General features: G+C 29.6%; 169 protein-coding genes and 3 long non-coding RNA genes across 281 annotated transcripts; 97 read left to right on the top strand and 75 right to left on the bottom strand.

Annotated features, from left to right (window-relative positions):
* Positions 1-19,543: 19,543 nt before the first annotated feature.
* B-H2 (homeobox protein BarH2) lies at positions 19,544-28,893 on the top strand. The gene is made up of 4 exons (XM_075735810.1): positions 19,544-21,307; positions 24,809-24,954; positions 25,042-25,157; positions 27,056-28,893. The coding sequence occupies exons 1-4, from the start codon at positions 19,843-19,845 to the stop codon at positions 28,026-28,028; spliced, it is 2,700 nt and encodes an 899-aa protein (XP_075591925.1). The 5' UTR covers positions 19,544-19,842; the 3' UTR covers positions 28,029-28,893.
* A 20,555-nt stretch (positions 28,894-49,448) lies between these two features.
* Nsun2 (tRNA (cytosine(34)-C(5))-methyltransferase Nsun2) lies at positions 49,449-54,877 on the bottom strand. 2 transcript variants are annotated; one of them, XM_075735811.1, is made up of 7 exons: positions 52,363-54,877; positions 51,870-52,301; positions 51,471-51,806; positions 50,662-51,404; positions 50,458-50,590; positions 49,920-50,388; positions 49,449-49,839 (listed from the first exon to the last, which is right to left on the bottom strand). In XM_075735811.1, the coding sequence occupies exons 1-7, from the start codon at positions 52,420-52,422 to the stop codon at positions 49,652-49,654; spliced, it is 2,361 nt and encodes a 786-aa protein (XP_075591926.1). In that variant the 5' UTR covers positions 52,423-54,877; the 3' UTR covers positions 49,449-49,651. The 2 variants fall into 2 exon arrangements, with proteins under 2 accessions (XP_075591926.1, XP_075591927.1); XM_075735812.1 differs by having other exon boundaries at positions 49,449-49,857.
* Positions 52,737-54,850, top strand: LOC124500432 (uncharacterized). The gene is made up of 4 exons (XM_047064507.2): positions 52,737-53,074; positions 53,132-53,811; positions 53,888-54,032; positions 54,088-54,850. The coding sequence occupies exons 1-4, from the start codon at positions 52,737-52,739 to the stop codon at positions 54,848-54,850; spliced, it is 1,926 nt and encodes a 641-aa protein (XP_046920463.2).
* Positions 54,878-54,936: 59 nt separating the features above from the next.
* Positions 54,937-57,293, top strand: LOC124500441 (ATP-dependent DNA helicase DDX31). The gene is made up of 4 exons (XM_047064518.2): positions 54,937-55,142; positions 55,205-55,340; positions 55,399-56,722; positions 56,790-57,293. Exons 1-4 carry the CDS (start codon positions 55,034-55,036, stop codon positions 57,147-57,149), a joined length of 1,929 nt encoding a protein of 642 aa, XP_046920474.2. The 5' UTR covers positions 54,937-55,033; the 3' UTR covers positions 57,150-57,293.
* LOC124499739 (uncharacterized) lies at positions 57,199-61,184 on the bottom strand. The gene is given in 6 exon segments (XM_075735809.1): positions 57,199-58,324; positions 58,326-59,572; positions 59,686-59,838; positions 59,911-60,069; positions 60,148-60,409; positions 60,485-61,184. Coding segments are annotated over 6 exon segments (3,240 nt in total). The 5' UTR covers positions 60,911-61,184; the 3' UTR covers positions 57,199-57,331.
* A 4,759-nt stretch (positions 61,185-65,943) lies between these two features.
* On the bottom strand, positions 65,944-68,739 carry LOC124491418 (uncharacterized). 2 transcript variants are annotated; one of them, XR_012832523.1, is made up of 3 exons: positions 68,313-68,739; positions 67,148-68,245; positions 65,944-66,753 (listed from the first exon to the last, which is right to left on the bottom strand). XR_012832523.1 is itself a non-coding variant. In XM_047054056.2 (2 exons), the coding sequence occupies exons 1-2, from the start codon at positions 68,638-68,640 to the stop codon at positions 68,097-68,099; spliced, it is 477 nt and encodes a 158-aa protein (XP_046910012.1). In that variant the 5' UTR covers positions 68,641-68,739; the 3' UTR covers positions 65,944-68,096. The 2 variants fall into 2 exon arrangements, 1 of the variants encoding a protein (XP_046910012.1); XM_047054056.2 differs by having other exon boundaries at positions 65,944-68,245.
* Positions 68,740-69,282: 543 nt separating this feature from the next.
* fab1 (1-phosphatidylinositol 3-phosphate 5-kinase fab1) lies at positions 69,283-76,246 on the top strand. Its single transcript, XM_075728466.1, has 2 exons — positions 69,283-74,436; positions 74,501-76,246. The coding sequence occupies exons 1-2, from the start codon at positions 69,283-69,285 to the stop codon at positions 75,839-75,841; spliced, it is 6,495 nt and encodes a 2,164-aa protein (XP_075584581.1). The 3' UTR covers positions 75,842-76,246.
* A 2,162-nt stretch (positions 76,247-78,408) lies between these two features.
* Positions 78,409-84,619, top strand: LOC124499264 (protein still life, isoforms C/SIF type 2-like). The gene is made up of 12 exons (XM_047063152.2): positions 78,409-79,411; positions 79,473-79,549; positions 79,617-79,849; positions 79,926-80,453; positions 80,525-80,634; positions 80,731-81,092; positions 81,157-81,407; positions 81,472-82,906; positions 82,998-83,247; positions 83,341-83,483; positions 83,546-83,889; positions 83,953-84,619. Exons 1-12 carry the CDS (start codon positions 78,868-78,870, stop codon positions 84,179-84,181), a joined length of 4,506 nt encoding a protein of 1,501 aa, XP_046919108.2. The 5' UTR covers positions 78,409-78,867; the 3' UTR covers positions 84,182-84,619.
* A 1,050-nt stretch (positions 84,620-85,669) lies between these two features.
* On the top strand, positions 85,670-86,857 carry LOC124499267 (mitochondrial ornithine transporter 1). Its single transcript, XM_047063154.2, has 3 exons — positions 85,670-85,988; positions 86,048-86,345; positions 86,401-86,857. Exons 1-3 carry the CDS (start codon positions 85,797-85,799, stop codon positions 86,802-86,804), a joined length of 894 nt encoding a protein of 297 aa, XP_046919110.1. The 5' UTR covers positions 85,670-85,796; the 3' UTR covers positions 86,805-86,857.
* A 269-nt stretch (positions 86,858-87,126) lies between these two features.
* LOC124499266 (uncharacterized) lies at positions 87,127-88,878 on the top strand. Its single transcript, XM_047063153.2, has 3 exons — positions 87,127-87,631; positions 87,691-87,714; positions 87,780-88,878. The coding sequence occupies exons 1-3, from the start codon at positions 87,520-87,522 to the stop codon at positions 88,694-88,696; spliced, it is 1,053 nt and encodes a 350-aa protein (XP_046919109.2). The 5' UTR covers positions 87,127-87,519; the 3' UTR covers positions 88,697-88,878.
* Positions 88,879-89,012: 134 nt separating this feature from the next.
* Positions 89,013-89,953, top strand: LOC124492013 (uncharacterized). Its single transcript, XM_047054769.2, has 2 exons — positions 89,013-89,403; positions 89,521-89,953. Exons 1-2 carry the CDS (start codon positions 89,233-89,235, stop codon positions 89,818-89,820), a joined length of 471 nt encoding a protein of 156 aa, XP_046910725.1. The 5' UTR covers positions 89,013-89,232; the 3' UTR covers positions 89,821-89,953.
* Positions 89,954-90,115: 162 nt separating this feature from the next.
* On the top strand, positions 90,116-92,875 carry LOC124492003 (guanylate cyclase soluble subunit beta-1). Its single transcript, XM_047054760.2, has 9 exons — positions 90,116-90,242; positions 90,321-90,394; positions 90,490-90,593; positions 90,656-90,895; positions 90,970-91,747; positions 91,809-92,006; positions 92,072-92,313; positions 92,377-92,485; positions 92,550-92,875. The coding sequence occupies exons 1-9, from the start codon at positions 90,240-90,242 to the stop codon at positions 92,848-92,850; spliced, it is 2,049 nt and encodes a 682-aa protein (XP_046910716.1). The 5' UTR covers positions 90,116-90,239; the 3' UTR covers positions 92,851-92,875.
* Positions 92,876-92,971: 96 nt separating this feature from the next.
* rt (Protein O-mannosyltransferase rt) lies at positions 92,972-96,353 on the bottom strand. Its single transcript, XM_047054748.2, has 9 exons — positions 95,640-96,353; positions 95,426-95,583; positions 95,200-95,346; positions 94,868-95,130; positions 94,411-94,787; positions 94,065-94,347; positions 93,676-94,008; positions 93,469-93,595; positions 92,972-93,385 (listed from the first exon to the last, which is right to left on the bottom strand). The coding sequence occupies exons 1-9, from the start codon at positions 95,996-95,998 to the stop codon at positions 93,039-93,041; spliced, it is 2,394 nt and encodes a 797-aa protein (XP_046910704.2). The 5' UTR covers positions 95,999-96,353; the 3' UTR covers positions 92,972-93,038.
* A 130-nt stretch (positions 96,354-96,483) lies between these two features.
* On the bottom strand, positions 96,484-97,836 carry CSN7 (COP9 signalosome subunit 7). Its single transcript, XM_047064014.2, has 3 exons — positions 97,486-97,836; positions 97,086-97,425; positions 96,484-97,022 (listed from the first exon to the last, which is right to left on the bottom strand). Exons 1-3 carry the CDS (start codon positions 97,621-97,623, stop codon positions 96,625-96,627), a joined length of 876 nt encoding a protein of 291 aa, XP_046919970.2. The 5' UTR covers positions 97,624-97,836; the 3' UTR covers positions 96,484-96,624.
* LOC124500001 (MKRN2 opposite strand protein) lies at positions 97,816-98,972 on the bottom strand. The gene is made up of 2 exons (XM_047064016.2): positions 98,384-98,972; positions 97,816-98,296 (listed from the first exon to the last, which is right to left on the bottom strand). The coding sequence occupies exons 1-2, from the start codon at positions 98,671-98,673 to the stop codon at positions 97,861-97,863; spliced, it is 726 nt and encodes a 241-aa protein (XP_046919972.1). The 5' UTR covers positions 98,674-98,972; the 3' UTR covers positions 97,816-97,860.
* Positions 98,973-99,008: 36 nt separating this feature from the next.
* Positions 99,009-101,874, bottom strand: LOC124499867 (ATPase family gene 2 protein homolog A-like). The gene is made up of 2 exons (XM_047063857.2): positions 101,384-101,874; positions 99,009-101,320 (listed from the first exon to the last, which is right to left on the bottom strand). The coding sequence occupies exons 1-2, from the start codon at positions 101,826-101,828 to the stop codon at positions 99,129-99,131; spliced, it is 2,637 nt and encodes an 878-aa protein (XP_046919813.2). The 5' UTR covers positions 101,829-101,874; the 3' UTR covers positions 99,009-99,128.
* A 173-nt stretch (positions 101,875-102,047) lies between these two features.
* Positions 102,048-107,921, bottom strand: LOC124499876 (serine-enriched protein). 2 transcript variants are annotated; one of them, XM_047063869.2, is made up of 7 exons: positions 107,039-107,921; positions 104,623-105,238; positions 104,298-104,551; positions 104,046-104,163; positions 103,812-103,969; positions 103,425-103,742; positions 102,048-103,366 (listed from the first exon to the last, which is right to left on the bottom strand). In XM_047063869.2, the coding sequence occupies exons 2-7, from the start codon at positions 105,209-105,211 to the stop codon at positions 103,082-103,084; spliced, it is 1,722 nt and encodes a 573-aa protein (XP_046919825.2). In that variant the 5' UTR covers positions 105,212-105,238; positions 107,039-107,921; the 3' UTR covers positions 102,048-103,081. The 2 variants fall into 2 exon arrangements, with proteins under 2 accessions (XP_046919825.2, XP_046919833.2); XM_047063877.2 differs by lacking the exon at positions 107,039-107,921 and having other exon boundaries at positions 104,623-104,786; positions 104,845-104,927.
* An 825-nt stretch (positions 107,922-108,746) lies between these two features.
* LOC124499754 (uncharacterized) lies at positions 108,747-111,335 on the top strand. The gene is made up of 3 exons (XM_075735831.1): positions 108,747-109,959; positions 110,031-110,937; positions 111,019-111,335. The coding sequence occupies exons 1-3, from the start codon at positions 109,659-109,661 to the stop codon at positions 111,227-111,229; spliced, it is 1,419 nt and encodes a 472-aa protein (XP_075591946.1). The 5' UTR covers positions 108,747-109,658; the 3' UTR covers positions 111,230-111,335.
* Positions 111,336-111,852: 517 nt separating this feature from the next.
* LOC124499274 (uncharacterized) lies at positions 111,853-114,410 on the top strand. Its single transcript, XM_075728465.1, has 4 exons — positions 111,853-113,026; positions 113,100-113,287; positions 113,399-113,613; positions 113,675-114,410. Exons 1-4 carry the CDS (start codon positions 111,853-111,855, stop codon positions 113,880-113,882), a joined length of 1,785 nt encoding a protein of 594 aa, XP_075584580.1. The 3' UTR covers positions 113,883-114,410.
* A 1,477-nt stretch (positions 114,411-115,887) lies between these two features.
* LOC124499270 (integrin alpha-PS2-like) lies at positions 115,888-122,660 on the top strand. The gene is made up of 13 exons (XM_047063158.2): positions 115,888-116,798; positions 118,316-118,541; positions 118,616-118,934; positions 119,047-119,242; positions 119,364-119,466; positions 119,531-120,041; positions 120,121-120,272; positions 120,364-120,599; positions 120,670-120,820; positions 120,897-120,989; positions 121,042-121,500; positions 121,557-121,694; positions 121,767-122,660. The coding sequence occupies exons 1-13, from the start codon at positions 116,554-116,556 to the stop codon at positions 122,178-122,180; spliced, it is 3,243 nt and encodes a 1,080-aa protein (XP_046919114.2). The 5' UTR covers positions 115,888-116,553; the 3' UTR covers positions 122,181-122,660.
* Positions 122,661-122,723: 63 nt separating this feature from the next.
* LOC124499273 (tudor domain-containing protein 1) lies at positions 122,724-125,004 on the top strand. Its single transcript, XM_047063161.2, has 5 exons — positions 122,724-123,612; positions 123,673-123,864; positions 123,946-124,177; positions 124,266-124,550; positions 124,639-125,004. The coding sequence occupies exons 1-5, from the start codon at positions 122,895-122,897 to the stop codon at positions 124,784-124,786; spliced, it is 1,575 nt and encodes a 524-aa protein (XP_046919117.1). The 5' UTR covers positions 122,724-122,894; the 3' UTR covers positions 124,787-125,004.
* Positions 125,005-125,357: 353 nt separating this feature from the next.
* Positions 125,358-132,209, bottom strand: LOC124499271 (acetylcholinesterase-1). The gene is made up of 5 exons (XM_075735835.1): positions 131,714-132,209; positions 131,127-131,637; positions 130,057-131,056; positions 129,717-129,981; positions 125,358-125,537 (listed from the first exon to the last, which is right to left on the bottom strand). Exons 1-4 carry the CDS (start codon positions 132,002-132,004, stop codon positions 129,834-129,836), a joined length of 1,950 nt encoding a protein of 649 aa, XP_075591950.1. The 5' UTR covers positions 132,005-132,209; the 3' UTR covers positions 125,358-125,537; positions 129,717-129,833.
* Positions 132,210-132,687: 478 nt separating this feature from the next.
* LOC124499272 (L-sorbose 1-dehydrogenase) lies at positions 132,688-135,855 on the top strand. Of its 2 annotated transcripts, XM_075735837.1 has the most exons (5): positions 132,688-132,826; positions 132,903-133,357; positions 133,411-133,807; positions 133,873-134,421; positions 134,490-135,855. In XM_075735837.1, exons 3-5 carry the CDS (start codon positions 133,450-133,452, stop codon positions 135,422-135,424), a joined length of 1,842 nt encoding a protein of 613 aa, XP_075591952.1. In that variant the 5' UTR covers positions 132,688-132,826; positions 132,903-133,357; positions 133,411-133,449; the 3' UTR covers positions 135,425-135,855. The 2 variants fall into 2 exon arrangements, with proteins under 2 accessions (XP_075591952.1, XP_075591951.1); XM_075735836.1 differs by having other exon boundaries at positions 132,689-132,826; positions 132,903-133,807.
* A 2,218-nt stretch (positions 135,856-138,073) lies between these two features.
* Positions 138,074-145,428, top strand: LOC124496386 (ABC transporter G family member 23). Of its 3 annotated transcripts, none has more exons than XM_075735833.1 (7): positions 138,074-139,117; positions 139,211-139,555; positions 141,741-142,700; positions 142,995-143,462; positions 143,534-144,042; positions 144,118-144,807; positions 144,888-145,428. In XM_075735833.1, the coding sequence occupies exons 3-7, from the start codon at positions 141,749-141,751 to the stop codon at positions 145,143-145,145; spliced, it is 2,877 nt and encodes a 958-aa protein (XP_075591948.1). In that variant the 5' UTR covers positions 138,074-139,117; positions 139,211-139,555; positions 141,741-141,748; the 3' UTR covers positions 145,146-145,428. The 3 variants fall into 3 exon arrangements, with proteins under 3 accessions (XP_075591948.1, XP_075591949.1, XP_075591947.1); XM_075735832.1 differs by lacking the exons at positions 138,074-139,117; positions 139,211-139,555 and adding exons at positions 140,063-140,442; positions 140,593-140,670; XM_075735834.1 differs by lacking the exons at positions 138,074-139,117; positions 139,211-139,555 and adding an exon at positions 139,952-140,442.
* Positions 145,429-147,266: 1,838 nt separating this feature from the next.
* Positions 147,267-152,407, top strand: LOC124496396 (ABC transporter G family member 23). 2 transcript variants are annotated; one of them, XM_075735838.1, is made up of 8 exons: positions 147,267-147,903; positions 148,195-149,401; positions 149,889-150,356; positions 150,448-150,755; positions 150,822-151,149; positions 151,241-151,609; positions 151,687-152,027; positions 152,089-152,407. In XM_075735838.1, the coding sequence occupies exons 2-8, from the start codon at positions 149,077-149,079 to the stop codon at positions 152,380-152,382; spliced, it is 2,433 nt and encodes an 810-aa protein (XP_075591953.1). In that variant the 5' UTR covers positions 147,267-147,903; positions 148,195-149,076; the 3' UTR covers positions 152,383-152,407. The 2 variants fall into 2 exon arrangements, with proteins under 2 accessions (XP_075591953.1, XP_046915875.2); XM_047059919.2 differs by having other exon boundaries at positions 147,267-149,401.
* A 68-nt stretch (positions 152,408-152,475) lies between these two features.
* LOC124496485 (uncharacterized) lies at positions 152,476-157,791 on the bottom strand. 3 transcript variants are annotated; one of them, XM_075735840.1, is made up of 4 exons: positions 155,158-155,435; positions 154,396-155,030; positions 153,604-154,289; positions 152,476-153,491 (listed from the first exon to the last, which is right to left on the bottom strand). In XM_075735840.1, the coding sequence occupies exons 3-4, from the start codon at positions 154,064-154,066 to the stop codon at positions 153,382-153,384; spliced, it is 573 nt and encodes a 190-aa protein (XP_075591955.1). In that variant the 5' UTR covers positions 154,067-154,289; positions 154,396-155,030; positions 155,158-155,435; the 3' UTR covers positions 152,476-153,381. The 3 variants fall into 3 exon arrangements, with proteins under 3 accessions (XP_075591955.1, XP_075591954.1, XP_046919674.2); XM_075735839.1 differs by lacking the exons at positions 152,476-153,491; positions 153,604-154,289 and having other exon boundaries at positions 154,768-155,027; positions 155,158-157,791; XM_047063718.2 differs by lacking the exons at positions 152,476-153,491; positions 153,604-154,289 and having other exon boundaries at positions 154,768-155,030; positions 155,158-157,791.
* Positions 157,792-157,893: 102 nt separating this feature from the next.
* On the top strand, positions 157,894-159,101 carry LOC124496444 (uncharacterized). The gene has a single exon (XM_047059965.2). The coding sequence runs from the start codon at positions 157,991-157,993 to the stop codon at positions 159,089-159,091; it is 1,101 nt and encodes a 366-aa protein (XP_046915921.2). The 5' UTR covers positions 157,894-157,990; the 3' UTR covers positions 159,092-159,101.
* Positions 159,102-159,295: 194 nt separating this feature from the next.
* Positions 159,296-160,441, top strand: LOC124496474 (uncharacterized). Of its 3 annotated transcripts, XM_075735496.1 has the most exons (6): positions 159,296-159,499; positions 159,563-159,632; positions 159,693-159,817; positions 159,880-159,966; positions 160,009-160,139; positions 160,254-160,441. In XM_075735496.1, the coding sequence occupies exons 1-6, from the start codon at positions 159,302-159,304 to the stop codon at positions 160,261-160,263; spliced, it is 621 nt and encodes a 206-aa protein (XP_075591611.1). In that variant the 5' UTR covers positions 159,296-159,301; the 3' UTR covers positions 160,264-160,441. The 3 variants fall into 3 exon arrangements, with proteins under 3 accessions (XP_075591611.1, XP_046915954.2, XP_075591610.1); XM_047059998.2 differs by having other exon boundaries at positions 159,880-160,139; XM_075735495.1 differs by having other exon boundaries at positions 159,880-160,441.
* Positions 160,442-165,809: 5,368 nt separating this feature from the next.
* LOC124496419 (ceramide synthase 6) lies at positions 165,810-170,868 on the bottom strand. 3 transcript variants are annotated; one of them, XM_075735841.1, is made up of 11 exons: positions 170,312-170,784; positions 168,053-168,379; positions 167,789-167,912; positions 167,610-167,722; positions 167,482-167,539; positions 167,361-167,411; positions 167,196-167,288; positions 167,003-167,131; positions 166,672-166,935; positions 166,313-166,580; positions 165,810-166,230 (listed from the first exon to the last, which is right to left on the bottom strand). In XM_075735841.1, the coding sequence occupies exons 2-10, from the start codon at positions 168,223-168,225 to the stop codon at positions 166,335-166,337; spliced, it is 1,251 nt and encodes a 416-aa protein (XP_075591956.1). In that variant the 5' UTR covers positions 168,226-168,379; positions 170,312-170,784; the 3' UTR covers positions 165,810-166,230; positions 166,313-166,334. The 3 variants fall into 3 exon arrangements, with proteins under 3 accessions (XP_075591956.1, XP_046915910.2, XP_046915903.2); XM_047059954.2 differs by having other exon boundaries at positions 165,810-166,580; positions 170,312-170,868; XM_047059947.2 differs by having other exon boundaries at positions 165,810-166,580; positions 170,253-170,785.
* Positions 170,869-171,582: 714 nt separating this feature from the next.
* LOC124496353 (uncharacterized) lies at positions 171,583-204,528 on the bottom strand. 3 transcript variants are annotated; one of them, XM_075735843.1, is made up of 15 exons: positions 203,714-204,528; positions 202,442-203,281; positions 198,243-198,707; positions 192,775-193,091; positions 187,011-188,028; positions 186,847-186,921; positions 186,169-186,786; positions 185,551-186,103; positions 185,403-185,486; positions 185,102-185,324; positions 184,520-184,593; positions 184,006-184,201; positions 183,510-183,825; positions 183,156-183,239; positions 182,118-183,057 (listed from the first exon to the last, which is right to left on the bottom strand). In XM_075735843.1, exons 2-15 carry the CDS (start codon positions 203,208-203,210, stop codon positions 182,477-182,479), a joined length of 5,373 nt encoding a protein of 1,790 aa, XP_075591958.1. In that variant the 5' UTR covers positions 203,211-203,281; positions 203,714-204,528; the 3' UTR covers positions 182,118-182,476. The 3 variants fall into 3 exon arrangements, with proteins under 3 accessions (XP_075591957.1, XP_075591958.1, XP_075591959.1); XM_075735842.1 differs by lacking the exons at positions 182,118-183,057; positions 183,156-183,239; positions 183,510-183,825; ... (4 more) ...; positions 185,551-186,103; positions 203,714-204,528 and adding exons at positions 171,583-172,275; positions 172,375-172,613; positions 172,707-173,170; ... (3 more) ...; positions 176,987-177,048; positions 203,532-203,547 and having other exon boundaries at positions 186,630-186,786; XM_075735844.1 differs by lacking the exons at positions 184,006-184,201; positions 184,520-184,593.
* Positions 177,675-180,642, top strand: LOC124496408 (scoloptoxin SSD14). 2 transcript variants are annotated; one of them, XM_047059928.2, is made up of 6 exons: positions 177,675-178,521; positions 178,590-178,711; positions 178,783-179,388; positions 179,450-179,739; positions 179,818-179,909; positions 179,976-180,642. In XM_047059928.2, the coding sequence occupies exons 1-6, from the start codon at positions 178,295-178,297 to the stop codon at positions 180,478-180,480; spliced, it is 1,842 nt and encodes a 613-aa protein (XP_046915884.2). In that variant the 5' UTR covers positions 177,675-178,294; the 3' UTR covers positions 180,481-180,642. The 2 variants fall into 2 exon arrangements, with proteins under 2 accessions (XP_046915884.2, XP_075591960.1); XM_075735845.1 differs by having other exon boundaries at positions 177,822-178,521; positions 179,450-179,733.
* On the bottom strand, positions 180,515-181,903 carry LOC124496453 (RNA-binding protein MEX3A). The gene is made up of 2 exons (XM_047059975.2): positions 181,342-181,903; positions 180,515-181,278 (listed from the first exon to the last, which is right to left on the bottom strand). Exons 1-2 carry the CDS (start codon positions 181,628-181,630, stop codon positions 180,806-180,808), a joined length of 762 nt encoding a protein of 253 aa, XP_046915931.2. The 5' UTR covers positions 181,631-181,903; the 3' UTR covers positions 180,515-180,805.
* On the top strand, positions 199,382-201,142 carry LOC124496463 (alpha-crystallin A chain-like). Its single transcript, XM_047059987.2, has one exon. It carries the CDS (start codon positions 200,334-200,336, stop codon positions 201,048-201,050), a length of 717 nt encoding a protein of 238 aa, XP_046915943.2. The 5' UTR covers positions 199,382-200,333; the 3' UTR covers positions 201,051-201,142.
* Positions 204,529-206,038: 1,510 nt separating the features above from the next.
* LOC124499723 (secernin-3) lies at positions 206,039-208,327 on the top strand. Its single transcript, XM_047063710.2, has 3 exons — positions 206,039-206,864; positions 206,942-207,536; positions 207,613-208,327. Exons 1-3 carry the CDS (start codon positions 206,706-206,708, stop codon positions 208,128-208,130), a joined length of 1,272 nt encoding a protein of 423 aa, XP_046919666.2. The 5' UTR covers positions 206,039-206,705; the 3' UTR covers positions 208,131-208,327.
* Positions 208,328-208,862: 535 nt separating this feature from the next.
* On the top strand, positions 208,863-212,050 carry kdn (citrate synthase). 2 transcript variants are annotated; one of them, XM_075736068.1, is made up of 6 exons: positions 208,863-209,581; positions 209,985-210,077; positions 210,149-210,951; positions 211,014-211,245; positions 211,313-211,522; positions 211,594-212,050. In XM_075736068.1, the coding sequence occupies exons 2-6, from the start codon at positions 210,075-210,077 to the stop codon at positions 211,756-211,758; spliced, it is 1,413 nt and encodes a 470-aa protein (XP_075592183.1). In that variant the 5' UTR covers positions 208,863-209,581; positions 209,985-210,074; the 3' UTR covers positions 211,759-212,050. The 2 variants fall into 2 exon arrangements, with proteins under 2 accessions (XP_075592183.1, XP_075592184.1); XM_075736069.1 differs by having other exon boundaries at positions 209,252-209,775.
* A 206-nt stretch (positions 212,051-212,256) lies between these two features.
* On the top strand, positions 212,257-213,722 carry LOC124499764 (coenzyme Q-binding protein COQ10 homolog A, mitochondrial). Its single transcript, XM_047063724.2, has 2 exons — positions 212,257-212,705; positions 212,769-213,722. The coding sequence occupies exons 1-2, from the start codon at positions 212,449-212,451 to the stop codon at positions 213,211-213,213; spliced, it is 702 nt and encodes a 233-aa protein (XP_046919680.2). The 5' UTR covers positions 212,257-212,448; the 3' UTR covers positions 213,214-213,722.
* LOC124499774 (coiled-coil domain-containing protein 6) lies at positions 213,527-217,273 on the top strand. 2 transcript variants are annotated; one of them, XM_075735849.1, is made up of 5 exons: positions 213,579-214,123; positions 214,202-215,110; positions 215,178-215,448; positions 215,517-215,919; positions 215,979-217,273. In XM_075735849.1, exons 2-5 carry the CDS (start codon positions 214,658-214,660, stop codon positions 216,568-216,570), a joined length of 1,719 nt encoding a protein of 572 aa, XP_075591964.1. In that variant the 5' UTR covers positions 213,579-214,123; positions 214,202-214,657; the 3' UTR covers positions 216,571-217,273. The 2 variants fall into 2 exon arrangements, with proteins under 2 accessions (XP_046919693.2, XP_075591964.1); XM_047063737.2 differs by having other exon boundaries at positions 213,527-215,110.
* Positions 217,274-217,712: 439 nt separating this feature from the next.
* On the bottom strand, positions 217,713-218,712 carry cold (coiled). Its single transcript, XM_047056007.2, has 5 exons — positions 218,543-218,712; positions 218,349-218,474; positions 218,215-218,279; positions 218,031-218,144; positions 217,713-217,956 (listed from the first exon to the last, which is right to left on the bottom strand). Exons 1-5 carry the CDS (start codon positions 218,622-218,624, stop codon positions 217,870-217,872), a joined length of 474 nt encoding a protein of 157 aa, XP_046911963.2. The 5' UTR covers positions 218,625-218,712; the 3' UTR covers positions 217,713-217,869.
* Positions 218,713-218,897: 185 nt separating this feature from the next.
* LOC124499775 (uncharacterized) lies at positions 218,898-219,728 on the bottom strand. Its single transcript, XM_075735851.1, has 2 exons — positions 219,581-219,728; positions 218,898-219,513 (listed from the first exon to the last, which is right to left on the bottom strand). Exons 1-2 carry the CDS (start codon positions 219,633-219,635, stop codon positions 218,990-218,992), a joined length of 579 nt encoding a protein of 192 aa, XP_075591966.1. The 5' UTR covers positions 219,636-219,728; the 3' UTR covers positions 218,898-218,989.
* Positions 219,729-231,430: 11,702 nt separating this feature from the next.
* LOC124499712 (uncharacterized) lies at positions 231,431-241,017 on the top strand. The gene is made up of 9 exons (XM_047063657.2): positions 231,431-232,744; positions 235,478-235,848; positions 235,942-236,019; positions 236,112-236,302; positions 239,891-239,946; positions 240,027-240,187; positions 240,262-240,393; positions 240,479-240,570; positions 240,676-241,017. The coding sequence occupies exons 1-9, from the start codon at positions 231,840-231,842 to the stop codon at positions 240,724-240,726; spliced, it is 2,037 nt and encodes a 678-aa protein (XP_046919613.2). The 5' UTR covers positions 231,431-231,839; the 3' UTR covers positions 240,727-241,017.
* Positions 241,018-242,022: 1,005 nt separating this feature from the next.
* LOC124499713 (protein Wnt-6) lies at positions 242,023-248,227 on the top strand. 2 transcript variants are annotated; one of them, XM_075735850.1, is made up of 7 exons: positions 242,023-242,306; positions 242,380-242,813; positions 245,271-245,516; positions 246,780-247,003; positions 247,100-247,240; positions 247,308-247,450; positions 247,517-248,227. In XM_075735850.1, the coding sequence occupies exons 3-7, from the start codon at positions 245,326-245,328 to the stop codon at positions 247,961-247,963; spliced, it is 1,146 nt and encodes a 381-aa protein (XP_075591965.1). In that variant the 5' UTR covers positions 242,023-242,306; positions 242,380-242,813; positions 245,271-245,325; the 3' UTR covers positions 247,964-248,227. The 2 variants fall into 2 exon arrangements, with proteins under 2 accessions (XP_075591965.1, XP_046919614.2); XM_047063658.2 differs by having other exon boundaries at positions 242,023-242,813.
* A 71-nt stretch (positions 248,228-248,298) lies between these two features.
* On the top strand, positions 248,299-250,366 carry LOC124499711 (nucleolar pre-ribosomal-associated protein 1). The gene is made up of 2 exons (XM_047063656.2): positions 248,299-248,809; positions 248,880-250,366. Exons 1-2 carry the CDS (start codon positions 248,395-248,397, stop codon positions 250,241-250,243), a joined length of 1,779 nt encoding a protein of 592 aa, XP_046919612.2. The 5' UTR covers positions 248,299-248,394; the 3' UTR covers positions 250,244-250,366.
* Positions 250,260-258,126, bottom strand: LOC124499784 (frizzled-5-like). 3 transcript variants are annotated; one of them, XM_075735846.1, is made up of 5 exons: positions 257,886-258,126; positions 255,073-255,637; positions 253,101-253,237; positions 252,925-253,042; positions 250,270-252,860 (listed from the first exon to the last, which is right to left on the bottom strand). In XM_075735846.1, exons 2-5 carry the CDS (start codon positions 255,374-255,376, stop codon positions 250,723-250,725), a joined length of 2,697 nt encoding a protein of 898 aa, XP_075591961.1. In that variant the 5' UTR covers positions 255,377-255,637; positions 257,886-258,126; the 3' UTR covers positions 250,270-250,722. The 3 variants fall into 3 exon arrangements, with proteins under 3 accessions (XP_075591962.1, XP_075591963.1, XP_075591961.1); XM_075735847.1 differs by lacking the exons at positions 255,073-255,637; positions 257,886-258,126 and adding an exon at positions 253,839-253,882 and having other exon boundaries at positions 250,260-252,860; XM_075735848.1 differs by lacking the exons at positions 255,073-255,637; positions 257,886-258,126 and adding an exon at positions 253,292-253,832 and having other exon boundaries at positions 250,260-252,860.
* A 4,057-nt stretch (positions 258,127-262,183) lies between these two features.
* Positions 262,184-267,456, top strand: LOC124491483 (uncharacterized). The gene is made up of 5 exons (XM_047054131.2): positions 262,184-262,497; positions 265,656-265,742; positions 265,811-266,052; positions 266,122-266,194; positions 266,277-267,456. Exons 1-5 carry the CDS (start codon positions 262,250-262,252, stop codon positions 267,268-267,270), a joined length of 1,644 nt encoding a protein of 547 aa, XP_046910087.2. The 5' UTR covers positions 262,184-262,249; the 3' UTR covers positions 267,271-267,456.
* On the top strand, positions 267,333-270,625 carry LOC124491464 (E3 ubiquitin-protein ligase listerin). The gene is made up of 2 exons (XM_047054106.2): positions 267,333-267,520; positions 267,584-270,625. Exons 1-2 carry the CDS (start codon positions 267,491-267,493, stop codon positions 270,623-270,625), a joined length of 3,072 nt encoding a protein of 1,023 aa, XP_046910062.2. The 5' UTR covers positions 267,333-267,490.
* LOC124491472 (uncharacterized) lies at positions 269,543-274,245 on the top strand. Its single transcript, XM_075728549.1, has 3 exons — positions 269,543-273,743; positions 273,830-273,997; positions 274,089-274,245. The coding sequence occupies exons 1-3, from the start codon at positions 270,627-270,629 to the stop codon at positions 274,149-274,151; spliced, it is 3,348 nt and encodes a 1,115-aa protein (XP_075584664.1). The 5' UTR covers positions 269,543-270,626; the 3' UTR covers positions 274,152-274,245.
* Positions 274,246-274,574: 329 nt separating this feature from the next.
* On the top strand, positions 274,575-297,974 carry RhoGEF64C (Rho guanine nucleotide exchange factor at 64C). 3 transcript variants are annotated; one of them, XM_075735703.1, is made up of 10 exons: positions 274,575-275,303; positions 283,099-283,242; positions 290,217-292,397; positions 294,417-294,755; positions 294,807-296,107; positions 296,168-296,400; positions 296,456-296,711; positions 296,782-297,345; positions 297,413-297,520; positions 297,586-297,974. In XM_075735703.1, the coding sequence occupies exons 3-10, from the start codon at positions 290,297-290,299 to the stop codon at positions 297,799-297,801; spliced, it is 5,118 nt and encodes a 1,705-aa protein (XP_075591818.1). In that variant the 5' UTR covers positions 274,575-275,303; positions 283,099-283,242; positions 290,217-290,296; the 3' UTR covers positions 297,802-297,974. The 3 variants fall into 3 exon arrangements, with proteins under 3 accessions (XP_075591818.1, XP_046918925.2, XP_075591817.1); XM_047062969.2 differs by lacking the exon at positions 283,099-283,242; XM_075735702.1 differs by lacking the exon at positions 274,575-275,303 and having other exon boundaries at positions 281,369-283,242.
* On the bottom strand, positions 276,228-277,029 carry LOC124499110 (uncharacterized). The gene is made up of 2 exons (XM_047062973.2): positions 276,771-277,029; positions 276,228-276,687 (listed from the first exon to the last, which is right to left on the bottom strand). Exons 1-2 carry the CDS (start codon positions 276,947-276,949, stop codon positions 276,351-276,353), a joined length of 516 nt encoding a protein of 171 aa, XP_046918929.2. The 5' UTR covers positions 276,950-277,029; the 3' UTR covers positions 276,228-276,350.
* On the bottom strand, positions 297,915-299,980 carry LOC124499108 (uncharacterized). Of its 2 annotated transcripts, XM_075735706.1 has the most exons (8): positions 299,813-299,841; positions 299,248-299,744; positions 299,015-299,178; positions 298,776-298,953; positions 298,605-298,717; positions 298,473-298,538; positions 298,369-298,404; positions 297,915-298,235 (listed from the first exon to the last, which is right to left on the bottom strand). In XM_075735706.1, exons 2-8 carry the CDS (start codon positions 299,464-299,466, stop codon positions 298,043-298,045), a joined length of 969 nt encoding a protein of 322 aa, XP_075591821.1. In that variant the 5' UTR covers positions 299,467-299,744; positions 299,813-299,841; the 3' UTR covers positions 297,915-298,042. The 2 variants fall into 2 exon arrangements, with proteins under 2 accessions (XP_075591821.1, XP_046918928.2); XM_047062972.2 differs by having other exon boundaries at positions 299,248-299,980.
* A 243-nt stretch (positions 299,981-300,223) lies between these two features.
* RpL29 (ribosomal protein L29) lies at positions 300,224-300,825 on the bottom strand. The gene is made up of 3 exons (XM_075735707.1): positions 300,657-300,825; positions 300,501-300,565; positions 300,224-300,428 (listed from the first exon to the last, which is right to left on the bottom strand). The coding sequence occupies exons 1-3, from the start codon at positions 300,691-300,693 to the stop codon at positions 300,324-300,326; spliced, it is 207 nt and encodes a 68-aa protein (XP_075591822.1). The 5' UTR covers positions 300,694-300,825; the 3' UTR covers positions 300,224-300,323.
* Positions 300,826-300,908: 83 nt separating this feature from the next.
* Positions 300,909-304,494, top strand: LOC124499107 (long-chain-fatty-acid--CoA ligase 4). Of its 3 annotated transcripts, XM_075735705.1 has the most exons (5): positions 300,909-301,027; positions 301,111-301,258; positions 301,827-302,836; positions 302,897-303,319; positions 303,378-304,494. In XM_075735705.1, exons 3-5 carry the CDS (start codon positions 301,903-301,905, stop codon positions 304,286-304,288), a joined length of 2,268 nt encoding a protein of 755 aa, XP_075591820.1. In that variant the 5' UTR covers positions 300,909-301,027; positions 301,111-301,258; positions 301,827-301,902; the 3' UTR covers positions 304,289-304,494. The 3 variants fall into 3 exon arrangements, with proteins under 3 accessions (XP_075591820.1, XP_046918926.2, XP_046918927.2); XM_047062970.2 differs by having other exon boundaries at positions 300,909-301,258; XM_047062971.2 differs by lacking the exon at positions 300,909-301,027 and having other exon boundaries at positions 301,253-301,580.
* A 92-nt stretch (positions 304,495-304,586) lies between these two features.
* LOC124491918 (exostosin-3-like) lies at positions 304,587-308,240 on the top strand. The gene is made up of 9 exons (XM_075735704.1): positions 304,587-305,011; positions 305,090-305,386; positions 305,453-305,746; positions 305,811-306,350; positions 306,411-307,129; positions 307,193-307,416; positions 307,484-307,628; positions 307,705-307,856; positions 307,934-308,240. Exons 1-9 carry the CDS (start codon positions 304,804-304,806, stop codon positions 308,121-308,123), a joined length of 2,769 nt encoding a protein of 922 aa, XP_075591819.1. The 5' UTR covers positions 304,587-304,803; the 3' UTR covers positions 308,124-308,240.
* A 177-nt stretch (positions 308,241-308,417) lies between these two features.
* On the top strand, positions 308,418-309,770 carry LOC124490180 (RNA-binding protein MEX3B). The gene is made up of 3 exons (XM_047052643.2): positions 308,418-308,914; positions 308,998-309,198; positions 309,278-309,770. The coding sequence occupies exons 1-3, from the start codon at positions 308,536-308,538 to the stop codon at positions 309,541-309,543; spliced, it is 846 nt and encodes a 281-aa protein (XP_046908599.1). The 5' UTR covers positions 308,418-308,535; the 3' UTR covers positions 309,544-309,770.
* Positions 309,754-311,286, bottom strand: LOC124499201 (uncharacterized). The gene is made up of 4 exons (XM_047063084.2): positions 311,125-311,286; positions 310,839-311,040; positions 310,596-310,744; positions 309,754-310,462 (listed from the first exon to the last, which is right to left on the bottom strand). The coding sequence occupies exons 1-4, from the start codon at positions 311,135-311,137 to the stop codon at positions 310,041-310,043; spliced, it is 786 nt and encodes a 261-aa protein (XP_046919040.2). The 5' UTR covers positions 311,138-311,286; the 3' UTR covers positions 309,754-310,040.
* A 102-nt stretch (positions 311,287-311,388) lies between these two features.
* LOC124499202 (fatty acid-binding protein) lies at positions 311,389-319,207 on the top strand. 7 transcript variants are annotated; one of them, XM_075735713.1, is made up of 4 exons: positions 311,389-312,013; positions 313,834-314,222; positions 317,867-318,108; positions 318,319-319,207. In XM_075735713.1, exons 3-4 carry the CDS (start codon positions 318,054-318,056, stop codon positions 318,879-318,881), a joined length of 618 nt encoding a protein of 205 aa, XP_075591828.1. In that variant the 5' UTR covers positions 311,389-312,013; positions 313,834-314,222; positions 317,867-318,053; the 3' UTR covers positions 318,882-319,207. The 7 variants fall into 7 exon arrangements, with proteins under 7 accessions (XP_075591828.1, XP_075591823.1, XP_075591827.1 ...); XM_075735708.1 differs by lacking the exons at positions 311,389-312,013; positions 313,834-314,222 and adding an exon at positions 314,880-315,283; XM_075735712.1 differs by lacking the exons at positions 311,389-312,013; positions 313,834-314,222 and adding an exon at positions 314,933-315,272.
* On the bottom strand, positions 318,979-319,815 carry Blos1 (biogenesis of lysosome-related organelles complex 1 subunit 1). The gene is made up of 2 exons (XM_047063086.2): positions 319,577-319,815; positions 318,979-319,509 (listed from the first exon to the last, which is right to left on the bottom strand). Exons 1-2 carry the CDS (start codon positions 319,813-319,815, stop codon positions 319,224-319,226), a joined length of 525 nt encoding a protein of 174 aa, XP_046919042.2. The 3' UTR covers positions 318,979-319,223.
* A 76-nt stretch (positions 319,816-319,891) lies between these two features.
* On the bottom strand, positions 319,892-321,983 carry LOC124499200 (organic cation transporter protein-like). The gene is made up of 6 exons (XM_047063083.2): positions 321,712-321,983; positions 321,267-321,656; positions 320,876-321,199; positions 320,647-320,788; positions 320,086-320,565; positions 319,892-320,017 (listed from the first exon to the last, which is right to left on the bottom strand). The coding sequence occupies exons 1-6, from the start codon at positions 321,936-321,938 to the stop codon at positions 319,892-319,894; spliced, it is 1,689 nt and encodes a 562-aa protein (XP_046919039.1). The 5' UTR covers positions 321,939-321,983.
* A 250-nt stretch (positions 321,984-322,233) lies between these two features.
* LOC124499199 (organic cation transporter protein-like) lies at positions 322,234-324,575 on the bottom strand. The gene is made up of 6 exons (XM_047063081.2): positions 324,303-324,575; positions 323,825-324,208; positions 323,445-323,768; positions 323,210-323,354; positions 322,661-323,146; positions 322,234-322,587 (listed from the first exon to the last, which is right to left on the bottom strand). The coding sequence occupies exons 1-6, from the start codon at positions 324,488-324,490 to the stop codon at positions 322,369-322,371; spliced, it is 1,746 nt and encodes a 581-aa protein (XP_046919037.2). The 5' UTR covers positions 324,491-324,575; the 3' UTR covers positions 322,234-322,368.
* A 357-nt stretch (positions 324,576-324,932) lies between these two features.
* Positions 324,933-326,566, bottom strand: LOC124499759 (proteasomal ATPase-associated factor 1). Its single transcript, XM_047063722.2, has 2 exons — positions 326,422-326,566; positions 324,933-326,352 (listed from the first exon to the last, which is right to left on the bottom strand). Exons 1-2 carry the CDS (start codon positions 326,562-326,564, stop codon positions 325,188-325,190), a joined length of 1,308 nt encoding a protein of 435 aa, XP_046919678.1. The 5' UTR covers positions 326,565-326,566; the 3' UTR covers positions 324,933-325,187.
* Positions 326,567-326,628: 62 nt separating this feature from the next.
* Positions 326,629-329,256, bottom strand: LOC124498643 (uncharacterized). Its single transcript, XM_047062429.2, has 4 exons — positions 328,577-329,256; positions 328,257-328,514; positions 327,396-328,193; positions 326,629-327,336 (listed from the first exon to the last, which is right to left on the bottom strand). Exons 1-4 carry the CDS (start codon positions 329,040-329,042, stop codon positions 326,795-326,797), a joined length of 2,064 nt encoding a protein of 687 aa, XP_046918385.2. The 5' UTR covers positions 329,043-329,256; the 3' UTR covers positions 326,629-326,794.
* Positions 328,984-338,362, top strand: LOC124498640 (phospholipid-transporting ATPase ABCA3). 3 transcript variants are annotated; one of them, XM_075735716.1, is made up of 11 exons: positions 328,984-329,375; positions 332,204-333,400; positions 333,472-333,551; positions 333,621-334,168; positions 334,236-334,552; positions 334,610-334,768; positions 334,828-335,159; positions 335,232-335,659; positions 335,717-336,667; positions 336,746-337,476; positions 337,547-338,362. In XM_075735716.1, exons 2-11 carry the CDS (start codon positions 332,276-332,278, stop codon positions 338,162-338,164), a joined length of 5,289 nt encoding a protein of 1,762 aa, XP_075591831.1. In that variant the 5' UTR covers positions 328,984-329,375; positions 332,204-332,275; the 3' UTR covers positions 338,165-338,362. The 3 variants fall into 3 exon arrangements, with proteins under 3 accessions (XP_075591831.1, XP_046918384.2, XP_075591830.1); XM_047062428.2 differs by lacking the exon at positions 328,984-329,375 and adding an exon at positions 331,587-331,663; XM_075735715.1 differs by lacking the exon at positions 328,984-329,375 and adding an exon at positions 331,737-332,021.
* LOC124498647 (uncharacterized) lies at positions 330,781-331,548 on the top strand. Its single transcript, XM_047062434.2, has 2 exons — positions 330,781-330,974; positions 331,047-331,548. Exons 1-2 carry the CDS (start codon positions 330,878-330,880, stop codon positions 331,376-331,378), a joined length of 429 nt encoding a protein of 142 aa, XP_046918390.2. The 5' UTR covers positions 330,781-330,877; the 3' UTR covers positions 331,379-331,548.
* Positions 338,154-341,171, bottom strand: fidipidine (coiled-coil domain-containing protein 93). The gene is made up of 8 exons (XM_047062430.2): positions 340,364-341,171; positions 340,213-340,307; positions 340,047-340,150; positions 339,312-339,991; positions 338,843-339,251; positions 338,640-338,760; positions 338,353-338,554; positions 338,154-338,244 (listed from the first exon to the last, which is right to left on the bottom strand). Exons 1-8 carry the CDS (start codon positions 340,949-340,951, stop codon positions 338,188-338,190), a joined length of 2,256 nt encoding a protein of 751 aa, XP_046918386.2. The 5' UTR covers positions 340,952-341,171; the 3' UTR covers positions 338,154-338,187.
* Positions 341,172-341,249: 78 nt separating this feature from the next.
* On the top strand, positions 341,250-342,772 carry LOC124498645 (origin recognition complex subunit 5). The gene has a single exon (XM_047062431.2). It carries the CDS (start codon positions 341,312-341,314, stop codon positions 342,722-342,724), a length of 1,413 nt encoding a protein of 470 aa, XP_046918387.2. The 5' UTR covers positions 341,250-341,311; the 3' UTR covers positions 342,725-342,772.
* LOC124498648 (RNA-binding protein 48) lies at positions 342,714-343,307 on the bottom strand. The gene has a single exon (XM_047062435.2). The coding sequence runs from the start codon at positions 343,234-343,236 to the stop codon at positions 342,727-342,729; it is 510 nt and encodes a 169-aa protein (XP_046918391.2). The 5' UTR covers positions 343,237-343,307; the 3' UTR covers positions 342,714-342,726.
* Positions 343,308-343,347: 40 nt separating this feature from the next.
* Sras (Ras converting CAAX endopeptidase Sras) lies at positions 343,348-344,703 on the bottom strand. Its single transcript, XM_047062433.2, has one exon. The coding sequence runs from the start codon at positions 344,449-344,451 to the stop codon at positions 343,510-343,512; it is 942 nt and encodes a 313-aa protein (XP_046918389.2). The 5' UTR covers positions 344,452-344,703; the 3' UTR covers positions 343,348-343,509.
* Positions 344,704-344,770: 67 nt separating this feature from the next.
* On the top strand, positions 344,771-359,711 carry LOC124498934 (uncharacterized). Of its 12 annotated transcripts, XM_075735730.1 has the most exons (11): positions 344,794-345,379; positions 346,999-347,279; positions 355,066-356,153; positions 356,221-356,353; positions 356,440-356,610; positions 356,871-358,415; positions 358,479-358,647; positions 358,710-358,746; positions 358,855-359,257; positions 359,324-359,401; positions 359,473-359,711. In XM_075735730.1, exons 3-11 carry the CDS (start codon positions 355,875-355,877, stop codon positions 359,496-359,498), a joined length of 2,841 nt encoding a protein of 946 aa, XP_075591845.1. In that variant the 5' UTR covers positions 344,794-345,379; positions 346,999-347,279; positions 355,066-355,874; the 3' UTR covers positions 359,499-359,711. The 12 variants fall into 12 exon arrangements, with proteins under 12 accessions (XP_075591843.1, XP_075591845.1, XP_075591842.1 ...); XM_075735728.1 differs by lacking the exon at positions 346,999-347,279 and having other exon boundaries at positions 344,771-345,379; XM_075735727.1 differs by having other exon boundaries at positions 356,871-358,647.
* A 104-nt stretch (positions 359,712-359,815) lies between these two features.
* On the bottom strand, positions 359,816-390,254 carry LOC124499260 (uncharacterized). Its single transcript, XM_075735717.1, has 21 exons — positions 388,348-390,254; positions 386,703-386,924; positions 385,348-385,449; positions 383,015-383,546; positions 378,079-378,476; positions 377,764-377,967; positions 377,535-377,651; positions 376,869-377,058; positions 374,372-374,494; positions 374,047-374,211; positions 373,453-373,961; positions 372,234-372,385; positions 371,750-372,155; positions 365,600-366,252; positions 362,496-364,006; positions 362,068-362,423; positions 361,685-361,931; positions 360,565-361,607; positions 360,300-360,503; positions 360,116-360,217; positions 359,816-360,055 (listed from the first exon to the last, which is right to left on the bottom strand). Exons 1-21 carry the CDS (start codon positions 388,903-388,905, stop codon positions 359,972-359,974), a joined length of 7,878 nt encoding a protein of 2,625 aa, XP_075591832.1. The 5' UTR covers positions 388,906-390,254; the 3' UTR covers positions 359,816-359,971.
* Positions 389,454-390,756, top strand: LOC142598211 (uncharacterized). The gene is made up of 3 exons (XR_012832512.1): positions 389,454-389,734; positions 389,798-390,511; positions 390,586-390,756. It is a non-coding gene; the product is annotated as an uncharacterized LOC142598211 (long non-coding RNA).
* Positions 390,757-394,289: 3,533 nt separating this feature from the next.
* LOC124500460 (uncharacterized) lies at positions 394,290-399,356 on the bottom strand. Its single transcript, XM_047064533.2, has one exon. It carries the CDS (start codon positions 397,737-397,739, stop codon positions 394,572-394,574), a length of 3,168 nt encoding a protein of 1,055 aa, XP_046920489.2. The 5' UTR covers positions 397,740-399,356; the 3' UTR covers positions 394,290-394,571.
* Positions 399,357-405,271: 5,915 nt separating this feature from the next.
* On the bottom strand, positions 405,272-425,348 carry LOC124499407 (uncharacterized). 2 transcript variants are annotated; one of them, XM_075728589.1, is made up of 7 exons: positions 424,024-425,348; positions 422,585-422,603; positions 419,423-419,449; positions 414,695-415,720; positions 409,879-410,324; positions 406,424-406,513; positions 405,272-406,317 (listed from the first exon to the last, which is right to left on the bottom strand). In XM_075728589.1, exons 1-7 carry the CDS (start codon positions 425,346-425,348, stop codon positions 406,221-406,223), a joined length of 3,030 nt encoding a protein of 1,009 aa, XP_075584704.1. In that variant the 3' UTR covers positions 405,272-406,220. The 2 variants fall into 2 exon arrangements, with proteins under 2 accessions (XP_075584704.1, XP_046919265.2); XM_047063309.2 differs by having other exon boundaries at positions 409,879-410,327.
* Positions 424,024-432,907, bottom strand: LOC124499406 (uncharacterized). The gene is made up of 3 exons (XM_075728601.1): positions 432,106-432,907; positions 431,936-432,037; positions 424,024-425,637 (listed from the first exon to the last, which is right to left on the bottom strand). The coding sequence occupies exons 1-3, from the start codon at positions 432,884-432,886 to the stop codon at positions 425,543-425,545; spliced, it is 978 nt and encodes a 325-aa protein (XP_075584716.1). The 5' UTR covers positions 432,887-432,907; the 3' UTR covers positions 424,024-425,542.
* LOC124492006 (uncharacterized) lies at positions 426,526-427,908 on the top strand. Its single transcript, XM_047054798.2, has one exon. It carries the CDS (start codon positions 426,620-426,622, stop codon positions 427,643-427,645), a length of 1,026 nt encoding a protein of 341 aa, XP_046910754.2. The 5' UTR covers positions 426,526-426,619; the 3' UTR covers positions 427,646-427,908.
* On the top strand, positions 428,102-429,787 carry LOC124492087 (uncharacterized). The gene has a single exon (XM_047054919.2). The coding sequence runs from the start codon at positions 428,510-428,512 to the stop codon at positions 429,527-429,529; it is 1,020 nt and encodes a 339-aa protein (XP_046910875.2). The 5' UTR covers positions 428,102-428,509; the 3' UTR covers positions 429,530-429,787.
* LOC142597298 (uncharacterized) lies at positions 430,257-431,723 on the bottom strand. Its single transcript, XM_075728600.1, has one exon. The coding sequence runs from the start codon at positions 431,721-431,723 to the stop codon at positions 430,557-430,559; it is 1,167 nt and encodes a 388-aa protein (XP_075584715.1). The 3' UTR covers positions 430,257-430,556.
* Positions 432,908-433,040: 133 nt separating the features above from the next.
* On the top strand, positions 433,041-440,500 carry LOC124492082 (inositol polyphosphate multikinase). 6 transcript variants are annotated; one of them, XM_075728591.1, is made up of 6 exons: positions 433,041-433,724; positions 433,860-434,486; positions 438,184-438,708; positions 438,777-439,110; positions 439,202-439,488; positions 439,571-440,500. In XM_075728591.1, exons 3-6 carry the CDS (start codon positions 438,295-438,297, stop codon positions 440,324-440,326), a joined length of 1,791 nt encoding a protein of 596 aa, XP_075584706.1. In that variant the 5' UTR covers positions 433,041-433,724; positions 433,860-434,486; positions 438,184-438,294; the 3' UTR covers positions 440,327-440,500. The 6 variants fall into 6 exon arrangements, with proteins under 6 accessions (XP_075584706.1, XP_075584707.1, XP_075584708.1 ...); XM_075728592.1 differs by lacking the exons at positions 433,041-433,724; positions 433,860-434,486 and adding an exon at positions 435,146-435,477; XM_075728593.1 differs by lacking the exons at positions 433,041-433,724; positions 433,860-434,486 and adding an exon at positions 437,297-437,455.
* On the bottom strand, positions 439,568-441,991 carry LOC124492360 (uncharacterized). 2 transcript variants are annotated; one of them, XM_075728598.1, is made up of 3 exons: positions 441,938-441,991; positions 441,626-441,831; positions 439,568-441,541 (listed from the first exon to the last, which is right to left on the bottom strand). In XM_075728598.1, the coding sequence occupies exons 1-3, from the start codon at positions 441,957-441,959 to the stop codon at positions 440,504-440,506; spliced, it is 1,266 nt and encodes a 421-aa protein (XP_075584713.1). In that variant the 5' UTR covers positions 441,960-441,991; the 3' UTR covers positions 439,568-440,503. The 2 variants fall into 2 exon arrangements, with proteins under 2 accessions (XP_075584713.1, XP_075584712.1); XM_075728597.1 differs by having other exon boundaries at positions 441,626-441,989.
* Positions 441,992-442,125: 134 nt separating this feature from the next.
* On the top strand, positions 442,126-443,857 carry LOC124492443 (uncharacterized). The gene is made up of 3 exons (XM_047055387.2): positions 442,126-442,744; positions 442,841-443,353; positions 443,437-443,857. The coding sequence occupies exons 1-3, from the start codon at positions 442,328-442,330 to the stop codon at positions 443,587-443,589; spliced, it is 1,083 nt and encodes a 360-aa protein (XP_046911343.2). The 5' UTR covers positions 442,126-442,327; the 3' UTR covers positions 443,590-443,857.
* Positions 443,818-444,708, bottom strand: LOC124492128 (cytochrome c). Its single transcript, XM_047054936.2, has 3 exons — positions 444,566-444,708; positions 444,217-444,478; positions 443,818-444,155 (listed from the first exon to the last, which is right to left on the bottom strand). Exons 2-3 carry the CDS (start codon positions 444,389-444,391, stop codon positions 444,010-444,012), a joined length of 321 nt encoding a protein of 106 aa, XP_046910892.1. The 5' UTR covers positions 444,392-444,478; positions 444,566-444,708; the 3' UTR covers positions 443,818-444,009.
* Positions 444,709-444,901: 193 nt separating this feature from the next.
* On the bottom strand, positions 444,902-447,005 carry LOC124492075 (pyruvate kinase PKM). The gene has a single exon (XM_047054864.2). It carries the CDS (start codon positions 446,593-446,595, stop codon positions 445,009-445,011), a length of 1,587 nt encoding a protein of 528 aa, XP_046910820.2. The 5' UTR covers positions 446,596-447,005; the 3' UTR covers positions 444,902-445,008.
* A 304-nt stretch (positions 447,006-447,309) lies between these two features.
* LOC124492091 (uncharacterized) lies at positions 447,310-450,140 on the top strand. 2 transcript variants are annotated; one of them, XM_075728599.1, is made up of 3 exons: positions 447,310-447,463; positions 447,638-448,209; positions 448,287-450,140. In XM_075728599.1, exons 2-3 carry the CDS (start codon positions 447,721-447,723, stop codon positions 448,884-448,886), a joined length of 1,089 nt encoding a protein of 362 aa, XP_075584714.1. In that variant the 5' UTR covers positions 447,310-447,463; positions 447,638-447,720; the 3' UTR covers positions 448,887-450,140. The 2 variants fall into 2 exon arrangements, with proteins under 2 accessions (XP_075584714.1, XP_046910843.2); XM_047054887.2 differs by having other exon boundaries at positions 447,353-448,209.
* On the bottom strand, positions 449,094-463,965 carry LOC124492060 (protein Malvolio). Its single transcript, XM_075728590.1, has 6 exons — positions 463,832-463,965; positions 463,646-463,749; positions 463,088-463,559; positions 462,769-463,011; positions 459,460-460,328; positions 449,094-449,887 (listed from the first exon to the last, which is right to left on the bottom strand). Exons 1-6 carry the CDS (start codon positions 463,839-463,841, stop codon positions 449,321-449,323), a joined length of 2,265 nt encoding a protein of 754 aa, XP_075584705.1. The 5' UTR covers positions 463,842-463,965; the 3' UTR covers positions 449,094-449,320.
* Positions 450,171-452,940, bottom strand: Rcd1 (Reduction in Cnn dots 1). Its single transcript, XM_047054782.2, has 2 exons — positions 452,205-452,940; positions 450,171-452,137 (listed from the first exon to the last, which is right to left on the bottom strand). The coding sequence occupies exons 1-2, from the start codon at positions 452,685-452,687 to the stop codon at positions 450,758-450,760; spliced, it is 1,863 nt and encodes a 620-aa protein (XP_046910738.2). The 5' UTR covers positions 452,688-452,940; the 3' UTR covers positions 450,171-450,757.
* LOC124492035 (putative ATP-dependent RNA helicase DDX5) lies at positions 453,165-457,252 on the top strand. Of its 2 annotated transcripts, none has more exons than XM_047054803.2 (6): positions 453,165-453,393; positions 453,460-453,683; positions 453,750-454,510; positions 454,578-454,839; positions 455,070-455,129; positions 456,393-457,252. In XM_047054803.2, exons 1-6 carry the CDS (start codon positions 453,356-453,358, stop codon positions 456,911-456,913), a joined length of 1,866 nt encoding a protein of 621 aa, XP_046910759.2. In that variant the 5' UTR covers positions 453,165-453,355; the 3' UTR covers positions 456,914-457,252. The 2 variants fall into 2 exon arrangements, with proteins under 2 accessions (XP_046910759.2, XP_046910765.2); XM_047054809.2 differs by lacking the exon at positions 456,393-457,252 and adding an exon at positions 455,279-455,448.
* Pcd (pterin-4a-carbinolamine dehydratase) lies at positions 457,504-458,328 on the top strand. The gene has a single exon (XM_047054924.2). The coding sequence runs from the start codon at positions 457,504-457,506 to the stop codon at positions 458,029-458,031; it is 528 nt and encodes a 175-aa protein (XP_046910880.2). The 3' UTR covers positions 458,032-458,328.
* On the bottom strand, positions 457,834-459,090 carry LOC124492100 (uncharacterized). Its single transcript, XM_047054899.2, has 4 exons — positions 458,711-459,090; positions 458,574-458,651; positions 458,330-458,508; positions 457,834-458,256 (listed from the first exon to the last, which is right to left on the bottom strand). The coding sequence occupies exons 1-4, from the start codon at positions 459,049-459,051 to the stop codon at positions 458,036-458,038; spliced, it is 819 nt and encodes a 272-aa protein (XP_046910855.2). The 5' UTR covers positions 459,052-459,090; the 3' UTR covers positions 457,834-458,035.
* Positions 463,966-465,070: 1,105 nt separating the features above from the next.
* Positions 465,071-470,532, top strand: LOC124491027 (soluble guanylate cyclase 88E). Its single transcript, XM_075728602.1, has 11 exons — positions 465,071-465,638; positions 465,854-466,385; positions 466,467-466,566; positions 467,663-468,402; positions 468,484-468,567; positions 468,626-468,942; positions 469,016-469,232; positions 469,301-469,360; positions 469,412-469,739; positions 469,825-469,864; positions 469,952-470,532. Exons 2-11 carry the CDS (start codon positions 466,218-466,220, stop codon positions 470,373-470,375), a joined length of 2,478 nt encoding a protein of 825 aa, XP_075584717.1. The 5' UTR covers positions 465,071-465,638; positions 465,854-466,217; the 3' UTR covers positions 470,376-470,532.
* On the bottom strand, positions 469,866-470,903 carry Pdrg1 (Pdrg1 prefoldin-like subunit). Its single transcript, XM_047053649.2, has one exon. It carries the CDS (start codon positions 470,901-470,903, stop codon positions 470,472-470,474), a length of 432 nt encoding a protein of 143 aa, XP_046909605.2. The 3' UTR covers positions 469,866-470,471.
* A 140-nt stretch (positions 470,904-471,043) lies between these two features.
* Positions 471,044-473,109, top strand: LOC124491037 (uncharacterized). The gene is made up of 2 exons (XM_047053635.2): positions 471,044-471,347; positions 471,409-473,109. Exons 1-2 carry the CDS (start codon positions 471,059-471,061, stop codon positions 473,085-473,087), a joined length of 1,968 nt encoding a protein of 655 aa, XP_046909591.2. The 5' UTR covers positions 471,044-471,058; the 3' UTR covers positions 473,088-473,109.
* A 108-nt stretch (positions 473,110-473,217) lies between these two features.
* On the top strand, positions 473,218-474,964 carry LOC124495485 (uncharacterized). The gene is made up of 3 exons (XM_047058879.2): positions 473,218-473,884; positions 473,947-474,078; positions 474,151-474,964. Exons 1-3 carry the CDS (start codon positions 473,806-473,808, stop codon positions 474,423-474,425), a joined length of 486 nt encoding a protein of 161 aa, XP_046914835.1. The 5' UTR covers positions 473,218-473,805; the 3' UTR covers positions 474,426-474,964.
* On the bottom strand, positions 474,390-480,420 carry LOC124495413 (glutamine--fructose-6-phosphate aminotransferase [isomerizing] 1). 4 transcript variants are annotated; one of them, XM_047058793.2, is made up of 11 exons: positions 479,166-480,420; positions 477,896-478,272; positions 477,706-477,834; positions 477,482-477,626; positions 477,219-477,347; positions 476,842-476,871; positions 476,531-476,734; positions 476,171-476,463; positions 475,603-476,113; positions 475,385-475,548; positions 474,390-475,321 (listed from the first exon to the last, which is right to left on the bottom strand). In XM_047058793.2, the coding sequence occupies exons 1-11, from the start codon at positions 479,170-479,172 to the stop codon at positions 475,100-475,102; spliced, it is 2,211 nt and encodes a 736-aa protein (XP_046914749.1). In that variant the 5' UTR covers positions 479,173-480,420; the 3' UTR covers positions 474,390-475,099. The 4 variants fall into 4 exon arrangements, with proteins under 4 accessions (XP_046914749.1, XP_046914763.1, XP_046914756.1 ...); XM_047058807.2 differs by lacking the exon at positions 477,219-477,347 and having other exon boundaries at positions 479,166-480,418; XM_047058800.2 differs by lacking the exon at positions 476,842-476,871 and having other exon boundaries at positions 479,166-480,416.
* A 449-nt stretch (positions 480,421-480,869) lies between these two features.
* Papss (3'-phosphoadenosine 5'-phosphosulfate synthase) lies at positions 480,870-485,253 on the top strand. Its single transcript, XM_047058827.2, has 6 exons — positions 480,870-481,799; positions 482,367-482,514; positions 483,042-483,535; positions 483,621-483,788; positions 483,851-484,321; positions 484,396-485,253. The coding sequence occupies exons 1-6, from the start codon at positions 481,767-481,769 to the stop codon at positions 485,029-485,031; spliced, it is 1,950 nt and encodes a 649-aa protein (XP_046914783.2). The 5' UTR covers positions 480,870-481,766; the 3' UTR covers positions 485,032-485,253.
* Positions 485,151-486,287, bottom strand: LOC124495464 (NUBP iron-sulfur cluster assembly factor 1). The gene has a single exon (XM_047058856.2). The coding sequence runs from the start codon at positions 486,224-486,226 to the stop codon at positions 485,255-485,257; it is 972 nt and encodes a 323-aa protein (XP_046914812.2). The 5' UTR covers positions 486,227-486,287; the 3' UTR covers positions 485,151-485,254.
* A 54-nt stretch (positions 486,288-486,341) lies between these two features.
* LOC124495458 (uncharacterized) lies at positions 486,342-488,669 on the top strand. The gene is made up of 5 exons (XM_047058843.2): positions 486,342-486,815; positions 486,876-487,425; positions 487,502-487,983; positions 488,061-488,442; positions 488,512-488,669. The coding sequence occupies exons 1-3, from the start codon at positions 486,455-486,457 to the stop codon at positions 487,713-487,715; spliced, it is 1,125 nt and encodes a 374-aa protein (XP_046914799.2). The 5' UTR covers positions 486,342-486,454; the 3' UTR covers positions 487,716-487,983; positions 488,061-488,442; positions 488,512-488,669.
* Positions 487,918-488,576, top strand: Cbp20 (cap binding protein 20). Its single transcript, XM_047058868.2, has 3 exons — positions 487,918-487,983; positions 488,061-488,442; positions 488,512-488,576. The coding sequence occupies exons 1-3, from the start codon at positions 487,918-487,920 to the stop codon at positions 488,574-488,576; spliced, it is 513 nt and encodes a 170-aa protein (XP_046914824.1).
* A 335-nt stretch (positions 488,670-489,004) lies between the features above and the next one.
* On the top strand, positions 489,005-499,349 carry Tao (Serine/threonine-protein kinase Tao). 4 transcript variants are annotated; one of them, XM_075728605.1, is made up of 14 exons: positions 489,005-489,444; positions 489,551-489,972; positions 494,510-494,753; positions 494,834-494,948; positions 495,011-495,082; positions 495,153-495,300; positions 495,369-495,856; positions 495,932-496,117; positions 496,192-496,668; positions 496,755-497,063; positions 497,127-497,729; positions 497,796-497,948; positions 498,006-498,188; positions 498,246-499,349. In XM_075728605.1, the coding sequence occupies exons 3-14, from the start codon at positions 494,737-494,739 to the stop codon at positions 498,501-498,503; spliced, it is 3,009 nt and encodes a 1,002-aa protein (XP_075584720.1). In that variant the 5' UTR covers positions 489,005-489,444; positions 489,551-489,972; positions 494,510-494,736; the 3' UTR covers positions 498,504-499,349. The 4 variants fall into 4 exon arrangements, with proteins under 4 accessions (XP_075584720.1, XP_075584719.1, XP_075584718.1 ...); XM_075728604.1 differs by having other exon boundaries at positions 494,513-494,753; XM_075728603.1 differs by having other exon boundaries at positions 489,005-489,972.
* On the bottom strand, positions 499,333-502,599 carry defl (Integrator complex subunit 7). Its single transcript, XM_047058769.2, has one exon. It carries the CDS (start codon positions 502,597-502,599, stop codon positions 499,417-499,419), a length of 3,183 nt encoding a protein of 1,060 aa, XP_046914725.2. The 3' UTR covers positions 499,333-499,416.
* Positions 502,600-503,118: 519 nt separating this feature from the next.
* Positions 503,119-530,522, top strand: Egfr (epidermal growth factor receptor). Of its 3 annotated transcripts, none has more exons than XM_047058757.2 (9): positions 503,119-503,645; positions 525,067-525,402; positions 525,516-525,653; positions 525,730-525,917; positions 525,980-526,715; positions 527,051-527,183; positions 527,310-528,862; positions 528,930-529,616; positions 529,676-530,522. In XM_047058757.2, exons 1-9 carry the CDS (start codon positions 503,459-503,461, stop codon positions 530,284-530,286), a joined length of 4,569 nt encoding a protein of 1,522 aa, XP_046914713.2. In that variant the 5' UTR covers positions 503,119-503,458; the 3' UTR covers positions 530,287-530,522. The 3 variants fall into 3 exon arrangements, with proteins under 3 accessions (XP_046914713.2, XP_075584721.1, XP_046914704.2); XM_075728606.1 differs by lacking the exon at positions 503,119-503,645 and adding an exon at positions 521,878-521,897; XM_047058748.2 differs by lacking the exon at positions 503,119-503,645 and adding an exon at positions 522,430-523,636.
* A 67-nt stretch (positions 530,523-530,589) lies between these two features.
* Positions 530,590-533,811, bottom strand: Gbeta5 (guanine nucleotide-binding protein subunit beta-5). The gene is made up of 9 exons (XM_047063019.2): positions 532,439-533,811; positions 532,193-532,371; positions 532,055-532,131; positions 531,853-531,982; positions 531,642-531,785; positions 531,430-531,570; positions 531,239-531,335; positions 530,949-531,115; positions 530,590-530,876 (listed from the first exon to the last, which is right to left on the bottom strand). Exons 1-9 carry the CDS (start codon positions 532,998-533,000, stop codon positions 530,865-530,867), a joined length of 1,509 nt encoding a protein of 502 aa, XP_046918975.2. The 5' UTR covers positions 533,001-533,811; the 3' UTR covers positions 530,590-530,864.
* Positions 533,812-535,238: 1,427 nt separating this feature from the next.
* On the top strand, positions 535,239-540,956 carry Bsg (immunoglobulin domain-containing protein Bsg). The gene is made up of 10 exons (XM_047062748.2): positions 535,239-535,472; positions 535,539-535,974; positions 536,043-536,221; positions 536,281-536,397; positions 536,471-536,647; positions 539,316-539,427; positions 539,492-539,733; positions 539,805-540,143; positions 540,214-540,352; positions 540,721-540,956. Exons 1-10 carry the CDS (start codon positions 535,427-535,429, stop codon positions 540,773-540,775), a joined length of 1,842 nt encoding a protein of 613 aa, XP_046918704.2. The 5' UTR covers positions 535,239-535,426; the 3' UTR covers positions 540,776-540,956.
* Positions 540,957-542,859: 1,903 nt separating this feature from the next.
* LOC124498913 (uncharacterized) lies at positions 542,860-544,567 on the bottom strand. Its single transcript, XM_047062747.2, has 3 exons — positions 544,363-544,567; positions 544,002-544,295; positions 542,860-543,919 (listed from the first exon to the last, which is right to left on the bottom strand). Exons 1-3 carry the CDS (start codon positions 544,436-544,438, stop codon positions 543,051-543,053), a joined length of 1,239 nt encoding a protein of 412 aa, XP_046918703.2. The 5' UTR covers positions 544,439-544,567; the 3' UTR covers positions 542,860-543,050.
* Positions 544,568-544,644: 77 nt separating this feature from the next.
* Positions 544,645-547,655, top strand: ari-2 (E3 ubiquitin-protein ligase ari-2). Its single transcript, XM_047055501.2, has 3 exons — positions 544,645-544,974; positions 545,080-545,893; positions 545,968-547,655. The coding sequence occupies exons 1-3, from the start codon at positions 544,762-544,764 to the stop codon at positions 546,459-546,461; spliced, it is 1,521 nt and encodes a 506-aa protein (XP_046911457.2). The 5' UTR covers positions 544,645-544,761; the 3' UTR covers positions 546,462-547,655.
* On the bottom strand, positions 546,582-547,595 carry holn1 (CD2 antigen cytoplasmic tail-binding protein 2 homolog holn1). The gene has a single exon (XM_047062750.2). It carries the CDS (start codon positions 547,593-547,595, stop codon positions 546,582-546,584), a length of 1,014 nt encoding a protein of 337 aa, XP_046918706.2.
* Positions 547,656-547,710: 55 nt separating the features above from the next.
* On the top strand, positions 547,711-553,421 carry kz (putative ATP-dependent RNA helicase kurz). Of its 2 annotated transcripts, XM_047062744.2 has the most exons (4): positions 547,743-548,005; positions 548,070-551,319; positions 551,382-551,501; positions 551,571-553,421. In XM_047062744.2, the coding sequence occupies exons 1-3, from the start codon at positions 547,793-547,795 to the stop codon at positions 551,456-551,458; spliced, it is 3,540 nt and encodes a 1,179-aa protein (XP_046918700.2). In that variant the 5' UTR covers positions 547,743-547,792; the 3' UTR covers positions 551,459-551,501; positions 551,571-553,421. The 2 variants fall into 2 exon arrangements, with proteins under 2 accessions (XP_046918699.2, XP_046918700.2); XM_047062743.2 differs by having other exon boundaries at positions 547,711-548,005; positions 551,382-553,421.
* Positions 552,115-554,190, top strand: LOC124498916 (lysophosphatidylserine lipase ABHD12). The gene is made up of 3 exons (XM_047062752.2): positions 552,115-553,250; positions 553,705-553,965; positions 554,023-554,190. The coding sequence occupies exons 1-3, from the start codon at positions 552,115-552,117 to the stop codon at positions 554,111-554,113; spliced, it is 1,488 nt and encodes a 495-aa protein (XP_046918708.1). The 3' UTR covers positions 554,114-554,190.
* Positions 554,146-555,684, bottom strand: LOC124498911 (putative MFS-type transporter C09D4.1). Its single transcript, XM_047062746.2, has one exon. The coding sequence runs from the start codon at positions 555,682-555,684 to the stop codon at positions 554,251-554,253; it is 1,434 nt and encodes a 477-aa protein (XP_046918702.1). The 3' UTR covers positions 554,146-554,250.
* A 124-nt stretch (positions 555,685-555,808) lies between these two features.
* LOC124499675 (choline/ethanolamine transporter flvcr2a) lies at positions 555,809-557,800 on the bottom strand. The gene is made up of 2 exons (XM_047063617.2): positions 556,388-557,800; positions 555,809-556,303 (listed from the first exon to the last, which is right to left on the bottom strand). The coding sequence occupies exons 1-2, from the start codon at positions 557,798-557,800 to the stop codon at positions 556,139-556,141; spliced, it is 1,578 nt and encodes a 525-aa protein (XP_046919573.1). The 3' UTR covers positions 555,809-556,138.
* Positions 557,801-559,878: 2,078 nt separating this feature from the next.
* On the top strand, positions 559,879-562,249 carry LOC124500098 (transmembrane protein 39A). Its single transcript, XM_047064135.2, has 4 exons — positions 559,879-560,586; positions 560,642-560,825; positions 560,904-561,746; positions 561,811-562,249. The coding sequence occupies exons 1-4, from the start codon at positions 560,492-560,494 to the stop codon at positions 562,042-562,044; spliced, it is 1,356 nt and encodes a 451-aa protein (XP_046920091.2). The 5' UTR covers positions 559,879-560,491; the 3' UTR covers positions 562,045-562,249.
* Positions 562,239-562,938, bottom strand: Lamtor3 (Late endosomal/lysosomal adaptor, MAPK and MTOR activator 3). The gene is made up of 3 exons (XM_047064077.2): positions 562,761-562,938; positions 562,602-562,692; positions 562,239-562,539 (listed from the first exon to the last, which is right to left on the bottom strand). The coding sequence occupies exons 1-3, from the start codon at positions 562,854-562,856 to the stop codon at positions 562,271-562,273; spliced, it is 456 nt and encodes a 151-aa protein (XP_046920033.1). The 5' UTR covers positions 562,857-562,938; the 3' UTR covers positions 562,239-562,270.
* A 33-nt stretch (positions 562,939-562,971) lies between these two features.
* On the top strand, positions 562,972-563,724 carry LOC124500055 (U6 snRNA-associated Sm-like protein LSm5). The gene is made up of 5 exons (XM_047064078.2): positions 562,972-563,122; positions 563,193-563,288; positions 563,347-563,374; positions 563,432-563,504; positions 563,567-563,724. Exons 1-5 carry the CDS (start codon positions 563,074-563,076, stop codon positions 563,597-563,599), a joined length of 279 nt encoding a protein of 92 aa, XP_046920034.1. The 5' UTR covers positions 562,972-563,073; the 3' UTR covers positions 563,600-563,724.
* Positions 563,725-563,829: 105 nt separating this feature from the next.
* Positions 563,830-565,582, top strand: LOC124500103 (glycerol kinase). Its single transcript, XM_047064139.2, has one exon. It carries the CDS (start codon positions 563,928-563,930, stop codon positions 565,548-565,550), a length of 1,623 nt encoding a protein of 540 aa, XP_046920095.2. The 5' UTR covers positions 563,830-563,927; the 3' UTR covers positions 565,551-565,582.
* LOC124500105 (testis-specific serine/threonine-protein kinase 4) lies at positions 565,547-567,168 on the bottom strand. Its single transcript, XM_047064142.2, has 3 exons — positions 567,031-567,168; positions 566,199-566,962; positions 565,547-565,926 (listed from the first exon to the last, which is right to left on the bottom strand). The coding sequence occupies exons 1-3, from the start codon at positions 567,166-567,168 to the stop codon at positions 565,668-565,670; spliced, it is 1,161 nt and encodes a 386-aa protein (XP_046920098.1). The 3' UTR covers positions 565,547-565,667.
* Positions 567,169-567,217: 49 nt separating this feature from the next.
* Positions 567,218-568,306, bottom strand: AIMP1 (aaRS-interacting multifunctional protein 1). The gene has a single exon (XM_047064140.2). The coding sequence runs from the start codon at positions 568,304-568,306 to the stop codon at positions 567,311-567,313; it is 996 nt and encodes a 331-aa protein (XP_046920096.2). The 3' UTR covers positions 567,218-567,310.
* A 1,116-nt stretch (positions 568,307-569,422) lies between these two features.
* On the bottom strand, positions 569,423-595,108 carry LOC124492631 (uncharacterized). 2 transcript variants are annotated; one of them, XM_075728607.1, is made up of 7 exons: positions 594,908-595,108; positions 585,256-586,721; positions 584,863-585,090; positions 581,223-581,765; positions 575,842-576,235; positions 574,575-575,231; positions 569,423-570,311 (listed from the first exon to the last, which is right to left on the bottom strand). In XM_075728607.1, exons 2-7 carry the CDS (start codon positions 585,772-585,774, stop codon positions 569,704-569,706), a joined length of 2,949 nt encoding a protein of 982 aa, XP_075584722.1. In that variant the 5' UTR covers positions 585,775-586,721; positions 594,908-595,108; the 3' UTR covers positions 569,423-569,703. The 2 variants fall into 2 exon arrangements, with proteins under 2 accessions (XP_075584722.1, XP_075584723.1); XM_075728608.1 differs by having other exon boundaries at positions 585,256-586,545; positions 594,908-595,072.
* Positions 595,109-596,995: 1,887 nt separating this feature from the next.
* On the top strand, positions 596,996-598,263 carry LOC124498666 (uncharacterized). Its single transcript, XM_075728609.1, has 2 exons — positions 596,996-597,359; positions 597,460-598,263. The coding sequence occupies exons 1-2, from the start codon at positions 597,107-597,109 to the stop codon at positions 597,969-597,971; spliced, it is 765 nt and encodes a 254-aa protein (XP_075584724.1). The 5' UTR covers positions 596,996-597,106; the 3' UTR covers positions 597,972-598,263.
* Positions 598,264-599,425: 1,162 nt separating this feature from the next.
* On the top strand, positions 599,426-602,309 carry LOC124498661 (acetyl-coenzyme A synthetase-like). Of its 3 annotated transcripts, none has more exons than XM_075728610.1 (5): positions 599,426-599,469; positions 599,540-600,324; positions 600,398-600,546; positions 600,616-601,787; positions 601,847-602,309. In XM_075728610.1, the coding sequence occupies exons 2-5, from the start codon at positions 599,746-599,748 to the stop codon at positions 602,191-602,193; spliced, it is 2,247 nt and encodes a 748-aa protein (XP_075584725.1). In that variant the 5' UTR covers positions 599,426-599,469; positions 599,540-599,745; the 3' UTR covers positions 602,194-602,309. The 3 variants fall into 3 exon arrangements, with proteins under 3 accessions (XP_075584725.1, XP_046918402.1, XP_046918403.1); XM_047062447.2 differs by lacking the exon at positions 599,426-599,469 and having other exon boundaries at positions 599,520-600,324; positions 601,847-602,205; positions 602,283-602,309; XM_047062446.2 differs by lacking the exon at positions 599,426-599,469 and having other exon boundaries at positions 599,478-600,324.
* Positions 602,310-602,808: 499 nt separating this feature from the next.
* On the top strand, positions 602,809-605,084 carry LOC124492721 (pancreatic triacylglycerol lipase-like). 2 transcript variants are annotated; one of them, XM_075728611.1, is made up of 7 exons: positions 602,809-602,955; positions 603,031-603,398; positions 603,470-603,882; positions 603,963-604,231; positions 604,286-604,412; positions 604,471-604,635; positions 604,712-605,084. In XM_075728611.1, the coding sequence occupies exons 1-7, from the start codon at positions 602,817-602,819 to the stop codon at positions 604,800-604,802; spliced, it is 1,572 nt and encodes a 523-aa protein (XP_075584726.1). In that variant the 5' UTR covers positions 602,809-602,816; the 3' UTR covers positions 604,803-605,084. The 2 variants fall into 2 exon arrangements, with proteins under 2 accessions (XP_075584726.1, XP_046911691.2); XM_047055735.2 differs by having other exon boundaries at positions 603,963-604,228; positions 604,259-604,412.
* A 398-nt stretch (positions 605,085-605,482) lies between these two features.
* LOC124498662 (DNA topoisomerase 2-alpha-like) lies at positions 605,483-608,446 on the top strand. Its single transcript, XM_047062448.2, has 4 exons — positions 605,483-605,730; positions 606,127-606,243; positions 606,308-607,976; positions 608,047-608,446. Exons 1-4 carry the CDS (start codon positions 605,701-605,703, stop codon positions 608,343-608,345), a joined length of 2,115 nt encoding a protein of 704 aa, XP_046918404.2. The 5' UTR covers positions 605,483-605,700; the 3' UTR covers positions 608,346-608,446.
* Positions 608,447-609,696: 1,250 nt separating this feature from the next.
* Positions 609,697-611,854, top strand: LOC124498663 (pancreatic lipase-related protein 2-like). Its single transcript, XM_047062449.2, has 6 exons — positions 609,697-609,846; positions 609,929-610,712; positions 610,802-611,061; positions 611,122-611,263; positions 611,331-611,495; positions 611,588-611,854. The coding sequence occupies exons 1-6, from the start codon at positions 609,804-609,806 to the stop codon at positions 611,682-611,684; spliced, it is 1,491 nt and encodes a 496-aa protein (XP_046918405.2). The 5' UTR covers positions 609,697-609,803; the 3' UTR covers positions 611,685-611,854.
* Positions 611,855-612,029: 175 nt separating this feature from the next.
* On the top strand, positions 612,030-613,196 carry LOC124492907 (uncharacterized). The gene is made up of 2 exons (XM_047055966.2): positions 612,030-612,418; positions 612,497-613,196. The coding sequence occupies exons 1-2, from the start codon at positions 612,109-612,111 to the stop codon at positions 613,063-613,065; spliced, it is 879 nt and encodes a 292-aa protein (XP_046911922.2). The 5' UTR covers positions 612,030-612,108; the 3' UTR covers positions 613,066-613,196.
* Positions 612,996-614,977, bottom strand: LOC124498665 (uncharacterized). Of its 2 annotated transcripts, XM_075728612.1 has the most exons (3): positions 614,824-614,977; positions 613,991-614,071; positions 612,996-613,922 (listed from the first exon to the last, which is right to left on the bottom strand). In XM_075728612.1, the coding sequence occupies exons 1-3, from the start codon at positions 614,828-614,830 to the stop codon at positions 613,228-613,230; spliced, it is 783 nt and encodes a 260-aa protein (XP_075584727.1). In that variant the 5' UTR covers positions 614,831-614,977; the 3' UTR covers positions 612,996-613,227. The 2 variants fall into 2 exon arrangements, with proteins under 2 accessions (XP_075584727.1, XP_046918407.1); XM_047062451.2 differs by lacking the exon at positions 614,824-614,977 and having other exon boundaries at positions 613,991-614,428.
* A 131-nt stretch (positions 614,978-615,108) lies between these two features.
* Positions 615,109-617,115, top strand: LOC124500148 (UPF0047 protein YjbQ). The gene is made up of 5 exons (XM_047064188.2): positions 615,109-615,282; positions 615,351-616,111; positions 616,189-616,223; positions 616,289-616,348; positions 616,415-617,115. Exons 2-5 carry the CDS (start codon positions 615,736-615,738, stop codon positions 616,619-616,621), a joined length of 678 nt encoding a protein of 225 aa, XP_046920144.1. The 5' UTR covers positions 615,109-615,282; positions 615,351-615,735; the 3' UTR covers positions 616,622-617,115.
* Positions 617,116-617,201: 86 nt separating this feature from the next.
* On the top strand, positions 617,202-621,329 carry LeuRS (Leucyl-tRNA synthetase). Its single transcript, XM_047063819.2, has 5 exons — positions 617,202-617,564; positions 617,632-620,376; positions 620,448-620,558; positions 620,686-621,016; positions 621,071-621,329. The coding sequence occupies exons 1-5, from the start codon at positions 617,340-617,342 to the stop codon at positions 621,268-621,270; spliced, it is 3,612 nt and encodes a 1,203-aa protein (XP_046919775.2). The 5' UTR covers positions 617,202-617,339; the 3' UTR covers positions 621,271-621,329.
* Positions 620,384-623,004, bottom strand: LOC124499842 (microfibrillar-associated protein 1). The gene is made up of 2 exons (XM_047063821.2): positions 621,320-623,004; positions 620,384-621,257 (listed from the first exon to the last, which is right to left on the bottom strand). Exon 1 carries the CDS (start codon positions 622,890-622,892, stop codon positions 621,333-621,335), a length of 1,560 nt encoding a protein of 519 aa, XP_046919777.1. The 5' UTR covers positions 622,893-623,004; the 3' UTR covers positions 620,384-621,257; positions 621,320-621,332.
* A 1,987-nt stretch (positions 623,005-624,991) lies between these two features.
* On the bottom strand, positions 624,992-627,227 carry LOC124499843 (microfibrillar-associated protein 1). Its single transcript, XM_047063822.2, has 2 exons — positions 627,019-627,227; positions 624,992-626,930 (listed from the first exon to the last, which is right to left on the bottom strand). The coding sequence occupies exon 2, from the start codon at positions 626,192-626,194 to the stop codon at positions 625,085-625,087; it is 1,110 nt and encodes a 369-aa protein (XP_046919778.1). The 5' UTR covers positions 626,195-626,930; positions 627,019-627,227; the 3' UTR covers positions 624,992-625,084.
* Positions 627,228-628,172: 945 nt separating this feature from the next.
* On the top strand, positions 628,173-640,470 carry LOC124499374 (uncharacterized). Its single transcript, XM_075728613.1, has 3 exons — positions 628,173-629,624; positions 637,442-637,842; positions 637,928-640,470. Exons 1-3 carry the CDS (start codon positions 628,207-628,209, stop codon positions 639,886-639,888), a joined length of 3,780 nt encoding a protein of 1,259 aa, XP_075584728.1. The 5' UTR covers positions 628,173-628,206; the 3' UTR covers positions 639,889-640,470.
* On the top strand, positions 640,365-641,662 carry LOC124499373 (uncharacterized). Its single transcript, XM_047063272.2, has 2 exons — positions 640,365-641,184; positions 641,246-641,662. Exons 1-2 carry the CDS (start codon positions 640,484-640,486, stop codon positions 641,619-641,621), a joined length of 1,077 nt encoding a protein of 358 aa, XP_046919228.2. The 5' UTR covers positions 640,365-640,483; the 3' UTR covers positions 641,622-641,662.
* A 72-nt stretch (positions 641,663-641,734) lies between these two features.
* On the top strand, positions 641,735-650,629 carry Orp8 (Oxysterol-binding protein-related protein 8). 11 transcript variants are annotated; one of them, XM_075735864.1, is made up of 8 exons: positions 641,757-642,960; positions 643,132-643,347; positions 646,156-647,124; positions 647,184-647,557; positions 647,621-647,993; positions 648,051-648,495; positions 648,560-649,471; positions 649,538-650,629. In XM_075735864.1, exons 2-8 carry the CDS (start codon positions 643,317-643,319, stop codon positions 650,118-650,120), a joined length of 3,687 nt encoding a protein of 1,228 aa, XP_075591979.1. In that variant the 5' UTR covers positions 641,757-642,960; positions 643,132-643,316; the 3' UTR covers positions 650,121-650,629. The 11 variants fall into 11 exon arrangements, with proteins under 11 accessions (XP_075591982.1, XP_075591979.1, XP_075591981.1 ...); XM_075735866.1 differs by having other exon boundaries at positions 641,796-642,960; positions 643,200-643,347; XM_075735871.1 differs by lacking the exon at positions 641,757-642,960 and adding an exon at positions 645,128-645,149 and having other exon boundaries at positions 643,310-643,347.
* Positions 650,630-651,099: 470 nt separating this feature from the next.
* Positions 651,100-653,982, bottom strand: LOC124493191 (protein-lysine N-methyltransferase SMYD4). The gene is made up of 2 exons (XM_075728534.1): positions 652,215-653,982; positions 651,100-652,146 (listed from the first exon to the last, which is right to left on the bottom strand). The coding sequence occupies exons 1-2, from the start codon at positions 653,015-653,017 to the stop codon at positions 651,243-651,245; spliced, it is 1,707 nt and encodes a 568-aa protein (XP_075584649.1). The 5' UTR covers positions 653,018-653,982; the 3' UTR covers positions 651,100-651,242.
* Positions 653,983-654,134: 152 nt separating this feature from the next.
* LOC124499569 (XK-related protein 6) lies at positions 654,135-656,452 on the top strand. Its single transcript, XM_047063496.2, has 4 exons — positions 654,135-655,277; positions 655,333-655,448; positions 655,506-655,907; positions 655,978-656,452. The coding sequence occupies exons 1-4, from the start codon at positions 654,422-654,424 to the stop codon at positions 656,326-656,328; spliced, it is 1,725 nt and encodes a 574-aa protein (XP_046919452.2). The 5' UTR covers positions 654,135-654,421; the 3' UTR covers positions 656,329-656,452.
* On the bottom strand, positions 656,426-657,644 carry LOC124499570 (uncharacterized). The gene has a single exon (XM_047063497.2). It carries the CDS (start codon positions 657,498-657,500, stop codon positions 656,466-656,468), a length of 1,035 nt encoding a protein of 344 aa, XP_046919453.2. The 5' UTR covers positions 657,501-657,644; the 3' UTR covers positions 656,426-656,465.
* A 142-nt stretch (positions 657,645-657,786) lies between these two features.
* On the bottom strand, positions 657,787-658,149 carry LOC124499767 (ribonuclease kappa-B). Its single transcript, XM_047063728.2, has one exon. It carries the CDS (start codon positions 658,147-658,149, stop codon positions 657,856-657,858), a length of 294 nt encoding a protein of 97 aa, XP_046919684.1. The 3' UTR covers positions 657,787-657,855.
* LOC124499765 (uncharacterized) lies at positions 657,787-660,039 on the bottom strand. Its single transcript, XM_047063725.2, has 6 exons — positions 659,911-660,039; positions 659,641-659,730; positions 659,005-659,537; positions 658,687-658,926; positions 658,553-658,623; positions 657,787-658,482 (listed from the first exon to the last, which is right to left on the bottom strand). The coding sequence occupies exons 2-6, from the start codon at positions 659,693-659,695 to the stop codon at positions 658,392-658,394; spliced, it is 990 nt and encodes a 329-aa protein (XP_046919681.2). The 5' UTR covers positions 659,696-659,730; positions 659,911-660,039; the 3' UTR covers positions 657,787-658,391.
* Positions 660,040-660,079: 40 nt separating this feature from the next.
* LOC124499766 (uncharacterized) lies at positions 660,080-660,711 on the top strand. The gene is made up of 2 exons (XM_047063727.2): positions 660,080-660,202; positions 660,260-660,711. The coding sequence occupies exons 1-2, from the start codon at positions 660,166-660,168 to the stop codon at positions 660,670-660,672; spliced, it is 450 nt and encodes a 149-aa protein (XP_046919683.2). The 5' UTR covers positions 660,080-660,165; the 3' UTR covers positions 660,673-660,711.
* LOC142598221 (uncharacterized) lies at positions 660,660-661,159 on the bottom strand. The gene is made up of 2 exons (XM_075735878.1): positions 661,045-661,159; positions 660,660-660,971 (listed from the first exon to the last, which is right to left on the bottom strand). The coding sequence occupies exons 1-2, from the start codon at positions 661,057-661,059 to the stop codon at positions 660,702-660,704; spliced, it is 285 nt and encodes a 94-aa protein (XP_075591993.1). The 5' UTR covers positions 661,060-661,159; the 3' UTR covers positions 660,660-660,701.
* Positions 661,160-661,336: 177 nt separating this feature from the next.
* Positions 661,337-664,816, bottom strand: LOC124493300 (uncharacterized). The gene is made up of 7 exons (XM_075735875.1): positions 663,905-664,816; positions 663,523-663,759; positions 663,364-663,448; positions 663,020-663,123; positions 662,499-662,952; positions 661,697-662,428; positions 661,337-661,624 (listed from the first exon to the last, which is right to left on the bottom strand). Exons 1-7 carry the CDS (start codon positions 664,030-664,032, stop codon positions 661,337-661,339), a joined length of 2,028 nt encoding a protein of 675 aa, XP_075591990.1. The 5' UTR covers positions 664,033-664,816.
* Positions 664,817-665,363: 547 nt separating this feature from the next.
* Positions 665,364-668,106, top strand: LOC124499691 (uncharacterized). Of its 3 annotated transcripts, XM_075735876.1 has the most exons (7): positions 665,369-665,583; positions 665,752-666,048; positions 666,130-666,374; positions 666,447-667,033; positions 667,125-667,166; positions 667,493-667,574; positions 667,649-668,106. In XM_075735876.1, the coding sequence occupies exons 2-7, from the start codon at positions 666,035-666,037 to the stop codon at positions 668,011-668,013; spliced, it is 1,335 nt and encodes a 444-aa protein (XP_075591991.1). In that variant the 5' UTR covers positions 665,369-665,583; positions 665,752-666,034; the 3' UTR covers positions 668,014-668,106. The 3 variants fall into 3 exon arrangements, with proteins under 3 accessions (XP_046919591.2, XP_075591991.1, XP_046919590.2); XM_047063634.2 differs by having other exon boundaries at positions 665,369-666,048; XM_047063635.2 differs by lacking the exon at positions 667,125-667,166 and having other exon boundaries at positions 665,364-666,048.
* On the bottom strand, positions 668,041-670,360 carry LOC124499689 (uncharacterized). Its single transcript, XM_047063633.2, has 2 exons — positions 669,111-670,360; positions 668,041-669,051 (listed from the first exon to the last, which is right to left on the bottom strand). The coding sequence occupies exons 1-2, from the start codon at positions 669,969-669,971 to the stop codon at positions 668,224-668,226; spliced, it is 1,689 nt and encodes a 562-aa protein (XP_046919589.2). The 5' UTR covers positions 669,972-670,360; the 3' UTR covers positions 668,041-668,223.
* Positions 670,361-670,721: 361 nt separating this feature from the next.
* LOC124499083 (uncharacterized) lies at positions 670,722-672,000 on the bottom strand. Its single transcript, XM_047062944.2, has 3 exons — positions 671,911-672,000; positions 671,478-671,805; positions 670,722-671,252 (listed from the first exon to the last, which is right to left on the bottom strand). The coding sequence occupies exons 1-3, from the start codon at positions 671,933-671,935 to the stop codon at positions 670,856-670,858; spliced, it is 750 nt and encodes a 249-aa protein (XP_046918900.2). The 5' UTR covers positions 671,936-672,000; the 3' UTR covers positions 670,722-670,855.
* Positions 672,001-672,017: 17 nt separating this feature from the next.
* Positions 672,018-685,990, bottom strand: Gycbeta100B (guanylate cyclase soluble subunit beta-1-like). 2 transcript variants are annotated; one of them, XM_047062941.2, is made up of 11 exons: positions 685,836-685,990; positions 681,578-681,730; positions 681,320-681,393; positions 680,042-680,142; positions 679,610-679,881; positions 674,531-674,788; positions 673,740-673,927; positions 673,369-673,635; positions 673,048-673,285; positions 672,823-672,963; positions 672,018-672,601 (listed from the first exon to the last, which is right to left on the bottom strand). In XM_047062941.2, the coding sequence occupies exons 2-11, from the start codon at positions 681,578-681,580 to the stop codon at positions 672,314-672,316; spliced, it is 1,830 nt and encodes a 609-aa protein (XP_046918897.2). In that variant the 5' UTR covers positions 681,581-681,730; positions 685,836-685,990; the 3' UTR covers positions 672,018-672,313. The 2 variants fall into 2 exon arrangements, with proteins under 2 accessions (XP_046918897.2, XP_075591994.1); XM_075735879.1 differs by having other exon boundaries at positions 672,164-672,601; positions 681,578-681,662; positions 685,836-685,959.
* A 13,578-nt stretch (positions 685,991-699,568) lies between these two features.
* LOC124499966 (head-specific guanylate cyclase) lies at positions 699,569-713,612 on the top strand. Of its 2 annotated transcripts, XM_075735881.1 has the most exons (10): positions 699,569-701,000; positions 705,790-706,584; positions 709,943-710,013; positions 710,106-710,194; positions 710,270-710,911; positions 710,969-711,278; positions 711,342-711,684; positions 711,745-711,956; positions 712,023-712,115; positions 712,181-713,612. In XM_075735881.1, the coding sequence occupies exons 2-10, from the start codon at positions 705,958-705,960 to the stop codon at positions 712,392-712,394; spliced, it is 2,601 nt and encodes an 866-aa protein (XP_075591996.1). In that variant the 5' UTR covers positions 699,569-701,000; positions 705,790-705,957; the 3' UTR covers positions 712,395-713,612. The 2 variants fall into 2 exon arrangements, with proteins under 2 accessions (XP_075591996.1, XP_075591995.1); XM_075735880.1 differs by having other exon boundaries at positions 710,106-710,911.
* LOC124499967 (uncharacterized) lies at positions 713,252-769,394 on the bottom strand. Of its 14 annotated transcripts, none has more exons than XM_075735888.1 (9): positions 768,642-769,207; positions 768,289-768,359; positions 762,502-762,575; positions 762,280-762,437; positions 762,081-762,202; positions 720,383-720,783; positions 714,132-714,263; positions 714,015-714,071; positions 713,252-713,641 (listed from the first exon to the last, which is right to left on the bottom strand). In XM_075735888.1, the coding sequence occupies exons 5-9, from the start codon at positions 762,131-762,133 to the stop codon at positions 713,613-713,615; spliced, it is 672 nt and encodes a 223-aa protein (XP_075592003.1). In that variant the 5' UTR covers positions 762,134-762,202; positions 762,280-762,437; positions 762,502-762,575; positions 768,289-768,359; positions 768,642-769,207; the 3' UTR covers positions 713,252-713,612. The 14 variants fall into 14 exon arrangements, with proteins under 14 accessions (XP_075592003.1, XP_075592006.1, XP_075592002.1 ...); XM_075735891.1 differs by having other exon boundaries at positions 768,497-769,207; XM_075735887.1 differs by having other exon boundaries at positions 768,289-769,394.
* A 4,526-nt stretch (positions 769,395-773,920) lies between these two features.
* On the bottom strand, positions 773,921-777,673 carry LOC124499105 (uncharacterized). Its single transcript, XM_075735895.1, has 8 exons — positions 777,319-777,673; positions 777,173-777,253; positions 776,725-777,110; positions 776,456-776,660; positions 776,281-776,391; positions 775,918-775,991; positions 774,869-775,857; positions 773,921-774,810 (listed from the first exon to the last, which is right to left on the bottom strand). The coding sequence occupies exons 1-8, from the start codon at positions 777,362-777,364 to the stop codon at positions 774,444-774,446; spliced, it is 2,259 nt and encodes a 752-aa protein (XP_075592010.1). The 5' UTR covers positions 777,365-777,673; the 3' UTR covers positions 773,921-774,443.
* Positions 777,674-777,854: 181 nt separating this feature from the next.
* Positions 777,855-779,267, top strand: LOC124491607 (uncharacterized). The gene is made up of 2 exons (XM_047054287.2): positions 777,855-778,673; positions 778,739-779,267. The coding sequence occupies exons 1-2, from the start codon at positions 778,519-778,521 to the stop codon at positions 779,034-779,036; spliced, it is 453 nt and encodes a 150-aa protein (XP_046910243.2). The 5' UTR covers positions 777,855-778,518; the 3' UTR covers positions 779,037-779,267.
* Positions 779,268-780,490: 1,223 nt separating this feature from the next.
* On the top strand, positions 780,491-781,316 carry LOC124491172 (uncharacterized). Its single transcript, XM_047053800.2, has 2 exons — positions 780,491-780,722; positions 780,786-781,316. The coding sequence occupies exons 1-2, from the start codon at positions 780,601-780,603 to the stop codon at positions 781,081-781,083; spliced, it is 420 nt and encodes a 139-aa protein (XP_046909756.1). The 5' UTR covers positions 780,491-780,600; the 3' UTR covers positions 781,084-781,316.
* On the bottom strand, positions 781,209-783,076 carry p23 (cytosolic prostaglandin E synthase). Its single transcript, XM_047063934.2, has 5 exons — positions 782,678-783,076; positions 782,493-782,603; positions 782,171-782,426; positions 781,954-782,106; positions 781,209-781,885 (listed from the first exon to the last, which is right to left on the bottom strand). The coding sequence occupies exons 1-5, from the start codon at positions 782,686-782,688 to the stop codon at positions 781,787-781,789; spliced, it is 630 nt and encodes a 209-aa protein (XP_046919890.1). The 5' UTR covers positions 782,689-783,076; the 3' UTR covers positions 781,209-781,786.
* Positions 783,077-783,343: 267 nt separating this feature from the next.
* On the top strand, positions 783,344-784,162 carry LOC124489760 (peptidyl-tRNA hydrolase 2, mitochondrial). The gene is made up of 2 exons (XM_047055923.2): positions 783,344-783,716; positions 783,788-784,162. Exons 1-2 carry the CDS (start codon positions 783,459-783,461, stop codon positions 784,052-784,054), a joined length of 525 nt encoding a protein of 174 aa, XP_046911879.1. The 5' UTR covers positions 783,344-783,458; the 3' UTR covers positions 784,055-784,162.
* An 8,561-nt stretch (positions 784,163-792,723) lies between these two features.
* LOC124500127 (uncharacterized) lies at positions 792,724-812,802 on the top strand. Its single transcript, XM_075728651.1, has 3 exons — positions 792,724-795,646; positions 810,018-810,888; positions 810,970-812,802. The coding sequence occupies exons 1-3, from the start codon at positions 793,930-793,932 to the stop codon at positions 811,637-811,639; spliced, it is 3,258 nt and encodes a 1,085-aa protein (XP_075584766.1). The 5' UTR covers positions 792,724-793,929; the 3' UTR covers positions 811,640-812,802.
* A 414-nt stretch (positions 812,803-813,216) lies between these two features.
* On the bottom strand, positions 813,217-814,176 carry DENR (density-regulated protein). Its single transcript, XM_047063295.2, has 4 exons — positions 813,951-814,176; positions 813,775-813,882; positions 813,580-813,720; positions 813,217-813,497 (listed from the first exon to the last, which is right to left on the bottom strand). The coding sequence occupies exons 1-4, from the start codon at positions 814,078-814,080 to the stop codon at positions 813,289-813,291; spliced, it is 588 nt and encodes a 195-aa protein (XP_046919251.1). The 5' UTR covers positions 814,081-814,176; the 3' UTR covers positions 813,217-813,288.
* Positions 814,177-814,502: 326 nt separating this feature from the next.
* LOC124499395 (putative acid phosphatase 5) lies at positions 814,503-816,127 on the top strand. Its single transcript, XM_075728694.1, has 2 exons — positions 814,503-815,620; positions 815,726-816,127. The coding sequence occupies exons 1-2, from the start codon at positions 814,537-814,539 to the stop codon at positions 816,046-816,048; spliced, it is 1,407 nt and encodes a 468-aa protein (XP_075584809.1). The 5' UTR covers positions 814,503-814,536; the 3' UTR covers positions 816,049-816,127.
* Positions 816,046-818,086, bottom strand: Dp (transcription factor Dp). 3 transcript variants are annotated; one of them, XM_047063696.2, is made up of 4 exons: positions 817,998-818,086; positions 817,446-817,934; positions 817,181-817,373; positions 816,046-817,123 (listed from the first exon to the last, which is right to left on the bottom strand). In XM_047063696.2, the coding sequence occupies exons 2-4, from the start codon at positions 817,520-817,522 to the stop codon at positions 816,431-816,433; spliced, it is 963 nt and encodes a 320-aa protein (XP_046919652.1). In that variant the 5' UTR covers positions 817,523-817,934; positions 817,998-818,086; the 3' UTR covers positions 816,046-816,430. The 3 variants fall into 3 exon arrangements, with proteins under 3 accessions (XP_046919652.1, XP_046919653.1, XP_046919654.1); XM_047063697.2 differs by having other exon boundaries at positions 817,446-817,931; positions 817,998-818,076; XM_047063698.2 differs by having other exon boundaries at positions 817,181-817,370; positions 817,446-818,051.
* Positions 818,087-820,753: 2,667 nt separating this feature from the next.
* Positions 820,754-838,462, top strand: LOC124499366 (atrial natriuretic peptide-converting enzyme). 4 transcript variants are annotated; one of them, XR_006959543.2, is made up of 9 exons: positions 820,754-821,109; positions 833,795-834,939; positions 835,013-835,258; positions 835,364-835,516; positions 835,791-836,009; positions 836,187-836,706; positions 836,774-837,012; positions 837,193-837,693; positions 837,752-837,979. XR_006959543.2 is itself a non-coding variant. In XM_075728619.1 (9 exons), the coding sequence occupies exons 3-9, from the start codon at positions 834,342-834,344 to the stop codon at positions 837,606-837,608; spliced, it is 2,391 nt and encodes a 796-aa protein (XP_075584734.1). In that variant the 5' UTR covers positions 820,754-821,109; positions 821,886-821,934; positions 833,795-834,341; the 3' UTR covers positions 837,609-838,462. The 4 variants fall into 4 exon arrangements, 2 of the variants coding, with proteins under 2 accessions (XP_075584734.1, XP_075584733.1); XR_006959544.2 differs by having other exon boundaries at positions 837,193-837,678; XM_075728619.1 differs by adding an exon at positions 821,886-821,934 and having other exon boundaries at positions 837,193-838,462.
* A 2,778-nt stretch (positions 838,463-841,240) lies between these two features.
* LOC124492639 (uncharacterized) lies at positions 841,241-842,416 on the top strand. Its single transcript, XM_047055596.2, has 3 exons — positions 841,241-841,870; positions 841,939-842,264; positions 842,344-842,416. Exons 1-2 carry the CDS (start codon positions 841,585-841,587, stop codon positions 842,136-842,138), a joined length of 486 nt encoding a protein of 161 aa, XP_046911552.1. The 5' UTR covers positions 841,241-841,584; the 3' UTR covers positions 842,139-842,264; positions 842,344-842,416.
* A 2,054-nt stretch (positions 842,417-844,470) lies between these two features.
* Positions 844,471-845,799, bottom strand: LOC124495097 (uncharacterized). Its single transcript, XR_006959255.2, has 3 exons — positions 845,632-845,799; positions 845,380-845,540; positions 844,471-845,292 (listed from the first exon to the last, which is right to left on the bottom strand). It is a non-coding gene; the product is annotated as an uncharacterized LOC124495097 (long non-coding RNA).
* Positions 845,800-846,513: 714 nt separating this feature from the next.
* Positions 846,514-850,009, top strand: LOC124499627 (uncharacterized). Of its 4 annotated transcripts, none has more exons than XM_047063581.2 (4): positions 846,514-846,896; positions 847,477-847,658; positions 849,000-849,404; positions 849,482-850,009. In XM_047063581.2, exons 2-4 carry the CDS (start codon positions 847,559-847,561, stop codon positions 849,493-849,495), a joined length of 519 nt encoding a protein of 172 aa, XP_046919537.1. In that variant the 5' UTR covers positions 846,514-846,896; positions 847,477-847,558; the 3' UTR covers positions 849,496-850,009. The 4 variants fall into 4 exon arrangements, with proteins under 4 accessions (XP_046919537.1, XP_075584770.1, XP_046919534.1 ...); XM_075728655.1 differs by having other exon boundaries at positions 846,514-846,735; XM_047063578.2 differs by having other exon boundaries at positions 846,516-846,987.
* A 49-nt stretch (positions 850,010-850,058) lies between these two features.
* On the bottom strand, positions 850,059-851,347 carry LOC124498650 (uncharacterized). Its single transcript, XM_047062437.2, is given in 3 exon segments — positions 850,059-851,110; positions 851,180-851,301; positions 851,303-851,347. Coding segments are annotated over 3 exon segments (1,212 nt in total). The 3' UTR covers positions 850,059-850,065.
* A 390-nt stretch (positions 851,348-851,737) lies between these two features.
* Positions 851,738-852,877, bottom strand: LOC124498652 (tetratricopeptide repeat protein 36 homolog). The gene is made up of 2 exons (XM_047062439.2): positions 852,560-852,877; positions 851,738-852,505 (listed from the first exon to the last, which is right to left on the bottom strand). Exons 1-2 carry the CDS (start codon positions 852,681-852,683, stop codon positions 852,033-852,035), a joined length of 597 nt encoding a protein of 198 aa, XP_046918395.2. The 5' UTR covers positions 852,684-852,877; the 3' UTR covers positions 851,738-852,032.
* Positions 852,878-853,020: 143 nt separating this feature from the next.
* LOC124498649 (dolichyl-diphosphooligosaccharide--protein glycosyltransferase subunit 1) lies at positions 853,021-854,797 on the top strand. Its single transcript, XM_047062436.2, has 2 exons — positions 853,021-853,170; positions 853,228-854,797. Exon 2 carries the CDS (start codon positions 853,248-853,250, stop codon positions 854,691-854,693), a length of 1,446 nt encoding a protein of 481 aa, XP_046918392.2. The 5' UTR covers positions 853,021-853,170; positions 853,228-853,247; the 3' UTR covers positions 854,694-854,797.
* On the bottom strand, positions 854,716-856,261 carry LOC124498651 (uncharacterized). The gene is made up of 3 exons (XM_047062438.2): positions 856,116-856,261; positions 855,342-855,704; positions 854,716-855,284 (listed from the first exon to the last, which is right to left on the bottom strand). The coding sequence occupies exons 2-3, from the start codon at positions 855,544-855,546 to the stop codon at positions 854,788-854,790; spliced, it is 702 nt and encodes a 233-aa protein (XP_046918394.2). The 5' UTR covers positions 855,547-855,704; positions 856,116-856,261; the 3' UTR covers positions 854,716-854,787.
* A 1,299-nt stretch (positions 856,262-857,560) lies between these two features.
* On the bottom strand, positions 857,561-859,047 carry LOC124498654 (uncharacterized). The gene is made up of 2 exons (XR_006959505.2): positions 858,864-859,047; positions 857,561-858,427 (listed from the first exon to the last, which is right to left on the bottom strand). It is a non-coding gene; the product is annotated as an uncharacterized LOC124498654 (long non-coding RNA).
* On the top strand, positions 858,830-871,074 carry LOC124498656 (ABC transporter G family member 20). The gene is given in 9 exon segments (XM_075728653.1): positions 858,830-859,664; positions 859,814-860,217; positions 866,340-867,027; positions 867,029-867,236; positions 867,809-868,096; positions 868,182-868,703; positions 868,773-869,278; positions 869,343-869,838; positions 869,899-871,074. Coding segments are annotated over 7 exon segments (2,544 nt in total). The 5' UTR covers positions 858,830-859,664; positions 859,814-860,217; positions 866,340-866,823; the 3' UTR covers positions 870,219-871,074.
* A 208-nt stretch (positions 871,075-871,282) lies between these two features.
* On the top strand, positions 871,283-878,724 carry Ubr3 (Ubr3 ubiquitin ligase). Its single transcript, XM_047062440.2, has 11 exons — positions 871,283-871,824; positions 871,890-872,258; positions 872,313-872,438; positions 872,497-876,261; positions 876,336-876,731; positions 876,796-877,002; positions 877,067-877,281; positions 877,342-877,701; positions 877,764-877,976; positions 878,044-878,183; positions 878,240-878,724. The coding sequence occupies exons 1-11, from the start codon at positions 871,545-871,547 to the stop codon at positions 878,355-878,357; spliced, it is 6,189 nt and encodes a 2,062-aa protein (XP_046918396.2). The 5' UTR covers positions 871,283-871,544; the 3' UTR covers positions 878,358-878,724.
* Positions 878,725-878,952: 228 nt separating this feature from the next.
* Positions 878,953-884,463, top strand: Stim (stromal interaction molecule). Its single transcript, XM_075728652.1, is given in 7 exon segments — positions 878,953-879,091; positions 881,159-881,260; positions 881,263-882,633; positions 882,700-883,057; positions 883,119-883,225; positions 883,286-883,434; positions 883,508-884,463. Coding segments are annotated over 6 exon segments (2,559 nt in total). The 5' UTR covers positions 878,953-879,091; positions 881,159-881,203; the 3' UTR covers positions 884,025-884,463.
* Positions 884,464-884,525: 62 nt separating this feature from the next.
* LOC124490483 (uncharacterized) lies at positions 884,526-885,787 on the bottom strand. The gene has a single exon (XM_047053005.2). The coding sequence runs from the start codon at positions 885,492-885,494 to the stop codon at positions 884,685-884,687; it is 810 nt and encodes a 269-aa protein (XP_046908961.2). The 5' UTR covers positions 885,495-885,787; the 3' UTR covers positions 884,526-884,684.
* A 154-nt stretch (positions 885,788-885,941) lies between these two features.
* On the top strand, positions 885,942-887,392 carry LOC124490472 (uncharacterized). The gene is made up of 2 exons (XM_047052994.2): positions 885,942-886,286; positions 886,366-887,392. Exons 1-2 carry the CDS (start codon positions 886,278-886,280, stop codon positions 887,221-887,223), a joined length of 867 nt encoding a protein of 288 aa, XP_046908950.1. The 5' UTR covers positions 885,942-886,277; the 3' UTR covers positions 887,224-887,392.
* Positions 887,393-888,731: 1,339 nt separating this feature from the next.
* On the top strand, positions 888,732-890,108 carry LOC124499995 (dickkopf-related protein 3). Its single transcript, XM_075728617.1, has 2 exons — positions 888,732-889,836; positions 889,900-890,108. Exons 1-2 carry the CDS (start codon positions 889,121-889,123, stop codon positions 889,952-889,954), a joined length of 771 nt encoding a protein of 256 aa, XP_075584732.1. The 5' UTR covers positions 888,732-889,120; the 3' UTR covers positions 889,955-890,108.
* A 3,082-nt stretch (positions 890,109-893,190) lies between these two features.
* On the top strand, positions 893,191-909,897 carry LOC124491681 (uncharacterized). 3 transcript variants are annotated; one of them, XM_075728656.1, is made up of 8 exons: positions 893,191-894,075; positions 894,332-894,468; positions 895,136-895,242; positions 895,390-896,032; positions 904,400-905,496; positions 905,564-905,908; positions 905,983-906,751; positions 906,808-909,897. In XM_075728656.1, the coding sequence occupies exons 5-8, from the start codon at positions 905,102-905,104 to the stop codon at positions 907,852-907,854; spliced, it is 2,556 nt and encodes an 851-aa protein (XP_075584771.1). In that variant the 5' UTR covers positions 893,191-894,075; positions 894,332-894,468; positions 895,136-895,242; positions 895,390-896,032; positions 904,400-905,101; the 3' UTR covers positions 907,855-909,897. The 3 variants fall into 3 exon arrangements, with proteins under 3 accessions (XP_075584771.1, XP_075584772.1, XP_075584773.1); XM_075728657.1 differs by lacking the exons at positions 893,191-894,075; positions 894,332-894,468; positions 895,136-895,242; positions 895,390-896,032 and adding an exon at positions 899,271-900,508; XM_075728658.1 differs by lacking the exons at positions 893,191-894,075; positions 894,332-894,468; positions 895,136-895,242; positions 895,390-896,032 and adding an exon at positions 903,613-904,304.
* Positions 909,889-912,374, top strand: LOC124491691 (uncharacterized). The gene has a single exon (XM_047054379.2). It carries the CDS (start codon positions 909,953-909,955, stop codon positions 912,353-912,355), a length of 2,403 nt encoding a protein of 800 aa, XP_046910335.2. The 5' UTR covers positions 909,889-909,952; the 3' UTR covers positions 912,356-912,374.
* A 2,264-nt stretch (positions 912,375-914,638) lies between these two features.
* Positions 914,639-917,016, top strand: LOC124500091 (uncharacterized). 2 transcript variants are annotated; one of them, XM_047064130.2, is made up of 5 exons: positions 914,639-915,059; positions 915,498-915,541; positions 915,627-915,843; positions 915,939-916,084; positions 916,316-917,016. In XM_047064130.2, exons 2-5 carry the CDS (start codon positions 915,517-915,519, stop codon positions 916,744-916,746), a joined length of 819 nt encoding a protein of 272 aa, XP_046920086.1. In that variant the 5' UTR covers positions 914,639-915,059; positions 915,498-915,516; the 3' UTR covers positions 916,747-917,016. The 2 variants fall into 2 exon arrangements, with proteins under 2 accessions (XP_046920086.1, XP_075584774.1); XM_075728659.1 differs by having other exon boundaries at positions 914,672-915,059; positions 915,362-915,541.
* A 511-nt stretch (positions 917,017-917,527) lies between these two features.
* On the top strand, positions 917,528-921,080 carry crp (transcription factor cropped). Of its 2 annotated transcripts, none has more exons than XM_075728661.1 (4): positions 917,528-918,079; positions 918,147-918,223; positions 918,284-919,984; positions 920,048-921,080. In XM_075728661.1, the coding sequence occupies exon 3, from the start codon at positions 918,304-918,306 to the stop codon at positions 919,939-919,941; it is 1,638 nt and encodes a 545-aa protein (XP_075584776.1). In that variant the 5' UTR covers positions 917,528-918,079; positions 918,147-918,223; positions 918,284-918,303; the 3' UTR covers positions 919,942-919,984; positions 920,048-921,080. The 2 variants fall into 2 exon arrangements, with proteins under 2 accessions (XP_075584776.1, XP_075584775.1); XM_075728660.1 differs by having other exon boundaries at positions 917,528-918,074.
* A 184-nt stretch (positions 921,081-921,264) lies between these two features.
* SrpRalpha (signal recognition particle receptor alpha) lies at positions 921,265-923,697 on the top strand. Its single transcript, XM_047063803.2, is given in 3 exon segments — positions 921,265-921,417; positions 921,482-922,215; positions 922,217-923,697. Coding segments are annotated over 2 exon segments (1,953 nt in total). The 5' UTR covers positions 921,265-921,417; positions 921,482-921,516; the 3' UTR covers positions 923,471-923,697.
* Positions 923,698-923,833: 136 nt separating this feature from the next.
* LOC124493598 (solute carrier family 35 member G1-like) lies at positions 923,834-927,671 on the top strand. Of its 3 annotated transcripts, none has more exons than XM_075728662.1 (5): positions 923,834-924,237; positions 925,197-925,325; positions 925,390-925,483; positions 925,551-925,798; positions 925,882-927,671. In XM_075728662.1, exons 3-5 carry the CDS (start codon positions 925,445-925,447, stop codon positions 926,987-926,989), a joined length of 1,395 nt encoding a protein of 464 aa, XP_075584777.1. In that variant the 5' UTR covers positions 923,834-924,237; positions 925,197-925,325; positions 925,390-925,444; the 3' UTR covers positions 926,990-927,671. The 3 variants fall into 3 exon arrangements, with proteins under 3 accessions (XP_075584777.1, XP_075584778.1, XP_075584779.1); XM_075728663.1 differs by lacking the exon at positions 923,834-924,237 and adding an exon at positions 924,432-925,090; XM_075728664.1 differs by lacking the exon at positions 923,834-924,237 and adding an exon at positions 924,432-924,814.
* The last annotated feature ends 11,607 nt before the right edge of the window (positions 927,672-939,278 follow it).

Raw genomic sequence — 939,278 nt, forward strand, 5'->3', positions numbered from 1 at the left:
TTGGCGTTGATGGACAATCCGTAAATGTTTTTGAACTCCATTCAATAATTCTATTATCAATATCAGATTTATTTGATCTTTTTGATTTTTGTCCATCAATAGATTTGGAGCCTCGTCGTTTATTCGTTTTTTGTTTTCCAATAAATTTTTCACATTGGTCTTTAAGGTAGACAGTTTTTCCATTAGGATTTTCTTTCGAAATCAAAGATGAATTACTGGATGAAAATGAACATTTTGTTGATGATGATGATGATGATTTTGTCGAACAAATTTCATCACGACTTGATATAGATGAAGCTGGTGATGATGGTAGTGATGATAATGAACAAGGACTAGAGGAACTATATCCAGAATCGGATACAGGATCATTATTGGATTGTTTTTTACCATTTTTATCCGTTGAATATTGTTGTTTAATGGTGGATAAATATTCTTGAAAAAAACGCATTCGAGATTGAATATCATCTTTTGGATTGGATAAATTTTGAAATGGCGGCAATATATGATTATTCGATTTGGGTTTGGGCACCATTTTTCGTTGCTGTTGTTTTTTTGTTATTTTAACATTTTTGTTTTTCATTTTTACCATTGGTTTCGGTTTCGTAGTGGCAATTACAATTTTCTATCTTTTATAGGCAAAAGTCTATTTGCAATAAGTTCCATTTTGAAACGTTGATTCTGATTTTTGTCGTTGTTGTTGTCATAAATTTTTTGTCGTTTCTTTTGAATTCTAAAATCTGATGGTAAATGAATCAATGATATGTTGTTGTTTGGTTTCGAATCTTGGTCATTATCAATTTGTTCATTTGAATCTAATCGTTCATTTTCTTCGTGTAAATCACCCAATTTAAATGGAATATCGATACGAAGAAAGTTTTCAATTTCATTGAAAAGTACGTCAAGTTCTTCTTTGGTTTTTGGATAATTTTTTCTTTCAATTATTGTAATGCTATCCAGTCCATCAAGTTTCGGTGGTAAATCAATCTTACATAAATCGTCAATTTTATTGAATAGAACATTCAGTTCATCTTTAGTTTTTGGACATTTTTTCTCTCTAGGCGGCGATGGTAATATCTTGGTCAATCCATCAAGTTTCGGCGGTAAATCAATTTTGCATAAATCGTCAATTTTATTGAATAAAATATTCAATTCATCATTAGTTTTTGGACATTTTTTCTCTCTCGGTGGCAGTAATGTTTCATCCAGTCCAACCAATTTAACGGGTAAATCAATAATATTACATAAATTGTCGATTTTATTGAATAAAATTTTCAATTCTTTCCCATTGGTTGGACATTTCGTCATCAAACACTCATTAATGATTCGTTTTTTAAAATTCATTATGGTTGATGGTCATTTTGAATATATTTTCTCGGTTTGAATGATCATATATCATATTTTTAAATAAACAAGGAAAAAATTTTGAAATTTTGTCAAAAAAAATTCGGCAATATTCGGCATGTATGTCTGCAAAAAAAAAACAAACAGACACATGGAGAGATTGTTCATCAAAATAATGACAAGAATTATAGCGGAATAATCAATGCCATCTTGTGTAGAAGTAAATAAAATTGATTCTAAATTGTTCTCGCTAGATGGCGTTTGTATACTGAATTTTTTTTAATTTGATCCCATTTTTTTTTGTTTCAAATTCGAACACAACAAAATCAACAAATTCAAAAAAAAAAAAATTGTAAAAAAAAGGTGAAAAAAGGGAGTTTGTTGAGTCCATCGAAATGAAAAATAAAGTCAAAAAAGTGATTATAATAACCGAACAGAAGAATTGAAAGATTTTCATCAACAACAAACAACAATCAACGTGACATTATTATCATTTATTATTTTTTTTGTTGTTGAAAATGGAAAATAACGTTTTTTTCAAATTTGAAACTTGATTTTCTTTTCTTTTTTTTTGTGTGTGTGGTCTTTTTTTTCCTGTCGTTGTTGATATTGTTGTTGTTGGTATATGGTGGTTAATCGGCTTATCATCATCTGAGCTCGGTTTTTCATTCACTTATTTCATCCACTTTTATTTTTTGACGAAATGGACCTAATCGCTCTACACATAATAAAGTGTGGCGCCAATAAAAAATAAGGCATCTGTTCCACAAATATATATCTATTATATTATTTACAATGATCCACTTTCAAGTGTGTGTCTGAAGAACACACACTTGCATTATATTGTGAAAATAAAACACCCCGATTAACTTACGACAACTACGACGATTATGTTTTTATAGTGTGTCCACCATCACCATCACCACCACCAACCACCACCATAGTACACCACCACACACAACCATCGATTTGACTATAATCGACTATAACCAACAATAACACACACACACACACACAATTGATTTGAAAAAAGAAAACTATCCATCCAAAAGTAAAAATGAATAAGCCTCTCTCAGTTTTTTTTTCTTGGATCAATACGAACACTTTTAGGCATCAATTACACACAAGTCACAAAGTGTCTTTTGTGATTTCTAAATCTTTTCTTTTTGCCAACAACAACAACACAAAAAAAACTTCCTTTTTTCTTTCTTGTAGTGGTGTGGTGATGGTTGTTGTTGTTGTTGTTGTTTAAAATCTCATTCTCCATTGTGTTCAATTTGAAAATTGTTGATTATGGCTACAAATGTAATATATTCATTCATCATTCATTTACTTTGCTGCTTGGTTGGTTGACTGGTCGAGATTGTTCAAGTCAATGAATGTTTTTTTTTCTTAAATTGATTGAATGTCACAAATTACAAAGAGAGAGAAAAAAAACTCTGAAAATAAGTCATCAAGATTATATATCAGGAGAGAATAAAAAAAAAATTGGAATCGAAAATAAAAAATTCCATCATTTTTGAATTTGAAATGCAGAACAAAATACAGACAGAAACAGAAACAGAAAAAAAACAAACAAACAAACAAACAATGAATTGAAAAGCCAATTGTTTGTTGCAAAAAGGGAGTGTCTGGTTTTTAATCCATGATTTTTTTTTTGATTTTTTTTTTGATTTACTTTGTGTTTGTTTATTGTTATTTTGTCACAATCAAAAAAAAAATTCACTCTATTGAGACGATTGATCACAATCATCGTACATACAAACAAAACAAAACAAAACAGGCTAATTCGATCCTTGAATGTGTAATTGCTGTGGAAATGGAATCGAATCCAATTTTTTTTATTATTTATTGCCCATTCACTGGCAATTCGAAATCTGAATTGAATTGACGGATTAATTTTTGTTTTTCTGATTGATTGAAAAAGATTTACTCATCTGGTAAGTCAATGAGCAAAAAATTTTTCATATTTCACATTTAGATTTTTTTTCTGGTGATTTTAACCTCTCTCTCTTTTCCTGATCAGATTTTTTCCATTCATTCGATGATTGTTTTAACGAAACGAACCGAAACATTCATTTTTTGTTTCTACCATATTCGTCGATTATTGTTTTGTTGTTTTGATGGAAATGGGCTGAAATCATAAAGAGAGAGAGAGAGAGAGAGAAAATCGATTTTAAAAAAATTCAAACGTCCGTTATATTCATCATTCATCCAGTAATTGTTATTATTATTGTTCGATCAGTGGTTTTTATGATGATGATGATCATCATGATGATTGTTGTATCGTCGAAATTCGATCAATCGATCGATATATTAGATTTGGATTGGATGGCCAAAATATTATTCATTGTGATTGGAAATGAAACGAAAAACGAAAAACAACAAATTTCAATCTTGAAAACAATTTAATTTCAAACATTTTCCATTTGAAGAAGAAAAACGAAAAAGAAAAAGAAAACTTTATCATCATCGTCGTCGTGTTTTTTCCTTTTATTCAATCAATAATAATGCAAATTGATTTTTTTCATATCAAAAAAAATTTATTTCATTTCATTTCATTTCCCAGTTTGATATGATTATCATTGATTTTTCTTCTTTCTCTCTTTCTCTCTCTCTATCCCTGTTCAATACAATTTCGTTTCATTGGTTGTTCTGTGTGCCATAAATGGAAACTATTATTTACAAAGTTTTTTTTTCTCTTTTCAAACAGCTTTGCAAATCGAATGTCTAAACAACAACAACAACAAAAACGACGCTAAAAAGATGATGATGATGGCCATTATGGATGACGAAAGAGCCAAACAAAAAAAAAAATTGGAATGTTTTTTTTTCTTCTGGAACGGAAACAGTGCTCAAACTTAACCACCGGAAAACAGGCTACTTATGGCTGGCAGAAAAAAAACAGTAAAAGCCAAAAAAATGAATGAATGGATGAAAGTTGATCCATCCAGTTAGTTTGGTTTGGTTTGGTTTGGTTTTTTTTCTTCCATTTTCAATTCAATGAATGTCGCTAGTTTGGTATAGTGGTTGATGAATGATTGAATGAATTTCCTTTTCAGATTTCTATACATGAATGATAATAATGATGATGATGATGATGATGATTGAAAATTGAATCAATTTCACAATAAACAAAATTAGCCATCCAATAATAATGATGATGATGATGAAAACAACGATGACAACCGCAACAACAACAACAACAACAACCATCAGCAATCAAGAATCTTATAGTTCGAATGAATTGAAAAAAAAAATGTTTTTTGGCTAAATGGCCTGTTTGGACTGTTGTTTTGAATTATGAAGAGAAAAAAAAAACGATTTATGGATGACTAAGTAGCAAGAAGAAAGAAAAATAGCAGCAGAATCCAAAAATGAAGAAATGGAGCAGAATCATTCAGTCCAGTAGTTTAGTTCTAGCGAAAAAAAAACGAAAAAGAAAGTCCGGAAGTATTATTGTCAGAAAATAAAACCCTAAACAACAACAACAACAACAACGATGATTCTCTGCCCTGATTCATACGATGATGGATATAAATGATAAAAAGAATTTTCGTTATATGTGGATATCACCAATTGTATGATATATGAATGAAATGGTGGTTAATAGTGAAAAAAAAAGTTTTCATACACAATCAATTCAATGGATGTTTATTTATTAGATGGATGAATGATTCTTTTCATCACAATCTCGACAAATGATGACAATCGACGACTACGACGACGACGACGACAATAACATAATTGAGAAATCCTGAAGAATTCTTTTGCAGAAATTAAAATGAATAATAACACAATAATGGCCATTATCAATGATGATGACAGTAGCTAAAAATGACTATAATATAGTGGTAGCAGCATTAACGACAACAAAAGATTGTTTATTGATTCCATTATGTCCGAAGAGTAAAAAAAAAATGGTTCCAGAATTTTGGTCGTTTTTTTTAGAAGTTGATTCTGGTCATAAAAATATGATGATGATAATGGTTTTGATTCTGTTCACGTTTCATTTCTCTTGTTCCATTATATTGTGTTGTTCATGGCAAACTAAATAATAATTGGTTTAAATTGTCATGTTTAGCCACATACACACACACACACACATCAATAGACAATAATGGCAATGGAATATAAAAACTTACCACAATATCATCATATTCTTAATTCAATATAAACGTATTATAGTTATATTGTTAGTGTCCTAAAAAATGTTTGGTCCAATGGATTCTTTATTCTTGCAGTTATTCTATAATGATTCCTGTTCATCATCATCATCATCATTATGATTGTGCCTGTGTGTAAGTGTGTAGGAGGAGTGTGAAACAAATCTGTTTTCATCATCATCATTACAATTTAGTTAAAAATGAAGATGTGAAAGAATAAAAAAAAAGAAAAAAGAATCCTGAAAGAAAACGACGATGATGATAATTTTTCTTTTTTTTTTCTTGTTGAAAGCAACCCAAAAAAAAAAAAATACCCACTACACACACACATCCATTATTATTGTTCCATTAAGGTTTTTTTCTCTCTCTACTTTTAAAACATTTGCATCAAAGCCAAGAAAAAAAAAATAAATAAAAGTTGAATTTAACAATCATCATCATCATCATCACTATGACCAGAATCAGGCAACCAAGAGAAAAGAAAAGAAAAGAAACAATTCGAACAAACAAGATCGCTGCTGGAAACACACACACACACACACGCACAGAATCCGAATAAGGAATAAAGTGGAAAATTCTTTTCAATTGTTATTCTTATTGTCCTTGGTGTAAATCGAAATTTACTTTTGAAATGAAAATCATTTCGATCATGTTCACTCAATTCATTCACTCAATTCTTTCAATTCATTCATTCATTCATTCATTCAATTTTTTTTGTTCTGGTTTAAGAATCAAAATAATAGCCATCAAATTGAGGAATAAATATAAATATATAACATATATATAAAAGCGAATCATAATGGAATCATAACAAGAATAAGTATATATTCCATTTTAATGTGTCTTGAACACACACACACACACACTCGCACACAATTGATCCATGAAAAAAAAACTAATGCAATATAAATGTCTTCCTGTCTTGTTGTTGTATTTTGAATGTCGAGCAAAAAAAACGTACGCACACACACTCAGACATGGAACTTGATGGGTGGAAATAGAAGAACGCAAGAAAGAAAATAGAGAGAGAGAAGTTAATTTGAATTACAAATTAATTCAATTAATTTTATTCATTCATTCTTGGATGATGATGACGACGATGATTACCATTTTACCATTAATGTGTAAAAGAAATGAATGAAAAGAATCTCATCATCATCATCATTTTCTTATGGCAATAATTTATTGTGTTTGTTTGTTTGTTTCTATGCTTTCATTTTTTTTTGTTGCTCTCTTTTTTTTGAAACGTTCGAATCTCATTTTTCTCATTAATATCCCTTAGAAATTCTTAATGAATCAATGAATGTTGATGATGATGATTTCATTATGTTCTACCATTTCTACAGTTGTTGTTGTTGTTGTTGTTATTTTGTTCCATTAACACTTTTATTTTTTACTTTTATCGAATTGTTTTCCATTTTCCTTGTTCTGTTGTTGTTGTTGTTGTTATTATCATACATAATACACTTTTTTTTTATCTCGTGTTTCAAAGAATCGATAAAAAATTCTGGATTCGAGTCTGTGTCTTTGTGCATGTGTGTGTGTTCACCATTAAGCATATGATAATTTTACTCCTTTCAATACAATAAATTGTAACTATGTAACATACGTACACACACACACACATTTGACCAGAATTAGAATGGCGAAATGTCACCATGTCAAAATTCTTGGTAACATGGATTAAATTCAAGTCAATTTAATTCTTTTTTTGACCATTCAATTGGAAAACAGTAAATCACATCATCATCATCATGATCAAAAGAATCGAAATCTAAATCGAATCAATTCACAATACACTAATGTTTTGTGGCAGTAAAATCGATGAATTGAATGATTTTTTTTTGCCTCCTTCTTGGTTTTCTTTTTCCATCGATTGGACAACAGCAACGATGACAAGAAAACACACACACAGAGAGAGACCGAGAGATTGTTATTGTTGCATCATTTGAGTCAAAAATAACCGTTATTTGATTAAGAGAGTTCATTGGTTCAATCAACCATTGTGTTTCATTAAATTTGCAATTTCAGTAACAGCATGGTGATGGACCAATGAATCAACCAAATTACCTTTAATGGACATTTGGAATAAAATGAAATTTCAACAAAAAAAAAAGATTATCGAAAAAAAATGACAAATGATGATGATGATGTGATTTACATTGACCTGTACTGTGTTTTTCTTTTATTCTAACTTTTTAAAGAATTTTTTTCTTCTACATCAAATTCACACTATTGTTTGCATTCATTGATCAACAGAATATCAGATTTCTGTGAAAAAAAAATTCTTTTTTCGTTTGTTTTTTTACTCAAAAAAAAACTTTTATCACGTTCAATGAATTATTGATTTCTATCTCTCTGTGTGCGAGTGTGTGTGTGTTTTTCTAGATTTCAAATTTTTTTTTCCAATTATTCTCCACGTTTGTTCAAATATAGTAGATTTATATTCTTGAAACCAGATGAATGAATAAATATTAAGCATCCATTTACTTGGCAGTAGCAGCAGGTTTTTCTATCCATTTTAAAAGTGGCAGATGCGGTTTTTTTTCGCGGTTTTTGTCTCTCGCTCGAAACACACACACACACACACACATCATTTTTGATTAATCATTTTTTCGAGACTTGAAAAAAAATGTAAATATTTGAAATTGAAAACCACATCCTCAGAATAAAAATTTTGGTTGGTGGTTTTTCGGTTTTTCTGTTTGTTTTTTTTTCGATGTTGATTGATTTTCAATTGAATTCAGCTGAATGGAAAACACACACACACACACACACACACCCATTTATTAATTGAAAAATAAATGAATTAGGTGGTTAAATGTAACCGAGAAGCGAATAACAACAACAACAACAAAACAGCCAAAAAATGAATGAAATACGGCGTCTATAGCAAAAAAAAACGGAAACCGTTATAATGATGATGATGATGATAATAATAATTTTGTGGTGTTGTTGTTGTTGTTGTGTGAATACACACAGGATCCTAACACTTTTGTTGTATTATTATCTGTGTATAAGTGTTGTTGTTGTTGTTGTTGTCTGATGAATACAATCATTCAACAACAACAACAAAAACATTAATGAATCATGGAACGAATTGAACCGAAAATGAACCAATTTTTTTTCAGTTGTTGTTGTTGTTGCTATTTGATGAAAAAAAACGATTCGTTTTAACTTTCAGTTTGATAACAATATTTCTTTTCTTACTCGGTGTTAAAAAAAAAAAATTTTTATCCTAAATTATGTATGATGATGGTGATGGCTTGATTCATTTTGTATCATCATCATCATCATGATGATAAAATCAACATCGACATTCAATTCATTTTGGTGGAAAAAAAATTCGTTTTTTCTCTCTCTCTCTTTCTCTCATTGTTACACGTATTATTGTGTTAGTGGTGATGATGATGGATAAATAAAGTTAGTTAGACATGGTTCTCTCAAAATCATTGAAACGAATCGAATCGAATCAAATCACAAAATGAATCGTATTGAATGTAAAAAAAGAGAGTGAGGTGATGGCAGTAGTGGTGGTGGTGATTGTGATTGTGAATGAAAAAAAGAAAACTAAAGCAAAGAAAAGGCCAATCTAAATTTAATTGTAATTGTATGACGACGATGATGATGATAATGATTGAACATGGCCCGGGACCCGGGTTCATGTGGTGGATTACCACATGCAGATATATGCGTGTGTGCATGTATGGTTAGAATGAATGAAAATGAAAATGAATTTGATTGGCAACTAATTTCTAAATCAAATAATAATGATCATTATGGAATAATTTTCTACAACAATTGTTTGCGTTTTCTCATTCTCAGTGTGTGTGTGTGTGTGCGTGTGTTCAACCAGTCAGTTTGGGTTATTTTTTTTCTGTCGTTTGAGAATTCAACATTATCACCCATGATTATAAAATTTCAGAATTCAATTCAATTAGAATTTAATTCACATAATTTACATGTTTTCCATCTCCATCTCTCTTTTTTATTCTCTGTAAATTTCATTTTCATTAAATTACGATGATGATGATGAATTTTTATCCCGATTTTATCATGGATAAAATAAAAATGTTGCTATCATCTACGCTGATGGCCTAATAGGCTTACATTACATTCGATTTTATAGAATGGACACACACACACACACGCACGTGTATCGATTTGATATGGTCATTTATACAGGACATCCTGATGTAGAAAAGTTAAAATGGTCATTCAGTCAATGATTTAGGCTTTGTATTATATATATATTAAAGTAGAAGAATAAAGAATGATACACACAAACACACACACAGGAAACGGAAACCAAACAAAGAATTGTTGTTGTTGAAAAAAAACTTTTTTCCATTCACACACACACATGTTTTCAACAAAATTCTATTCTACAGAATAACAATCAATTAGGATCGGTTTAGACATTATATTATTTTTCATGGTGTGAGTGTGTGTGTGTTGCCATTTTCGGACAACAACAACGAATTTCGACAACAACAACAGCACCAACAACAACAACAACAACAATAACCGTAACATGACAGATTCGAAAGAAAAAACGACACGATTCTCTATATCATGACCTATGGTGGTTGGTGAAATGTTGTTGTTGTCGTTGTCGTTGTCGTTGTTGTGCCATTTATATTACCAATAAAGCTATTAGAGTATACAATGATGACAACTTTAACTGAAATGAGACCCGAATTCGGGGACATATAAAACATGAATTTAATTTTTATTTTTTTCCCCATTGTTGATGATGATGGTGATGATATGTTGAATTGAATCCAATTTTCAAATCAATCATCCACACACAAACAAACGCGCGCGCGTGAACGATGCCAAAATGGTCAATTCAAAAATGAAAATTTGAATTCAATCATGGAACAACAACAACAACAACAACGACAAGAAAAGTGAATAAATTTCAATTAGTTATGCACTTTTTCATCAAATGATCCATTATTATTAAGCCATCATCATCCAAGTGTGTGTGTGTGTGCGTTTGAGTGTTTGGGTATTCAGATATTCATTAATTTATGGATCGATTGCCGCCATTGCAAAGGAGTCGAACGTTTTTTGGATGATTGAGAAGAAGAAGAAGAAGACTATTATTATCATCATTTATTTTCTGGACCATTTTGACTTTTTGCTTTTGGCTAAACAAACAAACAAACAGAAAAAAATCGTACACACAGCTTGGCCACAATGGTGTCTAATAATAATGTGTGGTCAATTTTTTTTTCAAGTGGATATTTCACAAGATTTCACATTCATTGATGAATGAAAAAAAAATTGATGAATGAAAAACTTCAAGTGTGTGTGTGTGTGTGTGTGGGCGGATAAATGGCTGTTTTCTGCATTTGTTGTCGGCGTTTTTTTTTCAGCCACTTTTCAACTCGATTCATCGTTTATCATTATCTTTTTTTTTCTCTTTGATCATTTACGGTTTTTCTTTTCATTCATCCACAATTTACCAATGATTATCAATGATGATGATAACTTCCAACACCTCATCATCATCATCATCATCATCGTTATTATTATGGTCAAAAAGAAAATCATGATGATGATCATCATCTGTTTATTTCTAGAAAAATAAAACGACGACGATGATGATGATGATGACAAATGATAGGACTATATTTCAGCGATGGGGAAAAAAATGGTCCATTTTAAATTGTGTATATGAATACGTGGCCGACAATTCTTGTTTTTGGCTCTCCAACTTGTGTTTTTGTCGGTCGGTCGGTCGGTCGGTTGGTCGTCATTTCTTTTCACATATGTAAGATGTTTATATTACACACCGTTTTTTTTTAAATGACTCAATTAGTGACTTTGTCGTCGTCGTCGTTGTCGTCGTAAAAACTTGTACATTAAAAGTTTTTCTTTTCTTTCTCAATAAACAAATGGAACTTAGAAATTCAACAACAACAACGGCGACAACGGCGATAACATTTTCATTCGAATTAGATTTTGATTTGATTCGATTTTGATCAGATTTTGTTTCATTTTAGTAGCAGTAGAAATAGCCAATTTGCTTCAATCAGTTTCCTTTCAATTTCTAGCAGTTTTTGTTGATTCATTTATCCAGAAAAAATCCTGACCACACTCTTGTACATTCATACGACGTGCTTGTGATGGTAATATGATCGGTACTGGAAATCTATATCATTGGTCATCCATATATATATATACAACATGATCGTGACTGTAATAATTATAAAATAAAATGAAGTTGTAATAGCCGCTATTTCTACTTTGGCTGCTGCTGCTGCTGCTGCTAATAGTTACGTTATCTCTCTCTGGAACAAAAAAAAAAAATATTCTCAGGTCAAGCAAGCGAAAATTTAAATTAAAAGTTTTCATCGATCCATCCATCCATCCACCCACCTCACTTGTCTATATTTTCCCAAAACGTTAATTTCAAACACCATTAATGGATATTTTCATCAAAAAAACGAGAAGGGGATGAAATCATCACTCCTGGTGAATGTAGAGTGATGATTAACCAGATTTTTTTTTGCCGGGCATCCCCTTTCAAAATGAGAAAAAAAATGAGCAAAAAAAAAATCTTACGAAAATCTCTGGAGAGAATTTTTTTTTTTTTTTTTTTTTTGAAATGATCCACTGATGATGACTAGCGAACCAAATCAAAAATATAATTGCGAATGAAAGCAAGAATCCAAAGAAAAAAAAAAACTTTACGTTGTGTATTTATGTATGGATATGGAAAACAAACAAAAAAAAATGGCCAGAAAAAAAATTGCATACACTTATTCCATGTGTGTGTGTGTTAGTGAGTTTCATCAAGTGAAAATGAATCGAGTTAACTAACTAACTAACTAACTAGCAACAACAACAACAACAACAACAGAAAAAAAACATCAAATTATTACAGGGAGAATGAAAACAAGAAGAAAAAGATGAAAAAAAAGAGTAAAAGCATCACACACACACACACAGCATTTCATATTAATGAGAAAATGGCTAATGGATGATTGAGTGAGATTTGTAACATTTTTGATATATATCAAATCATCATCATCATCATGATCGAATTCATCCTATTCATATTCAATGTTACATTTTCATCATCATCGATAACATCGTTATCAGTTAAACACATCTAAATAAAAATTCTGCCCGAAAAAAAAGGGGACAAACAAACTAACGGAAAACATGATGATAATAATTCTGAGCTTTTTTTCAGATTTTATCATCATCAATATGGATCGATTTGTTTCGTTTTGTTTTGAATTTTTCCACTTATACGTATCAAATTGCCATTTGAATCTAGTTTCAGTTTTTCATTTGTTTCAGTTCTTTCACAGCCGAATAAATCTTTCAAATGATGGTGATGATGATGGTGATTGTTATCTCATATGTGGATGGATCAAATATATATTTTTTTTTGCACAAGATAATAATATAGATTAAGTGATTTGATAATTTTTTTTGTTGTTGTTGTTGTTGTTGTGTGTTTCACACGAAAACACGTCCATCTCAATGTATTGAATTTCAATTTATTGATTTGAATATCATCATCATCATCATTTGGACAAACAAACAAAAAAAAACAGATGTTGACAGTTTTTTTTTCAATAAAATAAAAAAAAAATTTAATGAAATGTAGAAAAAAAAACATCAACGATGATGTTGTTGTTGTTGTTGTTGATGTGGTGGATGAAATATCTCGATTTTAACATCTCTATGATTTTTGACAAGCAAGAGAGATGAAGAGAGAGAAATTGTAACAATTTTTTTTTTGCCCGTCTCTTCATTTTCTAAAAATTCAAGTACTCAACAATTTGGTCGTGTTATAAACTTATTATTAGTAATTTGGCACGTGCAACACACACACACACACACACATCACGAGCCATTCATATTCAATGATCCATGGATCCATGATGAAAAAAAAGTAAAGTATGCATGTGTGTGTGCAAGAGTGAGAGCGAGTACTTGATTGTTATCAATTTTTGTTGTTGTTGTTGTTATTGTCATTGTTCACTATTGTAAATTTGAATTAACTAACATTATCGACCGTTGGTCTCGATATTCGGTATTAGTTCTTTAGTTCATTATCATTATCATACAACTAAATCGATCTAAATAATATATTCATTAGGTCATGGAAAATTGGGCCTTTACAATAATAACGCGCTGCCGCTGCTGCTGCTGCTGCTGCTGTATTTGGGCTGTTGCGGTAGTCAAATTAAGGGAACAAATTTTTTTTTTCTTTTTTTTTCGTTTACTTTGATGATTTTATTATTATTATTTTATTGTTATTGTTGTTGATCATTCAGGAAATTTTTTTTTCTTTCACTTTTCACGCTATCTATATGAGTCCGCTACTGCCGCTGGTTGATTGGGTGGTGATTGGGTATTGTTGGTAGTGTGTTATTTACACACACGCACACACATACACACGTGCTACCAATCGATCCATGATATAATCGATAACAATACTTGCCCATGTTGTGTGTGTGTGTGTGTGTGTGAGTTGATCCAAAAATATGTTCCATTCACTCAATTTTGACTGTGTTTTTTTTATTGTGTGTGTAGTTGACATGTTACAGTTCACATGTTTTATTAAATGTATCAAATAGGTAATGATGATGAAGGTGATGATTTTTTTTTTAAATTTAAATCAAAACCTAAACTTGAAGATGTAATCAACCAAAAACTGAGAAAAACTTTTCAAACAACTCAATTTCGTTAATTAGTAGGTAATTTGTACGACTACAACAACAATGAAAAAACAGACTGTCGTTGTCGATTGTCCTCATGATGAATATAGGAAGAACACACACACAACTTTTTGGCATGTCATCGACGCACACATAATTGATTGACAATTGAAAATCATTCTACCAAAGAATAAATAAAAAAGGATAACAAATGTCATCATCAAGCTTCACACCTGATGATTTTATATTTGATTTTCAAAGGTATCAATCGGATGTCGGGGCCAAAAAAAAAAAACATTAATTAATTAATTGTATTAAAGCTAGAAAATGGTGAATGATTGAGTGATTAGAGCGTGAAAAAAATGACGAAAAATTTAATTTAATTTGTGAATTGAATTGTGATGATCATCAACGATCGATCGATCGATCGATCGATTGATTGATTGATTGATTTCAGGAGGACAATGTCATTGTCACATGTGTGTGGTCGACTAATTTAATTTAATGATGTCTCTAATTTAGAAATAATACAAAAAAAAGAAAAGAATTGACTTTCCGGTGACATCTGTCTCTCTCTGTCTTTCTATGTTGGTGGCGGTGTGCGCTTGAGCAAACAAAGATTTTTTTTTCCATTTCAAATCAAATCAAATCACAAGGTAATGGTTATCGATTGTCAATTGATGATTATGACATTGTAGAGTTTTCCGTTTCCGTCATTGATTATTGATTTAATCGAAATTTTTCCAGTGAAATTTGTCTTCAAATTTCACTGGAAAAAAATGATGATCATTTTGAATTTCAAATTCAATCATTTTATAGATAAATCCAAAAATTGATTTCAGGACAAAAACAATCGATATAATGGTACAAACAAATGTTCTATGTTCATATATATACACACGAGGAAAGAAATGAACGAGAATTCAAGAATCCAAGAATTCAAGAATATCAATCAATTACAGCCAAAAAAGTATTTGAAAATGATAATGGTGATCCAGAACAACGACAACAACAACGGAAAAAAGTGAATTTACCACTAAAAAAAAAACTTTTACTTCACAAATCTTGTTATATATAGTTTGCACTGTGAAAAAAAAACATTAACGAATTTTTCTCAGTGCGTTGTGTGTTTTTGTGTGTGTGTGTGCATGGATTTCTTAATTTGAAATGAATAAATAAACAAGCAAATATGGTATATAATCGCACATGTACGCGTGAAACGTTTTCTTTTTTTTTTTTTTTTTTGGTTTGCGGTTTTCTGAATGGTAGAAATGAAAAAAAAAATCAAATATCCGTTTCACCAGAAATGGTAAAACGAACGAACGAACGAACGAAAAAAAAATTGGCAAGATTAATGCAGCAGCATTAGCAACATTTTCATTTTGATTTATCAATAATTCATATTCATTCAATGGTGATGATTTTTTTTTTTTTTTGGGCTGCAGAATCGGAATGATTTACATTTACTTTGAAATATTTGAATACCATGTGTATATGTGTGTGTGCAACAACAGAATCACTGGATTTTGATTTTTTTGTTTTTTTTTGTGAATGAAAACACCACACTAATGATATGGGCAATAAAACTATTAAATTCAAATTAATTTTGTAGCTACTGGAATTATCAATTTCATTTTTTCATTCAGGTTTTCTTTTTTTGTATCTCTCTCTGTGTGTATATGTTTCTCTGGTAATTGCTTTATGGCTTTTTTTTTGGTGGTTTTTTGTGTTGTCCAATTCATACTAATGATAATTAGTGTCAAATGTTGACCGAAATGTTTTTTTTTTTGTACTCCTAAAGACGCTGCACTTTTGACCAGATACAAACAAAAATGATGATGATGGTCATCATCAATCGTTGTAATTGATGATGATCATGATGATGATCATTTGGTCATCATTATTATCAGAAAAGAACCCTTGCCATAAAAAAAAAGTTCAACACAACAAAGGTAATAATTGAGTAATTAGGAAAAAAAACGACAACAACAACAACAGCAGCACAGAATTCATTCATTATCATTATTGATAGTATAATGAGTGATCAATAATTATAAAAAAAAAAATTCATATTACCCATTCATTATCTATGAAAGTAATTTGGACTACTACTTATGACTGGCTAATTGCACCTTTGTTGGTTTTTTTTGTTGTTGTTGTTGTTATTTGATTCACAATCATTAATCGATAATTTGAATCGAATGATAAAAAGTTCAGTAAGGTAACCATTACCAATCACCGATTTTGGCTTTTTTTATTATATATTCGGCATATTTTTTTTCTTCTCGTTCATTTGTTTGTTTGTCCATGAATTTACATTTGGTGACGCGAGCGTGGCGGCTATCGATTAGAATTTTTTTTTTGTTGTTGTTGTTTTTTTTCAACAACAACATTGTAACTAGTTGTTGCATTTGCTTACGACACACAAACAAGCTGATCATTTTGATGAATTTCAGGTTAAAAAAATTCCAAACGTCTCATGTGACTCATTTTGGTTTGATTTTTTGAAACTTTTCGGTAAATGATTTTTTGGTTTGTTTTGGTTTTTGTCAACCATCATCATCATCATCATCATCATCATCGTATATATTGATCATTCATTTATCATTTATTTATATATTTCAAATTCTGATCAGTTACCAGAAACAAAACAACAACAAAAAAATTTTTTTTTTTTTTTTGATTGCTTCTGCTTTCCACTTATTCATGTTTAGTCAGTTTATTTATTATTATTATTCTTAATGATAATGATTATTATGTTTAACGTTTCATTTCTCGATGTATCGATTTTTTTCGGTTTCATCTTCTTCCTTATTGTTATTATTACCATCTTTGAAATCGATAATTTTTGCTCACAAAAAAAAGAGGAGATTCTGATTCTGGACCACTACCACCACCACCACCAAAACTGCTCCCCCCATTCGAATAAAAGCTGGTTTGTTTGGGAAAAAAAAAATTTGAATAAATTTTTAATTAAAAAGAAATGGCCAATTTATGTAGAATTTGCTAATTTTTTTTTGTTTTGTTTTATTGTTGCACATTTGTATTTTAAACAACACAAAAAAAACATTGCAGAATTTCTTGTCGATTCTTTCATTGTTTTTGTTTTTTACCGAACAAACGACCCATAACGAGCTAGAGAAAGAGAGAGAGAGACAGAATAATTTCTTTTATTTAAATTAATGTCTAAATCGATCGATGGAATTATACAAAAAAAAAAAATATTCACCGCTTGATGTCGTCGTTTTTTTTTGTTTTCTTTTGTTTTGTTACAATTTTGTCATTAACCTTTAAAATTGGAAATTGTCCAAATTAATCATGCATGTTTCAAGTGCTGATGATGAACCAATAAATCAATTTTGAACAACAACAACAAAAATTCAAATTAATGTGGAAAAAGTACGGAAGAAATGTGATTAGCTGATTGATTGTGAATTAATGGAATTGAATGAATGAATTATTGACTACTACCACCATCATCATCATCATCATCATCACTATTTTGTTGGGCCAAAAAAAAGCAATGAATAATCATAGATTTGATGCCAAACCAACAACACAACATCATCGAAGAAAATAAAAATGATAACTAGAAATACTACTGTGCAATAAGCTAATAATAAGCTTTTTATTTATTATAGACGTGTATATGTTTTCAATATAATTGGAAATTTGTGCATGGAACCATCATCATCATCATCATCATAATAATCATCATTTGATCGGCTAAATAGATGGATGGATGGATGTGAGTGCAAACTGTTCGTTTTTTTTTTTTTTTTTTTGATTCAATTCAATTTCAATGTTGATGATGATGATGATGATGATTAGTTTGAATATAAAAGCCCCCCCATCACTAGAAAAAATAATGCAATAAAGTTATGAATCTATAAAGAGAAATTGGTATAATTTTGTTATTCAATTTCACCACCACCACCACTACCACACCCACCCCACAGAACACCAAGAAAATTGATCACAATTTATATGCATTTTTTCCTTTTTTTTGCTGCTACACCACCACCACCACCACCACCATCAGCCAAAGTCATTTTTTTTTTCGTTACTTCAGCATCAATTATCGAGAAGAAAAAAAAATCCATCCATCTTAGTCACATCGTCCAACTTTTTTTTCTGGTTATGATACATAATATTTGGTGGGATTAATATGGAAAAAAAACCAGAATTTCCTTTTGGCTTTCCCCTTTAAAAAAAAAATTTTATTGAACCTAAATTGATGCTTTAATATCACATTTATTCTCGTTTGTTCAATTCTCTCTGGCTCATTTCCTACTCCGTTTTTAATCATCATCATCATCAAACACATTTAATTGGCTATAATGAATCGATAATGACACAGATATCATCATTTTTCTTGATAATTTTTTTTTCTTTTTTTTTGGTTTGTTTTCTGAAAAACTCGAAAAAAAAATTTTTTCTATTTATTCAGCCATTTAAATCTATCGCCATCATTTTGACATTGATAATACACCCAGAAAAATTGATGTGCAGTGCACACACAAAAAAAAAATTTCGTAGTGGAATCCATTTCAATATACCCAAAGAATACACACATACACACACACACATATATATATAAAACTGCAACAAACTCCACCATTTATATTTACTACCACCTTTTTTCATCATCATCATCATCATTTACAGTACATATAAATGTTATATATATATATAAAACGCATGAATAGAGAGAGAGAGAGAGAGTACCACAATTAGAGAGTTATATCGTTTTTAAATACAAAAAAAAAACTAAACGATAGTAAACACACACACATAAAGAAATAAAATGGGCGGTAATCATCATCATTTAATGGCCAATGATTGGAAAAAAACTTTTATCAATAGGCGGTGCTTACCATTACAACAAAAAAAATAAAGAGTGTTTTTTCTGTGTGTGTGTGTGTGTGTGTGTGTGTGCATTTTTCCAGTTAGTCAAAAAATGTTTTCTTTTTTTTTGTTTTGTTTTCATAAGTGAATGAGAGAGAGAGAGAGAGAGAGAGAGAGAGAGAGAGAGAGAGAGAGAGAGAGAGAGAGAGAGAGAGAGAGAGAGAGAGAGAGAGAGAGAGAGAGAGAGAGAGAGAGAGAGAGAGAGAGAGAGAGAGAGAGAGAGAGAGAGAAAATTGTATCTTTGGATGTTAGCGGCCGTTTTTGTGAGTGTCTCTCTCTCTCTATCTCTTTCTATTTCTCTCATTCATTCAATCAAGTTTTAACATACCTACATTCATTCATTGAAAAACGACTAACAAAAGTCGTATCAATTACAGTCGACAATATACACTTAAACACAAGTCTATTTTATTATCCATCATCATCATCATCATCATCATTATTGTTGTTGTCGTGATCATAGAGCATCATCATCATCACAGGTACTCACTCTGCTATTTTCTCGTTCAATATCATTTTGTTTGCTCGACAAAATAGCAAGCAAGCAAAACATTTTGTTTTTTCATTTTTTACCTGAAAATTGAATTTTTTTTTCTCATTATTTATCAATTATCATTTGTGTGTGTGTGTGTGTGTGTTTGTTTGCCAGTGCAAGTGTGTTTGTATATTGAAATAAATGAAATTTTTGTGTTTTTTTCCTTTAAAAAAAAAAAATTTAAAATTTGAAATTCATCATCATGACCATTGATATATCATCAAGCCATAATAATGATAATTCAAATGATAATTCAACAGTAACAATTAATAACAATAATAATAATAAAAATCGATTAAAACGTCGTCGACGACGTATTTCATCATCATCAACATCGACATCTTCGTCATTAAATTTACAAGATAAAATTGATACAAAAAAATTAAATTTATCATCATCATCAACAACAACAGCAACCATAACAGAATCATCACATAATAGTAATCCATATATTGATTTTATAAATAATACACAAATGATGACCAGTTCGATACCACCACCACCACCACCATCCTCAGCTACAAATGATCATTGCGGTGGTGGTGGTGGTGGTGGTGGATCATTATTAACTATGGGCCATCATCATCCACATCAACTTCATCATCATCATCATCATCATCCAACAATAAGACAATTTATACATCCAAATATAATGACACAGATTGGACATCATCAACAACATTCTCATCATCCTCATCATCATATTAGTGCATTTAATCATTTAAATTTTAAAAATCTTTCATCACCACCACCACTACCACCACCACCACCATCATCATCATCATCATCATCACCAAAAACAATTGTATCGCAACAACAACAACAAAAATCATCAAATTCATTAAGATCAGAAAGTCATTCAAGTAGTAGTGAAGAAAATGTTGGTAATGGTGGTGGTGATGATGTAAAAAATCATCATTCATCAATAATGAATAGGCCTAAATCATCATCACCACATAATAATAGTAAAACAGATTCTGATTCTGATCTTGATGTTGATGATTGCGATGATAATGATGATAATCATCAAATGATGATGATGGAAAACGAGAGAAAATCATCATTTTTCATCAATGATATATTGAAAAATTCATCATCGACAACAATTGAATCGGATATAACAACAACACCATCATCAACAATGATCAATGCACATGATTTATCATTACGTGCAGCGGCATCGGCAAATGCATATAGTTTATTTGCGGCAGCTGTTGCGGCAGCCGCTTCAAAGCCAAATAATGATCCAAAAAATGGTGTCGGTAGTGGCATAATGATGGCCAATAATAATAATTTTCCATCATCAGCCAATACAGTAGCAGCAAATTTTTTTAGCCAAATGAATCTATTATCATCACATCCATCATCATTAGCGACAACAATTAGACAGCCATCAATACAACCACCACCACCACCACCAGTACCGCCACCATCAGCATTTGGTTCATTATCAAACATACCATTAACAACAATGGAACAGATACAAAATGCGGCAGCAGCAGCAGCAGCCGCAGCGGCTGCGGCTGCGGCCGCCACATCATCATCAATACATTCATCAAATAATAGTACAATAGCTGGAGATAGTGATGGTGATTTGGATAATGACTGTATGGATGATGATCTTTGTTCATCAAATGACGGTGAAGATGAAAGTAGTAGTAGTAGAGGTAAGTGCAACCAAACAATACAAAAAAAATTATACAAACACACAGAAAAATCACATTTACCTTTTTTTTCAAAATTATTACAAAATAAAAATACCGAAAAAAAATGGTAATTAGTAATCTGAAAACGAAAATACAGAAACGAAGCTACCGAAATGTCATTTTTTTGTTTGTTTGTTTTCATTTTCTTGAAAATCTAAAGATCCCTGGAGATTATTGATTTTTTTTTTTTTTTTTTGATTCTAATTCCTTGTGGTGATAATTCCAAAAAAAAAATCAATCTCTATTGATCCATAAAACGAAGCCATGAATTTACCGACAAATGATAATCACTTTTTTTTCATTTACAAATAATGAAAAAAATCAAAATCAATTCCTGAGAGAGAGAGAGAGAGAGAGAGAGCGAAAATTCAAAATGAAATTATCAACGAAAAAAAAATGACGACACCCAGAATATTTTTTTTTTCTTTTGAACTAAATGTTTTTTTCACCGAAAAAAACACACACACACACACGTATGATTGTGAGTGAACAACAATTGAATTGAAACAAGGTGTCGGTATGCAAACAAACAAATTGAATATGAAAAAAAAAAATGGCAAAACAGCCAGAACCAGAGAGAATATTTTCCTATGAAAAAATATTAATTATGAATTCATTATAAAATTCTAATTGATCGACACTTGACCAACCGACTGACTGACTGACTGACTGTTTGGTTGATTGATTGATTGATTGACTGACTGAATGACAACATGAATGTTGTGTTTGTTTATTTGCAAAAAAAAAAAACACACACACAATCAACAATCATTTTTACAGCAGCCAAATACATCAATCATTCACATGAAATGAAATGAAAACACTGACAAATTATAATTGTCAATGTTTTTCAATTTTATTTCAACTTACACACAAACAAACAACAACAACAGAAAAAAAAATTGAAACAGCCAGTATTTTTGAGTAAACAAACAAATAATCAACGTGTTAAGTGTTAAATGATAATGATGATGATGATGATGGCTCTGTCACAGTGTGTGGTTTGAGCATTTGATTTTTGATGATGATGGCGATGAAAATAATGGTCACGAGTTGAATTTTGAAATTATTTTTTTGACTTTGTTTCGTTGTTTTTTTGTTTTGTTTTGTTTTGTTTTGTATGTAAACAACAATTAACAACACTGGGCGTCCCATTGAGAATTCACCGACAAAAAAAAAATTTTTTTTTTAATTGATCAATCGAATGATGATGATGTGTCCGTTTTATTCAACTTTTATGGTCATTTTTTTTGTACGGAATTGAATCCACTCTCAAATAACGGTGAGATTCATTCACACAAAAATAACCTTAGCCTAGGCTTACCATCCATTTATCGGTTTGATTTACAAAAAAAAAAATTTCATTCACATTTCATCATACGAAACAAATGCAATGAAATCACATGAGATTTATATCTGCTGTTCATTTGTCATTTGTCGTTTGTTTGTTGTTGTTGTTGTTATTAATAATGATTTTTGGTCACGCAATTTTTTTTTATTGGTGATTCGCATCCGTTCTTTCTCTCACCATCCATGGAATTTTTGTTTTTTTTCCGCTAAATCACATTTTTCCTGGTCCACACTGTGTGTGTGTGTGTGTGTGTATCATAATTTTGTCCTTGAGAGAGAAAAAAAAATTTGCAAAGTTTTCTGTTGTTTTGCAATTGAAATTGGATTAAAAATTGAAATTCAATTCATTTCATTTCTTTTAAATTGAAAAAAAAAATAATCGATTAACAGCCAGTTTGAGTGTTTTTTGTTGACAACAACAACAACAACAACAACAAACAACAACAACAACAACAAACGATAAATATGAAATTTTCCCGTTTGAAATTTCTTTTTTTTTCCTTTAAATTGTCTCTCTCACTCTCTCTCTCTCTCTCTATAATTCATGTGATTTATCGTCACTCCACTGTCTCTCTATCTCTCACTAATTATTAATTATAACATGGGAAATTGAGACAGAGTGAAACTTTGGAAAATTGTTTTGTTTGTTTTCATCCATTGTTTTTCCTGATAAATTATGGCTCTTAGTGAATTTGGCTTTTAATTGTCAACAAACACGCATTTTAAAATCAGACAGAAAACAAAAAAAAAAAATTTAAATCGAATCAAATCAAATGAATGCTTATGGTTAGATAATGAACGATTTACGATGAAAACCTGTGATTAATAGGATTTTTGTGGCTGCTGCTTTGGTTGTTGTGGTTGTTTTTGTTTCACATTTTTTTTTTTTTTTTTGATTGTTTCTACTTGGGACATTTAGCGGTTTTTTTTCACCATATAAATATGCCAATCAATACAACAAAACACAACGGTGTTGAATCATTAAAAGGATTTTTTTCCCTCTCTCTCTCTCTCTCTCTCTCTCTCTATCGCTCTCTTTCGATAAAATCAATAAAATCAATATCGGTGATTATTGTGTGCACACCAACACACACAGTTTATGATGAAATTCATTCAAGTGGATCAATGATGATGATGATGAGGATAATCAAACACACAATGGATAGATCTTTGATTTGAAAGTAAGAAAAAAAAATTGGAATAATTAGTTATCGATAACCATATGTGTACATAATTGTTATCAATCAATCAAATTGATCAATTTGATTGATTGATTGATTGGTGTGTTGTTGTTGTTGTTGTTGTACAATCACAATATGATGATTAAATGATTCCGAATTGATCATAATGCTGTCATTGGAAAAAGAGAAACAATAAGAAAAGAAAAGTCAATCAGGAAACCAGGAAAAAAAAATCCAATACACACACACAAGGTAAATGAAAAGTGAAAATGCCAACACTGTGTGTGCGTGTGTGTGTGTACGTTTTTAATCGTTTTCATTTCATCTTAAATCGTTTTTAATCGTCTAATCATTGATCATTGATTTGCTCAATCAATTATCAATCGGTTTGATTGGTTGGTTGGTTGGTGGTTATAAATGTCGGTCGACATCAAACAAAACAATTCCAAATGTAAAGAGAAAAAGGAGACAATTGAAAGACAAAAAAAAATGAAAAAGAAATTAGAAATCCATTATCATATCGCAAGAGATCTAAACGAAAGTGGAGAAAAAAAAATCAAAATCAAAATCAATTTCATATCCACCATAAACTTGATTTTTTTTTGTCTCTGTTTCTCGGGCAAATCAATATCTGTTGTCATTGTGTCCGTGATGTTGGATACGACGTTTGTCTTTTTTTTTTGTTTTGTTTCTGTTTGTTGATAATCGAATACCAAAAATGATTTGTATCGATGATGATAATGTTTTCTGTATGTAAATTTTTTTTTTTTGGATGTTGGTGGGTTTTTTGTGCGGCTCATCATCATCTTGAAGCTGTCATCATTTTTGTTTTGTTACCAATTGTCAAGGATTTTTTTTTTTTTGCTATTTATAGATTACTGATCAATTGTTTTTTTCTCGTCTCCCCCATTTTTTCCAAAATCAAATTTAGTTGGAAACAACGACAACATTGTAGCTGATTCAAGATTTCATCATCATGCTCATCAACCACAGCATGCTAATCGAATTATACCGGAATTGAAAATGCAAAAAAAACAACGTAAAGCTCGTACAGCATTCACTGATCATCAATTACAGGTAGGTGTTGTTTTTTTTCGTTTGTTTTGGTCAAATTTTTTTTTTATTATTAATTTTCATCAATTTTTTTTGTCCAATCACTCAAAGACATTGGAAAAAAGTTTTGAACGACAAAAATATCTATCCGTTCAGGATCGTATGGAATTGGCGGCCAAATTAAATCTATCCGATACACAGGTTAAAACTTGGTATCAAAATAGACGGTAAGTGATGTGTGTGTATGTGTACATGCGAGAGAAAGAAAGAAAAAAAAAACATACACCAATCATCAATCATTCAATACATATATATGAATGTCATAGGTTTATTTTTTTTGTTTCGCATTCTTAGGGTTAATTTCGCTTACTCTATTCGGTGGTTATACCTTTTTTTTATTGCTTCTGCTTCTGTTGTTTTTTTTTTTTTTTTTTTTTTGGTTGGCTGACCATCCAAGCTTGACTTTTTTTTTGTTATCAAAAAAAAAACGAAAAAAAAAACCAGAAAGACTCATATGTCCAATCTGATCTGAAGATCTTAAAACCTGAGCAAAACAAAACAAAAAAAAAAAAACAGAAAACAGACAAAATGAACATTTCTATTTTCTCATAATCTTTAATCATACGATTTTTAGATCGATTAAATCGATTGATGACTTTTGTTGTTGCTCGCTGTTTGTTTGTTTGTTTGTTGTGATTATTGGCCATTTTGGTCAATGACCAATGTAATGATGATCGATACTGGAATGATTATTATTATTCATTTTTTTTCCCTTGATAAGCAATATTTCTGGCAAACACAAAAAAAACAATCAATCAATAACAACGACAACAACAGGGTTATGTTTAGTACAGTGAAATAATCATCAATTATTTTTTTTTTGGATGGATAATAATTGAATTTATATGAAACATTATCTTTCTATCCATCTATCGATGTATTGATGATGATTTGATTGACATGAATATTGAAATCTATGTAATGATTATGGCACCAAACAAGTACTTCAATCTAAAATTTTTGCAAAGATGCGCTAATATCGATCAAATAATCATCATTATTTTGGTCAAAATGGTCAAAGATGTGTGTAGTGTGTGTGTGTATGGACAAAAGAAAGACCAGAAAAAAAAATTTGAATTGACGATTAAATTATGGCCTTTCATCAACAAACGATGATGATTTGTCTCTCATTGTGTGTGTGTGTGTATGTGTGTTTGATGTTCTGATCATCATCATCATTATCAATTGATCAGAACAATGATTGCATTGGTGGTGGTGTGTGTGTGTGTTTGTTCAGTATGTATTCTCGATTAGATACATTTGGGTCTAGTTTAAAAGATTTTTTTTTTTTTTTATTGTCAAAACAAAATTTGGCTTCTGTTGCTGCTGTTGTGGTTGGATGTTCAATTCTCCCAATAAAAAAAAATTGACCCAATATCGATCTATTAGAAATGACGATGATGATGAACCATTCAACCGACAAAATGTGATGATGATGATGATGATGAACGAAATTTTTTTTTTCATTTTCTTTATTATTTATAAACTAATTTACAAATCAACACAAATTTTTTTTTTCTGTTTTCTGTTTCATTTTTTTTTTTCATTGGATTCAATCAAGTTGAACGAAAAAAATGATGATGATTGGTGATTGGTTTTTTGTTGTTGTTGTTGTTGTTGATTGCTGCATTCATATTTTTTTGGTCAATATTTTTCAATTGGTCAATACTCAAATGATGATGATGATGATGATGGTGATGATTATGGCGCCAGACACATCAGCAAATGAGAGAGAGAAAAAAAAACTGTCAAAATTTTCTTTTGTATTTTTGAAATGATAAAGAGCGAAAAAAAACTTAAGTTCAAATTGTTGTTGTTGTTGTTACTGTTTGAACTGCTACTAATTGAGTTATATTTTTGTGAGGTCAAAATTTTTAACTTGTATAATTCGATAATGATGATGATGATGATTTTTTTTTTTTTTTTTTTTGATTGATTTGTGTGTAAGATTTTTTATTTTTATTTTTTGCACTTGAAACTAATTTATTTATTTGTTGTTGTTGTTGTTGTTGTTTTTTTTCTCTTTCGTTCCAATATATAATTCTTGATGATGACTGATATTTAGAACCAAATGGAAACGACAAACAGCCGTAGGTTTGGAATTGTTAGCTGAAGCAGGCAATTATGCCGCTGTACAACGTATGTTACAAACATCACCATATTGGTTATCACAATATGGTAATGTGGCTACGGCTGCATTAGCAGCGGCCGCCGCTACAAATCCAACATTATCAAATAATCAGGCTGCTGCAGCTGCGGCTGCAGCGGCAGCCGCAGCAACACAATCTGGCACTACAACACCATTCGATATTTATTATCGTCAAGCGGCTGCAGCATTACAACAAAAACATCCTAGTCCACAAACATCATCATCATCATCGACGACAACAGCAGCAACCTCATCATCTTCATCAACGATAACAACATCAACAATGATTGGAAATGGACAACAACAACAACCACCAATAGCCATTAACAATAATCATCAACATGGTTCTAATTCACCTATTTCAATTCAATCGCCACAATTATCATTATCATCATCGACAATAGGGACGACAATTTCAACACCAACAACTCAATCAGTATTTTCATCATCATCGTCATCATCATCATATATCACACCAACAGCCACAAATATTGGTCGTTTTAATCCATTATATTTAAGTGGATTAAATTTACCAAATCAATCGGCATCAATATTTGAAAATGGACGTTCCATGTCCAGTTTAATGATACCTAAAATGATGATGCCCAATAATGGTGGTGTTGGTGGTGGTGACAATAGTCTAGATATTATGAAAATTAAATCCATTCCAACATCACCACACTCATCATCATCATTATCATCATCGTCATCATCATCATCATCCTCACCAGTGGCGGCGACTACATCGGCCATAACAGCAGGTGATTCAAGTCCTGAACATAATCATCATCATCATCATCAGCGACAATTATCAAGATTGACGCCACCACCCACCACTGCGATTACGGCGACTACAAAATCATCAGATCGATTAAGTTGTTCACCATAAATTGATGCTGAGGTGGACATATAGGATAAATATATTGTGGGCACATACGCACACACACACACATACAGAACAAACAAAACAATGAAGAAAATGTAAAATATCTTTCAATTCATTTTTGGATGAAAATTTCAAATTCACATTTTAAACATTCCATAATCATAATCATCATCCTCATTACACACATATATCTATAATATAGATGAAACATTTTAAATAAATTTTTAATTTAAATTATTTCAATTTCAATTTAATTTAAAAAAAAAATAAACATACAACTTGTATATAATAATAAATAATAATATCTTGTGGCGCCGTCGTATAACGTCATTGATGACGAACTCCAAATCGAATCGTATCACAACAAAATAAACAGACAAAAGAATAAATATTTCACGATTGACAAAATCTCGTAATTAATTCTCTTGTCATCATCATCATCATCATTACCATTATTATTTTTTAATATTTCATAATTAATATACAATTAGTGTTGGTTTGGTGTGTTGTTTTTCTGTTGCATTCTTCTCTTCTGTGTGTTGTTTGTCAATCAATAATTTTCCAAATTCCACACAATTCATATTCATATATATGAATTATGATCTGTATTTTTACAGCCAACATTTCATACACAAAAACACACACAAATACATACAATTTTCTGATAAGTTATTCTCTCTACATTTGAAACAGTGTAATTAATTTTTTTTCTTTTTTTGTTCAAAAAAAAAACAATGATTCCAATCCCAAAAGTATTGTTTTTCCCTGTGTTTGCGTGTGTGTGTGTAAAAGGTGTTTAGTAATTATTATGATTGTCATCATCATCATTTATTATTATTTATAATCCAAATAAATCATTGATTTGACGTTTAAAAGTATACTGGTAAAAAAAAAATTACCACCAAATGGCAAACATCAATCATTCATCATGTTTATGATCAAACACAACAAACCAAAATAATAATGATGATGATCATTGAATGAGGAGAATTTTTTTTTCTCTGATTTAAAATTCGTCCAGTTTACCGGTTGAACGGATTTATTTTCTCATTTCGTCGTCGTCGTCATCATCGTTGTTGTTGTTGTTGTTTTGCAGCAAACACACACTAATGGTTATGATTGATTGATGTGGATGGATGAAAAAAAAATTTTTTTTTTTTGTGGTGAAAAAAAAACTTTTTCCATTTTTTTTTCTCATTCATTCACTCAAATAATGTTACTTGCGGCAATTTAAAAAAAAAATTTAATTTTAAAATTGTTCAAATATCAACGAAAAATAAAAACATTGATTATCTACTTGTTGCTGGTGGTTAAAGGCAATATAAATTGAACATACATTCAACATGTGTGTGTTATACTTGGTTTTTTTTTTGTTTTCCACATGAATGAGACGCATACACACTAAAGGTAGGTGGATGTTTTTTTTTTTTTTTTTTTTTTTTTTTTTTTTTTTTTTTTTTTTTTTGATGTAAAACATTGATAGATGGATATTATTTATACCCACACACACATGATGATGATAATGAGCAATCATTGAATGTGAATATTGGTTAGTTTTTTTTTTTTTTTTTTTTTTTTTTGAATAACGACAACAACAACAGCAGCAGTCAAAAATTGCTGTTTTTTGTTGCCATTTTCATCATTCACATTCACTTTAATCGGTTGTAATATCATGTGTCATTTGGGGTAGGCCGACAAATTACTCTCTCTCTCTCTCTTTATATATGCATCGCTGTGAAAATATAAAGATAGCTCTAACTACCTTAATGATGATAATATGTCATATATATAAATGAAGATGATGATGATGAAGAAGAAAAAGAAACAAACGCAATTCATTATCTGAATTGATTGTAATGAGTTTTTTTTTTTTTCTTCTTTTGCTTGCACTTGCTTGATGATGTTGATGGTGGTGATTATTCTTGTTATATTGCATATTTTGCTTGTTTCGTTTCGTTTTTTTTTACTGTTTAATGATTCATTCAAAATTCATTTTAAATACCTGATGATGATGATAATGAAGATGATGATTATTATTATCAATTTCAATGATGATTGGTTTATTGGCGCCATTCATCGTAATCATTATCATTATCATCATCATCGTCATCATGATGATGATCGACAACATTATTATCATCATGGATCAAATTATTGAATATATCCATCTATTTTGTTCATTTAGTCAAATCAAATGGTTTTTTTTTTTTTTTGGTTGAAAAATTCTAATAAATCATTACCTATAGGCATAGTATTCATTGACAAAAAAAATTTTTTTTTTCGATTTTCGATTGATTTTCCATTGAAATTGCCAAATTTTATTTCATTTCGTTTTTCTTTCTTTGTTGTCCACCAAAAAATGACATGTTTTCTTCGTTTGCTTTTGAAAAATAGAAATAGAAAAACGTGACAAAATGTTTTGATTATTTATAAATTTTAGAGACAAAATGGTGCGAATTTTCTATTTCTTTACACACACACACATAAAATATTCACATTATGACGAATAAATCAAAAAATGAGCTTCTGTTCACCATTATTATCGATCGATCGATGATAATGATAGGATCAGATTGCCAAAAAAAAAAAAAAAAAAATAAAATAAAATTGCTGCAAAATACGCACACACACTAATAACACAATGACGATCCCAATTTTTTTTTAGTAATTAAAGTGTTTTTTTACCCAATCATTTTGAACGTGTTTTATATTTGTATGTCAAGAAGCCATCATCATCATCATCGATGAACCAATCATAAGAAAATCAATCAATTTTTTTTTGGTTTTGTTTTGTTCGATCAATCTTTTTCTCGGTGTTTTGTTTGTCGGTTTACTTTGAAAATTATCACCAACAAAAAAAAACCACAAACCACAAATTGATGATGATGATGATGATGGGAACCAAAATCGTGAAAAAAAATTGAAAATTCTAATTTGTTCTGGTTCTAATGTTGTTCCAGAGAGAGAGAGAGAGAGAGAGAGAGAGAGAGAGAGAGAGAGAGAGAGAGAGAGAGAGAGAGAGAGAGAGAGAGAGAGAGAGAGAGAGAGAGAGAGAGAGAGAGAGCTAAACGTTGGTAGCAACAACAACAACAGGTAATCATTGGATTTTTTTTTGTTTTGTTGTTTTATTTCTGTTTCCACATGTGGCCACCGTGACCGGCAAGTCCCAAAAACATTTTTGGCTACCAGTAAAATAATCATCTTTTTTTTTCCTTCTGAAGAAAATTATAACTTTGGATGATGATCTTTGGACCACGACAACGAATCAATCAATTTATTGTATCCGCACACACAGTGGACATCGAAAAAAAAAATTCATCCCTTTAATATTAATGCTCCAAGGTCTAAATAACAACAGCAGCAACAACAACAACGAAAAAAAATTTTCAATTACTTTTAAAAGTAATTCTAAGGTCCATTTCCGTTTGAAATTCAAAGAAAAAAAAATGAATGAATTACATCCAATCAATTAATCAATCGGTTGGTCATTATCATCATTTTGATTAATCAATCAATAAACAATAAACAAAATTGATGATGATGATCAATCAATTGAATGAATGAATAAATGGAAAAAATTCCAAATGACCAACAAACTGAAATTGATTATTGAATATTTCCATCCATTCATCCATACACACACACACACCATTAGTGTCATCGAACCCTGAGTTTCTGTGTGTCTGTATATGCAAAGCATCAATAATCAATAATACCGATTATTATTAGATAATGTTTTCGGGATTTAATAATAATCAAAAAAAAAAAAAAAATTTCTTGAGCAATCATTTCGATATAATATCCATGTGTGTGTGTGTGTATATAGTGAATTTGATTCTGATTTCTGATTTTTTTTTTCTCGTACAGAGAAAAAAAAGCCAGAAAAATTACCGGTTATAATATTCTCACATATATAATGATGATGATGATGATGATGGAGTAGTATGGAAAGGAAAAAAAAAATCTCTCAAGAAGCTCATCATTAAACGACAACGAAACAAACGAAATGTTTTGACCATTTTTTTTTCTCTTAGCTACTGTGTTTATGTGAGATTGTGGGGGTCACCATCACTACCATCACATCGTCGTTTATTCAATCCAAATGTCGGATTGGTTGATGTTTTGTTAATGATGAATATGATGTTGACGAAAAAGGCGTGTTTCCATTTTTTGTTGGTGTTGTTGTTTGTTGTTTGTTTGTTGGCGCCAACAAACATCAATGATTTGAGATTTGACATTTTTTTTGTTGTTGTTTTGGTTTACCGCGTAATATTTTTCGCATCAATATGTCCAATCTTTAATTCTCAATTTTTTTTCGTTAAATGTCCATTTGATGAACAATGATGGACTATGACGACGACGACGACGTCTTGGTCGTGAATATCATCATCATCGACGACGATGACGACGACGACGACCAAATATTATTACCACTATCAATTCATGATACACGCGTGAAACGCCCTATTAATAATAGAGTCTGATCAAAAATGTGAAATTTTGAAATGAAATAAATGATAATATATATATAGTGTATATAGCTGTATGTATGTATGAATGAATGAATGGAATAAATGTTGAACACATTGATACTTTGGGGACTTTTTTTTCTATTTTTCTTTTGCTTTTTTTCAAAATTCGAATGATGATGAAAAATTCTAAAATGAACAGTTTTCCATCAACAGAAAAAAAACAAAAAAAAAATTATGTCCGACAATGAATGTCGGCTTTTTCTCTCTTTAGCAGAAGCAGCAGCCAATGGCCACTATTTTTATTGGCTAGATGAGAGAGAGAGAGAGATAGAGAGAGATTGGAGATAGAGGAGAGAGAGAGAGAGAGAGAGAGAGAGAGATGGACGAATATCCAAATTATTATTAACAAAATCAGTATTTCATTTTTGTTTTGGTCGAAAATCAGAGAGAGAGAGAGAGAGAGAGAAAAGAGACATTTTAGTGAATAATAATAAAAGATTCTATTACAATGTCATTGTGTTTGTGTGTGTGTGTGTGTGTCATTCATCATTATTATTAAATAGATAGATTGGATGGATGGATGGATAGATTACATTTTGTTTTTTTTTTTGTATTCCGATTAAGAGTAAATGGAGACGACAATTTACCTTTGTAAAATAGCACATAACATTCACAGACAAAGAAATCAAAAATAAAAAATAAAAAAAACACTTCAATCATTCAATGTGGCGCCAATAACAAACAAACAAAACTGCTACTACTACTACTACAAATATAAATATCGACAAATTGCACGTGTAATTTTGTTATTTTCATGATTCGTTTTTTCGTTTTTTTTTTTTTGATTTTACACCGCCAATTTATCCACTTGTCTTGAACAAATATTCGATGATGATGATGATGATTCAACGATTATTAAACGATATGAGATACTTTTGAAATAGATTCAGATATCTTTCAGTTTATTTTGAACAAAATATTAGAATCTGTCCACCACCAGAAAACAAAAAATAAAAAACAAAAACAAAAACAAAATGCACGCAATAAATCGATTACATTAAATTTGGTTAAATAAGATATGGCCAACAGAATTTAAAACAACGACGACGACGACGACTACAATGTGTTGGCGTGTTTGCTCATCCGAATATATGAATCTTAATTTAAAAAAAAAAATAGCTAGCAAATTGATTTCCATTCCAGGATGATAATTAAAATTAATTTTCCAAACGATGAATCAAAAATAAAAATCATCATCAAATGTTCAGTATGACCATGAATGAATAAAATTCTTGAAAAATAAATCATCAGAACAGAACAGAACAAAACAAACAAAAACAGAAAGAGAAAGAGAATATATCTCTCTCAACAGAATCATGAATGACTATGTGGTCGATGATTTCTGGCTAATTTGCAAAAATCATCGACTAATTACAGATCTCCACCTATCTGCAGTTGATTGATTGTGCGTGTGTATGTATGTGTGTGTGTGTGTGATAGAATCAAATTTCTTTCATTTTCACACAGTAATTTTTTTTGTTTGTTGTCCAACCACGTGAATGTGAAAACATATTGTTCCTATTTTTTTTTTGTTTTTTTTTTTGTTTTCGGTTTCACCATAAATCAATTGTCAGTTTTGCGTGGCCATCTAAAGAAAAAAACCAATTGAAATGAGCAATTTTTGGCAATTGGCCAGAAAAAAAAACTACTTTCACTTTGCCTTTTTTTGTTGTTGTTGTTGTTGTTGTAAAATCTGTTTAGTTCACAAACAAGATTAGGTTGAATGATTATTATCATCATTCTATGAAATGAAACAACAACAACAACAACGACAACAAGAATTTGCAATTAAAATGATGACAAATTCAACTTTTAAATTTAAATTTCTTGCCCTATGGTATGTTTGTTTCTCATTAATTTTTTTTTTTTTTGGCCATAAAAAAACGGTTAAAAGTCAGCCATCTCATCATCATCATTAGCTCGCAGCTATTTAATCACTTGATTATATATATCGATATTCAGTAGTAGTAGTAGTAGTAATTGTTCTCATTTCATTTCAGTTCTGTTTCGCTAGTTCACTGGAATTTTTTTTTCTGTTTTGTTTTGTTTTGTTTTGCTAGCCAGTGAACAAAGGATTGTTTGGCCTGGTTATGTGATGTGATATATATTCATCATCGAGCTCTAATTAATTAAAGGTCATCATTTTTTATGTCTTTATTTTCAATTTAAACAACGAAAGAAAAAAAATAGAATAAAAATTATTCACCTGTAACGGTTAGCATTAAAATTCTGACAAAAAAAAACCTTTTAAACCTGAAAAATTATGTGAAAAATACAAATTGTCTGTAGAAAGAGAGAGAGAGAGAGAGAGAGACATTTATGTGTGGGTGTGTCTGTGTATTTTTCTTCAACATTAAGAAAAATGAACAGGAAATGAATCCGTGATTCATCAAAATGATAAATATCATCAGATGTGATTTCTATTTTGATTCATTCGATCATCATCTGTTTGATGATGATGAAAAACATGTAGAGATATGGTTGCCTGAACCAGATAAATGATACAGTGACATAGGGACAGCAAAAAAAAAAATTTATTTCCTTTTTTTTCATTATCATCACCAATGATGATGACCAACAACGGTCAACATTGGTAGCTGTAAATAATAATAATTAATGGTTTCAACAACAACCACCAAAAAAAAAAAAAAAATCTAGATCCGTAGACACCGGTGTGTGTGTACAGATCATCATCATCATCTAGGTCCAGAAGCTCAAGAACGAACGAAAAAACGTGTCAGATTTGACTATTTGATAACAAACCAGAAAAAAAAACAAAAACAAACGGTAGGTCAAAATCTCAGACACGCACACACACAAAAAATAATGATTGTGCCATTATCGTATTTTGTTTGACACATCAACACACACACACACACACGCAGACAGGTAATCGAAAACTAAAACGAAAAAAAAACTGAAAAAAATAGGAAATGGACCATGATTCTCAATTCTTGTTCACCATTATCAGTATAATGTGATGATAAGATTTTTTTTTTGCCCCCTTTGTATATAATTGTAATGAATCAAAAATAAAATGACTTGTTGTTGTTGTTGTTGTTGAACATGTGTCACAACAACAACAACAACAATCGGCCAAGGTAATAAAGTCTTAATTGGAGAATATTGCTTGTGTCCTTTGAAACATCTCTTATTATTCGTTTTTTTGTGTATGAATCAATCAAAAGTAATAAAATTAGCCAGCAACAAAAAAAAAATCGTTTTTTCCATCTCCAGCAAAAGCCAAAAAAAAAACATTAAACAAAGTGCGAACAGGTAACACCTTTTTTTTGCTGTGCATCCTTCATCTCTTTCACTTGATCATTCGTTTTTTCTTTCTGTAATTCATTCTCGATTGCCAAATGTTATCAATCAAAGTATTAACACCTAATTTGGTACAAACAGACGAATTTCTGAAGAAAAGAAAAATTTACTGAATGAATATAAATAAATGAAACGAGAAAAAAAACGGGCAATAAAAAAAAAATGTACAATCGGTGTGAATGTCAAAGAAAAAAAAAATTCACGAATGGCAACGATGCAATCCAATTAAAAAAAAAATTTCTGTCCCTAGCCAGTGAAATGTTTTTTTAAAAAAAAATCAAATGAATTCGACAACTATACTACAATGTAATAAAATTTAAATTCATCATCATCATCATCATCGTCATTAGCTTGAATTGAATTCCAAAATTAACGAAAAAAAAAACGATTGAATAGAAGTGGATTTTCTCTGTGCGACCATAAAACACACACACAAAAGATCGCGTGGCAATGAATTGAATGAATTTTTTTTTCTTCTTTTTCCATCCATCCATACATCAAAAATTCATCCAATAATTCGATTCATTACCTAACAAATGAAACAAACAGAAAAAAAAATCATTGCTAAATTCAATGATTTTCAGCATTTTTACAAAAAAAAAACAAAAAATTAATCGAAATGTTTCAAAGTGGAAAGAAACAAAACAAAAAAACAAATACGAGAATTTTTGAATTTGAAAACTGGCAAATGGGCATATAAACAAACGAAATATTTAAATTGTTATTATGGACACCACACCTAAAAAATGGTGCACCCATCACCATTAGCACCACCACCGCCACCGCCACCACCACCATCAATAAAACAAAAACAAATCATCAAATTTTATTGAAATGAATAAATAAATGAATGAATCAAACAAAATAAACACCGCTCGGATATAATCAATCAAATTGAATGAAGAATGGAATAAATAAATAAAAAAAACCTCTCGAAATGATTGTGGCGAAACAAAAAAAAAACAGAAAAAAAGGCGAAACTTCCGCACAATAAATGTGAATGTGATTGAATGATGATTAAATGAATGGCTGAATTTTTATTGTTTTTTTTCTCTCTCTCAGTTTGTGCGTTTTTTTTTATATCGGTTATACCAGATAATCAAAAGATTCTGTGAATCAAAAAAAAAATTTTTTTTTTTTGTTGCAACTAAATCCATTCATTCATTCATTCATTGTTTTGAATATCGTTTGTCATCATTAATTAATGTTTCTGTTGATTTTATCCACGGTAAACTTTGTATCATTTTTGGATTCTCTGATCGTTTTTTGTGTGTGTGTATTGACAGTAATATTTCGGAAACTTTGTTTCTGAGAAATTTTTTTTTTGTTTCATTTTGAAATTGGTTTATCTTTCTCTCTCGCTCGTTTGAAATTTTTCTTTTTCTTTTTTTTGTTGTTCTGCTATAATCACAATTGTGCGTGTCTGTGTTTGTTCACTACTAACTAACTAAACAAACGGAACAATTTTTTTATTTATTTGAAACAATACAAATGATATAAATAGGTAGATATAGATAGTTGATATTAATAAAAAAAACAAAAACAAAGAAATGATGCCCGAAGACTACAACGACGATGTCGATGATGATGAAAATTGACAATGAAGACGACGACGACGACGACGTTGGCGACTATGATGATGATGATGATGATGAGAATGTTTTGATTTTACTAGATGATGATGATGATGAGTTACCGACAAAGTTTTTTTTTCGACATTCCCGTAGAATAAATATACGACAGATTTAGCCCTACGTTGATGATGATGATGATGATCTAGAGATGAGCCAAATTATGATTTTCTTTCTTTTCATTTCTATTTTGATTACAATAATAATCATTTGAAATAGAGAGAGAGAGAGACTATTGGGCGCCACATTTTTTTTCTCCAATTTAGTCTATCGTTCAGTCGACGCATACATACACACACACAATTAAAACCGCCTTCCATCTATCCATTGCATTCTATTCTATTCAGCCAACCATTCAATCATCAATTTATATATATGATTTTAATGACCTATCATATACAAGTGTCAAATGAGCATGACCAGAAAAAATGAAAAACAACTCTTAATTCGATTGACACACACACACACACTCAATTAATGATGATGATGATGATGATGATCCATATTATTCAATTAAATAATGAAAATCATGGTCCACACACACACAGAAAAATGTCTAAAATATCATGATGAATGTCTGTGTGTGTGTGGAATGTGGAAATTATTATAATTTCAGATTATATAATTGAAAGACAAAATGAAATGATAACGACAACGACGACAAAATGTGCATCAATTACTACATGAGTAATGAGCAAAATGATGAAAATCAAATGACGACGAATTATGACAATCTTGAATGATCTGAAATTATCTGAAAACGAGAAATTAAAAAAAAAACTCATATTTAAAGGTAAAAAAGCCCATATAGTAGTATTAAAATTAAATGAGTGAGAAATAAGTGAGTAAATGACAAAATGAACAACAACAACAACAAAAAATTCATCATCATGTGAATTAATGTTTGTTGGTCGCCAGACCATACATACAGACAGACTGATTGACTGACAAGAAAAAAAAAAAAAAAAAAAATAAAACAAGAAAAACGATGATGATGATTATTATTTTTGTTGCTGTCCATCACGACCATGTAATGATCATCATCATCATCATGGTCATCAAGAGAATTGTTTTGCATGAATAAAATTTTATAACAACAACTCTGTCATTAATATACAATTATTATGACTAATTGAATTCTCTAGTTTTTGGTCTATGTGTGTCTGTATGATTTTTGTTTTGTTTTTTTTTTTTTTTTTTTTTTGTTACAAAATGGTATCCCTTCATATTTATTGGCTGTTGTTGTTGGCAAAAAAAAAAAACAAAATTTTTCTTGTATACAAACAAAAAATGACAAAAAAAAAATGATGTGAAGAAGAAGAGAAATTTATTTTTATTTATTTAAAACGGAAGAACATGTGGTAACTGGACAAATAAAAAAAAAATTGAATTGAATGTGAATATGATTGACACTAATCAAGTGAATTGTAAAGTGAGAGAGAGAGAAAAAGAAGGAAAATTCCGGAAAAAAAGGAGATTTGGTCAATTGAAAATTAACGAGCAAGAAGAACAAGAAAAAAAAAGAATAAAAACAACAAAAAATCAAACAATGCCGTTATAATTTAAATTGTAATGAAAAAAAAATCTACAACAACAATAAAAGAAAAAAAAGGTGATGAATATCAAGTAGCTTGTTATTGTAATCATCATCATCATCAACAACAACAGGTATTTCGTAGTAGAAAAAAAACGATGATTATGATTATGATAATTCGTGTGTCCATATATATGAATATTATATATGTATCAACACACACACACACACACACACACACACACACACAGTGAGAGACTATTTACCATTTCCTTTTTTTGTCCCTATTAATTTAGGTTTGAAAAATGACAACAACAACAACAACAAAAATTAATGACGTGAATTGAAAATACACAGACAATGTGAATGTTAAGATGATGATGATCGGTTGGTGGTTGTGTTATTGTTATTGTTTGGTCTTAATCATCATCAATGATGACGATGATGATGATGATGATGATAATGATGGAAAGAGAGCGATAACATTTTTTTTCAACTTAAATAGAGTGAGAACAAATGACCATTTCAAAGAAGAAGAAGAAAAAAAAACTTAAATTTGATTGCTTTGTTGTTGACTCCTTTTTTTTCTAACAGAGCAAAAAAGGTGTTAATCGTTTTTTTTCTGGTTACACTTTGAAACACTTCGTTATGCGGGGGCCCACCATCGCCACCACCATCACCACCACCTCTGACAATGATGATGATTATTATTATTATGATTATGATTGTGGTGGTGGTGGTGGTGGTGATGGTGGTGAAACGAATGATTTTTTTTAGCCATTGTGTGTGTGTGTGTACTCATTAAAATCCAATCAAATTAATTTCATTCATTCATTCATTCACCTTAAACTAAAAAACTTGGAATGAAAACATGAAAAAAAACAACCTATATTATCACAATCACTAAATGTGACGACCACATCCAAAATCGATTCGAAAAAGGGATTTTAATTCAGTGTGTGTGTGTGTGTGTGTGTGTGTGTGTGTGTGTGTGTGTGTGTGTGTGTGTGTGTATGCATTTTAGCCAGTTGGTTGCATTTCTGTTGATCAACCGTTGTTGAATTCAATCATCATCAGAATCCATAAATCGATCGATTGATTGATCAAATGTTTTTTTTCATTCGATTTGATTTTGATTTTGATTTTGATTCATGTTGCTATGGTTGGTGCAAAAAAAAACCCAACGTGATAATGCACCATTCAAATTTGAAATTGTTAAAAATCAAATTATAAATATTGAGAGAAAAAAGAAGAGAAAAAAAATTTGTTGCTCATAGATCAACATCGTATGGATATTATGATATATATACGCGTATGGTATTTCCTTTCGACCATAATCATCATCATCATGATGATAATGATGGACAATGTAAGATTTAGTGAGAAAATTTGATATTTTTCTTTCTCTCTCTTTTTTCTAATGTTATTCGGCATATTTGTCACGCAATGTTTTATAAAGCAACAACAAGTTGTTGTCTAAAAAAAAAAATTTCAAATTTCAATCAAATCAAATGAAATGAATAAACAAGAAAAAAAAATGAAACAGAAAAATCGATCACACACACATACACAAATACAATGGCCGCCGACTTTTGTTACCTTTTTGTGTGTTGTTTTTTTGGTGTTTGAAATTTCAAATTGGAAATTTTTTTTTGTTTTGTTTTTTTTCTTCGGAAAATTTGATCAAAAGATTATCATTACGTGATACTCTAAATGTTTTCTATCTATCTCTCTCTCTCCGTGTGTATTTAAAGATTCGATCAAATATCCGATATCAAAAAATGAAATAGATGAACAAACAAAATAATTTTGCAAAACATTATCGATTGTATCGAATGTTTATTTTTTTTGACATGATCATCATCATTATCATCATTATGATGATGATGATACATCGATACATCATCATTATGTCGTCTTGTTGTTAATAATTCGTGTGTAAAATATTTCTCTTCTTCATCATCATCATTTCGATGTGTAAACCAAGTTTGTTTCATTTTTCTCATTTTTTTTTGAGATATCAAATAAATGAAATTTTCTTGTTGTTGCCGGCCTATGAATATAATGAAAATGAGGTTTTTTTTCTCTGTCTAGTGAACAGAAAATGAACTTTTTTTTTCTCCCCATTTCCACAAGTGTTAATGATAATTATCATCATCAATTGATCAATTGCACACACACACATGAATACACAACTAACTGACAAAGTAATTAACACTTGCACGGTTTCGTATAGAAACTTTGTTGTTTTTTTTTTTTTGAAGAAAAAAAAACTAATGTGTCCAATAAAATGATCGATTAATTTGTACGAATAATAATAGAAAAAAAATAATGAATTTGTTAATTGTTTCTCACACACACACAACACACTAGCAACACTTTTATTTAATGGATGGATCATCAAACTTTTCAAGATCGATTTTTTTGTTTTCGTGGAATGAAAAAACACGCGATTATTACATTGTTATATAGTATAGTATGAAAATTAAAGTTTAAAAAAATTTCATTTTCGTTTTTTTTCAATTTTTTTTTTTGCTGGAAAATATCACGATTTCCCATTCATCATTGATGAATTGACTTGTACATTGTAAAGATGAAATGGCAGATAGAAAGGCCAAAAAAAAAATTCTTGATCAAGTCAAGAATTTCCATAAAATGAATTCACATTCTAATTGATTTTCTTGTTTTTTTTCTGTTCTATATTGAGACCAAAATTTAATTTTTGTCATTACTGGGTGGTTTGTTGTTGTTGTTGTTGTTGTCCATTTTCTAGTTTTGAATGGAATCAAGATTATTCCATCATCATCATCAGTGGACAAAAAAAAAACAAGTGACAAGTTATACGGTAAAATTATAAAGAATTTTTCTCTTCACTAGCTGTTTTCTAAAACATGATAATATCATATCATTGTTGCCGTCCATTTATCATAATTATATTGACCTTGCCAAACAAACAAACACAGCAATGACAACGATTATCATCGATCTCACATCGATGGTCTAGACAACAACAACAACAACAACAACAAACCGATAATATATTTTTAAGGTATTTTTTTGTTGCTCGAAAAATGCTAAAAATATTTGAATAATTCGCTTCAAACAGACGATGATGATGATGATGACCATGAATGAAAATCAATTTTTTTTCTCTTTCTATTTTCAATTATTATTCAATCAAATAAGAACAAACAGAACAAACAAACAAATATAAATCAATCAATCAAGAAATTTTCAATTTTTTTTCCCTTCCATTTATCAAATGAATTTTGAATGTGAATCACAATCAAATTGATTAGTAAATTATTTGCTTCCATAATTAATCGTTGTTGTTGTTGTTGTTGTTATTGTCTCAGAGAAAAAAAATGATTAATAATCCCCCAATCATCATCATCATCATCATAATAAATAAATAGACAACACAGTGTTACTAATCAATCAGTCAGTCAATCAATCGATCAATTGATTTTTGTTGTTGTTGTTGCTCGTTCGTTTGTTTATGCTTTTTTTTTGTCAGTTATTGTATGTTTTTTTTTCTCGCTTGTTTTGTTTTATTTCAAAACATTGATTTTTTTTCTGATCCTCATTCAATTGAATTTTTTTGATTTAATTTGATTTGATTCTCTGCACACACACACATACACACACACACACATTGCAATCACCAAACACAAAGATCTAATTAGATTGTTTATAATTTTATTTGGTGGTCTTCAAATGATTATGATTATGATTATAATGATGATGATTATGATGAAACGACAACAGAAACACAAAAAACATATTTGAAATACACACAGTAGTCATAATCAGAAAACAAAACAAAACAAAAAGAACCCGATTTTAGTATCTTCGTCGCCGTCTTCTTCATCATCATCATCATCATCAATCGGTCGATCAATTGATCGATTGATCATAGTCGTCGTAGTTGTCTTGGTTCTTTTGTCTTTGAACACCGACCGACAACAACAACAACAACGAATACGATTACTAGCCCTGAAGCAAGGTCAAGTCAATCAAATGTCAACAAAGCAATAGAGAGAGAGAGAGAGAAAAAAAAATTGAAACGAAATAGAAAGATACCGAAATCGAAGCCGCCACCACCACTGTCATATTGACTGAACGAAAAAAAAATGATAAAGATGAAAAATCTATTATCCATACGAATGAATCAATTAAGAATTATGATTATGAATGATGATAATCACCACCACCACCACCACCAACAGAAACAAGTTTTTGTTTTATTTCGTTCGTTAAACTCAATTCTTCTTCCCACCACTCCCCCAAATGATATTCTAAAAAATTCGATTTTTCCCGCTTGAATTCAGGAAGACAACCAAGGAGGGAAATGAAACCAGAAACAGCAACAACAACAACAACAAAAATGACAAAAACTACTAAATCGAGACTAATGGATATTTTGGACATCTAGACAGATCATCATCATCATCATCATTTATACCCAAAATCTATGTGAATCTATTTTCAACGCTTTTTTTTTTTTTTTTTTATAATGGGATAATACACACACACACACACACATAACGACGGAAATTTCAACATTACTACAGGATGAATAGATGGAAATGAAAATGAAACAGAGCAACAGTCAGTTATCTAATAGGTTTTTCACTTGATGATGATGATGATGATACTTTATGATTGAAAATGATTTATATATTCTCTCTCTAAATAACCATTTTGTCACCTTTGATAGAATGGTGAATAAAAAAAAACGCAAATGATTCCATCAAGCCAACCACTAACACTCAGTGTAGTAGTCGTTTTCGTTAATGGTATGACCATTTGATGATCAACACCATATGTAATAATAATCATTGTTGGTGTTAGTCAATAGTCGAATTTCATCGAAAAAAAAATCTCAGTTTGTTTCACAATAATCAAAATGTGTGTGTGTGTGTGTGTGTGATTCAACTCGCGTTAAAAAAAAGTAAGCGGTTATTATCGTTCACATGAAGTGATCATCATCAATGGATGAATGAGAAAAAAAAATCATTCAGATATCATCATCATCATTCATTAATGTCGACTGAGTGTGTGTTGAACCCAGTGATAATAATCCACAAAACAACAGCTTTTTATAAAGGTCTAACACTACCGCCAATATTGCAAAAAAAAAATCAGGTAGCTCTCTCTCTCTGTCTCTCTCTCGTTAATAATGATGATCATCATGATGATCATTAATATATCTCATTGATGATTATCTCACAATCATCCGGATGGGCCAGTGTTAGTGTCACATTTCGTTGATGATGATGATGATGATGATGATGATTTTGTCCAATTTTTTTTCCAATCATTTGAAACAGAATTGATATTTTCAGCCCAAAAAAAAAATATTTGTTCAAAATTTTTTTTCCAATTTTATTCTTGACTCCCCCCCCCTCAACACATTCAAACCACAAGTCAATTTCTAAACAATGTTTATTTTTTAATATCTTGTTGTTCTTGTTGTTGTTGTTGTTGTTGTCTTTTTCAATCAATCAATCAATCAATCGATCAATCGATTGGTTATTTCCAATTCTTTCTATATATTTTTTCTCAATCCAATGTAAACGAAATTTTGATTTTCATCACTATGATTTTTTTTTAATATTTTTTTTGATGTGAATCACATTGCGAAATTATTGCTTTGTTTGTGTGTGTGTGTAACCCCACAAATAAATAGAAAATTCAATGAATACAATGACTATGATGATGATGACAAAAAAAATTGGTGGGAAAATTTTATAGATGAAAAAATAATGGTTGATCATCATCATCATCATCATGAAATGAAATGAAATGATATGGCGGAAAAAAAACTAAAGAATTGAAAAATAAGAATTTCAGTAGCAAATGATGTAATTTTGATTTTGATTTTTTCCATTTCGGTCTTCCACAAATACACACACACACACACACACACAGTTGGCTGGCCAATTGCTGTTGATCATTTTTGGTTTAATCGGGATATTTTTTTTCACATCAAAAATTTTTTTTCTGGTTGTCCATTATATTCAAAGATGAAATATATTGTTGTTCTGTCTCCCACAAATGCCAATAATGATGGTCTCTCCATCTCTCTCTCTCTCTCCGTGGTTCTAAAATTTGATGAATTCATAGGTGATGATGTGATTCGTTCCAATCGTTCATTGCCTTTTTTTCGATGGACTTTAAATTCAAATTCAACAAAAAAAAAAAACCATTTGGTCACCATTTTCCATTGCCGGTTATTATTTTTCATTTCATTCTAAATTCTTGTGTGTGTGTGTGTGTCATCATTTTTTTTTCAAGTTTGTTGTCGCCATGATAATTGGCGTAAATTGATTCTAATTAGTTTTTTTACTCGTACTAATAGAAATGTTTTTATCGAATAATGAAAAAAAAACGAAACGAAAACAGAAAAAAAAGTTATCATTTTCACACGAATGTTTTTTTTCATGTCATTTTATAGAATGATGATGATTATCATCACCAAAAAAAAAAGAAAAAAATTCTGGAAGATAAATGCGTGGTGGTGATGGTGGTGGTTTATCTCGAAACAGAAAAAAAATATGGCCAAAAACCATTTACCATATATTAATTGCCCAATCTATCTATCTATCTATCCATCTATTAAACTATATTCAACCTATGCCGTATGACCTCTCTCCTCTCTGTTGTTGTTGTTGCTGTTGTTTTATCTTAATTTATTGGATGAGTTTGACCTATGACCAGTGAGTGAGTGTGTGTGAGGGGGCATTATTATTATTACTACTTATTCCGTTCACTATACCAATCAACCAACAAACCAGAAAACAACTGACATGATCAAATATTTGCCTTATTTTTTTTTATTTTGTTTTTTCGTCCCCTACGTCTATTTCCTATCTAATTTATATATCAAATAAAAAATTTTCCACACACATACAGGTAAAAATGTTCTCATAAATATGAAAATTAGAGAGAAAGAGAGAATTTAGCATAATTTCATCATCATCATCATCATTTTGATACTCATCATAATAATAATCATGATTGTCATAATAGATGAACACTGGGGGATGTACACAGGTGAAAGGTCAAAGTTTATGAATATAATAAACAAACGTCATTTTTTTTCTCTAAATAGATAACCAGAAGCAAATGTTAAATACACAAACATATTGTTGTTGTTGTTGTTGATGATATAATTAGTGAAATAGTCAGATATAAAAATAACGACAACCCGAAATCACATGGATAACTATTTAGGATGGAAATGCATTTTTGTTTTTGATGATTTTTTGACAACTGTTTTCATTCGTGGTAGTTTTATATTACGTTCAGTTTGGTTTGGTTTGGTTTTTATTGTTCTTTTTTTTTTTGGTTTCTAGCTAATAATGATAACTAACCATAGAAATTTTTTTTTTTTTTTTTTTTTGTTAAAAATGATTTTGATCATCCGTTTTTTTCTGTAGTAGCAAAAAAAAACTTTATGACAACCACTGATACGATGATACGATGATTGGTATCATCATTGAAAATTATTGACCATTTTATGAGCCATTTCATCATGATGATGATGATGATGATTATGGGAAACGGAACATTTGATTGTCATTATTTAATTTAGTTTAGTTTCAAGTTTTGAATTTCAATTTTTTTTTTTTCGTTCAAATTATTACCCAATTTACCTGTACATATATGTGTATATATGGTAGCAACAGCAGCAGATGTGTGTGACCTACGTATTTTGTTTCTACCTGAATATTTCTACCTGAACATGTCAATAATAATAATTGACATATCCATAGATAGATAGATTAGTGATAATGATAATAATGTGAAACTACTACTACTACTACTGAATATAATGATTGATAAAACGAAACGAAATGGACATTAAGATCGAATGAATTTTCTTTCTTTTTGCTTTTTGTTTGGTTTTTTGGTGGATGACCAAAAAAAAGGAAAAGAAGATAATTGACACGCCAACACGTTTTGCAGCTGTTGTTGTTGTTGTGTGTTTGTAGATGGACAACAATGGACAACAATAATAAACAAATTTACAAGTTTTTCTTTAGTCACAAAATGTCGTGATATTCCCAACAACAACAACATGACCTGAACAAGAGAAACAAGAAAAAAAACTAGATCAAAAATCATTTGTCTGAATACGGATTTCTTTTTGTTAATTTGGAAACGAAAAATCTGAGAATCTACCACCATTCAGGTGACAAACAAAAGATTTGATATAATACACAGACACACAGAGAGAGATGTGACAAATAAATTTGATAATGTCACGAAATCAAATCATCATTATCAAATCAAATGATGATGATGATAATAATAATAATAATAATTTTTGTTTTGACCATCTCCATCTCCATATTTATGGAAGTCATAGAGTTTTCTTCCAGTGGTGGTTGGTTTTTTTTATCCCCATATTATAATTAGCTTTTTGAACTGAATGACAACAAAAAAAAAAAAAAAATGGAAACTAAAGTGTTAAATCAAATCACACGCACTAACTCACACACCATAATGGTGTATATGATGCGGTGACCAATGGATGATTCTCACAATTGTTTTGTTTTCTTCGGAGGGGAGAAGGGGAAAACGAGAGAATAAAATGCTGATGCTTTTTTTTCTCTGTTCTTTCTATTTCCATTTTTTTTCAAGGGAATATATGTCTGTTCGGAAGTGTCATACAACACTAACACACTACATCATCATTTTTATCATCATCATATAATTAAATTCGTTATATGCAAAAAAAAATTTCAAAATTTCAAAATTTGGCCAATCAAAAAAAAAATGAAAAAAAAAATTGAAAAATGAAACACACACACACACACACACACACACATATTGCATAATTTCTATACATAAACTTAACCTTTAATCAGATGTTTTAAATTTATATGGAAATTATTTCCATTCTATATGATATCCAATCCAATCCAATTCAATAATTCTGATGATTCTCATTTGTGCAAAAAAAAAAATTCACAAAATGTGTCATAATGATGATGATGATGATGGAGAAGGATTTTTGGCAATTTGTGTCCAAATTATATATATAATATAATAAAATTAATGATGATGATGATGATGATGATAATTTGCATACAGAGCAAAAATTTTTTTTCCATTGATATTTTTGAATGTAATGAGAAAAAATTTTTTGAATTTAGTGAAAAAAGTGAGAGAAAATAGAAAAAAAAACCAATCACGATATATATTATTTATATACATTACGAATCAAAGTAAAGCCAACCAGTTAGGCGTCAATACAAATAGAGTGCTATTAGTGGATAGATTTATATATATAGGATGCTTGAAAATGGCAATTTTGGACACAGACTATGTGTTTGCGAGTTGCGCCAATAACAAGAACAATTGAAAGGTTGAATGATGTTTGTGTGGTGTGAAATGTTAGAAAGAGAGAGAGAGAGAGAGAGATGAATAACACTGTGTAGGAAAACTGAGAGAAAACGAAACGTTTTGTAAATGTTGTTGTTGTTGTTGTTGTTGTGCATAATGGCTAATAATCCATAAACATTTTACCTATATATTGGCCAACCAGTGTGACCGGATTTAGATTTTTTTTTGAATTTTTATTTTTATTTTTAATTCATTTTCCTGTTTGCATTGCACAAATTTTGAAAAAATAGCTGCAGCAGCAAACCCTTTGATGGTTGACTAATATATTTCGAAAATTATAACCTTTTCACACATCAATCATATATATATTTGATGATGATTTGATTGAATGGTGAATATTTTAAAAGGTTTTTTTCTTCACTCCACTCATAGAACAAATGCTATTGATCAATGATTCAGTCACACAGTTGTTCAAAACATCAAAACATTTTTTTTTTTTTTGCTCGGCCACACGATGATGATGAATTTGTCAATAGTATAGATTTATATTAATTTGAATATCGAAAAAAACGCAAGATAAATGTGTCGATCAAAATTGTATACTGTGTGCAACATTCACTTCAATCAGATCATTCATTGAATAATTGAAAAAATTGAATTGTGAAAGGAAATTGAAAATCAAAGTTTGAATAAAACGAGAGAGAGAGAGAGAAAAACGAAATTCATAAATTGCATTTTCACACTTGAAATGATTTCTGATTTTTCTGATCTTTAAATCTGTTGCCATCGTCGTCGTCGTCGTCGTCGTTGTTGTTGTTGTTGAATATGAAATTGTTATTTGATCGATATATTCATTTATGTGGTATAATTAACTTTTTGGCTTGAACATCGATCAAATTTTAATTCAATTATTACATATATATATATACTAGATAGATAATATATATTGAGATGACAAAGTTTAATCGTCTGATGATGATGGTTTTTTGTTGTTGTTGTTGTTGTTTCTTTTAAAAATTAATTTTTTTTTCTTCTTCTGAACATCATGATTGATTATTTATTGATTAATATATATAGTCAATAGTCAATAGTCAATATTTATAATAAAAAAAAATGAATGAAATAAAATATAAAGTTATAATCAAAATTTCTTTCGAGAAAAAAAAACGAATAATTTGTTGAATCCTACATACACACACACACACACACATTATCATTATATCAATCATCATTGTACACATTCATTCGTTAACTTTTTCGTATACGTTTCTCTACACATGAATGAATTTGATGATGATTATTTTCATTCGTTTTTTCCATATTGTCACAGCCATCATCATCATCGTCTTCGTCATCATGATCGTTTTTAAATTGTTCTTTATTATTGTCACAGCCATTATCATCATGATCGTCATTTAATGATCGTTTATTTTCACCTAAATTAATATTTTAAACTTATTTGAATTTTGTTTTTTTTTTGATTTTTTTTTCTATTAAGATCAATGTTCAAACTTACCTTTAATATCTGCTATTGTGGTTGTTATTGTAGCCGAAATTGGTTCATATCCACAAAGTCTAAGTAAATGTGAACGATCATTTTTAGCAACATAAGCACGAAGTAAACTTTTACCACGCCAAACACACATAGGCAATATAAATCTAGATGATGATGAATCTTCATTTTGCCAATCTTGACGTAGCCGTACATACATTATAAAACAACCTGAAGGTATCGATGATAATAATTTTTGTATACGTTCATCTAATTGTTCAATTTTTATATCCTGTTGTTTTAATAATTCAATGAAAAAATTTAATTCAACTTCAACAATAGTGAATGATTTTTCATCATTATTTGGTGAATAGCTATCAAGATTTGCTATAAAATAAGGAAATATTGATGATATTCCTTCCTGTGTAATACGGTATGGACAAACACGATTCACATCGGTACGATTAAACACACGTACACCGCCACTAATGATCTGAATGAGCATGAAAATCAATAAATTAGTTTTCATTTGTTTGTTTGTTAATATTAACGAAATCCTTACTTTCATATCTTTATTCATACGAATAAAATCGGCAGCCTTTTCCGTCATATAATAAATATTACGACGTTTTCCTTGTACACATCGATGTGCCAATTGATTGGCCATGAATTTCATAGGAAATTTAAAATACGATCTGTAAATGCAACAAAAAAAAAATTTTTATGGACGAGATACTTTATAACAAATGGTACAACTAATACTCACTTTAATGTTATCCAATCTTCATCATTTTCATCAATAAAATAGAATGGTTCTTCACGAAAACCGGTGTATTTTTGCTTTTTATCTTGATCATTTTTCTTATTATCACCCTCATTCTTGTTATTATTACCATCTTCATTTGTTTGTTGTTCTCCTTTTTCTTCTTCTGTTTTTTTCTTTTTTTCATTATCATCCGATTCTTTCTCCCAACATAAAGTGTCGGTTTTCTTTCGGATTAATGCAATGAAAAAACCACCAGTATTTTGATAATGTGGCATAATACGCATACAATATTTTAAATTCAATTCTTTTGCATTTTCGGGTGGAAAATGTGTATTACGAATTTGTGGTAGATATTTTTCCGGCACTTCTTTAGGACTGGCAACAATACGATTATCTTTATCCATCACAATCCAGGAATCGATACCAGGATGACATTTAAGTTCAGGTAGAATGGCGGATCCATCCACTAATTCTATATCTCCTTGAGCCATGTTCAATAATGCAGCAATAATAGCTTCATTTTCCACTGGATTCAAACTACACGTTGAATAAGCCATAATACCATCTTTGGCTAAAAGCTCTAGACCACGTTTGGCAATTTTTATCTGTATATTGTGTAAATTGTTTGCATTTCCTGCACTCCATTTAGTCCAAACATCATAATTTTTTCGAAATGTTCCATCACCTGAACAAAGTACATCGGCTAAAACTCTGTCAAATTTTAGGACAGTTTTTCCTTTTTCCTGTGACAAAAAAAAACAAACAAATCAGCTGACATGTGAATAAATCAGTTACTATAGTATACTAACAGGATCATTTTTATAAAAATCCGGTAGATTAGCTGCATCATGATTCATGATGACTACACATGAACTTGATAATCGTTTAGATTGATGAGCCAACATATAACAACGTCGATTATCCACATCATTAGCGACGACTAATCCATCCAAATATTTGACATCATTTGTCGTTTTACAATCACCCGAAATGAATGTAGATCCAGATTCTTGATGTAACATTTCGATTATTTGTGCAGTTTTTGATCCAGGAGCGGCACACATGTCCAAAACAGTCTGACCAGGTTTGATATCCAACAATAACGGTGGAATCATTGATACAGCTTCTTGTCGACTAATATCGCCCTAGAAATAAAATGATCATTCAATTTCTATTGGATTTTTTGAATCATAAAATTCCAAACATACAGTTTCAGTTTCACAAATCAAAAATTTATGAAGCAAATTAATTGTACGAGATTTTCGTATCTCTGTTTTCGTAAGATTTATGGTCCATGCAAGTTTATTCGGATACCATGGAATGGGTGAAATGTCCAATTTTTTACCACCAATTAATTCGACATTATTTTCCAATTGACAATCTTTAATATAATCACTTTGTATTATATCACGCATTCGTTGTGCTTGTCCCTGACAAAATGATGATATACGAAATGTTGTTGGTAATGGTTCGGCTAAAACACGTAAAAATTCAGCAAATTCTATATCGGATTCAAGAAGTTTTTGTTTTCGATAATAATCTTCGAAATTTTCATTCTTTTTAATAATTTCAGCATAACTATTTTTACGTGAAGTAGTATCACGATCATCCGTACGATTTGCACGTTCTAAACGTTTTTGCTGCAAAGAAAAAAAATTTAAATCAATCGTAAAAACAATGAATTAATTTTGAACAACAAACCCTTTTGGTTTTAAATTTTCTTAGTTTATGTTTTTTATTAACATTTGCTTTGGTATCCATTTTTTTTGCAAGAAAATCTAATTCAAACTTCGAAATTTAAAAACTTTTGTAAAGCATGGAATAAATTTTTTTTTTCAGATCTCTTGAATCCAACACGTGAGTTTTGTGCACCATTCAAATATGACAGGATCTATTGGATTCTCTTTTTTTCAAAATTAGTTTCCATGGTGATGATAATTTCGTTGCTTTCATTGCAGAATTAGCCGAATATTTCAAACAAACAAAAAAATCCGTAATACCATTTAAAATAACATGGAATCATTGCTGTATCGGTTAACAAATGTTGCTTATGGAATTGAATCGAGGATTTTATTATGTCGAAAAAATCGAATCAAAACGAACAACAAACAACCAGAATGTCATTATTATTCACTCGTCGTGAAGAAGAGCTACAAAAATTATTGGCCGAAGAACGAAAAAGAGGTGAACAACGACGAAATAATTATAATAATCTAAAAAGTGAACATCTTAAATTACAAGATGAATATCTAAATCTTCAAGCCGAAATGAAACAAATATTGGAAGAAACTGTTTATTTTAAAGAGAAGAAAAATGAAGAACTTGAAGAATTGTTGAAAATAAATGAAACAAAATCAAAACAAATCGGAAAACTGGAAAAAAATATCCGTGAAAATGATCCAGAAATTTTGAGGTTTGTGGCTGAAATTGAATGATTCTGATTATTCAATTTTTTTTTCTATTGTTTTAGGATAAAATTAATCGATGAATTGGATGAACCATTACGAAAAGCTGAAAAAGAAAAAGAAAGACTGAATAAAGATAGAGAACGTTTATGTAATGAATTGAAATTGTGTAAACAACAAATTGAACATATGGAAAAAGAACATTTAGATGCTATAGAAAAAATCAAATTATCCTATGAAGTTGAATTGAATTTGATCAAACGTGAAAAAGAAGAGATACGAATTCGTTTGGTTGAAGCAAGCCAAGTGCCGGATGTGAAAAAATTGATCGATTTAAGTGAAGAAAATTCTCGATTAAATCGCCGTTTACAATCTGCACAGGATATTATTGAACAAGCTGAACAAAAATATAAACAAATACAGCAACAAATACAAGATTTATTATTGGATAGTGAACAAAAAGAAAGAATTCATCAATCAAAATCTACTCATCTACATGAACAAATGAATGAATATAAACAAGAGATAAAAAATCTTAAAATTGATTTAAGCAATCGAAATTCAGAAATCGAAGAACATCTAAAAGAAAATGGTCATCTGAAAAGAATGTTGGAAAAATTCAAATTCGATATTGAACAACAACGTATATCATTCGATGGTGAAAAAGAAACGATTGTTTCGAAAATGAATAATGAAATTAAACTATTGAATCAGGCTAAAGATTCATTCAAAGATGATATTAAAAGTATGTGAGGTAAATAGTTTCAAGTTTTATTTATGCAATGCTTAAATAACTTTTGTCATCCTGTTTTCCTTAATAGAACTGAAAGAACTTTTAGCAACCAAAGATGAATCAATAACCGAATTGGAAAAAATTATCGAATCAAAGGAAAAAGAATGTAATGAAAAGATAAACTCAATCATTAATGAAGAGTTGGAAAAACTGACAAGATTAGAACATGAAAAGTAATTCATTGATCTTAATATGTCTTGTAGTGATAATTTCTTTTTTTTTCAACAGAAAATCATTGGAATTATCATTGGAAGATTTTCAAAATGAAAAACGAACCTATTCATTGGAAATGGAAAAATTACGTCGTCAGATTGAACAATTGAATGAGAAAAAAAATGTACAAGAAAGAGAAACAATGTTATTACGAGCCAAATTAGATACACAAGCATCAGCAATAGAAGAATTGGAAAAAATACGAAAACAACATCTAGCATTACATGAAGAGGTTAATCGATTGAAACTAGATTCCTATGATTATGTTGTAAATAATAAAGAATTAACACGTATGAATCAGAATATGAAAGAAGAGATAATTCGTCTGAAAGAACAATTGGACGAAGAACGACGTCATCTTGAAGAGGTGAATATTTCGAATGAAAAACAGATGATGAAAATTTCGAACCGATTTGATGATGAGCGAAATGAATATCGTGAAAGAATTAATCGATTGGAAAAGGAAAATTATCGATTGAAAACAACGATTCCTACAACTAGACAACAACAACAACAACAACAGCAACAAGATGTCTATAAAATAAAAGCCAGCGATTATTCACGTTTAAAAGCACGACAATATGCTAAAATTGCTGATCGTCTTAATACATTGTTGGATCATCTACAAGTGAGCAATGATGATCAAAAAGAAAATGGTGTGGCAATAAAATCATCTACTCAAAACAATGAAAATATCTTATGTCAGGATCGGTTGAAAAACGGTCATCAGCAACAATTAGTAGCTTCATCATCAAATTCTACAAAGCCAAAATCATAAAAATTCAATCCACTGCCCAGGTTTTTTTCAGCGCTTAATAATTTAAATATTTTGTTACGTACTTTATTGTTTGGACCGATTTTTTTAAACACGCTTGTTTTTTTTTGCTGTTGTCAACAACAAGAATTTTGTCGATATTTTTTGATTGATTAAAAATAATTTGATTTGAACAAAAAGAAAAAAATGGCCGATTCTCTGATTCTGGGAAATTTGAATATTGGACCGATAAAATCTAAAAGTCCAGTATTGCCAAGAATAAATAATAAACTGGCTAAATCGTTCGATAAATCAAGTAAGTTGGAATTTCAATCTAAATTTTTTCATTTTTTTTTTAAATCTCAATTTTTTTCACAGATTCTGTGGCAAATAAACCATCACATCATTCTCAAGTTGATAATCAAAAACATGGACAAGCAAAAAATTCATTTCCCAGTTTTAAAAGTTCAAAATTATTTGATGATTCAACCACAAATATACCTGAATTGTCAATGTAAGTTTTCATTTATTAAGTTTTTCTCAAATCATTCCTAAAAATTACCCGTTTCTAGGATTTCAAAAACTGTTAAATATGAAGAAGTATTTTCAAAATCAAATTTTTCCGATTTTAATATCGACAAAATGCTCATTGCCTGTCTACATCAACGATTCAATTTAACCATAGCGACAAAAGTGCAATCATTATCGATACCACCGTTATTGAATGGTGATGATGCACTTATCAAATCAGTTACAGGATCTGGTAAGACACTTGCCTATTCAATACCATTAGTTCATTCAATGCAATCGATTCAGCCAAAGATAACAAGATCGGATGGTCTTTTCGCCTTGATCATATTACCTACACGTGAATTAGCCATACAAACCTATGATTGTATTGATCGTTTATTGAATCCATATCGACGAATAGTTGTGGGCATATTGATTGGTGGTGAGAAAAAGAAATCGGAAAAAGCACGTATTCGAAAAGGTCTGAACATTTTGGTTACCACTCCTGGCCGTTTATTGGATCATATAAATCGTACGAAAAATTTGAATATTGAAAAATTGAAATGGCTCATTATTGATGAAGCTGATCGACTTTATGAACAAGGATTTTCAGCCATTATTACACAGATTCTTGAATGTATTAGAAATTCTTGTACGAATCAAATACAAACCGTACTATTATCGGCAACTTTATCCGAAGGTGTTAAAGAATTGGCTGGCCTAAGTTTGAAAAATTCACAATTAATTGATGTCGGTGATGATGAACATCATTTGAAAGAAATTACATTACCAAGTTCATTAACAAATAGTTTTATGGTGGTTCCAACGAAATTACGTTTGGTAACTTTAGCTTGTATTATAATGGATTCGTTGAGAAAAAATGGTGATAAATCGAAAATAATAATCTTTACATCATGTCAAGATGTTGTCGATTTTTATTCAACATTATTAACGGAAATATTCAATCAATATTTAGAACAAAATGTTCGAATCTTTAAACTTCACGGTAATATGGATCAGAATAGCCGTACAGAGGTGTTCAAACAATTTCATTCGACCACTCGTGGTATCTTATTCTGTACTGATGTTGCATCTCGTGGTCTTGACCTGCCAAACGTTGATCTTATTATTCAGATGAGTTCACCTGCATTGGTTGAAGATTTTGTTCATCGTGTTGGCCGAACAGCTCGTTTAGGTAAACCAGGACATTCGATTCTATTGTTACTGCCAAGTGAAATTAAATTCATCGAATATATTCAGGAACAACTTTCAATCAATTTTGAATCGTTAAAAATGGAAAACTATTTCAAATCGATTGATTTTCTGAAATTAGAGAATCCAAATGAAAATCTTCATACCGAACAAGAACGACTAGCCAATCTTCAGGTAAAAATTTTTTTCTGCTTATTGGTGATCAGATTTTAATTATTTCTATATTTATACTTACTCATAGCATTTATTCGAAAAATTGGTCTGGAAAGAAACCAAAGTCAATCAATTGGCTTGTAAAGCTTATCTTTCCTATATTCGAGCATACGCATCATATCCACGACAATTATCATCATATCTACCATTCAGACAAATACATTTTGGACATTTAGCTAAAAGTTTTGCTCTACTTGAACCACCAAGCGAATTGGCATCAAAATTACGAATGAATAGAACAATGAAAAAAACTATTGTCGATATTGGTTCAATGAAACGTAAAGCAATACCATTAGAGGAAAGAATATCTGAATTTAGTGGTGGATTCGAAACAATGGAAACGTTTGGAAAAAAGAAACGTAAAGTGAAAGACAAAAATCGAATGTAATATAATATTCGTTTTATTTTATTTAATTTTTTTTCTTGTTATTCATCGATTTAATTTTATAAATATTGATGATGATGATGATTGATGATTGAGCTATATTAAATAACGGCCTGAGATTTTTTTTTTGTTTATAAAAAAATAAAATGTTGACGTTTTTTTTCTTCTTTGGTTTCTCCATTTATTTATGTATAATATTTCCAAATAGTCATTGATTGTTTATTCAGTACACCAGTGATACAATCTTCTTTGCCACCAAATACATACATACAGAATATTGGATGTTGACGACGATCTATGGATAAATCAACGACGATTGTCGATTTTGCCGTTTCTCGATTTAATAATAATGATGATGATCTGTGTTCATTTCGTTCATGATGATCTAAAATTTTTAAATTAGGATTATCATCATTATGATCATGATCTTCGTCATCATCATCATTATCATCATCATGATGATCCAGTAAAAAGGCTGGATCCGAATTCAATACCAATGGTGAACCGGGAATGTTGATAATTTCTTCAATTACTTCTTTTATGTTTGGTTCCCAATTAGATAAACGATTCATATGATGATGATTTGATCGTATTTTACCATTGCTTTCTGATATTTTCATCATACCATTATCTTCTTTGGTTGTTGTTGATGATTTTTCCATTTGTTTCAATTCATTGGATTCAATTTTAAATTGTTTTTTACGATGAAACGAATCATTAAGTTTAGTGACTAATTTCTGAACGGTTAAATGATCAAAATCTTTTTCATTAACTTTCTTTCCGTTTTGTTGTTGTTGTTGCTCACCAAATGATGATGAATTCGAAATGGATGGATTAGAATTGATATCAAAACTATTCGCATTTGAATCGGCAGAAATTAATGATTGATAACCGGATGAAGAATTTGAAACTGATGTTACGGATGATTGATGTTGAATTTTTCCATTATTCGAATTGTCATTATTCGGACTTTTTCCACTGTTATTGTTATTATTATAATTCTTTCGTCGAATAGCTGGTGTTTTTTGGATTGTCTTGATATTCAATGAAGGACTTATCTCTTCACCGCTCGTTGATTCAGTAACTATTTCTAACATTTCTTCTGGTTCTAAATAATCCTCTAACATATCTAGATGTGTCATTTCCATACATTCATATTCCGAATGTTCAGTGGATGATGGATGATGACGATGATATACTAATCGGTTCATTTGAAGGCGATGAATTTGAATTGAATTTTAATTCTTTTTCAAAATCTGGTGATATGTCTAACGTTAAGGAATATGCTGTACTATAGGCCAAATCTTTAGGTGGATTATTACGTATCTCTAATGAAGATATATCTAAAAGTTCGAGATCATTTTTTCGTAGACGACGTTTTGATACAAAATTTTCTCTTCTTTTTATTGTAACCGGATTATTAGCATTAGCATTTGAATCTAATTCATCGGATTTTTTCGAATCAAACTTATCCATCAAAGATTCTGATGCTGTAACATTGTGAATCATTCGATTATCATTTGTTGGAATTGGTGCTGCTGCTGCTGCTGCTATGCTTAATGCAAATGAAGGCGATGGTTTTTGTCTTAGATGTGATGGAGGTGTTGAAAAACATAAACTATAATAAGACATTGATTCTTGGACGGAACGGCGTTTAAATTCACTCAATTCATTAAGCTCATTAAAATCGAAATCATCTTTTTGTGATGAAATTGCCGTACCATAAAAATCAGAATAAGGCCTTTGTTTCTGTAGTAGTGGTCGTCGTGGACGCATTTTAACCATGGCAGTTTTTCTTTCCATAAACAATGAATTCATTTCATCATTATGTTTGATTATATGGTTATTGTTCAATATGTTTGGATTGTTTTCTTGATTGGAAATTTCCTGATTTTGTTGTTGATTAGTTGAATATAAAAGTTGTCGTTTTTCCAACATCAAATTATCATCATCATCATCATTAGAAATGTTGACTTGATTTTTATCGTCGTCAATAAATGAAAAAATTGATGGAGATTTTTCCGTTGAATTGAAACACATTGATATTGATTTTACTTGATTATCGGATGATGATTCTGTTGATTCAACAAAAGTGGTTTCAACGATGGCGGCAGTTGTTTGTGGTCTATGCTTTTGCTGTTGTTGCTGTTGTTGTTGTTGTTGTTGTTGTTGCTGCTGCTGCTGTTTCAAATGACAATTTCGAAGTCTTTTTGTTTTATTTTCCATTTTGTTATTATTAACGTTATTATTGACAATAGTGTTTTGTTTTTTACAACCAATCCAATGCTGTTGTTGCCATTGATGATGATGATGAACATTATTATTATGTTCCAATTCTTTCAAAAAAGGATTCGCTATAGCTACATGTCTTGTACGACAACTTGGTGCTATTCCTTTGATTTCTATATGTTCCCAAGTTTGATTAGCTAAAACAGTAAATGTTTATCCACATTCATATAGAAATCAAATTATTAAAAAAAACAGTCAATCAATAAATCAAACAACAGACACACACACACAAAGAGAAAGAGAAACATACCGAATCGATATCTCCATAATTCATTTGTATGATTTCCATTTGAACGTTCACCACCATAGATGAACATTGAATCTAATACAACGATTGCGCTATGAAATGATCGTACACCAGGATTCGTTCGATTTGTTTTCATTCGATTCCATTCTTTTGTTTCTGCCGAAAAAAAGAGTCAATATAATTATTGAAAAATGAAAAAAAATCAGGTAGTTATGTAGGTAAACTTACTGAAATTCCAGCTCCAAAAATCATTACGAACATTCAGATTATTCATACCACCATAAACATACATATATTCTTTATAAACAACAGCAGAATGTCCATGTCTTGGTAGTGGTGAGGAATCTTTTTTAAAATTAGTTCCCTCTAGATACCATTCTTCCGTATCTAAAAACAAAATATTGACAAGTATTATATTGATTAATGGATTTATAATACTACTATACTATATTACGTAGTACGTACCTAGATTAAAAGTCCATATCTCTGAAGTGGATCCTTTAATGTCTTGATAACCACCATAGATGCACATAATATTTTGATATACAACAGCTGAATGTCCTCTTCGTCCTAATGGTCTTGCTATAGCTTGATGATGATGATGATGATGATGATGACTAGAATTGATAGAAAATTTTTTCCAAACATATGTCTCTAAATCAAAAATCCACAATGGTGTTTCATCACAAGAATATCCAATTTCACCACCAAAAACATATAGTTTGTCCTATAGAAACATAAAATATTTGTGTGTTGCAAAAGAAAATAAAATTAACGTGGCTAGAAAACGAAAAAAACTTACTTGATAATTTAGAATAGTATGTTCTTGAAGAGGCGGTGGAGAATCGTTGATAGCATCCCAACAAGATGATTGATGATGATTTTCATTAGGCCATTGGCCAGTAGATCGACACGATTGACATATTTGATTCGCAGTAGATATGGTGGTGGCTACTTCTGTAGCCAATGATGATGATGTACAACCATTAATCGATTTACACATTTCATTATTACGTATCATCATCATTATATTATTATTATTTAGTTGTTTCCATTGATTTGTATTTGGATCAAAACGCCACAAGTCACGTAATGTTTGATTTAATAATGATTTACCACCATAAAGATAGATACAACCATCGTTTGCTGAACACATTGCATGTTTACTACGTACCAATGGACATCCTTGTCCATTGATGGCTGATGTGGCTTGAACCTGACACCACATTATTTTTTTCAATTTCAATCTTATTGTGATTCTTCTCAACAGGAAAAAAAACGAAACAGCTAAAATCTAATTTAATTGAGAAAAAAAACGTAATTAGATGCATGTTTAGTGATGTGAATGTGATGAGAAAAAAAAACTGTGTAGTCAAGATAAATGAACGTGGCTAAATCAATCAAACGAAAACACATAAAACACATGAAAATGTACGGTAATATTTGGTTTCTGAACAAACACATTACTTTGAAAAAATCGAAACAAAACTCAAGGGAAACTTTGTGAAAAAAAAGATGTTAATGTCGGATGTGTTCAAAAAAAAAAAAATCGTACACATCCCATAATTCACAGCTGTCGAAAATCATCTTAATTTTTTTTTTTGTTCCTAGCTTTGTAAGTGATGAAAAAAAACGATACTTTTTTTTTCTTAATTCTGTATTCTGTGTGTTGTTTTTTTTTCTCACAACCCAAAAAACTGATATCATTATTAACAGCAGATAGTTTAGAAAACACTGCAAATGACGTTACATTACATTTACAAGACAATCAATTTCATCAGCCAACACAAACAAACAGCAAAACATTATTATCGTTTATCTTGTCAGTTTTTTTTTCAAATATTTTTTTTTTTATAGCTTGTATAATTTCATTTGAGATATATTAATTAATAGAAAATAGAATGATCCAGAAAGAAACAAAAACCTGACTACTATATGAAGGCTGTTTGTTTACTTTTACCGGGTTTTTTTTTCATCGAAATCGCACGCACATACCCATTGAAAAAACTGTCTTTGAACTTGATTCTTTTTTTTTGCAGGAAACAAAAAAGAAAATCTGACACAAAAAAAAACAAATACATGAAAAGCTCTCATTGCTTACTACATTCTTAGAATGTTTTTTTTCCAGTGATTTTCAATGTTTCAACAAAAATTACAAGAATTTCAAATTCCATAAAGTTTTCTCTTTTTCATTATAGTCCAACAGCGAGAGAGAGCGAGAGAGAGAGAGAGAGAGAGAGAGAGAGAGAGAGAGAGAGAGAGAGAGAGAGAGAGAGAGAGAGAGAGAGAGAGAGAGAGAGAGAGAGAAAAAAATCTCATTTGTAGCCCGGATTCTTTTTTTTACGGTGATAATAATAATAATGATGATGATGTCTTTATACTTTGTACTTTAGTACAGAGAAGATTTATTTTTCATTTAATAAAGTTTCTTCTTCTTCCTTCTTGAAAATGGAATTAATCAGGTAGACACAACATACCTACAACATTGGCTACAACTTGTATTCTTTTTTTCCTGTTTGATGCAAAGAAAAAAAAATGAACATCATAACTTTTCATTACAAACCAACCAGTTAAAACTTATTCTTTATTTATATATATCATCTATGATGTATAGATATAAAAATTAATTTCCAATGATGATGTTGTAAATTTGGAAAAAAAATTTTCCATCATCATGTGTGATGTTGTAGCGCTACATAACATGAAATATTTATAAAATTGATGATGATGCTCATATAATAATAAAATAAATAAATAAAAATTTTTTTTTCACTTGTCCCAAGTACACAAGGTCCAAGTTACACTGCTGAACAGTCAAATTCATTCGCTGAATGTTTGGTTTGTTCTGGTCTGGGTTTAGTTTAGTCATCATCATCATCATCATCATCATCATCATTTGTCAATGACAAGAAATAAATAAAATGGAAAAAAAAGTCGACGGTTTTTTTTTGTCTAATCTTTTTCTATACATCAAAAAAATTTTTTTTTTTCACTTTTTTCTTCTCTCTCTCTCTCGACATAATAGACTATATACACACACAAACACAGCATATATATGCCCCAAACCTAAATCGATCATTTTTGTTTTCGTCATAGTTTGACTTTTACTTTATTTTCTTTATTTTCTCTGGCGATGACGATATGGTGACAATTATTTTTTATTGTCACCATTATTATTATTATATCATTGGAAGCTATTTTTTTTTTTTGCTTTCAGTAGCTTCCTTTAAACTGGAAAAGAAAACAACAAATAATAAGTCAAGCACAAACACACATGCACACAGAGAGAGATAGAAGCATACAAGAAACCATAAGATATTTTTTGCTTTGAATTTTTATGTGTTTTTTTTTCTTCATTTATGTGTCTTCTTTCCCATTTTCTTTATCGCCTTGAAACATAAATATTTTGTGTGTGATGAAAAAAAAAATTAAATTTTGAATGAAAATAAAATTTTCATGTCCAGGAAAATAAAATAAAAAACAAACACCAAAGGACCAACATCACATTTTCATCATCATCATCGTCATCGTCATCATGTCCAGAAGCGGTAAATTTCCCATCTTGAACATGAAAATCTAATGAACCGTGTACACGATATTGGAAATAAAAAAAAATCGTTTTTTTTAAATTTCCATCTTCATCGATAATGATGATTATAATAATAACGACCGGATAACAACGACGACAACAAAAAAAAGCTTAACAAGCTTTTATGACAACAACCAACCAACCAACCAACCAATCGACCAGATTCTTAAGCCCGAAAAAAAACATAAATGTAACCAAAACAACCAGCAACAGCAACAACAAAAGATGAATAAAAAGAATCGGTGGAACAAAACAAAAAATCCATTCACATCTAAAATGTAAAAATGAAATACAATATTCTTGCGTTGTTGTTGTTGTTGTTATTGTTAGCTATTTGTTATATAAATCGATGGGCCAAATCAATACATTATACTGTAATATAAATATAAAATTGTCTCTGCTTAGGCGCGTATCTATGTGAAGAATATTCTAGCTACTTTTTTATTCAACAAATAACCTGAATGAAAAGAATAAATTTAAACCAATGGTTACACATACTATTATAATTCACAGTGAATACCCCTCCCTCCAAAAAAAAGTTGAAAGAGAAAAGATGTCGAAAAACGAGATAATATGGTTATATATAAAACAACAATAGAAAAAAAAGTGAATCTCAAATCTTTGATAATAATAATACACATTAGCTATATATTGAAAATGTTAAATCAAACAAAAAAAAAGTCAAACGACGATAACAACAAAATATTGCTGCCTCCCTTCTAATGATCATCATTATCATCGAATTGGAATAATAACAACAACAACAACAGAATGCTTAATCACTTTTAATATATATACTTTTTGTTATTGTTATACATTTGTAAGTATGTGAAAAGTATAATAAGAATCTCATAATGAATGGAATTTCAGTTGCATAATAAGAAATGAAGTATGCTTTGTCTATTCTATAGAATAATAAAAAAAAAATCTGAAAATCGAATCGATATATACATTTTCCCGTGGCCATTTCTGTCAAATCGTGAAACAGAGATTTGGAAAAAAAATATTCATTTTTGACCAAAAATTGTTTATTCTATTAGTAAAATGCCATCAGAGAAAAAAAAATTCACCATCCATTCATTCATTATGGTGACCATCACACACACACACATGCACAAATTAAGGATACATGTCCAGATAAAATGACTATACAACTATAATGAAATTAGTACCAACAAAATACAAACACACACACAAAAAAACATACAGCAAACGAGAGTAGAACATTCACTACATACAGTAATTTTTATTTTTCTTGTACCGAATATTTTTTTTTTCTTTCTCGATTCTGTTTAGTACATATAGAATATGTATCGACACAAGAAAGAAATAAAAAATAAAAATAAATGAAATGGACGAACCAAACGGGACCGAATTATTATGACCAAAAAAAAACGACAAATATTACGAGATTCGACATTCATTCATTCATTTTTTTTTTTTTGATGACGATGACGATATGTAATAAAAATGGTCGGTCAACCAAATAAAGAGAGGTTTTATTTTATAATAATCAAAATAATTATAATATATATATGGTAGGTGGTTTTAATTTCTTCATTCACCGACGCTAACACGAGAATAATGTATTTTGGCAAAGAGAAAAAAAAATAAAACATACACAAAATGGGTACCATAAAAAAAATCGATCCAGAATTTGGATCCATTTTTTTTTGTTTTGTTTTGTTTTGGGTGGTGCATTTTTTTTTGTCTACCCACAAAAAATTAGTTTCGTTTTCTTTCGTTCGTTATTTTTTTTTTTAAATTCAAATTCGTGATCAAATCAAAATTATTGATTGCTCGTTCATTAGGGCCTAAATTATAGGCAAATATCAAAATTAGACATTACAGTGGGCATGTGTCAATCAAATGAAGACAACGAGAACCAAAAATAATAAAAAGAGTTAATCTTTCATTGCACTCTGTATGTGTGTGTGTGTGCGTGAATGCAGAATATTCGATAATGAACAAATCTAGGAAAAACAAAACAAAACAAAAAAATGCCGTTTTCGATTGTTAAATCGACCATAAGAATTTTTTTTCATTCCATTATATTATATCATGTATTCGCCCGATTGATCTGACTTCTTAAAGAACAAGGAATAGGGAAAAAAAAACTAGCCAAACCAAATTCGTGTTTATAAACTAAACCCAAACCATAATAATAATAACAATAATAATATGTGTATCTGTTTTTCGTTTGATAACACACACACACATACCAAATGTAATTGACAGGAATTTTTTTTTCGCTCTTCTTCACTTTCGCTCAATTTATGTATATGAAATAGGAAATGAAAATGAATGAAAATAAGAAAAGATTAACATTTCATAAATTCCATTCAAATAAATTGAAATTTTGATGATGATGATGATGATGAAAAAAAACCGTAGAATAAAGTGTAAATTATATGAAAAGCTATTTTGTTGTTGTTGAATTGTTTTGGTAAATTATTCATCTGTATAGGAAATGAAATGAATATTTAACCAAAGTTAAAGTTTGTTGAGCACGTTATTTTTTTTGTGAATGCCAAGAGATATAAACTATTCATATTCATCTGCATAGAATTTTATTTATTTATTACAATACATTCATACATTGTGTTGAATATTCAAAATGGCAGCAAAAAAAAGAGAAAAAAAAGAATCAACGAAAAGTCACTACTTACACTTTTTTTTTGGTTTTTGTTTTATTCGGTTTTCATGAAACTACAGTAAAGTCAGCGGTTTTTTTTAATCAATCGAATATGACAGGATTTTGAGATTAAACAGAGAATGGGAGAGAGAGAGGATTTTTATTTGAAATATCGATGATGATGAATTTCAAAAACAATGTTAAAAAAAATAGCGAATGAAATACGATAAGCCGATTGTTTAATAATAATAAAAAAAAATGGATGCCTGGCTAGTTAGTTGTTGTTGGTTGGCCTGTCGTTTTTGATTTTCAATTTAATCATTTATATAATCATTTGAAAGGAAGTCAACAGAAAACAAAAGTCAGCAAGCAACATACACACACACACACACACACACACAATGAATAAATGAATTCGTGCGTATATACATTTCATGTGGTATTTTTAGGTCGAAATAGAAATCGAACAATTCGGAGATGTTGATTGTTCATGATGATTTTAGCTTTTTCCGGAACAACGACAACCACAACAACAACAACAACAACAACAACGATGAAGAAAAAGTTGTGGATTTTTCTTGTGGATCGACCGAACCGGCTATGTATACACAATCATTATTTGTTGTTGTTGTTGTTGTTGTCGATTCTCATAACACAATAAATATTGAATCACAATTATAATACCAGAAGTGTATTATTATGACGATGATGATGATGATGACATGATTGAATTATTGATAAGTTTCAATAAACTGGTTGTTATTCTGATGATTGTGGAGATGTGTTTCACATATATATGATACACGCAAACACACAAACAATAATTGTAGATTTTTTTGATTGAATTCTGAAAAAAGAGAACAAAAAAAATTGATGATAATTCAAATGAAAAAGAATGAAAAAAAGTTTTCTTCAAATTGCCATATCATTGTATTGTTGTTGTTGGTGGTGGCAGTGTAGTTTTCATTGGATCATTTATAATTTTTTCATTTTTTTCTTTTGTTTTTGTTGTCAAATGTTTCATGAATGAATTTTTTTTTCCTGAAAATTAAAAAAAAAAAATGCCATATACAAACACAGCGTGTGTGTGTGTGTGTGTTTTGGTTCCAATACAACAACAACAACAATGATCCAACAAAAACAGAATAGGTGAAACCCGTAGTGCACAAGCTGAACTTGGACCAAACTGATTGTCATTGGATCGCTGGGACCATTTGATTGTGTGTGTGTGTGTGACTCACATTTTTTTTCAAATGACTAAAATGGAATAGTTCCACCAGCAGAAGCAGCAGAATTATAAACACACACACACACATGAACATACAACAGACAGCGTATTATATAAAGCGACAATGACGTCGATGTTGTTGTTGATGATGTTGATGATGATGATGATGATGGAAACAAAACAAAAAAAAAACATTAGAATCGCGCGTGAATTTAACTTGATATCTGAGTTTCGAGTGTATGTGTCTGTGTGTGTGTGTGTATTTTGTTTTGTTTGGTTTGGGTTACCTACTACTGTGTGATGAAGATTTTTTTTTTTGGGAACATTGGAACATTTTGCGCAAATGCATGGGTAGAATTGGCAGTGTGGAAAATATTTACCAATTTTTGTTCCAACAAAACAAAAAGTAATGTGTGCGCGTTGGTGGTGATTATAAGTGGAGCTTCTCATTCGATTCGTTTTTCTTATTTTTCTGGTCGAAATATATAAGGTCGTCGTCGTCGTCGTCATTGTCAGGAGAATGAGTCATACTTTTTGGTTTCCTGATGGCAGTGGGTATATTTTTTTTTAACGAGATTGGTGAATTCTTAACACAATGATGATGACGATGACTAGATGATGGATCACATTTGTGCGCTTGAATTGATTGACAAGTTTTTTTTTTCATTACATTTCATTTATAAAATCAGATAGACAGACAGACAGACAGAAAAAGAAATTCTGAAGAAATGTCGCTGACAGCGATATTATTGTTGTCATCATTTCAAATATAATGATGTTGATGATGATGATGATTATCCAAGCGGAAATAAAAGAGAAGATGAATTCATTGTTTTCATTTTATTGTTACAAGTTTTTTTCCGGTTATTCAGTTATTGTTGTTTGACCCAAACGGGATATATTATAGATTATTATTATTATTAGTCACACCGATAATTATCATCATCATTTATCATTATTGTTTATTGCATCATCATCATTGATCCACGTCCTTTGTCCCATTTATATTGTGAAAGATCATAATTGAAAATATGAATCAAAATCGATATGAATATTATACGTAACGTTGAAATGATATAAATAATGAGACCAGGCCATATGAAAATGTTGCCTAGAATTAAAAGAATGAAAACAATTTTTTTTTTTTTTGGGTTGTTTTCGAATCACATGAAACTTACTTGGAACAATTTTAATTTTCAATGAAAATTCAATGAAAAATAAATAGCTTAAAAATAGAAAATCAACAATGCATAGTATAGATAAAAATGTACCAATATCAGTATAAAGAGCGATCAATTCATTTTCAAAAAATAAATGATACAATGACCATATTGTTAATGTTAAATAAATGAATGAACAATAAAAATGAAGCCAATAAAATTGACGATTTTCAATAAACAATTCATTTGATGATTGTAATGATGTCAATAAACTGATGGCCATTGAAATAATATTCAATATTGTTACTGTTAATAGAATGAAAATTTGCCAATAGATGATGAACATTTAGATGGTGAACATGCACAAACACACACACATATGAATTGATAATGATGATGATGATGAAAAATTCACTGACATCTATTCAAAATGAATAGAAATTTTTACCATCGATTTATGGATAAATAATTGAAATTTCTTTAAATATCAATGTTTTGAGATTGTTTTTTTTTTTTTTGTTTTTGTTTTTGAATTTCGAATATTGCAAAAAATGAAAAAAAAAATTTATTTTTAAAAATTCGAATTTCTACAAGAAATGGAATGAGATTTTTTTTCCAATTATTCTGGAACATGAATATTTGTCAAATGGTCCAACAGATGCCGCTACATTTATTCACTAAAATTGTTTTTGTTTTTGTTTTTCATCAAAAATTCTTTGATGATAATCAAAAAAGAAGAAAAGAAAAGAAAAAAGTGAAGGCGTTATTTTTGTTCATACGTTAAGAGTTTTTTTTTTATTTGCTTATCCTATTTAGTGATTTGATAATTTTTTTGTTTTCTCTCTTTCATCCAATCGAATCATTCATTCATCATGGACAAAAGTAATATTCTTTTCTATTTAGATTATGTGATTTAATGTCTTTTTTTTCCCCTGATAACTTTATAGAATTAATAATGGCTTTATAGTTTTCATTTTTCCAATTTTAAATGATGGATAAAAGCAATAATGAAACCAATAATTTACCGGTGGAAAATGATGATTTACAAATGAAAAATAAACGAACCACAACGATGACGACCATCACCACCACCGGTTTAATTGAAAGTGTACGACGTAAATTTAAAAGCAAAGATATTGGTCGTCAATTTTGGATGCCCGATTCAACATCGATAAATTGTTTTGATTGTGCAACCAGATTTACAACGATTAGACGTCGTCATCATTGTCGAATATGTGGACAAATTTTCTGTAGTAATTGTTGTAATGAAATGATTGATTCTCGATTGATTGATTCACGAGATTCTACCAGCAATAACAATACCAATAGTGGCCTTTTACGTGTATGTAAATATTGTTCCAATCGTTTGCAGAATTTATTTACAGAAAAATCTAAAAACAATTCGAATGCATCAAATACCGATTTACGTGATCAAATTCATCATCGTCGAAAACAATCAAGTTCCAGTGAAAATCGAAAATTTTCCACATCTTCTATTGGTGATATTGTTCGATTTGCTAAAGCAAATTTCGATAATAGTGATTCAGTAATGATTGATTTGAAAAAAGATCATCATCATCATCATCATCATCATCGTCATTCATATCAATCATCAACACCGAAAAATTATCGTCCATCTTCAGCTGCTGCTGCTGTGACATCGGCAAGTTTTGATAGTCGATTCATTCTCAATGATGAATTGTCCATATCCAATGATAATAATTCATTATTATCTTGTTCATTTGATAATGTTCAAATATTGTTGGATGAAATCGATGAAACTATTGATAAACGGGAACCAATTTGGGTGAAAGAAATTGATGAAGAAGCTCGATTGAAAAAACAGGCGAATAAATTTTCATTTATAAGCGAAGATAAACAAAATAATAATTCTATTGTTAATGATCAAATTTCACATGATAATGATGATGATGATGATGATGATGTTGATGAAATTCGTTCATCAATTAATTATCGATCCAATGATGATGATAATAATGATAAAAATGTTAATGATAATCATAAAATTATTGTAACAGATCAATATGATAATCATTATATAAATGATCAATTGGATAGTAATGATGATAAACCACCACAATCATCGAATCAATCATTATTCAATGATACATTAATCTATTTGGATAGATTTTTTGATAAAAATCCATTTTTCACTACAACAAATCAAGAATCAAAATTGGAAAATGATCAACGGAATGTATCTATTGAAAAAATTGATAAAACAGAATTACCTATACTTACCATGAATTATATTTATAATAATCATTCGGAACGAATTTTAAATCAATTTTTAAAAGATGAAAAAATGTCCATCGATTGGCATCCGATATTGAATACGATGGCAAAACAAATTGCCGATACGATAAAATTACCACAATTTTTATATCTACATTCCATCGATAGTTATTATCAACTAAACACTGATTCATCAATTATATCACCATCATCGAATGAAATTTGTCCATATCCAATGGATATAAGAAAACGTGTAAAAATCAAAAGCATTCTGAATGGTTCGAAAAATGATTGCACAATCATACAAGGATTGGTATTTACGAAAAATGTTGCACATAGAAAAATGCGCACAAATATTGATCAACCACGAATATTATTGTTTGCTTGTTCTATTGGTTATGATGAACGTCGACGATCACAACCATCATCATCATCGACATCACAATTTAAATTAACATTATTTGATTCAATGCGTCTACAGGAAACTGATTACATTGCTAATCTTGTGGCCAAAATTGAATTATTACGACCAGATATTATTTTTGTTCAAGGTACTGTTTCACAAACGGCATTAGAATTACTGCGACAGAAACAAATAACCGTTATATTGAATGTCAAATGTTCATTATTGGAACGGATTTCATTTTTCACCAAAGCTGAATTGATTCATTCACCAGAAATGATTCTCAATACAACCATTGTTGGTGGTTGTCAGAAATTTTTTTTAAAAGATTATCAAATGTCACCAGATACGCAACAACAACAACAACAACAACAACAGACGAGAAGAAGAAAAATTTATTTTACAAATACAAAAACATTAATGTTTCTTGAAGGTTGTATTGAAAATATTGGCTATTCAGTTATATTACGTGGTAGTACAAGATTTCAAGATTTTAAAAAATTGAAAAAAATTCTACGCTATATGATGTTTGTACATTATAATAATCGTTTGGAGAAAGCCTATCATCAAAGTTTTAATTGTATGCCTATCGATGAAAGAATGATCAATAATAATAATAATGATGATGATGATGATGGCGATGGCTGTGTATCATTAGGTCAATATTATCAAATGATGATTCGTTCCAATAATCAAACAATTAGAACCAATAATAATAATAGTGGTCACTGTAATGAAAATTTAAAAAAAATTAATGTCAAATCATCATCAACGCTGACAACAAAAATGGAAAAAGTATCTCAACTGACCATTATTGAAGATTTTTCCGATCCACTTAGATCAACAGTAGCAGCCACAGTAACAGAATTGGATGCACAAGAAAATCAATATAATAATAATAGTGGTCATAATAAAATGACCAATGAACCATTAATTCAGATGCAATTATTATCGAAAAAATTGGCAAAATTTTTGGATACAATTCCATTATCTAGTTCACCATTAATACGTTTTAATTTACCATTTTTAATGTATGAAAATATTCATCACATTTCAAGTTTACGTTTCTATTATCCATTCAGGCTACTACCATCTAAACGTCTATTTGAACATGATGATAAAAGTGGCGATGTTTTCATTGATGATGATGATTTTGCCAATTATTCATATCTATTCGATGGAAAACAATCATCATCAAATGATGATGATGACTATGGTAGTAAAAATGAATCATCAAAATTGTTATTTTTAAATTCACTTACTAGCCGTTATATGATTGTTAAACCGCATCCATTTCTAATTAATGATGATTATGATTTCAATCAAAAAAGTCAACAATACATATCGGATTTTCGTGCATGTGGTCCTTATTTACGTTATGCACCGGATTTTTTCACACGTAACAACGTACGTGGACAACCACCACCACAACAACAACAACAACATTCGAATTCGAATTCGAATAATAATCATACAATGATGATGATTGATGAATGTCTAAGTAATCTGGAACATCAAAATATTTCCATATTATTTTCAGTGTTTTCATTACAAACGGAAACTGTATTTAATTATTGTTTGAAACCGAAAATATTATCAATCAATTATTATGGTAATAATGATATGTCATTGGGTTCATTTTTATTTCTACATTTTTTCCATCGTCAATCATGTTTCAATCAATCATCAATGATTAATGGCCAAACAATGGTAGTGACAAATAATTTTAATCATGCACAAGAAATGTTTGAAAATACTGTACTTTTCAATAATAATAATAATAATAATATGGCTACAAATGTGGGTAGAAAAATATTTTGCCCTAATGATAATTGTCATATATCAATGTTTAAACATTTGATGCGTTTCACTCATCATAATGGAACAATTACTGTGTATCTAAATAAATTGAATGAATCACGTAATGTTGAGATGCCGCATAAAATTCTTACATGGACCTATTGCACGCAATGTCAATCAATATCGGAATATACGGAAATGTCTGCCGATTCTTTAGCAATTTCATTTGGAAAATTTTTGGAACTAAAATTTTTTGGCAATCAACATTTTAATTATCAAAAGTTTTTTGATGATGAAGATAATGATGCTGATGTTGATGCTGAATTGGATGGTAATCGAAAAAAGAAAAATCTATGCCGTCATTCATTACATAAAGAAAGTTATCAATTTTTTTCATATGATCAACTTGTCGTTATTTTTAAATATGAACCAATAGTAATATATGAGATTGTTACACCAGCACCTGTCATACCGGTAACAAGAAATCATTTTTCAAAAACAAAAATGATCGATGATCTTAAACAATTGACTGAACAATGTCATGAAGTTTTTGCTAAGATTAAAAATGAATTGGAAAAAATTCAATTAATGATTCAAAATGGAATGACAACATGTTCGACAGCGGCTACTACTAATACTACTACTACATCGACATCGAATACATTATCAAATAATGTTGAAACAATGAATAATTTGGCCAAATTAGAAGAATTTCAACTAATGCAACAAAAAGAAGAATTGGATTTTAATCGAAAAATTAAAGAAATGCATTTTCAACTTTCTATACCGGAATTAAATCAGGCAAATGTATTGGACCTATTCAATTTAGAAAATAATGTTGCATTTATTAAGAAATTGATTGCCGAAATTGTTCGATCATGGAATGATCGATTCCGTGAATTGTTTCAAGAAGATTCATTTGGTGGCCAATCAAAAAAACGTAATAATATTGATAATAAATTTATAACATCATTTGTGAATCGTTTTCTATCGAATGATTTGGAATCCAAATCTAATAATGACAAGAATCATGTTGAAAATGAGAATAATAATGTGGACGTAAGTGGTAAAGATGATAATTTATCATCATATTTTAGTGATCTAAATGAAATTTATGATACAAATTCCATTGAATCATCCAATGTGGATAATAATCAAGAAAAATCACCAAATAAATTGAGTTTATTGAAAAATAAAATGCTTTCAAAAGTGGCACCAAAATCATCATCATCATCATTATTAACAACAACAACAACAACAACACAGGACAATCCAGATTCATCATTATCATCATCATCATTTACATCAAAAATTTTTAATCGAAATATTGATGATATGAATGTTATTATTGAAATGCCATTCGATAATAACAACAGCAGCAGCAATAATAAAAATGTAAACAAATCAAATCAAATGTTTGAACATTATCAGTTACCGACATATAAAGATGTATCGATAATTGTACGTGATCGTGATCTTGGTTCAATAATTTCCTATTCATTAACAACACCAGAATATGAACAAAAATTGTCGGCAATTAAATCTGAAATGGAAGCAAAATCAAATGTAATAAATGAATCGATTAAAGTGACAGCGGAAACAAACGAAAAAAACAAAATGAATGATTCACAAATGACAAATAATGCTTCAATGGCAATGGCAACTGCAACGACAAACAACAAGGTATTTATCATCAATTTTTTGTTGTTTTTTTTCTGTTTTCAATTTTTTTTTTATTCCTTTACAGAATGAACAAACAGAATTGAATAGCACAAGCTGTAGCAACAACAATAAAACAGTAGCAAAAAATGCATCGTTAGATCAACAACATAAACAAAATCAACCGCAAGAGAAAATAAATCAACATATTGATATTCAATTTAATGATGTGAATGCAAAATTTTATTGTTGTATATATTTTGCTGAATTATTTCGAAAATTTCGATCATTAATCATGATTGATGGTGGAAATTCAGCTCGTTATACTATACGTGATAATAATCATCAACAACACAATCATTCATCTTGTTCATTTTCTGAAGATCTTTATATTTATTCATTAGCAAATTGTTTACCATGGAATGCTATTGGTGGAAAATCTGGATCAACATTCTTGAAAACACGTGATGAACGTTTCATATTGAAAGAAGTATTAAAAGGAGAAGTGAAACATTTTCTTACATTCGTTAGTGATTATATTGATTATTGTGAACGTACATTATTGGAAAAATTACCATCCACATTGGTCAAAGTTGTTGGTGTCTATCAGATTAGCTACAAGAATACATTGAACAATAAAGGTTCAATACATTATATATTGGTGATGGAAAATTTATTCTATGAATGTAATCATGTATCATATATTTATGATTTAAAAGGTTCAATGCGTAATCGTAAAATTGATGTCGCTTCCACATATCAATCGAATAATAGTAACAAAAATCAAGATGAAGATATGAATACTAATAAAATGATTGATACAGATTCATCATTGAATAGTACCGCATCGAATAGTGATCAAATTCGTTCTATGGATAATAGTCAAACAGCAATTACAAAAACAACAACTACCACGAACATGACAACAACATCAACGGTATTATTGGATGAAAATCTTCGACAAATTAGTATTGCATATCCATTATATGTACATGTCCATTCAAAAATATTCCTTATGGAAGCTATTGATCGTGATTCAGAATTTTTGAAAAATCATTGTGTTATGGATTATTCATTATTGGTTGGTTTCGATGAAGAACATAATGAATTTGTTGTCGGTATTATTGATTATGTACGGCTATTTGATTGGGGAAAAATACTTGAAAGTCGTGTGAAAAAAATTGCCAATGCTATTGATCCAACTGTTGTTCATCCTTCGGCATATCAAAAACGTTTTGTAGATGCAATTAATGATTATTTTACACAAGTTCCAGATAAATGGTATCCATTTATGAAACTGACACCTTTAACGGGCAAACCATTTCTACCTGATGATTGTAAACAACAACAACAGAAATCAAATTGTGATATAAATGCTGATAATGTTTATAATCAATCGATTATGAAATTGAAAATATCATCAACCTAATGATGAATCGAAAATGAAACTGTGTAAATACAATTTATGTCTGTGATGCTTAAAAATAATCGATGATCGAATTTGTCAATCCAAATCCATCATCATCATCATCGTGGTGGTTTGCGTGCAAAGAATTTGTTTTTTACGTTACTTCTATCTTTTTTTTCTTTTACACATGCACACAAAAAACATTATGTAAACAAAACAAAACAAAAAAAAAATTCTTTTTTGATCAAATATTCAGACCATGAAAAAAAAATTCAAATAATTTTGTTAAAAACAAATGAAAATTCAAAATCATCACGCATTTCATGTTCTGAAACACAAAATGACAATAATGATGATGAATCCATATTTCTCTCTGTTTGTGTATTTGAAGGTCGTGAAATAAAAATGAAGAGAAAAAAAAACAAATTCCGAACACCAGCAAAAAAACTAAACTAAACTAAAAGCCAAACCACATACAAGTATGGCCAATCAAAAAAAAAAAAAAAAAAAAAAATTTCTGTGTCATGATCATCAGTCGTGTGATGATGATGATGATGTATTACACCATATCCAGTATCTATATCATTTTTTGTCCATAAAATGGATCTATATATAGATTTTTTTTTATTATTCGCTGGTACACATTTCATTCAATTTCGCTAAATATATACCGTATATTTATATATATATAAATAGATTCTTTGATTCATGGACACACATTGTTAGCGGTTGGAAGAACTAGAATCACAAAATTTTTTTTTTTTCATTCAACATCCAGATCATCATTCGTTTTCATTTTCTTTTTTGATAAACTAAAAATAAAAAAACGTCGAGTTCGTGTTATCGTCATCAGTTGGTGGTTGGTAGTTGGATGGGTGGGTGGATGAGAATGAGAGAACAGGGAAAAAAATGAAACTGAATGGATCGAAATAGCTGAGAGATGTTAAAAGGTTTAATATATACCCCTTTTTTTCTATAGAGAAAAAAAAACGACTGAACATAATCATCATTATCATATATGAAACAAACAAAAAAAACACCCATATAAAAATGCATTATAATCTGAGAAATAAAAAAAAAAAAAAGTTTTCCATGTCTATGAATATTTCACATGTACATTGTGTATGAATGGATGTTCCCAAAAAAAAAAAAAAAAAAAATGAATCGAACGAATATATTCGAAACTAGAATAAAAATAAAGACAGTGAAGCCCACATTCAAACACACACAGAATAATATGCACATTTATGACATTGTGTTATATACGGAAATCGACCAAAAAAAAAAAAAAAACTCGAAACAAAAAAAAAAATTTCCCTTCACGACAACGAATAAAACATTCGAAACAACAAGCTAGCCATTGCCGGAGACAAGGCAAGTGAAAAGAGAGAAGAGAGAGAGAGAGAGAAACGATTGAAAGCAAATTAACTTAAGAAATATAATGTTTTTTGTGTGTCTGTTTTTGTTGTTGTTGTTGTTGTAGACGCATAAATGTCAATGAATTACAACAATAAACAACAACAACAACAACAACAACAACTGCCATCAAGAATGTGTGAAGAAACAGCAAGAATATATTTAAAAGAAACAAAACAACAACGACAACAGAAATATAACAACAACAACAACAAAAAACAGCTAACGGAATCAAAAGGTTAGAAACACACACAGACACAAAGATAAATAGTAGCAAGTTTTTATATAAAACAACAACAACAATAAAAATAATAAACATCGTTCTTTCTTTCTTTCTTTCTTTTTTTTTATAGCCACGAAAAAAAAAATTTCTAAACTTTCTAGTTCTTTTCTAGACCAACAACAACAACAGCAACGAATGGAACGACGAACAAACATGTATGAAACATTATTATCATGCTAGCATCCGGATTCTGTGTGAAACATACCGATACACAAAACGCACATAGAGAGAATACTGTGTGTATGTGTGTGTGTGTGATTTTTCTATTTTTTTTCTGGTCCTAGAATTTGAAATGAACATCATCATACATGTTTCATCATTGTTATCAAGGAACTATAAAAGATTCTTGCGCGCCAAATCTATTGATGGATTTCTATTTCTATGATTCAAGAATTTTTTTTTCACTTTTGACCATATTTATGCGCATGTTTTATACATCTAGTTCCAAATATGAAGATGATGATGACGTCGACAAACGAATCTGGAGCATAGAATCAAAAAAAAAACGGACATTTTTTGGAACATACATTCAATGAACAAAAAAACGGGACCCGAACAAAAAAAATCCATAATGAATGTTACGGGACAAACCGAGTCACAATGAGCGAGATTTGAAAGTAAATGTCTATGTGAGTGGTGTGTGTGTGTGTGTGTACGAATTGTGGTCGAATGTTGAATGGGCAAAGAAAAAAAAAGAACGAAAAATGAAAAAGAACGTTTGATTTTAGTTGATTGTCTATGGTTTGGAGTTTTGTTTTGCTTTGTTTTTTTTTACTTTACTTTACTTTTGTCGTTTCGTTTTTTTTTGTGATTATAAAAATTGACGATGACGATGACGACGACCAACAAATAACACAACAACAACAACAACAATAACAAAAATCGAATGTTTTTTTTTGCATGCAAAAATCTCATTTATTTTACCTGAAATTTTTTTTTTCATTTTACTTTCTTTATTTGGTTTTTTTTCGTCGTTGTTGTTGTTCCACCCTACCAACAGCGACAACAACAACAACAACAATAAAAATGTGTATTCAATGTGTTTTATATTCATGTTCATCCTCATTCAAATGTCAAAGTTGATCTTCATCATCAACAAAAATTTGCTCAAAAAAAAAAATTATTCACTCCTTTTTTTTCGATGATTAATTGCTCGTGTGTATGTGTGCAATAAATGTATTGATATCGATATAATTAATAATCAATCAATCATCGATATGTTTTAAATAGAAAGGACATTGTTTTGTTTTATAATTATAAAATAACATTTGATTTGATTTGATTTGATGATCAGCGATTGTATTGATTGAATGAATGACTAAGAAATTGTGGGAAAAAAGTGAATGAAATGGCTAGTCATCGACAACAAAATATACAACAGCATAGTGTTACTGTACATCATAGTGATGATCATCATCATCATCATCATCATGATTCAAAATCGTTACCCACTTATAAATTAAAGCCAAATAATAATAATTCTCAACAACAACAACAACAACAACAATATGTTGCACAACAACAATTTCAACAACAACATCATCAAAGATCAACACAAACAAAAAGTTTTGATGATAATACATTATTATATCATCATACAACAAAAGATCCACAATTATCATCATATATACAACAACATCAATATCCACAAACAGAACCTAAACAATATAGTAATACCAGTGGTCATCATCATCATCATCATCATCAAAAACATCGAAGACATTCATCTACTTCAAGAATTAAAAATGATCGTGGATTATCAACAACAACAGCAACAACAACCGGTGTTAATAATGTGAAGAATAATAGTAATTTTATTACAAGTATAACGAATAATTTTATGAGTTTCGGTGCACCATTCCTATTTGATTGGAGATTATTCTGTGAAAGAGGTTAATAATTTGATGATTATTTTTGATGAATAAATTTAAATCGAAATGATCTTTTTTCCAGGACAACCACGTTATGTTCATAAACATGAAGGTGATGGACTACGAGTGGATGAATGTGAAGCACGATTTCTCAACAAGGTAACATTCATTGACCAGAATGAAATTGAATGATTTTCATTTTCATTTTTATTTTTATTTTTTTCAGATTGCTCAAGAAGAAAGAGCATCATTGAATGCCATTTCAGATGAAGATGATCAATCAACATCATTACGACATCAACATCAACAACAACAACGAAAAAATAAATCCAGTTCAGCTGCAGCAATGAATGTTGAATGTTTAGGTTCGGTACGAAAATCTGGTTTTCTTTCCGTTAAAAAATGGTTAATAAGAAAAAAGAATTCATTAGAATTGGCCAGAAAACGTGGCTGGAAAGGGTAAGTGGATGAAAAAAAACCAATATTTTGATCGTTACAAAATTAATTTGTCTATTTTCGAAAAAAAATTTCACAGCTATTGGGTTTGTCTCAAAGGAACAACATTATTATTTTATCGTTGTGATTGCGATGATAATAAATCTGGTGGCCATGTGATAGAAGCTCGGCCACGACATTTAATATTTGTTGATGCTTGTCTTGTGCAAGCAATACCTGAACATCCAAAACGTGATTTTGTTTTCTGTTTATCAACAGCATTTGGTGATGCATATTTACTTGATGCTCCTTGTTTGGTTGAACGTGATTTTTGGATTGCAGCAATTCATTGTGCCTGTGCCGCTCAACTAGCCAGAAGTTCTGGTCGTGCAACTGTTTCACATGTTCTTCATAAAGAAATCAAACGATTAGAAGAAACAATTGAATTTGATACACGTGCCAAAACTGAAGCTGAACAAATCATTTCTACAGCATTGGCTACTGGTTCATTAACGGCCACTGAAGCTAAATCAAAACAACAACAATTAATGAATCAGATACATAATCTTGAAGAAAAGATTGAAAAAAATCGTATTGAAATATTTCGTTTTCGTGCTTATTTAGCAGCGTAAGTTGATCTGGTTTATTTTATTTGATGTATCAATTTTAATTTTATTTAATTTATCTCTCTTCGAATAGAATTACCAACGAAGAAGATCCTAATCCAAAAACCTTATTATCACAGACAACTAAACGTTCAAAAATTCAGCTCAATCGATTAGGTGTTTTTTCTGTGTCTTCATTACATGGTAAGCAATTGATTTCAGCTCAATTCTTTTGGTGATATAATGTTTTCGAAATTCTTTCTCCCCACACCCATCATCATCATCATCGTCATTTTCAAGCTTTCAATTGTGCCAAAAATCCGACAATCATTGGAAATCTAACTAGATCTAGTTCTGAAGATAATCTTTGTGCACAAAATTCAATATCTACTTATGAACATTATGCACAGATGAAATCCAATCTTTCCAACGCCATACATAAAGAAATTCGTGTGACCGTTTTTGTTAAAATGCTCAATGGTGAATTGAATAAATTGGAATTTAATGCAGCACTTTCAGCTGATCAAGTTTTAGGTAAATTATTACCATCATCAATTGCACGTGATTATTATCTACGTCATATGGATGATTCAAGTATTATTTTTAAACGTCATGAAACCATATTGAATCATTCAAATATAACATTGGAAATTGTGCCAAAAGTATGTCAAAATTTGATTTTTTATAAATTTTAATTTTTGTTTTTTTTCACAAATCACCATAAAGATCATGTTCACATGTGAAATGACTCGTGAATCGAATGACACACTTTTTGGATTTTCAGTAGAATCAGAATTATGTCAAGATGATTTGCGTGTTTATGTATCACGTGTTGAGCCAGGTTCATTGGCTGCTCTACAATCATTACGACGAGGCGATGAAATTGTCGTCATAAATGGTGCATTCGTACAGGATCTTGATATGATGTATGTGGAATCAATTCTTCAGGAAGAGTTGGCTCTCTGTCTTACTATCAGGTAATATTTGAATACTTTTTTCCAATGATGATTTGATTTAATTTTTTTTTGATATCAAAAAAAGAGCTGCAAGAGATGAAATGAATATAAATAGTCGACCAAGTAGTAGCCAATGTAATTTTGGCCATACAACAAATTCTTGGAATCAAAATATTAATGTGAATCCGGCCACAAGTCTCAGTGCTATAGATTTGACACAAATACCTGTTGTTCAACAACAATCACAACAACAACAACAACCGCAACAGCAGCAGCCAAATACTGATGATTTAATTGAATCATTAGTCTGTCCACCACCGCCACCAATTGATGTTTCACAAATGATTCTTTCAGAAAAACAACTTAGTAAATATATAGTGCCCAAAGTGGATAATTATCTTTTGTCACCACCACCACCACCACCATCCAATGATGATAAATTTATGCACTGCCAACATAAAAAGAGCTTCATCGATAGTCGCCACCATTCTCATCATCATCATAGATCATCGAATCGTTCATTTTCATCAAAATCAGCCAAATGCTCATCAAGTGCCAAATGCACCAACGTTAATAATAATGATCAGATACCGATTCGGCCACATTCAGCTGCAGCTATTAGTTATCCAAGATCCGGCCATCATCTTCATCGTCATCATTATCATGGTCATCATCATCAAGGCCATCATCATAGTCGTTCATCGAATGTATCGGTCACAAATCCAAATCATCATCACCATCATCATCATCATCATCATCATAGTAGTACGAAACATATTTATCATATTAATGATCCACATCAAGCTAATCTTTATGGACTTTTAGAGCAACAATTAGCTATAAGCGGAAATTATGATGCTCAACAACAACCACAACCACAATCGATTGTTCCGAATTCTAATCAATCAACTTTTGATCATCAATCAACATTATTGATGACAAATCCACCAATTGACCAGCAACACATTCCAACAATGATACCTACATCGGCATCTGTTGGCGGTAGTGGTGGCGGTATACAACCTGAACTTGCTCAAATTTCGGAAACAGAACTTGCTACATTAAATGAATCATCAATAATATCCAGAGGTAAGATTGATGATCAACAACGACAACAACAACAACAACAAATCGATAAATCTTTAGATTTGGGCAAAAATCAAACACCATCAATAAATGTTCATGAAGAATTATCATCATCATCAGCGACAAAAAATCTTTATGGTGGTGAAATTACAAATGAAAAATTACGCAAAGTTATACACGAATTATTGGATACAGAAATCACTTATTGTCAAGCATTAGATCAATTAATGACACTTTATTTGGATCCATTGTTAAAAAGTTCAGCATTAACCATTCTTGATTCACGAATATTGATCGGATCAATACCAACAGTGATTATAACACAGAATCAATTTCGTGAAGATCTAACCACAATCATTAATAATGATGATTTAAATATTGAAGGAATAGCTAAATGTTTTCTAAATTATAGTAATGATTTTAAAAATTATTCGGTAAGTATTTATGTTTTGGTTTTCTTTTTTTTCTGAAACAAAAAAAAAATTTTTTTTCCTCTTTCACACACACACACCCACACACACACAGACATTTTGTGCATCACATGCAAAAGCAATCAAATTACTTGCAGATGAAAAATCTATTCTACATGAATGGCTAACGAAACAATCAAAACTATTGAAACATCCTAATATGTATTCATTGGAATCATATCTTATAAGGCCAATACAACGGATATTGAAATATCCGCTTCTATTGTCACAGATGAAAACATTGTGTTTGAAAGATTCACAGCCATATTTTAAAATTAATGAAGCATTACGTGCAATTGAAAATGGTGAGTTCAATATATGATAATTTATTAGTCATTTCCTGGCTAATCATTGTTTTCATTTTAATCATACAAATGTACAAAAAAAAAAAAATATAGTGGCCGAACATATAAATGAAATGCAACGAATTAATGAAGAATATGGTACTATATTTGAAAATCTTCTTACCAGTACAAAAAGTGCTGGATCATCAAAGAAAACAATCTGTCCATTTGATTTGACACCGACATCTTTGTTACATGTAATTATTGATTTTTTTTTTTTGATTTTTTTTCAATGCTAATTCTTGTGTATTATGTATAGTATGGCGGTGTTGAATGGATAAATTCATTGGAATTTTTGGGAAAAAGTTTTCGCAAGAGTACATCAAACAGTGGTGGATTAAATCTTCATTCAATGTGTTTTGTATTCAGACAATGTGTTGTATTCTTATGTAAAGAAACCGTTAGGCATGGAAAATCAAAAAAACAAAGTGCTACCGATATGGAAATCATTCGTCATCAAGTATTAATACCAGTATCAGAAGTACAAGTTCGTGCCTGTCCACAAACCACTGAACAGGAACTTGATTTTAAATGGGAATTAATTCAATTGAAAACAAATGCACAGGGAAAACGTTCAGAGAAAATATTTCGACTTGCAAATAGGTAATTTATTATCATGAAATTGAATGAATTTTCTTTCTAATTTTTTTTTCTTTAATCACACAGTACAAATGAATACAGAAATCTATTTCTTCGTACAATTCGTCAGATAATACGTGAAGATGTACGTCGTATGAATATAATGGGATCAAAACAAATATCAACAAAATCGGAAACAAGTCCAACAACGAAAAAAAATGATAAAAAACATATTGTTTCATTTGCATCGACACAGAATCTAACACGTTGTGGTTATTGTGGTGAAGATTTTACTAAAATGTTTAAAAAAGTCTAAAAAAAGTGAGATATCATCATCATCCCTATTATTATTATTATTATCATCATCATCATCATCATCCATCATCAAATTCAATGATACGTTCAATACATTACAAGACTTTTACGTGAGATAAACACCAATCTACCACATACACACACACACTGACAGACACTCAAACGAAATACGAACAAACAGAAAAAATACATTCGATTTTTTTTTGTGATTTTTTTTTCATCTTATCTTGGATGTGATTATTATTTTATTGTTCTGGAAAATTATACATACAGACGATACCGGTTTTTGACTATAGTGACAATTAACTTATAAACAAACACAAAATGACAATAATAACAAGTGAACTCTTTCTCTATCATTATTATTATACAACCCAAAATATGTGTATAGTTTGTCCATTTATATATGATTATATTCTTTTTTTTTCTTCAACGTTTAAATTCTGCATATATTGTTTCTTTTTTTTTGGTGGGGAAGACAGAGCAGATAACAGCAGCAGCAGCAGCAGTGGTGTTTGTGTGTGCGTGTGTGTGGTTACCCGTCCATTCGAATTATTCTTAAAAAAAATTTTTTGTCTTCTTCATTGAATTGAATCTACACACAAAAATCATCATGTCATTCGCGGATCCAATTATTATGATGATAAATCTCAGTGCAATCGTCAATTTCCAAAATGGTCTTTCCTTTTTTTCTTCTTCTATTGTTGCCATTGAGAAAACAGCTCATTTGAAATAAAAATCATCAACTCATATATAATAAACTTTACTAATGATAATATCAACTGAATGGCAATCTTTTTTCTTTCCATAACAAAAAAAAAAACAAAACAAAAACGCAAATGTTTCATTTCAATCATTCAATCAATCAATCAATCAAAAAAAAAATGTCTTTCATTTTTGATTTCAACAAACAACAACAACAACAACAAAAACAAGAAATGAACAAAAACGAAAAACACTCAATTGTCAATTAACCAATAGTCATTCCACAACAATTGTATCCACAACAATATACACATTTTGAATTATTAGCCAAAAACAACACACACACACATCCACACAATTTTCATTTATATATTTATAGAAGAGATTTATTAGTAAAAAATAAATAAAATAAAAAAAAAAATTAATTTTTATCCTCATACCGCGGTCGGTTGTTAATTTTTTTTATACACCCTGTATTCATATGAATGGAATGTTCATGTAAAAAGGATGTCTCATCACACCATCATATGATTAGCAGACACACACGCACACCAAAAAAAAAAAAGAACAAGAATGTCTTGTCTGTTATATTATGGTTGGTGTGTGTGTGTTTGGCATGCTTTTTTTTTTGTTTGTTTGATTCACATGATGGATAATGACGTTATATATCGATTTTGATGATCAAAAAAATTTTGATATCACTAATTTGTTGTTTCGAACATGATGAACGATCACCAAAAAAAAAAACATGTTTGTTATCAATTTTTTTTATCATTGAAAAAAAATGTTTTTTCTTTAGTTGTACAAAAAATGAATGAAAATGGAAAACGAATCAACTGTCGATAGGGGTCATCATCGTGTAAATAATAATCATCATCATTTAAAAAAAAACAGTGAAATTTGATTTTGAAATGAAATCCCAGGATGAAAAACAGCCATTAAATCCGGCTATTCATGGAGCTATCGATCTATTGGCTGGATCAGCTGGTGGTACGGCCAACGTTTTGGTTGGACAACCATTGGATACAATCAAAGTTAAAATGCAAACATTTCCACATCTTTATAAGAATACAATGATTTGTTTCAAACAAACATTGTTAAAAGTATGTTTTCTTGTTCACTGGAATTTGTTTTTCACCATTTTTCCATCCCAATCATTCAGGAAGGTGTACGAAAAGGATTATATGCCGGAACATTACCAGCATTATTGGCAAATGTAGCAGAAAATTCTGTTCTATTCTGTGCATATGGTTTTTGTCAGAAAATTGTACAATTTGCAACGAAAAAAGATTCTTGTAATGCATTAGAGAATGCTACAGCTGGTTTTTTAGCCGCATTTTTCTCTTCATTCACATTATGTCCAACTGAATTGATTAAATGTAAATTGCAGGCATTACGTGAAACGGGTAAAGGTTCAATCGGTGCATTCGAATTGACTCGTAACATTCTTAAATCTGAAGGTTTGTTTCTGTTAATTCATTGTTGAAACAAATGATAACTTATTATTTACGATAGGAATTCCTGGTTTATTTCGTGGATTAACCTCTACAATGGCTCGTGAAATGCCTGGATATTTTTTCTTTTTCGGTGGTTATGAATATACAAAATCAGCAATGATTAAATATGGTGGACAAAGTGAAGAATTAGGTTTAATGAAAACAACAATAGCCGGCGGTATTGGCGGCATTTGTCTTTGGACATCAATATTTCCATTCGATGTGGTCAAATCACGTATACAAATCCAATCGAGCCAAGAATCAATGAATAAAGTATTGCTTACAATACTACGACAAGAAGGCATAAAAGGATTATATAATGGCCTTACACCAACATTATTGCGTACATTTCCATCAACTGGTGCATTGTTTGTTGCATATGAATATAGTAAACTTTATATGACTAAAGCTTTACTTGACTGAAAGAAATTTTTCTTTATAAATTCTGTAATTAAAGTTAATTTAGGCTTTTGTATTGAATAAATCTAGGATTTTTTTTTTTACTCTAAAATATCTAAATCTTTACACAAATAGATGTTTGTGTAATATAAGGCTATTCAACCATGTTTGTGTGTGCGTGTGTGTGCGGTTTTTTTTTTTGTTTAGCATTGACATTAACCACAACAACAACAACAACAACAACAAAAATGAATGGCCAGAAATAAAAACCTGAAAAACATCATTATTATTATACAATTGAAATAAAGAATGAAGAGCAAACTTGGTATACTGAAATACTACTGTTATATTATTTACCGTTTGTAATGTTCGTTAACCTCATTTAGTTTTATTTTCTCATATTATGTTGCTTGTTTGAGTTTATGGTGGCAAACAAAGGTAAACTTGAACTTTGGCCAATTTTATTTTTTCTTGTTCGCCACAATTTGCCAGAAGAGTCATCGGACTGTTATTCCATTAATGAACCCGAACTTGTTTGTCGGGTTTTGGTAAAATTTTTCGTTCTTTTTTTCTGTTGCATTTTTTATTCTCTATTGATTTTTCATTCTACTTCAAAAGAAAAAACGGCAAGTCAAACTTTTTTTTTAAAAACAATGTTCATTCAGGATCTTCACTTGAGATTGTGAAAAAAAAACTTCAAATTGCTCAAATTTCGAACAGAAACAGAAAATAAAAAAAAATGAAACACTTGATCATTTTATCGATTATTTTTATATGGAATTTAATTAATCTTGATGTAAAAATTCATTGCCATGATCATACTCCTGTTTCCAAGATTAAAATACCTAAAAGTAAGTAACTTGATATTGGATTGAATTGATTTCTCAATGACATATATATGCCACTTTAGGAATCCATGATGTTTCTTATAAAGGTTAGTTTTTTGTGATTGTTTCAGAAAAAAAATTCCAACCCTTTTTTTATCCATTTATTAATTAGGTTCAATATTTTCTTACACTGTAAATGGACGTGATCCAATAAAAGCCATCAGAGATTTTGCATTAGAAACCGATGATATTAAAATGCTTGAAGAACGTTTTGTTGATCATTTTACTGAAACAATTTTATCAAAATTAGCCAATGAAATGAAATCTGGTATCCCGTCGATGAGTATTCCACCGATGGATCCATTACTTTTGAATGAAATACGTGTTGAACCACATATTGGAAATGAAATCTTTACGATTAAATTGAATAACATTCAAATTGAAGGACTATCTGATCTAGATATACAAGACATACGGCCACGATTGAATGTATTGAAAGTACGAATGGCATTACTATTTCCGAAAATTGCAGCCAATTGTCATTTTCGTGTCAATGGTACAATTTATAATGTTATCGATGTCAATGGTGAAGGCGATAGTAAATTGGAATACAATGATGTACTAGTACGTACACAGCTGAATTTAGTGCATGAAAATAAAACCTTTCGAATTGCTAGCTGTGATCCACCATTGATTGATTTTAATACGGCTAAAATTGTTCTATCAAATCATAATCAAAATAATAATACTACTACCACCGGAATTGCAAGCGAACTTGGACCATTATTATTCTGGGTTTTTGCCGATCATGTTGTACAGGAAATTGATCAATATCTACTTAAATATGTTAATAATAATATGTTATTATTCAAGGTACCGGAATCATTTAGTCCAGCCGTTACTTGGCTATTGAATCGTAGTTCATCACAACCATCATCATCATCATCATCATCATCGTCGTCGTCGTCGTCGTCATCTCAACATATTCCACAAATATTGAGTCCATTTCCATTGTTGAATCATTGGATAAATTCTTTATCCAATAATCTTAATCGACCACATATTCATACGAAATTCTTTAAAAAATAATATAATGGTAATGTTGTTTGCAGTTTTTTTAATCGATAAAACAAAAATTATTAGATTTATCGATCATTTTCATGGAAATGAAAATAATTTTTTCCCACTCCCACTGTGTGTATCCCAGACAATCAAAATAATAAAATGTTTGTCCAAAATAAAAACAATGAAACATTTTCACCAACCAAGTATTTGCAATAGAATTATTTTGAGTTTTTGAAAAAATTTTTAAAATTATTATGATAGGTTTATACATGAAAAGTACTCGAATGATGTGTATGAATTTGGTCAAAAATTCCCACCCAACGTATTAAAAATTATTGTGTGGAAATTTTTTTTTGTTATTGTTATTGTTGATGTTGGTTGGATTATACATCACACAATTCTGTAATTGTGTAACATCCATTTAATTTTTTTTCTGTCTGTCTGTCTCTCTCTCTCTCTCTGCTCCTAATTTCAATAATACTCATTGTTTGTTGTTGATTTTGGTCATCAAAAAAAAAATTTGTTACGGTCAAATAGTCAAGATTGGCCAAAAAAAAAAAATGTTGGAAAGTATTTTTGGCAAAAGCAAAAAATCTCGTAACCATCAAAAATCCAATAATGATGATTCGCCTAATGAAGATAATAGCTATGTGTTTGTTGGTAATAATAATAACAATAATAACGATCCTAATCGACCACCTTATCCACAAACATTGATGCTCAATGATGAGGTAATTATTGTCAAAATAATTGATGATGATTGATGCCCCATGATGATAATAAATTTTTTTATTTATTTTCGAACAAATTTCTAAATGATCCTTTTATTTATTTAATTTTTTTTTTAGCTCATAAGAATGGGTTCATCATCGAATTCAATGTATCCTAGTTTGGATCCATCATCGATGCCATATTCAAGTGGTTCGAAAAATCATTTAAATGTTAAACAACATGCAACATGCCGTACTTGTTCACCGATCGATAATATACCATTTTCAATCAATGCCAATAATAATGGTAATAATGGTGATTCATTTGATGATGATGAACTGGAAATCTTGAATATATTGAATCGTGTGGAAAATTTTATGCAAACATCAAAATATGAATTTAATTTGGAAAATTCAATTTTACGTGAATCAATATGATCCTTGATTATTATACAATAAGAATCGTTAAATAATGTGAAAATCAACCGAAAAAAACCAACCTTTGCCATTATCTAAAATGTTATGTAATTCAATTTGTATCGAATAATAATAATAATAATTCCTCTGTCTATGAATCTTGTGATATTTGTAAAAAAAAGAAAAAGAAAATTGCTTGCTCTATAACCACAATTTATTTTTATCGATTATTGATTGTTTATTGAAAACAACAACAACAATTACCATTCACAATTCAATTTAGCTAATTGTTAATTTACTTGAATCACGAACACATAAAATAATAAAACAGAAAAATAAGATGATGATGATCCATATAAAATCCATGACAAACGTCTGATATGATTGTCAGTTTGGAATTAATCCACTACCACTGAAGACGAAATCTATCCATTAACGAAATGGTATGATTTTTTGCTTTTGAGTTTTTGTTTTTCGCATCCATTTCTCTCTCTCTCTCTTTTTTTCATCATTTATTCCAGTTTGGTATAATCCATGATTGTCTTGAAGATTTTGTTGTCAAACTTTTTGGTGAACAAAAATGGCTGGATATTTTGTATGTTTTTTTTCGAATATTTTCTTTCTTACTTTATTTTTTTTTCTTTTTTTTTGATGATTAAAATTAAAACATTCAAAAAAAAAAATACACAGAAAAAATTCCGATATCGATTTGAAAGGTGCATCATTCTTGATGAACAAAATGTATGATGATCGTATTACGTTGAAATTGATTTCGGTCACTAGCAAAGAATTGAGTTGAGTTGTATTTGATTGTTATGAAATTTTTCTATATTTTAATTTCATTTTTAAATTATAGAATTAGATTTTGAAACCGTCATTGAAGCATTGGGTAGTCATTTGATTAAATTTCTATCATTAAATGGTTATGAAAAAATTCTTAAAAGTCTTGGCACAAATCTTCATGATTTTCTTGCCTACACGGATTCATTACATGAACATTTGAATCATTTTTTTGTCGGTATGAAATCACCAAGTTTTCGTGTAACACATAGTAAAGATGGTTCCATGCGTTTATTCTATCACAGTCAACGAAAAGGTAATCGATTTGTTGTTGTTGTTGTTGATTTTAGAAAATTTTGAATTTGTTTCCTTATTTCCAACATTAACAAGGACTTGCACCATTTGTAAAAGGTTTGATTACAACAGCTAGTCAAGAATTATTTCGTACTGAAGTTATTGTTAACATTATATCCATGGAGAATGATATTGTACAATTTGAGATCATTAATAAATCAATTGATCCTAATTCGGATGCATTTGAAAAGATTAAAACACCACTAACCGATAGTACGTTGAGTACATCGCCAAAAAGTCTTTTCTTCAGCGTAGAAACACTTTGTGAAACATTACCATTTCATTTTATTTTTCGAAGAAATTTTCGTATCGTACAAATTGGCAATTCATTGAAACGCTATCTTAATAAAGATTATATCAAAAACACTAAATCCAATAAACTAATGTTCAGCGATTTATTCATTATATCACGACCAATTATTGAATTGAATTTTGAAACCATTATTCTGTTTTCAAATCATCTATTTGTTTTGATCAATCGTGATGAATATATTAAAGAAACAGGTAAAAAAAGTCCAAATTCACCAAGAAAATTTTCATTATCAGAATCCACACCAAAACAAAATCCAAGACTTCAACTTAAAGGTCAAATGATATCATTACCAGTTTATGATTCCATTCTTTTTGTTGGATCACCGAAAATTTTCTCCATACAAGACATGATTGATCTGGATTTGACTATGTCGGATTTTCCAATTTCCGACGTTACTGGAAGATGTATTCTACTTCGTTCGATTCACAGAAATGATATTGAATTGATAAAAAAATACGATGTTGCTGCTAATCATTTGAAAATTGTGGAGAAAAAATTAAGGTTTGACATTGAATTGTTGTTGATTGAATTTTTTTCCAAATTTTTTCTTTCAATCAATTAGGCTAGAGATAAGTAAAAATCATAAAATTTTACATGAAATTTTTCCAGCTAAAATTGCACGAATACTTTGTCAAAGTATTAAAGTGGATGCCGAATATTTTGAACATGTCACATGTCTGTATTCTGATATTGTCAATTTCACGGCAATGTGTAGCTGTTCATCGTTGAAAGCTATCGATATTGTTCGATTGTTGAATAGGTAATTTGATTCATTTTTGATTCATTCATTTATAAAAAAAAAAAATTTTCTCTCTCCACATACAGACTATACATTCAATTTGATAATCAAACCAATTATTATGGTACATTCAAAGTTGAAACAGTTGGCGATGCATATGTTGTCATTAGTGGTGTACCGGAATCGATTGATGATCATGCAGATCGTGTAGTTGAAATGGGTTTAGCTATGGTACATGTTACCCGTACAATCATTTCACCTAAAGATGGTAAACATATTGAAATGCGTATCGGTATACATTCAGGACCATGTATGGCCGGAATCGTAGGTAATGAATACGGAAAAATTTTTATTTTACCTGATAAAAAAAAATTAATGTTTCGTCTCAAAGGATTATCAATGCCTCGTTATGCTGTTTTCGGTAGAACAATTACAATGGCAAATAAAATGGAATTTGCTGGCCCACAAGGAATGGTACATATTAGTGAAGCCACTAAAAAGTGAGTTCATCATCAATTATTATCGTTTGTATATATCGTGAAACAAACTCATTTTATTTTCTAGCTATTTGAAAAAAGATAAATATTATTTTGTCGAAGCCAATGTACAACATTTATTCGATTTTCCTACATATATTGTTACTAAATTATATGAAGAATATCATGAGGATTATTTAGTGATTGAAAATAATCTAAACATGAGTGGTGGCCTATTCAAATCACCATCACAATCACCGATCCATAAAGCAAAAAATATCCAGTCCACATCACAGATGAACTATTCACAGATTGATTTTCGTCGTGGAAAATTGCTAAAAGATTTTGATAATGATCCAATTATTCCATCCATTCAGATCAATGATTGATCAATACAAATGAATGATTAAAAAAAAATTCAATCAATGGGATTGTTGGGACAAAAAAAAATTTTTTTTTCTTTAATTTGACATTTTTGAGAATATCCACTTTGATTTTAGACAAATAGTTAAATGAATCATACAAAAAATATATTTATTTAAAAGAAAATATAAATAAATAAGAGATTTAAGATAAATCACCATCGTTTGTGTATTAAAAAATGCCAAGTTTTTTTCCATTTCAATTTCATAATTTCACTAGCACTAAATTCTTTAAGTCCATAGCTGAATGGTAAAAATTGAACAAATGTATATGATGCAGCTATAATTATGGCAATGGTAATAAAAATGGAAAAAATAATTCGATTTGGCACGCATTGATTCAGATGACCAATAATCATTGGTATGAGCATTATTTTGAACATTAGTGCCGGTAAATAATGATGAAGAAATAATGTTTGTTCCGAAAAAAAATACGGCAAAAAATGAATCAAATAACCGATGGCAATTATTCGTCCAATCAATAAAAATTGTTCCCAATTATCTTTTAGATAGTTTTCGATAGAAAAAAAAACAATAATTATTGATTAGATATATGAGTAAAATTCATTGGAAATGATGACAAACCTTCAGAAATATCATTGATGAGACGTTTACGTCGTAATTGATAGAATAAAAATAACGACCAATAGGTAACCATGGCAAATATTCCAAAATACCAAAGAAAAATATTTCCAATCAAATATATTTGAGCCTATTGATTTTCATATGAAATTTAATCATTAATTTAAATTCAATTTAAATCATAAGAATTTAGTAAAATGAAATACTTACATTACTTTTAGGGCTAAGCCAATAGGCAATACCTTTGGTAAGGAAAGGCCAATCTAATGGTGAATCAGTACTGTAGATATGATTTTGTATATTTTCCGTATTGATCAACATTTTATATTGCAATTCAAACATTTTATCCCAAAACGAAAGATATGTAGGACTTAATGGTACAAATTCAGCCATTCCAAGTTCACGTTCAATTTCTTTTCCATCAGAATTTTTTGTATAACGATGTTCTTCAACATTCCATATGGTATTTGGATGATTGATTTGTTTATCGGTGACTATTTCATGTTGATGATGACCCCAAGCTGGTAATTGTGTGCCACTTAACTATCATGATGAAATAAATCATTTCATTGTGGTAAAATTCCAACAAATTTTCAAACCTTTAATGCTTGGCTAGAATTGATATGAATTAATTGTACACGTGAATTTATTGCATGCCAATAATCACTGGTGTCGTCAGAATTTAACAATTTTACACGCCATAGATTTTGTGCTGGCATTGATATGTTATAATCAATGTAACAAGAAACTTCTTGATTATATGGTGACATTGGAGCAGCAATATCATGGCTATTCAATGTACGACCCGATAATCCATGAACAAGTTGAATAATGTCACCATTTTTGATATTATCACGTGGTTCATGAGTGATTAAGTCATCACTTAATGAAAAAAAAAATGAAAATGAAATTGATTCCAAATAATAAACTTTAAATTAAACTTACACATTAGGTCTTTTAACAATCCACCAATTATTAACATCTTTGAATGAATAACAAGTCACTTGTTGTTGATGAGAACTTCCACGTTTATCTGGATAACGAATCGGATAAACAGCATGATGTGAATGTAACCAACATGTACGTCCATGAGTGTTTCGTAAGGTTATCTGTGAACCATGTGCTATTTCTCTTGGTTGACCACGAATAATTGATGCTAATCCACCTTCAAGACTGGCCTGAAAAGCACTAGTCATAATATTATCATGTGGACCAGCTTTGATCAAAACCGAAAGATGAATATAAAATATAAAGCAATAGAATACAATGGGCAACAGGATAAATATACACGATTTATACAAAAGTAATAGCCATAAATGAATCTGAAAAATAAGAGATGAGAAGAAAAATTTCGATAAATTCCAAACGAAAAAAAAAATTCCCAAAATATCAGATATCATACCGTTTTCATTGTCTTATCCGATAATTTATCGAATACATTCCAAAATGAAAGTATTTGCACTTGTAATAAAGTAAATATTCCAATATATTTAACACAAACACCACAAGTTAAACTTATTGCCGAAATTATATTCCAAAATAGCCATGATTTTGAAAATAATAATTTTTTTCTGCCAATCAAAAATGATAATAGGCCAAGAAATGAAAAAAACATTAATATCGTATCCAAAAGAATGAATCTAGATTGTGTGAGTAGAGAATTTTCTGTAAGCAAAAAAAAAAAAAAAATTTCAAATAAATAAAACACCAAAACAAATAAAAAAACATAAATACCAAAAATAAGCAACAATGATGATAGAAATGCAATAGTATGATGGAAACCAATTTCGATGACAAATTGATAAATAATTATTATCAATAAACTACCACAAAGAGCGGGAACCAAACGAAAGGCACGTATTGGAAAATTTGCATCATAATCTATTTTTTTTTTTTTTTGGAATGAAAATTGGGTCACATTTTTCACATGTAATGTATTCAAATTTCAAATAATAAATACCTTGTCCAATATTGGTGAAATTATTAAATTCACCTTTATAACCGGAAAGATAGGCACTTAAAGCAATTAATTGTTTACCAAGTGGTGGTTGTGAATCGAAGAAAAATGTTCGCCGTAAATATAATGATACAAATCGACCATAATGTAATTCATCAAAACTAATGTAAATTTTAAATCAATTAATTAGTGGTTAACAAACAAACAAAATACAAACACTATGCTTCGTGGCTGATCCAATTCATAGATTCGAAAACCGAATGCTATTGAAAAAAGTATTAACACCATAATGTTGATACGAAAAGTGATGGCTAATGGAAATTCCGTTTCATTTTCAGAAATTTTTGCCATCAAATCATTGGTGGTATTTTTATTGGCGATGCCATTCTTTTTGGTAAACCATTGTCGTATCAAATTTTCGTGGCAATTTGTTGTCACATTTTTGAGATTTTTTTCGTTCGGTTTGCCATTATCATCTTCATATTCATTTGGCGATGATGATGATGATTCAGATATTTGATTCGAATTCAAATTATCAGTGGCTTGTTTTTTACGATTTTTAATTTGAATAGCCATATCTGTATGTGTGTGTGTGTGTTTTTCTTCTTGTCAACAAAAGAAAAACAAATCAATTATAAATCGATACATGCAGGCAGATTTATCTGGAAAATGAAAATTTTTTTTTTTTTTTTTTTTTAGAGATGATAATTTAATTTAATGGATCCATTATTGTTGTTGTTGTTGTTGTTGATTCTCGTTTCAATGGCTATTCATTTTGCTTGCGTGTTCATCCATTCATGTTTTTTTTTTGACAGGTAAAATGCCGGACAGGTCAACATCGTCAACCAGTTTTTTTTTCTCTCTCTTACATCATCATTTATTATCCATCAACGAAAATAATTTCTTTCCCCCTCCCCATGTACAGTGCGACAGTTAGACAATAGGAGGAGCTTGAATGATAATGATGCTGTTGCATTAAAAAGAATGAAGCAAATTAATAGCTTGAAAGTACTGCTATTTCACGGTATAATCTTGGCTGCAAGAAATTATACCAAAAGAGATTTTAGAAATATTTTATTTTTAATTTTTTATTTATTTAAATGATGAAAAATAAAAATTTTCACTGATCATTAACAACAACTCCAATAAATAATTGGTCATCATTGTATGATTTCCATTTTTCCATTAGATGATGTTTTTATTTAGTTTTTTCTTCGCCATGATTTATTCGTAGAACCTTTATACGAACTTTTGATCGATCGACATGATTGAATACATGGTTTAGTTTTTTGTCCACCAACATCCTGTATATAAACAGTATTCACATCGGTCATCATTGCATCGTCAGTATCATTGTTTGATTGTTTGATATTTTTTCGAACCGATTGTATTTTTGTTTCCAATGCCTGTTTTGAACGTATACTTTCTTCTTTGAAATTATTGGCCGTTTGAATTTGATGTTCAATATTTGATAAAATATTTTCACATGTTCGACACCATTCATTAAGAACATTGGTTATTGTTTGAAAATCTTCTTCACGTACATCTCTTGCAATGGTTTGATCAATCTCCAAACGATTATTACGTTGATCCATTGTTCCTATTTTATTGGAAAAATTAAAATTCGAAATATAAAAAATGTTATATATTAGATTATGATTACCTTTGATAACATTAGCATAGATAACTTCGATTATCATATCTTCAAGTTGGCGAATATTATCCAATTCAAGTTCTTGCATAAGAATCTGATATGGAATATGTCGACGACAACGAGCCAACGATACAATAGACAAATGACGTAATTTAATGATCATCTGTTCACTTAGATCGGGCAATTTATTTGGATTATCATTTTTTTGTTTTCTATAATCTTGATATGTTCCAAAGGCAAAAATATTCAATAGATTTACATATGGTTCATATTCACTGCCTACAAGTGCTTTAATATTGGCAACATCAAGTAATTCACCAAAAACATGAATCGAAGGTGATTCGAGAGCCTAAAAATGAAAAATTAAAGGAAAAAATTTTACAACAATTTTTTTTCGAAATTAAATTACCTGTCTAATAATGTCGATCAAATTTTGCGGTTCGGTGGCCATTTCAGCAAGTGTCACATATTTACGAAGATGTACATTCGATCCGGCTTCAGATTTATTTTGTTTATTATTTCCAGAAATATTATATTCTGCTTCCATTTTTGATTATATAAAATTAAAATCTTTAATCGAAATTATTCAATTCAGAAATTGATGTAAGCTAAACAAAGAAAAAAATTTATCATATGTTACTATTGTCTATGAATGACCCTTGAATACAGTGATAACTCGCTTATTGGTGGTAGCTTGATCATCAATGAATTCAACCGAGGTAGCAATGTATTTGAAAACTTTTTCATAAAAAAAAATTTTTTATTAAAATCATCATCATCATCATCATTTATTCATTCCAAGTATAACAAAACCATCGGATCTTATTTTACGAAATAATGAAATATAACGAGCCAATAATTTGGTTCTAGGAACTATAAATGTTTCACAGAATTTTGTTTTACTCTCTATTGATGATTCAAATTGTTTCATATTCAATGAACGAAGAAATTCCAATACAAAATCAAAACAATTATTATCAATAGAATGATATTCAGATTTAGCCCATCTATCGTTAGCGATGAATTCACAAAGTTTTTGATCCCAATGATTGTGCATTTTTGTCGATACATAATCAAACATATTTATAATCAAACATGATTGCCATTGATTTTCTTCCAATTCATCATGGCTAATTCTAACGCCTTTATCATCAAATTCAACAATTTTTCCATCCGACATTGTAAGACAAATATGTAGATCAGATGTATTTTTATAATCACTGTAAATCAAATGAAAAAACAAAAAAAATTATTATTTTATCTGCAATGATGATGATTGAATCATAAAAAAAATAATGGAAAAAAACCTTAGAAAATCTCCTTTAGTTGGACGAATAGCCAATGCACATTTTGATTTATTAGCCGCTTTCAATGGATTTGGCAATGATTTAATCTCTTTGATGATTGAATGATCATCATCATCATCATCGAATCCATCCGTGTCCACAACATTACGTTGATGATGGTGAATTTCTTTCTCACACAATGGACATTGATCAGGTATATTAAAACAAAAAATACGATTATCATTGGCACAATGTTTAAATGTCAATATCTGTTGTTGTACACGGCTGGTTGTTGTTTCTTCACACATCATTATTCTATATTATTATTAATATTATCACAGTTTTCAATCAATAAATAAATGAAATGAATTTTTGATCAACAAATGAAAACAAAAAAAAAAAATTTCATCCGAATGAATTTACAAACAACCCAAATTGTTGTTGTTGTTGTTGAGTAAAGTAACAAACAAACAAACAAACAGAAAAAAACGAACAATCAAACGAAAAAAAAATGATGGCAACTACAGGTAAACCCAGAATGAATGCCAAACAAGCCAAACCGGTCGGTTTTTTTTTGTATCGTCGTCGACATCATAGTCGTTGTGTCATTAAAATGGGCATATATGCAAAAAAAAATATAAAAATCTTTTGAAAGAGAATGTTTTTTTTTCTTTGTCATAATTTGACCTCACAATTCATAATGTTCATCATCATCATTCACATATTTTGCATATTAATTTTTTTTTCTTCTTAATTTTCAACATGATTACATAACATTATAGTTGGCAGCAAATTTTTCATAAAATTCAATTGTATCCAATGATGTTTGTGGTCGTATCATTGTCAATGATTGTAGAAAATGATCCTCTTGAATTGTTTGTGCATTTTTATCCATAGATAATGCTAACAATGCTGCACGTTGACATATGGCTTGTATTTCGGCACCAGAATAGCCATCAGATTTTTTTGCCAATATTTCAATAAGATTATCAAATATGATTGTTTCATTTAGTGGCATTTTTGTTAATCTAATCTTGAAAATTTCTTTTCTTGTTACCATATCTGGTAATGAAACATAAACAATAGAATCAAGCCGTCCTGGCCTTAATAATGCTTTGTCAACAATATCAGGACGATTTGTAGCTGCAATAATTATTACTTGGCCAAGTTTTTCAATTCCATCAATTTCAGTTAGTAATTGTGCCAAAACTCTATCACCAACAACTGATTGTTGTTGACCACGTTCACTAGCTAATGCATCAATTTCATCGAAAAATAAAATTGAAGGAGAAGCTGCTCTAGCTTTACGAAATATTTCTCTTACGGCTCTTTCGGATTCACCAACCCATTTATTGAATAATTCTGGCCCTTTAATGGAGAAAAAATTCAAACCACTTTCATATGCTAATGCTTTACCAATCATTGTTTTACAACAACCAGGTGGTCCATACATTAGTATACCTTTCGGTGGATCGATACCGAATCGTACAAATGCATCTGGATGTTTGATTGGCCAAACAACACATTCTTCCAATAATTGTTTCAATTTATTCAAACCACCAATATCTGACCATCGAACATTTGGCGTTTCCAATGTTATTTCAAACATTGTACTTGGTTTTGTTTGTAACATCAATCGATAAATCGATTCGAATCGAATGATTCTAGATTGTTCATCGGTTTGTTTGACGAAATAATTCTTACACAATGATTTTAAATCACCACCAGTGAATCCATGTGCTGTTTCGGTTAATCGTTCAATTTGTTCGGCGGTTAATTCATGTGGATAATTTTTAATAATTTCATTGAAAATTAATTTACGATCTTTAGGTGATGGTATAGGAAAATCAATTTCAATTTCAAATCTTCCATATTGTCTTAATGAAACGTCCAATAAATCGGTACGATTAGTTGCACCAACAATGATTATTTGATGATTATTGTTACGTGGTTGATCATCGAATAAAACTTTTAGCCATGATACAAGACGTTTATCGAGTTTATTTTTTTCATTCAAAACATCTTCCAAATTGTCCATAAATAACAGTACAGGCATAAGATTGGACAAATGTTTCAATAGCTGATTTATTTTCTCATATTCAAATGATTTGGATAGGAAAATTGTACTTGGTAGAACAATTATATTCATTTTTCCATACAATTTTTGCATCATTGTTCTCATGGCCAATGTTTTACCGGTACCCGATGGTCCGGTAATCAGAATATTGGCTGATTTTTGATAACCATCAATGGAATTCAATAAAAGTGATTGTAATAATTCGAATCGTTCATTATAGGCAACAAATTCGGAATCCAATTCATAAAATTTTAATGGACTGAAAATGATTTTAGTCTCTTCAGTGATGAAAAATGCTGAATAAGGAATGATTTCAGAATTTCGTTGCGAAATCGATAGATTATGGAAATCATTTTCTAACGTTGAATCAGTATTATTCTGTTTGTTCGTTGTTTCTTGTTCACTATTTTTGGCCAATATTTTCAACCGATATTCAATATCATTCATAATAACAGTGATAAAATCTTGTTGTCGATCAATAACTTTTTTTCTTAATTGTTTTTTAATATTATTACAAATATTTACATATACAATTGGATCGGTAAATTCACGTAAGAATCCAATATACAATGATTTCAATGTATGGGCAATAATTTTTAAATTGATTCTCAACACAGTTGATGATTTATTCAATATGGAAGCTTTTTTCTGATTAGAATGGAAAAAATAATCTTTATGAAAACCGATTGACAGACACGATTTCAACGATTGACAAGATTGAACAGTGAAGAAATTACTATCAGCATTATTATTCATATCGATTACATTGACAAGATCACCATCTTGTAAATTTGAATGTTCCATTAATTCGGTGGACAAGAAAATGACGTTATCATCGTCATCATTATTATTAAGATGTATTGAGTCGGTTTTTATTTTTTCTAAAGAAAATTAAAATTAAAAAAAAATTAACAATAAATTTACAATTGAATAAATAAATTTACCAATCGATGATGTGTATAGAATATCGTCACCAATCAAGAATGGATGCTCAAATAAATTCAATCGATTTTTCAAAATTGATTCATCAAATCTGTTCGTTGAATGGTTGGATAATTGAAAAAATGATTGAATAAAATGAGCACAAGAACGTTCATTCATTTCTTCATGTTTGGATAGATTATTTTTAGTAATTTGTATCTGACATTTATTACATTTAACAATCTGAAATGATGATGATGATGATGATGGACGATTTTTTTTCTTGCCCGATGAATAATGAACATTATCTTGAATGGAACGATTCATTGAATTATTTGGCGAATTATTTGCCGAGTTGTTTGCCATGATGTGTACCATGATCGAATGATGATAATGATTAAAATAAAGTGTGTAATTAATGATAATGAGAAAACAAAATTGAGATGAAAATAGACAAATCACATGCATACGTGCAACCAGGTGTTACGCACACACAGAACACATGTATGAATCCAATTTCATTGAATTCATTTTCACGATTTCACAACTAGATGTCGTAGTTTTTTGTTTGATATTTTATTATTATAAATTCAATAAAAAAAAATTCGAATGGCCATGGATCTATTTACGTCATGAGCATTGGAAAAATTGGAAAAAAAATTTATTAATCAAGAATTCGATACATCATTCATTTAAATTATTTTATTTTCATTATTTTTGGCATTGGAAGGTTTTCAGGTAATTTATATTTTTTTTTGTTGCTGTGTGAAAGTGAAAAAAATTTTTTTTTTTATTTTTGGGCACATATTTGGGTGGACAGTTGGATTTTTTTTTTTTTTTTGGTTTGTTTGTTTTGTTGTGGTAACAATTTTTTACTGGTATAATAATAATATATATAGGTATTTGTAAAATAGAAAAATAATGATGAAAAAATTTTCATGTTGAAAAGTTCGCCGTTTTTTTATCTGTCGTTATTGTTGTTGTGAATTTGGAATACAAGGAATAAGGAATTTCTCAGTGAATGGCAAGGAAAAAAAAGATACCGGATGAATAACAGGAAAGAATAAGAGAATCGAAATGAAAATGAAAAACAATGTAAAACATAAACACACACACACACACACACAAACAAACAAACAGGGTTTTCGATTAGAAAGTAGTGATGAAAAATGGATTTTTAAAAATCATGACCATTCAATCAAAAAAGTGAAGGAAATAGGGAAGAAGTTTTTTTTTTCATTTCGGGCACTTTAGGTAACACAACAATAACAAAGAAAAAAAAATAAAAGGAGAGAGAGAGTGGAGAAAAACTTAATGAAAACAAGATCAGCTGGTATAATGTGGTTTCGAATTCTGATTTTGGGTTATCATTAATAAATAAATAAATCAATCAATAGATAGATAGGGAGTCTTGGTAAATTTGAAATTTTTTTTTTGTCATTCTTTCGCCGTCGTTTTATTTTTTTGGCTTGTTTGTTCAATGTTGTTCTTGTTTTTGTTAGTTTTTTTTGTTTCAATTTTGGCACAATATATAACTCGATTCATTATTCTCAGTTGAATTAATCGCAATATTGGCTTGTTGTTTATTTACAAATCCAGGAATGAGGAAGACATCATTTTTTGTGGTTTCTTTTTTTTCGTATCTTTTTTTTCATGACAAACGAGAATGAGTGAGTGAGTGAGTGAATGAATGAATGAAAGTGGAAAAAAAAGGAAGTTAATTAACTACTTTCCATCAATGTTTTGGAACGTTTAAATGATTTGCTTGCACGACGTCGTCGTGATTGTTTTTCTTTTTCTTTACCCGATGATGACGATCCACTGTTATTATTATTATTATTGTTCATTGCTGCATTAGCAGCTTCAGCTCTTTCAGCCCAAAAATTTGCCGTATGCCGTAAATGTATAAGATCACTACCGGCAATATTATATGAATGTGGTAATGTCATACGTCTAAAACGATTTGGTGATTCTACTTTACGAATATCAACACTGCTTGGATCAGCCTGAAAAAAAAATTTTTTGTTAAAATAATTGTGAAATAATTGAAAAACATTTTCATACCTGAAATGCTAATGCATTCATAATAACATGATCAGGTACAACACCAAGTGGATGAACTTCACGCATCAACACTGATGCTGGAATTTTATAGAATTCAATACATTCTAAAAAATTCGCTATAACATCACGTAAATCTAATGTACCACATGATGCTTCACACGAACGTTGTGACCAATGTAATGCTGCTTGAAATTTTGTCAATTCATCAGCTTTTAATTCTTCACGTGATAATATTAAACGGACGACATGTTCAGGAAGCAATGCAAATGAACCTAATGAAAGTACTTCATTACCATGTTTATCGACAAATTCTAATACCTGATAAAATAAAAAGAAAAGGTCTATTAAAATAAAAAGATTCGACGACACATTTTTCGGCCACATTACCCTTTGTACAAGAGATTTTGTACATTTATATTGTATATAACGTTCAGCGGAAGCCAATATTGAATTTACTGTATCAACAGTGATACAGCATGTAACAAAACCAATACAGGCTCTTCGTAATTCTTCCAGTCCATAATAATCGGCTGCATTCATTAAACCTTGAAATAGAAACCAGAAAATGAATTTTTCAAAAAAAAAATTCATCAATTAATGAAGAACATGAAAAAAACTTACCTAAAAGCGTTCGTGCCTGTAATGTAACACAACCAGTATGGATATATTCAATTAGTTGACGAAATACATCTGGTTCAAATTCTTCAATGATCATTGTTTGATGTGTTTGTACTATTGGCTATAACAAAAAAATTAAATTGAATGGATAAGAAATGATTATTATTATTTGGGATTGTGATGATCATCATAAAAAAAAATATTGTGTAAATATTTAATCAACAAAAACAACATTAACAGTAGCAATAAACTTGCCTGTTGTTGATTAAATGGCAATCCATTCAATATTGGTTCCGAGCTACGTTTAAGAAATAATTTCAATTTCGTATCTCTTTGTGATTCTTTTCGTTTGTTACTTTTTTCTTCTTTACCATGATGATGATGATGATGATGTTGGTGATGATTGCTTACGGTTGGCTGTTTTTGGCCATAAAGTAATTTATGAAAAACTCTAGAACGTGATGCTAATACAGCTTTTACACCACAAACTGGTTCACGAGATTTTTCACCTAAATAAAAAAAAAATTTCCATTAAATACACACATATGTAATATATATGAATTTATTACAATTAACTTACCAACTAAAAATGTTATATCACATAATTCGGGCATACTGGCTAAAAATTTCATATCTTCAGCTAAACCGGTACGATTTTCATAAATTGAATAATCAATAATATCTTCAGCTTCATCACTATCGAAATTGATATCAAAATCAAATGTACCAATATCATTTGCATCTCTATTTGATAATAATTTATTTTTAGATGATGATGATGATGATGATTTATTAGATTTACCATGACGATCTGATGTTGTTGATTTTCCAAGATGAAGACTTTTCGGTGGTTCATGACGTCGAATTTGTTGTTGTTGTTGTTGCGGTGGTTGCTGTTGTTGTTGTTGTTGATCAGATTCTTCAAATTGTTTTGATTGATTAGTAAAATTCCCATAGGATATTTGTTTTTCATCATCAATAGAATTTTCTATTGATTCTCTTCGATGGTAATTATTATTATCATCATTATCATCACAAATATCATCATCATCATCATCTTCATCATCATCATCATCATCATCATTATCATCGGCGTCATCATCGTCATCATCATCATAGTGAGGAAATGAAACTTCATTAAAAGTAATTGTTCGATGTTCAGAGCTCATTTTATTTTTGAATGAAAAAAAAAATTTCTATAAAAAAAACCAAAGAAAATGAAAGAAGAAAAAAATTTTTCATTATTGAAACCTTATAAAGACTTAGCTAAGCTCATCAATGAATGAATGAATGAATTCAAATTTTATACTCGATCGTAAAAAAATCAAATTATTTTTTTTCATGAATTTTGAAAGTTTTTTTTTGTTCAAATTCAGTGCGATAGAGAGAGTGAGAGAATGGAAGATCGACTATTATTCTGAAATTATTATCTAGGGAAACATCAATTCACCACCATTTCAATTCAGGTTTTGTTGTAAGGTTTCATTTTCAACATATATATATGTGTGTATGTGTGTGTGTTGTATAATGAATGATGGGCCATTGAAAGTACTAATTTCTGGGAAAATGCACTAGGTTTTGCATCATTTTTATTTGAATTCCGATTCTGTGTTTTATAGTGAAACCAACCAAAATAAAATGCGAACGAAAAAAAAAACATTATCGAATTGATATAGAGAGAGAGAGAGAGAGTAGATGGAAAAAAAGTGGAATCAGAATGGGAAAAAAAGAGTGTAGAGATTGAACAAATTGCTTAAGGCTGAAAGTATGGGCTAAAAGTTTGGGGACTTTGATATTTTTGGAATGTGATATTTTTTTGTTTGTCGGAATACCGATGTCATGTGTGTGTAGGTGGAAATAGATGAGAATCAAATGAATATTTCAAACGATCACCACCACACACACACACACAATGGCTTTAATGGGATCCATTGGGTATTATTATTTTACTTTTTTTTTATGGTTCAAAACAAAAAAAAAATAAAAAAATAAAATAACTGCCACTGTTCATGGTGACAGATTTCCAAAAACAAAACAAAACAAAACAAAAAAAGAAGTAAAGCAAATTTTTTACATGTCGTATTGTTTGACAAGAATAAAACTTTCTTAAAGAACAAAACAAATGTGACATATTTTTTCATCATCATCATTATCATCAAGATGTGTTTGCTAGATTTCATTTTATGTGTGTGTGTTTTTGTGCGTAAATATGGTTCCACATTTGCTTTTGAATCACACACTCTTCAAATAATTTTTTTTTTTCAATTTTATCACATGAACCATCATCATCATCATCATCATCATCATGATGACAACCTGAGCTAAACTATATATAAATATTGAACCAGAGAGAAAAAGAAAAATTATGTGAAATGAAATGAAAAAAAAACTTTCAGGAATTTTTCTTTTCCCTATTATTACATGTTCACTATATATATCTCTCTCTCACTCATTTAAATCAACCAAAACCCAGACCAGAAAGAGCCAGGTTCTTCAACCACCACCACCACCATTGTCCACAAGTACACACACATATACCCGAATAATAATAATAATAAAATTCTGGTCTATGGTACTAAATGGAATGGAAAGGAATAAAAAAAAAGAAAAAGAAAATCTCATTTTTACCGTATGTTTTCTTTTGATTGAACAAAAAAAAAAAAAAATAAAAAAAATAATTGCCAATCTAATAATCGAATAATAACCGATAACGATCGAGTGGTTCGAATCTGGTTGGTTTTCAATGGAAATTCTGAAAAAAGAAGAAAAAAAATTTCGGTCAAAAACGGTAACAATTTTTTTTTCTGTTAAAAGCTTTTTGAATCAAATTTTTTTTCCTGGTCATAATTTTGTTATTGGCATTGTTGTTGTTAACGGAAATTCCATCACATTATCAATCAGTGACAATAATTGAAAATTCTTTAAAGGAATTTTCATTGGAATTTCATTAGAATAGAATAGAATGGAATATAAAACGAAAAAAAAATTTCACTCACCTTGAATTTCGATATATTATATAAAATATATCGATAGTGTTGTCGTCTTTGTGATCGATTATTGATTTCTGTTGTTGAAAATTGTAAAAAGATGGTGAAAAAAATAATTCAATTTGATATCATAATCATGTGTTTATTGTGAAGACAAATTGAAAGGTAATTTTTTTTTTAAAGATCAAATATCATTAAGGATTTTATCCAATTGATTATTTTACGTTGTTGTTCGATGAATGAGAATTTGATATGATGAATCGTAATATAATCAATCAATCAATCAAAATTCTAAAAATGGAAGAAAAATTGTCATCGGTTCGATGATATCATATTAACAAAATTAGTGAATTGTGGTCATGTTGAAAATTTTTTTTTCTTTTGATTGATTTTTTTTTGTGCTTTTCGTTTTTTTTTCAACAACAACAACAACACACGAACAAACCAGTACTACTTTGAACGATATTGATGATGCAGAAAATTTTTTTTTTCTCCTGGTTGGTTTTGTTGATATCGATTTTCGGTTATCTCACACACGAGTTAAATTGGTGACAAAAAAAAACTCAAAATTACAAAACAACAATCGTGATGATTGAAAAAAATGTCGACGTTTTCGTTTTCGTTTTGTGAACGGGAAAAACAATCTCAAGCATCTTAAGCATCCAAAATTTGATCCAATGTGAAAAAAAAATTCTTTCTTCTTCTTCTTCAGCTGCTGTTGTCTTCTTCACAATGTTTTTTTTTGTGTGTGTGTGTGTTTTGATGTTGATGTTGATGATGAGATGTATATGATGCGCGCGCTAAGTTTTTTTTTATTTTATTCCATCCCACTACGGTGTTGTTGTTGTTGTTGTTGAAATTTTCATTCTGGTACGATTCTGGATATTCTTGATTCACATACACATAGACACACACACACACGCAGAACGCAGAAGATTTTCGAACATTCTATGCGTGTGTTGCCAATCACCACCACTATTTTCACTAAATCCGTGACAGACTTTGTGTGTGTGTGTGTGTTTGTGTTCGTTTCATTTTCTTTCCATTCCGAATGAAAGGAAAAAACTTTGAAATTTGAGAATTTGATATATGACGGAAAAAAATTCCGTTTTTTTCTATTCAGGGTTGTATATAGCTTGTTGGAACACTCATATACACACATATAAAAATTGAATGACAGGAATTCCATTGACAGTATGGTGAGTTTGCCAAACTGAGAGTGATCCACATACTAACGTATCACGTATTCTATTTCATGGTTTGGTTGGAATAAAAAAAAAAAATTCTGTGTTGCGTGAGTGTGTGTGTGTATACGAATGATTACACACACACACACAGACAAGAAAAACAGGCCAAATTGAATAAAATTCATGCAGGTTGGATGATCCACAAAACACACACACACACACACACACACGTTCAGAAAAACTTTGGAATTCTTGTTCGTTCGTTCGATCGTTATTTCATTCCATTCCATTCCATTGCCATTATTATGGACCATCAAACATATACAGAATGCACAGAATCAAATCAAACATAGAGATAAAGAATGAATGAATGAGTGTGTGTGTGTGTGTGGGTGGGTGAGTGAGTAAGAGAAAGGTGAGAGATATTTATTTATCTTTATTTTTTTCAAAAAAAAAATGATCGTTTTTTTTTCTTTGCTTGGAAAAAAATTGATCACCACCACAATATATATGCATGGATTAGTTTTTATTTCATTTATTATTTGTTGTGTTTTTTTTTTGTTTGTTTCATTTATTTCTTTCTGTATCCTGTTCCAATCATTATGAAAAAAATAAATCGAATCGAATCGGATCAAATCAAAATAAATAATGCACAATGGAACCAAAACGAAAATTTCATTTGGCCCAAATTATAATAAACATGCATTAATACACACCAAATGAGAATGAGCGAGAGAGAAACATGAAAAAAATCAACAACAACAACAACAACAAAAACAGATTCTTGAATGGCTGGATGGATGAATGAAAATGAAACAGACAGTTTAATTAACAAAATTTTCATTCGTCCATTTTTTTTGTTTTGTTTTGTTTTGTTTCTCTTGATCGAATTGTTTTTTTTCATTTCACGTTTTTATGCTTTATGATTAACACGAAAAAGAAAAAACTAGGTAAACGGACACATGGTAAAACAATGGTGGAAAAAAAGGTGATGATGATGATGATGATAATGATGTTTTTCGAACGGGATTTCTTTCTGTTTTTTTGTTTTGTTTTTTGTTTTGTTTCATGTAACGGTATTTTCGATGTTTAAATGATCATTATCTAATGAATGTTGTGTTGTTGTTGTTGTTGTTGTTGAAAACACAGTGGACAGTGGATGTAGGTTTTTGTTTTTGTTTTCGGTTGAAAAAAAGAGATAGCAAAAGAGATGTAAAATGAATTTTTCGTTTTAAATGAAAAAATTCAACTTGCCTTTTTATATCTACACATCCATTCACGGTGATTGTCGTTGGACACACAACATCTGGCCATCATCATTAATATTTTAACGATTCAGTGGAAAAAAAACCAAATTTTTTTTTTTTGGCATTTGAATCATCATCATCAGATGTATATAGCACAACATATTTTTACAGTGGACATTGACATTTATATTCATCATGATGAAATTAATGTTGATTTACATCGCTATTTTGACTTTAATGAATCATTATCATCAAAATGTTCATTGTTCAATTGTTGTTAATAACGGTGGTGGTGGTGGCGGCGCTACCATCGTCAATGATGATAATGATAATAATAAAAATAATAATAATAATGAAAATAAAGATGCAATCATTGTGCCTTTAGTTGATACAAAATCAATATCAATTATTAAATCGAATGATAATGATCATCATCATCATCATCATCATCATCATAATAACCATCATCATGGTCATATTGATCCAAAAGAACAAGGTAAGTATATTTATTAGAAATCGAACCCAAAAAAAAAAAAATTAAATTATCATTCCTTTTCCCTAAAAAAGCCATTTTACTGCATGAATTTCATAATCATCATCATCATCCAAATTTACCGCATAAAATTATAATCGAAGAAGATGATGATGATGATGATGGTGGTGTTGGTGGTGGTGGTGGAGATTTTGATGATGAAATTGACAATCAAACACCAATGACAATTATTCGTGAACGAGAATCATTTGTTCATGCACCGGAAATTGTAAAAATCGCTCATCATTATCCATCATCATTGAATCCAAATCAAATTCATGGTCATATTCGTGGTAATGGTGCACCAATATTGGTACATTTAGTTGCACCAAATATTCGTCGTAAACAGGATAGTAGTATACCGGATTTATTGGCTGTATTAGCACCATTAGCTGCAATACCATTAATCGGTAGTTTAGCAGTAAGTAGTTTTACAACAATGTTAACATTAACTGGTCTAGGACGACGACGACGACGACGTCGAAGACGACGTGATCTATCATTACATGATAAAGTATTGAATTTTCTTAATTCATCCAATGCACAAATATTCGATGATGTTCATGATATGAATATTAATAATAATAATCATCATCATCATTCGTATATGGATCAATTATTGAATAATAATTCTAAAATAAATCATTATCATCAATGGAACAATGATACAATAATCAATAATAACAATGGTGATAATAATAATAATAATAATAATCAAACAACACGTATTGTACCAATATCGGAATTATTTCAATTAGATATTGTACAACAATATCTACGACAATCTGGTCGTCCTGATCATAATGATGAAATAATAGCCAATTATCTTTCATGTCGTGGTATGTTTTCATCCATTAATCGTTGTCTTGAAAGATTAGCATGTCATTATGGTGATCAACAGAATGGCCGTTTACGGCCATTAGAAAGAGATGTTGCCGCATTGTAAGTATTGTGAATAATAATTATTGAATCATGATGACCCCTCAAAAAAAAAAAAATAATCATCTTTTCCACCATTATCAGAATAATATATTCATTACTGAGAAATAGCCATATTGATAATACATTTAAACGTCGTCTTCAACGTGCTGCACTATTTGGTTATGATCATACATCATCATCATCATCTGGTTCATCTGGTTCATCATCATCATCAATGAATAATAACGATGAACCATCTTTTATTGCTGTTTGTGACCGTGAATTTCCTTGTCCTAGAAGTGAAATGCCCTAAAACGAATGAATAATAAAAAACAACAAAATGGCACCAGAAAAAAAACAAAAATCAATAAAGATCTATCTACTAAAGTAGATCAACATCATTTCTTTTCTTTTTGTTTCGCCTTCTTTTTACTTCGAACAAGTGAACCAAAAAAAAAAAAAAAAAAAAAATTTTTTTTTCTCTGAATTCTATTTCAAATCAAAGAATTTTTTTTTCTTCTTAAATAAAAAAAAAATTGTCAAACCGTTTTTTTTTTGTTTTGTTTTGGCTATGCCCTCGATTCGTTTGTTTGTTTGTCCATTGATGTTATGCACGGATAATTTGCTTTTTTTCTTGTTTTGGTTTTCGTCGAACCGGATGGATGGATAGATGATTCAAGGGCCAACGCCTTGCTGCTGCTGTTGTTGTTGTTGTTGTTGTTTGGGCAACAAGTTTCCAAGATTTTTCCATCTTTTTCATCGTTTTTTTTATGATCCAATTTTATTATGAATGATGGCATTATTATGATCGGCAGTTATGATGAAAACATTCGACAAATAAACATTTTGATGATTAAATTAAATTAAATTTTGTGTAATGGAAAAAATTCCTGTACATTGTCATTGAATGAATCCCGAATGATTCTATCTATGAATATGAATATTGTGATGATGACCACCACCATCATATGGTGGTCAATATTTTTTGTATTTATTGAAAAAATTGCCACTTTATGTATTTCAACATCAACATTGGGTGAATCAATTATAAAATCATCACCATCATTATGTTTTAATGAAACTAATGATAATGATGATGATGATTCGAATATTTTTAATCATCGTTTGGTGCCATCATTAATCGATGAATCGTCCATCAATATGACGATGAAACCATCATCAATGGAAATGGAATTATCATCAACAACTGAATCACCATCATCATTAATTATGGCTGAATCAAGACATATTCCTGTACAACGACGACGACGACGACGGAAAATGACAACAACAACAACAACAACAAAAAATTATGGAAAAAAGAAAAAACGTAAAGTTTATAAAATTCATCATCATCATCATCCAAATCATTATCCAATGGAAAGATCACCATTACTTTATCATGATCGACATCCAATGATTAATGGTAATTATCCACCATCATCGAGAAAAAAATCCATTTTCATTCCAGTTGCATTATATTCAGTGACGAAAAAATTGCCCAAAAATATTGCACCAAAAATGTCAGCATCAAATGTATCGATACGACGAAAACAAATTAATCCAAATCATCATTATGATAATTTAGATAATCCTAATATCGATGATGATCATTCGAATAATGATGATTATGAAATGCGTAAAGAAAGTGCTGTTTATGGTTATATTGAAAAACCAGAAATTATCGAATTTAAAGGTCAATATTATTATGGTAGTAGTGGTGATGGTGGTGTTGGTGGTGGTGGTGGTGGTGGTGGTGGTGGCATTAGTAATGATAATATTATCGGTGGTAGAGGTGATAATATTGGTGAAGGTTCAGATGATAATAATAGCGGTACTAATGGTGACAATGATGAATATTCAATGGATGATCATCGACATTATCAACGGCAATATGATGAAGATCAATTACAGCCATCATATGTACCATCATCACAAGAACATTATAGTGATTATCATCCACATGATTATCATCATGATTTACATTATCATCATGATTATATACCATCATCATATCCAATGACAGCATCACCTATGTATCATCATCATCATGATTCATATGATAATGAACCATCATTAACAGCATTATTGGTGGCTAAATTGAAGAAAAGTAAGATCGTTATTTATGAATATATTTTTTTTCGGTTCGAAATTCTAATTTTTTTTTTATTTGTTTCATTCAGTTTTACTGGTAAAAGGCATTACAGCCAAAGGTCTTTTATTGGCATCGATACCATTTTTATTATCACCATTATTAAGTTATATGTTAACACCGGTTGTTATACCGATAACGGCAACAGTTGCCGCTGGTAGACGTCGAAAACGTGATTTACACCAACGACTAATATGGAAAATGATTCCAAATTCAATTGGATGACATCAATAATCATCAGGATATTGAGGTGAATATGATGATGATGATGATGATCATGTGATTTATTGATTTATTTTTTTTTTTTTGTAAATTTTCTAGATTATTTTAAAATTTCTTCAACCAATATTTGAAACAAATGAATTATGGCTAAATAAAGCGATTGCAAATTTTCTACATACAGATGGATTCTTTTCCACCGATGATCAATGTTTTGAACAATTAGCTTGCCAAATTTTGAATGCAAAAAATTATAAAGATGATCCCAATTCAACAATGGTGACAATGAATAAATATCTGAATCCAAAATATATTGCAGCATCAATGTAAATATGATATAATGATTAATTCAATTTGTGTTATTTTCACTTTGTCACTTTGTCATAGATTTCTAGATCATTTACTACGTAATGAATTTGTGTCGGAAAAATTTAAAAAACGTATTTATAATGTAGTTCATTACGATGAACGTAATAATAATCATCATCATCATCATCATCATCGATGGAAACAATGTTCAATCCAATATAAATGTAATCGATTTGTCCAAAAGATGCAGAAGAAAAAGAAAAAGAAGAAGAAGAAGGAAACATAAAAAAAATCATCATAAATTAATCAATCGAAGAAAATTTGGGTATATTTTTTTTTCTTGGTATTTAATTTCAAAAATCCATTATAGCTGAATATTTTATCAATCAAATGTTAAACAAAGAAAATTTGATTTTTTTTTCAATTTGAAACGAAAAACGAAGAAGAAGAAGAAGAAGAAGGTCACTCCATTCAATTCATTTCCATAGGAAATGAGCAATTCAAATAAGTTTTTTTTCCATTCATTCGTTTGTTTGTTTGAAATTATAACCATTTTTGGTTTTTTTTATATATGTATTTATGTATTCAATTTTACACAAAAAACAAAAAATTCTCACCATTTGCCTATTTCTAACCAATTTGTTTATTTTCACACACCCGCACACACACACACACGCACACACTTTGTTTTGAAATGATAAACAAACGTGTAAAGTCCAGAACAAAAATTATGTTCATCATTCATTAATCGAAAGTGGAAAACAAAATTTGAATGAATTAAACAAAACAAAAACAAAAAAAAAATTGACCACCAGATTCGATGAATCGTCCACGATGATATAATCATCATCATATCAGTGTGTCTGTGTGTTGTATGTATTTATAGAAACCATGGCAGGTGGTGGTATTTAATAGAACAGGTGTTCCACACACCGATTCAGCACTGGTGTGTGTGTGTGTGCGTGCGTGTGCACTTTTTTTTTCTTTCCACTATAATACCACCATCTTCGAATACAATTACCGATCGATTTTTCGATGGAACAAGTTTTTCAGTACCAAAAAAAAAAAAAAAAAAAAAAATTACCAACGATTTATCCTGTGTGTGTGTGTGTGTTTGTGTTTGTGCTTTGTATGTCGGTGTCCTACATATTATATTACATGATAATAATAATAATAAATGTCAATTAAGTTCCGTTGTTTGTTTGTTTGTTTGTTGATGGTTTTTTTTTATTGATTCTTGTTAGGATAAACAAGAATGCGGATTATCGACATTAATTTTGTTGACAGCTTTTTTTTCAAAAAAAAAACTTATATATCATCAATTTGATAAATTATGATGGATCGATTAATTGAATTAATTGGATAATCAATTGTATACAATGATGATGATGATGGTGATGATGATGATGTTAATCGTTACTGCTGCTGAATATTACATAATTTGAGAATCGAATTTAATCATCTAACAGCTAACAATGATGATGAAAAACAAAAAAAAAAAATAGAGAAAGAGAGTTTAGAGAGCAAACAAACTCTCTGTGTTTGAAAAAGATGCCCAGTTATAAATATATAACAAATGATCATTGTGTGTGTGTGTGTGTGTGTATCTTGAATTTTGTCGGTCGTTGAGACTTGACATGAAAGACAACAGTCATATTCTTTGAGGTTCATTTTATGTTTGTTCTTGATATGCGATGTTGATGATGGTAAAACCAAAAAAAAAAAAAAAAAAAAGATATCGACACATACACACACACATATGTGTATGGCCCTCAGAATCATAACATTCGATATTTCAATATTTCAAGATTCGAAATCTAAACATTTGAAAAATCTACCAGAATACATACAGAAGCTAATGGCCGATAATTTTGTTCAACAAATTTTCAACAATTTTTTTTCCTGTTCTACTAAATTTATTCTTATTTATTTGCCAAGAAGCAAAAAAAAAAATCAAACTAGCAGCAAAAATATTCTTTTTGGTGGTGGTTTTCTGTTTGATTCATTCTGATTCTTTATTTATCATCATCAACATCATCATTCTTTTTTTGGTGTGTGTGTGTGTGTGTGCGTTTGTGTGTATGTATATGATGGTGTATATTTGGTTTTTGTTAAATGAAATGAAATGAAAAATCCGAAAATATCTTCTTACAACAAACACACACACACACTTCTACCATTTGTTTTTAAACATTTCTCTCTCTCTCTCTGTGTGTGTGTTTAGTTGTTAAACATTTGCAACAACGATGAATGAATGAATGAATGAAGACGACGATGATGACGAAGACTTCGACATATTGCCGGTGCCTAGATGATGATGAAGAAGAAGAAGAAAAAAAATGGGCGAACACAAATGTGATTCATTAAAACCGTTCGACGACGACGACTAAACAACTTGAAGACGAAATATTGTGTGTTGTAACCAGAAAATCAAACAAAACAACGGAAAAAAAGTATTGCTTGTTCGTTGTGTGTGTGTGTGTGTGTGTGTAATTTTCATTCAATAATTCTTTTCTTTTTATTTATTGTTTTGAATCATTTTCATCATGATGTAAAAAAAAAATTTCATCGTTTTGAATATATTACCATTATTGCAACGTTATAAACAACAACACCCATACAAACATATACAGAATTTGGTTTTTTTTTGGTTTTTTAGAATTCGAATGTTTCGCGTTTGGATAATGATTCGATTCACCATGAATCAGTCCATATAGTGGATGTGTATGTAGTTTCTACATTTTTTTTCTTTTTTTTTTGTTCATTGAAACTACCAGAACAACAACAACAACAAAAAAATCCTAAATTCCGGTTCGACATGTGATTCAAAATAAAAAACAATCCTCTTTGAATTTTTTTTTATTATAATTTTGTATGCTGTGTGGTGTTTTAAACTAGTCATTTTTTTTTCATTGATTCGAAAACAAATAAATTCCTATATATTCAATCACATCATCATGTCAGATCATCATCATCGTCATCATCATCACCAACAACAACGTCATCGTCGTTGTCGTATCTGGTTTCATCGACTAATCAATGATTCCATTCTTTTATTATTGATCATCATTATTATTTCATCATTTAATGGTATCACCAATGCTTTCAATTTAGATACATTTACAGCATTAGTACAACGTGGTCCTACTGAAACATATTTTGGTTTTTCAGTTGCATTACATAAAGATCGTAATGTTAGCTGGTAAGTTTTTTTATGTCTTTTTTTTCTTGATTTTTGAATGTCGACAATATTTTTCTGTTTTGAAAAAAAAATTGTTAATCAAATAAAGATTTTATTTGTTTGCTTGATCATAAGATGATCATTTAGCCAGATGATTTTCAGTCCAGCTGCATACACATGATACACACATATTGAAGATAACGACGACAATGATGTTTTAAAAAGATAAAATCGAATATATATTGACCATTTAGATTTTAAAAAATTTTAACAAAAAGCAAAAAAAAAATATTTGTTGGCATATACTCATTTCCGTTCTAATTTTCTTATTTTGGTTATAATTATTGTTGTTGTTGTTGATGATGATGAACGGTAAACATGAAGAAATATAGAGAGAGAGAGAGAGAGAGAGAGAGAGAGAGAGAGAGAGAGAGGAAATAAAAAAAACCACCATTGAAACCCACGCAAAAAATCCGGACACGAATAAAACATATACACACACAAAAATCATTGAGATGATAATATGTCACCAAAGTCGGGCAACTGAGAAAAAAATGGTTTACTTTTTTTGTGTGTATGTGTTTATGTACGACGACAATGCCGACTACGATAATCCATTCTTGATCTGAATCCAAGAAAAAACAAAATTCGGGTTTTTTCTTTTCTGTTTTTTTTTCATCAAACGAAAAACACACACACACACGAACACATGAAATATGTCACCGAACACATTGCGGAACGCCAACGTTTGATTCTATTCTAACATAGTGGTGGTTTCGTTATCGTTGTTGTTGTTGTTGTTGTTTTTGTCGACAACAAAAATAAAAATAAAAAATCTTTTTCCGTTTTAAGAATTTTTTTTCTTTCTTATTATTTCTCTCTTATTCAATAAACAAAACAGAATGTTTGTTTGTTCTTATTCATCATCATCATCATCAACATCAAAGTTCACTATAGCGTGTGTGAGAGTGTATATGTTTGCGTTAATGATTATTAATAGTTAATGGTGATGAATTTTGTATTTTTAGAATCAGATCATCATCCACTATATATAATCTTTAGACGACATCATCATCATAGAATCATTTTGATGATGATTTTCATTGATAGTTAAATTTTTTTTTTTTAAATGAATGATTAGTTATTATGAGAAAAAAAAATTGAATAAAATTCAGACCAAAAATAAGAGGATTGAAAAAAAAAATTCGTAAACCAAACAAAATAAAATTAGGACGATAATAAAAATTGTTTATTTGCATAAAGTCTATGATGATATGATAGTATAATTTGATGGTACATATGGTCAACACATGTGTTCTTGTTGTCCAGGCAACAGAAAAAAATACAATTTGTTGATCTATTCATGGTCATCATCATTTTAGCTCATGTTTGTTGTTGTTGTTGATCGAATTTGATTGATTAATGACATCTGGTGTATCTGTGTATGTGTGTGTTTTAAAAATTTTTTATCTATATTTTTTGGCAACTTTTTTTCAAAAAAAATTGATATTTTTCTCTAACACACACCCAAATTTTAGGTTATTAGTCGGAGCACCATTAGCGCAGACTGATCAACCAAATGTTGAACATGGTGGTGCTGTTTATCGTTGTTCAATCGATTCAATAAATACATGTCAACAGATTACATTCGATCGTACTGGACCATCAGTTGTTAAAATAAAAGGTCGTGATTATCAAGAGGATGAAAAATCTAATCAATGGTTTGGTGCTACATTACATAGTACACCAGAAGGACCTATTGTGGTAAGATTTTAATTATCATCAATCAATATGTACCCTAATTTGAATGTCAATTTTTTGTCATAAAAAATATTTAGGCATGTGCACCAAGATTTGTTTATTTTACAACCAGTTTAACAAGACGTGATCCAATTGGTACCTGTTGGATATCACGTGGTTCATTCACTGGTTTCTATCAATATTCACCATGTCGTAATACAAATTGGGGTTATCATCGACAAGGTTCATGTCAAGCTGGTATGTCGGCAGCTGTAAGTAAAAATGGTAAACAATTATTTGTTGGTGCACCCGGAAGTTTATATTGGCAAGGACAAGTATTCGAACATGATCTTGAATTGATGACAAGTATACAAACAAAAAACAAAGCACTTTCATCCGAAGATGACAGTTTTCTTGGTATGTTTTCTTTTTTTAATTTTTATCATTGGATGAAAATGACATTAGATAAACAATCAATAATCAACATTATTTACACAATTCTATTTTTTTTTTCACTAATAATAAACAGGTTATTCAGTGACAGTTGGGCAATTTTCCGGCAGTAGAGATTATGATGCGGCTGTTGGTATGCCAAAAGGCAATAATCATACCGGTAAAGTTGTCATATTCAATTCATTGTTACAAAATACAGCCAATATTAGTGGTGAACAAATGGGATCATATTTTGGTTATTCATTGGCTACAGCCGATATTAATGGTGATGGGTATGTTTTTTTTCTTCTTTTTTGATTTTATTTGATTTATTACTTAATACTGTTTTGTTGCTGTTGTGTGGTATAACAATATAACAAAAAAAAATCAAATCCAATTTTTCTTTTACAATAGTCTGGATGATATTATTATCGGTGCACCATTATATTCATCACCAATGGAAAAAGATCAAAGTTATGAAAAAGGTCGTGTATATGTTGCTTTACAAAATCGTGATGTATGTATAAATCGCGATATGCAAATTGTTTGATAAGCAATATTATTTCTATCTATTTATTTAGCATCAATTCCGAATTAGATCAGAAAATGGATATGTTAGTGGTAAAACAAGTAAAGGACGTTTTGGTCTTTCTGTTGCATCATTAGGCGATACGAATAAAGACGGTTTTGATGATATTGCTGTTGGTGCACCATATGATGGAACGAATTCGAATGGAATTGTATACATATTGCTTGGATCGAAAACTGGTATCAAACCAGATTATTCACAGGCAATACATGCAGAAGATATAGCTGATCCAGGATTACGAACATTTGGTTATAGTTTATCTGGTGGTATGGATGTTGATTCAAATACTTATAATGATCTATTGATCGGTGCATATCATTCGGATCGAGTTGTATTGATGAAAGCACGACCAGTGGTCAATGTAACGGCAACATTAACAACAACGAAAGATAATGTTAATCTTGAAGATCGTGATTGTACAACATCCGATGGTAATCGTGCACTTTGTGTTACCATTAAAGTTTGTCTATCATATTCGGGCGTTGGCGTCGATAATCGACTTGGTAATTTTTTTTCTGTTTGTTATTATTATTTTTTGAATGACCCACTAATTCATGCATTTATTTTTTTGGGGGGATTTAGAATTCCATTACCGTACAATATTAGATGCAAGCGTTTCATCAAGTATGCCACGATTATATTTTCTACATAAAGAACGTGAAAATGAAGAAGAATTAGTTACAATATTAAGCAAAGGACAAACTTGGTGTAAAGAACGTCAAGCATATTTTATTGTATGTTTTTTTTGTTGTTTTTTAATCACATTATCTATGTTTTAACTAAAATTTGTCATTTTTTGTTTTTTTTTTGTAAAAAATGTTACAGAATAATGTTCGTGACAAATTAACGCCAATCAATATAACATTAGAATATTGGCTACCACGAATGACACGTTCAATGATGGATCAAACTAATGTTGGATATTCCGGATCATTGGATTCACGTTTAACGCCCATACTTAATAATGAACAACCAAGTTTTCTAAGTAAACAATTATCGATACGAAAAAATTGTGGCTATGATAATATCTGTAAACCTGATCTAGCATTATCAGCAAAATTGTATGTAATATATGAATGCTATGATTGATTGATTGGTAATTGAATATCTTTTTTTTTCGTTTCATTTCAGAAATGTTGATGAATATGTTGTTGGTAGTCGAAAAAAATTATTAATGTCAGTTTTTGTTAAAAATCAAGGTGAAGATTCATATGAAACTGTGTTCAATATGCGTATGCCATATGATGTACATTATATTCGTATTAATAAATCAGCTGCTCATGTAAGCAATATTTTTTTGTTTGTTTCACAATATAATTATCAAAAATCATTTGATGTAATAATTTTTTAAAAATTAGCCCGAAATTGTTTGCTATGGTGCACGACCAGAATTGACTGGTGTCAATGATCTAACATGTGATATTGGAAATCCATTACGATCAGGCAAAACTGTAAGATGAAATTATTTCAAAAAAAATGAATTATTCATTAATTGCTTTATAGGCCGAATTCATTGTCATTATGGAACCAGCGAAAATCAATTCAGCAACAACACCGAATTATCTATTTCTAATGAATGTGACAAGTGCTAATAGTGAAAGTGATAATGCATTAGAGAATAATCGTTATGAAATTGGCATACCATTACGTGTACAAGCTGACTTGAATATTTTCGGTATATCCGAGCCGGAGGTTATTTCATATAATTATTCAACAATAGAAACATGGACGAAACCCCAGAATCTAGAAGATATAGGCAGAGAACTTAGCCATTCATATACTGTACAAAATAAAGGTTTGACGACAATCAGTAGAGCAGAAATCACGATACTTTGGCCCACACGAGATCTTCGTGGAAATTTTCTATTCTATCTAGTCGATCAAGTTCAAATAAAAGGCCGTCCAAACAAAGGATTCTGTCGAACAATTACCAGAGATGATCTTAATCCACTTGGTCTTAAGGTAATTGATTAAATCTTTAATTAAATAATAAGGTATTTTTTCATCGATATTTCTAGTCTCGTAGATCAAATAATCATCAACTGACTCGTACAACTCGAGCTTTGCCAAACATTTTCAAACGAAAACAAACCACACCACCGACAGAAGATTCATTGGAAGCTGAACTTCAGGCCAAATATAAAGCTCTTACAAGTGTAAGTGAATATTTATCAGAGATTTATCTTACTTGCTAATCACATTTTTTTTTCATCAAAAATTTTCTATAGTCGTGCGTTGATGTTGCCAAATGTACAAAAATTGAATGCATAGTACAAGAACTTGAAACAAATGAAAGCGTCGTATTCACTGTACGTTCACGTTTCTGGAAGGAACAAATACAATTAGTCGGATTGGAAGAATTTGAACAATCATCGAAAATGATAGCAATGATCACTGCCTTACCATATGATGTACATAAAAGTTTTCTACAGCCAACAGTACAAACAGCTAAAACGAAAATATTCGTCACCGGAATGGGACGAATCGAATTGATTCCATTATGGCTTGTAATTGCAGCCATATTAATCGGTTTGCTCATATTGGCCATATTGGCCTGTTGTCTATGGAAATTAGGATTCTTCAAACGTAAACGTCCACCAAGTACATCGGATCGTGAACCACTTCGTAATTCATCACTTTAAAATGAGAAAAAAAGCGTGTTAGAAAATTAACGAAAAAAAAATTCAATTCAATTCAATTACAATTTGATCGATCATTTTTCAAACTTTTTCATCGATATATATTTGAATCAAAAAACAAAAAAAAAACTGTTGCTCATTTGTAAAATCATTTCGAATACCAACAAAAATACAAAATAGTTCCTTTCATCATCATTTTCATTTCATTCAAATTTTACCACCATCTATCGGCCATCGTCATCATCATCATTCTAATTGAAAGAGCAAATTTTTTTTTTGCGTCATCGTTCACACCTCATTCACACATACTCACATTGATTTTCTATCAAATTAATCTAATCATCATCATCATCATCATCATCAATTTATTTTATCACATCACAATAATTACAAATTGCTTCCTTTTTCTTTGCACAGCTCTATTTTATTTTTTTTTTGTTGAAAAATAAATCAATTTTGAAATAAAAAAATTATTTTGTTCTATCATTTATGAACGGTCTTTTTTTCAGTGTGATCCGATTAATTTCCGTCATACAATTTTTTTCTGTGTATGAAAAGACACACACACACTCGAACAAAAGTTGATGAAGAAAGAAAATTTTTCTATCAAATCACGTTTTTCACTGTCATTTTTTTTTTGTTCATCATTTTTTTTTTGCCGATTTTGATTGTTTGTGATCAAATTTTTGTTTCTTTGATTGAATATCCATTATTATCATGGATTCAAATACTTTAAACATTTATAAAAAACTTGTTGAAGCAAAAAAACAAATTGATGATGCTCTTGAAGAATTGGTAAATTTATCGCAAACAAAAACCGAAGTAGCAGTAAAGATTGTGAACAAAGTTCCAGAAAAATCCATTCCGAATGCTGTACCATCATCAACAACACCCGTTAATGGTATTGATTCCAATATTTCTGGTGGTGATTCTATTTCTGGTGGTGATTCTGTTTCGGGAGAAAAATCCATTGTTGGTTCAAGCAACGATGATAAATCATTGAAAACAAATGGTAAAATTGATCACGTTGCTATTGCTGATAATAAGCCATTGGATGCTGTTAAAAAGTTCAACTATCAAGATGGTACTTTAACATTAAATCTGGTATATTCGTCGCGTAATTTTTACGTTAATTTTGATTATGATAAAATGAAAAAATTCTATACGAAATTCAATGAAGATTATCTTCTATTAAACAAAAAAAGTGTCGAATTACAGCCATATGAAATCGTTATCGATGGAATTTATGCTGTTTTAAATCAATCCGATGAAACCTATTATCGTGGTCAAGTAATTGATTTTTGTCCAAAAGATCAGGTGAAAATATTTCTGATCGATTATGGTGATGATATGGAGATTGACAGGCAACAAATTTATAAATTATTGCCACCTTTTGATAAAGAACCAGATTTTGCCTTAAATTGTTTCATTAATGGTAATGATTAATGGTTTGCTTTCTATTAATATTATTATTTACTAAATTACCTCCTTACAGAGAAATGGACCGAAGATTTTAAACGATTTGATTCGGCATTGATCAAATATCTTGAAGATGGTGTTTCGTTGGAGGGTAAATTGTTGAATCCATTGCCAAATTGTCATCGAATTCCAATTTCTCTTCATATTCAACTTCCTGGCAAAAAAATGGATAAGTTCACTTCAATTGATCATAATGTCGATGTTTATGGTATTTTGTTTGAAAAATAATGTGAATGATTACAAACAAACTTGAATAACCACCATTTTTTCTCTCCCATTTCTTTCACAGATTTCATTGATCAATATAAATTTAACTATGAAACATTTTTGGAAAAGAATAAAATCGATTGGACAAAATTGTCAAAATCATTCCATATGCTTGATAAAATTACTGGCTTTTCAAAGTCGTTGAAGATGAATAAAGCCCTGATTGTAAAAGTGGAAGATATAGACAATTTTTTGATCATAACAGATCATTCACATTCGAATTCTCAATTGAACAATTTCGTCACTAATTTCAGGTAATGAAATTTTTATTTTCAAATTTTTTTTTACTGGATTTTACAATACATTTTTTTCCTTTATTTTGTATTTTGTATATACATATAGCAATTTCTATTATCCATCTCGTGATTTTATGCTCAAGGATGATATATCAATAGATTTGGTCGTGGTGAAACATCAGGATTTCTATTTCCGTGCATTGATACTTGGCGGTAATGATGATGGTTATGAAATTTTTGCTTTTGACATTGGATTTATTTGCACGGTGAAAAAATCACAAATGTATCGTTTATTGGATATATTTTCTGTACAAAATTATCCACCATTCATTCATTGTTGTCGTATACACGGACTTGTACCATTGAAAGAAAATTGGAGTTCGATAGCCATGTAAGTTTTATTATCGTTTTTTTTATCAAATTTAATTTTCCTGATGATTCGTTGAATTTTTGTTTTTGTTTCATTTTTTTTTCTATAGTACTACATTGAAAAAATTTTGCAACCAATCCTTAGACATTATTGTACGTGGTTTTGACAAAGGAAAATTTCAGATTGAAATTTTCAATGGTGGAATGAATGTTCGATCAACATTTATTCGTTGCCGTTTGGCCAAATCGGTTGAATGAATGATGATTGAATTTAATTGAATTGCTGATGATCTATCTTTTCTCGCCATTTTCTTTATACTACTCATTATTATTGTCATTACTTTTCATATATAATCTAAATCCAATTACTTAATGTTGATAATGGAAAAAAATATAACACATGTTGTGGCGTGGCAAATTTAAATTTTTTTAAAACACAAATAAATTAACAGGGTTTTTTTCCCATTTTTTTCTCCAATAGATGGTGTTTTTATTTTTTCCGGAACTTTTGTTTTGTTTTGTTTTGTTTTTTTTTTTTTTTTTTGTTCAACTTCAATGACATTTAGTGTTGTTAACAAACAAACTAATCGAATCGATTTAAATGCAAAAAAAAATGCTACCATAATGATGATGATGATGATGATGAGGTGGGATATAACGATTAACTCGCTTGCTACCTTCATTTAGAAGTTTAATTGCTGCTACTTCGGCTACTGATGTGTTTGTTGAACTTGAAATTGATTCAAAATTTTGTTTTGTAGATTGTAATTATTTACAATCTACAAAAACAAAAACAACAACAACAACAACAACAGAAAAAAAAATTTCTAAAATTGATGTTTATTAATATATTAATAATTTGATGAAATGATTTTCAATGAGATAGCATTAAATGAATGAATGAATGCATTATTTGTCTAATAAATATGAGAAACGAATTATGGTGAGTAAAACAAAACAAAACAAAATGAATGAAGAAGAAGAAAAAAATTTAACAGATTCAAATAATGTTGAATTGTTGAAACCAATTAATTCAATTAAGAATATGCCACGTCACCATTATTGATATAAATATGAGTTTAGAAGTGATTGATTTATAATTATTAAAAACCTTTTGAATTTGTTCTTTAGTTTATTTCATTTTGCTTGTTAAAATTCTAAAAGGTTATGGGCTCTGCAACGCAAGAACTGCCTGACATTACTATATTGAACGATTCTAATTTTCATCGATGGGCTATGGAAATAGAATTGACCATGAAAGGAAAGAAATTGTGGAAATATGTTATTGATAATAACATCAACGATTCTGAAGATCCAAGTAAATTCATGGCCATGGCGTTTATAGTAAGAACGGTCGATGAGACAAATTTTCATCGAATTTCTGGTTGCGATTCAGCCAAGCAAATGATGGATAAATTAATTCAATATCATAGAGGTTGCTCGAGTAAATCAACTGAAGGCTTGTTGCAGAAATTCTACGAAATTTCATGGTCCGATGATATAGAAGCAACATTCAGTGAAGTTCGAAGAATCAATGGTGAACTAAAAGCCAGAGGAGTTTTAAAGACAAGCTCAGAGCTATGTTCAAAAATTCTGTCAATTTTACCAACAAGTTTCAATGAAGTTAAATGTAGTGTTAAAGCTACGAAGATGATAACTGGAAAAGAAATAACATTAGAGCAACTGGAATCGTTAGTCAGAAGTGTTCATAAAATGCAAAAATCAAACGATTCAGACAGTATGCAGAATGTTTTAGCTCTAGCTAAGAAGAAGAAAGAAAAAGTCAATGTAAGATGCTTTGGTTGCCAGAAAATTGGTCATTATCGTAATAATTGTCCTGATAAGAATAAAGACAAGTCTGGAAATTCATCAAGAAAAGATGAAAAGGCAAAACCAAAGATACAGCTAGGAATGGTTATCAGAAATATTTCAGAATTGAAACCAAAACCGAAGAAAGAAGAAATGTACGATCACCCTATTGTTTATGCTGATAGTGGTGCTAGTAATCATACATTTAATGATTCACGTTATTTTGTTGATCAAAATGTATATGAAGAAGGTGATATAGATTCACCAGGTGGATCAGTTAAAGCATCTGCAATTGGAACTGTCGAAATCGATATTCATAATGGTGATGAATGGAACACAGTGATTTTAAAAGATTCCTTATTGATTAAATCATCGCCGTTGAATATGATATCACTTGGACAATTGGCTTGTGATCGAGATATCAATTTTAAAGGAGATTTCAACAAAATTGTTGTATTCTTGAAAGGAAAGCCAATTATATATGCAGATCGCTCAGATACAAGTGCAAATGTATATGAGTTAAGATCCCGTTTGTTTAAAAGACGTGTTAATATGATGATGATTCAAGATAGTCTGAAAATTTGGCATGAAAGATTCAATCATGTTAGTTCAAAATTGATTGAGTCTATGGCAAAAGAGAATCTGGTTGACGGTTTACCAAAGAGATTCATACAAGATGTTGGTTTCTGCAAATCTTGCTGTCAAGGAAAATTAGTCGAATCAAGTCATCCAACAGTGAAGAATAAAAGTTGTGCAAAAGTTGGTGAATTCATCCATTTAGACATAGGTGGCTATGTCAAGCATACATCAATTCATCAAAATCGTTATTTTCTCATATGTGTTGATGAATTATCTGGCTATATTAAGTTATTCTTTATGAAACAAAGAACAGAAGTTTTAGCCAAATTTAAACGATTGTTAAATGAAGTTCGTTTAGATACCGGCAATATTGTCAGATGTATTCGAAGTGACCGTGGTACAGAATTTACTTCGAATCATTTCAAACAATTAATTGAAGACAATGGAATCATACATCAGTTTGCCACTGTTGGTGTTCCACAACAGAACGGTAAAGCTGAGAGAAACATACGAACATTGGTTGAACATTCTGTTGCCTCATTATCGAGTAAAAGTTTGCCTCTTCGTCTCTGGGATGAAGCATTGAATCAAACAGCTTATACTCAGAACAGATTATTGAATTCAGCAGGAGTTGTACCATATACGTTATGGTATGGACGAAAACCAAATGTTTCCAATCTTAAAATATTTGGTTCATCTGGTGAAATGCTGATTAAGAATAACAACAAATTTAATGGTCGAACTAAATCTGTTGTTTTGGTTGGCTATGAAGGAGAATCGATTTATCGATGTTATGATCCTATATCGAAACAAATCTGTTTATCATCATCAGTTAAATGGGACGAAATTTCAAATCTCAAATTGGAAAGCAACAATATAGACATTACTGATAATCTAGCAAACGTCAGTAGTGTTGATATAGTTGATAACGAAGTCAGTTCAGATCAACCAGAAATGATGATAGAAGATTCGGTGGATCCAAATCAAACTGAAAATGTTGAACAAAACGAAAATCATCAGAGAGGTCGTCCTGTTGGAGCAACAAATAAGATATATGAAGTTAATGTTGAACGTTTGGCATCTTTAAGACCAAGGAAGATTGTTGCTTTAACAATTGCTGGTTCAACGCCGGCAACATATAATGAAGCAATTACTAGCGAAGAATCAGATAAATGGTTGGTTTCTATGAAATCTGAATATGATGCTTTGATCGAAAATCAAACTTGGGATCTGGTTCCAAGACCATCAAATAAGAAGATCATCTCCGTTAAATGGCTATTTCGTATAAAAGATGACGGTCGTTACAAATCTCGTTTGGTGGCGAGAGGTTTCGAAGCAGATGAGAATGACGTATGGTGTACATATGCACCTGTTGTTAACACTGATACTATACGTCTTATTTTCTCAATTATCGCTTCTTTAAATATGGAAATGATTCAGTTTGATGTATCAACAGCTTTTCTTAATGGTTTCATTTATCACGATGTCTTTATTGAACAACCTTATGGTTTTGATGACGGGACTAATCGAGTGTGCAAACTGAAACGTGGACTATATGGGTTAAAAGAAAGTCCAAGAGCTTGGAATCAAAGATTTCATGACGTTATTATTGAATATGGTTTGACAGTTTCAAATTATGATTCTTGTCTATATCATAATTATAAAAATGGATGTCTAATTATTGTGATATTATACGTTGATGATGGTATCATATGCTCAACTAGTCATGATGAAGTTCAAAATGTTTTCGATTATTTGAACAAGCATTTTAAAGTTAATTTGGTTAAATCCGATATATACGTTGGTTTCCAATATGAGCGGGATCGTCAAAAACGCACGATTAAGTTATATCAATTTAATTATACAGAATCTAAATTGAAAACTTTTGATATGGAAAATTGTAAAGGTGTTCAATCACCTTGTTCAGTAGAAGATATGTATCAAGAATCAAAAGAAGATTTAGATTATCCGTACAGACAAGCTATTGGAAGCTTGTTATATCTTGCTACAAAAACTCGTCCAGATATATGTTTTGGTGTTTCTTTACTTTCACGTTTCGTAATTAAGCCATTAGAAATACATGTCACTGGTTTAAAACGAATATTCCGATATTTGAGATCAACTACTTCATACGGAATTATACTGGGAGGAAGTGAAAATATTGAAATCTACGCTTTCTCTGATTCCGATCTTGCTGGAAGAAAAGATGATAGAAAATCAACTTCTGGCTATGTCATTAATGTTAATGGACCAGTCTTATGGAGAACGAAAACACAGAAAATGGTGGTCGATAATACAAGCGAAGCTGAGTTTATTGCTTGTTCTATGTGTTCGAAAAGTCTTCGTTTTATTATGAATATATTGAATGAACTTAAGATCGATTTCAAACGACCAAAAATATTCGTGGACAACCAGTCAGCAATTGCCCAACTGAAACAAGTGGCCATTCCTTCAAAGTTAAAGCATATTGATATAAAATTTCATATGGTTAGGCAATTGGTCAAAGATGAGATATTAGACGTGGAATGGGTTAGCACCGATGGACAAGTTGCAGATCTTTTAACTAAATCCTTGTCATCTCCAAAACATAAGCATTTGATTCAGTTATGGAATTTGAATTAATTATTTCAACAGGAGGAGTGTTGAATTGTTGAAACCAATTAATTCAATTAAGAATATGCCACGTCACCATTATTGATATAAATATGAGTTTAGAAGTGATTGATTTATAATTATTAAAACCTTTTGAATTTGTTCTTTAGTTTATTTCATTTTGCTTGTTAAAATTCTAAAAAATAATGTGTGTGAGTGTGAGCAATAAATTTGTTTTTTGCCGAAATTTTCCAAAAATTCCATCATCATCATCATTATCGTTGGCCATGAATTTTGATTTTCATTTTGTTACGACGGAAAGATCTCAAGTAGAATCATATAAAAGATCAAATATATCGTAAAATTTCATTCCAAAATCTTTGCCAACAGAAACATTATTGGACATAAGATTCATATGTAGATTTCTATTATCAAGTTGTGGCCATTCGATTCCATTTTGTCGTAACATTTTTCTGTTTAAACAAGACAAACAGAAAAAAAATATTTCAGAAATTTTATAAAAAATAATTTTCACACATCAATTTTACCCGGTTCTTGCAAAATTTGTCCACGTTTGAATCATTCTTCGACTTAACATTTGTTGTTCATAGGTAAATTTATCTGGATATCGTAACGGTAAGCCGAATACATAATCCATTTCATTCCAATGTGGTGAACCAATCCATTTTGGATATGAAAGATTTTCTTCATGAAATAGATAAAGATAAACATTTTTTCTATCATCATCGCTTAATAATTTGGCAAATTTAAACACTGGTCCTTTGAAAATGAAATCACTTAAAAATACCATAAATTCTCGTATAATTTGTTTTTCATTATTTTTGGAATTTTCCTTCTTAATACGATCAAGTATTAATGAACTTAATCGTTCGAGATTATTTGAACCACTATCCAATTTGTCGATAACTTGTTGAAAAGTAGTTAGATTAACATTGAAATCATCAACTAATGGAATTATATCTGGTGCTTCATGATGTAGATACAATGTTGATTCATTTGCATTTGCACCAATCAATATATCTTTTTGTACAATATTATCAGATTGTTGTTCAACATATTCTGGTAATAATTGACTTGGTATCGATGGACTAAAGCTGATAATATTTTTACTCAATATTTCTCCTTGTATTTCATTGATTTTTCTGGATGTTAATCTTTCAACACATTCGGTTTCAAGTTTTCGTTGTTTATTACCATTATTATCATCATCTTCAAATTCTTCATCATCAACATTATTATCATCATCGCCATTATCATTATTATAATCATTGCCATTGCCATTGCCATTTTCATATTCATCATCAATTAACAACGTATTTTCTGTCGTATGATGGTCGATCGTACAATTAGCCAATTGAATGACACGTGTAAAATGATGATTTGTAAAAATTTGTTTCAACATCATTGGACTTGCACTTTGTAGTATGACACGTTGAAAAAGATTACGACTAACAGGTGAAATCATTAACATGCCAATTGAAATTGCACCAGCTGATTGACCTTGTAATGTGATTTGATTTGGATCACCTTTTTGAAATAAAATGAAGAATGTTATATAATGTGTAAATTGATTATAAAAAAAAACCACACAACTTACCACCAAAATGATGAATATTTTTTCTCACCCATTCAATGGCAGTGATCTGGTCATAAAGACCTAAATTTCTATCATAATGATCGGTTGTATGTTCAGAATCTTCCAGATTATTATCGAAAAATCCCAGTAAACCAACACGATAATTGATGGTAACAAAAACAACATTACCAATGGCTGAAATCATTCCACCATTATATGCTTCCATACTGATGCCCATATAGTTGAAACCACCACCATGTATGTAAATAATGACCGGTAATAATAATTTGTTCGATTTATTCATCGTAGTAATATTTTGATTATCTTTAACATTAGTCAAAGATGAGCTACCGGTTGTTGTCCATATCGGTGTCCATATGTTTAGAAATAAACAATCTTCACTAACATTTCGATTATAAATTTTCGTTAAATAATCAAATTGTTTTAGATTATTTTGCATACAAAATGGTGGCCATTTCAGAGCATTTTTTATGCCCATCCATTCTGTTGCTGGTCTTGCTCGTCGAAATCTCTATGGAAGAAATAGGAAAAAAAATTACAACAACAACTAAAAAAAAACACAATCAATTTCAATAAAATCATCATACTTTTGGTTTTTCTGCATAACGAACACCAAGAAATTGTGCTAATGTAACATTTTGTTCATCAATCAATTGGCCACGTAATTTTGGACCATATTGGTCATTATTAAATCGTAATTTTGATAATGAAATAACAATATAATTATTAGGAATGGAACGAGAATTTCTTGTAAAAATATTATTTAAATGTAACAAAGGAGAATTCCATTTATAAATGAATAATGTAACAATGATCATACAAAAAAAAACACTAAATAGAATTGTTAGAATTTTTCGTCGTTTTTCATTCAAATACATCGTTACAACAAAATGATCATCGATGATCAATGAATCAAAAGAAAAAACAAAAACAAAAAACACAAAACAAAAAAATCTCAAAAACTTTTAATGATTATAACAAGACTGGTATCGACATTCGAATGATGAATATTTTTTTTTTTACCGTGTGTGTGTGTGTGTTTATTTATGTTTTTGTACATATATGAATGTCGAAAGAAAAAAAAAATTATAATTTTTAACCATCGACAAAAATGGGTTTTTATCGCCTTTCCCACTTTTTTTTTCCACACTTACACACACACACACACACATTGATGATTGTTTTGTTTTTCATTCAATTCAATTCGCAAATAATTATTATCATCATTTTCTATATGTGCATTCCTCATTATAATATATATGTTATAATAAATGATAATGATAGTTTTCATGTGGAAATTCAAATTTAATTGAAAAAAAATTGAAAATTGATCGTCCACTAAAAAAAAAACAAAACAAAACACATCCATCCATTTAGATATGTCATCGATTATGATGACGTTGATCATCGACATGATCATCATCATCATCATCATGATGATAATCATGTATTCTATCTATGATAATCATGTATTTCCCTTTTTTTCCATTACAAATTGTATTTTTTTTATATTATGTTTTCCATTCATCATCATCCTCCACCATCATCATCACATCATCATCATTATTGAGTGCACGAGTGCACATGCACACGTAATGTAAATTTTTCCATTTTTTTTTCATAAACAACAAAAAAAACATTCCAAAAATATCTCAATGATCAAAAATAATCATGAAAATTTGGTTACAAAGCAGCAGCAGGTAAGTAGAAAAAAAATTTTTCTTATTAATGCTAATCATCATTGGAATTTCTTTTTTTGTTCTCTACTAAATAAAGAAACGTGTAATTATCTATTATTAGTGTTTCTCCATTGTTTTTTTCTTAGCTTTTTTCTTTTTTTTCCCGCACAATAATAAAACAATGTCTTTGATCGATAAATTAATATATCGAAAAAATGAATCAGTTTTGGTGGTCGAGTGATTCTGATTTAAGCTTTCGGCCATTCAACCATCTAACCACACACACACACACACAGATAGACAGAAGAAACATGTGTTTAATCCAGAACAACAAACAGAAACAAACGAATGTCAGGTTCATTCGAGTTTATAATCGCCATCATTATCGTCATCAGCGTTTGTCATGGAGAAAAAAAAACCCAAAAATGAAATTACAAATGAAAACGTGATTCGAAAAAAAATGGATGACAAAAAAAATTTATTGAAAATTTAAATTTTGATGAAAATGTGGGCAAAAAAAACAAAACAATAATTCAGGAATAATTTATACAGGTAACGCAACAAAACAAAAATGAAAATTTTTCGACATGTTTATAAAAGAGTAGATTTTTTTCGCTGATTTGGAACAAACAAACATAAAAAAAATGGCTACTACCGCCAGCTTAACAACACAATTATTAGCCATTTCAGTGATTTCATTGCAGCGACAAATTCTACATAATAATAATGTGAATCGTACAGAATTGGATACCAATAATTATGATTACATAATTGTTGGATCAGGTTCAGCTGGTGCTGTTGTTGCCAACCGATTGGCAGCATTTAATCAATCTAGTTTAAGAATTTTATTATTAGAAGCCGGTGGTGCACAAAGTGTTGTTAGTGATATGCCTGGTTTAACACCATGGTTGGTTGGTAGTGAAATGGATTGGCAATATTTGACCATACCACAAACGAATATAGGACAAGCATTTCGTGATCAAAGAATTAGACAACCAAAAGGTAAGCCAAAAGAATGATTGATTGTTTTGTTTTGTTTTGTTTTTTGTCACACGCATCCACAATAGGAAAAGTTATTGGTGGTACATCGACAATAAATTGGATGCTTTATAATCGTGGTAATCGTCGTAGCTATGATAATTGGTATACAACATATGGTTGTGATGGTTGGGATTATAATTCAATTTTACCATATTTTATTCGTTCTGAAAATAATACATCACCGAAAATTGTACAAGAAAATCGTGGCTATCATGGCACAAATGGTCCAATGGGTGTTTCACCTATGGCACATCCTGATCCAATGTTATATGTATTTCAACAACAAATGAATAGTTTCGGTATACCGACAATCGATATTAATGGTGAAAGCCAAATGGGTACAATGATCTATGAATTAACGGTGAATAATGGAACACGATGTTCAACGGGAAATTCCTATATCGATCCAAATCCATATCCAAATAATCTACATATAATGGCCAATTCATTTGTGACAAAAATACTTTTCGAACATAATAATCAAACCAATAATATTACAGCCATTGGAGTTGAATTCATACGCAATGGAAATAATTATACGGTTATGGCAAATAATGAAGTTATACTTTCAGCAGGTAAAGAACCAAAAAAAAAATTCAATTTATTAATTTGATTTTTTTTCTATCAATTGGAAAACAAACAGGATGTATTGCATCACCACAAATCCTGATGCTTTCAGGCATTGGTCCACGTCAACATCTTGAATCGATGAACATTACGGTGATTGCCGATTTACCTGTTGGTGAAAATTTTCAAGATCATGTTTTCATACATCATTATTATGGAGTAAAAAATCATAGTCTATTGAATGAAGCTGTTGGACCAACTGTTGAACAATTATATGAATATTATATCAATCAAACTGGTCCTTTGACACAATTACCGAATTCAATTACATTTTTTAGTACAAAAACTAATGATAATCCTGAATGGCCTAATGCTGTTATCGATGTTAATGCATATAGTGTATTAAGAAATCTTACTGAAACTGTTTCATCATATGGAATAAATTTACAACAATGGGCAGATTTCTGGACACCATATTTGGGTAAACAATATCTTCTGGTTACATCAGCCATTTATCGAACATATAGTCGTGGTACTATACGTTTAGCAACGAAAAATCCATTTGATCAACCATTAATCGATCCACGTTATCTTAGTGATCCACGTGATCTACAAGCATTAGTGGATATGACTAAAATTCTATTCTATGTAACACAGACTGGTGAATTTCCAAAATATGCAGAAATATTTTCACAACCAATACCGGGTTGTCAATTCTGTCCAGATAGACCATTATATCAATGTGATAGTTATGTACGTTGTATAATCAGACAAGTAGCTGATACTGCATTACATCCAGGTGGTGCATGTCGTATGGGATCAACAAATCGTACTGATATTGTTGTCGATCCAAGATTACGTGTAATTGGCGTTGATCGTTTACGTGTAATTGATTCATCAATTATACCGGAATTGGCAAATGCAAATACACATGCAGCATCGGTTATGATTGGTGAACGTGGTGTACAATTTATCATTGATGAATTATCATCATCAGCGTCATCGATTTGATCAAGAAAAAAAAATGATTAACGAAAAAAAAAGACAACAGCGACAGTAACAAATATTTAACATTAATTTTTTTTTCTATAATTATAAAAAAAAATTGATGGTCATATTTATGAAGTGAAAAAGAGAGAGAAAATTTTTTTTCCATTGAATTAAATACTTATAGCACGTGTTTATAAATGGCAAAAAATTAATTGATATTTTTAAGATATTAATAAGCAACAACAACGGAAAAAAAAGGAAATAAATCGATAAACATGAATTTTTGTGGCTGGGCGCAGGGCTGCGCTGATGAGCTTGAGTATGGGGATATCGATCAGGCAAAAAAAAAAAAAAAAGAAAAAAAAATTCACAATTCACAATCATTCGCATTCGATTGGATTGGACCATGAAAAAAAAACGAAATTGATGATAATCATCATTGGCGTTAATCGGTATGGTAGTTTTTTTTCTTCGTTTGTTTGTTTGTTTCCTACATTAATTTCATTAACCAAAACAAAAAATTAAAATTTTTCTATAGAAAAATGATTAATATCCCTGATGATGATGATGATGATGATGATGGCGACTTATGACAACAACGATGAAATTGTCATTGTCATTGGATTTTTTTTTTGAAATATTATAATTGATAATTGATAATTGATAATCAAATTGAGTGGTGCACAAAAAAAAATTAAAATTAAACTGTGTTCTATATTGATTGTGTGTATGTGGTGTGATGACGTAGAAATAGTGAAAAAAAAAATACACAAAGATTCGAAAAATTTTTTTTTTGTGAGAAAAAAAAATTTAAATTTAAAATTTTCTCATTACCATCATCATCATCATCAATGGAAATTCATGAAAAAAAAAGAATTGAAAATGATTGTTTTCCTTGAAAATTAATAAAATTTAAATTTAATTTTTTTTTTAACATTTAAATCCAGATAAACAAACCATTAAAAATAGGTAAACAAGCAAACAAATCCATTAAGTATTTTTTTTCTGTTTTTTTTTTGTTTTCTTGAATTCTAATGACAATGAAATTTTTTTTTTTTAGCGTTTTGTTCATACATTTCCTGTTTTGTTGATAAACGTAAAATCCTGTGCGAAAAAAAACAAATCAATCGAACAACGACTAAATCAACAATTTAATCAATTGCCGGCCGGCTAATCATCATTTATTACAAAAATGTTGGTCTCTCTCACTAACTAACTCGTCGAGATAATCGATTGCAATTTTTTTTTCGCACTTTATGCATTTGTTATTTCATTTCCTCCCCTTGAATTTATCATATCAAACAGTGAAACAAAAAAATTCCAAAATACAGAAAAAACCCGTTGATCATTTATCCTCCAATATCATCATCATCATAAAATGAGGATATATATAGGATATGGTTGTTGTTGTTGTTTCTTTTTTTTTTGGTTTTTTTTTGTTTACATCATAATGTACCGAAGGTTTCATTGTGTGTGTGTGTGTTTACGTGACAGTTTATTAGTGATTTCATTTTTTTTATAATTTTTTTTGGGTTTTTAATTTCGAAATTAATTTTCCACATTAGTGAAGTTTTATTTTCAATATAATTTTGAAGGATTTTAATGCCATATTGCAAGCGAGATGTGATTTTTTGTTTTTGTTTGTTTATTATGAAAAAACAAATTTGGTTTGTTTGTTTGTTTTTTTTTATTACTTTTTGGAATAATTTTTTTACTGCATCGATTGTGGTTGTTGCAGCCGTGATGAAATAATTTTGTTTTGAAAACAAAATTATAAAAATGACATTCAACAGGGACGATCATCATGATGACGCATTCAGATTTTTTTCTCTCTCTCTCTCTTTTTTTGATATAGAATATTCATGACAAGCGGTTCAAAAATGAAAATCAACAGAAAAAAAATTGGGCACCACTATTTTTAAAACGAAAAAAAAAGATTGCACCATTACAAGATTCACGTCATCAATGTGTGGATGATTGTGACTAGATTAGATTAAGTAATGAAGAGAGAGATAGAGAAAAAAAAACAGTACATCTTCAACATGAATTGAATTTAATTGAATAAAAAAAAAATTATCATCATATATCAGGAATTTGGATTTTTCATATTCATGGCCATTCATAGCCACAGACCAATCATCATCATCAGCAGGTATATTTTCTTTTTCAAGTAACGAAACAAAAAAAGAAAAGAAAAACATGTTGATTATGATGATTAGTACACTAAAATAAGATGATGATGATGAATATTTCAGGTTCAAGTTTTTTTTCGTTGTTGTTGTTGTTGTTGTTAGAAAAAAATATATGTGTGTGTCTCTGTGTGGATTCCATTGGACGTTTTTTTTCATGTGACTAATTATTTCACATGCACTTTCACTTTCACTTTTATTTTGTTGAGAAAAAAGAGGCTTTTTTTTGTCATTGACAATCATTGAGAATTATCGATCGATAGAATAATTTAAATTCAATTTAGTGAGAAAAAAAAACGATGATGATTGTGACGACGATGATGATGATGTGATTTGATTTGACATGTGTGATGACATTCGACAAGATATTTTTTCATTTTCATTATCAACTAATTAGTAATTCTTCGGTTTTTTTTTCATTCGTTTCGTTTGATCAAACAAGCGAATAGTAGTAGTAGTAGTAGTGAATAAGTAATTGGTTTGCCGGTTTTTTCCAATAATCAATTTGCAGCAGCAGCCAAAAGATGGAAAAAAAATTAGCCCTTTTTTTCCCAATATAGGAATTGAATTGAATTGAATATAAATGAATGAATAATGATCATCATCATCATCATCGTTGATTCTAAGAACAATTGATTGGTTGGTTGGTTGGTTCTGTGGTGCAATTTTCTTTGGTTTTTCGTTCGTTTGTTCGTTTTTGTTTCTTTGTATTTACATTTTTTTTGTTTTGTTTGTCTGTTTGTTTGTTTTTGTCTTATGTTTTTGTTTTGATTTTGATTTTGGTCGATAATATAAACACATGCATGAATAAACACAAACACAAACACAATGTTGCGGATGGCAAACAAAAAAAAATTCATTTTCATGGCCAATGATTTTTCAATTTGATGATGCCACCAAATGGATGAATGAACCAACCAACAAACCAACTAACGTTCGAAACTCTTTTTCTCTTGCTTTTTCTTCAAAAAAAACGTAACACGTACAGAATGACTGATAAACAAACAAAACGAAAAATTTAGTGATTGTCATTGTCATTCGAAAAATTCTTTTTTTTTTCTTCTTCATCGTCGTCTTCAATAACAACAAAAATTTTTTTTGTTTTTTGTTTTGTTTCGCAATCAAAGACGATATTCTAGATTAATCAATCAATCAATCAATTATCATTTCCGTAACCAAAACAAAAAATGAAAATGAAGCTAATCATTTGTTTCAATTGGAAAATCAATTTTTTTTCTTGTCTTCACCATAGAATTTGTCGTTTGTCTGTTTGAGACAAAAAAAATGGACATAAAAACGTGACATTAAATTTTTTTTTCTAAAAATAAATAAATATAAGGACATCATCATCATCAAGAATCAATGATCAATTATTAACGATTCGATTGTCAAATTATCGTCATCATCATGTCACATAATAATCAAATATATCTATCTATCTATCTATATAAGTGGCTGCTCATCCGTTTTGGTTGATTACACATCTGCATTTCATGGTGTATGGCGGCATGTATAAGTGCATTTGGTTTGTTTTTGTTTTTTGTTTTTGTTTTCTGTTTTTGTTTTTTTGTTTTTTATTTGTTTGTTTTTTTATTTCCAATGTGTTTGTTTTTTTCAGATGTAAAAATATAATTTCCATAAATATATTCGTATATTCGTAAATATAAAACGTAATTATCGTCAAATTTTGGAGAAAAAAAAATAAATGAAGAAGAAAAAGAAGAAGAAAATCTATTAATCTGCAACTACTATCATTATTATGCATTTTAATGGTTGAATGTACGTTTAAATAATTAAGAATTCATCATGTGTGTGTTTGTGAAAAGATGATTTAATCACTTTCACTACTAAATTGATGAAGATAATCATTCTTATCCTTTTTAAATTAATTAAAGAATAAAAACAAATCCACTGCAAGCACCACCACCATTACCAACAACAACAACAACAACCACCACAACAGGTAAAAATAGGTGTAAACGAAATCTCTTTTTTTTCTTTCACCAAAAGCTAAAACCTGAATTTATGCAGAATTTCTTCTGCTATTCACCAATTATGAATTGTGAAGAAAATCTAAACCTTTCATTTATTCATTCAATTCATTTTCAATCCTGATTTACATGTAGTTTCTTCAAGATTTTTTTTTTTGCTCTTCTCATTCATATATATAAGATAATTTATCTTTTATGATCATGTTTATGTTATTCATGGTTAATCCAATGTGGTAATGGTAAAATCAAAGAACAAAAAAAAAACTATACTGAAATTCTCAAGGTTATATTCTGTACGTATTTTACGTTTACATTTACATACATTTTATATATCATCATCATCATCATTATCATCATCTAAAAGCTTCGGGCGATTGATTTTTGTTTTTTTTTTCGGAAAAAAAAATCTTTTTTTTTACACTTTATTTTATTAATTTGTTTAGTTTTTTTCTTTCTCTCTCTCTCTCACTTCATTTTCATGATTCATCAAAGATTTTTTTTTTCTTTTTGGCCAAGAAAATCATTTCATTTTTAGTTTTAATTTCTCCCTGTATCAGTCTCTCTCTCGAGCTTAAACTTGTGATTGCTCCATTAAGATCCACACACACACACATTGAAACAAAAAAAAAAAATTTTTTTTTTTGCGTATATACCACATACATTGTCATCGATGACAACGATTTTGTTCTGTTCTGTTCTGTTTTTTTTTTTTTTTTTTTTTTTTTTGTTTCTTCATTTTCTTCCCATTCCTTTTTGTTGTTGTTTATTGAAATATAATAATAATACTACTTTTGTTCCTTGATCCGCATCTATCCATTTTATCCAACATACAATTGATCACATTCAATAAAACCAAGTGGTAAGTAATAGCAAACAAACAAACAAATTGAATGAATGAATGAAAATTTTTTTTTTTCATTTTGAAACAAACAAACAAAAAAAAACGCGCGCCATTGATATATTTTAATTTTGTTTTTTTTTGTTTGTTTGCTTGTTTGCTGTTTTGTAGATCATCATCATCATCATCATCATTGTAATTTTCAAATGAAACTTGTTGTACATATTGTTGTTTCCGATACAAAAAAAAGTGAGAAAAAAAAATTTGAAATTTTACCGGAAAATTGAAATTTTTTCGTTGTTGTTGTTGTTGTTGTAACCACAAATCCAATTTATTCAAAAAAAAAAGAGAAAAGTTCATTGTCGGTGTTATGTATTTGCATGTGTGTGTGTGTGTGTGTGTGTGTGTGTCTGTTTCGAGTTTATATCATCACCAAATTGGGTTCGTGATTGACAATTTTCAATTTCAAAATTCATTTGATTGACTGGTTCACAATCGATACGATCAATCGATTGATGATTGATTGATTGATTGGATACTTTATTTCAAATGAATGTACACAAATCATCATCTTCATCTTCATAATCATCATCATTGTTGTTGTAGTTATATGATGTGAATTTGATTATTCATTCAACCAAAACCATTTGTGTGTGTGTGTGTGTGTGAGTATCTGTACATTATGCGTGGGTATTGTTCGTCCATAATAATAATTTGATTGATTCTGATCATTTTCTCTGAAAAAAAAATGTTAATGATGAATAAACCATGATCATGATCATCATCATCATTTGAAATAATCATTTTTTTTGTTGTTGTTCTGTGATTTTCTTGTCTGAAAATGATGATGATGATTGAATCCAATCATCATCATCATCAACATCGACCACCAACAATTGTTGCTTACATGATTTGAAATCGATATGGTTATTTTCTTTGATCATGAACACGGCAAAAAAAAAACGAGAGAGCGAGAGATAGAAAATTTTTTACACAATTAAATTGAAATTTTTCCACACCAGAAAAAAAAATTATATATACTCATCATTAAAATAGTACATTTGACGTCAATTAATTTTTTTTTTTGTTCACTATAGAAATAAAATCAATTACCTACTAATCATTGATTTTCGATGTGATTTTTTTTGTTTTGTTTTGTTTTGTTTGACATTTATGTATATTGATCAACAATTGATGGTGCTTGCTGTTCACCATTCAATTCATTCGATGATATTGTTGTCATCATTGATAAACAGTGACAATTGATTTTTTTTTCTTTTGGCTAAAGAATATTCTATCTTTTTTTTAAAAAAATACAGAAAGAAAAATGAGCAACACAGAAGAAATTATTAATTTATCATTATCATCACCGGCGCCGTCGCCGTCGTCGTCGTCTGAACAGCATCCTGTTGTCGAAATAGAATCGAATCATTCAAATATGGTAATAATACAATCGAATAATAATAATAATGATGATAATGATGAAAAATTGCTTAATAATGACGAAATAAAGGATAATTCTGATGACCAATCATCATCGTCATCGTCATCCACATCCACATCCACATCCTCATCATCATCATCATCATCATCATTGCACTCTTCGTCATCATCGTTATCATTGAAGCCACATTCACAGCAATCATCATCAATAACAATGGAAATGAAAAATGAGAAACAACCAGAAAAATCATCATCATCATATAATAATAATAATAATGATGATGACAATATAAAACGGAAAGATTCGTCACAGGAAGAGATTGTACAGAAATTAATGAATCAAGTTCAATCTTATATAAATGAATGTTTTGAAATGGAAGAGATGCCAGAAAAAAATACTAATAATAACGATTCATCCACATCATCATCGAAACCAGTGATTAATCAAGATTTATCATCAGTTGCCATTTTGCCAATTGAAGTGAATAATCAACAACAGATAGTTGAAACAAAACCACAATTTAATGTGACACCAGTCAATAACAATAACAACAACAACAACAACAACAGCAGAGTGATGACAATACCATCAATTCATATTACGAATGAACATGGACAAGATAGAAGAATCAGTATCGATATAAATCATCAAAATAATAATAATAATGATACACAAACATCCATGGATAATAACAACAACAACAACAACAACAACAATTCTTCATATAAACAACAAAAACAACAACAAAAAGTGGCAGTTGTGATTAAAAATGTATCATTTTCATATACGAAAAAAACAAATGTTTTATCCAACATTAATTTGGTTGTTCCAAAAGGTAAAAATTTTCATTCATTCACTTTCTCTCTATCTTTCTCTATGAAATTTTTTTTTCTATGCAAAGTGAAAAAAAATTCATGTCATCGACTGTGAACAAAAATCTGATAATTTCATTGAAAAAAAATTTTTTTCCTATCCATTTTATCTGATCATTTGGTTTATTAGCTTTTTTTCCGGTTTCAAGTTTCTTGGCCATTCATGATCAGCACAAAAAAAATTGAAAATTCATCAAGTTTATTATTTTTCAATGTGTTTTTCTTTATTTTTCGTAATTTTTTTTTTGTCAATATAGCTCAAATATTCGCATTACTAGGTGCGAGTGGTTGTGGCAAGACAACATTATTGAGGATAATATTGGGTCGATTAAAACCGAAAAAAGGTGATGTACAAGTATTCGGTGCACGACCAGGTGGAATTCATTCGAATATTCCGGGCAGTGGTGTTGGTTTTATGCCACAAGAATTGGCAATGTTTCCATCATTCACTATAGCCGAAACATTATACTATTTTGGTTTATTACATCACATTCCTAAAGATGAAATTATCAAACGGACAGATTTTATGATCGAACTATTAAATCTACCGCCTAAAGATCGTAAAATTGAACAATGTAGTGGTGGTCAACAACGTCGTGCATCGATTGCATTAACATTATTTCATTCACCACCATTATTAATATTGGATGAACCAACTGTTGGTGTTGATCCATTATTACGACTTAAAATTTGGCAATACTTAGAATATTTATGTATCAATAATCGTATGTATATAATGGAAATCTAAATTAATGAAAATAATAATAATTTTTATTTTTATAATCATTTTCATCAGGAATGACCATCATAATTACCACACATTATATTGAAGAATCACGTAGAGCCAATAATTTAGCATTCATGCGTTTCGGTAGAATTTTGGCACAAGATTCACCAGATTCATTATTACAGAAATATAATACAACCGTATTGGAAGATGTTTTCTTACAGCTATGTCAACATGATTGTGGTGAAATTAAACAAAAACATTCATTGAAAAAACAAGATTCATCTAAAGAACAGACTGACATCTATGAACCTGAATTGGAACAAATTCGTTCAAAATTTTATAATTTTACTGTTGATAAAATCCGATTGAAAGCATTATTCTTTAAGAATATTGTCAATCTCAAAAGGAATCCATTATTATTCTTTTTCTTTCTATTATTACCTACTATACAAATTGTTCTATTCTGCATATCAGTATATAAATCTCCTGATAATATTGAGGTTTCAATTTTTAATAATGATACAAAACCACTTTCGAAACGATTTCTGGATCTAATTGATGAACGATTATTACGTGTATGTATAATTTATATAATCGATTATGATTATTATTAATTGTGATTAATTTTAATTTTTGACTTTTACACACAGGTAAACCATTATAATTCATTAGATGAAGCAATACAAACGGTAATCAATGGAAAAGCATGGCTGGCTATCGAAATGAGTGATAGATTTTCTGCAGCTTATCGGCGTCGTGCAAAGAATCCATCGGATTTAAGTGAACAAGATTTTAATAATAGTAAAATCAAATTATATCCCGATCAAACGGATAATTTCATACACAATGTTATCGATAATTCATTGATGAATTCATATCAGAAATTTGTTGAAAATATTGCCGAATCATTTGGATATAATCCTAGTACTGTGAGAATACCGGTAATGGTGCAAGAAGTTGTACATGGAAAATTAGATCTAGAAAATGGTTATGTACTTTTGGACAATTTGATTGCCGGTTCATTGGTGGCTATTATTTATACAACACCATTATTAATGTCCGGTATGGTATTGGTGATGGAAAGAAAAGATAATATTATTGAAAGAACATTTGTCAATGGTGCTACATCCATAGAAGTATTTTTAACACATTTGATTACATTAATGTTAAGTCTGATTATTCAAGTGATCATTTTATTGTTTGTTGCAATAATTGTATTCGATGTGTCAGTATTGGGACCATTAAGTGAAGTTTATCTGATGTTATATTTACAAGGTTTAACCGGCATATTTATCGGTCTACTTATATCGGCAATATCGAAAAATGAAATTGTTGCTGTGGTGAGTATTTTTTTTTCTGTTAGATTTTTTTTTCTTAAAAATCAAAATTTAATGTTTATTTTTTTCCCAAATTCAAATAGTTACTATCACTTGGTATGGTATTTCCATTATGGATGATAAGCGGTGTATTCTGGCCACTTGAATCAATTGATGCATGGTTACAGAAAATATTCTGGATGGCACCATTATCCTATCCAATTCGTTCAACACATCATATGTTTAGACGTGGATGGACATTTGCTCAACATGAAGTTTTTATGGGATATGTCAGTAGTTTTATTTATAATATTATTCTACTGGTTACAAACGTCCTCGTCTTTCATTTTACCTCACAATAGTATTTTCATTTTCATGATTTTTTTTTACATATTGCAACTTTTTTTACCATTTCTCGTTGAGCTTACGTTTTTCAATGTATTTGAGAAAAACAGAAACGGAAAAAAATAAATCATCAACACCAGAATTTTTAATCATCATGAACAAAATGAAACAAAACAAAACAGAACAGAAAAAAACTATTATTATTGTACAACAACATATTGATCATCATCATCATCAAACAAACATGAATGGAAAACCAGAAAAAAATTGATGAATAAATTTTCCTATTTATAATACGAATTAATTAATTGTTGATTAGTTAATTGCCTATTGCAAATCATCATCAAGAAGAAATCATTATCGTCCACAAATAGCAACATTCGATTGTTTTTTTTTTTGTTGTTGTTTCATTAAATACCGGATTTTTTGTTTCCATCGCCATCACCACCACCACCACCACTACAATGATTGTGAATAAATTAATTTTAGTTCAAACCTTGAAAACTCTTCATTCTAATACAAAAAAAATAATAATTTCCAATGAAATCTAACAAAATTCATCCAACGACTAGTAGTAGTAGTAGGAGATTAAAGTCAGTTTTATTTTATTAATAAAAAAATTCCAATGAATCAAGAAATTCTTTAGGAATTTTTTTTTTTCGATGGAACAAACAAAAATCCAAAATTCTAATGAAAAAAATAATAATAAATTAGTCATTTCATACACGGAAAACATTGAACATACAAATGACGATAATAAGATTATGAGATAGAGATTCTTCAGTAGAGAGAAGAAAAAAAAAACGCCAAAAACCAGAGAGAACTAGATGAATGATAAATAATAAATAAAATATATATATTGTTGTCGTTCAAGATCAATGTGAAACAAACAAAGAAAAAAAACAAGAAAAATCCGATTACGTAAACTAAGCGAAAAAAAATTTTTTTTTTGTTTCAACTTTAAATATATAAAAATTGATGATGATGATGATGATGATTGGCCGTATTGTAGATATTTGTGCGTCATATTCGTTATTATTTTGTCCTCGATCTTGTGAATTTTTCTTGTTTTTTAGTTTCTCATTTTTTTTTCTTTCCAACGAAAGAGGTCAATCAATGGGACACAAACAAAAAAAAAAGAGAAGAGAAGACAAAGATGAAGACGAAAAAATCACTGGACATCATCATCATCATCAAATTATTGACGATCGGTCAAGCTTATATTACGTAAAGATTTTTTTCTTTCGTTCGTTCGTTCATTCGTTTCATTTCTTCTGCACTTTCGCCTTCGCCTTTGAATATCAGCAAGTTTTACCGCTGTTTCGAAAGTATATAATTTTGGATATGTGCGTGTGTGTGTGTGTTTAGTGATCATATAACATCATCATCATTATTTATTTCATTCGAAACATTTTTTTTCCAATGATAATGCCGTAAGCAAAACAAAACAACAAAAAAAAACTACATGGAAAATGTGAAATGTGTTGCAACAATTGAGTGCAAATACACGTACACACACACACACACACAGGCAGACAGGTAAAATTTACATATTTTTTAAGAGAGAAAAAAAAGAGAAAATGATGATGACGATGTTAGCAATTGATTTTAATGAATGAATGAATGAATGGAATGATTAAGATGAAAATAGGAAAAAAAATTCAAACAATTAAAATTGAAATTAATGCAGCAACAACAAAAAATTCAAATCAAAACACACATAAATTTTCCATTCATAAATGAGAGTTTTTTTTACAGTTTGAAATCAAACATTTAGATATCGATTCTGGCCAATAGAATGATTTGCTTGTTGAAACAAAAAAAAAAAAAAAATTCTACCTACATTATTTGTCTGTCTGTTTGTTTGTCTGCGTTGATCAAATCTATGTTTGTTTCGTAAGAGAAACAAAAAGAAGGCCAATTTGAACGAAAAAAATTAGAAACACGATGATGATCATGATGTCAGGGATAAGGTGAGAGAGACTGTGAGAGCGAAAAAATATACAAAACAAATGAGAAGGACCCGCAAAAAAAATTAAGAGTAAAATTTGATAAAAGAAATAAACAAAAAAAAAGAGAGACTTGCTCATGGATGGCTTGTGGTTAAAATTTTATTCTTTTTCTTCTTCTTTAAAATTAATTTGCAATTTCAATTGATTTTGAATGGACAGAAAATAAAAATGTGAAATTTTTTCTTCTTTTTTTTTGTTTTGGGTTTTCCATTCGGGTTACATCCTTTTCTGGTTTTTGGAATGAAAGGAATTTGTTGTATGCATCTTTTTTTTATCAGGCAGAGGAAATTCCAATAACATTTTTTTTCCTCTTGCTCAAATGAAAAAATTTCCTTGAAAATCCGGTGTTTCTTATCGTTTTTTTTTTTTTTTTTTGGTTGTCGTCGTTGTTGTTGTTGCTGTTGTTTATCAATTATTTTGCTTAATTAATTTATAATTTTTTTTTTTTGATTTGATTTTGAGAAAAACCCGATTCGAATTTCTGTCTTTCTCTTCCTTTCTGTGTGTGTGTGTGTGTGCGTGTTTTTCTTTTGTGATTATTTCAAGACCAATATATAAACAACAACAACGTAACTCAGGTTTCCATTCATCATCATCATCATCATCATCATCCAGATTCAAGGATTTTCAAATTCATTTTTTTCATTCAATTTCACATTACACAAACAAACACAAACACACAATCATCTCATCATCATCATCATCATCATCATTATCGACTGTTGAATGTCATCTATCCACCATCCATCCACATCTATCTATTGTTGTTATTTTCTTGTCAAATTTTTTAAAAAATTTTTTTTTTATTTATCGTTGCTAATTTTCTGTCTCTCTTTATTTTTTTTTTTTTGTATATCGACAATGATCGGATGAAACATGTTGTCAAAAAAAAACGAAAAAAAAAATTATATTTCTGGATTTGTTGGATGTAAACAACAACATCATCATCACATTGCTCCTTGAAATTTCATCAAAAATTTTCATCATCATCATCATCATCATCATTATTATCATTGTCACTATCATCATTTTGATTATTGCCAGTAATTTTTAGAATTATATATCCAGAAAACATATCAAAAATTTCTCTCTTGAATCACTTAAATTTTGTTTTATTTTCTGAATAAAAAAAATTTCTTGTTTGAAGGTATTTCATTCGAACACACACACACACACACACACAAACAAAGAATCAATCGAAGATAAACAGCAACAACAACAACGAAAACAACAACATTCATCATCATCATCATAATCATCGTTATTATTATTGTTATTTTCAATTCGTATTCAATCAATCGATAATTTCAATCATCATTGTGTGTTTGTCTGTGTGTTTGTTTGTACATTCAATATACAGAATTCAATTGGGAAAAAAAATATAAATCCAAAAAAAAAAAAAATATGATGAATTTATTATGATCATCGATTGACGTTGAAATTGTTTTTGTCTTGTTGTACAAAAAAAAATCGTCCAGATGATGGTTATTTGTGATTAGTGGTTGTGGCACTGATGATGATGATTTTTATGATTATGATGCACAAATAGACACACATTGTTTTTATATCGATTGTGATTTGTGATCATAAGATAAAAAATTGTTTGTTAATTGTGTTTATCGGTCGATCATTTAGGTTTTTTTAAAATAAAAAAAAAGAAACAGTGAAACGCATTCACTCGAATCGAAAAAAAACATTTCTACATTTAATCAAAAAACAAAAAAAAAATTAATTTTATTTCATCGATTAATTTAAATTGAGGAAATTTAAATTCATTTTCCATACATCGCTGTTCGTCATCGTTCATTCGAATTTTTTGTCATTTGTTTTTTTGTTTTGGTGTCGCCCCCTATTGTTTTTTTCCCATCATCATTCTATTTGTCTGTGATCTAAATTTTTTGGTTTTGTTTGTATTCACTATTCATTTGGAAAAAAAATGTCTACAACAAATTTCTACGATATCGATATAGATAATTATCAATATCAACAAAATAGTCCATCAACAATTATCGATGATGAATCAAAATCATCATCATCATCATCATCAACATCAACATCATCGAATACAATAAATCATCAAATCAATAATTCATCATTGAATAATAAACAACAACAAAATGGTCAAATTGATCATACAATCAACAGTGGCGGTGGTGGTGATGGTGGTAAACATTCATTAGCTGTCAAAGTACAGAATGTTGCCTATTCATATTATAGAAAAAAACCTGTGCTAAAAAATGTTAGCCTCTTTGTTCCTGAAGGTAATAATAATAATTCAATTTAGTCAGAAAAATTTCTGCCACCTTTTTTTCTGATCAAAATAAATCTCAATTCCAAAACTAGTGAAGAAAAAAAAATCAATGGAAAAAATGAATTTATTGAGTTTTTATGGCAAATAATTACGATTTTTTTTGTGTTAGCAAATAAATAAATAAATTAAAAAAAAAAATTCAAATAATGCAATCACCTGTTTATTGCTGGATCACATGTTCAGTCCTTGACCTTAATTCATTTTTATTTTTATTTTTATTTTTTTTTGTTTGATTTAAAAGTGTATAATTTAATGATGATAATTTGAAAAAAAAATTTGATTAAAATCAATGTAGCAATCTCTCTCTCTCTCTCACACACACACAGACACATAATCATCATTATCATCATCATAATTATTACATAGATTATTCAATCAAATTATGATTCATTTAATGATGTTGTTGTTTTTTTTCCAATTTCTATTTATTTGTATAGGAAAAATTTTCGCCTTGTTAGGATCGAATGGTTGTGGCAAAACAACAATGTTACGTATGATATTGGGTCGTCTGAAACCAGAAACTGGTTTTATACGTGTATTCGGCATTGAACCATCATCCACACATTCACGTATACCTGGTCCTGGTGTTGGTTATATGCCACAGGAAATATCATTGATACCGGAATTCACTATTGAAGAAACATTAAAATATTTTGGACAAATTTATCATATGGATTCACGTCATCTTTATGATCGTATTGAAAAATTATTTGAATTATTAAATCTACCTGATCGTGATCGTATTGTACGTACATTAAGTGGTGGACAAAAACGTTTAGTATCATTAGCTGTAACATTAGTACATCAGCCACCATTAGTTATATTGGATGAACCAACTGTTGGTGTGGATTCTGTTTTACGTTATCGTATTTGGATGCATCTTGAAAATATGTGTAAAACAGAAGGTTTGTTTATATTTCTATTTTGATTTGATTACTTGAAACATTCTCAATTTGATTGTTTGATGTTTTTTTTTTTTTTTTTTTTGAAAAAAAGGAACAAGTGTCATTATAACCACTCATTATATTGAAGAGGCAAAAGAAGCACATAATGTTGGATTCATTGAATCCGGCACTGTATTGGCACAATCGACACCATCTAAATTACAAGAACAATATAATTGTAATACATTGGAAGAAGTATTCTTGAAGCTTTGTATATCAAGATATTCACGAAATAATCAACAACAACAACAACAACAGTATCAGCAACAACAACAACAACAACAACAACATCAAATTTTTAAATCAAATACATCAACAAAAACAACATCACAATTCAATGGTGGAACATATAGACAAAAGGTGAGCATATATTTGAAAAAATAAACAACAATCCTAATGATTAATTAACATATTTATTATTTCCAGACCATTGAATATGAACCATCAATAAATAATCAAGAATCAAATCATCATAATCATCAACATCATTATTATTATAAAGAACATAAAGGAGAAAAAATAACAATGAAAGAAAGATTACGTAAAGAAATTGATAAAGAACGTCTCAAGGCAATGATATGGAAAAGTTATATACGTGTGAAAAGAAATCCATTCATATTGATCATGTTTCATATGATACCAATTATGACAATAACATTGTTTTCATTGACCATATTACGTAGTCCACATAATATGCCTATTGCCATTTATCCTGGTGATACACATGGTGGTAATCTGTCCAAAACATTTTTAGGTAAAATGATGTTTGATTTTTTTTCTATTGAACAATATTATATTATAATTATAATCATTTTCAATAATTATCATTGTTGTTTTTTTTCTAGATGTTATGGATGATTATTTCCTCAAGAAACGTATTTTCAATAGCCCTGAAAAAGCATTAGAATCAGTGAGAAAAGGTCATTCCTATTATGGAATGATTTTTTCCGATAATTTTACTGAATCATTCACTGCTCGTTATATTGATGTTTATCGATCATCAGTAGATGAAATTGAAATTGAAAGCAGTAAAATACGTTTATATCCGGATAATTCAAATTTTATATTTGCCGTTTATATGCGTAGAGCTGTGTTAAATTATTTTGAAGTTTTTATGCGTAAATTTAGCACAGATTTAGGCTATAATCCTATTACATTTAATCTTCCTATATATGTGGAGGAACCAATTTATGGAAAAATGGAAACAGATCTTGGTAATATAATTTTATTTATATATTCAATGATGATATGAAATCTTTAACATTGATTTTTTTTTATTTATATTTTGAAGGTCATTATCTTGTATCCGCTTTGATTGTATTCAGTTTGTTTGCATTGCCAATGGTCATTGGTTCATTATTGATTGTTATGGATCGTAAAGATGGTTATCAAGAACGTGCATTTGTTGCCGGCGTTAAACCATTGGAAATTCTTTCCGGTCATATGCTTACATGTTTTGTGGCCGTATTATCACAAGTATTTCTTACATTAATGTTATCATTCGTCATTCTTGAATTGGATAATGAAGGTTCATTATTGGAAATATTCATTCTGATATTTTTACAAGGAATTCAAGGTTTAAGTATTGGTTTAGTCATTTCAACCATTTGTGTGAATGAAATATTTGCTAGTGTAAGTTTAATAATCAATTTATTTTAATCAATCAATCAATTAATCAATTAATCATTCATAGATTGCTGTTGTAAGTATCATATTACCAATGTTATTAACATCGGGCAGTATGTGGCCAATGGAAGGATTGCCAGATATATTACAGAAATTAATATTTCTAAATCCAATTACATTGACAATACGTTCAGTACGTTTGGTTATGTTACGTGGTTGGTCATATCAACATTTTGAAGTATTAATTGGTTATCTAACAACAACAAGCTATACATTTATTTGTTTTATATCAAGTATATTTTTATTTCATTTAATATCAAATAGTACAATACGGATACCATTTTTACCTCATTATCATTGATTAATTAAATGGTATAATGAATGAATGAATGAATGATAATTTCTTTTTTTTGTAAAAAAAAACAAAAAACAAAACAAACATAAAAAAAATCATTATTTTGAATATATAAATTTTGTATTGATAATACATTTATTTTCTTTCTTTCTTTAAAAAAAAAATCATGAAAATTCTGATTAATGAATGATATAAAATTTACGATGATCCATCGATGATTGTAAAAAATCGATATATTTTTTGTTAATTTTACAAATTTTTTTCATTTTTTGTTGTTGTTGTTGTTGTTGATATGTGTGTATAAAAAAAGGGCAATACACTTTGACAGGAAAAAATTGTTGCTGCCCACACAAACCAAATAATAAACAAAAATGAAAAAAAAAAAAAATCACAACCCATCTCTTTCCAAAATCAAAATAAACCATAGAGTTCATATTATCGAGGTTCAATGTCCATGGTTTTTTTTTCTAACACTCTACTGATACTGGTCTACAGAATGCCAAAAGACGCATTGGACAAATAAACAAAACAAAATAAAAAAATAATGATATATAGTTGCGTGAAATCACACACACATACAAATATTTTTCATTTTTTAAAAAAAAGAAAACAAAATGCAATATTTATGCGTGTGTATGTATGTATGTATGTGTGTGTATGTGTGTGTGTGTGTGTGTGAATGATAATACAATGTACAAATCGATAAGTATCAATAAAAGAGAAATGAAAAAAAAAATCAATCATCACAAAATAAATACAAATGAAAATGAAATGAAAGTGAACAAGAAATGATTGAAAAAAAAATTTTCAAAGTATGTATATTAACGCGTCTCCATCATCATTAATATAAATAATGAATTTGATAGATCCTTAGATAGATGAAACGATGGTTGAGGTATTGAGAAAATTGTATGTGTGTGTGCGAGTTTTTTTTTACACAGAAGAAATTCCATTTTGGATCATCAATATGGGCAGCAATCAATCAATTGTTGAATTGTTTTTTTTTTAACATAATGTACGTATACGATCAATTGAACAAGGTTTTATACAGCAATCAATCAATATTTGTTGTTTTTCAATGGATAATGATGGATGTTTACGTTTTTGTAGAATGCCTATATAATGATGATTTTTTTCAGACAAAAAAAACAGATAATTAGCAAATTAATTAAAAAATTTCATCACAAAAAAACATACATCAATAACTAGGCAAAAAAAAGAACGTACCAAAATAATTTTCTTTTAACAATTTCATAAATTTTGAAGATGATGATGATGAATTTGAGCATACAAGCCCAATGGCTCTTGATAGATTTGTCCAACAATTTTGTAAACGTCTATTTAATATTCTATTTGTTGTTGTTGTTATTGTAGGATGATTATTATTTTCATCTTGATCATTATCACCAATTATATTTGTATTATCACTATTATGATGATCATCGATGATGGATGATGATGGTGATTGTGTTTCCTTGATTGGCATTCTATCCATTGGATGACGTAGATTCGTCGTTATTGTTGTTGTTGTTGGCATTACTATTGTTGAATCATGAATGTTCATTGAATTTGATACAGTAATAATGGCCTGAAGGAATATTAATCCAATGATTATTTTGTTGATAAAATTATAATGAACATAATAATGGTCTATATTTGTCATCATTGTTGAATAATGTATGGAAATCATTTTGTTGTCTTTTGATTTGTCCTTCTTTGTAGATTTAAACTCAATGTTGATGATGATGATGATGATGATGAACAAAAATTTGTTGATGTTGATTGATTGAATTCAATTTACCAAAACAAATTCACAATTCAAATCGAAAATCGAATTTTGTTCGAATTCGAACACACGCACACACACACACACACGAACGCACAAGCTAATGACTGGTAAATTCATAAATTTCCTGATGATTTTGTTTTAAATAAAAAAAAAAAAGAAAAGACAGAAGCACCACAAATCATCATCATCAATTTATATATCTGTTTATCATACAAAAAAAAAATACATACCATTATCTTATTCTTTCTTCTTTGGTTTCCCTCTATTTTCTTCGTCTTCTTTATATTATCTACTATACATTCATCGAAAGCATGAAACAAATAGGCATTGTAATTGTAATCAAGAAGAAGAAACGATAAATTTTTTTTTGTTTGTTGTTGATGATGATGATGATTATGTTTGATTCATTCGAAATTTATAATAAATATATAAATATATTTCTATTTTTGTTTTCTGTTATTAAAAAAAAAAAGAAAAAATCCAATCAAATGACGAAAATTGATTGTCGTCATAATTTCCTTATATTTATATATATATATATATATGATTGTGCTACCAATGTTCGTTGTCATCGTACAAACACAAACACACGCAAACAGAAATAATATGTGGGCACACGATAAAATATTCAATTTGAAAAAAAACAACAACAATAATAAAATATAAAATGTCGTCGTCGTCGTCAATGTTTTTTCCAAATTTTTTTTTTCCTATTAAATACCAGATGAAAGCGATTTTTTCTTGTTTTCTTGCTGAGAAGAAAAAAAAACGAAGGTCTATTTGAAATATGTATGTATTGAAAAAAAAAATAATGTGCGTGAGTCTTTTGTTTTGTTTTGAATTTTTGTTGCATTTGATGTTTCTTCTGAATGGAGAAAAAAAAAGAAAACACGTCAATAAATAAAAAATTGAAATAATCACAAAAAGAAACAAATGATGACATCGATTTTTCTTTTTATATAGAATATCTATCAGGAAAAAAAACAACTTACATCAATATATAGTAAATAAATCTGATCCGATGACATGTTAGGTTGTTTTCGATTTTTTCCACTCGATATCCGTTAACCTAATTGATACTGTTGGTAGAAATTTTTTTTTGATGAGAAATAAACAAGCAAAAAAAAATATCATCAATGATGATGTCGTCGTCTTCTTTTCAGTATTCATTTCTTGATTGACATGTGATTTTTTTTTCGCTGTAATTCGATATATAACATATATATTGATGTGTTTGTGGTCAATAAAACCAAATAAAAATATTGGAGAGAAAAAAAAATCTGATGATAATAATCAACTAATGATTCGAATACATTGTTCATATATACAATTATTTATGATATCGTCCATAATCGTATTGCATAATTCATTTTTAATCTGTTTCATCATTTCTGGTGAAAAATATGACCATAACCATTGTGGCTGTTCATTTAACATATCATGATATAATAATCGGTCAACGAAATCTAATTTTCGTTGCTGTCGACAAAAGGCCATTAATCCGATTCTTTTTTGCTTCGTATATATTACATTGGTAGTTTCATCACCATCATCATCATCATTATTATTGGACGTACTTTGATCATGATTTGGTAATATTAATCTCTTGATTCTATCATAAACTATTTGTGCAAAAATATTAAAATCTGAAGGCCATATTATTTTTTGCATTTTCAATGGTATCATTAATGTTGGAGAATCATTCGTATGTTGATCATCATTATTCATATTCACATTCAAATCCATTGGAAACAATTCGATTATTTTCTCTTTACAAAGATCAAATAAAAGCATTCTTTGTGATGTTATTGGCAAATAATTTGTATCATACATCAGCTGTTCAATAATTTCTTTCAAATTGACAACCATACGATTATTTATAGCTAAAATATTTTCCCTTAATAAAAATATTCGTTTTGATTGATCAAAAATAAATTTTTCAATATCAAAATTTTTCATCAATATCTGTTCTTCTGTTGTATTCATTTCAATCATCGATTTGTTTGCGGCATTATTATTATTATTAAATGTTTGATTAACAAAAATATTGGTGGTAAAATTGATTTGTTGTTGTTGTTGTTGTTTAGAAAATTCCCGATTATCATTATTACCGATTGTGGATAACGAAGAACAACAAGTACTCGAATCGATTAATGATTGTAATGATGGTGTATGCCAATCATCATTATAATGATAATAATCTAATTGATGATCATTTAATTTTGGATTATAAATAATATCCGTTATTATACGATATCCATTGAATCTATAGATACGTTCACATAATTCTTCCCAATTTGGTATTGTAATCGATAATGATGATGATGATGATGATGATTCGAATGTATTATTTTCAAATGTTTTTGATAAAAGTTCATTTAAAAGTACTATTGATTCATCATCGATTAATTGATTCTGGTGAATTGAATTTTGTTTTTTATCATCATTATCATCAACATCATCATCATCATCATCATCATTCATCAGCGTGTTATCAATGATGGATGAACTTTGTATCAAAGAAATATTGTTTACTGTTGGTGTTGTTGTTGTTGTTGATTTGACTCCATTTTCAATTTGATCATCATCATCTTCCTTATTATCGTTATTTATGATGATAGAGTTGTTTTTGACATTTTTTCTTAAATCATTTTTACCAATCGTTCGATTTTCGATTGCCGGAGTTGGCGGTAACATTTTATATTCATTTTCATCAATATTCAATTGAGAAAATAAATATGTGTCGAAATTCTCCGTATGATCAAAATTTTCCATCATCTGAGTATTATTTTTATTATTATTAGTGATGATACCGTCATTGAATTCTCGTATTGATCGATGACAATGTTGGGGGTTTGTTGTTGTTGTTGTTTGATATTTGTCCGACTTGTTTTGCTCAAATAATCTTGGTCGGAAAATTTTCGTCAATTTATTTCGGGAAACATTCGATTTGATTTGTTTATTATATGATTGTTGTTTCATCATCATCATCATCATCATCTCATCATGATCATTTAATAATTTTTTAGATATAAAAAATGTAGATTTATCTACAACGGTTTGATCTATTGAATGATTAACAAGGTACAGCATTTTTGTTCCATCCGTTGACAATAAACGGGCTTTATTCTGACTATTCGATGTTATCCGTTTATTTTTTTGATCAACAATAAGATTATAAGCCCGACCATTATCGATAGACATAATATGAGGTGAATGAATGTTTTGACTAACAAAATAATCACTTGTTGTTGATGATTGACTTGAAATTTCATCATCATTATGAATATCGATAATTTTTCTGGTGAAAGAAATTGAATTAATTTTTTTGGAATGATCAATATGGTCATGACGGATATTTTTGTCTTCATGTTTTGTTCTACATTTCGAATGGCTGATATTTGTTTTTCGATGACAACGACGATGATGACAAAACGACGACGAAGACTGGATTTTATTTTCTTTTTTAACATCTTTCAAATAATCAAAAAGTATGGGAAAATCATAATAAACACGAACTTTGTGGCAATTATCCATGATTGATAATCAATTTGTCTTTTTATTTTCATCAATAGATTTTAATCAGGTTTATAAATCTTTATACAAAGTGCTCAACCACTGGTTGAGCACTCAAAAGAGAAATTTTCGTAGGAATGGCAAAACAAATTTCAAAGTCATGGAAATGTTTTCGGAAACATTTTTTCTTTAAACGGTTTTTCTCTCTCACTCTCACATTTTTTCATGCATGATCAAAACATTTTTTTTATTCGAATTTTGGATTTTAATTTGTTTGTTACGTTTTTTTTTTTTTTTTGAAAAAAAACAATGTATGATTTATTATCGAAAAATGGCCTTTTTCATCGGACACCAAAAAAAAATATTAAACATGTGGATGGATTATTGACACTTTCATCGTCGAATAAGAAAAAATTTTCCCTGCAAAATTCGAATAAAAATCGTCATATAACAATTAATATTCAATTCAATCATGGAATGATACGTCGTGATTTATTTTCCAAATTCATAATCAATGTATTTGAATACATTCTTTATGATCGAATGGCCATACCGGTACCGTTTGGTTTCATAAATAGATTGCATTGTTTTCCTATACAATCTGAATTGCGTAAAAAAACATTGCTGAATACATTGTCACGATTGAAAATTGTTTTCAATTTTATTTCGGAATTATTTTCGAAAACACAAATCCATATACATTGTGTTGCATTATGTCTTGGTGATTCATTACGTTTTGCTCGTGAAATATTTATAATCAATTTAGAAAAATTAATTATTGACCATAATGATGAACAGAATGGCCCGAAACGTTTACCATTCTTAACATTACGATATATGATCGATAGCTTTTATAAACGATTATTGAATGAAATCCCTGAAGAAATGCCACAATTATATACCAACAATGGCCAACCGAAAATCAATCCAAAAAATATTTTGTTTACATTGAAAATTTCTTCGAAAAATGTCGATATTTTGCGCACATTCATTGAAAATTATTCCAAAGAAAAGTGTTCCGATTTTGAGGCATCAAATTTCAGCATACAGATTTTAAACTCTACACATCGTCTTGGATCGGTGATAAGTCGTACTACTCATTTTAAATTTGATCATCAACCGCCGGATAATATGATAGCTAATGCAGATAATTTCGATATTTATCATGATAATGATGAATTTGATGAAATCATTGAAGAAAAAATTATCATTTCCAATGATGCCGAATCGATGATGATGATGACGGATAATTTGGCGACAAACGAATCAACAATGCTGTCTTCCAACATTCCAACAAATGAAATTAAACAAGAATATTCGAACATTACGCAACAACAATCAATGATTGATGAAATGAATTCAATTTGGATTCAAATTAATCCACCGATTCGTTGTGTGGATAAAATCTAGACGGATTTTTTTTTCATTTATTATCGGACATATCATCAATAGGCTAATTATTTATTTTAATAATTTTTTAATGAATTTTTATTTATTTTATGATTAATCAATGACTTATTTAAAAAAAAATTCGATACGTATTCTATGTATGAATCATTCGAATCATGTGTGCATGAGCAAATAATTTATTCGAATTTTTAAAATAAAAGTTTTTAAAAAATGATCATTTTTAATGATAATTTTAAAAATTATTCCAATGAATCAATATGTTTAAAAGTGGAAAAAATTTCACATGAAAATCAACATTGTAAATTGACAATCACACGTAAATGTGATCGTTTTTGGCATATATTTCTCATCATTCTATTCATGTTTATTCTTGTGATTTTATTGTTGTTTCAACGGCAAAATTTAACGGTAAATTTTTCTTTTCTAAAAAATAAATGATTATATTGACTGATAATTTGACAATCTATATAGTTTACCTTGTTCACAATTCTGGTCATATCGTTCAATATTTTGATGTACATATTTCTACCCATTGTAGAAGGTTTGATAATTATGCAAAAATAAACCACCGGTTATTCATAACATGATTTCTTTTTCGTAGAATCAATCATTTTATTTGATAATTTTCATGGTATAGAATATGGAAAAAAATATCTATTCCATAAATCAACTGTTCGTATGTTTATCAACACAAATAATGTGATCATTAATGAAGCCATTACAATGGTATGTGTGTGTATAATCGTTTGATATTTTCAATATTTGTCTTTTCCCTCTCTTTGCCATAGCAAAAAGTCATTTTTTATTTGATTGCCATTCCAGCTGATCTAGGACATTTGGTTTTACACAATAATAATAATAATAACAGCAACGAAGCTGGACAATCCAACCACCCATTGAATAATATTAATGATCAGACAAAAATTTTCAATGAAACAAAAATCAAATTGATTCCATTATTTATACATACATTACCACGTTTGGATTGTCTGAAAATTGTCTATAATTATATTATACAATTCAGAAATCAACAACAACAACAACAAATGTAATTGAATAATTTTAAATTTTGTTCCAATTTTCATTTTATTTTATCATTTCAATCCATTCATCATCATCATCATCATCATGAATAATAAATGAATTTGTTTTGATGAACTAGAAAGATATAGCCACCATTTGGTGTGAGAAGAAGATAAGAGAAAAACGCAGCAGTCATCAATTTTTAATTTTAATGAAACAAAACGAGCAAAAAATAAAAATAAAAATTTATACTAAAATCAATTTTGATTTTGATTTATATTTATAAATAATGAAACAAATTGCAAATAGAATAAATGAAATAACAAATGTTATTAATTGAATAAAACAAATTAAATGATGATCAATCGATTGATCATGATGATGGTGATGATCACTGATGACAATTATTTCAGTATTTTCATCCAAATTCTTGTGAAATAATTCATCATTATGGCTATATTCATTTTCAACATCGATATTACCGTTATTCAATTGATAAATTGAATCATTCGAATCAATATTAGTTTCATTCGAAACCAATTTCAATGGTGGTGGCGTTGTTGTCGTTGCATAATTATTATTATCTCTTATAATCAATGAAACGGTAATAATTGGTTCAGGAATTGTCAATAAAATATAAAACGACGACATTAATAATAATAATAATGATGATGAATATTGATTGATTGCCATTGTGAATTTGATGATGATGATGATTCAATTTGAGCAGGCTGAATAAATAACACAAAAAAAATGGTTGTTTCTTCTTAAAGCATACACACACACACGCACACATTAAGAAAAAGATTGTCATCATCATCATCATCATCATCATTTTTTTTCCACTATCATTGACATACTTCTCTATTCAACAGTAATAATCAATCAAAAAAATAAATCAATCAATCAAGCACATGGATTCATTCATTCATTCATTCATGATCGAAACCAAATTCATTCGATTATCGATTGATTGATTTTGTGGTCAATGCCAATCAAAATATGATTGCCAATGTGTGTGTGTGTGTGTGTGTGTGTGTGTGTATATATATAAACGAGATTATATTATTTCACATTAGAAATTTTTTTTTTTTTTTTTTTGATTATCATCAAAAAAATCATCAGTAAAGAAAAACTTTATAGTAACGTTCGTGCAACGGTTGAGAAGAAGAACTTTATTAGTCAACTAATCAAAGGTTAAACAACAAGTGTGTGTCCAGTGTTTGTGTCATGACTTATATACATGTCGTGTCCTTTGTGTGTGTGTGACATTAGTGGTAGTGGTGGTGTTGTGTAGTGTGAGTGGTATGTGTGTGTGTGGAGGCCGCATACTCCTCCCCCTCAAGACGGAAGTGTCCGGGGTCGGCCGCGGTTTCTAATTATGTCTAAATCGGTGTTTGCAGCCAATGATTTTTTGATGTGGTTGTGGTGGATCCAACGGAAGTTTCCATTCCTGTCCTCGATCTTGATGTTCGGGTAATTCATTTCGGCTGCTATAAATGGGCCTTTCCAACGTCGGTTGAACTTTTTCGAGCTCCCCATAGTTGCTTCGACCAAATGCCATAGCACTCTGTCGCCAATTTGAATCGGTTCCACTTTCGTTTTTCTGTCATATTGATCTTTTTGATGTTCCTGGGCTTGTCCATGTCGAGCCAAACGTCGTTCTCTCAGGATTCCCATATCTTCGGTGTTGTGTACGATTCCATATCTTCGGTCCAGTTGCGTCGTCATGTCACGGCCGTACATTGCCTTAAATGGAGACATGGATGTCGAATAATGTCTTGATCCATTGTAGGCTGCGATCGCTTCTGGTAGTGTACGGTCCCAATTATTGTGATCATTAGCTGATACGCGGATAATCGTTTCGATTGTCCGGATGATACGTTCCACCATTCCGTTCGTTTGATGATGAGCCACAGTTGCTTCTTCCAGTTCGATGTGATTTTCGGATGCGAATCTTTTGAATTGTTCGCTTTGGAACTGAGCACCACAGTCATGAAGTATGATCTGGGGCCATCCGAAATCTTGGAATACCTGACGTAACCATTCAATAACGACTGTTGATGAAATGGTAGCCACTGGCTTTGCTACGACGAATTTTGAAGCGTAATCTTGCAGAACCAGGATGTATTTATTACCGTCATTGGTAGTTTGCAATGGGCCACAGATGTCGATTCCCAGCCTTCTCCAGTTATTTGGTTCGGCTTGACTCGTAATCATCGGCAATCGAGTCCTTTCGGTGTTTTCCTTGTATTGCTCGCAGCGTGGACAGGTTGATACAATATGCTTGACTTGCCTTTTCCAGCCGGGCCACCAAAATCGTTTTCTGGTCTCTTCTGTACATTTGAATACACCAAAATGTCCGTTATCGTGAACTGTTTTTAAGATTTGTTCACGTTCGTTTTCGTTTCTGATGTAAACCCGTAACGATTCTGGGTCTGTCGATCTGTCCACGAAATACCATCTGCCATTTTGATAACGGAAATTATTTCGATCTCTGTTGATCACGTCATCCGGTTGACTATCGTCCTGTGTTGTCGTAATGCAGTTCACTTGCAATCTGCTCAGCGTATCTGCGAGGACGTTTTCCGTTCCTTTGATGTGTTCGATATTCTCGATTTGGAAATCTGCCAATTTCAGCACCATTCTGCCCAATTTTCCGTTACAATCTTTCTTGGACAGCAGCCATTTCAATGGTTTGTGGTCTGTTTCCAAGATGAACGGTTTTCCAATCAATAAATATTGCCAATATTTTAGGGCTTGAATTAAAGCTGTAGCTTCTTTCTCGTATGTTGAATATCTCTTCTGTGTATCGTTGAAGCCTCTAGAAAAGAAATCAACTGGCGTTTTGACATTGTTGATTGTTTGTGATAGTACCGCTCCCATGGCGCTATCAGAGGCATCCGTTGTTACGGTAAATTTTTGTGACATATCCGGTATCATGATCGTCGGATTTTTCTTGATCACTTCTTTCAGCTGATTGAAGGCTTCTTCTTGCTCGTGCAACCATTTGAACTTCTTCTGGTTACTACATTCATATAACGGCTTGCACATTTTTGCGAAGTCCTTTATCAGATCACGGTAATAGCCGGCCAAACCGATGAATGTTTTGGCTTCATTCTGGTTGGATGGTCGAGGAAATTGTAATAACTTTTGTTTATTCGAGGCCAATATTGCTCGGTGTCCTTTTTTTATGGAAAAACCGAGGTAATCAATTTCTTTCATGTAGAATTGGCACTTTTCTTCATTCAATTTGAGATTTTCATTTCTGAGAATGTTGAATATTTGATCGAGATGTTGTTGATGTTGTTGTTCATTTTCACTGAATATTATCACGTCGTCGAGGTAGCATTCTACAAAATCAAGATGACCAAGAATCGATTCCATTAATCGTTGAAACGTTTGTGGTGCTGCCACTAGACCAAACGGCATCATCTTGAATTGATACAATTTGTTATTGAAGGCGAAAGCGGTATATTTCTTGGAATTTTCTTCCATTGGAATTTGATAATATCCGCGTTTGAGATCCATTTTTGAAAAGATTTTTGCCTTTGATAATTTGAACAGGATGTCTTTTATTCTTGGCATCGGAAAAGCATCGTTGTTTGAGATTTTGTTTAAGTCGCGATAGTCGATAGCTAGCCGAACCGAACCGTCTTTTTTCTTGATTGGTACTATGCGAGATCGATATTCACTTTTTGATTCTTCGATAATGCCAAGTTGTTGTAATTCGTTGATATGATTGGCAATATCATCTCTCCAATGTACTGGTATATTTTGGGTTTTATGACGTATTAATCGGTTTGATGAGACGTCGATTTTGTGGACCATTCTTTCTGTTTTTCCACACCCAGTGAATACGTCGTTGTATTGTCGTTTGATTTGATCGACACAATTGTTGATTGCTAGACGTTTTTTTGTTTCGTTTTTCATGTTGGACAACGGTTTGTTGTGTTGAAAGATTTTAAGACCAACTCGTTGTTCCAATAGAAATTTTTCGATAGTGTCCGTTCCAACTACGATGTCGTGGTGGAGTTTGTCGAACACAAATATTGTGGTTTCATGGTTTTCACTACCAATCGTTACCGATGTTTTAGCCCTCCCGAGGCATTGGACTGCTGTTCCGTCAGCCATATATGCAGATCCCGATTTCTTCTGCCACTTGATTTTTAGATTTTCCGCTTTGCTTTTTGACATTCCAGTAAAATTTGCACCAGTATCGTATAATGCCAAAGTTTTGATTTTATTGATAAACAAAGGGAATTCTATTAGATGCCTGGGAGGGCGGTTTAGTTTAAAGCTACCAAGTCGTCGTTATCGTCGAATTGGTCTTCGTCGTTTGAATCATCATGCGCCATCTCCGATGTATTGATCGTTGCTTTGTCACATAGGCAGGTGGCATGTTGTCCTTTGCACTTGACACAACTAATGTTGGATCGGCATTCGTTGGCCTTGTGGTTGGGTCGTAAACATTTGAGGCATAAACCACGACGTTGAGCTATCTGTTTTCGTGATTTTGCTGAGCCACTGGTACATGCCATGCTGTTGTGGTTCGACCTTGAACATAATGCACATTTCTTGTTTTTGTTGTCATGCTGTGTTGGTCGATAAGATGAGCGTTGTTGTTGTTGTTGGTTTGCTCGTTTGGCCTCAAGGGCTTGAGTTTGCACATGGGCTATTTCGGCCATTTTGTTGATTATCATCTCCACGTCGTTGTTTATTGGCAATTGGTTTAGCACGCTAAACGGCATGATTTGCAGTATTTTCTTCTTGAATACTCGGTCTATGCATTCTTTGTTGATACCCCGAGAAACTGCTTGATAATAAAGAGCACACAATTTGCCTGATGTCGATGATAATGGTGTTTTTGAACCAGGGTTAAAACGTTCGACTATGTCCAATGTTTGATTGTTGTCGATCGGTCCAAATGTGATATTCAGCGCATTGATAATGTTTTCGACACTTTCAGCATTCGGTGTTGTCGGATGATCACGTTTTAAATGATTAGGCAGAGCATTTGTCAGTATCAGGAATTTTTCTTGTGGACTTGCTTCTCTTGTGGCAATCTCGAATAGCGAGAGGAAACTTGCCCAGTCCTGCTTTTTACCGGAAAATTTAATTTTGATCTTCGGTATTTCTGCTGCTGCATTAGTGGAAATTTTTGGTTTCGGGTCCACTTCCTGCAATAATTCTCGCAGTTTTTCTTGATATTGCGACATTTTGTCGATTTCTTCAGTTGTCGGCTCTGTATTTGACGACCATATTTGATCATGTTCATTGGCCAGATCTTCGGCAAGCTTTAAGATTTTTTCTTTTTCTGCTTCCGGATTTAATTGTCGAATTAATAGTCGACTATGTAAACGAGAGATTTCTCGCCGTGTAGTTGACAATGTTGCCATATTGATCGTTGAATTTACACGTTGAGTTCGAATCCGTCCTGACACCAGTAACGTTCGTGCAACGGTTGAGAAGAAGAACTTTATTAGTCAACTAATCAAAGGTTAAACAACAAGTGTGTGTCCAGTGTTTGTGTCATGACTTATATACATGTCGTGTCCTTTGTGTGTGTGTGACATTAGTGGTAGTGGTGGTGTTGTGTAGTGTGAGTGGTATGTGTGTGTGTGGAGGCCGCATACTTTATTAATATATATCAAATGGTAGCGCATACCAAAAAAAAAAAAAAAAAAAACACAAATTTCGTTTGTACAACTTGCATGGTTATTATTATTATTATTAATTATTAATGGATGGATAATTAGAAAAAAAAGAAATAAAAATCTTTAAAAAAAAGCACAACATTGACAATAAATAGTAGCTTTAATGTATTTTTTTTTTCTTCATGCCGAATAATTTGTTTGTTGTTTGTATATATATATAAAGAAATAATAATGTGTGTGTGTGATTGTAATGAAAAGAAGAAAAAAAACCATAAACGAAACATTTCGAATATGAGATGAAGATGACAAGTGGAATATATTATTATTGTTTTAAAAAGGTAAAATAAATCGCATGTGAGTGTGTGCATTTTGTTGAATTTTTTTTGTCTAAATCCAACATTTGAATTTTCGGGAAAAAAAATTTTTAGATGGTCACCTATCAGGTGTGTGTGTGTGTGTCTGTATTTAGAAAAAAAAATTAATCAAAACATAAAAAAAATTGGTGTAAATAAACGAAACAATTTTTACTCATTTTTTTTACCCTCCATTCAGATTCATTCAGATTAACCATGTTTTAATAATCCATTCGAATGTATTTTGGTTTGATGATGATGATCATGATCATGATCATGAAAATCATTATTCAATGACTTGAAATGAGTATTACCATTATTTTTCAATTTTAATGAATCATTATTAAACATTAATTCATCATTATCGGCTACAATTTCTTCGTCTTCATCTTCTTCTTCTTCATCTTCTTCGATAAAATCTTCTTCATCTTCATCATCGGATCTAATATCTTTAATCTGTAAAATGAATGGTGATTGACAAAAAAAAACAAGAATAAAATCATTTAATCATTTGAAAAAAAATGGATAGATTAATTAGAATAATTACGCCATTATTATTCCAAGCTTGAATAGCAACACGTATTATGAAATATGTCCATATGATATGAAGTATTTGCAATGCAATAAGTAATGAATTGAATATATAATAGGCAGAAAACATAGGAACCAAACCAACGGCCACATATGATGAATAATAGATAATTCTATATGGCAGTAAACCGATACGTGATATAATCCAACACAATGCAAATACATTGAATACAACATCAGCGATTTGTTGTTTCTTTACATAGGCCATCATTTTGGCGCCCTTTATAAGAAAAAAAAAATATAATTAGTTTTTTTTTAAATTGTCAACCAATTTCAATCAAACATACTTCAAGTGGAATATCAGCAAAATCATGTATAACTAATACCAATGTGCCGATACGAATCAGATTACATGCCCATGAAAAACTTAACAAACATAATGTTACAACATGATGGACAAACATTACCCAAAAATCCTGAAATGAGTTTTTTTTTTAGTTCTCTTAATAAATATCGTTGATGATAATATATCACTTATACCTTTCGTTGAACATCAACAAATTGTGAAAATAATAATGCTAAGTAGAATGCGGATTCAATATTATAATACCACCATTCTTCACTTGAAACAAACTATAATGTGAATAATAAAATGAATTTGAGTGACAATTTTTAGATTTTTTATTTTACAGAAAAAAACCTTACATGATGTGGATAATCAATAAAACACCAAGCGGAATCCCACATCCATGGTTTCTAATAATAAAAATAAAAAAAAAATTTCATCAACAAAACATGGTTAATTTCAAAATTTAATAAAACTTACATCCCATAATACAACGAGGCCATAAGTAAACATGGTACAATAGAATAAACATCGCCAACTAGAGAAGAAAAAAATTAAGTAATTTATACATGAGAAAAAAAGGTCAAAAAAAAACCAAAACCACATACGCGCTTTCGGTAAATTTGGACAAAATTGTTGGTTTACTTTGTGTCGATCTAAGCCGCATCCATCGTTGAATTTTTCGTTCATTACAATCCAATTGTTTACACAATCCTGATAGCTGAAATAAAAAAAAATAAATGTCAGATAAATGAGAAAAAAATAAATATTTCCATAGCATACATACTTGTTTATCGGATAATTTTCCTCTTGTTTGATGATATGTTTGTTCCAATATTTTATTAGCTGGTGGTGGACGTGGTCTTGTTGGCGGTAGGCCTAACCAAATGCCCAATGGTATGAATAGAAAACTGTGTGTGTGTGGGAGAGGAGGGGGAGAAAAAATGATGATTACATAATGATCATATTATTCAGGTACATATAATTATTGAAATAAAGGAAAACAGCCAATTTTTTTCTTGGGTGTGTGTGTGTGTTTGTATATACATACCGATTAAAAATTATACGTATTATAATCAGAATAACGGCCGTATATGCAGAATAATATAAATCATTAAAATGACGATAACCATTTGTTTCATACATTTTCCATGTTGCATTCGGTGGTGTCCACACGTCTTCATTCCAGAATCCTTTACGTAATTTTTCTATTGTTTCCAACATTTTTTTTTCTTTTAGTTTTTTTTTCTTCAACAACCACTGTTGATATTGTTGTCGTTTGTTTGAGGGGGGGTGTAGAAAAAAAATTGTAACAAATCGTCGTTTTGATTACAACAAATATTTTAGATGTTCATTTTTTCCAACATTCAATGGATCACTGTAAAAGAGATAGAAAAAAAATAATACAATTCCAAAGTGTCAATCATAACTTTTTTTTTACCATGTGTGTGTGTGTGCGTAGTTTGCAATGAAATAAAATTGATTGATCAATTGATTCATCACTGATCAAATAATAACTGTAAAATAAAAGAATCCTAAAAATGGAAACATGATATTTCTAGCGAAAACAAACAAACAAACAAAAAAAAATAAATGAAGGGAAAAAAACGAGAGAAAAACAAAAACAAAAACAAAAAATGGAACAGCTACATTTTTTCGATTCAATCATTCTACCACCCATTAATAATAAAAAACCCGAAATCAATCAATCAATCAATCAATCAATTGATCGATCGATCAACCAAACATTGAATCCAAATCGATCATATAAATTATCATAAAGAAAGAAAAAAAAACAAAAACAAAAACTTGTTTCAAATCTAGTTCATTATAATGATGATGATGATAATCATTATGCATAGAATTATTGTTTTATTTTTGTACTTTTTTTCATCATCATCATCATCATTATCATCATTATCGTTGCGAGAATTGAACTAAATGTGATTTGATAGCTAGCTAGCTATAGAGAGAAAGAAAGAGAGAGAGAGAGAGGAATAAAGAAAAAAAAAAATACTGAAGATGAATGAACTAGAACGAAAAATTCAAGTTTTTTTTTCTCGACAAATAAAAAAAAAAGACAAAAATCTATTTATCAGTAGACAGACAGACAGACAGACAAACACATTTGCTAACTCGTTACAACAATTCAATTGAAATTTTATTGAAATGAAAATTTTATTATCGATGATGATCCTAATTTTTTTTTTACTGCAGCCGTAGTCAATACACACACACACACACACACGTTAAATTTCTTAACCATAAACAAAAACAAAAAAATTAACATTGTAAAAAAAAAATTGAAACAAAATTGGCACTCTGTCAATGAGTGCAATATATACACAAACACATGATTCAATATCATAAAAAACAAGTACAGTACACTTGATGAGGATGCCAAGTTCACTGGCTCTCTATATTTTGACTAAATCTAAAATCAAAATATGAGAAACAAAAAAAAAGAGAAAAACAGTAGCTATTGGAAATTAATCTATATAATATCATGTTGTAATATAAAAATATTAATAATTTTGATTTGATTTGATTTTCATTATCAATCAATAATCGATAAACAATAATAATGATATATATATAGATAAATAGCCGATTACTATTTTATTTTACAGTGTATGTATGTAATTTGTTAACACAGAAACAAAACAAAAAAAAAATTTTCAATCAATCAATGATTATATGGGTGATTCATTTTGATGATGATGATGATGATTAACACATCACAAAGTAATAATCATATCATCACATCACAACCAATAATGGTATCGCACCTTATTTACACACACACACACATTACTATTGATTTGAAATTCTATATATCCATATTTCACACATTCGATGGTATAGAAATAAATGTTTACTTTGGGTTTCGAAATTTTTTTCGTTTTGTTTTCATCCATTTCAATGATGTGTTTTATTTGTAGCAATCAAAAACAAAACAAACAAACAAACAAAAAAAAATGATCAAGATCAAAATTTTGAAAGGTAAAAAAAGAAAAAACGTAACGAAAAAAAAAATACAAAAATGATGATCACGAATGTTTAATTCAAAACGGGAACAAACAAACAACCAAAAAAAAAAACATAAAATCATTGATTCATCACGAAATAAAATGATGGTGTTAAGTGAAAAAGAAGAAAAAATTTTTTTCATTACAGGTATATGATCATGAATCATAATCAACGAAAAATAATAACAACAACAACAACAACAAAACGATAAAGAAAATTACCTGTATGATATTGATTGATTGATTGATCGAATTTTCTTTATTATTATTATTATTATTACCTGGAAATATAATGATGATGATGATGATGATAAAAAGTTCTTTTGATGATGATAAGGAAATGAATCTATAAGATGATTATAGAGAGCTATATTAATATAAATAAGGCGATTATGAAAAGGCGTCGTGTCACTCGAAGAAAAAACGGAAAAAAAATCCCGATAAATGAATGGATGAAACACAGGACACACACACGAAATGAATTTATTTTTTCTCCAGATCAATTCGAATTCATTGAAAATTTATCTCCATTTTTTTCGAGCTTTTTTCGATGGCGTTTCCAAAAAAAAAAAATATATAAAAATAAAATAATAACAACAAACAAACAAATGAAACGAAACGAAACGAATCAAAACAAAAACAAATTTTGTTTTTTTACATGAACCAGAAATATTTTTTTTACTAAAAAAAAATGAAATGAAATGAGACTAAAAACAACGACGACAATGATTGAAACGAAAAAAAAAAAATTTTCAGTGGCAGCATAAAAACACACGATTAAATATAAAAAAATGAAACGTGGGTCCCTAACAAACATACAAACATACAAACACACACTGTTTATATTATATATATATATATGATATGTGAATGGCGTCCGGTTTTTTTTAGCTGCTGCTACTGCTGCTTTTTTTTTTGCTTCTACTTGATATATATATATATATATATATATTTGTCGTTGTTGTAGTCGTATAGAGCCGATTGATTTTTTAGAATATTATTGTTGTTGGTGACGCATTTGTGATAATAATAATTTGGTGTGGTCCATCCAAAATAATGTGAATGAAAAAAAAATATGAAATGGTTGTAGTAGCACAATATATATATACACACATATATATATAGACAGCAATATGTCATATTCATCATCAAGATAAAACATACGGCTGCAGCAACACACTGTATGAACTGGGTTTTTGAACAAAATAAATCAAATTTGTTTCGCGCGTAGTTCTCTTTTTTTTTTTTGTTCATAGTATGTCATTAAATAAATTTTGATTTGGATTTTTATGCATACAAAAAAAGAGAGAGATAGATAAATGACGAGAGATATTGATGAGATGATGATATCTTCGCCATAATAGTGTTACTTTTTTTTCTCTCCTTTTTTTTCAATTTTTTTCATCATCATTGACTTTGAAATTCATTCATTCACTAATTAAAAATAAATATAAATTCAAATTGATGTGAAAAAAACACGTATCGAAGTTTGTTTGTTTGTTTTTTTGCAAAAAAAATGACAAACTAAAACTGGAAATTTATGAAAATGAAGTTTCGGTTCGTTTATTTATTTATTTAATTTTTTTTCTGTTTATTCCAATAAATTCAAGTGCGTGTGTTCGTGTGTGTGTGTGTGTGTGTGTGTGTAAAACGCAAGTGGTACTTGTGTGTTTGTGTTGCACTTGAAACATCTTAATCACACACACAGACACTCCTCTTAATCAAACAAAATAAAAATCAATTAGCAAATAAATCAATCGATCAATACACAAAGACAAAGATAATGAAACAAGACAAAAAAAAATGACAGTGAATCAACGAGAGAGATATATTAGCAAGGTATCGATTTTTTTTTGTTTTAATCAATCAAGATAACAAGAGAGAGAAGAGAGAGAGAGAGAGGCTGTTTTATATTGATATATCGTAATATAAAGATTATCACAAATTATTAGTATATATATGGAAGAGTATTATTTTGCAAATCAATTAATCAATTCGATTCATCAACAGTTATTTCAAATGTATGTAAACATTTAAATAATGAATTTTGTTGACAATTATCATCATCATCATTATCGTTGTTGATATTAATATCAAAACGGCTTGTAGTGTTGGTTGTTCCTCCTTTTTCCATTAATAATTGTTGATATCGTTCTTCAGGTAAACAACAAATTTCTAATTTATAAACACCGGCATATAAAAATATTAAGCCACATGGATGAATGTAGGATTTTTTTGTTTGTAACTGGAAAAAAAAACGCCAAACACAAACATGAAAAATTGATTAGAAATTATTAAAATGAATTATTAAATTTTGTTTCTTAATTAATAAAATAATACAAACCTCATTAATACATAATGATTCACAACCAATGACAATCATTTTATCATTAATATTATAATTACGTGTCTTTGTCAATGTTGAATTCTGATAATCTTGATAATAGACCAGATATAAACGTAAAAATTGTAGATTTGTATCCGAATTATTAAATAATCGAATAACAATTGAAAGATGTTCACCCATTTTTAGATTCATTTCACCGAATGAACTTCGAAATATCATTGAATTCAATTCAATTTCTGTGTATGTGTGTACATGTGTTTGTAGGAAAAAAAATCGATTAAAATAGGATAAATAGCAAAATTCAGCGAAAAAAAAAATAAAAACATTACCACTTTGTATTGGAGGTATTAAAAGTGATTTAAGCAATTGTTTTGAATATGGTACTTTTTCCACACAAACCATTCCATCGATATCGGCATTTGGCATTGTCCATTTTAGATTAATTTGTCTTAATAGATGAAGACGACATTGTGATAATATTGCCTCCAGTTTTTGATCAGTAGGAAAGATATGTGTCAAGAAATCGGCACTTTTTGTATATTTGCAATTATTTGATGATTTTCGTATAGTTTCACAATAATTTTGTTGATTCATATCTATATTGCCAACATTTTCATCATCATCATAATCATTATTCATATCATCAAGACTTAATGGACAACGTTTAATTGAAACAGGTATACGACATTTTTCTTTTGGTTCAATCAACATTTCTTTATTAGATGAATAGATTAGATTGATTTCCTGATCAGTGGCATTCAATGTATCGAATACTAGATAACATTCATCCATTCTATTCGGATTGATAAGAAGAAAAAAAAATTGAAAATGAAAATGAATTGAACAAATTTACACAACTTACTGTTCAGCTTGAATTACATCCCAATGTGTAATGAGAATCGATGATTTAATTTCAATGACAAAATAAATATGAACACGACGACAAAATCCAGAATTCAATCCTGGTCCACCACTATATTCCAGTTGAAGACACAATTCAATAAGCTAAATAAAGAAAAAATAAAAAGAAAAATATTAAAAATTGTCTAAAATTAAAAAGAAAAAAAAACGTTATCAACTTTTGGCCGCGAAATTTCTTCAACAAAATCCATTTCATCATCTGGTTTGGCTACTGATGTCATTGATGGATTGTTGACATTCGTATTCATTGATAATGAAAGATCATTAGAACTTTTTCTTGATTGTAATTCGTTAATAAAATTGGCCAATTTTTTTGAACCCAATACTTGTAGTTTTTTGGGCTGTATGGATGGACCACCACCACCAACAACACCAACACCACCATTTGATGATTCATTGTTTGTAAATAATTTATTTTTATCATTTTGATGATGATTTTCATCGTTTGATTTGAATAAAATAAAATCTCCTTTTGCCGTAAAATTTATGTCAAACTCAACAGATAAACCAGGTCCAAAAGGAAGAAGATTATTAATCGAATCAATATCCCATTCAATATCGATTAGTGATTTTTGTGCATTCGCCATTGTAGTAGTCGTTTTTTTGTTATGTTTGGGATATATCACTTTCACATTGATCAAATCGATCAATTCATCATTATTGGCACTAATATTGGTCAATTTGATTCGATAACTTTTACATTGACCTTCAAATAAGGAAATAAAATTTTGATTGCCTATATAACAATCCGTGAAACGATCCTTATGTGTGACAATATTTTTAGCCAAACAAATTTCTTCATTTAGGTCATCGGCCATACATTGTGCACACATTAATGGTAAACGTGGTACAATTTCAACAGTAAATTTTGATGGTAATTTCAATTTCTTTGAATTTGGCAATTGTTTTAGTCGACAATCAGATTTAATTCCAAGTGTATGAATTTTATAGCCAAGAATATCCAATACTCCGGATGATCGTGGTATACCGGTTAATGAAATATTCGTACAAGTAGAATTGGGTAGAATTTTCAATGATGTATCATGTTTAGGTTCGAATGCCACACCATCAGTCATCATAATTATAGATGATATATTCAATTCAATTGGAAGATAATTATGTAAGCTCAACGATACACAACCAGTATGACCTTCTGCCCAATAGAAATTCATTTTTGTAACAGAATCAGGATTTTTATAATCATTCTTCTCCAATGATCTATTCAATTGCAATGGTGTATAAATGAATGGGCCAGAATATTTATACTCAGTTTCTTCATCATTATTATTCAATGATTTATGTCGAAGTTTATAAAGTTTTAGATATGGTTTCAATGGTTCAATCTTGAAATATACAACAGTGGGAAATTTTGTAAAATTAACCGATGGTATTGTTGCACCATTACTTAATCTCAATGGTACAGGTGATCCTTCACCACATTTCGATGCTAATGATGATAATTTTGTAGCAAATTCTTGCCTCTGACTAGGTGTTATATGGGTGAATAAACATTGAAGCATGAAACTAAGATGACGTATAGCCAATGTTTCTTTTTGCATCTTTAACGATGTGGTTATTATTTCTTGTAAAAGTTGTACATGAATAGCTGAGCAATTTACATTACCCAATTTAAGACGTTCATCATATTCATTTGGATTCAATGTTAATCCATATCCATATAAAGCCGGTAATAATAGGAAATAACATTTTTCCCAATCCAAATTTTTTGCTTGTGAAACACTTTTTAATGCAGCAAATCTTTTAAAAAATGCTGCTTTTCGAAAAAAACCAATAGCTTCATATAGTTGAGAAATACGAAGTAATCGTTCGATTTGATCTTCGATTGGTTGATTTAATGAAATAAATACAGCATTCTGAATGAAATCCGATGCTTTCAGATAGCGACGAAAAAAGGTCAATGTTTTTGTTGCTTTAAAACTACATTCAAATTCCAATACAGCAGCACCACGATACAATGCATAATTAGAAGCGGCTTCTTTATATTTTTCATAAAATTGATCGATTGTTAGAATACTTTTCATCAATGTTTTATTTGTTATTATTTGTTGATCAAATTGAGAATCTTCCATGGCTATTTGTTTCATTGATTGACCTAATTCCATTCGGGCAATTTCATAATCTTTTCGTGATAATAAATCATTTACTAGTCCTTTTGTATAAAAAAATCTATATCGAAGTTCATGAATATGATGCCATCGTTTTGGAAATAATAACACTAATGATGCTGAACAAAGACCTTCATAGGCTGATGCAAGCCAAAGTTTATCATTAACTCCTTTAAGATATTCGATTGCTGTTAGATAATTTAGGAATGATTCCTGAGGCAAACCAGTCATTAGTGAAAGATCGGCAATATGTTTTTGCATTCGACCAAGACATTTTCTTCGAAATGATCGAGTATCCGTATCTAATCCAACTAAATCTTTTTTCTCACATGGTGCCATCAATAATGGAATTTTATCCTTTTTTTCTCTTGTCTTATCTAATCGTTTTGATTCGAGTGTCCAAAACAATCCGTTTAGAAAATCTTTAGCTTTTGATTTAATCTGTTCACAACATTGTTCATTAGATTCATATTGAATAAATTCATTGGCAGATGAATGGCTAAAAATAGGTGAATCACAGTTATTGGTTGTGGTCGACAATGATGTTGTCGAAGAATGTGCACGTTTATGAGTAATTGTCGCTGCTGATGATAAATTATTCGATGGTATTTGAGAAACATTGTTTTGAGAATCATTGTTATTATTCGTTGTAATCGACAATAGCTTTGAATCCAAAGATTTATTACGAGAATGAGTACGTGGACGGTTTGCAGTGAGAATTACATCATCAGTTAATGGTGGTAACGAATAATTCATTGATTCTTCAATAATCTTATCGTTTGATTTTGTTTTTGTCGGTGTAGAATGTGATTGAGAATTTTGTGATGACAAAGATGATGATGATGAAGATCGATTTACACGACTAGTGAAACATGTATGATCGGATGTAATGTAAAGTTGGCCACCAATATCAAAATCAAGCAATGGATCAATCTCGCTATTATTGTTATTAATAATTGTTTCTCCTGACACTCTGATATCATTATCATTGATCGAATCATTGGAAGAACCATCGATTTTATTTGATGTTTGATATTCGGACTACGAATAGAGAACAAAAGAAAACAATTAACCAAAAAAAAAAATAAGAAATCGTTGGGACAAACCTCATGTTCAACAGCTGTTGATGATGATTCCGTTGAATCAAAGCTTTGTATAATGAAACATTTTGAATCAAACAATGTATTATTGTATGTATCATGAATTGTTTTATGTAATTCACTAATGGATTCAATTTCATTTCGATTGAATGATCGTGCCACTGTTATTAAACCGATCAATTTACGATGTGCTTGAAAATCGCCCCAATCATTATCTTCAATAGAATATGATTGTTTATATCTGATACGAATATTTCTTTCAAATCCAATAATTTTATTATTAATTATTTTCAATTCGTTTAATTGCAATAACTTTTCATAGATTGAATCGAATAAATTTTGATTCATTTGTGGACCTGGTTACCGATGATGAGAGAATAAACAAAAATGATTAATTTAATTATAAATGAATTTTTGTTTTTGTTTGTTTTTGTTTCTGTAGCCAACAGCACAACAACATACCGATTGGTTTGACAACAATCAACAACGATTGATGATCTTCAGAAAATTGATCATAATCTGGAACGCTCATGGTGATGTGTGTATGTATGTTTCGATTTCAAGCAATGATTCGATTACATAATGATCATCATGATAATAACAATTATTAACAAAAAAAAACAAATGACGAATGAATGAAAAAATAAAAGGGGAGGCAAAAAAAAATTCCTTTTATTATTTTTTTTTTTTGTGTACTACGGAAAAATTTCCGGAAAAAACAATGAATTTATTTACCATATGAAAAAAAATATTCCGAGAAATCGAATATTTTAAATTATTTTTTTTCCCCATCAAATCTAACCTGAGTGGTGGTGTGTGATGGAAAAATCCTCGCCATTGAAATTTATTTTCGCATTTGATGAACAACCAAAAAAAAAAATTGTTTCCCAATCTATGAACATTGGAATATGACCCATCATCATCATCACCATCATCTAATGATGATCATCACATGATTTGAAAAACACGTCTAAATCTTGCACAGGTAAGATCATAATCAATAAATTGAGTGTGATGTACATTATTCATAATTAAATTACTTTCGATCCAATTAAAAAAAATGATGGCCACTTGATGATAAGGAACAAATGTGTATGTAGTAGGTGAATTCATTTTTGTGTGTGTGTGTTGAGGAGAATTAATTTAATTATTATTTTACAACATAATTAATTAACTTAACAACTACTGTGTGTGTGTGTGTGATGCAAATTTTTTTTATTATTTATTTTCAAATGAGAAACAAAATATTTTTTTTTTGTTTGATTGAATTGGAATGTGCATTTGTACGTCCATTGTCATCATCATCATCGGCTTATGTTTGATGCAAAAGTTTTTCCATTATCACTGATGAATTGAATCAGTTGTCTGTAAAATTTTGAAATTTGATTTATATGATTTTTTTCAGAAAAACATATGGTATTGATAAAACATTGAAATAATTGTCAATCAAACATTGAATTCGTTCGTTCGTTCGTTCATCCGTAGTCGGTTCTTGTATATTTCAAACAAAAAAAAAATTGATTTTTCTGTTACAACAACAAAATCTCTTTCCATATCTATTCTCGTTAATCGATTTTTTTTTGTTATCATATAATCAAATCGTGGACACTTGAGACTTTAATCTAGGTTATTGTAACAAAGTCCAAGAGTTTTTTTTTCATCATCCTACTTACAAATAAAATTGACATCCAAAAAATCATCGTCATCATCGCATCATTATCATCATTGAATAGGGAAACGAAACGAAACGAAAAGCAAAAAAAAAAAGAAATGCAAAAAACTGGCTGGATTCTAATCACTGTTGGTATATTGACCGTTATCGTTGTTTCAACCGTTCTGATAGTGAAAAAAACATCAAACAAACCAAACAAACCTGATTGTCCATATTGTCCAGGATCAACATCAAAACTAGGTGAATTATGTACAAAATCTGAAGTACATTCATATACAAAATATGCCGTTTCAACTGATTCAAATGTTTGTGCAAATGCAGGAAAGTATGTTTATTATGATGAATCATTTATTCAACAAGTGATGATTTTTTTTCTTGCGTTTTCCTTCATAGAGAAATTCTTGATGAAGATGGTAATGCTGTTGATGCCGCAATAGCCGTTCTATTATGTATGGGTGTAACAATTCCCGAATCAATGGGACTTGGTGGTGGATCAATGATTATCATTTACAATAGTAAATTAATTTGATAATTTATATTAAAAAGTTTGAATTTTTCTCAATTTTTTTTTCTTCATCAAACTTAGAAACCAGTGATTATGCCAGGTTTGTGAATGCACGTGAAATGGCACCGGCAGCAGCATATCGTGATATGTATAATTCAACAAAAAGTGATGCACAATATAGTAGCTCTGCGTTGGGTCTACAAGCAATTGGCGTACCTGGTGAATTAGCTGGATATTGGCATATGTATCGAAATTATGGATCTGGAAATATCCCATGGGAAAGATTATTTAAAGATGCAATCAATTTTGCTGAAAATGGATTTCCTGTTGGCAATCATCTTGAAGAAGCAATGTCACAAAGACGTAATTTCATAATGGAACATGAACATTTGAAAAATGTTTATGTTAATTCTGAAACAGAAGAATTATATAAACATGGAGAAATTTTCAAACAACCACAGCTAGCTGAAACATTACGAAATCTATCGTTGGCTCAAGATCCTCATCAATATTTTTATGAAGAAATAGCAGCAAAAATTCTTTATGATTTATATGAACAAAATGATTTTCCTAACCAAAAACCAATATTAACAGCCAAAGATTTTGCCAGCTATGAAATCATCGAAGAAGAGGCATATTCATTCGATATAAAAGATGGTATTAAACTTCATACGAATAAACTTCCAGGTATGAATTGATTATTGATTAATTGTTTTTTGAAAAATTCAACATCTAATTATTCATATAGGAAGTGGTGCTGTATTATCATTCATTCTAAGAATTATGTTGCATCCAAAATTTCATCATCTTTATCCTAATGCTAAAAATGATTATAATGAAGCTGTATTATTTTATCATCGATTAATGGAAGCATATAAATTTGCTTATTCACGAAGAATGTATCTTGGTGATGATCGTTTTGATAATTGTACAAATGTTTTATCACAATTAACATCAAAAGATTATATTGATAAAATTGTAGAGAAAATTAATGATGCAACTACTTATCCAAGTAATTCAGGCTTCTATGATGTTGATGTACGTTTTTTAGGATTTTTTTTCATGTTTCCAAAATTATTTAATGAATTTTTGTTTTTTTTTCCAAAAAATTTGCAGAGTTTTCAAGAATTAGATCATGGAACAGCACATGTATCAGTTTTGGATAAACATGGTAATGCCGTTGCAGCATCTACAACGGTAAATCTTTAGTAAGTTTGATTAAAAATTATTCAAGTATTTTACGATCATAATCATACCTTTTTGAATTTATTTAGTTTTGGTAGCAAAGTCATTTCACCATCAACCGGTTTAATTTTAAATGATCAAATGGATGATTTTAATACGGGCAAAACGAATGCATTCGATTTACCACCAGCATTTGCAAATACTGTTGCAGCTGGTAAACGGCCATTATCATCAATGTCACCATCAGTATTTGTGGATGAAACCGGTCCACGATTAATAATTGGTGCTAGTGGTGGTTCAAAAATCACAACAGCTGTTGCATTAGTATCATTGAGAAATTTATGGATGAATGATGATATTAAATTGGCCATCGATTCTGCACGTGTACATCATCAATTATTTCCAACAAATGTTGAAAATGAAGCCTGTTTTCCAACAAATATTCTGGATTCATTGAAAGAAAAAAATCATCAAATCAAACAAATTGAAGATGGTGATCGTGGTGCAATTGTAATGGCTATTAGTCGTTTAAAAAATGGTACAATACGTGCAAATTCAGATTGGCGTAAAGGTGGTACTATTGCCGGTGTTTAGAACATTTTTTTTTATTTTAAGAACAAAAATATTAACATTTGTAACATTTTATTTTATTTTATTTTATTTGATCAATAATGATGATAAATCATGAAATGATAAATTTTTTTTTTCATACTTTAAATAAATAAAAATCAATCAATTTTCTAAGTCATTAATAAAGGTTATTATAGAAAAAAAACATACATATCAATTGGAAAATATTTTTGTTTTTCTTTTTGGTTTCTTTTTTTTCATGGTAAAATCAATGTGACTAATAAAATGTTGCTGTTTTATTTTTTTTTTGGAATTTTCATTGATGATTTCAACCATGATGGTCCCATGGTCAATATAATAAATCTTTAATAATCAACGTTATTTCAACTTGATTCGGTTGTTGTTCTTCAATCATTACATTACTGGTTGTAAGTATATGATCTTTAATCATATCGATAGCAATACGAATCTGTCCGGTTGTACCATGAATTTTGAATCCATTCAATGTATTAACTTTAGGCGTAACGATTGTTGTGCCACTCATGTCCATAATACGTTTAATAATTGAACCTTTTTTACCCACAACTAAACCAATATAACGTGCAGGTAAAAAAAGATTATTACGTATACGATCACCATCTTTATATGTACATGCTTCAACAAATATATTAAAATCAAATTCATTTGCAGCTTCTTCCAATTTATTTTTGGCCAATAATACATTATCTTTATCACCAGTAATGACAAAAATTGGTTCTTCACCATTCACAGGTGTCTGTATGAACGTGCCAGTTTCTTGGCGTATTTGACGAATTTTCGAACCTGTAAAATGGAAAACGATTCAGTAATTAAATAACTTTTAAAGATCCGAAAAAAAAATCTTACCTTGTTTACCCACAATATAGGAAACGTGAGCCGAACTTTTAACAACAACTTTTGTTGAATATTTGCCCATTTTACTCATCATACCAATCATTTGATGATTATCATCAGAGACAACAACAACATGATCATCATTATTATCATTCGTACTGTAAACAGTATTATTATTATTATTATTACGTAATTGTGAATTGAATAGAATATTGGTCAAATTCATATTATCGTCTAATAAATAAGTTAATTGTTGTTGTTGTTGTTGATGGTGTTGTTTATTTATATTATCATAAGACATTTTTTTCGTAAGTACTGATGATGATGATGAACGTATTTTAAATAACAAAAAAAAAATAAATCAATTTTTTTGAAGAAAATTCTGTTTTTTTTACGTTGATGATAATCGATTTTTCGAATGGATCAATTGATCTCAAAATTGGAAACAATGTTTGACTGGTGGCGTGGTAAAATCGGTTCGATGTTAAATTTTTTTTTTTTTTTTTTTGCTGTCAGAAGATGAATAAAATAAAAATCAAACGATGAAAAATCAATTGACATACAAATTTATATAAATTGATCATCATCATCATCAAAATCGAAATCGAAATCGAAATTCAAGTTGACTCAACGATGATGATGATGATGATGATCGTGTAGTCATGTTTGTATTTTTTTTCTATGCACAATTGTCATCATTATTCATCATTTCATGTTAATTTTTTTTTTTTTTTGCATTTCAACCCATGAACAATCACATCAATCGATTCAGACTAATCGTCAGAAAACCAGAGAAATTTTTTTTTTATTATTCCATGTCAATGTGATTGTGATCTCTCATTACAATGAATTATTAATAATGTCACATTATTCATCAGAAGAGCAGAAAAAAAACAAAAATGAAAATCGTCACTACAAAATCAAATTGTTGTTTGGTTTGTTTTTTGTTTGTCAATCAATTGCAAAAAGAAAAAAAGAAATTCATCAATATATAAAAAAAAACAAGATAGAAATTTTGAGCATTCAATAATCGGTTGGTTTTAGTCGCCATTTTTTATTTTTCATCCGAACAAAAAAATTTTGGCCATTCATAAATGATGAATCAATCAATTTATTATTGCTTAATTCCACCATCTTCCGCATCAATTCATAAAATTTCCGTTTCGAATGTTTTACGAACTGTTGTAGCCGTGTTGTTGTTATTATTATTATTATTGGTGATTACGGTTTCCGTTGGCAGAATAATTCCATTTTCGTTCAATTTTATTCGTCCATCATTTGTGGCCAAATTATGTAATGATCCAGTTGGATTTATGATAACAGAATTCATTTTATTTCCAATTGTTTGTGCTGAATTATTATTGTTGCTGTTTGCGATGTTGTTGTTTTGTGTTGTCATCTTTATCATTGTCATATCGTTTAAATTAGCCGATGCCGTCGCCGCCATTTTCGATACAATATTACTTTCGGATCCAGTTTTTTTAAGATCACTAAGAAATGAACCACCACTACCGTTACCACGTGATATTGGTCTTTTTGTACTCAATTGTTGTAGTCTTGTATATTGTTCCTGTAATTGTCGTTGTTTATGTAATAATTCCTGATGTCTTTGTTCAAGAAGCTCTTGTCGTGATTGTGCAAAACGTTTCTCCAATAATGCAGCCGTTGCGGCAGCTGCATTACCACAAGTTGATGCCAATAATGCAATATTATCAAAATCAATTCGGCCTATTTTTTTTGTTGACGACAAATGTTTGGTTATTAGAATCAATCAATCAATCAATCACATAATATAACTCTCTGTTTTCTAGTACTATTATACATACCATCGGGTATTGAAGATCCTCTTGAACGAACACCAGGTGGTTCAGATGTGGCACGAATCGATGAATATGATTTTGAACGTGAAGCTAGAAATGGAATTTCATTTTTCACGAATTAGTTTTCACTATTCATGTATTGATTTTCATAACTCGAGGAATCGAACCAAAAAATAAAAAAAAAATGAAAATAAAACAAAAAAAAACAACGAAATCCAAGGGACAATAACAAAAAAAAATTTAATAAAACAAAAATTAAATTAAATTTGAATACAAAAACCAAAAAAAAACAAAAAAACAACGGTGACAAACTCAACGATAAAAAAAAAGAAAAAATTGACTAAATCATTCAAATTTCACCTTTACGAACGATCGTATCCGAATCAGTAGTACCAGCCGTATCATTAATCGATTTTATACCACGAAATGAACCGGATGTTGATGATGTACGTTGAAATGGTGAACAACGATTTGTTGTTGTTGTTGATGATGACAATGGTGAGAAATCTTTATTATCAATACTTGATTGTTTGTTTGTAAATGTTTGTAATTCATCCAACAGATTGTCCAACATGTTTGATGTTGTCGTTTTTGTTGATGAATCATCCGTTGATGATGGTGTTGCCGGTGTAACCTGTATAATTGTATGTGGTTCCATTAGATCGGCATCAAAACTCTGTGTGGGTGGAAAAAAAATTTGAATTGAATTCATTTATGATAATCAAGTGAATTTTTGGTCATCATAAAATCATGAAAAAAAATGATAACATCATGAAGAGAAAAAGACAGAGTGAATGAGAGAATTTTTTTTTGTGGGGACTAAATAAAAAAAAACAAATTTAAATCAACTACGGACCTTATGTTTTTTTATTAAAGAGTAGTTAACAGAATTCGAATCTTTGTTGTTGTTGTTGTTGTTGCTGTTGTTGAATATTTGTTTTTTATCATCAACAAAATGTTCGCATTCATCATCAGCATCCTGATCATGATCATCTACATTCTCAGATTTAGGTTCTTCAATCGTGGGCATCGATGCGAATCCTCGATATAAACTTTTGTTTGTTGTTCAACAACAACAACAACAAAAAAAAAGTTTTTTTTTTAGTTTCAAAAATCATCAAATATGAAACACACACAAAAAAAAGACACACGTGAACACACACACAAAGGGATAATTTGGAAACTTTTTTCATATTGGTGAATTTGATTCTCAAATTTTTTTTTTTTTTTTGTTATTAGTTAGAGAGGATTCGTATATGATTAAATAATTCGTGCAAATTTCATTTTCATAAATCAGTGAGTAATAGAGTGTGAGTGAGAGAAAGGAATGAAAAAAAAATTATTGAAAAAGAAAAAAAATTTTTAAATACTCAATCTTATAATTATGGCTACAGATTGGTTGATGAAAATGAGCACTTCGACGCCAGGCTTGCATTTTTTTCGCCTTCACCACACAAACACACATACACACACACACACAAGATTAATGAGTTCAATGAATTGTGTGTGTGTATCAGAATAAAGAAAAAAATAGAGAAAAAAAATTCATCAGAATAATTGGATCCATTGGATAAATGTCGATAATGATAATCATCATCATTAATATTTTTTTTCAATTATAACTATCGATCTGTCGATCTATGTGTAATATCTATAATAAGCTTAAACAACGAAAACAGAGAAAAAAAAGCCATCGTTATTTCAGCATAGACACATTCCTTAACGGTTAGTTTTAGTACATTTTTCTAGCCATAATAATTACGGTTTTATTGTGTTAAATAATTAATGAATGACAATTGTGAATTTGTTGTTGTTGTTGTTGTTAAATCGTAAATAATGGTAGAACATAAATTAGATTCACATTGTTTATCACTATTTTATCATTGAACATTAATATTGGGTGATGGAAATAAACTACAAAATTGTGAAAAAAAAGAATCAAATAGATTTACCCTTGTTGTTGAAAGTGGATCACGTCCAACAGTACTGCCTCCGGTTAACATCATTATTGCCGTTTGACCAGATGATGTTGCCGGTGTAGTAGATGATGAATTCTCATCACCAGAACCACCACCATCTTTTTTATCAAAACTTGATGATTGTAATAATTGTGATGGTGATGATGATGATGATGCGTTGACATTGGATGAACGTTGTTCCTGTACGGATGCCAAACTGTTTATTTTTCATAATTGAATAAAAAAAAGTCATTTTTTTTGAATGAAAAATAAACAAAAAAAAAGAATATATAACCGTTTAAGTGTGACCAATGTCCCGGTTAATTTTTTACATCGTTTCAATGAATGTTCTAATCTTTCTGGTTCTTCTTTTAAAAATCTATATTATAAACAATAAAATACAGAATAAGAATTTTCAATGAATCAAATGATTAGTTGCATACTTTTCTTCTTTTTCAATTTCATGTAATTCTCTTGACATGATTGTTTTAAGATTCTGTGCAAGTAATGGATAACGAGATTTAAGATCAGCTACAGTTTTTGAAGCTCTTGAAAGTATCAATGCCATCGATTCAACATTGGACATATTCACACGACATCGACGATTAATAACATTTGAACGTAATGCTTCCACTTGTGCTTCTAATTTCAATAGATCACGATCTAGCCGTAATGCATCTTCATTATATGCATCACAATTGATACTGGTTTTAATACGTTCCAATCGTATTGGTGCATCCGTTGGTTTTGTCAATAATGATAATGTTGATTGTATTTTGGAACAATTTTCTTTCATGGTTTCACGGGCACTATTCACTTGTTGTACGGTAAATCGTTTTAATTGTCGTATTTCACTACGTAGATCACGAGCTTTTCGACGTATTTGTCTAAGTTGCGAAAGATTATCTGCTGACATATTATTGTTGTTATTATTATTTTGATCATTACGATGACCAGCCAATGATGATGGTTTTGGTGGCGGTGGAGGTTTAGGTCCTTGGAAATGAACAAAAAATCAATAGAATAAAATCTATCAAGATATTTAGCGTATTGTAGCATACCTCCAGTTGTCAGAGCTTTGCTAACAACATTTGTAAGACTGGCGATTTTTCTTTCCATCTCCTGCATTCGAACACGTGCTTCATCATCAATAACATTCGTAGCAACTGTTGGATGTCTAGCCACATAGGTATTTGGATTATTTGGAACAATGGCTGCCGAAACAGTAGCTGCCGCTGATACACCACCACCACCACCACCAGCTAAATTAGGATCAAATAATCGTGTGGACGGATAAGGACCAGCAAATGATGCTCTTAATTGACCGGTTTGTATTGACATTAATGTAGCATTCGTTGGTATTGGTCGATGTTCAGGCGATGATAGATAACCGGAAAATTCACCTGTATTTGCTGGCGGTGCAAATTGAAATCGAGCACCAGTTCGATCCATATTTGGATAATGACCGGCAACAGAATATGGCCTATCTGGTAATGGTCGATTATATGGACCAACAATCGATTGTGATTCATTTGTATTTGGTGATGGCGATACAATCGGTTGACCTGCCGATCTAGCTTGTAATCCTTGAATCATAATAATATCAGCAGGCTGAGGCACCGAATTATTTGGAAAATTACGTTGTGGTTTTGGTGGAGGTTGAGCTGAAGGATTCATTCCTAAAAATCATGAAATCAAATTATTTTTTTCTCGTTAAAAAATAAAAATAAATAAATTACCGAATGGATTCATAGCAGCTGAAACAGGATTCGGATTCATCAAATGAGTCCCTCTGGGCAATGTTTGTGAAAAATCTTTTTTTTTTTTTTTTTTTGGTTAAAAGATGAAGATGAAAAGAATTTAATTAAAATCACATTTATTATTTTGTGAATGATGAGCATACTTGTAAATGGTTTATTTCTTGTCGGTGGTTGTGGTGGTGGTTGACCCGCTAGGTTTTGATTAATGAAAAAACTTGAACGTGGACCAAGTGTTGCTGAACGATATTGTGGCGGTAACATGATTGTACCATAATATTGTGATTGTGGTATATTTGTATGACCAATCATCAATGATTGTCCAACAATTGGTGATGGAAATCGTTTTCTATGTATATGTTGTGATTGATATTCAGAATCAAATTCTGGTTCAGAAAAATATCCATAACTTTCACCATCATGACCACCACCACCACCACCACCACCAGCAGCAGCAGCAGCATTAGTAAAACTGGGACCAGATTGAGCCATTAATGATTGATGAATAATACCACCACCTGGTTGTGGTCCGTTAACGCCTTGTTCATAAATCCGAAGTATACATCGATCTTTTACATCCCTTAAATCTTCTAATTCATAAAACATATTTTTATTTGGATCATGTATATAGATACGAACAGATGGATGATCCAAATATTCCATTGATAATTGACGTGGAAATGATCGTACAAATAATGCTTTAACCGTATCGATCGATGTAATTTCATTCGGTAATAGTGCACGTTTTGTTTCATTACGAAATTGTAGAAAAACTAAACCCATTGATCGATCCTGCGATTTTGATGGTGTCCTTACAATAGGTAATGATGAACGAATTTTATTATTAGCACGACGAAAACCTGTAGCCGATGTTTCAATTTCGGACATAATACCCGGATCTTCATCAAACAGACTAGTTGGATTCATTTGAAAATGATAAAAATTTCTATCCAATGGTGTAGTGCTTTGTGAACGATTCGATTGTGATGTCGGTGGCCTATGATGTTGATGATTAGTGTTGATATTCACCATTTTATTCTGTCGATTCGATTCCATTTGTTGAAATGTTGATTCCGAGACATTTTTTCCGGATATATTATCAATATTCGCTGACGTCGATGATGATGGTGGTTTTGTCGTAGCAGCATTATTCTTATTTCGACTCTATGTAAACAAAATGGATAGATAATTGAAAAAAAATGGAAAAAGGAAATTATTATTAGTCAATGTTGACATTGTGGCACAAAGGAAATCCATTTTTTTCTCATTCTCATTCTCATTCAATTTTCAATTTGGCTCATTTGGCCCATTAGGATCAATGTGTGTCTATAGACAGACAGAGCAGGAATACCTTTCTTTTGATTGGTGATAATAAAACTTCATATAAAAGATGTTTTGGTGAATTTTTCACCTTCATATTACAATCTGTATTCAAATCAACATTTAAATTTTTTTTAGCCATTTCTTTTGGCTGTTTTTGTTGTTGTTTATTATTTGTAATCGGTATTTTTGTTGAACTTAATGAGGAAGCACTGGTTGTATTATCATCATGATCCTGATCTTGATCATGATCCAATAATAATTGTTCCATATAACCATTCAATTGCAACGAATTTGTTGTCGATGATGACAACGTATTTGGTGATGGTGATCGACATGATGTTATTACAATATTTGGATCAATATCAAAACAAACTTGACGTATGGAACTATTTTGTTGTTGTTGTTGTTGTTGATTAATTATAACATTTTGAGCTGCCGTTATCAATTGATCTGATCGATTGATTTTTAATGGTGATGTTATCGAATAATTTTTACGATTCTTTAATGCCGTTGGTGAAGTTATAATTGGCATCTTAATATAGTAGTACTTTCAATTAAATGACCATTTGATGTGATTAATGCATTTGATGAATTGGATTTCGATGATGATGTTGTCGATGTTGTTGTATATGGGGTCAACATTTTTTTTTTTTCATCACCACCAACAAACACAAACATTAACGGATGAATGAAGATTTTCCAGTGAACGAAAGAAAAAAAATAATTTCAATATATCCGAATTAATTAACCAAGTAAACGTAAGTACACTTGGATAATCGATCATCATTTATCAATTAATCAAATTTTTGAACAGAAAATTGGCTTCTGTTACTTAATATAATCACACATCATTTGCCATTTGATTCGTTGAAAGAAAAAAAAGCAGCAGGCAACAACAACAACAGAAAAGAATAAATTGAATTTCGATGACACGAAATCGAATGTTACAACATTAACATGGACAAATCAATAATAGTGATAACCGGCAATAGTGAAAAGAAAAGAAAAAAGCCAATATTTGACAACATTTCATCGACAATCATCATTTGAAACATTTATTTATGTTGTATACAATCGATTTTTCAACAACAACAACAACAACAACAACAAAAACAGCAGCAGCACTGGGGTAAAAAAAAATTTTTTTTTTTTTGCCAATTAGAATGGTAAGAAAAAGAAGAACATTTTTCAATTTGACAATGATCAGGAAGCACACAAAGACACATTATTTTCATACATTGAAAATTGAAATACTAATACACACACACACACACACACATGCACACATAATGGATTCAATTCAATTGAATTTCATTGAAGAAATTATAGTTTTTTCTTTCAATCAAATATAATCATCATCATCATCATCGTCATCAATATCATCATGATGTCGGTTCAAGACATGATGAATTCTTCGACTTTTACTACTACTACTACTACAACTACCACCGCCACAATCATCATTATTATCATTATAAACATCATTCAGAGAATTAGTTTTTTTTTTCTTTATAAAATACATATACAACACATGAACATGAACTAACAGAATAAAGTAGTAGCATTCATAAATACTAAAAGAGAATTCTTGTTTAAAAAGAAAAAGAACTACTATACTCAATGTGTCTGTGCATGAAAATTCTTCTTCTTGTTAGTAACGAATTTTGATGATGAGGATTCTTCCCCATATATAACCAAACACATACACACACACACACACACAATTACCCGGTAATACTTAAAATACATAAAAAAAAGATATTTTGCGCATTCTCACTGAATATTCGTTTCTGGATCGCAATGTATGTGTATGTGTGTGTTTTTTTTCTTGAATCCATTTTTCAGAATCTTGCAGGCTACACTGTATTTATTATTATTATCATTATTATTATTATTATCCACATTTTATACGTGTAGTATTTGTATTTTTCTGTTTTGTTACTGATATAGTCCCTTACACTCACTCTCTTTTCGTGTATTTAATGATAAATTCTTTTTATACACTCACACAAACATACACACACACATTCAAAAATGAGAATATTTCGATTCATCACTCATCAACCAACAGCGAAAAAAAAAGTCTGGCAGCTCTAAGAATATATCCACGAAGAATATTTTTCAATGAAACGAAATTTTCAGAAAATAAATCTGTTAGAAATCAATGCACATTCGACATTTAAAACACACACACACACACACACATGACCACCATAAAATGTATATAGCGGTGGCAGATAAATATTATTATTTGTTTCATCAAACACATGAAATAATAAAATGATTCTGTGATTCTGAAACCAAAAAAAGAATAAAAAAAAACATCCAAAAAATGTAATGGATGTATATGTGATAAAAAAATAAAAAAGATTGTGATGATGATTTCTTTGTGAGAATATTCTATGGCTAAACACATAAATTCTTTACACACCAACGCCAGCACCAAGATGGAAAAATATGGTTTTTTTATCATATGTGTCTCAACCCCCCCCCCACGCATTTTTCTACCCATTTATATAGATATTTAATAATTTTTTTCTCATCATCTTTTTCATTGTTATATTTGGATTCGAAAGAATTCTGGCTATTTTTTTTTTGTTTTTTTTTCTTTGATTCTCTTCTCTCGATTAGCAGAGTAGAATAAAATTGGGTTTTTTTCAATCTGGTATCTATCTAAACGCATGCACGAATTTTTTTTTTTCTTCACTGTAATGGATGTGTGTGTTTGTTTGTGCATGATGATAGATGTTCTTCTTTGGAAGGTGGGGGGGGGGGAGTTAATATAACAATAATGAACAAAGAGCGGCTAAAGACCTTTTTTTCTTCTGGTGTGTGTGTATGTGTTTTATTTATTTTTCTCATCCATTCATTTTACGACATGAAAATAATAGAAAAAATATTGGTAAAACATTGTATACAATGATAAAAATTAGCCAAAATATTTCGGCAGTTTTAAATGAAATGATTTCCCTATAATTAGTTTTACTTTGTATCCACGATACAAATGGATCAATACGTACGAATAATAATTTATTATTACATTTACTTTTACCGATCAATATGGCAACTAAATGATTGTAAATATTTTCATCATCATTATCATTATCATCATTATTGTCAGTCATCCATATCTTGAACATTAATGGAATACCAATGAATGAATTCTGAATGTAAAGCAAAGAAATAAAAAAACTTGAATTAATCACAGAATAAGAATCAGAATATTTTTTCTTTTTTTACATACAATATCATCATCATCATCATCATCATTAGCATTGGTGGTTATATTGTATAAACATGGATTATCACATTCATAATAATAATGATATTCATTCCAATCATTTATATGTGGTATACATTTTATCGGGCTATTTATACATTTATAATGATAATAATGGAACACTGTCTCTACATTTGGTATATATAATTTTCCATTTAAATTTAATGATGATGATGATGATGATCGTCGTCGTTGTTGTTGTTGTTGTTGATGATATTGTTCCATCTGGTGTCGATGAATCGTACAAGAATTATTAAATTCTATTAATGGTAATTCTGGTGATGATGATTCTGATTCTGATTCATTATTATAATGATGATGTTGATGATCAATTTGTAATAAAAGTAAATTTATATTATCATCAATATTATAATAATAATGATTATTATTATGGCTATATGGATGACGAAATGTTCGTTTAATCTTTATATCTAATGGAATTAGATTCTGTTTATTATTATTATTATCATTTTCAATGGCAAATATTTTCATCATATTCTTTTCGAATGGATAGCTGCAACAGTGAATTTAAGAATGAATGAATATTCAAAATTAATAGACGAGGGGTGTTGTGGAGGGCAAACCTTTTTAAACATGAACTCAATGATAATATTAGATCATTATCGATTAGATAACCAAAACATGAATGATTTTGATAACGTGATAATGAAATTAATATCATTACCATTGGCATTAGGTTATTATTATTATTATTTTCCATTGTGATTCTATTGCCTTGATTCATATATTTTGAAAATAAATCAGTAATATACACGAAAAAAAATGAAATAAAATGAAACTCACATCGAATAATGGTGGATGTGGCTAAATGATCATCATCGTGATCATCATTATTCTCCATGATTATAAAGTTTATTACATTTTTATTTTCTTGTTGTTGTTGTTGTTGATGAAAATTTCTTGTCAGATTTTTTTGTATTATATGATTATTATGATTTAAGAAATTCTTTTTGACTGTATGACCGGATGTCGTATAAGTACTTTGAAAACAATAAACGGAAATGAAATAAATGAAGATAAAAATGTTGACCATTTTTGTTTTCTCTTTCTCTTTTTCAAGTCAATTCCTTTTTTTTCACGTTTGCAATTAAACTTTATACTTATAAACTCACTGCTAAACAATCGAAATCGAAAAACAACCAGGGTAAACTTAATTTAGAATTAAAGCTCGGAAGAAAAAAAAACAAGCCACACAGAAAACAAAAATTTCCACATTAAATTGAGCCAAGAAATCGATGGTTGAATGAAAATGAAAATGAAAATCAAAAGAAAAAATTCAAACTTACCGGATCTGAATCTATGGTTGATCGAATGTTGCCGTTTGTTGTAGTAGCCGATGTATTTTCCGTTTTCGTACCGGATTCAGCAACAATAGCCACATCAATACTACTGGATGTAAATAAATGTTTACCATAATGATGACGTGATGATGGTTTCTGATATGATCGTGATCTTCCATGATGATGTCCAGCACCATTGATTAATACTTCTTCACCACCACGTGGTAAACTTATTGGTGGTTGCTGCTGCTGTTGCTGATTTGTTGTTGTTTGATGATTATTAACTTGTCCATTCGTTGTTGTTGTTGTTGTTGTTGTAGAAGCTAAATATTAAATTTGGGAAAAAAATAGGAAAACAGAGAGAGAGAGAGACAAAATTAATTTGAATAATTTAAAATGGGGAACAAACTTCTCCTCAACCCCTTCATTTCACAAGTGAAATGGATCATGATGATGAACATAGACAAACAAGCAAACAAACGAAAAGTAAAAACTTGACATTTACAAACACAGACTATAAATGTGAAAAAAAAGTTGGAAAAAAAGATTTAGTTTTTTTTAGCTCATAAAACCGAAGACGATTAATGGCAATGGATGATGGTAGCAAGCAATAAACAATATCATCATCATCATCATCATCATGAAAGAAGAATATTCTATATTTGAATGTTTAAGTGAAAAATGTTTTTTTTTTACTTTCTCTATTTATCGATGATCATTTTGTTTGTTTTGTTGACAGGAAACTTTGTTGGTTTTCAAAGTTTTTTGTTTTGTTTTCGTCATTGTTTGGTGCAAACAACAATAAATAAATGAATTCAACCGTGTGTGTGTGTGTCTCATTCATTTTTTTTCTACCATTCTGTTTTATATGTCGCATTCAATCTTTGTTGGTGTTGAAATGAAATGGAATGAAAAATCAAAAAACAATGAAATAAATGTGTGTGTGTGTGTGTGTGCTTGTCAAGAGTTTTCCACAAAAAAAAACAAAACAAAAAAGTTTGTCAAAGTCAAAAGATTCGTTTGGATTTTCTTTCGTAGTTAGTGTGGCTTGCTGAAATCTATAAATCCAAATTTTTTTCTTTGGTCAACTTTTCCGATGTATGGACTGTTGTTTTAGTTTCGTGGTTGTGTAAAGTAAAGTGAAAAATAAAAAATTATCTGTCTAGCAACAATCAACGAACCAAGTAAATATTTCAATAGCGAACAAACAATGACAAAAAGAAGAAGAATCGTCCATTCTCGAATTCTCATCTGACAATTTAGTTTAATTTTTTTTTTGACCTAGCCAAAAAAAACATGATGGAAAAAAAAATCATTCAATAAAATTCTATTAACAATTCAATTAGGTATTGAAAATGAATTTTCATTTTCACACAAGTGGATAAGGCATATACACATATCAAAGTTCAAGTGTATGTTTTATAACAATAAATTAAAGTATTAGGAAATGTGAAGAGAGATTGAAAATACAAAAAAAAATTCAATCGAATTTTTTTATTTCACCGAAATTCTCTTCAATTCTTTTCCATTCTATTCTATTTCTGTTTCTCTCACACAGATATGAAAAAAAATCCACTAAAGTCAAGTCAATCAATAAGTTATGAAGGTCCTAGAGAATAGGAAAAGAAATCAAATTCTTATTGAATTCGATTGTAAACGAAAAAAAAACCCGAAAGAAGAAATCAATCGATCGTTGTCATCATCATGTTGATGCCCTAACTCCCTCTCTTTAAATCATCATTTGATTTCACTACCATTCTGTTGTTATTTGGATCATTCAATGAAATGAAATATAGAAATAAAAATCACTCAGTATAGTTGCCAATGAATCGGAAACAGGCCAATCAATATATATATAGAGAAAGAGAGAGATGTCGTTTGATGGGCGACAATGACACACACACACACACACACACACTCACACTGATAAAATGACGATGACAAACAACAATCTTCAAATGACGAAAATAGAAATTCTCAATTCATTCATCTATCTATCTATAATTTTATTTAGTTCCATCATACAACCAAGAAAAAAAAAATTGCTGACAACATTCAAAAAATAATAATAATAAACGAGTGTCATCATCGATTGAATTCAATCATCATTGAATGATGATGATGATGATGACAATGAAGTTGATGTATCAATTAACAATGATATGTCATGTATCGATGTCAATGGGTGAATGATGATATATGTTTACCACCAAAACACACACACACACACACACTTGGTGTGTTGTAAAGAAACTATATCCGATTATAGCAGTAGTCAAAATTAATCAACAAGAAAAAACAGAGTGTGAATTAACGGTTTTTCTACTTTTTCTGTTCGTTTCATTTCATTCAAAACCAATCATCATCATCATCATCATCATGATCACCAAACGGGAATTATTTCTCGTTCACTGGATGGATATATCCAGGATGAGAAATGGTCACTACATTATTTGTGTTCATTTATTTTGCATTTATTTATTTTTATTCGATTTATTTCGATCGAAATTCGATATTGATCATCACCAGCAAACACCAACAAAAAAAAGCCCGAATTCATTGCAAGCTCGTAAAAACACGTAAACCAAACTGAAAAGGAAAAAAAATAACCGACGTGCAAAAAATTTATAAAAAAAAATAACTTTTAAAACTTTTCAACTCGCAAACTTTATTTGCAATAAAATCATTAACATAATTCTCACCAAATTCATAACATGACAAGAATTCTATTCAATCATTTAAATCAGGAAAACAAAATGTAAGAAAAATTTTGATTCCAAAAGAAAAAAGAAAAAACTTTTACCGAAATTCAGTTTAGCCATCATCATCATCATCATCAGCAACAATATAAACAAAACAACAAAAAAAAATCGATCATTGGACAATCGATTATCATTATTGTTGTTGTTGTTAGCCAGCTAAAAATCAATAATCAATAATTGTTTCCATTATATTCAATCAAATAATCATTAACCATTTTTTTTCTTGATTTCGATAGAAGAATATAACAAACGAAACACCATTAGAGAAAAAATTTCACATACAGAAATGGATGAAAAATAAATGTGCGAAAAAGCAAAAAAAAAAAAAGAAAGAGGAGAGAAATTCTTTCAAATTCATAATGATTATAATGATAATGGAAAAAAAATTCTCAACAACAACAACAACAGCAGCAAAAAAAAATCAAATAAATAAAGATTCTTTCCCTGGATTTCCAAAACAGAAATTTTTTTTTCAACATTAAACAACAAAAAAACAAATTCCAACAATGGTGGAATGGAAAAAAAAGCCAAAACATTTGAAACATGGAAATGAAAATGGACCATGTGTCTGTGTGTGTATGTAGAAACCAGAACCAGAACCAGAATCAAGACAAAACAAAACAAAAAAAAAATACAGAATAAATGAATGAAACTTACATTTGGCAAAAGATTTTTGATGATGATAATGATTATGATGATGATGATTATTGTTAATGTTATTATTACTATTGCTGTTGCTGGTACTGTTGTTGTTATTGTTATTATTATGTTTACCAAGATAACAAATGGGACCGTAAATCATGATTATTATTAAAGTCCATATATTTTATTTATTTTTTTTTCATTTTTATTCAGTCAATTTTCATTATCAGTGATGTTTTGTTTGTTGTACGGAACAAACAAGAGAACACCGGGGCGGGGAGAGAGAGTTGAGAAATGTATGAAAAAAAAACCTGAATTGAAACGTCACAAACAAAAACAGGAACTGGAATGATATTAAAATTCATGCAGTTTTCACTGTATTTTGATAGCCAAGAATCAGAATCAGAGTTTATAATTTTTTGTTTGTTTCTAGTTTCAAAAAGATTTCAAAAACCGATCAAAGATCAATATGACACATCAATACACAACGTTTTTTTTTGAGAGATATTGAAAAACGTGATCACTGAATGACCATCATCATCAAAATTATCAGTCTGTAAGTGTGTGGTCAGTTGAATTATAATTTTGTTGAAAATTCGTGATTCAATGATGATCCAAACAAATAAATTCAATGACCACAAACACAAACATCACAAACAAAAACAAAACAATAGCAAAAAAAAAATCAAACAACCATTCATGCCAAAGTCATGATAGTGAATGTGTATGCCATTCGTTTGCAAATTGAAAGCGCGAAACGAAAAGAATATTCTTTTCTTTGTAATTTCCCCTTTGCGTACGCGCATTCAAAAACATACATTTCCTAGAAATAATAGGTTCCATCATCATCAATGGAATGAAACCAAAAAAAAAAAAAAAAAAGAAACAAGAGAATAATGCAACCAAAAAAAAAAGAAAAGAAAATTTGGCGGCATTTCATCCCGAAAAAAATTCTTTATTCTCTCAATCATCAAAATTGCATATTATTAATTTGATAATGATAATAATTTCAAGTATAATCAAATGAATAGGCTCCTCTCTGACTGAATGAATAGAAAATTTCTTCTCAATCTGTTACTAATTATTTTTTTTCCTGTTTTTCGCAAAATTATTAATGAGAAAGTGAGCGCCAAACCTAAAAATTGGCTCATTATTGGAATTATTTAACATGAGAGAAAGAAAATGAAACAAAAAATCAAAAATGATACACATGAACACAAATCAAATGAATTCTTTGTCAATAAAATGGAAAGAAAGAGAAAAAAAGATGCATTCTTTCTATTCGTAAAAAAAAAAATTTAAAATTCATAAACTACTGGATTCCGGTTTTTTTTCTGCATTCTTTGCGGAAAAAAATAAGGTAGAAAAAACAACATTTTCATTTCCGAATTCAAAAACAAAAACATAGAAAAATCCAATTTTTCTCTTTCTCTCTCTCTCGTATCCATTTATTCAATTTTTTTTTGGTCGTTTGTTTGTTTAAAAGTAAACAAAACAGAAAAAAAAATTTAAAATTTAAAATTCCATCATCATCATCATCATCACTATAATACCATGCCATTATCTTCTTCTATCTAGCTTGAATGTTGATAATTCTCGTTTCTTTTTTTTTCACTCGAATATCAAATGTCTACTTTTTTGTGTGTGTGTGTGTGTGTACACATTGAATATATATAACATGATTATGAGATGACAGAATTTTCTATTCAAACAATCATGGCAATGAATAAAGTGGAGTACAAGGGTAGAAAAAAAGAATTTTTTCTTTTGATCTTTCTGGATTCTTTTTTTCTTCTGGATCATATCACTTGAATGTTGAAAACTATAGAAAAATATAATTTGTATGGCATGTAACCAGATATTCTAACAAAAAAAAAAAAAAAAATGGAAAAAAAGCTAAATATAATGTGTTTGCGATATCATAATCATTAGATAGATTAGAATCATACCAACGTAATTGAATTTAATCAATTAAAGTTTCAAATAAAATTCTCAACGAATAAGAAAGAAACTCATAGCAACCGATTGAAAAGAATATTCTTTATACCTATAACAATTCAAATAACTTACTGTTTGGAAATTTGATTCCACCTGATGATGATGATGATGATTGGTTAATTGGATTTGTAGCATTAGTAGTAGTTGGTTTAGCCATAATCGCTGGTGTTGTTGTCGATGTCTGCCTTGGTAATATAGCTGGTCGTAATGGTTTCGATGATTGAGGTGGTGGTTGTATTGTATTTGGAGAATTTTCACGATTTAATGATTTACTAAATGTTGTTGTTTGATTTGCATAATGTACACGTTTCTGATGTCTTGGTACCATTGGTGGTGGCGGCTGTGATGATGATGATGGTGGTGGTGGTGGTGATGATGTTGATCGTTGTTGATTTTGATTCTGATACTGATTCTGATTCCGATTATGATCATATGGTTCTAAATCCAATGATGATGAATGATATAGATAGGAACGTGCCAAATTCTGTTGCTGTAATTTTATACGATTTCGTAATAATGCTTGGCTAGAGTTGACATCTGGTGGTGATTATATGAAAAAAAAAATTTAAATTTATTTTTTTTCTATACAAAACAATAATCTCTGGCAAAATAATAATAATAATAAAAAAATGGTAAATGTCAATCGATCAATCAATCAATTGGTGTTTATCATTCCATGAAAATGAAAAAGAAAAAACTTATCCATTTGCCATTTTAAAAAATCGATCTGGAATCTAAATCTTCATTCACTGATTCATTAATGATATTTTGATATACGCATACACACACAAAGTTCCTGGATCGATACTCATACAAATAATAATCGATTATAGTTCATGTCACGCAATGAACAATTTTTTGCTAATCTTGTTGTCTATATGTTGTCATAACTTGTTGTTGTTGTTGTTGTTGTTGATTTTATGAGGAAGGGGAGTTAATCATATTAAAATGATGATGATAATGATGACGACATATTTTTCGTTTTGTTTTTATTTTAATATATTTCAAATACCGTTACAATCACACACACAGATACATACATTATTAGATAGATTTGACGTATGCCATTTACAATGGCATGCATACATACATACAACACGTATATATATGTGGCATGGATCGATTTTGATTTACATGAATCCCACATATATATATTCATTTTAGGTAATAAATAAATAATGAATGTAAATGTAATGATGATGATGACGACATATGAATATCATCATCATCGTCGTAGTCGTCGTCGTCATTCATTCATTATCTATTCCAATCATCAACGAATGGTGCATTTACAATAATAATGCTTGTTTGTGTATGCGTGTATGTGTTTGATCAACCAAACAACCAACCAGCCAACCAACCAAACAACCGAACCACATTTTTATAGACATTGAAAATTTTTTTTTTCATAACCAAGATAAACAATAATTTAATAATAATAATGAATCAAGGATTCGTTTATTCATTTCATTCATTCAGGTGGTGACATTTTTTTTTTTCGTGATTAGCATAGAAACCGAGTCTGTCTCTTTCACTCTCTCTCTCTCTCACTCACTCTGGTTCGTTTTCCCTGATATATAAAGAACGTATGTCAAATTTTTCATCGAAAAACAAACATTCAAAATTTGTTTTTTCAATTTTTTTTTGTTTGAATATTATGAGTGGTTTGTTTTGTAAAACAAAAAAAAAATTGTCATCAAAACCATGTTCATGTGATGCGTTCATAGCAGCAGCAGCAGATATTTAGATGTAAATGACGAGTGAATAAAAAATGAAAATAAAAAACAAACAAAACAAGTGATCATCATCATCATCATCGATTGCCAAGTGTTGAATGTACAGTTATGGGTTTTTTTTCATTCATTGTAAATATTCTGTCATCATCATCATCATCATCATCGTCATAATTGCAATTCTGAATTTCAATTCAAAAAATTTTTTTTTGACAGGAGAAAAAAAATAGTTTTTTTTTTGTTTCCATTTCATTTTTATTGCAATCATACTCCTACACACACACACACACACACACACACACACACAGTGTGAGATTTTTTTTTTTTTTTTTTTTTTTTTGGTGAGAAATTACGCATTTTTCTCTTTTTTTTCGTTTCTATAAGAAGAATATTCTATTCAATTGAAAATTGTCATCATTCTAGTTCCAGAATGTCTTCGACAACAATTTCATCATCTTTTAATAATAAAAAAAATTCACAACAACAACAACAACAACAACAGCAGCGGCCACATTATACAGAAAAAATTGAAAATTATTATCGTACAAGTGAAAATGTTTATAGATTGGCTGATCATCATACAAATCATCCAAATATGTCCGAATGGATTATAAACTATCCACGACAATTATATTTTAATAATAATAACAAGAATTATATTAATATTAATAATCAAAATGATGATTTATATGAATTACATGTCGATGTAACTGGTTATAAACCGGATGATATTAGTGTAAGTACAAAAGATGATTTATTAATCATAAATGGTCATTATGAACAGAATGATCAACATCGAAATGGTTATCAATCCAAAGAATTTACATATAAATATCAATTGCCTAAATTTTTGGTCAAAGATAAAATGAAATGTATGTTTAAAGATAATGGCCATCTATTGATTGAAGCACCAATTGAACAGCCAAATACAAGACAAATACCGATAAAAATATTGAATGAACCATCATCAACACCATCACCATCACCATCATCATCAACATCGACAACGGCCAAATTAATTAATGGTCATAATCGGTCATCGGCTACATCGATTACAACTACTACTACTAATAATAATGAACATGATGATAATAATGTGGCTACTATTACTACTACCAGCAAAAATAATAGTGTTAGCCATGTATAATGATCAGATTTTCAAAAATTTTTAAATTTTAATTAATTTAAATATATATTCAAAGTTAGAATAATAAATAAAACATTTTGTTTTCTGTTTCATTGTTATTTCCAATTTTTTTTTCTTTCTTCAAAAAAAAATGCAAAAACAAAATTTCAATGACAAAAAAAAACAGAAAAAAAATTCAAATTTCAGAATTGAAAACAAAATGACACCCACACGCACACACACACACACACACACACACACCATGAAGGATCCAAAAATAGAATGATTGATTGATAGTGGAAAAAGAATTGCCGCGCAAACGAAAAAAAAAAAATTCCAATCCAAGAATTAATCCGACAGATTTTTTTTTTGCGAAACAAAAATTCAAGATTCAAAACAAATTGATTTAGAACTGGGAAACAAAAATCCTATTGACATTTAATATATCAACAATCGAGACACACAATGGCAATATACCTTGGCAATATAATGATAATAATTATTATTATTATTAGATCTCAAAGAATCTATGAAATGTCAATAATGACATATATACACACACACACACACCAAACACACTGTTACATATACGGTTATTATATCGAAATGCCATACACGAATCTCATCAATAATGATGATGATAATAATAATAATAATAAGAAATGTAATGTAATGTAGGAGGAGGTGTATGTATGAAAAACAAACCATTATTATGGCTCCTGAGATAATGTTTTTTTTTCACCTTATTCTTTCTATGTGTAAGTGCGTAAGCGAGAGCGAGAGAGAGAGAGAAAGAATCTATATATGATGTAAGAATGTTAACAAAAAAAACTACTAAATGTTGTAAATCGAATACATACGAATGATGTGTGTGTGTGTGTGTGTGTGTGTATTGGTAAAAAAGAAAGAATAAGACCAGACAACTTATACATCAAAAAAAAAATAAGCAATAATTTTAAATAATTGATGTAAATATTCTACATCTAGTTGTATCCAAGAATATTCCGGTCTTGTGTGAGCAAAAAAAAAAAATAACAAACATACGGACAGACCAGAAAAATAACCAAAAAAAAAAAAAAAAAAAACACATACACACTTTATTCTGTTCGATTCGATTTTTCTATCAGTATATGTTGTATTTTTTTGCTAAATACCATGAATAGATTTGACTACATTTGATTGAAATACGATCGATACTAAGATAATCTAATCGAATATAATATAAATACAAATTCAGTAGAAGAAGAAAAAAAAATGAAACAAAACCAAAAAAATTTTGTCATTTCTATAGAACCGAAATCTTCTTCCATTCTTTTGCCTTTGCGGCCAATCAATCAATCAATCTAATGCAATCAGATTCTAGTATTAAATAGATAGAATATAATTATAATTATTATTATGGTTATACTTACTTGATTGATTCGTTGCTAGACGATATATTTCATTATTGGCAGCATCGAATGATCGTGAATTTGGTATTGAAATTGGTATTTGTTGTGGTGATGATGATGATGCTGCTGCTGCTGCTGCTGCTTGATGATATGATGGTGGTGGAATATTTGCATTCATTGATGTTTGATTACAGATTAAAAAACTTGGTGGAACATGTACAATATTCCGTTGTTGTTGTTGTTGTTGTTGCTGTTGCTGCTGGTGGTGGTGTTGAAAATTATGATGCTGTAATTGTGGTGACATTATCATCATATTTGGTGAATCATTCGATGATAGTATTGATGATGATGAATCAATCATTGTAGCAGGATGATGACGATTCATGATGGCCATTTTTGTAGCCATTGATTGTTGTTGAATTGGATGTTGATCATTTTGATTATTATCGATATTATCATCGCTGTTGTTACTATTATTATTATTATTATTATGATCATCAACAATGATCGATGATTGATGTTTCAATGTTGATGGTTTAGATTTCTTTGTCGTTGCTTTTTTCGATGATAATGATAATGTTGTGCTAGTAACTGGAGTAGAAATAGATGGTGAAAGATTTTCATTATCCGGTATAGAGGATAATTTTCCACCACTATCTTTTGATTGTTGTTGTTGTTGTTGTTTTATAGATGATCCTTTTTTCGATTGTTGTTGTTGCTGCTGCTGCTGCTGTTGCGTAAGTGAATGGCTACGATGAAGCTGAGCAAATCTTTTAATACTAAATGGCATTATGTCAACATAATAATATCATTTGATGATTCATTAAATAATGATGATGAAACTCAAAACGGACATATAATCTGTAATGTGAAAAAAAAACAGAAAAAACAGAAAATCAGAAAAGCAGAAAACAACAACAACAACAATAACAAAAACAAAGAATATTCTACACTATTCGAGTTTTATATTTTAATCTAATTATTTCATCATCATCTTCATCATCATTATGAACATCGTTTATCAAATAACAAACATCAATAATAATGATGATGAAGATGATGATTATAAAAAACGGTGGTTATGTTACACACACACACACACTATAATCACCATCATCATCATAAAGTTATCATTGTGACAACAACGAAAGAATTTTTTTGTTTCCATCCAACAACAATAATAATCAATGATGGTGATGGTGATGACAAAAGAATTATTCTGTTTTTCAGAATTTTTCAGAAGAATTTTTCACTTGAATTCAAAAAAAATTTTTTTTCATTTAAAACACATACTGTGGATGTAGTGGAAAATTTCGGTCGATTCCAGAATTCAAGTTTGATGTGTGAATTTTTGGTTTTCTTGAATCAAAAAAAAAAATTTCTTGAAAATATAATAAAAAGAAAATTTCTCGGCAACAACAACAACAACAACAATGTAAACAGGATGACCAAAAAAAAAAGAATTTCAACAAAAACAATCAATCATCGGTTCGATCAAAAATCTTTGATGAAAGAATTTCAAATTTGAAATACATGAATGAATAATAATGAGGATGATGATGATGAGAAACACTTGATTCTATCGATTCGATTCAATGATGGTGGTGGTGGTGGTGTTGATGGCCAGCCATATAAGCCAAACTAAATAAAAACACAATGAGAATTCGATTTTTTTTTTGTATAATGTTTGTATATTCGATTTGCAAATGTTTGTTTGTGTTTGTGTGAGCTGGTTGTTGGTTCATTAATCCTAAATTTTTCTTTCTTTTTTTTTATTCACTTTCTTTCTCACACTTTTATTTCTTCTTGTGTGTCTGTGCGTGTGTGTGTGTGTTTGTTGGAACATTTATAGAATACAAAAAAAAAAGAAAAAGAAAAACACAGAATATATGCACTCAGACGACAACATATACACAATATATACAGCGGCATCAAAATTGAAATTCTGCTTCTGCTCAAAAAATTCTGTTGGATCACATCATCATCATCATCAGTATCTCAGTATCAACAAAACAATAGCATCAGCATTTGGTGAAAAAAAATGGATAGATAGAAGAAGCATTATGAGCATCCAGAACCGGCGGGAATTCTATCTGTATTTCCAAGTAGCAGAAGAAGAAGAAGAAGCAGAAGCAACAACAACAACAATAATAAAAACCAACTAGTAGAAATAGTCGAATATGATGTTGTTGTTGTTCCAGAACCAAAAAAAAAAAAAAAAACAAGTGACCCCTCTCTCTATCTCTATAGCAATTTTGTTGTTGTTGTTGTTGTCAATTGTTTGGTATTTTTTTATTATTATTATTTTTCTGATATACAGATAGCCTTTGGTCGCTATTTGTGGATGAGATGTGATGTGTATGGATTGATTGAATGGTGGCTACAAAAGTGTTTAGTGGATACGAATGAAACGGATGAAAGACATGAAAGGAAATTTTCAATATTCTGGATTTTTTTTGTTTTTGTTTCCTACTAACTAAGCAATGATGATGATGATGATGATGTGAAAAAGCATCAAGATATAGTAATCGTGAATTTTTTTTTGGAATAGGGCACAACAACAACAACAACAACAGAATCGTACGCTATATATACACCCAAAAAATCGAAGATTTGAAACAATAGTTTCTGGTTATTCTTCTGATCATCATCATCATCATCATCATCGTCATTGTAAAGAAAATGAATTACAAACTATTCTTCCATAGAAAATAGACATTTCTAATCCGGTGGCGGTTGCCACCATTGCCGACAAAAAAAAGATTGAATGAACAAAATGAATTTTTAACAAAAAAAAATGAAGACGAAGAAGAAGAAAAAAAGAATCCTAATGTGATGAGTGGGTGTGTGTTTTGTTTTGTCTTTTGTTTATTCGATTCTTTTCATTCATTCATTCATTCATTCATTCGTTTGATTGTTTCACACATGACAAAACAATGAAAATGAATAATGATCTTGGAACACAACACAACAACAACAACAATTTGAATAAGAAATTTTATGCATCACACACACAGACAGACACACCGATACACCCACTGGCTTAAGTAAAGAAACCGGAAATATTCAAAAAAAAACATGTATCGATCACATCATTTATCAACTATTTTTTTTTTTTTTAGGAATCATCATAATCATTTAAAATTTTTCGTTCTTTCCATTTTTTTTTTTTATTGCTCAATCCTTTAATGATCATCATGAATGATGATGATGATGATGAAGCCAGAAAATTGAAGACCTATTGGCATAATGATAGATGTTTATCATTCTATATCAAGCCTTTGATGGATTTGAATAAAAAAAAAAGTACGAATGAAGTCGTTATCGTCGTCGTCGTTCAACCGTTTCATGGCCATCCACCACCACCCATAATAATAATAATAAACGACTGAATAGTTTTTTTTTTGTTTGTTTGTTTGACATATTGTGTATTGAAAATTATTATATTACTCGAAAATAATGATAATGATGATGATTATTATTATGTTTTTCAGTTGTAATTTTCGTTCAAAAGAATCCAGTTTGACAACTATCTTTTCACAACAACAACAACAACAACAACAAAAAAAACATTCTACCCATTCTATATATATATACACACCAAAAGACGACTAGAATAACCCAAACGACTGCAAAAAAAAAACCAAATCGAATGTGATGATGCAGGCAGGCAGTCAAAACATTGATCAAGTGATGTGTGTTGAAGAAGAATGAAGTTTTTTTTCTTTAAAAATTTTGAAACAAATTTTCATTTTTTTTTCATTTGGTGTTTGAAACAAAATTCAATTTGTGAAATAATTTAAATTTTTTTATTTCATTTTTTTTTTCAACAATTTTCCAATTTACATTTTGTGTCTGTGTGTGTGTGTGTGTGTGTGGGTTCTGTGTTGATGTTTTCTCTTCGTCTGGTTTCTATCATCATTCATTTTTTTTTCTCCAAAATATAAAATATGTAATGCACCTGCTCATAAAAATTTTTTTTTCTGACTTTTTGAGTTGTCTGTTTTTTCTGTTCCGTTGGTTGGTTGGTTGGTTGGTTGACTGGTTGGTTGGTTGGTTGACTGGTTGGTTGGTTGGTTGGTTGGCTTGCTGGCTGGCAACAACATCAACAAACAAACATATCTTTCAAACAAAACAACTTTGGTCTTATCGATTTGATATATTTTTTTTCTCTTGTTGTTTGTTGTTGGATCATTTCGGTGTGTGTGTGTTTTTTTTCCTGCAGTGTTTGGTGTGTGTGTGATCAAATATTTTTGGCCTTAATTTATACACACATAAAGAAAACATGAAGCCAATAAATTCATGCGATACATTTGTTGTATTACCTACGGCTACAGCTAATGGTCAAATGATATTTGGTAAAAATTCCGATAGACCAGCCGGTGAAGTTCAGGAAATTGTATTCAATTCACGGCAACGATTTGAAAATGATTGTAAACAAAAGGTATATATATTTATTTATTTCTGGTGTGGTACACTGGCTTATTGATTCCTTTTTTTTCCCGATTTCATTTCCAAAAGTGTACTTATATTGAAATTGATTCAATACCAGAAACATATTCGGTTATATTGAGTAAACCGGTTTGGATGTGGGGCGCTGAAATGGGCTCCAATGAACATGGTGTCTGTATTGGCAATGAAGCCATTTGGAATCGATTAATCAATGATGAAAAAGATTTGAATAAAAAATTACTTGGCATGGATCTAGTACGATTAGGTCTTGAACGTTCACGAACAGCATTAGAAGCTATGGATGTGATAACCAAATTATTGAAAGATCATGGTCAAGGTGGACCATGTTCCAATACACAGATGGATTTTTTCTATCACAATGGATTTCTTATTGCTGATCCAAATGAAGCTTGGATCATTGAAACTGTTGATAGTGAATATGTTGCTGAAAAAGTTTCCGGAAAATATCGTAATATTTCCAATTGTCTTAGTATTGGTACCAAAATTGATCGTATCAGTGATGGAATGAAACAATTGGCCATTGACAGTGGATTATGGAATGGTAATGATGAATTTGATTTTGCAAAAATATTTACCGATAATAATCATAATGATCGAACACGTTATGATGCTGGTAAAAAATTTCTAGATGATTATACAAAAGGTAACTATTTCCACATTGATTGATTGATTGATTGATTTTATTCAAATTTTTTTTTACCCATTATTCCCTTTTATAGATAATAATTTTGATATTAAAAAAATGATGCAAATATTACGAGATAAAACTAGCGGTATTTGTCGACCATGTGATGACGGAATGAAAAATCCAACGGCTTCTAGTCAGGTATCAGTATTGTCATCGGATTTAAAACAACGGCCATCCGTACATTGGTTTACTGGTACACCAGATTCTGAATATTCCTATTATAAACCATTTATATTTCATCCAAAAGTACGAATTGCATCGGAAAAAACACGATCCATGAATTGTTTTCCAAACGTTTCAATTGATGATACACAAGTGGATAGACGTCATTATTTGTATCGAAAACATGAAGAATTTTATTCACGATTACGTAATATTGATGATGATAATCTACATCAAACATTGAGACAGATTGAAAATCTTTGTATCGATGAATTAGAACAGATGCTTAAATCTGGTGGCTATAACAATAGCGAAAATGATGAATCAAATGAAATTGATAATCTATTCAGTGATTCAGTGGAAAGTGAATTACGATTTTATCGATGAACCAAAAAATTGCTAATTTCAATACATTCCAGCAGCTGGTAAACAGAAAAAAAAATCTGGGAAAAATCAAAATTTTCTTTTTTCGACCAAAATTATTCTACTTTGATTGATTTTCTAAAATTTTTTTTCATCATCTCTTTGATCTAATTCAGTTAATCATTTTTGATTTAAGAAAAATAAAAAAAAACATTTTATCGTCATGAATAAGTCTACGTCATTCAAGCAAACAAACAAACAAACAAAAAAAACTTGACATTTTTTTTTCTCTTTGTCTTCAACTTCAACCACGGTTCATCATTGCTTTTTTCATTTTGGCTAAAAATATATCCAAAGTTATGGTATTCAAAATTGTGTACAGAATGTACTTTTATTCTTTTGTTGTTGTTGTTGTTGTTATTTCGTGAAAAAAAAACAGAATTTAAAAATACAACATCCACCATATGAAGAATGCCAATTGTATTATCACAGAATATGGTGGAAAATGCAACAAAATGATTGGAATCAACCCATCATATATCATCAACTTTGAATGAATAAATTAGACATGATGATGAACAAATGGAAAAGAAAATTCCAACCAAATCATTATTGTACAATTTTTTTTTCGACTCGTCATCATCATCATCATCATCAACATCATCATGGTGATTGAAAGGATGATGTTGATCATATAGAATGATGATGATGATGTGAATTTTATATATTTATAAATATGGTGACAATCACGCACACGATATGGTTGTGTGTCTGTGTTTTTGTTTTCATATATTGGATTTGACATTGTTTTATGCAGAAAAAAACACCTTTGTTTTTTTTTCGTTCGATTAAGCAACAACAACAACAACCAAAAAAAAAGACGTAAACAGGTGTATTGTATGAAAAAAAAATTAATTTCCAAATTATTAATATGACAAAATGTAAAAAAATAAAAATAAATTTCGAAATCATCAAATAAAGAAAAAAAAATTTAACCGGCATTACCATCATCAATTCTATTGCTAATAGCATAGAATAATGTTTATAGAAAAATTCATATCATAAAAGTAGTAGCATAGAAATATGTTGAATTGCAAAAAAAATCGAATATAGAATCCATTCATAAAGTATGTATCGGATGATACAACGTCCTTGTTTGCCTTGTTCGAAACAAACAAACAAAAAAAAAAAAAGTTCGACCTGAACATTGTATCAAACATACATTACGCTTAACAATATTTATATTATATTTATAACACGACATTATCCTCAACCAAGAACGACGGCCACGAAAACGATCATCATCATCATCATCATCATTTAAAACAACGATCAACAGAGAGTAGCCAATCCATAATATTTTCAATCAAGTTTTTTCCGCTTTATACAGTGTATCGATTAATCTCTTTCTCTCTCTCTCTCTCTTTTTCTTGAAAGAAGACGACAACATCGATTACAAACCAGCAGCAGTGGTGGTAAACGTCATCATGATCATTGATGTTGATCATAATCTTAATTTTTAAATATTAAATTTTGAATCATACTAGCCGCATATTATTATTACCCCCATACATATACATCAATTGATCAGTTACTTTTTTTTCATTGTTATTTGAATATCTAATTTTTTTATTTAAAACAGGAATTTTTTCACCCGTTTCTTTTTCAGGTGACCTTTTAATTTTAATTATTATTTTTACCCATGTGAACAGGAATCTTTTTTCTTTTATTCATTTTGATTTGATTAGATTTCTGGTACATTTTTTGTTTAGTATCTATAAACCAACCGCTTTGACACACACACACACACACAGATGAATTAATTTTACTGTTTTATTCATGATTCTAATTAACATTTTTCGTTTTTTTTTCAAACAGTTCAGTGTTCCTTCAACTTAAATATTTTTTTTGTTGTTGTTGTTCTATTTCTAATTTGTTGTTATTTTTTTTTTGTTCAAAATCAACATAATGGTAAATATTTCAATATTCATGATTCATTCAAAATTAATTCTTTTTTTTTTTTTTTTGAAATTATCAATTAGTCTATGCTTTGTCGACGATTATTTCAGGTCAATACAACAAATGGCCTACCTGCAGCATGCGTTAATTATGCATCGGCTCGATTTGTTAGTAATCCTTCGGAAAGTACCGATTTGAAAGGTATTATGGCAAAGAAAATTGTTGAACATCAACGACGTGTAAAAGAATTTCGTGCTGCATTCGGTAACAATGTTATTGGTGAGATTGCCATCGATCAAGTATATGGCGGTATGCGTGGTCTCAAAGCATTGGTTACTGAAACTTCGTATCTTGATCCTGAAACTGGTATCTCATTTCGTGGTTATTCGATTCCTGAATGTCGTGAAAAATTACCACAAGCACCTGGTGGTGAAGAACCATTACCCGAAGGTCTTTATTGGCTTTTATTAACCGGTGATATACCGAATAAACAACAAGTGGAAACAATTTCCAAACAATTTGCCGCTCATGCCGATCTACCATCACATGTTGTGACAATGTTGAATAATTTTCCATCAAATCTCCATCCAATGTCTCAATTTAGTGCCGCAATAACTGCTTGTAATACTGAATCATTGTTCGCTAAAGCATATGGTGAAGGTGTCAACAAAGCAACATATTGGGAATATGTTTATGAAGATGCCATTCGTTTGATAGCTAAATTGCCGACTATTGCTGCAACTATTTATCGTAATCTTTATCGGGATGGATCATCGATTGGTGCTATTGATCCAAATAAAGATTGGTCAGCCAATTTCACAACAATGCTTGGTTTCAATGATCAAGTATTTACAGATTTGATGCGCCTTTATTTGACTATCCATAGGTTTGTTATCTATTTGGTTCATTGATTTAACATTGAATCATTAATTGAATTTATTTATTTAGTGACCACGAAGGAGGAAACGTCAGCGCCCATGCAGTTCATCTTGTCGGTTCTGCTCTATCTGATCCTTATCTATCATTCGCTGCTGGTATGAACGGTTTGGCTGGACCATTGCATGGATTAGCCAATCAAGAAGTATTGGTCTGGTTAACCAAATTACAGAAAGAACTTGGTGACAATGTTAGTGATGAAAAAATGAGCGAATTTGTATGGAAAACATTGAAAAGTGGTCAGGTAAAATACATTAACGTCAATATCCTAATATGACATGAAATCAAATCTTTATTTTTCGATCAAAAAGGTTGTCCCTGGTTATGGTCATGCTGTATTACGTAAAACCGATCCACGTTATACTGTTCAACGTGAATTTGCACTCAAACATTTACCTGATTATCCAATGTTTAAACTTGTGGCCCAAATCTATAAGACAGTACCGCCAATTTTGTTGGAACTTGGTAAAGTGAAAAATCCATGGCCCAATGTTGATGCCCATTCCGGTGTACTTTTGCAGGTATATTTACAATGTTTGGAATTTTATAAAATGTGATGAAATATTATATTGATATATTCTATTTGTGACAGTACTATGGACTAAAAGAGATGCAATACTATACTGTATTATTTGGTGTTTCACGTGCTCTTGGTGTTATGGCATCATTAGTTTGGGATCGTGCACTTGGTTTACCAATCGAACGGCCTAAATCAATGACTACGGAAGGTTTACAAAAATTGGTTGGCGCTTTGTAGAAAACACATAATCACCACATTTCGAAAAATCATCATTATTGTGTGTATGTGTGGAATGAAAACAAAGTCATCGAATGTGTATAAGAAATAGAAAAATTCAACAACTTTTTTTTTGTTTATTTAGATGGTAAAAAAAAATACAGCAAAAATTGTTAAAAAAACAACAACAACAACAGCTCCTATTATATTTATCTTCATATCCCCGGTCCATGAATGTTCCGGTTGTATTAATACTTATAAATTATTAAAAAAAAAAAAAAAATGAATAATAAGAATCTCAGTAAAACAAAAATGAATTTGAATTGTTTCAAATAATAATTTGTTCCATATGTAGAAAATAATTCCGTGTGTGTGTGTGGGTTTTTTTTTCGTTTGTTATCGTTTCGTATTAAATAACTGTATATAAATCAACCCCCAAGAATTAAATGTCGAATGCTGTTTTTCGAGGACAAATATTAGGACAAATTGTTGACGCATGTGTATAAATAGTTTGTCATTTTTCAGTGTTTGTAATAAAAAAAAAATAATAAATCAACGAAAACATCTGTATGCGCGACGACTTTTTTTTTTTTTGGTTATCAATTTCAATTTCAATTATTATTGATCAGCGTTTTTTTTTTCATTTGGTACATTATTTTGAAAATTCTTATGACAAGAATTTGATTCAAACACGTGCAACACAAATACGATATGAGACGTACAATATTGATATTTATACGAAATAATCTTATAAGTCATCATCATCATCATCATTCTTTTAGACAACAACAACATTTAAAAATGATTTCACAATTGATAAATAGACATAATAATAACAACAACAACATTGTTCAATTGCAATATCGATCATTTTTTGATCTACCATTTCAATCATCACCATCGGAAGATTTTAATGATAATAATAATAAAAATAATCGTCAAGAATTTACTGATCAACGAATTGTTAGGTAATGATGAAGGACTAATAATTTAATTTTTCATTTTAAGTAAATTTTATTTTTCTCCATTAGATTTACAAAAACACAGATATACAATGTTGTCGCCAATGTTGATGATTATGAACAATTTTTACCAAATTGTTTGGAATCAACAGTTTTATCACGTTCACCTGATCGTATGGAAGCTGAATTAGTTGTTGGATTTCCACCATTGATAACTGAAAAATATACATCCATCATTTATCTGGATAAACCGAATCGTGTACTGGTGAAAGGAATGAATAGTACAATATTAAAATATTTAGAATCAGAATGGAAATTTGAAGAATTGAATGCAAAACGAACATTAGTAACATTTAATGTTACATTTGAATTTCAATCAACCATACATTCACGTTTTATGAGTCTGTTTTTTGATGATTTTACCAAGAAAACAATGAAAGCATTTCTAGATCGTGCATATATCATCTATAGTGCTGATCCATTATATTTTGATGATGATGGTGATAAATCTTAACAATTTTTAATTTTTTTTTCTTCCCTCATACACACTCATCAAGTTATCATTTAATTTCGTTTTTGTTTTTTTTTGGTTATTGAATTTTAGGATGGCAACATATATGTTATATATTTTTTTATAAATAAGAAAATTGTACATGTGTGTGATTGAATTATGTGATAAAAAAAAATTAAAAAACAAAAAAAAATTAAAATTAAAAAATTCTTTTTTTTATGCTCATTTTCAATCATTGGCAAAAGATGGCACTACTAGATGTGTGTAAAATGGAATTTATGATGGGTCTTTTTTTTGCTGCTGCAGCTGGTATTTTTTTTTTTGTATTGAATGGGCTCGACTTTTACATTCTTTTTTATTATTATCGGCGTTTGGTGTTTGTTCGGTTGGTTGGGTCTTTCTCTCTCTCTCTCTCTATTTTGCTCATCCATCTTTATTCAAGCTTCAATACATACAGAAAAGATAGATCCATTGAATTTTCAGTGTCCCGAACAAAAAAAAAAAAAAATAAATACACGAAGACAGTGTGCTCACAAACAAATCAAGACCATTTTTTGTTGTACTCTTCGTGTCTCTTATTTTTTGTATATACCCACATATATCATCAATCAAACAACGTCACATTATATAATACACACGCGATTTTTTTTTTGATGGACAAAAAAAAATTGACAGAAGCCGAACCATACACAAAAAAAAATCCCATAAGGCTTAAATGGTTGTGTTTGTGACTGTGCTGACATTTAATGAATGAGAACAACAAAAAAAAATTTTGTCATCATCGAAATTATTAATACACACACAAAAAACAAAAAAAAAATCTGATAAATTCCATATTCAAATTCAACTCTATATATGTGTTTATAATATATCGACGATCATATACGAAAGAACAGTGACATTTATTTTTACAGTATAAATATTGATGATGATTTTGATGTTTATTTTATTTTATTTTATTTTTTTAATTTCTGCAATTCATTTTTCATAGGAAAAATTATTCTTTTGTTTCCATCATCATTGAATCGATTGAATTTGTTTCCCTCATTTTTTTTTTATATTATTATTTTTGATGATGATGATAATTGTTTATTGATTGATTTATTTTTATCATCATCATCATAATCGATTGAAAGTTTATGTGTTTATCACAACAACAACAATATAATTTTGTTTTTGCTTCGTTTTTTTTTGTGTGTGTGTATGTGAAATCTAAAATGTCATTTACCATTTGTTGTTCATAATAACAAAACAACAATTTTTGTGCTTCATTTTTTTAATTTCTTTTTTGATTGTTCGTCTTGATTGTTTTATAATATAATATAATCGAAAATCAAAAGAACAAAAATTAACAAATTGTTTTTTTGTGTGTGTGTGTGTGTGCATGATTTGTTTTTGAATTTTGAATATTTAAACAAACAAACAAACAACAATAATAATAAAAAAAATGGCTGATTCATCCGAAGGTCAAATGGATGGTGTATCATCATCATCATCGATGTTAGCATCACCTATAGCAAGTCGTTCATCATCATTTATGACACCATCACCACCACCACCATCAACTACAAATATATCGGCCGCTGTATCACCATCGATTTCTATATCAAATCCATCAATGGAACGTTTGGAACAAGAGAATCGTGTATTTAAAATTGAAATTGAAACATTAAAATTACGTATAAAAAGTTTAACTGAAGAAAATAAATCATTACGTCGTGCATCGGTATCCATTCAAGCTAAAGCCGAACAAGAAGAAGAATACATTTCGAATACATTGTTGAAACGTATTCAAACATTGAAAAAAGAAAAAGAAACATTGGCACTCAATTATGAACATGAAGAAGAATGTCTAACTAATGATTTATCACGTAAATTGAATCAATTACGTGCTGAAAAGGTAAATTTTGGTAATTTACTTGGTTTTTTTTAATTATTTTTTTCCCTGAAAACATTATTGGTTTCAGGTTCAATTGGAACATACATTGGAACAAGAACAAGAAGCATTGGTAAATAAATTGATGCGAAAGATTGAAAAATTGGAAAATGAAACCATTCGAAAACAGAATAATTTGGAACAATTACGACGTGAAAAGATTGAATTGGAAAATACATTGGAACAGGAACAAGAAGCATTAGTGAATAAACTATGGAAACGTATGGATAAATTGGAGAATGAAAAACGTGATTTATATGAAAAACTAGAAACTTTTAGTGCAGCTAGTGGATGTTCAATGAGTATGTGTCTTGATTATAATGATGGAATTTTTTTTTTAAATCAAATGTTATTTTTTTTCAATGTTTAGACGAAACTTCGAATCAATCATCATCATCGTCATCGATGCAAATGACTCCCGCTCAATCGCCTGGACCACCACAACCAATGAGCCCGATGAATAACAACAGTGGTGGAACGGCAGCCATTTGTTCACTTGGTTCTAATATGAATAATAATAATTCTTCATTGATGATGAATGAACAACGTGTAAGCTGTATGTGTGATCCACATCAATTGACGAATCATGTAAAATTACTTCGTAGTGAAGTAATGAAACTACGTAATCGTCTTCAAATAGCCGAAAAAGAACATAATGAAAAAATGGCTCTTTTTGAAAAAGAAGAACGTGAACAAAGAGAACAAAATGTTCGTCTACAACGAAAACTACAAATGGAAATTGAAAGACGTGAACGTTTATGTCGCCATTTAAGGTTGTTTTAAACAATTTGAATTTTCTTTAAAAAATAATTTATATTTTTTCACATTCTAGTGAATCTGAATCATCGCTTGAAATTGATTTCGATGAACGTCATGTATCGAATGAGAATATTTTACCTACACCAAGTTCGTCGAATGGTCGACAACGAACATTATCATCGCCAGTACCAATGAATGTTGCAATGTCACCACAGGCAAAAGCACCACCACCGACACCATTGGCAATTTCATCACCAATTAGCCACGAACAATTGATGCCACGACCAATCAGTCCAATTAGTCGTCATAAGACTGTTTGCTGTCCAAAATGTGGCCATTCATTTTTGGCTTCAATTGGATCATATACTAATTTGTTTGCAAACAGTAGCATTACAACGGCAAGCCAACATCATCATTCATCATCACCAATGAATGTATTTTCGCAGCCAATTTTCACTAACCATCATCAACAACAACAACAACAACATCATCATCATCATCATCATAATCAGTCAACAGCAACAACAACAACGACAACAGCTCTTCATCATCAATCACTTCGTTCTGCCACATCAATTGAAAATGTTACTATGCATGGTTCAAATAATGATGATGATAATAACAACAACAAAGGTGACAATGTTCAAATGGATTCCGATTTATGATATGATTGAGAAGAATTTGGATTTTTTTTTTCTCAACTTTATAATGAGCTGTAAAAAAACACATATATTTTTTTCATGTTTATTTGTGATAATTGTCAATCATTCACCATTGATGATGATGATTATGATTTGTCTGTTGTCTATTTTCAAGTGATATTTTTTTTCTTTTTCTTCACCTAATTAATTTGATCGAAAATATTTTATCATAAAATAACCGTATTATGATTTCTTCTTCAACACACACACACACACACGCAGACACAAAAATACCATTTTTAAACATTTTGAAAAACAGGTGTTTTGTTTTGGATGATTTAGTCAGAGAATAATGATTGTAGAAGAATTCATCAACACACAAACACATGAACATTCATTTTTGGATTATATTTTAAAGCTACAGATTAAGATTTAGTTTTGGATTTGGGAAAAAAACATTTTTTTTTTGTTTACTATGAAAATCCCAAGAAAAAAGAAAAAAATTTTTATTTTCATCATTTTGGAGTGTCTACAACAAATAATACATATTGATTGTGTTTTATTTATAAATTGATTTACTTGTTACACACATCAACCAATATCCCCACTTATACATACAAGGTGATTTATATGTTCATTTTTTTCGTTCATTAAACAAACAAAAAAAATTTTGGAATAAACAAAAAAAAACAGATGTATTTACAATCTATGATAACTTATTCATATCGTGATTCTTCATGTTGAATTTTTTTCGATTGTTTGATTGGAACATTATCCAATTCATGGATGCCAAGTAAACGCAACGTTCCCAATGTCATCACTACGGATCCAATGAATGCTGATGCAAATACAGATAATTTATTTGCGGTTGGAATATTTCGTCGTTGAAATGAATAATAGATAATATAACTACCAAGACCGATTAGGCCACCACCACCAATCATACGACATTGAAAACAATCTTCATAACCAGATTCCGGTGTTGTTGATGATGATGAACGATAATTAAAGATACGATCCAACATTATGATGCAATAATAATAATAATAATGGTATATATAATCCACGATCGAAAATAAAAACATGTGATGACAAGATTCGACCAAAAATGTCACGTACTTTATGTTTGACTCTTTTTTTTATGAAAAAATTAAAATAAAAACAATTTTTTCAAATTATAACCCTTATTCGAATATATTTGGTAAATTTTAATTTCAATAAAAAAAAATGCAAAATGCAAAATGAATGTGAATTATGTACGATTAACAAATTACAAATATGAATGAATGTATATAAATAATACTGTGCAATTGGACATTATGGCTATCTGAAATATGTGACAATTGTAATAAAGGCAGCAATCGAAACGATAATCATGACCATATTGCCATGAATGGTCGAAGTTCCAAGCTATATATGTGGCGAGAAAAGAAAAAAAAATGAAAATTGAATCATCAAATTGTAGAATAATGATGATGACTTACAGTAATGTAATAATTACATCGATCACCAGTACAACATTCAACACATTCCCAATCATTATACCAGATACGATCACAACGACGACTGGAATTTTCACGTGCTTCCTGACATTGAGCCTGTATTTTTGGTTTTAAAAAAATGAAAATTTAAGATTTGATCAGCGATGCTTTTTTCTGGCAAATTTACCAAAGTTGTACATCTTTTCGATATATAATATTGTTTCTGTCCAGTTGGATCCCAATAAGGTGTACCTAAATTGAATAATGAACAGAACAATATGAAAAATGTTGGATAATAATGTGTAAACATAAAAAACTTACTTCCCCATCGAACAACAGTCATACAGCTATTATCATCTAGATTACAAGTACGAACAGTACGAATACATTTACCATTATTATCTTCTTGATTATTGCATACATAACATTCATAACTGGTTACCATTGCTAAATTAATAGATGAATAATATATTGATATCATTGATAAAATGAAAAAAAAAAAATTTTCCACTTACATTGAAAATTACAGAATATTGCAAATAGCAACAGGTAAGAATAATTGAATTTATTTGAATCCATTATCATCATCATCATCATTGATGACAATCAATCTCAGCTACCATATATGACAAGCTATTATGGATGCTAAACACACACACACACACAAACACATCATTCGAATGAACAAAAATTGACTCAACAACAAATAAACCAAGGTAGGTTGGTAGCACAAACATACACACACAGAAATAGCAGCAATTTATTCACCTGCCACACCAGATAAACATACACACACACACACACACATGTATGAATAAACGAACTCATCATTTGATGGTTGTCATGGTAACTTGTTTCAAAAAAAAAAAATTCAAATTTTATTAAATTCATTCATTCATTCATATCCGGTGCATACAATAAAACATTGAATTACAATTTATTAAAAATTTGATTTGATTTAATTACACCTCTATAATCAAAATACCATTACTGCCAGTATGACCACCACCAGCTTGACCACTACCGCCGCCATGGTTACCACCAGCCTGACCCCCACCACCACCGCCATGATTACCACCATTTTGTTCACCGCCACCACCACCATGATTACCACCAGCCTGACCCCCACCGCCGCCATGATCACCACCATTTTGTTCACCGCCACCACCGCCGCCATGATCACCACCATTTTGTTCACCGCCACCATCACCATGATTACCACCAGCCTGACCCCCACCGCCGCCATGATCACCACCATTTTGTTCACCGCCACCATCACCATGATTACCACCACCGTTGTTACCTTGATTATTTTCTTCTTCGGTTACAATTTTCCTTACACCAATTCGTAATGGAATTTCTCGGCCAGTCTGTTTATCGGTCACTAAAATATTTGGTAAATTTATTGCACTTTGTGCTGGAAGTGCACGGCCATTAATCAATATCATAATATCGTAGTAATTATCTGGACGACCAAATCTGCTTCCTGTTTTAATAGTGTTGAAATTGATGGTAAGAAAAAAAAGTCATGTCCATAATAAATGAATTTTTACCACAGATTGGATCCCATACAATAATGAACAATACGATGATTAGTGCAAATTTCATTTTTTTTTTTTTTTTTTTTTGGAAATTACACACACAGAATAAAATTCAAAATGACTAATTCTAATCAATGAAAAATGATCACTATTTATATGAAAATCACATCAGATTTACTTGTTGTTTCAAGCGATTAATAATCATCAAATAATTTCATTTTATTTACCCAACCACTGAATAATCACCGAAAAAAAAAATTTGCAGACAGGTGGTACACATCCAATCAATGAAATAATTGGATTTTTTTTGAAAGAAAAAAAAATTTAATTACATATTAATTGATTGATCAAAAAAAAAAAATTTTTTATTTTTTTAATTTCATCCAATAGATGGCGCACGATTGGTGAATATTTGAATTTTAAAATTTTTTTTCACGAAAACAAAAAACAAAACAAAACAAAAAAATTCATCAAATATGCAAAACAAAAAGTCAACTTACCAGCATGTAATAATTAGCTTAAAATGTTCATAAGTTAATTATCATCTAATGTTTCGGCATTCAATTATTGATGATGATAATGATAATGGTGGTTGATAATTAATCTTCATCACCACCACCACCGCCAACCACCATTGGCATTATTGAATCTCGATTTAAAATCATGATCATCATCATCATCATTCCATATTAAATGGTTCAAATGGAAACATTAATGCCATGTATCTAATGGTAAGGTAAGTTTACTTTGTATGAATGTCGGAATATTTTTTTTTCCTATTGTGTATTCTCTACAATTCCTTTTATTTTTTAGCTTTTGTTTGTTGACCAACCAAGAAAAAAAAGAGAAAAGAAGAAAAGAGAAGAAAAAATAAAGTGTGAGGTCTCTTTTCTTGTTTTTCCATTGGCCAGTCTTTCATTTCAATGGCCAATTTTTTTTTTTTTTTTTTTTGATAATCGCCGCCAATGCATACATATACAACGCAACGATGAAAGACGACGGTCATCATCTTTTGTTGTAAAAAGAATTTTTTTTCAAAAAAAAAAAAATGATCTCTTCATCATCGATCGATCTCTATCGATTGATAGAGGTCCATTTCACAAAAATAATGGTAATTCAAAAAAAAGGCGACGATCTTGGTGGTCATCATCATCATCATCATCATTGGTATGTATAAACGTGTTTCTAATATGTCTCTTTCTTTTAACACAATACAACCAAACGAAAAAAAAAACATATACACACACACACACACAAAAACAACAACAACAACAAACACAATTTTTTTTTTTTGGTTCTTTTGGTCACGTTTTTCTTTTACCTTTATTTCTGAAGAGATAAAATCATCTTGAACATGATGATGATGATGGTGATGATCACAATAAATTCCAAACAAACACCAATGAATTGACAATAACAAATAATAGTTTGGTTCCTTCTTGTTTTTTTTTGTCTATCGGTTCGTTGGTTGTTGGTTCGTTTTATGGCCCAAAATTTTTTTTTTTTTTTTTTGATTAATTCAAACAAACATCATGATCATATCTCCGTTATCTATATATACAAAACATGATGGGTACACATTCATCTTCATTAAGACTAAATTGTCCCGGTTTTTGGCTGCTGGCCTTTTATAAACTTTTCGGCATTTTTTTTTTCTTTCTCTTCAATTGATCGATTATTATTATTATGATTATTGAAAGGTATCGATCGATATGCTCAGAACCCCCCCGCCTCAGTTCTCATACCATGAATGGATTATCAATTTCAAAATAGCAGTAATTTTCTCTCCATCTCTCTCTCACTCTCTTTTTATACCATAGTTGTGAATGAACTTTCAATACCCGTGATTTTTTTTTTTGTTGTTTAGTCATTGATTATTATTCTGGATAATGGCATGTTATAGATACACGAATAATAATTCAAAAAAAAAAATGGTGCAAAAGCAAATTATCTATTTCTATTTTCAATCATTCATTGTGGCGGCAATATCTATATATACATTTCGCGCTTCTGTTCTCTATCTATGCTATCACCTGAGAATCATCATTGTGATCATTTTGGCCCTGGTAAATAGTTCATTATAATGATACACACACATACACATACAGACACAAGAACTAGTCGATTCTTTAATATTTGTTTTTCTTTCTTTCTTCTTCTTCTTTTGATCATTGGAATGTGCCATTTTCATCATCATCATCATCAGATGATGATGATCTGTAAGCATTTCTAATGTGAATATCACGAATATAATCACGATGTTGATTGACGAAGATGATGATGATGATGATGATGATGAACTTTTAATAATCGTAACATTGGAACAAAATAGTGGTGATGATGATGATGATGACCACAAAAGTCAATTACAGGCTTCAACACACATACACTATTGATGTTGATGATGATCATTACCAATCCGGATGGTACAAAATCTTAAATTCAAACGAATTTCTCTTTCTCGAACATATTCATTTAGAAGCGTTGATGTCTTCATTAAGATTTGGCCACGTTTTTTTTTCTTTAGCCATCACACACACACACACACACACACACATTACACGGTCATGGTCGTCGTCGTTGTTGCTGTTGCTGTTGATGATGATGATTATGATGTATATTCTCTTTGCATTAGCTGCCGATTCTTTTTTTTTTCATCTGATTATTGACTTGAGATTGAAATTCAAATTTTTTTTTTATTATTTTCAATCAAATCTTGGTATGTGTTTTGTGTGTGTGTGTGTGTGTCTGAGCGCGTCAATTTTGGGTGGTCTTTTTTTTCTACTCTCTTTTGGTTTGTTTAGATCACCCTTACAAATAGCATCATCATCATCAGATTTGATCAGATCAAAGAGAGAGAGAGAGAGAGAGATTGAATTGTCTGACCAATCAGAAATCAACTTTCTCAAGTTTTTTTTTTCGTTTTGTTTTGTTGAGCCTTTCGTGATCGGATCAGATTTTCTATGCATGATGATGATTCCAATCTAGCTAACTAACTAAATGACCAAATATTGCGCGAGCGCGCGAGTAAAGAATTTCAAATTGGAATTCAAATGCAACCAGAAAAAAAATCAGCCGACCAACCAACCAACCACATTGTGGCCAACAATAACGAATAACGAAAAAATGAAAAACATCTGGTTTACTTTTATATATATAAACGAACTTTGATCTTATAGTCCAAGTTAAATGATTATTAAATGAGAGATAAATTGGTCGATGAACTTGTTGTTGTTGTTGTTTTTTGTTTTGGTTGTTGTTGTTGTTGTTGTTGGCATTCATGAATGAATATGGAAAACTTTCATTACTAACAACAAGAAGAAATTGAATGAATTTTTGTCGTCGTTTTTGTTGTTGTTGTTGTTGTTGTTTTGTTTTGTTTAGCTAATAAATAATAATTACCTCTCAACTATGCTACTTACTCGAGAGAAAAAAAAATCTTGTTGATGGTAAAATTGATTCGAAAAAAAAATTTTTTTTTTTATCATCTGCAACAAAATTATCATATAAAATTGGTCGATTTGAATGAAGATTGTCGCAACAAAAAAAAAAAAAAAAAAAGTGAAAAAGAGTCAGTTAGTCGCCAGCTATTAAAAAAAAACCAGTCATGATTCATCCTAGATAGGTGCTAACAACAACCATCATCATCAGGAAGCAACAGAGATTGATGTCAATTGTCATCATCATCGTCACCGTCATTTAATGTCTTATCATCCATGATGATGATGATGATGATGATGATGATTAAACATAATGGGTCACCCATAGTCAAAGGTTACTGGTTTTTACCGGTCAATTATTCATTTTTTTTTTTTGATGAAAGATTTATGAAATAAGATTAGACCATCATCATTCACTATGAAAATTGTCGACAAATATAAAATGAATGAATGAATGAATGAAATGAACCAAAAAAAAAAAAAAAAAATTGTCAAAATGAATATAAATCTTGTCGGTATAATTTTTCAATTGCACATTTAAATGGATGAAAATCTTAAAAATTACCTCACAATTGATGTTGATCTTATCTATTTCAGGTCACAAGGTGTTGTCATCTCTGTGATGATGATGATGATGATGATGGCCATTGGCCATTGGCAAATCAAATATTTAAATTTTTTTTTCTCACACACACACAGAGAGAGAATTTTTTTTGCAATACTGAAAATGATAATTCCGTTGTTCAATGTTTATGGCCATTTGTCTACCATGTGTGTGTGTGTGTGTGTATGTTTTGATTTTGTTTATTTTTTCAATTATCGACTTTTGTATTTTTTTTTGTTTTTTGTTTTTTTTTGAATTTTCTATTTACACAAGGTGTAGGTATCGATTACCTTTACTACTAATGGCCGGGTCTGTCTTTTTTTTTGTCGCCGATCAAATACATATGATGATGAATGAACGGAAAAATGTCAAAGACACACACACATGAGGTACAATAAAAGAAAAACAATTTTCAATCATTGAGACACCGGCTAAATGTTTTTTTTGTGTTTCTCACAGTTCTTAACAACAACAACAACAACAACAACAAAACGATCATCGATCGATCTCTATCGATCGATTGTTGATTGACCGCATCGTTTTTAAAAAAAAAAATTTCCAACTGTGTGTGTCATGTAAATTTAAAAAAAAATCAAATTATTTCATTGAATTTAACAGAAACAAATACACTGATAATGATTATCCATAATGATCATCATCATCATAACATCTCACATCACATGCCACACACACACACACACACACACGCATCTTGCTAGCTTGGTCAATTTGTGTCCAGGTAATAATGGTAAAAAAAACAAGATCAAATCCACAGTCACTGCTTATAATAAATGCTCTTATTTATGACCAACTATGACTATGACCAAGATACAAATTCTGTCTTTCTCTATTAGATTGGTTGTGATATGATTTCAGCCAAAAAAAAAAACACTAAATAATGATAACGAATATGTGTGTGTGTGTGTGATATTTTATCAAATTTTTTCAGCATCTCTTGCTGTGTTTGTGTGTGTGTGTGTGTCCAAATTGATTGTTTGATTTTTTTTTTTGTTTATTTGATAGGATCGATGAACAACAAGAAAACAATCGATACATTGATTTTGGAATTAAATCAATGAAAATAATCGACATTTAAAATTAAATGCCGACAATATCAACGACGACGATGGTGGTGGTAGTGGTGGTGGTGACCACCATCGCGATTTATGAAATGAAAAAAAAGTAAAAACAAGAAAAATGGTGTGAAAAGTATCGCCTTCGATGTTCACGATGATCATCATCTTCATTATTATTCTATTGATCATATCAAACAACAACAACAATGATGATGATGATGAGTGATCATGTTTTTTGTGTGTATCTCACTGATGATGATGGTCGATGTTATGAAGAATTTGTAACTATTTTCTCCCTCACACATACACAATCTTTATTCGTTTTTTTTTTTTTTTTTTTGCTTAAAATACAATGACTTTATTCCTTGTCCGAGACATACAGACACATGTGTGCATTTAGGCCAAAAGATCACGCGATCGTGTTAAATGCGAATTAAATTAAATTAAACATAATAACAGGTTACCAATGAAAAAAAAAAATTTTTTTTTCTTTTTTTTTGAAAGAATGAACAAAGATATTTTCTTGGTGGTAGTGTGGACACACACGCAGATCATCATCATCATCATAACCATCAATCGGACAATCAAACAATAGCGAAATTCTGTGGTACACGCACACACACACACACACTCTCTCTCTCTCTCTCTCTCTCTCTTTCTCTAATGTTTGTAACACAGGCCTTTGGTCCAGAGCCGACCTTTAGTAGTTTTTATTTTTTTTTAAAGTTAAATCAAGTTAAATTGACATCTCCATCCATTCATTGACTGCTGCTGCTGCTGTTGCTGTGTGTGGACCACCACCTTTTGATCGCACATTCTGAGTTGTTGTTACCTGTTGTTGTTGTTTAGTGGAAAAGTAAAAAAAAAAAATTTCCTAATTACATATTGTTTGTATGCGTGCCTTGTGTGTGTGTGTGTGTTTCACTCACTAGGTATCATCCAAATGAAGAACTTTGAACAATTTCTCTCTCTCTCTCAATCTTTGACCTGACCTACCGCACATTTGAAGAATTACATGAAAAAAATGTTTTTTTTTTCTTTTCTTCATTTGTTGTTCCGAACATTTTTCCACCTTGATCATCATTGATGATCAATAATAATGATGATGATGATGATCGAGGTTGTAACCAAAAAAAAAAATCGAAAATCAAATCAATACATTGATGATTGGAATTTCCAGAAAAAAATGAAATGAAATCATCAAAACAATCGCTAAACTAAACTGAACAAACAGAACAGAACAGAACATTGCATTTTACATTTGCAATTTTTCTCTCACTATTTGTTTGTTTTTGGAAATTTGAAAATCCGATTTTTTTTTCGTTCTCTCATCATTGATCTGTTTACCTTATAGATTCATTTATGGTAATAAAAACCATCGGAACACACACAAACATCGGATTTTTTTGCTGTTCATGATGTAAACTGATCAATGATTATTTTGATTTGATCACATCACATTTCATCAGATCAGATCAATTGATGATGATCAAATATAATATATATATATATAAATATCAAGTTTAAACATCGATCATAAAACAAAAGAGCTTTTTACTTGTAAAAAAACAAAACAAAACAAAACAAAAAAATTTTATGATTGATAAATTGTGCCATAACATTTCAAATTTTTTTTTTATTGAAAATTTAAATATCTAAATTATCGTATGAGGGAGATAGAGAAGAATGGCGGTAGAGGGTAGGAGGGGGGTGGAAATAGTTGATAAGAACATCCTGCACTTTGTCAATTTGTGTTTGTTTGTTTGTTTGTTTGTTTTGACAATGATTCATTGTTGAGTGTTTTTTTTTTTGTTCATATCTGTTGATGATTTGATGACAATCAGAACAAGAAACAACAGGTTTCAGAATCTATTCATTTGCATATACATTTGAATAATTGAATAATGATGATGATTGACATAAAGATAAAGAAAAAGAAAAAAGAAAAATTAAGTGTCATCATGATGAACAAATGTCAACAAACAAACAAACAAACACAATATTATTATGTAATGATAATGTTGATGAACATGACAAGATAATCGATTGACATATGCTGTGTGTGTGTTTCGTTTGTTTTTTTTTTTTTTAACATCCGCAATTTGCTTTTTTATTATTTTCATTTTTTTTAAAGTAAAAAAAAAAACCCAGGAGAAAAAACATTTACCATCCAATCTGGTGTGGTATCCTTGTTGTTTTCTTTTTTCATATTTCAGTGATTTATGAATATTAAAAAAAAAAAACATCTGTCCAAGTAAGTGTGTACCCTATAGGTGTATGAACGTGGTCACAAAAAAAAACGTGTGTCTATGTGTTTTTTTTTTTAGGTTTTCATTGCTTTTTTTTTGTTCTTGGGTTGGTTAGCTAGCTAGTTAGTTAGTTAGTTATACCTCATTAGCATCAGTCAGATTTTTGTTTTACTGTATTTATGATGTATACACGCGAATTTCATGTCATATTCAATTCAATTTTTTTTTGTCGTCGTCGTCGTCTCTTTCTCTCTCTCTAGTTTGAATAATATGGCCATAAATAAATCGATCATCGCCATCTTTATTATATATGAATGGGATGTGTGCATATATGCACATCCATATAACCAATGGCGAACAAAATATGATGCTGATTTTTTTTTATCCATAAAAAAAACGAAAATTGAATGTGAATTACATTACTATATTTTACAACAACAATTCACAGAAATGTGCTAAAAAAAAAAATTAAATCACCATTTCATTCATTCATTGAAATAAGCCAAGTGTATATTTCAAAACTAATAACGACATTCAAAAGAAACGAAAAAAAAAACGAGAGAATAAACCGGACAGGTCTATAAGAATAATGTGTGTGTGTGTGTTTAGTGTGTTTAGTGTTTCGTTTTTGCTGTTGTAAGTAATCCCTTTTTGTTCTTGTTGTGGCAATGAACATTGAATTTTTTTTTTTGTCCATAAATAATTGCCATTTTAAAAAAAAATAAAGAATAAAATTGATGCTTAATTTTAGCGAACAAAAAAATGAAAAGAAAACATTATCATCATCAATGGATGGTAATGTTGGTTTAGCCTTGTTGAATATGTTTGTAGAAAAAACAAAATTAGCCATCTAAATCAAATATTATGACAATTTACAACAAGACATTATCTTTCTTGTGCTGGCTGATTTGATTCTATGACTTTTAATGTTTTTTTTTCTCATTCACTTGAAGTGTCCATATGGTTTTTTTTTGTTTAGGTGCTAAAAGTATCCGAATAGCCACTCGAATTGCTTGTGTGTGTGTGTATACGTGCTTGTCAAAATTGAATTTTCGTTTTCGTTTTGTTTTGTTTTTGTTTAATTCAAAAATTTCAAGTGCTAGTTCTTTTTCGGTTTGTTTGTTTGAATGAAAATACAAGTGGATACAAATGCGATGTAAATATTTCCGTTATTGTTGAATAATGGAAACGAAAAAACACAACGAATTTTTGTTTTTTAATCCACAACTTTCACTTTTTGTGTGTGTGGAAATGAAATTTTTTTTTTATTATTTTCACAAAGATTAATGTGTATCAAATTGCATCGTTTCCATTATCATTGGTATAAAGTTTTGTTGTTGTTGTTTTTTGTATTTTGGTCCATATGTCGTGGTTTTGTTCCATTTTTTTTCTCTCTTCGCATTTTACCGGTTTATTTAAACAAACAACAACAAATTGATACAAATTAGGCCAACCAATTTCAATATATGTAATCTAAAATAAAATGTCCATTAGCTCCTGTCGACAGCCTGTTGTAGTTTTGTTATCTTTTTTTTTTTTTTTTTAGCCGACAAACAATGATAATCTGGCTGTTTGATATATTTTTTTTTCTTTTCATTACCATCCAAATCAATCAATCCAATACCTTGTCGTGATATATTTATATGTTGATTGATAAGAAAAAAAAAGATTGGTGAAAAGAATCTTTTGATTGAACTTTTTATCGATATTTTCGATAGAATGTTTTTTTTTTTGTTTGTTACATTCAAGTCAATGGTCCATTCATGTCCATGATCAATGGCAATTGTGGAATATGAATAAATCGGATTTATCTTGTTCCATTCGTGGGGGGTGGTGGTGGTGGTGGTTGCAGTGGTGGTTCAGCAGCAACAACAACAACAACCATGACAATAGACGGCTATAAATTCGGTTTATGAAACATTTCAACAACCAAAATTTGAATAAAAAGTACTTGATTCTTATTATTCAATGTAATCGAAGAGAATGTGGCCAAACAAAAATTTACCGAATAATAATAATAATCCAGCAGTGAAAATATTAAGCCGCTAATAATAATCAATCGATCGAGTTCATCGAGTACTCTCTCTCTTTCTCTCTCTCATATGACGGCTAAATCTTCGAAAGAAAAATTTTTTATTATTATTATTATTCACAATAAGTGAAAGTTAACAAATTGAGAGCATTTGAGTTATTTGAATCAATCGACCGAATCAACCGATAAAGAGAAAGAGCGAAAAAAAAATCCGAATTGAGAAGCAAGAAAAAAAAACGGTGGCTGATAGTCGGTAAATATGTGTGTGTGTGTGTGTTTGTATGTTTGTTTCGGTTAGTTTTCACTGATTATGACGATGATGATGATGATGATGATGTCTCCTTGTCAATGTCAGTATTTAGGTATTTAGTTTTTTTTGTGTGTATATGCGTGTATGTGTGTATTATAAAAGTAATCAAGCGTTAAATAGGGCTTATGAATATAGGTAGTGTGGCCAAACAAAAAAAAAAAAAAAAATGATCGTCTTTAATGTCCCAAACAATCATCTATATCTATCTAGCTATAGAATATAATAGATAGCAGTCAGTCATTCAGTCAGTCAGTCAGTCAGTCGGCTAGATAATTTCAATTTTATGAGCATTGGCTAGCCACCAATAAGTTTATACATATGTTTTGTCACTATGTTGTTTATACGTGTTTTATTTATGTTTATGCGTGTGTGTGTGTGTCCAGTCGCAATATATATTGACCATCAGCAGCAGCTATAATATATATGATAACAATGTCACCAGACATTTAATGTGTGAGGAAAAATGTCGTGGTTTTTTGTTGTTGTGAAAAACAAACTCATCTCCCATAAATACTTGAAGAATAAAAGCCGCCTTTTTTTTAACTTGATAATTAAGAATTTGATCATGTTTTTCATCATGTTTATGCATCTTTTTTTCTGTTTTTTTTTCAATTTTCAATTTTAAATTTACAATCAAAAATTAGGCCCACTATTCCTCCTCCTCCTCTCAATCTATAGGTTTGGCCTAATATATTTTCAAAGCAAATTAGCCGGTTTTTCCCTCTGGCATCTTTTTTTTTTGCATGTATGTATGTAATCAATATTTGAACATTTGAGGGAAAATTACACGCACTCATCATCATCTATCATTCTAACACGTTCACCTTTCACATATATGTTGTTGTTGTTGTTGTATCACCGACACTTTTTATTTGTTGAACATCTAAAACACAACACCAAATGAAAACGTACTACTACTAATTCAGTTATCAAACATTTTCAAATTTTTTTTTTCTTTCTTTCTTGGCCATAATAACACTAAATATAAATGAAGAAAACAACAACAACAACAACAACGCAATAGGTAACTATTCAATTAGTCGCCTAGTCAAGAGAGAGAGAGAGAGAGAGAGAGAGACCTACCACGTTGATGTCTGACATGTTTTTTTTTATCTGCCCTATACCTGTGTGTGTGTGTGTGTGTGTTTGTTTGGTGTGTCCAGGAATTGAAATTAATTGAAAACACACACACACACACACACAAACAAACACTTTGCCTGTGTGTATTGATTATGATTTGAAAATGTTTTATTTTTTTTTTTGCACAATTCTTTCCCAAAAAAAACCAAAGATATCGTTTTCACAATTTGAAAATTTCATTCATTCATTCATTCACATATTATGACAGTGACCCTGTGAAGCATCTTCATCATCATCAATACAGCAAGGCAACAAGGCAAACCATTTCAAATATATTTTGCCGTTTATGTTACCTACTGTTTTAGGGGCGGTACTAAAGGCGGAGCATAACATTTAACTATTAACCAATCAAATGACATGAATAGATTTACAATTACATTTGATTGGTTTTTTTTTCTTGGGGCTATAATAATAATAATAATGAGCTTATGATATTTTTTTTTCACTACATTATGTAATGTCCATTTTGGATTAATTAACAAAAAAAAAATTCACTGACCAATCCGAACAATATAATAATACAATTAATGGATGTTTATCGTAATTTGATTTTCGATTTATTTGTTTTCACCAATATGAATCATCATTTGCCGATGTTGTCTGGGAGAGAATGAAATGTCAAAAAAAAAAATATGAATATATGACACTTGTAATGTTTGTGTAATGTATGTATGTGTGTTGCTGTTTATACCTACTATACCTGTCCAGCTATATTTTATTGAAATGAATATTTTATATGAATGAATGAAGAGTCAATGTGTAATGGGAAACCAAAAAAAAAAAAAAAAAAAAACACTGAGCAACAGACACGTACACATTTATTATTATATATGTATATACCACACATACAGGTACAGGACATGCAAACAATCCTGAAATAAATAAAATAAAAAAAAATTATTTGAGAATGAAATAGAGAAAGAGAGTGTGTGAGTGAGTGATAGAGAGAATCATCAGTTCATCTTGTTGGGGTGTTTGTGAGAGTCATACACACATTCGTTAGATAGCCACCGTACAGTCAAGTTCAATGTTTATTAAATGTGTGAAAGAAATGAAAAGAGACAGAATGATGAAATGAACAGAAAAAAAATAAGAGAGAATTAGCCACTTGTGGTGATTAATATAATATTCGTTCAACCTAGTTTGTGATCATCAACACACACAGCAACAACAACAACAACAAAACAGAACATCCATGAATTAAGTGTGATAACTGATCCATCCGAATTATTCATCCATCCATTACATTTTTATTTTGAATAAATATAGATATTGTACGAAAAAAAAACCAAAACAAAACAAAACAAAAATTACACGCCTTTTTCAATTGAATATGCAATTAAACATCAATCAACCAATAATAATAATAATAATAATTAATTAATTAATCACAATCAATCAATCGATCACTCAATCAATAATGACTCATTTATATAACAATAATAATCATAGAGAAAGGATCATTGATCCACCGGAAACGGATACAAAAAATCATCATTTTATAAATTCATCATCATCACCACCATCATCATCATCATTAATCTGGTCATCATTGCATCAAAATCATCATCATATTCATCATCATCATTGGTCATTTGGCCATCAATATACGACCTTTATTATATCTGACAATAATTGTTGCCAATTTAATACGAAACGTTCAAGAACGAAAATTAATATTAATAGATCTCTTTTATCATTAATGTTCTCATCATCATCATCATGTAGATGGCCTTTATTCATTTTTTTATCATTAGTAATGATAATCAATACTATTATTGCCAATCCTCAAAGCAGTAGTGATCATTGGAGATCATCATCGATTCGTTCACAACAATTTATGTCACCACGACAATCATCACATCATTATGTTCATCATCCGAATTTAAATTATACATCATCATCGACAATTTATCGACAACAAGAACAACGTCGATCAAATCGTATGGTCAATCATCACCATCACCAAATATCATCATCATCATCATCATCATCAAATAATGCGATAAAAACAAATAGCCCTTATTATAATAGTCAATTATTATCGATACCATTTCCATCACAGCAACAGATTTTATATCAACATCCAAATTTTCAAAATTATTTCAATCATCATCATCATCATCGTAATCATCATCCATCAACAACGACAACAACAACAACAACAACAAATAATGTACAACAACGGTCAAGTAGTGGTAATAGCGGTGGTTCATCACCATCACGAAGAAATTCAATCAATGTATCGAATCAAATACCACGTAGTATTAATCCAATGATGATTGAAACAAATATGATACCATCAATGAAAGGATCAAAATGGTGGTAAGTGAAACCAAAAAAACAAAAACCAAAAAAAATGAATCCATCTAGCAATGAAAATTTTGTTTTTACACAATTTTTTCTTTTTTTCCATTTGTCTTTCGGTTGCTCAACGAACCGTATTATGAGAAAGAAAGAGAGAAAGAGAGAGAAGAAATACAATTCCAATTGGATTATTGTATATATGTCGGATGTATGTATGTATATATCATTCATTACACTAATGATGATCATCATTGATGATCATGCAAAAGACCAGAACAAAAACAACACATGAACATGAAAATGTTAGGCTTGAATGAGAACAGCAGCCGGTTTTTTTTTGCATTTTGATAATGATGATAATGAATCAATGTAAAAAAAAAACAAAAGAAAAAGAAAAAAGGTGAGAGATGTAATGATTCTAATTGTCTTTGTGTATCTGTGTGTGTGTGTGTGTGTTTGTGCGTTTCATTTCTCATCTTATCTGATGGTGTAAAGGTAATTCTTCTTTCTTACACTTTGACCAAAAATTTTTCTTTTTCTTTTTGACATGCACGTGATCTTTCCTAGCTTGCTTGGCCATGCATGTTTTTTTTTTTGCTTTCTGGCCCATCATCATCATCATCAATGGTTCTCTTAGGTCCTAAAAACTAACCTGTTATTAACCATCACATGTTGTTTTGTTAATTACAATTTCATTTCTTCATTTTTTTTTTGCAAATTTGATTTCTGTTGTTGTTGTAACAGCCAGCAACAGCAACAGGAAAATGATCATACCGATTGTGATTATTATGTCTGACATGTGCCAAGTGGATGAAAAAAACTTTTCAAAAAAAAAAAAAAATTTTCGAACGAAAAAAAAATGTATGGATTTATGATTAGATTAGGTTTTGTGTTCTGTGTTCTGTTCTGTTCTGTTTGGTTTTGCGATCGACAGTTAGTGATAAAATCTAACTAAACAAAACCAAAAGACCAAGAGAGAGAGCAGAAGAAAATGTCTACACCAGTAGTCCACTCATTCATCCATCTATTCAATCTGTCCATATTGATTCGAATCAAAATTGAAAATTGATGTTGGAATTTAGTGAATCACGACTAAATGATTTGATGATGATGCTATGTGTGCGTGTGTGTGTGTGTTGAAGTATTTGATGGTTATTTTTTTCGGGCTTCTGCCATTGACTGGTTACTTGATTGTGTGTATGTGTGTGTGTGTGTGTGTCTAATTAACATCAAACAAAATCAATGTCAAATCCACCCAATCGAATTTTGTTATTTTTTTTTGTTGTACCACCAAAAAAAAAATCAAATAAAATCAAGATTGTAGCAAATTGATAAGGATAAGTTTCCAAAAATTATTGGCATTTTTTCTTCAGATTCTTTTGTGAAACAAAACAAAAACAAAAACGAAAAAATCAAAACGAAATTTCAATTTAATTGATTGATTTGAATTCCGAAATATTTTTTCTTCTCTCTGTTTTCGAGTACAGAAAAAAAAATTCACAACTTAATTTTCTTGTTGTTTCATTCACCGAATCAAAATTGAAAAGAGTCAAATTTTGTCTTTTTTGGTCATTGCCCGTTTTTTTTGTGTGTGTGTGTGTGTGTATGCAAGTTGTATCGATTTGACACTATCGAAAAAAAAAATGATAATGTTACGTATATTGCACCAAGAAAAAAAATGCAACAGGTAGCTTTGTCGCATTTTTTGTTGTTGTTGTTGTTGTTGTTATTGATAAATTTTACCTACCACATTGGTCGGTTTTGTTTCTTCTTTTTTTCTTTAAATGTGCGGTTTTTTTTGGGCTCCAATTTTTCTTGATTGATCTATATCTCACCATCATCATCCTACACACACACACAAATCTTTTTTTGGCTTATTTCGATGAATTAGCTGAAAATTTTCACTAAGTGGCTGTGTGTGTGTATGTGTGTTTTTTTTCTACTGCTTTTATGGAATGACATTTTTTTTGTGTCCATAAAAATTAAACTTAATTAAAATGAAAAACGATCGACATCGTTGTGTCGTTGTCGTCGTCGTCGAGGGTTTTTTCAATTTTCTCCCTCTCTCCCTTGATTATAGGGATTTGTTCTAATCTAATCAAATGAAAAGAAAAAGATTTTGTTTTTTTTTCGCCAAATAAGCCACTTTGATCATCGTCATTAACATCATTTCAATGATAATGATGATGATGATGATGAAGATTGAAAAATAAAATTCCATTCCAATGATAAAAGTACAAGTGTTGAAAAGTTTGAAGAATTTCATCATCAACAAATCGATTGTATCGTGGATTGAAATTTTTTTTTTTTTTTTGATTGTTGCACACATGCACACCTTTTTTCACATAAATAAACAGATGACTATGACCCAAATCTCTTTTTTGGTCAAAAAAAAAAATAAAAAAAAACATGAAAAAAAATCACCAAATTTTTTATTTACTTTGCCAAATACGGCCTATATATCCTGTGTCTGTCTATTTGTATGTTGACAGTGATGATGGTAATGATGATGATGATGATGATTTTTTTTGGCTTTTGTTTAAATGTAAACTTCCTCTTTATTTTTTTTCAATGTTTACTTTTTCTTGTTTTGATTGATTGATTGATTGATGAAACTTGTTGAGTTCGATCATCAAACTATCATCATCATCATCATCATCAACATTGGTTATACAATACAAATCATGTTTGTTTACCAATCGATTAATTCAATGGTTGATTAATAATTGATTTGTGTTTGCCTTACTATAGGGATATTGCTCGTCATTCACCATCATCATCATCATCAACTATGATTGAATCATCATCATCGTCATCATCATTCGATGTGGCTAAACAACATATGGATGGCCGTCATACAAATGTAATATTACCATCAATAAGCATGGGATCAAATTCATTACAATCAACAACAAATCAGCTATTGAATACAATGAATTTACCATTGAGAAAAAAACAACGTAAATTAGTTCGAGATAATCCTGGTGTATTGACAGCCATTGCACGTGCAATGAAAATGGCCATTAATGAATGTCAAACACAATTTAAAGATCGTCGTTGGAATTGTCCGGTGAATGATTGGAAAAAAGGAAAACATGTTTTCGGTAAAATTATTCAACGTGGTAAGTAATAACAACATGAATTATGGAGATGATCACAGAATTTATGACATTTTGTTACATTCAACCATTTTTATTTTTGTTGGACAATTATAGGATGCCGAGAGACGGCATTTGTTTATGCATTGACCAGTGCTGCAGTTGCACATTCAATTGCTAGAGCTTGTAGTGAAGGTATTTTATATTTATTTATTTTTTTTTTTTTTTTGAAATCGGATTTTTTCTGATCATCATCGTCATCATTATTTTTTTTTCGTTTGGATTAGGTATGATTGAAACATGTACTTGTGATTATCGTTATAATCGTAAACCATCCGGTATCGATTGGGAATGGGGTGGTTGTTCTGATAATATTGATTTTGGCTATAAATTTGCCCGTCAATTTGTTGATTCAGCTGAACGTGGTCGTGATTTACGTTTTGTAATGAATCTACATAATAATGAAGCTGGACGATTGGTAAGTAGATTCTGTTTTTTTCATTCATTCATTCATTCATCCAAAAAAAAACCAATGACAAAATTCTGACTGTCAATGTGACCATGTGAACAGATAGATGATCACCTAGGCTAAATTTTTAATTAGGTGATAGTCCCAAAAAAAAAACAATCAACCCAGTACGAAAAAAAAAACAGATCACAGTCAATCATGTCAAACAAACACAAAAAACAACAAACAACGGGTGCCTAAATAACCAGGGTCAAAAAAAAAACCACTGAAAAAAATAATAATAATAATGATTGAGAGCCAGCACGAGATCGATTATCCAATATTTGGGTAGTAGTAGAGATATATTTCATTTTCAAATAATCAAAAAATTTTTCAAATCGAATCTTCTCTTCTTTTTCTATTTTTTTCATCATCATCATCATCATCATCAACTGGTGGCCATAACAATGTGTGGCAAGTGATTTCAAGTTGATTGAATCCAATAATTAAGACATACTGTGATTTTTTTTATATTGAATTGTATGGTGGTTTGTTCCATTTTTTTTTTTTTTTTTTTGGTGTAGCTATAATAGGTAACAATTATTACGATGTGTGTGTGTGTGTGTGTTATGTGTATTGTGGGGGGTCATGTTGTTTGGTTAGTTTTGTCTCTGTTGTTCCAAAATATGTGATCATTATTACCTTTTTTTTTTGATGGAACAAATTTTCATGTAAGTAATATTGTGTATTGTGGTGAACAAAAAAAAAAAAACAAGGTGACCACCACCAGCGTCACATAATGATTCAATTTCTCAAAGTCATTCGGGCCGAAAATCGTTGTTTCTTTTTTTCTTTTGATTCATTTTGACACATAGTGAATGAATGAATGAAAATTTTCACAATGAAGAAAAAATAAAAGAAAGTGAAACAACCTAATGATCATTGATCGGGTTTGTTTCTCCTCTCTCTCTTTCTCTATTTCTTCATTCAATTCGGTACAGTTTATCAACAACAATTGAACAACACCGTTTCGTTTTCGATACACGTTCGATTGAGGGGTGTTGATAGTGGTGATGATGATGGTGGTGGTGGTGGTGGTGATGATGGTGGTCAGCCCAAAAGAATAATGGATTTGAGAAAAAAAAACACACGGGGACAGTTTTTCAACACTTGTCAAATGTTGTTGTTGTTGTAATCATGATGATGATGATGATTGTAATAATCTCTCTCTCGCTATATATAACAAGGTCCTGCTGATTTTTCTTGTTGTTGTTGTTGTTGTTGTTGTTGTTGTTGCAAATTCATGGACCACACCGTCTATATATACACACACAGGAAAAAATATGGTTTGGCATGCATAACAAATTGGCGAATTTCATTTATTCATTCATTTGTTGTTGTTGTTAGCCTTTCTTCCAATTAAGAGAAAAAGAGATTTGTTAACCAAAAAAAAAAAAAAAAAGAAATTTAGATCGACAAGAAATCGAAGAAAATTTTTTTTTATTTCAATACAAAGTGTCACACACACATACCGTAGGTGAAAAAAAGAATTACCATTTTGACATGTGACAATTATTATTGTTATATTGGGATTCTTTCGTAGGAAAAAAAAATTTTGTTTTTCTTTGCCAGAAAAAAAAACTGTGATCATTACAAGATTTTTTTATTTGTTTGTTTCGGGATAAATTTAGCCATTTTGTTTGTTGTGTATGTGTGTGTGTGAGTGTGACAGAAATTCCAAATCTTTGGGCCATTTTAATCATTTGTAGTCAACAATAAAAGTCAAGTGACCATCCTATTCATTGATGAGAATTCCAACAACAACAACAACAAAAAAAAATTGATCTAAATCAATTAGAGCAGTGACAGCAGTGATCTTATCGAAATGGTCTAGGTCTGTTTTTTTTAAAGTTTAAAAATTTTTTTTTTTGTTGTTCGTTGTGGTGGTCATTCATTCATGAACACGAGAAAAAAAACTACTCGACGACTAATTGAGACACTTATAACAGACACATGCACACACACACAGTTGATTGACGACGAAATCAACTAATTGAATGGAATCTATGTTTATGCATCATTTTTTTTTCTGTGCAGGTGTGTGTGTGTGTGTTTAGTGATTGAATCGATACGATAATTGTATATTGATCATATCATCATCATGCATTTATTCCGGTTTTTATGGGTAACCAACAAAACAAAACAAAAAATCGAACAAATCGATTACAAATGGTGATCATCATCATCATCATCATCGGTACTAAAAGGCTAATTTCACGCACCATTTATTGGTCATTTAAAAACAAAAAAAAAAACGAAAAATTCTCTTGAAAAAAAAAATTTTTTTTTGTTCAACAGCAAACCAAACCAAAAATAAAAAAAAGTCTCGTGAGAAACTGATAGTCTCTGATTATGATATATATAATAATATTTACAGACATTTTGGCTATTTCAGCATCATTATTATCAATGTTTATGGATGCAAAAAAAAATAAAAAAAAAAATTTAAATTTTACACTCATATCTATGTGCTGTGTGTGTGTGTGATTATTAAATTTAATGTACAAATTTGTGATGATGATGATGATCATATCATCATCATACACTAATCGGATTGGCCAAAACTATCTGTCCATTCTATCTGTCTGTATATTTAAAACTGATGATGATGATGATGATGATGATTGAACCGCGAAAAATATTTTTTTTTATTCCATCTATTTATCGATCGAATGTATTATCATTTTTTGGAGAGAGAAAGAAAAAGAGAGAGAGAGAGAGAGAGAAAATTCTAAATTGGATTGAATGAAAATTGAGTCGATAAATGGTGTATTCATCATCATCATCATCATCATCATTATCATGAGTTTTTTTTCATTATGTTTATTATATTCATATCATTTATCATTTCAATTAAGATAAGTTTTTCATTTCATTTGGTATTTTTTTCTTTTACTTTTTTTTTGGTGAAAATGATGTCGATGATGATGATGTCCACACACTTATTTATTTATTCATTTTGTAGATGATGGCCAGTTTTTTTTTTCGTTCAAATTCCAAATGATTCGTCAAAAATAACATCATTGGTCATCATGATCGTCATCATTATCGTTTACACAATCGATTCTTACCTTCGATAATTTTGACTTGAGGCAAAATAATACGAAAATGAATAATATTGAGAAAGAGAGCGAGCGAGATAAGACCAGTGTCCAATTGTCTCTTGTTTTATCGTTATTTGAAAATTTTTTAAATGATCAATAAGATAATTTAATGGTGAATAAGTGGTGGTGGTGGTAGCATTAGTAGTAGTAGTCGATCGTTTTTTTTGTTCGTTCATATTCATAGGCCATCATCATCATCATAATCATCATCAATGATGATGATAATGGGCAGCCTAGTGATAGATAACAGTCAGTGAAAAAAAAACATATGCAAAATTTTTGATTGACTGGCAATTGGCTGCAAAGCTGATACTTTCGTCTATCAATTCAATTGATTTTATCGATTCCGGGTCGAATTTTTTTTTTCATTTTATTTAAATTTTTGATTGAAATTCATCATTCATTCATTCTCTTTGTTTGTTTGTTGTTTGTTTTTATTTGCCCATCAAAATAGCATGTATCAAATGAAATGAGACGTGAATGTAAATGTCATGGTATGAGTGGATCATGGTAAGTTTTTTTTATTGTTTTTTTTTATCGATCCATTTCAATTCGAAATCGATTTTGTTGTTGTTGTTGTTGTTGTTTAGTACATTACAAACATGTTGGATGCGTTTACCATCATTTCGTGATATTGGCAATAATCTTAAAGATCGTTTTGATGGTGCATCACGTGTATCGATAAGTAATGAATATCGTGGTTTTACCCGAAAAATGATGAAACATGTACAATTAAAACCATATGAAAGTGGTATGTTTTTTTGTTTGTTTTGTTTCCATTTTTTCATTCTGTTCACATTGTCCATATATTCATTATAAATATAGGCTATAAAACACCCACACGTGAAGATTTGATCTATTTTGAAGAATCACCGGATTTTTGTGTTCCAAATCATAAATATGGTGTAATGGGTACACAGGGCCGTACATGTAATGCTTCCTCAATTGGTGTTGAAGGTATGTGTTGGGCTGGTTCTTTAATTCTTTCTATTTTTTTTAAAAAAAACAACCAAAAAAATTATTTTTCATTTAATTTCAACAGGTTGTCATCTATTATGTTGTGGTCGTGGCTATATAACCGAAGAAATTGAAGAATATGAACGTTGTAATTGTACATTCCATTGGTGCTGTCAGGTAAATATTATAATAATGGATGATGATGATGATAAATATAACCCGAACAAGCTAATTACACGGAATTTTTTTTTTCGCTTTTGTTTCAATTTGACATACGCACAGGTCAATTGTAAGATATGTAAAATCAAGAAAAAAATGTATCGATGCACCTGAACATCAATCAATCAATATTTGTTAATGATTTGCTTTGATTACCATTCTTTAATCATTTGATTGGCCGCATACACGCATACACCCATACCTGAAAATATCTTGATGGATGGATGGATGGATGGATGGATGATGCACACAATCCATTTTATCGTTGATCATTTTTTTCTTATTATTTATAATTTTAATCCAACAAAAAATTTCATTGTGTATTTCCTTCTCCTTTCCTGTATTTTCTTTTTTTTCACTGAAAATGAATTCATGTGTACAAAAAAAAAATAAAATCAATTATCATGAATTTTTGGATCTTGGATTCGATACAACAACAACAACAACGACAACAACAAAAATCAATGCAATCACACCGACATTTATTGGTGTTTGTGATCCATAATCTATATTTGATTATATCGATTGAAAGAAGAAAAATTATTATTTGACACCTTTTCAAGTGTGTGTGTGTTTGAATCAATATTTATTTAATATTATCGATCACTAAATTCAAATCAAATCAAATCGAAAAAAAAATTTGTATATACACAAATAAAGCATCAGAGCCTGTGTAATTGATTTTTGGCAATTGTTACCAGGATACGATATTATTAAATCTCTCTGGTAAAAGATATGGAGATTTTGAGTGATTTTTTTTTCATCATCATCCGCGTTATTTTATTTTATTTTTCGTTAATGATGAAATAATCATTGATGAGAAATGATGATGAGAATGAATGAATGAATGTCAACCATCACCATTATCATCAGGATTTTTTTTTTTTTGAATTAGAATGACACATTTTAATGTGTAATAAAAGATGAACCAGCTTCAACCATTCTCTTACCTTTCTCTAATATTCACTGCCACCTTTTTTTTTACTTGATTTGGTCATCAAAATGAATGTTCTGTACTGTTTTGTGGCTTTCTTGTTGGTTAAATGAATACGACGACAACACCACCATTACCAACAACACCAACACCACCACCACCACCACCACGATCATCATCATCATCGAACGGCCGACGACCACGCGAAAAATAAAGATCATTGCCGCCGTCGCCATCGTCGTCGATCTGCCGTTCGTTGAGCTTTTTTTTTCTTTCTTTGGTTGTTGTTGTTGTTGTTGTTGTTGCTATTGCTGCTCACATTCATTCACAAAGCGGCTTTTGGCTCCATAAAGCATTCGAAGTAGAAAGAAAAAAAAAGTGAACAAGTGTGAACCTCCTTTTTTTTATATATTTTTTCTCATCATCATAGTATATATACCATAGAATAAAAAAAAAAATAGTGATCACCAACCACACATAAGGGCAATATAATGGTTTTGATCATTCGCTACATTCAGTTACATGTTAGACATTGAATGTGTCGTACACTTTAAAAACATTGAATTGAAATATATATCGATATATATTGAATATATTGAATCATTTTCCATCATCAATTTGATTGTTTTTTTTCTTGCTGCTGTGGTCGTTGTTTTGTTTTCAAATTTTTTTTCACTATTATACAGTGTTTATTCCCATTGGAATTTAGAAAAAAAAACGTTAATCATTGAATATTCATGTGTGTGTGTGTGATATACAGGTGGACAAAACAACAACAACAAAAAACATGTGTGTCTCATTTTCTTTTTTTTTTCTTTTCATTAATCGTTTAGACACAATGTCTCATTGTTGATCGGATTTTGTTTGTCTGAAATTTTTGGAATTGTCTACTATAAACACAAATATATCAGTATTACCAATTTGTGATCAATACAACCAAAAAAAAAACAACAACAACAAAACAAAAAACAAAATGTGATCATCATCATGTGTTGTTGTTGCTGGTTAGGCCATCATCTTACTGGTCATCATTTAGAAACATTTTTTTGATCATTTAAAAAATTGTGTCCAATGATCATGGTCATGATCGAAAAACAAATTTCATTGCCAATCATCACCCATCATCATATAGATCATTAATCACGAATATTTGGATTTGTGTTTTTTTTTCTTCTACTTATTTGGTGAACAAAACCAAAAAAAAAAAAAAAACTAATCATCATCATCATCAAAAAAAACTAAATTTCAATTCTCACCAGAAAAAAAGGTATGTGTTCATTACACATATAATAAATTTCAAACAATCTCAAATTTGGTGTGTCTGTTTTTATTAGTTTGAAAATTCCATCCCAATTCAAACACACACACACACACAACATAATTAATTAATTTGTTATCACCTTTTTTTCACAAAATCATGAAAGTCAAGAAGAAAATGGATCGATCATTTTGATCGATACAGAAAAAAAATGGTAGCCATTTAGCATCAATTTTTTGTCTGATTCTTGTTCGTGACTAGCAAAAAAAAAAATTTGGTCGTTGTTTATCGAATCGCTAATGATAATGATCAATGATGTTTAATTGTATCATTAAATAGATTAGATTAGACATTCAATTCAATTCATCCATTTTTTTTTTTTTTTTGGATTTGTTGTTGCCAAATTCATCATGCTAAAGCACATAGAATGTGAATGATTTGCAACTTAAAACATATATATAATATACACGAATCAACAAAGTTTTTTTTTCATTTTCATTTTAAGATATGACCAACACACATTCAATACACACACAATGCTAAAAGTGTCCTGGTCAAAGGTCACTGTCATTAGTGTGAATCTTTTACCTTTTTTTTGTGTGATTTGTATAGATATATATTGGTATTACCTGTACAATTATCAGTATGTGTGGCAAGAGAGAGAGAGAGAGAGAGAGAGAGAGAGAGAGAAAGAAATGTAGAATGTGTTTGTATGTGTATGTGCGTTTGAATACCATTCTCACCTTTGAAACTCATGGTGGTGGTGGTGGTGTCGTCCCCTATACAACCACCAACCTTCTTTCCCCTCCAACAACAACAACAACAACGATGATTTAGTTTTTAGTTTAAAAAAAAAATTTTTCCATCTTTTTTTTCAAAAAAAAAAAATTCATTAGTAGCCCTGTATGTTTTTTTTTGTAGCTGGACTTACAATCATCATCATCATTTATAGTTTATGGTGGTTTTTTTTTCTTTCCTGATTTTGTTTTTTTTTTACAAATCTGTTTCGCTTAATTAACCATTCTTTTTTCTTGTTGTTGTTGTTGTTGTTGTTATTGTACGAAATGGTCAAATGATTTAAATTCTATTGACCCTCTTGACCCGCTCTCTCTCTCTTGGTTTCCCCCTCAAACCCCCCACACCTGGAATCTATTCTACATCTTTTTTTTTCTTATTCATTTCAAAATGATCGACACCTCCTCTACGATTAATTACGCGCGCCTTGATCTTTGGCCTGATGATGATGATGATGATGATGACCTTCGAGCCACACACACACACAATAGTTTTCTTTCTCTCTCTCTCTCTCATTTGACCATTAGTTATGTTTATTATAATTGACTATAATTACTATCATTTGACTTTTGAATCTATCCATCCATCCATCCATCCATCCATCTATCTATCTATCTATCTATCTATCTGTAGTTTATCTAGCTTAAATCTGGCTGAATATGTGTATTTTGTTTGTTTCATTATTTTACAATATACAAAAACAAGGCAATTGGAAAACAAAACAAAAAAAGAAAATGTCAGATATTTTCATGAATTGAAGATTGTTTAGAATGAAATGATGATGGTGATGTTTTTTGATGTTTGAAATTATCGGATTTTATCTCTCTTTATTCTTTGTGTGTGTGTGTGTGTTTGCCATTTATTCATTCATTCATCCATTCATTGTCCAAATTTCATTGAACAATTTAGGTATTTTTGATTTTAGGTATTTATAATTCGTTGAACAAAATGCCATAAATGTTTGCTGGGCATCTTTTTTACATTCATGCATTTGTGTGTGTGTGTGTGTGTATTACCTTCCACAAACAATCACTACAAAAAAAAAATTCAGAATTGGCAAATAATAATAATTGATGCTAATAAAGAGAGAACAAAAAAAAAAAATTCACATTCTCGTGTTTGTCTGTATGTTTATCAAGGTGTTATTATTATGATGATGATTGTTACATTCATTTATCTTTGTCGATTATTCAATTGTCGATTCAATGTTATTACTGTGTGTGTATGTGTGTGTGTGTGTGTGTTTGTCGGTCGTCATGGCAAATAATAAAATAATGTAATTCTTCAGGTTCATTTTGATTTGATTTTGATTTTTTTTTTTTTATTTACCTGATAATATTTAGCTAAATAATATATCCAGTTTTTTTTTGTATGATGTGTTTGACCTCTACCACCACAACCACCACCAACACATCATCGCCAACAACAAACACACACACACAGGTACCGTCCATAGGTTTAAATTAAGTGGATGATGATGATGTTATTGGAAATGTCTTTTTTTTCCATTCTTTTCTGGAATTTTCATGACCTTTGCCACACACACACACACTTGAATTATGCAACAAATTTATTTCCATTCATTAATGATTATTACCTATATTATTTATCATGTGTATGTGTGTATGTTTTTTTTTATTATTCCTTTTGTTTGTTTAATTCACAACACAGGTCATCTTCGGTGGGGACCATTGAAAACCAAGAAAAAAAAAAGACAAAGAAATCCATGTTATTTTATCCAAAGTTTGTTATCATCAAGTTGGAATCATTTACAGCATTAAAAACACAGAGAGAGAAAACAACAACAACAACAACAACAGCAAACAAATCAAAAAAAAGGATGCGTTTCCAAACGTTTTTCATTCTAGCATCAATTATTTTCTATTCATCATGTAAGATTGGCGAAGCAAATCTTTGGTAAGTGTATACCACCACCACCACACTATGTCGTTTGAATTTTATTTTTTTTCTTCTTTTGAATAAAAGAAAAAAACACACAAAGTCCGTTTCATTCATCCATTTGAATACTCATAAATATTCTTACCACATTAGTTTGTGTGTGTGTGTGTCTGTGGTGTGATTAGTGATAATTGATGATGATTTTTGTGCATGTGTGTGTGTGTGTGTGTGATTAACATAAAAAAAAGATTTTATGCTAATTCCATGTTCATATTTGATATTTATCCGGTTTGAAAATCGTAAATCGTCATCATTGATTCATAACTTTCCATAAGTGGTCAAATGGTTTTTTGTGTGTTTCATTCAGATATAAAACCAAGAAGAAAAACCAAAAATTTCGTCTTTCTCTCTTCAAGTTTGATATAAATAATGGCCGGAAATGAACAATGGAAAAAAAATTGAGATCAATGTTTCAAGAACAACAACTAAAAACGAATTAAAAAAAGAATGAATGAGAGAGAGAGATAGAGATATTAAGGTCGTTTATTTGTTACTTATCTAGAAAAAATCCTTAGTAATCGTTTTTTGTATCCACCCCCACGTTTTCGTTTACAACTTGGGTTTCGACCAATTTTTTTTTCAATTTTCATTATTTACTTAGTGTTCTATCGAGATAGCTTGCTATATAGTCGATCATGGATTCATTTTTACCTGTCTGATGTGTGTATGTTGGTTGACACTTGAACTTCCAATGAGAAAAAAAATACCATTCAAAATGTCATCGTTGGATCGAATGTGATATTTCTACTTCTCACCGCAATTGGTGTTGTCGTTGTTGCTATTTTAACATGATCATCGACAGATGTGTGTACCGGGGCTTGATCGAACACAATAAACAACAGCAACCTACGGCAAATTGCGGCTTTTTTTTTTTTTGCTCGTTGATAACATGATTATCGAACAACGAACGATCGATTAATATTTTACTTGATGATGGCGGTAAATTTTGACAAACAGTAGTTACCGTTAATGTGTTTTTTTTTTATTTGTGTGTTTGGTTATTGTCTGTTATTGTTATTGAAACATTCAAAAAAAAACAAGGAAATGCATCACGAACGGAAGAATAATAAACAATCAAAAATCACTCTTTTTTTCCAATTGAATAAACAAATCCAGTGATTGTACCTATATACATTAATCAATCAATCAATTAATGGTTGTTTGTTTGTTTTTTTTTTCATTGTTTGCATTAATAAAAAAAATTCTCCATATCCTAAATAGGTTTCTTAGCCGTTTATTGATTGTCGATCCAAATCGAATATGTAGCAAAGTAAATAGGTTACGTTCAAGACAGGTTTACATATGTAAACGTGAACCAACAATCATATCACAAATCATTAATGGTTCAATTGAATCTGTACGTGAATGTCACTATCAGTTTGCTGATCGTAAATGGAATTGTCCAACGAAAAATAAACGATCAATGAGAAAATTACTTGGTAAAGGTATGTTGTTGTTAATGTTAATTTTTTTATTAATCAAATCGAATGATTTGATTGATTTATCAATAAATAATGTGTAATGTTTTTTTTTTACTGCAGATACAAGAGAAACTGGATTTGTTCATGCCATGACATCGGCGGCTATTGTTCATAAAATTGCTACCGGTTGTGCACAAGGTACCATTATGGATTGTTATTGTGATGTAAAAGCCAAACCATATAGAACTTTACATCCAAATTGTAAGTTTACATTAATCCATTATCATGTATATTAACAATGGTGCTAATTTTTTGTTTTTTCACAAAGTTTTATTTGCAGAAAATTACTGCAATAATTATATAAGCTATGCTTATCGTAAATCAAAAGAATTTTTGGATGAAAATCTATGGAAACGTGGTAATGATTTTAAGAATCAAATTCTATTACACAATTACGAAGCAGGACGCTTGGTAAGTTTAAATTTAAAAAAAAGAACAATATTTTTATTTAATAATTGATCTATGAAATAATAATAGTCTGTTAAAAATTATCTGGAACATAAATGTAAATGTCATGGTATGAGTGGTTCGTGTACAACAAAAACCTGTTGGAGACAATTACCGAATCTAAGAAGTGTATCCAATCGACTTAAATATAAATTTGATCTCGCCGTACAAGTGATATCGGATAATACGGGCAAACGTTTCCTACCAGAAGATCATCATTCTCGTTGGCCTAATCCCGAAGATATTGTTTATTCAGAGAGTTCACCAAATTTCTGTAATGTTGATCGTCAAACCGGTTCATTAGGTACACGTGGCCGTGAATGTACAAATAGTACCGGAACCGGTGGTTGCGATATGTTATGTTGTGGCCGTGGTTTTCGTACCATAATGAAACAGGAAAATTGCCGTTGCAAATTCAATTGGTGTTGTCATGTTGTTTGTGAAACATGTCGTCGTCCGATACAGGTTTGTCTTTGAGCAAAAAAAAAAAAAAAAAAACAACAACAACAACGAAATAAAAAAACGCACAAAAAGTTTTTTTTTATTACAATTTTCAATCTCTCGACAATTCAACAAATGATTTGCATCAATATGCATTTTTTTCCCCACTTGCAATTTGTCACAATTATTTATTCGTTATCTCTAATATCTGTTGTAAATAAATTTTTTCCACAATTTTTTTTGTCATTTGATAATACTTATTTTGTACAAATAAAAAAAAAATAAATTCATTTGCACGAATTGATTCCATTCATTGAATTCGAAAAATTTTCTACAAATTCAAAATGCTATTTATACCTATCCAGCCCACTGCCATTGAAATAGTCGTCACACTCTCACGTGTTTTCAATGTTTGTCGAAATTTTGAATTTTGAATTTTATTTTTCGTTCTATTTGTTGATAATAAAATGGCTGAATTAATTGATTGGACAGATAATGAAGACATTGTGCGATTGGCGACAGAAAATTCTGAAATTTTAAATGAACATCTTAAAAAATTTCTAAAAAATCTTTTCCCAAAACAAAACAACAATGTGCCAACAAATGAAGAAATTCTGAAAAGTTTAAATCAATTTCATACATTGATTGAACAAATATCCGATCGAAAAGAATGCTATGAATTTCTTGATTATACACTTGATTTGATTGCTGGCCATTCGGTTGTTCGCGACATATTTTTACAATCTTCATGTGGTGCCATTCGTTACAAATTGATACAATTATTCTATTCACTTTGTGTCATTCGAATTGATCATTGTAAAGTGATTGAAAACATTGTTGATTTCATTCTCAGCTCATATCATGCTACACTTTCATTGGAAGGTAAAATGAATTCAATTTATTTTAAGTTACATTTCAAATATATAGACATTTTATTTTCGTTTCATTTCAGATCAAACTTTGATTCAATTATTGTATGTTTTGGAATCAAATGGTTTTAATATGCAAAAATATCATCCATTTATTTGGGGCGAGTCGGGTGCACAGTTTTATGCTGCTAAACATTCACAAAAACTACCATTTCTACGTTCACCAAACATTGATGAAATATTCCAGAATTTCAATGGTCGCTATTTTACAAATTCAATATCTTGCTTTCCGATAGACGTGGCCATTGATGATGAAACAGTACCGATTCTTGAAGGAATAGAATACAGTGATCGATATGATCCTCGTTTCATATTGCCAATGTTTTATCATTTTCTTTCAGTTCAATCGATAGTCAAATATCATAAATTTATCACTTACGGTTGTCTTGCCTATACAATATCGGCATTGTCAAGCTATTGTATACGAATACGTAATATTGCCTATCGAATATTGGCACGTTTCCATCATCATTTGAATTGTGCCAAATATCCTGAAGATCGACAATTATGGATTGGATTAATTGATTTTATTCGAAGCGGAATGATTGAAGAAAATCAACGTATTGAATGTAGCCATACTGTAATGTTTGCTCGTATCATTGAAATATTATTGAATCCAACATGTCTTTTATTTCCTACAATTCGTAATTTTCTAATTCATTCACAATCAAAACCAATGAATTATCGATCAATACCATTTAGTTTGTATACGGCTTGTATATCCAATATGGATGGAACTAATCCTATATCATACATGTTACATCAAAAATTCATAATCAATTGGATGATTCATTCATTACGGACAGATTGTGATGTTCGTATGTGGCACAAAAGACAAACCATCACCGATATGTTAACCTATTACAATTCACCATTATGTCCTATCGATAATAGGCCATTAATAATGCGATTATTACAAACTATAGCCAAATTAGTTGAAGGAATTAAAATTCTATGTCAAGAATGTGCCATTTTTGCATGGATCAATCATCAATTGATAATAGAACCACATTATGGTTCATCATCAACATCATCATTGAATAAGGATGCATTGTATAGATTACTAATTAATATTTGGCATACAGCATATATGGAATATCGTCGCCAAAATAAACAACAACAAGAAAAGCCAGACCAATATCATCATCATCACATATTTTATGAATCATTTTGTTTCGAATTAATAATGATGATGAGTAAAATTATTTATAAAGTAAATGATCCCGAACGTATTGATACATTTGTGAATATTTGTCATAAATCATTGAAACATTTACCATCCAATTGTAAACAACAACAACAACAACGACAAAAACTCATCAAAACAATTGTTTGTTGTAATTTACCCATTAATCTTGAAACATTATTGGCAGCGAAAAAACAATGAAACAAAAAAAAATTAATGTAAGCCTCTTTTTTTGCAATTCATTTCTTATTTCTTATATATTATTATAATATTTAAAAATGTAAAAAAAAAAGATTCCAAATAAAAATTGTTGATGATTTACAACGAACAAACGAGAAAAAGAAAATTAAAAATTTGACTGATTTTTTTTTTTGGTCAATTTTTTTCCATTTGTTTGTTTTAAGAAATTATTACCCTGTTCATGTGGCTTTGATTGAAATTGTATAATCAATGTCATTTTGGTGTTATCTTTGTTTGTTTGTTTTGCGAGAGTTGATGTGAATCACATTCCATTTGTTTGTTTGTTTACCTGTTTTATGTATATATGTAGGAAAGAATATTCCTGAATTTGTACAAATTTGTTTTTTGATATTTACAAATGAATTTCAATTTTGAATAATGATCTGAGTATGTCGATAGGATATGTGTTGTTTGTATTTTAAAATGTTTGGCTCATCATCTTAAACATGTGATAATGGATGTTTACTATTGGAATTGGTTGTACCATTTATTGAACCAATCATATGTGTAAATTGTGAACCGGTTAATGATCCACTACAGCCGCCGCCGCCACCGCCACCACCACCATGATGATGTTTATGATGACCATTATTAACCATGGCAGCCATCAATGATGGTGGTGGTGGTGGCAAAGGTGGTGGAATCGATGGTGGTCTTGGTGCTAATATTAACGATGCTTGTCTAGATTGCATATCATGTTGTTGATGGACATGTTGATGTAATTGATTATGATGATTATGAAGATGATGATGATGATGTGGTGTTGTCGGTTGACTAATCGTAGTTGTTGTTGTTGTTGGTCCAAGATTTACTGTTTGTGTTTTCATTGGCAATGATGATCCACCAACACCATTTATGGCTGATAATCCGGTTATACCTCGTCCATAATAGTTACCCATATTTGGTAATAATTGACTAGCACCAGAAGAACGTGAGGAATTCGGTGAACCAAATGGTCCTGAACAACAAACAATTTTTGAATAAATTCGCATCCATGATTCCAACGTTTTACCAGACCATATCCAAAAACTTGATGTAATACCAATGATTAGACTCATTATATATTTCAATATAATGATACTGAATTGTGGTGTATATTGATTATCATTTTGGTTATCATTATTACTACTACTACTAGTACATAGACAAGTGATCGATTTTTCCCATAATGGTCGATAAATATATTCATAAATGTGGCAGGCTACAACCACAACTTCAGGTACGATATATAAAAATGATGATAAACCAATACGAATCATAAGTTTTTCCAATTTATCTGTTTTAACACGAATTGTATGCTGTGTTTGACGAATTGCACGTCGAATTCGAAATAATGCAACAAAACCGGTAAATAAGAATAGTATGCCAATAGCAATGCATACACATAATGGTGTAATGACAAATATTAATAGATTGGCTCGACTTTGATTACCGACGGTACAAACGCCCATAAATGGATCACCATCAATAGAACCTAAACATAATATTGTCACTGATTGAGCTGTTGGTAGTAACCATGCTAGAAGATGAAAATATTGAGCATAACTAGTGATTGCTTCACTACTCCATTTAAGACCGGCAGCCAAAAACCAGGTTAATGTCAATATAAGCCACCAATATGCTGATGCCATACCGAAAAAATATAGCAATATAAAACTTAATATACATGATGCTGGTGTTGGTCCGGTACGTTGATAACGAATGAATGGTCCATCACAAGCGATAGCATTATGACCCAAACGAATACGTAATAAATAACCACCGGCAATAAAAATATAACAAGCAGCAAGAAAAATGATGGCACGTTCTGGATAACGAAAACGTTCAGTATCGGTTAACGATGTGAATACAGTCAACAAACAAGTAATGGCACAAATAGCAGCTGTAATACCGATCCAAAAGAATGCCGTTTCTTGTTCATTTTCATTAAAATGATATGCACCTTTACAGGATAATGCACACATTGGTGCCAATCCAGATGCTGTTTCAATTTTTGAATAATTAAAATGATGTATCGATTGTTGTTGTTGTTGATATGAATGATAATGATTATGATGTGGATGATGTGGATGTTCATTACCGCCATTATTAATATATGTTCCATCATCAAATGTTTGGCTACCTTTTAAACGTATAAAATATGGCATACGACAATCACATCGACAATTATTATTTGATAATTCACTATTAATCGATGTTTTCATTTCACGATTTAATGATGATAATTTATTATTATCACCATTATTATCATCATAAGTATCAAATATCATGACATTATTGTTATTATCCATTGGTGCAGGTGATGGAGGATAATGTGTTGACGGTGGTGGTGGTGGTTGTTGTTGTTGATGATGATTTTTATTTCCATTATTATTATTGCCTGAATTATTTCTTGATTTAGCTTTGTTGTTCGATGGCTGTTGATGATTATTATTATTATTATGATTATGAGCTTTATTATTATGATGATGATGATTGAGTTTATCTTCATTAATTTTAACTTCATTATTATTATTGGATAATGGTGAATTGCCATTATTATTATTCATATGTTGATTATCCATTTCAATACCAGCACCTAGCAAAATGAGAAAAAAAAATTTTAGTACCATCGGATACAACTTATATATGCTTACGCCAACCTTTTTTAGGATCCATACAAATTTGATGACCATCACCATAAACTGGTAATTCAGAACAATTCATTTTATCTGGCCATGGAAAACCATATTGTATCATGATTGGTTTACATCCTTTTTTCTACAATAATCAAATATTAAAAAAAAACATTGACCAATTTCAAAAACACAAAACTTACCGCACGTTCACAGACCGATTTACATGATGGTATATGGCCAGGATATTCTTCAATACAAATAGGTGCATACATTGAACATAGAAAGAATTTTAAATCATCCGAACAATTGATCTCGACCAGTGGCCAGAATTGGTGCACTAAAGAAAAAAATTGTGTTAATATATACAATAACATTAAAATTATATATAGACCAGAATTCAAATTTGTGAAAAAAAATTGAACAATTTTCTTCGATCATCACCATCATCATCAATATGAATATGTGAATCGAATACATTTTTTTCTCTATACGGTAAATCATAAATTGCTTCAGTTTTCTTGTGAGAAAAAAAAATCGATTTACCAAAAAAAAGATCAATAAATGGTACAAAGTGTAAAACGGTAGTGGGCCAGAATATTCTGCTCATTATACATTGACTTTTGAGATGGTGAAAATAAAAATGGGCATCATTATTCAAATTTTTTTTTGCCATTCGTTCCATTTTCTCCAGGAAAAAAAATAAATAAATAAATCGTGCCTTGATCGTTAAATTTACGGAGAAAAAAAAATTTCTTGTTCAAACAACACCAGCACAATTGTTTAGTTGTGAATATTCTCATTTTTTTCTACTTTTGGAAATTTTTCATTTTGGTTTCACTGCAGCAGCAAAAGCAGCAACAGCAACAACAAAAAAAAATTTGAAACGACGACAATTTGGTCCAAGAAACATTGAAATGTTTTTTTTTCGGACAATATACTTATTTTGCAAAAACATCTGGTGTGAAAAATGCAAAACACATACTGTATCTACTATACACATAATCGCTATAATAGCCAGAACACAACTAGATGATTAATAATCGAACACACAAACATACAACAAAATTTAACTTGGCTTTTGTCTTTGAGAAATACCAACAAAAAAAACAAAAACAAAAAAAAGTGAAAGAAAAGAGTTTCTGGCTAAAACGTCAAACAAATTCAATGTCCAGTTTGGTTATATAACACCAAAATAGATGGATCGATAACAACAACAACAACAACAACAACAAAAAACTGTTTTGTGCTATTAATCAACCGTATATGTGGACTTGAATTAAAGTTTTTTTTTCTATTTGTTTCGAATGAAAATTGTTTCTTCATTCGTCCAGTCCAGTAGAAGTTGACCATCACTCTTTCTTTGGATATTTCGCTCGATAATGATTTTTTTTTTGGTGGATTCGGTTGAATAAAATTTAAATTTTATTCAAAACCCAATGAATAAATTTTCCAAATTCTATCCAAAATGTCATTACACTCTGTCATTTCTGGTGGTGATTGATTCTCGGGCCCATAAAGATATCATCATCTTTCATTTGATTGGTTCATACCGTTTGTTTGATTGTTTGTTTGTTTGACAGATGGATCGATTCTCATTTTGAATGATGAAAAACTCAATTTTTGCTTGTTTACTACTTCATATATTGTTTTTAAATTATCACTAAACACGCGAACCACATTATTACATTTCATTGACAATTGATGGCTATAATAAATTATTATTATGATTATTGCTCGTCACTTGACAATTTATTTATTTGACAATTCAAGAAATTGCCGCATAACCATTATTCGTGAATATATATCGGATTTACCCGTATATTGTTGACGGTAATAGATTCGTCGAAATTGAAATTATAATCTAGATTGACAAAAAAGAAAACTACCTTAGTCATACACACACACACACAACACAACAAAACAAGACAGGAACCTAACGGAAACAAGACTCATCCATCATTCAAAAAAAAAAAAAAAAATTCAGTTCTGTTGATGAGAATGATGATTGATGATGATTCATTCATCAGAGGAGTGTAACGAACCCGAAATTGTTAGGAATTATGTACAATATGGACTAGGCCCAATTTTTTTTGTCTTGATTGTTCACCATTCGATTTGATTGTGTTTTATTTTAGATATATTGATTTAAATAAAAATGATAGCGAAACTTACCTTCCAATCCTGCTTCTTCTTGTGTTTCCATTTCAAGTAGATTTGGCATCGATGTATAATTATAACCAATATCCATACACATTGGTATGGTTATTTTTTCACAACGTTGTTCACCATTATCAATGATTGATCCTGGTGAATTGGATCCTGCTGCGGATGATGATGATGATGATGATAAAACAGCTGTTGATGATGCTGCCGATATCATACCGACATTCACTGTTGAAATAGATGTCGATATCGATTCGAATAACAAGAATAGAATCGATATGAATATTATTGTTGTCGCTGTTGATGATGACATCTTGATATGATGGTTTTTTTTTCTCTTTTTTTTTGGTTGATATGTGGTTGTGAATGTGAAAAGTGATCAAAAATATCCATAAAAAAAAAATTTAATCAATCAATCAACACCATTATTGTTTGTTTATAGGTGTCCATATATACGATTGATGATGTAACAATTTAGTAATGATTTTTAAATTCAAGATCCAGAATCAAAATTTTCTTTTCGTTATCAAACTCGAATGTTCTGGTCTAGTCTAAAGCGTTTGGTGGTTGAAACCTGAAACAAAAAATGGTTGATTAAAAACGTGGTTGTTGTTGTCATGCATTGATTGATATACTCAATAGTCATGTTCATTTTTGATTGTTTGTGTAATGATGACACATGAGATTATTATTATTATTGAATACAGGTAAAATAATCATAATCATAATGGCCTTGATCATATTTGTATTTTTTGGTTATTTTAAAATTCTTGTTTTTTTTCTGTGACAAATAAGCTTAAGTGTTTAAGTGTGTGTAAGCCATATATAATGATAATGGGGCATGTGGTGTGTGTGGTATGAAACATAATCATGGCCACATTAGGCTATTGGCAACAATAACAATGACAATGGTTTAGGTTGTCCATTACCATTGCTGGGCCAAATAAAAAAAAATAGGTAAAAGGAGATTTTCAAAAAGTCCATCCAGGTGTGAGTGTGTGTGTGTGTGTGTGATTGCATGATTAAACAAATACAAATCATTTTTTTAAAAAAAAAATCATGCTTAAATAAACACCACCACCGCAACTACCACCACCACCAATCATCATCGAATGGATCAATTTGTCCATTTTTTTCCAGAGAACATGTACATCTTGATAATCATCATCATCAATTATTTGTTGTTGTCTACATTTTAGAACAAATTCAATAGACTGAACTTCCTGTTTCTCAACATTATGGCTACATTTTCATTCATTTTTTTCGAGAACCAAAAAAAAAAAAAAAAATCAAATCAATGAATTGGATCGATAATGGGCGGATAAATTGATCTGTATATACTTTTTTCAGCCCATTTCTTTGTTGTTGTTGTTGTTGTTTGGCATTTTTATGCAATTTTTTTTGCATTCATTCATTCATTTTCAGAATCTGAACATGATGATGATAATAATAAGAGTATGAAATTTGAATAGCAAACAACAAGAAGAGAGCAAGAGAGAGAGAGAAAAAAAGTTAATTCCAGATTCATGGCTTTTGTTGTTGTTGCCTATTGTTCTTCTTCTCTGTACCATTTATTTATTCTCGAGTGTGCCGAAAATCGAGAACTAGCAGAATTTTTTTTTCGCCATTCAAAAGTTGTATGGTTTTTTTTTTGGCCAAATTTAATGATAATAATGCCATCAACAAAAAAAAACTGAATAAATAAATAAAACCAATGTCTCGTATTGTGATTCTTTTATTCATTTTCATATTTTGTCGAATAATTTCTTTTATGTAAATGAGATGTATGCGGCATACGCATATATATACAATGTATCGTTAAGATTGGTTTTTGTTTCTGGATATTTTTTTCGTGTTTGAAAAAAAAATAAAGTTCACTTTCTAATGGCTTTGATTTTTATTTTTCGTTCGAAAATGAATGAATGATAACCATATATATAAATATATAGTTCAGGTGAAAACCGCCCAACTTTTTTTTTTTGATGATACTGGTGTTGACAAACAACAACACCCACGCACACACACACACATACCGGTAACATTTATTGATTGTCCATAATGGATGTCCCTAGTGGGCAACAATTTTTTTTTGTTCCACACATTCAATGAATAAATATTTCTAGGAATCAATTTTTTTTTGTTTTTGTTTTCTGAATGATGTGAAAAAAATCACCAGAAATGATTGAAAATGATGATATTTTGAATGTTTCCCTTGCGAATCATGATAATAATCGTTTTTTATCCGGTATTAACTGTGGTAGCGGTGGCGGCGGTAGTAGTAGTAATAGTAGTAGCCATCATCATCATCAATTAGAAACATTGATATTTATTTTTGAAGAAGAAGAAGAATATTCTGAAACAAATCTAGAATCTCATTGGATGATGATGATGATGATGAGAATTTATGATCCATTTTATGATATTTTAATTGAGCGTGTTATGAGAAGGAGTGGAAAATAGAGAGAGAGAGAGAGAGAAAGTGCTCAAGAGATTTTTGTTTGTTTACTGGAAACATTCATGAATTCATTTGTATATATACAAGCCACGGGAATGATTATTATTATTATTATGGTCGGTTAATAATGATAATGACAACGATGACTACCATTATTATAATGTCTAGGTGTGTATACATCGACCGGTATATATGTAGTATACAACCGGTAACCAGCCCATTGTTTATGTTTTATATATATTGACAAGTGAAAATATTCCAGTTATGGCCAATTTGATCAATTATTCTGATGATGATTACATTCTTTATGGGCCATTTTTATATCATCATAAACATTGACAATTGAATAAAGCAATTATAATCATACCTTTTTTTTGGTGGTTGTTGTCTTTTAATCGTTGGTCGTGATTTTCTGGCATTTGAATTGATAATAAAAATGAAATACAATCACACACACACTCATACACACACTTGAGTTTCTGAATTTTAATTGAATTTGAATTCACAAACAATTTGATTTTGTTTTGTCTCGTGTTTTTTTTTCTGTTGTCGTTGTTGTTGTTGTTTTGTTGAGCTTGTCACGAATCATAGTGAGTTAAGATTATTACCCGAACAGAATCAAAAATGATTCTGGATTGCCAAAATATACAGAATATTCTGAGTTTGGTTTTTTTTTGCTTCTTGCTTGCTTGATTCGGCATTCGGGTAGACAGCTGAGAGCAAGATGTAAAGAGGAACATATAGGAACAAGATTTGTGCGGCAGCGTAGTAAAACAAAACAGAATTCTGGTTTATATCGGCATGGTTTTGCTGGATATATAACATACACTGCTACCAGTTTGAACCATTTGGATGGTCGATGGTGGTGGTGGTGGTGGTGGCAGCAGCAGCAAAAGTCGTAGATGCAGAATCAGTTTTTCTGTTTTTCTAGTTTGTCTCGGGTTTTTTTTTTCTTAGTTTGATAGATGAAGAATCGGATTTTAGCCCGTTTTTTTCGGTATTTTGTTACATAAGGCAATATGTATGGCTCACTGTTTGTGTGTGTGTGTGTTGACGGGTACAATCGTCTCTTGGGAGTTTCAAAGTTTCCAAAAGTTCAGCGACTCTTACCCGGTGGTGGTTGTGGTGGTGGTGGCTGGTTTTGTCGTTGTGTTTTTTTCATTATGTGACTTGAAATGGAATTGTTCCAATCATTTTTGTTGCAAGAATTGATAAACAAAAAAGCGCATGTATTTTCCACATCACACTTTGCAGTATTGAATATATCACGGGAAATACGGAACAAAAATTCAAAAAAATATCCGTTGTTCTTAGATAAAACCAACATTATCGTGCTATTTTGACGTTGTGATGATTGAAAATAAAAACAATGTCACCGATGATTGGTTAGAATAGAATCGAATGTTTTATATTTTCTCTATTGAAAATGTTAATATGATGATGAGATTTAGATGAAATGAATTGAAATTTTCATTTTTGTTTTGTTTTTCCGTTTTTCTGTTTTTTTTGGGGGGAATCCAAATGGAACTTACCCAACCAAATGTATTTGGTGAATGTAGGCCGTTTGTATATGGGCGAACACACAAACACACACACATCGTGTCACATGTCATGCTGTTTTTTTTTTTTTTTTTTTTTTTGGTCCATACTTTTGTTTCGACGATGATGATGAATGACTTTTTTTTTCGTTCATTCATTTGTTCCCCATTCTCGTTCTATTTTTTTTTTCATTTGGACATTCTTCATTATATTGGGATGTACCCAATGTATGTGTGTGTGTGTGTGTGTGTGTGTTCATGTGTTATTTGTACAATTCACAATTCTGTATCGGTAAAAGCTTTTTCTCTTTTGCAATTCCATTTTTACTTTTACGTTTTTTTTTTTTTTTTTTTGGTTCAGTCCAACCATTTTCAACCATCATTAACAGAGCGAATAGTGTTCCGATGTTTGTCCGAATTACCAGAATTTGAAACGAACATCGAAAAAGGTAAGCCAATGCATATAACGAATGGTTGCTTGTTGGCTTGTTCTGTTCATTGCATCTTTTGTGTTTGAAATGAACAACAGAGATAGTGAATGAAAACATTTGCATATTCGTTTGATACATATACACATACACACACAAAACCAAAAAATGGTTATGTGGTTTTCTATTCTGTAACAACTTGTTTGTTAATAATTAATTCTGTATGCTGAAATTCTTCATAAAACAAAATGGGGTAAAGGGGTAAAAATGAAAATGTATGAAAATGTTGACCTGACCTGAAATGGTTACAAAGTTGAAGTGTAAATGTGTGTGTGTGTGTGTTTGAAGTGATGAAAAATTTATTTGAAAAAATTTTTTTCTCCTTCTCTATAGAAACCAAGACAATTGTGTTGTTGTTGTTGTCATTGTAAAATGTAATTTGAATTTTCAATTGCATATATCCATGAGAATTTGTTGTCGTTATGTGGAATTTTAAATGCAAGAAAAAAAATTTTTTTTTTTTTGTATTCGTGAATTTTCAAGTTGGAATTCAACAAAAAAAAAAATCAGCAACCACCACACTACACCAATATAGAAACATTTTCAGATCAAGTTTATGACATAATAATGAAAATAAGAAGAATAAACAAATAACTATTTCATTACATTTGTGTGAAAATAAAAAAAAAAAAAAAAGAAGATGAAGATGAGATGTGCAAAAGTGATAATAAATTTTCATTAACACCATTAGTAGTGTGTGTGTGTGTGTGTGTGTGCCCCATCCATCCAATATAGCAAGCCCATCCACCAGTAAAACCAACTAAAAACAATACAACACATCAACCCCGAAAAAACCAGGAAAATTTTTCCTACCTATAAAAATAACAGGCCAACATTTTTTTTTTTTTTTTTTTTTTGCTAATAAAAATGACTTTTACTGAAACAAAAACAAAATCGAAAAAAAAACGACAGTGTACTTAACACAAAGTGATGTCCTATGAACATTTATGGATGTGCATTGTTTTCTTCGTTTTCTGGATGTAAAAAAAAAAAAAAATTCCCCACCATCCGCCACCCCCACACCACATCACCATCATGTTGAACTTATTGACTTTTGCCCGAGATAATATCCTCTATCTCTCTCTCTCTCACACGGTATGTGATGAATCTAAATTGAATTAAATGGATCAACAACAACAACAACAACAACAGCAAAAACATAACATGATGATCAAGATAAGTTTTTCTTTTTCACATTTTTTTTCTATAGTATAGAATAAATGGAAAAAAAAGAAGAAAAACTTTTGACGCCCGGGTTATACACAGTCGTTGGCCAAAAAAAAAAACATTAATTATTTATCTATCTATATCGAATATAAATATAACACTGGGTGAGAGAGCGAAGAGTTTTTTTTCACCCTTATTTTGTTGATGATGTTTCCATTGGAATTGGAATTGGAATTATTATTCACATTATGCAATTCAAATGTAAAACAAAATTTACACTATTTCAACAACAACGATGGATCGATTTTGAAGAAAAAAAAAGTTCAACGAAACGTAATTCCCATTGAAGAAATGAAAAATAAAAAAAAAACATTCAAAGTTAACACACACACACACACAAGATCAATCACATCATTCTGTCTGTGTGACAAAGCAAAATTCTGGAGAGAGAGAGGGAGAGAGAAATGAAATAAATCTTTGTTTTTAGTTTAGGTTGTCGGTCTGTGTTTGTTGGATTTTTCCATTTTCCTATTTGATTGGAAAGCTAAACAATGACAACAGCATCAACATCAGCAGCAGCAGTAGTAGCTTGGATCCAAAAAAAAAATCCAGAATAAATGAATGAAAAGAATGACAACAAAAGCAATATAATAAATGAACGAATCTTCTTTTTATTTTTTTTTTGTAATCATCAGAAAATGAGATTCTGTTTCTATTCGATATCCAGGTTGCAAAATTACAGGTTTTTTTTCTTCTTCTTCTTCTTGCTCATTGTCCAGGAGATTGGGATGCAAGATTGAAGATTGTTTGTGGCCGAAAAACGAAAACAAACATACAAATCACACTGCTGCTGCTGCTGTAATGCTGTTTTTTTTTTTGTCTGTTTGCTTGCAATAATAAAAATCAAATCAAATCCCTAATGAATCGAATAAAATGTTTCGTTCATCGAGTTTTTTTTTCCATTGGCTAACAAAAGCAACCAACGAAACTTTTTTTTTACCTTTTTTGAATTGATATAGTTGATAGCTAGGTAAGCTCGTCCAATTTCCAATTATAAAAATGTGTTTGGCAATTAATTTCAGAAGAAACGAAAAATTTGTGATTTTGGAACGGAAGGAAATGTCTGCGTGTGTGTGTGTGTTTGTGCTTATTATGAACAGAATTTGGAACAACAGCAACAAAATAATCGATGATGATCGATTGTATCTTTCATAACAATCGATTGTGTGTGTGTGTGTGTGTGTGTGTGTGTGTGTGTGTGTGTGTGTGTGTGTGTGTGTGTGTGTGTGTGTGTGTGTGTGTGTGTGTGTGTGTGTGTGTGTGTGTGTGTGTGTGTGTGTGTGTGTGTGTGTGTGTGTGTGTGTGTGTGTGTGTGTGTGTGTGTGTGTGTGTGTGTGTGTGTGATTCACGATGAGAACTGGTTTTTTTTTCCATGGTGAAGAGTAAAGTTTATTTTTCTGTAATGGTCATTTGTGATGATGATCATATGTTTTTTTTGTCTGGCGTGAAAATAATTTTAATTTTTTTTAAAAAACAAAATGGTTCAACATGATCAAAACAAACAACAGCAACCATTATTATGTTTGGATCGTTTGATCCAAGATCTGGAACAGTTGAGCCATGATCATCAAACAGCCGATATTATTTTCATTGTGGACAATCAAAATGAATCCACCAGCAACAACAACAACAACAACAAAAATGAAAACAATAAAATCTCAACAGAAGATGGACAAAATAATGAAGGTGATACATTGTATGCACATCATTTGATTTTACGTACCAGGTATGTATTTATTCATTCATTTCAATGACGAATGATGAATTCTGTTACAATTCTGGACAATGTTACCAATTCGTGTGTGTGTGTGTGTGTGTTTGAATTGAAAACCTGGCAATTTGCATGCAAACAAATCATAAATCATTTTATTCTGGTGCACCAAAAAATATTAATCATTTTACCATACCAATAGGTATTATTTTTTTCGAACGTTGTATCAGATTTGAATCCCGAAAAAAAAAAATTCAGATTCGAAAAAATATGGCAGCAATTTTTTTTCCATTGATTTCTCTTGCCCATATTATTTGCTATTGTGTGATACCATTGTAATCAGTAAATTGTTGATCAGCTATATGTATTCAAACGAAAATCAATTATCTCTATAGAGACAAAGTGTTGAAATTGGCGAATGATGATGATGATGATGATGACTCATTCATAACCACATTATCATTATTATTATCAATATAGTCATTATATATGGTTTCATGCAAAAAAAACAATAGAAGAAAAAAAAAATATTGACTGACGATAACAACAAAACGATTTTCATAATTTTCATTGAATCAAGTAATCTGATCTCTGAATGATGATGATGATATATTATCTCAGACCAAAAAAAAAGTGAATTTTTTTTTTTTGGCTATTAAATGAGAAAATCACGATTTGATTTGATTTATTACAACACACATATATATTGAATGTGAATTACTGACTCTTTCTTTTCATTTTTTTATTTTATTTTATTTATTTATGACCATAATTAATCAGTGATTGTTGAACATCTTTTCTCTTTGTTTGTCTATGGTTACTAACGGGAAGTTTGATTCACCAAAAAAAAAAAAAAAAATGAATAACGGAAGTTGAAATTTCATATTAATCATCTTCTCCCTGTTCTCATTGACTAGACAAACAAATATTGAGGCGATTGATGATGGTTCGATATATCGATCCTGATCAAGATGATGATGATATCCTATCGTCAAATGGAAATGTAAATGGACAGATAAAACCAATGTTTTCGTGTGTGTGTGTGTGGACAAAGACCCCAAACATAATGGAACGTGACTTATTTTGTTTTGTGAAAAAAGAAAAAAAGTTTGACCAAAGCACATCTTTTTTTTCTGCTATATCGGACAATGGAATTTTATTCTGGTTCGTTTTTTTCTGGACATTTTGTTTGCCATTGAAAGAGAAAAAAATTGAAATCCGATATATTACATATTCAGTCGATTTAGATTATATATATATTGACTTTGGTTTTTTTTTCGTCCACTAAAATTGATTTTAGTTACTGAGTCTCTTTGGTGACTCATGTTCATCGTGAATATATATTCAATTAACTATGATGTTGATCATCATCATCATTTTGATTCAATATCCAATGATTTGTTATACGATACTTGAATATGGAAATTCTTTATTTTTCAGTCAAACAATAATTTTGAAATTTGATTCAGTTTTTTTTTTGCTGAAGAAAAATTGCCGTTTTTTGGCTGAATTATTCAAGCTGAAAATAAAATTTTCATCGTAAAAATGGTTGGTGGTGGTGGTGGTCTTGATGGTGGTGGTGGTGACAAATAGAAACCAATGAACAATGGAGATGTGTCTCTTTCTTATCATTTGGATACCAGACACACACACTAAAATCACACCAAGCCAGCAAGGCAACAAAAAATACAGCATCACATGCAAGCTATGTATAAGTAAATATTCAATCAATGAATGTGATGTTGATCATCACGATCACATCAGATCATCAATTTGTCTATATATATCTTCGGTTTTTAAGATTTTAACTTGTAAAGAGAAAACAAAATTAGCACCATATAGAAACAAAACAAAACAAAACAAAAAATCTCTGTAATTAGCTTTTTTTTTATTTGTCAGTTTCGTAATTCTGGTGATGATGATGATGATGATGTAAATGTAACTCTTTTTTTTCCATTTTATTTTTATTTTTATTAAAGTTTTCTTCTTCTTTTTTTTCGTGTGAAAAACAAATCCTTTTTTTTGTACTTTTTTCTATGAAAAGTTTTTTTTTCTTCTTTCTGGAACCAAAAAAAAGGATTTATCTTTCTTTCTTTAATACACACACTGCAAGCCAAAGGAATTAATTAGTTTTATATTCAAATTAGATTTTCATGTGTGTGCATGTAAGATGCAACTTTCGTCTTTCTTATATGATGATGAGCTTAAATAAATCTCTAGCAAATACGAAAACAAAGTTTACAATTCAATAATGATTACATAGGATAGTAGTAGAAGTAGTTGTTGTTGTTGTTGTTGTTAGCAAAAAGCAAACATTATGCTAATGATTCGGGTAAATAACGGAAAAAAGATTCGATCCAATCGATCCAAAATATGAAAGAATGCCCTTCGGCTTCAGGTTAACCTTCTTATTTTCTGCTGCTGTTGTTGTTGTTGTTATGTTGGCAAATAATGTACCAAAACAAAGAGAAAAGTTTAACTGAGAAAAAAAAATCAGGAAGTAGCGAACAACAAATATCGATTGATTTTGAACAGAAAAAATAAAAAATGAAGAATTTCGATCCAACCAATACTTCTTTTTTTTCTCGTGGGCGCCTTGTTATTGATTATTGTTTTTTTTACATCTCAACGAAAAACGGGAAAAATTCTAAGAACAAGAGAATTTGTTTCATTTTCAAAATTTTTTTTTCGCAATAACAAACTTGCCTTGAAAGAAGAAGAAGATGATGATGATTGCAATCAACGAATATTTTGCTATTGAAAGTGAAAACGGGCGAGATAGAAAAAATGAGATGATACAACAATGTTTTCATTTCATTTTTTCTCCATTCTTCTCTATCAATAATGATGATGGTGGTGGTGGTGGTGGTGACAAAATGTTTTGAATCAGCAGAAAAAAAACGGCCCAAGCCAGATGTAATTAGTTGAGACTGGCTGTTGTCTTTGTTGTTGTTGTTGTTGTTGTTTTTTTTTTAATTAATGTTTCCGTTGTTTTTTCTTTTGAGGCTTGCTGGCCTTTCAAATTAGTTTGCTGTGTTGCTGATTTTGTGTCAATGATTGTTGAACAACGAAGACATGACTAATTCATTATACCAGTTTCATTATTTTTTTTTCTTTTGGTTAATTATTATTTCAATAAAAGTTTGACCATTTTTTTTTTGTTTTTTTCATAGATGCCAAAGTTTTCAAAATGTATCATCATCGGATATTTGTTGTCGACAAATGTTTGGAACCACTATAACACATGATGGTCAAACTTGGTAAATACTATGATGATTATAGTTGTGAGAATTTATAAACTTTGTTGGTTTTTTTTTGATTTTTACAGGATAATACGATGGCCACAAATCAAACCACATGCATTACGAAAAGTATTGAATTATGTTTATACATCAAAAATTGAAATCAATGATGATGATGACGATATATTTGACATGTTAACCATTGCATATGAACTTGGCCTTGTTGAATTGATTGACATTGGTGAAAAACGAATTGCTGCTACTATTGATGTGCAAAATGTTTGCCGATATTTGGATAAAGCTATTGAAATTTGTAGAAAAATTCAGGGTTTGTTTTGATGAATATGGTTTATATTAAATTTCTGTTGATTTTTTGTTTTGTTTTGTTTTTCGATAGAGAATGGTCCAAATCGAATCATTGATCTTTGTATGCAATTCATCAATCAAACTGCCAACGAATGTGTAAAAACGTATGATTTTTTGTTGTTGTTGTTGTTGTTTTGAAATCTTTGTTGATGATAATCTTGTTATTCTCATTGATATATTCTATAGAGAATCATTTCGTAATATTTCAAAAGAAACAATGATTCATCTGTTAAGATCCGATCAATTTTCATTGGATGAAGCGGATGTATTTCGTTGTACGATTGAATGGGCTAAACATCAAACTGGAATACATAAATTAGTTGAACATTGGAATGAAGATGATCGCAAACGTATACAGAATCAATTATCAGGCGTCATTAATCATATACGAATATTGTTGATTGATAGTCAAGTGTTTGCTGAAGAAGTTGAACCAACTGGTGTCATACCGATTGAACTTTCATTGGAACGATATCGATTTGCTGCTCTTGCCATTAATAACAACAATAATAATTCAAGCCATAAATCTCAAAATCATCATCAACAACAAATTCATGATTCAATTGGTAACAAACGATTAAAACCACGATCAACGGGGAATGTTTATCGATTATTTCTTGAATCAAAATTATTATCAAATATGAATGTTAAATATGAGCAAACATTAAACGATTGGTATGGCAACATCCATGGAACGAATAATAAACAACGTTGGCGATTGATATTTCGTGCAAGCGAGCATAAATTCTCTGCCGAAGCATTTCATAATTATTGTGATGGAATGGCACCCACGTTTGTTCTTGTATTGAGCACAAAAGGTTATCTTAGCGGTGGTTTTTGCGATATACCATGGACCAGTGGTAATCGTGGCCGTGGCTGTTATGCATCATCGGAAAAATCATTTCTTTTTCGATTGAAAACACCATGCGATGAACAACCACCTATTAAATATGAAGTGAAAAAGAAAATCTTTGCCATCGGACATATGGCCAGTAAAGGACCAGTTTTTGGTGCCGGTGCCGATCTTCTTCTTGCCGATAGTTGTCATTTAAATGAAGATAGCTATTCAAATCTTCCACATTCATATGATGGACCCGATGCTTCGGTCGATACATTATTTGGATCATATTATTTTACTGCCGTCGATTATGAAGTGTTCACAATATTGGCTGACAATTAAGATTCGAATTTTCCCACAAACCATCGATAGAATCGATTACGATGTACATTACATTAAATCATCATTCATGCATTTTATGTGACACATTGCAAGAATTTTGTTTGTTTGTTCCATTTAATTATTTTTTTTCATTCATTTTTACATTGTAAATCAAATTTTATTAAATTGTGATAATTATCACCTAAATTTGGAATTAATTCATTCATTCGTTTAATTTGAAATGAGTAACCGTACCAAAGGGAATGTTAAAGTATGTTTTTAATTAGCGAATTGTGTGATTTGTTTTTCTATCATTTCATTTTGTTTTTCACAGCCTTCAAATAGTGAACGTGCATCACGATTGTTGACAACGAATAAATTTCTATCATTTTCTGAAGCTTCGAAAAATTTATCTTCAGTATACAAGACAACCGATGCTACTGATGGTGGTGGTGGTGGTAGCCGACAAAATGATACATCAGCATTCGATTGTGAAATTGGTACAGATTTTCAACATGTATTCAAACATATGGCCAAAAAAGATGTTAATACCAAAATGAAAGCATTGGAAGAGTTTATTGAATTATGTCGTAACAAAAATCCTACGGAATTGTTGAGTATAGCAAGATTTTGGTTCCGTGTTTATAGAAAATTGGCAAATTCTTTAGAATGGAACATACGTAATGCTAGTCATGAAGCACAATATCGATTCATCTCTTCCATAGATTATGATTTGATTATTGAATATTTTGAACCATCCATAAATGAACAACAGTTCAATGATTATCGTACGGGAGAAATTTCTTTTCAAACATTGATCACAATGTCAGCCGTTATGTGGAATTCATGTTTCGATGCCTATAGTCAACCATTTCAATCTGCACGAAATGTATTTAGACATCTTTTTTCACGTGAAAAAACAATCCATTTTCTATTGGTTAATTGTGATTCGATTCTCAACTATTGTCTATATTTCATTTTCAACAAAATTCCTATCGAGCTTTTCTACAATACATCATTACCGACTGATTCGATTCGAATGTTTGAAGATCATCAACTGGGTACCTGTTTACTTGGCCTATCCACAATGATCAATGAATTAATGTGTTTCTATGTAAAAAATAACATCGATGATACTCATAATGTTTATGAATGTTTGGAAAAAATTTTCATTCGTCTCAATGAAGAATTTGTTCGAAGTAAAGGCTTGGCGGAGGATGGTGATCGAACAACAACAACAACAAATGCAACAACAATCTTGTCAACAGATAAAACGCTGGAAAAACAAATGGAAACTATACATGAATTGGAAATGAGTAGAAAAGAAAAGAAAAAATTACGAAAAGAAATGAACAACAAAAATGATCAAGCTAGAAAACAAGATTCAAGAATCATGACTTGTTCATTGTGGAATTGTACAAAATCGAACAATGATTACATTCGAATAGCATCATTTCAAGCATTAACTGCATTCACTCGATTGACGAGTTTTCTTGCCATTGATTCAGAGGAAAAATTTCTTGAAAAACACTCAAACATTTCCACAAGATTATGGTTCAAATTGTACAAAGGAAATTATTTTCCCACCATTATGAATGGTATGGTCGATTCGACTATTGAAATTCGTGGCATTTCCTGGGTGCTAGCTTCACATTTGTTATCCAATAATAATGGTAGCTTTTTCAATTTATGGTCAGTGATTAATCGTAATGATTGGCTAACGAAAACATTGAAACCTTTCATCAATAATGGAATGAAATCATCTGGTTCAATCATTGATTTTGGTATCGATCGTATTGGATTCAAAAGCTATTTGGCCATATATCCCGAACTATCATATCCAATGGAATCTTATTTCAGCGCTCTTAGTCTGATATGTCCAACGTACCGTGACCGTTTTATGAAAGATTTTAATGATAAAATCAATTTGATCACCATGTTCATTTGTTCATTCAATCAAAATCAATCATCGGATTGTCAATTTTTAATATTTGATTTATTTCTCACCAACCTGTTGGATTCATTCAATAATATTGGCCTTTTAACCGATATGTTGTTTCTGATTGAATTATTCTTTAACATATCATATTTAGCTTTGCTTGAATGTTTTAAATCAAACAATGACAACGGAAGTGAACAACCAAAACAAATAATGATCACATCAATTGTTGAACATTTGAATAATTTATTAAAACGAACAACAACAACGAAAGATGGCAAACGTGACCTATTTCTTCGAAGTCAGGTTTATCTAAATCATTTGTTATTGATTAACCGTGTGAAACAAATCGATGGACATCAATTGTTTGAAACACAGTTACTTGTAGTTTATGAAAATCTATTGGCCAATTTTCATGATGATGATGATGATAATGATGATAATCGTTTGGCAGTACTACGTTTTCTAACCGAATCATATTATCATTGTGATGGCTATTTTTCCTATGATTATTATTGTACCGAAATGGAATTGAATTATGAACGAAATGTTTGGAAAGTATTGAAACAACAATTGAATCAACAATGCAGTGGCAGTAAACAAGTAAAATTTGAACAAGATGATGATATTGATGATGGTGATCATTTCTCATTGAATGAGAAAAAATTGTTTGAAAATTGTACCTTACCCAATCGAATAATAACTATAACAAATGAACCACCGATTTCATTGTTAGTGATGATACCATCACTTAATCTACATGTCATTCGAATTGTTGATAAACTTATTGCTCATCTGGATCGTATGTTTGAAACGAAATTTCAATCAAATTTATCAATGAAAGAATTTGAGAATGAATTTCGATCCATATATTACATGTTGATTCATCTTGAATATATAACTAGATCCGTGTCAAGTTCAAAACCACTTGATGAACATTGTTCTCGTTGGTTATCGATGATCTATTCAATCTGTTCACGTTTTACCGATGATAAATGGATCAAATATCGTTACATGATAGCTATTGGTTCGAAAATACTCGATGTTTATATTGTTCATATGGCCAAAAGTGAATCATCATTATTGTCGAATCTGAAAATGTTTCTTACTAATCTTGATCCATTTGCATTTTGTATTGTAATCAATCATTTGGATCAAATACGAAATGTAACCACGTCAGATGTGTATGAAAAATTTTTGAAAAATTATTTTAAAATTATCGATAATTATGTGACGAATGACGAATATGAATCGTTGATCATTCATCGACAGCTGATGATTGTATTCAAAACTGTGGATGAAAATCGAATGGATTTTGAAACTGCAATATTGGAAGAATTATTGGATCGTTTAATCAAATCATATAATAATGATAATAAAAATCAATCACAAAAAAATGATGAAACATTCAAACTAATTTGGTCGTTTAATCGATGAAATGTGTGATTATTACAGCCACATTGATAATATTGTCAAGCATCAATTTTTCATTCGATTTCCATCAATATTGATTGATTTATATCAAATATTATTGAATAATCCGCAGAAATTATTTCTTATTGAAAATTTTTTCGAAAATTTCTATAAACATTCACAAATGTTATTGCAAAGATATTCCCGATTGGTTTCCATAGATTCCATTATTTGTGATGATAATGAAGATGAAATTTTAAAATTCATGGATAATGTGGAAGGTTTTATGTCAACAATAACGAAATCATACACGTATGAACAGAATGATTATTTCGGTGATATCGGTATCAAACAATGTGCCTTACAATTATCATTCATTGTCGATCATTTTGTATTTACAATTGGTAATGGTGACATTATTAGAGGACGTATTCGACGATTCATTAGTTTGATATTATTTTCATTATCAACATTGAAATGTGATGATTACGAAACTGTATCTGATATGATTATCGAATTTATGAAGAATTTGAATCAAAAATTTCTTGTCACTTGTACGGAATTTCAAATTCAAAATGATTTTTCCATATTACATGATTTATATGCAATATCAAATGATGATATTGTCCTACCATTATTACAATTTATTGAACATCATCATGATAATGATAATAATTTAGCCATTTATATGAAGAAAATGTCCACATGGAATGCCGATGAACAATATGATGATCTTGTAAGATTTGCTCAAATCAATTCGCTAATGATAACCATTGCCAATGGATTGTTTTACTTTGGCAATGATGATGATGATCATCATCGACAACAATTGTTAATAATTCTGATTAGACAATTGTTCAAGAATATTTATCTATTGGAGAAATTCATTATAATTTCAAAACGTTGGAATTTACTTCCACTGGCCAAATTGAATGTAATTGAATCGATTATCGATGAATATAAATCACATCTACCAACATTACTTAAAGAAGATGAATCGTCGATTATGATGGCAATTTTTCAATCAATCGATCAACAACAACAACAACAACCAGAATTTGCTACATTGCCATTTATTGCTTATTTGTTGGAAAAATATCCATCAACCAATATGTCATTGGCGAATATTTGTGAAATGAATTCTAATTGGAAAAATTGTCAACATCAGCAACAACAACAACAACAACAATGGATTCAATTGATTGAAACGAATAATCATGAAACAATTGATCAATCTTTACATCGAATTATCGAACCAAATATCAATGTTGAAATGATTGGTGATAATGAAACAACAATTGTACAACGATTATCAAATGTGGCCGATCTATCCCCGGAAACTGTATATGAATTATTATTCACCATTAATATGGCTCTTTATAAATTGCCCACTATGCAGATGATAAAATCGAATATAATGAATACGATGAAATTATTAAGTGAAAGTGATTTCTGTAATAGCCATTGGTTTAAAACATTTCCAAACATTAATGATAATCGTATGCAATATCAAATTAATTATCTAACAGCTAATCTTTTGGAAACATTTACAAAACAATTAATCACTGATTCATCATTTGGAATGGAAGAATTTACAATGTGTATTTCAATATATAAACAATGGTGTCAACTGATATTTGCCATACCAGATGATCAAATGCAATTGGATACGGCTATTCTTTGCAGTAAAATATTTCGATCATTAACAACATTTATTCGTTTAGCACAAAAATGGATCAATAATCATCGTGGTAATGATGAAGAACAGAACTATTCCAATATTATTGAATCGATTCGTAATTTTCTAGCCTATCATTGTTTGAATATGTTATTACCATTGTTTGTAATCATGAGCGATATGTTGGATCAAAAGAAGCAAAAACAATCATCATTGTTTATTGAATTAATTCATAGTTTATCCAGTGTTTTACTTTGTATCGATGATGAATGTTTACAAGATATGGCTATGCTTGAATTGAATCAATCATTATTAATGTACAATGAAGACAGTGTTGTTGAACAAAGAATGAAATGTTTAATGGATCAATTGTCATCATCATCATCATCTACGAATCGGATGAATTGTCTTCATACAGATAATGGTTACTATGATTATATTATCGAACATGTGACACCATTATTATTGAAAAATGATTATCATACAATATTCACTGCATATCATCTAGTCAGTATTGCTTGTCATTCGGCTAATTGGTCATGTAAAAATGGAAAAAATTCACCATCTACAAGTACAATGGATGCAGAAATTACTGAGATTACATTATCACAATTGAAATCTTTCGACAAAAATGATGGACATGATCGAGATAATGGTGGCGAAATTAATCCTGTCTGTTATCCACCAAAATTTCTGATGGCTCTATTAGAATCATTGTTTGCATCGATATCGATCGATGATCTTCAATCACAAGCAACATTTGCCTATCTACTTGTATGGACAATTTATTTACGATTATTACAACGATTTCCATATAAAGATCATGGTGAAAATGAAATTCGTTCGGATCTAATCAATTATCTGGTTGAATTGAATCTACATAATCAATTTCTACAGAATCTATTCTTATTAATGCATGATTCAATTGATTGGGATCTAGATCGTAATTATCTACAATCGATTATTCATTCAATTACTGATCAACAAACCAATTTGATTGATATGGATTGTTTAAAAGATTCGAATCGTTTGTTACAGTTAATTGGATCCATATCAGATACAAATCAAAATGCTCGTTTAGCTGTCTTTGTTTATTATCAATCACTATGTCATATGGCTAATGTTGTTCGTTGTTGGTTTAATACATTACGACATCATCAAAAAGAAACAGTCGATTATGTTACACGACGATATTTTAGTCAATTATTGATGGAAAAAGAATTGGAACAGATAAAGAATGTTGATTATGAAAAATTGGGCAATATTCAAATTAAATTCAGTAGAAAATTGCATGAAATATCGGCAATTTATTCATTGAAAGAGATTAGTTTTGGTATACGATTCATTTTTGAGGCAAATTATCCATTAACTGCTTTGTCCATACAATGTTTCGATAAAAGTGGTGTTAGTGAAGATGTTTGCCGTAAATGGTTACAACGTTTGACTATATTCTTCAATCGAATGGTATTTATTTTTATTTATTAATTATTTCACTTGCCACAATCTTTATTAAACTGATTTTTTTTTTCTTTCTTTCGTTCGATCGTTAGAATTGTTCCATACTGGACGGTATCATTATGATCAAACCAACAATGGATAAACTATTCGAAGGTATGGAAGAATGTATGATTTGTTTATACGTATTGTACGGTATGAATGGTCAACTTCCTCGTTTTAAATGTCCACAATGTAAGAAAAAATTTCATACTACATGTATGGTAAGTATAAAATGATGTTGGCCAAACATTTATCATCAATTGTTAATAATTTCTTTTTTTTGTTTTGTTTTCTCATCTATGTAAAAAATAGCGAAAATGGTTTCAAACACATCACAGTGCTACTTGTCCACAATGTAAATTTGAATTTCAATAAATCAAACATTTAATCACATATATCGATAATTAATTTTCGGTTGTGTCCTGAATAAATAAATAAATTTTTTTTTGATTTTATTTTCCTTTTTAAATCAATCATCACATTTTTTTGTTTGTATTTTTTTTTCGAAAAAAAATTACAAAGTTTTAATTTTTGGCCACTAGATGGGGTGATTATTTTTGTTTCTAATAATCACAAAGTAAAATATTCCAATATTGTGGGTGGATAGATTAATGGTTCATTCGAAATTTCACCATCACCATTATTATTTGTTGATGTTCGATTATTTATTACACAAATTAATCGATTAATCACTATATATGAACATTCGTGTGCATCTTTTTTTTTTAATTTTCATATTGTCTTGTTGCTGTTGTTTTTGTTGTTGTTGTTGTTATTCGTGTCTGCGTATTTGGCTACAACCAGCACAAAAATCAATTCGATGTGCACTGATTGATTGATTGTATTTTGATCAACCAAAAGAAAAGAAAAAAACGTGACAAAGATGTTTTCACTTTATCACAATTGATGATGATGATGATGATGATGATGACCATGCTCTCAACATTTTATGAATGTTCATTTGTGCTGACATAAATATTGATCAAGCTACATTTGCAAACATTCGATCATATCCAATCTTTACTTCCGATTTGTTATCTATGAATATCGTCGTTTGTTAAACATACACACACACACATAATAATAACAAATAACCGACAATCAATTCACAATTCAATTAGGACGACGACGACGACGACGACTTTTCAAATATTGTAATTCTAATTTTGGAAATTTTATTCAAATCCAACACAATGGATGTCTTGTTATCGATCGTTATTGATCAATCGATTTTTTTTTTGGTGAACGGTAATGGTTGATGGTTGATGGTGGAGGTGGACAATAAATAAGCGCCCAATTATTCACAATGAATTCATATATCCTGTTTTGGTTCTTTTCGACTATTTCATCAATTGAATGTGAACAAAAACAAACTGATTATCATCAATTGCCCTATCACCAAAATAATGGGCGCATCATTTATTCATCATTCATTCAAACAGGACAATCAGATCGAATTGTCGCACCAATTTATCAACAATCTTGATGACATATAATCAAAAATACAAACATCGAACAAAACAAACGGTATACAAATCTGTTGACCTGGTCAATTTAATTTTTTTTTTTAAATTTCCATTATTCCATTTTTTTGATAATATATTTAGATTGTGAATACATATCATAACACTGTAGTACCTAAATTGAATAGTGACAATCAAAATTCAATTTAGGTTAATTACCCTATTCCATTACCCTCATTTTTTACATTATTGTTGTTGATTGTTCATGTTTATATTTGATGATGATGATGATGATGATGATGATAAAGATCTAATGTTTTCTGTCAATGTGTGTGTGTGGACAATCAACAGATTACATTGCCCCAGATCATTGATTAAGGGTTAAAGTTTTGTTGTTGTCGTTGTTGTTTTCGTCGTTGTCGTTGTCGTTGTTGTTGTCGTTGTTGTAAGATTAAATAATTGTTTCTGTGATAATGAGACATTATTGTCGTTGAGGTTTTTGCATGAATGAATTTCAAAATCATTGATGAATTGAATTCACAATGTGTGTGTGTGTGTGTGTATATGTGGTGAAAAAAAGATGACATTGAACAACGCTGACAACAATAAAAAAAAACAACAACATTGTAAGGAACGAAAGCAACAACAAAAAAAAACAATACATTCGTGCCCATTTTTTTTTTTGTAATATTGCTTTTTTGAATCTCATTTTTTTTGTCCATTGATATAAAAAAAAAAATTTCCATACCACTGGAATTCATTATTTCAATCAATTTTGAACAACAAAATGGCCAATTGTGTTTTTTTTTCTTTGATGTGTTCTGCTCTCATTTGATGATGATGATGATGTATAAATCGATATCGAACACAAACACACACGCGCTTTCACTTGTTGTTCGTTTGCCTTGCATGTCTGTCATATTGGTTTTTATTATCATCAAATAGAATCTATCTATTTGTTTGATTCATGAATTCTATCGACAAAATCTTTTTTTTTGTAAATTTTTGTTTTATTGACAACCAATAACACACAGGTGGAAATGAATGGGAGAAAATGTTTTTATTTTTAGTATTATTAATACACACAACAGCTACAACAAAAAAAAAAATTTCAAGATGATGATGATTGTTGCATTCGATTTTGAATATTTTTAAAGAATCCATCAATCGTTTCCATTGCTTCATTAACATTTTTATTGAATGATGATGATAATTCAGTTAGATTATAACGTTGATTAATAGTATTCCATGCACCATTCAATACATTTGTAATACAAGTTTTTGTATCAAATGATTTACATTGTTTTTCTATGGCCAATATCTTATCATCTGGTTCTACTGAATGCATTTTCTGTTCAAATTGTGAATCCTGACAAACATTTATTGTTTGTGATGATGATACAAATCTTTGTAATGCTTGCATACAAAGATTGTAACGTGCATGTTTGCTATCGAAAAAAAAATCGATATCGATATAATTATTAGAATTAGAATACAAAGGGTTATAATTAATTGATCATTTTTTACTTACCAACAGATTACTTTTTCATCTTTACTATTTTCTTTTGACAACATTGATCGTACACTTTGACATTCTTCAACAAATGCATTGATGGCTCTATTACAATTGTTGCTACTTTCATCATCTTGAGCATGAACTATGACTACCGTAAATGTAAATAAAATGATTGTGACCATAAATTGATTCATGGCGCTATATTTTTTTTTGTTGCTTCAAAAAAATTTCTTCTAAATGAACAACCACTTTTCACAATGGCCAACTATGATCAACTAAATTGTTTTTATCTTTATGACAGTTTACTTGCTTTAGTTTATCTCTCTCTCTCTCTCTCTCTCTCTCTCTCTCTCTCTCTCTCAGACTCTCTTTCTCTCTATGTATATGTGTGTGTAATAATTATATCTAGAATGTCAATTTTATTTATCGAGGTGTTGGCGTTTGTGCATGCATAATAATAATAATGTCATCAGACAAGGTGTGTGCACGCCACGAGTGATTGCACATTTTCATCTTAGCCAAACCAAAAAAAAAAAAAAGAAAATTGTCATTTGATTTTTTTTTTGCAAAAAAAAAAGAAAGAAACGCATGGTTAAATTTCGATTCTATATATATTAATCCATGTTATATGTGGTTGTTTATTATGTTTTTTTTTCTGGCTGTTATGTTGGCAATCGGAACTCTGGACTATTATAATAATAGTAGCTAATGGGCTATTATATGGTGGTCATTGGTGAACAGGTGGTCATTATTTTTTTTTCTTTTTTGTTGTTGTCATTGATCATTACATCTAAGTTCGTGGCTTCCAATCTAATCATCAATTGATGGTGTTATCAAGTTATTTTTTTTTTTTTTTTGATTGTTCTGTCCGCCGCATTTATTTATTATTTGATGCTGTGTAGTGATGATAATTAACACATTCGTGACATGTTCTACATACATAAACACACACACACACACACATGGCTCATGAATTGATTGAAAAATAATATTTAAAAAAAATTGAAATGCACATTATTCGTTTTTTTCCTTTTTTTTCTTCTTTTTCTCAACATCTGCCTTTTTTTCGATTATATCGAATCAATCAATATGCATGTATATGTTCAATTTACCTGTTTACAACCACAATAATAATAATGATGATAATGATGATTATAATTACAATTGGTTGTGATCATTAATGATAACACCGCCCAATTATCATCTCATTCTATATAATCATCATCATGGTTTCTTCTTGTGTGTTCAAAATCGATTGATGACAGTTCTATCGAAATGAATTCATTCAGGTAGCAAAATTTTCGTTTGATCAACAAACAAACGGAACTATTGGACACTATTGATGATCATCAATTGTAATTGAACCATGGCGACAATAATAATGTTGTAATCACACACACACACACACACACACACAATTATCATTGGTCTACTATAATGATTATGATGATGATGATGATGATTGTAATCAATTTCGTTTTTTTTTCTTATTGAAAGCATTGGACCATTGCAATTATGTTCAAAGATAAATTGATTCATTGGTCCATTTGGCAAATACAAACATCAACAACAATAAATGGAATATAAATGAAAGTCAAATTCACAATGTGTGTGTGTGGTCATTGAATTGTATGATGATGATCATCATCATCATTATTAAAGCAATTGGTGTTTGATGGAAATAATGGATCATTTAAACTTTATCTCCAATTAGTTACATAAAAAAAACATTGTTGTTGTTGTTGTTATTGTTGCTAGAATGTGTGCAACCTAATTTTCAAAATGATTCTGGTCAATTCATTCATTATATTGACCAAATGAAATACATGGTTGTATTCGTGATTATTATGGCTACAACCGAACAACCACCACCACCACCAAAATAAAAATGATGATGATGATGATGATTATGTTCCAAAAATAAAACATTGTTAATCATAATTTATTTATTTTTTTTTGGAGAGATATAGATTTATCATCATCAACACTTGTTGATCTTGAGATTTACTGTTGTTTATCCAACAATATTTGATATCAGCTATCGATCGATTATCGAATGATTATGATGATGATGATGATCTTCCTGGATTGATCCAAAAAACAAAAAAAAAAATTTATGATAATTTGAATTTAACATTACTTATCGATACTACTACTATCATGTTCATATCATTAGTCACTGATCATCGTGTACGATTTTGTAGTTAGTTTTGATTACTTGGTTGGTCAATGGTCTGGTACATGCATATCATACATCATTGTGTGTATGTGTGTGTGTGTGGATCGTATCATTGAATGGGTTAGTGTAGGCGCATACATATGCATGGATCGATGGATTGCTGGATGAATAGATGGATGGATGGATGGATGCCCATTTAATTAGGCTTATAATGGCTATGTCCAACTTGTTCCTACTTAGTGTGCATGTTTTTTTAGCCAAATGGCCATATTATGCATTGCTTTAAAATGAATGAATTTTTTTTTTCGTTGTTTTTTTTCCACTGGACAAGGAAATTGATCATGGATTTATATATAAATATTACATGTGTTGGTGTGTGTGTGTGTGTAAAATGTCTGATTTGAAAAAAAAACACTGGTGGCTTATATTTCAATATAATAATAATGGCCATTGGCCAAATTAGATCAGATTTGGTAATCCAATCATCATGGATACTGTCATCATACTATTAGCCAAATTTTTTTTCTGACAAATTGATCTTTCAAAATCCAAAATCTATAACATTTTAATCACTATATATATAGTGTTGATTCTATTGGAATTCAAATTGATGACAAATGTGATGCAGTGACATTTTGTTGAAAACAACAAAAAAAAGAAACGATATCCTGTAGTAGTCGTTTGAATCATTTCCGTTGATCCTGGAACAATAATAATAATAATGCTTTTTTTAATTGAATCCTGATCATGGATCATCATGGATCATTGTTATTGTTGATGGTGGTGGTGGCTACTGTTGTTCCATATTCATATCATTTTATTTTGTCTTAACTTGAATAAAGATAAATGGACAGGTAAACAATGTTTATAGATCATTCAACCAAGCAACAAGCAACAAGCAGCACGTACAAAATATTTTTTTTTTTTTTTTTTTGGGGGGAATCCAATTGAATTCAGTTGAACATGTGTTTATGTAAATTGGATGAATGATGTTCATATCAAATTTTGGATATAGAACGTTTTTCGATATAATAGAATAACGACAAATTGTTTGTTGTATCTCTCTCTCTCTCTCTCTGTATCTCTTTTTTTTCTCCATAAACACAGGTCATGTACATGGATTGAGCCTGACACGAGCATTGAATGATTGTTGTTGTTGTTGTTGTTGTGTTTTTTTTTATATATATGAGAAATTATGGCCATTGTTTATTTGTTTGTTGTTTTGTCAAGACACGGGCAATTGTTTTCATCAGAAAATTTTTTTGATGAAACAATTTACGATGATGAAAAAATAATCAATCTTCACCCAGTTTTTTTTTTACATTTCATTTCTAAAATCTTCCAAGTTTTTTCTTCCTTCTTGTTGTTGTTGTTGTTGTTGTTGTTGTTGAATTTTTTTTCTTTCAAACTTTCATCATTATTCAAGCTGTCAACAATTATTATTTTTTTTTTGGTCGACATAAACATTATGGTTCCACGACAAAAAAAAACAACATTTATCTCACTCTCCCTCCCTCGCTCTATGTATAATAATGCTGGACATACATGATTCTTTCAGAGAAAAAACAAAAAAAAAATAAATAAAAATAATCCGATTTACCGGCTTCATATAGCCATTTTTATAGTTCTGGTTTTTTGTTGTTGTTGTTGTTGCTGCTGTTGTTGTCGATCGATTTTTTTCGATAATGATCGTGATGATTGCATTAATTATGAAAAAATATATTCAGCATTTTTTTCCCTGACTTTCTCTATTTTTCAACTTGTATAAGATGTTCAATATGTCCGTATGCGTGTGTGTGTGTGTGTGTGTGTGTGTGTGACGAATGGAATCGAAACGCAAAAAATCATTTCATAAATATTGCAATTGAAACTTCATTCTTCACTTCCTGAAATGTTCCAAAAACTTTGGATATGCCAGTATTAATTGCTGGACATTAATTGAATGATGAATTTATTCATTGTATTAACCCCGGAAGTATATGTGTGTGTGCGTGTCCCATTACAAATGACAAACTATCCTGTTTGTTGTGTTGAATATGCAGTGTGTGTATGTGTGTGTGTGCAATGTTAGATAGATTCTTAACTTACTGGTCTGGAATTTGATATATGATATCAGTGCATATATATGAATAATGTGCTTGTTTTTTTTTTTTTTTGGTGTAGTAGCCAAAGTTCATTCGACTTGTTCTCTGTTTCAATATTGCTGCTATGCCTCTATGTTGTGTATATATCATTATTATTCTGGCTCCCAAACTATAGATTATACAACAACAAGTGTTTAAATACAGACAGAGAAAGAGACACCAAAAAAAAAGAGAAAAAAATAGAAAGATGGACAACATGACAGGAGAGAAACAGAAAAACATTGTGTGTGTGAGAAAGAGAAAAAGAGAGGATCGGTCACGAAGATGACTTGACTATAGAAGAAATATATCATTTTTGATTGAAATGGAAGCCATCATAGTCAGTTTGGCGACCAAGTCCGTTGCGCTTGCTTACCTGAAATAAATAACAACAGCCAGATATACCTTGTTGTACAATTTGGTTATTATTCAATAACATCAATCTAATCTGCCATATGAATTATCTACTATATATGTTTATATCTGAGTCTGTATGTCTGTATTTATGTATTTATGTGTGTGTGTGTGAATCTGGAAACCACACACACATCACACCGGCATAGCAAGGTGAATTAAGCTTATCGTCTGGTTACATCCAGTGTTTGTGTGTGTGAATTTTTTTTTTTAGTCGACGTTTTTTAAAAAAAAAAAACAAAACAACCCAAGATTGATGATTATCTTTTATGAATGATGCTGATGATGATGATGATGACCATGATCTAATTATGATGTGACCGCTTTCATTTAACTCATCTGTATACGTGTGTGTGCCTGTGTGTGTGTATGTGTGTGTGACAGTGAAAATTGTCCCAAATTCAAAAAAAGATACATAAAATTTTTTTTTCTGCTATCAAGTATAATTTTTTTCCACTACATTCCAAAGGTCATCTAACCAGCCAGTCAGCCATAACACAGTGTGTGATATGATACCCGATAATATTTGATATTCGTCGTGATCATCCATCGTTTCACCATCTCCATTTTGAAGTTGAATGTTTGTGATTTTTTTTTTCGTTGTTGTTGTGGATTATTCTTGATGGAAAAACATAGTACATCATCATCATATTGATCTTTGGTCACATTTTTTTTTGTTGTTAGCAACAACCAATAACAACAACAACAACAACAAACAAATAATATATAGAGATAGAGAGATATATCCACGCGTCAAAGTTCATGCATGAAATGTCATGTGTCCTTCTGCTTATTGCTTCTTCCACAATTTTCACATTACATTATGTGAATTTCTTTCCCATACTCAAGATGTATGATGATGATGATGATGAGAATCATAAAAGTGTTGTTGTTTTCTGATCACACACATCAACAACAACGACAACAACAACAACAACAACGACAACGACAACAATCATGAACCTAATTCGGGACTCAAATCATCATCATTACACATCATAAATTCTATACAATCAATTTTTTTTTGCATTTTCATCGACCGACAACGTCGTCGTTGTAGCCATCGGAATGCTGCTTAAATCTGGCCATTTACCCAATGTGTGTGTGTGTGTGTTTGATTGTTTGTTTGTACAAGAATGTAAACAAACAAAAAACATCCAAGCAACAACAAGTGAAATGTTGAATGTTAAATTCTGTTGTTGTGATCTACGAGGTTAAAGTTTGTCTTTGCCTTGATTTACATATTATTATGTGCCCTGAAATATTTTTTTTGTTTCGTTTATATATTTTATAGTTATTGAATGTTAGTTATGATAATTTGATTATCTAATACCATCATGGTTCTTAGGTCATAGTTCAATGTGAAAAGGCATTCATTATATATGTGAATCTGTTGTCAAATTTATGTGTTTGTGTGTTTACCTTTCTCACCGGGGTTTTTGTGTGTATGTGTGTGTGTGAATTCATGTTTCGTTGTTGTTCTCTGACCAAGCATTTTCAAGATTTACATTTCATTTGTTTTATTTATGTCATAACGTTCTTAAATATTGTTGTTGAAAAATTTGGATGCCCAAAATGAAAAATTCAATCATCATTTCAATTTATTGTCTTCATATTTATTGAATAGAATACAACAAGTGACATTATGATTTCATCATCATCTGGCATCTTTATTTTTCTGTGTTTCAATATATAATTTTGTTATTCTTATAATCATCACGATATATATTGGTCAACAATAACAATAATAATCATCATTCAAATCTAACCGGTAAGTGTTGGCTCTCTTTATTGATATTGTCCTAGTTTTTATATTATAAATTTTTTTATAAAATGGTTGTGTTTGTCATGTTTGTTTATGTCAAAATGTCTTCCGATATAATATCGATACGATATTGACAATTCAAGTCAGTTTTTGTGCGTGCGTCTGTGTCTGTGTGTGTGTGTGTGTGTGTGTGTGTTTGGTTTGTCAAATCGATTCGTTATGATTAATATATCCATCATCATTACAGTGGTCGAGGTTAGTGTAAAACAGTTTTATTGATCAAAAAATAATAAACGTTATATATTTTGTCACAAAAAAAAGATGCAATAATGTGCTTTGGCACTTTACATTTGGTTTATATAAATAAATAAATGATGATTATGTTCTCCTGAAAACAAAGTGAAAACGCTACATCGAGATACTTTTGGACTGGTCCAAGATTTTTTATCTTTATCATTTTGCTGATCTTCTTTTCAAAATTATCACTTTGTAGTGTATTTACAACAACTTTTCAATTTTTTGACCAAAACAAAGAATATCATCAACCATGCAACAGGCTATGATAAGAGAAAAAAAATGAACCAGAAATCGTTCGTAAAATCATCATTATTTTAACAATATCAAATTTTCAATTATATATATGGATGATAGTTTTTTTTTCCAAATCGATCGAACTATTAATATTTGTGCAAGAAAATTGAACTTTTTTTTCAAAGAAAAAAAAATAAATAAATTTGATGGTCATCATCGATCTAGATATGAATTAAAAAAAAAATGTGGAGATTTCTCATCCGATTTATGATCATCATCATCATCATCATCATCATCATTATAATATCATCACTATGATTGCATTAGATGCATGCACTCATACAAACTGGCTAGTGTCCAAAATGTTGACCTACAGACATTGATTGAAGCTCCAAACACACACACACATTTCAACATGTACATGGTTTTAAAACATCAAGTAGAAATGAGGTTATTATGGCTAACATCTACACACACACACACACACACACACATAAATACCATCCAAGATTACCATCGAAAGTCGGTAATACCCAAAGTGATGAATCTCGTAGTCTTCGTCGTCGTCGTCGTCGTTGCTCTCAATGTTTGCCATGTTAAAGTTGATGGAATTGGACCTGAATGAATCAGGTTTTTTTTTTTGGTTGTTGTTAGAAAAAGGATTATCACGAATCTCATCACATATATGAAACAAGTTTACCCAAATTTTTTTTTCAATTTTATTTTGATTTTGATGATGTTGATGATTTCAAATATGAACACCAGTGTTCACTGTTTTTAGAGTAAATCATTTGATGTGTGTAAATATTTTGTTTTTTGTTTTTTGGCCAGACAAAACAAAATAAAATGATGAGATATGGACAACCAATCAAATTTTATTGACCGACAAATTGTAGACAATGATCGGAACCGGATGCATCACAAACAAAAATCAAATAGACCTTGTGATTGAATCAAAATCGATCGATTTTGATTTACATTTGACCTGATGATGATGATGATGATGATGATGATGATCATTGATGACGAAATAACAAGATTAACGTCTTCATCTTGGCTATATAGCTGCTGGTGTTGTTTTGAAATTAATCACTTCTGTTTGTTTTTTTTTTTTTGTATGTATGTGCGCGATTGGCTGTCACTGATGATGATGATGATGATGATTGTCTGTGTCATATCAATTTTTTTTTCTTCGTTTCGAAATCAATCAATCAATTTGATTTGGAAATCTAGTAAAGTAAAGTAAAAAAAAAAATTTACCATGAAATCTCGATTCTCTCTTAGTGTCATGGTTGACTTTCATTTTTTTTGAATATTTGTCTCTTTTTTTTGCATAATTATAATTTATGCAAAATGATCATTATCATTTTAAAATGGCCATTTGTATGTGTGTGTGTGTGTGGCTATCCATTATTCAACAGATGAATGTCACTATTTCAAGATGAGAACGGACCCCGTCATAGTCGTGGTCATTGAGATTTAAATAAATTTTTTTTTTTTGCTTTTACAGACTCATCATCATCATCATCATCTTCTGAATGAAATTGTCAACCTTAGCAGTGGTGATGGTTGATGGTGGCCTAGATCATAAATTTCAACTAATTGAACCATTGTTATTTATTAACATGGGCCATCATCTTATCCACCATATAACATTGTGTGTTTGTTATGAAATACTTGTTATGAAGCTATTGTTTTATCAGAGCCAAGTTTTATAATAATAACACACACAAACAAAATAGATGAATGAATGAACGAAAATCTTTAATTAGTCAACTAAAATGTCATGATGATGATGATGACATTTCACATTTAATGATGGTCTTTATAACTGTGAAACGTACAAACACACACCGGATCGAAGAGATCTTATGTTTTTTTTTACAAATTAATACTTTTGTTGTGGTTAGGTTAAGTTAGTAAATCGGTGACAAACTGTTCTCTCATGTCATTGTTATTCAAGTTGAATACATGCATGCAATGGTTAATTTAGAATGACCATCATTTTTTTTCATGAAATGAAATGAATATTTCTGCTGCTCATGATGATTCCCTTCATCTTCATATTTTTTGTGATGGGAAACAGAGCACTTTCTTTCACAGTGATCATTGACCATATGATTAAATGAGTGAGAAAAAAAAGAAGAAAATTTCATCACTTCAATCAATTGATCTGAAGAATCGATCGAATGATTGTTTGTTGACGCCATGATGATGATGATAATTATATAAATGTAATCCGAAACCCCTTTGTTTACTTCCTGTTTGATATATCTGATGACAACAACGACAACAATTGACCAGTTGTTGTTGTTGTTGTTATTGCTGCTGTTGTTGTTGGATCAAATTGACTTATAATTTGGATAGCCATGAGCAACTCAGACACAAACATAAACTAATGGATCGATGTGTTAGATATAATAACCGGATAACTTTTCCAACCAATTTTTTTTTTGGACATAAATGATGATGAAGCCATTTTGGATTTTGAGATAATCATTGATGATTAATGTGTGTGTGTATGTCTTACATCCTACATCGTATATTATTGATCAATCTATTCATCAATCCATCCATCCAACCATCCATCTATCTATCTATCCATCCATGATTATTGGATAATGGGTCTTTTGACTTTTAAATAATAATACCCAATGGTCTTTTCTATAGATAGATGGATAGTTGTTGGATAAGTATTTGACGAAAATTGTCCAATGGTGAACATGTGTGTGTGTGTGTGTGTGTGTGTGTGTGTATGTCCGATAGAGCAACATGAAAGATTGTTTTTTGTTGTTGTTGTTGTTTTTGTTTTTTTTTGTTATGAATGAAAAAAAGAAAAATAAAATAAACCCATTATATTTACTGGATGGTTGGCAGCATCAGTTTAGTTTTATTTTTGTGTTGATCATTGAAAAAGCCAGTGTTGTTGTTGTTGTTGTTGTTGTTAATTCTATAAGTTTTGTAGTTATCTTATTCTCAACAACAACAACAAAAACAACAACAGTAGTAGACTATTAAACAACAACGAAAAAAAAAATTGACCAAATCAGATTTAAGATTGAGTGATTTTTTTTTCTAAGAGTAAAGGGAGAGTGTGTGGTGTGCTGTACATACATGCACGTCAATCAATGATTAGTAATGGTCGTCGACTCATTTCATTTCATTTCATTTTTTTGTAGTGAAAATGGATTTAATATAATCAAAATCTCAATTCATTGAATGTGAATTGGTGGATGGTGGATAATATAGAAAAAAAAACCGAAAACCCAAAAAGCAAATGGGAATTGTTTATTCTCTCAACTACAAATATTTGATTTGACCAAACATCTGATGATGAGTTATATTTAGCCCATTATATATGAATTTATAGTTTTTTTTTTTTTTTTTTTTTTTTTGATTGGTGAACCACTTGTTTTACTTTTTTTTTCGTTTTTTTTTTCTTTTGTAAATGAATGGCATTTCTTCTAATTATAAACTAGATCATCATCATCATCATCGTCGTCGTCATTCCAATAATGTTCAACACCACTACTGTAATGTACTGATTTCATTAGTTAGGATGAAAGATGATTTTTTTTTCTCTCTCTCTCTCTGATCCAAAATATATCACGATCTTCATCATCAATGATTGTATGTGTGTGTGTGTGTGTGTGTGTGTATGTGTTCAAGGATAACTACATCATTTGTTTTTTGTTTTGTTTGTTTGTTTTTTTTCCATAATTCCCTTTTTTTTTACTCGTCCTTGTTTTCACTTGTTGATCTGGATCGTGTTTGTGCATGTTTCATCTATGCATATATGACATATATTGATCATTTACGCAAAAAAAAAAAAAAATTTTCGTTATTTTTGTTGAACCGATTCATTCATTTATTCATGTTGGATAATCATAAATCATATATATTCGATAGTTTCTTTTTTGTTCGTGATTGACCACAACCACCACCATGACTGATGGTGGTGGTGGTGGCCAATCTAACCAATTTGATTGATTATGATGATGCCCACCATTGTATTAATCGATAGCTCGATATTATGGTATGTTCCGTTATTGTATATTAGATAATCAATTAATTTAAATGAAAATTAATCCATTTATCATTCATTCCATATCATTAGCTTCTGTGTTCCTGTGTGTGTGTGTGCATTATAACCAATATTTGACCTCCAATGGTCTAAATAGCTTATTATCCTAATTCAAAGCAATAGTATTTTATTTATATTTAAAAAAAAATGTTTCTCATTATGATCATCATATCATCAATACTCTCGATTTCTCGATTTTTTTTTTGTTCATTTATTCCCTCATTCTCATGTTTGCCCATTTTTCATCAATTGAATGAACCAAAATTTATCATGACAACAAATATATACTGGACATTTTGTTGATTGAACTTAATCCTCGTTAGTAATATATAGTCATCATTGTTTTTGTTGTTGTTGTTGTTGTTGATGTTAATTTAGACAAATCAAGCCATTTATTTTATGACCCATTTCATTTGATTCAACTTGGATTATTATTATATATATACATATGGAATTATTTAGAATCGAATAAAAATGATCCATGATAATCGGTCGTTGATGAACCAAAAAAAAAAGAAAAAAAATGTCAACATTTTGTTTCAATCTCCAAAATCGATTTGTTCGATGACATTAGATAGTGCGAAATATAATACCAGATTAAAATCATGACAATTCTATATAAAAGTGGTACATTTTTTGTTTCTTCTTTTGTTGCTATGCAAGAATACACAAGAACATTTTTTTTCTTTATTCATTTTCTTCTTCTTCTGCTGCTGCTGCTGATCAATACCAGCAGCATCAGCAGCGGCAACAGTACTATAGTAGTAATGTCAAGTGACACAAGGTCAAAATACGAGGTTATCGATAGATATAAATTTATCTGTTGTTGTTGTTGTTGTTGTTATTGTTATAGTTGTTGTTGTTTTTGATGGTGGTTCGTGTTGCCCCATCATGGCTCCCGTCCCTGAATTCTTAAATCAAATCTTTATGCTTTATGTATGTGTGTGATCGTGCATATTGAAATAATAAAGAATGTCTTCGACTTTGAATATGTAGATCATGTATGTATGTATGTTTTTTTATTTTATTTTATTTTGGCCCAATTTACACAATCGGATAGTCTTTATTTGGCTGTAAACAAGAAAAGCCAGATCTAAATAACAATAGGATTGTGTGGGCACACAAACAAACACATACACACACACACACACACATAAACAATTTTTTTTTATATTGAGCAATGTGTTTGAATTGTGTAAAGATTAGATTCAATTATTGGGATTGCTATGGTAAATTTTTGACCATGTTGTATATGATGATGATGATGATCATCATCATCATGATCATGTGTGGATTTAATGTGATCACACACACGTAGGCATGTAGCTTATTGCTACAATCCAATCATCATCGAGGTCTAGGTCGTTATTGTATGAATTTTTTTTTCACAATCTTATTCACTGTTTTTAGTTGCTGCCGCCGCCGCCAACAACGACAACAACAACACGTGTTGATTAATAATCTCCAACTATGGTTTTAACATGTTACGATTGATTTGTGTTGTCTATGATGATGGATCGATTGATTCAAAATTCACAATTCAATTTTTCCAATTTTTTTTTTCAATGATATAAATCAAAATTCAATCCAATCCAACCGGATGACTTTTTGCGTGTGTCGCCTGTTGACCATTTTCCTTTTTTTTTTCTTTTGGTCAATTGAATTTACATTTTTATTTCCTATACACACAAACACACACAATGATGGCCATTTTCCCATTGTCATCATCATCATCATCAACATTTTTTTTGTTGTTGTTGTTGATGATGTGAACATATTTTTTCCATTCACAACATTGTTTAAGCGAGAACGAATTTGTGCATGTCTATACACGCTTATACATACATTATTGAGAGTCCAGGTAAAACTTTTATTTTTTTTCCGAAGAAATGAAAAAAAAAATCCCGTTGATAATAATCTTCTGATTTTGATTGTGTTTTTGTTTGTTTGTTTGTTTGTTCATTCAGTCAGGTAATACCTCATCATCATCATCTAATCTATAGCCTATAGATTATAAGGATTTTTGTTTGAATCGAATATTATTTTTTTTTCAATTTTAATTATGGTGATGATTCAACGAAAAAGAAAAAGGTTCAAGTTCAAGGATAATGATGAATAACAATAATATAATGAAATTGGCCAAATGCCATTCTTGTTAACAATGACTTTGTGATTAGTTTAGTTTGGATTGTGAATGATGACAATTCAAATTCAACAAATAAAAAAAAACATGGCCAAGTCATGTAACATTTGTGTACATAATTGTCATCATCATTTTATTGTGAAATTTAGGACATTTATTCATTACATTCAGAAATTGGCATTAATCTATTTCTATTTTTGTTTTTTTTTTAATCTCAAAAAGGTACTACCGTACAATGATCAACTGTGTTGTTTATACAATACGAGACTATATTACATTTCTCTTCTTTACTGTGATCGATAATGGAAAAAAAACTAAATCAGTTAACAACGACAACAACAACAACGAATATTCAATCACTTCGATTGCATGGAAATCCAATGGTTATTGACCAAAATGCAGCTGCATATATTGCTTATAATCATCATCATCATTTTAATACAGTTCGTGCGGCCAGATTAAAATCAATACATGGCCATCAGAATCAACATCTACATTCTATGATTCAACGACAACAGCCACCGGCTTCGTCATCATCTACATTGAATGGTCTGTTCACTTGGAAACGTAAATTAAAAACGAATAAAACGATTGGAAATAACGGCACTGGTACTGTGAGTGGTGATCGAACATTGATAGCTCGTCATACAAATTATCGTCATGCTCAACATGTCGTATCGACCGTACCAAATACATCGTCATCGCGATCGATGGCCACGGTTCCGCCTTCATTGGCCCGATTATTTGTTCGTGATGCTGGCAGTCCACAACGTAGTTCATCATCATCACATCCCTCGGACAGTATGTGCGTATGTCGTGGCCTAACTGGATCGACTTTTATGGCTCCTTCATATTTTGATGATGATGATAGTCAACTGATCGCACCATCAAAAGGAAAACATTCCAGTGTTCTTTCCATGTCGAATGATTCATTATTAGTGGCCAATTCGAATCAACAACTTACAAATACGAAACATCATCCTACATCGGTGGCTATGGGCAAGCATTTCCATACCATCAACGAACGTCGACTAACAAATGCATCAAAATCGTTGGACAGAATCGCTTCACAGTCATCAGTTTCGCAAAACAAACAATCAAACCAATCCATTAATCAATCAATAGGTCATAGTGGCAGTAATAATCGACGATCCATTCTAGAATGCAATGTCAATCCATACGAGCTTGTAATGACGAATGGTTCCAATCATGAACCGGATGTCTCATCCACAGCCAAATTAAGCAAACGTAATAAGCCTAAATGGAAATCGACCACCGTGACTGTCAAGTCTAGTCATCCTATGTGGGCCAACCACACCATCAATAATAATCATAAAACCACCAACATGTTCGATGCATGTCTCGATTGTAAGGATAAAAAATCGACAAACCGTTTAATTCGTAACCTCTTCTCCAAAGCAAACAGCATTAGAATCGCTGGCCAAACCGTCTATTCTGCCATACAATTTGCTGATTGTCCTCATCGTCAACTGTCAGGTTTATTTGATAATGAAACCAATTTACAGCATCTACTACCGGCAAATCCATTGCATCGTACACGATCTAGTGGTTCACTATCTTCATCCTGGTCGTTTGATTCCAATTCTCAATCTAATTCGGATTCATCACTCAATCGAACGTCGAATGCATCACGACAACGTCATGATGTTGATCAACGTATTCTCACACTGATTGATGAACCAGAACCAGATTATGATGTGGAAGATAATAATAGCCATGTCTGTCATGTGGAACATACAGATCAACAATTAAAAAATTCGAATGATATAAAAGTCGATTTGCCTCGCAAAAAGTCGCCAACAAATTCGATAAAACGTCCAAAGAACACCCCACCACCACCACCACCTCCTCCGCCACCCGAATTGTTTAGCACGCCATTACCAAAGTTAACAAATTGCCCACCATTCAAAAATGAAAGTGAGAACCAACAATCGAACATCAAATCATCCAAGTCAAATAGCCAGGAGGGTAAATCCTATCAGAATGAATTGAAAGAACGATTGAACCAAGGTGTGAAATCAATCTTGAAAAAGACCAATTTCTACTCACAACATTCATCATCGTTGAACGAAATGGTGTTGGCCGTCGCTGTTGATGATAACAGTGAGACCGATGATGTATCGTTCAAAGAAAAGAAACATGTCCATTTCCGTATGAAACGTACATCTCCATCATCGACTGTTGGATCAGTCGGTTTGAATCGTTCTCGATCGGCTAGTCACATAATCACCGAGACCATACATGAAGAGGATGATGAACATGGTGGCTACTATGACGATGTCTCCCATTCACCCGACATTGATGATTTGCCATTATTGACCACACGATCTGTCGATGACATGACCGATTTTGGTGAAAAGAATTCAACGGATTTTGCTAACGGTAAGTACATCCATTTATGATTTGCATTGACCTCATCATTATTCGTATGAATGATTGATGGAATGAGGATGATTTTGATGGCCATATCGTGTTAAATATGTGATGGCGATTTATTTGCTGGTCATTTCAATAAAATAGTGTATGGTGGTTATATTGACGAAATGGGCCATTCACTGATGATGCTCATTATGGATGCATGACCATAATCGTAAATTGATCCACAAATTATAGTCCGATTCAAGGTTATTATTTACCTATCCAATCGTCAAATGCATTGAATATCAAGTTCAATCAACCTAAACAAAAGTTGCCCAGAAATTGATGTGTTTGATTTTTTATGCTTTGTGAGCATCATTCAAAATTATAGATATTTGGGTGCCACTTAATCGATGATCGATCGATCAATCTAAGCAATTTGTTTGACCATTGATTCCGATTTAAATGATCAATTTCATAAAAATATGACCAAGTTTATTGTTGAATGTATCCAGCCAGGCATATTGATAAAAAGCAAAAACTATTGTTCCTGGAAATCCATGACTTGTTGCTCAATCCTCAATTGTATGATGGAGATGATGCTAAATCTGAGCTTGATCTTGCCTAACTGAGCAGTTGGCGTGGTTAGCATTATTTTTTTTTTTTTTAACATTTCACAAACAAATGGTGGGTGAGTTCATTATATAATATGGATACTCTTTCCACCTGTGTAATTTATCTTTAAAAATCTAGGCTAAAAATTCTCAATTCGCGATCGATGATTATTTGAAAGGCCATATAATGACAATGGTGTTTGGTGGTTTGAATAGCTTACTGATCCGATTGTCATCTTTTGTGTTTGGTTTGAAAGTCACGATATTTATTCAATGTGTATAACCAACATTCTTTCGTCAAATATTTTACATACACACACACACACCTTTGGATCGTGACACTTATCATTTTAACGTACGGAAATGTTGATGATGATGATGATAAAGGCTTGTCTTGAATGTATATTTCCTGTTTGACAATGGCTATTCATGACAGTCAAACAAAACGATATGATTGTCGAATCAAAACTACGACGGTCGTGTTTGTGTGTGTGTGTGTATGTTTGGCAACAACAATTGAAATACACGAATCATCTGTTGTTGTGACCGTTTTCTTCACGGACCGACGCCCTAACTTGTTGTTGTTTTTTTTTTACGAAAAAAACAACACATTGAGAAAAATAATAGAAAATCGCTACTCAGTCTGATGATGTAAACATGAGAAAAAAAGTGCGGTTTTTCTTCAGTTTCGTATTTTAAAATTACGTTATTACAAATATGTCACCCCTTTTAATGTGCTTACCATTCCAATGACACAGTATCTGTTATTTATTTTTTTTTTTGTCAAAATATAAGATCATCACGGGTGGTGTGATCACATTGAATTGTTGATCGTGTGAATGAATCTTTTACAAACGGTTTGCACACATAATTGTATACTACCAGTGGATCAAATGAAAAGCAAAATTGTCAATTGGAAAAAGCGAAAATGGTATTTTTGATTTTTGGTCGATGAGAAAGTTTTTTTTTTTCTTTAACCGCCCATACCATCACCATTATCGATCGACCAATGGTTTTTATGTTTCTGTCTATTTTATGCTTACCAATCATCATTTAACGCCCAAAAGCTTTTGTCAAAATACGTGACCTAACTATATATATGATTCAAGATTTGTCAGTTTTTCTTTTTTTTTTGTTTTGTTTTATTTCAAGCAATCAGATTTAGTTTGTTAGTAGTTGGTTGTTGTCGATTCATATTCCCATGTCCAAATAAAATGTCCTAATTTATATTGGTAATTCAATTGCTATTCGTTTTCATTTGTGTAGTGTTGGACAATGTTGGTAACTTTTTTTTTTGGTTTTGTTTTGTTTCACGACAAAATTGAATTAATATTTGATTTTTGATTAGTGAGATACTTTCACTTGATCAAAATTTTTTTTTATTCTGTAGCCAATTGTCTGATTTTTTTTTGTGTTTTGTTTGTCATAGGATGTACTGAACCATTGGATTCATCTTCATCAATCCAGAATCAAGATGAAGATATTATTGATGAAACTGGAAACGAATCGCTATTATTGGCTGGAAAAGAGAATAACCATTCATCATTGCCGGAAACTAATTCACCTTCACCACCACCAGTACCAGCTCGCCGTTATCAACAGTCAAATGATGATGGCAATGGAAAATCGACTCCTGCTAAGCTTTCAACAATAATGAATAGTCCGAAATTTCATTCAACTGGTAGCGTACGATCATTGTTAGCTAAAAAATGGAATTTTTCCAACAGTACGGCAGCAACAATCAAACGATCGCCAAATCATTCACTAGGTGAGCTGAATTATTTGACTTATCATATTTATTGATTATTCTTGATCATAGGACGACGATTGAATTTTTCGAATTTGTCTACTAATCAACATGACGATAGCCTGAGCGATTCACAGAATGATGATCCAAAAAGTATAACTAGTTCGATGAAAAGTACAGATTCGGGATGTTCATCTTTATTTGAAACGTCTACATCTCGAGATGATGATGACTTGACCGAAATAACAGAATCTAATCCGATCATAAAATCCGAAGATCAAGGGAATTGTCGTAGCGAACGTTCAGTCAATCGCAAGTCTGAAGTCGATGATCATATCTACGAGGAACTGGACTATTGTTACATCGATTCTAAAGCAATCAACAATGCATCTATAGCCAAAAATGATAACAAAACAAAACGATTGTTTATGGGTACTCGTGATGAAATTTTAGACTATCTGAATGGTGCTCGTCAACGTTTTGATGTTGACGACAATAATAAACTTGATTTTGATAGCGACCATATTGGCTCATCAACATCAACCAACAATCAGATAACTGCTGAGGATATCGAATCCGGATATCTGGGCAATGATGATTCTGGCAACAGTTCGCTTTGTATGGCCGATGACTACCAAGAAAGTCTGGTTTATTTCATTAAGAAAAAATCGTCCATTAATCCCGATTTGTCTCCGGTGGTTGGGTCATCATCGGCAAGAAGAAATCGTGTGAGTAACATCAGCAATTCATCCAGTGAATCATCAGCTACTTCTGGTGTATCAGTCTCTAATCTTGCAATGGATGACATGGATGATGATGGAATTACTACAAGTAGCTCAAGTCTTGGTTCTAGTGCCAATTCATCCGGTTATTACGTGGTTGCTAATCGTATCGGACCGACTGTAGAACGTAATGATTCTGGTGTCGGCCATGAAATCGGCTGCCGTACGACAGCCACCAAAACAATCTATGATACGGCTCCTGGTGTGGATGATGACAAAAAGGATCATCGAATTTGCCTGGATTGTGAGCGACCGTCAGAGACGGGAACCAACCGTTCGCCAATGACCAATTCAAATGGATCAGCACCGCATTATTACCACACTTTCAGCTATGTCTGTAATACTTGTCAAAAACGACGTAATGAACGTAAAGAGATTATTTCCGAAATTGTCGACACAGAGCTTAAATATGGTCGTGATCTGAGGATAATATTGGAGGAATTCGCGAAACCGATCAGCGTGGCTGGCTTGCTTACACAGCAACAAGTGGATGATATTTTTCTGAATCTGGACGAATTGATTGATTTGAATTGCCAATTGGCACAAATACTACAAGATGCTGTCGATGTTGCCATCGAACAAGGTGACGAGGTAAAGTTCATGTCATTAAGTTTTTCACTACCATCACTAATGATTGATTCGTACCAACAGGATCTGACCACAGTTAACATTGGTCATCTGTTTAATGAATGTCTGCTTGACAAGATCGCTGTGTTTGAACGGTATTGTATCCGACAGGCATCCGCTTCATTGTTGTTGAACCAATTGGAAAAAGAAAAAGAATTGTTGCGAATTTTTCTTCGAGTTTCACAAATGGAAAATGCTTTGTTACGTCGCATGAACCTAAGGTCATTCTTAGTGGTACCAGTTCAACGAGTTACCAAGTAAGCACCAATATGTATGAACTTTATTTAGTTTCTTATCGAATTATTCTATTAGATATCCATTGCTGTTAAATCGATTGGTGAAAGTAACTCCATGCCATTACGCTGATTGTGATTCATTACGTGAGACACAGATGAAATTTGAAATTCATTTGGACAACATCAATCAAAAGACTAAAGGTTCAATAGCCGCCACTACATCACGAATATGGCGCCGCATTTCGAACCTTTCATCAACATCGATGCGTATTCGAAGTAATGATGCCAATCACAATGTGATAGAAGATTTTGGTCATGTTAAACTTAAAAAGGTAAACACTCCCTTTACTATGTTGTTCTTGTTGATTGCTGATTGTTTTTTGTTTACATTTGATTATCAAGACTTCATTGGAGCTACTTAAGTGGCCTCAAGACGAAAGTCGTTTTGTATTGATTGGTCGATTATCATTTATTGTGGAACGATCCGGAACAGCTGCAAATTCTGAACAGCTAAATGCATCATGCAATACTGGTTTGACAATCATCAATGGCTGCAGTTCACCACACGCTACTGTGCATAATTCCCTGTCCAATTCATCAACATCATCATCGAAAATCTGGTCTCGAACATTGAAATTTTCGACCGCTCATGCAGTGCTTATCGTAAGATCCAGTCCTAATCCCGGTTCAGAACCGGAAACGTTAAACGTGGAAACATCAATCAATCAAACATTGTTGGATGTGGCCATTAATCATTCAAATGGAGATTGTTTTGATGGCAATGATTCACTTAGATTTAATTCGACTGCCCGACGAAGATCCAGTTCAAAGAGTCCAATGCGTGTTAGTGGTTCCAACTCTTTAAGTTTAAGCCAACAATGTCCGAGCAAATCAAAAACGAACAGCGATCGTGAAGCCATGTTAATCTTGTTCAAAGAGAAAAATGGTCGATACACGCTGTGTCGAGTGAGTATAATGATGATGTAAACCTTATTTGACTATATTCAATTAACCTTATTTGATTTTCATGCAGGATGCTCTCAATCTAGCCATGTGTGTGATAGCAAAAGCGACCGATTTCGATAATGAAGGATATTTCGAGATACACGAGCTCGAATCACGTGAATCGCTACTGTTAAAGGTATGTTTCATAACCATATCCATTTATTGGCCAATGAACCTATCTTCTCTTCGGTCCGAATACAGGCTGAAACACAATCCGAAATGCGAGAATGGCTTGAACAACTAAGAACACAAAGTCAATGCCTTGGTCAATGGCGTCGACGTCGTAATGCATTGCCTAACATTATGGTACTACGAAACATGGATACTGATATGAACCATAATAGCGATGAAGATGATAACACAAGTCTAAACCATTCCCAACATGAACGTTTTCCATCCAATACATTGTCTAGCTAGTCCAAACACACCCATTTAGAAAAAAAACCCACCTCTTAAATACCAGAACATGTAAATATAATGGAATGAATTCCTAACTGTACATAATTATCGTCATCACCATCATCATCAAATAATAAAAGCAAATCATTTTTATTATAAAATCAACAATGAATAAATTATAGACAAATGAATCATTTTAGCAAATGTTTACGACAGCGAATTTATTTTTTCGTTGGTTTTTGTTCAATTTATGGCCAGTCTAATATTCCATTGGTTCACGGAAAATGGCACGTTTTCTTCTTTTCGTTTCGATGCAATTACCCCACCATGTACGATCGATGCACATGTCATCCATTTTGAACATAAAACACTTGGTCTTGACAACGTTGAAATAAATTTTACCAACCAAATTAGCAGCGCCAGAGTTGGCCACTTTTAGGCATGATCGAAATCTATAAATTTGTTTGTGGATGTGTGTGTGTGGGGGGGGGGGAATCAGTAAAAAGTGATTTGTTAGAAACAGACATGTCAAATACAGATTGGCCATTTACATGAAATGTCCATTACAGATATAATATGATTTACCTTTCATCGCATGAACAATGTGAAACATAGTGGAATCTGTGTGTGTGTGACGGTGAAAAAAACATTGATTTAATTTATTGATTCAAGAAATAAAAACTAGTCACCTGTAATTGAATAAATGATATTGATTTTCGAATGGACCAATTGAATATTTACATCGATCGTGATCACTATAAGTACAAGAAAAAATTTCATAAATGTGATCCATAACAACATAATTTTTTTTTAACACATACCGACAACAACGATCAGCAAATGAATAATCACCTAGATCTTCGAAAGCTTTACCATTGGAACCTTTTCCACACCATTTAGTACCGGGAAATAATAAAGAATCTCGTTTTGTTCTCTACAATTATAATGGTAATTAAATTCTTTTAATATACTTCGATGGTAATCACACTTACCGTTCGTCTTCGTGATCGGGCTAAAGTGTCATCATTTTTGATATCGTTTCCCATTTTAGATTGATAATGTTGTTGAACTTTTTGATGTAATTGTCGACATTGACGTTCATAGCGTTCATAATCAGTCAATCGTTTCAGATGTTCAGGTAATGTGATTTCGGTTAAATTATTATATTGTCTACATAAAAGAAATGATTTATTATATGGAACAATCATGATTCGGTCGTGCATCAACTTACTCAAGCATTTTGAAAGATTTTGTATCCTTTCTAATATTCGGATTAATCTTGTGAAATTGTTCATGAAATTTTTCGATAGTTTTGCTGTCATTGGTATATTCGCAATCGATAAGTTGACCATCGGTTAACCAGAATTGAATTATTTCATGTTTATTACGAGTCATCTATTGGTATATCGTCAACAAAAAAAAAATTAAACACCAATCTATTGGCCAGAGTTAATGAACACTTACCTGAATCAAGTCAATATGAAGATATCGAGTTTCGATGGCCGAATAATTGGCCCAAACCAATTTTGTAATGACTTCACCATCTTTTAATTGATATGTTGACGCGAAAGATTCATTCATGGTGGTTGATGGCAGTTTATGAGGAATGGCTTGAATTATGGTCAAGAATGGTGTCATGACCATAAACAGTAATACTAACATTGCCATCATTATACTGATCATTCGATGATGAAATGATGATAGGATTGGTAAGTTTATGCCGGGACTAGAAGATATTTCACAATGATTGCTATCTTGGTTGCAATCACGATAATAATGAATGTCGTTGCTACTGGTTTGTTTTTTTTTTGTTTTTGGTTATCAATCGATCGATTCGATTTAAATGATATAACGGTTATAGTATTCGCGCGCGTCTTTTCTCCAATAAGCCAGGCCAGACAGAAGCAACATTCAATGCATGTGTAAGCAAAAATAAACCAAGCAACCGGCTTTGCATTAGACTGACACAGAATGAAGAAAAAAATCATTTTAAAAAGGACACAATGATTTATATACTACCCAGACAAACAAAGTCAGTAATGGCACGATCATCGATTAACAATGCGCCAACAAATCATGACCAAGTGGCGTGATCACGGTTACGTCAATCTACGGCACACGCTCTTTGTTTGATTTTTTTTTCTTGCCACTGCACATGGCTACATATTTTTTGGCTTAGCAAAACACTCGCATTACAAAAGTTTAGTTTTTTTTTAATTTTTCTTTGCAGAATAAGCTGATTATTTTCGAATGATGATGATGATGATAACGATCTCATTCATAAAATAATAAGGTGATGATGATCATCACTTTTGCCGGAAACTTTCTTTCTAAAAAAAATCACATCACATGACATTTGTCTATTCTTTCCTTATTGATCGCTATTATATGATCTATGCATAGCTACATAGAATGTAAATAAAATAAATACAAAGACAAATTGCTTTTCAATTCAATTTTTATTTATTAGCATCAAATTGTTGATGATTATATACCAAAAGAAAACAATACAAATCATCATTCATCATACAAATAATTGTCTATTTCTTGGCTTGACGTAATTGAGCTTCCAATTGTAATAATTCTTCACGGCTTTTGTTGTGTTTCCGTGAGAAACGCATGTTACGTAACAATTTTTGATCCACCTAAATTCATTTAAATGGCCACCATTAATGAGATTGTATTAATTTATTCAAATTGTTGGAAAAAAAACTTACTCCTTTCATCGATTGTTTACGCATCTTTTTTGGTCGATGAATACCATTTCGATGGTCTTTACGGTCTATGTTGATTGGACAAAACATTTTGCATGATTTAGACATTTAGAATTATTTAAACATTTAATTTAATTAAAACGTTTGATAAATACTTACTTTGATTATGATTGGTATGATTCTTTGACTTGGCCATTATAAATTCCAAGAATTTGAAACGAATACGAAAGAAAATTATTGACACCCAGAAAAAAAAATGCAAAACACAAAACTCAAATGTGCACACACGTTGTTGCCTGAAACGGGAAAAGGGAAACAAATTTACGCATACGTCTTTTATGAATGATCATTGTACTGGGCTCAAATTTAAATTGTGTGAGTTGGAATTTTTTTTTTTTTCACCCTCACGACCGAGGGTGAGCAGATGAGCAGATGATTTACAACTGGTTTAGCGGAAACTTTCTTTTCTCATATAATAATTTTTATTTTCCAGAATTTTCTAACTTCAACTGTCCTTATTATATCTTCAGGTAGATAGATTTTTCATCAAAAATAAAATCAACAAATCTTTTTTTTTTTTTTTGGTTGACGACAACTACATTTCATTTATCAGCACCGCCACTATCATCATCATCATCATCATCATCATAAAATATAGGAAGCTATTTAAATCAATGCTGTGGTGGTTTTTTTTTCTCATGATCATTTTCATTCTGAATTTTTTTTTCCAAATATGTTCATCTTTCCATTATAACATCGTGGTATGTAGTAGTTGTTGCTGTAATTCATTCATTCACTGATAATAATTGATGATTTATTATTTTTTTTGTAAATATTTATCTATTTTAAATTTTAAAATCAATCAAGTGTTTGACAGAAATTTTTTTTTTTTTTTTTTTGATTGAGGGAAGAATTTCTTTTTTTTGAAAATTAAAAAAAAATTCACAATCTCCACAACATTGATACCTTCATAATAAATTATGTCATTTGTTATCATTTTGTACTTGATATATAAAGAGATTATATAAATTCAATTATTCTAAGGAAATTGTTCATCAGTTCAAAAGAATTCTTTTTTTTCTAGTAAGTTTTTTTCTTTTCTGGTTATGTAAGCTTTTCTCGTCATATAGTGAAATAGGAGTACGTGGTCATTTCATCATCATTCGCGAATTGTGTTTCGTGGATCATAAATTTTTTTTTTGTTTTTTCCATTGAAAAAAATTTTTCCCGTTGAAATTTTTTTTTATGATGCGAATGATAATTTTTCTCATTTAAATAATTTGGTTAATCGTAATATAATAAGTATAAATAAAAATTCTCTTTTTTCAGATTAAATCCAACACATATCGAGAAATTAAACATCGTCACTCTGCATACAACAACTTTGACCAACAACGTCCAAACAATGATTATCGAATTCCTATCGGATACGTTTATGATCAAAACAAATATGATGGATCAATGGTTTAATAATTTATTCCTCATCATATTTGATATTTTGGTCACCATTTATACATACATTACATTACCGATTTATATTCTACGACAAAAACCAGAAAATGTTCTGAAAAAATCACAACGAATTCGTGCAAAACAATTGAATGAAAATGATCCCAAATCACCATGGTTTGGTGTTCTGGATCGTCAACAATATCGTGGAAGTGTTGTCGATATTGTCGAAACTATTGATGAATTGTGCAACAATTTGGAAAAATATATGTCATTACAGAATAAAGCTGTTGGTTATCGTCGTGTATTGCGTGAATATGTTGTTTATGGATCTGATGGTATAACACCATTGAAAATTGATGGAAAAATTATTAAAAAACGTGAATTATCCGATTATAATTGGTTATCATATGAACAACTATTTGAACGAAAAAATCATATTGCCATAGGATTACTTTCCGCCGGTATTAAACGTAATGAACCAATAGCAATTCTATGTGAAACTTGTGCCGAATATCTAATGATGGAATTTGCAATAGCACGTGCCGGTTTTGTTCAAGTGAATGTATTTCCTACACTTGGTGAATCCGGTATTGCACATGCAATCAAAGAAACAAATTCAAAATTTATTTTTACATCATGGGATCTATTGCCGAAAATTCGTTCAGTCATTCAAAAATACAAATTGGATGTATCAAAAATTATCTACATTGAACGAAGAGCGGAAACTGTTTCTGATGAAATTATTGCAAAGGAAAAAGATTTTATCGAACCGATAAATCAATCAATTTTTGTCCCATTAACAAAAATCGAACAGGATGGCCAATCATGTAATGATGATGATGTAGCGATTTGTAAACCATTGGATAAGGATCAAGTTGCTTTTATTGGTAAGTATTAATCGATGTCAGTAACTTTAGCCAATAATTGTCATGTCTGTTTGCATACAGTTTTCACTTCAGGCAGTACCGGTGTACCGAAAGGTGTACAATTAACATCGAATCAAATGATTCAAGTTTGCCATCAAATGTTACCATCACTTTCAGAATATATTGGTAATGGTCTAAAAAATATTTACGTGGCATATTTACCACAAGCACATATTTTCGAATCCACTTGTGAATTTCTTATATTCGGTCTTGGTATACCAATTGGTTTTGCCAGTCCATTCACATTGACCGAATCATCACCCGGTCTTGCTCCCAATACTAAATCCGATTTAGTTCTACTTCGTCCGACATTTATGATTTCTGTGCCATTAGTTTTACAACGAATACAGAAACAGATCTATAATAAACTTGAATCACGTTCCTCGATTTTCATTCCATTATTTAATTATTTAATGAAATATAAAATTATTTGGACCCAAAAAGGTATGTTTGTTTTAAATGGTTTTTTCATAAAAAAAATTCAATTATTGCCCTTTGATAGGTTTTGCAACACCTCTTATTAATAGAATATTTTGTAAAAAAATTCGTGAACAATTTGGTGGACGTTTAGATAAGATAATTGTTGGTGGTGCACCATTATCATCCACTCTACAATCAGTGATTAAAGCAGCATTGGATACGACGCTCGTACAAGGCTATGGAATGACAGAAACATGTGGTGCATGTTTCTGTATGGATAACGATGATCTTACTTATGGCTGTACTGGTGCACCAATGTTGGGTGTTTATGCTAAACTTGATGATTGGAATGAAGGTGGTTATCGAACCAGTGATCTACCTAATCCACGTGGCGAACTTTTAGTTGGTAGTAAAGCGAATTGTCTTGGATATCTTAATAAACCGGATGCAACCAATGAATTGCTCGTTAAGGATAAAAAATTAAACATTAATTGGGTACGGAGTGGTGATATAGCTGAAGTTTATCCTGATGGTACATTCAAAATAGTTGATCGTAAAAAAGATCTGGTTAAAATGGCCAATGGTGAATATGTATCGTTGGGCAAGATTGAAACAACATTGAAAAATTGTAATTATATCGATCACATCTGTGTATTTGGTAATGCATTGGCCAACTATCTTGTTGCATTAGTGGTACCTAATGAAGAAAAATTGGTTCATCTAGCACAAACACATCGCATTCCAAATGAAGCACGATCAACAAATCGTATGTCTGAAATTCTATTGAAATCAGTACGTGAAACTGGTATTGAAAATGGATTGAAAAAAGTAGAAATACCTACAAAAATTCAAATTGTATCGGATGAATGGACACCTGATAATGAAATGCTTACAGCAGCAATGAAACTTAAACGTAGTTCAATTAAAACACGTTATTTTTCCGTTATTGATGATTTATTTAATGATTCACAAAGCAATTCCACCGAAATATAAACGCAACTATAACAAACCAACCACACACACATTCTCCACATATTTTAATTTATCTAATTAATATATTCTATTCTTTGCAATCGTAATCTTAACAAATCAAAAAAAATCCACAAAAACGGTGATTGTTATGCAAAAAATTGTTTGTTTTATTCAAATTCAAAATTTATTTTATGATATGAATTTATTAAAATTTAAAATTTTATCAATTCTTGGGATGTGATTATCAAAATTCAAACAAAAAAAAAAGAAAATGATTCGTCCTTTTTGGACGGTATCAAAAAAAAAAAAAAAACATTTCAAGAATCGAACAGAATTGAGAATGTTTTTTTTTTATTTGGATCGATGTCAGAATTGTCAATATTGATTTAACTTTAACAAAATGATTCCTAAATCTTGAATATCTATCAATGTCTTGAATTGAACTTTTTTCGTTTTTATTCCTTCTTCATTTTCTTTATATTCAATGTTACATGTTACAATTTTGTTTTCGAACAAAATAAAAAAAATAATCGAAAATGAATTGTCAACATTGTTTAACTTTACGACGATTATTTTTTCTAGTTTTTCTATTTATAATGTGTTTATTAGCATTCAATCTTAGTACATTCTATCTAATTTCATTCAATACTACGACGATCAATCCATCCATTATTCAAAATAATGAACCAAAATATGAATTATTAATCGATGATAATTCTATTAAAAATTTGAATAAAATTAATGGTAAATATTCAATTTAGATTAACATTTTTTTTTTGACACTGTTTATATTTTTTTATATTCACATTTGTAAATTCATAGATTTAAATATTCGTGTTCATGAATTACTACGTATACGTTCATCCGTTTTAAAAGAATTACGAAGTTTAGAACGTAATCGTACATCAATCATTCAAGAGCTAACTGAACATAATAATGAATTAGAAAAATTAAAATCAACAATTGGAAAAAAATCCTCCGAATTGGAACGTATTCAAATGCATATTAAACAAGCTGTTGTTGCTCAAAAAGAAGCCAAAGTTTTGGTCGGATCAATGATTGAACCGCCATTGAATTTATTGCCCAAACAAGCGCAGGAAAAAATTTCAATCGAAAATGGTAAATGGATATAAATATAAATTATTATTAAGATCCATGTTAACTTTTTAATAATTTTTTTTCCAGAAAAAACTACCATCACTCGCCATTATAATCATGATGATTGCCATATGAACAATTGTTTTGATTTTTCACGTTGTTCATTATTCTCATCATTCTATGTATTTATTTATGATAATCATAATGATCATGTTTCATCAATTTATCGAATCATTTATGATAAATTCCGATCAAACATTCATGTAACGAATGATCCTCGAATAGCATGTATTTATCTATTAATTATTTCCGAAAATTTTCCACATTTAAATGATCGAATTTCATTTCAAAATTATCTGGACACTCTACCATATTGGGCTGGTATGAATTTTTTTTTTTTTTTGTAATTACGATCGAATTTTATTATAATTTTTTCTCTACATAGGTGATGGCCGTAATCATATTATTTTCAATCTAAATTCAAAAATCGATTTAAATTCAATCGGTTTAAATGTGAAAAAAGCTATACTAGTTCAAAATCAATTCGATTCATCTAGTCTTCGTCATTCGTTTGATTTAGTCATACCAGATGTAAATATTATCCATTTTTATAGTTTAAATTTGAATGGAAAAAATTTTTCACCACAATTATCACCTGCTAAACGAAAATATTTCCTCACATTCCTTGGACGTATATCGGATGACAATTCTGACCATAATAATAATAATAATTCATACGACGACAATCTTCAATTAATCATCAAAAATACGATGATAAATCTTTCAACCAAACATAGTGTTGTGAATCATAATGAGTTTCTATTCGATTTTGATTGTGATGAAAAAACCAAAAAACTTTGTGATAATCAGACAATCATTTTACTTGAATCTACATTTACTTTGATACCTATCATTATCAATAATCATCATAATATTCATCGAAATCATGATTTCTATCTACGATTATTTAATGCTCTATCTACAGGTATGAATTTGTATTATGATGAAAAATAATGGAATTTAAAACATCTTTTTTTCACAATAGGTTCGATTCCTATAATCATATCAAATGATATTGTATCACTTCCATTTGAAGATGTTATTGATTGGCGTAAAGCTACAATTCGTTTACCTATTGCTCGTATAACCGAATTATATGTCCTATTGAAAACCTATACGGATGCTGACATTATCGAGCTAAGAAGATATGGAATACATTTTTATCGTACATATTTTTCCAATTTAGATCAATTTATAGCTACATTTTTTGCTTATTTTGGGACCTTTCGTTTACAAATACCTCCATCATCACCACCTAGTTATCGTTCAACTTATTATTATAATCAACCTAAATACGATATTTTAACTAATTCAAGTGATTTATTATTGACAAATCCACTTCTTTACGATAATGATCTATCAGATGGTGATGAATTTCTTGGACCAATCGAACCACCATTTGCATCGATTAGTTATCGTCGTAATTATTCAATAACTATGAATCAATTATATTCTATTTGGAATGACGTTAGTCTTACACCATTTCATACATTTCCTTCACTGCCATTTGATCCTGTTTTACCTTCCGAATCAAAATTCATTGGTTCATCATATGGATTTCGACCAATCGGTGCTGGACTTGGTGGCTCTGGTAAAGAATTCTCCGAAGCATTGGGTGGCAATCAAATTAGAGAACAATTTACAATCGTCATTTTGACTTATGAACGTGAAAATGTTTTATTGCTTGTTCTTTCACATTTAAAAGTTGGTATTAAAAAAATCTTTTAAAAACATTATTAATAATATGTTTTATTGTTGTATACATAGAATTTACCATATCTAAATAAGGTTGTGATCGTATGGAATAGTCCACAGCCACCATCTGAAGATATAATATGGCCAGATATTGGTGTCGATATTGTTGTCATTAAAAGTGAACATAATTCATTGAATAATCGTTTCATACCATTTGATGAAATCAAAACTGAAGCCATTCTTTCGATTGATGATGATACTAATCTACGACATGATGAAATTATCTTTGCTTTTCGGTAAATTTTTTTTACAAGCTTAATTTTTTACAAAAATTTGAATTTAAAATTTTTTTTTCTCAAACAGTGTTTGGCGTGAAGCAAGAGATCGTATTGTTGGTTTTCCTGCACGTTTTCATGCATGGGATTCGAATCAAAAATCATGGTTCTATAATTCTAGCTATACTTGTGAATATTCAATGATTTTAACTGGAGCTGCTTTTTTTCATAAAGTAATTATTATAACATTCTAATAGTGATGATGATGATTTTTTTAAAAAAATAATTTTCATTACATTTCAATTTCAGTATTATTCCTATCTATATTCATATTCAATGCCATCATCAATACGAGATAAAGTGGATGAATTTATGAATTGTGAAGATATAGCAATGAATTTTCTTGTATCACATGTAACTCGTAAACCACCAATCAAAGTAACATCTAAATGGACATTTAGGTAATATGAATTTTGTTCAAAATAATTGCCAAATTAATCCTTTGGTATTTTTCTTTATTAAAAAAAATAATTTATAGATGTCCAGCTTGCCAAACCGGATTATCGGAAAATCAATCGGAACATTTTCTTAAACGTCATAAATGTATTAATTATTTCATTTCAATATATGGTTATATGCCATTACTGTATACACAATTTCGTGCCGATTCTGTTCTATTCAAGACACGTGTTTCACATGATAAACAAAAATGTTTTAAATATATCTGAATTGTTTTTTCGTTTGTTTGTTCATTTGTTTTTTTAGTTTGTTTTTATATCTAAATTATTGATTATTGATTGCAATTGTTTTTTTCCTAATTTCTCAAATTAAATTATTTCGAAATGTTTTTTTTTGTACTCTGATATTGTTGATGATTATTCAAGTTTGAAAACAAAAAGTCACAACCGACCGTTGAACATTTGACAATGAATGAACAAATGATCATGATCAGTGATCATCATCATCAATGAAATTAAATTTCATGATGATGATGATATATAAAAACGATTGATTTTCAATTGGGCAAAAGAAAAAATTTCATTTCAATCGTTTTTACCGTACAAATCACGATTTTCATCTTTTTTTTATTTGATTATTATTATCATCATTAATATTAAAAAAACAAAAAAAATTAACACCATGGACATGGCAAAAAATTTACGATGTTTATGGCCACAAAATGCTTTTGATACATTATCATTCAAATCGGAAACAGCATCATCATCATCATTAACGTCGCTGTTGTGTAATAATTTTGATTTAAATAGCATTGGTACAATAGCCACATCGCCAACATCGATAACAACAACATCACCAAGTGAATTTCAAGATGGATTATATTCCGATTCAAATAGTGTTATTAGTTATGGTGTAAATTCCATAATAAATTCATCATCATCATCGATCATAAATGGTGAACAACAACAACAACAATCATCGGATAAAAGACGAAAAACATATTGTGAAACAGTTTCAGTTGAAAATTCTGGACATGTGGCACAAATTGTCGGTAAAAATGGTTAGTTTATTTTTTTTTTTTTTTTTTTTGTTTGTGTAAAATTGAAATTTTTTTTCTCTAATTTTTTTTCCTATCATTTCAAGGTTGTAAAATTAAACATTTACGTGCAAAATATGACTGTTATATTCATACACCAACGGCTAATGAAGAACCAGTATTTATTATTAGTGGCAATAAAGATAAAGTATTGGCCGTTAAACAAGAAATCATTAAAGCCGATAGCCATTTTGCCAATATTAAAGAGGAAAGAAATACAAAAATATTACAAAAGATTAATTTAAATGGTATATGGTGATTTTATTGATTTTTTTATCAATCAATCAATAAATAAATAATTTTTTTTTCTTTTATCCACACAAAAAGATGCTGCCTGTATCCGTTTGTTTATACCGGATAAATATATTGGCCTGGTTGTTGGACGTAATGGATGGTTTGTAAAAGATTTACAAACAATGCACAACATTTACATTGAGACACCGAAATTTAATATTTGTAATTTTTTTCAATTATTTGGACCACGAAATTCAATCAATTCAGCCATACAGGTTATTTATAAACATATTTTCACTAAAACTGGTATTCATTTTAATGAACGAATCAATAGAGATGATGTTTATTTGATTGAATAATTTTTCTACCGCATCATCATCGTCATCATCATCATCATCATTTGTTTTTAATTACTAGATTCGTTTTTTTTTGTATCTTTATTTTTGACCACTTCTTCTTCTTTTTTTTGTTTAAAGATTTATCATTTTTAACTTTTATTATTATTATTATTCACACACACACACGTGTGTGTGTGATATAAATTATTTGTGATTAAAATTAAATTAAAATTTTAAAAAATAAAAAATTTTATTTGATTTGATGATATTTACAAATGAACGTTACAAAATATATATCGAACACACATACACAAGAATCGTATTGTGTTCAAAACAGCAACATTGATCATTGATGTTCATTATAGAGCAGCAGCAGCAACAGCAGCATCATTTTCATTGAGATTCTTTGTGAACAAAACAATTTAGTTGTGTGCCTGTGTGTGGGTGTGCGCGCAGCTTGTTTATTATTATTATTATAAGGGTCATTATATTATTGTTTTGTGTGTTTTTGTGAATTTTTATTCATCAAAAATGAATAAAAATGAAAACAATGATACAACATATTTGGTCAATGCATTGTCACCAAGTTTTCCTTTAGCTTTAACACCATCTTTTGGTAAAACATCTTTGCAGCTACTTTTTTTTACAGCAAAAAATTTTGCTGGACAAATCATTTTTGTTAATGTACCGAATGCTTCGCCAACAAAATCAGCATAAATATCAAATGCATCTTTACCACATTCTTTGGTGATCATTTTTTTCGAACATTCATCCCATTTATTATAACCACAACATATTGTTGTATGTGTACGATCAGCTTCCAAATGTTCTTCTGAATCGATTTTATCCACAGTGGCCAAGAAATTATTATTACAAGTTTGTTTATAAATTTCTGTGCTGAATACTTTTTTATGTATACATGGTGATTCTTTCAAGAATTCTGTTTGTTTTTTTTTTTTTTTTTTTTTGGTAGAATTTGAATGAAAAGTAAAAAAAAATCATCATCATCATCATCATCATCGTAAATGTAAACGTAAGTGAAACAAAAAAAAAACCAACACAATCAAACTTACTATGACGTTGTGGATTATTTGGATCACAGAATCGTGAAATTGAATTATCAATCTGATCGACAATCAAATCCGAAACCTCTTTATGTAATGGTGTGCCACATCTTTTGATGAAATTCTTGACACATTTGGATAAATCTTGTTTAATGGCTCTAGATAAAAAAAAAATTTTTTGGTATTGAAAGTTGAAAAATGACATGAATTTTCAAAAAATTGTTAATTGTTATCATCATCAAAATTATTTACTTGCAAATTGTATTCAATCCATCATTGGATGCAATCAAAACACTTGGTTCTTTTCTTTTGCCCAATGCTTGTACTTTACCAATGCAAACATCAATCTCTTTCAAATGGCATGGATCTTTTTTTCCTTTTCTTGAGCTTTTTTTTCTTTGTGCATCAATTTGTGAGATTAAAATTAAACCAATGACCATAAAGATGGTTAAAACTGTTTATGTATTCGATAAGAAGTGGTGAAAAATTAAATTGATTTCAATTGAAAACAAAAAAATTTAAAATCTCGAAAACAAACCTCGAAAATTCATTTTCACAAATTTTATATTCTGTTTTTTTTTCTTCGTTGTTGTTTGAAATACTCGCTGAATGTATTCACAATCAAAAATTGAAATGAAATGAAATGGAAAATGAAAAATTTTTTCGTGAATCTTGAACAGGATTTTGTTTTCCTTCTTTTCAAATCAATCTATTCGATGATAAGGTAGTATTTTTATACAAATTCCATCGGTGATTGCCTCGTCGTCGTCGTCATCATCATCATCATCATCATCGTCGTAGTCGTCGATGTTTTGTTTGTTTGTTTCAAAATTTCAATTTTTTTTCTTTTCGTTTATTACATTCAATTCAATATAACTACTATGTCCTTTTGTATATGATATGTGTGTGTGTCGCGTATTTTTTCCACGAAAAAAAAACAAGAAAGAAACCTGTTGAACCAAAAACCTTGACAGCATCAACAACAACAACAACAACAACATCATCATCAGTGATTATTCTTTGTAATCATTATTGCACCAGGGCAAAATCTTTGATTAATGTCTGTGTTTGTGTGTGTGTGTGTGTGTGTATTTAAGAATTCACTTATTCAAATATCCATTTGTTTTGCACATCTTTTTTTGTTGTTGTTGTTGTTAAGTCGTCTTTCGAAGTTCTTGATATCGTCTCTCTCTTTAGGTTTCATTTCAATCTGTTGCCATGGCGTGTAGATATTATAAAACGTCATTGTATTTTATTTGATTGTTCATCAATTTTTTTTATTTACTGTCAAATGTCTATGATTATGACCATCATCGATGACGGTCACTTTCAATTATCACTTATATTGATGTGATGAATTGTACATCGTCGTTTATTGATTAGCCTTGTAATGATGTGAAAAAAAATGTTCATGTTGAAAAAAAGGGGTAATCATTCATTTATCAAATGATTGATCATTGATCATTGATTTATTTTATTGTACGTTGTTAGCGAATTTGATTTTTTTTTTGTTTTGTTTTGTTTCCAGGGTTTATTGATTTTTGTGGTTTTGATCATAATTTTTTTTGTATTTGTATACATAATAAATTTTATTATTATTATTATTTGTTAATACACGTTGGACATTTATGGCTTGACACCAGAAATGATCATCATGTGTTTTTTTTCACCTTGAACACACTCTTACACACAACGAAATGGAATGAAATGAATTTTATAACTGGAAAAAAAATAAATAAGTAATGATCACATTACTACTAAATTACGTTCAAAGAATGTAATCGATATAATTTCGTTATTACGTATTATTATTGCGATTACGATTGCCTTAATTCATTCATTCGTTTTTGATTTTGATTGATTACTATTTTGAGCATGACGAGACGACCTGTGAATGTCGTTTTTTTTCCATGTTCCAAAATAAACAAACAAACATTTGGCCAATTTTTTTGTTGTTGTTGCTGTATTCATTGCACAGAGAAAAGAAAAATTATTATTTATCGATTTGTGAAATTGAAAAAAGTTTTTTTGTGGCCAAACATTTTCATTCGACATGTTCAACTATTGTCAATTCAGTTTCTGGCTGTGTGTGTGTGTGACACATTTTAATCGCCAATTTTTTTTTTCTTCTAAATTTATTTAGACATTTTTTTATTATTATTAGCTAGATATAGAATGAATGACATGTGATATGTGCAGAACAGCCACAGAAAAAAAAATCTTGTTTTTTTTTTGTTTATTTATCCAATTTACCTGTGTGTGTTTATGTGTGTGTGTGTGTGTTTCTTCTCATTTTGGATTTCGAGAAAAATTTGGCTTTTCGAGATTTGTGTTTGCGAGAAAAAAAAACATATGAAGAGATGAAAAAAAAATTCAGAAAAAAAAGAGAGATAGTATACTGATACTGTGTCAATTTTGTCGTGTTTTATTTTTTGATCGTTTATTGAATTTTTTTTTATCTTTATCTTTTCGTTTGTTTGTCTCATTTTTTTTCCATTTTTGGTGGCAAAACAGCAACAACAACAACAACAACAACGACAACCTTGAAATGTAGAAACTCAGCCAATAGTAAAATAATTTCAGATTTTGTCCCATTTGATTATCGTATCATTGATGATGCACAACAAAATGTTTTGTATTTTTTTTTGAAAACGTTCCAATTTTTTATTTATTCCGTGTAACATATTCTCACAAAAAATTGCACGTGCATTTTGTATTTGTGTGTGTGTGTGTGAAACAGAGAAAACAATGTTTTTTTTATTATTTTCACTTTAAATTCATAGTGTAAATTCATTTTGATTTTTCATCGTTGAAAATGTTTCATTTTCATTCATTTATATCGATGCATGTTTCGCACATGATCATCATCAGTCAGTGTTGAATAACTTTGTTGTTGTTGTTTGTTTTTTTATGTGCATAATAATTTCTAAATAGAAAAAAAATTTTTTTTTTTTGAATCGTGTTCAACAGGTGATAAAATCAAAAAAAAAATGTAAAAAAAGAAGAAGAAACAAAACCTTGACCTTCGACAAAAAAAATTTATATATTTGAGAAAAGAAAACCTAATTAGTTTTTGGCTGTTTTTTTTTATTTGATTTTACGTGTGTTTTTTTGTTGTTGTTGTTGTTGTTGTTGATTAATTGATCATTCGAACGAGATGAAAACGATGATGTATCGGTACTGGTGGTGTTTGTGTACATCATTATCGTCATTATCAAATTGTGGTTAATTTTTTTTTTTTTGCCAGTTTGTCTATATCTATTCATTCAGTTTATTCATTCACATCATCATGTTTGATTGTCATTGACATTCATTCACCTTCATTCATACAATCAACCAAGCCAATTCATTATGATACACAACCACAGTGGACATTTTATTTTGTGCCAATTTTTTTACCTGTGAAATATATATTCTTTACAAATTTTAAACTATTGAAAGAAAAAAATTTATCAATTTTAATAGTAGTGATGATAAAATTGAACAAATATCGACGACAATAAAAAATCATTTAATTGAAATGGCTTAGAAATTATCTTGTTTGTCTGTTTGTTTATTTTTTTTTTATTTATAGTGATAATCATTTGATTGATTGATTAATTTTGACCGGTGACCGATAATGATGAAAAAAACAAGGTAAGATTCTGTTGCTCTGTGGTTCTTTAATCAAAAATCAGTCAATTTGTTCGTTTTTTTCTGGCAAATTGATGAATTACGTCAATCAAAAAAAAAAAAAAAAAAAAAAAACAAACAAACAAAAACTCGAATTATTTTTCATCATAATCGATGATTTTTTTTCCATGAACATCAACAACAACAGTTTATAATTCGAAACCTCTATATAATTCATATATCATTAGCTAGTTAAATTTCATTCATTTGACAAAAAAAAACTGCACTGCTGTGAAATATTATATTACAATACAATAAATATATATATATTTCATGGCCAAAACACCCTGTAGATCAATTCTGAAAAAAAAATCTTTGAAAGGAAATATACAAAGTACAAGAGAAAAAAAAAACGGTAAAACCGTAAATTGATTTCAGCAAAAATGAAATGTGTGTGTGTGTGTGTGTGTATGTGTAATAATTATGGTTTTGTTTTGTTTTTTTTTCCTTGTGATACAAACGAAATACAATACAAAAAACATGATCTATTTATTGTCATTTAGTTTGGTTTTAAACATAAATCACAGGAGGTGAAAAAAACAAAATCACGTACTATACGTGTTTTTCATTAGCAAAAAATAAAATTTTTTTTTTTTTTTGTACAACACACGCATATTCAATGTGTGTGTGTGTGTTTGTGGTGTGATCAGACGAATTTTTTTTTCTGGTTTCTAGAGATTATGATTACACACACACAAACCAGCAATGTATACATTTTGTGATTATAGAAAAATTTTTTTTTTCTACTTGCTCGCCATTCACATACAAACACACCATTGAAACATTTGTTTGGTTATTTTTTTCGTTCATTCTACTTTTGTCTGTTTTACCAACCGTCCATGTTTGATTTTGATTTTGTTTTTTTTATTCGTTTGAAAAAAAAATTCATTACCATTTCATATTTCACACAAACACACACACAGTGTTTTGATTGGCTCATGTGAAAAAATTTGAAAATTTTTTTCCATCAAAAATTTGAACCACTAATCATCATCATCCATTAATGCAGAAATTGTAATCGAATGGTATTTATAAATGAATTTTTTTTATACTCCATTGATTGATTATTGAAATTTTTGATTTGGTTCGACAGTGACCATGTGTGTGTGTGTGTGTGTGTGGGTGGGAGAGTGAATGAACTTTTTATTTCATTCCATGTGTGCATTAATATATTTTTCAATTCTGTAAGGAAAAAAAAACTCACATCCTTATTATCTACTTTAAATTACAGGAAATTTTCACTTTTGTCCAATAATAATCAAAACTGTTACTAGTGCAAAGTGATAATATTGATTAATATCCGGTAAATAGCTATAAACGACAAAATGAAAAAAAAAATTGCAAACGATTATGATTTATAAATGATGATGAATGAATGAATTGAGCAATAATCTCATTTGTTGCCTTGATTTTTTTTTCTCTCTGTGTGTGTGTGTGTTGCGAAATACAACGGAAAAGACTTTATTTCATTTCTCCTTCCAATGTTTGCCATATCTAATATTATGGCACTACGTAATAAAAAGAATTTGATCTAGTTTTTTTTTCATAGTCAAATATAATAACAATCAAAATCAAAATCAAAAAAAAAATCCAAAAACAAACAAGAATGTAATTTGCATTGCGATTTTTGTTTCGTTTTCTTTTTATTTTTAGAATCAAGATTCTAATACGATGATTTATGTGTGGATTTTTTTTTTGCCATTTGAATATATTTGATCTATGTTTTTCCCCGTGTGTGTGTGTGTGTGTACGTTTGATGAATTGTGTTTTGTATTGTTGGATAAATAAATGTGATTTGTGAATGTGTAAACCGGGTACAATAATCCTTGATATGCGATTAGTGTGTTGCTGCTGCTGTTGTTGTCGTAGAAATGATGATGATGAAGATCATGTTCATTTGTTCTGTAAAATGAATGAAAAAAAAAATTTTTTCAGCTTCCACCTTAATTTTAATGTGTACCGTTTGAAATGAAACCTTGACAACAACAACAACAAAAAGGTAGTAAATCAATAAAAATTCTATGGGAATTTTTCCATTTTGTTTATTTCCTCATTGCATTATTCAATGTTTTGTTGTTGTTGTTGTTGTTGTTCATCTTTTTTTTTGTTTTATCATCATCATTTTATTAATTCATTCACTATCTATCTCTCATTCGGTGTGTGTGTGTGTGCATGTTATTTTTTTTTTGTTCAATCATCACCAATTGTAATTCTGTTGACATTATTGTCATCAGAATTTTATTTTTAATTGAGTTTAAAAGTTAAAAGTGTGAAAGTGAAAAAAACATTAATTTTCTTACACAACGTAAGTACCGTATAGTATTGATTAGTCAATGCTATTTTTGTCATTTACAAACAAACGAAAAAAAACTAGTAAATACTCGTGTTGTGGTGGACAAATGTTTTTTTTAGTGATTAAAAAAAAATATAATTTGTTTCAAGGTTAAGATTGATGAGAAATTAAAAAAAGATTATGATGATGATGATCAACTGGAGGTCAACTGCGTAAAACGAGATTGAATAAAAAAAATTCGAATCTCAATTTTTGTGAAAATAAAGATTTTCACAAGCACCTCATCTTGTATGTGTTTAGTCAGCACTCAACAAGTATATATTTTTACAAAACCAACTTGTGGTTATTATAACCGGCATCGATAAATCGATCGAAATTTTCATTATTTGAATTGAATCAATCAAATCAATTGATGATAACAATCTTTTTCTCTCTCTCTCATTGATGACAATTATCGTTTCTGTATCATTGATAGGTCCATTTTTCTATCCCATATGTGTTTATCATCATTGAAGAAATTTTTTTTTTACGAATGATAAACTAGAATGTAATGAAATATGACAAGGATTTTCGATCATTTTTTTTCCAGTTCGGTATGCGAACAAACAAACATCCATACATACAAACACCATATAGATAACAAAAAAAAATGTCGATATTTAATCACAAAAAATTTTACTATTCATGTCGATGATTATGATTGATTAAGTTTAGTTTTTTTTTCGCTTTTAAGTATTGATCATCATCATCAATCTGATTCGCATAATTGAAATCAAATCATCTATACTTTGTTTCGTTGCTAACGTCCAAATATAAATCAGTGTGTCAAACGCATTTATTTATTTTTTTTCTTTCTTTTTCAAATCAATAAAAAATACATCCGTCATTTGTTTCTGGTTATGATATTTTGAGGGGTGAGTGTTGTTGTTGTTGTCAATGTTCATGTTCGATTTACTGTTTGATTTTGATGATGATGATGATGATCAATAGTCAATAGTCATCATCATCATTTATATTATTGTTATAAACCTCAAAAAACGGTGATGAGTGTGTGTGTGGCGAGAAAAAAAACACGCTGAAAAGGAAGTTTGTTCTTCATCACATCAAACATTTATATATTTGAACAACAACAAAAACTCACATGTGCCATTTGCGTGCATTGAAAATTTTGTCGTTGCTGCTGCTGTCTATTTTTGGTTATTGAATCGAAATTTTTATTTTTAATATTCAAATTCAGATTCATTTTTCCTGTTTTTCAAAATTTTTTTTTCTGATTAATTGTTTTTATTTTATATAATTGTTCCACTATATATAGATAAAAGCTGCTGAATAACGTGGAAACAATTTTGAAAAAAAAAAAATTTCACTGCATCTCATCATCAAATATATTGAATTCGAACAGCATCGATTTGATCTTTCAGAACTTTTTTTTTGTTCGCTGATTTTATTATAATTTAAATTCATCCATATATATTTATATATTATTTATATAACACAAAAAAATGGCCTCATCAAAGCTCAAAACATTTTCATTCATTTTATATGGCGTTGTTACTTGTAAGTAATAATATCTTAATAGACGAATAACAAGCAAAAAAAAAATCGAAATTTTTTTTTACCATGTCAAGGTTTCATGAAAAATGAAATTTGAATCCACTATGACTACAGTCATATTCCTAGGTGATCAAATTTCGATTTTTTTGTTTTTTTTTGTTGTCGTATTTTTCATTTAATGAACTAAATTAATTTGTTTTTTCTATTTTATAGTTTTGTTGCTATGTGCTGTTCTTGTACTCATTTTCAAAGATGATAAATCAAATTGTCCAAAACAAAAAATTTCTAGTGCCGAAATATCCAATCTGTTGAATGATACATTATCAACAGCGTCAAGTGAACCGGCTGTTAATAATAAAAATCCTGAACCAATAAAAGAATATAATTTTGTTGGTGAATATGAGCTAGTTAGTAGCGATAATTTTGATGAATTCTTATCCGAATTGGGTATCGGTTATTTTACACGTTTGGCTGCAACGGCAGCATCATCACGTTATTTTATTACAAAAGATGGTGATTCATATACATTGAAAACTGTGTCAACATTTGGCAATTCAGCCATTACATTCAAAGATGGTGTACCATTCGATGAAGATCGTTTGGATGGACAAACGGTAAAATCAACCATGCAGATTAAAGGCAACAAATGGATACAGAAACAAGAAGGTGAAGGACCAGATGTTCATATTATTCGTGAATTTTCACCAGAACAGGTTAAAGTTACTTCAATTGTCAATGATGTTGCATCGGTACGAATATATAAAAAAATTGCCTAATTAAGAATGATCTTCATTCGTGTTTCCAATCATCATCGAATTATTTATTTTGTTAACAAGAAGAAAAACGAAGAAGAAGAAGACAAAGAAAAAAATCAAAACAAAAAAAAAATGTTTGTTTGAGTCTTAATCCTCAGTGCCATTGAGTGGTACACACACTACATACTATTCTTTAATTTTTTTTTTAACCCAGAATGTTTTTTTCCAATTTTATTCAATTTTTTTCATATAAATATTATACTTTTTAAAAAAAATTTGATGTATAACACACACACACATAATTTGCATGAATTTAAATAAATCAATCAAAGTTTGAAATTTGAAAATTTTAAAGTATCATCTCTATTTGCTGTTTGGCTGTTTAGACGTTGTTGTTGTCGTCGTCGTCGTCGTTGTTGTTGTTGTTGGCGTTTTATAAACATATTCAAGTATGGATGATATTTCACGCATATCATTCTCGATTACTTTAGCCCAATTTTCAACATCACCAAGTTGTTTTAATGAATCATTAAATGAATTCATCAATGTTAACCATTGATTTGTTTGACGTGAAAAATGTTCAATATTCGTATATAGTTGTTTTGTTTCGTTGTCTAATTTTCGTTGATTCAGATATGTTTGTGCAACACTATAGTGACAAAAAAAAAATCATTGGTGGTTGAGTTAGTTTTGTGATCGTTTTGTTTCATAATTACCCTTCATTCAAATGATGAACCATTTGTGATGTAAATTTTACCGAACTTGCGATGGCAACATTTCGTTTTTGTTCAATTTCTTCACGTTTTTTAATCTGTTTAAGTTGATGTTCTTTGAGCATTGATGATAACATGTTTATAATTTGAATGATGAAGAATGACAGAATGAATTTAGACAAAAAAAAATAAAAAGAAAAATCTGAAAAACCAAAACATTTGAACAAAATGTTTTTTAACATGATGCAAGTACATCAAGACAACGACTTTCATTGTATAAAAAAAATTTTGAAATTTAAGAATTCGATTCGAAGATTTTTATGCATTTTCCAATGAATCAGGCAAGTTTTTATCTTTTGTTTCAGGCATAAGAATGCTTAATGAACCGGCTATAAGTGTCAGTATACCGATCGCCAAGAAAGGTAATGAATCTCCTAATAAATGCTATCGAAAGATAATTAATTAATTTTGATTAATCAAAAAAAAAAAAAAAATTATAGAATTCAACAAACCAATTCAACAAGATGTGGTGCACTCATCGCTCCAAGACGTGATGCAAATGAACAAACACCAAGTCCAGTAATACGAATTATAGTGGGAAATATTTCAGCTGAATATACGAAAACCAATGAAAATGATCCGGCTAGACTCATTTTTCCGAGAATTGCAAAAAACATTTTCCAATCACTGGTGGCCATAAATGAACAAACGACACAAAAACCACCGCCCATCATCATAATAATCATCAGTACGTATTTACGTGAAAATCCACCAACATATGATGTTAATAGTACGCCTGGTACTTCGACAATCATCAATAATGTCATTGAAATGAAAATATTTTCATTTAAATCGGCCGAAAGAAATGAAAATCCATAATATCCTAATGCATTTGTGAACCAAATATAAAGGAAAATTATCGTATATAATCGTATCGATTTATTTGTGAATAGATCTTTGATTGAAACTTTTGGTTTATCCGATTTTGTTAGCTATACAATAATAGAAATGGTAATTAATTTGTTGATGATTGATATAGTCAAATTAATCTTAATAATGATAATGATAATTACTCTTTTAGTTTGAACCAAAAATGACTCAATCGTTTCATTGGCTATTTTCACACCATTTTTTCGTGCAGCTTTATCAATATGATATAATGCATGTGATGGTTTACCAACGGTAAATTCCCAACGTAATGATTCTGGTAATATGCTAATCGGTGAACAACAACAACAACAACAAAAAAAAAAAAAATTTGAATTTCACTAACATCATTCATTAATGAATTTTACAACTTACAATGGATATGGTAATAGAAACATTGCCGGAATTAGACCAGAAATTTCAATCAATTTCCATGTACGTAACCACCATGCACAAAGACAAGCATAAATACTTCCCAAAGTAAATATTGCATTCGATGAATTGCCAAGCCAAAATCGCCATTTACCACCTAAACATTCTAGACTAAGTGTAAATGATGTTTCAAACAAAGCTGCTGAACACATTCCTTTAAGAAATAGACAGAATGCATAAAAATAGACATTTGTCGAGAAGATTGAGAACAAAAAGACCAACACTGTTGATGGGCTATAAATTCTTATTATTGTTTGGCGGCCATATCTACGAAGAAAAAACAACAGAAAATCTTTTAATGACAAATGAATAAATCGAACGCAAATAGCATTACTTATCGGCTAAAATTCCATTCAAAATGGTTCCAATCAATACGCCGAAAAAATAAACCGATTGTATTAATTGAACAAATTCTGGTCGACAATAAAGCTGAAATTCAGTGACAATTGTTGATTGAAAATATCGATGATTGAATACATAATGTTCACATGATTTTATTGTTTGATTATCGAACATATCTTCATTACATTCGATTGTTGAATTCGGTGATTTATTAATATTGATATTCCGTTGTTCAAATATATGACAATCATCATAATGTTGATTCAATTTTTTCATCGGTGTTGTAAACACCACGAATGATTGATTGAATAATTCATATTTGGAATGTGGCCAATGATTATCATCATTTGTATTGAATCGTTCACAAATAGGTATCGAACATCTAATTCAATCAATCCGATTTTAGATTATAGAAATTCATCATCAACATGTCTTACCTATGTTCCGGTATTGCCGTTGTAAATATGAATGAAGTTGCCAACATTCCAGCCACAAACATTGGCAATATACAAAGTATATAAAGCTGTATCTGATAATAGCCAACATGGCCAAGATGTGAAAGAATTTCATCGATATTTTTCTGTTGATCATATACACGACTTGTGTGGCTACTTAAACTACTTGATTTTGATTCCATAATTTTTAATAATTGACACATATACATTAATATTGTTGTAGCACGACTGAATGAAAAATTTTTAAATTCAATAAAAACTAGACGAAAAATTTTTCAAGAATTTTAAAAACAACTGGATTCTTTCTCTTTTTTTTTGTTGATCAGATTTGGCACGACCATTTTTTCCGTTGTTGTTTTTGTTGTTACGAAGCCAAAAAAAAACACTTCATGTTTACAGTTTTGCTTTCTCTGGCTATAAAAAATCTTGACAGATTCTCATAGAATTCGAATGAAATGAACTATTTTTTTCTTTCTCGTCATTTAATAATATAAACAGATGTTGTTTTCACTTTTAAAAATTTCGAAAATTTCGTTTTTTTTAATATATAAATTCATTGATAAATTTTTTTTTTCAAAACAAATAAAAACAGAAAATAAATTTTTCATCATTCATTCATTCATTCATTCATTCACCCACTCATTTCGCTAACAAATCATCCGTTTCATCTTCTAATAGATTCGGTGATAAACGTTCATACAAATGGATTCGTTTATTCGAATATTTTAATTGTTCCACTTCGGCCAATGTATCGGGTAATTTTTTTCCTTTTGTTTCAGGTAATATTATGCTTACAATACCAGCTATTAATGTAATGATACCGATAACTAAAAATGGAAATGAATCGCCAAATAAATGCTATATCGAAAAAAAAAAGAAGAAAAAAATCGTTCGAATAAATCGAATAAATAGTTAAAATATATGGACATACCAATTGTAGCAGATATGGAGCAGTCATTGCACCAAAACGTGCACAAAATGAACACATTCCTAAACCAGTGATACGAAGTATAGTGGGAAACATTTCTGCTGCATAAACATAAACCAATGAAAATGATCCACTAATGCTCATTTTGCCAAGAATGGCTAGCCACATTTTCATATCACCAGCTGATAGAAATGATGAAATAATACATGACAATCCACCAATAATCATGATGCCCATTAAAACATATTTTCTAGTAAAATCACCAAGATATGATGCAACAAATACGCCAGGAAATTCAACAACCATTAACAATATCATTGATGAATAGATATTTTGATTAATGTCCGATGCAAGAAATGATAATCCATAATAGACCAATGCATTTGTGAACCAAACATAAAGAAATGTTATGGTCCATTTACGTATTAATTTATGTTTGAATAAATCTTTAATCGATACATCATTTGATTGATCACAGGTTTTTGTGGGCTATTTGAAAAAAATGATAATGAATTATCGATTTCATTTATGAATCTAATAATAAATGAAAACCTTTTGCGAATCATTCACCAAAAATGATTGAATCAAATCATCTGGTATTTCGACATTATTTTTCTTTGCTGCCATTGTTAATTGTCGTAATGCTTGTGGAATTTTTCCCGATGAAAATTGCCATCTCATTGATTCGGATAAAATTCTATACCATATAATCAGATAATGAGAAAAGAGGAAAAAAAAATAATTGCCAATTAGTTTTGCTGAACATGATGATCAATGTTAAGATTACAATGGATATGGTAACATAAAAATTGCTGGCACAATATTCGATAATTCCATTGAACGCCATGAACGAAGCCACCATGCACATAGACATGAATAAATAGCACCAGTGGCAAATATAACACTATATGAATTACCGAGCCAAAATCGCCATTTACCACCCAAACATTCGATGCCCAATGTAAATGATGATTGATAAATAGCTGCCACACAGATTCCTTTGATAAACAGACTTAATGTATAAATGGTAAGATTCGGTGAAAATATTGCAATTAAGATGCATATAGTTGTAACAGGACTATAGATGACAAAAATGATTCGTCTTCCAAATCTGAAATGAAATATGTGAAAAAAATAATAATACTTGGACATGATACTTGAGCATACTTATCTGCCAATATCCCATTAACGATGGCACCGACCAATACACCGAAAAAGAATAATGATTGCATCACCTGTACGATCCATTCATTATGACAATAAAGTTGATATTCAGTAACAATTGTTGAATGAAAATATTCATGATTAAATACAAAATTATCACAGGTTTTCAATGTTTGATTATCAAATGATTGCGGTAAACAATCGGTACCGTTCATTGATGATGGTTGCTTCTTGTGATCATACAAATAACAGTGATCAAATTCTATAGAATTTTTCATTGGCATTGCAAATGATAGAAATGATTTGGCAAATAATTCATTTTTTGTCCATGCTTCCTGTTGTTGTTGTTGTTGTTGTTCAAACGGATCACAATAGGCAATGAAACATCTGTTTGTTTTCAATCAAAAAAAAAAAAAAAAAAACAAACGAATTAAGAATAAAACAAATAATATAGAAAAACGATATATAATAATAAACAAACCTATATTCTGGTATGGATGTTGTGAAAATAAACGTTGTGCTCAACATACCAGCAATGAATACTGGTAATATGGATAACATGAATATTTGCCATTGATATGTACCAATATTGCCCAAATAATTTAGAATGGCATCAATATTTTGTTGTGATTTTCTTCCATCCATTGTTTTTTTTTCACTATTTCTCATCCGGATCAATTAATTGTGATTGATTTAGATTTTTAAACTAAACCATTTCTCTCACTCTCTATCTCTCTCTCTCTATTTCTTTCTATCTCTAACTTTATAATCGATTTTCAAACTAAACACACACACACACACACAGAGAGAGAGAAAGAGGAGATATAAATCATCATCATCATATTTGATGATAAAGCAAAATCAACATTAAGAATTGGGGAAAAATAAAAATCGTTATTGGATTTCTATATATCCATTTTCAACACTGCGTATATCAAGTCATTCAACTAGTATGTTGAACGTTGATTTTTTATCTATCTAGATATTTTTTTTTTTAAGGATGAAATAAATAAATAAATAAATAAAAAAATCCGCTACTTTTTACATGTTCAACCTGTATGCTCTATATTGATTATAAAATGTTTATATAATGTGGACAATAAAGAGATTTGTGTATGTGAAAAATTTTTTTTATTTTCAATGTCATTCGCCTTCATTATACATTGGAAAAATTGAATGTGTAAACAGAAAAGAAAAATTGTTTTTTTTTTTGTTGAAAAATCATTAACCGCACATCGTAAGACAGAAAAAAAAAATAAAAACAAAACAAAAAAAGAAATGCAATAATTTTTTTTTCTCCACTTGAACCAAGAAAAAAAAAATCAAATACAGTAGCTGTGTTCAAGTTTGTTTGTTTGTTTTTCTGTCATTCGAATGCATTATTTAGAAAATATTTACGAACTTTACCATCACGACATGATGTATAAATAAATTTATCATCATATACAACCTGATAAATTGGATCACAATCCGATCCAGTTAGATGTACTATTTGACTATGATTATCATAATGAAAATCGACTGATCCATCCTGATGGCTAGCAACAATACCATTGAATGGTCTTCGTACAGATATCATTGAAAGTACTGGCGATTTTGATATCATCCATTTGATTTTTGGTTGATTAATATTTCGTATATCATATTGATAAATATTTCCATCATGAGTTCCAGCGAAAAAATCAAATTCATCATAAAATGATATACAATTAACAGGCGAAGTACATTCAACTTTGAATAGTGGTTGTTTTGAATTCACACCAACGCCATGAATGAAACCTGATTCAGTTGCCAATAAAATCATTTTATCCGTTGTACCAACACAATCATCATTTGTGGTATCTTGACGTTGACCAAGATTAAATGAATCGGGAAATGATTTAATTGCACAGGCATTTATAGCGATATTTCCAGTATCAAATAAATTTTCAATAAATAGTTGTTTAGCACAACTCCATAGTTTTGCCATTCCATCACGGCCAACCGAAATGATATTACGTCCACGATCAACAATAGCCAGATCATTTATTGAACCGGTATGACCTTTCAATGTGACAGGACATGAACCATCGATGGCAGACCAAATTTTGATCAACATATCCGAACCAGCACTGAGTATAACTTCATTCGATGGAAAAAATCTACATCGATTAACATCAGAATAATGACCTTTTAATTCACATTTTTGTATATTTTTACAAGTATCCCATATTTTCATTGTACCATCAGTGGATGATGATACAGCTATTCCGGTTGGTGCTACATCCAATGCTATGATAGATTTCTGATGAATAGATTTGAAAATTCGAACCGGTGGTATAAATCTATGTGTAACATTTGATTTCGAATCATGTATAGCTAGACATCTTTGGGAATAATCTTCGATTTTAAAATCCTTATCATTATTATTACCATCGATAGTGATATTTGATTCATTGATAATTTTTAAATTATACGTTTTATTGACATTATCATCATGATGATGATCCTTGATGATATTGGTAGATTGTAGCCAAATTTTTTCATTGATTCTATCGACAAAAAAGAAAATTTAGATTTAAATCAAATATATACTAAAAACGATTAAAATCATAACATACGATGCATCTTGCCAATCACTTTGTAGATGATAATTTGGAAAAATGATATTCTGTGTCATTGTTTGGATAAATTTATCATAAATAAATCTGAAATTGATAAAACCAAATGAATCAACAATCTTGTTACACATAAACACAAACATGTGTTTGTAACAGATATATACACATTTAATTCGTTTCTATTTTCACTCATCAAGCCAATTAAAATCAAAATATGAATTTGAATTTTATTACATTTTTCAAGCGCGAAATAATGTGATAAATAAATTACAAGCCTAATTGGCATCAATATTTGATTGGTTTCGGTGGATGGAAGGCAATAAAGTGAATAAAAATGATTATGTAAAAAAATATGAACAAATTTAGCAACTAATCAGAATCCACGTGGTTGCGATATCAATCCACGATTTCTATCCATCATTCTATCTGGTCGATATTGATTATTACGACGATTATTCATAAAATTTGAATATAAACCTGGTGATCTCATTGGCATATTACCCGGATTCGTTACATCATCATCATTCTGTAATAATGATGACCGTCGTAATTCATCATCATTATTATTCAATGTTGATAATGGATATTGTTGCTGTGATCCTGGCCATTGTTGTTGTAATGTTTTTGATCTAGAAATCAATGGTTTTTGATTATTATGGATATTTGGTTGATTTCGATAATAACCACCATTAAATGGTTGTCGATTATGATAGCCACCACCACTACCACCACCTCTATTCAACATATTTGAATCATTAAAATCATCTGTTTCATCATAATGAACACCTGGATTTGATGTTGTTATTGGTGGTGCAAAAGTGGTTGCAGAATAACCCATTGGATGTTGATGATTATAATTATGATGATGATGAGGATGACCATGATGATATTGGCCATGATTTGGATCATATTCTACTATATTAATATTATTTGATAATTAGTAAAAAAAATTTTCATTAATTAAATCAAATTACCATTTGGTGGTTGTTGTTGATTGAATTGATTTTTCGAATGATGATTATGTTGACCGGGAACACTGTGATATTCATTAATAGGTTGCATATGATTACGATGTGGATGATTACGATATTGTGGCTGTATTGGTTGATAGGCATTTTTATATGCAGGTGGTAATGGTGTTGTATCGATTATATGGCCACCATTAACATCATTATTATTATGTGATTGATCATCATCATGATGATTTTCATTACTACTACTATTTTCACCATCATGATCATTATGTTGTTGTTGTTCACCATCACCAGCACCTTCAGGATATTCAGCATCTTGATGTTCACTACCATCACCATTTTCATTTTCACCAGAACCTGAATTATCATAATCTGGACTTGTTGATTGATGATTCGGTTGCCGTTGTCTACGACGTTCACGTTCCATTTCTTCCTGTTGTTGTTTTTCTTGTTGACGACGAATTTCAGCTATATCTTCTTTAGATAATAGACCAGGTGGAAATAGTCCTTCAGGAAAATTATCATTGAGAGGACCACCAAAATTTTGTAATTGTTGTATATCTGGATCATCAGCTGGATTTTGTTGTGAATCATCACCAGCACCGGCACCATTGTCATCACCACCACCACCACCATAATCTTGTTGTCCAGGATCAACATGATTTTCACTATCTTCATCACCATGTGATGATCCATCATCAATTTCATTTTCTGTTTCTGGTGCTGGTGTTTGATTTGCATAATTATCATTACCACCGTAATAACCTCCATTGAGCCTATCTTGATGGTTTGGATTGACTGTATTATGAATAGAATGGATAGATTTTCAATAAAAATCATCAAACAAACAAATAATCATACCTTGACCAAAATTCTGTGGATGTCGCTGTTGTGGCAATCCAAAATTTTGTTGATTCCGATTGTTCATCTGATTCATCCGATTGATATTGTTGCGGTTGTTATTATTATTATTATTATTGTTGTTCATTGGATTCAATGGATTCAAACCAAGTGGATTAAGAGCACGTCCAAGACCATTCAGACCATTCAATCCAAGTTGGCCAATTTGTCCTAGTAAACCTTGTTGCTGTCCTGGTGATAATTGTGATTGAATAGCTCCTATAAATTGATGAAAATTTCAATAATGAGAATTCAGCTAGCAAAAAAAAAAAATAAATTACTTTGAATAATTGGATCACGTAATAACTGTGGATTTCTCATTATTTGCTGTGCCATAACCGGATTCTGTTGTGCAAGTAATTGTAAACGTGGATTATTCCGTAATATCATTGCTATTTGTGGATTGATACCACCACCACCACCTCCACTCATTCGATTAGCCAAAAATGGATTCTGTTGTTGAGCATTCACTTCAAGTGGATCTTTATTATCAATTACGATACCATTGTATACATTTGCATTACTATCGGTGGTAACATTCGTCAATGATGATGATGATGATGATTCATTGTTGATCGTTGTTGAATTTCCATTTTCTTTAACTGGCACATAACTATTATTATTATTTAACATTGTTGAATTAATAATCGATGATATTGATGTTGAAACATCGATAGTATCGCCTATTACGACATTTATTGTTAGTAATAAAAAATTGATGATGAAAAATTGTTTCAATTTCATCATTTTTTTTCTATTCAAAAATGGAATTTCAAATGATGATTTTCAAACGATTTGATGTTGATTCTGTTTTCAATGTTTTGCTGGAATTTCGTCAAATCAACAAACACTAGTTACATGATTTAAAAAAAAAAAATTTCACGTTTGTACGTTGTAACATTTGATGTGTGTGTGTTAGATTCGTTGGTGCAACCATCAAGTGACAATAAAACAACTTTTACAATAAAGAAAAAAAAACTCATGAATCGAAAAATTGAACGGATATATAGTTTGTTTGAATAAAGTCGAGAAAAAAAACCCATGCAACGTATTATAGAAACAATAGCTTTCTTGTTTGTGGTGAGTTTTTTTTTTGCCTTAATTTGTAACATTTTCTCTTTCCACCAAAAAAAAACAAAAAGGTAAGTTGTTTATGAAAACCAAAAAACGAAAAAAAAATGTCTCAACATTTTGATTTGTTGCAATCTTTTCTAAAACAAAAAAAAAACATTGTGATTTCTATGTTGTCACATACATACCATAAGACCATTGGCCTTGAATTTTCATTGTTGTCATTTTTTTTCCTTAGATTTAGACATATGTATAGCACACACACATAGAAATGATTATGATTTCCTCACATTTCCGGTCGATGTCGATGTTCAACCATACCACCGGATAGATTTACTTTACATTTAAAAAAAAAAAGAAAAATTCAGAAATAAATACTAATAGCAACAGGTAACTTGGTTGGAAATATCAATTGGAAATTACATTGGATGATGATTCATTTTATTTTTATTTTTTTTTTTTTTTGATATTTTCTGATCATGTCATTGTATAAATAATCGACAGGATTTAGTGTATATATACAATATAATATCCGGGATCATGTGATTTTTATCTCCTGTGTGTGATGTTGATTGCAAAATTTAAAATTCTGAATGCAAAAAAAAAAATTTCGTAAACAGAAAAAAAATGTCGATTACCAAGGTATACAATTTGTCGGTCAATTTTCTTTTTTTGCACACCAAGTCATTTTATCAACCATGTTAATAAATACGAATGATGATTGATGACTGCCAATTGGACAATCCAGACAAATAAACGCTGCTTATTATCCACACAGCCAATGTGTGATGAGTGAATCATAATTATCAATCAATCAAATTATAAATTGATCGATTGTTATTGATCAATTTTTTTTTGTATACAAGAACAATATGTGTGAAAAAAAATCAATGATTTAGGTCAAGTTTGTGTGTGTGTGTGTTGTCTATTGTTTATTAATTAATTATATTTTGACGCTAAATTGAAAAATTTTAATTTTCAATGAAAAAGAAAAAAAAATTCAAAATGAAATTATTCAATAAAAAAAAACTTTACAGTATGACTAACTTACAGGTAGAGCAAAGGCAGCAGCAACATGCATGCATCATTGATTTTCGGTTCATTCAATTCACTGTTGTGTGATGGTGTCCATGAAATGCTCGATGATTAGATGATAATCAATGATAAAGCCAACATTTTTGTCTTGACTTTACTTTTTTTTTACCAGTTTCGGTTTTTTTGTCGATCCAAGAATTTGTTTCGATGAAAAAATTATCAAATCCGTTTGTCTTATCATCATCATCATCCATCGTCATTGTTATCATCTTTGTCATAATAAATTTGTTAAATTTTGTACAAAATGATGATGATGATGATAATCAATGTAGATGTCAACGACGACATAATAATAAACGGCAATCATCATCATCATCATCATTGTTATTCTGTGGTAATCAATTGATCAATTGTGATCACAGTAAACTTTATTTATGTACTCAAAGTTCAAATGAAAAACAACATCAACAGTAATAATGGCAGCTAAAATTGGTGCTTGTCCACGTACTCATAATGATGATGAAATACATATGATGACAACAAACGTTGATTGCAATCATAATCTCCATTCAAGTATAATTCTTTTATATTGATTAAATCTTTTTTATTAATTAATCTACAATTTGTCTTACATATAAATATCAGGAAACAATTGCATGAAAAATATGAAATGTACATGTAAAGGAATTCGATTTCATCGAAATCAATTATTTTGTGGACATCAACTTATTGGTGATGATTGTAATCACAATGTTATATATCGTTGTCGTCGTTTTGGTGCACCTGATCCAATTGAAAATTGCCCATTTGGTGGTTGCCACAATAATCGATGCGGTATAGAAAAAACAATAACAATTTTCCATGATAATAATCACAATGATGATAATGTTACCATAGAAAGGGAACAAGAAAATGAATTTGTCACATTTGAACCAATCATTGATGGTGATTATCGTATATTAAAATTTGAACCTTAAAATCATATATATAATATATACATCACCAACAGATTTCGGTCGTAACCATAGAAATGAGTTTTTGACATTGAATTTAATTGAATTATCATCATCACAATAATAATAATAATAATTTCTTTAATGTTTTAATCAAATAAAAAATTGAGCAAAATCCAAGAACAAAAAAAAAATATGATTATAAATAGTAAAAAATTTGAAATGTTGAAATAGTAGAAATGGAAAAGAAAATTCTTCGGGAATTTCAGAATTTCGTATACAAAACATAGTGTGTGTGTGTGTGTGTGGGTAAGTAACATGAGAGAATAGTTTCCAACAACAACAACAACAACAGTGAAAATTATGCGCGCGCTTAAATAATATAACAACATGATATCATCATCATTGTTTTGATTCTGGCCAAAAGAATTTGTTTGTTTGTTTTTTGCAAAAAGAGCAAAGTATGAGTCGTCGATTGTTGGTAGATATTTAGTTTTTATATTTTAAAAATTACAGCTATTACGACAAGTATACAAATCCTATTTGATTGATTAAAAAAAAATTTTAAAAAATGTTATGAAAACACCATCACTAAATAATTGTCGTTGTTGTTGATTGGATAGCAACCACCATCATCATCATCGTGATCAATTATGGCTACAATACGGTAAAACAAGATCAAAAAAAAAAAAAATCCATCCATATTTGATTGCAATCATTTATTGATCATTGATGATTTGATGTTGTTTGTGTTTGTGTGTGTGTGTATTTGTGTTTGTTTTCCAGCTAAAAATTAATTTAATTTTCTTGTTTTGTTTTGTTTTGTTTGTGTTTTTTTTTCAATCAAAGATTAAAAATTTGACCATCATTTTATTGGCCTGAAAAGAAAAATAAAAACCAAAACCAAAACCAAAAAAAAAAATGTCCAATCATCAACGATCGGCATTAAATGATGCCTGTCTTGATATATGGCTATTATTGAGAAAAAATTTCAAGATTCAATTACGACATCGACTGGCAACATTTTTAGAATTAATCGTACCTTGTATTCTAGTCCTATTGGTGGCCATTATTCGTACAAAAGTTGCTGTCACCGAATATCCGCAACCAAAAATCTATGATGAATTTGATTTATTAGAAATACCAAAAATATTGGAATTAAATTCCAACTTTATGATCTACTATACACCGAAAACGAACCAAAATGATGAGATTATGAAAAATCTAGTCAATGATTTAAAAAAACAATGTTCCGATTCAGTGTTCAATCTTAAGATGCCGTGTTCACCAGAGATCAAAGGATTCAATGATTCATCCGAAATGATTGATCATTATTTAGTGGAAAAAGATTTTGTTCTATGTGGTATTGAATTCGATCAATTAACCAAATCAAATATTGAATTTACATTACGTTTCAGTAATATACCTCGAACTATTAAACAAAATCGAATGGAAATTAATGATTGGAAAACACAAATGGTAATGAAAAATGTTATGCCTAGTGGTCCAAGAGAAAAAAATCAAACAAATGGTGGTATGCCTGGCTATGAAGATGAAGGTTTTCTATTTATTCAACATTTGCTATCAATGGCCATTGCTAAAACTTTATTCGCTAATGATACCGAAGCCATAAATGATTTACTTGAAATCGAATTAAAAGGACAACGATTTCCATATCCAAAATATATTGATGATTTATTCTTATTTAGTTTGAATTTTCTTTTTCCAACAATCTTTATGTTTAGTTTCTATTTTTCTGCCATTAATTTAACAAAAACGATTGTAAATGAAAAAGAAAAACGTATGAAAGAATCAATGAAAATGATGGGCCTGAAAGAAAAATATCATTTTATTGCACATTTTATTAAAGCCACCATAATCATGATACCGGCAATCATTTTGATTATTGTATTTTTGAAAATTCGTTTCGCCACCAATAGTCCACCGATATTGATCACGGATTCAACCATATTGTTTGTTTATTTTTTTCTCTATCAAACTTGTAACATCTGTTTTTCTTTTATGTTGAGCACATTTTTTTCAAAGGTAAAAAATCCATTGATGATTTGTGATTTGATGAAATTTTAATTTCCGGAAATTTTCTTCTTTCTCTCTAGGCTAATATTGCTGGAATTGTCACCGGAATCGTTTCGTTTCTAACGTATTTACCATATTATCCGATGATACAACAATACAAGTGAGTGTTTTGGTTTTGTTGTTGATTTGAAATTTTTTTTGATTTAATTCTTTTTTTTCCATTCTCTAGTAACTATACATTATTGGCAAAAATTATCAATTGTTTTATGCCTAATACAGACATGTCTTTAGGTGTTTTCATTATGTTGATACGTGAAACACGTGGCATTCCAATCACATGGGATAATATAGCCGATCCGGCAATACCGAATGATTCGTTAACATTTTTAGTTATATTGATTATGTTCGTGGTCAATTCATTCATATATTTAGTGATCACTTGGTATATGACATTAGCATTTCCTGGTGAATATGGTGTACCATTACCATGGTATTTTCCATTTACAAAAAATTATTGGTTTCCATCCAAAAATCATAATGATGGTGGTGATGACGAAAATGATGATGATGATGTTGTTATTGTTCGTAGTAAAAGCATTGAAAATGGTAATATTGATACCGATACAATCGAAGCATATCCAAGAAATCTTAAAGTTGGCATTAGTATTCGTAATCTTTGCAAAACATATGATAATGGCAAAACGTATTCGGTTAGAAATTTAAGTTTTAATGTTTTCGAAAATCAAATTACAGCATTATTGGGACATAATGGAGCAGGTAATTGCTGATTAATTTTTAATTTTTTTAAAAATCAATTTCAAATATGCAAAAAAAAAACCCATAGGAAAAACAACAACCATATCGCTGCTTTGTGGTCTATTTCCACCGACTAATGGTACAGCAATCGTAAATGGTTATGATGTTCGAACCGATATGAATCGAATACGTTCCAGTCTTGGTATTTGTCCACAATCGAATCTATTATTCGATGAAATGACAACGGAAGAACATTTGGATTTTTATTGCCGTTTAAAACATACTGATCTAACGGATAAAGAAATTCGACATGAAGTTAAAACGATGGTAAAAAAATTGGATTTAAAAGATAAATTTAAAGTTCAAGCATGTAATCTATCTGGTGGAATGAAAAGAAAATTATCGGTATGTTTGTTTGTTGTTTTGATTAATCAATTGATCATTATTTTTTTATCTTGAAAGGTTGGAATTGCATTGATTGGTGGATCGAAAATTGTTATTCTTGATGAACCAACATCCGGTATGGATGTATCGGCTCGGCGTTTTATTTGGGATCTATTGTTACAGGAAAAATTGGGTAGAGTTATCATTATTTCCACACATTTTATGGAAGAAGCTGATGTATGTATTATTATCATGCAAAATATGAAAATTTTCAATTTTTTTTCTTGATAATAAAGATTCTTGGTGATCGAATTGCCATCATGGATTCTGGTAGTTTACGTTGTTATGGATCTTCATTATTTCTGAAACGACATTTTGGTGCTGGTTATCATTTACGAATGGAGAAAAAAACCGCTAATATTGATACGGATTCGATTACAAAAATTGTCTATGATCATGTGAAAGATGCAAAGATTGAAAGTTCTGTTGGCATTGAAATAACATATTCATTACCAAGTGAACAGATTTCAAATTTTGGGCCATTATTACGATGTATTGAAACCGATCTTGTTGATCAGATTGTCAATTATGGAATTTCAATCACAACCATGGAAGAAGTTTTTCTAAAGTAAGAAGTGTATTCAATTGATTGGTTAAAATTCAATTTGATTTGATTTTCTTTTTCGATAAATATATTCAGAGTTGGAAGCCATAATCAACAGAAAGCTGAATCATTAACATTCAATAAAAATGGTGAAAATTCTTTCTCTGTTAATGTTGACAAATATAGCGACAACAACAAATATGTAACAAGAGTAAAAAATTCCGGATCAAAACTGATTGCACAACAATTCCGTGCATTATTAATCAAACGAATACTTTATTCATATCGAAATCCAGTATTGACGATAACACAATTTATTCTACCGATTTTAATTCTAATCTCAACATTATTAATGATGCGAACAATACCGCAATTGGCTGCATTTAGAAAATTAACAATGAGTCTGAATCAATTCCACAATCCATTGGTGAAATATTTTGTCCATAATGATAATCTTTCACTTTCGTTGGCCAAAGATTATGAAGATGTATTGAAACATGAAATCCGTAGTGATAGAATTATTGGTAAGTGAAAATTATTGGTTTTTTGATTGAATTTTTATTATCGTTTTTTTTTCTCAGCCATTCCTAATGTGAATGAATCGATTGTTGCGAATGAAATTGTATCGGTCAATAATTTTGTTTATAATTATGAATATGTTACATCGGCATTATTTCAATATGCAAATGATTCTAGATTTGAATTAAAAGTGGTTGCCATGTTCAACGATCAACCATACCATACACCATCGATATCATTGAAATATGTTGATCAAGCTCTCATACGACATTTGTTTGGCAGAAAAAATCTACAATTATCCGTATCAAATTATCCGATGCCATTGACTATTGCAGAAAAATTCAATAAAATTAAAACACCAATATCCGTACAAGGAGATTTTCAAGTTATACAATCAATCATTATGGGCTTATCATTTTTCCTGAGCAGTTTCGCCATATTAATCGTCGAGGAAAGAGTTGTCAAAGCTAAACATTTACAAAAAATATCCGGTCTTCGTATGGCATTCTATTGGCTATCATTTTTGGTTTTAGATTACATACTTTATCTATTGTCGATATTGACGATAATCATTACACTTCAGGCATTCAAAGTGGAAAATCTTCATGAAGATGAACAAAGCCTTTACATATTTATTGGCTACAGTCTATGTGGATTTGCATTACTTCCATTTGTTTATTCAGCATCATTTTTCTTCACTATTCCGGCCACAGCTTATGCGAGATTAAGTCTAGTACTTATATTAAGTGGCATAACATCAATGATTGCCGATCAATTAACAGCAATCAAAGAATTTGATTTATTGAATGTTAATCATATATTGAAACCATTGTTTCATCTATTGATACCGTTATTTGATATAAGCAAAATTACCGGTAATCTTCAGACGAATTATCGAAATAATAAGATTTGCCATTTAGAATATAATGGAATGTCTATTCAAGATTTATGTAAATATTTCAAACTACCACACATAGATGATCGACTTGAAGCAATTCGACCATGTTGTAAAGGTAAAATTCTATTTTTTTTTTAATATGATTGTCTTTGCTAATTTTTTGTTTTGTTTTGTCTTGGTTTCTCTTTTACAGATTATTGCCATGAAGTTTGTTTGAATTTTGAAGAAAATTATCTCTCATTAAATGAACCAGGAATTGGATTGAGCCTAATATATGTGATTGGTAGTGCTATAATCTATTGGCTTATATTGTTCACTATTGAAGTGAATACGATAGAATCATTGAAAAATTTTATTAAATTAATGAGTAGAAAATTTTCAAACAACAACAAATCATTGCGAACAACAAATTCTGGATTAGATGAAGATGTACAAGCTGAAAAATCATTTGTCGATAAAATTGTTTCTACTGGCGAATATCCTAAATATTCATTGGTCATCAATAATCTCAAAAAACAATATGGAAAATTTGCCGCCGTTAATAATATCTCCTATTGTGTAAGTAAAGGTGAATGTTTTGGTTTATTGGGTGTAAATGGTGCTGGAAAAACAACAACATTCAAAATGATAACTGGTGATGAAACAATTACATCTGGTGATATTTTCATTAATAGTTTCAATGTGAAAAAAGAACCATATAAAACATTAGGAAGAATTGGATATTGTCCACAATTTGATGCATTATTAGATGATTTAACCGGCCAAGAAACACTTCGATTCTATTCACGGTTAAGAGGAATCAATGAATGTGATATTGCCGAACAAATCACCGAATTAAGTCGGTTATTATATTTCGAAATGCATTTAAATAAATTGACTAAAACATATAGTGGTGGTAATAAACGAAAATTGAGTACAGCAATTGTATGTATAATCCACATTTTTGTTAGCTAATTATTATTAATTAACTTCTTCATTATTGTAATTAACTTAGGCTTTATTGGGAAATCCAGCCGTTTCATTTTTGGATGAACCAACATCTGGTGTTGATCCAGTTGCACGAAGATGTCTTTGGGAAGCAATTGGCCGAAAACTTAAACAAAACATTTCTATCGTATTAACATCACATTCAATGGAAGAATGTGAAGCCTTATGTAATCGATTGATAATCATGGTGAATGGCCAAATTAAATGTATTGGTAGTCCATTACATTTGAAAAATAAATATGGTAATAGCTATAATCTTACATTGAAAGTAATGCAAGATAAACTTTATGTATCAAGTTTACGTCGTCAATCATTGAATGAATTGGAGAAAAAAATTGAAAAAATCAAATCATTTATATCGCAAACATTTCCAACAAGCCAATTGAAAGCTATACATAATAATCAAATAGAATATGTAATCCAGAATCAAGATGATTATGTGATACGTTGTAGTGAAATATTCGTTGTGATTGAAAAGAACAAAGAAACACTTAAATTAGAAGATTATTCTGTAAGTCAAACAAATCTTGAACAAATTTTCTTATCATTTGCACGTGAACAACGTGAACGTCTTGAAGATGGTGAAAAACTCATGGAAACCACCGAAGAAGAAACAAGTTTTTAAACAATTTTATTTATTTAATAATTTCATTTTTTGTTAATCTTGTCCAATTTTACAATTAATTGTTCGTTTATTTTACATTCCTATTGTTGTTGTTTTTGTTTTTGTTTTGGTTTTGGTGGGGTGAACAAAAAAAAATTGTTAAAATGAAATTTTTTTTAGGAAAATTAATAAAATATAATATAATTTACCTCTTTGAAAGCTTTAACAGCAATATAATAAAGCCTTTGTTCTTCAATTAATCGCTGATATTGGACATTAAGTTGATTACGTTTTTCTTTTTCATTCTGTAACCGTTGTACTACTTTTAATTTATTATCAATAATTGAATCGACTGTTTGTTGAAATTTGACCAAAAATTCATGTTTTACCATTAAATTTGATATCGATGCTCTTTTTGTTTTTTGTATTGATGAATGAAGAAAAAAAACCGGTCAGTCAGATGATAGAAATACAAAAAAAAAACAAAACAACATACTTTTGAAAATTTTCCAATATGGAATTGATTAGATTAAATTCTTTTTCCAGATACATTCGTTCATCCGATAGTGTATTGTAGAGGGTGTAAAATTTTTTTGTTTCATTATGTTTTGTTGATACTGTGGATCGAATAGAATAAAAATTTTTTTTTTTGTTTTATGAGAATGAAATAATCTTGTTCACATAAAAAAAGAGACATACATTGATTATAAAGTTCCAGAAAACGTTTTTGATATTGTGCCAATTCAGTTCGATTAGGAACGTCATCAAATTTTCTTTGTATTATAGAATATTTTTTATTGATTAATGATAAATCTTTTTTAACATTCGAATGACGTTCATCGTAAACATGTAATTCTTGATCAATTTCTTTTAGTTTATCATTCAATTGATCAGTGGTAACTTGACGAGATTCAATTGATTCAATTTGTCTTTCTAAACGTTGTTTCTCTTCACGACAGTGTTGTTTTAATTCAGATTTTTGTTTTCGTAATACATTCAACAATTCAGTCAAATGAATTTTTTCCGATTTTATTGTTTCATCATTTTGTTCAGTCTTTTCTAATTCTTGTAATTCTTCACTTTTCTTATCGAGTATTTTTAGTTTTTCCTGGTTTTGAAAATAAATTTGAAAAAAATTCTTATAGAATGAATAAATGAACAATTATACCTTTATAGACATTAATTTTTCTTCATTTTTATTCTGCAATAATTGATTGAGCTCTTTTCTTTTGGCCAAAATCTCCATTTTTAATTTCGATTCTTCTTTTAGAAATTCAGCATCCTCGGCACTCATTAATGTTTTCTTTCTTTCATAATCTTCTGCCAAGCGTTTAATCTCATCCGATTGTTCACCAACAATTTTGACAACAATCGATGTGGAAACTTTTTGTGTATTTCCCATTCTACTATCATCAGTTTTGGTCATTGATTCCAAAAGATTTTTACAATCAGATTCAGGTTGTTGTTGTTGTTGTTTGGTGGTTATTATGCCATCATTAGTGGATTCAATTACATCATTGGTCAGATCTGAATGTGAAACAATTCGTTCATCCAAACCGGTACCACTACATATGACACCGTATTCCAATAATGTTGTTTTTACACGAATCAATTCATCTTTTAGCTTATTTCGATTGGGATGTAAAAAACGTCTTTGTATATTAGATTTGATTGGATCAATCAATTCATTATGATCATTGATTATCACAGCTAATGATGGACATTTTTGTTGATCATCATTGTTGTTATGAGTAAATGTACGATCAAATTGCCAGCAAGAATATAAACGAACATAATCAGCCATTTGTTGACGTGTTTCAAGTGATTTCTTTACAAGCCATTGAATAGCTATATTTCGGATTTAATTAGTTGATATCGATATACGAACTTTATGAGATATTACCTGGATAAATATGGATACAATCCATTCCTTGTATTTGATGTGGTTCCAACTTAAATGGACACTTCATCTTTTGAAGTACACCGACAATTTTTTCAGTCAACGAACTGCCAAAAGAATCATTCATTCATTATTAATAAGAAAATCAAGGAGAGAGAAAAATACATACATTTTCTGGCCAATGGAAAGATTTTCCTGATAAAATATATCTACATCTAAATCGATATTGCACATTTGAATTGCCCAACACATTCCACCGATAATCTAAAGAATTTATTTCAAAATTAATTTTAATTAACGATCAAAATATGAAACCAAACCTTATCGAAATTATGTAATCCTTTAATACGGGCACGAAAATAACCACCGGCCACTAAAAGTTCACATATTTCATTCATCTTTTTAATTTGTTCTTCATCTTCACGAATATCATAGATTAGATTGTTTCCTTTGGAATCAATATTTTTATCATCAAAATCTTTTCGTAATCTTAATCGATTTAAATCGGTACTAGTCAGACGAAATTTTATACGATTCGATTTTTTCCATGGTGATTTATTTATCGTCGATGACAGTGATGATGTTTGGGCAATTTCTTCGACTTTTTTCATCGATATTTTTGTTTTATCTGGTAAGTTATCTGTATGATTATGATGATGATGATGATGATTGGACAGATTTGTCATTGAACTATCTGTCGATTGATTTTGAAGTGAAGAAATTGCCGAATCATTTTGAATTGGTTGAATCGATGATGATGGCTTTGTAGCGATCATTGGTTTTACCGGTAAAGCTGGTTTGGTCATTATTTTATCACTATTTTTTGGTTCCAAAGAATTTTCAGTAGAATTTTTTTTCTTCAACAAAGATGTTCGTGGAACAATCTGTGGTTTTGAAGCTTGATGCATTTTTTTTAAAATAAAAAAATGTTATGAATCACAATGCAAAAAAAATGGTAACAAAAATATGAAGGCTAGTTTGCTTGTGTGTGTGTGTGTGTGTCTGTAACCCGTAAAATCGAAAAAGAGAATTTAGGCAATCATGATGATTATGGAAAAAAAATATAAATAAAAATAAAATCAATTTTTTTTCAAAGAAAAATAATCCATCAACACCCAAAATCATATTGTGATTTGATCCATCCATAAAATATGTGTGAGTGGCCAATGTATTTTTTTTTTTTTTTTTTTTTTTGAGGCCAAAAAACGTGTTTGACTTTGTTTGCCGCGTTTTTTTTTTATTCTGATTGAAAATTAAAAATAAAAAAAATGTCAACCAACAATATTGTTGCCAATGTTGAAACGAAATTTCTTTGCCGCCATCGACAGATAAGAAAATTGTCACATTTTTTAAAATTAAACGATATTCATAATATCATTTTGAATGGACCAAAATCAACCGGTAAAACTTGCATCACAAAAATGTTACTCGATCAATTTGAATATATTTATCTTTGGTTCGATATGATAAATTTGGATAATTCGAATCGATTTTTTTATGATAAAATTCTACAACAATTTAAAGATTATTTAAATGAAAAATTTTCAAACACCGACAATGATGGCGATGATGATGATAGTGAATTTGTATCGAAAAAATGTTTAAATCCAATTCAATTTATTGATTATATGATAAAACTATTGCAAATATATCGACAAAAAACAAGTTTACATGATAATAATAAAATCATCATCGTTATAGATAATGCTGATATTTTAATTGAAGAAAATAATGAAAATTTAATCTATCTATTGAATAATCTTGATCAATTAACTGGCCACATATGTCCGATTACGGTGATTTGGATTTTTAAACATCATTTGGAACGATTATTTCGATTGACCACAGATTTCAAAATGAATGCATTACAAATATCATTTGAACCATATGAACAGGAAGAACTTTTTCAATTATTAACACAATCATCATTATTGCCCAAAAATGATACACATAAATTGTATCGAACATTTGTCAATCTTATATTGAAAACATTGACACCATTTGAGAATGATTTTCCTAATCTAAATTTTATTTGTCATAAATATTTTGAAAAATATACCACACCATTGAATGATGATGAAATCGCTTTATACAATAAAAGTGGACATTTGTATGTAAAATTTCAACCATATCTACAGGAAATAATGGATCAAATTAGCGGCATGGTCATAAATGGTTTGAATAAAAATGTCCGCCAATTTATCGAATCAATGTCACCATCATTATGTTATACATATGTAAGCGCATATCTTGCCACTTATAATTCAACAAAAACAGACATTCGTTTTTTTGTTCGTAATCAACGAAATAATCGTTCCAAGAAATCGATGAATATCAAAGATAATGAAATAAAATGTCCAAAATGGTTTGAATTGGAACGTTCATATCATATTTATCGTGCCATAATCGATTTGAATGAAAAAGATTATGATTTACGAATGAATCTATTGATTAACGATGATTGTGAATTCTTACGACAAATGGCTAATCTTTATGATTCGAAAATATTATCATCAAAATCCACACAACAACAATGGTCATGTTCTGGTGATTCAAAATTTCAGCTATCACAAGTGATTACCGATGATATGATTTTGGATATTTCAGCTAAAATCGATTTAGATATTAATGCATTTCTTGTTCATCGTATTGAACGTAGTAATAAACAAATTCAATTGTAAAATTATTTATTTTTCTTCAATAAATTTGTACATTGTGCCAATTTTATACCAACATAACGTTTACGTGCATTCAATTTGCAACGAATATCGGCAATAGTTTCATGTTCAGGTGCATAACAAACATGTAATAATGATCCAAGAAATTCATAATCATCCATACGTTTTTTTGCACGAATTGCATCTATTATTTTTTCATATTTAACCATGTAAACATTTGTGAATGATTCTTTTTGTTGTTGTTGTTGTTGTGGATAATCGACCAATTCAAATTTTTCGATTGTACCAAATGTTTCGCATAGAATTCTCAGATCTTCACCAACATTAACACCGGATAATGTGGGAACTTTATGTATTAAAAGATAAAATGATTCATCAGCAATGGTGAAAACTTTGATAGCTGTTTGTCGTCGACCATTACGATATTTTGGTCGTGTTTGACATAATTCTTGTCGTTCATGATGTTCAAAATGATTGATGATACGAATTTTTTTCGTTTTCGAATCATCCATCATCAACACATTGATGATATATCATAATAATATGAAAACAAAATAATTTGAGCCAGTCAAATCGCCATCTATTGTCATAAAATGGTAATATTAATTTTGTTTTTATTTAAATTCGGATTTTATTGTTTTTTATTTATTTTTTTGGCAAATGAATTTTGGTTATTTTTTTCTGACATTTGTTATGATCATCAATTATAGAGTAGCAGGCCAATTAAAATGACTAGTCAATATGTGTTTGTATGTGTGTTTGTTTGTGGTAAATGGTCCAAGAATGAATCATAATAATGTTATGAATAGATTAATGAAATAATAAAACCAGATTGTAAATCCAACAATAGTTAAATGAAAATAGAGACGATTTTCCAATATCCTTGGAAAATCTGGTAAACCATTAAGATTACAAAAGAAATGCAACAGAATAGGTGTAACAAGATGACCGTATGATAGATAATGTACGGCAGCAATAATACCAAAAAAACCGGTATAAATACATTGAATAATTGTAGCGATAATATCATCCGAATCGTATTTATCATTAATAAAATATCGTACCAAACATGAATGTGTATGCATCAATGCAAATAATGTTGATGATATCAATATACATGATAATTTTGACCAAAATGGTGATAGAATGGCGATCAATATACCGCGAAATAAAAATTCTTCAGTAAATGGTGCAACAATAAGATTTCGTAATATTTTCAATATTGATAAATTATATGATGATTGAATCATATTGTATATAGATGTTCTATTCATTATAATTTTATAATTTCGTATATTATTTAAATTTAAATCGCAAAAAATTGGTCCAATAAATAGAATCATAATGAACATCATCGGTTTGATCACACAATCAGCGATAAGATTCCAATTATTTGGATAATGTTTATAAATAAAATAATTAATAATAATTGTTGAATCGGCCATTAATGGTGAATCTGGTGGCAAAGTTCTAGTGAATTGTCGAAATAGATTTAATAATTGTAATGAAATCAACGATATGATTGTGACGCTAAAGAAATTTCTTTTTATAATCATTGGATCATTACGATCAATTCGGGCTGAATCACGCCAAACATAAAGTGAAGCTGGATATAATATTGAAAGAAAAATGGTGAATAGCAATGAAATTGATTGTTGTTTCCATGTTGTGGTTGTTTCATAATTTTCATCATTATCGATGATATTTGATTCCAATAATGACGACATCATTTTTTTTTTTTGTATTCAATCCAAAACTGTGTGTGTGTGTGTATCACAAAAGCAAAAATAGAATTTCAATTAATCAGAATTTCATTTGGAACAAAAATGACATTTGTTTTGATTTGATTTTAGTAAAAAAAAAATGTAAAAATTTTCTAACCAAAAAAAAAAATCACAAATGTTGAATGCACACAGAGTGCAAAATAAAACAGAAAAAAATTCTCTGTCAATAATTAATGTCACATTGTTTTTGAATTATTCATCACGTGATCATATTTCATTTCTGGCTCATGCGTAATTCGAAAATTGAATATTTGGGTCCCTGTTTTTTTTTTTGTGTCTTCGATCTGTGTGTGATATTCGTGAAGAGAGAAAGAGAGACTGTTTGGCTTCGTTGTATTTTTTTTTTCATTCATATAAAGATTTCGATTTTAAGAAGGGGAATAGATAGAGATAAAGAGAAAGAGAGAGAAAAGACACGGCCCACGTTGAAACTTTTGAGTAGCCAAAAAAAAAAAGAAAAGAAAAATTTTTACTTGTGTGAAATATATGTGTTATTATATTATATTACTCATATATATGAACATCTTATTGAAATGTTTGTGTGTGTCTATGTGTATTTGTGTTTGTATTCAAACAACGAACTTTGTTTCGGTCAGAAGGTCAACGTTGAAATGAATGAACAACAGCAACAGCAGCTGCCATCATCATCATCATCATCATCATCGTTGTCCATAACAACACAAACACAAGGAACTAATGACAAAATATTTTAATGCTTCTGCCGCTGCTGCTGTTTGTGTCCAGATAATGTTTGTTTGTTGTTGATTTTCATTTTGTTAAAAAAAATTTGTGTTATCCAAAAAATGATGACAATCCAACTATGAAAAATTATGATTATTGTCAATTAATTACATCATGAATTAATTGTTTCAAGGTATGTAAACCAAAAAAAAGTTTTTAATTCTTATTTAGTCAATACCGATTAATTTTTTGTTTGATTATCCCGAAATTCGAACACATTTGTTTGAAAATTGATTTTCGTTCGAAAATTCGAATGTTTGATCATCAATTTTGCTCGGACAATTTTCTGGATCGATTGAAAGGCAAATATTTTTTTTCAATTTGAAAAAAAACGTTGATTAGTACAATTAAATATTATTATATTATTACATCGTCAGCCTGTTGATTAGTTTTGAAAAATTTTCTCATTATTTTTTTTTGATGAAACCATCACTATCCACGCCTTTGTTTTGGTCCATTCTATAACTTGTATATTTGCATTGCCTCTCATGATTGTTTGCAATTATCAACAACAACAAAACGAAATCATCGTTTATGTGGATTTCTCACACACACACACAAACACTGTGGTTCGACATCCTTTTTTCGAATCAAAAAAAAAACTTTTAAGATGAGAAAATCCCTAAATGAACAGAAAAAAAATTTAATAATAATCTTGCGTGAAGAAAAGAGTTGTAGATTTTTTTTCCAACCAACAAAATATGTCCATTTTTTTGAAGAAAATTTCTTGAGAGAACATTTGTTGTTTTTGTTGTTGTTGTTGTTATGCTGTAAATCCCAACTTTTCGACAAAAAAAAAATATTTCCATGATGACCATTCAGCAGCCATAAATGTGAACATCATTTTTTTTTCTGCCCGCAGAATTGAACAATGTCAACCCGTTTGTCAATAGTTTTTTCTCTTTCTCTCATCATTCATCGATCATTTTTTTTCTGATAGAATCGATGATCGATGATGAACGATAGATTGGCTCTATTATCATCAACATCCGTTCATCAATCAATTTATGATTATTGAACACAATCCAATTTTGTTTTCGTTTCTAGCCAAACACACACACATCCATATCAAATTCATTGATCTTTTTGTTGAGAAAGAAAGAAAAAAAATTATAGAAAATTTCTTTTCAAATAACAAGAAAAAAAATATTTTTGGAATCTTTTAAACGTTGTGTGTCCGTTCAAAAGTGTGTGTGTGTGTGTCTGGATGCCAATCAATCCATCTGTTTGTTTGTTTGTATGTGTGTGTGTGTGTGTGACGTTTAAAAAACGTAATATTTTTTTTCCACTCTATCATCAATGATGATGATGATGATGATAAAATGACAACTATACAATGATTATTATCGTTGTTGTTTTTTCTTTCAACATTGATTGTTTGTAATGATGATGATGATGATGATGATTATTATTATTGCCAGTTTGGTTTTGTATTGATATTTTTAGCTGCAATAGAAATAAAAAAGATCTTCTTTTGACTTATGAACAGAAAAAAAACTCATCTTTGATTGACCATAATCATTTTGTCATTCATTAATCCATGATGAAATGAAATGAAAACCTAAATCATTCCATGATAACTGATAACTATTATTTTGTGGATAAGAATTGAAGAAAAATTCAGTTTTTCACCACTGTTTGTTTGTTGTGAATTTTTTTTTTTTGTTCACAGATCATCCAAAAACACTTTTCTTCTTTTTTTTTTGTTTCTGTGGCCGGTCAATGACCAAATTTTTGTTTTTTCTATTTCAGTTTTTTTTCATTTTTATAAAATTACCATCATCATCCAAACATCGGGAACCAAAAAAAAAAAAAAAAAATTTCACCCAAAAAATTTTCATCAATCAGTAAATAATTATCCATCATCATTATCATCATGATCAGCGTCTCAATTCAATTTCCATTTCAACACATTCAATTCTAATAAAAAAAATCCTTTCATTTTCTTCCAACACCATCATCGCCAAAAAAAAATCTTAAAATCCTCTAAAGCCAATCATCATTCATTCGTTGGTTTCCAATAATAATAACAGGTTCGTGTTGTCTTTTTTTTTATTTCTATATCTATGACACACACACACACACACACATTATTATTAGTGGATACCTGGTTATCTATCATTATTATTATTATTGGACACACAAAAATGTTTTTCATCAATCAATCAATCTGATGGATTGAAAAATCTGATTTTAGAGTTTTCATTTTTCATTGAAAGAAAGAATCCAAAACTTTTTATTATTTAACCCTCCTTTCACCTATTTATTTATTAAATATGATGATTGATGTGATTTATATCAATAGATTGTCATTTCCTGGTTTATTTTCGTTTAATCTTGATTGTTGTTTTGTGTGTGTGTCTGTGTGTGTGTCATTAGATTTGATAGTTGATCGATTAATCGAAATCGATATCCGATTTGAATTTCATTTATATATAATATTTATAAGATAGGCTGGTCAGATTATTTTTTTTTCTTTTATCAAATCAATTGTTCAATAGCCTTAAGTTAGGCAATGTTGTTGCTGTTGTTTTTGTCTGTTTTGTTTTATTTTCTTCCAATTCACTAATAATGAATTATTTTTATCAAAATTGATGATCAAATTATGTCTATCTATAGAATGATTATCGATTACGATGATGGAAAATCATCATCATCATCATCGTGTTTCAATCAGAAATGAAAAAAAGTGATCATTATTCATCAATTATATGTTTGGATTATAGATAATTTTATTCGAATCAAAATTAGAAAAAAAACATACTGATTTCCCTTTAAGGCTAAATCTGTTCTGTTGTCAAAATTAATTTTTTTTTTTTTTTTTTTTGATCGCAATTATATTCTAGGACGATTATTTGCCTTGTTGTTGTTTTTGTTGTTGTTGATTCACTTGTTTTTTCTTTTGTTTAGTTTCTTTTGTTGTGGCAATATCAATTAAATGTTTATTATTATCTTTTGTTTAAATTTACGATTATAATCTCCAACAAAAAAAAATCTGATGACCGAATCCATCTTCATAATCTATATGTTATTTGTTTGTTTGTTTTGTCTTTTTTGAAACTTAATCTTTTTTTTTTGGTAAAAAATTTCCAATTCAAATGATGACAATTATATATTTGTAACAAACGTATTTTAATAAACCAAAAAAAAAAAAAAAAAAAAAAAAATGTATACATCACACATTTTTTGTCTTTTGTTGATCTAGTTTGAAGCTATTTTTATCCATTTTTTTTTATTCTGATGATGATGATGATAATGATTGTCCAGTTGTGTCCAAATGATCAAAATGATGATGATGATGATTGTCAAAATGTTTGACTATGAACAAAGCAAAACTACTGGTTTTTATTATTATTATTTTTCTCTTTTTTTTCTGTCACTTGTCTTTCTTTTTATATAAATAATTATTATTGACATTGTCAAGATGCTTATGTGTGTGTGAGAGAGTGATGTGTTGCTGTTTCTGTTATTGTTTTTTTTTTTATATATGTAATACATAATTGTAAATGATGAACTTGTGTGTGATTATATAAATGTAAAGTTTGAAAAAAAGAAAAAAAAATTTAATTAACCTTAAGGTGGGTTTTGTTGTTTTGACACAATCTCATCACAACACATCACATCAATCATAATAACTGGTATATGTTTTTTTTTTTGTTTTTTTTAATTTCCAGTGGCATAAGTATGGTGATTGAATTGAATTTGAATGAATGATTGAATTGTTGTTGTTGTTGAATTTTTGTTGTTGTTTTTGTTGTTTTCTAGAGAAACTCACCTCGATATTTTTTTTTTGTTTTTTTTTTGCTTTCTGAAATTTGAAATTTTTTTTCATTATAGTTTTTTGGCCTCGTTTTTTTAATATTTATTTCTATTTCTCTCTTTTTCTCTATCTATCTATTTTGTTTAAATAAACTTGGACTCGTTTGTTTTGTTTGTGATCCATTACTATTTGGGTGCCAGTTTTTTTTTTATTCATTGGTTGGTCATTGTTTATGGTCATTGTATCATCATCATCATCATCATGGACAGTAAGTCCGTTATTTGTTTAGATTTGTTTTTCTTTCTTATTCATTTCGGGTCATTATTATTATTATTATTATTATTTTTGGCAGAATAGATTCAACAATGAAAATGGTCAACAAACAATCGATCAATTAATCCTATTGTTGATTTGAAGATGTGTGTTGTGTGTGTGTTTGTGTGATGAGCTTTGATTTTTTTTTTTTTTTTTTGAATGATGATGATAACGGTAAAATTGTATTCATGTCATTTTATATTTTGTTTGATTTTTTTTTATTTTGATTCAATTCGATTTATGCGTGCCTGTTTGTTTGTTTGTTTTGTGTGTGTGTGTATTTGAATGTGACTGTAATTGTAATCAGATTTGAAATTTATTTTTTTTTCATTTCAAATCATTTATTTGGTGATGTATATGATAGTTTGATTTATTTACTTTTGATTGATGTTTGTCCATATATAACATAAGAATAGATTCAGTGTACAATGAGAGAATGATAATGATGAAAGATAATCAAAAAATGAAAAAAAAATTATTCCATTACATTGTCAGGTTGACCATAGATGTTTTTTCTCCATTTTCCATGATCAAAAAAAAATTTTTTTTTTCCGAGTGAACAAAAAATTATTACACGCGTATTTTGTATTATATGAATTGATTGAATTGAATGATGATGAAGCATTATTATTGGTATATACTTGTTTTTGGTTTTCCAAAACATTCATTCATTTTGGAATTCGTGATGATTATAACCAGGATGATTATAATAATAATGATGATGATGATGATTATGATGAACACTTTTTTTCTACATGACGATAGATTTATATATTTCTTGCCATTGCTTTATATTTCGTTCATTTGGCTTCATAATAATAATAATAATATCGATGGTTGATTAAGGGGCTCCATGAATGTAGATGTAGATGATGCTAATGCCGATGTTGCGTAATTACCTGTCCAAAATCGTTCGTTCTTTTGTTTTTATTTATTATTATTTTTTTTCGTTGTTGTTGTTGTTTTATAAGCTATAACGGTCATCAATCTAGTTTTTTTTCTGTTTGTCCAGGTATTAAGAGGTCAACAACAACAACATGTTGGACATATGTATGTGGCAATTTAGGTATAAATAACATGTTTTTGTTGTTATTGTTTCAATATTTTTTATTTTTGAGACAATCATTCATCATGAAAATAATAATATCTTTCGATTATAAATCTATCGATTCATTTATCATCTATCTGTCAATGATTCTAATTTTGTCATTTCGATTTCTTATTATTTTTTTCTGATGATGATGATGATGAAAAAAGGTGATTGTTTTTCTTTTGTGAAATCTGGATTTATCCAGATTTTTTTTTCGCCTTTTGATTTTCTATTATTGTCATTGTTATTCGATTTTGAAACAAAAAAAAAAATACATTTCAAATGACAAAATGTTAACGAAATCAAGGTGTAACAAAATTGAATTTCAAATTTTTGAATACAAAACGAAAAAAAAGACAAAATTGAAATCTAGATTACATTTTAGAGGAAATTAAATTTTCCTTTTTTTTTCTCCGTTGAAATTACCAAAAATTCAAATGAGATATATTTCTATCAATTTCGATGATTCAATTGATTAATATGAAAAATCAGAGAAGAAAAAATTTATTTCTGGGAACGGAAAAATTCACATCAATTGTTCATATATCGAATGAATAAATCAGTCTTTTTTTTTGTTCTGTCGAAACAAATGCTCAGTCCTTGTATAATACGATCACCAAGTTTTTCTTCATCCATTCATTCAATCGTAAATTTTTGCCATCTAATCCAATTTTATTCATGTCAACATTTTTATATTAAAATGTGTCCTTAATATATGATGATGGAGTTTTTTTTCCACAATAAATCCTTTTAATACAATTTTATGGTGATTAAGAAAATTTGTCTTAATTTTAATGATGATTTTTATCAATACGACATTTACTTTGACCGGTAGTAAATTTCATTTTTTTTCGCATTGAATATATACACAGGTGTTGAGATGTAAAGAGAAAAAAAAATCAAAACGGTAGTGTGAAAAAAGATGATGTAAGGTGATTATGTTGAATTTTTCTTTCATCTCTCTCTATCTCTTTAATTTATTTCTTCTATATCGACAAATTGGATTTGAAATGTGAAATTAATATTTGAAATTGTCGTATTTTGTGTGTGTGTGTATGTTTGTTGAATGATGAATGAAAAAAATTATCTTTTTTTTTGAACATCTGCTGCCGTAAATGTAATTTAATGATTTGATTATGATGATTTTAACATTTCGCTACCACTACTACTATTTTATCACATTTGTTGTTGTTGTATAACTTCCGCATCAATTTTTTTCTCTTATGTATGTCATTTATTGTTGAAAAAAATGATGTTTTATCCATTGAAAATGGCTGTTGTTGTTGTTGTTTTGTACTTTTTTCTTCTCCTTTTCTATTAGCATTGACAAATCGGATTTTTTATCGATTTTTTCTCATTCGATTCATCAAAAGGTGATAATCAGTTTTCATTTTGTTGTTTTTATTCTCCAAATAACAAAAAATTGTCATTTTGTGCATGTGTACATATTCAGAATCCATTTGTTTCAATTTTAATACCGGATTTTTTTTTGTGTGTGTGTGTGTATTCATTCAAAAAATTGTCTGTTGCGGCCGATTTGTTTTTTTTTGTTTTGTCGGTCACAGGAAAAAAAATTTCATATGAAAAAAAATCAAATTCTTTTGTTCTTTGATTCGTTTTATATATTTTTTATATTAAACTAAATTTTTCATTGTTTTTTGTTTGTTGGCCCAATTTTGTTTTCTGTTCTGATTACACATTCTGTCTAACTATGTGTGTGTATGTGTGTGTGACAATCTAAATTGTATTTTATATTGAATTGTGGATGAACAATAATAATGATAATAATAATAAAAAAATAGATTCAATCAATGAATCTGTGTGTGTGTGTATGTGTATGTCTTTTTTCTTGATTGTTCTTTGATATATATTCATTTATTTCATGTAACAAATAAAATAAAATAAAATAAACGAAATGGAAAATCTTGAATGGCGCCAACTAGTACCCATAAATGATCATCATCGTCAATGATGCCGGTCAATCGGTTGGTTGGACGATTTTTGTTCTCTTACTTGATCATCAACAACAACAACAACAACAAGACAGCTGTCTTTTTCAGCTACTTGACATTTTCATATATATGTGTGTATGTGTATGTCCTAGTTTTCTATAGTTGTTTTTTTTTTTTTTTTTTTGGTTAAATATTACAAGAGTAAATTCATTCACAGCAACTATGATATCTCTTTGAAGCATGGAACCATTTTTTTCAAAGATTGTTTTTTTTCGCTGTTGTTGTTGTTGTTGAAGAACTTGAATCGACAGCATGATGAAAAAAAAGAGAACGATCATCATTTGGATCCAACAGTTCATCATCATCATCATAGCTTTTACTTTTTTTCCTGGTTTTTTTCTACTCGTTTGCTGATATCTTTAATCCTTCTTTATATGTTTTTCTTTTCATTTTTCGTCTTTTTTTTTGATTAGATGTCCGATATTTATCTGTTGAATACTATTAATCTAGTGTGTGTGTGTGTATAAAGAGATATAATCTCGATTAACAATAGTACATAGTTGTTAGTTGTCCGTCAATTTGACTTACCGAACGACCGACCGACCGACTGACCGATACACCCGGTACGGGTTTTATCAATTTTGAATGAACAAACGAACAAATGAAATGAAAAAAAAAATTCGTCTGAATGATCGATGGATAGAAACGAGACACATTACACACATTGTGTATTATACGCCCGAAAAGTTTGGAAAAAGAGAGAGAGAGAGAAAGAGAGAAAAAAATGTCTTGTTGTTGTCCAATGTTGATGGTGGTTTGAAAAAAAGTTTATTTTAAGAGTTTCTCGACATTAGTTGTTGAATTGTGTGGCTACATATGAACCGTTATTTCATTTTATATTTTCACTCACCGAACCTGTTCAACAAAGCCACCATCATCATCATCAACATTATCGTCATAGTCTGGTTGATTTTTATTTCTCGAATATTTTTGCTCTGTTTCTTTCACTAGCTCGCCATTTCATTTATGTTTCCAATGTGTTTTTTTTTGTTTTTTGTATTTTTGATCATAGCGTGCATCTACACTAGCATATTAAATTATATTATTATTATTAATCCATTCCTATATGATATATGATTTTTCCATGTTTACAATAAACATCAATCAAGGTATATCAAACGTTGTTTTTTTTTGTATTTGTACTACTTCTATTCATGATATTCTTCATGTTATCATCATTCAAATCTAATCAATTGATGATTATCGAATCGCTTCTTTTTTTTTGTCCATGAATCATCAAAAGAAATTCAAGAATATGAACATGTAGATCACTTGCATGTGTAATGTAAATTGTCCTACAATAGCATGGATAATTTTCTTTATCATTTGCGTGTGTATATGTGTGTAAAAGATTTACCTTGCAGCCTTTATTATACTACTATAATTATATTTAGTGTATACAACAACAACAACAACAAGTGATCAGATACCGAATCTTTATGGATAGCAACAGACAACAAGGCATACTTCCGTATATTAAATACATGCATGCAATGAATTTTTTTTCAAATTGTCAACAATTATTATTGTCACGGTGTGTCTAATTTTTTTTTTCTACATAGCAATATATATCAATATATTTCTGGTTTCGGTTTGGTTATGTTGAATGAAAAAACAAACCAATTTGAAATGCTCCATATTGTTTTTTTTTGTTGTTGTTGTTCAATATCCTTTTTTTTTGTCTGTATTTAAAATATTTTGGCAATAGAATCCAACGTAACAAAAATCATCTATTGTTGTTTAAGTGCGTGTGTATTGTGTATGTATGATGATTATCTATTAATGGACTACATAAGTTATTTTTTCCTATGTTCTGAACATCATCATCATCATAATCATTAATATCACAATCTTATCAACAGGTGTTATTGTTCTATATTTATTTGTTTTTGGTTTTTTTTTGTTTTTTCAATTCACATCTTACAGATGTTTGTGTTGTTGTTGTGTGTGTGTGTGTGGTCATCAACAGTGTTGTGTAAATAATAATGTGTATGGAGAGCATAAATTTTTTATATATTTATTTATTCATTCCATATGTATGTGTGTTTGTTATGAGACGATATGAAAAAAAATGTATATATAGTTTGTTTGATTTCATTTATTTTTTGCTTACTATATCGTTTTCTGAGGGTTGTCACGACCGAATTTTTTTTTTCTCGATTTTATGATTCATCGGTTATATCAAATATAATTATTGAATGTCAAGTGTGCTGAATGTGTGTGTGCGTGGACAAAAAAAAATTTTCCGATAAATAATTTGAATGTTTCATGATCATAGGACCTTCATTTCATTGAATGAATGAATTCAATTGAAGAAAAACAAAAAGATTTTACACAATCGATACATGCGCGCATATAGCCGTTTATTTTTATTTTTTTTTTTTATTATTTTCATTTCCATATGTATCGATGATGTAATAATTAACAAATGGTAAATGAAACGTGTGTTATTATTGTTGTTTTCTTTTCCTTTTTTATTATTGCCGACGATCAATATTCCATTATAATAATGATAAAATAACGGGGCCCATTATATTTGATGATGATAAAACTAATTTTAAAGCAATAAAAACAACATTAATTTTTTTCCATTTAGACTTTTTTTCAATTGAAAATAATTGTTTTTTTTTGTATACATATAGATTGTTTGTTTGCCAACATTGCGCCATTTCATTTGTTGTTTGTATGTCGAGCGAGAAAGAAAACCACAAAAAGAAGCAATTAAATCAACAGGAAAAAAAACAATCTGGCATTTAATCCAACCAATCATTCACTAACCAAACATCCATTTCATCCATCCGTCAATCAATAAAAATCAAATAGAAACGTAAACAGCATTTTTTTTAAATATAATCTCATCATATTTGATCAACAACAACAACAACAACAAAAAAAACTGTTTGCGTGAATCCATAACAACAATGATGGAAAATATTTTGTGAAAACAAATAGAAATTTTGTCATTCGATTCTTCGTGGTTTAATTGTGTTTTCATAAACAATTAATGTTCATTATTGTTGAATTGAAAAATTCAAATTAAAACAAGAAAAAACTGGCCACGTCAATAATAATAACCGCTGGTATCTTTTTTATCTGATGACTAGTTAAGATTTTTTTTACTGCAAAAAAAGAACCTTTGTGCTTATGTTTCTGTGTGTTTACTATTCAACCAATGCATTGATGATTCTTATAATTAACCTTGATAAATACAACGGCAACCAAAATCAACATAACCCCATCAACAAAATCAGATTGTCATCAATTTTTGTTACTATGGTCATAAATAGCCGTGGCAATCAATTAAACCTGATACGGCAACGACAATAATGATCATGACTTTTTAGATTTTTTTTTTTTTTGGTCAAAAGCGACGATATTTTTGAAAAAAAATTTGATATTTTGTTTATTTCATTGACAAAGAATTCAAGTAGGAAAAAATCCCTTTTCATAAATGTTGACAATGTCTCATAATGCTTCCGAACGTGGAAGCTGGAAAGAATCTTATCGATCATCAGATTCGGTTGAATCATCCGAAGATTCGGATAATTCATCAACAAATAGTAGTCTTAATGGTAGTAGTAATCGACAAAATAGTAATTCCCATCTACCGCCACCAATCGGTTGCATTACAACGCATCGTGTTTCGGCTGTCATTAGACCGGAGATCAAAATTCCACCAATTGATCCATTACAATTTGTTAAGATACAAAAAAATGAACTTTCAAAAACGGTATGTTGATTATTTTTTTTTCTGAAACTTATTTTTCAATTTTCCCTTTTTTTCTTGTAATAAATAGGCCGTTGAACAGATAAAATTAGCGGAAGAAGAAAAGATTACCAAAGAAAAAATTAAAGAAGTTGAAGAAGAATGGCAAAATAATCTGATGAGTTGGAAATCCAAGCGAAAGTTGACGAAAAATCATTCAGAAGGTTTGTGTGTGTGTATGGTTGACCGAGCTTGTCTACATTTTTTTCAAATAAAACGAATTATTATTAACTTTTTTTCCATTATTTAGATGAAGCATTGCCACGTAATCCTAATCGTAAAACGAAAACATTTTCTGAGATATTAAATGAAAAAGCTAAGTCAGGCGCCAGAATTGGCTATAATCTACATAAATACATTGATCCAGATTTGGAAGATGATTTTAATAATTCTCAAATAACAGAGTTTATGTCGACAAAAGGTTAGTCATCAACATATACATTGTGTAAATTTTATTGTGTTACTCAGGTGATATCACCTAAGATAGAGTTATATTATTTGTTTGTTGTAGCCTATACACACAAACATTGCTCACGTTCACTTATGCATGCCAAAAAAAAACTGCAAATATAATACATTTTGAAGTTTATCTAAAATGCGATTATATTAATGATTGTGTCCTAATTAATACACATTGTAATTAATGTTTGGCATTCATTTTTTTCTCATCCAACCATTTAGAAGAGTATTTAGATGAAATGACCAAAACGAATGGTGAGTCAAATGTTTCACGACCGAATATGGAGAGCAGCAGATCAAAAAATTCGAATTCAACTGTAAATGAACAATCAAAGACGAAAACCAATTTGGATCGTTTCATGGAAATGAACAATTCAACTGATGACATGAATATGGATAAAATGTCTAGAAATGGTCTTGGTGAAGTTGTCGTTTTTAATACATCACTTCTGGAAGAATTTAGTGTCAAATCTGAACAACAACAACAATGTGATATACAACAACAGCAGAAACCAAATAAATCATCCAATATTGATAAAGATGATCATCATTCTAAAGGAATTCAGAAAGCATCGCCTTATTCTGTCACTGATAGTGGCAAAAATGATTCACCTGTTCATTCGGACAAAAAAGTTCATGTGCCAATCAATGATTGGAAATCAAGCCATCAAAATTTGCAACAACAACAATTAGCGAGAAAATATTCTTCATCAAATGAAGATGATGTACCAAATACACAGAATAGTAGCTTTGAAATTGATGATGAAGAAGAATTGGATGAAGAATTGGAAAAATTAAGGATAGATCAAGAAAGATCATTTAAAGCAAAACTTCATACATTCGAAATTTTAGCCAAACAAGAAGAAGAAGCAGCTAGACGTGCAGCTGAAGCTAACCTTAAACGACAACAAAATCGAGCAAAATTGGCCGCTGAACGATCAAAGTCATTGTCTAATATTAATTCACAGCCTAAACATGGATTGGCAGCTTCAAGTTCTGTTTCCAGTTCTTCATTACAGAATAAAAATGCTAATAACAATGGAAACAACGATTCTTCTATCAAAAAATCAGCTAATAATAATAAACCGATACAAAATGTTAACAAACCAGTCAACAACATAAACAATAATAATGAAGATCATTATTATTTGACATGCAAAAATCAACCGACCAATTCAGTTGTTTACAATTTCAAAGAAAAACTCGAAACAAACACTTTAACTACGATCGATCAAACACAGCCACAACCATCATCATCACCAACGATAACAGCAACGACCAAAGCAACCATAGGACAAAAATCATCACAACCATTGAAAATTCAAACGCCAAAAACACAATCATCACAACCAAATCAGGCGATGAAAATGAATGAACAACCAGTGATTAATAATAAAACAACCATGAATGATTCTGTCGAACGATCACAACGTGAACAATCATCAATGAATAATATTTATGAAAATGTTCCTTCACTAGCTACCAATCAACATCAACATCCGACACAATTGATTCATTCGAACACTGCCTCCTCCTATGTTCATCAACAACCACCAAATGTCCAATCACAAACAATATTATCCAATGAAATTATCGCTGATCCTGATGCTATTCGTAATGCAAGTCAAAAATTATTACAACAACAACAACAGATTTATCAGAATCAACCACCCTTACAAACGACGACAACAACTACTTCAATAAAACATCCATCAATGGTTGCACCTTATCCAAATGATCATTATTCAAACATTACATCATTACATGGTAATTTTGATAGTAGCTCTAAACATGAATTTTTGATGGACAATAAAATACCTATGACAACAGGCAAAACTGGTAGTTATCTTCACACGATTTCAGATGATGTTGGATTGCCACCAATTCAGATAACCAAATCGATACAGACAACAATGCCACCGGCATCTGATGATCATCATCCGGTATATCAGAATCAAATCATTACCACTTCTCAAACATTTCATAATTATGAAAACAGGTTAGTATAATATAATTTAATCATCAAATTTAACTAATGATTTTGATTTATTGCTTTGATAGCCCTGAAACAATGATGTTACCGGCTAGAGATGATCTGGTGAGTTTTTATCCACCACCAGAGCCCATTTTCCAAACACAACCTCAACCATCATATTATCCCTTGAATCCACTATATGTAAATTCTCAATATCTTTATTATCCTAAGCCTTATTTGGGTTCGACTGGAAATGCACATATGATGAAACCTGTTCCCGTTTCGAAACAATCCACGATGCCGAATAATGCAACACGTCTGCCAACAACAAGTCGTTATGGAGCCAATGGCTATAATCCAAATCATTGGGTCATACAGGAAGCCGAATTACGACAATCTACACAAAGAATGCACCAGCCACCACCACCACCACCACCATCATCATCATCACAAGTTTCGAATATGGCAGCTAATAATAAAAATTGTCCTGGATATTTATCAGTGTCGGGAAAAAAGAAATGTTCAAAATGTGGTGATGAATTGGGCAAAGGTTGTGCGGCCATGGTCGTTGAATCACTTTCTCTTTATTATCACATTAATTGTTTCCGGTGTTCTGTTTGTAACATTCAACTTGGTAAGTAAAATTTGGTTTTTTTTCTTCGTTATAAGTAACTCGTTATCATTTTATTCAAAATTAAAGGCAATGGTACCGTTGGCACTGATGTTCGAGTAAGAAATAATAAGTTACATTGTCAAAATTGTTATTCTAATGATGAAGGTATGATAATGGAATTTTATTTAAAAATTTTTTTAATATTCATTTTTTTTTGTTTTATACTGAAATTCTAGCTGGTCTCAAGTTCAGTCGTGTTTGATTTCTGTGTTGCAATTCAATTTCCAATGTTTGGCAATGTTTGATTCTTAACTCTCCACACCCTATTCATTCATTAACAGAAAATTTTCTCCATTATCCAGTGATTCTTTAATAACTCTTCTTTATATTGTTTTTTTTTTTGCTATACAATCTTCGATTTCGATTCTTTACATATAAAGCTTTTCTGAAACAAATAAAATTCGTTTCATGTAAACAATCTTATCTTCATTTTAGCACTTTTAGCTTGAAATTATGAAAAAATTGAATTTAATGGATGTGCTGCCATCTGTTAATGGAAAAAAAACTATACACGACAATAAAGACTGAAAATCGAATTTATTGAGAATAATTCATTTTTTTTGTTGTTGAACTTGATTTCAATTACAACTAAGAATAAGAATAATATATTGTTTTTTATGCTATATTTTAAATTCTAAATCAATATGACAATAGAATTTTTCTTTTCAACAACATTTAAATGGTTAAATTTTGTTCTTCACGTTTAATATCACGAATATCTTGTTTGTAAACGAAATAATAGCTTGGTATTCTCATTCTCTGTATTAAAAATAAAGAAAGGTTAGAAATAGAAATATAGTAATCAAAAGAGATACATACGACATCTCGTATAGCTTTATCAGCACCAGAATGTATAAGAATACGGCCCATCTCTTCCATTTTACTCATTGCCATTGCATAATGTAATGGTGTACGTCCCAACTACATAAATATCGATAAGTAAATCGATAATCAAATTTTGAATTTAAACATCAAAATGATGATAAATAAAAAATCGACTTACATTATCAGGTATATTGATGACTTTATGATTTACTTTGATCAAGATTTCAATAATATCCAAATTGCCAAAAAGAACGGCTAAATGAAGCGATGTACGGCCACGATTGCTTTTAGCTATAACTAATTGTGAATTATTATCCACCAGACCGACAACGCCTTCCAAATAGCCATTGCGAATGAATGTATGTAATTCATCTCTCATTTTCTATTCATGGCCAGTAAAAAAAAATTAATGATGAAATGAATACATTCGATTTATATTTTACCTGTAATTCAGCCGCTTCATGTATAAACGTTTGCATTGAAGTTATATTATTTCTTTCCAATAATGATATTACATCATTTCCTTCAGAATCGACAACAGTCAATAATGTAGCATAACCTTCAAGTAATAATAATTTAAGATAATCAGCATCTTCATTTAGGAAACAATCAATAATAAATTGATCAATAACTTGAAGATTATTTTTGATTCCATTCTGTACGGCAATATCTCGTATGGTACGATATTTAGAATCAAGTTCAGGAACCAAATATTTGGCTTGACGTAACATTTTATAGAAAATGTTACGTTTTTGATCTTTAGCAGCGGCTAAATGTAATACAGTACGGCCATGTTCATCTTTAATCTGTGTAAGATCATAACCAGATGCCGATAAACCATTGGTAATTTTCAGCTGTGATGCTTGAGCATTTTGTATACTATCAATAACGCTACCATTTTGTCCTTTTTTAATGACATCAGAATTTTCAATTTGTTGATCAATACTTTCACGTAGACGAAGTTTTTCATTTCGAAGCGTTTGATTAAATTCATATGATAATGTTTCAAATATTTTATCATCCACTGGTGATTTTGATTCATTAGATTTTTTTCCATTACTATTATCATTATTATTATTAGAATCGAATGTTTCCATCCGTTTCAATATTGGTTTTTCTTTAGTATTCTCCGATGATTCAATTACTGTTTCACCATCATTATTTATACTACTAGCGGATGTATTGTCCAGTTTATTTGATTCAGATCCTAAATCATTACCATTTATAATTGTCTGTGGCTCTTCTTTTTCTCCATTATTAGTATCATCATCATACATTTGTCTTGGTTCAATTTGAAGAACTTGTATCTCTTTTTCTTTATCTTTCGTATCATTTATGATCATTGATTGATCATCTGCCTTTGGCATTAATAATTTTTGTTCATCCATATCAATAGTAGAAGCTCTTTTCTGTGTATTGCCACCACCATCAACATCAGCACCACCATTGGCTGAAGAAGGAGCCGAACCGCTTTCAGGAGTCAATTCTGGAATGGGAGACAGAAATAACAAAATTTAAAATCTTGTTAGTACAAAGATAGATATAGAAAATGATAACACATACGTGACACGATTTCTGGCGTTGGCGGCCTTTCCCAAAGATCAGCTTTATTTTTTTTCTCTACATCATCTTCTTTATCACTATATTTAATGAGCAAATCCCGAATCGTCAATTTTCCGTTAGTCAAATAGTCAACCGGAGTGAAACCATATCTATCATTTTGGTTTTTATTAGCATCAGCCGCTTCAAGAATTTGATATATTTGCTTATCGGGCAAAACGGCCGCATAATGGAATGGTGTTCGTCCATCCTATTGTTGTTGTTGTTGTTATTGTTGCCGATGATGATGATGATGATGATGATTAAAAACAATAAAAAAAAGAAAATTTTTTGTTTATAATTTTTTTTTCAGTAAAAAAAATTCAAAATAACAAAAATTTGATTACATTATCTGGCCCATCAATTGTTTCTGGAAATTGAGTGATAATGTATAGCAAAATATCAACGTGACCATGTAGAACGGCTAAATGTAATGGTGAATTACCATATTGATCACGGCATAATGCAAATCGTTTACGTGTTAATGTTTTTTGCACCTCTTCAAAATTGCCCTTGATCACTGATTCATGAATTTTTTTTATCTTTTCCATATAATGTGGTATTAAATTCAGAAAATCTTGAACTTGTTTGTTATCAGAATCGATATTTAATAATCGATGTCCTTGACCGGCAATAACAACATGTTCCAAACGGATCAGATCTCCATCATCAAGCCAACCTTTTATCAATTCATTCAGGCGATCTTTCGAATGGATGGAAAAAAACATTTAAATAAATTTTCAAAAAAAAATTCATAAAAATCGATAGATCATACCATGATTCATATCAGGAACGTTTGATTTGGCCGAAATTCTTTTCGTTGAGCTATCAATCATTTTTTGAAGTTTTTCTTCATTCGAATCTTCCATTCCATCAGATTGTTGATCTTTTTTGACTTCAGATTCTACCGTTTCATTTTTATCATTGATTTTTTCGTCAACAATAATTTGATTTGAATTTTCATTATCAATTTCATTGGAAGATGATTTAATGTTTTCATCATCATCCACCACATTATTACTAACAGGTACATCATTATCATCAGTAATGTTTTTTGCAATTTCATTTTCATCCATTTCTAAATTATTTTCATCAGGAATTTTATCTGGAATTATTTTTGACGATTCAATAGTAGTATCAACATCTTTTTTAATCTCTAGAGTTTCAACTAGATTTTCATTATTGCTTGAAATTCGTTCTGATTCTTTATTGGTAGAATTAGATTCATTTTCATTTTCTCCTTTGGGATCATTATTATTGCCATCTTGAATTTGTTTACCATCGTTGGTTAGATTATTATTATTATTATTGTCCGATTGATTTTGTTGATCAATTTTCATGGACGAATTCTCTTGTTGTTCTTGCTGCTGTTCAGAAACAAATGAACTTTCAAGATTTTCTTGCTGGTTATCGTTATTATTAACGTTTTGTTTTTGTTTTTCATCTCCATCATCATTTTTATCGGCCATTTCATTGGATTTCATAGCTTCATTAACATTCATTTCATTTTGCTGTTCCATTAGTGGTTTATTTTTCTCTCCTTCTTCTTCTTTTTCTTCTTCTTCCATATCTTCTTCATCTTCTTCTTTGATAACAGAAATGTTTGCATCGATTGTATCGTTAATATTATCATCATCATCATTAATATTATCGTCAACAATATTTTTTGATCGTTGTTGTTCTACATCTTCATCATCTAAACTACTACTATTAATATTTTCAGAATTTTTATTACTATCCGATCGTTCCAATTCAGAATCATCAATTTTTGTCCATAAAGATTCACTATCAGAAATATTACCATCATCAATTCTTGAATAAATTATAACTGATTCTTTTTGTTGTTGTTGCTGTTGTTTTATTTCTTGCCTTTGCTCTTGATTCGATTCTGATAAAGAATCTGTCATGTTCACATCATCATCATTTACATTATTATTGTTATTTTGTATGATTTCATTGTTGGAATCTTCATTATTATTGAAAGGAATCGATTCATTTTCCGTTTCGACAACAATTGTCGTTGAATCACCTTTATTGGAATCAGGTTCACCAACATTATCATCATTTTCAACGAGAACATTATTAATGGATTGTTGTTGTTGTTGTTGCACTTGTGATGATGAACTAATTTCATCCAATAATTTATTTTCATCGATTAGTTGTTCACTAGAAGAAGTAGTAGTAGTAGTAGTAGTAGTTATCATTTGATTCGTCTTTTGGGAACCGTCGTTTGAATCTTTAATCTCATCATCATCTGGTGTCACGTTCGCATCGTCGTTGTTGATTCTGGAAAAAAAAACAAGAAGAAATTATTAATGATTGAATTGATAAAATGTGAACCTTTGAAGTAAGTTGGAGAAAAAAAAATCAAAGGTGATTATTGAGAAAATGGTTGAAAACTTAAATCATTGATGATGATAAGACTAACTAATGAACTAAGTACGACGATGACGATATTTTTCGATTTTTCAACTTCAAAATGAAAAAAAATATATATATATAGTCTACGCTTTTGGGAATAATGATTCATCGCTTGTTTGCAACATGGATTTTGATTTTATACAAAAAAAAAAATCTTTCTTTGAATGAGTTTTTTTTTCTCGATTGCTCAATCATCATCATCATCATCACAAACAACAACAAACCACATGAAAGAAACGGGAAAAAAAAATTTTCAAACGAAAAAAAAAATTCTATTGATATTGATTATTGTGGATCAATGTAAAATTTTTCTTTTTTTTTTCTTCGCTTCGTTTCTCTATAACCAACACAAACACACACACACACACACACACACACATTCAAGTCCAAACATTTTGTGTTTTCAAACAAAGACAAATTTCTTTTTGCTTTTCTTTTCTTTTTTTTGGCAAAAACGAACAAATCATTCTGGCAAGAGTGTAAAGGAAATGAATTTTTTTTCCCATGCTAGTGAAAAATCCAAAGTAAAAATAATGGATGAATCTCACTTGAAAAAGATTTTTTTTTTAAATTCTTTACAAAACCACACCACACACATATACACAATTGCTTGCTGGACTTAGAGATAGATAAATCGACTGAAAACAGACAGACAGACAGACTGAATTCAAAGTGGATTTTCTTCAAATTTCGTGATCAAGTGTAACACAAAAAACAAAAACAAAACAAAACGAAAAACGAAAGAAAATCGAAAATTTAAGTCCACTTAAATTTTCCAAAGATAAATTTGATGCAAAATTTTCAATGCATGGATGAATGAATGAATGAATGAATTGCATGCATACTTAGACCATTAAATAGTCTCTTAAATATTTGAATATATATATCTATCAATCTAGTTTGAACTATTGGAAAACAATAACAACAACAAAAATAATCCTCACACACACACAATTCAATTTCGATCTTCAAAAAAAAATTTTTTTTTTTTGAAGGGGAAAATTTGATCCTATCTTAGCATAAACGACAAGTATTTGATTTCCATTAGGCAAAAGCAAAAAAGAAAAAGAAAAAATTCAATATGTCCCATTAAATAAAGAATCTATTTATCTTTAGAAACTAAAAAAAAAGAAAAATCAATAAAGATTGTGTGTACAAGTAGCTGATGAGAATATTATATCAGAGCACGAATCAAATCAAATCAAATCAAATTGAAATTTTTCAAATCTTTGATTTTTTTTCCATTCATTCATTCATTCATTCATTGTGTCTACGAATGAGAAGAAATTTTATTTACATGGAATTGAAATTTTCTATGATGATGATTTACACATTATGAAAATCAAAAAAAAAAAAAAATAAATAAATAAATTCCATGTTTCCATTCCAGTATTTTCGTATCTCTCTTGTGTATTGTGTGTGTGTGTTTGTGTTTATTTATAGAATCTCGTACATTACCTTTGTTGTTTGATGGAAACAATTTCACCATCATCATCATCATTATTATTGTCGATTGAAACATTTTTCGTTGTCGTTGTTTCCATTGTTTTATTTTCATTTTCAATGACAGATAATTTAGAACGATTATTGTCTTGATCATCATCGTCATCGTCATTATTATTTTCAGATATTTTTTCCGTTTCACAAACATCTTCTTTATTCGATGTAATTGATTCACTATCTGTAGATCTTGATGGTTTATTAGGTAATGCAGGCAAACGACTTGGTTTAGCACCAATTTTTTTTGCCGAAGAAGATAATACAACACTATTACCAGTAGTGGTGATAATATTATCACTACCTGGTGAATTGGTCACGTTTGTTGTTGCTGTTGCTGCTGCTGATGCTGCTGCCACTGCTGCAGCTGTTGGTGTTGTTTTCGATAATTTTCCTAATGTTCGTGAATTAGTCACTGATGTTGGTGTTGTTGTCGATAATGATAACAATTCCGGCAGTTCTGTTGATGCTATTGCCGGATTATTACGTAAATAATGTTCAGCTGTTTTTCCTTTCTGATCAATTGATTTTGAATCAAAACCAAGTTCAATCAAACGACGATAGATGTCACCATTACCGGATAATGCAGCTAAATGTAATGCATTACGATTCATCTGCAAAAATAAACAGAAACAGAATGAGAAACAGACAAGAAAAACATTTTTTGAAATCTTATGATTGATTAAGCAGACAATACAACAAACAAACAAACAAATACAGATGCAAAACATTTTCATAATAATAATAATGATGACATAAAGATTAATGAACGAAAATTCCAAATGGACAAAGACAAAAACTACAGATACTGGACACACAGACTGCACTTCAATTGCAAATAAATTATCTACAATATCAACAATGACAACAACAGCAACAAAAATTGCTTTAAAACTTTATATTATTCAAAAAAAAAAAAAAATGAAAACATTACATTATGAAAATCAATTTCACGATTCTTATGATGATGATGATGATGAATATGAATGATCTACACACACATACAAACAAATACACAGATATCAATATCCAATATTAAATGGAATAAATAATAAACTAGACAAATACAAATGAAATGGAAAAAGTTGTGTTTTCCATTATTATCATTATTATTATCGGTTGAAAATATCAATAATCACATAAAATGGACAACAAAATGGACAGCCAAAAATAAATGAATGAACAACAAAATTGTCCAGACGTATATATATCGTATATCGTATATATACAGGGCCGGCCCGGAAAATCGCGAGGCCTTGTGCAAAGTCAATGAAAAACGCGAGGCCTTAAAAAAATTAAGGAATTTTCATTGCTTAAAAAAAATTTGAATAAAAATCAAGCGCGCTAAAAAACAATGGCAAAAAACTGCAATAAATGTGCAGCAAATGACCGAAAAAATTTCCAAAATAAATCAATTTAAATTTTTTCTAATGATCATCAAATCATCAACGTCATTCGAATCAGTAATGTCACCTCGACTCTATTTTGGTTATTTTAGATTTTATTTGGACTTTCTATAAATTGATTATAAAATGCGTTGAAAATTTCAGATTCATGAAATTAATAACATTACCAATCATTCAATCCAAGTAAAACTATTGCCATGATCGTTCAACAAAGGAAATTGTTTTAAGAATTTTTCAATCTCTATTCTGAAGTGCATTAAGATTTTTGTGTCATTTTTGATTCTAAATCACTATAACCAACCAACCAACCGCAACCAACGGCCAACCTGCGGCTCTTTAAAAGATTATTTGTGGACACATGTGTGACGCTTGGTCGTGAATGGGTTAAATACGTATACGTACATTTAATCTTTTTATTTCATTTAAATCAAAAATACATACACACATATTTCACCAGTGCATAGCAAAAGAGTTGTTCTTTCAAAGATTTACTAGAATCGAGAAAATGACAAATGTCCAAACTAACACGACCAGTTCAGAATCGAGAAAATGGCAAATCCAACCTAACACGACCAGTTCAGAATTGGTTGACAATGCTTTATTGATTACTTTCCCAATTCTGAACAGGTCGTGTTAGGTTGGACATGTTATTTTCTCGATTCTGAACTGGTCGTGTTAGTTTGGACATTTGTCATTTTCTCGATTCTCAACAGGTCGTGTTAGTTGGGACATTTGTCATTTTCTTGATTCTGAACTGGTCGTGTTAGTTTGGACATTTGTCATTTTCTCGATTCTGAACTGGTCGTGTTAGTTTGGAATTTTCTCGATTCTGAACAAAATTCTGACAATTTTCTCGATTCACTGGTCGTGTTAGTTTGGACTTGATCGATGAATTAACTTGTTATTTTCTCGATTTTGAACTGGTCATTTCATTTATCTTTCTTTGGCTTTCAGCTTTAAAAGGATCATCATCCTTTGGATATTTTTGCTTCGCCAACGAATAATCTTTTTCTAAGATTTCCAGTATTTCTTCTGAAAGTTGTTTTATATATTCCAATTGTTTGAATATTGATTCAACAGAATCAACTGTACTTCTTTTTTCTGGAATCGCTTATGATGTTGATTGTTGGAAATTTGTCGACACAACATTTTTTTCATTTAATTGTTTCTCCAATTTAAATAATCAATCAATCAGTCAAATTTGTGATAGAATTTTAGACAAGAATTTAAAATGAGGCGACTGGTGAACAAACGGGATTGTGCATACCCTATTCGTCACCAAATTTTTGGGATAAATGATCCATGATCCATTGAAAATCGGTTTAATTTGGAATTATTGATAAATCCATCTTAAAGAAGTCAGGCAATGCATTCATTATTCATTTTCCTTTGATGATTTATCACTTACTAGGTTAGATATTTAGCCATCGACATTGTTTGTTTATTTATTTTTCCTATATTGGTTCCACTACAAACAATTCGCACAACTATTAATAGATATTTGACTAGATGAAGTACATGTTTTTGATTCAGGATTACCATAATATTCAAATGTTCAAAACAAAAAACATTTTCATTTTATTAAATCATCCAAAATTGCTTTTGCTCTTAGTACTACGAGGCTCTTGAACTGCGAGGCTCTTAGTACTACGAGGCTCTTGGAACTGCGAGGCTTGGGACTGCGAGCTGTTTCCGGAACCGCGCTGCCTCCGGCAGCGCGAGGCCTTGTTGTGCGGTTGTGGGCCGGCCCTGTATATATATTTAGAACAAGAATTTTTACACAGAAAAACACAAAATTGACAAACAGATAGATGATAATTAAATGATAATCATTTCACTATAAATGGAATTTCATCATCATCATCATCATCATATTACGCAATATGATTTGAATCATAAGATTGAAGATAAATACGAAGAAAGTCAGAAAGCAGAATGAAATTCTTGGAAACTTTATTTAGAATTTTTTTTTCTATTTCTAAATGAAAACTTTGATAAAAATAATTACTACTAATGCTGCTGTTGTTGTTGCTGCTGCTCGGTTGTTGTTGTTGTTGTTCACCATCAATATCTTAAAGATTTTTTTCCTTTTTTCTTTTGACAAATTGACATGATTCAAAATGAATCAGGATTTTCAGATGTTACAAACAAACAAAAACGAAAAGAAGAAGAAATAATCTAAGCAAAATAGAATGGAAAAAACTTTCGTAGAGTAGAAATATTTGTGTGTGTGTGTGTGCAGTTGATTGATTGATTGAAACGAAACGAAACGAAACACAGAATAAAATCAAGTGTATATCATATCTTTTCTTATTACTACACAGCAAGGAAAAGAAAACCAGGTCACCATAGAAACATCAAGTGTGTAATTGCTGCTGTTGTTCCATAAACTTTTGATTAAAAAAATAACAAAAAAAAGAAGAAATTTCTCATGAAAATAAATGAAAAATGAATAAGAATGAAAAAAAAAATTCGATCCAAATATCCTGTACCTATAAGTCGAGAATTTCAAAAAAAACAAACCATAGAAATTTGCATTACAAAAGTCTAGCCAAAAAAAAAATGCAATTTGGTATATAATGAAAATTAAAGGCCATAGATCATCGTCATCAATATTAATTGAATAAATCGACATAGAGTAGTAGATAGCATGTGACAGGAAAAATATTTGATTAGACAAATAAATAGTGAATCACAAGATGATGATGATGATGATGATAGGATTCTAAGATGAACAAAATTAACAAAACAAAAAAAATCATCACAGAATGATGATGATGATGGTGAAGAAAGATAGAATCTTGTCATCGTTGTCGTCGTCACATACAAGTTGAGAAGAAAAAAAAATTCATTAAATCTTAATTCATTGATGAATTATTTCCGTAGAAAAAAATTCCACAAAATGGATAAAAAAAAGACCTACATTTCACAAATCAACGAACGAACTATTCATTTTCGTCCATTTTTCTAGCTTTAGGTTAAATATTCTTTTCATCATCATCATCGTCATTTTAAACCGAAAAAAAATCCGACATATCAGTTTACTGAAACCGAAATAATTCATCATCCATTAATTCATTTTTTTTTTGGGAATTTATTATACTGTGTGTGTGTGTGTGTGAACGAGAAAAAAAAATGAAAGAATTCAAAACACATTGCTAATGTATGTTCATTTTTTCATTCAGTGGAAAATGTGCAAAAAAATTTAATACTAATAAATCATTCAAAAAAAAAATCCAAGACCAAAAAGAAGGAAAAATTTATGCAAATTCATACAATGCCATTTCCGGTACGCTAACGAATAATCGCTCATCAACCCTTATACTAATCTATCTTTTATTTTTTTTGTTTAACAATCTGAATATGGCGCCTTGAATTAGAACAAAAACATTGATCCATCATATTGAAGTCATTGATGATGTATAGAAGAAAATAATGAATATATTGGTCTGGTGCTTTGTATGAGACAAAAAAAAACCATATTATGATTGTCAAATTATCATTATTCATGAATAATAATCATCATTATCAACGTCTGTTGTATGGTGTATGGTTACAATTAACCTTTTTTTTCACTGCACTGTCCATGAATCTCATTCATTGGACCTCCACACCGACAATATACATTGTTTCGATGATAATGATGATGATGAATAATGATGAAAATCATTAACGACGATGATGCTACTGCATGTGTTTTTTCTTTACCACACTCACACACATACATACACACATATCTGCCGATGGCATTCAAATCAGAAAACCAAATGGGAGAGTGTAAGTGAAAAAAAAATTCAAATACAAAATAAAAAACACATACACACAATTCATTTGAATATAACAGAAAAAAAATGGAACAGAATCGATCAGAATCATTCAAATCATTAGAATTTGTGTTGTATGCATGGTGTGTTGTAAACAAGGAATTTCTATTTCTATTTTTTTTCATTCATTCATTTTGTTTCATGTTGTTGCTGATTATGAATGTATAAAAAAAAACAGAAAAAAAAATTCAGAGGGAAAAAAAATTCCAGATTCATAGAGAATTGAAAGGGTTACAGTTTCTTTTCACTAACCGAGAGAAAGAAAAAAAAACTAAATCAATTCAGCTACAATTACCATCAATTTTGTATGTATGTTTTTAAAAGTCAATGGAAAAAAAAGTGGCAATGACTGCTTTACAAATTCAAAATGTTTCGGAATTGATTTTCAATCTGTCTGTCTTTCTGTGTTGTGTGTGTGTGTGTGTATGTTTTTTCTGAACAACAATTTGTTCAAATGCAAAAAAAATAAACGAAATAAAGAAAAACAACGAAAAAAAAATAAATCGAAAAACCTTGAATAAATTATCCTGAGCATGTGTGTGTGTGTGCGGGTGTGTGTATGTTTGGTGTTCCAATAATTATGGAACCCATTATTTACAAAATCAAAAATCAAAGAATGAATAAATGAATGGATCAAGAGATTCATTCTCAGCATTTTTTTCAGGATCAAAAGAGAGAAAAAAAAATTTCCAATAAATTGATAGCTGAAACATTAAGCTGCACACACACACACACACACATCAATAACAATTTCAAATCAACCAAAAAAGACAAATAAAAAGTGTCAATATGAATTTACGAATTGATGAGGCCTAATTTTCAAAAACAGTTTAAGCATGCAAATAAAAAAATTTTTTTTTTGAAAAATATATTCCACTCACGTTATCCTTTGTATTGATCATGGTGGGAAAATTTTCAGCCAAATGACCGATTAAATCTACATGGCCATTAATAACGGCCAAATGAAATGGTGTGAATGAATTTTGATCTCTAGTACGGGCAAATTGTGGATTTTTCGTTAGAATTTCCATTGCCATTTCAATTTCACCATTTATAATGGATGAATGTAGTTCATGAATACGTTCCATTGATTGTGGTATAGATTTAAGAAATTTTCTTGCATCTTCATCGAACGATGTTCGTCCAATCAATTCACCACCATAACCATCCAATAATAATTCTTCCAATTGATTAACATTACCCGAATGTAATGCATTATTGATCTTTTCACGTATTGCAGGCTGTATAATATGTCTACGTTGTTGTTGTTGTTGTAATTTTGTTTCTCTATATATAAAAAAAAATAAAGTTTAAAAATCTTTTTTTTTCAAAAAAAAAAAAAAAAAACGAAGACAAAAATATTACCCATAAAATTTTGAATGATAATGTAGATTGGATGTTGATGAAGAATTTGCCGTTAATTTGTTTACACCGATATTATTCTTACCAGTTGGTCGTAATGTTTCATTCGGAATGGATAGAAAATGTACACGATAATAATCGGGTGTTTTTCCTTGCTATATATCATCATCATCATCATCATCATCAGCGGGATATTAGGACAAAAAAAAAGTAAAAGAAAACAGAAAATGTGAAAATTTGAAAACAGAAAGCCAGAGAGAGAGAGAGAGAGAGAAAACAAAATGATAAGTTTTCCGTTTCTCATATATATCCTTACAATGAAAGAAATTATTTTAGCATCAAAAAAAAACTTTCATTTCAAATTAAAACATTCTCTCTCTCTCTCTTTTTGGTCATTATTAAAGTTTTTTTTTTGATCATAATACTGCTAATTTTTTTCCATTTTACTTTCAAGTCAAGAAAACAAGAAAAAACAACAACGGAAAAATATTTTTGTCTGTTTGTTTGTTGGTTGGTTAACATTTATACACACACACACACAAGAGAATCTCACTGATTCATTTTTGCTATTTATCCACCTATACCATACACACACACACACACACACACATACATTGATTCGTTTTTTTCGTGCTTAAAATACACTAAGCTCAAGAGAAATGGAATCAAATTTAATGACAATATTTTTTTTTGTTTTCTAGAAAAAGAAATCCATAGAAAAGGAAACCATTAACGGGTTTGTGTGTGTGTGTGTGTGTGTTGGTTCCAATATTATGTATCCTTTTATTACAACAATTACGAATAGAGTAACAAAAAAAAAGAAGAAAAAAAACGATAATCGTTTTTTCTTTTGTTTTTTAATAGAATATATAGACTGCATTTTACTGAATGATAACAACAACAACAACAAAAAATTCGTTTACTGCATCCAAAAAAAAAATCATAAACAAAAAGATAATTGGATTTAATTAACTTTTTGGTTTGATTTTTTTTTCGTTGTTGTTGTTGTTGTCTTTGTCGAAAAAAATTAATATATAAATTCATCAACATCAACATCAACACACATGCACATCATGCTTGATGTTGTGACATCTTTTTCATGCAAATCCTTTTTGTACATCTTTTGTGTGTGTATGGATTCTATTATTTGATCAATCAATCGGGTGTAGAATTTTAGCTTGAAAAAAAATTGAAAAGAAAGAATATTTTAGCATATAGTTACCGAATCTCTGACACGTGAATCAGCACCAGCTTTGATCAACATTTTATAAATTTTATTTCCATTACGATTTGTTGTCGCTGTTGAATAATGTAATGCTGTACGTCCTTCACGATCTTTTGCATTCACTGTTTCAGGAAATTTATCCAATATATATTGTACCATTTCTAAATGACCCATAATGGTTGCTTTATGCAATGGTGTCATGCCTAAATGATCTTTCGACAGGATATAATCACGTTTCTTTTTAATACCTTCTTGTAAAACGGTTAGATCGCCCATTGAAACAGCTTGATGTATGTTTTGTATTTTATTCATTATAATCGGTACTGTTTCTTCAATATAATTCTTGGTCATAAACAAATCATCATTGGATTTTTGTTTCGTTAATAATAATGTCGATGCTTTTTGCCGTAAACGTTCACCATGTCCTTCCAATACAACACCTTCCAACATTTGTATATTATTTTCTTCAATCCATTTTTTTAAATTAGCTGAATTGATTTCCATTTCTATAAATATCGTAATGCAAATGAAAAATGAGAAATACAAGAATATAATAAATCAAAGTTAATGACCAAAAAAAAAAAAACTCACTTTGTGTTTGGCGATGATTGTCATTATTATTATTATTGATCCCATTTGAATGTTGTTGTTGCTGCTGCTGTTGCTTATTATTGATAAGGCCACTGTTAGTAGCCATTTGATGGCCATTGGTTTCACCACTGGCGGCCACTACTGTTTTTGTTGTATCATCCATATCTAATAATATATAATGTGGGTGGAATTTCGGCAGAGGAGAATGGAAAACAAAAAATAAAGAATTAATGATCAATCATCATCAATTAAAATGAACAAAATAAAAATCTTTTTTTTATATATAAACGAAACAAACAGGAAAATAAAATATAAATTCACTGACCATTCATAATAATTTGATCGTCGTTGTCGACGTCAACGTTGTTGTTGTCAAAATTTTCGTTATTATTGTCAATGTTTATCGATTGATAACGATTCCAATTAGGTGATAAACTTCGTTCTTTTCCTAAAAAAAAGAAGTGATTAATAAAGTTATGATTTTTTTCTCAACAGAATAGATTGGATTTTAGATAAAATTCATCGATCTTTTTTTCTTTGCTGTTTATATTTACAACATTTTTCATCATATTTCCGTTTCTACATGTGTGTGTGTGTTGTTGTTGTTGTTGTTGAAAATTTTTTCTCCTATAGATTCTACACAAAAATACAATGACCTACACGCCCACGCCCACGCATACACACACACACACACAAATGGTTGTCAATTGATCTCAATCAAATTCAAGAATTTAATATTAAACATTCCAACAGTAAAAAGAATATAAGTTGTATCATAAGAAGCATCATCATCATTATCTAATATCATTATCATCCAAATACAAACACACAAGGCTCATGACAACAACAACAACAACAACAACTATTTAATGCTAAATGAAAACATTTAGTCAATGATAACAAAACGAATGATGATGATGATAATGTGAATAAAGTTGAATGAAATTAGTTTGTTTTATTTTTTTTTTGTTGTTGTTGAATTGACATTTTAGTAAAATGAAAAAAAAGAATTACCAAATCAAAGTAATCAGATTCTACATACACAAAAAAAATTTTCAAATTCCAATTGTAAAAAAAAGAATAATATTCCGATTCTCACTTCTTTTGTTGTTGTTGCTGTTGAATACAATTCACACTTTATTCTAATCATTATTTTGATTGAACTATATTGAACTATCTAGTGTTTTTTTTTCATTTATTCTTGCCTTGGCCTTTGAAAATCAAATTCTTCATCATTCTCACAATACACAATTCTCGATATAATGAATCCTAAAAATATATAGAATTCATGATTTTGTCATTCAAATAAAAAAAAAACAAAATTAACCTGACAAAAGCAGACAATATAATTGGCGCTACTAGAGTAAAGGGGATGAAAAATGAATGGAAACGGTGGTGGGGAAAAAATGAACTAATGCTATAATAAAATTTGTTATAAAACAGAAAAAAAATCTTCGACTTATAAACCCAAAATAAATAAATATATCAAAAAATAGATCTTTCCTATTACATTTTAAATTGAACAAACAAAACAAGACAAAACAAAAAAAACAGCGCTTCATTCAATTCTTTCATGTTTCGATTGCCATTGTTGTTGATGATAGAAATAGAATCTGATTCAAATACAAGAATATTCGAGGCTGTTGTTGTTGTTTTGAATAACATGTACAAATACTGAAATTGTAAGCGAATGTAAACCATCATCAGGGCAAAAAAAGGTATGTTCATGTTTCTTCTCCACACACACACACATGGAATTCAAAAAAACATTTTCTCAATCTTAATTTCTTCTTCTTCTTCATTTTCATTTTATTCATTTTTGATGTTTATTTTCATTCACAAATGATGGTTGTTTTGTTTTGTTTGATGATCACATCATGTAAGCGATTGACGTCTTTTTTCAGCTGTTTTTTTCAAAAAAAAAAAAAATTTTTAAATTGAAATTTATGACTCTTTTATAAAAATTCACTGAAAAAAATTTGAAAAGAAAGGTAAAAAAAACAAATCAAATCAATCACCATACTTTTTTTTCTACATAAGAAATGAAATTTTCCATTTCCCAATCTGGCCGATATATATATAAATGATATCTTTAGGCGTTTTTTGATTTTGAACAAATTTTTTATTTCTTTACTCTTCATTCGTTTTTACAGCCACATCATATCATCATTTGTCATTCATATGAAGAGATTCAGAGAAAACAAAAATGATAATTCAAAACTTTTGAATATTCCAAAATCTCATTTTGTAGTGTATTATTATGGTGCTGGAAAAGTTTTTTTTTGTTTCGTTGTCTGATTATCATTACACACACACACACGATATATATAGCTAATTTAAATTATAAACTTTTGCCAAAAAGCCGAAATAAATTCAAACTTTTTTTTGATAGTTTGTAAAAGTGGAAAAATATGAATAAATCTTTTTCTCTTTTGATTAGAAAAATTTTCTATTTTTACAGTGACTGTAAAAATAATGAATATATACATTCATCATCATACAGCTGATAATGATGATAAAAAATTTGATAATAATTGAATTATATCGAATGATGATGATGATGGAAAAAAGTTGGCTAAATTATGATAATGAAACAACAACAATAATTTTCACAGTGAAGCCAGCATTTTTTTTTAAATGAAAATAAACAAACGGCAAGCTCGAAAAATTTTAAAATTTGTCACGAAATGAAAAATTTTCGAAATTGAATGGCAAAAAAAAACAGACAAACACGACAAACAAACAGATGGTGACAATCGGAAAAAAACAATTATAAAATAAATGAAATTGAATACAAGTGAAGAAGAATAATATTTACTCACGTTTCAATGATGATGATGATGATGATGGTAATGATAATAATGGTGTTGGCGATAATGATGATTTCAGTAACTTAATCTTATTAGCCAAATTAATTGTATGATTAGCATTTAAACGTTTAGAACGTTTACGTATCAGGGGTATGTTGATTTGTTCAGGTGAACGTAGATAAAAATCGGCTGTACGATTTTTCTATTGCATTTTTTTTTTTTTTTTTTAGTTTCAGTTTCGTTATTAAGTTAATTTGTGGTGAGAAAATAGAAACAGACAAATAGAAATCATTCGTAAAAAATGTTACAAGAAAAAAAAAGTTTGAAGAAAAATGAAACAAAAAAAAAAAAAAAAACATTAAAAGAAAAAAAACTTTTAAAAATGGATTCATTCGTTCATTCATTTTGATACAGGAAGATTAAATGAAACAACCAAATTACACTCTCTCTCTCTCTTTCTTTCTTTCTTCCTGGATAAATACTATGTACCAAAAACTTTTGTTGTTGTTGTTGTTGTTGGTACATAAAAAAAAGATACATTAATTCATTTAACACTGGAACAAAAGCACATGCTACATGCCTATTGGCTATTGGCAAATAGAATTTTTTTTCCAATACTATTTTTCTATGTACAAATGAAGTGAAATCAAAAAAAAAATCATGCTAACAAATCCAAACCTGATCAAGTATTATTGATGATTTTGGTCCATATTTTAATAACATATAATAAATAGAATGATCATCATCATTATCAGCTGTTAAACCGGCTGCATAATGTAATGGTGTGCGTTTTTCCTATGTATATATTAGAAAATAGAAACAAAAACAAAACATTATTTTCCATTTCATTTTCATAAGGAACGCCAAGAAGAAAAAAAAAGAAAAGAAAAGAAAAAAAAACACTCACATTATCTCCAAGATAAAGTATATTTGGACCAAAATTTAATACAATAAATTTAGCTAAATCAAAATGGCCATATAATACGGCCTTATGTAATGGTGTTGCACCCAATTGATCACGTGAACAGATTAATGAATAACGATCCAATAATAATTGAAATTCTCTAACATTACCACGTGTAGCAGCTTTATGTAATTGATCAATTTGATCCTTTTGATTGATTATTGATTTACACGCAGGAACAATGAAAAAAAATGGAGACAGAAACGAAAAAAACTTTTTCAACAAATTTCTTTTCTTTCATATAAAATCACTACTAACCAAATAGTTGGGTAAATTATCAAGAAATTCTTGAACTAATGGTGCAGAAATGGCGTGTTCACCCAATAATTTATCACCATAACCTTGTAATACTAATTCTTCAAGTTCACTTAAATTTCCTTGTCTAATTATTTCTTTAACATTTATCATACGATTCATTGATGAATGAAAAAATGTTGTCGATGGTGATGATTTTTTTGTTGGCGATGATACTAGTGATGATGATGATGATGATAAATCTGTTGTCCATTTATTTGGTGATTTATTATTCCGATGATGATCATCGTTTGATTGTTGTCGATATTGAAATGATTGTGAATCGATCGATGATGGTGATAAATGTTGACCATAACCATTACCACTGTAACCGATATTTTGATAATGATGATGATTTTCAACTATTTTAGATTTCGAATTTTCAGTATACAAAGAAAAAACAAATGAAATGCAAGAAAAAAAAACAAAACAACATTGGATAAGGTTATCAATCAATCAATACATTTTAATATATTGTATGTAAATTCGTAAATTTCGTAACAAAGGGACAATAACCGACAAACAAACAAACGACACTAACAATAACAATAACACCACAGAGACAACCCACCATTTTATTCTGTATGTGTGCAAAAATAACCTTTAAAAGAAATTTTAAAATTTATTCTGAACAAGAATTTATAATAGAATCAACTATTGTTGTTGTTGTTGTTGTGGGTTGTGGGTTGTTATTGTTGAATGAATAAATATTTATGAGATGAGATAATTTGAATGACAAGAGAAAATCATTCAAGAGAAAAAGAAGAAGGCGAAAAATAGAAAATCCATCACAACCCTTTCATTTATTTTTTTTCTGCACTATACTCTAAAATTGGTGATGTGATCATCATCAACAACAACAACAACAACAACCGAAAAAAACCATTCCAAAAATAACATGAGATTTGCATTTACCAAGAAAATTTATATTTTCATTTTGAATGATATTTTGAAATGAAAGGAAATGAAATCCTGAATATCCACAATCTCTATGTGTGTGTGTGTGTGTGTCTATATTTTCTCCAATGTATGATGAATATTCAAGTATAAATAACATCAATGATGAATGAATGAAAATCGAATATTTTCTGCGAAAAAAAATATACAAAATCGATCAAAGACAATTTAGGACAAAAACAAAATGATATGATGAATATCAAATCAACAGAATTGAAAATATTCAGCCGTGAGATCCGAAAAACACAAAAAAAAACGAGAAAATTTTTTTCAGAAAATGTCATCATTATATATGAATGGCTCTTTCATATTTTTTTTTCTGCCTTCACTTGATTATTATTATTATCATCATCATCATCATTATAGATTGTTTAGTACAAAAAAGATGATGAAAACGACAAACAAACAAACACGAAAATTCATATCTTATCCACTATTGTATTTTGTATTTTAATATTAATAAAAAAAAACTTTTTATTTTTTCTCTTGGATTTTACCATATGATAATGATAGCTTTCATTCTCTGCATGTGTATATACTGGGTGTGTGTGTGTATTTATTTGTTGTTGTTGTTGTTTTTTTTTCGCTAGAAAAATTCCATTGAATTCAATGACGAAAAAGAGAGAAAAAAACACATTAATGTTAGACAACAACAAAAAACAACGTAATAGACGATTATCATCATCATGAAAAAAAGAATCCATGTTGTTGTTGTTGTTAAAGTTGTTAAAGTCAGTTATTTTCATTCATTGCTAACTATTATTTCATTATTCGTTGTCGTCATTGAAAATATGACAACGATTATAGCGGTGATGATGATGATGATGACCTAAATAATGAATATTATGAAGAAGCAAAAAAAAAAAAAAAAAGAACAATAACCACACCAGTAAGATAACGTGTGTGTGTGTGTGTGTGTATTCATTGTAAGAAATTCATAAAAATGATGATTTTTTTTTCTTCAAAGGGGCTCATCATAAATAAACTAAATGAAAAGTAAAAGTAAAGCTTTGAAAGGAAACACACATACAGACACACACACACACACACACAAACAAAACATAGTCATAGGGATAAGATTCTATGCATGCAAGTGTGTGTGTGTGTGTATATGAAAATTGAAGAATAAGCCAAACACGAAGTGTGTGTGTGTTTTTTTTTTTTTTTTTTGATGATGATGAACATGAAGTAGAAAAAAAAATTTCAATTTCCTAAACCTCTTTTCTTGATGAAGAAGAAGAAAAAAAGTAGAGTTCTTATCATCTGATAATGATACACTTATGGCTTCTTTCGTTTCCATGTAATAATATCGTCGGTGTTTTTCTTTTGTTTTACTTGAAGTGATGAACAGAAAAAAAAATTCTAATCATTTTTTTGACTCGAAACAAAACAAAACAAAAAGAATTTGTTTACAATGTCATTTCAATGACAGAATATTTGCCAAATCATTTGAATTGGAAAAGGAAATTCTGGTTATTCTGGAAATAAAACCGATAAACAAAGCATTGAATTTGAATTTGAATTGCTTTAAAAAGAAAAAAGTTTTGAAAAAATGATGATATTCAATTAATAATGATGAAAAAAATAAGTCAACAACAAAAACAATCATCATCAATATCATAATTGCTAATACACGTACAATATATGAATATAATGAGCCTTAATTAGTAGTAAAAGGCAACCATAATTAAAATCGGTAATGTATGTTATGTATATTATTATGATTATTATTCCACAGTGTAATTCAGATTTGAGTGAGAGTGAAATAAATATACAGACAGACAACAAGATTTTTTTTTTTTGAAGAATTGAAAAAGAAGAAGAAAAAAAAACATTGGGTGTGATTTACATAATTTTTTTTTGCGCAATATAATCATAAACATCATTCTTGAAGTAAATAATAAAAAAAAATAATGAGATACAAATCTCCTATGTATTTGTGCGTGTGTGTATGTGTAATAGTAGCTCGGTTATTATGTCATTTGTTTACATACACGCATTCATTCATTCATTCATTCATTTTTTTCGTTTTGAGTACATTTAATGATGAAATGTGATCGAATATATAGATTCTCAAGGTCAATTCGGGTTCAAATTTCAATAATTTGAACTCTGAAAATAATGAAACCAAAAAAAAAAAAAAAAAAAAAAAAAAAAGAACAAAACCCACCATTAACTTGATAGATAATTCAATAAAGTCGTATATCATTCATCACCCACAGACACACAAACATTAACCCTAAAGCCATAACAGTCGTCGTCATTGTAGAAGATCACACATTTTCATTCGTTCATTTTTTTCAATTCTTTCTTGGAAAAAAAAAATTTTTCTTTTTGTTCAAAAATGTTTTGATGATAAACTGCCAATTCAATGACTCAAGGCATCATGGAAACTAAAAAAAAAACAAAGGAGAGAAATGAAATTTGTTTTTCAACAAAAATTTCATTCGAAAATAAATAAATGATGATCATCATCATTGCCAAAAAAAAGAAATGAACAATAATTTTGCATGCATGCAGAAACAATTTGCCCATCCAATCAATGAAGAATACAGAAAAAAAACTTTTTAATTGTAAAAAAAATAATTTCCAAAATTTTGTTCAATTCAATGGAATTTGGAAAATGAAAAAGAAAAATTCTTCGATATCAAATGGAGAGATATTATCATATTCAAATGAATAATAATATGACGAATTCCATTCTTTTCATTTTTCAGTCCAAATTTTGGAAAAAAAATATTTGAAAAACACATACACACACAGAATATTGCGAGGCAAAACTAGCGACAACAAGCAAATTTTCAAATCATCATCATCATATTTTATGCTTCATAATTTCTTCATCAAAATTTCAATGTAAATAATAAAGTAACTTTTCGAGAATTTTCTATCATCATTCAAAACAACAACACACACACACACACGCACACAAACTCATTAAAAACATTTTGAGTATTTGAATGAGAAAAATTCATTGATGATTCTGGTAAAAATAAAAAATTTTTTTTTGTCAATTTTTTTAGTCAACCAGTGACAACATTGTCAAAAGAAGACCAAGAAGAATTCGATTCATTATGTAAAAAAAAGAATTTCAAATTCAAGAGGGACAAAAAAGACAAATTTGGCAAAAAAAAAATTCCATGGAAAACAAGAAAATTGATAAAAAAAAAAAAAAAAAAATTTCCTTCATTCGGTCATCATCAGAGAAACAAATTATATTATTTATTTTAATCAGCTCAGTTGAATTTATGAAAATGTAGAACGGAAAAAAAAGATGAAAAAAATATCGGCAAAGTAAATTACAGGAAAAAAGTTTTTTTTCCAATTCTCAAAACGATTCTTCATACAGAATAATTTGCCGGTTTCAAATCTATCAGCATCCATGTATGTGTGTGTGTGTGTGTGTGTGTATGTGTGTGGTATCAAATTGAATAATTTACATTGGAGTTTTTTTTTCTTGCTGATAATTAATGGAAATGAAAACTTCCATTAATTCATATGGGAATTCAGATTCCCCCTCATTCATTCATTTATTCATTCATATTGGTATCAAATTACTCATCTCTATCCATTAATTATATACAATCTTCAATACTAATTTTTAAATAGAATAAAAATTTAGAATCGAATTGCAAGTTAATAATAATCCATTAGTTCATTCAATCAACATAATATGTTCAGCGTTTGTATGTGTGTGTTATAATCTCAAGTGAATTTCAAAAAAAAAGTTTTCCAACGAAAAAATAATAATCAACGATTGGAAAAAAAGTTTGAATATTAAATCAAAAAAAAAAAAAAAAAAAAAAAAAAAAAATAGCAAGAATATTCTTTTCTTTTATTTTTCCAAATCGTTAACCTATCATCCACTAAACAATTTGTGCTTGTGTGTGTGTTTTGGATCAAATTTTTGATAAAAATTGAAAGGAAAAAAAATTCTACTTACGTATAGGAAGGCTTGTTGTTTGTTTTCGTTGTTGTTGTTGTTGCTGCTGTTGTTGTTGTTTATCCGTTGCTGATTTCAATGTTGGCTGTTTGTTTGTATTGAAAGAACAATCATAATTGTTGTAGTTGTTATTATTATTATGGATAAAAATTTTTAAATTTGTATTACTAACACTAAATGTAGTGGGTATTTGTAATGATGATCTGGATCTATCATATGAATGTTTATTAATATTTGATGTAGGCGTTGGTGATGATGAAATTTGTAAATTCGTATCAATCACAACATTTTGATCATCAACATAATCATTAATTTCAATTGATGCCGATATATTTGATGATGATAATGTTTTTTTCGATTGATTACGATTTGATCGTTGTTGTTGTTGTTGTTGTTGTGGTTGTTGTTTTAGTGGCTGTTGTTGTTGTAATGGTGAACAAACGTTCTGTTGTTGATGATTATTATTAATGTTTGTCGGTGATTGTTGTATATAATCATCCGATTGTAAATAATCTTCTGGTCGTCTTAGATACTGGAACAGAAAAAAAGAGTTCAAAATAAAGCAATAATCAGATTCGAAAATCAATCAAAAATATTCATTTCACACACACACAGACACACACATATACACCAAACACCGGCACACACACACACACACACACAAACCCCGGCAAATATAAAAATGCAGACAGATATTTGTCTGACTGACTGAATAAATGTCAAAAAAAAAACTTTATTGATGGATCATAAATTATGGGGAATGAAACGAAAAAAAAATGAAATAAAATTGCATATGAAATTCTGAAACCAGGGGAAACAACAAAGGCATACAAAACAACAACAACAACAAAACACACACTTGCATACACACATGCACAAATATACTAAGAATAATTATAAAAGAAAAAAGTCATTCAAAATCAGGTGAAAAAAAGGTAGCGGTGTTGTTGTTGCGCTATGGGGGGTGGGTGGCTGGCAGCGGAAATAATCATCATCGGATATTATGGATAAAGAGAAAAAGAAATCGAATTAATCAAGCCAGAAAGGCAAAAAAAATCGTGATAAAGAAACGGAAATGAAAAGTGAAAAGTTTAACAAAATTGTGTGTGTGTGTTTAGAAACCAACAACGAAAGGAAAAAAAACAATAAGGTATATATTTACTGCTATAATGATAAAGAAAGAAAACAATGATTTCAAATGAAAGAAAAAAAAACAAAAAAGAACTCAAGAAAACAGAATAGCTATTTCTGTTGCCATAACAATTCATCACAACATTAAATGTGTCTGTCAAAGTGTGTTGAAACACTATCACAAAGATTTTCAATGACGTGTATGTGTGTGTGTGTGTGTTTTCATCATTATGGATCGAATATTTTTTTTGAAATGCATTACAGTGAAGCAAACTTTTTTTTCATTTTTGTTGTTTTAATCTGGTGGGGGTAAAAATAATATAGGACCACTGTTAATTGCAGCGGTAGCCAAAAAAAAAAGGAGAGAAATATGAAATGGCAGTAAACATGGCAGTCATTTGTTTTTGTTTCGTATATGGTAATAAAACCATTTTGATTTTGAAAAATAAAAAGAAAAACAAATCAATAATAAAAAAAACCCAATAATATGTTAATGATACACATGCATGAAACTTTTGGACGAGCAAAAAATAAATAAATAAACATGCAAATTACTGTCGCTGGACCAAACACATACACACACACACACATCCAACTAAAACCAGAAAATGATTCCAAAATCTAAATATAGAAAATAAAATGTCGGTATCGATTCCGTCCGTACGCTGAAACTTGAATAACACCGGGTTTGTTTATCAATAAAATTTTTTTTTTTTTTTTGCAAGTTTGTGGTTGGATAAAATCCACTTTCTCTCACTTTTTTTTTCGATAATTCTGGTGTTTTTTTTGTGGCTGTTCACACATTCAATGTTCATCATCACAGTCACAAGAATTGGATTTTATAACTATACAACCAAGAAAAAAAAATAGATAAAATGCAACGAAAAAAATGAAATGAAATGATTTTCACGTGCGTCAATAAAATGAGGAGTGAAACAAATTCCTGTAGAAAAGTAGTAAATTGCCACCTAAAACCTAAAAACTATTCGATTCGTTTTTATGTAGTAGGTAAACGAGATTATTCATCATCATCATGCATTTTTGGCAAAATAGAGAATATTGGTGTGAACATTGTACAATTGACGTAAAACGTAAACATTTACGTTTTTTTGTGTGTGTGTGTCTCTTCCACAACATTAAATCCAAATATGAAAATCTTTTTTAAAAAATTTAAACAAACAACTAGAATTAAACATACATACCATATCGGTGACGGAGGTTTTTGCACCTAAATCCACTAATCGACAATACATACAACCTGAATCGGGTAATAATGCTGCCAAATGCAGTGGTGTACGTCCTTGCTAATCATATCATATCGGTTGATTGGTTGTTTGTTTTGATTTTTTTTTTTTTTTTTGGTAAAAAATAAAATCAAAATCCGAGAGAGAGAGAGATAAAAGTAAAAAGAAAAAAATTAAATTTTTTATATATCAGATTTAAAAGCACAAAAAAAAATTTCAATAAAGTGCGCGTTGTGTGTGTTTGTGCGTGTCTGTGCATAAATGAATTCGGGAAAAAAAATTCATCATGTTTTCTGGCCAAATATTTTGATGAAAATCATGGCTAGCTTGTCTCATGTACAGTGCGGCTCCAAAGATAATGAGATTTATTTTTTTTTTTTTTTGACAAAATTCACTGACTACATGAGACTTTAGGGTAATATTACGGTTTTGACCCATATTAAATCAATGAATCCTACATACATATATATAATATATAAAAATTAATGAGAAAAAAAAACCAAGCAACGACGGGTATAACCTTCAAATTTTCTCTCTCTCTTACTCGGTTTTAGTTCCAGGAACGAATGTGTATTGTGTAACCAAAGTAACATACAGATATATAATCCGGTTTATTTTATGGGGGTGGCGAATGTTTTTTTTTTTCATTAGTTTTGGTTTGGTTTATTTTCTACTCATTTAGCTCATACACACACACACACACACACAAACACATTTGGATTTAATCCATAAATAAAAATGCGGTCATTCTGTTATTGTTTGGTAGTATGGTGTTTGCTTGGATTAAATGAATAGAAAAAAAAAATTTCCAGAATGTGTCATTCAATGTGTCTGTTATTTTTTTTTCTTTCTAAAGAATTTTTTTTTTATTTTCGTTCCACTCATCAAACCATAACCATGATGGCTGTCGTGTAGTTTTGTTTTCATTAGGAAATTTTTTTTTTCGTTTCAAATCATTTTGGCAGCAAAAAAAAAAAACACAAATATAACACCACGACCAATGTAATGAAAGTATTTTACTTTTTTTTTGTTGAAGAATTAATCTCTCTCTCTCTCCTGAAACGGGTAGATACAAAAGATAGAATAAAATGAAATGAAATGAAAAAAAAAATTAAAATAAAAATCCTAATGGGAAAAAGGAAATGGTCCAGATTGGATCAAAATAATCTCTATATGCATCTCTCTCTATTCAGTCATTTATGGACAAAAGGTGGCCATTTTAAATGACCATAATTTAAACACAGACATAGAGTGTATAAAACTTTTTTTTTCTTGTGTAAATTAAATTTTTGTTTTTTTTCATTAAAACTTACATAATCACATGCATCCAATGCAATTGGTAATGATTTAACAATCAATTGAACAACATCATAACGTTGTTGTAGTATGGCACGATGTAATGGCGTAACACCAAAATGATCACGGCTAAAAAATAATTCCGGTTGATTAGCCATAAACCATTCGATTTGTTTGATTGATTCATCATCATCATCATCGACGGTTTGTATGGCGTTATTTAATGATGTAATTTTTTTCTGTGAATAAGATAAAAAAAAACAACGAATAAAATATTTTTGGGGTCAAATCAATTTTTTCTTGGAAAAGAAATGTTGAAATATTTTCTTCTATCACAATCAAATGTAGATTTAATATCATTTCTTATTCATTGTTTTCGTTGGAATTTTCTCGATCAAAATATCACTCCCACGCGCTCCAAAAGAATCAAATTACATCATGTATGTGTGTGTGTGTGTGTGAAACAGGAAAATTAATAAACGAACAAATAATGAAAATAATTAAAGGTAAAGGTTGACAAAAAACGGAAATATAAATTTCATTCATATGTATGTATGTGTGTGTGTGTGTTCAACCAAAAGATTTTTTTTCCTCTCTAATACTATCAATAACGAGTTAATTATTTCTATTCTTCTTTTCCATTTTCATTCATGTACATTTGTGCTTCAGAACATTCATGGGACATGAGAAAAACATTGAAAAAGCTCAATATTCACTAATATAATGATGATCTAATGTAGATAATGTTGTAGAATTCTTTGCAGTTGTTTACTACATCATTAGATCATAAGATAAACACACACACACACAGAAACAGAATTTTGGATTCTAATATCATTTTCAATATATTTACATTGAAATGTGACAAAATCATTTCGTACTACTACTACTACTACTACTGTTACTTGAACAAACAAACAAACAATCAAATTGAAAATGAAAATTTGATTAATTTAGTTGTAGAAATAGAAAAAAAATTTACATTTTTTTTCGTCTCATTTTTCACGACAATGATTCCAAAGATTCCACTTAACAACACACATTGCCATTCAAATTCTATTTCTGCAGAATATTTCCTATCCACTAGAATCTGGTAACTAAATAGATATAGAGAGCATCTGTATTTCGAAAGAATTGTTCGTATTATAACAAAAAAAAAATAAAATAAAATAAAACTAAACGGAAATGATGATGACAAATGCTCTCTGTCTGTCTGTCTGTGTGTGTGAATGTTGTACACACAAAGCACATTTGAATGTGGCTAGAAAAAAAAATTCTTGTCTTTGAAATTTCTATATTACATCCACACACACACACTGTCTGGACATGAAAATAAATAAGTGATAATAATAAACGTCGAATAATTCGTCATTTTGTTCATTCATATTATTAGAAACAAGTTTTTTCTCTTCCCCTCCAAACAGTTTTTCTACAGAATTTGTTCAGGCAATTCTGAAAGAATAATAAAAGAATGTTTCCATGCTAATAGCAGACACACACACACACACACAATTGAACAACAACAACAACAACAACAAGACACACAGACAAAAAAGGGGACAAAAGAAAAGCAAGATATCAAATGATGATAAGAGAATGATATTTTTTTCTAATGAAAAGAAAGAATTTTTGGAAAGAACAAGAAAAAATGAGAATACATGCCTGTATCGATGGTATTGATTCAATGAAACGTGATACATTTAATGATGCAACAATATTAGCATTACGCCATGAATATATTTGATCACCATATGAATCTAGTACAAATTTTTTTAATTGTACAATATTTTCCGTTATAATACAATCATAAATCTGTTCATATGTTGGTTTGATAGCGATTGGTGTAAATTGAAACATTTTCATTGTACGATTCAAATGATTTATCATTTGTGTTGATGATCGTTTCACAGCGTTATCATTATCATTGCCATTATTATTATTCATTTCATTCAGTTTTGTATGTTGATTATTTTTATCCGCCATTGTTGTTGTTAATAATGACAATGGTGGTGTCGGTACAACGATCGATGGTAAAGTGAAATTTTTCCTATCATTCAATGATTCAATACTTGTTCCACGTCCACTAGTTTTCGTTGATGATGATGATGATGTTGATGTTGATGACAATGATAATGGTGGTGATAGTTGTTGTGCAATAGGATTTTCAACTGAATAATGATCATATCCATTAAATGGTGGTGAATGATTCGTTACATTCATATCCGGTCAATTTAACAATATTCGAATTCTTTTTTTTTTCATTCACTCAAGTTGAATTGACCGACTGACGTTTTTAGTTAGTTTTCAGTAAACAACGACAACAACAACATATGATTTGATCTCCAATGAATTATAGTGCAGTTTAGTTTTACTGTTTTATTCAGGTTTTTGGATTTGATCCAGAATGACTAGAAACATTTATTATACCGAACATTAAATCAATGATGATGATGAGGATCATTCATTTTTCTGGGGATTTTGGCGGCAAATAATTATTGTTTCCCATTTTCAATTATTATTATTATCTCAATAATTAATAGACATTTAGAATGAAACAAAACAAAACAAAACAAAAATGAAAAAAGGAACGGTTCCATTTTTTTCCGTGGGATTGAAAATAAACAAAAGAACATTTTCACGTCATACATTGTATATGAATGGTGTCGTTACTCTTTGCTCATGTGTTACCTTTTTTTGTACAGAATCATTCATTCGAATTTTGATTCTAATTTCCAATTTTGGAAAATAATATTCTGATGAAATGAAATAACGACGACGACGACGGCGACAACAGCCACAACAATATTATGAAAAAAGGAAATTACAATTCCGGATTTTTTTTTCGTTTCGTTTCTGTGATAATTGTTGTTGTTGTTGTTGTTTTCGTTTTATTGGTTAGCCTGGATTTTATCGAAAAAAATGCCCATTTTCTATATCTTTGTGTTACCGTGGTTGCAATGGCAACAACAACGAAAACATTCGAATCTTATTGAAAACTTTGAATTATTATTGTTATTCGATTATTGTTCACAGGATAAGATTTTGGTTTGTATGTAATTATATGATTAATTTTTTCTATTTATTTTTTTTTGTTTTTTCCCAAAAAAAACAGGAAAAACGTTCATGCCACTAAGTTTCTAAATATATGTCACTTATCAAAAGGTCATTCCACAATAATAATGAATCAAATCAAATTATCATCATCATCATCATCATGATTTTCGTATTTTTGTCTTATGGTGTGGATAAATTGAAATCAAGTTGTTTATTAAATCAAAATGAAACAAACAAAAAAACATTGGCATTTATGGTTCGAATCCTTTTTTTTATTGGAAAAAACAACAACAACATCAACAAAAGAATTTCATTATATGGACAACACATCAAATGATGATGATGATGATGATGGCCACATATAAACATCATCTTAACATGAATAAATGATGGAATAATAATAATAATTTCTAATGTGCAAGCCGATCGAACGAAATTAAAAAAAAAAACAATGAAATTAATGAATGATCAAATTATTTTTTCCGCACCATGAATAATATGGCCATGAAAAATCCACCAAATGATATGAACGGAAAAAAGTACGCAAACAACATTCAATGTTGAATCCATAAAATTAATTACCGTATTTTTTTGTGCGAACCAGAAAAAAAACAAACGAACAACTGGCGAAAAAAATCAATAAATTTTTTTCGGATTTCATTCGTCGTCATTCATGAATGGAATGTGTGTGTGTGTGCGTTCAAAAAACAAAACAAAACAAATTCATAATCATTATTTCGATGGAAGCGAAGAAAAATTCTTTCAAACTTTGGTATGTTTTCTCCGTTTGAAATTGTTTTCTGTCCATTTTCATTGTTTATTCGTTTTTTTTCAATATTAATTTAGTAGTAGTAGTTGTGTCCAACTATTCATTCATTCATCACATCAATATCAAATACATATAGATTCGAAATTAAAATCAAACAAGAAGAAGAAAAAAAAAGATGATTTATAATTGGAATTTTTTTTTCTTCTCTCGATGATCAACATACACAAAGAAGAAGCAAAAAAGAAAAATCAATCAAAGATCATAAAGAAAAATGAAGAATGAAAAAAAAAGTTTCATGTCCGCCGGTAATAGAATAAAGCAAAGTTATTCAAGCAGAAAAATAACAACAACGGAAAAAAATGGAACCAAATCAAACATAATTGTATTTTTTTTTCTTTTCTTGTTTGTTTTGTTGTTTTCGATTGGAAATAGTCCAATTGATGATGATGACGATGATCCAATCCCCTATGAGTGAGATACATGCACACACATACACACACACACTGTAAGACAATGAAACAAATTCTTGAAAACAAATATTATATCACTGAACATCACTGAACTTTGGGTAATGGTGACAACAAACAACCCAAAAAAAAAACTTTTTATTTTTATTTACAGTAATTGTAAATGAGAAAAAACAACCATACTTGTGTGTTTTGTTTTCAGTTGAAGAATAAATTTGTAATAATGTTACATAACGATTCAAAATTCTATATTTTTCTCATTATGTAATCATCATCATGATGGAATGGCCTTGATGTTTGCTAGTACTAGTGGTGTTGGTGGTTGTTATTGTGTATGATGGCCAAAGCCGGTTACCTCGGTAATATATCCACGGTATTAATAAATAGTGGATCTCTCTCTCTTTATGCGTGTGTATGTGTATGTGTGTGGATCACCGAGGTAACTAATATTATGATTATTCCAATTCAGATATAATTTCGTGATGACCGAATTTTTTTTTCTCTTCTCATTTTGTCTATATATGAACAAAAAAAAAATTTCTATTTACACAGGTAAACTCTGATAAACAACTAAGCTGGAAACAAAACAAAACAAAAAACAAATTGTTTATGACTAGATAGATGGCTGGATTTGAACTGCAAAAAAAAAAAACAAAAAAAAAAAATCAACCAAATAACCGGATCAATCACGATACTGTCATGTTTTTCATTTCATGGCCACCATTTTTATATATGCACTGGTTTTTCGGAATTTATTATCATTTTCAAACAAACAAAAATGTAAATAATCAGTCATCATTAGAAGATAGAAAAGAAAAAACAGAATATTTTTTCATCTGATTCATTTCATTTATGAACTGTGATCCATTTGAATCGTTTTTTTTATTCTTTTCTATATTTATCTAATTTTTCTTGGAACTTCATCACTTCTTAAATCTATTGATGATGATGATGATGATGATGAGTAGTATTCGTAGCATTATTATTTTTTTTATCATCATAAAAAAATACGTAAATTTTTTTTCCATTCATTCATTCATTCATCCATCCATTCATCCATGAAATGAACGTGAATAGCAATCGAAATCGACAGGGCCAAACATATATATATAAAAATTTTGGGTGAAAAAAAAGATCTTTATTTCTATTTCTTTCTGGTTAGAGTTTGAAGAATCTCATTTTTTTTTCTCTCCATCTCTTTTTATTCTATTTGACAGCTTGTTACAGTTGGATTTTTTTTTAGTTTCGAATTTGAGTACTATTTTTTTTATCTTTTCACACTGTGTCTGTCATACATATACACATAGACATATACATTCAGTAGGAAAACCAAAAAGAATATTCTATTCCATCCAAACAATTTTCCATTCAAATTGAATGGTGTTTGGTGAACAAAAAAAAAAAAAAAAAAATTTCAATCTAAAGTCGATACACATTGATCGAATATGATATGTCTGTGTCTGTATGCGTATGAAATAAATGTTCGATTTTTTCTTCCGTATGTTTTTCTCGCCTTTATAAAACAAAACAAAAAAATACAGAAACAGTTTATTCATTATAAATCGATCTCATTGTGTGTGTGTGTGCGTGTAATAAGTTGCAAAATAAAAATAGAAAAATCGATTCTTTCAATAATATTCAAATGTCATCCATATATATAAAAATATACAAATGAAAAATGATTTCTATTATCATATTAGACATTAGATTCTAAAACAAAAAAAAAAGAAAAAAAAAATAGGGCCGGAAACACGTGTTTGCAGAATGAAGAGAAAAACAGCAAAAACAAATGATACCTTTGATTCAATTCAAGATTTTTATTCACATTATTATTGACAAAACAAAAAACAATGTAAAGTAATCCATTCAAAATGTTGATCACCATACTTGTGGTAGAATTGAATAATATGGATCAAATTATGATTAATTCTTGTCTTTCTCTCTCTTTTTCTGATTTTGTTGTGGTCTACTGTGTACAATTTTGGGCAAAAAAAATATCGACATTTGTAATGTTTTAGTACAAATACAATCTGTGTGTGTGTGTGTGTTGATATATACAATTGGTTTTCGTTAATAAAATACAACCAAAAACACACACACACACACCCAATGACACAATGTGAATGAAAAACAATCTCATTTCATTCATGTACGTTATATATATGTATGTATGTGACACTTTTAGTATGTTATCAATGAATTCGTGGTTATAGTGATGTTGGTGGTGGTGGTTATGTGCTGGTACTTGAAGTCTAATTTATCATCAAAGAAAAAGGAAAAAAAAACAAATGAAAAAACATTCAAAGTAAAACAGGCAAAAAAAAACAAAAGATAATGGAATAGTTAATGTTGTGTGTGTGTGTGTGTGAGTGTCACAGAAGTATTACAACAACAAAAAAATGGATCGAATGTAAAAGTGAAAGTGAAAGAGTATAACAAAAAAAAAAAAAAAAAAAAAAAGAAATCCGGACATCAGTCTTATGTATAACACATGAATGAGATGGAAAATAAAAACAATTCGACGACATGTAATCCTGCTGGCGCATTTTTTTCCTTTTCATTTTCATTTTCATTTTCATTCATTCATTCATTTTGTTTCAATTATTATTTCTCATTTCTGTCAATGGCACAATCTACAAAACGTTGTATTTGATTGTATTGTTTAGCCAATTTGAAAGTTGAATATTTCATCAGTCTTTAATGCTCAATCGATGATGAAATAATTCAGATATATAACGTCAATCATAATGAAATAATGATGACGATGAAAAATTTGATCAAAAATTTTATTTTTTTTCCAACGAATTTTTCAATGGCCAAATCATTAAATTTTTTTTTTTTTTTTTGGTAACTTTAAATTGGTCGTTTTTTTTTGTTCCAGACCATTTTAATAATTCAATGGGGGTCGGGGTATGCAGAAAAAAATGCAGATCAAGCCATTTGAATTACTTATTGAAAAAAAAACTGTCATGGGACAACAAAACAAAACAAAACAAAACAAAAACTTTGAATTTTTGAAAATTGGAATTTTTTTTTTACTCTCATTAACCAACGTAAAGACGGTGAACTAAAAAAAAAAAAAAATTCAAATTGTCTGAATGGAGCAAAAAAAAAGTGACCTAAATCATTTATTATGAATATAGAATCGGTGAATAAAAAGAAAAAAAAATGAAATGAAAGAAATTCAATTTAATTCGATTGATTGAATGTGGGAAATTCCTTTGCGTGTGTTGGTGTGTTTGCAAGAGAATAAAGAAAAAACCATGCGGAAATTTTTTTTTTTTTCAATTTAAATCCAAATATTTGATTTGAACATCGAATTTGAATTTTATTTGAAACGAAATCACTGTGTGTGTTCGAAGGTGTGTGTGTTCAATTGTATGCTGACTCGGAATTTTCGGTTGGAAACATGCTCGTTTCTCTCACCGACATTCTCGGTCGAAATAGGAAGAGGTGGCAATAGGCAGGAGCGTGCGCAGCCAGTTGACTGCTACACTTCCCGCGCAAGTATGAATGTCCATGTTATAAAAAAAAATTTTGTGTATGTTACAGAAATGTGGACATGAATCAGGATATTCAATGTGTGATGATGATGATTATGATGATTGAACTTTCCTGGGCCTTCCTCTCTTCCGTTTGATTATGGCTGGTTGAACATCTGGTTTGTTTGCACGTGCTGGGATAGGAAATTCTTCTGTGAGATTTTCGGCGAATTGGACTTTCTTAGCTGGTCTGCCTCTCTTCCTTGGTAAATCAATTTGATCATCCCGCTCAATGTAGGCAGGTTTGAGACGATGGAGGGCGACTGATTCTAAACCGTTTTGTGTTTCGATTTCATATGTGGAATCGCGACGATTGATGACTTTGAATGGACCTGTGTATGGTCGTTCTAAAGTTCGGCGATTTTCCTTCAGAAGAAACACGTATTCAGCTGTGGTTAGATCATCTGGAATGTAACAGCGTGAATCTCTGCTTGGTCTAGTTATTGCTGATTTTGCTGCAGCTACATGTTCCTTGAGCATACGGACGAACTCATGTGCCGGCAAGATATCATCGTTATTGGTAACTAGATCAGCTGGAATGGTGAGCTGTGATCCATAAACCAGTTCAGCTGAAGATGATTGCAAATCATCTTTGACTACGGTTCGAAGTCCGAGAAGGACCATGGGTAATATTTGTTCCCATTGTTGTCCTGTTGCCATGATTGAACTTTTTAATGTGCGATGAAAACGTTCAATCATTCCATTTGCACGTGGGTTGAATGCTGCCGTGCGAATATGTTTTGTGCCAATTAGTTTTGTCAACTCGTGGAACAGTTGAGATTCGAATTGCGTTCCTCGGTCGGTTGTAACAACGTCTGGTATTCCAAAGCGACTGATCCAGTGTGTCACGAATAGGTTGGCAACATTTTCGGCAGAAATGGATGACATCGGTATTGCTTCCGGCCATCTGGTGAAACGGTCGATGCATGTTAGTAAGTACCTGTTTCCAGAAATTGGTGATTGTGGTAATGGTCCAACAATATCGATGTTGATGTGTGAAAATCGAATTTTTGGAATATCGATTTGTTTGGGTGGAACAATGGTGTGTCTATGGATTTTAGACTTTTGACAATTTTGGCATGTTCGACACCATTGTTTGATATCTGCATTCATGGATTTCCAGAAATAGCGATCAGCTGCAATTTGTCGTGTTTTGTTGGCTGATTTATGATCGTGTCCATGGCATAAATGAAAGATTCTCTTATGGAGAGATGATGGTATGACTGGTCGGATTGGAGATTTGTCATCGACGTGTACCAAGATTAGTTGATCATCGATACGTTGTAGTTTGATACGTGGACCAAATTCTGTTCGGTATGATTCCATCTCTTCGAGTTGATTGTGTTGTTCATTTGCAATCATTTGTAATGATATTGGTTCTGTTGATGAAGATGATGGATCAGAAGATGTGATTGCTTCGATTTCTACTCTGCTGAGACAATCTGCGACTACATTATCAGTGCCAGATATGTGTCGTATGTCTGAGGTGAATTCGAGAATGTATGACATTAATCGCATTTGCATTGGCGATCTTTTGACATTTGTTCGAACTAATAGGGCATTGACCAATGGCTTGTGGTCAGTATATAATGTGAACTGTCTGCCTTCTATGAGATGTTCGAAGTGTTTGACACAATGATGAGCTGCACGAAGTTCTTTGTCAAATGGTGCTAGCTGAAATTCTTCAGGACGCAGTTTCTTACTGCAGAAACCAAGTGGTTCAACTTTGTTGTCACTGGTGATTTGTTCTAGGCATCCACCTATGGCATGATCAGATGCGTCGGCTTTGATAACTAGTTTAGCCTTTGGATCAATGAATGATAATGTAATTTGTTCACGAAGTGCGGCTTTGATGTCATTGAATGCCTTTAATCTTTCATTGGTCCACTCGAAATCAGTTTTCGACATAGAATGCAATGAAGACATAATTTTGGCTGCATGTGGTATGAATCGACGATAATAGTTGGCCATGCCGATAAATCGTTTGAGAGATTTCAATGAATCAGGTTGAGGAAATTCATCGATGGCTTTCAACTTATCGGGTGATATGCGGATACCATTTTTGTCTACAATGTGAGCCAGAAATTTCACTTCGGTTTGGAAAAACTTTGATTTTTCAATGTTGATGGTGAGTCCATATTCGTTCAACTTATTGAAAACCTTTTCCAAATGATTGATATGTTGTTGATCATTTTCGGATGCAATTAGTAAATCGTCCTGATAGCAATAGATGAAGTCAAGTTCACGAAAGACTTGATCGATGAATCGTTGGAATGTTGATGGAGCATTACGTAATCCGAATGGTAGTCGAATGTACTCGTATAAACCAACTGGTGTTGTTATTGCTGTTTTGAAACGATCTTCCTCACATACGGGGATCTGATGGAATGCTGATAATAGATCGATGGTTGAGAAGATCTTTGTATTACGAAGACTTTGCGAGAAATCTTCTATGTGCTTGATTGGATAGCGATCAGGAATGGTGATTCTGTTTAACATACGATAATCACCGCATAATCGTAGTTGACCGTTAGCTTTAGGAACGACAACTATTCGACTAGCGAATGATGACGATGACGTTTGTATGATTCCCGATTCTAGCATCTTGTTGAGTTCATCCTTTACAGCTTTTAGCTTGATTGGATCTAGACGTGTAGGATGAGCGAACACAGTTTCATTCTCATCTGTTAGACGGATGCTGTGTTTGACATTGTGTTTGACTTCCGGAGTTAATTTGGTTCTAGTGATCGAGGGGAATTTAGACAATAATTCTCTCACTCGTGGGTCAATATCTTGATTGATTGTTGATACTCCGTATATGTCTGTTGATTTAGTATATGCTTTGACTGTCCTTTGATTGTCAGGGTCAATTAGCAATTTGTTTTTGAGATCTGGAAGTAGATGGAAATGTGATAGAAAGTCTGCGCCTATGATTGGATATCCAGATTCAGCAATGATGAATGAATATGTGAAAGGTTGACCAAAACCAAGGTCTATGGTTATTCTTTCTAAACCATAAGCCGTAATTCGGGTACCATTGTGAGCGAATAATTGAAAATTGCAACGTTGTGACTTTTTGTTATTGTTGTTGAACACGTTCAGGTATTTTGATGATGTTGGCCATATTGATACATCTGAACCAGTGTCAATCAGAATATGTTTTCCGGATGATTTATCTACAATGAAAAGTCTGTGATGATTATTGAGAACGTTGTTGTACATTTGTGAGACAATTTTATTGACATATGAATTGAATGATAAGGAATTCCTATTGATGTGATTATGATTATGACTATGATTGTTGTGATTAATTGAATGATTTTGATTATTGTTATGACTGTTGTCTACATGATTATGATTGTGATTATTGTTATTGTTATTGTGTGAATGATGATCATCGTTTTGATTATTGATATTTGTATTTGATTGATTGATTTGAATGAATGGCGCTGATTATTGATTGCCTTTGATTAGGAACCGATCTAGGACTTCTAATCGGTTCGACTAGTTTGTTTGATTCGCTGCTGTTGTTGTTGATGATGAAGTTGCTGTTGTTGTTGTTGTGATGGATTTGGTGATTGACTACGACTAGGTGTGTTGGAACGTGGATTGTTGAATCGATTTGATTGATTGTTTGATTGGTTTGACCGATTGGATCGACTTAAGAATGTGCACGATTGCGGTCTGCCACATCTGTTTGCTCGATTACCGTATAAGAAATGGTTACGGCAGTATGGTCCATCATCTCGAAACGCTTGGCGCTTGCGGATGTTTCTGCTATTGGGGGTTGTTGTTGTTGGTACTTGCGGTTCGCGGACGTGAGATAGCAGAAACCTGATGATTGTTGGTGGTGGTACCATACTTTTCAAACAGTGAATCAGCCATATGAACGATACCTGCAATACTTTGTAACACTTGTGGATCATTGGGATTCTCAGTTAGTTGGCGTTCAATTGGAACGATGACGTGGTGAATCGATAATCCAATGTCCTTGGGTAGTAGCTTCTCCCAAAAAGCAAGAAGTTGTACGATTGTGAAAACGTTTTTACCCATGTTTAACAACCATGACCAGGCCACAGATGGTTTTTGATTCTCTAAGTCTTTGCGACTGAGGATTCGATCTCGACGAATTGTTTCGGAAAGTTCGTATTCACGAATGATCAATTCTTTTAGTGAGGCCAGTTTACCATCGGTGTAATCGGTGAGATCCAATTTATGTTTAAGATTATCACGTATGGTTTTCGGCAATTGAGATACAATTTTGAAAAATTGATCCTTTTCATCGTTAACGTGTGCCGCATTAAAACAAGCTGACACCGCTTCGAGCCATCCACGTGGATCTGTATCAATGAATGGGGGCATGTCGATATTGGATGCGGGTCGTGATCTGCGTTCGTTTCTCATGTCAACGACCATCGCTTGCAAGGTATCACGATCTCTTTTCATTTCAATCATCATCGAATGCATGGATTGAAGTAATGACGCAATTAGCGCTGGATCGACTTGGTTTGCCTGCTCGCCAGTTTCAGACATCAATGTGTCATTGGCATTGTCGTTGTTGTCCATCTTTGAAAAAAAAAACACTTTTTTATATAATTCGATGTAAGGACGGGTCACCAAAATATGTCGCAATGTCGACAGGTTATTGAATCGAATTTGAATTTTATTGGAAACGAAATCACTGTGTGTGTTCGAAGGTGTGTGTGTTCAATTGTATGCTGACTCGGAATTTTCGGTTGGAAACATGCTCGTTTCTCTCACCGACATTCTCGGTCGAAATAGGAAGAGGTGGCAATAGGCAGGAGCGTGCGCAGCCAGTTGACTGCTACACCCAAAACATTTTCTTTTCAAAGAAAAAAGTAATCACATTTAATGAACATTCATGAATTCTAAAATTATTCTGAATCACTACCAATGTTTGATAGATAATCACCTTAACCATTGACTTTTAATTTTCTTTCAAAGTTTTTTTTTCTTACAAGATTTTCTCGGTGCAGATCTGTTGAATCGATTTGATTAATTGTTGAAGATAAAATGTTTTTTTTCCACACAAAATGAACAATTTTCTATTCGAACCATAGATAAAATATACTGTGCAATAAAATATTTGCCAACACACAGAAAAAAAAACAGTCCATCATTGAAGTTTATTTTTTTTTTTTTTGGTATTTTCATTCAGATTCTCACCACTTTCGTTATCTTTATTCAAATTGATTTTTAATGGACAAGATTTTTTTTTCTTTTCATTCACTTTCACACTAATTCCATTCGGAAGAGGATTTTTGTTCTACATTTTCATTCTACATTCTAAAAAAATCAAATATGTGTTTTTATTGTCGCCAACATAAATAAATACCGATTCAAAAATTTTTTCAATTGAAAGCAATGAAAAATTCTCTTTTCGTCATTACACAACAACAACACAGAAATTCCTTAATCTACCAGAACAAAAGAAAAAAATGAAGATTTTCGCTGCTGTTGTTGTTGTTGTTGTTTGCTTTCATTGTTTTTTTATATTCTATTTCAAACAAATCTCTTGTGTTTTGTCATAATGATAATAATCTTTGTTTGCCAATGAAAGAATGGAAGAAAAAAAATTTTTTTTCAAGTAAAAAAGCATAACATTTCCATTAGAAATGGATGGAGAGAGAGAGAGAAAAATTGCATCGTCAAACAGAATTTTCGATATTAAAACTCAATATGCATGACAGATTCTTTTGAATTTTTTTTTTGAAATAACCTACTCTACCATTATTATTAATACCAAAGGTATTCAGCAATTTTTTTTTCTGAACTGAATTTTTCATTCTTTCATCCAATTTCTTCTTCTTCTTCAGTTTTTTTTCCGTTGGAATTTCGTCATTTTCACCATCGACCGCCTTTTTTTGTGATGCGATGAAAAGCGAGGTCAGCGTGTTACTTTGGATTTCAAATGAAAAACATCCACATCCATCCAATGATGAGAGTGATGTGAATTTTGTGGCTATTTAAAGGGAAAAAAAATTTTTTTTTCTTTCCACCATTTTTATCTAGATCAGAATTCCATTTTTTTCCATTGATGGTGATGAAAAATTCATTATCTCAAAATTTTTGTACAATGAATGAATTTGCAAGTTTTCATCACTTTTCAGTCATTGTTGTCGGATGAATGAATATATTTTTTTTTCTCAAAATGAAGAACCAAAAGCAAAAGATTCGAATTCCGTTTCCTATGTTACCTGTGGATTGGTCATCAAACTTAAAAACAAAAATATTCGACAACATTTATATTAATCACATCATCCAACACTCCATCATTTCATCATAATTCATCAATGGCTCCTTTGAAAGGCGGCTTCACCTTTAAATATAATGATCATCATCATCATCATCATCTGTAATTGAACAAATCAACTTTTTGTACGTGATGATGTGTGATTCAAGTGGTAGCTGCTAATGAATTTTTACTAATACTTACAAAGTCTCTTTTTTTTTTGTTTCACCTATAACATTTATAAGATGAACATTTTCGAAGACAAAAAAAACTGAATTTCCACACACACACTAACACATTGAAGGATAATAATTTAATTTATGAATAATGATGATGATGATGAAAAAGTAAGCAAAACAGAAAAAAAACACACAAACGACCTGAATGACAATGACAAACACAGGGAAAAAATCAAGCAAATTGTTCATGCATAATAATGAATAAAATGGTAGATGAAGGCAAATTGAAAAATTTGCGTATGGACACACACACGCAAAGACAAACACCAAAAACTATTTTTAGCTGTTTTTTTCTGTGTTTAGCAAACATAATTATGTCATAATGAATTAGATTCGGTTCTGTCACAAATTGTCGAAAATAAAAATGTCGAATACAAAATGATCGAAAATATTTGATCGAAAATAATAAAGTCGAAATGACAAAAATGTCGAACAGACAAAAATGTCGAAAATAAAAAAGTCGAAAATTGAAATGTCGAAATGGCTTGAGCCCTTATCCCTTAAAATTATCACTAACGAAAAAGACTCAAATATTATTTTTTCATTTTAATTCTGGATACACAGTGGCGACTTTTCCCTTATTTAATGCAGAGAACGTCAGTGTTGACTTTACTTATTATTGTCAAAGACAAGGAAATTTTCTGAGACAAAAGTGTAAAACATCGATGAACCGATTTATAGTATTTTAGACTTTGATCTCTATTCTAGATTGTTTGTCAATACAATAGTTTTATCCAAACCTCACCGAAGGTGAGGTTTGTATTAATCTAATGAACCGAGACCACCTAACCTAACCTAACCTAAACTAGAAAAAAATAAACATTTTTGGCCCTGTGAAGACCGTTCATAACATTGAATGCTCCTTTTATCACCCACTCTTCAATAATTACTTAAAGATAATTTTGATGCTGTAGTAAATCGATAAACAATCAAATAATAATCACAAACAAATTTGAATGAAAATATAAAGTGAATTGATAATAATATGAATCCAAATAGTTCGAATAAAAATAAAATTTTATCATCTTAATGTGTGATTATCCAGAATTGAAATGAAAAAATAATATTTGAGTCTTTTTCGTTAGTGATAATTTTAAGGGATAAGGGCTCAAGCCATTTTCGACATTTCAATCTTCGACTTTTTTATTTTCGACATTTTTGTCTGTTCGACGTTTTTGTCGTTTCGACTTTATTATTTTCGATCAAATATTTTCGACCATTTTGCATTCGACATTTTTATTTTCGACAATTTGTGACACAACCATTAGATTCTTATAAATTTTTTTTTCTCCTGTTTTGTTTGCATAATTATTCAAAGTTTTTTTTTCGTTTTCGTTTTTCTAAGAATATCAATGGCATGATGAAATTTGTTTCATTGTCATGCCTTTTGCGGGAAAATTTCTTCTTTTTGTTTTTTTTGTTTTTTTGTTTGACAAATTAATGTTTTCAATTGTGATTTTTTGCTGATTTTGATGTTTTTTTTCACATTTGTTGTTAACAAAAACAAAAAACAAAAGATTTGATTTAAATGACAACAGAAAAAAATGGTCAATGAGACACAAACAAAAAGTTTTCCATATAATATATAGTTGAGTTTGAGTCATCATTTTTATCATTATATGACAAAATGATCAGAAAAAGATTCGTGTGTCCATTGAATACCAAAAATGATAACATCATGATAACCTACCCAACACATGTATAAAACATTTTTTCTTTTTTTTCTCTTATCTCATTTTTATTTTAACAAACAAAAAAAAAGAAGAAAAAATGCCAATCAATTTAGAATAAAAAAAAAAACAAAAATGAAGATAAAAAGAAATTCTTTTCAATCATCATCATCATCATCATCATCATCAGTTTTTTTTTCATTTTCTCCAAAATGAAAACATATTCTTCTCCTTTTTTTCTTTCTATTATTCTCTCTCAACACAAACACACACACACCCAAAGAAATTAATGAAAATTCTTTACCAATTTTTCTTCATTTTATCAAACAATGATGATGATGATTATTAAATTTGGATCGTGATGATAAAGCGGATGATGATGATGATGATGAAACGCATTTCGAAATTCCAAACGATAATTTTCTCCTTTTTTTTGACCAAAAAAAAGATTTTGAAATCGAGTTCTTTTTTTCGTCGTCGTTTTTTTTTATATATGGATAGTGAATGACTTTCTCTCTCTCTCTCTCTATATATATATCTCATTATTGCTTCATATTCTGTAAAGGAATTTGTTAATATTTCATGTTTTTTTTTCTGATTTAAATGAAATGAAATGGAAATGGAAATGAGAATAGTAAAGAAATGAAATTGGTCGTTGTGATAAGCGAAATTCCTTTTATACGTTTCTGTGTGTGTGTGTGTGTGACGAAGAAAATCATTACTTTTATATCTCAGTTTTTTTTTGATTCTTGAAGATCGCTCAGTCTCTCTGTGTGTGTGTGTGTGTGTGTGTTTAATCAAACGTATAACGAAAACAGCGAAAACAACACAAGTTTGGACCAAATCCTTTTTACTTTTTTTTTCCTCTCTAACAAATTCATAAATCATAAGAATAACACACACAAACACTCATCTTCGTCATTATTATGCACACACTATTTATTATGACCTCGAAAACTTTTTCTTGTTTTTTTTGTATTGTTTTTCACATTTTTTTTTCTTCATCTTTTCAATATAAATTGGTTTCATCATCATTATGAATGTATTGTATTTTTATTAGGAACAAAAAAAAAATTCTTATCATCATCATCATTATTTTTTTTTCTACCAATTCTAGTGTTTCATGAGTGGGATGATATTTTCATTCATTTTTTTTCTGCTTGTCATTTTGATATTTTTGTGCTCGATTTAATTGAGCTGATTTTTCATTGAAAAATGAACCAAAAAAAAAAAAAAAAAAAAAAAATTTTTTTCTCGTCATTTTCAAGAATCTAAACATTTATGTTTTTGGGTTTTTGGGTTTTTCGAAAACATTTCTGTTTTCTTTTTCGTTGAAATGAAAATAAATCCTCAATAATAATAATAAACATTATTATATGAGAAAAATTATTGCTCGTTAGGCGTGTGGGTACAGTGTGTGTGAGTAAGAAGAAATAAAAAAAAAAATCATTTGCCATCATTCATTCAATGGCAGGCAATGTTTCTGGCAACGTATGAAACAATCATTTTTTTTCATCATCATCATCAAGAGAAAGTTTCAAAATTGGTGCATTTCTTTTTCATTTTTCATTTTTTTTTTTTGCTGCCATCACTAAAACCTGAAAAAAACTTATTAATTTTTTTTTGTTCTTGTCTTCTCATTTTACTTTTCAAATTTTTTTTTTCATATTCATTATATTTGATGATTGAAAAAAGGTACAGATACAGATGTACATCATATTTCTATACGGAAAACGAACTATATTTTTCATTATCGTTATTACAGCAGGTTTTTCTTTTCATTTCATTTTTTTTAAAAAAAATCACAATGAATTTATTTCAAAGAATTCTAATATATAAAGTAGAAAGGTAAACACAGATTGATCTGCATAGAAAATGATAGAATAAATGAATGAATGAATTTTTGTTATTAATAATATTTTCATATTTCACGAAATGAATGAAATTTTTTTTCCATATTAAATGATGATGAAATGAAATGAGAAATCACTGGTGGTTGATTCGCTTACATATCTGCCGAGTTGTTTTCTCTCTCTTTCTCTCTATTTGTTATGATCATCTTGCCTTTCATCATCCGGTCTCAGAATTGAATACAATGATGATGATGATGATATTACACAGAATTTTTTTTTTCGTTTGTTGTTGTTGAAAAATCAACAACAATAAACGAAAAAAAAATTATGAAAAAAATGAATAAACATATTTTTCTTCTCTTTTCAAAAAAAAAAAAAAAAAAAAAAACAGATTGGTAGCAGGTTTTTATTCGTTGTTTTTTTTTGTTTTTCATATTCATTTCTGTGTGTGTATGTGTGCCTGCTGCAACACAATGATCCCAGTTGTACAGTATTTTTTTTCATCTTCTATACCTGCAGGTGTAGAATCCTAGGAATATTTTTTTTTCTGCATGTGTCTGTGTGTGTCAGTTTTTAACCAAGAGAAAGAGAGAGAAGAGATTCCAGCAGAATCCAGTAGATTTTTTGTTTATTTACATCGAAAATAAAAGTCATTTGTTTACATATATTATACACACACACACACACACAGACTGCTGATGGAACACATCTGGAATTTTATTTATTTTTCAATTGAATGTCCGAGAGTAAATTTTTTTATTTTTCATTTTTGTTTTGTTGTTCGTGAGCCAAAAAACAGTGTTTTTTGGGGGCAAAACAAAACAACAACAAAAAAACGCTTGATTTCCATATAAACATTAAATTTTTTACAAATATTTTTCCGTTTGATAATTTTTTTTCTTCAAATTGACAATTTCAGTTTTAGTTTGAGCGTGTGTTGTTGTAATGTGTGTTTCAATTTTATTTTCCAATAGAATTTCAGTACAAATAAAAAAAAAAGAATTGGCCGTCATCATTTTTGTTGCTGTTGTTGTTGTTGTTGAAATTCTTATGAGTGCAAAAACACAAACCATGTGAGGGAGAGAGAGAGAGAGATGCTTTCAAATTCTTGGTTTTACACAAATGATACAACAAAAAAAACAATAACAACAAGAATTACATGTGTTGTACACACAATATGGTGACTTTTTGTTTTGCCAAAAAAAAAAACAGAATGTATTCTGTCCATATAACAATTTTTATATTTTACAGCAGGAATCAAAAACTTTGCATCTATGTGTGTGTGTGTGTGTGTGTGTGTGTGTTTGGTAGGTTTTTTGTTTTGCTTACATTATTATCAAGTCATAATCATGTTCAACATTTGAAATGAAAAAACAGAAAAAGAAATTTTTTTGTGTGTGTGCGAGTGTAACAAATAAATTAGGTTATCATTAATCAATTGAAATGAGCAACAAAATTTTTTTTTTAAATCAGAAACATTTTTTTCCTTTGGCCATAAATATTGAACTTTATAGATGGATAAATCAAGGGCTTTTATACAATTTTTATGTATTCAATTTACAGAAGAAAAAAAAAAATTTATTATGCCTTTTGGCAAGCAACAACAATAACAACAACAAAAATCGATGAACATGAACATGAAAACACGAAGCTTAAATTGTGAAAGAGATATTTCTGTCATTACAAACTTAAACATTTTTACATAGAATAATTTTTTGAAATGCACGACGAAAATCTCGATTAAATCCACAATAAATGAGTGGATTTATTGCCGAATTCATATATCTGTGTGTGGTTTCATCAGAAAATTTAAAAAAGAAAATGAAATTTGAATTGAATAAATTTAAATATAACAAAAATCGATTTTATGCATGCACATATAATAACTCACCCAAGCCATGTAATAAAATTGACCGTTTCACGTGATAATTGACAGGATTCACAGAAAGGCACTATAACATACATCAAAAAGAATGGAAGCCTAAAGTTTTTTTTTTTGGTTCGAAATTTTTTTGGATCAATGAAAAAGATGAAAAAAAAGAAAAATAAAAAAAAATAGTCAGCAAAAAAAAGAAAACAAAAAAAGAACGAGTAAACAAACACACTCATATATGAACACAAACATCGAATGAAATCAAAGTTCAAAATATGAAAAAAAAATTTGAAAAATATATTGAAAAAAAAACTTCAATCGATGACCATCGGTCATATGGTATTTCTTTTTTTTCTGTTGTTGTTTTGTTGATTAAGCGCTTTGTTTGTCAGGAAAAAAGTTTTTGACAGGAAACCCAACAACACAACAGTTATAAAACAAGAGAATGAGAAGAAAAAAAAATCGAAATTCTCTCTCTCTCTCTATTCAAACAAAGAATTTTTTCCCACTGTTTTTCAATGCTATATTATTATTATTGTTTGAACAATAAAGAAGAAAAAAAAACTTGAACAGAAAAAAAAATAAAATTTGTGCAAAAATAAAATGTGATGTGATGTGATGGCAATATGGTGGACACACAAATTTGTCCAACCACCCCACACAGCTTTTGTATTTTGAATGGATTGACCATTGTCCACACAGAGTACACCAAGTTTCTCACTATATTTTGCATCCTTCCTGGCAAATTAATTTTTTTTTTCGTCATCATCCTCACAATTCGTTGTTTTGGTTGTTGTTGTTGTTGACATAAACACTTCACAACTGTTTGTCAAGTCTATTCATTCATTCGATTCGATAGAATCAACCACAACGATGACGAAGATGATGATGACATTAAAATGATACAAATTCTTTTGTTGTTGATTTGTGACAGTATGCAAGAGTGTATGTATGTTTGAATAGAAAAAAAATGAATGAATGAATCAAACATGAATCGATGACGAAGTATCATTGGAAATGGATGGATTTTATAAAATTCCATCATCAAATTGATTGAAATGATGATGATGATGATTTTTTTTCAAGAAAAACATCCAATGATGATGAACATGTAAAAACATCATCATCATCTTGTCATTCAATGTTTTTCTTTATTCTCATTCGAATTCCTATTTTTCACATCACCAACAGCATTTTGTAGAATAATAATGAAATCATTCTACTTATTTACTCTCTCTCTCAGATACACTTTTCAATTTTTTAATTTTATTTCAGTTTTTCTTCCACTTCTTATTCAATTTGTTTGAAAACGAAATATATATGTGGATGTATTTGAAATTGATAACTCATACAATTAGCTTAGATATCTAAATAAAAAAAAATTTTCAATTCTCTCTCTCTCTCTCCCTTTCTGTCTCTATACAAAAGAAAAAAAAATTGCGTTCATCGAATTGCAAATGTGAACAACAAGAGCGAAACGAAAAACACGACAAACACTTCACAAAATTCAATGAAAAAGATGAGAATTCCAAAATGACGACTCAATTGACAAATTCTTTTTTTTTTTTTTTTTTTGCTCCAAGATTCGAGAATTTATATATTTCGCATCTTATTATCTATGATGATTGACTATGAAAAGAATTTTTTTTTCTCTCTCTCCACTTTAAATCGATCATCATTGTCGTCATCATGATTGGTTTCGGATTGAAATGTGAAAGAATTTCAAATGTAGGGAGAGAAAAAAAAATGTTGTTTTTCCATAAATCGAAATGGAATAGAGAGAATATATATTTGCACATTCTAATTTATTTGAAGTGTTTTGGGTGAGTGCAAATAATAATATTATTATTGATGAATTAGGTTTGTAATAATAATGAAAAAAAAGGATCCATTCTTTTTTTTTGTTTGGTGCGATCTATTCTATTGAAAAAATGGCGATATATATTTTATCATATCACACACACACACACACACACATAGAATAAAAAAAATTGTTTATTCCAATTGATACATATATATAGATATATATTAATGCACAATGGAGAATCTTTTTTTCCACATTCTTTGTTGCTAAAATACACATACAATCAATCTATAAAGACCTTTTTTAATCTGATATGTTGTTTGTGTGTGTGTGTGTGTGATCTTCATAAACACCACATTTACAACAGAAACAAAGACAATGGAGACAAAGAATGAATGAATGAAATATAGAAAAATAATAAGCAAACAAACAGAACATATATATAATGAAAAATAATAATATTAATATATAAATGCTGGATATATATAAAAGTTCCAGCCAACAAAAGAAAAGTTTTCTGATTGATTATTGTAATCATCATCACTATCATCATATCATATCATATCATTCAAGGATCAGTGGAATCATTTTTTTTTCTTTCTAGACCCAAAACAAACTTTCTTCTTGATCGTTGATTTCATTTCTTATTATTAATATTAGCATTCTTAAATAAATATTAAAAAGATAGATCCATATTACTATTCCATTTTTTTTTATTTTGGGCAAATTGATTTCTCTCTCTCTCTCTCCCACTCTCTTTCTGGTCACACACACACACACATTTGGTCAAAACTTGAAAAAAACGAATCAAATTTCTCTTCTTCATATATAAATATGAATTAAACAACGATAATGCATTTGCTAATTAATAATTTCCATTATCTTTCTCTTTCAAGCAGACAAAAATACAGAAAACAAAATGACGACAAGTAATAATAATCAATGCCTAGAAATGAACAAATCATCATTGAAATTGAAAATAAATAATTCAATTTCAATGAAATTTCAATCATTTTTCACTACTTATCTATAGAAAATAACGAAATATATTCTCAACCAATTTTGAAATTCAAATGAAAACATTTGCACATATACAAAACTATTGTCATCTTCAAATCGACACAATATGTCTATGTTTGATGTCATTTTTGTCTGAGGATGACAAAATTTTATTGACAATTATTATTATCACCAGATGAAAAATTGTTAAATTAATGTCGATCATACAACACATATTATTTGTCAAATTGTGATGATGAAGAGTAAAAAAAAATGGAAAAAAATTTAAAAAAAAAATCTAATTCACGAACAAATTATGGAGTGACAAAAATTTGAAGTTTTGATCATCGGTTTTTTTTTCTCTGAACAAGCATATGTTGCCTATACACACAGCATAACTCAATGTATTGTGCAATTGGGTTAGTTTTACCATCTCCAGAGACAAATCTGCATGAATGAACACATCAAAAGTGTCAAATGCCATTGTTTTTTTTAGCATCACCATCATCATTGATGATGGGCTGTTGAATTTTTTCAAAAAAAACAAGAAATGGTCAAAATTTTCTATTTTTTCGTTTAAAAAAAAATATCCAAAGCTTTTTAAAAAATGTCATCGCCTGAAGGTCTGAATCATTTCTATCTTTCTGAAAAGTGCAAAAAAAATACATACCAACAAGCAACGAATACACCCATAATAATGCCTAGAATTCTAGTTGCACGACGTTCACGTGATAAAGAAATTTTTTGTTTTTCTTCCCAAATTTTTTTCACTGATACAGGTAATGGTTTTACTATCGTATTGGCCATTGATTGTTGTTGCTGTTGTTGTTGTTGTTTGAATATTTTTGAATATTTACTATTATGACGATGATGTTGTTGTTGTTCGATTTTAGTGGCTATTGTTGAATTATTATTATTGGATTGTTGTTGTTGTGAAACATTACAGCTGCTTTGATTATTGTTGTTCAAAATTGTTGATGATGCTACTATCATTTGTTGTTGCTGTTGTTGTTGTTGGCTCATTTCATTATCCTTCCTACGATCAAGTTGTTGTTGTTGTTGTTGTTTAATATCATTTGCAATGACAAACGTCGTCTCATTATTATTATTTGATGGCTGCTGTTTCAAATAGAAAACAAATGAATCATTTATGGAACAATAAAATGTAATTTTAATTAAAACAAAACAAACAAACAAAAAAAAAACAACAACATTTTCAAATACAAAGGGTTATATAAACTACAAACAAACAGTAGAAAAAAAAAGTTTAATAGGAAAACGAAATTAAAGAATCGACTGTGTTTTTTTATTTTATTTTTTCTATTTTTGGGTTCGATTTGTTTTGTTACTTTGAATAAACAGAACAGAAAACAAAACAGAAAACAAAAAACAAAACAAAACGGAAACACACAGCATTCAATGAATGAATAAATGTGGATAGTAAACAGTAGTACAGAGAGTATTTCTCCACAAAAAAGAGAATTAATTATCACAAATAAAACAAACAACATAGAGTTACTAACAACAAAATGACATGACACTGGCAAAAAAAAACTGTAATACCAAATTCAAGTCAATCATCATCATCAACAACAACAACAACAACATCAAGTTGAGAATGATATCCAAAAATTAAACAAAAAAACATGTAAAATGTAATGTATTTACTTTTGTTTGTTTTTTGTTCATTTTGTGTTTCTTATTAAATCACAATTATATTATTCTTACACTCTCTCATTCAAGTCTTTAATATAACACATTTATAAAACAAACAAGCAAAACAAAACAAAACAAAAACATTAATACCATAGATGGAAAACAAAAACGAGCTTACTAACGAACGAGAAAAATTAGAAACAACACTGACACACATATATTTAATGATTGAATGGACAAATCGTATAAGTTGTCATAAAAAAAAACACCAAAATTATTGGATCGCAAATCAATGATTTATATGTCTTTTTTTTGGAAAATTATCGATAAAATTTTTGAATAAAAATTTCAAACAAAGCTTTTATTGTTAATTATATATATTCAAAATACGGAAATTGGCGAAAATTTATTTATTCCACCTCGAGGTTTTGAAAATTTTTCACAATCAAAAAAATCAATAAATCTATATTGTATACGATATTGTATATTGTTATAAAGACAAAAAAAAAGAATTGATCCAATTTTTTTTTTGGATATTTTTTTTATCATCTTTTTTTTAGATGAATCATATTTCCGGATGACAATGATAATGTTGAATTCTCTTTCATATTGAATCTCTTTGAATCGTTCATCATTGCCTGTATGATTTATTATTGTATTGACCCGTAGTTCTTTTCATCGATGATGATGATGATGATCAAAATCGATAAAAAAAAATTGAATGAAACACTAGACAGGATCAAAAAACAGACCGGGTTGCAAAAAAAATCACTCTAGTGTTAAACACGGACCAAGTGGAAATAATGTTGTTGTTGATGATTAAAAATTGGGGAAAAACAATCAAATTCAATATCGGTTATCACCATTCATTGAAAAGTATTGTTTCACAGTATGTGTGTGTGTGTGTGTGTGTGATGTATTGAGATTCAATCATCCATGCAAACAACGAATGAACCAGAATGAGAATAGAGAGAAACAGCAAATAATAATAAGCCAGATTCTCTCAATGAGGATTAATGTGTGTGTGTGTGTGTGTGTTTCATCATCATCATTTTTTTCTGATCTATAAAAAATCACTTACGACGAGCTATCATCATCTTATCTCATTCAAAAATGCTATGTTACACAACATTCATAGAAGAATAATAACTGACAAAAATCAATTTGAAAATATAGGCTATATGTATGTTTTTAAGAAAAAAAAAACATTGTTTTCATTTCTTTTCAGCCAATTGTCGATGATGGTCTGGTTCATCATTATTATCATCATCATCATCATGGATTCTTATTGTTGTTGTTGGTTGAAATACTGAAATTGAATATAATGTGAAAAAGAAGAAAAAAAATGAACCGACAAACAGACCGAGACCGAGAGACCAACAACAACAACAACAAAAACATCTTATTTATGGTTCTTATTTTTCTTAGAAAGAGAAAACACAAGTAGATCGCGGCAACGCTTTTGTTGTTTACTGTGCCGTGTGTGTGTGTTTGTGTTAAGAGTATATATTTTTTTCAAGATTTTTAAAAGAAAATAGGAAAAAAATAGATAAAATATTCAGCTATCAAAACACACACACACACACACATACACACAGACAAACAAACAAACAAAATTTCGGTTTCGATTTCTCAATTTCAATATTGATGGAATGAAAAATAATAATAATAGTCTTTGGCATATGTTTGTTTGGCTGGTTTGGTTGGTTTGTTATTCTTCAAAACGATCAATGGCTTGTTTTTATAATAAAATAATGGAATACCGACATTAGTATACCCCACAATTCACCACCCAATCAGTAAAAATAGTGATTTGTAATGATGATAATAATCATCATCATCATCATCATTATTATTGTTGTTGCTGTTATTGAGAAAAAATATTGAACTTTCGTTTTAGTCGTGTTTGTTTGTTCAAAGAATCCTATTCAATATTATTATTATTACTAAATCATCGTTGATAATATTATCGATGAAAATCAAATTGAATTTCCCTTTTATTTTCGATTCTTTTCATTCTTTATCAAACAAATCAAATAAAATCCCAGAATCTTTATCAAATCTATAAGGAGAAATAAAGAAAAAAAAAAATTTTCTCCCGGACTAAACCGCATATACACAAAAAAATAATAATAATAATAACACAGCAAGTATAGGAGAAGAAAATGCTTATTTGATCAGAATTTTATCGAATATCGATCAGAGCAATAACTATTCGATTAGTAAGTAAGTCAGTGAGTGTGATTCACTCATCGAACCAAAACAAAAAAAAAAGCAAAACACCATAGTAAACACTTAAATAAACAATTTCCCTATTATCAATATATATGGATGCTACCAGGCCATTTTTTTTGAAGATTCTTTCTTTTTTTCACCATCATCAGAATAACCCAGAACAAAAAACGATAACAATAAACTTTTAGTACGTGAAACATATATTAGCTACTAAATGCTTTTAATGAGTTGATAATTTATTATAGATTGAAAACTCTGTTAATGGCGAAAAAAAATTTAGAACAAAAATGGATATATTAGTTTGTTATAACCAAGAATATCTTTTTTTTCTTCTTCTTCATCATCATCTTTTTTTTCTGTTTTCCGTGCAACATTACAAAAAAAAATAAGAAATTTCGTTAATCGGGTAAAATTATTATTTTTCTCTCTTTTTCTTGAAAAATAATATTGTGTCCCAACAAGTTTTTTTTCATTTTCTACAAAGTCACGTTTTTTTCAGACAGACTATTTAGTTTCTCAGTGTTGAAAAAAAAACATTAAAAAATTGACATTGAAACTTACACAAACAAAAAAAAAACTTTCTTGACTTTTGTTTTAAAAATTTTAAAACAAACAAAAAAATAAATAAATAAAATTCAAAAAGAAAAAGCGAAAAAAAAATTCATTTCAATTGCATGTTATTATTAATGATGATGATGACTAACTCATTGGCTACGCAGCATAGGAAAAAAAAGACGCTACCCATAGACTAATGGTGCAAAAAAATTCATTGAAATACGGCTTATATATGAGCCGCTTGGTATAGTCGATGCGTTAAAATGAAACAAAAAAACTAAAGAAGCAATTTTTTTCGTCATAGTGAGCTACTACTTTAACACGGTTATTAGACACACACACACACACGATGGAAACATGTGAAATCGGCGGCAAAAAAAAAAGAAAAAAAAGTGTTATCCTTGCTATTCACTCCACACTATTGAAAGAATAAATTAATTATTATGAAATATGGTTTTTCTCTTTCGGGGGTTTTCACATTCTACATACAATTTAACCATAGCATTAGCATTCCCATTCTTTTTCTCATATATTCAAAACGAAAAAAAAATAATAATAAATTCTCATAGTGAACAAACCAAAACCAACAAAAATACTGAAGAAAAAAAAATTGGCACAAAAAAACTCCACATGTCTGGATTGTTTTCGTTGGAAATTGATAATATTTTTCATAAAATTCCAAACATCCAAACATAGCCGATAATTTAGTTTTCAGATAATTAATAAACACAAACAAAACTGTCTATTAACAATTTTCTACTGTTTTATATATAGAGATAGATAAAGTATTTAAATTCAAAAATAATCACAATGAGAAAAAAGGCAAATGATTGAAGATTGGTCAAATCACACACACACACACACATAATAATCAATTAAGAATTATTCCATTGAAAAAATGAATAAATCAAAAACAGAATCAATCTATATGAAATTTAATCTGTCTGTCTATGTGTGTGTGTGGGTGTTTGAAAAATGATATATATTTTTTATTCTCTTTCTCTTTTTCTAATTATTGTTTGAAAACTATTTGTACTCACCAAATTTTTATCCGATTGAATGATAATAGTAGAATTATTTATGGATGTTGATTCCATTTGGAACACTTTATTTGGAGATGAATTTTGTTGCTGCTGATGTTGATGTTGATTTGTAATTGATGTTGAGGCACTTTTTTTCATTTCAGAATTTTCTGAATTTTGTTCTTGTTCATCATCATCATCATCACCATTATTATTTGATACGCGATTATTGATTTCAAATTCTCCAATCGGAATATCTGCATCAATTGATTTATTATCATCATCATCTTCATCAAAATCATTACCATCATCAAAATCATCTTCATTTGAAAATGAATCATGATGATAAGTGGCCGGAACATTACTTGTTATACCATATGCATCACTACTGCTAACTCTTGAATGATCATCACTAGCTGATTCAATTTCAATACGAGTTTCTTTCAGTATTTTTCTTGAAAATCGTAATTTCTTATTTTTTCCATTATTACTATTATTATTGTTATTATTATTTTCATTCATTGATTTATCATTATTGGATCGATGATGATCATTTCGATGATGTTCAAAACAACAACGTAGATAACGTCTTGTTTTCATATAAGATGATTTTGGTGATGTTGAGCTTGAACTATCTTCATATGATGAAACAATTTTTGTTGTATTATTATTAGTGTTATTCGATTTTGTTGCTGGTGCTAATGGCTGTGAACTAGAATTGCCTAGATTTGCAATGGCACTTGCTTTAGCACGATCTTTTAATCGTCGTCGTGTAGCTTGAAATATTTTAAAATAAACAACAGTCATTATAAATAATGGAATGTAGAATGAACCCATTGATGAATAGATCACATAACTTTTTTCTTCCGATAATTTACATGGTGTTTCTTCATTAAATTCTTCTGGCCAATCATTCCATCCGATTAATGGTGGTATCGATATTATTGCCGATAATATCCATACTATACAAATAGATGTACAAACACGACGCATTGTACGTTTTTGTGCATAATTTATTGGATCATGTATTGCCTGATAACGATCCTATATTTATATATAAATGTGATATATCAATCAATTGATCAGGAGAAAAAAAAGAAAAATAAAATTAATATATTAATATATAAATATAAAATATAAAAATCAATCAACAATATCAATATAAATATATATACAATCGGTGAAAAATGACCAAACAAACAACACCCACATACAACTTTATTATTTATATGATCATTATGATGATAGTCAAAAAAAAAAATCTAAATCGAAAATCATATTCGTGGCAATCAATTAAACATAGCCTCTATTTCACCATTTTCATTATTATTAAATGTCATATGAATGCAGAATCTGTTATTATTCACCATTCACCATAGATAAATCATATCATTATCACCATCATACCAAAAAAAAAAAAAAAAAAAAAAAAAAAAATAGATGAACCCACACACGCAACATGCAATTATTGATCTATATATATGAACCATATTTATTGATTAATGTTAGAGATAAAAAACATGATGATGATGATGATGATGATAGTTAACGATTAATAGAAATCAAAATTGATATTGACCATATATACAATATATATGGATAATAGATTTCTAAAATTTTCATTTCCCTTTCATCATCATCATCATCATCAATCGGCCAAACACATTTTTGTTGTTATTCTGGTTTGAAATGAATAAGAATTCTATTATTATCATGATGATGATGATGATGATGATGAAAATTCCATTCTATGTAATATATGGATTGAAAGTGAAATGATAATCATCATATATGATATGAATATGAATTATAGTGTGTATAATTTATTTTTTTTAATGTTATTCGGTCGCTCAGTCAGTAGGTCATTCTCGGACCATGTTATTTATGTTTACATTCTTTTTGTTGTTGTTGTTATCGTTGACTAGTATTTCTTTGATTAAATGGTTTTATATATAGATCAATTGATTGTACGACATGTTTGACATTCATTCATTCATTCAAATACTATGAATTTGAATAAGGAATTTTTTGTTCTTTGCTTTTTGCATTCATTTAATTTTCATTGATTTTAATCAATGTTGTTCTAGTTGTTGTTGTTGTTATTGAAATCAAAAAAAAAAAAGAATTTTTAGGCAAATATTAGTGTATGGGCCAAATATTTGCATATTCATAATCAGGTTTTTTTTGGTGATAACATTCAAAACATTGTGAAATTCATTAACAGAAAAAAATGCAAACCAAAATGAGAATGAAAATTGTTTCAAAAAAAGAATATTCATATATATAGAAACCAGCAATAACAACAACAACAACAACAACAAAATTTAATCTGGTATTTATTTTTCTCTTCTGCGTTTTATATTCCATAATATAAAAAAAGGTACGGCAAAATCATTTTATTCATATTTTTCATGTTTTATATACACTGAGAGAAAATTAATGAACATGATGATTTATTTTTTCCATTCTTCTTCTTCTTCTTCTCTTCTTTTTTTTATTCTTTTTCTATTTCTATTTTATTCAACATTCTAATAGAGTAGAGTAAAGAAAGAAAAAATGCCCTTGAAAAGAAAGAAAAGAAAAGTTTTTGTTGCTGTTGTTGTTGTTGTTGTTGTTGTGGTTCATAAATTCTAAACGAAAAAAAATAGCCAGGCCCAATATCATAAACCAAAAAAAAGAATCATGCAAATTCAATACACACGCACGCAGAGAAAGTCAAACAATTCCATAAAGTTCAAATGGTGAATATTTCAAATTGGAGATTGTCTACACAATGAATGAAAAGCAAAATATCAATAATTGAATAATTTTTCTTCATTCATTTCTTTTCATTCTTGTTGTCGTTGTGAAATAAAAACACACACACACAACAAATAATGCACATACATTTCATTCAGCTATTCATTCATTGTAGTTATTCGTTATTCGTGGTTACTATGAATAAATTTTTTTTCTTTGGTTTGGTTTGGTTTTGTCGTTTGTTTATTAAGAATATATATTCGAATTATAGATTATATTCATTACTGATGATGCTATTAGGTAAATGAATATCGATGAGTGTGTGTGTGTGTGATTCAAATGAATCCATTTTTTTCGAATAATTTTCTTTCGATTATTGGCCAAAAGAAAAAAAAAATATTGACAAAAAAAAGCTGTCATTTCCAACAACAACCAAGAAAAAATTACGTAAATAATTTGTACAGGTTTTTCATGTGGAAAAATAAAAAGTTTTTCTTCTTTTCTACTCATTCTAATAAGTCACGATATATACACACACAAATTACAACTATGTTTCTTTAGGTGTGTGTGTGTGTGTGTCGAAATTGCTACCATTCATGAATGATCAAGCAAAAAGGAAAATAAAGATGTCAATAACAATTATCGGTGACAATTATGATGATGACGATGATGATGATGATACAAGTAAAAAACATTTTCTCTCTTTATATGGACCATCTATTAAATGAATAAATAAATATATAAAGATGTCATTTTATTTGTTTTTTTTCACATCCTTTATTTGTTCATTCCTATTCATGCATTCAGGTATAAAGAATAAATGAATGGACAATAACAACAAATGCGAATAAACTAAGTGTTTTGATTGTCTCAACATTTCATTTATCAACACCCACACACACACACTATACAATATATACACAATAATGATTATATGGCCAGTAATAAATGAATGAATGAACAAGAGAAAAAAACTTACGAATTTTTTTTTCTCCCTGTCTTTATTGGCAAGTCACATATAATCAAAAAAAAACAAGAAAATCAATTTCTGCTCAAAAAAAAAAAAAAAAAAAATGAAAAGCTCAATGTTTTATATGATCATTTTTCCAATGAATAAAAAAAACAGAAAGTGAAATAGGAAAAAAAATTTTTTTTTATGGCCAACATCATAATACAGAGAAAAATTCAAGTTTCAATGTTTCGCTTATATATATTATGATTATTTCCGGAATTATATAGAAATGAAACCAAGTTTGTGATGATTAATCACACCGAATAACACAAAATGATTGTATCCGAAAAGCTAAATTCTTTCGGTCTAATTTTTTTTTGTTTCTTAGCGACTAGGTCTAGTAACTAAGAAAATTTTTTTTTCACCGTTGGCTAAAGCTAATAATTCCAGAACAGAATATAGAGAGAAATATAACGAAATAAAATTCGGTTTACGTTTGAAAAAAAAGCAAAAAAATTTGAAATTCAATAAATTATTCTGTTTGATTTTTTCACTCTTTACTTTTTTTTATTCTTTTTTTATTCCTTTTTTCTCTCTCTCTCGCTCACTTCAATATTTCAAAGAGCTCATTTTATATTCTTTAAATTTAATTTTTTTCTAATCAATTCAGTTTTTTTTTGCTGATGGAAAGTAGAAAAAAAATTCATCTCAAAACAATTGTTCTATTGGTGAGCGAAACAAAGGAAAACAAAAACTTGAATTTCATCATCATGACATTTTGTTTTGTCGTATTCAATTCATTTAACTAACAACAACAAACGGCGAAAAAAAACAAAGGACAATCTCATTTAAATTCTTACAAATAAATAAATTGAACTTGTCTTAGCAATCAAACCAAACCAAACCAAATCAATCAATCAATTCATACGGGCATAGTAAAAACATGAAAATTTCAATTATTTAAAATGAATTTGTTTCTATTTTTTTTTGAACTCAATAACAGCAAAAAAAAATTGAGAAATTCAAAAAAAAAAATAAATAAGAGATTGACTTACCAGAGCAATGGCACACAAATTGAGTATCTATAAAAAACAAGAAGAAGAAGAAAAAAAAGAAACATTTAAAGGAAATCAGTTAGTAGTTAATAGTATTTAAATCAAATTGATCAGATAATGAGTAGTAGTAGTAACACAGGAGAAACACAAGGAATCTAATTTAATTTTTCAGCAAAAAAAAAATTTATTGTAAAAAAATCATAAAATTTTTTTCTGAATTCAACTTGAAAACGAAAAACAAAATTCAATTCAATTTAGTAATAAATTTTTCCTTTCAAAAGTATGTATTTTTAGGGTCGCGGCCAACATCATTTTATCATCATCATCATTTATTTCGTTTTTTTGTGTTTTCAATTGAAAAAATATTGTTTTTTTTTATTTCCTCGTTTCTTCAAGAAAACCACACACACACACACAATAATCATATTCACTACCCACAAAAACAAGGCATGTGTGTGTGCTGAATTTTCAATTGGTCCAATTGGAAAAAAAAGTAAATTTAATTTTAAATTATTTTCCATCCACATCATCATCATCATCAACAATAACAACAACAACAACAATGCACATACAATGTTGGAATTTTCAAAAAGTTAAACAATAGTGATTCTATTGAATCCATAAATTGTTTAACAAAAAAAAAAAGGAAAAATAGCGACAACCAGCCAGCCAGCCAAAAAAAACCGATGACAATATTTGGTTTACGGTAATTTTTTTTCTTAAAAAATTTATTGAATAAAAGTAGAATGTATTCTGGTGGTTTTTCACTGTTTGACAAACACTACACACACTACAATACAAATTCATTGAAACTAAAAAAAAAAAAAAAATGAGAAAAATTTCTATTTGTTCAACCCATTGTGACCAACAAAACTGCTTCATCTTTTTTTTTGTTCAAATTCTTTCAAATGAAAGGTAGAATCGGTGTGTCATTGTCAAACGAAAACGAGAAACGTCTGAATGTCTGAATCATCATCATTTTATTATTACAATTCATAGAAAATTCTTTACACATTTTTTTCATGAAAATTCTCAGCTTTTGAAATTTTTTTTCTTTCTCTTTGGTTACGCAAAAGAATATAAAGAGAAGCTTCGATTTTGGGTAAATATTTGTTCAAATAACATTTCAGAGAATGAATGACAAGAAAAAAAAATTCAAAGCAATTGACGAATGCATCAACTGATTTTGGTTGTTCAAATATATATTATATAATTGTCAAATAGCTGTCATATAATGTCTCTGTCTACATTGTATGTCGCGCTATCACAATCTGTTTTGTGTTTTCACAATTGTGAAAACAAAAAAAAAACAAAAAAAAACAACAGCCATAATTTGTCAAGCTAATTTTTTTTTCCTATTTTCGATTGCTAAAAGTAGTTAGATAAATAGAATTTGTTGAATCAACAATAAAAAAAAACGAAATGACCGGAATGATAACAGAACAGAACAAAAATTAATTAAATTAATGATTAAAAGATGTGTGATATGAATTAAACCGGAAAACTTGTTGGGTCCAAAATAAAACTAAACAGAATTTCAGAATTTGTGCTAAACGAAACCAAATCTAACATATAGAATATAAAACATAGAGAAAATAAAATATTTCGAGGCTTTCAAGTGATTTTCTTTTTTTCCTTCTGGTTTGGAACCAGAAGGAAAAAAAACTATATTTATTCTTTCAATAATTGATGATCAAATCAATGACCAACAATTTCATGGTGGAAAGAGTAAAAAAAAAAATATTCTCAATTTCTCAAATTTTTTTTCGACAGGAAAAATAAATAAATTCCGGATATTATGTGGACACAGCAAAGGAAATAATTATCAATGTTTATGTGTGTGTGTTTGTGAGAGAATGAATATATCGATGAAATAAAAAGGGAAACTTTTTTGCAATTTTTCAACAATTTTCATCTTTTTTTTACGTTTTTTTTCATTTCATCACCACCATTAAAGCCAGCCATTACATATGAATATATGATGTATGTGGGTGAATGGTGGTGTATGAAAAGAAAAAAATTCTCTACACATTCATGATTTATTCATTCAATAGCAGAGAGAAAAAAAAATGAAAATTTTTCTCGTTTAAAAAAAATAAATAATTCGATTATCAAGAATTTATCGACCCATTGGCAATGAGATGGTGGCCGGTCGTTCAGTTGGTAATGTGTGTCAAATTATTCATCATCATCATACACACACACAAACACAGAAAGGCTATTATTATTACCATAATCAATTATTCAATGTTTAAAAAGATTTTTCAAAAAAAAATCGTAATTTATCATACCGATCATCAAATGGTTGGTTAGCCCACACACACACACGCACTCGTCGGTAGACACCTACTGAATTTATTTAAATTGTATAAATTTTGATTGTTCATATTGAGTTTGTGTGTGTGTCTAGTTTAGGTGAAAAAAAATTTTTTTTTTTTAAATTCTATACACGATTTCTATTCAAACTATTCAACAACAATAACACAAAGAGAAACTTTATCCACATCACACACCAAACACATTTTGAATTCGGAAAATTTTATAGAATTTTCAATCGAATCAATATTGTTAAAGAAGAATTAAACGAGAATAAATTTTTCTCTATTTCTCTATTTCCGTTGTTTTGTCAAAAATGAACTATGAAGATGAAGACTGATCTATCTCTCGGAATTCAGTACCAGTATTATTATGATGATGATTCACATTATTTCCAAGATTTATTCAGCCCAATCGTTATATTACGAGATAAATATTGACACATTTTTTTTCCCGGGAATTTACATTACACCAAACTGAAAAATAACTATAGTGGATAGTGAAATAGTAATAAATATGTTTAGCAGAACCAAAAAAAAAAAAAAAAAAAAATCTCGAAAGCCTTATGACATCTTAAATTTGAATTCTAAAATTTCCTATTTCAAACCGGATGTTCAATGAAAGTGAAAAAAACGGATATTTTGGATTTTTTTTCTTTCACAAATTGAAATGATAATTGAATCACATTTATTATTATAACACAAAACTTGACAAACAAACAAATAAAAAAAAATCTGGAAAAAAAATTTTCAATTTTCGAATATCTGATATGAATTTGGAACATATGGAACATTTGGATGAATGAAAAAAAAAGAAATGGTACGAAAAATAAAACAATATGCTTACCGATGCTGTACAACATAAACTATATATATATGTGTACAATATTGTCATTGTATGAAGATGTTTGTTTGTCCAAATTACATGAAATTGATTACATGAAAAAAAAATCATCATGGCGACATTGTCATCATTTTTTTTTTCGCAAGCAGAGGACATCATTGAAATCATTGTCATTGATTTATTTATTGATGTGAATGTTGTTGATGGATAATTTGATCGTGACACACATACACACACACACACACACACACGAACACATAAATTGAAACAGGAAATTGATAAAATCAATTTTCATCATTTGATATTATAACAACAAAAAGGAAATGATCATGATTTTCAATTAAAATCATATATAAGATTTATGACAATTTGAAAACAAAAATGTAATTAGAAGAAAGTTTCCAAGGAAATTGTTGTTGTTTCACAAAAAAAAATCAGAATTATTATGATGCAACATAGATAAGCAATGATAATGATGATGATTTGAGAATAAAGTCCATCATAATCATCATAATTGATTATATTTAGTTGTTGTAGTTGATGATGATGATGATAATGAAACATTTGATCACAATCACGTTTTCAGTGCACGATAAATTATTAGTTGTGTTGTATTTTTGTGTAATTTGAACAAAACGAATCCGTTTCACACGTATAGAATATAATTCAATGGATTAATATTACAATACAAGCGCCACAGAGATGAATCAATGTAATCAAATGGAAATCGAAATAGAGGCGCGTTCGAATGATTTGAAAATTCAATGTTCGAAAAAAAATGTTTTAGTTTTGTTGATTTTATGGAAGAATCATTATGATGAGAGTGAAAATAAAGTTTTTTGTTGTTGTTGTTGTTGTTGTTGTTGTTGTGTTGTTGTTAGTTTTCACACCATTTGTATTGACATATCATCCAAAACAAAAAAAAGTTGTTGCGTTTTTTTTTCGTAAACATCAATATATAATTATCACATTCATTTTCAAACAAAACGATGACAAAAATAATAGTTTTTTGATGATGATGATGAGATTTTAATGTTACCACAATTTGATATTATCGAATAGTTCGTTGTTTTAAACCACCAAACAAGAAGAATCCCAAGATTAATCGAATAGTGAAGACGATGTATGTTTGTTGTTTGTCATTTTGTTGTTGTTGTTAATGGTTTGTGTGATAGTATGGTAGGAAATGAAAATAAATGTACAAATAGTTATTTATAATTAGAAATAGAAGCAAAAAAAAAAATAAATAAAAAAATAATGGTAATAATAATGGACATTGAACACAAAGAAGAAAATGGAAAAAAAAACAAAATAACAAAAACAAAACAAAAAAAGTTTCGAATGCATCATCAACAGCTACATCGAAACATTGGCCACTAAATGTCAAAATAGTTTCGAATATAATAAATAAAAAAGTGAATATATACAGATATAGTACTTACACATCGCTTGTTAACCACATTTCACATAAATGTAAACCAAAAATCCATCGATCTAATAGACTATAAGCAAGATTAAATGGCATTACTAGTACAGCGACGGCAATATCGGCAACAGCTAATGATACCATAAACATATTTTGTACATTATGTAATGGACGATAATTGAATATTGCATAAATGACCATTAAATTTCCAACAATTGTAAATATTGTTATTATTGCCAATATAATTGTTATTGTTATACTATTTGTATAATTATTATCCATTGATAATGATGATTGTTGTTGTTGTTGTTCGAATATTGATGAATTTTTATTATCATCAACATCATCATCACTATAATCTTCAACATCGATATCATCATTATCATCATTTGAAAATTTGGCAAGAATATTTTCATCATCAACATCATCATCATCATCATAATCATCGATATTATCATCATACTTATTTTTGATGACATTATCATCATTCCATAATGAATCAATATCTGTTAGAGATGAATTTGATTGTGGCTGAATCACATCGAATCTATTATTATCATCATTTTCATTTTTGGTTATTGTTTGATGATGATAATCCAAAGGTAATAACAATGGTGTTTGTGTTATAAACAATGTTGTTGATGATTGGCTTTCATTTTTTATTATTAGATTTGAAAATGGTGGCAATGTTGGCATTGATGATGATGGAATTGAAAATGAATTTGTTGAATAATATGGAAGATCAAATTGATTCGACAATGATGATGATGATGATGGACCAGATGATTGTTGTATTGTTGTAGCCGAACGTCTTATATGATGATTATTATTATTACGAGACGAAAACATTGACGATGACGACGGAAATGAAGATGATGATAGAAATGGAGCCAATGTCGATGAAGACATTAATAATATTGCCAATGTTAATGATGGAAGATAAGAATTTGTTGAATATTGTTGTGGCTGTTGTTGAGAATCGGTTGTCGTTGACGTTGCTGTCGTTTTAGTCGTCGCCGTCGATGATGATGACAATGTAGGCATCTGATAATAATACTGGCCATATGTTTGTGGATTATGTAAAAATATCGATGTTGTTGGTGGTAATGATGATGATGTTTGAATAAAATTTGTTGATGATGCTGATGGAGATTCAGGCCAGATGTTATTATGATTAATTGCTGCTTCTGTCGTCGTCGTCGTCGTCGCCGCCGTCGTAGTAATTGGTGAATATTGATGATAATAATTATGATGATGGTAATGATGATGATGATGAAAATTACCAGCCGTACTTGATGATGTTGATCCAACACCTGTATTCAACATCATCATCATCATCATTTGTTTGTTTATTTCTTTCCCAGGAAATTATTTACAACAATTTGATTATAACCAGAAATTGTAACATGATTCGATGATGGCTTGAGCAATTTTTCTGATTGAATTATTGATTGATTTTTTTTCTGTTTGGCAAATTATGATGATAATTATACACCTGATCAATGTGTTTTTGGTTTATGAATATCAGAAAAAAATTAGGTGGTGATGTTTGGCACGTATTCGACAAAATCATTCACAAGGTTTATCATCATAACATAAAAATAAACAGTTCCAGAATTGGAAAACAGCACTGGAACAAAACAAAACAAAAAAATCAAAGAGATTCATCCGAAAGTAAGACAAGACTACGAATGACGACGAAAATCACGAATGAAATGAAAAAAAAAGTCAGCACCAAAGAAACGAGAGTGCGAAGAAAAAAAAACGAAACTCTTTGAACATGGCCAATGAGAAGAATATTTTTGCGCGCGCGAGGTTCCAAAAATAAAAATGTGATGTCTGTTCTGTTTTTTTTTCTTTCTTTCTTTCTGATTGACTCTGAATTCAAGAATCTATGTGGGCCCATCGTCATCATCATCATCATCATCAACATTCTGGTATGTTTATGTGTGCGTACTGGAATGGTTTTTTCCTTTTTCAACAACAACAACAACAACGATGCCTAACACAGATTTTGCTATATCTATCTATCTATCTATCTATCTATATGGGTGTTGTGCGTTGTTGGTTTGTTTTTTTTCTGCTATTTATGTTCCCATCATAATAATCACATGGTACTTTAATTCACCAATTTGGACTTTGAATGTTTTGGGGCAGAAAATTCTTGAATTTTTTTTTCATTTCATTGGTTGTAGATTTTATGGACAAGGGTATTCAATATTCATTTATATATTATATATACTCTATTTATGTCAGTAATGACTTGTTGTTAAAAATTTATTTAACATATTGAAAAAGTTGACCGAAAAAATGAAAAAAAAATCAAATCACACACACACACACATTTATTGACTTTTAATCATCATCAATAAATTCGTATTTATATTGTCTGAGTGAAAGGAAATTTTTTTTTTTTTTTTTGGCAGTCATCACATCACAGAAAGCTTTGTTTTTTCAAGTTTAAAACTTGATTAACATATGAAAATAAAAGGATTTTTCAATTTTTTTTTCGACATATATAAAAAGCATTTTCAACGTTTGTTCTGTTTTCATTGTGCTTGGTGATTGATTTTTTTTATTCATCAATCTTGTAATCATCATATTCATTCAAAATGATTTCCATATCATCATCTCTATCTCTATTATTTTTTATTCTGTTTACTTCATCATCATCATTGATTCAATGTCGATCAATATTTTCTGAACAACAGGAACAATTTTTATCGGAAATATTTCCACCAGAAATGGTCAATGTTCAACAAATAGCCGAAATGGCAATGAATCCTGGTGCAATGTCTAATCATACATTGATTGATTTGTTTACACAAGCCAATGATATTGTTAATTCAACCGGTGCTGATAGTGTTTTATTGCAAATTGATAATTCAGACAAGAATAATAACAACAGTATCAAAGTATTGGCCGTTGCTAAACCAGATGTTCCAAGCCATGAAGATTTAATGAAAAAATTTAATCTTTATTTTGTAAATTTAACTGAAAGTCCACTTTCATTTATCAATGATGATCATCATACGAAAACAATGTCAACAACATCCAAACCTATTCCATATAGTCATCGAACTTATTGGCAGATATTTGTCGATTTTCTACGTAATCAAGCTAATGCTGTAATTGGTGCCATGATGATACCGATTAATGTTAGTATGAATGCAATACAAAAATCAACCCAAACACATGCTGAATATGTTATGGCTGGATCATCATTAGGTTCAGTAATATCAGCACCGGTTATATTGAAATCAATTTCAATACCGAATATATTATCACAACATATTGTCGATGTGGCATCAAATCAAGTGAATAATCTTGAAACATTTAATGAACAAACAAAATTAATGGCTGATAATGGTATAAAAACTTTTGCCAATGGTCTGAATAATGGTACACAAATTGTATCGAATGTTACCTCACATTATGTTATTCGTCCTATTGGTGCATTTACTGGATTCAATTTAAATCGTACTGGTCATCATATTAATAATATTGGACAATCATTTGCCAATACTGGACTTAATATTCATTTATTTGGTGAACGTGTTGGTTCGAATGCCGAAAAATTGGTTAGTGCTGGTGCCACGGCTATCGTTTGGGGCTTGGATAACACTGTTAAATTTTGACCATCACGCACTTCATAAGAGTTCATCTGAGAGTAAAAAAAAATGACCAAAATTAAGAAAATCAATCAGCCAAATTATCAGACTTATCATTTGTCTATAATTTTTTTTTTATATTGTTGATGTCATCTTTGTTCGTTTTTTTTTGTTTAAAATTTTTCCACACTACATTCACTTGTCATTATTTTTGTTTATGAAATTTTTTCATTCTTTTATGTGTTTTTGTTCGGAATGTGATAAATAAATTATACCATGTTTAAAAAAAATGACGATAAAAAAATGTTTCCGGAATAAATGTATTTAATTTATTGTTGTCATCATTATTTAATGATGATGTTGATAATGTGACAATAATGATGATAATCTAATATAACCACCACACACATAACCTATATCTATTTTTTTTCACTACGAAAAAAATATTTGTTCATCATCATCATCATCATCGTCATCAATAACGTGTAAGGTTTTTGAATGATACTTGGTAACAAGTATTTGCTGACCTAAACAGAGTAGCAGATTTAACAGGTGATAACAACATCATACGATTTGTGAAATGATGAATCTCAGCAAAATAATGTGTACATCACTAACTCAGCAATAGTTTCCATAAATAATATTTAGATAATTTTAGTATATAATCCCAACCAAAAATCCTAACCAAATCATGTTATGTTTTTACATTACGTTTTGATTACAACCTCAAATAAATTATTATTTAACAACGTTTATCCAGAAGAGAGTTTATGACAGTTTGTCATAATATTATATATAAAAAGGATTTTCAATGTTTGTTCTGTTTTCATTGTGCTTGTGATTGATTTTTTTTATTGTTCATCAATTTTATCATCATCATATTCATTGAAAATGATTTCCATATCATCATCGCTATTATTGTTTTTTCTGTTCACTACTTCATCATTGATTCAATGTCGATCAATATTTTCCGAACAACAAGAACAATTTTTATCGGAAATATTTCCACCAGAAATGGTCAATGTTCCACAAATAGCCGAAATGGCAATGAATCCTGGTGCAATGTCTAATCATACATTGATGGAATTGTTTACAAACGCCAATGATATTGTTAATTCAACCGGTGCTGATAGTGTTTTATTGGAAATTGATGATCATGCAAACAAGAATAATAACAACAGTATCAAAGTCTTGGCCGTTGCTAAACCAGATGTTCCAAGCCATGAAGATTTAATGAAAAAATTTAATCTTTATTTTGTAAATTTTACTGAAAGTCCAATTTCATTTATCAATGATGATCATCATACGAAAACAGTGTCAACAACATCCAAACCTATTCCATATAGTCAGCAAACTTATTGGCAGATATTTGTCGATTTTCTACGTAATCAAGCTAATGCTGTAATTGGTGCCATGATGATACCGATTAATGTTAGTATGAATGCAATACAAAAATCAACCCAAACACATGCTGAATATGTTATGGCTGGATCATCATTAGGTTCAGTAATATCAGCACCGGTTATATTGAAATCGATTTCAATACCGAATATAATATCACAACATATTGTCGATGTTGCATCAAATCAAGTGAATAATCTTGAAACATTTAATGAACAAACAAAATTAATGGCTGATAATGGTATAAAAACTTTTGCCAATGGTCTGAATAATGGTACACAAATTGTATCGAATGTTACCTCACATTATGTTATCCGTCCTATTGGCGCATTTACTGGATTCAATTTAAATCGTACTGGTCATCATATCAATAATATTGGACAATCATTTGCCAATACTGGACTTAATATTCATTTATTTGGTGAACGTGTTGGTTCGAATGCCGAAAAATTGGTTAGTGCTGGTGCCACGGCTATTGTTTGGGGCTTGGATAATACTGTTAAATTTTGACCATCACGCACGTCTTAAAAGTTCATCAGCGAGTAAAAACAAATGACCAAAATTAAGAATCAATCAGCCAAATTATCAGACTTATCATTTGTCTATAATTTTTTTTTTTATATTGTTGATGTCATCTTTGTTCGTTTTTTTTCGTTTATAATTTTTCCACACTACATTCACTTGTCATTATTTTTGTTTATGGAATTCTTTCATGTGTTTTTTTTTCATCAAATGTGATAAATAAATTATACCATGTTTAAAAAAAAATGACGATAAAGAAATGTTTCCGGAATAAATGTATTTAATTTATTGTTGTCATCATTATTTAATGATGATGATGATGATGATGATGTGGCAATAATGATGATAATCTAATATAACCACCACACACATAACCTATATCTATTTTTTTTCACTACGAAAAAAAATATTTGTTCATCATCATCATCGTCATCAATAAAATTCTGGGTGCTGATGATGATAATATTTGCCATTGGGCAAACTAATCATCATCATTACACGCATGTATATAGGAGATGATGATGTATACGAAATTCTTCGATGATAATGACGAGATATATTTTTTTCATGTTCGAAATTTTTTCGTTAAAATAATTGCCATTCATTTATTTTTTCCAGAATAGGAAACAGAATTTTTTTTTTGGTTTGTTTCACACGTTCGTACAGAATTGCTGAAATTTCTATATCTGTTAATATAAATGGATATCATGACAAGTTTTTAAATATGAAAAAAATAATTTTAATTTCCAGTAACAAGCCTTAGTTATAATTTATTTATCACATTCGGAAAAAAAACATAAAAGAAAAAATTCCTTAAACAAAAAAATAATGACAAATGTTCAGAATGTGAATGTAGTGTGAAAAAAATTATAAACATCAAACGAAAAAAAAACAAAGATGACATCAACAATATAAAAAAAATTATAGACAAATGATAAGTCTGATAATATGGCTGATTGATTCTTAATTTTGGTCATTTTTTTCATCTGATTAACTTTTAAGACGTGAGAGATGGTCAAAATTTAACAGTATTATCCAAGCCCCAAGCAATAGCTGTGGCACCAGCACTAACCAATTTTTCGGCATTCGAACCAACATGTTCACCAGATAAATGAATATTAAGTCCAGTATTGGCAATTGATTTTCCAATATTATTGATAAGATGACCAGTACGATTTAAATTGAATCCAGTAAATGCACCAATAGGACGTATAACATAATGTGAGGTAACATTCGATACAATTTTTGTACCATTATTCAGGCCATTGGCAAGAGTTTTTATGCCATTATCAGCCATTAATTTTGTTTGCTCATTAAATGTTTCAAGATTATTCATTTGATTTGATGCTATATCGACAATATGTTGTGATATTTTGTTCGGTATAGAAATTACTTTCAGTATAACCGGTGCTGATATTACTGAACCTAATGGTGATTCAGACAAAACATATTCAGCATGTGTTTCAGCAGCTTTTAGTGCAGCATTCATACCAACATTAACCGGTATCATCATAGCACCAAGTAAAGCATTAGCTTGATTACGTAGAAAATCGACAAATATCTGCCAATAAGTTCGACGATTATATGAAATAGGTTTAGATGTTTTTGTATGATGATTATTATTGATAAATGAAAGTGGACTTTCAGTTAAATTTACAAAATAAAGATTAAATTTTTTCATTAAATCTTCTTGTTTCGGAATATCTGATTTAGCAACGGCCAATACTTTAATACTGTTATTATTATTCTTGTTTGCATGATCATCAATTTCCAATAAAACACTATCAGCACCGGTTGAATTAACAATAGCATTGGCGTGTGTAAACAATTCCATCAATGTATGATTAGCCATTTTGGCTATTCGTGAAACATTAATCCTTTCTGGTGGAAATATTTGCGGTAAAATTTGTTCCTGTTGTGCGGACAATATTGAACGACATTGAATCAATGATGAAGTAGTGAACAGAAGAAACAACGATAGATATGATATGGAAATCATTTTCAATGAATATGATGCTGATGTTGATAACATTGATGGATTAAAATCAATCACGAGCACAATGAAAACAGAATAAACATTGAAAATCCTTTTTATATATGTCGAAAAAAATTCATGTTCAAATTCTAAACTTAAAAAAACAAAGCTTTCTGTGATGTGATGAGCGTAAAAAAAAAATTTCATTTCACTTGAGCAATATAAATGTGACAAGAATTGGCGAAAATACGAATTGATGACGATTAAAACGTGATTTGATTTTTTTCATTTTTCCGGCAAAGTTTTTCAATATGTTATAAATTTTTGACAATTTTTTGCAATCAAATCATATGTTAATTGATAATAATAATAAAGTTGACGTTGTTTAGCGTATAAATCATAGAAAATTTGTCTCATACCAATGGAAAAATGTGTTTGATAATCAATTAGATGTGGATTACGTTGCATTTTAACAATCATATGAAATCTATTGTGTAGAGAGGATTGAAAATTTGAAAATGCTATAATAATAAAAATAATGAAAATGAATAATTAATGACATGTTGAGATTTTTCAATATTCACATTACCTTGAATAGAATGGGCAAATTCTTCAACCATATCTCGGCAATAATCTTTTGTTTCAATGTCAATCATTTGTTGTGAATGTTGTGGTGCATTGGAAATTTTATTATTAACGGTAAACATTGATGGTCGACATAATTGTATGGATCGTATGAATGAATCGGACCAATCTAGGTAGAAATCTTCATATTTTTGTAATGATTCAAGTATGGCCATTAAATCTTTATCAGAATCAATATAACCATTGTATGTGAGAAATAATGGCAAATGATGATAATTATAATTACAATATTGTTGTTGTTGTTGTTTGAGATTTTTTTCATCATCAACATTATAATCATTTAACATGTGGCCATCATTTGCTTTAGGTTGTTGTTTAGAATTTTGATTAAGCAAAAACATTTTTGACATTTTTGTTGCCTTCGATATGGTCATCATAGTGATCGTAGAATGATGATCGTTTTCCAAATCTGTTTCAGATTGATGACAGTTGTTGTTGGTGTGGTAATAATCACCACATCTACTATGGTGATCATCAATCATTGCTTTCAATTCACGTATATTTTGTGGAAACTGTTCAAATAATAATCTAAATGGTTTGATAATATAGTGAAAACGTAATTTTGTAATTTTTGGTGAACCACAAATGTTCAGGCGAAAATTATATAGCCCACCACCATTATAACGATCAACAGGTTTTGAACGATTCATTTTCTTTTTCTTTTCATCATCTTCATTGGTTCGATTCATTTTTTTTCGATACGATACGATTTCCAGTGATATCATTCAATTCATTTTATATTTGATTGAAACAAAATCCGATGATGATGAACAAAATAATTATAACCAAAAAAAATCGAACAAATAAAAATAAATTTTATCAACTTGCGATGACATCTAGCGGTGAAAGTTGAAAGAATTTTTTTTTGCCAAAAAACGCAATTCGTCATTAACGTTCGAAAAAAAAATCGAAAACAGAAAAAAACATCCACCGAAAAACCCGCCGATTTTTTTTCAAGAAACAACGGCACAGTTTGAAGTTATTTCCAAAACTTGAAATGTATTGCCCCCCTAATTATTTTTTATGCTTTCCAAACTGTGTGGTTTTTTTTTCGACTGTGTAAGGTTGTTGTACGATTGATCGATTGATCGATCGAAGATGATTACTAATCGATTACATAAACAACACAGCTGAGATGGTTAATATTGATTCCTAGAAATAAATAAAGAATTTTATGATGATGATAAACAACATTGTTCATGTTGATAAATTTTCGTTTATTAAACATTAAAAAATGTGCCTAATCAATGGGGAAAAAAATTTTTGTTTTTGATTTTTTTTTTATCACGCGAATCATCGTCATCGTCATCATCACCAATAATTGCTAAAAGATTTCCATTTTTTTTCTGACGTTACAGATCGATTATTATCATTACATAATCATTGTCGGGTATGATTGGGTGATCATCGATAAATAAAAACGAACCTCTTTTTTGCTCAATGTATTTCGATGTAATCTCTATTTCACTATATATATATCTTCAGCAGTTCTCTCATCATCGACGTTGTTTACCTTGAATTTTTGTGATCATCAACAACAAAACAAAACAGATGAAAAAAAAGGTACGTGATGATAAGGTGATTTCTCTCATTTAATCCGAAAATAAGAAATTTTCTTTTTTTTTTTACATGTGATGATTTGTCATCAATCAACAAATTATTATTGCAATTGGCATAAAAAATAAATAAATGAAAAAGATTTGCTACCTTCTTGCCCTTCTTGATCATTATCATAAATCTTTGAACAACAACTGCGAAAAACAAAAACAAATTTCAAAATGGATTTATTCAACCATCATTCATTTGTTCATTTCATCATTATTTGCTGAATCATTTCACATATCATAAAATAAATGGGTGATCATCATCATCATCATTGTATAATAATGGATTGAACTTGAAAAAAATAATCGAATGACAATGAATTTCAAGTATAAATAGGATTTTTGTTTTCCCGTTCATCATCATTAATGATAATGAAACAGCAAACAAAACAACAAACTTTTTTCAGCAAAAAAAAATAACCATTCCTGTGTGCATCATAACATCGTATCAATCAACCTGATTTGTTTATCCTTTAAAAGTTATTAGATGGATAAATAGACAAAAATAACGACAATTTAATGATGATGAATATTCATTCAAACACGTACAAAATTGATATTATCATTATTGTTGACGGTGATAATGGTGATGATGTTTATTGTCCTTATGAAAAACAACAACAACGACAAAAATATTCCAATGAAAATTTTCCAATGTTTATAAAGTTTATCATCATAGCTTCCATTTGACGACTGATGTTTATCTCAACAACAATAAGTGGTAAGTGATTTTTTTTTTGTTTCTTTCGTTTTGTGTGGTTGTTTGAAAACCTTTTTTTCTGTTGCTCTCTTTTTTTTCGTTTTTTTGGTTCATTTGATTGAACAATCCACTGATCGATTGTTCCAAATTGGTGTTTGATTTGATCTGAACCTAAACAACAGGAAACTATTAAATAAATGCACAGCTGTTGTCAATCATTGATCGATCGTCATTCATTTTCCATTGATTATCATGATAATAATTAATATCAATACATAATCAATTTGATTTATATTTTCTGTCTTTAATTTCAATTGCATGGTAAGGATAGTAATCTTCATATATCCATTCAATGTTTCCAATGTTTGATGTGTGCGTGTGTCTTTTTTTTTTTTTTTTTTGTTTGAATCCATCGTACGGTATCAAAATATTGCCATTGATATGCTATGCATCATATCAAGTATGGCGAATTTTGATCAAAACAGACCAAAATCCAAAAAACAAAAAATCTTTCCAAAAAATTTATAGTATACATCAAAATCATTTCATCAAAAAAAAAAAAAAAAAAAAACAGCACACGTTCATAATTTACGATATGTTAGTTACTATGATTTTGATTTGATATGAATTGTGTGTGTGTGTGTATGTTAAATTGATATCAATTCGACATGTGATATGTTTTATCACCATGACCATCATCATAGTTTTGTCAAGAATCAATAATAATATAATATAATATATATGTATGTACATAAGACAATTTCGTCCAATATATACAGTTGTACACACGCACACGCACGTAGTGATAAAAGAGAGAGAGAGAGAGAGAAAAAAAAATCTAGCGATATGATGAATGATATATAAATCCAACTTTTTTCTTTCATTGAATATCCGTTTTTTCTCGTTTTTTTCTGATCAATTCGTTCCTGTACTCTTTTTGTTTGTGAATTTATGATGATGATTGATTTATTTTTATTATTTATATCCTGTTACCATTTTCGTAAATAATCTGGTAAGTCAATTTATTTTTAGAATTTATATTGAATTCTTGTTATTCTCTGCCACCATTATCGTTCTATGGTCATCATATTAATGTTTGATAATTTATTGTATTTACAATAACAACAACGATGAATGAATGAATGGATGAATGAAAGAGAAAAACAACCAAAGTGTCAATTATTACTCATAAAAAGTGAGATGCCACAATGGAAACTTCCATTCATTTGTAGCAAACAAAATATCATTATCGTTTTGTGATAAATAATGTATGGTGTAATATTCAAATATATATCAAAATGATGATGATGATAATCATCATGTCATGTTTTTTTTTGTTAACCAAATTTGGTTTAACAAAAAATAAAACAATTAATCAATCAATCATTCAATTTTTACTAGGTTGATTTGATTACAATCAACACTAATTTTTTTCCGTTAGTTGATTTGTATACTATTTGTGTCTGTGTGTGTGTGTTGGTTATATATTTATCGATCGATCAATCAATCAATTTTTTTGTTTCATTGATCAATTTTCTCATTATTAGCATCATCGATCTATGATCCTCTTGTTATGATTTTGATAAATAATTTATATATATATGAACGAATCAATTGTATTTATCGAAAAGGAAATGACGTAAAATGTCCTGTTCAAAGGTCCAGATTATAGTTTATTATTACTATTATTTGTGATGCTATTTATAGAAATGCTATAATTGATTTTTCATTATCGAAATCGATAACGTTCAAAAGAAAAAGAAAAAGAATGAAGATTTGTCTTTATTCATATAAATAGCATCCATAATGAATGAACGAATGAAGAATCTTGTGATCATCAAAACAAAGAGAAAGAAATGCAAGAAAAAAAACGAACTAACAAACGAATAACGCATATAATAAATACAGTGGCAATGACATTCTACTACAAATGTATATAGTAGTGGGATTGTAAATTGTAAAAATTCTTGACTGAAAGTTCATTGATCATTAAATGTGTGTTCATGCTCTGTGTGTGTGTGTGTGTTCATGTTGATCCATCATTCGTTTTTGTTTTTGTTTTTATTGTTTGTTGATCGTTCCATCAAAAGTTCATTGAATTGTGTGAAATGTCGATCTATGTTTTCTTTCACACATATGGTTAATAATAATAATAATAATCATTAATTCACAATTCAATTTCAGATTTCAATTCATAATCAAAAAACATTATTCAAATGATCTCTAGTTGTGATTGATAATTTCAAAATAATTTGTTTTTTCATTTGATATAAGAAGTGTAAACATCGTTTATACATCTCTTTTTTCACTTGTTTTTTTGTGTGTGTGTGTATGCGTGTGTGTATTCAAATAAAAAAATATTCTCATCAACACATAACCAAACAAAAAACATCAAAATATTTTTGTTATTATTTCTTGGAAATCAAGTTTTTTTTTTTGGTGGTAAGTAGTTCATTTTTTTCCTCAATGTAAAAAACAACATTACAAACATAGACCAACTTATAAGAGACAAACAGCATACAAACAGTTTTAGTTTTATCTTTCTTTCTCTCTCTCTCTCTTTTTTCTATACAAAAATAAATTCATAGATTAAACACTTGTGACAAAAGTTTAAATTTCTGTTTTTTGTTTGTTTATTTGTTCATTCGTGTGTATTTCCGTTATCATTGTCATCATCATCATCATACGATTGTTTTCAATGATTATAATTATAATTTGAGAATAATAATATAATTGACTATGACTATGTCACATCATATGCTAAGTAAGCTAACCATTATGATGTTGATGTTGATATCGATGATGATGATGACGTTTGAACGTAATCGTATGACTCTGACTAACGGTATGCATATATGAATGAATACGATTTTTACAATTTCTAATGTTGCTTGGATAGAAAATGCAAAAAAAATAGAAAAAAAAATTTTCTCTAAACCAGAAAAAAACTATTTCAACATATATATTTATATATCACCAAATTAAGAGATGTAAGCCAAATTTTTCGTTTTATGCTTTCATTTTATTATGAAAAAAAAACTAAATAGCAGCAGTCATGATTTACGTTAATCGTGGTTTGTTTTGTTTTTGTTTTTTTTTTTTTGATGTTATTAAAAAAATACTTGCGGTTTTTTCTTCTTTATATCACGATTTGTTGCCAGATACATTTCAACTTTAGAATCTAATGAATGAATGAAGTTTATGTTCTCGTTAATCCCAACGTTTTTTTCTATTAATTTGCTCTTTTCATTGAGAAAAGAATTTATGTTTAGAGCAGAAGAAGAAGGAGAAAGGCAAAAAAAAATTCTTGCTGTTGTTGCTGGGTTGTCCTCTTTTTTTCATTTTTTTTTGCATGCCGATATGCAAATCTAAATGCCGTAAATCGTAATATGTTATCGATTTTTTTTTTGATCTAAATGAAAAATAATCCGATTACACAATGGTGAATAACCGATCAACAAAAAAAGTCGATTCAAATGAATCATACACACACACACACTATAGTAACCGATAAATGATTCATCCATTTCCAAATGTTTTATTGCAATAGTCATTTCATTACACACACACACACCCTGTATTTTACTTAAATGCCATTTGTGTTAATCATATTTTTACGTTGAAAAATTTAAACAACAACCACAACAACAACAACCAGAATATGATTTTTATTTTCTAATCAAATTGTTTCATTTTTTTTCTCACTTTATTCAAATAGTGTTTGAAAATAATTTACAAAAAAAACTATTAAAAAGTGTGAATTTTTTGTTTGGTGAATAAATATTGAAAATTAATTAATTTTATTAAATAAAAAAAAACAAAAATAATAATGAAAACTATTCATCAAAATGATAATAATCTGCATGGATTATTTGAGTCCAATGGATCAATCAATATTGATAAATCTGTTCATCATCGTTCATCATCACCATTACCTTATCGAAAAATTTCCTGGCATATTACAGCGACCAATTCGTCCGATCCAACATCATTATCATCATCATCATCATTACATCGTTCAAATTCATTAATTCGTTTCACACATGATTTATCCAATAATTATCATCAACAAACATCAACACCATCAATCTGTTTCAATAATATTGTCAATGATAATAATAATAATAATGATATTAATCAACTACCAACATCAACCATTGCCACCAATGACCAATCCATCGATTTGATGATAACAAATTTAAATTTTAAAGATCTCATCGTTTTATCACCATTTGATCATCAGGTATTTTTGTTTGTCATTTTTTTTAATTATCAACAAAATAACCAATAATCACCTCAATAATAATTTAGGTTGGTGGACATACGCAAATAATGTTATTGAATCAATACACTCTTTGTAAATCATTAATACCAAGAGAACTTGATTTCTATCTAAACATTCCACGTCAATTGAATGGTTTTGTACCACGTTATAAAGGCGTTGTTGAAATTTGTCATAATGAAAGCATGATTCCAACATTATATCATCCGAATAGAAATTTTTATTCCAAACATAATAATAACTGTAACAATAAACCGGAATTACGTGTACGTTTATCTGTTTGTAATGATCGTCGTTTGTTGGAATCGATACGTGGTCATTTTGAACAGCAACGTGGCTACGGCTCACGTCCTAATCAGCAATGTAATTATCTATTGTTTTTTTTGTTGTTGTTATTTGACGATAATGTAATAATAATTTTTTATTTTATTTTTTCTTTTGAAAACAAAATTAGATTTCATGTTATTAGAGAATATAACATCAAATTATCATTTGCCATGTATATTGGACCTAAAAATGGGTACACGACAACATAGTGATGATGCATCGGATGAAAAACGTCGTCGCCAGATAGCAAAATGTGCATCAACAACATCGGCTACATTAGGCATACGTATCTGTGGCATGCAAGTATATCATAAATTATCGAATAATAATAATAATAAATATAAATTATATCAACGAGATAAATATCATGGTCGTCGTATTAAAAATGAAAATGGACTTCGTAATGAACTTGAGGTATTGATAATTGATAATAATAAATATTTTTTTTTATAATGTTTACAATTGAATTCATTGATCATTTTTGGTTTATTTTCAGATTTATTTTCTCAATCGTACTTATCTGATTCGACCGATTATATCTAGATTGAAACAATTGAAATCAAGAATTATTGAAACATTACGTACAACATCATTGAGATTTTTTTCCACTTCATTACTTATCGTATCTGAAGGATGTTTCAATGTTGGTAATCCAGCTAGAAAACAACGTCTATTCTCCGATGGTGAAGAAGATGTTGATGATGAATTTGAAAACGATGATTATTTCTATCCATATGATAATAATATCACTGCCCGAAACGGAATAATTGATGATGTGGATGATGACGATGAATGTACCTCATCTAGTCTGGATTCAATGTCCGAAGAATCATCATCATATAATATGGAAAAACATTTAAACGATAATGAAGATATTCTTTACAATTGTAATCGTGATCATTATCGTCTTCATAGAACATCAACATCATCGAAAAACAACAACAATGACCTGCCAGCATTCGATATACGTTTAATTGATTTTGCACATACTTCATTCAATTCATCATCACCATCATGTGATTATGGTTTCATTTTGGGTATAGATAATCTAATTCGTTTATTGAATGAAATATTATTCGATGCTATTCGAGCACGTGTAGCAATGAATCAACAACGTAATAATAAACGTCGAAGAAGTAGTGGCCAAAATATGGATAATGATTCACAATTTCCACATATGCCTTCCAATAAGAAATGGGTAATTAATAATAATAATAATAATGATGATGATCATAACTGTGATGAACTTTGATTGATAATAATACGCCTATGGCAGCCAATTGATAATCAATTTATTAACATTTTTTTTTAATATAATAACAATTATATCCCGATGATGAATATATATAATCCTATAATAATAACATATTAATCATGTAAATTTTTTATTACTATTATTATGAATAAAAATGTAAAAAAATGTTCATTTCTAGTGTGTGTGTGTGTGTGTTTTCATTATTTTATTAATTTTTTTTTTTGATGAAAATGATGATAAATTTTTTTGATATTGTCTTTCCAATCGTTTCAATGCTTCAAGATTATCATCATCAAAATATTCTATCAGATCTTCATTGTTGGCTGAATAATCCATCAATATATTTTTCAATTCCAAATTGATTTTTTCTGGATGAATTGTATGTACATGATCAGTAATATGATGATATAATTCTGGTAACCAATAATCTTCACGTTTATCTTTGTAACAAAGTATACATTTGTATTTTTTATATGATGAATGTTCAATGTAATGTGCTTTTTGATTTGAACATAACCGACGATGATCATTATTTTCACCATTTACAACTAGTTTCAAACAAATTGGACATTCTGGATAGAATTCTCTATAGCTATGTTGATTTAATATGAAAGAATCGATCCAATTGTTGAAAAATTCATCACGATTTTTTTCCGTTGAATCAAACAAATGTTCAATCAAATGTTTACGTATGGCGATTTTTGTTAAAAATTTATTATCACAGAAAAAACAACAAAATTGTATGTTAACATCATTGTCACTATCATCATCCAGATGATCACCATTGATTGTACTGAATTCAGATATGTTTTGATCCAAATGGATTTCATTTTGTCGACTAAAATAATATAACAATGGATATTCAGGATGAAAACGAACCATATGTTGTATCAATTCTTGAAAAACATCCCAACAACAATCACAATAAAGACATTGAAATTGACAGTTAGTTTCAGTATTTCGATCAATTTTGTATTTATCATAGAAATATTTTAATGTTAGATTAGTCGTTTCATTTTGTGAAATATTACAATAAATAATTTTACGATTTTCAGAACACAATGATGATTGATGATGACAAAATAATTGATGCAGATTAACATGATCAGCGGTGATTGCCCGATATGAACAAGAATTGCATTGGAAATGTTGATTTGTATGAAATTTATCCATATGGATTGCCAAAGTGATTGGTTTTCTAAAATGTTTAAGCTAAATATATGGTGGAAAAAAACGAGATTAAAGAACAAATTAAATTTTTGGATTCGAAAAAGTGAAAGTAGAAAATTGACAAACCTTTTTAGAATCCTTCAAGTGACAATAGATACAAATCAAGTTTGTATGACTATGTTCACGTTGAACATGTTCAATGAAATCATTTCGTACATTTGTTGCATATCCGCATGATTGAAACACTCTTTTTTGTTCAATACAGGCACACTTGTAAAATTCATAACCATTATCATGATTAGTATTGATTAATTTAGAATTATTAGGATTTTCTGGACAAAAATAAAAACCAACACGATCGGAAAAGTACGTATTCATTGTGATGTTGGTTATTATGTGGATAATAAAATAAAAACAAGTTTACCCCAGAAATCATACCATTTTGTGATAATATATACATCAATCAATTAATCGAAGATTCGAATTTCAAATCAGCTGCTATCGAATATGTGGCAAAATCTACCCATATAGGTTTGATTGGATAGAAAAAGAAATTTTTTTTTTATTTTCACTTAAGCTCCTCCCATATACACTTTGTCTTCAATATATATCGGAAAGATGGATGATTTATTCAACGATTGGATTGGATTTATGTGTTTTTTTTTTGTTATTGTATTAATATTGTAAACAAAACGTAAAAAAAATTGATACATTTTCTATCGTGTGTGTAAACAGGCTTCATCTTTTACGAACTGATTCAAATTTATTTTTTTCAATGATTTATTTAAATTTGAAACAAGAAAAGTAAAACAAAAAAAAAAAATAGTTATGGCTATCAATCCACAGCAACAACAACAACAACAACATCCGAACAATAATTCGATCAATTATCAGATAACAACTGGTAACACGACAACAACATATCAATCAACATTGAATGGTGGAAATATTGGTTCAGCGATTATTGCTGCTGCTGGTGGTGGTGCTGGTGGTGGTGGTGTTGGTGCCAATATTATCGGTACCATTAATAATCCAATCAATAATCTAGTTAATATGAATTTGACAACAGTATCGGCAACAAATACATCGACAACAAATCTAAATACCAATACCAATATTATTGCTAATAATCAAAATAATAGCAGTAATAATAATGCATTATCATTATGTTGTTTGATTGAAAATGGTACAAAATGTACAAGAAATGCAGGAAATGCATCCTATTCGAAAAGGATTGAAAAACAGGTGAGTAGAATTTTGAGTAAAATTTTCAATCAAAAAAAAAAAAAAAAAAAAAAAAACTATGGATATAAACTATTTTATTAATAATAATATTAATAGGTTGCCCAAAGAAAATTGCAGCTAATTGTTGATCCACGTTCATCACATGCATATATCTGTGAACATCATAAACAGATTATACAATCAATTCGAACGAGTGGAAAACGTAAACGTAAAGATGGTGGTAGTGTTATCGGTGGTCATGATGATGGCCTAATTGATGATGAACTTTCATTAAATGATTTTAATGGTATTAATGATTCATCAAATGAAATGATAACACATTCAATTACATCAACAATGAATATAAATTCATCATTATCATCATCATCGACATCAGCACATCAATCACATCATCATATGAATAATAGTGGAAAATATGGATCACAACAACATCATCATCAACAGCATCAGCAACAGCAACAACAACAACAACAACAATCATCTTATACATCATCATCATCATCATCACCAATAGATTTTCATAGTTTACAAGTGAATACATTACGTAAATATAAACGACATTTTCGTTTACCAATTAAACATGCAAGTAATAAAAATCAATTGGCTGATGTAAGTCATTCATTCATTCATTCATTAATTGATTCAAAATTTTTATTAATTCTTTAATTCATTCATTTCAAACATCATAACAGGAAATTCAACGACATTTTCGTGCATTAGATGTAAATGAAAAAGATGTTATCAATAAATTTATGTATATGGTGAAAAATGGTAGCAATAATAATAATTCGAATAATAATAATAATAATGGAAAATCGAATGAATTTAGTAATTCCAAAGAATAGCCGCCTGACGACATTTTTTTTCTCTCTCTCTCTATCATCAAATTCATCAATCAATCATCGTAACTGCTAAACAAAATAATTCTTTAAGAAATTTTATTTTCCAAATTTTCAACAAATTCATTCATTCATTCATTCATTTTTTTTATTTTGGCCTATTATATTATATATATATTATAGACATAGAGCATCATCGTCATCATCATCATTGTGTTTGAAAAAAACCCAGAATTTTCTTTTTAATAAATAAAATTTTTTTTTCTTTATTTCATCATTATTTTTAATTATAAATTCCTAAATTTATTCATTTTTTTTAAATCAAATAGTTTGTGTGTGTGTGTATATATGTTGTAGAGAATGAAATGGAATCTGTATAATTTTGTAGAATAGAATCGATGCTTTTTTTTCATTTCATTCATTTATTCACTTTGTTGATTCTTCCAAATAGGCAATCAAATCTTCTCTATCCTGTGCTTTTTTCAGGCCAACAAATACCATTTTTGTACCGGGTATATATTTTTTCGGATTCTCCAAATATTCAAATAATGTATCATGACCCCATGTGATTCCTGTGTGTTGATGGTGATTGATAAATTCAAAATGGATAACCCACAAAAAAAAGAATCATACCTTTTTTAATATTTGCATCGGTATATTCAAAACCGGGTGCCTGGCCAGTTTTACGACCAATCAAACCATTTAGATTTGGACCAGTTTTATGTCCACCACCTTTTTCAACCGTATGACATTGAGCACAACGTTGAACAAAAATTTTCTTTCCTTTTTCGGCGTTTCCTCCTCCCATTTTTTTTTTGTTTCGTTTCAATAAAATGAAATGTGTGATGAAATAAATATAAATCAATTGATTAGTACCTAATAAATAAATTAAATTCTATTCAAAAAAAACGAGAAAAAAAATTAAATTAAAACAATTGAAATAATGTGTATAGAATTATGAGAAAAAAAAATCGAAACATACAAATCCGGCGCGAGGATAATGAATGAAAAATGTTCTTCAAAATCAATGAAAAAGGACATACACCATAAGCATTTTTTAGATGATGATGATGATTATAAAATGTGAAATGTGATGTACAATGACGACACGACATAACCTAATGATTTTTTTTTTGCGTTTGCGCATCCATTACATTTCCTTCTTTTTCTGTTTGTCTTGGTTATTTCATGGCCATCCATGTTGTGTGTACTACCATTGCATTGAACCACTACTACTTTGTTTATTATTGCAATTTAACCTTTGTACGAACTTGTTCGATTTTTTTTTTTTTTTTGGTACCGTTCATAAATGATGTAATGAATTTTTTAAAATTTTATTAAACTTTTTAATAATAACTCATGATTAATTGATTATTATATGTGATCAGAATCAATAATAATAATTATTATATTCAATTCGAGATTTCATGGCAACTCGGTAATTATTCGCATTGTATTTGTATAACCGGAACCTTGACGCCAACCGGTTATCAATACAACTGAATCTCCAGCTTGAATGAAACCACGTTTTCGTCCATATTTGATGCCAAACTCGATCCTAGCATCCATATCGTTTGTCCATTCTTCTTTACGTGGTTGAGTATAATGAATCGGTAATAATCCACGGAAAAGATGAGCCTGTTGTGTAACTTGTTGATTTCTTGAAATAGCAATTATTGGACATCTTGGTCGATATTTAGCCACTGTATATGCACTTTGTCCGCTCGATGTAATGACAATTATGGCTGATGCTTCAACTTTTAATGATGCACAAACAGCTGCAATAGCTGTTGCTGTAGTTGCATTTGTTGGTGGTGGTGTCATATAATCAAGTTCATGGAAAAGATTTCTTGAATGTATGGCCACTTCAGCTTCCAAACAAATACGATGCATCATTTGTACAGATTCCACTGGATAATTACCTTTAGCCGATTCTCCAGATAACATGACACAATCTGATCCATCCAATACAGCGTTGGCTACATCCGATACTTCAGCACGTGTTGGTCGTGGTTTTTTAATCATACTTTCCAACATATGTGTTGCACAAATTACCGATTTACCGGCAATATTACATTTGGCAATCATCATCTTATGTGCTAGAAGAACTTTTTCCGGTTCAATTTCAATACCAAGATCACCACGTGCAACCATTATTCCATCACTAACATCGATAATTTCATCAATATTCTTAACACCTTCATGATTTTCAATTTTCGATATAATCTTTATGGTTTCACCACCATGTTTTTTAAGAAAATTACGTATAACTTTAACACCATCAGCATTTCGTATGAATGAAGCGAAAACAATATCAACATTTTGTTCAATACCAAATAGAAGATCTTTTTCATCCTTTTCGGATAACGCTGGTAAATCTACCGATGTTCCAGGCAAATTAACACCTTTATTCGAACCAACCAAACCACCATTCTCTACTAAACATTCGAGATAATCTGTTCCTTTTTCTTTCACCATCAATGAAATAAGTCCATCATCTATGAATACTTTACTACCAATAGCCACAACGTTAACCATATTTTTGTAATCAACAAACAATATTTTCGATGATCCACGTTCACGGTAAGCATCATCCACTGTTATACGAATCATTTGATTTTTAATCAATTCCACTTCAGCAGTTGGACCATTTTCCAGTAAACCGGTACGAATTTCTGGTCCTTTCGTATCCAAAGCAATAGCAACTGGTAAAAATTGTTCATCATAATCAGCGGCAGCTATTTTCACTGCTTTACGTACATTTTCAATTAATTCACTATGAAAATCATATGTACCATGTGAGAAATTTAAACGAGCAATATTCATTCCAGAACGAATCATTTGGGCTAACGTATCGACATTTTTCGATGCTGGACCAATCGTACAGATGATACCGGTCAAACGTTCATATGGTACTTTAACATCAATATCCAATGAACTTAGATGATCAAGCATATAATTAGTATCTTTATCTTTACGATATTTACTCTTACTTCTTTTCAAACTTGACATGATGTTTGTTGGATGTTTGAAATTTTCACTTCAAAAGAAACAACGAAAATGATGTTAATGATTCATCCATCCATCAATTGGCATTCATTTTTATATATATTGTCATTTAATCAAACACAGCAAATATATGATATGCCGAGTGCGTGTCAAAAGCATGATCAATTTTCATTGATTGACTTGATAGCTGATTGTAACCTTAGCAACCATGTTTTCAATCTTATCCAAATACAACAGACAGCCACATAATAATTTTGATTAATATCTGCACACTAATTTATCTTAAATTTTCTAGATCTATATACAAATTATCATCATCATCATCATCATCATCAAATGTTCAAAGATCATTATATAACGCCCAAAAACATTGCGACTTTAAATTACACATTTCCACATTATCCATTGATTGGTTGTCATCAGAAAAAAAATGAATATATGAATATTAGTGTAATAATTTCTGGAATAAAATTTTTTTTTTTTGAATTTTTAATTTAAAATTGCGCGCCATTTTTTATATCAATATTGAATATATATAAATACATTGTTTATGAATAGTTTCCATATATAAAGCACGTTGTTTTTAATTGTATAAATATCAGCGCCATTGTATCGTGTGGCGGCAACCAAACGAACTATATCACTCTCTCTCTCTCTCTCTCTCTCTCTCTCTCTCTCTCTCTCTCTCTCTCTCTCTCTCTCTCTCTCTCTCTCTCTCTCTCTCTCTCCCTGTGTCTGTGATTGTATTTCACCCATCGATTGTTCCGAAACGATGCTCGGTTTGCTTTTTTTGTGTGTGTGTATGTAATACGATTTTCGCTCGCAATTGAATTCGATATTTTTTTCTTAACACATTCGGTGACCATCAAAAGTATCGATATATCAATTTTGAAATTTCGTATCGTTTACTATTTACCGCGATTCTTGATTTGATTTGATTTTTTTTTTGTTTTGATTTGATTTGACATTTTTTTCTGCATTCTTTCTACAATGATTTAAATGATCTGATGATGATTTATAATTTTTTTTTCTATTTCAAATATAGAATACTTCGAACGAACCATTTATAACATTTGTTTGTTTTGATCATATTTCATTGTTTGTAAACAAAAACAAAAACAAAAAAAAATGTCAGAAAGTAAAACAAAAAGTTCACGATCACCAATTTGGCATTATTTTGAACCAGTTGATGTAAAAAATACTAAATGTCTACTTTGTCAAAGTACTTATCGTAATTCTGGTAATACTACCAATCTTATTGATCATCTAAAACGTAAACATCGTCATGAATATAATCATGTTGCTGAAATGATGAAAAATCAATCAAATAATAGCAGTAGTAATAATAATGCTACTAATAATAATGTTAATGTTAATAATAATAACAATAGTAGCGATTCAGAGATACCGATTGCCATTGATGTTATTGATGAAAAACAAAAACAATCCGCTGAAATTATTGAAGAACAACAGATACAATCAACAATGGATAATAATAATGTTATTATTGAACATAATAATAATGATGATAACGATAATGGTGGTGGTCTTGGTGGTGATGGCGGTAATAAGAATCAAGAAGAATTGGAAAGTGCTGAAAATATTCAAGTTGTTAGGGTAAGATTTGAGATTCATTTATGAATTTGCAATCTAATTTTGAAAAATCTTTTTGTTTTTTCTTTCATCTATCTCAGGTTGTACCATTACCACATGCACGTTCCGAAGTATGGACCTATTTTGGTTTCGTTGCCAATGATGATGGCCAAATAATGGATCGAACAAAAGTTGTCTGTAAAATATGTGCATCAACATTTTGTTATTCAGGAAATACAACGAATTTTTATTCACATCTAAAATCAATGCATTCAGAGGTACAGATGCGTAATATATCATCGAAAACAGCACGTCAAATGAAAAGATCATATTCAAATTTTTTGGATGATGGCGGTGATAGTATGGATGCTGTTGGTACATCAAATGATAGTTATTATCATCATCAAAATAATATTACTGGTATTACATTAGATGATGAACCATTACCTGATCGTAGTTTGGATAGTATAATATTTGTTGAAGATATAACACAATGTTTATTAGATTTTCTTGTTACCGATTGTCGACCATTATGTGTATTACAAGGTAAAGGATTTCAACGTTTATTACGTCTATTAGCACCTGGTTATGTAATGCCTGATAAACAAAAATTATCCAATGCATTACGTAAACGTTATGAAGAATTACGTAAAACTGAACATGAACCATCAACAATGGAAAAATTTGATAATCTAACCTAAAATTTAATATGAAAAAAATCATTCATCAATATTATCATCATTTGAAAATTCATTCTTCATTTCATAATTATTGGAATTTCATGATCATTTTTTTTCACACAAAAAAAAATCAAAACAAAATGAAACATTCTTACATAATCATCTTTCTGTCATAAACATTCATTACACACACACACACACACACACATGAATATTGGTAAAAATCCATTTGTTAAACATTTTCATTTTATTATTTTATTTTGGAATCAAGAAAAAAGAATTAAAAAGTTTGAAGAAAAATTGTTAATTTACACAATTTGAAACCTAGAAAGAGAAAGAGAATCTTGAATCTGAATTTTTTTCATTTGAATTTTTTTTTTTATAACATCTCTTTGGATGGTATTTACAAACACAAACAAACAATCAAACAAAAATTTTTGACAGATTCTTTATATTCATAATTCATCATGGCCAACATATTTGGTATCAAAATTATTTGGTTTAACAAAAATTCCTTCTTTTGCAATCCAATAAACAGATGAATCAGAATAAGTGCTAGCAATGATTTCCATTTGTCCTTGGATTGGTCGTCCATATACATGACCAGATGATGATAGATACATTTCTGTATCAACATGTTTGAAACGAATATTTGAATTCAATTCCCAATGTTTACCACCACATAATATTTGCCAATTATCACCAGTATCACCATCACCATCTTTACCGAATGCGCTAACTTCTTGATTATGTGATAATGGTGATGGAAAATGATGTGAATGTAGATTTTTTTTCGTTTGTAAATGTGTTAATCGTATGATTGAACCACATTCGATTGGTGTACCACGTTCACATTGTTCATCGGTTTTAGCACCAATTTGCCAATAACTATTAACATCTTCTTGTTTATCAGTACCGGTAACCGATTGTTGTCCACTACCTGATCCATATTTTATATCATGTGAATGTAGTCTAATACCGGAATTTACATTCATTAATTTCAATACAGAACCACAAGTAACCGTTGTTGATGAACTACTACAATTTGTTATAAAAATATTAAAACATGTGATGATTAACAGATGAATTGGAATGAATTTCAAACGAAAATTTTGCAAACAAAATAACGATGATGGTGATGCCATTATTGATTTGAGAGAAAAATGGGTAAAAAAGCTTCAAAATTTCAAAAATAATTAATCAGATTGAAACAATTCATTGAAATAAACGCCGATCAATTTGAAACTAACATATACACACACACACATCACACAATCGAATGATTGCGTGTATTTTCATATGTGATGAATGAAAAATAATTTTTATTTAATAATTTTAATCATAAGATGGCGTTGACAATACTCGTTTTGCAAAAAAAAATTGCTAATAAATCGAATACAATAAATTTTAAAAAAAATCTAATGATTTTGGTGGTCTTATCTCTCTACCACCGATTCTTGTAATATTTGTTGCTGTTGTTGTTGTTGTTGATGATGATGAAGTTGTTGATGTTGATGAAGATGATGATGATGATGATGGTGTTGGAAAAGCTTCAAGATTCGCTAAATGAATAGCCGTTGGACTTATTGTTTTTTTTACAACTTTTTTTGCCGTTATTGTTGCCAATGGAAAATTATCTATGGAAATAATTTGTGATTTTTCAATTTTTATATTACTAAATTGTTGTTGTTTATCTATATTCATTGTAGTTGTTGTTGGAGTTGTATTATTCGTTATGAATGCAGCCACATTTGATGATGATGATGATTGAAATGGTACTAGTGTAAAACCAGAAGAACCAGAAGCAGCAATAGTAGCAGCACCGCCATTTGAAATAGTACGACCACCAAGAATATGTGCAAAATTATTAATGTTATTTGATGATGTTGTCGTTATTGTTCCAGGTGTTTTTTATTATTATTATTATTTAGATTAATATTATTTATCGAATCTTTTTTAGGTGGTCGTGGTGGCCGTTTTCGTTTTGTTGATTTATCATCAGAATCATTTTCAATTTTTGTACGTTTCCTTGATGACGATGATGATGATGGTGGTCTTTTTCGATTCGTAGATGATGATGATGATGTTCCAATAATTGGAATCGGTTGTCCATGTTCATCATGAAAGAAACGATATAATCGTGTATCTTTATTCAATGATGTTGGTGTTACATAGCAGATATTACCATCTTCATTATAATTCGTTAGAATTGGTGATAAAAATTCATGAATTTCATCAACAATACAACGATCAACCATTGATTGTGTAAGACATTCTAAACGTTTTTTAACATTCGATACAACTAATTTATCATCGGCACCACCAACAACGATCAAATTTGTTTCCGTTCTTGTCATTCTTTCACGAAAATCTTCCATATCATCCAATGGCGTTAGTACAGAATTTTCACCAACAACAAATTGTATTGGACATGATAATTCAAGTATTGTATCGCCTAATTCACCACGATTACCATTGATTGTTTTTAATGGAAATCCCAAACATATAACAGCAGCAATTGAACGTGGATTCTGTAATGCACAATGTACAGCAATTACTGATGCTGAATTAAATCCAATCAATATGACCGGTCGAGATGAATAAGAATTTTTACAATTTTTAATTTTTTCATTGACAACATAACGTATATCGTTCAGGATGTCAGCAATATAATCCGTTGGTTTAGCCGGCACCGATAATGATACTAATTTTCCCATTGAACTAAGCAATGAACTCCAATATTTTAGACGTAAAGAATTTGTTTGATTTACATTTTGATTCGGTCCATTCGGTACAAGTATAAAAATTGGTTTTCGTGAAAGTTTTTTCGGTTTATAATGACTAAGTGTATTGAATAGCGGATCATTTAATGTGGGCCGATTTTTATTTTCAATTCGATCTTTAACTTGATAGAATTTTTCGATTAATGTAGGAATTTTTTGTCGTAGAATCTGTAACGATTCAATATAAACTGTTTGATAATTTACATTCAAATGTTCAAGTATTGTTTCATGAAGCCATATAAGTAATTTTGTATTCCAAAATGTTGATGAAAATAATTCACGAAATTTTTGTGTCGTATGATCCTGTAAATTACGTTTCAATAATACTTCATTAACATGACCTTCGAATGATAAACGTGCCATACGATCAGAATGAATAATTTTCATGGCACGTGTCCATAGTTTATTTTTTTCATATGTCCATTTATCAGTGATGGATGAATCGATTTCAGGAACATCATCATCGATTTTGATCGGCACCGGTGGTGGCTATAAATGATGAAATTTATAATTTTGAAATTAACGAATTTTCAATTTTTGAAAATAATTCACTTACTTTTGGTGTTAGAAATGGAATTTTTTTCATCTCATCATATGTAACGACATCAATATCGACAATATTATCGGATTGTTGATATTTATTCGATGTTTTGGTTAGATGTCGAGGAAAATGTTTCATAAAAAGATATTTTGTTGGTTGTGCATGTATCTGTGGATCAGGATGTATATGTGGAGATTTAGCATAATTATGTTCAATCTCTTGAATTGTTGGTTTACATAATTGACCAGAAACTGTATGTAGATATTGTTGAATCTGAACACGTTGTGCACTGTCAAATGTTGCTGCTGTTGTTGTTGTTGTTGTTGTCGTCGTCGTCGTCGTCGTTGATAATGATGGTGATGATAATGATGACGCAAATTTTGAAATTTTTTCATGATTTTTTCCATTTATAACCGGTAATTCTGAAGAAATTTGATCAGAAATTTTTTTATCATTCATTTCATTAATAAATTGTGAATCTGATTTAAACATTTTCATAATTTTTTGATTGATTTATATTGATTATTATTCACACACAATTAGTCAATTTTTCTTTTTGTCACACAAGAATATGACAATATTCTTTTTTTTCGATTTATACACTACAAATTGTGTTTGTGTGTGTGTGTGTGTGCGAATGTCAGTGAACAAAAAACAGTGTATAAAAAGGGTGTAAACATTTTTTTTTGTCTGCCACCCATTTTGACAATTTCGAAATTCAATTTTTATTCTTTCGTTTGATGATTTCATATGATGATTTTTTTGTTATGATTTTAAAAATTTCTTGATTGATTGATTATCATTATCTTATCATTTGATTAGATTGGTCACGAGTAGTTTTTCAAACAAATAGTGATAAATTTTCAATACATCCTATATGAATGGTATACGGAACAAGGTGCGATTAAAAAAAAAAAAAAAGGGGAAAAACACATTGTGTGTGTGTGATGAGCATGCTCGTAACCTAAATAAATTGAGCTCACCGAATATATGTGTGTTGTACTGTGTGCGTGTGTGTGAGCAGCCAAAATCATTTTCAAAACGTATTTGTATTTTCATTTGTTACACATCAACATTTAGGAAATTTTAAAATTGAATTTTTTTTTTATCAATTCATTAATTAATAATAATTCCAAATTAATATAAAAATAATAGACATTGAAAAAATGACTGAAAAGAAATTCTATAACAATAATAGCAAAAGGTAGGTTTTTTGTTATTTCAATTTTTTTTGTTCCGATTTTTTTTTACTTGATAAAAATCATTTTAGCAATTTTTCGAATTCGAACGGTATGGATCGTGCATCGAATGACCGTTACAACAGTAGCAGCAGTAATGATTATCGATCTCGTGATGGTGGTAGTATCGGTTTCAATAACCATCAAAATCATTACAATAATGGTGGTGGTGGTTTTAATCGTGGCCGTGATTCATTTGCAAATCGATCTAATGGTAGTAATGGTTTTGGTGGTGGTTATCGAAGTTTTGGAAAAGGTTTGTAGTATTTTTCGTACACAATCATTATCATTATCAACATTATTTTTCATTTTATTGTTATAGTTCCTATTCAGGCACCACCATCAGATTTACCGGTGCATAAAAATTTCTATCGTGAAAGTCCGGCAACTAGCCAAAGATCTCAATATGAAATTAATCAATGGCTCAGCACTAATAGTGTTACATTTCGTGGACCAAGAATTTTAAATCCCATCTTACAGTTTACTGAACTCATTGGATTACCTGATGGTGTTATGCATGCTATTATGAAACAAGGTTTCACTACACCAACCGTGATTCAATCACAAGCATGGCCATTAGGTTTAAGTGGTCGTGATGTTGTCGGTATTGCACAGACTGGTTCAGGTAAAACATTAGCATATGCATTGCCAGCATTAGTACATGTTGATGGAAATGCCCATCGTCGCAAACATGGACCAAGTGTATTGGTTTTGGCACCTACCCGTGAATTGGCCCAACAAATCAAAGAAGTTGTCAACATGTTTCGTACACGTGCTGTTTGTGTTTTTGGTGGCGCATCAAAAGGTGGACAACGTCGTGAAATTGATCGTGTACAACCATCGATCATTATTGCTTGTCCTGGACGTTTGATTGATTTCGTTGAAGAGGGAGCAATTCAACTACATAATATCAGCTATTTAGTTTTGGATGAAGCTGATCGTATGCTTGACATGGGTTTCGAACCACAAATTCGTAAAATTGTTGATCAGATTCCAAAAAATAGACAAACACTAATGTGGTCGGCTACATGGCCAAAAGAAGTACGAAAACTTGCTGAAGATTTTCTCGTCGATTATGTTCAGGTTTGTTTCTTTAGTTTTTCTTGTTTTGTTTCATTATTTAAAATTAATCTCGATCTTTGAATCTTAGGTCAATATTGGTTCAATTTCATTGGCAGCCAATCATAATATCACACAAATCATTGATATCTGTGAAGAAAGTGAAAAAATGAACAAATTATATAAATTATTGACACAAGTGAATGCAAACAGTCGCGATAATAAGACAATCATTTTTGCCGAAACTAAACGTAAAGTTGATCAATTAAATCAACAAATGCGATCAGTTGGATGGTATTGTAGTGCAATTCATGGTGACAAACCACAAACCGAACGAGATTGGGCTTTGAGTGGTAAGTGTCAATATGTTTTTTTTTTTTTTTTTTGAAAAAAAATAAACTAGCCCTCTATTTCCGACTTTTTATTATTCTATAATCTAATTTGGTTGATAAAAGGTGACAATATTGGGCAATATTAAGGCAATATTTTGTGTAGGCGTGTTTTCCAATTGAATAATTGATGAAATCATGTCAAGGATAATTTTGGTACAATTTCTAAAATTGATTTTAAATTTTTTTTCTAGAATTTAAAAATGGCCGTATAACTATTTTGATTGCAACCGATGTGGCTGCTCGTGGACTTGGTAAGTACACACAGATATTTTTCTTTTTTTTCGATAAACTAATAGTCAAAATCAATAATGATTAACTTTCGAGACACAAAAATTTTAAATTTTGATTCTATTTATTGACAATTTTTTTTCATTATCTGTGTTTCTTGCTTGTTTTGAAGGTTGAAAATTCTGGATCTCACGGAGAGAAGGAGGGTTTCATCATGCCAATTGTAATTTTTCCGTTGGCAAATTTGTGAAATGTCCTTTTCGCTGTTTGTTTACAAAAAAAAATTGTGTCTCTATGAGCATGAATTGTCTCTATGACAAAAATGGTCATTTATGTTTGATGGGATTACACCATCTGGACTTGAATCTCTATAAGCTTTTTACCAGAAGTCCAGTTGTGGAAACCATGCGAACAACCTATGTCTGCATTTCAACTTCGTTGCTGTGGCTTCCCAAAAAAAAAATGATGATGATAATTGTAATCGACTCGACGACATACAAACATGGATTAATTGATTGATGAACGTCGGCGGAGGACATAGAAACTTCATTCATCGAAGTAACTCAATTTATTGATCTGTGTTCTCCAACCGCAAAAACATCAACGATATATGCCCTTTTAAAAATGGTCGTCGGGTCCAAATAATTACCAAAACAAACAAAAAAGCCATGGCATCAATTTTGGAACAGAGATTGTTCGTTGACAGAACAGAATCCAGAATTTTCACATGCAGCCTTTGATAACGAAAAACAAACTGATTTATCCTATTTCCGAGTTGTGCTTCCAATTGTGTACGCCATTGAGATACCTGTTGTGTTAGTTAGTTATTCATGTTATTAAGTAGACCAACCCTACATTGATCATCGTTGTGTTGTGCGTGTGTTTGTGTGTATGTTTTTGTTGTTGACACGCGAGGATGATCATCGTTATCATCATCAATTATTGTTGCAATTTACACACCACAGCGCAATGATAAATATAAACTCGGCAATAAATGTAAATCAAGTACACAGATTTTTTTTTCTAATAATGGTACATCATCATCATATCATCTATTTGTCACAAAAAAAATTGATGTGTACGATGTGCCATTTTGTGGAATCGATCATTTTTTGGGTGTCCAAATTTCCCAATTCAGTCAGGTGATTGTTTTCACTTATGGAAAAAAAATTATTTTTCTGGTATTTTTTTTTTCTATAATTCCCCTTATCAAATAAATATTAAAGACCCCCCTTTAACATTTTATTATTTGTTGTTATAAATCTAATCAACTTTTCTAATTATAGATGTTGACGACATTAAATTTGTGGTTAACTTTGATTATCCTAGCTGCAGTGAAGATTATGTACATCGTATTGGACGTACCGGGCGTCGTGATCGTAAAGGAACGGCATATACATTTTTTACATTAAACAATGCCAAACAGGCCAATGATTTGATTGATGTTTTAAAGGAAGCAAAACAAGACGTACCAGCTAAATTGTTTGAATTTGCTAGTCAATCACATCGATTTGGAAAAAATGTACGAAAACGTTTTGGAAGTGGATTTTATGGTTCATCATCATTCGGAAATTCACCACGTTTTGGTAATGGTGGCCGTTTCAATGGTTTCAGTAATGGATATTCCAATGGTTATGCTAATGGAGGAGGAGGTGGAGCAGGTAGTGGAATGAAACGAAAATTTGATGATTATTCATCACAATCAACAAATAATCGTTTTGCTGGTGGTAAAAGACCAAATTATGGTAATGGTACACATTCATCATCGAATAGTGGTCATACAGATCGATTCAATAGTTATGCTTAAAAAATTGGAAAAAAAAATATTATCATCGCCCCCATACATTAATCACACATTGACCAATTGTTATCATAACTAGTATTATATAACCAATTTTTATTCAAAAAAAAAAAAAAAAAAAATTCACTACACATACACACACTTCATTACACAAACATCTCAAACAAATATCAATTTAAATAGGTATTATCTAATCAAACATACATTTTCTAATGATGTAATTGTGATGATCCTATATCTAGCTTTACTTTAAAAAAAAATAATTTTCCAAACAAAGAAAAAAAACAAACAAATGATTTATTGAAATATGAAATAATTGAATAAAAAAAAATAGAGAAAAAAAAATCCAATTCAAAGTACTGTCGATATAGTCAGTAATACAACGTATCATCATCATCATCATCGATGTGAATTTATAATCGCCTGCGTCGTTGTTGATCAGCGGTCATATATATTGATTATTTTTGGATCAATATCTTGTTGTGGTGTTGACAAAATTGTGTTGTTTTTGAGTTTGTGCGTTGAATGTGAAACATCTTTTTCTTTAGTGATTGATAATAAAATATAAAAATAAATATAGCCACCACTCAATATAAATGCTTGCTACAACACTTGCTCGACAGGATTTTTTCTCCTGTTTTTCATTGGTGGCGAAGCAAATTACGCACAACATTAAACGTGAATTTTGTGGAAGCAAAAATTCCATCAATTGTTATAATAAATTATTATTGAATTCACCACCCACATCATCATCATTGATTAATAAATCGATAATTTTATCATCATTTTCGAATAAAGCTGTTTCTGGATCCAAAATGTCGACCAAATTAAATGATGACCAACGTAAAGAATTGTTGCAACCATTATTGGACAAAGAATGGACAATGGATAAATCAGGACGTGATGCTATAAACAAGGAATTTAAATTCAAAGATTTTAATCAAGCATTCAGTTTCATGACACAGGTTGCATTGAAAGCGGAAAAAATGAATCACCATCCGGAATGGTTTAATTGTTATAATCGTGTCAACATTTTACTTTCATCACACGATGTTAATGGTCTTAGTGAACGTGATATTCGTATGGCCAAACAGATTGAAATTTATTTCGAACGATTCAAATAATCTTCTAATGGTCAATCTGTTGACTGGTCACAGTAAATTTGTTTGCCATTGAGAGCTTTTTGGATTTTTTCCGTCGAATTTTCATAACAGAATTCTGTCCCTTATTACTATTATCATGTTCAACAAAATTTTGTTTATTTTTTTTCTTATTCCTAGCTTTTGTTTTATTGTCATTTGATTGTAGTTGTGTTAATGATGATTGATAAAGTTTTCTATCCATTTGAACTGTCCGAAAGGAAAAAGAAAAAAAAACATAATTATACTGAAAATAAAAATTAATCATTTGAATCAAACAAACCTCCAAGATCATCATTTTTTGTTTCTTCTCTTTTGTCTGAATCGATAGCTGATTTTGTAGCCGGCATTGGTGTAACATTCATTTTCTTCAATAATTTTTTCAATTTATCATTTTTATTGTCATCATTAAAATGGCCATAAATATCATATGTGTAGACCATAAATGCTTTAATAAAAATGCTGAAAAAAAACAAACAAACAAAATTAATCCAAGATTATCGAATGGTTTATAGGTTTAACAATACCATACTCTTGAAGCTAATGCATTGATTATAAGAAAATGATTGACCAATTGACCTAATTCAATCCATATTTTGGAAAGTCTACGAATTGATTGTTATTAAAAAAAACAGAAAATGCTTGAGTAAATTTGATTTCAAACCTGAAAACTTTCATGGATACAATGCAAATTTTGTATAAACAAAAACCAAATTGTTCAATTTTGTCCACCACATTATCGGAATGTTTAACATGAACGTTATTTTGATCAGTACATTCAATGGGAAAATGTTTGATCTGCTCGCTAAATTTGTCAATCAATCGAACGAGTTGTGTGATTGAACGTGAATAAATAGAATTTCGTAAACGAATACTGATTTTTGGTGACATTCGTTTCAATAATTCACATTCTGCTTGAAAACATCGATCATTCATTAAACGATGAAGAGAATTTAATGATTTTTCATATTGAATTATTGCTTGTTTATTATTGATCACAGACATTTTTAAATTTTTTTTATTGATTTATTTTTTAAAATAAATATTTTGAAAAATTGTTGGCATTTTCACATGTCCAATTTATGACCATTCATAAAAGCTGTATCAAGCGGAAATTATTTAATTTTCTTCTTAATAAAATTTTTTTTTTTTAATCAATCTAAATATTTATATTCATGTTCAGATGATTCTTGAAAATATTTTCCAATCACAGGTATTTTCTGATGAAAACGAACGCCCAACACGGTTAAAAAACATGCATTCTGTAAAAATAATAAACAAAAAATTCCAAATCATGTTGATTTGTTTATTGATGAATGAATGATTGTTTCACTTTATACTACTTACCAGATAAAGAATGAATATCAAATAGAATGAGCCAAATAAAATCGATACTGGTACTGTAATGTATGAATAATGTCCAGATTTATCAACAATCAATTGTATAGCGAAATAAATATTGACAACAATAACAACAATCGATAATGTTGTTGCAATAATAAGATTGAATAAATTATTCACAAATTTTCCCATTACCATTATGGATGATGAAAATGTTAATGTTGGAAGTATAGCGAATGGTAATTGTATGACCATCAATGCATTAAGATAATCATTCATTCCGGTTAAACTTTGTACATTGGAAAATATTGTTACTAAAAATGTTGGTGCAATAGCTATACTACGAGTAAGTAATACTCGTTTCCAACGTGGCCATTTAAGATTAAGAAAACCTTCCATTGCAAATTGTCCAGCATATGTTCCGGTCATTGTTGATGATTGTCCAGCAGCCAATATACCAATTGCCCATATATAGTATGGTAATTCACCAAATTGACATCCAAGAAATATACCAGCCTGATAAAGATCGGCAACAAATGTTCGATTATCATTGGATAATACATTCATATCGATAAATCTTTTGGATTTTTGTCGTTCACAAACTTCATAAACATCGTGATTTGTTTTTCCATAAAGTCCTTTAGCGAAAACAGAAATGACAGCCATATTGATCAATAATGAAATAAACAGTACAATGGCCGATTCGATTGCAATATAACGATTTGCATCTTTTGTTTCCAGTCGTTTCCGATTGTTTACTTTCCTAGATTTAACCAATGCTGAATGTAGATAAAGATTGTGTGGCTGTATTATGGCACCAACAATTCCTACAGCCTGTAATAATGCATCCTTACTACAACCTTTACAATATGGTAATGCTGAACCCGTTGCTATGCCTCCAATATCCGGTCGTACGACGAAAAATTCATATCCAAAAGTAACTATGAAGAAGAAGAAAAAAAATGTGATCATTATTTATAAAATTTAATTCAATTACCAGCCATGATTGTAATCAAAAATCCAAAAAATGCTTCCAATTTTCGTACACCAAATTTATCCAGAAATAAAAATGAAAATGTATCAAGAATTGTGATAAGAACACCAGCCCACAATGGTAACAATCGATTAGTGAGCATATAAAGTGCTAATGCTGTACCGATAACTTCTTGCATATCCGATCCAATAATAGCGATTTCAGTCATTATCCATAGTAATAATCTTGGTAGTTTATGATAACGTGAATAACATAATTCAGCCAAATGTTTTCCAGTTACAACACCAATTCTAGCCGATAATATCTGTATCAATAGTCCTAGTATTGTTGACCAAAGTAGTATCCAAAGTAATTTATAGCCAGCAATAACACCACATTGCATGTCCGATTCAATATTACCCGGATCAAGATAGGCTATCGACATTAAAAGACCAGGTCCAATGAATGACCATAATCGTTTCCATTTAAATGAATACTAATATAATCATCATGATATCAAAATAAGGAATTTATGTTTTCAGAATCAGATCAACTTACATCATTATCCACACATTCAGGTATGTTCACTTCGGATTGAAAATATGTATCCAATTCTTCGGGACCATTTTTGATGATTTCCACACAATCATTATTCGTCGCATTTGTTTCCGATGATACTACTGTATTGTTTGTTTGTGTTTGTAATCAGATTTTTTTTTAAAAAAAAACGAAACAAAACAAAAATGATTAATTGTGAAAATAACAACGGCCAATTCACAAACTTTGTTTCATCTTCTCATCAACTATATCGCCAAACAACGATGATGATGTTCGATTCAATTGGTTGACGAAAAAAAACATCAGTGTGATAATTTTAAAAAAAAATCTACCCCTTTAAATATCAAATTATTTTTAATTTCATATATGTCAACAAACAGCTAAGAGGTAGTATAGAGATGGGCACAGAGTAAGATGGGCACAAAACTACCAATTATTTATATTGATCCTTGTTTTTTTCTTTTAATTTTTTGATTTTGACATTTTTCTTATCTCAATTTTCTTTTGTTGTTGTTGTTTTATAAACAATCAATCAATCAATTAATTATGATCAACATTCTATATGGATTCTATTCCCAGATCAACAATTAAATCGTCATCATCATCATCATCATCACTCGGTTATCAGTCATAGAATATAACGATATTTTGTCAGTTTATTACTCCGGGTTTTTATTGTTTAAATAAAACGGATTTTCATTTTTCAAAAAAAAAAAATCAATCAATTTTTATTATTTCGTACATCACAATTTATTGTTTTAGAATTAAGACGAAAAAAGAATCAATTTCATATCTGGATTTTTGTTTTTTTTTCCATCACATGTTTAATAATTAGATTTGAAAAAAAAAATTTATTTTTGATAAACACATACAATGACAAATGATCTAAAATTTCTAATTTTGAGATCTTTATAGCATCAAATAGATATTTTGTTTGTTTGTCTGTTTTTTTAATTAGAAATTTTTTCCAATCACTATCATTAATCAATGTATTTATATTCATATTTTTCAGGTTCATTAAAATATCGACCAATTATCGGTATTCGTTCATGGAAACGTACACCAAGTACGCTTAGGAAGCAGCCAATCTATTTCAATATTTATGGAGCGAAATTTTAAAAATTTCAATCAAAACGAAAATCAAATAATATAAATTACCAGATAAATGATGAATGAAATATATAAAATGCCCAAAATGATCGTTATTGGATAAAGAATTGGTCCATTTTGTTTCGTTGAATTATCGATGGTAAGCTGTATGGTTGAATAGATATTAATGGCAATCACAACGAATGATAATAATGTGGCAACGATTAGATTGAATAAATTATTAACAAATTTTCCCATCACTAATTTTGACGATGAAAATGTCAACGTTGGAAGTACAGCGAATGGTAATTGTATGACCATCAATGCATTCAGATAATCATTCATTCCGGTCAATTCTTTTATATCGGAAAATATTGTTACAGCTAATGTTGGTGCGATTGCAATGCTACGTGTCAACAATGTACGTTTCCATCGTGGCCATTGAAGATTAAGAAAACCTTCCATTGCAAATTGTCCAGAATATGTTCCGGTCATTGTTGATGATTGTCCTGCGGCCAATATACCAACTGCCCATATGTAGAATGGTAAAGCACCGAATTGACAGCCAAGAAATATACCAGCCTGATAAAGATCAGCCTCAAATGTTTTGTTATCATTTTCCAATATATCCATGTTAACAAATTTATCACTACGATTTGAACATAATTTCCATATATCGGCATTTGTTTTTCCAGATAATCCATGTGCAAACACTGATGTTACAGCCAAATTGATAAGAAATGAAACAAACAATGCAATACTTGATTCAATCAATATATAACGATTTGCGTCTTTTGCTTCCAATCGTTTCCGATTATCAACATTTCGTGATTTAACCAATGCTGAATGTAGATAAAGATTATGTGGCATAATAATGGCACCAACAATACCAACAGCTTGTAATAGCACATCTTTATCGCAATCTTTACAATATGGAAGTGCCATTCCTAAACCAATTTTTCCAGCATCCGGTTTTGCACGAACAAATTCATAGCCAAATGTCACTGACGGTCATCATTAATTGATTTAATAATTGAACCAAATGAAAAACAAAAAAAAAAAAAAACAAAATTTACATACTTGCCATAATTGCAATAAGGAAAGCAAAAAAAGTTTCCAATTTTCGAAGACCATATTTATCTAGAAATAAAAATGTAACCGTATCAAGAATGGTAAGCAAAACACCTGCCCATAATGGTAACCATCTATTGGTGAGCATATAAAGTGCTAATGCTGTACCGATAACTTCTTGCATATCTGATCCAATAATAGCGATTTCAGTCATTATCCACAGCAATAATCTTGGCATTTTATGATAACGTGAATAACATAATTCAGCCAAATGTTTTCCGGTTACAACACCCATACGTGCCGATAATATTTGCATCAATAATCCAAGAATAGTTGAATAAAGTAATACCCAAAGTAAACGATAATTAGCAATGACACCTGTTTGCATATCGGATTCAATATTTCCAGGATCTAGATATGCAATAGACATCAGGAAACCAGGTCCGGTAAATGCCCATAATTTTCGCCAACTAAATGAATACTTGATACAAATGGTAATTTGTTGAAATCTTGAATTATTCTTTTTTTTTCTACTAATAGAATAGACTATATATACTATAGACTTACATCTCCAAATTGATCATGTGGAATGTTTACTTTATTATTAAAATAAGTATTCAATTCCATTTCTTCATTCTGTATGGCTGCATCACTGATCGAATATCTTGATTCTTGATAAGAAACAAATGATAGAAAAAAAACGTTAACATTTAAAATAAATAAACTTTCTAAATAGAATTTTTTTTTATCAACTTTTTGTCATGATGAATCAATGATGTGTATTGTAGATTATCGATTGGAAAAAAACTGGCAAAAAAAATTACAATTGATTGATGATGGATCAAAAAAACAATTGTTCATTACGTTGTCATATCCAAATGATGAATGAGGATTGTTTTTTGATCTTGGATTAATTGTTATTGATTACCTTGATGATGATTGCATCATTGATATGGTTACCATTATCACCAAAAAAAAAAAAAAAATTTAATTTTAATTGCCAAGAAAAAGTTATTAAATCAAGTATCAATTATAATAGATAAAATGGCCATCAAAACCAATATGAACCTGAATTCCGTCACGTTTTCTATTTTTATTTTTATTTATCTCAAATTAATTTATCAAATTTGATTGATTGATTAATACCATAAATAAGTGATAATTTGATTTTCATTATCATCATCATCATCAATTTGGGTCTTTTTTTGTTCTCCATCATAATTCTTCCGTAACAAATATGAATGTACTATCGATTGTAATTTTCGAATCGATTAACAAAAAAATTCAGGAACGTAAAAAAAAATCCCAGAACATTCTTCACCACCCCAACCCCTGAGGATTGAATCAAAAAAAAAAAAAAAAAAAAAACATTTCGATTCGGAAACAGACGAATAAAAACAAATAACGACAAATATCAATATATTATCAAATTATCATTTCTGATTCAATATGATAAAATGATTGTCCATTTTTTTTGTTTTGTTTTGTTTGTCTAAAATTTTCAAATTTAGTCCATTTAGTTATCTGTTCAATCGACCATTTAGTTTTTCCTTCTCTCTCTCTCTCCTTCCCAATATATATTTGTTTGTCAATGACCTCGACTATATTGTCATTTCCTGTCTGTTTGTGTTCACATAGCAGTGTGTGGTTGCTATAGCTGGTGGTGTTTTAAAATAGAAAAAAAAAATCCATAAAAATGAAAAAATCCTTTTTTTGCTTTGATGAGAACTTTGATCTTTCGTACTATCATCATTATCGTCATCGTCATCTGTATGTTTTTGTTTGAAATGTTTCCTCAAAATGAAATTTGATTTGAAAATTTTCAAAAAAAAAAAAAAATTGAAATTTTTTCTTCTCTTGTTGTTTGTTCACATAATCATCACAAAATTGAACAGAAAAAAAAACAACAACAAAAAAAACTTGCCACACACACACACACACAACGACCCTATCAACAATTATTATTATCATCATCATCATCATCATAATTATTATTAGTCACATTTATTTTTTACCAAATCTGATTCGAGTTCATCATCATCATCATCATCATCATTGTAGTCGTCGTTACTGTTGTCGATATATTTGATTAATGATATTCTACTACTGCGCTACCAATGTGTTACAATAAATGATTACAAATGACTATCTAGTCTAGTAAAATAAAAAAATAAATAATCTTCTTATTATAATCATCATCATCATTATTTGTCGATAATAACCATTTTCAAATGAGAAATGTGAAAAGAATTCTTAAATAACAAGAGACTGAATCCAAAACATACACATACACACACACAAACAACACACATGTGATTACAATGTGTTTATCACGTAGATCATATTTTTTTTTGTTTTTGTTTTGTTCTAATCTAGTTCATTGATGATGATAATGATGATGATTGTTTTATTCGGCTGACCTCGATAACCACCGATATATTGTGTCCTCATTTTTTTTTTTTTTTTTTGATTTTAAATATTAAAATATATTCAAAAACATTAATACTCTATATATTTATATTTATATATTGAACATCATCTTCGTTCGATTGGTTTGTTGGTTAGTATTGTCAACAGTCCAACAGATTATTTTTCGATTCATCATTTTGTTTAAGAATGTGTTTGTTTCGTGTTTTTTTTTTGTTCTAAAAACAACAACGACAAATAATAACAAATAATGATCATGCGTCATGTTGAAATTCTTTAACTTCTTTTATCATTTTCAATGTTTCAAAGTTTTTTCAAGTTTCAATAAGTAATCATCATTTATTTTAGTTTTCGTTGTTGTGTCCATAATATTGTCACCATTCATTGTTGTGTGTGTCTTATTTTCATGCGCCTTATCTCTGCATTCTCTGTGTGTCTCTGGTTTTTATCATCATCATCATCATCATATATTTAAATTAATAATAATCCAGCAAAATTTTTAATTCCCGAAAAAAAAACAAACTTTCAAACAATGATGATTGTAATATAAAAATAAAAATAAGAAGAGCTTATAAATATAAAAAAAAATCAAACAAACTTCGATTTTTGACAAAAAAGAAGAAGAAGAAACGACAATGTTTATTGAATTTTGTGATTCATCTCATTATACATTTGAATTTGGTTTTTGAAAATTCATTTTAGATATAACAAAATGTACGGTCTTCTCATCGAAAACATTATCCAATACATACAGGATAATTTTGGTGTCGATAAATGGAATGAAATACGTCGATTAGCACAGATTGAAGAAACTAGTTTCCATACACATACCGTTTATCCGGATGTTTATACGAAAAATATTATCGATAAAGCTTGTAAGGTCTGTGAACTGTTTTGTTTGTTTTTTTCTGACTATTTTAACTTGATTTATATTTAATCAATGTTCTTTTTTTTCCCGCAGACTCTTCGAATATCGGAAAAACAATTATTATTGGGCATTGGTGAATCATTTGTCACATTTATTGGACGTTATGGTTATGATGTTGTTTTATCCGCATTAGGTATGTGTTTACCACCCGTTTGTTTGTTTATTAGAAAATCTCTGTTTATTGTACATACAAAATTTGATAAAAGATCCATTCAATATAACGGAAATTGTATTTTGATTTGAATTTACCGTTAAAGAAAATGAAATGAAAATGAAAATCAATGTCAGAATTAATGAAATTTACATTCATTATATATTTACACTTGTCCAAGTTTATATTGATTGTGAATCGATTTTAATTTTAGAAACAGTTTGAACTCTTTGACACATCAGCAGCAGCCAATAATGACATTTTCAAGTCCAAAATTTCTTTTTTCTGTTTTGTTCGATTCAATTTGTAGATTGACTTTGTGTTTGTTATTGGCCATAGATTCTATATATCATAGAGAATATAGTGAACCGAATTCGGAAAGATAAATATAAAACTCGAATTTAGAATAAATTATCAATTTTTCTTTTTTTGTTTTTACCATATTTGTAATTGTTTTTCATATTCTGTGGTTGCAATATTTATTTTTTTTCCCATAATAATTTATTCCTTAATAAATGACACAAACAAACAGATCTAGATCTGTGTGCAAAAATGAATTCAAAGAATGAAAGAAAGAAAGATAAAACTCTCTGGTGAAATAAAAAAAATTCTCTATTCCAGATAAATGTTCATTAAATGATATTTTCACCAGAATCCATTGGAATAATAACAAAAAAAAAATCTAATTATTCAATTATTTATTGATGAGTGTGTCTGTGTGTGTGTGGAAAAATAAATTCTGCATAGAACACTATAATTATTTAATAGAATTATTATTATTTTGCAGAATTGTCACCAGACACACACACACACACACAGTTTTGGTCAATTAATATATTCTCTCATTGCCAGAAAAAAAATTGTTTCTGGAGAATTTAAGAATTCTGGACCAGTGAAAAAAACGTAGAAATTTCGTTGAATTTAAATCATCTATCTAATGGGATGATGTATGGTATTATTAATTAAATTAAATTATTTGCTTTCTGGTACAAAAAAAATATCACCAGAAATTCTTAGGAATTATTGAAATATCTACCATTTTGATGAAATAATTTGTTTTTCATCTTTTTTTTCATAGGACGAGAATTTAGCGATTTTCTAAACAGTTTAGATGATCTACATGAATATCTACGGCTTAGTTATCCACGATTGAAACCACCATCATATTTTTGTGATAATGAAAATGAATATGGTCTTATATTACATTATCGAACGAAACGTAATTTTTTACTTTGGTATACGGTTGGCCAAATACTTAAAGTGGCGAAATTATTCTATTCAACCGATGTTGAAGTTGAATTATTAAGCGAAAATCAAGAAATCAATGAATATCATTTCATACTTCAGCTACATTTTGATAATCGTGTCTATCTGGAACGTTTACGTAATGGTATCGGTGAATATCAACATTCTAGATGTTTATCACGATTATCTGTCAATTCACCATTGTTATTCAATAATAATAATAATAATAACAGTAACAATAGCAACAACAATCAAAATAAAAATGATTTATCAATAATCAATAATCGTGAAAGTCCAATTGGAATCAATTATCAATGTCCATCACAATATCATCATCCTAATTCACATCATCATAATCAAATGATGATTTGCCGTGCTGTATCACCATCATCATCACAATCATTATCATCATTAGTAGCATCACCATCACCAACACAATTTTATTCATTAAATAATTCATTGGAACACATGAATCTATCACCAATTACATTGGAAGCATTTATGGATATATTTCCATTCAGTATTGTATTTGATTCGAATATGAAAATCTGTCAGATTGGAAGTTGTTTAAAGGTTTGTTTCGATGAAAAAAAAAATTATAAAATAAATCAAATCATGTTTTTTTCACATTAAAACTTAATATATAATATATAGATGGTTTGTTCAAATATTTTGGGACAAAATTTGACGAAAATATTTTCATTAATTAAACCGAAAATTGATTTCAATTGGGAATCGGTAAGCGATAATTAAAATATGTGTAAAACAATGGATTATTGATAATTTCATACAACAGATACTACGACATACGAATACGACATTTGAATTGAAATTGGATATATTACTTAAAAGTGGAAATAATAGTAGCCGTATTATACGTGAATTACGTAATATAAGTCGATCAAATCTAGCTGATTATGAAATGATGAATAGAAGTGATGTAGAAATTGCACGTGAAGTACGATATCAAGAAGAATATGGTAATCTGCCACATCATGTTACAGTGATTAATGATTCATCACCTATTGGTGATAATCCATCATTCTTGAAGTTGAAAGGACAAATGATTTATTTTGATTGCTGGAAATGTATATCATTTTTGGGTGCACCAAAGTATGAAATTTGTTTTTTTTCAAATACCTATAATTGTCATTCATAATAATTTAAACGTAACGAATTCCATTAGTGTGGCTAACCTGGATACGTTGATTAAAACTGGATTATATCTGAATGATTTAAGTATGCATGATTTCTCTCGTGATATGGTATTGGCTGGACAACAACAAAGTGCTGAATTAAAATTAGCACTTGATCAAGAATTACGTAAAAGTCGTCAATTAGAGATAACCATTAGAAAATTGGATGAAGAACGACGTCGATCAGATGAATTACTTTATCAAATGATAAGTTGTTCACATTTATTAGATTAGCAAATGTTAATTTAATTTTTTGTTTTGTTTTACAATTATAAATCCCTAAAAAGATTGCCGATAAATTACGTGTTGGTGAGAAAAATATTGAAACATGCCAGGTAAGGTAATCAATTGATTAATTGATTAATTAATGATCTGTTCCCTTAAAGTATTTCTCATCGGTTACAATACTATTTTCGGATATTATAAATTTTACTGAAATTTGTAGTAAAATTGCACCAATGGATGTGGTCAATATGCTCAATGAAACATATACATGTTTTGATCGTTTAACGGAAAAACATGATATTTATAAAGTAGAAACCGTTGGTGATGCTTATATGATTGCCGGTGGTCTGCCTGTCCATCAGGAGGAAAGTAGTTATAATCATGCACGTAAAGTTTGTCTTGCCGCTAGAGATATGATACATGCATGTTATCAGATTCGTGATCCATCACGTGGTAGACATATCAAAATTCGTATCGGTATTCATACAGGTAAGCCATTGCTTGTTTTGTAGAAAAATTCTTTAAAACAAATTATCTTTTGCACACACACACACACACACACACACACACAAAGGACCTGTTGTCGGAGGTATTGTTGGTCAAAAAATGCCAAGGTTTGTTTTTTTTAAAATAAATTCAATTTTTATTGATTAAAAAAAATTAATTTACAATTTATATTTTTCATTATTATTACAACAAAGATATTGTTTATTTGGTGATACGGTAAATACATCAAGTCGTTTAGAGACAACAAGTGCCAAAATGAAGATACAGATTAGTGAAGTGACACAACGATTATTGGATCCAAATGAATGGATCATTCGAGAACGTGGTACAATACGTTTGAAAGGCAAAGGAATGATGAAAACATATTGGCTTGAATATCGTAAAGATCGTATGAATAAAAATCAATTGGATAGCCGATTGAAAAATGTATCAGACAATGATGATGATATTAGTGATGTTGATCAACAAAAAAATGATGGAACAGGTGATCAAAAAAATGAACATCATGATAAACAATCGATATCAATCAATCAAAATCATAACAATGATATACTTGATAGTAATTATTCATTGTTTGTTGAAACAAATCGTTTTAAATGGCCTTGCCTTATTATTTAAACAAAATGACTGACAACCAACAACAACTTAATAATTAACTTATCGTTTTTTTTGGCTAGGAAATTTACATTTCAAATTTTTTATGGAAATTTTTTTTTATAAATCCAATTTCTTGATTGAATCTAATATGACATTAAAACTTTTCATTTCGTTTGAACTGAGTGGATTCAAATTGAATGTACGAAATTGTTCACCTTTTCCTTCCATCTCGTGTATTTGTTGTACATTATTTTTAATCTTTTCACGTATCGTTTCGATTTGTTCGTTGACAATTGTTTGATCATCTTGAATAAGTGAACGTGCACGATTCACGGGATGTTTTATGAACATATTGCCCATACAAATATAAATATTTTCAGTATCATTTTGTTTGTAATGATTTTTTATCGCAGTCAATGCTTCACGATTTTTTTGCCGTATTCGATCCAAGTGAACGATTTCCGATCGATCATGTAGAATATTTTCACCAAGTAATTCACTTTTTTGAAGGGAATTCAATACATCATGAACATCGGCGACTGGATCCATGATGAAATGTTTTTTAAACAAAAAAAACACATGTATCGATTTTTAGACGCCGAATCAAAAATTTTGTATCGTTCGTATACTACGTGACACATTCGGCATTTGACCACGATTTGTTCGCTGCTAATGAATTTTAAATCATCGATAATTGAAAAAAAATGTCCAATTTATATGATGATCTAGCATTTTGTGAGTACCACACTCCAAACACAGGGAAAGATGGAGCAAAAAGGAAAAAATTCCACAATAAAAATAATTCATCATCATCCGTAGAATGGACTCGAAAACAGCTCTACCTAAAAGAATGGTCCAAAATTGATCGAATGATCGATTCTCGAATTCAAACATTGCTCGAACAATTTCTTTGTGATTTTGTCCAAACAGAAATGATCAATAGCGATCAATCAATCAATATGAAAAAAATTCCCACTACTATTATGACTTTGAGTAAGTAATTGTCAATTTGTGAATTAATATTTCTAACCATTTTAAACATTATTTCAAAAAGATACACCATCATTATGTAAGAAACTAATCCATGGCCTTGATTCTATGCTCAACGATTGTGATGAAAAGAACTTGACGATACTTATTCAACTCGATCCATCTCATGATACAATGCGAAATATTTTGCAACAATTTCAACGAACTTTTAGCCAACAACAATTGTTTGATGATAATTTCAATCTGGACATATTGCAGACGATTGAAGATGTGCTTAAATTAGCAATCAAAACCACTCAAATAAATGGCCAGCAGGGCCATTTGATTGTGGTTGTGTATGAATTTGAAAAATTCAATATGAATGTATTGAATAAATTCATCACGATCATCAAGTCATTCATCAACGATATCCCAATAGGATTCATATTCTTCAAACAAAATCTATTTAATGCCAATCTAAATAATTATCTTCCATTGGATACGATTGATCATTTATTTGTTCGAATCTATAATGATGGGTTTCAAAAATCTTCTATTCTGTCCTTGTTCGTCGATATTATTCAAGATGATAATCTTCGAATGAAATTTCATCCAAATTTGATCGAAAAACTATCGAAAAATTTCGAACGAAAAGAATTATCTTTTGAATATTTCCGTCATTTAATGCAAATAATTGTCTTTGATTATTTTAATCAAAATCCATTGTCAATAATCTGTGATGAAGATTTTCAATCATACAAAGATGATGATTTTGCATCGTGTTTTCGAAATTCATTGAACATCCTATCATTACAACAAATCCCATTCGATGATGAATATATAGATAAATTATCAAAATGTTATGAAAAATTATTGAAGAAAAATTTACAATCGATACAATGTTTAAATATTGTTTTACAATTATTCAATGATCTAAGCATACCGGTTGGACATTTTACTAATCATTATTCAAAATTTTTCAAACAAAAATCACCTGACGAAAAATCAGTAGAACATCTACATCTGGAACGGCTTTATGATGTGACACAAAATCGTATGAAAAATGCGCTAGAAAAATTGAAATTAACTAATCAACATCTAATGACTAATAATCCTGCATTGAATGTTATCAATGATTATCTCGTTAAACTTGATGAATTAATCAATCGAGATAAACTGGAACAAGCAAAACAAAATGAATCAATACGACAATTAGGTCTTGAATGTCAGGTGGAAATGGTCAAAGATAAATTGCGTAACATCAATTCTCGATATGAATGGAAACGTACATTGAAACCGTTGGCTAAACAAAATCTATCTCAATATGAACAATGGAAAAATAATTTTATCGGTCAGCTAGAACAATCATTAGTTGATTGTCATTTCAATGATGAAGAACGAAAACTAATCGATGCTCTATTCTGTAATATATTTTCAATGAATCATTTATCCTATCGATTAAACATTGATAAAGCTTTGGCTGAACCTACCAATCACCATGATGGTGGTGCTGCATTAGGTGATTCATATCCAAGTTTTTATATCATATACAATTTCTACAAAGAATCTGGTGGCAATCAAGTAAATCTAAACGAATGGTATGAAAAATTTTGTGAAGAGAAAAAATTGTCAAAAAATTCTATGGAAAAAAATGATGATGAAATGTTTATGGCTTGGTTTTTGAATACAATTCTTGATTTTGAATTCATTGGCCTGTTGAAAAATAGTGCTCATAATAAATACAGTAAAATTGTCCATTTGTAATAAAAAATTTTTTTTTATCATCAATTATTATAATATGGAAATTGATTCATTGTAATGTACCTGCAATATATATTTATATATATAGTATGTAGTGTATATATCGAAGCTGACGATGAGCATCCCTGAAATGAAATCGAAGAATAATTTTTTTTTTTCATTCTCTCCTCTTTATATATTCATATAATTTGGCATTTACAATTCCATCATTATTGTATGTTCGACTGATGTTACCACTATTCACGGAATTTAAGCGCATGTTCATCGGAAAACGATATTACCTTAGGGCGGATTTGTATGTATACGCTAGATGCAAGAATGGTGATGGACAAAAAGTTGGCTACACTTTGTCGGGACCCGATTCGATGATGCATCATTATTGCTTATATTGTATGCAGTATATTATAATAAGTGAAAGCAAATGTATCTGTGTGTGTGTGTTTGTGGATGTAATAATCACAGTTAAAGAATATTCGTGAGCACTTATATCCGCATCGTATATATTGTCCGGTGTTCTATCTTAGGTGCTCTTTTTTTTTGTTTGGTGAGAATAACACAAAATTATTCGTCTTGTTTGTTTCGGCTATGGCCACACCATCATGTTCATCGTAATTTCATTATTATTATTGGCCATCATTTCTAGATCTAATTTAATTGAATTTAATGTTCACTTTTATCATTTGTCTCATCACTATCGATTGGAAAGTTTGCCGTAGCCAGAATGTATGTCATTCAACATATAATGCCATCATCATCGATGAATTGTAACTACATCCTTTTGAGTTGTATCATTCTACTAGGTTTGTTACTGAATTTTATTGATAAATTCAATTATAATGAATTTTATAATTATATTTAATAGCAATGATCATTGCTCCAGTTCGATCATTAAAATGTTTCATATGCCATACAAATGATAATGAACATTGTAAACTACAAGATTGTCCAGTTGATCAGGCATATGATCGATGTATGACTACTTTGTATAAGAATCGTATGTATCAATAAAGAATTTAATCTCTTGAAATTGAATGATTTGATTTTTTTTTCTTGATTTTTCAATTAGCTACTGATGGACTAAATATTAAAAAAGAATGCGCTCTAGCTCCATGTCATCTGCGTGGTCTTAAACAATTGAATTTTGCCAATTTCAAATCAAATTGTGAATCATCGAAACAAGATGATTGTATATATTGCTGTACGGAGGATGGTTGCAATAAAGATTCGGCCATCAAATTGATGGCCAATGCTACATATATTATCAATGTAATAATCATATGCCTTATAGTTTCATTACTATCATCATTTTTATCAACAACAACATCAACCATGATCATTTAATAATATAACAATCTCCATCTTAAATATGTATCATCATAAAATATTGGGAAAATATTCTGAAGAAGTTAAAAAAAAATATCAGAATCACTCAAAGCATAATATTGAATATTCTGTTTCTTGTTTTTTTTTGCAGAATTTTCATTATTAAAGGATTTTTTTTTTCGCTTTTGAAAAATATCATTTTCATCATCACATTCGTAGATACTAAAAAGTACCACACATGTAATCACAAATAAACACGGATCCACACGATCATTCCAAAGAAAAATACAATAAATTCGAACAAAAAATGGTGAAATGTGCCAAAAGTAGTTTTGTAATGATGTGTCTAATCAAATGACATTGCATCAATTAGAATAATCATTATGGGAATTAAAAAAATTCATAAAAAAACCAACACGAAATAGCAACATTTTTTGTGTAAAAAAAAAATAAATACCTGATATAGCATACAATCTCTCTCTATACTGACATAGTGAAATAATTTATGAATAAATAAAAATGTCTTGTTGTAAAATTCAATGTTGTTGTTGTTGTTGTTGTTGTTGAAAAACAAAAATAATTCTCATTTGTATAATTCATTCATTTGGGTGGGAAAGTTCAGAATTTGGCTTTTCTTTTAGAGAAAGTGTATTGTTAAGGATTGGATGTTTGGTCAAAGTGGCCAAAATTTTCTATTCAACAGTAACCGATTTGGCCAAATTTCGTGGACAATCAACATCACATTTTTTTAGCACAGCAATATGATAAGAAAGTAATTGCATTGGAATGACCGATAATATTCCTTGTAGACAATCAACAGTATGTGGAATGAGAAGAACACGTTTGGAATATTTTTGTGTTTCCAAATCATCTTCTTCGGCAATTAAAATGGGATGTGCTCCACGTGCCATAACCTGCGAATTTTTTTTTTTTTTTGGTATTAGATACAAATGATTATGAACATATAATGGTCATACTTGTTGCAATGCATTCATGCATTTAGGATAGACTGAATCTCTTGTGACCACAGTCAAAACGGGCATTCGATCATCGATCAATGCCAATGGTCCATGTTTCAATTCACCAGCCAGTATACCTTCGGAATGCATATAGGTTAATTCTTTGATTTTCAATGCTCCTTCTGTAAAATAAATAAATCAGAATTACTAAATGAATAAAATCAACAATATATTACCTAATACAGTAGAGTAATTCCATCCACGACCCATAAGCAATAATGATTTCTGTTGATACAATTCTTTGGACATTTCCAACACTTGTTGGTCCAAGTTCAATACTTGCTTGATTTGTTCAGGTAATTTTTTCAAGCCTTGAATAATTTCACTTCTACGTGGTCGCATAGAAATTCGATCTTCACTCATAACCAATGCAAACATGACCAATGATATAACCTGGCTAGTGTATGCTTTTGTTGAAGCTACACCAATTTCTGGTCCAGCATTGATATGTACACCACAATGACTTTCACGACAAATACTACTACCAACCGTATTGGTAATTCCAACAATCAATGCACTTCGTTGTTTACAATAACGTAAAGCCATCAATGTATCCGCAGTTTCACCCGATTGTGATACAAAAAAACAAACATCATCACGAAATATGGGTGTATTTCGATCCAAGAAATCACTGGCCAATTCAATCATGACAGGCAATTCAGTTAATTCTTCAAGGATTTGTCGAGTCTGTAAAAGATGATAAAAATGTTACATCTGTGTTAGAGTGCAATCTATTGAACTTACTGCAATGATACTATGATAACTTGTACCACATCCAATCAACAACAATCGACGACATCGTTTGATTTCCGGTATGAATTCTTTGATGCCACCCAAAACGATAGTTTCATTATCAAAATTGATACGGCCACGCATCGTGTTGATCACCGATTCTGGTTGTTCAAAAATTTCCTTTTGCATGAAAGAACTATAATTGCCTTTCATGATTTGTTGGATTTCCATTTTCAATGTCATAATTTCACGAGTAAGTGAATCTCCACCATCTAGATTTCGTTTTATTCGGTGTATGGTCAATCCTATTGATTAAATTTATGAAAAAAAAATCATTACATGAAAATCTAACTAAATATTTTATAAACATACGTCCATCTTCTATGGAAGCAACATCATAATCCTCAAGAAAAATCACACGATTTGTATGTTCGATAATGGCCGATGCATCCGATGCAAATAAATATTCGACCACTTTTCCTTCATCATACGGCACGAATTCGGTTGTAGAATTCGAACGTGCCAATTTAGCTCCAACCAATGAATTGGTTTTCATCAAATTTGATCGATGTGTATCTATCAACCGAAAAAATCAAATCGATTATTAATAATGAAAATATTTTATATCACAAATGACACCTATACAAAAGAGAAAATTTAGTTTGAACAAAGGTAAACAATACCTTGTATTGAATCATTGCATTGTTTTGATTCTGAAAGATTTATCGATCAATAAAGCACAAAATAAAAAAAAAGAAGCAGAAAATAATGAGGAAAGTTATAGTAAAAAAAACGCAAAAAAAACGGATACAAAACCAAGCAGATAGATTATCATAGTCACAAGCGATGTATTACAAGCCAACAATTCATAACCAAACAAGATAAAACAAGACGTGAACCAATCATTTTTATGTAGTGTGTTGAGGGACGGGAAGGATGGAAAAATGAATGAATTATTGAACATTAGAATCGAATAAAAAAAAATTTCACATTCACATACAATTGGTTACACATAACATTCAATGGGTTATTAGTGAACATTTTTGAGAGATGAAATTACCTTCAACCGAATCTTTATGGACATCATCCACAGACATATTAAGACTGCTTTGTCTACTAATTGATGTATTTATTATATCTTTTTCTTCACCATTCAATGATATTTGTGTTAGTAATTTAGGATTGATAACTTGTTTTTTTCGGTGGTTGGAATAGTATTTGTGACATATTAATCGAAGAGTTGATAAATGAAATTAGTATACATGCATGCATGCCAATGAATGAAATTTGAAATAAAAAAATTCCTGATTCAGACACACCTACCTTTGTTACTGTAAATGATTGGAATGTGATCGCTAACAAGATTGGTTTTTGTTTTAATACCAACCAATAATGGACTACCACGACGAGTGGCCACACATTCACCAGGAAAATGTTTACTTTTCAATACGATTGCAAAAGCTCCTTCCTACGTGGATCAATCCATGAAAAAAATTAAAATTAAAACAGTGAAAAAAATCGAACTTTTAAAAAAATCACAAGCTCACCAATTGTTGGCTAACTTGTTCGACCAATTCACGGAATTTCATTTTAGGGTGAGTTTCATGCAAATGTTTAATCAATTTGACAATCACTTCGGTATCAGTTTCCGATTCAAAAGTGTAGTTTTTCTTTTCCTATTTTTCGAATGAAATATTTAGTACAATTACAATGAAATAATTATCGATTAGAAATTACCAAAAACTTTTTAATATCCTTATAATTGGTCAGGATGCCATTATGTACGACAACGAATTCATTATTATCATCCGATCTTTGTGGATGTGAATTCAAATCGGATGGTGCACCATGTGTTGCCCAACGTGTATGAGCAATACCAACATGAATCTGATATTGATGATCAAGATCGATGTCATCACGATTCCAAATAGTATCGGCTAAAGCCTGTACTTTTCCTTTACAACGAATGATTTCAATATTACTTTCGTTTTGATCGAATGCAACACCCGATGAATCATAACCACGATATTCAAGCCGTTGTAAACCTTTTATAAGTAATTCCAGAATTTCTCGACGTGATTTCGGTTCCAAATAGTTTAGATATGCAAATATTCCTATAATAAAACATTGAGAAAAAAATTCGATGTCAATTATTACGGATAAATTTTATTTATTCATAAATAAATAAATAATGAGAAAAAAATACTGATTTTTGACATGTAAGATAAGTGATTCATTCAAATTGGTTTATTCATCTATATTCATCATCTGTCTAGCTGTCTCGCTCTATGTTATTCATTTTCTAATAAAAAAAATGTTTGCCATTCAATCATCAATATGAAAGATTTTAAATATTTAAAACATCAAAAAAAAAATTCATGCCATCAATCCACCTTGATTATTATCATTGATGATGATCGTTTGAATCGTGTGAACATATATAATTCATTTGAATGATTGACAGAAAAAAAAGGAAGGACGAAATGGTCATTTTTCAAATGATTGTAATGTTTACGTGTGTGTTTGTGTTTGTGCCCATCAAAAATCGTGATCCAAATTGCATATGTTGTCAGTGTGTCCTATATTTTATATCGTTTATATAAAAACAAAATACATTATCATCATAGACATAACGAGATCGTTTTGGCGTGCCATAAATCAATTTGAATGATAAATAAAAACAAAAAAAAATGAAAAGATTTTTCTGGAAGACAATATCTGCACAGTGGTCTCCAACTTATTTTCAATTAAAATATCTTATTTATAATGATTTACTTTTGGAAATTAGAGTTCAAGAAAAAATTTTATGGAACAAAAAACTTGAACATCACTGTACTAAAAAGCTAACTGCTTAAAAATGGCTCCCAACATAATAATCATATATGATGATTGAATGGCATACAACTCAACTCTTTGGACACAAGACTTTGACATAAAAAGAGAAACTTAAATGGTACAGATGATAATTAAATATATATTGAACTTTGAATAATAACTATTGACTTACCACACATTTTTTTCCAATTTTAATTTCAAATTGTCGTTGAATGTGAATGTTATAATATAAAAAAAAATAAGAATTCAAAAGAAACAAATTGATGTCGATGCACACATATACACACACTTGACTAATTTAAACACAAGATGAACAGATCTGGATATAGGTCGTCGTATTATTTATAAATATAAATTCGTTGTCGTATTTTGTTGATGTTGATGGAAACTGGTGGATCTTTTTTTTTCTTTAATTATTGGTAATGAACTTAAATCAAACACATATATTTGATCACTGGTGTCGTCGTCGTCGTCGTTACCAATGATGATGATAAATTTTTTTTTTTATATTTTACAAAAGATGATAGTGAGAAAACAATTTGTTTCCAATATCCTGATGATAATAGGCTAACGATCATGAGTTAAATATACTGAGTTAATAACAAGATGAAATCAATCAGAATTGAGACAAAAAAATATTTATGTTGACAAATTGGATTATTTATGTTAATGATAACATGACAGAAATGTGTTACATTAATAATAATGTGGAGATTAAGTCTGGTTGGTCGTCGATTTTGTAGGTGTATAGATAATAGAATCCAATCTTAATGGCTCACATCAAGTCTGGATGGATCGATAGATTTGTGTTGATTTTTTTTTTGTTTGCCAATGTGCAAACTTTATGAAATCAATCAGTTGATTTATACAGCATAAAAAATGGAGAAAGAAAGATTTGTTGTTGTTTGTAATTTTTTCGAATTGATCAAAATGGAATGAATATTATATCCAAGAAAAAAAAATGTTTTTTCATAAGAGAAATGGTTTGAGTGATAAGAACAAGAGAGAAAGAACTTGAAATGAGTATACTTGAATTACAACTTTAAAATTATTCGTCGTTTTTTTTTTTGTATTTGTATCAACCATAAAGCGTGACAATCATAGTTGATGATCAAGATTGTAGCGAGTATTATCGTGTTTTGGATTATATAGTAGCAGTGTAAAACGAAAAAGATTCAATCAATTTGGTACTTGAATTATGTAGATTTTTAAAAGAAAACAATATGGACATTTGTTTCGATTGAGCTTCGATTGTTATTATCCCCTGTATACACGGAAAAAAGCCAGTCTATGGAGACCACAGATTTTTTTCTCTGTATATAATATCAAACATTATGGTGACGTAAAAATTCAACAAATCCAATCTCATATTGTTGTTGTTGTTGTTGTTGTAAGGAATATCACGAAGCGCATGACCGTGATTCCAATATAATTCGAAAAAAATATTCTATACAAAAAAACAATCATTAAAAATAGAAATTTAATCAGTGAAACAAAATCATTGGAATGTTATATTACAAACCAGATGGATCATATTTGATTGAGTGATAAGAATGTATTTTTTTTTTGCTCCCGAAATGTATCCGGATTGAGAGAGTATCATCAATTGGTTTTTTTTGTTGTTGTATGGTTGCATTGTAAATGAGAAATCATTATTTTATTTATTGAGAAATTTTATATCAATTAATTGGGAACGATTAATCGATTACAAAAAAAAAGAAAAGATGACATAAACATTTTCCAAAGAATCAATGATGAGATTGATTATTTTTTCATTTTAAAAGGACTCATATCGAATCAATTTCATTATTATCGCCATCTGTTGGCTAAAAATGGATACAAATAAGAATTCTATATTTTTTTCATCCAGAATATCATCGTCTGTTTGGCTGTGGTCGTTTTTTTTCTTATTGTGTTCATCATCATCACCTGATTTTTTTGTTTCTCCAAAACAAAAACAAAAATTTTCTGATTTCAATTTATTATTAAGGACATCGAAAATAGACTATTGATCATTTTCATCATTTTAATGTCCATTTATTGTTGATCAATGAACAATGATGATGAATGATGATGATTCATGGCCAAATCTGAAATAAACAATCAAATAAAATTGGACAAAATAACATCAATAATCCATGATGATTGTAACATGCCTCATTATGATCATTTTTAATTTGATGATGACGAATAAATAAATATTCATCACGTTGTCATTGTAGCGGAACAACAACGGTTCATATCAAATCTGGATAGATTAAAAATCATCATTTTCTTTTTTTGATACATGCATGTATGGATCATCAACCATGGTTGGCATTCACACATTGACGAATCAACTTACTCTCTCTCTCTCTCTCTCTCTCACTCACTCATTTAATGCCGTTTAATATATAATAACGGTATATATTGAAGCTGTTGTCATTGTACATTATCCACATTTATTCATTCATTCAAAAGCAATCGAAATAGACAGACTTCAAGTATAAAACAATTTTCCCTTTGCCAAGGATTTGGGCGCCATACGCATGTATATATATATATATTTAATATAATTCAATATCGAAGGATTTTTTTCGGAACATAATTATTGAAACAAACTTAAAGGCGCCATTCATCAATTTTCTTCGATCAAGACGAATATCAATTATCAATTATTGCTTGATTTTTGTTTTGTTATTTCCGGAATTTTTTTGAAAATTTGTGTGCAACATTTATTTAATCTATTGTGATATTTACAATTGTTCGAGCTTAAAAATAATTTTTTTTCGGAATGAGCCAAAACGATTGTAACAACAGTAACCAGGTAGGTTTCACAATTGATTTCATACATATATATTTACACACACACACACACACACTTGATAAACGGAACAGTGAAACATATGAGCTTTTAGCAAATATTATAAAAATAAAAATAATCAGGAAAAAAATTTTATTTTTATCTCTTACCTTAGACTTGAAAACCACTTGTTATAATGAAAAGATTTGATTGATTTTATAATGAGAATTTTCTGTGATTGTACTATCGCATACCATACCATACCATACCTCTAACCGACCTTGTTACCAATGATCATTGGAAATCATTATCATCATCCTTTATGATGATAAATCGAATAATGAATGAATGAAATCAGCATCAGCATCTTTTATTCCCTCCATTAATTAGATTTTGATCATTTTTTTTTCTTTGATCAAACAATCGATCAAAGCAATCATTTTAGTATTTATTGGACCCAAATTTAATTTTTTTTTGTTTCATCTTTGTATTACATGAAAAACGATTGAGAAAAATATTTTCACATTCTTTTCGACATTGACTATAAATAATTGTCTTATCTGTCTTTAAATAATTCCATTTCCCGGCAAGGATCAATATCAACAACAAAAACAACCATCATCGAAAATGAATAAATCGACAAACGTTTTCTATCAAAATCATCGTGTATCCAGAGATAAACGAGCCGAATCATTATCGAATGGACGACAATTTCGTGGCTGTACCGTTTGGTTTACAGGTATGTAAATTACTACTAGTTATTATATTGCTATTATTATCGCTCTTTTGTCGAAATTCGTGACACCACAAAAAATTCATTCAACCTATCTGTATCTAGTATATGATTTCGATAATTGTTCAATTTTTTTCATTTTTTTTTTTTGACTGTTCATTATTATTGATTGTATATAGAAAATTCAGGTTTTCAATTTCTAATCCTCAATTAACATTTTGCAAATACTATAATACGCACACACACACCCAAAACAACCCAATTATCCAGATTATTTCGTGCTAAATTGAATGAACTTGTTCATTTATATTAAAAAAAACTTTCATTGAAATATTACGAAAAAAAAATCCTAAAAGCAAAGTTTTTTTTATTGATGATTCAATAAAAAAAAATTTTTTTGTCGCTTGAATTTCCTGTTAATGTTCTTGTTTCGCCAAATATCGCGTTTCCTATCTCAGTCAGTCTGTTTCCTTCGTAATACTAATAATAATAATAATAATAATTTACCCTGATTTATTTCCATTTCTCTCAAGGACTGTCATGTGCTGGAAAAACATCAATTTCATTTGCCGTAGAAGAATTTCTCACCCGTCATCAGATCCATGCATATGCATTGGATGGTGATAATATTCGTTATGGATTGAATTCAGATCTAGGATTTTCTGAACAAGATCGTAGTGAAAATATTCGTCGTATTGCTGAAGTAGCACGTTTATTTGCCGATAGCGGTACGATTACATTAGCTAGTTTTATTAGTCCATTTAGTAAAGATCGTGAAAAGGCTCGTCAAATTCATGAAAAAGATTCTCTAGCGTTTATCGAATGTTTTGTCGATACACCATTAGAGGTTTGTGAACGAAGAGATATAAAAGGTCTTTATAAGAAAGCACGTGCTGGTCAAATTCAAGGATTCACTGGCATTAATCAGGATTATGAACGTCCTAAAAATCCGGATCTTATACTAAAAGCTAGTGAAGATACAATCGAACAATGTGTTTTAAAAGTGATTGATCTTCTCATTAAAAGAGTAAGTGTAACTATTACAACAATGATCTTTTTTTGTTCAAAGTAATTATCATCATCATCAATTAATTTGATAAAAAAATGATTAGAACATCATATCATTGGACAAAATTCAAGAAATTCATGAATTGTTCATCAACGAAGATGACAAACCAAATGAATTACGTCGAGCTTCACATTTACCATCGATAAACATATCAACCGTTGATCTTCAATGGATACAGGTCTTATCAGAAGGTTGGGCTACACCATTAAAGGTATGTAAAAACAATTGTAGTCAGATCATCATTATCATTTGATTTTTTTAAATCAAAAATAGGGTTTTATGCGTGAAACTGAATATCTACAGTGCCTTAATTTCGGAATGCTTATGAATGGTAAATGGCATAATCAAACAATTCCCATCACATTGGCAATCACTAATGAACAGAAATCTTATTTGGCTTCGATTCAAAATGGTGGTGATGATAATGATAGTAATCATTACAATGGCTTTGACAATCCTGAACAAGTTGATGCTATTAAGAAAAGTGTAGTATTGAAGTATAATGATAAGATCATTGCCATTTTGGATGATTATGAAATCTTTGTACATCGTAAAGAGGAAAGAGCTGCCTGTGTTTTTAAAACTACCAACAATGGCCATCCATCTATCCGTATGATTATGGATAGTGGTGATTGGTTGATAGGTGGCCAATTAAAAGTTTTTGATCGTATCTTATGGAATGATGGCCTTGATCAATATCGATTGACACCGCAAGAGATTCGATCAAAATTAAAAGAAATGAATGTAGGTACAACAAACTAACAGAACGACAACTTTAATGAATTTTTTCTCTCTCTCTCTTTTTGGATTTATATTAGGCTGATGCAGTTTTTGCTTTTCAGCTACGTAATCCGATTCATAATGGACATGCATTGTTGATGCAAGACACTAAACGTCAGTTATTGGATCGTGGCTACAAGAATCCAGTACTACTTCTACATCCATTAGGTGGTTGGACCAAAAATGATGATGTTCCTTTACATATTCGAATTAAGCAACATCAGGCTGTGATAAAGGAAGGCGTTCTTGATGAACAATCAACATTGATGGCAATATTTCCATCACCTATGTCTTATGCTGGACCACGTGAAGTTCAATGGCATGCGAAAGCACGTTTAGTAACTGGAGCCAATTTTTATATTGTTGGTCGTGATCCGGCCGGTATTCCACATCCTGATACACGTAAAGATCTGTATGATCCAACACATGGACGTAAAGTGCTCAAAATGGCACCAGGTTTAACGAAATTTGAAATCATACCATTCCGTGTTGCTTCCTATAATAAGAAAGAAAAACGTATGATGTTTGAAACTGAAGATTTGGATTCACAAAATTTTGAACGAATATCTGGAACAAAAATGCGAAATTTAGCTAAAAATGGAGAAAATCCACCCGATGGTTTTATGGCCAAAACAGCATGGAAAGTTTTGTCCGATTTTTATCAATCTTGTTAATTATTGGATCATACACACATACACACACACACACACACACACACACGCACGCTATTACATTACCTAGTGATTATTATTGATTGATTGTTTATTTATCTGTTATTCACATGGACAATGCCTTTTTCTGTTTTTTTAAATAAATTTTAATTTTTTTTTCAATTTTTTCAAACCCACATGACAAATGAAAAGTTTTAATAAAATTAAACATGATTGTAATTGTAATCTATTCCTTTGATTGATTAATTTCTTTACACAAATTATTCCATAAATCTTCGAATGCCTGATGAATTCGATTATCAAGTAATTTATTATTATCATTGAACAATGATTTGCCTTCATCACAGCTTTTACCAATTATTGGATCAATCGGTAATCGACCTAATAATTTGATTCCATATTTTTCTTCCAATGTTGATGGTCGTGTTGATTTAGATTTGAAAATGTAATTTTCTTTCGAACATTTTGGACATACGAATACGGACATATTTTCCAGATAGCCAATTATGGGCAATTTAACTTTACGACAGAATTCAATCTGTTTACGTACATCCATTTTAGCAATCTCTTGTGGTGTTGTTACCATTATAGCTCCACGAACATTTTGACAGAATTTCAAATAACTCACCAACGATAAATGTTCATCAGAAGTACCTGGAGGTGTATCAATTATTAGATAGTCCAGTTCTTCACTCCAATCTACATCTCGCAAAAATTGTTTAATGATTCCATTCTTTCGTGGACCACGCCATATGACAGCATCGTCCAATGATTCAAGCAAAAAACCACATGACATAACTGCGAGATTATCTTCAACAAAAATAGGTGACCAACCAGATGCTGAATTGAATATTTCCTCATTTTCGACGCCCATCGTTTTCGGAATCGATGGACCACAAATATCGACATCTAATAGGCCAACATTAGATTCGGAATCATTGAATGCAATAAAACGAGCCAATTGGGTGGCTACTGTACTCTTGCCAACGCCACCTTTTCCCGACATTATAATTATGATGTGTTTGATCGATGATAATTTCCTTGCTATTTCATAATAATCTTGTTCTGTATCTTTGGCTGCTGATCGTAATTCACCACCGGAACATACTCCTTGATTAGGACATCCAGCACAAGCGGCTGATTTTCCTGCCTGCTCCGAATCAATACCGGGACAATGTTCAGGTTCTGATGAAGACATTTTAAATGAAAATTCAAATATTGTAACAAGTCGGATACAAAATAAATAAAAAAACGAATCAACAATTAATCACGTGACAATCGATTTTAAACATCGATTGTCTTTTTAGTTGATCATATTTGACTTGATGATGATGATGATTGGAAAAAAAGTTATCCACAGAATTTTCACATGGTAACTTAACGGATTCTTTTTAAATCATCATGATGATTCGGTGATTAAGATAAGATGATGAATAAAACTTTGCTCAAGGTTGCAGCCAATCATATGAATGGCTCTAAGTTGCAACAAGAATTGCTCAAATCATATCTTCGTAAAACATCTAATCAATTTATTTGTTTAAAAAATCCAAAAGTTGCTGAAAAATTTTGTGAAAAAATCTTCAATGAATTAGACTGTGATTTCAATGCGAATTCTTATCTATTTGAAGCTTCACCTGGATACGGTATTCTTACCGAACAATTATTGAAACATAGCAATGGAAAAATCCGTGTGTTTGAACATGTTTCAAAACGACGACCACATTTGGAGACACTTTGTCAAAAATATGGCAACAATAGAATGGAAATTATCGACAAACAAATCTTAGGTAAAAAAAAATCTACAATGATCAATTGTAATTTTATATCTAATTGTTTTTCTTTGATAGATTTTGCTAGTGGAAATTATAGACTACTCGATTTAGATCGTGAAGATTTCTTTCGATTATGTTTTGGTGGTCTGAATAATAATTGGTCATTTTCAACCAATCATAATCAACAACCGCAACCAGCATTTCGATTATTCACAGCTTTATCGCCATTTTTTGCTCGTGAATTACTTACCTATCTGGTTTATTCAATAGTTCGTTTTGAATCATTTTTCGAATCAGGACCAAATGAATTTTATCTATTCGTACCAATATCAATGTATAAAATGATGGTAAGCAAACCATCACGTAATCTTCATCTTTATACTGCCTTTACTATCCACATGAATACATTGTTTGAACGATATGAAATCAATCTACATTCATCGGAATTAAAAAACGGTATTGATAACATTAAAATCGAAAATCGTCATTGTTCAATTATATCGAGCGCCAATTTTGCCTATACAAATGATCGTAAATTTAAATCAAAAGAAGCATTCATTTTAATAAAACTCAAACCGAAACCGTTCATCAATCAAATGGAAGCCGATTTTCTAATAGACTATGTGTATGTATAATCATATATTCGATTCATATATTACGATTTTTTTGATTATAATATACTTTTCTATTCCTATTTGCAGTGTATTTGTTAAACAATCATTCATGAAACGTACAAATAATGCCATAAAATATTATGAAAAACTTTTTCCTGGTTGTACTATCGATCTTATTGGCCTTGGTATTTCATATCATAAAACATTAGGTGATTTAACAAGTGATGAAATGTTTCAAATATTTAGTCATGTACATAAACTACCACATTATAAAAATTCAATTTTTAAAAATGATCACTAATATTTACCTATTTACACACAATATTACTTTGGCAGAGTTGATATAGTCAATTTAATCACGTGATTGATATGTTCACTGATCAGTGCGGCATTGTGTTGTTGGTCGTGGTTTTTTTTCTGTTTTGATAGATATCGAATTTGAATGATAGAATTTTTTTTTTGTTAATTAATAAATTTTAATTTATTAGTCATTTGAAATAAAAATGAGTGTTACATTGAAAAAACGACGAGACATTAGTCTTGGTAGTTATCGAGATACAAAATTTCAAGTAAGTATTATCATGTGAGTAAAATTAATGTTCATAATACAATTGATTCGTTCGATTATTTATAATATATAATATAGGGAAGCCGACAAGAACAGGAAGAAAAACTCCGTAAATCAACTACACTTTATATCGGAAACTTGTCATTTTATACTACGGAAGAACAAATTTATGAACTATTCGGTCGATGTGGTGATATTTGTCGTGTTATAATCGGTTTGGATAAATTCAAGAAAACACCATGTGGATTTTGTTTTGTTGAATTTCATGAACGTGAAGATGCTCTCCGTGCTATGCAATGGATCAACGGTACTAGACTCGATAATCGTATCATTCGCTGTGATTGGGATGCCGGTTTTATCGAAGGACGACAATATGGCCGTGGAAAAAGTGGTGGACAAATTCGTGATGAATATAGAGAAAATTTTGATCCTGATCGTGGTGGATATGGAAAAATTATAAGTTAGTATCCAATTACATTTTCTAGTGAATTATTTTTTTAACCTAATCATTTTTTTTTTATTTCTAAAGATAAAATCCTTCCAGTCGTTGCACAAACAGGACCACAACAACCATCTTCGACTACCAAAGATTAAATTGAACATTGTTTCCACATTGATTAATCATTTGTATTTCTATTCATTTTTTTCATCTAAAAAATTAAATAAATTTCGTCATCATTTATAAAATTACCAAAATTTTCGTTAAAATTCTTTACCAACAGATGGCACAACATTAATTGATATTTTCATGTATGTGTGTGTGTGTGTATGTGTTAACAGCCTGACATTCAAATGTTTATGCTTCTACCTTTTTGGATATTAAAATATAAAAATGTAGAAGTGGCACATTTATTTCATGACTATTTGGTTGAAATTTTTAAATTGCTGGCAGCATCCATCATTAGTTTGTTTGTTTGCTTCACGCATACATGTGAGCAGTTTTGTGTTTTTTTTCACCCAAATTTTATCACAAACGTTTGCTTTGTATTTTTTTTTTTTTTTTTTTGGTGTTTTGGTAGACGAACTTGCTAGTCTGGTTATCTATCTATTTTATTTAATTCTGGTTTTCTGGTAGTGGTGGTTGGTATATCGAATTCTTATGAGATATGAATACATCATCATCATCATCATTGATTCATGCTGCTACTGTTTCGAACAAACATTGGTTTCGAATTATTATTATGAGAATGGATGTTGTTTTTGTATTGATCATCATCATCATCAACAACTAACACTAAACACCAAAAAAAAGAAAATATACCATCAAATCATCAAGCAAGACGACAACGACGGCGACGACGTCGTCGGTGCTCAATCCCAAAGAAAAAAAAAATTTTTTTTGTTTTTTTATGCCTATCATCATTGAAATCTTTTTTTTTCAACAAACGAAAATATAACAACGAGAAAAAATTCCCCTTTTTTTCTTTATTCTACTTACACACATACACACACCCCCATTCTTGTAAGAAGAATTCCAAAATCTCATCTCTATTGTGTATTGCTCAATCTTAATTCTATCCTAAATCGTTTCAATATTTGTTTGTTTGTATCGATGGTCCGATGACTAGATTTTGTTGGCCATTTTGTGTGTCTGTTTTTGTTTTGTTTTGTTTTTTTTTGTTGTTGTTGAAAAGTTTCATTGTGTGAATGGCCATCGTTTGGTATGAAGAAAGAAAATATGTCTCTTCTTGGTGATCATGGTCTAATCAACTTTATTCGTCATCTTAATTATTTTCCTCAAATAGACCTTGAGAAATTTATCGAATAATCAGCAGAAGCAACAACAACAATAACAAGCTAAAATTCTTTGATGGTGTGTTGACACCCACACACACACACTCGCACAAACAAAACGACAACATTGAATGAGCTGTTTTTTTCTTGAAAATATGTTTGGGACTTTTTTTTGTTTGATGATTCTTCTGATTGACAAAACCATCACGATGACCATGTCATAGTTTTAAATCTGTATTCAATTTTTCTCATGAAGGTAAGAATCTATTGATTGTTTTTCATTAATTTTTAAGTGATTCAAACTGTTAATTAATGACCATATGACACATGCATGTGGCTATATTTTTATCATTTTTTTTCCTAAATTTTTTTACGACAAAAAAAATCCTGGCCCATATGTTTACTTTTGTGTTTATGAGTGAGAATTATTTATGAATGATGATGGAAAAAAATGTTATCTAAATGAATGTGTGTGTATATATGATAATTATGACCTCATTGTATTGTCTTTTTTTTCTGCTTGTTTTTTTTTTTGCTTGCTTGATTTCCGAAGAAACTTAGTCACATGGAAATAATACACATAAATTACATTTTTTCTCAAAAAATAAAAACGAACATTAATTGTGAAAAAATTTGAAGGGTGATAATTATTAACCCCTATTACTATCTATGTGAGACAAGAATGGCGATTTTTTTTCTCCTTTTCATCCGGTTTTTTTTATTTTGTTATTTTTATAATAGTTCATCAGCATCATTATGTAAATAAATAAAAAAAATATGTATGTTTGGTTGACTGGCTTGTAAATTGTGGAGGGTGGCGGAAAAATGCTGTATTTTTTTCTTTTGTAGCGATTATATATAAGAAAGAGGTATATTGATGTGTGTTGATGTTCAATATCTCTCTATATTTGATTGATTTGTATAATTATCCTGATCATCGATTGATTAAAGCGAATCTTATATTTTATTTTGTTTATTTATTCTAACTTTATGTGACAAATAAATTTTGTCAATGTATTAGCATTGGGCAAAAAGGGAGAAAAACACACACACATCTCCATTTTATTGATTCCAAACAACACACATTCGTTTAATTTTGAACTTTTCAAATCTATGCTTTTTGTTTACATTGTTTTTTTTCTGGTTGTTTGTTTGTTTGAACCGAAATATTGATTTTGACTATCTATCTAAAAACAACAGCCAAAAAAAAACAAATGGATGCCAATATCCTAACTATATGCTGAATGAGTTGCTTTTTTTCCCATTTTCTTCCATTATTGATTGAAATCTTGACAAACATTTTTTTGGAAAATGGACCTATTGTCTTGTTCAAAATGCACAATAATTTTTTTTCTTCTTCTGTTGTTGCTTCTGCATGCAAAAAAAAAATAAAAATGGATAAAAAGCAATGAATGATTGTGCGGCCACATCGATCTTTATCTTGATCTCTATCTGTTTGTGTGTGAGTATGCTCTGCATTTGGCCCTAATTTTTTTTATGTGTAGATGATCAATCCATCTATCTATGATAAAAGTCTATCTGGATGTCCATTGATCTGGAATCTTGTTTTTTTTTCTATTTCACTGTTTTGTTTTACTACAATAATGATAATAATAATAATGAAAAAATAAACGACATCATCACGAAATTCACTTGAAAGACAACGAAAAAAAAATTCCTTGCATAATTAAAGTTGAAATGGGTGTGTATCTCTCTGTGTTTGTATGCTGTCGATAACCAGGAATTTTTATGACTTTTATCATCATCATTATCATTTCTATATAATGATGATGATGATAAAAATGACAAAAAAAAATCAAGCAAACGATCATGATCTTTAAATGGTACCCCTTTTTTCTTTCTCTTTCCGAAAAACAGTAATGAGCCACCGTTAATTCATTTTTAATCCTTTTTGATTATTTGTCATTTTGATTTTTTTGCAGTTTGAAAACAGCTGTTTTTTCTACTAAATTACCATAAATGTTTATATGATGATGATGATGATGTTTTTTTTAAGAAAAATCCTCTCTCCTCTTTTTCTCTCTTTTTTTTGTTTCCGATTTGGTCAATGTATATTTTTTTTCGTTCTCGCGCAAGGTAAATGGACATGAAATTGTTTAAAGAAAATAAGCCGGTTTCTTTATATATTCAGTCTCGTCTTATGTCTCTCTTTCGTTCTTTTTTTTCTCCAAAATGGTTAGCATTGGTGCAAATATTTTTTTTTCTTTCTCAACAATAATCATAATAATAATGATGATGATGATTCATGATGGGAATATGATCATCATTTTTACATAAGGAATCATCATCATGACTGAATGATGATGATGATTATGATCATCGTTATAATAATAATGATGATGATGAACTAAATTTTCGAACCACAAAATATGTATATATTGCAAATGAAACATGTGAAAAAATGGTACACATGATATTGTTTGATATATTAGATTACATCATCATCATTTGGTTTAGATTTGTGATGCTAAAACTAATATATATACCGTAATAATAAGGAAGAATAAATCGAATTTAAATTTTGGTTATTATCTAATTGATTATTCAAAAATTTTTTTTTTCACTTCTGTGTTATGACCATTCATTAATTTGATTTCTGCATATCATCATCATCGTCATCATCCACTGTGTGTTTGTTTTGATAATCGAATCATTAAACAAACAACAACAACAACATCCAACGCCCATGATGATGATGATGATGATAATAACACTAACAACCTTGTTTGATTATTTGTAGCTGAATTTATATTTCCTAAATTTTTGATAATAATAATAAATATATTATGTGATTCTCATACATTTGAGAGTTTGCATTTTTTTCTGTTTCTGTACGATTTCAATTGTACAGCAACATATCAATATACGCCATTTCCTTTTCAACAAACAACAATTGGCACCTTGTTTTTTTTATTGATACAAAAACAAAACAAAAACACTAGTCGTTGTTTTTGTTGTTGTTGTTGTCGTCGTCGTTTGCTCGATTTCCTTTTTATGGAAAAAATGTGTGTTAATGCTGCAACATGCATTCGTGTGTGTGTGTGTGTGTGTGTGTGTTTTAAAACAAAACAAAAATAAAATCCAAAAAAAAAACATGATTTTCTTTTGTGTAGGTGATTTTTGCATTTATTTTGTTGTCGTTGATCTTGAAACAAAACTTGAAAAAAAAAATTTTTGTTTAATGATGCTTTATGGCTTCTGTGTGTTTTTTTTCAAATGTGTGTTTCGATTACGAAATGTTTTTCATCATCGTGGTTCCAGAAAACAATAAATCTTGGAACACAATGTGCTAAGAATGTTGTTGTTCTGTTGTTGTGGAATGAAAAAAAAATGAAACGTGAAATGAATCTAATCAGATTTTATAAAATTTGTGGAATTTTCGTTTCCTCGTGGAATCAAAATGTTCCATTTTTTTTTTGTTTAACCCTGTTATTTCTATTTCAAGACAAATTGTTCATTTGATAATTTGTTTTTTTGTTTGTTTGTTTGTTTGAAGCTTGTGTACCCTTGTTTTGTGAACAATGTGAATGAAATTTGCTGAAAAATATATACACACACACGCACAGAGAGATTTTTTTTTCATTTACATCAGCAATATTTTTTTTTCACTCTTCGGGTTTTGTGTACCCGGGACATTGAACTTTTTTTTCTGGTTGGCTGGGGAACCAGGGTATTCTCTCTCATTCACATTTCTTTTTTTTTTGATTTATCTACGCACCAGAAACTAAAATGATGACGATGATGATGATGATGATGATAGTGGCCAAATAACGCGTGAGTGTACACACACACATCAAACACATCTCATCATCTACAGTTCTTTATGTTATTAGACAAATAAAAATATACGTCATAAGCTGTGCCCGGCTTTTTCATTCTTGGTTATGGTTTGGTATATATGGAATTTTGATTATTTTTCATTTCATTTATTTTATTTGAAGTTCATAATGAACCGGGATTCACTGACGCACAATGTGTATGATGATTATCATTGTCTTTTTTGTTTTATCTTCATCATTCATCGATTAACTTGATGAATATGAATATAATTTTTACATTCTAAAATTTGTTAATTGTAATCAATCGAATCACAAATCATTCAATGATTATTATATAATTTTAAAGTTGTTTATTTTTATCATGTACAGGGCAAATTATTATTATTATTTGAAATTTTGCAATTAAAAAGTATACCTTAAAATTTACATAACACGATGTAAATTTTCAACAACAAAATAAAAATCCTTAGGTAATGAATGATTGACACATAATAATAATCTTGTAGAACAAAATAAAAAAACCTTTTTTGAATGAAAAATGGTCTTGGTTGAGTTTTTTTTTCTGTTTTGTTTTTGTCTTGTTTGAAAGCGAAATCATTAATTTTTTTTCCTGTTTTTCATTTTGTCTACATCATCATCGTAATGAGCATATTATAAGATGAATGGCAAGATTTATCTGATGGTGTTTATCCTATTTTGGTTTTTCTTTTTTTTTGTTTCTCTGCACACCAAGTGGAAATTTTTTTTTAACGCTTACAGAATTAGCTTTTTTTATATATTCGAAAAAAAGTAATGGTCGGTTTTTGTTGTTGTTGTTGTCTTGTCTAATTTTTTTTTTTTTTTTGAAAAATTTTCTCATCATTTCTAACGGTTCATTGAATTTATTAGCCCATCTTATTTATTATATCTTGGGTTTGGCATTAATTTTTTTCTGGATTAAAATTGATTATTTTTTTTTGTTTTGTCTTTTTCTCTTTGTTCTATGTGTGCTAGTAGATTTAAATTTTTCTTCAGAAAACAAAAACTTAAAGAGATAACAATAATCGACGATTAAATGAGCGAAAACATTTTTCGTTTGACCAGACCAGATTTCGATTATATTATCCTGATCACATATTCATTCAACAAAAAAAAAGTGTTGATGATCTTTAAAAGATTTTTAGAAACTATAAACTATTGTCATTTTCTAATTTAAAATAAAAATAAAAATAATCGACACAATGCCAACACATTTCAGGTATGTTTTTTTCTCTTTTTTCATTGATCATTGGCTATTATTTTTACTAAAACGTAAATATTGTGTTTGTAACATTTTAGAATCGGTCATCTAAAGGATCCAGAAATTGCACAATATTTTGATAAAGAGGATCCAGAAAAAATTTTTACCGATTTACGTGAAATTGGACATGGAAGTTTTGGTGCCGTCTATTATGTATGTTTTGTTAGTTTTTTTTTTTTTGATTTTTTATTTATGATACAATTTATTTATACAAGGCTCGAAATGTCGTTACAAAAGAAGTGGTTGCCATTAAAAAAATGTCCTTCACGGGCAAACAATCAACAGAGGTACGTATTTTCATACACATCTTTTCGCATTATATGTTGATTTTATATTTTATTACTTATTATTTGTTAGAAATGGCAAGATATCCTAAAAGAAGTGAAATTCCTAAAAACCTTAAAAAATCGTAATACAATCGATTATAAAGGATGCTATCTAAAAGATCAGACGGCATGGTTAGTGATGGAATATTGTCTTGGATCAGCATCCGACATTATTGAAGGTAAGTTGAGACGTATTTTTTTGTTTTTTGGATTTATTTATTTATTTATTTTTTTTCATAAATACTAGTGCACAAAAAACCATTGAGAGAGGAAGAAATATCTGCTATTTGTCATGATTCACTAAAAGGCCTGGAATATTTACATTCACAATGTCGTATACATCGTGATGTAAAAGCTGGCAACATTTTATTGACCGAAAATGGCACAGTCAAATTAGCCGATTTCGGTTCAGCATCGATAATATCGCCAGCCAATTCATTTGTTGGTACGCCATATTGGATGGCACCAGAAGTTATTCTAGCCATGGATGAAGGTCAATATGATGGTAAAGTAGATGTTTGGTCATTGGGCATAACCTGTATAGAAATGGCCGAACGAAAACCACCTTATTTTAATATGAATGCTATGAGTGCCTTATATCATATTGCCCAAAATGATTCACCTACAATAAGTCATGTCGGAAATACGGATTGGTCGGATTTATTTCGAAATTTTGTTAATTCCTGTCTAAAAAAGAATCCCAATGAACGGCCAACATCCAGTGCAATGTTGAAGGTAATTTTTCAATAATTCTAACATAAATATCTGAATTGAAAATGTTTTTTTCTTGTTTGTTTGGTGATTATATAGCATTCATTTATAACGAGACCACGTTCACACACAGTAATCATGGATTTGATTAATCGAACAAAGACAGCTGTACGAGAATTAGATAATCTTAATTATCGTAAAATGAAAAAAATATTAATGGCAGATAATCGCGATTCTGATCTTCAAAGTCAAAGTTCTCAGATTGATTATGAAAGTGATATAAACGTAAGTGATTTTAGCAGATTATAACGTTTTGATTGATTACTTGATACTAAACAATGTTTTAAATTTTATTGTAGGAAGAAGTCATACAACATAATAGCCGCAATAATGGTAACAACAACAATAATAATAATCGCAATAAAGCCGGCAATAGCAATATGAACCATTATCCTCATCATCACCAACAACAACATCAACAACATTCATATTACCAGAATCATCAACAATACCATGGATCCAAGAATCAATCTGCGCAACAACAACAACATCAACAGCCAAATTATCAAAATCAACAACCATTATATGGAAATATTGTGAATAATTATAATAATAATGGTAAAAGTAATAGTGTGGCAAGCTATAATAGCCGACAAAGTACCAGCCAGGTTAGCATCTGTAGTCAAAGTAGCAGTACCAGTAGCATACCTGCTGCCAATAATTGTGTCGCTGATATCGATGCTTATCGTAATCCAATGTCGATCCGACGTGAAAGTACAAGTTCGAGCACCGGTGCTGGTGGTATACCAAATCAAGCAAATCGAATCAGTCCTTCGGTATGTGATTAATCATTTTTTTTTTTTTTGATAATTTTATAAGATAATTTATTGATTGAAATTTTCTGACGTTTTTATACAAACAGAATTCTTCTGCCAGTATAAATAGCACAGAATTGGGTGCCAATAATTTTGCCACATTGCGTACTACTTCGATTGTCACTAGGCAATTAAAGGAACATGCTCGTGATAATCAACTACAAGAACAAATGTCCGGTTATAAACGGATGCGTCGCCAACATCAGAAAGCAATCATGCAGCTAGAAGATAAATGTCGACAAGAATTCGAAGAACAACAACAACGATTAGACAAAGAATATGATGCACTATTACAGCAATTTAAAAAAGATTTGGAGAAACAAATCACCAAACAGCAGCAAGAACTAGATAAAAAGGTTAGAATAGCCTTTTTATGTGCAAAAATCTAATTATTTATTTATTGTTTTTTTCTATTTCAGTTAAAAGTAAATGCAACACAACAACGTAAGATAAGCAAATCGATGACAAATACACAAAAAGACGAATTTAGTCGTGCACAAATACAACAAAAACGTGAATTTAAATGTATCAAAGATAGACTGAAACGTGAATATCCACATGACGAATATAAAGTGCGATTAGAACAAGTGCAAAAAGAACAACATCTTAAATTACAAAAACTACAACAACAGAATGAAGAATATTATAATTTGGAGATACGAAAATTTCGTCGCCGTAAACTAATACTTTATCATCAATTAGAAAGGGATATGTTACGCGATGAGCTTAACAAACGACAAGGTCAATTGGAACAAGCGCATGATATGTTGATGCAACATCATGATATATTCCAAGATCTTCAATATCAACAACAAAAAGCTATCCATCAATTACGTGAGGAACAGATTCGTAATCAGCATTCGATCGAATTGGCCAATCAACAAGAATATATTGATCGAAGATTAAAAGAATTACGTAAAAAACATGCCATGGAAGTGAAGCAACAGCCAAAAAGTCTTAAACAAAAAGAATTACAGATAAGGAAACAATTCCGTGAAACGTGTAAAACACAAACACTTCAGGTATTAGTTATATGGAAATTTCTAATCTAATATTTAATCTCTTATTTAATTCTACGAAATGAATAGTACAAAGCCTGGAAAGAACAAATATTGAGTTCGACACCTAAAGATGAACAGAAAAATGTCATTAAAAAATTGAAAGAAGAACAAGTTCGAAAGCTACAAATTTTAGGTGAACAATATGAACAAAGTATATCAGATATGCTTCAAACACAATCGGTAAGTTTTTACAAAGAATGCAATGAATTTTCATCCATGTTATGTAATTTCTCATAGATACGATTGGATGAAGCACAAGAACAAGATCAAAATGAACTGAGAAATCAGCTTGATCAAGAGCTTGAATCATTGAGAGCTTTTCAAAGTAAAATTCGATCAAATGCTGAAGCACAACGTGCCAAAGAACGTAGTGAACTTGAAGAAAGAGTCAGAATCGATAAATTGAAATTGGAGAAAAAGGTAAATTTTAAATGAATTGTTTTATTTTTTTATTAAATCCATTTTAAAAACAATCAGATGGAAGATGAACGTCAACAATTTCAGAATGAACGAAATGAACGTAAACGTTTGTTACTTGAACGTCAAGCACAGGAAATTGAAAAATTTGATTTGGAAAGCACACAAATGGGCTTCAATGCATTGGCCATTGCCGATGCATCTACTGAACCATATCCACAATTATTGGATAATGATGATTCTGCCAGTGTTAGCGGCAGTTTATTATCGCTTGCTCATAGTAATAGCGCAACGTCTTTCACTCATACTGCCCTATAGCCTCCAACTTTTTTTTTGGAAACCCATCATCATTATCATCATCATTTTGCCAAATATAACAAAAATTCACGATTCTAAATTGAATATGGCCATTCATCTAATTATGGCCACTGTTTTATAATGCTCAAAGCACAAAAAAAAATTCCATTTCTTTTCAAACATTTGTCTTCATCATTATCACAATGGGTGAATTAATTAAATAGATTCAAATGGGTGGTGATTTTTTTTACATTTGTTGTATTATTATTATTTATAAATTATGTGGAAAAAATTTTTACTTTACATACCAGCTGATGATAAAAACTCATCAAACCTCAGAAATTGGATGAATATGAATCAATTGTAATATAAAATATTTATATTCAATGTTTGTATAGAAAACACACACACACACACACACTTAAACGGAAAAGATGTTACACTTTATTTTGTTCTTGTTTTTTTTTTGATTGATTGATTGATTGATTTGTCTCTCTCTCACACGTTTTGTCATTATTGATTGATTGCTTGTTATAATAATTGGAAGAATTCATTTTTTTTTCATTTCCACCCTTTTTTTGTTGTAAATATCTATCTATGTATCTGGAAAAAAATATTCAAATTCTAATGGATATCATTCATTGTGTTAAAAAATGTCAAAATGTTTTCTATTCTTCACACACACACACAGACACACATACATCAGAATCATTGTTTTCATGGTCAATTTTTTTTGTAACTGTGAACAAAAAAAAAACATTAAGCCATCAGTTGCATCAAAAAAAAGGAATTTTTTTCCCACATGTGAGATATATCATCATTAATATATATTAAAAGAAGAACAAATAAATGACTTTTATCAATTTATTTATCAATGATGATGATTTATTTACAATATACTTGACATATATAGAATTTATTATCAAATATCAAATTAAATTGCTTTATAATCTTCAACCACTTTGGCTGTGATTGTTTGAATTGGGCCACTTTTCCATTGTGCTTCATTTTCATCAATGATGGATGTTTCAACCGATATATTATAAAGATTAATATTCGGAAATGATAATAAAAATTGTGTGTGAAAATAATCATTCACTGGTACAACAATCGAATGCATAGTGATGGTTGATTGCATTGGTGACATGTGTGCCATTTCGTTTGTATTGTTGATTGCCACAGCATTTAATGTAAGAAGAATTTTGTTTACTTTACGGAATATTTTCATTTGTTTCTGTCCAACATTAGATGGTTTGTCCGTTTTTTGTATCATTCTCATCATTGATTGCATTGTAAGCTTATGATCTGACATTGACATTGGTGTCATTTTCGATGATGATGATGATAATTTCAACTTTGAATGATTACTAATAACAACACCTTCGACGTACAGTACAAATTGAACACTTTGACCAATGTTGATTGGATCTTGTAGATTACGTGGCTGTTGTGATGATAATTCCAATTTGATACTGGTCGATTGAATTGCTTGGAAAAAGAAACGTGGAAATGACAATGGAACCAACAACATACGAGCACTAATTCGTAGTAACATTTCAATTTGTCTTGCAAATAATGATAAAAATTGCCGACCATTTGTTCGTTGACTTTGGTCAACATTTGTCAAACTCATCAATTCATTTTTCTGCACAAGATTGGAGATAAATGTACAAACATTTTCCATTTCTTTCTGTTCAATTATACTATTCATCGTAAAATCATCCGAATGATGATTTGTTCTAATTTGATTCATAGGAATGACTGTATTCGTACGTGTTGATCGGATAAAAAGTGAATCGATACGATGACTTTTTTGAAATAAATTTTCAATCACTTCAGCTAATAATGTACAACTATGTTGACATAATTGAATATATGAAAGTGTATTAGGATCAGCATCAAAAGATGATTGATATAATGCACTATAATTATCCGATATACGACGAAATTCTTGTGAACATTTCTGTAACGATGTTACGATTCGTCCATTACGTAGAAGATCATCAGACCAACAATTGGTAGATTGTTGTGCTGTTTGATTACCATTGGCTATAAGTGATATTGGACATGGTGATGATTGAATCATCTGACAACATTGACGAAAATGTTTATGTGCTTGAAGATATTTTAAACGAAGTCTAACATATTCACATTGAAATTGCATCGGTTTGACATTACTGACGGAAGCTTTCAAATTTGTTAAACCTTGTGTATAGTTGGCTATACATTTCAATAATCCATGTTCAAGTTGTTCACAATTATAATTGACAGATAAAAATTCATCACTTTTCAATTTAATAAGATCTTCATTTATTAATGATGCTTCGGCTTCAGTAATCTGCAATAAACTATTGATCCAGAAATAACATTGTTCAATTGATTCGGTGGATGGTTTGATTTTGTTCAATAATTGTGTTGCAAAATTATGATGGCCATAACGCATTGCTGCACGAACAATTTTGTAACATACCCAGGCATTGTATTTGGATAAACTGTCCAACAGAATGGTAGATTCTTTTTCCATTATCACACTACCATTTTTCAATTGAAAAAAAATGATCAACAATTTGATGGCAAGTCTATCATTTTTGGGAAATGATTTCTTTTTAGATTTTTGGCTCGATCTGATCATATCGATTATGTCATCCGACGTAAGGCTTCTATTCTTTTGAATCACCAAAGACAACGAACATATGGTCTCACAAATCATCTCATACCATGAACTATTAGGTTTGGATTTTAAAAATATAAATCTCAATGCTTCGGTTATTTGTATCACTTGGCTAGGTTCAGATTCTCGTTGGTGACATAATGTAACACAACTTTTGAATATTTCTTTCAAAGCTTCTTTGCTTATTTTATCATCAATTTCGGTGTTAAATTTTCCTAGAAAATATGATTCATATGCAGCACACGTCTCCTGAAGAACATCAACATTATCAATGGATTTCGAATCGATATGTAAACAGATATTGGTCAATATGGTGAAACATTTGGATATTAAAAATATTTGAAGATTTTCGGCAAACATAGCATGCAAAGTTGATTGATAAATGATTTGTGTGCCAAAATTGACAATTTTAGTAATATGTTCCATTGAAACAAGAGAATTGTCAATGAAAACCGATGGTGAACCAACCAGTTCGCTTAACACGGCCAATGATCGGCATAATAAACGTAATTCTTTCATCTCCATATTATTCAATGCAGAGAAGAAATTATTCTGGTCAAAATTAGCAAAAATTAGATCAATAAATTTGGCTATGCTTGCCGGTTTCCAGATATGTGCACTATCTTTAGCTAAATTCTTTAAATCATTCAATACGGATAATTTGACACTAATTCTAGGATCATTCATATAATAATCCAGCAATAATTCCACTTGATCAGGTATATGAGTAATCGATGATGAAGCAATCGATGTTAATGTATGAAGATTTTGACAAAGAAAATTTTTCTCTGGATATTTTTCAAGAAATGAAATCAATTTGTTACGTGCATCTTCGACTATTGCGAAATTGTGATGAAGATTATTTATCACTTCAAGTAAACAAATCTTAATGTCCATTGATGTGGTCAAACCTTCGATCATGTAGATGACTTTTGGATAGATATTCTGTGCAAATTCTTTCGATTGTATAGCAAACTGTACGCTAGCTTCGATAGCGGCATGAACTTCTTGTTCATCGTTCGATTCCAGGCTGTTACGAATAAAATTGTGGATATTTTTATTGTTCGATACTATACGAGCAATATGACCCAATGTTTGCAATGTAATCGAACGAGCCAATGGATCATTTGAATAGCTTACGGCGAACAGATGACGAACAAATTCATCAATATTCAATATCTTGTCAAGATGTTTTTCACTTTCTTTGAAAACTTGTAATATTAATATTCGTAAAAAATTACTGCCCTCATGATAAACTTCAGATAATTTTAACGATGCAGCGTTGATCAGAATGGGAAATGGATAACGTTCAAACAATGATGGTACTTTGACGATTCCTTCACATTGATCACCAATAGATGATGAATGAAGACTACGATCCAAATCGGTCAACACAGAATGTGTATCCAAGCTAAAATCTGATTGATTTCCGAAAATTGATGACATATTATAATCGATGTATTTGATGGATGAATAAAACGTCAAATCAGAATATTTTTATGATGATGATGATGATGATGAATAAAAGAATCGTAAAAAATCACATGTTTATCCCAAACGGCTATATCGACCTAGATGTGCATTAGGTTATCAAATAGTTTTAAAAAATATATATTTAACTCAATTTCGGTGTGAACTTACAATTTTTATAATTCTTTAAAAATTTTCAATTATCCGATTAGTTCAAATCAAACAAAAAAAAATGATCAAAATTCTTTAATTCTATTATGATGATGAATATTGAAGATTGTTAATTTTATATCACTGCCGAAATAGAAATCACAAGCACAAGCAAACAGAAACAGAAACAGACACACACACACAATGGCCAGCAACAAGTATATTGGGCATTGTAGTAAGCACCGCCTTACCAATTTTTTTTTTCTCTGCCATCAGTCGTCGTCGTTAGATTGTTGAAAAAAAAGAGGATCATAGTTTGCTTGAATGCAAACTTGAAATTTCCGCCAGTCGTTGTTTGAACATTGAACTATTCACATCAAATCGGTCATTACGTTTGTTTTTTTTTACTGATCTGATTCGGACATTCAATATCGCCTTATCTATCTCTTTTATTATTATTATCATCGAATGCATTTTCCATCTATCACTAAAAAAAAAAAAAAAAATTTCTGTCCACTGTGTTTTGTTGATTGATTTTCGACTTGGGTCCGACTGGTGTGTGTGTGATTTCTTTTTTTTTATTCTTGGAATGACTGTTTGTCAAACAAAAACGAATAATGTGAAAAAACAAATCAAAATAACCGATTTGTTTGTGTTTAGTTTTTTGTGTGTAAATAATAAATAAATGATGACGATTAATCCGATGAACGATTTCAACATGAAACGGCGAATGGAAACGATGGAGTTCCATCATCATCATCATCATCATCGGCCAACGACGATAATTTCAACATTTATAATTACAATATTTTTATTGATTATTTTATCCACCATAGCAATCACATCGATCGAAGCGGTCATTGAAGAACGAGGTATGTTGACAAAATTTTTTTTTTCATTATTTTTTGTGTGTATATATCATTCAGACAACAACAACAAAAAAAAAATCGAAAAATTCGAATGTGTGAAATGTAGACTGGATTCGTCGTTTGATAATGATCTTGTTGTTGTTGTTGTTCATGTTTAGTTTACTTATTGATAGTTGTGAATGAAAATTGTCAGTGATAATTTAAAGAAGATACGAAATATCGTTAAAAAAATACGCTTTTTTTTGAGTTCTTTGGCCCTGGTAGCAAAATTAACTACGATTACTACAACTACTACTACTATTGGCTTGACCATATCGACTTGTTCGTCATTTTCTACGGTCATTCATATTGCAAACCAGTTAATTACCATCATTTTGTGATTCTTTATTATTATTATTATTTTTTTTCTAATAAATTCAATTGACTATTTCGTGTTTGAATGGAGTTTGTCAGAATGATTTTTTTTTTACTATTTAGAAACGAAAAAAAAATCCATTTAGCCATCACGATCGGTCTGTGTGTGTGTTGTTTGTGTGCATGCATGGTATCAAGGTGTCAATGTTTGCAGTATGGAGTTTGGATGCATTAATACCAGGAAAGCAAAGCAAAAAAAAAATCACATCCCAATCTTTCACACCATTCATCAGAAAAAAAAACTGAATAACCTTTAGAGATTTTTTTTTCTCTTATAATGATGATCTAAATCAATAGGTTATCGGCAGAGTAGTTAGTTGTTGTATGTTGAAATCCTTTTTTTTTGTTATTTAACCCAAAATGTGAATGATCTGAATATAAAAAGGTGACACTAGTTGCCGTTTTTTGCATCCTTTTCATTTTTATGTGTATGTGTGTGTGAGAGTTTATGTGAATCAAATCGGTCATCACTATGACATTTGATGTTGTTTTTTTTTCTTTATGGGATTGGTGGTTGTTCAGTGGCATTACCTAACGAACACACACACAAAAATGTGTGTATGATTATTTTACCTATCGTTAGTTTTGATTATTATTGTTCGATCACGTCTTTTCTCAATTTCTCCTTGTGTGTACCTGGTGTCACACACACACACACAGGTCAAATTGTACACAGGGTCTATACCATCATCATCATCATTATTATTATTATTATTACTATCAATCCAGGTAAATAGTATTCGATCGGTGTACGTTCCATTTCCCTTCAAATTTTTCTTTGTGTTTGTGTATATGTTTTAGCTATTTCAATATTCAATCAATTGAATGATAGATTATCATTAAAGATTGGATTGAATTCATTTCAATTCAATGAATGAATGAATGTGAATCGTGAATTGTAGGTTTTTTTTCAATGAATGAATAGCTACGGGAAAAAAATGGCCCCAGTTGTGTAGTAGTGGTGGTGGTGATGGTGGATGAATAAAGTGGAGCTACCTATAGCTTGGTATATAGTAAAAAAAAAGAAGAAACTTGGTTCGACAAGATGGTTTTTCTTTTTTTTTTAATGTTTGTTTCCTCGGAGTAAAAAAAAAGAAAGACGAAAAAAAAAATTTTCGTGAACAGAAAAAAATTTTTTTTTTTTCGTACGACCATACAAAATCTTGATGATTTGTGCATGTGTGTGACGAACAACTACGACGACGACGACCAAGACCAAGAGACCACGATGATGATGATGATCATCATCTTTTTAAGCTTTATAATGATTGAAATGAATGAATGAATGAAGAAGAAGAAGAAGAAGAAAAATAAAGGCAGGTCAAGTAAATATATATGTATATGGCCATCCAGCCATGGCCAACAAATGGCAAAGGGCTTCTCACTATTGCCAACCACAGAAAAATTTTATATTTTTTTCCATCATCATCATCATCATTTACACACAACACATGTGTTTAGGTTATTCATATAAATAAATAAAAAAAGATGTGAATGTTTTACAAAACCTTAATTATTCGTTCTGTGTGTGTGTGTGTGTGTATTTGTAATCAATCGATCCAGAATCGTTTCATCATCATCACCATAATGGAAAAAAAATGATACGTGATCATAGAGAAAATAAAAGCAAACGATTTATATTAATCCTTGATACATTATTTTCGAATGTTTTTTTTTATTGATTGGGATTGTATTATATTATATGATTACGGTGATGATGATGATGATGATGATGTGCGTAGGTGTTATTATCGTCAAAGATTTTTTCTTTTCTTTTTTTGGGGATTTGTCATTTTCTATATATTCGATTGAAGCTTTTTCTGTTTTTGTTGTTGTTGTTGTTGTTGTTGGATAGATTTGTGTGTTTGTTAAACTAGCAAATCCAATATATCCATATGTGTGTGTTAGTGACAAGCATAATTTTCAATGAATAAAAAAAATAAGAAACTAGGCGATAATTGTTTTTTTTTGCTTTTCTTAGCGAATTTGTCCTTGGCAAAATATTGAATCTCTCTCTCTCTCTCTCTCTCTCTTACTCTCTCGTTCGTTTTCTCTTGTTTCATTCATCAAAAACTAGCCCGTCAATGTAGATGATAGTCCACGCAAAATTTTTTTTTTTATTTTTATTTTGAATAAAAAATCAGTCCTTATTTGTTTCACAGTGATGATGATGATCATTTTCTTCATTCTGTTTTTTTTTCTTCTTCTTTCGCCATCTTGAATGAAAACGAATAGCAAAAAATTTTCACTGAATGAATGCATCACATATCATCCGTATTTTTTTCGTCATCGTCTTCACTGACAAACGAGCGGAAATGACTTTTTTTTCTTGACGTCATCATCGTTGTAGTAGTTGTTTTTTTCTTCTTCTTATTATTATATTCACACGACATACGATATTTTGTCTTTTTTTTGGTTCATTCATTCAGCAAAAAAAAAAAAAAAAACAAAAAACAATTAGGCTAAATGTTATTATACAATGATAACGATGATGATGAGATTTTTATTCCATAAAAAAACAAAATAGATGAAAATTAAGTCAATTTTAAAATAAGTGGCCTTTTCCTCTTAGCCACCACTATCACCATCACTATCACCACCACCACCGCAGAAAAAATCAGGCCAAGAATTTAATTAGTCTGACATTTGAAAGTGTTTTCTTTTTCATCCATTCAACAGGTGTACACACACACACACACAAAGCCTCTAGCGCTTTGTGATAATCTTTATTTAGAGCAAAAAAAAAACTTCGATTCTAATGACAACCATTCGATCAGATTCTGATTCTCTCTTACCTGTCTGTCTGTAAAAATAATGATGATAATCTTCATATTTGAGAATTTTTATTCTCATTGACGATGATGATGATGATGGATTTTTAGCTTTCATTTTTTTTCTTTCATTCAAAAAATATCATACAAAACTTATTATTTCACATTTTTATTGATGATGATGGTTTTTTGCATTTTTTTTTTGTTTGTTACGCAAGATTCATTCGACCATATCCTAAGAATAATAATAATAATAACAACAACAATAACGAATAAAAAAAACAGAATGAAAAATGTCTAAAAATGTCTTTGTATGTATAAGTTATTCAACAACAACAACAAAATCTTGTTTTGACAATCGCCACCATCATTTTTCGTTTTCTTTTTCTCTTACCATTCATTACCTTTTTTTTCTGCCAATTTCATTTTGTTACCAGTTCTTCTTTTGAGGACGGACGGTACACAAGTGAACCATCCACCAATGATAATAATAATGACGATGGTAGAATGAATGTTTTTTCCCTACGAATATTTTGACCTCGGTCGGTGGCTAGTAAAATCTTGAAAAATAGAAATTTCTTGTTTTCTGTATATACATTTTTGTGTGTGTGTGTGTGTCGCCCGATTTATGTTTTTTGATTCTCATTTTCCATCTTTTTTTTATATATTTAGTAAGGCAGTAGTTGTTGTTGTATAATCATAATAATTATTATTAAGTAAGTTGAAGACAACAAAAATTGGAATTGTAATTGAAAAATATATGGTGATCAAATCAAACTTTTGTTGTTGTTGTCGTCGTCGTCACCATAAGGGTCATCAAACTTTATGCAATTTTTTTTTTTGGCTTCTTTTTCTTTTGTATGTAAATTTGACCACCATTTTTTCGCAAAAGAGGCCATGGTTTTATCTTTCTTGGTTTTTTTTCTCTGTATTCAAATTCAAATTTCCTTTGTATATATTATGATCGTTTTTTTCATTCTTTTGATTTTTTTTTTTTTTTTGGTTTTTGTCATCTAACTTTTTTTTGCTGTGAGTAATGAATTAGATAATCGCGAATATGGCGGTGCCGGTTTTTTCGTTCTTCTTCGAAATTCTTTGGAATCTCTCTGTTTCTACTTCTTGCTGTGTTTTTAACATTCACACACACACACACATACACATTCTTGATTTGAAGAATCAAATTCTTTTTATTATTTGCAGTATTTGATCAATGAACATCAATGGAAAAGACAAGACAAACTTGCCCAAGAGGTTAGGTTATTATTTTTGTGTGCTTTCAACCATGGCCAAACTATATGATTATGATTTTTTGATTATGGATTTTTTTCCTTTATTCCATTTCGGCTTTCACTTTTTTTTTGTTGATCATATCACGTGATTTCATAATCAATGGATGATTCTCATTTAATCATTACTTTTCAAATATTTACATAACCCCCTCTCATCATCATCATCATCATCATTATTATCAAATTGTAACAAATATTTGATTGATTGATTGATGATCTATTCATCTATTCATTCATTCATTCTTTCATAGCGACGGAAGTTTACTCAAATCCTTATTGGTTGTCTGGTTGATTTTCATTTATTGGAAACGTTTTTTTTCTGTTACATTCAAAAAAAAAAAACAAAAATTGACACCGACACACACACACACACACCGACACTTGACATATTCCTTCAATACCAATACACACAAACACACACACACATATGTGAAAAATATATGAAATTGATCAAAATAAATGATTTTTGACTTTGTGCATGTGTGTTTTTCATAATATTTCCGTCCAAAAAAAATCATTTGTAATGTGTGCGTGTATATTGGGTTCCTTTTTTTTTATTTTCAGCACCAAAAACAAAAAAAAAAAAAAAAGAAAATAGTCCTAATCTCTTTATAAAAGAAAACAAAAAACCAAAAAAAAAAAAAAAAAAACAGAACAAAACAGATATTCACTTCCGACACACACACACACATACATGAAAAAACAGTCATTTCAAATGCAAAAAAAAAAAAATGTTTTGATTTTCAGTTTCAGATCTATCTCTCTTTTCTCTCTCTCTCTCTCTCTCTCGATTTACAATAAATGATCATATCGTTATGTGGTTTATTATGGTGATTATTATGGTGATTATGATGATGATGATGATGAGTCTATTATATTTTGGGCGTTTTATTTCTGATTTTTGTCTTAAAGAATATGTATTGTATTTCACAAGGAAATTTTTTTTTTTTTTTGCTGTTGTTTTGTTCAACAACCGACGCCTATTTTTATTTCGAATGATTTTTTTTTTTGGTTTTTATTCATGAAAAAAAAAAATTTTTTAAATGCCAATTTGAAAAAAAAAATAAAAATCGTCTGACAACATAACAACAGAGTTATATATATATATAACATCTTCATCAGGGTGTTATTGTTATTTATTTTTTTTTTTTGTTTAATTTATAATAATAATAGTTTCATTTCACTAAAATCTGTGAATGATTTCTGACCCTCCTTTTCTTATGGCACTACCACCACTACTACCACCTATTATGGCGATCAATCATCATATTAACTATGATCAATCATGATGATGATAATAATAGAAAAAAACTTATGGCTATATCATAATCCTAGTCCTAGATAAAAATTGATGTTTCTATCATGATAAAGATGATGATGATGATGATACATTGCATTGTCTTGATTTGACTTTGGGAAGACGGATGTTGGTCATTTAAAATCATCATATATATGCATAATAAAATGATTATATAATTAATGGGAAATCTATAATTTATAATGATGACCGGAAATGAAAATGATTACCTTTTCATTAGCTGTTGTTGTTGTTGTTGTTGTTATAATGTTAAAAACAACAGTAGCATGCATCAATGGCCTTTACAATGGTATCCACAGCAACAAGTGATCATGGTCATTTTTGTTTTAGATTGACAATAATAATAATGGTGATGATGATTCTTAAATGATTTGAATGAATGAAAAAAAAATCCATTACCATCCTATTTACATTTGGCAATCATTATTCTAGTTGATAATTATAATTGTCTCATAGAATATTTTAGATAATGATGATGATGGTGATGATGATAGAGTCAGGCATCATTTTGCCGATCATCAATTGAATACATTTAGGGTTTGATTTTATGATGATTGAATCTTTTTGATTTTCCTCATTCATTGCTTTTTTTTTGATAACTGTCACTTTTATATTTGTTGATGTGTAGCAAAAATTTCTTTTGTCCACATTGTTTGAGTTTTCATTCCTTCATTCATTCAAAGTAAAAGTTTTAAATCATGCTGAGCATATGCACACACACACACACATCATTTTGATTTTTGTTTTTATAACCACAAATACATCACCATCATCGATACACTCCTTAATTTTTCTCTCTTCTCTTGACGATTTGATTTGATTTCATTTTTTATTTTCTTTCGATCATTTCCATAATGTTCACCTGATTTGATGATTTTCAACTAAACAAGAATCAAGATTCCTATGAATGAAAGAATTTTTTTTTCTCTCTCTCTCTTTTTATTTGAATTATGGCCCATCCCTGACTTTTAATCACCAAGAGTTTTGAATTTTTTGTATTGTTTTTTTTTCATTCATTCATTCATATAATGATTACGTTACGTTTAACCTCGTGGCATACATTTATACATTATTATTATTGTGTACATCTTAATGCCCCAAATATGTGTTGAAATAAGGATTTCCTTAGAGCTTTATTAGAGGGTAGTTGTTGTTGTTGTTGTTGTTGATGTATGGTAGTTGTGGGTGAAAACCTATCAAACCAGGGAGAGAGAGCTTTCTGCCATATGTCTTGGAATTTTTTTTTTCTCAGTGTATACACCATCCTTATATATAAATCTTGTGAATTTTACTATGAACAAAAACGTTCACACCAAACTTTTTACAGTGGATCACATCGTTATCATTTTTTTTTATATGTGATGAGGAAGTTTTTGATTTGATTCACTGATGAAGGTGTGTGTGTGTGTATGTTTATGGCCTGCTGTCCGGAGGAAAATTTAAATTTTTTTTTTTTAGAGGAACAAAATTTATTTTCAGATCATTCCATGTATGGTGGCGGTCATTTAGCAAATGTCATCATTATTTTTTTTTCTCATCACTGATAAATGGATTGTTTTACGAAAAAAAAATCAACTCTAATTCCAAGTAGCCATTTAGTGGAAAAAATGATAAATGTCAAATTCAGTCGATTTTCAGACAAGCCTTTTTTTGTTATTATTAAAACGAATTATTTTATTGTTGTTGTTGTTGTGGCCACAGTTGTGATTTTCAGCCAACAAGTCAACCAGCCATTATTATTATCATCATTATTTTTATGAGTATTAACCAATGTTGAATAATCGAAAATATTTTGAATCACAGAAAAAAAGGAAGTCTTTTTCTTTTGCTGCTAAACACCGGTGGTGATGATGATGATGATGATGATGGTGGTGGTTATTTATGGTGATAATATTAACTGACAATATAATTGCTATATATAACAATTAATTGCGTATAACGGGTTTTTTTATATATATTTCACTATTAAAAATACAACAACAACAACAACAACAAAAGAAAAATAGTTTTTTTTTTCTTTCAATGCGGCTGATGATGAATTTTTTCACCATCCATAGTCCAGCTAGTTCTTATTGTTATTTTATATTTTCAACAACAAATTTTAATGCTAATTGTCCAAGTTTTTTTTTTCTTTTCGAATGTTTCGAATCTATAGTGTATATGTCACGCTATATTTATCCTACATAATCTTCGTTATTATCAAACAACAACAACAACAACAACAACAAAATGGGCATTAAAAAAAACACACACACAAACAATTGATGTGGACTGGCTCAATTTCCTTGTTTTGTTTCTGTTTTAGCCATCAAATTGTTTGAACGATTGTGTATGGTAATTCTTTTTTTTTTGTTTGATTTCGTACAAAAGATGAAGACAAATTTTTTTTTTGTTTATTTAAACATTCAAATGTGTGCGTGTGTAATCGGAATCGATGATCAATATTGTCCAAACAAATTTTATTTTTATCTTCGTTTGTTCATGTTATATAATCTCATCGTTTGTTTATAATAATTTTGATCATTCATGTCATTCGATGTGATGTGGAAGAATATTTTTTTTTTCGTTTTTCGTTTTGATCAATCAAATCCTAATGATTTCGAAAATTTTTTTTTTGTTAATCTGTTTGTTTCTTCTTAGGGTCCCTGACCTTGATTTATTTACTATTTGGCTATATAATAGAAATTCGATTGAATTTTTTTTTGTTCTATTCAATACACAAGATCGATCATCTCTTGATTTTTTTTTTCGACAAACGATCAAACTACCGTATAAATTTGATTGTAAACCCATTTTTTTTTAAATTATTCCACCACCTTCAATCATTCGTTTGTTCATTCATTCATCACAATCGATTGCTTTTAGGTCTCTTTCTTTTTTAGGACTGAGTTTAGTGTTTGATGAATATGAAGGAAAGAAAGTAAAATAAAAAAAAAGAAAACTACTAGCACCGTTATGGATATTGATTGTCTGAAACACACACACACACACACGCACACACAACCAAATGGTGGACGATCATCTTTTTTTTACACATTTCCCACGCTTTTTTCTTCTTCGTTTTTTGATCTACAAATCAAGACAACATGTGTTTTATGTTTTATGCACGTTCTTAAGTTTTTTTTTTCTTCATCTCAATGTCACAATGGTTGTTGGTTCTATTCAGTTCATTTCATTTCATTTCAATTCGATTCAATTGCCTGTTTTTTATTTATCGTCGTCGTCGTCGTCTTTGGCCCCTTTTCATATAGTCGTCGACGACGGTCATGTTGAAACTATTCCCTATACCAATGATGATGAAAATTGTCAGATGAAAACAAAAACATCTGCATCTGTGTGTACCATCTCCTCCTACCACCACCACCACCCAATTTTCTTCTTTCACATTACTATCCTTCAATCTTAAGACGTCTAGAATTTCGTTATAGCCTCTTTTTTTTCATTACTTATTTTTTGTATCATGTATCATCATCATCATTAATTTCATCTGGATATTTTTTTTCTCAATTTGATTTAGCATTTTAAAAAAGAAGTTGCCAAGAAAAATTAAAAAATTGAAAAAAAAACGATATTTACACATGACTCCATCTTTTGATATTGTTTAACAACTTTTAGTTTGTACCCCTGATAACAGATGTCGTTAAAAGGATGAAAATTTCACATTATTGATATTGATGATTTCAATTCTTGAAAAACATGATGACCACCACCTGATGATCGAATGATAGACTCGACCGAATCATATCATACCATAGTAGAGATAGTTGTGTGTATGCATGGAACTAGATAAGCTACTTTTTTTTCGTGAAACCATCATCGATCATTCATCATCATCATCATCATCATCTGGTCGACCCTCGAAACTGACCTTTGCACTTTTTCTCTCTTTTCTATGGTGAAGGCCGTGATTTTGTTTTTTTTTTCTTGACAAATACAAACAGAATATTTTATCATGATGATGATAATTATTATCATTTGGATTCTTGTATTTGGTTTGACCCTTATCCGATTTGAACATTTTCTCAGGCTTCTTGTTATTTTTTTTTTCTATGAACGATTATTACAAAATTATTGATTTCAATTCTAGATCAACAGGTGGGAGCATTTGATGGCTATTTTTTAAAACAGCGACAACATTTCTTTGCAATTTCAATTTTTTTCAACTTTAGTTTTCACTTTCATGGATTAGAAGATAAAATCGAAGAAAAAAACAAGAATGTGTATACATTAACTGATTTAACACACACACACAAACAACCAACCAACAAATACATATTTTTTTGTTGACTTTTCTTGTTCCATCTAGTAAATATAGATATATTTACCTAGCTGTAGTTGTGTGTTTGTGTGTGTGTGTGTGTGTGTGTGTGTTTACAATATAAATATCCAAAATCCAAAGTTTTGTTTGCATAATTATTGCTCTATAAATATTATGTGTATATTTATATAACAATAACAAACCAACATGAAATGATATCGATATTTGATATATTATGATCATGATCATCATCATAGCTTGTTGTATATGCCATGTTTATGCTGTTAATTGCTAGCAACAATTTGTTGTTGTTATTGTTATTGTTATTGTTGTTGTTGTTGTTTATTTTTTTCATCATCATCATCATCACCAGAATCTGAGGGTGAAATTAATGGAAAAATCTGAACATGGTATCGATAACAAATAATTTCTATCATCATCATCATCATCATCATTAATCATAATAAAGCCTTTTTTTATGATTATTTGCTCATAGAAAACAAGAAAAATATATCTGAGATACAATATGATTGGATGGAAATGAATTTGTCTTGTTTTTGTTTTGTTTTGTTTTTTTTTTTTTTTTTTTGAGAAATAAAGGTATTTTGTCTTTTAGCGCGCAAATATTAATTCCGATTGTTAATCACTCAATAAACAAGAAACCAGAAAAGATCTTTTTTTTCTATTAATATTTGACCAATAAAATGAGTCAATTTACACATCATATGATGATGATCAAATCGAAAAATTGTGAAATGAAAATGGGGAAAAAAATTGATAAGACAAAACAAATCAAACAGACATCGGATATGTCGTCAAGTGAAAATAAATCTGGATTCTTTATGACAGATTTTTTTTTGGCACATTGTTGACTGGCTGTACTTGTCGTATGATATACAAATCCATTTTTTCTTTTTCTCTCTCGATGATGATGATTATGATTATCGATGGTTTGTTTGTTTGTTTGTTTGCACATCTTTATCTCTACATATATATAAATAAAGTTAATATTTAAACTTGGAAGAAGAAGAAAAAAAAATCACTATCTATGATGATTGGTTGGCTGGTTGGTTGGTTGTTGAGATCTGCGAGATTATCGTCATCCAAAAAAAAAAAAAGTATTTTTCCATTTCTCACTTGTTGCTGTGTTGAATGGATGGAAAAAAATAATATCAACAGTTGTTCCATGGTTATGGGTGGGTGGGTGAATAGTCTGATCTGGTCGGATGTCCAATTCTCCATTCAATTCATTTGGACAAACAATTTAAACAGGAAAAACCATTATTATTATCAATTCAATTGTCAATTGTTTAGTCCATTTACAAATCTAGATTATTTGTTACACAAACACAAAATTAACAATCGATTTTCAGATATAATAATCATTTTATTTTATTATTCAATTCAATGTGATTTTTATTTTTAGTAATGATAAACATTTACATTGTTTTTGTCATTTTTGGTTTGGTTTTGTTTTGTTTTGTTTTGTTCCAATCAATGAACAAAACAAAACAAAACAAAACAAAAATTTTTTTTATGGATCAACTAACTAATCAATTTCGATTCAATATACAATTATCAATCTCTATATATAGATAGTGTTTGATAGATGTGCCAGATTTTTTTTTTTTTTTTTTTTTTGGTAATAGAAACCCGATTTGAATGCCATTTAAAACGCCCAAATATCTATTTATCTAACTACGTACCGTGTTTATTTAGCTAGAGAGAGAGAGAAATTGGCATTTTTTTCATGTTCTGGTTTTTCTTTTCTACATCTCGAGGTTCATTATACTATATAGTATTTAGCTTCTTCGTTTTTTCGTAGGTTTTCAAAGTTTCAAGTTTACTTCTGCTGCTGCTGCTGCAACAATAATTAGTAATCACGATTTTTTTTCACTTTACTTTTTTTTCACAAGGTCCGTGTTCTCGAGAATATAACATATATAAATCGATCGAGTAGAAATGGATTTTTTTGTTTGTCAGAAGTAAGAAAAAAAAATTATTTTGTTTGATGTTTGACAGCGTTTTTTGTTAGCCTTGCAGTCATATTTTTTTTTGTTCTATTGAGCTACCCAATACGAAGACCTTGACGAATCGACCTGTTGTTGTTAATTAGTTTTTTTTTCTCTCTCGCTCTCTCGTTTTCTTTTAAAAAATTAGGACCCAAAATACAGAGTGTGTGTGTCTTCCATAATTTCTTACCGCCATTTTTTTTTTTTTTTTGCCACAAATAAAGTTAGTGTCCCCTTATTGTGGGCTACCTGTGTTTACTTACCTTATTTATTTATTTATTCATTGGACATTTTGGCCAATTTTCATTTCAACATTCAGGAAGGAATATATGCACACAAATACGCACAGGTGAGCCCATTTCGGACACCTATTTGGACAGGTGTGTGTATTGTAATAATGTGTTTATATTGTCTATATATATTGGTGTTTGATTATTATTATTATTATTGTTATGAATTGAATTTTCTCACTCCTTTTGGAACTAAAAAAAAAAAAAATAATAAAAAAATGAAAAAATAAAACATCTGTGTTTATTGTGTACCAAATAAATATCTGTCTTGTTATAATCCGATCAGAACAACAACAACAAAAAAAAACCCAAACAAATTCCAACTGGAAAAAAAAGTGACATGACAATAAAACCAAAAATTATTATTATTCAAATAATGATGATGACGGGATTTAATTACATGTACAAACACGAAATACCGCTTCACCATCATTATTTGGCTATGAAGATTTTCTTAGGAATTTTTTTTTATTTCTTTTATTCGTTACCACTGGTATGTATAATATTTTGTTGGATAAATTATTTGGTCGAACACATATTTTTTTTTTATTTTAGTAAAAAACATGTAAATGTATATGTGGTGAAAAATATTCGAACAAACAAGAAAGAGAGAGACATACATACCCAATATATATCTATGGCCAGGTCATGATGATATTATCATGACTAACAACAACAACAACAACAACATCATCATTATATTATGATGGCCAAATAACTATCATGTTTACACTTGTGTTTTGTTATTGACAACAGCAACTGAAAAAAAAAAAAAAATAGAGACAGCGACTTAGTATGAAAATGATGATGATCAGGCTAATGATGATGATGATTGTGTACCCGGACCGATTTTTTTTGTTTTTGTTTTTGTTTTCATTTTTTTCAAATCACCGACCCGCGATCAATGTTCGATCTCTGTCTGTGTGTGTGTGCGTACACTCTATATATGAAAAGACCATATTCGATTTTGTTGTTCGATTATTTTTCAATATTTGTTCGTGTTTTCGGTTTTCTATCTACCGAATATTAATTATTTTTTGTCGATAATCTAATTGCCTTTAGTTTTTTTTTCACTCGTTTTTCATTACTACTGTTGTTGTTGTTGTTGATATTAAACTTATCGACATTTTTCAATTCTCAAATGATTATGATCAAAATCAAAATTGAACAAAGTCTCTAATGACGCCGATTCATTCAATGTGTATGTAAACAGGACTAGATAGCAGATTTTTTTTTGTCCAATTATATATAACATGGTTTGATGAATGATGATGATGATGATGATGGTGACGACGACGACGACGACGAAGACGAAGACGACCCATCATGATTATCACAGGAATGGATGCCAATGGCTTTGATGGAAAGCTTTAGCTTAAAATAAATTGATATGATGATATGAATCAAATATTTGTCTAATTAAGTTTTTTTTCTGTTACATCGTCCACTCTTTGGAACTGGTGGAAAAAAAATGACCACATTTTCAATAATTGCTCGAATTTTTTTTTGTTGTGACCACATTTTGTGTTATCAATTTAATTAATTTATTATTCCAGAAAAAAAAACTTGAACAAAAAATATCCAGACAATCCAAATGCATGAAAAAGAATCTTTCGATGTATAAGAATTGGAATGGTGACGATCATCATCATCATCATCATCATCATTAACCGTGCAAACATTACAATTTACATTTTCATGATCCGATTTTCATTTTCCAAGTTGAAAGCAAAAAAAAAAAAAAAAAATTTAATCTTAATACAGGTTAGATTTTTGCTGTTCACGGATTTGAATTTAATGATTGATTTTTTTTCTCTCTCCTCTCTGTTTATTTCTTGTTTTGAGATTAGAAGAAAAAAAAATGTCATCCAGATTGAACTTAATGTGTGTGTGTGTGTGTGTGTGTGTGTTGGTGCATCGACCATATAAACGTTGTCGCAATTTTTTTTTTTTTTTGCTTTACTAAGATTTGCTATTAATGAACATTTATATATGAATAATCTTGACCAATGATGATGATGATGATGATGATGACAACTATTGGATAATTAATTTTTTTCTTTAAACTTTTTGCAATATAAAAAAAAAAATTCAACCAAAAATTCATTGGCCCGATATTATCGGTCGTCGTCGTCGTCTCGGTTATCTGTTTGAAGGGTCATCATTTTATTTTTTCTCTTCTTGTTCACAGTTCAAAAATATGGATTTTATTTTTTTTGAACACCATATAATCATTGTTGTTGTTGTTGTTGTTGTTGTTGTTAGTATTATTAATAGAAATCAAATCAAATAAAAAAAAAATTTTCTTAAAATGTCATTTTGACACATGCATTACCATTTTTTTTTTCAAAATGTAGTCATTTACAATTTTTAATTATTAATTGAGAATAAAATGATTGTTCATGTTCAACATCACTCTGAATATTTTTTTTTGTTTTTATTTTTTTTCATTTCTTGCATTTGATTGATTGGAATGTTGATCGGTCGTTGGTCAGCCATTAGATGAACAACACGACAATCAATGGTATGACCGATTTTTTTTTCTCTTTGAATATTTTTATTTTGCGTGCAGAATTTGCTTACTACATCATCATCATCATCATCATCCATCTTTATTTCTCATTTTTTTTCTTCGTTATAGATTGCAATTATTGGAAAAAAATGCATGTATTGCGTTTATTCAATTGTCTCCTTATTTTTCTGTTCTGTACTGGAAGGTTATCCACACACACACACACATATATATACAGAAGCTGTTGATAGAAACTTGTTGATCGATTTTTTTTCTTTTTATAAAAAAAAAAATTTTTTTAAAAAATCAATAGCTCCATGCAAGATTATCATTGATGTGTGTGGTTATTGATTGATGTACAGTGTACAAACACACACACACACACACAATGTCATTTCATCGATGTTTCGTTTCGGTTTGATTCGTTGAAATTCCTTATTTCGAATCGAAAATTTCATAGTGTGACCTGAACATCTTGAAAAAAAAATGGTAAATGCGTTTGAATCTTTCTTTTTTTTTTAAAGAAAAAAAAACTTTCAATTCCTTCGACAAAGATGGTGATCATCATCATCATCATCATCGGACAACATCTCAGTGGAATGTCACTTGACCAGTCCGGTCTTTTGCTTATAGCTTGAGCTAAAGTGCGAATGATGATGATTTGAACTTATACAGTATACCATTCCATCATCATCATCATCATTATTATTAAAGCTGAATTTATTTTTTTTTCTTTCGAACTGACAAACTTTGATCTTTGATGTTTTTCTTTATTTTCGTGATTGCTACTACCACTTTTACCATCATCATCATCATCATCATTACCACCACCACCACCACCACTTATATAACCATGACCATTGGTATCACAACAGTTAATTCTATAGTTTAATTTGGCACGATAGGTGATGGTGATGATGATGATGATGATGGTGGTGGTGGTTTGATGCAGCACCTGTTGATTTTATAAATAAATAAGCCTAATACCCATTGGTCGGTTGATCCAAAGGCGATTTATACACATACACACACACACACACTTCAAGTAAATATCAATTACAATTGAAATTTTATATGGCTAAATATGAAGTTTGTGTGTGTGTGTGTCCAAATACATTGGTCATTTAATGATTTTTTTTTGAAGAATAAATTCTAGAATTAATTTTCAAGTGGTGTCAAGTATCAAGTAGTTTGTTTTTTTCTTTTTTTTGATGATGTTAATCATCTTGAAAGATTTTTCTTTTCATTATTCACAACGATCAATCAATCTTAATAATATTCAATCATGATGAACAAAGTAATTAGTTTCATCATCATCATCATCATGATTTTTAATGAAAAAAAATTTCCACTCAACCAACCAACCAAAAAAAAAAAAAATTCTGGTGTTTCTGTAAAATTCTAGGATTTTTTTTTCTCTGATTATCTACAAGTTTGTCATTCTTTTTTCTTGTTGTTGACAAATAATAAAGATGTGTGTATATCTTGTATGTATTTCAATATCTATCTATCTATCTAGCTAGTAGTAGTCATTTATTCATGGGAACAACAATGAAGACGAAGAAAAAGAAAAAAAAAATCAAGTGAGAAATAAAAAAAAAAATATTGGCAAATAATATGCAAAAATAAACCTCGAATGTGTGTCTGTGAGTATCGTATAATTTAGTCTGGACAGGCATATGAATATGTATATCATATCAATCTATAATAATAATTATAACGTATGAGAGAATTTTTCATTTTTTTTTTTCGTTAGCAAGAAGCTTCCAGAGAGAGAGAGAGAGAGAGAGAATCAAAAAGAAATTCTTCAAAAAAATTTTTTTTCCTTTTTTTTTGGTTGGTTATAATCGCGCGACAGGTTGCCACTCTATCTATCTTTGACTTGTTATTTTTATTAGCTAGTAGTTTTTTTTATATATCATCTTGTGAATTCTTTATGAAAATGGAAAAGGTGTTTTTTTTTTTTTGGTCGAATGAATGATTGACTGACTGAATGAATGACTGAGAATGGCCCAGGTAAAACAAAACAGAAACAGAAATCAAATTGAGAAAGTGAACTAGAGCAAAAATGTGAAAACTAAAAATGAAAAAATGAAAAAAAAAATGATTGAATCGTGTCCATTGACCATGGCCGATACATATATATATAATTTTTATTTTTTGTTTTTGTTTCTTTCGTTATTTCGCGGTGGGTGTCACTCACATACACACACACACAATTTGTGCTGCCGATTTTTTTTTCTTCTGCTTGTTGTTGTTTTCGATTTCGGGTTTTCACACTTAATTTTTTTTTATTCATTTCATTTCATTTTTTTTGAAGAACATCGTTTAAAAAAACACAACCATGCAACAAGTTAAGATTTTTTTTTCTGGTGGAGTAGAGAAGGAAAAAATAATACCAAAATTTGTTCCAACTGTACAAACAACAACGACAACCAAATATTGACGAACTTTGGTCATTACTTGTTGTTGTTGTTGTTGTTTCATCTGTCATTGGTCAATTTGTTTTTTTTCTCGATTTTTCTAGCTTTATGTATACACACAAAAAAAAAATAAATTTTAGACCCTAGATCGAGGTCATATGTTATGTTAACTGATCCTGATGGTTTTTTATGATGATGATTTCTTGGGTCGCCGCCATTGGGTACCGTTTCTCTTTTTTTTTGAAATACATACACTCTGGACCCTTCTTTGTTGTTGTTGCTATACTACACTAATGTGGCCTTGTTTTATGCTATCTTATTACGAATTGGAGCTTAATAACCGATCATAGTATAATATGTCCATGTGTGTGTGTGTGTGACTTTTTTTTCTCGTTCCTTTTGGTTTTTGGACAATCTCAATCGGGTTTTTCTCAATGTTTGCCGATTTTTTTTCTTTTACCAAAAACTGTATTCATTCCATCTATCTAATAGAATCAATGTGTGTGTGTTTGTGTTTGTTGGCAAATCTCAAACCATGTCCAGCCGTTCTTACAGCCCCCTTTACAAGAGATTTTTTGTTGTTGTTGTTGTTGTTGCTTTGATTACTGATGTTGATCATGATGAGAGAAAGGTACCTTTGTTGGCTTTTCATTCTGTTGTTGTTGTTGTTGTTGTTGATGGTGGTGGTGTGGTTAGGGGGAACTATCTTCAAGATCTAGAAATGTATACAAAAGTTACACCGTCTTGTATAAACACACACACACATAGAGAAGCAGTTGGGCCAACAACCAGCCAACGAACGATCAAAATGAATGAAATAAACAAACGAATGAATACCATGAAAAACCACCACCACCATCATATATTGGCTTGAACTAACCCAAAACACACAGACATATAAGCAACACATATGTATTTGAAATTTTTTTTCTATTTTATTTTGCTCAAGATATATTCTAAAGCAACAGGTATTCATATATATTTATTATAAACCTTCTATATAGAGGTAATAGTTGGTTTATTTTTTTTCTTCTTTTTTATTTTTCTAAAATGCAGGTGAGTAGTCAAACTTGTTCAATCTCAGCACGCCATTCATCTCAGTTGTTTGAAATTGGTCCTCATTTCTCCATGGTTTCGGTCGTTGGTTTGATTTTTGTTTTTTTTTTTTTTTTTTTTGGTTTGGTTTGGTTTGGTTTGTCTTAGTTGTTGTTGTTGTTATTTCTATTCAATGTAATGCGCGCGCAACAAGTGGTGATTTTTTTTTGACTTGGTTTTCATGATTATTATTGTGATGATGATGATGATGGTGGTGGTTGTTGTGGCGAATGTCTTGAAGCAAAAAAAAAAAAAATATAAAAAAAAGCAGCCAGCTTGCTTGCCTGGTCGTCATCATCAGCATCATCATCGTCGTTTTCATCGTCGTCGTCGTCGTCGTCGATTGCCTAGGAGCATTGAGAATTGAGATTGGAAAATATAAAATATTTACGGCGCGCAGCGATAATAAGCTCACGTTTTTATTTTCACCGTGTTTAGTTGTTAACCTGACTTTGTGGAATGCATACACTTTGGTCAAATCCGGCAAAAATAAAAACAAAAATGTGTACATGTTTTTTTGCTATGTGTGTGTGTGTGTGTGTTTGATGATACGAATTCAATTGATTGATTTTTTTTCAGCCTCTGTTTCTTTTTCTCTTTTTTGTTTTTATTGAATGTTGGCCATTTCATAATTTGTTCTAAAATTTTGTTTCAATGTTTGATTCACAAATTTCGTTTTGATTGGTTTCATTTCATTTCATTTTTTTTGGTGTCAAATTCCAACGGTGAATATACATACATTTTTTTGTGCTTGTTGTGGAATTCCATTATGAATGAATAGCCAAATGTGAAAATCTGTGATATTAATATAATGATGATTGTTGACAATCGATTTGCAATAAAAATCATAAGTTGAATGCAATTTAAAGAAAAATTCGAAAAATCAACATTAAATGACATCATCATTCCTTCATAATGGTCACGATTATCGATGGAAAACAATCCATATCATCATCGATGACCACCATCTCTACTGCTACTACTACAACAACGACAACAACAATAACTACAACGATGACCACCAATAATAAAATATCATCTATTTGTGATGAGGAAAAACAAAACACAAATAACACCACAACAATATTACATATGGATCATAATTATTTTCATCATCATCAACAAAAATCATATGGTGGTCAATATTCCATAAATTGTGGTTCTTTTTTCATTCGAAATTTAAATAATAAATGTGATGATGATGATGATGATGATTATAATGATGATCAAAGGCGTTCATGTTTTTCAAACAATAATAGTCATCATCATCATCACAATAGTACTAGACAGCAACATTTAATGTCATCATCATCATCATCATTATGGCCAAAATTTCAATGTCAATCTCACTCATCATCATCATCATCATCATCATCATTAAATTGTAACATAAATAATGATGATTTAACATCGAGGTCAATAATATATAATCATCGATCGTCAATAAGTCATCTTTATCAATATTATTTGAAGATAGCAATAAGATTTCTTATAGCCATCATTATCATCAACACTATTCAACAAAATAATTTAGTGAGCTGTATTCTGGTCAGAGATGGTTCCATTGATTATAATCGTCATCAACCACCACCGGCACCTGTTAAAGGAAAAAGTTAGTTTTCAATATGTGTGTGTGTGTGTGTGTGTTTTGTGTTCGTGTGTTCGATTATCCATATGTTTGTTTGGTTTATTGCTTTGAATCTGAATTTTGGATAAATTCTCAAATTTCATCGTATCGTGGCTGATAAATTGAAAATTGAAATTTTTATTTTTTTTTATTGTCTTTCGCTCTCACACATGCACACAAGCTCGTATTTTAATGATTTAATGGCATATAAATAATCTTATGGTTCTGGAAAGAAAAATCTAAATCTAAATTCCCATTTCCAGTCACATATCAATCGATTTTGTGTGTTCACTACTTTATGTGTGTGTGTGTGTGTGTGTGTGTGTGTGTAATCCATTTTGAGAATTAATTTTTTTCTTCTTTATTTATTTATTTTTCGTTTGTCACACACACACACACACATATACCCTGCTATATTTGTGTGTGTGTGTGTGTGTGTTTGAATTCAATTTCATCAAGTGATTTTTTTTATGGCAATGTAAAAAAAAAAAAAATATTTGTATTTCTGTCTGCTTGCTTGGCGCATATTATTATCATCAAAACCAAAAAATAAGTGATGCTTCTTTTAGCTTCCATACAAACACACACACAGAGAATGATCTTTGAAGAAAAAAAAAAAAAATTTCTCTAAATACTTGCCAAACTTGTCCATGATAATCTGACGGTCTGTCTGTTGTCGTCGTCAACATAATGATGACGATGATGGTCATCGTAAAGTTGGACAAGTGAGTGAGAGAGAGAATTCGGTTCGATTCGATCACTAAAAGATAGCATTCATTCTGTGTTGTTGTCCATTTTGATTTCGACTTTTTTTTTCTTTTTCTTCTTTCTCAAACTACAACATTTGACAACAACACAATAAATACGATCGACGACTTTTTCTTTTTCTTTTTCTTTTTTCTTTACTCAACACATAACATTCGAACATTGTTGTTGTTATGGCCACATCTTTATGATAGGCCACATACTGTTGTTGACGAATGTCGACGACGAAAATATTTGATTCCATTTTTTTTCTTGTCGAACTGATAAACTGATTTTCCAATTCTTCGGGTCCTAAATTACTAAAAAAAAAACAAAAGTCATTTTTTTCATTGGTCACTTATTATTATTATTATTATTATTGGACTTGAGCATAAGCACACAATTTATGATTTTATTATTCACTATCGGATCAAATTTTTTTTTGTTTTGTTTGAAAGTCAAGTATATAACAATAATAAGTCATTAATGGGTCATAAAGGGTTTAGAGTCAGACTGGCCAATTTGGCCGTATTGAAATTGTTTTGGCAATCACCAATTGCCATATATCCCTCTATATCACACTGGATCTTTTTTTTTGTTTTATTTTCAATGAATGAATTCAGTTGATTAATAAACGATTTTTTTTTCAATTTTCAACCATATTTATATAGTTTGTATTGGAACCAATGGTCGTATGTCGGTACCATCGAATCGTGATCATCATTTTCAAAATCTACGAGATCGTTATACAAATTGTACATATGTTGATGGAAATCTTGAACTAACATGGTTACAAGATAAAAATCTTGATCTAAGTTTTTTACAATACATACGTGAAGTTACTGGTTATGTACTTATATCACATGTTGATGTTAAACGTATAGTGTTGCCAAGTTTACAAATTATTCGTGGTCGATCATTATTCAAGCTAAATGTTCGAGATGAAGAATTTGCATTAATGGTCACATTAAGTAAAATGGAAAATCTGGAAGCACCTTCTTTAAGAGGTAAATATTTAAAAAAAATTATTAATTGAATATCGAAATTTTTTTCAATTAATTCATTCACAAATGAATCTCATCTTTATTTGAAATTTTTTTCCCATTTTACACATTTTTAGACATTTTGGTCGGTAATGTTGGATTTTTCAATAATTACAATTTATGCCATATTCGTACATTGAATTGGGATGAAATATTAAGTGGACCTGGTGCCAAAACTATTTATGTTTATAATTTTACTCAACCAGAACGTGCCTGTATGTGATTCGAAACGTGAATCATTCGAATTCGAATGTGATTTTTGATGTTATTTTCTATTCTTTTTTTCAATAGGTCCAAGTTGTCATGAAAGCTGCCCAGAAGGATGTTGGGGTGAAGGACCACATAATTGTCAGAAATTTTCCAAAATAAAATGTTCACCACAATGTCATCAGGGTAGATGTTTTGGATCGAATCCACGAGAATGTTGCCATCTTTTCTGTGCCGGTGGATGTACCGGTCCGAAACAAAGTGATTGTTTGGTAAGTTAATCACAATTTGTCATTGTTTAAAATGATAATTAAAATCCTCATCACATTTAAAGGCTTGCCGCAATTTTTATGACGATGGTATCTGTAAACAAGAATGTCCACCTATGATGCGTTACAATCCTGCCACATATTCATGGGAAGTGAATCCTGAAGGCAAATATGCTTATGGTGCAACATGTGTTAAAAATTGTCCCGAACATTTACTTAAAGATAATGGAGCTTGTGTTCGTAGTTGTCCGGTGGGCAAAAAATCTGTCAATGGTGAATGTGTTCCGTGTGATGGACCATGTCCGAAAAATTGTCCTGGTGTTGATATTGTACATTCAACCAATATCGATTCATTCAAAGGATGTACGATCATTGAAGGATCAATCACCGTATTGGATACATCGTTTCAAGGATATCAGGAAGTGTATCAAAATTTTAGTTTTGGTCCACATTATGATTCATTTCATCCAAGTCGATTGGAAGTGTTCAGTACTTTACGAGAGATTACTGGCTATTTAAACATTCAAGCTTCGCATCCAGATTTCAAGAATCTATCTTATTTTCGTAATCTAGAAACAGTCGGTGGTCGAACATTGACAGAATATTTTGCCGCTATTTACATTGTCAAAACATCATTAACATCGCTTGGTTTACGGTCATTAAAACGAGTAGAATTTGGTTCAGTAGCCATATTAGAAAATCAAGATTTATGTTTTGCTAGCCGAATCGATTGGAAAAAGGTAGCCAATTCATCGGCTCATCATATTTTGATGCAAAGCAATCGAAATGAAAGCGACTGCAGTAAGTTGAATTTCTTTTAAAAGTTTTCTTTCAAATACATTGTTCGAATCGAATGTCTTTTTTTCCAATGACCCTCATTGTTGGTGGTTAGTCTTCGTATCGATCGTATCGTAGTTCCCATGGCCTTATAGGTTAGGTCACAGTGAAATTTTCATAGTCAGTAGTCAATATACTACTATTTATGTGTGTGTGTGAACATGGGTCATATTTTTTTTCCTTTTATCCACATCAACGACCTATTTGTTCGTATTGATCGTGATCAATGCAAAACAAAGAGGGAAAAATTTATGCTAGATTAATGATTGTTTTTTTTCTTTTTTTTTGACTATTTACAGAGGCTGAAGGTCTAGTTTGTCATTCTGAATGTGCTTCAGATGGTTGCTGGGGTGCTGGACCCGATGAATGTGTATCTTGCAAATCATACAGGTTGGGTGAAACCTGTGTATCAAATTGTAACTCATCACTTGGGTATGTATACAATCAATCCCTTCAGTTATTTTTTATAGGAAAAATTTGATAAACACTTAGATAAAAGATCTTTAGATAATCAACAACAAAAACTTATTTTCGGTTTTTTTTCTTCTTAATTTTTAGAATATATGATGCTGGAGATAAAATCTGTAAACATTGTCATGAAGAATGTGACGGCGCTTGTACAGGGCCTGGACCACGTAATTGTCAGAAATGCAAACACATTCGAGATGGACCGTTCTGTGTACGAGAATGTCCAGTTTCCAAATATCCTCATGATGGCCAATGTAAATCATGTCATGAAAATTGTGTATCCGGTTGTACTGGTCCATTGAATAGACTTGGTGAAGGTGGTTGTAATAGTTGTGAGAAAGCTATCGTTAGCATGTATGATCCGAATGTTGTTGAAGAATGTCTGAAAGCAGATGAACCTTGTCCTGAAGGATTCTATCATGAATATATTGGTCCACAGGAAGAAGGTGCATTGAAATCATTGACTGGAAAATCGGTTTGTCGTAAATGCCATCAACGATGTAAAAATTGTACAGCATTTGGCATACACGTATCTGTATGTGAATGTCTACGATATAGTTCGGGTGAACAATGTGAAGATCAATGCCCACGTGATCATTATGCCGATGAAGAACATCATAAATGTGTCAAATGTGCTGATGAATGTCGTCGTTGTCGTGGTCCAACTTCTAGTCATTGTATTGCTTGTAGAAATTATCGTGTCTATCTGGATGATGAGAAAAAAACATTCAATTGTACGGCCACTTGTCCTCCGGAAAAACCATATAAAGTATTTGAGGATAAAAATGAAGATCCATTCTGTTCGGATAAAGATCCGAATATCATGTATGGTAGTAATCCTGAAGAAGATCCTTGGCCTGTCATCATTGGCGGTGGTGCCGTTTGTATTGTCTTGTTTGGTGTATTTTTAGCCATATTTAGCTATCAATGGCTTCAACGAGCCAGAACTAAAGAGAATACAATGAAATTAACTATGCGTATGACTGGCTATGATGATAATGAACCATTAAAACCATCGAATGTAAAACCAAATCTAGCACAGTTGAGAATCGTCAAAGAAGCTGAATTACGTAAAGGTGGAATTCTTGGTTTCGGCGCATTCGGTACCGTATACAAAGGTGTTTGGGTTCCTGAAGGAGAAAACTTTAAAATACCAGTTGCCATTAAAGTTTTGCGTGAAGGAACTCAATCAAACACGAATAAAGAGTTTCTTGAAGAAGCCTATATCATGGCAAGTGTTGATCATCCTAATTTGCTTAAATTGTTGGCTGTCTGCATGACATCACAATTGATGCTCGTGACTCAACTGATGCCCTTGGGCTGCCTATTGGATTATGTTCGTAATAACAAAGATAAGATTGGTTCGAAACCATTGCTAAATTGGTGCACTCAGATAGCTCGAGGCATGGCTTATTTGGAAGAGAAAAGAATGGTGCATCGAGATTTGGCTTTACGAAATGTTCTATTGCAGACACCAGGATGGGTTAAAATTACTGATTTTGGTCTTGCAAAATTGTTGGAAATTGATGAAGATGAATATAAAGCTGCTGGAGGCAAAATGCCAATTAAATGGCTTGCATTAGAATGTATTCAACATAGAATCTTTACACATAAAAGTGATGTTTGGAGTTTCGGTGTAACAGGTATGTTTTGCTTGTATCATTATAATTATGGATTGCAACATTTCATGGATTATTATTTTTTTTTTAGTCTGGGAACTTTTAACCTATGGTGGAAAACCTTATGAAAATGTCTCTGCACGTGATGTTCCTGATTTATTGGAAAAAGGTGAACGATTACCACAGCCAACAATTTGTACTATCGATGTTTACATGTTAATGGTCAAATGTTGGATGATTGATCCTGAATCTCGACCATCATTCAAAGAGCTGGCTGAAGAATTTGCCAAAATGGCTCGTGATCCTGGTCGTTATTTAGTTATCAAAGGCGATAAATTAATGCGTCTACCATCGTATACACAACAAGATGAAAAAGAATTAATACGATCATTATCGATGCCTATCGAAGGACCAGAAACCATTATGGATGCTGAAGAATATCTTCAACCGAGTAAATCATTACATGCATTCAATGGCTGTAAACAACAACCGCCACCAACGCCAATCAAAAAATTTATGGATGATCGTGGATTCGAAGGCGATCCTATTAATGGTGGTCTAATTTTTGGCCATAACGACGATGTATTAGATTCTCGATTTAATGCCGTTCATCAACGACATCTAGGACCTGAAGGTCAATATAATAATATGTTCATGCACAGTTTAACTGATTCATATGATACAACGCGAATGGTAATGGCTAATGGCTCTAATAGCCATCATTTCCGTGATACAAGCCACAATTCAGCACTTGATACGCTCAAACTTATGGATAAAGGTTAGTACTTCCACCCAAGTCAATTTGGCTTACTTATTAATTCTTTTTCACATTTCTAGGAGAACTAAATGAATTGATTCGTCGAAATATGATGAATGGTCAAACAACTATAGAACAATTTAAATTTAATTTACCTGTTGATGAAGATGATTATTTGATGCCATCGCCTGCCGGTCCAGTAGTGAATCAGGTCACTTATATGGAAATGATGAATGGTCGAGCCAATGGAGGTGAGCTACGAGGTTATCCAATCAATTTGAATGAATATCCCAACTGTCAACCATTAATGCCACAAACTTGTATCGAAAATCCTGAGTATCTATTGATGAACAATCGTGTGGATCATGAATATGTGAATCAATTATCTCCGACAGCACCGTCAATCACATCAGCTCAAACATTTCCATTACATGGAATGATATCACGTCGTAAACCATTATCATCGACGTCCTCATCAGTCACATCAAATTCAGCGTTCCATTCATTACAGGGTTCATTTGGCATTCATCCAAATAGTGCCGGTTTCATACCATTGAATCCAAATAATACAAGAAAATTCAGCTCAAGTGAAGAACCAGAAGAATCTTCCGATGACCATCAATATTATAATGAATTAGATTGGTTACAAAGAGAACTTCAGCCATTGAGGCGAAGTGAAACCACAGTTTAATTTCCCATCAAAATTCATGAATAAGTGCGTCTCAAACACACACATACACACAGAATTTACCTGTAAATATCAACAATTCTTTTGTAAATAGTTGCCATGATATTCTTTGATTCTTTGCTGCCATTGATTTTTTTTCGCCATTTATTTGTATTTATAAAATCATTTTTGTAATTATTCGTACCAAATGTGTATATTAAACTTTCAATATTCATTTCAATTTTCAAAGAAAAAGAAAATTTGCAAAATTTAATTTTTTTTTTAAACAATTGGGCGATCATTTCGGTGATCATGATGATGATGATAATGGAAAGAAAATTTGATATTATATTATTATTATTATTATTCTCAAATTCACAATCACAAGTGTGTAAGATAGTGATGATTTTTGATCGGGATATATTTGCTGAATTATCTCTAAAATTATTTAATTCAACATCCAACTAATCATCAAACACATACACACACAAACGAACATCATTTACATATCATCTTCAATTATTTATAACATATATTTATATAAATATAAAACAACAAATTGGAGATCAAATCAATCAATCAAATCAATCGATTGCAAATTATTAGGTCCAAATCTAAAAAATGAAAATGATGAAAGAACAAAAATTAATACCAAATCTCAAATTTTTAAATAATAATAAACTTACTTTAAGACTAAAATCCCAACTAGAGCTGGCCAAAGCAGTTCCATCGGTAGAAACACGAACACAAGTGACACGATTCTCATGGCCATATAGAACACAAAGACGTTGACATTTTAGTGTATCCCAAACGTTGATTGTATAATCATTATAACCAGCAAATAGTAGACGACCTAAGAGAAAAAAATTTCATTAATAATGATCATTTTGATGATAAAAAATAATTATGATTGATCATGTCATCATTGTTCATCATTAAATGATGATGATGATGATTAGAATGATAGAAAACATACCACTAATGGAAAAATCAACCGAATTGACACCAAAAATAATGCTTTTCTTTGAATAAATGGCAACTTCACGATCGGCTCGTAAATCAAATAGCCGGCACTATATATAATAAAAATATTGTCATTAGTTAGCATGATGATGATGATGACGATGATATAAATTAATAAATAAATTGCCAAACATCAACATTTACCGTTGCATCGTCAGATCCGGTTATGATAGCATCACCACTTGGAAAATATTTCACACAATTAATATCAGCATCATGTCCTTCGAATGATTGAACACATTGGCCACTACGTAGATCCCAAATAAGAGCTTGTCTATCACAGCCCTGTGATTAATGAAAATGTATTAATTACAATCAATTTATTATAATTAGATCGAATAAAAATAATAACATACGGCAGAGACAAAGGTATTGCTCATTTCAGAAGGAGATAAATCTATCGACATAACATCTCCAGAGTGACCATGAAAACTTTGTATCAATGTAGCACATTCTACATCCCATAACGAACAGGTACTATCACCACTACCCGTTAGAATCTGTATGATTAATTGAACAAGAAGGTTATATTTTTTTAAAAGAATCACATAAACTAATGATACATACTTGCTGATCGGAACCAGGAAATAAACAACACGACATGTATGATGTATGTGTACCTACAGATTTCTTTTTCGAAGAAATATCTTCATCACTGTAGGTTAAAGGGTAAACAGTGACTTTATTATCGAGGCCACTGATTAAATTACAATGAAAAAAAAGTTTTAAATTTTTTTTCTAAATTAGTAAAAAAAATAAACAAACTTACCCACAAGCGATAAAATTTCCAGAAGGAGCATATGCTGTTGACATGACCCAAGTAGTCGGTGTCGTAATCGTATGTTCCTGATGATAAATTCAATATTTATGTATTGTTCGTTTGAAAAAAAAATCACAATAATCTTACCTTTGTCGCCGTGAATGCATCCCAAACAATAACACGACCATCTTGTGAACTACTGACCAGATGACGATTATCATTGGACCAATTACAAGATAATACTTTTCCAATATGGCCCTTAAGATGTCTACGTGGTTTGATATTCATAACGGATATATGATCTAATCGATTGGCAGCGGAAGAAACTAGTAAGAAAAATTAATTAAAAAATTTTAATTTTTTTCATTAATTTTTTATTATTATTACACATACATGATACATCATTCAATTTATTTCGTTCTTCTTCTAATCGTAATTTTAATCGTTCCAATTCTTTTCTTAATGATTCTATTGTTGTTTCATCATTGGCTGTTATGATGGTTGTTGTCGATACAGTCGTAGATGCTGTTGTGGTCATCGTGGAAGATATTTTATTGAATTCTGATGTTGTTGCAGTTGGCGCTGAAGTAACGGTAGCAGCCATTGTTGTTGTTGTTGTTGTTGTTGTTGTTATTATTTTGGACAATTCTGAATTATCTTTGGATGTCGATGTTGTTGATGTAGATGACGATTGTTTTATATTCGTTGTATTTGTATTCGTCTTTAATGTTGAAGTGTTTGACGAGGTATTTTGAGGAGCAGACATCGACATCGACGATTTCGTCGTTGTCGTTGTTGATGATACCGGCGGTGGTGATGATGATGATGATGATAAATGGATGGGCAACTTTGAATTTGTACTATTGATAATTTGCTGAAATTGTTGTTGTTGGCTATCATTTAAACGACCATTTTTACTGTTGGCACTAGTTGTTGTCTCGCTTGTTGCCATCATCAGACAAACAATCAGATCATCAAGCAAGTTCAATGTTCACCTTACACTGCCTATGTAAACACACACACACACGCACAAACAAAAAAAACTTACGTTGTTATCATTGGTATATTATTTTTTATGAATTAACGGTGAGTGTTTATGTGGATGAGCTGTAATAATTTTCGAGAAAAAAACCATGCAAATAGTAGTAATTTAATGTTGAATGATCACTATCATCATGATGAGAAATTTTTCTTAAAAATCACATTAAACTTTGATCATGATTGCTAAAATTGAATCTTCAAAACGAAACGAAATAAAGAATCGTGGATGCCGGTTCACAAAAAAAATATAGAATCATCGTCGATCATCATTTGTCATTGTTATTCTTGATGAAACTTTTTCGCATAATTATTCCATGATCAAATTCTGTACACAGATACATAAATAAAATTTTTTTTTGTGATGAATAAAAAAAACGGAAAATTCATTAAAATGCCGATTCAGAAAACCAAAAAACAATTCAATGAAATCAATGGTCACTTAAGACAGAATTATTCACTCAATCAAAACAACCATCAGTCATCAAGAATCCATTTCTTTCGAATTTACTTTTTTCTCTCCCTCTCCTTCTCTCTCTTGCTCTCCTTGTCTCTATCTCGTTCTTATTTTCGTTTTCTCTCACACACAAAAAAAAATTCCATACTCATTTGGTCTGAATGATTAGTTTATGGAATATTTTGGTTTCTCGGTGTTTTTTTTTCGCTTCTAACTCTCTCACACACACACATACTCATTGTATTTTTGTATCTGGTATAGAATCTTCTCTAAACAAATTTTTTTTTTCAACATATAGGTTCTTTAAGTTTGTCTGTAATATATACAATTTTCGTTTGTTCATCCATTCAATGTCTTTGGACTGGTGTTGTTGTTGTTGTTGTTGGTGTGTGTGTGTTTTTTCTTTGGTTTTTTTTACTTGGTTCCAAATTCTAAACAATACCGCTGCTTCAATCATACAACCGTATACGGTTATGTTGCTATCCATTTCCAGTGCTTTGATCATCATCAATATATTGGTAGCGCCAATACTACTACTGCTATTGTTGTTTAGAATATTCTATATCATACACATACATATATACGTTAATGTGTATCTCTTTGAATGTCCTGTTAGTCCGTCAAATGATCTATCTTATCCACATTCATATGAATGTTATGAAAGCTCATTTTTTTTTAGTAATATATAAAATAAAAAAGAAAATCTTCTGTGTATTGTATGTAAATTCATTGACAATATAGAATACATTTTCATTCTGTCCATGGAATAGAAATAGAGAAAGATAGAGAAAGAAAGAAAGAACCAATTCATTCATACATTGTTTGTCACCAATATATGTTACTTATTGTCAATTCCAAACATTATTTTTGTTGTTTTTGTTGTTACCATTATCTTATGCCGGTCAATTTATTATTATTTCCATAATAATAATAATAAAAACTAAAATTATTTAGACTGCACTGTTTTAGACAATGATTGACCAACCGGAACATTATATTTTGCTGCTGCTGTTGTTGATGATCATGATCATTTGATAATCGTATCTCTTCTTCTTTTTTTTCTATCCAGTTTCCAATTGCCATTTACACACACACACACACACACACACGCACATATGAATACAAACAAATGAATGAAAAGTGAGGAAAATTCAACGATTATTGTAATATTTTTTTTTTTGTATTCATACCTCAGACCCACGGGAAGAGATCTGTTTTTGTTGTCAAAAACAAATACAATACTGACCAATTTTGATGAATGATGACCATTATGATAATGGAATTATTATTATTAGTATATTGCATCAATTTTTATATCGATTCGAAAAGATTGATTTGAACGAGAAACAAAAAAACAAAATAACAAAAAACAGAAATACAGATATACAGAATTTGTTAATTCGTTGATTTTGTTTGAATAGTCTTTCTTCTTCATTAATCATTAAATGACTATGATGATGATGATGATCCAGCTAGCGGGTGATGAAATGTAATTTATTTTATTTTTTGTTTAGATTTTCGTTTTTTTTCTTCTATTTTTAAAAATCAAACGAATCAAAATGATTTTTGGAAAAGCTTGCCAATGTAAAGATTTATTCATTTCATTGCTTTGACGTATGTGATGATTATATATTATTGTCGAATTAAATTCTAGTCTGGTCGATTTGGAATTTTTTTCTTTTTTTTTGGGTTTTCATTATTCCAGTTTGTGTTGTTGATGCCGGTCGAATTTGGTTGAAAATTTCTGTGTAAAGTTTCTGTTTTGTTGTTTTTTTTCGAAAAAAATGTTTTATCTAGTGTAAAGAATTTTGTTATGAAAAAAAAATCATTTTTATCCGCAAATTTATCATCCAACATACAACAAGAATCTGCACAACGGCAATATAATGTTGTCATTCATATTCGTTTATTTCGTCATTATTTGTCGATTTGGTAATCCATGTCAATTATTTATAAATGAATGAATTTTGATTTTGAAATTCTGTGTTAAAATTACAGGAATTTATAGTGTAAATCTATTAGAAACCGATGTAATCTATGACGGACCTAAATATGTTGATCAAGGTAATATTCTTCGAATTTCATGCATATTATCCAAATATTTGTGGCCACAATGGTCACATAACAATCAACGATTGGATGATCTTGAAGATTCACGGATAGAATTTAAATTTGAAAATGAACCATCATCATCGATTAATCGACGAGAAATTCTGTTAATAGAAAATGTTAGCATAAATGATGAAGGATTCTATCGTTGTAATCATAATTCGATCAAAGTACATTATGTTCACGTTATTCCAAAATTTCGCTTTGATCATACTGATATATCACCATTTAGATTAGTTAAAATTCTGGACAAAGAATACAAAAATGTCTTATTGGAATGTCAATCCGGTCATTATAGCCATCATTATCATTCACCAATCAATTGGTAATTGTAATAAACATTTTTATAAATCCAAATATATGACTTTTATATATCTTATCATTTATGAATAGGAGTAAAAACGGTTTACCAATCAAACAAGAAGATGATCGTCGTGTTCAACATGAAAATCGTTTGTTAATCAATAATGCAACCAGTGAAACTGATGCTGGACAATATTATTGCCAATTTCCCATAGACGGTATTGATTTGGATCAAATAAAAAATCCAGGACAAACAATAGAATTACGTGGTATTTCATCATTATAAATCTAATCTAATAAATAAATAAATTGTTTTTATTTTTTGTAGCTGCAATACATGTGAAACCATTTCAAATGGATGTAATTCGTCGAAAAGAAAATGATAGTCTTATAATGATTTGTAATTATAGTGGTTATCCAAAAGGAACAATTACATGGATGATTGGTATGTTTTATATTTGTATATATAAATGTTTTATAACTACTACAAGATTTCACCACTTTCGTCAATCAAATAGGTAATAATACCTTATCATCATCATCATCAATGAATGAAATTCATTTTGACCAAAGTGAACAACCTAATGATATGATCATTATTGATCGATTACAGCGGCAAAATTCAGGCATCTATAAATGTCAAGTGGATAATATTTGGACAATGGATCAAAAATCTTTCAAACTGATTGTTGATGGTAAGTGCTTTTCAAAAAAAAAAAAAAAAATTACATTTAGAATCATCATCATCATCAAAAGAATTGTTATAAATCCATATTTCAAAAAAGAAAAAATGTTGAATGGGTTACTGGCCACATACATACATCACTGGCATGTGAATTGCCAAACAAAAGAATTTTTTTTTACCATATAAAATAATAAATTCTCAATTAGTATATAGAGAGAGAGAATCTAGCACCGACGCCCTCATCATTATTATTCTTTATTTCTCGTAAAAAAAAAATTCCTACATATCTTTTTTAATATACCGTTATATTATGAATGAAAAAAAAAAATTTGGATTCGAATACTTCTACTATACTGAGTAGTAGTAGTAGTATTAGTAATACAAGTGTATGAATTTATCCATGAAAGCAGTAGTAGTAGTAGTAGTATACAAAACTGATATCGAGATTTTTTTCCATTCATTTAAATTTACCACTACTTTCATTGTATCCTTTTTCACTGTCTTTATTTGACCGATAGAGGATAAACATAAAACACAAACGCATGAAGCAGCAGCAGCAGCAGCGGTGATATCATCACACCGTTTTTTTTTTTTTTTTTTTGAAAAAGAATATTGAGTTTGAGTACTTTTTTTTATATGTTGCTTATTGTGTTTTGTATATCTTTTTCTTTATTTCCTTTTTTTATTTTATTTTATTTTGTTTTGTGTATCTGCGCCAAACTAGAACCCTAACGTACACATAAACCGGGGCGGCGGGGATGAAAAAAAAAAAGAATAACCGACAAGCACAAGAATTATGTGTTTATATATCTCTCTGTGTGTGTGTGTGTGTGTGTATGTGTATAATGTGATATCACCAACGACATTCGATCAAACAACGATCCAAATAGAGAAAGAGAAAAAAAAACTATAGAAAAGAAAGTTTTGTTTTTTCTGGGGTTGTCCAAGAATTTTTTTTTCCAATTCTGTTTGTATTGTGTGTATACATGTATCTGTGTATTGGTGTTTAACAAAAACAACAGAATTTGCAACGAAAGAATTTTTTTTTGTTTTGTTTTTTTTCCGATAATTCTAACAAATTTGATTAAAATACATGCAATACACACACACACATACACCGAGAAGAAAATATGAAATCTTCAAGTTAAACTTCGACCATCTTGATGATCATAAATTGTCTTCATTCATCGTTCGTCGTTATACATTGTTTTGAATCCATCCATAGCCTTGTTGTTTGTCACCATCATCATCATCATCATCAGAAATGAAAACATTTAATAATAGGACGAATAATAATAAAAAAAAAGATAATTAACTGCTGTTAAAGATCATCATCATCATTTCATTTATTTCTTTTTTTTTCTTTATAGAGACATTTATATTGAGCAGCAAACGAATAAGAAAGATTTGTTTTGTGATTGTATTATACGACGATCATATAACTTTTTTTTTGTTGGTGGTTGCTATTTTTTTTAGTAAGAAGTGGAAAGATCAAAGAAGAAGGCAATAGGGAAAAAAATTCCATTTGTTTCTGTGTGTCTGTGTGTGTGTGTGTTGATGTTTTATGTGTGTGACCACGTTTGTGTTGATGGTAGTGTGGAATTTGAAATGTTGAAATGAATTTTGAATGAATGTGACATAGAAGTCATCATATTGTGTAAACATTGTATTGTTTTGTAAATTGTTGAAAAAAAACCAACAACAACAACAACAACGAAAAAAACAAATATAAACTTGATTCATTTAATCTCAAATCCATTTTCTTTTTGTTTGTTCCAATTTTCTTTTTTTTTTGTTTGTTTGTTTGTCTGATTCTAAGCAACAAATCGCTTTCCGTATACGCACACACTGATAAGATCTTTATTTTATGGACTTATCAAAAAAAAAAACAAAAAAAATGACGTCAGAAAAATATTTTCACATAATTATAATGGCGTTATAATAATCTCAATAAATCATTATAGACGCTCCCGAAAATTGTCTTTATTTGTGTGTTAATCAATTGGAATTCATTCATTTGATGATGATAATGTCTAATCTACTAATCACAATGTTTCAATTTATTTGACCAGAAAAAGATATCTTCATCATCAAATTGAAAAGAATTTTTTTTTTGTTTATTTATTTATTTTCAGTTTTTCTTGTTCAATATAATTATCTTATCTTGTCACATGCATTTGTTTTTCAAACCAAATTTCCGATTATTAATTAATTAATAATAATAATAATAATAAATCATCACAAGTGCCCAACAATCGTATCGCTCTCGTTCCAATTTTTTTTGCTGTTATTTCAATTTATCTAATAGTGATAGTTTTTAAAAGTTAATAATAATTATTATATAATCTCAAGTCTTCGAAAAAAAAATCAAAACAAAACAAAACAAGAAATAATCCTCTCTACTTCGAATTCTAATAGTCACGAAACGGAATTCATATTTCCTTTTTTTTCTCAACAATCAACGTTTCTCAAAAATAAAATACAATAAAAAAAAATTTGTTCCAAATATGGCCAATCACAATAATTTGTTCGTTCTAGTCATCCTTTTTTTAAATTTATTCTATTTTGTCGGTATGCATTTGACAATTAGCCAATATTTTTATCGAAAAAATTTTTTTTTTCTGTTATTCAACATTCCGATTAATGAATCGATATTTTCTTTTATTTACATTTCATAGATAATTCCATCGACATGGATGACAATGAAATTCTTATTGAAAGACGACAATTAAGGATTTCTTGTCGGTTATCCGATTCGATTCCTATACCACAGGATATGTCACCAACGTGGTATGTTGCTTTCGTTTGTTTAGTTATTGTAGAATTGAATAACTGAAAAATTTTTTCCCTAAAGGTATAAAGATAATGTTAAACTAAATGTTAACGATAGACTCAAGAATGATGATGATGATGATGATGATAATAGTAGAGATCATGACAATAATGGTGATGATGACGACGATGATGATGATCGAATTTATGTGGATAAAATATCCGATAAACAATGGGATCTAGTCATTGATAAAGCCAAACTGGCTGATATTGGTGATTATAAATGTCAAATTTATAATTCAGCGGATACAACAAAAGTTAGAAGTAAGCGGAATTTTTTTCGGAAACAAAAATAAATAAAACTAAATATATCTATTGATTTCTTCCTTAAATAGCCAAACCTTTGTTACATCCATTTGATGAATTTCAAAATGATAATTATAAATCTGCCAATTTGGTGGAAGGCGATCGTCTTTCACTTCGATGTGCCCTAATTGATGGTTATGGTAAAGATGCAAAAATACAATGGCTCATGTATGGTGAATTTGAAGAACCGGATAATGGTCGTGCAATTAACCTATCGGATACAAGAGTTTCCATCCAAAACAATGAAACAGCACAAGAAAGTGTGCTTACAATTGAATCGATAGTGCCGCAAGATCGATATTTTTATGTTTGTAAAGCGGTAAATGAAATTACCGATTATAATAATACTATTTTACTTCGAATCAAAGGTAATTACAATTTTAATGATAAAATTTGGAATCATTATTTTTTTTTTTTTTTGTTTCATCATTATTATAGATAAATATGCCGCATTATGGCCATTTTTAGGCATAGTTGCCGAAGTGATCATACTTTGTATTATAATATTTGTCTATGAAAAAAGAAAAGTGAAACCAGATTTCGATGATGTTGATCATAACAACAAAAATGGTGAAGGGTAATTGTTTATGTTTGCATGTGTGTCTGTCTCTGGGTTTTTTGTTTTATTTTATTAGCTTTGTCTTAGTTTTCCATCATTTTTCTGTGTGTGTGTTTCAGAATTATTGAATCATAATTTAATTATTATTATTTGTCTCTTTTGAAACAATATTTTATTTATCTGTTTAACCATAAAAAAATATGCTTAATAATAATAACAAGCAACAGTGTTTGATTTGTTTCTTTTCTTTTCTCTCTCTCTCTTTCCATCTTGTTCCTATCCATCATCTCTGTTTCACTGTGTATTCGTAAATTTGTCATCATTTGTGTAATGATTTTTTTTTAATATTTACGAATACAAACAAACAAACAAACAAAAAAAAATAGGAAAAAATCTCATGATTGTGCTTCCAGATCACACGATTTGAGACAAAGAAAATGATGATATATACATTTTATGATGAATCATTTATTTCAAATTCAAAACTATAAATCAACATCAATAAACCAAAAAAAACGAAATGAACAGCTTTATCCAATCGATGAGTTTGTTTGAAAGCTGAGATTTGCAAAAAAAAAATCAACAACAACAACAAAAACAACAACAAACCAAACATGGATAATCAAAGTCAAGAAGAAGAAAAAAAAACAACCCTATAATTATTTGTTTCTATATATATTCAAAATAAATATTCAAGTTGCCTATTTTATTTATATATAAAATAAAACAGCATGGAAATTTTCTCATCAGAATCTACCGAAAACTTTCATCATCATCATGATCATCACCATCACCATCTGCAGCATCAGCAGCAGCAGCAGTATCGATATTCGAATCATTTCAGTGTGTGCGTTTCTGACTTTTTTTTTGTATTTGAACATTTTTTCATCAATATAATTTCAATTACACAACTTTATCTGTAATGATTTAAAATGAATGAAACAAAAAATTTGTAACTTTTCATCATCATCATCATCATCATCAACGACATTATTATTTTTCCTCTTGATTTCATAAACATAAATCTGCCGCATATAACTTAATATATAAATGAATGAATGAATACAATCATCATCGTCATCATTTTCATCATCATCATCATCATCATCGTCATCATTATTTCAATAAATGTAAAAAAAAATGATACATTTTTATACACACCAAAAAAGCCTGCAGCCATAAAAAACACATCCACAAACATATATATTATATAAATTTAAAGTTATTATTATTATCATTCAAACAAAAAAAAATTATTGTAACTTGAGAAATGTTTTCTTTGTTCATTCTTGTTGATCATGTATTTCATTTGTTTTTACAGACATATACACACACACAAAAACATTGATGATGCTCATAATTGACAATTTTAAAATGTCTTTGTAATATCTGACCTCTTTTTTTCAAACAACAAACAACAACAACAACAACAAAATGAAAAAAAATTGTTGAGCTGGTCTCAACAAACACACACACACACCCAATTTATTATGATGATGATGATGATATCGTTTAGTTTGTCATTGTTTTTTTTCTTTTAATTATTAACGTATTATTATTATGATTATGATTATTATCCAGGATAAATATTCACTTGAATTGGTTTCTTTTCTTTTGTTTTTTTTTTTTTTTTTTTTTGATCATTTTCAATTGTTCTATTTACCAATTATTATTATTATTATTTTGTTGCTGTTATCGATATATTCCTTTGATTGATTGATTGATTTTTGTTTTGTTCTAGTCAAATTTGATGAAAAAAAAAAATTTTTATTATATATAGGCCCTATGATTTTAACCAGTACAATTTCAATTTTCAATGGAAAAAAAATGTGTCTTAGATTCAAAAACACACACACACACACACACACCAATACTGAATAAAAATCTGAGTGAATCAATTTCAAACTTCAATCCAAAAAAAAAACAAATTGCATTTATTTATATAATCTAGATGTTTTACATTCAATTTTATTATTATTAATCCAATTTATTTATAGATCAGATCAGATTGATTGATTGATTAATGTATCAATCTGATGATGAGAATTAGTGAATCATTTTTTTTTCGTGAATTTCTTTATCTTTTCTTCTTCCTATTGATTGTATTTCTATTCTATTTGTATGTCTGTATGTGTTTTTTTTCGTTTCGTTTTGTTTTGTTCTGTGTTTTGTGTTCGTTCATAAATCATGGTCGTTATTATATTTCATTATTATTAATGTTGTGAATATATAATTATTATGTAAACAACAACAACAACAACAACTACAACTACAACTACAACAACAACAGTTTGTGATAAATATATACTTCTTTTGCTTGATTGTTTGTTAAATTCATTTTCAATGTTTTGATTCTATATATAATAAACTAATAATAATAACAGTCAATGTGTCTGTGTGTGTATGTCCAGCGTGAAATCCTGGTTTTTTTTTCTCTCAATCAAACAAAATCTTGTCGGTGTTTATTTTTACGAAAGAAAGTCCATGAAAGATGAAATTGTCAAATGATTATTAATAAATGAATGGGAAAAGTTTTTTTTTATTGTTTTATATTGAAATCATCATTATATATATGTACACATCGATCAATCAATATTAAGAAACAAAAAGAAGCGCATCATACAAAATAAATATTAAAAAAAAAAACAAACAAACAAATATATCGATGATTGTTATTTTTATTAGTAAAAATAATTCTTTGAATGAATCTTTTCCATCACTTTGGACACAATGTTTCAATGAATGAATCCTTAACACGACGACAGAATGTTTTTTCACCCATTAATGTTTGCATATCATCATCGCCTAAATTGGCATCATTATATATGGCAAAATTATCAATAGTTGCCACCTCTATTGTAGCATTTATTCGTCGTCGTTGTCCAATGAAATGTGTTATACCGACAACGACAATCACAATAATTAATAATAGACTAATCAATGGTATGATGACAAAAGCAAACGATGGTTTCGGACCAATCTTATAAATGGTAATCTTTACATTACGATAAACTGTGCTCACATCATTACGGATACCAATGTTAACGTATTTGGTTCCATTTTCAGGAAAATAATGAGTTATTTGATAATCACAATTCGATAAAACTCTACCAGATTCAAAACAAGAATCATTCGATTTGATTGGAGCGAAATCATGACATAGTAAAAAGTTGGAGCTACCATTACAGGTAATGTTCAAATGTAATAGTGATCCATTTTCAACAAAATTATTGCCCGATATAGAAACATCAGTAATGGGATTTTTTATCTGTATCTTCTTTACCGTTTTGCCACTGAAATTCATTTGATTGTGTGGAAACGTTGTCGATATTTGAAGTGAAATTGAATATTCATTCAATGATTCGAAAACAAAATCAAATGTTTTCTGTGGAATTTTTGTTTTGTTCACACCAGGCCCTTCAACATTCCATTCATATGAAATACGATCAGCAAAACGAGTCAATATACTTTGTGGATCAATATTGAGTGAAAAATCAACAGTTTTGTTAATTGCAAAAACATAATCTGTTGTCAAACTGGATACATTTTGTTTAGCATCGATTGAAATTAAATTGTCCAAATTATCTGTAGATAAAATTAAACGAGACAATAATTACATCACAAACATTATAATTGATGATGATGATGATGAAAAAATAGAGCTTACCATCGATTTCCAGTGGAACATTTGTTTCTGCAATTTTCCATCCATAAATCATATTATAAAATGGATAAAGAAATACCTGAATGTTGAGCTGATAGTTTCCTGTTTTCGTAAAATTCCATCGCCAATCAATATTAGTGGAAAAAATGAATATTTCATCGTGAATATTTAATTCAGGTATATTAAAAATATATTTGAAATGATATGAAAGTGGAAAATTTCTTGATTTCAGATGTATATTGTAACTTGAATCAACATTAATCAATGTTTTATTATCACCATTAACGAATATCTCATCTAAAATTTTAATTGATCATAATCGTTATTGATTGATTCAAATGAATTATAAACAAATGAAACTTACCTGCATTAGCAGATTTGAAATATATGACCGATATAAAAATTAACAATAACAAACGATTAGAAAATATCATCATCATGAGGACTTTATAATCTTTTATTTATAAATGAAAAGTGACAAACAAAATTTATGGGAAAAAAAAATACAAAAAATCATCACTGTCAAATCCTGTGATCATAAACACAACAAGACGAGAACCATATGTCCTGATCGTTGATTGTTTTTTGTCATTTAATGAGAAAAAAAAACAATAAAAGATGATGATTAACGCCATCTATGTTGAACAATGGTAACGGATTCGATGAATGATTGTAAATCAAGCCAACACAAACACAAATTGACGAAAAATCGAAATCACCACGGCTGGTATTTTTTTTTTTGTATATTTTAAACTTTGAAAACATGATGCATAACGATGATAATGATGATGAATATCATTATGATGATACTGATGATTGGAATTATGATAATTATGAAGATTTTGGTGAACAAATCGATGATAATGATGATAGACCTACGAAAGATTTAGAACATTTTGATTATCGTTGTATTAGTTTTTCTGAAGCAAAAAATATTTTAAATGATATAATTCATAGTATAACTAATCGTATAAAGGTATGTTGTTTATATAATTATCGCTAAAGTGGAAGCCATTTTTTTTAATTGTTTTATTTGTTTGGCTTTTTATTTCTATTTTTATTATTATTGCATATAATATAGCTCAATCATTCATTGGCTAAAATGCTATTGATACAATGTAAATGGGATGCAAATGAAGTTTTAAACAAATATTTCGCATGTGATAATGAATATTTTGAATGTAAAGGTGTAAAACCTTTTCATAAAAGCTGGGAAGATTCAATAGCACAAGCATGGCAATATGAATGCTCTTGTTCGCCTACAGCCATACAATCAGAACAGAATCAACAAGCATCATCATTATCATTGTTAATGATTTGTTGTGATGTATGTTTAGATAGAGATTTTAAAGATCACTTCTTATCATTGATTTGTGGCCATTCATTTTGTCATGATTGTTGGTTCAATTATTGCCGTGTCAATGTTCAAAATGGTCAATCAACTGGTATTCGTTGTATGAACTCTGATTGTCAACTATTTTTGCCTGAAGATTTTGTTCATTTTATTTTTAAAAAAACCATACTATTACGCGAAAAATATGATTTACTTTCATTTCGTGAATCAGTTGATTCTTATATTCGTATGAGACTTTGTATAAATTCCGAATGTCAAACAGTTATAGCCGCACAAGAACAACCAGCATCTAAACGTGTTACCTGTACAAATTGTAATAATTCATTCTGTTTTCAATGTGGTAATGATTATCATGCTCCAACTGATTGTAAAACCATTTTACTTTGGTATCGTAAATGTGCCGATGATTCTGAAACAGCTCATTATATTAGTGCACATACTAAGCTTTGTCCAAATTGTAGTTCTTGTATTGAAAAAAATGGTGGCTGTAATCATATGAGCTGCTATTCTTGTAAACATGAATTTTGTTGGATTTGTCTAGGTTTGTGTATTGGATTTTTTTTTGGCTGATGATTTATTGAATAATAATTATTTTCATTCTATTATATCCATTAGGCACTTGGGATATACATGGACCACAATATTTTAAATGTAGTAAATATAAAGAAAATCTTGATATAAAAAATGAATCAGAAAGAGCTAGAGAAGCATTGAAAAAATATCTATTCTACTATGAACGTTGGGATAATCATATGAAAAGCTTAAAATTAGAGGACGAAAATCGACAACGAATACAAGCAAAAATTGATGATGAACTTAATCGTAACAATGGTACATGGATCGATTGGCAATATCTATTACGTGGTGCCAAAATTCTTTCAAAATGTCGTTATACATTACAATATACATATCCATACGCATATTATATGGAATGTCGTCCACAAAAAGAACTGTTCGAATTTCAACAGGCAGCATTGGAAAATGAGATTGAAAATTTAGCATGGAAAATTGAAAACGCTGAAACAACTGATCGTGGTGCACTTGAAAATCAAATGACAATCGTTGAAAAAAGACGAACTACATTGTTGTATAATTTTTTCCAATACTGATACTTGTTTTTTTCTCTCAAATGATCAACGATTTCTTTTTTTTTTTTTTTTTTGATTGACATATGAGTTTATGAATACATTATATGAGTTTTTCATTATTATAAAATTATACAAATAAAATCAGATATATAATTCAAAATCGATTCTTTTCGAACTATAGAATCGAGCATCAGTTGATTCGATACGACGTACAAAAACACCTTGATCAAAGTAACCTTGATTAGTCCAATTTAACATATCTTCACTGGAATATGGTCCATATATTTGTGCATTATCTTTATCTTCCCATCTATATTCCCATTTAGTTTTCGTTTCATCCATTGATATTACCGTTTTAGAAGTAGATTGTTTTTTATCATCAAAATCATCGCTAAACATATCATCATTATTATCAGATGATTGTTTTCGTATCGATTCTACATCATTGATTTTATTCAATTGTAGCTTAAATTGTTCAAATGTTCGTTCATAAATGTCCATATCACCTGTTTGAAGAATTTGATCGGCAATCGAAATCAATTTCATCATTTTTTCTTTGGTTTCATTTTTGTCTGACGACTGTTGATTGGTGGTCGCTTCATTTGAATGGATTTTTCGTTTCTGACCTTTACGTTCAGGATTACATAGTTTACCGTAACGTTGTATAGCTTTTCGAATTGATTCTCCTGGTTGAACTAATAATATGATTTGTTCATAAAATTCTTTGATACTGGCTTGGCTGATAGTTGTTTCTTCATTGTCATCACTGGATGAATCTTGATCAGCATTTATTTCATCTTTTTTTATCGTTTCTGTCTTTGTTGGTTTTATTACATTCCAATTGATATTATCAAGCCAATTATCACGAATGTCATTTTCTTTCTTGAAAATATATGTACCTTCTTTATCGAAATGACCAGTCTCTAGTTCTTCGTCCATATTGAATGGTGTAATCTTGATATCGCCATCGAATTCTATTGTTGTTCTTTCCGTGCCTTCAATGGCATCATCATCCAAAATATTATATTTTTCTGCACCAATTTCATCATCTTCTTCATCACTGTCTAATGTATGTTTGAATTTTTTACCAAACGCATTATGTTTTTCATCAACATTTTCATCACCATTGTCGGAAATTTGATTATTTTCATTCATTTTTTTTTTTTGAATTAATTTTATTTTTGATGAAATTCCGAGAAATGATTGAATGCTTATGTCGTTTCAATTAGGTGAAAATAGTCGAACTAAAGAATCACGCTTTATGTGTTCTTGCGTGCATGCATGTAAAAAATTCCAAACATTCTGTAAAATTCATTTTGTGAATAAATTTTATATAACCAGGTTTCAGAATAATGATAAAACAACAAAAAATTCAAATCGAATTCGAAGTGGATGAAAGTAAATATGATGAATTTAATCCATTGATATTATCGGATAAAAGTGATGCAGCGAAAAAAGAGAAAAATATTCGAGCAAAAAATGAAGAGATCAAGAAACAATTATTGTCAAAAAAGAAGAAAAAAAAATTGGAAAAAATATTGGAAAGAAAAAATCGTAAATTAAATGTAAGTAGATTATTTGTAAATTTTTAATTTATTTTAATCTAGATATATATCAACATCATTGTAGCGGACAAATTTAATAAACGATTTACAACAATATCAAATCGATGAAAATGAATATAATAGTATGCCATCCACAAGTATTGTTCAAACGGTTGGAAAAAGAAAAATTAATGATCTGCTTCGATTATATAGTTCTATCAATAAAAATGATGATAAAGACGAATTGAATGAACGAAATGATGATTCATCTCGTAAAAGATTCAAAATCCGAAAAATTAAATTTAAAAATAATGAAAAAAATTTCAATCGTAAAGATCCACATATCATTGGATTTGATGATAATTTTAATACTGATGACGATGATGATGATGATGAACAAGAAAGTTCATCGGACGATGAAGAAAATTGTGATGAAAAAATCGAAACTAAAAATATTAATTCTGGTTTTGATCAAAAGTTTGAAGAAAAAAATGAAACTGAAAGCAAATCCAACGAAGTCATAGAATCTTCCGAGGGTGAACATCAAAATACAAAGACCTCTAAACAAAATCAATCAAAAATCGAAGATGATAAAGAAGTAAAAGATAAAAAGAAAAGCATATTTGTCAATGTTGATCGACCAGAAGAGATACAGCAAGCTCGTCAACGATTGCCAATATTGGCGGAAGAGCATAACATAATGGATGCAATTATGCATAATCAAGTGGTGATAATTTGTGGTGAAACTGGTTCGGGTAAAACAACACAAGTTCCACAATTTCTTTATGAAGCTGGTTATGCGACCAATGGAAAATTGATTGGTATCACTGAACCACGGCGAGTAGCTGCCATTTCAATGTCTAAACGAGTTGCCTATGAGCTTAATATGACCGAAAAGGAAGTTTCCTATCAGATTCGTTTCGAAGGAAATGTTAGTGATAAAACGAGAATAAAATTCATGACTGACGGTATATTGATGAAAGAAATCGAACGAGATTTATATTTGAATAAATATTCTGCATTGATCATCGATGAAGCACATGAACGAAGTCTTTATTCCGATATTTTGATTGGCTTTCTTTCTCGTATCGTTCAAGTTCGCCATAGAAATGGTGATCCATTAAAGTTGATTATTATGTCGGCCACGTTACGTGTGGAAGATTTCACTGAAAATAAACATCTATTCAAGATTCCACCTCCAGTTATAAAAATTGATTCTCGCCAATATCCAGTCACTATACATTTTAGTAAATATACAAATCCAAATTATATGCAGGAAGCATTCAAAAAAATTTGTAAAATTCATTCAGTTTCACCACCGGGTGGTATTCTTGTATTCGTCACTGGCCGTACAGAAGTTTTATCTCTTGTTCTTATGTTGAAAGCAAAATTTCCTGTCACTCATCAAATTGATCAAAAATATTCCAATCCGAATAACAAGACAAAAGCTGCCAAAGAAACCGTGCCGAATAATGAACAAGTAATTGAAAAATCTACCGATGATGAAAATTCAAAAAATATCTTGAATTCTAAATCAAGAATTAATCTAGACGTTTATTCTATTGATCCAGTCGAAACTAGTGAAAAAATTATCGATGGTCTTGATTTATGTGATAACGATTCAAATGATGATGATGATGGAAATGCAAGTAATGATGATGATGATGATGAAGATAATGAATACACAGAAGATCTGGGTTTTTTAACAACAACAGAACCATTATATTGTTTGCCATTATATTCTATGCTGCCCAGTAAGAAACAAGCTTTGGTATTCCAGCCACCACCAGTTGGATGTCGTCTCTGTGTTATTGCAACGAATATAGCCGAAACATCATTAACGATACCGAATATTAGATATGTGATTGATACAGGAAAAGTAAAAAATATTGTCTATGATCGTATGACCAGTGTATCGACATTTCTTATAGATTGGACATCTAAAGCATCAGCTGATCAACGTTCTGGACGAGCTGGTCGAACTTCTGCTGGCCATTGTTATCGTCTCTATTCATCGGCCATATTCAATGATCAATTCAAACAGTATTCTGAACCAGAAATTCTAAAGAAACCAATCGATGATTTATTATTGCAGATGAAAGCCATCGGTTTTGAAAATGTAACCAATTTTCCATTTCCTACTAAACCTAATCTGGAAGCATTGATTGTAGCGGAAAAGCTTTTGAATCAATTGGATGCTCTTGAAACGAAAACATTGACTGGAAAGAAAAATAAACAGATTGAACGCTCAAAAATAACCTGGTTCGGACGATTGATGTCATACTTTCCGGTTTCACCTCGATATAGCCGAATATTATTATTATCAACACAAGCGAATCTTGTTCCATTGGTGGTCACATTGATTTCTCTGTTAACTGTACAAGAATTTTTCCCAACTGATGTGTCGAAAGCGATCAAACAACGACGTGAAAGCTGGTTCTTTTCACATCCATTCTGTCAAATATTGGGCGATCTTTGGACATTGTTAAGTGCGTTTGGCTCAGCTCATTATCATGGATTTAGTGAAAAATTCTGCGTTTCACATGGTCTTCGTTATAATGCCATACGTGAAGCAGATAAACTCCGTTTACAACTATTGAATCAACTTCGATCGATAATGAAAAATCAAACACTTTCATCGGAATTATCCGTACCGAATGAAATCCAGGTCAAGATGTTAAGTAAACTATATCTATCAGGATTTAGTGATCATATTGCTAAACGCATACCTTTCACTACTGTTACTGTACAAGATGATAATGGTGAAGTTCGTAAAGTTCAAAAATCCATCAGAAATTGTTATCAATCAATCGAAGTTGAACACAATGTATTCATCTCTCCACATTCGGTCATGTTCAATCAGACATATGATTATGTTGTCTATCAAGAGATATTTGAATCATCAGATGCCGGTAAGATGTACATGAGAAATATTGTACCCATTCAAATGGAATGGCTCGCCATCTATGGCGCTAAACATTGTACATTTTCGAATCCATTGGAAGATCCACCACCAAGATATGATCCAGATGATGATTGTATTAAATGTCATCGCCGATCAACATTCGGTCCACATGGTTGGGAATTGCCAGCCATTGAAGTAGATTATCCCGATGGTCTGGACAAGTATTGTCATTTTGCTCATTTTCTATTTGATGGTTTAGTATTTCCTTCATTGAAAGCAAATTTATCATACATTTCTTCACCACCAATTTTATTCGTGAAATCATGGGCAATGGTACAACCAAAAGTGGACAATGTAATTAAATGTTTGATAAATAATCGAATCGATTGTAAACATGCCTTATTGAACAAATGGAAAATCAATCCTAAATGTAAGTTTCGAAATCAAAAAAATGACATTATTTAGTAGTTACTTTATTTTTTTTTATTTTAGTTTTACTAAAAGAATATTTGGAATGGATTAATGATGGCCATAAAGTTGATGTTCGTAAATGTTGGCCGCCCTGTTAATGGACAAACGAACAATTTATATATACCTCAAGGCTTTAAAAATGTATGTATTCATCTGATGAAAAGTGCTTGTTTGTTGTTTTAAAAACATTGTAATATTATTTTTTTGAAGGATGAAAAATTTTGCAATTCAATTTTATTTTACACACACACACACACACAAACACATCTGAGAAATACATGCATGTTTCAAAATCAAAATTCAAATTCGAAAATAAAGAAAAACTTGTTTTTCTTTAGTACGCCATCTATTGTATGTGTTTACATCATCATCGGTGATTAATATCGATGACGATGATGATGTCATCAAACTTTGATTTTTTCCTTGTTTTTTCAATATTATTTTACTGATATATTGATATAATGCAAACGTTCGATGTGGTCATATTTTTTTTTTGTTGTAACTCTTTAATTTATTAATATTATAAATGATACAAGCAATGTATTCACTTTGTTTGCTTACGTCAATACATTTCCTTGTACATTTATGATAAAAGAATATAAACTTGTGGTTGTATTGTTGTTGTTTTTGTTTTAAACTGTGTGTTAATCTTCTTCGTATATCGATTTCTATATACTTTTCTTCGATTAGTAGCTATATTGCAGCAATTGTAATCGTTATCAATATTAAAAACAAAAAACGAAAAAAAAAAATTATGGATTCACATATTCGAAAGCGCGTTTCTTCTTCGGCTACAATGACGACGAAGATAAAAAATGACGATAATATGAAAAAAGATGCGTCGTCGCCACCGAAAAAAACCAAATCATTCCATAGGCAATCGATTAATAAAACAGTTTGTCGTCAAAACGACGAAAATAAATTCATCATGATGATCCGACGAAATTTATGTTCAATTATATTATCATTGATAATTCTAATATTATTTATTGTTTTTGTTATTATTCCAATCATTGTTCGTAATTCATTCACATTTCAACATTTGGGTGTATTTTTGAATATTGTCAATTTTCATTATTTCTATGATCTTTCGGATACGGAACAATTTGGTTTACGTTGTGCACGATCATTTAGAATTGAAACTAATGATGAAAAAATTAGCCTTGGTGCCTGGCATATATTTCCCGGTGATGAACATGAAGAATGTAAAAGAGCTGCACATGATTTCAATGATGATCGAATAATTTTTCTTTATCTACATGGTAATATGGCAAGTCGAGCCTTTTATCATCGTCGTGAACTCTACAATGTACTCAGTGAAAAATTAAATGCTCATGTTATTGCTTTTGATTATCGTGGATTCGCTGATTCAACTAATGTAATGCCTAGTACATTTGGCCTTACAAATGATACTCGAAATGTTTATGAATGGATATTGAAAAATAATGTCACATCCAATAGAATCATTATTTGGGGACATTCATTAGGAACTGCTGTTGCCACTAGATTTCTGAATGAATGTCCAGATGAAATCTATCCATTTGCAGCGGTAATTGAAGCAGGTTTTACATCAATTGTCGAAGCAAGTCATCATTATCCATTGATCAAATTATTTTCCTTTTTGCCATATTTTGAATATTGTTTCGTTGAACCACTAGTCAATAATCCTGAACTTAATTTCAATAGTACAGCTCAATTATCGGCAATTCGTTGCCCATTATTGATACTTCACGCAGAAGATGATGGTATTGTTTCCTATGATCTTGGAAAAAAATTATATGAACAAGCTCGACATTTGCAACCGAAAAATGTTGCACAAAGAACTCAATTTATTTCATATCCCGCTCATTTTGATTATGGCCATCAAGATATTTATCTTGATCCAGATCTGTATAAAAAAGTGGATAATTTTCTTAAATCTGTCCAACAATCATAGGATATGTTGATTTTAATTATAAAATTTTCTTATCATAAATATCTATTGCATAATTTGATATTTTAAAATTATAGTAAAATTTTAAATTTAAAATAAAATTTATTTAAAGCAATCAACCAGAAAAATGTACAACGAAACAATGATCATGATTTGAATTAACCGAGATATCACTGTATTAAATACCTTGATTCCAATTTCAATCGTCCTATGTGGATAGCTCATTTAAAGCATGTTTTTTTTTGTTTTGACAGATTGTTTGATTCGATTTTTTAGGATTTTATTCTATTAATTTGAACATCGAATATTTTACAAAATGTCTGATGACGAATATGATATTGATGAGTAAGTTTTATTTGATAACATTTTTTACAAAATGATGATGTTTATTTTATTAATTTGATGTGATAGCCTTGGAGGTGATTTCGATGATGCCGTGGATGCTGATGATATTGGCGATGAAGCTGTCGATGAAGAGAATGTTGAATTTTTACCCGCCGATCAGATGCAACAGAAACAAAATGTTAAAAAGATAACTACACCGTATATGACTAAATATGAAAGAGCCAGAGTTCTAGGAACTAGAGCTTTACAGATTGCTATGTGCGCACCAATCATGGTCGAATTGGAAGGCGAAACTGATCCATTACAAATAGCGATGAAAGAACTCAAGTAAGAAATTATTTTGTTTTTTTTATAGCATTAAAAATATGTGATTCTTTTTTTTAGGGAACGTAAAATACCATTGATTATTCGACGATTTTTACCAGATGGTAGCTATGAAGATTGGGGAATCGATGAACTAATCATAAATGATTAATTTAAACTATATTGTCAATTTTCTGAAATTCCGATGTTTTTTTTTATTTTTAATAAATTATTAACCTTATCATAGAAGTAACATTGAGTTGAATTTAATAGATTTGATTATTAGGTTAATACATTCGGTTTGGATATCTATTTTCGAGATGATGATGATTGATCTGTCAAAGATTTTATTTTCAACACACGTTGTGCATTTTGTCTTCGAAGATCATTTGTAACAAGCATTGTTAATAAAACACCGATTGCCAATATGATGGAAAAGCCAATATTTGTCCAAAATGGTCCAATGATATCAATCATTGATCCAAAAAAATAGGTCAATATTATACCGAATATTTGTGCCGATGCATTCAATAAACCAGCGGAAGTACCTTCCGGTTCTGGATACGTTACTTCGGCTGCAAATTCGAATCCAATCGGCAAATAACCGGCCATGAAAAAACCCAAAATGACACTTATCAGATACATCATCATAATTGATTTGATTTTCAAAGCCACAGCAAAAGCTATGAATCCAAACATGGCTGCCACATAGGTGATGATGGTGACCAATTTAAATTTTCCGGTATATGCCAAAATGTAACCACAAATAATCGATCCAAACATACCTGATACGATAATCAGTGAGCCCATAAAACCAGCATCATTCTGGTATTCCAAACCCATTGTTTGTACAACTATTGCACCCAATACAGTACTGACTGCATAACAAACACCAACATTCAATCCATAACTGAGAAAAAGTAAGAAAAAATTTCTATTATAAAATAGTCCACTTAGTGTTTCAGAATAAGATTCTTTCTTCGATCCTTTTAGCAATGCTTGAGCTTTACTTGGTGGAACATCAGGTTTATCTTTGAAGAATAAGTAAATCAATATCAGAATTATTAAGGTGATCAAAGCCACTGGATATGACAGCCACATGAATGCTTGTTCAATTTGTTTACTATCATCAGCCAAAATTTCACCATCTAGCGCAAATGTCGACAATGAAGAATTTGTAGTAGTATTTAATGGAGCAAGTTCCGGCATCAACAACGGTGGAATTAAAAATCCCAATGCTACACCAATTTGATTTCCAAAAACACCATAAGCCGTTGCAATGGTTACTTCATCAGCCGAAAACCAAGTTGCCGATAACATTGGTGGAATATTCAGTATGAACAATTGTGATGAAGCAATTATTGTTTGACCAAGCATGGCTATCCAGAATAGGGAACGATCAATGGAAAAACATTTGATGATTGAGCCTAAAGCATTGCCTGATGCTCCAACGATAAGCGAAATACGTAAACCATAACGATCTAAAAAATAAGTGGCCGGAATTATACCGATAATATAATTGATCATATATATTGTCGATGTACTATTGACCCAGAATGATGTCGTATGATAATATTCTCTTGTGATGGCTTCAACAATAGCATAGATGACCCAATGAAAAGCGTTGGTCATCGATAGAATTACGAATAAAAATAGTAGAAAATATCGAATCTTGAATACTTTATATTTTTTCTTCGAAGATTTCTCTGAATCCGATAATGAATTCATTTCATCTTTAGCCATGACAAATGAACGTATGATATGATCGAACAATCAATATTCAGTTGAAATATTCGATTAACTTTGAATTTATAACAAAAAATTTTCTTAATAAATCAAATGATTACATCGAACAAGGCTAATTCAATTGAATGATTGAATTAATAGAGAAAAAAAAATTTTATTAATAAATCAACAAAATCAATCAATAAAAACTGTTGCGCAGCATATATAGGCAATAACAATAAAATGTTAGAATTTCGAGTTAGGAGGTGAAATTGTCAAAAAAAGAGGAAATTGTCTCTTGTTTGTGAACTTCATTTTTTTTTTTTGATCGATAACTTGTAATCTGTATAATAATGTATGAAATAAATAAAAAACAATCGGTTTTTGCGTGTGTGTGAGGGGAGGGGGGTGAGAGAAGCAGAATAATTTTTTGTAATTCGTGCAAAAAAGAACATCATCACAAGTTTTGGTTTCAAACCGAATGCATATGAGCATTCTGTCGGCGGAGATCATTCTTGATGAATAATGATAAAAAAACACCTATGGCCAATACAATTAGATAGCCGATATTTGCCCAAACAGAATTATATTGATCGATAATTGGTGTAGATGCATAAGTGAAAATGATACCAAATATCTACAAATGAAAAAAAATGAAAAAATTGTTTTAAAAGTTTTCGATAAAAAAAATTCTAAACATTTGTTGTTTTTTTTTATTTACCTGCGCCGATGCATTTAATAATCCAGCTGATGTACTTTCAGGTTGTGGATAGCTTACCTCGGCGGCAAATTCAAATCCAATGGGCAGATAACCGGTCATGAAAAATCCTAATATTGCACAGGTTATGAACAGTAGATTTATATGACGAATTTCGATGGCCACACAAAATGCAGCTGTTCCGGCTAGCGAAAAAATATAAATCAACAGGTTGACTAGTCTGAATTTACCAGACCATCCCAATAAATAGCCACATACAATTGAACCAATAATACCAGATAAAGTTATTGTCAATCCCATATAACCAGCTTCGACTAGATATTCTGGGCCCATTGTTCGTGTGATCATTTGACTAAGAACAGTGGATAGTGCATAAAACACACCAGTGATTAATCCATAATTAATAAGCAGTAGGATAAAATTTATATTTTTAGCTAATTGTATAATTGATTGGATATATGATTGTTTTGTGTCCGATTGTTCCATAAAACGAATCAATGCTTGAGCTTTACTTGGTGGTTGTTCGGGACGATTTTTGAAAAAAATTAATATTAACAAAAATATCACTGTGGTTATAATCGATAAACCCCATACAAGATAATTGAATCCATGTTCAATATCAACAATTTGTTCAGGTGAAAGATTTGTTGTTTTATTGTTATCGTAATTTGATGTAGAATTCAATTCAGGCATCAATAATGGTGGTATTAGAAAACCAAGTGCAATACCAACTTGATTACCAAAAACACCAAAAGCCGTGGCTCTAGTAACTTCATTTAATGGAAACCATTGAGCAGCAAGCATTGGTGGTATATTGAGTGTGAATAATTGAGCAATGGCCACTAATGTTTGACCAATCATAGCCACATAAAATCTTGATCGTGATACGGAAAGACATTTGACCCATGAACCAAGGGCATTAATAAATGATCCAAATAGTAGACAAACACGTAAACCATAACGATCCTGTACAAATGTTGACGGTGTTATACCAATAATATAGATAAACATATAGATTACTGAGGTACAATTCACCCAAAAAGTTGATATCCGATAATAATCACAAACAACCTTTTCAATTATAGCATATTCAATCCAATGAAAAGCATTTGTTAATGATAATGTACAGAATATCAATAGAAGAAAATGTCTTATTCTATAAACTTCAAATTTTTCATTCGATTCCAGTGACAATTTTTCATCATCATCATCATCATGATTTATACTGGGAAAATTTTGTACTGCATTAATATTTCCACTACAATCATTGATTGATGATGGTAATGATGGTCGAAAATCATTTGTCATTGCAGTCAAATCGGAAGCGGATGAATTATCTTCAAAGCCAACATTATCTATTGTTGTATTATCATCATTTTTATTAGTTATATCGGATATCGATTGATTTTTGGCCATATTTCGTTTTTAGAACACACACAAACAAACAAACACAAACTGAATGAAAAGGAAGAACTGATTGATTTTGGCAAACGATGAAAATTGATGAGGTAATAAATTATATCACTGATAATATATGATAATTGATTTTTTTTAAAAATTAATAATTAAGTCTTGGTCACTAGTGTACATTTAGTAATAAGCAAATTAATCAATTAATTAATTAATTTGAGATCGATTATGGATGATTAATTTTATTTTTATTTTTTGGCTTAAATCACAAAAGAAAAGTCATAATCGTCGTCGACGTTGTTGAAAAATTGATCGATATTTTTTTTTGGTAAATTTTTATAGCTGCTGTTGCTACTGTGTGCTGTCAAGGTTGATATTTGATCTATGCAACACACATACACACAAGTATTAGATTGATTCGAATTTTTTTTTTTTTTTTTTTGATTTGACCGATTGTGATCATCATCGAAATAAAAAAGCAGATGATATTTGTAGTTGATTTTGTTTCATTTTTTTTGCAAATTTTCCTGCATTTTTGTTTACATAATAATAATAATTTTTTTTCGATGTTTGTTTTATCACCACCATGAATGATCAATGTGTGATTTCGGAAGAAATATATCAAATTTTCGATTGCAATCAATCGATCGAAGATTTAAAAAAAAAATCAAAGGACACTTGATTTGACACGTGCGACGATTCGGTTTTTTTTTCAACATCTAGTTCCTAGTCATGTTGGAAAAAAATGTGAGAATTTTCTTCTTCTTTTAAGGGTTTCGAATTTGACGAAAAAAAATATATTTTGTTTTTTTTTGTCATTCGAATTTATTCGAATCTGTCGATCAATTTGTTGAATTTTGTTTGTTTTTTTTTCTCATTTTATCTTTTTCTACTATGGTTTCTTCTACACACACACACATGCATGGTGCATGTAATAAATAATTTGTTGATGTCAATAATAAATAGAAATAGATAACAATTCACCAATTTTGGTCGAGTCATCGAAAAAAATGAAATGATGATGAAAAAATATTAAAAACAAAAACCAGAAAAATGAATTTCGATTAATGCAATCATCATTATTATTATTATCTATTTGTGATCATTAATATTTGATCAATATCATCAATATTTGAAATTGAGTATTTCTTTTTTTTTTCTTTTTTTTCCAACTCGTATGTGTATATATGTGATGATGAATATGAATAATTTGCTTGATGAATCTGATGGTCAATAGATTGGAAATTTGATCAAATTTTCTGCAAAACTATTACTTTAACCAATGTTTTATTCAATACTAAAAAAAAGGCGTCAAATTGATTGATGCATGAGAAGAGAATGATGTACGAGAGGAAATTCTTTGGTGGTATTTGATAAAATTTTTTATAAACTCACACTGAGAGATCAAATCTCAAATGAAGGCGTTTCATTTTCATATCAATCAATGATGATAAATTATACAAAATGATGATGATAATAATAATGGTGACCGTTGATAAATTAACGTTCAGTATTTTTTTTTTTTTCTTTGTCATTGAGCAAAATAAAAAAAAATTAACTTGTGGATGTTTTTTTTTCTTTTCTTTTTTTTCGAATCATTAATAAAAATATATATATCTAAATTATTGTGATTATATATCTCTTTGGAGTGAAAAATTTATTTGATGATCCGGCTGTTCTTATGACACACTTTGATGAATTTATTATAGAAAAATATCTTTTTCTTTTCAATCATTGCCGATTTTGATGACGATGATGGTGATGAAATTATAAGGAATTTCCAATGTTTATGGAAGATTTTCATTTTTTTTTTAAATCGGTTACCAATGACAATAATAATTATAAATAATTTATTTATTATTTATTTTATACCATATGAACGAATAGATGGAAATAAAATCTCCAATAAAATGAATGATGATGATACGACATAATTGATCAATGTTTTCGATTGATAAAGATGATAGAAGGTCAATATTTATGGAAGAAAAATCCGGAAAATAAAATAAAATTTTCAGGAAGAAATAGTAACCAAAAATCAGATGCCATTTTATATCAATAAAGGAAAAAAATAGAAGATAATCAAGGATTTTAAAACAAATGGCTTTTTTATCAGTTTTTTTTTTATTTATTTCATCGACCATTCAATGGATTTAAGAAATCTTGTATTTTTGATAAATAATCAATGAGGATAATTTCGAACATATGGTGTGAAAGATATCGGTCAACATTTTTGATTCAAATTCAATGATAATGAATGACGAGCTGATTGTAAACAAAATCATCAAAACAAAAAAAAATTTTTTTTTCACGATTATGTCATTTATTTACGGAATTTTCCCGTTTTTCTCATTTTGATGTCATGTTTCGTGTTCAGAAATTTTTTTTTCCAATGAAAATTCATTCATTTTTTTATACAGAAAATTTGTCTCAAAATAACAATTCTGGGATTCCAATTAGCAATTGTGCCGATTGTCATAAACGAATAAGCTTCATGTATAAAACACTTTGATGAATGAATAAATTGATTGTTTTGAATTTAAATATTTTCATCATTCGCCTAATGATTGTTTAGTCAAAATTATAATCTATATAGTTAATGTCAATTTTCCATTTATCAATAAAATTCTATAGTAAACAAGATTCATTGAGTCATTTGAAAAATTGTTTTTTATTTAATTGATTTAATCACAAACGATGGGAAAAAATAATAAAGTGTATCTATTGCCTCCACGTGGTCGTAATTCGTCAAAATTGGCACCAAAATATACATATGAAACAACAACTGAAAGGTATTTGTTAATAATGATATTCCTTAGAAATTAAGTTTAATCCATTATGATCTAGAATCGAACCGAATAGTGTTTTTACGCCTCCTGATCATGTAGAATTGCCAGAATTATCGGATGAGAATGAATTATTGTATGAAATGCAAACAATAGTTATATTCGTTATCGCAATGTCAACACAATATTTGAATTTATTTCGTACATTCTGGTGGATGCCGGATACGTATCGTCGTTATGCAATGGTTGGTGTATTCTATTGATATAACATCGACATTGATTTATTATTTTATGTTTTTTTTTTTTGATTATTTCCAATTTAGAATTTTCATCTAATCAATCCATATGTGGTTGGATTCTGTGTGACGACAATCATCAAATCATTTGTTTCACATTTATTCTTTAAATTTCAATTTTTTCTACCATCTTCCATACGTATCTCGTACATCTATCTGATCAATGTATTAATTTGTTCAACATTTTTCTATATACAAACCTATCTGCTATTGATCTTATTTCAAACATATAGTTTTGTCGGTCTTTTAACATTTCTGTGCCCATTGTTAATCTATTCAATACTTTATTCACCAAATTTAATTCGTACCTATCAATGGATTAAAGATTCTGAAACAACAAATCTTGATATTTGTTTACAAGCCGTACATTTTATGTTACAACCAACATCAATATCTGCCTGTTTTCCGACCGTTCAACATACCTGTACATCAATATCACCATTTTTGGTTCGAGATGAAGTGGAAAAATTGAAAAATATTTTCAATGATCGTCTTAAATTTATTATATTTCGTTCAATTTATGTATCATATTATGGTTCATTTTTACCATTGGCCATTGTTCCTACACAACATGAATATGATACATTCTGGACAGCTCAACATATCGCCGTTACATGTATGTGTACGTTTTTCATGCTAACATCACATCTTTATTCACCACAATTCTACGATATACTTCATCGGTCATCATTGCATTTGGGTAAATGGCAAAAACTTGAATCAAGAAATACTGTATTACCTTGTCCATCATGGACTGAATCTGTTATATATGGACCAGGTATAGTTGTTCGTCATCTAAAAGAATATTATAAATCTGAAGCAAATATGACTTGTGCTGAACCCGGTAATCAATCTCATTTTAGATTTTATGTAAGTTTCAATTCAATAATCTAGATCACATTTAAAAAAAATGAAACTATTCTCTTATTTATAGATTGTATTCTCTGATCCTTCTTGTGGTTTTCTAACCCTATTATCATCAATCATTGGAGTTATAAGTTTTCAATTCATCTTATTATGTCGAAGCTATGAATGGTATAAACTGATATCGATGTCATTATTAATGTTGACCAATTCATTGGCAGTATTTCGTTTGATGCGATCATTTTGGATCCTAAAAGAGATATATAAACATGAAAGACATTTTATTGATCCTAAATCCGAATGAACAAAAAAAACCGAACTCATACAAATTATTTATATAAATGATCGTGGGTGTGTATGTGTGTTTAAAGACACGAATATTTTTCTTTTATTTTTATTTTCTTTTTTTGTTGATATTTACATTTCGAATTTTTCTTTTTTTTTTGTGTTACTCATTTGAAAATTCAATCATGGATTTATTAAATTAACAACAATGCATTGAAAAAAAATTTAAAATTTTTCTTTTTATTTTAATCAAAATGATCACGAAGTATCTGGAATATAGCCAAACTATCTGGTTCAAGAGCAAACAATGTTCCAGTGGGACATTGATTGGAAGCAACAAAAGCAACGATGAATTTGTTTGAAAAGAATTGCATTATTTGATAACGATCATATTCGAGAAGAATCTTAGAAGGTGCATCCAGATTCATTTTGTGAATATTTTCACTGGAATTGATTAATTTCTGATGCAACATTGATTGTTGAAATATTCCATCTGGTTTGGAATCGTTTATAACTAGAATTTTTTTTACAAATATAAATTGAATTCTGTGAGGAAAAAAATTATAAATAAATTACCTTTGATTAGAAATGCACCTTCACGGTCACAGATAAAAGCAGCGATTCCATCAAACTGTTTCAACAATGTTCGTAATTCACGATCAAGTTCCTATGCAGCAAAAAAAAAAAAAATGAATGACCATTATCAATTGATTTAAATTTTACCTAATAGCTTACATCGAGTAATGGAGGTGCATTAGTCGAACATGATGAAGAGCCAGTTGTTTTTGGAACCGTAGTACTTCGATCTGGAATTGTGCTCTTTCCTGGCATTTTTTAACTAGACCAATGAATAGATTAAATTGATTTTTGACAACAAATTTTTCCAGATTTATTCACCACAAATGATTCGCCCACAATATTAATATTGATGATTAAATCATTACATATATGAATGGATTGCTTATTCGATCATATTTTCTCACGTGCTTAAATCTGAAATTTTTAAAACGAAAAACTAAAAAATTTTCATCAAGAAAAAAAATTAAAAATGGCCACATCAACACCAGTCGTTAATCCTTCAACAATTTTACCATTAGGTATGTTTAATCTGGACATAAATTTGCTGAATATCCAATTATTCAATTAAAAAATTTTTCTCTATTTTAGAACTGATTGACAAATGTATCGGTTCAAGAATTCATATAATCATGAAGAATGATAAAGAAATTGTTGGCACATTGTTGGGATTCGATGATTTTGTCAGTAAGTGGCATATTCTATTACTTAAAATCTCGACTAATTTTCCTTATTCTAATCATAGATATGGTATTGGAAGATGTCACTGAATAGTAAGTGTAAAAAAACTTTTATCTGAATTTCTAATTCAATTCATTATGTTTATCTAGCGAAAATACTCTTGAAGGAAGACGTGTCACTAAATTGGATCAAATATTATTGAATGGCGTCAATATTTGTATGGTACGTTTGTCTGAAGACAATTGTTTGTTTTCCAAACTTATTTTTATTTTTATCCTTGATAGATGGTTCCTGGTGGTGAAATGCCCGATGCTTGAAAATTCAATTTCCTCATTTTTTATTTGTTTCATCATAACATTGCTCATCAAATGATAAATACATTTACTAAAAATAAAAAAACGACAAATAAAAAAAAATGATTTTTTAATCATCAAAAATAGTATTGTTGTTATCTGTCATTATCATGAAAAAAATATGGTATCAAAATGAATGAATTTAGAGATATCGAAATGAATGTTATCATGATAACTATTAATAAAATGAACTTGGGAAACCGGTTTGTTTATCCTCGATGTTGTTAATTGTCGATGGTTTGGAAGACGAGTGTCATTAACGACATAAAAAAAAGTTATCCATCGTCGATCCATGAATGAAGAACGGATAAAAAGTCTGATTGGTGTAATCGAACAAGATACAAATTTCATACGATTCACCATAATATCGACGAAAAATGGTTCGATTGTGACTCAACATCAAGTTCATGTTCCATGTCAATATCCACAGGATGGATGGATTGAACAAAATCCCGATCATTTGTTTCGTTCAATTCTGGAAGCATTCGAAATCGTTTATGGAAATCTTTGTGGAAACCGAATTGAAAATCTTGTCGAATGTTTATCGATCACAACTCAACGATCGACATTTATTGTATGGGACAGATATACGGGTGATCCATTGTCCAATGTGATTGTTTGGATGGATAATCGCTCAAAAGATCTTATTCAATCATTAAACTTTCAAATCGATTTAAGTGAATTGAAAATCAAAACAGGCCTTCCATTGTCGCATTATTTTATGGCATCAAAATTATTATGGCTATTCGAGAATGATGAACAAATTAAACTTGCGAATCAACAGAACCGTCTAATGATTGGCACCATTGATTCATGGTGTTTATGGAAATTGACTGGCATTCACGCTACGGATGTGACGAATGCAAGTGCTACATTGTTGATGAATTTGGAAACTGTAGATTGGGATCACGATCTTTGTAGATTATTCAAAGTGCCAAAATCATCACTACCCGACATTTATCCATCATCTCATACATTTGGTGAGATTAAAATAGGACCATTTAGTGGTGTACCAATAACTGGCATGATCGCCGATCAACAGGCTGCATTGTTTGGACAAAAATGTTTGGATTTAGGTGATACTAATATAACGTTCAAGGATAATTGTTTCCTTCAACAAAACATTGGTCCTGGTCCTTATCGTGAAATTCTATCTCGAATTCCAGTAGAAACAAGACAAAAATTGATTTTAACTATTGCCTATCAATTGTCTGATGAACAACCTATTCATTATGCTCTCGAAGGATCTTCAATGATCACAGGCGCTGCTTTCGATTGGCTACGAGATAATCTTGGATTGATCGAAAATTTTGATGAAATTGAATCACAAGCATCCGAAGAGAATGGAGGTGTTTATTTTGTTCCGGCTTTTCGAGGTTTAGATGCACCATATTGGGATCCAAATGCTTCTGGTACTATTATTGGTTTATCACAATTTAGCCGTAAATCTCATCTAATTCGTGCCACTTTGGAATCGGTTGTTCATCAGACAAGTGATATTTTAGATTATTTAATTGAAACAGAATCCTCTAAATTCATTGTTAATGGTGGATTTAGTTGTAATAATTTACTATGTCAGCTACTGGCTGATATTTCCAACAAAACTATTATACGACCAAATCCTTCATCGATTTCGCCAGGATTGTTAGGAGCAGCTATGCTATCCAGTCAGATAAGCAACGCAGACATTGCATTCATACAAAATGTAACAATATTTGAGCCAAAAATCAATGATCAAAAACGTGAATCGATGAAAGAATTATGGACATCGGCAGTCAATCGAAGTCGCCATTGGATTCATAAAAAAGAATTCGTACAACGAAAATTGCAACAAGAACGATTGTCTATGATTCCATTTGTAACATTTTCAATAATTACATTTGCTTTACTCATCTATAGTCGATCAAAGAGTTGAATAAAAAAAAAATTTTTATTTTTCAAATCTAATTATTATTGTGTTGAAATTTATTCATCATTCAAAATTACGAACTGAATTGCGACATTTTTATATTTCCAATGAATCATATTATCGTTATACAAGTTTGGAGAACAATTTTGGTGCTACACAATGATCCACACAATGGAGGAAATCGACAATTTCTTCAAAACAATTTTCAGCAGTTGCCGATTTAGAATTGACACGATCATTACAGGCTTCATATTTATCCTTCAATGATTGACAATGTTCGGTTGTACATCGTTCACGTAATACATTCATCGGATCGACTAATTCTTCCTCTTCTTCTTCTTCAGCATGAACTTTCGGTATCACTTTGTCCATTTTGGAAATAATGATAGATTTTTTTCGAAATCAAAAAAGACACGAAAACGTTTATAAATACCAAAAATGTGCTTGCAAGAAAATTCGTTTAGCATGCAGACAGAAAAACTTTTTTTTGCAGTGGTCAACAGGACAAAAGTACACAATGATTACGTTCATAAATGACGTATAAAAAACAAGAAAGAAACCAAAAAAAAAATTAAAATTTACTTATGATTTCCGTTTGTCAATACATTAAAAAAAAAATTATCATTCATTTTTTATTGATTCAAAGATTATGCTGATCCTGTACGATGTAGCCATCGATTATGTTGCACGTCACCTATGTTTACACGTTCTTTTTCATTTGGATTCAACATTGTTTCCAATAATCGTCTCGCGTCATTCGACAATTCCTTACTGTATCTAGATCGAATGAATTTTGGAAAATCGGTCATTTCCTGTAACATCAACGGTTTTTCTTTGAAATGGAATGGAAAACGATTCTCAAGCATTATGAAAAACGAAACACCCATTGCCCAGACATCGGCTTTGAATGGATCATACGGAACTTTTTGCAACAATTGTGGACAATAATAAGGTAATGTACCGCAAAATGTCGTCGACATTAAAACCTTATTTGTAGCAGAATCAAATGATTGTCTTGCGAATCCAAAATCTGATAATTTAGCAATGTTTTGCTCATTCAATAGCATGTTGTCTAATTTGATATCTCGATGACACATTAATAATTGTTCATGAAGATGTTGTAGACCGTTGGTTATCTGTAAAAACCATACGCAAGCCAATTTCAATGACATGCCATTATTCTTACGTACATAGCCTGCAATATCACCACCACCCATGAATTCCATGAAAATATAGATACGTTGATTTGCACGTATAATGTCGAAAACATCGACTATATTTTCATGTTTTGTTTCGATCAATGCTTGAAGTTCACGTGGCAAAAATTTTGCTCGATAATTGGCAGTCATCTGTGTCAGTTCCAATACTTTTACCGCTGACAATTCATTTGGCTGATTGATTCGTTCAGCTTTGTAAACCTGGATCGGAAATGAAAACAAAAAAAAATCATTGATAAAAATTTTTTATGAGAAATGGACAGATTTACCGTTCCGAATGCTCCAGCTCCAAGACGATTTAAGATGTGATAATTTTTACGTTTGAATACTGCCGCTGTTTTTGGATCAATATCGATTGAAGACGCCGAAGATCCACCGGATTTTCCTTGACTTTGTTTTTTGCTCATTATTCGTAGATGGCTGTTAACATCTTTTTTTCGAGAATATTAAACTTGATTTAAATAATTGAAAAAATTTATTGTTTATTCAATGAAAGAGAAAAATTCTCTAAAATAAACTAATTTAGAAATTCGAATGAAAATAAACAATCTATTTGACCGGAACATTTTTTAATGTGATCGATTTAACAGGACCTTTTTCTGGAACAATAAATGTATCGCCTTTATATGTGGCTTCTAAATTATCATTGGTTGTTAGATCTGGGGCAATCTGTTCCCAGATTTTTTTCTTTGGATTCAATAGTTGATCCGGTTGGCCAGGATATTTAGCAAATGTAACACGATCACCAGGTATGGAACCTTCTGGTGGCAACAATACTTCAACTTTTTCCGGTGTTGATGCACACATGACCATAGCTTCGGAAACAATGCCACGCATTTTAGCCGGTTTTAAATTACAAAGAACGACAACCATACGATTTTGCATCTCTTCCACGGGAACAAATTTAACCAAACCCGATACAACAGTTCGTGGTTTGTCTTCGCCACATTCAATTTGTTCCACATAAAGTGTATCAGCATCTGGATGTTTTTTTACATCGATTATTTTTCCAACACGTAAATCCAAACGGCTAACATCGATCAGTCTTTCGGATTCCAGTTCGGTAGTAGTCGCTACTTTATTTCCTTTACCACCTTTAGGCTTAGTATCAGATTTGGCTTGTTTTGTCTCAGTTTTCTTTTGTTTTTCCGTTTTTTGTTTGGATTCAACGGCAACTTTTTTGGCCTCTGACTGGGATTGTTGTACTTGAGTTGATGAAGAGTCTGGCATTTGATCTGATAACTTGTTCACAACATTTTTCAATATGTCCATCGACAAAACACTTGGACTGCCTTTGATTTGAATTTCCAAATCGGTTAATCGCTGTGTAATACGTTGAATTTCATTTCGAAGACTTTGATTTTCAGCTATCAATTTTTGCTGTTCGGTTTCAATATCATTTCGATTATCTACATTACCACCATCATTTCGATTATTATTTGTTACATTTAGATTCTTATCCTTCAATGTTGATTCAATATGAGCAATTTTCGATACCAATACTTCGTGATTGGCTTGAAGCTGTCGGATTAAATCATGTGACATTTCGGGCTTTGTTTTCGATGATGATGATGATGGTGATGGCAATGCAAGACGATTTGTTCTACTGAATAAACGATGTCGCCAATAATTCTGTAATGAAACAATCAATATGGACCAGTACTTGGGCATAAGGAAAAAATTGTAATACCGCAAAAAAATTTTGTTCAATTTGTAATATAAAAAAATTTTGTCGTTGAAAAATAAAAAAAAAGCCACGTTGAAACAAACAGAAAAAAAACGATAATAATTATGCGTCCCACGCCTGAAATCCAATGACCGCGTAATGCAGCTGATTGGTATTAAATGGTAGATGTAGTTCGAATTGGATATTTCTGAATACAGATGGCAGCAGCTGGGCAGATATAATTAAATTGAATGTAATTTTTTTTTTTGTAATTTGTCGTTTTCGAACAAAATTCCATTTTTTCCCCATTGTTTTTACAATTGAAAATGGAAAATAAACAAACACAGATTTTTGACATCAAACGGAAACGAATTTGAATTTGGAAAAAAAATCAATCACACACACACACACACACAAACATTCTTTTTGAAAATGTGACGACAAAGCGAATTAGTGAAAAAAAATAGTCGTTTTAGTCGTGAATTCATTATCCGTTGATTCAAATAATAATAATAAACAAACAAACAAACAAATGAATGATTACTTCAAAGTTTTGTACAACCATTGTGCATGTGTGTGAAACAAACATGAATTTTCACTCTGAAATTCCTTGTTGTTGTTGCTGCTGTTGTTGTTGTTGTTGTTGTTGTTGTCTGATGTGAATTAATATTTAGAAAAGATAAATTTGCATATTCAAGCGTTATAAAATGATTGAAACGAACTCATCGAGACAGTTTCGACATAATGATTTTTGATTCAATTTTCATCTCAATCTCCTTCAAAAAAAAAAAAAAAATGAATGAAACTTTTCAATTAACATAATAAACGTGATCGATCATCAATTTTTTGTTATTATTATTATTATTGAATAAAAAATCAATCAATTCAATTGTAATCAAATTCAATGTTGGTAGATTGAATCTTGTGTTAACATTGAATCTTTTCCGTTGTCAAAAGATGGAAGCACTTTTATAAATTAAAATTAAAATACCGGCAATTTCAAATCGATAATTTTTTTTATTATTATTATTAAAAAATCAATGATTGAAAACTCTTTATTCAAATGGAGAATTATAATTATTCTGAATGAATAATCATGTTTTTTATTTCGAGTTCATCATTGAAAATAAACTATCAAGAAAAAAAAAGAAGAGAATTCAATCGAATTGAAAAAAAAACAAAAACAAAAACAAAAACAATGAACGTTGGTTTTTTTTTGTGTGTGGGCGTCAAACACTATAATAATAATCTCTTTTTTCTTTAGCAAATCAGTTTTTCAAAGATTGAATCGATAATCTTTTCGTTGAAACGTTGATGATGTAGGATGTTGATGTTGCTGTGATGATGATTGTTTTTGTTGCTGTTGTATCGATGTTGTATCTGAAATTGTTAAACATTGTTTTTCTAATTCCAATTGATGATGACAGCAAGAACAGTGTATATCATTTATTTGCAGTTGCTGTTGCCGTTGATTATGTAAATTCTGTCCATCAATGTTGATGTTATTGGCATTAATGGTGTCATCATCATCAGCATTTGATATAATCGATGAGTATTTGGATGATACAGGATTGGAAATAATTTCCACATGTGGAGTGGATCTTTTACGATCCACTGATAATACAACACGAGTTTGTTGTAGTTTTTGTGGATTAGTTGTGACATTGTGATTGATATTGATGATGTTATCACGATTATTAGATTCAATTGAATTGGCAGCAATCGATATTGATTGATGTCGACATTTTTTCTTTGTTTTTCGTTGTTGTTTTTCATCATTTTGCCGCTGTTCAACATCGTTATCAATGTTTTTCGGTGAAACTTTTGGATTTGTTGGATTCTTCTTCATATTTCCATCATCATTATTTACGTCCATTATTGTTTCTATATGGAAAAAAAATCGAAAAAATTAGATTCAAATAAGAAAAAAAAATTTCCAATAAAACTCATCATCAAGATAACGATTTCTGTTTTTTTTCTCTCTGGGGTCTGTGAATTGGAATGTCTTTGATGGAATAAAATTTTCAATATCCATGCTAATTCACCGAAAAAAAAGCAATGAAGAATTTGACTGCTACGAATGAATTTGAAACGCAAAATGAATTCCAGCAATGTCATTTCATTTATCATCATCCATATGTGGCTTGTTCACCGGGAATTTTTATTCTTTGGTAATCATATACTCATTGCTAAGATATCGTCATTGCCAATGAAAATTCGATCATTATTTGTGAATGTGAGTGAATGGATATATCCAATTTCATTATACAAAAACCACCACTAGATTTAATTTATAACCCAATATTTATAACACACAGCGAGAACAGAGAGAGAGAGAGAGAGAATAACAAAAATAAAAACTGTTCATTTGTCAATATGAAAAATTGGACTAAAATTATATATTGGGAAATATTTTCTTTTGAAAGTGAAAAACTTTTTCTTTTAAAAGACAACTAATTGATAATGTTGTTCACAAGTTTGATCAGCAGCAGCAGCAGCAGCAGTCAACTTACATTGAAAGTCATTTATCATCATCGTTTTTTATATATATGAGAAATAAGCATGATGATGATGATGATTATTAATATGAATGACTGGCTCACTTACTTACTACACACTATAGACAAGACATGGAAAAGTTTTTTTGCTGCTGTTGTTGTTGTTGTTACTTTTCTTATCCTTCTTCGGTGTTGGTCAATTGGCCATTCAACAATTAATTGTATAAATACAATACATACACATATAAATGGTGACAATTTTTTTTTTTTTTTTTGTTGTTGTTGTTGTTGAATTGATGATTATTGTCACACACACATCTCTCTCACTCGATTTTTTTTCCATGTGTGAAAATGAACAATTGTTTATGGCAAAACTTTTTTTTTTTGTTCCCCAAGAATATTCATTTATTCATGGAATAAATTCTTATTTTTCATTCAATCATCATCATCATCCACATGACATTGGTAGTGAATGAATCGAATGAAAAGATTGTGACAATTTCACAGTGTGACAGAACGAACGAACTAGAAAAAAAATGAATAAAATTCGTGATTCGTTTACAATTAATGAGATTCTGAAACCAACCACCACCACCTTCTCTCACGGGCATTTTATTAGTTTGTTCAGAATTTTTATATCGTGTGTGTGTGTGTGTGTGTGTGTGTGTGTGTGTGTGTGAAATGGATTGAAAATAAAATCTTTTCAAGTATGAAGAAAAGATTTTTTCCTGTGAATATATATATGATTATTAATAATAATAATGAGAAAGAATTATCAATGTTTCAATTCACTGAAAAAAAAATTGAAATGAGAAATTTTTTCAGTCTCTCTCACACACACACAGATTGCATATATTATCCTCACAAGAAAAAATCCCATTTCATTGATAATAACTGGTGGTGATGATGATGATGATAAAAATTTATAATCGATTCTATTGGACCGTAAAATAAATTCATTTTTTTTGTCGAGAGGGTTACGCTCGAGAATCATGAATTCTCTTCTACATTCAATGATTATGTCACAGAATTCGGATTTTCTTTTTTTTTCTCTCTCTTTCTCACTCGTAATGGTAATCTTGTTGTTGAGTTAATGGTAATATATATTCAAAAACAGAAAAACTGACAAATTGATACAAACAAAATTTCAATTTCATCATCAACACAATTGGAAATGTTGAATTGAAACGAATCACACACACACACACACACACACACACACACACACACACACACACACACACACACACACACACACACACAAGGGCGTACCTGTTTAATAAACGAAAAATTGGTTTATCAGCAAATTGCCCTGTGTGCAATTCTCCACAAAATTATAGCCACATCACCACATGTCCGATGTTTGATGACATTATGAACATCTTTGAAATTAACGGCAACGAACATTTGACCTCCACAATTGGTAAATTGTTAAATAACAACAAACTATCTGATTTCTCCCATCTCGTCCACCGACGCTTAAGGGATATGAATGAACGCCTTAAATTCATCATTTAAAGCTCTATTCTTAATTTTATCTCTTATCTACATGATTATTATCATTGTATGACTTTTATTCTCGTTTTTTTTTATTGTATTTACATTTTTCATTATTTGATAATTTTAAATAAAGCTAGGAGTCATGCTCCGTTAAAAATTTAAAAAAAAAAAAAAAAAAAAAAAAAAAAAAAAAACACACACACACACACACACACACACTATTACTACATATGTGTGTTCATTCAATTTGTTGTTGTTGTTATTTGAAACTTGACGTCAACATCATCACATCGTTGTTGATGGTGATTCTTTTTTTTCATTCTAATGCATTTTAATATCAAAAAAAAGAATTTATGCTGGCATGTGTGTGTGTGGTTTATAGTTTCATCATCCATAATCATGATCATCATATAATCACGTAGATTATCACGTCTAATCTCATCATCATCATCATGATGATCATGATAATCAAAATCACAAGATTCACATAAAAAAAAGAGAATTTTTATTGTTTAGGCAATTTTTTATTTCTCTCTCTCTGTGTGTGTGTGTGTGTGTGTGCATTGAACCAAGTCAATTCAAGAAGTATTTTGATACGAAAAAAAAACGACCACTTTTTTTATTATCTGTGTCTAGTGAATCAAACATTTAATATCATGATGATTCTTATTGACAATTTCGTCTCTTCTTCTTCTCCGTCTTTCTGACTGTAAACAACAATAAATGGACTTTTCCTTCTCGCATTTTTTTTTCTCCCCATCAATAGATTGTTTGTCCATTGGATGTCAGATGATGATGGCAAAATGAAATGTTCATTTTTTTTCTCTCTCTACCACCATTTTTTCATTTCTAAACATTGCAAATCATTATTATCATCATTTAGTGTTGGAGAAGAAAAATTTTTAAATCACATTTCATTTTTTGATAATAAACTTTCTCATCATCATCATCATCATAGCGACTAGCAGCTAATAATGTATATATATACAGATAGCTTTTTAATATATTTATATAAATTAAATTCCAGTAAATTGCAATGTGGAAAAATATTTTACTATTCCATGGAAATTATTCTGTTTTGTTTTTTTTTTGTTTTGTTCTTGATAGTTGCAATTCCACAGAAATAATAGATGAAAATCGTGGATCGATTTGTATTGTGTTTTGACTATCTAATAAATTCAATATTCGAATGTTAATATGGAAAAAAAATTGAATTGAATTGATAAAAATCCAAAGTCAATAATCAAAGATGGAAAAAATGTAAAAAGTAAAAAGTAAACCCTGTTAAAGTAGCTGTCAAAATTGGATTTTTTTTTTTTTTTTTTGATTCTTGAAAATCCAAAGTGCAAATCATCACATCTATTCTGTACGAGATTTATGGCTGAGTATTTGTTCTTTGAATGAAGATCAGTTTTTTTTCAGTTTGGAGAAAATTGAAAAAAAAATTTCAATGATGAAATATCGAAATTTTTTTTTTGTTGAGCCATCAACAAGAATTCAAATTCGATTCACACATTTGATCCAGATAGCATGAAATTGTCAGCAAACAAACAAACAAAAAATCACATCATGGATTACTATTTTGTCGAATCCAATTTTGAACATTCTGTGTGTCTAAACTTTTCGATCGATCAAAATGAATTTCATCACAAAGTCAGGTAATGAAAAAAAAATTGAAATTATAAAAAAATAAATCAAAATCAATATATTAGAAAAAAAGAATTTGACAAAATTCGACGAAATGGTAAAGAATCGGATGTTTGTCGCCATCATCATCATCATTATTATTATTATTATCAAATATTTGCTCAGCAACAACACAAGAATTCTTATGACAAGATGAAATTTTTTGACAATATATTTATTAAGGGCTCTCTTTCTCTCTCTTTGGAATGTCCACAAGTCACGAATTATTAATAAAATAAAAACAGAATCAATTTGCTAAAAAATAGACGCCAATATTGTTCGAGTTTTTTTTTTTGGACAAAGAGAAGCAATATTTTGCAATGATGTGTGGTCATTTTTTTTCTCATTCTCTTTACTTATATTCTAGTGGCCATGGCCACGTTTTAGTAGACAAAATTATTGCACTCAATATTAATTAAATTTAAGAATGGTCAATTTGAGAAAAAAAAATTCTAATTCTTACCTTTATGATGATGGATGACAGTATTATTATCGGCAGTGGTGATGGCAGTAGCATCATCATGTTTAACATATGACAATTCAGATATTTTATTCTCTTTGCTATTGGATTGTTGTTGACTTGAACGACGACGAAGTCGTTTTTCAGCAACTAAACTGTTATTTGTAGTTGTTATCATTGTAGTTGCCATTGTCGTTACAAATGTTGTTGTTGCTGATGTTGTTGTTGTTGTTGTTATGGATGTTGTTGTCGAATTTGATTTTATTAATGATGATGATAAAGGCGGTGGTGGTGGTGATGATGATGATGATGATTGCTTATTTATAGCAATAGTAGGCTTTATCAATGATGATGATGATGATGGTGGTGGTGGTGGTGTAGGCGTTGGTGCAGCTGTAGAACCAGTATTTGTCCAACTATGATGTGTAGATGATTGAGGTGGTGCCGGTGATGTTGTTGTTGATGTTGGCTGTATAGGATCAGCCACATTAACCACACGACGTCGTTGTCTTGGAAGTTTTTCTCTTGCTTGTGTATGTGAATAAAACATTGTGAAATTTGATACAATTACCGGCACAGGTAATGCTATTGTTAATACACCGGCTAATGCACACAATGCACCGACTAACATTCCGGCATATGTTTGTGGAACCATATCACCTTGCCGAGAAAAAAAAATTTAAAAAAAAATTAGGATGAAATCAAATATTTCAATTATAATTTTGAGAATAAAAAAAAGCAATTTTCCATTTGAATTCCTGTACATTTTTGTTTTACCTTTAAAATTTTCATTCATTTTCATACCAAAATAAAAAAAAAGATAAAAACAATGTGTAACCAGTGGATAAAAAAGAAGAAAAAACCAGTTTACCCCGATAATGGGTAACCAGAAAAAAAAGAAGAAAAAAATATTTCAATTAATAGAATAACTGTATGTATAAATTATGACCGACAAAAAAAATTCCAAACATTCATTCAAATTTATTCATTTGCGCCTGAAATAAATTGGCTTGAAACATATGAAAAAATAATAATAATAATAATAATGAAAAAAAATGAAAGAAAGATTTAATTGGAATCTCGACATGCCGAGATTTTTTTTTTTTTTGAAATGAAATGAAAATAAAAATGAAATCTGATATCGAAAGAAGAACAAAATGTGATATGATTGTGCCATACCATACACATATGTGTATGGTATGGTGTGTGCGTGTTTCTATGTGTATATATACAAAATTCATTTCATTCAAAAAAAGTCAAAATAACTTACCATAACCAACTGTAGTCATAGTAACAATAGCCCACCATAATCCTTCGGGTATACTTTTGAAATCATTTCTTGGATTCGCTTGTAAACGTTCAGCATAATAAACTAGGCTAGCAAAAATAACTATACCAAGTACTAGAAAAAATACTAATAAAAATAATTCTTTGGCACTAGCACGAAATGTATGTACAAGTATTTTCAGACCACGTGAATGTCTTGTTAATTTAAATAATCTTAATATACGAATAATGGAAAAAAAATCCAATATATCAGCATTGGCCAATTGTACAGATGCGGCCAATGATTGTAATATTAGATCAGAATAAAATGATAACGTTGCTATGGCATCGATTACATTGATGGCATCTTTTGTGAATTCCAATTTACTTGGTGCAACCTATATAGAGGGGATAAATAGATCAAAAATGAAACGAAAAAGAAATTTACATGTAAATTATTACTAGGAACAAAAAAATTATTTGTAAATGATAATAAAAATATCAAAATCAAATCAAATAAAAAGCAAAAAAAAAATTCTGTCTCTCAATGGTATTCATTTGTAACATATGAACAACAGAACATTCTACCATTTTTTCATTGTGATTGAAGTGTCGTGAAAAAAAATAAATGTGAAAATCCATTAGTTTGTTTATATATTTTCCTGTTGATGATTCTTTTTTTTTGGTCCATTTTACCATCATCATCAACAATCTAAATAGTGGCATCATTCATACTCGTTTTTTTCGTTTTTGTTTTTGTTTGCCACTTTGTGTTGTGTATTTGTTTTGTAAAAGATCAATTTCAATTTCTGAAATGAAATGAAATGAAAAACACACACACCACACACACACAATATATATAAACTTTCATGAGAATCAAATAATCATCACCATCAAGGGCCATGATTGTATTGAATTGTCTGTTTGTTTTTTTTTTGTTGCCTCAAGCCAATTGATGCAAAAAAAAGAAGAAAAATCGAATATGTTTCGAAATTGAAAATAATGATGATGATGATAACTTTTGTATATAAACGATAATAAAATGAAATTTGTCATCACATATAACACAGACACAGAGACACATGCTTAACATTTGAATAAAATGAGATGAGATGAGATGTGAGAGAGAGAAAAAAAAAGACATCATCACCAATAATAATAATAATAACAATAACAATAATGCATTTCATTTACAAATACAAATACAAATGCAAACAAACGAAAAACAATCAAAACAATGGCAACAAACACACACACACACACAAAAAAAAACAGAATATTTAATCATTCTTGCAAAGAATATGAGCATCATAAAACGATGATGATGCAATGAAAATCAATGGACCAAAAAAAAAACAAAAAAAAACAAAATGTGAAAAAAAAGGAAAAAAGAAATCATACAAATAGATGACAGGATTGAGAGATGATAAATCTGTTGTTTGCCATTTTTTTTTCATACCACTCTATAATATATATCTAGTGTCTGTATTTGTTTGTTTAGAATCTAAACTCTGGATTTTTTTCTGTCTCTCTCTCTTTATCTAACATCCATGAGGTTTTTACAGTTGAGATGAAATGATTTTGTGTTTTGTGTTTTTCGAATATTACTACAACAACAACAAAAAAATTGTTCAGTGTAATAATAAATGGAACAAACACATGAAAACATGTATCAAAACACTATGTATGTATGGATGTATTTATTATTTTGTGTTTGTACAACACACCATTATCATCATCATCATCATCATCATCATGGGGAAAAAATATTTTGAAGTAGAGAATTTGAAATAAACAATTTACCTTTGTTTTCAAATGTCCTCATACATTAATATCATTATTATTATTATTATATCATAAAGATAATTCTTAATTCTATTATTTACAATAATCAATATATATTGTATATCCGACAAAAGTGGACAAAAAAACAGTTCCAAAATTCCAGAAAAAAAGTCAGTGTCGTACACACACACACACACACACACACACACACACACACTTATATATATATGGGTGATATATTTGTTCCATTTGGAGTTTTTTTTTGGGTTTTTCAAACAAATGAAAAAAAAATTATTACGTGAACAAAATTTCTGATCAATTATTGTTTGTTCATTTCTCAAAATTTTTCTTCTCTTATTTAGTTAGTTGGTTAGTTATCACCACCAAAAAAAAAAAAAAATTTTCCCAAAATTGAAATAATGAAATAGTGAGATAGTGACGGCCAACCACCAGCAGCAGCAGCAGCAGCAGCATTATTAGGTCACACACACACACACACATATATGACTATTTTGCCATTGTCATTCGTTAACGGTGGTGTATGATTTCGATTTTCTTTATTCTTTACCAATTTTTTTTTCGGTGTATAAAAAAAATCGATCAAAAAAAAACCAATGGAAAAATTTCAAGCAGAAAATGAAACAAAAATTGTATAAAATGTGATTGTACAACAGCAGTGTGTGATTAGAGAATAATGATGATGATGATGATGATAATAATATAATGATGGCAAATGGATAATTGGTTTTTTTTTCGGTTGTCCGTATTCTCATCATCATCATCATAGTAGTAGTTGTCGGCTTCGTCGTCTTATTAAATGATGATAGACAAGCAAAGCTTATTACATTCAACTTATTATTATTATTAGTTAGGTACAACAAAAAAAAAACGAAACATTTCCTGAAATATTCGAATTAAAACAGTGAAGCTCACTTTTAAGGATTGACTTGACTTGTATTCATTTCATCGTATAATAATAATCATCATCATCATTGATGATAAAAGTAAATTTTCAAAGAACCAAACGAATAAAATGAATGAAAAGAAAAAAAACAGACAGAATAAAAGGAAATGATGATCTTAAATGGGTCGCTTGGGTATCATTTTGGATAGTCATGAAAAAAAACGAAAAAGAGAAAAGAAGAAGGAAATACGATAAGAAGTATTTTTTTTTTTTTTGGCCACTGTTATCTCGACAAGTCGAACAAAAATTATGAATGTGAAAAAAAAACTTGTCACACACACAACAAAAAAAAATCATTATCAATCGATACGAGTAATTTGAAAACAACGACCAAAAAAAAACATTCTCTGGAACAAATACAATAATCTTACAAATTAATGAGTGAGAGAGAGAGAGAGATTGACGTTCTAGAAAGAAAATTTGGACAAATTTTTTTTTTCGTTCTTTTGAATCCAATCAATTTCGATGGTTTCAAAATATTTTTTTTTTTACAAGATTTTCACCATCGTTGACAGTGAGTGAGAGAAAATGTGACAAATTTTTCATTTCATTTTTTTTCTCTCTCTCTCTCTCTCTTTTAATGATGGTGATGATAAAAGATTTGGAACATCGAAATTTTTTTTTCTTTTTCATTATTAATAATTTTCTGCAAGTACAAAATTAAACATTGAGACATTTCAATGACGAAAAAGACTTTTAACCAATATATTAATCAATCACAACCAATGAAATGAAATGAAATTTTCTTTTTCTTTATTATTCAATAATGAAAAAAGGTTTCAATTTGCAACACACACCCGCACACACACACACACACACACATTATCGGTTCTGCGTATAGATTATTTTCTATTTCTTTTTCTTTTTTTCCTTTTTTTTGTAATTTACTTAGAAATTACTGAAAAAGCATTCCCATTAGTCGTTGAGGATCAAATCTGTTAGTTATTAGTCAAATGTAGATACATTATTATCAACAACAGTGGACAACAGTATGGAAATAAAGAAAAAAATAGCCAGAAACGAAAAAAAAGAAAGAAAGAAAATTCCATTAAATTCTACATCAAATTCACAATGTTTAACCATCACCACCATATAGTGAGTGTGTGTGTGTGTGCATGGAATCAAAATCATAATGCTTTTATGAACAAGAAAACAAAACAAAAAATTATATTTAACAGAATCCAATTTGTTCAGACAGATTTCGATGCTACAACAAATGAACTGGGCTAATTTTATCAAAAAAAAAGTCAAATAGCAAATTGTGCAGTGTGAAAAATAAAATAAAATCCAAAAGAAAACAAAATTTGTTTGAAATCCGATAAATGCAACAAAACAGTAAATTGAAAAACAAACAATAGAATCGAAAAGTTGGAAAATTATCGGCCAAAATTCATCGTTTGTTTGTTTTTGTTTTTTTTTTTTTTTTCTTGGTTATTACTTCTCAATCGCATGATTGTCATGAAATGATGATGATCATTACATAACGAATGGATCAAAAAAAAAAAAAAAAAACATCTGCTATCCCTATGGGATATATGCAAAAGTAAACCTCCAAAAAAAAAAAATTGGACCAATTGTAATTATATCTAAATATATTAATAACAGGAAATCTTATTTCGTACGACAACACAACCGGAAACAAGCAAACATTTAAAGCCCCAAAAAAAAAAATTTTGTTTGTTTTATCGTATATACATGACACACACTTGTCCCACTTGTGTGTTATCAATGTCATTTTGTTTTCACCTCAAACCACCACCACCACCACCACCACCACTGTCATTATTATTACTGCTATCAAATCATTTATTTTTCACTACTGTCGTTAACGATAAAAAAAGTCAAAAATCGTTATTTTGTTTATGGTGTGAAATTTTTTTTTTTCATTCTCATTGAAATACATGATGATTGGATCTCGGTAGCTTAGAGATTATGTTGTGGCCATATTTATCATAATCACCAGGAATCATCATCATCATCATGCATGCATGCATAAACTGTTTGGTTACACACACACACAAAAACAACAAAAACAACAAAAAAAATGAATGTCGAAACATAAACAAACAAAAAATGAATGTTCAAAAGATAAAACGACCAAAAAAAAAATGGAATAATAATAATAAAAATGCAAACAAACAAATATGGCGTTAACGGAAAATGCAATGATCATTCATAAATCATATTTCATTCTCTCTCTCTTTTTGTTTGGCTTCGTTCGTTTCAGTGGTATACCAGAATAATAATGATGAAAAAAAAATGTGAATTAATCGTATGATGATGATGATGAAGACGAAGGTCAGAAAAAAAAGCTACCAACTATTGTGGCCATTAGATAAATATACAGTTTCAGAGTTTTTTAGCAAAATGTCCAAATGATCAACCAAAAAAAATAAATTCTTCTCATTTTGCTTCTCAATGTCAATTTTGTTTTGTTAATTTTTTATGATGATGATGATGATGATGAAAATTATGATGATTAGTGTCAAATTTTTCTTTCATTTTTTTTTCTCACTTTACGCAAACTCAAACAAATCTTTCTTTGGCTCAAAAGTGTTCGATTCTTTTTCCGAGTGGAATGTTTGAATGAAAAAATTTTCCACCACTCAACATTGGATATATCAGATAAAACTTACCAAAAATCTTGTTGCAATTTCAAATGAAAACCAAGCATTACAGATGGATTCAATATAGAAAAATGCATCATGTGCATCGGTTTTATGTTTATCCAAGGTCCATGATTCTTTCCATGTTTTTGATGATGATGATGATGATTTTGATTCATTATCATCAAAATCTTCATTTTCATTATTATCATCAATATTTAGATCACTTTGTTTATTATCACTAATTGATGATGATGATGATGATTGAGCAATTGTCGATGATAATGATGATTTATGTGGATAAGATGGCCGTTGCCGTTGTTTATGATGATTATTATGATGATGATGTCGTTGTCTATGATGATTTGGATGAATTGAATATTCTTGTTGTTCTTGTTGTTGTTTATGTTGTTCATATGGTATGGAAGAATAACGTGAATAAGGTGGACGAAAATTTGGTGGCTGTTTTATAGTACGGTTGTAAATGACCGGCACACGCATATTTGGATGTGTTTTTATACAAAATGAAAATATTGATACACATATGAAAAATACGGAAATAATTGCCACACCCTGAATATATGAAAATGATGAAAACAAAAAATAAAATTCGATTAATACAAAATTGATTATTGATTACACAGGTGAAAGAAAAAAAAGTATAAAAAACAATTAGATTAACAGAAGCAAAAAAGAAGAATAAAGAAAGAGAACAACAAAAAAAAATTCAATAAAATCCACCATATTCTATATATATAATTCTAGCCTATGGGTGTTTTTCTCTTTATCTTTTGTTTTCTGTACTAATAGAATCTGGTAATGTGTTCACATTCAACTATTATCATATGTTATGATCATCATCATCATTATAATAACGATCAATAATTGATCAGCTGATTTTTTTTCGTATGTGAGGAGAACAAAAAACACATAGGGAGAGTGAGAGATTTATTCATTATTGAATAATTTACATGTTGAACGGAGAATAGAACGAACAAAAAAAAATCAGTAAAACTAATGAAAAAAAAAATCTAGAAGGTAGAAAAAAAACAACGGGCCAGGAAGAATGAATGATGATAAGATGGGAAAATTTTTCTTGGTAAAATTCATTGAATCTATCCATATTGGTTGACATTTAACCATTTTTTTTGTATTTTTTGTGAAAAAGAAGGAATAAAAATCGTAGAATAAAACAAAACAAAAACGAAAAATCCCCAATGGATCATCATATATTAAATGGGGAATCATAGAATCTAAAGAATCTGAAGAGATTCATCTAAATAATGCATGTGCATTTATTATAATAAACCAACAGCAACCAGAATCCATTATAATCGATTTTTTTTTCATTCATTCATTCATTCACTTTCTCGTAGATAAAATCATCTCGTGTTTTTAGTTTTGTTTTGTTTTGTTTCCCCCCCCCACTGGATGAAAAAAACCATTTCATATATATAATCAAAAAGTCAAACGAAAAAAAAAAATTCATCACAGCCTGAAGCCAGCGAAAAAAAAAAATTTTTTTTTTTTGCTGCTTTTTGTTGTTGTCGTTGTTGTTGTTGTTTGTATAAAACTAATTTTTTATGCATTTGAAAAAAAGAGAAAATTTTTTTGCGTGTGTGTGTGTTATTTCAACGTTTATAAACACACACACAAAAGTGAATGAAATATTTAAACGATCGAGAGACAAAATTGCTTGTGAAAATAGTTTTGTCATTGAAAATGGTAAAAAAAATAAAATTCTGGTATGTGAACAGAATAATGGCAATATACCATTGTACTGGTATATAATAATAATCATCATAATAAAAACGATGATGATGATAATTTTGCTCACGGGAAAAAAAATCGTATCGTGTATGGCAAAAAAAAATGGAATTCAAATATAACAAACAAACAGACAGACAGACAGTGGTAGATGAAGAAGAATAGAAAACTTTACAACAGAATCCATGATGGTTGTTGTTGTTGGCACGATTTGTCTGCATTTTTTTTTCACTCAGACGAAAAAGTTTTTCTTGCTTGCTCATTTATCTGTCTCTCTCTCTCTCTCCATGGATAATAAACTCTTCGGTTTTTTTTCTCCTGATTCAAGTATTTTGAGTATATTAATAATAAAAAATTGAAATGAATATAAATTTCCGGAATATATCAATGAATAGAGATGTTAATTTGACACTAACTTTTTTCTCGATTACTATTTTGACCCAAAACGCCATTTTAAAATGAAACATTGAAAATTGAATTGAAAAGCAAACAACAACAACAACAACAACAGAATTGGAATGTCTATTTTTGATAATATAGAACAGTGGATTTTTTTTTATATAATAAAACTTTTATGATGATTCAACAAACAAACGAAACGAAAAAAAAACAATCATCATCATCATCATGTTATATTCCGTTAGTACGTATATTTTGAATGGATTCAAAATTTCAAATGTCCATCAACAACAACAACAACAACAACACAAACAGAAAAAAAATGTGATGATGAATAATTAATTTCAACTACTACTACAACTGTGTACTGTGCACTTTAGCTAATGGTGATCTTTCTCATCATCATCAAAAAAAAAAAAAAAACATCAAGATTGTCCTGATACTGTTGACTAATGCCAATAATAATGATAAAAAAAAAAGAACATCAACGAAACTACTCTACACGACACGTGAAAATAAAGAAATGTAACAAAACAATAAAGTCAAATCAAGTTCAATAAAAAGTGAAAACTTGTTCCAGAAAGAACTGTCTGTGGAACACACACACACACAAGGCAATGATGATGATGATGATGATAGTCATATATATAGTAAATTATTATTATTATATATGTGAAATGAAAATTTTTGAATGAATGAATAAATGAATGAAGAACAAACTTTTTTTTCACAACTTCCCATGAGGATTTTGATGATACTAAAAAAAAAGACAAAACTTTTTTTTTCCTTTTTGTTTTGAAGAAACAAATTTTTTTTTTGAAATTTGAAACGAAAAAAAGAAAAAAAAACTTTTTTTGCCTACGACATATGAGATTCATTTTTTTTTTTTTTTTTTGGACGAGAAATTAAAAATAAATTATTCAATAATAATAATGATGATGATGATTCATTATGTGGTGGACAGAATTTTAATTGAATTACAACAACAACAACAAACAAAAAACGAATGAATGAAAAGATTCTGGAAACACCAAAAACATTAATCCTTTAGGGTATCATGACCATCATTATCAATATATGGAAATGAAAGAATAAAAATGGTCATTTTTAAATCTCAAGAGAAAGGAAAAAAATTTTAGTCATTCTTTTGAATTGTGTGTGTTTTTATATATGTCATCAAATACATCAATGGTTGATAATGGTGATGATGATGGTGGCTAAATTATTCATTTCATCATCATCATCATCATCATCATCATCATTTAAATTTAAATTCAAATTCAAATTATAAAATGGGAGCGAGTGAAAGCTACAAATATGTCAACAACAATAGCAGTAGTAGTAGTGGTAGTAACTAATTTAAAATTCAAAATTGATAATGATGATAAAGTGTGATTTGAAATTTTATTTTGACAACAATCCAATACAATGGTATTGTCATTTACATCTTGTGTATAATAATAATAATAAAAACAAACAAACAAACTATCTAGCTAGTTCTCACCTTGGCCGCATTAGATGAATATGGTTCATCAAATAATAACCATATTTTTGGTTTTAAACGTTGCCATCTTGTTAATTTTCCTTTATGATATTGTTCTTCATAACCAAATTTTTTTGACATTTCTTCTTCAGTTAAACTAGCTGCATCCATATCCAATGTATCCAATATGGCCAATGTTTGTTGTGTATCACGATGACATGTATATGTCATCCAGCAACAAGGTTCAACCTAAAAAAATGTTAAGGAAACAAAAAAAAAACAAAAAAAAAAATTCAAATTTACATAATGTAATAATATTCTTAGTTAACCATTAAGCAAATATATATAATATAATAAAAAAAAATAGCGACGAAGAAAAGAAAAAAAATTAAATTAAATATTCAACGCACATACCTGATTAGCATCAAGACCCCAGAATTCTAGCTCCTCTTCAAATAATGGGCCACAAACATTAGTGGGATAATGTAATTTTCCGGTTCGATAATAATTTAGAATCTGTGCAAAAACACCCGGATGTCTATCAAAAAAATATTCATTCAAAACGGGATCATAATTTGCCAATGCTTCAGTTAAACGTGATAAACGTGTTGCCGGAATTTTTCTTAATGTTGTTTTATATGTTTCAAAACGTATGCCACCAACATTTAATATCACACGATTATTTTCAGTTATACTACTACTACCACCACCACCACTATTACTTGCACCATAAGTACCAATAGATCCGGTACCAGTACCGGTAAAACCATTGGATGTATAAAATCCACCACCACCACCACCGTGATGATGATGTGGATAATGGTGATGATGATGATGATGATGGCCACCAGTACCAGTCATCATTAAATTTCCACCACCACTGGTAGCGATTGAACCACCCGTACCAGTTGGAATTAATCCACGAGCAAACATGAGATTGTTCAAGTATACCCACACACACGTACACACCAAACGACGTATTGACAGGCAACCGGTTCGAAATTTTTTTTTATTCAGGTTAAATTTTTTTTTTTTATTTATCGTTTGTTTAATTTTAGTTCATTTTGTAGACACACACATAGAACATATAAACACACAAAAAAAAAGAAAAATTCAACTGCATGAACTAAATCAACAACAAAATCGATCAATCACTTTTTTTGGGTTACCAGGAAAAACACATGAACTGAAAAAAAAAATTTTCTGATCAGTAAATTCTGGCATTTTTTTTCGGTATGCTTGATTGTCGACGTCTTCGTTTGTGTGTGTTCGTTGATAAATATTGATGATATTGATGTTTTTTTTGTTGTTGTTGTTGTTGATCTAGAAGAATTTTTTTCGATGAAATTCACTGACGAAAATATTTATTTAGTGGTTTTTGATTTGTAGTCGTCGTCGTCGTCGTCGTCGACGTCGACGTTGCTGGATGAAAAAAAAAATCTGCCATTCATCAACCCATCCAATAATCATTGATTATGTCGATGATGATGATGATGATGATGATAAAATATGAAGAAAAATGTAGAAAAAAAACTAGAGAAAAATTTCAATTAAATTTTGTTGTTGTTGTTGCCGAAATTCAGTTGTTCATTGATAAACGACAGGCGGTCGATATTTTAATTTTATTTTTTTTTCATTTCTGGAGGTTTAATTTAGTTTTTGGTTTTTTTTTTGATTCTCATTGCTGATATTCACGGTTATTTTCTACAAAAAAAAATAGTAAAATAGTTGAATGAAACTTGATGGCAAAGAAGAGAAAAACTTTCTTGAAAATGCAAAAAAAAGGAGAATTCCGGTCTATATCATCATGATCATCATCATGTTGTCGGCATTTTTTTGGTGAATTCAAATAATGATTTCCGAACGACGAGATAAAAAAACTGGCACAAGTATAATCAGGATAAACATGGTGAAATGAAGAAAAAAAAAATTTAAATTTCAAATTCATCGCAATTCTCACAACACAATATAGCCGAAAACGAAAAAAAAACGAGGAAAAATAGAAAAAAAGGATCGGCAAACAATTGATATTTCCGTTGTTTTGGATCAATATATTGTGAAAAGTGTGTGTGCTGGTCTGTGTGTGTGTGTGTGCGTATTAGTGAAGTGTGAATGCAAAATAACAATGTTCAACACAAGAACATTGACAGTGACACAGAATGAATTGATGATGAACGAATGATTATCATCATGAGAATATTCTGATAGAAATTCTTTGCCGACCTCCCCCCCCCCAAAAAAAAAACACTGTATAGGCTTTTGGTATTTAATAACAACGAAATGGATGCGCATGGGGCTTTTGAAACCGCATTTGAAATTATATAAAAAAAAAATTTAACATTAAAAAAAATTAATGAATCAAAGAGTGTTTGTCGATGAACTGAATAACTGTTTTGTGATAATGACATTGCCATCAACCATCACATCATCATTATTATTCACACATACACACACAAACATTGGATATGATGAAATTAGCATCCTATTGTTATTGTTGTTGTTGTTGTCGTTATTATTGTGCTTATTTGACATTCAATTCAAAATGAATCAAATGTTATGACACTTTAGTGAGAGACAACGACAACAATAAAATTTCATCATTATGGAAATGGAAAAAATTGTGAATAATAAAAAGTTTTTTAAGATTCAAATTTGTTTGTATTGTATTATATATGTAACATTATTAAAATTAAATGATAATATTTTTTATAAATTCCAAACATTTAAACACAACCAATAATTTAGTTATCTGAAAATTAATATACACAAACAAAAATATCAATTAACATTCTTTAAAATTCACACACAAACTATAAAAACTAAAACACAGAACATGACAATCATCTTTTGGAGATCATCCTATTTTGAAGGGATTTCATTTGAATAAAATAAAAACTTTTATAAGCCAGCAGGATCAAAATCGTTTGATATTCAAGTGAAACAACAAGAAATTGATCAAGAAAACCAGGGGAAATAAGTGCTGAATTTGTAACAAAATGCAAGTTTCCCAAAGTATACCAGATCAACAATTTCAACAATTGTTAAAGTGCAAGAAAATTTTTGAATCAAAATTGAAAACGATTTATCAAGAATTGGAAGATAAAAAAATCAGTGAGCTCCAATTTACGTATGAATTCGCTCAATTGATGTTGCGAATGGAGTTATATGAGAAAGATATCAACCAATTCACTCAGACATATGCTGAACGATATGATTGTGCAACTTTGAAAATTGAATCAAGTGAAACCAAAACCATCTTGAATTACTTGCAACAAAAATTCAATGCAATGGATCAAGAGGGTTTGTACAACCCAAAGAATACTATGGCTCATGTAGAATCAATTCAACGATCTCAGTCGATGATGAATATTGTCAATCATCAAAATGTTCAGAGATTGAAAGCTCAACCGATTTCTGCCATGGAAACGGGGAAATTGTTGACACATTCTATTTCAAATAGTACTTGGCAACCTAGAGATAATCAACAATTAAATCGGCAATTATCGAATGAAAGTTTGCTAAATCATCAACATTTCCTGTCAGAACCTCGCCCTCGAATGGCATTTCAATCACATGAAAATCACGATGTAAATCAACCAATACGAAATTTCACCGAAAGACGCATTCCATTTAAAGCAAACAGAGTGCAATTCATAAACAATTTTGATGGCAATTTCAGGAATTTTAACGATTTTTTCCAACCTTTCTGTAACAATGTTGACAAAACCGATTTGGACGATGCAACAAAGTTACAAATATTGAAATCGAAATTGGACGCAAAAACAAGGACATGGCTGGATGGTTATTCCGGTGATGATGATTATGAAAATGCCAAACAGACATTATTACGACATTTTCATTCAATGTTTGCGTTAAAAAATGATGTTTTGAAAAAATTTGCAGAGCTTCAGCCACCCGAAGATGATCAGGATTTAGATGGATTTCGACGAATAATGATATCAGCACGAAGTTCATATTTAAATCTAAAGAGAGCTGGTGCCGATGCTTTTACGGTCACTTTGCTTACAAAACAAATAAAGGGAAAGCTTTCACCAATAAGGCTTTCCATTTTGGAAGAAAGACAAGACAATGATAATATCGAAAAAGTGATCAAATATCTTGAAGATGTCGTGAATAGATTGCAAGACAATGCAGATCCTTTTTTGGTAAATAACAAAAAATTTGGAAGAAATACAAAAGATTCACTTCAAGAATTTCAAAATTCCTGTAATTTTTGTGGTGATAGTACCCATTCAACTAAGAATTGTAATCGGGTTAAGACATTTGCTGAAAGAAAACAGTTAGCACGGGAAGCAGGGCTCTGTTCCGCTTGCTTCCAACCGGGACATACATCCCGTTTTTGCAAAAATACGGAATATTGTACAAGCTGTAATGGTTCACATAAATTGATTAATTGTCCTATGAACCAAAATTGGAGGTCGCAAATGAAACAACGACCAAATAATGATATGACAAAAGAACAAGCAAAGCCAAATTTGATAAATTCAATTAGTGCCACAGCAACAAAGTTAAATAATTTGGATACTCCTGAAAATTCAGAGGAGTCAGATCATGAACAAGGTGAATGTTTTTCTGTCAATAACAAGAAGAAAAAATCCATACCGCAGATATTGACATGTGCCCGCATAAATGATAAAGAAGTTACAGTTCTATTAGATCCGGGCTCAAACATCAATATTATTTCAAAATTACAATGCAAAAAGTTGAAACTTAATGTTTTTAAGAGAAAAGTTTCGATAAAAGTAACCGAACATCGATTTAAATCATTTCAAGCTTGTATGGCTAACATGAAGTTGGGAACGATAAAACGCAAAGTTGTTTTCCAACTTGTAGATGATGATGACATACCAATATTGTTAGGACGTAACGATATTCATGGATTCAAGATAACGTTGTTCCCAGGTGATAATGAATTAATTCCGATGCAACTTTTACAACGATCAAAAACTAGCAAAATCAGTAAAAATTGCTATCATGTTGAAGCTGAACATAAACCAACTGAAAAACAAAAATATTCGTCACAACAAAATGGAAAGGTTTCAGCAAAAATTAAACCTAAAATTGGAAAAATTCTTACAGAAAAAACCACTGTCGAAGACACTTATGTTGAAACAAAAATTTGTCCAAATCAACAAAAGATTGATTCATTGTACGAATGTTTGTCCAAAGTTATTGAATTGCAGCATAAAATCGTGGATATTCAAGGAAAGTGTGCTACAGAAAAAGTAATGGAATCTCAAATCAAGAAGATAATAGGATATCATTCGTTGATAACAATTATCATCTTTTTAATGTTTTTTTTGATTGTACGTCCAATCATGACACCGGTGGCTAATCCCGTCATTCCAAAACAATCAAATGATGAATTTTCACAAGTCGAAAAAATATTGAAAAATCAAAATCAACTTATTCAAGAATTTACCGATCATTTGAATGAACGTATCATATCTTTGACAAATATTGAAAATGTAATGAAAGAATTGTCAAAGTTCAATGACAAACTAAATAAAGTACAACCTCAATTGAAGACATTTTTACGTCAAACGCAAATAAGCGGAACTGGATATCCCCTTAAAACCATTCAAGAGATGGGGGAAGATCAAGGGTTTTTATGGTATAATAAACCCCGATGCATGTTTGACAATTCAAAATGTGATTGTTTGATGAAATCAGACATACAACCGAATATTTTCCGTAGAGAACAATGCAAACAAAGTAAATACCACCGACATTCAATCAATAAAATCATGGTAAAATCAAACTGGACCAAACTTGAGCTAATGTTATGCGCTTTGATCAGTCTGATCGTATTGCCTAATGTTATCGTCATCATGATGGTCTTGTGGTCTAAGTTTTGTCGTTCTACAAGAAATATGGAATATCCTACAAACATTAATCATGTTGATCATAATACCGAACCTACAAAACCATCCCTAGGAACTTTCTTGGGGAGGGCATGTAACATTATTAAAATTAAATGATAATATTTTTTATAAATTCCAAACATTTAAACACAACCAATAATTTAGTTATCTGAAAATTAATATACACAAACAAAAATATCAATTAACATTCTTTAAAATTCACACACAAACTATAAAAACTAAAACACAGAACATGACAATCATCTTTTGGAGATCATCCTATTTTGAAGGGATTTCATTTGAATAAAATAAAAACTTTTATATATATATGATATATACACACACGAATAAGCCAAACAAAATAAAGATGATGTGATGTGATGTGATTTTTTTTCGTTTTGTTTTGTTCTGTGTTCAATAATATTGAATCATTGATCCAGAAAACAAACAAACCAATAAAATGTCCAATAAAGGCAATTAATTAACCTTTTCAATTATATTAATATATATTGAACATAGAATGTCTTGGACATTTTTTTTGTTGTTATTTAAGATTCATAATAATAATAATAAATAAATAAGGAACAAGCACTCAGTTTTATGGCTGTTTTTTTTTTGTTCATGACCAAAAACCAATTAATAGATGATGACAAAATCATAAATGAACAATAATGGAGATTAAAAAAAAAATATGGAATTCAAGAAATCTATGAAGATTTTATGGTCGATAACATTTTTTTCTAGATGAATCCACATAAGAATGCGAAGAAAAATTGACAAAACAATCGACAATCGATTTGCAATAAACTTTTTCTTCTCAATCAACTTTTTTCACTAAATATTTCATCATCATCATCATCATCATCGTTAATTTGGTAGTTAAATTATATATAGTGTATGCGAAAAAAAAGAAGAAAAAGAAAATCCAATTTGGATTCATTTCGTTTTCTGAATAAAAATACAAAAAAAAGAATCCAACAACAACAACGAAATGACGACAACGACAATAATGATGGAAAAAAAAGTTTTCTACAAGTCTTCAAATGAAAAAAAAAGTTCAGATCAATTTATAGAATATTCTTAGGAAAACCAAAAAAAAAAAAAAAACGAAACGAAACAAGAAAAGTGAAATTGGTGAATATATTTTTTCCCAGAATGAAAAAAAACGACAAAGAAAGAAGGAGAAGAATCGAGAAAAAAAAATGAATGAAAATCTTAATTTGAATCAATGATGCACAATCACATAGATTATTACATCATCATAAAAGTATTGAATAATAATAATAAAAAACGAAATTCAAATCATATGGATAATCAAATTAAATTCATGATGATGATGATGATGATGATGATTGGTGGTAATAATCATCATCAAGTTTGTTTTTTTTTTTTTTTTTTGATCCAATTTCACATTGAACATGAAACATTTTCATTTTCAAAATATCAAATGTCAGTGCCTATGAGATAAAGTCAACAATTGATGAAAATCAATGTTTACACACACACACACACACACACACACAATTACATTGAAATGAATGTATAAGAATATGGAATAGGAAGCTGGAAAAAAACTAAATCTCCAGTTTTCAATCATTATGGTTAATCATTTTTGTTCCCATTCGATATGAAATGAAATTCATGCATTGAATAATTGAAAATTATGAGTGTAGTAAAATGAATTTTGAAAAAAATGGAAAAAATAAATTATACGTTTGAAAATTGATTCTGTGCGAACGCACACACACACACACAATGGGATTCAACATTAATGCGAAAATTCTATCATATTCACTCTAAGAATCTATTTAGATTTTTCATAGCTATTATATGAATGTGAACATACCAGAACATGACGACCAATAATGCAAATACGCGCTCACACAAGGGAATATTTCTCGTTATTCATTTTGATTAAAAAAAAAAAAAATAAAATAAGAGAATCTACATAGCAAAAAAACTTGAAAATAAATGCAAATGAGAAACAAACAACAACAACAACAACAAAAAATTCAACCACCGCTCATACACAAACAAAATGATGTTAATGATTTTAATAATTTATAATAATGGATTTTAATACGAATCTTTAGTATATTATCAAGCATGTGGAAAAAAAACCTGCATATATATACTGGTGTGTGTGTGTGTGATCGTTTTTGTTACATTAATTTCATGAACCTTAACTAAAAAAAAAAATTACCAGAAAAAAATTTGGATGCACAATGAAGGTAATTAAAATTATTCTACTACTCTATACCAGACACAACAGGCCAGCCTTCATACACTAATAATGATAGTAAAAAAAAAAATCCAGATATACAACTGGCAAAAAAAAACAAACAAACATTAGAAAATAAATGTCTGTTATATACTTTTCAAACGAAAAACTAAAAAAAAAACATTCCACAAATTGTCTACATGTAAAATAGTGAATAGGCCATTTGGATTGTGGATGATGAAAAAAAAGGAGAAAGGGAGAAAAATTAATTTTTCATTCAAATTAAGGCAAAGTTTCTCTATCTCTTTATCTCACATTCTTTATATGACATGTGGCCAGACCACACAAGGTAAAGTAAATCAACAGAGAACCAGGAAAAAAAATTGATGCAAATGATGAATAATAATGATAATGTACATTATGTAGAAATTCTCTCCAGAAGAAGAAAAAAAAACATAATCAACATTGATGTATATGTGGATATGGAATGAAATTGATATATATTTTCTAATTAAAAGAAATGTAATTCGTATGTTTGAATTGATTGGTTTGCACAAATGTCAAATCTAATTACTAATTTTATTTGGTTAAAAAGGAAAACAACAAAAAGGATCAAGAAAAAAGATTTTGTTGTTGTTTTTTTTCGGAAAACTTGAGAAAAAAGAGAAAAATAAATTATCTTTTTCCAAATGAAAAAGATAAAATTGTGTGTATAGATGTCCCAAATGGATAAAATATGAGAGAGGATTTGTTTGTCCTGACTATATCTGTCTATCTATAAATCTCGAATTCGAATCAATATAAGGTCATTAGTTAGCCAATTAGCAAAATGATGTACAATATAACTAGCAAGAACAACAAAAAAAAATGTCAAAACAGAATTTCCAATCAATGATTGAATGAGATTCTAATGTCAGAAAAAAAAACAGAAAACAAAGCCAGAAAACAATTAATTTCAAAATTCAAAAAAAAAATATCAAAAACAGAGTAGAATTTTTTTTTGTTTTGTTTGAATATCGATAAATTTCAATATCTCTGTAGATGATGATGATGATGATGATCATCCCTTCATCCATCATAATCATCATCATCCTTATTATTATGATAAAACTGAATTATTAGATCGTTTCAAATTCCAAACAGAGAAAAAAAAAATTTCCATTCTTCATTCTTAAACTTGTTAGCCATGCTGGTGTTGTCATTGAAACGAATGATGATTTTGATATAACGGTTGTTGTCAACAGTTTTTTTTTGTTTTGTTTTGTCTTTTTTTTGGGTTTAATTCAATGATAAAAAAAACGGAGATATATTTTATACAACTACGGATATTTAGGAAAATATTTTATTATCTCGGATACAACAGCAGAAACGCATACACAGACACACACACACACACACACATATTTTGAAAATGGACTCATCATCATCATCATCATCAATCATAAAATTCACTGTATATATATATTGTTTACAGGGATGTATTATGATATTATCTGTCTGTAATATAATAGGATCAAATGGTTCTTTTCTTTCTAGTTTGTCATTCATTTCATTACAGAGTATGTATGATCATCTATTTATCAACAAAAAAAAAAGATCCAGAAACGAATGATTATTTTCAATAACAAAACAAAACATTCGATCATCATCATCATCATCATGGTTCAGTGGAATTTTTTTTGTTGTTGTTGTTTTTGCTTTGCTTTTAAACATATTAAAAAAAAACGTTGACAGAAATGAAAATCGGATAAATTTTCATCAATCTAGACTATTCTGAATAGATTCTAGAGGATTTTTTTTTATATGTATGAAAACAAAAAAAATCAACACTTGAAATCTTATTAAATCCAGAAAGAAAACAAAAAACTGAAGAACATTGGTTTTGTGTAGCAATTTGTAAATAAATTACAAGCAGAAAAAATTGATTACAGATTTCGTCGAATTAAATCTGAAAACTCACCTTTTTTTTACTAGACGCTAAAAAATTTGCGGATATTAAACGGACAAATTTCAAAAAAAAATTTGACGACAAAATTTTCCAGAAATACACCCACACACACACACATAAACACGCAGACACAGACACAGAAACAAACACCAGAGAACAGTGTGAACATAACCAATCCGGATGACAGACTAACTTAATCGATGGCGCCAAACTGACACTTTTATTTTCATTTCGAAAAGAAAAAACCAATATATGAAATGAAAGAGAAAAATGAAAATTTTTTTTTTTTACATTCCATTCTGATCATCATCACTGGCTGTAGTAGTAGTAGTAGTGGTAAAATATTTTTTCCACAATGAAGAATCGTTCAATGCCATATACATACACACAAATGATTCGAACACAACAAAGAATCGCTATGTTCTCATGTTCCAAAAACCAATGTATTCACTCTATATATACAAATCAAGGCTAGAATTCATCATCATTCTGTTCATCTATATATATACACGTTATATGTTAAAACTTTTTTTTTTTTTTTGTCTATCTTCATCATAATTCCAGAATCTATGGTAACCGTGTTACGACAGAAACAAACAAACAAACAAACAATATAATTCAACACCTGTGTTTGCGAGATGAAAAAAAAAGAATGAAAACCAATGAAGAAATCTGATAAAATTGAACACTAAATGTTTTCTATTATTATCATTAGTTTATCATTCAATTTTGTAGTCATGAAATCCACTCTATAAGTTATAAAAGAAAAGTATGAATAAATCTGGTTGCTACTTGATTTCATATTGTGTAAAGTGTACAAAAAAAATACCGAAGATTTTCTTCCAACAACAACAACAAAAATCATGAAAATGGAAATTCTCTAGAGCCATTATTATTAACCATCATCCACATTTTTTTTCTAATACCGATACTCTGTGTTGTTCCATTTCAATAACGTAACAACAAACAAACAGAAAAAAAAGGATAAAAGAGAATGTTTCAAAATGAAAAAATTCCTGCTTCCGTGGATATCATATATATATAATATATAATCAACACACACACAGAATAAGAAATATTTTTTCATTCTAGTAAAAATCACATAAGAACTTATCCACATATACATTCGGATACAGATAACAATAACTAAACGTCAACAGAGAAAAGAGAAAGAAAAAAAATTCCCTTATTCAAATCGAGCGACAAAAAAAAAATAAGAACGGAATCAAGAGAATCAAATTCATTGAATATTATCATTTTTATCCATTATTGAATACGGTACGAATTTCAATTGTTGTCAATGGATGATATGGTGTGTGTGTGTGTGTGTTTGCTTTCGCGAATAGAATTCGAGAATATTTTTTTTCTTTGCAAAAGTTTTCGGATCATAGAATACAACAAAAGCGAAAAATAAAGAAAAAAGGTAAATCTCGATAAATAAAAACGTGACCAAAAGTTGTTAGAAATTCAATGCTGAGTCTTTTTTTAGTTGAAAAACAACTAAACGCGTGCCATTGAGCAAACCATTTTGTGGTTCAATATTGCGGATCAACATGATAATCGAACCAACTTTTAATTCAAGTTTGTGTCTGATAACCTTGTGGGTTCATCGCTTGACGACAAAATCAACATTGAATTGTAGACCGGTTTGGGTTTTTAACGCATTGACGATCAATAGACCAGCGGCTCATATATGCGCCAAAAACACATGAAAATTCGAAAAGTTGGTCTATTTTGAGACCTTTTTTTCTGTCTATGGCGGTCGTCAATGGGTTAATCAAACTTTAATCACACCAATGAATGAGCTTGATTTTTGGCTGGAAAAAATTGATTTCGATTTTGATTATCATTTTTCGGAAGAAATAAAACGTACTTATCAAATTTACCAATGAAAATTTGCCACGATAATTTTCATATATATGAAGCAATGTGTTAAAAAAATTATTTCGATATGAAAATAAGAAGAAGAAAAGTATATGTGAAAAAAACTTGAATGTAATGATGATAAGAATAAGATGTGTTCAAATAATTTAGCAATGAAATCATTGGTGATAAGATTTTTTTCTATATAAAAAAAAAAAAAAAATTTTGTCCATCCATCACACGTTTGGTTTGTACCGAAGAATAATTTCCATCATTTCATTTAATTGGTTACTTTTGAATAATTTTTTGACGACAAAAAAAAATAATACATGGATACAATATGCAATAATGCTGATGTTGATGACAATAAAGCTTCACAATCAAAAAAAACAATGGCTTTATTCATCAATCAAAAAACATTCATGGATATTTCCATTAAATTGTTCTATTGGAACTTTGTTAATCACCATTGTTCCATATATATTAACCGTACATTATGGTTATACTAATAAAAAAATATTTCCACTTATTAGCGATTCTGGTGGTTATCCACCTGGTGCTAATATATTTTCATCATTCTTAATTATTTGTGCAATATTTTGTAAGTATGAATATACTCAATGGATCGATAATAAATATATTGATCATTCAATTCTTCGTTTGTTTGTTTTTTTTTTTTTTTTTTTTTTGTTGAAAAATAGCAACACTTACTGCATGGATTCGTTATAAACAAGTAAAATATTATCTACAATTACATTGGAAAGATGATCAAAACATGAATGAATTGAAATATTTAAGATCAATCAATTGGACATTAGTAATTTTAATGATTTTTTCATCATTTGGTATGCTAATTGCAGCATCATTTCGTTTTACGGATTCGGCCACAATTGCTGTTATACATGGAATTGGTGCTACAATAACATTTGTTTGTGATTTACTTTATAGTATCGGTACAGCATATATCTGTTGGAAATTGTATCATGTTTATTGTTTGGAATCAAAACCAATATCATTAATTGTTTTTACCATCGTAAAGACGATAACGGCAACTATATTTGCATTAAATTTTCTAATCTCTTGGTATATGGCTGGTAATGATTTTCTTGATGCTAAATTTCGTTTAAAATGGCCAGATGTAAATAGTCGAATATTTTTTTTAACCGCAACATTCAGTGAAACAATATTAGTACTATTAATTTCCGTTGGATGATTATGTTTATTTAATCGTATTCGAAAATTTAATGACTGGAACAAGATACGTTTCTGAATTTGTTGTTTGCTTTTGCGAATAGAATTCGAGAATATTTTTTTTTTCTTTGCAAAAGTATTAGGATCATAGAATTCAACAAAAGATAAATAAAAATGTGGCCAAGTTGTTAGAAATTCTAGGTGTGCATATAATCGTTATTGTAAATCATTACATTTTAGCAAAAAAAAAGTGTTAAAATTTTATCAAAAAATTTTCCATGTTAAATTAACAAAAAATAAAATTGCAAAAAAAATCACTTATGATGTGTGTTGTTGTTTTGTTCGTTTTTCTTGAGAAAAATTAACTTTCTTCCATTCATCATCAAATGTGCTCTGTATGAATGTTACGAATTTCTGAATAGTTCTGCTGCTGCTGTTGATTATGATCATATGGTTTTTTCTGATCATCATTATCATCATTATAATTAAATGAAACTTTTTCACCAGCAAAATAATTGACTCTTTCAATATCCACACAGCTACAGCTATCGCCACATGAACAATTGATACATGCCAAAATGATCAGAATCAATAATGTAATGGCAAATAAAATGTATGGTGAATGTAGCCAAATAAAATGAAAAAATTTCACACAATAATCTGGCATCGAGAACAATGTAACACCAAGAAATTGTTCATCACATTGTTGAAAACATTGTCGTTCAGTTTTACGTATGACTAAATAATGGTAACGAAGTTTCAATGGTAGATTATCGATCGAATATGGTGATATTGGTTCACCACTAATATAACTGTTATTAGTATTTTTTATGATCCACGATAACATTGAAATTAGACGAATAAATTGATTCACATCATAATGGAATATCCATACACATTTTTGTAAACATCTTTGATGAAACCATTGTTTAATTAATGGTGATGATGATGATAATGATCGATTACCAGCGATTACTTCGGACAATTCAATAAACATTTGTCGTTTTCGACACAGTTCATCATCATTTTTTTCATTTGATTTTATCATTTCATCATTTGATTGTAGATTTTTTCGTATCAATATCGAATTGAACATCAATACACTTGAATTATCATTATCATTTTCACCATTATAAAGACTGGAAGAATTTGCAATGATTCCAAATGTTTCGTTATTTGCTAAATTAATAGATGGAAAAGAATAAATCAATGGACAGATGGTGAATAGAATCGTAATTGAGAAAAAATATTGTAACATATTTGAATGATAAATCGTTCAACCAAAATCAACAAAAAAAAACACGAAAATAAAAATAATAAAATGAAAAGTGAAAGTTTCTTATTTTTACATCCAAATAGAATGATTGATTCAATCCAATAAACAAATACAAATTGGATTGGAAGAAAAAAAATTCGAGCAACAATTGGCATTACATTTAAAAAAAATTGTTTACAATGTTCACAGAGACATCAAGTGGACATTATGTGAAGTTGTGAAGAAAGAAAAAAAAATGAAAAATGCGAGTATTTTTTTTTGTTTGTTTGTTCTCAATAAATTAAATTTGAATTTTTTTTCCTTTATTCTTTTAGAATTTCGAAATAAAATTGTTGAATAATATATTTTTGTAATTCAAATATAAAATCAGCTAACATATCAATATTGGAAATTTCGATCGATTTATTATATATTATTGTATATATTGTTTGACTGTGATTGTGCTAAATTCGAACCAATCAATAAAAAAAATCTACGTCAGGAAATAATTTCAATCGAAAAAAAAAGAAAAGCGAAAAAAATGTCTGAATTTTGCGATGAATCAATACAAGAAATTATTCGTAAATCTTTATTGGAAAGTATGGCACAAGTGGAACGTGTTCCATTACAAAAATTTGATTCAAATAAAGCAAATGAAAATATGCGTCAATATGAACAATATCAACGAATGTATGAACATTCAATTAAATCACCAGGAACATTTTGGAAACAGATTGCAACCGATTTCTATTGGACAACACCATTACCATTAACATATCATAAAATTTTGGAATATAATTTTGATTATAAAAATGGACCAATTAAAGTGGATTTCTTCAAAGGAATGAAAACAAATATTACATACAATCTATTGGATCGTGTAATTAATTGTGGATTCGGTGAACGTATTGCTTATCATTGGATAGGGAATGATTTGAATGAAAAGAAAAAAATCACCTATTCCGAATTGAAAAATCAAGTTTGCCGTTTAGCTAATTATCTAAAACAAACATTGAAAATTGGCATTGGTGATCGTGTGGCTATTTATTTACCAGTTACGATTGAATTGATTATTTCAATGTTGGCTTGTGCAAGAATCGGTGCCATACATACTGTAGTGGTAAGTAATAAAATCTCAATTTGGAGCTAAAAATAATTATTTTCTCATTTAATTGTGTGTGTGTGGTCGATAGTTTGCAGGTTTCAGTGCCAATGCGTTAGCAGAACGTATGATAAATGCCAAATGTAAAATGCTGATCACGGCTGATGCATCATTTCGTGGTGATAAATTTTTACATTTTCAGCCAATCATAGACAATGCCATACAGAATTGTTTGGCCAAGTAAGAAAAAAATCAATGATAGTTTGGTAATAAAACTAAATTTACATAATTTTATCATTGAAAATATAGAAAATGCGATATACAGACAATAATCATGGTGAATCGTTTTGAAACTACGGCTAATCGTCATAAACAACGATATAATGATATAGTTCAAAAACATCAATCACCACATAGTCGAATGATCATTTTATGGGATAAAATTTTAAATGATAAGGCCATCAATGATATATGTGAACCAGAATGGGTTGATGCTGAACATCCATTATTCATACTTTATACATCAGGATCGACGGGTAAACCGAAAGGCATATTACATACGGTTGCCGGTTATATGTTATCGACAGCAACGGCATTCAAATATGCATTCAATTATCATGATGGTGATGTATTCTTCTGTACAGCTGATATTGGTTGGATTACTGGTCATACGGCAAGTGTTTATGGTGCATTAGCTAATGGTGCAACCATTATTGTATATGAAGGTATTCCTACGCATCCAAGGGTAGATCGTTTTTGGATGATTTTGAATGAATATAAAGTGAATATTTTCTATACATCACCGACGGCCATACGATCATTGATGAAATTCGGTGAACGTTATGTAAAATCATATTCAATGCGTGAACTACGATTAATTGCATTAGTTGGTGAACCAGTTAATCGACATACATGGTTCTGGATCTATCGTTATATTGGCAAGGAAAGTTGTCCAATTGTGGATACATATTTTCAAACTGAAACTGGTGCACCAATGATTTTTCCCGTACCATATATTGTGGATCTGAAGCCTGGATCAGCGACAATACCTTGGTTTGGAGTTGTACCGGTAATCCTTGATGATAATGGCAAAGAAATTACCGGAACTGATCAAGGAAATTTGGCATATAAACAAGCATGGCCAGGAATGGCTCGAACAATCGATGGTGATGCGGAAATATTTGAGACAACATATTTTAAAAAATTTCCCGGATATTTTTTTACCGGTGATGGCGCTTTCCGTGATACAGACGGTCATTATTGGATTACCGGTCGTATTGATGATCTACTAAATGTATCCGGACATTTATTATCTACAGCAGAAGTTGAAGCAGCATTATTGAATGATAAAAGATTGGCTGAAGCAGCAGCTGTTGCTATTCCACATACGATAAAAGGACAGGCTATTTGTGCATTTATTGTTCTTAAACAAGGATATTCTGTATTTGATTTAGTCTTTCAAAATGAATTAATTGCCATAGGTAAAATATATTCATCGTTTTTTATTTTTTGCTTTTTTTTACATTCTTTTTCCATTTAGTTCGACAAGAAATTGGTCCCATAGCAACGCCTGAAATTATATTAAATGTACGTTCATTACCGAAAACACGTTCAGATAAAATTATGCGTCGTGTACTTGCATTGGTTGCTAAAGGTGAACGGAAAAATTTCGGTGATCTATCCACAATTGCCGATGAAGCTATTCTTGATCATCTAATTAAAGTTCGTGCTGCATATCGACCGGTTACTGCAACATTATCTTCGTCCAAACCAACTCCAACATCAACAACAACAACAGCAACGACGACGACGACGACGGCGGCGGCGGCAGCGCCGGCAACGACAATTTCATCGATTAATGATAAAAATCAATCATCAATTCAATAAAAGAAAATTAAGGTGAACTTTTTTTTCCACGATAAATTCCAAAAATATTTCAAAGATATCTAATTCTTGAATGTGTCTAATTTACTTAGAAAATAAAACAGAAAATTCAATCAAAATATTAATTTTTTCAATCATATGACGATTTAAATTTACACAAACACCATCAGCCTATGCATATAGCAATTGAAATTCACTGGAAAAAAAATCACAGGATAATCAAATATTTGAAAAATGTCGCAATGATGTGGTGTTAATCCTCTTGATCAATAATAATCCACTAAAAACAAACTCTATAAAATTAAAGTGCACTTAAAAAACATATTCCGTACAATTTTAAAACTACTGTCTCGATACAAACGTTAAATCAGGATTTAAACTTATGACATATTCTAACACACAAACACCTTGACCTTGATTGTTTTTTTTATAGAATATTTGTTAATTTTTTATCTGAAAAACTCGGAGATAAGATTATTTAAAATTATCGCATTCAAATCAATCATTTTTGTTTTTTAATATTTAAAAGAAATTGGTAAAAATTATCGATTGATCATTGATCCTGGAATGATGATAAGATAGATGGAAAGTCATACTATTTAAAAATCAATGGAATTTAGAAATCGATGCCAAAATTCTTAATCATTTTCAATTTTCTTATTTTTTGTGTCATTCATCAAAAAAAAAAAAAAAAAAAAAACAACAATTGTTGTGTGAATATGATTGGAAAAAATTTATTCATTTTTTCGACATTTTTGCTAGCATGTAAATTATTTTATCATTTTTTTTTTTTGAATCGAATTTTAATTTTATATTTTTTTTTCTCGTTACAATACACAGCATGCAATGCCCATAAAAGTGTTACGTATCCAGGAATCGGTACATTTACCGATGAAGATTTTTATGATCCCAAATGGCGACCATATGTAGCACTACCGGAAAGTCCAGAAAAAGTTGATCCAAATTATGTTCTTTATAATCGAAAAATTCAATATGATCCACAAACATTACACTTTAATAATACTGAAATATTGAGATTATCACATTTTGATCCTAAATTGGATACAAAAATTCTTGTTCATGGTTTCATGGATGGTCCTTTGGTGAATTGTTGGATGTATCCAATGAAAGATAAACTATTATCTATCCATGATGTGAATGTTATTCTAGTGGATTGGTCCAAAACAAATTTTTTCCCCTATACTCAGGTACTACTAATATTTTTGATGAATTTTTTTTTCTTTCCAATATTCATTTTATTTATTTATCTCTACAATAGGCGACTGCAAACTCACGTATAGCTGGTGCAATGACCGGAATATTCATACAGAATCTTATAAATGAATTTAATGTATCAACATCATCATTTCATTTGATTGGTCATTCATTGGGTGCACATGTTGTTGGTTATGCAGGAAAATGGCTAAATGGAAAATTGGCACATATAACTGGATTAGATCCAGCTGGACCTTATTTTGAAGGTTTAAAAAATCCTGCAGCACGTTTATGGCATACAGATGCACAATTTGTTGAATCCATTCATACGGACGCTCATCATTTAATACCGGATTTAGGTTTTGGAATGTATGAAACATGTTCACATGTTGATTTTTACCCGAATGGGGGCGTTAGCCAGCCAGGATGTGATCAAAAACGATTCACATCCATTATTACCGATGGACTTATACATGGGTAATTATATATTATATAGTTATTATAATAAATAAGCCATAAATGTTAAATGTTAATTATTGATTTTTCTATGTTGGCAGTATCACCAATTTGGTAGCTTGTAATCATGAAAGATCGGCATTTTTTTATTTGGAAGCATTGGGTGATGTTGAATCATATCCGGTTGCTTATGCTTGCAAATCATATGATGATTATCGAGATGGCCGATGCACTAGTTGTGGACACGATGGTTCCAAATGTGTTATTCTTGGTCCAAAAACATTAGATTATAAGAAATTCATAAAGGATCCTTCAGTATCACAGGGAAAACGATTTTTCCTTTCAACTTCTCCAAAAGAAAATTTCTTCAGTATGTGATTCTTTATATCTTTCCATCTGCAAATTGATCATTTTTGTTTTATAGGATTTCAATATATCATTCGAATTACATTGTCCGATGAATCACATGGTAGTGAATCGGTACATGGAAAAATTTCATTAAAATTTCTTGATTGGGAAGAAGAAGGTGAAACATTGACATTCAATAATCAGTAAGTAATACGTGTGTAATTTCAAAACTTTATCACTCTTACAAACATCATCATATAGTGGTCAAACATTTGAAAATGGCCATTCATATTCAAGTTTAATAGTATCGGATATGAAACCATCGGATTTGGATCGAATTCAATTCAAATGGTCACATGGTTTCAATATAATTCACCATAGAATGTACATTGAAAGTCTTAAAGTGATACCACTTTCCAGTACAAGGTAAATTTTTTTTTTAAATTTAAAATGAAAAAGTAAAATTAAAAATAACCCTTATAATTCTTTCATATATATATAGTGCAACATTAAAAACGCCACATCATTTATCATTTGAAACGGATGAATTCGGCATACGTGATGGACAAGAAGTGATTTTCAAAAGAGAATGATGATTATGTTCAACAATTATATGATTTTATATATTCGAATATATTTTAAACATTGAACTTTTAGATCTTTAAATTCCAATTTAGCAATAAGCAACTGTTTTGTAATACGCAGTTTCAATGCTGTTTTTTTTCATTTGTTTTTTATTTGTTCGTGTGACACACACAATAAACACAACAACTACAATAAGATCAAAAATAGAAAATGATTCCAGATGTTTTGTACAATCAGATTTTTTTTACGATTAAAATAAAATGATGATGACATTGAGATAAATCAATAAATGATCACTATGGGTAAAAACTCAATGTAACTGGAATTTATGATTTTTTTTTTAAATTCGTCATTATAGAATTCCTTGAAAAAAGAAGAAGAAAGAAAGAAAGAATTTAACTCACCAAGGGAAACCAAAAACATCTACAGATTCTGACATTGAAACTAAAATAAAAACAAATTTTAATCATCATTATCTTAATCATCATAATCATGAAATCCATAAAATACAAACAGGTGCAATATTTTTAGTGAAAAATTTTATTATATTGTTTATTTCATGGCCATGGATTTTGGTATTAATTTGACATCTTAATGATGTAACCCAATCTAAAGCTGTATTTTTTTTTTTGGTGAAAATTTTTTTTTTTTTTTTGAAAATACTGGCTGGCTTTATAATGATGAGACTATTTCTACTTAGGTTTGCCCTTGTTGTGCATACACTCTTTTACATAGTTGTTCGTTCGTTTTGGATATACTATGTGTGTGTGTATCTCTTGCATACAAAAAAAAACGTTGTACTTTTTTTTAACGTTTACACTGTAAGTGATTTGGTTCTATTGTTCTAACTTACACACAATCAAGAATCAACAAATTTGTGGGATTAAAAGCGAAAGACAACGATATATGATGGATAAAAAACTTTCACCGTTAAAGGTTTGTTTGTATGACATACAAAATTATTGATCATAAATTTATCATCAAATTGTCGATGGTGGTTTTTGAATCAAGCATCATATCATTTGTGATGCTGATGATAATGATGATGAAATTTTATGGTTTCATCATCGATCAATTTTTCATTGTTGCTGTAATTTTACTTAGATATTAGTGTAGAAAAATTCTGATCGAATGAATCCACATCGATTAATTCGATTAATAAAATCTCAGGATGTCATTGAATTGTTGATTTTAATCTACAACAACAACAACAATAATTTCGATTTCAAATTTCGAAATATTTTCTTATCAATTAATCTGCTGAAATATTGTGATTGAATTGAATTCTTCGATAATCTGACATTTTTTTTTATTTTTCATTCATTCACACAGCAATATAATTTGCCAAATAAAAAACGAATTGAAGTGCCATATCAGGAAAAAAGTCAATATGAACTTATCTTGTTGTGTCCAAATACTTATATCGGATCAGTTGAAAAAGAAATCAAGGTAAGATATCTTTTGATCATTGATAATTCAATCATTTAATTGATATATATCTTATCATCATTAGAAAATGTGGGTATATGACCATCCAAAGGGAATGGTGTTGCGTCATGTTTCATATGTGCCTGGTTTGTACAGAATTTTCGATGAAATTCTTGTAAATGCCGCCGATAATAAGATTCGTGATCCGAAGATGAGCTGTATTCGTATCGATATCAATAGTGAAGATAATGAAATCAGTGTCTACAATAATGGCCGAGGTATACCGGTTGTTATACATGAAGAAGAAAAAATTTATGTTCCGACATTGATTTTTGGTCATCTATTAACATCATCGAATTATAATGATAGTGAGAAAAAAGTTGTTGGTGGCCGTAATGGTAATGGTGCTAAATTGTGCAATATTTTCAGCACAATGTTCAAGATTGAAACATCATCACGGGAGTATAATCATAGTTTTTCACAAGTTTGGAAAGATAACATGAAAACCGCTGAAGAACCAATCATACGACCATCGAAAGGTGAAGATTTCACCCGTGTGACATTTAAGCCTGATTTGAAAAAATTCAACATGACACATTTGGACAAGGATATTGTCGATTTGTTTAGTCGTCGTGCATATGACATAGCTGGATCATCCAAAGGCGTGAAAGTTTTTCTTAATGGTGAATGTCTTCCTGTTTGTGGTTTTAAAAGCTACGTTAATATGTTTATCAAAGATAATGAAGATGCAAATAATGAACCCTTAAAATTGGCATATGAAGTAGTGAATGATCGTTGGGAAATTGGCGTCGCTTTAAGCGATAAAGGCTTTCAACAAATTAGTTTTGTTAATAATATTGATACTACACGTGGTGGAACACATGTTGATCATGTTGTCGATCAAATTATTGATAAACTAATCAAAACGGTCAAGAAGAAAAGTGGAGAATCAAAAATCGATCTTAAACCTCATCAAATACGAAATCATTTGTGGGTTTTTGTTAATTGTCTCATCGAAAATCCAACATTCGACTCCCAAACGAAAGAAGCTATGACATTGGAGAGTGAATATTTTGGCTCCGAATGTGCACCAAGTAAAAAGTTTTTCGAATCCATCATGAAAATCGGCATTATTGATTCATTTGTTAACTGGTGTTTTTTTAAACAAAAATTTGAAATGGATGCCAAAATATGTTCGAAAAAAATCATTGATATTCAAGATATACCGAATCTTGAAGACGCCAAAAAAGCCGGAACATGTAGTGCATTGTATTGTTCTTTGATATTGACAGAAGGGCATTCAGCCAAATCATCGGTTACTGCTAGATTAGGTGTTGAACGTGATAAATTTGGCATTTTTTCATTGCGTGGAAACATGTTAAACGTTCGTGAGGCATCGGATAATCATATTATGGCAAACGCCGAGATTAATAATTTGGTCAAAATTCTGGGTTTACAATACAAGAAAGAATATACATCGATTGATGATTTGTATACACTCCGATATGGTAAAGTTCTCATTATGACGGATCAGGACCTCGATGGTTCACACACCGCAGGCTTAATTATCAATTTTTTTCATAAATATTGGCCATCATTAATTAATCTGCAATATCTTGAACGAATTATCACACCAATTGTAATGGTCAGCAAAGAAAATTTTTTCAAACGTCTATTCTATTCTCTTCCCGAATTCAATGACTGGAAAGATGAAATTCCAAACATTGAATGCTACAACATCAAATACAACAAAGGTATTTTTTTATTGATTTTTATTTCCTATTTGAAAATTCTAATTTTTTATTATCATTTGTTTATTCAAAGGATTGGCCAGTTGGTCATCTGCAGAGGCAAATGAATATATTTCGAATATGAAACGTATCAAAATACGTTATGATGATGATGTTGATGACAAAGCAATTGATTTGGCATTTAGTTCTAAAATGATTGAAACACGAAAACTATGGATCAAACAAGAGATTAAAGAACGACGAAGAAGACGTGATAATGGTGAAAAAGAAATCTATCTTTATGAAGATAAAACATATGAAGTATCAATCAAAGATTTTATCTATAAACAATTGATTCATTATTTTATTATGAATAATGAGCGTTCGAAATGATTGGAAAGAAGAGAGAGAGAGAATCAAAAATGAAAAAATGGAAACTGAAAGTTAAAAATAAAAATAAAAAATTTTTTTTTGTTGTTCATCCAAAAATAAAATCATTGATGATTATCATATGATCTCCACAAATATAATTGATGATGATGAGATGATAATTGTAATAGGAACAAGGAACAGGCCAGGCTGAGGTTGAGGTTGATTTTTTTTCGTTTTATAGGATTTCAATATATCATTCGAATTACATTGTCCGATGAATCACATGGTAGTGAATCGGTACATGGAAAAATTTCATTAAAATTTCTTGATTGGGAAGATGAAGGTGAAACATTGACATTCAATAATCAGTAAGTAAAATACGAGTGTAATTGTGTTGAGTAATTTCAAAACTTTATTACTCCTACAAACATCATCATATAGTGGTCAAACATTTGAAAATGGCCATTCATATTCAAGTTTAATAGTATCGGATATGAAACCATCGGATTTGGATCGAATTCAATTCAAATGGTCACATGGTTTCAATATAATTCACCATAGAATGTACATTGAAAGTCTTGAAGTGATACCACTTTTCAGTACAAGGTAGAATTTTTTTTTTTTAATTTTTTTAAAATGAAAAAGAAAAATTCAAAATAACCTCCCTTATATTCTTTCATATATATGTAGTGCAACATTAAAAACGCCACATCATTTATCATTTAAAACGGATGAATTCGGTATACGTGATGGACAAGAAGTGATTTTCAAAAGAGAATGATGATTATGTTCAACAATTATATGATTTTATATATTCGAATATATTTTAAACATTGAACTTTTAGATCTTTAAATTCCAATTTAGCAATAAGCAACTGTTTTGTAATACGCAGTTTCAATGCTGTTTTTTTTCATTTGTTTTTTATTTGTTCGTGTGACACACACAATAAACACAACAACTACAAAAATAAGATCAAAAATAAAAAATGATGCCAGATGTTTTGTACAATCAGATTTTTTTTCGATTAAAATAAAATGATGACATTGAATGATGACATGAATCAATAAATAAATGATCTCTATGGATAAAAACTCAATGTAACTGGAATTTATGATTTTTTTTTTTTTTTGTTAAATTTGTCATTATAGAATTCCTTGAAAACAAAAGAAGGATTTAACCACACTCACCAAGGGAAACCAAAAATATATACGTCTTTTTAAAAAAATTCTTACATTGAAACTAAAATAAAAACAATTTTTAATCACATTGTTATGATCTTGAAATCCATAAAATACAAACAGGTGTAATATTTTTTAGTGAAAAATTTTATTATATCGTTTATTTCATGGCCATGGATTTTGGTATATATAAATTTGACATCTTAATGATGCAACCAACCAATCTAAAGCTGTGTATTTTTTTAATGAAATTTTTTTTTTGTTTTGAAAATACTGTCTTGATTAATTAAAAAAAAAACAATGATGTCAAAACAATTCATATTTTCACTCATTTTAATTCTAGGTAAGTTGAAATGATTGAAATATTTTTTTTCAAAAAATTTTTCATTTTTATTCATTCATTCTTATTTTTATATAAATAATAGTGATAGAATGTAATGCTAATTTAACATCGGTAACCTATCCTGGAATTGGAACATTTACATTGACCGATTTTTATGATCCAATTTATCGTCCAATTGTATTGCTTCCACAAAGTCCCGAAGATATGAATGCAACATTTTATTTGTATACACCGAAAAATGTCAACAATTCCGATATATTAGATTGGAACAGTACTGATCATTATGAATCGACAATATTCAATCCAATTCTTAATACTACAATCATTACACACGGTTGGCGTGGCAGTAGCCAAGAGAGTTGGTTACATAAACTCAAAAATAGCTTATTGAATGTTGAAGATTTAAATGTTATCATTGTTGGATGGCCTGGAGGAGCAAAAACTGAATATACACAAGCTGTAGCCAATACACGAGTAATCGGCATCATGATTGGCATATTAATCGAAAATTTAGCCAATAAATTTAATATCTCTTTCGATTCATTCCATCTAATAGGCCATTCACTTGGCGGTCATGTAGTTGGTTATGCTGGCAAACATCTAGATGGTAGAATAGGCCGTATTTCAGGCCTAGATCCAGCAGGACCATTTTATAAAGGTCTTAATTATACGGAAGCACGTTTATGGCATACAGATGCCAAGTTTGTCGATGTAATTCATACTGATGCACTACCGTTAATTAAATTTGGTATGGGTATGTATGAAACATGTGGCCATGTTGACATCTATCCCAATGGTGGAAGAACTCAGCCCGGATGTGGTGATCAAGAAAATGATGAGATACCGATTATAGGTGAAATTGTAGAGTATGTTTTTTTTCATTGTGTTTTTGTGTCCTAGAAAAAAAAATTATAATCTTATCATCAATTAATCATCCACTTCTTCTATTTGAAAGCTTATACCAATACTCATCTTGTAATCATGGTCGTTCACATGAATACTTCATAGAATCGATTACACCACCCATTTCCAGACCAGTTGCTTATCTATGTGATTCGTATGATTCATTCCAGAATGGTAAATGTACTTGGAATTGTCAAGAACCCAACAAATGCGTTGTAATGGATCCATTGGCCGATAGTTATCATGTGAATAAAACATTTACCCAAGGAAAACGATATTTTATGATTACAGCTGGAGAGGAGCCATATTTTCGTAAGAAAATTCCAATACAATTATTATTTCAGAATTTAAAGAAAAAATATTCAATTACAGGTTATCAATATCTAATTGATTTAATAATGGCTAATCATTCGGACGATTACATTGGTGGTATTGTTCCGCCGTTGCTAACAGAAGTGGAATTAAGATTCATCAATCAAGATGGAGATGTTGAAGAATTTAATTTCAGTGAAAAGTAATGAACTATACAATATATCACCTATTTATTTATTTTTTTTTTATGGTTTTCCAAAATTTATTAGATCCGAATTATTCGAAGATGAAACCGAATATCCAAGACTTTTTTCATTGGATACAAATCCTGAACAATTATATGAAATGGAAATCAAATGGTCACGTGGTATCGATACGATTACAACTAAAATGAATTTAGCATACATTAATGTAACAGCACTTTCATTTGAAAGGTTTGTGTTGAATGGTTGTCTATGAATAAAATTTGTGAATAATTTAAAAGCTAACATCTTTTCTGTTTACAAACGAAAAAAACAAAATATAGTGATTCGGATCGTATGCAGCCAATGACATTGAAATTTATGCCGATAACTGATGATGGTATACCAAATGATGATTGGTTTGTTTTAGAACAAAAATAAATCAAATAATATATATAATGAGATCTCATGGCAAAAAAAATTGTTTTTTTCCGCCAAAATATTCATAGAATGAAAAAAAAAATTTCAAAATGAAAGTGTGAGAATTTTTTTTTTATTTAGTTTGTTTGATTACAATATGACCAATAAAATGATGATAATTTTCATATATATGAAGCAATGTGATGAAAAAAAAAATTATCTCGATATGAACATAAAAAATGCAAAAAAAAAACATAAATGTAATGATGATGATAAGATGTGTTCAAATGAAATCTCTGGTGATAAGATTTTTTTTTTCTTTAAAAAAAAAGTTGTCCTTCCATCACACGTTTATTATGTACCGAAGAAACCGACCAATAATGATTTTCATCACATTTAACTGGCTATTTTTGAGTGATTTATTGACTACAAGAAAAAAATTTTCATGGATACAATTCCAATACGTAGTGATGGATTGATTACTACGATTAAAATGTGCAACAATGCTAATGATGTTGATGACAATAAAGCTTCACAATCAAAAAAACAACGGCTTTATTCATCAATCAAAAAACATTTATGGATATTTCCATTAACATGTTTTATTGGAACTTTGATAATCACCATTGTTCCATACATATTATCCGTATATTATGGTTATACTAATAAAATATTTCCACTTATCAGCGATTCTGGTGGTTATCCACCTGGTGCCAGTTTATTCTCATCATTCTTAATTATTGGAGCAATATTTAGTAAGTATCTTTATCAACGGATTGATGATAAATATCGATCATTCAATTCTTCGTTTGTTTTTTTGGATTGAAAAATAGCAACACTTACTGCATGGATTCGTTATAAACAAGTAAAATATTATCTTCAATTACATTGGAAAGATGATCAAAACATTAATCAATTGAAATATTTGAGATCAATCAATTGGACATTAGTAATTTATATGTTTTTTTTATCATTTGGTATGATAATTTTAGCATCATTTCGTTCAACGGAATCGATCGCATTGGCTATTATACATTCAATTGGTGCTACATTAGCAATTGTTAGTGATTTACTTTATACTACCGGTACCGCATACCTTTGTTGGAAACTTTATCGTATTTACCATTTGGAATCAAAACCAATAACATTAATTGTTTTAACCATTATAAAGATGATAACGGCAATGATATTTACATTGAATTTTCTAATATCTTGGTATATGGCTGGTAATGATTTTCTTGATGCTAAATATCGTTCAAAATGGCCATATGGCCATAGTCGAATATTTTTTTTAATCACATCATTCAGTGAAACAATATTATTAATATTAATTTCCATTGGATTTTTATGTTTATTTAATCGTATTCGAAAATTTAATGATTGGAACAAGATACGTTTCTGAATTTGTTGTTTACAAAATTGTCATGATTGATAATAATGGTATAATTGGCTTTTAAAATTTTTATAATATAATTCAAGAGAAAAATGATGAGAACCTTATAGGTAGAAATAAAATAAAAAAATTTTTCTTTGGATTCTTTAGTGTTTTTTTTTTTTTTGGTAATTATTTTTTCCATTCATTACAACCATATTTGCAATCCGTTTGATAAGTGCCAGTATTGATACCATGGCCATAACCAGTACCAATATTTGTTCCAGTGCCTGCACTAGCACTGGCACTGGCACTTGCCGATGCACTAGCTGATGCATATGCAACACCACCACCACCACCACTATTACCATTCCATCCAGTACCGGATCCACCATAACCGACACCACCACCAATACCATCGTCAACAACTTTAACGACTTTAACCGTTTGTGGTGGTGTTATGATTCTTGTAATTTTTTTAACAACAACCGGTTGAACATATCCTGTATCAATATAACCAGCATTATTGTAACTATTGCAATCACCATAACCACATCCATCGTTATATGTGCTAGTTTTCTTGATAATTTTGATTATTTTGGATCCACCACCACCACATGGATTGATACCACATCCTGTATCCTGCCGATAATGTGAATGTGTTGGCTGTGTATAGTATGTTCTCTTTACAACAGTTGGCACATGTTGAACAGCATAAGTTTTCTTTACAATAGTTGCTGGTACACTAACAACAGGTTCCGTTTGAATGACATGATCATTATATTTTTTTTGTACCGAATATGTTTGTGATGATGAACTATGATGATAATTAGTAGATGAATAGCCAGTACTATCAATGCCAGTATTATGGCATCCTCCACCGCAATCTAAAAATATATATCGAACATTAAAAAATCATTATAACATTAAATGAAAATTTTTTCGTTGTACTTACCACTTAAATATGATGTATCACCACCATATCCGCCGTGTTTCCATTTATGTCCATTCGTATCATTGATAATCGATAATAAAACTGGTATAATGAGAAAAATAAAAGAAGAAAACGAAGTTGCCATTATGATGATCTGTGATTATAATGATCAAATTGAATTGAAATGTCTGACGATTTATAGTGGGTATATCCTCAAACTAAAACTCAAGTCGAATAAACGATTCACATTCAATATATTACATGGCTAGTTTGCAAATGAACCAGCAACGAATCAAAAAAAAAAAAAAAATAAAAAATAAAAAAATTTCCAAAATTGAAATTCCATCTAAAAAAAGCAAAACGATAAATAATAAAGAATTGAATAGCCAATTATTTCAATTTATGATGCGCATTACCATAATTATCATTCAATAATTGATAAGCGCGTGCAATTCAATCATTATGCTAAAGAGATAATCTTTAGGATTTATACAATCAAGATGATACATGCAATTGTTATGAAACTTGTTTGCTCAACATCAAGAAACCTTGAATCTGTCAATAAATAATGAGGGATTGGTTGGGGGAAAAAAACATTACACCTATGTTGCATACAAAAATGTAAAATAAGTCAGGTTTTTTCCCAGATTGATTCATTCAAATGAATACAATCTATTGGCATATGAAATATGATTTATTGATCAAATAAAACATTGGATTAATGTTTTTTTTTTTTTTGGCAATCACGAATTATATAAGAATCAAACGAATTGCATAAATCTTACTTTTTCAAGTTTCTATAAAGTATCGGAAAAAAATGTGTTGAATTTTGTTGCACTTTTCATTTTCATTACCATACATGCAACAACATTTTAAAATTCGATGGTAAAAACCATAAATGATATTCGAATCGAATGAATGAACACAGAATTGTTAGTCGTAATTGTTATCACTTCATAACAATTAAATTTCACAAACAAAAGTAAATTAGGTTTGTAAAACCGATTGTCGTTGAAAATATGAAATTTTATTAAATTAGAAAATTAGAAAAAATTAAAGAATTATCAAATTATGAAATGAAATACTATATAAATAAAGTGAAAATATAACCTCGAAAGAGAAAACAAAATTAAAAAAAATCGATCCTTACTATCGATACTATCGTTTCGTCTATCAAAACATTCATTCGTCTGCTGTGGTGGCCAAAAAGGGAGACAGAGAGAGAGAGAGAGAGAGAGAGAACAAATTTTTACACCACCAACAAGGGTGAATATTATTTCTGGTCCTTGGATTAGTTTTTTATTATTATCATTGTATGTATACATTATCATTTCTAAAAGTTTTTTTTATCGTTCTAACCATTGATTGTTTCATATATCAGAATAATCAAAAAATCGCTTTTTTTGGATGGTGATATATTTCATATTTCATTTCATTTTTATTATTATTATTGTTACTGTAGCATACACACACCCATATAGATAGAGTTGTCAGAAAAGAAACATAAATTAAACAAATTGGACCTTGATAATTATAGATGCACAGGTTTTTTTCTCTATTTCTCATCACCATATAGTATTTTATTCTAGGGGGTTTTTTTTACATATATTAATTATTTATCATCATTTTTGTCAATTGCAAATCGGCCTTTATTTTTGTTACAACTGTGGTATCTTAATTATTACTATTGTTACCTAGAATTCCATTTGTGTGTGTGAGTGTGAATTTTTATTTTTTGACCAAATAAATAAACAAACTCGATCAACATGGATTCAACGTCAAATTCACCACGGCCACCAACAACAGCGGCTACAATCGACAATACTACATCGTCATTGATTCAAGGACAAGATTCAGAATCAAAAGATTCAACGGAATCAACTACTGGTACAACAGCTTCATCAAGCCACCAACATCATCGTTCACATTCTCATCATCATCACCATCACCATCATCATCATCGTTCACATTCATCATCCGGTTCGTCAGCATCGAATAATATAATACGGACAAATACTGGTTGGTTTCAAAGGCGAATCAATTTACGGCCAGTTCATCGTGGTTGTCATCTAGTCACCGATGAAGTTGTCAAACAAGTGCCCGAAATGAATCAATTTCAAGTTGGAATCTGTCATCTGCACAGTTGAGTTTTTTTCAAAAATATCTTTGTCTTGAATAATAATAATTTTTGTTTTGTTTTGTCATTCTCATTTACGCAGTTATGCACACATCAGCTAGTCTTACACTCAATGAAGTAAGTATATTGATTGTTATTGATTTTTGAACCAGTCATTCATAATTCTTATTATTTCAAAACAGAATTGGGATCCAGATGTTCGTGAAGATATGGAAATGTTTCTGCTACAATTTGTTCCAGAAGTAAGGTTTCGATTTTTGATCTAATGAAAAGTTCTCTAAATTTTTTTTTTTGTTCAAATTTTCTAGAAACTACCATTTCGACATGTTTGTGAAGGTCCCGATGATATGCCTGCTCATGTGAAAGCAAGCTTTCTTGGATCTTCATTGACCATACCGATTACCGAAGGAAAACTATGTCTAGGAACATGGCAAGGTATATGGCTATGTGAACATCGTAATAATGCCGGTAGTCGTAAAATTATGGTTACCATTAATGGTGCATTGAAAAATTGAAATTAAATGAACGTTCAACTATATCCAAGTCACTGCCGATTATTTATCAATCTATCCTGCAAAAAAAAGGGCCAGCGATAAAGGAAAAAATTCCAAGAACAAATTCAATTCAACCAAAATTTTACCATTTCTTTCATTGATTTTTAAATTCCCCATTTGCAATATATCATTTCAATTGGCCTTTTGAACATAATGTTTTTTTTTTCATTCTCATTCTCACTCACTTGATGATTTGATTTATCAATTTTTTTTCTTTTGATAATATCAATGCTCTGTTGCCTTTTTTGCCTTCTTTATGTTGTTTTTATTTTTGTTCGTGCTTGACCACCTTTCTCTTTCTGTTATCATTGATATATAGAATATTTGTTTGTTGATAAAGAGAATTGATCCATTGAATATAGACACTCAACGGGGGCACTACATGTTTTATGTTTTGTTTTGCATTCAAAAAAGAATTCTATGTAAATAAATTTAAAAAATTTTTAAAATTTAAATTTGTGAATATTACAATTTTATAAAATTCCGAAAAGAATTTCATAAAACGATACATCATCTAATGACGGCACCATTCGCCAAATTCATGCGTAATACGGCATTCCAGCAGTGTTTTGCATAATTATTGCTTGTTCATATTGAAATCGTGTAAAGTTTTAATAGGTTTTCCACGTGGAAATTATTTTTATTTTTATTACTATAGTTTAAATTTGATTTGTTGACAATGGCTAAACCAACAGCGGCCAAAAGTACGGCCAAGTTGGATTTTTTCCTTAAAATTGAATCTGAAATCCAACGACGATGGTCTGATGAAAAAATCTTTGAAATCGATCCACCACCAGATGGTAAACGAAATAATGATGATGAAAAATATTTTGGCACTTTTCCTTATCCATATATGAATGGCCGTGGTCATATTGGTCATACATTTTCATTGACCAAATTAGAAGTGAGTGATCATTTCATTGTCATAATAAATTTTATGATTTTTTTGTCTCTTTTTTGTTGTTTTTCAGTTTGCAATGGGCTACTATCGACTTAAAGGAAAACGTTGTCTATTTCCATTTGGGTTTCATTGCACCGGTACACCTATAAAAGCTTGTGCTGATAAATTGAAACGTGAAGTTGAACTATATGGTTGCCCTCCACAATTTCCTGAAGAGGAATCTACACCCATAGAAGAAACAGCAGCCAACATAATTCAAGAGATTGAAATTAAAGATAAATCCAAAAGTAAAAAAAGTAAAGCTGCTGCTAAATCTGGTTCGTTTAAATATCAATGGCAAATTATGCAAGCATTGGGTTTGTCAGATGATGAGATTGCCAACTTTTTGGATGCTAATTATTGGTTAAATTATTTTCCACAAAAATGGATTGAAGATCTTAAAATGTTGGGCATTCGTGTTGATTGGCGTCGTAGTTTCATAACAACCGATATCAATCCATATTATGATTCATTTGTACGATGGCAATTTATTCGTCTGAAAGAGAAAAACAAGATTAAATTCGGTAAACGTTATACAATCTATTCACCAAAAGATCAACAACCATGTATGGATCATGATCGGTCTACTGGTGAAGGTGTAGGACCACAAGAATACACCTTGATTAAATTGCAAGTTATCGAGCCGATTCCGAAACAGCTTGAAAAATATGCTACGAAAAGCAAAATCTTTTTGGTTGCTGCAACATTAAGACCGGAAACGATGTATGGTCAGACAAATTGTTGGTTAAGACCAGACATGAAATACATTGCCTATGAAATCAATACAGGAGAGATATTCATCTCTAGTATACGATCGGCAACAAATCTATCATATCAAGGCTTAATGGCACAATTTGGCCAAGTGAATATGGTGGCCCAATTAAAAGGTTCAGACTTGATTGGTGCCAAACTTAAAGCTCCACTTTCTGCCTATGAATATGTTTATGCTTTGCCCATGATGACTATTAAAGAAGATAAAGGCACTGGGGTGGTGACCAGTGTTCCATCTGATTCACCTGATGATCATGCTGCATTGACTGATTTGAAAAATAAAGAAGCCCTTCGATCTAAGTATAACATAACCGATGAAATGGTCTTACCATTCAATGCCGTACCAATCATTGAAATTCCCGATTATGGTAATCTTTGTGCTGTTCGTATTTGTGAAGAATTGAAAATCAAAAGTCAAAATGATAAGGAAAAATTGGCACAAGCAAAAGCAAAAGTCTATTTGTCCGGTTTCTACGATGGCGTAATGTTGGTTGGTGAACATAAAGGGAAAAAAGTTTCCGAAGCAAAACCATTGATTCAAAAAATGCTTTGTGATTGTGGTGATGGTGTCAAGTATTATGAACCAGAAAAACAAATCTTATCCCGTTCAAATGATGAATGTGTTGTTGCACTTTGTGATCAATGGTTCTTGGAATATGGAGAACCTAAATGGCGTGAACAGACAGAAAAATGTCTGCAGGATCTGAATACTTATTCGGAAGAAGTACGAAGAAATTTTGCTTTTACTTTGAATTGGTTAAAAGATCATGCCTGTAGTCGACAATATGGTCTTGGAACACGAATGCCTTGGGCAGAAGAATGGTTAATCGAATCATTATCAGATTCGACAATCTATATGGCCTATTATACAATAGTTCATTATCTTCAAGGTGGTGTACTTGATGGCCATGGTGAATCACCATTGGGCATTAAACCGGAACATTTGACACCAGAAGTATGGGATTATATTTTCTTTCCAAAAGTTGAATTTCCAAAAAATTGTTCCATATCAAAAGATAAACTTGACATTATGAAACTTGAATTCGAATATTGGTATCCAATGGATATTCGTGTTTCGGGTAAAGATTTGATCCAAAATCATTTAACATACATGTTGTACAATCATACTGCCATGTGGAATGATAATCCTGAATATTGGCCACTATCAGTTCGTACAAACGGTCATCTACTATTAAATAATGAAAAAATGTCCAAATCGACTGGTAATTTTCTTACATTACGTGATGCTATTTTAAAATATTCAGCCGATGGAGTACGATTTGCATTGGCTGATGCCGGTGATGCTATTGAAGATGCTAATTTTGTTGAAAAACAAGCTGAAAATGGTCTACTGAAATTGTATGCCTTTATTGAATGGTGTCGTGAAATAGTTGATAATTTAGATTCATTAAGAAATGATGATCCCAATGTATTGTTTGAAGATATTGCCTTCTCGAATCTGATGGACGATTTGATTATGAAAACTGAAGCTAATTATAAAAATCTTATGTTCAAAGAAGCATTGAAAACTGGATTTTTTGAATATCAAGATGCTCGTGATAAATATCGTGAGCTCAGTATTCGTTCGGGTATGCATCAAGGTCTGATTATTCGATTTATCGAAACACAAGCAATTATGTTGTCACCGATTTGTCCACATTCGGCTGAATATATCTACAAAGAAATTCTATTACGTAACGGCTCAATACAGCACGCTGAATGGCCAATAACCAAACAGCCTGATCAAAATTATCTTGAAATATTCAACTATTTCATTGATGCATGTCATCTATTTCGTGTCCGTTATAAAGCTTATATGGGACAAACTAAAACAAAGGGAAAGTCTTCTTCGTCTTCTGGTAAACAACAATCATCATTATCCACGAACAAGAACAAATCCGATCAACAACAACCACAACGGCCTACACATGCCATCATTCATGTAGCTCGTAGTTTTCCAAAATGGCAGTCAATCATTTTAGCCTCATTGAAACAGATGTATCACGTATGTATTCGAAAATTCAAATGAAAATGTTAATTTTTCATAAATAATCTAAATATATATATAAACATTAGGAAAACAATAACAAATTACCGGAAAATAATATAATAGCAAGCAGACTGAGCAAGATTAATGATCTTAAGAAATATATGAAAAAAGTTATGCCATTCGTGGAGATGAGAAAAGTAAGTTGTGTTTCAGGTAGTTTGGTTTGGTTTGTTTTTTTTTGTAATCAATAATTTTTGAATATCATCCATACGTGTTGTTCACAATTAATTGATCAAAAACATTTTCTATTTTTTTTTCTCATAGCGATTGTTTCAAACATCAGGCGAAAATGTATTTGAAGATCGTGCTCATTTTGATGAATTGGCTGTTTTACAACAAAATTATGATTATCTTGTATCAACATTAGATCTATGCGGTATCGATCTTCGTTATGCTGATGAAGCCGATTCACGTATACAAGAAGAATGTTGTCCACAGGAACCGTTCATTTCATTTCGCACGGAACCATCCGTTCCATTGACCTGTATCAATAACCAACCAATGGTTTCATGTTTTGAAATGGCCATGCCCGTTTATCAAGATGATTCAATTAAATCATTTGCTGATCGTTTAGCAAAAGAAACGAAAAATAAAGGTGTGTTCATCATTAGAACAATGAAATAATTAATTTTTGTTTTTTGTGGCATAGATTCTCGTGTTAAAATTCTGCGATACAAAAATGTTGATTTGGATCCAAGATGTTTTCCATCGGCTGAAACTTTTAACAATATTCTAACACCCATTGATATGGAAGGAAAATTTTCGGTAAATTTTGAATCCAAAATCGTTTCATTAATTGAAAATGGACAACCAATTCCATTAGGAAATCGTATTATCTATCAGATTTGATTTTTATTAATTAAAATTTAAAGAAAAAAAATATTAAAAAATTATTTACACTATTCAAATTTTCATTTTTTCCGCTTGCCCGGTCGTTCGAATGATTGTTTCATTCCACCACCATGAGCTTGATGAAATTGTATCGCATGTGTATTATCTTTGGCTGACCAAGCCGAATCAAATGCAGTCGTGTCAACATCAGTTAGATGTGTATATTTTGTGCGACCAGCACGGCCAAAATTTTTCACTTGCATAACCGATGGCAATACCGATTTATCAAAATGATCTTCCAGTGTTGGTTGCGCAAAATCTCGTTTGAACACCTGATCTTCTTCATCCAGATAGAATGCACCACGATGATAATACTTTTGTAGGAATTTATATTTGCCCTTTTTCTGTTGATTAGTTACAACACGTGGATTCTTTTTCAACTCTTCCTGTCGTTCTTCTTCTGTCATGTTTCGTAATCGTTCAATTTCACGTCGTTCTCTTTCTCGTTGTTCTTCCTCTTCTTTTTCTCGTTTGATTCGTCTTAATTCACGGACTTTCCATAATTCAAATGCCGTTTCATCATCTTCATCATCAGTGATAACCGAAGCGATTCCTTTGATAATTGCTTCTTCTTCGGCTGCCGCTTTATTCTTTTCTCGTTCTTCTTCTTCACGACGACGGTCTTCTTCAATTAATTTTAATGTTGATCGACGACGTTCTTCCAATGCAATTTTCGCTTCCAATTCGGCAGTTTCAATACGTTTGCGTTCCTGTTCCTCTTTCTCATTGATGGTTATTCTATCTTTTTTTGAAACAAAAATTGGTTTCAATCGAGGCATTGCTTCATCTTCTGAATATTCGGATTCATTTTCTGATTCTTCCTCATCATCATCATCTTCATCATCGTTGTCGTTGTCATCACTGAAAGCTTCATCTGGTGCAGATTCCAATTCTAATTTACGCACCCGTTGTTTCAATAATTCATGACGACGTTCAATATTTTCATCAGCATTTTCATCATCATTTTCTTCGGCATCGATAACTTCACGATGTCGATGACGACGTCTAATGACATCACCGTCTTCATCATGCTCTAATTCGGGATCAGATTCTTCTTGATCACTTTTTTGACCACTTTTAATAACCTGTGGTTTGATCGTTGGCCGTGAACTTTCTTTGTTTGATTGTTCACGAAATTGCATCAATCGACGCATACGAGGATCTTGATACAATTTTTCCTGATTCACAATTACATTATTTTCGCGATTCTTTCTGATACGTAAACGAATATCATCATCGTCGTCGTCGCTATCGTCAGCTTCTTTATTCTCATTATCATCTGTTTGTTTATTTTTGCTACTGGCCAATGTAAAAGCCATTGAACTATGATTTTGATGACGATTTAAGCTGGGTAAAAGTTTACGATTTTTATTCTTCAATTCATCTTCAGATGAATAACTATTTGATTCACTTCCAGATGAATCCACTTCTTCAGCATATTTTGGTTTACGTCCAGAAACATATCGTTGAACTTTAACTTTTTGCATAGTAATTTCCCCTTTTTCATTCTTTACGGGAACAGCACCAAGTGGCCGTAATGATTGTACCGATGATGGTTTTATATCTTTGTATGTGGACATGTCGTTGTATATAAATGATGGAAATTTATTTCAAAAATTCAAATAAAAATCAAAATATAAACAAACTCGAATTTTAGTAGACCCATTTAACAATGAAAATAAACAAAACTCATGCGCTGAATCTTAAAATGATGCCGTGCATTAATGACGTTACACCGAGTGGGAAAGTGAAAAAATGACTATAGCCATGCGCGCATGTGGGGTTGAGTTTAAAAGTTGCAGTTACCGACAAACGCAAGCGACATAGACTAGTAGAGAGTAGAGATTTAGAATTTGATTAGATTAGAAATTAGATTAGATATTGATTTGTGTAATCCGTTTACAATTTGCACAACGGATGGATTCGTCATTGATATAGATGGACCTCACAATGCGAAGAAAAACGATGCAAAAATTCTTGAAGAAATTCTGATGAGATCGACTGGTTTATCCCAGTTACTTTAAGATAATGATTATCTTGTATTGGACCGTGGATTTCGCGATGTTGTGCCATTTTTGCAACAAAGTGGCTTCAATGTAATTATGCCTGCTATGAAAGGCCAACGACTCCAGCTAACCACAAAAGAATCTAACGATTCTAGATTTGTTACCAAGATTAGATTGGTCGTTGAAGCGGTTCATGGGGTTATTGAACAAAAATATAAGTTGCTCCATAACCAATTCATGAATAATACCTTGGACAATGCCCGTACGTATTGTCGAATCGCATGCTTTTTGCATAATAGATTTGGCAAAGTATCACCGGTTATTGCTGCAAGTGTACTAATCGGGAATCGGACCGTTGGTTGTTGTTCTCATGTCGCAGCCATCATCTATCATCTCAGTCATGGACGATATTTATCAAGAATATATCGACCTGACGAATCTTTTTAACCTCAACGAAGGAACATTATAGAAGATGATCCTTCCATAAGGAAGATATTATATTAATATTTAATTTCAATATTTTTAATTAACCGATTTTGTAAAGACTACTGTCTGAACTATTCATAAAAAAAACATTATTCTTTTATTATCATTATTATTCTATTTTATTACTTTATTCTCTATTGTTATTTTCTTTTCTGTTTAATTCCATTCTGCGCAAGTGCTCCCCGGAGTAGCGCGTATTAATTAAATAAATTCAATTCAATTCAATATTAATATTTTGAATCATAGCGACGATACTGATGTAGAAGTTTATTGTTACACATAAGATGGCCAATTTTTCAATATTATTCCATGATATCATTTTTTTTCTAATGGCCATCATCATAAATGTTACAAGATTAATCGACTAGAAAAAAAAGAAAAAAAAATTTTCTTTCAAATCATTAACCTGAGCTTTAATCACATGTGCACTTTTAAAGTTTGCATGATTTTTAAAAATAAAAATAAAATTTTATTGATTCGAACTCGCAAAATGAACGCTAATAATACAACAAAAAAAAAATACATACATAATAATTAACACGCAAACAACGATAAAACCGAAAAAAAAAGAAATCAGATAAACAACAAAACAAACAAAACGAAATCTAGGTGAATCACCTGTGATCACAATTTGACAAAATAATCAACAAACAGACTAGCATTTCAAATTATTTTTTTTTTGTTGTTGTTTTTCGTGTTTCATCTTTTTTTTACGAAAATTTTTCTTTTTTTTGTTGTTTTGTTTTCTCAATTAACATAAATCTGTTATATATACAGTAAATATTTGATTATTGTGAAGTTTTGAATTTATTATTAAGATGATGATTATGATGATGATTGCTATCTAGAAAATAAAAAACAACTATGTGGTCAAATGATGTTCAGCTGAATATTTCCGTTTGAATGAAATGATTGAATTGATTTCGAATTCAATCGACAGAGAAACATTAGAAAAAAAACGTTTCTCTTTTTTTTCCAATCCATTAGCATTGGTAATAATAATAATATAATGGTCATCATCATCATTAGCTTTGCACACATATTGAATGATGAAAACGACAATGATGGTCGACACCAGCGATTGCCGATCGACAAGTCATTCAATACCAATATAATTTATAATAAAAATGAAATTAAATGAAAGCATCGTCATTTTTTAAAGGTAAATCATAATCAATGATAATGGGTAATGTTTTTGTGAAATCGTATTATCTATCAGATTTGATTTTTATTAATTAAAGTTTAAAGAAAAAAAAATATTAAAAAATTATTTACACTATTCAAATTTTCATTTTTTTCCGCTTGCCCGGTCGTTCGAATGATTGTTTCATTCCACCACCATGAGCTTGATGAAATTGTATCGCATGTGTATTATCTTTGGCTGACCAAGCCGAATCAAATGCAGTCGTGTCAACATCAGTTAGATGTGTATATTTTGTGCGACCAGCAAGGCCAAAATTTTTCACTTGCATAACCGATGGCAATACGGATTTATCAAAATGATCTTCCAGTGTTGGTTGCGCAAAATCTCGTTTGAACACCTGATCTTCTGCATCCAGATAGAATGCACCACGATGATAATACTTTTGTAGGAATTTATATTTGCCCTTTTTCTGTTGATTAGTTACAACACGTGGATTCTTTTTCAACTCTTCCTGTCGTTCTTCTTCTGTCATGTTTCGTAATCGTTCAATTTCACGTCGTTCTCTGTCTCGTTGTTCTTCCTCTTCTTTTTCTCGTTTGATTCGTCTTAATTCACGGACTTTCCATAATTCGAATGCCGTTTCATCATCTTCATCATCGGTGATAACCGAAGCGATTCCTTTGATAATTGCTTCTTCTTCGGCTGCCGCTTTATTCTTTTCTCGTTCTTCTTCTTCACGACGACGGTCTTCTTTAATTAATTTTAATGTTGATCGACGGCGTTCTTCCAATGCAATTTTCGCTTCCAATTCGGCAGTTTCAATACGTTTGCGTTCCTGTTCCTCTTTCTCATTGATGGTTATACTATCTTTTTTGGAAACGAAAATTGGTTTCAATCGAGGCATTACTTCATCTTCTGAATATTTGGATTCATTTTCTGATTCTTCCTCATCGTTTTCGTCGTCATCACTGAAAGCATTTTGTGCAGGTTCCAATTTTAATTTAAGCATCCGTTGTTTCAATAATTCATGACGACGTTCAATATTTTCATCATCATTTTCTTCGGCATCGATAACTTCACGATGTCGATGACGACGTCTAATGACATCACCGTCTTCATCATGTTCTAATTCGGGATCAGATTCTTCTTGATCACTTTTTTGACCACTTTTAATAACCTGTGGTTTGATCGTTGGCCGCGAACCTTCTTTGTTTGATTGTTCACGAAATTTTATCAATCGACGCATACTAGGATCTTGATTCAATTTTTCCTGATTTACCAATTACAAAAGTTATCACAGCAAAAAAAAGTGTGTGAGTATTTCGGCTATTTCTTGGTGACTATTTGAGTGTATATAGTCGAACAGCCGAAATATTCGAAATAACATTTACGAGTTTGAAATCAGAAAACGAAAAATTTTCATAAATCTAATCGCACTTGGTTGTTATGCGAAAAAAATATTCATATTTCGCGATTGATCATTTAAATTCAATTTGATCGATAAACGAATTGTTATTTTGAGAGATGAAGATTGTAGATGAAGACATTGAGTTTTTTTTAATCGGATTTTTTTTTGTTTTGTTTTGTTTGTTTGAAATTTGAATTATAAAAACAAAAACAACCAAGTGTCCGGTGATGATGACCTAAATGTGGACAGATTTATCCGATGATGATGATGATGATGATGATGATGATAGTGAGATGGTAAAAAAAAGGAAAGAAAGTTCAAATACTGTATTATATATACACATTGCAATTCATTCATATAATTTTCATTTCAAATGTAATAATGTTGAAATGATGTGGTGGTGGTGGTGGTGGTGGTGGTCAAACAAATACCGACATGACGATGTTGATGTTGATGATGATGATGACCTCCTTTTCAGGTGGTTTTTTTTCTTCGTAGAAAAAAAAGGAAGATTGTTTGTTGCTGCTGGCAAATCTTGTTGTTGTTGTTGTTACTTTGAATTGTTTTTTATTTTCTCGACAACCATGGCAATAATTGTGTTAAAGAAAGGAAAAAAAATTAATTTCACAACAATATATGACAAACATTTTTATAATAGTTACCTGGTTTGGAATAAAAAAAAAGTTGAACATTGTTATGATGATGATCCATGATGATTCGGATCCCCACATAAATGCCAATCATTGATGATGATGATGATGATGATACTTATAATGTGTAGCCAATGGCAATAAGAAAAAATAATTTCAATCCCATCGATAGAACATCGATGTATATATGAATCAATAAATGATCATAATGGTTGGTCGTCAACAACAACAATTAGATCAATCAATAAATAGCCCTTGAGGCGTTTTTATACTTTTTTTTTCATTTGAACTTTTCATATATTATATATTATATTATATATCGGTACAGTGCAATTTTTGTTTTTCATACAAATCTTGATTCCCATTTTTTTTTCACTTTTCCAAGTTCAATCACATATATTATCCAGTACTTGCTAGATATTTTTAATTAGCTATTAAGACGAAACAGAAAAGAAATTGATCTAATATAAAATTTATATTTCAATGATGATGATGATAAATTGCCATTTGGTGACATTTCTCATTTCATCAGCAAAAAAAAAAAAACAAAAATTTTTTTTGATTCAAAGTCATTGAACGTTATGGTTCAAGTGGTGGCTTTTTCTTGCTGTTTGTTTGTTAACCACCACCACCAACCATAAATTATATTATTATTATTATATATATGCTGTGATAAAATGACTTGAGGCTTATTTTTTTTCTTACTTTGTCCTTTTGTAATCATCATCATCATCATCATCTTATTTGGATCGTTTTGGATCAATAATCGGATATTGTTTTGCACTCTTTTTCATTTTTGTTTCAAAATTTTTTAGAACAAAGAAAAAATAATTCAAATCAAATTAGCTAGCACACACACACACACACACACAAACAGACAAAATCCAATCCAATCCAATCCAATCCAATCAATCAATCAATCGATAAAAAAAAAGATAGAAAGACAATGAAGCCAAATCGTTGAGCTAATAATAATTTGTCCTAATTCATTTTTTTTCTATTTTAGCTAAATTGGATTATTTGAATAACAAAAAAAAAAACAAAATCAAATCAATTCGAATAAGCCTGATGATTCGATTAGTTTTAATTCGATATTAGAATTATGAAAATGAAAATTTCAGTAAATAAAAACTTCAATGCATATGCAAAAATCCATTTGAAATTGTTTGGTGGTAACGAAAAAAAATAAAAAGCGTTCTGATGGCAGCTACTACACCAACTGATGATAATAATGATGGACAACAACAACAACAACAACAACAGATGATGGAAAACAATATGGAATTTAATATGGAAAATTTCCGTAATCTATATCAAGCTACAGAGAATCTATATGAAAAATATTCACAAAATTGTCGCAATGATTTGGAACATAAATCATTACAAAAATTATTGGATGAATATAGGAAAAAATTTTCCATAAATAATGCTGAAAATCTTGACCTGGTTTGTCAATTATTGGAAAAAACATTATCAAATGAATTATCATTAGTACGTGTCAATGATTTTCGTTTGATATATCGTTTTTTTGGTGATCTACACGGTAGTTTCAGTGATTTAGCACATATACGAACATTGTTTTGGCGTAATGGTAACATACAGATTACTGGTAATCATTTTGTATTTTTAGGCGATTATGTTGATCGTGGTATACATGGATTCGAAGTGGTCATCTATTTATTCATGTTGAAAATAATGTATCCAGCTAATTTTACAATATTACGTGGTAATCATGAATTTTCCGACATGAATCGTCAATCATTTTTATTGGAAATGCGTTTAAAATTTGGTGATGAAATTGGCTATCAAATGTGGTCTAGAATTAATGTTGCATTTGGTTCATTACCATTTGCGGCTATTATTTGTCAGAATATATTCGCCTGTCATGGTGGTATACCGAAACATTTTCATGATATGAGTCTAATTGAAGCGATTCCTAAATCAATTATTAGTGATTTAGAAGAAAATAGTGTTGGATTTCAATTGGTTTGGAATGATTTCTATACAAAAGATTTGACTGCTTCAGGTGAATTTCCAAAGGAGCCAAAATATTTTAGAAGAAATTTTTTACGTGGTGCTGGTTTCGTTATTGGTAATAATGGTGCTGAAAGATTTTTAAATCGTTTTAATCTTGGATATATTGTACGTGCACATCAATATCCATCATGTGAAACAACTGGCTATGATCATATACAATTATCCAATGGTGCAGTGTTTACATTATTTTCAAATTCAAGCTATGTTGGTGATATTAACAATACAGCATATCTTTATATATCAGTTGTTGATGAAGAATTAAAAGTATTTCCATTAGTCGATTCACAACAAAGTGAAGAATTTTTCAATAAAAGTGAATTAATTGAACCAAATGATACTGTTGCCGCTTTAAAACATCGTGATCCATTCTTTTTTGCATTATTTGATCCATCTGAAATGGATGATACAGAACAACAACAACAACAACAACAACAACGACAACAATCACCTCATCTATTATCACCATCTCCAGTTATAAAACAATCATCATTATCATCACCTGGTAAACAGCTAAAACAAAAACAACCACAAAAAGGACAAGATTTGGGACAAATACCGTTACCTTCATCATCATCATCATCATCATCATCGACACATGAACAAAGAAGACAAAAACGACGTCCACGTAGACAACGACGAAAAAAAAGGTGATAAAAAAATAGTTTAAAAATCGTATGATTTTTGGAATCAAAAATTAATTGATTCTTTAAAAAAAAAATTCATATACACATACAATTATTCAACTAAATTAAATTGGTACAAAAAAATCGAATTGAATAAAAAATAAAAAACATTGCATTTCAAATCAAACCACCACCATAATTTGAACTTCCATTAGCGGAAAAAAAATCCAGAGGGATTTTTTTGGTGGTGATCCATCCAAAATATTGTCCATAGCGATTATTATAGTTATAACTGATTATTGATGTGTAGAGAGAGAGAGAAGCAAAAGAAAAAAAAAGTAGATCAAGCTCATCATCGAATGTTGTGTTGTTCAATGTAGTCGCCACCAAAGTTGCCAATTAGTATAAATAATGATGATGATGATGATAATGATCACATTTGAAAATGATTCACAAATACCGTCAATTTGTTCATGTTCAATTCAAAAGTGAACCAATAATATAAACCAATGTGAGATTTTTTTTCCTGTCATTTTAAAAATTATATGTCAGCAAAAACACACACACATTTTCAAAATGACCAAGTACTAAATGAATCAATCGGTTTTTTTTTGTTATGTAAATGAATCAACATTACGATTTAATGAATGAAATCATCATCATAATAAAGTGAAATAGCGAGTGAGAGTTACAATGTTTCTGTAAAAAAAAAAAAATAAATTTGTTTTTCTCTTTCTTGAAATGAAATCAATCTCCCTTCTGTATTTTTTTTTCGCAGTTTTATATAGGTTGACCATTAAATTAGCCGGATATGGTTTTTTTTTTGTTGTTGTTGTTGCTATATAGCAAACAACAACAACAACAACAGTCAGACATTTTAATTTGGCCATGAGATGATTACTATTGACTAAGGCAAAAATTGAAAATTTGATGATTTTTCCAAAGTTACAGATGATGTATAAAATACATATATAATTGGTCAGAAAAATGATGACCGATTTAATCTAATATATATAACCACAACAACAACAACGACAAATAAAAATGGTAGCACCAAGCATCAAGTGTCAGTTGAAAGGGGAGACAAAGTCTGGAAAACATTTAGGACAAGATTACTAGGAAAAAAAATAAATAGTGCCAACTCTTTGAGCTCTAAATTTTTTTTTCTATATATCCTGAAGCAGGAATTTTTTTTATTATTATTTTATCATTATAATTCTATTTGGTTACCTATAGACATGAAAAGAAAAGATAATAACAACTTTCTGTGTGTGTGTGTGTGTGTGTGTGTGTGTGTGTGTGTGTGTGTGTGTGTGTGTGTGTGTTCGTGCGATAAATATTGACAGGTCATCGAATATAAATAAAAAAAAAAGATTGATCGATCAATCCATACATACAATGATCAGTTTTTTGCTTCATATATCGTGTTCATTCATGTTCATGTTTGTGTTCGTGTTTGTTGTTGTTGTTGTTGTTTTTTTGTCTTTCATCATTTTTTTTTTTTTTTTGGATTGAAAATAAAAAATCATCATCAATCTTCCTGTTTTTCATCTAGCCATATGAGATAATCAAAAGCAAAAGCAAAAGCAAAAAAATACATGCATGCATGCATGTGTTCAAGCACGTTATTTTTTTTCATTTGTTTTGTATGGACAATAGATGATCGGAAGTTGTAATTATTACCAACAACAACAACAACAAAAAATGATTTGTTGATGAAAAAAGATTATTATAATCATGTTGAATTTTTGTTGGTTCCATCCATGATTCCTTTTTTTTTGATTTTATTCGCGAATCACCAATAATAATAATAATAATTGAAAACAAATGGATTGATAATATCAATTGATTCGAATGATGAAATTAATTTATTTGTAACAAAAAAAAAAACAAAATGGATAATGGAAATAATTATGGAACCATTTTTTTCACATCAATTATTATTGATCATATGTCCATATACATATTTCCTCGTAATGTTTGTCTGTGTGTGTGTGTGTGTGTGTGTGGTTTTTTTTCCACATTTAATGATCTAAATATCGACTGATCCGAAATGAAATTATCCGAAAAATGAAGAAGGAGAAAAAGAAGAAGAAGAAAAAAATGTCGTACATATTTGCCCTGAAACCAAGAAAATTATTATTATAAAACAGAAAAAAAATCACTTGAATCATTCGGACTGGAAACTATTCGGCGCTGGCAACACACAGTATTTGTACATTGAACGACTGAACTAGACTGCGGTTTTTTTTTCAATTTTACTTTAGCTTTTCGGATCAATCATAAGTGCTGCGGCCGTACAAAACATATCCAGATCAATATCTGATGATGGTATGGATGCAGAGAAGAAGAAGAAGAAGAAGAAAAAAAATTTAATTGAATAAAAACAAAAAATTTCTACTCCCTGGGAAAATGTACATTACCGTGATCCGATTGAACGGAACAAAAACATCTATATGTGCCAAAAATCAAGCAAATAAAAAAAATTTTCTGTTTCAACTGTCAAACATCCATTGCAATTGACCTGATTGATAATTTTCAAGAATATGTAGCTACATATACAGAAAAAAATCAATGAACATGGATATTTTTTTGTTGAAAAAAAAGAATTAATGAATGAAAAACGTGTCAGATGTCAAATGTCTATTTTTTTTAGCATATACACTGATGATGATGATGATGATGATGGATTTCTTTGCACATTGTGTTTCATTTTTTTCATTTCATTTCAGTAGTAGTAGCTATTTATATTCACACATCAATTCGAACTAAATTGCCTTGTTGTAATTTGAATAAAATCAAATAAAATCAATCAATGAGCCGAGAAAAAATAAATAAATAAATGATCAAACATCATCATTATTTATTTATCAACGAAACAACAACGACGATGACTACTTTTATTATTATTATAATAATTGGCCATTTTTGGAGTAGAGCAAAAAAAAAACAACCAAGTCAACGAATAGATAAATATGAACTCGAATTTCAAAGTGAAAGAAGAAGAAGAAGAAGAAGAAGAAAAAATATTTGCTTAAATAGTAATCATCATCATAATTATTATGATGATTGTCATTATTCAATTGTCATTTGCTTTTTTTTCTTCTTCTTCTTCTTATTACAACGAAACACAATAATGATTGAGAAAAAAAATTGAACGATGAAACACACACACACATACACATTTATATTTACAAATAATGATGCTGATGATGATTGTTAATGAGGACGGTGATGATGATGATGATAGTCAATAAAATGAATTCAAGAATAAATCCACAATCATTTGGGAATTGAATAATGTGTTTGTACATATATTATTATTTCATAATAATAGAACCTGTTGGTGTTGAATAGAATATCGAATGTCATTGAAAAAAAAATAATGAATAACATTTGGATTCATTTATTGAAAAAATGATGGCCAGTGCTTCTTTTTTTTCAATGGATAACTGAATGCAATTTGCCAAGATGAAAATTAGTTTTTGGCCTATCTGTTACTTGGACAATTGTCAATTTTTTTTCCATTCATTATTTCTATAAGATCTGGATCATCATCGTCAAATTTTTTTTTCACTATTACAGAATGTTTAATATCATCAAACATCCATTAATCTATTGACATTCTCATCATCATCATCATCATAGCCATTCAATTGAATTTGATTCAAAACAATTTTTTTTTTGTCCACTGAAATCTCTCTTTCACATACACACATTTTTTCCATGGCCATATTTCATTATTGTTGAACAGTTTTTTTATTCATTTTCATTCATTTAAACATCATTATTCTGATGTTATAAAGAATTCCAAACTCTCGAACATTTGTCCGAAATTTTCTCATCCACTGGTTATTAAATTGAGCGACAAAAAAAATAAATTTTTTTTTTACTGCTACGAAAGAATTTAACATCTAAACATTACCAAAAAAATGGCATTTATTCGACCAACTACTAATCGACCAACCAGATAAAACCATGGATTTTTTTTTTGGTTTAATTTGGTTGGGCGGTGACGGGCAATATTTCATTTTCAATGTATAATGGTATGACGACAGTTTTATATTCTTGGCTTCATCATCTTCAAAAGACATCAAAGAATTGGCAGAATTTATTATTATTAAATCTGCCATATAATAACGGTAAGAATCTGTAAACATATTTATCCACTAATAAAATATATAATTTACTTGCAAAGAATTTTTCATCATCATTTACTTTGAAATTCATTCATTCATTCATTCAGTAATTGATGACTGCATTCAAAATTTATATATAGACATACAGGGTAGAGTACCACTGCTCAAATATTATTATTGGTGATATATTTTGTTCATCAATCAGAAAAAAAAGATTGGCATCAACTTGCCATCGTTTTTTTCTTTTTTTTTTCTTTCTTTCTTTCTTTCATTCTCGATCGATTCTTGATTATAGAATTTGTTGATGAATGTAAGATTCTATAGCCACAGTCATTAAATAGACAAACACCAGCAGACAGACACACACACACACACACTAAAAAACATTGACGAATTCATTCGAAATGTGAAAATTGAATTGCGCACACACACACACACTGAAACAGAATTTTCTGCTTCTTTTTTTTTTGAAATTGTAATCGCGGAAATCTAATACAGTATGTTTTTGTCGTTTGGCCAAATTGAAATTCCACAACTTTTTTTCGTCTCCATCTTCATTCGTTTTGTTTGTTAATCACAAATATATTTTGTTCACATGTTTCATCTTGAAAAATTCCAATGAACAATTTATCAACGCCAACAGGCAATAATAAAGACAAGACGTTTATAATTGAATTATTATAATAAACAAATTGCAAAAAAAAAGTTTCCAGTTGCCTTATTTTTGTTGTTGTTGTTGTTTTTGATTTTGGCTAACCAAATGTTCAAATGTTGAATGAATGAATGAATATAGAAATTGATCATCGATTTACATCATCAATAATTTCAACAACAACAACAACAACAAAAAACCTTCACAAGTTCTGTTTCTAACCTGATTTTTTTTTACCGCCAGAAAAAAAAGGTTTGTTTGTCTAATGAATGATTTGATAATAATTGTCCAGGATCATCAACATACATCAGACATTTTTTCATGGAATTTTTGTTTTTGTTTTGTTGTTTTAATATTTCAAATCAATCAATGTCATCGAATGAATGAATGAATATTGTGTGCATATGAAAATATAGAGTAGTTTATTCACGCAATACAACAGAAGGCAACAACGATATTCTATATCAGTCGATATTTTTTTTTTCTTTGTTACGGACCACACACACACCTTTCAACATTTCTGGAATTAGTAATCTTGGGTAACAAATAAATTTATGAATAACTTCCTTACTTCAAATACTTGTGTTTGTTTATGTCATTTGATGCCTTTATCGTGATCATCATCATCATCATCATCATCTTAAATCTCACATGTTCTTGATGATAATGTGTCCGGATCTCCGGTCACATAATTTGATTGTAGAGCCATACAAAAAAAAAACAACAACATGAACATAATCTCACATTACATCAACATTTTTCTCTTTTTTCGGGCATTCGTTTCCTTGTTATTATTTTTTTTTCTCTCGTTGTCCACACAAATCCCGATTAGTTGAAAAGATGATTGTTGAAATTTGAATCATTGAAAAAGTGTTTTTCAGACACAAAATGTTCGTTTTTTCCCCTTCTTCGCATATACACCCCTTTTTATTATTGATTTTAAATCAATGAAAAAAAAATCTCCTCATCCTCCCCCTCCTAGCTCAAACAATCATATCATCATTGGTTTTTTTGTTTTGTTTTGGATATCAATACTCTACGGAAATGGTGATTTTTTTTAGCTTTTTCTTTTCTTTTCATTGAAATCCTACACTACTACAATCTACATGACCAGAAAAAAAACTCTTGTTTTTTATTTTTTCCACACTTAAAACGAAACCAAATATTTCATCGATTAAATTCAAGTTTCTATTTTTTTTTTTCGTTTCGTTTCGTTTCGTATTGTATGATAAAAGACAGTAAGATAGTAGTAGTAAGTAGTGAGAAAAAAAAACACTCTGTCAGAAATGATTTCGATCAACCGAGACGGAAACAGAAAATCTTGATGATGATGATGATGATGATGAAAGTTTTGTTTGTCCAAATGGTATTTTTTTTTCTTTTTGTTGTCCCTACATTTGTAAAAAAAAAAATAAAAATAAAAATTTCCGATCATAATCACAGGGGGAAAAAAAACACACACACACACACACACATGCAAATCAAGTCCGACACTTGTCGATCTGACAATCAGTCCAAACAACAAGACAAGATATAATATTCCAGGTATTTTATTATTTTACAGAAAAATTGGAGAAAAGAGAAAATGAAAACTCCAATACGAAATATAGTGACGGAAACGATATATTTGAGAGAAAGACTTGAATGTTGTGATGCATGCGAAAAAAAAATTCGGGCACACAACAACAACAACAAAAAAAAATTTGAAATTGAATGACCTGCCATTTCATCATCTTTTTATCTCCATTTCTAGATGTTTTTTTTTTAATTTGTTGCCGTATATACTCACACACACATACACGGTAATATCGTTGAAAGTCGGAAATATTTTCCGTACTCAATCAACTGATTGAAGATTGGATTAAAATGAAAATTTTTTTCTTTTTTGAAGAGACCAAAAAAAAAAAAAAAATGATGATGATAATTTCTCTGAAGATAGATAGTGGGAAAAAAAGAGAGACAAAAGAGAATTAGAGATATGAAGGAATTTTCAAAAAAAAAAGAGAAAGATGATGATGATTTTCCAAAAGTGGGCAATGATGGTATGGTTTTTCTTTTCTTTTCTTTTTTTTTCATTTCTTTCGGTATTTGGTGGTTATGCATATCATATTGATGATTGTGCACAAGTTACAAACAACAACAACAACAACAGCGACAATCGAATCGATTTTTTTTTTTTGTTGTTGTTGTTGTTATTGGAACAAAAATATGAATAGTGGCCATACTGTGTGTGTGTGTTTGTTGATGTAGTTTTTGATACGAAATCATGTCATTGATGATGACACTATATCCTTGTAATTATCACATATTTGGTCATCATCGATCTGTTTTTGTTTTCATATTTTTTTTTGTTTTTTTTTTTGTTTTCACATTCAAAATCTGTCCATGTTGATTGATTATTGTCTGATGTTGATGATCGAATTGTGTGAATTGTGTTGTGTTTGGTGAATATTCCCAGTTGAATTGATTCCATTTCCATTTGAAATAAATCACTTGTTGATTTCATCATTTTTTTTCGCAAATTTTCTCATTTCAAACATGACTTTAAAACCATCATCATCATCATTATTGAATGTTGAAAAATCTTCAAAATTAATCATTCAATCAGCTAGTCATTCAAATGATTTTATTTTGAATTCTTCCAGTGTTGAAATAGATAAAAACAACAAAAAAGAAGAAAAAGAAGAGCTAATTCAATCGATGGAATCCAAAATGATTATCACAAATAATCAATCAAGTACATCGAATGTATCAACAACTGTAGACGAATCAATGAAAATTGAAATAGATACCGATACAACTAATCAACCGATAAATACATCGGATACGGAAAGTGAACAAAATTGGAATGAAAATAACGTAGATAATGGTGATGGAAATACGAAAGAAGAAGATAGTCAGGTTGAAGATGAAATTGATGATGAAGATAAAATAATGGATTGCAATGGGAATGATCAAAAAAATTCAACGATTGAACAAAAATTTCCCGATTCAGATGCAATCAAAATGTTTGTCGGTCAGATACCGAAAATATGGAATGAATCTGATTGTCATAAATTATTCAAAGAATTTGGTGAAATTTATTCATTAAAAGTATTAAGAGATAAAGAAAGTGGACAAAGTCGTGGATGTTGTTTTGTTACATTTTTTAATAGAAAATCAGCATTATCTGCCCAGGATGCATTACATAATGTAAGAACATTGGAAGATATGCATAATCCAATACAGATGAAACCAGCTGATAGTGAAAATAAACAAGAGAGAAAAATTTTCATTGGAATGTTGTCGAAAAAATTTAATGAAATTGATGTTCGTCAAATGTTTACACGTTTTGGTAATATTGAAGAATGTCTGGTACTTCGCGATTTAAACGGTAATAGTAGAGGTAAGTTGATTTGATTTGATTTGATTTATTACGTTTTTCAATTCAATCTTTATATATTTTATTTATATCGAATGATTGTGCATAGGTTGTGCATTCGTAACATTCAGTACAAAACAATGTGCAATCAATTCAATTAAAACTATACATAATTCAATAACAATGGATGGTTGTTCATCACCGATTGTGGTTAAATTAGCTTCCAATAATATTCAACAACAACAGATCACATCAGTCAATGGTAAACATCATCATCATCATCATCATTTACATCATCCATTATCTGCAAAAGATTTTTTCAATATCAACAACAATAATAACAACAAAGAACAACAAATATCATCATCATCATCAGCATCATCGTCGACAAATGTAATAGCTCGAAAATTAGTGCCACGTATTTCGAATGGTACAAAAAATCTTCTAAATAAAAATCATCAACATTCTTTATTTTTACATCCGGCTCATTCATGTATTGTTCATCCAACACCACAATTTGTATCGTTAGCAGCGGCTGCTGCTGCTGCTGTGGCCGCTGCAGCAGCTTCTACATCGACTACCAACAATAATATCAACATGGCTACATCGAATAGTGGTAGTAGCCAGAATATGAATAGCACAACAGATTCTGGTTCCGGATCATCAGTAGTTTCATCTGGTTCATCAACACCGGCCAGTCATGGACATCCACATCATCGTCATTACCATAATCATAATTATTCGAAGATTTCATCGTATCATCGACAATCTAATGGTCATCGTGATAAAAATGGTTCATCTTCAAATCAACAACAGCAACAACAATATCAATCAAATACGGCAGCAGCTGCAGCTGCAGCCGCTGCCGCTGCTACATTGGCATCAACGAATCCTTATCTTGCATTGGCAGCTGTTGCCGCTGCAGCTCAACAACAAAAACATCAACCATCATCATCGACGACGACGACAACGAATCAATCTTCTCAACAGCAGCAACAACAACAATCGAATACCGATATGACATCATCATCAATAATGAAAATGAATACAATAGCTACTAATACCAGCTCCGGAAATCATCCATCTATTTTTCCATCATTTTACAGTGATCCTTCAGTGAATCTTTTTAATTATCCAAAAACGACAGCCAATGTTGCAATGTTAAAAAATACAGTTGGCCAACATTCCTTATTGTTCAATAATAATAATAATGAACAATTGATTGTTGATCCACATCATCATCATCATCATCATCCATATCAACCATCATCGGATTATTATCCAATGGATCCATTGTATATGGTTACAAATTGTTGGCCTAGTCATCAATCGGCCATCAATCATCCATCATCATTCTATTCAACAACAAATAATTGTTCACCATTTTTTGGTTCATTCTCACCTTCATTTGTGAGGGGCCATCACTATCATCAGCATCATTCACCACATTTACATCAACTAACAAATGGAACATTTGGATTCGCACATTTAGGACCATATTTAGCACATCAATATAACAACAGTGTAACATCACCATCATCATCATTATTTGGGTCATCGACTCTAGGTGTGATAAATACTAATAATAATGTCGCTGGAAAATCAATCATCAATAATGGCGGAAGTAATGGCAAATCAATAACGAAAAGTTTAACATCATCAACATCGACATGTTCATCATCGTCGTCATCATCAGCATCATCGAGTAACGTTAATATTGGTGTACATCATCAGCAGCCACAAGTATTAGAAAATCAATCAACAATAATGAACAGTGCGGCTGTTGTGAATAAACAACCAGAAGGACCGGAAGGAGCCAATCTATTCATCTATCATTTGCCATCAGAATTTGGTGATTTCGATCTTACAACAATGTTTTCATCATTCGGAAATATACTTTCAGCTAAAGTATTTGTTGATCGTTACACTAATCTATCCAAATGTTTTGGTTTTGTTTCCTATGATAATCCATCATCGGCACATGCTGCCATTCATATGATGAACGGTTTTCAAATTGGACCAAAAAGACTGAAAGTTCAATTGAAAAGAAAACCAGAAAAGCCTTATTGATTTTCGATTTTCCAATCATTTCATTTTATTATCAAATGATTTGAGTTTATTTATTAGGATTTTCATATATATGTGGTCAACAGTTTTTTTTTCAATATTTTTTTCTTATAGCTGAAATATAATTTAAAAATAAACCAAAAAAAAGAAGATATTCCAAAAATAGGATACGATCTTGTTTTCCCAATTATTTTTTTGTTTTTTTTTCTCAATTATAATGATATCTTATTTCAATAATTTAATTAACAAATACATGAACATTATATTCTGATTTTGTTTTTTGTGCAAATTTTTCAATTTTTTCTCCTAATAATTATTTAAAAAATTAAAAATCGAATTTATCTAAAATAAAAAGAAAACATCGAACATTTTTGAATTTGATTCATCATTATCGATACCATCGATATCGTGAATAATGAATTCTATATAATATGTTGTTGTCACATGTTTTGCTCACATATATTTGTTGTTATTCTATTCTTGATTTTTTTTTCATTTCGAGTATTTGTAATTGTTTTTTTTTCTTTATTCATGTTGCAGACAAAAAAAATTATGATGATTAAATAAATTATTGATTGATTGATTTTGTTGTGTTCAAATGTCAAAACAATTATTGAATATTTTCGGTGTGTTTGATGTCAATTGTTCAAGATTATATTGTCATTTACAATTACAGCTACCATTCTTGAATTTGGTACATGAAAATGGAAATTTCCTGCTGAAACATGTAGATAATGAACTGATTGTTACAATTTCAAACGATGACAATGGCAATTTTCTACAGTTTCGTATACGAAAAACGGATAACTCTACACGGTCATTAATCATTGATGGATTCAATACTGAATTAAACAACATTGATGATTGTATCTATCGTATTGAATTCGATTTGGCCGCCGCCAATATCAACGTTGACTTTGATCGAATGAAAAAATTGCTCGATTATTCATTACATAATGAAAATAATTTGGAAATTTTTCCAGTTTTAAAATTTGAATTAAATAACGACGAATCTGATCTACTACTACCAAAATCGATTGAATTCGATAAATCTCTATTGCAAGTATTTGATCGTCCAAATCCAGAACTATTAAATGATTGGCTTTTTTGTCATAATCATTCCCATCATGAAGATGATAATAATGTTGATATTTTGTCATCAATAAACGAAAATTATGGCCCATTAATTTTAGATCATATCGAACAAATTGTTCATCTTTTACAGAATGAATCGAATGAAATTTTGTTTGAATCGGTTAAAAATAAAGACCATAGTTTGTTTATCAGACTTGGACAAAGGTAAGTTTTTATGGAAAAATTAATCATTTTTTTTAATTTTTTTGTTTTGTTTCTGTTTCAGAGATTTTTATACAACATGTGAAGATTCAAAAATGGAAAACAAACAAATGATTCGAATAAAATTACAAAACTCTTTACTTGTATGGTATAAAATTTTTCTTCCATCTGATATATCATTGAAATCTGATGCTCAAAATCATAATGATGTCATTTTATTGAAAAAATATAGAATGTCATTCACAACAGATTGGTATCTGATCACTGATGACCTATTTAAATTAATGGTAGATCAATTGAACATGAATTCGTATCAAATAAAACGATTATCATTGATTAAAAATTTCATCTTTAACAATCAGGATTTTGATAATGATGAATGTATACATGATCAATGTATGTTGAGTTTTCTACCATCTTATTCTATTATTACTTTGTAATGTTGAAATAAATAAATGAATTTTTTTTTTAATTATAAAAATTTTGAAATTATAATTTCAAAAATTTCGAGTATTTGGATTCAAATAGTGGATCAATCAATCTACGTCTTATTAGGTGGAAATAGTTTCGAATATAATGCATCATTGAACGCGTTTTGTTGTTGTCACAATCAATTATAATTGATTGCAGCTGCAGATATCAATGATTTTTTTTTGCATTGTGATGTCATGATTATTATTCTTTTTTTTTTTTTTTTTTTTTTTTTTTTTTTTTTTTTTTTTTTTTTTTTGATTATCATCATTGCAATCGATCAAAGGAATATAGCATATATTATTCTACGTACAAATTTGAGTCAGAGTAAAAAAAAATACTTCATTACCAGCTCAACAACAACAACAACAACAACAAAATTAATCAACCCATTACGCGTATCATAAATTTGGAGCCCTTATTTAGTAAATAAGTGGATCATGGTGATAATATAAATGACGATAATGATGACATTATCTTTGTCAAATGTTCAATGTTGTTGATTATTTCATTTGAATTGTAGCTATTTTTCTACTTGTTGCCAAATAATCATCATCATGATGTATAATATTCACCGGTGGAAAAAAAATGAAGAGAAGCAGACGAAAAATTTTGTTGTAAATAAATGGTAACAAAATATTTCATTTTATAATAATGAAAAACACAAACTAATCAACCATCAACTCTAATGATGGTGATGATGATAACGATTTAGACGAAAAAAAAACAACAAACAGAAAATGTCATGAAACAATCTAATTGGAACGGGTTTTTTTCCGAAAAAAAAACAATTTAATTAGTGTATCAAATTTGAAATTTATTCAAATTGTTTGATTGATTGATTAACATTGATCATCATCATCATCATCATCATCATCAAAGTCAACACAGAAATGTGAATTCATGACATTTTTATGGTGGTGAGAATCTTTGATATTGGCGAAAACAAACGACAAACACAGTGATGATCGAATTTCTATTTTGAAAAAAAATTAACCGAAATTCTACTTTGTTTTTTTGGCCGACTCATCTTTATATTTATTTTATAAACCGTGTGTGTGGAAACTTTCATTCCATTATTTATGTGTTTGTTTTTTTTACGTCAAGTTTTTAACCATTATTATCGTCATCATCATCATCATCATACGATTTCGTTGTTTTACATCATTAACAAAACTAGACAACAACAACAAACATACATCCTTTTGTGTGTTCAAATATCATTCATTTTAACAATCACTGTAGTTTGTGTTTATGTGTTTGTTTGCTTGTTGTTGCTACAAATCTCATCTGACTAAATGAAAATTGGTAATCTATTTTTGGGTGTTCATTCAATATTTTAATTTTTCTCCCTCTCCCTCTTTGTGTGTGTGCGTGTGTATTTAACACTTGTAAACACCATAAGATTTTTAGTTTTTTCTTTGATTTGATTATAAATCTCATACAATTTTTTTTTTCATTTCTACCACTATTTTGCAGCACGAGACTAATTTGTTTTTGAAATTTTTTTTATGAAATCAAAAAAAAAAAAAAATACTTGTCAACAGAAAAATTATTAAATCGTCACATTTTCAATTTTGTACTCAATCTCAGAGAACATCATTTTAATTTTAACTAGTATTAAAATTGAAATTAAAACCAAAAACAAAAAAACAATTTGTCAAATGGTTTCGGTCGAATCATCCAAAACGAAAGGTATGTATCGATTTTGGATCAAATTTTATTTGCGTTTTTACAGTTTAGTGTTTGATTCATTTGTATATCGATTTTTTTTCTTATTTATTTTACTGATTTATGATTAGGGAATTTTATTTTTTTTCATATTTAATTTCGAATGAATAATAATTGCTTTGAATTTCAATCAATAGATGGCGATCATGTGTTCACATTTTTTTTTAAATTTATTTTTCGTATTTCGTACTCGTATTTCGTTTTGAAATTCAAAAATCGATACGATTTGAATAAATTTTCAAATGATTTCATGTGGAAAAAAGAGAAAGAAAAAACCACATACACACAAAACCAGGATATATCCATGGTTACTTTTGCATTTGGTTTCCTCTTTTTTTTCACAATCAAAAGATTTTTTCCATTTTTATTCTGTCAGAAAATATTCCAGATGTGGGACTGAAGATAAAAATTTTAGAAAAAAAAATGAACTGTACACCTACACACACAATAAATGAATTAAGCTAGTAATAGTTTTGCTAAATAAAAAAAATAAAATAAATGGAATTTTCTTATGAAAAACACTCTAAATTAGCTTTCAAATTTGATTCGATTCTAATGAAATGAAAAAAAAATGAAAGCAGAAATTTTTTCTTTTCAAATATCGATTTTTCTTTTCTCTTGATTCTTGATTTTGACATTACATTCCATCGATAATAATAATAATAATAATATCGTCATATGAACTTATGAACAAAAACAAAAAAAACCATATCATTAGATGAATATATGATTTCGTAACTTATGCTGTGTGTGTGTGTGTGTGTGTATGGAATTGATTGCCATAATAATAAGCAGAGCCACATAATAGTCACATGAATCGAATCAATGTTTACTTCTTTATTTCATCATTATATAGTCGAATAGAATATTATACCCTATATATAAAAAAAAATTCCATCTACTGTATAGAATCAAAATTGTTCATAATAATAATAATAATAATAATGGTGGCTGCTGCTATTTTTTGGAATCGAACCGATAGTAGCATTTTTTTTTGCTGATGAAAACAAACAAGATCTTATTGGCACGATAGTTGTCTTGGATCCATTTTTGTTTGCTGAATGATGATTATTATTATTCTATAATAAGAAATGAGAATGTGAAAAAATTTTTTTGCAAGTGTAAACCGTCAAATTGCTTATATGTGTCTGTTTATTTTGTTCAGGTGTAAAAATGTCTGGTTTTTTTCAATTTAAATATTCTGTGCGTGTGTGTGTGTATGTGTTTCTTGTTTATTTATCTATCAGTGCATGTTTTTGTGTCATTTTGTTTTTTACATAAATGATAATGACAATGCAGCTGTTGTAAACAATATTCATTGAGTAAAAAATTGAATTAAATTTTGAAATCATTTTTTTTCTTCATTTTGTTTCTGTTTATTTTTACTTGACATTTCATTGTGTAATGTGTTCGTGTGTGTGTGTGTGTGTGTGTGTGTGTTGTTGTTGTTTTCTGGTCTCCATGTTTATTGGTTTTTTCTTAAAATTCCCTTGATGGTTGATGAAAACAAAACATAAAAAAAATAATTTGAAAATGGGTTTCATTTTTTTTGCGGGCTTGATATAATCACTGTGACTACCAGTTCAATACTCATAAACATTGATTTCAGTGCCTTTTTTTCGATTTACATGTCCAACATTTCTAAATGTCAAGAATTTTTTGAAAAAAAATTGTCCCTATTAAAAGAAAATTTTTTTTTAAATTTGTGTTTTGAATTAATAATTAATGATCATCATCATTTCAGCCGTCTGTCATAGGATAATGCGGTAAGTTTTTTTTGTTTTGTTTTAACTGTAAAAATATGTATGGTGTATATGAAAATACCAATTGACGCGCGTAGACATGCAGATGTTTTGTGTAAAATGAATAGGAAAAATGCACATAAATTTTAATTTTTTGAAAAATAATAATTCAATTTTCATTTTTGATAAATGTCTTCTGTTGAAAATATTTGCATTTCATTGAATAAATTTTATTTTTCAATATATTGTCAAAGTTTACAAAATTTGAAGGTTTGGCTCTGACAAATTCAATAGTTTAATTATTGATGATGATGATGATGATGAAAATTTTCAAAAACTTTTCCTCATTTTTTTTCATTATAATTGCAGAAGGACAAGATTTTTATTTTTTGTTGTAATGTTGTATGATGGATGAATGAATGTGTGTATATTGTCATCCGACAACTGGCTTATGCTGGCTGGCTAGTATATACACGATTATGTGATGTGATTGAGGATTGATGATTGATCATATGGATGAATCGTATGAATTTTCAATATATCCATCGGCTAATTTGATGTAATACATCTTTGTTTGATTCCTGGTGAAAATATCCAAAAAATGAAATGTACAAATCATCGAAAAAATTTTCTCTAGTTTCGATTTTTGAGGTGAAGGACAATGAAATGGAATATGTAATACAAATAACAATGCAATGATATATATATTCTGTATATTAATGATCATTATTTGCATTTCTCTGTTTGAATACATTGTATTTCATTGGTACATATATAATATGAATTAGCATTTACTCTGTTTTAGTTGTCATTTGTTTGTTTAGTCTTTTATCTATCGGTATCGGTATACATTGATTATCGAATTATTACATGTCATAATTATCAATTCTATATATCTTGTATGTTGACATGTGTTTCATTTATTATTATTTTTTATGAACAATAAAAAATGATGATGGTCTCTTTTTCTTTCTTTTTTTTCTTTATTCATTGGTAATATATTATCCATTAAATATATTTGTCTATATAGATAACGTTGATCATAAAAGAGATGCAGAAGCAGCAACAACAACTACGACAACGAAACCTGGTAAATGCCATGATATACAGCAGCAGCAGCAACAACGACGACAACAATCATCATCATCATCATCATCTATTGACAATAGCAACAACAATTCTAATTGCATTAATGATGAATTACCTGTTATCGACTTTGTCGTTGGTCAAAAACAACAACAATTGTCAACCATATCACAATCATCAATTGATGAAAACTTGAAACCAATTCTTTATACAATCGGTACTGATAATAATCATAATAATAAAATTGATGACAATAATAGTAATATTAATAATGATAAAAATGAAAGAAAACAATCATCATCAAATGATGAAGATAATTCTTTATTAAGCTGTTCAACAACACCTCGTTCATCAAGATCATGTTCGACAAGTTCTAATAATTCTTTATTCAAATCTTTATTGTTATTTCATTCATCAAATAATTCTAATACAAACAAAAATAGTCAACAAAAATCCGATGTTGTTGTTAATAGTGATGTGAAAAAAAGATTTTCATTCGAATTTCCATCATCGACATCTTTATTTTTGAAAAAGAAACAATCATCTTCATCATCAACATCATCGTCCACATCATCATCATCATCATCATCTCAACAACAACAGCAATTGAATTCAAAGAAAGTAACAATTGTACAAAGATCACAATCATCTGTACAAGATTCAAAATTGTCTTCCAATATTCAATCGACCATATTATTGGAACCAAAAAAGAAGTCCATTCGTTTTAATCTATTACAAGAAAAACAAGTAGAAGAAAAAATGGCTTCACCTAGTCTTAGTTCTGGATTTCAAACACCATTGCCGCCAACTATGCCAACACCATCACCGGTATCATCACAATTGAATCATCATCATCTTCATCAGAATAATAACCAAAATACAAGTGGTTCTTCATTATTCGATACGATTAATGGTAAGCAATGGTAAAATTGTTTTGCGTATTTTATATTTTCTTTCTTTTTACTTCAACAGATACAAATAATCTTGATGGTAATGAAAATGATTCCAGTAAAAAATTACAAACATTTAAAGCTAGAAGAAAAAATTATCGTCTTGAAAAGAAAAAATTAACTGCTGAATTGATTTCGGCTATCCAGGATCCAACCACGATTGTCATGTCCGATTGGTTAAAAGTCCGTACTACATTGAAACAATGGAACAAATATTACTGTGAATTAAGACCTGGATCTCTGTATATGTTTAAAAATCAAAAAACTTATAAACCCAGTAATTGGGTTGGTACTGTGATGTTGAAAATGTGTGAAGTACTGGAACGACCATCTAAAAAGGGTGGCTTTTGTTTTAAACTATTCCATCCTCTGGATCATCCAATCTGGGCTCCCAAGGTCTGATAGATATATATGCATTATTATTATTATAATTTTAAATTTTTCATTTTCAACATTTAGGGTCCACATGGTGAAGAATTCACATCATTACTATTTCCACTGCCTGTATCATCGGCTATATTCCGTGCACCATCCGAAGAGGCTGGCCGAAAATGGATGGAAGCAATTGAACTTTCATTGAATTGTACGGATTTAATTGCCCCAAGACATATCGTTTCTTCGAATATTAATGCTAATATTAATACAATTGTCGACAATGTTAATCAACGTCGTGATTCCATGCCAATGTCACCATTGAGTACATCAGTTATTAGTACGAATAGTGCACCGACATCACAAACAACACAAAGTTTAAATTATATCAATTCCGTAGATGATGATCTTTTAATGTGCAACAACAATATCAATGAAATTGATATTGAAACTCATTTCGGTAAGAAAAAAAAATTTCATTCTAAATGATGAATTTATTTTAAAAAACCATACATAGACATTGATGATGATGGCCATACTGATCATGGTGAACATGACGATTCAATTGGTCAACATACTACTGAAGAAAGTGATGATTCAATATTTCTCGATGATGATTTTAATCTAGCCGATGTAAATAGCACTAATACCGGTGATCATCATAAATCAATCAAACAATCATTGTCTAATGATCATTCACTTAAAACTCATAATGACATACCTGAAGTTGCCGAAACAAACTATGCTTATGATGGCGGTAATGAAGAATTTGGTTTGGTTGGCGATGCCGGTCAAACTGAAGATGTTCCCGAAGAGAATAAATCACTTTTATGGACATTGCTCAAACAAGTTCGACCTGGAATGGATCTATCAAAAGTGGTGTTGCCCACATTTATTTTAGAACCACGATCATTTTTGGAAAAACTTACCGATTATTATTATCATTGTGATATTATCTCAAAGTAAGCTTTAATCATTGACATGCGTTTCATCTGTATAAAATCTTGTTGTTTTTTTGATTTTTAGTGCCGCCTTAGAAGATGATCCATTAATGCGAATGAAATTGATTCTCAAATGGTATTTATCCGGTTTCTATAAAAAACCCAAAGGATTAAAAAAACCATATAATCCTATATTGGGTGAAACATTCCGATGTTATTGGCATCATCCAGAAACCGATTCACGTACATTCTATATTGCCGAACAAGTTTCACATCATCCGCCCGTATCAGCTTTCTATGTTACTAATCGTAAAGATGGCTTTTGCATTAGTGGATCAATATTGGCTAAATCAAAATTCTATGGAAATTCAATTTCGGCTCTATTGGAAGGAACGGCTCGGCTTACGTTGTTGGCTCGCGGTGAAGATTATCTGATTACATTCCCATTTGCACATTGCAAAGGCATATTCTTGGGGCCATTAGCATTTGAATTGGGTGGTAAAGTGACAATCACATGTGAGAAGACTGGCTATAAAAGTGAATTGGAATTCAAATTGAAACCATTCTTTGGTTCGGACGATCAATGTAATTTACTAATCGGCAAAGTTCGCTTAGGCAATGAAACGATGGCCAGTATTGAAGGTCATTGGGATTCGGAGATATTTTACAAAGATAAACGTAAAGGTGAATCAGAATTGTTCTGGTCAGGCATCGATCCTAAAGTGAAAAGTAATCGTTTGAAGCGCTTTATCGTACCACTCGACGAACAACTCGATAATGAATCAGAAAAATTATGGCATAAAGTAACATTGGCCATACAGAAACAGGATCAGAATATGGCGACTGTTGAGAAAACAAATCTAGAAGAAGCTCAACGCGATGCAGCACGACAACGTAGCTCTCGATTAGAATTATGGGAACCGAAATTTTTTATTTTGGATAACAAAATCAATGATTGGCTTTATAGGATGGCCGAAGTACGTCCTTGGGATAATAGGTATAGTTTGATTGATTTCGTTCATTTTTCATTTTCACTCATTTTTGTTATTTTTTTCTTCTGTAGAACTGATGTCAAACAATATGAACAAAATTATGTGATACTTACACTAACCAGGCATTTGAATCCAAATTTCATTGCCAGATCATCGAACAAAACAAATGAACAAATGACTGATATGAATACAAATGTTAATGTCCATAAACATAGACGTTTCCGTCGTCAACATACTTGTGCCGATCCAACATCCATTGATATAAACGCGACCAATAAAATGGACTCGATTCCATCGGCATTGGATTCCCCACAATTACTTGGGACATCATCTAGTAATAGATTTCTAACACGTAACTTTGATACGATGATACAACGATTATCCAAACTACAAGATTCGGTCGAACGTATGAAAGAAGAACAATCGGTACTTAGAACGGAATTTCAGAATCTTCGATCAGCTGTCACTATTTCCAATCAATTATCACGATCATCAAGAGATATAAAAACATTACATAATAATAGTTCGAATGATGGAACATTTGCCATAACGAAAATGCAAATCCATCTACTATTCAAATCGATACCATCCGAAATACGTCTTGTTATCATTGTTCTTGTAGCTCATTTCATTTTCAATTATCTATTCCATTGACACTACGAGTGACCAAAAAACAAAAAAAAAATTTTCTTAATAATTATTGTCCTCACTTGAAAATGGTAAACAAAAAAAAAACACATACACACATTTTCACATCTGGTCATCTTTCGTATCATCACCAATGTAATCACATAAATTTCATTAAGAATTGTAAATGAACTAGCTAATAGTAGTCCTTTTTCATCATCATAGATTAATTGATCATTGATTTTTTTTCTCATAAAATTGTTCACGTAAAATTTTCTTTGTAATTCATTCAGATGATGATGATGGTATAATTTGGACAATTTTTGTGTTTTAATCAATATAATTTTTTTTTTTAAAAATTTATTTGTTTATATTTCATCATTCAACAGAAGAATATTCCGGTGAATGGAAAGAATTTCAAAAAAAAATTTTTTTTTTATTATTTATTTCTTAGGATTTGTAAATTTCATTCTTTTCTTAATGAGTGTTGTTGATAATTTTAAATAAAAAAAACGAAATGTTTTTTTAACTAAAAATCTAGATTTTTGTTACTGTTCTAATTATACAACAGCGGATGAATTTTGCAAGATCATATTATTATCAACATCGACATTAATTATGAACATGAAACAAATTAGATTGAAAAAATTGAAATGTAAAGAGAAATCATTGTGTAATTTGTAATAAATACATTTGAATATGTGGTTAATATAATATATTATTTATATATATATAAATATATTTAACATTAAATAAGGTGCACTACTAACCTTGACATGGATTCATCAACATTGTTTGACCTAATTCATAATGTTCGATGGCCTTATTATATTCGATATTGACCTTGCTTGAACATGAATGACACAATTTCATTATGTGTTATTTTAAGACCATGATTATTATTATTATTATTATTATTAGGGACACAATGAATGAATCTATTTTTTTTTTCATTTAATATTTTTGTCTTTTTGAAACTTAAATTAACAAAAAAATAGAACTCTGTCTCTGAACAACACATTTAATTTGATAATAATAATGAATGATTTTTTTTCAGTTTCATAATATCATTGGCTCTGTTTTTATTTACATAGATAGATGAAAAAAAAACGTGGCCACAACCACTTGACCTTTTCTTTCCTATTCATTTTAATTTTCAATGAAAAAGTCAATGTTTAAAAATTTTTTGTATCCATCAGCATCATCATCATCATCATCATTTTCCATTAACGAGTTGAATAATTTTTCAGAAAGAAAAATATTATCACCATGATATGTATCGATCATTTTTTTGGCAAAATACAAACGTCTATTGTTTATATTGTCTTCTTCTTCATTATCATCACATTTCATAATTATTGATTTTTTGTTTACTTGTTGTTGTTGTTGTTGTTGCTGCTGCTGTTGTTGTTGTTGTTGCTGTTGTAGATACATTTTTCCAATGTCATAAAATAAACGTCGATTTTCTAATGCTTCCACCAAATAATCTTTGCTTTTCTTATTATTATTTGTCGATGATAATAATGGGAAAAAATCTTCATCAATCTCGTACATTTGCATGGCTAAATCACATGCAATATCGAATTTACCATAACGAACATGTAAACTGCATGCAATTTTAAAATTTTTCATTAGATTTTGATTTTTCCTATAAAGATAATATAGCTGATCGTTTAAACATTCTTGCATTTTCACGAACCAGATATCTTTTTCACCATTATCATCATCACAGGAATCATCTTGAATAAGCATTTGTAAGGCAAAAAATTTTTGAAAACATCCTTTAACATATTCTAATTTTTCGATAGCATTTTCACATATTTTCCAACAATCCATACATTCCGCAGGAATGATCGATTCCAATATGACAACAACAGGACCGGAACAATTTTGGCATTTCAAAACATTTGGATAATGATCAACATCAATACGGCATATTTGACAACGACAATTGAAATAATAGTTATGAGCCATTGTTGTTTGACGTTGTATAAATGGAATTTCTGAATGTGGCCCATATGAATTATTGATTTCTTCACCATGCATAATATCTCTATGTATGTGGGTAACAAAAATAAAATAAATGATGATAAATTTGAATGAAAAAAAAGATCATGATACCTTAAAGCAGTATAAATGATGCAACCATTTTGGAATTCCCATTCCACATTCGGCGTGCAACTATGATTGATCAATGAACCAACTAAACATTGACAAGTGGCCACACAACCTCCTTTACAGAATGGACCCATATGATTCCAGGCGAAAATGTTTGTCGTTAATTTTCGTATATTATAAAGAAGAATTTCAATCAGCTGTGCAAAATCATCATAAGAATTATTGAAAATATTCAATTCATTGAGTGATTGTTTGCTATCATTTTCGTTGATGATTTGTTTCAATGAAATCTTTGGCAAATGAGCCCAATGTGGTAAAGAAAATTGTCTCTTATCCGATTGTTTTTTAATCAGATTATTATTGATAAGTAAAATGAATGCTGTATCGATTGCCAATCCAATGTAATTAGTATCATAATATGATTCATATTTTTCATTATGATCCAACAATGACAACATCATTTGATATGTTCGATTTTTTTGACTTGATTTCATACGAAAATCCGGTGTATTACGTAACTTTTCATCATTAACATATTGTTCGATGACAAAATGATTGATGAATTCATCAACATTTTTTTCCCAATATTTTTTAATTCTTTCAGGTAGTTTATGATCATTTTTCATTTTATCAATATGTCGTTTTGTGGTGATTGCATTTTTTAAACCAATTCTAGTTATCATACGATACATATGAATGGCCATATATGTTTTATCATCATTGAAAACGGAAAGAATAAGACATTCATGACGATGAAATACAGACCAAGCACGATAGAAACATTCTTCATTACAAAATATGGCCATTCTACAATATCGACACGGCACAAAATGATCAATACATTCTTTGTAACAATGAAGACAGAAATGATGTCGATATTGGCTATCCAATGCTAAACTATAGGCACGTTCAACTAGAACTTGTGTTCCTTTTGGAATTAAATTTTCACAGATAAAATGTCTTCCTTTTTTCTTATCATCAACAATAGCACAATGTGAATCGAGTTTGAAATTATATTGAAATTCGAACAATTCTTGCAAGTTTTTTAAATTTGTTTCGTCATATTTTTCTTCATGAACAACAAGTTCATCATTGGTTAGATAATCCCATAAACATTTCCACGATGATGACTGTCGATTCTCATCATCATCGTGATTATTGTTGCTATGGTTGTTGTTCGCTATGTTAGTTCGGATTTCATTCCAATCAGGAAACTTAGAATTGGTATGGAATGAAATGTTTTAAATTCTTATAGAAAATAGCTAATGATCGTGTGAATGAACGTTCTCTATTTTCACCACCATATTTGATGGCAATGTTAATGTCCAATAAAGCTGCTTCAAAATTGCCTTTTTTAATATTACATTTAGAACGTTGATGATATGCTTGAACAAATGTCGATCCACCATATCCACTTTCAATAATAGTCTGATTCAATGTGCTTATAGCGATAGCTAAATAATTATTATTATTCGATTCATTATCAAGAAATTGAGCTTTTCTCAACAAACAACGTGCTTTTTCTTCGTTCTTTGGTTCACTTTTTATCTGATCCATTATACGATTATAGGTAATTTTAAGTATTCCATTTATATCCAATTGACTTAAAATTTGTCCAATTCGTGATTGTTTATCCGGACTATTGATAATTTCTTCATCATTTATTATATCTTGATTTCTATACAGATATTTAGTTGAATTGGAAATCATTTTGTTTGTAGGCTGGCTTTCTGAATGATTTTTCTTTTTCTTTTTTTCTATGAAATAAAACAAAGTACCCACGTTATATTATCGTAAAAAAATGTTGCTTTTATTTGTAAAAAAATTTTATAATTATAATTCAATTAAAAATTTTTGGCGCCAATTTTTTTTTGATTGTTGCTCGTACATAACAATGTACGTACACTCTGAACACACACATTCATTCAGCTGTTGTTTTCATTGTTTTGATATTTTGTTTATAAATACGCATGCAACAATTTGTTTTTATTTTATTCAAATTTAATTGAAAAAACAATTCCAAAATGATCGATTCTTGACATTGGTTATCAAAATTGTTCCAGTTATTTTTATGGAAGAAATGGGTCGACCAAACAATACATTAGAATTTAATTTAAATTAATCGTTTTTAACCATTTTAATATACTGTTTTTTTCTATTGAATCGATTCTTAGAAAAAAAAGAATCGAAACCATTTGTATTTTACCGGTATGACACTTGATTCCGAAATTGATTCCGGTGATATAAAAGAAACGGAACAACAAAAACAGTTAGAAACAACGGTGACCAAAGATGGCCATATTCAAAATCAAGCCACTAATTTATCGCCAAAGAAACAGGAATATATTCGATCAACCAGTTCGATAATTACCAAAGAATCTCGATTAACGGATGTTGATAAAGGTATCAAACGTTATAAATCACAAGTGTCTCAGCTTTCATCAAAATCGAATAGTAATCAAGCAAAACGTTCGATCAGTTTTGCTCTAACTCATCGATCATCATTACTTGATTCAAAATTAGCTTTACAAGCTGTCGATTATCCCGATTCAATACCATCATATATGTCATTCACCTATTTAGATATACTAACATTATCATTTTCAATTTGTACCTTTCTTTGTGATTTAATAACCGATATTGTCGTTACTGTATTCCACTATTCAAATCATGATTATTGGTATTTTTCCTTGACCATCACATTCATTGCCGTACCAACACTAATAATGACAATAATGTCATTACGATGGTATATACTCGATTCGAAAGATCCACATTCTTTGCCAGTATCAAAAACTCAATGGGTATTACGTGTTATATTTTTAACCTTACAACTTGGTCCAGTAATGCGTTATATTGACTCGATTCTTTATGGATTTAAATTTCGTAAACTTAATGAAGAAAAACAGAAAGCTGCTAGACGTTATTTTCAATACATGATTTACGAAGATACTGATGCTACAATGCTTCGCCTATTCGAATGTTTTATGGAAGCGGCACCACAATTAGTGTTACAAATGACGGTAATGATCATCAAAATGCCGGAAAAGAATCGAGATTGGACAGGTACGAAGCGGACTTTTTTTATCGTATTAATTAAAACTTTTTTCTATTTTTTTAGTTATGGCTCAATCTATTTCGATAATAGCTTCACTTGTATCATTATCATGGTGTCTAGTGACCTATCTTCGCATCCTTCGTATGTCTTTAGCATCTAAACAGAATATGACATGGCCCGTAAGTTTGATTTTTAATCAATTTTGATTGTTAATTGAAATTTCAATGAAAATGCAGGGAACAATTGTTCAATTTCTATGGCGTTTCTTTATGATCGCATCACGTGTAATGGCATTGGCATTGTTTGCATCTGAGTTTACTTATTACATAAGTATTGTTTGCGGTGTCCACTGGTTGATAATGTTCATTTGGATCGTCAGCATGAAAACATCATTCTGTACGAATCGAATAGAAGAACTATTCTATAATGCAGTTTTGTCCATCATATTTATTTTCTGTTACTTTAATCCGGTTGATGGTCAATCACGAAAACGTTATATATTCTACTATACAGTGATGTTTATTGAAAATCTGATCATTTTATTGCTGTGGTACAATGTTTGCGATCCATCCAAATGGTATAGGCTACCAGCATTTCTATTATACTTTTTTAACTTTTTCATATCCTTAATTTTTATGGTAATTATCATTGATTATTATATGTTCATTTCTAGTTTTATAATCCATTATTTCATTATATTTTTTTCAGACTATCTATTATCTTAAATTGCATCCGACACAAAATATCAAAATCTTTCACGATTCCACTACGACGAATATTGATCCAAAAATGACTTGTACTAGTAGCAGCATTCGATCAAGCCCAGGTTCATTGATGGAAACAACAATGACTAAATCTTCTACATCTACTAATAGTCCTGATCAATCACCCATTAAACAACAATCTATCATAGTTTATGAGCCAAAAGATAAACGCATAGAATCGAAAATTAAATCCACTAAAAGCTCAACAACAAAAAATTACAAACGACAATTCAGTGATGTATGGACAACTAATGGCCGTCTTTTACATCCAAGACCAGCTATGCCAACTGTGTGAAAAATTGACATTTGATGATTTTGACAATAATGAACTTATATATGAAAATCTTGTTGACAAAGAAAAAACATAAATGTAAAATTAATTTCAAATATTACTTGTAATAAAATTATTAGGAATAAAATTTATTTTTTAAGTTATGGTAATAAAACAATAGAATATTCAGCAAAACGATTTATAAGAGAATCTAATGATTCTTGACGTACTTCTTTTGACCAAAGTTGTTGTAAAAGTTTTGATGATAATGTTTCTAAATCAAGTAATGTCATTTTAGAATCTATTTTTTGTGACTCTAAATTTTGTTCCAATGTTATGATTGTAAATGATTTTCGTATTCGTGATTGATCCTTGTCAACGAATTGATGGAAAGTAGTTGCAACTATTGGAGTTAATAATTCTAAATGTTCCAACACCATTACCGATCTATGATCTTTACCGAAAACTTTATCAAAATGTTGTTCAATCATATCACCAGTATAATGTTGATTCAACTGAAAAGTAGGAAAGTGATCTTCTTGTTTTAATTCCACAATAAGATTGGCCAGTCCTTGTGAAATATTATGTAACCGAACTTCTTGTCCAGTATTACCGATTAACAAAAGAATAATCGAATTTTCATCTGATGAAAAAACATCATAAATGATGGCTTCCAAAATTTTTGGACCAATATCTGGCACGAATGATTTGGTTTCATTTAAAAATTTATCCATACGTTCTTGATTCAGACTGTTTGATTTCCAGAAATGGGTAAGTTTTCGAAATTTATTGGGAAGTGCTAATGCAACGGCCGTAGCAAAAATCACAATAATTATTGCTAAAATCCAATACTTTAATGATTTAGCAGAAGAATTTTTATTTGTTTCAGTCGGAAATGAATTTGATAGATGGCATCGATTAGTCAATTTGATTTCGCCCTCACGAATAGGTTGTCGTTTTAATTCAAGTTTTTTCGTTGATGTGTCATATTTTTTGGAATCACAATTATCTGGACAAATTCCAATGGTATTCGTTTGATGATCATCAGAACTATTTGAAGAATCAGATTTTGTTTCATCATCTTGGCTGTCATCCAATTCGGGTTCTTGTGATTGATCGTCATCATCTTGATTCGCCATTATTTTACTTTCTTCTTGGTCAGGTTGATTATCTGTGCACAGTTTTTTGTCGTCCATTGTTATGTGTTCAAGTTTTAATTCATCAACACAGAATTTACTATTCCTTTGATGGAATTTAATTAATCAATAGAAATCAAAGAATTTCATTTTATTGTTTATGTGGCAAATTTGGCATGTTATGTATTCATAAAAGACGTTATTAGCGATTTATAAAAGTACCAAAGTAAAGTACAATGAAATGATGATTCTCAAGTGATTTTATTTTTATCAATCAATAAATTATCAATATTTTTCAATCAAAATAAAAATGACAAACAAACAAAATAATCAGCAATGATGATTAAACAAAATGGATTTTTTTTTTACTACACAAACAAATAATGATGGATTTGGAATGGGGAAAAAAAATTATCTAGTATCCATATTGAATCCTACGATTTGTCACATATTGATGCATGGAAAATGCCAATGTTGCAATGTAAAGACAAGCGGCAATCCAACAATTATGCGCTGCTGATTCATAACGTTGATATGCTTCTGGATAGAATTCTTTAATGTTCGATGTTTCAATCTCATGTAATTCAAGATCTTCGGCAAATGTTACAGCATGACTATAAAGTAATATGCCCATCAATGTTAACATGATAATAGCCCATGCAGACAATAGTGAACAAAGTATGGCAATTCTTTTGCTACAAACAATCATTTTTGTTCGAAATTTGTATTATTTATTTTTTGTTTAATGTTTATTTTGAGAAATGTTTATGAAGGTGATGAAAAAAAAAATGAAGATAACAAAGAATTTTTCAACTGTTTGAAGTAATGTATAAACACAAAAAAATGACACAGACTAAACAATGGCTCAATGAGTGTGTGTGTGTGTGTATGTGTAGTGTTGGTGTTCCAATTGGTATAGATGCTATATAGTGAGAATATTCTGTGCTATTTTCACATGGATTTTTTTGCATGTTTTGGTGTTTTGAATCGTATATATGCTGTTTCATAGCTGATTGATGTATTATATTCTCTGTTTAAACGCCTATAGAGAAGGTTGAACAAATGAAAGATTGAAAATTTAAAAATATTAAATATTTAAATTTAAATCTTACTTTCTCTTTTCATTTCTGCTGTGAATTCTTCCAATTCGATTATTACCTTTACGAAGTCCAAACCATTCTCTCTATAAAAAATATTAAAAAATCAAAAATTATATTTACGAATGATTTTTGCCGAATTCACCAACCTTTTCGCCAAGAACGCATCTATAACCGATGGAATCGTAAATTTTTTCCACCATTAGTAAACCGACATCAAATGGATATCTCAAACCAAAAGTTCGATAAATAAAATCATCGGCAACATTAGCAACAACTTTCACAAAAGTGTTCGGCAAACGTTTATTCAGATAATCACCTCTGTCCAATACCTCAAGGAGTATTGTACCTTGATCATCTTGAGCCAATAATGAACGAAAATCAAGATTCTTTGGTGAGAAAAACAATCGAATGATTAGAGATGAATTTTTATGCTCTCAATCATTATCTATTGCAAACAAACTCACTTGTAACACTTGAAATCCATCACTATGTCGCTTAGCTAGGCCGCTAATAGGTACATCAGCTAGTGATATAAGTTGTTGTGGCATTTCATTCGATACACCAGTAGAATTATATTCATGATGTTGGAGTGCTACTTGTACCATATCACCATTGGATGAATTGGTATCATTAGTATCATGTATATTTCCCCCAGCATCATCAACTTCATTATTATTGTCAACATTAGTCATCATCTGATGGTTATCATAATTCGATGAAGGAATGGTTACGATTGAATAATTTGCTGTTGTATCATTGACAGTCACAGGCGTCATAATGGTGTTATTAACAACTTCCGTCAATGATTGGGACTGAGATCGAACATTATTCCCAGTGTTTGTTTTAGGTGTACTTGAACTAGCTGGTTTTGAATGTCTAGAACGAATTTCCTCTTGTATCATAAGGATTTTTCGTGTTTTTATAACTGAAAAATTTAAATCAATCAAATCCTCTCGAGTCAATGCAAGAAACGTGGCCAAATCAACATTTTCTTCCGCTATAATTTGCGTAATAAAAATAAAAATTGAATTTTACATAAACATTACCGTTATTCGGTGTTTTCACACGCCACAATCGATGTGAGATGTGATGATACTTACTAAATACGGAAATATTAATTCCTTCTCGAGCCAAACGTCTTTTAACCTCTTCCATTTGTAGTGTTATTTTTCGAATTTAGTTTTCGAAATCTATTCAAAATTAAAAATTGAAAATTTCAATCAAAAAGTGGAAATTAAATTAATTGATTGAATACAGTATGGTCAACTGTTGCCTATGACTGTTTTCAGTAGGCACAAACCAATTTAATTTGAATTTCAAATCGATCGAAGAAAATAATTTGATATAAAGTTTTCAAAACTAATTTATACCTGTGATAAGACAACTTGTGGATCAATTTAACTATGAAATAATAGAGAATCAATGTCAAAAATAAATTCTGGACAAATCAAAAATATTGACGAAGTTAGCGTTTTCTGCTTCATAACACTTTATAACGAACCAAATACTGCGTTTTTGTGGTGTATGCTACACGGCTCACTCGGAGAGCTCACTTGTAAAATTTTCCGAATGTTCGTTTACATTATTATTGCCGGGAACATTTCTCCATACAATTTTCATTGATCATGGATTTATCAGGTCTAACTGACGATGTTTTTCGATGTAAGTTTTGAAATTTTGAAAAATAAAATAATCTTAATTAATTTTTGTTAATTACAGCTACTGATGAAATTTTAAAACGAATTTTCAATCATCGACCATTTCTAGAAGCTCATTTACAGACAATGGTTCGAAATTTTGATTCCGATGAGCGTGATGAATTTCAACAGATCCATAGTAAAATTGTTCATATCAAAGATCAATCATTCAATATGATTGAGAATAAATGTCAGCCACTTGAAAAAGCTCATATCCACGTTGAAAAACTGGAACAATTGATGGATCAAATACTTGTTTCGGAATCGGCTAATGAATCGGAACGAAAAAACCATCTATTACAATATACGGCTAAAAAAAGTGAAGATCTTATTGAATTTATGGAACAAATGAATTCACAGATTAATAATATTGACAATTCATATATGAATGCCAAAAAAGAGATTGATATTAAATACAAGAATGTAAAGAAATAGATTTTTTTAATAAAATTTATATATGTACATTAACGATTATAATCCCTTCGATTGTAATTATGATTTGGGTTATTTCTGTATCGTTTGATACGGCCAATATAGTTGATTTCAATTGGCGGAACAGATATCTGACGATCTAAAGATTCAACGAACAATGGATCATTCATAGTAAAACGATCAGCATATTTTTGGCCCAAATATTCGATTGCTTCTTCAGGTGTCATTTTTGACAATGATGATGATGATGATTTTATCATTGTTGAATCATCCGTGTTACCATCATTGCCGGAACTGTTTTGCTTTTTTTTATCATCAGAATAATATATAAAATTAAAATTGACTGGGTTAAATTTGGAATATGAAAAAAAATACCTTGCTTTGACTCATGATTGCTTTTCGAACAAGTTTCTCTATATGTTTGTTTGTTTTGTGTGTGTGTGTATGAGGAACATTGTCGGTAAAGTTTATCAAAGTTTTTTTTTTGCTGGCATATTTTCTTGAATATATTTGTATATACAATATATTTATAATGGAACGAAAGTGTAAGTGTAAAATTTTTTCGTTTTTTACACGGCTATTTCACTCAAATAATCACAAATCTGTTTGAACAAAAAAAAAAAAAATAAAAAAAAATTTATAGATTTGTGATTATTTGAAGTTGTCGTCAGCTATCAGTAAATTTTTCCATATGTTTTATCGAGCCAATAATCTGATGATTTGCATTTACATCCCATTTACTTAATGACATAAATAGATTTGATGGTGCAATGTCGGATCTGTCTTTTGATAATGACCAATAATTGAAATTTGTTATTAATTGTTCAGATTCTAATGCACCCATTGGTAGATATTCATTTCTGGTTTCCGTTATAAATGATGCCAAAATTATTGATAATAATGTAACACAAGAAATAAATATCAGTTTCGTTTGTACATTGAAAATAATTCGTAGCTATTTATGGAAACCGAAAGCAAAAATAAAAAGCCGGTAATTTTTTTTTGTTTACGTTTTTAGTGTACTTACATTGTAATTGTAGAGCCAATATAAAATGGCTAAAAATGTTGATTGTGATAATAGATGAACAATACTGACCACTATGATACGATATCTTGTAGATGTTAGTTCCAATGTTTGTAATATTGTTATCAATTCTGAACATTCGGCCAACATAATGCCCAATACAGAAATTCCAACATTTAACCAGATAATATTTTTCAATAAATATTGACCAAAAAGTAGAAACATTAAAATGGCAAAATTCAATGAAAGTATAATACAATTTGACCAACGACGGCCAAAACATTGATTGACAAGATACCATGTTAATAAAATGATTGGCATCTTTATCAATGAACCAAAAAATCGATCAACAAGTAAATTTTCATCGAAAAGATTTTTTCGTTTTGATAAAAAATCAATAATCAATTCATTTGTCATCAAAATGATTGCCCATAAAAATATCATCTGAAATAGTGTTGAACGTTTAATGAATAGTTTAATTTTTTTCCAAAATGTTGTCTGCAATCCATCCGATTCGGATTGATTATCGGTTAAAAAACTATTCATACTTGGTGGTCGATTTAATCGTTTTGTACTTGTTTGATGATTATGATTATTATTATTATTAGTTAATAATGTAATTCTTTGCCTATGATTGCCATTATGAATCAATGTTGTCGTTGTATTAAGATTTTGCATCGAAATCGCCATACTAACTTCATCACGTCGATCATAATTATAATAATGAGTGAATTTCTGTGAATAACAGAATCGAAAATTATTTGAAATTAATAATTTTTTAAAATAAAAATTTTTTTTTTCTTACACTTATAATCGAATTAATGGAATCACTATCCATATGTGCATGATTTGTTTGATTCATTCTTTCGAAAAGATTTTTTAATTTATTAAAATGTTTTGTTGCTAAAAGCCATTGTGGTGATTCATCACAATATTGATAGAATAGAAAATATGGTACAGTAAATCCAGTATTGGCGATAGTAATCCAAACCCAATGTGGTAATGCTTTGACAAAAAAATATGTACACCATTCACCAAATTGAAATGCAACACCAACTAATGCTAGAATATCGGCACGATATTCAGGTGTAACAAATTCTATGCCTAATGCCGTACCGATTAATATTCCAATTGGCCATGTAGATCCTTGTAATGCTTGACAGGCTAAAAATGCATAATAATTAGTAGTCAATATTGGTGAAATTGCTGATAAAATATATGCGGTTAAAATGAATATTAGACCATTTTTACGGCCATATCTGAAATCAAAATACAATCAATCAATTGATCTACATGTATATATATATATATAAATATTTATAATACCTATCTGAAAGAATGGCATATATCAGGCTAAATAGAGCAGAAGATAATTTTCTTACAAATCCAATAATTTGAATGTGTTGACGTTGATCACAGACAAAATTATACTAAATGTAAAAAAAAAATTTGAGTTCATGTCAAATGTCAATTCAAAAAAACAGAAACAAAAACATTTATCGTCGTTTCTGGACCAAAGTCAAAACGTCAACAACAACAACAACAACAACAACAATGATTGACAAGAAAATAAATGATTATAATTTTTGTTTGTTGTTGTTCCTAAATATATTCCCTATATACAGAAATTACAAAGCAAGATTACAAGAAGAAGAAGAAAAAAAACTTACATGCATGGCAGCATTCTCTTGAAATTGATTTTTATTATAAACCCAGCCATTTATTGGTGAACACTTTTTAATCGGTATAAATACTGTTGATGATGATAATGCCGACGACGACGACGATGACGACGATAATGATGATGATGATGATGATGATGAGACGATGATGAACTATTTTGTTTTGGTATTTCTAAACCGGTCAACACTTGATGATAATTTATATCATACATTTCACAATTGGACATTCGTTTTGATATTTCTTCACCACCACCATTATTATTATTATTATTTTCATCATTATTGTATTTCAATCGTGGTCGAATCAAACGATGTTGTTCACCATAAGAAAAATTGACCAATAAATCAACACGACACCAATGATCTGGAACAAATTCGTTATATCTATATTGTTTCGATGTAGTTTTATTATAAATAAGCGGTTAAAAGGTGGAATAAAAAGAAGAAAAAACGGGTCAAATTTTATCCGATCAAATTACAAATATTGAATTGAATTGAAAATGAAAATGAAAATACGATATATACGAACATATAAGACGATTGAAATGCTGTAAGTATAGCCAATGGCATTATGAAACCAAATAATAATAATTTTTGATATTGTCCAAAATCATTCAACTCTTTCAATACATGTTCACAATGAAATTTTTGTAACATATTTGCTAATATACATTTGAATCACATTGATCGATGGGATTTTTTTTTTTGGTGAGAATCTTGTTACACGATACATGCTACAACAAATCCATTGAGAGATCTATTCGAGATCGAACATACAAATGGAATAGGAATTTGACCGATTATGATACGTTTTCAACAATCTATAACTCATTCATTGGTCAACACACATAATATGTTGTGGCAGCTGAACTAAAATGTGGATATATGTGGTCGAATATTTTTTTTTGAAAACGATGATGAATAACGAAAAAGAAGATGCCAATTGTTGTTGTTGTTTTTTTTCCAAAGAGTTTTTACATTCACTCACAACTAGATTGTACAATTTATTGAACACCTGCGTTTGTTTTTTTTTTCTTTCATCATCATCATCATCATCATCGATTCCAATCTGAGGATATAATGGAAAAAAAAGGAAATCAACATGAACAAGAAAGTATGAATGAATGAAAAGAGAAAAGCACAACAGCAACAAAACAAGTGAAAGTCTTTGAGTAAAAAACATTGAATGAAACGATAATTAAAGTTCAGTTTGATGTTTGGGCATTTATTTTGTTTTTGACCAATGTATCGAATCAATTTTAAATTTCAGCCTGATCTATATATTTATTTATCATCATATACCATCATGATGATTATGATAATTATTTTTATGAATGATCTCAATTTGTCAATTCATAATCATCACATAAAACTTATTATGATGAACCTGAATTTTTTTTTTTTATATTCGTTTGTCATGATTTTATCTTCGGTCATTTTAACATGAATGATGATTTAAATCTTTATATGTTAGATAATTAGTAAGTAAAATATAAGTAGTAATCTGTCATGATTTTTTTTTATGGTTAAAGATTTATTTTTAGTCAACAACAACAACAAAAAATAATATACAGTTTGTCAGTTCCAAACTTGATCATCATCGTGTACCCGATCGATCATTATTATACACCAAGAAAACAACGACTAACCAGACCAATATGAATGATGATGATTACCCGGTTGAAAGATACCGTTCGATATAGATCTTCTTCGTTATTATGTGGAAAAAAACGGCTAAAATTACAACTTTATCTGATAATCATCATCCATAAGTTTTTTTTTCGTTGTTCATTCAAACCATTTCGTCTGGATTTCAAATATTTTGAAGCAAAAAGTTATGGTAAAGATAAAGTTGAATGAAAAAAAAAAAATCTCTTGCTCGATTCGCTCTGAAAAAACTGTTCAAGACAAATTCAGTCAAAATTTTTAAAAAAAAAGAGAAAGTGACGGGTTTGTGGTTTGCAGTTATCGAGTAATTGTTCGATTTTTTTTTCTGTAATGAGACAACGAAATTGAGAGCAGAAAAAAAGAGACTAAAATTTTTCATCAAAAGAGAAAAAAGCCGATCCTTATTGATTTGATCAGGAATCATGGATGAAAAAGAAAAGCCGGACAAAATTTTGTTTTAATATAGAGAAAACAGCAAAAAATTAGTGTTGTGGCTTCATATTCCGACCGAACATCATATATGGTGTATGCATGCATCAGGTATCAACAACATTCGACCAGAACAAAAAGGAAATCAAAAGCTGAAATTTTTTTTTTTTTTTTTTTGTAACTTACACGATCGATTGAACATCGGACCGAATTGTCGACGTTCGATCAATTTTTGTTTTTGTTTTTGTTTTTGTTTTGATTTTTTACTTTGTCCAGCAGCTGTCAGCTACATATATGTTGTTTTTGTTGTGTTGATTTCGACTTTTGTTACTGACCGAAAAATTTATCATCTTCTCATCCTATTGTTATTGTTCATTGTCGAGCTGTCATAATTTTGTAATAACATCCTTCTACATTGAAACATTTTCATTGTTATTTTGATGAACTTCGATCACATTGTTTTTCGTTTGTTGGTGGCAAATTAATTTTGATCGACACGTGACACGTTCGACATCGATTTAGTTTGAGACAACGAAAACAAAAGAAAAAAAAAGAAAAGAAAATGCAAATTTATTGGTAATATTTTTTTTTCGCTTATTATTTTGATTATGCTATATCGATTTTTTTTTACTTTTCCTTTTTTTTCGTGATATTTAGGACATTAAGTCTAATGATGATGATGATGATATTATGGTGTTCATTGGTTCATTGTATCGGTAGTTCGATTGATGACATACCATCGGCAGCAGAATTGTTTGGACAAGAAGAATCCTATCATGTTGTCGAATGTGTAATGCCTTTATATTTTCTTTGTCAGAATAACAATTGTCTACCTGAAAGTCATCTTTGTGATGGTGAAAATGATTGTGGTGATAATTCAGATGAAGATCACGATTATTGTGGTAAGACAAATTTATAATACTCTTTTATTACAAAAAAAAATTGATAATCACATCATTTTTTTTTTTTGGCAGCACAAATGAAATGTAATGTAACTACTGAATTCAAATGTAACAGTGGTCGTTGTGTACCGAAAGCAAGCCGTTGTGATCGACATCCCCAATGTCGTGATCGTTCAGATGAATTAAATTGTGTATATGAACCATGTCCAAAAGGAATGTTTTCTTGCGCCAATCATAGCCAATGTTTGGATATGAGTGAAGTTTGTGATGGTAGTATCGACTGTAAAGATGGTCTTGCATCAGATGAACTTCATCCGAATCCATGTCCGGCCAATGTTACTTGTCCATCATCATCGTTCAAATGTACTGGAACCAATGTTTGTGCTCAACCGAATTGGATGTGCGATGGTGAAAATGATTGTGGCGATAATTCGGATGAGAATGAAGAGAACTGTAAAAATTTCAAATGTCCCGATGATTGGTTTCGATGTGCAGATAATCGATGTATATTGATGAACAACGTATGTAATGGTGTAATCGATTGTAAAGATGGTCTCGCTTCAGATGAACGACATCCAGATCCTTGTCCACGAAACGTTACCTGTCCAAATGATTTTTTCAGTTGTGAAGAGACAAACATTTGTGCCCATCCACATTGGGTAAGATTGTTGATTTTTTTTATATATCAATCTTGTGAAATATTTGACCAATTTATCGTTTCATCATTCAAATTCAAATTTCATCATTTAGCTTTGTGATGGAGCCGATGATTGTGGTGACAAATCCGATGAGGTAAGTGAAGTGATAGACAATATAATTGACGACAAATGACGTAATGTTGTTGAATATTGTCGAACAATAAATATTGTCAGAAAAAAAACATCCTGCAACAGGTATTTGTATTATGTATGAATGAATAAAATACCGTTAGAATTGTCTTTTTTCAACTCGCAATTCATTCATTCATTCATCCACTTTATATTACACAATTTAATGACCTTTTTTTTATTTCGACCGAATCGGTCGAATTGTTTACAAAAAAAAAAATTAATCTAATTTTGCCTGTTTATTTGAATAATAATGCAATGTTCACTATCATTTGTGTTTTGTATTCATAGGACATTGAAAAGTGTGCCAATACTCCGTGTCCTGAAGATTGGTTCCGTTGTTCAAATACTCAACGATGTATACCACCAAATTGTAATTTTCTATTGCAAAATTCTCAATAAATCTTTTTAACATTTTTATTTCTAAACAAAAAAAAAATTATATAGGGCGTTGTGATGGATCAGAAGATTGTCGAAATGGTGAAGATGAAATCGATTGCAATAATGATTATGTACATGAAATATTCATACCGGAAAACAATACACTTGTATCGTATGTTAATCATTCAAACAATGTTGATTTATTAGAATCCATTTCAAAGAATTTGCAATCAATCAATAATAATGACAATAGTAGTAGCAGTAATATTAATAATCAACCAGCTATTACCACTGTAACGAATCCGATCTCATCATATCTACTAAGTCAACAACAGCATGTTCGAAAATCATCACCATCATCATCATCTAAAACTATTAATACTGCTGCTTCATCATCATTAATGGATCAATATAATATTGATGATGATTGAACAATTGAAATAACGATACGATGATTATCATCATATAATTCATATAATTTATTGTCATTATTTAGATTTGAAAAATAACAATATTAATAAATTCTCCCTTTTTGCATTCAATAATTCAATGATATAACAATAACAAATATAAAACGTAATTTCAAAAATCAACGGGTAAAAAGCAATTAACAGTAACAAAAACAAAGACAAAAACAATTATCATGACATAGAATATTCCAATTCTGGTTCAAGAATAGGGCTAACATTAAAAATGAATAAATTTGCCGGTTTTAATGGGAGTTTGATTATTTTTTTGAATGTTTTTTCATTCAATTTCAATGTGAATGAAACAGATGATGGACGATTTTTGGCTATTTCATAGCAAACACTAAGCAACGATCTAAGTTGTATTTCTGTACAATTGGCCACCGATAGTGATCGTAATTTAGGCATTGATTTTAATTCAATCAGGCCTTCATCTTTACATCGATTTCCAATAATAGACAATTTTTCTAAAAGTGACCATTGATTCATGATTACAGTCATTTGTTTTGTGCATTGAATACAATTGTCAATTTCATATTCGATATCATCATCACCACTGATTTTTCTGTTTAGCTCTTGTTGCTGTTCCTCTTGTTGTTGTTGTTGTTGTTGCGGTGGTTCAGGATTTTGATTCTGATTTCTATCATCATTAGCCTGTGTTGGCTGTTGTGCATCGTCTGGAACGACCATAGGGAGATTTTGCTCAACAATTGGCGGTATGGCTGGATGTTCAGGTTCGACTGGACATGTACAACATAGTCTGGATATATTGATAGTAAGATGTTTTACCAAAGGAAAAATCTGTGGTAATATTGTGAATATTGATAACTCGAAATCGACATCAAAGCATAATGATTCGATTGAATCAAGTGATCTCAAAAACTCATCAGTATCTTGAAATTGTCCATCATTGGAAATGGAATTATTTTCATCCGATCGTAAACGAAATTCTTTCAAAGCTGGCAATTTACTCAATGATAAATGTAGAAATTTTAATTCAACCTGTCAAACAATATAATAATTTATTATAAACAAAAAGCAAAGAATTGTAGGATACTTACACTGAATTTCAGATGAATGTCCAATAAATTCAACAGGTTGAATCGATTACAAAGTAGATGAAATTGACTGTGAAATAGATTTTCATTTTCATACTTGATTGTAATCTGTTTGAGTGATGAGGATAATTTTTTGCACACCTTAACATTCATGTCTGAAACACTTTTCCCATTGTTAATTGTCAGATGTTTCAATTGTAATTGTCTATTCTTGCAGCCATCTAATATTTTATCATAGTAATAAAGATTATAATCAACATTTACGTTATATAAATGCAATTCATATACACGTAACATGAAACCAATATTGAATGGATTGGAAATGGTATTATCAGCCAAACTGATGGCAAAATGTTTTAATTTCGATAAAAAATCCAATGATTTACAAATCTTGATTGTTTTAACTACCGATAGTATATAATCATCGCTAGAAGGTGATCCACAAATGATCAATGTTAAACATTCCAGATGTTTCAGCTCTATGAGCAACATGATCAAATCTTTTGGTTCCCATTGACAGCCAGAAATGAGAAGCATTTTTAGATTTGGATATTTTGTCAATATTAATTGACAAGAAAGATAATTCAAATGAGTTGTTTGAATAAAATCATTGGTTTGTTGAAAATATGGACATGATTTCAATTGATAGTAAATATGGCCATTTTGTTCATATTCAGCAATTTCGGTACGGCTACGAAACAATTTCAATGATATTTGCCGTTTATTACGATAATCAATTATACGTTTCCATCTTGGTGAAATTAATTCCAATTCTATAAGTTTTGATATTGGTAAATAATCGAAAATTTTTTGTAAACAATCATCATTGAGTTTATCGATCGTATGTTCATTCGTGATGATCATGATGATGGCTGCACTAAAAATGCGTTTTCAATGCTGATCTGAAAATCGCAAATATGAACAACACAACAACATTTTTTTTTTCTAAAAAACGAAACCAACAAGTATAAATTATTTTTAGGATCATTTTGGCATTCAAGAACCACTACTTCAATTAAAAAAAAAGAAAAGATTCTCATAACGGTCACATTGTAACGAACAATCGTACCGATTTTAAAACATAGATGGCGATACAATTAAATTGATTACAAAAAAAATTGTTTTTTACAATCATGATGATGAATGAATGAGATAATAAACAAAGAATTTAAAATCCAGAATCAAAGATAATCATCATGGATTGGAACGAAAAAAAACAAACAAACAAACAAACAGATTAAAATATTGCATTATGCATTATTTGAAATGGAATGTCAATTTTTTTGAAAATTACACCAAAAAAAATGTGAGTTTTTTGACATTTAATTTTCTCTCTACTAATTTCAAATGATGTGATGTTTGTTTTTTTCAAATTTTATAGATTAAAAAGAGAAATTATAATGGATTCAATGAATGAATTCATTGAAATTCAATATTTGCCATCAAAACGAGCATCACTGGTCGTTCATCATCATCGAATCAAATCAAGCTCATCATATATGATGAATTGACAGGATGAAATTTTTTTTTTCAAAATTCAAAAAATATCGAATATCATCATTTGACATGTTTTGATCGTCATCATCAAACTTCATTGTAGAAGAAGAATTAACGTAAAAAAATGAATTTAATAATCCAATTTATATACAATTTAATCCATCGTTTTAAAACATCAAACATCGTCATTCTTTTTTTTCTGGATGACTAAATAATTATCTGATGATATTTATTAACAATTTTTACTTTCATCATTCACTCGATGATGATAATAATGATGATGATGATTGAATATTCGGAAGTGAAGATTTTCTCGGTGGTGGTGGTGGTGATGGTGATGGTGATGGTGGTGGTGAATTACGATTACGATTTGGCTGTTTCCAATCGAATATCGTCTCTATATTGTCGACATCAAATTCTAATTTCAATCGTACCATTGGATTTTTACTACGTAAAATTTCCGTTATATTACCAAAAGATGGAAATCGTGGCTTCGATCGTAATGCATTTCGATCTATACCAACATATTTATGACCACCATATGAATGACCAATAGAAATCCAAATCAAATAACAATTGAAAATAATACTAAAGGCTATAATGAGTCCATTTGCTAGAATCAATAATGCCAAAAACAAAAAAAAATTCCTAAAATAAAATAATGATGATGGTGATAAATGAAATGGAAAAATTTTTTTTTTTTTTTTTTGATGATTCATAGAAAATTCATATTCACGAAACAATTTAGATTCTAAAATTAAAATGTCACATGTCATGCTGTATTTACATTATCGAGAGATTTGATGATTTATGTTTTTATTATCTATAGAATAAAATGAATGAATGATGAAGATATTGTAAAATGCTGCTTACTTGTATTGAATCATTAACATAGACCAGGTACAACAATATTCATGATGTAGATAAACATTTTCAATTTGTTGTTGTTGTTGTTGTTGTTTTTGTTTTGCCATCATCATTAGTTGATATTCATTGTCTTGACAGCAATATATTTCTTTTGAATAATAGGGTATTGTTTCATCATAAATGTCTTGAAGACAATCATGATAGATCAATTCTGTTTCTCTTGTGACAAACGATTTATTATTATTATTATCATCATTATTATTATGGTGATTATAATGAGTATTGGAATTTTTCAGTATCGATTTACACAATCCCATTGAAACTTTTTCAAAAACTTTTTTTTTTTTTTTTTTGGTTTTGGTTTTTTGGTTTTATTTTCATATTAAAAACTGAATGAATAAAACTTGTTCACCAAAAAAATTGAGATAATCATACTCACTTTGTTGCCATTGATAATTGGACATTATGTCTCTCTCTGTGTTGGTATGTGTGTGTTAGCTTTTTTCGTTTTTACAAACTTAAACAAAAAAATATTGTAATGGATACTTTTAGCAGCATATAAACGCTAATAAATTAGAGAATTTATTATCGAATTTTTTCTCTTCTTGTTTCCCTCCCCCCTACAATGATTGTTGAGAAAAAATATAATTAAAGGAGAAAAAAAATTTTTTTTGGTTTCTACTCAAATTATTCTAATATGCACATGCATGAAAACAGAATATTATTTGGCTAATTGAATACTGCAAAAAAATGGATGCATAGGAAAAAAATTTTCGATTTTCCATTGTTATATCTGAAAACGATTAGAATTTTTTTTGGTTCGTGTGTGTGTGTGTGTGTATTTATTCTGTTTCATCTGAACGACGTGATAAAAACCATATTTTCATTGGTTCAGCACGACCTTTCATCAATACTGGACCACGATATGTGAATTTAAAATCCGAATCATGATTCTTATTTTCCATTAAACAATTGTATGCATTCTCGGTAACGTTTATCATTCCAGGAGCACCAGTTGTTTCTGTACGGCTTGTAAGATTAACAGTATTCCCAAATAGACAATAGCGAGGCATTCGTTTACCAATCACTCCGGTGACTACTTCTCCCGAATGAATTCCAATAGTTAATTGCTATATATATATACATATATCACAAGACGAAAAAAAAGCAAATAGAAAAAAAAATATTAATTGAGTATATGAAGTGAACAAGAGAATGGGCAAGACAGAGAGAAAAACAAATAAAAAAAAAACATCATTAAATTATAGCTTGCAAAAAAAAAATAGTGTGATACAAAGGGAAATGGAAATGGAAATGAATCAAATGAGCCATAATAATATGATATAATTACAATTCCATCTAGGTCAGCATTTTTGACCCGTTTCGAAAGATCCATTATATCCAATGCTAATCGTGCAATACATCTGGCATGTGATTCACATGGTTCAGGCAATCCAGAAACAGCCATATATTTGTCACCAACTGTTTCAACCTATTTTGATGCAAAAAAAAAAAATAAAATAAAATCAATAAATTTAAATTTTTTCTTTCGTTTTATTTTTTAAATCGTATTCACCTTATAAACGTTTGGATTCTTTTTCGGATCGGTCAACACATCAAAAGTTGTATAAAGATTATTCAACAATTTTACAATTTTCATTGCTCCTTTTGAATCAGCATTTTTAGCACAATAATCATTGAAACCAACAATACCACTGAACAATAAGGTAACGCATTCATATTTTTTGGCTGGCACTGGACGTTGATGACGAAGCTCGTTTGCAACCGATGGTGGTAATACTGAATAAAGAAGTCTATATTTGAAACCGAATGGAAAAAATATATTAAATTGATCGTAATAATAAATAATTTCAGGTAACAACCGAAAACAACCAACCTATCTGTTTTACGTTTTTCATCCTCTAATTCACGATATGTTTGCTGTAATTTATCTGTTAATATTTCCAGATTTTTTGTCAATTTATATTCAGCTTCAAATTGTTCAGATAATAATATCAAATCTCTAGTTGCATCGTGTAATGGAATATCGCTTAAAAATAAGCCTCGTCGATTAAGATCATCCAGATTCAATACGCTTGGTGAACAAAGAAATAGTACAAGATCTGTTTCTGGTACATAAATCATTTGTCCTTTAAGACGCATTCTATAGAAAACAAATAACAACAAACAAAAAAAATAAAAAACAAGCAAAACAAGATCATATACTATTCATTATTAGTTCATCATTGGCTAAATAAATTTACGAACCTTGTAAATTCTTTACCATTTTCATTGTAGTTACCAAATTTTGTTCTCAATACAAACACAGTGTTAATATGGGCCAATATATTGTTAAATGTAAATTCCATATGAGGTCTGATCATATCCATTACTTGTGTAATTTTACATTCATTTTCAGTAAATGCAGGAAGTACACGGGCCATTGAAATTCCAGCCTTAAATTTGTGTTATATTTTTGTTTCATGTGTATAACAAGAATCGAAGATGAAAGAGAGAGAGAGAGAGAGAGAAAAAAAATAATCATAATAGTACAATTTATATGCATGGTATGGAATAGAAATGCTTAATTTTATTATTAAAAATAAAACAGATATGCTGGTCACTTTTTTTTTTTTTTGGTCAAGGTTTTTTTTCGTTTGGCTTGTTTCTGTTTATCATTATTATTCTAATTTTTTTTTTGGGTGTAGAGTTTTCTTTCTTCCTCGGAAATAATCATCATAACAATAAGTATGAATGGTGGACATATACAAGAATGATAAAACTATAGCATAGCATAGTAATAAAATCATAATCATTATGCAATAACAGTAATCAGAAAAAAAAACTACCACTATATGGATAGTGGTAAAGCCATACAAACAAACAAAAAGAATCGATAAAAACAATGGTAACATGAAAACGATTGTTGTTGTTTTTTTTTTATCGAAAACAACGATGTTTAATGTTTTGCATATAGACCAGTATATTTGGTTTGATATAAAACTTTTATTTTTATAAACAATTGATTTAAATGAATAATAATATATATATATACAAACCTGACGTAGAATCATATTCTTATCGAATACAAGATGAAATGGAAATGCTTTACAAAATGTAAGTGGTGAAATTTTATTTTCAAATGATAAAAATTGATTAATATTAATCTGATCTAAATTTCCAATACCAATCTGATCGGATATCGGTTTTGATTTGACTTTTTCAATAATCTCAAATTGTACATGATCACAATCATCGCCTTTACGTTTAATGATGTTCACTTCAACATCTTGTCCATGTAGTTTGTTTGCCACTGCCTATATTTTGATTTTTGTTAATGAAAATTGAATAAGTATTGAATATTAGATTTGAAAGATTTGTGTTTGTTTGTGTGTGTGTGTGTGTGTGTGTGTGACTTTAACAATCAATTTGTGTATCATATTACTATTACTATTATTATTATACATGACCATTAGAGTACATTTTTTTTCTTTATTTTATTTTTTTCTAACATTCAATACGATCCATTATCTAAATTGCACGCTGTATGTGGTGATGTTTCAAGTGCATTTTCAAATTTAACAAACACACAAACACACAAACACACAAACAAAACCCGATTAAATGTTCAACCAAATGGACATTATTATTATTCTTGTGAAACCGTATATTATTTCAATAAAGTTGACGTATTCATCTTGGCGACAATTTTATCGTATTTGTTTGCCGATGAAAACAAAAAAAAATTCTTTTACGTCATATACATGTTTCGATGTCAAACATTTTAAGCATCATCATCATCATCATCATCATCATCTATTATATAATGATGATTTTGTGTAAAATTATATCCATATGGACACTCATAGACGATGTTTTTTTCCAAAAAAAAAACTTTTTTCCTTTCAACTAATGATGATGATTATCATCATCATCATCATTATCAATCTGATATTTCTTCTTGCCGATTAAAATGCAAGTTATCAAAAAAAAAAGAACAAAATGGTGAAAAATAGATTAAATGGTAAAAGTGATCGAAAATTTTTTTTTCCAAATGATTTTAAAAAGTTCAAAAAATCATCATCATCATCATGTTGATAAACGTTAATATTTCGTGTTGATCGTGATGATGGTGACCAAAGAACTCTTCAAGAAAAGGTAATAAATAACAGCAAATAAAAAAAATTACCCGATTGATGATTACCGATTGTATTTAATGGATTTTTTTATTGTCATTTCGATTATTATTATGATGACCATTTTCTCCATCATTTTTGGTCAGTAGCAGCAGTAGCAATTGTTATGAAACAAAATCAATTTTATTCTCTCTCTCTCTCTCTTTCTCTCATACACACGAGAAAAAAATTATTATTTGCAACAAAGTTTTGCCTTTTTTTCTCATTTTCATTGTTGATTTTTACAAAAGAATTACACAGGTATAGGAGAAAAAAAAACGCTTGAATCGCTCCAATGTTCAATATTAATATTTTACTGAAATAAAATCGCTATATTTGTGTGTATTTTAATGTTCAAGCATCAAAATTGATGACCATAAAGGAGAAAAATATTTGCCTGATTGAGCTGCCAATTGCAGGTGATCAAAAAAATGATTGCCCAATGAAATTCTGGCAAACACACACACACAACAGAATATAATAATAACAATCATCATTTTGGTACAAAAGAACCACAAAAAAACCATATGAACAGTGGAACACACACACACACACAGGAAACCAAATTCATTTTGAAACATAAATAAAATGGGAAAAAAATATTTCACGCCCCTTTTTTATTGTAGAATGTGGAAAAAAAATATTTCATGAATTCCATTTCCCATGGTTGAATTTCCAAATAAAATGAAAATCCATTTGAAATGAAATGAATTCATATACAAATAAGGAAAAAAAATGATCATCATGCATTTACTAGCCAAAAATAATAATAAAAAATAAAGATCACAAACATCAAACAATTTTTTGCTCGAATAATCATCATCATCATCATCATCATCATCGTAATCCTGTTCAGAGATATTATTCTTAATATATTCTCCATTCTTTCCTCATTTTTTTTACTTCTCTCTCTCTCCCTTACATCCACCAGACCAAAAAAAAAGAAGAAAAAACCAGCAACAACTTATATCCGAATAGAATAATGAATCAAAGCTGAGAAAAAAAAACTAAACTTGCAATTGTATCCGATTCCATTCATTCATTAATATAGATAGACCACAAAAAGAATGTGAATGAAAAAAAAATTGTGGAAATTTCCATCGCCATCGCCATCATCATCATCATAATAGAATGACGGAATAAATGAATCAACAAATACGTTACATTGAGCAAAAAGAACAAAAAAAAAAAAAATAACTGTCAACCTTTAAAGCATCAAAAGAAAAAAAAACAGCAACAACATTGTCAAATTGTATCATCATCAATGTTGATAATTGCATCATCCACAATATAGGATAAGATGTTTTTTTTCTGTTATCATCATTTATATGAAAAATGATGAAATTTTTTTCTTTCTCTTTGATCTATGTGATGTATTTAAAGCATCATAATGATAATAATAATAATGAAATTTTCATCATCATCATCATCTCACTGATAGATGATTCATGGTGATCTCATTAGTTGTGTGTGTGTGTTTTTTTTCTGGTTCGATATATGAATAATGACGATCCATATTTTTTTTCTGTCTCTCGATAATTATTATTATGGGAAAGATACACACACACACACACTTGGCCTGTTTGTGCCAATGTCTTGTTCCCATCCTATTCTTTTTTGTTTTGTTTTTTTTTATTTATTAATTAATCGATTTTTTATGTACAAGAAAAACGAAACAAAAATAGACCATATATATCGACGGAAGAAGAAGAAGAAAAAAACAAAACAAAACAATCATATGAAACTAGAGAAACAAAAAATTGAAACATTATTCATGATGATGATGATTGAGACATTTCAAAGGGAAAAAAATGTCAAACCAAATCGATCATCATCATCATCATCAAACGACTGACGACCGAGTGACAAACAGATCGATCAATACAAACTATATGGCTAGCCTATTAATATTAGTAGTATATATTTGATATCGAACAAAAGTTTTATTGTTATTTTCAATGAAAAAAAAATTCTTGTCTCGATGTTTTCTACTTTGAATTTTTTTTTTGTTGTTGTATTTATTTACAAAGAAAATTGATTTTATAAACATTGCTTGTGGGATTCATCGATTGATAATCATTCGATATTGCCATTGAATGATTGTATAATTTGACTGCATACGACCAATAAATACTGTGGATGATTATGATGATGATGATGATGATGATGATGATGAAAAGTAATCAAAATTCACAAAAAAAAATCTATTGATCCATTTCAATTTTGTTTGTTTCCTGTTTGTAAATACTATATAGTGGATATAAAGTTTTTTTTTCTATCGTTCATTTTATGTTCACTTTGATAATGATGTTGACCGATTCTGTTTGGCGACAATGTTGTTGTTGTAACAACAATCATAATGTGTTATTATTACTATTCGTTTGATACGATACGATTTTGTTGCTGTTGTTGTCGTTGTTTTGTACCGTAATTTAGCTGTATTTTCAATCGTAAAAGATAGATAGCCATGGCCGTTTATTAAATTGTTTATCGGCCAACAACAACAACAACGACAACGACATCATTATTATTTCAATCTTGGAAAGTTTTTTTTCCAAATGAAAGAAAAAAAACTGAGTAAATTTAAGATAAGTTTTTTTTTCTTTTCGCCTTTTATTGCCATTTCAGATTCCCGTGGGAGAGAATGAACGAAACAAACGGAAATCAAATCGAATGAATGTAGAAAAAAATCTATGAAAGATGGCAGAATGGAATCAACAACAGCCATTTTAATTTTACGAAAAAAAAAATGTTAAAGACGAATCTGTTCCAACATCAACGACAAGTGACAGGTGTTTGTCTGTTATTTTTTATGTCAAGAATGCAGAAATGCAGAAATTAAAAAAAAAATTTTGAAAATCTAATGACAGTGCAGTGGATAAAGAATAATTTTCACTAGAAACTAAAAAAAAAAAAAATAATCATACCAGCAGTCTGGTTAGCAAAAAAAAACAACCGAAACTCATTACCGTTTTCAATGGCCATAACTCAACCAAACAACAGAAAAATTATAATAACCGAAGCCAGAAAAAAATCATCAATCATCAATCAAACGTATATTTCATACAGAATATTTATTATCAGGGAAAAAAAATATTAATTATCGGTCAGCTTGAAATGTTGATGATCACCAAATGACAAATGGCCAGTGATATTGACCAACCAAAAAAAAAAGAAAAATTAAAATTAAAGCCAAAAATTTGAATTTCATTCTCTCTATTATTTATCATGATCATGTTGCCGAAAACATTGATTGTCGTTGAAACCAAAACATGGAAAAAAAACATGAATTTACATGACTAGAAAAGATTTCGAAATCACTTGAGAATTTTTAAAACAACAACAACAACAAAAAAAAGAGAAGAATCTCTTTTTTTCATCAATCAAGATGAAGTGAATTTATAAATGTAGATTGAACATTTAGAAATAATGGAAGAATTTTTTTTTGTTTTGTTCACAGTCTATTTGTTTTGCTTGAGCTTGATTTTGAAAAAATTTGATCAAAAATCATTTGGTACAATCAGACAATCGGCTACGATCAATGCATTTATTATACACACACACACAAAAACACGAAAATAACATCGAAACGAAACGAAACGACCATACTAATCCTGTTGTTAGATAAATGGCAATGATAATAATAATTGAATGGCAAAAACATCATCAAGAACAAGACTCGATGCTCGTCAATCATTTTTTTTTCTTTTTTTTCGTCACTAAATGTCTACGAAATGATGATCAATTGATAGTCATTTCGTTTTTCATGTTGGTCAATCAATCCTCAATTAGTATTTTGCCTGTTCTGGCCACATTTGTATCGAGATATTGAAGAAAACAAAAATTTGTTCTAATAATAAATATGAATGAAACATCATCAAATCATCAAATAATAATAAAGAATGAAATTGTGTGTGTGTGTGTGTGTGTGTTGAAAACAAAACAAACAAAAAAAATACTCACTTTCACAATACCAATGACTATATGTTCCAATCCTTCACGTTCTGAATAATAGTGCAATATTAATGATCCATCAATACGTTCTGAACAACGAAATGATGGTGCTTTCATGCCCGGATAAATGGTTGCCAAATGATCATGTAATGCATCCAAATTCTGTAGGAAATCTTTTGTTGTGGCACCTAATACTTGTAATATCGTATCATAGCCAGAGTCTTGACAAAAATCAAAAAAAGAACGTCCAAACATTTCAAGAATTTCATTTGCTGGGATTTCTTCCATTTTCAAATGATGACAATAATGATAATAGCGGGTGGGTAAATAAATTCCAATAATGAATTCATGATGATAAATTTAATGATATATTGGAATTTAGATGATGATGAAAATGAATAAAAAAAAAGGAATAGAAAAATGGAATTCATATATACATACTTAGTACACGTTCAGCGGCCATCACTATTTGATAGGTCATTTCATCATCATAAACAATACGAACAAGAAATGATCCATCCATTTCAATGTCAGCTTCTTTTCTAATAACAAGAATATATATCCACGATGATGTTTGGGTGTTTTTATTTTCATGAATTTTAATATTGGAAAAAAAATAATCATCAAAGGAATTATTTTTTGGGATTCAAAAACTACTAAACTAGATCGAATTAATGATGAAATTTTTTTTTTGTTTTTTGTTTTCTTGATATTATATTCAAATCAAATAATAATCACGCAATATGCGAAAAGACATAAAATATTCGGCTGGTATAGCGGAAAGGAAAAACCAAAAACAGAAACCAATTTTGCATTTGGAATTCTATTTTTTTGCTTTTTCTTATTTTATTATTATCATTCTAATACCATATTCTTGTGTGTGTGTGTGTGTGTGCATGAATGAAACTTTCTGATAATCAACAATCATCATCATCATCATCATTGAAAGAAATTCATCGTGATGGAAAAAAACGTAATAAACGTTTGCTACGATTTTATTTCTAAAAGCCAAAATTCTGTTTAAAAATTAAAATTATACCCAAAAACGGTGGGGGGTGGTGGTGGAAACAAGGAATTCCACAATGGAATTTCGTTTTTTTTTCATATTCTTATGCACGAATAAAAAAAGGTATTAAAATTATAGATGAAATAAATATATTTCTAAGAATACGGAAAAGATATACGAATTATTAGCAATGCGAAAGAGAAATATATGGTGATTTAAATCGTGAAGAAAAAAAAACAAATGCAATGAAAACTGAGAAAAAAAATTGGAAATTAGAATTGCAAACAGTAAGATGAAAGAAAAAAAAATGTTGTCGCATAATTGCCTTTGAAAAAGTTAATTTGTGGTTTATGTGTGTGTGTTATTTATTTTGGGTGTGCGTCTGTGTTATCTACGTATCTAAGATATTTTGGGTGGAAAAATTTTGAATGAATAAATGAAAAAGATATTGAATTAACTCGTTAATGCATTTTTTTTTTTTTTTTTTTTTTTTTTTTGGTGAACAGAAAAATCATGAATTTAACCGGGAACAACAAAAAAAAAATAAAATGTAATGGAATGAAAATGATGAGCATAAATTGAGCAAATTTCATTTCATCGTTTTTTTATGATGTTATTTTGAATTTAAATTGTGAAAAAATAATGAATGAATGAGCAAACAAATAAACAAAGCGAAATCAAAATCGAAATCGAAATTTTTTTTTCTCACTCACTTGATTTTTTCCCATATTGGTTCGCCGAAATTCTGTATGACCAAAAGTTCCAAAGCATGATTTACGAATCCATACTGTGTGTGAGTGTGAAGTGTTGAAAAATGAAATGAAACAAAACCGAGAGAGAGAGAGAGAAAAAAAAGAATAAAATTAAATTGAATTTGGTGCCAATTTTCGTCAAATTTTTTTTTATTTCTAGTACCAAGTTTCAGTTATCATTATTACCACCACCAATGAAATTGTGCCCTGCAAACTTACCATTTTTTTTTTATTTTGATTTTGATTATTGCCGTCTCCGTTTCTAGTTGATAATGATGATGACTTTTGATGAAAACTTTTTTCACTATTTTCGTTAAGAAAGAAAAAAAAGAATTTCCAAATAGCCAATTCGAACAAAAAAAAAACGAAATTCTATTTGCGGTAAGAGGAAGGAAGAAAAAGTAAAAAATCTTATTAAGCTTGAAATGGTCGCAAAAGTTTTGGCTATTTTTTCACTTTTTTACTTCTAATAAAAAACGTAAATCAATGGACAAATAAAGGAAATGCAGTGCATTCGATAATAAAAAAAAATCAAAACAAACGAATACGAAATGGGAAAATTGAAAAAAATCGAAAAAAACACGACAATAATGATGTCAAGTAATAATAATAACAACAAAAATCAGAATCCGAATACGAAAAAAAAATGGAAACAATCAAGTTGAAGTGATCAAGGTTTGAATTTGATTTTTAGTCTTTATTTCGATTTTTTTTGCCTTTCGGTGAAAAGAAAATAAACCTTCCTATTATATATGTATATATTGGGAAAACTGAATAACAACAACAAACTTATTGATTGATATGCAATGAAAGAAAAGAAAAATTTTTATTTACAGTCACAAACAAATTCACTGGATGATGGTATCCAATCGATACCAAAAACATAGTATCTGGTACAAAATGTAAATGGTGTTGGTGTGTGTGTATTTTTAGGTTAAATTCAATCACAAAAATTAACGATCGAAAAACAGCAGCAGGAATTTTTTTTCTCTTTTTTTTTCTTGAACAAATAAAATTCCCAGAATGATCTTCTGATGCATTTGATGTAAATCAAACAGAAAAAAAAATCACATCACAAAATCAAACATAAACTTGATGTATCAATCTTGGATCAGACCATTTATCATTATGATCACACATACAAATGTTGATTGAATGATGATTGTGATTAATTTTGGTCGACAACAAAAACAATCTGATTAGAAATTCTCTGTGTATGGTGGATAAATATATAGAGAATAAATTCTAAATTGAGAACAAAAAAAAACGTACAAAAAAATCTGGCAATAACAATAGAATAGATACGTAGATTGATTGATTACCTATTGATCTTGTCAGTGTATTTGTCAGTGTGTGTGTGTGTGTGTTTGATTATTGCAACTGACAAAGTATGATCATCATCATCATTGAATTCAATTAGTTAATTAATTGTACAAATGGTATCGATCAAAAGATACAGAAAGCAAAAAATCGATAAATTCAATTTTCAAAAACAACAATTTCAACGTGGAACTTGAATCAGGTTTTTTTTATGACCAAGAAAAATTCATTCCCAATGAATGAAATTGAATTGATGATTGAAACAGATCAATATTTGTGTGAATGAGGCAATTTTCTTCACCAAATTATCATCATTCCGAATCGATCGTATTATACGATTAATTTCCAGAGACAAACTCATGGATCATGCAATGTGATCATTTTGAATTTCTGTTATAAAATAAAAAAATTCCTCGAGGATAAAATTGCTCATCTGCTGCTTTTCGGCCAGATGGCATTTATTAAACGACCAAACAATTTATTTATTTTTTTCACTTTTTCTCTCATAATCATTCTTTTAACGTCAACAACAATAACAAACGAATAATAAAAAAAAACAAAACAAAAAAAAAGAATTCCGGATCCAGCACTTGACTGGTTATAGCATTCAAGTGCGTGTGTGTGTCTGTGTGAAATCATACATGTGTATTTCCCTACTTGAAAACTTAAACAACCAAAATGTGGGTGGTCGTTGTTGTTGTGGTGGTGGTAAACAAACAATATTTTTCTCTTGTGGGGGGGGAAAGATAAAAAAATGAGATGATGATAAAGATTTGTTATAAACAAAGTTTTGTTAATATCATCATATTTGAAACAATGATGACAGATCCACCTGCAAAATGAAGAAGAAAAAAAAATTCAATCATTCATTCAATCGATACGATATGAAACTTTGTAAATGATAACTGGTCATACACAAATGTGCACATTGCAGTTGAAAATAAAAATCATCATTTCTGGTTCAATAACCATGAAATCATATTCAAATGGATTCTTCGAAAAAAAAAGAATAAAATGAATAAAATTTTCAAGAATCATGATGATGATTTCTCTTTCTTCATTGCTAACATGTTATTACACACACACACACACATTTTTTCTTTTCTTTAAACTTCAATTCAAATCATTGTCAACGAGAACGAAAAAAAAAACATCGACAGATTGAACAAATGTTATTTGACAGTCGATGATGATGATGATGATGATCAATTCCTTATTGACATGAATGAATGTTTTCATCCGATACAATACAATCGAATCTGGTATTGAAAATGAAAATTTTTATTCCATTGTATAATTTCTGGGCTCAATATCATGATCATCATCATGGTCATTAATATGAATGATGATGATCATGTTTGCCTGTAATATTAGATTACCACAGAAAAAGAAAATGAACACTAAACAAGACAAATAATTTTTGTTGTATGATCTGGCGAAAGGCGAAAAACAAAAACAAAAAATTCACATTCATTTGTGTGTTTAAGCGAGAAAAATTAGAGATTAAATAATTTATATACAAGAATATAGAATGTAAACATTTACGATGACAATGACGACTTTAATGATGATGATGATGATGGTTATTAATTAATCCAATCATCATCATCATTTGTTGTTTCATAATTTTTGTGTGTATGTGTGTGTATTTTTTTCTCTTGTTGATGTTTGTCACCAAAGGAAAAAAAACCCAAAGAATCTTTTAGATTGAGCAATTCATTTATGTCATTGATGGCCGGGTATTTTATTTTTTTTGTTCGTTTGACATTCACAAATTCATTGAACAGAGAGAGAAAAAAATCGGTCAACCAATCCACCAAAAATCCACATAAACTTGTGTGTGCGAAAAAAAACTGGCCGAAGCGAATAATAACAAATAATATGGTGTGTGTGTGTGTGTGTGTGTGTGGCCAAATCGAATTTGATTTCCCACCCAGTGGTGAAATGATTAAAAATAAAAAATCGACTAAACTATACTAAACTAATAACAATTTTCTTTTCATTCGATTTTGGTCTCTCTGCTACTTTTATTTCGACCAGATATTTTTTCTTTTTTTTGCCGTTGTTACTCATCAAAGCATATTAACTTTGTTTTTTTTTTTTTTTTTTTTTGTTGTTGTATATGTGTGACAGGTTGGAAATATTTCAGTATCATTCTGTGATCATGATTTTCATCAAAAAAAAAAAAAAATTCTGTATTTGACTTTCATTCATTCATTCATTCGTATACAAAGAAATCATCATAGAACATGGCATTTGGTCGTTTTTTGATTTTGATAAAATCAATCCATGTCTGGTAATAAATTGATTTTATTATATGGCAGAATTTTTCATCTTTATTTTTAGATTGATACTCTTTCATCATTGAATGGCTATAATTGTGTGAAATGAAAAAATTTTCAAATTATTGAACCAACAACAACAACAACAACAGTGCATGTGTATACTTTAATCAAATTTATAGACCAAGTATAGTTAGTTATAATTGAATGAAATTTTTATACACTGTATGATGATTACAATGTGTAATAATTAAAAGTCTAAATACGAAATAATAATAATAATAATATTTTGAGACGGATAAGACAATGCTGTAATAATAGAATGCCCTTGTTATTGGATGAATGGAGATGATGATGATGAACGACAAATAATAATAAAATAAACACAAAAACAAAATTTTGACAAAATAAAACAAAATCAGTTAATCAAAATGGAGAATAAAAAACGGGTCAACCATAATAAATTCATTGACCATAATAAATTGAATTAATAATTAAATTCTGTTATCTCTTTTTCTTCTTCTTCTTCAGTATATACTTTTCTTATAGCACATTCAAAACCTTTTTCTGTCAAACTAATTTTTATACGAAAAAAAAAGTGATGATTGTAAAAATAAGAATAAATTTATTCATTGTAAACAAAATAGACAAATAATATATATATAACGGATATATTTCAATTACACAGCAACAAGAGAATGGTTATATATGGAATCCAAAATGTATAAATAAAGAGGGAGCCACATGTTTGTGTAATTCAAAATTTCAAATAAAGCGCGCGCATTTTAGAGAGAGAGGCAAATAGATGATAGAATAATATTACACAATATACAGAAACAGCAGCAGCAGCAGCAGCAACAATAACAACAACATACCGAAAGAATCTGGTAAACCAACAATAGAAAGAGTGAATACGACAATGAAAAAGAGAGTGAGTACAATACCCAATGATGGAAAATAAAAATAGAAGACGACGGCAATGTTGGTGATGATGATGATGATGATGATGACGACGACGAAGATCTGAAACTGAAATGTTTCAGCACCCAAATACTGGTTAAGAATTGATCCAAAATCATTTTGGAACTATGTTTTTTTTCGTGTAACGAAATATACTACGACGACGTCGTCTCAAAGTATTTCGAGAGAAAAAAAAAGAAAAAACAAACTGAAACGGACATGTTTCTATATATAAATATGAATGAAGCCAACATGTTAGTGGTGTGTGTGTGTGTCGATGTTTGTAATATTTGTATGTATTCGTATCTGGATGATGATCAAAATTTAGCTGTTACATCGAGAAAAAAAACCGTTGATGAGGTAGTTGTTGATTTGAAAATTTTGGTATGGAAAAATATTTTTGATCCAAATGAAATAAAATGATTGTGAAAATGAATGAAAATAGAAACAAAAGATTAAAAAGTTCTACAATTGAAATCTCACATGGTGGAAAAACAATTGATGCGTGATTGGCGATTTGTCGGTGTTCGTCAATGATGATGATGATGATGATGATGAGTATTGTAACGAATTTTTTTTTTATTCTTCGGGATTTGATATGTCACACACCGTGTTGGTAAGAAGAATACATGATGTTTGTTTGTTTTCAATTTTTTTTTTTTTTTTGCTTACCAATGAATTTATTTTTGGTTGAAAATATCCGAATAAAAGTAAAAGAAACGAATAAAAATCATTGAATCGAATAAAAACCTGAATGAATGAATGAATGAATAGAGAACGAGAACGATATAGAAAAACAAATTGTGAACAATGAAACTAGAAAGAAAATGTTTCCTTATAGAATGAATATTTTCTTGTTGAAAAACATACATACATTCACACATACATTACACAGAATGTGAGTGATTTCAAATTTTTAAAAATTTCAAAATTCTTTGATTCAAAATATATTGAAAGTTTTTTTTCAAAAAAAAAATTTTTTCGCTTCAAGCACAAACAAACTGTAATAATGATAATGATATTTGACAATCGACAATATATCGATGATATTCGTGATAATGTGTGAAAACATAAAGTATATTATTATTAATTTTTCCATTAAAAATAAACAGAGAAAAAAAAGACAGACAGGAATCACATTTTGTCAAATTTTGCATCAAGAAAAAAAAAATACCGAAGATGTATGTTTCTTTATTCTTGTTTTGTTAAATTTTCAATGATTCTTTCGTAACAACTTTTTTCCAGTTTCTATAGACACTAATAATGCTAATGACACTATCATGATTGGAAATGATAATAAAAGGTAATTTGTAATGCCCAACATTGATCATGTTATGGATTCTGGATTCATTGTTATGCATGTTGAATTGTTCATTCATCCAAACATACAGAATATGGAATATTTGGCAATAAAACTTATGCAAACACACACACACACACACACACACACATAATATCTTGTTATAGCTCGAGGAGAATTTTTTTTTTCTTCTGAAAATATTCTGGATACAAAATTACAGAATTTTTCATTTTTCTTCCATTGTACAACTCTTACATTGTCTTTTGCAAGCAAGAAAAAAATTCTTCATTGAAAAGTTTATTCTTTGTTTTTTCTTTTTTCATGAAAGTTTTTTTTTGGTTTTTTTCATGATGAATGAATAGAATTAATCACCAAACCTGTGTATCATCATTTGAGATTATGAATGAGAATGAAAATAGATGGAAAAAGAAACTTAATTACAAAATCTAACTGAGCTAATTCTTATTCCAGTACATTCATTCATTTACTGTTGATTGTAAATAACGAAAAAATAGTAGAATAGTTACATTCAAAAACACACACAAATACACTACCAGACAAAGACAATGCTGTAAAAATAGATTTTGATAATTTTCAACAAAGAATTTTGAACCACAATGAATGGAAAACAATGGAAAAGCGGTATTTGAATATTAATCAAAAACCTGAATTGAGTGGAAATTTTCATTACAATTTTAAAGTGAATCATCATCATCATCATCAACATCGTATTTGACAGAGAAATAAAAAACAATCATACTCAATGAATATACATTTGAAACAAAATCAATGTTTCAATTATTGATACATTCATCAACCGGTATCGAATGAAAACAAAAACAAAAACAAAAAACAAATTCAGATCACGTACGACATTCAATCATGGAATTTTATGCAATTTTTTTTTCTATTCACAACATTTAAAACTTGTAGACTTGCATTGCATAAATCTGAATGATTTGAAATTCACCTGAATAGAACGGAATAGATTGTCCATCGATGTGAATGATGAATTCATCCAGAATTAATATAGCCAATATATAAAATTCACGAATTTTTTTTTCCTATTTTCAAATTTTCAACCAAGCGTTAAAAACTCATCAATTTTGTCTTATCTTTGGGAACGACGACGACGACGACGACGAAAAAAAATGGTAAAACTCCGGAAACGTCCAGATATTAAACGCTCTATAAATGGCCAGGAAAAAAAAATTTTTTTTTTTCTCAACAAAAAAATTTCGATAACTTTCATGAGATTTATCTTTCCTGTGCAAATATAAAGTTTCCGTTTTTTCTTTTAAGAAATTTAAACATCAAACTTTTCTTTCCTGTTTCCGCAATCATTGGCGTACCAAACCGAACGATAAATGAAATGATTCACATTTTTTTTTTGATGAATTTATTTCACAATTTTCAGCTGAAAAAAAATTGCATTAAATCCATTCATCGTTGTCTTCGTCTTATGTCTCTCTCTTTGTGGACAGGCTTCAAATTGCTTCAATTTTACCACCGATTTTGATGTGGATGAAATTTATTCGATAAAATCTATTTATTGCATCATTTCTTAGACTATAATATTTAAAAATGGTTGACAGCAATTTTTTACGTTTGCTGTCAATATCGAATGGCCGAATAAACATGAAATTTTAACCATGTAGTTTTTTTTCTGGCCTGTGTAAATGTACATCATCATCATCGTCATTTATTGTAAAAAAAAATGATGGCAAGAATATTATCTAACAAAATACAGGCTGTTGCTATCCATGGTTATTTTAATCTGAAATAGTACAAACCTTGCACGACATACATGCAGAAAAGAAAAATTCAATCATTCTGCATTCATTGCTTCAGTCTGCTACACGTAAAGTAAATCGGATTCGTTGTGTGAATGGAATGTTGTTTTTTCTTTTTTTCTCATCCGTATGTCACGAATTTGACAGTTCAAAAATCAAAGTCAAATGATTATTGATCAAGATAAGACATAAATTATTCGTTTTTGTTACCATTTCCTGCAATTTATTTTTATATATGTGAATCATGTGAAACCAATCAATTGTGATTGACATCATCATCATCATCATGACTGAAATACATTTGATATGAATCATGCATTTGATTCGTTATTATTATTCATTGATTAAAGCTCATTTGATTCAATCACTCCCTGTCTGTGTGTGTGTGTGCGTCAATGAATAAAGTGATTGGAAAATTCTTGAGTTTTTGTTTTCCAATCATTTTAATGTGCAATAATAATAGAACATGGCAAAGAAAAAAAAACAATGAACAAGACATCAAGCAATAAATGAAACAAAACAGAGTGAAAATAGAAAAATTTTTCTTTTATATTGATATCTGATCAAAGAAAATTCCGAAAAAAATAAATTTCTCATAGGTTAGCCAAAAAAGGGAGCTTTTTTGCAAAAAAACAAAAGACAAAAAATTAAATAAAACACTCAATTCATTGTCATTGTAATATTGTCATGTAAATCAAACGACAATGATTTCAACAAATACATGATTTTCTTACATTTTCTTCTTTCCACCCCCACTACTACCACCACCACCACCACCAATGATTACCAGATTCATGTACGAGCAGAATAAATTTTGTCATCAGAAAGAAAGAGAGAAAAAATGGAAAAAAATCCCGATCGATTGTATGCATATATGGAACGATGAACAACGAAAACAATCGACAACAAGAAAAAAAGAAAAAACCTAAAATGGAACACAAATACCATACAAGCCGACAATATTCGACCAAAAAAAAGAAAAAAAACATTATTTTGTACATTGTAGAAACATTTTTTTTTAGCAATTCAGATAAACATAATAAAGGGGTGACATGGAGGGCTTTGAACAAAACTAAAACATATCTCTGTCTCTCTCTCTCTACATATATATATCTATTTTTTTCACCATCAATCTATATGCACTATACTTAAGAATACTAAAGAATCGGAAATATAGTGAGATAGTGAAATATATACGAAAGATAGATCGAGAATGAATAATGGCAATTTAATGTAACTAAAACGTAACAACAACAACAACAACAACAATAACTACAAATAAAACGATGATGACAAAAGTATAGAAAAAAAAACTACAAAGGAGAATGAAGAATGGAGAAAAAAAATCCGTAACCAGATAAAAACAGATAGCAATTTGATTGTCGCCATCATTATCATCATCGTCATCATCGTCATCATCATCAAATATGAGAACCAGCAAAAAAAACAGAGAAACTGAACAAGTATGAAGAATTTCAAGTACGATGAACATTATCAAATGTGAATTTATTGTGAGTGGTTAAAAAGATAGCCACGATGAATTTATGAAATGAAAAAATTCTCCGGAAAAAATATCAAAAAAAAAATGGCCCATCTTTTTTTGTATTGAATGAATTTAATATATCTAAAATGACAACGATGTTTTAAGATAAATTATCCAAGAAAACAAAACACAAAACAAAACAAAAAAATTTTCCTTTCGGTTAAAGCAACGATGATGATGGAATTCATTTTTTTTTCTTTTGGTTCCAATCTTGAGTTGACAAACAAAACCAAGAAAAAAAAATCTTACCATATAAGTAATGTGTGTGTGTATGTGTGGGTGTGTGTTTGAAAGTACAGAATAAATGTAAACAACGATTTATAAACTTTCCGAAAAAAAATCTTTATTCTTCTTGTATTCTTAAATGTTGAAAGTTTTAATTGACCACTAATTTTGCACTTAGATTGATGGATGTGTGTGTGTGTGTGTGTGATTGAAAGTTTATATATACGCATTTGATTTGGTTCAAAAAAAAATTGATCAAACATTGGATATCATCTTCCATGGACGAAAAAAAAAACACACACATTTTTGTTTCGTCTTTAAGTTTGATTCCATTATGGCTAAAAAGAAGAAAAAAACCAAATGAAAATTGAACGAAATTCTATTCTCAAGCGAGTGAATGAGTTTCATTTAATAATTCCATAATGGTTGAAAATTACTTCGTGTTTTTTTTTGTTTTGTTTCTCATGTGAATAATTTTGATTCTGTTCATTTCTTTTTCAAATTAGATCGAATGTATATATCTTACTTTCGATTCTTTATCTTTCTACAGAATAAAATTCCAAAGGCCGATAAAATGATAAGAAAACAAATGATGATGATGATAAAAATACTTGCGGCTATGACAACAACGACAACAATATATACACTTGTACGAATCAATGTTTAATCTTTCATTATCAATATTGACATTTGCATGTTTCTTTTTTTTCATTCTTTTCATTCTATGAAACGAAAAAGGGCTTTGGGCATTGTGTCGGTCGTTCTATTCATTCATTCAATTGTATGATGATGATGATGATAATTTTTTTCTTCAACAACAACAACAACAACAACAACAATGACGACCTATCTTTGAATCGAATGTATATATGTATAAATTGAGTAGTTCAAATTGATGCGAAGAAAAAATAGTCCAATTTGATTCACAGGAAAAGAATGGTTTATTGTTGATGACAATGACAGATTATTTTTTTGACAAAATTAAACTAGAAATAAAAATATTGTCATTACAACGTTGAATTCTTATACATTTGTCATACATTAGTAGTTAATTCATTTGAAAGAAAAGTTGTAACCAGAATTTTAACTTATTTAAACATTGAAACATGATTCATTTGTTGTGTATTTTTTCGCATATAATCATAGCCTATAGCTAGAATTCTGTAGATTACACACAATCGTAACAATAGCAAAATTCCATAAAGATTAAATGAATTCATGAATGTTTGATAATTGATTCGACCACAAAATTCTCATAAGTATTGATGACAGCTTTTAATTAAAAAAAAACGTGGATTCTCTGGGAAAAAAGAGAAAAAAAACGATGCAAATTAAATGAATTATATAATTCATAAGTTTCAATAATCAACAAGCAAAACAAATACAACAACAAAAAAAAATATCGACATTCTCATGGCTGAAATATTTATTAATCAATGACAAAATTCTAGTTATTGTATAATGAAAAAGAAAAAAATGCGACAACAAAACAAACAAAGAGAGCGGAAAAAAAATGATGATGATTACATTTCGTTGCACACACACACACACACACTCGAGGGTTGGAAAATCATTATCATCATTATCATAATTATTATTATTTATCATCATTCAATTCATTATCATTACCAATGATTTCATTTTCTTCTGCTCACATCATATCATCATTGTAGCCACATATATATAGCCATTATTATTTTGAATCATTGGACCAAAAATTGATTCTTTTTTCTTTCTTTTTTTTTTGTTTTTGTTTTTATAGCAGAAAAAAATGAATTAATTTTCATCATCATCCCTTTATATATATAGAAATGTAGCCACTAGCTGAGCAATGGCTTTTGTTTATTGTCAACAGAGAGAACGAAAAAAAAATTCATTGTTATACTATGGATTTTTTTCTTCATTCATGATCATCATCATCATCATTATTATTATGATTCGATTCGGAAATTATCATCAAAACTGTCTCTATTTGATTCATCTCACATACATAATACCCATGTGAGATTAATAATTGAATAGTTTTTTTTTGGGTAATTTATCCAATTATTATTTTTTTTTTATTTGTCATGAAAATGGCCATTTACTCTATTCACACTTTATGTACTTGTGCATGTGTGTGCGTGTTAATGGTGACAACAACAACAACAACAACATAAAATAGTGTGTTACAATATAAAGAATAAATAATAAACTCACTTGATTCACTTATTTGATGAAATTTTTTTATTTTTTTTTTTTGTTACTGCACACTCGTTTTTCATTCAATTCCACTGTCTGTCTCTCGGTGTGTGTGTTTGTAAATGATTCAAAAGAATATTATTAAATAGTATACATCATCATTATTATTATCCATCTTTCACCGTATTTGGATCATCAATTTTATATTATATCAAATATTATTGTCATCGTCGTCGTAGTCGTTGTCATTATTATTATTATTATCATTGAAAATAATTGGATTTTCACTAGGATTTTGTTGTGGAGGAAGATTTTTATTTTTTATTTTGTCCAAATAGAAACGCCAGGGTCCAATGTGATGAAAATTTTTGTATATTTATTTAAAAATTTTTTTATTAGTAAACTAACAACATTGATTTGATTCGCACATTTCTTGGCTGTTTGATATCAAATTTTTTTCTACTGCTGCTGCTGTTGTTGTTGTTGTTAATGATCAACACCTTTCATATCATATATAAAATATTTCAGGGAAATTTATCCGAAAAAAACTGGTAATAAACTCTAGATCACAAGATCCACGCATGAACTAGATCCACACATATAAGAAAGTATAATAATCTTTTTTTCTGGAACACGTAGACACATTTTGGAAATTGCATTATTGATTCTAGATAGAATGTGCTTTATATATGAAAGGTTTAATGATAAAAATAATAATTTAGCGATAATAATGAAATTGATAGTGTGGACAATGGTGTGGACAATGTAATCATAAATCACTGTATTTGACATGATTCTATTTTCTCAATATTCTATAGATTGTATAGACGACAACGAAATAGAATCTTTTATTGGTTGGTATTTTTTTTCACCCGGATTCTAATTAGCGATGACAATTTTTTTTTCATTTTGCCATTTTTTTCCATGACCAATATTCTAATTAGTTTTCTAGATATACTTTTTCCAGTCATGACATATTTTTATATATGACTTTTTGTTTCTGAAATGAAATAGAAAATTAGTTTGGGTTAAATTTTGTAAAAGAAAAAAAAAGAAAAAGAAAATCCAAAATGATAATCGACTCCGTTCCATAGAATTTTAAAGTTTTTGAAAAAAAAAATTTCGATCCATTGATTCAAAGAAGTTGAATTGGAGAAGAAAAATGATCAACGGGGCACATGTATGATACTACATTTCGACTTTTTATTCCCCTGAATAATTATTCAAATTTTCAATTTTTCTATTATTCTCATACCGAACAAAACAAAAAAAAAAATGATGGATAATTATTCCTTTCTTGTTGTTGTCGTTTTTTTGTCTATCATCCTTGATATTCAAGAATATTCTTGGCATAATTTGAAAAAAAAACTTTTCAAACGATTAAGCCACCAGATGTGGAAATAAAATTATACTACGTTTATGTTTGAAATGCAGCTTTCAACACGACAACATGACAATAACCAGAGAGAAAATTTCGATATTATCGATAGGTAATTATTAAATCGTTCAATAACGATTGTTAGAAATGGATAAATTTATTTTTGACTTTTTGAAAGAAAAGGTGAAATTTAAACAGAATTTTTTTTTATTTTGAATGTTAATCGGAAAAAAAGTTCACAGTTTGATCGATCGATTGATTGATTGATGATGATGATGATGTGTGTTTACCATGATTTTAAAACAATAAAAAAATCGCACATAAACACACATCAAGCAAACGAAAAAAAATGGCAATCCATCTATGTCAAGGTAAAATGTTTTGGTGATAAAACTTTTTCATTTTTTCTCTATGACCAAAAAGCTAATAACAAGAAAAGGCTATTTTTATCTGAAAATTTGCAATGAAAAAAAAATGTGAATAACAAAAACCAGTATTTTCCATTATCATGATGAAAAAAAAAATAAATTTTCAAATTCCCCTTCAAAAAAAACCAACAAAACAGATTTTCATAATCCAGAAAGAATAATTCATCATCATTTGAAATTTATACGGTCCCACACACACACCCTTGTGGATGGAAATAAATATTCTCGTTATTCATACGTAGAGTTCCACACCCCCATCAACTTTAATGGATCAACAGTAATGGCAAAAAATCATCATCATCAACACACCAATATCGACAAACAACACAGCATATATATAGTGAATTTAAATGGAAAAAAAGAATTTTTTTTCTTACACTTCCTTTATGAAAGCAAAAAGAAAAAAAAATATTCTAGGTCGATTATGAGAATGTAAATCGTATTATTATTGTTGAGCCCCAAACAAAGAATGAAAAATTTTTGATAATGATGACGATAATGAATTTTTTTCTGTGCAATTCATCTTGAATTTTGTTTCCATGGTGTGTTTTTTTACATTATGAATATAAATGTGAGCATATGTGTTTCAGTTAGAGCAAAAAGAAACGCGAAAAAAAACATGTTAATCATGTTCACACACACACATAAATATACAACGAGTAGGATCAAAACAACGAGAAAGAAACACAATTTACGAGGACAATAATGATTAAAAACAAGAGGTGAAACAACGGAAAATAAGGTTTAAAACAAAAAAAGAAAACACATCATTTCATTTAGGTTGCCCATTGGGTTTTTTTCCGCTTATTCTATATCGCATTATCCACAATGACTATACTTTCAAGTAATGAATCATAAATGGTAGCGTGGAAAGAAAAAAAATTTGTTGAAAAATTAAACGAAAAAGAAGATTAAGATTTTTTCCTTTTCTTTTTGTTTCTCGAAGCTTAGCGCAAAAACAAAACAAAACAACACAAAAAAAGTATTCCAATAAATTGACAAAAAAAAGACTCTAGAAATCGAATTGGATGTGTGTCACATGGATTTTATTGCCAGTGTTTTTTTGTTTTTTTTTAATATTTTTCATCACACAATCCACTATTACTGCTTGAATGACTATAAAAATCGAAATCAATGATTTTTTTTTCGTTTCATTTATTTTTCTTGTATCCGAGTATGTAATGATGATGAGCATCATTATTTTCAAGAATTTAAAAAACTAGTAAAAAAAAACTAACAAATTCAACAAATCCTAATCGATGAGTATGAGTTCATTTCGAGTGGTGGATGTGAAGAGCAAGAAAAAAAAATTGTAGCAGCTTAAAGAAAAAAAAATTTTGATTCGAATGATTGAATTCTAAAATGGAACTAGAATAACTAAATCAACAGAATCGATGTTTTGTATTTTTGTTTTTGTTTTTGTTTTTTTTGGCCATTCTACACAACAACAACACAACAACAATGAAATCAATGTTTTTTTTTCTTGGTTTTGGTTTTAATCATTTTCCATACATAAATTATGTGGAATCTAAATAAAATCGATAAAGATACATATCGAAGAAACATTTTGCTTGGAAAAAAATAAAACAAAATAAACACAAAATCATTAGAGCAACTTTGAATAAAGTTCCAAAGGATGGATTTCCATTGAGGATTGATATGTTATTTTATTTTGCTCAACGGATCATTGAAAAAAAAATTTTGAAAAACAAATGAACAAAAAAAAACAAAAAAGAAAATCATTCAAACAAGAAATGATAAACAAACAACATCATCCAGCTTAAAATAGCACATCGTTACTAATTTATTATTTTCTTTCTATTTTTTTATTTTTTTCATCCGAATTCATTAATGAGAATAGTGTGCAGGGAAAATGTCATCGACAATGATAGACATAGACATTGGTGTAAATTTTTGAAAATTTCACCATTATATTCATGTTGTCAACATTCAATTTCATTCATTCAAGTTTGAAATTAAAAGGTACAACATTTTCCATTCATTATTAGTTCAATTATTATGTTTTTTTTGTAGAATCATTTATTGACAAACAACTTTCAACAAAATGAAAAAAAAAATTCAACGAAATGAATACGAAAATAGCAACAACAACAACAACAACGAAAAAAAACCAATGCTAATGGAATCGAAATATTTTGAATGATAATAATAATAGAAAAAAATTCACTATAATGGCAAAAAATACAAATTGATGTGATAATGGAATTTTTCTTTTCTTTTCTTTGATTCTGACAGAATAAAAAAAAAACACGTGATAAAGAAGCTCGTCATCAACAACCACAAAAAAAAAAATTTGTTTCCGTTTTTATTTTATTTTATTTTATTTCACTCTCTGTTTTTTTTTCTTCTTTCTGATATTACCTAACCACCAAAAAAAAACCAAAATCCAAAAAAAAGGTTGGCCCATATTGTCGGCGAAAAAAAAATTGAAATTCTCTTGAGAAAAAGTAAAGAGAGAGAAAATAAAATTTTTATCATTGAAAATGGTATTGAAAATAATAATTTTGAAAATGAAAAACTTTTATTTTGGATTCATTTCTGTTTGTTTGTTTGTTTGAAAAATTTTACATTTTATATCTATGTATAGTGATGATGATGATGATGATGCAATGAGAAAAAAAAAGTCGTCGCTGTATTCTCTTGGAATTTTTACATTTTTTTTGTATAATAATAATAATAGGATTCCATGTGATTGTCATTATCATTCATCAAACATTCATCGAACGCAAATACACACACAGAGAGAGAGAGAGAATGCATTAGTTTTTGATTCAAAAAAAAAAGAATCTGGAATTTTTTTTTCTTTCTCTCTTTTTATTTTCATTCATCAAATGATCAGTTGGTGTTGTTAAACGAACGACGACAATGAACAAACAAAAAAAAAAAGAAAAATTCTTGAAAAATTTGAATCTAAATAAAAAGAAGAAAATATTCGGCTTTTTCTGTGGAAAAAAATGGCTCACAAATTGAGAGAGAGAGAGAAAGAAAAAAAATGTCCAAGTTATTCGATAGCTATTTTTTTCCAATTCATCTTCGACGGCTTTTCGTTATTTGCCCATTTTTATTGCACTGTTTATCATCATGAATCATACAAATAAAAGGTTCATGTTTTTTTTTTTTGGTTGAAGTAAACAATCATTGATCATCATCATCAGATACTGAAAAAAGGGAACTCGTATACGATTATATTAATCAAGAAATAATGAAAAAAACATGTTTGAAATCACAAATTATGATGATTATTGAACAATAATCATCATCCTGTGTGTGTGTGTGTGTGTGTGTGTACATATACAAACAAGAGAAATGAAAAACATTCTGATGATACTAATAAAATCAAATTAGCCAAAAAAAAAAGAAAAAAAAAATCATCATCTATCAAGTTTCGAAAAGAAAACCATCATACATAAATTGAACTACAAAGAATATGGCCAAGAAAAGAAGAAAAGAATAGATTTATTTATTTTTGGGGAGAAAAAGAGTGAGTGTGTGTGTGTGTGTGTAATATAAAAAACATCATACTATTATTGATGCCATTCCAATAATATTTTCTATTCTCATTCTTTTGCTTGCATTGACCATTTTTTTTTATTCTATTCTTGAAGTTGTACACTCATTCACTCATTCACTGATAAGAATGTGATCAGTTTTTTGTCGTCTTTGGTTTTGGATTTTTTCTTTTCTTGCGTTCTCATTGTGTTAAATCGTCTATATATAGATAAATACATCAACAATCAATATATACAAAATTATTATCACTATTCATAAGTGGCAAGTTTTTTTTTCATTTTCTGATTTTTCTCTTTTTATTTTCTCATATAAAGCTCTTATTGGCTGTTGTTGTTGTTGTTGTTGTTGTTGTTCGTCTATTTATTGTTTAGCATTCATATAATTGAGAAATATATGACTGCTACCCACAGATCAACCAATGAGAATATGACAAGAATATTCGATGGAAGAAAAATGGAGATTTTTTTTTGATTGTGACAAAACAAAACACATGTGATGACAGATAGAAAATCAAATTATCAGATGATCAAATGGTCAAATCCAGGATTATTATTCAATGTTTACAATTTTTTTTATTTCAATTTGAAAGATGATCTATGATCCTGTCTACATTGGTTGTCATTTTGTACTAAGCTAAAAATGAGAAAAAAAATGCGTTTTCGTAATCTTTAGAATTTTTTTCTTATTATTCGGTAGTATTACTGATCCAGATCATCATAATCACGGCAAATGATCAGGACACAGAAAAAAAACAAACAAAAAAAATACCATATACGTATGGTATAGTGTACCAGGCAAGACTAATCGAGCCAGGAACAAGGAATAAAAAAATAAATAAAACAAAATTCTCTTAAACGTACACATGATATCCAAAGGAACTAAGAGAAAAAAAAATATCGTCATATTTTAGTTGTCACCATTGGAATCATAATAATAATAATAATAATAATAATCAGACAAAAACCAGAAATCATATTATCAAGGCAGAAGCAAAACCAGGAATAGAAGCAAATACCAGCAATAATGTGAATTTGCTATAGCCAAATACCCAAACACACACATACACACAGACGCTAAGAATTTTTTTTTGTCCATGTTCCTTGTTTGTTTGATGTGCGCAACGCACAAATTTGAATTCAACGTTTCATGATTACATGATGATGGCAAACAACAAAAAAAAAATTTTTTTCCACGTTTGTTATCAAAAGAATCCGGTCTCTCTCTCTCTGTGTGTGTTTGTTTGTGTTCAGTTGACATGCAGCAGAAAGGCAGGCAGACAGCAAGCCAGCCAGCCAGTACAATTCTTCAATATTACAATAATATTCCAATTCTAATTCTTGTACCGTTTTCAAATTTTTTTTTATCACTTGTATTTATATTATATGTTGCGTGTTTGTACGTTTTTCTTGTATATATGTAACAAAACATTGTTTTTTTTTTTTGTTTTGTTTGTAATCGGCAAGCGCGCGAGATATCACAATCCAGCCATTTTGAAACCATATTTATTGATCTGATCCATCCATTACATTTTTTTCATTCATTCAAACAATCAATCGGCTAAAAAGCATTACGAATTTACATTCAACATCAAACAACATTCGGTGATTAACAAAACAAACAAAACAAAACAAAACAAAAAAAAAAAATTTTCGAAAAGTTTTTATATTTGAAAAAAAAATGATTGTGATGACGTTTGTGCGCCAAATTGACAAACAACAACAACTGAATAAAGTCTAAATATTCTAAAAGTGTGTTTGTGTGTGTGTTGATGTGGGCGGTAAAAAGGTCTAAACATAGGTAAAAAAAAAATAAATTCCAAATATCAAATTCTAACTATTGTCGATTATTGGTGGTGGTTTTTTTTTTTTTTTTTTGGTTCTACATCAACGATTACGAATCATTCATTTTTTATTCATTTTTATGTGAATTCGTTATCGTTATTATCATCATCATCATGATCATGATCATGATGATCATCAACTATTAACAATAATCGATAACATTAACCATGGAAAAAAAACCATCATCATCAATTCAATGAATGTACAGCTGTTTTTTTTTTGGTTGCCACATGAATTGAAAAAACTTGTTCCAATACCTAGTGCTATTGATGTGAATTTTTCTTCATTTATCAATATATATCGATGATGATGATGATGATGATTACGTTGATAATAACATCAAAGAATAATGATCATCATTATTTGTAAACAATATTGATTATGATTCAACCACACCACTGCCATTATCATTATCATCAATATTGAATGAAAAAAAAAATTTCGGTCAAGTCGAAAGTAAAACAAACAAAGAAAAACAATGGCAATAATCAACTAATTACTTGAAGTTTTTTTTCTGTATTTGTAAACATTATATTGTATATAAAAAAATTGATCAACGATGAACATGATCATCATCAATTGTGTTCAATCGATTACATTACAAAACCCTTTTTCAACTTGTTAAATGTTAATTTGAAAATTTTAAGCATACTGTTATCATCATTTTATATATATAAATTTTCAACACAATCATCACCAAATTAAAACATCGATCGATCGATTTTTGTTTTATTGAAAAAAAACCAAAATTTATTATTTCATTAACAAATTGTATTAACAAGACAAAGAAGAAGAAGAAGAACAAAAAAGAACCACTTAAAATTATTTATTCAACTGATGAAATCATAAGAACAAATATGGTAAGCATTTTTCTCTCATCATTATCATTGTTATGGATATGGAAATTTTAATGTGTGTGTGTGTGTGTACGTCGAGAGAGAAATGATTAAAAAAAAAGATGTAAAAACAGAATCGTATGGAATAAATTTTCTTCATTCCCTCGTCCGTATAATGTATTATTATCATTATATAAGCACTTGAATTGGTTGTTGTACAGTTTTTAGTTGTATATAAAGAAAGAACAAAAAAAAAATACTAGAATAATGGAAATTAATTGGAAATTGGATTGGATTTTTTTTTCGTTTTCTTCTTTGCTCATTCTACCATTTTGGAAATGGATTCGAAATGAAATGAAAAAAAAACGAAGCTAATCAAGAATTTGTTTCAACAACAATATGTGTTGTTTGTGTGTGTGTGTGTATGAAAATGAATGATAATTTTTCTTTTCTTCATCATCATCATCATGTATTTATATATATATATAGTTTAAACGAGAATCGCGTTTTTGCGATTCGATAACGACCAAACATTATGATGAGAATCGATTATTCAATAATGAACGATGAACAATTTTGTTATAAAGATAGAGAAAAAAAAACATTTCACCAATTCCACCAATGAGAATTTTCATCTTTATGTGATTTATAATAATTATTACCACCAAAAAAAATGAAGGCTCATTTTACACAATTGTTTAGCATCTTTAATCGATCGAATTTACTTTTTTCTCCCCAACAATAACAACAACAACAACAAATGGACAGTATATCGATCAAAGAGATAAAGAAAAAAAAACCTTTGTTCAAAATCGTACAACAACAACAAAAAAAACCACACACACAAATGAATTGTGTAGAATTTTTGATCGATCAGTTATAGACATAATTGATTTTCAGTAAAGATGTGTTTGAATGTGAACAACAACAACAACAACAAAAATAAATCAAATGATGATGATCAATTTGAGTAGTAATTCATTATTTTTCTTTCCATTTCATCATGAAACATGTTGAATATGGCAAAAAAACAAAACAAAATCAGGACCTTTCGCAAATAATCTAATGAGTTGAATAATTTAATTTAATCACAATTGAATAATCTAAACTGAAATGTTCAATGATCTATGAAAAAAAAGACTTATCAGCATTAAATAAATTACTACAATTGAATGAATGTATCGATTGAAACAATAAAAAGAAGAAAAAAAATCGATAATAGAAAGCAAATCCTCTTGTAGAGAACTATAACTACGACTATAAAAAAAGGAAACAAGCTAACAAACCGAAAATAGGATTTTCGATAGCAAAAAAAAAAAAAAAAAAAGAAATCCGAAATCTACTTTCCATTACTTATTACTCAAGATCAAGAGAACTAGAAACTGGAAACAAAAAAAAAAAACAACAACAACAACAGCAATCGGTTATTCACTAGAATTCATTTGAAACATGACAACAACAGAGTAGTTGTCGTAAAAATGAGGATCAATCGAGCTTGATATCATCATCATTCATTCATTCATTCATTCATGTAATTTAATGGGAACCATTGTTTCTGTTCGGAATGTGATGATCCATTTCAATACAAGTGCAGATGCGCCGGATGTTGATTTTAATCGCCATAATTTTATTGTCATTTTCTGCAATGAATCGTTGCACTTGAAAAAAGAATTTATATCATCAAACGACAAAAACAAAGCAATCAAAAAAAAAAAAATTCACTAATAATTACCAGTCTTATCATTTTCCTTGTTCAATTGGCTTGTTTTCATGACATGAAAAAAATGTTTGTTGTTGTTGTTGTCGTCGTCGTCGTCGTATATTTACCAGAAACAAACAAACAAACAAAAAAAATGATCTTTTAAACATTATCGAACAAATCGAGCGAGAGAATATCATTCAAGAGAAAAATACCTGAAAAAAATATTTTTTTTTTTACAATTCTTCAGGGGAAACTTTTAAACGTAAACAAGAAGAAGAAGAAAAAAAAATACCAACACCAGCCAGCCAGATAATGATATGAGAAAAAAATCGATGTCGAACATGTAAAAACAAATCATTTGAAGAAATAATAATGACCAAACAGGTCAGTATAAAGAACGTAATAATAATAATAATAAATGATACCGTAAAAATAAATGAAATGGAAAAAATGACATTATAACAAGAATGAAGAAGAAAAACTTGCCATTCAAAATTCATAATATGTATGGATTCAGTATTGTGTTTTGATGGCTTTACAAATCCTTCATCAAAGATTTGATCCGACACACTTTTTTATGAGTTAGCATATGAATTTGATTGTTATAACCAACGAAACTTGATGGTTTATGAATGTTCCAGAATGGACAACAACAACAACAACAACAAAAAAACGGTGATAAAAAAAATGGCAAAACTATACTATATATTATAACAGATTGTTCGATATATTGGCCATAATATTGATAATGATTTTGATAATATTTTTTTTTTGGCTTCTGATGTGTAACAAAATCTGTTTTCGGAAATAAAAAAAAATCACTGAAATGGACAACAGCAAAAATAATTTTTTTTCATACTTTTGTTCAACCAGAGCTACTGAAATGATGAGTTGTTGTTGTTGTTGTTATTGTTGATGTGTGAAAATAATAACCGAGAAAAAAAAACGTAATCTCCATGGAAAACTAAAACATGGTCATTTCAATGTAAAAGAATCGATTATTATCATCGTTAAAAAAAAGAATAAAAAAAGAATAGCACCTTGTTTCTCGGTCATAATGGAATGAAATAAACATTTATCAATCATTCATTCATTCATTCATTTTTTTTGGCAATCATAATATCAGCCAAATCTATATCAACTTTATCAATGATGATGATGATGATGATGCAAACATTTTTCATTTCCGAATCTTTTTATTTTTATCATGCTTCCGCATTTTCGCATTTCGACATAAGTTGTAAATCGTGTGGTGTTCAAAAATCAAAAATAAGATGAGAATTCTCCAATGATTTTTATTTTTATTTTTATTTTTTTTTCGTTTTGTTTATAATGGCTATATATGGATTCGTAACAGTTTATTTTATTGTCTCTCAGGGATTCATCATGAATCATCAAATGTAAGAAAAAAAAAACATGGCTGCAAACAACCAAATATACAATCATTTAGGAATGATGAATCCAGAATAATCAACTTGGAATAATATTCAATGTGAACGGATTCCATGAACTCTTACTTAACTTAATGAACAAACACTATAGTAGACAACAATAAATGTATGCCTGCTGGTGTTGAATTTTCGTTGTTGTTGTTGTTGTTGTTTTTTTTTGTTGTTTGATTGACCTTATGACTTGAATGAAAACTTTATTTGTACGTGTGTGTTTTAAATGCTTCGAAAAAGTTTAAGTAATTTTTATTTTGTCTGAGAGAAACAACCAAATTGATCCATATATATAAATTATTATTATCATCATCTTCAAATACAGTTTATTAGTTAGTTTTTTGTTAAGAAGTTTTACTACTTCTTCTTTATTTTGGGCTAGAATAAATGATGGCCATTGGTGGTGCCATTCACAACCACCATCTGACAGGAATAAAACTTTTTTTTTCTTCATTTTCGCTACGTAAAGTGATTGTCGATCATACAGGGGAATAGGAAAGAACTGTGTGTGTGTGTGTGTGCGAGAAATCAGACCAAAACAGAGTGAAGAAATAAAACAGAATAAAATGACTTGACAGGCATTTTTGGGTTGTCAGTAAATGTGTGTGTGTGTGTGTGTGTGTGGAAGAAAAAAAAATTTTGAAGCATAACGAATGAAATCCATGACAGAAAGAAGTTAAAAGAAACTTGATTTTAAGAAAAAAAAATTGAAACAACACCATTGCAACCGTTTGTTGATGAATGGGGTGTTATTATAAAAAAAAGTCGACGTAAAAGAAAATAAAAAAAAACATTCAATTGAATTTTTCTATCAAAAACATTCACGTACAAAAAAAAAATGCTTGGATGCTTAATAGGAAGCGAAAACGAAAGCGAAAAAAAAAATTCTCGTGTTGATGTGTTTGTTTCATCATATTTGAAGTGAAAAAAAAACAATTTTCACGATTGAAAATATTAAGTTTAGAGTGTTTTTTCTTTCTCTCTTTCTCATCAAAAACATTGTGGCTTGGTGATGATAAATGGTGGTGGTGGTGGTGGTGCTGGTGTGTTCATTTCAATCGTTGGCTGTCATGTGATAATTACTCATGATTAAAAGAGAAAAAAATAAACAACCAGATAATCAGGTAGTGAATCAGGAAATTCTAGTCTAGAGAATTCGTGTTGAAACCAAAAAAATCCCATAATTAATTCACTGAATCAACGAAAAGAAAAGAATTTGTTTCTCAGGTAAAATTTATGAACATAATTTTTCAAATCTAAATTTTACAAAGAAAAAACAATGAAAAATAGAAATGAAAACAAGAAAAACAATGAAAAGTTAAATGTCAAAAAAAAACTATGAATTCTTAACCTAAATAAAAAGAAGAATGTCGTTAAAATTAATCGATTCTAACGGGACTACAACACACAACCATCATCATCATCATCATCATCATCATCATCAAAATTCTGTTTGACAATTATGACACCAAAAACATTTTGATGATGATGATGATTATGAAAAATGGGAATAATTTGTCAAAAAAAAAGAAAAATTTTTCAACAAAAAATTAAAAATGATTCGCATTAGATTAATCTTTTTTGTTTTGTTTTGTTTTCTATTTCATTTATATTTGATAAACATCAAATGATCTGGATCAAATTTTGTTATTGATTGTTCAATGAAAAGATTAATGATCATAATTGATGATATGACATAATTTGAGCAACAACAACAACAACAACAACAACAACAAAAACAACAACAACAACCATAACAACCATAACAACAACAACAATGAAATAGAAGCCTGAAAAAATATATCAATTTTTTTTTTACTTTCCTAAAATAAAGTTAATGAAATACAAACAAACAACAATAATGTCGACAAAAAACGATAACGATAATAATGAAAAAAAATTAGCGAGTGATAGTACTATTCGTTCAATAACATCATCATCACAAGCATCATCATCGTCATCATCATCATCATCATCATCAACAATAAATTCAATAATAATGTCGACAAGTGTGCCAAAAAATTTTAATATTCCATCACATCATCATCATTCATCAATTGAACAGCATCGAAGTTATTCAATTTGTGAAATGTCTTCACAAATAACACCATCGGCATCAACATCATCATCATCATCATTAACAACATCGGCATTAATTAAATCACCAAAATTTCGTCGTGGAACTACAGCCGGTGCCGTTGGCATTAATTCATCATCATTGACATCAACAATGACAACAAAATCGGCCAATATAATGTTATGTCCAATGATGATGACAGGAAATTATTCATGGACAGAGAATACATTACAATCATCATCATCAACTGGATTACAACAACAACAACCACCACCACCGATGACACCTTCACATGATACATTAATACGTATGGATACGCCTAATGATGAGGATAAAATCGATCTAAAACATATTAGTATGGCATTGATGAAATTACTTTATCCAAAGGTAAGATAGTAGTATAGTAGTGTTGTAATAATAATTTATTATTATTAATTCATAAATATAAATCCATTTACAGACAAACAGACAGAAAGTGACAGTGAAAAAATAAATATCTCATGAAACGTAAAATCAAACACACACACACACAAACATGAACACACAAAATAGGAAGAAAAAAAAGTCAAAATCAACAAGAATATCAAATAAAAAGCTGACTCAGACAAACAAAACAAAAAAAAACAGAACTGAACATTCAATTCTACTTTATCATTGTGAGATTGATTGCCCTCCACCAAAAAAAAAATTGATTACAGTAGCGAATCATTTTTATTGAGAGAATAAAAGAAAATGGAAAAAAATGTGAAAGCGTTTCAGATTTTCGATCATTCAAGTCAATTGTGGGTCAAAGTGCGAATTGGAACAAAAGACATTTTCATCTTTTTCTTTTTTTTTCTTACACATTGTCATTTTTTTAGTTTCCTAGTATTTTTTTCTGTTCTTTATTCATGTATACACATAAATGACATTCTTTCTGTTGAAAAATGGAACCAAAAAAAAAACGGAAATCAAGAAAAATCATTCGGAATCGACCGGAAATGTTGATCCATTTCCCGAATTTTTTTGTTTCTTTATTTTTTTTTGGTTCGAAAATTTATAACCCGATTCATATCTTGTCAATGATTATAACGACAAAAACGAAGATGAAAAGGTAAAAAAATAATCAATGATTTAGATTTTATTCGTACGCTTTTTTCAATATATATGATTGCCGAAATGTTTGGAATCGAATGGCAATTATTTCAATCATTATCATCATCATCATCATCAACATAATCATCATTACAGAATTTGTCGGTCATTATCAATTATTTTTATTACAATTCTGTTATCTTCCTGGCTTAAACAAAAAAGAAAAATATTAATGGCAAACAAAAAACTAATAATTTCTTAATGAAATACAAATTGAAATGGTTAGATATGATAACAACCGGAATTATAGAGAGAGAGAGATATAGAGAGCAACGCATAGAATTATAAAAAAAAATCACGACAGTTTATCACTGTAATTCTTGATAGAAAAAAAAGTTTAAACGAAACCAAAAATAAAAACGAACCCGTTTGGAATGGGAATAAAACACACACACACACACAACAAACCAACCCAAGTACAGAATAATTTTACAAACGACAAACAAGGCGACAATGGGACGAAAAAACAAGAATGAACAACAAAAATTATTACGTTTAGATTCTTTATTTATTAATATATGAATGAAATATGTGTCATTCATATGAATGCATATTAGTTTTTTGTTTGCATTTCATATTCTTTTCTGGTGTTTTTTTTTATAATAATAAGATCGTGATGTATTCACGGCATACAAATTGCATCATTCTAATTCTATGTATACAGAATCATTTCCATTGGAATTGTACTGGAAATTTTCATATTTTTTTTTCTTTGAAAATATATTTTCATTAATAACCTATTGATATATTTTGGTTGTTGTTGAATTTTGGTGATCAAAGAAAAAAAATGTATCAAAATCAACAACAACAACAACAACAGTGATTATCGAGAATTGATATGTGAATGCTTGAATTGCAAATTAAGAATAAAGAATAAATTTATCCAAAAAAAAACCAAGTCATTACATTAAATAAAATTACAAAAACAGAAAATTGATCAAAGATAAAAGTGGAGATGGAGAGAGAGAGAAAAAAAAACCCAGATATGAAAACTTTGTGCATTGAATTTGTTTTATTATTTTAGCACCATTTGAAATAGGATAGATACGATTTGTATGTGGATGAATAGATGAAAATTTTCGGCATATTTTCATCATCATCATCATCATCATCATCACCATGATTATGATGATGATCCTCATCAAAAGAATGTACATATAACGCTTTTAAAAGAATTTTGATCGATTGCTCATGTAAAATTAGTGAACGAAAAAAAAGATGAATGTTGGTTATTACATGGAAAAAAAGGAGAATGTAAAATGAATCAAATGATTCTATGATAATGATGATGGCCATGGCTAGAAAAAAAAAGCGTGAAAGAGTGAGAGAGAATTTGCTTGTCCATCGCATAGAATTTCAATATATAAAAATGGATGGATGGCAGAAAAAAAAATTATCAAATAAATGAGAGAATATATAAGCAAACAAACAAACAGCGAATAAAAATAGAAGAAAAAAAATGGATGGCAAGTCATAATGAATGAAAAGGAGAAAAAAAATTCTGGAAAATTTTTCCCATGAGATATGATCATCATGTCCGTGAAGTGAATGATGAAGACGAATATTCAATTAACTTGTGTGTGTGTGTATGTTTATCTGGGTCCAAGATACACCCATGTTTTTTTCTGATACACTTTCACACTAATTAGGTTTTTTATTCTAATTTTTTTTCTGTTGTTGTTGCTGTTGTTTTTCACAAACAATCAACTGGTATGAGCACTGAAATCAAAAAAAAAAAAAATTCAATACACTAAACAAACACAAACAGAATGTGTGAATTTTTATTATTATTATTATTATTAAAAAACACAACTAAAAATGATATTAATTCGGGCGTGATCCATATGCAGCATATGGATCAAACACACACACACATACACACAGAATGAATTAAATATGGGAATTGAGAGTAAACAAGAGTAAATTGCCAGTAATATCAGGCTTTAACATATTTGAAGATAATGTAAAACGAATCATAATGAATGCAATGATGACAAAAAGAAGAATTCAACAACAACAACAACAAAAAATGAACAAAAATTCTCATTTAGCAATCAAATACCATACCATGAATATATAAAATGAAAATTTTTTTAGAGAAATTGAAATTTGAACAAAATAACTCTAAACAAAAAAAAAAAAAAAATATTGCATAGCAGAGTATTGATGAAAATGATGATGATGATGAACATCAACACAATGAGCAATGATTCGATAAAATTGACAAAATTTTTTAAAGTTTTTCGTTGTTGATCTATTGATGATGATGATGGAAAAAAATTCATATTAGGAACAAAAAACACAATAAACACTGAATTACTGAATTTTTTTTTTTTTTGACATTGGAATTTCGCCAAAACTTGATCCAGAATTCATATATTGTTGATCAAAAAAAAAAAAAAAAAAGATTTCATTCTTTTGTTGGTGAAAAAATTAATTTATTCGATCTAAAAAAATAAAAAAAAAAAAAAAAAAAAAAAAAAAAATTTCCAATGTATAGGAAATAATTTTGGCCTATTCATACTATTAGTGCCATCTATTGTTTGTGAATCATATCATTTCAGTATATCGAATATTCATTTCTTTTTTTTCTTTTTTTCCTTTAAAAAAGGCATACGATATTCTTGAAATTATAAGGAAAAATTTTCAAAATCGAAACAAAGATGTTTGGGAAGATATATGGTAAGTTGTTTCGAATAAATCGATTATAATTGAATCCAAGAGAGAATATAATATCAATGTTTTACTTTGATGTTATTTTTTTTTACCTAAAGTAAAAACTTTGCTGCCAAATGTTCAACAACTTCAACAAAGTCCTATCCGTTCAATAAAGATTCATCAAATGGATCAATCCAAAATATTGGTAAAGAAAAATGTCCGAATATAAACAATAATACCGATTGTGGTAATGAAAATAATAAATACGATTGGTTTTTAGACGCAAAACCCGATACAATTACATATGATCATTTGGAAAATTTCACTAAATATTTGGTGAAAAAACTTGGTCTCAATTGGGAAGAGGTAATTGTCGATATGGGTGAAAAATATGCACGACAATGTTTGGCCACCGATTCGAAACCATTGAATTTTATTGGCGAAAATCTAATCGAATTTCTTGTGAATATTGAAAATATACAATCAATTGCTTATAAAGAAGTGAGCCATATGACAGATTTTTCTAATCGAGCATGGACACCATCACAACCGGATCTATTGCCAATTACAGTATTTGTTAATAATCCTGAAACAAAAATTGTTGTCACATACAATATAATGGAACCAATATGTCATTTTGTTGCCTGTTTTCTTTCTGGCCTTTATCAACGTGTAGCACGATCATTATTCAATATTGTTATTCGTGTCAATGTTGAAATTGGTTCAGATCAATATAAATTCTTTATAGAAAATCGTCAATCCGGTGCCACATTAGTCAATGATGATTCATTCGTTTCTCGTTATAAATCGTATCTGTTAAATCGGCCGGAACAGTTGCTCATGTATATACAAACATTTAAACGGGTGTTTCCATTTCATTTTGTCTGCGATCAAAATCTTCGATTCATTCAATATGGAACAGGTAATAACCAAATAACCAAAAAATCAAATTAAGTTTTTTACTTTAACCAAAAAAAAGGCCTAAGCAAAATATTTGGTGCACAAAATAAACATAATGTACATATTTCCAACGTATTCAATATTGTACAGCCTAATGTGGGATTCTTTTTCGAATCGATCAGACATCGAATCAATCTTGCCTTCATTTTACGTATACGTGATAATATTTCGAATGAACATTTTCGTCGTATGGAATTACAAGGACAAATCATTGAATGTGTTGAAACAAAATGCTTATTATTTCTTGGATCACCAATCGTAAAAGGATTACAATCCTTAACTAGCCGTGGCCTTTTTCTATCCGACATTCCTATACATGATGCAACCAGGTAAGTGTAACGTTATATGTTCGGTGAATGGAATGGTAATTTTCTATTTTATCATTCATTTAGAGATATCATTCTAATTGAAGAACAATCAAGAGCACAAGAAAGTCTGAAACGTCGTATGGATAAACTGAAGGATACGATTCAGAAAGCTAATCAAGCTGTAGAAATTGAAAGAAGTAAAAATGTTGCTCTATTGAATTTAATTTTTCCGGCCCAAGTTGCTCGACGATTATGGTTAGGTAAATCGGTTGAAGCACGACACTATGATGATGTCACGATGTTATTTTCGGATATTGTTGGATTTACGGCCATTTGTTCTACTGCTACTCCTATGGCTATTATTAATATGCTTAATGAGCTTTATACACAATTTGATGTTTTCTGTGGTGAAATCGATGTCTATAAGGTGAGTAATGTTTGAACATCAATATAGATTCATTCAGATATTTTTTTTGTTTTCTATCAGACGGAAACCATCGGAGATGCTTATTGTGTTGCATCGGGTTTACACAGACAAACATCTCATCATGCCGTATTGGCTGCATTTATGGCTTTGAAAATGATGGAAGCAGTAAAAAATTTCACACCTAAAGATATAAATGTGGAAAAATTTCAGATGAGAATTGGTCTTCATAGTGGTTCCTGTTTATCTGGAATTGTTGGAGTTCGAATGCCCAGGTAATTTTCAATTACCATTATTAGCTCAGATTTACAGATTAATTTTAATTTCATTTCATAATTAAGGTATTGCCTATTCGGTGCTCATGTAACATTGGCCAATAAATTTGAATCACAAAGTCAAGCCCAACGAATCAATATTAGTCCAACAACTTACAGGTTAGAATCATCTACTTACCATCATCAATTTGTTTTATTATCTCATCTCCATTTTCATATTGTAGATTGTTGCAAAAATTTCCAAAATTTGAATTCACTCTACGCGATCCAAATTGTTTGCCAAAAGAATGTCCAGCCAATCTTGAACGAAAATCAGCATTTGTCGATAGTTATCATCATCCTAAATTAACCGCTAATTTATCACAAACCAAACATATATCAAGAGCTTTGGAAGATATTAATTCAATACATAACGATAACAACCAAAGTGGTGATTAGAAAATGTAGAAAAAATGTTGTTATTCATTTTAACATAAACACACAGGTTATATATTCACAATCAAAGAAAATATTATTTTTTTGTTTTTGTTTTTTTTTTTTTGAGTTTGTTATCATTTTTTTCATACATGAAGAAAAACTTACATATATGCAAAACTTTGAACACCAGGGAATAATTTCATCATATATATAATTCACACACTACGAATAAATCGAATGAAAAATGGAAAATTCAAAAATAAAACAATCCAATCCACCATCGCCATCTTGTGTCGTGAAAACAGATTAATCAAAATCAAAATAATAATAAAAAAACTCGAAATATAAAATCAAAGAAAAATATTTATTAAAATTATTATCATCATTATCATTATCATTATAATGGGTGAAAGGATTGTGACGATTTGAAAAAGAAAAGATAAAAGCAAAAAAAAAAAATTATCAAATTACAAAATTAATCAATCAATATATAATAGAATATATATATCGAATAGACACAATACAAATAATTTTCAAAAGTTGAATCAAAAAATCCAAAAAAAAAAAAATGTAGATTTTAATTGAATTGTGACACAGACAGAAAGAGAGTGAGAGACAGACAGAAAGAGTGAAAAGAAAAGAGCTGAAAAAAAATTTTTTCAAAATAAAAAATTCATCATTCATGTTATTTGTTGTTATTATTGAATAATTAGTAATTATAAGAATAATATAATAATATTCAAATGTATAAAAATGGTGGTGATGTGAAAATTCTTCACTCACAAACGTTACGTTTTTTTTTTTTTGTTTTGTAAAAAAAAAATTTGTCATTACAAATATAGTGCAGTAGAAAAAAAATTCAAGTTTTTTTTAAAAGGTTTTTCGTGTGTAAATGCGTGAATATTACGAAATTTTTTTTTTGTTTTTTTTGAATGAAAAGTTTCATTTCATTTCATTTCATTTTTTTTTATCATGCGAAAATCATTGAATTGATTTGTTGTTGTTGTTTTTTTCGTTGTTTTTTACATTTTTTTTGTTTGTTTTGTTTTTTTTTTTTTTTTTTTGAATCATATCCAAATATACGACAACGATGATGATTAAATCCAAAAAGACAAGAGAAAAAAAAAGAAGCGGTAGAAAGAAAAAACGATGTGTGCATCCACACATATATATCATCATATATCCGTGTATATACACGGATATATGATATTATTGTTTTCAGGTTTTTTTTTTCTCTGTTCAGCCAAAAATATTGGATGTTTTTCCACCTAATACCGAAAGATACAAAAAAAAAATTTTTAGTAAATTTATCAATATACAACTGGTGATGGTTTGATTTGGTTGTAGATAATGGATTAGAAAATGCTATTTTCATATTTTCATCATGATCAAAGAATTTGATGATGAAAAATAATCATCTCCATTTTTTTTTCTATTTTGGATTATTATTATGATGATTTCATCATGAGCTGATTTTGATTTGTTCATGTCGATTGTTTTGTGATCATCATGCTAAGATCATATCGGATCATATCAGATTGAAGAGAAAATATAATTCTAATAAACCTGATTGATCGATGTATGCATGCATATGTGTGTGTGTATGTGTATGTGTGATTGTATTCAAACTTATTCACTCACCTGGTGGTTGTCGAATACGGACAGGAGTATTAGGCATGGAAGCTGATCCATTCGATCCTTGATATTCAATAGAAAAAAAATTGTTAATGATGATGATCAAACAATCATCATACATACCATTCATGGATCCATTCATATTTACGATAGCATTACCATTACCATTGCTAGTTGAATGCTGTTGTTGTTGTTGTTGTTGTTGCTGTTGTTGTTCTTCCAAAACTTCACCAGTGATCGGATTACGACGAATCACTATATATATATATTTGTATATTTGAAAATAGAATGGAAAAAAAAATCATAAATAAAATGATAAATCATCAAACAAAAATACAGAATTATAAGATTTTTAGCTGAAAAAAAAATATTTAAAGAATGGAAAAAAAAGGAAATACAATGACCACCAACACATCTAAATATATGATGATCATCATTATTAAATGCAAAAATATTATGGTCATCAACCTCAATAAAACATGTAGAATAAATAAACAAACAAAATCGTTGACCGCACGCAGTAGTCCAAATAATAATAATAATAGCAGTGTTTTGGTTTTTGACTACATTTCAAATATAATTACAATGTCAACTTAATCAATCAAAATAAGGAAAAAAAAAGTTTTTAACGATGAAACTCAGAGTAAAATTTAGAAATGAAAATTGAACCACGAACGAATGATGATAGCCACGAATAAATGAATGCTAATTTACTGACAGTTGAGCTTACATACATTGAAGCCATTAGACTAATGACAACAACAGCGGATGGATACCACATACAAACACGATGAAAATCCCAAAAGAATCCAGTAAACTTCCACCACCCGGAAAAAAAGAAACAGAATAAGGCAAGAATCAAGCTAATAAATATAAATCAGTTGTTATATGCCAAATTTTCCCAAATGAATCCGGTCAGAGTAAAAAAAAAATGATCATATGTAAAACGACCGACGACGCCTTGACATTTGGTCAAAGTGTATACGAGTAGCAGTATCAATAGTCAAAAAAAAGAGAATCTTCTTTTTCTTCATCATCATCGTATTCTTAGGCTTTTTTTTGGCTCGTTACGTTGGCGTTGTATCTATGTGTTTATTTATGTATGTGTGTGTGTGTGTGTGTGTGTGTGTGTGTGTGTGTATGTCAATGACCTTTGAACTACTCCTTGAGAAGCTTTAACATTAAAAAAAAGTTATGGAACTTTCAAGCATGGATAAATCTTCTTGATGAAATAGAATGGATACTTTATTCTTGAAGAATTATTTTTTTTTAAAATTTTATTTTACACACACACACATATACAATGAATGAATATTTCAAAATCTACATTGATATTGTTATATTTTTAATCTAATTGATGATCATAACTTGATGTGCTATTGCTTTAAATATACAATCGTTGTCGATCATCATCATCGTCTTATTTTGGCTTATGAATTTTTCATAAATTTCGCCTTTTGTTCTTGTTTATTGATGTGTGTGTGTGTGTGTGTGTATATGAGTGTGTGTATTCGTGTGCAAAACGTGCTAATGACACATATGTAAAAGATCCAAGACAAAGATGTTCGTGCCGATTCAAGTGATGATTTTATTATCAAAAGTTTGTTTATAATAATAATCATCATCATCTATTGCTTGCTGTTTATATTAAACTTCATCAATATTGGATGTGTATATTTGATGTGCATAGTATTTTTTTTTTTATTTATTTTTTTTTGGCCCAGTCACCAACACTTAATTTGTATTTGGCATATATTTTTTTCTATTTCTATAGATAAACTTTATCTATTTATGTGTGTATATAGATATGATTGATCGTTAGACCAAAAAAAAAAAAAATTTTTTTTTCGCTTGCTTGATAGTTGCCAGGATCGTTGTTGTGATTCATTATTATATTTTGGAGATGAAGATGATCATGATGGTGATGATGGTGATGATGGTGATTTTCTTATGAAATTGTCATCGTTAACATTCGATATTGATGATGATGATAATGATAATGATGATTATTGTGAAATGACAAATTCCAAACAAATAACAATGGCGAAAGAATCTTTTTTTTTTTGCTAGCTAAATAGCAGGTTATATAGAGACAGGTCATTATTATCATACATTGAAAGATTTCGATTAAGGTTGCAATATTCTCTAAATTTTCTGGTTATGACACACACACACACACACACACACACACACACACACAGAGACACATAGTGTTTCATGCTATATTTGACACTTTTTTTCATTCTCTTTGACGTAAATGACATGCCATTAAATGGCATGGAAATGATGATGATGATGAAATGGTATCCATTATCCATCCATGTCCGCTTTCGACTATTATATCATCAAATTTCGAAGAATATTTCATCAAAAGTGGAAGCAATAATGATAACGATGGCTAAAATTCGGCTGAATCAAGAAAGCTGATTGAAAGTGGCAGAAAAAAAAATCACATAATCATCTATTTTTCTTGTTATGAAATCCACTATTCATTGTTGTTGCAATTTTCTTCGCAATTTTGCTCATCAAAGCAGAATTTTTGTTTTTTCAAGTTCACCAAAAAAAAAAGAACAGAATGATGGACAGCAAACAAAAAAAAATCTAATCTAAGAATATAAAATAGAAAAGATTAGAATCATGAATGGCAATGATTTACATTTCAAAAGACTTACATGTTTCGTTTGGGATGTATCCACCATGTGATGTGTCAATACAATGATATTTTGAAAACAAAAAATCATTGTCAATTTTCTATTTTCATTATTATTATCTATCATCGTGCACTACTAGCCTGAATACGGTCGCGTTTTTTTTTTGAACCAGCTGTGTATCCGCAATATTATTTTTTTTTATTAGAATTCCATTCACAATATGAATCAAACATATAAATCGAATATATATATAGTGTGCACCGTGCGTACACTTAAATGTCTCACATATTTTTAAAAAACATTCAACACAGAAATTGAATCACGAAAAAAAAATGTAGGGAAAAAAACGAAAATTGTTGCGGCCAAAAAAACTAATAAATTATAGTGAAATGTGTCCAATTATAGCCCTGCATCATTTTCGGTTAAATTCACACACACACACACACACACACACAGAGAGAAGATGAAAAGCACATATAAGAGAATGTATGTAGATATTAGATATCCGTTGAGCAATGCAAAGAGAGATTAGATCACACACACACACACACACACAGACAGACACAGTAAATGAGCTTCGTAATGATGATTCAAATATTTTTTTCGTTTGTCTCCCTTGGTATATATTAGATACAGATTTCAAGTTCATTCGCCATTCATATTACCATTGGGCCATAATCAACGGTTTTCTGTTCCATTGCCAAAGGCTGAATTTTAGCCATCATTTTTTTTTCTTTTTTTGGATAAATTTTCGACCAAAACCGGACAGAATGTGTCGATGTTGATGATCAAAAAAAAAAAAAAATCTCATTCGGTATTCATAAGACGTCATCCTATTATGTATCAAATGGCTTTTTTTTCCTGAAAAAAAATATTCATTCCCCCCCCCACCACCACTACATTTCGTCTAAAATCGATTGGATAGTGTCAATCATAATCAAATCACATCATTGATCGAATGAAGGGAAGTGAAAAAAAAGGAAAATTATTTCCATATGAATACATGGAAATAATGATAAAATGGAAACAGACACACTGTATCCACATCTGTGTGTGTGTGTGTGCATGTTTGAATAGATTTTGGATTTTTTTTTTTTTTTTTGCTCAAATCGTAGATGATTTCTGACATTTAAATCCCGTTATATATTTGTTTATTCAAAATGCAAATATTTGAAGTTATATAAAACGAAATGAAAAAAAAATACAATTTTATTTGGCCACCAATATCAAACACACACGCACACACACACACACACGAGAGAGAAGAAACGCTTGAAACTTTCGATCGAAACAAATTGATTTTTTTTTCTGATATCCACAACACACACTTGAATTCTATTAAATTATTTTTCATTTATTCTAAAAATTTTCAATCTCCAATTGAAAGATTGAGAATAAATGATCATTATCACATTATTCAAACAATTGAATTTCAAAATACAAAGTAAACATTATTATATATCACCACGATTGATGATTTTTTTTTGTGTGTGTGTGTGTGTGTGTGTGTGTGTGTGTGTGTGTGAAGAAATTAAAATTGATTTTTTTTTTCTAGCATTAATGCATTTTCAATGTTTTTTTTCATCGTTCAAAATGCCATTTTCAATTTATTTATGAAAATTTGTTACAAAAATGATGAGATCAATATCGAGAGATGGTATTCCCTATGCAATGGCCATCTTGCTCTGATTGATGATTAATAATAGATGAATGACTTGATGAATTTGAAATTCAAACAAACAAAAATCAAACATAACCACAATTGACCAACAAACAGAAATATAATCACACATTAGGTCAAATATTTGTTTGTTGTTTGATGTATAGTATTCATAAACTCATCATCATCTTCATTTTTTTTTTTTTTTTTTTTTTGAAAAGAAATTAAAATATATCTATCTAAAAACGAGATTTTCGAAAACAAAAGAAGAAGAAGAAAAAAAAGTCGTGTGTGTGTTTTTGTGATTAATATATTCTTTTTCTTTCACAAAACATGACCAACAAACAGATGATGATGATGATGTCGAGGAAGTAATATAGTAATATCAATCCAATGAGTAAATATTTGTATTATATTTGTTTGAGATTTGAATTGATTCTACAAACAAAATTTCGAGGTCGAGACTTTTTTGTTTGTGTCTGTGTGTGTATGTGTGTGTGTATAAGTGTATTTTTCGATAATCAACACACAATATACTGGACAAGCAAAACGAATTTGTTTTTCATGCTGTGTTTTTTTTTGGATGATAAAGTAATGGAATCCGTGATGGATAGATTATAGATGAATGAATGCTATAGATAGCTATAGATAGATGATTCAAAACAAACAAAAACAACCACAACAACAATATCGACAATGTATACGGGAAAATGGAAACATGACTAGGGGAAAGAAAATGGATGAAAAAGAAAATAGAATTCAAGCCCGCTGGGCGTTGAAGAAAATTCAATCAATTAATTTTGGAACCATCATTGCTGTTCATTGTGGTAATTTATGTTATGGCTACCTCCTTTTCTTTCTGTATTTGGTTCATACTACATATGGTTTGGCCCATTGTAATCGAATGATGAACACGGTTTTTATTTATTTTGGTCAAATTTTTTTTCTCCACTTCCTCTGTATAGAATTCACTAATGAGATCATCGATTTGGGATTGAGGGCTTATCTTTCACTCTTATATGATGGATCAATCCATTCATTTTATCAGGATTTAAATGAAAAAATTATTCGTAGGACGAATAATTTGAATGCGATTCATTTCGTTGTCATCATTAAATTATTATGATAATATACGAATATGCAAAAAAAAAAGATTGGATTAATTTCATTATGCAAATGTAACAGAAATATTAAAATAAGAAAACGATGATGATGAGGATAATCCTCTTGATGATGATGATGATGAGAAAATCAAAAACGACAGCAACAATGTTTCTTAATATGATGATGATGATGATTACTAGCTATGTAATCAAAATCAATGGATTTTTGTGTGTGTGGTGTGAGTGCGGTGTGTAATAAAAATTTCTTTGATTTCTAACTTGAAGATATGCAATAAATACAGGAAACGAATTTGATGAAATTTTCAACATTTAAACTGGCCAAAGTTGAAAGCAATTTAATATTTGATGATGATGAAATCAAAAGATCAAAAGTGGATGATTCATTAATTGAAGTGAAAATTCTTACCAATTGACCACACAGTGTATTAGAGTGTGGCAAAAAATCTTATTAGAGAAAAACCAGAAAAAAAATCATCGTTGATCTTATGAGATTATGTAGGCTTATATATATATCATACAATATCTCCACACACACGTACACTAGATATAAAATAAAAGTTTTGATTATTGCATTTTTTCCACCACCACCACCACCATCATCATCATCATTGATGACATAAACCGAATGATTTAATTTTCATTTGTCTATGCGTGTGTATATGTTAATAGGGCGAGGTTGGAATTATGTTTACAACCAGAAAACAGAAAACAGAAAAACATTCAATTTTTGGCCATTTATGATCATCATGAAAATGAATGACCAAGAAAAAAAAGCCATAAGTCATTTTTTATATAAATGAATGAAGTGGTTTTTGTTCAAGAAGGTATGTATATCTTTTTTTTTGTGAATAAAAATCCATCACAATTTTTTTTTTCATCCATTCATTCCTTAGAATGAATGAATTATTATCCCTTGTTTGTTTGCGAAAAAAAACATACCGTGTTCATATTTCTTTACCGATGGTGAACGCACAACAGGAGCTGGTTCCGGTTCAGCAAATATGTTTGATTTCATACGATCAACAACACGTCGTCTTGGCGATTCCAAACCTTCTGGTTGACCAAACAAACGATTTTTAGTATCCTGTAATGATCCACGTCTTGATGAAGTTGTTGATGATGGTGTTGAACTTGTATCGGATTCATAGCCAAATTGTGATCCATTACCATTACCATTATGTATTGGTGTTGATGGACATGATAATACTGAACCATCTACTGATTCAGTTTCACTGATTGAACCATTACCATTTGCTTTACCATTACCATTCATTGGTTGTGGATTATCGCTTGAATGGCCAAAAATATTGTGTGCACCACCGCCAGGTGCTTTAATGATTCTATACAATAATAACAATAAATAAACAAATAAATAAATATAAATTAAAAACAATCAATTAAGATTAACATCGATAAAACAAACAAAAAAAAATGCGGAAATTAAAAAGTGGTGAAAAAAAAATCAAAATCATAAGATGAACATTTCCGGTTGTAATCAACGAAAACAGCTATCAAAATCATATGATGATATGGACACTTTGATAACATTTTCAAGTGAGTGTTAAAATAATTTTTTTTTCCTTGCTCTTCATCATCATCATGATTATTATTACAACCGGCATTGCTTAGTTATTTTTATGTGAAAATTTAACGAATTGATAAAAACTAGAACTAGAACTAGAACTAGGCTATCTGTTATTAGTGAAGGAGAAATACGAAAAGAAAAAAAAACAAGCTAAACAGCATATGGTTTAACGGTACGATTAATTGCATTGATAATATGACATTTTAGACAATAATTACCAGGTTTCTCTCCATCATGATCATCATCATCATTCTAATCAAGCAAGTAAAATATTATTATGAAAGGAAAAAAAAGGAAAAACAGAAACAACGTTAATGATCATCATGATCATCATTATCATTGATGATGAAAGAAAGATCCAGATTGGGAAAATTTATGGAAAACTGAAACCACTGAAATAAAATAAAAAAACATCTGGAATCGATCAACAATTATACAACATATATACAAAAAAAAACATATCTCACGAAAACAAAATTAACGTACACAGCAGCAGCAAAACAACATTATATCATCGAGCAGGTATCATCAATATAATCGTCGATGTTAATTGTGTCACATAGAATACAGAACAACAACATTTCGAAATGTCTGATGTTTTAATCAAGATATGAGGTTTTCAACAACTCTTTTTTTTCCATATGATGAACACGATTTAATTTTCATTCAATCACGAATTTGAATGTATTTTTTTCACTATACTTCAAAAAAAAAGAAGAAAATGTGATGATTTTGATAAACATCATCATTTACAGTTATTGATTTCAATCTATTTTTAGGGCCAAACAAATAAATTTTTTCAATTGGATGGATTTTTTTTAAACACAAGATGTGCACTTAGCACAGATATGAGAATAAAAATAAGATTATTTCGACAGTTAATACGAAATAAATTGATAATCGATTATGATCATCATCATCATCGATTTTTTCGAAATAATAAAGAATCACTAATGATCAAGGTCAATCAATGATGAAAAAGATTCTCAAGAAATGCCGCAAAAAAACAACGACAACAACAACAACAACCAGAAAAGCGAAATGGAAGCAACAAAGAAAAAATGAACGTTATGGATTTTTTTTTTGTTTCTTCCATGGAGCCATAAAATGAGCATTATCATTCATATGTCGAGGTCATGATTTTGTTTTATTTTTATTTTTTTTTTAAAGAGGCCATTACAATATTATGGCCAGAATAATAATAATATAATGGTGAGAACCGACAAGAGTTTTTCATCATCATCATCATCATGATAATAATATGCTGATCGAGCAATATGAATTATATTGAGGTATGGAAAAAAAATGAGAAAAAGAAAGAGAAAATCAATCAATACAAACAATAACAACAGCAACAACAACAAAAAAAAACAAAAATTTGTGATGACTTTTCATAATTTCGATTCTTTTCATTCTATTGTTGATTATCATTTTTCAATATATGTGAAACATGACCGTATATTCGAATGAAGAGAGAGAGAGAGAATCGTAACATGAATCAGCAATTGATTGATTGATCGATCGATTGATTTGTTTTCATTGGGAGAAAAAAAATAACTATTGGAGAAAGCAATCAAACATCTGCAAAAAAAATTTTTTCCCTAATAATGATCTACAACAACAACAACAACGACGACGACGACGACCAAGAATGATATCAAGATCAGTACAAACAAATGGAATAAAAATCATAAAAATAAAATTACCATCATCATCATCATCATAATGAATCAACTTGAATGAAATGGGCAAAAGAAAACAATGGTTAAACAAAATAGAGAATAGAATGGAAAAAAAAACAAAAAATTCAATCAAACGATTCATTCAGGCGCACAAAAACAATCAATGAAATGGAATTGGAATGGGAAAGAAAATTAATTACAGAACCATCATCACCATTGGCATCATCATCATCATTTGAATGTCTGGATGAAAAAAATTTCCACTGATGATGATGATGACAGTAAAATTTCGAAATATTGAAATTGATAACTATCAATGGAAACAGAAAAGAAAAATATAATTTTACCGAAAAAAAAATCATTGATAATCCGTTGAAATGAGCATCCATTTTTTTCCATTTTCCATTCGGTGCATTGCACACACACACACACACACAATCGGTACATGTCAGTCTAAACATCGTTCTAGATTTTTTTTTTTTTTTTTTGCTCAATTTGAATCAAATTACATTCGGAAACGAAGACAAAAAAAAAAGAATAGACAAGCTTCATAGCAGACAGAAGGATAATTCGTTTGTACAAACACAAACATGCGAACACACACTGACAAAAGATGATTCGCTTATTTCATCTTTTCGGTCGATTGATTTCAACATTAAAAATGGTAGTATTGGGTATACACATCCCCTTTCTTTTCGCCCCTCTTTTTTTTCACAATTCACATAACATTTTGACGTTATCATCATCATCATCATCATCATGATTCGATTGTGATTGGTGAAATATGGATGATTGTATTCTTATTATGGCAATGACCAAAAAAAAAAAAATAATAAGAACAAGAAAACTATTAGTAGTAGTAGGTTGGTAGTAGGCAGGTAGCTTGTCGGACAAGATATTTACATTGCCATACATATGACAATTTGGTTTTTTTTTTTTTTTTTTTTGATTGTGAATAATGATGGTGGTGGTCATTGAATAAGAAAAATGATTTTCTATGAATCAATGCATGTATGGCTAATAAATTTTTTTTCGTTGTTGTTGTTTGTTTGACATATCGATAAAACCTACAAATCAATAGAATGTGAGCATATCAAACAAATTTGTAACAAATCAAACCACTTGTTTTGTTTTGTTGTATCTTGAATAAGAATCCATATATGTGAATATGGAGGTCATAAAATGTTGAACAGAAAAAAAAATCTATTTGTCTACTAACCATAAAAATAAAATGTACGAATGGATTCACCGATTCTGTATGCAATGTGTGTGTATGTTTATGAGTCTCTTTTTTATTTATTTCTCTCAAGTTCTAAATAATGGATCGATTTTGGAACACAGTACAACGACATTTCGTATTCGTGTGTAAATGCAAGCATACAAACACACCATATATTCGAGGGTCACCATTGTGTGTGTGTGTGAGTGAGAGAGAGAGAGAGAGAGAAAACGAATGAGTCATCAACGAATCGGGATGGTAAATTTGGGTTTAGGACTCTTTTGGTGGTTCATTCATGCATTTGTGTTCGCGTATATTATTCACTCAAGGACTTTTTTTTTGGATCCATCATGAATCAACAGCGACAACGGCAGACAACGAAAAAAAAACCAGGAGCCTTAAAACAAACCCAAGCAAAGGAAGGCGAAAACAGATTATCTAAGCAAATATATTGTGAAAGCATTAGTCAACAACAACAACAACAATTTTTCGAAATGATTTTTTTTTACATTTCGCTCAATAAATTAGTGATTAGGATTTAATTTCCTATACACACCGTTAAGCATCATTTTTCGCGTAAAATTTTCTGCATCACACACACACGCACACACAAAAGAGAAAATTGACGCCCGTTTGAATGAAAATTGAATTGATGAATCTTGTAAAGAAGATAACCTAACTGCTGCTGCTGCTATGGCAAAAATGGAATGGTCTAATTCCATTTTATTATTTCATCATCATGATAACGTTATTCAATGTTGTTGGACAATAAATGCGAAAAAAAAATCTATTAAATAACTCAAATACAAGAGTCAAGAATGAATAAATGAATGAATGAATAAATAAATAAATAGTAAGAAACTGAATGGCAAAGAGTTATTGACATTGTGAATACCAAGAGGGGACACAATTGAATTTTGTTGTTTTTTTTCTGTTTTTTCATCATTGAATGGAAAAATGAACGAGATAGAGAGAGAGAGAATCCATTGTTTGTTTGTTTATTTGTCATTGAATAGCAGAATATTTGAGCTTCGAGAGATTAAAAAAAAGCATCATTAATTTCAATTTAAACTGAAGAGAAAATTTTATAGTGATGACCAAACGAAGAAAGAATTAAATGAGAAAAATTCTTTCATTATAACAATCAAGAATGGCCTTTTTTATATATTGAAATAAAAGAAAAAAGACAATTTATTTTGGAAATAACAACAATAAAAGAAAGGTGCCAATCGACATTATATTATCAACACCATTATCTTCAATTCTTCAATAGTGGAAAATTGATCTGACCCAAGATCAATGAATTGTTGATGTTGACAATGGAAACATCAAATCAACATTGACATCGACATTGGCTGAATAGCCGGCAAATTTCTTTACGCTATATATGCTCTTTTGTGAAACAATTTTAGATTGTGTGTGTGTGTGTGTGGAACATATAAATGAATCACTCGACAATCTATGATAGCCACTAAACATTAACACACACACACACACACTCAGACACAACCAGAATAATGATTTAAATGACTCATATCAACACAAAACAAAACAAAACTACTAAGGGCCTGAGTTGAATGGCCTAGCTATTCAATTTCTGGTATATATTTTTTTTAAATAACAGACGACTATAATGTTTTTCAGTTCCAGTAAATGGAACAAAAAAAAATAGGTATGTCCATGCTAACAGAAAAAAAGAGCTTATGGAAACACACACACATGGAGGACAAAAAAGTAAAAAAAAATCAATAAGTCAATGAGTCACAACTAGATTCTGGATTTTTTTTTTTTTTTTTTTTTTTTGATTGTAGAGAATACCGAAAAAATAAAAAAAAACGAGTTAAATTGCTGATAATAATAATTCAGTGGAAAAAAAACAATCAGTGAAACGTAAAATCTGGCAGAAAAAAACATTTTCAGTAAATTGTATCATTTTTTTTTGGTTCCATGTTCATTAGAAATGTTTCAGGAAAAGAATTTTACGAAATGTTTCCTTCCGGTATGAGGAGAAAAGTATGGAAATGTTGTTTTACCATAGCAACATAAATTACACACACACACACACACATATATTCTAGTAATAAATTATCAAATCACCATTTTTGGATTGAATAAGTGTGATGGAAAAAAGGAAGTAATTGTTAACAAAAGATTCAGTACAAGAATCACTGAAATCATCATCATCATGTCATTATAAATATAGAATGAATTAATGTGGGCAAAAATAATTTTCAAGTTTAACACAATGTTGCGAACATTTTTTTTTTTTTTTGCAAACAAGAATTGTTTCTGTAAATGGGAATGGGCTGGTTTTTGGTGATTTTATGATTTTGTTTTGATTAAGGCATGAAAAAAAGCTGTTATTGTTGTTGTTGTTGTTGTTACATATGTTTTTCCTTCCATGACCACAATCATCATCATTATTATTATCATCATCAACAACAACAACTTGGGAAGTTGTAGTTGAATTTGGTTTTTAGTTCAATGATGGTAACAACAATTATTATCGAATGAGTTTGTGTGTGTGTGAGCAAGAAAAATCATCTGTAAAACTGTTTGATTATGGATGGCAAAAATATTTACAAATGTTAATGAAGATAGAGAGAGAGAGAGAGAGGTCATTTAAATGTCATCGCATTCATTAAATTTTTTTTTTTTGCTTAATGCTTAGCCCTTCATCATCATGAGATGAGATGGGAAAACCAAGAAAAGAGAAGTAAAAAAAATGCAAATAACCAGAAATATAAAGATATTAATACCGGAATTCCGACAAATGACAAGTTGAAAATATTCGTTTGTATTTTGTTTTTTTTTTCTGGCGAAAAAAAAACAACTGCTAATTATAACCGATTAAATGCAAAGATTTAATCCTTTTTTATATATTTCATAATTCGTTTGAATTTTTTTTTTTCGTTTTGCTACTTGTTCAACCGGCTTTTCAATGAAAAAAAAAATTTTTTTCATTCACAATTCAAGCAATTATCAGTTTGTCATTATGGTAAGAAACAAAGAAAAATTAACCATTCCACATACTCATATTCACATTTCTGCCATTTCGAAAATGGTTAAATCAACCAACCAATGAAACACACAAGACAATTGAATGAACCTTAATGAAGTTCAAGGGCTAGTGTTTTTTTTTTGTTGTTCTTGGTTTTTGGTTTGATACAATCATCATCATAATCATCATCATTAAAATCGTGTGCGAACACAATCATCATCATCATCATTATAATCATCTTCAAGCTAATCATAACCTCAATGATGATCTAAAATTAAATTATCATCAACAACATATATGGTTAAAGATTATGGAGATTTTTTTTTTTTTTTTTTTTTTTTTTTTTTTTTGGTACAAAAATTACATGAAAAGCAAATTGAAACTTGATCCAAAGGACCGAAAATTTAGAAAATCAAGAATTTATCAACCAGAAAAAAATGCTCATAATAGATAAAAATAGTGATAACAGGAAAACACACACACCGTGAAACAAACCTTTTTCCTCGACCAACTTTATCGAGTTCAACATGTCGGAAATCGTAAATGGATGGCATTTTGATTTTTTTTTTTCGTTGCTTGTTTATTTGTTTATTATAAGATGATTTAAGATGTATGGATATGAGGAATTTATCGATAATAAAAAAAACCAATTGTCGAATATAAATGTTGTGGAATTTGGCGATCGACCGTTTCAATTGGTTAAGGTATTATTAACAAGTGGCAATTGAATACAACAAAAAAAAAATTTTTTTCTTCAGTGAGAAAAAAATCAAAATATTTGATGATGATATGATGAACACTCGAATCAAAGGAAAAAAAATCACATGCACAGATATTCAAACAAACAAACAAACAAAAACACACACACACACACACACAGAGAGAGAGACAAACAAACAAACGGAAAAAAACGATTCAATACACGAATAACGGAAATTTTTTTTCGAAATTGATAATTTGGCTGATAAAACAAAAACAACAACGACAACAACAACAAATGATGATGACCAATCAATTGAAGAGGAAAAATAAAGATTTTTGTTTTTGTTTTTTGTTTTTTTTGCCAGAGAGATCTTGGACAGTGGGGAAGAAAAAATTTAGATGTAGATAATAATAATAAAAAAATATATTGATGATTGATGATGATCGAAAAGAAAATACACTGTTTATTTATTGGATGAAAAACCGGCAAACAAGTTTAAAAAACAGAAAAAGATTATCCTATGAATGAGATGATTGAAGTAAACCGAACCGAACCGAAGTGAACCGTATGAGAATCAACAATGAAATGGAACTATACAAATAATCATCATATTCAATTTATATATCAAGGCGTCTGGTTTTGCTTCTTTCTTTCTTTTATTTTTTTGGTGTGGTTGTTTTTTTTTCGGGTCTCTCATCATCATCATCATCATCGTCATCGTCATATATACAACAAACATGAATCTCTCTTTTACACATTGTGAAATGCTTCACATCTCTCTCTCACTCACTCCATCTCTCTGTCGTTTCTGTTTCTGTTTCACTACTATCACATCCGATATGTGTATACCGAAATAAAACAACAACAAAAAAAAAAATTCAGCTAGCGGTATACCAGAGATCGAAACAAGTATGAACGATGACGAAAAAAAAAATTAAATGAATGAAACAACATTGTGCACAAATACTGGAAAACTATGAAATGCAATGGCAAAAAAAAAGAGACTAGGCGTTATTGTACCATCATCATCATCATCATCACACACAGACAGCCAAAAACATTGATCGGATAGTGAACCAAACATACATACATACATACATACACATGGATGAATGAATGAGAACTAAACATAGTCTGCATGTGTATACATTAAAACAACAACATATCAAAACTAGCAGTACGTCGCTCCCAAATTGAGAAGAATCTTCATATGTTTTGTGCATGTATGTTTTATCTACAGGCAATCATCATATCATATCATATCAGGCTTTAAAATTTAAAATAAACGAATTGATGTATAACAAGAAAAAAAATCAAGAATATCACAGAATATTAACATCGGTGTTTCAAAAAAAAAAAAAAAAAATCAACAATCCACGTAAATTGATATCAAAAAGGAATATAGAAAATAGAAAAAAAAATTCTTGGGCGCCACAAAACTCATTAATGTGAACAAAGACATTTGCATTATTATTGAAAATTACAATTACAAAAAAAAAATAAATAAAAACCAAGAAATTTGAAACCACAAAATTCAATAAAGAGAGATTCTTGATAGAATCTTTCATCTCATGCACAGAGAATCATCATATTCTCTTTTTATTTTATGATGAAGGGTGTAATTTGAAACTCACAATAATAATAATCATCGTTATTATTATTATGGCTAATTTATTAAGAGATAAATTCATTTTATTATTAGTTTGTTTCTTGTTGTTGTTGTTGTTGTTCCATTCATTCATTTGAATATTCACATTTTTAATCATAGAGATAAAGCCATACAAAAAATTACACAAACAGATACACTGTGATTCAATATAGAATAATATAGTATAGAACACACAAAACTAATGGGATTCCAATTAAGTGTCCAATTGAATATGGCTATTCCACGCCCTATTTGGGATAATAATAATAATTTTTTTTTTTTTTTTGGTTTTGCCGTATAATCGGAAACCATATGTATACACACAAACAAACAAACAAACAAATGAACTAATGTAGACCACACAATGAATGTTTCGTGCGTGTAATTTTTTTTTCTCTGGATCTCAGGGATACCATTCAATGCACACACACTCGCAAAAACACATTGTAATTATTGAATTAGACAAAAGAATCATCTGTTTTTGGGTTCGTGTTTGGGCCTGGTTGGTTGGTTGGTCAACATTATCAATAACAATAGGAACCAATTTTCTGAGGTCAACAACAACAACGACAATGATAATAACCACAACAGCAGCAGCAGCAGGGAATCGATCGAAAAAAATGTGTGTGTGTGTGTGTGTGTGTATGTGTGTTTCTAAGCAGAGAAAAGTTTTTCTGGTTCAAATTTTCATTCAAAAATTGTTGAGTGTATAGCGCGAACACACATCATACAAAGAAAGTTGATATAAACACTGTGGGATATAGAGAAAATTCTACAAACACACATTGCATTTAAAAACCAGGATTCAGTATACTATGGAGACATATATGTATGGACATCAAACAGAATTCATAGAAAAAAGAGAGAGAACGAGAGAGAGAGAGACAAATAAACAAATCCCAATACAGAAACAAAACAAAAAAAATTCGACAATTCAACAGTGAGCCATCTCTTTTTTTTCATTTTGTTGCTGTTGATAAGTCAGAAAAAAACCAAAATCGATTCTTTCGGATATGAACCATCTGGTTATTGATCTGAACAATTTTTTTTTTGTTTGAAAAAATTTTAGAGTAAAGTAAATGAAAATGTTTAGTTTTTTTCTGTGTGGGGATTCTATGAGGGAATAGAATTTTGAATGAAATATACGTGTGTTGGTTGGAAATATGAATCTCAAATTACCAATTAATTTATATATCAAAATTTTGCAACGATTCATTGTTAGTTACATATATTAGCCTCTAGGGAAATAATCGTTAGGTTTTATTCTATTCTGAGTATTAGGTTTTATTCTATTCTGGCTATTATGTGCAACACGAACAATATAGCACACTGTGCTAGCAGGGATTATCATCATTTTTTTTATTCACCATTTTTTCTCACTGTATATATCAACAAACAAACCAATGTCATGATTCGATGAACTTATGAATAATTTTTCAATTCAATTTTGGATGAGATAATTATTACTGTAAATGGACACAAAATGAAATAAAATACCAAACACAAGAGATGACCGGTATGAATGAATTCAATGATTTTTTTCGACAATGAAAAAAAAGAAAAAAAATCTTTTTATCGATATTCGTTGAAAAAAAATGATAAAACCTGACTCACGATCGATGATGGTGTCTAGGACCTTGATTTTCAGGTGAATGGGTGCCGTATAATGAATGAAAAGAAAAAAAAACAAAACCAAAAAAAACGTTGTCCCCATTTTTTTTTCTGGACTAGCATCACCAATGTACTGTCCTAACACCAATTTTTTTTTTCACTGATTTGTTCCACTAATTATCCGATGAATGAAACATTTTTAAACATATTCACACTATTATCGCGATCATGACCAAACCATTGGATCGGTCAAATTTATCTATATGAATGTATGTCATAATTAACTAACTAAAAAAAATGATGATGTGAAGTATGTAGTAATATGTTTGACCTAATCCATAATTAAACATCGATATTGGAGTGTGAATAATCATCATCATCATCGTTTTTATTTATTTTCAAAAGCACCCTTCGTATCATTATCATCATGAACATTGAAAATTGCAATCATTTCAAGTTTTTATATAAGAGTCTTGACTTGAATATAATATAAAACTAACTAATGTAATAATAATCACATGGTGAACACAAAATTGTACAACAAATATAACGGTAAAAAAATTGAGTTATTCATGAGTTGGAAAACATTTTTTTTTATCGACTCATTTCAAACGATAGACCTGATCGTGATTTGATTGAATAACGGTATTGCCTTGAAGCATCATGTATTATTGAAATGGCAAAGAATTTACTTGAAACTTGACCAAACAACAAAATTTCAATCCGTTATCGTTTGCAATAACTGCATCTATTGATTTCATCTTCCATTCGCGAAGGTATTTGATCACAGAAAAAAAAACAATAAAAAAAAGATTTAAAGAAAACGGAAATAATTAGCCATTGTTGTTCAGAAGTTTTTTTTCTCATGTTTTTCTTAAATTTAATGATGATAATAAAATCATTTGATTGAAAGAATGAATGACTGAATGAATGAACGATTCTTCATGACATTTTTTTTCTTCTCATGATTGAATGAGATGGATGTGTCAAGTATCCTAGTATATAAGTAAAATGGATCCCCTGTTGGTTCTGGGCCATTAAATCCAACAAGATCATATAGCGTATTTTTATAATTATGAATTAATTCTTGATTGATGATGTAATAAAACCAAAATATATTACGGTGATTATCATTATGGTTCGATGGATATGAACAAAAGATTCAATTATTGTTTATCAACCAGAGAAAAAAAAATATACATCGATTTCAATCATGATTTGTTGTTGAAATGCATATTTTTCGTTTTCGTTTTAAAACAAAATTTTTTTTTTTTTTGAACAAATTCATTTCAAGCAATTGTTTTTTGATTATTTGATTATTATCATTATATAAATATAATGGTCAACTTTAACAACAACAACAACAACAACAGGTCAATGAAATAATGCGTGTGTGTGTGTGTGTGTTTCCAATGAAAAAAAAAATTCATACACAACAACAATCAAATCAAATCAAATCATATCAATCAATCAATCAAAAAAAAAAAAATAAAGGTATTGGTATATATCTCTCTTAAGGGGGTTGTCAATCAAATCATGTCATTTTCTACTATGGTTCCATCATGACAACCGGTCAAAATTTCGTGATTCACAAACTTAATTCAAACATAAATAATGATGATGATGATGATGATGATAATGTTTATATCTTTAAAAATCATTTCATTTTTTGTCTGTTTGTTTGTTTGAATTGATAAGAACGAATGAATGATTAAATAAGACAAACAAACAAACAAACAAATCATACAAACATAGACATTGCTTTTTTCTCTCTATCTTTTTTTTGCCTTTAGTTTGTGATTTTTACATCAAATAAAAATGAATGAAATGAACAAGATTATGGATAAAGATAATTTTGTCAGGAAAAAAAAATAAAGAAAATCTTCAAATTCAAACCAAAAAAAAATGATGAAACTTTTATACACGGATATATCCAATATAAAATGTTTGCCATCATCATCATTATTTTATTTTAGCGACTACTGGATTTTATGTTGTTTGTAGCAATTCTGTTGACAACAACAACCACAACAACAACAACAACAACTTGGAATGTTGTGATATGTGTGTGTGTGTGTGTCTGTGATGTACTTATAAGCAGAATTCTAATTGTAATTCTGCCAAAAATACACGTTGTTACGTAATAGTTTCATCATCAAATCATACAGAGTGCACACACACCATAAAGAAAAAAAAACGACGAATCAAATAGTCACCCAACAAACATGAAATGAATGGAAAATAAATAGAAAATTTTTATTTCATTTCCCTGTTGAGAAAATCATTCGGTTTTCTCATTTATTCAATTCTTAACACTAAGATGTTGACGATGATGATGATGATGATGATATTTTCAACAACAACAAGAACTAAAAAAATTATGCGGAAATAACAATAATAATTATTATCATCCTCATCGTCATAGTCATCATCATTGGTTTTTTAGAGAATTTCTGAAAATAATCTTCTTTTTTTTCTCCATTAAGAATGAATTAAATGGAAAACAAAACGAACGAAAAAAAAATCAAATAAATGTCAGACTGAACAGCAGAAAAAAATATTGTTGACAAGGCATCCAAACAAGATGATGATGATGATGATGATGATGAAACAAGATTTTTTTTTGTTTTGAGAGAAAAAAAAACATCAGCTATAATATGAATTGACAAAAAAAAAGAAAAAGAATCAGAATAATGAATTTTTTTTTTAATAATAAGCATTATGCATGATTCAATTATTCGGTATGTTTGTTTGTGCTGTATATGAAATCAAATTCATGCCATCATCATCATCATCATCATTCATAATTCGTTTGAAGATTGAAAAACGAAAATAACCATATTAGTGAGCAATGAGCAACCAAAATGCAATTTTATTCTTTTGAATTCTCTTGACTACAGAATCATAAATTCCTCTTTTTTTTACAACGCAAAAGTGAAATTGTCAACACACAACAACTTGGTGGGTCAGTAACACACAACACACACACACACACACACGATCCACACCCAAATGAGAAAAATTTATCAATTTTATTATGGAACAATTTATGGCATATATGGAAAAGGAACGACAAACTTATTTTGTCGCAGATCGAATCAATGTCTGGATTTTTTTTTATGTATGAGTGTGTGTGTGACGAATGAGTTAATGCACTCATTTCTGCACACACACACACACACACACACACATAAAAACAGAAAAAAAAGGAAATAATACAGCATTGCAGTTGTATGTGGTAAGAATGACAAATGGCATAGTGATTAAATATCATGTGGTCATGTATCATTGATATATATAGATGGGATGTTGATAATAATGATAATAATAAAACCAGGAAATAGATCAGATCATCATGGAAACAGAATTGATTTTTTTTTCTTTTCTTTTTTTTTGGTACTAACTTTGTGCCAAAAAGTTAGTGGAAAGAGTTCAAAATGTTTATATTTTGGTCTTGAACCATCATGTTGATCATGATAATGATGATGATGATGGTCACATTCTGTAACGAAAATGAGTTCTAGAAAGACATCATCATCATCATCATCATTTCTGAGAAAGAATGTTCAAGAAAAAAAGTTACAATTTATCTGAATATGACTGAGAGACAACAACAAGAATCACAAGTAGCCGTAGAAACTATATAACACTGAAACGAAAAAAAAGGTTCATTCATCCTTCCGGAACATTTAACATTTGTTTCTTTCCGAGTTAGAAATGAGAGAAAAAAAAACAAGAAAATAAGGAAAAAAAACGACAAATCTTGAAATGAATGATGAAAAATAATCAATTAACTGTAAACATGACTGTCAAAGTTAGTTTTTTAAGCAAGAAAGAAAAAGAGACAATGATAATCAAATCAGAATCAAAAAAAAAAAAAAAATTATCATCATAGATGTATTGACCAATATCGTGATCAAAATTTTTCCCGTTCATCATATTTGAGGATGCGGAAATGCTATAAACGACAGACATTGACAACAGAAATCAGACAAACAAACAAACAGAAAAAAAATCCAAAATTAATTCATCTTCATTAACATCTTGGTTGCCATTTGAATCAGCACCAATGGTCATTGATTTATTATTCATCAATTTCCATTGGGTCAAAATTTCATTTTCATAATGATAATAATAATAATCGCAATGTAGGAAAGAAATTAGAAATTTGTATCAATTACAATTGTGGTAATTTAATTCAACACTTGAAAAATGATCAAAAATGATCAAAAAAAAAAAAAAAAAATGAAACGTTTGATTTGCCATAGATAGATGATAACATTGAATTGAAAGTAGTGTCATGTTGGGTTAATGGGGAAAAATTAAATTAATTTTATCAGCTGAAAATCTTCTTTCATACGAAAAATAAAAATTAATTGAAAAAGTGGATCCAAAAATAGATTTTTTTTTTGTACAGGAAAAAAAATGAAAATTTAAATTTTTCAATTTAGTCTTTTATTGAATTGTGATGTTTCTTGTTTTCAATTTTTTTTTATGTAGGAAAAAGAATGGATTGAACAATTAATCAAATTTGAATTGCAAAAAGGAGAAAAATTGGAAAGAAAATTATGGGCAAAAAAAAAATTTTTTTGTTTTTTTTCTGTTGTTAACAAAAGCAAAATAGAATGGTCAATTCATGATATCACAATATACTGCTACTACTAGAACTACTACTATTATCTATTATGACGGAAATGTCTTGAAGAAAATATACTAAATAACAAAACAAAACAGTTCAATGTCCGTTTGACGTTGAAACGATCAATTGGCATGTATAAAAATGTATGGCGATGATGTGTGTGTGTGTGTGTGTGTGTGTGTGTGTGTGTGTGTGTTCAGATAATAATCGAATAAAATGTTTTTCAGCCATCAAAAAAGGCAACAAACGTGGTTCAACAAATATAAATTTTTTTGTTTTTCAAAACTAACCAAAAAAAAAATTCTTGGTCATTTAATTTGATTAAAATCATCAATCGATGAAAATTAAATTGTCTAATACAAAATGATCGTCGTTGGATTCAATTCAATATGGAATGGCTCCCGGAATCCAACAAAATAAATTCAATGTTTAGCCATTCGCAATCCGGTCAAACAATATATATTGGCAATTATTATGGTTGTAATTTATTCCAAATGGATTAATAAGGTATCACTACTACTACTACTAAGTGAATTTTTTTTTTGCATTTCGATTGTCGTTGTTTTTCATGATGTAGATAAAAGAAAAGAAAACAATTACATCACCATTTTTTTTATGACATGCTGAGAATATAAATATATTACGATTTGAATAGATAAAATGTGTGTGTGTGTAATGAATGAATGAATGAATGAATAAAACAACAATTGGATAATGTAAATTTTCGGCATTATTATGGATAATACAATTCAATACAAGAAGCAAAAAAAAAAAAAAAAAAAAAGATCGGATACAAATACAGATTGATAGAAGAAGAAGAAGAAGAAAAAAGTTTTTGTATGGCCCCCTGCATGCAATTATTATTAATCAGATTATATCTGCCTACCAACAACAACAACAACAACAAAAACACAAACAAACACAAATGGACACAGACATTATTCATGTTTGTGTATATGTGAAACATGAATTATTCCACATTTTTGTTGTTGTTGTTGTTGTTTGTTGCTGATCATCTGGTCATCACATCTATGGATGCCCATGAGATAATTTATTCATTTACAAGAAAAAGATACAAAAACAAAAAAAAAATTTTTAGCATTTGAAAAAAAAGCAACGATTTGTATGTAATTTTATTAGAGTCATTTTTTTCATACATATATTTCGATCATTGAACCATTATTCATAATATTCGGAAATGATGATAATGCATAATGGATGAAAATAAGCATAAAGAATTAAGATTTGAAATGAAAATGAATTGATTTTTAGCGTGAAAATGTTCACCGGAAAAAACCACGAATACTACAAGCTAATGATCTGTTTTTTTTCCGGATAAAGCCAGAGAAGAAGAAAAAATAATTTCATGAAAACAAAAAATCAAAATTGAAATTGATCAGACATGATCATAGAAACAGAGAGCAAAAAAAAAAAAAAAAAAAACAAAAACAAAATCAATCCATGTGTAGAGAACGGGTGAGATGATCATGATCATTATCCACAATCGACCGACCAACAAAAACCGGCATGTTTTATATAGAAAATAATTATTCTTGAAACAGATGTACAACAACAACAAAAAAAATTGACTTATATAGATCACATCTGTATATGCCGCAGCAGTCGCAGCCGCCGCCGCCATCATCATCATTATCATATTTCAATTATCCAATACAATCAAAAAAAAGAAAGAAAACAAATTTCCGTTACACAATAATCTTATTGAATGAATGAATGAATGGATCTAGTTATGAAACGTAATTAGTGCTAGTCTCATCATCATGATCCGGGATCAGATGAGTTTTGTTTTGTTTTTTTTTTTTTTTTTTTTGATGATTGAAATAAATGGATTGAATCAAGTCATAATGAGAAAGTGTGGTTTGTTGATAAACATCAGGTGAAAAAAAAACTACCACCGATTCCATCAATTGCCAGTTGGTTGATTTATGATTTTTATTTTCTGTTTGATTTCAACAATTCAAGTGAATATAGATTTGAAATAATAATAATAGCCAAAAACTTTACAATTGATTGATTGGTCGATCGATTTGGTTGATAAAATACAATGAACAGTTAGATATAACGACCACCACATATTTTTTTTTTTTTTTTTTTGATGATCAATTGACAATGCAATTTTTTCTTATATTGATATTTCAAATGATTAGATATATTTATTGGTTTGATTACTACTACTACTTTGTAGTAAAAGGATTGACGATCAATAGATAGATTAGACATTGAGCGTTAATGATAGTAATTTTTTTTCTCTTCTGTTATACTCATCGATCTAGTTTAAAAAAAAAAATTTGGTAGATTTGGTTCATCTCAATCATCATCAAACAAATCGATCAATCATTCAGCTACCAACATTCCGAATATCAAAAAAAAATATTTTCTTCTTTCTTCCCAAATATAATAAAACCAAATTACGAATGAATGAATGAATTGAAAAAAAATATAGAATAAATGTATCATCAAACCGAAAATGATGGAAACAAAATTGAAGGTTAAAATGATCAAAACGTCATAATCATCATCATCATTGTCCAAGTCAAATATCGATTGATTCGTTCATGTGTATGTTTGATTGAAGAAGAAGAAGAAGAAGAAGACGAATCAAACACAACAAACAAACTGCTAATCCATCAATCTATATGAATGGAAAATAAAATTCATTGACATTTTGGGATGAATTTACAGCTACCAAATACTAATCTTTTGTTGTTGTCAAGTGCAATTCTAGAAAATGGAATCCATTTTTGTCAGTGAAAAAAAAGTAGGTGGCTTAATATATGGATTTTATTATTATTAATATGAAAAAATACAGTAATTGAAGCAAGCCCAGTCGTAATCTAGAAAATGACAAGTTTTTTTTAAATTTCGATAAAAAAATAATTGATTTTTTCACCCAATGTTATGATTAAAAAAAAAATCATATTTCGATTACCGTGATTGAATTCAACAGCCAATGAATGTGTATTGATAATAATTTGTAATTTATTAAGATTGATCGTGAAAAGAAATAGACTGATAAATAGATTATGAAGACGATAACTTTCACTGGCGGGCAATTTCATATCACCAGTGTGTGTGTATGTGTTTCGTTAATCATTTCAACAAATTTTTTTTTAATGATTTCATTTACTATTTATTGTCATTTTCATTTTATTATCGTGATGATAATCATGATTATAGTGAAAATAACATGAAAAAAAAATCATTTAGTCATAGCAATGACAACAACAACAACGACAACGACAAGCAACAGGTATAATGATTTCAAATTAACAATATAATGAAAAAAAGGGACAGAGGTGTGTGCAACAGCAACAAACAAAAAAAATCTATTTTTAAGATCAAAAACTAAATTAGAAATTTTTTTTCTAGTAATTTTTTTTTTGACAGGAAAAATTTATGACAATCATTTGTGTACAACAACAACAGCAGCTACAGCAACAATCGATGATGATCATTGAATAAAAAAAAATTTTTTTTTTTTTGGATTTAATGATGATACTGACTAATATGAATGAATAGAAAAAAAAACTACAAGATTGGATGATTATTCAATACATGGATGTGTATTGATCACATCAGCATATTGTCATCATTATCATCATCATCATCATCATCATCATTCAGGTGAATATTAGAGCAAATTGTTATGATGATGATGATGATCACTGACAATTTGGGTAAAGATAGAGTTTTTTTTTTGTTCATCATTATTGAAGATTATATTAACATACAGAGTAGTTTTCAGTGTGTGTGTGTATGTAATAATAATATCGATATATATTTTTGGCCATCATCATCGTCATCATCATCATCATGATCGTTCGATTGAAAATTGATGTAGTAGCCATAAAATTTATACGTATATATAACCGATAATAATGATTATTTTTTTTAATATATATTGAAAATGGTCATCGAAGAAAATGAAATGTTATTTTGGCCTATATTTAGAATTTATATTTGATGTATTTTGGGGCAAAAAAAAAACCATCATCAATGATGATGGCATACATTGGTGATGTTGTTAGTGGTTGATTGGTTCGGTTCGGTTTGGTTTTAGTTTAATTTTCGTTTTTTTTTCCACCCGTAGGCACCAATAATAGGCATCAATATATATATATAAACAACAACAACAAAAGGTAATAATAATAATAATTTCCTAATTAGATCTCAATCAATTGAAAAGAAATCAATTGATTTTGGATTTTTTTTTTTTTGTTAAAGAATGAAAACAGTGATTGAATGATTGATTGATTCAATGTGGACACACAATGATGATCCAAACACAAATATCCCATATCAGTAGAAAACAACAACAACAACAGAAAAAAAATTGGATGAAATTGATCCAGGAGAAAATGAAAATGAAGCCAAAAAAAATGAATTTTACAATTTGGATTTTTTTTCCAAATAAATTATTATTTGCAATTATATTTTCTCGTTTGTGATCATCATCATCATCGTCATCATAAAATAATAATAATAATCCGTACACATTCTCAACACATGACAAGATCAATTTGATATGAAAAAGACAGTGAGAGAGACAGAAAAATTATTATGAACTATCTAAATTATTAAACGGGTTCATCATCATCATCATCATCATTATTATATCACCATACAAATTGGTTATGAAAAATTCACTATTTTTAGATATTTCAAATATTGAGATCACCATCACCACCACCACCACCACCATCACCGTTATTATTAAATGTGGAGTGGGGAAAAAAACGAAAACAAACAAACAAAAAAACAAAAAAAAACAAACAAACACGAATTTCATCAAATTTTTTTTTCAATTTTGATGATCAAATTGAAAATGATTTTAATTCAATTCTTCATCATCGAATGATGAATAATGATCAGTTCGAAAGTAAGCAAGCAAAGACTTGTTACAATGATAATGGTGTTGTTATTTTTTTTTCGTCGGAAATATCGTTCTGATTTTTTTGTTACATTCAATTTCACTGTTATTTATACGAATGAGTTTGTTGTTAAATTTGGCTAAACTTTTTTTTCTGATCAACAACAACAACAAAAAAAGATTTTGGCCGATAAGCAGAAGAAGAAAAAAAAATTACAACACAATTTTCGAAAAAAAAACAAAATAATAATAATAACAGGAGTCACAAAACAGTGACAACAATCCTGACCTAAATTCTTCAATAACCAAGAAAAAAAAGGATGGATCATCCCTTTTTCGCGTCAACCATCAACGATCAACAATCATCATCATCATCATCATGTTCGACATCTAAACATAACCATTTGTTGTTGTTGTTGTTGCTGTTGTTAAAATCTTTGATCAAATCGAAATAAGTTATTCAACAAACATTTCATTCAAACACCAACATTAACCAACAACAACAACAACAACAAGTCGAATAAAAAAAAAATTCGGTTCTGATCTTTTGATTTGATTTTCATTTTCAATCCTTGTTGTTGTTGTTGTTGTCTTTAGGATTGTATTTTATATATAACACAATCGGATTGTGTTATATAATACTTTCGACTTTCATCAACCAAAAAAAAAAGACCAGAGAAAACAACAACAACAACAACAGCGAAAAAAAATCAAATAACCAAAGAACTGTCATCCAAATGAAACGAAAACGAAAGAAAAAAAAATCAAGACACACATCATCATCATCATCATCAAATCACGAATATACAACTAGCGAAAAAAAAAAAAATAAAAAAAAATCGACGAAGAACTTGTCATTTATTTTTCTTTTTTATTTTTTTATTTAATACAAATACCAAGCAAGCAGGTCATTGACTTTCAACCAACCAACAGAAAAAAATAGCCATAATGGTCAATGTATTGGAACAAATTTTTTGGTATTCTCTTCCTTGATCAAAAAGTATCATTGGATGGGTGGATTGATCAAATATTGATCAACCCAACAATATAAAACAAATTAATCCCTATTTGGATCAATGATGATATCGAACTGGTGTTGGTAACAGCAGCAGCAGCAGCATTATGTTGGATCTACATTCAATTGAATTATTGGCAAAGTTTGTCAACATAGATAATAGTATCAAAAAAAAGAAAAAAGAAAAACACTTTCAATTAATTGTATTATGATTTTTTTTGTTGTTCACATGTATTGATCGATAAAGAAAGAAATCAAGATCATTTACCAACAACAACAACAACAAGATTGATACAAAAAAAGGAAAATTGATTTTTTTTTTCGTTTTAGGAACAATGTTACTACAAAATAATAACAATCTGCCGTGATATGAATGAATCTCAATATGTGGTGGTCGATGGTGGTGTTGGTGTTGGTGGCAAGCAATGCGAAAATTCATTAATCATTAATTTCAAGTTTCTTCAAGTTGACATGAAAAACATTGTCGTATAATGGTGGTGGTGGTAACACATTGTGTTTTTAGTTAGTAAAAATCAGTGAGATGAAATCATTCTGGATGGATCATCATCGACACAAAAAAAAAATTTTTGTAAATGAAAAATCTGATGATCAAGAAAAATAAAAGCAAAAGGGACAAAATATATCAAGGGAAATCATCGCCAATCGACGATGCGTGTCAAACTTATTCTTCAATTCTATTGGGTTTGTGAATTATTGATACTACTCATAATTACATATCAAACAACTGAAGCTTGATGATGATTTTAGGTTGAAATGTTTGAATTGTTGACCAAAAAAAAAAACATTGGTCTAAATAATGAATCGGTCAATCCAGTAAAGTTGAATTCATAGATTCACAGCAAAAAAAAAAAATGCCATCCACACAACGTAACTCGATGATTATTATTGGCCTTCAGGGGAAATAAAGCAAAAAAAAAAAATAACACGTGAGCATTTTACATTTCTGGTGCTTGCACGTGCAGTCTAGCGTTCTACATTTTTTTTTGTTTTTGTTTTGTTTTGTTTTGCTAACAGATTCACATTATATGATTTTTTTTGTAACATTTACATTCATTGTACCCTACAAACCCAACACTCACACACGGATCGGGGGTCAATGACTATGGAAACAAAAAAAAAATTCGATTATGTGTTACATTTAAAATCCACAAAAAAAGGTAACAACCGATGAGAAACAAAACACGATCCTATCCCATCATCAATGGTCGGTCCTACCCAACATAAATAACCGTAATGATAAAATCCGATCTACGGATAAGTCCATGAAAATATGCACGTGCTTATTCAATGTCAAACACACACACACCTCCCATGCTCTTGTTCACAAGATAAAAAAAAAAGTTTTTTCAATAGCAAAAAAAAATCCACCATGTCATTATTATTGTCATTTAAATGAGCATATATTTCCATATTCATCAATTATCATCATGACATTATATATTATGATCATCGTCATTGGCAAATATTAATGACCAAAAAACAAAAAACTTGGTAATGAATAAAAGCTAATGATGACAAGACAATACAAAGAATGAATTTAGAGACAATAAAAAAAAAATCATGAAAACCACCAGAAAACAAAAACAAATCATTTTATCATCATCATTCATTTCTATTCAACAATTACATCAAAAAAATTTCTTTACAACATTGTAACAAATAAACAGCAGCAGCAGCAGCGGCAGCAGCAATGTAAAAATTACAAGTGAAAGATGACACACACACATGCAGACATATCAAGATTAAGATTAATTTGAATTCCGTACCATGATATATATCTGTGTGTGTGTGTGAGTGAGTGTTCACTGAAATCGTCCATAGAAATAATTCATTCACAAACTCTAGATCTACAGATAGTAATGTTAATTAATCAAAAGGTGCTAGGTAGTAGCGATGTTCAAATGTGTGTGTGTGTGTGTGTAAGCCGACATTTTATTCACACACACACACACACACAAAAAAAGAAGGAAGAAGGAACAAATTAAATTTATTTAATTAATAATTGAAAACGACATCAGACAAACAAAAATTTATTCATTTGATGATGTCTAATTGTGTAATTATGTTATCACACACACACAAGTCATCATCATCATCTTGGATGCAAATGAAAATGACAATTTTTTTTTGTTTACATGGCTCATAACTCACTGGATTGATGCCAATCAAATCAGTTTGTGTGCGACAATGGATTATCAGGATTTTCTTACTTTTTTCTTCATTTTCTGAATTTGGATAGTCAACATTTATTCATTCATTGATTGATATTTAATGATCCGAAAAAGTTCTAATTTTTTTTCTACTCAACAACATCATTGGATTTGATATATAAAAATAAATCAGTCGAAAAAAAATTGTAGGCAATGACAACAACAACAACAACAAAAAAATAGTCACAAAATTGGAGCACCAGAAAAAAAAGGATGGAAAACAAAAATTTCAATTTTTGGCACACCATCTCTAGCTATCTATCTATCCAAACAAATCATCCATATATGCAATTATCATGATCACATCACACAGTACGTTCAATCAAATTTTTGAATTAAATTTGTGGAAATTTGGAATAAACATTTTTGTGGCCCATAATTTTCGTGTTTCATGCCAAACGGAATAATTTCTATAATTCTAAACAAAAATATCGAAAAACTGACGACAAATCAAAATGAAAATTATATCTTTCTCACCATAAATACAAAGCATCAGCCTACGACATTTCAATTCATATCATCATCATCATTCAACAAGAAAAAAAAATCCTGGAACTTCCGGATCAAAACAGCGAGCGGACAAACATCTCCATATATACAAAAAAAAATACATATGTTCAATTGGAATAATGGTGAAACTTTTTTTTTTGTTGGCGAAGAAAAAAAAATGAATTGAATGAATAATAAATAAATTCTCACATAAAACGCAACAACAACAACAACAACAACAACAGCAAAAAAAGGTGTCAATCAAATTCAAACGACAATCAAAAATGAACAATGCAACAAACAAAAAAAAAAAAAAAAAAGAAAACAAAAATCATGATTTTGTACGCAGATGATGAGTAGGTGTGTAATGACGATCATTTCATTCGCTCGATACACTATCGATACAATGATCAATTTGAGTTGGAAGAAAAAAAAATTTTACTACTCTTAAAATAGTGTCATCATCATCACACACTATTACTACTATTGAAATAGAAAAAAACCAATGATCTGGTTATTTATTGGTGATCAAATTGTTTGGAGTGGGCAATTATTACAATGATAAGGTTTTATATTATCACTATATATATATATATCGTATAAACAAAATGACAATGTGTCATTCAACAGGTAACACATTGAAAACACACACACACACACACACACACCAATTTAAAATGAATGAATGAAATAAAAAATTTCTTTATGGTATTTGTGTACCAGTCACACATACACATAACTATGGCAGAAAAAAAAGGTGTAATCATCTTTTCACATAACCGATTCAGGTTTTCAATTCTGTCTGTCTGTTTTTTTTTCACTGATTTTCATCATTATTATTATGTATGATCATCATTATATTATGATCATGTACAAAACACGAAATTGAAAAAAAAATCTAAATCAAAATTGTCGCAAACAAAAAAAATTCTTTCAAAACAAACCGAATGATTGACATTAAATTTGATGATGATAATCTATGTATAATGATGATGAAAATAAGCTCATTAAATTGAAAAAATTTATTTATTTTTCTGTGATTCGAGCAGAGAAAACAAATGTCCATTTCACAATTGGACAGTGAAATTAATTTATGCATTGTTAAAAAAAATGGCCGTTACATAAAAGTAATCTAGATTCTAGAAAGATTTTCCGTTGTTCATCATCATCATCATCAGAATTAATCTATGTGAGATGCTCGTGATTCGATACTTATCCATAAACATAACATAATAATGATAACATGATTATAAAATTGACCCTGTTACTGCTGTTTTTTTTTATAAAATAAAAATCATTGAAGATTATGATGATGATAATGATGATAATAATGACAACCAACCAGAAATGGTCAAGAATCAAGATTCAAGATGAAAATGAATGGAGAACAAAAAAAAATCTGCATTCATCATTCATTCATTCAAATGATGATGAATTCAATCTATATAAACAACAGAAACGAATGGAACGAATCAAGTAAAGCTAGTTAAATGATGATGATGATCTGTCCGAGAATACAAAAAAAAAAGAAATCAACTTTTTTTTTCATTCAACTACCATTTTTTTTTATTACATGATGATTATAATGATGATGATGATGATCATCATCATCATCATAATAATCATTTGAATCCAAACGATATAAACCATGTTGAAGGGGAGCAAAAAAAAAAAATAAAATAATCGGTCATTCAGATTTATACATGAAAATGGGCTACACTGTTGTTGTTGTTGTTGTTGTTCTCATTCTTGAATGGATTGGATGAAGATTTTCGTCCTACTAAATAATATTACACACACACACACACACACACACACAAATACAAGAACTACTTATTTGAGAAAGATCGACAAGTGAAAAAAACAGGCAAAAAAAAAAAATCCAGCTACACAAACGTCGGATCAACAACCGAATCAATTCGTGTATGTGTGTGTGTGTGTGTGTGTGGATCAGGTAAACTGTCAGCCATTTTCTTTTTTTTCCTGGATGATTGACAGGAATGTAGATCTCAATCCATGATGAACAATCAATACACACACACACACACACAGACATAAACACAAGTCAAATAGGTATATAGTGGGGAAAAAAATTACAAATCAATTGTCTTATGATTTTCATGTGTGTGTGTGTGTGGTCATAATAATGATGGTAAAAACAACGAATGTTAAAAAATGAAAAAATTTTTTTTTTTTGGATAAATTGAGATCAATGGGTTTTTCAAAAAAAAAAAAAAAAAACGACGGATGCTACATAAATTAAATGTGTGAGAATGTGAGAATAAAATTATATATGATGCCAATGCTTGCAACACGGATGTATGTAAGTGTACAAGGGGTTTAATGGTTTAAAAATGAGCAGAAATTTTTTTTTTTTTTATTTCAAACAAAAGATGCTAAAAGATTATTTTATCGCTTTTATGTGAATGAATTTTCAATTTTCAATTTTTTTTTTTGGAGTAACGGATCACCATTAACCAAAATGAATGTGTCAACGATGACCAGAACATGAACAAAAATACATAATTTTGAAATGAAATAACATGACATGATGATCACACGATTATTGTTGGTACAAAATGATGTCAACTATTTGCAGTAAATTGTCCAGAAAAAAAACAAAGGATTTTTTCACCTGTTCAATGGTCTGTTTTGGTGATTGAAACAATTGTTCTAATTTAATATATCCGATTGATAATAGTCAAAGAAAAAAAAACAATTATGATTCAAAAATGATTCGTGATATAACCAAGTAACAAAATTAAAAGATAAAAAAAAATTTGTACACTTGTGTACTTGATGACCGACACATCAAAAAAAAATGAAAAAAAAAAAAACAACAACAATAAAACAGGTAACACTATTATAACAAGCAGCAGCAGTAGAAGGAGAACGAAAAAAAAAAATTTATTTCATTTCATACATTCGAGAATAGATCATCAGTACATTTTCAATTGGCAAAACAACAGCAACAACAAACGAATTACACAGACAAGATTTATAGTAAATGTAGAACAAATGAAATTTTTTTTTTCTTTACATTCAAGAAAACATTTCTCATGATCATGACGACGACAATCAAATATCATCATTAAATCAAAGACGAAGAATAATGATAATGATGATGTAGATGATGATGATGATGATGATGATAATAATGTCTACTTGATTAGCGGGCGTCATTATTATCATCCACAACATAATCATCATCATCATCATGATGAACTAATAACCGTTCACCGGCAAAATGATGCTTTCACGGAATTTTTTTTTTCTTCTTCAAAAGTCGATTATCAATAATGTCATGACTTGGTAGCTGTGTGTGTGTGTGTGTGATCAAAATCTTTAATCCTTCTAAGGAAAAAAATCTTGTCGATACCATCATCATCATCATCATCATCATTATCATCAGGTAGCAAAAAACTAAATTTAACAACAAAAACATAAAAAAAGGCTGGAAATTCGGTGGGTATTTGTGGTGAACAGAAACAAAAATTGATGTTATTAACATCTAAATTTATCATCGTCATCAACATAGGGTTTGTGTGTGTGTGTGTTTTTTTTTTTTTTGCTTCTGGGTTTTTTTTCTAAATTCTCTACCGAATCTTGTTCAATTCGATCAATCAATCGATGTGGATTGATCGGAATGTCAACTGTCAAATAGAAAATATTTGCACAATGAGAATCGACATACAAATAATTGGATTAAAAATTTTTTTTCCCTGGCTATGAAATTATATCATCACTATTCACACACCAAAAATTGAAATTGAAATTTGAAATTGATGGAATGTTATAACATATAACTTAGTGGATTTGATTTTATCACTATCATCATCACCATCGTTAATGTGAATTTGTGAATTAAGTATTTCTCAATAATATTGATATGTGCTGAAAAAATTCATTCACAATCAAGTTGATGATGATGATGATGATGATTTGAGAAAAGTTTTTCATTTATTCACAAATCCTCATTATCCCGAACATTGATGATATGCATACTAAATGGATAAATGAAAAAAAAGTTTTTTCTGGCATCGTTAATCGAAAACAAACGGCCAAAAATGGATTTTGCGTAGGTGAAAAAAAAAATAATCAAAAGAATTTTTTTTTTCATTCATAAAAATAAAATAAACAGGGTGAACTACTTGACAACAACAACAACAACGATGATGATGCGATGATGATGATGATGATAATGATGGTGGTGGTGATGATGACCAAGAGATTTTTTTTTCAAATCTCAACACAGCACAACTCTGGTAACAGCTCGGAATAGTTCAACAACAAGTTGAACTCTCTTACTAATTGAATAGAGAGAAAAAAAGAGTTTTTTTTGTGTTCACCCAAACTCATGAAGAAAAAAATGATGACCAGAAAAAAAAATTTAATTTACAAAATAAAAAAAAAATTCGGTAAATAAACAAACAAACAAACAACATATTTGGATTTTTTCTTCTCAAATATGATTAAATTATTATGAAGTCATTTTTTTTTATCTACAAATGGCCATTGGCACAAATCATCATCATCAGCCATCATTATTGTCGTGATGAGATCAAATAGGAAATCTAACGTATCTGTCTGTGTGTATGTTGGCTGAACCAAATATAAAATCAAATTGATTCTTGTCTACAAAATTGAGTCAGCATGAAACAAATATCCAAAAAAAAAAAAAAAATGAAATCAACGAAAAAACATGAAAATCAATTAATTTTTTTTTGTATTTGTTGATTATATCTGCAAAAAAATCGATAATAAGGCTACCGAAAAATGTTGTGTCTATGATCATATCATCACAGTAAATTAAATGAATAATTAATCAAAATTTTGTAGTTTTTTTCTCTGATTAAAATCATGGGTAAAGTAAGCCTAGCGGCTATTACCAACACTAATTACTATATCTACTGGAAATCATCACCACAATAATCAAATGCATAAATTCATTGAAAAAACAGACATTTCCACAACCGCAAAGTGAGACAATAGCCAAATTGTCACATAATAATCAAACATATTGATCCATCGGGTTGAAAAAAATTCATGGAATTCAGGTGTGTGCAATGATAACCACAAATGGCCACAAAAACCATCGACTTACCTAGAAATATAAAGAAAAAGAAAAAGAAAAAGAGAAAAAAAATCATTTATTATCAAAATGTAAAACAAAACAAAACGAAAAAAATATGTGCTAGTTTGGTCGATTATTTCTGGCTAAAATTGATTGAATTATTAAAATTTTTTTTTCTCCACTCCATAATTGATGATTTATGAAATTTTTTTTTGTTTTTTTTCTTGTACAATTTGGCCAACCAAACAACCCGAAAAAATAATCAGTTTTTTTTCTTGCAAAAATGTATGTTCGTGAGCATATTACACACACACACACACACACAAAATAACAAACAAGATCATCATCAACATTTTTTTTTGTTTGTTTTTCTTTACATGGTTATGGTGATGTTGGTGGTGGTGGCGGTGGTGATGGTGATGGTGTGATGCTATACGATTACGATAATTAATTATAGTTTTTTTTTCTCAAAATTTAGTGTTTTTTTTTCTTTTTCCAACATGATGTTACCCGGGTTACAAAAAAAAAATGGCCACACAACACATATAAACAGGTTATAATCAACCGATTTGATCCAAAGTTTTGCACAAAAAAAAAAACACAACAGGTATGAGAATATACAATTGAAGTGTATAATTTGGGACATGAGAGGAATATTATTATTATTATTACTATCATCATCATGTGCGGTCCGCTAAAACGAATCCAAAGTTTTTAATACTATGGCAGCCATTTTTTTATGCATCATTCAGATTGGATGATTGACCTATCCTTTTTCTTTTTTAGAATCAAGAAAAAAAAGGTTATAACATTTGTAAATTGGTTATTTGATGATGGCGTGAATAAATGAAGAAAACACACACTGATACACAAGCTTATCAAAATCAACAAAATGGACCATCTTTTCAAACAAAAAACAGAAAAAAAATCATCCGTTAGGAATCATGTTATATGAACAAACAAAGCAAGCACCCGGCTTTTTGTTTGAATGGATGTTGAATGATGATCAGCTGGGTGCCATCATTATCATCATCATCACAATCCATGATATAATAACAAAAACAAAAAAAAATGACCAGAAAATCAAATCAACAACATATAACTGCATTGTGTTTGTATAACAATCATCGTATAAACAAGAGGATCATCATCTTCATCTTCATTTTTTTTTTTGTTTTGTTTTGTTACAACGATATAATCTTATATATACGATGATATATGATGATCTGATTTGATCTGATTTCATCATCATCATTATAATTAAGATTCGTGTGGTTTTCATATGCTTTGTTTAGTAACAAAACAAAAAAAAAACAAAAAATTCCATTTAATTTCGATGAATTAATTGCGTGTGTGGTATGATTTCTTCATATTTTTTGTTGTTGTTGTTGTTGCCATCAAGTGATCAACAAAAATAAAAAAAAAATCATAAACTGAAAGCAAAAATATTTTTGCTGTTGTTGTTATCACTTTGTTGTTTTTTTTTTTGATTCTGAAACAGAGATGGGAACTATTTAATACAACATAATCATCATCATCATCATTATTAAAATGATGATGATGATAATTAATTACGACAAAAAAAATGAATGTGTGAATGAATGAGGTAGCAACAACAACAGGTTCCCAACAACAACAACAACAAAACGATATACAATAGAATCTCGAAACCGGAAAGCTCTATGAGACACATTATTATCATAATCATCGTTTCGAAAGTCATGAACGTTTCATTTTTATTTAAAAAAAACCATTTGATGACAACTGAAATCAACTAGGATTTGTCAACATTTTTCATTTTTTTTTTTTTTTTTTTTGACAAAAAAAAATGAAAAATAAATTACCCGAAAATGAATTAAAACAGCGACGACGACGACAACAACAACAACAACAACAACAACGTTTCGTAGGTAATGTGCTACATCATTTTCTGTAATTTTAATGAACAATAAAAAAAATAATAAAATAAAAATAATTTCAAAAGTGTTGACAGGTCATCAGAAAGAAATTTTTTTTTTTTTGCTTCATTTTCTTATGTCATTTTAATGGGGATAAAATGAATGAATGAATGCAATGATTAAATGATGAGATTAGATTTTACTACTTTTCAAACAAATTTTGAATGAATGAATTCGGTGAATGATGCAAATGGTAACCATCTCAATATATATGTGGATAAATCATCAGAGAAAAATTCAAAAGTTTAAAAATTTGTCAAAAGAAAAAAAAAATTCCGGTCATTTTTTTCCATCTTATTCGATTCTATCATTCACTTTCTCTCTATATGCTACCAAAAATAGTATCCAACATTTTTAACCACCATCCAAACAACAAGTTGATGAACGATAGATGTGTCCAAATTCAAGTGAGAACCGTCATGAATGATATATTCATGTAAAGAATGTATATTTTTAGATTTTTTTTTTTGGAGATTTTTCAAACACACAACTATTAAATAGACATATAAATGGTGATCTTTTTCGAACACAATGATAATGATCATCATCAAGTCAAAAAAGAAAAAAAAGAGAGAGAAAAGTAAAGTTATTCTGTTGTTATTGTAACAAAAACAATCATAAGTCAAAAAGTCATGATGATGGTGATCACCACACACACACACACATTAACATCATCAAACAACATCATTATTAGAAGAAGTGAAATGAAGTGTTGTTGTTGTTGTTGTATCAACTGAATCGAAGAAAATTAATGTTTAAAACGTTTTTTTAATGAATTCTACATATCATATGAATCTGAATAAATAAAAAAAAGAAAAGAATAGCCTAGTCGACAGAATAGAAAAATTTATGATGATGATGATGTTAAAGTTTAACGAGAGAGCAAGAGATAGACGTCCCGTCACTTATAATGAATTTTTTTTTCTTCTTTATAAATAACCAAATGTGGGGACCCGACCAAAACATCACCAGCTTGACAAACCGCCCATGTGTCAGGATATAATTTATTTATGTTTTCGTAAAAAAAAGAAAGAAAAATTTTTTGGACATTTCAATCTCGAATGAACAAACATTAACGATAATAATTCTGTTTCATCATCATCATCATCATCGTCATCATCATCGATGAGAACTATCTAACAAACAAACAAACAAATATCTCGAATGGATACAATAATCGATTTGTTGCGTGAAATAATTATATTTATATATTGTATAACAATAATCATCATCTATATTTATTAGAATAAAATGGGAATAAAAAAAAGAATCCATAAAACTTTATGGTTCAAGTTATCATCACTCAATCTATAATGTGTGTGTGTGTGTGTGTGTGTGTGTGTGTGTGTGTGTGATGAAAAGTTGAAACACACACACATATGGCCATATATGTTTTGTTTGTTTGTTTGTTATTTAGCTTATTATACCTATAGTAATCATCATCATCATCATGATGATCGTCACTTGATAGTGTTTTTTGTTGTTGTTGTTGTTGTTTGTTTGTTTGTTTGTTTGTGTCAGGACTTGAATCGATCAAAAAAAAAAAAAAAAAAAAAATCCTAGAAATAGAATCAGAAAAACTAAAAATTTATGATCGAAAATCAAACAAACACACATACACACACACACACACACGTTGATGATAATCTGTTTGTCGCTTTCGAAATTTGTTTCCCAATTCAGAGTGGTGGAAAAAAAATAAATTAAGAGATCAAACAATGACAAATCATCATCAACGTTATGGAATCAAGATAAAACGATTCTTGATTCTGTTTTTTTGATCAAAAAAAAAATGCCTTAAATGCATCATAAATTATGTATATAAACAAGATCGCATGGAAAAAAAGAATCCCGAAAAAGACGGAAATCCAATTTAGTTTTATTTTTTTTTTGGCCAATATTTAAATTGGCCTCATATCCAGGAAAAAAAGGATGATGATAAGAAATAATAAAGAGAAAGAGAGAGAAAAAAAAAGCCGCAAGATATGTAAATTGTAATTTGGTTGTGGTCGTAGACAAGACCTCCACAACCACCATTACAAATAGAATCGTTATCACTAGAAACTTCAAAAAAAAACTTTATGTAATGGTAATGATGCACGAATAGTTTACAAAATGGCTCGAAGCATATCGAAAAAAAAATTTTCTTTTTTTCATCGTATCCGATATAATCATAATAATAATTGGATTCACAAATAAAAAACGGTACCATCATTTGTATGATGTGATGATGAGATCTGAACCAATTATCGTCATAAAGTTTCGACATTTCAAATTGCCAAAAAAAAAAATAATATTTATGTGTGTGTGTGTGTGTGTGTATGTGATGATTTGACGCCTTTAGGCATTCAACATTGCCATTCGATATTGAAATGCCAAAATGAATAGATCATTGAAGAAAAAAAAAATATTTTGAATACATTCAAAATAGCCTATTATTATTATCATCATCATCATCAACAAAGAATTAGGCCACATCTGACTAATTCATTTGACTTTTTTTTTTTGCTTTCTTTGGCTGATTTAATTATGATCCATAGGCATGATATATAAATTGTGATTGAATGTCCACCCCATTTTTTTTTTTAATTTTATTGGTTCAGATTCGTAATCAGAAATGAATTTCAACACACCAGAAATAAAAGTTTTTTTTTCGCAGATCAATCATCAGCATATTGAAAAATTGAAACAAATTATAATGCGTTTCAGATGACTTTTTGTTTCATGTTTTTTTTCACAGTTTATTACATAATCAAATAGTGTGTGTGTGTGCAAATGTTTATTTTTTTTCTTCATTTCTCTTCTGCCCCTCTGTTATATATATCCAGTTGTTGATCACCAAAAAAAAAAAAAAAACGCAACAATCTTTGATTTGTGTGTGTCAAAAAAAACAAAACGATTGATACATGAACAAAAATATCTTAACGATCATCGATCTAACGATGAAATCAAGTAAACGAAATGAAATTGAAAACATTGTAGTTCGACGAAAATAGCGCCAAAATAGATTTTCTATTTCTATTTTTTTTTTCATCCATTCATTCTCCCCCCTTACCATTTTCTCGTTTGTTTTGATTTTGATCCGCAGTAGAAAAAAAAAGAAAATAAAATGCCCAAAAAAAAAGTTTCGGATTCAGAACGAACGAATCGATTTGTGATTATAAAAAACCAACCAACCAACCAATGATGATGAAATTGTAACCCAAAATGAATGTTCAGTTAAAAACCAGATTCAGATGAAAGACAACTAGATGAAAAGAAAACAAAAACTTCGACAAAGTAGTCCATCAAGTACTCTCTCTCTCTCTCTCTCTCTCTCTCTCTCTCTCTGGTTTGATATATGAATTCCAAATAATAAACGAATATAATGATGATTGAGTAAAATATTAATATGAAACCAGAAAATTCAGTTTCGGTTATTTAATCTATAATATTGAATGTGATTATAAGAATATATATCCATCAAGAGATTGATGAACATGATGAAAAAAAAACATAAAATTGACGAGAAAAGAAATAGAAAAAAAAATTTTGTGATGCCGCCGACGCAAAAAAAAACTATACCATATGAAATGATGATGATGAAGATGATGGGTAAACGATGATATAAACGACGAATGATAATGAATGATCGTGTCGGCACGAAGTTACGAACAATTTGTTACAAATCGACATGAACAAAAAAAAACAAAAATAATTTTGATTTTAAACGACAACAACAACAACAACTACAACAACAATCATTTCCTTTTATTCTTTCATCTGTTGCTATTTTAAATTTAACCATTACCGAAAAGAATTCTGAAAATAAACGTAATAACGACGATGATGATGATGATGATGATGGATAAATTATTTGGTCATTTTTAGATAATAATACAATTTACAGTGCTACAACGAAAAGATTAGATATAGCAATGGCGATAATTTTTGTTTGTAAAATAAATTTAGGCATTTATTTTTATTTTTTTATTTTTTGGCAGATAAAAACGGAAAAATTACCGAAAAAAAGAGCGAATTCACCATCATTGAATTTTGAAAATAAAAATCTCAAAAAAAAAAAATTTCAATTCATATAAAAGCTGAAAACAACAAAAAAAAAATGTTTCACGTGACCAGTACCGGTGTAGCCATTGTTGTGCCATCATAATGATCAATCGGACACATTCAATCTCATTATGAGCAACCAAAATGATGATGATGATGACAATCAATTTATCATAGGAAAAAAAAAATTACATTTTATATATGTGACAACTAATTTGTTAGATTTGATTAACTATTTCTCATCATTATCATCGTATACGACCAAGATACAACCAAGATAAAATGTGTCACACACACACACACACACGCAGATATCTAAATCAGTGTGAATTTCACATTTTTTTTTCTTCAATTTTAATATTAACGACAATTGCTTGTGGTAGATTTTTTTTTCTCATGTACCACCTAACCAATGAGATAACAACAACAACAAAAAAAAATAACAATTCTGCTTTCGCTTTCACACAAATGTGACAATTTCAAAATCTGATTAATCATGAATGAATGAATGAATGAATGAATGCAAGGAAAATATCACCAACCACAAACATTGTACGATATAATAAAAGAAAAAAAAACCAAAACTAATCAATCGAATCGTCAATAATATTGACAGATCAATAAAATAGAATACAATAGAATGAAATGATTCGATCAAATTGGTTTGTTGTCAATGAATAAAAAAAAACAATAGAATGAAAACAGTAAACGAGAATGAAAAAAAAAATTGTTTTCAGTTGTTAAGCCAAAGAAAAACAACCATAACATGACCAATTTCACAATGATTTTGTATTTGTTTGTAAATAAACACACACATAGACATAACAACAAAAAAAAAAACAATGTGCTGATTGGATTTAATGTGTGATACTGTGTGTCAGAAACAAACAAACAAACAAAAAAAGAAGGTGAGACATGAAACTAATTTTAAACAAATGAAACAAAAAAAAAAACAAATAATCCATGCCAGGTATATTGTTGATGTCGTCGTCGTTAAGATTATCAAACGCAATTTTGCAATTTAGAATTAGTATATAAAGTCAATTTTTCTAAATATTCACTGAACGATTGATCATAATGATGATGAAGATGAAACAATCAAAACAAAATGTTTTATATATATAGGCCATCATGACACACACACACACAAAAAAAACGAATTTGAATTTGATTGTTACACACAAATTTTTTCCATTGAAACAATGGTCAATCAATTTGAGATATTAAAAAAAAATCGAAACGAAACAAATAAAAATTGATTTTCATATAAATGGATTCACGAAAAAAGAGAAATTTAAAAAAAAAATTTTCAAAAAAAACACTCAATATATAGAATCAATCAGATCGATGATTCAATGATAGATAATGATGATTCATGTTATCGATTTCACCCTTTGTTGTTACTATTGATAAATAAATAATGGTCAAGCGGAACCAATCAAACATACACACACACACATACAATGATAACAATTTTTTTTTTGGTTCTGTTTTTCATTGCCGAAACCATAATAAAAATACGAACCAATCGATCGATCGATCAATCAATCAATCAATTTTATTTTCAAATTTTTTTCGTTTTCCAAAATTCTCCAAAAAAAAAAAACACAATGAACACTTAGTGGACCAGAAATAGTTTTTTAATCATAAAAATAACATGATGATGATGATGATGTCAGTTTATTGGCCCCTATTATAACGAAATGGACACCCATGCTAATTTAAATTTAAAATTTCTTTTTCCACCATCATCATCATCGTCATCATCGTCATCATTATTATTGAATCAAACAATCAACAATGAATGAACATGAATGTTGAAAACAATAAATTTTTGTTCTACTCCTCAAAAAAAAAATAAGTATCATCATCATAGTAAAAGGGAGATTGTTGTTAATATAATTCATCAAATGAAAAAACAAAACAAAAAATTGTTTCTCGAAGAAAATGGGCTGCTATTTTTACTTGTTTCAATAAAATAGCATCTTCATCAGGGTTGCCAGATTGGCCAAGAGGCCAAAAAAAAAAATTTTTTTTTTTTTGTTAGGTGAGAAAGTTGCTGAAAGGGGGACCGACCTGTCCACCTGTCCTCTCTGGGTCTGATGGTGTAATCCTAATCTTCATGATGATGATGATCATCATCATAAACATCAAAATGTTTATCTGATGGATGATGATATATTATTATTACCGTATATTGTTATTTGGAATGGAATAATCAAGGCAAAAAAAAAAATTACAAACAAACTAACTTAATCAAATCTCTCTCATTATCAAACTCATTATCACTGAAATCAAATGGATTTTCATTTTGAGTGCAAAAAAAAAAACACCAGAGATAAACCAGAAAACAGAAACATATCTGATGATGATTAGGGGGTTGAAATAAAACACGATGATGATGATTATTATGTTAGATTGTAAAAACAAAAACAAAAAAAAATTTTCGAATATATAAAAGGACCAAATTGGCATTCAACATTGAAATGAAATAATCCCTTTATATGTTCATGGCATAAATAATAATAAGCCATCATGATGATCATCATTTTAGACATCGACAACTGTGTGTGTGTGTGTGTGTGTGTGGAATAAAAATCATGAAATGAACAATCAACATCGACAACATTAATGTTATTATTATTATTATGAAAAAAAACGGGCAAGTTTATTATCATCATCACCATCATTATCATTATTATCATGATGATGATAACAATAAAAATGGTCATTTCATTTGACATTGTAAAGAAATTCAGGTTTATATATACGTTTTAGGTACAAGTTCATTTTTTTTTTTTTTTGGTGCCCAATTGATCATTCAAATTTCAATACTGTCTGTCTAGCTTCTTGTCTGTCTCACTCTCCCTCTATATATATATATATGTATATGTTAACAATCCTTTCATTTCCGATTCAGGTCAATTAATCAGCGTATGAATAATATGTTTTTTTTTTGACGAAAAAAAAACTAACGACGATGCGTTGGATGTATGAATAGAAAATTATCGTAAAAAAAAAAGAAAATTTCTCCATTCATATATTCAACCAGATACTAAAAAAATGATGATTAATCAAACTAGAATATATGGTGGTTATTATTCACAATCAATTGTTAGAATGAAAATAAAAAAAAAATTTTGTAAAGAAACGCGAATATTTTTTTTTCGTCAAAAATGAGTACAAAAAAAAATTTGTGGATTCAAAATTCATACATACGCCCTGAATTCATTTTTTTTGAATTCTTTAAAATGTGTGTGTGTGTGTGATCGATGGAGTATATATTGATATGATATGATATAACCGATAAAATGTTTTTTTTTTTTACTTTTGAAAAAAATGAACTCTCGAATAAGATTGATGAATTGTGAAATTTTTCCAGTGTGTGTGTTTGTGTAGGTGGGTGGTTAGTTAGTCGGTTGGGTAGATGGTTTTTTTTCCAATTATAATGTTCAAATCATATTTTCTTCGAAATGGATTATGTATATTTGTGAATAATTTCTCGGATTCGTGGTCATCATTCCCATCATCATCATTTATATGGCTAATTATTATATGTCCGAAAAACAAAACAGAACAACAACAACAACAACAACAAAAATGATTTCAATGTCAGACAGAAAACAACAAGGGTGTTCACCAACAAAAAAAAAAAAAATTCCATTTTCGAGTGTGTGGGTACACATCATGTAATCATCATCATCAACAACAAGAAAAGACAAGACAAGACAAGACAATTTAAATGAATTATTATGATCCGTTAGAAAATTCAAACTTTTCCATACACATTACTTGATTACTACCTGGTTTCATATCATCACATAGATGAGTGATGACAAGTTGATGTTACTAGAATGGATAAATTACATTGAATTGATGACATTACCATTTTCATATACAAAAATTTACAATTGTTTACAGTCTTGTCTGTCTATTCCACAAAAAAATAGACAAGATCATCATCATCATCATCATCATCAAGAACATCAATGGATGATGTTGATGACGGGAAAAACATGACAGGTACCATATTATCATCATAATAAAACTCTTACGGTTTACTATAGACAAGACCACAGAAAGAATATTAAAATCTGACATCCATAAGCAATGGAAAACAACAACAACAACGAAAAAAAAGTGATGAGTTCTAAACCAAGAAAAAAAAGGGGCAGTAAAAAATAATCAAAAAAAAATCCAATTTTCCACCACAACAAAAAAAAAACGGGACAGCAGGAGAACGCACACACACAATTCTTTTCTCCATTTTTCACAAACTGAATATTAATCTTACATTAATGAGTAAAGTTCCCATTATATCCGAAATGATATTCATGATGATTATTATTGAAATAAAATAATTAAAAAAAACTTCAAACGCCAACCAACAAACCACCTTTATATCATTATAAACAAACATACGATTAAACGGAAACTGATGAAAAAAAAATGAGAAAGAGAGAGAGACAGACAGACATAGACATGATAATCTTTTTTTTTCTTGTCGTATTGTCGGGGGTATTTATTTATTATTAAGAAAAATTGACAATTTGACCTACAAATTGATGTTGGTTGGCGGTCAATTCAACAGACTGAATTCATCATCGACAACAACACAAACTCTTTTTTGATCATCATCATCATCATCATCATCATCATCATCATGATCATCACCGGTTGATGATGATGATGAGAATGGTGATGACCTTCAAAATCATAGCAAAAAAAAAAAAAATGATTGAAGATGTTGATATTGTATAATATGAGATGACCACCAAGTAAATATGGATATACGTTTTTTTTGTGTCTGATAGTAATGGTATTTTATTGACTAAACACAGATACATAAACAAGTAAATGGACAGTCACCAAAATAAAAAAAAAACCTATGCAATTGATGATGATAAAATGGCTGTCCGATGAAAAAAAAGAGCATTATTTATATTGAATGAATATATAAATGGATAATGGGATAAATGATGAAAATCTTTTTCATTTTGTTGTTGTTGTTGTTGTTGTAGGTCGGACAGGTTGCAACTGGTCAACTTTTAACCATAATAATAATAATAACAACAACAACAACAATAACAATAATCACCATCATCATCATCATCATCCACGGTGGTCATCAGATGTGGATGAACCAAGCCAAATAGTTGATGGCCATTTTATCATGATGATGATGATGATGATGATGACAATGTAATTTGGAACAAATAAAAAGAGAAAGAAGAAAAAAAAACCGTGAAAGTTTTCATGTTAACAGTGGTCAATGGAGAAATTCTTTATTGGAGAAAAAAAAATCCTTTTTCCAATTATAGCTGAAATGTATGAATATTTCAGCACTATATAATCATCATCAAGATCAAAACAAAAAAAGAAGAAGCTTAGGTAGAGAAGAAAAAAAAATTTAAAATTTAAACACATGAAAAAAAAATTATCATTAATTGCCACTGCTGAACACTAGAAGAAAAAAAAACATGCAAATGCACTTAGAACAAATATATAAATCTAAATCTAAATTTAAATATATGACTGACAACAGCAAAGTTTGTGTTGTGGATGAAAACCAAAAATCAAAATCAAAATCACAAAAAAAAATTATGAAGTATTTGCTATTCAATAATTAGATCAAACTATCGTATACTATCTGATGATGATGTGATGATTAAAAAAAACAACAACAACAACAACAAAATAACGGTGATGATTAGATCAGAACAACAACAACAAAAAAACAAAATCTAGGCCATAGTGAGAATAGGCAAACACGATTTTTTTTTCTCCAACCAAAAAAAAAAAAAAAAAAAAAAAAAAGAGGTAACCAATAATGATAAAAATAAGCAAATTATAAATGTCAGTCAAAATGATGGCCGATGATCATCATCATCTCTACTTTGCTCATCATCTAGCGATGAATTTCATAATTTTTTTCCTTTTTTTTTTACTTACAATCTCCCAAATATACTCAACGTTAAGATTTTCATCATGGTCATCATCACATTAACATCGAAACAAATAAGCAAAAAAAAAAAACCATTGCCATCATAGTCAATGTGATTGGCAAAAAAAAAATAGGAGAAGCGGCAAAAATATTATTATTATTATTATTAACCTGCCGATATTAAGACCAAGAAGAAAAGATGAAATTATACAACACATCCACCAAATATAACCATTGATTAAAGGTATAGATTATAATTATTATTATTGGCATCATAAACACCATTCATGGTGATGTTGATGATCAAGATCAAAAAAAAAAAAAACAAAAAATTCTTGGAATCCCGACACTCAACATACATACACATACATGTAGACATGAATAGTGATTTTTTTTTCTCATTCATTCATTCATTTCAATCATAACCATTCGATTTGATTCGATTAGTGAAAGAGAAGAAGTAAATCAAATCGAAATTTATGAAATGAATTTGTTTTTCTTCTTTTTTCCATTTATAAATCTTCTGGTTTAGGTGTGATTTGATTGACAATTATTTACGAAGAAGAAGAAGAAGTGATAAAAACAAGATCAATGATAACAAGTTGAAAAAAACCACCCTATTTTTTTCGCATATATGCGAAAAAAAATGATGGATTATGCATATCTACTGCCGAGAAGAGGGGAGAAAGCCAACAACAACAACAATAATCGATTTTCATAAATCGATTTTTTAATGCTCTTTTTTTTGGTAATGAATCTTATTCATTTTGGTTTTTTTTAAATTTGAATGACCAAAATCGAATTTGATGATTTTTCGATAAAATATTATGTATTTGGAAACGTTATCGCCATCTATTGACGAGAAACAAAAGTGACAAGAAAATAATTTCCAAAATTTACCTTGATGATGGCCGATTACCAAAAATGCCAACGTGAAATTCTGTTGAAGTCATTGTTGCTGTTGTTGTTTGATGCTTTAAAAATCTTTGAAAATTTTGAAGGCTTGAATACTCCTAAATGTTCTAAATTTTTTAAAAAAAGAAAAGAAAAGAAAAATGAGAAATACAAAATAAAAAAATTAAATATCAAAAATCATTACCTTTTGTGGGATAATTTTTTTTCCAGCTAAACAAACACAAAAATGTGAATGAATGAAAAAACAAAAACGAAAACACACACACACACAAACACAAAGATACACTGATGTAAAATGAAACACACGGCTGTTTATTGGTTTTTGGTTCAATGAAATAAAATCTATTTGGAAAAAAAAACAAAAGTTAAATTAAAAATGATGGAAAAATAAAATCAATGACATTACCTTTTGTCGATTAATGGTGATTATGTAGACGGCAAAATGAAAAAAAAAAATTCAATTAACGATAATCAATGATTCTGCAATTTGAGAAAAAGAGAAAAAGAGAGAAAAATAGATTAGCAAATACAATCAATCAGATGAAAAGAAAAAACGTTTCACAGTTCAATAATAATGATGAAGAAATCAATCAAAAAGTACGTGCACAATTAAAACATTATATATATCGGATGACTAAACATAAAATGGAATGTTTGAAATTTTTTTTTTAGAATTCTTTTCTGTTATAACCACGTCAGTCAGTCAGCAAGTTTAGTGTTTAGTTTAGTTTACTTTACTTTACTTTATATATGATTAAACACGAACATCATTTCAACAACGGATACATCTGAGAACTGAGAAATTTTTTTTTTTTTTTTGTTATCAAATTGACATCTTGTTGAGAATTTGACACTTTATTGTTCATCAAAACAACAGTATTCAGTTCAGAGTTTAAAACTTTCAAAATGAAATAATAAAATCAAAAAAAAAAAAAAAGAAAATCCGAAAAAAATAAACAGCCTATTGTCCGAATCACTTTTAACCTTTTTTTTCTCTTATTCTTTTTTTTTGCTTCATTGAATCGTCGTTGTTTTTCTTTTGTTCTCTTCCTGGAACAACGACTGGACACTCTTGAAACACACCACCACACACAAATGGACAATAAAATCTTTTTTTTTTTTTTTTTTTTTTTGGTGGTGGCATTGCACTATTACAATTCAATCATATCAAATAATGATTGAATGAATGAAAAAAAAATAAATTGCCTATTTTTTTCCTTTGATGAATGCTGTTGTTGTTGTTGTTGTTGTGGTTGTCAACGTTGTGTTTCGATGACAACAAACAACAAAACAACAACAACAACAACAACAGCATTTAGATTGAGAAAAAAAAAAATCCAATAGAAATCCAAAGTCCGAAATATTCAATAGAAAATTATCATTATTGCAAATGAAAACAATAATCAAGTTGTTTATATCGTAACAACACACACACACAAAACAATTTCACAAATTCATGCATTTTAGTTATTGCACGAATGAAATTGTGTTGCCATGTTGTTGTTGTTGTTGTTGTTGTGTTCCACACACACACACACACACCACCCACAAACAAAAAAAAAACCACACAACAACATCATTATCATCAACGAAAAAAAAAATATCACCAGACTGAATCATTTTCAATTGTAACAATATTGTGTGTATACAATTGAAGAAAATTGCCAACAATACATATATACACACACATAAATGAGTTGAAATGAAATGAATTTTCAGACAGAAATGAAAAAAAAATGAATAATAAAGAAAAAAAAAGATTCGTCATATAGCATCCTTTTTTTCATCATCATCACCATCATCATCATTTACTGTTTTGTCCATGCTATGTAATTACATTATCGCATTGAAATAGTGAAAACATAATGAAACAAACATCGACCGACACAAATCAAACATCAAGATTGATGAATGAAAACAATGATGATGATGATGATGAATTATAAAGAAGAAGAAGAAAAAAAAATTTCACACACACACACACACAGAGACGCAGAACAAAGTGAAAGTCAGTTTTTTTTTCTTCAACCATAAATGACAGTAAGAAAAAAAAAGAATAATACAATTCGATTTCGAAGAAGCGAAACAAGACAAAACAAAACAAAAAAAAATCGTGATTGACCAATTGAAATTGTAATTATGTTGCAGGATTTTTTTTTCATACACAGACAAAAAAAACATCAATTGAACAAACGGTAGAAGCTAATTTGGCTGGCTGACGATCCTTTATTTTCGCAACAAAATTGATACCTATTCTCACCCTATCCCGCCAATGACAACGAAAAAAATTGTTTCAAATGTTGTCACAAATGATATAATGATTATTATTGGTTCGGAGAGGATAATTTGTTTGAAACAAAAATGAAAAAACTAAATCTAATTACATATATCTGTGTTTGATGATGAACAAAAGTAGCGAAAAAAAAAATCATTATTATAATTACGCATTTGTTTTTTTTTTATCATCAAACAAATTTTCAACTAAATCCTGTAAATCTGATCCAGGTATATATACTGCTTGTTTTGAATGATAATATAATGCAAACGAAACAAAACAATCAACGTTATGGTTTTTTTGTTTGTTTGTTTGTTGCTAAAAAAAACATGTCATTATTATTATCAGGTATGAATACTATAGTAATCAATGACGACGATGACAACGAAATGACAGAAATATCCCATATTTTGCTGCTGGATTAAAGGTTCTCAGTTATCATGATGATGAACCGGATGACTGAATCTTTCTCTGGGTGCAAAAACGATAAATTGTGTGAATTTTTTTTTTGTTTTGTTTTTCAGTTCCATTCGATAAGTAATATGACGAAACTTGAAACCAATAATTTTCAAACAATGATGTAGACAATAAGCAGAGAAAAATTCTTTGTGAAAATTGATCTCATCATCATCATCAAAAAAATGTGGGAGGAACTAGGAAGAAATTGTTTCGAATTTTGATGTTTCAATTTCTATCATCATGATCATCATCATTTTGATAATGTACCGTTTGTGTATGGTTAATGTTCTTTTTTTTGTAATGACAAAAAAAACGATAAAAAATAACGAAGAAAATAAAAACGTACACTATCATCATTCTGTTATGAATGTTATGAATTTTTTTTTTTGGTCTACACAAAGCATTCATGCACATCAACAACACACATACAAACACACCTTGAAAATGTTGTATAAAGTAAGTGAGAATCTTGAAAATGATCCATATCGATGATTGCAATAAATATCACATTCATTCATTCATTCATTCATGACATAACAATTTTGAAATTTAAAGCATAAAAAAAACCATTTTTTTTTGTCATTTGAAATGACCAAAAAGGAATGCAATAAAAGAAAACGATTTACAAACATCGTGTATGGATGCCAATCGTGTGATGATTGTTTTCGATATATAAATCGACACCAAAGAAGATCTTTATCAAAAAAACGCTCGACTATACACAGTCTACACAGTCTAGGAGATTTTATTAATTTATAACAATTTATTTTGTGGAAAAATGTCATCAACAAAAATTTGCTGACATTCCATTCTTATTGAAAACAAACTCATTCATTACTTTGAATGGATGAATGGGAATTCATTTGATGAAAATCGAATGGTCGTTAAATGATAATGGATGACAAGATCAAGTTCAACGATAAATGGACAATTTTTTTCGCAAAATAAAAAAATCAAATGGATGAAATGGATATCACACGATTTTTTTTCATTGATCTCAATATCATCTCGATTTCCTACACTGCATTATTATATATTGGCTAATCACGTTGACTACTTTACTTCATCAAACTAAATCATTAACGTTAATCCGAAATAAAAAAAAATTGATTTTTTGGAACAAACAAACATTATTAGCAATAAAAATCAACGTTGATTGAAAACAGAACAGAAAAACAGAACAGACAGATGTATTGAATTAATTTTGCACGAAAACAAAAATTGAAATTATAATTCAGATGCCGTTTTGTATCAACAAAAACAAAACAAAAAAAATTCAAAGAATTACCATAATCATGATTAATTATGATGAAAAACAAGCATCTTAATGAATAGGATCTTGTCTTGTAGCGAAACAACTTATCGAGCTTGAAATTGAATGACCTTTTTTTCAAAAAAAAAATTGGAGCCAAAGAGTCAATTATAAATTATATCATAGAAAGTCTTGAAGAACAGAAAAATTTCAATTTCTATCGATCAAATCTAATCTCACAACAATTATATTGTATGAGAAACTTGGCAGCCAATTTTTTGTCATCAAACAAAAACCAATAAATCATCAATGATGATCAATTTATAGCAATGAGTAATTTTAGTTAGATATATTTGACATGCAATATATTTATATAATTAAAATGATCAACTGTCGATTGAAATTGTCAATCTGATTTTGATTTATAAATATGACAAAAAAAATTACAATTTATGGTTAAAAATATACACAAAATTAGTTTGTCATCATCATTATGATGATAAAATCCAAACAAGAGTGTAATTACACTCAAGATTATTATGATTTATTTATTTGATATTTTGGTACACGACAATAATAATAATAATTCAGCTGAATTCAGCTAATTATAATCAAATTAGTCAACAACAACAACAATGATGATGATTTGAAATTTAAAATTTGGATCGAAAAAAAAGATGCTTGAATTTGATGCTATGAACAAATTTTTATTACGTTTACGGCATATGGAATTCAAACCAAATGTTTTGTTGAATAAACAAAACAAAATAGGCTATAACCATTAAAATGATTTACGTGTGGGAACATGGTCAACATGCACACATACTAAATCATCATTATGACCAGTAATAATAATTATAATGAATGGACAGAAATTAGATTACAACAATCAACAAATAGACAATAAAAAAAGGGGAACAAATCAAAAACTACTACTACGTAGTAGAAGTGAGAAAAAACAAAAACCACATGATGGAACAATAAATTCTTAAGTCGCCTTTTGACAGTGATGGTTTGCAATTGTCATTGTCTACTTGTTGTTGTTGTTGGCCATAATGGTTTTTCATTCAACTAATTTATTGTCACAAAACAAAAACATCAAGTAATAAACTCTTGGAACATTAATTAATGGTATATGACAAACAACGTACAACAATGATAATTGGCAATGATAATGATAATGTTGATGATGATGATGATGATGGTCAACAGAAAAGAACAACAAAAAAAAATCCAGGAAACAACAAAAAGAAAAAGGTTAGGCTTTTTTTTTGTTGCTAAATGTAAAATGACCATCAACATTAACAGTGTGTGTGTGTGTGGTGCTGGTGGCTATCATCTTTTAAGTTTTATTGTTTTTGTTGTTGTTGATGAAATAATTAGTCTATCATTTTTTACCTCGAAGTTCAGTTTTTTCGTTTTGTTTTATTTGATGTCATTTTATTTGTGGTAATTGGTTCCAGGAAAACAATATTTTTTTTTTGTTCATTCGCGTAACCAATCGACAACAGCAGAAAAAATGAACCTATCCCTTGTCGTATTTTTTTTTCTGTGTTGTTAGGCAAATTATGATGATAGGATGTTCTCCAAAAAAAAACAGCCTACAGCAACAGCATTGCATTGACCACACAGACACAAAGAATTTCAATTATAGAAACAAAAAAAAAATGAAAGTTAATAGTTTAACTCATTCATCATCAATTGGTTCATTTTTTTTATGATTGACAGGAACCTTGAACAAAAACAACAACAACAACAACAACAAAAAATCAAGAAAAAAGAAATAAAAACCTGGTTATCAAGTCAGAATCTCACAGGAAGAAATTAATGACAATTTCGACTCACACACACACATGAAGGATGTGCGTTCAATAATTTAGTCTGAAAAATGAATTTAAACAAGAGAAAGTCAATGCAAATTGTATTTTTTTTTATTTTGAACTAGACAACAAAATCAATAATTATTTGGGTGTAATTTTTTTTTTGTTCCATTGAAAACACATTAACACACACACACACACATCAAATTGTGATGAATTCATTTCACATTACAATCATCCATTCATATCATTGAACAATGGAAAAAAATACGTGTCAAATCTTGAAATTTATCGAGGTGGCAACAACATATGATCCACATGTGAACAACATAGGCCACATCTTTATTCAATATATCAGAATGAAATGGAAACAATTGTATGACATACCTTTGTTGTTGTTGTTGTTGTTGTTTTATGAACTAATTTTTGTCAATGTTACATTTGGAAATAAAAATTATCTAGAACAAATGGATGAAAATTTGAAATTAAAATGATTACAAATCGTAACAAAAGTTGACGAAATGATTGAATGAAAATCAATATTCACGAATATGATAAATGAAGAAAGAAAAAAAAAAACAATCAATGAACACACAAAATACAAACAAAAGAAGAAGAAAAAAAAATTAAATCTTGAAGAACAATTGTTGTGGAGAGAAAAATATTTGGAAAATGTGTGTGTGTACAAGAGAGAGAGAGAGAGAGAGAAAATTGATCAAAATACAATAAAACAGACAAACCAAATAACGACGAAATGATAAAATATTTTCAAATATTATAAGTCTTATATATCTTTTGATGATTGATATCAATCACACAAATGATGATCATCAACAAAATAAATCAACAGGTCAAGTCAATGAACGCAGTAAATATGATTTCAAATCAATGTTTTTTTTATCTATTTATTTATTTTGGATCGAATTGATGCAATGAGCACAAGCACAAACAAATGCACAATAAACACATACAAAATCAACAAAGCATTATCAGAAAAAAAAGAAAGTTTGATCTCGTTGACCGTCGTTGAATACGGATGTTGTGATATGAATCTTGTTATTCAATGAATTTTTTTTTGTTTTGACGAAGAATTTTTGATGATATGAATTGATAGAAAGGAAATAAAATAAAGGATATGATTTTCAATTTTTTTTCTTGTTTCGTCGTCGTCGTCGTCGTCGTCGATGTTCATTTGGCTAAAAAATGATTGTGTTTATGAATTGTGTGTGCGTGTGTTTGTTTGTTTCAAGATTTAATGGATCTGCATGTGCATGAATTTTGCGTGTGGTTGATCGTCTGTTTTTTTTCATGTAATTCGTTATTTCTTTCTCTCTCTCTTTTTTTTTCTTTATTTCTTTTCATATGTCACCCTTTTTTTTGTGGTTCCATGAATTTTGGCTTTTGTGAGAAGATCACTATGGAGATATTACATCAAAAAAAATTGTGTGTGTGCGTGGCCCACGGATGTAAACATTCGCGCATGCTATTACCTTATGGGGCTTGATCATCATCATCATCATTATTCTCGTTATATAACAAATATATATATAAAATACAAAGTGGAAACGCCAGTTTTTTTTTCTCGTATTCACATCTCTTATTTGTTAGTCATTTTTTTTTCTCGTATACTTTCAATTTAAACAATGATAATGACGATTTCAACCATTTTCCACCATCATCATCATCATTATTATACATAGGTAGTGGTGTTTTTCGTTTTCGATTATTAACTAAACTAAACTGGACACACATGGAAACTGGCTGAAAAAAAATAAACGTGTTTTTTTTCCACATTGCCACTACCGATTGAATATTTTCAAAATGAAAAATATAAAATAAAAAAAAAATTCAATTCGAAAGTGGCAGGCGTGTCAACATGTCGACAATTCATCGTTACGTAATTATGCTTTCGCTTACTATTGTCGATAGTAGATGTGTATGATGAACAAATCATCAACATCATCATCAGTAGAGGCTAGGCTTTTCTAAATGAACGAGTTTCTTCGTTCGATTCATTTTGTTTTTCGATAGAACCTGAATTCTTGAAAAAAAAACCAATTTAACTTCAATATATCCCTCATCCCTCACTCTTATTTATAACCCTCTACAACAACCGATTCGCTTGTTGTTGTATTAACGAGTTTAGATTCCACAACAATCATCATCATCATTATAAAATCGCTAGGAACCTGAAACCTGACTTCAAGTTCAAGTGTAAAGCTAAACCATTCATTTGTATATATTTGAATCAAACCAACGAACCAGACACAAACAACAAACACGAACACACACACGCAAATATCGACTAGCAATGATCGTTGTCATTGTTACCTGTTGTTATATTTGACTTTTTGTTGTTGTTTATTGTTTGATATATAGTTGATTTGGCTGGTTTTTTTTACCTCGGTTGTTTTTTTTTTGTTTGTTTCGGGTTTGATTTTTACCTTTTATTTTTTTTTTATTATTTGTGATGGTTGAATGTCGATCATCAAAATTATTATCATCATTATCAACAATAACTATGACGACATCAAACATGATCAACATTGTTGATTTATTGGTCGATCATCAATTCCTAAGCCAGTGTTGTCTGGTTTATCGGTAATTGATATCCGGTTTTTTTATTATTTTTTTTCAGAGAAAAAAAAACCACAAACAATAGTTCATTGATCGATCATCATCATCATCATTATTATTATTAACGTTTAATATTTTCAATTTATTATTATCCAGATGGATAGATTAATGATGATGATGATCATCATCATCATCATAAAATGACCGATCAACGATGATTATATCATACATATGGCCATAGTGTGTATATAAAGTGCACATGACCTTTGGCACACACCTCAGACAATGGTCGACCTTTAACCAAATACAAATATAATGGATAAATGTCACCCTATATATATAAATACAATACAATGTAACACAAAAGGCTAAAATCATTATCATCATCATCATTATTAAAATGATCATTATATTTAAATGGGATATATAGTTTTTTTTTCATTCATTTAGAAATTATAATAATGATGATGGTGGTGGTAGTTGGGTTTGTTTTTTTTTTATTTTGTTTTGTTTTGCCCGATTAATTTGGTTCAAACCAATGTCGTTTGGTTGTCGGCCAGGTTGCCCAATTTTCATTGTGTTTGGTTAAAATAATTTTCGAGGTATTTTTTTTTGTTTTTGTTGGAAAAAGACAATTAAGGCATCATCATTATCATCATCATCATCATCGTCATTGTATTACCTGTGTGTTTTGTGTAAATGCAAAGATTAATTTTCATATTTCTATTAGATTGTACTCTATTCATTTTTTTTTCTTTAGTGCGAGATATAATTAGCAATGATGAAAACACACACAAACACAGACACGCAGACACACACACACACACACAATTGCTCATTGCAAAATGAATTCAATGAACTTTTTTCATCATTCTTCGTGATCAATGAATTGAGATTCGATTAAAAATAATCCAATTATTTTTAGTGGAGAAAAAAAAAGAATTTTCTCGTTTAATTGTCGAATTGTGATTGCCAATGTCGATTCTGTGAATTATTTTTTAGGTAAAAATTGATAGGCTAATAACTTGTTCCAGAAGGTCATGATTAATTTGAATTTTGAATTATGAAATAGGTGACGAAATTTATCGTAAAAAAATAAAAATCCAACCAACCAACAACCTGTTATTAGTTAGTTATCATCATTCGAACACACAACATATTACTGATGAATAATTTTTTATTATTGAGATGAATTTTCATTGAAAGAGCCATTAATTTCATGAATTATAAATTATCGCCCATAATTACCATAATTTGCAATATTTGATATTCAAACATTGCACGTTTTTTTCCATTCTCTTTCTAATCCTTCGTCAACAGACGATAGAATATTAATTCAATTTTTAATGATAATTAATGTTATTTGATCTTGATCAACATGACATTCATGATTTGATGATTTATCCATTTTTTTTAGCAATGAAAAAAAAAACATTAAAATCTTTTCAATTTTTCCACAATTCAAATGTTCAATCATTCAATTGTTTCAAATGTTTGGTGTGGTCTTGCACTGGCCAAACATGATGTGTAGATGAGATTGAATCATTACTGGACAAACAAACAATATTGTTGTTGTTTCAAAAGATTTATGATTAAAGATTCATCTTAATTTCATTGTGAGCAAACGAAAGCAAAAAAAAAAAAAAATCATTCCAATAATGAACTCTGAATTGAAGTAACAATTTTCTTGGAACAAATTTTTGTTTTCTCTTTAAATGACAAGTTTAAAGTTTATGTTTTTTCATGTTATATGGAAAAATATGGAAAATGAAAATTCATTTCATTCTACAAAATTTGAATTGAAAGACCATTCATCATTGTGTCAATGATGAAAATTTATTTATTTCTAACTGTGTCTGTGTCTGAGTGTGAGTGTGTGTGTGTGTGTGTGTGTGTTCAAGAAGATCCCTGCTATGAATTTTTCTTTGAAAGAAAATGAAATGATTGAAATATTATTCAAATAACCATAATATAATGGCAATATGCAATGATAAAAACAGAGGAACAAAAAAATTTAAATAAAATTTTGGTCATCCTGATGAAAACAAAACAAACAACAAACAGAAACGAAATTCATTCATTGATTCATTCAATCATATATAGGAAGTGTATCTAGCCCTTATTGCCTAGAAAGATAAGTAGCTTTGATTCAAACTAAATCATCATTTTAAGATTATGTGTTTTTTTTTGTTACATCATCAGTTCCGCATTTTTGGATATATTGAACAAATATGGATATATATCATTGCACAAATGTGGAAAACAAGAATGATTCACTTGTTGCAATGTTTCCAATACTTTTGACACAACGGAAATGATGGTTGTGGTTGGTTCTTTTTTTTCTTTGATCACAGGGTTCCTCAATCACAATCGTAGAATTATTTCATTTTTATCAAGAATTTCCAATCTGAAAATTGTTTTTTTTTTCTCTCTCTTTCTCTCACAAATCATCTGTCAATATGGAAACCAAAAAAAAAAAAAAAAAATTATTGTTCCGACTTCTTGGAAGATGATCATTTAAATAAATCTTAAAACAAGTTTATGGACAGTCTGAATTGTCTTTTTTTTGTGTTTGTCTGCCTGTTTAATTGTGTGTGTGTGTTCCAAGAAAATGGCTCTGAAGATTAAGAACAGAACAATTGAAACGAAAAATTCAATATAGAGTGACCTTTTTGTTTTGTTTTGTTTTGAAAATCATAAAATTTCTTTCTTTTTTTTCTTCTTTCCACATCGTCCCTTAATCGATGAATTCAATTCAAATCGTTTCATTTCATTCCGATAATCGTTATTCAGTTTTTATTTTTATATTGATTAATCAATTAATTAATTAATCAATCAGCCTTAAGTCTTTGTTTTTTTTTTTGGCCAATTTCAATTCTTTTGACTCAATGTTGTTTTTTTTCTTGTTCTCATTACGAAATTCATTCTGAAAATTAATTATGAAGAGTTGATTGTTAATGTATTTTGCATTATTTCAATATATTCATCATTAAAATATCCAAAAAGACAATGAAACAATTTCCGTTCAAGACGCCAGAGTGAAAAAAAAAACAAAATCCATGGATGCATGTATCACAAAAATAGAATGCAGACACACACACAGACACACAGACAACAATCATGTTCAATGGATTTCGGCAATGTTGTTGTTGTTGTTGATGATGATGATGATGATGATGATTAATCATTATTAACCAAATAACTCAAGTGTAACATGACATCCACATTCGATACACTCATACACACACACACACACACTAGATTACATTACACTTTTTGCTCATCTTGAAATTTTATTATTATTCACCTTTTGTATGCCTACCTGTTTAAATTTAGATTCATTTTTTTTCAGTGTATTTTACTCGATTCACACACACATAAAAATTTTGTTTTTTGTTATTGAGATTCAATTTTTTTTCATTTATGAAAAAAAAATAGAAAATGAAACAAACAATTTATCATCTTTACTTGTGTGGATATCCGGTTAAGAAACAAAACAAAAAAAAAAAAAGAAAAGAAAATCATTTTGGGCTAAGAATCTATGAGCTATGAATGATAATTATCAATGATGATTGATTATGTTGAAAACGTTCAAATTAACAATTATCAGAAAAAAAGGAAAATTTTCATTTGTTTATAAATGATGATTCGATATGATTATGAACATGGGATTTTTTTTTGTTATCCGTAACCAATCGACATAACAATGGTTGTTGTTGGTAACACAATAAATTCAGAGAAGAAAATTGTAAATCTTTCATTTGTCATTTTTGTTTGTTTGTTTGATTCACACCATTCAATTCAATATCTTTATCATCATCATCATCATTGTCACATATGAAACGCGTGAATAATTGTTGTTGTAAACATTTGTTGATTATAAGAAAAAAAAATAAAAATTTTTTTTTTCACAGACTAAAAATCGATTATTGGAAAATCATCATTGAATTTTTCAGATAAAGGATTTATCCTTGATTCATGATTTGATGATGATAAATAAGGACACTTCGAGGTAGGAGGCTAATTTTAAATTTTGATGGCAATTCATAGCATTCATTATCGATGGATATCCATCCAATATTTTCATCAACATTGCCAACATCATTATCATCATTATCAGGATCTTGAATGTTTTGTTCCGTTTGATCAACGACATGGTTGTCATCCCCATCAATTTCTTTGATTGCATTTGGTCTGTGTTGTTTGATTTGATCGACCAATTTGAAATGCGAAACCACAGGTTTGTCATCGTCAAACATTGTTTGAATTCGACAGTCTTTAGTTTGGATCACTGTACCACTTTCGAGTGATTCGTTTCGATACATTCGAGCTCTAAATTTGGGATTTGATAGATTAATTTATCAATTTAATTAGTAAATAAAATACCCACCCTTCTTGGATGAATGACATTCGATCCATATCTGCAGGATGAATGGTCAATTGTATTGAATTATTAAATGTATCCTCAACTAAAATGTTTTTGGATTTGAGTTTAACTGTTTCCCATTTATCACAATCATCGTTTGTAGTATTTTTCATTGTTTCAATCAAACGTTTTTTAGCTTCAGCCACTGGATCAACAACAGGTGGTGTCTGTTTTGGTAATGGCATGAATGAATGCCACCAACGTTTATTAGTGGATTTTAATATTGGTTCCATTTCTGGTTTTGTTGAATCCGTTTCATATCTTTGAAAACATTTGGAACAACCTGTACATGGTTTTGTATATTCTATGGATATTTCTTCGTTATCATCCCATTGTGAAGCTAAATTTTTAAATGATTGGAAAAACATTGCCAAATATGGTTTCATTCGTTGTCCTAGATACCAATACTGGTCAACTTTACGAAGCACATCTTGTAATTGGCCAATATTCATGAATCCAATCGAATAAACAGGCCGACCACGTTCACCTTCGATTTTCATTACATCGACATTATTGAATGTTTGTCTTATGACAGCCATGGAACTTTCGGCAAGAATTTTTGCTTTCTTATCTTTTCGGGGATCATAGATTTGTGAATTCAATTTATAAGATATAGAATTATTTTTTCCAATAGGCAGAATGCCAATTGGAAATCTTCGTATGGCATCCGATGAATCTGTTCGCCTTAATAAACCGGTGATTGCTTCATGAACGGTACCATCACCACCGGCCACAACAACACAATCAGTATTATCCATAATTTCCATCAAGTCTTTCACTTGTCCTTCAGCTTCGATTATTACCAATGAAACTTTTAAGCCAGCCAAATGAAATAATGGAGCACAATATTTTTCATAATCAGCTTTTCCTTTTCGTTTATTAGCCACTGGATTCAATAATACAGTCACATGACGAGCTGTTTCCATTGGACCAATTTTTTCTTCACCATATTTCTATAAATTACAGAATATAAAACAATGAATCAATTTTATCATCATCATAATTAACATTACCAAAGCTTCTTGACAATAGGCTTTCATTAAATTGAATTCTAAATATTTTCCATATCCATAATGGGTTCCCCAAACAGTCAGACCGGTGAAAAAGATGCTCTTTTTCCAATGATTTCTCAGTGTTTGAAATATTTTACCGATTTTAGACATTTTTTTATTCGTTGCAAATGTTCAATCAAATAATTTTATTTCAATTGAATCATTTTATTTTATTTTTTTTTTCAGAAAAAAAACTTCATACAAATTTAAAATTCGCGTCTTCATAACACATGTGTGTGTTTTGGTCATATGTTGCCAAAACAAAGGCACTATTCAAATAGTGGATGACTCAAAGAATAGGTTCAGGATCCCAACAGAATTTATGATTCTCATTTAATCCATCAATTTGGGCCATATCTTCGATGGATAATTCGAAATCAAAAATTTGAAAATTAGATTTCAATCTCTCAACTTTGGATGTTTTCGGTATGATGCCTAATTTTAAAAATAATGATTATTAGAATACGAAAATTACAAAATCGACAAAAATTAAACATACATAAATCATGTTGTAAAGCCCATTTGAGTAGAATTTGTGCAACAGTTTTCTCATATTTTTGGGCCATTTTTTTCAGCGTCAAATTTGTCGATAAAATTGGCCAACCATCACGAGCTCCAAGTGATGAATAAGCTTGCACTATGATGGAATGTTTTTTACAAAAATCAATCAATTCTTTTGAATGAAACAATGGATGTACTTCAATCTACAAGATACAAATCAATAAACATATTAGATATCATTTGATTCATTGGTTCCAAAATCTTTACCTGATTAACAACGGGTTTGATTTTAGCATAACCGAAAAGTTCTTCTAAATGTCTTATAGTGTAATTAGAAACGCCAATATTTTTCACAATTCCTGCTTGCTGTAATTCTTCCAGATCTTGCCAACTTCCACGACGATTTTCAGGATTTTTTGGACTTTTAGGTGTTGATCGACTACTACCAGGAAAATGTATCAATACAAGATCAATGTAGGATAATTTCAAACGTTCAAGTGAATCCATAATAGCTTTTTTACATTTATCACGACCTTGATCAGCTGGACTTAATTTTGTCGTAATGAAAATATCATCTCTATTCAGATTGTACGACGAAATATTGGAAATAATTTTTCCAATTATCGTTTCATTACGATAAACAGCGGCGGTATCTATTTTTAAATAACGAAAGGATTACATACACAAATTTTAGCTATACGAGATGTATACTAACCGATAAGCCTGTACCCGATTCGTAATGATTCGCCAATAATTTGGGACAATTCATGTTCATCTTTCATTAGATAGGTACCAACTATAGAAATAAAGAAAAAATTTACATAAAATCTGATTTTTTTTCTCATTCTCTTTCTCTCATACCTCCAATGATTGGAATTTTATTCCCATTGTTCATTTCAAATTTCATTGTGTTGTCAAAATTTTCAAAATTAAACGAAAAAAAAATTCTTATTGATCATGATCACTTGATTTATTCGAAAAAAAACAACTCAAAAATTCATAAATGACGTCACACAGAATTTTTTTTCAAAAAATGATTCGAATTTTTCCTGAATTTTCCACCTAAAGTAAAAATATCCAACAGAAGAACGATTCCAACCGAATTTTGATTGTTTTTTTTTTGATTTGATCGATTTATTGGCCATAAAAATAAATGATTCGCCGCCTATTCAACAGACACAAACACAAAAAAAATGTTACACTTTTTTTCATTCTCAATGTAATTAAAATAAGCAAAAAAAACAACATCAAAATCACATGAATATAACGCGTCACCAATCTAATCCATGGATCTATAATCACGGTTTTACACCTTTTGTTTGTGTGTGGATTAAAATTTCCTGATATTCAATCACTTTATTTTGTAGATGTAGACAAATTCTATATGTTAATGATCCATACACTAATCCAACAATTGAAATCATAACAAATTTTCAATCAGCAGTTGAAATTTCTAAATTGTTAATTTTAATCATTGATTTATCATTTTTTCAGTTGTTCACATTTTCTTCTAAATAGATATTGAAAACAATCAAATGTTGTTTTTGTTTTACTATGACCACCATCATACCATTTTCATTTCATTGTTTCAAGTGTTTTGTTATATAAAACGAAACGGAAAAAAACCAAAAACACCGATTTGATGTGTCCAGTTTGGATAAAAATTTGATTGATTGAATATTTGCTAATTATTGATAAATTGATACCAGTTTTTTGTTGTTGTTGTTGTTAAAAGAAAAATTCATTGGGTTGCGTTGATAATGTCGTTAACCGAAATTGCAACATCGAAACCTTATTATTTGTTTGTGGAATGACGATTAAGATTAATCAAATTTTTTTTTATGTATTCTTTACGTATACTCTCTATCTCTTTCACAAAAAACATATAAACGTCAATCAAATGTAAAAACATTAAGAAAAAAATCCATGTCTGTGGCAAAAAAAAAATGATTTTTTTCTGGTTTTTTTTTTGGTCTCCAACATATATAATGGCCACCTTTCAATTTGTCCTACCGTTATTATGTGATTTCATGTTTTAATCAATATAATTTTTTTTTGTGTATGATTGATTTTTTTCTGAATGATTCTCAAAACATGGCCATTCTATCACTTTTGGTCACATTTACTATCCTCACAATGACCATCATTCCAAATGATTCGAAGGCTGCACCACAATTTGCTATTCGAAATAATGATGGTCAAGATCAATCACAAAGGTTGGTAGTGTCAATAAATAGTGTCCGTTTTGTTCTAACTTTTTTTTTATTTCACTGAATTATAGTGGTAATAATCATCGCTTGTATCAATACTTGATATTGCGTCGTAAGATTCATTGTTCATTGAATCCAGAACTTTGTTCAACAGCTAACAAACATCATGGAAATAAAAATGATTCACCAACCGTTAAGCCAGATGTTAATGTAATGCAATCGGTTGTTATGTTTGATATTTCGGTCATGATTCGTTATCCACCTTGTTGTATGAGCGGCATACCAATCGGAAATTGCATCAATTGTAATGATAAAGGTGAAGATTTCAATCATCATTACATTGTTGATCCACATAATCCGGGCAGATAGAATAGATGATAATCATGGAATTTATCATTCAATTTTTTTTAAAAAATTCCGATTTTAAAAATCGTTACAAATTAAATTATGATTTTCCAAGCAAACAATAATCAACAATCAAGTATTATATTGAACTGTATTTCGATTCTTTTGATTTGTTCAATGTTAAACTTTATCCATAATTTTTTCTGTCTGATAAAATTTTTTTTAATGAATAAAAATCAACAACACCGAAAAAAATTCATGATTGTTAATTTTATTTTGATTGTTTTTTTTGATTTGATCGATTTATTGATCAAATCAAAAAAAAAAAAAAAATGTACATGCATGTAAATGATTAAATCAAACAAAAAAAAACCCATTAGCATTGATCCGATACAAATTCCTTGATTCATTTTCAATGGCAATGTAAAGGTAATCGTTTTTTTCCAGGCCAGGTTTTTTTCCAAAATTTTCGAATATTAAATATTAGGTAGATGTAGTCAAATTCTATATGATAATGATCCATATCATTAATCAAACACTTGAAATCATATCAAATTTTTAATCAGCAGTGATTTTCTAAATTGTTAATTTTAATCAATAATTTAACACTTTTTCGCTTGTTGATTGGAATTTTTTTTTCTCCCAAATAGATAATAGTAATCAATCAATCAATCAATCAAATGTTGTTTTTGTTTGCAACAAAATTTTGGTATACCACCATAATTCCATTATCATTTCATTGTTTTGAGTGTTTATGTGTGTGTGTGTGTGCGTGGCAAATTTTAAGGTCAATATTTTTATTTATTATATATGCTAGTGTCATATGAAAAATTAAAAAACAACAACAACAACAAAAACAACAAAAATTTGACCTCGTGGCAAAAAAAAAAAAATAAGATCAATCAATGATTAAATTGTAATTACGAAACATCCATTTTTGGTCAAACACACAGGCTAAATACACTTGAAATTTTTTTTTGTCGGCATAATAAAAGAATTCCTTGATAACAAATCAATGTTGAGATTTATGTGTGTGTGTGTGTGCACAAATCTGTTATATAATGAAACAATGGTAACAAAAAACACCAATTCAATGTGCCCAATTGAATAAAAATTTGATTGATTGGATATTTAAGTAAATAAAGATGCTGATTATTGATAAATTGATACCAGTTTTTCTGTTGTTTTTTGTTGTTGTTGTTGTTGTTGTTAGAAGAAGAAGAATTCATACCATTTTTGGGTCGTTGATACTGTCGTTAACCGGAATTGCAATCTTGAAGCCTGATTATTTGTTGTTGGAATGGTGATTAAGATTAATCAAATTTTCTGTACGTTTACTCTATATATCTCTTTCTCATAAAAACATATATACGTCAATCAAATGTAAAAACATTGAGAAAAAAATCCATGTCTATGACATGGAACAATTTTTTTCTGGTTTTTTGGTTTCCAACGTATATAATGGGCCACCTATCAATATGTCTTATCGTTATTTTGTGATTTCATATTTTAATCGATATAATTTTTGCTTTCATTTTTTGTGTATGATTGATTTTTTTTTCTGAATTATTTCTCAAAACAAACAATTATGACCATTCTATCACTTTTGGTCACAATTACTATCATCACAATGACCATCATTCCGAATGATTCGAAGGCTGCACCACAATTTGCTATTCGAAATAATGATGGTCAAGATCAATCACAAAGGTTGGTGATGTCGATAAAATATCCGTTTTGTTCTAACTTTTTTTTTATTTCACTGAATTATAGTGGTAATAATCATCGCTTGTATCAATACTTGATATTGCGTCGTAAGATTCATTGTTCATTGAATCCAGAACTTTGTTCAACAGCTAACAAACAACATGGAAATAAAAATGATTCACCAACCGTTAAACCAGATGTAAATGTAATGCAATCGCTTGTTATGGTTGATATTCCGGTCATGATTCGTTATCCACCGTGTTGTATGAGCGGCATACCAATCGGAAATTGTATCAATTGTAATGATAAAGGTGAAGATTTCAATGATCATTATATTGTTGATCCACATAATCCGGGCAGATAGAATAGATGATAATCATGGAATTTATCATTCAATTTTTTTTTTTAAAAAAATTCCGATTTTAAAAATCGTTACAAATTAAATTATGATTTTCCAAACATACGATATTCAACAATCAAGTATTATATTGAACTGTATTTTTTTTTATTGTCGGTCAATCTTAAACCTTTTCCATATTTTTTTTATGTTTGATAGAATTTTTTTAATGAATAAAAATTAACAACACCGAAAAAAAATCCATTAAGTTTGTTAATTTTATTCAAAATCATCAAACTTTTTTTATATATTGTTTGTTGTTGCAAATTTTCATCACACACACACACATACAAAAAGAGACAAATATTTCATCATGATCAACATTTAGTCCACTGGGAACGAGGGTGGAGGTGTTGGTGGTGATGATGAAGGAAATTGCAAATTAAAAAGGTATATGAAAAAAGGTGTTTTCTGATTTTAGGGTTTATGTGTGTGTGTGTATATATGTGTGGGTAAGTGTATCTAGGTTTATAATTGTGGGTAGTTTTTTTTTGTTTTGTTTTAAATTTAAAAAAAAGAATGACAGAATATTTGAAAATGAATATGAAACATTGATTCAGTGTCATTTGTTTTTTCCATAGTGGTATTACGAAAGAAAAAAAAAACAAGGAATAGAAAGGACATTATAACTGTTTCTGGTTCAAATGTGAATAGTAAATGGCCATCAACACTATTCTTTATTAGAATTTTTGTTATCATCGCCATTCTTTTTAGCATCATCACCATCTTCTAGATCGGGAATATTTTCATCATCGCTATCTTTTTCATCCTGTAAAAAAGATTTTAGAAAGAGAAAAAAATTAGAATTTCAACAAACACCAAAATAAATCAACATACATCTTCTAGATCGTCGAAATTTCCGCCCATGCCTGGCATACCCATTCCACCCATGCCTGGCATACCCATTCCACCCATTCCTGGCATGCCCATTCCACCCATTCCTGGCATACCGCCCATACCACCTCCTAGACCTCCCATTTGTCTCATCATCTAAAAAAAATAAAATGATTATTTTATTGTCTTTTGAACTACAGTAATAACATTAGATATTTACATCTTCGAAATTTGTACCACCACCACCAGCTTCATCATCACTTTCATCTTCATCTTTCCATCGATTAAAATCAACTTTGAGCCAATGATATTTAGTATCTTCTTTCAACAAACGTTTCCAATATGGTCCGGATTCAGTTTTGATCAATACGAATTCCGCACCACGATCTCGATTGATCCATTTTGATTCCTCTGGTTTAATTTCACCATACAAATTCAATATGGATTCATATTTCTGTTTATCTTTGGTTTCCGCTCTACAATAATCAATAATAATAATGATGGTTAACAAATTGTTTCAAATCATCAATATAAATAAATACCTATAGATGATTTTATCCTTTTCAACCACCACTTCAGGATTGACTACATCTTGAACTTGAAAATTCAAATAAACCAAATCTTTACGTTGGGCCCATTTTAATGGTGCTGGTCTGTAATTTAATAATATAAATAAATGTAGTATATGACAAATTTAAAAACAAAAAATTTTGACAGATTCACTTACATCGAAGTCATGATGAATGGAAAAAATGGTTATTTTATGTTTGCTATATGAATACGATGTAAAATTATAATGAGCTAGGCAAATGGTTGTTTTAGAAAAAAGCAGGTGACAAAAAGATTCGAAATCAAACAATACGAATGTTATGGAAAATGGCAAAGAAAATCGATTTTTATTAATTATCGTTGATAATGTATTCAGGGGTAATTGTGTGAACATGAAACAACGAAAGAACCAAAAAAAAAAAATATAAACTCAAGCACACACACACTCCTCGTGGTTTTTTTTCTAATATAATTGTCCGGCAAAATCAAACGCAAAAGATCCAACAATAAGAAAAAAAAAACACCAATGAACATGAATGAACTGAAGTGAAAATGTGCAGTGCTTCATATAATGATGATGATGATGATGATTGGATACAATATTGTGGCCACCACAATTCAGATTCAATAATCACATTCATAAAGTATGTTACAAAAAATGACTCATCATCGTTTTGTGGATAATAATAATATTTTTAAAAGATGAATTCTCCATTTGATAATTAACTTTGAAATTATTAAAAAAAAATTATGAGAATGGAAATTCTTTCCTCAAATAATACGATTAATGGAAAAAATAGAATTTCATGATGATATAACACAATAATATTATCACAGTTATCATGTCATTTATGAGTGGTCATTGTATATGTATGATGAAATTCTTTTTTTTTTGATGATTTTTTTTCAAAATTTTCTGTTCCTGGATTATTATATGATTGCATCATTTGCATTCGACAATGATTGATTTGCCTCAAGTGTTTGTCTCAAAAGGATTAGCTTCAATATTCACTGGTTTCGGTATCGGTTTTACGCTCGGTATATTTGTTAGAAATCTATTTGTTCGATCATCAGTGATTGCCATCGTGGATACGATGGATTCATCATGCACATCAAATGCTACCGGTGGTGATGAAGAATATAAAATGGTTATGGTCATACGAAATGATCTTAAAATGGGCAAAGGAAAAGCCTGTGCACAATGTTCTCATGCTGCTGTTCGTATTGCTTATTTTTTTTTTTCATTGTTTTCAAATATTAATTTTTTTTTTCATTTTTATATATCCAGGTTCTTGCTTATAAACAAGCCCGAAAATCAACAAATTTGATGAAAAAATGGTCTGAATGTGGTCAACGTAAAGTTGTACTAAAAGTGGATAGTGAAAAAGAATTATTGGATGTTATGCATAATGCACGAAAAAATGGCCTAATTAGCGTTCTAATACAGGATGCTGGACGAACACAAATAGAAAGCGGTACGAGAACTGCCATTGCAATAGGACCAGCAAAAGGTTCATTAATTGATCAAGTTACTGGGCATTTAAAACTTTATTAATTAATTTTTTCATCAATTATCCTCAATTATTTATGTTTTTTATTGCAACAACAAAAAAAAAATTTCATTTTCTAAATAAAAAAAAAACAATTATTTTTGATGACAAAAGATGTCGCCACGTTCTTGATAATTATTCTGTTTTGTTTAAAATTCGAATATTTTTGAATCATCAAAATTTTATTTTACTATTAATTATAATTTTATTTGATGATGAAATAATTTTTTGCAATTGTTTCTTTTTCTCAAAAATTCATTTTATTATCATCAATGTTTTGTTTTTTAATTTACTACTAATGCAAAAAAAAAATAATATCGATAATTTGAAAGAAAAAGTCAACGATCGATTTGATGGCCAAGAACGGTGAATGACAACAAATGAAATGAAATGAATGAATGAATGGGAAAAAAATTACAAATTCGATGATTACAATCGCCAAAAAAAAACAGACTCTCACTTTCTCTTTCACGGTAAAATTTCAGATTTTATTTGTTTGTTTATTTGTTTACCAATGGCTTGTAATTTGTATATATTTATATGCAACTCTTGTGAGAAAAAAAAACAAATTTCATAATTGAGGACAAGGATTTCTGGCCGAAAAGACAAAAATCGTATACAAAAAAAACATGAAGTGAAAAAAAAATTAACAAACAAACTTTCTAGTTTTTTGTTTTGTTTGATTCTTTCAATTTTACAACAATCACCTTCCTCATTTTCTGTGATGATGATGATCATCATCATTGATGTCAATGGCTTTGGCTAGTTTTTTGTTTTTGTTTTCGTTTTTTTTTTATTTCATTCAATCATTTCAATTTCCTATATACCTGATTGAATTCATTAGTTTTGTCATCATCGATTGTTAGTTCATCGTTCGTTCATTTGTTCATCATACGATGGCAATGGAATGCACGCGTACATACAACAGTAGTTTGAATTTGGTCTCTCGATCCATTTGATTTGACAATATAAATATGTATAGTTTTTTTTTTTGTTATTTTGATTATGAAAATAATAATCTCATCGATCACAATGAATAAATGATTATTTTGCCATTCGGCAACCGAATGTTTTTTTGTGTGTGTTTTTTCAGTCCAATGTCAAACAATAATAAGAAATACGAACAAATAATCGGGTCGAAAGGTTTTTCTTTTGACGACGATGACGATGATAATAATATCGCGATGATTATGTGTCGTGTGTCATTTTTTTACCTTCATTTTTTTTTATTTTCTGGCCATTTTCAATCGAAATTATCCAGAATAAATAAATTTTTTTTTTTACTAACCAACAAAGCAACGATTTACAAGTGGAACATGCACATAAATGGCCAAAATTTTTCATTTTTTTTTTTTGATTGCCTAGGATGATGATGGTGATGATAATGATTATGGTTGCCAAGCGATTCGATGTCAAAATATAAATTAAATTGATTCAACAACAACACATATTTCGAGGTTGAAAATTTACTACTACTAATTCAGTTTGGCTACTAATCATGTTTAGCAACTTTTTTAACCAGTTGAAAAAAAAACAAAGATCCGTTATATGATTAACATGTGCATATTCGTAATCATAATTTCTCATGTATATGGATAATAAATCATTGTTATTAATGGGAATGGATTAACAGTGGAAAAAGAAAGACGAATTTTTTTTTTTGATAAATTCGAGCCAATTTTTTCACTCTACCATGGTTAGCCGGTTTATATTGTTGAATCATCATCAATGCATATATAAAAAAAAATTCAAATTTATTCAATTTTGCATAAAATCAACCAACCCGATTCATGTCATGACATCGATTTTATTCATATTGAAACTGAAAAATCGGTCAAATATATAAACTATTTACATTCAAAAAAAAAAAAAAAAAAAAAAATTTTCATACTCATTATATGATGACATTTTCAAATAATTATTACCGCACACGCATACACACTAAATGCATACAATCGATCAATCTATGATGATATAATCTTCTGTATTCCAATAAAGAAAGTTCCAAATCGTGCATGTGGGTCTTGTTCTCTTTTTTTCCCCATTCCTTTCTCTTTTTTTTTATTTTATTATTATCTATTATCATCAGCATCGTTTTTGAGATTGTTCCGTGTGCATGTTTCTGTGTGTGTGTGTATGATTGTTGTACTCACCACCGCCACCGCCACCACCAACAATCAACTCGTGCAACCTCGTCCTACTTAACGGACATTAAACCTCTTTTTTTCCATTTTTTTCCCTTCATCATCATCATCATCATCAATGATTCAGAATGATGTACGAGTGAGAGAGATGGGGGAGTAAAAAAAAATCATCTTTCGTGACCGGCCCTGTATATTATGATGAATGCACGTGTAACCAATCTCAAAAAAAATGAATGGCAGCTAAAGGATGCATTGAATGTAACAACCGTTGTCATATCAATCCAAAATCTCATCAATAGGCGTTTCCTTGTTGCCATTCCACCTCCGATTGACATTTTCCTTGAAACACCACACTAACATGCATATACACAAAGGCTCTTTTTTTACCTTTTCAATACTCATCTTTTTTTTGTTCACTTATTATTATTGACTCTGTTGTCGATGAATCAAAGATATCTTTTCAAGATTTGCATCTAAAACACTTGTTCATTCACCTGAAAATATTTCATCATCATCATCATGATTATGATTATGATTATAATGGACGAACAAATGTTAATGGACAGACATGATTTTTGACCACCTTCCATCATAATAACAATCATCATCATCATCATCATCATTAACATTATGGAAATGATTTACAATTATTATTATTCTGATCATAAACGGAATAATACAACCGATTTTTTTTCCTATTCGTATTGTTTTTTATGGCCGCCATTCAATCCATACACAATCGTTACATTAACATATAAGTTATTAATAAAAATTGTAATTAAATTAAATGATGAAGATTGCTTTGTCATCATCATTTGAATTACAGAAAAAAAACTACCCCAATCATCCAGTGGCTAGATTATGGACAATGGATATCAAGAAAAAAAATTTGATAAATTTAGTTGTTGGATTGAGCATGTACACAAATTATCTACAGTAATATAATATATTGAATTTGCATAATTCAAACAAACAAACAAAAAAATTGAAGAAGCCACACACTTATTCCAACGAAACGGAAATAATTTTGTTTTCCATTGAAAATTTGATAAATTTAATTTTGATAAACCATAAAATTCAACGGAGGGGAGGGGGGGAAGGTGAATATAATTTGAATGTGGGAAAAATGTAGAAAAAAATAAACCAGAAAATAAAAGATTCAATTACTGAAACTGAATTTTCATTTTTTTTTTTTTATTTGAACAAAAACAGAAAACAGAACAACAACAACAACAAAAAATTTAAAATTAAAATTTCATTATTGGCCATGATTGCCGAAAATGGTTTCATATTGCATAATAGTTATCCATTTATAGTTTTTAATAGTAATTTTTTGTTGTTGTTGTTGATTGTAAATTAATACGCTCAACATTATCCTGGATGACGCCCTAAAGGTATTATTATTGTCTAAAGTTTATTTATTTATTTTTTTTTTTTTTTTTTTTGATTGCAAACTTGATCATGATGATGATGATGATGATCAAATCCTGTCATCATTGAACTCTTCTTGGAATCCTTTTTACATCTCTTTCTCTTTTGGATCGATTTCATCATCATCATCGTCGGTTCTTTCTGACAAAATCCAAATTTTTTTTTCAAGCAATGAAAATGCCAATGAATTGTGCGAGGTTATTTAACACACACACACACTCTCACGGCATGCGGTTCAATGTATTATTGGCTGCCTCAAAATTTTTGTAGTGAAGAGAGTCCATTCGTCTAGTTAAAACCGTTATACGATGTTGGTGGTGGTTGTATTGTTGATTTCTTTATTGCGTAAATTGAAACACGGACAGCTATAGCTATATATCAAATAGATAAAAGGTGGATGAATAAATGAACAAACGAACAAATAAGCATCGACAACTTAAATAATAATAATAATCGATTTTATTTCACCTTCAATAATGACAATTACCTTCTTTTTCATTTGAAGTTAAGAAAAAAAAAACGTTCAATGATTGTCTTTCACAATTATTGGTAGCTCAATCTGAATCGATCCTACCAGTTCATTATCATTATTTATGAGAAGGGCCAAGAAATCTTTTTATTTTAGTCAAGTCCAATATTTCACCAAAAAAAAAAATTGTCCTGATTACATCATCAGGTCATATTATCAAATCATTTTGGATTTAATGATTGATTTCATTGTGTGTGTGTGTGTGTGTGTGTGTGAATTAGAATTCAATCAAAATTTTCAAGGATTCATTATTGGAACCAACCTGTGTACAGGCACCTGTGTGTGTGAATGGATTTTTTGATTTTTCGTTTCAAACAAATGATGCTGGTGGTGACATTTCGTCAAGATTTTTTCTTTTGTTGTTGTTGCTGAAATTATAAAATTAATGATGATTGATAAAGATTCCTTGAATATTTCCGGGTGATATTTCTGAAATCATTCAACAAGTGGCTAAATGGCTACCACTTATTGATTCATAAATATAGAAAAAAGACAAGAAAACATCTATATCTAGATTATCAGATATGATTATGATGACCATCATGATACTCGATTGCATTTAATAGATAATTTTATAATTTATTACTCTTGATGTCTGTAAATCAAAAATGATCAGAAATTTTTTTTTTCATTTTCTGCTTTTTTTTCAGTGGAAACTGTGATTGTCACCATTCATGGGGAACATTTCACCACCACTACCGTCTTTATTGAATTTGAAGATAAATTATTAAATTTTCCTGATATAATTATCATTATTGATAATATAAAACGTTGTCGATTGATTATGGAGAATTATCGGAATTCACAATCGTGTAGAATGCATATGTAGTGTAAATGTTCATTTTATTTTTCTTGAGAAAATTTTTGTACAAACACACAACGAAAAAAAAAATGTCATAATATTACTGAAGGGTAACTGTTGATCACCAGAAAGATGAATCTATAATTCAACCTGTTTGATTGACATGTTTTGTGTGAGAAAATTTCAAATAAAAAAAATTTTTTTTTTTGCCTGAATTCTCAAGAATTTTTTCTTTTCTCTGTTATGAATGAATTACAAATATCAAAAGATAATGATCATCATCATCAACAAGTTATAATGAGAAATTTTTCAACCCTTTACATTGGAAAAAATGAAAATATTCAACAACAATTCTTCAATATATATAGATTTGATTTTTTCTTTTCCTACCCAATTTTCATTTGAATTTTGATTATTCATCGAGAATTATTGCAACATCCTGTGTGTACATGTATGTGTGATATTTACTTTTGTTTTTTTCTCTCTCTCATTCTCATTCTTTTTCTGGGTAATAACGGCGACGACGACGACGACATTTTTCCTCATTTCTTTTTTTTTCATTTAGATAATAGGGTAGAACAAACAGTAGCAGTAGCAGTAGCAGCTGCAGCAGGGAAATGCTTTTGATTATTTAATGAATTTTTCGATGAAAATGTGAAGGAAAAAAACAAACAAAATTATGCACTAAAATCCTAGCGATTTTTTTTTCTATGGATAAAACGGAAACCGGTAGTGAAATTTATTCCTTTTTTCTGTTCAATCATTCTATTATTTGGTGGTATCAATGGAAAAGAAAAAAAAATTATCGAATTCAAATCCAGGAAATGTATTCATATAATCTACACACAGACACACACACACACACATTTTGGGTTATTGGTGCCACATATGTTATACATGATGTGGATACTATGGTGATGCCAAGATGTTAATTTTTTTGTTATGTTATGTTATGTTGTTTTTTCTCATCATGCTGTTCAATATTTGAATCTTTGGGTATAATGATGATGATGATGATGACGCCCTCGATTTCTGTTTTAACGGATTGAGCAGATTGAATTTAACTCAAATTCTAGATCAACATCGATGTAATGTCGTGTGATGTCGTTTGGGTGTTTTCACACACACACATACACAAGAATTGTGTGAAAAATCATCATAAACCATATTTGGATACATTACACACATTGACACACACATATATGAAAAAAAAAATGTTGTTTGCATGTCAATTTCAATCACTCACTCCAATCGAGCTAGGAATATTCCAAATACCATATGGCATAATCGTTAGACAATATTCTGCAATGTTTGGTTCCGGTTGAGGGTTTAGGATCCATTTAAAGCATTAAAAAAAATTTATTTTTTCATTTTTCAAATCATTCTTATCATCATCATCATCATATGCAATTGTGTTTGTGTGTGTGTGTAATCATCGTTTTTTTGCATACCCGATTTATTTAAACACACTGGGCGTCATGCACTTTTGATCACCATAGTCACACACATATTTAAATGCATCTGGATGCACTGAATTTTCCTTTCATTATTATTATTATCATTACTGAATTATTTGAAATTAAAATACATGCGCGACAATCCATCGCGAACAAAAAAAAAACTTCATCATGAAACGATGAATGTAGGCTATGTATATACTTTTGATATAATCTTCATACCATGATGATGATGATCATCATCCTCATCATTATGACATAAAGGATGACGCCCAGGAACTGTTTTATAGTTCGATTCTCTCTCTCTATGTATCTCATTTACCATTCAAATTACTATTGAATGCAACAGGCTATATTGAATTTGAAAACAATCAAGTAATAAGTTTACTGAAAAACAATCAAAAGATTATATAATTTTTATTTTTTCATAGAATTTTAGGATCATTTTTTTCCATGGCACCTGTTTCATCATCACCATTGTTACAATGCTAATGATGATTCTTAGTGTTTTCTTTTTTTCTTTTTTTTGAGGGAAAATTGATTTTTTTTTCTCTATCAATCGGCCGTCACACACACACACACACACACACACACACAGACACAAACCGGAAAACTCTTCATTTTTTTTGTTCCTTCTTGTTCTTCGTCTTCTTTTTTTCTGTTGATTACACTGAACATTGTCTTTTTTTTGTCGTTTGTATTTCCGCTGTTCTCTTACTTATCTACATTGAACAGATCCATTCATTTATCCATTCAAATATGAGAGGGAGCGATATAGAGAAGAAGAGAGAGAGAGATGCAGCCAATTTTCTTCATTTATTTACTGTTGCTGCTGCTACTTTTTTTGAAACCTTTTTTTTGTTTCTGTATTTTTTTTTTTAAATGTGACCTCATTTTGATTCATTCATTATGTTGTTTCCTTGTGTTACAAACAGCATCCATGCACTAACTTTTTTTTCACAACAACAAATTAACATGCAACAGGGGATCTAGGAGTAGGCATTATTTTACACACACACACACAATTATTATTGGTCAGTAATATTTTTCCAAATTGAATGGCCTGGAACCTGGATTCAATCATCATCATCATGATCATGTGAATGCCGTCAACTGTTAACGGGGGCATTCATGCGTATTGCATAGATTCGATAATGGTGATGAAGAAAAAAAAAGAGAAAAAAACGGGTTAGATTTATTGCATCGTCAATGATTTGATGCAACCTGATTGCCTGTTACATAAACGGCTGTTTTACGCGCCAATTTTATGAGAAGAAAATTTTATGTTTTGAAAAAAAACCAACCCACACACACATACACACACACACAATGATTGGGACCTACATTGCATGGGCGCCAATTATCAGAAAAAAAAATTGCATACACGGCGTCATACATTCCAACAATATGCTACCACTACTACCACCGATAAAATGTGGATCTTGAGAGTGACACAATTCTTTCTCTCTCTCTCTTCATTCATTCATTTGATAGAAATTCGGTCGATCCTCAGCAACGGGTATTATGTATGGTTTCTTTGTCTGGCTATAGTCTAAAATAATTCATCTCTCAATGAATCCATATACTGACACATACACACACACACAGATCATTCATTTGTCTCTTACAATTGGTATTTTTATATTTCTGGCGTGAGAGTCACATATACATACACACAACTACAACAACAATTGGCAAAAAAGCATAAAAGATCGAGAGTGTGTAACGGTAGCATTGCACATATACCGCTTTCCCCTATTTTTTTTTCTCTTTATTTCTTTAAAAATACCATATGCACTTTGGAGCCAATGTTGCTGCCTGGATCTCTTGTTTTTCTTTTTCTTCTTCTTCTTGAATATGGCCAATGATGAAAGAGAGACCTGAGTTATAGAAAACTTGACTGATAGAAAAAAAAATTTTTCTTTTCACGATTAAATAGATAGATAGGCCAAAAAAAAATTTCTAAGTCATTTCAGTGTAGTTTGTGTGTGTTCACTCTGTTTTATATGGTGCCATTTATTCGTTTCCGTAACGTTACCCTGTTAGGTTGTTGTCGGTGTGTCCGTAATTTTTTTTTTTTTTTGGCGTTTACATGTTGCAACATGTCGAGACTTTTCTCTTCTGATGACGATGATGTGTGTGTGTGCGATCCGTTACCAATAATGTGAATGAAATGTGAATACCGCTAGGAGGAAATATTTTTTTTTTTTTTTTTTTGATGCAAGAAGAGAAATCTGACTGACTGACTGACGATTTTATCCACCACAAAACAAAATACACTCACGTTTTATACATGCACATACAAACATAACACACAATACACAGACGCCGTTGATGCCGACAATATTTTTACAACAACAACGACAACGATTCTTTGGTTATGCGTGTTGTTGTTAATATACAAAAAAAAAAAAAAATAAAAAGAAAAAAATCATTCAATCGTCAGTGTGTGTATGGCTGCCATACGATTTGTTACTCCCTTTGTACATGTGTGTTCTATGTGTATGTATAGGAAATGAAATTCTTTTTTTCTTGTTATAAGAATTTTATTGTTCCGTATTTTGAATTTTCCGTTTCATTTAAAATTTTTTTTTTTTTTTGTTAATGTAAAAATTGATTTCTTGTTTTTTTTTCCATTCATCGATTTTTTTTTTGTTGATCAAAATCGTTCAGTGCATATTCATGATCTGCATTGTTTTTTTTTTTTTTTTTGTTAATTTTCACACTCCAATAAACACGTGTTGCACATATCAAGAATTTCAAGAACAATATTCAAAAAAAAAAATCGTACATTGTGAATGCACTAATAATCTCCAGTAACTCACCATCATCATCATCATTTATTTATCGTTGAAAAAATTCGAATCGAATGTTTTTGTTTTGTTTTGTTATTGTTGTTGTTGATCGATTTGAATGTGGAGATTGTCAACAAAAAAAAATTTATTTTTTTTTCGTCTCCCAAATTCGGCGTTTCATATTCATCAACAACAAAACTAAGATGACCAATGAAATTCGAAATTCGAATGTGATTGGAACCCACAGACACATTAATTCAATCAAAAACACATGAAAATCACATGAAAATCGAAAACATTCAACAATAGATTTTTCGAATTGTTGTTGCCTTGGTCATTTTTTTTTTTTTTTTTTGAAAATTTCATCCATTCAAATAACTATGTCAACCAATTTAGTGTGTGTGTGTATGTTTATGAAATGTAATGAAAAACAACGATTAAAACGTCTGTTATCATCAAATGCCTACTAACCCAAATTTTATTTCTTATGATTTTTTTGGTGGTGCTGCTCATGACTAGATTGGTTCAAGACTCGTGACATGAACTTTTTTCTTGATTCTCTTAATCTGTTCGGTATTTTTTCATGTGTGTTTGTGTGTGTGTGTTTAAATTGTGATTGAATTTCCAATGAAAAAAAAGTGAAACTTTGTACACGAATCATCATCATAATTATGGACTAATATTATATTCTAATTTAAATGCCAATTATGATACAATAATAGATGTCAAGTATCGGAAATATCGATATGATGACCCTTCAACAGAAACCGGCTACAAATGCATCTGCATTAGCCATAAATTCAGCTACAATTTCAGCCAATAATAATTCAATGTTAAATGGTAATCAATCATCATCTGTATCAAATAATAATAACAATGGTATCAACATTGGTCATCAACGTTTGGATGATACACGATTAGAATTGATACGATTACGACGAACAAATGATTATTTTCGTGAAACATTAGCCACAAATGAACATTTGATACGTTTATTGGAAGGCATTCGTGAATGTCTTGAACGTCGTAATGATGATTTAATGGAAATTTGTACATGTAAAAATTTTTTACGTCCAGAATTTTCACAAGAATTGGATAGTAAAGATTTATTAAAAGATTTATATACACAATATTATCAAGCTAAACATGGATTACCTGTAAATCTTTCATTAACAAATGTATCATCCGATCTTTCATCATCATCATCATTATCATCATCACCACCATCATCATTGTCGTCATCGCCTACAAATAAATTAACAAATGGTTATCATGGAAGAAAATCACCATCTTCATTAAAATTATCATATTCCGATAATAAACGTACAACACCACCAAGAGTGGATACAACACAATCATTATCAACATCACCAAGTTCAACATCGAAATCATCACCAACTACAACGACGAAAACGAATAATATTCATAACAATAATTTCCATCATGCACATATGATGCATATACCGACATCACCATGCGGTTCATCATCATCAGCATCATCATCATCATTATCATTATCACCAACAACAACAACGACAAACACCTCTTCCTGTTCAACGACAACTAAACAACAACCATTATATAATCAACGAGATATTGAATCAATAAATGTATCATCATTATCACCATCAGCAGCAGCTATTCTAACAATATCGGCTGCATTAGCTGAAATGGCTAATAATGGTAAAAGTAATGGTCAAAAAAATCGATCATCATTGTATGAACAGGCAAAAAATGCAACAGCTGTTTTACAAGCTGCAGCTACCTCATCATCATCATCATCATCATTAGTAAATATCTCCAAAAATGATTCAAATTTAAATTCCATTCAAAATGATGATTCAAATTCATCACATTCATTGCAGGATAATCTTGTCATGACTACTGATGGTGGTACAGCAACTAATGGTTGTCGATCGAATTATCGAAATAATATTGATGATGATGATGAATGTTGTAAAGAAAATAATGAAAATCATAATGTCGATGATGATCATCATCATAACAATGCTGATGATGATGATGATGATGAAGATCAAAAATATTCAATAAACGGTAAATCATTGGTTATTGATGATAATTCATTATCATTAGAAAATGGAATCAATCATGGTCATCGTAATAATAACCATAATAATCATGATGATAATGATGATGAAGAAGATGATGAAAATGTTGAGATTGAAATTGATGATATTGTTGATGATGGTGATGATGTAAGAAAAAAAGTCAATGGAACTATTGAATGTTCAATTAATAAGAATGAAGATGAAAGTAATGATGCAACAACAACGACGACGACGACAACGATAACTGCCGATGCGGATACCGATACGGATATTGATAATCAAACAATAACACGTCCAACAAGGTTACCAATACTTAAATCTATGTTATCACCTGGTGATGATGATACAATGATGACCGAAGAAAAAATTGGTATGTGATTCTGATTTTATTTCCTTGTAGAAAAGCCTTTTAAAAATATTTATATCATAATTACTAATTTTTTATATTTGTCATATCGGAAAAAGACCATTATTATCAAATCCACACAAAAATTAGATATTTTAGACATTTTCAATCAACGTCATTCATCATCATCATCATCATCATCATCACGCTTTTTATCTGTCTATAAGAAAAAAAAATTCATTTCATTGAAATTCAAAATATTCATGTGTGTAATTGGGTGACCTTCGTTTTGTTTTTTTTTTTTTTGAAAAAAATGATGACAATATTTTTTATTTTGTCAAACATACAAATTATTCAAATTATAAGGAAATCATCGTATGAATCCTTTTTCCTTGATTTTTTGTTATCATCATTTTTTGCATTGAAATTCTGTCCAATTTCAATTTCTGGTTCGATTGTTGTTTATATATTATATATATACCTGATTTATTTTTGTCTCTATATGTGCAACATGCAGATATAGATAGATAGATGTCTTTAAAGGGCAAATAATTTATTGATTTTTTCTTGTACTTTATTTTTTTTCTGATTATATCATTCGAGAAAAAAAGAAAAAAAAACTTAACCATCGTCATCATCATCATCATCATATATGGTGAATGATGGCAAATCTCTTTTCTTTTTTTTTTGCTAATTGTGTATATGGCAATAAGATAAGATAAAAAAACACACACACACTGCTTGCTGCTGCTGTTGGGTACTCTATACTCTACTCTACTAACCCGATGCTCTTTTACCTAGATTCCTTTTTTTTATTTCAGGTCGACGGGTATCATCATCATCAACATTATTATTGAGGTCATCAAGAAGAAAAAAAAAGAAAGAAAAATCTTGTTGTTACTGGTTATCGACGACGGTTATGATCGGTAGTGATAATCATCATGATGATGATGGTCATGGTGGTTATTCATCTAATCGACCTTTTTTCTGATCAAATCTTTTTTTTTTTTTTTGGTTTTGGTTTTTGGTTTTTATTGATTCCGCTCACAAAAAAATTAGCGCCACTGACCAATGTTGATGTTTGGATTATTCAGTTATATACACTATACCCATACTTTTTTATTGTTTTTCCAATGAATTATCAATAGATAACTGTGGATATATTATCGAAAAGAAAAAGCAAAAAAAAAAAATTCAAAATTTGATCCTAAATCAATGTTATTTTTTTTGTCGTTCTTTTTTTTCTCCGTATAAATATATATGTCACACAATTACCTTGACACATGGACTAATTTTTGGACACCATCATTACATTACCACCACCACCACCACTATGATTATCATAGTCAGGAATGATGATGATGATGATCATCATAACATACATAGATTTTGTATGTATAGAGAGTATATCTAAATAAATAATTGTATGCCAGTGGTGTTTGTCGTTCTCTTGAACGAATATATATATATATATAATATATGGAGAGTATTATATTGATAATGGTGGTGGTTGTTTGTGTGTGTGTGTGTCCTCAATCGCACAGGGTACACAAAAACCGGTGTTTATACACAACCCAAGTTTGTTTTGGTCATTCATGGCGTAATAATGATGATGATGATGATTATTATATTCGTATATGTGATGCAGCAGCTTTTCTCTGTATTTGTCTATGTGCAATGTGTGTGTGTGTGTATGTTTGTCTGTATGCAATTTCGGTTTTTAGGGTATGAATGCCATGATAAAAAGAAAAAAATTGAGGTCAACCATTTTTATTTTTCATTCATTCATTCATTCTTTCTTTTTTTTCTAACTTGGAAGCTAACCAAACGAATCGAATTGTGTGAATAAAAACAAACGCCAAAGTCAAATAGATTGGCTCCCAAAAAAAAAAAAAAAAAAATATCCTGAATAGTTTTCAATGTAAAAAATGTCTGTGTGTGTGCGTGCTTTGCACTGTGTGTAAACGGTACTTTCGTAACTTGTTTTTATTTTTGCTACCCTGATTATTCAAAATAAAAAAAAAAATTTGTGGGGTGGAGAAAAGAAAAAAAAAATTACAGTGAAAAAGTTTATTTATTCAATTTTTTTTTCTTTGTTTTGTTATTGAAACATTTTTCTTTTTTAAATGAGGGTTTTTTTTCTCTCATTTTCTTACACTTGTCTTGACTTAGTCATCATCATCAAATATATATATATGTCGAATTGAATTGAATAAGTCAGTTGATTACATTCGCCAACGATCAATCGATTATGATTTCAGCATATGACTTTTGTGTGTGTGTTTTTGTGTGTGCGTATTGGGATGGACGAATCATTATCATCAACTTTGATATATAGAATGAAATCAGGTTAAATCCTTATCTTTTGAATGATGATGATGATGATGATGGGTGGTGGTTTTTTTTTTTTTTGTTTCGATGTTTATCAAAAATGATGACGATGATGATGAAAGATTGACATACAGATTTTTTTTTCTACATTCTCTTGTAATTAATTTCAGAATGATGGCTTGACTACCCCATTTTTTTCTAATTTTTTTTTTTTTTTTTTTTTGATAATAATCAAACTTGTTATTAATTCTTATAATAACTAGGTTATCTTTCAATTGCATTGAATTTATTTGCGAAAATACTTGTAATCATTATATCAATAGTGAGGGTGTTTGTATTTGTATAATCTTTATTTTTTTTTGTGTGTATGATGCATGATGTACACATATGCTGATGATGATGATTATATATTCCCACTTGTTGATCCACTCTGTAAATGAAAACCAATACAAAGATTAAAATTCCAAGAATATAAAAAAAAGAAAAACTTTCGATACATTGTTGAAATGATTTTTTTTTTACTTCCTTGATGATGATGATGATTGTCAATATTGGATATTTTTTTGTTATTTAATATCTTATTATGTTATATCATTTAAATCTTATTGATTGAGATGATCATTTTGATGATATGTATTCAATTTAAATATAGGATGATGATCTAGGTTTTTGACAATTTTTTTTATAATCTTTTAAAATTAATGATAAAAATCAAGTAAGGGTACCAATGATGATTGCATCATGCACGTCATCATAATAATTTTTTTTTTTTTTTTTTTTGGTTGCACTTGAATGACGATGATTATAATTGTATGGAAAATTTTTTTTTTGTTATTTCCATTCTCTATTTTTTTTTTTGTTTGTTTGTTTGAATAATTGCAATGAAGGGTTGCCATTATTGTTGTTTGCATTATTAACGTGTGTAATTGATTGATTGATTGATTGATTTGTTGCTGCTTACATAAACATAAAATCTGGAAAAATCCCAGAAATCATTGTCGTTGATAATGATGTTGATGATGATAAAATGAAAGGAGTGAAAGAGGAGGGTATATATACATCGTATGATCTTATGTGCACCAATATCTATAATCACAGCTACAGTGAATACATAGATTTATCATCCATAATCATCATTGTCGTCATCATAACTTCCTTGTTTTTTTGTATGCATGTGTTAAACATAATTGAATTCATCACTTGACGATAATCGTCGAGTTTCGTTATAAAAATTTAACTATGATATATGATATATATGATCATATTAAAGTTTTTGCTACAATTAATCAGAAAATTGAAACAAAAACGTCAATATAATGCACATCTACGAATTTAACCGAGAGGGTGTTGTTGTTGTTGTTGTTGCTAGTTCGAGAAACGACTACCAAATCATCAAGATTATTAAATTCCAAAAAAAAAGAAAGGAATAAATAAAAAGAAATGAAAACTTGATCGCGCCCAGCATTCAATGAGATGATGTACAGGATTTTTTTTTTCTCAACAACAAAAAAAAACTTTGCTTTTCCACCCTTCATTCATTCAGTGACTTTCGTATGCACACCTATTCTTCTTATAGAAAAATCAAAATACAAAACTTGCTATACTCATCGATTTTACTGTTTGTGTGTGTTCATTTTGTTGCCAGTTGCATTTGGTTGATTGACCTAAATTCTATATTTTTTTTCTCATTCTTTTTATTCATGTGTGATGTTGATGATGATCGACATATGAAACAAGACGAAGAAAAAAAAATTCCAGTTATACCGTATTACTTGCTATATATATATGGTGTATGTTATTTCATTTGTGAATACAAAGTCAAATGCAAATGTATCGTACTTCCAAAAATAAAAAAAAAATGTGAATCCTTTCGATTATTAAAGGTCAACGATACAATGATGAATTTTTTTTTTCGTATATGAATAATCCATATGAATGATGAATCATTATTGATTATGATGATGATGATGATATTTAATGACATCAAAAATCATGTTTCATTCGTTCGATATCGATTGATTGTATGTGAAACTGGCCAGTGTGTCTTATATGTAAAAACAATAATAAAATAGTATATACCTGCTGCTGCTATATCATGTGTGTGTTTGCTTGCATATATAGAGTGAGGGTTAGATGAAAGATATCCAGAGTCGATGGTCGATTTGTAAATGAGGACACATGAAACTATAGTATAGAACAAGCGGGTAGCCAACCATTCTCACCTTGATCTAATTTCTTTTGATTTGCCTTTAATTTTCATTTTGAATCTCTTTTCATAATTTGTTTGGTAGTCATACACACATACACACAATCACATTTTTAGTTTATAATACATACCTCCTTCTTCATTTGGTTGTTTACTAAATGGCTTCCATTTTGGCCAGGCCATAATTTTGTTGGTTGTTGTTATTATTATTAATTATTAAACTCCATAGTGACCAAAAATATTAATTCAAGAATATAAAGAGAGAAGGAAAAAAAAATCTAAAGTGTGAATGAATATAATAAAATTAGATTATCTTGAAACGAGAAAAAAAAACCAGCCATATATAGAATCGGTCTTGATCCACAATATTCGTTCGTTGATTCACATATTGTTCCATATTTGATTTTTGATTATAGTGAATTCTCAATTGCTCTTATCATTTTATGTTGTTTTTTTCTGTTGCTTCACTTTTAATATTTATTTTGGTTTTGTTTTTTTTTCATTATGATCGTTTATAGATGAGAATAATTTTTGTCTGGATTCTTTCTTGTTTTTTTTTTGTTTGTTTCAAATATTTACCAGACTTATCAAAACAGATTTTCCACACTATCCAAGCGAATTTAGTGGTTGTTTTGATTCAATTTTTTTTATTTCGGTCATAGATAGATTACATTTCGGACGCTCACTATCAAATATCTGTTTGTATGTGTTTGATAATGAACTTGAAAAATTAATGTTTACTTTTCATTTTCATTTTATTTTATTTGAAATCTTTTTATCCGTTTTTTTTTAATATTTGATATGATAACCTTTTTAACTCTGTCTCTCTCTCTCTCGTATCTGTTTCCATTCGTTATTACAATAAAGTAAATCGAATGTGAAAAAAAATATTGAATTGCTAATGAATCCCATACACGCTTTCGTTTCGATTTTTTTTAGCAATTTTAAATATTTACAATAAAAATCTCAAAATTGCCTCTATTGTATATATATATAGATAAGTTTTTACTGAATTGACTGGCAGAAAAAAAAACAAAATCATATCGATCATTCATTTTTTTCCATTCTTTTTTTTCATTGTCACCTTTAATAAATGGAGACGAGATAACAAAAACAAACCTTGAGGTACATATAATATACCAATACCAATGAGAAATAATAATAATTTTTTGCACATAGTCATTGAACTTTTGTGTATGTATTTTTACCATAGAAATATGAATATGAATTTTATTTTCTTTTCTTTTCATTATTGCATTGCAATCATAATTATTGTCACTTTGTGTGTGTGTGTGTGTGTGTGTGTGGGACGTTTCTTATGTCACGAAAAACAATCTCACTAAGTTGAAACTATTAATTTTGTGAATTAATAATTTGAGCAAAAAATGATGAACATTTGTTTTTTGCATTTCTTCAAAAATTTCGCCAATCAAATAAAATTCAAAAAATTTGGGTTCTTCACACACACATACTTGATTTCTCTTTCTATTATCTAATAATAATGATAATAATGATAATTTCATTTTTTTTCTCCTTTCACGTTCCAAATGATTTCATTTTTTTTCGGTTTCGGTGTTATGCTACCAATTTCGGTCATTATTATTTTGCATACCCGCTTATTTTGTTGTTGTTTTTCTATATACGATACACAAATTTTAGCTAATAAAAATAATGTGTGAATGAATGATTCAAATAATGATCATGGAACTTTATTGGCAAGTTTTGTTTTCTCTTTTTCTCTCTCTCACACATGCATGCATTCAACAAACCACGGCTACAATTGTCATCGACAACAACAAGTTACTTGTTACCTATCACACTCGATTTGATTGATTGATTGATATTGTATGTGTCGGTTGGTTGATTGGCTTGTTGGTTGTTTGATTCGTTCGTCTTTTGTTGTTACATTTACTGAATATTAACCCCGTTCATTCATTCATTCATTGTATTTGATAAGTTTGTCATTTGTTTCCTGATTTTATTGTTTCACATTTCAATTGTATTTTAATCTATACATATATTCAGGTCATACATCGTTGTCTCGATATACAGAAGAGAAAAACAAAACTCAACAATTCCATTGCTTGACGAATGTGGAATTGTTGAGTTTTGTTTTTTGTTTTATTTTCCTCATTGGAATTCATTGTTTTTTTCAGTGATTGAGGTTAGCATCTTGGCGATTATATCTTCATATATCCAATTGTTGTTAAAAGAATTTGTATGTACCAAGTACCGAAAGAGTTTGCTTTTTTTTTAAATATAACGGCGAGAAAGTTACTGTGTGTGTGTGTGTGTGACCGAAAACGCGCGTTTGCAATGACCTTAATTTTTTTTTCTTACTTTTTTCTACTTACATTTGCTGTCTTATCATTTTTTTTTCATTTCTGTCACCCAATTTTTTTGGCAATCTCTTTCTGTGCGAGATGGGAAAGCATCCCCAAAATTTTTTTTTTTTCATTTGAAAAAAAAGAACCCTGATGAAGAAATCTACCTAATTATCATTATGATAATGATTGGTTGGTTGATTGGTTAGTTGGATGTTTCATTGATCTCATTCTGTTGTCGGTTTTTTTTTAGTGCCATCGTAATCATCATAATCATGATGAAGTGATAATGTCCGGGTTTCTCCTTCACTTCAAATGATAACCAACATTTTTGGTGTTATGATTTTTGTTTTTCACATCAAGTTGGCTTTTATGTGTGAACATTGATGATATAAATTGGTCGATCCCTTTTTTCTTTTTTTTTTTTGATGATCTTTGATCTTCTTTTTTTTTCTTCTTTGCTCGAAAATAAAAATCCATATACACTGACTGATTAGGCAATCGTCGTCGTCGTCGTCGTCACGATTAGACTCGTGGGTCGATGCTTAAAAAGTTTGTTGATGTTACAGAACAAAATGAAAAGAATATAATTGTATCTGTGATGTGTGTGTGTGTGTGTAATGTGTCTTTTCCCAAAAAAAAGTGTATGATGATGAGTTTTATTTAACTGTATGTAAGAGTGATGGTTGCTGAGATGTTATAATTTTTTTTTTCGTCCTAATTTTCCAATACCACACACACACACACACACATACATTATTTGAAAAAAAAATCGCAATGGCGATAATATACAACAAATATAGACACAATTTTTTGTGTTTGTAAACAAAATCGAATAAATGAAAACTGGCGTAACTCGGCGTATGGCCTGTGTATAACGACCGTCGCCCGATTCAACATGTGTTCAGTTGAACAATGAAATAAAAATTTTTTTTTTTGATTGATGAATTGAATTGAAATGAAATGAAATGAAATAAAAGTAGGTAATAATATGACAAAGCTTTAAAAAAGCACACGCAGTGTGTCACGTTCTTCTTTTTTTTTTTTTTTTTTTTGGTTGGGTTTTTTCTTCTTTTCGCCCTCTCTTTTTTTTTGTTTTCTTTGGAGCATTTTATTTGTTGGAGTATAAAAACATACTTGAGATTCGGCATTTTTTTTTTGCATAAATGAATGAATGAATCTGAACAACAAAATGAGAAAAAAAAATAGCTGAAACTGTCACAAACATTCTCCGGGTATATAATAATAATAATAATGAACAAGACTTGATCATCATCCATCCTAAGCGAACAACAACAAAAAAAAACCCGCAGAACAACGAATGAATGAATGACGAAAAAAAACAACAACAACAACAACAAACAAACAAACAAAATTCGGGCAAACGAAAAAAAAAATCATGGCAAATGACAGCAAACGCGTTATTGCCTATGTTCATGTGTAAGTGTGTGTGTGTGTGTGTGTTTGGTTTAACCTAGATTTTATTTCATTTCATTTCTTTCTTCCCCCCCCCTCCCATTCTTTATCCATTAACAGTATATGTGATTTTTTTTCTGGGTTCACCATTTCATGTTTGACGTTTAAATTTTCGATCATTTTCATTTCGATTTTTTTTTCGTTTTTGCGAATGATGATGATTAAAACCAAAAGTGAATTTCTTGATCTTTCATTTATATATCGAACAGCGAACAAAAAAAAATGAACACATTTGGTCGTGATCGTTCGTCAAAAAAAAAATAACTGAGTTTCCAACTGAGTTTTAACAGCTTAACGCGGTCTCACTCTCTCACTATATAAGGGTTTTAACAGTTAGATTTTTTTCACATTTTTCTTTCGTTGTTATTTGGTTGCCCATTCTGATAAAATGAACAAAAAAAAAAAAAAATAAATAACTAAATAGCCAAAACATGCATACACACATCAAAGTAGTTTGATCCATTTTCGACAAAAAAAACCACGCTGTTTTTTTTTCAAAGGTGGTGGGTGTGTTTCTTTTTTTCTTTTTGATTATGACGTTCGACATTTGATCGCACGAATAATATGAATTACTTATTCTGTAGAATTTTGTGATTTGATAATCTTTTTTTATATGGAAAAATAAAATCATTTTTTTCCACTTCTTTTTTCCTTCTTTATTGAGATTATGATGATTTGTTTTAGCAGTTTCATAATATATAATCACCACCACCACCATATTGTATATGTATGTGTGAGTGTCAATTACAATTAAAACCAACACCAATCAACCAACCAACCAACCACCATAGTACCGATAAAATATACTGTATTAACAAAATCGTTTATTATGAAAAAAAACAGACTAAATAGGTCATCAGTATTATCATTTGAGAATGCCATCAAATCAAATAATCATCATAATTATAATTGGGAGAATACGGCACAACGATAATGATGATGATGATGATGATGATGAACAAGAAAAAAAATGAGTTCATAATAAGTGTATATATGTGTGCTTTATTTATGAAAATTGAAAATAAAAACACGTGGAATAAAATAAAAGAGGACAAATCATAATGTTTTTTTTTTTTTTTTTTTTTGGTTCATATACACACACACACAAACTCTGATGATGATGAACCAGAAATCTGAATGCTATCATAAATGATGATGATGATGATGATGAATTGTATGTATGTATGCTATTTTTTTGTTGTTGTATTAGTAACAAAAAAAATAGAAATAGAAAATGGAATGCATGACTTGTGATTATCAACATTTATCAATGTATATGTGTATTTGACTTGACATGATGCAAATCGTATATATATATATATATGGGTCGATAGGTCGATTTGATTAACATAAATACATATCATGGATACTGATAATGATGATTATTATGGTGATGATGATGATGATGATGATGCCTAGTACGTGTACGAATTGCACTATGTTTTTTTTATTTTGTTTGATTGTTTTGACTTTTTTTTATAATTTATAATGATAAAATACAAATACAAATATGGATATAAAGCAGGGTAGAATTTTGTTTTCTTCTATCGAATCTATTCCAGCTGATGATGATGATGATGTAAAATTTGAAAATAAAGAAATATAAAGTCAGAGACCTTTTTACAATAACAGCAGGTGGTTAGATCTTTTTTTTCTATTCATTCATTCATTTGTAACGGTATTTTGTCATCATCATCATCATCATCATCGTTCTCGAATGGTAGTGATTTTTTTTTTTTTTTGAATACAACAGGTAAAAGAAAAATTCTTCCTTGTCAATTTTTTTTTTCATAATACACACATATATTTCGTCTGTTCAATTGAAATGAAAATTTTTCTATTAAAATTCATTTTTTTTTTTGACAAGTTTGATGATGACCTATTCACCATCGAATGTGAACACAGGTATGATGTGACGACCTGTATTAACATTATGTCCATCCATTGTAGCCTGTATATCATCATCATCATGTGCGATCCTATTATCTAGTTTTTTTTCGGTGTCTTCTTCCTCTTATTATTATTATGTAATGTGTGTGTGTGTGTGTGTGTGTTTTACATTCGTTTGTTCTATAAAATTGAATTTTTTTCCACTTGGTTTATTTTGTTTTTTTTTGTTTTAAATGAACTCGCTTCCTATATTCTAGTTGTTTCTTTCTTTTTCTCTCTATAGACAAACAAACATCCAACATGACTATGGTGGAAACATTTGCTTTTGTTTTGTTTTTTTTTTTGTTTCTTTTGTTTATTTGCTACCATATGAGACAAATGTAAATTTCCGAATACAATGGATAAGAGTCCATTTCATGTCATGAATGAGAATTGACCCAGAATCCATTTAAATTGAAATTGTAAAAGCATGATTTTTTTTCTTGTTTTATTTGATAATGTTGAATGGTTAACGGTAACACAATCATGATGGTGGTGGTGATTTTTTTTTCATTTATTTAAATCTGATTATTCAATTTTACAACGCACACACACACATGTGTATATTGTGATGAAATAACAAATAACTAAAGAGGATGAAACGGTTAAAACTTCGTGTAATATTTTTCTCGTGTTTACTATCTCTTCTTTGCTCCCCCACCATCACCACCACCTTTGAAATGAAAGTTTATCTTTTTTTTTCAAGAAACTGCCCATTTTATATGTGAGTTGCCATATTTCTGATTTCGGATAAAGGTATAAGATGATGATGATGATGATAGCCATGGACAGCAAACAATTGAATTGGACCAACGGAAAATTGGTCGGATTGTTGTAAGGGGGGAGAAAAAAGAAAATGGGAAGTTTTCATACTTTTTAGCTGGCCATCATCAGCATCAGGTCAAGCTTTTACAGGCGTTTTTTTAATGTTCCTTATTGATGATATTATGATGATGATGACCCGTACACCGGACAATAAAAAGAAAAAAATCAAAAAAGATCAGCCCGAAAAAAAGAGACAATAGAAAATGCGAAGGCAGATGATAATGTTGATGATGATGATGATGATGGTCATCTCATTATAATGATCGTTGGTGTGTTTTTGAGTATTAAAGTTGAAGCGTATAAAATTTTGTTTTTTTTTGAGCCATTTTTTTCAATTTTTTTTCGTTTTGTTGCTGTTCTTCATATATGAAAGTGAAGGTAATTCGGTGATTTTCATTGGAAAAAATTGATTTTTTATTCATTATTAACCAAGCCAAAAGAAAGACACTACTATTCCATTTTATTCATTCAAAATATGATGATGATGATGATGATGATGGTTGTTACTGGATCGTATGTTTTACCTTTGTTTTTTTTTCTATTCGTGCATGAACTCTACAACGTAATTGATGTTTTTTACTTTTCTTTTGTATACAACTTGTAATATAATAATACTAATGATGATAACAACAGGTGAACCTCAACTACGAAAGAGGTCGACAACAGTATTTCTTGCTGTATGTGTGTCCTGGATGTGGATGGTCGCGCCAAGGTATACAATCGCTAACACGCGATCCATGAACAATGAACGAATTGAAGAAAAAAAAACAGCTTATTGCACTTGTTGCTCGAATTGGTCAAGTCAAGCCAAAAAAAGTCATACACACTAACATAAACCATCGATTTGGATCGATGTACGTAATATATACACACACATATACATTACGTGTACACTTTCACACTCGTTTGATCAGGTCATTTCTCTCCTGTTGTGTTTGAAATTCGTTTGGCTCCCACACACACACAAAGACATTGTGTTTGTTTGGTACACACACATACACATTCATTTGGAGAGTTGATCACCTGTTCGTTCTCAATTTCCCTTTTAGTTTGTTATAATCATTAATTTCAAAGTCCTTCCGCAATGGCCTGAATGATGATGATGATGATGATGATGATTATGACTTCAACTACAATGATCATTGTGGTCTAGTTGTTGTTGATGATGATGATGGTGATGATAATGACGGTGGTGGTGGATGATGATGGTGGCGGGTGGTTTAATCTGTCACCGTTGTATGGTCTCTTTTATATTATCATAATTCTTTTATTTCAAATTTACATCGCCCATCAACGAGAATTTACACTTGTTATCATAAATGAAAAAATTACACATGTACATGTAATTCAATTGTGCAACAGGTCGTCAACAACATTAACATGTATATAACTTCGGTTCATATTATATACAAACATACGCGGGCAGCAGACCACCATTATCATCATCATAATAATAGTGATGACTACATACCATGGCACCGCGATCTAGCACTTGTATGCACACGCATAATGCAATGAAATGATTGGATAGTTGAAGGAATGAATGAACGCTTATTCGTTCCATTTGAATTATATATTTATTTTGAAGCATTCAATGAAAGGATGGGGGATTCATTTGAAACATGAATTTGTTCCATTCAAGGATGTATTCATTTGTTACGTAATAACTAAATGTTATGCCCTGATGATAATCATTTATGCGTATGTTTGTGTTGTGTTTTTGTTGTCTCAACAGCATTTATGATGATGATGATGATGATGATGACTGGGATGAATAAAGAAAATGATATTTGTTCAATTTATCGATCACTTTTTTTCGCAGTTTTTTTTTATTCATGTATTCGAATTTTGAGCCAAATAAATGGATATTTTTTTGACCAGATTTCGTCTAATCTAATGGTTGAAATTGGATATATGCCCATCGATAATAAATTCATTTCATTTTCTTTTTTTTTCAACATTTGAATCAAATATATAGATATAAGATGGAAAAAAATGATTGATTCGTTTGATTTATTACTCAATCAAATCAAAATGTAAATTAATCATATGTGCATCCTTGGTTTGTTTATTCATATATATTAATATATTGGTTAAAGATGATATTTTTTTGTATTGTGAAAACAAAACAAAAAAATTGTTTGCATGCTTACACGTATGTAATGTTAATACGGATTGAGCATTTGCCATTGTATGTATGAGTGGAACAAACAAACAAACAAAAAAAAATATGCCAATTCCACATAATAAATACGATATATTGCATAAGCGATATTTAATCTACAGAAAAAAATTCTCCTCGTTTAGTTATGTGTAATCAGTGAAGTATCACGAATCAGTTGCTAAAAAAAAAAAGAATTCTTAAACACTTAATTATACTGTCGTTGGCTTGATGATGATGATCGGATGAGTACGATATCTTGTGCTTAAAACTGAGGGATTGATGATGTCTTTTTTTTTACAAATCAAATGATAAGTCTAAAAATAAAGCTTTGTTCATGTTTTTTTTCTGACGATGAATATATATAAAGTAAAGTGGGAAAAATACCCGCTGTGAATATAGACATTCAATAGTAGATTGAATTTATTCATCAACATATCGTCATTGCTCATTCACATAATAGCGGTAGTAGTAGTAGTAGTAATAAACGCGTGTATGAAAAATTCATTCATTCATCGTATATGATGATGATGCGGAAGTTTATTTATTATTTGATTCAATTTTTATTACGGATGAATTCATACTGAATAACTGTTGATAACTGTTCTCTGGTTGTTGTGTGATTGGTGGTTTAGTTGAGACAAAATGAACAAAATGAATGAATTCGGGTTGTTTCCAAGTTTTCATTTACAAATCTCGTGCAAATTGTACATTTATTTCACGTCATTTATTTATAAATAAAAATAAAAATCGTAAGAAAACTGAAAAACTGAGCATTGAGTAGGGTTGCCAATAGTTTATGTATTTTGTCGAAATATAGTGATCATGATGATAACAATAATAATAATTCTTATTATGACAAAATATCGTAGTGATGAAACCTTGAAATTTGTTTTTGTTTTGAATTTTTTTTTTATTATTTTTCATTCATGTGAATTCATTCGTTTCAAGAAATGTTCGTTTTTCTTGTCTTTATTTTTTCATAATTGTTTATTTGTTTTTTGTTGTTGTTGTTGTTGTTGTTGCTGGAATTTGAATTGCATATTTCCTTTTTTTTATTCAAATTTTTTTTTTTTTTTTTTGTTTTGAATAATTCATCATTTTTTCTCATATCGTTTTTTTTTTGTATTTTTTTTTGTATAGAGATAAACCTAAATCCAAATGAGCTATATTTCACCGGCAATGGAAATGATTGCCAAAATAATGGTGGCAATAATCAAAATGATTTAACAGATTTATCATCACATAAATTGAATGGTGAACATCGTCTTAGGAATTGTCATCAACCATCATCATCTACATCAAACAATGATTCGATAACTACATCATCATCGGCAAATAATTTTAATGTATCATCATCATCATCATCATCTAATGATAAATCCAATCATCATGAGATCATAACATCATCATCAACAACCAATGGTAATAATCCATTGGCAATGTCTAATGCTGCCGCAGCTGCAGCCGCTTTATTAGCTGCAAATTTTCAACAGATTCATCCTCAAAGTATTGCGGCAGCAGCAGCCGCTGCAGCTGCTGCTACATCATCACCATCATCAGTTGGTAGTGCACCGGTTTCATCAAATCAAATACCCGGTAATGTAGTTCCAGGTGGACCTATTAGTAATCTTCGTATTGCTTTATCGGCTACTGGATCATCTAATCGAAAATCACCAAACGTATCACCAAGTATGTTGGCAACGATTGCTGCAGCTAATGGTCTCAATATCAATATGGACGCTATTCGACCACATAAATGTCATTGGCCTGAATGTAAATTTGCGACCAAAGATCGAAAAACATTACGTACACATATGAGAATACATACAAAAGAAAAACCATTCAAATGTTCATTTCCAAATTGTAGCTATGAAACGGGAGATCCTTCAAATTATCGAAAACATAAACGTCGTCATATTGCACATACAATATTTGCTTGTGATTATGAAGGCTGTAATTTTACTACGAACAAGCCTGATTTTATGCAAAGTCACATTGCCATCCATAAAGGGTAAGCGGTATTTTGCAAAATTTTGCTATATATTACATTTCTATTTTTATTTTTATTTTTTTTTTTTTTTTTTTTGAATAGATTAAAACCATTCTTGTGCGATTTTGAAAATTGTTCCTCATCATTTTATACAAGATCAAAATTGGAAGCACATCGCCGTAAACATCTTGCATCGGGAGAATTTCCAATGTCATTAACACATGTAGAAGATAAAGATAAACCAATAGTTTGTACCTATCCAAATTGTGGTAAACGTTTCATCAATGCTGCAGGTTTAGCTGGCCATGAAGTAACACATTTGGCAACACATAATAAATATGGTGCTTTTCTTGCTGAACATGAACGTGAAAAACCAGTGGTTTGTAATTTTCCAAATTGTGGTAAACGATTTCTTAATACGGCTGGATTAGCTGGTCATGAAGTGACACATCGGAATTTTATTAGCCAGAATATGGGAGCCATATTTAAGAATTTAAGCTTTAATCAATTGAAATCATTAGGAATATTTTCCGTTGCTAATATGAAACAACAACAACAACAACAACAACAACAGCAGCAACAACAACAACAACAAAGTCAACAAAATGGATCAACTTCACAACAACAACAACAACATTTACAACAACTTCAAACACAATTGTTATTATCAGCAGTACAGAAAGGAAATCAATTAGTTCAAACAGCAGAATCACAGCAAAAAAAATCATTATCAGGAGGTAAACCAGGCGAAGTTATTGTCCTAGATATTTGATCAATTTTTTTTAAACTTGAGAACAATTCAGTAAACAAGGTGATAAATCAAAGTGCAATCTTCTAATTGTCATATTATTCATTTTCAAATTGGAAAAAAAAGAATTTCTTCAATTGCATAAAATGTTCAAATCAAAAAAGAATTTTGCACATATAAACTGAGTGCAATTTATATATTAGCAATGTTGTTTGATTTTTTAACCATTGTTCCATAATCATCATCACCATTTATTTAACTTAACCGAATTGATTCAATGATTGCAAGGGGAAATATATATATTCATTCAAATATTTATTCTTCTACATATAAATATATATATATAAAAACGCCCACTACGTAATAAAGTAGCCACACAGTTGAACAAACTTTTTTTTTTTTTTTTTTTTTTTTTTTTTTTGGTTCATCATCATCATATTCTGTAAATTCATTGAAAAAAATCGAATTATTATTATCATTATTATTCCAAATTATTTTTGTTTTGTAAAATATTTATTTCATGAATACAAAAAACACACACACACACTACAATTGCATGTACAACAACACATTTTTCATGATCACGAATGTAGAATGCTAATATTTGTAGATGTTGTCGTTATCGTTGTTTGTTTGTTTATACGGTTCCTCCTATTATAGTACACACCACAACTTACATTTGATTGTTATTTGTTTCCGTTTTAATTTTTTTTTCTTTTTTGCATTTATTTTTTTCCTTTTACTTACATTTACACACTTTCTAATTGTTGTTGATTTTTGTTCCTTGATTAAATATGTAATAGATAATCTTGTTTGTCCATAATGGAACACAAACACACACACAACACACCTAAACACCAGGTATCTTTTATCGTTTTCTATTTTATTTTTTTTTCGTTTTGTTTTGTTTTGCTTTCCACATACATACACAGACACATTTACACAACATAAATGTTTCTTAATTTGTTGTTACGATTTCTTTTCTTCAATTTACCACATTATCTGATGATGATCAAAAAAAAAATGTCAGATAAATTAGTGAAATAGATTCGTGTGTGTGTGTAAAGCTTATCATCATCGTACTTATTTCATCAAACACACACACACACAAAAAAAATCAATCTTGCCTATCTAATCTGCCTGATTGCAAATCGTTTCCGCCCATTCAATAAAAAAAACAACAACAAGACACCCTTCTTTTTTTTTGTTTCTCTGGTTGCCTTAAAAATTTTCTGAATTTGATTTTCCACCTTAATTTCCTGGTTCAGATATTCATCATCATCATCATCATTTTTGTCTAACTCGCATATAATAATTGTTTGTTTGTTATTATAATTGTTGTTTACGTCCAAAATATTTTAAACAAACAAAAAAAAAATTCATTGATTTATATGTATACAAAAATACACATAACACATGAACATTCGATTGATATATTATTTGTTATATTTATTATTATGAATGAAGAAATTTAAAAAAAAAACTTATTATTCAAAAAAAAAGATGAAAAATAGCTTCTTCTCTTTGTGAAAAGATGGCAGCACTTTCTGGAATAAATAAATTAAAAAAAAATTAAGCAAGTTTTTACCACAAATCTAATAATGATTTTAAACATAATTTTAATTAATTAATTAAGAATAAAGATATAAAGATTATTAAAATTACAAAAATCTTCAACGTTTTACATCGCCCAAATCTTCAATAAAATCATCTTCAATTTGTGACCATTTTTCTGGTAATACATCAAATAAATCATCTTTTACATCGCCTTGAATGATTATTTCATCAGTGCCGCTTATCGATGATCCACAAGCAAAACGTGAAGAGAAAAATTTTGTCGCATCCTTTAGATCGATTTCAAAATTTCCTAATCCATGTACAACTAATTAATGTAAATGAAAAATATGTATTATAAGAATATATGCAATGTGAAACAAAAAAAAAAATATATTCAATGATCATACAAGTTACGTATTTCTTTTTTCCACGATTTGATCGTGATATTTTAACAATCAGTTCGCCAGTTTCTTTTTTCTTCGGTTTTAGCAATGCTTTACCGCCACGTTTTTGTCTAGTCTTTTTAGATGAATCTTTTTCATCAGTAGCTACGGTGAATCGATGTTAGTTAAGAACAAAATTAAATTGTCAACGTAGCTTACCATTTGTATCTAATTTGGCAAACATTTCGGGCATATTCTTTAAAAGCCATTCTTTACATTTATCATAACCACTATTATATTCACAATATTCCAATGGCAATGAACATACTATATTATCGGAAAAAATGATGAAAAAATTAATAATTCTCATAATAATAAATTATTAAAGTTCAAACCTCCACAATAGTTAACTTTGATTGGATATTGTACACCTTCTTGTGGTCCATTCAATAATTTTCTTGGCAATGTTTCAGCCGTCAACAATGTGGATGGTGATTCCTGAGTATCTTCTTGTTTGGTTGACATTTTGGTGAAAATTTTGTCTTCGTGTCACAAATTTTCTTTCTTTTCCTTGTCGATAATTCGGTTCTAAAACATCAAAATGAAAACGAGAACCAAACACATGACAAGTACTATTAGTAGACAACGTTACAGAAAAAAATTTCAAATTTTTTTTTTAAATTTTTACATTACCATAATTTTAGCAATATTCTCATGATTAAAACCATCCTAATTCCATTGATTAATCATATATTAAATCATATTGATGACCATCGATAGAATTTGATTTCGAATAATAAACGTTCAATATCATAACGATGCGAATGTCATAATCAAAATTTTTTTGATTTAATGATAAGATTTATTCATGGTAAAATGATTGGCAATTTGCATGCGCATCATTAACATATGATGATGATGATGATGATGATGATGATGATAATGATAGTACCAAATGACTTACATTTTATATACTACAGAATGGCAAAGTTTGTTCCATTACTTTTACTATTTGTATTTATTACTATTTTCATTTCAACTATAAATGGATTATTACGACCAGGAGAAAGTATTGAAAATCATTCAACATTACGACTAGTGCAATTGATTCATACACATGGTGATCGTACTCCAGGACAATTCGTTCATAATGATCCATATAGTATAGTGGGACATTTCTGGCCCGAAGGAATTGGTCAACTTACTCGAATTGGCCGAAATCGAATGTATAAAGTTGGAAAATATTTTCATGAAGTTTATGCAAATTTTATCAATACTTATTATTATCAGACAAATGTTGAAAATTTTATACATATACGAAGTTCAAGTTATCGTCGATGTTTAGAAAGTGCATCGGCACTTACCGCCGGTTTAATTGGAGGATCAAAGAATCTTAAAGATGAAAAGAATTATAATTACACTTTGAATGAATTTATTTATGAAAATCTTGAACATTCTTGGACACCGATACCGATCAAATCATTTTCATCGAAAGGTACTGATCCGTTATTGGATGTTGATTTCCCATGTCCAAATTTGGATAAAATATTCCATGAAATGTGGCATCAAGATCATCGCATCAAACAAGCCGAAGAGGAAAATCGTCAATTTTTCAAAGAAATTTCATTTTATGCTGGCGAAAAAATCGATACATTAAAAGCGATGAATTTGTTGTATCAAGAATTGTACATTGAAACACAAACAAATTATCATTGGTATAAATTACCATATCAGATTTGGACAGAAAATTATGAATCATATGCAATTCGACGACTTCGTGAATTATCACAAATCTATTGGACATTATTCTATGATAATTTTTCCATTCAACGATTGATTGGTGGCGAATTGATTCGAGAAATTAATGATAATTTTCGAAACTATGTGAATGGATCGAATCGAGATACAAAATTCTATCTATATTCCACACATGATGGTAAAATTGTGTCCATTCTACAAGCATTCGGTATCTATAATACATTTCTTATATCACCCGGTGCAACATTAATATTTGAACTTCATGAAAATCAAACAAATGAAGATGGTCCGAATGATGATCATGATGGTAAAATTGTGTCCATTCTACAAGCATTCGGTATCTATAATACATTTCTTATATCACCCGGTGCAACATTAATATTTGAACTTCATGAAAATCAAACAAATGAAGATGGTCCGAATGATGATCGTTTTGAAAATTATTTTCTAAAATTTTATTATTTCAATGAAACTTTTTCCGATAATGGTGCATGTGAAGTTTTTCCAGAGAAATTTTGCCAAAATCATAAACAAATTTGTCCATTGAATCATTATATGGAAAAAGTAGGCAAATATGAATCCGTTGATATTCGTTATGAATGTGGTGTGGATAAACATCATCTTGGCACAAAAGTGAATCTAAGCTTCGTAATTGCGAATGGTATTCTATTGGTCATTTTTATAATTTTATTAAATATTTTTGCATACCTCAACTATACGATCAAATGTAGATGAAACGAGGAAAAAAAATGAATTTATTTCAACAAGAACAAGAATACAATGATAAAAAAAATTACATGGGCATCAAATTTGATTTCTTTTGTTTGTTGTTTATGATTATGATATTGATGATGAGAAAATAATGTTTTTTTTTCCATTTTACTAGAAAAAATACATAGAAAATCATAATAATAATTGCTACAATGGAATTTTCGACAATTAATGGACGAAACAAACATTTGAAATTTTTTTTCTGTTTTTGATGATTTTCTATATATTAATGCTGATCGATACGAAAATTGATTTGATCAATTGATCAAATAAAGAAGAAATATAAGAATTGTATTTTTTTCAATATTTCATGATTGTTATGATCAAACTATTTTTTTTTTAAATTTCAATTGATTATCTGTACATGATTCTCTTCAAGCATTTCATCCAATTCTGTTCGTAATGCTTCTGGAAGAAATTGTCGTGCACGTTCATAATCACAACGTTTCATTGTTTGTCCATATTCCAATTTTTCCAGATGATAACCAAGACCCATTCGTTTTAATACTTCAAAATCATCGTGAATTTCAAATGAGCTATCAAAATTGAATAGATATTCTGATTTATCACGTGATATTGAACAATCGATTAAGGTATCTTTATCGGTATTAACAATGATGAATGGAAGTTTTATTATAGAATTTGGATCCGGCATTTCAGTCATTTGATTACGATCAGCAAGATTTTTGAATGCAATCTGTTGTATCAATAAATCACGTAATTGATCCTTTTTCTCTTTGATTCGCTGTTGACGTTGAGCACGTTCATTTTCCAATTCGGAACATTCCTGAACGGCATTAGTAGGTAAGCCAATCCATTTGATCTCTTTTTTTTCTTTTGATATGATATTAATGGCCATCAATACATTAAGGGCATCGTAAACACGGCGACGAATATTCTTTTGATCAAATGGTTCCTGATCATTCCCCGTTTGAAATGATGCACGACTAGCGATCGGATCATCACTGAATTCGGCTACCAATTCATCGGCAACTTCATTATAAGTGGTTGTTCCTTTATTACGAACTTTTTCGCAAACCTTAGAAAAACAAAAAATTTGAAACAAAACATAACAAACATTACAATTGAAAATTACCTTCATAGAGAAATGGCGAAGACCTTTACCCGTTTTGGAATCTTGTTTTTTTCGTTTCATTTGTGATGAAGGTGATTTAGGATATTTGATGCCGTTCGTACCAGATGATTTATTGGTAATGACCTGAGTTTTTCTAGCAATAGAATTTGTATGCAATGGTGCCGATGATGATAACAATAGAGATGATTCGCTGCTTTTTTTTAAATTACGTATGTGTAACAAATTAAGTTTCCAGAAATTTTACATAAAAACTCAAAATACAAACCTATTGTTGTTTAGGACGAAAAATTTCTTTTCATTGTTAGTGTTATTGAGACCATTGATTGATGGTGATGAATACATTTTGTCAGAATTGATGAAATGTTTCAATATTTAGATGAATATTTGGTTAATGATGATTTTGTTTAATTAATCGCGATTATTCGTTAATCAGCCAAGGTTTTTTTTGTCAATAATGGTATGTGTTTCAAGCAATCCGATTGTGTCGAATATGGCAAAGGAAAAAGTCAACAATTTACAGCTATTAGTTTGAAATTTTTTAACCACGAGTTGATGTTAAAAAGGAATTTCTCATCCGTTTTCGATTCAATGAAGATGAGAATCGAGGATTTTACTCCTTGAAATTGAATGTGTGTATACGTTAGAGCCCAAATTAAGGCACCAGAAAAAAGGTGTTTTTTTTCGGAAGTTGTGCGCCTTCAACTACTATTAACCATCAATCCACAATTCAACCAACATACATACACAGCTGCTGCTGTTTCCAAAAAAAAAGCAGTTTTGAGGGAGAGTTTTTTTTTTTTTTTTTTTTGATACATACACACAAAATCTTTGGCAATCCACAGAAATATAAATGCATGCATGCATGCATGCAGAAAACAAGCCAATGAAAAATATGCCTGATTTTACGAACAACATACATAAAAACACAAGGCCAGCCTTGCACTCTGTGTGTGTATCAATATATATATGGAGGAAGATGAAAACGACAACGAGGAGGATGAATTTTTGAAGGAGGTGACAGAATTCAATTTTTTCTTTTCATAAACATTGTTATTTGTTATTGATCATTGAAATCTTTGAATTCTATGTTCAATATGTAAAATATTCTTCCAATCAATGAGAATTTTTGGTCAAAATTTTTTTTTTTTTTTTTGGAAAAAAAGATTAATAAATTTTTTCAATTTTTTAAAAAAAAGTTCTTGAAAAATAAATGAAATGAAAAAGAAAAATGAAGAAAAATCTAAACGCATGCGTTTGCTCTGGGATCTCTGTTGAGTTTTATTCTTTTTTTTTCATATATGAAAATCCAGTCACATCATCATCATCTATGAATCTCCTCCTCTTTTTTCCTCTCCCTCCTCATCCTCGATTTTTTTCCAGCATTCGCTATCATTTAACCGGGGTTGATTTGGCGCGAAATGATGTTTATCACTTTCATCACCAGTGGTCGACACTAACAGAGTTTTTTTTTGGCGGTTTTTAATCGATGTTATATGATTGAAGTAACTTGTCGATAGAGGGTGCTGATTTTTTTTTCGAACTTTATTTTGTCTATATATTTGTTTCAAATCATATGGAAATTTTTAAGATTCATTATCATATGGATCGTTTCCACCCATTCCAAATCAAGTGCTACAAACAACAAGCAAAACACAATAAGGAAATCAATTATAGCCATCCATGATATCCGGTGTTTGTGGTTTTTGTGTGTGTTTTTTCTGTTCGTTTGGTCATTTTTTTAGCTTTCTTTTATTTTCTCACACGCCCACGAACACAAATCTAGATCATTTGTCATACAATTAAGTAATTTATACGATTCAACCAAGAGAATCGTTGTAAAACTCATTGATTTGATTATTGGATCGGTGTACCACAAAGCGTGACAAACAAACAAACAAAAAATAATAAATGAGTATCGTTACATTCAATGTCCATAACGTTGTTATTCTGATTTCAAACAAATTAATATATCGATGTTCAACGGATTCAATTCGGGTGGGTGGGTCTGGTGGAAAATCCTTTTTTTCAAACTTTGAAAAAGGAAAATTGGCTACAATCATTAGCAAAGAAAAAAGTAATGACAAAAACAGAAATTTTGTTGTTTTATAAATCTTTATTTGAAGCAACCAAACCATTCTGTATTATTATCATTATTGTGTGATATTCCAAATGGTATAATATTCTTGATTTGAAAAAATGTGCTATTTTTTTCATGTCTTCAAATGATTGACTATCATCGATAACAACAACAAACATTAAATCGAATCGGCTGGTATTGTTTTGTAGCACCTGAGCTCCATACACCACCACCACCAACAACAACAACAACAACAGCAAAAACATGTAATCTACAACCAATCATAAAAACAATGATGATGATGACTTGAATGCATTTTTCTAAGAATTATTTTTTCGATTTTTTTTCTGTTTAGTTTTTTTTCCTTGGAACCAAGATTATTTGTCCTGGTGATGATACCATCATTTGAACATAAACGCAAACGCACACACACACACACACGTTTTTAATGATAATGGTAAACAAAAATTCATCTATGGTGTCCCTTTTCTAAATCATCAGCCAACAATCCAATCCATTCAATGGACTTTATTGGCTATTATATAAAATAAATAAAATGAACCAGAAAAATCCAGTCTCAGTGATCTCATCAGTTTTTTTTCCGGCACCAGAAAAAAAATAACCCGGTAAAGTTTTATATAAAGAATCTTGATAAAGATTGTTATTTGTATAAATATATCAAACACAAATTTTCTATTATTCTAAGCAAATATTATATACTTGGTTTGTAAAATTTTTTTTCCCATTACTAATGTTCCAACTAACAACACACACACACACACATTTGTCCCTAGGGCCATAATCCTAGTGTATTTCCCACATTTGTACTTCTTATATTCGTTTGGTTTTTTTTTTTGTTTGTAATATTTGGCACCAAATAAGACAAAAAAAAAAAGAATTGCATGAAGTCGAATTTCTCCATCGCCCTAAAACCATTCTTTTGATTCTTCGTATCATCATCATCATCATCATCATGTTTGGTTAGTACGATATTTGAGTTTCTTTGATGTTTTTTTTCCTCGTCGTAATCATCATCATCATCATCATGAAAAAGCAAGAAAAAAAAGGAAAATTTCCTTTTTTTTCTTTCGTTCTTTTTCAATTCTTTGGACCAATAAAGAAACGCATACACGCAAGATTTTCATTTATTCTCGGGAACAACATACACACAGCAGGGAATAATCTCTAAACTGTATGTATGTGTGTGTGTGTGTGTTTGTTTGTGTGGCAGTGGTATGCAATACAAATCAATACAATGAAATTCAATGGTAATATAGTGATAACTATAGAAAACGTTTTTTTTTTCGGGCACCCAGATGTTCTCACATGAGTGTTTGAAGAGAATATTCTCTCTCTGTTTTATTCTTTCTTCCTTTAAAACGCGCGCACTAGCAGAAATTTGGAAATTTTTTTTTTCCTAGGCTAAAAACAGAAGAATTTTCAAATGGATAAAATACCCCATAAATGTAACATCAACCATTAGTACCCACGGAACTTTTGTTGATGGCGACAAATCATCGATCGTGTTTGTGTGTGTTTGTGGCTATTCATAAAATTTTCGCATTCTCGAATTGTCGCACGTCCATATTGATTTTGTCTATTGTGGTCAATAATTGACAATTTTGTTTTCTACACAAACACACACATTAATAGGTCATCTATATCAGCATCATCATTCAACAGTAAACGCATTGACCTTTGATCCAACATTAATTTTTAAACAACAGAAAAAATAAACAATCGTATTATTGAAACCAGAATTTAAGGTGCCTGTTTTTTTTTGTTATCGTTATTACTTTTTTTCTATCGTTCTTCAAATCCATCATCCGTCATTTGTTATACTCTATGAATTGTAAGTTTTATCCAATCCATTGATTGATTAAATGACATAATGGCAAATAGAGTATATATTCCAGATAATTGATTCTTATGTTCTGAGTTTGTCTTCGTAAAAAAAAATTATTAGAATATTGACAATGACAGATAATAATGATAGACAATAATGAAAAGTTAATGAGAACAGAATTTTTCGATTCATACGATTAATACCTTCGACCACATAAATAAATTGATGAAATTGATACCTTGTATACATAGTGTATGTGTGTGTGTGTGTGTGTGTACACATGTCATGTTTTACAAATTAGTCTATAGAAATGAAAAAAAAAATCCTAATACCTTTTCTTAGGATCGATGATTAACATTATCAATAATTGATTTGTTGCAATTCTATTCACAATTTCGATGGTCCATACATCAATACACGCACACAGAAATATCTTCTGGATAATCTTTTGTTTCCAACGAAAAAAAAAAATAAATAGTCACTCTTGACAACCAGAAAATAGAGAATCGGAAAATAGAAATCTATTTTATTTTTCACATTGTGATCAAAGAATAATTTCAATATCCTTTTCTTTTGTTACTTTCGTTTTTTTTTACTGTGTAGGATTCTCTCGAGAGACAGTTTTTTATTCATTCATTCTTTTTCTCTATACAATGGTTAAGCTGTTTTCTTTGCATGTGAATCATAATCTTGATTTTCACATTACAAATGTGATTTTTTTTCCATTCTCTCGGTAACGGAAATTGTCGTTTTTTCTTTTTTATTATTCTTATTCTTATTAGCTTACCAATACACTTTTGGATGGTACATTTTGTTCATCAAGTCTAGTCGGTAATAATTTTTCTTCTTATTTTTTTTTTTTTTTTTTGCTCCATCAAAACGGACATTAAAACATAACAGCATTGTGTGAGAATTTAATGTGTCCCAAAACGGCCATTTTCAATTTTTTTTTTTTTTTTTTGATTTGCTTTGATTTGGATATCTATTTCCTTTACACTTTTTGAATTGTATTACTTTTTTTGTGTTTGTCTGAATGTCTATAAAAAGTTTGAATTCGATCAATTTTTTTCAGCTCAATTATTGATTAGTTCAATTTTTTTCAATTTTTTAAAAATTTATTTGGCTTTCGCTGGAATCTGGATTGAAATCTATTATTCTTTTTCATTGCATAAATTCATAAGAAAATTCTGTTCATCTATCCACCGAACTTTTGTGAAAAGAATTGTTCCCTTTTTTATATTTTTATGACAGCGTGAATGAATGAATGAAAGAAAAAAAATTAGGAAAAAGTTGGTCGAAATGAATTTTCAGAATTTTTTTTTTATTGTCTTACACACACACACATTTCTTTCTTTTTTTTATATCCAAGTTCCATTCATATTGTTTCTTCTATTGTAGTTTAGTTTTTTTTCACTACTTCTTGGATCAATCTCAACGAATCATCCATGATCATACACGTTGACAAAGATTTTAACTTTGCCATCACATTTTCGTTCGTTGGTTGCTGTTGTTGTCTCTCCACACCCCAGTCATTATTATTGTCGTTGTTTGGTTCTGGATCAATAGTTGCCGCTTTTTTTTGTTCTTTTTTTCATACATTCTTATTCAGTTTTCTTTTCTTTAGCTGTCAGTTTTTTTGTTGTTGTTGTTGTTTTGTTGTCATCGTCGTCGTTGTTGTTGTTTTGTTTCTGGTTTGTTGCTAGTTTTTTTTTGTCCAAGATCAGTTTCAATACAAAAGAACATATTTTACCGGTGCATTGTTACGAACCAGAATTCATGAATTCTTTTTTTTTCACTGTTCGTTCAAATAGCAACAGGAATCTTTTTTTTTCTTGTGGCTAATTCATTATTGTCGAAACAAAACAACAACAACAACAACAAAAAAAATTCTCTTATTTGGTTGTCATTTTTCTTCATGCATGTTGTTGTTCATTGGTATTTGGCACCACATCATAAAATTACTTTAACAACAACAAGAATCTAGATGTGTTGTTTCAGAGTTTGTTATGATGATGATGCTGTATTTTTTTTTTCGTTTCTGTACATGTGGAATTGATGACGTTGACCAAAATTACATTTGGAAAATGTCATGATCATCATCATCATCATAATCAAACTGAAAAATAACTGCATAATTAATACGACACATGACAGCTTCATTTTTTTTTTTTTTTTTTTTTGAAGAAAAAAAAATATTTCTTCTCTTCTCTGTCTCTTGTTTATTTCAATTCATTTATATTTTAGACAGAATTTTTTTTTTTTTTGGATTATTCCAAACACACATTTTGGGAAAAAAAACTTTATTAACTCATTTGGGATTTGAATACAGAAAAAAAAAATATTCTTTGCCCCTAATGATAATTCCGCTCAATAGTATTGATTAAAACAAACAAGAAAAAAGAAATGTTCTGTAACCCACCATCATGGATAGAATCAAGATTCCATTTTTTTTTGAACTTTTTTATTACCATCAGAAAAAAAAGAATTTGTTTCTTGTCATTTACTTTTTCTCTAGACATGTGAGATTCTAAATATAGAACAGGCTTAAAAATTTGATTTGATTATGACAATGAAATCGAAAAAAAACTTTTTTGGATCATTCTAAAAAATTTATTAATAATGCTGATGACTTAAGCTTACTTTTTGACAATTCATTTGTGAATCACTCCAACATCGCCACATATTATCATTGTTTCATCAAGACAATAGGATTTCAATGAAACTTTCAAGAATTTATTGAATAAAATGAAATTGAACGAATAATGATTAAAACTTGACAAAATCTAATCTAATCATGATCAAATGATGATGATGATTATGATGAAAATTATTAGCCATAATTATTATCTGATAAAAACCGCCTATTCTTATTTTTTGGTCAATGTCTTTATGTCACGCATATACAATACACACTGAGAAAAAAAAATTATTATCAACGTGCATTTTGTTTCAATCAATTTTTTTTCTGTTTACTTTCATTCGGTTTAGTGAATCATATGATTCCTTGGAAACGGTATTCAGTTTTTTTTCTCTTTCTTTTTTTTTTGTTCAGGGCAGAACCATAGAAAAAATGAAGAATAATAAGACTGGTTTGGTTTCGGGTTGCTTAGTTTTTGGTTTTGGTTTGTATTTTTTTTTTTTTTTTTTGGTTGTTCCAATTTTCATCATTTTCAAAATGTCTTTGATTAATTAAATCATCAATAAATTTTTCGTTTCTCTTTTCCATTTTTTTTTTTTTTTTTTTTTTTGGTAATAAAATACGATGATCGACAACGGAAGAAAATGAAATACAAATCGTAATATTAACACATTTATATTTAGGAACCAAAATAAGAAAAAAAAATCTCGATCCAAATGAATATTTGAATTATGATTCCATTCAATTGATTGAATATACAAGAATGCTTGTGTTTTTTTATTTTTTTTTATTTTCTCACGTCGTGCCTACGGCTCACTAACAAAACATTGTTATATATTCAATGATCACTTTCGAAAAAAAAGTCAAGTTAACTATTTTCAAGTAGTATTGCTATATCAGACAAAAAAAATGCTAGAATATTCTGCATGTTTTCAAGTTTGAGTATTTTGTTCAACCAGTAGCCCATCATCATCGTCATCATCATCATGATCATCATTAGAAAAAAAAGTAAAGTGGAATTCGACATTCCGATTTGAACATTTGAAATCAAAATAAAAAAAACCCAAATAGATGAAGAAAAAAAAAAGAAATTAATAATCGATGAACCGAATCAAATGTATAGAAATCATTGCTAACCAATGATTCCAACACAATGATCCAACACGATTCATTACTGTTATTAGGATGATGACTATTTATTTCAAAATGAATAAGACAATTGTCTATGAAAATCGAAAACAATTTTCAATTGTTTTTTTTTCTGCACAATTTCGTTTTCATTGTTTTTATATTGTTTGGTTAGTTTAGTTGTCATTGTCGTTGTCTTATTCACCATCAGACAACAACAACAACAACAACAAAAAAATTATTGTTATACAACTGGTGCCATTCATTCATTCATTCATTTATCCATTCAATGATTGTTTTTTCACTAAAAATTCTCTCTCGCTCTCACTCACTCTCATTATCATTCGAAACCAATCGATTTGATTTCAATTATATAATGGAAAAATAAATCCAAAAACAACTACAGTGAATATAGACAACAAGCAACAACATTTAAAAGTTTGATCTAAAATTGTTTTGACATTTTTTTTTGTTGAATCCAAATGTTTATGCTAGTTGGATTTTTTTTTCTTATTGGTTTCACAATAAATAACAACAAAAACTTTTAGTCTGGTTTTTTTTTGTTGGCTATTTGGGTTCTCATTGTCTTGCTGTGTGTGTGTGTGTGTGTGTGTGTGTGTGTAATTGAATCTGAATGGATTCAAATGGACTGCGTGATACATGGATTTATATTTATGTGTCCATCATGTATACATGATGATCCACATGAGCATGATTCATTTTTGTTATTCATTTCATTTTTAATCCATGTGTTCAATATATTCAATTTTTTTTTCTGGTTAAAATTATAGTAATGATAATCTTGGGATTTCTTTCTAGAGAGAAAGAGAGAGAGAAAAGAAAAAAACTTCACATTCATGATCATGATCATAAATCGATTGATGAATAAAACAGTTTAGTTTATATAAATAATGGATGATGGACTGTAATCATCATCATCATCATCATCGTTATTATTATGGCATAATGGATGCTTAACCAAAAAAAAAAAAAAACGGAACCATACCGAAAACAAAACAAAACGAACAAAAAAAAAGTAATTTCAAATTCAAATAATTGTCTTCAATATATTTTTTCTTCAATACAGAATTTTTGTTTGTTTTTTTTCCATATCACAGACTGTCAATTCAAATCATCATCAATGATGATGATGATGATTATGATAATAGTATCTTACTGAAATCCAAATTTAAAATGATGATGATAATTTTCATTTGTGTTTTTTTTTCGAAATTGAATCTATTTTTTTTTGTTTGCATCATCATTTTCATTGTTGATCAATGGTCTTTTTTTTCTTGGTTTTGAATTTGTAATAATAAACTTTAATGATTGTGTGTGTGATTGAGTTGATTGTTTTTTTTGTGGCTATAAATGTTTTTCACGTTATGATACGATTATACAGTCTCATCTTAAACGATGGACAAGAAAAGAATGATGAAAAATCATTGATAATCATCATCATCATCATCAAATTTCAACAACACAATTCAATTTGTATTTTATTATTATTGTTGTTGTTGTTGTTGTCGTCGTTGTTCCACATCAAGTATTCATGTCACTGTCGATTATTGTTGTCGAATTCGTTAGATCTATTTTTTTTTCTCCCCCGCTGCTCACATTTATAGTAGCCATATAATGATTGTTCAAATATCATTTCATTTCATTTCATTTTTTTCAATGGTCAAAAACGTGATTGATTTTCTTTTTCCCACTTTTTCACCCCCTAAACATATACTTTTTTTAAAAAAAATGTCCATTTATTCCCCAGAAAAAATTATTGATGTTGTTGAACGGTCTTGGTCAATGTCCTTTTTGTTGTTCAAAAAAAAAAAAAAAAAAAAAAATTTCACCTAGCCCTCTTCTACTATAGTGAGAGAAATAAACAGATGTGCACCGCGATTGAAAAATTTGTGTGTGTGTTTTTTCCATCATTTTGGTTCCATCATTTCGCGAAATACACAAACAAACACAAAAAGAACAGACAGGATGAGAACATTTACAATCGTTGAAGTTTGTGGCGTGATGAAATAAATTATTCAATATAAAACCAAACAAACAAATAATGCATCAAATGCATAATGCACACACAAACAAAAAAAAACAAGCAAGCAACAAAATAATCCAAAATGTAACGGGAACAATGATGTTCATCATCAATGAAAAATTGATTCCACACTAACCATTTTAGCCAAAGAAAAAAAAATAATCGAAAATAAATTCTTGTCGTATGTGTTTTCGTGGACCATGTTCGATTTGTGTTAATGTGTATGTGTGGAGAAAAATGTTTTTATTCTCACAATAACAACAACAACAACAACAACAACAACATTAACATATGAATAAATGTAGATCGAGACAAATATTCAATGAATTCATATTTTTTACATTTCAAATTCAATAGTAGAATCATGTAGTATATAGTTATCACCGGATTCTATCATCATTTTTATTATTATTATTATGAATGTTGTATTTTATTCAGATTCATTTATGCAGTCTTTCATCATAAAGTTTCTGGAAAATATTGTTTTTTTTTCACTCTCATAAGGTCTGGTTTTTGTTTAGCCTATTCCCATTCTGCATATTTTCCTGTCCAGAATTTTGTTGTTGATGATGATGATGATGATTTTATGGTATTCTGTTTTTTTTCCTGGTTCCAGAAAAAAAATTCATGCTGATAAATTGCATGAGCGGAATTTTTCTTTTTTTTCACATCTTTCTAAACTCCAGGTTTCGCGATGATGATGATGAGTTTTTTTTTACAAATGAAGTTTGTTCCAGCGAATCTTTTTTTTCATCTTCAACTACTACATTATGCACACACAAATTATTATAACCAGAATTAAGTTATAATGATAATGATGATTATAATAAAAACAACAACAACATCCAGAACTGTAATTCATATTGGAATAATTATAACATTTAGAATCCGGTCTTCATCATCATCATCATACTAATATAACCATTATTTGGTTCGTTGATTTTTATCTTCATCATTGATTCTGTATGTTACACACTTGCAGTGTTCATTATTCATTCAAATCATATAGAATCTAAAGTACAGAAAAAAAGATAATGGATAAAAAAAAACAACAACAATGAAGGACCCGTATTCGGATTGTTGTTGTTGATTTTCTTTCTTTCTGTAATTACTTTCCAACAAACCAACCTCAGGCCCTAAAATTGAGAAATTCTTTTTTGGTTACAGAAAGCTATGTATGTGTGCGTATCATATAATACGTTGATGATGGAATTTGTTCCACCAGAATACTGTAGAATATGAATTCAAAGATACGACGATTCCAAATAAAAAACAATACAATACATTTGATATGATGTGAATGTGATTGATCACGCTAATATTTACCAATTTTAATTGGATTATTTTCTTCTTATTTCTTGTTTTTATGGATATTCAGTTTTTTTTTCTTTTCATTCTTTGTTACGTTACGATGTAAATTGTAAAGAATCATCATTCTGATGAAATTCAAGCTGATTATTATCATTTATTATTCTCCACATACGTGTCTATATGATGATATTATGTTTGATTATCGATTCTGATCACAACTCAAAAAGTAATGACAATGAATGGATGAATGAATAAATAAAATTGTGAATTGATGTTTGATTTGATTTTCTTTGTTCTTTGTTTTACTTGTTTTTGTTAATCTATTTTGAATAATTTTCCCGTGTTGATGATGATGATGATTCTTTAGAAAATTTCTTGATTTACTTTCATAGAAATCTTATATAATAATGGGAATTGTTGTTGTTGTTGTTGTAGTTGTTGGCAACAATCTTATTGTTAAATATCCTTTTGCTTTTTTTTCCTTGTAAAAAGATTTATTTTAGCTTCAGATTTTTTTTTCTCATTCTTTGTCGGCACTGCTGCTTGACTGCCATTCTTCACTAAATTCATACTAATGAGCGCGACAAAACGATTTCTTGTGAATCAATTTTTGTTTTTGTCTTTTTTTTCTGGCTTTTCTTTTCTTTCTCTATATCCTATGCACTCTATATGTGATGCTAATGATGATAGAAAAAAAAACTCAAATAAGCTCATTCATTTAATCACATTTCATCGGCTAAATATAAAGAAAAAAGAAAAGAAATTTGAATCGAGTGAATCAAAATGGAAAAAAAACTTTAACAAATGAATTTTTCCACTTCATTTGTCTATAAACGAGATATATAGAATTTTCGATAATGGGAAAAAAAAATTCATTCTTTGTGCTCGAAAAAAAAACAATCATTCAAATGAATGGCTGACTGGAAATCAAAATAAACGAAAAATTCTTTAAATCCGTTTTTTTCATATTTTTTCCAAAAAGATCATGCTATGATACCGAATCTTTTTCTCTTTGCATTTGATATTGTTTGCGAGAAAAATTGAAAAAAAAATTCTTTACGATTGCTTTAGGATAAATGACATTTAACCTATTGTCAAAGCATTCAAAAAAAATCGTTTTTTTTTTAAAAATTCTGATAGTTATAAATCGCTTCAAGATCCATCATTCTACTCATTAAATCTGTTTTTTTTCTCTCTTTCTCTCTCTGTACGTCATACAGGAATCCGTTTCTGTTTCTGTTTTTTTCGGCATTATTATTGTTTTCATAAAGCTTGAGGCCAAATTGAAAACAAACAATAACAATGACAATAATAACAACAGCTGAAGCTTGTCTGAATTGTTCAATGTTTCTCATTCATTTTTGGGATTTAGTAGCTGCCAAAATTTTGGCCACTACTATGTTTATTGTGTCATTATTCTGCTATTGGAACTATAAATTCATTTATTTATATTGTACAGAATATATTTTTGTTGTTTGTTTGGATCGTTTGTTTCAAGATCAATTACTCATTGATCATTATGGCTATGTTGTGTGGGAATTGAAACAGATATACAATGTGTCCGACAATTTGTGTGTGTGTGAATGTGTATCATTATTATTATTATTAACGCTGCCATGTATTGTTTGTTTGTTTGTTTGTTCGTGTTTGACTGACATTTTGACAAACGACGGTAAATTTATAGAAGAAGAAGAAGAAAACTTTTGCCTAGTGTTACTTTACAAGTGTGAAATGTATCGAGAATTGCCATGTCTGTCGTTTATTCGATTATATTGTTCTATTCTATGCGTTTTGTTTTGTTTATTCTGTTGTCCCAAATGACTTTATATTTCAGAATCGAAACTTTATTCGATTTCTTTGGACAAAATGAATGAAAAAATTTTCTTTTTAGTTTTATTATTGTTCAATTTATTTGGGATTTTTTTTGTCTACTTCAATCACCTGGAACGGTGATCGGAATCCGTGAACAAAGAAAGCGAAAAAAGAATAAAAACCATTGATCAGTGTTCCATCGAATGGAAATAACAATGAATTGATATAATCATTATGAATGATGATTGTATCCAATTTATGAAATCGCATACAATCCATAATGATTATCATGAATTGTCTGGCTGAAAGAATTTTCTATATAAAAATGAAGCAATAAATCATTTGTCGTTGTCGTCTTTTTTTTCGTCGTTGATGATGGTTGTATGATTCTGTTAGCAATAATAATAATAATAATAACCGCCCACAAAATGCAATCAGCATACCACAAAAATATCTATGATGATTATGATGATAAACTATCGTGGGTAATTTTTAAAAAAACAGCCATCTTAATACCATCATTATTTTTCCAAGTAATGTCTATATTGATTTAGATTTATACACACACACACACACACACGCGCCAAAAATATAAATATGAAAACACTTACGTAAATTGATCCATTGAATGAATTTTTTTTTAACAAATTCAAATAAATTGAATGGATGGATGAGTGAATGAATGAATGAATGAAAAAAAACGAAATGTAATAAAATGAATTTAAATGTTCAAAAAAAAAATTCAGGAATTTTTTTCGTTCACAAAATTCGTGTGTTTGCTTCTGCAACGACCGACTCAATTCAATTCTCATTCACTTTTTCTCCATTAAAAAAGTTGTCATGAAATTCTTTCAATTTTATATCCCGCTTTCATCATTTGTGTCTTTTGGACTTTAAAATTAATTAAATTTTAAATCATTAAAATTTTATTCCAATTTCGATGCTGGTTTTTATTCAATGTGGGTGGTGATGTTATTTTTTTTTTTTGTCTCGTACATTCATTTGCAATATCAAAACGAAATTAAAAACAGAGGAAAAAAAAGAATTCCATCAGGAAGAATTGAATGATTTTCACCTGTTTTATGGTATGGCGGCAAGAATTTGATCAATTTGTTTTGGCAGGAATGTTTTCATTCAGATTTATTCATCATTTTTTTTTGTCTGATTGAATTTGAATTTTCTTTTGCACTAACTTTGCATCATCATCATCATCAAAATGGTGATTAGACTTGAATTTTGACTCAAAATTCATAGAATTTTCATTACATAAATTGAAAAATGTCGAAACAACAACAACAACAACAATTGAGCAAAAAATTATGATGGAAAATGGTATGTAAAAATCTTGTCAGAAAGAAAAAAAAATTGAAGCCTTGAGGGTGTTACGAATAAAAAAAACTTGAAAATAAGTGCAAAATTTCAACGAAAAAACAATGATTGAAACGATAAAACGTTATGGAGAATGGATTTAGGCATAGGAGAAAAAAATGTTTTTTTGCCTTCGCAGCTGAACATTTCGGAAATGATTCCATTTTTTTCATTTCCTTTTTTTCCGGAGAATATTTATGTTTTGATTTTCGCTGTTGTTGTTGTAGATGATGATCATCGTCAATTTATGTTTGTTGATGTACGAATTCAAAATGCAAATTCAGGAAATTGGTGATGATGATAACGATGATGACATATAATCCATTCGATTCTGTTTGTACACCGATTGACAATAGAATTATCGTTTGAACGACAAATCGACGTTGAGATTTATTTATGTGTTTGTGATGAAAAATTCTTCCTCCAGATTCTGTAGAAAAAAAAATTGCCATGTCATTTTTTCTGCAGTTGTCAATTCCATTTTTTTTACTTTTGCTTTTGCTTTTTTCCGTTCCAAACAAATTGGTCGATTTTTTTTCTCCCTTTCTCTCTCTATCCCTCTAGAGTTTGATGCAAAAAAAACAGCCGAATTCATCCGTCAGTTATTATTGTATCGTCATTGTTGAATATTTATGCACGAACAATATTCATAACAAACAAAAAAAAAACATATGGTTGAAACTTTATTATTCTGTATTTGTATAGAAATTGTTTGTGTATTCATGAACTTATGATTCCAAAGTGCGTGCATATTCCCATCATTCACATTTTTTATTTTAAGAATTCAAAAAAAAAATTACCAGCTAAAGAAACAAAAAAAAATATTCAGTGCTTTCATTTTTTGTTATAATTCTGTATTTCATAATACAATTTGTATCAATTTTTTTACAAAATTTTGATTCTTGATTTTTCAGTTTATTGTTCATCATTATCATTAACATTTTCATTCGATTCTTTAGAATTTTTGTTTGTTTGTTTGTTTGTTTGCATGCATAACTTATTCTGAAGTGATGTGATGTGATGCGCGTTGTAAGCGCTGCTTCGGGCCATGAAAATTTTTTTCATTCTCTTCATTATTTCATTTTCTTTGAAAAAAATCTCATTTTTTTTGGTGAGAATCTTATCTGTGAGTCCCCATTTTTCTCTATCCATGATGATTCTATTTATGTTTCATCTTGAAAATTGTAATTTTATGTTTGTTTTTTGTATGGCCAATTACTACATGATGATGGCAATCAAAATGAAAATGAAAATGAAAAAAAATAAAGAATATAATGGGTAATACGCACACACACACACGCACACAATGAAAATGGAATCGAAATTGAAAATTGTCTGTGAAAAAAAACAATGGTTAATACAAACAGTGGAAAAAAACATTTTGTCGTTTATATATCCACATAGAATCGAGGTGGTGGGTTGTTTTTTTTTTTTTTTTTTTTTTTTTTGTTGCGCTAAAAACAATTTTAATTCGTTTTTGTCGTTTTTGTCATTACTTACTTCGAACAAAAAAAAAAACAAAACAAACGCGTGATGTTTGGTCATTTCTTTTTTTTTACACACGGACATTTTTATATAAATCCTTGAAATAAGATTAAATTTATGGTAACTTAGATGTTGTAGATTTGATAATGGACATTGTTCCAAAATATTATTGTTGTTGTTGTTGTTGTTTTTGCTATTATTACACATCGTTTTTCGTTGTATTATGTTTCATATGGATCACGAATGATAATATCTCCTTTTTTTCATCATCATCACCATTATTTCTGTTGTTTATTGCTTTTTTTTCATCATAATATATGAAGAAAAAATTTTTGTTCCAAATAACTATCTACACACTGTTTTTTTTGTCGATAATTTTTACACTTTTTTTTATCATACACACTGATGACTTGCTACCATCATTTAAAATTTGATTTTTAGATTCTTTAGAATTTTTGAAACTCATGTTTTTTTTCATTCCTGATGATTGTCGATAATAATCGTTAATCATCGGAGAAATTGCATCGTTAGTTGTTTTTTTTAAAGCATCATTCTTGATTAATAAAAATTAGACCAAAGAATTTTTCACCATTCATAATAAGATTTTTTTGTTTTGTTTTGGTTGTTCTTGTTCATTATCCGAAACTTTTTTTTCTGCATTCATCCTATGTGTTTGCATCCTGTTTATTAACATTTGGCTGAGTGTGAATATTAAATATCACATAAAAATAGCATAAATTTGCAACAAAAAAAATGGAAACCAATCCGGTTTCGAAGAATTTGATCGCTTAAAACTTTTCACCCCTTTCTACATGGTCGTGGTAAAATTTCAATCAACGCACACACACACACACACACGCTTAATGCTAATTAATTGGTTTTTTTTCTTCTTCTATCCATATTAGTTTTTATCATTCATTCGGAATCGCTGAAAGGCATTTATATTTGTTCCTTTTCGATATTGGAAATGAAACAATAAAAAGTTCATCATTAGCAGAATTCATTTCTATATATATACTTGAAGCGTGGATATATCGACAAAACAGTCAATTCAATGAATTTCCATAAACCAACAATGATATATAAATCAATATTTTCACATTTATATAGTTAATGAACAAGATCTACAATAAAACGCCCAAAGAATATAAAAATTGTGTGTGTGTGTGTGTGTGTGCGTGCCAACTAACTAACTAACTAACTAACGAACGAATTATTCATAAGGAAATGTACGTTTTTTTTCTCGTTACTGTTCTCTTGATGATGAATGAAAAATGATGGTAGTAATAATGAATTGATAATAAATAGAACCAAATCGATGAATGCCAACCATTCTACTTGACAATAATAAATGTGTGAATTAATACAGAATTAAATGAATATGAATTTACGTGGAACATAATGTTTTAAGAAGAAAATTGCTCAACAATTCATTAATGACAAAAAATACAGATGATGAGTATGGATAAAACGGATAAAACTAATGATCAACAAACACAATCTTTACCACCACAACAAGCCTCATCATCATCATCAGCAGTGGCAACAGCAGCGACAGCAACAGCATCGAATGATATTCTAATGAGTGAAAAACAATGTGGCTCCATATTAAATTCGACGCCAGTTACTGGTGATGGTGGTGGTGGCGGTGGTTGTGATGGATCGATCAATCAGCCAACAACCACAACTACAACAACAATAATTACTAATAATAAACATGAATCAATTCAATTAAAACCACGAATGTCTGCAAAACTTCCTCCACATCATCATATACGAGGTGATGATACACATGAGATTGAAAATGCAAACACTGGCGATAATCTTAAATCATCAAGACGAAGTTATTATTCTGATTCTTCGGATCGTGCAAAATTACCCCTACATCAACGTCTAGTCGCTTATCTACGTATCAAATCTCGATTATTATCTTGTAGCCTATATTTTCTTATCATTTTTCTATCATTAGCTGTATTGTTTGCTGTAGCGATTGTAATCTATTATATATTGACCATTTATTATCATAGACAAGCTATTTCGATCGATACCGGTGAGTTTGTTGTTTTTATTTTTTTTTTTCTATCTTAACCTTAAGGTTTTTTTTATGAATGAATGAATTACAGACAGCTGCATACCGATGAGAGTAACTTTGTGCCAAAAGTTCAATGTTCAATATTCATATACAAAACTACCGAATCGTTTTGGTCAAATCGATCAATCTATTATAAATGATAAATTAACATCAACATATTCAACCATTTTGGGTATCAAATGTTTTACATTGTTGCCTCTATTTTTATGTTCACAATTGGTGCCCAGATGTAATAGCAGTGGACATGCTGTACCAATGTGTAAACAAATTTGTAAAGGTTTGTTATATATATTTGTTTTTATATTGTTGTTGAAATTGTTCCTGAAACAAGTATTGTCTTCATTTTTCGTTTTTTTTTACTTTTGCTCTGATTTGCAAATAGAATCCATACATCGATGTAGCTTCTTCCTGGATATATTTGATATTGAATGGCCGGATGAAATTGATTGTGACAAATTACCGGATAGTAATGATCCGGATATATGTGTTGGAAATCGTCAAGCAATGGAACTAAATCAATTGGCAAATCGACATAGTAAGTGAAATTGTAATGGATGAATGGATAAAAAAAAATACTATGCCAATGAAAGTGAATCTCAAATGTGCATGCATAATGTTTTTTTTTCACTCTATACTTTTTTTTCTTTGCTTGTTTAGTCTAGCGAATCATTTTTTGTTTTGTATTTCAATTTTGTTCTAGTTTTTCTTTAAAGTCTTGATGATAATAATAATAATAATAATAATCAAACGACCGGTAATTTTTTTTTCTTTTTCGCTCTCAATATCTTGTCATTTATTTTTTTTTTCAGTATGCAAAGAGAATGGTTTCCGCTGTGATCAGACACGATGTATACCACCAAATTGGAAATGTGATGGATATATGGATTGTAATGATTCATTAGATGAAAGACATTGTAATGAATGTCGAGATGATCAATTCTATTGTAGTCATGGTGTTTGTATTAATCGTAGTAATATTTGTGATGGTAAACCTGATTGTCCAGATGGTCGTGACGAACGACAATGCTGTATGTGTCATTATCATAGATTTTGTTTTTTGTTCGACAAGTAATTTTTCTTTTTCTTTTTTTTTATTTCATCTTTTGTTTTGGGAATCAAATATACAATGAAAATCATGTTCTATTTTTTGCAACAAAAAAAAAACCGAACCAAATTGAAACAATGATAACGATAAAACAAAATAGTTCGTTTAAGTGATTCGATGGGTTTGAATGGCCAAGGAAAGCTACAAGTTTGGAATCCACTGCTTAGTCAATGGGATGAAATGTGTGGTGAAGATTGGCAAGTTCCTGAACAAAGTGAAGAAGTTTGCCGTCTATTGGGATATCAATCATCGAACGAGACTAGACTACAGGATGAGACATCGGTTATCCGTAGCCGATATTTGCCACCAAAATTCAATCATGGTCGATCAAATTTTTCACCAAAACGAATTCGTTTTTCTAGCCTATTGAATAGAGATGACAAATGTAGAGATTCGGATACAAGTGTTCATATTAAATGCCATAATTTTGAATGTGGAAGGCCATCACATTTTCATCAAAGACGACGTCGTAATACAAGAATCGTTGGTGGTGAAGAATCTTATCCTGGTAAATGGCCTTGGCTTGTGTCGTTTCATGGTGGACCAGCCGAAGTATTTTTTTGTGCCGGTGTTCTAATCTCCGATTGGTGGGTGTTGACAGCCGCTCATTGTATTGGAACGTGAGTGCTTTTTTTACTTTTTTTCTTAATGACTTTTTTCATTAATGTGTGATAATTTAACCATTAGTAAGAACAACACTTCCGGATGGACGATAAATTTAGGAGTGACACGTCGTACATCAACACCTTTATTTGTACGACAACGACAAGTAGCCAAATTGATTAAACATCCTGGTTTTCAAATGTCTGTCGATTATTATTATTCGGACGATATTGCATTAGTGTTGCTCAAAGAAAAGGTGGAATTTGATGAATTTTTAAGACCTGTATGTCTTCCGGCTAATTCCAGTGTAGAAGTAGCACCAGGTATGTTGACTATAATCATAATAATCATCTTGATGATGATGATGATCGTCATCTTGAAGAAAATTTTTTTTTCTTTCCAAATAATTATTATTATATATCTCATCATTGTTTTCAAATTTTTTTTCTCTTGTGTTTCTCTATTGTGCTTGTGCATTAATGCATATAATAAATAAAATACAGGTACAAAATGTATGGTGATCGGGTGGGGCAAAAAAATCCACGACGACTATGCTGATTATCAATCAGCCATTCATGAAGTCGAAGTGCCTATTGTATCACATCGTAAATGTATCCAATGGTATGCCAAACAATTACCGTATCATCCAATACCAACAACGATGGTTTGTGCTGGTTATGAACAAGGCAAAAAAGATGCTTGCCAAGGCGATAGTGGTGGTCCTTTATTATGTTATAATGAAGATCAAAGCTGGTTTGTTGCCGGAATTGTTTCTTGGGGTATTAATTGTGCACAACCACAATTGCCTGGAATCTATACGAATGTACCGAAATATTTGAATTGGATCAAAATGACAACGAATGAACACGAGAAACCAATTTCGATTGATAATAATCTTGATTATTTGATGTTATCCTGAAAAAAATCTTGGGACCAAAAATTTTGCCTTAAAAAAATCGTTCATCAAAATCGTTCTATCTTCGTTAACTGTTGTTACTCGATATGTTACGTGTTTTTTGCATTTTTTTTTTAATTTTGTACATTTTCATCTCTCATATTTAGATATCGGGAAAAAAACAGGATCCATCAATGTGTATGATGATGATAATCATTCCTAATGTTAATCAACCAATCAACCAACCACATGGAAAAACCATACAAGAAAAAAAAATTTAGCAAAAAAAATACCATAAAAAATCAACAACATACATACAGCATAAACTAACTAGTACAGAATTTCCATCAGATAGATTAATTTATCAAATGCTGTGCTTGCAAAAAAAAAAAATACGATGCTGAACAGTTTTCTTTCCGTATATAGAGAGAGTGAGAAAGAGAAACCCAATCTTCACATACTACCCGAAAAAATTGTGGAACATTGGTGTGATAAAATTCCGAATGATTTCAAATGTCCATTAGTCTGCTAGATGTTTGTTAAGGTTTCCAAAAATGAAAAAAAACTGCTTACTAATACAAAATAAATAAATATCTAAGTGCAGGTGTGTGTGTGTGTGTGTGTGTTTGCAGAATGTGTCCAATTGTAAAGCCATGAAAACCACACAAAAACCAGAAATATAAAATTTTCCAATTTTAAGAATTTGGCCAATTTTAAAATAAATACCAACAAAGTGTCATCATTCAATAATTCAGGCTGGCTACTTAGTCATTGCGCGCACACACACACACACACATACAAACAAAACCCAATTATTCCCGTTCATATATTTACAGAATTTTACGACGACATTAATCTAGAAAAAAAAAACAGAAAAATCTGATTAACTTTGCAATTTTGGTTGTGAATTTTTTTTTCTTCACCATCTTTGTTTGTTGTAATGTAACGAAGAAGAGATGAAAGAAAAAACTGAAAAAAGACAAACAAACAAACAAAAAAGAATTTGACTTGAAACTAAACTAAACTAAACTAACCATGAAAATCAAATTTGAAATTTAAAATATTCCTTTTCCATTGAAATTTCTATATGTTTTTTTATATATATGAAAATTTTAACAAAAAACCAAAAAAAAGAACAAACACACACACACACACACACACAAATACAAATACAAATACACTAAAAAAAACCGATGGTTGTTGTCCAATCAAAAACAAAAAAAAAACAGAACTTATTCTGCATTTTTTTTTCTATTACTATTCTCTTTATATATGTATAATTAGGACAAGACTATATATTGTATTGTATGATGAATTTTATATACACCAGAATATTCTGTATATATTCAACATATAAAAAAATGATGATGTTGATGACTTTACATAAAGTTGAAAATATTTTTTTTTCTCTTTTCCGTCTTGTTTATGGAAAAAAAACAAGAATTGGCTGAAAATTAAAGAATAAATAAATAAATAGAATGGCAACGTTTTTTTGTTTTGTTTTGTTCCACCATATACGTACCATTCTTTTTATCATTCTTGGGAATTGAATTTTCGATCATTCTACTGAAATCCACTATCCAGATATATTATATGAATAAATGAATGTCACACATACAGAACAGCGGAAAAAAATTTTTTTTTCCAATATTGAAAGTCAATTTTCTTCTTTTTCAAAAAAAAAACGTTATTACGTGACTCGTTTATTTTTTTCCACAAGAATTGTAATTTTTCATTGAAAAATTTTTGCCAAGTAAACTTTTTTTTAATTTATTTCACTACACCGAAAATGATCATATCGATAAATAGATCAATTTGATATTTCACTTTAAAGGCAATTATGAGAGGAAAAAATTACAATTACAAATACAATTAATTCATCTAATTTGTATGAAAGCCAAATTGGTTTTGTTTTGTTTTGTTTTTTTTTTCATCTGTTATCGAGCCAAATTGTTTTGTCATTACCCGGTGTTTATTTGACACTTTCATTCATTGATTTTATTAAAGCACTGAACAATGATGATAGCTTTTCTTCTTTTTTTTTTTGATTGTTGTTCAAAAAATGGGATTTTTTTTTTGCTCCACAACTGTTGTTATTTTCATCAACTCAAAAAAAAGTAATTCGATGCAAACAAACAAAAAAAAAATAACGAAAAAAAAACAAAGGAATATATAAAACAAAGGTAGAAATGGCTACAAACAATGCAAAAGTAAAACAAAAAATTTAAAATGTCATGAAATGATTTCGTCTACAATATACCAGTCAATAGAGAGGATTAATGACAGAAAAAAAATTGATGACAGCAGATTTCTTTTGTTTTCTGTTGTTGACATGTTTCATAGATTTTACCAGTTTCACCAGTCAGTCACTTTGTCATCATTATAATAGTACAGGTGAAAAAAAATGTTTCCATAATTACCGCTGTTCTGTAATTTTTGTTGATGACAAAATTAAATATATTCAAATGAGAAAATGATTTTATGAAAAAAAAATGAAATAAAATCTGTCATTTGTCTATTCGAAATTTTTTTTTGCTGCGCTTGTGAACACACACAAAAAAAAATGATGGATTTTCAAGGATTTTTTTTTCTCTCTATGATTATTCATTATCGTTGATGACCATTCGGCACGCATTTTTCATTTATTTAATTTTCATTGCTGAAATATTCTAAATTCATTTCATTTCATGGAACATTAAATCTATGATGATGATGATTATTTCACTTAACAAAATTGCACTATAGTATTGACATTGTGATGATCAAGGACTTTCCCTAAGCATTTTTTTGAATGAATGAATGAATACACTGATGGAAAAAATCCCAAATTATCAGGAAAATCAAAAATTTGACCTGTATATTTATATAATCGATGAAATCCATAATCAATGAATGATTTTGCTGTTAAAATTTATTATTTTATCGATAAAGATGATGATGACCATTGCATGGATTTAGATGTTTATTTGTACGATGATTTGTACCATTCAAAAAATAATAATAATAATAATAAGTTCATCAGTTTAGTTGGTCAATCTATTACTAATTCAATTTGAATCATAATTCATCACCGAAAGTAATGATTATCATCAACATTTATGTAAGTTTATGTCGAAAATCAAAAAAAAAAATTTTTTTTTATTTGCCCAAGTTTCTCGGTCAATTTGGTCTTATGTGGCCATATAATTGATATTGATATATCATAAATCAGAAAAAAAATATCGGCCATCAATTTGAAGCCATGTGTACACGACATTCATCATCTATCAATCATGTTTTCGTTTGTTTGTATTTTATGTTCATGTTTATTTGTTATAAACAAAGGTCATTGTTATATGTTTTTGCAAATCATATATGACTGTATGTTGTATTACCTGGATCGATCACTAGATCAATAGATTATTTGTGTTTGTTTAACATGTTTTTTTTGTTTGTTTGTTTAGTTGTTTGTCAATGGTCAGAAAAAAGAACATAGTTGGATCATAGACAAAGTTCAAGTGTTTTTATCATCATAATGTTTGATTTTGAAGAACAAAATAATCTTCAAAATTAAATGAATAAAAAAAAACATAAACATTTACATCATAAAAATAATGATGATGATGATGAGAAAATTCTGTAATCGATTGTTTTATCGATGATTATATGATTATTGTCATCATAATCGTTGTGATTTAAAAAAAATTCTAAATTATTATTGGTTGTTTTTTGTTTCATTTTTTTTATCATTTCAGGTCTATTCCATTCAATTTATTCTATTTAACGAAAAGACGTATGTATAAAATGAAAATAAAAATAAATAAAATTTATGACGACGACCTTCATTTATGACAGAAACTCAAAAATCGATTCATAAAATAACACAGAGCATGTTTAAAGTTTAGATTTATTATTATTCAGTCTGATTTTTGGAATTGTGTTTCTTCTTTTTTTTTCCTTTGTTGCGTTCATTCTATTTTTTTTTTCATTTCAAATTTCGTCAATCATCCATACGTCAACAATGGCTTTTCATTGCCATTCATTATTATCGATATTGATTATCATATCAGCTCTAATTCTAAATGAATATTTGACCAATGTTTCATCACAGAATAATTCTACAGAAAATTGTATATGCGATGTAAAATATTTTGGCCAATATTGTGGTATTACATTGAATGAAAAAAATCCCAACAATGAATGCAGTACAAATATGTATTTATGTGGTAAATCAAATCTTAAATCCATTGCTGTATTATTGAAAACCTGTAAACCAGGTGTCAATTGTGATCAAAGATTGAATGGAGGTTAGTTTATGTTTATGTATGTTTTATTTTATTATTATTGTAATTTCATTTTCAATATTATATTCAAGGAAATGCCTGTTATCAGAATGCAAAATGTTATTGTCCACCACAATTGGCACGTAAAAAGAAATATTGTGGATCCGATTTACAAGGTGCTGATTGTAAAGCCGATATTATTTATCGTTGTCCAATGGTTCGACGTTATCAGGCTAGTCCTGAAGATGCTTGCCCGTTTGGATGTGAAGATGGCAAATGTATGACACAGTGAATCGTTGAAATTTAAATTAGAAAAAAAAATTCAATTATCGACCACTGTGGATTTTGGTTGAATCAATTAGATTAGTTTGTAGATTTAATTATAATCTATAATGGAAAATGCAATGTTTTTTTTCAGGTAATCCATTTCTATCATTATCATTATCAATATTCACATGTAAAATAATGTTTTTTTTCCCCATTTATTTTCGATTTAGTTTCATTTATTATTATTATTATGATGATGATGATGATGATGATATAATAAAAAGTTAATGATTTCAATTTCAATGATTCATTTGTTGTTGTTAATAATAATAATTTGATTATTATTGTTAATGTTTGAAAATGGATGGATGGCCAGATTTCATTTTTTTTTGTCTGTTTGCGATTACCTTACATTTTTTGTTTCCTCATGTATGTTTGATGATCTGAAAAAAAAGAGTTTATTTCACTATGGCAATGCAACATTTATGTGTGTTTTTATAATTTTTGTTCCTTAATACAGTTCATTTACAATAATGTTGTTGTTGAAAAAAAAAATTTTTTTTGTTGCTTCCATCATCATCCATCAAAGTTTTTTTTCTTTTGAATTTCATTTTCAATTTTTATCAACTAATTAGCCTAAAGATGAGTGAATGAAAAAAAAACAATCGATAATAAACATTCAATGGTGATTCTTAACGAAATCAACACCCCTTCACTTAAATCACATGATGATCATCACACAACGACAGCCGGCCACAAATTACTTTTATAATGATGATCATTTATAATGAAACCTCAATGGCTGACTTCCTCATTTTATCGTTTCTCATGTAGTGTAGAAAAGAAAAAATTTACATTTTTAGTTCAATTCGATTGATAAATCAATCAATCATTCCATGGTTGAAGAATAAGTTTGCATATCGATCAATTGAATGTTCCAAAAAAAAAAAAAACACAAATCCAAAACGAAAGCCAAAGCAATTAAAAGTGTTTTGACACCATTGAATATTTATTGACGACGAACATCATTTGATTGATTGATGAATTTTTTCTTTCTTTTTTTTCGCTCATTTGGATATGAACAGGTGTCAAGTGTATGTGATATGTTCATAGCTTTCAATTTCATGTCGAATAAAAGCGGCAATTGTTTTGTTTTGCGTTTTTATTATTTTTTTTTTTTTTTTTGTTGCAAAGCTATAATTTACATTTTCCTTCCAAATAGATTAACCGAGCGACAATCGACAATTGTTGATCTCGTTTTTTTTTGTGTTTTTGAAGCTGTAAAAAATTTTTTTCCCCCATAATAATAAGCCGGACAAATCAATTAACACACAACGGCGATTATTTATCTATCATTGGATTTGATCTAGTTTTTTTTGTTTTATGAAATTTAATTAAATTTTTTTTTTTGGGTTTTCCAATACACAAAGCCTGCATATTGTTCCGATTGAAGATGAAAAGTTTGCATTTTGTTACGTCATTCTAAACGAATTTTTATTTTTTCTATGGACAAAACAAAAAAAAACTCTAATCAATCATAAACATTGAAACCAAGAGAAAGGAATAGAGAGAGGTAGAGAGAGAGAGAAAACCAATCAAGATGATAAATTTAGTTTTTTTAGCCAATTTGATTTTGATTCAACACACATAGTAGTAAAAAAAAACAAAACAAAGAGTAAATTAACATGAAAAAAGTAGCTAAGAAGATTACTCAATTATAAACAATCTTCTTATATATAATAATAGAAAATAGAATTGAATCGAAAATTTGGAGAAGAAAAAATCGTTATTTTTTTCATCCAGGAGAAAAGTAGTACAGTGGTACATTGAAAGTAAAACCAAAGGAAATTGAGATTGGATGTGATAATGATGATGATGATGATGATGATGTTACATTATACACAAAACAGTTCGTTGATGATCGTTGCTACCATTATTTTATTCGTATGTGTGTGTGTATGTGTTTGTGGCAATTTTTTTTCTTGATGCAATAAAATGAAATAGGTGTGTATACACACACACACACATTGCCACAAAAAAAATTTAATCGAATCAACAAACACAAGATACTATAGTATAGACAAGACAATCGATACTATTATCATATCGATCTTTTTCTATATAGATCACACCTTGATTTAGATCATGATGATGATGATGATGATGAAAGATGGAAAAGAAAAAAAAATTGAGGAAGAAAATCAAATTTTATTTAACTATCGAACTAATTTTAGGTAAATGAATGAATGAATGAATTTTGTAAATTGCTGAAAATAAAAAAAAACACATTTGCAACCATCGAAAAGATTTTCACCTTCTTCTTCTTCTTCTTCTTCTTTAATATGATAATATCCGGGTTTTTTTTCAACATAAAAAAAACATGCAATGTTTTCATTTTGCGGTTTCTCACTTTATTCAAACACGAAGATGATAATATACAGATATTTAACGATTTAATATTGGCGAATTATTTTTTTTTCTTTTTGCCAATCCATGACAAGTTACAATGAATGAATGAATGAATGAATGTATCATAAATTTAGACATGCTTTCATTTATCTTTGCCAACAGTCAAACAATATTCCATGACCGACATGTTTTAGTTCATCATCGTGAATACAATGACGGTGTGGTTATAATACACAAAAATTTTCAAAACAGTAAAACAGAAACTGATTTGTAAAATGATCCTGTTGTTGCAGGACAATCCAAAATTGTTTGTCATAATTTTTTTGTTTTGTTTTGTTTGTTTGTTGACAAACATACTGACCATCTTGTCAGTTTTGTTGTTGTTGTTGCTGTTGTTGTTGTAGTTTGGTGTTCCGCGTATATATATTATTGTAATAGTTCCTGGAAAATCCATCCATTTAGCGTAACATTTTGTTGTTGGGTAATTAATTTCCTTTTTTTTATTTTGAATTGAATTTTCTGTGATTTTTTTTGTTTTGTTTCGTTTTAAAATCAACATAAAATCCATGTACAAACAAAATGATTTAATACGTGGTAATCATCATTATACTGATGATCATCTTTCCATCGTTCATTCAAAGATGATCACGGTGTATATGATACGGATACAACAACAACAAGTTGTATGTTTTCAAGTTTCATTTTCAAAAACATTTAATGTTGATGATGATGATGATGATGATGAAGATGGTTAAAATGATTACCGAATGCTAGAAGAAAAAACATGAAAAATATTTCCGTTTAGTATTTTTTTTTTCTCGATTACAAAAAAAAACATTGAATGAATTGAACATTACCATGGATTGCACATATCTTCATTATCAAACGATCACTAGCGAATTATAATCATTATTATTACGATCACCATGGGCAACTCTCGATCGAAATATTTGATTCGAATCATCTCTTCATATATATCAAATGATGCGGTAGAGATTTCAATCCTGGATTTTCAAATCTTGATAACAAAAATATGCACATATTTGTAACAAAACAAAAAAAAAACATCACCAATGATTATTTGTTATTGTTCATCTGTTGATTATTACCTGTTATTTTGATATCAGTCAATCTAATCTAGACTTGATGAATGGATAGATTTTGTTTGATAAATTAATCGGAAATCAGAAAACGGATCCAGGATGTATTAAAGTTAATGAAATTTGATAATAAAGATGTCGAGGCATTAATTTTTTTTTTTAAATTCAGATTGTCATCATTATGATTGTTTATCTTTTAACATTTATTTTTTCTCATCAACAAGTCATTTTTTTAAATTACCTGATGATGATTAACAAAAAAAAAAAAAATGATTAAGGAGTAAACATAATTTATTGGTTGATTGATTTATTTACATAAACAGGTGATAAAATTCAATCAGGTGAAAAAAATTAACGATGATGATAATTGATATTTTGTGACAACAAAAAAAAACGAAATTTCATTTTTTTTCAATGAAATTGATCTCTTTTTTTTCTGGGACAATTTACTGATCAAGACATTGTATGATGATCAGTAAAATGCCGAAAAAAAAACCAAAATCTCTATATTTTGCTCTTTCGGTTTTGAACTTTATTAAATTCAAACGAATAAATGAATGGATGGCAATTTTCTCTCTCAAATCATAAACTTTCACTCATTTTAAATCATCATAACTATACAGATGATGATGATGATGATGACAAAAGTCTCATTTTTAGATACTTTCTCTTCACCATCGTCATCATCATCATCATCATCATCAATCGGGCATTGTCTTTTTTTTCACTGTTTTCATTTTCTTTTCTTGCCATTCATTTCTAGATCTAAACGTTTCGACGAAAAAAAAATTGAATGATGATGATGATGATGATATTATTATTGGTGCACAATGTTTTTATTCATATATACATATAATAACCCAATTCAGTTCAAAGGCAGAGAAATATAAGAGAGAGAGATCTCTTTCGTGTTCGCTCTCTTTTTTTTCTCATTTTCTATAGTGTAAAGAAAAAAATTTTATTTACAACAAAAAAAATACTAAATAAACGTCATAGAGCTTCGACAATTGTACAAAATCACAAACGAACATATAGTGACTATTAGTCGCGATGAATGAATGAATGAATGAAAAACATCGAAACTGATCATCATAATAAACATCACATCATCGGGTTAGTCACATTTTGCCATCAACAAACGGATAAAACTGTACTACATTCATATTGGAATCATTTTAATGAAAACGATATTGATATCAATATCAACTTTAATATCATCATCATTGAAATAAAGTTCCAAATTCGGTCAGTCAGTTCTTTGTCTACTTTAAGGTGTACGTGTGTGTGTGTGTGTGTGTTTATTTTATGCCATAATAGTCCGATCATTGAAAAATCATCATAATCATCACATCAAAAATAGTTAATGTTCGTGTGTATCTTTGGTGTTTGTTTGTTTGTTTGTTTTTTGTATTCTTTTTCGTATTTTTTTCCCCTTTACCCCCACCACTACCAATAGTGGTTGATTGGCTAAATTGCAATTTTAAAAATATAACCAATTTTGGTTCTATTGTCATTTTTTATTTTTATTTTATTTTCATCGTCAAGTGAAATGATGATGATGATGAAGATGATGACGCGATGATCATAGCCAATCGATCAGTTTGGGTTTACATTCTAAATAATAGGAAAAATAAAATAGAAAAATGTATGCCTGTTGAATGTGTTTTGTTCAGTGTGTGTGTGTATGTTTTTTTGGTGCTGCCGAATTTTTTTTTCGCTTTGTATCGTTTTTCATCATTTCAGTTATTTGTTCTCATTTTTTTTTTATTTTCCTTTCATTCTTATTTTTTTTTGTTGCTGTTGAAGTTTTTTTTCATGGTGTTAAAGTTTACTTTATTCTCTTTTCCTCTCCAGATAAAAACGAGTTACACGAGGAATTTTTTTTTCTCAATTATTCCACATATAAAATACGAACCAAAAAAAAAAATCAACAAAAATGAATTCTGCCATATCGATACGAATGTCGACAATCATCAGTTTATTATCAATATTGTCATCATGTTTTACGGCAATAACATTGGCTCAACGTAGTCAAGGTAAGGATAACCTTTATTGATGATTGAAATTGATGAAATGATTGAAAGCACTCAATAAACTAAAATCGCTATATGGAGCATCGATAAAAAAAATGATCGTTCTTGACATTTTTTTTTGTTTTTGCTTCTAGCGCTGATCATGATTTGAAATTATTTATTTTTTTCGAAAAAAAATAACAAAACAGGGTTTCCAAAAACTTTCTCCTTTTTTTCTCAGATTTTTTTTTAACCTTTTTGTCTCTAGAAACTAGTGAATAAATGTTGATATATATCGTATTTATAATTATATTGACGAGTGACGTTGAAATTTGTTTGAAACGAAAAAAAAAAAATTTCATCCGTAATTATATATATAGCCAACTCGTTATATGTGTCATTTATACTGCAACATTAACAATGGCTTGTTTCACCAATTTTTCATTCATTCATTCATTTGTTATTGTTTGAATATATGTTTTGGGATAAAAGGCAATGGCTGATTTGGAAAAAAAACGAATGTTTATGATGCGGAAGCATGATCCTGATGATGATGATGATGATGAGTTGAACATAAATGACAATCAAGATATTTGAAACCGAATTTGAACCAAAATGCACCAAAATCAGTGGCAGAAGGAAAAAAACGAAACAATTTCAATATATAACCATATATAAAATGTCTCTCTCTCTCTTTTTTCTGTTTCGATAGTTTTTTTCCTGAATTTCACAAAAAAAAATCGATTGTCAATCTATCTTGGAAACTTTTATTTGGCAATTTTTATGGTGTTTTTTTCTGGTAATCATAATTGAATGGAAAACACTTTCTCTTTTTTTTCTGATCAGGTGTCACACACCATTATGGTCGAAGACAATTAAGTGACTTCTTTTTTTTTTTTTTTTTTTTTTTTTTTTTGATGACGATGTCATTGTCTTTTGTTTCGTTAATTTTAGTTGAATAGGTCACTACTACTACTACTACTAGGTATTATGTTTTTTATGCTGAAGGTAATAGATGTGTGCGTGTGAAAGTGTGACAAAATAAAATTTCTGTTTTCAGCATTACAATCATCATCATGAACTAATTTTGTTTTTGATTGTTTGAAACAATGGCAAAATCCAAATGAAGATAATTATCTTCTTTTTTTTTGTTCGCCAAAATATCAAATTGAGATTAAAAACAAGTTGTTGGATTTTTTTTTCTTCTTTCACTGTCTCTCTGTCTCTCTGTCTCTGATTCAATTGTGGTGTTATTATCGTCATCGTCAGCATTATATAAAAATAATTATACTGCTGATAATCATTGTATAATCTAATTTTTCTAATCTTTTCTTGTTGTTTTTTTTGTGTTACCTTAAACCTTAGGCCTCAATAATCAATTACAAGCTGGACAAGATTACATTGATATACCTGTACGTGCTGGCTATAGAATTGTTGGTGATGATAATGAAGGCTATCTAGAAGATGGTATTATTGTTAAAACCAAAGGAACCGGTTATATTGATCCTAGATATCGAAAAAAATATTTTACCACTACCATCACTGATGATGATGGTGTTGATGTTGATGAAAATAATCGTCGTTTTGATGTTTCATCATTATACAGATCACCAATGCAAGAATCAATGCCAACAATAAGAAAACGACGATTTGATCAATATTTTAATACGAAAAAAATTGAATCATCAGCATCATCATCATATTCACCACGATATTATACATCATTTCCTAAAAAATATCTAAAATCAGAAATTATTTATGGTCGTCGTGGTAAGTGATTTATTTCATTCATTTTTTTAAACAATGAAAAATAATTTTTTTTTTTTTTTTTTGTTTTTGTTTACCAGCAACAGATTGGTGATGATCTCAACATTCAATAATAATATGAATATATATATGAAAAAATAGCCATTCGTTTTTTTTTGTCCATTTACGCTGTTGCTCATTGATTTTTATTGGAAATTATTATTATTATATTTGGTTTATTATTATGGGTCGAACATTGAAATTTGGTTCAAATATTATCGACATGTAGCTCTGTAGCCACATTATTATCATCATCATCATCATCATTATCATAATCATCATTCACTAAATCATCAGAAATTCATTCATTCAATGGAATTTTTTTTATGTATACAATGCAACAATCAACTTGCAAGCGGAACAAACAATTCACTATTTTTATCATCAATTTTTGTTGTTGTTGTTGTTGTTGTTGTCGTTGTGTTTTACACATTTTTTTATTATTATTATTATTCAAGTATTTTGTCAATTTTATTTTTTTTGTTGTTGTTGTTGTTGTTGTTTTGTTTTGTTTGTATTGAAATTCTGGATTATAAATAAATAAATAAAATATAAATAGATAAATTGTATAACAGTATGAGCGTTCGATTATAATGAATGTGAATCTTACAAACCTGAAAATTTATTATTCTTTGACATTTGGCCGATAAAAATAGTTATCAATTTCATAATATTTTTTATCCGATATGGATTCTTTTTTGCACGATTCATCATCAATAGAATCGATTGGATTTTCGTTTATATCTAAATCCATATGATTTCGCTGTTGTTGTTGTTGTTGTTGTTGATCATTGTAATCAAAATATTCACTATCAAGTTGATATTTTATATTTACATAATGTTGTTCACAATGTTTTCTCACCTGTTCAATTTGGCCAAACAATCTTTGTTGCAAATAGAAAAATAACCATGAAAATATAATGTAAAATAATCGTATTCGTAATACATATTCCATTACGAATATGAAAATAGCATAATTTAATTTTCTTTCGAATGTATCTAATTTGATTGGATGTCGTACACCCAATGTATCGTACCAATATTTCATGAAACTTTCATAACAAATTAAAAATCTTGGTGCAGCTCCTTCAAGTGCCAAGAAAACACCTTCAGTAAGATTCATGCCCATTACAACCGGTGCACTTTGTTTATCCAAATGTACTTTATAGCATCGTTGAAAACAAATGTCAAGAAATTCTCTTGTTTCTTCATAGCCTTCAACACCAAAACAGATGTTGAAACGATCTTCAATGCCAACACAATAACCGATTACACGCCAGAAATAGAAATATTCTTCAAATTCTTTTTCAGTTGTACCAAAGAATGCACATTGATTCGGTCGGATACCAACAATACCAATTAGTGACCATTGTGTCATGGCCATATCAAATTGACTTAACCAATATCGATTGGGTCGTGGATATTTATTATTCATTAATCGTGAAACGGCCATATGACAATTACGACGTACAGTGATCATTGATTGATGTGTTTTGGTTGTCGCATCAAATGGATCTTCATCGTACCATGATAAAATATGAATGACAGTCGATAAGATTCGCATGAATACACGGAATGGTGTTGAAGAATTACCAGTAGCAATAACCGGAACAAGTACATCAGGTAGATGAATCAATAAAATATTGCCGATAAAATGTGCAATATTCAAACTATTTAAAATTGTATTGATTAACATTCAAATTTTTTTTTAAAAAATAATTTTTAATGATGATATTTACCTTAAAAAATATTTTCTGGCCAATTTCTGTGATCGTTTAAATCGTTCAACATCATACCAATCTGGTGGTTCAAGAAGCGGATTAAAATGTGTAATAGGTCCTTTAATACGTGGAGCTTCATCTTCCAAGAAGCTTCCATTTTTTCTCCAACTTTTCAATATTAATCATAATAGCAATAGAATGAAAATGAACTTAAAATAAACATACAACTTTTTACTTGGATCACATCGTCTAAAATGGCAATGTAACCATCAACCATGAATGAACTTTATTTTTGTTATTTTGTTTGAAACACATTTCTTAAGAAGGAATATTAGGAAAGAGATAATGACAAGTGATGCAATTCTTTTTGACTCTTCATGTTTTTTTTTTTTTTTTTTTTTTTTGGCCTTCAATAACTTTTTTCTCTTTATTTTATGCAAAAAAAATATGCACTAAGATTTACATCATTTTTTCGCATTTATTCTTGAAACAAGACTAATTTAAATCTGACTGATTAGTATTCGAATTAGAAAATGGGAAAAAAACAACAACAACAACAAAATTTTCACAATAAATGTAAAGATAAAGAATTCTTTATTGGACCAGAAAATAAATGCATAAAATTTTCATCTCTAAACTTACCGAAAATGGAAAAATTTACTATAAATTTTCATTCTTTTTTTTTGTTGTAAACAAATATAATAAATCTCTAATAGATTTCATATGTCAAGGACATAATGACAATCATTACATCATTATAAAAGTCAATACACACAATAAGTAAAATTTTTTAGAAATAGAATGAATGGATTGATGGATGGATATTTCGATGATTTCCAATTTGTTCTTTTTTTTGAAGTTTGATGCCCGATTAAGGTTTCGATGAAGTAGACGTCTGTTGTTCATATTGTTTGAACATATCTTGAAGCATTTGATTACAAAGAGCAGCATATGGATTCATTTTAGCCATATAGGCACTGGCAAATCGATTGCCAAGGTCGGCTGATCGTTGCATATCTTTTAGACCAATTTCTTTGTTTTCTTTCAACAAATGAATCAATGCTCGTTGACAATATGCTTGTCTAGCGACATGATGATCCAAATTTGTTCCATCACTATCGCTCAATTGAATGGCTTTATCCAGATCATGACGGGCATCATCTATTCGATTCTGAAGACGAAAAACTTGTGCACGATTATTATAAACTGATGCATTTTCTGGCCAATAGCTTAAAGCTTGTTCAAAATAATCGAATGCTTGTTCATAGTGACTTTTATCAGCCAATTCTATTGCTTTAATCTCTAAACGTTTTGATTCAATCTGTTCGCTAGTCAATTCTTTTTCTGTTTAAATAATTTAGGATTAATTTTGGATCAATTTTATCGAGGATGACTTACGATTCTTGCCATTATCATCATCATCATCACTGGTTCTATCAAATGGACCGGGAAAATTGTATTCAACCAAAAATGGGTCAAACATAAAATCAATAACTTTTTGATCTTTTTGTTTTTCGACCATTTTTTAAATATTTGTTTATTTTTGAAAATTATTTGCAAATAATATTTTTCTACTGCGTCATAAATAAAAAAAAAATGGACGAACAAAACTCTTAACGACGATCATCATGATTATTAAAAATGAAGATATCCTTGATAATAACAACCTTACAGAGAACAGGTAAATCAGCTATTCGAATTGCTTCACATATATGTATGAAAATACAGTAAAACTTGGATTTTGTGGCAATATAAACGAGTACTCACCGTAGTTGAAATGTTCTCGTCAATAATGCCGTGTATTATAACCACACAATCAAAACATCTGATGAATATCACTTTCGCTTTATAAAGCTGGCAAAGACACGTCAGAACATGTAAAGAGTGGGCTATTCATAAAATAGATGATTGTCATTTTATATCATTTGGTCATTGTGTGTTTTTTTTTGCCGGCGTGGAATATTATTATGTTTTTGGTTTTGTATCGATTCTTGATTTCACCTTGAATGGTAATATTTTTAATAAATATTTGAACATTTGATTGTTGATAATTTATTCTATTTCAGCGAATTAATTTTTTTCCGAAATGTTTTCTTCTTCGAAATTTTTGGCTATAAGCATTTTATTGTCAATCTCTTGTTCATTCCATTTTGGATCGGTCATATCAGCATCGAATGACAATATCATCAATGCAAAAGTTGAACGAACAATTGATATAAGTAGTCAATTGGTTACGATTACATCACAAGTTGTCGTATTGAATAAGGGTAGTCAAGCAGTGAAAGAATATCTCATACAATTTGGCGATAAACATCACGATGAAAATCTTTCTTATCTATCGGTTACACTAGTTGAAGCTAAAAAGAAAGATGTACTGAAAGTTTCCAAATATCACAACGCTGATTCATCGTTTGCGTCATATAAAATTCATCTAGATGATTATGCAATCCCATCGGGTAATTCGGCTACATTGGAAATTGAAGCAGCATTTGCTCATTTGTTGGATCCATACCCGGTCGAAATCAACCAGGCTGATCGTCAATTGGTCATCTATAATGGTCGAATTTATTTTCCTACACCTTATATGACCGAGACACAAACTACACGTGTCCGATTGCCATCAAGTACCGGTGCAGAATCGTATACTAAATTGCGGCCAGTCACTTATTCTGATCGAAATATCAACTATGGGCCGTATGACAAGATTCCACCAACCAACGATGCTGCTACATCAGGAAATGAAGAACTTCGTGTTCATGTGGAAAACAATACACCATTTTTGACCGTAGAAAATCTTAGCCGTACTATTCAGATTTCACATTGGGCTGGAGCAATTTCCGTGGAAGAAATGTTGGATGTCGTTCACACGGGGGCCAAACTTAAGGGACCATTTTCTCGATATGAATATCAACGAGAACCAGGTTCCAATGGTGTTTCATCGATTCGTTCATGGAAAACTCGATTGCCTGCCGGAGCTCATGACATTTATTATCGTGATGAAATTGGAAACATTAGCACTAGTAACGTACGTGTAAGCTCATCTTCTGTTTATGTTGATATAAAGCCACGTTTTCCATTGTTTGGTGGTTGGAAAACTAAATATATACTTGGATATACACTACCTGCCAAGAATAACTTGTTTGCATTGGATACAAATACATTAACTAACGGTGATTACATTCTACGTATGCCATTTATCGATCACATCTACGACAATATGATCATTGATCAGGCAACCGTTAAAATTATTCTGCCTGAAGGTGCAAATAATTTCCGTTTGAATCATCCATATGATGTTAAACGTGAATCAGATGAAATATTCTACAGTTATCTTGATACAATTGGCCGACCAGTAATCGTATTATCTAAAAAGAATCTTGTCGAATGGCATATACAACCATTTGAATTACATTATAATTATAAACCATTTTATCTTCTACAAGAACCATTATTGATTGTTGGCTCTATTTTTGGTCTCTGTATCTTAGTCATGGCTTTAGTTCGAACAAAAACATCTTTGGATGGTAAATGAATCCATTTTTCCATTACAATAATTTTGTAAATTGTTTTAAAACATTTTATTTCATGAAAAAATAAATTTGATACAAATTTATAAAAAAAAAACATTAAACAAAACGTTTGCTTATTTTTTGTGATGTCGATCTAAGAAATGATGCCGTCCAATCCAATGATTGTTCTTGAGCTTTGAATACATCGTTCAAGGAGAATTTACCTTCAGCTAAAATTGATACGGTTTTTGAATCGGTATTCTTATTCGATATATGAAATTTGGCTTTGATAAAGTCACATGTTTCGAATGTAAATGTGATTGGTTCATATGAACGAACATTTTTCGTACATTTCTCTATGAATTCTTTTTCTTGATAAATTTTCTTATCCCTTTTGTCCAAAATTAGACCACATGTACCAATACAATAATTTAATGGATATCCAGAATCGATCAATGATAATGTGATTGCATTCAATGATGTAGATAAGAATGAACTTCCTTTTTCAATTTCATTCAATATGATGTATGTACGAGAACGAGGTAATAATGCATGATAGACCATTGGGCTAAATGTCCTTTTAAAAAAGAATTCATAGTAAAACAAGGATTTATCTATGAATACATAGAATCGTTAGCATTGAATTATTCAAATTAATATGGCGTACAGACCTTTGGTTAGATTTTTAATCTGACCCAATGGATAAAGTAAAATGACAAAATAATTTTTTTTTAATAAATTCTGACTCGAAGTGATTGGATTCGGTCCGAACAATGAACATTGGACAATATTATCACCAAAAGTATATAATGATGATCCAGAGCTACGATTCAAATTCGATAGAATCATTAAATGATCATCATTATTTGAGGCCATGCTTCAGAAAATTGTTTATTTTTTATTTAAAATGTGCCAAATCAATAATCGGCGTCACTCACGTGATTATACGAAACAATAATCGATAGTATCGAATTCGAATATATATAAATTTTTTAAATCAATCAAGAAACATTGTAATTCGTAAAATATTGCTACTGTAATTAGAGGGATTTTACATTAAATTTTTCAATAATCATCAACATCTATATTATGATCTAATCAATTATAATCATTTTCATGGTTGGAAATTCCAATTGATCAACCTTGGCCATCTTTTTAAAAAAGGGGTTTTCTTTCGATATAATTGTCTAATCATTTCAACATATGATTTCAATGATGATTTTTTAATTTTTTTTTTCAATTGAAATTTTTAAAAAGAAAATTCTTAGAAATCAATCAAAAATCTATCTAATCACATAAAAAAAGAGGGAGATATATGCTGTATTTAATTTTGATTGCTTCATGTGATTTTGTTTTTGTTTTGTTCTTTTTTCAAATTCATCCAATCTATGTAGTGGTCAATTCAATTTCAAAGACGTCAATATTGTTTGTGTAAATTTACTTACCATACAATTGAAATCTATTTGTTTCACAACGTTTCCTATCATCATTTTGAACGGAAATAACCAGTTTAAAACTGGTTATTTTCGATGTGAATTATCGATCCCTGAATCATTTATTTATACGCAAACAAAAATTACATTCATCATCATTATTGTGTGTGTGTGTGTGTACTTTTTTTTTATTATATGACAGGTAATTCAATGTCTAAATCAATACAATAATCACATACAATCGGTCAATGTTTGTAGAAGACACAAACAGCGAAAAAAATTGGTTAAATTATTTTTTTTCTTAAATTTAATTTAATGAAAAAATGAATGAAGATTGAGATGAAACGAAAATTGCCACAATTGCTAGAAAATTATTTTTTTTCTTCAAAATTCAATTTTGATTGACGAAATTAAACGAAAAAAAAGGAAAAAAATGATTTTTTTTCCATACAACACAGTTATTATAATTGAATGAAAAAAAAAATTTAAATAGAGATTCTCACTTTTGATCGATCGATCGATCGATTGATGATGATGATTATGATCTTGTTCAATTAAATCATTGATGTTGATTGATTACAATTGAAAGTTAATTAATTAATTAATTAATTATTATTACTATGAATTGTCATCAGTCTTGAATATAATTGATGATGATGGTCCAGGTATTTTTTTTCTGGCCATTAATTTTCATCAAAAATTAATTTAACGCTATTTTTTCCTCATTCTTGAACTTGGGCCGATTTGTCGATAGGTTTGTGTTTGTATTTGTGTGTGTGTGTGTGTGTGTGTGTGTGTGTGTGTATACGATATTCAAAACTTGTTGAATATATCCTTGAAAATCTGTCAAATCATTTTTCATTTTCACATGTGTGTGTATGTTTTATTGGCTATACGGTAAAATAAAGAGAGAAATAGAGTGAGAGAGAGAGAAAGGTAGGTAATAATGCTGCCAGAAAAAAAATTTTGCCTTTTTTTCAAATTTTGTCTAGATGAATTTTTTTTTGTTCGTTCAAATCATCATTTATGATCGATTGAAAATGGTTTTGTTTTGTTTATGTTTTTTTTCTTCACCTTGTTTTTTCCATTATTTTTTATTTTTTTTTTTTTTTTTTTTGGTTTCGAATGATTGATCACATTAGTTGATTATACATTGATTAATTATAATCGATCAAGATATTTAGATAATTAAAAAGAGAGAGAGATATGACAATTTTTTTTGTTTGTTTTTTTGTTTGTTTGCCTATGTACCAACTATTTTGAAACAATTATTGCCATAATTATCAATTCAATGTTGTCAAAAAAAAACCTTGAACCCGAAATTTGTTGTGTTTTTACCGAAATTTTTTTTTTTCATTTGAACATTTCAGCAGTAGGAAAAAAAAATTAAAATCAGGTCCTTGTATCGTCATGAAAACTTTTTTTTCACTTTCATTTATATATACATGATGATGATTTCGTTTATTGCTCAATCAATCAAATCTTTATTGCATCGTTCAATTATAATACTTGCAAGTAATAAAAAAAAAATACGAAAATTGATTCATCATTGAACACATGGAAAAATGAATTTTTTTTTTCACTAGATAGACTGAGTCATGATCAATGTATGGCTCATATGATGATGATGATGGCTCGTGGTTTGACCTTTACTTTTCTGTTTTTTTTTCTACTTCTGGATGTGTTTTGCCTAAAGCGATTTGAATATATTTTTTTTACATCCAAAAAAGATTTGTTGTATGTGAAAAACTATTTTTAACTTGAATATATCTTTTTGGCTGATAAAAATTTGCCATCAAATTGAATTGAATTGAATTGAAATGAATGATATATTTATCTGCAAAAATGTGACTGAAAAATTATCATTTTTTTTACATAATTCCAGTTAATTATACCGGAACAGCAGCAATAGTTTTTTCCTGAATGTTTTTGTTTGCAGAGAAAAGGAGAGGATCAAAGGTTTCGAAGTAATGAAATTTATTTTCATTTTAAAAATACTGACGATAATGCTCAAAAGATGGCCATTCGTATATCGATGAATTAAATGATGGTGAAACTTGTTTTTTTTCAAAAAAAAAAACGAGAATCATGTGTTTATAAAATGAAAAAAAATTCATTACAATGTTGCATATATTGGATGAATATAAACCAAAATGAATGAATTTATATTAGTGTGTAAGTTGATACCAATGTCATTTTTTTTCCACAGAAAAATCGATACAATTTTGTTCACCAAAATCACGTTTTCACGTATATACTCAATGTGGAGATGGAGGAACTTGATTTTTTTTTTATTTGATCTGTTTCTTACGTAAAATCTGGATCTGGTTTTCAAAAAAAAAACACCATATCATTTCAATCATTTATATATAACAAACATTGATGATATACGACGTAATTCGTATATAATAAAGATTGATTGATGGATAAACAAGAATTCAATAATGAGAAATGAGAAAAAATTATTATTATTCGACCTTCGGAAATTGAACATACACATACTCGTGGACAAATATTTGTGATTTGATGTAAAGAGAGACAGATAGAAAGTGAGAGAAAAGAGAAAAGTTTGAAGAACATGCATTTTGAAATGATAAATTTCCTTCTTGAACAACGAAAAAAAAAAATTTTTTTTTCTTAAATTTATCCAAAGAGAAAAATAGCATCAACAGAATGAAACACAATGATTTCTATATATATAAATGATGGATCAACAACAGTAGTTTGATCGAATAAGAATCATTTCATTATTTTACTTACTAATTCAATATTTTCTGTCAGATTGATTATTTATTGATTTCTTTTTTTCTTTAACAATATTGACAGAACAATAATGATGATGGTGATAATCATTGATTTCATTTGTTTGTTATCATCATATATACATATAGTAGTATTGATTGACGTTGATGATATTTACGTAAATCAGATATTGATAAAAAGTGAAAAATTGGTTTTTCTTTGTTGATAATTTAAAAAAAAAAAAAAAATTTCAATTTATGACTCTATGTGTATAGTTAGTTAAGCATCATTCGTTTTTGTTTGTTTGCTATATGACAGATATGATGATAGGCGGAGAATGTGAGATAATCAATGTTTGAAATTTTTCATTTCTTCTTTAGAATAGAAAATAGAATCTTTCTCAGGTATATTGAGGAAAAATAGTGAGAAAGAGAGACAAATACTACTGGATAGAATAGTAGGAAAAAAAAATTTTCTACATGTATAAAATAAATGGCTGCATATTCGTACATACCTGTTGATCGGTGGTGGTGATGCTGCTGCTGCTAGTGATGGTAATAATAATAGTGTGTGTGTTATTATTTGATTTTTTCAATCACAACATTTTGAATTATTATTTATTGTTGTTGTTGTTGTTATTTTCGTGATTATTAACCATTCAGAAAACACTCATATTCGATATAACAATAAACGAAAGTCAAATGGCCAACATATATAGTGTGATTTATTGTGATTTTGAATGAAAAACAAAAAAAAATTTTTTTTTTTTTCATTACCAAACAAACAACGACAAGAATCACATCCATATATCACCAAAAGGTATTCAATTTTGTTTACATGAAAATTCTGTCGATAAAATTTATGGACATTGTCATTATCAATCATAATTCATTTACAAATTTAAAGTCAGAAAAAAATTAATAATTTTTTTTTCATTTTCAATAATTTTTTTTTCAATCATTTTTTAGATTCATCATTATTTTTGTATGATTAATTTTTTCGACTTCAGAAAAATTATCTTGGATAACACAAGATAAAAAAAAAATTTTTTTTGGCCACATTATCATCATCATCATCATCATAATTATCATTGTCGAATGAATGAATGTTTTGCGTGCTTGTATGCTTCAGTCGATGAAAATCCCGTAAATTTTTTTTTTGTAACTCAAATACTAGTTACCTTGATTGAAATGAACATGAAATCGACCTTTTCGGATATATCGTTTGATTTTATTTGACCATTTTTTTGTTTCATTCACTACTGTGTGTGTGTGTGTGTGTGTGTGTGTGTGTCGAACAACGAATAAAAACTTTAACCTCGAAATTGACCGTGTTCGTCATCATTGCTCATCATTGTTATCGAGATATCCAGGTATGTTTTTCGTTTTTTTTCTCTCTTCTTTCTTCTCATTTTGTTTCCCATCTTATCATTATCATGATCCAAACACATGGACATGGTGGTAATCATTGTATGTCCGTGCGTCAATGGCTTTTTTTTATCAATGAAAAAAAAATGACGGAAACAAAAAAAAAATCTAATGTTTACCACATTTATATATGTATTCAAATTAGTTGTAACCTTTACCGTGTGTGTGTGGTTAAATTTTTTTTTTTTTACTTTGACCATCATTTTGTTGTACATATTACTGATATATTTTGATGATCACTTCCTTTTTTGCTTCATTTTCTTGTAATCATCTGTGATCATCATAATGATAATCAAACTTCAATTGTCTTCAATCTAGCCAATTGTTCATCATTATCATAGGCCATGATCATCATCATCATCATTATTAATATTGAAATTTGTTGTTTTGTTTTGTTTGGGAATTTCCGAGGATTGAGCATCTTAGCCGTAATCTATTACAATTATTTTGATGATGATGTCATTTGGTTTCATTTTTCACTTGTGAAATTGAATTTTTTTTTGTTGTTCTATTCATTGAATGCAAATGAGCATTTTTTGAGAAAAAAAAATTTAAAAATTTATTCGCACGTACTTATAACATGAAGCATGCAACACGTGTCTCTTTGCACGTTTCTTTCAATGACTTAGTTAAAGATATTTTTAATATTTAAATGTTTTTTTTGTGGGTATCAAAAATTCATTAATGATTGGCCCATGATTAGTCATCTTAATTACAATTATTTATTGCCGGATATTTGTATTTTGTTTTATGCCATTCAATAGTGATAAATTGAATGTGCGAAAAAAAAAATTCTGTTTCCGTTTTTTTTTTTGTTAATTTTCTTGACAACAAACAGAAAAACGTTTTAATTTCATACATTTCATTAGTTTACATTGAATCAATAAAATAACAAATTTCAATATAGCACATCATATATTTTCACTAGCTAACCATAGAGCATGTCACTGACCTTGATGTAGTTGTTATCGTCATTGAATTTGGTCATATTTTTTTATTATTATTATTGAATCATTGGAAAATGACCAAAAAAAAACCTAAGTGAAATATCATTACATTATGACGACGACAGTAATGACAATCTAACTTGATGAAATATTTTTGTTTTGTGGCCAATCAATTACATCATCATCCTATACACAGTGCTGACGTCAGATTTATCAATTTCCGTATAGTATTGATGAATGAATGAATCATCAAATCAAATTAAATAAAATCATTATCGATCCAATTTATTAATCATTCAGATTTTCATCACACCAATTCAAAAAAAAAATGTCATTGTTTTTGACATTTTTTCGTCTCCATTTCGATCTTTACATGCGATATGTAATTGCAGGTGTGTGTGTGTGTGTGTGTGTATTCAATTGGAGTTTTTATTTGTATATTTAACACATACATCAACCATATTGTGGTGGAAAAAAAATCGAATCAATGTTGATTTTTGTCAATCAATATATATTTATTTAGAAATATCTGTTTTTTGTCGTCGTCGTCGTCGTTGTTGTTGTTGTTATTGTAAATCATCAATGATTTTGATGAAGAGAAGATTTTCTCAATTTTTTTTTAACACCAAACAGTCGAAATGTTGAAAAAAGGGAAAAAACCCATGTGAATACCAATATAAATATTGATTACGAATTTCAAATGAACAAAAAAAAATTTCTTTCTTCATATTGACCTTAACATTTATGACAACCGGTGTGTATATGTTACGTCTGTTATTTTATTTTATTTTTTTTTTTTTTTGAATTGTTTGTACCGCAATTGTGTTACACACACACACACACACACACCAATTTCTCTTGTATTTTTGATGCAATATATTTGAGTTCCAAATTCAAGATAAATTGAGAAACTTAGAAAAAAAAACATAATAATAATAATCGGTGACAATGTGGAACATGCACACTTTACAGATTATCTCAAAATGCCATCTGCATGTTATACACATGATACTGAAACAATGCACCTTGTTTTTGTTTTTTTTTGATTTTGTTTTGTTTCAAAAAAAATAAAAAAAATTCATAAAGGCCGAAACAATAAAAAATATGATAAGCTACACATTCATAATTAGAAAGAAATATATGCCAGAAAAATTATTTCATTTTCATTTTCGTTCACTCGATATTTATTAATTTAAAATGGGAAAAAAAATTTTTTTTTCTCTTTTTAGACTTTTTACTTTCTCTTTCGATTCATTTTTTCAGTTTTTCTCTGTCTCTCACACACACTCGTTATAATAGCATGGCATAACAGTAGTTTACCTTTGGAACTTGAAAGTTAATGAAATGAATGAATGAATGAATGAATGAATGGCAGCGCAAAGTAGTAGAAAAAAAAGATGTTTCATGAACAAGAAAAAAAAAGATAAATAAAACAAAACGATCAAAAATGATTCGGCTCATTGATTTTTTTTTTCTTCTTTACGTTTGTTTCACATTACATTGCCATCATCATTTTTTATTATTATTAATGAAAACAAACAAACCATATATACTATATATACGAATGTTTAACATTACAAGTATATATACTTATTACGTAATAACGAACATTTCATATTTTGATTGTCTTAATTGAAAAGTTTTTTCTTTCTTTCTTTCTTGTACTTTTCTCTATCATATACTGATAGTTTTTTTTCCAATAGTATCGATTTTCAATCAACGTGTGTACGTGTGTGTGGGTGTGTTTGTAAAAAAATATTTTCTTATTATCATTGTCATTTTGTGTTCTTCTTTGCTTACTTTGCTTCTATTGAAACATGACTTGATGTTATCGAAAATGAGGGGAAAAATTTTTGTTTTTTTTTCCATTTCGTTTGCCATCTGACACATTATGATTGTGTAATTGATTATTATTCTCAATGAAATGAATTTTTTTGTTTCTTATTTTGAATTTTTTTCTTTTCATTTTGTAATCGTTTTTTTTCATTATTATTATATCACTGAAAATGTCGTCAATAATGAATGATCATTGAATTTGTTTTTGTTTTTGGTTTTTCACATTAATCATAATTGGTTGTGATTGGTGTGGTTCATTAATTAACATTGGACAATTAACATTGTAATTCTGGTTACTACAAAATGTTTTTTTTTTTTTGCTTTTACTTTTTTTCCACTCATCATTATCGACAATAATTTTATCCTCTTCATTTTTTTCAATAAGGAAAATTTACCCCTTAATTTGTTTCGCACACACACACACACACACACACAACACAACACAAATTCTGACAAGAATTATCCAATTTGCCATCATCATCTGCCATTCATTTCAATCGATTAATGCTTATTGATGATTAAATTCACTTTTTCTCTCTCTGTTTGGTTGGTTGGTTGGTTGGCTGGTTTGTTGGTCCATTCAAACGAAATAAAAAAAAATGATTTACCTGTTTATGGATGTGTATGTGTGATTTTGCACGTACATATGTACAACTTACATCAACAACAATTGTGATCATCCATTATGATGATGATCATCATCAACAAAAAGAAACAAGAAAAAAAAATTTTCTTCTTCCATTTGTCATCAACATCACCATCATCAAAATTATCGATTGTTTTGCCTGCATTAAATTATTGTGTATATACTCATAGAATGAAAAAAAAAATTCTCAAAAACATTTCATTTATCGATTTTTCATTCAGTCATCATTGTCATAGTTTTTTTGTTTTGTTTTCTGAAAATAAATTACAGCCCTTTTTTCAAAATTATTTACCATTTCTCAATTCATCTGATGATTTCATATGAACGATATGAACAGAATGTTTCAACGAATTTCTTGCTTTTGTTGTTAACTTGTGATTTAAATTTTTTTTTTCGGCTATTGCTGTATGTATATATTGATATTTTATCATAATTTTTACTAACTATAAACAATTTTGCTAATCATTGTTCATTGGCAAATTGAATAATCTTTAATCAATATGCTTAATCAATCGAAAGGTTTTCGGTGCAAATAATAATAAATCATTCATCACATGTCTAGCAGTATTTGTTTGATGGCAAAAAAATTTTTTTTTTTTTATTTATAGTCTTTTTTTCTGACACAAGTGCACAAATTTCAAATTGTTTACCTCTTTATAATGATGGAGGTATTCACAAAAAAAAATAAGTGTTTAGATAATAATTAATAATTCTAAAATGTCTAGCGATCAGTCATATATTCAAACTATAATCATTGGATGGGATGTAACCATTCAATTTTTCAATTTTAATCTTGGAATTGCAATCATTTGTATTGTAGAAATCCAGGCACAATCCATCATACACACACATACACATTGTACTACATCATCTTAATCTTTATTATCATGATGATTACACACACACACTGAATCCAAAATAAAAAAACCTTCAAACGATTCCCTACTGAATCAGTATTTATCGATTAATTTTTAAAAATTCACGGTCATATGATTGTTGATTGTTGTTCTCGTTTTTCTTTTTCTTTGTAGCAGTAGTAGTTAATTATATCCATCATCATTTCATTCATGTCATAAATATTTTGATTTTTTATTTGGAAACTTTTATTTTTTTTTCTACAAAATCCAAAATTGTTCTAATCGATTTGGATTGAATTTTAAAAAAAAGAGAAGAGTTTTCGTTATTATCATCACCATCGATATATCGACATTAACATCCTAATGTTGTGATGACGACAATTTCTGATGATGGTGATGATGATGATGAACATGGTGGTGGTGGTGGTGGCAACTTTCTATCTTAAGAAAGACCAAACATACGAATAATACTAGATGTTCTCACCAAATGATAAAGGCAGTATATTGAAAAAAAAAATTTATGAATTTTCAGCATCGAAAGAGAAAGTCTTTTTTTTTCTTTCTTAATAAAGGTTTCGATTTCTTACTTGGATGAAATGTTTTTTTTTTTTTTTGATTTTCTTCGACTAGCTTGTTTTTCTTTTTGTTGTTGTTGTTGTTGTTGTTTGTTCGTTCGATGTTTTTTGGGAAGCTTTCTTTTTCTTCTTCTTCTTCTTCTTCTGTTGCTGTATTCGTTAACACTAGTCGCATCTAACTAACTAACTAACTAACTGCCCTTGAGCTCAATTTTTTTTTCCTGCTCATTCCAAACATGAAACATACGATTCGATTCATACTATCCATTCATCCATCCATTTATTCGTTCTTATTCATTTGCGATTGCTGTATTGCTGCTGTCCATCGTTCTTTTTTTTCTGTTTCTGTTTATATGAATCAACAACAACAATAATAATGATTATGTGCTGAACACATTGGCTATCTTTTCTTGTTCTGAATTATTTGCTTATACAAGATTCAACAACAACAACAACAACAACATCGACGACAATAATAGACATTTGTCGATTGATTTATCTATTTTTTGTTTTGCTATTACCGTTTAATCATACGGACAATGAAAAAAAAAATCCAAAATGATGACCATTACTGACCGATAAAATTTGATACAAATTAAAAAACACTTGTTGTAATGTGTGAATATGTATGTGTGAATCATCATGGTTTTGTTTATTATTTGAAATTTATTAATTTTTTTTTCTTTTGGTCTGGCTTCGACTTTCGACTCTCATTAAATGTGCTGTGCTAATGTTTTTTTTTTTTTTTTTTTTTTTGGGAAATTTCCGCATGACGTTGATATTTATTTGTTTCATTTGATGATTGTGATTCGGCATTGATCTTTATGTTTTTTTTTTAGGTTAGATTATTGTGTATCGAATTTCGTTTTTTTTGTGAACGATAAATAAATTTATCATTGTTGCATATCAATTAGGATAATGATGATGATAATTATGTCCAGCCATATTTGCGTACCTCTTACATCAGTTTTTTTTCAGGCTCCATTATCATAATCAAAAATCAGGAAAAAAAAGTTATTCTGCAATGTTTTTTAGCCAGAATTTCAATAATTAAAATTGATGAATCTTTTTTTATTTCCTTCATTATTCAGCATAAATGTTTTTGTGTGTGTTTGAGTTAAATCTAATGATTAAATCTAATTTTTAATCTTTTTTTTCCATTTTTATTTTTCTACCGGTTTTTTCTGGTCTACTCTCCATTCACAGTTTAAAATTATTTAATCATCTTCAATCACATTGAATGCAGCTATAGTGTACAATATAGCAACAACAACAACAACAGCAACAAAACTTTATTACTAAGCTATACATTGAAAATCTATCGATCAATCAATAATTGTAAAATAAAAACAACGTACAAATTTCATATATTCACCAGAAAATTCATTTTTTTCATTGGCTATTTTTTTTTGTTGATTTTCCCCATACGTCAACTTGCATAATTTCATTTTCTTCTTTGATCATCATCACCATCATCATCATCATCATTAGCAGCAGCACCATTACCACCACCACCACATATACAATCATATCGTTGTATCAGTGTTGCCGTCAAAATATATTTCATCAAAAAAAAATTGATCAAATCACTCAATTTTTTTCCCTTTTTCAACGCAAACCAGTGGCAAAAATAATAACGACAAACAATAGTGTGAATACCACAAAATAAAATAAACATTAGCAAGCCAAAATGATAAAAAATCCTTTCACCAATCATTCATATGTATCGGATGAGGCGGATGTTGTCGCTATCAACGATAACCGACATGCATCGCTCAATCGTTTCCGTCGTTTAACGTCAGTGAACGAAACAGATGAAAAAGTTAAACGTGATCCTGCATTAGCGTTGGCCAAATTGGTTGAAAAGACTGACAAAAATGGTGTCTATGTTAATAAAGGGTTTGGTCATGGAGGATGAACGATCAATTCAATCAACACCAGGAGCAATTACTCCAAATAATCGTCCACCAAAAATTGCTGTGGATGTTCGTGATGTTACATTTACCTATGGTTTTGGACAAAAATCATTATTGACCTTGAAGAAAATCAATGTCTCAGTGCCACAAGGCAAAATCTATGCTCTTCTTGGATCCAGTGGTTGTGGTAAGTGTGTCTTGTTTGTTTTTAACTATGCCCAATTTTGCAACAACATACTAACTAATAACAAAACAACATTATAAACACCATTCTAGTTAGTTGTTAGTGAGAAAATATTGAACACAAACACTTTTATAGATAGAAAGTATGATGCTTGCTACTAATTAAATCCAAAATCTTGCAATTTTTTTTTCTATATTCAAGTCTTATTATCAAGGATATCTTCTCCTTTTCAATCTTTTTTGTTGTTGTTGTTGTTGTTATTGTTGCTTTAATCGTGTTGTTGTTGATCGATGAAGCTTTACGAATAATTTAATTCATCATTTTTTCTTTCATTTTATGTTAATTAGAAGATGAAGAAAATATTATCATTTTTTATAGTGCTAGTATGTCATATATTTTTGATGTTTATTACCCGAGGACAATGTTATTTTTTTCATTATTATTTTGTTTTAACTTTTTGATTTTCTTGATTTTCTTTATTTATATTTTTTATGCTAAAATTGGCACCATTATTTTTTGTTGTTTTCTCCACTTATTTCATCACGTTATTTTTTTTTGTTGTTTTATAAAATTAGGTAAAACCACATTATTACGATGTGTTCTTGGCCGTTTACAACCACAATCCGGTGTGATTCGCGTATTTGGACAAGAACCGGGTTCCGAATACAGTCCAGTACCTGGTCCTGGTGTTGGCTACATGCCACAAGAATTAGCATTATTCCCGGATTTCACTATTAAAGAAACACTGCGATATTTTGGTCAATTATATCGAATGTCATCAAAAGAAATTAAAGCAAGAACTAAATTTCTTATTACACTTCTTCATCTACCTGAAAAAAATCGTTTGGTTTCACAACTTTCTGGTAAATTTTATCATTTCTTTGGATTTATAATAACCAAAATAGTCAAAAATATAATGATAACGTTAATTTTTAAATCAATCAACAGGTGGTCAACAACGTCGTGTTTCATTGGCCTCTGCATTGGTTCATCGTCCACCACTTTTGATTCTGGATGAACCAACAGTCGGTGTTGATCCAGTGTTACGTAAAGCTATTTGGGAACATTTAGATGCATTATGCCGTGAAGATGGTTTGACCGTTATTATCACCACTCATTATATCGAAGAAGCTAGAACAGCTGAAACGGTTGGCCTTATGCGTTTTGGTCGTCTTTTGGTACAATCAAATCCAGAAGAACTATTAGTAAGACATGGTCTTCCAACATTAGAAGCTGTATTTTTGAAATTATGTCAATTGGATTCAGCACAAATTCCCGAAAGTGTTAAAACAGATGCCGTTCGTTATGATGATGAAAAGAATAATGTTACAATCGAAACGAAAAAAGATGATCTTCCAATGGTCATTGTGAATGGTGAAAAAGGTGACATTGAGAAAAACATTAATAATAATGAAGATGCGAATAATAATATTGCCAAAAATGCTATAAGTCTTGCGCCAAATACCGCTGGTAAGTTTCAAATTAAATTCAATTCAAATTGAAAATTTAATTGTTTTCATTTTAACTTTATTTCAATAGGTAACCTCTTGATTCCAATGTCTACATCGTTCAAAGATGTATCTGCAAGAGCTACGCCATCCACACAAAGTCCTCGAATGTCATTCTCGGAACGTGGTTCAACTGGCGATTTTTCACAATTACAAAATCAAATCAGTGTAGAAGGACAACGACGACGAATGTTTGATCTGAATCGTGTTATGGCATTGTTTATTAAGAATTCTATCCGTCTGAAACGAAATGTTCCCATCTTATTGTTCTATTTCTTTTTACCTTCGATTCAAATTGCATTGTTCTGTATATGTATTGGTCAGGATCCGAAAAATATCCCAGTTGCTGTTTATAATGCTGAAGATCCACCCGGACTTAGTGCAGAATATTTGTCATTTGTTAATCCGGAAATTGTCGTACAGGTACCTTATAATTCATTGGAAGAAGCTAGACAAGCGGTAGTCGATGGTAAAGCTTGGGCGGCATTACATTTCTCACATAATTATTCGGCATCATTGAATCAAAGAAGAATAATGGTAAACAATTTTTTTTCAATATTTTTACATGCAATTTCAAACAATTTTTGATGCTTTTATAAAGGCTGGAAAAGCAGATAACGCAACAATTGAATCATCGAATATAAAACTTTATCTAGACATGTCCAATCAAGTTATCGGATTTGTTTTGTTACGAACATTTTTCCTTGCATTCCAATCATTTGCACAAGATTATCTATCGATTCTGGGATATAATCCGGCCACTGTAACTTTGCCAATTACAATCGAAAAAGTTATCTATGGTACAGTCAATCCATCTATGACTGAATTTATGGCACCTGGTGTTATTATTTTGATTGCCTATTATGCAACGACTGCATTGACTGCTTTGTCGTTGGTATTGGAACGTAAAGATGGTCTACTAGAACGATCATTGGTAGCTGGTGTAAATTCATTTGAATTTCTTATTTCACACATAATGACGCAGACAATTGTTCTCACCATACAAGAAGTATTTATGTTGGCCACAACATTTTACATATTCAAAGTGCCATCCAGAGGTCCAATGGTTTGGGTCTTTTCGCTTACCTTCTTCCAAGGTTCGTCATTATGAATTCTTTTTTTTTTTTGTTTATTCTAATTTTAAATTATCTCTTTAGGCTTGGCTGGTGTAATGTTTGGATTATTCATATCATCACTTTGTGCTGATGAAGTATCAGCAGCCATGTTAGGTATGGGATCATTTTTTCCTACAATCATGTTGGGTGGTATTTTCTGGCCCATACAATCTATGCCTGATTGGATGGCATCATTGGCGGCATTTTTACCACAAACATTACCAGTAGAATCGATGCGTTTCATACTATCACGTGGTTGGGGTGTAGAATTCTTCGAAGTAACACTTGGTTTCATCGCTACATGGGGATGGATTATCGTCTACCTTGTGGCTGCTGCATTTATTTTCAAAAAATACACATAATAGTCATTTACCAGTGATTGTTTCTCATTTATTATCAATTCATTCATTCATTCATTCATTATTAAGCAACAGAAACAGGAAAGAAAAATTATCAAAAATCACTGATTCCTCATCATTCATTCATTCAACGATTCATCCTTATCGACAAAAAAAATTTTTTAAAATCCATTTTGCATCTCAATTATGTCAATCTATTTGTTTGAAAATATATTCAACACATACATTCTTTCTCTTAATTTTTTCCCCTCGAATAGGAGCTCATTATATCATTAGTGTATTCAATTCGAAATTTGAATTCTTCTTTTTTTTTGCAGAATTATCAGAAATTTTTTTTTTGTTGTTCCGTTCAATTAGCTTTGGTATTTTATTTTGCAAATAGATGACAATCACATTTTGTTTCTGTGGTCAATTTTTTTTCTCTCTTTTTCATTTGGTGATTAGTTTTACAGAATAAATCCACACACAATCTATAATCAAATCGATTGAATCAATTTTGATTATCCAGAATGCGTTGCATACATGTTTGTCTTTTTTTTTCTTTTGATTCTGAAACAAAATTCTTAATCTGTATGTCATCTTCAATTGTAATTTTTTTTTTATCAATGATTTATTGTGATTGACAGACAAACATAAACAGTAGTTTTTTTTGTGACAAAAATCCAACAAACAATTCAACTCTTCAATCAACATTTCTCAACAATCATTGAACTTCTATATATCCTTTTCTATATTTCTTGCTCACGAATTCGATAATTTATATATCAATAATTTATGTTGTTTAATAATTTTCAATCAATATATATATAAACAAAAAATAAAATGAACATGAAATAGTTTCTTTTTCCAATTTTTAAAATTTTTCAAATAATTTTGTTGTTTTTTATATATATTTCATTAAATTAAATTGAAAAAAAAGATATTGAAACGGCGGCAGCACTGTATAATGTGGAGACTATATCGAGTTGAAAAAATCTCTACCATTTAAGTGGAAATAGAATGACCAAAAAAAAAAAAAAAAAAACAACACACATATGCCTCTGAAGCTCATATATATATTTACATTTACATTACTGTACACAACAACATTCGAGTTTATATATCAAGATTTTTTTTGTGTTTGTTTGTTATTGATTTCACAATATATATAGAGTGATCCAACAATAATAACTAAATAATCCAACTAATTTTCTCTGGGAAAAAAAATCAAATTAAAATTTTTGTTTTTGTTATCCATTATAGTTTCTCTCATTTGTTTAAAAATTCAAAGATGATCTTTATGCAAGAATTTTTTCATGTTTTTCATTGATATTCAAATCATTTACCAAAATGTACAAGAAAGATATAGATTCTTTGTTGAATAAAGGCAAACATTATGTTTGCCATTATGTTACAGCTGGCTGTTATGATCAAGATACATCCACAATTAATTCTTTGGATGAACAAAGTTTGTTGGAGAAACACATCAGTGAACATGATCATAGACGTATCAATCAAGTAATCGATTATTTGTTCGATTTTCGTCAAAATTATACATCGGAAGAGCTTATTGAATGGGTCAAATATTTAATTTGTGGTCGTCGATTGCCGATTAATTTTGCGAAAGATGGTAAGCTTTTTCTATTCATATATATAAACACTAATATCAATCAATACTTTTATTTGATAAACAAGTAAAACAATATGATAGGACATCTAAATGCACATTGGTTTGGACAAATAATTTTGTCGCCTATCGTTGTCGGACTTGTGCAATTTCTTTATGCATGTCATTGTGTGCTGATTGTTTTTTTTATGGATACCATAAGGGACATGATTTTAATATGTTTCGTTCACAAGCTGGCGGCGCCTGTGATTGTGGTGATTCAACCGTTTTGAAACCGGAAGGATTCTGTCGAAAACATCAGCCACGTGATTCCGATTCAGACGACGTTCAATTGAAGAAAAAAATTCCACCAAACAGTCTTCTTTGTATTGCGAATGAAACTGTTCCACGTTTACTCCATTATCTTCTCCTATATCTTCGCGGAAATAATTTTACAAGTACGTTCGACTAAAATGAAATCTAATTTAATCTTATTATAATCATTTTTCTAGATAATAAAAAAGCTAACGCATTGATCAATGACATTTTAATTTATTTGTGTGATCTCGGAACTCTTATGCAAACTATCATTTGCAATTCACTTACTGATCCGAATTCATATAAATCTTTTCTGAAATGTAAGATATTATTATTATCTTTTTGCTTTCTTTGAAACTAATAATTTTTTCTCTTTAGTAAACAAAGAAGATGATCTTGATTACCAGCACTATCTGAAAACATTGTCTAAAAATTATCGTAATGCTGTACAGGAATTGGAATTATCGTCAATATTTCCGGATTTAGGTGATTTGAAAATATCCGATCTCAGTATTGTCGATCAAATTGAATCCTTTAAATCAGACATAAAACATGAAACATATTTAGATGAAATAATTTTCTGGGTAATATACTATGAATTTCCTAGCAATCTCGTTACTTTTCTATTAAAAATGTTGCCAAATGATGATTATAAGGCACATTTTGCCCATTGCTTTGTCAAACATTATTTCCGTATCTCTATGCTCATTTTACATCCGACAAGAAGATTTAACAGCATGAACGATAAAGATATTGCTAATAATAAATTGGCTAACGCTATAGTGCACATCAGCGTTCAATTGTTCAGCAATGAAAATTTGGCTCGTGAATTATGTGAAAAATCTTATCTACTGTATATAATAATTCTTTCATTGAAATTCGCAATATGTGGTGATGGTAAAAATTTCTGGGGAATACTCAAAGTAAATTCGGAATTAGATTTCGAACAGAATAATGATATAGAAACCGAAAACAATAAAGACAAACGACCAAATGTTCATCGTGTAGTCAGATGTGACCATCCTATACTACGTTATCATCGATTTTGGCCATTGAATAGTGATCTTAATAATCTTTTCACTCATAAACGAATTGCTCATATGTTTCTTAAGGATAATGACCTGATCGATGTTTGGCTTGAATTTATCATGGCATTTCAGACAATGAATTTGAATCTAAAATCGACAAAAGCCGATGATACAAATCAGAATTATAAAAGTTCATTTCCGGCCGAAGTTGAGATTGCATCATCACAAATGTGGACCTTAATTTCACAATTGAATGACGAAGATACAATCCCATTGACTATCAATTTCATTCAACGTTCTATAAATTGGCTTAGAAAATGGCTTTATTCGATTTCGTTTGACATTAATTTGATCGATACCGATCGATGTACCTTTCATCTGCCACTTCATCGTTATTATTCTATATTTCTCAATCATGCTGTTAACCAAAATGCTAGTCTAAAAGGACTACTTCCCACCGATCGACATGAATTGAAAGATTTCATGGTACATCCACTTCAAACACTCATTGTTTCGAATCATATTATGGCCAACACATGGTTCAGTTCCGGTCCACACATCAAAACACAAGCTTTAAATTATATGCATCCACATTTTTGCAATTCAAAAATCGATGCCGATCTTTTTCTTGTACAACAGATTGCCGCACAACTTGATCCGGATGAATTTGTCAAAATGTTTTTCTGTATATATGGCCTTAATGAACATCTGAATCTAACACCATTACCAGAGAATGATATAGACAAAAATCGTTTAATCATTTTTCTCGAAAATGGCTTCGGTCTATTTGCTACTATACTCGGTGTCCAGCTAAATCTTGGTTTATCGGCATGTGAAGTTACACGAAAAGAAATGGTCTCTTTATTGGCTGTTTCTGATAAAACACATTCACAAATTCAAGATATGATGCCTCGTCGTTGGGGAACACTACCGAACAATGCTTTTATTGAGATTCTTCAGAATATTGCCGAATACAAATCACCTGAAGTCGAAGTTAATGGTAGCCTTGTTCAAGGTTATTTCTATCCAAAAAATGATGTATGGCAAAATGAATACGATCCATTGTTCGTTCTGTATCGTAATGCTCAACGACGTGAATTTCAAGCATCATTGGAACGTTTTGCATCCTTTGCTAAACAATCGGGTAAATATGAATCGAATAGTCTTCCATGGCCACCGTTTCGTATACCACCACTGATTGATGATAGATTCATCGACCCTCGTATTATATTGAAAAGCAAAACATTACACGCCTATTTCTTTTCAATACTTTATCGGTCTTTAAACGATACTGTTTCTATCACACAACATTTAATGTCGATTGTCATACATTTGATCGAATTGACATTGAATGAATCAATGAAATCAGATTCCTGTCTATGTTTGTCTGATTTAGAAAAACCAGAAAATATTTATGTCAAATCCGTCAATGAATTTGAATTCAGTTCATGGTATCCATCAGCTGATATTTTAAGCAATTTCATTACGATTATACGAAAAACTGAATTATCTTTAACAAAAAATAGTGATCAAATCAAAACGAAAATTATAGCATCTTTATTCAGTTTATTAATGCCCGATGATCAACTTAATCCTTTTAGTCATTTAGAAGAATACGACAATGGTCCAATCATTGCAATCGACAATGAAGATGACAATGAAAATGTAATTAATGTGAATGAATCGGAAAATGAATCTGGTGATCCTGATCACAATTCAAGAATCACTAGAAACGATTCGTCTAATAATAACAACACTGTTGCTGATTCAAATGTACTTTTTCAAATCAATCCGAGCAGCATTGCTCCAATGTTATCGTTTTATATTGATGGTGAAGAAATTCCTGATGTCATCATTCGTGAAGCAAAACATTTAGATAGACTAATGAATGATAATACTAATACACGTAACAACACCACCACCGATAGTGCCGATGAATTGAGTTCGATTGATTCTTCACAACCATCCAGTTTGGAATACTTTTCAAATCAATTATCGAATGAACCTTCAACCAGTTCGCAACAACAGCAGCAACATCTACCTGCAGAAAAACGATTGATAATTAAAACAAAACCTTTCAAATTTAAATTGGATGTGAATGAATCAATTTTAACATTGTTGCTGCGATTACATTCAAAATTGAGCGAGAAAAGAGATTCTTTCAAAACAGACTCAAAAAGTTTAGAGAAATATGATCTCAATTCACGCATTGGTGATGGTCCATACTTTATTGGTTGTCTATTGAAGCGTTTCATTTATACTTGTGCCAAGCGTTTGGAATCTCGCCATTCATTACAAGCTGGTTCATGTTTGAATAAAGTTATTGAATTTATTGATCATACTAGGCGTTCAATTTGGCCAACTATCAATAAAGCAGCTTCACCGATTCCCACAACAAGCACGAATGCAGATATTTATAGCGATGGTATAAATTCTATGGATATTGATCAGGATGAATTACAACGTTCTGAAAAGAAGCGTAAAGCTTTAGAACGTAAAAAACAAATAATGAGTAAATTCTGTTTGCTACAAAATGAATTTATCAAGAATAATAAAAGTACTTTCGAAAAATTTAATGCTGATGAATCAGAACAAGAATATTCGTTTTCATCTAATACTGCTGCTGGATCAAACGTTGATCTACCTACAGAAGATAATCATTCGAGAAATTCTGATCATTTGGAAAATACTTCAAATGTAAAATATCAACCAAAAACTTATCAATGTGTAATCTGTATGGATACTGGAGCTTCAATTCTTGAACGACCATTCGTTCAAATGGTTCTTTTGCAATCATCATCAATATTGAACAATGCTTTTGCCCACACGTTGGCGGATGAATTTGTCAACAGTCGTTTTGTATCTGAAAATATAGAAAAATTGACAACAATTCCAACGACTAAAGATGATTATTGTATATTTAAAGAACGGAAAACCTTTGCTCATTATTTCGAACATAAAATCGATCGATTGTTTCCATCGTTTGCATTAGATTCATGGCTCAGTTCATTCAATATTGGTTGGTGTGGAGGTGTTCATGCACAATCTTGCGGTCATTTCATGCACATGGATTGTTATCAATCATATATTTCATCCGTCTATCAAGATAGAGATAGTAAGCAAATTGAATAATATAATTCGTGTGTTTTCATAATATAATTTTCTTTTTTTTCCTCAAATACTACTTAGGTAACGATCTGATTGAATATCCATGTCCATTGTGTCGAAAGGTAGCAAATTCGGTACTTCCAATTATTCCAAATTTACCACATTTTCCTTTGGTACAATCACGTAAAAATGATGATCCAAGTGGTGTTGCTGTTGAAATTCTTAATCTATTATCCAATTGTGATCAAGCCCGTTTAGCAAATACTACCGAAGATGATTCGAAATTTTTGAAAGTTTTAGCGATGGCAATCGAAGATGTGTTGAAAGCCACCGAACCACAATATCGTAACATTCGTGTGGATCCTTGTCCACAATCATTATTTCTATTTTTATCATCAATTTCGCGAACTAATCTTGAGTACAATATTGTTCTGTGGCGAAAATCTCTCCCATTGAACCAAAATGCTTCATGTCTTGGTATGAAACTGTAGTCATCATTGTATTTAACATTTTAACGTTTATATTCTTTTTATAATCACAGTGCCTCTATTTCATGCATTATCGTTGAATGCAAAATTAGTATTACCCATGTACTACATGAAATTATGGGCTCAAATCACTGGTGTAGATGCCGATGAAATTGGATCTCATTTAATGCCGTACGAGAAACAAGTTCCTTTATTGATCAAAGATGTTTCGGCCATTTTATTGCAATTTCTTTATGCATTACCATTCAACATTGACAAAGGTTTGATTGTTTAGATTGAGCTTTAATGTGATCCAAAAGTACTAAATTTGATTTGTTTGTTTAGCTTATTTTCTATCAATCGTGAAAGCATTATTGAATCTGAATTTCATACAAGCAATCGTCATGATGACCTTTTTGTTTTCACCGGATGAAAAGCTCAACATAAAGACTCTTTTTGAAACGAAAAATAACGGTGGATTTAACGGCTATCTCGATTATGTTGGATTCATCATAAATAGTTTCGAAGCAACCATCTTGAATTCCAGCATTATTGGAATAGTAAGCACTACTACTTTTGGTTTGAATTTTTTTTATTTGATTATAAATTTCTATTTTCAGGAAAATCGTAAATCAATTTGCAAACAATCGATATTGGAATCATTGTCTCAAGTTTGTCTACCTTTTTTGCGTTTAGCTGCAATGATATTTCATTTGTTATTCAATCAAACAACACTTCCCGAAATAAACGATTTACCAATTTTAGATGAATTTACGACATTGGCTGATTACCTTTGTCTGAATTCAATGTCATCATCTACAATGAAAAATGAATTGGAGTCATCAAAATCATTAGTGGGCGATACTGATGATACATTTTTTAAACCTTATATAAATTGGATGTGTAATCCGTCCAGTTTGATTACGACTTGGTATAGTGAATTAGATAAATTGATTCAAACGAATCCTATGGCAGCTTCGGTAAGAATTTTAATGATTATCAATTGATAAATTAACATAATAAATTAAATCCTTTAATACAGAGCTTAATTAAGGAAAATTGCGTTATATCATCGCAACCAAAACTCTTACGTTTACCAAAAGTATATGAACAATTGTTCATGTTCTATCATAAACGGCCATGTGAAACTTGCAATAATGTCCCAAAAGATCCTTCCCTTTGTCTTATTTGTGGTCAGTTAATTTGCATCCGTGAAGCCTGTTGCAGGAATGCAAATTCATTTGAAGGTGTTCATGTATGTTTTCTTTAAATCTGTAAATTTGTATCAGCATTAAAACATTGATTCATAATTTATTATTTAGCATTCACGAAAATGTGGAGCTGGAACTGCTTTATATTTGGCAATCAATTCATCGACAATCATTCTGATTCGTGGTCGTAAAGCATGTGCTTGGGGATCGGTCTATCTAGATGAATTCGGTGAAGAAGATCGTGATTTAAAGTGAGTACTAATGAACTTGATAATTAATTCAATTCTAAATCCTCAATTACGAACAGGCGGGGAAAACCATTGTTTCTATGTAACGAACGATATCGTATACTTGAACAACAATGGCTAACACATAGTTTTTTGAATATAAACAAAAAATGGATCTACCATAAAGATCTGCTTTAATAACGGAAGCTATTATACATCTGGAGAAAAAAAACGCTATTGCATACACACAACATCAACATAAAGAAAAAAGACAGAAAAAAAAATTGAATTCGTGATAAATATCCGGTGAATATATATATATGTTCACATATTCATATTTGTTAACCACTATACACTGTGGTATTTTATGAATAATCTATTCTATTATGATGATAATAATAATCTTGTTTAATCATTGTTGTTGTTGTTGTTGTTGTTGATTATTGTTTTGTTTTGTTTCATATTAAAAAAAAAATTTGAAAATATTGTTATAGCAACTTTATTTATTGTTTTTTTTTGTAGGAGAATTCGTTTAATTTTTAACTAATAAATAAATAAATAAAACTATTAAATTCTAAAATATGTAAATGACCGCCAAACAATTCTTGAATACTTAAAAAAAAATGTTATGTTTTATTCATAGATGACGTCTTTAGGAATTTGTTATTGTCATCATAACTTTTGGATACGTTTTTCACCATCATCATCGTTTTATGAAAATGCAATTTTTTTGTTAATAGAGATCAACAATAGCCATTGTACAGATGATGATAGTGGGGATTCAACAAAATAAATTTTTCTTTGATGCGGTGAAATTGCTTGCCATGCTGATTATGATAAAATAATGTATACATAGAATTGTGATTTCTCAAATCCATGGATACTTGTTGTTGTATACAGTCGTCATCATCATCATCATCATCATCAAAATTGTGAGTTTCATCTATTACCATTCCACTACATGTTTGTCGATATTATCCTTCACCATTATTTATCCATCGACGATTGAAGTTGTCGTCGTAGTTGTCGCTGAGTTTGTTGATAATTTTATTTGTTTTTCATTACACATAAACACAAATGGATAGACATTCTTTCATTGTATGTACATTTTTTTGTTATTAATCTACTATAGTAGATAAATTAAGCCTCTGCCATCATCAAATACATACACTATGTCATCAAACAAATAATGTATATCAACATTGTATCCACAATCCATAGTGAGTAACAATAAAGAGTGAATTTGATGATTTCGAGAGAGAGAGTATTGATTGGCCATCATCAATGCTTTCTTTTGCTCGTTTGTAAATGATAAAAAAAATCTTTGATTGATTAGCCCCCAAATATAATTAATTAATTCGATTCAAATCTAATCATCATCATCACTTGTGTAATTATATCATTTCAACATTTGATAATCCCATCTTTGACCATCTTAATTTTTTTGTGCCATCTGTCAAAAAAATCTTGAATTTAATTTTTTTTTTAAATATCACAAAAAATTAACCTTTATTATTAAATGTTAATAATAATCTCAATCTACCATGAATAACAATCACGGTAATCATGATAATTGTCATTTTATTTGGGTATAATAAATGACATCATTATATCATTATTAATAGCTATTTTATGATAATCCTTGATATTTTTTTTTTATTTTTGAAAAAAAATTAGTCTGTGATTTATCTAGTATCTTGTGTGTTTTATTGCATTGTTGAAATCCAGCAAAAAAAAATCGTCCTTGTCTTTTTTTTGGATTGAGATATTCGATTTTGGATATCATTGCCAAACAAACAAAAAAGTGATCCATTTAGACAATCATTTTTTTCGGTTTTTTTGCAATCGAAATTGAAAAAAAACAGTATTTAGGATTTCCTCGTATTCAATTCAAGTGAGAGCGAGAAAAATGTACATCCTCTTTTAATATTTACTTTTCACTGAGATTTTATTCATATGAAATCATATAATAACAAATTGTTTTATTGTGATAGAAAAAGAAATTTTTTTTTTTTTTTTGATTTACATTTAATTATTATAATTAACACCGTGGATATCTGTCAAAGAGTAATTTTTGCAGATGTCATTTTGAAGATCATAAATAGACAGACATATAAACCATTTTGATGATACACTCTCATACATATGTCGAGAAATTTTTTTCATTTTTTTTTAATGTTTGCCTGCATATTTTTTTGATTGATTGATTAATCAATAATTCTAATGATATTTTTTTTTTGATTCTTTTTTTCCATTTCATTCCATTTTCTTGTGTACCTTTTTTTGGTTTTCATCGTAAGTTCATTTTTCAATTCAATTACACAGTGTAATTCTATATGTGTGTTTACAAAATAACAAACCAACGAAAAAAAAACTGTTGAAGAAAATTAATGAATTATGGTGAAAAAGAAACGAAAACCTGTCCTGTTGATTCTACCGAATTGATTGACCTTCAATTTAAGTGTTGAGTTTTATTTATTAAAAATTCTCCTGTGTTTTGTATATGTGTGTGTGTCTGTTCTTAATTCATTCTCTAAAACGCCGGTGTGTTTGATTTCCTCATTTTTTTGCATTCAAAAATTGCTTTAATCATCATTATAAATGGATGAACAAGTGAATTTGTAATTCGGTTTATTGAATCATAATGATGTTAATTTATAAGAAACGGATAAAAACGACAATTATAATTGTAAAAATGTAAATATGGCTCAATAATCAATCATCAAGATATATAATTTGTGTTCTTCATGTTTGTCAATGTGAATTCCAGTGATTTTCAATGAATATTCATCTCTATGACTATATTCATTCTCGATGACAATTGATTTGAATGTGATGTGAATGTATTCTGTTGTCAGCAATATTTGAAAAATAATTCTTCAATACTTGTCTTCCTTTGATCACTTTGTTGTTGTGATTCGATCTTAAATAAATTTCATTTTTTTTTTAATTACAAAAATCAAAATTATCATCATCATTGTAATAATTAAACCATGAAGAATATAAGCAAAATATTTGACGTGTCATTCAACATATTTCGACGAATGCTCATATTTTTGATGGCAATCATATTGTTCAATAGTATTTCATTGTTACTTATTTTTCATCATCATCATTTTTATTACTTGGTGATTGTCGAGCAGAATTATCTTCCCTACCACCATCAGCAGCACAGTTGCCAACATCTTCATCATCATGTCTACAACAACAACATCAGACTGTATCGCCATCATGTGTCTCAACATCTCATGTGCAGAATAAAAAATATCATCATCCACATAAGAATAAAGAATCGACTACAAATATTCAACAAAATCCTGTGCCAATCAAGAGTTCAGTGCCTGATAATAGTGATAATAATAATTATATACAATGTCAGCTACAGGTTGCAAAATCGACAAATGAAATTCAGCCAATACAACCTGCGCAAACAATCAATGGTACAGTCAAATGTTTTCAAATAGAATTATTTTCATTTAACCTGTTGCTTTTCAATATTATAGATTTCGATTGTGAACAATTGAATTTCTGTGATGATCGTCCTGGTTTCGAAGCCATCCTTTATCTTCATCATCAATTGGATGAAGATGCTAATGGTGATATTGATATAGCAGAATCTGATGAATTTATTCGTGATGAATTAAAATATGAAAATGGTGCCGAACGACAAAAAGCATTCCATGGAAATGATAAACATATTACTGTTGATGAATTATGGCGTGCATGGCGTATATCGACAGTACATAATTGGACAATCGATCAGACTGTAGAATGGTTAACTGAAATTGTTGAACTACCTAAATATCAAAGAATATTCGAAACGAATGCAATCAATGGTATAGCGCTTCCACGTTTAGCTGCCAATCCACAAATGTTTTCCATATTGGGCATTAATAACCCCATACACAAACAAAAGATTGCATTGAAAGCGATGGATGTTGTATTGTTTGGTGAACCAAAGTCAAAAAGCTCCAATAAGGATTTTATAATGGGTTTTCTTTGCATTTTTGCCACAGTTGTTGGTTATTACGCCTATCGACAACATGAATATTCCAAAGAACATATTCGAAAAATGACAAAAGATATTGAAACCTTATCTATTTATGAAAAACAAATTGAATCAATGCAAAGTGAATTGGATAAATTAAAACAAGAACAGCAAGAAACATCCAAGGAAAAAGAGGAAATGGAACGTAAACTTAGAGCTAATGAATTGATCAAAGCAAATAAGGGAGAATATTTTGATATTGGAACATTGGCATCCGATACTGATGATCGTATTAGAGAAATGGAGGAAGAATTGCAGGAAACTAAATGTGAATTACAACGTGTACAACAAGCATATGAAAGTCGACAATGGATACCGCCGCGAGCTTTACAACTTTATCTGCAATTTACATATGAAATTGAGAACCGTTATTATAATATGAAAAAAGCTAATGCTGAACATCAATTGCAAGCGGCACGTGAAGGTGTATGTATTTGATTCAAATATATCTTGATAATACTATCATTAATTTCTATTTTATCCCTTTTTCAGTGTGATAAATTAAAACGAAAACGTTCATCCATATTCGGAGCATTTCGTATGGCACATGGTTCGGCTATTGATTATGTTGATAATACAATAATTCAGGCACGAACATTACTTGCTGAATTAACACAAGAAATGCATGAACGTATCAAACGATGGAAACAGATTGAATTGTTTTGCGGTTTTGAAATTATACACAATCCAGGATTAAGTCATTTAGAACAATACCTATATGGAACAACCGGAATAAGTAATGCATCAAGTCAAATGAAAACATCAGCATCAACAACTTCAATGTCAAAATTGTTACGTCGAGGTAGTGAAGCTACCATAGCTGAAGAGGACGCCATTTCCATAGTTTCCGGTATGTATTCCTTTGATAAATCTTCATATTGTTCTAAAGAATTCAATTTTATGTTTTCAAGCTCAATCAAAACCATATAGTCCTTGGCATTCAACCATACAGGCTGTTCAAGCTATAGAAAGGTGGCAGAATCATCAGATTTCTACTAATCCTCTTCCTATTAAAATGGTTAGTTTAGTGGAAAAAAAATTATTAAATACATAATTTAATTGACAACATTTTTTTTAGTCATCAATTCAATCGATATACCAACATCCACAAAAAAGCTCAATAAGTGACGAAAATAGCACCGATAATATCTTTTACATTGGTGAGGATTCACAACAAATCACGAATGGGGCTGGTGGTGGTCGATCAAGTCTTCCAATTAATCGAAAGTAAGTTTTCTGTCTCAACATGGTGTTCTTGGAGTTCAACTAGAAAAACTTCTCTACATCATCATTCATTCAGAAAATTATCATTACAAACAAAAGCACATCAATTGTCCAATATACGAAGTAGCAGTGACGGCGTTCAAAGACATTTTGAAGAGAATCAATCAATTATCAATGATCAACATTCAAATGTTTGTTCACAACCAAATATATCTAATTCGATCATGTCATTCGATACTAGTTCTATCACAAGTGCTTATTTCCCGACTAGCCACGATGAAACTAACAACTCAATTGATTCGATAACGATGCGAACAAAAGATTTATTATTCAACAACCATGAATCAAATGATGAAACATTCTCTTCCGATTCGAATGATTCAAATATCAATATCAATACCGAATCTTCAAACTATAATGGCCACGATCTCATCAACATTAATGGCAATGGAAATGGAGCTAATAATGAAATCGATCATCGAAAAAAATTTGATAGAAAAAAATTAGACGATAAAAAACGACATATCGGTTTATTTCGTGGTATACGAGCTAAAAATAAAAAACAAGTTAAACACAACTACAACAATGAATAACCGATCATTTGTCGTTTTCATATTTTGAAACACATTATTATTATATATTATAATTATTTTGAACACAATCAGTTCAATAAAAATTTACTGTGAATTATTATTATCATTATCAAATATATATGCAATTACATAATTTATATATAAATTTCAAAGTATGTATATTTATATAATACGGATAATGAAATGAATTTGAATATATGTTTTTTTTGTGATTAGATTTCATATTTTAGATCTATTTTTTTTTTATCTACTTTTCAATACAAACATCATCTAATCATTATCATCGTCATCAACTGTGATTTTGGCTGAATAATTGTATCATCATTTTTTTTTTCATTTATATTTCAATCTACTGTATTTGACATTTGACGATTGGACCTTATTATCATTATATTATTATTAATATTGATTAATTAATAAAACATTTCAGGAATTTTGATTTTTGGACATTTGATTATTATTATAGATAGAAATACAATAAATTTCAAAAAAAAAAATTAGATTTTGATTGATTATATTGCAAATATTTGGCCAAAATGAAAAAAAAAATAGTAAAAAAAAAGACATATTGGGCATTTGTGGACATATGAATGGATATATATAGTGTTATATGGGATGAAAAAATGAATAATTTTATATATTATAAATAAATAGGTCTAATCAGGTAAAATTCATTGTTCCTTGTTTAGTATCGGCAACTTGTTGAATAGTTTTGATTCCAATATGTGGACGATTAGAAATGGCTATTGTCTGTAAATTTGGTTGTTGATTAGATTCGACATTCGAATTTAACGAAGGTTGTGGTTGTTCTTGTTGTTTCATTTCCACTTCTTCCGGTGTCATTATTGATTGTTTATCGGAATGTGCTACAACTGTTCTTACCTCTTCGATTACAGGTTTAATTTCTTGTGAAACATGACGATATGGTTGTATGATTTCTCTAAGCTCCTGGATTATTGGTTTATAAACTTCATGCGTTAATAATTGTGCTGGCTCTTCTGATTTTGTATGCTGTGGTTCATTACGTAAAGATGGAACATGAACTTGTTGAAATAGCAACGGTCCAGAAGCTGAACGAAAAACAAATTGTACCGGTGCAGTGATTGCATCTACTTCAATTATTTGTGGTTGAATTGGAGCTTCCATTTGATTTGAATAAGAAACTAATTCTAGATATCGTTTACTTTGAATAGCAGCGGCAAGTGATGGAGCAACATATGATGATGATTGAATCAATTCACCATCGTTTGAAAATCGATTACGATTATTGATTGGAATCGGCGTTGGTTGAACTGTAGATGATTGCTGAATTTTATTCCTTGTTAATGGTGGTTTATTTCGGTGACTGGAAACATATGTCTGGATTGGTGTTTTTGACTGATATCCATTGGAGGAAACTATCTTGATATCAGTCATAGCATACGATGTGGTCATAAAAATGCACAAACCGATGATCAAGGTCTCTATCATTTTTTTTAGACTGTTGTAGGTGGTCCGTATGAGATTTTCAACGATTTTTTCACCATCAATCCACTAAAGTAGTCGAACGACAAATGATGGCTAAAAATCTGGTCTACTAACAATTTATACTCGAAGCAAGATGAATGAAAAAAAACATCTTTGGTTGACCTATGACCCAAAGATGTTGTTCGATAATAGATAAAATTTAAAAACCTAATAAAAATTCAAAGTTATAAAGATAGGAACTAGACATCGCCTATTTTCATTCGATAAAAAAAAATTTCCGATTTATTATTTTTTGATTTGATGATTTGATTTCAATGAGTGAATGAATGTAAGAAAAACATCATCCAGTCATTCAATAATAGAGCATGTTAAAAGTGAGTCAAAAAAAAAAAAAAAATGCTGCTGTTGAAAAGTCAAACAAAACTCTACAAAAGTTGAACATTTAGAGTTGGCCACGACCCATTAGGATGAAAAAAAACGTCCTTGGAATGATTAAAAAAATTGTTTGGTCTGCTTATCGGATTTAAATCTTCTTAATTTCAACAAAACTGATGATGATGATCAAACGAATATTGCAATCAAATAAAAATTCTAGTTGAAATGATTCAATGTGATGATGTTCAACCACATCTCTCATGTTGTTTTCGATCATCAACAAAAGTAAAAGTCGAGAATATTTGGCGTCGATAGGTAGAAAATTTTGTTAGTATAAAAGTCCAAAGATGAGATTCGCTCATATTCATTTATAAATTTGTACCGTCAATTGAATATCTAAATTGAAGAAAAATGAAATTGGTAAGATATTTGTAATAAATTGATACATGGAAATTTTTGATTCATTTAATTTTTTTGTTGTTGTTGTTGTTGTTGAAAGACTTTAGCATTTGTTTTGGCAATTTTTGTTGTCACTTCTTCGGCAATGCTTTTTCGAACAAAAGTCACTCCAGACCGAATTGTAGTTAAATCTCCGGTGAAAAATACTAGACTTCGAAACATTGTTCCTGTTCAACCAATTCAACAGGTACAGAATCCTATCCAGACAGTTATCCGTCAACCATTCCAACCAATTCGATCATTCAGTGAACCATTAAATGTTCCTGTGATCTCATCGCATGATATACAATTTATTCCAGTTACGGTTGAAGCTCCAATACAACAATCACAAGTGATTGCAGTCGAACCAAGTTCACAGGCCGTACATTTAGTATTCAAATCTGTAAGCAGCCCTGTTTCGATCCATCAACAACACAGTCCGGGTGAACGTTCATTTTATGAAACTACCCGATCGGAAGAACCACCACATGTTATTCGACATGAAGTTTTCAAACCAGTTGTCCAAGAATTACGAGAAACTATTCAGCCATATCGACAGGTTACTCAAGAAATCAGACCGGTTATTGAAAAAATTAACGTTCTTGTACCGAAAGGACAACAAACAAATAAACAATTGAGTGGTGATCATGTTAATCGTGATTGGATTTTGCCGATTCCTCCAATATTGCCAAAATTGCCCGATTTACCATCAATAATTAAACCAATTTTTTCAAAGCCCGTTGTTCAGCTACCTGAAGAGCAACGATTTCCAGTTCAACAACAAGAGGTTCCGATTGTTCAAATTCATGAACCAGATTCCAACATTCAAATAGCACATGAACGATATACAGTTCCTATAATTGTTGAACATACACAACAACAACGAATGGAAGAAACTAATGAAGAAAATTTTGATTAAATGCAAATAGATTGTCAACTTTTTTTCGGTCGCTACCTCAATTTCAAACACATGATCATATGATTCGAACCGAATTTAAAAAAATTTCAATTTGATATATTATTTCATTTAATACTTTCACAATCGTAAATTGCAAAATTTGCTAAATAAATTGACCTTGATTACAAAACCAAGATAAACGAATAAAATTCAATAACAAAAAAAAAAAAGAAAATGAATCAAAGTTGTTGGCCTTGATAATCAAGAAAAACAAGGTTTTGTGATGAGGACCTGTTTATGTTTGTACACAACCATAGGTATGAAATCGAAAACAGGTACCCATTGATATGGATTTCAGCAATTAGGTCAAGGTAAAGCAGACACATACCCATCATCAACATGGTGTAGATCTAACTTTTACTTTTTTTCAGTGATTGATCAATTTAATGATTTTTCTTGTAGCTATAAAAAAAAAATTTATTTTTATTTTTCATTATTATTCCAAGAATTGAAAATGGTTGGAAATAAAATACACTAAGTAATAATAAAAGGAATCTGCGTGTGTTTGTGATTTGGTTTGATTTTAATCTTTGAAATCTATTTATTTTAGATCATTTTAGATCTTTGAATGACTATTGATCAATAATGTCTGCGGGTGTTTGTAGTTATCTTCACATATGAATGTATGCAAAAAAAAAAATAAAATTTTTCTGATTTCTCAATTTAGAGTTTCGATGAGATAATGTGTGTTTGCATGTTCACGTTGTCAAAATCTGGATTTTCTATCTTTCTTATCATTCATTATATGTTTGGAAAAATGTATAAAATAATTTAAGCAGTTAAGCAATGAATGACTAGACACTTGCCAACATATCGACTTTTTTGGGTGGGTAATGCCACCCCTTAGAAGTATTTTGGGCTAGCAATTTCATTATGTTGAAAAATAGTCTAACTACGTTGAAAATATCTGATTTTCATTATTTGTTGGCCAAAGATTAACGAATTGCAACATCTATTATTATTATTCACAATATTACACTTGTTGTTATTATCCCCAAGGAGCTCTCTATAGAAGTACCAAATCACAACAACTTTATGGTCCTGTATGTGTGTTTTCTAATTTCTAAACCTGTAAGTCCTATATATTGAAAATGAAAATGAAAATTTGAAGAAGTAGAAAAAAAATCTATGATTTTTGTACACCTGTGGTCATTAGCTAATAGATAATATATGCTAATGAAACATTGTCCTCAGTTGTTTAAATGTATTTCATATATTTTATTTATCTATTTTTTTTTTGTTTTGTTCTGTTCTTGACATGGTGTTTTTATGGATTTTCTACTCGAATACCATTATTTTACCAGTAACAAAATTGACTTAAATATGACAAATTAACTTGACCAAAATAGATAATTTTTTTTATTGAATATTATTATTGTTACATACAAAAAAAAAACTAAAACCATTATATATATTCAATACACAATGTAATAATGGAAAAAAAACAATTACCACAATGGTCAGTAAGATTGATGCATGGCTTCCTCGTGAATATATGTGATGATTGGCTAACAGATGATCATCATTGTCATTATGTATTATTATATAGGGTGGATACATATACCATATACAAGTGCAATGTTTTTCTCAAGATTTATTTTGTTAACTAGTTTATAGATAATCTCTAGTATGTATGTTTTGTAGAATTTTTTTTTTCTTCAACAACAACAGAACAATGTATTGGTTATATTGCATAAAATTCATTGCAAATATCGAGTTAAAATTCATTTTAGTTCTTGACAATCGTCTGACAAATGTTGGAATATTTTTTTTGTTTGTTTGTTTCATATGTTTGCAAATTCAATGTGTTTAACAATATCATCATAATTTGAAAATAAAATATCAATTGATAATCAATATGGATAAACATCAATCAATAACCTCCGCAATTTCATTATTATTAATCATCACCATTATTAATATGAATAGACAATGTTACTGTGTCTATATTTATGGTTTAGTTCTTCATAATCCGATACCGGATGATCTTGGATTAAAAAATTCTTTACATCATCATTTATTATCATCGCCAGTGCCAGATCAAAGTAGAAATCATCGTTATGAGACAATCGATGATGATGATGATGATAATAATTTCAGCAACAAAGGAAAGAAAAATTCCATTTCTTTTCAACATCATAATCAGCAACAACAAAAATTTTCGAATAATAATAGAATAAAATGCCGACAAGATTCTGATTGTATTGATGATGATGGACCAGAAAATGGTCCGATGATGTATTGTGATCAACATTATAGTTATTGTGATTATTTTAGACAAATTGGTGAACTATGTCGTTATGATAGCCAATGTGACAATGGATTGATCTGTATGTTTGGCCAATGTGAAAAACCATTCGAAACTGGACATCCTGGTGCTCGTTGCAAGGATTCTGATGATTGTAATGCTGGTCTTTGTTGTGCTCGTCAAAATGGTGAATATATCTGTAAACCAAAATTAAAACATGGTCAACAATGTTTCGTTCCTCTTGGTGGTCTTGATTATAGCCTCAATGAACTTTGTCCATGTGATGAAGGTCTTGAATGTACGTTTAGAACAAAAAATTCACGAAGGTATGTCTTATTTACATTCTCTTTACGAATGATAATAATAATTTTTTTTCGTCAAACTAATAGGAAAAGAAAGAATGAAAATGTTATGAGATGTGCATTCACAACGTCAAATTTATGAAAAAAAAACAACAAAACAACAACAACAACAACAAAAAAATTTTATTTCAAAAAAATCAAAACAAAACTGTCAACTAACGCCATCTAACGATCACAGAGCAAATATATCTCGAATTCAAATTATTCTCGCAAATCAATTAATCATCACAAAGAAAAACGAAAAAAAAAAAAATTATTCCGAGTCGGCGATCCGGTTTTCTTTTCATTCTTTTTTTTAAATTTGTTTTTTTTTGTTGTCATCCTGCCTTCGTAAAGATGTCAACATATATAATATATCAATAGAATAAGGATAATAATAACAATATATAAGTGAAAAAGAAACAGAAAAAAAATATTGTACAAACATGAATCTCTTTGTAAATAAAATAAAAATGTGCGTGTGTGTATCTGTAAATAAGTACAACTTCCACTCGCACACACACACACACACACCGAGCACAAAAATTATCATGAGTTTTGTAAATATTAAACAAATTGTCATCATCATCATCATCATCCACATCATTCTATTGGATCATCATTCAACACTCGACACAAACATGAATTTAATTTTAATTTCTATTTCTTTTATTCTTCATTTTTATATTCTCTCATTCTCGCTCTTTTTCTTTTGTTCAATTTGGTTTTGTGTTGACCAAAAATTTATCAATTTTTTGTACTTTTTTTAAACACACACACACACACACACACACACACACTTACACACGTACAAACATAAAATGATGGCTCAATTTTTTCCCCTTCTGTCTCAAGTTATTTAGAATGTTCGAGATGTTTTTTTTAATATATATTTTGTTTGTTTGTGTAAAATAGAATTTGGAACAAAAAATAAGCTTTTCTGTGTTTTTCGTTTCATTTGTTTTGTCACAAATGTTGCAATATAATGATAGAAAAATATGAAAAATCTAAAAATAAAAATTCAATTTAAATTCTTCAATTTAAATTTCACATTAATGGTTGAAAATAGAAAATAAAAAATTAAAAACATTGAACATTCGAGAATTATGATTGGTGATATAATTTATATATATATGTTAACTGCACTGTCTATATATTTGTTTATTATTCAATCTATCCACAGTATATTTGTCAAAAATTGTAAAAAAAAAATTTTCACAAATAGTAGAATCGATTTATTTATTTTGGATTCAAAAAATTTCAATTCAATACTCGCCAGATGGATCCACGAATTTCCAACACACACACACACACAAACCACACACAGACAAACAAGGTGTATCATGTATTCAATTCATATAATGAAACAACCGACATATAGAGAATTTTCTTTTCTTTTTTTTTACATTGTGTGCGTTAGATTTTTCTCAATAAAAAAAAAATTTCTTGTATCTTTTGATTATGATTTTTTTTCTGGTGTGTTGTATATTGTATATTCTCTCCATTTGTTCTATATGATGGTGATGTTGTTGTTGTTGTCGGTTCTTGTATTTAGATTTGTGTGCCATATTTACGTCACATCATGACGTTATCTTGACCGCGAATTTATATATAGATAGAAAAGATGGATAAATACTCCATGTATATATATACATGAATTAAATGAATGATATAGTGTTACGTTTATTTTTATTTATTTTTCTTTTTTTCTTTTTTTTTGTTGGTTTATGATGGCGATTGGCATTATACAAGATTTTTTTCTTCTTGCCTTTTTTGTTGGCGGTTGGTTAGTTAGTTGGTTGATTGGTCGATGGTGGTGGCTCATGTCATATTCAGAATTTTTGTTTTTTTTTCATTGTTTTCGCGCGCTTGATAAAGAATAGAATATTCTGTATATCCATATGTAAAAGATATTCGTTCATTCTTCATTTTAATTCTGATTCATTCACAGAATGTAGAATACAAATCTGAATGTGTATGTGAATACGTGAGTGTGGGGCAGAAAAATTTTTGCAGGTTAAACCATTTTCTTACGTAAAGAACAAGAAAAAAAAGTATATCATTCATGAAAACAGCAACTATCCACGGAATTTTTTTTTCGATATGCCTTGAATTTTTTTTTCTGTTTTGTTTCGTGGTTAATAAAGAAAACAAATCCAAAAAAAAAAATGCAACAAGAATAATCATCGTCATCATCATCACCATCATATTGTGTCCATAATAATGATGATGATGATGATGTTCATTGAAAATATCATTTCGTGATTTACTACGTTATTGTATTGTGATACGTCTGTATTGTTAATAATAATAGCTAATGTTAATGGACAAAAAAAAACAAAGAAAAACAAAATCAAAATAAACTGTTTGTTTGAATAAACTTGACATTCAACATTCATCATGTAGAATTTGGTGATATTTCAAAATGTTGATATTTTACAATGTGATTTAATCAAATATAAAAAGACAAAAATAAAAAGATTTGATGAAGAAAAATAAACTTGTCATTAAATAATGATATTGTTAAAAGAAAGTAAGAGAGAGAGAGACGGAGACAGAAATCAAATCCAAGATTGGGCGTTAAATCTATAGAATAAAGAAAAAGGGGAATGAAACAAAACAAAAACAAAAACAAAAACAAAAATCTTGACATGTAATGATGAAATTGAAAACACCAAACATACACACACTTTTGTTTTGAACTCAGAGTATATAAAAATCGGTCCAAATGAAAAAAAATATGATTCTTAATTGGTAACGTGTGTGAAGAAAAGAATTTTGAGACTTTAAAATTCTATGTGAAATAATTTCTCTTATCTCAATATACCTCAATTACAATGTGTTTGTGTGTATAAATCAAAATTCTTTACAACCTTAACATACACATAATAATAATAATAATAATCAAAGCAACTATATTGATCAAAAAATATTTTGACTATGACAGCCATAATAAAGAAAATGGAAAACAAAACAAAGATAAGATAACTCAATTCAATTCAATGATTGATGCCTAACAATATATTAGAAGGTTTCATTTACAGTGCTAAAAAGGTGAGCAATAATTTGATTTCGTTGATGTTGATGTTGTTGTTATCCTTCACAACCAAATTTAAAAAAAAAAGTGAAAACACACAAATATCTGAAGTTTGTAAGTGAAATGCTGAAATCATAATTCCTAAATAACAAGAATTTTAATATAATCTTTCTAATAATATTGCAATAACAACAAATACGAGAAAATGAAAAGAATTTTTTTTTCATTTTTCATAATATTTTCGCACACAAAAAAAAATGAAAAATCAAACTAGCGGACGCACTATAGTTGTAATAATGATGATGATTTCAGTTGCTATAGAACCAAAGGAAAAAAAAGCGATATATCGCTTGTTGCGTCTGTTATCATTGCTGTAAAAATCTACTGAGTTTTTTTTTTTTTTTTTTGATACCGCCATTCATTTTATCGAGGACGCGATGTTGTTTTTGTTGTTGTTGTTGTTGTTGTTGATGATGATAATGATGATGATGATGTTGATGATTGTCGAAAACTGAGAGAAAACAATTGAAATTTATATAGGGAATAGAAAGAGAGAGAGAGAGAGAAAGAAAAAAAAAGTTGATGAACAACCATTGATGATGATGGTAGTGGTTCAACTACGAAGATGTCGATGGTGGTAACAACAACAACAACAACAACAGGATCGTCAAAAAATATCTTTAGCATTTTTTTTTTTAAAGAGCTGTATGCGTGTGTGTGTGTGTTTATTATGGACAACTTTTTTTTGTTTGTTGTTGCCTGCAGTTGTTGATGATGATATTTTTGTTTTTAGAATCAAACCAATTCAGAATTATTATTTGTTGCTCATCATTAGGTTTCTATGAATTGCTCGATGTTTCTTCGTTTGATTAGTTTTTATTGCGAATTTTTTTTCCTGTTCGTTCACTCTAATTCACTCTATTTTTTTTTTGAATGAAATTTTTTTTTTTTGATGAAAAAAAAATAATTCAAACAACGCCACGTATACACACACACACACACGCACACACAATAACATTGTGCTGCTCATCGAAAAGGAAGCGAAAAAAAAATTATCATCGTTTTTTTTTCATCCCGATACTCTCTGTGTAAGACGACGACGACGACGACGACGACAACTACGACGATAATATCCACGACAACAACATCAACATCAACGATTGATTATGACAATGATGATGATGATGGTAATGATGACAACAAAATACATTACATGCCACCAATTCTGATCTGAGCTTAGTTTATATATAAATATATTACATCTATCCCGTACAACCGTTTTTATAACACACACACTTTTACACAAAGACAATTCAAGTTCGAATTCGAATTTGATTTCGACCTTTTTTTTCCGTTTCGGAAATCATTTACAATTTACAATGAAAATTAATCTCTATATATATTTCTCTATTCTTCTCTTTTTTCTAAATTTCATATTTATAGCAATATATTAACCGGCATTTATAAGTGAATTTAATTTTCATTCAAATCAAATTATCAATTTGATCATCATCATCATCATCGATTTTGAATGAAATCCGAATGACTAATCATCACCGTCATCGATCATTGGTCACAAGGTATATAAATGCAAAAAAAAGACAGATTTATATGTTTCACAGAAAAATGTGTGCAAAAAAAAAATCCACCGCTCTATATATCCAAAGTGGTCAATTTATGATAATATCAGTGTTGAGTTATACGTTTGTTTTACCTTATTCAATTTTTATACATTGAAAAACTGAATGAAACAATGTTTCATTTTTCAAAATACAATTTCAATGAAAATAATTGATGAATTTTTTTTTTGTTCTTTAGTGTAGTTTGGCGTGTCTCAATCAAATCATTTCCTACTGTTTTGTTGTTGTTGTTGTTGTTGTAGCTGCTGCCAAAGTTTATTATAAAATGTGCATTCACATAAAAACAGGATAAGGATATAGATCTATGCATGCATGCCAGACAAACATTTATTTGAAATTGTTTTTTTTTATTTGTAAAATTTGTTTGTGAATGAATCTATATAATAATAAATTATTATTACACTAAAGATATCGGATGTTTGAATATGAAAAAAAAACAATTGTTAGTATCGGAAATTTTAGCTTTGGATAATTGAATTTTTTTGTTTTGTTTTACCATTTCAAAATCCATGTCGATCATGATCATATATTCCAGTTTTTTTTCTGTGAAGCAAAAATAAAAACATTCAACTAATTTCATCATTTAATTTTATCACACATTTTATAGTGTATTGAATCAATGGAGCCAAGAATGTGAAAAATATCGCATATACTCAATTTTTACTGTGTGTGTGTGTGTATCTGTGAACTGGACAGCAGCAGCAGCAGCAGCAGGTATGTATCTTGATTTATTTTTTTTCTTTTACATTCATATTTTGTTCCCTTTTTATTCTATGTGCTGCTATATATATCTTATGGACTCAATCGAATTCCATGTGAAATAATAAATCCAATAAATCTGATTCAACCACTAATATACAGACGATATATATATATATACGTGTTATATAAAATCATCAACTATCGAATCATCATCATCATTACACCTATAGTGTGATCAATGTCTGTACATTAATCGTCAAAATAATCAATTGATGAGAAACGAAAAAAAAAATTGAAATTAGAAATTTGAATCGAATATATGTCATCATCATCATCAAATTGCAACCATAATATTTGAATTGAAAAAAAAACTACAGTGGATTTTTTTCTTCTACTTCTTCATCGTCGTCGATGATCATTGATCGATAATCAATCAAGCTAAAAGAAGCTTGAAGAAAAAATACCGATACAAGGACAAATCCTCAGCATTTGATATGTTTTTTTTTCATCACTTTTTTCATATCTTTATATAATATTTTGTTATCATAAATTGTATATGAATGCATTTGTGACATTGTCAATCGAATAATCATCATCATCACCACTATCTATATCACATAATCATCATCATCATCATCATCGATTATTGCTACGAAAAGAAAAAAAAATTTGTTACTAAGATGATATATTGTCTTTCATTTGACTCATCATCAACATCAACAACAATAACAACAACAAAAATAACATAATTGAATTGTATTATTATTACCATTTTTAAAGAATTTGCACTCAGCAAAAAAAGGTAAGATATTTCCGTTTTTTATTTTTGTATTGTTTTTTTCACTCTCTCTCTCTCTTCGTTTATCTTATAATATCAATATATACTATTGAATGACCATGATTTTTATTCGACCATCATCATGATGATGATGGTGATGATGATGCTGACAATGTCGATCTCAACCAAATGAAAAAAAAACAATCTACAGAATTTGGTTTGTTCTAAAAATAGAACATCATCATCATGACGTCGCTGTTGATGATGATGCTGATGTTTTTTTTGGAACACTAAGATTCTATTTCTGAAATTGTGTGGCCTAAATTTTTTTTTCATTTTTTTTTTGATCATTTATTTATCCATCAATTTAATAATAATCATTATCATCATATAATGATATTTTGGATCGATAATTTTGAGTAAAAATATAAATGAAGAATTTTATTTGGGGGAAAAAAAACTGTCCAAACTATTATCAATTGGCGCCGAATTTTTTCTTTGTCTTCTGTTGTGCTTTGTTTAGATTCCTATGATATGATATGACGAGAGAGAAATCAGGTGTGCTATTTATAAAGACATGCGTCGAATAAGAATCCATGTGTGTGTGTGTGCGTAAGGAATATATAGCCATTTTCTATGGTTCAAAATATTCTGTTGAACTAATAGAATATATGTGAAAAACATGAATCGAAGAAAAAAAAACTGATTCTATTTATAGAAACACACACACACACACGCATTTCCAACTATAGTTATACTTTTTTGGATTTTTTTTTTTTTTTTTTGGTTTTGGTTCATCGTCGTCGTCATCATCATCGTTGCAACAACAACAACAACAGCATCCTATCAATTCAGTTTAGTTTGATGTTGTTTTTGTTGTTGTTGTTGTTGTTGTTGTCGTTTCATTCATTCAGAATTTAATTGCTTGATTCTTTCTTTTTTTTTTGCCTTCGTCCTTTGTGCTTTGCTTAATTTGCTTTTCTTTTCATTCTTTCTCACTCTCACTATATATGTGTTTGCTGTTTTTTTTTTCGTTGTTGATACGTTGGAATGACCTAGACTGAAGTACTATTTTAAGGCCAATATATATATATAACCACAAGAAAAAAACTGTTTTACACCGTGTGCAATATAGTAGATTTTTTTTCGTTGTTTTTTTTTTGTTTTTGTTTTTGTTGCTGTTGTATATATTTTTGGGTCTCTTTACTATTTTGAAATTCTTGTCTTGTATATGAATTTTGAAGTGATAGTGAATAGAGTAATGGGTGGCCACATTGTGTGTGTGTGTGAATAAACTACCCCGAAAGCCCAGAACTGTTTCGAACTTGTGACCTACTTTTTTTCATTCATATTTTCTATCTATCACATACACACACACGCATTGAATTTGTTTTTTTTCATTCATTTGAATTCAAGTGAACAAATATCCTTGGAATCATGTTGTCTTTATGCCATACATTCTCACACACTCACATGCATAAATTCTTTTTTGAATCTTTTCATTCTTGGATTCTGATCTGTGTATTGGAATTGTCTGTACATCTGATGACGTCTTTGATGACGCAAATTACGATTGACCTCTCTTTCTTTTTTTCATTCTTTATTATTCAATCTGCCTGTCTTGTGTTTGTATGCATGTTTCACCATTGATCGACAAAGAATTTTGTTTTATTCTTTCTTTGGTTTCTACCACAACCAATTGACTGATTTGAACAACAACAACAACAGTAGAAAAAAATTAAATTTTTTAAAACAAATAACATGTTTTTATGCCAATCATCAATTTGATCGATCAAATGAATGTTACAATAATTCAATTTATTATTCAAAATTAAAGAAAATTTAAAAATTCTATTGGAATTATAATAACGAAATTCCTACCTTTTTGGTCGGATAAAAATAGATAATCAATTTATTTTTTGTCATCATTCAATCATTAAATCAATTTGAACTTATCGATCATTGAATACATACATACAGAAACTTTTTTGTGTTTATTTTGGTTTTTTTTTGATTTTTTTTTTTGTTATTTAGTAAGTAAAGGGGCAAAATGTAATTGGTGATAATGATAATGGCCAACAGTGTGAAAGCTATTCATTCTATATGGATTGATGGGGAATGCGATGGTCATGAATGACACCGAATGACGTCAATAGGTTTCTTTGGTTCTCTTTTAGTTCATTTTTTTTTCTTTCATTTTAGCTCTAGTTTATTTCGAATGACGTCAATCAGTATATGGTACTCATTTCGTTTTTTTTTTCTTTTCGTTATTGATGATGATCATTGAAAATATTGTGTATGGTTGATGATGATGATGATGATGATCATTCTCACACGACAACAAATAAATTAGGTTCATTGTGTAAATGCAATACAATTTATAGAATCTAGAATTCTAGAATAATAACACCATCGACACAGTTTTTTTCTCTATCATTCGATTTTATGGTAGGTGCATGTATGTTACAGAATAGGCTGTGGGCCAATGTTATGGACAAAAAATAACATTACATATGGCGCCATTAAATTTATTTGAATTTTTTTTTGTTTTATTTTGGATCAAAAAAAACAGCACACATTCATATATATAGCAGATATATGAATGCTGCTGCTAGCAGAAATAGTGGAATTCTTTACAAGAAAAAAAGCAATGAAAGCATGAAAAGATTTTATGAATGAACGAAAAAAAAAATCCTTGCTATCTATACGTTTATTTGAATCACAAGTGTTTGTGTGTTTGTGCGCACACACGTTTGACAGGAATATATCATCATCGTTGTAATTTTTTTTTCTCTTTGTGCATTCGTTCAGAAAAATCTTAACCAACCTTTCCTCTATGTGTGTCTAAAGATATGAAAGAGAGCGAGAGAGAGAGACATACACACGGTTATTTTTTCAATGAAATAACCGAATGATTTTTTTCATTCTGAAAATATATTCAATGATGATGATGGTTACACATTCAAACATCTCTCTTGTGTGTGTGTGTGTATGTATGTGATGTGCTAGGATTGTGTGTCCATCATTTTTATTTTCTTTAATTTTCAATGCTACCACCACCATTAGTTATGACCGTTATCATTTTTAACCAGTTTTAAACTTCCAGTTTAGTGATGATCATGATGATGAGAGTATACGGATGAGGAATCTACGAGTTTAATAATAATAATAATAATAATAACGATGATGATGATGATGATGACGATTACATTCAAACATTTTATATTTATATATATAAACACATACCAAAACAAATGTGAATGGAATTGTGATCAACATTTGATCCTATATATACACACACAGTATATATAGTTAATGCAAGTATTTTGGAACATATCTTGTGCATGTTCCATGTAAACGTGTGTCTGTGTGTGTTTGTGTTTGAATTCGTGAATGGCTGTACAACAACAGACGCCAAAATATTTATATGACCACGAGAATTCAAACCTCGAACATCGAATAAAGAAATCATGATGAATACATACAAACACACACACATACATAAACCATGATGAATTTCTGATTGAAAAATATTTGAATGAATGAAATTATTTAATGCCTTTCATCAAAATTAATTTTTTTTTGTTCATCATCATTTACAACTAAAAAATTAATCAATGTTTATCTTTATTTTGTTCTGTAATATTTTTCCATCCATCTGAATCAATGATTCAACAACAAATATGAAAAATTTCATTTCCAATTCTATTTGACAATTTTTTTTTGTTATTTGATTTGTGTGTGTGTGTTTGGATTCTGGTAAAGAAAACTGTGTTCTTTTTTCTCTTTATTCAAAATTCTTGATCATCGATATTGATTTTAAACAATATACAAATTCAATGCGATCCAGACTGGGCTGAGAAAATAATTCTTGATATTATTGATTGAAACGAATATAAATTCAGCAATTAATCAGCAAGAAAATAAAAATTCTGATAATATTTGTTACATTTCACGTTTTTTTGCATTTTTTTCGAAGAATTTACACATCTCATCTTTATTACATCTCTAAATTTACAAGAGATATGAATGAATCTTGAAATTTTTTTTTCTGATTATTGAATCTCATGAAGATACTGATCACTGCCAAAAATTGATATTGTTTTGCAATAAAAAAAATGAAATAAAATTCATCGAAAATTAAAAAAAAACCGATCCGAACCATTTACTCGTCTACAAGTTTAATCAAGTTTTTACATTCGAAACATAAACGTGTGAGCTTTTTTTATTTAAATTTTCAAACTTTTCGCGCCATTCAATAATAGAAAGAATTTTTTTTTATTGATTCGAAAATTTTTTTTCACCAATCTACACTGCCGTCTATCGGTTATTGTTCACGATAGATTTTGAAGATCCAGATTCTATAAATTGTTTGTTTTTTATATTGATCTGTTTCGGTGTATGTCCAAAACAGTGTGTGTGTGTGTGTGTGTGTGATATTTCACAAAATAATTGGACATAAATTTCAATTGGTGTGTGTGTGTGTGTTTGAAGACAAAGGTATGGTAATTTTAATCATTTATTTTGCTCAAATTTTGAATGTTTTTTATCTAATAATAATCTGATTTAATCTAATCGGATTTGAATGAAAATATGATGACATTGTTCAAACAAACAAATTATTTTGCCGATATTTACGATTTTTGCTAATTTGTTTGTTTGAATAATAATTTGAATCGATCGATTTAATGTCTTTGTGTATTTATTTTATGTTGTTGTTGTTGTTGCTGCTGCTGTTGTTGTTGTTGTTTTAGTTATAGTTGTTTCTCACGATTGAAATAAATAGGAAAATAAAAATAAAAAAAAAGAGAAAAACAAAATTCTTCAAATATTTTGCTGCTAAAAAAAAGTCAATTTTTTTTCCTCTCGAAATAACAAGAAGATGCAATATCAAGATCATGATGATGATTTTGGTTATTTAGTAGAAGAAGAAAAATTTTTTTTTATCAGAGAAAAAATGTAGAAAACCAGGTAACACCTGAGAAATTGATGTCAAAAGTTCGTTTCTAATGAATATCATCTCTCTCTCTCTCTCTTTTTCTTTCCCTCACACGAACATAAACATACACCCACCCACACACACACTTACACACACACACTTCAACGAAAAAAAAACTAAGCAATCGAGTTCTGAAAACCTCTGAATTTTTATAACTGTGATGGCTAATATTATTATTTTTTGTTGAAAGTACGAAAGATTATGGTCTGGTATTTGTGCATGTTGTTTTGTCGGACATTTGACCGTCGGGTGAAAAGAAAAAAAAATAATATGAGATGAATGAGAAACGAAACGAAACGAAACGAAAAAAAATGTTCATCGTCCTCGATTTTGTCTTATTAGTCATCTTTGTTGTTGCTGTTTCGGTTGAATTTCTAATTCGAAGAAAAAAAAATATATTTCTTCATGATGATTGTTGATGTGATTGCATTAGGTTTTTTTTTATCCAATTTCTTCCCCACTGAATAATTTCCATAGTCTGTATCTAGTTTTTTGTTTCTCTCTCTCTCCTTCATTTTGCAATGCCAATCTAATGTCGTCATCGTTGTCGGGTTTTTTTTTCTTTTTGCTCAAATATTTTACCTTTAATTTATCTTTTTTTTTCTTCACGGGATTTTACGCGCCAAACTTTTTTTTTTCATTAATGCAAAAATTCCATTCATAATTGTCCGGTTAGATCATCATTTTTTTTTTAATTTTTCGATTGATAATAAATGCAAATGATGATGATGATGATGTTGAATTATGCGACATTGACTCAATGAAGAAAAAAAAATTTTTTTAATGAATGAATCAATGAGTAAGAGTTGAAGATCATCATTTTTATTTCTCTGTTTGTTAGTCTCTATCTCTGATTAATTCGTAACGATGATGGAAAATAATTTTTTTTTTTGGGTTTTTTTCTTCGTTTCCGGACAGGATTTTCATTTTTTTATGGTTAATTATGTTCATGTTTTGATACAATGTGAATGAGGAAAAAAAATAACGAAACAGTAGATGATTGATGATTAGGTTTGTGCCGTAGAATGATTGCCATTTTTTTTTTGATCATCATTTTTTCATCACAGTTATAAATTTCTTTGGAAGCCAGACAGTTAGAGAGACAAAATTCTTATTTTTTGCTACAATTTATCTTTTTTTTCCACATACATTTACATGCATAATTCCCAGAAAAAAAAATCATTGAGACTTTTAACCCTTTTATTTTTCTCTCGAACAATTCAAACACATGTTGAAAATATCCAAAATGGGAGCTGTTTTTTTAAAGAAAACTTGTGTACGATAGTAGTGTTGATCATAATCCCTGGTTTATTTTATCATTGATGCTGATCATTCATTCATTCATTCATTTCATTTTATTTTAGATCATAAATTCATTCGTAAAAAAATTGATCTAAATGATGATGATTGCCGATGGCTATGGTGATTACGGCATTCATATATTTAATGATTATGATTCAAGTGCCTTTTTGCAATGATATTTTTATTTGTTCATTCTTTCGTATCAACTTTGTATCAGTTTTTTTTTCTCAATCATCACCATTAATGTATACAGGATGATGACCATCATCATCCTGGCCAATAATCATAACGGTAGCTACTTTTGATTAGAAATAAAACCGATCAATTGTTTTTCATATGGATTTTTTTTTTATTTTCAACATTTGATTTCTTTGCACTTATGATGTAATGAACATGAAAAAAAAAATTTTGATTCAATTTTTTTTACTTCGTTCATGCCCCCAAACTATAATCAGCTTACGTGATCACTGATTTATTCAATACCCTATCAGTGTCTTCAAATGTCTGTATTATCTGTATGTTTTTTTTAGTGGCCATCCATTTGACTATTCAACAGGATGTTGAAAAAAAATTTGAATGAACGAAAGAAAAGAACGACAATTATGATTGGAATTTCCTGTGTGTGTGTATGAATGTATGACGTCGATGATGATGATCATGATGAAGATGATGACCGAAATGAATGTGATTAAAACAGTGAAAACATTATAGGTAATCTTTTTTTTGAAAAGAGAAAGATTTGAGGGTTATTTTTAAGACCGTTTCATTTATACATTCATTCATCTATCCATCCGTATTGTTGTTACGGATTTTGTTATACATCTCTACCTTTATTTCTATCTTTGCTGATTTTATTTTGTCGCTCCTTTGAACATAAACACACACACATAACAAACACACACATATCAATACATTCTTTACATTGTTTTAATGGCGTCTAGCGATAGGCTGCTCTCTACTTCTCGCTCCCTTTCTCTCTCTCTCTCCTTCGACTTGCTGAGTTTAGTTTTCGAGTCTGCATTTCGTTCGTCATCATCTCATGTTCATATGTTTAGCTCTGTGTTTTTTTTTTTTTTTTTTTTTGAAAATATCGGTGATGGAATATCATTTTCAATTATACTTTATGAATGGTGTATTGCCTGTTTTTTTTATATTCAAGGAAGAAAAAAAACGTTATTCATTGATAAAATACCTTTGAAATATTACTTTGAAACTTAATAGTGACGTTGTTTGTTGAACATGGTGGTGATAAAAAACAAAATCGAATAAACTTTTGATTAACTTATATATTCATTCACTTGATGATGAAAAAAAAATTATTTCATTCTCATACACATATAATATAAAGTGATGATAATTATTTTGGCCACACAGTTGTCGGACAAGTGAATAATCTGTAAACAAGAAAAAAAAATATTAACCCGGCAGTCAGCCAATCGTCTAGCCAAAAGTGACATTGCCCTTTTTTCTCTCACTCGTCTCACATGTTTTGTGATTCATTCACCTTTCATCTCTTATTTTTTTTTTTAGTTGAAAATCATGCAGAATTCAAAAAAAAAACAAAAATTCATATCGATAAAGTTTATAAATTTTAATTGAAAAATCTACACCATTCATCAATTATTCATGACAATTGATTTTGATCGAAAAAAAAATTATTATAATCATTTTTTTCCACTTTGATTTTGGATAAATTTATTACCTGGATAGTTTTTTTGTCGCATACACACACACGCACATCTTGTAATCATCATCATCATTAATAACATTATAAAATTTTTGAAATAATGATGAAATCATGATCATCATTAATGTGTGTTGGTGTTGTTGTTGCCCGAATCACTGAATTGATTTTTTTTCTCGTCTTTATCCTTTTCATATATTTTTTCATTATTATTGATTAATGTTGTCGTTAAAATCATCATCATCATCATCTTGTGATTATGACGATCGATCGATGGCCAATTTTTTTTTGCCGTTATTGTTTTGTGAAATGTTGTTTTCATTATTATTATTATTATAAATCATTTGATGATCATTTTTTAACAACTAAAAAAATTGATTTTTTTCTTTTCATTTTTAAATCACAGATTTCCGGTGTTTTTGTGTGTGTGTGTATATATGACACGCGTAAATCATTAACCTCTCTGATCATTGAAGAGAAGAATTTATACAGCCAACCAACGAAACGATGATTGTTTCATCATCAAAATTGATTGATTCATCATCATCCATTATTGTTATAGTAAACGTTTGTTGAAGAGAAAAAAAATTTTTGAAATCGTTATACATTATACATTATTATTATTATACACACATTCTCATATTATACTTGCTGTTATTCAATTTGAATCTTTTATTTTTCTATTCTATTATTATTAACATTTACACATATATTTATTCATACAAGCAAAATTAGGAGATATTTTTGAAAAAAAAACGAAAAAAACAAAACAAAATTCAAATTCAAGCTCGTGCTTATCATTTCATTTCATTATTATTATTGTGTATTCAATTGAGATTATATATATATTTATCATTGTTTGTTGGTTTGAATTTATTTTTATTTTTTTTTTGCTCGCTTCTTTTTGTTTTTAATTACAATTTGAGCTTCATATTTACATTCACCACCACAATTACTATACTATTATTATTTCATTATTATACACGAAAAATACTTTGATTACATTGATTTTTTTTCACTCTTCATTGATTGATTGATTGATATATACTGCCATTATTTAAAATATATAAAACAAAAGTGAAAACAAAAATATTCCAAATCCATCTAAATGAGATTGAAAATGGAAACTTCGGGTAATGGAAAGATGCCGAAGACTCCTGGAATAGCTTCTGGTACATCAACAACCACACAGCAACAGAATGGTTCAGCAGCAGCAGCAGCAGCTAGTACCGGTAGTGGTGGTCTTGTTGGTTCAACCATTGGCAATCGTACGGGAGGAACAGGCAGTATTGGTGGTGGTGGTGGTGGTGTTCATCATCAGAATGGTTCATCAGCCAAACATCGAACTTCGAAAATTTCAACAACCGGTATTGGTGGTCCTAGTGTAATGGGTGGTCCAGCAACACCATCTTCATCAACGTCATCATCATTGCCAACGCCTGGAGCTTCATCAACGGCTGCATCTTGGCCTCAATTTCGTTTTGCCACCACATTACCATTAAGGTAATAAATAATAAACGACAAGTTAATTTTTCAACATTAATCTTATAATTGATTTATTTTTATTTAGAATATTAGTGTTAAAGGATTTAGTTGGCGCAATCATTGGCCGTGGCGGTGGAACCATCAGACAAATCACACAAGAAACACATGCCCGTGTCGATGTTCATCGAAAGGAAAGTTCATCGGCAAACGAAAATATCATTATGATTTATGGTAATCCAGACAATTGTTCACAAGCATGTCGCCGCATATTGGAAGTCATGCAACAAGAGGCCAAATCATTGAATCGTCCTGATGAGATTCAATTAAAGATACTTGCTTCCAACAATCTTATTGGCCGTATAATTGGTAAAGGTGGTAACACAATTAGACGTATTATGCAACAGACTGACACTAAAATCACAATTAACAGGTATGTGATTCATTATTCTATTCAATTGTGCTAATCTATTTATTTATTTATTTTTTTTTTGAAAATGATTTTAGTGCCAATCTTGCTTCACAATATCAACTAGAGAGAATCATATCAATCTCGGGTCAGTTAGAAAGTATGTGTAAAGCCGAAGTGATGATTAGTCAAAAGTTACGCCAATGTTTTGAAAGTGATTGCATGCAATATCAACAATCTTTAATGTATCATCATCCAACTGGTTTTCATCATTCCTCGTTACCTCCTTCATCGTTATTAACACCTGGTCAATCAGCTACAACCGGACCACTGGGTATACCATATTCGTTGGGTCCAGGATCACATCCACAACAGCAGCCACAGCCAATGTCTTATCCACCATTAGGTGCATCGCCCACCTGTACGAATATACCACCATCTGCTTTGATTGGTCGATCATCTGCCGTTATGGGCAGTTCGTCAGTCACATCGCCAACAACCAGTGCCACTGGACCAGTTCCGGGTGGTTCTCAGCCACATCAGTTACCTTCTTCTTCAACGCAAGGGCCAGCAGCTACAACAGCATTTTACAATCCATATAATTTTGCACCTTTCATGTATTCACCTCACGGTCCACAAAGTAGTTTTGGTGCACCTACTGCTCCATTTATTGGCGCTGGATCTGGGACACAGAATGTTCCATCGCCATACATGAGTACTTATTTATATTCATCAATGCTGCCAAATTTGGATAATGTTAAAGAAACAGTCACGATATACATACCGAATTCTGTGGTTGGTGCCATTATTGGACGTGGTGGATCGACCATTCGTGAAATGATGAACAATTCTGGAGCCGTAATCAAGGTTTGATTTATTGATTCTAATACTACCAAATTAACTGTTATTTATTTCCAATACAGGTTGCTCAAATGAATGAAGAAGATACAAGTTCATCGACTGCTATTGAAAGCAGCAGTAGTGCTATTAGCAAGCCTTTAGAACGTCGTGTAACGATTTACGGAAATGCATTTTCACAGAATCAAGCACAATTTTTTGTATTTCAAAAAGTTTATACAGAATTATCCAATCAATTATCAATGACTGCCAGCCCTGCAACTATTTGTCCTTATGGTGATCCGGCCATTTTAAAAGTAGAAATAATGGTGCCCACGAATCAAGTTCGACGTATTATTGGAAAAGGTGGTTCCGTTATTACCGAATTACAGCGGACATCGGGCGCTACAATCAAATTATCAAAAGAAAGTAGAAGTGATTCAACAACGTCTTCAACATCATCATCATCACAGCCAACGATAACAACAACAGCGACGACGACAGTAAAATCATCAGTAACATCACCAGAAGAACCATCATCACCGAATGGTGGCGATGGAACGACAGTTACGGAAAAATTAAGCCAACAACATCAGCAACCGTTAACATCATCATCATCGACGACGACAATTAGTGAACAACAGCAAGATCAGACTTCGGTTTTTATAATTGGTGATTTTTATTCATCATTCAATGCTCAAAGACAGATTCGTTTTATTGTACATCGATCAATTACAGCTCCATCATCATCATCATCGTCAACAACAGCTACTGCTCCATCAACATTGTCTGTGCCTTCTTCCGCAACATCGACAACGACGAGTAGTCAGCCATTAACAACAACGACGACGACAACAACAACAACCGCAAGTAGTAGTGAGTTGACGACAAAATCATCTGTTGAATCTCAATCATCTAAACCAAGTGATGGAACATCAACGATAAAAGATCAACAATCGTCGTCAAGTGTTGATGATACTAAAACTAGTAGTACGACGACGGTGACAACTTCCGCAATAATATCATCAACTGCGAACAATAAAAACACTGCCTCTTTATCATCATCGAATATTGCTACTGATACGACGACGGCGACTGAGCCAATATCCGATTCCACAAAACCAGAATCTTGAAATTATTTTCTAATCAATTTCATACCTCAATCTATTCAATGACAATAGTAGGCCCCTTCAACAAAAAATGATCATAAGATATAATAATGCAACTTTAATTCGGAATTTATTCAATTGAAAATTTATTCAAAATCAAATTAGAAATAAAATCTGCTTTTTCATATTGCTCATAATACCTAAACACACCTACACACAAACACACACACACACAGAAATCCATATGAATTCGTCTGTCATGAATCCTTCATCATTTTATTGTTGCTCAAGATTAATCAGCAAAAAAAAAACTCGATAAATGCCAAACATCCAATAAAAAAAAAGATTCAATCAATTATTCATCTACATCTTCGCCCCCACACACAATCAATTCAATAATCCACTATAGTTTGAATTATCAATTATCAAGTGCTGGTTTTATAGATCAGATCAAAAAAAAAAAAAATTCAATGGGAAAAAAAGATAGAAATGAATGAAAAACAACAACAACAACAACAATCGACCAAGTGCAATTAAAAAACAAAACATATATAATTTCATTAAGTTTCCATATTCGAATATTTTTTTTTCTCTTCCTATTATTTTTTTTTCTTTTTCTTTTTGTTTATTTTTCTCGAGCTTTTTTTTAAAATGAACACATTTTAACATCAAAACAACGAATTGAATACGATATTGATGATGATGACGATGATGTAATTGAATATCGTTTCATTTTTATTTGTGATCTATACACACCTTTTTTCTGTTGTTCTTGTATCAAATTTTTTTTTCTCTTGTTTCTCTTTCAATTCAACATTCTTGTTCTCCATCTTTTTTTTTTGATCATTTTCAGTAAGAAAAAAAACACCGAATTCTTATATTCGAAGCCTGTGTTTTAAAAAAAAAAATAGTTCTAAAATGATGGTGATGATTAATATATACTGGTTAATTTTCTACACACACCCACCACAACATATGAAATGATATATATGTGTCCCAAATTATCACCATCAACATGAATAATTTATCAAATTTTTGGATTCATCAACAAAATTGATGATTCAATATTTTTTGGGGAAGAATATATATTCTATTTATTACTATTATATATCATTATATTGATTGTTACACACGTACACAAACATTAAATTGTTCAACATTATTCATATGCCTACCCATCATCATCATCATCATTTAATTTAATTTTGGAAGAGATTATACAACGATGATTCTCTCTCTCTCTTTGAATCTGTCTTTTCATTTTTTTTTCTAATTTGTATTTCATTATCATCATCATCATCATCATCATCGTTTTTTTTTCTTAATTGTTATACTTGTATACACCACTCACATTCACAATTCTTTATATACACATGATTCATTTGATTTTATTGAAAAATTCTATTCAAATTTACATCAATCAAATTCTATCCTTGTCAGAAATCCATCATTCATTCATGTAATGAATTGATCAATGTTTGATCAATCAATTATTATATGTGCCCATTTAATTTACACATATTCACAGTTTTATTTCCGGTTAAATCCGTTTATTAATCTGACAACAGCAATTTTTTTTTTCATACAGATCTAATGCAATAATATAATTTGTTTTCTATAGTTTCGTTCACATTTTGGATTCACAATAGATTTCTTTTTTTTCATTTTTCATTATTTCTCTTGATTAGAGATTACAATTATTTCTTCCATTGACTACATATATACACAATTTAATGCTAATTCAATGACAGAATGAACAGAATATTTTATTTGACTGGATTTTATTTTTCATTTTTTTTTTTTTTTTTTTTTTGATCAACGAATCATAATTCTGATATATATTTGCCGATTATCCCCGAATTTTCATTGTTTTCTTTTAAAATTTTTTTTTGTTTCTTTGACACACACACAGATTATTCTGCTTTGTTTTTTTCAATCACGATATAACGACATTATGATTATTATTGATAATATAATTACCGAACTTATGCAAAAAAAAAACAATAGTAATGAATATGAATAATAAAAAAGAATAATAAAATGGGCTTAAATTTTGTGTATAGAAAATTTGTTGATTTTTTGTAAAATTTATTTGATTAGACAGTTGAATCGGTTAAATAATATGGCTAGTGATCCCTCGAAACAACAACAACAACAACAACCAAAAGCATCATCCACCACTGATGATGATGTTGTTGCTAATGCAACAGAACCATCATTGACAATGAGTAAAAGTCTTACTAGTATTGGTTTTGCTACCTGTGATCGTGAAATTGAAGATGAACAAATTGCAAATAATAGTAATAATAATAATCATCATAATATTAATGTAAAATCAACAGAAAGTATTTTACCATCATCATCATTATCAACATCATCAAATTCCAACGAACAATCAATGACACCAATGATTTGTCATTGTGAAAATCATGATATACCTAAAGATATTTTATGCATCATTTTAATATGTCCACAACATCAGACAATTGCATTGCAACAGATTATTGATTATTATTATTTTCCATCCACACCATTAACACAGCCAAATCAATCGATTAGTGAAACAATTTCATCGCTATTTGATTTAATGATTTTTAAAAATAACAATAATATCGATACAAACAAACAAATGATGATTCATTCGGATCTTGTACACATGTATCGAATAAAAGTGCCAAAAATTCGTAGATTTATAACAAAATGGATATATTATTCACAATTAATTAATTCAAATAATACATGCATTTGTAATGTTAATGATGATGATACTATATCAAGTACCAGTAATGACGAAATAACCTGGTTACCAATTGCTAAATTGCCATCAATTTTCACTACTGTTTGGGGTGGTGAAATTATCCAATATTTCAATAATGATAAAAACTTTTGGACAATGAATTTTATTGAAGTTAATTATGAAGAAATTATCGAAGAAGAATTGCCTAAAATTGAACAATCATGGCAAAGCGATTGTGCTATCAATCTATCAATTGCGGCTGAATATTTGTACAATGAATTTTTCATTCAATGCCATCCTTCCAGTACGATGAGCCTGGCATCATTTCATTTATTTTGTGATAAACTTGATTGGTTCGTTGGTACCTGGTATAAAGAAAGTAGAATAAAAATTTTCAGACATTTGGATAGACAAAATCGTGGTTACCTTGAATATCGTGATCTTCTAAACGGTTTGGCAGAGTTCAATTTACGTAAAACTGATGAAAATCCTTTCAGTGATTTTCCATTTTTTGAAGAAATTTATAAAAAATTCAATTGTCGAAATATTGCTACAACTGTACAACAAAAATTAGTTGATAATACAATTTATTATGGCAGATGTGATTCTTGTTTATTCTACATTCTGGATACAGAATTTCCAAAATATAATATTTCATCGTTGCTTACTCATATTGGAAAATCTGGTGAAATCATAAAAGTATTGAAATTTAAACCGAATTTTGCTCAATCTGAATCGGTAATGACATTCATTGATGATATTCAAAATCGAAACATTTTCAATTTGGCCAATGAATTTATTAATCGTATTGGAAAAATTCAAACATGTAAAGATCAATTAGAATCTAATTTGGAATCAATAGAAAATTATTATTTTGAAAACAGATCAATAATGTTACATTATTTACGAATGATTCTGGAATTCGCAAAACGTTTATTCGAAAATGAATCACCAATTTTGGAATTACAATCACCGGCATATATTTTCGGTTATCTAAATGGATCCATAGAAGATTTATTTATGTTCAATCGAAACATTTTCAAAACATTTCCATTCATCGTTCCAAGTGTATTATTGTTCATGGGAAATTATTTGCAAAATCTTGATAATCTTGATTGTCTTATCTATTTATTATGCATGAAAATATTAATGCCTACAAAAGTATTTTTATTATCTGGCCACAATGAAATGAAATTGGCAAATTTACCCGAAGACGATGATATTATTAGAAATTTAATCAAACAAATCTATGGTCTTTTGCCAATCGCATGCATAATCGGCGATCAATTAATCGTAGCCAATTTTTCAATACCAACAATTTCAACATTTAAATTGAAAATAATGGCAACTTGGTCACGATCAATGATACCGTTTAATAATGTTGGTAAAATTTATTATAAATACGATTTAATCGAAAATAGTCGACATTGTTATCAACAATATACGATATTTGATCGAAAACATTCACCATTGTATGAAGATTTAATCGATGAATTGATGACAAAATCCACGATGATCGATAATGAAGAAAACAACAATAATGGCCAACAATCCATCGCTAGTCAACAAACACAGATGCTAAAATTCATTGCCCATAATCATTTATTCATATCTATTCATTCGAATTGGAAAACATATGGAAAAGAAACAAATGATAATGAAGGATTCGATTTTCCTACCGATAATACATACGATTTAACAACGATTCTTTCAACACGAAAATTAACAAATGATCCAACTTGTATATTTATTGATCAAAATATTCTACGTTTTATTTGTATGGAATAAACGAAAAATTAAATTATCATACCGATAGATGGTGATAGTGTTGAACAGTGTAATAGAATACAATTCGAAAAAAAACTTGTTTCTAAATAAACGCGCGAGCTCGAGATTTTTTTCGTTGTTGTTGATAATATTTAATTCGATCAAAAGTTCTCATTTTGTTTTCTGTTGTTGTTGTTGTTGTTGTTGTTGATACTGTTCTTGATGTGTCCGGCAAGATAATGATGAAAATTGAAATAAATGGCCTAGAATGTCCTCGAAAAAAAGTTATTGAAGATCAAATTGATATGTCCGCATTCACTCTCTTTTTTATATATATATTAGGATGTCCAATTTGTCCAACAACAACAGCAGCATTCCAGTCCTGATGGATCATGTCCTTGATTTTTTTGTTTGTTTGTTTTGTTTTGTTTATATGTTTGTATATGTGTATTTGCTAATATATCTCTTGTGATATTAAACATTTATCTATCTATCTATATCTGTTCACATTCTAACACAAGTTATTTTATAATGATTGAAAAATGTGGTTGAATTAAAAAAAAAAATAAAATAAAGAAGATTCATTTAAATATTTAAAAAAAATTCAGATTCAGATAAAAAAAATCAAGAAATGAAAGCAAAATTTCAAATAATTCAAAGACATTGAACATTAATTGTGTGTGTGTGCGTCTCTCTCTCTCTCTCTCTCTATCATTTTCATACACGTATTCAAATATTGAATGTCGATGACATTGAAAACAGATAGAGAGAGAGAGAGAGAGAGAGACACACACACAAAAATGAAAAAGAAAAACACCATTAGATATATTATTTTTTTCTGGACATCTATCTTCTATCAGTCTGGTCTATAATGTAATTTTTTCATATATTTTATCCTGTGGTGTGTCAAGTGTATAGAGAGCTTTGAATTTTGAAAGAAAAAAAAGTACCAAAAATTGTCTCTTAAAAATTCGATTTTTTTTTGTTGTTGTTCGTCTGATTATCTGACAAAAAAAAAATTTGACAAATGTGGCGGACACACATAGACAAAGAAAAAAAATAAATAAATAAACGCTTGATAATTGGAACATGACGTTTTTGTTCATGTTTTTTTTTGGAACAAATGGCCAATACGATATACATATGATGGTGGTGGCCAACATCCTTATAATTGTTTTGGATTGTTTTGTTTTATTTGAAATGAAAATACAATCCTATACAATAGTCGTCAATCATTCAACTGGTTCATGCAATTCAATAAAAAAAAAATTTTTTTTTCTCTTCTTTCTCAATATATAAGAAAATTGTGTAGATAACAAAGAAAATGGGGAAAAAAAATTTTGGAACAAAAAAAAAACTAACTAGCACACACACACACACACCTACACACACACTATTGATTTTAATTGATAATTCCTCAGGTTTGTCAATCTCTTTTTTTTTATCAGCGAAACAAACAAACAAACAAAAAAAAATGCATTCGTTCTAAAGTCATGTCAAAATGATTGGGTCAAAACTCTTAATTTTTTCTTTTCTTTTCTTTTCGCCCTTTTCACAGACATTATTGCCGATATAACATATCAATCGAAATGTTTACGATGATGAAATTGGCCTCATATTCTAAAGGATTCGAATTTTTTTTTCATTATCATCACTGAGAGTAAGTGAGAGAGAGAGAGAGTGATAAAGAGAGAGTGAAAATGATTTTTGTTTGTTTTTTTTCAAAAAAAAAAAAAAAATTTGAAAACAAACAAATTACGAATCCATCCTGATTACCTGAAAATATGATTATTTTTTTTTTTGCTTAAAACTAGATTTCAGACGAAAAAAAATTATCATCATCATCATCATCATCATATCTATGGATTTAGTTTTTTGTTTCTCTATACACTAAGATACTCTGTCCGTTGGGTTTGTTTCATCTTTTTTTTCCGTATATCTCTGTGCATCTGTGTGTGTGTGTGTGTGTGTGTGTGTGCACTTTGGACTGGACACAACATGTACAAGATATACAGGCCCCCTTGTCAAATGTTTTATTTTTCGATCCATTTGCCATTTTATCTATTTTGAATATTTTCGTTTTCGTTTTCGTTTTATTTAAAGCAGCGAATTTTTATAATCGATAAAAAAAATAAAAAAATACTTTGGCACACATATATACTGACTGTTTTTCCGTCGTTGCTGTATGGAAATATCTTTTCTCTCTTTTTTTTTGTTCAAATGTTTGTATGTGTGTGTGTGCGTGATTTTTTTCTCTAAATCTTTGAATCTTTTTTTTCGGTTCGGATTGGTCCATAAACAAACAAACAAACAAGACACACAGACACACAAACACACATAAACACTTGATCTTTTGCTCAAGCATCGATCATTTTTCAAAAAAAAAAAAAAAATTTTTTTTTCACCTCCATTTGAAGGAAGTTAGTCATTTGTGTTTAGTGTCTACCTGTCTGATACACAGTACAACAACAAATAATATAGACAATTTAATAATTTGATTATAAATTCATTGATCAGCACCAAAAATAATTATCAAACATCCGGTTCAATATTGAAAACTTTTGTTGTTGTTGTTGTTGCTGTTTTGTTTTCATTTGAAATTCATCAATCTTCAATTTTTTATTTTTAGAATTTTTGTTCTGTTTGTTTGTGTTTGTGTGTGTGTGTTGTCACAATACCGTTGTCATTCAATATTTGTCGATTGTTGTTTATAATTTTTCTTCAGGTAAATTTCATTATATTGTACTTGATACATATGATTATCGTCATCATAATAATTCATTAACGATGATGATGATGATGATGATGATGATGATATTGATGATGTACGGGTTATTTCTAGAAAAAAAATTTTTTTTTAACCATATACCTCCTAATTGTTTATTATTTTTATTTTCTGAAAAAAAATTTCATCGATAATCGATGAAGGCTATTAGACGAATAAATGATGTTTAATAAAGATTTTTCAATTTTTCATGGTTTAAATTTCATTTTTATTTTATTTTTTTTCACCAAATTGCAATTTAGCCAAATGATATTTTTTTTCCATTATTAGCAATCGTTTCCTCTTCATTTCATTTTCATTGATCATTTCAACAAATCGCATTTCATTTCATTTCATTTCATTTCATTTTTTTTTTTTTTTTTTTTTGGAAATATAAAGAGTCTCGTGCACATTGAACATGAAATTGGCCGACCGAAAAGTTTGTAAGTATTTCGTCTATTTTTTTTTTTACTTGTGTCAATTAAAGAAATTTTTTTTTTTTTAATTAATTAATTTTCTCTTTTGAAGATTTTTTCATCTGTATCGGATTACTTATCGTATTGTTCATTACGGAATTGGTTGATGCACAGAAAAAACGTCGTAATCGTAATAAGAATAAAAATGGTGCCGATCAATGTCATCAAAAAGAGATGGTTAAATGTTTAGATAAATTAACATCATTAGGTAAAGAAAATGATCCAACATCGATCATTACAACATCACAAGGATTGAATAGAATTTGCAAGTAAGTTTCATACACACATACAGACACACGAAACTCAATCATTGTTATCGAAACTGATTTTTCTTTTGTTGTTATTTATTGTCCTTCTATTTTAGGACAATCAAGGATGATACAATGAAATGTGCAAAAGCATATTTTAAAAAATGTGGCACACCATTACATCGTGAATTAAGCGATTTGGTCATGGATGTCATTATGCATCGTGTCACCAGATTTTGTGACAATAGTCAACAAAAATCAAGTGAGTGTCCGTGTTTAATATATCATTATTATTAAGTTTAATTTATTTTCAAATGACATTGACGATTGATCGGTTCCAATCGCGTTCAATTTTTATTTCATAATTTTATTTGTCATTGTCCCCCTTTTTTTATTATTAAATTTTTTTTTTTTTTGACATTATGTGCATGTAATATATGTGGTGTGTGTCTTTTTTGTCATGTTTGATTGATATTTTTCATCGAATATATAGGATTCCTCAAACATTCACCTTGTTTCCATTCAAAAGTATTGCGTACAAATGATTTCAAAGCCAGCTGTAATGATCCATTTTTACATGTTGCCGGAAAAATTGATATGAATCATTTACGTACTGATGATGTACATGAAGCATTATGTTGTGGATTCAACACGTGGTTTGAATGTTCTAATTCTATGATCAAACGTGAATGTACGGCTGAAGGTGCACGTGTTGCACGTGAATTCCATAATAATACCGTTGGACCATTGACTGATCTATTCTGTCCATTTGATGTTTTTCCTGGTGGTTCATCATCATGTAAACGAGTGATGAATGCGGCCAAACCAAAATCTGGTACTAAACCGGCAGAGAATACGATCTCAAAACTTGCCGTTCAATATGCTCCATTTATGTTCACTAGTAGTAGTAGTAGTAAAAATTAAACAAAACAACAAAATCAAAATCCATACAAATGTATTATGTGCAAACCTTTTGTCGATCATAGATTCACAAATCGATCACACACACACACATTTACCATATCGATTTATATCTATTTTAAACTTTTCTTTTTTATTTAAATAACAATTTTCCATGAAAAAAATAACCGTTTTTTCCTTTTTTTTCCAAATTGTAATCACATAGAAGAATGATGATATTATATATTATAATTATTTAGATCAATGATAAATAAATTTCAAGATTAATGATAATTCCATTCGATTGAATTTTTTTGTTGTTGTTGTTGTTGTTGTTGTTTTGTTTGTCTGTAGCTTGTTGCATGAATTTAAAATGAAAAAACAATTATAACAAACATTGGTTGCCATCTATCGTTGGTGAATTAAAAGAATGTGATGAGAAAAAAAATCATATAATACCACTACCATAACAATACAAACATATGATCAGTAGCGCGCGGATTCTATTAGCGCCACCTGTCTGTGAATTCCTCACATATATATATATATATATATATATATAAATCAACTCCACCGTTCACAGCTGCTTTACAGCAGTATATTATTCAATCAAAAAAAAAAAAAAAAAAAAAATTCAGCTGCGTCTGTGTCACTCATATACTTGTAATATCTATCGCTCATCATCATCATCGATTCATTAATTCTCACATGTAAAATTCATCCTCCTCCTTAATATTTCTCACCCTCAACACCCGATCCCGACCGACTGACTGATGATCAAATGAAGAGAGAGAGAGAGCAAGAAAAAGCACACCGTTGGTGTTTCGTCGTTTTTTTTTCACTCTCTCTCTCTCTCTTTTTCTCCGTATGTGTATTTTATATGCATAAATGTGTATGTAAAAAAAAAGCTCGTGCTAAATTGTATCATCATCCGTTATTATTATTATTATTATCTTGAATGTGTAATTTTTTTCTTTTTTTTGAAAGAATATCTGTAAAATTAAAACATTTAAACATTATAATAAATATTCCAACAATTCTTAATGATTATTCATTGATGACATTAATTGTTTATTTGAACAAAATCATCGTTGTCATTGATTAATTTTTTTTTTTTATAATTGTGGATTTTTTTTGTCACACCCAATTGAACGTACCGTGCTTGTGTGTGTGTGTGTGTGTGTTTGGGTGATTACTGCTTTTGTTATTGAATTGACCGCATGTTTTCATCATCATTTCATATGGTGTTGCCATCGTCGTTTTATCATCACATTGTTTAAGAATTATATATGTGTTACAATTACAATCATATTTTCATAATTCATGACATCTGTATGGCCTCTTAATTAATTGTAATGTATTTTAAATATTGAATGTTTATTATCATTATATATTAATTAATGATTGTTTTTTTTGTATCTAAGGAATGAGGTTTTTTCATTCACATCCTCACGTTTGATTGAAAAACAACTGATTTAACCAGTGCTTTTCTTTTTTTTCGGTAAGTAGTTAACTAGTTCTTTTACCATTTTGATGAATAAAATGTTTTTTTTTTGTTTAGAAATCAATAATTGAACGAAAATGTCATCAATGGATGGAATGGAACATAATATGGATGAGAAACGTGCAAAACGTGAAATAGCCAATATGAATGAAAGGCGTCGTATGCAGAATATAAATGCTGGTTTTCATTCATTACGAACATTACTACCTCAAAAACATGATGGTGAAAAATTAAGCAAAGCTGCCATACTTCAACATACGGCAACATATATTTATCAATTGGAACAAGAGATTAATAAATTGTTATCACAAAATTCTGAATTGAAAACTTTGGCCGGTGTATCGGCAACTAATTCAAATACCAATATAAATTCACCTGATTGGATGAAACGATTACAATCACAGCCACCGGATTGTCCAAGCTGTAAACGACGTAAATATGAAAATAATCATCGATTAGATATTGATTCAAGCCCTATCAATGGTGATGGTTCATCAACCGAATCTTCATCGGAACATGAACTTAATTCCAATAAATTTAATCGTTCAAAAAGCAAACAAAATGGCAATTCACGATTATCTACAGATGCATCGGCTCTTCGAAAACAGCTTTGTCGTATTGAAAAAGAGCTAGAAGATGAACGTCGATTACGAATAATGCTTCAAGAAGAATTGCAATATCAAACAGGAAAAACATTGAATGGCAATCGACATTACCATAATCATTCATCCTCTGCATTGGAACAAATAACCGATGAAGTGGAAGTAGCTAGCGAATCAATCGAAATTGAAATGCAAAGCTGTCCGGCTAGTCCTCCAGACATGGTAATTGCTGCAAATGAACAGGTGATAACAACAAGCGGTACGACAATTTTTCCAACCGGCCATTTTCAATCACAACAAATCGATATTGGTCAACAACAGCAACGTGTTCAGAAACAAAATGCCATTGCTTTGCCAATCGATGTTCCTTTTGTTGCTCCACATGAAGTTGACAGTCCGACTGAATCGAATAACATTAAAAACACTTCGAATGGATCGGTCGTTGTTTTGGTCGATTCGAATGTTATGCTTGTCGAATCGAATCGAAATATGCAGGCCGCCAATACTAATTCGGCTTCCAATTCATCAACAAATGCTGGTCAAAAAACACGAATTTTACAATTAGTCCCAAATAATTCGAGCTCTAAACATGGTGGTCCAACAATATTGACGGCCAAACATTCAAATTTAACTATGGGCAACGATTGTAAATTGATTACAATCAAAAAAGAATCTTTGAATGAACAGGCCAATACTTCTCGTCAAAATTTGAATACCATTGTCGAAGCCATTCGACATGTAGAAGGTGGTTATTTCAATGAATCCGCAGACAATAATAGTAAAACGGTTAATAAAAATGAAACACAAGATGATTCAGATCAAGCTAATAAAAAAATAATGCTCAAGACCGAAAATGAAAATGATAATTCGGAATCGGCCAAACGAAATGCTTCCGATTCATTACCGAAATCCAAAGCAAACGTTATATTGAATAATATATCATCAAATGCCAAGATTGTAACTGTATCTGGTGTTTCGAATACGGCAGCATCACGTATCTATCATACAATATCAACAGCCAATTCATCATCACCTTCATCGACCACAACAAGACCTCAAATTATTCAAATTCAGCGACCAAATGTTATTGTGGCAAATTCAGTTGAAAATTAAAAAATTCTAGCATTTTGTGTCTGTTTACAATTAAATCAACCAGGTATTTTTTTTTGTTGACAATTTTATGCATTTGATAAATCTTGAATTATTTATTTTTATCTAGATTTTTTTTCAACTCTATAAGAATGGCCATTTCATATTCATCAAACTTTTCGAGAAAAAAACAAACAACCGATTCGCCTTTTGTTTTTTATAATAATGATATAAATTCGTTTATATTGCTTGGTATTCATTCATAGATGGAATACCTTGAATTATTGAACTGGTATTTTGATTTTTAGCTTATTTCAAGCAAGCAGTGAAAAAAAACAACAACATTCATAGTCTTTTTTTTTGGTTCTGTGTTTCATCCAACAAATAACATTCATACACACGTCTACCGGGAGGATGGATAAATTAGAATTCTGATGATTTATTTGATTGAAAACAAAATGTTGACAAAAACAACAACAACAACTGCAACAAAATATGTATGGTTCATTTCTATTGTCATTGTCATTGTTGTTGCTGATGCTATTATCGCCTCTTCTTCTATATATATTTTTTAAGTACATCCTTTAATCTGAGATTGATATTATCACTCTCAATGACTCTCGATTAGCGAGAGTTTTTCAACGTTATTTTTTATCTTCTATCCAAATATTTCTTCGGTTTCACTTATTTAAAAGAAACTAAAAAAAGAAAAAAAAAATCAAACACTCATTTCACATATACATGCAACAAAGTTGTCGTTTAATTCGTTTTACTTTTTTTGCTTCGCGTGTTTTTTATTTTGTTTTTTATCGTATTTGGCCTGTAATTCATTTTTTTTTTGTTCATTTAATTCATCATTCATTCATTTATTATCATTGATAATTAGTTATAACAGATAAATTTATAATATATAATACACATTGTGTTAAAAAAAAACAAGGAATCAATCAATCAAAAAAAAAAAAAAAAAAAACACACGAAACAATTTTCATTGTAATGATAATAATAATAATACTGATTTGTATTTGTATTTAAGTTTTTTTTTTCATTTCTTTTTATCTCATCATTTGCCACAAACATAATAATATCATACGCCATACACATCGATTGAACAACGTTATATGAATGAATCCATAAATAAATAAATGGATAATCTTTGAAAATGTTTTTTTTTCTCGAAAGAAATAAAAAGAAAATTGAACTAAAAAAAATTGAAATTTTTTTTTAATGATAAATTTAAAAGAAATTTTGCGCGCCGTAAAATGAAATAGAGGACCAAAAAAAAAAAAAAAAAAATTTCTGTCCTCTCATATATGAACGAACATGAATGATTGGCCAAAAAGAAAAAAGAGAAAAAAAATGATTACGCAAACAACGTTCATAAACAATTTTTAGGTCCACGTAAACAAGAATTTTACATTTTTTTTTTGTCAAAATTAAATTCACATTGTGTTCTTTTTTTTTACTAAATTCAATTTGAAATTTATTATTTTTTCCATGGTAATGTGAATTTTATTAATTCTATTTTGCAATTTTAAGTTTTTTTACTTTTCTTTGTGAACAGGTTTTTCGTTCGTTCATTCTTAATCATCAACGATCATGTTGGATCTTTTTGCCATATTCAGCAAAGGCGGTATCGTCTTATTTGCTGCCGTAAATTCATCGGTTCAAGATTTTAATTCATACTTGAATCGTATCATACGTAATGTGATTCTAGAGGATCGTGTGGATAAATTTCAAATCGATACACTTTTATTACAATTCTATCTTGATAATGAATTCGAATTGGTGTTTGTCGTTGGCTATCAAAAGATGCTTTCATTGTCTTATATTGACAAATTTTTGAATGATATTCAACTTGCATTTCGCGATAAGTATAAAAATTTTGATTCAAAAAATTTACATTGGCTTTATACAAATCAGCGGCAGATTTCGAATAAAAAACAGAATGAAAGTGGAAAAGGAAAAATTTATCTGGACCAAAGTATTCAATCTGTCGATACAAATTTAATCGATTTTATCAATGAATTTCAAAACATTTATTCTTCTTGTAATCGTTATCATCAACAAGCTGGATCACGTCCGCATGCGGCTGAAATGCGAACATTTGAACAGAGCCAAAAATCAAAGAAAACTGTTGCTTCAATGATCATTCAATCAAAAAATCATCCAAACAAATCTGAAACAAATAAAAATCAATCGAATCACACTAACGGTGATATTGAAGCAAAAACATTGGATAAAGATGAAATATTGAAAAAATTGGCTGCCAAATCGGCCAAAATTGGATCACCTAAATCGAAAAAAACCATCTAAACCGGAGCCTAAAAAGAAAGTAAAAAAACCGACTGTATGGGAGTTTGGTGGCAAAAATGATTCCAATCTGGATTTCAGTAAAAAAGATGCAGATGATCGTCCAGAATCATCGGTCATACGTAATATGGCAAATTCGGATATGATTGGCAAAGATCTTGATATGCAACCAGATTTGGATTTTAATGTTAGCGATGATGATGATGACGATAATGATTATGATGAAAATGTTGCCGTGGATAAACCAATGCCTACACAATCCGGGTTTTTTGGCTCCATTATGAATACATTTTCGTATAACAAAACATTGAGTAAAGCGGATTTAGATCCAATCCTGGCTAATCTACGTGATCATTTGATAGCAAAAAATGTTGCTGCTGAAATCGCTACAAAACTTTGTGATAGCGTATCTAATAAATTAATCGGTCAAAATGTTAATACTTGGATTGGCTTGAAATCATTCGTCAAGAATGCCCTTGAAGAATCTATTCTACGAATCTTGTCGCCAAATCGTAATTTGAATATTTTACGTGAAGTACAAATGAAAAATGATTCCGCTAATCCATATGTGATTGTTTTTTGTGGCGTCAACGGTGTTGGTAAATCTACTAATTTGGCTAAAATAGCAAATTGGCTATTGCTCAATGATAAAAGAGTACTGGTGATTGCTTGCGATACTTTTCGTGCCGGAGCCATTGAACAACTTCGAACACATATTCATGCTTTGAAAAATATTCATGAAAACTCAAATGGTGGTGGTTCATCATCGAAAATTGATCTTTATGAGAAAGGATATGGAAAAGATGCTACAGGTATTGCTATGGAAGGTATACGTTATGCTAGTAACAATGGCTATGATGTTTGTTTGGTTGACACGGCTGGCCGAATGCAAGGAAATGAACCATTGATGAAACAGTTGGCTAAATTGATCAAAGTGAATGAACCTGATTTGACATTATTCGTTGGTGAAGCTCTTGTTGGTAATGAAGCTGTTGATCAATTGGTCAATTTTAATCGAGCTTTATTGGACAATGGATGCCGTAGTGCTGCAAATGATAGCGTATCAGCTATCAACGGTATTGTTTTGACAAAATTCGATACAATTGATGATCAAGTTGGTGCTGCTATTTCAATGACTTATATAACTGGCCAGCCAATTGTGTTTGTCGGTGTTGGACAAACATATCGAGATTTAAAACAGCTAAATGCTCGTGCTGTTGTACGAGCATTGATGAAATAAACTCAAAAATACACACACACACACACATAAATAAAATCCTAATGGCTTGAATTTAAATTCCTCTTTTTTTCCTAATTTATTGTTGCCTTGTTTTTATTATTCTTTCAAATAATGATTCCATTTACTATTTGTTTTGTTTGTCGTTTCCTTATTCTTTTTTTTTAATCCAATGATCAATTTTCTACAATGAAATGAAATGAATAAAATTCTTTGTTTTTTCCTTAAAAGTTCATCACACTGATCAGGATATTTTGTTGTTGTTGTTGTTGTTTTACGAAGGTTATAAGTGTGTGTTTGTGTAGTGTATGTATGTACAAATTGAAGAAAAAGAAATAGCTGTCATCCTTAATTTGATTGAATAGATTCTGAAAATGATTGAAAAAGTACATACGTCATTGTCTATGTACAACAAAAATATTATGATCATATATATACTACGATGTTGAATTAAAAAAAAAACAATGAAAACATTTTCCATTGTAGAATTTCTCTTTTTCATTGAAACAAAAAAAAAACTACTGCGTCATTATAATATTCTGATGATTCAGTTATTATCGTGTATATATAAAAAATAAAATAATTCTGTATAGTGTATAAATAGTGAATACATAATTGTTGCTCCTGTGTCCTTTTTATCAGAATATTTTGCACAATGTTTTTTGTTATCCAATGTGTATGTTATCCAATGTTATTGAACACACAATATTAATTGTTTTGTGTCCTTAAACTTGGAAATAATCGTCAGTTGTTTTAGTGTTTTTTTTCCGGTGAGTAGATTACGCCACAATTTTCGGTTGGTAATTTTTTCATTTTTTTTTTTCGTTGTTAAACAATTATATTTTGTACACACCGACACACACGCACACACACACACACATTTATAAAATACTTGTGCAAACAATCGTAAATGAACGTGATCAATGGAATAATTTTTGTATATTGACTTATTGATTTTTCATTAAGATTCATTTTATTTTGCAATTTGTCGCTAAACAGAGACAGACAGAAAAAGTGCATGACAAAAAGAGTTTTCATCTCATTTATATATTTGTATTATTATTATTATTATATATTCAATAGAAAGTTTCAAGAATTCTTGTTGTCTTCTTTTGAGCATGTGTTGTGGAAGCCATTTTTTTCCATTGAATTCGATTCTAACGACATATCAGTTATTTTATTATGGATTTTCTTTCAGAATTTCAGTTCTATTGCGTTATTTTCAAATCATCAACATTATTATATAGTTTATGATGACAGTGTATATATATATACAATTGCCCTCTACAAGAGCAATTGGAACTTTATTCTGTTGATTTTTCAATGTTACCAATGGACTGACTAATCGTGAGTAGTGAAAAGAAGAGAATGAAATGAACTTTTTTAGCTATTTCACTAAATGGTTAATCATCGATTAATTACAACTAGAAACATAAATTCATCATCATCACTATCACTATTACAGTGTTGACCCATTGATATTATTCATTTGGCACCTAAAAGTGATATACTTTTTTAGGTGCCAATTTACTGCAATGTTGAATATAAATTTTGAAGCCCAAACATTTAGCTTTTGGGCTTCGGCAATGTTGTTCTTGATTTCTATCTTTGATAAGACGTTTTGTGAGATTTAATTTTTATTTTTATCCATTTTTAATTGTGTAAATATAATTAAATTATTGTTATTATTATTAATAAATGATCATCTTCACATATGACATTTATTTAGTCGACAATAAATAGTTGAAATTTAGAACGGATTCCTCGGATTTCTTTTTTCCTACAAAATAAAACGAATAATTAGTCATTCAAATGTTGGCCGTGTTTTTTTTTAGCCTGCCCATTCATCATCAGAATCGTAAGTTTTTATGCAATAATTTCAAACTATTTCATCATGTTTATTTTTTTTCAATGAATCATAGAAATCACTCCAAATAGTTATTTGAACGAACAAAATTGCCATTAACCGCGGTCAAGATGCCTCTACTAAAGCCGAACATCATGAGCGATATTCTGGTTTGTAACCTTGATATTTATTGTTTAACTAATCAATTGATTTATTGATTGATGTTATAATACATAGTCCACACCTGAACTATCACGATTTGGTTTGGCTGAAGCCAAAATAAATATGCCATCAACATTGGCGTCATCACAATCATCGATCGATATTCGAACGTCTAATACAAACAGCAAACTTAAAAGCATTCCAGAACGTATACCAGCATTTGGTTTGCTTATGGCAATTCTATCTGTATTCTGCTTTTCAATCGCTTCTGTCATTGTTAGAATATTGGTTTCATTACCTACCATAGAAATTCTTGTCTGGAGGTATGATAATCAAATTAATTTTCTCGTTATATTTATATATTGATTAATGATAATGATTTTATATTATTTTTATTACGATAAAGATCATTATGTCAATTTGTCGTATATTTTGCAACGACCTTGGTTTATGGCTATAATTTTTTTGGACAACCAGGACACCGATTAGATTTGTTTTATCGTTCAATCTCTGGAACAATATCATTATCGGCCGTATATATTGCTTATCGATTGATACCATTGTCCGATGCCTCTACAATTCATTTTGCTTCACCTGTATTCGTGACAGTTTTTGCTTATTTCTTACTGAAAGAACCATTAAGCAAGTTGCAAATTATTACTGGAACAATCACTCTTACTGGTGTATTTATTATTGCTAAACCAGAATTTATATTTGGATCAGAATCCGATGTAATACATGAAATGCGATTAGAAGGAATTGTATTGTCAGTAATTGCATCAATGACAGCTGCATTTTCAATGATTGCTTTGAGAAAATTGAAAACTACACCTGTTGCTGTGGTAGTAATGTGGTATTCATTTACATTGGTTGTATGTGGCTCAACCTATTTGACAATTGCAAATAAATGGATAATGCCAAACACTACACAAATATGGAGTCTGCTTATTGCTATTGGTATTTGTGGCATTCTCGATCAATATTGTATTACATTAGCATTTCAGTATGAAAAGGCTGGACCAATATCGGTGGTGCGAACATTCAATATTGTCCTTTCATTTTTGTGGGAAGTGATGCTTTTAAATGAAGATATTGAATGGACGTCTATTCTGGGAGCCTGCCTCATCTGTTCATGTGTTATTGTATTGGCTTTAGTTAAATGGTATAAAGAAAGTCCAGAAAGTTTTGAAAAAATCCGACGAAAACTTTGCTGTTTCTGTCCGGCACCTGGACCAAAACCAAAACCTAAATCCAAATCATCATTATCCTCATCGTCATCATCGTCATCATCATCGAAACGAAACAAAAAAATTAATAATAAATCTAGATCAAGAGATATAAATAATCAAAGTTCATCAACTGTCGATTTCAATATAGCCACAACATTAGATTCTACAATGAAAAAACATAAAAAGAATGGTTCAAATGAATCGATCGATTCGATTACCGGGCAAAATACTGTCAATTCGAATGCCATTTTATTGATCAAATCAGATGATGATGATGATGAATAGAAAGTAAAAAAAACCCATTAGACACAACCAATTATCCAAGAAGAAGAAGAAGAAGAAGAAGAAGAAAAAGAAAATTCGATTGGAAATTCATTCCGATTTATATGAAAAACAATTAACAATTGATTATTCTTAAACACCATTATTAGGTATTGATACAAAATTATTGTGATCCTGATTGTGAGCTAATCAATTCTTAATTATAATCATACATACACACATCCACCACTATCCTATTATACAAAACAAAAAAATGACTGAATTTAATTTCAGAAGATAAAAAACAAAAATCAACCGAGATCCTTAATTTTGTTTTCACATTAAACATATACGTATATGAAACATAAAATCTAGGCCAATTTTTGACAAAAATAAAGTAAATGAAAAAAAAATTATGCCTTCATCAGACAACCTTCATCATCATCATCATCATCATCATCGTCATCAAAAGCTAAAATTTCATTTCAAAGTATTAAAAAAAAAACTGAAAAATTTACCAATGTTTGATATGTCATACACACCAACACACACATCCGACTGAGAAAAAAAAATTATTTTTGGTTCATTTTTGTCTTATGTTGATTATCGATAATTATTATTTGTATGAATTTTTTCTTTTTTTTCTGTCCAAAAAAAAACATCATTTTTTTCTGGTGAAATAAAAATTTTAGCAATTCATCTTCAATCATCATCATCATCATCGTCATCATCATCATCATTATCATTATCATCATGATCATTTCAATCATACCAAAACAACCACAATATATACACATACAAACACACAGTGAGATAGAAGAGAGAGAGAGAGAGAATATATATGAAAAGATTTATAATGGCGATTGATGGTAAAGATTTTATCTATAAAATTCTTCGATACATTACACACAATGATAATATTTTTTTAAACAAAATAAATAAATAAAAAAATGATTAAAAATTTGTTTTTTTTTTGTTTCGCTTTTCTTTTCATCAAATATGTGTGTATTCGTTGTTCAATTCGCCAATAGAGGTGTGGTTGTAGTTTTGTTTTTTTTTTACTTGTTTATTTATGTTTCTGTATACATCATAATCATCATCATGGTCATTATTTCCAGAAGAGAGAGAGAGAGATAAACAGAAAAAGGGTTAACCGTCTTTTGTTGTTATATATCGTACATTGAGAAATGATTAAAATTTGTACAACAATTCATGATGATGATGATGTCGTGATTCAATGTTTAAATGAATGAATGAATCAATATATAGATTATATATGTCTGATGATGATTTGTGCTAAGAAATAATCCACGAGAAAGAAATTACAAGTGATTCATTCGTTTATTGAAGGAAAAAAAATTTGATAGTCGTTTTAATTGATGGTAAATTGATGTTCGATACAAACAATCGAAATGAAAGAACATTGAACGCCAAAAAAAAAATTATCTTATCTTTTGTATTGATGCCTATAGATGATATTCATGATATTCAAATTAGTTTTTTTTGTGTCTTATTCATTTTATATGTAAACAATTTGTGCACGCCTGTTGAATACATTCAATGTTTCAGTGTTAATGATCATCAAGTTGATGTTTATATCATATGGTTGTTTGGTTTTTCTGTTTGTATGTAAATGTCAGAATATCTAGTCATGTTTGTATCGGATATACAAATTCAATTTGAATGTCAAAAATCAAAATCAATTGAAATTGACATGTTAACCGTGTTGTTTTGTTGCCCATTATTTTCATTATGTTTCAATGACAAACCAAAAGATCCAATATAAGATGTTCAACATCATTATCGAATCAGTAGTAGTTGCTGCTGGTGGTTATCTTATGGCAATCACGAAATTGGTATGCCAAAAATGAAAGAATGTTATATGGATTGAATGGTAAGGAAAACGAAAAACGAAAAAAAAAACAAAACAAAACGAAACCAAAAATATATTTCAACTCTTCCAATACTAATATATTGACTGGAGGCAAAAAAAAAATAATAAGAAATAACGAGCCTCACAATGATGATGATCATTTTCGATGATTGAACATAAAAAAAAACCAAACAGTTTTGTAGGGCCATTTTCATTTCGATACATTCATTCATTCATTTATTTCATCATTTCATTTCATTTTTTTTTTACTTCTTCTTCGTGTTGCCCGATACATAATTGTGAACTAATTTTTAAAATATTCACGTTTTTCTTTTTTCTTTTTCTTTTCTTCTTCTTCTGCTGCTTTTTCTGGCATATATACAAATATTCCCAAATACCTGAGATGGCCATACGAAAAAAAATGAATTCGTAAAGTTTCTAAATTCATCAATAATAATAATATCATTTATATATGGTCTAGTCATTTCATTTCATTTATGTTTATGATGATTTTTTTTTCACCCGAAACGATAATTGTACAGTCTGGTTATAATAAAATGAATGAATGTGCTGTAGCAGCAACAACAACAACAACAACAACAACGAAAAGAAAAGAACGAAAAACATTAGAAAGTGGCCCAATTTTTTTCAAAATAAAAAAACAACAAAAACAAAAACAAAATCGAAAAAAAAATGAAAAACGAAAATATTATCTCGATTACCCACATTTACATTATAAATCAATAAATTAAAAAAAAAATTCGATTATTAATTAGGATAAATGTGAGCGAACAAAAAAAAGGAAAATCGATTCGGAAAATGAAAATCCAGGTCGATTCCATTCATTCATTCATTTTTTTCTGATTTTGTTAATCATTGATTAGTCAATGAATGAGAAAAAAAATTACCGATCGTGAACATCGTATGTGTGTGTTTGCATGTATAACGGCAATATTTGAGAAAAAAAAATGAAACCAAAGGCTAGGTATTTTTTTCCAATCGATTTTCATCCAAATCACCATCATCATCATCATCAGCATCAGCATTTTCCAATTGAGAAATGAAAATTTTATTTTTTGTCTTCACTAAACACACACACAATTGATGATTAAATTGAATGTGGATGTAACTAAAAAAAAAAAATTTTTTTTGTTTTTGTTTTTCGATATAAATTTTATTTTATTTATTTTTTTTTTTTTGATAAAAATTCTTTATTGTTGAAAAAGAAAATTATCGTTTTTTTTCTAAAAAAAAAAATGAAATCTAAATTCAAATTAAAAAGAAAAAAAAATGTGGATCAATGTGGTCATTGACCAAAATTAAATTCAGGTTAAATCAAAATCGAGAGAGCAGAAAAGCGATGATGATGATGATGAGAGATGGACACTGGTAAAGAGGATAATGTCAATGTTGTATATTATATTCAGCCATCGGCATTGATATACGATGCAATTGATAAATCATTTGACTTTGGTCGACGAATCTTTCTTTTTATTTCTGTATTTGACAACAGTGGATGGCTCATCGGTATTTGATGATCATGGTGGTATAGAAAAAAAAAGATCAGTTGATTATGTTTATATCAATGTTAATCAAGATTTAAGGTTTAAAAATTGAATTGCAAAAAATAGATTCATCTTATTTTAGTAAACTAAATAAGAGAGATGCGAATGAAAATGTTCATGTTGATCAATTTTTTTGTTTTTTTTTTATTCAACATTTCGTCATTTGGCCCAATGATCAAGGATAGTGATAAAGTAAAGTAAAAAAAGAAAAAAAGAAATGCAATGAAAATCCCTAAAAATCCCGTTAGTGAGTGTGTATGTATGTTGGACATTTCAACGGTGAAATAACGATTTGTTGACTATTTCTAGTTAACGGTGTACGAATGTTGATTTTTGTTTCTTTTTTCGGGTTTCTAAATGTTTGGTCGAAGAATTTTTTCCACAAAAAAAGTGAGTAAGTAAGTGTTCGATGTATGATAAAAAACGAAACCATCCATCGGTAAAGCTGTTGCTGTGATGGGCGCTATATTTAGCGAAAGCGAAAAAAAAACGAAACAGACAACAACATTTTTGTTTGATCAAATCAATAATTCGGAATGTTACTGATGCGATTAGTGAAAAGCCTGAGATTATGATGATGATGTTCAATGTCTCATCACCAAATCTAGCTTGTTGTGTATTTAAAATAAATGAAAAAAAAAAATTTCAGCCGATAATCGTAGGTAGCCAAAACAAAGAAAAAAAAATTCATCACCTTCTTATGATTGTTCAACAAGTGTTTGTTTTTGTCAATTTGTTTATTTAAAAAAAAATATGGAAAAAATTGAATAATGAAAAAGAAATGTTCAAAGCAAGGTGATGGATTTGATTTTTTTTTGTTTTGTTTTCAAAATTGTACTTAGAAGCAATCAACATTGATTTTTTGCCCATTTGTTTTCTTTTCAATTCAACTTGATCTGGTTACATAAATTGTGAGCAAGTTCATTTGAATTTTTTTCTTCTTCTTCTTTTTTTTCATTCAATTTCTGACAAGACGGATGAAGAAACATTAGAGATTTTGGAACGAAATAGAAAAAAAACCGAGTATTTCAAGTAGCAACACACACACAAACGGGCTGTCATTTTGATTTTTTTTCATTTTTCATTTCAAGATTAATGTTAACGATGATGATTAAAATCCACATATGCACATCATTATGTATAGTTTTTTTTCTCAATAAAAAAAATTGGTGAAAGTAGATTCGTTTGAATATGAACAAAATCAAGATTTGATGATGAAAATTCATTGAGATTAATAGAACAAAATTATTCCATTTTTTGTTGTTGTCCTGTAGTTCAATGTAATTTTTATTGGTAAAAAACAACAGCGAAAAAAAAACGCATAAAACTTTTTTATATAAACAGATTTTGCGATTGATTCTGGCTTATATATTTGTCCATTCATATTCCAAAATAATCATTTGATTTGGATTTTTTTTTCACCATTTCGTATTATTTATAGAAAATCTGGCCACATGTTTTTTTTCCTACTCAATAATCACCGGTGAATACCGGTGAATAAGCAGCAGAAAAAAAACCGAAAAAAAATCAGTCATCAATATGTAGTATATAAATGTTTGAATCTTATCAAATCGATAATTTTGGTGTTTTTCATTTCTCTCTCTCTCCTCATAAATACGTTTGTTTGTTTATTAAAGATTTGGCCGAGATTCATTTGAATTTCGTTTTTTTTTAAATAAATAAATCCTGTATGTATGAATGGCAAATTCGTTTTTTTTATTTATTCAATTGAAATATGCGCCTACATTCGTTTTCAACAACAACCACAAAACAGCCATCACATCTCGTAATTTATTACCAAAAGTGTCAATTAGAATTAGTTGATTGGTTTTTTTTTCACTGTGATTATATATATTGTTAAATGTCAATAGTTTTTATCGTTACCAACTTCTATCATCATCATCATCATTATTATCGTCATCGTCGACAATGTTGAGATTCAGTATAAACAAACAGAAAAAGAAAGTTGATGATGATGATGTGAATAAAAAAGATTGAATAAACTTTGGTGAAATTATACAATTGAACAAGTCTATTATTAAAACAAATATATATACAAGACAGACAACCAGTGAACGGGACAGTAGTAATCAATGAATGAAAAAAAGAAATGAAATTTTTTTTTGTTCTTTTCAACATCGACCTCGTTTAATTTTTTTAAATATACTATAGATTGTATATTGGATAATCTTAACCAATATGATTACCAATTAATTAAAATTTCATTTTGAATTTTAATCAAAATAACGGAAAAAAACGTTATCTTTCTGATACCATCGCCTACTATTCCACATCTATCTTTTTTCGCTTGAATGAACGTTTGCCATTGTCAACAATAATACAGCAGATTATCATTTGTTTATTTTTTATTTCATTCATTTTCCATTCAATAAAATAAAATATCCGATCAAGTCACAAAAAAAAGTAAATAAATTGTGTTGCTAATAATGATCATCATATGTTTTATTGGTGACATTTTCATACAAAACAAAAAGAAAATGTGATTCTTTTATGTTTATTATCATCATATTGTTTTGTTTTCCAGTTTAACCAATTAAACTAATCATGATAATAACTAATGACGAATGATGATGATACAAAATGATGGAAAATAATTGGAATTATTGGGTAAAAATGCTGAATAAATATGGATTACTAGGAATTGTATGCATACGCCTATTTTTGAATATATTTAAACAGGAAAAAATGTTTTTATGTTTCACTTTGTTAATCACCATCACATTGTTATATTGTTGTTGTGGGTGGTGCACAGGAAGAAAAAAAAATTGTGAATAAACATTTTCATATGATGATGATGATGATTGACAACAAATGAAAATCATAACGATTTCTTGGAAAAAAAATCGATATACAAGAGCATGACGATTGTTTTTTGTTTTTTTATTATTATTTTTTGAACTTTTTTTCATTTTATTTGTTTGTTTGTTACACGATCAACAAACGTCTAGAAAAATCAAACAAGTGTGAATGGACAACAATAACAAAAAACAAAAATGAAAAAGAAAATAATGCATATGACACAGGTGAGATTATATTCATCATACAAACAAATGAAATTTGATCATATCGATTATTTTTTTTTTTTTTTGCTCAATACATTGTCATCAAAAGAAAAGAAAAAAATAAATTTTCAAAATTTCCGCAAACAAATACAAAACACCTATGATGTATGAGGTAATATAATTTCCTTAAGACAAATGAAATGAACGGGAAATAAATGAATGAAAAAAAATTGTCATAATTTGATTTCAGGTAATCAAACAAATGAAATTTAATAATTGAAATATCCATTATCAAATGTTTGTGTGGTTGACAGTAATCTTTATTCATTTCAAGAGAAATGATTTTTCCTCTTCCAACTGTCCAACAATACACAAAACACCAACAACTGTCCAATATAATCAATTTATCATAAAAGAAGAAAAAAATGACCATTTTTTTTTGTTTCTTACAACAACAACAACAACAGCGGAAACGATTGATGAGATAATATAATTATAATTATTATATTTGAAATAACGCTGACGGCCAGTTCCAAACATGCAGCAGCAGCAACAACAACGGATGATGATGGTGAAAAAAAAAATTCAATCGATAATTTTTTTTCCATTTCTTTCTTTCTTTCTTTTTTTTTTGACTAAATGAAAAACAAAACCGAAAACAAAACAAAACAAAACGAAACGAAACGAAACGAAAAAAAAATACAGACAGACATACAGACTATCGATGTTTTAAGGCAGCCAAAAATCGAAAATTATTCATCAAAATCCTATCATTATGATTACGATGTTGATGATTATTATGACGATGATGATGATGATGATGATCGTTAGTAGAGTCCTATTGGCCTAGTTTTTTTTATCTATTTTTTTCCAAGGCTTTCAATCATGATCATGATGATGATGATCATGATTAATTACATAAGCAAAAACAAAATCGATGATGATGTTGATGATGACGACAGAAATTTTTTTTTTGTTTTTTTTCTATTACTCTCGCTTTCAATTATTATTATTTAATAATATTTGAAACAATAATGAAGATGATGATGTTTTTTTTTCCTGCTGCTATCAAATCGAATTGAATCAAGAAATATGATCATCATCGGATCATTTTTTGAAGTTTTGCTTTGTATTTTTTTTTTGTCCAGAAACAAAAAAAAATGAACATTGTTTTTAATAACAAAATATCCATGTCGAGATATATACACGAGAAACAGTAATTGAACCAAAAATCAAAAGTATTTGGAGGCGAAATACAAAAAAAAAATCGTGTGTATTATATAACTGAAACATCAACACCGGTTTTGGAAACCTATACCAGACGGCAAGGAAATGATGATGATTATTGAAGTAAATCACCAATGATGCTGCTGCTGATGATGATAATGATGATAGTAATAATAATGGTGATCATAATGATGTTTGCTGACCATTTAGTGATTTTTTCTTCAACAACGATGATGATGATGATGATGATGATGATGATGGAACACCTGTATATGTTTGATGTTAATGGATCATCAATATCTATCCGATTATATTGTCCATAAATAGCTATTAATAATTTTTGTTTTTTTTCTTGTAATTGTTTTTCACGAAATTTTCCATACATTTGATTATCATCATGTTCAAATATCATTATGAGCTATTGTTGTTTTTTTTTTGTTCTATCCAAATATACATATTTCTAATCACAGTTAATGGTTAGATCAATTAGTCAATTGATCACAATAATATATGCCTATAGTTCAATAGCTTCTGTATTGTCAGATTCCAAATTTGGAAAATGAATTTTTGATAATCAAAATTCATTTTTTTATCCAATTTGACAAATTTTTTCTTTCAGCTTCTGAATAATCAAGTTATTGTTTAAAAAAAAAAATTTCTGTGTGGTTGTATGCGTTTATATTCGTGATGTTTATCCTGTTTAGTAATTCAATCTATTTATATGCAAGTTTGTATATCAAGTGTTTGTGTGTGTATGTGTGTGTGTGTGTGTCGAATGTCTATTTAGTCTGTAGCCATGATGATTATGAAAATTTACATATAACAAACATATAGAAATATAAAAGTTTTTCAAATGTTTGTAGACACACTGTATGGAAATTTTGTTTTTCTTTTTTGCAAATAAACAAATAGATGAACAAGACATCAATGACTGGAAAAAAAATGAACATTTATAACAAAATGGAACAAAATGAATCGAATCTAAAATTGTCTCCATAGAGAAAAAAAATGTCTAGTTTTTTTTGAATTTTTCTAACATTCTTGTCATTGATTGTCATAACCATGCTTGATGATGATGATGATGATTATTGTTTAACCAGTTAGCCAAGAACGGAAATCATATGCATAAAATTTACCGAAAATATTTAATTGTAACACATCACGCAAATAAATGTGTTTTGTTCACATTTTATTTAAATATATTTCAGCCAATTCAAATTTAAATGATAATTAGATGAAGAAAAAAAAATTAACATTTCATTCTCGTTTTTAGATTTCTGTGTGTTTTTTTTTTGTTGTTCCAGTTTTTTTCGAGTAAAAAAAAAATACGAATCGATAATGAAAAAAATTGAAACACCACCATCAATCAATTGAATATATCGATTTAAATCAAGTTTTTTCTTTTACAATTTAAAATGTGAAATTGAGAAAAAAAAAGACCAGAAATAAAATGAAAAGTTTAGTCAAGTTTGAAACCAACAATGAAAAATAAAAAAAAAGATCACGTCTATATTACATGTGTAGTACAACATACAAAACATGGACATTAAACGCTTTTGATGACGATAATAATAGTAGTGGAAAAATTTATTTTTGAACAAAACAACGGAAAATGTAATTCAAAAATTAAAACAAAATTTTTAAACGTGTATTCGGACATTCGTTGGTTAACAACAACAACATCAACAACAACAAATGTGTAATATTTACATCTGAAAAAAATTGATAATAATTCCGCCTTTTTTTTTGTTTCAAATGAAATGGAATTCGTACATTTCTTACTCGTGACAAATTTTTTTTTCAACTTGTTTTTGTATTTTGAGAAAAATAAAAATGAAAATCATTTCATCGCACAAAAGCTCACATTCGTATCATCATCATCATCATCATATAATTGTTTAAAATAACAATCACAAATTACAACTTTCTCTTGTTCTCAATGATGATTATCCGTTATTAACACTATTATTATCATAATCGTTGCATGTACTCGAATATCACCATCATGAACAACCAAAAAAAAAAAAAAAAGAATAAATTCAAGGAAGTTGATTATCTTGTGATGTAGGAGGAGCAATGGTAGAAAAAACATGTGAATGATGATGACCAAAAAATTTTAAAACATCTAAATTAAGAGCAAAAATAAAAAATTTAAATAATTCTTACATTCATCAATTGATATTACATTTTCAATGATTAATTATTCGTTCGAAAAGCAACAAGTGCAAAATCAGTTTGCATTCGTTTCTCTGTTTGGTACATAGAATTGAAATAAGAAAAAAAACTACGTTATCTCATTTTTGTTCTCTCTCTCTCTCACTTTATCTTTTTCTATTTTTCAAGTGTACAAACATATTACATACACATACAAAAACAACAACAACAACTATTTACATGGAAATATTTTAATTATTTTACACAACAAACAAACAAAAAACAACAAGTCATTAGTAATATGATATGATGAAAACAGAAGAAAAAAAAATTCATTATCTAACCGGTGCCATGTGTGTTATGTTATATATACAGGTACGAATACATAAAACAAAAAAGAGATCTAGTAATTAGAATTAGTTGTGTTCACTGTTAGTTGCTTTTTCTACTATTCACATAATGAAATTTTCTGGATAAAATAGAGAAAAAAAACATATGACAAATATTAGATCGATTTGATTGGCATCAATTGGATAACCAATGAATATCTTAGACGATTAGTCATTCAACTTGTTAAGGAGGTGTTGTCTTATTGGTGTTGATTCATAGTGGTTGCAATGCGGTGGGTGTGGGTGGTTAACAACACACCAAAAAAAAAACCAGTTGTCAAGTAGCACGAAAAAAATCGATCATTATGACCATTTTCTTTGCTTCCCCCCTCTCTCTCTCTCTCTCTCTCTCTCTCTCTCTCTCTCTCTCTCTCTCTCTCTCTCTCTCTCTCTCTCTCTCTTCGATATTCATTATAATTCATCATCATCATGTTCATTTTGAAAAAATGTTATTTTTTTCTACGTTAAGACGAAGAAGAAGAAGAAGAAAAAATGTTCAAACAAATTACGATTACGGCAAATATTATTTTTGTCCGGGTTAATTAAATTTGTGACATGAATTTTCATGTAGAAAAAAAACTAGAAAATCTATATAAATAATAATATTGGCATTGACAAACTAACAAACGGATCACTTATCAAAATATGCCATCATCATCATCATCATTTGGTTTGAATTCCAAACATATTTTTTTTTGAGCTCTACTCTAAAAAGTCTGTTTTCATATTTTTTCCTTCTTCTTCTAAACAAATTGCAATGGTTTTGCAATGGGTCGGATATTTTTTTTTTCGCCATCATCATCATCATCATCACCATCATCCTTTTTTTCCCATTGATATGACGCACCCGAAAAAAATACGGTCATTATCGGTACGCAGAGTAGCCGAAACAAAAAAAAAAAAAATAAATCATAACGAAACAGAAATAATTTTTCATAGTAAAAAAATGAATTCAGAGCCAAAAAAAAAAAATTTTTTTTTCTCGCCGTTCATGTTTTCCATTTCCATTTCATGGACGATGTCATTTACCATGACCTTCTCTATCTATATCACAATCTCTATAGTGTTTTTTTTGTGTTTGGGCGATTCAATTTAATTTGATTTTTTGCAAAAAAAAAAATTTGATTTTTTTGTTTGTGAAAATATTTGATGCATTGTATTTGGTGTGTGATTTATTGGTCAAGAGATGAGCAAAATATCATTCACAGTTAATCACTTTTCTATTCTGATGATCATGATAATGATTGACCATTTTTTTTTGCTTGCTTGCTTGCTTGATTTTTGCTGGCCATTATTAATAGATTGGAACCATTTATCGTACACTTAATGATTTATCAGGTTCAACTCAACCAGTGACATTGTATGAATTGTGGCCAAAAAAAAAAAAAAATAAATGTGTCAAAGTAAATGTCATTTTTTTTTTTTTTGAAAAAAAAGAACAAAGAAAAAACTGATATTTGATTATTTGATTTGTCTATTGAACTTGGCATTCAGATTATCTATCATATATTTTTTTTCATTAAATGAGGATGCTTTTTTCCCCCTTTGATCTAATCTTATGTCATCGAAAACAAAACAAAACAAAACAAAACAAAAAACATTACATTTCATCTTCTTTCATTTGACTATTTATTGATCAAGATAGAAAATTTGTTAAAAAATAGACTGAATGTCGGTGTGTATGTATTGAATAAAAAAAATGAATGAAAATATAAATGGTTCACTAACACAAAAGATTGTACATAGTCGACATGACAGGTGATTATATTTTTTTTCATTCATTCATTCATTCATGATGATGATTACAAACGTCTTTAATAGCATCGAAATGAATGGAAACATTCGTTATCGGACATTGAATAATGGGTAAAAAATAGATTTTGAGGAAAAGGAGATGGATATTCATACACTCACACACACACGCAGACTGAAAACAATCAACGTGAAAAAAAACAACGAATACACGAATCAACAAATAGTCTATTCCAATATGTTTTTTTTTTTTTGAATGTCAAATATACATTTTGATCATCATCATCATTATCATTATTGTAGTTTGAGTTGTTGTTAACCATTTTGTTG

This window comes from Dermatophagoides farinae, chromosome 2, assembly GCF_024713945.1.
Source record: "Dermatophagoides farinae isolate YC_2012a chromosome 2, ASM2471394v1, whole genome shotgun sequence".
NCBI classification, from domain to species: domain Eukaryota; kingdom Metazoa; phylum Arthropoda; class Arachnida; order Sarcoptiformes; family Pyroglyphidae; genus Dermatophagoides; species Dermatophagoides farinae.

What these genes read in the sequence shown, in the direction of transcription:
- B-H2 (XM_075735810.1), top strand. Translation starts at nt 19,843, where the DNA reads ATGACCATTGATATATCATCAAGCCATAATAATGATAATTCAAATGAT. An exon ending in TGAAAGTAGTAGTAGTAGAG is followed by an intron (nt 21,308 to 24,808) that starts GTAAGTGCAACC and finishes AATCAAATTTAG; the next exon opens with TTGGAAACAACGACAACATT. An exon ending in TCACTGATCATCAATTACAG is followed by an intron (nt 24,955 to 25,041) that starts GTAGGTGTTGTT and finishes AATCACTCAAAG; the next exon opens with ACATTGGAAAAAAGTTTTGA.
- Nsun2 (XM_075735811.1), bottom strand. Translation starts at nt 52,422, where the DNA reads ATGGATACCAAAGCAAATGTTAATAAAAAACATAAACTAAGAAAATTT. An exon ending in GAAGATTGGATAACATTAAA is followed by an intron (nt 50,591 to 50,661) that starts GTGAGTATTAGT and finishes TTGCATTTACAG; the next exon opens with ATCGTATTTTAAATTTCCTA. An exon ending in GTATGAATAAAGATATGAAA is followed by an intron (nt 50,389 to 50,457) that starts GTAAGGATTTCG and finishes ATGCTCATTCAG; the next exon opens with ATCATTAGTGGCGGTGTACG.
- LOC124500432 (XM_047064507.2), top strand. Translation starts at nt 52,737, where the DNA reads ATGTCGAAAAAATCGAATCAAAACGAACAACAAACAACCAGAATGTCA. An exon ending in ATTCAAAGATGATATTAAAA is followed by an intron (nt 53,812 to 53,887) that starts GTATGTGAGGTA and finishes TTTCCTTAATAG; the next exon opens with AACTGAAAGAACTTTTAGCA. An exon ending in ACAAGATTAGAACATGAAAA is followed by an intron (nt 54,033 to 54,087) that starts GTAATTCATTGA and finishes TTTTTTCAACAG; the next exon opens with AAAATCATTGGAATTATCAT.
- LOC124500441 (XM_047064518.2), top strand. Translation starts at nt 55,034, where the DNA reads ATGGCCGATTCTCTGATTCTGGGAAATTTGAATATTGGACCGATAAAA. An exon ending in AATATACCTGAATTGTCAAT is followed by an intron (nt 55,341 to 55,398) that starts GTAAGTTTTCAT and finishes ACCCGTTTCTAG; the next exon opens with GATTTCAAAAACTGTTAAAT. An exon ending in AACGACTAGCCAATCTTCAG is followed by an intron (nt 56,723 to 56,789) that starts GTAAAAATTTTT and finishes ACTTACTCATAG; the next exon opens with CATTTATTCGAAAAATTGGT.
- LOC124491418 (XM_047054056.2), bottom strand. Translation starts at nt 68,640, where the DNA reads ATGTTCATCATCTATTGGCAAATTTTCATTCTATTAACAGTAACAATA. An exon ending in GAAAATTAAAATTGTTCCAA is followed by an intron (nt 68,246 to 68,312) that starts GTAAGTTTCATG and finishes TTTTAATTCTAG; the next exon opens with GCAACATTTTCATATGGCCT.
- fab1 (XM_075728466.1), top strand. Translation starts at nt 69,283, where the DNA reads ATGATGGATAAAAGCAATAATGAAACCAATAATTTACCGGTGGAAAAT. An exon ending in CTGCAACGACAAACAACAAG is followed by an intron (nt 74,437 to 74,500) that starts GTATTTATCATC and finishes ATTCCTTTACAG; the next exon opens with AATGAACAAACAGAATTGAA.
- LOC124499264 (XM_047063152.2), top strand. Translation starts at nt 78,868, where the DNA reads ATGGCTAGTCATCGACAACAAAATATACAACAGCATAGTGTTACTGTA. An exon ending in GAGATTATTCTGTGAAAGAG is followed by an intron (nt 79,412 to 79,472) that starts GTTAATAATTTG and finishes TCTTTTTTCCAG; the next exon opens with GACAACCACGTTATGTTCAT. An exon ending in TTTCGTGCTTATTTAGCAGC is followed by an intron (nt 80,454 to 80,524) that starts GTAAGTTGATCT and finishes CTCTTCGAATAG; the next exon opens with AATTACCAACGAAGAAGATC.
- LOC124499267 (XM_047063154.2), top strand. Translation starts at nt 85,797, where the DNA reads ATGAAATCCCAGGATGAAAAACAGCCATTAAATCCGGCTATTCATGGA. An exon ending in TCAAACAAACATTGTTAAAA is followed by an intron (nt 85,989 to 86,047) that starts GTATGTTTTCTT and finishes CCAATCATTCAG; the next exon opens with GAAGGTGTACGAAAAGGATT. An exon ending in TAACATTCTTAAATCTGAAG is followed by an intron (nt 86,346 to 86,400) that starts GTTTGTTTCTGT and finishes TATTTACGATAG; the next exon opens with GAATTCCTGGTTTATTTCGT.
- LOC124499266 (XM_047063153.2), top strand. Translation starts at nt 87,520, where the DNA reads ATGAAACACTTGATCATTTTATCGATTATTTTTATATGGAATTTAATT. An exon ending in CAAGATTAAAATACCTAAAA is followed by an intron (nt 87,632 to 87,690) that starts GTAAGTAACTTG and finishes ATGCCACTTTAG; the next exon opens with GAATCCATGATGTTTCTTAT. An exon ending in CCATGATGTTTCTTATAAAG is followed by an intron (nt 87,715 to 87,779) that starts GTTAGTTTTTTG and finishes TTTATTAATTAG; the next exon opens with GTTCAATATTTTCTTACACT.
- LOC124492013 (XM_047054769.2), top strand. Translation starts at nt 89,233, where the DNA reads ATGTTGGAAAGTATTTTTGGCAAAAGCAAAAAATCTCGTAACCATCAA. An exon ending in CATTGATGCTCAATGATGAG is followed by an intron (nt 89,404 to 89,520) that starts GTAATTATTGTC and finishes TTTTTTTTTTAG; the next exon opens with CTCATAAGAATGGGTTCATC.
- LOC124492003 (XM_047054760.2), top strand. An exon ending in CTATCACAGTCAACGAAAAG is followed by an intron (nt 90,896 to 90,969) that starts GTAATCGATTTG and finishes AACATTAACAAG; the next exon opens with GACTTGCACCATTTGTAAAA. An exon ending in ATGTATGGCCGGAATCGTAG is followed by an intron (nt 92,314 to 92,376) that starts GTAATGAATACG and finishes TTCGTCTCAAAG; the next exon opens with GATTATCAATGCCTCGTTAT.
- rt (XM_047054748.2), bottom strand. Translation starts at nt 95,998, where the DNA reads ATGGCTATTCAAATTAAAAATCGTAAAAAACAAGCCACTGATAATTTG. An exon ending in GATCAGCCACGAAGCATAGT is followed by an intron (nt 95,584 to 95,639) that starts GTTTGTATTTTG and finishes AATTTACATTAG; the next exon opens with TTTTGATGAATTACATTATG. An exon ending in CGGATAAGACAATGAAAACG is followed by an intron (nt 94,788 to 94,867) that starts GTATGATATCTG and finishes CTTATTTTTCAG; the next exon opens with ATTCATTTATGGCTATTACT.
- CSN7 (XM_047064014.2), bottom strand. Translation starts at nt 97,623, where the DNA reads ATGGAAGCAGAATATAATATTTCTGGAAATAATAAACAAAATAAATCT. An exon ending in TGATCGACATTATTAGACAG is followed by an intron (nt 97,426 to 97,485) that starts GTAATTTAATTT and finishes TTTCATTTTTAG; the next exon opens with GCTCTCGAATCACCTTCGAT. An exon ending in CTATGCTAATGTTATCAAAG is followed by an intron (nt 97,023 to 97,085) that starts GTAATCATAATC and finishes CCAATAAAATAG; the next exon opens with GAACAATGGATCAACGTAAT.
- LOC124500001 (XM_047064016.2), bottom strand. Translation starts at nt 98,673, where the DNA reads ATGATGTGTGAAGAAACAACAACCAGCCGTGTACAACAACAGATATTG. An exon ending in ACTAAAGGAGATTTTCTAAG is followed by an intron (nt 98,297 to 98,383) that starts GTTTTTTTCCAT and finishes TTTGATTTACAG; the next exon opens with TGATTATAAAAATACATCTG.
- LOC124499867 (XM_047063857.2), bottom strand. Translation starts at nt 101,828, where the DNA reads ATGCATGTGATTTGTCTATTTTCATCTCAATTTTGTTTTCTCATTATC. An exon ending in TCTATACACATCATCGATTG is followed by an intron (nt 101,321 to 101,383) that starts GTAAATTTATTT and finishes AATTTTCTTTAG; the next exon opens with AAAAAATAAAAACCGACTCA.
- LOC124499876 (XM_047063869.2), bottom strand. Translation starts at nt 105,211, where the DNA reads ATGAGCTCTGAACATCGAACAATTACTTTTAATGAAGTTTCATTTCCT. An exon ending in TGCCATTTAATCAACAACAG is followed by an intron (nt 104,164 to 104,297) that starts GCAAGTTTATTG and finishes TTTTTGTTATAG; the next exon opens with CCAATAGTACAAACACATCA. An exon ending in ACAGGCACGAACGCTTTTAG is followed by an intron (nt 103,970 to 104,045) that starts GTAAGTTTTTTT and finishes TTCTATTTCAAG; the next exon opens with GTTTAATGAATGCAGCCGAT.
- LOC124499754 (XM_075735831.1), top strand. Translation starts at nt 109,659, where the DNA reads ATGATGAAATTAATGTTGATTTACATCGCTATTTTGACTTTAATGAAT. An exon ending in TATTGATCCAAAAGAACAAG is followed by an intron (nt 109,960 to 110,030) that starts GTAAGTATATTT and finishes TCCCTAAAAAAG; the next exon opens with CCATTTTACTGCATGAATTT. An exon ending in GAAAGAGATGTTGCCGCATT is followed by an intron (nt 110,938 to 111,018) that starts GTAAGTATTGTG and finishes CACCATTATCAG; the next exon opens with AATAATATATTCATTACTGA.
- LOC124499274 (XM_075728465.1), top strand. Translation starts at nt 111,853, where the DNA reads ATGAATATTGTGATGATGACCACCACCATCATATGGTGGTCAATATTT. An exon ending in GGTGGCTAAATTGAAGAAAA is followed by an intron (nt 113,027 to 113,099) that starts GTAAGATCGTTA and finishes TGTTTCATTCAG; the next exon opens with TTTTACTGGTAAAAGGCATT. An exon ending in AAATGATTCCAAATTCAATT is followed by an intron (nt 113,288 to 113,398) that starts GGATGACATCAA and finishes TAGATTATTTTA; the next exon opens with AAATTTCTTCAACCAATATT.
- LOC124499270 (XM_047063158.2), top strand. Translation starts at nt 116,554, where the DNA reads ATGTCAGATCATCATCATCGTCATCATCATCACCAACAACAACGTCAT. An exon ending in TTAATAAATCAGCTGCTCAT is followed by an intron (nt 120,821 to 120,896) that starts GTAAGCAATATT and finishes TTTAAAAATTAG; the next exon opens with CCCGAAATTGTTTGCTATGG. An exon ending in AATATAAAGCTCTTACAAGT is followed by an intron (nt 121,695 to 121,766) that starts GTAAGTGAATAT and finishes AATTTTCTATAG; the next exon opens with TCGTGCGTTGATGTTGCCAA.
- LOC124499273 (XM_047063161.2), top strand. Translation starts at nt 122,895, where the DNA reads ATGGATTCAAATACTTTAAACATTTATAAAAAACTTGTTGAAGCAAAA. An exon ending in AATTTCGTCACTAATTTCAG is followed by an intron (nt 124,178 to 124,265) that starts GTAATGAAATTT and finishes ATATACATATAG; the next exon opens with CAATTTCTATTATCCATCTC. An exon ending in AATTGGAGTTCGATAGCCAT is followed by an intron (nt 124,551 to 124,638) that starts GTAAGTTTTATT and finishes TTTTTTCTATAG; the next exon opens with TACTACATTGAAAAAATTTT.
- LOC124499271 (XM_075735835.1), bottom strand. Translation starts at nt 132,004, where the DNA reads ATGTATTTGAATGAAAAACGACGAAAAATTCTAACAATTCTATTTAGT. An exon ending in GTTATGCAGAAAAACCAAAA is followed by an intron (nt 131,638 to 131,713) that starts GTATGATGATTT and finishes TTTCTTCCATAG; the next exon opens with AGATTTCGACGAGCAAGACC. An exon ending in AAATATTCATCATTTTGGTG is followed by an intron (nt 131,057 to 131,126) that starts GTAAGTTGTGTG and finishes TATTTCAAAAAG; the next exon opens with GTGATCCAAATCAAATCACA.
- LOC124499272 (XM_075735837.1), top strand. Translation starts at nt 133,450, where the DNA reads ATGGCTACTACCGCCAGCTTAACAACACAATTATTAGCCATTTCAGTG. An exon ending in AAGAATTAGACAACCAAAAG is followed by an intron (nt 133,808 to 133,872) that starts GTAAGCCAAAAG and finishes CATCCACAATAG; the next exon opens with GAAAAGTTATTGGTGGTACA. An exon ending in TGAAGTTATACTTTCAGCAG is followed by an intron (nt 134,422 to 134,489) that starts GTAAAGAACCAA and finishes GAAAACAAACAG; the next exon opens with GATGTATTGCATCACCACAA.
- LOC124496386 (XM_075735832.1), top strand. Translation starts at nt 140,628, where the DNA reads ATGAAACTTGTTGTACATATTGTTGTTTCCGATACAAAAAAAA. An exon ending in TAATTTGGTTGTTCCAAAAG is followed by an intron (nt 142,701 to 142,994) that starts GTAAAAATTTTC and finishes TTGTCAATATAG; the next exon opens with CTCAAATATTCGCATTACTA. An exon ending in AAAATGAAATTGTTGCTGTG is followed by an intron (nt 144,808 to 144,887) that starts GTGAGTATTTTT and finishes AAATTCAAATAG; the next exon opens with TTACTATCACTTGGTATGGT.
- LOC124496396 (XM_047059919.2), top strand. Translation starts at nt 149,077, where the DNA reads ATGTCTACAACAAATTTCTACGATATCGATATAGATAATTATCAATAT. An exon ending in TAGCCTCTTTGTTCCTGAAG is followed by an intron (nt 149,402 to 149,888) that starts GTAATAATAATA and finishes TTATTTGTATAG; the next exon opens with GAAAAATTTTCGCCTTGTTA. An exon ending in AAAAATGGAAACAGATCTTG is followed by an intron (nt 151,610 to 151,686) that starts GTAATATAATTT and finishes TATATTTTGAAG; the next exon opens with GTCATTATCTTGTATCCGCT.
- LOC124496485 (XM_075735839.1), bottom strand. Translation starts at nt 157,702, where the DNA reads ATGGATAATTGCCACAAAGTTCGTGTTTATTATGATTTTCCCATACTT.
- LOC124496444 (XM_047059965.2), top strand. Translation starts at nt 157,991, where the DNA reads ATGTATGATTTATTATCGAAAAATGGCCTTTTTCATCGGACACCAAAA.
- LOC124496474 (XM_047059998.2), top strand. Translation starts at nt 159,302, where the DNA reads ATGATCATTTTTAATGATAATTTTAAAAATTATTCCAATGAATCAATA. An exon ending in ATTTCTACCCATTGTAGAAG is followed by an intron (nt 159,633 to 159,692) that starts GTTTGATAATTA and finishes TCTTTTTCGTAG; the next exon opens with AATCAATCATTTTATTTGAT. An exon ending in TTAATGAAGCCATTACAATG is followed by an intron (nt 159,818 to 159,879) that starts GTATGTGTGTGT and finishes TCTTTGCCATAG; the next exon opens with CAAAAAGTCATTTTTTATTT.
- LOC124496419 (XM_047059954.2), bottom strand. Translation starts at nt 168,225, where the DNA reads ATGTTGGAAACAATAGAAAAATTACGTAAAGGATTCTGGAATGAAGAC. An exon ending in TTGCTGATATTCCACTTGAA is followed by an intron (nt 166,936 to 167,002) that starts GTATGTTTGATT and finishes TTTCTTATAAAG; the next exon opens with GGCGCCAAAATGATGGCCTA. An exon ending in AAGCTTGGAATAATAATGGC is followed by an intron (nt 166,581 to 166,671) that starts GTAATTATTCTA and finishes TTCATTTTACAG; the next exon opens with ATTAAAGATATTAGATCCGA.
- LOC124496408 (XM_047059928.2), top strand. Translation starts at nt 178,295, where the DNA reads ATGCAAAAAACTGGCTGGATTCTAATCACTGTTGGTATATTGACCGTT. An exon ending in GTTTGTGCAAATGCAGGAAA is followed by an intron (nt 178,522 to 178,589) that starts GTATGTTTATTA and finishes TTTCCTTCATAG; the next exon opens with AGAAATTCTTGATGAAGATG. An exon ending in AATGATTATCATTTACAATA is followed by an intron (nt 178,712 to 178,782) that starts GTAAATTAATTT and finishes CATCAAACTTAG; the next exon opens with AAACCAGTGATTATGCCAGG.
- LOC124496453 (XM_047059975.2), bottom strand. Translation starts at nt 181,630, where the DNA reads ATGTCTTATGATAATATAAATAAACAACACCATCAACAACAACAACAA. An exon ending in CTATATTGTGGGTAAACAAG is followed by an intron (nt 181,279 to 181,341) that starts GTAAGATTTTTT and finishes TCCATTTTACAG; the next exon opens with GTTCGAAAATTCGTCAAATA.
- LOC124496463 (XM_047059987.2), top strand. Translation starts at nt 200,334, where the DNA reads ATGTCTTCGACAACAATTTCATCATCTTTTAATAATAAAAAAAATTCA.
- LOC124496353 (XM_075735842.1), bottom strand. Translation starts at nt 203,210, where the DNA reads ATGCCATTTAGTATTAAAAGATTTGCTCAGCTTCATCGTAGCCATTCA. An exon ending in AGCTGCTATGAATCCATTCG is followed by an intron (nt 186,787 to 186,846) that starts GTAATTTATTTA and finishes CATGATTTTTAG; the next exon opens with GAATGAATCCTTCAGCTCAA. An exon ending in AAGAAATTTCGCGGCCAAAA is followed by an intron (nt 173,383 to 173,456) that starts GTTGATAACGTT and finishes TTCTTTATTTAG; the next exon opens with CTTATTGAATTGTGTCTTCA.
- LOC124499723 (XM_047063710.2), top strand. Translation starts at nt 206,706, where the DNA reads ATGAAGCCAATAAATTCATGCGATACATTTGTTGTATTACCTACGGCT. An exon ending in AAAATGATTGTAAACAAAAG is followed by an intron (nt 206,865 to 206,941) that starts GTATATATATTT and finishes CATTTCCAAAAG; the next exon opens with TGTACTTATATTGAAATTGA. An exon ending in TCTAGATGATTATACAAAAG is followed by an intron (nt 207,537 to 207,612) that starts GTAACTATTTCC and finishes TCCCTTTTATAG; the next exon opens with ATAATAATTTTGATATTAAA.
- kdn (XM_075736068.1), top strand. An exon ending in AAACATTGAAAAGTGGTCAG is followed by an intron (nt 211,246 to 211,312) that starts GTAAAATACATT and finishes TCGATCAAAAAG; the next exon opens with GTTGTCCCTGGTTATGGTCA. An exon ending in ATTCCGGTGTACTTTTGCAG is followed by an intron (nt 211,523 to 211,593) that starts GTATATTTACAA and finishes TATTTGTGACAG; the next exon opens with TACTATGGACTAAAAGAGAT.
- LOC124499764 (XM_047063724.2), top strand. Translation starts at nt 212,449, where the DNA reads ATGAGACGTACAATATTGATATTTATACGAAATAATCTTATAAGTCAT. An exon ending in ACTGATCAACGAATTGTTAG is followed by an intron (nt 212,706 to 212,768) that starts GTAATGATGAAG and finishes TTTCTCCATTAG; the next exon opens with ATTTACAAAAACACAGATAT.
- LOC124499774 (XM_047063737.2), top strand. Translation starts at nt 214,658, where the DNA reads ATGGCTGATTCATCCGAAGGTCAAATGGATGGTGTATCATCATCATCA. An exon ending in ATCAATTACGTGCTGAAAAG is followed by an intron (nt 215,111 to 215,177) that starts GTAAATTTTGGT and finishes TATTGGTTTCAG; the next exon opens with GTTCAATTGGAACATACATT. An exon ending in CGTTTATGTCGCCATTTAAG is followed by an intron (nt 215,920 to 215,978) that starts GTTGTTTTAAAC and finishes TTCACATTCTAG; the next exon opens with TGAATCTGAATCATCGCTTG.
- cold (XM_047056007.2), bottom strand. Translation starts at nt 218,624, where the DNA reads ATGATGATGATGATGATAATGGATTCAAATAAATTCAATTATTCTTAC. An exon ending in GACTGTTGTTCGATGGGGAA is followed by an intron (nt 218,280 to 218,348) that starts GTAAGTTTTTTA and finishes TATTCAATTTAG; the next exon opens with GTACACCTTATTGGGATCCA. An exon ending in CGAAAAGATGTACAACTTTG is followed by an intron (nt 218,145 to 218,214) that starts GTAAATTTGCCA and finishes CCAAAAATACAG; the next exon opens with GCTCAATGTCAGGAAGCACG.
- LOC124499775 (XM_075735851.1), bottom strand. Translation starts at nt 219,635, where the DNA reads ATGAAATTTGCACTAATCATCGTATTGTTCATTATTGTATGGGATCCA. An exon ending in TGTATGGGATCCAATCTGTG is followed by an intron (nt 219,514 to 219,580) that starts GTAAAAATTCAT and finishes CTATTAAAACAG; the next exon opens with GAAGCAGATTTGGTCGTCCA.
- LOC124499712 (XM_047063657.2), top strand. Translation starts at nt 231,840, where the DNA reads ATGACTCATTTATATAACAATAATAATCATAGAGAAAGGATCATTGAT. An exon ending in CGGTAAAATTATTCAACGTG is followed by an intron (nt 235,849 to 235,941) that starts GTAAGTAATAAC and finishes GGACAATTATAG; the next exon opens with GATGCCGAGAGACGGCATTT. An exon ending in CATTCCATTGGTGCTGTCAG is followed by an intron (nt 240,571 to 240,675) that starts GTAAATATTATA and finishes ACATACGCACAG; the next exon opens with GTCAATTGTAAGATATGTAA.
- LOC124499713 (XM_047063658.2), top strand. Translation starts at nt 245,326, where the DNA reads ATGTTATTTTATCCAAAGTTTGTTATCATCAAGTTGGAATCATTTACA. An exon ending in ATTGGCGAAGCAAATCTTTG is followed by an intron (nt 245,517 to 246,779) that starts GTAAGTGTATAC and finishes TATCCTAAATAG; the next exon opens with GTTTCTTAGCCGTTTATTGA. An exon ending in ATTACGAAGCAGGACGCTTG is followed by an intron (nt 247,451 to 247,516) that starts GTAAGTTTAAAT and finishes AAATAATAATAG; the next exon opens with TCTGTTAAAAATTATCTGGA.
- LOC124499711 (XM_047063656.2), top strand. Translation starts at nt 248,395, where the DNA reads ATGGCTGAATTAATTGATTGGACAGATAATGAAGACATTGTGCGATTG. An exon ending in TGCTACACTTTCATTGGAAG is followed by an intron (nt 248,810 to 248,879) that starts GTAAAATGAATT and finishes GTTTCATTTCAG; the next exon opens with ATCAAACTTTGATTCAATTA.
- LOC124499784 (XM_075735846.1), bottom strand. Translation starts at nt 255,376, where the DNA reads ATGTCATCATCAACAGCGACAACAATAATATTCATATCGATTCTATTC. An exon ending in AATCGGTCTGTGAACGTGCG is followed by an intron (nt 253,043 to 253,100) that starts GTAAGTTTTGTG and finishes TGATTATTGTAG; the next exon opens with AAAAAAGGATGTAAACCAAT. An exon ending in TTGTATGGATCCTAAAAAAG is followed by an intron (nt 252,861 to 252,924) that starts GTTGGCGTAAGC and finishes TCATTTTGCTAG; the next exon opens with GTGCTGGTATTGAAATGGAT.
- LOC124491483 (XM_047054131.2), top strand. Translation starts at nt 262,250, where the DNA reads ATGGTTCAACATGATCAAAACAAACAACAGCAACCATTATTATGTTTG. An exon ending in AATTTGTAGAAAAATTCAGG is followed by an intron (nt 266,053 to 266,121) that starts GTTTGTTTTGAT and finishes GTTTTTCGATAG; the next exon opens with AGAATGGTCCAAATCGAATC. An exon ending in GCCAACGAATGTGTAAAAAC is followed by an intron (nt 266,195 to 266,276) that starts GTATGATTTTTT and finishes TATATTCTATAG; the next exon opens with AGAATCATTTCGTAATATTT.
- LOC124491464 (XM_047054106.2), top strand. Translation starts at nt 267,491, where the DNA reads ATGAGTAACCGTACCAAAGGGAATGTTAAA. An exon ending in GTACCAAAGGGAATGTTAAA is followed by an intron (nt 267,521 to 267,583) that starts GTATGTTTTTAA and finishes TGTTTTTCACAG; the next exon opens with CCTTCAAATAGTGAACGTGC.
- LOC124491472 (XM_075728549.1), top strand. Translation starts at nt 270,627, where the DNA reads ATGTGTGATTATTACAGCCACATTGATAATATTGTCAAGCATCAATTT. An exon ending in CTATATTCTTCAATCGAATG is followed by an intron (nt 273,744 to 273,829) that starts GTATTTATTTTT and finishes TTCGATCGTTAG; the next exon opens with AATTGTTCCATACTGGACGG. An exon ending in AATTTCATACTACATGTATG is followed by an intron (nt 273,998 to 274,088) that starts GTAAGTATAAAA and finishes TGTAAAAAATAG; the next exon opens with CGAAAATGGTTTCAAACACA.
- LOC124499110 (XM_047062973.2), bottom strand. Translation starts at nt 276,949, where the DNA reads ATGAATCAATTTATGGTCACAATCATTTTATTTACATTTACGGTAGTC. An exon ending in GATGAAAAAGTAATCTGTTG is followed by an intron (nt 276,688 to 276,770) that starts GTAAGTAAAAAA and finishes TTTTTTCGATAG; the next exon opens with CAAACATGCACGTTACAATC.
- RhoGEF64C (XM_075735703.1), top strand. Translation starts at nt 290,297, where the DNA reads ATGGAAAAAAAACTAAATCAGTTAACAACGACAACAACAACAACGAAT. An exon ending in CCAGTTCAACGAGTTACCAA is followed by an intron (nt 296,401 to 296,455) that starts GTAAGCACCAAT and finishes TTATTCTATTAG; the next exon opens with ATATCCATTGCTGTTAAATC. An exon ending in GTCATGTTAAACTTAAAAAG is followed by an intron (nt 296,712 to 296,781) that starts GTAAACACTCCC and finishes TTGATTATCAAG; the next exon opens with ACTTCATTGGAGCTACTTAA.
- LOC124499108 (XM_047062972.2), bottom strand. Translation starts at nt 299,466, where the DNA reads ATGATCAGTATAATGATGGCAATGTTAGTATTACTGTTTATGGTCATG. An exon ending in AAATCTTTCAAAATGCTTGA is followed by an intron (nt 298,954 to 299,014) that starts GTAAGTTGATGC and finishes TCTTTTATGTAG; the next exon opens with ACAATATAATAATTTAACCG. An exon ending in TATCATTTATTCAATTACAG is followed by an intron (nt 298,405 to 298,472) that starts GTGACTAGTTTT and finishes ACACACACACAG; the next exon opens with ATTCCACTATGTTTCACATT.
- RpL29 (XM_075735707.1), bottom strand. Translation starts at nt 300,693, where the DNA reads ATGGCCAAGTCAAAGAATCATACCAATCATAATCAAA. An exon ending in TCATACCAATCATAATCAAA is followed by an intron (nt 300,566 to 300,656) that starts GTAAGTATTTAT and finishes CAATCAACATAG; the next exon opens with ACCGTAAAGACCATCGAAAT. An exon ending in GTAAACAATCGATGAAAGGA is followed by an intron (nt 300,429 to 300,500) that starts GTAAGTTTTTTT and finishes AAATGAATTTAG; the next exon opens with GTGGATCAAAAATTGTTACG.
- LOC124499107 (XM_047062970.2), top strand. Translation starts at nt 301,903, where the DNA reads ATGATTATCGAATTCCTATCGGATACGTTTATGATCAAAACAAATATG. An exon ending in GGATCAAGTTGCTTTTATTG is followed by an intron (nt 302,837 to 302,896) that starts GTAAGTATTAAT and finishes GTTTGCATACAG; the next exon opens with TTTTCACTTCAGGCAGTACC. An exon ending in AATTATTTGGACCCAAAAAG is followed by an intron (nt 303,320 to 303,377) that starts GTATGTTTGTTT and finishes GCCCTTTGATAG; the next exon opens with GTTTTGCAACACCTCTTATT.
- LOC124491918 (XM_075735704.1), top strand. Translation starts at nt 304,804, where the DNA reads ATGAATTGTCAACATTGTTTAACTTTACGACGATTATTTTTTCTAGTT. An exon ending in ATTTAATGCTCTATCTACAG is followed by an intron (nt 306,351 to 306,410) that starts GTATGAATTTGT and finishes TTTTCACAATAG; the next exon opens with GTTCGATTCCTATAATCATA. An exon ending in GAGCTGCTTTTTTTCATAAA is followed by an intron (nt 307,629 to 307,704) that starts GTAATTATTATA and finishes TTTCAATTTCAG; the next exon opens with TATTATTCCTATCTATATTC.
- LOC124490180 (XM_047052643.2), top strand. Translation starts at nt 308,536, where the DNA reads ATGGACATGGCAAAAAATTTACGATGTTTATGGCCACAAAATGCTTTT. An exon ending in ACAAATTGTCGGTAAAAATG is followed by an intron (nt 308,915 to 308,997) that starts GTTAGTTTATTT and finishes TATCATTTCAAG; the next exon opens with GTTGTAAAATTAAACATTTA. An exon ending in ACAAAAGATTAATTTAAATG is followed by an intron (nt 309,199 to 309,277) that starts GTATATGGTGAT and finishes CCACACAAAAAG; the next exon opens with ATGCTGCCTGTATCCGTTTG.
- LOC124499201 (XM_047063084.2), bottom strand. An exon ending in GGATTGAATACAATTTGCAA is followed by an intron (nt 310,745 to 310,838) that starts GTAAATAATTTT and finishes TTTTTTATCTAG; the next exon opens with AGCCATTAAACAAGATTTAT. An exon ending in AAATAATCCACAACGTCATA is followed by an intron (nt 310,463 to 310,595) that starts GTAAGTTTGATT and finishes AAAAACAAACAG; the next exon opens with AATTCTTGAAAGAATCACCA.
- LOC124499202 (XM_075735713.1), top strand. Translation starts at nt 318,054, where the DNA reads ATGGCCTCATCAAAGCTCAAAACATTTTCATTCATTTTATATGGCGTT. An exon ending in TTTATATGGCGTTGTTACTT is followed by an intron (nt 318,109 to 318,318) that starts GTAAGTAATAAT and finishes TCTATTTTATAG; the next exon opens with TTTTGTTGCTATGTGCTGTT.
- Blos1 (XM_047063086.2), bottom strand. Translation starts at nt 319,815, where the DNA reads ATGTTAAAAAACATTTTGTTCAAATGTTTTGGTTTTTCAGATTTTTCT. An exon ending in GTTCATCATTTGAATGAAGG is followed by an intron (nt 319,510 to 319,576) that starts GTAATTATGAAA and finishes TTGTCACTATAG; the next exon opens with TGTTGCACAAACATATCTGA.
- LOC124499200 (XM_047063083.2), bottom strand. Translation starts at nt 321,938, where the DNA reads ATGTATATGTGTCAATTATTAAAAATTATGGAATCAAAATCAAGTAGT. An exon ending in ACGGCAATACCGGAACATAG is followed by an intron (nt 321,657 to 321,711) that starts GTAAGACATGTT and finishes TGATTGAATTAG; the next exon opens with ATGTTCGATACCTATTTGTG. An exon ending in TTTCTATTACCATATCCATT is followed by an intron (nt 320,789 to 320,875) that starts GTAAGTTGTAAA and finishes TTCACCGATTAG; the next exon opens with CATATTACCAGAATCATTAC.
- LOC124499199 (XM_047063081.2), bottom strand. Translation starts at nt 324,490, where the DNA reads ATGAGAAATAGTGAAAAAAAAACAATGGATGGAAGAAAATCACAACAA. An exon ending in TTTATGTTACCATATCCATT is followed by an intron (nt 323,355 to 323,444) that starts GTAATCTTAACA and finishes TATATGGTATAG; the next exon opens with AATTTTATCCGAATCAATGA. An exon ending in TGGTGAATGATTCGCAAAAG is followed by an intron (nt 323,147 to 323,209) that starts GTTTTCATTTAT and finishes TTTTTCAAATAG; the next exon opens with CCCACAAAAACCTGTGATCA.
- LOC124499759 (XM_047063722.2), bottom strand. Translation starts at nt 326,564, where the DNA reads ATGTTTGTGTTTATGTGTAACAAGATTGTTGATTCATTTGGTTTTATC. An exon ending in AGTGATTGGCAAGATGCATC is followed by an intron (nt 326,353 to 326,421) that starts GTATGTTATGAT and finishes TTTTGTCGATAG; the next exon opens with AATCAATGAAAAAATTTGGC.
- LOC124498643 (XM_047062429.2), bottom strand. Translation starts at nt 329,042, where the DNA reads ATGATGAAATTGAAACAATTTTTCATCATCAATTTTTTATTACTAACA. An exon ending in ACGTGATCCAATTATTCAAA is followed by an intron (nt 328,515 to 328,576) that starts GTAATTTATTTT and finishes ATCAATTTATAG; the next exon opens with GAGCTATTCAATCACAATTA. An exon ending in TCCACAGAATTTTGGTCAAG is followed by an intron (nt 328,194 to 328,256) that starts GTATGATTATTT and finishes TTCATAATACAG; the next exon opens with TCAATCCAAACCATCAAGAT.
- LOC124498647 (XM_047062434.2), top strand. Translation starts at nt 330,878, where the DNA reads ATGGCAGCTAAAATTGGTGCTTGTCCACGTACTCATAATGATGATGAA. An exon ending in CAATCATAATCTCCATTCAA is followed by an intron (nt 330,975 to 331,046) that starts GTATAATTCTTT and finishes TATAAATATCAG; the next exon opens with GAAACAATTGCATGAAAAAT.
- LOC124498640 (XM_075735716.1), top strand. Translation starts at nt 332,276, where the DNA reads ATGTCCAATCATCAACGATCGGCATTAAATGATGCCTGTCTTGATATA. An exon ending in GAATGAAAAGAAAATTATCG is followed by an intron (nt 334,553 to 334,609) that starts GTATGTTTGTTT and finishes TTATCTTGAAAG; the next exon opens with GTTGGAATTGCATTGATTGG. An exon ending in CCGTAGTGATAGAATTATTG is followed by an intron (nt 335,660 to 335,716) that starts GTAAGTGAAAAT and finishes TTTTTTTCTCAG; the next exon opens with CCATTCCTAATGTGAATGAA.
- fidipidine (XM_047062430.2), bottom strand. Translation starts at nt 340,951, where the DNA reads ATGCATCAAGCTTCAAAACCACAGATTGTTCCACGAACATCTTTGTTG. An exon ending in GATTACATAATTTCGATAAG is followed by an intron (nt 340,308 to 340,363) that starts GTTTGGTTTCAT and finishes TAAATTCTTTAG; the next exon opens with ATTATCGGTGGAATGTGTTG. An exon ending in TCTGGAACTTTATAATCAAT is followed by an intron (nt 338,761 to 338,842) that starts GTATGTCTCTTT and finishes TTCGATCCACAG; the next exon opens with TATCAACAAAACATAATGAA.
- LOC124498645 (XM_047062431.2), top strand. Translation starts at nt 341,312, where the DNA reads ATGTCAACCAACAATATTGTTGCCAATGTTGAAACGAAATTTCTTTGC.
- LOC124498648 (XM_047062435.2), bottom strand. Translation starts at nt 343,236, where the DNA reads ATGATGGATGATTCGAAAACGAAAAAAATTCGTATCATCAATCATTTT.
- Sras (XM_047062433.2), bottom strand. Translation starts at nt 344,451, where the DNA reads ATGATGTCGTCATTATTGGAATCAAATATCATCGATAATGATGAAAAT.
- LOC124498934 (XM_075735719.1), top strand. Translation starts at nt 355,875, where the DNA reads ATGTTGACAATGTCTCATAATGCTTCCGAACGTGGAAGCTGGAAAGAA. An exon ending in TGTTTGTAACATTCAACTTG is followed by an intron (nt 359,258 to 359,323) that starts GTAAGTAAAATT and finishes TCAAAATTAAAG; the next exon opens with GCAATGGTACCGTTGGCACT. An exon ending in TTGTTATTCTAATGATGAAG is followed by an intron (nt 359,402 to 359,472) that starts GTATGATAATGG and finishes CTGAAATTCTAG; the next exon opens with CTGGTCTCAAGTTCAGTCGT.
- LOC124499260 (XM_075735717.1), bottom strand. Translation starts at nt 388,905, where the DNA reads ATGAATGTAACGAATCATTCACCACCATTTAATGGATATGATCATTAT. An exon ending in AACGCCAGAAATCGTGTCAC is followed by an intron (nt 361,608 to 361,684) that starts GTATGTGTTATC and finishes CTCCCATTCCAG; the next exon opens with AATTGACTCCTGAAAGCGGT. An exon ending in TCATCAATATACCTGATAAT is followed by an intron (nt 360,218 to 360,299) that starts GTAAGTCGATTT and finishes ATATTTATGTAG; the next exon opens with TTGGGACGTACACCATTACA.
- LOC124500460 (XM_047064533.2), bottom strand. Translation starts at nt 397,739, where the DNA reads ATGTACAACAACGTTCTCAATAATCATCACAGACTTTTCATTGTAGAT.
- LOC124499407 (XM_047063309.2), bottom strand. Translation starts at nt 425,348, where the DNA reads ATGATGATGATGATGATGTTGAATACAGGTGTTGGATCAACATCATCA. An exon ending in TTCAATCGGATAAAAATTTG is followed by an intron (nt 410,328 to 414,694) that starts GTGAGTACAAAT and finishes TATTTGAAACAG; the next exon opens with CAGCCATCAAATAATAATAA. An exon ending in GGTGTATTCGTTGCTTGTTG is followed by an intron (nt 406,514 to 409,878) that starts GTATGTATTTTT and finishes AAAAAACTTTAG; the next exon opens with GCTTCCATTCTTTTTGATGT.
- LOC124492006 (XM_047054798.2), top strand. Translation starts at nt 426,620, where the DNA reads ATGATTTCCATATCATCATCTCTATCTCTATTATTTTTTATTCTGTTT.
- LOC124492087 (XM_047054919.2), top strand. Translation starts at nt 428,510, where the DNA reads ATGATTTCCATATCATCATCGCTATTATTGTTTTTTCTGTTCACTACT.
- LOC142597298 (XM_075728600.1), bottom strand. Translation starts at nt 431,723, where the DNA reads ATGAAATTTTTTTTTTACGCTCATCACATCACAGAAAGCTTTGTTTTT.
- LOC124499406 (XM_075728601.1), bottom strand. Translation starts at nt 432,886, where the DNA reads ATGATATCACTGGAAATCGTATCGTATCGAAAAAAAATGAATCGAACC. An exon ending in ATTTGCCCATTCTATTCAAG is followed by an intron (nt 432,038 to 432,105) that starts GTAATGTGAATA and finishes TTATTATTATAG; the next exon opens with CATTTTCAAATTTTCAATCC. An exon ending in TCAAACACATTTTTCCATTG is followed by an intron (nt 425,638 to 431,935) that starts GTATGAGACAAA and finishes GTTTTGTTCCAG; the next exon opens with TGCTGTTTTCCAATTCTGGA.
- LOC124492082 (XM_075728591.1), top strand. Translation starts at nt 438,295, where the DNA reads ATGAAAACTATTCATCAAAATGATAATAATCTGCATGGATTATTTGAG. An exon ending in TATCACCATTTGATCATCAG is followed by an intron (nt 438,709 to 438,776) that starts GTATTTTTGTTT and finishes ATAATAATTTAG; the next exon opens with GTTGGTGGACATACGCAAAT. An exon ending in GACTTCGTAATGAACTTGAG is followed by an intron (nt 439,489 to 439,570) that starts GTATTGATAATT and finishes GTTTATTTTCAG; the next exon opens with ATTTATTTTCTCAATCGTAC.
- LOC124492360 (XM_075728597.1), bottom strand. Translation starts at nt 441,877, where the DNA reads ATGAATACGTACTTTTCCGATCGTGTTGGTTTTTATTTTTGTCCAGAA. An exon ending in ACTTGAAGGATTCTAAAAAG is followed by an intron (nt 441,542 to 441,625) that starts GTTTGTCAATTT and finishes CCATATATTTAG; the next exon opens with CTTAAACATTTTAGAAAACC.
- LOC124492443 (XM_047055387.2), top strand. Translation starts at nt 442,328, where the DNA reads ATGGCTATCAATCCACAGCAACAACAACAACAACAACATCCGAACAAT. An exon ending in CGAAAAGGATTGAAAAACAG is followed by an intron (nt 442,745 to 442,840) that starts GTGAGTAGAATT and finishes TAATATTAATAG; the next exon opens with GTTGCCCAAAGAAAATTGCA. An exon ending in ATAAAAATCAATTGGCTGAT is followed by an intron (nt 443,354 to 443,436) that starts GTAAGTCATTCA and finishes ACATCATAACAG; the next exon opens with GAAATTCAACGACATTTTCG.
- LOC124492128 (XM_047054936.2), bottom strand. Translation starts at nt 444,391, where the DNA reads ATGGGAGGAGGAAACGCCGAAAAAGGAAAGAAAATTTTTGTTCAACGT. An exon ending in CGATGCAAATATTAAAAAAG is followed by an intron (nt 444,156 to 444,216) that starts GTATGATTCTTT and finishes ATCAACACACAG; the next exon opens with GAATCACATGGGGTCATGAT.
- LOC124492075 (XM_047054864.2), bottom strand. Translation starts at nt 446,595, where the DNA reads ATGTCAAGTTTGAAAAGAAGTAAGAGTAAATATCGTAAAGATAAAGAT.
- LOC124492091 (XM_075728599.1), top strand. Translation starts at nt 447,721, where the DNA reads ATGTCAGAAAGTAAAACAAAAAGTTCACGATCACCAATTTGGCATTAT. An exon ending in AAAATATTCAAGTTGTTAGG is followed by an intron (nt 448,210 to 448,286) that starts GTAAGATTTGAG and finishes CATCTATCTCAG; the next exon opens with GTTGTACCATTACCACATGC.
- Rcd1 (XM_047054782.2), bottom strand. Translation starts at nt 452,687, where the DNA reads ATGAAAATGTTTAAATCAGATTCACAATTTATTAATGAAATGAATGAT. An exon ending in TTCCATTTCTAACACCAAAA is followed by an intron (nt 452,138 to 452,204) that starts GTAAGTGAATTA and finishes CATCATTTATAG; the next exon opens with CCACCACCGGTGCCGATCAA.
- LOC124492035 (XM_047054803.2), top strand. Translation starts at nt 453,356, where the DNA reads ATGACTGAAAAGAAATTCTATAACAATAATAGCAAAAG. An exon ending in TATAACAATAATAGCAAAAG is followed by an intron (nt 453,394 to 453,459) that starts GTAGGTTTTTTG and finishes AAATCATTTTAG; the next exon opens with CAATTTTTCGAATTCGAACG. An exon ending in TGTGGCTGCTCGTGGACTTG is followed by an intron (nt 455,130 to 456,392) that starts GTAAGTACACAC and finishes TTCTAATTATAG; the next exon opens with ATGTTGACGACATTAAATTT.
- Pcd (XM_047054924.2), top strand. Translation starts at nt 457,504, where the DNA reads ATGCTTGCTACAACACTTGCTCGACAGGATTTTTTCTCCTGTTTTTCA.
- LOC124492100 (XM_047054899.2), bottom strand. Translation starts at nt 459,051, where the DNA reads ATGTCTGTGATCAATAATAAACAAGCAATAATTCAATATGAAAAATCA. An exon ending in GTATCCATGAAAGTTTTCAG is followed by an intron (nt 458,652 to 458,710) that starts GTTTGAAATCAA and finishes ATCAATTCGTAG; the next exon opens with ACTTTCCAAAATATGGATTG. An exon ending in AAAAAATGATGATCTTGGAG is followed by an intron (nt 458,257 to 458,329) that starts GTTTGTTTGATT and finishes CCTTTCGGACAG; the next exon opens with TTCAAATGGATAGAAAACTT.
- LOC124492060 (XM_075728590.1), bottom strand. An exon ending in TTATATATTGATTGAATCAA is followed by an intron (nt 460,329 to 462,768) that starts GTATTGCATTGT and finishes TCTTCTTCATAG; the next exon opens with TTACTTTTGGATATGAATTT. An exon ending in TTGATAAATCTGGACATTAT is followed by an intron (nt 449,888 to 459,459) that starts TCATACATTACA and finishes TCATCAACAACG; the next exon opens with GTTACTTGTGGTTCTGTATT.
- LOC124491027 (XM_075728602.1), top strand. Translation starts at nt 466,218, where the DNA reads ATGTACGGTCTTCTCATCGAAAACATTATCCAATACATACAGGATAAT. An exon ending in ATGAATTACTTTATCAAATG is followed by an intron (nt 469,233 to 469,300) that starts ATAAGTTGTTCA and finishes TTACAATTATAA; the next exon opens with ATCCCTAAAAAGATTGCCGA. An exon ending in TCGTATCGGTATTCATACAG is followed by an intron (nt 469,740 to 469,824) that starts GTAAGCCATTGC and finishes ACACACACAAAG; the next exon opens with GACCTGTTGTCGGAGGTATT.
- Pdrg1 (XM_047053649.2), bottom strand. Translation starts at nt 470,903, where the DNA reads ATGGATCCAGTCGCCGATGTTCATGATGTATTGAATTCCCTTCAAAAA.
- LOC124491037 (XM_047053635.2), top strand. Translation starts at nt 471,059, where the DNA reads ATGTCCAATTTATATGATGATCTAGCATTTTGTGAGTACCACACTCCA. An exon ending in CACTACTATTATGACTTTGA is followed by an intron (nt 471,348 to 471,408) that starts GTAAGTAATTGT and finishes TATTTCAAAAAG; the next exon opens with ATACACCATCATTATGTAAG.
- LOC124495485 (XM_047058879.2), top strand. Translation starts at nt 473,806, where the DNA reads ATGTATGTCATTCAACATATAATGCCATCATCATCGATGAATTGTAAC. An exon ending in GAGTTGTATCATTCTACTAG is followed by an intron (nt 473,885 to 473,946) that starts GTTTGTTACTGA and finishes TATATTTAATAG; the next exon opens with CAATGATCATTGCTCCAGTT. An exon ending in GACTACTTTGTATAAGAATC is followed by an intron (nt 474,079 to 474,150) that starts GTATGTATCAAT and finishes TTTTTCAATTAG; the next exon opens with CTACTGATGGACTAAATATT.
- LOC124495413 (XM_047058793.2), bottom strand. An exon ending in CCATAAAGATTCGGTTGAAG is followed by an intron (nt 476,872 to 477,218) that starts GTAATTTCATCT and finishes TAAATCTTTCAG; the next exon opens with AATCAAAACAATGCAATGAT. An exon ending in GAATTACTCTACTGTATTAG is followed by an intron (nt 475,549 to 475,602) that starts GTAATATATTGT and finishes TTTATTTTACAG; the next exon opens with AAGGAGCATTGAAAATCAAA.
- Papss (XM_047058827.2), top strand. Translation starts at nt 481,767, where the DNA reads ATGAGCCAAAACGATTGTAACAACAGTAACCAG. An exon ending in TTGATCTTCTCATTAAAAGA is followed by an intron (nt 483,536 to 483,620) that starts GTAAGTGTAACT and finishes AAAAATGATTAG; the next exon opens with AACATCATATCATTGGACAA. An exon ending in GTTGGGCTACACCATTAAAG is followed by an intron (nt 483,789 to 483,850) that starts GTATGTAAAAAC and finishes AATCAAAAATAG; the next exon opens with GGTTTTATGCGTGAAACTGA.
- LOC124495464 (XM_047058856.2), bottom strand. Translation starts at nt 486,226, where the DNA reads ATGTCTTCATCAGAACCTGAACATTGTCCCGGTATTGATTCGGAGCAG.
- LOC124495458 (XM_047058843.2), top strand. Translation starts at nt 486,455, where the DNA reads ATGATGAATAAAACTTTGCTCAAGGTTGCAGCCAATCATATGAATGGC. An exon ending in TATCGACAAACAAATCTTAG is followed by an intron (nt 486,816 to 486,875) that starts GTAAAAAAAAAT and finishes TTTCTTTGATAG; the next exon opens with ATTTTGCTAGTGGAAATTAT. An exon ending in GATTTTCTAATAGACTATGT is followed by an intron (nt 487,426 to 487,501) that starts GTATGTATAATC and finishes TCCTATTTGCAG; the next exon opens with TGTATTTGTTAAACAATCAT.
- Cbp20 (XM_047058868.2), top strand. Translation starts at nt 487,918, where the DNA reads ATGAGTGTTACATTGAAAAAACGACGAGACATTAGTCTTGGTAGTTAT. An exon ending in ATCGAGATACAAAATTTCAA is followed by an intron (nt 487,984 to 488,060) that starts GTAAGTATTATC and finishes TATATAATATAG; the next exon opens with GGAAGCCGACAAGAACAGGA. An exon ending in TGGATATGGAAAAATTATAA is followed by an intron (nt 488,443 to 488,511) that starts GTTAGTATCCAA and finishes TTATTTCTAAAG; the next exon opens with ATAAAATCCTTCCAGTCGTT.
- Tao (XM_075728603.1), top strand. An exon ending in GTTTTGGTGCCGTCTATTAT is followed by an intron (nt 494,949 to 495,010) that starts GTATGTTTTGTT and finishes TATTTATACAAG; the next exon opens with GCTCGAAATGTCGTTACAAA. An exon ending in AGCAAGAACTAGATAAAAAG is followed by an intron (nt 497,064 to 497,126) that starts GTTAGAATAGCC and finishes TTTCTATTTCAG; the next exon opens with TTAAAAGTAAATGCAACACA.
- defl (XM_047058769.2), bottom strand. Translation starts at nt 502,599, where the DNA reads ATGTCATCAATTTTCGGAAATCAATCAGATTTTAGCTTGGATACACAT.
- Egfr (XM_047058748.2), top strand. Translation starts at nt 522,940, where the DNA reads ATGGTCACGATTATCGATGGAAAACAATCCATATCATCATCGATGACC. An exon ending in TTGGAGTTTCGGTGTAACAG is followed by an intron (nt 528,863 to 528,929) that starts GTATGTTTTGCT and finishes TTTTTTTTTTAG; the next exon opens with TCTGGGAACTTTTAACCTAT. An exon ending in GCTCAAACTTATGGATAAAG is followed by an intron (nt 529,617 to 529,675) that starts GTTAGTACTTCC and finishes TCACATTTCTAG; the next exon opens with GAGAACTAAATGAATTGATT.
- Gbeta5 (XM_047063019.2), bottom strand. Translation starts at nt 533,000, where the DNA reads ATGATGGCAACAAGCGAGACAACAACTAGTGCCAACAGTAAAAATGGT. An exon ending in TTCCTGGTTCCGATCAGCAA is followed by an intron (nt 531,786 to 531,852) that starts GTATGTATCATT and finishes TTAATCATACAG; the next exon opens with ATTCTAACGGGTAGTGGTGA. An exon ending in GCAATACCTTTGTCTCTGCC is followed by an intron (nt 531,571 to 531,641) that starts GTATGTTATTAT and finishes CATTAATCACAG; the next exon opens with GGCTGTGATAGACAAGCTCT.
- Bsg (XM_047062748.2), top strand. Translation starts at nt 535,427, where the DNA reads ATGTTGTCATTCATATTCGTTTATTTCGTCATTATTTGTCGATTTG. An exon ending in AACAATTACATGGATGATTG is followed by an intron (nt 536,398 to 536,470) that starts GTATGTTTTATA and finishes TCAATCAAATAG; the next exon opens with GTAATAATACCTTATCATCA. An exon ending in AACAACAAAAATGGTGAAGG is followed by an intron (nt 540,353 to 540,720) that starts GTAATTGTTTAT and finishes AAAAAAAAATAG; the next exon opens with GAAAAAATCTCATGATTGTG.
- LOC124498913 (XM_047062747.2), bottom strand. Translation starts at nt 544,438, where the DNA reads ATGATGATGATATTTTCTAATCGTTTGTTATTGTTAATTTTTATATCG. An exon ending in TTTCAAATCTGCTAATGCAG is followed by an intron (nt 544,296 to 544,362) that starts GTAAGTTTCATT and finishes TTAAAATTTTAG; the next exon opens with ATGAGATATTCGTTAATGGT. An exon ending in TGTTCCACTGGAAATCGATG is followed by an intron (nt 543,920 to 544,001) that starts GTAAGCTCTATT and finishes TTTTATCTACAG; the next exon opens with ATAATTTGGACAATTTAATT.
- ari-2 (XM_047055501.2), top strand. Translation starts at nt 544,762, where the DNA reads ATGATGCATAACGATGATAATGATGATGAATATCATTATGATGATACT. An exon ending in GTATAACTAATCGTATAAAG is followed by an intron (nt 544,975 to 545,079) that starts GTATGTTGTTTA and finishes CATATAATATAG; the next exon opens with CTCAATCATTCATTGGCTAA. An exon ending in ATTTTGTTGGATTTGTCTAG is followed by an intron (nt 545,894 to 545,967) that starts GTTTGTGTATTG and finishes TATATCCATTAG; the next exon opens with GCACTTGGGATATACATGGA.
- holn1 (XM_047062750.2), bottom strand. Translation starts at nt 547,595, where the DNA reads ATGAATGAAAATAATCAAATTTCCGACAATGGTGATGAAAATGTTGAT.
- kz (XM_047062743.2), top strand. Translation starts at nt 547,793, where the DNA reads ATGATAAAACAACAAAAAATTCAAATCGAATTCGAAGTGGATGAAAGT. An exon ending in GAAAAAATCGTAAATTAAAT is followed by an intron (nt 548,006 to 548,069) that starts GTAAGTAGATTA and finishes ACATCATTGTAG; the next exon opens with CGGACAAATTTAATAAACGA. An exon ending in ATGGAAAATCAATCCTAAAT is followed by an intron (nt 551,320 to 551,381) that starts GTAAGTTTCGAA and finishes TTTTTATTTTAG; the next exon opens with TTTTACTAAAAGAATATTTG.
- LOC124498916 (XM_047062752.2), top strand. Translation starts at nt 552,115, where the DNA reads ATGGATTCACATATTCGAAAGCGCGTTTCTTCTTCGGCTACAATGACG. An exon ending in ATTTATCTTGATCCAGATCT is followed by an intron (nt 553,251 to 553,704) that starts GTATAAAAAAGT and finishes TTGATGTGATAG; the next exon opens with CCTTGGAGGTGATTTCGATG. An exon ending in ATAGCGATGAAAGAACTCAA is followed by an intron (nt 553,966 to 554,022) that starts GTAAGAAATTAT and finishes TCTTTTTTTTAG; the next exon opens with GGAACGTAAAATACCATTGA.
- LOC124498911 (XM_047062746.2), bottom strand. Translation starts at nt 555,684, where the DNA reads ATGGCTAAAGATGAAATGAATTCATTATCGGATTCAGAGAAATCTTCG.
- LOC124499675 (XM_047063617.2), bottom strand. Translation starts at nt 557,800, where the DNA reads ATGGCCAAAAATCAATCGATATCCGATATAACTAATAAAAATGATGAT. An exon ending in TATTAAATGCATCGGCGCAG is followed by an intron (nt 556,304 to 556,387) that starts GTAAATAAAAAA and finishes TTTCATTTGTAG; the next exon opens with ATATTTGGTATCATTTTCAC.
- LOC124500098 (XM_047064135.2), top strand. Translation starts at nt 560,492, where the DNA reads ATGGGAAAAAATAATAAAGTGTATCTATTGCCTCCACGTGGTCGTAAT. An exon ending in CGTATCGTCGTTATGCAATG is followed by an intron (nt 560,826 to 560,903) that starts GTTGGTGTATTC and finishes TTTCCAATTTAG; the next exon opens with AATTTTCATCTAATCAATCC. An exon ending in AATCTCATTTTAGATTTTAT is followed by an intron (nt 561,747 to 561,810) that starts GTAAGTTTCAAT and finishes TCTTATTTATAG; the next exon opens with ATTGTATTCTCTGATCCTTC.
- Lamtor3 (XM_047064077.2), bottom strand. Translation starts at nt 562,856, where the DNA reads ATGCCAGGAAAGAGCACAATTCCAGATCGAAGTACTACGGTTCCAAAA. An exon ending in ATGCACCTCCATTACTCGAT is followed by an intron (nt 562,693 to 562,760) that starts GTAAGCTATTAG and finishes TTTGCTGCATAG; the next exon opens with GAACTTGATCGTGAATTACG. An exon ending in AGGTGCATTTCTAATCAAAG is followed by an intron (nt 562,540 to 562,601) that starts GTAATTTATTTA and finishes AAAAAATTCTAG; the next exon opens with TTATAAACGATTCCAAACCA.
- LOC124500055 (XM_047064078.2), top strand. Translation starts at nt 563,074, where the DNA reads ATGGCCACATCAACACCAGTCGTTAATCCTTCAACAATTTTACCATTA. An exon ending in GGGATTCGATGATTTTGTCA is followed by an intron (nt 563,289 to 563,346) that starts GTAAGTGGCATA and finishes TTCTAATCATAG; the next exon opens with ATATGGTATTGGAAGATGTC. An exon ending in TTGGAAGATGTCACTGAATA is followed by an intron (nt 563,375 to 563,431) that starts GTAAGTGTAAAA and finishes ATGTTTATCTAG; the next exon opens with CGAAAATACTCTTGAAGGAA.
- LOC124500103 (XM_047064139.2), top strand. Translation starts at nt 563,928, where the DNA reads ATGAATGAAGAACGGATAAAAAGTCTGATTGGTGTAATCGAACAAGAT.
- LOC124500105 (XM_047064142.2), bottom strand. Translation starts at nt 567,168, where the DNA reads ATGAGCAAAAAACAAAGTCAAGGAAAATCCGGTGGATCTTCGGCGTCT. An exon ending in GAGCTGGAGCATTCGGAACG is followed by an intron (nt 566,963 to 567,030) that starts GTAAATCTGTCC and finishes TTTCCGATCCAG; the next exon opens with GTTTACAAAGCTGAACGAAT. An exon ending in TGGCTACATCGTACAGGATC is followed by an intron (nt 565,927 to 566,198) that starts AGCATAATCTTT and finishes AAAATCTATCAT; the next exon opens with TATTTCCAAAATGGACAAAG.
- AIMP1 (XM_047064140.2), bottom strand. Translation starts at nt 568,306, where the DNA reads ATGTCACATGATTTAATCCGACAGCTTCAAGCCAATCACGAAGTATTG.
- LOC124492631 (XM_075728607.1), bottom strand. Translation starts at nt 585,774, where the DNA reads ATGTTTGCTCGTGGATTAATTCCAACTGGTACGGGTGGTTCAATCGCT. An exon ending in ATTCATCTAATGCGGCCAAG is followed by an intron (nt 581,766 to 584,862) that starts GTGAGAACTAGC and finishes TCATATATTCAG; the next exon opens with GGTGTGGCAATTATTTCCGT. An exon ending in TATGACTACAGTTGGTTATG is followed by an intron (nt 575,232 to 575,841) that starts GTAAGTTATTTT and finishes TTTCTCGGCAAG; the next exon opens with GTGATATGGTTCCACAAACA.
- LOC124498666 (XM_075728609.1), top strand. Translation starts at nt 597,107, where the DNA reads ATGCTGATGTTGATGACAATAAAGCTTCACAATCAAAAAAAACAATGG. An exon ending in AATTATTTGTGCAATATTTT is followed by an intron (nt 597,360 to 597,459) that starts GTAAGTATGAAT and finishes GTTGAAAAATAG; the next exon opens with CAACACTTACTGCATGGATT.
- LOC124498661 (XM_075728610.1), top strand. Translation starts at nt 599,746, where the DNA reads ATGTCTGAATTTTGCGATGAATCAATACAAGAAATTATTCGTAAATCT. An exon ending in ATACAGAATTGTTTGGCCAA is followed by an intron (nt 600,547 to 600,615) that starts GTAAGAAAAAAA and finishes TTGAAAATATAG; the next exon opens with AAAATGCGATATACAGACAA. An exon ending in AAATGAATTAATTGCCATAG is followed by an intron (nt 601,788 to 601,846) that starts GTAAAATATATT and finishes TTTTCCATTTAG; the next exon opens with TTCGACAAGAAATTGGTCCC.
- LOC124492721 (XM_047055735.2), top strand. Translation starts at nt 602,817, where the DNA reads ATGCCAAAATTCTTAATCATTTTCAATTTTCTTATTTTTTGTGTCATT. An exon ending in TTCGACATTTTTGCTAGCAT is followed by an intron (nt 602,956 to 603,030) that starts GTAAATTATTTT and finishes TACAATACACAG; the next exon opens with CATGCAATGCCCATAAAAGT. An exon ending in ACATTGACATTCAATAATCA is followed by an intron (nt 604,413 to 604,470) that starts GTAAGTAATACG and finishes ATCATCATATAG; the next exon opens with TGGTCAAACATTTGAAAATG.
- LOC124498662 (XM_047062448.2), top strand. Translation starts at nt 605,701, where the DNA reads ATGATGGATAAAAAACTTTCACCGTTAAAG. An exon ending in CAGTTGAAAAAGAAATCAAG is followed by an intron (nt 606,244 to 606,307) that starts GTAAGATATCTT and finishes TATCATCATTAG; the next exon opens with AAAATGTGGGTATATGACCA. An exon ending in CAACATCAAATACAACAAAG is followed by an intron (nt 607,977 to 608,046) that starts GTATTTTTTTAT and finishes GTTTATTCAAAG; the next exon opens with GATTGGCCAGTTGGTCATCT.
- LOC124498663 (XM_047062449.2), top strand. Translation starts at nt 609,804, where the DNA reads ATGATGTCAAAACAATTCATATTTTCACTCATTTTAATTCTAG. An exon ending in TTCACTCATTTTAATTCTAG is followed by an intron (nt 609,847 to 609,928) that starts GTAAGTTGAAAT and finishes TATAAATAATAG; the next exon opens with TGATAGAATGTAATGCTAAT. An exon ending in ATTATAGGTGAAATTGTAGA is followed by an intron (nt 610,713 to 610,801) that starts GTATGTTTTTTT and finishes TCTATTTGAAAG; the next exon opens with CTTATACCAATACTCATCTT.
- LOC124492907 (XM_047055966.2), top strand. Translation starts at nt 612,109, where the DNA reads ATGGATACAATTCCAATACGTAGTGATGGATTGATTACTACGATTAAA. An exon ending in AATTATTGGAGCAATATTTA is followed by an intron (nt 612,419 to 612,496) that starts GTAAGTATCTTT and finishes ATTGAAAAATAG; the next exon opens with CAACACTTACTGCATGGATT.
- LOC124498665 (XM_047062451.2), bottom strand. Translation starts at nt 614,114, where the DNA reads ATGGCAACTTCGTTTTCTTCTTTTATTTTTCTCATTATACCAGTTTTA. An exon ending in TGATACATCATATTTAAGTG is followed by an intron (nt 613,923 to 613,990) that starts GTAAGTACAACG and finishes ATATATTTTTAG; the next exon opens with ATTGCGGTGGAGGATGCCAT.
- LOC124500148 (XM_047064188.2), top strand. Translation starts at nt 615,736, where the DNA reads ATGGATTCAACGTCAAATTCACCACGGCCACCAACAACAGCGGCTACA. An exon ending in TGGAATCTGTCATCTGCACA is followed by an intron (nt 616,112 to 616,188) that starts GTTGAGTTTTTT and finishes TCATTTACGCAG; the next exon opens with TTATGCACACATCAGCTAGT. An exon ending in TGCTACAATTTGTTCCAGAA is followed by an intron (nt 616,349 to 616,414) that starts GTAAGGTTTCGA and finishes CAAATTTTCTAG; the next exon opens with AAACTACCATTTCGACATGT.
- LeuRS (XM_047063819.2), top strand. Translation starts at nt 617,340, where the DNA reads ATGGCTAAACCAACAGCGGCCAAAAGTACGGCCAAGTTGGATTTTTTC. An exon ending in TTTCATTGACCAAATTAGAA is followed by an intron (nt 617,565 to 617,631) that starts GTGAGTGATCAT and finishes GTTGTTTTTCAG; the next exon opens with TTTGCAATGGGCTACTATCG. An exon ending in AAAAGAAACGAAAAATAAAG is followed by an intron (nt 621,017 to 621,070) that starts GTGTGTTCATCA and finishes TTTGTGGCATAG; the next exon opens with ATTCTCGTGTTAAAATTCTG.
- LOC124499842 (XM_047063821.2), bottom strand. Translation starts at nt 622,892, where the DNA reads ATGTCCACATACAAAGATATAAAACCATCATCGGTACAATCATTACGG.
- LOC124499843 (XM_047063822.2), bottom strand. Translation starts at nt 626,194, where the DNA reads ATGCGTCGATTGATAAAATTTCGTGAACAATCAAACAAAGAAGGTTCG.
- LOC124499374 (XM_075728613.1), top strand. Translation starts at nt 628,207, where the DNA reads ATGGCAGCTACTACACCAACTGATGATAATAATGATGGACAACAACAA. An exon ending in CCTTCATCATCATCATCATC is followed by an intron (nt 629,625 to 637,441) that starts ATCATCATCGAC and finishes TGAACAAAAATT; the next exon opens with TCCCGATTCAGATGCAATCA. An exon ending in TTTAAACGGTAATAGTAGAG is followed by an intron (nt 637,843 to 637,927) that starts GTAAGTTGATTT and finishes GATTGTGCATAG; the next exon opens with GTTGTGCATTCGTAACATTC.
- LOC124499373 (XM_047063272.2), top strand. Translation starts at nt 640,484, where the DNA reads ATGTCAAAACAATTATTGAATATTTTCGGTGTGTTTGATGTCAATTGT. An exon ending in TTTATCAGACTTGGACAAAG is followed by an intron (nt 641,185 to 641,245) that starts GTAAGTTTTTAT and finishes TTTCTGTTTCAG; the next exon opens with AGATTTTTATACAACATGTG.
- Orp8 (XM_075735864.1), top strand. Translation starts at nt 643,317, where the DNA reads ATGGTTTCGGTCGAATCATCCAAAACGAAAG. An exon ending in ATTATTCGATACGATTAATG is followed by an intron (nt 647,125 to 647,183) that starts GTAAGCAATGGT and finishes TTACTTCAACAG; the next exon opens with ATACAAATAATCTTGATGGT. An exon ending in ATCCAATCTGGGCTCCCAAG is followed by an intron (nt 647,558 to 647,620) that starts GTCTGATAGATA and finishes TTCAACATTTAG; the next exon opens with GGTCCACATGGTGAAGAATT.
- LOC124493191 (XM_075728534.1), bottom strand. Translation starts at nt 653,017, where the DNA reads ATGGCCATATTTTGTAATGAAGAATGTTTCTATCGTGCTTGGTCTGTA. An exon ending in ATCATTTATACTGCTTTAAG is followed by an intron (nt 652,147 to 652,214) that starts GTATCATGATCT and finishes CCACATACATAG; the next exon opens with AGATATTATGCATGGTGAAG.
- LOC124499569 (XM_047063496.2), top strand. Translation starts at nt 654,422, where the DNA reads ATGACACTTGATTCCGAAATTGATTCCGGTGATATAAAAGAAACGGAA. An exon ending in AACAGAATATGACATGGCCC is followed by an intron (nt 655,449 to 655,505) that starts GTAAGTTTGATT and finishes ATGAAAATGCAG; the next exon opens with GGAACAATTGTTCAATTTCT. An exon ending in TCATATCCTTAATTTTTATG is followed by an intron (nt 655,908 to 655,977) that starts GTAATTATCATT and finishes TATTTTTTTCAG; the next exon opens with ACTATCTATTATCTTAAATT.
- LOC124499570 (XM_047063497.2), bottom strand. Translation starts at nt 657,500, where the DNA reads ATGGACGACAAAAAACTGTGCACAGATAATCAACCTGACCAAGAAGAA.
- LOC124499767 (XM_047063728.2), bottom strand. Translation starts at nt 658,149, where the DNA reads ATGATTGTTTGTAGCAAAAGAATTGCCATACTTTGTTCACTATTGTCT.
- LOC124499765 (XM_047063725.2), bottom strand. Translation starts at nt 659,695, where the DNA reads ATGGAAGAGGTTAAAAGACGTTTGGCTCGAGAAGGAATTAATATTTCC. An exon ending in AATTAATATTTCCGTATTTA is followed by an intron (nt 659,538 to 659,640) that starts GTAAGTATCATC and finishes CGCAAATTATAG; the next exon opens with CGGAAGAAAATGTTGATTTG. An exon ending in ATGGATTTCAAGTGTTACAA is followed by an intron (nt 658,927 to 659,004) that starts GTGAGTTTGTTT and finishes TTCTCACCAAAG; the next exon opens with AATCTTGATTTTCGTTCATT.
- LOC124499766 (XM_047063727.2), top strand. Translation starts at nt 660,166, where the DNA reads ATGGATTTATCAGGTCTAACTGACGATGTTTTTCGAT. An exon ending in AACTGACGATGTTTTTCGAT is followed by an intron (nt 660,203 to 660,259) that starts GTAAGTTTTGAA and finishes TGTTAATTACAG; the next exon opens with CTACTGATGAAATTTTAAAA.
- LOC124493300 (XM_075735875.1), bottom strand. Translation starts at nt 664,032, where the DNA reads ATGTTACAAAAATTTCATTGTGAACATGTATTGAAAGAGTTGAATGAT. An exon ending in GCATTTCAATCGTCTTATAT is followed by an intron (nt 663,760 to 663,904) that starts GTTCGTATATAT and finishes GAAACAATATAG; the next exon opens with ATATAACGAATTTGTTCCAG. An exon ending in CCAAAACAAAATAGTTCATC is followed by an intron (nt 663,449 to 663,522) that starts ATCGTCTCATCA and finishes ATCATCATCAAC; the next exon opens with AGTATTTATACCGATTAAAA.
- LOC124499691 (XM_047063634.2), top strand. An exon ending in TGAAGATCACGATTATTGTG is followed by an intron (nt 666,375 to 666,446) that starts GTAAGACAAATT and finishes TTTTTTTGGCAG; the next exon opens with CACAAATGAAATGTAATGTA. An exon ending in TTTGTGCCCATCCACATTGG is followed by an intron (nt 667,034 to 667,124) that starts GTAAGATTGTTG and finishes TTCATCATTTAG; the next exon opens with CTTTGTGATGGAGCCGATGA.
- LOC124499689 (XM_047063633.2), bottom strand. Translation starts at nt 669,971, where the DNA reads ATGATCATCACGAATGAACATACGATCGATAAACTCAATGATGATTGT. An exon ending in ACATTCATCTGAAATTCAGT is followed by an intron (nt 669,052 to 669,110) that starts GTAAGTATCCTA and finishes ATTGTTTGACAG; the next exon opens with GTTGAATTAAAATTTCTACA.
- LOC124499083 (XM_047062944.2), bottom strand. Translation starts at nt 671,935, where the DNA reads ATGTCCAATTATCAATGGCAACAAA. An exon ending in CAATTATCAATGGCAACAAA is followed by an intron (nt 671,806 to 671,910) that starts GTGAGTATGATT and finishes AAAAAAAAAAAG; the next exon opens with TTTTTGAAAAAGTTTCAATG. An exon ending in ATGTTAATGATTCAATACAA is followed by an intron (nt 671,253 to 671,477) that starts GTAAGCAGCATT and finishes ATTTTATTTTAG; the next exon opens with GAATTTTTTTTTGTTTTTGG.
- Gycbeta100B (XM_047062941.2), bottom strand. An exon ending in CCAATATGGGAAAAAATCAA is followed by an intron (nt 680,143 to 681,319) that starts GTGAGTGAGAAA and finishes TCTTGTTATTAG; the next exon opens with AAAAGAAGCTGACATTGAAA. An exon ending in GAAAAACGTAAAACAGATAG is followed by an intron (nt 673,286 to 673,368) that starts GTTGGTTGTTTT and finishes TTTCAAATATAG; the next exon opens with ACTTCTTTATTCAGTATTAC.
- LOC124499966 (XM_075735880.1), top strand. Translation starts at nt 705,958, where the DNA reads ATGAAATACAAACAAACAACAATAATGTCGACAAAAAACGATAACGAT. An exon ending in ATTCATTCAATATGGAACAG is followed by an intron (nt 710,912 to 710,968) that starts GTAATAACCAAA and finishes ACCAAAAAAAAG; the next exon opens with GCCTAAGCAAAATATTTGGT. An exon ending in GTGAAATCGATGTCTATAAG is followed by an intron (nt 711,685 to 711,744) that starts GTGAGTAATGTT and finishes GTTTTCTATCAG; the next exon opens with ACGGAAACCATCGGAGATGC.
- LOC124499967 (XM_047063974.2), bottom strand. Translation starts at nt 727,484, where the DNA reads ATGCCATCCATTTACGATTTCCGACATGTTGAACTCGATAAAGTTGGT. An exon ending in AAAGTTGGTCGAGGAAAAAG is followed by an intron (nt 720,784 to 727,425) that starts GTTTGTTTCACG and finishes ATTATTGTATAG; the next exon opens with AATCATTAAAGCACCTGGCG. An exon ending in GGTAAAGAAATATGAACACG is followed by an intron (nt 714,264 to 720,382) that starts GTATGTTTTTTT and finishes ATATATATATAG; the next exon opens with TGATTCGTCGTAATCCGATC.
- LOC124499105 (XM_075735895.1), bottom strand. Translation starts at nt 777,364, where the DNA reads ATGAAATTTGAAATGAACAATGGGAATAAAATTCCAATCATTGGAG. An exon ending in TCAAACCCGTTGTTAATCAG is followed by an intron (nt 776,661 to 776,724) that starts GTAAAGATTTTG and finishes TGTATCTTGTAG; the next exon opens with ATTGAAGTACATCCATTGTT. An exon ending in TGATGGATTAAATGAGAATC is followed by an intron (nt 775,992 to 776,280) that starts ATAAATTCTGTT and finishes CCGGTCTGACTG; the next exon opens with TTTGGGGAACCCATTATGGA.
- LOC124491607 (XM_047054287.2), top strand. Translation starts at nt 778,519, where the DNA reads ATGATTGATTTTTTTCTGAATGATTCTCAAAACATGGCCATTCTATCA. An exon ending in GGTCAAGATCAATCACAAAG is followed by an intron (nt 778,674 to 778,738) that starts GTTGGTAGTGTC and finishes ACTGAATTATAG; the next exon opens with TGGTAATAATCATCGCTTGT.
- LOC124491172 (XM_047053800.2), top strand. Translation starts at nt 780,601, where the DNA reads ATGACCATTCTATCACTTTTGGTCACAATTACTATCATCACAATGACC. An exon ending in GGTCAAGATCAATCACAAAG is followed by an intron (nt 780,723 to 780,785) that starts GTTGGTGATGTC and finishes ACTGAATTATAG; the next exon opens with TGGTAATAATCATCGCTTGT.
- p23 (XM_047063934.2), bottom strand. An exon ending in AAGGATAAAATCATCTATAG is followed by an intron (nt 782,427 to 782,492) that starts GTATTTATTTAT and finishes TGATTATTGTAG; the next exon opens with AGCGGAAACCAAAGATAAAC. An exon ending in ATTTCGACGATCTAGAAGAT is followed by an intron (nt 781,886 to 781,953) that starts GTATGTTGATTT and finishes TCTTTTTTACAG; the next exon opens with GATGAAAAAGATAGCGATGA.
- LOC124489760 (XM_047055923.2), top strand. Translation starts at nt 783,459, where the DNA reads ATGATTGATTTGCCTCAAGTGTTTGTCTCAAAAGGATTAGCTTCAATA. An exon ending in CACAATGTTCTCATGCTGCT is followed by an intron (nt 783,717 to 783,787) that starts GTTCGTATTGCT and finishes TTATATATCCAG; the next exon opens with GTTCTTGCTTATAAACAAGC.
- LOC124500127 (XM_075728651.1), top strand. Translation starts at nt 793,930, where the DNA reads ATGTCAAGTATCGGAAATATCGATATGATGACCCTTCAACAGAAACCG. An exon ending in GATGACCGAAGAAAAAATTG is followed by an intron (nt 795,647 to 810,017) that starts GTATGTGATTCT and finishes TTTTTTGTATAG; the next exon opens with AGATAAACCTAAATCCAAAT. An exon ending in CACATTGCCATCCATAAAGG is followed by an intron (nt 810,889 to 810,969) that starts GTAAGCGGTATT and finishes TTTTTTGAATAG; the next exon opens with ATTAAAACCATTCTTGTGCG.
- DENR (XM_047063295.2), bottom strand. Translation starts at nt 814,080, where the DNA reads ATGTCAACCAAACAAGAAGATACTCAGGAATCACCATCCACATTGTTG. An exon ending in CAAAGTTAACTATTGTGGAG is followed by an intron (nt 813,883 to 813,950) that starts GTTTGAACTTTA and finishes CCGATAATATAG; the next exon opens with TATGTTCATTGCCATTGGAA. An exon ending in AAAAAAGAAATACGTAACTT is followed by an intron (nt 813,498 to 813,579) that starts GTATGATCATTG and finishes TACATTAATTAG; the next exon opens with TTGTACATGGATTAGGAAAT.
- LOC124499395 (XM_075728694.1), top strand. Translation starts at nt 814,537, where the DNA reads ATGGCAAAGTTTGTTCCATTACTTTTACTATTTGTATTTATTACTATT. An exon ending in TCCGAATGATGATCATGATG is followed by an intron (nt 815,621 to 815,725) that starts GTAAAATTGTGT and finishes AAACAAATGAAG; the next exon opens with ATGGTCCGAATGATGATCGT.
- Dp (XM_047063696.2), bottom strand. Translation starts at nt 817,522, where the DNA reads ATGTATTCATCACCATCAATCAATGGTCTCAATAACACTAACAATGAA. An exon ending in TTCGTCCTAAACAACAATAG is followed by an intron (nt 817,374 to 817,445) that starts GTTTGTATTTTG and finishes TTTAAAAAAAAG; the next exon opens with CAGCGAATCATCTCTATTGT. An exon ending in TTCGCCATTTCTCTATGAAG is followed by an intron (nt 817,124 to 817,180) that starts GTAATTTTCAAT and finishes TGTTTTTCTAAG; the next exon opens with GTTTGCGAAAAAGTTCGTAA.
- LOC124499366 (XM_075728619.1), top strand. Translation starts at nt 834,342, where the DNA reads ATGATGAGTATGGATAAAACGGATAAAACTAATGATCAACAAACACAA. An exon ending in AGCTATTTCGATCGATACCG is followed by an intron (nt 834,940 to 835,012) that starts GTGAGTTTGTTG and finishes AATGAATTACAG; the next exon opens with ACAGCTGCATACCGATGAGA. An exon ending in CAGTGTAGAAGTAGCACCAG is followed by an intron (nt 837,013 to 837,192) that starts GTATGTTGACTA and finishes AATAAAATACAG; the next exon opens with GTACAAAATGTATGGTGATC.
- LOC124492639 (XM_047055596.2), top strand. Translation starts at nt 841,585, where the DNA reads ATGGCTTTTCATTGCCATTCATTATTATCGATATTGATTATCATATCA. An exon ending in TGATCAAAGATTGAATGGAG is followed by an intron (nt 841,871 to 841,938) that starts GTTAGTTTATGT and finishes ATTATATTCAAG; the next exon opens with GAAATGCCTGTTATCAGAAT.
- LOC124499627 (XM_047063581.2), top strand. Translation starts at nt 847,559, where the DNA reads ATGAATTCTGCCATATCGATACGAATGTCGACAATCATCAGTTTATTA. An exon ending in ATTGGCTCAACGTAGTCAAG is followed by an intron (nt 847,659 to 848,999) that starts GTAAGGATAACC and finishes CTTAAACCTTAG; the next exon opens with GCCTCAATAATCAATTACAA.
- LOC124498652 (XM_047062439.2), bottom strand. Translation starts at nt 852,683, where the DNA reads ATGGTCGAAAAACAAAAAGATCAAAAAGTTATTGATTTTATGTTTGAC. An exon ending in TGATGATAATGGCAAGAATC is followed by an intron (nt 852,506 to 852,559) that starts GTAAGTCATCCT and finishes TTATTTAAACAG; the next exon opens with AAAAAGAATTGACTAGCGAA.
- LOC124498649 (XM_047062436.2), top strand. Translation starts at nt 853,248, where the DNA reads ATGTTTTCTTCTTCGAAATTTTTGGCTATAAGCATTTTATTGTCAATC.
- LOC124498651 (XM_047062438.2), bottom strand. Translation starts at nt 855,546, where the DNA reads ATGGCCTCAAATAATGATGATCATTTAATGATTCTATCGAATTTGAAT. An exon ending in GATTAAAAATCTAACCAAAG is followed by an intron (nt 855,285 to 855,341) that starts GTCTGTACGCCA and finishes ATGTATTCATAG; the next exon opens with ATAAATCCTTGTTTTACTAT.
- Ubr3 (XM_047062440.2), top strand. Translation starts at nt 871,545, where the DNA reads ATGTACAAGAAAGATATAGATTCTTTGTTGAATAAAGGCAAACATTAT. An exon ending in ATATAAATCTTTTCTGAAAT is followed by an intron (nt 872,439 to 872,496) that starts GTAAGATATTAT and finishes TTTTCTCTTTAG; the next exon opens with TAAACAAAGAAGATGATCTT. An exon ending in ATTCCAGCATTATTGGAATA is followed by an intron (nt 877,282 to 877,341) that starts GTAAGCACTACT and finishes TTCTATTTTCAG; the next exon opens with GAAAATCGTAAATCAATTTG.
- LOC124490483 (XM_047053005.2), bottom strand. Translation starts at nt 885,494, where the DNA reads ATGATAGAGACCTTGATCATCGGTTTGTGCATTTTTATGACCACATCG.
- LOC124499995 (XM_075728617.1), top strand. Translation starts at nt 889,121, where the DNA reads ATGGATAAACATCAATCAATAACCTCCGCAATTTCATTATTATTAATC. An exon ending in AGAACAAAAAATTCACGAAG is followed by an intron (nt 889,837 to 889,899) that starts GTATGTCTTATT and finishes TCAAACTAATAG; the next exon opens with GAAAAGAAAGAATGAAAATG.
- LOC124491681 (XM_075728656.1), top strand. Translation starts at nt 905,102, where the DNA reads ATGAGATTGAAAATGGAAACTTCGGGTAATGGAAAGATGCCGAAGACT. An exon ending in ACTAAAATCACAATTAACAG is followed by an intron (nt 905,909 to 905,982) that starts GTATGTGATTCA and finishes AAATGATTTTAG; the next exon opens with TGCCAATCTTGCTTCACAAT. An exon ending in ATTCTGGAGCCGTAATCAAG is followed by an intron (nt 906,752 to 906,807) that starts GTTTGATTTATT and finishes TTTCCAATACAG; the next exon opens with GTTGCTCAAATGAATGAAGA.
- LOC124491691 (XM_047054379.2), top strand. Translation starts at nt 909,953, where the DNA reads ATGGCTAGTGATCCCTCGAAACAACAACAACAACAACAACCAAAAGCA.
- LOC124500091 (XM_047064130.2), top strand. Translation starts at nt 915,517, where the DNA reads ATGAAATTGGCCGACCGAAAAGTTT. An exon ending in ATTGGCCGACCGAAAAGTTT is followed by an intron (nt 915,542 to 915,626) that starts GTAAGTATTTCG and finishes TCTCTTTTGAAG; the next exon opens with ATTTTTTCATCTGTATCGGA. An exon ending in CAATAGTCAACAAAAATCAA is followed by an intron (nt 916,085 to 916,315) that starts GTGAGTGTCCGT and finishes TCGAATATATAG; the next exon opens with GATTCCTCAAACATTCACCT.
- crp (XM_075728661.1), top strand. Translation starts at nt 918,304, where the DNA reads ATGTCATCAATGGATGGAATGGAACATAATATGGATGAGAAACGTGCA.
- LOC124493598 (XM_075728662.1), top strand. Translation starts at nt 925,445, where the DNA reads ATGCCTCTACTAAAGCCGAACATCATGAGCGATATTCTG. An exon ending in ACATCATGAGCGATATTCTG is followed by an intron (nt 925,484 to 925,550) that starts GTTTGTAACCTT and finishes TATAATACATAG; the next exon opens with TCCACACCTGAACTATCACG. An exon ending in ATAGAAATTCTTGTCTGGAG is followed by an intron (nt 925,799 to 925,881) that starts GTATGATAATCA and finishes ATTACGATAAAG; the next exon opens with ATCATTATGTCAATTTGTCG.